General features: G+C 44.1%; 3 protein-coding genes and 2 long non-coding RNA genes across 32 annotated transcripts; 2 read left to right on the top strand and 3 right to left on the bottom strand.

Annotated features, from left to right (window-relative positions):
- Nucleotides 1–8,288: 8,288 nt before the first annotated feature.
- TPGS2 (tubulin polyglutamylase complex subunit 2) lies at nt 8,289–77,629 on the bottom strand. 4 transcript variants are annotated; one of them, XM_047827407.1, is made up of 7 exons: nt 77,414–77,625; nt 62,676–62,755; nt 28,232–28,319; nt 26,010–26,138; nt 13,552–13,665; nt 11,664–11,824; nt 8,289–10,386 (listed from the first exon to the last, which is right to left on the bottom strand). In XM_047827407.1, the coding sequence occupies exons 1-7, from the start codon at nt 77,487–77,489 to the stop codon at nt 10,156–10,158; spliced, it is 879 nt and encodes a 292-aa protein (XP_047683363.1). In that variant the 5' UTR covers nt 77,490–77,625; the 3' UTR covers nt 8,289–10,155. The 4 variants fall into 4 exon arrangements, with proteins under 4 accessions (XP_047683363.1, XP_047683364.1, XP_047683365.1 ...); XM_047827408.1 differs by lacking the exon at nt 26,010–26,138 and having other exon boundaries at nt 77,414–77,627; XM_047827409.1 differs by lacking the exon at nt 62,676–62,755 and having other exon boundaries at nt 77,414–77,530.
- KIAA1328 (KIAA1328 ortholog) lies at nt 77,613–440,446 on the top strand. 10 transcript variants are annotated; one of them, XM_047827398.1, is made up of 12 exons: nt 77,613–77,950; nt 84,364–84,399; nt 85,124–85,263; nt 94,436–94,530; nt 129,899–130,014; nt 210,564–210,691; nt 297,526–298,199; nt 306,454–306,561; nt 360,170–360,351; nt 376,368–376,476; nt 436,995–437,187; nt 439,027–440,446. In XM_047827398.1, the coding sequence occupies exons 1-11, from the start codon at nt 77,650–77,652 to the stop codon at nt 437,170–437,172; spliced, it is 2,067 nt and encodes a 688-aa protein (XP_047683354.1). In that variant the 5' UTR covers nt 77,613–77,649; the 3' UTR covers nt 437,173–437,187; nt 439,027–440,446. The 10 variants fall into 10 exon arrangements, with proteins under 10 accessions (XP_047683354.1, XP_047683352.1, XP_047683356.1 ...); XM_047827401.1 differs by lacking the exons at nt 77,613–77,950; nt 436,995–437,187; nt 439,027–440,446 and adding exons at nt 78,002–78,190; nt 81,271–81,395; nt 426,219–426,648 and having other exon boundaries at nt 84,263–84,399; XM_047827396.1 differs by having other exon boundaries at nt 436,995–440,446.
- A 3,517-nt stretch (nt 440,447–443,963) lies between these two features.
- CELF4 (CUGBP Elav-like family member 4) lies at nt 443,964–739,495 on the bottom strand. 14 transcript variants are annotated; one of them, XM_047828544.1, is made up of 14 exons: nt 739,210–739,495; nt 663,852–663,934; nt 516,032–516,080; nt 473,543–473,668; nt 473,016–473,095; nt 472,462–472,602; nt 471,180–471,327; nt 468,890–469,039; nt 465,080–465,145; nt 463,614–463,694; nt 458,514–458,597; nt 453,625–453,703; nt 453,049–453,220; nt 443,964–444,485 (listed from the first exon to the last, which is right to left on the bottom strand). In XM_047828544.1, exons 1-14 carry the CDS (start codon nt 739,493–739,495, stop codon nt 444,459–444,461), a joined length of 1,572 nt encoding a protein of 523 aa, XP_047684500.1. In that variant the 3' UTR covers nt 443,964–444,458. The 14 variants fall into 14 exon arrangements, with proteins under 14 accessions (XP_047684500.1, XP_047684498.1, XP_047684493.1 ...); XM_047828542.1 differs by having other exon boundaries at nt 472,459–472,602; XM_047828537.1 differs by having other exon boundaries at nt 463,614–463,697; nt 472,459–472,602.
- A 3,925-nt stretch (nt 739,496–743,420) lies between these two features.
- LOC125149258 (uncharacterized) lies at nt 743,421–748,677 on the bottom strand. Of its 2 annotated transcripts, none has more exons than XR_007145869.1 (4): nt 748,564–748,677; nt 745,162–745,248; nt 744,961–745,084; nt 743,421–744,203 (listed from the first exon to the last, which is right to left on the bottom strand). It is a non-coding gene; the product is annotated as an uncharacterized LOC125149258 (long non-coding RNA). The 2 variants fall into 2 exon arrangements; XR_007145868.1 differs by having other exon boundaries at nt 743,421–744,229.
- Nucleotides 748,678–748,846: 169 nt separating this feature from the next.
- On the top strand, nt 748,847–780,105 carry LOC125149259 (uncharacterized). Of its 2 annotated transcripts, none has more exons than XR_007145871.1 (4): nt 748,847–748,922; nt 765,687–765,789; nt 765,905–766,136; nt 780,020–780,105. It is a non-coding gene; the product is annotated as an uncharacterized LOC125149259 (long non-coding RNA). The 2 variants fall into 2 exon arrangements; XR_007145870.1 differs by lacking the exon at nt 780,020–780,105 and adding an exon at nt 767,074–767,527.
- The last annotated feature ends 93,816 nt before the right edge of the window (nt 780,106–873,921 follow it).

An 873,921-nucleotide genomic window follows, 5' to 3' on the forward strand; every position in this document is an offset into this window, starting at 1 on the left:
CAACGCGGGGCTCAAACTCACGGACTGCAAGATTGTGACCTGAGCTGAAGTCGGACGCTTAACTGACTGAGCCACCCAGGTGCCCCTATTTTTATTTTTGAGAGAGAGAGAGAGAGAATGAGAATGAGAACAAGCAGGGGAGGGGCAGAGAGAGAGAGGGAGACATGGAATCCAAAGCAGGTTCTGTGCTGTCAGCACAGAGCCAGACTCGAGACTTGATCTCATGAACCAGGAGATTGTGACCTGAGCCAAAGTTGGACTCTTAACCTACTGAGCCACCCAGGTGCCACTGTGTTAGTGTTTTTTTGTTTTTTTGTTTTTTTTTTTTAATTCAGGATGTTCAGGTATCTGAAAGGTCTTTGAGGAGCAGAATGAATGGTACCTTACCCTTGGGAGATGCTTTGCTACCCTTGCTGGTCATCACTATAGATATTATTGTGTGTATTTCTTAAGTTAGGTTGAAGTTACAGAACTGCCAGTAAAGGAGGGTGAACTCTTTTAAAGATGCCTGAGGTTTAGTTTCTTTGGAATCATAAGGTTTTTTTTTTTTTTTTTCTATTTTAAAAATAACTTACTGAGGGATTTGGGGATGGAAGGGAGGATGCACAGGGCCCAGGAGGGCTGAAGACCCAGTTTTGTTTTCTCCCAAGTCCATCACTGAACACAGTACAGGAAGGAATAGCAGGGAGGAGAGTTAGGAAAGCTGGTTTCTGATCTCCTAACCTGTGAGTGGCTGTGTCATCGTCCACTGCTCCCAAATCCACCGTTTCTGTGCTCATGTCCCTGAGATAGTGTGTCACCAAATACCACCATAGTAGGCTAAATAATGGTCACCCAAAGAGAACAGGTCCTGATCACAGGAACCTGTAAATGTTACAAGGAAGGGTCTTTGCAGAGGTGAATAAAGTAAGGATCCAGATAGGGAGAGATGATCCTGCGTTATCTAGGCATACCCTAAATCTAATCACACATGTCCTTGTAAGAGAGAGGTAGAGGGGCTTTCATACGCGCAACAGAGGGGCAGGTACTATGAAGACAGAGGCAGAGATTGGAGTGATGTGGACACATACTAAGGAATGCCAGCAGCCACCAGAAACAGAGGCCAGGAACAAATTCTCCACCCGAGCCTCTCCAGAGAGCGTGGTGCTGTTGACACCTTGGTTTTGGCTCTGTAAAACTCAAGCTGAACTTTTGGCCTTTAGAACTGTAAGAGAATAAATTCCTTTTGTTTTAATGCACCAAGTGGGTGGGAATTTGTTATGGCAGCTTTAGAAAATTTACACAACCATCTATCACAAATAGGCACTGAGGGCTTATTATAGAGGTAACCCTGTGCCGGGAGCTGGGGATTCAGCTGGGAAAAGGAGAGTCATGATCCCTCCCCTTAGGGCCACGAGAGGTAGTCATCAACTAAAATGAAAATTTGGTTTAATCTGCAGCTATTTATACATTTTGCCAGAGAGGTAACTAAAAATAAAAACATCCGATTGCCTCAGAGAAATGATGGAAGATCTTTGCAAGTGCAGTTAGGGTGCGTGATATTAAAATGCCCCATCAATTCTGTCACAAAAGGTAGTTTATTTGGTAGAAAAAAATTCTGTTGCTAGGCAATTATGGGGAATGGACTTTCTGCATGATTTTTACAAGAGCTAAAATATTGACGGCATCTGTGTGGGTACTCGTTGTGTATTTTCTTACCTAGGATCCACGTAGCCATTCTGCATTTTCATCTTACATAGAAGCGAGGATGAGGGAGGCTGAACGACTTTCCCAGGGCAAAAGATAGGAAGTGATATTTGCTGGCTTGTCACTTTTTGCTAGTTCTGGTTTTGTTCTTCTAGAATCCTTAAGAAGTCCTGGTAATTGGATATCAATAACTCTGCTTCTGGCCCAAACCTGTGGCACAGACTGAACAGGGGTGCGGCACATGGGTGGAGGGCAGTCTTCCCCACCTTGACTAAGCCCAAACCCTGGCAGCCAGGTTGTGTACAGGTGGCGGCACCATCTAATCTCCTTTTGATAAAGGTTCGTAATCCTGCACAAATTTCACATCGGTAATTGATAATCCACTCACCTCACCCCTGCCCATCCATCCACGTACATCTAGTAGAAGTAGGAAAGGTTCAGGAGCTCCAAAGCATCATCTTTTGAGATTTTATGATAGAATGATTCCCACTCCGGTGAAAGCACATGGTGAGAGTTTATTCAGATTGCTGCTACTCAACCAAGTGAGGGCCAAGCCACTTCTACTCTCTTAATAAGCACTATTGAATTATTGCCCTTAAAAAGAGTATTTAGATGATCCACCTGAAGAAGTACCAATTTATGATTTTGTAGTTCAAACACCATTTTCAGTTGCTGACTTAGTGGAAATTGGTCCTAACTACTGGATTAGTAACAATGATTTTCTTCCAAAACGTCCTGTAATTTAGAAGTAGAGCATTCCATGTACAGGAAAATGAAATCGGCTGGATAATTAGAGCAGCTGAGAATGAGAAACAGCACATCCTGGCCATCAGTGGGGAAGGACTGTGACTAGCGGTTCATCAGGATCACATAGGACCCGCGTGGGCCAGGCCCACTGCACCTCTAGGGCTCGGTGCGCCAGGCTCCCTGCTTGTGGCTGGTGGGGCAGGAAGAGGTTTGCATGTACCACTCACCAAGTCTGCAGACACTCACCTCCTCATCTCCCATTAGAGGGGCTAGACATCTGGGGTCTACTTGACACATTTTCTTCTATTCATTTTGAAATAATCTAAAAGTTAATCTGATTTAGGTGGAAACGGGAAGAGATGGGTTTTGATCAAATAGAGGACCTGTGTGGCATGTTACAGATAAACAACATTAAATCAACCACAAGGTAAGTAGGGCACCTTCTATCACTATGTCGGCAGTGGGTTTTCCTCTCTTTTGAGAAGTTATGGCAATAATTGGGACTATTCCGTTGATCCAGCTAAGCAGGGGCATGGTCTCTCGTGCTTTTGGAAAATAAAACAGAAAGCTCATTTTCCTTCAGAATCCCTGCCTTAATAGCATCTGCCTAAAAAAATGCTTTTAAACCTACACTGCTCTCTGAAGGGGTTCCAATGAGGGACAGCCAGATGCTTCTGAAAACGGAAGTGGGCTAGGAAATGGAGACAGTCACCCTTTCCAAACAATACTCGAGTTGTGTACCCAGTGGAATATACTTTTGCAAACCTCAACTTTCAAATAAAGAATAAAAAACATGGTAGCTATACAGGAAGAGCTGGGTGCTTGGGAAAGCTTTTATAGCTGCTTTATCTGGTCTCTTAAAAAAACATCCTGGATGAAAATACTGATTTAGATAATCATCTACACTAGAACTCTGTACATAGCAGCTGGTGGTAGACCTGGACAGGATTAGAGCAATTCAATCAATGTCAGAGCCCTTGATTTAGAAGATTAAGGCATAAGATTGGAAATGGCAAAGGGAATAGAGTCGATTCCCAGCTCAACCCAACCTTAGAAATACAGACTCAATGGAAGGAAATGGATTCTAATCCAGCATCCCTCCCAGCAGGTGGTATGAAAAAAAATAATTTGCATCACTTTGGAAGAAAAACTGTCCTGAAATTGTAAAGGTTATGGAAATTGACAACTTTTTAAAAAAAGTTTTAAAATGTTTTATTTTTGAGAGAGAATGAGAATGGCGGGGGGCGGGGGGGGGGGGTGGTGGCACAGAGAAAGAGAGGGAGACACAGAATCCGAAGTAGGCTCCAGGCTCTGGGCTGCCAGAACAGAGCCCGACACGGGGCTCGAACCAACAGCAGGATCATGACCTGAGTCGAAGTTGGAAGCTTAACTGACTGAGCCATCTGAAATTGGCACCCCGAGATCAACAACTTCCTAAACCAACCAAGGATTGGGTTAAATTAAACTTTATAAGGTTGTATTTGTGAAAAAATGATGTATTAAGACAAATTTTAAATGTCTTGTACTTGACTGAATTCTTCCTGCTTTTAATGGATTAATATTTTTCCCCATTTAAAAAAAATGGTCTAAAATATAATTTGTGGAGATAATAAAGGCCACAGTAGTGTTTTAGAATCAGTAAAGAAAAATAATTCTTAGTAAAGTTGCTCAATAAGCCTATATTCTGGAATCCCAATACTCTGTTCTAGAACCTGTGTGTGGCCATGGTCTAGAGCCATCCATGGGAGATGTGCCTCAGGAACCTCCAGACACGTAAATGCAGACCCTCAAGAGCAATCTATGCCTCCACCTCTATCCCAAGGGATAACCTTATTTACAAAGTTTAAAAGTGGACAGTTGGGAACTGGAGCTGTGGTAAAGGTAAGCGGTTTTTCCAGAGGTTTAATCTTGTCCCGAATAGATGATCCCTCATTTGCAACTTTTGATCCCTTGGTTGGACTTGAACTAAGAATTCTGAGGGCTGTCTGTGTCCCTGCTCTGGTTGGTCTCCAAGCTATCCTTTGCCAGGCTCTCTGCTGTGAAGAGGTAACCGATCTCCAAAATAATGGCAGGTACTTTGAGAAACGTTTTTTATTTCTGGGCTCAGGAGAGTGTTCTCAAATCAGGCCCACCTGTTCCCTGTAAGGGCAGAGATGAGCTGTTCAAAGATGCAGAAACCTGCTCTTTCGTTTCCATCTGCTTTCGGGGACAGACGCTGTGTAGACGCTGAGAGGCTGAGCTGCCCTGGGCCCTTTGACCAGCACGTGGGGCAAAGCCCAGAAGGTGCACAGTCCACTGTGCAGCCAGGACAACAGCCCCCTTTCCAGGGTGTGCAGTGGCATGCTGGCGCATCCCTGGTGTTCACCGTGAGCCAGGAGTTATAAAAAGAGCATACAAAGTAGGAAAGGATGTGAGGATGCTGTGTCTTAAAGTGTCTCCAGGTAATGTGCGCAGAGCAGAGTACGGTATAAAGGGGCTTTGCGGCAAAATCATTCTGCAAATCGTAAGGTGAAAATAAGTCATGCGTGGTCTAGGACAGGGCTGCTCTGGAGAACTTCCTGTGGTGGCAGAAATTTCTATACCCCATTCTGTGTGGTAGCCACCAGACGAATGTGGTTACTCAACCTATGTGGGTAGAGACGTGAGGAGTGGAATTTTAAATTTAAATGGCTACATGTGGTTAATCACTAGTGTATTAAAGAGCACGGATATGAGAGAAAACACATTTGTATATATATACTCTCTATATATTCATTTTATATAAAGGAGAATTTTTGTAAAATTTGCTTGTAAAACTGCTTTGGACTATGTTTACTCCAAAAACTTCAAACAGCGTCTACAGATCTAGGTCTACCCACTGCCCACGTTGTGTTCCAAGCCTTGGGATTTCTTGTCCTCAGAGAATGCCATGTGATTGGTATTCAGTGTGGTCCCCTGACAGATCTGCCTAGATGCACACTCTCCTCTGAGTCTACATCGGGGCTTTATGAACTTGTCATACATGCTGTGGCCCAACACACCCATCTCTGACAACTGCTAAACCCACTTTTGCAATAAAGCTTTATAAAGCACCGCTTCAGTTCCTGTGGTGCCTGTCTTCACCCTGTCGCCCTCTGGCTGGTCCTCACTACTGCATCTCACCCATATCATCTGGAAGTCTGCTCACAACAGGTTTTATCCATGTCAAACTAGCCGGTTGGATACTGAAGACCACCAGTTAGATGGTCTTTCATTCTGTGTGCTACATGTACCAAGGGTAGGTACTGGGCAAGGCCTGGGGACTAGGTGCTGTAAAAAAAACTTAAGAATGGGTAATCACAAAGACTACATTTCTGAAACTACAAACCAAGGCACATTGGTAAAAGATTTTCAGCCACAGCCAGTGAGTGGCAAGAGGCAGTCTGGGAGATACTGTTTGGATGCCAAAACCTTTGCAGTGTATCAGCAACAGACTTCGTGATGGCCAGGTCTTCTGACAGAAGCGGTCTATGAGCTGAACTGGAGGGTCCTGCCTCTAAAGTAGTAGCTGCCTTTTCACAATTTGCATAAGCATTGAAATAAATTAGCATTTGCACTTTTTTTTTTTTAACTTGCTTTGCTTGGTTGTCTGTTCCCACCGGTCTATCCTGATTTAAATATGAGGTAACTCAATATTTTAGCACAAAGCAAAATCATGTATTAACTGAAGTTCAATCTTTTTTAATGGTTCACGGAGTTGCACACCAAGCAGCATGGCTTCCCTCAGTAACACAGTCCCTGTCTCAACAACCACCAAAGACAGGAAACGAGGCAAGATGACCTGAGATTACTTGAGTGGTACTGGTATGTGGCGTTCCACTCCGGAGAGGGCTCTCCTGGTGGACTAGGGCTTCATGGAGAGCTCCGACGTGGAGGAGACTGGAGCAGAGCCTTGGGAGGAAGAGCAGGGACATCTGGCCAGCACTGGCAGGTAGGAAACTATATAGTCATGGAAGGAGAGCCATGGTGGTGTTTTAGAAGGAAAGTGAGTGGATCAGGAGGCAGAGCCAGATGGTGCATGTAGAAAGTTAATGGCTGGAAAGAAAGGTTGGAGTCATATTATAAAGGAAGAAGGGAAAAAGACTATTCTGAGTTCTCATTTATTGTCTGATTTAATCTTCACAATAGCTCCATAATGGAGGCTGTGGATTAGCCAGGGAATGCTTAGCTAGAAAAACAATGCAGTCTGGGTTAGCTTAAACCAAAGAAGAAAATGCGTCACAAGACCCCAAGGGTTAAAGTGTAGTCAATTTAAATTGGTATCTACCCACTGTCCAGTCACCTGTGATCAAGGGTGGGGGAGGGGGACCGAATTCTACACAAATACGGCTACTAGGGATGCCATGTGAGTGGATACTGTATTGAATAGAAAACAGAATATATATCATAATCCTTAGAGGAATTGTGAAAATGTAATGCAAAAAACTGTAACTTAGAATTATGTAAAAAAATTAAAATTGGAAGGGTAAAGACTAGATATATAGATAAAACATGCTTGGTCATAAGAATTGTTGAGACCAAGTGATGTGTACATGGGATTCATTATTCTGCATATCTTTGTAAATGTTTAAAATTCTCCTTAATAAAAAGTTAAAAAAATACATAGTTCACACAGGGTCCCTTGGTCCTTCTGTTCCAATCATTGTACATGCTTTACTAGATTAAAAACAGACTTGAAGTTCTTTCCCATGCAAGGAAGACACAACCACCTAGACTCATAAGTAGAAAGTTTCAGACTCGGTAAGCATTATTGTCAGAATTCCAGCTGACTACAAGTCCTGATGTATTTCCTTGCAATTTTGATTTAGTGGGTCTGGAAAGGGATTTGAGTGTCTTCTCTCCTAGTGACTCCTTCCAACTCCAGTGACACTGATGCATGTTCAAGTTTGGGGAGCACAGCGTCAAGGGATTCTATGGATTATTATATGCAAGTCATAATATCCTTGGTTTGGGTCCTTCCCTGCTATAGGACTCAAGCAGCATGATGATGTGGTACTTTAAGCACTAATCTTTTTTTTTTTAATTTTTTTTTTCAACATTTATTTTATTTTTGGGACAGAGAGAGAGCATGAACGGGGGAGGGGCAGAGAGAGAGAGGGAGACACAGAATCGGAAACAGGCTCCAGGCTCCGAGCCATCAGCCCAGAGCCTGACGCGGGGCTCGAACTCATGGACCGCGCGATCGTGACCTGGCTGAAGTCGGACGCTTAACCGACTGCGCCACCCAGGCACCCCAAGCACCAATCTTAACTACATCAATGCATTATATGGCATTCTGCCATTCATTCTCATTTTGTGATTCCAGCATAGTGTCTTTTTCTTGGGCAACTGATTTATAGAGCCTACTGCCATTTTAATTGCTTTTGTTTCAAAACATAAATCTCATGGATGAGTTTTTATCTCTCCTGTAGCACACTCAACTTACATGTTGTCTGAAGTCTTTCCCCAGGAATGCTCCTGCCTTCCTTTACCAGGGCAGCAGCATAGAAGGCCCTGCACTCAATGGGCCACACCCTTGGTTTAATGCTCTCCTGTTGTCTGAAGTTCTTAATGTTGTTTCTGAACTTGTGTTTTGTAAGTGAAGTCTCATGCAGTATGTGCCCACTGTTCCTCACCAACCCACTCAGAGCCTTCGTGATGTCTGTATGCACAAAATTCCAGCAGACCCGTGATGCAGGAGTTGAGATGCAAAGTAAATATAAGCAAGTTATTCCTACAACTAAGTGGGGCCCCGAGAGCCCTAAGAGGCCACACTATTTAAACCAGACTTTGATTTGAACGCAAAAAGAAGGTAATAGCATTCTAAGCAGCATGAATGACCATGGAACTCTGTCATATCCTTTTTTACTCATGTTACTTTTTTTTAAAGTTTTTATTGTACTCATGTCATTAGCCATTTACTCACTTCATTAGCCATCCACTTATGCTGAATATAAGAAAAAACGAAAACAAAAGGCAGCCCGTAGTTCTTTCAGTCCTTCCTTACTCATTAGTAAGCTGAAAGAATAAGAATGTGTACATACGAAGAAGTGAATAATTGAGATAGGTTTTTTTGGGTTTTGTTTGTTTTGGCAGTGTTTCCAGTGTTCCAGTAAGGACAAAATACATATACGTACAATTATGTGCACATAAACTATGAAATGCAAATTATCTAATTTTGGTGATTCTACATGAGTTCACTGCCCTTCTAGTTGTAGTTTAAAACTGGAATTGCATAATACAAAGATGAATAAAGTTAATGCTAATAATTTAGAATTTAAATTTTTCGTTACTTAGAACAGTATTCAGTAGAAAATAAAAATCCACCATAACAAGATGTGAGAGACCATGGAAGAAAGGGAGAACATTTCAATGCCTTTAATGGTACTATTTTCCTAATTTCTGGACATCTTCTGTGCTGGGTCCTACACATCAGCTAGCTGCCCGAGTCTTCATGCTCTCCTTTCCTCACCAGAACCCCCATCCTCTGCTATATCCTAAGAGGGCTCCTGCTGATGTGAAGGGCTCCACTGCCCTCCTGGGTCTTCTGCTGCTTCACCTGTGGAAAGCAGAACGGGGCCAGGCCTGACTTCAAAGTAACTCAGGGGACTCAACAAGCACTAGAGGAAGGGTGCTTGCCACAGGAGAGGATGACAGGACTTCTCAATCCCCTTCTGACCCTGACTTGTTTTGGAGTAGCAGCCACAGGCTGGAATCACTTATCTGGTGTTATTGGTTCTCCCTTTGGTTTGATCAGTTTTGGAAGAAAAATATTTCTAAAAGACTAAGACTTCAGCTCTCATCCTTGACAGCTTGGTCCCTCTTTGTCCCTTTCTGCCACTCCATGAATTGTTGGAAGCAGTTAGAAGGCAGAGCAGGTGGAAAGCTCTTGTCAACAGTGGTTTTACCAAAATTCTTTATGAAGAGTCCTGTAGACAATACTTGGGAGTTTTTGTTTTTAAATGGTTCAAGTACAGCAGATCACTTCCTCTTAAAAAAAAAAAAATTAAGATAGTGTTGACAAACTTTATAGCAATCTGAAAAGGGAGCACAGAATTACTTATGAAAAATAAAAAGAACATGTACAATTGTATCTTCAAGAATTTTCATGGACCATTATGACCCATCAACTTAAGGTATCCACATTTTCTAACAAAAATGAACCAAGAAAGGGCAGCATGAAAATATTCTCACGCAGTGCTGCCCAACAGAACTTTCTGTGATGATGGAAATGTCCCATTATCTCTGTGTTGTCTAATACAGAATCTACTAGTCACATGAATACTCACAACATGGCTAATGCAATTGAGGAACTGAATTTTTCATATCAACAGCCACATGTGGCTAGTGGTTACTAACTGAAGAATACAGTTCTAATGTCTCATGGGTCAAAACCAGCGATTTCCTCAGGGGCCTTCTCTAATCACGGCTGAGGGATGCAGAGGAGTGGGGGTGGGGAGAGGGGAAAGCCCTGAACAGATTATTTAGCTACTTAGTAAGTTCTGAAGCTCTCCACAGCTTTTGGAGGCTGGGGGTGAGGAAAGGACTCTGGGGGAGACCTGAGAATGCCCTTGAACTCCTGGCTAATGCCAGCAGGAGTAAAAGGACTAGGATTTGGCTCACTTAGACGGCGAAGAGGCCTGTGGTACCACACACACAATCGGAGGCTTGGGCCATCTGTGCATGGAAATCATCGCTGTGGGGCTGGCAAGGATGTGGAGGTGCTCATTTGCGGACAGGGTTTCCAGGACTAAAAGAGGATTTAGACGTGGAAGGAGGACCTGAGGGCCCTTTCTGGCCACCTGCAGGCTGGACAGGCCCTTTCTTTTTGGGGCTTAAGGTCTTGTTCTTGCTCTTGAACACTTTGCTGGGATCCAGCTTGTTCACGAAGGAGTTGGTCTCTTCTGCGAGTAGGTTTGTGTTGTAGGTGATGGGTTTATACATGTTGAACCATTGCTGTAAGGCAGAATTGGGAAAGCGGTCACAATTCAAAGGAGAAATGCCACTGTTTATGCTTTTTAGTGGGGACCCAGGGGACAGAGGGCTGGGGAGATGGGGCAAAGAGAGCAAAAGGCTTTCTGAAAAACTGCCTTGAAAATCTGTTAGTACTTCCTTTAAGTGAAAGTGATGGCACACACATTGCTTCATGAGGTCTCATAACCTTTACAATAAATGTAGCGCGAGGACTAAGAACGTAAGTAAACACCCTTCCTTCTGATCTAGTGAGCCCTGAGTGTGGGATGTTAGGTCCCAGATCATCAGTGTTCTTCTAATTGTTCTGTCCTCAAACCAGCCACTGCCCATCAGGTAGACTGGGCAGTGCCTTCCTCACACGGAAGGTGCATAACAGAGGCCAGTAGCAGGCCTTGGCTGAAGGCAGGTGCCTGTTGGTGCTGTCTTCCCCTTCTGGGCAAAGAGCATCACATTTATTGATGTGATAATATCAATCACAGAGCATCACAGGGTTGACTGGATGATACTGTTATGCGACATTTGAGCAAAGTGGGGCCCACCAGATGAATACATACATGGAGCTGAATCCCTCATTTATTGCCACCCAGCCTAAGTTCTTCCGGGCATACCAGGCGGCATATGAGCATTACCTGGCGATCGTATGTTTGAAGTGTTGCCCAGATGTGTAATATAAACGAGGCACATCCATACAGTGGAATATTCTGTATCACTAAAAAGGACAGCTCTGTATGTACTGTAGGAAGTGAGCTCCAAGATGGAATGTTAAGTGAAAAGAAGGTTGCAGAACGATGTGAAAGGTGTATTATTGCAGTTGTGATTTAGAAAAAAGGAACCAAAAATCGTATGCATGCATGCATACTTTCTAGGCAGTAAAGTGTCCTGTGAAAGGCACAAGAAAAGGGGAACAGTGGCTGCCTCTGGGGAAGGCTGGAGAATCTGGGAGTAAGAGACTGACTTTTCACTTTTCCTGTATCTACATACTATGCAAAACAACTTGACCTAAGCCCTCAATAAAATTTAATTAGAAAGTAAACTCCCTGGTGATCCTGAGGATCAGTCAAGTTTGGGAACCACTTAGTTCAGTATAAAGTGAGGCTGTCTACCTATACTGGAATCATCTGCCTTGCATTATGAAGATGCAGGTTCTTGGGCTCCATCCCGGGTCTTCTGAATCAGACAGGGAAACTGAGAATCTGCAACATAAGCATCTCCGTAGATTCTGATAGTCCAGTTTGAGATGATAGGTGTCCCTCCCTTACCTTGGCCTGTGGGCTAATGCCGTAGCTGGTGAAGGCGTACTGCCACTGTGGCAGGCCCAGGTGTGTGATGAGCAGGCGATAGTAAGCGGTAAAGGTATCTGTGAGAAAATGCCAGTATAATGCTCTGTCCAGGAACCAAATCTCAGCGTCTTGTGCCAATGCTGAAATAGCAGACAAAAGAAACGAATGCATGGTGTAACACTTTTCTTTTTTTTTTTTTTTAAATCTTTTATTTTTGAGAGACAGAGCGTGAGCAGGGGAGGGGCAGAGAGAGAGGGAGACACAGAATCCGAAGCAGGCTCTAGGTTCCGAGCTGTCAACACAGAGCCCCATGTGGGGCTCGAAGTCATGGACTGCAAGATCATGACCTGAGCTGTAGTCGGATGCCCAACTGACTGAGCCACCCAGGCACCCCACACTTTTCTCCTTTTATCTGTAACGTCAAAAAAAAAAAATTCCAATACTTCAAGGATGTGAAATTAAAGTTCCCTCCCCCCAACCTCCCAGGCCTATGCTCCAGTGGCCACTGTTAGGCATTTCATTGGTATTGTTTTTTACAGATTCCTGATCAGTCAGCCGACTGCCCTGTGTGCTTGGCGCTGGCCTTCTGTGCACTCAGGCTCTCCATTCAGCCACCCCTGCTCCAGTGGGACATACTGTGATCTCAGCTTTCCTGATGGAAGCAGACTCTGAATGGCTCTGATCTTCTGAAGAGGTCTCCATCAGGAATCTGAGGGGCTATGAGCAGCCACTACGGACGAGCCCAGACCAGCACCCGTCCTGGATCCCACCTGTGCTGCTGCGAGAGGTCCTGGCTGAACTGAAGCAGGCACTATCACACCAGCTCCCACCTCATTTGCTTCTGACACTCCACTCTTCCTACTGCAGACCTCTAATCTAGTGCATCTCCTGTCTAATGGACTTAATGTCTCCCTAAGTGGCCCCAACCCTCCAGTCTCTTCCTTTTCCAAGACTGCTTGTGGTCACATACACTTGCATCTCAATTCTGCCATTCTTCTATTGAACAACCTTGACTTCACATGCCAAGCTCTGCATGAAGGGGAACAACTGGCCTCTGGCTTCATCTCCTCCCCACCCACAAGATGAACCGGGCAGCCCAATGAACTGAAGTTATCTGTCACTCCTTCCAAATCAGTTGTACTTTCCCATGGTGTAACTTTACTGTGTGTCTTTGCCTGGATGCTTCCTTTACCTCACAACTCCTCTTGTACCACACCTTCCCATAACCCAATATGTAGATGGAAGGCTACTTTGCAAAGATGGCCCCTCTTTTCTCCAGGGGCAAAATCCTGACGTCTGTATCTTCTCACCCCTACCAGGCAGAGAGCTACTAAAAGAGGGCTCGGCCTTGTCTACAGTCCCTAAGCCAGGGCCTGAACTGCTGTTGGGGGGCGGGGGGCAGATAATAGCTGCTTCAACAGAGGCTGGAGGCTTTTACTCTGGATTTCTCATCTGAGGTCTTTAGCTTGAGGTTTACTAATTCAGGTTTTTAGTGCTGTCAACTTGCCTATGTACAGAAGTATACTAGAAGGATAATGCTTTTCCTGGATGCTTTCCTAATGTGTGAGCCTGCTAGAGGAGCCTATAAACAGAATGACCATTTCTTTTACTTTTTACTTGCTTAGTATCCTACTCCCACTATTTTGTAGTAACTCACAAATGATGACAGCTTAAAAAGACTCTAGTGGTTGGCCTAGAAGGAGATGCTCAGGGAGGACCAAAGGGGATTTCTCAGTCTTGGCATCTCCAAGAGACCCAGTGGCATCTCATGAGTCCAGAGAGGAGTGTGCCTTTTGTGTGAGGACCGGACAGCAGGGTCATCCATGCCACACCCAACGGCAGCCCCATGCTTGTCGCTGATTCTTACCTGGCTTCCCTCTTTTGTAGACAAGGCAAACTTTCCCATTCCCATCGCAAGGATCCAGCTCAAATATCACACTTCGAGAATCAAAGTGGGGCTTCTCTGGCTGGTTCTCACTGGCTGCAAATCCAGAAGTTAATGGTCATGTTCAAACATACTCAACTCAAATACATACTTACTTGTCCAGTTTTGCTAAGGTGAGGAAAAAAACAAAAACAAAAACGGAAAAAACCTTATCTCAGGCATAGTCTTTTAAAAAAAATATTAGAGATAAAGAGAAAGCGGGTGTGCATATGTGGAGGGGAGGGGCAGAGAGACAGGGAGAGAGAGAACCCCAAGCAGGCTCTGCGTTCACAGAGCAGGGCCCAACATGGGGCTTGATCCCACAAACCAGTGAGATCATGACCTGAGCTGAAATCAAGAGTCAGATGTTTAACCGACTGGGCCACCCAGACGCTCCTCTCAGACATATTCTTAACGACTGTTTCCAATGTGCGCCAAATGAATTCTATACTCTAAATGCCCAGGATCGTATCCATGGTTCAAGCCTTCTGTCTGGGCTTCTCCATCACTAAAAGACAGTATCACACAATCTGGGGGAAGGTGGCACAAGGAAAACAACCTGAACTTGCTGAGAATGGGAATACATAAAGGCTAAGTAATCTGGCCCGATGTTGACACAACTGTTCTTTTCCCCAGATAACTGCTTTCTCTTCATTTATAGCACTTTTTTAAAAAAAAAAAAATTTAATTTTAGAGCATGTGAGCAGGGGGCAGAGAGAGAGAATTTTAAAAAATTTTTTTGAAGTTTATTAAGAGAGCGAGCAGGGAGGAGCATAGGGAGAAAGAATCTCAAGCAGGCTCTGAGGTGTCAGCAAAGAGCCTGACGTGGGGCTCAAACCCCACAAACCGTGAGATGACCTGAGCTGAAATCAAGAGTTGAACGCTCAACTGATTAAACTACCCAGGCGCCCCACTATGATCTTTTGATTAGAATCTCCTTTCCTCTGTCTAAAATGCATGTTTATAATATTTAATGTTATTTTATAATTAGTGCTAAGTCTGGCTCAATTAGAAATACTATTTTTTCACTTATACATATAGCCATACATATAATTTTATACAAATGTGTTTATTTACATTTCTAACTAAAAAATTTTTAAGAAATAATTAAAAATTTTTAAATAATTAAAAATTATTTCTTAAAAAATTTTTAAATTTACATCCAAGTTAGTTGGCATATAGTGCAACAATAATTTCAGGAGCAGATTCCTTAATGCCCCTTACTCATTTAGTCCATCCCCCATCCCACAACCCCTCTAGTAACCCTCTGTTCTCCATATTTATGAGTCTCTTATGTTTTGTCCCCCTCCCTGTTTTTATATTATTTTTCTTTCCCTTCCCTTATGTTCATCTGTTTCGTATCTTAAAGTCCTCACATGGGTGAAGTCATATGATATTTGTCTTTCTCTCACTAATTTTGCTTAGCATAATATCCTCTAGTTCCATCCTTGTAATTGCAAATGGCAAGATTTCATTCTTTTTGATCGCCAAGTAATACTCCATTCTATATATATGCCACATCTTCTTTATTCATCCATCGATGGACATCGGCTCTTTCCATACTTTGGCTATTGTTGATAGTGCTGCTATAAACATTAGGGTGCATGGGTCCCTTTGAAACAGCATACCTGTATCCCTTGATTAAATACCTGCTAGTGCAATTGCTGTAGTTCTATTTTTAGTTCTATTTTTAATTTTTTGAGGAACCTCCATACTGTTTTCCAGAGTGGATGCACCAGTTTGCATTCCCACCAGCAGTGCGAAAGAGATCCTCTTTCTCCACATCCTCGCCAACATCTGTTGTTGCCTGAGTTATTAATGTTAGCCATTCTGACAGGTGTGAGGTGGTTTCTCATTGTGGTTTTGATTTGTATTTCCCTGATGCTGACAGTGATTTGATCATTTTTTCATGTGTCGGTTGGCCATCTGGATATCTTCTTTGCAGAAGTACCTATTCATGTCTTTTGCCCATTTCTTCACTGGATTGTTTTTGCGTGTTGAGTTTGGTAAGTTCTTTACAGATTTTGGATACAAACCCTTTATCTGATATGTCGTTTGCAAATATCTTCTCCCATTCCATCAGTTGCCTCTTGGTTTTGCTGTTTCCTTCACTGTGCAGAAGTTTTTATTTTGATGAGGTCCCAATAGTTCATTTTTGCTTTTGTTTCCCTTGCCTCCGGAGATGTGTTAAGAAGTTGCTGCGGCCAAGGTCAAAGAGGTTTTTGCCTGCTTTCTCTTCGAGGATTTTGATGGCTTCCTGTCTTACATTTAGGTCTTTCATCCACTTTGAGTTTATTTTTGTGTATGGGGTAAGAAAGTGATCCAGGTTCATTTTTCTGCATGTTGCTGTCCAGTTTTCCCAGCATCACTTGCTGAAGAGACTACCTTTATTCCATTGGATATTCTTTCCTGCTTTGTCAAAGATTAGTTGGCCATGTGTTTGTGGGTCCATTTCTGGGTTCTCTATTATGTCCCATTGATCTGAGTGTCTGTTTTTGTGCCAAAACTAAAAAAATTTTAAACATGGCTTTCCTCTCTCCTAGAGGTTATACTTTCACACTCTTTTTGATCAATTCACGGAGTACAAGTTCTGCCTGGCTTCCCCTCTCTATGCTGTAGGCTGGAAAACTCTCTTGAAGTAATAAGCTGAGGTTCCCTTTCTTTATATCCATCTTTCAGGCTCATTGTCCTCCACTGCCTGATGGTCAGTGTCTTGAAATCCATTTTTATATATCTATGTATCTCCAGGTTGGAGGATAAATCAGGTCTGTTACTCCATCTTGGGTGAAATCTAAAGTCCAGATTGTAGGGTCCCACCAAGTTTCAGCAGCCCTGACTGATGATGACCAGGGTCTGTCCTCTGGAGAAAAGTAATAAAAATACGAAACTCACTCAGTGTGGTTCCCTTCTGCCACTTATAGATGCCACTCCAGTTTTTAAAGCTTTCCCAGAGGAGGGGCGCCTCCTGGGCGGCTAAGCGTCTGACTTTGGCTCAGGTCATGATCTCCTGGTTCATGAATTCGAGCCCTGCATCAGGCTCACTACTGTCGGCACCAGAACTGTCAGCGCAGAGCCTGCTTTGGATCTTCTGTCCCCCTCGCCTTCTGCCCACTCCCACTTGTGTGTGTGTGTTTTTTTTTGTTTTTTTTGTTTTTTTTTTACAGAGGGGCACCTGGGTGGCTCAGCTGGTTGAACGTCTGGCTTTGGCTCAGGTCATGATCTCCTGGTTCTTGAGTTCAAGACCCACATTGGGCTCCATGCTGACAGCTCAGAGCCTGGAGCCTGCTTTGGATTCTGTGTATCCTTCTCTCTCTGCCCCTCCCCCATTTGTGTTCTATCTCTCTCTCTCAAAAATAAACAAATGTTAAAGAAAAATAAAAGAAAAAGCTTTCGCAGAGTAGTCTTGGTATGGTAAAATGTACTCTGCCATTACCAAAAGGTCAATATTTGAGTCTTGCTTCCTTTTTTACCAAATAAACAGTGTCACCTATTTTCAGTTCCTCACCGAAATTTTAGTTCGGTTTTATCTTCGTGTGTACATTAGCATATTGTTGTGCCCAATAATTTCACTCTTGGGAGTACCAGTGGATCTCTTTTTTGTTACCTGTTATTTGTGCTGGTTCTTGTTCATGGTGTTGTGTTTCTTCATGTGTGTATTTTTTAAAGTATTTTTTGAAAAATTATTTATAAAACAGTTTGAGGTCTAATTTAATGTTATCTTCCTCTAGGGTAGAATTTTCTTTTTATGTAAGAGCTTTACTGAGATATAATTCACGTACCATACCACTTACTCATTAAAACTATGCAATTCAATGGTTTTTTAGTATATTTACAGTTATGCAACCATTAAGACAATCCATTGTAGAACATTTCTCTAGAGTGAATTTGTTTGTTTCTGCTAGGCCCCTGAGGAGCTTAGTAATCTGGAATCAATTTAGTTTTGGGATTTAACATGTTCTGGGACACACATAGGACTTACACGTGAGCTTCAATCCATGTGAAAAATGGTTACTTTCGGTTCATTCAGTCTCCTCTGGTACTGCTCCTCATGGTGCCAACCTGAAAAGCAGGGTAGTTTTTATGGGTGCCAACTTTTCTAAGTCTTGGACTCTGTTTTATTCCCCCGGCTTCAAGACGAGTCCAATTCACAGCTTTCCAGCATCCTCAGTGCCTGTTTGAAAAGGGCAATGTACCCCAGGCAAAAGCAACTCCAAATGCTGCATGTCTTCCCTGGATTTCTGTCTTCTGGATGTTGATCTGACATTACCTCATCATCTTGTTAGCTCTCTGGTAAACATTTTAGGAAGATGGTTTTTGTATTTTGGCCTGACTTCTCAGTTGTCTTTAGCAGGAAGGCTCTTGTGAATTACCTGTCTGCCATTACCAGAAGAGGAAGTCTTTTCATCAGTTTAGCTCTGCTCCTAAAAATAACATAGATGAGCTTTGCTTTTTATATTGACGGCCTTTGGTTTTCAAAAGAGAAATTTAGGGGCACCTGGGTGGCTCAGTTGGTTAAGTATCTGACTTCGGCTCAGGTCATGATCTCACAGTTTGTGAGTTTAAGCCCTGTGTCGGGCTCTGTGCTGACATCTCAGAGCCTGGAGCCTGTTTCGGATTCTGTGTCTCCCAATCTCTCTCTGCCCCCCTCCTCACCCCCACTTGTGCTCTCTCTTGCTCAAAAATAAATAAATGAACATAAAAAAAAAAAAAAAAAGGGAAACAATCCCAGAACATTTAATATCGTGATTGATCTGTCTTCTTTTATTTCTCTTAATGTTTTGTTTCCTAATTTATGTTTCTTCTTTTCCCTCATTTTTACTCATGTAATTCAATATTATTAGGTTGGTGATATTACTATACATTTTTATTTCTATATTACTTTCCTTATTTTCACTTGTTTGTATTATTAGATTCATAGGACTCTACCCTTATTTGAAAATAGACCATTATCTCCCCTAATCAAGTGTGGTATGCAGAATTCCAAGATGGCTCCCAGGATTCCTGCTCCTTAATATACAGACCTTTCATGACCTTCTGCCCTTGAGTATAGTCAGGACCTGTGACTATGTTGTAGCCGTTCCCTTGATTATGTTACAAGATAGGAGACTGTTGTAGCAGACTGGAGAGACATTTTCCTGCTAGCTGAGAAGTAAACTGCCATGTTTTGAGAGGGTCATGTGGCTATAATCTGAGGGCAGCCTAACAGAGTTGAGAGTGATCCCTGGCTAACAGCCAGCAACAAACAGGGACCTGAGTCCCACAGCTGTAAGAAACTAAGTATGGCCAACCACTAGTGGGGCTTGGAAGAGGTCACTGTGCCATAAATGAGATCACAGCACCAGCTGACATCTTGATTTTAGCCTGGTAAGTAAGACCCTAAGTAGAGAACTCTACTTACGTGTTCTCTTATGAATTCTTGATTCATGAAACTGTTAGATAATAATCTATTATACAAAAATAGAAAATTCAAACATCAAGACACTCTTGTTTTCCCCAGCAAGGTGTACTATTTCTTCCCTATAGTAGGAGGATACCGTCTACTTTCTGCTTCTTTTCCTCCTTTGTCCTACATTTTCTACTAGTAGGGACCTCAGGAACATTCTCTATATTAATTGCTAGGGCTGCTGTAACTAAGTACCAAAGTGAATGGCTTAAACAACAGATATTTGTAATCTCACAATTCTGAAGGCCACAAGTTCAAGATCAAGGTGTTGGCAGAGTTGGTTCCTTTTGATGGCTATGGGGGAAGAATCTGTTCCATGTTTCTCCCCTAGCTTATGGTAGTTTATTGGCAATTTAGCTTTCCTTAGTGTGCGGAAATACTACCCCAACTCTGCCTTCATCTTCAAATGGCATTCTTCCTATGTCTTCAAGGACACCAGTCATATTGAATTGGGGTCCACCCTACTCCCATACAACCTCATCTTAACTACTTAGATCTGTAATAACCCTATTTCCAAACAATGTCACGTTCTGAACTAGGAGTTAGGAATTCAGTATGAATTTGGGGGGGCATAATTTAACCTGTAACACTGTTACATCTTTCCTCTTTCCTTTCTTTTAGGTTTAGCTGAGACAGTACACAGTTGACCCTTGAAAACGATCTGAACTTCATGCGTCCACCTATACATGGATTTTTTACAGTACTATAAATGTATTTTCTCTTCCTTGTGATTTCCTTAATATTTACTCTTCTCTAGCTTAATTTATTATAGGAGTACATTTACAAATAACATACAAAACATGTATTTACTGATTGTTATTGGTAAGGCTTCCAGTCAACAGTAGGCTATTAGTAATTAAGTTTTGGGGGAGTCAAAAGTTATAAGGGGATTTTGACTATATGGAGGGTCACGGCCCCTAAGCTTCTGCATTGCTCAAATATCAACTATAGGTTTTACAATATTCCTTGCACTGCATCTGTCCCCTTTTCCAAGAGTTCTTACGTAAGAGCTATGGAACACATTCCTAGACACTAAGATTCCTAGACACCTCTTTCAGAGGAGGTTTGCTGATCCCTTGTTTCCTTCCCTTTTTATATCCGTATCTTGGGACCTCCATTCAGTTGCATTTGTCTTTTGGTTAGAGTACTGATGTCCCTGAAGTTTTACACATCCTTACATGTTTGGTCTATATATGTGGGCCTTTTGATTTTTACTCCTTGTCTCTCTGTAACCCGTATATGCTTTCTCTACTTTCCACTGCTGCAAGAAGTCTGATGTCAGTCTGATTATTATTTCTTCATAAGTACCTTAAATTTTTTGCCTAGAAGCCTATAATTCTTTCCCATATTATGTAACGCCTAGGTGTCTCTTTTCTCATGAATTCAATTTCACTCTCAGAGAGCCCTTTCAATCTGCAGAGAAATTTTCTTGTGTCAGTGTTTACTGGCTTTCTATCTAGTGTTTTTCTCTTTCTTGAGCATCTGTAATACCAATGGAAGGTCTTCTGGAGCTATTTTCTACTTCTCTTACCCTTCCACCGTTTTCTTCATAATTTTCCCCTTTTAAATACATCTTGTACTCGGTTTATCATGCTATTAACTCAAATCTCAATAATGTTTATATTCTTCATCAATTGTTTGAGAATCTTTACTGTTCTTCTATAGGAATCTTTTGTGCTGTCTTTTTTTTTTTTAATTTTTTTTAACGTTTATTTATTTTTGAGACAGGGAGAGACAGAGCATGAACGGGGGAGGGGCAGAGAGAGAGGGAGACACAGAATCGGAAGCAGGCTCCAGGCTCTGAGCCATCAGCCCAGAGCCCGACGCGGGGCTCGAACTCACGGACCGCGAGATCGTGACCTGAGCTGAAGTCAGACGCTTAACCGACTGAGCCACCCAGGTGCCCCCTTTGTACTGTCTTAATGTCTTTATTCTGATTCCTGTTTTTACTTAGGTTTTCATCTGTATCCTCTAGCAGTTTTATTTCTCTGGTTGTGTTTCCCGATATATCTTTCTTTCTGACTGGCCTCTTTCTGAATACTAAGTACCCTGAAAAGAGTCAGTATTTTTCCAATTAGGTTTTTTGTTTTTCTAATCTTACCTCATTGTAAGTATTTATTTATTTATTTATGAGAGTGAGTGAGAGAACGCACACATGAGTGAGCACAAGCAAGGGAGAAGAGGGAGAGAAAGAATCTTAAGAAATCTCCACAGCTCAGCACAGAGCCTGATGTGGGGCTCGAGCTCATGGTCATGAGATCATGATCTGAGCTGAAATCACAAGTTGGATTTTAACTGACTGAGCCACCCAGGCACTCCTCCAATTAGACTTAGGTCTAGGGGAGCCTGGTGGCTCAGTCAGTTAAGCATCTGACTTTGGCTCAGGTCATGATCTCATGGCTCATGAGTTCAAGCCCCACATTCTGCTCTCAACATGAAGCCCATTTGGGATCCTCTGTCTCCCTCTCTCTGCCCCTCCCCCACATGTTCTCCAGCTCTGTCTCAAAAGTAATAAACATTAATTTTGTTTGTTTGTTTTAAATAAGACTTGGCTCTAACCGCTGGACTATCCTAAAAGGCGTGAACCTAGAAGGTGCCCCAACGCCAACTGGGTATGTAGGACATACCCTATCTCTATGGGTATGTAGGACAATGTGGTCTCTCTCCCTAGCTGTGTCCTTTGCTGAGGGCTCTTGAGATCCTCTCTGGTATCCAGTTCACCTCTATTCTTCCAACTTCAAAGGCGGGGAAGACTCAGTCTACTTATTTAACAACTTCTTTGCCTTCAGGGGTTCAAAGCCCCAGCACACATAAGAAGGAGACGTGACCTTTCCTCTCTTGAGAACTACATACATCTCTTGAGTGGCAGGCTCTTCCCAGTTTTTGTTCCTGAATTCCTCTAGTACAGGCATAAATTGCTTTGTTGTGCTTTGAACGTTTGTGGCAACCTGTTGAGCAAGTCTACTGTTATTTTTCAAACAGCATTTGTTCACTTTGTGTCTGTGTTACATTTTGGTAATTTGTGCGATATTTCAATCTTTTGTATTATTATATTTGTTATGATGATCTTTGATCAGTGACTTTTAAAGTCTGAACCCATTCTTACTCCTTCCTCCCCGCACATTCTAGGTATATGGGGTCATGTTTTACATTGTTTTATTCTGTGAATCCTTGACTGATTTTTATGGGTATGTTACTTTTATTGCCATTGTGTTTTTACTTCTCATATTTTTTACTTATTCTTTCCTTCCCAAAGAGTGTCCTTTAATATTTCTTGTAGGGCTGGTTTAATGGTCACGAACGCCTTTTGTTTTTGTCTATATGAGAAAGTCTTTTTCTCTCCTTCTATTCTGAATGATAGCCTTGCTGGTGAGAGTATTCTTGGCTGCACATTTTATCCTTTCAGCACTTTGAATATACGATGCCACTCCATATTGGTCTGCAAAGTTTCTGCTGAATAATCTGCATATAGCATTGTGGGGTTTTTCTTATATGGAACTGTTTTCTTTTCTCTTGCTGCTTTTAAAATATTTTCTTTATCAGGATGGCTAGGTGGCTCAGATGGATAAGCGAACGACTCTTGATTTTCTCACGGTCATGAGATTGAGCCCCACGGATCGGGCTCCATGCTGGGCGGGAAGCCTGCTTAAGATTTTTTCTCTTTCCTTCTCTGCCCCTTTCCTGCTCATGCTCTCTCTCTCTCAAAAAATTGTTTTTTCTTTATAACTACTTTTGCCATTTTAATTACTATGTGTCTTGGTGTGGATCTCCTTGGGTTGATTTCTGGGGGAGATCTCTGTGCTTCCTGGATCTGAATATCTGTTTCCTTCCCTAGACAAGGGAAGTTTTCAGCTACAATTTCTTCAAATAAATTTTCTGCTCCCTTTTCTCTCTCTCCTTCTTGTTGGATCTCTATAACATGAATGTTCTTACAACTTGATGGAGTCACTGAGTTCCCTAAGTCTATTCTCACTTTGCATAATTCTTTTTTATATCATTGTTTAGCCTGATGGCTTTCCTTTACTCTGTCTTCCAGGTAATTAATTCCTTTGCTTCCTCTAGTCTATTCATTCCATTAAGTGCATTTTAAATTTCACTGTGTTCTTCATCTCTGATTCTTTTTTATCTTTGTGTTAAGGGTCTCACTGATGTTCTTCACTCCTTTCTCAACTCCAGTAAGTATCTTTATGACCATTACTTTAAATTCTCTATTAGGCATATTACTTATATCTGTTTCACTTTGGTCTCTTTCACTGGGGACATATTCCTCGGTCTCATTTTGTCTAACTCTGTATCTGTTTCTGTGTGTTAGGAAAGTCAGCTATGTCTCTTGCTCTTCAAAGTAATGGCATTATGAAGAAACATTCCTGCAGTGCCCTACAGTACAGTGTCCCCTGTTCACCAGGACCTGGCACTTCAGGTATGTTTCTTGTATGTGTTGTGTGTGTCCTGTGGTGTCCTAGGTACCTTTTCCTTCAGTGCAGTCATCTGCAGAAGCTCTCTTGGCCTACTGTGGGCAGTGTTTGGTCTCCAGCCAGGGTAGAGGTGTGTTTTAACAAGGTATGCACCAGTCTGCTTGCAAAATGAGACCTGCTGCTACTGCTTCTCTGCCAAGTGTGCATGGGCGGGGCACTCAGCCTTAACAAGGCACCCCTCAGCCTTCTGCAGGGCCTGCTGCAGCTGCTGTCATAGTCGCTGCTGCAGAGACAGAGGCCCTGCAAAATGCAGGGATGGGGAGATACAGTGCTGGTGAGGTTTGCACTGATTTTGATGTTATTATTGTAATTGTTATGAAACACACCTGCAGAAGGCAGCAAACGATTAACGTATGTGTTCTGACTGTACCACTGGCTATTATTCCCCCATCTCTCTTCCTCTCCTCAGGCTTCTCTGTTCTGTGAGACACAACAATAATGAAATTAGACCAATCAGTAACCCTACAGTGAATGGCCTTTGAAGGTTCAAGTGAAAGGAAGAGTCACATGACTCTCACTTTAAATCAGATGCTAGAAATGATTAAGCTTTGTGAGGAAGGCATGTTGAAAGCCAAGACAGGCCGAATGCTAGGCTTCTTCTGCCAAACAGCCCAGTCATAAGTGCGAAGGAAATTAAAAGTACTACTCTGGTGAACACCTGAATGATAAGGAAGTAAAACAGCTTATTGCTGATACGGAGAAAGTTTTAGTGATCTAGATAGAAGATCAAACCAGCCATCACATTCTCTTAAGGCAAAGTCTAATCCAGATCAAGACGTTAACTCTCTTTAATTCTATGGCTGAGAGGTGAGGAAGCTGCAGAAGAAAAGTCTGAAGCTAGCAGAGGTTAGTTCATGAGGTCTGAGGAAAGAAGCTGTCTCTATAACATAAAAGTGCAAGGCAAAATAGCAAGTTATCCAGATCTAGCTAAGATAATTAATGAAGGTGCTGGCTAAATAGCAGGTTTTCAATGTAGACCAAACATCCTTCTATTAGAAGAAGACACCACCTAGGACCTTCAAAGCCTCAAAGGACAGGCTTACTCTCTTTGAAAGGACTACTGTAGCTGGTGACTTGGTGGAAGCCAATGCTCACTGACCATTCTGAAAATCCTAGGGCCCTTAAGAATTATGCTAAATCATCTCTGCCTTGCTCTAAAAATAGAACAACAAAGCTTGGATGACAGTACATCTGCTAACAACATGGTTTATTGAATATTTTAACCCCATTGTTGAGACCAACTGTTCAGAAAAAAAGATTACTCTCAAAATATCACTGTTTATGGACAATGCACTTGGTCCATCTGATGGAGATGTACCATGAGATTAATGTTCTCATGCTTGCTAACACAACATCCATATTGCAACGCATGGATCAAGAAGTCATTTCAAGTTTTAATGTTTAAGAAACTGAAACAGTCTGGAACTGTGCACCCGTGGGATCTCCTAGGGATGCCTATGCTAGTGTCCAACTGCCAATGCAGTTGTTGCAGAAAGCCTTGCATCGGTTTTCTAGTGAGAGAATGGCCTTAAATGCACCCAAGTCCTTGGCATTGGAGACACTAGTTACCTGCTCAATATTCATTCTCCCTCTCTTCCTTAAACTCCAATTCTGTTTGAGGAGACAATGCTGAACAGGTAAACATACTCACTTCCTCAGATTCCCTTGCAACTATGGATAACATTTTGACTCTCTTCTAGCCAGTGGCTTCAGGAGATTCTGAGAAAACTACTGTTTTCCTGATAAAACGAGAGAGATTCTGCCAAAAGACAGTTTTAGTTGTTGCTTTGCTTTTTACTTTTTTTTTTCCTGTCTGGAACACAGACTGGAAGCTAGGAAGTAGAGCCCACATTCCCCAATGATGAGGATGAAAGCCATATCCAAAGGTGGGTGGAAGAAGCCACAGGGAGACTTTATCATTGACTTTCTCAAACAGCTGCACCAGCCTAGTTCCAGATTTCTTGTTATGAAAAAAATAAACTCCTATTTAGTTTAGATGCTGTAAGGGGTCTCTGATACATGCAGCCAAATCGATTCTGATAAAGTTCTCACTTATGCCCAGTTGCTCCTAGCTTTTAGCAGCAATTTAAATCAGGAATGGCAAAGAGCCTGGGGAGGAAGGGAGCTGCATTTAGATTCCATGTTCCCTGAAAGCTCCTGACACAGAAATGTTGAGTGAAGTTGATCTTTAACATTCATTCATTTACTAGGCATACATTAAATGCCAACTCTGTGCCAGTCACTGAAGCGAGTGCTGGAAACAAAACAAAAATCTCAACCCTGACATTTCTTCAGGAAAATTTCCTTTGTTGATACAGGCTGTTTTCTTACCTCACTCCCATGGTCCTAAGAAGTCACACAGGGGAAAGGTTTTGGTTTGGGGAGAGTACTATAATGCCACAGCGTCTTCCTACCGTTTTCAACATTATAGAAGGAAACAAACACGTTAATTTCTAACTCAGAGCAGAGGTTCCTTCAGGTACCTTCAAGTGCATCATCCTCCAGGTCTGCCAGAGTTGGTGCATTAGGGAGTGAATACACAGAAGACTGGTTGAGTTGAGTCAGTTTTGAGATGCTGTTAATAACCATACTGCCCAGTGGAATGGTGTGCTCTAGGGAAACATTAGCAAAGAGAAAAAGCCTTGTTACCGTATCATCATAAGGACTTCTGCTTGAGTAACTTAAGCCCAACTGTTGTTTGATTCCAGGGCTGAGGAATCTGATGGAAAGGAAGGAAGAGGATCAGTGGACTATATGCCCCAGAGCAACAACCTTTCATGCAAAAAAAAAAAAAAAAAGGCAACAGATCATGGGTGAAGAGACCCCCACTCCACACATTGGAACAGAGTATTAAAGGAATTTACAAAGGGGACGCTCAAAAAGAACTCGGAAATCTGGGCTAGGGACTCTGTTTGAAGAGCAAAGGACCTAAAAAGGTTTTTGCTCTCTCTTTCCCTTGCATGAAGGGTTACTTCTCTTCTTCTAAGCTTTCCACAATGGAAGATAGCTCTTTATGTGTCATTTTTCCTTACTTATTGCAGAGAACTTGGTGGCATTCTTGCCTGATTCTAGTCTTCTGGGATTAGGCTATAAATAAGAAACAGGCAAACACATATCTTCCTTAACAATTATACAGCATCCTCGTCATATAGGATACTAGACACTGGATGGCACACGAAGACCTAGAAATCTGCTGAAAAAACTGAAGGCCGTAGAACAGCTGGTATACAGACCACGGAAAGTCCAAGCAGGACAGACCAAGAGGTAAACCTCAGAAGCTGCCTCTGCTGCCTTCTCTGTTGTTGACTTTAGCTCTCCAGGAAAGGACAGAAATGGGGACAGAACTGGGGATCGCATAAGACGACTGGGATTAGGAGAATTAAATTAGATATTAGAATAATGAACAGGGACTTGTTCATGAAAACTTCATGAAACTTTTGTCTGAGGGCACTTGTGAAGGGGCTAGTCTGTCTTCATGATGTGGGCAAGGGAAAATCTGTCCGTCGGTCTAGTCTCTGTCCATTCTCTCTCTTACTCCAGACTGCAAAGGCCATGGCCATGCTACAAAGAAGGGCTCTGATGCTGGTGACAAGAATGGTTTCAGGTCAATGGAGGAAATAATTCAAAGCTAAAAGTTCATGTTAACTGCTCAATAATAAGCTATAAAAAGTGCCTCTGGTCAGGTGAGAGAGAGAGAAAGAGAGAGAGACAACTCTGAGAATCACCAAAAGGAACTCAGGAGGTGGAGGAAACGAAGGACAGAAGTCAGGTCTGAAGATCTGCTGTGCAATAAAAATTCTGCATTCTTAGTGACAGCACGGGGAGGTGCAGGATGCTTCCTGAGGATGAAAGTAGATATGGGGAGGTGGTTGGAGTCCAGAGGCAATAAAGGCCTCTTCTGGCCAGGAAAGTCTGTGGAAGGAATGGCTAGAACAGGGTTTCCTGGCTTATGAAATTTTACAGGAGTCGTCACTTAATGTGCGTCATCGCCTTTCATGTGTACGTAGTATCTGTACTACTAAGTTATGAGTTCCCACATCTACAACACGAATGTCTGTCCTAGACACATTTAATACTTAGGATGACAACTAGAGAAGTAAGGTGGTTGGCAACTTATGCTGAGGAGATGTGGAGAGAAGTTTAAGATCTGGTGTGAGGGACATAGCTCTTGAGATCATTGCCAATCTGGGAATGAAGGAAATTGTCCCTCTTATTTCATCTTTTTTTTTTTTTTTTTTTTTTTTTTTGAGAGGGAAGATGGAGGGAGAGAATCTTAAGTAACGTGCTGAGATCATTACCTGAGCTGAGATTTAAAGTTGGACATTTAACTGACTGAGCCACCCATGTGCCCCAGGGAGTTGCCCATCTTAGGACCATCAGTGGCTGTTCCTTCCCTCACTCTGGAGGAGACTGCTCTGAGGTGCAGCCTTCAGAGACCTTAAGTTTGAAGTAGTACAAGAATTTTGTGTAGTGATTAATGTTTTTCACCTGCTCGTACCAAAAGGAAGCCTCTAGATTGAGTTTCCAGTTAAGTACCAGCTAGACTCTGGCATAGTGGGTGGTGGGTGAAACGATGATATGTATTGGCTTTGGGAGAGAATCCTAGATTCTGGACATCACACTTTCAGAGAACTCCTGAAAACTATCGAGATACCCAATCTCTCAGCCAGGGAAATGTTACCCTATAGCAAGAAGGTTGTCTCACCATCCAGCTTTACACTCCATGTCATGTGGAAGCCGTTGGTCATTAGGTAAAAATTCTTCACATCCTCAGGTAGCATGCAGTTATTTTTCTAGAATCACAAAGCAGCTGAGTGTTAGGGCAGAAAAAGGGCACAAGGCTATACCCCAAAGCAAATGGGGATACTACTTACCATGTTTCAGATACCCCAAATAGGAAGATTCTGATAATTATCTACAAAGTCGATTACTGAGTTCAAGATGGCAACACCAGAGGCCCTGAACTCACCTTCTCCCATAGACACACCAAACCCACAGCTACTTATTGAACAACTTCCTCTGAAAGAAAATCAGAAATTGACTTAGCAACTCCTACACACTGGGTGAATGAGAAAAACCCCACATGGAAATGCGTAAGAGGCTGAGACACAATTCACCATAAACCCCACCACTGGTGCAGCAACACACAATCAGGAGAGAACCCGATCTTCCCTCTAAAGAGTGACAGGTTTGAACTCCATATCTGGCACACCAACTTTTAAGGTCTGCATGTGAGAGGTGAACTCCCCAACATCTAGCTTTGTAAGCCAAAGGGCTTGCTCCACAAGACCCACAAGGCTACAGAAACTGAGAAACAGTTGTCCAAGGGCTCATGCATGCGGGTTTACCAACCCAGGGCCTAGCGCAGAGGCAGTCGACTGAAAAGTACCCAGACTTCCAGTCTTTCTGTGTAAGAGGCTTATTTGCTTATCTGACAGCATCAGCCTGAGTGGCAGTTACCTAATTTAGCACACATCTAGGGGCTGACAAAAATACTCTCTAGAGAATGGGGTGGCTGGCTGTCACCATCTTCATGTTCTCTGCCTTGCTCCAGGTCAGCAGTATCTCCCAGAAAGAGCTTATGCATCCAACTGATGCAGTGGCTTTTGCACTGACTGCCCAAGGGACTTAGGTTTCCAGGTCTCACAGGACCGCAACAAAGAAACCGTTCTGAATCGGCTATCCCACCATGGTACAGTATAGAGGCAGCACACTGAAAAGCCCAGTCTTTCCATGAAAGACGCCGATTTGTCGATCTCCAAAAACCGTGGCCTAAGGGTCTCTCCTCTGCACAGACTTGGGAGGCCAGCGGGCACCATGTTCGCATGCACTACCCCTCTGCCATGCTCCAGGTCACCAGTGTCTCTGTGAAAGCACCTATGTATACCCCAGCTATTTTGGCTGTCGCCCAAAGGGCACAGTACTCAATAGCCTGGCTCTGGTAGCCAGCAGGGCTTGTGCTTATGGGTTCAATGGGATGGTAAGCAAACAGTTTATGACTGGCTATCCACCCAGGGCGCAGTGTAGAGGGAACAGAGAAAAACAGCCAGTTTATACTCTTTCCCTGAAGGATGTATACAGTTGACCCTTAAACACAGGTTTCAAATGTGCAGGTCCACGTATATAGACTTTTTTCCCCGATACAGTACTGTAAATGTATTTTCTAATTTCTTAAATAAGATTTTTTTCTTTAGCTTTATTGTAGGAATACAGTGTATAATACATAAAACACACAAAAATATATGTTAATTGACTGTATGTTTTCAATAAGGCTTCTTCTCAACAGTTTTGGGGAGTCAAATTATATGTAGATTTTCCACTTTGCAGACAGGTTGGTACTCTTAACCCCCTCATTGTTCAAGGGTCAACTGTATTTACATACTTTAAAAGCTGCTGCCTGAGGGCCCAGCTTCCAATCAGCTTTATCTAGGTGTTGAGAGAGATCCTCCCCTTTGGAACACTACAAGTCTGGGCAAACCCTGAACCATTGGGAGTTATTAAGGACAAAGAAGCCTGCCTACACAATCACATCAGGTTTGGGAGACAACAAAGAACAAGGGCACAGTAGAACAACAAAGTTCATCTTCTACGTTAGACCTTGCCTTTAAGACTGGAAGAGGTGGCTGTTTTACCTAATACACAGAAACCAAGGAAGAAAAAAAGAAGAGAGGAATAATACATTCCAAACAAAAGAACATAAGACCTCAGAAAGACCATAATGAAATGGAGATAAGCGATTTACCTAACAGTTCAAAATAACACTCATAAATATGTTCACTTTGAGCTCAAAAGAGGAATGCATGAACAAAGTGAAAATTTCAACAAAGAGTTGTACAATATAAAAGTAACACATGATGGGGCGCCTGGGTGGCTCAGTCGGTTAAGCATCCGACTTCGGCTCGGGTCATGATCTCACAGTTCATGGGTTCGAGCCCCGCATTGGGCTCTGTGTTGACAGCTCAGAGCTTGGAACCTGTTTCAGATTCTGTGTCTTCCTCTCTCTCTGCCCCTCCCCCACTCGCGCTCTGTCTCCCTCTGTCTCAAAAATAAATAAACATTAAAAAAAAAAAATTAGAAAAAAAAAGTAACACATGAAAGTCACAGAGCTGAGGAATACAATGATTGAATCAAAAAATACACTAGTGAGGTTCCACAGCAGACTAAGTGAAGTGCAAGAAGGGACAGTGAGCTCAAAGACAGAGTAGTGGAACTCATTTAATCAGAGCAGCAAAAGGGTGGAGGGTGGGGGTGGGGAGAAAGAAAGAAAGAAAAAAAAACATTTAAAAGAGTGAAGATACCTTAAAGGACTTATGAAAGAACACAGAGCAGACTAGTATTAGACAAAAGGGTCCTGGAAGGAGGAGAGAGAGAGAATGCGGAAGAAAAATTACTTGAAGAAATAATGGCTGAAAACTTCTCCAACCTGGAGAAGGAAACACATCATAAATCCAGGAAGTGCAGAGTTCCAAATAAGTTGAATCCAGAGCCCCACCCCAAGACAAATAATTGTCTAAGGAAAAGCAGCATCTTAAAGGTAGCAAGAGAAGGGGCACCTGGGTAGCTCAGTTGGTTAAGCTTCTGACTTTAGCTCAGGTCATGATCTCATCATAGTTCATGGTTCGAGCCCTGTGTTGGGCTCTCTGCTATGAGCACAGAGCCTGTTTCATATCTTCTGTCCCCCTCTTTCTCTGCCCCTCCCTCGCTGGGGCAAAAAAAAAAAAAAAAAAAAAAAAAGGCACCAAGAGAAAAATAAGTTTTTAACATACAAGGGAACCCTACAAAAGACTATGAGATTTTCTCAGCAAAAACTTTGCAGGCCAGAATGGAATGGCACAATACATTCTAAGTGCCGAAAGAAAGAAACTGCCTACCAAGAATACTCTATCCAGCAAAACTATTCTTCAGAATTTAAGTAGAGATAAAAAATTTTCCAGACTAGCAAAAGCTATAGGCATTCACCACCACTACACTGGCCTTACAAGAAACGTTAAAGAGATGGGGTGCCTGGGTGGCTCAATCGGTTGAGTGTGTCCGACTTCAGCTCAGGTCACGATCTCACAGTTTGTGAGTTCAAGCCCCGTTGTAGGGCTCTTTGCTGACAGCTTGGAGTCTAGAGCCTGTTTCAGATTCTGTGTCTCCCTCTCTCTCTGCCCCTCTCCCACTCATGCTCTGTCTCTCTCTCAAAAATAAATAAACATTAAAAAAAAAAAAAAGAAATTTTAAAGAGACATCCTTAAGTGGAAAAGCCACAATGAGAAGTATGAAAGAAAAAAAATCTCACTGGTATCAGCAACCATATACTGAAGATAGTACATCAACTACTTATAAAGCTAGTATGAAGGTTAAAAAGCAACAGTAGTAAAAGCAACTATATCTACAACAACTAAAGGATAAACAAAATATTGTGAAATATGACATAAAAAATATACAACGTGGGGGGGGACTGTAAAGATGCAATGCTTGTAGAATGTGTTTGAATTTAAGTAACCATCAACTTAAAACAGACTGCTAGATACAGAGGGTATTAAACAGGAGCCTCACGATAACCACAAACTAAAAACCTTTGATATATAAAAAATAAAGAGATAGAAATCCGAACATAATACTGAAGAAAATCATCATATCACAAGAACAGGAAAGGAACAAAATACAATTATAAAACAATCAGAAAAGTGTGGCAATAAGAAAACACCTATCAACAATTACTGTAGAGGAACTTGGGAAGATGGTGGAGTAGGAGGACCCTGAGCTCACCCTTCCCACGTTTACAACTAGGTATGATCCACATGTAAGTCATTAAACTAGAGAGCAATTCAAAGGCTGGCAGAACAAACTCCAAAACAAAAAAAGCTGCATCTGAAAGGTTAGGAAGGTGAGATAGGCAAGGGATGTTGACAAGGGAGAGGGAGCTGTGGGCCCATGTACCAGGGAGCTCATAGGGGAAGACAAATCCTCTTAACATTTATTTGGCTTTGAAAACCAGAGAGGCTGAATTGTGTGAGTTTGTATAACCAGCAGGACTTGGAGCCTGGAGCTTTAGAAATCAGCTGACTCAGCATTGGGGGAGTGGAGACACAAAGGCAAGTGACAGCTGGGTTCCTGCCCTTAAAGACACAGCAGCCAGCACAGACAGGCAATATAAAGACAGCAGTTAATGCAACACCAGGGGAAAATGGGAGACATATCTGTTCATAGGGATTTCAGAGTGCGTTGGGGGACTTCTACGAAAACGAGGGAACTGGCAGGTGCCATTTTTCTCCCCCCTTCCCCAGCATAAACACAGGGCCATCTGTGGGAGGCAGGGCTGCACAGACACTAGCTACACACTAGCTACCTAACCTGTAAGCGGTGCACCATGCCAATGAGTTCTCCTGAGGACTTGCCCACTCTAAGCCTGCTACCGTTGGCCCTGTGCTCAGGGCAAAGTTTGTAAAACTTGTTCATGCCCCACCAAGCTGCTGGGTTCACAGCTGCCACCATACACCCCACAGTTCTGCACACCCCCAGCTATTGTCACTCACCAGGTGAGTGTCACTCACCAGGCTGCACCCAGCCATCCTCAGGCACTGCGCCCAGCTTCAGGCCCCAAGCTGACCAGGCATGCAGGTCCTAGCTGCCACAGTGCTTGTACAAATCTGGCGTAAAACTAGTGGCCCAGCGCAAACTTTGGTAACACCACAGTGACCTCAGCACAGCCCACAACAGGCAGAGAGTCAGTGTAGATGACTGTACTATAAGGAAAAGTGATGAAGACACAACTGCAGGAGATAAGCAACACACATAGGACGCTCTCTTGAAGTGCCAAGATCAGATGAACAGCACAGAGAACACTGCAGGACGCTCCAGGACCTCTTCTTCATAAAGTCACTACTTTCAAAAGCAAAAGACATAGCTGACCTTCTTAATACACAGAAACAGACACAGAAAAGCAGATAAAATGAGGAGAAAGAGAAATGTAACCCAAATGAAAGAACAACACAAGGCCATGGCCAGAGATCTAAGTGAAATAGATATAAGTATCATTCTGTGATATAGTGAAATAGATATAAGTATCAGAGAATTTAAAGCAATGGTCATAAGGATTCTCACTGGACTTGGGAAAAGAGTGGAGGATATAAGTGAGACCCTTAACACAGAGATAAGGAACAACATTGCAGAGATAAAGGGCTCGATAAACAAAATGAGAAATATACTTGACAAATGAACAGCAGGCTGGAAGAAGCAGAGAAATAAATTAATGACCGAGGACACAGAGTAATGAAAAGTAACCTAAACAAATGAGAAAAAAACGCAAAACAAGAATAGAGAGCTCTGTGACTCAATCACAAGTAATAACATTAGTATTACAGGAGTCCTTGAAGAAGACAGAGAAAAAGGGGAAGATAACTTTTTTTTGAAGAAATAACATCTAAAAACTTCCCTAATCTGGGGAAGGAAACAAATATCCAGATCCAGGAGGCAGAGAAAACCCCCATCAAGATCAACAAAAACAGTTACCCAACAAGACATAATTAAATTAGCAAAATATAGTGATAAAGAAAGAAAAAAAAAAGCGTATTAGTCCACAAAAGACAGTTAACATATAAAGGAAAACACATAAGTCTAGGAGGGAAGTTTTCAGCAGAAACTTTCCAAGAAGGAAAGGACTGGCATTGGAAATGCTGAATAGGAAAAATCTGTAGCCAAGAATAGTTGGTCCAGTGAGGCTATTATTCAGAATAGAAGCATAGCTTCCCAGACAAATAAAAACTAAAGGAGTTCCTGACCACCAAACCAGCCCTGCAAGAAATATTAAAGGGGACTCTTTGAGTGGAAAGGAGAGACCAAAGTGACAGTTATAAAGGTAGAAAACACAGCAGTAAAAATGAATATTGCTATAAAAAAAAATCATTCAAGGAATTCACAAGATAAAAGGATGTAAAATACAATGACATATACCTAAAACATGGGGAGAAGAGTAAAGAATGGGTTCAAACGTAAACAACCATCAACTTAATATACACTGGTATATGCAGAAGAGATTACATATAAACCCAATGGTAACCATGTATCAAAGCACAAAGACAAAGAATGCAAAGCACAAAGAGAAAGATATCCAAATATATCAGTAAAGAAAATGAACAAAAAACAAAAGAAAGACAAGGATCAGAGAAAATCTTCAGAAACCACAAAACAAAATAAGAAGCTAAAACAGTTACAAATATGCATCCACTACTGGAACACACAGTTAAGAACAAACATAAAGGAACTAATCAATAATAATACAACAACTGTAGAGGATTTTAACACCCTACTTACATCAATGGACAGATCATCTAAACAGAAAATCAACAAGGAAACAATGGCTTTGAATGACACTCTAGAACAGATGGATTTAGCACATAGTCAGAACATTCCATCGAAAAACAGCAGAAAACACATACTTTTCAAATGCACATGGATCATTCTCCAGAATAGATCACATTATTAGTCCACAAAACGACCTCAACAAATTCAAGAAGATCGAAATCATACCATGCATATTTTCTGACCACAACGCTATGAATACAGAGGTCAATCACAAAAAAAAACAAAAGGAAAGACCACAGATATATGTAGGTTAAAAACATGCTACTAAACAACGAATGGGTCAACAAAGAAATCAAGAAGAAATGAAAAAATACATGGAAATAAATGAAAATGAAAACACAACAGTCCAAAACCCCTGGATGCAGCAAAAGCAATTCCAAGAGGGAAGCTTATAGCAATACAGGTCTACCTCACGAGGCAAGAAAAATCCCAAATAAACACCCTAACCCTACACCTAAAGGAACTAGAAAAAGAACAAACAAAACCTAAAACCAGCAGAAGGAAGGAAATAATAAAGACTAGAGAAGAAATAAATGATATAGAAATTAAAAATAACAATAGAACAAAGAAACCAGGAGCTGTTTCTTTGAAAAACATCAATATAATTGACAAACCCATCAAAAAAGAAAGAGTCAAATAAATAAAATCACAAATGAGAGAAGAGAAATTAACAACCCAATCATAATAGAATATTATGAAAAAGTACATGCCAACAAACTGGACAACCCAGAAGAAATGGATAATCTTCTAGAAACACATAAACTATCAAAACTAACATGGGAAGGAACAGAAAATTTAAACAGACCAATAACCAGCAAAGCAATTGAATCTGTAATCAAAAAAATTTCCAATAATCAAAAGTCCAGGACCAGAGGGCTTCACAGTGAATTCTACCAAACATTTAAAACATTTAAAGAACAGTTAATACCTATTCTATTCAAACCATACCAAAAAACAGAAAAGAAAGAAAACTTCTAAATTCATTCTCAAAGCCAACATTACCCTCATATCAAAACCAAATAAAGACATCACTAAAAAAAAGAACTACAGGTCAACATCCCTGATGAACATAGATGCAAAAATCCTCAATAAAATACTAGCAAACCAAATCCAACAAAATATTTAAAAAAAAAAAAAAAGTGAGGGGTGCCTGGGTAGCTCAGCTGGTTGAGCGTCTGACTTCAGCTCAGGTCATGATCTCACAGCTTGTGAGTTCGAGCCCTGCATCAGGCTCTGTGCTGACAGCTCAGAGACTGGAGCCTGCTTCAGATTCTGTGCCTCCCTCTCTCTCTGCCCCAACCCACTCGCATTCTGTCTCTCTCTCAAAAATAAACACTAAAAAGAATTAAAAAAAAAAAAAAAGTGATACACCATCTCAAATAAGATTTAACCTGGGCTAAAAAGGTGGTTCAATATTTGCACATCAATCAACCTGATATATCAGTCAGAGAAAGGATAAGAACCATATGGTCATTTCAAAAGACACAGAAAAAAGTATATGACAAAGTAAAACATCCAATCATATGATAAAAACACTCAACAAAGCAGATTTAGAGGGAACATACCTCAATATAATAAAGAGCATATATGAAAACTCCACAGCTAACATCATCCTTAATGGGAAAACTGAGAGCTTTCCCCCTAAGGTCAGGAACAAGACAAGATGTCCACTCTCACCACTTTTATTCAGCATAGTACTGGAAGTCCTAGCCACAGAAATCAGACAACAACAATAAATAAAGGTCATCCAAATTGGTAAGGAAGAAGTAAAACTTTCACTATTTGCAGATAACATGATACTCCATAGAGAAAACCTGAACGACTCCATCAAAAAACTGCTAGAACTCATAAATGAATTCAATAAAGTCACAGGATACAAAATCAACGCGTAGAATTCTGTTGCATTTCTGTACACCAATAATGAAACAGCAGAAAGAGAAATTAAGAAAACAATCCTATTTCCAATTGCACCAAAAAATAGCAAGATACTGAAGAGTAAACCTAACCAATGAAGTGAAAGACCTGTACTCTGAAAACTAAAAACACCGATGAAAGAAACTGCAGGCAACACAAAGAAATGGAAAAAGATTCCATGCTCACAGATTAGAGGAACAAATATTGTTAACACCTGTATCACCCCGAACAATCTACACATTTAATGCAATCCCTATCAAAATACCAGCAGCATTTTTCACAGAACTAGAACAATCGTAAGATTTGAACATAGCTACGAAAGGCCCCGAAGAGCCAAACAATCCTGAAAAAGAAAAAGCAAACCTGGAGGCATCATAATTCCAGACCTCAAGTGTTATTATTACAAAGCTGTAGGGTTCAAAACAGCATGGTAGTGTTATGGAAATAGACACATAGATCAATAGAACAGAAAATCCAGAAATAAATCTACAACTATACAGTCAATAAATCTTCAACAAAGCAGGAAAAAATATCCAATGAGAAAAAGTCTCTTCAACAAATGGTGATGGGAAAATTGGACAGCAACATGTGAAAGGAAAAAAAAAAAAAAAAAACTGGACCACTTTCTTACACCATACACAAGAACAAATTCAAAATGGATTAAAGACCTAAAAGTGAGATCTGAAACCATAAAAAAAAATCCTAGAAGAGAACAAAGGCAGTAATCTCTCTGACATAGGCCATAGCAATTTTTATTGTCTCCCGAGGCAAGGGAAATAAAAACAAAAACAAATTATTGGGACTGCATCAGAGTAAAAAGCATCTGCACAGCAAAGGAAACAATCAACAAAACTAAAAGGCTACCTACAGAATGGGAGAAAATATTTGCAAATGATATATTCAATAATGGGTTAGTATCCCTAATATATAAAGAATTTATAAAACTTAACACCCAAAAAACACTACAAGGAGATCGGTGCCTCAGTGGCTTAGTCATTTCAGCTCAGGTCTTGATCTCAGGGTCATGAGTTCAAGTCCCACGTTGGGCTGTGTGCCGGGCATGAAGCCTACTTTCAAAACAAACAAACAAACAAACAAACAAACAAAACCCCAAAAAACTCCACAAGGACATATCACCTTATAAGCGTCAGAATAGCTAAAATCAACAACACAAGAAACAAGAAGTGTTGGCGAGGAAAAAGGAACCCTTGTGCACTTGGGAATGCAAACTGGTACAGCCACTGTGGACTGTGGAAAATAGTATGGAGGTTCCTCAAAAAGTTAAAACAGAACTAACCTACAATCTAGCAATCATACTGCTGCACATTTACCTAAAGAATACAAAAACACTAACTCAAAGGGATACATGCACCCCTATGTTTAAAGCAGCGTTATTATAATAGCTAAGACATAGCAGCCCCAAGTGTCCATCAGTTGATGAATGGATAAAGAAGATGTAATGTACAGTAATATTATTCAGCCACAAAAAAACACAAAATCTTTCCATATGCAACAACATAAGTAGAGTTAGAGAACAGAGAGTATCATGCTAAGCCAAATGAGTCCAAGAAAGACAAATACCATATGATTTCACTTATATGTGGAATTTAACAAACAAAACAAATGAGCAAAGGGGGAAAAAAGAGACAAATCAAGAAAAAGATTCTTATTTATAGAACAAACTGATGGTTACCAGAGGGGAGTGAGATGGGATGATGGGTTAAACAGGTGATGAGGATTAAGGAGTGCACCTGTGAGGAACAATGGGTGATGTATGGAATTGTTCAACCACTATATTATACACTTGAAACCAATGTAACACCGTATGTTAACTAACTGGAATTAAAATAAAACCTTTACAAAATAATTACTTTAAATATAAATGAACTAAATGTTTCAAGTAAAAGACACGGTAGCTGAAAGGATTAAAAAAAAAAAAAAAAGGACTCATGTATATGCTGCCTACACGAGACTTATTTCAGACCTAAGGACACCCACAGGCTGAAAGTGAAGGGATGGGAAAAGATATTCCAAATCAATGGAAGTGAAAATAAAAGTTGAGGTAGCAATACTTGTATGAGAGAAAACAGACTTTAAAACAGACTGGAAAAAGAGACAAAGAAGGATTACGTAATGATAAAGGGGTCAATACAACATGAAGATCTAACAATCGTAAATACCTAAGTGCCCAGAATAGGAGCAACTAAACATGTCAAGCAAATATTAACACAGCTAAAAGGAAAAATGGACAAAAATACAGTAATATTAGGGATTTTAACACCCACATATATCAGTGGATACATCATCCAGACAGAAAATCAATAAAACAGTGGCCTTCAATGACACATTAGACCCGATTGATTTAATAGATATATATACAGAACATTCCATCTAAAAACAGGAGAATACACATTCTTTTCAATGCATATGGACCATTCTTCAGGACAGATCACATGTTAAGCCATGAAACAAATCTCAATAAATTTAGGAAGGCTGAAATCCTATCGAGCATCTTTTCAAACAACTGTGGTATGAAACTAGTAATAGTAAGGAAAAAAAACTGGAAAAAAAACCCCACAAACATGAGGAAGGCTAAACAACAAGCTACTAAACAACCAATGGGTCAATAAAGAACTCAAAGAGGAAATCAAAAAATACTGTGACTAATAAAAATGAATACACAACATTCCAAAATATATGATGTAGCTAAAGTTGCTCTTAGAAGGCAGTTTATAGTGATATAGACCTAACTCAGGAGACAAGAAAAAAATCTCTAATAAACAGTCTAACTTTACACCTAAAGGAACTAGAATAAGCAGAACAAATGAAGGCCAAAGTTAGTAGAAGGAAGGAAATAATGAAGATCAAAGCTGAAATTAATGAAATAGGCTAAAAAGAAAAAAATAAAAAAGATAAATGAAACTAAGACCTAATTCTTTGAAAAGATAAATAAAATTGATAAACTTTTAGTGAGACTCATCAAGAAAAAAGAGAGAGGGCTCAAATAAAAACAACAATAAAAAAAATTACAACTGACACCACAGAAATGCAAAGGATTATAAAGTACTGCTACAAAAAATTATATGCCAGCAAATTGGACAATCTAGAAGAAATGGATATATTCCTAGGAACATACAATCTTCCTAGACTGAATCAGGAAGACAGAAAATCTAAACAATTACTAGCAATAAACCTGAATCAGTAACAAAAATCCTCACCATAAACAAAAATCCCAGACCAGATGGCTTTGCAGGTGAATGAGAACACTCAAAGAAGAGTTAATACTTAATACCTATCCTTCTCAAACTATTCCAAAAACATGAAAAAGAACACTTCCTAACTCATTCTACAAGACCCTGACACCTAAATCATATAAAATCCCTGATGAGCATAGATGCAAAAATCCTTGACAAAATATAAGCAAACTGAATTCAACAATATATTTAAAGGATCATATACCATGATTGTGTAAAGGATCATATACCACCATCATATAGAATTTATTCCAGGGATGAAAGGATAGTTTGGTATCCATAAATCAACCAATGAGTTATATATACCACATTAACAAAATGAAGGATAAAACTCATATGATCATCTCAATATTTGCAGAAGCAGCCCTTGACATAATTCAATATTCATTTATGATACAAATTCTCAATGAAATGGCCATATATAACAAATGCACAGCAAATATCATACTAAGCAGGAAAAAGCTGAAAGCTTTTCCTGTAAACTCAGGAATGAGATGAGAATGCCAATTCTTGCCACTTTTATTCAACATAATTCTTGAAATCTGACAATAGAAGAAATAAAAAGCATCTAAATTGGGAAGAACTAAGTAAAACTGAACTATTTGCAAACGACATGATACTCCATACAAAACCCCAAAGACTGCACCTAAAAAACTATTAGAAACAATTAATTCAGTAAGATTACAAAATACAAAATTAACAAAAAAAAAGTGTTGTTTTTCTATACACTACTACCAATCTATCAGAAAGAGAAATTGAGAAAACAATCCCATCTACAATTATGTAAAAAAGAATACCTAAAAATAAATTTAACAAAGGAGGTGAAAGATCTGTACTCTGAAAACTATGTAACACTGATTTAAAAAACTGAAGATGACACAAATTAATGGAAAGACATACCAGGCTAATGGATTAGAAGAATTAATATTGTTAAAATGTCCATACTACCCAAAGAAACCTACAGATTCAGTGCAATCTCTATAAAAACACCAATGGCATTTTACAGAACTAAAACAAACAATCCTAAAATTTGTATGGAACCACAAAAACCCCAAAGAGCCACAGCAATCTTGAGAAATAACAAAGTTGGAAGTATCACACTCCTTGATTTCAAACTATGCTACAAAGCTACAGTAATCAAAACAATATTGTACAGTCAAGAAACACACATATAGACCAACAGAACAGAACAGAGAGCCCAGAAATAGACCAATTCCTGTATGGTCAATTAATCTACAACAAAGGAGGCAAGAATATACAATGGGGAAAAGACAGTCTCTTCAATAAATGGTGTTGGGAAAACTAACAGCTATAGGCAAAAGAATGAAACTGAACCACTTTCTTACACCATACAAAAAATTTACCTCAAAATGGATTAAAGACTTAAATATAAGACCTGAAGCCATAAAACTCCTAAAAGAAAACACATGTAGTAAAACTCTTGGACATCGTTCTCAGCCATAATTTTTTGGATCTGTCTCCTCAGGCAAGAGCAGAAAGAGCAAAAATAAACAAGACTCCATCAAACTAAAAAGCATTTGCACAACAAGGGAAAACATCAGCAAAAAAAGGCAACATACTGACTAGGAGATAATATTTGCATATGATACATCTAAAATGGGGTTAATATCCAAAATCTATTAAAAAAAATTCACACAATAAACACCAAAACCTCCCAAATAATCCAATTAAAAATGGGCAGAAGACCTAAATAGACATTTCTCCAAAGTAGACATACAGATGGCCAACAGACACATAAAAAGATGCTCAACATCACTAATCATCAGAGAACTGCAAATCGAAACCACAATGAGATCACCTCACACTAGTCAGAATGGCCAGTATAAAAAAGATAAAACATGTTGGTGAGGACGTGGAAAAAAAAGAGCCCCTGTGCAATGTTCGTGAAAATGAACACTAGTGTAGTCGGAAAACAGTATGAAGGTTCCTCAAAAAATTAAAAACAGAACTATAATATGATCCAGCAATTCCTCTTCTGGGTATTTAGCTGAAGAAAATGAAGACCCTAATGCAAAACTCGTAAGTTCACAGCAGTCAACACATAGAAGCACCCTAAGTGTTAATCAGTAGATGAATGGATAAAGAAGATGTGGTGTGTGTGTGTGTGTGTGCGCGCACACACACACACACAGACACACACACACACACCACGCACAATGGAATACTTTTTTTAATGTTTACTTTTGAGAGAGAGAGAGTGTGAGTGGGGTAGGGACAGGGAAAGAGCCAGACAGAGGATCTGAAGCAGGCTCTGTGCTGACAGATGGTGCAGGGCTCGAACTCACAAACCATGAGATCATGACATGTGCCAAAGTCAGATGTCTAACAGACTGAGCCACGCAGGCGCCCCTATACAATGGAATATTATTCAGCCACAGCAAAGAATGAAATCTTACCATTTTGAAGAAAATAGACCTAGAGAGTAATTATATTAAGTGAAAATAATCAGAGAAAGACAAATGCCATATGATTTCACTTACATATGGAATCTAAAAAAATAAAACAAAATGAACAAACAAAACAGAAACAGATCCTAAATACAGAGGACAACTGGTAGTTGCCAGAGGGGAGGGAAGTGAGGGATGTATAAAACAGGTGAGAGAGATTAAGAAGTACAACTTCCAGGTGTAACATAAATAAATCACAGGGATGTAAAACACAGCAAGAGAATATAGTCAGTAACACTGTAGTAACTTTTTATGGTGACAGATGGTAAAAGGACTTATTGTGGTGATCATCTCGTAAATGTATATAAATTTCAAATCACTGCGTTGTACACCTTAAACTAACATAATGCTGTTTGTCAGCTATTAAAGAAAAAAAAAATGGCTGAGTGGGTTAAGAAACAAGACCCGACTATATGCTGCCTATATGAGACTAACTTCAGCTTTAAGGACACATACAGACTGAAACTGAAGGGATGGAAAAAGACAGTTCATGAAAATGGGAACCAAAAAAAGCAGGAGTAGCTGTATCAGACAAAAACACACTTTAAGACAGAGATTGTAATAGGAGACAAAGAAGATCATTATTTTTGTTTTTATTACAAAAAAATTTTTTTTAATGTTTATTCATTTTTGAGAGAGAGAGAGAGAGAGAGAGAGACAGACAGACAGACAGAGCATGAGCGGGGATGGGCAGAGAGAGGGAGACACCGAATCTGAAGCAAGCTCCAGGCTCCAAGCTGTCAGCACAGAGCCTGCTGCAGGGCTTGAACTCACGAGCCATGAGATCATGACCTGAGCTGAAGTCAGATGCTCAACCGACTGAGCCACCCAGGCACCCCAAAGAAGATCATTATTTAATGACAAAGGGGTCAATCCAACAAGAGGATATCACATTTATAAATATTTATGGACCAAATAAAGGAGCACTTAAATATATGAATCAAATTATTAACAGAACTAAAGGGAGTAGACAGAAATACAAATAATAATATGGGGGCTTCAATACCCTACTTTTATTGATGGATAGATTATGCAGACAGAAAATCAATAAAGACAATGGATTTAAATGAACATTAGACCAGATGAACAACAGACACAGAAAATTCCATCCAAAAGCAGAATACACATTTTTCTCAAGCACACATGGAACATTCTTCAGGACAGATCATATGTTAGCCCCAAAACAAGTCTTAATAAATTTAAGAAGATTGAAATCATATCAAGTATCTTTCTAATCACAATGGTATGAAACTAGAAATCAATTAGAAAAAGAAAACTGGAAAATTCACAAATATGTAGAGATTAAACAACTTGGTCAGAACCACCAATAGCTCAAAAGGGATACTCAAAAGAGAAATAAAAAATATCTTAAGACAAATGAAATTTGAAATACAAGATGCCCAAATTTAGGGATTTAGCACAAAAAGTTCTTTTTTTTTTTTTTAAAGTTTTATTTATTTTTGAGAGACAATGAGACAGCACATACAATGGGGGAGGGGCAAAGAGAGAGAGGAGAGAGAGAGAAGCCCACTATCAGTGCAGAAACTGATGTGGGGCTCAAACCCACGAACCGTGAGATCATGGCCTGAGGTGAAGTTCAGCGCTTAACCAACTAAGCCACCCAGGTGCCCCTACTTAGCACAAGAGGTATTATGAGGGAAGTTCGTAGTGATAAATCCCTACATTATGAAATAAGAAAGTCCTCAAATAGGCAATCAAACTTTACATCTCAAGGAACTGGAAAAATAAGAACTAAACCAAAATTAAAAGAAGGAAATAACACAGATCAGAGCAGAAATAAATGAAATAAAGACTAAAAAGACAAAAGATCAGTGAAAGAGCTATTTTTTTAAAAGTAAACAAAATAGATAAGCCTTTAGCTAGATTCCCCAAGAAAAAGAGAGAACATATCAGAATTGAAAAAGAAGACGTTACAAGAGATACCACAGAAATTAGAAAAACTAATGCAAACAATTATATACCAACAAATTGGAAAACGTAGAAGAAATGAACAAATTGCTAGAAACATACAACCTACCAAGACTGAATCATGAAGAAATAGAAAATCTGAATAAGCAAATTACTAGTATGGAAATTGAATCAGCAATTAAAAACTTCCAAACAAAAGTCTGGGGCCAGATGGCTTCATAATTGAGTTCTACCAAACATTTAACTAATTATTAATATGAATCTTTCTCAAACTCTTCCAAAACATATGAGAAAGAAACACTTCAAAACTCGTATTATGAGGCTGGAATTACCTTGATACCAAAACTAGACACAAGCACTATAAGAAAAGAAAATTATAGGTGCCCCTCAGTGGCTCAGTTGATTAAGCATCCAGCTCTCGATTTTGGCTCAGGTCATGATCTCATGGTTTGTGAGTTCAACCCCATGTAGGGCTCCACACTGACAGCACAGAATCTGCTTGGGATTCTCTCTCTCCCTCTCTCTGCCCCTCCCCCGCTCACTCACGCTCTCTCAAAATAAATAAACTTAAAAAAAATTACAGGCCAATAACCATGATGAACATTGATGCAAAAATCCTCAACAAAATGTTAGCAAATTGAAATTAACAATAAATGAAAATGACCATACACCATGATGAAGTGGGATTATTCCACTGATGCAAGGATGGTTCAACATTCACCACTCAATGTGATACACCATATTAACAAAATGAGGATAAAAATCATACAACCATCTCAAAGGATGCAGAAAAGGTATTTGACAAAATTTAATATATACTCATGGCAAAAACTTTCTACAAACTGGATACCCACAGCAAATATCATACTCAAAGAGAAGCTAAAAGCTTTCCCTTTAAGATCAGGAACAAGATAATGATGGCCACTCTTGATACAGTGCTCGAAGTCACAGCCAGAAAAATCAGGCAAGAAAAAACAATAAAAGGCATCCAAATCAGAAAGGAAGAAACAAAAGTCTCTATTTACAGATGACCTATTATTTAGAGAAAACTCTAAAGACTCCACCAAAAAAACCTCTTTGAACTAAAAAACAAATTCAGTAAACTTGCAGGATGCAAAATCAATATACAAAAACCTGTTGTGTTTCTATACACTAATAACCAACTATCAGAAAGAGAAATTAAAACAAACTTATTTACAACTATATCAAAAAGAATAAAATACCTAGGATAAATTTAACCAAGGAGGTGAGACCTATACACTGAAAATTTTAAGACACTGATGAAAGAAACAAAAGAAAATGCAAACAAATGAAAAGATATTGTGTTCATGGATTGGAAGAACAGTATTAAAATGTCTATACTATTCAAAGAAATCTACAGATTCAATGTAATCCCTACCAAATTCCAATGGTGTTTTCCACAGAAACAGTATAAACAATCAAACCTAAAGTCTTAAGGAGAATCACAAAAGACCCCAAGGAGCCAAAGCAATCTTAAGAAGAACAAAGCTAAAGGCATTACAATTCCTGATTTGAAGCTGCACTACAAAGCTATTATAATTAAAACTGTGTGGTATTAGCATGAAAACAAACACATAGATTGAGCACAATAGAGAGCCCAGAAATAAACCCATGCATACATGGTCAATTAATTTCTGACAAAGGAGCCAAGAAAATACAATGCAGAAAGGATAGTTTCTTCAATAAATGGTGTTAGGAAAACTGGTTAATTCTTTCTTTTTAATATTTATTTACTAAGAGAAAGAGCACTCATGAGCTAGCAGGGGAGGAACACACACACACACACACAGAGAGAGAGAGAGAGAGAGAGAGAGAGAGAGAGAGAAAGAGCACTCATGAGCTAGCAGGGGAGGAACACACACACACACACACAGAGAGAGAGAGAGAGAGAGAGAGAGAGAGAGAGAGAGAGAGAGAATATCAGAGAGAATCCCAACAGGTTCCATGCTGTCAGCACAGAGCCCAATGGGGGCTCAATCTCATGAACTGCGACATCATGACATGAGCCAAAATCAAGAGTCGGATGCTTAACTGACTGAGCAACCCAGATGCCCCAAAATTCGGCCACTATCTTAAAACATACACAATAATCAACTCAACAAAGATTACAGAGTTGAATGTAAGACCTGAAAACCATAAAACTCCTAGAACAAACCATATAGGGTGAACCCCTTGACATTAGTGTTAGCAATTTTTTTTCCTCTTTGGCACCAGAATCAAAGGCAAGAAAAGCAAAAATAAATAAATAAGTGGGATAGATCACTTGTTATGTACAGCAAAGAAAACCACCAACACAATGAAAAGGTAACCTAGTAAATGGGAGAAAATATTTGCAAATCATTTACCTGATAAGCGGTCAAAATCTAAAATCTATAAAGAACTCATAAAACTCAACAGAAAAAACAATCCAAGTTACAAATGGGTTTAGAAATTACATAGACATTTTCCCAAAAAACACAAATGAGCAAAAGTATATGAAAAGGTGCTCAACATCATTAATCATGAAGGAAATGCAAATTGAAACCACAATGAGGTATCACCTCATACCTGTTAGAATGGCCATTATCAAAAAAGACAAGAGGCACATGGGTGGCTCAGTCTGTTAAGCATCTTCAGCTCAGGTCATGATGTCATGGCTCATGAGTTCAAGCCCCACATCAGGCTCATTGCTGTCAGCACACAGCCCACTTCAGATCCTGTCTCCCTCTCTCTGCCCCTCCCCAGGTCTCACTCGCTCTCTCTCTCAAAAATAAATAAACATTTAAAAAAAAAAAAAAAAAGACAAGTGTTGGTGAGGATGTGGGGAAAAGGGGATGCTTGTGCACTGCTGGTGGAAATATAAATTGGTGCAGTCACTATGGAAAACCGTGGAGGCTCCTCAAAAAATTAAAAATAGGAACTACCATATGATGCAGCAATTCCATTTCTGGGTATTTAAATAAAGAAAACAAAAACACTAATTCAAAAAGATCTATGCATCCCTGTTTCACTATAGCACTATTTACACTAGCCAAGATATGGAAAAAACCCAAGTGTCCCCCAATGGATGAATAAAGAATGGTAAACACACACATGCATGCACACACACACACACACACACACACACAAACACATAATGGAATACTATTTGTCCATAAAAAGAATGAAATTTTGCCATCTGTGACAACATGGATGGACCTCAAGGACATTATAAGTGAAATAAGCCAAATACTGTATGATTTCACTTTTTTTTTTTTTTTCAATGTTTATTTATTTTTGGGACAGAGAGAGACAGAGCATGAACGGGGGAGGGGCAGAGAGAGAGGGAGACACAGAATCGGAAACAGGCTCCAGGCTCTGAGCCATCAGCCCAGAGCCTGACGCGGGGCTCGAACTCACGGACCGCGAGATCGTGACCTGGCTGAAGTCGGACGCTTAACCGACTGCGCCACCCAGGCGCCCCTGATTTCACTTTTATGTGGAATCTAAACAACCAACCAACCAAGCTCAGAGCTACGAAGTACAGACTGGTGGTTGCCAGAGGCAGGGGTTAGGAGTGGGCAAAAGTGGGTTCAAAAGTACAAATTCCCAGTTATAAATAAGTCTTGGGGATATAATATACAGCAAGGTGACTATAACAATACTGTACTGTGTATTTGCAAGTTGCTCGTAGAGTAAATCTTAAAAGTTCTCATCGTAAGAAAATAAAACTTAAAATTATGTATGGTGATGGATGTTAAGTAAATTTGCTGCGGCAATCATTCAAAATATACACATATATCAAACCATTATATTATACACCTAAAACCAATACAATGTCATATGTCAGTTATATCTCAATAACACTGAAAACAAAAACAATTCTATTAGGCAGAGTCTGCAGAGCAGAGTTACCAGTTTGATCTCTTTTTTGCCTCACCAGGTAAGGCAGAGTAGTGTCTGCTCTGCTGTGACTGCCTTGGTGGAGAGGTAGGGGGAAGGGGCAGAAGAAGAAGCTGAGGCGGCGGCTTAGGGAAACAAAGTGTGAGAGGAGGTTCTAAGCAAAGTTCTGATGGTGCTGGAGGAAAATAATCCCTGGCATAAATTCCAGACCCATTCTCATAAATTATTTTCTGAAACAAATCATTGGATAAATGAGAACATCTTCAAAGTGAAGAGTATATACTTCTAGAACATTTAATGTAATGAACCTAATGATTCTGAAAGTTCTTAGAAAGTAAAAATGTATAACAAGACATGAACAAGTACTTCATATGGACAGCAAATCATCTAGTCTGGTGGTGGAAAGAACAAAGGAATAGCTTAGTATCTTTTCAGGAGGTACTAGGAACATGCCCTAAATTCTAAGTAACTCACATCTGTGCACATGACGGACCAGTCTTCTCTAGCCAATCAAGCCCTCGGAGTGTACAGAAGGATGGGTTCAGTTCCTTTCCTGGTGCCCTCAGGCAGACTTCTCGTCATCGTTACATAGAGGGGCAATATATTAGCAACTCTATCCAAAACTTTTTGCTTTTTAGACCCCTCTGAGATGTGATACTGAACACTTCTTATAAGTCACGTTGCTGGTTACTTTAGGCAGGTGATGTGTGGGCAAATTAGAGTCTAGCAGGACAATCTGAGTTTACTTCCCAATTCTGCCACTAGCTAAGTAACTCTGAGTGTCACTTAAACTCTGTGAACCCAGGTTCAAGAATAAGCTCCAAGAGAGTCTAAAAGACACCAGAGGCAGGAGAGGGTGTAAGCTTGGCAGGAAGAGAGAAGACTAGGTAATTAAAATTTTAGGACATAACATCTTCAAGAACCATAGGTGAGGAGCAAATTTCAACCTTGCCGGTAATTTTAAGCAGTATTTTTAAATTATTAAATGCACAACAGCTGTCATTTTAATGAAATGGGTTTTTCATTTTCCTGATCTAACAACTAAAATATGCATTGTGATCAGTTTTTGTTTGATCTCTTCACCATCTAGTTCCCAGTCTCACAGATGTGTAACCTAAGGGATTCTCTGACTCCTTGGCTAACTTACTTATTTTCATACTTAGTAAGCTGTCTGGAATTAGGGCTTCCTCCCAGTGCCTCCTGAATGGCACATCCTATGTGCTCTCAGGAAAAGCATGCACACAGAATGCCTTTCTTCCATCCCCAGAACCCTAGCACAGGAAGTCTACAGTTGTCAGTGTTCTGACAAAATCCTTGTTCCTTCTGTCACCCCTAAAGTCCAGCATCTACTCTGAGATTTTGGTCACTAGTGCCATCTAGTGGTGGAAATGTGGAAACTACTGTCTATCTGACCTAATGGAGATCCCAAGAAATCCAAGCCCATCTTTAAGTTAGGCTGGAGAATTCCACTAGTAATGATTATAACATTTATTATAATATTTATTTTTGCTCAAGGAAGAAATTTTGGTATTATTTTATACCATCATTTAAAAAATTATTCAGGATTCATAAACATTAAAATCAGTGAAATCAAGTATTTACTACATTCAGATATTAACATAAACCTACAAAATGTCAAGTAGTGTTCATGAAAATCTTAAGCCCACACTGACATCCGTCCATGAATCACCGTGGGTCCTGGCTCTGCTGCGTCCTTGCTGCAGACGTCACCACCAGGAAGCCCGCACTGTGGCTGGTCCTGAAGCTCTTCACTCCCTTCCTTCTGAGCAGGGCTGTCAGGGTGCCACTTTTATGTGGATCCTCTACCCTGACCAGCAACTCAGAGCTACTGACATTTCAATTTCTCTCCTGCCCAATCTGGAAAGAGACGGCTCTTCTTTAGGTAACAATCTGCCAACTTCAGAGGGCTTCTCCACACCAGGTTCATGTGTCTTATTTTGTGGGGCGCGGCAGGGAGGAAGAAGATTGGCAGAAAGTGAATGTAAAAGGGGGAGGTATGAGGATTGGAAGGATTTGGGGAGAAAGTCAAGAAAGGAGAATCATACTGCTGATCAGTGTCTGAAATTATCAGGTGGCATCAGTGTGGTACTGCTACTCTGTGTAGCCCAAGGCTGATTCTGTCATATGGTTCCTGGTTTTCATTCTTCTTTTCTTCTCCAGAGGAGGCTCTCTGTAGTAGCCTCTTTAGGCTATGCCAGAAAGAGGCTACCACAAGCGGTATCACTGCTTTATCAGTTGAAGGACTTGAGGCGCTCCGCTATTTGGGGAACTATCAGCTTCTTTCCCAGAGCTTCATTTTCGTTCCTGAGCACTGCCTGGAACCTTGAGGGAAGGGCTAGTAAGAGCTGTCCACTTTCTCCTGCTCACCTTCTCTACTGTGGGAATCTTGTACCCCTCTGCTCCCTCCCTTTCAGAGGCCACTTTACCGGGGAAGCGGGCTGGGCAGCAGATGCAGGATGAGGCAGGCAAAGGGGCGAGGGCCAGAAATTAATGTTTCTGCAGGTGCCTGTCCATCCTGGGCAGGCTCTCCGCGCCCGTCTGCAACCTCAGCAGAGGAAGAATTGCCCGGGAGGTCCATCGTGCTAAAATCAAACTGGAAACCTGAGGCAATGAGGACAGCTGCATCTAACAGAAACTCTTCTCAGGAAGGATGTCCCATGTAGTCAAAGGAGTATCTGTTGGGGCTGTGGAGGGATAGGGTGAGGCCTGCAGGAGAATTCTCAAATATATTCTCAACACCCTGCCTAAAGAGAGTGGGAGGGCCTGGTGAACTGGAATCTTTTGTCTTGGTGGGTGGTGTATGTATGAAAGGTTGGGTCTGAGTTGCTTAAAACTCAGAGGAGAAGCAACATATTCTTCCCCAAACCCTTTCCACATACAACCATCAAGTGTTCCTCTAAAGACATGCAATGAAAAAGATACCTAAATATCAACCTGTCTGGGGCACCACGTTTTGGTGAAGCTCTGTATAAGGTAAGACATCAGCCAACACAACTTTCAAATGGCAATGCCCCCAGCTTAACAAGTCAGCAGGTTTCTACAGATGGAGGCATTTGTGGGGGAAGCCCCTGCACCTGAGGCCTCCTTGCTTCTGAGATGTTGGCTGCAGCAGCTGGACTCTCAGGGCTTATGGAAAAGGCGACAGGTCACCTTGGGGAGGCTCTATAGTCTTTGTAACCTTTTTTTTTTTTTTTTTTTTTAAATCTAATTCACTCATTCCGCATTTTTATTAAGTGTTATGGAATAAATACTGTGCTGGGCACTAAAAACAGAAAGGAATAAGGCCAGGTACAGAGGCAGCTGTGGCAGATACATAGGCTGCTGATTCAAATCCATCTTCCTCTGTGACAAGCCCTGACTTTGTCTAAGATGGCCACGTGCCCGGCTCAGGACTTAAGGCCCTCCTCCGCAACAAGTGTGGGGCATTAACTGTAAGCCCAAGTCCAATGAGGGAGGTTCTAGGAAAACTTTCCTTCCCCTGTTAAAAGGTGACAGATGTGGCTGGAACCTCCCTTACCTCATCTTCCTGCCCTGAGCCTACAGGTGGCAGGTGTGGCTGCAGCAGTCATTTGGCTGCATAAAGGAACAGGCTGAATTAGTGATAATGGCTTAACATGTTAAGGCTGATGAACCTACTGTAACTGTCCATCTCAGGTCTTGTTATGCAAGAAATATTAATTCCTACGTGTTTAAGCTGTTCTTAGTTTAGTATTATATTTCCGTGAGCCAAACATATTTCTAATTTCTGCAGAGACAAATACGTAACAGGTAAGTGTTGTGGAGACAGAGGGGTAGAGGGTGGTGCCAAAGACTCTACAGAGACAGCTGGGTAGACAACGGAGTGGTGGACGGACAGAAATGCAGGAGATGTCACATGAGAGGAATATGGGTTTAGCAGCGCAGGGGTCCCTGGTGATTTGTGAGAGCGGTGTCCAGGGAATGGTGGTGGAGAAATACAGGCTGTGGAAGTGTGAAGACTGACTGGAAAGTGAAGGACGGGGATAGTAATTTAGACCAGGGGTTAGCAAATTGTGGCCCCCTGAATATCTCCACCCTGCCACCCGTTTTTGTAAATGTTTTATTGGGACCCAGTCACACCTGTGCATTTCAGCACTGCCCATGGCTGCTTTTAGTGCTACCATGGCAAAGATGAATAGTTGAGGCAGAATACAGCCCCAGAATCTAAAATAGTTACTATTAGATCCTTAAACACACACACACACACACACACACACACACACACACACACACACACACACATATGCTGACCCCTGATTTAGACAATTTTTCTATATGCTTGGCTGTGCAAACAAAGGAACAAATGGCCAAGTAGCCAGAGGAAGACACAAGGTTACAGGTTTTGTTTTTAATTTTAAAGAGATGGGAAGGCCCTCCAGGAGAGCTGCCAGTGCAGCGGGAAGAAGTGAAGCACTGGAAAGGGACAGACTAACCCACAGAGAACACAGAGGGGCTCCCAGGGCGGAGAGGGGGCATGAGGTGAGGGGCTCCCTGGTGACAAGGTGTCACAGTCTGCTCCCTCCCACCAGGGATGCTTACAATAGATTCATAGCAGGGCATGTGAGGGACAGATCCGCAAGAAGGTTCAGAACCCACTCTCTGTAGACTGTAGAAAAAGCGAGCCTAAAAGGAGAGGAGATATTCTGCCAAATCATTTGGTCTCTGTGGGCCATAGTTTCACCACCAGTAAATTGAATTTTTATCTGGGGATTGGAAAGTCTAACCAATCAAGAATTGTAAAGCACTCTGCAACTATGAAATGTCACCGGAATACTTAATAATAGAAGTCTCCTGACACCAGGATGCTGTGAGTATCAGGAGGCAGGTGCTTTCACAGGCCTGAGAGATGAAAAGCCCAGTACAGACATTAGGTCTTACTAACTACCATCATTACAGAAGGCAGGCAGCACACACAGTGAACATGAATCATATAACTACACAAACCAGGCAGATTGAAACTGCTTTTTAAGGAACAAAAATGGGTGCAATACATTAAAACAGAAAGAGGTGGTTTTCCTATTCCTCTAACCTGAGGAGACTGCCACAGGTATGTGGTCATTTAAGTTTTAGTTTTCAGCCTTTTCCTCCTGTGTTTTCACCAAAGAATCACAAAATATTAGAACTGGATGAGTCCTTCAGTAACACTTATTTCAAAACACTTATACATGATGAATATGAGACCCAGAGAAAGTGTATTATCTAGCCAAGGGCCTAGCGCGGCTATGAGACTCCTTTCTACTTCAGGCTGTTTTTGCCTAGTCAGTGCCTCCACAGCCTTGCTCCTGTATCTTATCTCCAGGGGCTTCCCCCGAGGACTGCATTTGCCCAGAGGGGCAGGGCAGCTGTAGGGAGCCTCTTCTTGGAGGGCCTCTACGGCCCCCGTATATTCACGCAGCTATGGACAGCAGGTCTACTGCGTGGCAGTTGGGCCCTGGCTGGGGTGTCTCTAAGCAGGTAAGTCTCTAGAGTCAGTCCCCCAGAGAAGTGGAAACTATCAGCCCTTGAGGGCTCTCCCACTCCTCGGGTATAGGCACTTTCTGGAGCAGGCACAAGTCAGGGGGCCCTGCCAAGCCTGATCCTATGGAAAAATGCTCTTCAGTAACCACTTGGGTAAATAAGTGGGGTAAGGGAGTTTCAGATCCGCTCAAGACTTCTGCCCTCCACTGCTTAAATGACAAAAGTAGGTATCAACAAATAACACATAAAGCACTGTGTCTATTTTGAATGAATAAATTATTACGTTTCTAGATATGTCGCCTCAGACAAGGGAAACAAAAGCAAAAATAAACTATCATCTACACCAGCATAAAATGGTTTTGCACAGCAAAGAAAGCCATCAACAAAACAAAAAGGCAACCTACTGAATGGGAGAGCTTATTCTTAAATGGTATACCAAATAAGGGGTTAACATCCAAAATATATAAAGTACTTATACAACATCAAAAACACAAACAATCCAATTACAAAACAGGCAAAGAACCTGAAAAGACACTTTCCCAAAGATGTACGGTTGGCCAACAGACATGAAAAGATGCCCAACATCACTAACCATCAGAGACATGCAAATCAACACTATGATCAGATAATCACCTCACACCTGTCAGAATGGCTAGAATCAAAAACACAAGAAACAACAAGTGTTGGTGAGGATGTGGAGAAAAAGGAACCCTCCCTTGGTGCACTGTTGGTAGGAATGTAAATTCGTACAGCCACTGTGGAACAGTATGGAGAGTCCTCACAAAATTAAAATGGAACCACCCAACAATCCACTAAACCCACAACTGGGTATTTACCCAAAGAAAATGAAAACACTAATTAAAAAAGATATAGGCACCCATGTTTGTTGAAGGATTATTTAAAATAGCCAAGATATGAAAGCCAAGATGAATGAAGGGGTGCCTGGGTGGCTCAGTTGGTTAAGTGTCCGAATCTCGATTTTGGTTCAGGTCATGATAGCTTGGTTTGTGAGACTGAACCCCCTTTTAGGTTCTCTGCTGATGGCGCAGAGCCTGCTTGGGATTCTCTCTTTCTCCTCTCTCTGTCCTTCCCCCACTTGCACATGCGTGCTATCTCTCTCAAAATAAATAAACATTAAAAAAATGAACGGATGAAGAAGATGTAGTATATATGCACAATGGAGTATGACTCAGCCATATAAAAAGAATGAAAAAAGAATGAGATCATGCCATTTGCGACAACACACATGGACCTTGAAGGTTATTGTATTAAGTGAAATAAGTCACAAAAGATAAATACCATATCATTTCACTTATATGGGGAATCTAAAAAATAAAACAAGCAAAGAAAAAGTAAAAACAGACTCATAAACGCGAAGAACAAACTGATGGTTGCTGGGAGTGGGCAAGGTATGAGCAAAAGTGGTTATGGGGAGAAGGAGGTACAGACTCCCAGTTATGGAATGAGTAAGTCATGGGGATGAAAAATACAGCAGAGAATACAGTCAGTGGTATTGTAATAGCGTTGTATGGTGACAGATAGTAGGTACATGTGTGGTGAGCATAGCCTAATGTACCAACTTGTCGAATCACTATGTTGTACACCTGAAACTAATGTACATTGTATGTCAACTATGCTTCAAAAAAAAAAAAATTATTACAAAAACCTGTTCTTACACTTTTTAGGGTTATGAATCCCTTTCAGAATTGGAAGACACAGCTCTGCAGAAAAAGGTACACATTAGTAAATTTGACATACATTTCAAGAAGTCCCAATTCCCATTTTTGGACTCTTAGGGGGTCCCTAGACCATACTATTCATTGCTCACCTCCACCCACCCACACAACTAAAAGTATAGTAATAGTGATTATCTCTATGTGGTAAAGTCGTAGAGGACTTTTCATTTTTTATCTTTTTTTAATTTCCAAATGTTCTATAGTGACCATGTTTTGTCCAGCACAACCAGAAAAAAAAATGTGCTAGACAAAAACAGAATCTTAAAAACAAAAGCACATACCCAAAACTCTTCTATTGTCTGTGTCCATACATTAGCTTTTAAGTATCTACCCAACAAGCCTCCAGAAAGCTCAGCCATGGAACTGCACAAGTGAATTTCTATGCTGCTGATCCTAACACTGTTTGTACTTTACATATGGCATATTTTACCGTAATTAAGTCTAGGATATTTCAAGTAAAGCACTCAATGGAAAATTCCAAATCACTGTATCTTATTATTCCAGGTGCTTTCACAGAAATTACCTCAATTGAGTATGTTTGAAGAAAATGTTCCATTGACTGTCTCAGTTAGCTAAAAATCTCTTTCTCTCATGCTTACCCATTATGCCTTTCAGATCTCTGAGGGCGATTTATCCATTCCCCTTAATGTCACTCTAAGCTCAAGGGAACCCAATAAAGATGCATTGTCCAGGGGGGCAAATTAAATCTAAATGAGATCAGCTATAGACTCCAGACCTAAAAAGCAGCCATGGAAGGCATGCTCCCAATGAATAAAGTACAGCATAAGTTAAACTAGGACAAATGAATAGTCATCTTAGAGAGTTCTGAAGAATATCTGGTATAAGACACAAGGAAGAATATGCCTCAGAAATTACTTCATTAAATAAGTGACACAATATGATACCACCTCAATGGTATTCCACCTAGGACAAGGCATTCCTGCCCTCTCATCCTCCCATCCAGGTCAACGAACTCAGGCTTCCAAGCCAGGAATCTCCTTCTCTTTGGCAGACAGGAAAACACCAGGATCTCACTCACAAAAAAGCACTCTGAAGCACTCCCTAAAGGGCTGACTTAGGCCTATAAAGGATCAGAGGGCTGAAACAATGTCAACAAGGCCAGGCTGGCACAGTTGCACCAGAAGCAGGCTCTCCCTGATCAGCCAGCAAGAGTTCAGCAGATATACACTGTTCTAAATTTCCTTTTCTGTTGTGAACTATGAGTGGAAATGGGGGTTGGGGCTAAGTGAGCCCATGAGAAGTTGGGAGTGCTGACTGAGCGGAGGTCCTAGAAACTTTAACTACCAGTTACTGAGCTGCCAAAGAAGGTGCCACTGGCTCAGTCCATGGAGGGTGAGCCCTGCTGGCAGAGACTGAACATGCACACATACCGTGGGATGCTCTGCTGCCCCGGGGAAGGCTGCCATAGTGGTGCCCTCCATTATGAGGGCAGTCTGCCAGAGCAGACATGGTCATGCTTAGATAAGGCAGGTAACTCTAAGTTCAAATTCAGGCTCTGCCACTTGGTAGCTCTGTGATCCAGGACAAACTCTTTAACCTGCACGGACCTCACTTTCTTCATTGGTAACATGAAGATATCAATATCTACCCTGCAGGGTTATTATGAGGATTAACTAAAATAAATTATATGATGTGTGTTAGTAGGCACTTATTAAATGGTAGGTTAATTTTTCTCCCCTGGTCAAATCCATTTGCTATTCCTCAGACACAGTGACTTTTCCAAAGCAGAAACCTGAACTTCCCAGTTCCGTACTTAAAACATTTCAATGGCTCTCCTTTGCTCTCTTAATAAAGAGCAAACTCCTTTGAATGGAAAGACCAAAAGTGATAGTATAGAAGTAGGAAATAAAAAAGCAGTAAAAATGGATATTGCTATAAAAAAATCAGTCAAGGAACTCACAAAAAAGGTTATAAAATATAATAATATGTATTGAAAATGTAGGGAGGAGAGGAGAAAAGAATGGGTTCAAACTTGAACGACCATCAACTTAAAACAGACTGCTATAGGCAGAAGAGGTTATATATAAACCCCATGGTAATCATCTATAAAAAAACACTGATAAATCCGCAAAGAATAAAGACAAAGAAATCCAAATATATCATTAAAGAAAATCATCAAACCATGAAAGAAAGGATAAGAGAAAATCTTCAGAAACAAACACAGAAAATCTTCAGAAAATGTCAATAAATTACATTTCTATCAATAATTACTTTGAATGTAAATTGACTAAACACTCCAATCAAAAGACACAGGGTGACAGAATGGATTAAAAACCAAGATCCATCTATATGCTATCTGCAAGAGACTCGTTTTAGACTTAAAGACACTTGCAGATTCAAAGTGAGGATATGGAAAAACATCTATCATGCAAGTGGATGTCAAAAGATAGCCACACTAGCAATACTTACATCGGACAAAATAGACTTTAAAACAAAGACTGTAACAAGAGACAAAGAAAGACACTATATAATCATAAAGAAGACAACCCAACAAGAAGATGTAACAATTGTAAATATTTATGCACCCAACAGAGAAACAACCAAATACATAAAAGAGCTAATTACAAACTTAAAGGAAGTAATCAATAATAATAACAGTAGCAGACTTTCACGTCCCACTTACAACAACGGACAGATCATCTAAACATAAAATCAACAAGGAAACAATGGCTTTGAATGACACACTAGAACAGATGGATTTAACAGATACATTCAGAACATTCCATCCTAAAACAGCAGAATACACATTCTTTTCAAGTGCACACAGATCATTCTCCAGAATAGATCACATTGGTCTAGGAAATAAACCTCAACAAATTCAAGAAGATGAAAATCATACCATGCATATTTCCTGACCACAATGCTATGAAACTAGAAGTCGACCACAAGAAAAAATCTGGAGAAACCACAAATACATAAAGGTTAAAAGACATGCTACTGAACAATGAATTGGTCAACCAGGAAATGAAAGAAGAGATAAGTACATGGGAACAAATGAAAATGAAAACATAATGGTCCAAAACCTCTGGATGCAGCAAAAGCGGTTCTAAGAGGGAAGTTTATAGCAATACAGGCTTACCTCAAGAAGCAGGAAAAAGCCCAAATAAACACTCTAACTTTATGAAAGTGTTTATATTAAACACTCTAACAAAACCTAAAACTAGCAGAAGGAAATAAATACTAGAGCAGAAATAAATGATATAGAAGGTAAACAAACAAACTAAAACAAAACAAAACAAAAAAACCCAGTAAGACAGATCAAAGAAATCAAGAGCTATTTCTTTGAAGAAAATCAATAAAACTGACAAACCTGTATTCAGGTTTATCAGGAAAAAAAAAAGAGAAAGGACTCAAATCACAAACAAGGGAGGGGAAATAACAACCAATCCCACAGAAATACAATCATAAGAGAATAAAATGAAAAACCATATACTAACAAATTGGATGACCTAAAAGAAGTGGATAAATTTCTAGAAACATATAAACTACCAACACTGAAACAGGAATAGAAAATTTGAACAGACCAGCAAAGAAACTGAATCAGTAATCAAAAAACTCCCAATAATCAAAATTCCAGGACCAGAGGGTTTCACAAGTGAATTCTACCATTTAAACACTTAATACCCATTCCTCTCAAACTACTGCAAAAAACAGAAAAGAAAGGAAAACTTTCAAATTCATCTTATGAGGCCAGCATTATCCTGACATCCAAACCAGATAGAGACACCACTGAAAAAAGAGAACTACAGGCCAACATCCCTGATTAACATAGATGCAAAAATACTCAAAGAAATATTAGCAAAGCAATCCAGCAATACATTAAAAAAATCATTCACTAGGATCAGGTAGAATTTATCCCTGGATTGCAAGAGTAGTTTGCAATGTTTGCAAATCAATCAACCTGATACATTACATCATTAAGAGAAAGGATAAGAACCATATGATCATTTTGAAAGACACAGAAGTAGTATTTGACAAAGCCAAACATCCATTCATGATAAAAACCCTCAACAAAGTAGGTTTAGAGGGAATATACCTCAACATAACAAAGGTCACATATGAAAACTCCACAGCTAACATCATCCTTAATGGGAAAAAAGAGTTTTCCTCTAAGGTCAGGAAGAAGACAAAGATGTCTACTCTCACCACTTTTATTCTACATAGTACTGGAAGTTCTAGCCAAGTAATCTGACAACAAAAAGAAATACAAGGCATCCAAATTGGTAAAGTAGTAAAATCACTATTTGCAGATAACCTGATACTCCATATATAAAACCCAAAAGATGACAGCAAAAAAACTTCTACAACTGATAATTCAGTAAAGCCACAGGACACAAAATCAATGCACAGAATTCTGTTGCATTTCTATATACCAATAATGAAGCAGCAGAAAGAGAAATTAATTAAAAAATACCATTTCCAACTGCACCCAAAATAATAAGATACCTAGGAACAAACCTAACCAAAGAGGTGAAAAAACCTGTAGTCCAAAAAGTATAAAACACTAATAAAAGAAATGAAGACAACACAAATAGAAAGACAGTCCATGCTCATGGATTGGAAAAACAAATATTGTTAAAATGTCTATACTACCCAAAGCAATCTACAGATTTAATGCAATCATATCAAAATACCAACAGCATTTTTCACAGAACTAGAACAAACAATCCTAAAATTCATAGAGAACTACAAAAGACCCTGAGTAGTCAAAGCAGTCTTAAAAAAGAGTGAAGCTGGAGGCATCATAATTCTGGTCTTCAAGTTATATTGCAAAGCTGTAGTAATCAAAACAGTATGGTACTGGCACAAAAATAGGCACATATATCAACAGAACAGAGAACCCAGAAATAAACGCACAACTGTATGGTGAATAAATCTTCAACAAAGTAGGAAAGAATATCCAATGCAAAAAAGACAGTCTCTTCAATGAATGGTTCTGAAAAAACTGGTTGGCAACGTGTCAAAGAAAAAACTGCACCACTTTCTTATACTATACACAAAAATAAATTCAAAACGTATTAAAGACCTAAGTGTGAGATGTGAAACCTAAAAATCTCAGAAGAGAACATAGTAAGTAAAGTAACATCTTTGACATCAGTCATAGCAACTTTTTTCTAGATATGTCTCTTGAAGCAAGGGAAATAAAAGAAAAATAACCTATCGGGACTACATGAAAATAAAATGCTTCCTACACCTCAAAGGAAACGATCACCGAACTAAAAGGCAATTGACAAAATGGGAGAAAATATTTGTAAATGACGTATCTAATAAAAGGTTAATATCCCAAATATATAAAGAACTTATAAAATTCAATACCCAAAAAACCAATAATCCAATTAGAAAAATGGGTAGAAGACATGTACAGACATGGTCACCAAAACATGAAAAGATACTCAAATCATCACTATGACAGTCTCACTCCTCAGTATGGCTAAAATCAATAACACAACACAAGAAACGAAGAGGTGCAGGGGAGGGTGTGGACAGAAAGGAACACTTGGGTACTGGTGGTGGGAATGTATACTGGTGCAGCCATGGTGGAAAACAGTACGGAAGTTCCTCAAAAAGTTAAAAATAGCACTAGCCTGTGACCCAGCCATCGCACTACTGGGTATTTACTCAAAGAATGCACAAACACTAATGCAAAGGGACACATGCAACCCTATGTTTATACAGCAGCATTATTTACAACAGCCAAGATATGGAAGCAGTCCAAGTCTCCATGGACTGATGAATGGATAAAGAAGATGTGGTATATAAATACAATGGAATATTATTTGGCCATAAAAAAGATGAAATCTTGCCATTTGCAAGGACACGGATGTAGCTAGAGTATCATGCGAAGTGAAATAAGTGAGTCAGAGAAAGACAAATACCATATGATTTCACTCATATATGGAATTCAAGAAACAAAATAAAGAAGCAAAGGGAAATATGAGGGGGGGGAGAGAGGGAGGGAGAGGGAGGGAGAGGGAGGGAGGGAGGGAGGGAGGGAGGGAGGGAGGGAGAGAGAGAGAGAGAGAGAGAGAGAGAGAGAGAGAGAGAGAAAGAAATAGTCTTAATTATAGAGAACTGATGGCCACCAGAGGGGAGGGAGCTGGGGGAATGGGTTAAATAGGTGATGAGGATTAAAAAGTGCACTTGTCATGATGAGCAGGGTGATGATGTATGGAACTGTTCAATTACTACATTGTACACCTGCAATTAATATAACATTGTATGTCAACTAACTGGAATTAAAATTAAAACTTAAAAAGAAAAATAAAGCACAAACTCATGATGGTTTAAGAAGCCTGCATGTCCTGGTCCTTACCAATCTCTCTCCCTTGCTCTCTTGTGCACCAGCCACAGGGACCTTCTTTATGCTCTTAGAAAATTTAATCCTTCCCATTTCAAAGCCTTCCCACAGGTTGAAAGTCCCTTCTCAGAGCCCATCTGTCTGGTTAACAACTCCACATAACTTCTTTAGGAAAAACCTTTCTTAACCTCAAACTAGGTCAGTCCTCCTGACAATGCTCCCTTTACCTCTCTCTCATTGTGCTAAGTCTGCTTGGTAATTATATTCATAACGATCTACACTATGTCTTACACAGTAACATTAAAAGGTAAGGAACCGTTTTTTGATTACCACTGAATCCCCAGGAATCAACACCAACCACAATGCCTGGCCCAGTTTAGGAGCTTAAAACTTCTACTGAACAAATGAATAAAAGTTCAGAGGAGGGTTGGAGAAGCAGTAGCTATTAATCTGGTTAAGTACTTCCCTGTAACACTTATCCACATTCTGCTCAGCATGCTTATTAATATTTAATTTTTCCTTTCCTTCCTGAATTTTTAGCTTTGTTGTATACAACTATGAATGTTCCACTGCCTCCAAATGATAGTGAGGCTCACAGGAGATGCTCCAGGCTGAGGAAATGGTATGGAACTGAAAGGAATGTTAAATGGCCTGAACATAAAAGAGAAAATTGAACTCTTCCTTGAAGGCAGCTGTGGCCTGAGATAAGAACAGGTTTCCTGCCCTAATTTTTCCTTCTTTAGGGTCACTGAAGTTGACCTCTCTTTGTGGGGATGTAAGGATTCAAAAGGGCAACACTTACTTGTTCCCATGAGGAAATCATATGACGTTCAGCAGGAGGCTTTTCTATGATAGTCACGTCTGTCACACCTGGGGAAGATTCTGGAAGAGGAAAAAGAGTCTGTAGAGCTGCAATAGGCCCGCTCTTATATATTTCAATACTAGAGGCTGACTAACTGTTGATGAGTACTCTAGGAATATCAGATTCCTCTGAGCAGCATTTATTACCCATGTGATAAAAACAGGAAGAGGGGTGCTTGGGTGGCTTAATCGGTTAAGCATTTGACTCTTGGTTTCAGCTCAGGTCATGATCTCACAGTTCACGTGTTTGAGCACCACATTGGACTCTGCGCTGTCAGCATGGGATTCTCTCTCCCTCTCTCTCTGCCCCTCTTGGGTTCTCTCTCTCTCTCTCTCAAAATAAATAAATAAACTTAAGAACACAAAAAACAAAACAGGAAGAACTGCTCAGTCTTTTGAAGGCACTCAGTCCCACAACCTAGGACCATGGAGTCAACCTGGCCGAAAGGACATCATCGAATACCCCCTACACCCAGTCACAGCTTAGTAATTCAGCTGTTGAACAAAAATCAGAGATTCTATGTTCCTAGTGATTTCATACTGAATATCTCAGTGAGCTGAATTTATGCACTTATGACATGGTCAAAAGGAATAAGGAAAAGCACCCCAATAAACTTTTACAAGATACAACACTTGTTTGCTAATTTTTCTTCCAAATAAAACTCATCTTCTACTCTATGAGATCCAGGGTTTAGAAGTTTAGGCTAACATTATGGAAAATGGACTCTATCCAGAAATATACTGAAAGCCAAATAAATCATGTCTCTACATCTTTAAAGCAGGAAAAGGTCTTTAAATCTCTTTGTGGAGATATGTTCCATCATTCATTCTGAGGTAAAAGAGAAGCCACCTGAGTTGGAATACAACAGATTTTAAGACCTCCTACATTCTCCACTTGTCTGTATTTACCCATACTCAGGATCTTTAAGTCCTTAATCTCAGACACAAAATCTTTTATCAGTGGAACTGTGTTCCTTACAAAAAAATACACTTTTGAAGTCCTAATCGCCAGTACCAGACCATGACTTTATTTGGATATGAGGTCATTGACTACGTGATTAGTTAAGATGAGGTCCCACTGGAGTAGGGTGGATCCCAAATCCAGTATGATGATGTCCTTATAAAAAGAATGCTTTGTGGAGAGACACACAGAGGGAAGAGGGCCACATGAAGGTGGAGAATTGGAGTGACACATCCATAATACACGGAACACTGAGGACGGCCAGCAAACCAGCAGAAGCTAGAAAGAGGCAAAACGAGTTCTTCCCCTCCAGGCTTCAGAATGAGCATGACACTGCCAACTCTTTGGGTTCAGGCTTTTGGCCTCCAGAATTGTGAGAATTTCTTGTTCTAAGCTACCTGCTTTGTGGTACTTTTATGACAGCCCTAGCGAACAAAGCCTCTACTCTTTTCTCTTTGCCATACTGCACAGATTGTCCCCAATGTCACCAGTATTTTAGGCCACGGACACTGCAAGTGTAGACGCAATCAAAGCCACAAACTCTGTGTGCCTGAGCCACCCTCAGCATACCACCAAAGGACCTTGTCCATACCTCGGCTTGCTTCTTATCTGATCTTTTCAGTTCTCCCTGTGATCTGAAGGATAAGGCCCTTACTATACTGCTCTGGTCTTATCTCCTTCCACCCTCTAGTCCAAACCCTCTGTTCCAGTTGGGTCAGTTCCCTCATTGCCTCCACCCCTCTGTCCCCCACCCTACAAACTACATCTGCACTCATCTTTGATTATGCTGTATCCCTTTCCTATTATACACACCCAAATATGTCCATGTGTCTCTCCACCTACGCAAGTCCTACTCACACTCCAAGGCCATGCTGAAGTTCCACCTTCTCCATGAAACCATTTCGGATGCTTTTTTTTCCCTGATATCCTAACCCATCACATGCAGGGTTGGGGTCACATATGTTTATACTTAAGTATATTCTATTTTGAGCCATATCTTGGTTATTTACTAGGAGTAAATACTGTAATCAGGGAATGTATTCAAATTAATTTTTAAAATTTCTAAGAATATGACAGAGACTTCTAAACTAGTTTAATGTGTAAAATGGTTCCTGGACCCAATCCCTCCGACATTTTTGTGGGGAGACTTTCTCATACCAAGAAGCAATTCTCGATACCCCGATGTCCCACAAGGAGATGGCATCAGATCCCAATGCTTATGGGTTCAGTCTGTAAGACCTTCCCCTTCCCCACTTCAGACACCAGACACAAGTTCAGGTTGTCACCTGTGCTTCTGACTGATCTGCAAAAGACTGGGGGTTCTCATGACCCCCTCTTCTCATACTTCAGACACCAGTCAAAAGCCCAGACTAGCTATAAATCAGGAGGTTCCTCAGACCCCCTCCTCAAGTTGCATTAATTTGCTACAGTGGCTCACAGAACTCAGAGAAACATTTTCCTTACTAGATTCCTGGTTTATTATAAAAGGATATAACCCAGGAACAGCCAGATGAAGAGATGCTTAGGACAAGGTATGTGGGAAGGGTCACAGAGTTCCATGCCTTCTCCAGGCAGGCCACTGTCTCCAAATCTCCAGGTGTTCACCAACCTGGAAGTTTCGGGTTTTTATGGAGGCTTCATTACACAGGCATGATTACATCATTGGCTGTTGCTGTATCCCAAGATACGAACTTTGTGACAACTTAGAGGAAACTATGATGCATAGAAAGGGTACTAGCATAATTACAGAATCAGTGAACCACACTGTGATATTCTGACCTCTAAGAAATATATATTTGCTCACTCAGATGACAGCTGACCCTTGAACAAAGCAGGATTAGGGCTGCTCACTGCCTGAAGGTCAGGGGATGGGACTGAAAATGCCAATCCTCTAATTCCATGTTTGGATCCACTGGTAACTAGTGCTCATCCTTAAGTGCTTTCCAAAAGTCACCTCATTAACATAACGAAAAATCTTTACCACTCTTAACACTTATGAAATTACAAGGGTTTTAGGAGCTGTAAACCAGGAACTGTGGACTAAGACAAAATATACAGGTGACCCTGGACCAATATGGGTTTGAACTGCATCGGTCCACCTGAACACTTATTTTTTGAATAAATACAATATGGTACTATAAATGTATTTTCTTTTCCTTATGATTTTTTTAACTTTTTTTATAGCTTACTTTAAAGTACAGAATACAATACACACAACATACAAAATACGTGTTAATTGACTGTTTATGTTATCGGTAAGATTTCTGGTGAACTGTAGGCTACTAGTTACATTTTTTGTGGAGTTAAAGTTATATGCAGATGTTTTACTGCACTGTTGGGGGTGGAGGACTGAGGAGCCCTAATCCCGCTTTGTTCAAGCTTTCACCTGAGTGAGCAAATATATATTTCTTATAAGTCAGCATATCACAATGTGGTTCACTGATTCTATAATTATGCTAGTGCCCTTTCTATGCATCATAGTTTCCTCCAAGTTGTCACAAAGTTCAAATCTTGGGATACAGCAACAGCCCAATAAAGGAGGCTGAGAATGCTGGACTCCACATATTCTAGTCTTGCTTTATACATTCACCACTTGTGTGACCTTAGATGAGTCTTCACTTTTCTTAGCATTCGGAGAGACAAGACTTATAAGAATATTTCCCTTGATAATGGAAGCTGAAGAAGCAGAAATAATGGTGCTTTGGAAACATAAAAACTACCATATACACAATTTTTTTTCTGCTTTCCGGTCAATGTTCTAAGATACTGTGAAGCACAGTACTAAGGTGGAAAAACACTGTGAGCTTTAAGCCGTTACACTTGGGCTAAGTCCTTGCTATGCCCCTGACTGATTAGGATGGAAGATGCTGTCTCGCCCTTCAGGGGTGGCCCATTTGGTAATGTTCCCACCAAAGGTAAGACAGTGAAAAATAAATGTTATTACTGACACTTTATAGCGAGGACAAGAGGGTGAGGATAGGCCACTCCAAGTGGCTAGGCTGACTCCATGTATGGGTCTAGTTAAGAGTTTATGTACAAACCTCATTGTGTGCCCCTTAGCAAAGCCCTTTAGCAATTAACCTATGCAAATGCAGACTCTAGCTTTAATCAGTCTTAGCAGCCTATTACTCCAACTGCAGTAAAACAGCACAATACAGAATTCTTTGTCAACAATCCACTGGTTGCATAATGATGTCATCTAACTACACCCAGGAGGCAGTCTAGTGCGTAGGGTTGCTGGAGGACACATATTTCATATAAACCAGTATAAGCACCTGACATTAAGCTTTTGATTGCCAACCCACCCATTTCAAATACATTCATCTTAAATAAATGAATTGCCAGCTATATGACACAGCTACAATCTAAACAATCAGGAATCAGGGCACCCCACTCATTAAGTTCCCCTTTTAAAAAGCCCTGAGTAACTGGGGTAACTGATGGTTTGACTGACCTTGCCTTTCTCCTCCCATGCCCAAATTCCCACACCTAAATTTTAAATTCACCAATAAAGAGGGATTCTGTGAAACCCTGGCCTCCCCACCCTTGGGCCCCAATGAAAGATACAGGTCTGCTCCTCATCCCCGCCATCGGGCTGTGTGGCCCTCAGGCCTGGCATGTGCCCTCTAGGACCTGTGCACAATAAATCCTTTCTTCAAAGTTACCTAACTGTTGTCGCTGAGGTGCAGCTTGCAAGCATAGTAAGAACCACAGGTGCCAGTCCAGGTGCAACATTAACACTGGCTCCAGTCAGGAAAATGTGGGGGCTCATCACCAATCCTACATGCCCAGGTGAGTGCCTGAGGCATTCCTAGCCGATAGCATCACTATGAATAGGCTGAGACAGACAAGCACACAATGATTCAGTGGGTAACAGGTTCAGGTTCAGGGTCTACAAGGCTTAAACAGAACTGCTGTGATGCTATTACAGATGAGGGTATGAAACTGAATAAAAGAAACTTCATTTAAAATGGAGTCAGGAGGCCAAAAGCGGGAGCCTGCAAGGTCTACCACTCTGTCAACTTCACACTTCAGCAGGAAGAGAAGTACCCTGCATTCCCAAGAAGCCTTTGTTACTCTAGTAGGAGGAAAGAATTTCTCCTTGCCCAGCAACAACCCAGCCAATGAAAAACCATCACTACTCTGAACTCTCACTGTCCGCCAATGAACTACCTTCAAAGCAGCCCCTTCAATTCCTTCCTTTTTCTCTGTTTCTCGTCTTTCATTTCTACACTTGCCTCCTGTTTGCCACAGCTTGTATGTCTAGAATTGCAATTCTCTGCTATTCCCCCTCCCTCCCAAAAAATCATTTTGCTGATAAAATAACTGGCTGTTTTACTTTTAGGGCCAAAAAGGACATATGATACTTTAAATACCTCCAGGATAGGCCAATTGGTCAATATGCTGGCTTTAGAAACCATCCTATAATAAATTGTTTAAGATGTACCCACTGTAGGGACTTCGTTATACAATACAAACAGCACTGGTGGGGAGGAGGTGCTGAGGATGGAGAAGAGAGGGATATAAAATAAATTTCATTTGTACAATGCTCTATTTCAGGGAAGTAGTATAAATTATCGTTTAATCTTTCAATGATCTTGTAAAGCAGGTATCATTACTCTCATTTTTTTAAAATGCTTTTATTCTTTTTTTTTTTTTTTTGAGAGTGAGTGAGTGAGTGGGGAGTGGGGTGCAGAGAGAGGGAGAGATCCCAATCAGGCTCCACACTGACAGTGCAGAACCTGATGTGGTTCTTGAACCCACAAACCATAAGATCATGACCTGAGCCAAAACAAAGAGTTGGACACTTAACTGACTGAGCCACCCAGGTGCCCCTACTCTTATTATTATGTTTTTTAAAGATAAGGAAACAGGATGAGAAACATTAAATAATTTCATAGAACTAAAGCTCTAACCACAACTGCAACATGAAGCCTAATGCTTTTTCTACCATGTTGTCTTAGCTAATTCCGACATGGGATGGGAGGGAGCTTTCCCCAAACCACCAAGCAATTCTCAGACATCAGCTGGGTTTCCTACAATTCAACTCAATTCTGACATCATCTACCTAGAGACAGCATCCATAGGCTAAGGGCTCAGTCCCGCAAAACTGCCTTCCACTTCAGATGCCAGTTCCAAAGCCAAGTTGTTATTTGTGCTTCTGACTGACTATAAATAAGAGGTTCCCCCTTATTGAATCTCTTCTTTGGTTCAATTAGTTTTGCTAGAGCGACTCATAGAACTTAAGAAACCTATTTTCTTAACAGATTACAAAGGATGTTATAAATCAACAGTGAGATAAAGAAATGCATAAGGCAAGGTCCCAAACACAGGAGCTTCTGTCCTCATGTGTCTTGGGCCCGACACAATGGCAAGTGGAAGCCTTCTGGGTCATTAGCCCGGAAGCTCTGCAAGCCTGTTCCTTTTGGACTTTTATGGAGGCTTCATTACATGGGCATGATGAGGAAATCCCTGACCACTAGCAATTCATTCAATCTCTAGCCCCTCATCCTTCCCTGGAAATCAGGGACCAGAACCAAAAGTTCTAACCCTCTAATCATAGTTGGTTGCCCAGGCCACCAGCCCCCATCCTTATTAGGTTACCTAGGGGCTTTCCAGAAGGTACATTAACATAACAAAGGACAGCTTTTTATCACTCTCCTCACTTAGAAAATTCTAAAGGTCTTAGAAAGTCTGCTAGAACCAGGAAGACTAAATATGTATTTCTTATTATAAATGACAATATCACAGATAGCTGAAAGCACTATGAAGATGTTTAGAAAGCAATAGCAATAACAAGCTGTCCTTGGTCTATTAAGATGTAACAGGATAAGTACTATCTGACGAGACACAGTTATCCCCACTCTCCGGCCTTTGTGATCAATAGCAAGCATTTGTGAGCAGCCTGGCTAGAATAACCTGTATGGCAGAGTAGGAAATATTAAACAGCATGCATATGAAACTCAGGTCTTCAGACCCAATAGTCCACTCCAGGTAACTATGTGACATGCCACAGATGAAAACTCTCTGTGGTAGCTTATTCCAAAGCCGGGTGTTATCAGTTCCTTCCTTTCCTGCCAGCCCATACCAGGAGAAGTCTATTTCTCTACCTTCTTGAATTTGGGGTTGGCCTGTGACGGCTTTGAGCAATAAAATATAGCAAAGAGATGCTGTGCCAGTTTGGACTTAGATAGGACTGGCAGTTTTCCTCTTCCTCTCTGTGCCCTGAGGGACCACACAATGAATCCAAGCTACTCTTTTGAAGAGAGAATGTTGAGAAGCATTGAGAGGCCAGAAATGAGTGCAAAAGCCATCTTGGACTTCCAGCCTAGCCGAACTTTCAAATAATTCCAGTCCCAGCTGCCATCTAATTGCAACCACTGGAGAAACCCAAAATGAGAACTATCTCAGCTGAGCCCAGTCAACTGGGAGAAACAGTAAATTGCTTATTCCAAGCCACTATGTTTTGGGGTGGTTTGCCACCCAGCAATAGATAACTGGGACACACACCCTAACAGAAAACAAATCTTTAAGCCAACATCTCTGATGTAATTAATGAGGACCTGCTATGTCCTCAGCTTGGGAGACTTACTGCCAGAGATTAGGAATTTAAGTAGAAGACACTGTCTCAAGAAATACTGCCTAAACATTACGAACATGAAACGGAAGTGAAAACTTTAAGACAATATATATGTTAAACTGAGTGATACAGACCCTAAGGGCCTCAGGAGTTAAAGACAGAGAGGGAGGTAGATAAAGACTGAAAAAGTGACTGGCTCACTGAACACCTACTCCTGCTCCCTCCTAGTGTGCTTTCCTGTATTTTAGAGATTTGACAGCTAAAGGCTAGATTTCTCAGATTCCCCTGCAGCTAGGCTCCCTCAGGAGACCCATATTCCTGCACGGAAACTCACTCTCCTACAGATTGGGAGGAGGAGAGGCAGAAGGCAAATGTGAGATTGGATCTTCTCACAAACAGAGCTGCAAAAGGCACTTCTCAAGTCTGCAGCTTCGTTAGCACACTAGCTGTAGGTAGTTCCCTCTTAGCACCCCCCTTCTGCAGGATGGTTCTCAACCTGGAGTCCACTCCCGTTAGCTCTCCCAGTGATTTTGTGAGCTAATGTCCCTTCATCGATCCACTGCTGCCCGACTAGCTAAAGGGTTTTTCTAGCCTTAAATTAGCTAGAGTGTATTCCATAGTCTGCGACCAAGAACTCTGACACACAGTCTGCATTTGTGGATTCAGAGGTGACTTTTCAATAGAGGCAAAGGTGTACAGGTCAGAGAAAGTGGTCATTTACATGACTTAAAAATTGTGGCCACAGAGCTGAAGTATGAGAGATTCTGGAATCCAAGATGTGATGATAAAGGTCTTTTATTTTTTAGACATTAAAGGTCTTTAGAGCCAGAAGAGAAAAAATAATGCAGAAATCTCCCTGACTAAATACGAATATTCAAAGGGAATAACTGAAGAGTGTTAATCTATTATGCAAATCAAAGAATAAGGTAAGGATGTACCTGAAACCACGGCTTGAAGGTAGGGTGTGTGGAGCACGGGGAAGTGGGGTGGGGTTAATTGCACAGAAAAAAATTAACAGCCAACGTGATGTAAATATCTTTAGAAGGATCAGCTTGCAGGGTTCAACTTTGGTCGTACCTGGGAATTTGGCCTTTGGATGTATTCAATATTGACAAGGCTAGTTTGCCCACCTTTGGCTAACCTACTAAACGTCGCTATCTTTCTAGGAGTCTACAATTTCACTAGCTGTGGCTGATTGTTTTGCCTATGTGACCAGCCCCAACAAAAACCCCTGGAATTTGAGTCTTTAGTTTGTCATAATCATCATCGGTACCTTAATCTCTCGGTCTCATCCCACTTTTGTTTTATCTTTGTATGTATTTATGTATGTCTGCATGTGTATGAAAATGCTGCTCACCATCAGTCATTTTGCTTAGGTTTTCCTTATCTATGTGTGATTTCATAAAAGTCACCCTCTAGTAACTTCCTCTGAAAGGGCACATGGGTACAGAAACCTAAGTTCTTTTATCTGAAAGATAGTTCGGCTGGTTATAAAATCCTTGATTCACATCTTCTTTCATTGAATTTCCTAAAAACACTGTTTTATTCTTACCTTGCTTGGTATGCTGGTTTTTGAGGTCTGATGCTGGTCTAATTCTTTTGACTTTGTAAGTTATTTGTGTTTTTGCTTTGAGGACTTGAGGATTTCATCTTTATTTCTGATCTTACTTTTACTAGTGTATGTCTTAAAGTTGATAGTTCTTGGGGCACCTGGGTGGCTCAGTCGGTTAAACATCCGACTTCGGCTCAGGTCACGATCTCACGGTCCATGAGTTTGAGCCCCGCATCGGGCTCTGGGCTGATGGCCCAGAGCCTGGAGTCTGCTTCTGATTCTGTGTCTCCCTCTCTCTCTGCCCCTCCCCCGTTCATGCTCTGTCTCTGTCTCAAAAATAAATAAACGTTAAAAAAAAAAAAAAAAAGTTGATAGTTCTTAGTTAATTTTTTCCAGGTATTCAGGAAGCCCTTTCAGAATCAGATCTTTTCCCATTTTTGGAAAGTTTTTAATATAATTTTAAATATTATTTCTGTTCCACTATTTTGTTTTTGCTCTTCACAGACTCTAATAATATGAATTGCATTCCCTATTTGCTTATCTTCCATTTCCCCTTCCTTCTTGACCCTTTTTCTTTTTTATGTTGCTTTCTTGGTTGTTTTCCTATTTTTCTTCAATGCTCTAGACTAAATTCACTTCAATCTAGTCTCCTTATGATACCTTATAATTTACCCTTTATTTAGAACTTTGTTTCCTTCAAATTATAGTCTGAGTTTATTCAACTCTTTTTTCATTTTCCCTCCTTTTTTTCCCCTCTATTTCTGTTCTTAGTTTTTGGGTGTCTGATTCTGGGTAGTTTTTCATATCCTCAGATGCTTGTTTATGTATTTTAATTCTGTCTGGAGTTTAGACTTGCTGTTTTCTTCTGCTTCATACTTGTTTTTTGGGAAAAAGTATCAGTTGAAAGAGAACAGAAAACCCAGAAATAAATGCACAATTAAATGGTCAATTAATCTTTGACAAAGGAGGAATGAATATACAATGGGAAAAAGACAGTTTCTTGAACAAATGGTGTTAGGAAAACTGGACAACATGCAAAAGAATGAAACCGGACCACTTTCTTTCACCACATAAAAGAATAAACTCAAAATGGATGAAAGATCTAAATGTGAGACCCGTGGGCACCTGGGTGGCTCAGTCAGTTAAGTGTCCAACTTTGGCTCAGGTCATAATCTCACAGTTCGTGGGTTTGAGCCCCACATCACACTCTGTGCTGACAGCTTAGGGCCTGGAACCCGCTTCCAGATTCTGTGTCTCCCTCTTTCTCTGCCCCTCTCCCACTCACACTTTCTCGCTCTCTCAAAAATAAATAAACATTAAAAAAAATAAATGTGAGACCTGAAACTATAAAATCTTTGAAGAAAGCACAGGCTGTAATCTCTCTGACACAGGCTGTGGCAACATTTTTATAGATGTCTCCTGAGGTAAGGCAAATAAAAGCAAAAGCAAACTACTGGGACTACATCAAAATAAAAAGTTTCTGCACAGTGAAGGAATCAATCAGTAAAACTAAAAGGCAACCTATGGACTAGAAGAGGATATTTGCAAATGACACCAGATAAAGGATCAATATCCAAAATATGTAAATAACTTATATAACTCAATACTCAAAAACAATCCAATCATGGGCAGAAGACATGAATAGAGATTTCACTAAAGACAACAAATAGCCAACAGACACATGAAAAGATGCTCATTATTACTTATCATCAGGGAAATGCAAATCAAAACTACAATCAGGTATCACCTTATACCTGTCAGAATGGCTAAAATCAACAACAAAGAAAGAAGGTGTGGGTGAAGCTGTAGATAAAAAAGATCCCTCTTCCACTGTTTGTGGGAATGCAATCTGGTACAGACAGTATGGAAAACAGTATGTTCCTTAAAAAATTAAAAATTGAACTACCCTGCAATCCAGTAATTGCACTACTGGGCATTTACCCAAAAAATACAAAAATGCTAATTCAAAGAGATACATGCACCTCCACGTTTACTGAAGCGTTATTTACGATAGCCAAGACACGGAAGCAGCCCAAGTGATTGTCCATTGATGAATGGATAGAGATGACATGATATACATATGTGTATATATATGTGTGTATATATATATGTGTGTATATATATTTATATACATATATATACACATATATGTGTATATATATTTATATACACACATATATATATATGTGTATATATATATATACATATATATATATATACATATAAAACACCTAATGGAATATTTAGCCATAAAAAATGAAACGCTGCCATTTGCAACAACATGGATAGAAGAAAATAAGTTTGTCAGAGACAGACAAATGCTCTATGATTTCACCCATGTGTGGAATTTAAGAAACAAACAAGCAAAAGGGAAAAATAAGAGGCAAACCAACAGACTGTTAGCTATAGAGAAATAACTTATGGTTGCCAGGTGGGAGGTGGATAGGGGAATGGGGGAAATTGGCATGGGGATTAAAGAGTACACTTATCATGATGAACATAAGTAAATAAATTAAATAAAATGATAAAAAAAGAATTACAAAAAAAAGTAGAGAAGTTTAGGATGGAGAAATATAGATTATATAGATGAACCTTGAGTTAACACAGAGGTTAGGTGTCGGGATGCTGACCACCCCCCCCCCCACGAAGTTGAAAACCTGTGTATAACCTTTGACTCTAAAAACTTAACTACTAATAGCCTACTATGGGAAACCTTACTGATAACATAAAGTCAATTAACACACATTTTGTATGTTATATGTATTATATACTCTATTCTTAAAATAAACTAGAAAAAAGAAAATGTTAAGAAAATCATAAGAAAGAGAAAATACATTTCAACTACTGTACTATAGAAAATCCAGGTATAAATTAACCACACAGTTCAAATCTGTGTTGTTTAAAGGTCAGCTGTAATTGATCTTGTTGCATCTCATGCAGATCATTTTTCACACTGTATGTATAATCATCTGTTATCAAATGTAACATTTGCCTACTCCAGGTTCCACTGAGTAGGAAAACATTTTGTCATCATAAAAAATTTTTTTTTCCCTCAGTTGATTGTTTAGCATTTCATTTCCTGACTTCAGCATTAATTCTCTACGGGTTCTACTTTTCTCTTGTCCATTTTGTGAAACTGTGGTGTTTAACAAGATGTCTACTTTAATGACAGTTTCCAGTCAGTTGAAGCAAAGTCCAGATATTTTAGCAGTTTTTTTGTGTATAGGGGAGTGATGTGAGCTTTCCTTTATCTTTGTCCTCTTATTATCAATTGTCAAAAAAACTCTTCCATTTTGCACATATTCTTCTCTAGAATACATGCACTTGGAATACGGTCCCTTTAAATTGTATGGCCAACCCTTTAGATAGCGCCTACTTTGAAGTCACTTTACTGCAGCCCTACTCTGTTCTACCACTTGTTACTGTTGCACTTTCAGATTGGGGCAGGTTTTAATCTTTGTTCCAACTAGCCTCTTTTGCTGGCATCCTTTCTAACTAGCCTCTTTTGCTGGCATCCTTTCTGGGTCTGCCTTTGCTTGCCACAGAATCTTCTAGCAATGAGCAACTGGCACTGGAACAGTGCTGGGATTTGTTGTTGTTTTCTGTTTTTACTCATAGTTATTTTGCACTTTTGGCATTCTCTATCTTTAAATAATGTTGGGTTTGGAACTGGATAGAATTGTCATAGTTATGGACAACATTTCACACAACATTTAGGGAGCAGATTTTGGTATGGTACTTTGCTTACCTCACACCCACCACGGATGTCAGCCAGCTTGTTTTTTTAAAATCCTCTTAATATGTTTTTAAAACAAAAGCCAAATGTGAAAAAAATAAAAATATAATTGATATTTGACTTGTGATTAACCGAAATTATGAGGTTGTGGTTAAATTTACAAAGAGCATTACACTGTTGATGGGAGACCAGCTTCACTATAAATTTAATTACCAGAGTAGTTTAATTCCTTAGGTAGGTTTTGCCTTGTGTTACCAGATGTGTCAGACATCTGAAATGCTTAATAACAGATAGAATATACTAAATGTAGAAATTAAACTTGAAATGTTGACAGTTACTTAATTATTTAGGGCTTTAAACTGAACTGACAGCTTAAGGGAAATTTAGCCGGCCTGACTTGAATAGATTAATCAAAAGAAAGTAACTTTTTAAATGAGGAGATAGGATATGGTTGCGCTTGATGATTAGATCTCTCCTTGCCCAATTCTACAACTTCATTTCTAAAGTTCACCATTTCTCCCAAACATATGATAGTGTTTCATGTCTCACTGCGCATTTACCACAGACACTGGGGAACCCCAGGGAGAACAAGACAAAGTTCCTAGACTCGTGGACTTCTATTAAAGAGACCAGCAAATGAAAAAAGCAGCCAAGTAAGCAATTCCAAGTAGTGACAAAGCCACAAGGATTAAAAATATATATATAAAAGATAAGGGAAGACAATGATAGAGAAGGGCGTTACTAGAGTTACATTCAGGGAAGGCCTCTCTGAGGTACTGATATTTGATGCGATTTGAATGAAGTGAGGGAAAGACATTTAGAAGAAGATAAGGGGGGGGGGGCGCGGGAGGCAGGAGGGAGAAGGGGAGGGTCTAGAAGAGGCCTTGAAGCAGGAACAAGCTTGGTGAGTTTAAGGTACACACAAGGAGGCCACTGCGGCTGAAAGAGTAAAAATAAGGTCAGAAAGAGAGGAGAGTAGCTCAAGAACAGACTTGTGGGTCACAGTACAGAATTTGCATTTTATTAAAACTGCGATGGGAAGGCATCAAAGCATAACATTTGGCCTGCTTCGGCTTTTTCCTCCTTGGTTATCTGGCCAGCTTCAATTTGTCTTTCAAAATCTAGCAACATCTCCTGTAGGCCATATTTCTTAACTCCCCAGGTAAGGTCAATCACCTCCTCCTGTGTGCTACTTCTGAGCAATAATAGGTTACTACTGGCCGCCTCTCACATTTCTAGGGGTACCTAGGCTGTTGATTTTTACCTAGATTGTGTTTTGCTTCCCCTCCCCCTCCCACCCCATCTTTGTAATCCTTGAGTCTAACACAGTGGCGGGTGCTAAGTAAAGGTTCCATAAAGGAAAAACTAACCCTTTCAGTGGCACAAGCCTTGACTCCTTCCAACCACTTGGGGTGCGGTACCCGGAGGCGCACGGGAGTTGTTGCCCTGGAAGGCTGCACGCACAGTTCCCCAGCTCTCTGCTACCAGAGGAAGGGCTTGCGTTTCAAGGATACTTCCTTGGCCAAGAATGCCTCTCCGGAAACCCAACGGCCCCTCAGTCAGGTGCCCGCTCTCTCCCTTTTGCACGCCTTTGCTCGTCCTTCCCGGGCCCTGGGTTGGGGAGTGGGAGGGGGTTGGAACCTTCAAGCTTCCCAGCTCTGCGTCCTCACACTACCGGCAAACGCTCCGTTGGCCTAGTCACGCACCGGGACCCCTCTCCTCCTTAACAACGGAAGTTACAGCAGCGGTGCCCACTGGCACACAGGGTCCGCGTCGCGACGCCCCTCCTTGCTTCTAGTGTACATCCTCTGTTCCCGCAGTCGCCCCCCACGGAACCCAGCCCCACTCACCTAGAATGCGGGTGATGCCCAGGGTCAGCTTCTCCAGGTGCGGCTTGCTGCAGCCTGGGGGCGGCGTCTCCTCCATGACTCGCGTCCCGGCTCCGCGCGCTGCGGGCAGCAGCGGGGACGCAGCGGGCGAGCGGGGTGGGCGGGACGGCTGGACGCCGCCCCAGAAGCTCGGCCGTCCAGTTCACGGCACGCCGGGAGTTGTAGTGCTCGGCGCCCGAGAGCGCGGCGAGGCGGAGATGGGGGGCCCCGGCTGCTCTGGGAGTAGTGGTTCCGTGCGGCGCTCGTACCCGCGGCCCCGGCGGTCGTGCCACACCACGCCGCCTGGACAGAGCGACTCCTCCGCCCGGGCCCTTCCGCCCCGCCGGGGCCGGTCGCGCAAGCGGGGGCGGGCCTCTGCGCCGTGCGGCCAATCCGGCCTGGGCCTGGAGGCTGGGGCGGGGCGGCCCCGGCGCGACGCCCCGAGTGGCGGTTGTTTCAAGATGGCGGACGTGGCGGGCCCCTCCCGCCCCGGCGCGGCGGCGTTCTGGAGCCGGGACTGTATCCTTTGCCCGCCTGGCAGGGGGCGCCGGCGCCCTCCACCGCGCGGCGATAGGTCGCGTGGGACTGAGTGGAGGGGCGACGCTCCATGCTATCTCTGGGGGCGGGGCCGTCCTTTCCGGCCGTCGTGTAGGTGCCGGGCTTTCCCCTGACTTGGCTGTTAGGTAGCTGGGAGCCAGATTCTGTCTCCAGGCTGGAGCTCCAGCACTCAGCACTGAGGTTTTCCAGCCCTCCTTGGCGGTGAGCTTTGGAAAGATGGCCTAGAATCTTGGTCCAGCCAGGGGCTGGGAGGGTCCCTCTGACCGTGGTGACCTCGGGCCGGCTGAATCTCTGCGGAGGAGGGGTAGGGTGTGGGCTGGACAGGGAGCCTTTTTGTCTTGGTTTAGGACTGTCCTTCGTCTGCGTTGTTAGGAGCAAGTCAGGACCTTGTCGGACTTCGAAGGCCTGTCAGTGATGATTTACTTTGTTGCTGGGATTTTCGGAGAGGTTGGGGCTGGACGTGGTCTGGTGGTACTGGTTACGTTGCAAGTCTTTGCTGCTGGAAGTAGTGTTGATTTTCATGTGGACTGTGAGTCCCCACTGGCAGGATTGAAGTTTTTGAGTTGTTTTGGGGTGGAGAAGCTGTGGAGCTTTACCGCTGTGGTGGTGTTCCCAGTTAAGTAACTGATGAGACGTGTGACAGACTGATTCTTTCTTGGGTTTGGATAGACGGTGCCCGCCTGATCTTTGGTCCTAGTAAGTTACATCACGTTCGAGAAGTGTTACATGAAGAGAGGGCAGTCCGTGTACTGAGTGCCTGCAGAGGCAAGTCTTTTTGTCTGTTTGCTAGGATTGATGATAGAGCATTGTTTGAGGCATTGCTATTAACTTTGGCAGAATCATTTTCTGCACGTTCTACTTAGCTCCCTGTGAAACTTACAAAATTATATTATCAGTTTTACTGATTGAGTTATAGAACTAGGATTACAGTGTCATGTGTAGAGAGGGATATCTTTGCATTCCTTGCTCAGTGTTTAATACTTTGTAAACATAATTACCACTTGTCTCTGATAGGTGGGTGACAAGTAAAATCATGCACGTATACTGTGGATGAAAACACACTAGTGCACTGTGCAAATTAAATATTTTTTTTTCTTATCAGGAAGGATGCAAAGAGAATATGTGCATTGGGAACTGGGCTGAATTAGGAAGTCAGGAAATTGGGATGAGTCTTTTCTCATGAAACACTATGCCTGCAATGGATACTTGAAGGTTAGCAGCTTCTAAGGTGCTTTTTTTAGTGTAGTCATTTTCATAACCACTTATGTGGTTTCAGTGGTTATTCCTTAACTTTCTCTATGACCAAGGGAATTGTCCTCATCGGTATAAGTGGTGTGTGTGTGGGGGGGGGGGCAGTGTATTGCTGTGCCACTAATTAAGTTAATAGGTAAATAAACAAACTGTATTCTTGGTCTAAGCAGCCCTGTATGCTCACTTAGTCATATAGTTATTATTCCTTATTTCACATAGAAGTCCTATATTCTCTCTTTTCTCTCTTTTCACCCTTACTCTGAAAATTAATGTAAAATACTTATCTTCTCATTCAAAGTGAGTAGTAGAAATCAAATGGGCAAGATAGTGGTGATTCAATTTGATAGAAATTCCGTAATTTGAAATGAATTGCAAGGTTACTAGTATTACCTATTTCCCTCACCTATTGCATAAAATGCCCAGTTATCATCCAGCCTCAGATGTTTTCATTTTAAATCTTCATAGGACACAAAAGCAATGTCAAATATAAATTTGCTACTGAATCTTTGCTAAAAAGTATAAGGATAGTTATGAATCATTTGGTTTAATCATGTGTCTTTGGATCTTTATTACACTAATGACTTCCTAGACCACCTCATAGGCTTTATATAGAAGTTTAAATAGAAAAAAACAAAAAGAATGTATGTATAATCTGGTATTCTTTTCACACTGTTAAAAGAAAGTTTTTCAATGCTTTGCCTAAACAATTAGAGAAATGTGACTAGGAAATTTCCTGGTCCTAGATGTTTCTGTCATGTGAGGACAGATCATCTGTGACTGAACATCACCTTTTTTTTTTTTTTTTTTTTTTTTTACTGTTCTTATGAGTTCTGCATCTCCTGCACAGTATGATTCAGCAGTAATGTTTGGCACAAGGTATGTCTTTATACCTACTGTGTAAACAGTGAGTATCCCATGTTGTCATTTTTATGGGTTAAATCTACAAGTAAAATATGCCCCTTCAGCCATAAACTGTTTTTCTTCAGTATAGTTCCTGGTAATGTCAAAAGAAATTAATGTTTCTGCAGTATCTAAATTTGATTGGGTAATACACTCCAGTGTTTTATCATTAACTGTATTTTTTTTTTTAACGTTTATTTATTTTTGAGACAGAGAGAGACAGAGCATGAACGGGGGAGGGTCAGAGAGAGAGAGGGAGACACAGAATCTGAAGCAGGCTCCAGGCTCTGAGCTGTCAGCACAGAGCCCGATGCGGGGCTTGAACTCACCGACAGCGAGATCATGACCTGAGCTGAAGTCGGACGCTTAACCGACTGAGCCACCCAGGCGCCCCTCATTAACTGTGTTTTTAACTTGATATTAACAAATATGAACTGTAAAGGACTTGGTCAAAACATTGCAGTAGCTATAATCTCTGCCATTGAATATTCAATTACAGATAGAGACTTTATGTTGATGTTAAGAGAATATACTAGCCAGGAAAGTCATTTGGGTCAATGATAATTACATACATATACGTGTGTTGCTGGTAAGTGAAACTAAAAAAGGTTAGATTAGGCTGTGCAACACCAAGTTTATTTTCTTCAGCTTTTGTTGATCTGAGATAGATGTGCTCCTTCCTCTGTACTTTTGGTTTCTAATTACTGCTTTAATTCTGGGGATTTGGAGTTTGGTACTAGCATTAAGGATTAATTTGCTGTACTTGTCTTAGATAAGAACTTCCAAAGAAGCCGAGGTAGAACTGAGGTGGCACATAGAACCCAGTAAGAGGTCCAGTAGACATTTGGTATATACTGTGTCTCTTTGACTTTTCCTGTGAAATATGTTTGTATATTTTTCAGACTTTGTATTTGAAGAAAGTAAGTTATTTGGGTTCTTGAATGAAGATAGATTACCAATGATTACAAAGGATAGGTTGGATGGAGGCAATTTCAAATATTTTTATGTTTATTTTTTTTAAAACCCATGTTAAGGTTAATTTAGCATTTTTATATTTGAAAAGATATTTAGCATGAATGTGGCTAATGGGTTTTGCCTACATATTTTGACATTTTCCTCTACCCTTCAAGGTAATTCTGGCTGGTCTAAGAATTAAAATGACATGAGATAGATTAAGAGGAGAAAATCAAATTTAATTACGTGTATATGGGGAATCTATATATCTGTGTGAGGTTCCAAAGACAAGTGAAATGAGGTATGTATGTCATCCCAAACTAAGGGGAAGGGAATAGGGATCTGGGACTTTAAAGGCAAGGAAAGCAATTCACAGGAAGGTGAAAAGGGATAAATGTTTGGTAAACAAATGTTTCCTGGGCCATATAGAAACAATGGGACATAGAAAGGAATTTAACAAACAGACTTTGCTAAATTCCTTCCTATCTACCACTCCTAGTTTATGTTATACATAGTTATTTATGGTGATTCTCTCTTCTGGGAGCAGGTCCTACATCTAAATTCTTTTAGGCAATTAGTGGCAGGGACAAGGATTCTTCCTGAGTCTTTTGGGCCTTGATTGTTTTCTGGTCAAAATAATCCACATGCCAAAGTGGATATTTGGGGTGATCAGTTCTGAATCCCTACAGGATAAAGGGAGAAAGACAACACGGAAAAGTTGTTAGTTCTTTATAGAATTAAATATCACTTTAATTCTTTCATAGACGATTCACTACGAGCTGGGCATTTGACATTAGGGGATATAACATTGAACAAAACCAGGGGAAAAATCCTCCTCCACTTGGTGCTTACGTTTTTGTGAGATGAGATGAGGTCATGAATAAGTAAAACATGTTGTATGCCCAATGATTATAGGTGACATATAAAGAAAAAGCAGGAAAAGAGTAGCTATCATGGGCATCTTTTGTCTGATTTTATGCCAGTACCACATTGTTTTGATTACTATAACTTTGTAATATAGTTTGAAATCATAAAGCATGATGTCCGTAGCTTCGTTTTTCTTAAGATTGGTTTCGCTGTTTAGGGCCTTTTGCGGTTCCATAGAAATTTTAGGATTGTTTGTTCTATTCCTATGAAAAATCACATTGGAATTTTGATAGAGATTGCACTGAATCTGTAGATTGCTTTGGTATAGACATTTTTAACAATATTAATTATTACACTTTATAAGCATGGAATAAGTTTCTGTTTGTGTCTTCAATTTCTTTAATGTCTTACAGTGTTCAGTGTATAGGTCTTTCACCTGCTTGTTTAAATTTTAAATTCTTAGGTATTGTATTCTTTTTGGATGCCGTTGTAAATGGGATTGTTTTCTTCTTTTTCTGTTTCTATTCATGTAGAGAAACATGACAGATTTTTTATACTGATTTTGCATCTTGCAACTTTGTCGAATTCATTTATTCTTATGGTTTTATTTGTAGTCCTTAGGGTTTTCTATATGTAATATGTCATCTGCAAATAAATCTTATGAAAGATCTCTACAGTTTGCTTTTCCTAAAGAGGAAACAAAGTTATTAGCTCAGAGTAAGGATGTGGGAGGTGGCATCAGGTTTGAGAGAAGATACTTGATGAGCTTCCAAATCATGATGCAGCTGAGCTGGTTCCTCAGTGGCTGGTCTGTTCCAGCTGTGAGCAGTCTTCTTCATGAATGTTCTAGGAAAGTCTAGTGTGTTTCCCAGGATTCAGTTATGTTAGTCTTTCCATAGGTTGTCTTTGGAGAATATTCTGCAAATTCATCATTACTGTATCTTCTAATTGAAGACGTTGTCAAATGGAGCTTGTCCTGAATCATCTTGAATATTTTTCCCTTGGGTACCTTCCCATGTGGGTATCTCTAACAGCAGATTATTTATTGAGAACCTACTATGTGCACTAGTCCCAAGGGATATAAAAAACGACTTGGTTTTTGCTGTTGAAGAGGCCGCGTAATTTCATTTTGTAAGGCTTTTTTTAGATTGGGTGTCAGTGAATTTGTAAATTTTTTCTCTGCTCCCGTGTTAGCTGCTGTCAGTTTCCTTAGACTAGTGGGGTCTGATTTTGTTTGTTTACTTGTCTTCTGTGCCCCTTAACATTTTCTGAGCTCCATACCTGATGTCTGAGAGGATTTGAAGTGTAGAGGCACTAGTTATCAGCGCAAATCTTGAATCTGTGGCAGTATTTGTGTGCTGCTGCAGAGAGCTGTTGGAAATCACCTGGCGGCTCACATAGTAGCACCCCCTTTGTATTCCTAAATTCCTATGGGGATTCTGAGCACTTAACAATCAGCCTCCTTGAAAAGATTCCATAGCTAGGAGTGACCCTGAACTGATGTATATTGACTTTTTTAAACATGTTGTTAAATCTACTATTTTACTCCAGCCTTTGCCTGGAAGGAAATTTTTAATAATTGATTTGTCTAGAAATCTCGGAGAAGAAAGCATTTTATGAAAGAACAGAAAACAGGAATTTTGTAGGTCATTTAGAAAAAATTGTTTACACACTTACTTCCCGGAAGTGTAATCGAAGGTTATCAAATTGTGGACTTATCTGGATTTAGATATAGTTCTGAATAAGATTTTGTTTCCTAAAGAAAGCTTTCTTATTATATTGGTTCTATAACACTATTATGATCTTAGCCTTTCTAAATTTTTCCTTTTGAAATTCAAAATAGTTCTTTTTGTCTTCAGTTTCTTCTACTTGTTAAATCATAGGGCTTCTGGGACATTTCATGAATGCACTGCAGAAGAGTAAAACCTTTTTGTGTTTGCATGATGGACTTGCCCTCAAACAGTGTTTGTTCTTCAGAGCTAAAGCTCATTTTGAAATTATTTATTCATGCCTAAAATAACTTGTCCGTTTTCCAATAATAAACAAACTGGTGCATTTAACTCCTTGCTTACAAAAGGAAAGGTAATGAAAGGAACTTCACAGCAGAATTTATTATTCCAAGATATCTCACTTGGAAATAAGCATGGGTGAAAGTTTTATGGAAGAAGACCTCCCAAAAATTTCACAAAACATATAGTGGGACTATGTAAAGATGAACTTTAAAAGATTAAATTTACTACATTTTATTTCAGTTGCATTGCTTTCTAATTTTGTTTTTAAAAGCTAGTTATAAATTCCCAGGTCAAAAGAAATTAGAAATTATAACAGAAGTACAGAACAGAGGCACCATTTGGATATTGGACGATCTTTTTTAGTATTTTCCTTCATGTCCTTCTTCACAGTTTCTGATGAAGAGCAATCAGTAGTGTATGTTCCAGGTATGGTTTTCTGTACTAATTTTGTAAGCTTCCTTTGCTTCTTAAGTGTTAGGAGAAAATAAAACAGTAGGACCATTTTGCGGATATAACTAGATGCAGAACAATTCATTGGAAAGTAATTAAAAAAACCCACAACTTGGTTTGACCTTACTAAGGTTTGAAATACTGCCTTATTTTATGGGCTGGTCAGGCAAGTAAGCTTTAGATGAACTTGTAGAACATTTCATTTCATCTCTTAAAGAGCAAGAGATTCTTATTTTTTTATATTACAAATAATAGACTAAATTTTATAGTTCAAAGAAAAATGTGAAAACTTCTTGATACAGGGTTTATGTGATAGACTCCTTAAAGCTTACCGGTTATTACTAAATGAGTGTTAAACTGAACCACTGAAGGTACTCTGACTATGTGAAAAATCAGATTTTTAATTTCCCCTACATTAAGGTATATATTGACTGTATCTTAAGATTTATAAGTTTTAATGTGACTTATGAATTTCCACATCACCTTTTAAAAATATTTAAGTTGAACCTTAAATGTATTCAAAACATAATCTTTCCATGGTTCATTATTTATTAAGAGGTTTAAAATGAAGTTTATAAAGTAGAATTTTCCCTGTGGGGTCCCATAAGGAGGGATATTGGAGAAGTGCTTACGGGGGGGGGGGGGCGAGTTTAAGAGAATAAGGTATAATTTTAGTATCTTGTTTGATGGAAATCCTTAGGAATTTCTACGGAAGGAAATGCCAGATCAAGACACAAGTTGAGTCCAAAAGCTGATGTCAAACTTAAGACTTCCAAGGTTACTGCTGCTTCAGTCTCCATGGAGTCTTTAAAAGGTGCAGGAGACTTGGTAGATGAACAGGTCAGTAATTTCCCTTTTTTTCCCTTACTCTTCAATCTTTATAAATGCTGACCAATATCTGATAGATAATGGTAGAAGAGTCCTTGAAAGAACGTTAGATAATCTACAAGCAATCTTAAAAGGTACAGAGGATTCTGGGATACTTTACATGGTATGAATATAAAGTATGTAGATTACTCAAAGGTTTTGATCTAAAATGTCTAGGTTTGCCTTCAGGCTTACTTAAGTAAAATTTATTATCTTGGTATGTCTCAAAAGACCTACATCCTGATATATGTGAAGTTAGTAAATCAAATTGACAATGAATTTTTCTTTTATTAATAATAGTGTCCTTTATATTTTTGTTCATGTGAATTTGTTAGGTGATGGTGGATAAACCTCTATATATAAGAAAGAAATTTTGTTAAAAGAAAATTTCCCCTACATTATTATTATTTCCTTTACTTTAAAAATATCATAAAGACTCTTTACAGCCCAGTCATTGATTCCTCCTTCATCGTTGCCTTTGTAATAGTATCTGTACATTCCTTTGCTGTAGACTCTTACCTGATAGGTTTATTTTATTTTACTTTTTGTTACATTTTGTCTCCTCAGCCAGAGGGTAAGTCAGGGTTTGGCAATGTATCACCTATAGGCCTAATTTCCTTGCTGCCTATTTTGTGAGTAAAGATGTATTGGAATACACGCACACTTATTCTTTTAATATTATTGCTCCTTTTGTATTATAATGGTAGAGTTGCTACCATAGTGTCTGCCCACAAAGCCAAAATATTTCCTATTGAGCCCCTTTAGAGAAGGGGTTCCCAGTTCAGTTCTTGAGTACATTTCCAATATCTAGTTTGTTGCTGATCGTTATGTTTAGAAATCTATAGGATTTACCTGGGATGAGCCCAAAAGCCCTACTTGTGTTACTTGTATCCTCATTGTACCCACTCTACACTGAGATGTGAATAGTAGTTGAATTTGCAAGTTCTTATTAAAAGTTGAAAGTGTTTTTTTCATGTGATGATTTGTGCATTTTATACTGAACAATTGCCTGCTTTTGGATTAAGTCCATATTTTGGGAGGGCTTATTAACTATAATTCTTTTTTGGGCTATTTCACTGGCTTTGGGAATTATAGTATACATCTTTAGCTTAGCACAGCCTATTTTTTTTTTTTTTGATGTTTATTTATTTATGTTGTGTGTGCACACGTGTAAGTGGGGGAGGGCAGAGAGAGAGGGGAAGAGAATCCCAAGCAGGCTCCATACTGTCGGCATGGAGCCCTATGCAGGGCTCCATCTCTTGAACTGTGAGATCATGACCTGACCCAAAATCAAGAGTCAGACACTTAACCCACTGAGCCACCCAGGTGCCCCTATCACAGCCTATTTTAAGTTATAGTTTCCACTTCACCTAGAAGTTTGAGGACCTTTCAGCAGTCTATGTCCTGACTTTTGTGATATTGTCATACATTTTACTTCTATAGGTAAAACCCCCCAATATTGCTTAAATAGTCAGCGGTCTTTTTTTTTTTTCGTATTGATATATAATTTACATATCATAAAATTTACCCTTTCAAAATGTATAATTCATTGGGTGTTTGGGTGTTTTGTTGTTGTTGTTGTTGTTTTGTTTCATTTTTGTATATTTACAGAGTTGTGGATCCATCACCTCAGTCTAATTCTGGAACATTTTCATCATCCCAGAAAGAAACTCCATTATGTATTAGCAGTCACTTCCCATTCCCTATTCATCTTAGCCCCTAACAACCACTAATCTACTTTAGTCTCTATAGATTTGTCTATTCTGGGCATTTCATGTAAATGGAATCCTATAATATGTGACCTTTTGTGGCTGGCTACATTCACTTAGCATAACGATTTCAAGGTTTATCTATGCTGTATCATGTATTATTACTTCATTACTTTTTATGGCTGAATATATATTTTGTTTATCCATTCACCAGTTGAAGGACTTTTGGGCTGTTAGGCTTTTTGGCTATATGAATAACATTACTACGAACATTCACATACAAGGTTTTGTGTGGATATATGTTTTCACTTCTCTTGGGTATTTACCTAGAAGTAAAATTGCTGGGTCAAATCGTAATTCTATGTTTAACCTTTGCATGAACTGCCAAAGTGGCTATACCATTTTATATTCTACCAATGATGTTTGGGGATTACAGTCTCTTCATATTCTTGCCAACATTTTATAGCTATTCTTTTTATTACAACCCTCCTAGTGAGTATGAAGTGGTATCTCATTGTGGTTTTGATTTGTATTTCCCTAATGACTAATAATAATCATTTCTTTATGCTTCTTGGCCATTTGTGTATGTTCTTTAGAGAGATGTCCATTCAGAAACTTTTCATTTGGGTTGTCATTTTACTGAGGAAGTTAAAAGAGTTCTTTATAAATTCCATCTTCAAGTCCCTATTTGTACATCTATGAACTACAAATAGTTTCTCCCATTCTGTGCATTCTTTCATTTTCTTATTGGTGACCTTTGAAGCATGAAAGTTTTAATTTTGAAGTCCAGTTTATCATTTGTTTTCATTTGTTTCCTGTGCTTTCCTGTCATATCTAAAAAATCAATACCTAATCCAAGTTCTCAAGGATTTACAACAATATTTTCTTCTAAGAGTTTTATTATTTGAGATGCTACATTTAGTCTTTGATCCATTTTGATTTAATTTTTGTATATAGTGACCCACATTCATTCTGTTGCATATGGATATCCAGTTGTCCCAGCATCATTTGTTGAAAAGATTATTCTTTTCCCTCTGATCATCCTGGCACCCTTGTGAAAATCTCCTACCATGTAAATGTAAGTGTTTATTTGTGGACTCTCAATTCTATTCCATTGCTTTACATTTCTATTTTTCTGCCAATACAAGCTAATTACTGTTTGGAATTATGTATTGGAATCAGGAAATGTAAGTCCTCTGAGTTCTTCTTTTTTAAGATTTTAGCTATTCTGGGCCCTTGAATTTCTGTAGTGATCATAGAATCAGTTTGGCAATTTCTGCACTAAGGTCAGCCTGAATTTTGATAGCAATTGCAATGAATCTTTAGATAAATTTGGAGAGTACTCTCAACTTAATATCAAGTCTTCTAGTACTTGAATATGGTATGTGAGATACCTTTTCATTTATTTAGTTCTTCAGTGTCTTTCAGCAATGTTTTACAGTTTTAAAGTGTACATATCTTTTGTTAAATTGTTAAATTTATTTCTAAAGATCCCTTTTGTTAAATTTATTTCTAAAGATTAAGTGTTTAATACTTTTTGATGCTATTTTTTGGGGGAGTTGGGGAGAGCGGCGGGAGAGGCAGAGGGAGAGGGAGAATCTTAAACCGGCTCCACACCCAGCACAGGAGCCTGACACGGGGCTCAGTCTTACAAACCGTGAGTTCAGGACCTGAGCTGAAATCAAGAGTCAGGCGTTAAATGGACTGAGGCACTCAGGCGCCCCTTGATCCTATTATTAATGGAATTATTTTCTTAATTTCATTTTTGGATTATTTGTCGCTAGTGTATGGAAATAGAATTGATTTTGTCTCTTGGTTTTGTATCCTGCAACCTTTCTAAATTCACTTACTAATTTCGATCTAATAGTTCTTAAGGTGAATTTCTTACAGTTTTTTATATGTGTGATTATGCCATCTGTGAACAGAGATAGTTTGACATCTCCCTTTCCAGTTTGGATTTCTTTTATTTCAATTGTGTTTCACTTTCATTTTTACTGGTTATTGAATTTGAGTTGACAGTTTTTTTCTTTCAGTACTTTAATAATATTATTGCATATATTTACTGGTTTGCACTGTTTTTGAGGGGGAAGTCTGCCATCACCCTTGCTTCTGTTCTTCTGCATTTAATATGTGTGAGTTTAAACTCTGGCTACTTTTAAGATTTTTGTTTTCTCCCTGGTTTCAAGCAATTTGATTATAGTATACCTTGACTAATTTTCTAAATATGTCTTTTGGTTGTGGTTTGTTGGGCCTTTTCGATTTGACAGTTTATAGTTTTCATAAAGTTGGGAAAATTTTCAGCCATTACATATTAAGATATTACTGTGTCTCCCCCGCTCCCCTCCCCCCCCCCCCCCCCCCCCCCCCGCCTTATGAGGACTCCAGTAGGCCACTTAAGCTTACCCCACAGCTTTCTGCTCATTTTTTCCTTCAGTTTGTTGTTGCTATTGTTCTGTGTTTATCTATGTATAGTTTATATTGCTTTGTCTTCAAATTTATTAATCAACTTCTGAAGTGTCTAATCTACCACTTATCTCATTCAGTGTATTTTTTATATAAGCCCATGTTTTTATCTCTAGAAATTCAATCTGAGTCTTTTGTTTTTATTTATATATTTCATGTCTACTTAACAGGCTTGGTCTTCTAGTTGCTTGAGCATATGGAATATAGTAACTTTTAAAGTTCTTGTTTATAGTTCTGTCATCTGAGTCCTTTATGGGGAGATTTCAACTGAGTCCATTTTCGAATTATGTATTGTATTTTTCTGCCTCATTACCTGCCTGCTTGTTTTTTATTGGATACCACCAAACAAAGTGAAGCATACCTTTTTTTGAGTTTTGAATATTTTGTGTTTCTATAAATAATCTTGAGCTGTTTTTCTGGGACTGAGTTAAGTTATTTAGAAGTAGTTTGATCTTTCTGAAGCTTGGGTTTAAGATTTTAAAGATGACACCAGAGCAGCTTTTAATATAGGGCTAATTTTGCCTACTGTAGGCAGTACCTTTCTGAGTATTCTTGCTTTTGCAAGAATTATAAGGTTTTCCACTCTGGCTGGTGGGAGCATGAGTTATTCCTGGCACTGTATTAGCTGCAAAAATTATTCTCACATTGAGTTGTTCTTTCCCTGGATTTTGGTGGGTCCCCTCATAAACGTATGCTGATCAGTACTCAGTGGTTGATGTGCAGGGACCCCTCTGCAGATCCCTGGAGCTCACTTTCTGTGCAGCTCTGTCTTCTCCAGTACTCGGCCCTGCAAACGCTAGACACCTTGGCCTTCGTGGATGCCTAGCTCTGTGTTCTCAACTTGAGGAGATTGCTGGGCTTCGTTTGGGTTTCCCACGTTGCACATTGGAAACTCCAGAGGCAGTTGAGTTAAGATAATGGTATGCCTCATCTTATTTGGTTCCCCTCTTTCAGCGATCACTTTCCTGTGCTGCCTGCTAGCCAGTGTTTGAGAACTGCTTTTTGATATATTTGGTCAGACTTTTTGGTTGTTTTAGGCATTGGAATAAGTTGGTTCCTGTTACTCCTTTTTGCCTGGAAGGTGGAATGTAAGTGTATGGGATGTATTTTTGTCTCAAAACTAGAAATGATGTGTGTGTGTGTGTGTGTGTGTGTGTGTGTGTATGCATTTTTTTTTCCTCAAAACTAGGAAGATGTGTGCATTTTTCCTTGGAGAACATGACGGCTTGTGGTTTTTCTATATGTGTTCTCGTGATCTTTGGTGTCCAAAAGCTAGGCCCTTAATTCATTAACAGTTTCAAAATGGTAATGGTGCCAGTTCAAGTCTTCTGGGAAGTAGGTGCTATGATGAAAGTAGAAATGGCAGAGACTCAGTGGAGGAAAAGCTGACATAGAATAGAGAGTAAAGCGAACAGGGATACACAAGGAGAGCCTTGGGATTTTACTCTACATCTGGCATCAGTGAGAGAACAAAGAAAGAAGAAATATTGACTAGGAAAAACCTCAGACTTCGTAATGCTTTGCAGTGTGAGGCAGTGTCTGTCAGGCTAATGGGGAACCCCAGAGCACATGTTGTTCTTTAAGGATGCCCTGGCAGGCAGAAATGGTTCAGTTCTAGCATCTCTGCCATTCCCAGTCATTGGCATTGGCGTGAACACCACAGTGGATCTGAAGGTGTGGCAGGAGTTAGGTGAGGCACTTAGCCAACTGTACTGTTTGCAGCAGGTTCTCTCTCTCTTTGAGAAGCCACATTGTTTTACTCTTCACAGTAAAATCCACTACTCATCGGGAATTATTACGTGTATCGTGTTAAGGTCAGTTCATTTTTCCATACCGACAGTCTATTGGTCTGCACCCATGAGTGAGAAGACCATTCTTCTCCCCACTGCATTGCAGTGATGCCTTTGTAAACCACGCGGCTGTAGAGGTATGTCCTTCCTGTATTCTGTCATCTTCTTTGGTAATACCTATTCTGGACTTTGTGTTTATCATTCTTCTCTTTTCTTTTCTTTTCTTTTCTTTTCTTTTCTTTTCTTTTTAAAGTTTACTTATTTATTTTTGAGAGAGGGAGAGTGAGCAGGGGAGGGCAGAGAGACAGGGAGAGAATCCCAACCTGGTTCCCTTGAGGTGAAATCAAGAGTTGGACATTTAACTGACTGATTGACCCAGGTGCCCATCATTCTTTTGTTTTTCTATGTCAGGAGTTGACAAACTTTTTCTGTAAAGGGCCAGATGGTAAATATTTAGCCTCTGTGAGCCATGTGGTCTCTGTCTCACTTACTCAACTCTGCCACTGTAATGTGAAGAGAGTCAATGTATAAATTAACATACATGGCTATGTTCTAATAAACCCTTATTTACAAAAATAGGCAGTGAACCAGATTTGGCTTGCAGCTGTAGTTTACCAACCCTTGTCCTATGTAGTCTAATACATAATTGTTTTTTAAACAACGTTCAGTGTTATATGTATTTGGAACTTTATATAAATGAGCTAATAGTATGTTGCATCATTTGCTTTTTTTGCTTAATATTAATGTTCATGAAATTTACTTATGTTATATAATTATGTCCTTTATTTTCACTGATATTTCAATCAGAGTTTAGTCAGTTATTTTAACTGAGCATGTTTAATATAAAGACCCGCTGAATTGGTGCTGGAAAATTGCAAAGGCAAACAGACCTCATCAAGATTTCATGTAGGCAGTAACTGCAAGAAACAGTTCCCATCTCTCGGGCTAGGAAAACAGCCAGAGCAAGTTGCAGTTATTAACACCTAGAAGCTTGACGGAGGGGCCCGTGAGAGCTGGAACCTGGACTTCGGATGAGGGGGAACCAGCCTCAGTGGTACTGCTGTTCCTGAGGAGACATGCTAAAGGCTGGTTCTGCCAGGGCTGGGAAAATTGTGAACCGCAGCCTGCTGTGCCTGCCAGGGTACACTCTGGGCCTGGGGCGGAGCAGAACATGGGTGGGAACAGGACGCCAATAGGGACGACAGTGTCTTTTCTTCTGACAACCTCTGGTCTCCCTCTCGTTCTTCCTGTTCGCAGATTTTAACAGAGAGCCATGTGGCAAAGAAGTAAGGTTTCTGAGTCTCAGCCTCAGCATCACAATGCAGAGCCTGGAAGGGTGGGTTTGAATATGGAAGCCAATTAATAGTATAACAACCCGTGCCTATGGAATTCCATTGTATACATATGCTACAGTTTATTCTTTAGTTGACAACATTTGTGTTTTCAAGTGCGTTAAACACAATGCTGCTGAGGTTCTTGCCTACGTGCAGGGGTTTCTCTTGTTTATTCTACTCACAGCACCGCTACTCAGATGTCTTCTCGTGTGTTTTCAGCAACTTCTTCCATTGCCAAATGGAGTGACTTCTTTCACATTCTGTGTAGTTTTTTTGTTCCTTACCACTCTTATCCCCAAACTCTTCTTGAAACGTTTCTTTTTCTCCCACAATATTATATCCTTCTGATTCTCATCTTGTCCTTTCAAATACCAATTTTAATTTATTATCTTGGATTTGTAGATAATTTTTTAAAACTAATATTTTTTCTTAATTTTAAGGAAAATTTAGAACATAGAAAAGTATAAAGAAAATAATAAAAATCTAAACATCATCCATAATACAGTATGGCTGAAGTTTTTAAAAAAAAATTTTTAATGTTTATTAATTTTTGAGAGAAAGAGAGTGCGTGAGCAAGCACGGGAGGGGCAGAGAGAGAGGGAGACACAGAATCTGAAGCAGGCTCCAGGCTCTGAGCTGTCAGCGCAGAGCCTGACATAAGGCTCACCCTCAGGGACTGCGAGATCACGACCTGAGCCGAAGTTGGACGCTTAATCAACTGAGCCACCCAGGCGCCCCCACAGTATGGCTGAAGTTTAAATCTTTTATATTTTTCTCTGACTTGAGAGCCAGACCCACATTTCCAACTTCTTGCCTAAACATTTCTGTATGACTATCCTCCTGGCATCTTGAGTTGACCAAAACCAAATTCATCTCATTTTTTTTTTTACCATCTCCTTGATCTAATTTCCTTTTTCTCCCCATCTATGACTATCAGTATTTCCCATCTGAGACTATCAGTATTTCCAGGATTCATTTTAGAGGTCTTGGATTACCCTTGGCTACCTGAAGAAATTGGACTAATCTACTTTGTGGTTGTCCAAATGCCAAAGTTTCCTTCCATTTACATGTTACCTCTAGTTTCCTTGTGGTTCCCTAAGTTTCATTGCTTTAAAGATGTTCACGTGCAAGTACTTGATGTTCAAGTACTGGGAGAACTTCTTATAGCACAAGAGAGGGAGGAGATAGTTCAGTGGTTGAGAGCACATACTCATTCTGCTACTTTAACTGTTGGTATCCTAGGCAAGACATGTACCCTCGCTGTTAATAGAAATAATACCTACCTAATAGCACTGTTGTGAAAGTGAGATGGATTAGTAAGTGTAAAATACTTACAGTGTTCGTGACATGCAGTAAGCACGAGGTATGTGTTAGCTACTTTTATTATTCTTTGGTCTAGTACCCAGTGCAATGAACTTTAGGATATACTGAGAGGTTAGAAACTGGTGCCTCTGCTGCCAGCCTTAGTGTGCTTTCAAGCAGCCTAGGGGCTGTGATGTAGGAAAGGTTCTCAGTAACTTCCAGTAGGTGTTTGTTTTGTGACATTCACCAAGGGAACATTGTTTCCTTAATATTCCCTAATATTTCAGCAGGGACATTTCTGCCTTTTGAGTTCTTCCTGTGTGCTTTTCTGTGTAAACATTATGATGTCCCCTGTTGGACAGACAGTTCCTTAGCCTGTTTTGAGTTCATAGTAGGTTTGAATGAAACAGGTAATGAGTGTACCACCAGAGAAAAGATATATGAGAAATTTTTTACCTCCTGGGCTAATTTTAAGAGACTTCTCATAGAGTCTTAAAAATTGTTTTTAGCCAAAGTTTAACCAAAAGATTTTTCTGTTTTGTATTAGAATTTCTGCAAGGGAGGAATAAAGAGTGCATCATTGAAGGATTTATGTCTCGAAGACAAAAGACGCATTGCAAATTTAATTAAAGAACTGGCCAGGTGAGATAAAATCTTATATGAAATATATTATTATATAAGACAATTTTTTGAAAATAGAAACCGAAAATATGGTTTGATGTCATTGTATCATTGATCTTATGAAAGCAAAGACTTAGAAAAAAAGGTATTCTGTGGCCCCAAAAAAAGAAAAGTAGGAAAAAAGTAAAAAAAGAAAAACCAGAACAAACCACTTTCCAACTTACATTTTCTTGTGTATTTAATTTCCCAAATTGTTTGGTGCACATATGTGCAGTGGTCCTCTATCACAAGGGAAAATGTAGGAGTTTAGCGCTGCTGTTGATATAGGTTGATATGTTGTAATCAGTGTCATAGCAACTACCTTTGGTTTTGGTTTAGCATTTGACCAGAAATGAACATTGACTTTACTGTAGTTCATCACAAGAATATCTGTGGTCATTCTGCTAACTCCTGATGCTTTCAGGATTCAAAGTAAGGGATTTTGAATTTCGAGAATGATAGTTTGTAACTATTCGGTTTTAATATTTCAGTTTATTAATGATATGTATGAAGCATATCTACTTGGAGTGACTTAGTCGTCAACACACACATCCAGTTTGGGGGTCTTAAAATACTTAATAAATGAAAATCTATATAGAGGAATGTATTAATACAAATTGTAAAAGTCAAATTTAAGGAAAGGCCGTACCTAAAAATTGATTAAAATAGTACTATTTTTGTCTTTGAATTGCATGTTTGGAAATAGATCTTTTCCGTCTTTACTTTTAATTAAAGATGACTGTATGAAGTGTTTCAAAATGTCAAGGCCATAAAATAATGTTTGTGGAAGCTTTTCTAAAAAGACTGAAGTTAAAAAATTACCTTGCTAGGAGTGCCTGGCTGGCTCGTTGGTTGAGCATCTGACTCTTGGTTTCGATTCAGGTCATGATTTTGTGTTTTGTGGGATCAAGTCCTGCATCGGGCTCTGTGCTGACAGTGCAGAGCCTGCTTGGGATTCTCTCTCCCTCTGTGCCCCTCCCCCACTTGGCTGTCTCTCTCTCTCTCTCTCTCTCTCTCTCTCTCTCTCTCTCTCTCCCCCCCCCCTCTCTCTCTCTCTTTCTCTCAAAATAAATAAGTAAACTTAAAAAATAATTACCTTACCAAATCATGTAATTGCAGTTATAAAGGATAACATCAGTGATGTTTTGGGGGCTAGGATATAGGGTGTGAGAATTCAGAGTACATACCTTACTCTGAATTTGATGTCCCACCTGAGATAAGCGGTAATTTTTTTCACTAGAGTTCTTTGGCTGTTTTAGTCCCCCAAGTAGAGTTTTCATCAACTTCAAATAGTGTTCTTTGTGTTGGGAAACCATTAGTTACCCTCCATACTTGCAAATGACCTTTTCACAAAACTTTTTACCACTTAGATGGCTGTGGCTATCCTTACATACACTTGATGGCGTTGAAAACTATTACCATTAGTTTGATTCCATATATTAATGGTCCTGAGTTGCCATTGTTGTCCTAAGTGATCCATTTTAACATTTATTTATTTTTGAGAGACAGAGACAGAGCGCGAGTGGGAGAGGGGCAGGGAGAGAGAGACACACAGAATCGGAAGCAGGCTCCAGGCTCTGAGCTGTCAGCACAGAGCCTGACGCGGGGCTCGAACCCATGAACCATGAGATCATGACCTGAGCCGAAGCCAGAAGCTTAACTGACAGAGCCACTCAGGCGCGCCCTTAGTGATCCATTTTATTTCAGTTGCCAGGCTTGGAGAATACCTGAAATATTAGAGCATATTGTTTTGGTTTCAGCAACCTTCTGCTTTCCAGGAAAATGCTGGTTTCTTGGTAGAGGGTCAGTATGTTACTACAGGGTATTAGTATAAATTTGCTTATATTGCTAGAAAACTCCATTATTACTGTATTTACCATTAATGTACAGATACATGGGAATAACGTGTTCTAGGTTTCTTGAGTTTGCTACGTTTCCTCTATTGGATATTTCAGTCTACTTGTTTCTACTCATACTGCCCAAACCATTTTCACTTGCTTTTACAAGACTCATTTATATTGAAGTGGGGAAGTGCCATATTCCTTAAACACTGGCAACAAAACATTCCTACCTTTTGTATTCTTTTTTTTTTTTTTTTCAACGTTTATTTATTTTTGGGATAGAGAGAGACAGAGCATGAATGGGGGAGGGGCAGAGAGAGGGAGACACAGAATGGGAAACAGGCTCCAGGCTCTGAGCCATCAGCCCAGAGCCTGATGCAGGGCTCGAACTCACGGACCGCGAGATCGTGACCTGGCTGAAGTCGGACGCTTAACTGACTGCGCCACCCAGGCGCCCCTGTATTCTTTTATCTTTGGATTTTTAGCTTGGTTTCAAATAACTGGTTTCCTGTTGTCATTAAATACAATCATTTGTCTTTCATCTTGAGAAATAAAATACTCCTCTGACCACATATTTCCTTTCAGCTACTACCATCATTGTACACCACAACATAGCCTCCTTCCTAGAGTCTGTAGTATTATTTTCTTTCTTTCTTTTATTTATTTATTTATTTATTTATTTATTTATTTATTTATTTATTTATTTTTAATGTTTATTTTTGAGAGAGAGAGAGTGAAAGACTGTGAGTGGGGGAGGGGCAGAGAGAACCAGAGACACAGAATTCAAAGCAGACATCAGGCTCTGAACTGTCAGCACTGAGCCCTGCGTGGGGCTTGAACTTGTGAACTGTGAGATCATGACCTGAGTAGAAGTTGGATACTTAACTGACTGAGCCGCCTAGGTGCCCCTAGTCTATAGTATAATTTTCTACCTGTTGCATTTCATTCCCTCCTCAAGCTTATTTATTTATTTATTTTAAAATGTATAGAAGTGCAACTTATATTCAATAATATGTATGCATTTTTTGATACATATACGTTTTAAGTGTATATTTCAGTGAGTTTTAGCAAATGTAAGGTCATTTTTAAAAAAAATTTTTTTTTCAACGTTTTTATTTATTTTTGGGACAGAGAGAGACAGAGCATGAACGGGGGAGGGGCAGAGAGAGAGGGAGACACAGAATCGGAAGCAGGCTCCAGGCTCTGAGCCATCAGCCCAGAGCCTGACGCGGGGCTCGAACTCACGGACCGCGAGATCATGACCTGGCTGAAGTCAGACGCTTAACCGACTGCGCCACCCAGGCGCCCCTGTAAGGTCATTTTTAAAAGTTACGTTGAGAAGATGGCGGCTTAGGAGGACGCTGGGCTCACCGCACGTCCTGCTGATCACTTAGATTCCATCTACATCTGCCTAAATAACCCAGAAAACCGCCAGAGGATTAGCAGAACGGAGTCGCCGGAGCCAAACGCAGACGAGAGGCCCACGGAAGAGGGTAGGAAGGGCGGCGAGGCGGTGCGCGCTCCACAGACTGGCGGGAGGGAGCCGGGGCGGAGGGGCGGCTCGCCGGCCAAGCACAGCCACCGAGTCTGGCTTGCAAAAGCGGAGGGGCCTGACAGACTGTGTTCCCACAACAAGCGCGACTTAGCGTCTGGGAGGTCATAAGTTAACAGCTCTGCTCGGAAAGCGGGAAGGCTGGAGGACAAAGGGAGGGAGAGCTGCTGAGCCCCCTGACAACAGAGCTCAGTTCGGTGGGGAACAAAGGCGCTCGCCAGCGCCATCTCCCCCGCCCATCCCCCAGCCGAAATCCCAAAGAGAACCTGTTCCTGCCGGGGAACTTGCTCGCTCCGCGCAAACACCCAACTCTGCGCTTCGGCGGAGCCAAACCTCCGGCAGCGGATCTGACTCCCTCCCGCTGCCACAGGGCCCCTCCTGAAGTGGATCACCTAAGGAGAAGCGATCTAAGCCTGCCCCTCCTGCCCCCGAGCACCTTGCCTACCCACCCCAGCTAATACGCCAGATCCCCAGCATCACAAGCCTGGCAGGGTGCAAGTAGCCCAGACAAGCCACACCACCCCACAGTGAATCCCGCCCCTAGGAGAGGGGAAGAGAAGGCACACACCAGTCTGACCGTGGCCCCAGCGGTGGGCTGGGGACAGACATCAGGTCTGACTGCGGCCCCGCCCACCAACTCCAGTTATACACTACAGCACAGGGGAAGTGCCCTGCAGGTCCGCACCACTCCAGGGACTATCCAAAATGACCAAGCGGAAGAACTCCCCTCAGAAGAATCTCCAGGAAATAACAACAGCTAATGAGCTGATCAAAAAGGATTTAAATAATATAACAGAAAGTGAATTTAGAATAATAGTCATAAAATTAATCGCTGGGCTTGAAAACAGTATACAGGACAGCAGAGAATCTCTTGCTACAGAGATCAAGGGACTAAGGAACAGTCACGAGGAGCTGAAAAACGCTTTAAACGAAATGCATAACAAAATGGAAACCACCACAGCTCGGCTTGAAGAGGCAGAGGAGAGAATAGGTGAACTAGAAGATAAAGTGATGGAAAAAGAGGAAGCTGAGAAAAAGAGAGATAAAAAAATCCAGGAGTATGAGGGGAAAATTAGAGAATTAAGTGATACACTAAAAAGAAATAATATACGCATAATTGGTATCCCAGAGGAGGAAGAGAGAGGGAAAGGTGCTGAAGGGGTACTTGAAGAAATAATAGCTGAGAACTTCCCTGAACTGGGGAAGGAAAAAGGCATTGAAATCCAAGAGGCTCAGAGAACTCCCTTCAGACGTAACTTGAATCGATCTTCTGCACGACATATCATAGTGAAACTGGCAAAATACAAGGATAAAGAGAAAATTCTGAAAGCAGCAAGGGGTAAACGTGCCCTCACATATAAAGGGAGACCTATAAGACTCGTGACTGATCTCTCTTTTGAAACTTGGCAGGCCAGAAAGAATTGGCACGAGATTTTCAGGGTGCTAGACAGAAAAAATATGCAGCCGAGAATCCTTTATCCAGCAAGTCTGTCATTTAGAATAGAAGGAGAGATAAAGGTCTTCCCAAACAAACAAAAACTGAAGGAATTTGTCACCACTAAACCAGCCCTACAAGAGATCCTAAGGGGGACCCTGTGAGACAAAGTCCCAGAGACATCACTACAAGCATAAAACATACAGACATCACAATGACTCTAAACCCGTATCTTTCTATAATAACACTGAATGTAAATGGATTAAATGCGCCAACCAAAAGACATAGGGTATCAGAATGGATAAAAAAACAAGACCCATCTATTTGCTGTCTACAAGAGACTCATTTTAGACCTGAGGACACCTTTAGATTGAGAGTGAGGGGATGGAGAACTATTTATCATGCGACTGGAAGCCAAAAGAAAGCTGGAGTAGCCATACTTATATCAGACAAACTAGACTTTAAATTAAAGGCTGTAACAAGAGATGAAGAAGGACATTATATAATAGTTACAGGGTCTATCCATCAGGAAGAGCTAACAATTATAAATGTCTATGCACCGAATACCGGAGCCCCCAAGTATATAAAACAATTACTCATAAACATAAGCAACCTTATTGATAAGAATGTGGTAATTGCAGGGGACTTTAATACACCACTTACAGAAATGGATAGATCATCTAGACACACGGTCAATAAAGAAACAAGGGCCCTGAATGAGACATTGGATCAGATGGACTTGACAGATATATTTAGAACTCTGCATCCCAAAGCAACAGAATATACTTTCTTCTCGAGTGCACATGGAACATTCTCCAAGATAGATCATATACTGGGTCACAAAACAGCCCTTCATAAGTTTACAAGAATTGAAATTATACCATGCTTACTTTCAGACCACAATGCTATGAAGCTTGAAATCAACCACAGAAAAAAGTCTGGAAAACCTCCAAAAGCATGGAGGTTAAAGAACACCCTACTAACGAATGAGTGGGTCAACCAGGCAATTAGAGAAGAAATTAAAAAATATATGGAAACAAATGAAAATGAAAATACAACAATCCAAACGCTTTGGGACGCAGCAAAGGCAGTCCTGAGAGGAAAATACATTGCAATCCAGGCCTATCTCAAGAAACAAGAAAAATCCCAAATACAAAATCTAACAGCACACCTAAAGGAACTAGAAGCAGAACAGCAAAGGCAGCCTAAGCCCAGCAGAAGAAGAGAAATAATAAAGATCAGGGCAGAAATAAACAATATAGAAACTAAAAAAACTGTAGAGCAGATCAACGAAACCAAGAGTTGGTTTTTTGAAAAAATAAACAAAATTGACAAACCTCTAGCCAGGCTTCTCAAAAAGAAAAGGGAGATGACCCAAATAGATAAAATCATGAATGAAAATGGAATTATTACAACCAATCCCTCAGAGATACAAACAATTATCAGGGAATACTATGAAAAATTATATGCCAACAAACTGGACAACCTGGAAGAAATGGACAAATTCCTGAACAACCACACTCTTCCAAAACTCAATCAGGAGGAAATAGAAAGCTTGAACAGACCCATAACCAGCGAAGAAATTGAATCGGTTATCAAAAATCTCCCAACAAATAAGAGTCCAGGACCAGATGGCTTCCCAGGGGAGTTCTACCAGACGTTTAAAGCAGAGATAATACCTATCCTTCTCAAGCTATTCCAAGAAATAGAAAGGGAAGGAAAACTTCCAGACTCATTCTATGAAGCCAGTATTACTTTGATTCCTAAACCAGACAGAGACCCAGTAAAAAAAGAGAACTACAGGCCAATATCCCTGATGAATATGGATGCAAAAATTCTCAATAAGGTACTAGCAAATCGAATTCAACGGCATATAAAAAGAATTATTCACCATGATCAAGTGGGATTCATTCCTGGGATGCAGGGCTGGTTCAACATTCGCAAATCAATCAACGTGATACATCACATTAACAAAAAAAAAGAGAAGAACCATATGATCCTGTCAATCGATGCAGAAAAGGCCTTCGACAAAATCCAGCACCCTTTCTTAATAAAAACCCTTGAGAAAGTCGGGATAGAAGGAACATACTTAAAGATCATAAAAGCCATTTATGAAAAGCCCACAGCTAACATCATCCTCAACGGGGAAAAACTGAGAGCTTTTTCCCTGAGATCAGGAACACGACAGGGATGCCCACTCTCACCGCTGCTGTTTATCATAGTGCTGGAAGTTCTAGCATCAGCAATCAGACAACAAAAGGAAATCAAAGGCATCAAAATTGGCAAAGATGAAGTCAAGCTTTCGCTTTTTGCAGATGACATGATATTATACATGGAAAATCCGATAGACTCCACCAAAAGTCTGCTAGAACTGATACAGGAATTCAGCAAAGTTGCAGGATACAAAATCAATGTACAGAAATCAGTTGCATTCTTATACACTAACAATGAAGCAACAGAAAGACAAATAAAGAAACTGATCCCATTCACAATTGCACCAAGAAGCATAAAATACCTAGGAATAAATCTAACCAAAGATGTAAAGGATCTGTATGCTGAAAATTATAGAAAGCTTATGAAGGAAATTGAAGAAGATTTAAAGAAATGGAAAGACATTCCCTGCTCATGGATTGGAAAAATAAATATTGTCAAAATGTCAATACTACCCAAAGCTATCTACACATTCAATGCAATCCCAATCAAAATTGCACCAGCATTCTTCTCGAAACTAGAACAAGCAATCCTAAAATTCATATGGAACCACAAAAGGCCCCGAATAGCCAAAGGAATTTTGAAGAAGAAGACCAAAGCAGGAGGCATCACAATCCCAGACTTTAGCCTCTACTACAAAGCTGTCATCATCAAGACAGCATGGTATTGGCACCAAAACAGACACATAGACCAATGGAATAGAATAGAAACCCCAGAACTAGACCCACAAACGTATGGCCAACTCATCTTTGACAAAGCAGGAAAGAACATCCAATGGAAAAAAGACAGCCTCTTTAACAAATGGTGCTGGGAGAACTGGACAGCAACATGCAGAAGGTTGAAACTAGACCACTTTCTCACACCATTCACAAAAATAAACTCAAAATGGATAAAGGACCTAAATGTGAGACAGGAAACCATCAAAACCTTAGAGGAGAAAGCAGGAAAAGACCTCTCTGACCTCAGCCGTAGCAATCTCTTACCGGACACATCCCCAAAGGCAAGGGAATTAAAAGCAAAAGTGAATTACTGGGACCTTATGAAGATAAAAAGCTTCTGCACAGCCAAGGAAACAACCAACAAAACTAAAAGGCAACCAACGGAATGGGAAAAGATATTCGCAAATGACATATCGGACAAAGGGCTAGTATCCAAAATCTATAAAGAGCTCACCAAACTCCACACCCGAAAAACAAATAACCCAGTGAAGAAATGGGCAGAAAACATGAATAGACACTTCTCTAAAGAAGACATCCGGATGGCCAACAGGCACATGAAAAGATGTTCAGCGTCGCTCCTTATCAGGGAAATACAAATCAAAACCACACTCAGGTATCACCTCACGCCAGTCAGAGTGGCCAAAATGAACAAATCCGGAGACTATAGATGCTGGAGAGGATGTGGAGAAACGGGAACCCTCTTGCACTGTTGGTGGGAATGCAAATTGGTGCAGCCGCTCTGGAAAGCAGTGTGGAGGTTCCTCAGAAAATTAAAAATAGACCTACCCTATGACCCAGCAATAGCACTGCTAGGAATTTATCCAAGGGATACAGGAGCGCTGATGCATAGGGCCACGTGTACCCCAATGTTCATAGCAGCACTCTCAACAATAGCCAAATTATGGAAAGAGCCTAAATGTCCATCAACTGATGAATGGATAAAGAAATTGTGGTTTATATACACAATGGAATATTACGTGGCAATGAGAAAAAATGAAATATGGCCTTTCGTAGCAACGTGGATGGAACTGGAGAGTGTGATGCTAAGTGAAATAAGCCATACAGAGAAAGACAGATACCATATGGTTTCACTCTTATGTGGATCCTGAGAAACTTCACAGGAACCCATGGGGGAGGGGAAGGGAAAAAAAAAAAAAAGAGGTTAGAATGGGAGAGAGCCAAAGCATAAGAGACTTAAAAACTGAGAACAAACTGAGGGTTGATGGGGGGTGGGAGGGAGGAGAGGGTGGGTGATGGGTATTGAGGAGGGCACCTTTTGGGATGAGCACTGGGTGTTGTATGGAAACCAATTTGTCAATAAATTTCATAAAAAAAAAAAATAAATAAAATAAAATAAACGTTAAAAAAAAAAATAAACAATAATAATGATAAAAAAAAAAAAAACCTGAACTTGAACTCAAAAAAAAAAAAAAATAAATAAAAAAAGAATACTGTGTTCATAATAAAAAAAAAAAAAAAAAAAAAAAAAATAAAAGTTACGTTGAGACCTTTTACAGTCTGTTTCTTCCTTCCAGGCAGCCATTAATGTGATTTCTGTCATCATTGCTTAGTTTTACTTGTTCTGACATGCCACATAAATGGCCAGACAGTATGTACCCTCTTCTCTCTGGCTTTTTTTTCCTTCTGAGAGATGATTTTGTGTGTATAGTAAAATGTACATAAAATTTATCAGCTTAACCATTTTTAAGTCTGTAGTGGTATTAAGTACATTCATATTGTTGTGCAGTCATCTCCACAATCCCATTTCCAGAACTTTTTCATCATTCAAACCCTGTATCCATTAAAAATAACTCCTCACCCTCCCTTCACCCCAACTGTTTGGTAATCACTGTTCCTTGTGTGTCTGTGAATTTGACTCTACGAGTGGAATCATAGAATATTTGTCCTTTTATATCTGGCTTATTTCAGAGGGTGATATTTTTGAGGTTTTTTTTTTTTTTTTTTTTCAATTGTGTGCAGGAGTAGTACTTTTTTTTTTTTTTTTTTTTTATTGAGTAGTCTTCATTGCTGGCCTGTACTTTAATTTGCTTAGCTATTCATCTGTTAATACACATTTGAGTTGTTTGAGTTTTTGCCTTTTATGAATGAAGCTTCTATGACATTCACGTACAAGTGTTTGTGTGGATATGATGTTTTAACTTTTCTTCTGTGAATAATTACATACAGAATTGCCCAGTTATATCTTAAGTGTACATTTAGCCTTATAAGAAATTGTCAAACTGTTTTCTAATGTGGTTGTGTTATTTCAACACTTCCACTAGCAACTGATGAGAATTCCATCATTCAGCATATTTACTAACTGTTGGTATCGTCATTTCTTTCAATTTTAGCCATTCTAATGAGTATAGTGATCTCTCCTTGTGGAGTTAATTTGTGTTGTCCTAAGATTAATAGTATCATTGGCTATTCTTCTTTCAGGTGTCTGTTAAAATCTTTTGCCTGTTTTTTTTGACCCACCCCATTCTCTTCTTGATACTGATATGTTCTTTATATACTGTGGATGCAAGTTGTCAAATATGTAGTTTTCTCCCCAACTTTGCTTTCTGGTTTTCTTAGTGTTTTCTTTTGTAAAGGAAGAGTTTTTATTTCATCAATTTTTTCTTTTGTTGTTCGTGTCTTTAGTGTTCTATCTAAAAGATCTTGCCCATCCCAAGATGATTTTTTTCCTTTGTTAGAAAAGACTACCCTTTCTGCAGGATTACCTCTGCCTCCTTGTCAAAAATCAGTTGACCATACATGCATGATCTGTTCTGGGCTTTTCATTCCATTCCATTGATCTTTGTGTTGCCCTTATGCCAATACCGAATTGACTTGATTACTGTAATTTTATAGTAAGTCTTGAAATCAGGTAAGTCCTACAGTTTTATTCTTTTTGAAAACTAGTTTGGCTTTTTGAAGTCCTTTGCATTTCACTGTAAATTTTAGAATTAGCTTTTCAATTTTTAAAAGAAAGTTGCCTCCTAAATTTTGTTTAGAGTGTATTGATTTGTAGATCAAATTGAGGAAAATTGACATCTTTACGTTATTGAGACTTGCGGTCTGTGATAGGTCATATTTCTCCATTAATTTGGATTTTCTTAATTTTTTTCTGTAGTGATTTGTAGTTTTCATGGTACAGGTTATAATATATGCACATATGTTGTCCTTAGGTATTTTATGTTTTTGATACTTTTGGAGATGTTGTAATTAAAAATTTTTATTTTACATTTAATTTTTAATTTTATATAATTTCTTATATGATAACACAGAATCTTTTAAAGTTTATTCATTCTGAGAGAGAGAGCACACACACACAGGAGCAGGGACAGAGAGAGAGGAGAGAGAATCCTAAGCAGGCTCTGCTGTTAGCACAGAGCCCCATGTGGAGCCGGAACCGAGGAACCTTGAGATCATGACCTGAGCCAAAATCAAGAATTGGATGTGTAAAGATCAATTGAACCACCCAGGCACACTAGAATTAGTGTTTTAAATATTGACTTGGTCTCCTTCAAAAATTTTTTAAATGTTTATTTTGAAAAAGAGAGCAAGTGAGCAAGTGCACACACGCAAGCAAGGTAGGTGCGAAGAGAGAGAGGCTCTGTGCTGTTCAGTGCAGAGCCAGACGCAGGGGGCTCCATCTCACAAACTGTGATCGTAACCTGAGACGAAATCCAGAGTTAGATGCCTAACTGACTGAGCCACCCAGGTGCCCCCTCCTTCAGACTTTTTAATTTATTTTTTAGATAGTTTTTTTTTGGCATAAGACTTTGGATTTTCTATATTCAGGATCATGTCATCTACAAATAAAAACAATTTTATTTTTTCCTTTCTGTTTGTAGATACTTTGTTTCTTTTTCTTGCCCTTTTGCATTGGCTAGAACCTGTGCTACAATGTTGAATGAAAATGGATGTCTTTGTCTTCTTGTTCCTGATCTTAAGTCTTTCATCATTAATTTTAATGTAAGCTGTAGGATTAAAAAAAATTTTTTTTAAAGTATTTATTTATTTTTTCTGATAGACAAAGTGCGAGTGAGGGAGGGGCAGAGAGAGAGAGGGAGACACAGAATCTGAAGCAGGTTCCAGGCTCTGAGCTGTCAGCACAGAGCCCTACCTGGGGCTTGAAACCCATGAACCTCAAGAGCATGAACTGAGCCAAAGTTGGACACTCAACTGACTGAGTCACCCAGGCGCCCCCAAGCTGTAGGATTTTTGTAAATGTTCTTTATCAGGCCCAAGAAATTTATTTTTGTTCCTAGTTTGCTGAGAGTTGTTTTTTTAATCATTAATAGGAGTAGAACTTTGTCAAATGATTTTTCTTTATTAGCTAATAGTATGATATTTTTTTTCTTTAACTGTTAATGTAGTAAATTACATTGATTGGTTTTTGAATGTTTAATTTACTTTAATTAACAGATGTATGATTTGCATATAATTTCTCCTTATGTGGGTGTTTTGTTTTTTTTTTACTTCCTTGGTTGTGTCCTCTGAAGCACAAAAGATATTACTACCGATGAAGTCTAAATTCTCTATTTTTTTTCTTGTCAGTTGTGCTTTCAGTGTCATATCTAAGGATTATTGCTGTATCAAAGATCATGAAGATTTAACCCTATGTTTTCTTCTATGCATTTTATGGTTTTAGCTCTTATATTTGGGCCTTTGGTCCATTTTTATTTAATTTTTGTATATGGTAAGGGGTAGTGTTTTGACTTTTTTTTTTCTTTTTTTGCATATGGAAATCCATTTGTCCCAGCATTATTTGTTGGAGAGACTGTTCTTTTCCCATTTGATGGTCTTGGCACAGCTGTCAAAATTTGACTGACCAAAAGTATACCAGTTTATTTCTGGACTCTGAGTACTTTTTCACTGCTCTATATGTCTATTCTAATGCTAATACCACACTGTTTCAATTAGTGTATCTTTGTAGTAAGCATGAAATACAAGACCTCCAACTTTGTTCTTCCTTTTGAAGATGACTTGAGCTGTCCTGAGTCCTTTGCAATTCCATATGAATTACAAGATCAGCATTTCCACTTCTGGAAAAAAAAAAAGGCACTTGAGATTTTGATAGGATTATATTAAATCTGTAGATCACTTTGGGGAATATTGCCATGTTAACAATATTAAGTGTTCCAGTCCACAAACATGAAATGACTTTCAATATTTAAGTCTTTAATTTCTTTTAGCAATGCTTTGTAGTTTTCACTGTACAAGCCTTTCACTTTTTTGTTTAAATTTATTTTTAAGAATTTTGTTTTAGGTGTTCTTATAAATATAATTGTTCTCTTAATACTCCTTTCAGATTGTTTGTTGCTGTGTATAGAAATACAAGAGGTTTACATGTTAATCTTGTACCCTGTTTATTAGCTCTAATAGGTTTTTTTGTGGGTTCTCTGTGGATTTTCTGTATATAGAATCAATCATGTCATCCACAAACAGAGATGGTTCTACTTCTTTTCCAGTTTGGGTGCCTCTTATTTCTTTTTCCTCTGGCTTGAAGTTCCAGCATATTGTTGAATAGAGCGGTAGAAGCAGGCATTCTTGTCTCGTTCCTGAACTTAGTGGGAAAGCTTTCAGTTTTTCATCATTGGGATAACATGTTAGCTGTAAGTTTTTCCTAGATTGCCTTTATCATGTTAAGGAAATTTCCTTCCGTTCCTAGTTTGAGTTTTGGGGGAATTTTTTCAAATGCTTTTTCTGTGTCAGTTGATATGAACACATATTTTTGTAGGTTTGTCTGTCAAATATGTGTTGATTGATTTTCTTTTCTTTTTTAAGTTTATTTATTTATTTTGAGAGAGATAGAGACAGCATGAGTGGGGGAGGGACCGAGAGAGAGGGAGACAGAGAATCCCAAGCAGGTTCCACACTGTCAGTGCAGTGACTAATGCAGGGCTTGAACCCATGAAACCACAAGATCATGACCTGAGCCAAAACCAAGAGTTGGCCACTTAACTGACTGAGCCACCCAGTTGGTAGATTTGTGTTAAACCTGATTGATAGTCTTAGGTTAAAACATCCTTGCATTTTTGGGATAAACAGTTAGTTGGTCATGTTTATAAACTTTTTAATACATTTTTGGATTTGGTTTGCTGACTTTTTTTTTTTTTGAGCATTTTTGAATCTCTATTCATAGGGGATCTTGGTCTGTAGTTTTATTTTCTCATAGTTTCCTTGTCTAGCTTAGGTTATCAGGTACTACTTACCTCATTCTCTGAGACCAGTGGTTCTTTGGATGAATTTGAGAAGGATTGGTATTAATTCTTCTTTAAATATTGACTAGGAAGGGCACCTGGGTGGCTCATTTGGTTGAGCATCTGACTTTGGCCTAGGTCATGATTTCACGGTTCATGAATTCAAGCCCCATGTTGGGCTCTTTGCTGACAACTTGGAGCCTGAAGCCTGCTTCGGGTTCTGTGTCTCCCTCTCTCTGCCCCTCCCTGACTCCTTCTCTCTCTCTATCTCTCTCAAAAATAAAGTAAAACAGTAAAAGAATTAAAAATAAATAAATATTGGGTAGGAAAAAAATAAATATTTGGTAGAGTTCATCCTCAAAGCTATCTGGTTCTTAGCTTGTCTTTGTAGAGTAGTTTTTGATTACTGTTTATATCTCCTTACTTGTTAAAGGTTTATTTAGATCCTACATTTATTCTTGAGTAAGTGCTGGTAATTTTTGTGTTTTTAGAAATGTTAATTTTATATAGGTTATCCAATGCCTAGGACATAAAATTGTTTGTACTGTTGTCTTACAATCCTTTTTATTTCTGTATAGTTAGAAGTAATGTCCCTACTTTCATTTCTAATTTTATTTACATCATCTTTCATTTATCAGTCTAAGCTAAAAATTTTTAAATTTTGTTGATCTTTTCAAAGAACCAACTTTTGGTTTTATAGATACTCTATTATATTTCTATTCTCTATTATATTTATCTTTGCTCTTTATTATTTTCTGCCTTTTGCTAGGTTTTAGTTTTAGTTTCTAGTCCTTAAGGTGTAAAGTTGTTACTGACTTGAAATCTCTCTCGTTTTTTAATGTAGGCATTTGTGCTATAATTTATAGCACAAATTTGTATGAGCACTGCTTTTGATGGACCCCATAGATTTTGATATGTTGTGTTTTCATTTTCATTCAAGTACTTTCTAATTTTCCTTATGATTTTTCCTTTTATCCATTTAAAAGAGTGTGTTGTTTGATTTCCATGTATTTATGAATTTTCCACTTTTCTTTCCCTTATTGACTTTGGGCTTTATTCCATTGCGGTGGAAAAGGTACTTTGCATGCTTTGAGTATTTTTAAATATTTTGAGAGTTGTTTTGTGAGCTAATGTATGATTTATTCTGGAGAATGTTCCATGTGTACTCGAGAAGAATGTTGATTCAACTGTTGTTTGGTGGAATGTTCTTTATATGTCTTTTAAGTCTAGTTGACTTATAGTGTTGTTCAAGTTCCTCTTTTTATTATTGATCATCTTGCATCTAGATGTTCTATTTGTTATTGATAGTGGGTTATTGAAGTCTCCAACTATTAGTGAACTATATTCCTCATCAGTTGTGTCAGTACTTTCTTCATATATTTGGTAACTCTAGTGTGTTCATTTTTATAATTTTAATATACTCTTGAGGACTTGACCCTTTTATGAGTATATGACATCTATCTCTTTGTCTTGTAACATTTTTTGTTTTGAACTCTTATTTTGTTTGATATTAGTATAGCCAACTCAGCTCTCATGAAAGATACTTGCATGGAATATCTTTTTCCATATTTTAGCTTTCAATCTTTTATGTCTTTTAATTTAAAATGAGTCTCTTAGAGGCAACTTATAGTTACATTGTGTGTGTGTGTGTGTGTGTGTGTGTGTGTGTGTGTGTGTGTGTAAGTTTATTTATTTATTTTGAGAGAGAGAGTGAAAGCAGGGTAGGGGCAGAGAGAGGGGGAGAGAGAATCCCAAGCAGGCTATGCACTGTCAGCATGCGGTCCAGTGTGGGGCTTGAGCTCACAAACCATGAGATCATGACCTGAGCTGAAATCAAGACTTGGTCACCTAACCAACTGAGCCCCCCAGGTGCTCCTGTTAGATTTTGAAAATCCATATTCTAGGGGTACCTGGGTGGCTCAGTCAGTTGAGCATCCAGCTTCGGCTCAGGTCATGATTTCATGGTTCATGTGTTCAAACCCAACGTCAGGCTTTGCACTGACGGTGTGGAACCTGTTTCGGATTCTGTCTCCCTCTCTCTCTGTCCCTCTCCTGCTCACACTCATTCTGTCTCAAAAATAAATATTAAAAATAATTGTTTTTAAATCCGTCTTCCCAATTGCTTTCATTGGTGAGCATAATCCATGTACATTTGAAGTAATTTCTTATAATGAAGTACCATTTTGCCATTATGTACATATATGTTTTCTATGTAATACGTATGTGAAAAATGCTTCCTGTTTTTGGTTTCCTTGTTACTCCATTGGTGCTTTTTTTGTTTTGTTTGATCTTGTGTGTGTGTGTGTGTGTGTGTGTGTGTGTGTGCGCGCGCGCACCATTTTGACTGGGTCTTTTGTTTCTTTTTTTTGTAAAATGTTTAATTATTTTCTTAATGGTTACCTTGGGGATTACAGTTAACACCCTAAATTTGTAACAATTTAATTTGAATTCATCTAACTTAGCTTAAGTGATACATAAAAATTCCATCTCTATACAACTGTGTTACCCAATATTTAAGTTGTTACTTTTAGCAATTACATCTTTATGCATTGTATGCTTCTTTTGGGCTAAATTGTGACACACCCCCTCCCCCCACCCAAATTCATATTGAAATGAATATTGAAATGAGAACCCGCAGTTCTCAGAGCGTGACTGTATTTGAAGGTGGGGCCTTTAAAAGTGGTTGTTAAGGTAAAATGAGGTCACACTGTGATTGGGAACTTATGCATTTCACTACTTAGTTTTGTCAATTTTTTCCTTATATATTTGATGCTGTGGTTATTAGTTGTACTGTTATAGTTTGCATTTTCCTGTTTAAATGAACCTGTGGTCATTCTGGGGATTTGTAATATGCATTCTTGACTAATCACAATCTAATATTAATTGGTATTTTTAGCTATTCTAAACAGTTCAAGAACTTTAGAACTTAAGAACTTTAATATCATTTTCCTCTCTTGATTATGTGCCATTTGTAATGTGTCATAATTTTGTACATGTTTATATATGTTTTTATATATTTAATTTATATACATTTTAATTCAATGTAATATGATCATTATTCTTTTGTATTATTTTGAAATAATTTTAGGCCTACAGAAAACTTGCCTAAATAGTACAGTATTGGAGGAATGAGAAATGGGTGGTGACTGCTAATGAATGCAAGGTTTCTTATGGCAAAGTTGAAAATGTTTTAAAATTAGATTATGGTGATAGTTGTAGAAACTCTGTGAATATATGAAAAGCCATTGAAGTGGGTTACCTTGTTATATGTAACTTATATTCAGTAAAGCTCTTCAAAAAAATCTATGATGGGTTCTAATACATTTCATCTAGATAGCTTTAAAGTTAACCTGGGTGGCTGAGTCAGTTGAGCATCTGACTCTTGATTTTCACTTAGGTCTTGATCCTGAAGTCGTGGGATTGAGCCCCACATCAGGCTCCATGCTCAGTGTGGAGCCTGCTTAAGATTATCTCTCTCTCTTACTCTGCCTCTCTCCCCTGCTTGCACTTGCTCTCTCTCTGGAAAAAAATAAATAAATTATAAAAAAATAAATTTAATATCTTGAATAACTATATTGCTATGATCACAAATTAACTTTGGTACAATAGTATTAATTAACTGTAGTTTATTCAGATTTCTTAAGCTTGCCTACTAATTTTTTCTTCCTGTTCCAGCATCACATTTTATATTCAGTTTTCATGTTTCCTTATTCTCCTCCCATTTGTGGCAATACTTTAGTTTTTCTTTGCTTCCCATGACCTCAGATATTTTGTAGGATTTCAGGGTTTTTTTTTTTCATGTTTTCTCATAATAGATTGCATTATGATTTATTATGGTGTGGGTATATGATGTTGATGTGTTGGTGCTGGTGCTTTTAACTATGGTAATGTTGTTGATGTAGAGTGTACTAGGTTTCTCTGAAAAGTTGCATTGTTTTCTGTAATTAATGAATAAATTGGAGGAAGTCCATGGGGACTATTGAAATCCACTGTTTTTTGGGTTTTTTTGTTTTTTGTTTTTTCCTGAAACTTTTACCCACTATTATAAGCACCCATCAAAGGGACTTCACTGCAACAATCATTGCTGTGATGTTCTAATGATTACTTCATGTTTAACCTATTTGTTTTTCATTTATTACTTGGAATAATTCTTCTTTAAGGATGAGCTGTCACTTCTCCTATATTTATTTATTTACTTACTTCAGTATTTATTTTGTTGTTTATTTTTATCAGTATCAGATTCATGGACATTTATTTTATTCTAGTCCAGGACTCACAGAAACAAAAATAGAATAGCAAGGTGATGCATTTTCTAAAAGAAACAAAGAGTTTTTTGGAGGTAATTGTGGATTCACCTGTAGTAGTAAGAAATAATACAGACTGAAAGCCCATGTCCCCTCTCCAGTTTTCACCAATGGTAGTATTTTGATTAACCATAGCACAATATTACAACCAAGAAATTGACATTGACAGGATCCATCAATCTTGTATAGGTTTCACATGTGCTCACTTGTGTGTGTAGTTAGTTTTATGTAATTTTATCACATGTAGGCTTGTGTACCATCACCAGAGTAAGGATACAAAATGGTTTGTTTACAAAAACCACTCATGTTGTCTTTTTATAGACATAGCTAATTTGTCTTCCCACCACTGTTCCCTAATCCTTAGCAACCACTAATTTACTCTCCATCTCTATAATGTTGTCATTTCAAGAATGCTGTCATTTCAAGAATGTGTTCAAATTCTATATAAAATTCTATATAAAATCCCTATAAAATTCTATATAAAATCCCTATAAAAATGGGATCATACAGTATGCTACCTTTTGAGATTAGCTTCCCCCCCCACCCCCCGCACTTAAGCGTAATTCCTTTTAGATCCATCCACATTCTTGCATGTATCAATAGTTTGTTCCTTTTATTGCTAAATATATTCCATGGGGGATGTACCACAGTTTAACCATTTGCCTGTTGAAGGATATTTGGTTTCTTTCCAGTTTCTGGGTTTTTTTGTTTTTGTTGTTTTTTGAAGATTTTAATTTTTTGTAAATAATCTCTACACCCCACCTGGGACTCAAATTTACAACCCTGAGATCAGGAGTCTCATGGTCCACCCACTGAGCCAGCCAGGAGCCCCTTCTTTCTAGTTTTTGACTGTTACAAATGAAGTTGCTATGAATTAGATTTTTGTGTGAGTATAACATTTTCATTTCTTTGGGATTTTGTGTAATAAATGCATATTTAGTTTTGTAAGAAACTGTCTTCAAAAGTGGTTTACCATCGTACTTTCCCACCAGCAATGCAAGGGACATCTAAGTCGTCAGCATTCTTGCCAGCATTTGTTATAATTATTTTTATTTTAGTCATTCTTAGAGGTATTTAATGTTATCTCATTGTGGTTTTAATTTGTATTCCTCTAATGACCATTGATGACCACTTATGTTGGACATTGCAGTGCTATGTATATAGGAGTGATAAGAGCAGACATCCTTCCTGATTTTAGGTGGAAAGCGTTCAGTCTGTCATTAAGTATAATGTTAAGTGTAGAATTTTTGTAGGTATTCTTTATAAATTTGAGGAAATTCCCCTCTATTCCTCATTTTATAAGAATTTTTGTTATGATTGCATGCTAGATTTTTGTCAAACATTTAATTTCCTATGAATTTTCTTGAAGAGTTAGCTGTTGATAGGGTGGATCTTATTAATTGATATTTGAATGTGAACCTGTTTTGCATACCTGTAATAAATCTTACTTATTATCCTTGTTTTTATCCAGTTCTAGTTTGTTTTTCTATTATTTTGTTTGGAACTTTTACATCAAGGTTCATGAGACGCATTGGGCTGTAGCTTTCTTTCCTTTCTCTTTTTCTCTTTCTTTCTTTCTTTCTTTCTTTCTTTTTTTTTTACTGGCATAGTCTGGCTTTAGTATCATGGTAACACTATCCTTATAAAATGAGTTAAGTATTCTCTCCCTTTCTGTTTTCCAGAAGAAACTATAAAATTGGTGTTAATTATTCTTTAAATATTTGATTGAATTCTCCATTGAAACTTTCCAGGCTTGGAGGTGTAGTTTTAAAGAGTTTTTTAATTACAAATTTAATTTCTTTAATGGTTACAAGATTATTTAGGTTGTCTGTTTCATCTTAGTTGAGTTTTAGGGGCTTGTAGTTTTCCAGAATTGTTCCGTTTCTTTGGAGTTGCCAAATTTATGAACATAAAGTTGTTTGTAGTATTCTATTCTATTATCCTTTTAATGACTGCATAGTGCTTCACTTGTGATAGTGCTGATTTGTACCTTCTCTTTTAGTCGGTCAGGCCAGCTTTATCAGTTTTATTGATATTTGTCTAGATAATCAGCATTATGTTCCATTGAGTTTATCTATTTTTCGTGTTTTCAATTTTATTGATTTTTGCTCTTATTTCCTTCTCTCTTGTTGCTTTGGATCTATTTTGTTCTTTTTCTAGGTTCTTAAACTATAAACATAGGAATATAGAGACCATTCCTCTTTTACTGTCAGCATGTAGTTCTATAATCTTCCCTCTCATTACAGAATATGCATTCTACATAGATTTTGTTTTCATTTGCATTCAGTATGTATATATTTTAAAAATTACCTTTGAGACTTCCTTTTTGACCCATGGCTTTATTTAGAACAGGATTTTATAATTTCCAAGTGTTCCAAGTGGAGATTTTCCTCTTATCTTTCTATTATTGATTTCTAGTTTGGTCCTATTCTGGCCAGAATTTTAAATTAGAAAAAAAAATTATTTCATGACCCAAGGTATGGTTGATATTCATAAATGTTTGTGAGTGCTTGAGAAAATGTTATTATAACTTTCCTAGCTGACATTGGGCAATCTGATTTCATATTTAATATGTTTAATTTTTTGTTGTTGTTTAATTACCTCCATGTAACTAATCCTCCCCCTCTGCTGCTACTCATTCTGCACAGAAGCCTTCTTTATCCTGCTTGAGCTCTTACTCCCCATTCTAGTTCACCAGTCCCCCTCTCATGGATGCCTTCTTCTCCCTGCTTATATTTTAGCACACCAGTCTGGGCCAAACTCTGCCTTAATGCCCTCCTCACTCCATTCTGGTTCTGAGTCTTCATGTTGGGCTGTCCCCACTATTTGGATATCCTGTTTCATCTGCTTAGGCCTTGACACCCACACCAGGCTCCTCCTTTGCAGTTATGTTCTTCTAACGCTTCTCTGGCTCTGACCTCCATGTTGGTCTTCTCCCTTGTGTAGATACCCTCCTCACCCACCCTCAGGCTCTGACATTCTACCAGCTTGCCCCTTCTTGAGGATAACCCTTCTCGTTCTGCCTGAGCTCCGATACTATAAGTGTATGTCTTCCTCATCTTCCTTGGACCCTGATAATCTACTAAAAGTTCACCGTTTTTGTGTGTTCTCTTCACTCTTTGTGGGCTATTCTATACTAACACCTACTCTCAAGCCCTGCATAGACCCTTCCTCACCACACTTGGGCTCTGAATCTCCATGGGGGTCCTTCCTACCATCTTACAAGGATACCCACTTCAAATGCTTATACCCATGCCTGTCAGCTCTTCCACATAGATGCTCTTCTCATTTCACTGAGGCTATAACACCCATGCTGGACTACCTGTCATGTGTTGACGCCCTTCTCAATCTGCTTGGCCACTGACATCCTACTGGGCAGACCTTGTGCACAGTGTGTTCTCCTTGTGCACAGTGTGTCCTTGTGTCCTCCGGATCTCACTCTGATTCTGACTCTGCCCCACATCAATTAATTGTTCAGGAAGAAGAAGGAAAGTGGAAAATGAAGAAGAAAAAGGGAAAATTAAAGCTCAACTTTCATTTGAGAAGAGAAAAAAGTTTTCTCTTTGAGTAAAGGATAGTTAGATATATTTCCTTGTTCATAAATAAACACACTGTTTTAAATTTGTTGTATACTTTGCTTTCCAAATCATGTCATATAAGGTATGACATCTGTTTCTTTTCTGTCCTATGTACCTTCTCTGGTACATGGCTTTTTTAACTAAGAGACTTTTGAATAAATAGAAAATGATTTAAAGAGTATTAATAGGGGATTATTAGGAGGCTGAAGTTTTAAAAGTTGTTTTCATTCAAGGTTTTCCAGTAAAAATTAGGTATAAAGAATGAAGATTGCTTCAGTTGTGATAAAGGTCAAACCAAATGCAGAAAGTGTCATAAGATTTGGAAAACCTTATGTAGTCCTATGATCTATTTAAGTATAGCATATTTAAAGAATTTCAGATATTACGCAGATCTATTAACGTTAACTTAGGGGAGAAGTCACTGAGAGTGTTTTAGCACCTCAAACTGATCATTAACAGCATATTTTCAAAATCACGTTCACTAGCTCTCAGCACAATATACAAAACAAATAGCATGTTTTTCAATTACAAGGTGACATACAATATAAAGGTAAAACGATACTGTAGCTTCTTTAAAATGGTGCCTTTGAGGTGAAAAGCACCCTTTAAAAAGCATAGGCTTTTTTTTTTTTTTTTTTTTTTTAATAAACACATGGCCTCAACTTTAAAAATGTTAGTGGAAAATCCTATGTGTTTAAATTCCAAGACTGGCTTATCTATATCTTGGAGGGATCCATTAAAAATCTAGCTGTGAGGTCCTTTATAGTCAATATCTTTGTTGGTGCTATGGGTGAAAGAATCAAAAAGATGCCTATTAGATTTATTGATATTTTTAAACAAGAATAAATGTTAATAGAAGATATAAATAAAATTCAGAGTTGGCATAATAGGTTGGAAAATGGATTCATTCAAACAGGATAAAAGACAGTAGTGACAAGTACAGGTTATTATATGTCTAAGGATAAAAATAAATTAGAAATTCATTTTAGAGACAGACTCACTGGTTAGGCCCAGTACATAAAGAAAAATACATGGTTCATAGTTAAATTTAACCTGAACATGAGCAAGCAATATTGTGCTATTTGGCAAGGAAAGAAGTAGATTAAAAAAGAGAAAAAAATGGTGTAAGTTTTTAATAATCTTTAGATGTGTCCTTAATAATCTGTATATGCACAGGGAACTTTTTCACTTGTGTTAAGTACACTGATAAAAGAATAGAATAAAAATACAAATCCAAATTTACAAGCTATCGGAAAATAGATACCACAGAGATAAATTAGGAGTGTTATGAATTATTTAGTTTGTGGAGGAGAGTGTAAGACATGACTTGATATATGGGTTTCAAGTAAATGAAGGGGTTTCCCTGAGGTGTCCGGCATTGATTTACATTTGCAGAAGGATAAGTGGAATATTGATTGATCTTTCTAGGAGGTATTAGGATAAGAGAGAATTTTTTTGGTTCAAGATTGCTGAATTAAGTGACCTCAGAAAGTCTTTTACAGTAGAATTAATGAATTGTTTGCATAGATGGGAAAAGGAGTGTCATTTTATGGGGACTTGAAAAATGAATGGCTTTGCAAAATATTGTAGTTTCTGCTGAAAGATGGTGACAGTTCTTTATATATGGATATGCATTTTTTTATTGAAACTTTTTAAGATGGGGAGGGGTACCATAGACTAATGCAGAAACTACACTGTCCCATAGTCTTTAAAGGAAAAAAAAGTTTAAAAATAATCTTGGCTACAATTGCAGTTTTTGATGTATATGAGCCATGTTCTAAGAAGCCTAAAAAACCCCCCTCTATTTCATGTCCTATGCCTACAGTGTCGAATAATGCATGGTTCCCCAGTGCATACTTGTGCACTAACTCATTTGAGGACAGGGTTCTTTTTTAAGCTCAGATACTTTGATTTTTCCCAGAGGACAGTTTGCTATTTCTACTTGCCATTTCTTAGAAGAAAAATAGAAAGTGTAGCGCCATTAGTTTCCCATTGTAAAATGAGTAGATCGTTATTATTTTATATTTATTCTGGTCTTTTATTTTTTGAAACTAATCATAATTTTTTGGTCGTAATTAAATGTACATTGCAGTATAATAAGAAAATTAGACTTTAATTTTTCAGGGGCTTTTATGCTTTCCTGTTTGAAGCCTCTGTGAATTTTTTTTTTTTCTGCATAAATAGTATTTATGTTGGATGGTATAATGTTTCAAGACGAGATAAGGAACTTTTCACTTTAGGTAGAAAGGCAGCCTTTGAACTTCAATGTATCGTGACCCTGCAGAACAGTTGGTATGCCAAAATTCATTTTCACATTGTCTATTCTGAACTCTACAATTCAAAGAATGTTTTTTTAAGTGACTAGCATACACTCGACAGTCTTTTTAATGGTTCTTCTGGCCAGATACTGCTTCCTAAAAGAGGTTAATTTTTCTATAGCATTCTTTCCCCTTATGCATGGCATAATGTTATATGCATCAGTTTATCTTTTAACATTAATAAATATTACAGTAGTTCTGTGGGTTATCATTTAATACTGTGGTCTTTTATGTTGTTAAAGTTTTTCCATCTTTGAAAATTGGGAGGGCATGTTAGTAAAATAAGAGCATTAAAAAATAAACTGAGGCATACTACATTTTTAAGACTCAGTTTTAGCAAAAATCAATTCAAATCAGGCAGCCTAGAACCAGAAGTATTAGGAACCCTCCACCAATAGGAGCTAGGGGAGAGACTTTTACAGAGAACAGGTGGAAGCAGTCAGGGAAAGTATTTGCCAGGCGTTAAGATAAGCCATTGCCTTATTTGGGAATGGCTAGGTGGCTGTTCCAGATGGATTGTTCTTAGGTTTTGATTTCTTAACCTTGAGGCATTATAGGTGTAAGTTTTGGTTTGCTTACTTAGGCCTGTAAGGCATTAAAGCCACCTCAGTCTAATTGCCTCCTGTTGAATTATTTTAATAAAAGCAAATGAAATAAATATGTAAGTACATATAAATGATTATGTAGGTAGGTCTAAGTGACTGTAGAGGATGTTGCTCCTAACCTTATATTATAAAAGGAAAAAAAGAAGAGGCAAGGAAAGAAAGCAAGAAAGATGAAACCAATGTGAAACAAACTCAGGACATTTCTTGAAACAATCAAAGAGCTCAATTTGCAAAGCAACCATAACCTGAAATCTCAAGAGAGACATGTGCGTACAGGGAAAGATGAAGTGTGAGCACTAGCTTATCTGGGACAGGCACAGCTGGCAGTGGGTAAGGACATTTCAGCTGCAATAGGTAACAAATTGATGGAGAGCAAATGTGGGCAGGAGAGAGTAGGGAGCCCTCTGGAGCATCAAATATAGATGGAGCTTGAACTGTCTTGCAGACGTTTTCTCCATAAGCCCTACTTGATGAGAGCCCTGATAAAGCATTTCTCTTGGTGTAGGCCTGGGAGAGGGGAACAACGGTTGCTATGGAAAGGACACAAATGTGTCCTAGGTCCTGCTTTTGTATCTCTCCTATGTAGCAAAACCCATAAGGTCAGAAAGGGGGAGTACCATAAACTGTAGTCCTTAGGGCACTGGTAGAAACCACTGAACTGGGGGTGGGGGAAAATAACCTCAGGGGATTACAGGGTTACATCTCAGAATTGCAGTTTCAAAACTACAATATAGAGGAGAGAGAGGAACACTTTTAAACCGGCTAACATTCCGATTAGCACAGCTCTAATTAGAATAACGGAGAACTCCACCCCAACCCAGATCCCCACCAACAGGCTAACCAGTGTCTAGTAAAAGTAACAGTTGAATAGTGATGAGAAAGAAACTCACAAAACACAAACCCCCTTGGATGGAAGACACAGAGCCAAGGGTACAGCAGACACTGAGAAAAACATCTGGTCCACGTGAAAAGAAGTTATACCTAGGGGAATTTGAAGCCTCTGCTGCTTGGAGGGTAGCCACTGCAACAGTAAACATCAAAACTGCCTAACTTCTGATTAAATAAACAATTCCTGCACTGAAAACCTAACCAAAGGGAAGGTCTGCCCATTTTCAAGTATAGAAATTATTTGCCTCAGTCTTTACTGACCTCTCCAAGATATCCAGATGTCAATAAAATTATGAGCATTTGAAAAGACCAGGGAAAATGTGAAAAGAGGCAAAGCAACAGAAGCAGATGCAGTTGGAATGATCTGATGAGGAATTTAAAATAACTGATTAATATGTTAAAATCTGTATTATCTATGGCTGCCTAACATTATCACAAAATATTAGCCATTTAAAATACTAGAGATCTTTTTTCTTTCTTTCTTTCTTTTTTTTTTTTTTTAAATAGAGGCCCTATTGTTTGAGAGGATTGGCGAGGCCCAGTCTTAATCTTTTCACAGTGCCTTTTGTATGACTCTGTTGCATCAATTTTGATCTTTCTAAGGTCTTAACAAGTTACACCCCTGACTTTATCTCTACAGCTTGTTTTTCCAGGTAGTGTCTTGGATTTGAAATTTATTTTGAATACGTGTCTTACTTTTATCATGTTTGCTATTTGGAAAGGTTGAGAAATCCTGATTCATTTTGGTTTAATATTGTCTTGCCTTGAATTTATCTTTTCTCCTCCCAATTCACCACAAGCACCAGGAAGAAACTAGGCAGCACCTTCAACACTTGGAAATCTCCTTGGATATTTTTGTGGCCCACTTCATTAGGCCCATTTCCTACTTTCCACATTACTAAAAATGTCGGTACACTACCATATGCAATGCTTCCCCTTTCTTCAATTTCCAGTAATATCTTTCTGACACTGCTTTTTTCAGTTCCTTACTGGCTGTTGGCCGAAGGCCTCCCTCCATTCCTTGTTTCAAAGTCTTCTCCATGTGGTAGTTTACGACTAGGCAACTGGCTTCTACCAGAGTGAGCAAGAGTAATCAAGACAGAAGTCCCTATCTTTTGTAATCTAATCTCAGAAGTGACATCCAGTCAGTTTTGAGAGTCACTAGGTCCATTCAAGGGGAAGGGATTAAACAAGGATATGAATACCAGGAGATGGGATCACTGGGACCCATTTTACAGGCTAGCTACCATAATAACATTGTGATTTTCCTAAATTTACTTGTGCTAATATATTTTCCATAGATTCCTTAATATTTTCTACATACACACATACATACATACGTACATACATACATACATACATACATATTATCTGCACATAAAAATTTACTTCTTTCTTTCTTTGCATTTTACTTTCTTTTCTTACCTTATTGGACTGGCTAAGAGCTCCAGTCAGTATTAAATAGAAGGAGTAATAGCTGACATTCATGTTTTAAGTACAAGGTTAGGGATAGCGTTCTTTTTTCCATCCTTATAGCTATAATAACTATAGGTTTTTATAGATGCTCTTTATTAGATTGAAGAAATTCCGTCAGTCCCTAGATTGTAGAGATTTTTATTGTGAATAGGTTGAATTTTGACAAGTGCTTCCCTGCATTTATAGATGAGCATTTAAGATTTCTCCTTTATTCTCTTAACATGGTGAATTACATCAATTTTCAACTCTTACAGAAGTCTTGCTTTCCTGGGATAAACTCTACTTGGATGTATTATCTTTCTGGATCTTTGGATTTGCTTTGCTAATAATTGTTTTGGGTTTTTTTTCAGCTATATTTATTAGATAGATTGGACCCTAATTTTTGTTTTCTATGTCTTTGCCAGATTTTAGTATTAAGATTAGAGCTACTTCATGAAATGAGTATATACTTGAACTAAAAAGAAGTGACTAGTGAGTGGTGGGCCTGGGTAGCTGTTGGTTAAGCTGTCTCTTGATTTCAGCTCAGGTCATGGTCTCATGGTTTGTGAGATAGGCCCCCATTTGGGCTCTGCGCTGACAGTGCAGGGCCTGCTTGGGATTCTCTCCTTCTCTCTGCCCCTCCCTAGCTCACGTGTGTATGTGCACGCGCGCGCATGTGTGTGTGTGTGTGTGTGTGTGTGCGAGTGTTCTCTCAAAATAAATGAATAAACATTAAAAAAAAAGTAACAAATGACTATTAGAATGCTAACTTTTTTGAGGTGCACATTTAAACATGAATATAAATGATCATATATCCCACCATTTTAGGCATTATATAATTATACTATCTTTTATGCTTTGTTCCTTGGAAAATGTGTTTTATTCTTAGCGTTTTAAAAACAATATGCATTTTTATTATTTAGCTGACCCATTTATCACTTGATGTAGACATTTGGGTTGTTTCTATTTTCTGGCTCTTATGAATAATAGCTATAAACATTTGTATAAAAGTTTTATGTGAACATGTATTTTCATTTCTCTTGGATGTATTAGGAGCGGAATTGCTGAGTCATATGGTAACTCTATGTTTAACTTTTTGAGGAGCTGCCAGACTACTTTCCAAAGTGGCTGCATCATTTTACATTCCTACCTGCAATCTATGAGGGTTCCAGTTTCTCCACAGCTTTGTCAACATTTGTTATTATCTGTCTTTTCAATTATGTTTTCGTAGTGGTTTTGAAGTGCTGTCTAATTGTTTTGATTTGCATTTACCTAACGGCTAATGATGTTGAATAACTTTTCATGTCCTTTTTGGCTATTTGTGTTTCTTCTTTGAAGCAGTGTCTATTCAGATGCTTTAAATCGGGTTGTCTTTTGGGGTGCCTGGGTGGCTCAGTCAGTTAAGCATCCGACTTCAGCTCAGGTCATGATATCATGGTTCGTGGGTTCGAGCCCTGTGTCAGGCTCTGTGCTGACAGCTCAGAGCCTGGAACCTGCTTTGGATTCTGTGTCTCCGTCTCTCTCTCTCCTCCTCCCCCACTCATGCTCTGTCTCTCTCTGAAAAATAAATAAACATTAAAAGTTTTTTTCAAAATAAATTGGTTTGTCTTTTTAGTGTTGAGTTTTTGGAGTTTTTTATATACTGTATTCAAGTCCCTTATCAGATATATTATTTTGAAAATTTTTATCCATTCTGTGCATTGTTTTTCACTTTTTTGATGGGGTCATTTGAAACACAAAAGTTTTTAATTTTGATGAAGTCTGTTTTTCTTTTGTAGATTGTTTTTTGATGTCCTACATATCTTAGAAGCCATTGCCTAATCCAAGATCACAAAGATGTATACATTTTTTTTCTTCCAGGAGTTTATAGTTTTAGCTCTTACATTTTAGTCTTTGATTCAGGAAGTGTTAATTTTTTTATGTGGCATGAGGTAAGGGCCCAATTTTATTCTTTTGCGTGTGGATAGGAAGTTGTACCAGTGCCATTTGTTGAAAAGACTGTTCTTTCTCTTCGATTTTGTTGGTATCCTGGTTGAAAAATCAAGGTACCATATTGAAGGTGAATATTTATTTATATTCCATTGTTCTCTACGTCCATCTTCATGCAAGTACTACACTGTCATGATTACTATAGTTTTGTACTAAGTTTTAAAACTTAGTACATGGGTTCTCCATGTTTTTCTCCTTTTTCAGGAATATTTTAGATATTCTGGGTCCCTTTCATTTCCAGATGACTTCTGTAGTTGGGTCAGCTTGTCAATTTTTGCAAGTAAGCCAGCCGAGATTTTGAAAAAGATTGAGTTGAATCTGAAGGGTAATCCTAACAATATTGTCTTCCAGTCATGAACATGGAATGCCTTTCCATTTATTTAGGTCTTTATTTTAATAATGTTTTTTAGTTTTCAGTGAACAAGTGTTGAAAAATCCTGCTGAATTTATTCCTTTATACTTGATTTTTCTTGACGCAAATGTAGTCGGAATTATTTCCTTGATTTCTTTTGGGAGTTACTTACTTCTAGTATATAAACATATATTTGATTTTTGTACATTGATCATGTATCCTGTAACCCTGCTGAACTCCTTCATTAATTTTTGTAGTGTTTTAGTGGACTTCTTAGATTTTCTATATCTAGAAGCATGTCATGTGCAATAGAGATGGTTTTACTACTTTTAGGATCTAGATGCTTTTTATTTCTTTTTTCCTAATTAATTTCCCTAGCTATAATCTCTAGTACAACATGAACTGAAGTGGCGAGACCAGACATCTTTGTCTTATTCATGATCATAGAGAGAAAGCATTCAGTCTTTTCCAATTAGATATGGTATATTAGATGTGGGCTTTTCATAAATAGTATATTTTTAATTTTTTTTTTTCAACATTTATTTACTTTTTTTGGGGACAGAGAGAGACAGAGCATGAACGGGGGAGGAGCAGAGAGAGAGGGACACACAGAATCGGAAACAGGCTCCAGGCTCCGAGCCATCAGCCCAGAGCCTGACGCGGGGCTCGAACTCCCGGACCGCGAGATCGTGACCTGACTGAAGTCGGACGCTTAACCGACTGCGCCACCCAGGTGCCCCAAATAGTATATTTTTAGGTTGAGGAAGTTCCCTTGTCTTTCTGTTTTTTGAGTTATTATTTTTTTAATCATGAATCATGGTTGGATTTTTTCGAGCACTTTTCCACATCTACTTAGATAATCATGTGGGTTTTGTTTAATGTATTGATATGGTGTATTAAATTAATTGATATTTGAGTGTTAAACCAACTTTTAGTTCCTGGGATCAATCCCATTTGGCCACGATGTATAATCTTTTTGTTATGTTTCTGGATTCTGTTTGCTAGTATTTTGTTGAGGATTTGTGCATCTATGTTCATTTGATATTACTCTGTTGTTCTCAGAGCCCTTTTGACATAGCTTGGTATGTCTCTGATTTCTTAAAGCACCTGTGTTCCTTCAGACGGTACATTTAAAATAACAGCCAACGTACCTGAGTGGCTCAGTCGGTTAAGTGTCCACTTTCCGCTCAGGCCATGATCTCATGGTTCATGAGTTTGAGCCCCACATCAAGCTCTGCACTGACAGTGCGGAGCCTGCTTCGGATCTTCTATCCTCCTCTCTCTCAACCCCTCCTCACCCACCCCTCTCAAAAGTAAACATTTAAAAATTACTTTAATAAATAAAAAAATAAAATAACAGCCAAATGTTAAAATTTGTAAGGATGGCCTTAAGGTAATTGCACTGAAATATTTTTAATGATGATAGCTTTTTTCCCCACTTTGTGTTTACTTCAGTTTGAAAACAGTATGTCTCTTTCTGTTTGCCAGATGTCCTATGAAATCTGTTCTTTCCTTCTCTAAAGCTTACCAGGTTGATGATATACAGAATTTATAAATTAGAACCCACATCCCCAGCTTCCAAACACAAGACATTAAACAGGGCAAGAAATTTATCTGATTGGCCATTGAATGAGCTGTAATTCTCTTTAAAATAGAAGCTTTGCTGCCTTGACCTTGTCTTTCACATTAGTGTAAAAGTACCCATTCCTGGAGAATACGGAAGAACATCAAGGTTATGCAAAACCATAAAATAAATCTTTTACTAAAAAATCAGCTTTTAGAAAATGAAGAATAGATGAGTGTGGGAAAACTTTTTATATTAAAACAGAAAATATTGTTTTATATGGGAAAATACAAAATATGCAGCGATGTTTAAGCTGAAATGTAAGACTTTGAAGAAATTAAGTACTTTTGGCTCAATTTTCAGTTCAACCGTGAAGAATATGAAGGATAATGAATATCCTTCATTATCTAAGGATATAAATTATTTTCTATTGATAGATAAGAGTACATTTTGTGGAGGTTTAAAAAAATTTTTTTAATGTTTATTTATTTGTGAGAGATAGAGATAGAGTGTGAACAGGGGAGGGGCAGAGAGAGAGGGAGAGAGAGGGAGACATAGAAGCCAAAACAGGCTCCAGGCTCTGGCTGTCAGCACAGCCTGATGTGGGGCTGGAACTCAGGAATAGTGAGATCACGACCTGAGCTGAAGTTGGACTCTTAACCAACTGAGCCACCCAGGTGCCCCTATTTTGTGGAAGTTTTTAAGGAATACTCTGAGGTGTTAAATAAATGCCAAAAATGGTGATTTCTTCATGAACAGACTGTTGTCCTCCTTGTTAATTAACAAACCACACTGGGACTATTCTCTTGTCCAGTTGTAACTTTTTAATCCTATTAGTCAAATATTTCCCTTCCCTATGTTTAGATACACATTTTCTTAATTAACTTATTGCTATACTCCACATGAGATAAAGGATTAGGTCTTTTTATGTTACTTTGTGGTCTGTGAATGCTTTGATGAAAAATGTAGATCATGATACCAGATATTTTCTTGTATGTATTCCTCAAGGGAAATATTATTGAACATAAATTAAACAAGAAGACAGATTTCAGAGTGGGTATCAAATCTGGAGGCTGTTTTATTGGTAATTCCTCTGCATTTAAAGGTTGTATTAATATATGTGCTCGTATTAACTAGGCTAATAGACCACAAAGAAGCCGTACATATCTTTAGATAGGCCTAGAGAAGAAGTGTTGTCCTTTGTGCTTAACACAGCTTAAGTGTATAGTCTTCCAGAGCATAATAATTGCTAAAGAGTAGTCTTATCATAGCAGCAAACAGAAAAGATTAAAGTGAAAAAGCCCTGTTTAAGTAGTATAGCAACACATTTTATCAAACATACTCCTAAATTTCGAAGAGTGATTTTTCTGCATAGAGTACCTTAAGTTTTGGGGAAAGCTTATTGTGGACTCTGGCATTATGAGACATATGTATAAGCATTTCTGCCCTTACTGATCCTTAGACTTTTCATGGATCTCCTTCAGATCTGACAAAGGAAGTAAGTAAATGTTGGTAAATACCTATATGTTCTGACCTGGCAGGCTCTAGAGATAATGTCTTTGTTTAGTTTAATGTTAAGGTTAATTTGGCATTCTACCTTTTTTTTTTTTTTTTTAACTGTTTTTATGACTCTGGTACATTACTTGCTGAAAAGACAAATCTTTGGGCTGTTCTTTATATTTGTATGACTTTTATGAATAGTCTTGAAATGATAGAGAACCATTGTTAGGTTTCTTTTGGGTACCCTGTAACTGGCTAAAGTTACTTTGATTATTTTTTTTTTCTATAGTAGGCTTTGAGTAAATTTTTAATAAGTAAAAAAATAAATATTTGCTTATCTACTTATGAATTTTCCTCTTTAGTCTTGTTTAAGATTTTACCAATCTAAATAGGGAGAGATTTTGCTACATATTTTCTCACCTTGACAGTTTTTGTTCTCTCCTTACAATATATAGCATCATTTAATCCATCTTTTTTTTCTTAAGTTTATTTATTTTTTAATCTCTACACCCAGTGTGGGGCTCAAACTCATGATCCTGAGATCAAGAGTTGCATGCTCTTCCAACTGAGCCAGCCAGGTGCCCCTCATCTTTATCTTATGCATAATCCTACAGTTTCATCAGTTCTTATGTTTTGCACTATCCTTATGCCAAATTTTGCATGTTTATACTTTTTAATATTTCTCTTAATCTACTTTCTCTCATCCTATGGCTATAACTTTTGCCTAGATTATAGTATTGTATTCCTTGTACCTTGACCAAATGTTTGAGAACTTCTTTCTTATTCCTTTACAAATGCTCTCCATGTTTATGAAGGACACATATACAGTATCAGGATATTTAGAGTATAGCGAAGGAAATAATAGAACTTTAGCTCAAGAGAATTTTAAAAAATGCCTGATCTAGTCTAGCTTTTTTTCTTTATGAGGAAGAATAATGATGTTCAGAGAAATAAGCACAGTTTTCCAATGTCTCCATGTATACATGATTTTCTACTTTATACCTTGGGAGTTTACCTGATTTGGAACCGTTTTTTGACAAAAATGTTTCAGAAGCTGGTTGACAGATTGAAAATTTGGGTGGTAGAAATAGTTAATGGTTCAAATGTTTGACAATTCTAGAAAAACTGAGAGGTGGCAGGATTACTGTGAAAGATAGTGCAAGTGTGCTTGACAGTGATGACAACAAAGGGGAAGGCCCTGGAAAGGGATGGCAACAATGGAGGCAAGTTAACCTGAGACCAGAGGATAAATCGTCATCTTGTGTATATTTGTTTAGTTGTCTGGATTCCTTATACTTGTAATCAGTTTTAGAGATTACCCTCATAGAAGGAAGGGCCTGAATCCCATTCATGGGCCCAATAGTATGCTGAGCATGAATAATAGGAGTTGGGAAAATGATTTTAATGTCATGATGAGGAAGAAGAAATAAACCTATTTTTTTGTACACTATTGTGTGTCGTGCACTTTCACACAAATTATTCAAAGATGAGATGCAATCAACTCAAACATTCAAAATTCTAATTTTCATTCTGTTATCTCATTGATTTCAAGTAGAGCGGGGGTCTAGAAGGAAGTAAATTTAGGAGCTCAAAGGAATCCCTGTGGATCTCACTTACACATATTGCTGTATGATCTTGTAGGATAAATGTTTTGGAGGAATAAGCACCAGTAGCAGAACTCAGGGCTAACATCTCTGTGCACAGAGTAACATGAAAATTAGGGCTGTCGTTTTAAGATAAGTTTTCACTGCCCCTCCCCACACCTGCTGTGTGTGTCTCTCTCAAAAATAAATAAACATTTAAAAAAATTTTTTTTAAAAGGGGGTGGGGGCAGTTCCTGGGTGGCTCAGTCGGTTAAGCATCCAACTTCTGCTCAGGTCATGATCTCAAGGTTTGTGGGTTCGAGCCCTGTGCTCGAGCTCTGTGCTGACAGCTCAAAGCCTGGAGCCCACTTCAGATTCTGTGTCTCTCTCTTTCCCTCTGCCCCTACCCCACTCCTGCTCTGTCTCTCTCTGTCTCTCTCTCTCAAAAATAAACAAACATTAAAAAAAAAAACTAAGATAAGTTTTAATGTTGTTGCTGATTAATTGGGGTTTTTAAATGATTTCCTCCCTCTGCTCTTGTCAGAAACCATCACCTCTTTCTGGTAGGATTGAGTTGGAATACTTTTCAGTTAAACATTAAGGATACAGATTTTTTTTGGTCAGTTTTTTTTTTAACACTTTTTAATTCTTTTTGTACTAAGAATAATTGTAATGTAAACCTTTTTTTTAAGTTAATACCCTCTTTTTATTCCAGTCTAGTTATTTATATGCTACTGAGGAATGCAAGGTATCAGTTCCAAGGAAAAGAGTAAAATTGCCTATGTATATTTAATGAAGTGTTTAAGAGATATATAGATTGTTTATTTCATTGACAGGATTTATATAAAAATATTAAAAAGATCCAAATCAAAATAAAGTGATTGTGCCTGTTTTGATAAGAAATGAAACAGTGTTTTAAAAATTGAATATTTTTCTGTCCTGGTTGCAACTGGGAGCCTATTTTCTATTTAGGACTTTCCACATTTAAGATACTTCTGATGACTGGGAACATTTTTGATATAAAAATCATGTTCATATTTTATTACAAAGGTATGCACGATTGCCTCATGAAAGGTTAATTTAAAAAAACAAAAAAGAAAAAGCAAAGAGTATCCCTGAAGATACTGAAGAGTATCCCTGAAGAGTATCCCTGAAGAAATCAGCACACTTCTGGAAGAAATCTAGTTTTGGTAAATGACAGCTATATGCACATATTTTATCTCATCCTCACAGGCATTTTCTTTCCATTTTGGTATTTCTTTCAGAGTAAGTGAAGAAAAGGAAGTGACAGAAGAACGACTCCGAGCTGAGCAGGAATCATTTGAGAAGAAGATCAGGCAGTTGGAGGAACAGAATGAACTGATCATCAAAGAAAGGGAAGATATCCTTTTTGAAAGTCCTCTTTTTTAATGTGCAGAGAGTTTGACTCTTTCATGAAGAAAACGTAAAACTCCAGAGAAATAATTGTTCTAATTTATAACAGGGAATAAATCTGCATGGGCTGCCATTTTTAGGCAATCAAAATGACACTTAACAGCATGTGCTGTTGCTTCCTTTGTGCTTGATACGGCCACCCAGCTGTTCTGCTGCTGCTGTTACACTGAGGAGCACAGATTTGTCAACTAAAAAAGACAATAAGATGTTTGGGCTTTAAAATGTAGTGTTGGAACTTTCCTAAATTCTGTTCCACTACTGCAATTGAGCCTGAAACCTCTTTGTGTTTGGTATTCTTTCCAGCTAAAGCTTTGGCAGCCCTAAGGAATTCTACTCTGAAATCATAAAAATAATAAATAATGATAAAAAAATCCATTGTAATTTGTAGGTGTTATAATTGATAGGTGTTTACACTACAGCATAACATCACCAAAATTCTCATGGAGGAGAAGACTATCGGGTCTAGAACTAGAGAGAGGTGTGTGTGTGTGTGTGTGTGTGTGTGTGTGTGTGTGTGTGTGTGTGTGTAATATAAATACTGCATTATTTGTAAGATGCTAAAATAACTTTCAACTTAAGAATTGTACTTTAGGGAATATGTGAGTTAAAATAAGCATATTTCTGAAGTTTCTTTCGACTGGGTGGAATTACTTATCTTTAGGTGTTTTTGCAGTGGCGTTGATATATAAGAGAAGTGACTGTCCCTAAAACTAGGCTGATGGATCAGCCAGCTAACCTAGTATATGACTACTTGAAGGGACCAGTGTCCTTCCTGTCAATATCATCAGTAACTTGATCATTAATAATTATTTCAAAGACTCTTCAAGTGTCGAAAATAATCATATATGGACAGTAACTATACCCTTGTGAATACCAGGGAAATAGAAGTGTGAAGATAAATTAATTCACTGGGGGAAAAGCATAAAAATGTAACTGTAAAAGCTGAGTTCTTAACTTCTGTTCTTCTAACAGTGGGAATACATCATTAGAAATTAATCAGAATTTTCAGATTTGATTTGCTGAGTAGAGCATTTTTAAGTTTATTTCCCCACAATCTAGTGGTATACTTTTTCCAGTTATTTATTTTCTGTTTCTTTAGCATTTGCATAATCATCTTGGCTTTTCTCTTTTCTTTGCCTTCATTGACTTTATTGTACCTAGGCTGTCAACTCAGGCTCGACCCTCTTTTGTGATTTTCCTCCTGCTACTTTTCTCTCCCTGGTTAAAGTTAGTGCCATATGGTCAGAATTTATAACAAACTGTGCTCAGCCACTTTGGGTCCTTCACTTCTTGCACGGAGTAGTGACTCAGGACTTCCAAGAAAAGGTAGATTAGAAATATTTTCATTTGTAACAAAAATTCACTTTACAGGGTCTATTTTTTCCCATGTAACCACTCTGGAGATAAGTGGCTTCTGGCATTGTTTCAGTGGCTTAAAATTCTCAGCACTGGATCTCTACAGTTCTCTTAGCTTCTTCTAATTGTTACAGAATGTCAGCTTGTAGAATGTTTGCTCTAATTCCAGATATCAGAGTTGCTCTAAGGCAGGGAGAAAGTGAGGAGGAAGGAATTCTGGCAGTTGTGACTCCAGCTCCTTTTTTAAAAAAATGTAAAATCTTTCTCAGGGTACTGCCCCTGGTGCCCCCTCCCCTCCCCTCCTCCCGCCCCCACCGCCGGCAGTCTTTCATGAGATATTTATTGTCCTGAACTTTATTATATGGCCATGCTAAGCTGCGAGAAGGGCTGAGAAAGTAAGCATTTAACCTGTCCAGTTTATAGAGTGAAAGGCAGCAAGGGAGAAGCGGAATTGGGCATGAAGTCAGCCTTCAACTCTATCTGGTAACAGAATAAGGGAAACAGAAACCACTTTATATATAGTAGGGGGGAGGTGATGATGCCTTGGCCTTCCTGGAACAACAACAACAACAAAATCAGTATTGTGTCCAGTGGAATTGGGGTGAGTTGGGGAAATAAGGTGAGAAAGGGAATCAAGGTGAGAAGGTTTGAAAGCCTGACCTCAGTTAGGGCCACATTTATCTGGTAATATGCTTAACCAAATGTGTGGCTTTCTGAAAAGTAAAATCTAATTTTGGTGGACTATTATATTTTAGCACTCTCTGGATCAAGATTAATGGATTTAGTGCTTACGTCTAAACTCAGCATGGCTATGAGTGGTTTTTTTCGTCAGCCTAAGTAGTAAGATACCTCAGGTGATTGTAGTAGCACAATTTGTCCTATTTTTCCCATGACCTAGCTCAGGGGTCAGTTAACTACTGCCATGGGCCAAATCCAGTAGGTGCCAGCTAAATCCAGCCCCGCCCATTCATTTATGTATTATGTATGGCTGCTCTTATGGCTCCAGCTGCAAGCTGGGTGGGTGCAACGAAGACCCTGTGGCCCACATAGCCTAAAATATTTATTTCTGGTTCTCTACAGAAAAGCTTGCTGGGGCACCTGGGTAGCTCAATCGGTTGAGTGTCTGACTCTTGACTTCAGCCCAGGTCATGATCTTGTGGTTGCTGAGTTTGAGCCCAGGGTCAGTGCAGAGACTGCTAGGAATTCTCTTTCTCTCCCTCTTTCTCTGCCCCTCCCCTGCTCACTCTCTTTCTCTCAAAATAAATAAATAAACTTAAAAAAAAATTTTGCTGACCTCTGATCTGTCTGATAACCTAAAAAGGAAAGGAAAAGGCATGTAAATAAGTCCAAGACTTAGACGGATGTCATAGTTGGATCTATAAAAAGGATTTGACTTGAGCATTTATTATTATTGCGAATGAAGATTGGAGCAAATGTTAGACCATTATCAAAAATCAAAATGGTTTAGTTAATATAATTGGTTTAAGATTTTTTGAATCACCAAAAGATAAGGTGGTATTTGTAGTTGTCAAAGAAGGGAGAAAGGAAGACATGATTGTTTTGTTTTGTTTTGTTTTAATACAAAATGATGGAAGAATTACAAGAAACATCATATACATGGTAATTCAGTATGAAAAGTTGAGATAATTTAAGACCTTGAAAGTTTTGACCTTCATATATCCTGAGGTTTTATGTTATTTACTAATACTCTTTGTTTTTAAAATTTTTTTATTTTTTATTTTTTATAATTTACATCCAAATTAGTTAGCATTTGGTGCAATAATGATTTCAGGAGTAGATTCCTTAGTGCCCCTTACCCATTTAGCCCCTCCCCCCTCCCACAGCCCCTCCAGTAACCCTCAGTTTGTTCTCCATATTTATGAGTCTCTTCTGTTTTGTCCCCCTCCCTGGTTTTATATTATTTTTGTTTCCCTTCCCTTATGTTCATCTGTTTTGTCTCTTAAAGTCCTCATATGAGTGAAGTCGTGATTTTTGTCTTTGACTGACTAACTTGGGAAGATAGGATTTAAAAACAGCGACACCCATGGTTTTTATTCCAAGTAGATTGCTCAGGTGCCAAATCTCCTTTACTAGCATAAACCTGTCAAAGGTTAATATGGACAATTTTACAGTACATAAAACCCTATGAAACTTAGAAACATAAAACAAGGTTATAACTTAAAACAATATAATTTTAACTACAGATACATTTACCTATCATACATGAATGATTCAGACTCTTTCATATACATGAAATCATATAATTTTAGATCATTTTGCAGTCTGTTTCTGTGTTAGGAACTATATAAATTCTTATTTTTGGAGTTTTAAAATGTGTTCTACTAAATTTATAGGGTTTTTGTCTTAAAAGTTCTAATAACTTGATTTATGGCATTATATGAACACAGACCCTTAGTGAAAAAGAGAAAAGATATTTTACATGTTTGCATTTGGACCAGGCTTTTGAAGGATTTGCTCTTATAGTAAATAGAGAATTTATTACTAAAACAAAAATTTTTGTAATTTTTAGTCTTTGAACAAAGCTTATTTCCTGAGAACTTATCTGTGTAAATGAATATGCCATTTACAAAGTCAAGCAGCCTGATGAACCTAGTAGATTTCTGCCTCACTAAATGGGTATGAAGGGAGAGATAAATCTGAAATTTAGAGAGAAATATGTCCAGTAGGAATAGTTCTGACACATGTTAACACGTAATAGTATAAGACATAGAGAATGTAGGCATTAGAAAAGTTGATTAATATCTGAGCTAATTATATTTTCAGAACATATGTCTCAGGTCAGGATGATATCAAAAGCTTACAGAAGGAAAGTCAAATCTGATGTTTGCTATTTTAACTGGTGTAGCGAGGGAAGTGATAGAGAAGAAAGCACAGTGGCTTTAGAGACAAAATCCTGCTTTAGTGTTGGTTAGCTGTCTGACCTTGGGAAAGCTACTGAACTCAGTTCTGAGTCTCTGTTTCCTTCTATAATAGGATAGCTAATAATGCTTTCTCATTTCTTTGTCCTTCTTCACTGGGGTTCCGATGGCTTTCATCAGGTTATGCAAGTGTCTAGGCTGTTTCGAGGCCTATTAGCAGAGTGACAGTGATTTGTTCTCTCCTTTATCTTCTAATGTCTGTGAAAGATGTAATGTCTCTGTACCACTTAGACCTGTCGGGTCCTCATTGGGAGGAAACCAGGTTTGATTTTCCTCTCCCAGAAACCAGACAGAATTTTTTTTCTCTTCCTGACCTGTTACCATTATCTCTCCGATTAGGACTTAGTAAATTGAAGAGGTCTTTAGAGGTCTTTATAGCTCAGATCCTTGAGCCCATTGCATGGGTGATCATCTTAGAAACCTTGCTCTAGGAAGAAGTAATTTTTTTTAACTTTTTTTTTTAATGTTTTATTTTTGAGAGAGAGAGAGAGAGAGCGCGCGCGTGCGCGCAAGCGAGTGGGGGAAGGGCAAAGAGAGACGGAGACAGAATCCCAAGCAGGTGCCAGGCTCTGAGCTGTCAGCACAGAGCCTGACATAGAGCTCAAATCCACAAACCATGAGATCTCGACCTGAGTCGCAGTTGGATGCCCAACCGACTGAGCCACCCAGGCGCCCTGTAGGAAAAAAGATTTTTAAATAACTAACCTTAACTTTTTTGAGGAATGTTTTAGAATGAGCCAAGGGTCTTAGTATGTGTGTGCTGAAAATAGATTGGAGAAAATTCATAAGAATTTTATCTAATTATTTAAAAAGAAATCGCTGGTTTGAATAATGGTAATACTTGAGAGGTATTCAAAGCTTCCTATTTAATTATACATCTCCACTACAGGAGCCAGACTAGCATGATCTGCCATAGTGATCTGTTGGATTTTGCCAAGGATAGGAACCGTACTGTAGGAAGCTCTATCCTAGATCTGGGTGCAGTGCTGTTGGGTGGGTAGGGAGGGTAGGGAAGGATAGTAGAAAGAAGTTTCATGAGAAAGGAAATATGTTTCAAAAGAAAGATAAGTTTCTCCTTTCTAATTGACTTTTCTGGCCCATTATAAGAGAAGGCAGAAGATGCTCTAGTCTTAGAAATGGTTTTGGGAGGATAAAAATTCTAACCTTAAAATGAGGATTATAGCAGAGGAGGGGGTGCTTTGGTGTTTGGTAGTGTCATATACAAATACAGGTAAAGTACATTGCCATACACCTTATCAGCTCTGGTGAATCTTGGCCTTTCTGTTTTCAATAAATTGTGCGTTTTTGTTTTTTATGTTTACAAATTGAATTCTCTGATGACAGAATATATTCTGTGTACTTGGATAAAGTCAGTGTATTCAAGTTAACAATTCCTAGACAGTATTATTTTACTAATCTAATAATTATCTCTAATACTGTGGAAGTTGTGCTTCTTGAGGCCATTTTATTTTCTCCCTGATGCTGTATAAAGTTAACAGGTTTTGGACCATTATTATTGTATATTGCCCTGGAATGTCGTTAAAATCATGATAACAGATTAAATAACTCTTTCTATTTGTATTATAGAAAAATAAGCATGCTTAAGGAAAGAACTGATTATTACTAGCATTGTTGTTGCCTAAACTGCTCTTAAAGATTATTTTGTTCTCTTAAAAATACTTGGATATTAATGCAGACTACAGAGAGGAATTGAGGATAAATGTTTACAGAATGTTTAAAAATTATTGGGGCGCCTGGGTGGCGCAGTCGGTTAAGCGTCCGACTTCAGCCAGGTCACGATCTCGCGGTCCGTGAGTTCGAGCCCCGCGTCGGGCTCTGGGCTGATGGCTCAGAGCCTGGAGCCTGTTTCGGATTCTGTGTCTCCCTCTCTCTCTGCCCCTCCCCCGTTCATGCTCTGTCTCTCTCTGTCCCAAAAATAAATAAACGTTAAAAAAAAATTTTTTTTTTAAATTATAAAACTTTATCCATATATTTAAATTTCATTCCAGTAAGCCTTTAGGTGTTAAGCTACTCTGTGGTAGTGAGTTGTATTTACACTTTACTTGTCTGGAACTCATCCAAGAATAAAAATAATAAGTACTCCTCACCTGCTGTGGTCCCCTTTGTATGCACTTCTCTTGTATGAGCTGTCATGTGGATAATAATAAACTCATTATCTGGTGTCTAGTTTATAAGTCCAGTGCAGATTAAAAGCAGAAAATTAGAAGTAAGGTTTGGAGCTACAGTGAGAATCTTTAAGCTGACAGGGGACTCCACGGGAAAACTATTAAAAACCACCTAAGAACTGAAAATGCGTATCAGTCCAGAACTCTTTCCACCTCGATATATCGCAAGGCCTTCATAAATTAAGTGCAGGGCAGTAGTTAACATTCATAGTGATGATCCTGAGGCATCGAAACAATAACATTAAATTACTTTTATCCCTTGTTACTTTTTAGTACTTCTAGTACTTCTTTTAGTAAGACCTCTAACTTTTATATATTGGTTTCCTATTTACAGAGCACTTTCTTGTATACTTTTTAATCTTCACAATAACACAGTTAGGTGAGGCAGATACTCTTATTCTCATTTTACAGGTAAAGATACTGGTCTGGAGAGGTAACTGAAACAGCCCATTGCAGTTATGAGTGAAATCTTTTGACATCCCGTGACTTTCCCTTACACCAAATCATTTCTGCAGCAATGAATGATACAAATATCAATAAACCTTGCTTTTCTAGCCTGCTTTGCAGTTAAAGCACAGTTTTACAAAAATTTGTAATACATTTTACAGTGCTTTGCTCTTCAAAGTTGGTTAAGTTTTTTTGTTGTTGTTGTTTTTTGGTACTTAACCTAAAATTATCCTGAAATCCAGACATGTAGAATGTTCCTGAGATTTTCTTGTGTCTTGGTTTTTCTGTTCAGTCACCAAGCCTTTATCATTTCCTTCTGAAATTCTGAATCCATTGTTTTTTTTTGTTTTTTTAATTTTTTTTTCAACATTTATTTATTTTTGGGACAGAGAGAGACAGAGCATGAACGGGGGAGGGGCAGAGAGAGAGGGAGACACAGAATCGGAAACAAGCTCCAGGCTCTGAGCCATCAGCCCAGAGCCTGACGCGGGGCTCGAACTCACAGACCGCGAGATCGTGACCTGGCTGAAGTCGGACGCTTAACCGACTGCGCCACCCAGGCGCCCCGAGAATCCATTGTTTTTTGCTGTTGTTTTGAACCCTTCACTGCGTGCCTCCTCCATTACTCTATAGTATCCTTTCATCTCTGTCTCTGTTCTCCAGCCCTTTACCTAACTTCATCCCATCATTGCTGCTGGGCTAGTCTTTCTTAAGGACTATTTTTATTACATCACTTGCCTTCAAATCCCTTTCCATGGCTTCTTATGGCCCAAAGTATCAAAGGCACGCTCTTAATTTTAACGTTTAAACACTCAGTTACTGATATCACATAATATATGTGACCTTCATTTTTCTGACTCCCTTGTGTGGTCCAAATATTAGGAAAGCCTCATTGGGTTTTTTTTTTCTTTATTTCAGTTATTTCTATTTCTGTGTCATTGTTCCTTTTACTCAGATTCTTCTTCAATAACTCTTTAAGACATTTTCTCTGACAATTTTTTAATAGTATTTGGCTTTTAGAATTCTTTAAGAATTCATACCTGTACTAACTGCCCTAACTTGTGTATCTTATCCTTCTTTGAGCAACTGTGGTGTTCTTGCAGTGCTACTGGATTTTGAATAAGAAAGCTTACATCAGAGTCTTGGATCAGCTACTTTATACCTTTGTGTCTTTATACAAGTCATTGAATGCAGGAGCATTTCAATGGCATTTTATGGGAATCGGGCACTTTACAATGACTTTAAGTCTAAGACTTAAGTCTGAGTAGGGGTGAGAAAGTGAAAGTTGTGAATAAAAGGAGATGTTGTCCAGCCAAAGGGGTATCTAAATTTGAAGGAATGTTTTTTAGTTTGTTTTAAGGCTGGAAGAGAATTTTGAGCATATTTATGTGTCAAAACAAATGTGCCAGCAAACGATTAAGACCTGCTTTCCATCTTATAGTACCTTTTCTGATTTTTAGTTCTGAGAAAATGAAACAAATCTTAAATTCTGATAAATTTATCCACTTGCTAAATTTACATGCTTTGGGGTATTGAGATATGAGATTGTGCTTTTCAGTCTCTTTGCCCTCTATTCTGGGTTTAGCAAGGTTCATTTGTTTATGTATGTATATATTTTAGTATTAGCTGTGGACAGAACTGTGTCCCTCCAACATTCATATATGTAAGTCCTAACCCCATCAATGGGACTGTGTCTGGAGATGGGGTTTTTAGGAGGTAAAGTTAAATGAGGTCATACGGGTCAGGCCTAATCCAATAGGACTATGGCCTTATAAGAAGAGGAGGAGAGATCTCTCTCTTTCTCTCTGGCCCCCTTACCCCCACCCTGCACCTTATGAGGATACAGCAAGAAGGTGGCCAAGAAGAGAGCTGTCACCAAAAACCAAACCCTGCAGGGCCTTATTGGACTTGCCAGGCTCTCAAACTGTGAGAAAGTAAAGCTCTATTGTTTAAGCCACTTAGTTTGTGATATTTTGTCATTCCAGCCTAAGCAGATTTAGACAGTATTTAACATGTACTTAGTTCTTTGCTAATTTTATTCTTTATTCTATAAAGTATAAGGTGAAAAGGCCTTTCAGTGTATCTGTACAAGAGTAGTGTTTCTAAACATTATTATGTTTTCAGATATCATTCTCTAATCATTCTCCCTTATTTTTATTCCCCTGGTTGGGCGTTAATGCACTTTGAAAAATAATTTTTAAAATATTATTTTGTATTATTTTTTAATGATATTTGCTTTTAGGGATTTCTTTACCTTATTATTGTCTGAGATCCTTTTAGTATCTGTAGTGTACCAATTTTATAATGAAACAAAAGCTTTACTTTCCCAGTTTGATTTTGATAGTGTTTTTATTTCCTTGGCATGTTGAAGGCTCCAGATGTGGAGCCTTAGGACCCTGGAGAGCAACTGCTTTGTTGCTTTATAGTGAGTAACACTATGATTCAAACAAGTGTGTACTGGGGCTTGAAAGCTGCCCTTGAGACTAAGGGATTCATTTGTTTTTGATGCCCACAGGTAAATAAGCTTAGCGGACTGAGATACAATATACATATATATACACGTATATACATATATACATATTATATATATGTATATATATATAATGTATATACGTGTATATATATGTTTATGTATATATGTGTATATATATATGTATTTACATCTCTTTAATTAAAAAAGTTTTTTCGGTGATAGTTCTGCACTGGATGAATAGTACTAAATCTAGCATCATTTAAAATTACTTTGGGAAGTTTCAGTAGTTCTTGAATGAAGAATAGACTTTCAGTAAATCAATCTCATAATTATTATTATTTGGGAGAGTTCATTATTTTGTTTAGTCTTTTACATTACTGATCTTTGAAGGGCTATTCTGACGTAATCTCTTCAGCTAGATCCATTTGCCATACTACAGTTAGTAATTGCCTTAGACTTGAAGAATGTAATTAATGACTTTATTATTAAGGAGTAGCAAATGTGTCTTAGCGTTCTTCAGTGTGGCCTTCATTTATGAATGCTTAAATGATTCAGATGGAAATATCCTCACTTCAGTTAGAGACTTATACAGTAACATTTCCTTTTTTATTTTGATAGTTATGCCTAAGATTCTGCATTTCCAGCTCTAAGTTTTCAGAAGTAATAGCAGTAATTATTGTATAATCATGTAATGATCAGAAGTTAACTGAGTATCTGAAATAGATCTCCCTATAGATAAGATGGTGAGGATTGATGCTTTCTCTCAATTTTATTATCTTTTGCTAATACAGAAATACCAATCTGTTGATCTATTTTTTTGAATCCTCAGGCTTGTGAAGAGCACAGCCAAATGGAGAAATAGTTCTTTGTGTCCAGTCTTAATTGGTCCTCGAATTTCTAAATAAATGTAGCCTAGAAAATCCAAATATCTAAAGATAACATTTGTTGTGTTCCTGTTGATCAGGGTTTTTTTTTTTAATTACTTTTTTTTTTTTTTTTTTTTACTTTAGAGAGAGCATGCTTCAATGGAGGGGAGGGGAAGGGAGGGAAGCAGGGTGGGGGGGAGAGAGAGAGAGAGAGAGAGAGAGAGAGAGAGAGAGAGAGAGAGAGAATCTTAAGCAGGCTCCTTGCTCAGCACAGAGCTGGACACGGGGCTCAATCCCACAACCCTGGGATCATGACCTGAGCCAAAATCAAGAGTCAGATGCTCAACAGAGTGAACCACCCAGGTGCCCCATGTTGGTCAGTTTTTCAAATAGTTTTTATGATATGTGTATTTTATTTTGGGGCCATAGCCTATAAAACCTTTTTCTGTACAAAAACTGATAAACACAGGAAAAGTGGCCAGAGGAAAAGGAGAAAATAAGAGCTGAAACAAACAGAAAAGGTTAGACATAGTAATTGCCCTAGAGAAAATTTGCGATAGAGACAGTTTGACAATAGAGAAAAGAACCTATGGCTATGGTAACAGAATAGCTATTAGTCTAATGCAGGGAAAAGTTGCCAAATAGCCACCTCTGCCTCACCTTAATAACTCCAAGGCATCAGTGTTAAAAGCACAAGAACTAGTTAAGCAGTCTATAGAGGCAAAGGAAATAAGAGGAAGTTTCCATATGATGGTGAGTGTAATCATTGGGTGATAGCACAGCATATTCTTCATATGGTACTATATAGTAATTTGAGATAGCTGAGAAGTGCTTTATGCTCCTATGGCAGCTTTTTTTTCTTAAAAAATATCATATGAAAAGTCCTTTTTGTAAACTCTCAGTTAATTAGAGACCAGAAGTCTCAAATATGACTTATCTCAATGTGTGTATCAGGAACACTGTAGTATTTTGGAAAGAGCACTAGAATCCTACAACTTGAAATCTTGACTTAATTTTGCCTTAAAGTAGTTGTTTGGCCTTGGATAAACCTCTGAAAGTCTTAATTTCATCAGATATAACATGTGAATAATATCTGAACTATTTACCACATGAAGTGATCATATTTTAGCAAATTTTTTTCAAAAATTTTTTTTCAAAACTATAAATGTTCTATAAAAATATAAGGTCTACAAAAATATTTCCTTGCCCTGAAAAAGTTTACAACATAAATGGATATAAAGCCATGGTTGACAAATCTTTCAAATACTATCTTTTATTTCAGATATTATTTTCTATTTGAAGATTTTTTTTTTCCTTTCAGAGTCCGTATTCAAACTTCTGTTGCCCAGAGAGTAACTAGGTTTCTTTTTTTTTTTTTTTCAACGTTTATTTATTTTTGGGACAGAGAGAGACAGAGCATGAACGGGGGAGGAGCAGAGAGAGAGGGAGACACAGAATCGGAAACAGGCTCCAGGCTCTGAGCCATCAGCCCAGAGCCTGACGCAGGGCTCGAACTCCCGGACCGCGAGATCATGACCTGGCTGAAGTCGGACGCTTAACCGACTGTGCCACCCAGGCGCCCCTAGGTTTCTAATTTTTGAAGAGACGATATATATTTTGAAGCAAAATGTTTTTGGCTATATGAGGGAATATCCTTTAAAAATTTTAAAGCACTTTTAAGAAAGCTTATTGCCAAGAGAAATCAGGTAGGAATTGCTAAGGAATCTCCAAGGCATAGGAGAGATCTCAAGGAAAAGAAATCAGAAGCAAAGCTGAAAAGACTAGGACTGGATGGAGCGTATGTTTTATGAATCTGGGTCAGTATTAAGCCTTTTTGTCTATAACAGAAAATGCCAGGGGCGCCTGGGTGGCTCAGTCGGTTAAGTGTCCAACTTCTGCTCAGATCATGATCTTGCAGTTGGTGGGTTCAAGCCCTGTGTTGGGCTGTGTGCTGACAGCTCAGAGCTTGGAGCCTGCTTCAGATTCTCTGTCTCCCTCTCTCTCTAACCCTTCCCTGCTTGTGCTATCTCTCAAAGATAAATAAACATTAAAAAAATTTTAAATGCCAGGGGCTCTTTGGGTGGCTCATTCGGTTAAGCATCATGATCTCACGGTTTGTGAGTTTGAGCCCTGCGTTGGGCTCTGTGCTGACAGCTATGAGCCTGGAGCCTCCTTCAGATTCTGTGTGTGTCTCTCTCTCAGTCCCTCCCCCGCTCACGTTCTGTCTCTCTCAAAAAGATGAATAAACATTTTTTAAAAAATTCAAAGTAAGGTAATCAAAACAAGATATGTATTTGTTTATTTTTCATGTAAAAGAACATCTGAGTTTGGGCAATTTTAGACAGGTACGACAACTCCATACGTTTTAGGGAGCCACACTTGTTAACTTGATGTTCCAAGTTCAGCTCTCATGTAGGCATTCTAGTCAGCATGAAGGAGTCCGCTAGTTTTGAAAAGTTTGTACTCCATTTAGTTTTAGTTTTAATTTTCAGTTGTTGGAGTTAGAAATACAATTGCTTTTTGTATATCGATTTTGTATCCTTTGACCTTGTTAAATTGTCACTTGTTCATTTTAATAATTGTTTTACAGATTCCTTAGGGTTTTTTAATTCAAACAATGTGCCATCTGCAAATAAAAACAATTTTAGTTCTTTCTAATCTTTATGCCTTTTATTCTTTTTCTTGCTTTATAGCAGTACCTCTGGTTAGGTATTTAATAGAAGTGATGACCAAGAACATTCTTGCTTTGTTTTATATCTTAGGGGGAAATATATATTTCATCCTTAAGATTGATATTAGCTATAGATTTTTAATAAATGCCTTTTACCACAAGGAATAATTTTTGTTTTCTTCCTAGTTTGCTAAGAAGTTGTTTTTTGTCTTTTTTTAGTCGTGAATGGGCATTGATTATTCCTAGCACTTGAACAGTCTTACATATTTATTTATTTTCTATTTCCCTTATGGGACATCATTTCTGTCTTGTGCACTATTTTTATTTTTTTATTTGAGAGAGACACATGAGTGGGAGAGAGGGTCAGAGGGAGAGAGAAAGAGAGAGAGAGAGAGAGAGAGAGAGAGAGAGAGAGAGAGAGAATCTTAAGCAGGCTCCATGCTTAGTGTGGAGCCCAGCATGGGACTCAATCCCATGACCCTGGGATCATGACCAGAGCCAAAATCGAGAGTCAGACACTCAACCAACTGAGGCACCCAGGCGCCCCTGTCTTGTACACTATTGTGCACTGAGAATCTAGTACAATACCTGGTACTCAGTCTGTACTCAAAAAATAATGGTTACATGAATGAGTTGTTATTCCTGAGTTACTGGATCAGACTCTTGAGAGAAAACTTCTACTTCATTGCTGGAGCAGCACAGTCATAGCACTCTACCACCACCTAGTGATACTGTATCTAAATTGTAGTAAAAGCTTCTTAGGAGATGAATAAACATGTGAGAGCCGAAACCACAAATGCTTGGACTGATGTGACTCTTACACTGTTGAAATAAACATATACTCACTGTATATACCAAGACTGTGTCTGAGAGTTAGCAAATCTTTTCACATGTAGGAGGTACCAAAGTGTTTTATAAAACGTTTTTCTGGATGCTAGAAAAGGATGAAGGATCACTCTAATTACATATGTTAAAGAAATAGAATAAATTGTGAAAGTTGACACAAGTAGAGTGAGAGCAAAGGCATTTCCAAATTTGTATTCCTGCCCTGTCAGCATTTACTTGCTGTTAGGTGCTAGCTAAACTTGAATTTTAAACTACAAGGCTTTTCCAGTTTCTTAATTTCTTGTACTAAATATTTAATATATCGCCAGAAAGTCCATCTTGTGGCCAAAAAGGAAATTTTAGGTTTGTTCTTAAAAATCCAATACCTTAGTTCCACAGAATTCACTGAGGCATAAATGTCGAACTGATTTATCTGCTTCATCAGAGAGCATCTTGGAATGAAACCATCTGTCCACTCTACTGGTATGACTACCCCTGTGTATTTTCATCTCTTAACCTCCCTTTAAAAAAATGGACCAGGTGCCACAATTTAAGTATTAAAAATTTTCTTATTGATGTTTAATGATCAGTCTTTTAAAACATTGATATTTTTACATACAGGTTAGCTCTTCTTATCAAAATACCCTAGGGTGGTGATGTTGGGAGTACTGTTTCAGTAATAAAGATTATAGTGTGGATAAGTTCCCCACAAGGCCCCATGATGGTAATACCCCTAGATTTTGTCTTTAAAGAAAACTGCTGAGAGGCAATAATTTTTTTTTTGTATGTGTCCCATTTTCATTAATGCATGGTAATTGATGGAGTTGCAGTGACTTGTAGCAGTAATGAGTTCTAAACATAATAATGCACTCTTTTCTAATAAGTGAGCACTGCTGGGGTTTAAAAGCATACTAAATCAGTTGCTTTAGTATGAATTTATTAGTTTTTTTCAGCATTAGCTTTAATAGTAGTTATTTACATAAGCGTACATCCCATTAACCGCCATCAGGGCTGGAAAACATGCTGAACTGTTCATATTTTCATATAATTATTGAACATAATGGTTTCATTTGCATTTCTAAACAGTGATGTTTCTGTCAGCCTTGGAAATAGTGTCTTTACGCAGTCCCTATTTCACATCCACTTATTTGACATCGTTAAATTTTATGCTAATGTGCTTCCCTAGAATATCATCAGTAGGACAGATGCTTGTGCTTTAATATACAAATCAGGGATGCTTTTCCATCCCCCAAATGGTGAAGGAAATTTTAAAAAAATCTGCACTTTTAGATATAGAGTCTGTCTCCATATAAATAGGTTTACGAAATAAAACTTTCAGGATTAAATGTTATAATCTGGTTTTCTCTTCAAAATGCGTCGTTCATTATAAATAGCTATCTACCTGACTAGGGTTAGTTTTGTTGTCCTGACTGAGGAGATGATTCTTAGTAAAGATCTTGTTGCTTATGAATATTTAGAATTCTGCTTCTGCAGTGTTGATCTTGAGATGCACGTTTTTCGGTGCCTTTGAATTTATCAGACCACAGTGTTAGCTCTGAAAGTATTCTCTACAATTTTGTTCCTTTAGTTTCTTAACTTGGATCATAATACCAATGGTGGAAACTGTTACATTAATGCTCTTGGGTATCTAAGCTTTTGTATGCATTTAGGAAATGTCCAGTGTGAAAAAAAATGAGTCACTTGATGGGGAAGGGTACAGGATGGGAGGCCAAGAGCATGTCATTGAGGTAACATAACTAATAGGGAAGGATAGGTTTTATGGAAAAAAACAAAAATAAAAAAACCTTGCCTTTTGGACTATGTGTACTGTCGGCTTTTGTTTCTGCAGCATTTGTGGATGGTTTTGTGAATGTTGTCAATCAGATGGCTGGAAAATTTGAAATCATCAATAAAGCAAAGAATTGTTTTGGGAGTTGACTCAGTTCTTTTTGGTGCCCACTACGAAGGTACCGCCACTTTTTGGTCTTTTGGAGCCCCTATTTTTCTTGTGTTCTGACAGCTCGCAGCAGCCGTTTGCTGTGGACTCTTAGTGGACCTGCTATGCCAGAGCTGACTTTGCAAAGTTCAAAATGCAAGGCTGGCAATCTGGCAAGATAGGGTATAGAAGCAGCTTTAAGAGTATTCTTGCCCCAAATTACTTGCTAAAAATATATTAGAACTGATAAAGCATAAAACTGATACAGCATAAAAGGATTTTTTGCATAGAAATGTTATTTGGCTTAACAGGTCAAGAGGCAACTGAAATTTTTGCAAGGACTTCTGTTCTTTGGGGGATTGCCAGGAAGAAATATGGTAAGGATTGTGAAGAAACTACAACAGAGGTGAAGTTTCATAGCCATTCATTTTTACCCTAACTTCTTCATGAATTTTCTATACCATCTCTTAAATAGTCTGAGATTAGTACTTCTCACCGTGATGGGATCTTCTGAACTATCGTATTGAAAACGTTGGCCATACCCTTCTATCCAGGGGAAATGTAGCCTTCATTGTTGCTAGACGGATGTATGTGAAAATTTGTTTAAAATGCTGAAAATTTAGCCTCACTTATTATAAGCAAGGCAATAGTTTCAGCTATTCATAAAACTATTTGTGATTACCTTCTTCAGTGACAGATTTTTTTGGTTGGGTGCAGTTTGCCATAAAACTAGAAATACATTCCCTGTTGCCAAAACATACCATTTATCTTTTCCTCTTTGTCCCCATTTCTTTCTTTTCTGGAAAGCGGTTTAATGTTGAGATGAAAATTTCATCTGCCTTTTCAGTTTTAAAGTGCCATAATATTTAATCTGACAACTAGTAGAACTTCTACTACCTTCAAGGCAGCAAAAGAAGTGTGTTTTAAGTGCCTTGTGATTGGTTTCCAACCCCTACTTAGAGGATAAAATAATTCTAAATTTTGGTTTTGGACAGGTTTTTGGTAGGTTTCTTGTAAAGTTAAAAATTTGAGAAAATTCAGGTATCTTCCATAAAGTGCCAAGTGGTTGGGAAGACATTATATGTTTGTTTATACTTATTTTCTCCTTTGTGGCTGGGGAACACCATTACCACCTCTCTTTTAGAGATGATGAAAGTGCTTAGATATAACCCCCAAGCATGTGAGACACCTGAACACCACCTGTCCTGCAAAGCTGCAGGGACTCTCGGGCATTCACTGCGGGACACCTGTTCAAAGAAACTTTAATTTAGGGTGTTTGATTTCTCACTACATAGATTTTCTGTATTTTTTCATCATTAGCTAGGACAGCACTTTTAGAATTCTCTAGCCTCTGGATATAGTTACAAATATGTATCTGTTAATCTTTCCTCAACTCTATGACTAGTGCTAGCATTTGAGGAACTAGGGAGAGCCAAGGGAATAGTTGGTAATTAATGCCTTATTCAATTATAGATGTCTACCTTATTTTTTCCTGGTTTTAAAAACAATACATGTGCTTTATAAAACATTTTGGAAGATTCAGAATATTGCTTGCTCCTTGAAACCATCAGTATACATCCCATTTGTCTCTTTGCAGGTCACCATTTCCTCATGGCTTGAGGAGCGACCTGGATGCAAGTAGGTCTAATTTGACATCACCATCACCACGAACGCTAGCATTTTCAGCTCTCTTGCCTTTAATTTTGTATCAATTAATTATACTCTTTAAAAGTGAAAATATTAAACATCTCTTTTAGACACAACAGAAAAGTAGCCAGAAGATGTTGAATGGCATCTATTTATAGTAATAACTTGCCAGTTTGGTTGTCTAATGGTATTTGAGAAAGTTCTCTGCTCAGTTTTGTGATTATGCTTAGGTCTTTCCAGTGAGGAAGGGGAGAGAGGACTCAAAAGAAATAGAAATCTGGAATTTATGTGATTTTAGATGAAATATTGGGAAAATAAAATTTTCATGGAGCTCATTTAGTGCTTAGAACACCTCTGCTTTGCTAAGCCAGGTAGTTAGTTAGATTAGCCCTGGGATGTGTGTAAATGACCGACTTCTCAAAACTTCAAGTTCCATCTCTGAAAAATTAAAAATTAAGATAATTATAGTATTTACTTCAAAAAGTTATTTTGAAGATTAAATGAAATAATGTGTATTGTATGCTTTGTATACCATGACTGACCACATTAGAATCACTAGAAACAGTGTTATGTTTTTATCTGTTATTGACTTTGTAGAAGCAGGCAAAACTAAGGAGACCCTCGCTTCCTTTACTCACTTTATTCCCATCTTCTAGTCCCTTGCCATTTTGAGGGCACCCCATTGTTTTGTATTGTCAACATCACTAGGAACACCCAGGAGGACTTGTCAGAAATGCAGAGTCTTGGGCTTTGTGCCAGACTTTATTTTTTCAGAATCTGCATTTTAATAAGATCTCTGTATATTACGCACTGTTTGTACTAATTCCTTGCAAAACGAGTGTTTTGTGTAAGAGAGATGGGCAGTGGAGCTTTTATTCTCTCATCTAGGTTCTCACTTCTCAATATATAGCTTCAGATAGGATGGAATGTGTATGTGAGAGGAGTGTATTCGGTAAACCTGTCTTCTGCTATAAGATGGATTTCCTACAGTGTCATATGTGTGATGCAAAGCTTCTGTATCCATATTGATTTTTTCATCTGCCTGTTCTATCAGTTATTGAGAAAAGGAAATTGAAATCTCTGAGTAAAATTGTGGATCTATCTCTCCTGGGAATTCTTTTAGCTGTTGCATTGTGTATTTGGAAGATCTGTTTTTAAGTGTATGAAAATGTGAGATTGTTATCTCTTTCTGATGAATTGACCCCTTTATAGTTATGAAATGACTTTTTTTTTTTTATCCCTGGTGGTAGTGTTTGCTCTAAACTCTACATTGCCTAACGTTTATTGAGCTACTCCAGCTTCTTTTGATTAGTGTTAGCATGGCATATCTTTCTGTATATTTTAACTTTTACCCCAATTGTTTCTTTTTATTTAAAGCACATTTCTTGTAGCCAGCATATAGGTGAATCCTGCTTTTTTATCCAATTTAAAATCCATATCTCTTCGTTGGGGTATTTAGACAGTCTACATTTTGTGTGATTCTTGACTCAGTTAAGTGTGAGTTTATCATTTTGCAGTTTGTCCCATTTGATCTTTGCTCCTCTTTTCCTTTTTTCTGCCTTCTTTGGGATTAATTGAATCTTTAAAAACTTATCTTCTATCTCTTTTGTTGGCTTATTAGCTATCACTCTAGTTTTATTTTGGTATGTAATGGTTGCTGCAAGGTGTTTATATTCACCTTTAATAATAGTCAACCTTAGAGCGATATTTATAATACCACTTCAGCTGACTTAGAATAGTATAGTCTTATTTCTTCCTGATGTTTGTTTACTTATCAAGATACATCTTAATTTTATACCCACACCTTACTATTTTTGTTAAATAACCAGTTATCTTTAAGGGAGATTTAAATAGCAAGAAAAATATCTTACATATTTACCATGTGGTTACCACTTTCAATGCTCTTCATGAAGTCTGTATTTCTGTTACCACATCCGTTTGTCCGTCAGACTTCCAGTAACAGTTGTGGTTATGAATTCTTTGTTTTTGTTTTAATTTTTTTTAATTAAGTAGGCTTCATGCCCAACATGGGGCTTGAACTCACAACCCTGAGATCAAGAGTCACATGCCCTACTGACTTAGCCAGCCAAGTGCCCCTGGATTCTTTGTTTTTGAACTTATGAAAAAGTTTTTGAAGTTTTTTTTTTCCCTTCAGTAACTTAGAAATGTCACTCTACCGTCATCACACTGTCATTTCTGCTTGAGAACAATGGTTGCCTTTAGTCTTCACACCTTACTTTTCACCTATAGGCACAGCTTACTCACTGTATCTCGTATATGCAAACCATGAGGTGAGAGGTGAGATAACATCTCATCATTGTTGATAAGTATTCATCTATGTTTTCACAGGGCTTGATACTCCATTACTCTTTATCAGTTAACAGCACTCTATTATATGGATGTACCACAGTTTGTTAATCTACTCATTTATTAAAGGATATCTTGGTTGCTTCTGGTTTGGGGAAATTCTGAAAAAAAGCATTATAAACATTCACATGCAAAGGTTTTGGGTGGACATAAGTTTCAAATCATTTAGGTAAATACCCGGGAAAATGGTTGCTGGGTTGTATGGTAAAACTGTGTTTAGATTTGCAAGGTGCTGCTAAATCCTCTCCCAAAGTGGCTACAAGATTTTACATTCCCACCAGGAGTGAATAAGAGTCCTTCTTGCTCTGCATTCTCACCAGCAGTAATCATTATCAATTTTTTGGATTTTAGCCAATCTAATAGGTATGTAGTAATGGTTTATTGTGATTTTTAATTTGCCTTTCTCTAAAGACATTTGATTTTGGTCATATTTTCATATGCTAATTGACCACCTGTCTTTTGTTCTTTGGTGAAATATCTGTTCATATCTTTTGCCTATTTTTAAATTGGATTATTTGTTTTCTTATTGTTGAGTTTAAAACATTTTATATATATTCTGGATACAAGTCTTTTATCAGATATTTGATTTGATTTGCAAATGTTTTCTCCCAGTCCAGTCTATGGCTGTCTTTTCATTCCCTTAATAGTGGCTTTCACAGAACAAGTGTTTCTAATTATGCTAAAATCCATTGTTACCATTTTTTTTTTCTTTCATGGTTCATCCTGTTGATGTATCTAGAAATTCATCATCAGATCCATGGTTATGCATATTTTCTCCTATGTTTTCTTTGAAAAGTTTTGCCACTTTGTTTTACAGTTAGGTTTATAATCCCCCTTGAGTTAATTTTTTAAGGTTTAAAGTCTGTCTTGACTCAGTTTTGTGTTTTTGAATTTTTTTTTTTCATATGGATATTCATTTGTTTCAGTGCCATTTGTTGAGATCTCAAAGCTGTCTTTTTACTAGTGAGTTACATTTGCCCCTTTGCTAAAAATTAGTTGAATGTAGGGACACCTGGGTGGCTCAGTTGGTTGAGAGTCCAGCTTCAGCTCAGGTCATGATCTTGCAGTTGGTAAGTTTGAGCCTCGCGTTGGGCCCTGTGCTGACAGCTTGGAACCTGAAGCCTGCTTCAGATCCTATGTCTCCTCCTCTCTCTGCCCTTCCCCCAACTTGTGCTCTGTCTGTCTGTCTCTCTATCTTAATAAATAAACATTAAAAAAAAATAGTTGACTGTATTTGTGTCATTCTGTTTGTAGGCTCTCTTTCTGTTCTGTTGATTTATGGGTTGATTCTTTCACCAATTCACAGTTTTGATTACTGAAGGTTTATAATATTAAAATCTTATGATGAGTCCTCCAACTTTGTTATTTTTCAGAATTGTTTTGGCCATTCTAGTTCCCTTTTTTCCACATCAGTTTAGAATCATCTTATTGATACTTACAAAAAAAGTTTACTGGGATTTTGATGGGATTGTGTTGAATGTATATATCAGACTGGAAAGGATACGGATCTTAACAATATTGAATCTTCCAATTTATGAACATGGTACATCTCTCAATTCATTTAGATCTGATTTTCTTTTTTTTCCTCTTAGTGTTTTGTAGTTTTCACCTATGGATCTTACACATGTTTTGTTAGACTTTACTTAAGTAATTTTTTGGTACTAATTTGTATTAACTTTTAAAATATTTTCAGATTTTACATTTTCATTGCTAGTATAAAGGAATGTGATGGACTTCAGTATGTTGATCTTGTGTCCTGTAACTACTAAACTTACTGACCAGTTTATGAATTTTTTTTTTTTTTTTGGTAGAGTCTTTGGAATTTTTCACATTGGCAATCATATTGTCTAAAAAGAAGGATATGTTGACTTTCTCTTGATACACTTTTTATTTCTTTTACCTGCTTTACTGCACTAACTAGTTTACTGGGTTTACTGCACTAATATGATGTTAAATAAAAGTGGTGCTGGAGGACATTATTACATTCTCCAGATCTTAGTGGGAAAACTTTTAGTTTTTCACCATTAATTATGATTTAACCTATAGCACTTTTTTCTTTTCTTTTTTTTTTTATTGAGGTGGAGTTGACACAGAATGTTACATTAGTTTTGGATGTACAACATAGTGATGTGACAAGTCTATGTGCTATGTTCACTGCAAGTGTAGCTACCTTCTGTCACCATACAACACTATTACAGTACTATTGACTATATTCCTTTATGCAGTGCCTTTTATTTTTAAGTAGGCTGCACGACCAGCATGGAACCAAACATGGGGATTGAACTCATCGTCCTGCTTAATCAGCTGAGCCACCCAGGCATCCCTATGCTCTACTTTTTATCCCATGACTTCTTCATGCCTTAAGGGAAGCCTGTATCTCCCACTCCTCCTCTCCCATTTTGCCCATCTCTCTACTTCTCTCCCTCTTAAAACCATTAGTTTTCTGTGTTTATGAGTCTCTTTCTGCTTTTTGTCTGGTTGGTTGGTTTTGTTTTTTAGATTCCACATGTAAGTGGAATCATACGGTATTTGCCTTACTCTGATTTATCTTACTTAGCATAACACCCTCTAGGTTCATCCATGTGGTTGCAAATGGCAAGATCTCATATGTTTTTGTGGCTGAGTAATATTCCCCTGTGTGTGTGTGTGTGTGTGTGTGTGTGTGTGTGTGTGTGTACCACATTTCTATCTGTTCATTTATTGATGGATACTTAGGTTGCTTCAGTACATGGCTTTTGTAAATAATGCTGCAATAAACATAAAGATGCATATGTCTTTTCAAGTTAGTGCTTTCCTTTTTTGTTGGGGGGGGGCGGTGGGGAGTGGGTAAATACCCAGTAGTGGAATTACTAGGTCATATTGTATGTCTATTTTTAGTTTTTTGAGGAACCTCCTTACTGTTTTCCAGAGTGGCTGCACCAATTTACATTCCCACCAAGAATGCACAAGTGTTCTTTTTGCTCCATATCCTTGCCAACGTTTGTTATTTCCTATCTTTTTGATTCTAGCCATTCTGACAGGTGTGAGGTGATATCTCATCATGATTTTGATTTGTATTTCCCTGATGATTAATGATGTTAAGCATCTTTTCATGTGTCTGTTGGCCATCTTTATGTCTTCTTTGGAGAAATGTTTATTCAAGTCAAAGGAATTACTGTCCAAAAAATTACTGCCTATGTTTTCTTCTACGATTTTTATGGTTTCAGGTTGTACATTTAGGTCCTTAATCCATTTTGAGGTTATTTTTCTGTATGATGTAAGAAAGTGGTCCAGTTTTCATTCTTCTGCATGTAGCTGTCCAGTTTTTTCCCAGAATTAGTTATTGAAGTGATTGTCTTTCCCCCATTGATTATTCTTGTCTCCTTTGTTGTAGATTAATTGACCATATAAGCATGGGTTTAATTTTGGGCTCTTTATCTTGTTCTATTCATCTATATGTCATTTTTTTTGTGCCAGTACCATACTATTTTGATTATTACAGCTTTGTAGTATACTTTGAAATCTGAGATTGTGATACCTCTGGCTTTATTCTTCTTTCTCAAGATAACTTCGGCTATTTGAGGTCTTTTGTGGTTCCATACAAATCTTAGGTTTATTTGTTCTAGTTGTTTGAAAAATGCTGTTGAAATTTTGACAAGGATTGCATTGAACCTATACATTGCTTTAGGTAGCATCGACATTTTAATAATATTCTTCCATTCCATGAGTATGGAATTTCTTTCCATTTGTTTGTGTGGTCTTCAATTTCTTTCATAAGCTATAGGTTTAACATATACACCCTTCATTAGGTTAAAGCAGTTTCCCTCTATTTCTAGTTTGCTGATAGTTCTTATCACAAATGGATGTTGCATTTTGTAGGAGGCTCTTTCTATGTCAAGCGATATGATCATATAGTGTTTCTTATTTACTATATGGTGAGTTATATTGATTTTTGAATGTTGAAGCAGTTTTGGATTTTTGGGCTGAACCCCATGTTGTGTGATGTATTATACTTTTATATGTTGCTGGATTTTATTAGCTAATATATTATTCAAGATTTTTGTTTATAAGAGATACTGGTCTGCAGTTATTTGTATTTGTCTTGTAATGTCTTCATCTGGTTTAGTATCAATGTGATACTGGTCTTAAAGAATGAACTAGAAACACTTCTGTTCCTCACTTTAGTTCCTGCAACAGTGTATAGAATGAGTTTTACTCTTTTTCCCCTTAAGTTTCTGTTAGAATTCACTCATTAAGTTATCTGAGCTTGAAGTGGTTTTTGTTTGTTTGGTGGTGGATGTTGTTGTTGTTGTTTTTCCTTTCTGATAGGAACATTTTCAACTACAAATTCAAGTTTGATCAACATGGGACCATTCAGGTTATCTATTTCTTTTTGAGTAAGCTTTGATGGTTTGTGTTTTTCAAGGATTTTGTCCATCTCATCTATGTTTTCAAATTTATATGCATGAATTTGGACTATTACAGTACTGAGTATCAATGGTTTTTTGAATTATGTTCATTTTAATTTGGAATAAAGTCAGCAAATTTCTTTCCTCCTCTTTGGAATATACTTAAAAAGGGATGTGCAAAAAAATATGGTTGTTTCCTCCTTATGGAGAAATTGCTGTTTGTCATTTCTTGAACTTGAGCCTAATAGCTTAACTTAACAGTGACAGTTGTTCTTAAGACAGCAAAGTAATTTGTTTTCATTTATTGTATCAATTTACAAACAATTTGTGTGGAAACCATAGATACTTTTCTATAGCCGATTCTGACCATATTTTTGCAGACTTGGGAGAGTGTATGTCAGTTGTGAATATATTAAGTGAGATTACAAGACAGAATTTGCATCTGTATGAATCCAGGATAGTGGGTTAATTATTATTTATATATAAAAATTGCCAATTATTTATAATAGTATATTAGATTTAAATTGAGCAGCTTCTCCCTTTTTATACAGTATTGTGACATCAACTTTATTGCCAATGTAAGTTCAAAAAAGTATCCCTATTTCTAAAGCTAAATTGAAGTAGACTTTATTATCCACATAGACTGAACCAGAGTCTGTGTGTGTTGTAGATTTGGCCCTAGTTCTTTACCCGTTTCTAAATCCACTTTCCATGTGACTTTACAGTTATATATATTTACCTTCCTGTTGATTTGGGATATAATCATATTATTATGATCAAATAGAATGAGTCAAAAGTGAAAGATAGTATGCCATTTTCAAACCTGGTCATTGAAAAAAACAGCCTTGAGGGGCACCAGGCTGGCTTAGTTGGTAGAGCGTGTGACTCTTGATCTCAAGGTTGTGAGTTCGAGCCCCACATTGGGTATAGAGATTGCTTAATAAAATATTTCTTTTCTTTTTTTCTTTTAATTTTTTAAAATTGTTTTAATGTTTATTTATTTTGGGGAGACAGTGAGACAGAGTGAGGGAGGGGCAGAGAGAGAGGGAGACACAGAATTTGAAACAGGCTCCAGGCTCTGAGCTGTCAGCACAGAGCCCGACGTGAGGCTTGAACCCATGAAGTGTGGGATCATGACCTGGGCCGAAGTCAGGAGCTTAACCGACTGAGCCACCCAGGCGCCCTCTTTTTTTTTTTTTTAAATGGGCCTTGAATGTTTTCTCTTACTGCATTTCTGTCACTGTCATGAGAAACATTCTCAGGAGGATGAAAAGTCTTTGGAAGCAGTCTGCCCTTTATTGCCCAGGGTGAATATATCACGTGTTATCAGTACCCCAGAAGAGTCCCCTCGTGGCTCCTTCCAATTACTACCACTCCCCCCACCAGTGGTGGCTTTTATAAACCGTAGCTTACTTTTTACCCTCTTGCCTTGCAGATTCCCAGTTGTTTGGCAGAAATCTTGAGGGAAAATCAACATGTTGAGGCTTCAGAAATCTACCAAAAGCTCCACTGGTTTTGTATTCTATTTTATATTAAAAAAATGCTTTCTATAATAGTTTAGTTTATAAAAAATTGCTAGAATCAATTTACAATATAATTCCCGGGACTCCTGGGTAGCTCAGTCAGTTAAGTGTCCAACTTCGGCTCAGGTCATGATCTCACGGTTCGTGAGTTTGAGCCCCACGTTAGGGCTCTGTGCTGACAACTTGGAGCCTGGAGCCTGCTTCGGATTCTGTGTCTCCCTCTCTCTCTGCCCCTCCCCTGCTCACGCTCTGTCTCTCTCTCTCAAAAATAAGTAAATGTTAAAAGAAAATTTACAGTGTAAGTCCCAAGATCTTGGCATTTTTAGCCTGTTTTCCTACCTCTTTCAAGACAATGTTGTATTTAGGAATTAGAATTGTGGCCGTGAATCCTTGTTAGCCATTAAGGAGATATGGCATTCTTCTTTCAAAATACTTAGCTTACCAAGGCAGAAGAGAAGAGTTAGACTTTCTATTAAAACTGGTAGTGAGTGTTTAAACCAAAAATGGCTTTGGTCATTTGTCAACCAGAATTCCTATTTTCTTTTTAACTCTCTATTATTTTATTGTGACCTTGTACAAAAACCTTACACGTATTTTATCTACTGTTTAAATTGCTCTTTTTTTTTGCAAAGCAAGCCATCTGCTCTTAAAGCATCTAGGAAAGAAACACAGACTCAAAGAAAGAAATTGCATGAAGCTGTGTAGTATAGTGGTTGAAAAGAGAAGTAAGACCTATTTGGATTCAACATTAGGATATGTTCCAATTAAGCTGCATGAATTTGGTCAAATTATTTTTTAAGCCTCATATACCCCCTATGTGGTATGTGTATCTGTGTAACAGATTTTACCTCATGTGATTATTAAGAAGGTTATATGTGATAAAAAATGCATTTAAAGACTTAATATAGTGCCTGGTGCATAGTAAACACTCACAAAGAGCTCTTTGATGATATTATTATTGTTAATTACTCCTATTACTGTTACTAAATATTTCACTGGAAATAGGAAAATCTAAGCAATTTTAAGGCTTTATTAAAAATACTCTTTCTATGCTTTATGAATTTTAGAATTTAATATCTTATAGATTACTACTATGACCTTGTGAAACAGTTTTTTTCCCTTCACATCTCTGTTAATCTTTTAGTTAAATGTGTCTGTTTACATGAATTTTTTCGAAGTATTCATTTTCTATAGCTACTGCAACAAATTGTCATGGACTTAGCAATGTAACACGGCACAGATTTATTATCTTATAGTTCTGGAGGTCAGTTCAAAAATCAGTCTCAGTGGGCTAAAATTACGGTGTCAGCAGTGCTGAGATCCTTTGGAGGTTCTAGGAGAGAACCCTCCCCCACCTTTCTTAGTTTCTAGAGTCTGCCAGTATTCCTTGGCTTCTGGCCCAGTGATAATTCAACCTCTTTTTCTGTCATCATAGATCTTTCTCTGGCTCTGACTCCTTTCCATGAGGACGCCTGTGGATATATTGGGCATGCCCAAATAATCCAGGATAATCTTACTATCTCAAGATCCTTAATTTAATCATATATACAATGTCACTTTTTCTAGGTAATGTGACATATTCACAGGAATTTGGGATAAGGACATAGAAATCTTTGAGTGTACCATTATTCTGCCTACCACCATCCTTCCTGCAGCCCCCAGAACTTCATTCCTGTCCCACATGTAAAATACATTCACCCCATCCCAACATTCTAAAAGTCTAAACCCATTACAATATCAACTTTAAAAATTTTTTCTAAATCCTTTCAGCTCAAAAATTCAAATCTCATCATCTAGATGAGGTATGGGTGAGGTTCTGGGTATGATTTGTCTTAAAGCACAAATCCTATCCATCTGTGAACTTGTGGAATTGAGGAAACAAGTTATCTGCTCCCAAAAGACAGTGGTGGGACAGGAGTAAGATACAAGTTACAAACATTCTCATTCAAAAAGGGAGAAAAATGGAGTTACCAGTTCCTGGCAGGCAATTTTGAAACCCAGCCTGGCCAGCTCCATTAGGTTTCAGTACCTGGGAAAGATAGTCTCTGATGTGAGGTTCTACTCTTACAGACTCATGGCTCTTTAAATCATTCTTCCTTTTTCATGAAGGCTAGTACGTGTTCACAGTTGAGTAGTTTCATCAGCCTGATTCCAGCTTATGGTATTTGTCCTCTTTTATTTTGTCCTCTCTCTGTCCCTAGCTGGAACAGAGCTAACAGTGTTTCTGTTTTTTGGTTGTTTTGTTTTGTTTTGTTTTGTTTTGCTTTTTAACATTCTCCAGAACCTTGTGGGTTTCCTATGTATGTCTTGGGGATTCCTTCTGTTATCTAGGGGCTCCTTCATAAATCTTTCCTGAATGATCTCATCTCTGCATCTGGGTTCTGCCTCAATGGCTGGAGTCTGAGTCACATGCCTAATCTATTCCAAGATCCTTCTGTGTGTTTGAGTATTCTGACTTCTTGATCTTCCCAAGGCACTATGGAAAGGTTGCCTAGCATGTTTTAGGGCAAAGTCCCCTTTGCTATTTAATGTAACATAGTCACAGGTTTTTGGGATTAAGATATGGTCATCTTTGTGGAGATGGGCATTATTAGGCCTACCATAGTATTGTTCTTGTTTTTCAAAGAATTTTTTTTTTTTAATTTCAGGTACATCCCTAATAATACACTCCTTCCTCCCCCCCCCCCCCCACATATGTATGTATATAGGTATTTGCAACCAAATAGTGTTGCAGTAACTGTTATTCGTTAGGGAAATACACATATTTTGGATATATCATCTTGGGCTTCTGACCAATTATAATTTGTTTTTAACACAGTAGAAATGACTTCTGTCAGGCCATCTGTACTTCTAATCTAAATTAAATGGTATATTTCTCATTTCCTATGTCATTTATGCATACATTTGCATTATCTGGTTTTAAAACATTTTTATAAGTTACATGAGGTACATGTGATTTATTTAACTACATTTTAGGCTCTTCAGTTTAAAATGTCATTTTGACATGTCTCAGTTTAACTTTCTTTTTGTTTTATCTGGTACTGTACTCAGTAGAATGAATTCTCATTGACAGACTCACTTTTATATTTTGTTTTAATTTATCTAATTTTCATCTAATATTACTTTCCAAAATCTTATTAGATTGTACAAAATTACTGTCAAATGTTCTGAAGCTTCCCATTGGTCTCTTCAAATCCATCTTATTTTATAAATATCTGGCAGAATATTTTTTCTTTTGTATTTTTGTGCTTCAGCATTGGTTATTCTAGGAAGTTTATAGATATTTTTTGACATTTTTTCCGTTGTTGATTATCAACACTGAAATACGTTTTTAAAACTCAATACCATTTCAGTATCTAATGCATTTTCACTCTTTAATCTTATTTTGAAGTTGTAAGTTGTTATTCAGTAGTGGATGTTCACTGCAATGATTTTAGGGAGAGTTGTTACAATTTTTAAGGGGCACAGTAAAGTTGTATCATCAATTATTTTTTTATATTTTTTTAATTATTATTTTTTAGAAACATACATTAATGCTAAAAACTTTAAGAACAGTTTCTTAGTTTTGTATGCACTGAATTGGGAAACAATTTGTCATTTTTATAGTTGTAAACACTGTGTCACCTCTGTTAGTAGTTTCCGCCAAAGATTGATGATATATATTTAGTTATCTCTATGATGTGATTTTGAGAAAAGAAGGAAGTATAATAAGGCTCTTTTATTTTTTTTATTTTTATTGTTTTTCATGTTTATTTATATTTGAGTGAGAGTACGCACGCATGTGCAAGCAGGGGAGGGGCAGAGAGAGACAGACAGACAGACAGACAAACAGACAGACAGAATCCGTAGCAAACTCCAGGCTGTGAGCTGTCAGCACAGAGCCTGAAGCGGGTCCCGAATTCACGAGCTGTGAGATCATGACCTGAGTCCAAATCGGATGTTTAACCGACTGAGCCACCCAGGTGCTCCTAATAAGGCTCTTTTAATAGCCATGTATCAAGATGATCTGTAATGATAAGAATAAATAATGGTGAAGTAGAAAAGAATAGTGACTTACTATATTCATGTTAATAGCTCAGAAAGCTGCAATTCACGGAGGTTGTGTAACTTGGTCCATCAATTAGTAAGTAGTCCCAACAGTTTGGATACAACTGTCCCTGAAGTTCTAGCTATCCCTGAAGTTCTAGCTCTTGCTATCCCTGAAGTTCTAGCTCTTGCTATCCCTGAAGTTCTAGCTCTATTCAATTACCGGTGACACTTTTATGCTAGAGAAGCAGTTGGTTTTGAGACGAAAACTAAAATAAGTTACATAAATTATGTATTGTATTGAAATAGGGTGGCCTAATTGATTTATAAATATATATAGTTTTTCACGCCTCAGGTAATTTGCTTATATGCTTAAGGTTCCTCTAATTTCCAGTATCATTGCAGAGATTAATGTTTAAGTGGCAGTCTTTGCCATATCGACAGCACCATATATAATCTTTCCAACTTGTACAAATAGTCACTTCATATATTTAAGAGGTTAAAAGTCAGTTGACACAGTTTCAAATACTTTATTGGCTTATTTTTATTTATGCACAACCTGGCTATTTGTCTTTGCATTAGCTGACTCCGTGTTATACAGCCATCTTATCCTAAAACAAGTCTTGTCTTCAGTTCAATCATTCCATTTCCTTTTATTTATTCATGTTGTTGTCTATCTTCAGTGCTACAGCAGTCTTCACTATCAAGCTAAGTTCCTCCAATGCTAGCTAAGGAAATTAATCTTTTGTAACTCACCCTATTCGGAGATGTCCTTTACCTTATTTTAAAATTCTTTATTAATTACTTATAAATATTTATACTATATAGTGTGTACTTTTAAATAGCTTTCCCTGAGAAAACTTCTCTACTTTGTTTTTAAGTGTATATTTTTCTTTTACTGGTTACTCAGTAAATTTTCACATACGTGTTTAACTTACCGAAGTCTAAAGTTAGTATCTTTACTCTTCATGCATAGAACACATTAATTCTATTAACTGCACTACTCCAATTTATATGTTGCCATTGTTATGTATTTAAATTAGGAGTTTTTAAAAGAGCTCTTTGAGTTTAGCTTAAAAAAAGAAACACCACAGATTATTTCTTGTATCTCAGACCTTCTACCTGGCATCACTTACCTTCTTTTTCAAGTATATTCTTTAGCATTTCTTTTTGTGAGGATTTCCGGGTTTCATCTATACTTCTTTTTGTCTAAAAATGTTTGTGTTTTCGCTTCATTCTTAAGATTCTAAGTCGGTGGTTACATTTTGCCAGCTCATTGAAGACATACCATTCTACTCTCTTCTGGCTTTCATTTTTGTTCTCTAGAGCCATCTGTTTGCATACTTCTCAGTCCTCTTCTTTATATGTGGTTTGTTCTGTGGTTTCATTCTGATGATTCTAGTTATGAATTTCTTTCTGTTTACCCTGCTTAGGAGTCATCTGTTATCTTGAGTCTGTAGATTTGTGTTTCATTGCTAGTGAGAAATTTTTAGTTATTATGTATTGCTGTTGCCCCTTTCTCTCATTCGTTGCCTTCAGGAAACTCAGAGTAGATATATTTTTGATCACTTTATTTTATCCTTTATAACTTTTCATCTCTTTTCATATTATCTTTGTTTCTCTATGCAACATTCTGGCTTTTTCAAGTCTCCTTTAAAATCTCTCTTTTCATTTCTGTCTAAGCTACTGTGTTAAATGCTTCCATTGGAATTTTAAATTTCAGCCATATTTTTGGGGCACCTGTGTGACTCATTTGGCTAGGCATCCGACTTTAGCTCAGGTCATGATCTCACCGTTCGTGGGTTCAATCCCCACATCGGGCTCTATGCTGACAGCTCAGAGCCTGGAGCCTGCTTCAGATTCTGTGCCTCCGTCTCTCTCTGCCCCTCCCCTGCTCATGCTCTGTCCTGTCTCTGTCTCTGTCTCTCAAAATAAATAAATGTTAAAAAAATTGTTTTAAATAAGTAAACATTAAAAAAAATTAAAAATAAATTTGAGCCATATTTTTATATAGCTAAAAAGTTATAGTTGGATCTTCAAATCTATTTGGGCATTCTTTATTGTTTTCTACCCTCTGTTCATGTTTTCATCCTTCTGTTTTCTTTTATTAAGCATATTAAATATAATTATTTTATCTTCCATGACAGATGATTCCAAAATGTGAAACCTTTGTAGGTCTGTATCTGCTGTGTGTCATCTGATTCTCACTTATGGTATTTGTTGCTATCTAGATACTGATTTTTTTTTTTTTTTCTGTGAATTGCTTATTTGCTTTGTAGTTTTGTCTCTGGGAATTCTTTGAGGTTTGTGATAGAGGTAGGTTTTTCCAAAGTAGGTTTGGGTTTTTTCCCAAAGTGCTGTCATATAGTGTGATCTCTATAATTTAGATTATCATTTTGCACCACCTGGGTAGTATAAATTTTAGATGAAAATGTATATGAAGGCAGTTTCGTGGTCACAGATTCTTAGGATGATTTGTGTAGTCACTTGAGCTTTTCATTTTCCTACTATAATATCTTCATAATACAGATATAGGAAAGGAATGTAAGAAACAAAGACTGCTCAGTTGAGTCTGTTTCTTTTGTGTGTGTGCCAAAGCACATCAGCACGTGCTCTACAGGGGAAGACCTTTTGATGAGACAGCAAAACTCCTGGATGTGGTGGAAGAGAGGATTAGATACTAACTTTAAGCTCTAATACTTTATGTTCATAAAAATCCCAAGGAATCTTAAAAAACAAACAAACAGAACTCCCAGAGCTATTAAATGAGTTTAAAATGTTACAGGATAGAATATCAAGGTACAAAAAAAAAGAAAAAAAAAGATCAATGTACAAATATTTATCACAATGAAGAACTAGAAACTGAAATTTAAAAAATTGCTGTTTACATTGTCTCCCCCACAAGTGAAACAATAAGGTATTAAATACATACGGAATCTGAAGGCTAAACGCCACAAAATGTTGACAAAAGAAATTAGAGAAAACCTAAGTAAATGAACAGACCAGCCATGTTCATAGAGTGGAAGATTCAACATAGTGAAGGTGTTAATTACCCTGGAATTGTAAATCCCTATCAAAGTTCCAGCAAGATTCTTTGAAGATATAGTCAAGGCGATTCTAAAATTTATATGTAAAGGTAAGGAAGCCAGAATATCTAAAACAGTTATTTAAAGGAAATAAAAAGTTGGAGGACTCCCACTACTCAGTTTCACTAGAGTAATCCAATGCAGTATTGGCAAAAGGACAGATCCATAGATTCATGGAACAGAATAGAGATTACTGAACTGGAGCCACACAAGTTTGTCTACTGGTTTTTGGTTTTGGCTTCTGGTTTTTGCAATAGTGTCCTAAATTAGAGATAGAGTTCTTTGATATGACACCAAAATAATGATCCATAAAAGAAAATTAACAACTAGTTAGACAGTATCAGAATAAAAGTTTCATATGTGCAAGAAAGACTCCATTAAAGACAACGAAAAAAATATACCACAGACTGGGAATAAACATTTGCAAATTACATATCCAACAAAGGATGTAAACTCGGAGTATATAAAGAAGCCTCAAAACAAGAAAACATCCTCATTTCAAAAAGGGAAAATATTAGAACTGACATATAGGAGAAGATTAATATCTTCTTCCTCTACCCTTTTGAGTTCTCAACTGGGACCCCTGTATCAAAGGCTAGATTAACAACAGAAGAGCATACAAATTTAATTAGTGTAAGTTTTATGTGACGCTGGAGCCTTCATAAGAAATGAAGACCTGAAGAAATGGTTCAACCTGAGTGTTTGTATGCTAGGTTTGATGAAAAGTGGAAAGTCATGGAAAGGTATGATAGGACAAACCTGAACAAAGTGTAGTAAACTGGGAGAAATTTGTACCAAAGCCTGTTTGTTCAGATTCCACTGTGTCCCTTCATCTTTGGAGATAAAGATGTTCTTTTCCTCTGGGTATAGGAAAGTCACCTCTCATATAAGGGTTTTATAACCTGCTTCAGAGGAAGGTCCAGAAAGTCCTTTGTGCACATTCCATATTTCATTTTCCTTCCGCTTGAAATATTCAGCATGCCAAGGTGCCAGCCATGTTTGGGAGTAGTGTGTCCTGAAGCCTATCAGACACTTCACGAAAAGACAGTATACAAATGGCAAGTAAACATGAAAAGCTGCTCAACATTTTTACTCATTTGGAAAATGCAGATTAAAGCCATAATGAAATACCATTTCACACGTATGATGGGTAAAGCCTTAAAAAATACAATAGTGTTGTCAATGATGCGGAAAAACTGGAATTCTCATACATTTCTGGGGGCTATGAAAATGGCATATCCATGTTAGAAAAAAATTTGGCAGTTTCTTATAAAGTTAAGCATTCATTTATTGTATGACTCAGCAATTCCACTTCTAGGCATTTATGAGAAATTAAATGAAACAAGAGAAATGAAAACTTACACACAAAATCCTGAATGTAAATGAGTATGGCAGCACTATGCCTAATCGCCAAAAATCAGAAACAACTCAAATGTCTTTCAATGAGTGAATGAATACACAAACTGGAAAATCCATTTGATATGATACTGCTTACTCTGCACTAAAAAGGATCAAACTGTTGTTATACCCAACAACATGGATAAGTCTCAAATGCAGGATTAATCCATGATATTTTCATGATTCAAACAAAGTTCAAGGACATGGGGGCACCTGGGTGGCTCAGTCGGTTAAGTGTCTGACTTTGACTCAGGTCATGATCTTGAGGTTTGTGGGTTCAAGCCCTGTGTTGGGGGTTCTGTGCTGACAGCTCAGAGCCTGGAGCCTGCTTTGGATTCTGTGTCTTCTCTCTCTGCCCCTCCCCTGCTTGTCCTCTCTCTCTCTCTCTCTCTCTCTCTCTCTCTCTCTCTCTCTTTCTCATTTTAAGAATAAATAAACATTAAAAAAAATTTTTTTTAAGTTCAAGGACATGGAGTTTTGCATAACAAAGAACATTCATGTACTGAATAAAGGTTCCCCCTTCCTAGATGAGCTATTAGTTTAGATAAATCTTCAGATGAGTATGGAATTGCTCAATCCTTTCACTGTAGCAAAGGATAAAAAAAAAAAAAAAAGCAGCAGCAAATGACTTTAAATAGGGAGCTCTGGACTTGATATGTGAAATGTTTGAACATATAACTATATATGTTCTATGAATATAGTTTATAACAATGATGTTAGGCAACTTCAGGCATCACATTTCTATTACTAGTTCTTGTTTTTCATGGACTATATTGAGAATTTACATTTTTAGTAGTGTCTTCAACATCAGGATCAAAGTGATCTTTGAAAATTTTTATGAATTGGGCAACCGATTTTTCAATTATGTGAAAAATAATTGTGGATTTTAAATTTTACTTAGTCCTATTATGTAATCGGGCTGCATCTTTTGGTTTGTTTCAGTTGGGAAACTTAACGTACCCTTTTATTTTGTGGACCCTGTGAGATACATAGGATCAGGCATACTTGCTACTGATATACAACCTAGTTTCTACACAAAGAAATGTTTACCTACCTTTGGTCACAGAAATATTCTCCTGTGTTTTCCCCTAAAAGTTTTAAAGCTTTGGCTTTTATGTTTCAGGTTTTGTTTTTTACCTTGATTTAAAATTATATATATTGTGAGGTAGGGGTTGAAGTAGTTTTTTCCGTGTAACTATTTGTTTCAGCACCATCTGTTGACTGGCTTTTCTTTACCCATTGTTGCTGTGTCATCTTTGTTGATAATATCTATTTCTAGACTCTTTGTGACTCATTTCTCAACTTTTATGCCAATGTAATGCTGTCTTGATTACGGTGGTTTTATCATAAATGTCTAATTCAGATAAATCCTCCATCATTGTTCATATTTGTCCAGATTGTTTTGGCTATTCTAGTTTTTGGCTTTTCTATGTAAATTAAGAAATAGGGTGTCAGTTTCTATTTAAAAAAGAAAAAAACACTTCCTGGGATTATGACTAAGAGGTTATTGAATCCATAAATTAATCTGTAGAACATTGACATCTTAATAATAAGGAGTCTTCCAATCCCTGAAAATGTTACATCTCTCTATTTATTTAGTTATTCATTGATTTTTCTTGGCAGTGTTTTAAAGTTTTCAGTGTAGAAGTTTTGTGTACTTTTTGTTAGATATATTTCCAAGTACTTTGTTTTTTGACATTACTTTACATGGTTTAAAATTTCATTTTTCAATTTACCTCTAGCATATAGCAACATAATTTTTTTAAATGTTGATTTATTTTTGAGAGAGAGAGATAGAGCGTGATCAGGGGAGGGGCAGAGAGAGAGGGAGACACAGAATCTGAAGCAGGCTCCAGGCACTGAGCTGTCAGCACAGAGCCCGACGCGGGGCTTAAACTCACGAACTGTGAGATCATGACCTGAGCCGAAGTTGGATGCTTAAGTGACTGAGCCAGCCAGGCATCCCTCATATATAGCAACATAATTAATATTTGTCCACTGATTTTGTACACTGAGATGTTCCTCAGCTTATTTAATAGTTCTAACAGATTTTTTGTTGTTGTTGATTCCTTGCTGTTTTCTATTTAAATAATCGTGTATTTGCAAATAGAAGCAATTCTGCCTTTCTCATCTGTATACCTTTAGTTTTTCTCATAATTTTTTTTTCCTGGTAGGACCTTCAGTACAACTGAATATTATAGACCTCTTGGCCTTTTTCTTCATCTTAAGGAAAACATTCAGTCTTCCATATTGTATATGATGTTAGCTTTAAGCTTTTCATAGATTTCCTTATCAGGTTAAACCGCCTTGCAATTCTAGTTTTCTGAATATTCTTATTGGGAATGGATACTGAAACATGTCAAGTGCCTTTTTGCATTTATTTGAAAGTATCATACAGTCTTCTTTATGTGGTTAATATGGTGGATTTCATTGACTTTCAAATATTAACCTTTTATTTCTGGGAAAATCCTTATCTGATTGTGGTGTAGTATCTTTTTATATATGGCTGGATTCAGTTTACCCAGGCTTATTTTATTACTATTTATGGGGTATATTGTTCTATAATTTTCCTTTCTTGTAATATCTTTTTCAAGTCTTGATATTAGGGGTTATGGAGGTCTAATAAAATGGGTACAGAAAGTTTCTTCATTCTGTTTCCCCCCAAAATTTGTGTAAGATTGGTTCATTTATTGCATTACTGATAGAATTCACCAGTGAAGCTTTTTAGACTGAAGTTGTCTTTGTTAATAACAAATTTATATTTTCTAATTCATCATTTCAGCTTTTGTTGGTTGTGTTTTTCAAGGAGTTTCCTATTTATCCAAGTTGTTGAATATTTTGGCATAAGAAGTTCATAATACTCCATTATTCTTTTGTTTCAGTACTTTAAAGATGTTATTCTACTTTCTTCTGACCTACATAGTTTCTGGTAAGAAGTAACTTCTAATTCATATAATTTTTTACTTGGGTATAGTAAGTTGTTTTTCTTCTTCTTTTCAAAGTAATTTTGTTACAATGTGTCTAGGTGTGATTTTCTTTCCTGCATGGGGTTCACTAAAGTTCTTGAACATTTACATTTATTATCTTTCAACTCTGTGGGAAAATTTCAGCCATCATTTTTTCAAATATTTTATCTAAACTTTTCTTATCCTAGGACTTCACTTGCATGTATGTATACCTCCTAATATTGTCTCAAAGTTCATTGAATCTGTTTAATTTTAAAATCTTTTTTCTTTCTGTTACTTAGATTAGATGATGCATACTGATCTGTCGTGAAACTCACTGACTCATCCTTCTGATACCTCCAATTTGCTTTGTAAAGCTCATTTAATGAAACTTTCATTTCACATATTGAATTTTTCAATTCTAAAAGATCTGTTTTGTAATTCTTATAGTTTCTCTTCCTCTGTATCGATAGATTTTTTTTCTGTTTATTCATTATGAGCATAGTTATAATAGATATTTATTTTTTTTAATGTTTATTTATTTATTTATTTTTTTTTCCAACGTTTATTTATTTTTGGGACAGAGAGAGACAGAGCATGAACGGGGGAGGGGCAGAGAGAGAGGGAGACACAGAATCGGAAACAGGCTCCAGGCTCTGAGCCATCAACCCAGAGCCTGACGCGGGGCTCGAACTCACGGACCGCGAGATCGTGACCTGGCTGAAGTCGGACGCTTAACCGACTGCGCCACCCAGGCGCCCCTGTTTATTTATTTTGAGAGCAGAGCGAGGGAGGGGCAGAGAGAGAGAGAGAGAGAGAGAGAGAGAGAGAGAGAGAGAGAATCACAGTCTCTGCCCTGTCAGCACAGAGTCAGATGTGGGGCTCGATCTCATGAATACTGAGGTCATGACCTGAGCCGAAATCGAGAGTTGGATGCCTAACTGACTGAGCCACCCAGGCACCCCATTAATAGATCTTTTAAATCTGTGTTGGATAAGTCCAGCATCTGGGTCATTTTAGTGTTAGTCTTCATTGCTTGACTTTATGGGTCATTTATTGACTTTTGGGAATAACTTCTTTATGTCATGAATGACATGTTGTGGAGTGTTTGTAGTCTGTTGTATTTCTCTAAAGAGTTTTTTTTGAATTTTGTTTTGTTTTGCTTTCCTTGGATTCAGATACCAAATTCTCCTTTCCAAGATTGGATAGTAGCTGAACTCTTTGCTCAGTTCATTTAGTACTAGCTGGGCTGCTTGGAGACTGTGTCTATTTAGTTCCAGTGTCAGCCCAGAGATTTAAGCAGAGTTTAATACATAGGATTTGTCCTCTTCCTTTCTCCTTACTGGAATATTTCTCCTCAGTTTCCATCTGCCATTATCATCCTTTATTTCCTTCTCTGATTTAACAACAGGTAAGTCTTCCAAAATGTAGCCATTCTGCTCTACATCTATCTGAACCTACACTTTGGTAAAAAGCCATAAGAACAGGAAGCTCACACAGTCTTCCAGTTGGTAACTCCCCTCCCATTTTTCCCTGTTTCTGGTCAACCTCTGATGCTTTGCGATTGTTGTTTTTTTATATCTGGAGTTTTTGTGTCTAGAGCTTTATACTGTGAGAAGGTTGGTTCAAAACAAACTACTCACATTACAGGAAGTGCAATTCCCTGTATTTTCCTTTCGATTTGTGTCACAACTGTAGTGATACTTTCTCTTTCATTTTTTATATTTGTAATTAGTGTTTTTCCTCTTTTCTATTAGTTTTGCAAAGGTTCTATTAGTTTTATCAATTTTCAAAAAGTCAGCTTTTGGCATTCTTAACTCTTTTTCATGTCTGATTTTTGTTTTCTTCATTTCTGCTCTTATATTAATTTTTTCCTTCCTCTTACTTTGGGCTTGATTTGCTAATCACTTTCTGTCATCTTATGGCAGAAACTGAGATTATTATTTTTAAACCCTTCTTCATTTTTACCATAAGCATTTAAAGATGTAAATATCCATCTAAGGTCTAATTTAGCAACATTCCACAAATTGTGAAATACTGTATTTGCATTGTCATTCAGTTTGAAATATTTTTGAAATTTTTGAAATTTCTTTTTTGACACATGAACTATTTAGAAGGGTATTGTTGATTTCTAATTTAATTCCTTTATGCTTAGATAACATACTCTGTATAACTTTATCCTTTAAAATTTAATGAAAGTTGTATTACAGCCTAATATGTGGTATATCTTGATGAACATTCTGTGTGCACTTGGAAAAAAAATGTGTATTTTACAATTTGAGGGGTAATATTTTCTAAATTTAAATACTAATTGGATCAAGGTGTTTGTATCATTTGAAATAGTGTTACTAGGTATTTTGCCATTATTATTGTTATATGTACATGATATATTTACTCTTATTATTATGAAGTTTTCCTCTATATCTGTGATAAGGTTTATTTTATTTTATTTTATTTTATTGAGGTCTATTTTATATTAATATGGTCACAACAACTCTCTTATGCTTACTGTTTGTGTGATTCTTTCTGTTCTATTCTTTATACTGTTTGTGTGATTTTTTCATTCTGTTCTTTATACTTGCAACCTGTTACTTTTATTTCCAGTGCATCTCTTAAATACATCATATAGTTGGGTATTTTTTTAATCTAATGTGACATTATCTATATTTTAGTCATGAATGCTGAGTCTATTACATTTATTTAATTATTGGTATGGTTGAATTTAGGTCTTCCATTGCGCTCTTGGTTTACTGTTGGTCATATGTGTGCTTTGTCTCTGAGATTCTTTTCCTTCCTTATTTTGTGTTAGTTGAATATTCAGCATATTATATTGATTCCTCCATTGGAATTTTAGTTCTGCCAGTTTATTGTTTAGTGTTTGCTTTAGGGATTACCATATGCACTTTAAATTACTAAAATCTACTTAAAGTTAATATTATACTCCTTCTTGTTAAAGGAAACTTGTAAAAATAGACTAGCATTTACCCTCTACTTTGTGAACCTTAATTTGTTTACCTTCGTGTAGATTATAAAAAGTTTCGGTCTTTGTTCAGATGCTACAAATTATTTGGAACCATTTTTCATCTTTTGAATCTTGCTTTTAAGCTTTATTAGAATGTGTCTGTATCAATTTTTATTCTAGGGATTAGTTAGCCCCATTATTAAGGTGCGACCTCTCTGAGGACCCTATCAAATACCTTGTGTATTATGTAGTTTCTCTACTCTGATGGCAATGCTGTATTCATCCATGTGCAAGCTCCGGCAGTTATTCAGCCTTCTACTTTCTGGTGGTTCTTTCACTGACTTGATGGTGTTTTACTCCATGAGTATGCAGATTAATACTCAGCCAAAGACTATATCCCTCTGCAGATCTCCTGAACATTCTCTTTGTACAGCACCTTCCTGTGTGGTACTAGCCTTGAAAAGACTAGTGTCTGTGGCCTCCCTATATGTCAGTCTGTATCTGAATAACTCAGCAAGCCTACCAGCTCCCGCTTGGATTACCTCTCACTGTGCTATAGCCTAGCAACTTCGTGTAAGCAGTAAGCTGGAGTAATTGTAGGGCTCACCTAACTTTTTCTTCTCTTTTCTCTGCGTAATCTTGTGATATCTTTTATTCAACATCTGAACACAGTTGTTTCATATGTTTTGTCCATTTTTCCAACTATGAATGACAGGAGGGCAGTTTTTGTCCCAATTCATCCCCTATGAGCAGAAGCAGAAGCTTTTGAAAAGACAGTTTTTATGATCATGATTACAACAGGATTTTTTTGGTTGGGTTCAGGTTGAATGAAATTCTAGATACAGTTTTACTTTAGGTCATTTCTGCTCTTAAGTTTGACAGATATCCAACTTACAGGTTTAGTATGACTTAACCTGGTCCATTCTCATCACTATTAGAATCTTCCAAGATTCATATAAATTACTGGATTTTTACAAGCTCCTAGTTACAGTTGCATTATTATTCTAGGAACCCACTCCCTAGTACTCATTTTACCTTTTTCACATTTTTGTCAAAGTAATTATTTATTTCTTAAGTGGTTTGGAAATTTTTGAAAATACTTTTTTACAGTGAATTGTATCACTTAGTCAAGTCGTAGTACTTCCTTTTTCTTTCCTTTTTTTTTTTTTGATTACATAGATTTCAGCAAAATTGGGGTATCATTTAATACCATTATCAGATTTTTCTGGGTATCAATGCCATTGTCTTTGTTTGCTATGTGTTGAATATAATTATCTACTTACCTTCTGATCATGTAGTTCTTAAGGAGGCAGGATCTGCTTTCTTTTCTTTTTATCCTGTGTGTGGTTCCATGCTTTGATTTGGTTCAAACGTGTTTGCCCGCCTCCACCAATCCCATCTCTCAGTTGTCAACATGGCCTGCCTCTGTAAGTAAATCATGGAGTTGATGTGCTTGTTTTCAGTAATTGAAAATTTTCTATTTGGGGTCAGTATCATCATGGAAAATCATTCATTAAAAATACATCTTGTTACAGGTACTTCTGATTTGGGTACTGAGAAATTTTATTTTGCCACAGTGGTTCTATGTGGTTTCATGTTAAGACTTAGGCTGCTCTTTGATTGGTTTGCATTTAGTAGGCTGGCCTGTGAATGCCCTTCAGAATTGGTTATATCTTAAAATGTTTACATTTGGGCTTCTAAAGGTAATATTTTTTTCCATTTATGAGTGCCTTTATAAAAGAGAAAACTTTTTTTTTAGCTCAACAGAAGTCTAAACAAGGTAAACTGGTATTTAATAGAGAAGAAAAATGTTAAGTTAATGAGCATATGAGGATACTCAGGTTTCATCCTTCAAGTTATGTAGTTTGGGAATGTTTTTCTCATGACAGAGATTATTTGGGAGACATTTTACATACTGCCCCAAGCAGTGTCTTGGTAGCTTTGGGTTTGTTATTATACCATTTGTAATGTTTGCATAGTATTGCAGTTTTATTGGTATACTTTACTATATTTAACAGATTGATTGCTGGACATTTAGCTTATTCCCATTTTTATTCTTATATCTTTTATGTGACTTATTTGGGAAGAATATCCTTTTGTCATGTCCCTTCTTCCACCCCATGATGAGATGAGCACCTCATCTGATATTTTTGCACTTTTATCTCTTTCTTTTAGTCTGCAATGTTACCTGCTGAAACCATTTGCCCCTATTACAAATTATTTACTTTTTAAGTGTTATTTAGTACAGGTGTTTTGATCACTCTTGGTTTAAAGTGTATGTATATTTGGATGTAGAAGCTTTGTTATAGTGGAAGAAACTATACCAAGCCTTGGAACATAATTCTTAGCCTTGTTTTTTAGGAGAAATAGTGCTGTCTCCATGTCAAGAAGTAATGACGGGGTGCCTGGGTGGCTCAGTCAGTTGGGCATCTGACTTTGGCCTAGGTCGTGATCTCGTGGTTCGCGAATTCGAGCCCCATGTTGGGCTCTGTGCTGACAGCTCGGAGCCTGGAGTCTGCTTTGGATTCTGTGTTTCCCTCTCTCTCTCTCTCTAACCCTCCCCTGCTCACACTCTTTCTCTCTCTCAAAAATAAATAATAAAATTGTTTTAAATATCTGAAAAAAAGTAATGATATTTATGACCAAGTTCCTTTTATCTTTCCACTTCTAAGTACCCATGAGTCAGAGAAGAGATTCAAGTGGAAATTACAAAGTATTTTGAACTTAATGAAAACAAAAACCCAACATATTAAAATTACTTGGAAAACATATTAAAATTACTAAAGCAGTACTTAGAAGTTTTTAGGACTGAACACCTACATTAGAAAAGAAGGAAAGTTTCAAAATAATAACCTCAGCTTTCACCTTGAGAAAGTAGAAAAAGAAAAACAAATGAAATATGAAGTGTTCAGGAAAAGAATATAATAAAGATCAGTTAAGTCAATGAAACATAAAACCAAAAAACAATAGAGAAAAATTTACAAAGCCAATCTGGTTCTTTGAAAAGGTAATAAAATTGATAAAACTCTAGGCATACTGATGATCAGGCAAAAAAAGAGAAGACAAATAACCAAATCAGGAACGAGATCTCATTTCTACAGATTTTATGTTAAAGGAACAATAAGAACAACTCCAGGTATATAAATATGACAACTTATGGATTCTTGTACACTAACAATGAAGCAACAGAAAGACAAATAAAGAAACTGATCCCATTCACAATTGCACCAAGAAGCATAAAATACCTAGGAATAAATCTAACCAAAGATGTAAAGGATCTGTATGCTGAAAACTATAGAAAGCTTATGAAGGAAATTGAAGAAGATTTAAAGAAATGGAAAGACATTCCCTGCTCATGGATTAGAAAAATAAATATTGTCAAAATGTCAATACTACCCAAAGCTATCTACACATTCAATGCAATCCCAATCAAAATTGCACCAGCATTCTTCTCGAAACCAGAACAAGCAATCCTAGAATTCATATGGAACCACAAAAGGCCCCGAATAGCCAAAGTAATTTTGAAGAAGAAGACCAAAGCAGGAGGCATCACAATCCCAGACTTTAGCCTCTACTACAAAGCTGTCATCATCAAGACAGCATGGTATTGGCACAAAAACAGACACACAGACCAATGGAATAGAATAGAAACCCCAGAACTAGACCCACAAACGTATGGCCAACTCATCTTTGACAAAGCAGGAAAGAACATCCAATGGAAAAAAGACAGCCTCTTTAACAAATGGTGCTGGGAGAACTGGACAGCAACATGCAGAAGGTTGAAACTAGACCACTTTCTCACACCATTCACAAAAATAAACTCAAAATGGATAAAGGACCTAAATGTGAGACAGGAAACCATCAAAACCTTAGAGGAGAAAGCAGGAAAAGACCTCTCTGACCTCAGCCGTAGCAATCTCTTACTCGACACATCCCCAAAGGCAAGGGAATTAAAAGCAAAAGTGAACTACTGGGAACTTATGAAGATAAAAAGCTTCTGCACAGCAAAGGAAACAACCAACAAAACTAAAAGGCAACCAATGGAATGGGAAAAGATATTTGCAAATGACATATCAGACAAAGGGCTAGTATCCAAAATCTATAAAGAGCTCACCAGACTCCACACCTGAAAAACAAATAACCCAGTGAAGAAATGGGCAGAAAACATGAATAGACACTTCTCTAAAGAAGACATCCGGATGGCCAACAGGCACATGAAAAGATGTTCAGCGTCGCTCCTTATCAGGGAAATACAAATCAAAACCACACTCAGGTATCACCTCACGCCAGTCAGAGTGGCCAAAATGAACAAATCAGGAGACTATAGTTGCTGGAGAGGATGTGGAGAAACGGGAACCCTCTTGCACTGTTGGTGGGAATGCAAATTGGTGCAGCCGCTCTGGAAAGCAGTGTGGAGGTTCCTCAGAAAATTAAAAATAGACCTACCCTATGACCCAGCAATAGCACTGCTAGGAATTTATCTAAGGGATACAGGAGTACTGATGCATAGGGCCACTTGTACCCCAATGTTCATAGCAGCACTCTCAACAATAGCCAAATTATGGAAAGAGCCTAAATGTCCATCAACTGATGAATGGATAAAGAAATTGTGGTTTATATACACAATGGAATATTATGTGGCAATGAGAAAAAATGAAATATGGCCTTTTGTAGCAACGTGGATGGAACTGGAGAGTGTGATGCTAAGTGAAATAAGCCATACAGAGAAAGACAGATACCATATGTTTTCACTCTTATGTGGATCCTGAGAAACTTAACAGGAACCCATGGGGGAGGGGAAGGAAAAAAAAAAAAAGAGGTTAGAATGGGAGAGAGCCAAAGCATAAGAGACTGTTAAAAACTGAGAACAAACTGAGGGTTGATGGGGGGTGGGAGGGAGGAGAGGGTGGGTGATGGGTATTGAGGAGGGCACCTTTTGGGATGAGCACTGGGTGTTGTATGGAAACCAATTTGTCAATAAATTTCACAAAATAAATAAATAAATAAATAAATAAATAAATAAATAAATAAATAAAAAATAAAAAAAATAAAAAAAATATGACAACTTAAATGAAAGGGATAGATTTTTTTGAAAGACATAGACTACCAAAGCTCACTCTGGAAGAAATAGGTATTTGAGTAGCTATATATGTATTTTTAAACTTGAATTTGTAGTTAAAAGCTGTTATGGAACATCCTAGTAAAAGTCCTATTAATGCAGTAAGACCAAAAAAAAAAAAAAGGAATTGAAGGTACATATTGGGAAAGAAAGAATAAAGCTGTCTTTGTTCACAGCTGACACAACTGTCTCTGTAGAAAATCCTAAAGAATAACCAAAACCTCCTGGAACCTAGTAAATAATCCTGTCAAGGTTGCAGAATACAAGGTTAATATACAAAAGTTAGTTGCTTTCCTGTATATTAGGGATGAGAAACTGAATTTGAAATTAAAGACACAATATCATTTACATTCACAGCAACAGAGAGAGAAGAAGGGAGATATAGAACTAGGTGTAAGTCTAGCAAAATATGAGTAAGATCTGTATGAGGAAAACTATAAAACTCTGGTGAATGAAATCAAAGGATTAAATAAATGGAGAGATAGTCTGTGTTCATGGATATGAAGACTTAATATTTTGAAGTTGTCAGTTCTTCTTAGTTTGATCTGTAGATTTAATGCCATCCCAATCAGAATCCCAGCAAGTTACTTGTCGTTATTGGTAAGCTGATTATAAGCTTTATATGAAAAGCCAAAGAGCCAGAAGGGCCAACAAAATAATGAACAAGGACAAAGTAGGAGAGATGATGCTACCCAACTTCAAGACTTACAGTGAAGTTACAGTAATGAAGACAGTGCAATATTGGCAAAAAGAAAAATAGATCAGTAAAACTTGATTAGAGAGCCCAGAAATAGACCCACACAAATATAGTGAACTGATCTTTGAGAAAGGAGCAAATATAATTCAATGGAGAAAGGATACTCTTTTCAACAAATGGCACTGGAATAACTGGATAATCCACATGCAATAATCCACATACAAAACAATGAATCTAGACACAGACTTTACACTTTCCTAAAAATTAACTGCAAATGGATCATAGACCTCAATATAAGATGCTAAACTATAACACTTCTAGAAGAGAGGAGAAAGTCTAGGTAACCTTGGGTTTGGTAGTGATTTTTGAGATAGAACACCAATAGCACAATCCATGAAAGAAAAATTAATAAGTAGGATTTTATTAAAATGGAAAAGTTCTCTGGGGCGCCTGGGTGGCGCAGTCGGTTAAGCATCCGACTTCAGCCAGGTCACGATCTCGCGGTCCGGGAGTTCGAGCCCCGCGTCAGGCTCTGGGCTGATGGCTCAGAGCCTGGAGCCTGTTTCCGATTCTGTGTCTCCCTCTCTCTCTGCCCCTCCCCCGTTCATGCTCTGTCTCTCTCTGTCCCAAAAATAAATAAACGTTAAAATGGAAAAGTTCTCTATGCAAAACACTTAGGAGAAGGAAGAGCTAGGCCATAGACTGGGAGAAAAATCTTTGCAAAACACATTTTCTGGTAAGGGACTTATATCCAAAATATACAAAGAACTCTTAAAACTCAATAATAAGAAAACTAACAGCCCAATTCTTTAAAAATGAGCAAAAGATATGAACAGACACCTCACCAAAGATGATAATACTGATGGCAAATAAGCATATGGAAAGATGCTCAATATAACATGTTACTAGGGAATTGCAGGTTGAAACAACAATGAGATGCTGCTGTACACATTTTAATGACTAAAATAAAAAACACGGACAATGCTGTATGCTGATGAGGGTGTGGAGCAACAGGAACTCTAATTTGCCGGTGGAGCGCAAACTGGTGCAGCCACTTTGGAAGACAGTTTGGCAGGTTCTTAAAAAGCTAAACAGTCTTAAAATATGATTCAACAATCCTACCGCTTGCTATTTATCCAAATGCACTGAGAATATATCTGTACAAAAACCTGTGCACAAATGTTTATAACAGCTTTATTCATAATTGCCACAATCCGAAAGCAATGAAGATGTCCTTTAATAGGTGAATGTATAAACAAATTGTCATGCATCCATACTGTGGAATATTATTCAGTGATAAAGGAGCTATCAGGCCTTAGACATTGAGGAACTTTAAATAAATACTGCTAAGTGAGAAGGCAATCTGTAGAGGCTTCATATTGTCTGATTCCAAGTACATGAGTTCTGGAAAAGGCAAAACTATAGAGATAGTAAAAAGATTTGTGGTTGCCAGCAGACTTGGAGTGAGGGAAAGAGGAGAAGGTGAATAGGTAGAGCAAAGGGGATTTTTAAAAATCTTTATTTATTTATTTTGAGAGAGAGAGAGAGCAGGGGAAAGGCAGAGAGAGAAGGAGAGAGAGAATTCCAAGCAGGGTCCACATTGTCAGTGCAGAGCCCGATGCGGGACTTGAACTCACAAACCATGAGATCCTGACCTGAGCCAAAATCAAGAGATGCATGCTTAGCTGACTGAGCCACTAGATGCTCTGAGCACATTTTTAGGGCAGTGAAAGAATTCTGTATGATATTGTAATGGTGGGTACTTGATGTTATGCATTTGTCAAATCCCACAGACAACACAGAGTGAACCCTAATGTAAACTATCAACCTTAGTGATAATGTTTCAAGATTCACTCATGAATTGTAAAAACTGTACCACACTAGTGCATGTTATTAACAATAGGGAGAGATGTTGGGGGGCAATGCTATACAGGAGCTCTCTATGCTTTATGCTCAAATTTTCTATAAATGTAAAATTGCTCTAACAAATAAAGTCTGTTAATTAAGGGGGAAACAAAAAACTTTCCTCAAAGAAAATTTCAACCCCAGATGGCTCCATTGGTGAATAATGCCAAGCATTTAAGTAAAAATAATACTGGTCTTCACTGATGGTCCCCAGTGTCACACTGAGTTGGGGCTCCCCAGGACTATCTCCAGGGATAGTGATTAGCTAGAAGGATCCACAGGACTCAGAAATCATTTTACTCATAGCTACATTTTTTTTTTTAACAACAAAAGGATATGCAGCAAAATCAACAAAAGAGAAAGAGGTCCTATAGACAAAGTATGGAAAAAAACAGGTATCAGTTTCCAAGAGTCCTCACCCATTGGTGTCCCAGAGGATGCACTTAACTTACCAGCAGTGAATTACAGCAATACATGTAAATGTTGTCTAACAGAGAAACTTTCTTGAGCCTAATAATTGAGGGTTTTTACTAGGGATCAGTCACATACTGCCTGCATGGCCAACTATAGTTACCAAAAGCAGGTGTTCACCTTGCTTGCACAAAGTATGTAGACAGATAGATTGGTAAGTGCAGTTCACATGTGCAAAACAGTTTTTATTGGTACATTCTAAGATTTCAGTTCCCAAGAGCTAGCTAAGGGCCAGTCAGAAAATCAGGCTCTTCTGGAAATGTGCGAGTTTTAAGTGAATCAGGCCTCCATCTTGCACATAGTCCTACACAAACTGTTTCTGAAAATTGAAAAGGAACAGATAACTCATTACGTGCATTTCCTAATAGCAAAACCTGTCAAAGATACTACAAGGAAAATAAATTGCAATCCAGTATCCCTTGTTAATATAGATGCAGTAATTCTCAACAGAATATTTGCAAATCAAATCCAAAAATATAAAAGTCCATCATATATCACGACCAAAATTTTTCTAAAATGCAAGATTGGTTTAACATTCAAAATCAGTTAGTGTAATTCACCATATTAACTGATACAAAAAAAAAACTATGCGATTATCTCAAAAGATGAAAAACAATGACAAAATGTAGTATCCCCTCCTTACAACTTTCTCTAGCAACCAGAAATAGAATAGAATTTCATCAACCTGTTTTAGGGCATTTACAAAGTATTTACCCTCATGCTTAAATAGGAAGATTATACTTTTCCACTTAAAATTTGAAGCAAGATTACAAGTTAGAAGTAGAAGTCTAGGGGCACCTGGGTGGCTCAGTTGGTTAAGCATCCAACTCTTGATTTCAGCTCAGATCATGATCTCATGGTTCATGAGTTCAAGCCTCACATCAGGCTCCATGCTGACAGTGTGGAGCCTGCTTGGGATTCTCTCTCTCTCTCTCTCTCTCTCTCTCTCTCTCTCTCCCTCCTCTCTCTCTCTCCACCCCACCGCCACTCATGTTCTCTTTCTCTCAAAATAAATAAAAACTTTTAGAAGTATAACTCTAAATCATTTTAGGCTGATTTTAGGCTGATTTAGGATTCTTTATTTTCATACATGTATAGAACTTTAATAGTTCAGTGCAACAAATCTTTTTTTTTTTTTTTTTTTTTTTTTTTTTGTGGGACACTTTTATTACCCCTATGGAATTTTTTCTGTTGTTTTGTTGTCATTTATTTTATTTTATTTCTAAATTATAAAATGCCCATCACATAATTCTTAAGTTGTTTAGTTTGATTTAAGAGGAGAGATAGTGCATGATTACTAGCAGTAGGGGATTATAGTGTTTTGAGTAAAAGTGAACCATGTGTAACATTATTCTACCTGGTTTCAAAATGTTTAAAACCTTTTTTTTCCTTGTAGGTATTGGTCCCCTGAAGAGGCAGGGACTCAGGACAAGGCTCAGGTAGTTTCTTGGATAAGTTAAATAAGGTTTAGATGTGCTCATTTTGACTTGCATATAGGTCTTTCAGAATATGAATTTGCTTATAAGGCTTAGGTAAAAAGTCACAGTTGTATGTATATTATTGACAGAAGTCAAAGAATAATGTTAATTGATAATCTCTACTGTTTATTATATAACACATATTTTGCAAACTGTTTTTGAGTGCTAGCTTTATACTAGTCACTGGCTTACACACTGTACGGGGGAACAAAACAAATATTTATGATGCGGAATGATAAGTGTATGATAGAGATATTTGTAGGGTAAGAGTTCAGAGCACAGAGGAGAGGTTAACCAAGGATCAAGGAAGACTTCTCAGAGGAAGTGACTTTAGCTCTGAATCATAAACCACAGAAGAATTAATCAAGTACTGAAGGCAAATAAGGGAGTGCCAGACAAAAGGGAAAGCATGTGAAAAAGCATCAAGATATAAAACATTGTTCAGAGAACAGTCTAGGTAGATACTTCCAGGTAGCACCTCATGCACAATGGCTGTCCTAATAAGTAATAAATTTCTTATTACAAAATTGTGACTTCCTCTTTGTGAATCAGTGGCTTGGACAGCATTTAATAGATAACAGGTCCTCGGTAAATATTTCTTGAAAGAATGACCACAATATGATAAATGGTAACTTTTTTTTTCCTTATATATAAGCTGTTGTAGGAGTTGATGGGGGCAAAGAAGACTTTATATAAAATAGTCATGAGTTGAGACTTGAAAGATGAATAGAAAATTCATTTACGTGACCCTTTTGTGCCCACCTCATATTAAACAATAGCTTTAGCATAAATTAGTCAAATCAGGGAGAGGAGATAACTCTTTCTTATAGAAGAATTTAAAGTAATAAATGTAGATATGCATGCCAGTGAGTAAAGGGTAAAGAAAGGAACATTCTAGACAGGGGGACATATTTCAAGATGCAGAGAGCATAGAGCTGCATTGTTTAATATGGTAGCCACTAGCGACTACATGTGACATTTTAAATTTAAATTTAAATTAATTAGAATTGAATGAAATAAAAACTTTAGTACCTTAGTCACATTTGCCAACTTTTAAGTTCCCAATTACCCACCTATGACTGGTATCGTATAGAATGGGCATAGAACATTTACATCATTACAGAAAGTTCTGTTGGACAACACTGTCATAATGTGTTTAGGAAACTTCAGAAATCTGATTTACTGCGAGTGTAGGTTGCGGTGTTGACATGGAAGTTGCAAAGGCCAGGTGGAAGGAAATGATGCTGCAAGAGTAAGCTTAGTTCAAATCATGGCAAAGAGGTTGGACTCACCCTGTGAGATTTGAGCCGGCTGCGGTTGGGGAGTGGGGGTAAGGAGTGTTTAGTTTTGATTGTTGAAGATAGGGGCTGATGAATTGATCTGATTAGTGTTTTTAAAGAATCTTTGTAGCAGCAAGACAAAAAGTAGATTGAAAGGGTGAAATTAGTGTTCAGAAGCTTATTGTATAGTAGATCAGCAGTCCAGATGAGAAAGATGCTGAAGACTGAGCTAAATCAGAGGTCATGAGGATAGAATGAAGGCAGACTTGAAAGCTATTTAGAGATAGGTCTGAGGATTTGTTGTGGGAGCGAACAGCATCTAGATGGCTGTCATTTCTGGATTGGTCATTTAAGTAGATGGTATAGGACATAAACAGGGAAACACAGGTTTTAAAAAGAGAAAAGGATTGTGACTGGTTTTGGCTACATTCGCTTTGGAGATAGGCTCAATTTGATAGAGTCTGGAGGTGAGAATAAAATTCAGGACCAAATATGTGTTTCTGGGAATCGCCGGAGTATAATTGGTTTGTGAAGCTTAAAGTTTGGATGAGATTGCCCAGGAAAAATGTGTAACACAGAAAGAGAAAAGCTACAGACAGACCCTAACATTTATGAAGTGTAGAAAGATAGGGCCTTAGAAGGAGGAGGAGGAGAAAGAATAGCTAGGAAAAAAGGAATAGTATTAATAAAGAATTGTGCCAAAAGAGCTGAAGGAAGATAGTACTTCAAGGAAGTCACAGATCCGGAGAAGTCATATAAGAGGATCATAAAGTACATATTGGATTTGTGGAACAGAAGTCATTGGGAACCTTTAGGAACTGCGATTTGCTGAACTACCAGGTGAATTCAGACCTTCATTTGTGTTGAATCTGTAAAGGGTCCTCGGGAGTGCCAGAACTGATATGGCCTTCAGTCATGTCAGTGACCCTTACTTATTTGTAAATGATAACACACCATGGTGTTTTTATTATTATGAAAGTCAAGTGAGAGTAAGAGAAAAATATTTTTTTAATCTAAAGTTTTTCTTCAAGTTTAGAGACTTATGGTTACTTTTAAGTGAAATCTATAAGCAAACAGGAGAGAGGATTTTAAAGACAAAAGACATAAAGACATATCTTGGTAGAATATTGGGATTACAGAGGACACATTACAGTTGTATGAACAGTGGAGGTATGAGCCAAGAAAGAGGAGGAGCTGGGCCAGATGAGGGAAAGAAATAGAATACTGTGTTTTATAGGCCATTGGTTACATACCTTCTTCCTGCGTAGATCTAGAATACATTAAATAAGTTTGGGGCCTTTTTTGTACTGCACAAATAGATCTCTGTTCCTTAGATGTGTTCAAACTAATTAATGAGGTGAGCTCCCTGCTCAAGGGGTTCAGTTTCATGGGAGCTGATTGGATGGGGGACAGATTATCTGGAAAATGAGAAATTATTTATAGCCTAACCAAGAATAATTGGAAAGTCTTTTAACATATCTGGTTATCATGTCTTCCATGGCCCCTAGAGATGTTATTTCTAATAGCAGATGACAGTACCAGGCAACTTTGTGTTACTAATAGGAAAGGAGAACATTAATTTCACTCATTTTGTTTTCTTCCTTCCATACCACTCACCTTCTACCTCAGAGGGAGATAGGAGGAGAGGGATGGAGAGAGAGACAGACAGAGATAGAGACAGAGAGAGAGAGAGAGAGAGAGAGAGAGAGAGAGAGAGACACTTTGGTTGAACATGCGAAGACCAAGTCCTGTTCCACGTTCCTCCATTCACAGTATACCTTGGGTGAACTTTGCTTCTTTTCCTAAGGTTACTTTTATGCAGATACGTTGGGCAAAATTGTTTACTCAACTGAGATGCTTTAAATTTGTTTCTTTTCAGTCAAGGGGGGCTGAAGAGTGGGCTAGGGACTTGTTTATTGTCTTTGAGAGAGTGAAATCTCAGCAACAAACATTTACATGACCCTTTTGTGTCCACCTAATATTAAACAACAGCATCAACATAAATTAGTTAAATCAGGGAGAAGAGACAACTCTTTCTTATGGAAGAAATTCAAGTAATAAACATACATATTTATCCTTTCAGAAGATGGAGTTTCACTCTCAATCTGTACTCCTGAGAGTGGGCCATATTTAGTTATTTACACTAAAAGAATAGCATGTGGAGAGGGAAAGATAATGACTTTACAGCAGAGAAACCTGGTACACACCACCTTCACCGAGTGATCAGGCTTCGTGTCAGCGGTGTCTTGTGGCTGTCACGTGCCCCTGCTGTGAGGAGATGACAGTGGCACCTCCGTGGTGTTCTCTTCAAAAATCCACAGCCCGCTCTAGGCCTGAGAAAAACACCAGGCAAGCTTAAGTGGAGAAGCATGCTACAAAAATACTGGACGGTATTCCTCTAAATTATCAAGGTCATGAATAACAAGGAAAGACTGAGAAAGCGTCACAGGCCAGAGGACACTGACAGAGTAACTGAATGCGCTGCCAGCTGGATTGTGAAACAGAAAAGGGACCGTAATGGAAAATTCGTGAAATCTGAACCAAGTCTGGAGTGGGGTTAATAGCAGCGTAACGACGTTGGTGTCCTGGGTGTGACAAATGTACCATTGGAATGTAAAGTATTAACAATAGGGAAAGCTGGATGAGAGGTCTGTGGGAGCTCTCTGTAGTAGCTTTGCAACTTCTCTGTAAATCTGAAGTTATTCTAAAATAAAACACTTATTAAAAATAAATTAATTAATCATAACACTGTGACAAAACTGTAGCCTGGAGACTGCCTGCTGTGAGCAGAGACCATTTAGAAGTAGTAATAACTTTTTCTGTAATGTGATTATGTTCACTGTGCTTTAAGGAGAGAAAGGAGAGAAGTGGTTCTCAGTGGGAGTGCCCTCGTAAGAACAATAGGTGTAATTCAGCACAAAAATATATTCACCTGATACAGTTAGATTTTTTGTTGCTTAGAAATATCTATCTAATTCAGAAAGAGTTGTAAAAACGACATACCATGCACTGCCAACCCAGTAGTGCCAGAGGAAGTTTCTATTCTTACAGTGGTGTTGCTTTCTCTTTTAGGAGCACAGATGGGGCAGGCCGAGTATGGTGATGGAGGTGGCGTGTTAATTATTGTTGTTTGTGGTACCCTAATGCGATGGAAATAAAAGTCTTGACCAAAACAGAAGGGCGTAGGGATTAAGAGTAGGGACCATGGTGCCACACTCCTGGTTTGAACCCTGGTCCCACAGATTCTAACTGTGTGATCCTGAGCAATATACTTAACCTCTTTGTGTCTCAGCTTCTTCATCTGTAAAATAAAATGTTAATTGTATTTCATAAGGTTTTTGTGATACTTAGGAACAGTGCCTCACATGTAACAAGTGCTCAGTAAGTGTTAGTTATACCTGTTTTTATTATTTGTAATTATCAGGTGACAAATGTGAAATTGTTGCTATTGTAATATGCTTTTGTTTCAGTACTTTAAAAAATGTTTTTGCTTTTTTTCCTGCTGTCTTTAAGATTTTCTCTTTGGCTTTTGCTTTCAGCAGTTTGACTATGATAAGTCTAGGAGTGTGTGTGTGTGTGTGTGTGTGTGTGTGTGTGTGTGTGTGTGTCCTGCTTGGAGTTCTTTGAGCTTCTTTGCCCATGGTTTGCTGTATTTCATTAATTTTGCAAAATTCTTACTTGTTTTCTCTTCGGATATTCCTTCCATCTCCCTTCTCTCTCTTAATCTCTCTCTGGGATTCTGATCATACATGTTTGATGTGGCTCTACAGATAGGGGATGCTTTGTTCTTTTTATCTTCTTTGTGTTTCATTTCAGATAATTTCTGCTGCCTTATTTTCAAGTTGCTTGTTTCCTGTGCTGTATCCAGTCTGTTGGTAAGGTCATCAAAAGGGATTCTTTATTTCTTACTTAGACACTGTTTAGTTAAAGAACAGTAGAGACTGAGATAAATAGTATTTACGTCGGACTTGGGCACCTCTCTCCTCTGTCAGGCAGGCAACTAGTGTGCACTTTGAGTCATTCTCACCAGTAGTTGAATTGGATGTGGGTTTTATTTTTACTGTAGTTCTCCTTGCTGCACCACACTCTTCAGTGTCTCCAGTGGTGGCCTTCTGCTACCTTGTACTTGGTGTGGATTCTGGGGTACTGGCAGGCTTTTCCTAGTGTTCCTAGTCCCTGGGAATGTTTCCTGACCTTCTTTCTCGTAGAAGCTTCTAGCTTTTGCTTTCCATGAGAGAAGGATCCAAGAAGTGAGCAGTTTGCACCACTAATGGGATTCTCTTAGGTCTCTAGCTCTGTTATTATTTCTTATAAGTGAGTTAGTGCCTACTCTTCTTGTCTCTGATGTTCCCAGAAATGTGTAAACTATCACACTAGCCCACACGCAGGCTTTAATAATTTGCTACAATTGTTAGGTGTTTTCTTCTTCTCTGCCTTTTATGATGACCACTGCTTCCTCTGGGCTCTGTGTCTCTGTATCCTGTGTATCCTGTGTCTCCTTAGAGAGGTTTGTTACCTCTTAGAATTCAGTTCACCTGATTGTCTTGTGACCTAAACTTTTATGGGCCCACAAAAGCTATATCCTAGAGATTGTCTGGCTCTTTCTCATTGTTAGTGTGGGAGTGACATTCTCTAGAGACTTTCTACATTCTAGGCAGGGTGGATCTCCCTTCTAACCGTGATTGTCTTGTGACCTAAACTTTTATGGGCCCACAAAAGCTATATCCTAGAGATTGTCTGGCTCTTTCTCATTGTTAGTGTGGGAGTGACATTCTCTAGAGACTTTCTACATTCTAGGCAGGGTGGATCTCCCTTCTAACCGTGATGTATCTTTTACACATGAGTTAAATAGTTCTAAGAAGAAATAATCCCCTGTAGAACTGCCTTTTCTCATTGTGAATCTAATAGTATTAGTTTAAAAATAATTTAAAGTAGGGGTGCCTGCCTGGGTGGCTCAGTCGGTTAAGCTTCTGACTTCAGCTCAGATCATGATCTCACAGTTCGTGAGTTCGAGCCCCACGTCAGGCTCTGTGCTGACAGCTCAGAGCCTGGAGCCTGCTTCAGATTCTGTGCCTCCCTCTCTCTCTGCCCCTCCCCCGCTCACACTCTGTCTGTCTGTCTCTCTCTCTCTCACAAATAAATAAACATTAAAAAAATTTTTTTAAATTAAAGTAGTGGTAGTTTTAACAACCATTTAAACTAGTAGTTTTAAAAATAATTTAAAAAATAAAAGCAGCAATGCCTAAATGAGTGGAACATATTCTTTAATAGGCATTTTGCATACCACAGAGAGATGGTATAAAGTGTGCTGTGTGATGTAGTTAGTTGTGCATCAAGATGCTTTGATTCTATAGTGTTAGAAAAATGGGTCTCCTGCCGTGCTCGGCACTTAGTTGTAGAATCCACTTTCTAATTAGCGTTCTACTTTTGGATTAAATCAGATCAAAGCAATGGCGACTCATTTTTGTCTTAATTCTTTTTCTACTTTAAATACAAGATGAATAAAGAGTATGCCATTCAAAATTAATCAGAATATTATGGTGTAGCTTAGATGCTATAACAATTCTACATAATTCCATAGCAACTCACAATAATTGAGTGTTAAAGTAAAAAAAAAAAAAAAAAAAAGAAAAATGTCCCAGGACAGTGCCCTACACTTTGCCATAGTTACCAGGCTCTGCTGCATAATAATGTCTTTATGTTTATGCCATTTAGTATATTTCTCCATTGGTAGCATTTATCCCCAAGTTAGGGCTATCATGGAGGTTGGTACCATGGATTTCTCTTCCTTTGACCCAACATTTGAAAAAACAAATGGGCAAAATCTCCAAACAATAAAGAAGTCTTCAAGGAGGAGTTGTATTTACAAAGATAGTTCAAGGCATCCTGACCTTTGTCTTTGCAAGTGGTGAGGATTTCTCATTCTAGTTGCCTCACTCTTGAGATAACTGCCCTAGCACATATTTGAAGATTTGTTTTTTTCTGACTTTTAGAATTGTGCAATATTAATTTATTTTCCAGCTTTTATTTTAAGCCAGAAACAAAGTAGTCAGTAATTTGCTATTTTGTGATGTTTTTGCTGTTCTTTGCTCTAGGGAATATATGCTACAGTGTAAATTTTTGAGGATTACCAAAATAGTCTAGCTATTTTATTTTCTTAAATGTTAGTTTTGTTTTAACATTTAACATTTTATTTATATTTTTTATATATTCTCCATAAGAATGTTTTTTGCTCCATAGAATTTCACCTTGCATATTATGTTACACAGAAAGTGTGATGTATAATTTCACAAAAGCAGTTATAAAAGATTTAAGCCATGTGCACTTAAATGTAATAGCCTGGTTTTCTACATTCTATCTGTGATTCAACCTCCTCTGTCAGTTTATTTTACATCTTCAATGGAGCATAGAGGAAAAAAATATATAATATGAACAAAAGAAGTAAGTGTTTATTGAAAGTAAGCATATGATGATATTTTTATTGTATTTATGACACAGACCACCTCAGTGACCATGAACATTTGCAATGATCAACCCTTTGATTTGCATTGGAAGTTTGATATTTTATTTAAGTATTTCTGTAACTGGCATTTACTATAATTACCTAAAGCTCTGAAAGAGAAACAAAATTCAGCAGCACATATGGGAACAGCAAATTTGCACTGAGGTAAGAAACAAAGAAACACAATTGAGGTTCTCCATATTTATGTGCTTTTTGCTTCTAGAATTAGAAGATGAAACCTTGCTATGAGATTGGAACTGGTTTCAAATTCCAAATATTTTCTTTCATTCCATAGGTGCCTTTTTATTTTGTTGATGATTTCTTTTGCTGTACAGAAGCTTTTTAGTTTGATGTAATCCCACTTGTTTATTTTTTGCTTTTATTACCGTTGCTTTTGATGTTCAATCCAAAACATTATCACCAAGACTGGCTGTCAAGTTGCTCACCCCCTGTATTTTCTTGTAAGAGTTTTAGGGTCTTAGGTCTTATGTTCAAGTCTTTAATCCATTTTGAGTTGACTTTTGTGTAAGGTATAAGGTGGTGGTTCAGTTTCTTTCTTTTGCATGTGGCTATCCAGCTTCCCATCACCATTTATTGAAAAGGCTGTCCTTTCCCCATTGTATATCCTTATATCCTTGGCTCCTTTGTCATAAATTAATCAACCATATGTGTGTGGGTTTATTTCTGGGCTCTCTATTCTGTTTCATAGATCTATGTGTCTGTTTTTATGCCAATTCCATACTGTTTTGATTACTATAGCTTTGTAACACAGTTTGAAATCAGGGAATATGCTGCCTCCAGCTTTGTTCTTTTTCAAGATTGTTTTGGCTGTTAAGGGTATTTTCACAATATCTTTCCATTTATTTGTGTTCTCTTCAACTTCTTTCATCACTGTCTTACAGTTTTCAGTGTACATATTTTTCACCTTGGTTATATTTATTTCTAAATATTTAAATATTTTATTTTTGATGCTACAGAAATGAGACTGTTTTACTTATCTTTCTGATAGTTTCTTGTTGGTGTTTAGAAGTGCAACTGATTTTTATATATGACTTTTTTATTCTTCAACTTTACTGAATTTGTTTATTCAGACAGTGTTTTCGTGGAACTTATAGGCATATATATAACTACATATATATAGCTATGTATATAGTTATATATAGTTATATATGTTATCTGCAAATAGAGACAGTTTACTTCTTCCTTTCTTATTTGGATGCCTTTTATTTCTTTTTCTTGCTTAATTGCCCTGGGTAGCACTCCCAGTGGCGAATTGTTTCTTTGTTTAAAAATCAATGATAGTAACAAGGATGAAGCTTAGAGAGGAAAATTATATGTCATTGCAATATGATAAAATAAGCTGTGTAATAATATGAGCTTTTATTTAAAAATTAGTCGAGGTTAGTTTTCAAAGAGCTAATCTCTCTTAAAACCAGTCTCTTAGAGTGGCTCTTAGAGACCACTTTCTTGCTGAAGGTCAAGTGATTCTCACTTATCGTTTAAATCTATTTTTCATAAAACCCCAGGAAAGGTACAGCCATAGTCTTTCTAGCTCTCAGCTAGGCTATAACAGAGGTTGCAAAGTACAGCCTACAAATCCAGCATACTGCCTACTTTTGTAAATAGAGTTTTATTGGAACACAGTTATGCTTGTTTGGTTATATATTGTCTATGGCTACTTTTACATTGCATGACAGAGTTTGCAGGAGACTATATGACCCACAAGACGGAAACAGTAGCTGGCACTTTAGAGGAAGAAGTTTGGCAAAGTTTGGGTGGAAATCATCTACCCAAAATAAGATCTCTAGATCAAAACAGGTCTCCCTTTTATGTCCTCATCTCTATTTTTGTGCTTTTATCACCCAACACAGTTGTTGATTTTGTTTTTCCTGTCTTGCTGATTCTGATCTTGAATACTTGTGTTCAGAATTTCAACATTTCACTTCAAGATTTTGTATTTTTAGCTTTCTGAGTAAAGGAAAAGTAGTGAAGTAAGAAATTTATTTTTGCATTTTTGTTTCTAATCTTTTCGGTCAGTCTTTTTACCTGAGGATACGTATTTTCTTCCTCGTTATTTTCCTTTACTCTACACTTTTCTTCCCTTTTTTCCTTTCCCTATTTACCCAGACCTGAAGTAATTTAATAAAACAGCAAATCTGGAGCTCTTTTGGTAAGGCTTTTCAGTTTATACCTTAAGGAAAAGGGTGTTTTCCTTTTCATGAAAAGCTGCCCAGATAATGTCATCTTGACCATCCCAGATAGCATATGGCCATCTAATACCTGATGGTATCCGGAACCATGTAGTTCATTAGTGAGGATTTGGGGCTTGGTTTAGGTTGGGTTGGGTTGCTGTTAGACTTTGTTTCATTGCTTTTGTTGTTATTGTTGTATATGGGATTTTTTGGGGGGAGCGCTCATCCTTTCTAAGGATTCTGCAGCATACACAGAACCACTTGTAAGAAACAGACCAAAGAGATAGGAAAACTTAGAACTAGTAGATACATAAGTCCCGGAGATCTAATGAACAGTGAATATAGACACCAGCATGATATTATAATCACCAAACTTGCTAAGAGACTAGATCTTAATTATTCCCCCCACAAATTAGTAATGATAATTATGTGATGTGATAGAGGTGCAGTATATAAACGTATCAAGTTAACATGCTGTACACCTTAAACTGACAGAGCATAAGATGTCAAATATATTTCAATAAAAAATTTACACAGGGTTATACATCAAACATATTTTAATTATATAAAGCACACCCACAAAAAGGAGAGTGGAGGGTGTATCCCTCAGCACCTGTGCAGCTCCCTGTCCTAATAGAGCAGCCAGGCTAGTCTGTTAAGTATATGCTCTGTGTGTGCATGTTAAGAGATCAGGGAAGATAGCTTGCCAGAATAAGGGTCATGTTACTAGGGAATTTCTGGTTTGGCATTTAAAATTTTATGACAATACGCATGTTCTAATGAGGTGTATAATAGTTTTTAGTAAAACTCTGTGATAGTCCCGTCATACCAAATCTTATAAAGCTGTCATCATTAAACCTTTTTTTCTATAATTTTTAATTCATTGTAACCAGAACACTCAGGTGTTATGTCCAATTGAAGAAGAAAATACCAACTCTCTCTAGTTTTTAAAAATGTTTCTTGAATTAATGAAATACGTCCTAGGCATGTAACATAAACATGAATTGCTAAGGTTTCTGTTGCACAGATGTCTGATGTTTTGCATCTATATGTGAAAAAACATGTTTTATATTTTATATATACTTACATATGAAATTTTGCCTTTTGAGAAATTAATATTTAGTCATATTTAATCAGTTTTATCCCACATACCTCTTGTGATCCATTTTATCCATCCTTATTTATTGTGATCCAAACAGATTGTGTTCTAACAAGGTTAGAAAAACTAACAAAATAGCAGCAAATATTAAAAAAAAAAAATTCTGATTAATTTGCTATAAAAGAGCCATGACTTTGGTGGCAGGAAAGCTATTTTTCTTAACTCTGTAGAAGTGCAAGATGGGCAGAAATGGAGCCTGGAACTTCCTCGCAGTAGTTTAGATCAGTGGTTCTCAGACTTTAATATGTACATTCGTCACCCGGGCAGCTTAATAAAGTGTAGACCCTGATATCCATATCTGGAAAGGGACCCAGGATTTTGCAATACTTGTAAGGTCCCAGGTGATACTGATGCTGGTGTCCATGGACCACACTATTAGACTTCCTGCCTAACAGCAAGTTTTTCTCTATATACAGCAGGTTGATAATGTGGAAAAGTGAAACCCAGTGTAGACCAACTGCAGCTGTTGAGATGTACTCTGATAAGGAAGGGATGCACTTGCTGAAACTTGCTGTGATTGTAAAATATTAGTCGTAAGCAAGAGTGTTAACTAAGTGAAGGATTGTGAATTCCTGAAGGTTTTATCCTGGCTTCCCCTTATCTAAACGCAGTGCTGGTATGGAAAACCTGTAGGAAAACTGCATTTATCTTGATGACAGCATCTCTCTGGGATGTTTGTGTTCCCTTGAACCCTGGGCTCCTTAATGGATTGCTTATTTTTCTTATGTAACTTTTTGGCTTATTCAAGTTTTGAATGACATGAATGCAAAACAAGGTGTTTTTTTGAGTCCCTTGGACCTTTTCTCACCTCAGACTTCTGGGAAGAATTTGGTTGTCAGATTAGAGCAGGGGCACAAATTATTTGGTATGATTAATAGCTTGAATGGGAAAAGTAGCTATATATATATATATATATATATATATATATATATATATATATGTGTATTTTTTCCCTCCTGAATTTTTATAAAGGTCTATAACTGAGGGTGGAGCTGTTCTAAAAACAGAGTCAGTAATATTCTCATGGAAGTAGATACATAAAACATACTTTTAAGTTACAAAATTAGATAATTATTTATAATTACTCTTGCCTTATACACAAATATAGTAGAGAATTTTAGGTTTTACTATTTATTATACACTTAGTTCTGCTGTAGCAGTCCTATGCATTCTTAAAAGTCATCATACTATGCAAAATCATTCCCCAAAAAACCCCACAGGACTTATGGGAAAAATGACTGTACACTCAAAAACTTCATCAATGAAACATTTTTATAAAAATGGAACCAATAAAAATGATAGCACAGTTTTATATATATTAAGAAATTAAGATATGCATAAATACTACAATACAGTACTTTACCTTGAAAATACCTGCAATATGCTTGTGTAAATAGACATGGAAAGTGTAGCAGCTTGTGAGTTACTATTAAATATAGGAGAAGGGTTGAGGAGATTGGATGGAAAGTTGTAACACTAGCTGCAGGGGGGTGTGGCCCCTAGCACTACCTAGCTAGTAGTTGTCTGAGGTGTGTGGCTTTTGGGTGTGTTTTGTGTATTCATACTGGGCTGGGGTCAGCTGGGTGCTGTTTTTTGCCTGTATTTAGTGTTTCTCATGGGTAATATTCACCTTGTGCTCAGATTATTTCCAATATATCAAATGCACTTAAAATTTTATATGTTTTCAAAACAAATGTTGTAGCAGAACTGACCATATATGAAATTTCCCACTTGGAGAAATGAAACTTTTTATTTTATTGCAATTCAGTTGCACAGGCACCAGGGGGAGTAGTAGGTTCATGTTTCGCAATAGCACTGACCAGTGCTTTTCTTAGTGTTGCAGCTGCACATATGGTAGATTATTATCATTTTATGGTTACGGTTATAAGCAATTTGGTAGAAAACGACAGCTAAATTATGCAGTGTTACTTTTATTTGTTTTAATTTTGTAATCTAAATATATTTTTTTAAATGAGAAAACAAAAGGCAAAATAATTTTTAGGAGTAAGTAACTCTGCAGTGGCTTAGTCTTGTGCCACCCAGTGGAGCTTGCATTTCATTTCTAATCGATCTCTTGTGTACGATAGACATTGGGACATATAGCTGAGGGGTTATGTCTGTATTCTGGGGAATGAATGTTTTCAGCTACGTCATCGTGACTCCTACTACTTAGTAAAAGGGAGATTTCACTGGCATTTTGATTGATAAATCTGTGAATTTTTAAATCCTCTACCATTTCCTAGAAATATAACATTCCCAAATTTTATTCCAGGAGGCATCCCTAGAAATGCTGCCAAAACCAATTTACTTCCCTAAGTCCTGTTAGGATTTGGTGCAGTGCTGCACAGACTGCTCGCTGGGTACAGGCATCATGGCCCATTGGCATCTTTACATAAAGCCCTTTTTTGAGTTGAAGGAACTAATAACGTTTCAGGGAAAAGATGTGCAGAGTGCCTGCCTTGTTTGTTTGGAACTTGTATATTCAAAGAGAGTGTCAGGTCATTGGTACCTAACACATCTATGAAAGTTACTGTGATTCAACTCTGAATACATATCTATTATAAAAGAACAGATTTTCCTTGAGTAAAGGGACTAAATTTTTTTTTCCCAATATTTAGTTACATAGCTATTTTCATTATTAAACCTTCCTTAGATATTTTCCTTGACTTGCTCAGCGTTAATACCTGTTGATACCTGTATGGTGATCTGCCTATCTTCAAACACAGTCTGTCATTTCTATATGATCTATATATTACCTGAACTAGGTGAAAGATATTTATAAATTGCTTGATCTTTGAAAATATTAATCCAGTAAAGTAATGTAGTGCTTATAATCTTTATTCTGTTGGTATAAATAGTTCATGTCAGTGATTTTACTAGTGTGGGGAGCTATTTAGCATTTTTCATTGCTTTTAAGTTTTATTTAAACAATTATACAAGTGATACAGATGGAACTAGAAAAAAATTTGGTTGGGTGTTAGAAAATTAAACCCTACTGTAATCTTTTTGATGCCACTTGGAAAAAGAGAAGAAATTTTATTGTGATGAATAACAAGTCCTTAATATATTCAATGTGATTACTTTTTTTATAGTATATAGGTAATCCTAACTTAATTCTTTTGTATTTTACCATATGTCATTCTGGATCCACTTCAGAGGGTAATCAAGTCAGGAACTAATCATGCAATATTCTCTAGCAAAGTAAATTTTGTTTTCCTTCAAATGAAGCTGATGTGTATTAGCACTTTCTTCATAATAAAGTGACATCATTCAACATTATGATGGTGCTCTAAACAGTAATAGGATGTTAAAACTTTTTGGAACAGTAACTTTTGTTATTTAAGTGTAAAAATCCAACAGTTATGATTTGAAAATACTGAGAACAACTTGAGAAACTGGAGTTTTAACAATTGTCATATTGACATTTTATATGCTACATAAATGCCAAATATGTATATGTACTCTTCCGGGTAATGATCATGTTTGTTCCGGGACTGCTGTAGAACCTCACATTACACTGCTTTTCTTGAATATAAGGTCATGGGACGAGGAAGAGAAAACAGTAAGTTCTAAGACATTATCTTAGGGAATATCTGCATTTAATGCTGGGTAAAGGAAGGGGAAAGTCAGTAAAAGAGATTTAAAAAGGAGCAATCGGGGCGCCTGGGTGGCTCAATCGGTTGGGCATCCGACTTCGGCCTAGGTCATGATCTCATGGCTGGTGAGATCGAGCCCTGCATCGGGCTCTGTGCTGACAGCTCGGAGCCTCGAGCCTGCTTCTGTTTCTGTGTCTCCCTTTTTCTCTGCCCCTCCCCTGCTCATGCTCACTGTCTCTGTCTCTATCTCTGTCTCTCAAAAATAAATAAACATTAAAAAAAATTTTAAAAAACTGTTGAGAAAATAAAAAAGAAAAAATAAATAAAAAGGAGCAGTGAGTAAGAAGGTAGAATGAGCCAGTAACTCAAAAACCAGGAGAGGAGATCCTTTGAAGAGGGAGAAAATGGGCAGCAAAGAGGAGGAAACCCCAAATCAGGTTGTAATATTTAGTACTTAATAAAATTAGAGGATATTTGTCATGAATACAGTGAAAACTGTGACAGGACAGGAAAACGTATTGTATTGTGTAGAGAGGTCATCCTAAAGGTGCGATGACGAGAGAATTGGAAAGCAGGGGTTTAGACTGTCCAGGAGCCAAAGCATTGGTCCCCTGGCTCAAGCCTCTTTTATTTTTGCAAATTGTCTGATAACAGCAGGCACATACAACATAGTATTTGGCATCTTGACGGGCTGTGCACCTGCAGTGTATTCCATACTGGGTCATGAGTACATCTGGCACCAGACAAAACATTCTTATCCCCAGGCCTGGTGCCCGTATGATGTCCTTTTGGAGAGAAAGAGCAGTCCTGGTGGCCTTCTGTCCTTGGAATGAAACTGATTTCAGTTTCTTGCTGCTCTGTCCCTTTCCTTCAGGACATTCTTATGGTGCCTCCAGCATCTTGTCCTCCAACAGTATTGGGCCAAAAATCAAATTGGAAATGAAGAGGCACCTGGGTGGCTCAATCGGTTAAGCATCTGACTCTTGCTTTCGGTTCAGGTCATGATCCCAGGGTTGTGGGATCAAGCCCTTTGTTGGGCTCTGCACTGAGCATGGAGTCTGCTTAAGATATTCTCTCTCTCTTTCTCTGCCCTCACCCACTTGCTTGCACACACTCTCTCTCTAAAAAAAAAAATAAAAAAATTGGAAATGTTAGAAGTTGAGACAAAAAGTATAAATCTTTTAGAGTGTTGATAATGATGGGGAAGAGAGAGAAATGTTGGCAGCTTAAGAAGAAAATATTATTTGAAGTGGGCTTTTCTTTTTCTTTCTTTTTTTTTTTTTTTTTGAGAGAGAGAGAGAAAGAGAGAGTCTTAAGTGGACTCCACGCTCAGCACAGAGCCCAACATGGGACTTGATCTCATGACTATGAGATCATAACCTGAGCCAATCGAGAGTCGGATTATTCAACCAACTGAGCCACCAAGGCACTCTGAGAAGGGCTTTTTGTAGGATGCATTTAGTTTAAGGGTTATAAGAAGGAGCCAAGAGCTGTTGGAATCATGAGAAAGATAAAATAATATCTATGACAATATCTGGATAACCTATAAGGGAGTGAAGTCAGCAACACAGATGGAAAAATTTGTCTGAGAAAGCATCCACTCATTCACTCCTTTCACTCATTCATTCAACATTTGTTGAATGTTCAGACCTGAGGGATTGAGATGGGAGTTGTGAAGAAATTGTGGATATTTAACAAGGTCATGTTGGCCATCTGTCTTTTTAATGAAATAATTATGAAATACATGTTTTAGAGAAATACTTTCAGATTGTACTTAAAAATGGGTAAAATTTTTGCTGTTACTCCCTAATTATTCCATTTTAAGTTTCTTCTTTATCCCTATCAGACAATGTTACAACTTATGTTTCAGCTATCAAACATAATTTAGAAAATTTAAGAGAAGGAAAGCCTATTTATATTTGTACCTTGTTATGTTCTTTCTTCCTTCCTGATATTCCAGCATCCCTACCTTCATTTCCTTCTTTTATAGAGAATCTTTTGTCATTCTTTTAAAATAGATCTACATTCCATTAGTTGTCCTTTTGAGAATTTCTTGATTTCTTCTGCATTTTTGAAGGATATTTTTGCTGGATATAGAATTCTGGGTTGACAGTTCTTTTAGCATTTGAATAATGTGCCACTTCCTTCTGGCCCCCATGTTCTGTGATGAAAATACATCATCATTCGATTTCCCTCCCTTTAAATAATAGTGCCACTTGTCTCTTGCTTTCAAGGTTTTTCTTCATCTTTAGTTTTCAAAAGTTTATGATGTGTCTTGGCATGGATTTCTTTGGGTTTATCCCATTTAGGGTTTTCTCAACTTCTTGACTCTTGCCAAATGTGGGAAATTTTCAGGCATTAGTTCTTCATATATTTTTTCCAACTCTTACCTCTTTCTGCTTTCTTTCTGGGATTCCAGTGACATGAATGCTGCATCTTTTGTTATAGTCCCACATGTCCCGGAGGCTCTGTTCCTTTTCTTTTTCAGTCTGTTTTCTCTTTTGTTCTGATTGGATAATGTGTATTGTTCTCTCTTCAGCTTCTCTAATTCTTTTCTATGTCCTCTCCATTCTGTTGTTGTCTGTTTTTATCCTGACCATTGTGTTTTTCAGTTCTAAAACTCATCTGATCATTCTTCATATTTTCTGTTTCTTTGATAAGACTTTTTTTCATTTGATTCAAACATGTCTATAATTGTTTATTGAAGCATCTCATGATGGCTGCTTTAAAATCCACACATCTGTGTCATTTCAGTATTAGCATCTGTTGACTGTCTTTTCTCACTCAAATTGAGATTATCCTGGCTGTTGGTATGGCAAGTGATTTTTAATTGTATTCTAGACATTTTGGGTGTTATGTTCTAGTCTTATTTAAGCCATCCCTTTTAGCACACCTTTTCTGACATCATACCCATGGGGAAAGATAAGTCCTCCCCTGTTTAATTTTAGGTGGAGATGAAAGTTCGTCACTAGACCTCTGCTGATACCACCCAGCTTTCCAAATGGCCTCTGCTGTTACTGCTGGTAGTGTTGTGAAAGTCTTGGCTTTCCACTCAGCTTCTTCACATCACCCCACTAGGGAGGGACACCTCATTAAAGCTAGTTGGGAGCTGAAATCCAGGCTCCCTATGAGGCCTGTACTGAAGTCATAAATGAGGTGGAGGAAGAAGTCATTACTGTCAGATAGGGATTAAAATCCGGCTCCTCACTCAGTCTTCTTGGATAACACCTCAGTGGAAAGGGAGTGTGTGGTAGAGGAACATCTAAGTCCAGACTTCTCATTTAGCTTTTGCTGATGGAGGTAGGGTTGGGGTTGCAGTGTTTTCTGTGCTGCTTGGCTAGAGTAAAGCAGTTCTTATCTAAAAGTTTTCCATTTTGGTAGGCATCCCTTTCCCTCTTTTTTGGGGGGACACATATGGGTCCATTGGCATTTCTGGTTTGTTGACTTCTCCAGCACCCAGTTCAAGGTATTTGAACCAAAAACAAAACTAGGCAACTCATCACTGTGTTCTCTAGGTTCTGAGGCCCCAGCCTCTGCCATCTTCTCTCCATTTTCAGTCTTCTTATGTTTTTTTTTATATATAAAGTCCAAAGTTTTAATTGTACTTAGTAAGAGGAATAGGGAAAATTATGTTTATTCCATCTTATCTGGAACCAGAAATCCCATTGTACTAACTTACTTTTTTCTTTAAAAGAATATTTTTGGTTGCTGACATTGACTCAATTTTCTGAAGACATCCTATTGTAGTTAGATGTCTTACCTTAGTCCAGAAGAGGATATTTTCCATCCTCCCAGTGCAGACATGGGTGAATTGTTTTAGTAGACAGAGACTAACTGTTCCTAGTGGAACTGCTTAATATAGTAAAAACTATATAATGGAAATCATGGGCTTTAACTATTCTGTTCATTACTTTTAAATTTTATGATAGATCCAGTTCTCTATTGTTAAGCATATATAGATAAAAACTTAGGTCTCAGAGATTGTTCTTTTAAATGTGGCCTCTTGGTTGATTTATTTAGTAGTCAATAGTGTTAAAATAGTTGAGTCAAAACCTAACTCCATGATTTTAATGACATTGTAAAACTTTTCTCCTTGAATGTTTTCAGCTACTTCTCTGTAACATTCCTGGAATGGAGGGTCAAGCAAATAATCTGGTTCTTTACCAGTGTTTAAAATATCATTCTGCTAAACAGTCCACATAAGCTCAATTATATTAGGAACCAGTGAAGTAAAGTTGTTCATAAAATGCTTTATTACCTTCAGTCTTTGCAGCATTTGCTGAGTTTAGATAATAAACCTGCACATAGAAGTTACTTAATTTTTCTCTGAGCAATAATTTACATTTGTGAGCAGTAGCCTCAGTCATTTTCAAAGAGGCCAGAAATGAGATATTCCTACTACTTTTTCCCATTTAACCTTAAAATGTTAGATATGATTCCATTCTATAAGAAATCTCCTTTTTCACTCTAGTTATGAATACTATTTTATGGACATTGTTTGGTTTTTACTTAGAATTATTATACTAGGTCATGTTTTCATCCTTCATGGAAAAGCGTATGCAACTGTGGCAAAAGTGCTGTCCCCCAAGGCCATAGAGAATGGTGTAGCAACAATTAGACTGAATTCAGAAACCATACTGCACACATAGGCTTAACAGTGTGCTTGGACAAGGTAAGAGGCTGAATATCTTTTTGAAAGTAGAAGAGAAAAATGTGGTTGTTTACTTTTCCCATGGACTCTTCCCCCAGTATAAATTTTCTAGCCCTACAGGTAATGTTTGCTAATTGTTATTACTTCAGCAGCCAGTCACAATGGAAATGGTATAGTGCTTAAAAATCTAGAATACTGCTTCCTTCTAAAGAAGAAAATGGGTTATTTCACTCTCCTATTTTATTTTCTATATACTTCTTTCCAAAACAAAAACAGTTGATCAAAAGAGAGGAAAAACACCCATCATATTCTAAAGATGGATTAAAGAGAAGAAGCAAAGGAGTCTGATAATGTGTTATATGCCTCAGTATAAAGGAGGAGAACAGGCTTCCTTCCCACTGATACCAAGGAAGAGGGAGGGGACTTAGATATGCATACTCAGAGTGGGGTCCCCAGATCAGCCATCAGGATCATTTGAAGGAAGCTTATTAGAAACGTAGACAGAATCTTGGGCCCTACCTCAGATCTACTTAATCAGTATCTGCTTTCTAGCAAGAATTACAGGTGATTCCTATATACATTACTTTCTAGAACACACTGAGCTAATGGTTCTATGACTTTACTCCAAATCCCAGCTCAATGGCAGAGTGACCTTAGGTAAATTGTTAACCATTCTGTGCAGCAAATTTATTTGTAAAATGAGAGTAATAATAGTATCTAATGGTTTTTTCTTTCCTTTCGAGGAGAACTAAGTACAATAATGTCTTTAAAGTACTTAGAAGTGCCCTGCCCCAAAGTACAGCCATGCACAGATGCTCTAATTCAGGTACCTATTCCTGGTAAGAAGCATTTAGTTCCATGCTGGGTAATGCTGGTATCTGACTCTATACAAGAACTCCAATGAGGAATCTAAAGAGGTGAGAGATGACAAACACAAAACTTAGGAGAGCTAGAAGAGGAACTGTATGAGGAAAGTATAATGCCACTGGATTACTTAGTTTAGAGAAGAATAAGGGATCTCTTAAACTGAGTACATTTCTACTTGGAAATGAATGGTCTTACACAGCAGCATAAATAGTTCAAGTAAACAAATAGAAGAATATGAAGAAAGGGAAGTATCATGTATATTGAGACTGATAGTTTGTGGAAGGTTTTAATTTAATGACAAGAATGAAACTCTCCTGTTTGAAGATAGGAAACAGAATGAGACAAGTTATTTCTAAGGAGTTTTTAATCTGTTCCTCATGGCTGAGCTAGTAGACCCCACCCAGCTTGATGTTTAGCTCTGCTTCACAAAGCATTATACGTACAACTTCACTTATTGGCCTTTCAGAGTCTAGAAAACTTAGTGTGCAGTTTTCAGTGGTCTGTATTGTCAGGAATATACCCTCTCTAAAACTGGAAATTTTCAAGTGTTAAATCATTGTTACCACAGTTCACCTTATAAATGGTTGGGGGAGGGGTGAGATAACAACCTTCTTTTTCTCCGATTCTAGACTGGTTCCTGTAACTCAAGAAAGGCTGAATGATTTAAAGCAGCCTTCCAAATGGTGAAAATACTTCTCCTTTGGGTCTGGCTGATACATGGAACCTTTAAACCAAAAATACATTTTTAAGCAAGTTAGAAGCAAGAGAAAATGCATGGCTTTCAAAAGAAATATTTTTGCAACCTTGTCTTTAATATCTACCATGAATGTAAATGTATATCATTAGAGTGTTACATGAACAGAAAATCATAAAGAAATAAAAACTCTGGTCAATCTGGCACATTAATTGCCTGTTTTTTAGGATATCTGTATGTGAACTTTTAATTGTGAATACATGTCCTTGCTTTAAGGTTGGAGAAATAAACCTTGGGTCTCCATTGTGTGATTAGTTTCCTGAAAATCTCAGGGTCTGATGATCTGAGCAAAGACAGAATCTCAAGTGTCTTAGTGCCAAGTCTGTTGTGCCCCATCCTGTTTTGCAACTCTGCAGAAAATAAGGTAGAAACTGTGATGCTTCAAAAACTCTAAAAAAGCTAGTTAATTACTCTAATTAGATCTCTTTACATGTCTCCTGTTTTTGTTGCCATTGTTCAAACAGAGTAAGTAGAATCCAGAAGAAACTGGGTGAAGCGTTTCTCTTTTTTTGTAAACGTCCAGAGTGTTGAGTTTTCCCCTGTTTGTTTCGGAGATATGTTCCTTTCCTCCAACAGATTAGTATCATCAGGAAATTGGAAAATACTGTGGTCTTGCACTGAATTTGCCATAAAATAATTAAAGGGAAAATTTCAGACTTGTATCAGTAGGTTGTACTCCAGCACAGATCACAACTTAATATAAGGGTGTAAAGTTATTGTCATGTGAAGTTCTTGTCTAGCTCTGCTAATCAATTCGTCTTGGTATCACTTTTTCTTTTACCAACAATCCATTTTTAATTGTATATATTATCATTGGGTACCAAACTAGTTATATAATTTGGACCTCTGTTTATCTCTGACAATGTATGTGTACTGTTTTTTGAAGGGGGGAGGGGTAGGAAATGATTGTGAGAAATATGACATGGTCAAAAGCCATTTGATTCAAGGTGGGAAAATATTATGAAGTTAGAACAATTTAAAATTTTAATGAATCAGTATTTTTAGCTATCCTCTTGACTAATTTAAACAATATATGGTCTATCTATAGTTTGTTTCAATTGCCAATCCAAAGCTAACCCGAAATTCAGTAGACACTCCTTTACTTTTATTCTTTTATTCATTTCTCTAACATTTTTGAAGTGCCTGCTGTGTACTAGAGAGATAGCCAGATTAATATACTATTATTTCCAGGAACACATAGCCCACTTCAGGTGATAGTGATACAAAATAATTTTAGCAGTATGCTACTTACTATAATAAAGGTGCTTAACTCTGCTTAGGAATTCAAAGATGGAGGAAGAAATGGCATAAGGGCAAATTTGAAAGGATAAACAGGATTTTTGTAGGTATAAGGATAGGCAAAACATTCTAAGTACGATACACGGTATGTGCTATCTTTATATGTATACATTATGCACTGTGTCGGTGTTCAGAGTGAAGGGCGTACCTGCTCTAGTGAGCATCTTTGAGTTCCCATATTTCCTTGGGAGTCTTGTGACTAATGGATGGCATCAGAGTTGGAGCCTCACGGTCACTTGTTTTTATCTCAAAGTGACCCTGAGTAAAACATCTCTTATTATCCAGAAGCTTCTCTCTTTGATGTGGAAAAATAACATAACTGTCATCCACCAAAACAGTGGGAGAAATGGTGAATAACCAAGCAGTGTCAAACTTGTGTTCTGGCAAGGGTCACCAGTAGCCTTCTCAGCCCTCTGTCTTTAACTGGCATGGTCTCTGCTGCTTCGGGTACAGTCAACTGTATTGATTCTTCTTCCTTTGATTGATTATTGATTCCTCTTCCTTTGCCTGCCCTTTCTGTGTTATTGTTACATAGGCCCTCTTCTCTCAGTTTGAAAATATCTTTCTCCAAGTGGCTCTCCCTTGTTCCTCAGTCACTTGTTTCCTTAGGGCATGCTAGCAGAGCCCGACACAATGTTCTTGCCATTATTTCCATCATTCGTTATTGTATGTGCTTGATTACCTGCCTGCCTTGCTGGATGATAAGCTCCCTGCAGGAGACAGTGTTGCTGTTGTTCATCACTGTATGTCTAGCGTCTGGCACAGTCTCAAATGCTAATGTACTCAGTAAATTGTGTTTATTCAGTAAATATTTGTTGAGTACCTATTATGTAGGCTAAGGAATTTGGCAATAAACACAACATGAATATTCCTGCTCTGTGGAGCTTTTTATTGAATGGGTGAAAGAATGAACAAATGAATGAATGAAGCTACACATTCCCTGGACAATGTTACACACTCTTGTGTTCAGTCACCACATATAAAGTGATTAACTCCCAAATTCTCTATTTCTACTGAGACCTCTTTTCTGAATTCCAGGCCCAGGATCCAAGTGTCGTGTATTAGCCATCTTGAGTGAACGCTCCCCAAGCATCCCCACTCAGTGTGTCTAAAGTGTGCTTTCCCTTCCCCTAAACCTTTTCTTTACTGTGCACTCTGTGTCCTGGTAAAGGCAACTGTGCATCTGGTCATACATCTTGTCTTCCAGTTCATAAGCTGACAGTGTCTTAATCTTCCTCCCTACCCCAGTCCCCCTAATTTCCACGATTGTTCAATTCAGACCCCTTGTGTCTCTCATTTAGACTATTGTAGCAATTTTCTAATCAGTTGTTTTGATTCTGGTCTTAAGCTTCCCAATCCATCCTTCATATGCCTACCAAAGGTATCTTTATAAAACACAAATTGATTTTAAGACATCCGTCAGTGAGTTGTACGGAAATAAAGTCTGGGGCACCTGGGTGACTCAGTTGGTTAAGCATTTGACTCTTGGTCTCAGTTCAAGTCATGATCTCACTGTTCCTGGGATTGAGCCCATGTCAGGCTCCTGCTTAGGATTCTCTCTCTCTCCCTCTCTCCCTGCTCCTCCCCCGTTCTTGCTCTCTCTCTCTCTCTCTCTCTCTCTCTCTCTCTCAAAAATAAATAAATAAACATTTAAAATTTTTTTAAAAAGAAATAAGGTCCAGCAACTTAGTGTAACATTCCTGATCTGGCCCCTGTTTGCCCCTACCACCTCGTCACACCTCCCTACCTATGACCACTTTCCCATCCGTGCTGTACCACTTGCAGTTCCATTAGGGTGCATATCAGTTTCATTCTCCATGCCTTTGCTCCTGATGATCTTTCAGCTGACGGACCTCCCCCATCCTGCCTATCCAGTGCATCAGTATACTCCTTTTCCAAAATTCATTTCTGGGGTCACAGCTGCTCTGGAGTCTTTCCTGACTGTCCCTCTTCAGTGTTGTTAAAGTGAACACTTACCCCCACTTAAAAAAAAAAAAAACTCCACTGTATCCTATGTTTAAATGCCTCTCCTAGAACATGGTATTCTTATTTATTTAAATCTCTTTCTCTAAGCCCCTTGATATCATATATATTTGACATATAACACTGTAAGTTTAAGGTGTACAACGTGATGATTTCATATACGTGTATATTGCAGAGCGATTACACCATAATGTTAGTTTGCACATCCATTACCTCCCTGTGTGTGTGTGTGTGTGTGTGTGTGTGTGTGTGTGTGTGTGTATGAACATTTAAGATCTATTCTTATAGTAACTTTCAAGCATACAATATGTACCTATCGTTAACTATTGCTACCATGCTGTCCCTTAGGGTTCCCCAGAATTTATTCATCTTAAAACTGGAAGTTTATATCCTTTGACCACCACCATCATTTCCCCAAACCCTTAGCCATTAGCAACCACCAATCTACCCTCTGTTTTTATGAGTTCAGCTTTGTAGACCCCACATATAATTAAGAGAATATAGTATTTATCTTTCTCAGTCTGATTTTTTTCACTTAGCAGAGTGCCCTTAAGGTTCATCCATACTGTTGCCAATGGGAAGATTCTTTTCTTTTTTAAAGCTAAATAATATTCCTGTGTGTGTTTGTGTGTGTTACATTTTTAACTCCCATCTTTTGACAGACACTTAGGTTGCTTCCATGTCTTGGCTGTTGTAAATAATGCTGCAATGAACATAGGGGTGTACATATCCCTTCATGATAGTGATTTCATTTCCTTCAGATATGTACCCAGAAATAGGATTGCTAAACCATATAGTAGTCTAGTTTTAGATTTTTTAGGAACTTCCATACTGTTTTTCATAGTGGCTGTACCAATTTACATTCCCATCAGCAGTGTACCAGGATTCCCTTTTCTCTACATCCTTGCCAGCACTTTTTATCTCTTGTGCCCTTGATCTCTTTTCAGAAAATCTATTGAATGTATGCTCTGTGTGCTGCACTATGCTAAGCGCTTTTCATTTATTAGCTTATTTTATAGTCATAGTTGCCCTGTAAGGTGAGGTAGGAATCATCATCTCCAGATGAGGATGTCAGAGAAGTTACTCATCCAGAGGCACATTATTACTGAATACCAGAATTAAGATTTCAGCCAAGAATGTTGGGTGACACCTAAGCCTGCGCGCTAATCACTCTACGTTACTGCCTTCATTACATGACTGGAAGAAAACTCGACAGGCTTTTAAAAAGTGATCTTTTGCTACCTTTCATATGCCTATCTTTGGTTCAAGGGATGGGTTTCTGTTGGTGTATCATCAGATCATACTAACAGTTTATCATCTGATTTAATGACCACGGATACACATAGTTAGAGCTCTCGGGAGTCTGACCTAATGCTACCAGTTCTGCTTATCCCCAGATAATTTATGGTGGAAGTAGGAAGACAAGAAGAGACTAGCTAATAGTAGAAAGAAGACACAAGAAAATACAACCAAAAACAAGTTTTTGCAACTATTTATTATGGCAATTTTCAAATATATAGAAAAGTTGATAGAATAAAGCAAAGAACCACCATATATATGCTACCTAGATTTCATAGTTTACATTTTGCTCTATTTGCTGTGTCCTTTCACATATTTGCTTTTATTTTTGTTACATATTTGCATAAATATATATGTATATAATTATAGATATAAATAAATGTATTTTCTTACATATATAAACATTTATTCACTTATTTTTTTCCTTGAGCCAAGGGTCATTTGTCACCCTAAATACTTCACATTCATCTCCTAAGATTAAGAGCATTTCTCTTTATAAACCACATTATGATATTTAATAAAATTAGCAGTAATTCCATAAGATCAACTTTTGAGTCAATATTCCAGTTTCTCTAGTTGTCCCGAGAATGTCTTTTATAGCTATTTTTCTCCCTGAGCAAGCGTCCAATCATGGTCCAATCATGGTCCATGGGTTGCGTTTCTTTGGGTCTTCAATCTCTTAAACTAGGATAGACCTCTGACTCCACTCTCCCTCCATGACATGAACTTTTTGACAAGTTCAGGCCAAGTGCTTTGCAAAATCTCCCACACTGTCTGATTTGTTTCTTTGTGCTGTAATTTAGCTTGTTCTTTTACTGTAATTTCTGTGAAATGGGAGTTAGGTTTACATGTTTTATTAAATGCAAGTAAAGCATTTGGCAAGAATATCTCATAGGTAAGTTGCCTACTTTATACATTAGGGGGTATATAATTACTGGGTTTTTCTTTTCACTGTTAGTGATCTTAAATTCACTTTGGGAAATGACTACCAGGTTTTACCATTTAAAGGTACATTTTCTTCTTTGCTCTAAGTAACTAATCTTGACACTTTATGCATATCTTATTTATTAATCTTTCACTTACTGGTTTCAGTCTCCATTGATGATTCTTGCCTGGATTTGTTATTTCATTGGGGGTTATAAAATGGCAATTTAAAAAATTTGGCCATTCCTTCTAAATAGTTAGCTAGGATTCTTCTATAAAGATGGGCTTTACTTTTTGTTCCCCTTTCACTCTTTTTTGTCGTTTTGAAGTATCACCATGAACTGGTAAATATTTACTCAATTTGCTATTACAGTCACTCCTTCCAGTGCTCAAATTGTCCTAAATTTGACTGAGAGTCTCCTTCAGGGTTGCTTTTATTCATTTGGCAACCCCCCCCCCCCCGCCCATCTACTTCTCTTTGCACACTTTTTTGCATTAGAGCATAGCTTACTTTGTACTTTCCATATGCCAGAATGGGAATCAGCCATTTTTCCAAGGAGTCTTTGTTCAAAAAATAGAGAATTTTTTTTTTTTTAGTTTAATGATTCTCCCTTTTCTCCTCCCATAGAGACCTTCCTTCACTGAGTTCTGTATTAAATCAGGATTACTAAGTACCAGATCCCAGTATCCCAAATATCCAAGGCAAGGGTGAGATGGGGTAAGAGGGTAGTCTTTGCTATGTCAGATGAAATCTTCCAGCTCAAGGCGATCACTTTCTACTTTGGCAGCATACTAACAATATATCCTGTCTCTGGTCAGGAGACTCACATGATTTTTTTTTTTTCTTTCTCCCTATATCCCTATTCATTCTGCTTTGACCTTTACTTTTATTTTTCTGAATTAATGCATTTTGAAGTTAAGGCTTTAAGCTTTGCAAAATGACCATTTTCCACAGCCATTTTGGCTAATTAATGTTTAGGTTTTAATATGATCTTGCGTGATATTACTTTATACTTATTTATGTTATGAAGATTTCTTTCTTTAATGAGGTTGTGACGACTGCCGTTCCTTTCAGTTCTTGAATGGTGGTTGGACAGATTACCTGTGTGTTAGATTCCTGTCATGGTTGGATGTACACCTTCCCTTAGATTGGATTTTGTACATCTGTTGCATTCTTTTCTGTCATTTGGCCAGGATTGAGTTAAATGTGTCTTTTTTTTCCCTCACTGTACTCCCTCCCCCAGATCAGTGAAGAAAGCATTTTACCCACATTTTCCTTACATAAATCTCTCTCTCCAGATGGAGGGTTGAAGTCTCATTGTGTTAGGGAGGAAGGAAAATTACTGTGTTTCCTGGACATACATTTTGGATTTTCCAGGAAAAGGGGAGCATTGCAAAATCTGATGAATCAAGACAGATATAAAAAATTGATAAAGATAGGACTGCCTGTTTTTATATTCTGCCGAATAGCGTGTGTTTAAATGAATTTGCGTATAATTTGTCTTCAAATGCTGACATTTACCTCTTAGGCTGTATAATTGTGCTGGCTTTCTCCAGAGTACAATTCATATTCTGCATCCAGGCTAATACGTCCACCTACTGTAAACATTACTGCCTATGGTAACAACCAGTATCAAACATTCTTTTTATATACGTCATAGCTGGCAGGGACTCTTGGGACCACCACACATCATTCTCGCCTTTTGAAGCTTACTGCCAAAAAGCATGGCAATGTAAAAACCAGCCTGGTCTGACATATAGTGACTTTGAAATGATATTAGCTTATTTAGAACACTTCATTCTATCGTTACTGTTTTTAAGATACCGAGGATTCAATAAGCTCTTCTAATTAATGTATTCTTTAAGCTTAGTAACCTATCCTTTTATTATGAACCGTTCCCCTTCTATAAACCATCTGTGGCTCCTTTCTTTTTGTTAAAGGTTAATAATGAGAATAACGAAGCAATTGGTTATTTATGCAGTCATGATTGGCAAAAGTTATTAGAGCAGGAACCTGCCCTGAGGCAATGATTAGGTTATGAAAATGTTAAGGAATACTGAAACCAGTCACCATTTTTGACATTTACGAAATACTATTCCCACCCTTAATCATGATGACCAGTTGTAAAAGTATTTATATAGGATAATCTTATTGGACAGTAATTTTTATACCAACAGCATACATAATTAAGTGACGGGGGAGATTCGGAAATGATCTGAGAGAAATGTGGGCCTAGGGAGGAAATGAGAAGGAATAGAACTCTCTCTTGGATAGAGCTGTCTCCCATACACCTGATCTGTGCAGTTAGGTGACTTTTCCACTTTAGGGTTTTCGTCTTGAGCACTTTGCAAGTTCGAGGAGCTGTGGGAGAGGGTACCCCTGGTTAGATTGCTATGTTCTCCATTTTGGACTGTGAAAAATGTAGAGAAGTATATGGGCAGAAAATTTCCTGATGACCGTTTTATTAATGAAACATTGACTTAACTGACATTATAGAAAAACAAGACAAAAATCTAATATAATTCCTTTATGTTTGATATGGTTAGAACTTTCTTCCTAAATTAGGCGGTAATTAGAAGTGTTATCACTTCTACTCTGCATTTTTTGTAGCAGTTTTATTGAGATATAACTCACATACAATAAAATTTACCCATTTGAAGGGTGCGATTCAGTGGTTGTGAGAATATTCCCAAAGCTATACAAGCACAACTATCTAATTCCAGATCATGTTCATTACCTACCCACTCCCCACCCCCCTGCTGAAATGATACCCACTAGCACTTGTTCCCTATTTCCCTCCCCCAGCTGCTGAAACACACTAATAATGTACTTTCTCTCTGTATGGATCTGAAGTAATTTTTCAGAAAATTGGAGGACAGGAAGTGAACATGGATGAATGTAACTTTTATTTGTGATCCCATGTACTTAGAACTGAGTATTCTTTCCCCTAGTTCATTAGAATAGGTATTTAAAATAATTAACAAAAAAAAACACCACAGCGGCGTTATATAAAAATCATACGTGTGGCCGTTTGTGTCTGGTTTTGTGAGCATAATGTATTCAAGGCTCATCCATATTATAGCATATAGCAATACTTTATTTCTTTTTATGGCTGAGTAGTATACTGTGTATAGATATACCACATTTAGTTTATCCATTTATCACTTGGTGACATTTGGGTTGTTTTTACTTTTTCACTGTTATGAAGAATGTTACTCTGAATATTCATGTATGAGTTTTTGTGTGGACATATATTTTTTATTCTCTTGGGATTATTGCTAAGAATGGAATTGCTGAGTCTTGTAACTCAATGTCTAACTTTTGGGAGCACTGAATATGCTCAATGTCTAACTTTTGGGAGCACAAAATATTATTATTTCCAAAGCAACAGTGTCGTGTCACATTCCCCTTGGCTATATAGGAGCGTTGTAATTTTTCTATATTTTTATCAAAGCTTTTCATTGTTAGTCTTTTTCATTATAGCCATCCTTGTAGATGCAAAGTGGCATCTCATATTGTGGTCTTGATCTTCATTTTCCAAATGTTTAATGATGTTGAGCATATTTTCTTGTGCTGCTTGGACATACGTATATTTTCTTTTGAGAAATGTCTATTCAAGTTCATTGCTCATGTTTAACTAGGTTAGATATTTCCTTACTGTTGAATCATACAAGGTCTTTATGTATTCTGAATACCAGTCCCTTATCATCTGTATGATTTGCAAATATTTTCTGTCAACCTGGAGGTTGTTTTTTTAATTTCCTAATAGTTTCCTTTGAAGCAAAAGTTGTTCTGTGTGTATGCTTTTTCAAAAATTTAAGTCCAATTTATTTATTTATTCTGTGTTTTCTGTGCTTTCAGGTGACCATTCCCTAATCCAAGGTCATAAAGATTTACTTTTGTGAGTTTTACCATTTTAGCTCTTACATTTAGATCAATGATCCATATCCAGTTAGTTTTTGTGTATGGGGTGAGATAGGAGTCTAACTTCCTTCTTTTGCATGTTTTTTTTTTTTCATTCAAATTTAAAGATTTGAGAGAGAAATTTCTCCTCAAATGGGATGACCATTGCTACTCTCTTTGTGAATTATTGTTTTCTTTTTTTTTTTTTTTTTTTTTTTTTTTGGTGGGTATATGTACTGTGTTGGTCTACTTGCACTCTCACCAAATATGGTTGCATTTTTGGCTCTGTTTTGTTTACTGGAATCTGAAAAGCAGCACTGATAGATGCAGTTTGAATCAGTTTATTCGTTTTTTTCCCTTAATTTGCAATCTCACCTCTTCAGCTACAATATAGAGAATGCCAAGAACTTCTCAGTCTCTATCAGAAATACCTATCAGAACAGCAGGAGAAGCTCACCATGTCCCTCTCAGAACTTGGTGCTGCTGGAATGCAGGAACCACAGGTAAGCAGCTTTATTCTTACCTTTTCTTGTCTTGAATGGATCAGCAAGATGTCATAAGTCATTTGCCTTTATTGTATCGAGTCCCAGTATATACCGTTGTCTTAAAACATGCAAATATAGCATGGGATTGAGTTAGTGTCCTTTACTTCTTTTTTGTTTTTTCACCTCCTGTTCCTGGGGCCCAGAGGTCAGGAATGATTACTTGAAGCAGGCTGTGGGTCAGTGAGAAGCTCCTAGTTATATGAAAGTACAGCAGGAATAGTAAAGAAAACCCCATTGCTCTGTTGCTTAATGAAGATCAGGTGGGCTGTTACGCATTGTCCTTACAGAAAACACTAATGAGCCTTTCCTAACTCATGTTTACGTTTTTAGAATAATAGAAGTGACTTGGTGACTCATAAAATCTTAAATTGTAGAAAATTGAAATATTTTGCATGATTTCATATTTGTGTATATGTATAAATCACATAAATATAGATGAGACTTTACATATAAACATCTATATATACATATATACATATCCTCAAATGGTGTATATTGTGCAATTAAATGACTTTTCAGAACCCTACCAGTTGTGATGTGAAACAAGCTCTCAGCCTCTCGCCAGTGATACTCGTTGTCTTTTCATATCCAACTGAGTTTAAACCTTCAAGTGAAGAGGACAATAAATCTTACACACTGAAACATCGCAGAAAAAACTGCAGTAGGGTCCAGGCCATTGCTATTAAGTATTAAAGCCTGGGTAATGTGCTAACATGTTACTTTCCCCTTTGAATACTATCAGATCCTATAAATGGTTTCTTACAACTCTTTTAAGGAACATCATTGCTGGTCAGCCTAGAGACAGTGATCTCAGATAGGTTCGGAACTGGACCAAGAATTTGCAACAATGTGGATGCAATCATGGAGGGGAAAGGAATGAAAAGAACAAAAACAAACAAATAAAAATACTTACAGAGAGGGAGGCAAACCATAAGAGACTCTTAAATACAGAGAACAAACTGAGGATTGATGGGGTGGGAGGCAGAGGGGCAGGGAAAATGGATGATGGGCATTGAGGAGGGCACTTGTTGGGATGAGCACTGGGTGTTGTATGTAAGCAATGAATCATGGGAATCTACTCCCGAAGCCAAGAGCACACCATATACACTGTATGCTGGCTAACTGGATGATAAAATATATATACAAAAAAAATTGGGGTCAAGAAAATTTCAGTTATGAACTTAAGTTTAGACATATGGAAAGGTTAAAATAATATAATAGTAATAACTTGCTGGAATGTTGTGTAGCTCAGACTTTCGGCATATCCTTTTTTTTGAAGTCACAACATTTATAAGAAATGGCCTTGCTCGGCTGGCTCAGTCAGTAGAGCATTGATCTTGGGATTGTGAGTTTGAACCCCACATTGGGCCTAGAGATTACTAAAAACAGATAAATAAACTTAAAAAAAAAGGAAATGGCCAAAGTATGAATGGTTTATTTGTATTCTAATTTGAAATATTTTCTTTTGTTCTGTTTTCTAAAAAACCTACAGTGTAAAATGAGGCAGAGGAAAGTGGCAGCTAATCTTGATATCTGGATCCTATCTGGAAAATCCTATCTGGATTTTCCCTGACACTTGGAAAACAGGGCAGACAGGATTTTTTGTTTGTTTGTTTGTTTCTTAGCGGGCAGGGGAGAGGGGCAGAGGAAGAGAGAGAGAGACAGAGAGAGAGACAGAGAGAGACACAGAGAGAGAGAGAGAGAGAGAAAGAGAGAAAGAATCATAAGCAGGCTCCACTCACGGTGTGGAGCTGGCAGGATGGGTGATCCCAGAACCCTGGGATCAGGACCAAAGCCTAAATCAAGAGTCTCACACTCTGCCTGCTCAACCCACTGAGCCACCCAGGCATCCAGGGAAGGCAGTTTTAAAGGTGGTCCTTGTCTATTGTTTTTGGGTGGGCTAGAGAAAATTGTAGCATAAAGTATCAGATTTCTGACCTTTGCTTTTGTATTTCCACTCCTTCCTGCTGCATGGCATAGTGTCAGGGGCCACAAAAGTGAAGGGCAACCTATTTGGCAGGCGTATTAGAGGGGAGGGAAGGTTTTTTAATTGACAGTTTAGAGTCTTAGGACCTTAAGGAAATAGACTGAGTTTAAGGTCTTAGGACCTTGAGGAAATAGACTGAGAGTGAAGAAATAGTCACTAGAGGGCTCTAAAGACATGCATGGGGCTCTAAAGACTTCTAGATAGGGAGGGCTCACTCTTTTTATCTACTTCTGAAATTGGGGGAAAATAAAACTTTCTTAGGTATTACTGTTCTAGTGTTTTACATTTATGCTAGTGATTCTTGGAGGTTTCACTAGAGACCCATCATAATTAACACCGACTCTCTAACCTTAACTTTGAGGAACAAAACTGAAAAAATCACTAACACTAGAATGAAGATGTTGGCCAAGTATTTACAGAGAGCATCCTAAAAAGAGAAATTTTGACTTTTCATTTAGTCTTACTCATGAGAAAATTTTAAAACCATGTTTTCTGGAAGTGCCTGGTAGTTAAGTCATTATGTCTTATATGCAACGAAAATGAAATTGAGGCCACTTATAGGCTCTGCCATTTGACTTTGGAGAGGAAGTAAGTTTCTTTTTGGATGCTGAGTAGAGATTATCATCTTGCTTCTTATGGTATCTGCTTTGTTCTTTGTGATAGGCTTCTCTTACCTGAACGAAGGTAAACACCTTGTCATTCCCTCTCATGGGAATTGGGTAGCTTTGGTCAACAGTTTTATTTTCTGTCAGGAAGGGCGTCATTGTGATGACTCTGAGCCTGAATGAAGATGTGGTAAAGTTAAATGTCCCCTTGATGTGCTCACAAATAGGCTTTGCTCATCTTTATCACAGCACCTTTCTTGTTCTTTTGTAATCATTGTTTAGTTACCCTTCTCCTTCATCAGGCTTTTTAAAAAAAAACAGGCATCCTATTGGATTGGTCTTTATATATTCAGAACCTATCACAGCATTTGGTTTAACATTTAATTTTTATTTAACAAATACCTATATGGTACATATTGGGTGCCAGTTCTCAGCTCGGAACACATAGTAAATCATGTAGCCCTTATAATAAACCAGTGAAATGAGCCCTACTTTACAGAGGAAGAAGCTCAGACTCATTCAGAGAAGAGAATGATGACTTACCAGGTCAGGCAGGTGACAAGTTGGCAAATCAAGGTGTGAACCTAACTAGTCTGAATCCATAGTTTCTTGAAGAAAGACAAGAAAAACTTGAGATACCTAAAAAAAAAAAAATGTTGAAAATTCCCTTTAGATGCCCCTGTTTCCATGATTAAATCTTGTTTGTTTGTTTGTTTGTTTTCTAATGTTTATTTATTTTTGAGAGAGAGTGCTGGGGGTGGGGGAGAAGAAGAGAGAGAGAGAGGGAGACACAGAATCTGAAGCAGGCTCCAGGCTCCAAGCTGTCAGCACAGAGCCCAACACAGGGCTTGAACTCACGAACTGTGAGATCCTGACCTGAGCCGAAGTCAGACACTTAACCCACTGAGCCACCCAGGTGCCCCTGACATTCGTTTTTTTAATATCAGAGCACTAATATACTAGAAATGGTAGGAAACTCTTTATTTGCTTTTACTGTGAACAGCCACAATATCAGGGAAACATTAAATTTTATTTGTTCTGAAAATAAGGGTTTTTTTTTTTATTTAACTAATCTCCAGATTTTGTGATGGAGATGGAAGAAGTTCATTTTGCATGAGGCATTTACTTGACTTTAAGAGACTTATTCTGTTTCTTCTTTCATTGTTTGCCATCTGGCTCAGGTTGCATATTATAGGTTTTGCTTATAGTTTTATTAAATCCACAGTTCTCAGAAGAATGCCCTAGCTTGTGATTTTCTTCATTGATTTCTACCATTTCCTTGAAAAGAGATTACTCCATTTACAAGGTGACTTTTTCCCTTGTTTTTCCCTCATTCTCTTTCTTGCTGTGCCTCAAAGATGAATTTTCTAATTCATTCAGCCTGGATTCATTATGGATTCTAGAAATGTTTTTCACTTGCTCTGTTGAGATTAAGATATTTCACTGATGTGTGTCCGTTATTCCATTTCCCTATCTTAAGAAATAATACTTACCCACAATATAACCTTGGTCTTGGATGTGGAAGGATCTGGTAACCATAGTTTTGACCAATGTACATTTTAGAATATAGCTTTTCTTACCACAATTGAATGTTTGACAGGCTCTACCATTTTTGAAGTGTTACATAGCAGTATTTCTAAAGTATTCTTTAAAGTAAGAGAAAGCCTAGGCAGCATTTTGAGTAGCTTCTCCCACTGTCATTCAAAAGTGTTGGTATGCAAGCCTACCTTACTATTTTTTTTTTTACCTCTCCTTTTTTTGTCAAAAAGATATAAAAAGGAAGATTTGGTATCTTTTTGAGATTTCCCCCTTTCGATAAAATGGATAAACTCATCATTACTTTTCAGCCAAGGGCAATAGATATTAATGAATCTCTGCTGATCTGATCTGGTAAAAGGCCTTTTATAACTTTTCCATTTTGTCCATGATGACTTGTTCCATCATGCCCTTGTTGTGCATAGGGCATAGAACTACTTCCTGTTCTGTGATTATTTTCAGGCATTTTTTTGTTTGTTTGTTTCTTTAGGTGCAGTGTTTTTTATGCATATTTTACGCACCTGAACTTTTGAACACTGGCACAATATATCATTTAGTCTTATGTAATGAATAGTAAGTAGAAGTATTGTCTTTAAATGAGGATAAAAGTATTATTTTTATGGTGCATAAATCCTTAACAAGAAAGAAAAAATCTAGCAGATATTCTGAGATTCAAGTGACTACAGAATCAAGAGATCCTAGAATAGTACCTAGAGCTGTGCTTTTCAGAGCCATATTAAGACCATTTCAAAATGTCTGGGTGTCTTGCTGGTAAATTCAGTGTGCTTCTAGAGCTGCTTCCCAAATCCACCTTAACAGTAGTAACCTTAAGTCAAGAAATAATGCTCATCAATAAAATATATACTTTTAATAGCCAAGGAAAAATATAAGAAATGCTACCCTTGACAGGTAGGTGAACTTCATAAATTTCTATTATTATATGTTGCAAAGAATCTCTCTTCGAGGGGAATTAATATTAAAGTGTGGTCCAATGGTATGAATCATAATGATAATGAAGGTCTCAAGTCCAGGCAAACTTTGTTGACTGCATATGGCCTACTGTGCATGAATTTTGAATCCTAAGATGACTGTGCCTATTGAATTTTGGTGCCACTGTGAACAATATTTTACTTTTCAGTATGTTTTGCCCATTATTTATTATGGTCTTTTTATTATTTATTCAGACAACTATACAAATTATTATAGACCATTTCCTACCATTTTGAGAGGAGAGATCAGTCTTTATATACTCCATTGAAAGTCCTGCATACCTAAATCAGATCTTCAAATCAGGCTAAATTGAATAATAATAAATAATTACTTGGTGATATACTATAAGTCTCTTAAACACTGAAAACCAAATCAACATGAAAGACATATATTTACTATTGTGTTAATTTTTTCAAATCAAATTGCTTTATAATTGGTACTGAGTATACAGTCTTTCACATACTTGGATATTACACAATTAGTTTCAAACCAGAAAGTCTATTTTTCAGTGCAATCTAGACATTAATACTTGGCTATTAACTTGAATAAATAGGCTTTCTACTGGTAGGTTATAGATTCAAAATTAAATCTCAAAAGTATTTAAACTGATAATGTACTATTAAAAATGTTAAACCTTGTATGTTCTCTATATTAGATATGATTGGGATACATGGTCAAAATATGTTGAACAACTTAGGTTTATGATCAATCTTTTTGGAGTCAATTTTTACTTTGTATCTGACTTTTTGACATTATTTCTCAGTCCTACATCTCAGAAGTCTATTTAATTTCTTTCAAGTGGCTCTAAGACTGTGCTAGCTGTCATAGGGCATGTAATAGGAAAGAGAATCTAATACTAAACAGATTGTCTCATTACTACATGATTCCACTTATATGAAGTGTTTAAAATAGGCAAATTCTTGGGGTGCCTGAGTGGCTCAGTCGGTTAAGTGTCCAACTCTTGGTTTTGGTTCAGGTCATAATCTTGTGGTTCGTGGAATCAAGCTTTGCATTGGGTTCCACGCTCAGTGTGGAGCCTGCTTGGGAATCCCTCTCTCTCTCTGTCTCTCTTTCAAAAATAAACTTTAAAATAAAAAAATCAAACTATTGTAAACAGAAAGTAGAATAATGGATGCGCTGGGGGGTGAGGTGGGGAGAAGGGGAGTTAGTTTTCAATGGATACGGAGTTTTACTTTTCCAACATGAAAAGGTTCCAGAGTTCTGTTTTACAACAATGTATATGATAAACACTAGTGTGTTGTACCCTTAGAAATGGTTAAGATGGTTAAATTTTGTTTGTGGTTTGACTACAATTAAACATAGATTGTCTCAGCCCAAGTTTGAATGAATTTTTACTCATGGAACAGAAAGTCTTGATCTGCAACCAGTTCCATTGACTGCAGAATAGAAGTACTTGATTTTGCAGAGTTAGCATCAACATGTTCAGATACGACATCTAAGTGCAGGAGAGAGGCAACTGGGTCACATTTTATTACTACACTGATAATCAGTCTACTATCTATCTGCACTCTGCCAGAGCTAGGCTTTTGTTCAAATGACCAAGGTACCAGCTGGAAGAAATCCTAAATACCCTTTCCCCCATTTTGGATGGGAATACTGACATTTATATATCAAATGTTACTGACAAAGATATTTGACACACCCTCCAGGTAAACAGATAATACTTCAAAAAGTATAGTATTTGGCTGTCCTATTTATGGACTCAGACCTTCGCATAACTTATCTTCCTGCACGTGCCTGTTAACTAAGCTATATTTCAAACACCCTGCTGCCTGATTTTTATAGTTTTTTATTATTCAGTGAACATTAAGTTATTTCTTCCCTTGTTAACTTTTTAGTTGAACCCTTGCTAACCTGTTTTCTGCTTCTTTCAAATTAACGTGATTTTGAGCCTTAGTACATTATTTGATTGGTTAATCTTGTCATTATAGTAATAACATTCATTATCTGATTGAAATGTTAAGACTCATGTCAATGTGTAAAGATTAACTTTCTCATATCAAAAAAAAAATAAGTGGAACAGATAGGTAAAGGTGGAATTATTGATTTGGCAGATGTCTATTGAATGCCTATGTGCTTACTGTTTTGAGTGTTCTGGGTATAGATCCTGCCCTCATGCATCATATAATCTCAAAAGACAATTTAACAAGGAAAAGGAAATTAAAATTTCAGAAAATAACAAGGCTATGTGATAGAGTGGATAGGGCATACATGGATGAGCCCTTTGAGAATATTATAATATAAAAAGAAAAATAGAGGTACAACATGCTTGTTGAAAGAATAAAACTCAGTAAGAGGAAAGGCACATAAACAGGTCATGAGAACAGTTTATGAGACCAGCTTGGCATCTCCAAATAATGATTAATGCATAAGTATGAGAAAACTTAATGTGTCGGGAAAAAGAACCATCAAAAGAGGAAAAATCCTTGGAACTTACTGCATAAGGCTGTGAATTGATATTGTTTCTACCAGCCAAAATGACATCAGTACTCAGGAGGGTGTTTTCTCAGTAGAGGGCAAAAGTAGCCCTAGACTAAAGGATGCTGTGGTTTTCCCTAAAAAAAGCTGAAAAACAATATTTGGCAGGACATATTTCCAAGTTAACTGCACAGAAAATAAAGCATAAAGCGTATTTATCACTCAAGAATAAATACCGAAATATCCAGCAACCAAAAAGTTAAAATTCACAATGCTTAACCTCCAGTCAAAAATTACTGAAAAAACAACAACAACAATTACCGGCCCTATAACGGGGGAAAGTATAACCCCAGGTGAGACAAAATCCATGAAAACCAACCCAGAAATGACACAGATTATACAATTAACAGACAACAACCCTAAGGTTATTTTCACTGTATTGCAACACATATTTTCAAGAAGTTAAGGAAACATGAGCTTGTTAACTAGAAGCAATACATATTGTTAAAGTCTTAAATCAGACTTGTAGAGACTAACTGCAATGAAAAATAAACGGGAAGGCATTAACAGGGAATTTAACATTGCAGAGGAAAAGATTAGTAAAATAAGGACACAGTAATGGAAACTACTGACAATTAAACAGAGATAGAAGAAGAAGAAGAAGAAGAAGAAGAAGAAGAAGAAGAAGAAGAAGAACAACAACAACAACAACAACAACAACAACAACAACAAGAACGAGAACAAGAAGAACAAGAAGAAGAGACTGAAAGAAAAGGAACAGAGGCTAAGTTAGCTGTAGAACTTCAGACAGCCAAATATATGTGTAATTGAGTTCCCAAATGGGCTCTGGGAGAGGGGCAGAGTAGAAAAGAAATATTTGAACAAACAATGACCCCCAATTTTTCCAGTATTATGAAAACTATAAACCCACAGATCTAAGAGGATCAGTCAATTAAAAGCACAAAATAGATGGAGAAGACTCTATGAAGTCACATCATAATCAAATTACTTAAAACCAAACCAGTGATAAAGAAAAATTCTTAAAAGCAGTAAGAGGAAAAACAAACATGGCACATAAAGAGAAAGATGAAAATGAAAGCAGTTTTTGTTTGTTTGTTTGTTTGTTTGTTTGTTTGTTTTTGGTCAAATAATACAAACCAGAAGACAGTGGAATGAAATCTTGAAATTACTGAAAGAAAAAAAAAATTGTCATTAGAATTCTATACTGAACAAAAAGTATCTTTCAAAACTGAAGGTGAAATAAAGACTTTTTGGACAATGAAAGCTCAAAAAAATTCTTCATCCACAAACCTGCATTACATGAAATGTTAAAAGAAGTCTTTCAAACCACAAGAAATAATATTAGATAGAAATATAGATTTATATAAAATAATGAATCCTAGAAATGCTAATTATGTGAGTAAATATAAAATAACATTCTTTGTATTATTAAGGGTAAGTTTGTATAAGAATTCTTTGTTTTATTATGTTTAAGGGTAAAATATATATTTTTAAGAAAGGTAATATACCATGGAGTTTATAATATGTAGAAGCAAAATGTGTAACAGTGTAAAGTTACACTTTACCTAGTGTAAAGACTAGGTGAGGATAATTAACATACTATTGGAAGGTTTCTTATACAATATCTGTAAAGACAAATATCCTTTCAAAGTAGACTATGATAAGTTAAAGGTACTTGCTATAAACTCTAAATTAGTCCCCAAAATAATATGACAAAAAATTATAGCTATTAACAGAGTAGATTGAATGGAATCAAAAAAAGTAATCCAAAAGGAGTTAGAAGAAGAGGGAAAAGGGAACAAAAAATCGAAGGGACAAATAGGAAACAAATAGCAAAATTAAAAGTAAAAAGTTGGGGAAAAAAGGTGTACCATACTAATATTAATAAAAAGAAAGTTGGACTCGCTAAGTTAATATCAGATGATTTACATTTCAGAGCAAAGAATATTTCAGAAAAAGGTCATTTCATAATGTTAAAGTATTCAATTCATCAAGGCAATATAATAATACTAAATGTTCATGTACTTAATAACAGTTTCAAAATATGTGAAGCAAAAAATGATAAAACTGCAAGGAGAAATGGATACATTGACAATTTTAGTCAGATATTTTATACCCTTCTTTCAATAATTGGTAGAACAATTTAGCAGAAAATTATTAAAGGATTTAAAGAACAAATTACATTAGCCAATTTGATGTGACTTTTAAAGAAAACACCCAATAGTCTAATGCAGTTTTTTCCAGTATACACAGATGTTTGATAAGATAATTTGTATTCTGCATCATAGAACAAGTCACAATAAGTTTAAAATAATTCAACTTATTCAGGGTACTTCTGTGACCACAATGGGATTAAATTAGAAATTCACGGGGCGCCTGGGTGGCGCAGTCGGTTAAGCGTCCGACTTCAGCCAGGTCACGATCTCGCGGCCTGTGAGTTCGAGCCCCGCGTCGGGCTCTGGGCTGATGGCTCAGAGCCTGGAGCCTGTTTCCAATCCTGTGTCTCCCTCTCTCTCTGCCCCTCCCCCGTTCATGCTGTCTCTCTCTGTCCCAAAAATAAATAAACGTTTAAAAAAAAAAAAAAAAAAAAAAAAAAAAAGAAATTCACAACAGAAATTTGTCTCTGATATCACCAAGTATTTGTAAACTAAATGACAAATGTCTAAATAACCCATGGGTCCTAGAAGAAATAAAACGGGAATTATAATGTATATTGAGTCAAAGTGAAGACACAAATATCAAAATTTGTGGGATACAGATAAAGCAGTACTTAGAAGCATATAAGATTGTCTATATCAGAAAAAGACGTTTCAAATAAATTATCTCAGCTTCTGCCTTAAGAAAGTACAAAAAGAGAAACTAAGTCCAAAGTAAACAGAAAATAAGAAAAAAGTGAAGCAGAAATCAAGGAAATAGAAAACTAAAAAGACAGAAAGTCATTGAAACCAAAACATGGTTCTTTGAGAAGATCCATACAGTTGGTAAACCTCTAAGCAGACTGGTCAAGAAAAAAAAAAGAGAGAAGCCACCAATTATCAAAATTGAGAATGGAATATATAGCATTACTACAGTTTCTACAGATGTTGAAAGGAAAACAAGGTCGTTTAATGGACATCTTTATGTTGGTAAATTTGCCAATTCATATAAAGGACAAATTCCTTGAAAAACACAAACTACCAAAGTTTACTTAACTAGAAATAGATAACCTGTATAGCCCTATAATAGTAATTGATTTGAGGCTAAACTCTTCCCACAAATAAAACATTAGGCTCAGATGGCCTCACTGGTAAATGCTACCAAATGTTACTATTCATTTAAGAAATAAATACTATGAAAAGAAAACTACAGGCCAACGTCCCTGATGGACATAGATGCAGAAATCCTCAGCAAAATATCAGCAAACTGAATTCAACAATACATTAAAATTATCATTCACCATGATCAAGTGGGATTTATTCCAGGGATACAAGGGTAGTTCAGGTTTGCAAATCCATGTGATAGATTAACAAGAGGAAGGGTAAAAAGCATCAAAGTACAACATCCATTCATGATAAAAACTCAAGAAAGTGGGTTTAGAAGGAACATACCTCAACATAATAAAGGCCATATATAAAAACATAGGAACAATACTTTTATTCAACACAATACTGGAAGTCCTAGCTGGAGTGGTCAGACAAGAAAAAGAAAAGGCATTCAAATTGGTAAGAAAGAAGTAAAATTGTCACTATTTCCAGATGACATGCTGAATATAGAAAACCCTAAAGACTCCATTAAAAAAAAAAACTATTAGAACTGATGAGTAATTTCAGTAAAGTTGTAAGATACAAAAGTAATATACAGAAATCTGTTGTGTTTCTATGCACTAAATAAGAAAGAAAAATTAAGAAAACAATCTAATTTTCATTTACAATCGCACCAAAAAGAATAAAATACCTAGGGATACATTCAACCAAGGAGGTGAAACACCCACACTCTGAAAACTGTAAGACATTGATGACAGAAACTGAAATTGATACAAACAAATGGAAAAATATACTATGCTCATGGATTGGAAGAATTAATACTGTTAAAATGTTTCTACTACCAAAATCAATCTACAGATTCAATGCAGTCCCTATCAAAATTCCAACAACATTTTTCACAATACTAAAATTTGTATGAAACCACAAAAGACCTTGAATAGCCAATGTAATCTTGAGAAAGAAGAGCAAAGCTGGCATTATCACAATCTCAGATAGAAAGATAGGCTACAAAGCTCTAATAATCAAAACAGTATGGTACTGGCACACATAGATCAGTGGAACAGGATAGGGAAATATACCCATGCTTATGGTCAATTAATCTATGACAAAGCAAGAATATACAATGTGGGAAAAGTCTTTTCAATAAATGGGGCTGAGAAAACTGGACAGCTACATGCAAAAGAATGAAGACTTTCTTACACCGTACACAAAAATAAACTCAAAATGGATTAAAGACCTATGTGAGACCTAAAACCGTAAAACTCCTTAAAGAATACGTAGGCAATAATTTCTTGGACATTGGTCTTAGCAACGTATTTGTCTCAGGCAAGGGAAACAAAAGCAAAAATAAACTACTGGGCCTACAAAAATAAAAAGCTTTTGCACAGCAAAGGGAATCATCAGCAAACAAAAAGGCAGCCTACTGAATGGGAGAAGATATTTGCAATGATAAGGGATTAATATCCAAGATATGTAAGGAATTTATGCAACTCAACATTAAAAAAAAATCCAATTGAAAAATAGGCAGGGAACCTGAATAGATATTTTTTCAAAGAACACATACAAGTGGCCAACAGATACATGAAAAGATGCTCAATATCACAAATCATCAGGGAACTGCAAATCAAAACCACAATGAGATATCTATGTAACACCAGCCAGAATGATGTCAAAAAGACAAAAAATAACAAGTATTGGTAGGATGTGGAGGAAAGAGAACCTTTGTGCACTGTTGGTGGGAATGTAAATTGATGCAGTCACTCTGGAAAACAGTATGGATTTTCCTCAAAGAATTAAAAATAGAAATACCATATGATACAATAATTCCTCTACTGGGTATTTACCCAAAGAAAATGAAAACACTAGTTCAAAAAGATCTATGCACCCCTCTTTATTGCAGCATTGTTTACAATAGTCAAGATATGGAAGCAACCCAAATGTCCATAGATACACAGATGGGCAAAGAAGATGTGGTACACACACACACAATGGAATATTACTCAGCCATAAAAAAGAATGAGATCTTACCATTTGGACCTATAGGATATTATGTTAAGTGAAATAAGTCAGAAAGAGACAAATACTATATGATTTCACTTATATATAGAATCTAACAAAACAAACAAAAGAACAACAACAAAAAGTACTCCTTTTTAATGTTTATTTATTTTTGAGGGAGAGCACACATGAGAGTGGTGGAGGTACAAAGAGAGAGAGAGTCAGAGGATTTGAAATGGGCTCTGCAATGACAGCAGAGAGCCTGGTATGGGGCTCGAACTCATGAACCGTGAGATCATGACCTGTGCAGAAGTCAGATGCCTAGCTGACTGAGCCACCCAGGTGCCTCCCAAAATATTCTTAAATACAAAGAATAAACTGGTGATTGCCAGAGGCAAAGTGAGAGGGGGTGAGCTAAATAAGTAAAAGGGATTAAGCGGTATAAACTTCTAGTTATAAATCATTCATGGAAATGAAAAGTACAGCATAGGGAATATGGTTAATATTGTAATAATGTAATAATGTTGTATGATGATAGGTGGCGCCTACACTTACTATGATGAGCACTGAGTAATGTAAAGAATTATAGGGGCTCCTAGGTGGCTCAGTTGGTTAAGCATCTGACTTCGGCTTAGGTCATGATCTTGCAGTTCATGATTTCGAGCTCTGCATTGGGCTCTGTGCTGACAGCTCAAAGCTTGGAGCCTGCTTCAGATTCTGTGTCTCCCTCTCTCTCTCTGACCCTCCCCTGCTTACATTCTATCACTCTCTCAAAAATAAACAAACAAAAAAAAGAATTACAAAATTACTGCGTTGTTATCTCTGATAAGTATATGCTTGTCAAAAGAATGTCAAATTACTTGAGGCAACAAATGATAGAACTGTAAGGAGAAATAGATGAAACACTAAGCTACAGATTGAATGTTGGTGTACTTCCAAAATTCGCAAGTTGAAACTGATCCTATTTGTGATATTATTTGGAGATGAGGCCTTTGTTTTTTTTTTTTTTTTCAATATATGAAGTTTATTGTCAAATTGGTTTCCATACAACACCCAGTGCTCATCCCAAAAGGTTCCCTCCTCAATACCCATCACCCACCCTCCCCTCCCTCCCACCCCCCATCAACCCTGTTTGTTCTCAGTTTTTAAGAGTCTCTTATGCTTTTGCTCTCTCCCACTCTAACTTTTTTTTTCCTTCCCCTCCCCCATGGGTTTCTGTTAAGTTTCTCAGGATCCACATAAAAGTGAAAACATATGGTATCTATCTTTCTCTGTATGGCTTATTTCACTTAGCATCACACTCTCCAGTTCATCCATGTTGCTACAAAGGGCCATATTTCATTCTTTCTCATTGCCATATAGTACTCCATTGTGTATATAAACCACAATTTCTTTATCCATTCATCAGTTGATGGCCATTTAGGCACTTTCCATAATTTGGCTATTGTTGAGAGTGCTGCTATAAACATTGGGGTACAAGTGCCCCTATGCATCAGTACTCCTGTATCCCTAGGGTAAATTCCTAGCAGTGCTATTGCTGGGTCATAGGGTAGGTCTATTTTTAATTTTTTGAGGAACCTCCACACTGTTTTCCAGAGCGGCTGTACCAATTTGCATTCCCACCAACAGTGCAAAAGGGTTCCCATTTCTCCACATCCTCTCCAGCATCTATAGTCTCCTGATTTGTTCATTTTGGCCACACTGACTGGCGTGAGGTGATATCTGAGTGTGGTTTTGATTTGTATTTCCCTGATGAGGAGTGACGTTGAGCATCTTTTCATGGGCCTGTTGGCCATCCGGATGTCTTCTCTAGAGAAGTGTCTATTCGTGTTTTCTGCCCATTTCTTCACTGGGTTATTTGTTTTTCGGGTGTGGAGTTTGGTGAGCTCTTTATAGATTTTGGATACTAGCCCTTGTCTGATATGTCATTTGCAAATATCTTTTCCCATTCCATTGGTTGCCTTTTAGTTTTGTTGGTTGTTTCCTTTGCTGTGCAGAAGCTTTTTATCTTCATAAGTTCCCAGTAGTTCATTTTTGCTTTTAATTCCCTTGCCTTTGGGGATGTGTTGAGTAAGAAATTGCTGCGGCTGAGTTCAGAGAGGTTTCTCCCTGCTTTCCCCTCTAGGGTTTTGATGGTTTCCTGTCTCACATTCAGGTCCTTTATCCATTTTGAGTTTATTTTTGTGAATGGTGTGAGAAAGTGGTCTAGTTTCAATCTTCTGCATGTTGCTGTCCAGTTCTCCGAGCACCAATTGTTAAAGAGACTGTCTTTTTTTCCATTGGATGTTCTTTCCTGCTTTGTCAAAGATGAGTTGGCCATACGTTTGTGGGTCTAGTTCTGGGGTTTCTATTCTATTCCATTGGTCTATGTGTCTGTTTTTGTGCCAATACCATTCTGTCTTGATGATTATAGCTTTGTAGTAGAGGCTAAAGTCTGGGATTGTGATGGATCCTGCTTTGGTCTTCTTCAAAATTACTTTGGCTATTCGGGGCCTTTTGTGGTTCCATATGAATTCTAGGATTGCTTGTTCTAGCTTCGAGAAGAATGCTGGTGCAATTTTGATTGGGATTGCATTGAATGTGTAGATAGCTTTGGGTAGTATTGACATTTTGACAATATTTATTCTTCCAACCCATGAGCACGGAATGTTTTTCCATTTCTTTATATCTTCTTCAATTTCCTTCATAAGCTTTCTATAGTTTTCAGCGTACAGATCTTTTACATCTTTGGTTGGATTTATTCCTAGGTATTTTATGCTTCTTGGTGCAATTGTGAATGGGATCAGTTTCTTTATTTGTCTTTCTGTTGCTTCATTATTAGTGTATAAGAATGCACCTGATTTCTGTACATTGATTTTGTATCCTGCGACTTCGCTGAATTCATGTATCAGTTCTAGCAGACTTTTGGTGGAGTCTATCGGATTTTCCATGTATAATATCATGTCATCTGCAAAAAGTGAAAGCTTAGCTTCATCTTTGCCAATTTTGATGCCTTTGATTTCCTTTTGTTATCTGATTGCTGATGCTAGCACTTCCAACACTATGTTAAACAACAGCGGTGAGAGTGGGCATCCCTGTCATGTTCCTGATCTCAGGGAGAAAGCTCTCAGTTTTTCCCCATTGAGGATGATGTTAGCTGTGGGCTTTTCATAAATGGCTTTTATGATGTTTAAGTATGTTCCTTCTATCCCGACTTTCTCGAGGGTTTTATTAAGAAACGTTGCTGAATTTTGTCAAATGCCTTTTCTGCATCGATTGACAGGATCATATGGTTCTTCTCTTTCCTCTTATTAATGTGATGTATCATGTTGATTGATTTGCGAATGTTGAACCAGCCCTGCATCCCAGGAATGAATCCCACTTGATCATGGTGAATAATTCTTTTTATATGCTGTTGAATTCGATTTGCTAGTATCTTATTGAGAATTTTTGCATCCATATTCATCAGGGATATTGGCCTGTAGTTCTCTTTTTTTACTGGGTCTCTGTCTGGTTTAGGAATCAAAGTAATACTGGCTTCATAGAATGAGTCTGGAAGTTTTCCTTCCCTTTCTATTTTTTGGAATAGCTTGAGAAGGATAGGTGTTATCTCTGCTTTAAACGTCTGGTAGAACTCCCCTGGGAAGCCATCTGGTCCTGGACTCCTATTTGTTGGGAGATTTTTGATGACTGATTCAATTTCTTCACTGGTTATAGGTCTGTTAAAGCTTTCTATTTCCTCCTGATTGAGTTTTGGAAGCGTGTGGGTGTTTAGGAATTTGTCCATTTCTTCCAGGTTGTCCAGTTTGTTGGCATATAGTTTTTCATAGTATTCCCTGATAATTGCTTGTATTTCTGAGGGATTGGTTGTAATAATTCCATTTTCACTCATGATTTTATCTATTTGGGTCCTCTCCCTTTTCTTTTTGAGAAGCCTGGCTAGAGGTTTATCAATTTTGTTTATTTTTTCAAAAAACCAACTCTTGGTTTCATTGATCTGCTCTACAGTTTTTTTAGATTCTATATTGTTTACTTCTGCTCTGATCTTTATTATTTCTCTTCTTTTGCTGGGTTTAGGCTGTCTTTGCTGTTCTGCTTCTACTTCCTTTAGGTGTGCTGTTAGATTTTGTATTTGGGATTTTTCTTGTGTCTTGAGATAGGCCTGGATTGCAATGTATTTTCCTCTCAGGACTGCCTTCGCTGCATCCCAAAGTGTTTGGATTGTTGTATTTTCATTTTTGTTTGTTTCCATATATTTTTCAATTTCTTCTAATTGCCTGGTTGACCCATTCATTCTTTAGTAGGGTGTTCTTTAACCTCCATGCTTTTGGAGGTTTTCCAGACTTTTTCCTGTGGTTGATTTCAAGCTTCATAGCATTGTGGTCTGAAAGTATGCATGGGATGATTTCAATTCTTGTATACTTATGAAGGGCTGTTTTGTGACCCAGTATGTGATCTATCTTGGAGAATGTTCCATGTGCACTGGAGAAGAAAGTATATTCTGTTGCTTTGAGATGCAGAGTTCTAAATATATCTGTCAAGTCCATCTGATCCAACGTATCATTCAGGGCCCTTGTTTCTTTATTGACCGTGTGTCTAGATGACCTATCCATTTCTGTAAGTGGGGTGTTAAAGTCCCCTGCAATTACCACATTCTTATCAATAAGGTTGCTTATGTTTGTGAGTAATTGTTTTATATATTTGGGGGCTCCCGTATTTGGCGCATAGACATTTATAATTGTTAGCTCTTCCTGATGGATAGAACCTGTGATTATTATATAATGCCCTTCTTCATCTCTTGTTACAGCCTTTAATTTAAAGTCTAGTTTGTCTGATATAAGTATGGCTACTCCAGCTTTCTTTTGACTTCCAGTGGCATGATAAATAGTTCTCCATCCCCTCACTCTCAATCTGAAGGTGTCCTCAGGTCTAAAAGGAGTCTCTTTTAGATAGTAAATAGATGGGTCTTGTTTTTTTATCCATTTTGATACCCTATGTCTTCTGGTTGGTGCATTTAGTACATTTACATTCAGTGTTATTATAGAAAGATATGGGTTTAGAGTCATTGTGATGTCCGTAGGTTTCATGCTTGTAGCGATGTCTCTGGTACTTTGTCTCACAGGATCCCCCTGAGGATCTCTTGTAGGGCTGGTTTAGTGTGACGAATTCCTTCAGTTTTTGTTTGTTTGGGAAGACCTTTATCTCTCCTTCTATTCTAAATGACAGACCTGCTGGATAAAGGATTCTCAGCTGCATATTTTTTCTGTTCATCACATTGAAGATCTCCTGCCATTCCTTTTCTGGCCTGCCAAGTTTCAGTAGAGAGATTGGTCACAAGTCTTATAAGTCTCCCTTTACATGTTAGAGCACGTTTATCTCTAGCTGCTTTCAGAATTTTGTCTTTGTCCTTGTATTTTGCCAGTTTCACTATGATATGTCGTGCAGAAGATCGATTCAAGTTACGTCTGAAGGGAGTTCTCTGTGCCTCTTGGATTTCAATGCCTTTTTCCTTCCCTAGATCAGGGAAGTTCTCAGCTATTATTTCTTCAAGTACACCTTCAGCACCTTTCCCTCTCTCTTCCTCCTCTGGAATACCAATTATGCGTATATTATTCCTCTTTAGTGCATCACTTAGTTCTCTAATTTTCCCCTCATACTCCTGGATTTTTTTATCTCTCTTTTTCTCAGCTTCTTCTTTTTCCATAATTTTATCTTCTAGTTCACCTATTCTCTCCTCTGCCTCTTCAATCCGAGTCGTGGTTGTCTCCATTTTATTTTGCAGCTCATTGATAGCATTTTTTAGCTCCTCCTGGCTGTTCCTTAGTCCCTTGATCTCTGTAGCAGTAGATTCTCTGCTGTCCTTTATACTGTTTTCAAGCCCAGCGATTAATTTTATGACTATTATTCTAAATTCACTTTCTGCTATATTGTTTAAATCGTTTTTGATTAGTTCGTTAGCTGTTGTTATTTCCTGGACGTTTTTTTGAGGGGAATTCTTTCGTTTCGTCATTTTGGATGGTCTCTGGAGTGGTGCAGAACTTCGGGGCACTTCCCCTGTGCTGTAGTGTGTAACTTGAGTTGGTGGGTGGAGCCGCAGTCGGACCTGATGTCTGCCCCCAGCCCACCGCTGGGGGCCACAGTCAGACTGGTGTGTGCCTTCTGTTGTGTGGCAGTGTGTGTGGCGGGATTCACTGTGGGGTGGCATGGCCCGTCTGGACTATTTGCACACTACCAGGCTTGTGGTGCTGGGGATCTGGCGTATTAGCCGGGGTGGATTGGCAAGGTGCATAGGGGCGGGAGGGGCAGGCTCAGCTTGCTTTTCCTTTGGTGATCTGCTTTGGGAGGGGCCCTGCGGCACCAGGAGGTAGTCAGTCCCGCCGGAGGGATGGATCCGCAGAAGCACAGCATTGGGTGTATTCGTGGTGCAAACAAGTTCCCTGGCAGGAACTGGTTCCCTTTGGGATTTTGGCTGGGGGATGGGCGAGGGAGATGGTGCTGGCGAGCGCCTTTGTTCCCCGCCAAGCTGAGCTCTGTCGTCCGGGGCTCAACAACTCTCCCTCCCGTTGTCCTCCAGCCCTCCTGTTCTCCAAGCAGAGCTGTTAGCTTATAACCTTCCAGATGTCAAGTCCCGTTTGCTGTCAGAACACACCCCGTCTGGCCCCTCCGCTTTTGCCAGCCAGACTCGGGGGCTCTGCTTGGCCAGTGGGCCACCCCTCCGCCCCGGCTCCCTCCCGCCAGTCCCGTAGAGCGCGCACTGCCTCTCCGCCCTTCCTACCCTCTTCTGTGGGCCTCTCGTCTGCGCTTGGCTCCAGAGACTCCGTTCTGCTAGTCTTCTGGCGGTTTTATGGGTTATTTAGGCAGGTGTGGGTGGAATCTAAGTGATCAGCAGGACGCGCGGTGAGCCCAGCGTCCTCCTACGCCGCCATCTTCCCAGGATCCAAGATGAGGCCTTTGGAATGGTGATTAGGTCCTGAGGTAGAGCCCTCAGGAATGGGATTAAGCGTCCTTATAAAAGAGGCCCCTACACCATCAATCCACTAGGCACGTGAAGGAAGGCAAGGCACAGAATGGGCAACTGCTGAACTCTGACTTCTGTTTGGAGACTAACACATTGGACATAATATTCTTTTGTGGCCATTAGTAGCCATTACCAGCATTTAAAAAAAAAAAGGCATACTAAAGGGGAATGGAATAAATTTATACTGGGTCATGAGTATTATGTATTGGTTTCTGCTACATATATATGTATGTTTGTACTAAGTCAAGATGTAAAGTACATTTTGTTGAATTCTAGTCCAATATAAACCCGAAGAAGTCGTCTACAGTAGCTAGTAAAAGTCTCTGCTATGACCATTAACATTACACAGGTACAAAACAATCTATTAATTTTTTCATTATGTATGTAAAAATTTACATTTATCAGCCCATACACATGCAAGAAATTATATCTAAAGTTATGTATTACATGATACACCTATAATATATCTTTCCAAAATAAAAAATACCAATGTGACCATAAAAATAATTAGTGTGTTGTTTACCTGACTATATAACATTATATGTCAACTGTACTTCAATAATAACTAAAAAGACAGAAATAGTACTAAGTCTACATACATTTCCCAAAAAATTCAAGAGATAATATTTATAAATTCATTATATGAGGCCTACATTACTCTGATACAAGCCCAAAGACATTACAAGAACATTGCAGACAAATATTCCTCATAAATTAGATGCAAAAATTAACACAATTTTAATAACTTCAATCCAACAATATAAAAAATAATACATTATAACTAAGTTGTTTATCTCAAGAATCAATTAGTGTAACTCACCCTATTAGTCAAAAAATGAAAAGTACACTCATCTCCATTGAGGTAAAAAATAAAAACTGGAGAAAACTCAATTCCATTCATGACAAAATTCCAAAAACTTAGGAGAGAATGTCTTTAACCCAAGTAAGGGCATCTCACAAAAACTTATAGATAATATTATACTTTTAATGGTGAAAGATGAGGAATAAGCCATAGTTATTTTCTCCCACTTCTATTTAACGTTGTATGGTAAGTTCTAACCAATACAAAAAGAAATAAAAAGTCAAACAGATTGTAAAAGCACTAAAGCTTACTATAAAGTAACGTAACATGATCAAAATGTAAGTCTACATAAAGTGTAAGTGTACACAGAGACTTTTTACTAATTAACAAAAGTGCTACTAGAAGTTGTATGAGTTTAGGAAGATTGCAAGGTACAAGATCAATTTACAAAAATTAATTGTATAACAGTTGTATGAGTTACTTAGAATAATCAAAATCATAGAGACAGAAAGTAAAATTGTTGCCAGTAGCTGCAGGGTGGGGAATGAGGGCTATTGTTTAATGGGTGTAGAGTTACAGTTTTACAAAATGAAAAGAGTTAGGAAGATGGATGATGGTGCTGTTTGCACAGTATTATTAATTTAATATCACTGAACTGCATACTTAAAAACAGTTAAGACAGTAAATTTTATGTGTATTTTACCACAGTAAAATTTTTTATGATCAATTATATATATGTTAGCAATAAAGTAGAACATTGAAACTTTAAAAATTTTTTTTTAATGTTTATTTATTTTTGAGACAGAGAGAGAGCATGAATGGGGGAGGGTCAGAGAGAGAGGGAGACACAGAATCTGAAACAGGCTCCAGGCTCTGAGCTGTCAGCACAGAGCCCGATGCAGGGCTCGAACTCACAGAGTGCGAGATCATGACCTGAGCCGAAGTTGGTCGCCCAACCGACTGAGCCACCCAGGCGCCCCAGAACATTGAAACTTTAAAACATTTTAAGTTGTTAAATAAAAACAATACTATTTGGTAATAGAATCAAAATATATGAAACATTCAGAGATAGATGTGACCTATACTCTGACAACTGCTTTGCAAAAGAACTTGCAAATTTCTATGGAAAGATATACCATGTCTTTGGATATCTATGGAAAGATATACTATGTCTATGGATAAGAAAACCAATATTAATATGTCAGTCCTCCTCAAACCTATAGATTTGACCAGCTGAAATTCCAGAAGGCTTTTTTTTTTTGGTAGAAATTGATTCTTATATTCATGTTGAAATGTGAAGGATCTTATTTTTAAAGTACAGTAATAAAGGTATTGTAGTAATGTAAAGATAAACAAATAGATCAATGGAACAGAGTATAGCATTCATAATTAGACTTGATATATAGTCAGTTGTACCTAAACTTAAATATAAAACAATAAAAGCTATAAAACTTCTAGAAGAAAACATTAAAGAAAAAACTTTTCACTTTGGGCTAAGGAAAAATTCTTAGAATCAATACCATAAGCATGATTCATAAAAGGAAAACTGATAAATTGTACTTCATCAAAATTAATAACTAGTTTTTTAAAGACACTGATGTGAGAATGAGAATTCAAATCACAAACTCTGGGAAAATATTCATAAAATGCATGTCTGATAAAATTGTATCTAAGTATTTGGATCGGGTCATGATCTCATAGTTTGTGAGTTTGAGCTTCACGTCAGCACTGCCAGCATGGAGCCTGCTTGAGATTCTCCATCCGCCCTCCTCTCTCTGTCCCTGTCTCTCTGTCTCTCTCTCTCAAAATAAATAAATAAACTTAAAAAAATGTATCTGAAGTATATGAAGAACTCTCAAAACTCTACCTGAAGAGTCTAGTCCCTTAATACTTCTAGACTTTTATTGTTGGGTTTCAAAGACTCTGGGGCAGAGAGAACAGGGAAGATAATGCAAATGTATTTTTTTCTGTATATTTACTCTGTTTATATCCTCAGTATCATTTGAAATTTTATCCCTCATGGACAATGAGGTAATAAGTTCTCTCTGGTTTCTATAGGTCTTACCACTTACATTTTAGAATTCTACTTTAGGGACCTCTTAACATTAACTTACAGCCGTTAATGCTAACCTAGTCTCTACTCACAGAAAGCTCTGGTAACTCAGTTTTCTTAGACTGCCAGTGAGTTTCTTTCAAAGTGTTAATAAAGTGCCATGACTTGCCCAATCCCATTGAATGAGCCAGTGGTAGTGAAGATTCAAACCCAGATTTTGTGATCTCAAGGTTGGTGTTCTTGCCGTTATACTTCAGCTACCTGGTTGAAAATTAGTTTGGGGTCCTAATTTTTGCTCTTTCTGTAATTCAACTGTGTACACTTGGGTAAATCATTTAACTACTTTGGTCTTTCACTTTCTTTGATAGAAGATGAGAAGTAGAGGGGAAAAGGAAGACCTCTGAGGTTGTTTCCATTCCAACTTCTGTTTTCTTATCCTTCAATTCTCCTTCATTTCTCTGTCCCTAGTGCAGTCCTCCCCTCTACTTTGTTTTCGTTTGACCACCGGTGAACTCCCCTTATGTGTCAGGGTTTGTTGTGTGAAGGTTGTGTCTGCAGAGTGACACATGTGCCTCACATACTCAGAAGACCACCCAGTGAGCTTTCCTTGCTGACATCAGCTCTGTTTTCTGGTCTTCCAGGCAATGGGATTGTCGGTCTGTTTCTACTTTTTCTGTCTTTAAAGCACACCATCCTCTGAAACTGAAATTAATTTCTGTGAGTGTCATCTTGAATATACCTAACTAGAAATTTTACCTCTAAATTTTCACCTGCAGAAACCAGTCTTTACTTCATGAGATTTTTCCTTTTTGAGGGTAGTTCTTCCATGACAAGTCTGCCCTTTCCTGCGGCTCTGAATTAACTTGTCGAAAAAAATCACATTTCTTTAGAACCTTTGAGCACTGATTGAATTGGATGGTGAAGGGGAGCATGCAAGGCATCCCTGCATAGTTCTTAGTTTGGGTGAGGAAAAAAGTAAGTCACGGTGGAGTTGAGACACTACTATGACATATCTTTGTGTTGAACTATAGTCCTGATTCTATTCATATGCAATTAATGCTGCCACTTTTGTTATTCTTTCACATTTATTTTTGCCCCATTTTGCTTTGCATCGTAATTTCTTAGGAATTTTCTTGCACAGAAACTTAGCTCATTAACCATATGTTGTCCCTTAAATAGAAGCCAGTTTTCAAAACATAAATTAGGACATTTCCCTTTGTGGCTAACAGCTATAGCTGGAAAGCATGTGGCTGCATTCATTCCAGGTCCTTTCTTTTCACGAGTCTGATGTTCATGTGAGAACACATCCACACCATCCAGTCTTCCACATTCCCTGTCCCCTTCTCTGCCTGTCCCCCACTTTCTTGTCATTAGGGACCAGGCCTTACAATTCCAGCCAGTTGGGGATTATGTTAATAACACAGTCATCACCTCATTTTTAAACAATATCACCTAATATAGGAACTGTCTTACATAATAACTTAAATAAGTTAAATAATTAATAACAGAAGAACAGAAGTGAATTATACACTATTGGGGGGAATAGACATCATGGGTCCATACCCGTGATAGATAGATAGATAGATAGATAGATAGATAGATAGATAGATAGATAAAAACATACATATGAACATACAAACATACATACACATACATGGATGGGGGAGGAAGGAGGGTTTTTATTTACAGTATAGTGTGAACTGGTAAATGTGGATGAAGTGCTAAAGTTGAAAACTTATTATTATGAAATCATCATGAAAAAACTGAATCAAGCAAGAGTCATCAATGGCTGCTCAGTCTAGGGGCAAATGAGAAGGAATATCAGGATATTTGCATGGTCTTTAAATATCTCCCTTTACATTGCTTATTAATTGTAAGGGTAAAATCACTTGGTAATTATACAGTGTGGAAAAATTGTCCAAGTAGTCAAAATTAACATATCCCAAGAATGCCTGGTGGACTCTTGTGTTAAACCATGAAAACACATCATCTATTCAGTGTTCCCACTGAGAACACATAACCTGAATCTAAATCTCAAAGAAACATCAAACACAAAATGATGAGCCTTTTTACTAAATGGGGGACTATCTACTTCAAAAATGGAAATGTCATAAAAGACAAAAGCTGTGGAAATATTTCAGATAAAAGGAGAATTAAGAGATCTGACAATTGAGGGTACCTGGGTGGCTCAGTTGGTTGAGCATCCGACTTTGGCTCAGATCATGATCTCATGGTTCGTGGGTTAGAGCCCCATGTCGGGCTTTGCACTGACAGCACAGAGCCTGCTTCAGATTCTGTCTCCCTCTCTTTCTGTCTCTCTCTCTCTCTCTCTCTCTCTCTCTCTCTCAAAAATAACTAAACATTAAAAAAATTTTTTTAAACTTTTTTACTAATGTTTATTCATTTTTGAGAGAGAGAGAGAGAGAGAGAGAGAGAGAGACATGTAGCATGAGCGGGAGAGGGACAGAGAGAGAGGGAGACACAGAATCCGAAGCAGGCTCCAGACTCTGAGCTGTCAGCACAGAGCCCGACATGGGGCTTGAAGTCATGAGCTATGAGATCATGACCTGAGCCAAAGTCAGACGCTTAACTGATTGAGCCACCCACGCGCCCGCCAAAAAAGTTTTTTAATGAGTATGACAAATGCAGTATCTGACCCTAGACTATATCTTCTAATGTTGGTGGAAATATCAGAAATTCAGAATGTTGTTGGTAGATTACATAAAATTTATGGAATTAATAACTGTACTGTGGTTATGTAAGAGAATATTCCTATTCATAAGAAATGGTCACTGAAGTATTTCAGGATACAGAGTCATGATGTATGTAAGTTATTCTCAGGTAATTCAGAAAAATGTTGCATATGTGTGTGTTCACAAATGTCTATGCAAATGGTGAAGAAAATGGGGTATAATGTGATAATATATAAATCTGGGTAAAGGGCATGTGAATTTTGATGTACTTTGCTTTTAGAATTTTTTATTGTTTGGTATTCTTTTTTTTCTCTTACTCATTTTTTCGCTTACTCATATTCTTTTTCTAGTGTTATTGAGATATAACTGACATAAAACATTACATAAGTTTAAGATGTGCAACATAATGATTTGATATGTATATGCTGCAAAATTATTACTCTAAGTTTAGTTATTGTGCATCACCTCAAATACTTACAAATGTTTTTTTCTGTGGGATGAGAACTTTTAGGATCTACTCTCTTAGCAACTTTCAAATATATAATACTGCATTGATGACTATAGTCATCATGTTGTACATTATATCTTCAGGATTTAATTTTCTTATAACTGGAAGTTAAACCTTTTGACCATCTTCACCCAGTTGATCTTGTTTCTAAATAACTTTTACAAATAAAAAATAATAATTTAAAAAATAAGAAAGCTTTTTTCCCCCTTCAGTTAGAATTAAGGGCCAAATCTATGTCTTTTAGAGAAATAATTTTTAAAGTCCTACTACATGGCTACTTTAAAAACTCTGTTGTTTATCTTTTATACCTATAATTTTCTATATGTGTCTTAGATATACGCTTACTGTTTGTCTTCACAGAAAGCCCCTGGATTAGGCACATCATGGAATATAAGTAAAACAGTTGTGAATCTAAGTACCTTATTAGTGGAATATCACCTGGAGCAGTGGTGTCCAGTAGAGGTATCTGTGACTATGGCACTCTTCTTTGTGTGCATTGTCCAATGTGGGAACACATGAGCGCTCGAAATGGGGCTAATGAGACTGAATTTTTCATTTAATCTTAATTAATTTTAACTTTAATAGCCACACATGGCTACTGACTACCAGATTGGACAGTGGTCTTCTGAAGTGATGACTAATGCCCAAATAGGAGAAGTTTATAAGTTCCCATAATCAGTAAGTTTCCTATTTAAAGAGATGAACTAGTCATAGCTGTGCTTGTTAGCTTGAGTGAGATCGGTCCTTTTTAGAAAGAATCTGTGGTATATTGCATATGTTTTTACCTTTCCATTCGTAGCAGATTTCATAGTTAAATAATAGTGAATCAAACTCAATGAAATTTCCAGTGTCACAATTAAATATAATTACTGCAAGACTGATTTTTATGGGTTGCAACATTAGCTACTGAAAACCCAAATTAGATGCAGGACTTCTCTTTTAATGACTTATTCTGATTAAAGAGACAGAATGGATATAAGGACAGGAAAAGGAGGAAAGAAAGGAAGGAAGGATGGGTAGTTGGATAGATAGATAGAAAAGAAAATAATGCAAGATATTCTATTTTAACTGCCATAGGAGGGATACATTAAGTCTCTTTTGTCAAACATTGGAATAGATTTGATGGTACCTAAGGTTCCTTCCAGCTCTAAATCTTGTGATGCTAAATCTTAAGAATACTGAACTGGAGGAAATCTCTGAGTGGAACAGTCAGGTAAATTTAGGGATTGGAGTTTAACATTTGACTTTTGTTGTTATATGATGTTAATCTCCCAGGCCATAGGAGTGATCTCTGCTTTTCTAAGTCAATTTATTTCATTTGAAATAGAATATTGATTTAGAAAAAAAACCCTGATAAACAGTTCTTAGAGTGTTGTGCCTTCCTGGTTACTTTAATAGTATTTTTAAGAGTGAGAATCATGCTTTTTCATCAGTCACATATAAATATACTACTTATGGAGGCAGCATGTTAAGAGAATAGGCCAGAAGGAAGTATAAACATAAAAGGTAACCTGTGTGTCTCCCTGAATACAGCACTTTTTAGCATTGAAGCGTCAGTCCATTGTTCCTCCAATAAAGCCTTTTACTGATATTGGGAGGTAATACTATTCTCATTGGTTAGCTAACCATGTTGATAACTTCAGTTCTTCCAGATTGAGTCAAGTCACTAACTTTTTCAGTTTAATGCTCTGTTGATTCATAAATCTCTTTCTTTGTTTGACTTATGCCTTTGTGCAGCGTTAAGAGTTCTCAAAAGATGTTTAGGCTTAAGCATTCTGCTCTACTTTGGGCATGAAATAAGTGCTTGATGAAAGCCTGCATGCTTGACAGGTTGAGTGCCTGCTGTTTTTTCTCTATCCTCACTCTGCTACATAAATGAATCTTGCTTGCTTGGTGCCTCTTCTTTCAGAGCATTTGCCCGAGTACTGAGAGCACTGGCTCATAGAGGTGAACACCCAGCTGGAACTGATGCCACCTTGACTTCACATTTTTTTTAAACAAGGGACCATATTAATCTGTTAAACCCAGAAACTGAGTGTATCGGCATTCCCATGACCACCCCACTAGGGAGTGGTTTGGTGACTCACTAAGAGAATCCCTAAGACTCAGCATATAGTCATATTCACAGCTAATTTTTTACAGTGAAAGGATGTAAAGCAAAATCAACAAAAGGAAAAGGTACATGGGGTGAAATTTGGAGTAAATCAGATACAATCTTGTAAGAATATTGTCCAAGTGGAGTTAATAAGATGCTTAATTTCTCTGCATTTAACATATAGGAAGTGCTCTCTATGAGGGAAGCTCATAAGAGACTCGGTGCTTGAGGTTTTTATTGAGGGCTGGTCACGCAGGCTCCCTTTGCTGAGCATGTACTGATTTCCAGACTTGTAGAAGGAAAGCGAATGGTCAGCATAAGCGATATTGTTTATGTAAGCCATGTGGGCATGGTAAAATACCATTATCAGTTAGGGAATGGTGAAAATCCTCCCCAAATCTAAGTTCCCATAGTGGCAGTCAAGGGCCAGCCTTGCCAGCAGGGTTTTCTAAGGATAGCAGTCTTGGGCCTGCTGTGTTAATAACTCTTTTCTACATCTGGATATACCTCAATCAACATTCAGACTTGGTAATTTTAACCTATTTTAACTTTCCTTTTGTCTAGTCTATTTACTCTCTTTTCGTTGAACATTAGTGTTCCTTAGAGATTACTAGAAATATCTTGTACTGCACATCTACTCTTTTGCCTAATGGGGCTATGTCAACTTCTTGTAGGATAGAGCAGCAAATCTTTCCTCTTAATCCTTCCTGCTGTTGTTTCTTTTATGAAGTGACCAACAATGGATATTCTCTTCCTTAGAGGTCAGTCTAGAACCTTGTCACTGTTTTTTATTTTTGGATTTACTTTCATCAGTTCTCCAAGAGTGTGGTATCACAGCTGCAGCTAAGCCTTTAACCACAGATTTCTTCCTCCCTCAGCTCCACGCTAGTAATGCCTTGAAAGAAGATAGCATGGATGCTATCTCAGAAACCTTAGAGGTGAACTATAGCACCTTTGAGAAGCTCTTATGCCTATCACAGATATAAACTGTAGGCATTATATAAGCCAAATGAGAAATAAATTGGGCCTTTAAATCAGGTCTAAATGTCAACTCGCACTTACAACTGATTTAAGAATTTGAGAATGAAGAAACTTTTTTATTTTGTAAGCAGAATCACAGTTAAAAGCATTTGGGTAAAGGGAATAGGAAAAAGATGGGGCAGTAATATCACTGTGGGAGTCTACAGAATAGGAAGTAGATGATGCTACCCTAAAAACCGAGTACCGGTTGCCATGGAAATAAGACAGTAACAGGGACTTCAAATATGCTGGTCATATGCTAGAAGACTTATTGTTATAAATTTGAAATATCTAATGATGTTTGGCCTAAATGAAGGTAAAGAGGTGGTAGGAAGTACTGTTATTTTAGAGTTCATTCCGACTAACAAGGAAAACCTAATTGGTGAGGAGCAAGGGATGGGAACTTTTCAAAGAAAGCATCTGTTTCATTTCAGAATCAGTATCAGTAAAGTAACAATTAGGAATAGTGCCTTCTCCTATCAGCCAGAGGGGTAAAATTAACTCATGGGGCATTTGAGTATCCTGGCTAGATCTTCTCTTATGGATCATCATAGACATAAATGTAAAACCAAAAACTATAAAACTTCCAGGGGAAAATCTTTGCAACTTTGGGTTAGTCATAGATTCATTAGCTACAACGTCAGACGCACTATCCGTAAAACAACAAAAACAATTGAGAAATTGGATTTCATCAAAATTAAAAACTTCTGTTTTTAAAAAATCTGTTAAAAGAAAGAAAAGACAAACTGCGGGTTGAGAGAAAACATTTGGAATGCAAAGGTCTGATAAAGAATTCCTCCAGAATATAAAAAGATCTAAACAAACAAATAAACAAACAAACAAAAAACAACCAAAAAACAAACTTCAGTAACAAGAAAACAAACCACTGAATTAAAACAACAGGCAAAAGATTAAGACAGGTGCTTCACAAGAGAAGATGCATAGATGGCAAATAGGCACCCAAAAAGATGCTCAACATCATTAATAATTAGGGAAATGAACATGAAAACTACAATAATATACTACTACGCAACTATAAGAAACATGGCTATTGGTCAAAATTTTAAAAGCTTACCCCATGAAACAAAGATGTGGAGGAACTGGAAGCCTCCTGCACCGCTGATCGGAATGCAAAATGTGTGTGACAACTTTGCAAAAACACACACCTACTGTATGATCCATCCATTTTACTATTTACTATTTCCCAAGAGAAATAGAAGTATACATCCGCATACTATTGTTCCCAGCAGCTTTATTTTTTATAGCCCCAAACTTGAAACAACCCACATATTATTAGCAAGTGCACTGATAAATTGTGGCACATCCATATAATGGAATACTACTCAGCAATAAAAAGGAACTACTAATACATGCAAAAACATGGATAAAGGTCAAAATAATTAAGCTGAGTTAAAGAATGCAGACTTAAAAATTACAAACTGTGTAATTCCATTAATATAAAACTCTAGAAAAAGCCAAATAATCTCTAACGACAGAAAGTAGATTAGTGTTCGCCCAGTTAGGCAGGTGCAGGAGTAAGGGAGTAAGTACAAGAGGTTACAAAGGGACACAAAGAGACTTTTGGAGATTATAGAGTTCATTATCTTGATTGTGGTGGTGGTTCCTGGATATATACAGATGCCAACACTGATCAACTTGTACAATTTAAATATGTACAGTTTATTACATGTCAGTTATACCTCAATAAAGCTGTCTTTTAAAAAAAGAACTGCATGATTTTCCTTTCAAGTTCTAGTTGCCTGGCCTTGTTATGATCCAAGTAAATTCTCCAGCCCTGGTTCAGCTTTATCTCTTCCCACGGTACGTGATATATTTAGTACTCATAAAAGAAACTTGTAAGCAGTTACTATAGTCATTACCCTAACAAACTGTGTATTCCTGACAAGTAGAAATGCTCTCATTTTAATTTCTTTGTAATGACACATTATACACTTTTTAAATGTCAGTCTTTTTATTTTCAGCCTGGCAGAAACTTGACTGAAGTTTACATATAAGAGCAATCAGCTCTGATGGCAATAGGCTGAATCAGTTCTGAAAGTAAATTTTATATGACTCTTTTCTCCAGATAATTTGACTTTTAAATGTATAACTATGACACCTTTATATAAGGGAATATATACTGAAGAAACAGCTATAAAACCTGAAACTTCCATGTTTTAATTCTTCTTTTTTGCCTTGCCTGTTAACAGGATATGGCTAGACATTGTGCACATTCATTGGTTTACTCTGCAATAAATTACTACTCTCCTGACCAGTGAATAGACAGCCGTCACCATGAGTTAGAAATGTTAGGCATTCGGCTATAGCCTAGATTACAATTCATGGTTTTTAAATATTGTGTGTGTGAAAGATTTTATAAGTGACCATTTGACAAGCTACAGCATTGTACTTCCTTAAGCTATATTTGGGGGTATTGATTTATAGTTATAGTCTTGCTGTAGGGCTTGCTTTTTGGTAGACAAGAATTTTTCTGCTCATTCCTCAAGGATTCCTTCTGAATGCCTGCAAAGAGCATGAACTTTGGAGCTAGAATGTTTAGGTTTTTATACAGTAAGCTCTGTCACTTACTGTGACCTTGGGCAAGTTACTTAACATCAGCAAGCATCAATTTCCTCATCTGTAAAATGCAGAAAATGAAGGGAATATAACTTATAGGGTATCTGTCAAGATTGAATGAATTAATAAATGGAAAACAAATACATTTTTACCTTGCATGCACTACATGCTATCCAGCCCCTTCCCAACTGTTATCACTGTTATTGTTAGAATGGATTTTTTCTGAGATTGTGGAGTAGATTCTGGTGAAAACCAAAAACATCATCTGTTTGGGAATGTCCCTATGCTTAATTATTCACCTTTTGTGCTTATAGCATTCACCCTGAAGTACTGTCAGTTTAGGGATTGATTATCACACCTCGTTTTCATTTCTGTCAGTCCTGAGGTCCTGTAGTCACCAGCACTGTGTGCTTTGAGAATGAGATTGAGATTGGTGAATAAAGGGTTTTTCATCTTCTAAGAATAAAATTTTTGTAACCACCAGTGTTCATTTGGTTTAGAGCACAAGGAAAAAGGGCATTCTATAAAATAGATTGCTGGGTTCATCAGAATTGCTGCCTAAGCTCCGATCTGTGGTCCATCCAAACTAGCATTTGCTCTTAGATGGGGCACCAGGGAGGGAACGTGGGTAAGTTTGGGGGGACTGACAGAAGCCCCCACTCAACTTTTTTTTCCCCAATTTTTTTCTGCTTTTATTCCCATCTAAACATGGCTCTTTGGTTTCTTTAAATCATTAAGAAGAGAGGTTCAGCCCCAGGAACTCCAGAAAAAGCTGAGGAATTATTATTTCATCATTGTGAACACATGCCAGGAAAGACAGATTTTTTTAAGATAGTTTATTATTTCTGTGTAATTGTTATACTAACATATTTTGGTCTTAGAATATTCAAGCAATTCAAAAATATATGGGATATTAATTCCAAGTCCTCTGTATTCTCCTTCCTCAGCAGTAACTACCGTTAACTTTAATGTATACTATTCCAGATTTTTTTCTCTGCAGATCTAATACTGTAATTTTAGAAAAGTAGATTAATTCTATACATGCAATTTCTGTCATTTTATTTCCTTAATAATATGTTTCATATGCTTTCAAGAGGAGTACATATATGTATTCATGGCATTCTTTTTAAAGTCCATTCAGTATTTTAGTGTATAGATGTATCATAATTAATCAGTCTTGTTGATATATATTTGGGTTCTTTCTAATTTGCTACTATTACAAAAAATACTGCAGTGAACATTCCTTGTACATATAGTTTTGAATATGTTTCTGAGTGTTTCTATTGGGTAAATTCCCTGAAGTGTAAATATGTGTTCAAAGAATATAAAATTATGTTTTGAAATGATAGATATTGACAAATCACGGGTGCTTACTGAAAGAACAAAGTAACTCATATATTAATAGTAGATATGTTGAAGAATGGTAGCCTTTGCTTTGCCCTCAATTGAGGTAGCTCCTTGTGTTAACAGTTAATAGTGATTTCTAGATCTTCAAAAAATTAATAGCTCCCCTTAATCCTCATTCTTATCTGTTCTATCCATTCATTCATTGATCCTTAATTTATTTAAAAAATATAGGGTTTTAATTATAAAAGTAATTTAACTATATTATAGTAAATTTGGAAACCAGCTTAAGAAAAAAGTCATAATCCTTATGATTTCCCCGTGTATTTGATCTGTGTATTTGAAAAATATAATTCTAATTGTTGTGTACTTACAACTTTGGATTCTTAACATTATATTTTGGCATTTTCCATAATGTCTTCATAGTGTTCTATTGGCTGTAACATGGTTGAATCATTTCATTATAGTTGGCAGTTAAGATTTAGAATCTGTCTTTTATTATTTTGAATCTTGACATTTTTTTCTTCCATATAAATTCTTCTCTATACCAAAGGCATCTAATAAGTATTTGGAAATTTAGTTAACTAACCACAACTGCTTATTAGTATATGCTCTCAAAAAGTGTTATGACTCCTGAATGGATTCCTTTCCTCAGGATATTTGACAGCTTTTTTAGCTTTCAGGTTGTTGGAAGATGAAAATAGTCAAACGACTTTTTGTTTTAGCCATCTATTGCAGCTTAACATACCACCCCCAAACTTAGACAAACAATTTGAGCTAGGTTCAGCTGCATATTTATTCTGCCAGCCTTGTCTGCGGTCACCTACGAGGCTGCATGCCAGTGGCCTAGTGGCTGTGATGCTGGCACGGCTGGGTCTCTCTTCCTCTTCCCGGGTAGCCTCTCCCTGTGGTTCATCAGCAAAGTGGCTAGACTTCTTACCGCAGGTTCAGGGCTTCTTGCGGGAATGGAAGCTGTCAAGTCTTTTTACAGATTTGGTCCACAGCAACTGGCATATTGCTGTTGGGTAAAGTGAGTGACTGGGCCAGATCAGGGTCGGCTGGAGGGGACTGCTGGGAGGGATGGTTTTTCTGGGGCCACCTGTGGAATAGACTAGCGCAAAGGGTACCTCATAGTCACCTTCGTTTGTATTTCTCAGACTTCTAGGGGAGTCGAGCATCTTTCTACACGTATACTGTCACTTTCCTTTTCAGTGAAATACCCTTTCAGGTTTTGCCCACTTCTCTTTTGGGTAGTTTGTCTTCTCATACTGATTTGTACAAGTTCTTCACATACTCTGGATGTTTTCCTCTGTTGGCTGTATGTGTTAACAAACATGTTTGGCCAGTTTGTGGCTTATCGTTCACTGTCTTTCTAGTGTTTGTGCTAAATAGAAGTTCCTAATTTTAAAATTGTTGAATTTAGGGGTGCCTGGGTGGCGCAGTCGGTTAAGCGTCCGACTTCAGCCAGGTCACGATCTCGCGGTCCGTGAGTTCGAGCCCCGCATCAGGCTCTGGGCTGATGGCTCAGAGCCTGGAGCCTGTTTCCGATTCTGTGTCTCCCTCTCTCTCTCTCTGCCCCTCCCCCGTTCATGCTCTGTCTCTCTCTGTCCCAAAAATAAATAAAAAACGTTGAAAAAAAATTTTTTTTAAATTGTTGAATGTAACATCTTTTATGATTTGTGCTTTTAGGGTCCTTCTCTCCTCCAAGGCATAAAATACTCTTGTACATCATCTTCTAAATGTTTTATAGTTCTGCCTTTGATATGCAGCTTTATAATTCACCTGGAATTGATTTTGGGGATTGGTGTGAGGCAAGAGTCCACTTGCATTTTTTTCCACATGTGACCTTTCTTCACTTTTTACTTTTGGATTAGTTCCAGTGTTTCTTACATGCTGTATGTTCATCTTTCCTGGATCCTTTTTTTTTTTTTTATTTTGCTGGAGCACAGCCATGCAGCAGTTCTGAAAAGAAGCAACTTAAGAGCAAATCAGTATTTAATTGAGCATTTCTACAAATAATATGATTAAACAGCTGCACTCCTTTGGTGAGGAGATAGCACTTGAGCTGGGACCTCAAACATTACAAGCCAGCATATAGAGCCTAGGAAGAATGTTTTAGGCAAAAGGAACAGCAAGTATTCTTACCAACTGGGAGAAGGAGTTACTTAGAAATGTAGTAAAAATGAAAAACTGAGCAGGAAAGTCATGGTTCAAAATGAGGCGTAATTCTGAGGAGTTGAATGTTAGCAAGGCAATGCCATTGACCTCTACACTTACAACACTCCCTTTCAAGTATCTGGTTTAGTGACCATATGCTGACATCTTACTTCTGATTAATCGTATTACATATGCTGTCTCTGCTGTGACAGGTCTTTACCTATGTTTTGTTTGTAGACTTTCCATTTTCATAATAAGTCTGTAAACAAAGTGTGGAAGATCCAATCATTGTTTCTGAGAATTACAGGTGCTAAAACCTGGATGATGTGAAAGAGATGGCTTTGTGTTAAAAGCTGGATAGTGATGGGGAGGCATAGAGGTAGAAGGAAATATGGATACGAACTTTCTCATTTTATAGACTGGGGAGTCAGGAGATACAGTCTAAAGGAATGGCCAAGTCGAGCTCATAATTATCATTCCAAGTTAGAAAGGTAATTTAGAGAACTGAAGATAAAAACATGGCTAGGAAAAATTTAAAAGATTGTAGTAGCATAAGTGAGCTAAATTCTACCTCTTTCATGGTGAGGAAATGCTGAATCTCCTTAATGAATACATAACTTAATTGATGAAATAAAGGCCTATATATAGTAAAGTTTTGGAGGCTACAGAAGAATAAAGTCAGAAATGGAAAAGGGTTTACCTCTGTCAATGGATTGGGAGAAAGAGAAACTTTTGCTTTTCTTGCAAAAAGAAAATCCATTTACCTCTGTCAATGGATTGGGAGAAAGAGAAGCTTTTTCTTGGTAGGGGAAAGAGAAGCTTTTGCTTTTCATGATACTTCCTCCTCTAACTGCATTTTTACTTCTCTGTTCATTTATTACCTTTCAAATAATGTAAAAAGAAGAGTAAACAAAGAAAAGCTAAGGCTGGGATTCTCTGACAGAAGAATTAAAACAACTGTGGGAAACAGCAATATCAAAGCAGTCATTTAGCTGGACATCTAGGATAGACTAATGAATATTAGTTATATCATTTATGAACCCGTTTATAAACTTCCCACATCAAGAAGGCTTGTATCCTATAGGAGTTTATTGGAAATGAACGTATTTAATTGAAGTTATAAAATTAAACTCATGACAATACTACCGTGGATACATTCATTCATTTGACAAGTGATCATTAGTGGAGTGAATTCATATTGTTAGTCTTCTATGCCTGTCCCTGGTGTGCTTCAAGACTGTGTAAAGGAAAGCTCACAGTAGGTTTCTGTTGAGTGAGCTTAATTATAGTTATGCTTCTTCATTATTTTGAAGTTTAAAGTGTTCACATTAGAAATAAGTTTTTGAGAGCACCTCTTCTGTGATGGGGGGGCTTTTCCTATAACACACATAGCCAGAAACCAATTTCAGTGGATGGGACTCCAGACATGATTTTTGAGAAGGTATTCTGTCCTCAGGTGATACTGTTGTGAACCCTGGGTCCTTCATTCACAGAAGTGGAAACTCAGGTACTGTGGTTCACGTTGCTTATTAGTGGCAGAGCATAGATTGACTCCTAGTATCTTGTGATTTTTAATGCTCTACTTTTGAAAAAAATTTCATCTCTCTTTATTTCTGCTGCTGCATGTGGTTTCCATAGTCTAGAGTGCTTTCCTGACTTCTCACTCTGCTTATTTTAGCTTATATGCTTTCTTTCTTTTAAAAACTCATCTCCTCTAAAACCTCTTGTCTCCTTAAAGAGACTTAGAATCAACACTTCTCTTTTCAGCCTCAGTACCACCCTCATTTTTAGTAATGATCAGTGTTTCCCATTCCTGGGATAATACCAGTCAGTCTGCTTCTGAATTAGGACTCTGTTTTGTTCGTGCTAACTCAGTTACTGATTCATCTACCTACTTTCCAAAATCCAAAGTTTTGTTAGGATTATATTTTCTATGTTTTTAATGCTGTGTGTCTGTACCTTTTTATATTCCTTTCCTACCATTCCTTTACTGTTCGGTCCACCACTTTTAATCAAAGCTCTGATTTTATTTTTACAAGTCTCAAAAACTATTTTAGTACAGACAAATCACTGATACATTAGTAAAGCAACAAAGTGAGGTGATTGCTCTTAAAATGAACAGTACATATATAATAAAACTGCCTTGTTAATGTGTTCTTACATAGACCTCTAACAAGATCATCATTCCAAGTGCTTTTGTCCAGGGATTTGATTTGGAAAAATGTTAGATAAATGTACCTTTCTCCTATTTCTCCTTTTCATGGATATGGGAAAGTTCTCCTTTGACTAGTGGTTTGCAGTGAAATTAAATTTGCATTTTTCTGGCTTCCCTTAAAGAACTCAAATTAAAATGTATGACTTCTTCAGAGGGCAGAAGAATTCCTTATTGTTTGGAGAGAAGCTGGGTGATAGTATTGATAATAATCATGGTTATTTATTATTTATTGATTACTTCTCTCTGTGTAATTTGTTTTATAAACACTATCTTTTATTAGTCCTCAAAATTCCATAAGTAGGTATTCTTGTCTCCTTTTCACAAATGATGAGATAGCTTTTCTAAGGCGAAGGAACTTATACAAGGTTACATTGTTAGTGTCAGGCACGCTATCAAACCTTCTGTCTGACTCTAAAATATATTCTTTTTTCTACTTTTCTACCTTGTTGGCCTCATAGCTATTTTAATAATAACAGCAGCAACAATGATAGGTGATATTTACATAGCCCTTACTCTGTGCCAGATACTATTTTAAACTCTTCATATATATATTGACATATTTAATTATTTTTTTAAAATTTTTTTAATGTTTATTCATTTTTGAGAGACAGTGAGAGACAGAGCATGAGCGGGGAAGGGACAGAGAGAGAGGGAGACACAGAATCAGAAGCAGGCTCCAGGCTCTGAGCTGTCAGCCCCGATGTGGGGCTTGAACTCACGAACTGCTAGATCATGACCTGAGCCGAAGTCGGACGCTCAACCGACTCAGCCACCCAGGCGCCCCTATATTGACATATTTAATTCTTACCCCTTAACCTGAGGAGGTAGACACCATGGTTACCCTCTTTTATGGAGGTCAGGTAGATTAAGTTGCTCAACATCAATTATTTACGTCTAGACCTGGGATCCTAACATAGTTGTTTAGTTATCAGAGTAGATGAGAATGTTTATGTGTTCTCATTGATTATGGAGTCTGTTAAAGGGGCTCTAAACTTAAAAAACAGAAAGTAAATACACACTTGGGAAGCTATGAGAAGATAGTATGAGGGGGAATCATCTTACCCCCGTTAGTATACCAGCCCTTATCAAGAAGGAGTGGCTAAATGAGAGGAGGGTGGGGAGCAGAATGGGGAAGGAGGAGTGCTCTGTGTTTCTGGACTGGAGTTCTGACATTAGCATTTGCAGACTGAGGAAAGCTGAAGAATTTTCTCTGAAGTGCCCTTTTTATTTTGCTTTACCCTTTAATGTTGTTTCTAATTCCAGGAGAGATCATAATATGTATTTCATCTAGCCTTCACTGTTTCAGGAGACTGAAGATAAGGTACAGTATCTTGGCAAGGTTTTAGGAGAAAATCCTTTATGTGCAGGGCTAGACATTTGGATCTGTCAGAATGCTGACTGTGTCTCACTTGGACACACACGTTGGATTTGCTTTCCTGTCTGTGTCTGTGACACTGCAAGATGTTCACATGGAAGGAAATCGCCCTGAGGCTCCTGGTTGATGCTTTGACTTTCCAGTATTAAACTCCTCACTGCTTCTTATGTTTGTTCCCTTCTTTCTTCACTCCTCACGCAAAAAGTTACTTAAAAAAAAAAGAATAGTAAAAAATCCTTCAGGAATTATTTTGGTCTTTTTCTCTATAACAGCATGGCCAATTGGCAGTCTGACTTCATTACTTCAGACACTTGGCTATGAAAAATCCCTTTTCATCTTGATGATGGCTTTATATTAACACTTATGATTTAGGAGGGGATATGTTTTCTTCTCTGTTGGGGGGGGCGGTTTTCTTCTTAAGATTTTATGGTTTGGTTTGTACAGGTAGTTTCTAGGATTTCCATAGAAGTTTAAAGTTCTAAGACTTTCATAAAAGATAATTTAGAAAGTTTATACTTCTTCTGTCATGGGTTAAAACCTTATAGCTTACCTTTTCTGCTAATTAGAACTAAGAGCTCTGGACAAAATGCAAGAGCAGCTACTATATAAGTAAGCAGAGGAAAAAGACGATGAGAATTCCGAGCTTGGAGAGGCAGTTTGGGGATGTTTCCTACTTTTTGGTTTTTTATTTGTTTCTTGTCTCTCAAGGCTTGGCACTGGCAACTAAAACTCTGATAGAATCCTCATTTTTCTGGCAAGAAGATCCAAGGAAATGGGCCCAGCTGTCTAAGGAACATGGAGGGAATTCCTTGTTTTTTTCCCCCTTTCCCCGCTTTGTCCCAAAGAAAGATCCAGTTGCTAAGCTGCAGGGGAAACGCTGCCTTTGTTGACAGAAGAACTAGGAGAAATGGTGGGTCCCTGTGAGCCAAAGAGCATGACAGACACCTCAGAAAAGAGAGATCTGGGTAAGGGTGCCCCCTCATTTTGTATATGATCAGCGTAAGAACTAGACTGTGCATGCATAAGGCAGACCCAAAGCAGCATACCAAAGACTCCAAGAACTGATCTTAAATTAGAACCACTGCTCAGAGAAGGTCAGAAAGAACCTGTGGTCTGAACCTAACTGATTTGCCTACTTGATTGCCTACTAAAACAAATTCTCTAGCAGATTATAGCAGATCACAGGACTCAGAGCCAACACAACATAACATTTTAAATGTCCATGATATAATTCAAAATAATGCTACCTACAAAAAAAGAAGAAGAAGAAGAAAATTATAACCATTTCTCAAGGAAGAAGACAGTTAACAGATGTCAACCCAATTATTGAAATTACCAGGTGAAGACTGTAACAAAACTATTCTAGCAATTCTCCATAGCATAAAGGTAAACATGCTTGGAATGAATGGATGGGAGGTCTCAGTGGAGAAATAGAAACCATTAAATAGAACTGAATAGAAATTTTAGAGCCTAAAAGTACAGTATCTAAAATAAAAAAAAAATTTGCTGGGTGGGCTCATCAGCATAATGGAGTGACAGGAAAAGTCACTAAACTTGAAGATAGATCAGTAAAAATTAGTCAATCTTAAGAGAAAGGAAAAAAAAAGTTGGTAAAACAAAACAAAAAAAATGAACAGAGACTTAAGGACCTAACTTTTATATCATCAGAGTCCCAGAAGGAAGAATAAGAGATTACATACAAGAACGAGGAAAGAATAACTAATTCATAAGGGGAAAAACAGCCTCTACCAAAAAGAATAAGTCTTTCATAAGACCCAAATCAGAGTAAAATTTGTTTTTAAAATCTTAAGAGCCTTTGCAAGAGTATACTTAAGACTATTAGTTTCAAGAGCAGGTCTTAGGGGGCCCGTGGCTGGCTCAGTCGGTAGAGCAGATGACTCTTGGTCTTGAGGTTGTGAGTTTGAGCCCCATTTTGGGTGTAGAGATTACTTAAAAATATTTTTTTTTTTTAAAGAGCAGGTCTTAGTCCTTGAAAAGAATAAGGAAAAACTTACCATGTTATATCTGGGCAAAGAGACATTTGGAAGGAAGTATACTTGGTGTGTAGAGGAGTATAAAATCGGCAGACATCAGAATTACTAGGCTATTCTCATACATTTGCCAATTGTTGGAAGACTAAAGATATCTTAAAAGAAGTTGATACCATTTTGTGGGTTTCCTTAATGAAGCACTTTTCAGCCACTACCGTAATGTATTTCATTCTGGCACCTGGATTTGGTCACATTAACTTCTACTAGTTCTACGTTTACCTTGGATCACATAGAATGTAACTGCTTTAGTCTCCATTGCCTAGGGTTGCAGATCCACTAAAGAGAAAGTGATAGAGGTCAGCAGTGTGTACTCTGTGGAAGAATAAGAGGTACTGTTGGTAGAGCTCTTTGGGATACTTTTCTGATTATGGGGCAACATCAAAGCTAAAACACTGTGTCCAGACTTGGAACTCAATTAAAATGATGCTGTCTTTAGAGATTATGCCACAGAAAGAGCTCAAGAACTAAAACTTTTTGTTCTGACCTAAAAGGGCAGAGGCATAGCAATAACTGACAGAAACAATAAAAGGAAAATTCAACATAAAAAGATCCCTAACCATGAAATTGCCTCATGCTCTCACAAAACTGGTATTGCTTTGCTATATACATGCTCACCCTAGCTCTCACAGAGCAATGCCATATTCATCGAAATTATGGGGACCCTACAAATAGCCTTTTGTGGAATACAGGAAGCTTAGTGCACCTGTACATTCGCACCTGTGGCAGCCTGATTGTCACTCCAGAATTTTAGGGGTGAAAAACACCCCTAAATCTTCTAATCTATTCCCTTATGATCGTAGGAAATCGCGTATTAGTAAGATATAGATTCTGCCTTAAAAGGTTTCAGTGTAATGCAGCTAACAGTAGGCATATACTTGATCTGTCCACTAACATCTCAAATTTAGTATGACTAAAACTGAACTCTTGATTTCTCTTCGAAACTGTAACTTCCTCATCTATCCAGCTCAGTAAATGGCACTCCCATTCTTTCTGTCCCACAGGAATACATCTTCGGACTCATTGACATCTCTCTCTCTCTCTGTCTCTCATCCCCAGATCCAATCCATTACCAAATCCAGCCCATTACTTACTTCTACCCTTTCTTACAATCTTCACTGCTTTCATTCTAGGCCAGATCCATATTTTACCTGTATTGCCTTCTAGATTTTTACCCAAGGGAAATGTGAATTTATATTCACATGGACACTTATATGTGAATGCTTACAGTGTCTTTTTTCCTATTCATTAAAAACCAGCAGCAATCTAAATAAGCTTACTTGGCAAAAAGAGAGAGAGAGAGAGAGAGAGAGAGAGAGAGAGAGAGAGAGAGAAAAGAAAGGAACAGACTATTGATGTACACACTACCTACATGAACCTCAAATGCATTATGCTAAGTGAAAGAAGCCAGACTCAAAAGACTACATAGTATATGAGTCCATTACTGTGACATTCTAGGAAAGGAAAACTAGAGTCAGAAATAAATCAGGGTCTGAGGGTGGGGGAAAGCTTGACTCTGATCATGGAGAATTTTGTGGTATGATAGAACTATCTTGATTATTATGATTTTTACCCAACTGCATTCATTTCTCAAAACTTGAAGAGCTGTATGCTTAAGAAGGGTGATTCATATTGTATATAAATTGTAATAATTTTTAAAAGGAAACAAAGTTAATACATTGTCAGTATAACTGACTCTTACACAATGTGGCGGTTAGGGGTGCCAACACCCTGCACAGTTGGAAATCTGCAATGTAACTTTTGAGTCCCCCCCCAAACTTAATTACGAATAGCCTACTCTTGACCAGAAGCCTTACAAATAACAGAAACAATTAGCACATCCTTTTTATGTTATATGTATTACATACTGTATTCCTACAATAAAGTAAGCTAGAGAGAACATGTTATTAAGAAAATCAGAAGAGAAAATACATTTACTGTGCTGTGTTGTATTTGTTGGAAAAAAATATCCACATATAAGTGGACCCACATGGTTCAAACACATGTTGTTCAAGGGTCAGCTATAATAGCAAAAAACTCTGTGGAGAAGAGAAACCACTCTAGGTATTTTAAGCAAGAAGAAATTTAATACCAGGAATAAAAGCTTTGAAAGGGCTGAAGAAGCAGGTTTTGTGTTGGAATTCCAGCAGTGACTTCACAGCAATATAGAATTAATACATTTGGGGAGTCATACTCTGAGACCATCACTGGAGCTATGCTTCCGAGGTCGGTGGACAGCCAGAAAACTACAGAATAGGCCCCCATCATTGAGATCTAGAGGTTAGAAAGACAGATCAGCAGATCCTTGGTGCTTCTGCTGCTGCCACAACTGCTGCTGCTTACCCAGAAAACCAAAAATTATTCCCTGAGATGCTATTGCTGGGGAGAATTCTCATGTTTTCTCCTTTGTCCTTGCCAGCAGAGACAAACAAAAGGAGGCCTCCAAAATCATGTGGAGTAGGCAGAACGTCAAAGATACCGAGAGCCATGGCTGCAAAGGAGTGCGGAATATGATTTGTAGCTTCCCAGATCTTACAATTAGGTGGAGGGTAGAGTGAGCCATGCCTCATTAATCGGCACAATATGGAAATTTCCACCAATAAGAGACTGCTGAATAAATTAGGGTTTGTTATGCAGTAGGTGAAGGGTTTACCCAGGTAGTGAGTATTCAGTAAACTGGGATATAATTGCACTCTTGAGTGTTGGTTAATAAATTTGGGTTATTTAAATGTTGAACTCTTAAATCTAGTTTATACCTGAGCCAATATCTATCTTATGGTTTCTGTAATACTGCTTTTAAACGTGTGCTACAAACATTGCTATTTCTTGAAAACAGTTAAATTGCTTCTCTTTTGCAAAATTAGCCCGAAAGATTACAGCACTAGACTTCGTCATATCCAGAATGCCATACGTAAATTTAGAAAAGAATTTTTCTAAATGGTAGATAATATAAAAGAGATCTTTAACAGTTTTCTGTGTCTGGGAAATCAGCTACAGATAAACAACCACAGGCAAATATATAGTAGAACGTAACCTTACCGCTTGGCCATGAAGTCCAAACATTGCCTTCCAAATGGTATTTGGGTCACCTCTCCAAGACGAATGACCTTACAGCATCCTTTCCTGTATCATCCGCCGAAAATAGTTGGTGCATTTCTATGCCCCTGTATGTACGTACTCACATAGAAATGGGTTTGGGTAAAACGGAAGCTGTGAGAAGTATTGTAGTGTATGAACACAAGTCTTGTGTGAAGTTCTGTCCCCTCTCAGCCCCACAAAATGAAGTTCACCTTAAAACTATTTTGAAATAAAAACTATTTGAAAATGTACAAACAATGAGATTAGAGCAAATTGCCTCAGAAGCTAAATGGCCAGACTTCCTCCAACAGATTTTAATTATTTCTGTAGTTTTCCCCACAGGAAGACTCACAATGGCCACTTGAAGTAACCACCGTAGCTGCTTCATCTTCTTCTCAAGCTTCACACCCTAAACAAAGCATGAAGCTGAGCGGTGCACTGTTTAATTTTCCAATTGGATTTTTCATTATGTTTTATGATAACTTTTTATTTTTATCAAGTCGCATCTCAGCGTTGTGTTTAGACTCAAGAAGATTTATGGCAAATGATCTGGGTGCTTATGTGGACAAACAAATGCAATAAATCAGTTTACCGTTTCAATAAAATGTTATTAATAGAACACATTATTCTGTTCAATATTATGTTATCTTTAAAATTAAGCAGAACATTAGTGGCAATGAAACTAGTTTCAATCAATACATCCCTGTAATGAAACCTATTGTATAAAAACTTTTCTTTTTAAGGAGGAAAAATGTCTTTAGCACAACTACCAACTTCTGACTGCAGAGATGGCGTCTCACAGCTTCAAAAATGTATTGGTAGGATTTCTTTGTGTTTGTTTTGGTGTTAAGAAGATAGTTTCTTGAAAGTTACCTTGTGGCAGTTAGAACATGAATGTTCCTGGGGCTCCTGGGTGGCTCAGTCATGATCTCGCAGTTCATGAGTTCGAGCCCCACATCAGGCTGTGTGCTGACAGCTCAGAGCCTGGAGCCTGCTTGGGATTCTGTGTCTGTCTCTCTCTCTCTGCCCCTCCCCTGCTGACGTTCTGTTTCTCTCTCCCTCTCTCTCAAAAAATGAATAAACGTTAAAAAAATTTAAGAAAAAAACATGACTGTTCCTTAAATGATTTTTTAATGAAGAATTTAGTTGTCACTTGACCTGGCAGAGACCCAAGCATGTGCCTCACTGCAATTGAAGTCAGAGAGGATTTTAAGAAAGGCAGAGCTTTGGTGACACCAGCAGTATTAGAATTGCCTATTTGTCTTCTGATCGTATAGAGTTTTTGATTGTATAGAATGAAAAATGTGTAGTGGATGAAAAATGAGGAATATTCAGATGAGTTTATAGATATTAATGTTTCAAAACTCGCCTAATGAGAATTTACTGGGATTAGAGCCCTGATGTAGACCCTCAATTACCCACTATACACCCAAATTTTAGAATGATGGTTTTAAAATTCAAGGTGGCCAAAGTCTCAGAATTGTAGTCTAGGACGCCTACAGACAGGCTGGCAGTTTGTTTCAGTGCTGTTTTAGATAGCAATGTGCCTTTAGACAGGCTGCTATTTAATAATACACCATGGAGATTAAAGACTTTGGGATGTTAAATTGCATACACTTTCGAGTGAAAAACTCTTAAAAAAGACTTTATGGATACTTCTGCTTGGTCCCTTGTATTGTCATGTAGCCGTTTAAGGAATCTGGAGATGAGTCAGAGTCCCAAATTTACTCCTTTATTTCTGCCACTTCATATTTCTAATCTGAATGTAAGAAATAGAGACATTATCTTACTATGGCTTTATTCTCATTAAATTGTTAAGAAATTGTTGTTTGGGGAGATGAGAGCTATGTTAAGATGAACAACTATGTATGAACCTAAGCCATCATATATATTCTGTTGGCTTAGGATAAAATTTCCATAGCCCATCAGGCAAATAATTTGAGTATATTGAATAGGAAACAGAGAGCTTTGCACTCACTGAATACTACTGCTAAATTTTATAGTCACACTCTCCTCCTGTAGTTTAAATAAAGATGATTCTCATATTTTTTTTCACACCAGTAGGAGACTACTTAAAATCTGCATTGGAGGGAGGCATAAGATAGCAGCAAACTTGATTCTAGTTTTTTTCTTATTTCTACCTCAAAACTTTTAAATGTTACCTTTCCGAAGGAAGATTCATTTTTGTGTTATGTCTGTGAACACCTATGAAGCATTGTGTGTAATTGGTCTACAGTTGACAATGATTGAATGTGGACACCTTGGCAGCAGGTAACAAGAAGCAACTGACCATTTTGTTATTGCTGTGATTTTTTTTTCTTCTTTTTAATTTTTCCCCAATATCTTAAAATTGTGCATGTTCATAAGGGATATTTATATGTCATTTTCTTTTCTAGTAATAGTTTTGTCTGATCTTGGTATTAGAGTAATTCTGGCTTCATTAAGTGACTGAAAGTTTTTTCTTTTCTTTCTTCTATTTTTGCATTATTGTTGTTTAATCATTGAAAGAATTCACTACTGAAGCCATCAGGGATGGAGTTTTCATTGTGGTGATGTTTTTAATTACTATTTCAATTTCATTGTCAATTTCATTGACATTGAGGTGTTAAAATTTTCTCTTTTGCCTTCAGTGAGTTTTGGTAATTTCTGTATTTCAAGGAATTTGTCTATTGCATTTAAATTGTCGTATATATAGCATAAGGTTGTTTATAATATTACTTTATTAACTTGCTAATGTCTGTGGCATTGTATCCATGTGCTCCTTTTTCATTTTCTATTTTGATGATTGTCTCTTTATGATCAATTTTATAGATTTCTTTAACAAAGCAACTTTTGGGGTGCTGGGGTGGCTCAGTCGGTTAAGCATCGGACTTCGGCTCAGGTCATGATCTCACAGTTCGTGAGTTTGATCCCCATGTTGGGCTCTGTGCTGACAGCTCAGAGCCTGGAGCCTCCTTCGGATTCTGTGTCTCCCTCTCTCTCTGCTCTTCCCTGCTCATGCTCTGTCTCTCTCTCTCTCTCCCTCTAAAATAAACATTAAAAAAATTAAAAATCAAAGCAACTTTTATTAGATTTTCTTTATTGTTTGTTTTCAGTATTATTTATTTCTCACCTTCTGTTTATTTTTCCTTCCTTCTACTTACTTCAGTTTATTTTGCATTTTTTTCTAACTTCCTAAGAATGGTATTTAGCTCACTGGTTTGGAATTTTGTATAGCCATTTAAAGTTGTAAATTTCCCTCTGAGAACTCCTTTATCTGCATCCCATAAATTTTTATGTTGTTTTTGTTTTTATTCATTTGAAAATGTCTTCTAATTTGTGATTTCCCCTTTGAATAGTTGATAAACATTTATAAGATTCTTTCTTAATTTCAAATGTTTGCATTCTCAGATTGCTTTCTGTCACTTTTTTTTTCAAAATTTTATTTAAATTCTAGTTAGTTAACATGTAGTATAATATCGGTTTCAGTAGTAGACTTTAGTGATTTATCATTTACATATATTACCCAGTGCTCAGCACAAGTACCCTCCTTAATACCCATCACTATTTAGCCCATCCCCCAACACCTTCTCTCCATCCAACCCTCAGTTTGTTCTCTATAGCTAAGAGTCTGTTGTGATTTGCTTCCCTCTCTTTTTTTTCCCCTTCCTCTATGTTCATCTGTTTTGTGTCTTAAATTCCACATGTGAGTGAAATCATATATTTGTCTTTCTCTGACTGACTTATTTCACTTATTACCACTCTAGTTCCATCCATATTTTTGCACGTGGCAAGATTTCATTCTTTTTTTTATAGGTATTTTTAAAGTTTTTTATGCTTATTTATTTATTTTGAAAGAGAGAGTGCAAGCAGTAAAGGGATAGAGAGAGAGGGAGAGAGAGACTCTCAAGCAGGCTCCATGTTGTCAGCACAGAGCCCAATACAGGGCTGGATCTGACAATCGTGAGATCATGACCTGAGCCAAAATCAAGAGTCAGATGCTTAACGGGCTGAGTCACACAGGTGTCCCAAGATTTCATTCTTTTTGATGGCTGAGTAATAGTCCATTGTACATTCCATACCACATTTTCCTTATCCATTCATTAGTCGATGACATGTGGATTCTTAGTATGATTGGGCTATTGTTGATAATGCTATTTTAAACATTAGGGTGCGTATGTCCCTTTGAGTCAGTATTTTTATATCCTTTGGGTAAATACCTAGTAGTGCCATTGCTGTGTCCTAGGGTAATTCTATTTTTAACTTTTTGAGGAACCTCCATACTGTTTTCCATAGTGGCCGCGCCAGTTTGCATTCCCACCAACAATGCAAAAGAGATCCTCTCTCTCCGCATCCTCAGCAACATCTGTTGTTGCCTGAGTTGTTAATGTTAGCCATTCTGACAGGTGTGAGGTGGTGCCTCATCATGGTTTTGATTTGTATTTCCCTGATGATGAGTGATGTAGAGCATCTTTTCATGTCTCTGTTGGCCCTCTGGAGTCCTTCTATGGAAAAGTGTCTATTCATATCTTTTGCCCATTTCTTAACTGGATTATTTGGTTTTTGCATGTTGAGTTTGATAAGTTCTTTATAGATTTTGGATACTAACCCTTTATCAGATATGCCATTTGCAAATATCTTCTCCTGTTCTGTAGGCTACCTTTTAGTTTTGTTGATTGTTCCTTTGCTGTGCAGAAGGTTTTTATCTTGATGAGGTACTAATAGTTCATGTTTGCTCTTATTTTCCTTGCCTCCAGAGATATGTCTAGTAAGAAGTTGCTACAGCCAATGTCAAAGAGGTTGCTGCCTGTGTTCTCTAGGAGTTTGATGGTTTCATGTGTCACATATGGGTCTCTCATCCATTTTAAATTTATCTTTGTGTATGGTTTAAGAAAGTCTCTCATCCATTTTAAATTTATCTTTGTGTATGGTTGAAGAAAGTAGTCCAGTTTCATTCTTCTGCATGCTGCTGTTCAGTTTTCTAGTACCACTTGTTTTAGAGACTATCTTTTTTCCATTGGATATTCTTTCCTTCTTTGTCAAAGATTAGCTGACCATACAATTGTGGGTCCATTTCTGAGTTTTCTGTTCTGTTCCATTGATCTGTGTGTCTGTTTTTGTGCCAGTGCCATACTGTCTTGATGTCTGTTATTTATTTCTAATTTAATTCCCTTGAGTCAGAAAATGTACTCTCCACAATTTTAACACCTTAAAATTATTGAGACTTGTTCTACATCCTGTGATATGGCCTATGTTGGTAAATTTTTCAACTACATGTAGTAATAATGTAATCTACAAGTATTGAATGAAGTGTTCCATATATATCAATAGGGTCAATATGCTTATAATTTTATCTTCTACATAGCTGTTGATTTTTTGGCCTACTTTTTCAATCAGTTACTAAAAGTGAACCTTAAAAGTTCCAAATATGGGGGTGCCTGGGTGGCTCGGTCGGTTAAACGTCCGACTTCGGCCTAGCTCATGATCTCGCGATTCCTGAGTTGGAGCCCCGCGTCGGGCTTGGTGCTGATAGCTCGGAACCTGGAGCCTGCTTCCATATTCTGTGTCTCCCTCTCTCTCTCTGCCCCTCCCTGCTCATGCTCTGTCTCTCTCTGTCTCTCAAAAATAAATAAATGTTAACAACAACAAAAAATTTTTAAGTTCCAAATATGATTATAGGTTTATTTTTCCTATCATTTCTGTCCATCTTTCCTTTGTGTATTTTGAATTCCAGTTATTAGATGCCTTTACATTTGGGATTGTAATGTCTTCTTGGTGCATTAACTTCTTTTATTTTGAAATAGTCCTCTTTATCCCTGATATTATCACTTGTTCTGAAGTATACATTATATGATATTAATATGGCCACTCCAACTTTCTTGTAATTTGTATTTTTAAATATTTTTTAAGTTTAATTATTTATTTTGAGGGAGCGAGAGAGAGGCAGAGAGAGAGGGAGAGAGAGAATTTCAAGCCAGCTCTGCACTGTTAGTTCAGAGCCCAATGTGGGGCTCGAACCCACGAACTGTGAGATCATGACCTGAGCCAAAATCAAGAGTTGGAGGCTCAACTGACTGAGCCACCCAGGCACTCCTGTAATTTGTATTTTTAGAGTATATCCTGTTTTCATCCTTTTTTACCCTTTGTCTTTATAATTTAATTATAGTTCTCATAAATAGCATATATTTGGGTTTTCATTTAAAAGTCTATCTGACAATCTCTGGCTGTTTACTGGGGTATTTCGATCCTTTACACTTGGTACAGTTATAACCATGGTTGGGTTTAACCTGCTCTCATTTCATTTTTTTTGTAGTTTTCAACAGTTTTTCAGTTTTTCCTGCCTTTGGATTAATTAAATAGTTTTAGTGTTTATTACCTCTATTTAGGGCTCTTTGTTTTATTGTTTTGTAGTTTCTCTAGGGTTTTCAGTATGCATCTTTACAAGTCTGTTTTCAAATGATAATTTACCATGTATAATCTCACAACAAAATGCTTCCATTTCTCCCTTCCATCCTGCTATTGCTGTCATACCTTTAACATACATTTTAACATATGTTGGGAAGTCCACATTTTTGTTATTATTGCATTAAACAGTTTATTATATGTCAAGTAAAATTTAATATGAAAAAACATTACTTACATTTCTGTTTCTGGAAGTGTACATTTGTTTGTATAAACTTAAGTTTCCATCTAGTATCATTCTGTTTATCCCTGATTCTTTATGGTCATACAGGTTTTCTGGCAATGAATTTTTTTTTTTTGTTTTCATGAAAATATCTATCTCCCTTTCAATTTTTCAATTGAAAATTTTAATTGTTTCAGTTGTTTATTTAAAAATTTCATTGTTTTTCTGCATAGGTGTCTCTTCCCTGAGACTCTGTACTGAAACTTCTGGCTGCCTCAACCTCCCTGAACTCTGACCTCTGTCTCCATAATCCCCCAAGACTTTTGTGTTCTGCTTGGGACTACTTTCTCTGCACCATAGTCTGGAATTTTTGTCCAAATGGAATCTAGGGCTAATGTAGGCTCATTTGTTTACTTTATTCGTATACCTGCACCAGTTGTTGTCCAGTGTCTGAAAATGTCTATTTTATATATTTGTCTGCTTTTCTAGTTTATGGTAGGCAGGTGAATGTATTAAATACCCTCAAATGCAAATTCTTATTGAAAGTGTATTTTAAATGTGGTTGTTAGGTTTTAGCATACAAATTTAGTGATATTCTTAGGAAAACAAAGAGGTTTTATGGAGGGAGAAGGCGTATCATGAGCTTGATAAATTCACAGTAAAAAAAAAAACTTACAGAAGATACAGTAATGAATGTGTTTTTGCTCTTCTAAAGCAGTTAAAATAGGGGCGCCTGGGTGGCTCAGTTGGTAAGTGTTCGATTTCAGCTCAGGTCATGATCACACGGTTCCTGAGTTCAAGCCCCGCATCGGGTTCTGTGCTGACAGCTCAGAGCCTGGAGCCTGCTTCAGATTCTGTGTCTCCCTCTCTCTCTGCTCCTACCCCACTCACATTCTGTCTCTCCTCAAAAGTAAATAAACATAAAAAAAAAAATTAAAGCAAGTAAAAATAACACCTCATGGGCCAAAAAAACAAAAAACAACAACAAAAAAAAACTCAATGGGAAAATTTAAGGGAAGAGAAGCTGAATTTTTGTCAGATTTATTGTAACTTGTAATTAAAGGAAGTCCAAATTGATGTATAATAGGAATCTTATAAAGAGCACTTATATTGAGGACCCAAAGTAATAAAAGGGGAATAAAGATTTAAATAAGAACTGCAGAAATGGAGACATTTCCTTAAGTCTTGGCTTTCAGGCTGAGAAGCAAACACCATGATTTTGTCCCTAGCTTCAGTTACTTTGGGCAAGTCTTTTAGGTTCATGCACATTTCCTTACATAAATTAGATTTAACTCTTAATAAAAATAAACCTTTACTTCATCCAATAAAAGGTGCCCTCAGGTATATCTCATGTACCTTCTTTATGATGCAGTGCTTTGTAAAAATCTGTTAATACCCTGAAAAGACAGAGAAGTGAAATGTAGTTACTGATAGGTTAATAATCCCCAGCATCCCAAAGGTTTATGTGTGCTCTTGTCATAAATACATTTGGTTTTAAAATAAAAGCAAGTTCACATAAACTAGGAAGCAGAAAATTTAATCAGCATTGTTGAACAAAATTGCTGAGTGAGGTACATCTGGTACTGTGCAGGACTAAAAGATACTTTGAAAAGTAAAGGATATAAAATGTGAATAGAGGGGAAAGAAAAAGAAGTAAAAGAACTCCAAATGTATTTTTTTTTTTTTTTAGTTCCGTAGAGACCCACCATCAGAGACCTTTAAGGAATAGATAACTGGTGGGCAGGGGATCCTTACTATAATGGGAAATAATTATTTGTTTCAGTATTCACAAAAGGAGGATCAGTGGTAGGTGTTTAGATATAGACCAGACTTAAGGGAGGAAGCTGGAGAGGGAAAGGAAATTGTATGCAGCCCGTCATGTGAGATAAGGAAATGAAAACATCTGAACTGAACACTATCCACAGCCAGACAGAACCTATCTGTGAATCAAGAGGCATTTGCAGTGCAGTGATTCTCTAAATATGTTCCCTAGATCAGTGGCATCATCATTGCCTGGGCACTTTTTAAAAAATGCAAATCCTCAGGCCCTGACTCAAGCCTACTGAATTAGAAATCCCAGCATGGGGGTCCAGAAATCTGTATTTTAACAAGTCTTGCAGGTGATTCCTATGAACACTACAGTTAGAGAACCTTTGTGCTAGAGTAATGGAAATAAACATCATCTGTTGATCAGACTTCTGAGGAGTCCTATCCCGTGCAGTTTTATGAACACATTTCCCCAAATTATCTTCTTGGTACAGATAGCTTTGGCATATTTTCTATGTGATCAGTGTGCTCAGTCACACAAGTGCTAGAAAACAAGAGTCTATGAGATAGGAAATGAACAAAATCCATCCTCAGGTTTACAAGTCTCTTCTTTGTCATCAGTTTCATCCATTCTTACGTGATGTGTTTCTCTGCAATTTTTCTGTGTTATTGATGAAAGAATTTATATTAATGTCTGCCTAGAGATAACCCAATGCTATTTTTAGCACAAAAAATGAACCTTTAAGCTTAAAATTGTTTTTAAAAACCAGTTTGAAATGTACTGAAGTTAGGGTGGCACTTGAGTGGCTTAGTCAGTTAAGTATCTGACTCTTGCTTCTGGCTCAGGTCATGATCTCATGGTTCATGAGTTCAACTTCACCGACATCACAGTCTACTTGGGATTCTTTCTTGCTCGCTTGCTCTTGCTCTTGCTCTTGCTCTTGCTCTCTCTCTCTCAAAACAAATAAATAAACACCGAAATGTACTGAAGTGATTTTTTTTTCAATACAGCTTTTCCTGGTTGAAAAGTCTGCTCTTCCTTTCCTCCCTCCACTACTCCTCTGTCTCCTCTTTGTTCCTCTCTGCTTCTCCATGACACCACAGCTCTCTCCCCATGCCTTTTCCTCAGAGTGTACCTTCAGATTCTGTCAGATTTGAGCTCGCGAATATAAGGAAGGGCTAATGTTAATGGCTGCTTCTGTTTTCCCAACAATGCCAAAAACATCGTCACCCGGTTTTATAAGCATCTGATTGCACATGTGCTTGCACTGCCTGGCAACTTTCCTCAGAAAGCTGCTCCATGAAGGAGACCACACTTGGCCAGAGTGGCTTCTGGAGAGCACTGAACGATAACCTTGTTTGTGACCATTAGGTGCAATGCCTTTCTTGTGCACTGAAGTAAGCTGATTTAGGAGACTTCCATAGCCAAGTCAGTAAGCATTTATAATTGTTGATTTATATTTCCAAGAAATGTAGTAAATCTCTGATGGATTCGCAACTGTAGTAATACAGTGGACACTCACTGCACCAACCTAAAAAGGTATAATTACCTGGGAGAGGAATTCTAACAATGATTGTAGGATTAATATTATATTAGTGAGGCAAGATTTCCAGGTTCCAACACTTCTTGAGAAGAAGCGTATTGCCCTGTCCTCCTTTTTGTAAGAGAATGTTTTTGTTCACAGATTAATCAAATTCATGCTGACTTATCGTGTCATTTCAATCACTAGATGATTAGGATTCAGCTAATAAGCCTGACAGACTGGGTGCTGTCTATGCCTGTTGAAGTTGTGCCGAATCTTTCTAGGTGAGATCGACTGGTGAAAGTCTTTTACGTACAATTCATTTGGACACATCGGCCATGTTGAACAGATGCTGACATCTTGGCATGCACAGATATTCCATACAATTTGAGTTGATGAGTTCTTGTTGAAACATGCAGAAACATGAAGACTGCTGCCAATATGCGAGTCCATGCTCACAGGCACCTGCTCTTTCTATTTGGAGTCGTTGCCTGGGCTGATCTCCAGTTTAAATGCCTGAGCCCACCCTCCTTCCCACAAGAAAAGTGCCATAACAATTTGGGTTTATGTTGTTGTTTCCGCACAAACCCCTTCCCTCTTCTCCACAGTAGCATTTTAGGACAGTCTCCTATGAACAAGGCTTCTCCTACTTTCTCAATTTCTGGATTAAAGAGCGAATTTAGGGGCGCCTGGGTGGCGCAGTCGGTTAAGCATCCGACTTCAGCCAGGTCACGATCTCGCGGTCCGTGAGTTCGAGCCCCGCGTCGGGCTCTGGGCTGATGGCTCAGAGCCTGGAGCCTGTTTCCGATTCTGTGTCTCCCTCTCTCTCTGCCCCTCCCCCGTTCATGCTCTGTCTCTCTCTGTCCCCCAAAAAATAAATAAACGTTGAAAAAAAAAATTTAAAAAAAAAAAAGAGCGAATTTATTTTTGTGTGCTCTTTAGGCCATTGCAAGTAATAAAAAGCTTAAATAGTCATCCTAATCATGACCTCAGCTAAAGTATGTCCACAAATTATACAGTATACAGTACCTCATAATGATTTCCAGACCCTAGTGAAACCATATAGTATGAATATTATTGTAGTGGTTTTTCATTTGAATTTCCATCATGCCTCCCTCTTAGCAGTGAAGAAAGCAACATCTGGCTCACTATTTGAAGTGCTAATATTGTCTGTTGCTATTATAGTTCATTTTACCTCTTTCTACCTGTTTCCTACAAACTGTATTGTTCTACTTATATATTGTCATAACAATACAGGGCTTTGTGCCATAAATCTTACGCCCAATCAAATTACTTTTCAGCCAATAGGCTCTAAAGGCTCATCTCAAACAAGACAAAGTCTGGATCTCCTATATTAATAACACTCTGCCTATCATAGAAGAAATCTTGAGGCAAGTAAAAGAGAGAGGGAGAAGGGATTCATTTGGTCTCTATCATTCACCCCAATTATCAGTCAACAGATAGCCCTATTCTTACAGTCTTTATTCAACCTGCAAATGACCTCATAACTTGTTTACTCGTCTTCCAATAGAATATCGGTTTTCATTAGAGCAGACTCTTAAAAATTTTTATTTTTTATTTTTTAAATTTCAGTATAATTAAGGTAGTGTTATATTAGTTTCAGGTGTACAATATAGTGATTTGACATTTCTATACATTACTCAGTGCTCATCATGATAAATGTACTCTTAATCCTCTTGACCTTTTCATTTATCCTCCCCCTGCCCCCCGCCTCCTCTCTGGTAACCACCAATTTGTTCTCTGTATGTAAGAATCTGGGTTTTTTGTCTTTTTTTCCTTTGTTCATTTGTTTTGTTTCTTAAATTCCACATATGAGTGAAATCATATGGTATTTCTTTCTCTGACTGACTTATTTCACCTAGCATGGTACCCTCACATTCCATCCATGTTATTGCAAATGGTAAGTTTTCATTCTTTTTTATGGCTGAGTAGTATTCCAGTGTGTGTGTGTGTGTGTGTGTGTGTGTGTGTGTGCGCGCGCGCGCACGCCACCTCTTTTTGCATTCATCTATTGATAGACATGGGTTCTTTCCATAATTTGGCTATTATAAATAATGCTGCAATAAACATAGGAGTGCATATATCTTTTCAAATTAGTGTTTTTTGTATTCTTTGGGGCAAATCCCCAGTAGTGGAATTACTGGATCATATGGTAATTCTATTTTTAATATTTTGAGGAACCTCCATACTGTTTTCCATGGGGCTGCACCACTCCAGTGGCTGCACCAGTTTGCATTACCTGCAAGAGTGAACAAAGGTTCCTTTTCTCCACATCCTCACCAACACTTGTTTTTTGTATTTTTGATTTTAGCCATTCTCACAGGTGTGAGGTGATATCTCATTGTGGTTTTGATTTACATTTCCCTGATGGTGAGTCATGTTGAGCATCTTGTCATATGAGCATCTTGTCATATGCCTGTTAGCCATCTGTATGTCCTCTTTGGAGAAATGTCTGTTCATGACTTCTGCCCATTTTTAATTACATTATTTGTTTTCCGGTATTGAGTTATATAAATTCTTTATATATTATGGTTCTAACCTCTTATCAGATAAGTCCTTTGCAACTATCTTCTCCGATTCAGTAAGTCATCTCGTTTTGTTGGTTGCTTTCTTTGCTGTGCAGAAGCTTCTTATTTTGATATAGTCTGAAGAGTTTGTTTTTGCTTTTGTTTCCCTAGACATATCTAGAAAAAACGTTACTACAGCCAATGTTAGAGAGATTACTACCTGTGCTCTCTTCTGGGATTTTTATGGTCTTTAATCCTTTTTGAGTTTATTTTTGTGTTTGGTGTAAAAGAGTGGTCTAGTTTCATTCTTCTGCATGTAGCTACCCAGCTTTCCCAACACCATTCGTTGAAGAGACTTTCTTTTTCCTCTTGCATATCCTTATACCTTTCGTATAGATTTATTGACTGTATAAATATTTCTGGGCTCTGTTTTCTATTCCATTGATCTATGTGCCATACTGTTTTGATTACAGCTTTGTAGTTTATCTTGAAAACTGGGACTGTGATACCTGCAGATTTGTTCTTTTTCAAGATCGCTTTGGCTATTTGGGGTCTTTGGGGGTTCCATACAAATTTTAGAATTATTTGTTCTGGTTATGTGAAAAATGCTGTTGGTATTTTGATAGGGATTACATTAAATCTGTAGAATGCTTTGGGCAGTGTGGATGTTTTAACTATATTTGTACTTCTGATCCATGAGAATGGAATATCTTTCTATTTGTGTCATCTTCAGTTTCTTTCACCAATATCTTATAGTTTTTAGAGTACAGGTCTTTCACCATTTGGTTAAGTTTATTTCTAGGTATTTTATTATTTTGGGTGCAATTGTAAATGGGAATGTTTTCTTAATTTCTCCTTGTGCTACTTCATTATTAATGTATAGAAATGCAACTGATTTCTGTATGTTGATGTTGTGTCCTGCAATCTTACTGAATTCATGGATCAGTTCTTATAAGTATTTTGCTGCAGTCTTTGAGGTTTTCTCTGTATAGTATCATGTCATCCTCAAACAGTAGGAGTTTTAGTCCTTCTTTACCAATTTGGATGTCTTTTATTTCTTTTTCCTGTCTGATTGCTGTGGTTACGACTTCCAATAATGTGTTGAAAGAAAGTGAGAGTGGCATCTTTGTCTTGTTCCTGACCTTAGTGGAAAAGCTCTTAGTTTTTCCCCATTAAGGTTGATGTTAGCTATGGGTGTTTTATATATGGCCTTTATTATGTTGAGGTATCTTCCCTCTAAACCTACTTTGTGGAGAGTTTTTTCATGGATGGATGTTGTGCATTGTCAAATGCTTCTGCATCTATTGAAATGATCATACAGTTTTTATCCTTTCTCTTGATGATTGATGTATTATGTTTATTGATATGTGAATATTGAACCATGCTTGCATCCCAAGAATATATCCCACTTGATCGTGGCAAATTATTTTTTTAATGTATTGTTGGATTCAGTTTGCTAATATTTTCTTGAGAATTTTGCATCCATGTTCATGAGAGATGGCCTGTAGTTCTCTCTCCCTTTCTCTCCCTCTCCCTCTCCCTCTCCCTCTCCCTCTCCCTCTCCCTCTCCCTCTCCCTCTCCCTCTTCCTCCCTCCCTCTCTCTCTCTCTGTCTCTCTCTCTCTCTCTGTTGTATCTTTATCTAGTTTTTGGTATCAGAGTAATTCTGACCTCACAGAGTGAATTTGGAAGGTTTCCTTCCTCTTCTATTTTTTGTATTACTTTGAGAAGAATAGGTATTAATTCTTCTTTAAATGTTTGATAGAATTCACCTGTGAAGCTGTCTAGTCCTGGACTTTTGTTTGTTGGAAGTTTTTGACTTCTCACTCAACTTCATTGCTGGCAATCAGTCTATAAAATTTTTCTATTTCTTTCTGGTTCAGTTTTGGGAGATTATATGTTTCTAGGCATTTGTGCATTTCTTCTAGGTTGTCCAATTTGTATTTTTCATAATATTATTTCATGATCCTTTGTATTTCTGTGGTATCAATTATTTTTCCTCTCTTATTTCTGATTTTTTCTCTTTTTAAGTTTATTTTTATTTATTTTGAGAAAGATACAGAGAGCAAGCGGGGGAGAAGCAGAGAAAAAGGGAGACAAAATACCAAGCAAGCTCCGTGCTGTCAGCACAGAGCCCAACATAGGGCTCAAAATCACAAACTGGATATCATGACCTGAGCCAAAATCAAGAGTCAGATGCTTAAGCAACTGAGCCACCCAGGCACCCCTCTGATTTTTTTTTAACTTTTAAAAAAAATGTTTATTTATTTTTGAGAGGCGGGGAGGGGCAGAGAGAGAGGGAGGGACAGAATGCAAAGCAGGCTCCAGGCTCTGAGCTGTCAGCACAGAGCCCTATTTGGGGACCGACCTCACAAACAATGAGATCATGACCTGAGCCAAAGTTGGCCCCTCAACCAACTAAGCCACCCAGGTGCCCCTAGGATCCTTGTAATATGAATGTTATTATGCTTAATGGTGTCACTGAGTTCCCTTCATCTGTTGTTTTTTCTTTCTTCTATTCAGCTAGATTACTTTACATTACTCTATCCTGCAAATAGCCAATCCTGAGGCGCCTGGGTGACTCAGTCGGTTAAGCGGCCGACTTCACCTCAGGTCATGATCTCGCTCTCCGTGAGTTCGAGCCCCGTGTCGGGCTGTGTGCTGACAGCTCAGAGCCTGGAGCCTGTTTCAGATTCTGTGTCTCCCTCTCTCTGACCCTCCCCCGTTCATGCTCTGTCTCTCTCTGTCTCAAAAATAAATAAATGTTAACAAAATTTTTACAAATAGCCAATCCATTCTTCTGCTTCCTTGAATGTACTATGTATTCCTTTTAGTGAATTTTTAATTTCAGTGATTCAGTTCATCATCTCTAATCTTTTTGTTAATGGTTTTTTTCTCTTTCTTGATGGTCTCACTGAGATTCTCCACTCTTTTCTCAAGTTCAGTGGCTATCTTTATGACCATTACTGTAAGTTTTCTATCAGGCAAATTATTTATCTCCATTTTGTTTAGTGCTCTTACTATGCTTTTTGTCCTGTTCTTCCATTTGAGAGGTATTCCTCCATCTCCTCATTCTGCCTAACTCACTGTGTCTGTTTCTATGTGTTAGGAAAGTCGGCTATATCTTCTGCTTTTGAAGATAGTGGCCTTATGAAGAAGAGGTCCTGCAGTGTGCTACAGCGCAGTGTCCCCTCGTGCTCCAGAACCTGGTGCTTCAGGAGCATCTCCTATGTGTGTCCTGTGCGCCCCGCTGTTGTGGCTGAGCTGCATTGGCCTTCAGTCCAGTCTTCTGCAATGGCTCTGTTGGCCTGTTGTGGGCAGGGTTTGGTTCCAGTGTTATTAAGGAGCCAGTCTTGGGCTGCCTTGGGCACGGGTTGGTTCAGACCACTTGTTTGCCAGAGATGTAGTCACACTAAACTGCAGGGTGCCCTCCCTGTATGGTCCCCTGAAAAGGTTTCATTGGTGGTTGGAACCTGCAGTCACACCAGTTGGCTGCTCCTAGCCCTCTGCTAGGGCTGCGGTCGAACTGGTGTGTGCGGTTATCGTTACCTCTCCCTGGTGTAGAGGTCACTGTGGAGTGGTGCTGGTTCCCGGTGGGCTGCTTGAGCACTGCCATGCTTTTGACACTGCCTTGGATGCACTCCTACCGAGGGTGTGTTGGATGAGGCAGATCTTCAGGAAAATGAAGATTTGGGGTGCCCAGTATTGTCAAGGAGAGCAGACTTTCTATTCACTGACAATTCCACAGTAACTAGAACAGTACTTTCTATATGGTATGCATTTGATAGGTAATAGTAAATGAATGAATGGTGCCTTTTTTTTAAAAAATAAAATTTACCCACTTTAAGTATCCAATTAGATGAATTTTGGTAAATTTATTGAGTTAGGTGAAAATCATCACTGTCCAGTTTCATAACATTTTGATAACCCCAGAAGGACCCTCATGCCCAGTTGCAGTCATTCCTATTACTACTGCCAGCCCTAGACAACCACTAATCTGTTGTCTCTACAGATTTGCATGTTCTGGACATTTCATAGAAATGGGATCGTGTAATAGCCATTTGCCTTTGGTTTTCTTCCCTTTAGCATCATGTTTTTAAGGTCCATCCACATTGTAGCATATATCTATAGTCTGTTCCTTCTGATTGCTGAATAGTATTGTATTTTATAGATATACCACTTCTTATTTCACACTTTACCCATTAATAGATATTTGGATTGTTTCTAGGTTTTGACTACTATGGATAATGATGCTGTGAACACTTGCATACAGTTGTTTTTGTGGAGATAGGTTTTAAATTCTCTTGGATAGATACCTAGGAGAGAAATTGCTGAGTAGTATGGTAATTTTATGTTTGTTTTTTTAAGAAGTTGCTGAACATTTTCCCAAATGGCCATACCATTTTACATTTTCTTTTCTTTTTTTCTTTTTTTTAATGTTTATTTATTTTTGAGAGAAAAACAGAGCATGAGCAGGGGAGGAGCAGAGAGAGGGGGAGACACAGAATCTGAAGCAGGCTTCAGGCTCTGAGCTGTCAGCGCAGAGCCTGATGTGGGGCTCGAACCCACGAACTGTGAGATCATGACCTGAGCCGAAGTCAGATGTTCAACCAACTGAGCCACCCAGGTGCCCCCATTTTACATTTTCAACATCAGTGCATGGGAATTCTAATTTCTCCAAATCCTCATTGTCTATATTTTTTATTATTGCCATTTTAGCAGGTGTGAAGTGCTTTTTCCTTTTAATTTTAACATGCTAATCATTTTATGCTTCCTAATGATTAATGATGCTAAGTAACTTTTCATGTGGTTATCATCAGTTTATATGTCTTCACTCATGAAATGTCTATATCTTTTGCCTGTTTATTGGCCCATTTTTAAACTGGGTTATTTTTCTTATTATTATTGAATTATAAGAGTTTTTTATATACTTTAAATACAGGTTCCTTAATCAGAAAAATAATTTGTATATATTTTCTCCTAGGCTGTAGCTTATTTTTTCACATTTTTTTTAAATATACATTTTCTTTTATGTTTTTATTTTTGACAGAGAGAGACAGAGCATGAGCAGGGGAGGGGCAGAGAGAGAGGGAAACATAGAATCCGAAGCAGGCTCCAGGCTTCGAGCTGTCAGCACAGAGTCTGATGCGGGGCTCGAACTCACAAACTGTGAGATCATGACCTGAGCAGAAGTTGAACGCTCAACCGACTGAGCCACTCAGGCGCCCCCCCCCCCTTTTTTTTCATGTTTTAATGGTATCTTTTGAGGTGTGAAAGATTTTAAAGTAGATGAGCTAAACGGGGCGTCAGGGTGGCACAGTCGGTTAAGCGTCCGACTTCAGCCAGGTCACGATCTCGCGGTTGGTGAGTTCGAGCCCCCCATCGGGCTCTGGGCTGATGGCTCGGAGCCTGGAGCCTGTTTCCGATTCTGTGTCTCCCTCTCTCTCTGCCCCTCCCCCGTTCATGCTCTGTCTCTCTCTGTCCCAAAAATAAAAAAAATAAAAAAAATAAAAGTTGAGAAAAAAAATAAATAAAGTAGATGAGCTAAAATTCATCAATATTTTCTTTTATGGATTGTACTTTTGATATTATATCTGAAAAATCTATGAACCCCAAAATTACAAAAATTTTCACCTGTGTGTTTTTTCTAGATGTTTAATAGAATTTTTGTAATTTTAGTTTTTATGTTTAGGCTTTGATCTAATTTGTTATCTTTTGTGTATGGTATAAATAAGGGTCTTAATTCCTTTTTTTGGGTTTTTTTGTGAGGGTTGGTCTTTATTAGTGTTGAGTTTTTTTGGCTTTTCGCTTCGTTTTGTTTTTTTGTTTTTATTTTGTTTTTTTGGGCATGTGGACACCCAATAATCCTGGCACCATTTTTTGCTGTAGGGACCATTCTTATGCCCATTGAATTGCCTTGGTGCTTTTGTCAAATACCAGTTGATCATGAATGTCTGACTGTATCTTTATAAGTTTCTAAATTAAAAACTGTAAGTTCTCCAACATTATTGTTGTTTCTCAGAATTGTTTTGGTTATTGTGGGGCTTTTGCATTTCTATATAAAATTTAGTTTTGTCTTGTCACTTTCTCCAAAAAAAGGTGCTAAGATTTTGAGAGGGATTGCATTGAATCTTAGTCTAATTGGGGAGAATTGCCATAAATTAAACTTAGTTCTTCAGCTCATTTTATCACGAAACATCCCTCTTCATCTCTAGTTATGTTTTTGGCTTAAAGTGTGATATTGGTATAACTACTTCAGTTCCCATATGTTTATTATTTGCATGGTATATCTTTTTCCTTCTTTTGACTTTGAAGCTATTTAAATATGACTCTAAAGTATGGCACTTATAGACAGCATTCATTTGGATCTTGTTGTTATATGTAGTTTGACAATCTTTGCCTTTTAGTTAGAAGGATTAATCCATTTGCATTAAATATAATTGCGATGTGGTTCGATTTGTGTTCCATTTTCTCTTATTTTTGGTATATTTCATGTTTTTTGTTCTTTGCTCCTTCCTTACTGTCTTTTTTTGTGTGTGTGTGTGTTAAATATCTTCCAGGGAAACATTTGATTCCTTGGTTTTCTTTTCAATGTTTTTTTTAATCATTGCCTTAGGAATTACAATACATATTTTAACTTATCACAATATCCTTAAGATGTATATAATAACAGTATTCTAGTGAAATATAAACTTTGCTCCATTATATTTCTGCCCATTCCACTCTGCTATTGTTGTCATATATATAATTTTTTATGTTATAAGCCCAGCAATATTGTTTTATCATTATGATTTATGTAACTGTCTTACAAAGTGTTTAAGAATGCACATACAAATGCGTACACACACAAGTTCTTTCATATTTGTCTAAAATTATGTTTTCTGCTGTTTATTTCTGTAGATTCAAGTAACCGGTTTAATTTCCTTTTAGCTTCAAGATTTTCATTAATGTTGCTTATAAGTCAGGTCACCAGCAACTATTCTTTTAGTCTTTTCATTTTGTTTTGCCTCAGTTTTAAATATGGGAATATCTTCATGCCTTCATTTTTTGAAAGATAAGTTAGCTGGATATTGAATTCTTGGCTAGCAATTTCTTTCTTTTAAGACACTGATTATGCTACCCACTTCCTTTGGGCTCCACTTTTCCTGATGTTAGTTGTTAAATGTATTGTTGTTTCCTACATGTTATGAGTCATTTCCTGTGCTCCTTTCAGGATTTTTGACTGTTACTTGTCCAAGTGTGGATCTCTTATATTTATCCTTCTTGGGATTTATTGAGCTTCTTGAGTGTATGGATTAATATTTTCCATCAAAATATATTTTTAGTTATTATTTGTTTAAATACTTTTCTGCCCCTTTGTCCCTTTCCTTTCCTCTGGCACTCTCATTTTATGTATGTGGATATGCTTGGTGTCCCGCAGGTCTCGGAGAATGTTAGATTTTCCTCTTTTTTTTTTTTCCTGCTCTTCAGATTAGATCATCTCCATTGATCTCATTTTAGGTTTACTGATCTTCTACTATTTCACATCTGCTGAGGAGTCACTCGACTAAATTTTTATTTTCATTTACTGTGCTTTAATTCCACTATTTCCATTTGGGTCTGTAGATACAGATAGGGATGATATAGATATGGATATAGATAAGGATTTGATATAAGTATAGGTAGAGCTATAACTATAGATATAGATGATATAGAATATATATATGTATATATATATTTCCTCTCTATTAAGCTTCTGCATTTGTTGTCAATATTGTACTTTAAAAAAATTCTTTAAATATATTTTTCTTTAGGTCTTTCAGCATATTTATAATAGCTTCTTTGAGGCCTTTTTAAGGCCAATACAGTAAAACCTTGGACTGTGAGTAACTTGTTTTGCAAGTGTTCTGCAAGATTAGCAAACATTTCTAATAAATTTTAACTTGATAAACAAGCGATGTCTTGTAATACGAGTAGTACGTGACGCTGAGCATCACATGATCACAACTGAGCCAACGGCCCTTCTCTCTCTTGCTGCAAGATTGTGGATGATCATCTCCCATGCTCAGATGCTTGGTCTCAGGCTGCAGCGTTTGGCAGAAAACAGTGATTTTTCAGAACATTAGAAGGTGCCCACAGCTGGCACTAGTGTATTTTTTGTCATTCCAAAGCATCTGTGGATCTTTGGCTTTTCCGTACAAGAATAAGCTTAGGAATGCTTTGCTTCACTCTAGGTCAGGCTGCCTGCAGATATAGACCCTTTCCTCTGCTGCTTTATTGCCACTTACATTAAATATAGTATATGACAAGAGTTTATTAATACTGTACTGTATCAACATCCGTGTGAGTATATACAATGGCCCCCATACAGAAAAAGATTGCATCGAGCCAATAGATAGCAGTGATTCCATTAGTGATAGCGAAAGTCATCCCACATAATAACCCTCCTTTTTCTTGTCTCCTTCACACCAGCCATGAAGGTTTTCAAGGGTAAGTGCAGGTTAATTTATTTTTTTCTTTATATTTTGTATTTTCTTTATTATTTTGTATTATGTTACAGTATTATAATCATTTTTATAGGAATATTTTTGGGTTGTGGAATGAATTATCTGATTTTCGGTTCTTTCTTATGGGGAAATTTGCTTTGGTATACAAGTGCTTTGGATTATAAGCATGTTTCCAGAATGAATTATGCTCACAAAGCAAGGTTTTCCTGTATTTGGTACACCTTGGAGACTGTCAGTTGTTCTTCTTAATTTGGGTCACTCTCTCCTGTTTCTTTGCACTTCTTGTAATTTTTACTGAAAAATGGATATTTTATGTAATATAGCAACTCTGGTTTCTGATCCCTTCTCTGGAAGGCTATTGTTGTTGCTTGCTTTCTTTTGTTTGTTTAAATACTTGCTTGGCTTAATTCTGTAGAACTTATCTCCCCTGCAATGTGTGTCCGCAGATATGCTCTACTCAACATTTTTTCTTTTGTTGTTTTTTTTTTCTTTTTTGTATGTGTTTAAATCTAGCTTCAGGAAGACATGCATCTCTGAGTCAGCATCACTTAACTAGCAAACAGCTAACAATTGGTAGTAGGTTGTGCTCAAATACTTTGAGTTAGTCTGGCTGCCATCCTTTACCAATGGATCTGTTCACGAGCTGAGGAATGCCTTTACTTTCTGTCATGCTTTTTCGTGTCTTCTCCACATGAGTGTAAAATCTCGAGTTCAGACAGAGGTAAATAAATAGTTAAAGCCCTGTCTAGTCTCTGTTGAGTGTGCACACAGCATACTGCCTTCCTTACTACCTGGTATATGGAGAATTTATCAAGCCTCTCTCTTGCTGTCGCATTCTCCTGTTTTCTTATTAAATTTATGACCTCTCTACCAGTCAGTGGTTTGCCCCAACCAGGCTTGCACCCTGAGGCTAGCTACCACATTGGTTATCCTCATTGCCACAAAGGTCAGTATTGTTTCCACAGCTCTCAGAGACCTTCAGATCAAGTCAGCACCATCCAGTTACCCTGGTAGTTTTCAGGGCTTGCTTTTTCGCCTTGTAGATTTACCTTTCCCAGCTAGCCGGGAACTGGCACAAGAGCAGAGCCTCAGGCTAAAATGTCACCACCTCTCCCTGTTCTTTCTCAAGGCTCAGTTTAATAAATGCTTCTTGATTTGTTGTATGACTTTATTCAGCCTCCACTGTCCTGAAATGTTTTGTTCTTTTTTCACAAGTTAATATGGTTTTCTTATTGTTTTTAGTGGGAGAGGATTTACTGAGCTCTGCACTCTGCCATTCTAAAATTCCTACCCTCAAGTCTTGTGATTTTGATTATTGTCCTATATCAAATGCTGGATGTTTTTTCTAGGAATGTATATTAATAAAACAATCAAGAGCCACTATAGTTATTATAAAATAAAAGGAGAAAGGAAGTTATTATATCACTAAAATATTATTTTAAAGCCAAGCTAGTTTGCTGAAATTATGCTATGGCTATTTTTCTTTTAACTCTTTCAAAAACATCTTTTAGTTTTTAACTTATTTCTTTATGTGTGTATGTAAATGCTACTTAACTGTGATAATTTCATTGCTTCTTTAGCCAGAATGTCTGAATAAATAACACACTGGAGTTGTGGCACTCGCCCATCACTTATGAACACAAAACTGAACTCAGTTTATATGAGGGATCACACTTTAAGTAAAACTGGTATGAAATAGAACTAGTATGAACCCTTGGCCTTCATTTCTTCAGAATCACTTCCATTGTCATCATTTGGCTTATAGTAATAAGCTACTTCTGTGTTGAGCAAAGAGGTGTCCTTTTCTTTTCTTTTTTTTTGGTTTTGTTTTGTTTATTTTGAGAGAGAGAGAGTAAGCATGAGCAGGGAAGGGGCAGAGAGTGAGAGAAAATCTCAAGCAGTTGCCACACTGTCATCACAGAGCCCAGCGTGGGACTCCATCTCACAAACCATGAGATCATGACCTGAGCCAAAATTAAGAGTAGACACTTAACCGACTCAGCCACCCAGGTGCCACAGGAATATCTTTTCTTGACCAAACATCTAGTGAAGTTTGTTTCCCCACATATAAATAGAGATACAAAATAAATAAGTAAACTATTGCTAACTTGGGGCACCCTGGTGGCTCAGTCAGTTAAGCGTCCTACTTTGGCTCAGGCCATGATCTCTCTGTCTGTAAGTTGGAGCCCCACGTCAGGCTCTGTGCTGACAACTCAGAGCCTGGAGCCTGCTTCAGATTCTGTGTTTCCCTCTCTCTGCTCCTTCCCCACTTGTGCTCTGTCTCTCTCTCAAAAATAAATAAACATTAAAAAAATTTTTTTTTAAATATTGCTAACTAACATACTTAACATTAAATCACAAATTTAAAATAGGCTTGATTAGGAGGCGCCTGAGTGGCTCAGTCAGTTAAGTGCCCGACTTCAGCTCAGGTCATGATCTCCTGGTTGTTGAGTTTGAGCCCCATGTCAGGCTGTGTACTGACAGCTTAGAGCCTGGAGCCTTTTTCAGATTCTATGTCTCCCTCTCTCTCTGCCCCCTCCCCACTCGCACTCTGTCTCTCTCTCTCTCAAAAATAAATAAACATTAAAATATTTTTTTAATAAAAAATTTTAAAAAATAGGCTCGGTTAATAATCTCAAGTGTTAATACAGTAACACAGTTATTACATGTGAACATAATGTAATTTTTAAAAAAACATTTTCTCAGATTTTAGTGTAATTTTAGGATACAAATAACAAGCTATTCTTAAAATATCACGCATTGTATCATGGTTCCAGTACAAGATTAGTTTGCAGCTCATGGACTCACTGTATGATTTCAGCATCACTTGAAAGAGTCTGTATCTTTAACCAGACAAGTCCACTGATAACAAATCCATGAATTTTTAAAAATACTGGTATGTTCTATGAAATATTTAGGACATATTTATGCCAAAAAGTTATTAATTGTTTATCTGAATTTTAAATTTAACTGGAATCCTGTATTTTCCTTTGCTAAATTTGGAAACCCTACTTTGCCTACCATACAGTTGCAAAGATTCTTGTATTTTCTTCTAGGATTGTAGAGTTTTAGTTTTTATGTTTAGATCCATAATTCCTTTTGAGTTATTTTTTTGTGTGTAGTGACATAAGGGTTAAAGATTTATTTTTTCCTTATGGCTATACAGTTGTCCAGGATCATTTGTTGAACAGACTATCTTTTCCCCCATTGAATTACTTCCTACCTTTAGCAGACATACAGTAAGGTGACCCCCAATGTGTTATGCCCTTGTGTAATTCTCTTCCTTGAATGGGAGCAGAACTTGTGACTTGCACCTAGCCAGTAGGATATGACAAAGGTAAAGGAATTTTGCAAATGTAATTCACGTCCCACATCAATTGAGTTTGAGTTAATTAAAAAGGGGATCCTGAATAAACCTGACTTAATCAAGGAAAAGCATTACAAGAAGAGCACGTGGGACCCTCTCTGGAGATCTCTTACTAGACTTGAAGAAATAAGGCTTCATGAGTTCTACAACTACAAGGAAATGAATTCTGCCAACTAAGTAAGAGAGGGCCCTAAGCCTCAGATTTGATGATGGTCAGTATTTTGATTTCAGCCTTTGTAAGATCCTGAGCAGGATCATGGATATTTATCCTGATCCGTAAACAACAATTTATGTTTTAAGCTTCTAAGTTTGTGGTATTCTGTTGCACGGCATTAGAAAGCTAATGTATTACCTTTGTCAAGAAACAATTGATCACATATATATGTGAGTCCATTTCTGGACTCTATTCTCTTCTAGTTATCTCTTTCTGTAATCCTAATGCCAGGGAAATAATGTCTTCATTATACAGCTTTATAATATTCTGAAATTAGACAGTGTTAAGTCCTTTAACTTCATTCTTTGTCTTCAAAATTATTTTTGCTATTCTAGTTCCATTGAATTTTCATATAGATTTCAAATTGAGCTTGCCAACTTCTACAAAAGAATATAATGGGATTTCATTGAAACTATAAATCAATTTGGTGGAAACTGACATCTTAACGATATTGAGTCCTTTGATCCATGGGCACAGTATCTCTCTCCATATATTCAGGTCTTCTTCAGTTTCTCTCCATAGTACTTTTTAATTTTCATCATACAATTATGTACATATTTTGTTGAATTTATCTCTAAATATTTCATGTTTGGGGATGCTATTGTAAACAGTATTTTTGTTTCAACTTCTAATTGCTCTTTACCAATATACAAATATACCTTATTTGTATATATAAAGCTTCTGTGACTTGTAATGGAATTATGTCCCAATAAAACCATCATAAATTGAAAATACCATAAGTCAGAAATACATGTGATACACCTAACCTCGACATCTTAATGATATTGAGCCCTTTGATCCATGGGCACAGTATCTCTCTCCATATATTCAGGTCTTCTTCAGTTTCTCTTCATAGTACTTTTTAACTTTCATTGTACAATTGTGCACATATTTTGTTGAATTTATCTCTAAATATTTCATGTTTGGGGATGCTATTGTAAACAGTATTTTTGTTTCAACTTCTAATTGCTCTATACCAATACAAAAATATACCTTATTTGTATATACAGAGCTTCTGTGACTTGTAATGGAATTATGTCCCAATAAAACCATCATAAATTGAACATATCATAAGTCAGAAATACATGTAATACACCTAACCTACCAAACATCATAGGTTAACCAAGCCTACCTTAACTTTTTTCAGAACACTTACATTAGACTACAGTTAGGCAAAATTATATAACACAAAACCTATTTTATAATCAGGTGTTGACTATTTTATGTAGTTGACTGAATACCATACTGAAAGTGACAAACACAGTGGCTGTATGGGTACAAAATGATTGTGATTCGGTTGTCCCCTTTATCATGTGGCTGACTGGGAGCTGTGGCTTGCTGTCACTGCCCAGCATTATGAAAGAATATTGTACTGCATATCACTAGCCCAGGAAAAGATCAAAATTCAAAGAGCTATAGCTCTTTGAGCTATAGCTCAACTGAGCTATAGTTTCTACTGAATATGTATCACTTTTGCACCATTGTAAGTGAAAGAAGTGTTGGTTGAACTATCCTAGGTCAGGAGCTATCTGTATTGTCCTTATATCCTGTGACCTTGCTAAATTTAATAAGTAATTTTGATATTCTAAATTCCTTATGATTTTCTACACATATGATCACATTATCTGTATATAATGGCAGTTTTATATCTCAGTTTCCACATTTTGTGCCTTTTACTTTCTTTCTTTCTTTCTTTCTTTCTTTCTTTCTTTCTTTCTTTCTTTCTTTCTTTCTTTCTTATTGCACTGGCTAGGATCTCAAATATAATGCTGAAGAGATGTGCTGAGAGTGGATTTTTGTCTCTTTTTCAATTTCACATGAAATGCATTGTCTTTTCACCATTAAGTCTGATGGTGGTTATAGGTTTTGCATAAATACCCATTATCTAGTTGAGGAATCTTCTTACTATTTATAATTTGTTGACTAGTTATTGAGTTTTTGTCAAAGGCTTATTTTTCTTCTATCAATATGACATAATTATATTTTATTCTGGTAAGATAGTGTATTACACGGATTGATTTTCAGTTGTTAGATCAACTTACCTTTTCTGGGATAAACCCCATTTGTCCATTTTATCTTTTCCTTTTTCTATATTGCTGTATATAATTTGCTAATATTGTGGTGAGAATTTTTACATCCATGTTTATGAAGGATATTGGTTTGTTGTTTTTTTGTAATGTCTTTGGTTTTTCTATCAGGGTGATGCTAGCCATATAAATTAAGTTACAGGTATTTCTGTTCCCTCTATTTCATGAAAAAAAGCTGTATGCTTGTTATTATTTTTTAATATTTCACAAAGATTACCAATATTATTTTTCTCTTTCTTTTTTCATGTTTCCTCTCGCTGTCTCTCTTTTACTTCACTTTGGATAATTTGTCATTCTATATCTTCATAAAAACTTGTCTTTCCTTCCGCAGTTATCGAATGTGTTGTTAATCTCATAAAGTGAAATTTTCATTTCAGACATTGTATTTCCCTTCTCTAGAAGTGCCATGTTTAAAAATGTATATTTTGCATCTCTTTCATCATGTTTTACACGTTTTTGAACATATTTTTAATCACTCACTCATTTTAGGTTTTTGTCTGATAATTCCATCATTTCTGTTATTTTTGTATGTCTGTTGATTGATTTTTCTCCTGGTTATAGGTCACATTTTTGTTTCTAACTTTGCCTAGTAAGTAAATGCCATACATTGTGAATTTCCATTGTCAGGTGCTGGATTTTGTTGTTTCTTTACAAAATATCAGGGTTTGTTTTGGCCAGCAGTAAAGTTGCTTTTGGATTAGTTTGATACATTCAAGGTCTATTTCTAAACTGTTTTCGAGTGATTCTAATTTAGCCTTTACTGTAGGGGTAATTTTGCCACATACCTAAGGTGTGACTCCTTTGCAATCTATCTTGGATGCTCCTTATATTCAATGAAACCTCTCTACTATGGCTGGAGTGACCTCCCTGTCTTGAACTTTGTGAATTTTTCTTTCTGGAGCTTCCCTGTAATTGATCCTACCCTGGAGTTACTCATGAGTTTTCATCCTATATATGTACAGATTGGTAGTCAGCCAAACAATCAGGGAGACCCTCATGCTCCCTTCCCTTGGATACTTAGTCCTTCAAATTCTACCCATTTCAGCTTCCTCCAACTCTAATCTCTGACTTCTCAGTTCAGTTGAAAATGTTGGGCTCTATCTGTGTTCCTCCTCCTCTGTGCTACCATTCAGAAGTTGCCTTCAGGCAGAAAGCTTAGGCTATCATAGGATTTACTGGATTTTCTTTTTTTCTTTCGGACATCAAAATCTCTGCTCCCTGTTTCCTACCGTCTGAAATAGGTTTTTCCTACATTTTGTCAGCTTTTCTTGTTTAAGATTGGAGGTTAATTTTTGACCCACTTACTCCCTTGGGTCTGGAAGCAAAATCTGTCACATTCATTTTTAAGCAATATTTTCAGTAGGTAATAGAATTACTTTCAATTGAAAGTAAGTCTATTCATTGTCTCCTGGAAGGTAAGATGCTTGTTTTATCGGTTGGCTTTTGAGCATGTTTTGTCCTTGGGTGGCTTTCTTTATATTTAATCTCCTTTAGATTCACACAGCTTCTTAAATCTGTGGCTTGATAACAATTTTGAAAAATTCTCTACATTATCTTTTCAAATATTACTTCCCCATTCCCTCTTTTCCCTCCTCCTTCTATATTATATTTATTTTAGGCTTTTGTCATCAGGTACCATACATTCTTTTGTAAATTTCCATCCTTGTACATCCTTCTCTCTATGTTGGTCTGGGTATTTTCTTCTGACGTTTACTCCAATTCACTAATTGTCTCCTCAGATACATCTAATCTGCTATTAAAGTTTTAACTATATTTGTTATAGGTACAACTAAATTGTTATGTTTTCAGTCCTAAAATTTCCATTTGATTTTTTTTCTTTTTTTTTCAACGTTTATTTATTTTTGGGACAGAGAGAGACAGAGCATGAACGGGGGAGGGGCAGAGAGAGAGGGAGACACAGAATTGGAAACAGGCTCCAGACTCCGAGCCATCAGCCCAGAGCCTGACGCGGGGCTCGAACTCCCAGACCGCGAGATCGTGACCTGGCTGAAGTCGGACGCTTAACCGACTGCGCCACCCAGGCGCCCCCATTTGATTTTTTTTTTCTAGTTGACAGTTCTCTGCAGTATTTTCTATGATATTATTTAATTTCTTAACTGTAAATAACAATTACTTTAAAGTCCATGTTTGATAATGCCAACACGTAAATCTCTTGTGGTTCTATTTCTATTGTCTTTTTTCTCTTGCAGGTTTATTATTTTTATCTTTTTGCATGTTTGCTTATTTTTTATTGAATGCCAGACAGTGTCTATGAATATATTATTTATAATATAGGTCTCTGATGTTATCTTTACCCAAAGAGAATTTGCTTTTGCTTCTTGCAGGCAGTTAGCTTTGATTCAAATTACTTTAACCCAGTCTGGGACTGAGTGGATTTTGAAGTTCAGCTTAAGTATGTACATGGGCTTTTCTATTTCTTTTTCATTTTTACTACCAGCTTTTCAGGGGTCTCAATGGAAAGCCTGGATTTTTTGACAGGACCTCTTTCTTGGCAGGCTCTGAAATCCAAATTTTGTTTCCTGCCCTGTGAGACGCTTACAGCTCTTCTCAGCTTCCCAGCCAGCATCCTAATTTAGAATGTCTTGAACAGAAAAGTGACAACTAATGTCAAGCTATCTTTTCTTGTTTACCTTCACTCTGGGATCCTGGCCTCTTCATGTCCTCACTACCTTGGTAACACATCAGTGCCTTCAAACAGATTTTTTAAAACAGTTTGTCCTCATACTTATTCATGACAGGAGACTGACTGAAAGAAACTAATCCACAATGGATTTTGCCCAACCTTTTTGAGAATTTGGAAGTACTAGACCCTGAAGAAATTCTATAGAGTTACTTAATCAACAAATTGTAGAAAGTTCATTGCTGCCTTCCTTCTACTATAATTCCTTTTTATGCCTTCGCTAGGCATCCACCCTCTACCTAGATCTACCTACCCTTACTCTCCAAAGATCATTCAGTATAGTGTATAGATCTGAACACTTTAATTTTAATTATATTATTTCAATTTAATTCTTTTAGTGTTTTCATCTGACATAGGCCTGCCTTCTTTCTTTGTCTTTTTCTGTCTCCCCATATAAACTTTATGTCTTGGTTCCTTCAGGTACTGAGTAGATTCTCTTGCATTTTATTATTTTATTTCCTTCCAGCTACCTACCAGTTGGCTCATTGGTCATCTCCTGTATTAGGTGGGCATAGAAAATTTAAAGTGAAACTTCTTTAGCATGGCATTCACACCATTTATATCTGGCATCTCCCTGTCTTCATCCATTCCCCATCCCCCTGTCCACCATGCTCTAGACTACTTAGAGTTTACCATACATACTCATCTTCATAATCCTTGTTTTGTCTGAAAGGTCTTATCCTACACACACTACACACCCTCACACACACCTTTATCGTTAATAAACTCTATTCTGTCTTCCAAAATTTAAATGTCTTCTCTACTGTGAAAACTTCCCAGCTTTCCCCACCCCCACTAGAAGCAAATCTAATCTCACTAATGCTTTTCAGCTCTGCATATAACATTCTTAGTAGGCCTTATCACATAAAATGTTTTTGTTTTTTTTTTTCCCCTTAGCTAAAATTCAAGGGTCATGGAAGGTTGGGACTTTCTTATCAAGCTTTGTATTCTTGCCTCCTAGCATAGCATCTGGCAGGTACTGCCAGATCCCTATCCTGTCTACTCATTCCAAGGTGGGAGCCTATACCTTTGGGTAAATTACAGAACAGGAGGAGGATTATAATACTGAATCTGTTTATCCATAGTATTTTATTTATATACATGCTTCCCTTATATTTTAGACAAATATAGAAGACTTGGCTTTTAGATGCACAAGTTTTATCTATTCCTATGTATCTTACACTTCATGGCTTTTTTAAAAAATTAATCATTCCTCCCCAATCTCTAGCATCCTAACCATGTCTTCTCACATTTAGCACCTGAGCAGCACCCAAAAGCAGGGAACAGAAGGGAAACAAGTTTATTTTTTAAAAATAGTTTTAGGATTGTATTTGGGAGTATCCTTTACACACATTGGATGACAGCATTAACCGAGAAATGTTCTGGGGAAAAACACAATTAACTTTACATTTTAAAAGCCCTGCTTGTCCAAAATGTCTATAAATCTTTCTTCTGAACATAATGTGGTGGTCTCAAAACCTTCCAGCCTTGTTTACAATATGAAAGTCAGTTACGTTAAGGCTGATTTTTAAAAATAACTCAAAGTAGGAAACTTTGTAGCAGTTGCCTTTTATTTCAGATATTACATTTTTGAGCTTGTTTGCCTATTCTTATCAATGTTGATATAGCACGCATGTTTTTCAGTCTTTCAATATAGTGTCTTGTTTGAAAACCTTTCCATGGAGCATTCTAGAAAATAATATAAAGTTCTGCTTTAAGTTTAGATTCTCATCTCAGAAGGAGACAGTGCCCTTATATTTTACTATTTCACAGATCCAAACTAAATAGGCATTGAGACTCCTGAAAGGTATAGTTGGAATTTTTCTTGAATTTATGGAATCTCTTATTAACCTTTAAACACTCTGAGAAAAGGTACTTGTAGAAAAAGTGTCTCCTGAAAAAAGTAAAATACATTTTGCTATAAATTACCATCAAGCTCCTTAGGATACAAGCTAGGCCATTTAATTGTTGATACTCCTGCTTCCTGTTTATTGGTTCATTTAACACATGTTCATTAATTTAAGTATTTTTTATTTATAAAGACCAGTATCATTGTAATATGAAGTTGAAAGTAACATTGCATCTCTCCTGAAGTTCCACCTGGTATTTCCTGGAGTGGGACAAAACTGTATGCAAAAAACCTCATTATTTATTAAGCACCTACTATCTCTTATTGAGATACAACAATAAACAAAAGTAACTGTATCTTTTGATATCTCCGCTCTCAAACAGTTTATAGTTTCCATAAGAAGTGTAAATACTGGGGCACCTGGGTGGCTCAGTCGGTTGAGCGTCTGACTTCAGCTCAGGTCATGATCTCACAGTTTGTGAGTTCGAGCCCCGTGTCCAGCTCTGTGCTGACAGCTTGGAGCCTGGAACCTGCTTCGGATTCTGTGTCTCCCTCTCTCTCTGACCCTTCCCCGTTCATGCTGTTTCTCTCCGTCTCAAAAATAAATAAACATTAAGAAAAATTTTTTAAAAAGTGTAAATACTTACACATCACAGGGAAACTTCGAGATGTGAAAACAGCTAACATTGAACTGTTACAGAGCAGGATGAAATGAATACAACAATAAAGGGCGGAACAAAATCCTCCTGGGGAAGGCAAAACCAAGGTGAGCTGGGGGGTGGGGAAGCCACAATAGCAGGAAGTGGCGCTAAACCAGGCCAAACCAGCCTGGAAGCATTTCGGAGTTGCATTTGGAAGACTAAAAAGGAGCCAGGGCATTTGAACACATGGAAATTGCATCACTTATTTTTTTATTAAGTTCTAAATGAAGTCTCTTCTCTTGATTTTTTTGTAGTACACTAAACTAGCTAATAAGTAATGTCCTAAATTTTTTAAAGTCAGGACTTAGCTGTATGCATTTAAAGGACTAAGATTTCTAAAATAAATCTTGAGTCCCCAAGGAAGGGCTAGCCCTTTAAGGTTGGTTACCTTAAATCTTTCTGGTTTGCTAGTTCCCTGTGCTTTCAGAAATGCTTCTCATTAGATCTCTTCAATATCCCTGGTCTGCAACCACTTATATAGGGGAAAAAAGGATATAGCAGACTCTAATCTTTAGTAAAAGGGCTGTGATTCATTTCGGGAAATCTTGGTGTAATAAACAACAGGCTGGTTCTCCCTCCCTCCTGTTTCCTACAAGTACACCAGGGGTTATATTTCTTGGTATTTCTTAAATATTCTTTTTCAGCAGAGTTTATTTTTACTTGCTAGTTTCAAAGATACAACACAGATACTTTTTTCCCTCAGCCAACAACATAAACATAGTTCTAACCCTGACCTCCCCTTCAGGGACAGTTGGTTATGTTCACATGGTGTTAACTTTATGTTTTCTAGAAAGTATATTAAGAATTCCTTTCATTTGACACAAACTAATCTTGCTTGCTTCCTTTAAAATGAACTACATTGAACTGCCTTCGTTCACTTCTTATTTCCATTCTTGAGGCTGTCACTGGAGCTACAGAAGAGAGGACCATAAACAGACCAGGGGGAGCTCTGCTTGGAGCCCCAGGATACACCCTATAAACATAAAGCCAAGAGGGGCACGGGAAAATTAGTGTGAACTTTTAAGGATGATTTTCTTGTGCTGCATCTGTAACCAAATCTAAGTACAGTTGGCTTTAATATCCAGTATGTTTTCTTTTCATGTTTATGCATGTGAAGTTTGTCCTCACCACTTCTAATTTGTCTTTGTTTCATTTTCTCTATAACATTATTTCATGTTCTTTCTGATCTTCATTGAGTTAAAACTAGCCTTGTGCATCTGTTTCCTTTGGTAGATTTAGAAAACCATGTATAAATCTGCTTTTTTTTTCTTTTACCATTTATAATCATATATGGTAAAGCAATTTGAATCAGTATCACTTATATATTTCTGTGGTGAATGGTTATCCTATCCCTTCAAAATATTTAAATCTCATCCAAGTATCTGGGACTATCTTCACAACTATACATTTGTCTTATTCAATCTTCATTTGTATCTCTTTCAAATTTAATGACCAGATAAGAGGCTGATTTAAGTTTTCTAGTGTGTAAATCACATAAGGCAGTAGTGTTAAAACACAGAATTTGCAGGGCACCTTGGTGGCTCAGTCGGTTAAGCATCCCACTCTTGATTTCAGCTCAGGCATGATCTCACCATTTATGGGTTCGAGCCCAGTATCATGCTTTGCACTGACAGTGCAGAGCCTGCTTGGGATTCTCTCTCTCTCCCTCTCTCTCTGCACCTCCTCTGCTCACTTTCTCGAAATAAATGAATAAGCATTTTAAAAATTGCTAAAACAACCCACAGAATTTGTCAGGGGAAATAGAATCAAGGGACATCCAGTATTTTGCAGTAATTCTGTTAGTTGATAGCTGAAGCTTTATTGATTGGTATAATTTTTCATCTAACCCTTTTCTTTCATCTCCTTGGGGTGTAACAATCAAATCCCTGAGTTTCTAGCTCTTAAAGATGGCATAAGCTTTAGAAATTGTCAAACCCAGCCCCTTATTTTACAAACATCTAAACTGCCTAAGAGATGTAAAGTGACTTTCCAAAAATAACAGAACTCCTAAGTGGCATACTAAAATTCTAATCAAGGTCTTTTGACCTCACCTCAAGTATGCTGTCAGTTCTTCCGTGCTCTCATTCATTTTTACAGCAAATCAACACATTCCAACTTTCAAGAAAGGTAGAAATGATTAAATGTTATGAGGTTTAGCCTTTTCTGAGTCTGGTAGTTACAGTTGGAAATTTGGGCACACTTCTGGTGTACACATCCTAAAAGTTGGTAGTGCATTTGGTATGTGCTGCTAGTATTCTGTCATCTGTACATTATCATGTGTCTATATCTATATCCTTTTAAATCTCATAATTATTGACTTTAATGTCTTTTAGATTCAATAATCCTAGGTTGTGCCACAATCCCTGTGGGAACTAGAATAAGTCATTAGAGCCTTGCAAATGCATTTGACTGCTGCATTCTGTTATTTTTCTCTTCCATTGATAGCCTACAGCTTCAGCTGCTGAGCAGCAGAGAAGCTTAAACCTCTAGGGCCCATTAGATTTAACTTGTTTACTGCATTGATATCTATATGTTAAATGACAAGAGAGTTCAGGTTATTGAATAATTTAAAATTCAGCTCTAATTGGTGTCATATGACCTGGAAAAGGCCATGGATGATGCCAGGAGCATGCTGTGAATTTCTTATAAATAATTCATAAATTAGATGATTCATTTGCCTGGATGTCTTCCTAAATGCAAAAGTTTGTAAGTTATAACTGATGATACAACACCTGTAAGTATTTAGTTCATAACGCTGGAAGGTAATCTACCTTGATGATCTTCTAGCGAAATCTGCCAGTATAGGAGAGTTAATTGCACTGGGGAGAACGAACATTTATTTGGGATGAGACTTTGGCAAACCACACAGTGCAGCTGTTGCATTACACAGCTTCTGTCAGCTTGACAACTGGTCCATGGAAGGCCAACTTTAAAAATGCAGCATGTCGTTCTATGCCTTATTTCACATTCATTCCAAATGTTCTGGGTAATGCAATGACCTGTCCCACACAGTAATTTAGGTTTAGAAATATTTAATATAGGTCTTGAATTTCTGACTCCTCATTAAATAAAGAGCACAGGGGGAAATTTTGAAGTTATAAATTTGAGATTTTCATTCTTATAAGGTTATCTGTGAGAATGTGAGGATTGTTAATAGGGTGTTTGCCAGGATAGTAAATTATTATTATTTGCCATTAGAGACATGAATATCATAAATAGATCAATAATATTTATTGATATTGTTAACCACTAATTCTGTGGTTAACAATTCACAAATGCATTATAAATAATCACTTCCTAATCATGCAAAATAACTACCTGTTGCAAGAAATAATTACTGCAGTTTAATTCACCTCTTTTCTTATGGCTTCATAGCAGAGAGATTGGCCAGGCCTGTAAAAATGATTTGCAGAAACTTACAAAATATACTTGTTGACTGTATTTCACAAAGCAATACTGCAGATTTTTTTTTAACATGTGAGAACACTGAAAAGCTTTGTATCACCATAGGAATAGTATGTGATTGTGTGTGTTCGTGTATATGCTTGTGCATACATGATAGCTGTACATGTGAATGTGTATACAAGATGACACATCATAGTGTTTAGAGACATCTTTGTTTCCTATGAAGTCTTTTTAATGGCATATTTAAGAAAGTATCTTAAAGATTCAGAAAACCCTCTTCCAGCTCAGAAATTTACTAACTTTCACTCTCAGAAAATTCTTCATTGTGTCCAAGCTAAGTCTCTCACATTTTTTAAACATTTTTTTATACTCTTCTCATGTTTTGTTTGTCTCCTGTTACTTATTTTTTTTATGTTGTCATAAGTATGTATCTACCCAAGTTAAAAGACATTGTACTCCAATTATGTCATAAGCCAAAAATGCCTGCATTTTCTCCTCATCTTTCTTTTGTGCTATGGATCCCATATCATATCCCATCAAAGACTTTATTGGCTTTATTTGTGCCACTTGTAGAGTCTTAAAGTGTAGTCAAGGTTTGTGGTACCTTTTATATAATACAAATCCTAACATGCTACCATTTTGAACTCAATTTTTTTAACAGAATAATTTTTTGTTTGTTTTTTTTGAGAGATAGTGAGTGGGGCAGGATCAGAGAGAGAAGTAGAATCTTAAGCAGGCTCCACGCTTAGAGCAGAGCCCAACGCAGGACTTGATCCCATGACTCTGATATCATGACCTGAGCTGAAATCAAGAGTTGGATGCTCAACCAACTAAGCCACCAGGTGCCCCTTGAACTCAACTTCTTTATTTGTTGTGATCTACAGATCATTATCCTGTCTAAACTTATTTTTTCATTTATACCATTTATATACCATTTTCATTTATACCATTTGTTTTCTGCATGCTTTTCTTTTCTCCTAAATATCATTTTGTTCATCTCTGATTAAGCACTCCATTCAACTAATTTTCATCACACAGATAATTCTTGACAGCCCTTTACAAGTCATTGTGATGGGTTTTAAGCGTATCTTAGTATATTCATGGAATCCTTTAATGGGAGGAGCACTCAATGTAATCATCCGGTTCAAATGGCAAAATATAGCAGGACAAATCCAATCTCATGAGTTAAGAATGGTTTTTAACTTTTTTAATGGTTGGGGGGATGAAGAATATTTCATAAAATGGGAAAACTACCTGGAATTCAGATTTCAGTGTCTGTAAATAAGGTTTTACTGGACCAGTCTTTCATTTATGTATTGTCTCTTGCTTTCACACTACAAAAGCAGAACTGAGTAGTTATGACAAAGACCATATGGACTGCAAACTAAAAGGTCTATTAACTGGCCCTTTACAGAAGTTTGCTAACCTTTGCAAATCTTTGATGAAAACAAACAAATTACAGCCACATTCTATATCATGTATGAACTTCATAATTATAATGCTGGGTAAAGAAGTCAGACACAAAATGTATTTCATGTTATTCCATTTATACTTTAAAAATAAACAGGTAAGGGGCGCCTGGGTGGCGCAGTCGGTTAGGCGTCCGACTTCAGCCAGGTCACGATCTCACGGTCCGTGAGTTTGACCCCGCATCAGGCTCTGGGCTGATGGCTCAGAGCCTGGAGCCTGTTTCCGATTCTGTGTCTCCCTCTCTCTCTGCCCCTCCCCCGTTCATGCTCTGTCTCTCTCTGTCCCAAAAAAATAAATAAATAAACGTTGAAAAAAAAAAAAATAAACAGGTAAAACCAAATTCCGGTATGGACTTTTAAGTAGGGAAGTATGAAGCAGAGAAGGTATTTCCATAAAAGTCAAGACGGTAATTCCCTTGGACAGGAGAGGTAGAGAGTAGAGATTGTGCAGGGTCTTCTGCATACAGACGGCTTTCCGTTTCTTGGATAGTGGTTATGTGGGTGGACATTGTCTTCTTCTTATTCACTTATTATTATTCACTGAGATGATTAAACTTTTCTATGCTTAATAGCATTTCATATTAACGAATTTCTTTAAAAAAGCTACATTATGGAGAAATGGAAGACAGATTTGGAGTCATTCATATTCCCATTTATCTCAAATATAGTGTTGATGGGATCTTGGGAAAGTTGTGTTGCTTCAGTGCACTTCATTATCTCATATGCAAATTGGTAACTCTAGTAACTACCTTATAGAGTTGTTAAGAATTACAGGCTGAGGGGCACCTGGGTGGCTCAGTTAGTTAAGCGCCCAACTCTTGATTTTTGCTCAGGTCGTGATCAAGAATTATAGGTTGAGTATGTAAGACATTTAGCATAGTACATAGTAAACTCTATGTTTAGTTCAGTTCAATGGTCAGTGAAGGTGAATATTTAGAACCCAGTTCTCTCATCAGTAAAAATTTGCATAAAGGTATCTTCTCTGACCTTCATTTTCCATTTCCCATCTCAGTCCTTTAAAAGTTATTTTGGGTTGTCTGGGTGGCTCAGTCAGTTTAGCATCCAACTTCAGCTCAGGTCACGATCTCACGGTTCATGGGTTTGAGCCCCAAGTTGGATTTTGTGCTGATAGCTCAGAGCCTTCTTTGGATTCTCTCTCCCTCACTCTCTGTCCCTCCCCCACTCACATTCTTTCTCTCTCAAAAATAAACAAACATTTATTTTTAAATTTTTAAAAATTATTTTGAATTATTTAAGGGTATTGGTTTCAACAAGCACTCCACAAAACAAGATATCCAAATGGCCAATAAGCATATGTTAATTAATTATCATTACATATCAGGGAAATGAAAAATAAAATCACAATAAGATTTCACTACACACCAGATTGGCTAAAAATAAAAACATAGTATCAAATGTAAGTGTGAATGAGAAGCAACTGGGACTCTTTTACTTTGCTGATGGAGATGTAAAACAGATGGACCACTCTGACTGTTTCTAATAAAGTCAAACATATGCCTACCTGGCACCCAAGAAAAATAAATATGTATGTCAAAAAAAGACTTTGTGTAAGAATATTGCTAGCAGTTTTATTCGCAGTAGCCCTAAACCAGAAACAACCTAATCCAATAAGAGAATGAATAAACAAATTTTGTTACATTCATACAATGAAATACTATGCAGCAATATAAAAGAATGAACTATTGATACACACAGAAACATAAAAGAAATTCAAAATTATGTTGAACTTAATGAGGCTCCTGGGTGGCTCAGTTGGTTAAGTGACCGACTTCGGCTCAGGTCATGATCTCCGGGTTGGTGAGTTGGAGCCCCACAACATTCTCTCTGCTGTCAGTGCAGTGCCCACTTCGGATCCTCTGTGCTCTCTCTCTGCCCCATCCCCTTCTCTTTCTCTCTCTCTCTCTTTCTCAAAAATAAACATGCAAAATTATGTTGAACTTAAGAAGCCAGCCACGAAAGAGTAGCATGCCATATGATTCCATTTATGTGAAGCTAAACATAGGCAAAACTAATCTATGGTCATAGAAGTGAGAATAATGGTTACCTCTGGGAGTATGAGGAGGTTGGTTTGACTAGAAAGGGCACAGGGATCTTTTCTGGGGTAATGATGATTACATGGGTATATGCAAATGTAAAAATTCATCAAGCTGTACACTTAAGATGTGTGCATTTTAGTATATGTAAATTATGCCTCCATTAAAAAAATTATTGGTTCCTAAATTAGTGTGATGTGTCTGAAAAATTCATATCAAACCCATATGCCAGAGACAGCGGTTTGGGATTTGTTAGTTTAAGCCTTAGTTAAAAGAGGTTACATTTGTAAACATCTCATAGAAAGCATGGTGCAGCAGCTCCAGAAAGAAAAACACATCTGTTTCATTGGGCCCGTTGTGACTTCCATGTGTCCCAGAGGCAATATTTGTCTTCACTTCACTAATAAAATAACTTAATTTCTTATATTCAGATCCTAACAGGCAGTTTTCTATTTCTCCTCTCATTTTCCTTAGTAGCACATAATTCAGCCTAATCATGGATTCTGATTTTCATTTCTAATTTTCTGGGATGCATACCCCAACTTGACTTTTCTTCTTATCGGATACAGTCAGCCCCTTGTTATTGAGAATGTAGTATATGCAAAACTCAGTGCTATACATACAGCGGAAGTAAATAGAACCCTGACTGCAAAAGTTGTTGGGGCAGAGAAGTCAATGCTAGTAACAGTAGTAATAATTATAATAGGAAACATTGTTTGAATACTGACTGTAGATTGGCAATATCCAAAGCACTTTGTGTGAATGATCTCATCCAGTCGTCACAATAGCCCTAAGAGGCAAGGCAAGATGTCAGGGTAAGACATATTTTGTAATGAGGACAAACATGAAGAACCTGTCTATTATCTAAAGCATTTCAACACTGACCCAACTTGCAAGCCTCACTGTAGCAAAATAAAGCTGGATAACCAAACTCATTTGTTTTAGAAGACAATTTAAGGTAATCATTTTAACTGTACATGTCCCTTGGAAATCTCACTTCCCCCCTGCCCCTCCCCGGCACATACCCCATAAGGTTCTCCTTGAAAAACGTTTGGGTAAATATAAGGGTTTTTTTTCCCTTTTTGTAAATCAGTACCCTTATGAAATGGCAACCTTGATAAGTGCCCATCTGTCTGTCCACCATGTTCAGTTTTAAGGTAGATGCTGTCTTTGATCCCTGTTTTACTGATGAGAAAACTGAGGGTCAGGCAAGTTGAAAAAGGTGCTTTATTCATTTTTTTATTGCTGTGCAACAAAATACTACAAATTTACTAGTTTAATACAACACACATTTATTATCTCACCATTTCTATGGGTCATGAGTCAGGTGCAGGTTGGTTGGGTCCTCTGCTTGGGGTCTTAGAAAGCTGCAGTCTGGGTAACAGCTGGGCTGCATTCTCATCTGGAGCTCTAGGTCCCCTTCCAAGCTCACGTGCTTGTTGGCAGAATTTAGTTTCCTGATGTCTCATTTTTTGCTAGCTGTTGGCTGGAAACTGCCTTCTGCTCCAGAGGTCATTGCCACATGACCGCCTTCATTGGTCCTCCCATAACATGTTAGCTTGTTTCTTCAAAGCCAATCTCTGATCTTAGGGAGGGCACAAGACCCTTTTATAAAGGACTTACTTGATTAGGTGTGGCCCATAAAAGATAATCTCCTTTTTATTAATTCAAACTCTACTGATTAGGAAGAGCCTGAGTTAATCTGTAATGTCCCTTTGGTCATATACTCTAACATAATAATAGGATTAATATCTCATCACGTTCACAAGTTATACCCACATTCAAGGGGAGGAGATAATACCACATGGGCACACAAAGAGGACAGGAATCTTGGGGACCATCTTAGAATTCTGCCTACCAACATGCATAGTCACATCAGTAACTGGCAAAGGAGTATTCTCTTTAAGCAAAGTGTGCATCAAAATCATTAAGTTGAACTGCTTCTCATAAACATAAAAAGTTAACTACCAACAAAAGTATTTTTTTAATATTCCAAATACCTGACACTTCCAAAAAAACATTTTTAAATATTCCAAATATGTGACATTTATGAGTAATTTAATAATCAGTACCATTAACATAAGTATCAGCTATATCAGTATCTAAAGATGCACATATGTAAATAATGCTGAGGAACAAAAATAAGAATATAAAATAATACATACATGCCATTGTTAAGTTGCCAACACATGGATTAGGAAATATAGGACAATGTAAAAGAGTGGATTTAAGTTTCCAGACCTTTAAAAAATTCACCTGTCATTTTTAAATATAATTCTATGAAAAGATAGCTTACCATACAGAGTAGCAGATGATAAATGTTAAATATTTGTTTTGACAGTAAGTGCTACAGAAGTTCAGAGTAGGGGAGATTAATGTGGACTGGAGTTTCCCTTTAGTTGTAAAATGAGGTTAATTTTTTTTATGAGGTAGTTTATCATAAATTTTGTCCTAGGACTAGTTTCTTCTCTGTAGCTTGCAATCTACTCCGTGTCACCTGCTCAGTGTAAAGGATTGTGTGTCTTCTTTGAAGAGGACCAAGTCTCCTTCCTAGATATGGGTCATTCTCATTTGAATAGAACTCCTTTAGTATTGTTTTAGAAACTGAAAGTCTTAAGAATCATTATAATAATATATTATAATAATATAATAATTCTGATAATCCTCTTTTATCGGAAGATAGGAAACAAGGATGCCTGGGTGGCTCAGTCGGTTAAGTATCTTGGTTTTGGCTTGGGTCATGATCTCACAGTCGTGGGATTGAACCCGAGTTGGGCCCTGAGCCAAGCTTGGGGCCTGCTCGAGATTCTCTTTCTCTCTCTCTCTTTCTCTCTCAAAATAAATAAATAAACATTTTAAAAATGTATTTAAAAATGAATATAGGAAACATGGTGTTGCTGTATATCTGTTGACATTTTTTTCCAATCAGATCATCTCAACTATTACAAGGTAAATTGGTGGGATTTTTTTTTTCTCCCTTCTCCTAGGGATCTCAATTATTCATTTATTCCATGTCTCTAGAATAAGGTACCCATCTCAACTGTTTATGATTTAGTTCTAATTTAAAAAGAAGTTGTGGCAGACTGAATAATGCCCCCCAAATATGTCCATGTCCTAATTCCTGGAACCTGTGAAAGTCTCTTTATATGACACAAAGGATTTTGTATGACAAGAGACTTTATAGATGTGATTAACTTAAGGATTTTGAGATGAGGGAATTATCTAGGATTACCTGGATGAGGCCAGTGTTACCAAAACAGTCCTATAAGAGGGACACAGGAGGAGTCAGATGTCCCGTGACACCAGTGGTTCTCAAAGTGTGGTGCCAGATTAGCAACATCAGCATCATCTGGCAACTTCTTAAAAACACAGCTTCACTTAACTCTGCTCCATACTTACTGAATTGGAAACCCTAAGAATGAAGCCCAGAAATTCACATTTGACAATTCCTCCTCATCCAGGTGATTCTGATACATGCTAAAGTTAGAGAATCACTGATATAAGCTAAGCTTTGCTCTCCCTGATAGAACAGGCGTGAGGCTAAAATGCTGGGAAAGCTCATGCTATTGGCCTGCCAAAGGTAATTTGCAACTGCTTCCTTTCTGCCTGAGTTCTATCAGGCTATGATCACTCGAATAGCTTAACTGAAAAATCACTTATGTTTATAGCTGAAATTAAATATGTTTTGTATTTAAATAACCGCTTTTGATTAGAATCATATTTTTTGGAAAGTGCTTGGTTTTATCTGTGTGCTCTAAAGATACTTATAAAAACTCATCAAATTTCTGGCAGTAACTAACATCCTATTCAGTATAAGATGAACTGTTTTACATCAAATCTCATTGTGTGTAATGGACAAACAAAGGACATTTCAAAGGGTATTTAAGGTGGCTGAGTGGATTTCTTGGCTTAGTATTTAAAAGTAAACATTTTAAGACCTTAGCATTTAATGCTTTTGCCTCTTCTCAAAGTTGATTCTATGTAAAACTCATTATTTCCAACTCCTGGAATCTTGCTTAAACAGCAAATAGAAGTACTTTCTTTTTCTCTTACTTCTGGATTTACTGAAATGTAGATTGTTTGAAAATGGGTTTGGTTTTGTGGCACATGTCTGTTTAGCTATGTGAATACTATCATTTATTAAGAAGACAGAACAAGAGCTTTGTTTTGAGAAACATATATCACTGATTTCTGAAAAGTCAAAAGAACTCCTTTCAGTGTGCTCTTATTTGACAAATGATCTTGTGGTTCCTTTTAGGTATCCAGTAGGAAGAGCACTCTTCGGTCTTCAGCTATGGAACTGGATGGCTCCTACTTGAGTGTAGCCAAATCACAAACCTGCTATCAAACCAAGCAGAGGCCTATGTCTGGAATCCAAGCCTCCGCTTCAGAATCCCTTGTGGAGTTTAAGAATAATTCTTTGAAGCCAGCAGATTTTCATTGTCCTAAAGAGGACCAAGACAGGGTGCCATTAGAGACCAGAACATGTGATTATGGATCCCCAGGGAGAAAACTAGTAGATGCAGTCCCTACAGAGAAAGCCCCACCAGCGGAATTGAAGATGAAACAATGCCAACACCTGAAGCCTTCTCCATCCAGTCAGTGTTGTGGTCATAGACTTTCTGAAAATGAAGATCATGTTCATGAAAGTCATCCTACACACATGGCCCCTCAATATTCCAAAACACATCTGGAATCATGCAATAATTGTGGGCTTTCCTGGGCATCCCTGCTGCATGGTCAAGGAACACAGCAGGCTAGTGAAACTGATGTCAGAAAGCAACTCTCGGAAAATAGAAGGCAGCAACTTATGCTTCAGAAAATGGAGCTGGAAATTGAAAAAGAGCGCCTTCAGCATCTGCTGACCCAGCAGGAGACAAAGCTTCTCCTGAAACAGCAGCAGCTTCATCAGTCTCGACTGGATTATAATTGGTGAGTCTTACCTGTTCTCTCAGCAATGTCTAGCTTGGAGAACTCAGTGTAAAATGACTCTTTTACTAATATAAAGTTGCAAAGGCACAGAGGTTCCTTGGGGTCTTGGCTTCCTCAAGATGCATACTAACTATGATGACTAAGTAAATTCTATGATCTTCTTTGGAAGACTTAGAACATTACCCCATCTTCCCAAATGTTAGCCTAGAATATCTACCTCTGAGCAGTCCATTGTAACTTTTGCTGGATTCTAAAGAGAATATTTTTAACAGATATTGTTACATAAAAATCTTCTGCTATTTGAGGTCATTATGGAGACTATTAGGCATTAAGTAAAAATTTGAGACTTCAGGATGTGGAATCAGATTGTGAAGCAGAGTGATTGACTGTCATCATTCCATATTTATGTCTATCCACCATAATATAAAATGTAACAAATGATAAGAGCCTTCTAAATTCAACCTTTTCTCATCATGAAACATAACCTGTTCAATAACCAATTCCTATAAACTTACCCACATTTGAACTCTTCTGTCTCTCAAAATAAATAAATAAACTTAAATAAATAAATAAATAAATAAATAATAAATTACAAGTTTTCAGAGAGAAGTGCTTGTATATATATCTCTGCCATTTCCTTCTTGATCAAACTTACCATTTCCCCTTTGTACACATTCATACATTCTATGCAGACACATACATCCTATACAGACAACTTAGTACAAATGTCATTTTCTTTTACTTCTTAGAGTTAATTGTCTCTCACTCACAGATTCTGCCAATATTTTTTAGATTCTAATATCTTTGAGAGTTCTTTCTTGGAATTTTCCCTTTAGTGTAATGCTTTGCTTGGAACCAGAAGTGCTCTGCCACTTTCTCTTTATTCATGATCGGACAGTTCTGTTCTTCAATGTTCAAAGCTGGAGGCTCTTAACATAACTGAAAATGAAGGCTCTTAAAACAAGATTTTCACCAAAGGCCAAAAGATTGCTTCAGTTTGATGACCCCAATCTCTAATCCTCCAGTTAATGTCTAATCTCTCTCGAGAACTTTATTTAACTAACATTTATTGAATGCCTATGATAGGCACTTAGGATAGAGAAATGAATCCAATGTGGTCATTAAAGAGGGCATAGTCCAGCAGACTGCATAATTTTAAAACAGGTTTCATGTTCCTTTGGACAGCACTGTTTACTGAAATAATGCTATTTGAAATAATGACAATAAATAGACATTGTGTTCATTTGAACAGCTCTATTTATTAAAATAATACTGCATAATGACAATAAAGTCTTTATTGTTATCTTGATCATCCTAGCTTAGATGAGAGAGCTATGAAATACAGTTTTTCAGCAAGTTTTGTGTATGCATAAATTGTAAAAGCTTATACATATTTATAGAGATTTATAAACTTTTCATTAAATAATTATAGATTAACAGGAAGTTGCATAACTAGTACAGAGAGGTCCTCCCAGTTTCTCCCAATGGCTATATCTTACATAACTAGAATATAATATCAAAATTAATAAATCAACTTTGGTACAGTGTGTCTAGTTCCATGCATTTTACCACGTGTGGACTTGTGTAACCATCACAACTATCAAACTATAGAACTATTTCAGCAACACCAGGGTTTCCTTTTTACTACCCCATTTGAGTTGTCCACCCTCTTCTGCCCCCACCATCCTTAACCCTTAGAAACCAGTAATCTGTTGTCTATTTCTATAACTTTGGCATTTTGAGATTGTTATATAAATGGGATTATACAGTGTATGAACTTTCGATGTTGGCTTTTTTTCACACAGTATAATGCTCTTGAGATTCATCTAGGTTGTAACATCTGTTGTGCCTTTTGATTGTGGAGTAGTAGTCCATGATATGGTTATACCATGATCTGTTTCACCAATTATCTATTGAAGGACAACTTGGTTCTTTGCCTATTACGAGGAGAGCTGCTACATACATCTCTATACAAGTTTCTGTGTGGACTAAGGTTTTCATTTCTACAAATTAAAGTTAAGAATGTGATTGCTAGATCATATGATAAGTATATATTTAGTTTTAAAAATTAAATGTATACTTAGCTTATACTATATTTAGTATAAAATATGTCTTCACCACCAATGTATAAGAAATTGTTTCTCCACATCCTTACCAGCGTTTGGAATTGTCACAAATTTCTATTTTGTCTATTCTAATCTGTGTGTAGTAATATTTCACTGTGGTCTTAACTTGCATTTCCCTAATGGCTAGTGATGTTGAAAATCTTTTCATTTGCTTGTTTGTTTTCTTCCATCTTTTTGGGTAAATTGTCTCTGTAGTGTCTTTTGTCTATATTCTATTTGGATTTCTTGAGATTTATTGAATTTTGAGAGCTTTTTATATATGCTAGACATGTCTTTTCTCAGATAGGTGGATTGCAAACATTTTCTCCTATTCTGTGGATTGTCTGTTTCATCTTACTTAAAAGGATCCTTCACAGAGCAAAAGTTTTTTTTTTTAATTTTGATAAAGTTTAATTTATCAAATTTTCTCCTTATAGGTTATATAAAGTTTTTATCATGAATGTTTGTTAAATTTCCTCAAATCCTGTTTATACATCAGTTAATGTGATCATGTGATTTTTTTTTTTAATTTAGCCTGCTAATATGGTGGATTGTATTTATTAATTTTTAAATATTGACCTAGTGTTGCATTCCTGGAATAAGTCCCATTTGGTCATAGTGTAAAATACATTTTATATATTACCAAATTCCATCTACTAAGAGTTTGTTAAGGGCATTGCATCAGTATTGATGAGGAATTTTGGTCTGTGTGTGTGTGTGTGTGTGTGTGTGTGTGTGTGTGTGTGTGTACTGTCTTTGTCTAACTTTGGTATCTAGGGAATCCTGGTCTCATTTATTAGTTTCATTCATTTCTTAATATTTTCTTCCTTCTGCTTGTGTAGGATTTGTCCTGCTCTTGTATTTTTAAATTTCTTAAGGTGGGAGCTTAGATCATTACTTGGAGACTTTTTTCTTTTCTGGTGGGAGCATTTAGTGCTATAAATTTCCCTCTCAGCACGGTTTTAACTATGACTCACATATTTTGGTGTGTTGGTGTGTTCACTTCATGTAATGTTCCTCTAGGTTCATCCATGGTGTTGCAAAAGTCAGGATTTCCTTCTTTCTCCTGGCTGAATAATATATATTTTTATATATCTTTTTACCCATTCATGTGTTAGCAGACACTTAGGTTGTTTCCATTATGAGTAATGCGACAATGAACATGGGAGTGCAGATACCCAAAAGTAGGATTGTGGGATCATATGGTGGTTCTGTTTTTAAGGTTTGTTTGAGAAACCTCCATACTGTTTTTCATAATGGCTGTACCAATTTGCATTTGCACCACCTGTGTATAGGAATTCCCTTTTCTCCATATCCTGCCCAACATTTGTTATCTTTTTATCTTTTTGATCGAAGCCAATCTAACAGGTGTGAGGCAATATCTCACTGTAGTTTTGATTTGCATGTCAATGACAATTAGTGATGTCAAGTAACTTTTTGTGTACCTGTGAGTCAACTTGTATGTCTTCTTTGGAAAAATGTCTTCTCAGTGACTCTGCCAGTTTTTTAATTGGATTATTTAGGGGTTTTTTTTTTTGCTATTAAGTTGTGTAAGTCCCTTATATATTTTGAATATTAACCCTTTATCATATGTATGTGTGTGTGTATGTGTGTGTGTGTGTGAGAGAGAGAGAGAGAGAGAGAGATTATATGTATACATATATATATATATATATATTTCATTTTTATAATTTATTTCCTTTGCTGTACAGAAGCCTTTTATCTTGATGTGGTCCCACTTATTTTTACTAGTTTTGCCTGATCTTTTGGTGTCAAATCCAAAAAATAATTTCCAAGACTAATGTCAAGGAGTTTTTTTCTACATTTCCTTCTTGTAGTTTTACAGTTTTAGGTCTTACATTTAAGTCTTTAATCCAGTTCAAGTTAATTTTTCATTCTTTTGCATGTGGATATCCAATTTTCCCAATACCATTTATTGAAAGAGACTATCCCTTCCCCATTGTGTATTCTTGGTATGCTGAACAAAGAGTAACCAACTGTATATGCTCAAGTCTATTTCTGGGCTTTTATTCTGTTCTGTTTGTCTTTATATCTATTTGTATACCTTCACTGTTTTGATTGCTATAGCTTTGTATCGTTTGAAACTAGGAAGTGTGGAGCCTCCAGCTTTGTTCTTTCTCAGGATTACTTTGGCTATTTGGGGTCTTTTTGGTTCCATATAAATCTTAGAATTGTTTTTTCTAATTCTGTGAAAAATTCCAATGGAATACTGATAAGGATTGCATTCAACCTGTAGATTACTGTTGGTAGTATGGACATTTTAACAATACTGATTCTTCTAATCCATGAACACAAGACATTTTTCCATTATTTGTTTTTTCCTCAATTTCCTCAGTGTCTTACAGTTTTAGTGTACATATCTTTTACCTCCTTGGTTAAATTTATTCTAAGTGTATTGTTTTTGATGCAACTGTAAATGGGATTGATTTATTAATTTATTTTTTAGGTAGTTCATTGTTAGTGTATAGAAATGCGTCCGATTTTTGTATGTTGATTTTTATACCCTGCAATTTTAGTGAATTTCTTCTTTAGTTCTAACAGTTGTTTGATGGCATCTTCATTGTTTTTTATACATAAGGTTATGCCATCCGCAAACAGAGAAAATTTTACTTTTCTTTCTGATTGGGATATCTTTTATTTGCTTTTCTTGCCTAATTGCTCGGGCTGGTACTTTCAGTATTATGTAGAAGAAGAGTGACAAGAGTGGACATCCTTGTCTTGTCCCTGATCTTAAAGGAAAAGTTTTCAACCTTTCACCTTTGAATATGATGTTAGTAGTGGGCTTGTGATATATGGCCCTTGATTATGTTATGTTCTTTCTTTTTTTTTTTTTTTTTTTTTTTTTTTTTTTTTTTTTTTCTGAAATTTATTGACAAATTGGTTTCCATACAACACCCAGTGCTCATCCCAAAAGGTGCCCTCCTCAATACCCATCACCCACCCTCTCCTCCCTCCCACCCCCCATCAACCCTCAGTTTGTTCTCAGTTTTTAACAGTCTCTTATGCTTTGGCTCTTGTTATGTTCTTTCTATACTCAATTTCTTGAGAGCTATTGTCATGAAAGGATGTTGGATTGTGCCAAATGCTTTTTCTGCATTTATTGAAATGATCATATGATTTTTGTTTTTTATTCTATTAATGTAGTAAATTCCCTTTGACAGTATTTTGTTGAGATTTCTTTTCATCTATATTAATTGGAATTACTGACCTATTTTATTTTCTTGTGGTGTCCTTACCTGGCTTTGGTATCAGTATAATGCTGCCTTATACAATGAATTTGGGTGTGTTCCTGCCTATTCAATCTTTTGGAAGAGTTTTAGAAAGATTTGTATTAATTCGTCTTAAAATGTTTGGTAGAATTCACCAGTGAAACTATCCAGTCCTGGATTTTTCTTTGTCATAAGATTTTTACTCACTGATTTAATCTAATCCTTAGTCATTTTGGGTCTGTTAAGATTTTCTGTTTCTTCATGATTCCGTTTTGGAAGGTTGTATATTTCTAGGAATTTACCCTTTCTTCTGGATTATCCAATATTTTGGCATATAACTGTTTATAGTAGCCTCTTATGATCCTTTGTGTTTCTGTGGTATCAGTTATAATGGCTTCTCTTTCATTTCTGCTTATTTTTGGGAGTCCTCTCTTTCTTCTAACAAACAAAAGTTTGTTAATTTTGTTTATCCTTTCAAAAACCCAGCTTTTCGTTTCAGTATTCCTTTCGATTATTTTTCTAGTCTCTTATTTTTGCTCTGGCCATTGTTATTTCCTCCCCTCAGCTAACTTTGGCCCTGGTTTGTTTTTCTTTTTATAGTTCCTTGAGGTGTAATTATAGGTTGTTTATTAGAGATCTTAATTTTTTTCTTTTTAAAAATTTTTTTTAATGTTTATTTATTTTGATATGTATAGATAGACTGTGAGTGGGGGAGGGGCAGAGAGAGAGGGAGACACAGAATCCCAAGCAGACTCCAGGCTCTGACTGTCAGCACAGAGCCTGATGCAGGGCTCAAATTCACGAACCACGAGATCATGACCTGAGCCAAAGTCAGATGCTTAACCGACTGAGTCACCCAGGCACCCCGAGATCTTTCTTTTTCCTTAATATAGACATTTAAAACTATAAACTTACCTCTTAGAACTGTTTTTGCTGCATTTTATAAATTTTGGTATGTTATGTTTCTATTTTAATTTGTTTCAAGATATTTTTTAGTGTCCCTGTTGATTTCTTCTTTGACTCACTGGTTGTTCAGGAGTGTGTTGTTTAATTTCCACTTATTGTGAATTTTCCCATTTCCTCCTGTTACTGACTTCTAGTTTTATAACATTATGTTTGGAAAAGGTATGATTTCAGTCTTATTCAATTTGCTAAGAATTGTTTTGTGACCTAACATGATCTGTCCTGGAAAATGTTCTGTTTATACCTGAAAAGAATATGTTTCTGCTGCTGTTTGATGGTATGTTCTGTATATGTCTATTAGGTCTATTTTATATAAAGCATAGTTCAAGTCCAGTGTTTCTTTAACATCTGGATGATCTATCCATTGTTGAAAGTAGGGTATTGAAGCTGTTATTGAATTATCTGTTTCTCCCTTCAGATATGTTAGTATTTGCTTAATAAATTTAGGTGTTGCTGTGTTAGATACACATATATGTACAATTGCTAACATTCTCTTGATGCATCAACGTTTTTATTATTATATAGTGATTTTCTTTGTGTCTTTTTACAATTTTTGATTTGTCTATTTTGTCTGATAGAAGTATAGCTTCCCTGCTCTCTGCATTTACCTACCTATGTATGTGTCACTACCAAATATTATTATAAAATTCTAAGTTCCTAGAGGGTAATTAATCTACTTTTTTTTTTTTTGGTAAATGTTTATTTATTTTTGAGACAGAGAGAGTGAGGGAGGGACAGAGAGAGAGGGAGAGAGAGAGAATCCCAAGCAGGCTCCATGCTGTCAGCTCAGAGCCCCAGGCGGGGCTCAATCTCACAAACTGAGATCATAACCTGAGCTAAAACCCAGAGTTGGACACTTGGCCAACTGAGCCATCCAGGCGCCCCCTACATATTTTTCTTTATTTATTACTGTGCATAATTAGTTGCAGTTATAAGAATGTCTTTGACAATGATGGAAATGATAATGCTGTTTTAATAATATTTTCCCCTCTTCCCAGTTTTATTTCATAGTTAAAGAATATACTTCTACAGATTTCATTTCTAAAAATGAGCCAGAGCATATTTTTAAAAAAACTTAGAAAATGGGTAGAAAAGGTCACATATGGGTAGAAAAAGTACCAGTGGTTAATTGCCATCCAGACTCTGGTAGAACATGCTAATTTCTTTCTCTGCCTTCCCTCCTCAGCACATCGAGGATGGGGCTAGTTAGCATTGCTGGATAGAATTTCTTTCAGTTTCTATGATCTTAAAACACATTGGTCAGTGAGACATAGCCCCAGCTCTTTGAATTGACAATATGAGAAATATTTGCCTTTTATGGATATATTGGGCATGGTCAGTGATACTTAGTGTTACTAGAATTCCCATTAAGACTCTGATAATCAGAATACACTTGCTTAGGAGTGAATAGAAAGAAACTTGAAATTTCTAATGAAGAAACTTAAAGTACTCTTAAAGCATCTATAGTGTTGAGGTTTTAAATGATATTTTGACCAACTCAGTGTTCTCCAACTCCTCTGTAAATAAAGAAAATTGAAATTCCTGTAAAACTGATTTGTGTTTATTTTATTTACATCCTGTGTGTATTTAGGAAGTGCCCATTTATTTTGACAAATCGAGGTTGTTGGGTTTTTTTAATGTTTTGTTTTATTTTTGAGAGAGAGACAGAGACAGAGACAGAGACAGAGCATGAGCTGAGAAGGGGCAGAGAGAGAGGGAGACACAGAATCCCAAGCAGGCTCCAGGCTCTGAGCTGCCAGCAAAGAGCTCAAACTCATGACCTGAGCCACAGTCGGACTCTTCAACCAACTGAGCCATGCTGGTGCTCTGACAGATCAAGTTTTAATTTGAAAACAATTGTTTGAGGTCTAGCTGAAAGCATTTGGTCCTGCAAGGGTTACCATTCAGTTGCTTAGGTTCCACAGGATTAGAAAGCCTCTAATTTTTTTTTTCCAGGTTAAGAAATCAAGCTGTATTTAAGTCAAGAGAACTCGTTGCTGCTAAAGAGTTTACTAAACCCCGAGAACTCAATCTGGATATGAATGGGGATGACTCTGGACCAAGGTAAACCTGAGTTATGGGTGGGTGAAAGCAAGAACATGTAGGATACAGATATTAAGGCAAAGATATTAAGGATATGTTTGGTATGTTTTTACAGCTTTATATAGGTCCAGTTTTCTGATAATATAAATAAATACATTCTCACTATAAAATTTTTAACAATACAGAAATGTGTAAAAAATAAAAATCATTCATGATCCTACCATTCAGAGATGATCCTTTGAGCCCTCTCCCTCTATCTTTCTTTTATAATAATATATTCTATTTTGAGTAATAGAGATTATACTTATGCTGAGTTTTAATTTTTGCTTTTTCACTGTAACATATTTTCTGATGTCATAATTTATTTTATGAAAACTTGATATTAATTCATTCAACAAATATCTATTATTGTATGACAAGTATTGCTCAATATTTATCTATTAGCCTATTATTGGATAATACAACGTTTTGCTATTATAAATTATGCCTTGAAGAGCATTGCTAGAATAAATTTTTTACTTTATCTCTACCCATGTCTTTGGTATGGATTCCTATAAACAGAACTACAAACTCAAAGTGCATATCAATACTTTTAAGATTCTTGATTCACATGGCCCAGTTGCTTTCCATAAAAGTTAAATCAGTTTTCACCATCAAAGCTATGTTTGAGAATTCTCTTTTCATGAAATTTGAAGAATTTTTGGCCATTATTTGTTCAAAAAAAATTTTTTTTACCTTTTCTCTTTCTTCTTTCCTTCTGGATTTCATTTACAAGTATATTAGATCTTTACTGAAGTCCCTAATTTTTTAGAATCTTTTTTTTCCTTTTTCTTCATTGTGGATAATTTCTATTGATCTGTTCTCAAGTTCATCAACTCTTCTGTTATTTCCAATCTGCTGTTAAGAATAGAATGTCATAGAATGATTTTTTTAAATTAGATATTGGATTTTTCAGTTTTAGAATTTCTATTTGTATTTTTGTTAAAATTTCTATTTCTCTACTGAAATTTCCTATTTTATTCATTACAATTCCTTTATTCATTATTTTCCTTTAAAATGCTTTTCTCTAACACCTGGTTTATCTTGGGGCTTCTCTCCATTGGTCAGCTTTAATCTTGAGTATTGGTCATGGTTTCCTTTGTACATTTAGCAGTTTTTTATTGTTTCCTGGTACTGGGAATGACTCTAGAATTCACTTTTAGTCCTCTAAACAATGTTAATTTTTTGTGTGTGTTAGCAAGCATTTAACTTGACTGAATTCACATTCCAAGCCCTGTCTCCCACGCGTAACAGTGAAAATCACTGCCGAGCCCTTTGAACTTTAACTTGGATGGATGCTTGAGTCGGCCTCATTCATGTGTAGTTCAGCGGTCAGCCCAAACTGGCAGGGTTGTTACACAGAATTTGAGGCTTCTCTCTCTCTCTCTCTCTCTCTCTCTCTCTCTCTCTCTCTCTCTCTCTCTGCCCTCTCCAGGGTTTTTTCCCTTTTCAAGTGCTTTGGTCAGCTCAGATTCTATTCTCTGGGTCTTTAAGACTGGCCTTCAGCTGAAAGCCATTAAAAAAGAAATTGAGAACCCTCCCAGTGCCACTGCATTCTTCAGGTGCTGATCTTCTTCCAGTTTCTGCTTGTTTTCCGTGACTCTTCAGTGCTTCAGTTCTGTTTGTTTGTTTTCTCCCCAAGTTTGTATTGGGGAGAAATATGTAACTATGGGAGTAACTATGGGAGTTTGGGACCTATAGAACTCTTCAGCTGTTATTAGAAGCAGAACCAAAGAATTCTCATTTCAGACAATTTTGCCATCTTTTAATTGTGATAAAATACACATAATATAAAATTTACCATATAAACCATTTTTAAGTATATTTACATTGTTATGTAACCAGTTTCCAGAACTTTTTTATCTTGCAAAACTGAAACTCTATACCCATCAAACTACTGCACGTTTCCTCTCCCTGCCAGCACCTGGCAACCACCTTTCTGCTGTTTCTGTAAGTTTGATTACTCTAGTTACCTCACGTACGTGGAATCACATAATATTGGCCTCTTTTTGACGTGCCATAATCTATTTTTTATTTAATTTTTATTGTTTTTGATAGCAAGCATACACATACTTTAAAAAGTCAACCAGTAGGGGGCGCCTGGGTGGCTCAGTCGGTTGGGTGTCCCACTTCTGCTTAGGTCATGATCTCACAGTCTTTGAGTTCGAGCCCCGTGTCGGGCTCTGTGCAGACAGCTCAGAGCCTGGAGCCTGCTTCGGATTCTGTGTCTCCCTCCCTCTCTGCCCCTCCCCTGCTCATGCTCTGTCTCTGTCTCAAAAATAAATAAAAACATTAAAAAAATTTTTTAAAAAGTCAACCAGTTCAACAAGACTTCTGCAAAATAGCAACTGCCTGTACATTGGAGCAGCGGTACTCCCAACTTTCACTCCTTAGAGAGAAGAAGTTTTGACTGTTTTAGATGTTTCTTCTTATAACTGTTTCTTCTAGCATTATATCCTTATTTCTGAATAACAGACTTATGTGGGCCTTGGTTATTGACTGTCTGCTATGAAAGATGATGATTTAGCTCTCATAGTTAACCATCTATTTTGCTGTCTCTCTCTTTTTTCACCATTCCCTCCATTTCTTCCTTCTCTCCACTCTTCTCCCTTTTCCCCTTCTGCCTCTAATGTGCACACCCACACATATGCTTTTTCCTTCTGTCCTCTCAGTGTAGCTATTATATTTACAATCAGACTGTATATATTTTATACACAGCAGGGTCATGTACTATATGATTACAATATTTAATTTTTATATAATTGTTTTCTCTAAAGCTTAGAAATGCCTTATTTAATTTTCTTTGTAATAATTCATTTGTTAGTTCACTCAAATATTTATAGTTTCCCATCAGGTGTTAGATACATCCTAAACTTTGGGGGATACAGCAGTGCACAAAACACAAAAATTTCTGACCTTGTTAACTTAGATTCTCATGTCTTGTCATTCCCAAACCTAACCAGAAACTTTAATTCTCTGAATATGTTTAGACACATTAATTATTCTGTCATATTTTCATTGCATTCTTTTGTTGCTATATTCCCTTCTTTCTGCTTTCTTCCTTTCTTCCTTTTTTTTTTTTTTTTTTTTTTACGATATCCCTCCTGGGGTCCTCTGTAATCCTGCTTATATATTTACTTCCTTGCTTATGGTAGAAGAAAATATATAAAATGCTGATAAGCCAAAAGAAGAAATTAACACATACCCATAATCTTATCATCTAAAGACAATCTTAGTATATAACTTCTGGATCTCATTTCTTTATGAGTGAGTAAGTGATGTGTTGATATTATACATTTTGTTTCATATTCTACTTTTTTTAAATTGAAGCATAAGTAATATACAGTATTATATTCATTTTAGGTGTACAATATAATGATTCAACAATTTCATACATCACTCAGGGCTCATCAAATCAGAATACTCTTAATCCCCTTTATTTCACCCATCCCCCACCCATCTCCCCTCTGGTAACCATTAATTTGTTCTGTATATTTAAGAGCCTGGTTTTTTGGTTTGTTTGTCTCTTTTTTCCTTTGTTCATTTGGTTTATTTCTTTTTTTTTAATGTTTATTTATTTTTGAGAGAGAGAGACAGAGCACAAGTGGGGGAGGGACAGAAAGAGACACAGAATCAGAAGCAGGCTCCAGGCTCTGAGCTGTTAGCACAGAGCCCGATGCGAGGCTCGAACCCACGGACTGCCAGATCATGACGTGAGCCAAAGTTGGACGCTTAACCGACTGAGCCACCCAGGTGCCCCCCCACCCCCGATTTGGTTTATTTCTTAAATTTCACGTGTGAGTGAAATTATGTGGTATTTGTCTAGGTCCATTTGTGTTGTTGCAAATGGCAAGATCTCATTCTTATTCGTGGCTGAGTAATATTCCATTGTGTATATATACTACATTATATATATATATATACATATATATATATGTATATGCACACACACACACATACATACATACATACATACTACATCTTTTTAAAAATTTTAATTCCTATATAGTTAACATGCAGTGTTATATTAGTTTCAGGTATACAATACAGTGATTCAACAATCCTCTACAATATTCAGTGCTTGTCAAGATAAGTGTACTCTTAATCCTTTTCACCTATTTTACCCATCCTCCCACCCACTTCCCTTCTGGTAACCCTCTGTTTCTTCTCTATACTTAAGGGTCTCTTTGGGGGTTTCTTTCTTTATTTTTCCTTTTCATTTGTTTTGTTTCTTAAATTCCACATATTAAGGAAATCATAAGGTATTTCTCTTTCTCTGCCTGACTTATTTCACTTAGCATGATACTCTCCAGATCCATCCATGTTGCTGCAGATGTCAAGATTTCATTCTTTTCTATGGCTGAGTAATATTCCACTGTATATGTATGTACCAAATCTTCTTTTCTATTCATCTATAGATGGACATTTGGGTTGCTTCTGTATCTTGGCTATTGTAAAAAATGCTGCAGTAAATAATGCTGTCTTTTTGAGCAGGTGTTTTTGTTTTCTTTGGGTAAATGCCCAGTAGTGGAATTACTAGGTCATATGGTAATTCTATTTTTAATATCTTGAAATATTAAATACTATTTTCTACAGTGGCTGCACCAATTTGCATTCCCACCAATGGTGCATGAGGGTTCCTTTTTCTCCATTTAGCCAATACTTGTTATTTCTTGTGTTTTTGATATTAGCCATTATGATAGGTGTAAGGTGATATCTCCTTGTGGTTTTGATTTCCATTTCACTGATGGTTAGTGTTGTTGAACATCGTTTATGTGTCTGTTGGCCATCTGTATGTCTTCTTTGGAAAAATGTGTATTCAGGTTCTCTAGTCCAAATTTTAATCAGATTATCTGGTTTTTTGGTGTTGAGTTCTGTAAGTTCTTTATATATTTTAGGTAGTGATCCTTTTAATAAAATGATTATATAGTTTTTATTCTCTCTCTTATTAATGTGATGTGTCATATTGATTGATTTGTGAATATTGAACCACGCTTGCATCTCTGGAATAAATCATACTTGATAGTGGTGAATGATTTTTTTTAATGTAGTGTTGTATTCAGTTTGCTAATATTTTGTTGAGGATTTTTGCATCTAAGTTTATCAGAGATATTGGCCTGTATTTTTTTGGTTTTGGTTTTGGTTTTTGGTTTTCAGGGGTCAATGGGTTGGTTTCTTGTAGTATCTTTATCTGGTTTTGGTATCGGGATAATGTTGGCCTCGTAGAATGAATTTGGAAGTTTTCCTTCCTCTTCTGTTGTTTGGAATAGTTCGAGAAGAATAGGTGTTAACTCTTTAAATGTTTGGTAGAATTCACCTGTGAAGCCATCTGGTCCTGGAGTTTGTTTTTTGGAAGTTTTTTGTTTACTGATTCAATTTCGTTGCTAGTAATCAGTCTCTTCAATTTTTCTGTTTCTTTCTGATTCAGTTTTGAAAGGTTATATGTTTCTAGGAATTTATCTATTTATTTTAAATTGTCCAACTTGTTGGCATATAATTTTTCATAATATTCTCTTATAATCCTTTGTATTTTTTGTGGTGTTGGTTGTTACTTCTCTTTCATTTTTGATTTTATTTATTTGAGTCTTCCTTCTTTTTCTTGATGATTCTGACTAAAGGTTTATCAATTTTGTTTAACTTTTCAAAGAACCAGTTCCTGGTTTCACTCATCTGTTCTATTGTTTCTTTAGCCTCTATTTCAATTATTTATGTTCTAGCTTTATAGTTTCCTTCCTCCTACTGGCTTTGTGTTTTGTTTGTTCTTATTTTTCTAGCTCCAAAGGTGTAAGATTAGGTTGTTTATGTGAGATTTTTCTTGTTTTTTCAGGTTGGCCATAATTGCTACAAAATTCCCTCTTAGAACAGCTTTAGCTACATCCCAAAGCTTTTGGACTATTGTGGTTTCATTTTCGTTTGTCTCCATGTATTTTTTGATTTCCTATTTGATTTCCTGGTTGACCCATTCATTGTTTAGTAGCCTGTTATTTTTCCTCCATGTGTTTGTTTTGTGTTCTTTCCCAGTTTTTTCTTGTGACTGATTTTTAACTTCATACTGTTATGGTCAGAAAAGATGCAAGATATGATTTCAATTTTTTTAATTTATTGAGACTTGTTTTTTGGTGTAACATTATCTATTCTGGAAAATGTTCCATGTGCACTTGAAAAGAATGTGAATTCTGCTGTTTTGGGATGGAATGTTCTGAATACATCTGTTATGTCCATCTGGTCCAATGTGTCATATTCCAGTTTATTTTTAGTTATCCTTTGCTAAATTTCAAAAGAAAAACATCTTTTCTCATAAAAAGTAAAACATCCAAAGAAACATCAGAAAAAATTAGTCATCTTTTATTCCTTATTCTGTTCCCTATCCTATCCTGGTTGAATTAGTGCTAGCACACTGATGTGTATCCTTCTATATCTTTCTTTATGCCTATCTGTATCTATATCATATATATATAACATCAATAAACATTTGAGATAAAACTGAACACATTGCTTGTTAATTACCCCCCAAACACACTTAACAGTACTTAATGGTTATCTATCAGATTTTTAGATATAGAACTGTAGAAAGCAGAATAATTGCTCTCCAAAGATGTCTGTGTTCTAATCCCTGGAAACTCTCAGTATGGTACCTTACATGGCAAAAGGACTTTGCAGATATGCTCAAGGGAACAGACTTTGAGATGGGGGGATTATCCTGGATTATGTGGTTGGGCCTAGTCTAATCACAAATCCTAAAAAGTGGAGAATATTTTCTTTCTGGGTCAGAGAGATGGGATGGAAGGAGAAGAGATTCCAAGCATAAGAGTAACTTAACTTGTCATTGCTAGCTTTGAAGATGGAGGAAGGAGGTCACAAGCCAAGAAATGTAAGTAGCTTCTAGAAACTTAGGACAGTCCTCAGCTGACAGCCAGCAAAGTAATGGGGGCCTCCAATTGCCAGGAAACTAATTCTGCCAACAACACAAATGAGCAACGTAACATTCTCCCCTAGAGCCTCCAAAAAGGAACATAGCCCGGCCTCTACCTCAGTGTTCGCCCAGTGAGACCTGTGTCAGACTCCTGACCTACAGAACTACAGAGTAACACATCTATGTTGTTGAAGCCACTAAATTTGTTAATTCATTATAGCAGCAATAGAAAACTAATACAAACTTGTTTTTTATAAAGGCATAATAGTCTGTGGTTTCTGTATGTACTATAACTTATCTAGCACTTTTATTGTTGGACATTCAAGTTGTTTCAAGTTCTTTACTACTATGCATAAGGTTACAGCAGGCATGACTGTACTTATATTCTTCTGTTTTAGTACTTGTATATTTTAAGAATAAATTCCCCAAAATAAATAAGTCAAAGGCTATTTTTACATAAAGATATTTTGGTATAATTTATAGTTACAAATTATAATAGTCCCTGCCAATTTTATTTTCTAAAAGATTGTAGCAATTCATACTCCTGCTTGTAATTTATGAAAGTTTTCATCGCTGCTGTTCAGGTAAGGGTAGTGAATGCTTTACAAACTAGTGCTGCAGTCTAAGAGATGGATGTACTTTTAAAGTTTAGGTGCACTGGGCATGCATGTCCCACATTCCAATGATGACAAAAATAAGGTAAGACGATACACTACTTCCAAAAAATATTTCCTAATATGTGTTTTATAATACCATAGACCTTTTAAAATGTTAATCTACATTGTAAGAGTTTGAATAAACTCTGACACTGCCTGCAAAGTCTGACTGTCTTTGGAAAGCCAAGAATTCTTACTCAACAGTGTTTAAATTATTTAATCTAATGTGAGATTCAAGGAAGTAAAGGTGATGAGTTCATCTGTCTCCTTGATCAGTTGACTATGAAAATGATATTATCTCCACTAACCCCAGAAGGAGGTAGAGATGGGGCGAGGGAAAATACATACAGCTTGAGCAGCCTTTGAAGAATTGTTTAAACAAAAATGTCTGTTGATTTCACAAAATATAATCAAGAATTGTTGTGGGAAATGACCTTCTTTCTACCTTGCAGGCTCTTTGATTTTTGCTGGTAGAACTCCCTAGGTAAAATTTAATTTTAAGCTAAATTTTGTTTATTTGGAAATTTAGATTATCTTAGTATTAAAAATGTGCATTTAAAATATTAAACTTACTCAAGTGAGGCATTAAGAATTTGAAACTAAAATAAATGAGATAATGAGGAAGTGAAAAACATCTTTTTTATAATTAACAACTCATTTTGAGTTAATTATATACAATTACCAAAATCTAATTGCAATTTATTTTCTATTATCTGTGGGAAGAATCACAGGCAAGGGAGCTTACATTGCTGCCTCCTGCATAAATGCTATAGAATGAAAATAAATAATACGTGAAACCTTAATGACAAATAAGAGCAAATAGTAGGGCACAAGCTGAGCCAAACCATTGGAAGATAATTATCACATGAAAGATGATAACGACTTAAAAAGTCACAAGAACTCTGATTGCTTATATGTTCTCTGGTCTGTTTTTTAGTTAATTTGATGTCTGTTGGCTATGCAAAGATGACCCTTTTGAAGTAACATTAGTTCTGTAATTATGCAGATTTCTAAAAATCTGACCATTTTTGTATTTTTACATAATACTGAGCAATAATTTTTTATTGAACATCTATTATTATTTAAAAAAAACTGGCTTGCAAAGTACTACAGGAAATATACAGAATCCCCTACCAGCGGGTACTTTAATAGTAGAGTAAGGCAAATATACCAATATTTATCATCTATTAGATAATATAAGGGCTACACAAGAAATAGAAAGAAATTAAGAAGAGGTTTTTGGAAGTGGTAATATTTGAAATAAGTTATAAAACATAAGGTAGAATTTTAATTGGTTAGGGGTATCTATGGATGTGTGTGTGTGTCTCAGGTGGGTGAAGACTTGGAGAGAGTCTGAGTGAAGGAAGAAAAGCACACAGTATGTGAGGGCACCGTAGCAAGTATGCTTTAGTTTTACCAGAAGAGTAAGGGAAAGTGAAACTAAAGATTAAATTTGTAAGTTAGGTTAGATTATGAAAAGGTTTAAATATCAAGCCAAAGGTTTTGGACCTGTGTGATTCGAACAATAAACAAGTCAGGAAAAAGAACTGAGTTGTGATAAAGATGATTAATTTGCTTTTAAAGACCATCAGAGTGAGGGTCCAGAATACCAGGTTTTAGTCTTTCTAGTAATTAACCATGTGACTTTACAGATAATGCTGTGCTCCTCCGTCTCCTTGCCTATGAATGGGAGAGTTCAACTGGATTTTTACTGGGTTTCTTCCATCTCTAACATTCTTTTCTCTAATTATTAAACAGGTTGGATTTCTAGGCCAAGCCTACCTAGTGTATAAGTAGAAATTTGAATCTAATCCTCCTAAGAGAAATTGAAGTTAGAGGTTTAGACTTAGGAGTCATCTAGATTGGTGTTGGCCCTATAGGAATGGGTATTAATTTCTGAGAAAAAGTTCAAAGAAATGTAAACAGAACCTTAGAAAATGTGTAGATGGGAACCTGAGAAAAACCAAGAGTGGCAATGTGAAAAGTTTTCAAAAAACGGGCTGGTGCTGTTCATGGAAATAAAAGAGGAAAAGCAGAAATGTTACCTTGGAAAGAAATTTGGTTGAGAGAGTATAATTTTGAGGAGAGGAATGACCTAAAATTTTTATAATCCTGGGAAGTGGCTAGTGAAAGAAAAGATTGCAGGAAATGGATAATTGATGGAGCACAGTCCTGAATAAGATAGGGAGATCAATTTCTATCGCTGGCCAACTTCTCCCTTATTTGTTACAGACTTCTCTTTCTCTGCTTGTACCTGCACCCACCCCTTGTTTCTTTTTTCTACACATTCTTTCTATGTGACCTTATCTAAGCTCTTGGCTTTAAATATCCTCTGTATGCTGCTGACTCCCAAATGTTTCTACAGGCCTGACCTTCCCCCCCAACACCCAACCGTTAAACCCTGTCCACTAAACTGTCTGATAGACATCTCCCAGATAACAAAGCTAAAACAGAAATCTTATTTCCCTTTTCCAATCCCCCCAGTCCACATTCACCCTATCCTAGACTCTATTTCAGTAAATGCTAGCTACTCAAGTCAAAAAGTGTCTTCACTTCTCTCCTTCCTTCTTTCTCCCCTCCCAAGCAATCTGTAAGCATATTCTTTTATTTCTATTCTACCTCCAAAATGTATGTACTCCTCCCACCATAGTACAAACCTTGGCTTCTGTAGAGAGTTCTGTTCTTACCCTCATACAATTTATTTTCCATAGCAGATGGAAAGATCATTCAAAAATAGCAGTCTACTGCTCCCTGGCCTAAAATTCTTCAAAGACTCCTTGATGCATATAGAATAAAATCTCAACTCCTTGGCTATCTTAGAATGTTCTACATGATCTGGCTTCTGCTTAGCTCATTTCATACCACTCTCCTTCTTAAACATTTAGTGACCCTTACTTAAAATTTAAACTTCTTACCATGGCCTTTATGCTTTTCTATCTTGACTTTGCACTTTCTTCCTTAAATCCTATGTTCCAACTGCATTGGTTTGGTCTTCTTTCAGTTTCTAGTACATGCTGCATCATACCTATAGCTGTTTTTAGCACTCTTAATTCTGTTCTTCCTTGTGTTAACTTTTTTAGATGAGAGCTTAAATTTTGTCTCCTGAGAGGGTACTTCCCTGGTCACCTTATGTGAAGCATGTGTCTGTCATTGTTCCCTATTCCAGAATTCCAAAGTCTCATTTACCACCACCCAACTTTAAGCTTCACGAGGGCAAGGATCACAACTGTCTTGTTATATATGATATATTATAACACATCTTCTGTATGTTATGAATATTGTATATTCAGCCTATAGTATGTGGTCATAAAATATTGGTGCAATGAATTTTTTAAAATCTCAGTCTTCTCAGTAAAGTATGAAGTGAGTTCATCTACTACAAAAGGTGGCAGTAAAGACAGTGTCTGGGAAGAGGAAAGAGATTCTTGGAATAATCTCAGGGGAAGGTTAATAAGAAGTCATCACAAGGTGATGAATGAGAAGTATTGTATCCATAATAGAAAAAAATAACTCAACATGATCAGGTAAACTACCCTAAGATGCAACTCTCAGAAGAGTAAACACAGGCAGCCAATACATGTATCAAACCTTCTCACAACTAATCTTGGGAAAGTAAAAATTAAAAGCAACAAAAAGGTACCACTTTTTAAATTAATAAACAGGCAGAATTCAAAGACTTAATAATATCAAGAGTTAACAAGAGTGCAGAAACAGATATTTTAATGCACTCCTGTTAGGGATGCGGATTGCTAGAACCATGTTGGTGGTCAATTTGGTGATATCATTTTACAATCATTTTTAATTATCGATGATAATTGACACAGCAACTCCCCTTCTAATTACCTACCCCTACCTTCTAATTTCATTTCTTTCCTCTTTTAAACTCACAACCTTTTGGCCTAAAGAATTGTTCATGTAAAAAGAGAACATTTCTCCAGTGTCTAGGTCAAAATTCTTTAACAACCTGACTGATGCACATGGGTGGGGATCTCTGCTGTCTATCATAGATACCCTAGAAGTCATCAGTAAAATTGTAAAATTGGGCTCAGAGACATCCCATTATAAAGCATAACTAAAGTAAAATGAAAAAAAAATGTTTGCTATTAATTGAATGTCACACAGCTTCAATAATAGAGGAAATTTCAGGGATTGGACAGTGATCTTCCTATCATCTCTCAAATCCTTTTGAGCCATAACTAAAAAAACAAAACAAAACAAAACACAAAAACAACTGTTTCCTTTTAGTACTTTCTTCTAGATCCACATTTCAGTCTTTTAATCATTTACCTTTTTGAAAAATAGGAAAATCATCACTTAAACATAGAATTACCATATGACCCAGCAATTCTACTCCTAGGCAACCTTCATCTACCGCAAGACTTCTGCGTGAAAATTCAGAGCAATATTATTCATACCAGCCAAAAAGTAGAAACAACCCAAATGTCTGGCAACTGATGAATGGATAAGCAAAACACCATATATCCATACAATGGGATATTTGGCAATAAGAAGTACTAACACATGCTATAATATGGATGAACCTTAAAAAAAAAAGCTAACTGAAAGAAGGTCTCACGGAAGACCATGAATTATATCCTCCATTTGTATGACATGCTCAGAAATGGCAAATCTATAGATACAAGCTGTGAATGAGTCATAGTCTAGTGCAGGGAGAGGGGAATGAGGGGCCACTGCAAATGAGCATGAGGTTCCTTTCGGGGGTGTTAGAATTATTCTAAAATTAGATTGTGGCGATGGTTGCACAAGTCTCAACTCACTAAGAATTACCATAAACGGGTGAATTCGTGGTATATAAATTTATCTCACTATAATTTTTAATTTTTCCCTCTATTTTTGGTACTGTTCAGTATTCAAAATAAATTAAATACAGCTAAGAACAAAAGAAATGTTACAAAGTATCACATGCTCTTAGACCATATCAGCCTTCTTCTCTTCCTCCTCAAGGTTTTTTTGCCTACATACACCTTCCTCTAGTTGCTAATTGCTTTTTTAAACTTAATTCTCCAACTTAACATCCTATTATGTCTTCATAACAGATGCAATACTGAGACGAGTAATAGTAAATATTCAGATCCTTTTTATGAGAACTGTGTCCTGGTGAATGATAATTTGATTTTTTTTAATGTTTTTATTTATTTCTGAGACAGAGAGAGACAAAGCATGAGCAGGGGAGGGGCAGGGAGAGAGGGAAATACAGAATCCAAAGTAGGCTCTAGGCTCTGAGCTGTCAGCACAGAGCCTGATGCAGGACTCGAACTCACAGACCATGAGATCATGACCTGAGCTGAAGTCTGACGCTTAATCGACTGAGCCACCCAGGCGCCCTGATAATTTGATTTTTAAAAGTCATATATAACCAACAATTTTGAAAAGATAAATTGGTGATAAATATAATTTATGGAATCAAGTTTTCTTCATTTTAAGCAATAAAGAAGGGAGCATTTCACTAGTCTGGTGCCTAGTCTGTCCATGCCTGAACTTGACCTTGTTTAGTCTTTAAGAGCAAAGCTTCATTCTTACATTCCATAGTAGGGTACATCCTTTCTCTACCCTTGCTACAAACACTGGTTTTTAAATAACTAATAAACTGAAACATAAGGCTACTTAAGGTTCTCCCAAGCTATTGTCTATGCATGCTTTGTTACTTTGCATATTGATGGCATTCAAATAGGAAAAGACAAACCTACTGTCCCCTTGTATGTGATGTAGCATGTCCTTCGAATTAGCTTCTTTGTGGGTAATATCTACATGTTCTTGACTCTAAATAATTTTTTAATTATATTTGTCATCTTAATATGTAGTGAGTTTGTGGGATAAATATTTTCTAAAATGGTATTTCATAGATTCTCAGGATGTTAAATTAGTTGGCTGCATATCATTTTCCTAGGGTCTGATTTATAGGCATATGGGGTAGGGGGTAGCGAGAATCATCTACAGAAATTAGAGTAATTTCCTGAAGAATATTGCTGCTACCACTGGTTAAATACAAGGAGCTGGATAATAAATTGTATAATCATTTACATTTTATATGCTGCACACAAATGGATAAAGTTGTGGTGGTTTTTACCCTTCACTTTAACAAATGTACACAAATCTTTGTAAAAGTAATTTTCTACCCAGACAACATTAGTAGGATTGGGGAATTGGAAGTTTCATTGCTACTTGAGTCAGCTTGCTTTGATAACCTCATTCCAAGATTTATTTGTAATAAGAGCAGTTTGATTTCTATTAATACAGTGACTGCCTATCCTTTTCCAATCTGATATATATGGGTTCTTGTCACAACATGGAACAAGGGTGACATCTTGCATATTGAACATCTTGCATTGTTTCCTGGAAGATAGAGAAAAACAATAGTCTTGGAAGTTTAGCTGGTTAAAAAGTATCAGGGATGCCTAGGTGGCTCAGTTAGTGAAGTGTCCAACTCTTGGTTTCAGCTCAGGTCATGATCTCACAAACTGTGAGTTCCATATCAGGCTCTGTGCTGACAGCATGGAACCTGCTTGGGATTCCGTCTCTCTGCTCCTCCTTCTCTGCCTCTAAATAAATAAATAAATAAATAAACTTTTAAAAAGTATAATTTATTTGTTAGCATCATTTTCACAAGCCCCAATAAATACAGATTAGTCTGAAGCCTAAAACTGCAATTTTAGTTGTCCTATCAAATCTTTGGTAGTATCCAAAGGACTGTTTCTGGACCTAATTGATAAGTCTAAGTCTTGATTCTTTTTTTCTTTCTACAAGTATGTAAGATTTTTCTTTGGAAGGAATCTGCAAACATTGCTGTGTTTCATTTATACAACTGAAGTAGTTGCACATAAGATATTTTGTAGTGGCAAGAGGGAGTAAGAACTAAGACAAAATGGATGGAAGCCAGAAACATTTACCAAAAATATCACATCGGCATATAAGACTTTTATATAACTGTAAAAGGGTAGAGGCAGCAAGGTTATGATTAGTAATTATTAAGTCAATTTTTTTAATTCTTGTATTCAGAAGCCCTAAGAGTTCTCTCTAAAAGGATATACAGTTTTTCATTGCCTTGCCGTAAACGGTTTTTATTTTTAATTAGCAATAGCTTCGTCTGGCTTTTCTAACTGCCTGGATATAGTTAAAAAATTGATTTTTGGATTCAAGACAATTGAATACACAAAGGATGATCCCATACAAACACAAAGGTTTAAAAACAAGTGCATTCTTTTATTTGTAGAAGTATGTATGCAGGGACTTCCTGGGTAGATGGAGTAACTGGAGGTTTGTTTGAAGATCAGATGAAAAGAAACAATGACTGTGTTTCTGAGCATACATTTTGATCATAAAGTGAGGATATGGTTGTGATCTTGATTACCCCATGGTTTGCTGTGGGTGGACGCCTGTCTCAGAAGGACTGGCTATTACATATGAAATAGTTCTAATTTTTGATAATCCTACAGAGAAAATTTCATATTGAACTCAACTCATTTGTTTTTCACATTGCTCCTGTGGTGAAGAGGGTTGATTTCTGTGTTGCTTTTGCTATTTGGCATTTTCTCCTTTGGTAAACAGTGTGTGCAGGCTTTAATCCTTTAACCTTGAATCTGAGCCCTGAGCTATTTGATGGAAAGAGAATCTTTCTTTGTTATATCATGTGACATGGTGAAGGACTTTATTAGTCAGGGTCAGCCAGAGAACAGAACCAGTAGGAGATATATTGGAGATATATATTACGAGATATATTGGAAGGAATTAGCTTAAAACTAAGCAAGTCTGAAGTCCATAAGGCAGGCCGTCAGGAAGATCAGGCTAGAACTCTCAGGTACAGGCCGAAGCTGCTGTCCACAGGAGGGATTTCTTCTTTTCAGGAAAGCCTCAGCTCTGCCTTTATGACTTTTAAAAACATTGAATCAGGCCCACCCAAATTCTCCAAGATATTATGGATTTTAATCACATCTGCAAAATACCTTCATAGCAATCCCTACATTAGCGTTTGACTAGTTTTCTGGGTAACGTAGCCTAGCCAAGTTGACACATCAAAAGGACCACCACCACAACCCACCTAGTGTCCACTTAGTACCCATACACATCTCCGTCAACTATACTTAATATCCAAATAAAGATAATTAGAAAGGCATACTTCTACCTAACTTCTACCTACAATTATCACACATACAGCTTGAAAACATGCTAACCCCTCCCCTAGAGGAGGATGTGAAGTCTTTGGGTAATGGTCATTGTTCTTGATATCCTGTAATTTTAGTGCTGTGATGTAAAGTTAATTCTTATTTTTTCAATATTTTTTAAAAGTCTATTTAGCGAGAGAGTGTGTGCATGCATGAGCAGGGCGAGGGGCAGAGAGAGAGGAGAGAGAGAATCCCAAGTAGGAATTCTCACAGGGGGCTCAATGTGGGGCTCAATCTCGTGAACCGTGACATCATGACCTGAGCCAAATCAGGAATGGGATGCTTACCCAACTAAGCCACCCAGGTACCCCAAAGGTAGATATTATTAATGCATCTTATGTTAGATGATAAAGGGATTAGAGGAAAGAAAAAAAATTTAATATACGTATACAAACATAACAAAGTAAGGGAGAAATACTCATAAATATTAGTCTTCATCTCTGCAACTGGCCACATGGCTGTAGCTGGTATTTATAACTATTTTTTTCTGTTACCCATTCCGTATTCCCTTTGCTATCAGGAAACACTTAAGCAGGTCATGGTTCTTTGTCCAGTAAGATGACCCATGCCTTCATTCCCGAGGGGGCAGGGCCATTACCATCATGCCTGAATTGGATTGTTGTAGCTTCCCATTGACTTTAATTATAGGACATAGTAACTAAGAGACACCTTAAGGGATTTCTTATATTGCTGACATACTCTTCCTTATCTCCATATGTAGTAGCAACCAACTTTCCTCTCAGATGGATCACCCCACCCTGTATAGTAACCCTCTTCTTTGGTTGTTAATTTAGAACCACGAAGAGCCCAAAGTGGCCACATGGCATATCAACTTTCAGTTCAGTGGAATCCATGTTACATCTCCTCGTAGAAGTATTCCTCCTTTGGAACTAAGACCTCTAGAGCAAGAGATCCTAAGATCGTGGGAAACAGAAGCAAAAATTTTGCTAATAAATCACTCAGGGTAATATGAGTAGAGCCACTCCCATTTCCAACCTTTATTTTTTGGACTTAGGAATCCTAGCTATGGGAGAAATAGCACCACATATTGGGCACTGATTTAGAGCACCCTGGCAGACATTTCCCCAGCCCTGCAAGGTATTCCTTCCTAGCTGGCACTATTGCTGAGACTTTAGGCTATTTTGCTGTACTACCAAGATAGCTGCTTCAGGATGATTGGGGATATGGCAACACCAATGACTTCCATTAGCATGGGCCCATTGCCATATTTCATTTGCTATCAAGTAAGTTCCTTGATCAGAGGTGATGCTGTGTAAAATACCATCATGGGTTGGTAAGGCTTTTATAGGTCCATGGATAGTAATTTTGGTAGAAGCATTGTGTGCACATAAAGAAAACCCATATCCAGAGTAAATGTTCATTCTAGGACCATATATCTGCAGCTCCATGACAGCTACCAAAAGCAGATACCTATAGTCTGTCAAGTGAAAAAAAGAATATATGGCTAGAATGAATGGTGTGGCACTAGAATAACGTTGGAGACATTAGTATATATTCATTTACTTAATCCTCTCAGGCTGCCAAAACCAAATACCAAAGATCAGGTGGCTTAAACAACAGAAATTTGTTTTCTCACAGTTCTGAAGCCTGGAAATGTGAAATCAGAGTGCCAGAATGTTTGGGTTATGTTGAGAGCTCTCAGCTTGTAGATGGCCACCTTCTCCTGCATCCTTACATGGTGGAGACAGAGAACAAGCAAGCTCTCTGGTGTCTCTTCTCATAAGTACACTAATCCCATCATGATGGCCTCACTCTCATGACTCCTCAAAACCTAATTACCTCCCCCAAAGGCTCCATCTCCAAATACAAATACCATCACATTGGGAGTTAGGGCTTTAACATATGAATGGGGGGACATAATGCAGTCCATAGTATTTGTGTGTATGTATACACTTATGAATATATACAAAAATAAGTATAAATATAGGTTAGTACACATAACATGTATTCCCTACCTATGTCAGCCGAGAGGGCCTATGAACGGTGATCCCCAGTGGCAAAGCCCACTCAGTACCCAGATCTTAGTTTCTAAATACCATTCTCCAATAAAAGAAACTAGGACTTCTGACAGAAATGGCTAATTATTGGGATGGGGCTAAGAAAAAGAGAGATGAGCCTGGATGCCGAAAGGAAGAAGTGCTCAAAAATCAAAAGGATGAGGACATGTCAAAGGGGCAGAGAAGCCAACCTGAAAGAGCTTCCAATGGCCAAACCCACGACAATTTGAGCAACAAAATAATGGTGTGATCTGTTACAACCCAAAATATAAAATAAGTACAAATGAGTCCATATCAATATAAATAAATGATAGAATGAATAAACAAATAGAACAAAAGAGACAAATGTTCCTGCATAAGAATTCCAAGAAATACTTCTCCTTCTAGGAGGTAGAGCTTAGTACCCACTCCACTCGAGTGTGAGCTAGACTTAGTGGCTCAGACCCAAGGTATAGGATATGGAAAAGGAAAGTCACACTTTACAGTAGATAAATATGGTGAGCACTACCTTAATCACTGAGGTTAACATCACCAATGATTAGTCGTGTTGATATCATGTAACCCTGGATATAATGTGATAAGGAGGGAACTTCACCTCGGCAGTATTCTTCCCAAACACTTACGTTGTACTAATCATGGGGAGAACAACAGGCAAATCCAAATTGAGGAACATTGTACAAAATACCTAACCAGGCCTCAAAACTGGTCGGGTATAGTCATGAAAGACAAACACTGAGCAACGGTAGCACACATGAGGAAACATGGTAACTAAAGGCAGTGTGATACCCTGGAACAGATCCTGGAACAACAACAACTTAGGCATAAGTGTAAAAACAGATTAAACACTAATAGTCTAGAGTTTAATTAATAGTAATGTGTCCTCATGCACCCCCATGTTTCTAGCAGCACTGTCAACAATAGCCAAGGTATGGAAAGAGCCCAAATGTCCATCGATGGATGAATGGAGAAAGAATAGGTGGTGTATATATATGCAATGGAGTATTACTCAGCAATCAAAAAGAATGAAATCTTGACATTTGCAACTATGTGGATGGAACTGGAGGGTATTATGCTAAGTGAAATTAGTCAGAGAAAGACAAAAATCATATGACTTCACTCATATGAGGACTTTAAGAGACAGAACAGATGAACATAAGGGAAGGGAAACAAAAATAATATAAAAACAGGGAGGAGGACAAAACAGAAGAGACTCATAAACATGGAGAACAACCTGAGGGTTATTGGAGGGGTTGTGGGAGGGGGGATGGGCTAAATGGGTAAGGGGCATTAAGGAATTCTACTCCTGAAATCATTGTTGCACTATATGCTAACTAATTTGGATGTAAATTAAAAAAAAAATTAAAAGTAAAATTAAAAAAAAAATAGTAATGTGTCCCTGTCAGAATGGCTAACATTAACAACTCATGTTGGTGAGGATGTGGAGATAGAGGAACATATTTGATCTGCTGGTGGGAATGCAAACTGCTGCAGCCACTCTGGAAAACAGTATGGTGGTTCCTCAAAAAATTAACAATAGAACTACCCTACAACCCAGCAATTGCACCACTAGATATTTACCCAAAGGATACAAAAATGCTGATTCAAAGGAGGTACATCACCCCAATGTTTATAGCAGCACTATCGACAATATCCGAAGTACGGATCGAGCCCAAATGTCCATCGACTGAAGAATGATAAAGAAGATGTGGTATATGTGTGTGTGTGTGTGTGTGTGTGTGTGTGTGTGTGTGTGTATATAGTGGAATATTACTCAGCAATCAAAAAGAATGATGTCTTGCCATTTGCAACAACATAGATGGACCTTGAGTGTATTATGCTAGACAAAGTAAGTCAGTCAGAGAAAAATATCATATCATATGATTTCACTCATATGTAGAATTTAAGAAATAAAACAGATGAACATGGGGAAAGGGAAGCAAAAATAAGATAAAAACAGAGAAGGAGTCAAACCATGAGACTCTTTTTTTTTTTTAATGTTTATTTTTGAGAGACAGAAAGAGAGCATAAGTGGAGGAGGGGCAAAGAGAGAGAGGGAAACACAGAATGTGAAGCAGTCTCTAGTCTCCAAGCTGTCAGCACAGAGCCCGATGTGGGACTTGAGCTCACGAACCATGAGATCATGACCTGAGCTGAAGTCAGATGCTTAACCGACTGAACCACCCAGGTGCCCCAAGAGACTCTTAAATACAGAGAACAAACTGAGGGTTGCTGGCAGGCTGTTGGGTGGGAAGATGGGCTAAATGGGTGATGGGCATTAAGGAGGGCACTTGTTGGGATGAACACTGGGTGTTATATATAAGTGACGAATCACTTAATTCTATTCCTGAAATCATTATTACACTCTTTGTTAACTAACTTGGATTCAAATTTTAAAAAAAGAAAAGAAAAAAAAAAAGGGAGAGCGCCAAACCATAAGAGACTCTTAAAAACTGAGAACAAACTGAGGGCTGCTGGGGGGGTGGGAGGGAGGGGAGGGTGGGTGATGGGCATTGAGGAGGGCGCCTGTTGGGATGAGCACTGAGTGTTGTATGGAAACCAATTTGACAATAAATTTCATATTAAAGAAATAATAATAAATATAAAGAAAAAAAAATTGTGAAAAAAAGTAGTAATGTACCAATGTTGTTTTCTTACTTTTGACAAATGTATCATACTATTTATTATAAAATGTTAATTTTAGGGGAAGCTTGATGAAGAGTATGAGGAACGTCTCTGTAATATCTTTGCAACTTTCCTGGAAATCTAAAATTATTCCAAAATAGAAACTATATTTTCAAAAACAAGAAGGTATAGTGTATTATGCAAATGAATCAGAGAAATCATAGGTTTTTAAAAAATAAATCATGATTTTACAACATTAATTATTCAATATCTGTACAGTGTGATCTAAAGGGAGCTGTACTACTTTAGCAAAAAGATGGGATTTTAAGCAGAATTTAGTCGCACTGAATCCCACTGACACTTAAATGTCAGGTGTTTTGGTTTTTATTTCCTTATTTATTTCCTTATAAAATGATGCACGGGTTTGTTAGCAGGTAGTTGAAGGTGTCCCTATGTAGTATTCTCAATTTTCCATCTGAGGCAGGAAGTTAGATGATCTGCTTGAATGTGGTAGAAGCATGAGGAAGGTACAGGGCTGAGTGGCAGTGGGATGGAAGGTTTGAAGAGTAAAAGAGGCTTGAAATTGCTGCCACCAAGAGCTTAAAAGAGGGAAAGAAAGCTAACCAGGAAAACAAAAGATATCTGGGGGCCCTGCATGTTCAACTGACTTTAGAAATGTAAAATTCAACTTATGATTTTCTTTTTTATGGTGTGAAAGCCATATGAATTCAGTAGAAAATGTACTTTGAATTTTGAATTTGGATCTTTTCCCAGGCTACCGATACATCCTACGATCCTCTCTTGTGGTGCTGGACAAGGGCAGCAAGCCGCAGCCCCCAGTCCGCCATGCAGTCACAAGGGTAAACAACGGACACCCTCACAACCATTCTGTTTTTCACTTTCAGTACAGAAATCAATAAATTACATGAAATATTCATAACTTTATTATTTTAGTATTTGTTTTAGATAATTTGGCCCTACTGCAGGCTAATGGAAACATTCTGAGCTTGTTAAGGCAGGCTAGGCTAAGCTATGATGTTCAATAGGTAAGGTGTATTAAATGCTTTTTGACGTACTATATTTTCAACTTATGATGAGTTTATCAAAACATAACCCCATCATAAGTTGAGGAAGATCTGTACTGAATTTATACTGCCTTTGTGAAAAGTTAAGTCTCGGGGCACCTGGGTGGTTTCAGTTGGTTAAGTGTCCAACTTCAGCTCAGGTCATGATCTCATGGGTCATGAGTTGAATCCCTGGGTCAGGCTCTGTGCTAACTGCTCAGAGCCTGGAGCCTGCTTTCAATTCTGTGTCTCTGTCTCTCTCCACCCCTCCCCTGCTCGTGCTCTGTCTCTGTCTCTCTCTCAAAAATAAATAAACATTAAAAAAAGAAGTCTCTTAGAACATTGAAGGGGCGATATATGTAGGGAAAATATACAGAAGTGTGGAATTTCATAATTCTGGAAATGGATTACAAGGCAGTGTAGTACAATAATTTAATATCTCTAGCTCTGTAAAGAGACCTGAGATCACATCTCAGCTCTCCCACTTATGAGTTGTACGGACTTGGGTAATCATTTAACCTTGCTAAGCTTTGGTTTCCCCAGCCTTTCTTAAGAAAACATAAGGTGGTTGTCAGACTTAAGAGAGGAATCATTCTCACGTGTTACTGCTCTACTGGAGAGCATTTGTATAAAATCAAAGAGAAAGGGAAACTGGAAATCTTATTCCACTCTAAGAATTCTTGACTGCCTATTGTTAGCTTCATATCCTAAAAGGAGATGAAGGAAACCAGTAGAGTTGTCATGTTCAGCCTAGTTCATCACAAATGAAAATTGGTGGTAATCAGATGTGTGACCAAAACTTAAGAAAGGCAGAGGGGCACCTGGGTGTCTCATTAGATTGAGCGCCCAACTCTTCATTTTGACTTAAGTCATGATCCCAGGGTGGTGGGATCAAGCCTTGTGTTGGGCTTTGTGCTGAGTGTGGAGCCTGCTTGAGATTCTCTCTCTCTCTCTCTCTGTCTCTGTCTCTCTCTCTCTCTCTCACCCCTCCCCCTCCCCCTCCCTCTCTCCCTCCCTTCCTTCATAACCCCCTGCTGCTCTCCCCCTTACACTCTCTACATAAAATAAATAAATTAATAAGAAAGAAAGAAAGAAAGAAAGAAAGAAAGAAAGAAAGAAAGAAAGAAAAAGAAGCATAATTTTCTGATCTGAGACCCAAAAGGGTAAAAGTCCAAAGAGCTAGGAAACTTTCAAGAGTATAATTCTGAGCATGTAAACATAAATTAATTGAGGACTTAAGAAAGGATTTTGGGGGGGCACCTTGGTGGCTCAGTTGGTTAAGTATCCACGCAGGCATCCTTTGTTTGATTTTGTTTAAAGGATTAAGAGCAAACCAAGAGTAAGTTTATTATTTAGAAACTGTGATTTGTTAACACATGGCAAAGAGAATGAAACACTACCCAGTTATTTTTCCTCCCAACATGAATGACCTTTGGTCTAGAAAGAGTGGAACACCATTGGTATAAGAAAACTGAAGCAAAAGATAGGTGAGTTTATTTTTTTTTAATATACATACACACACATGTAGGGGTGCCTGGGAGTCTTGGTCAGTTAAGCATCCAACCTTTGATCTCAGCTTTGGTCTTAATCTTAGGGTCATGAGTTTAAGCCCCGCACTGGGCTCCGTGCTGAACATGAAGCCTACTTTAAAATACACACACAGGGGCACCTGGGTGGCGCAGTCGGTTAAGCGTCCGACTTCAGCTCAGGTCACGATCTCGCGGTCCGTGAGTTTGAGCCCCGCGTCGGGCTCTGGGCTGATGGCTCAGAGCCTGGAGCCTGTTTCCGATTCTGTGTCTCCCTCTCTCTCTGCCCCTCGCCCGTTCATGCTCTGTCTCTCTCTGTCTCAAAAATAAATAAAACGTTAAAAAAAAATTAAAAAAAAATACACACACACACATCTATGCACATGCAGATATACACATGTATATACATATATACATAGATATAGATATACAAATTCAGTTCTTACAGCTTACTTCATTTGTGTCTCAGGGAAGTCAGAGTTCCTATAGATAAGACTATTAAAATTTTATTGATAAAATTGAGGATTTGTGGGAAACTGTGGAGGTACTGGGGAGCTAAAGATGGATAAGTTGCATGTAAAATGTTTTAAAAAGGAGAGAGAGAGAGAGAGAGAGAGAGAGAGAGAGAGGAAATCTCAAGCAGGCTCCATGCCCTGAGTGGAGCCCAATGCAGGGTTTGATTTCATGACCGTGAGATCATGACCTGAGCCCAAATCAAGAGTTGGACGCTTAACCAACTGATCCACCCAGGCACCCCCAGGTGATTCATGTCAGAATCATGTTTAAAACCTCTGCACAAAACTCTCTAATGGCTTCTTGGAACACAAATCTAAACTCTACCCCAGTTTATAAGACCCTACATGATGTGGTCCATGCATACCTCTCTGACATCCTTGTGCAGTGCTGTCACTCTTTCTCAAGATATTTCAGCCACAATCGCCTTTTAATTTCTCAAATATGCTAAGCTTATTTCATCCCAGTCTCTGTACTTGTAGTTTCTTTTGCCTGGAATGGTCTATCCCTAGATTCTTACATGACTGACTTCTTATTCATTAAGGAAAAGCAATCAACTGTCACTTCTCATTCTTCATATTGGCAAGAGTTAAAGAGTGATAACACCATTATTATAGGGCTGCAGGGAAAATATTAAAATGCATAATCTGGTGAAAATATAAATTATTTTGTAGAGCAAGCTGATTCTACAGTTAAAGTTGAAAGTATAGAACTGAATCAAACTGAAGACACAACATATAAAAACTTGTAGGATGCAGCTAAGTCAGGGTTTAGAGAGGAGTGTATAGAGATTAGATTAGAGTCCCTTCATGGAGCTATGGAAACTGAAATCCATGTTATAGGAGAAATAATGGGAGAAACCCAGAACATTTAACCTCCACCTTTTCAATCACATTTCTGTGGATGAGGCCCAGAAATCTTATTTTTAGAAAGCTCCCACGTGATTCTGATAATGTCTAGTTTGGGGATCAACAGACAAGATCCCTTCTATGCTCAGGCTGTGCATGTAGAGTTAATTTATAAGTCTTACATGTCCCACTATAATGTAACTGATGCTTGGTAAGCCTTTTATTATAATGCCATTGTCATTATCTTTAGCAGATAGTTTTTGCATATTTTTATGGTCAGTGGAGATTCAAAGTAGTACCAAAATCGCCATTGCTTTCCAGAGTAGGTATGTGCCAAAGGTGGCAGAGAAGTGCTGTTCAGAACCCCATGGTTTCTGATTCCTCTCTTCTGTGTTTGCAGAATCTTTGAGGAATGTGAAAGGAGCTTGCATCTCTAAATGAAGGAACTAATAGCCATAATATGCTGTCATGATTTGTTTTTCACAGCCAGGTGGTTATTATATACTTAGTCACTCTCTGCTCCTACCTCTCACTTTTCTCCAAGAAGCAATCCAGCGTGACACCTCGCAGTGAAATTTTTGATGAAACACACTTACTGCACAGAAGCCTTTTTGTAAAACAGCACAACTCAAAAGAGACCAATTTTAAATTGCAGATTTTTAAAAACTATGGTTCATTTGGTAACTATACAGTAATGTCAATAGCAACAAATGTTATATGAGAAAAACATGCAAAGGGCTGTCTTTGTGTAAATTATATATAACTATTAACATTAAGGTAGCATGATTGATTTCCTTTAAACTACTCACACTGGAGTAATTAAAGGCTTTCATTTTATCCTTATACTCGGGAGCTTTTCATACTGTTGGAGAGTTCTGGGTCAAATGGGTGCCAGGGCATGGCCCTTACAAACTGTAAGAAATACACAGTTTTATAGCTCAAAGCTGACTGCTTTAATTATGGGTTCTTTTAAGTGTTTTTCTTTGAATCCCTCTTAAATGTTGTGTTTTCTTTTTGCCCAGTTTTCTATTACATTCTCATTTACTTCAGTGGATGATGGTTTTATGAAAGGACCTATTGGCAGGAAAAAAAAAAGATTTCAAAATTGCTGTTCATTTCCTCCAAAGCTATGTGCTCTCAATGGCTGTGAACTGGTTCTAAGGCCTCTGTGGTGGAGAATGGTGCATGTCTACCTATGGTCATATTGAGTATATGAAAATATGAAAGATCTTATAGCATGCTGGTGTGCCTAGGATTTTTATAGAAGGCTCATTGATTCTAAGTCTTATGTTACCAGGTTGGTTGTCCCCTATATAATAATCAGAGCCCTAGAGGGGGATTCTTTGCTCTGTTTGGTCCCAGAAGAAAAGGAAGGTTCTTGATGGTCTCTTTTTATTTTTTTAGGCTTTTATTTAAATTCCAGTTAGTTAACATACAGTGTAATGGTAGTTTCAGGTGTATAATATAGTGATTCAACACTTCCAAATAACACCCAACACTCATCACAAGTGCCGACCTTAATCCCCATCACCTATTTAACCCATCCCCTCACCCACATCCTCTCTGGTAACCATCAGTTTGTTCTCTATACTTACAAGTCTGTTTCTTGGTTTGCATCTCTCTCTCTTTTCCCCCCCTTTGCTCATTTGCTTAAATTCCACATATGAGTGAAATCATATGGCATTTGTCTATCTCTGACTGACTTATTTCACTTACATAATACTCTCTAGGTCTATCCATGTTGTTGCAAATGGTAAGATTTCGTTCTTTTGATGGCTGAATAATATTCCACTGTATATGTATACCACATCTTTTTCCATTCATTTATAGATGGACACTTACACTTTTTCCATAATTTGGCTATTGTAGATAATGCTGCTATAAATATAAACACTGAGTGCATGTATCCCTTTGAATTAGTATTTTTGTGTTCTTTGGGTAAATACCTAGTAGTGCAATTGCTAGATTGTAAGGTAGTTCTATTTTTAACTTTTTGAGTAACCTCCATATTGTTTTCCAGAGTGGCTACATCAGTTGGCATTCCCACCAACAATGTAAGAGAGTTTCCTTTTCTCCACATTGTTGCTAAAACCTGTTGTTTCTTATATTGTTGATTTTAGCTATTTTTACAGGTGTGAGGTGTTAACTTAATGTAGTTTTGACCTGTATTTCCCTGATGATGAGTGATGTTGAACAGCTTTGCATGTCTGTTGGCCATCCGGATATCTTCTTTGGAAAAATGTCTCTTCATATCTTCCACCCATTTTTTAGATTATTCAGTTGAGTTTTATAAGTTCTATGTGTATTTTGGATACTAACCCTTCGTCAGATATGTCATTTACAAATATCTCCTCCCATTCTGTATGTTGGCTTTTAGTTTTGTTGATTGTTTCCTTCACTGTGTAGAAGCTTTCTGTTTTGATAAAGTCCCAGTAATTAATTTTTGCTTTTGTTTCCCTTGCCTAAGGAGACATATCTGGAAAGAAGTTGCTACAGCTGATGTCAAAGAGGCTACTGCCTGTGTTCTCCTTTAGGATTTTTTTTAAAGTTTATTTATTTTGAGAGACAGAACATGATCAGGGGAAGGACAGAGAGACAGGGGGGGTGGTGAGAATCCTGAGCAGGCTCTGTGCTGTCAGTGCAGGGCTCAAACTCACAAACTGTGAGATCATGACCTAAGCTGAAATCAAGAGTTGGACACTTAACTGACTGAACCACCCAGGTGCCCCTCCTGTAAGATTTTTATGGTTTCAGGTCTCACATTTAGGTCTTTAATCCATTTTGAACTTATTTTTGTGTTTGGCATAAGAAAGTTATCCAGTTTCATTCTTTTGCATGTTGCTGTCCAGTTTTCCCAACACCATTTGTTGAAGAGAATTTTTCCCATTGGATATTCTTTCCTGCTTTGTCAAAGATTAATTGACCATATAGTTGTGGGTTCATTTCTGGGTTTTCTACTCTGTTCTGTTGATCTATGTATCTTTTTTTTGCCAGTACCGTACTGTTTTAATCACTACAACTTTGTAACATAACTTGAAGTCCAGAATTCCAATGCCTCCAGCTTTGCTTTTCTTTTTCAAGATTGCTTTGGCTATTTGGGGTCTTTTTTGTTCCATACAAATTTTAGGATTTTTGTTCTAGCTCTGTGAAAAATGTTGGTAATCTGACAGGGATTGCATTAATTCTGTAAAGTGCTTTAGGTAGTATGGGCATTTTAACAATATTTGTTTTTCCAATCCATGAGCATGGAATATTTTCTATTTGTGTCATCTTCAATTTCTTTCAACAAAGTTTTTTAGTTTTCTAAGTACAGGTCTTTCACCTTTTTGGTTAAGTTTATACATAGGTATATTAATGTTTTCGGTGCAGTTATAAATGGGATTTTTTTCTTAATATCTCTTTCTGGTGCTTTATTATAAGTGTATAAAAATGCAACAGATTTCAGCATATTGATTTTATATCCTGTGATTTTACTGAATTCGTTAATCAGTTGTAGCACTTTTTTGGTGGGGTCTTTAGGGTTTTTTGTAGAGTTATCATGCCATCTGCAAAACAGTTTGACTTCTCCCTTCCTGATTTGGATGCCTTTTATATCTTGTGTCTGATTGCTGTGGCCAGAACTTCCAATTATTGTGTTAAATTACAGTGGTGAGAGTGGACATCCCTGTCTTGTTCCTGACTGTAGAACAGTCACATTGGACTGTAGTCCATCCACATTGAGGATGATATTACCTGTGGGATTTTCATGTATAGGTTTTATTATGTTGAGGTATGTTCCCTCTCAACCTACTTCGTTGAGCATTTTTATCATGCATGGATGTTGTACTTTGTCAAATGCTTTTTTTTGCATCTACTGAAGTGATCATATGGTTCTTATCCTTCCTTTTATTAATGTGGTATATCGTGTTGATTGGTTTGTGAATAGTGAACCACCCTCACAATTGATGGCCTCTTGCTAATTGTTTTACTCAGCAATCAGATGCCAAAACACATGATTCTATAAACGCCAGAAAATAGATTATAGTTTTAATACTTGTTGATCACAGAGCGCCTGGGTGGCTCTGTCAGTTTACAACTCTTCATCTCAGGTCATGGTCTCATGGTTTGTGAGATTGAGCCCTGTGTTGGGCTCAGTGCTGAGCCTGCTTGGGATTCTGTCTCCCTCCCTCTTTGCTGCTCCCCCATGCTCTCCCTTTCTTTCTTTCTCTCTCTCTCAAAATAAATGAATAAACACTCTTAAAAATACTTGTTGATCATATGAGGTTAATGTGAGCTTCTTGGATGGGTATGAGGAGAAGGGTGAATTGGAATTGTAACTCCTGATAAATTCTCATGAGTCTACTTGAAGGTTAGTTGACTTTTCTTAAATAAATGGGAAATATGCATTCCCTTAATGTAAATGATATAGTCTGATTTCAGAAACTTTGGGTGATATTTTTAAAGTTTGTCACAAAACTTTTGTTGAGAATGTAGGAACAAGGTTCCTTTTGATACATGCTATTATCAGTGGTAAGAGCAAGAAGACTTCCTACTTTACACTCTGGCTCAAATTTAGGAGCTTCCTTTATTTACTTGAAGGTTCATAGTAACTTCCTTTGCAATAGCCCAAACCTGTAAACTATGCATGTGTCCTTCAGTAGCTGAATGGATAAATAAACTGTGGTAAGTCCATACAATGGAATACTATTCGGACATTAAAAGGAATGAACTATTGATACGTGCTACAACTTAGATGAATCTCAAAGATATTATGCTTAAAGAAGCCAATTTCAAAAAGAAATAAAAATAAAAAGAATCCTATTCAATTCCATTTACACATCATTCTGGAAAAGACAGAGCTATCATGATGGCAAACATATCAGTAATTGCCAGGGGTTAGGTATGGGAGGAGGGTGTGACTACACAAGAAGAGTAGAAGGAGTTTTTTGGGTGATAGAACTATTTTGTGTCTTGATTGTGGTATGGTTAAAATAATCTATAGATGTATTAAAATTCATAGAACTATATACCCCCCCAAAAAAGTCAATTTTACTATATTCTAAATTTTTTTTTTAATTAAAATCTTGACATGAAAGTTTTCTCCTACCATTGATTCTCTGGAATCTTCCATATTGATGCCACGTTAACTTTCCCAAAGAACATGTTGATAGTTATTCCCATGCACTCATCATTTATCATGCTATGTAGAACAGCAGCAGTTCTCAAACATTCTTATCTCAGGACTCCTTTACTCTTAAATTTTATTGAGGATCCCAAAAAACTTTTATGTATATCTATTTAATGTAGGTTATATCTATTATATATATTAGGAATTAAAACAGAAATTTATAAATATTTATTTAAAAATAATAGTAAAATATTAAAATATTTATTTAAAAATAATAGTAAACCCATTACATATTGAAACAAATAATGTATTTTTATGAAAACTATATTTTCCAAAATAAAGAAAATTTAGCGGGAAGAACATCATTGCTTTACATTTTCGCAAATCTCTTTTATGTCTGGCTTAACAGAAGACAGCTATTTTCTCACAACTGCTCTGCATTCAGTCTGTTGTGATGCCACATGTTATGTACCTCCTAGAAAATTTCACTGTTCACTCCTGAGAGAATGAAAGTTAAAAAGACAACATGTTAGTGAGAACCACTGCTATAGAGATAGCAGCAGCAACATGGGCTGGTCCTCACCTCATATAGTCAGTGATACTCTATCTGTGTGTTGATTTATCATTGGGCCTTGTTTTTTTTTAGAAAGATTTTCAACCACAGTCCTTAACTGACCGCTACGTGGTTTTCTGAATTTCAAATGAACTTATAGGTCTTTGGTACCTTGCATTGGATTAGTCTTGGTTCTAAAATTTTGTATTATATTCACAGTTCAGTTGCAAGATGTCTTCTGGCATATAAACATAACCTCATAAGGTCGTTCTTATCTTATGCCAGATTTCTGAAGCTTCACAAATGCTTGCTTCAATGAAATTGAAATATTGATTATACATCTAGGAATGGCCCTGAATGGTCCACAATGTAAGGAAGAGGTAATAGTTAACTAACTCAGAGTTCTCTGTTTTAATCCCACAAATGCTTCCTGAATTGTAATAATTTCTTCAGTAGATGTATATTAGGCCTTTTCTCTATGTACATCCACATGGAAGGCATTACTGGAGATTCAGAGAAGACAGGGCATGATATCTGCCCTTAGGAAACTGATTGGTGGATAATCTTCATACTTTGTTTACATTTGTATTTCTTAGTTTATATTGAACTAACATTTTCATCTTCCCAACTGTAAACCTTCTTTTAAAGTACTTATTCTACATTGAAATATACATTAATTGACTTAAAGAGCTATTTTCCCTGTTGAAGACATAGAGAAATTATGAAAGCATTTTTGGGATCAGAGCAACAGAACCCAAATTAGTGGTTTGGTTACAACTGCAGTGCAGTGTTTTATTTAGCACAGCTTCATCACCATTCTTTGGTTTGGTTTTGTTTTTTAATTTACATCCAAGTTAGTTAGCATATAGTGCAACAATGATTTCAGGAGTAGATTCTTTAATGCCTCTTACCCATTTAGCCCATCCCCCCGCTCCCACAATCCCTCCAGCAACCCTCGGTTTGTTCTATTTAAGACTCTCTTTTGTCCCGCTCTCTGTTTTTATATTAGTTTTGCTTCCTTTCCCTTATATTCATCTGTTTGTCTCTTAAAGTCCTCATATGAGTGAAGTCACATGATATTTTTCTTTCTCTGACTGACTAATTTCACTTAGCATAATACCCTCCAGTTCCATCCACGTAGTTGCAAATGGCAAGATTTCATTCTTTTTGATTGCCGAGTAATGCTCCATTGTATATATATACCACATCTTCTTTATCCATTCATCCATTGATAGACATTTGGGCTCTTTCCATACTTTGGCTATTGTTGATAGTGCTGCTAGAAACATGGGGATGCATCTGTCCCTTCGAAACAGCACACCTGTATCCCTTGGATAAATACCTAGTAGTGCAATTGTTGGGTCGTGGGTAGTTCTATTTTTAGATTTTTGAGGAACCTCCATACTGTTTTCCAGATTGGCTGCACCAGTTTGCATTCCCACCAACAGTGCAAAAGAAATCCTCTTTCTCCACATTCTTGCCAACATCTATTGTTGCCTGAGTTGTTAATGTTAGCCATTCTGATAGGTGTAAGGTGTTATCTCATTGTGGTTTTGATTTGTATTTCCCTGATGATGAGTGATGTGGAGCATTTTTTCATGTGTCAGTTGGCCATCTGGATGTCTTTTATGGAGAAGTGTCTATTCATGTCTTTTGCCCATTTCTTCACTGGATTATTTGGTTTTTTGGGTATTGAGTTTGATAAGTTCTTTATAGATTTTGGATACAAACCCTTTATCTGATATGTCTTTTGCAAATATCTTCTCCCATTCTGTCAGTTGTCTTTTAGTTTTGCTGATTGTCTCCTTCACTGTGCAGAAGCTTTTTATTTTGATGAGGTCCCAATAGTTCATTTTTGCTTTTGTTTCCCTTGCCTCCAGAAATGTGTTGAGTAAGAAGTTGCTGCAGCCAAGGTCAAAGAGGTTTTCACCTGCTTTCTCCTTGAGGATTTTGATGGCTTCCTGCCTTATGTTTAGGTCTTTCATCCATTTTGAGTTTATTTTTATGTATGGTGTAAGAAAATGGTCCAGGTTCACTTTTCTGCATGTCGCTGTCCAGTTTTCCCAGCACCACTTGCTGAAGAGACTTTCTTTATTCCATTGGATATTCTTTCCTGCTTTGTCAAAGATTAGTTGGCCATGTGTTTGTGGGTCCACTTCTGGGTTCTCTATTCTGTTCCATTGATCTGAGGGTCTGTTTTTGTGCCAGTACCATACTGTCTTGATGATTACAGCTTTGTAATACAGCTTAAAGTCCGGGATTGTGATGCCTCCTGCTTTGGTTTTCTTTTTCAAGATTGCTTTGGCTATTTGGGGTCTTTTCTGGTCTTACAAATTTTAGGATTGTTTGTTTCTAGCTCTGTGAAGAATGCTGGTATTATATTGATAGGGATTGCCATCACCATTCTTTTTCTTAACACTCCCTCAGTTGTTTACTCATCTGGGAAGAATTAAAATAAAAATATTTTAATTAATGAAATTATAACTACATTTCCTTTGCCGAGGGAGCAAATTAAGATCTACTGACATCTTCAAGTATAAAATGCACCTTCGCTAAATGAAGTCTGTGCTAATTTCTAATTACATGGGAGGGTCACATCTTTGCATAAAGCACTGACCTCTCTCTAGAGTTTATATTTCAAAGTGCCTGTCAGCACAGAAATAGATATATAGATCAATGGAACAGGATAGAGAGCCCAGAAAATGAACCCACACTTATTTGGTCAGTTAATCTACAGCAAAGAAGCCAAGCATATATGGTGGGTAAAAGACAGTCTCTTCAATAAATGGTATTGGAAAAACTGGACAGCTACACACGAAAGAATGAAACTGGACCACTTTCTGACGGCATACACAAAAATAAAAAATAAACTCAAAGTGGACCAAAGACCTAAATGTGAGACCTGAAAGCATTAAAATCCTAAAAGAAAACATAAGGAGTAATCTCTTGGACATAAGCCTTAGCAAACATGTTTATGGATATGTCTCCTCAGGCAAGGAAAGCAAAAGCAAAAATAAACTATTGAGACTACACCAAAATAAAATGCATTTGCACAGCAAAAGAAACCATCAACAATACAAAAAGGCAATGTACTGAATGGGAAAACATATTTATAAACGATGTATCCTATAAGGGGATAATATCCAAAATACATAAAGAATTTCACAATCCAACAAAAAGAAAAACATAAATAATCTGATTAAAAGTGGGCAGAGGACCTAAGTAGCCGTTTTCCAAAGAAGACATACCAGTGGCCGTCAGACATATGAAAAGATGCCCAATATCACTAAGCATCAGGGAAATGCAAAACAAAACCATGTGAGGTATCACCTCACAACTGTCAGAATGGCAAAAAAAAAAAAAAAAAAAAGGCAAGAAGTAACAAGCATTAGCAAGGATGTGGAGAAAAGGGAACCCTCGTGCACTGTTTGTGGAAATATAAATTGGTATAACCACTATGGAAAACAGTATGGAAGTTTCTCAAAAAATTAAAAGTAGAGCTACCATATGATACAGTAATTCCAATGCTGTGTATTTACTGCCAAGGAGGAAGAATTTTCTCTTTCAGTGTCTTCCTAATTGGACCAAGAATCAAATTGACATGAAACAGATTAACCAGAGAAAATTAAATGTAATATTGTACATATGGGGGATCCACACAGACATGGAAATTCCAAAGACAGCAAGTCAGTATGATTCTTATATGAGCTAAAGAGAGATTAGGGCCTGAGGAAACAAAGGGGAGAAAGAGCATTAACAGGAAGGTGAGAGGAGATGTTTAGGAAACAAAGGTTACCCTATTATGCAAATAAATTTCTTAGATAAAGAGGAATCTCTGTTAATAGCTCTCTTCCTGTTAGAGGCATGCAGTTGAGGGGAAAGTAAAGAGATTTTTCTGAATCTTCTGGGTTTTAATTTTGTTTAACTCAAAATAGTCTTCATACCAAAGTGACCCATCTTGGGGCAGCCTTCCCTTACCCCGTACATTATCCAAAGAAAACCAAAACATGAATTCAAAAAGATACATGAACTCCTATGTTTATTGCAGTCTTATTTACAATAGCCAATATCTGGAAGTTAAGATGAATGAATAAAGAAGATATCAATCATATCTATATATATCTAGCTAGAGATGGATATACATGATGAAATATTACTCAGCCATAAAAAGGAATGAAAAAAGAATGAAATCTTGTCATTTGTGAGAACATGGGTGGATCTAGATGGTATTCTGCTAAGTGAAATAAGTCAGATAAAGACAAATACCATATGATCTCTTATATATGGAATCTAAACAGAAAAAATGAACAAATAAAAAACAGAAACAGACTCATCAATACAGAGAACAAACTAGTGTTTATCAAAATGGAGGGTGAAATAAATCAAGAGGATTAAGAGGCACCAACTTCGAGTTATAAAATAAGTAAGTGAAAGAGGCTATAAGTACAGCATAGGGAATATTGTAATAATATTATAAGGTTACAGATAGTGACTAATAATGGTGAGCATTGAGTCATGTATAGAATTGTCAAATCACTGTGTTGTACACCTGCAACCAATATAATATTTTATGTCAACTATACTTCAATAACAATATTCTTCAATCATAAATACAAAACATAAATGAATCAAATGCCTATCAGGCATTACTGCTTGGAGGTCCCATAAAGGTCTCAAGTCCAATGTCTCCTGTATCAGTACCTTGTTCATATTCCCTATTTTCCCAACGATTTCTTTGCATCCATATCTCTTCTCATGCATCTTCAGGCTCTTTTTCTACATGCTCAAAGATCCTTCTCCTTAAAAAACAACAACCAAAAACCCATTTTGCCTTGCCATCAGATCGCTGCCCTTTCTTTTCTTTTTCCCAAACTTCAGAGCATAATCTATGCTCTCTGCTTCCACTTCCCCATCTTCTCTTCATTCCTCATCTACTGTATCACTCAACTAAAACCATACTACCTATGGTCACAGGTATCCTTCTTATTGCTGAATCTTTCTCTTTCTTTTCATTACTCATCTTACTTGACTTCTCAGTTTACATAGCTAATCTTTCTGATATCTCTTTCATTTCCTTCGTTTTTTGTTTTTTGGGGTTTTTTTTTTGGCTTTTTGTTTTTTGTTTTTTTGTTTTTGTTTTTGTTTTTTACAATATTCTTTCTTCTTTCTCTGCTTATCTCCCTATTGGGAGATTCTCTTCCTGTTGCTTTTTGCTTCCCTTCCTCAAAGTATGTTACTGCTTCCTTTGCCTCTGCCTACTGTTTAAATATTAAAAATGCTTTTCCCTCTTTTTGATAGACTTCTCTCTGTGGGAAATTTAACTCATTCCAGTTGCTTTTGATCATATCTCTATGCTGAAAACTCTAAAATCTTTATCTCAGGTCTCAGCTTTTCCTTACTGAGGTTTCCAGACCTGTCCTTATAACTTCATGATAATGGTATCTAGCCCAAATGATTTACAGGTTCCTCAGTTCAAGATTTTCAGATCCATACCAATGACCTCCCCCAAGCCCTTTGCCAATGACCCACTCTTTATAATTCTCAGAAATTATACCATCCATCTATTCAGCTAGTCTGTTACTACTTACTATGTATTACATATTGCTCTGTCTTTTAAATGTTGCGTCATTTAATGGTAATAAAAATAATGATAATAATAGAAGCTAACATTTAGATAGTATTTATGTGTTGGACACTCTTACATATCTTACATATGTTAATTCATTTATTTCTTACAACAACCCTATGAGTTACATACTACTATTAACCTCACTTTATAAGTGAAGAAATGAGGCCCAGTGAGGTTGAGTAACTTGCTTAAGAAATCACATCTAGTCTGGGGCGCCTGGGTGGCGCAGTCGGTTAAGCGTCCGACTTCAGCCAGGTCACGATCTCGCGGTCCGTGAGTTCGAGCCCCGCGTCAGGCTCTGGGCTGATGGCTCGGAGCCTGGAGCCTGTTTCCATTCTGTCTCCCTCTCTCTCTGCCCCTCCCCCATTCATGCTCTGTCTCTCTCTGTCCCAAAAAATAAAATAAACTTTGAAAAAAAAAATTAAAAAAAAAAAAAAAAAGAAATCACATCTATTGGGGCGCCTGGGTGGCTCAGTCAGTTAAGCATCTGACCTCAGCTCAGGTCATGATCTCACAGTTTACAAGTTCAAGCCCTGTATCAGGCTCTGTGCTGACAGCTCAGAGCCTGGAACCTGCTTCAGAATCTGTGTCTCCCTCTCTCTCTGCTGTGTCTCTCTATATCTTTTAAAAACAAATAAAAATTAAAAAAAAATTTTAATAAAAAAAGAAATCACATCTCTGAGAATTTATAAATAGCTATACAGTGCCCAGTTCTGTATGACACTAAAGCTAATATTCTAAACTACTACAACTGCCCTAACTACCCCTCGGGGTTAGACTACTCTCTTCCTTGTGCCATGCCCATGTAAATTATGTCTTTTCTGCCTCTGAAGTACCTATTGTCTTCCCAGGACCATTATTCTACCTAGCACACCTAAGGGGTTTGGCATACTCCCATAGATCAATTCTTCACTAGGATGGTCACATCTTTTGGAGCCAGGGACTATGCCAGTGCCTTTTGCATACTATATGCTTGTAAATTATCATTCTTTTTTACTGATGTCCTTACTTCATTCCCTTCATGATCTTCCATTCTCTTCTTGCAAGCTTCCTGTTATATTTATCAACTTCTTATAGCACTTTGCATATACTGTCATCATAACACCTGTCACATTATGTATTCACTGTTGGGCTGGCTAGCTCTTCTGGTTTACCTGTAACTATTCGAAGACAGTCACTTATTTGTTTGTGTGCTCTTATTACTAAACACAGAATTGATGCATAGTAGGCTCTCAGATCATATTTATGGAATATATGGAAGTAAAATTTCTATTGATGATTTTGGAGCGGAAAACAAAAAGATCTAAGAGCATATGAAATATTTAATTTTTCAAATTTTACTCCTTACACTTTTTCAGAATATTTTGTTCACTAACAGGTCCATCTCTGGGGAATATAAAGATCTAGTTGGGACATTTAGAAAAATTATTTTTAAGAGTTCTAAGCAAAAGGGTTATGTGCCATCTGGCTTTACATTCATTGGTAGCCAAATATGCACAGAAGTGGATATCACAACACAAGAAACCATAAATTCTTTCTTTCAAAATAGCAGGTGGAAAATAAATACTAGCTCATAGGACCTCCTTTTGCTACTTGAATTACTTAGCACATCAGTGAATCCATAATACCCCATTTACAGACCAAGCAGACCATTTTTGCTAGATTGATTCATTGAGATGAACAGCTAAAACAAGTTAAAATCCATCATCATATCCCTGCATTAATTTCAAAATGAATTTATTTGGTGTTAAATGGACATTGTTTTTATTGTCTCAAAGATTGGGCTTTTCCTCCAGTAAAACAGAATAATGTATCTATATGGTATTCTAACTTGAACAGTACATAAAGATTAGTAAATAAGGCCCCATTAAAAATACTTATAATGTAAGTAACATGAGTCCCAGTAGCATTTCTAATGTCCATTAATGCTTATTCTGAGGATCAGAGCTCATTTTACTGAGCCATTTAGTCAAACCGTGTGATTATTTAGAAAGTTAATTCATGCATACTAAAATCTAGCTTAAGTAATGCAGAGGGTAGGAGGTAAAACTCTATGGAGACGGTAGTCCTTTTTGTTATTTAATGATCAGCCATAATTAACTTGCAAATTTGAAATAATTAGAACAAATTAAAGGTATTTAACTTTGCCTCCCTAAAGAAAAATTCAAATTGCACCAAATGCAGCTTTAAATTATTCAAATCTCAGAGGTCTGGGCTAGATTTTTTTTATAATGCCTTTTCTATGATGAGAATACCAATCTGCTTTTTGTCAGAAGGCATCCTATCAAGTAATTGTTCTTTGTGTTTAATAAATGACAGCTATTCTTCTTTGTAAAAGTATTCCAGTCTCCCAAGACTACATCAGCATTTCCGTGGCATTTTAATTCAATAAAACAAAAGGTTAATGTTTTTCTACTTTTTAAGGAATGCAAATACAAGTGGTATTCAGTTGGTCCTGAGTGACATTTAATATTTGCCATTCATGCTCAGACAGACTATCGCGATAGGAGGTTTGTGCAAAATAGCGCAGTTAAGGAAGCTTCGGATTATTAGAATTTTATTGAACTTGAAGAACTGAAAATGTTTTCCATTTCCCCATCCTAAGTCAGGGTTACTCAGCTTCCCATCTACTATTTTATAATAGTAAAATATGGAGATATAGTTCAATAAAATGTTAGTAACTTAAAAGTGACTTACATGGTGTGGCAGTCCTAAATGCCAGGAGTTTAACCTCTTTTCTTCTGCTGTCTTGAATTTGATCATTTTACCATCACCTTAACAGCTCCAACAGATGCTAAATATGAATAACAGAAACTATTCCTATTAATTTCATCATATCAGTGAATAATGTTGCCCTATATTAGTCGTAGCCCCTCAGTGAATTTTGTACACATCATCTGAACTGCATGAAGTGATAAGAAACAATGATCATCTAACAATTAGGTTTTGACTTTATGATGCCTCTCACACAGTTAATAAATGGTAGAAAGTAACAATCAGTGAATCTTTCTTCTTTTAGTAGCTGGGTCTATGTAGTTCTGGAAATAACATATAGTTATTAATTTTAATCTATCTCAGTATATCTAAAAGTTTATTTGGTAAAAATTTCTCTGCTGTTTCTTTCAATTTGATTTTTAATCAACTGTATTGAAATATAATTTACATTTAGCAACATGCACACATCAAGTTTGGTGTGTTTTAACAAATAGATACACTTGTGTAACTAACATCCCAATTAACATAGGAAGTATCCATCACCCAGGATGTACTTGGAACACGTTACGGTAAATCCCTGGACAAACCCCTGGCCCAGGCAACCAGTGTTCTGATTTCTATCACTTAAAATAGATTTCCATGTTCTAAATCTTCATGTAAATGAAATCATACTATATGCATGTATCTGACATCTTTTGCTCACCATATGTTTTATGTGTTTTTGAATGTTGCTTCATATTACATTAGTTCATTACTTTTTTATTACTGAGTAGTAGATTATTGTATAAATATACTGTAAATTGTTTATCAATTCATTTGTTGATGGACACTTAGATTGTTTCCAGATTTGACGGGGGTGGGGAGAGACTGAGCTGCTATAAACATTTCTATAGAAATCTCTTAGTAGGCTTGTTTTCTTTCTCTTAATATCTAGGAGTAAAATTACTATATCATATTGTAAGTTTACTTTTAACTGTACATGAAACTACCAAATTATTTTCCAAAATTATATAACTTCACAGTCCCACCAGAAAAATATCAGAGTCATTTTTGTTCCATGTCAATTGCCAAGACTTGGTATAGTCAGATTTTTTCATTTTAATCATTTTAGTGAATATAAAATGGTATCTTGTGTACACTGATAACTAATGATGATATACATTTTTTAATGTTGTTTATTGGCCATTCATTCAAAAGTACCTGTTCAAATCTTTTGACTATTTTTAATTAGGTAAACAACCCAAGTATTGAACATACAATTATTTGTATATTTTGGATACATATCCTTTATCACTATATATTATGAATATTTTCTCCCAGTGTATTACTTGCCTTTTTATTTCCTTAATGGTGTTTTTGAAGAACAGGACTTTTTATTAATGAAGGTTAAAAAGGTATTCTTCTGTGTTTTCTTATGGGGGTTGTACAGTTTTAATTTTTACATTTAAGTCTGTGACTTATTTCAAATACACTTTTATGTGTAGTGTAAGATAGGGCTCAAAGGTTCATTTTTTTTCCTATTCAGATATCCAATTATTCTAGCACCATTTGTGAAAAAACTAATTTTTCTTCATTGAATTGCCTGATGCCTTTTCAAAGGTCAGTTGGATATGTACACACACACACACACACACACACACACACACACACACACACTTGTGAGTTTCTATTCATTGATCTATCATTCCATTGATAAGAATGTCCATTCTAGGGCTCCTGGGTGTCTCAGTGAGTTAAGCATCTGATTCTTGATTTTAGCTCACATCATGATCTCAGAGTTGGTGAAATCAAGCCCCACTTGGGGCTCTGCACTGACACTGTGGAGCCTGCCTGAGATTTTCTCTCACCCTCTCTCTGCTCCTCCCCTACTTGCACTCTCTTGTTCCCAAAATAAATAAACATTAAAAAAATTTTTTTGATGTTTATTTATTATTGAGAGACAGAGAGAGAGAGAACATGAGCATGGGAGGGGCAGAGAGAGAGGGGGGCAGGCTCCAGGCTCTGAGCTGTCAGCGCAGAGCCCAATGCAGGGCTCGAATCCACGAACCCCAGAGATGATGACCTGAGCTGAAGTCGGATGCTTAACCAACTGAGCCTCCCAGGTGCCTCTATAAATAAACATTTTTAAGAAATTAAAATTAAAAATTAAAAAAACAAAGAATGTCCATTCTTATGTCAATGTCACACAGTCCATACTAATTTAGCTTTATAGTAAAAGCAATGAATCTTGAAATCAGATACTATATGTCTTCAACTTTGCATTTCTATTAAAAATCCCTTTGGCTATTCTAGCTTCTTTTGTTTACATTTTAGGTTCAGTCTACCAATTTCTATTGATTAGATCAATTTGGGGGAGAATTGGCATCCGGAAAACATTGAATTTTCTAATCCATGAACATGGTGTATGTCTTCCATTTATTTAGGTATTTTTAAATTTAACTTAGTAATACTATGTAGTTTGCAGTGTACCAGTCCTTTGCACCATTCATTGAACTTATTGGTGGTATGTAGAAAGAGTATTGATTTTTGAATATTTACCTTATACTACACTCTTGCTAAATGCACATATTCTAGCAAAGTTTTTGTTTGGATTTGGATTTTTGGTTTTTGGTTTTGTTTTGTTTTGTTTGGTTTGGTTTGGTAGATTCCTTAGGATTTTCAAGTTCACGGACACGTTGTCTGAATAACTGCAGCTTTATGTGTGCCTTTCCAACCTTTATGCCTTTTATTTCCTATTCTTGCCTAATTGCATTGGCTAGAACTTCCAAAAAATACTGAATAGAAGTGTTTAAAGAAGACATCCTTGCTTTGTTCTCAAGGAAAAGGCATTCAATAATTCACCAATAAATATATTGTAAATATAGATTTTTGGTAGATGCTCTTTATCAGATTTAAATAAGTTCCCTTTAATTCCTGATTTGCTGAGAGTTTTTATCAGAATTTTATCAAATGCTTTTTCTGCATTTATTGATATAATCATGTGGTTTTATGTGGATTTATTTTTGAATGAAGCCAACATTGCATTTTAGAAAAATACTCATTTGGCCATGATGTATACCTTTTAATATATTGCTGGATATTATTTTCTATTCCTTTGTTGAGGATTCTTGTCTCTATCTTCTGGAGTGATAGTAGTTTGTAATATTCCTTTGTCTTAATAATTTAATTACCTTTTGATATCACACAGTAATATAAAATGGGCTGAGAAGTTTTCCCTCCTATTTACAGAAAGCTTGTGTTATATTAGTAATATATCTTCATTAAATATGATAAAATTTACAAGTGAAGCTATCTGGTCAGTTTTCTTTGTGGGAATGTTTGATTATGAATTTCATTTCTTTAATAAATAAAGGGCTATTCATATTTCCTGTTTCTTTTGAGTCAATTTTAACAAGTTATGTTTTTCAAGAAAGGTGTGCATTTTATCCCATTTCAATTATTGAATATAGTAGCATAAAGTTGCTCATGAAATATCCTTAATATTCTGTTACTATCTGTAGAATCCATAGTAATATCCCCTTTCTGATTCCTAACATTCATAAACTGAGTTTTCTCTTTTTCATAGTTTGTCTTGGTAGAGATTTATAAATTTTATTAATATTTCCAAAGGGTCAACTATTTTATTTCTTCTATTTTTCTATTTCATGAACTTTTACTCTTTATTATTCCCTTTCTTCTACTTACTTTTATATCTAGTTTGCTCGTTTGTTTTTCTAGCTTTATAAAATGGCTAATTATTTCATTGATTTTAAACTTTTCTTCCTATATAATATGGGCACTTAAGTGCCCTCTATGCACTGCTTCTGTATCCCTCAAATCTTGATATGTTATATTTTCATTTTCATTCGTTTCAATATTTATTAATTTCACTTGTGATTCTTTTTGACCTATGGATTATCTAGAAATATGTTACATAACTTCCAAATACTTGACATATTTCTAGATATCTTGGTTTTTATTTTAAAAATGCATATCCTGCTGTGGAGTATAATATTCTATACATGTCAGTTAAATCAAATTAATTAATGACGTTCAATTTTTCTTTACCCTACTGAATTTTTCTTTTTTCTATCAATTGGTAACAAGAGGATGTTGCAATATCCAAATATGATTGTGAATTCCTCTACTTTTTCCTCTGGCTTTATCAAATTTACTCTGGTATTTTGAAACTCTATTTTATTCTGTTGTATATTTTTTCATTTCTTTAATGTTTTATTTATTTTTTATTTTTAAATTTCTTTTATTTTTTATTTTTTAAAATTTACATCCAAATTAGTTAGCATATAGTGCAACAATGATTTCAGGAGTAGATTCCTTAGTGCCCCTTACCCATTTAGCCCATGCCCCCTCCCACAACCCCTCCAGTAACCCTCAGTTTGTTCTCCATATTTATGAGTCTCTTCTGTTTTGCCCTCCTCCCTGTTTTTATATTATTTTTGCTTCCCTTCCCTTATGTTCATCTGTTTTGTCTCTTAAAGTTCTCATATGAGTGAAGTCATGTGATTTTTGTCTTTCTCTGACTTATTTCGCTTAGCATAATACCCTCCAGTTCCATCCACGTAGTTGCAAATGGCAAGATTTCATTCTCTCTGATTGCCGAATAATACTCCATTGTGTGTGTGTGTATATATATATATATATATATATATATATATATACACCACATCTTCTTTATCCATTCATCCATTGATGGACATTTGGGCTCTTTCCATACTTTGGCTATTGTTGATAGTGCTGCTAGAAACATGGGGATGCATGTGTCCCTTCGAAACAGCACACCTGTATCCCTTGGATAAATACCTAGTAGTGCAATTTCTGGGTCGTAGGGTAGTTCTATTTTTATATTTTTGAGGAACCTCCATACTGTTTTCCATAGTGGCTGCACAAGTTTGCATTCCCACCAACAGTGCAAAAGAAATCCTCTTTCTCCACATTCTTGCCAACATCTGTTGTTGCCTGAGTTGTTAATGTTAGCCATTCTGACAGATGTGAGCTGTTATCTCATTGTGGCTTTGATTTGTATTTCCCTGATGATGAGTGATGTGGAGCATTTTTTCATGTGTCAGTTGGCCATCTTGATGTCTTTTACGGAGAAGTGTCTATTCATGTCTTTTGCCCATTTCTTCACTGGATTATTTGTGTTTTGGGTATTGAGTTTGATAAGTTCTTTATAGATTTTGGATACAAACCCTTTATCTGATATGTCTTTTGCAAATATCTTCTCCCATTCTGTCAGTTGTCTTTTAGTTTTGCTGATTGTTTCCTTCGCTGTGCAGAAGGTTTTTACTTTGATGACGTCCCAGTAGTTCATTTTTGTTTTTGTTTCCCTTGCCTCCAGAAATGTGTTGAGTAAGAAGTTGCTGCAGCCAAGATCCAAGAGGTTTTCGCCTGCTTTCTCCTCGAGGATTTTGATGGCTTCCTATCTTACATTGAGGTCTTTCATCCATTTTGAATTTATTTTTGTGTATGCTGTAAGAAAGTGGTCCAGGTTCACTTTTCTGCAGGTCGCTGTCCAGTTTTCCCAGCACCACTTGCTGAAGAGACTTTCTTTATTCCATTGGATATTCTTTCCTGCTTTGTCAAAGATTAGTTGGCCATGTGTTTGTGGGTCCACTTCTGGGTTCTCTATTCTGTTCCATTGATCTGAGGGTCTGTTTTTGTGCCAGTACCATACTGTCTTGATGATTACAGCTTTGTAGTATAGCTTGAAGTCTTGGATTGTGATGCCTCCTGCTTTGGTTTTCTTTTTCAAGATTGCTTTGGCTATTTGGGGTCTTTTCTGGTTCCATACAAATGTTAGGATTGTTTGTTCTAGCTCTGTGAAGAATGCTGGTGTTATTTTGATAGGGATTGCATTGAATGTGTAGATTGCTTTGAGTAGAATGGACATTTTAACAATATTTGTTCTTCCTAATTAATTTAGATGCAAATTTAAAAAAATAATTTTTTTTTTTAAAAAAGGAGTATGGCGGGGTAGGGGGGGGGGGATAACCTGTTATCCAACTAGAAATCTGATAGAGGGTATGGACAAAGATCTCTCTCAGTTTTCTTGTTTAAAGTTATTTTTGAGAGAAAGAGAGCGAGAGTGCGTGCATGTGCACACCTCAGCAGGGGAGTGGCAGAGAGAGAGAATCCAAAGCAGTCTCCATGCTATAAGTACAGAACCAATGCAGGGCTCAATCCTATGAACCATGAGATCATGACCTGAGCTGAAATCAAGAGTCAGATGCTCGACCAACTGAGCCACCCAGGAGCCTCAAAGATGTATCTGTTTAGTGATGAATTCTTTTAGGAATAAGGAAAGAATGTCCACACTTATCACTTATATTTACATGGTACTGGAGGTCCTAACTAGTGTGATCATGCATGAAAAATATTGGAAAAAAATAAGTAAAATGGTGTTTTTCTCAAATACCATGACTACGTAGAAAGAAATATCCTAAAGAACCTACAGAAACAAGTACTAGAATTATTAAGTGGATTTAATACATTCATAGAATTTGAGTTCAACATACAAAAATCAATTTTATTTCTGTATGATGCAATTAGCTGTCATATAGAAATACATGTAAAGCAGCAAATAAAATATTAACTGAAATGAAGCATTTTTAGCAACATTAAAAGCCATCAAATACTATGAATAACTTAACAAAAAGTGTACAAAAACTCTATGTTGATCACTATAATATATGGCTGAGACAAATTCAGGAAAACTTAAATAAATGGAAAGAAAGATATACCATGTTCTTAGATTGTAACACTCAATATTGTTAAGATACCAATTTTTTCCCAAATTGAAGATTAGATTCAATACAAGTGAAATGACTAATTTTAGTCAAAATATCAGCTACTATTATAGAAATTGGCAAACATTCTGAAATGTATATGGAAATATGAATGGCCTAGAATAGCAAAAACAGTCTTTTCTATTTTTTTATTTTTATTTTTATTTATTTATTTATTTTGAGAGAGAGAGAGAGAGAGAGAGCATGAGCAGGAGAGTGACAGAGACAGAGGGAGAGAGAATCCCAAGCAGGCTCCGTGCTGTCAGTGCAGAGCCCAATATGAGGTTCAAACTCATTGACCTGAGCTGAATTCAGACACTTAACCAACTGAGCCACCCAGGCGCCCCTGTCTTTGCTGTTTTAGAAAAATTAATTGAAAAACTTGTGCTTCCTAATTTCACGTATGTTAATTAAAGTTACGTAATCAATACAGGTTGGTATTCACATTAAGATAGATAAATAGGTCAGTGGAACAGAATAGAGTCCAGAAATAGACCCACACACTCATATGTTCAGTTGTTTTTTAACAAAGGTATCAATCAAGTCTGTGGAAAAAGGAGTCTTTTAAACAAATAATTCTGGATATACTGGATATAGATACAGGGAAAAAATGACCCTTCATTCCTACCTCACATCGTACCTCAAAACTGATGTGATCATAGAGTATTAGAGCATGATCTTCAGAGGAGGGCAGCTTGGCACAGAATATCAGAGCTTGTCCAGGGTAGGGAGGGCTTTCATACTGGGAATGGTATTAGTATTGGAGCTTGAACCTTGACCTTCAGTGTGCTGCACTCTCCCAATAAAATCCTAACCCTGAATCAAGCTCAGAGGCTGCTTTCTCTTTTACTTCTGTACACCTGAGCCTTGGCACAAATTTATGATTTCTAATTATTAGGCCTTCAACACTGCAGGATAGTTTTTCCCTTGTTCTTGATCATTTTTATCTTGAATTCCCTTAATACGTATATACTCCACATCCTCACTTCTCTCCTCAATACCCATTTCTTTCACTCACAAGAATGAATTTACCTCCTCCTTCCCAAGAGAATTAAAAATGAAGTCTACATTTGTTCAACTCTGTTTCATCCCACCACCCTAACAACAGTCAGCCAGCTAGCAAAAAGCTATGGACTTATTGATCCAATTGCTTTCTTGAAATACCTTCCCAGATGTTTCATAAGTACCCTAGGCTACATTTAATTTCTCCCACACTCCCAGTCCTTTTCTCTGTATTGCTTATGCCCACCAATGCTGCCATTCCCACTCCCTTTTCTCCTCACTTTTCACATTCAAACACTTGTCAAGTTCTACCAATTAAAAAAAAATTAATGTTATTTTTGAGAGAGAAAGAGACAGAGTGTGAGTGGGGAAGGGGCGGGGTGTGGGGGGAGACACAGAATCCAAAGCAGGCTCCAGGCTCTGAGCTGTCAGCACATGGGCTTGAACCCATGAACTGTGAGATCATAACTGGGGCTGAAGTTGGACACTTAACCAGTAGAGCCACCCAGGTGCCCCTCTACCAATTTTAAATCCTAAATATGTTTTTAAAATTATCTCTCTTCATTTCCTATGATTGCTTCTCCATTCCAGACTCTCATCATCTCTCACCAGAGCTGTTACAACAGCTCTCTGACTCATCCAGCTTCTTGTAGTCACTTTTGTAGGTCTACGTGGTGCCAGGATAATTTTTGATAAATTCAAGTTGGATAATGCTGTTTTTTTCCCCTTAGCACCTTTCAGTGACTCTGCCTTGCCTACAAAATAGAGCTTAAGCCCCTTATATGAGAAAGCAAGCCTTTCATGATCTGAGCTGAGCCTATCTGTCTGGCTTTACTTGTTGGTATATGTGCTCATGCTGTTTTTTTCTACTTAGGATATCATTCCGTATACCCTGCTTATCCTCCAAAATTTAGTTTGGATGCTTCTGGAATTTCCCTTCAGTTATATAGATGGGTGTCCTGCCTTTATGCTCCCGTTAACACCCTTGTATCTTGAATCATAGCATGTATCATATTGTATTAAAAATGATCTGTTTCAATGTCTCTTTCACCACTAAAATCACTTTGAAAACAGAAACCAGGTCTTGCTCATGTTTGTATACTTAGCACCTAGCATATTTCATATACTCAATAAATATTTGTTTTTCAATTTTGTCCACTCTAGCTCCATAACACATTATCAGGCCTATAGAGTGTGTCCTCAACAAATATCTGATGAATATATAAAGGAATTATTGATTTAGTAATTTACTGAACAGGCACAAAGAAAGCAGAATTCGAGATAACTGATGTTTTTCATGTAAGTGAGAGAATGGTAGTGTCATTAAATGCAAATGGAAGCATGGAGGAACTAGTTTCAGGATAAATGTAATGCCATTGCTTTCACATGAGTTGCTTTGGGAGGTATGGCAAGACCTCCCTTCACAACTTTCTAGTAGCTAGTGGATCAGGTCAGTAGTTTTAGAGAGCAATGGGGGCTAGATGAATCTGTTTAGAAATCATCGTTGAAAATACAATGATGTGACAAGAATCACTAAGAAAGTGCTAAGTGAGGGAAGATTACAGACAAAGACAGAATCTTGAGGAATGTCTGCATTTAAGGGAAAGGAAGTAGAAGGCTCCTAAAACTAGAAAACCAGTCATGATAATATATTCTGAAGTCCCAGGTAAAAAATTTTCAGAAAGGAGTCAGCTGCTCTGAAGTGTCCTGTTAAAAAGACTGTTGAAAGAGGAAAGACCACTAGATTTGCTCTTTAAAAAGTAGTTTTGGGTCGTCTCTCTTTTCTTTTTTGGTAAGTCTGGCTAGGGGTTTTTCAGTTTTATTTACACTTTCAAGAAACCAGCTTTTAGTTTCATTGATCTGTTCTACTGGGTTTTTTTTGTTGTTGTTTCCATACTGTTTATTTCTACTCTAATCTTTATTATTTCCCTTCTTCTGCTGTCTTTAGGCTTTGTCACTCCTTTTCTAGCTCCTTTAAGTGTTAGGTTAGGTTGTATATTTGGGACCTTTCTTGCTTCTTGAGATAGGCCTGAATCGCAATATACTTTCCTCTTAGGACTGCCTTTGCTGCATCCCAAAGCGTTTGGACTATTGTGTTTTCATTTTCACTTACTTCCATGTATTTTTTAATGTCTTCTTTAATTTCCTGGTTAACCCATTCATTCTGTAGTAGGATGTTCTTTAACCTCCATGTGTTTTAGGGCTTTCCAAATTTTTTCTTGTGGTTGATCTCAAGTTTCATAGCATGTGATCTGAAAATATGCATGATATGATCTCAATCTTTTTGTACCTGTTGAGGACTGACTTGTGACCCAGTATGTGATCTATTCTATGGAGTGTTCCATGTGCACTGGAGAACAATGTATATCCTGCTGCTTTAGGATGAAATGTTCTGAATACATTTGTTAAGTCCATCTGGTCCAGTGTGTCATTCAAAGCCATTGTTTCCTTGTTGATTTTCTGCTTAGATGATCTCTCCATTGCTATAAGTGGGATATTAAAGTCTCCTACTGTTATGGTATAATTATCAATAAGTTTTTTAATGTTTGTTATTAATATATATGTATATATGTGCATATATATTGGTTCTCCCAAGTTGGGAGTGTAAATATTTATAGTTGTTAGATCTTCTTGGTGGATGGACCCCTTAATTATGATATAATGCCCTTCTTCATCTATTGTTACAGTCTTTGTTTTGAAATCTAATTTGTCTGATATAAGTATGGTTATTCTGGCTTTCTTTTGACCTCCATTAGCATGGTAGATGGCTAGAACTATGAATATGTGAATTCAGCAAAGTTGCAGGATATAAGATCAACATGTAGAAATCAGTTGCATCTCTATATATCAATAATGAAGCAGCAGAAATAGAAATCAAGGAATCGAACACATTTGCAGTTGCACCAAAAACCATAAGATACCTAGGAATAAACCGAACCAAAGAGGTAAAAGATCTATATGCTGAAAACCAAAGAAAGCTTATGAAAGAAATTGAAGAAGACACAAAGAAATGGAAAAATATTCCATGCTCATGGATTGGAAGAACAAATATTGTTAAAATGTTGATACTACCCAAAGCAATCTACACATTCAGTGCAATCCCTATCAAAATAACACCAGCATTCTTCACAGAGCTAGAACAAACAATCCTAAAATTTGTATGGAACCAAAAAAGACCCCAAATAGCCAAAGTAATGTTGAAAAAGACAACCAAAACTGGAAGCATCACAATTCTGGACTTCAAGTTGTATTACAAAGCTATAATCATCAAGATACATGTGTCTGGTACAAAAACAGACACATAGATCAATGGAATAAAACAGGGAACCCAGGAATGGGCCCACAAGTATCTGGCCAACAAACCTTCAGCAAAGTGGGAAAGAGTATCCAATGGAAAAAAGAAAGTCTCTTCAGTAAATGGTGCTGGGAGAACAGGCCAGTGACATGCAGAAGAATGAAACTGGGCCAGTTTCTTACATCATACACAAAAATAAATTTTAAATGGATGAAAGACCTAAATGTGTGACAGGAAACCATCAAAAATCCTATGAGAAAAAACAGGCAGCAACCTCTCTGACCTCGGCTGCAGCAACTTCTTACTAGACATGTCTCCGAAGGTAAGGGAAATAAAAACAGAAGTGAACTATTGGGACCTCATCAAGATAAAAACTTAGGCACAGCAAACAAAACAATCAACAAAACTAAAAAGCAACCAATGGAATGGAAGAAGATATTTGCAAATGACATATCATATAAAGGGTTAGTATCCAAAATCTATAAAGAACTTACCAAACTCAACACCCAAAAACAAATAATCCAGTTAATAAATGGACAGAAAACATGAAGAGACACTTTTCCAATGACAACATCCAGATGGCTAACAGACACATGAATAGATGCTCAATATCACTCATCATCAGAGAAACACAACTCAAATCCAGACTGAGATACCACCTTACACCTGTCAGAATGGCTAAAATGAACAACTCAGGCAACAACGGATGTTAGCTAGGATTCAGAAAAAGGGGAACCCTTTGCACTGTTGGTGGGAATGCAAACTGGGTGGAAATTTTGAGTTTTCCTCAAAAACTTAAAAACAGAATTACTCTACAACCTAGAAATTGCACTACTAGATATTTATCCAAAGGATACAAAAATGCAGATTTGAAGGGGGCACATGCACTCCAATGTTTATAACAGTGCTATCAACAATAGCTAAATTATTAAAGGAGCCCAAATATTCATTGATTGATGAATGGATAAAGAAGATGTGGTATATATCCACAATGGAATATGACTCAGCAATCAAAAAGAATGAAATCTTGCCATTTGCAACAATGTGGATGGAATTACAGTCTATTATGCTAAGCACAATAAGTCAGTCATATGTGGAATTTAAGAAACAAAACAGATGAACATAAGGTAAGGGAAGCAAAAATAAGATAAAAACAGAAGTGGCAAACCATTAAAAGACTCGTAAATACAGAGAATGAACTGAGGGTTTCTGGAGGTGTGTTGGGTGGTGGGAAGGGCTAAATGTGTAATGGGCATTAAGGAGGACTCTTGTTGGGATGAGCACTAGGTATTATATGATTAATCACTGGGTTCAACTCCTGAAACCAATACCACACTGTATTTAACTAACTTGAATTTAAATAAATACATTTTAAATTAGTTTTAGTAGGTATATCTTTAAAATTGATTATTGTTTTCTAGAGGTTTGGCAGAGAAGGAAAAGAGAGGAGATGGTACTTTTTATTTAAAAAGTACATGATTATTAGATGAAATGAAAATATGGGGGCGCCTGGGTGGCGCAGTCGGTTAAGCGTCCGACTTCAGCCAGGTCACGATCTCGCGGTCCGGGAGTTCGAGCCCCGCGTCAGGCTCCGGGCTGATGGCTCAGAGCCTGGAGCCTGTTTCCGATTCTGTGTCTCCCTCTCTCTCTGTCCCTCCCCCGTTCATGCTCTGTCTCTCTCTGTCCCAAAAATAAATAAACGTTGAAAAAAAAAATTTAAAAAAAAAGAAAATATGAAGAAATATATAAACTAAATTATAAAAGCTATTCCCTAAGTCACTCTATTTCTGCTTCTTTCCACAGGTTTGGTATCTATTCATCTAGAAGTTTAAAAATACTTTTTGTGTATTTTTGTTTTTACAAAAATTAGGTCACATTATATACATTCTATTATTGCAAATTGCTTTTCTTTCTATTTCTTTCTTTCTTTTTTCCTTTTTCTTTCTTTCTTTCTTTCTTAATATTATGTCATGAAGTTTCTCCACAGTAGTATAAAGAACTACTTCATTCCTTTTAATAACTGAATATTGTTCCTTATAATAGATGTATCATGGGTTTTTTTTCACTCATTCTTCTATTGAATATTTGCCTTCAATTTTCTCCTATTACAAGTATTCTGCAGTGATCATCCTTGAACAAATATTCTCATACTGTTGTTTATGTAATTCTATAGAATAACTTCTTAAAAGCAAAATTGTTAGGAGGTAGGTGCATTTTTATTTTGTGTTGACAAATCACCCACCAGAAGGCTATACCAATTTACAATTCCTCCAGTAATGTATTAAAATGCTCTTGTCCCCTCACTGTCACTGACGCTGAGTATTATACTTTCCCACTTATGGGAAGAGTTTCTGGTTTTAGATTTAGGGTTTGGTTTTTAATGGAAAGTCTGATCTTGTTTGTAATCCTCAGAAAGAATTAAGTTGAGAGGAGGAATTTGTAAATTATAAGAAAAGGAGAAAACTGATAGGCCATAGTCACAGAAGGCATAGGTCACTGATATCAAGAGTACGAATAAAAGGTGTGATTTTCTTTGGAGACATTAATAGAGGAATAGTAGATAGGTAAAGCTGGAAATAAATACAAAGGAAAGGAGAGATTTTTTTTTCTAGTCATCTTTATTTTAGAGAAATTAGAAGCCATGTCCCCTGTTGAGATAGTGGATTACCAGGATTGGGTTTGGAATAAAGGTGTAGAAATGGAGTATGGAAAATGGGGTGAAGAAGCAGGAAGCAATCAGCTTTGGGAGGGATAAACATTGGCTAGTATTGGGGACTCAGCTGAGTTGAGAATTAATGAATTTAGGGGAGTCAGTAGTCTTGGTCGCATTAACTTTCATATAAGAACAAGCAAAGATATAGTCCTTGGATTTGCCTGCATTTGGAGCTTCTGGGTTAAGGTAAATTTATCTTACATTCACAGTGAGATAGTTTTATTCTCTTCTTTTTCCTGTCTCATGAATAGAAGTTATATGAGCTAAGATATACAGCCACTGGTGAATCCACATGGGAAAGTGATCTCTGAATTCTGGTTAAAAAAAAAATTTAAGAGTATAAATTTAATATGCTGCATTATGCTCATATAAAGCCATACTACTAATAGTTTTTGTTTCTTTATATCACTCCAAACATAAAGCTATTTAATTTCTTGGTTTTAGTAATACATTTGATATGGGCAGACATTATTAAAAATTCTGATCAACGTAAACCAGAAACCTAATGACTTTGATAGGTTTATATGATTATAATCCTGGTCAAATTATTTCTAGCTAGGGATTACCTCTGTTTCTGGAGAGTTTGTTTAGTCTTAATATTTAGATTCTACTTTTTGAGTAAAAGTCTTCCCTCTCTCTCTCTCTCTCTCTCTTTTCACTTTAGTACTCACATTCTTCATGGGCATGGGGAAGACAATACCAAAGTGTCATGAGTCTGTGGTTAATTTAAGTGTGAAGGAAGAGGCTGGTGGAATAGTAATGAATATACATCATTCTAACACTTCTTTCTAAAAAATAAAATGTTGTAAGGAAATGTGTTAATGGTGAGAACACAGTTTATTAGAGAGAAAAACATATGTACATGTGTTTATTTTCATTAAAATTCCTTTTTCTCCATATTTGCCTTGTTGACTTTAGAATGAAATGATGTGGGGACAGAGACCAGTTATTCCACATGCACCATTGTACTGCTCCTTACATACTCTGGGCACATAATAAATACTGTAACAATTGAAAATGAGAAACACAAATGCATGTTGAAGCAAATTGGTGATATTTTAATCCCTAATGTTCAATTTTAGTACTTGGAAACATTTTAGTTATGCAAGTCTTGTTTTAGCATACTTTTTATTTCTACAGATATTCTGGTTCTTAGTCATACTCTGTGGCTTTATTAGCAGTTTCATGAGTCTGAGTCTCATTTCCCCAACTCCAAATATAAGCTTTTTGAGGATAAAGACCATTTCTTTTCCAAAATTATTGTGGAAAGTTACAAAACAGACCTTCTATAAATTATTCAAATTATATTTCAATAAAAAATAAGAAGAAAAAGAAAGTCCTTACTGCCATGAATTGCATTTTAACTCATGCTGAATTTATATGCCTTTATGTGATCGCACACCCCCATGTATGCTGTCTACATACAGCCCATTCTTGTTTATTCTTTTTAGTTTATTGAAGTCAAAATATTCTGACTGGCTGCTGGGAGCATCCTCATCCATCAAAAAGTACCAGGAGTCTACTAACAGTGGTGAAAATAGAAGGGAGAAGAAGACAGTTGGGTTTCAATCACAAACAGAAGATAATGCCCTATGGACATGTCAAAAGAAAGATGCATATCGACCCCAAAGAGGTAAGCTTAGCATTTATAAGTAGCAAAAGAAGAAGCTGTTCCAGGGCTAGTGGTTGCTAGTGGGTGCTAGCCATGAACTCCAGACGATTTCTACAACCCTGAGCAAGAGTTAAGTATGTTACAAACTGACATGTGCCTTCAAGGCCACAAGTAGCACATTTGCTAGATCACTGAATCACATCATCCTTTCTCTTAGAATACTCTTCTGAGAAACTGTCCAGTTTGTCTCTCTCTGCAAGCAGCAAACTATAAGGATGATTCAATAGTAAGTATGGTCATAGACACAAAATAATGTTCAAAGTGAGTAAAGAGGACAGGAAATTGAATATAAATTTCTTCTGGGAGAGTAAACTCTAACAATTACAGTTAATCCTCAATTAACTAGAAATATAGGAAGGGTGGAGGAGAGGTCATGGACAATTCTACATTGTGGCTAAAACAAAACCTCATAAGTCTGAAGCATGTATTACCTAATAGTCTTTTAAGTGCCAGCAATTCTTCCTATTTTAGATGTCACAGATATTTTAAGATTTTATTTTTAAGTAATCTCTACACCCAATGTAGAGCCCTGACTTACAACCCCAAGATCAAGAGTCACATGCTCCACCAACTGAGCCAGGCAGGCACCCCAGATGTGACAGATATTTTTAAATAAATCAATTGTAAAGTAACAGTATGAAACGTTGAATGAAGCAGTCAAATTTAATTATGTTTCCCTATTGTTTCTGGAGCAGCTTTTTTCTTAATCTCTCCGAAAAAAAAATTTTTAAGTTTATTTATTTTGAGTGAGAGAGTGTGTGAGCAGGGGAGAGGCAGAGAGAGAATTCCAAGCAGGCTCTGCACTGCCAGCACAGAGCCCGACATGGTGCTCAAACTCATAACACATGATATCATGACCCAAGCTGAAATAGAGCCAGATGCTCAACCAACTGAGCCACCCAGGCGCCCCTCTCATGAAATTATTAAGGGAAGGACTTCATAGCAGAATGCAGCAAGTCTAAGCTTCATTGTAGAGGGAGATGTACAGGAAAGAAATGGCCACAAAGTCTTGGAGCCCCCTCTGCTCACACCTCTTTTCAAGATATCTCTTTTTCCTGCTCACAGCCATTAACCCTGACTTCTGTCTTATTTACCTCTTTTTTTTTACTGAGCTGGTACTTGCCCATCTCTGCTAGTAAGCAACCAACTTTTGATGATCTCTCTAGCCGCTCTTACATTTATGTATTTGAAAACTGGGCAGTGCTTTATTAGATCTTGTATAGCGTGCCCTTATCACCTGCCACCTTTGTCATGATTTTTTGTTTTAATTATGATTAATCCAGGAATAGTTTAATCTTCTCCCAAATGATTGAGAGATGATAATTAGTCCAAGCTTCAGAAGAAAAAGTATCCACATTTGAAACAAAAACAAGTATATTTTCTTTGACATAAGGCAGAAGTTCTGCAGACCTCCATTGTGTTAGGACAACTTAGACCAACTTTTGTCTTGTTAGACTTTGCTACCAGAAACAGAAATGAAATTGAAGAGACTTCATATCAGAGATAGAATCTTCTTTACTTTCTCTGCTAGTCCTTGAGAGATGGGAAACCCTTCACTCTTTTCTTAGCCCTTGTACTTTGGAGAATAGAGAACCAATCAAAACTGGTGTGGTGGTTACACGGCAAAGCTTAACATAGTTTTCTGTTAACTTGTCAACAAATTTGTGTTGTGTGTCAGCACTAAAATAAAATGGCAAAATGAGAAAAATATAGTGTAATAGCAAAGGGACAAATGACTTGTGTTATTGGTTAAGACCACAGCCACATTCTAGGGCTGCAGTGGAAAAGGCACTTTGAGAAAGGTACCATCAGGCCAGCCCTACCAGTGGTGGAGGTTAATCTCTCCTGGGCCCAGCTACAGAAGCTGTAAGCCTGGAAAGGGCTTGTGTCCAAAAAAAATCAATTTCTAATTTGAAACAAAATCATTTTTGACTAACAGGGGTTCAGAACCCATTACTTTTTGCTGTATAGTCTGCTGACATTTCAGCACTTTCTGTGGTGCACAATGAATCCTAATAGTCATTTTATAATGTTGCTATACCAATCAATTTAACCAAGAGAAAGCTGTTACAATTCTGCAAAGTTTTCAGGAACAGTGTTCACTCATGGTTTTAGTTTTTTCATTAGCTTTTTTCCTTTTTTTTTTTTTAAATGGGGAAAGGTTGTGTTGCAGTGAAAAAAAAAATAGAACCTTTTTCATCTTTTTAAGAGAGTTTGTTTTAAAGTATTCACAGGAATTAACCTTTTTTTTTCCTTCTTATAAGAAGGACTGTCGTGTGTTTTTTGCTTCTTTTATTCTTATATGAGGCCATTGGCAAAATTACGGTACACCTGATCATTGAGGAGCTGACGTTGCCTCTTTGGGTCCTTCTGCTTATCGCGGAGCTCGTGCATAGATCACAGAGTAGGGCAGTTGGTATTTACGGTGGCTCCCAGCCAGATGGGAGACAGGCCTTTCACGATGTGTTGCCAGGGGTTTGGACACCCTGTTTATCATAAGGCCAGTGACCTAGCACTAATTGCTTAAGTTATACCGCTTGGTTTAATGTCTCTTTAATTGCTTTCCCCTCCTTAACGTGTCTAAATTTTTTAACAAACTTTTCTTCTTTGTTTCCTTTGTTGTCTTTAATCATTAATTACTACATAGGATGTTTATTTCAGGACCATTAATCTTTATTATCAGTCACTTATCCCTTTACATTTTCTATCCTCCTCACCATTCCATCAACTTTTTTGATACTAAATACACCCCCCCACACACACACACACATACACACACATACACACACATACATATACATGTATATGTATATGTATATGTATATAAGTATAGACCTCACTGTTGTCTCTCTCAAGAAACAGCCTGGGGATCACAACAATGTATACAGTATTGTCAGAATTACTTAAAATATAAATTGTTTTTCACTTGTCAATGCTTGGAATATTCTATTTTAGTTTTATTGAGCTATATGAAACAAGGAGACATTACTTAGGAAAATCTGAACTTGAGTCAAGAACTTTTCAGCCAAAGGCACAAATCTGGAAACACACACTGTTCTTTCCTCTTTTTTTCCTCCCTACTCAGCAGTGTTTTTTTCCCTCTCCCAACTTGCCTCGAACCTCCCTTTTCTTACCAATCACTGATTCCCTTTCATAAGAGCCCTCCCAGCTGAGGGCATTTTCATTCTGTTATGTTGGCAGGCTATCAGAGGCCATGAGGCCACTGAGCAGACATGTTCCAGAATCAAAATGTTAGGCCTCAGGGCTTGGCATCACCTATTTCTAAGTGAGGCTGTAAAGCCATCCCAAAGCCCCCTACTGCATTTAGAGCTACCTCCTGTTTGTTCCTTTTTCATGGACCTCTGAATCTTCTTAAAACTTCAAGAAAGGCTGAACCTAAAGTAATTTGGATTTAACTGATGATATTGACTGTGCCCTTCATTTTGTCTTTGGGCTTTTTTAGGCTCTATAATATACAGTAGCTATCACTCGTTGACAGCCCCTGAGGGGCTCCCAAACATATTTTTCTTTTACTGAAAGAGAATTGTTATAGACTCATCTGAAGTGAGGAATAATCTCTGGAGCTCCTAGGTGTTCCTCTAAGTAAGCTTGTGCTTGCAATGATGTGAATGTTCTTTGTAGTCCATGATAGATTAATATAGGTGACATGATTAAAGAAATAAACAAGTTGGAGTATCCAAAGTATAGAAGCCATTTCCATTTTGCCTCTAATGAACACTTATTTATATTTCTTTTATTATTAACATCATCATCATTATTGTATGTTTAATCATTAGAAATGTATATCACAAGATACTGCTTCTGATTCCCAGAAGTCTGAGCTAAAAGATTTGTTAAAAGTTGAAGCCTTTATCAATAGAACACAGAAGACAACCATAATATAGGGGTATGAATAAACCCAGATATGTAGATTAAATTGTCCTGCTCAGTCCCTTTAAAAAAGGAATTCAACTGGGGCGTCTGGGGTGCTCAGTCGGTTAAGCGTCTGACTTCGGCTCAAGTCACGATCTCTCAGTTTGTGAGTTCAAGCTCTGCATGGGGCTCTGTGATAACAGCTCAGAGCCTGGAGCCTGCTTCAGATTCTGTGTCTCCTCCTCTCTCTGCCCCTCCCATGTTCATGCTCTCTCTGTTTCTCGGTAATAAATAAACGTTTAAAAAAAAAAAAAGGAATTCAACTGAAAGAGACCAGGATTAAGAGTTGAAGTTGCTGTATATGGAATATTGTCACTTAAAGCAGAGACTCTACATTTCCCATTGCCCACAGCAGAAAGAAGTATCTCAAAATACTATATAATTTACTTGTTTTTGAATATTGTACATCTTCTCCCACTAGACTATGAACACTCCATATTTTACAGTTGTGTCCGCATGAGAACATTGCTTAACATGTAGTAGGTGCTCACTATATATTTGTTGTATGAATTAATATAACATTAAGTAGGTAGGTAGGTAGATCTTTCTGTTTCTTTGCCCTGTTTCCCGGCCATTAAGATCTAATAAGTTAGCTTTTTCATCCTCGGTACCTACAGTGATTTAGTGATTTAAGAAATATATATTCTTCTCCCTTCAAAATCCTTATCATTGGCAATGTCAAAGAGATATCAATGGAGTGTGGTCTTAAAAACCTCACTGCTTTGGGGCGCCTGGATGGCTCAGTTGGTTAAGCATCAACTCCTGATTTCAGTTCAGGTCATGATCTCACGGTCCATGAGTTCAAGCCCTGCATTGGGCTCTTCTCTGGCGGCATGGAGCCTGCTTGGGATTCTCTATCTCCCTGTATCTCTGCCCCTCCCCATGTGTTGTCTTTCTCTCTCTCTCTCAAAAATATATATTAAAAAAAAAAACAGCACTGCCTTAAGAATCAAGAAAACTGTAGGGTTTTTAATGTTTTCTTTTATTCTATTTCAGATTTATTTTTTTTAATTTTTTTTTAATGTTTATTTTTGAGACAGAGAGAGACAGAGCATGAATGGGGGAGGGGCAGAGAGAGAGGGAGACACAGAATCAGAAGCAGGCTCCAGGCTCTGAGCCATCAGCCCAGAGCCTGACGCGGGGCTCGAACTCATGAACCTGAGCTGAAGTCGGACTCTCAACCGACTGAGCCACCCAGGCACACCTCTATTTCAGATTTAATTTATATACTGTAAAATTGCATAGGTCTCAAATGTACAGTCTGATAAACTTTGACAACTGTATATATCCATACAATTAGGATATAGTAGTTTTCCATTCTTCGTGAGAGCTCCATCATGGTCTTTTCCAGTCATTCCCCCCTGAAAATCTCTCTCTTGGTCTTCACATGACTGCCTTCTGTATCCTCACATGGCCTTTCACTAGCAGCATGCATTCCTAGTGTATTTCTCTCTTCTTTTAAGGACAAAGGGTCATATTGAATTAAAGGCGACCCATATGACCTCATTTAGCCTTAATTACATCTTTAAAGCTTCTATCTCCAAATACAGTCACATTCTGAGGTATACTAAGGGTTAGGACTTCAACACATGAATTTGGATGAAGTGGGGGAACACAATTCAGTCCATAACAACTACTTTCTTTCCAGTCTTTATGCTTTTTCTTTTTTTTTCTTAACTCATTATTCTTCCTAAGACTTCTTTTACAGTGTAAAATAAAATGGTTAATGTGAACTTCCATAGGGAAGTCCTGATCTTACAGGGAAAGCAGTCTTCCACCATTTAGTATGATTTTATTAGCTATAGCGGGTTTTTTTTGTAAATGTTCTTTATCAGGTTAAGAAATTTCCCTCCTCATTTGCTGGGAATTGTTATCATAATGAGTGTTGAATTTCATCAAGTCTTTTTCGTGTACCTATTGAGATGAATTTTCTTCTTTATTCTGTGAATTTGATTATTTACACTGATTGGAAGATATTGGTATATAATACCCTTTTTTGGTAATGATCTTGTCAGGGTTTGGTATCAGAATTATGCTAGTGAGTTATGCTTAATGAGTCAGGAAGATGTCAGAAAAATGGCAGAGAGGCTCCCCCAACCCCCAGAACTACTGAAAACCCTAGCAAAACTGCCAAAATCAGCATTATCAGAACTCTGGAAGATAGTGAAAGATTACCAAAAAGCAAGCAAACGCTTAGCCAGGAAAAAGGCCACTGAAACATGGTAGGAGAACTTTGTGAAGTTTCAATTTAGCGTTGTCCCACCCCCATCCCCAGCATGGCAGCACACTTGAAGACAACATCCTGAGTTCCAGGAATGAGCACCTGGTCCCAGAGGAAGCAGAGCAGATCTGGTTCTCAAGGAATTGTGTTTGTCTGTTTGCACCTGTCTATTTCCTAAAGGGTTCATCCAAGGGACTGTCTTTGTTTTTCCTAAGTCTGAACTTTCTCAGAACAGAAGAAACTACATGTAGGACATTCCTTGCAAACATTAAAAGCAAAGTGAACACACCATTGCTTCCTGGAGTAAAAAAGTAAGAGGTGAGACAAACAATAAACACACCAAAAGCCAACAAATTAGACAACCATAGATGAAATGGACAAATTCCTAAAAACACACAAATTACCGAAACTGACTCAAGAAAAATAGGAAATCTGAGTAGACCCATAACAAGTAAAGTGATTAAATCAGCAATCAAAAACCTCCCAAAAAGGACAAGCCCAGGATCAGATGACTTCACTGCTGAGTTCTATCAAATATTTAAAGAATTAGCACAAATCATTTTGTAACTCTTCTAAAAAAATAAATGAATAAAAGAGAAGGAACACTACTTCACTCATTTCAAGAGGCCAGCATTATTCTGATGCCAAAGCCAGAGAAAGACATCACAAGAAAACTATATGCCAATATCGCTCATGAAAACAGATAAAAATATCCTCAATCAAAGAGTAGCAAAACTGAATGCAGCAGCATATTAAAAGAATTACATACCCTAACCAAATGGGATTCAGCCCAGGAATGCAAAGGTAGTTGAACATACAAAAACCAATCAGTGCAATATATCATATGAATAGAGTGAAGGGGAGGGGTGTCTGGCTGGCTCAGTTGGTAGAGCATGTGACTCTTAATCTGAGTGTCATGAGTTCAAGCCCCACCTTGGGCATGGAGGCTAATTCAAACAAAATTGAATGAAGGAATAAAAAAACATCAAACCAACATGGAAAAATCATTTGACAAAATCCAACACTCTTTCATAATAAAAACAATTAACAAAGTAAGGATAGAAGGGAACTTCCTCAACATGATAAAAGGCATATATGAAAAACCTAATATCATACTAATATCATACTCAATTGTAATAGACTGAAAGTTTACCCCCAAGATCAGAAATAAGACAAGTATCCCTGTTTTTGCCACTTCCGTTCAACCTTGTACTGGAAGTTCTAGCCAGAGCAGTTAGACCAGAAAAAGAAATAGGAATGCCTGGGTGGCTCAGTCAGTTAAGCGTCTGGCTCTTGTCTTCAGCTCAGGTCATTATCTCATAATCTGTGAGTTCAAGCCCCACATCAGTCTCTCTGCTGTCAGCGCAGAGCCTGGAATGGATCAGATCCTCTGTTGCCCTCTCTTTCTGTCCCTCCTCTGCACTGTCTCTCATGCTCTCTCTTAAAAATAAATAAACATTTTTTAAAAAAGAAAAGAAATAAAACATATCCAAATTGGAAAGGAAAAAGTTAAACTTTTAGCAAATGAGATTATTTTACATATAGAAAATCCTAGAGGATGCACAAAAAACTCTTAGAGCTAATAAATGAATTCACCAAAGTGGCAGTCTAAAATTCAATGCTCAAAAATCACTTACATTTCTACACACTAGTAATGAACTACTGAAATTAAAAAAAAAACAATTCCATTTATATTAACATCAAAACAATAAAATACCTAGCAACAAATTTAACCAAGAGTATAAGACTTGTACACTGAACAGTACAAAACATTGCTGAAACAAATTAAAGAAGACCTAAATGGAAAGACATTTTGTGTTCATGGATTTGAGTATTTAATACTGTTGAGATGTCAATATTCCCCAAAGTGATCCACAGATTGAATGCAATCCCTGTCAAACTCCCAATATCATATTTTGCAGAAATGGAAAAATCAATTCCAAAATTCATACAGAATTTCAAGAGTCCCCAGATAGTCAACACAATCTTGAAAAAGAGGAGCAAAGTTGAAGTACTCATACTTCCTAATTTTGAAATTTACTACAAAGCTATAGTAATCAAAACTATATTGAAATTATACCTATACCTGGCATGAGGATATATGTGTGTGTGTGTGTGTGTGTGTGTGTGTGTGTGTGTGTACACACACACACACACACACACACACAGATCAATGGAATAGACTTGAGAATCCAGAAGTAACCCATACATTTCTGGCCAATTGATTTTCAACAGGGGTTGCCAAGACAATTCAACAAATGAATAGTCTTTTCAACAAATAGTGCTGGGACAACTAATTGGATATTCACATGCAAAAAAGTGAAGCTGGACTCTTCATTTATATACCTCAGGCCATACACAAAAATTAACTCAAAATTAATCAAAGAGCTAAAAATAAGAATGAAAACTATAAAACTCTTAGGTGAAAACATCGGTGCAGGTCTTCATTTTTCATAGATTAGACGGTGGTTTCTTAGATATGACACCAAAAGCACAAGCAACCAAAGAAAAAATACATTGGACTTTATGAAAATTATTTTAAAAATTGTGTCAAAGAACACTTTCTATAGAATGTAAAGACACCCCCACAAAATGGGATAAAAATTTGCAAGTCCTATATCCTATGTGTCTGGTATCCAGGGTATGTAAAGAACTTTTATAATGCAATAACAAACAACTAAATTAAAAACTGGGCAAAGGGTTTGAATAAATATTTCTCTAAAGAAGATATTCAAATAGCTAGTAGGCACATGAAAAGATGTGCAACATCACTAATTATTAGGAAATCCAAATCAAAACCACAATGAGACACTGCTTCACACCCACTAAGATTATTATAATTTAAAAAATGGAAAATAACAAGGTGGAGAGGATGTGGAAAAATCAGAACCCTCATTTAAAATAATAGAACCACTATGGAGAATGGTTTGGTAATTCCTGAATAAGTTAAACATAGAATTATCATATGACCCGTCAGTTGTACTCAGAAAAATAATCGACAACAGGTGTTTATATTTTTTAATTGTCTTTTATTTATTTTTAATGTTTTAAATGTCCATTCATTTTTGAGAGAGAGGGAGACAGAGTGAGAGTGGGGAAGGGGCAGAGAGAGAGGGAGACACAGAATCTGAAGCAGGCTCCAGGTTCAGACTGTCATTGCACAGCCCAATGGAGGGCTCCAACTCATGAACCATGAGATCATGACCTGAGCTGAAGCCGGACGCTTAACCGACTAACCCACCCAGGTGCCTGACAACAGGTGTTTGAACAAAATTTTGTACACAAATGTTCATAGCAGCTTTATTTGCAGTAACCAAAAGGCAGGGATACCCAAATGCCCATCAACAGATGAATGGATAAACAAAAAGCAGCATATCTGTACAATGGAATATAATTTAACCATAAGAAGGAATGAAGTTCTGATATGTGCTTAACATGAATGAACTTGAAAACATTATGCTAAGTGAAAGAAGCCAGACGCAAAAGGCTATATGTTGTATGATTCTATTTATATGAACTATCCAGAAGGGACAAAGCAGGTTAGTGGTCACCAGGGCCTTAGGAGATGGGAAAATGGAAAATGACTGCTTAATTGTTAAAGGTTTTTTGTTTGAAGTGATGAAAAAGTCCTGGAACTAGATAGTGTGATGGTTACCCAACATTGTGACTATACCTAATGCCTAATACTGTACACCCTAAAATGGTTAAAATGATAAATGTGTTATTTTTCCACAATTTTTTAAAAAGTAAATGAGAAAATATTGTTTTCTCTCCTCTGTTTTCTGAAAGAAATGTATTTATAGCAAATATATATGTTCATAGCAGCTGTATTTAGTTGGGTAGTCTAAACTGTGGTAACCAATAGAAAAAATATCAATGGCTTAAGGAACAAGAAGTTTCTTCCAAGATCACCTTGAGTTTTATAGTAACACTGGTTAGCGGACTTTGTTCATGGCCACCTCTGCCCTGCTGCTTGTCTTCATAAATAAAGTTCTATTAGAATACGATTTCCATTTTTACATATTGTCTGTGGATGCTTTCGTACTACAGCAACAGAACTGAATATTTGCAACAGGAGCTCAATGGCCCACAAAGCCTGGTATATTTACTCTGCGGCCCCTTCCAGGAAACTGTTGGCCTTGCCATACCAGGTCAGCAAGGAAGAGGAAGGGTATGAAGAGTACATGTGGAAGGTTTTTATAGGACAGGCCTAAAATGGCACAGAACACATCCACTGGTTTTCCACTCAACCACACATAATTATAAGGGGAAAGGAAATATAATCTACCGGGGTGCCTGGGTGGCTTAGTAGGTTAAGCGTCGGACTTCAGCTCAGGTCATGATCTCACGGTTCATGAGTTTGAGCTCCGTGTCGGGCTCTGTGCTGACAGCTCAGGGCCTGGAGCCTGCTTCTGATTCTGTGTCTCCCTCCCCTCAGCTCCTCCCCTGCTCACACTCTGTCTCTCTCTCAAAATAAATAAAGATTAAAAAAAATTTTTTTTAAAGGAAATATAATCTACCTGGTGCCCAGGAAGAAGGGAATTTTGGTGAGTAACTAGCAGCCTCTGCCACAGCAAGCATTCTCCATAATAGTCCCAAACCAGAAATACTCTAAATGTCCATCAATAGAGTGAATAAAAAGTCATAATGCATAGAGTGGAATACTATATAGCAAAGAAAACAAACTGCAGCTACATAAATCATTAACATGGGTAAATCTCATGGACTTAATATTGAGCAAAAGAAGTCTTCAAAAGAGTAGATATTAGTATATTTCTATTTTTATCAAGTTCAAAAGCAGCAAAATTAAGTCACGTTTTTGAAATGCAACCGTAGTGGTAAAACTGTAAAGAATAGAAAGGGAATAATTATGACAATAGTAGCTGGCTCCTGGAAGTGAGAAGAGGTTATAATCAGGGATGGACGTTAGTGATGCTTCCAGGTGGCAGTGCTGCCACTTTATTTCTTAATCTGCAAAGGGTTTGTTTTGGTATTTTCTTTATCATTTATTCTGTCTTTCTTTTTAAGTTTATCTTGAAAGAGAGAACATGCACCCATGCAAGTGGGGGAGGGACAGAGAGAGAGGGAAAGAGAGAGAATCCCAAGCAGGCTCCATGCTGTCAGTGTAGAGCCCAGCGTGGGGCTTGATCTCACAAACCATGAGATTATGACCTGACCTGAAACCAAGAGTTGGGTGCTTAGCCAACTGAGCCATGCAAGTGCCCCTATCATTTATTCTTTAAATGAAACTGAATATATACCATAACTCAGGGACTTTTAAAATGCAAAATAAAACAAAGGGCCCAGAAACAGCATTTTCCTCAAAGTTGAACTCTAAGAAGTTATTTTACCATGAGATATTGACTGATGGATGGACATAGACCCCCCTAGATGTAAATAAGATATGCTCCATTATGTTCAGTTCTGTGTGTGCAAAAATATATGTATGTGTTTATTTACATATTCAAACATATTTATGAAACTTATCAGCCTAATGGATAATATTCTTAACAGCACTTTTATTTTTTAAATGTGTATTGTCTTTGTGTGTGTGTATAAATTTAGAGATGTGTAGTTCTATGAATATGCATAACTATATGTAATTGTTGATATGCTTAATATTAAATAAAATTGTATAGAAGAAATGAACATAATTAAAAGCTGATATTTAGCTTCCCAGAAACTTAGTAAGGAATAGAATTTAGAGTATCAAGAAAAAGGAATAAGTTTGTCCTATGTCTTAGAGCAATCGTTCTTAACTTTTAGCAGTCTCATATCCTTTTAGAATTTGATGAAGACTATGGCTCTTTTCCTTAGAAAAATGAATGAGCACATATACACACATTATTGTGCCTGCAGCTATGATGGAGTCTCACATTCATGAAGTACAGTAAAACCTTGGCTTACAAACATAATTCATTCCAGGAACATGCTTTGTAATCCAAAGCATTCGTATATCAAAGTGAATTTCCCCATAAGAAATAATGGAAACTCCGATGATTCGCTCCACAACCCAAAAATATTCATATAAAAATGATTACAATATTGTAATATAATATAAAATAATAAATAAAATACAAAATATAAAGAAAAATAAATTAACCTGCACTTACCTTTGAAAACCTTCGTGGCTGGTGTGAAGGAGACAAGAGAGAGGAGGGTTGTTATGTAGAATGACTTTCATTATCACTAATGGATGTTGACTATAGTACAGTATTAATAAACTCTTGTCAGATACTATGTTTAATGTTACTGGCAATAAGGCAGCAGAGGAAAAGGTCTATATCTGCAGGCAGCCTGACCTAGAATGAGGCAAAACATTCCTAAGCTTACTCTTGTATGGAAAAGCAAAGGACTGTCCATAGGTGCTTTGAAGTGACAAAAAAATACACTAGTGCCAGTTGTGGGCACCTTCCCACATTCTGAAAAATCACTGATTTTTGCCAAACACCACTGCTTGAGACTGAGTATCTGAGCATAGCAGATGATCACCCACAATCCTGAAGCGAGAGAGAGAAAAGAACCATTGGTTCAGTTGTGATCATGTGACATTGGGCATCACATACTACTTGTATTGCAAGACATCGCTCATTTATCAAGTGAAAATGTATTAGAAATGTTTGCTCATCTTGCAGAACAAGTTACTCACAATCCAAAGTGTATCCATGGATGCCATGCAAGTCCCTGGGCCCTCTGTTACAATTCCTTCTTTAAATTGTCCCCATCAAATGTCACCTGTCTCCACTAAATTTTTGATAGAAATATCAAAACAGAATAAATAATGTTCAGGTCTTCTATAGTAGTGATTACAGAGATAATGATGTTCTTTCACTGCTGGGCATTTCTTCTTCCCTCTCACCTCACCCACAAATCCCTTTCTGTTGGTCGTATCCCTGTTTGCCCATTAATCTCCCCTCACCTCACCCAGGACTCTGTCCAGACAGTTGTAGGAGTTGTGAGCTGCTTTACCTCCCTCCCTTCTCTCTGTCCCACCTATTCCAGGTTCTGCCACGAAAATAATCTCTCCAAAGACCAGGTTGTTTTTTTTTTTTTTTAATTGTGTTTGTTGCTGCTGTGTTTTACTTTTGAGCCACCTAGCACAATGTTTAAGATCAGTTTGCCATACAAAATCAAAACCCAGCCTTGTTCTTACTAGCTGTGTGATACTGGACCTGGGGCTTGACCTTCCTTATCTAGAAAATGAGGGCAATAATATAATTTAAGGACTGTTGTAAGGAATAGTGAGATAATGCATGTAAAGTGATTTAAAGTGATTAGTAAGGTACAAGGACGTAGTGATGCTCAATAAATACTTCCTGAATACATTAAATATTTAGCCTTGAGGTTTCTAATTTAATGCTTTTGCTGATTCCATGCTCCTTATTCCTTCCTATCACAATACCACCGCCTGCATTAAATCTTTTTAAATCCTATAGCGATATGTGATCTCTTCCACTTCTTAATTCCTCAGACTTTTCTGTTTATTATGGTGGAAGAGCTTAATGGTGAAAAACTCTGGGATCAGATTATCTGGACATGAATATTGGTTCCTTCACTTAGTAGCTTTGTGGCCTTGGGCAGGTCACGTAAGTCCCCTATGGCTTATTTTGCCTATCTGTAAATGAGATATAAAACTGAGTATCTATTGCAAAGGGTTTTTATGAGGATCAATATAACTAATTTGTAGAAACGGCAAAACTAGAGAGAGAGAGAGCTAGAGTGCGGATACAAACAGAACAGACAGGGAGAAGGGACTGGCCACAAATGCACGTAAGGGAACTTTTAGGGGTGACGAAATACTCAGTTTTATACAATATGTGTTAGAAGTTCATTTTTTTAATGTTTATTTATTTTTTTGAGAGAAAGAGAGCACAAACAGGGGAGGAGCAGAGAGGGGGGACAGAGGATCTGAAGCAGTCTCTGTGCTGTCAGCAAAGAGCCTGATGTGGGTCTTGAACTCACAAACTGTGATTTCAGAACCTGAGCTGAAATCAAGAGTCGCCTGTCAACCAACTGAGCCACCCAGGCCCCCTGTGAGAAAATATTCTAACCCTGGGTTGTAAAAAGAAACAAGTGAATCTCATGACAAATATTTTTAAAACTGGGTTGTGGCCTTGCTTTCATAAGCTATAGAAATCTACTCTTTCTCAAACTGTATGCTTAAGATGGTTAAGTTTTATGGCATTCAAATTATAATGAAGCTTGTTTTAAGTGTATTTGTTTATTTATGCGTGCATGCTGGAGCATGAGCAGGGGAGGGACAGAGAGGGAGGGAGAGAGAGAGAGAATCACAAGCAGGTTCTGTGCTGTGGGTGCAGAGTCCAATGCGGAGCTCAAACCCACGAACCGTGAGATCATGACCGGTGCTGAAACCAAGAATCGGATGCTCAACTGAGCCACCGAGCCACACCATAAGGCTGTTTTTAAAAAAGATAAATGATATATGGCAAAGGCCTAGAGAAGTACCAGGCACACACTAAGCATATTGTTGTGTCTGTTAGCTGTTATTACCTTATACTGCTTTGGGTTATTTATGATTACCAGATTGTTTAGAGTATCTCGTGTTCCTGCTCTCACACCTTCCTTCCCCTGCCCTAAACTAAGTCTGAGCTTAATCCTGGCAATAGCCCTTGCCCATGATTAGGTACTTGCTAAATATTTACTGACTGAATGCACCATAGGTAATGGTGGAGTTTATGTCTAGTATGAAAATGTATTGGTTTGGGTTGAGGGTCCCACAAACTTGTGTATACAAAGAGGACTGAATTGTGCATTTAGGTGGCTCATCCTTCACCTCAGTACATAATAAAGAACAGTTAGTATTGAGTATAGCTTTTGAATACCAAGGATCACGGTGATTGTTTTGATGCTAATCTCTGTAGATAGAAGACTCTTTCTCTAGACCTGATTTTCTCTGGTCACACCTGAACGGTGCCATTCCCAGAATTATCATACTGTATTCTTGGCATTTGAGGGTCTGGTATTCCCTACACATCAAAGCTATCTTGGTCTTACTTGAATAGTTACGCTTCCCTCAAAGAAAAAGTACATCTTCCCATATAAGTTCTTTAAGCAGCCTACACAATTGTTACCCAGGAACCAGAAGAAAAACTGTGAATGAGATTCTAACAGTCTTCGAAGGAAAAGGAGAAGGAGAAAATTATTATTAGAAATAATAATAATTAGAAAACAAACAGAAACGAAAAACTTTTCTGTCCATGCCATCTCATTGAGCACTCCAGAGGAGAAAACTAATTATCAACTCAACATTGTTTATTAGAAAGGAACAGAGACCAGATCAGCCCTAGGATGGTTAGGTAAGCATCTCTTCCAAGCAGGCATTTGTTTTAGCCCAGTGTCTAGTTCTTTGAAAGAAATATTTAAGATTTATGCCTACCTTGAATGTTTTGGGTTTAACTTAGGGGCCTAGGTGGTACAAAGTCCTGGGCTCAAAGAGAAGAAAGATCTCTTCTTAGGATAGGGAAAGGGAACAAAATAAAGCAATCTACCTTCTTGGGCATTTTCACAGTAAACTCAAATCAGCAGGAAGATGACAGGCCATCAGGTTTAAAAACAAAACCACTAGCCAGTCTGTTACTGCACAGATGTACTTTTTTTAAACAAGATACTGTGGATCTCTGATGTTTACAAAATCAAAACAACCCACTGAGTTTTTCCATCTGCCATTGTTTCATTTCAGAGAAAAGAAATAGCTTACTTTTCAAGCTTGGGGATTTTTGTAATGTTTAATATATCACTCAAAATGGATTTTTCCATTTCCTTTTAGTGAAAGCCCAAATTAATTCCTTTATTGTTCGTACAGGGACATTGGCAGGAATTAGAAAAGATGCGTCCACATCTCCTATGACAACAGGAAGCCAAAAGGAGCTTGTAATCACAACCACATCATCACTGCAGCATGACACTTCCCGGTAAGTGGTTTATTTTCTTTTAATGTTTGTTTGTTTGTTTATTTATTTATTTATTTATTTATTTATTTATTTTGAGAGAGAGAGAGCGCAAACAGGGGAGGAGCTGAGAGAGGGGGTTTAATATTCTTTAGGTAAGAGCATTTGGGAGGAGCTACTTAATAAGGAGTGGGAAGTCTTGACAATTCTTAATAACCATTACTCAGAAGAAAGGCCTTATGTGGAAGCATCTGGATTTGGCCAGGTTGAACTCATGGAGCCCTTTCCTTTATACATGCCCTGCCTTGATTGAAACTGGTTATTGGCAAGGATTTCCAAAGAAATGCAAAGCTAATCCTATCATTCATCAGAAAATGTGCTTAGCAGTAGGTCTTTCCCAATTTATCACAGAACGGTTATATACTTTGACTATAAGTTTAACTAATTGAATTAATTGATACTGAAAATTATGGTGGGTTTTGTGTTACAGTTTTAAAGGGTCTGTCAACATTTACTGATACTAGAAACATCTGAAGAGTTAGTTGTTTGATCAGCCTTTTCTGGAGTCAGGAAAGAAATAGGGTATTAAAATTTCTTACATCCAGTAAGCCGACTGCCATATTATTCATTTAAAGCTGAATATATAAAGATCAACACCAAAAAGGCATAGTTTAGGGTTTCTTGGTAATACTATTGTTTGAGCCTTAAATTCTCAGCATCTTATCAGATGAATATAGATTTTAAGACTTCATTTTAATTATAAAGAACTTTGGGGAAATAACTCTAATGTAGAAGACAGTAATAATGGTTGCCATCTATTAGCATCTATTATGTACCCAGCACTTTTTATGAATTATCTCATTTAATCTTCATCACTGCTTTATAAAGAGGTCCTGCTATCATCCTCATTTCTAAAATTAGGAAACTAAGAGATTGAGTGACTTGTCTAAGGTCACCCAGCCAATAAGATGTAGAAGTAGCATTTCAGACTCCAAAGTCCATCATCTTAAATATTGTAATTGTTGACAACGACAGCCTCCTTATTTTGAAGGTGACCCTCAATTGAAAGAAAATTTAACCAGTTTACCACATTCTTTGTCCATTACTCCTTTCTTTTATTTTTAATGCTGCCATTATTAGCATTTTCCAAGTACCCACAGAGAGCTGTCGTTCTAAAATGTTGCAAGGGCTCCCTCCTTGGACCACTTAGCAGTGTGGCTGAATGCTTGTACTCAAAGGTCCATCTCAGTTGCCTTGAAGGCTTCCTCTGGAGGAGGTACAGGTAAAGAGGAGAAATGATCCAGATTTTCTGGGGCACCTGGGTGGCTCAGTTGGTTAAGTGTCCTACTTCGGCTCAGGTCATGATCTCACGGCTCAGGTCACGACCTCTCAGTTTGTGGGTTCGAGCCACCCGTCGGGCTCTCTGCTGTCCGCACAGACGCCAGTTTGGATCCTCTGTCTCCCTTTCTCTCTCTGCCTCTCTCCCCTGCTTGTGCATGCATGCTCTCTCTCAGAAATAAAAATAAAAAAAGAAATGGTCTGGATTTTCAATCTTAGTGAATTTTCCTATTGAAGATTAAAGTGAGATCCTTAATGCTACTTTAATGTGTTTTTGATGATTGCATTTCAGTTTAGAGAGAAGCATGAAAATAAAGAATAAAATATTTCCCCAGTAAGAATTTTGTAGAACATTCTCAGCACACGTTTTCTGAATGGACCATATCAACTTTGTACAATTTTACAAGCCCAGGTTAAATTTGCTGTGAAGACTCATATTTACACACCAAAAAAAAAAGGATTCTCTGTTAGTTCTTAATACTGCAAATCAGCTGAATATAGTTTCTCAAAGGTTTCTTAAATAATGAGTACTTGGCTACATAAAAACGATGTGCAACACACTGGACTTCATCCTTAGAAGTGCATGATGGCATATCATAGGTCTATTATACAAAGCGCAGAGTTGAAAAAAAAAGATCCAGTACTATGAAAATCAGTTACCAGGAAGGCACAGTGGTTGCTTTCCAGACTTCAGAATCAGGATTATTTGAATTATTTTTATTTCAAAGTATAGAAAAGGAATTTTTTATAGATTACTTTTCAGTTACACACAAACTCTTAATATAAGACAAAACTCAGTTCTTCATCCTAACAAACCTTTGAAGGTACTGAGAACAAGAGTAAAAGCCTGTCCACCCTTAATTCTGGGAATTTTCAAAACTTGCAAAAGAGGATGAGGGTGGGACAGATGCTGGTGGGAAAAAGGTTCTTGTTTATTCTCTGATAAGCACTAACACCTAGAAGAGTCCCACATGGTTCCATGTGCAGGTGATAAAACCAGGCGTGCAAAGTCATCTTTCTCATTCACAATGTGGGCTGTTAATTGTTCTTTCTGCTGCCTGTCAATATAATGTGAAATTTTCATTCCCCATTCAAGATGGAAAAAGTTGTGGCTGAAAATGTTAACATTTGCATTTTTATTTGTTGATTTATTTAAAGGACAGCCTCTCCTGCAGCAATCCATCACTTGGTGACACCCCAAATATGAATAATGTATTGTAGACTTTGCGGTTACAATGTGTAATAAGTGCTAGAGACAGTAAAGGAATGTTAACTATGTTGCAAATGTAATATTTATTGACTCATAAAGTTTATTGCTTTCAAGGTTCAATAATACTGACCATAGGACATTAATATCGCTTATCCTGATTTTAGCTGGGCACCTTTATATGTAGAAATATTCATCTATCTCATGCTAACAAAATAAATACGTAATTTACAGCACAAGCAAAGGAGGCTTTATAGTTTTCTGTGCTGAGGGTTGCGGTGCTTCTTTGTCTGGCCTTCGGCATTGGTCACACACCCCTGAGCTGTCCGAGAGTGAGCGCGGCAGTCATCTTGGCACAAGAGCGTGGTGCTGTGGCACCAAACAGTGCCATGCATTTCTGCCTCACTGGCACAGGTAACACCTCACAAACCCACTTCCCCTGGAGAGAGGACTAGAGGGCTTTCCTCCCTGTTGTTCTGAACACCTGGTGGGGGGTGCACCTATGATCAGAGAGTTCAACAAATACTTCTCCTGCCATGACCCAGAGTCAGAGTTTACAGATTCCACTTGATTCTCTGGTCTCCAAGGTGAAACCAGAGCTGGTCAGGTTACCAACCAATTTGTTATGAGCACAACTGTTACTGATAATTAACCCTTTTGTGCCTTCCAGAATTAAGTATGCCCATTGCCACCAAGAAAGATCATTCAGGAAATATCTGACACCCAAAGCAAAAGAAGTCATGTTAATTAGCAACCATCAGCTGTAATTGTCATCCCCATTAAGATGCAGAATTATGTATTTCTTCGTTATAAATAACCTTTCTAATTGTACTTGATGTATGCCAATTTAATCAAAAAGTATACTTGCAACAGACAGATATTTGCATTAATGTAGCTTTGGATCTTCAAATTTTTTATTTCAAATTTAGTGAGAAAAAGCATATTAACAGCTGGATATTCTTTATATGTGGGTATATTTTTCTATCTAGGTATGGAGATCTAATATACTTTATATTAAAATGAAGACAGTATCTTGTGGGATTGTTCAGTGAAACAGAAATCTTGTTGCTTTTTAAAATGCCAGCGAAGTTTCTCTCTCTCAGTCATATGACAACTCTCATTGGTAATTGTTCCAAACTGATAAACAGAGGCATATACCAGGATTACATTCTCAGTCCCTGGTGTAAAAAGTAAAAGTGATGCGATTTGGGGAGTGTTGGTGGGGGTCCAGAGCCAAGAAAAAATTCTTGAAATGTCTTTGTTGCAAAAAGGTGATTTTATTAAAGCATGGGGATAGGACCCTTGGGCAGAAAGAGCTGCACTGGGCTGGTAAGGAGGGACTGATTATATACAATGGAGTTGGGGGCGGTCAAGGCAAAAGGGAGTTTTCCAGAAGCACTTTCATATGCTAAAGAAGACTCCTAAAATACTGGAGGCCTAGCTATTGTCAGGCTAGGGTTGTTTTTCCCTCTAGTAAGGCATTAACATGAAGACAGTAGGGAATTTCTGGAGAAATGTTATACTCTGCCTGTTTCAAGTATTTGTCAATGGGCTGCAAGTTATAAGGAAATTTAATTTTACCTGCCATTTCCTTCTTGCCTTTGTTAACTTGGGGCTCCAGGAAACTGAGTCTATACATTTCTGGAGATTACGCTATTTATTGATTAGATTGCCTTTTTCTTGTAATTTACTAAAACGTTTGTAAACTGATGGAGACTCATATGTCCTGCATGACTGTGATCTCTATCAGTTAACCATTGTTTTCTCCCTTTCCTTTGGTCCTGGGCCACCAAGAGTGCCTGAGGAATGTCACACATATCCCACCTAGGGGAGCTGTGCGAGGTGTTAGCTTGCCTTATGCTCCATAATCAAAAGGCTTCTTTCTGTTGTGTCCTGATTCATAAGACTTAAGGCTGATACTATTGCCCTCATGTGTGTGTGTGTGTGTGTGTGTGTGTGTGTGTGTGTGTGTGAGAGAGAGAGAGAGAGAGAGAGAGAGAGAGAGAGAGAGAGAGATGTGATGTGAAGAGAGAAAAGCAAATCTCACCAAACTATGCCCAATTACTGAATTTGGGGAGCTGGAGCTATAATTGGCCTATTTCTAGGAAGTACTGTTCACCTCTCTACTCCAGCTTTTTTCAAAGAAATTAGTTTTTTACCACAACACAGAGTTGAACATTTTTATTTTGTTTTGTTTGTGTTTTAGATATGTTGGAGAGGGGTGGTTTCGTGGAGCTTACTGTTTGTTGCGGGGGTAGGAATACATATTTGAGTACATATTTTCAAAGGTTTAATAGCGTCTTTGGGGGCTCTTAAAAAATAGCTCAAAAATAGCTAAACTTGTTCTTTTTTTTTATGACTGCGGTTCTTTGCTGTCAAACCCTATGCTTAATTGTCCTGAAAAATTTGCTGTGAGTTTACGGCTTGATAAGCTGTCTATAGTGTGCTTGCACACAATCATGCTCACAGACAACTCTTTGTGCACAGCTGATTTGAAGCTTGTGGAGACTTTTTGCCCATTGAAGTTGAGACTGAGGAACCAGGCTGACAATACTGGAAAACTGGGACCTCATTACACTAAGCCCAGGCTGCAAGGGTTCAAATACCCTGCAATCTAGAACTTAAACTTGTCTCTGTCTTAAAGACAGTATTTTCCTACGTCTTCTTTAGAAGAATGTCTATTCAGGTCCTTTGCCCATTTTTTATTCAGACTGTTTTTTGGTTTGATTTTGTTTTTGCTATTGAATTGTAGGAGTTCCTTATATTTTTTTGGATAATAACCTCTTCTCAGATATATAGTTTGCAAATATTTTCTTTCAGTTTGTGATTGTTTCCTATATACTTTGATGCAGTCCCATTTGTTTACTTCTGCCTTTGTTGCCTTTTGGTATCGGATCCAAAATATCATTTCAAAGGCCAATGTCAAAGAGCTTTTTTTCCTGTTTTCTTCTCAGAACTTTACAATTCCAGATGGTACATTTAAGACTTTAATCCATTTTGAGTTTTTTTATCTTATACCATGTAAGATAAGAGTCCAAGATAAGAGTTCATTCTTCTGCATGTGAATATCCAGTTTTCACAGCCCCATTTATTAAAGACACTACCCTTTCCTACTTGTATATTCTTGGCATCCTTGTTGAAAATTCATTGACTACTTATGCTTTGGTTTATTTCAGGGTTTTAATTATGTTCCATTGCTTTGTCTATCTGTTTTCATGCCAGTAGCATACTGATTTGATTACTATAGCTTTGTAATATAATTTGAAAGCCAGAAATATGATGCCTCCAACTTTTTTTTCTCAAGATTTTAGCTACTTACAGTCTTTTGTGTTTCCATATGAATTTTGAGATAGTTTTTTCTATTTCTGTGAAAAATGCCATTGGAATATTTGTAGGGATTGCTGAGTCTGTACATTACTTTGGGTAGTATAGACATTTTAACAATATTAACTCTTTCAATCCATGAAGATGGGCTATGTTTCTATTTGTTTATGCCTTCTTCTGTTCTTTTCATCAGTGTTTTATAGTTTTCAGTGTACAAATCTTTCTCTGCCTTGATTAAATTTGTTCCCAAGTATTTTATTCCTTTTGATGCTATTATAAATTCAAATTTTTCTTAATTTCCGTTTTTATTAGATCATTGTTAGTATAAAGAGATTCATCTGATTTTTGTATATTGATTTTGTATCCTAGAACTTTACTGAATTTGTTAGTTCTAACAGGATTTTTTGATAGTTTATAGCGTCTGTAGGGTTGTCTACATATAGAATCATGCCATTTGCAGAGATAATTTTACTTCTTCATTAACTACTTGGATGGCTTTTCTTTTTCTTGACTCATTGCTCTTGCTTGCACTTCTAGTACTTTGTGGAACAGAAGTGGCAAGAGTGAGCCCCCTTGCCTTACACCAGATCATAGAGGAAAAGAAAAACCTTCAGTTTTTCCCCATTGATTATGATGTTAGCTGTGGCTTTTCATAAATGGCCTTTATTGTGCTGAGGAAATTTTCTTCTCTATTTTGTTAAGAGTTTTTGTCAGGAATGGATGTTGAACTTGTCAAAGAAGACATACAGATTGCCAACAGGTATATGAAAAGATGCTCAATGCCATTAATCATCGGGGAAATGCAAACTGAAACCACAATGAGGTATCACCTCACAAATGTTAGGATGGCTATTTTCAAAAAGATAAGCGATAACAAGTACATAATGGCAAGAATGTGGAGAAAAGGGAACCCTAGTATACTACTGGTGAGAATATAAATCGGTACAGCTATTGTGGAAAACAGTATGGAGATCCCTCAAAAAAAAATTAAAATAGAACTACCCTATCATCCAACAGTCCCTCTTCTGGGTATATATTCAGAGAAAATAAGATCAGTGCCACAGTGAGATATCTGCACCCCCATGTTCACTGCAACATTATTCACAGTAGCCAAGATGTGGAAACAATCTAAATGTCCATCAGTGGATGAATGTACTTTAGAATATTATTCAGCCTTTAAAAAAGGAGATCTGCCATTTATGACAACATGGATTAACCTGGAGGACATTATGTGAAATGAAATAAGCCAGAAACAGATGTATTGCATGATCTCACTTATATGTGTATCCTAAAAAGTTCAAAGCATAGAAGCACAGAGCAGAATGGTGGTGCCCAGGAGTGGGGAGGTGGAGGAAGTGAGGAGCTGTTGGTTAAAGGGTACAAAGTTGCAATATGTAGGGTGAATAAATCTCGAAATCTAATGTACAGCATGATGGCGATAGTTAACAACACTGTATTAAATATTGGAAATTTGCTAATAGATTTCAAGTGTTCTCACCACACACACACACACAAAATTGTAATTATATGAAGAGATGGATATGTTAATTGGTTTGATTTTAGTAATCATTTCACTATATATATAATTAATAATGTCCTAATATTGAACAACTCTTCCAAAAAATCATGTTGTATACATTAAACAATTTCAACTTTCTTTTAAAAAGTGGGGTTTTTTTAATCTTTATTTACACCTTAAGTAACTTGACATGATAATCCAGTTGCTTCCAGCTCCAGATATGATATAGTCTTTAAAGCACTACAACTGGCATGTTGGTCCTTTGCTGTGCCGTGAAGAGAGACAAACATTTCTGCATTTGTCCCTCTTTATTCTCCGTGGGTCATAAACCAAGGCCTTAGCCCCTGGGCAGTTCAAGCATTGTTTAGTTTCCCATCTCTATTTGCCAGTAGCCATTTAGATTGCACAGAAGGAAAAATCATGTCAATATGCTGTTCCCAATTGTAGCAATGATCTGTTTTATCTCTGGCAACAAAATTCTGGATTGGCGGCAGCCAGGGATTCAAGACCTACATAAGCAACATGTATCTATCATACTAGTAACAAAAATATAATGCTGAAAATTATAATTACCTGTTCACAGTCCCTGGCATAGTACCTTAGGGTTAACAGAATGCTTTTCACCTGCATTGTCTCATTCAAATTACACCCACACCCTGTGAAATAAGTCGTAGTAGTATCCCATTTTACAGTGAAGAGAGGGGAACTGAACGAGACTGGAAGACTGTCCGTGGTCACACAGTCATGAAGCAGAAAAGAGGTCCTGAACATCGTTCTTCTGATCCCAAATTTCAGTGTTTTTTCATTCTGCCTGAAACTTGAACTTAATTCAGGTATGGGAACTAAGCTGATGAAATTCTGGTCTAGAGTAGGAATAAGACAAACTTGCTTTAAAGTATTTTATTTATTTATTTATTTATTTATTTATTTATTTATTTATTTATTTTTGAGAGAGAGAGAGAGAGAGAGAGAACCAGCAGGGGAGGAGCAGGAAGAGAGAGCGATAGAGGATCTGAAGCAGGCTCTGTGCTGACAGCAGAGAGCCCAGTGAGGGACTTCAACTCACAGCTGAGATCATGACCTGAGCTGACGTCAGATGCTTAACATACTGAGCGACTCAGGTGCCCCGAGACAAACTTGCTTTTAAGAGTTAAAATCTGAGGGCGCCTGGGTGGCTGGGTTGAGCATCTGACTTTGGCTCAGGTCATGATCTTGCTGTTCATGAGTTTGAGCCCCGCTTCAGGGTCTGCATTGACAGTGCAAAGCCTACTTGGGATTATCTCTCTCTCTCTCTCTCTCTCTCTCTCTCTCTGCTCCTCTCCCACTTGCACGCACTCTCTCTCAAAACAAATAAACTTAAAAAAGAGACTTAAAATTTGTTTTTATTCATTTTTATTTTTTTTAAGTTTACTTATTTTGAGAGAGAGGGAAATAGAGAGTGAGTGGGGGAGGGGCAGAGAAAGAGAGAGAAACAGAGATTCCCAAGCAGGTTCTGTGTCATCAGAGCAGAGCACAATGTGGGGCTTGAACTCACGAACCATGAGATCATGACCTGAGCCAAAACCAGGAGTCAGACACAATCAACTGAGTCACCCAGGTGCCCCTAGAATTTGTTTTTATAACCTGATAGGAAGAAGCAGTCATTCAGAGAAAGGGAAGTGCTATGTTTCCATTGCACGCAATAGCCAAATTGCAACAATTTCTTGCACTTGTGCCTAGAATCCTAACTGTAACCAAATATTATTTTTAATCAGAATTGTTTCTCACCTATACATTCACACAGCTATTATGTACTCAGCTAGATTCCCTCATGTGCCTGCATATAATAATGTGTTATTCTACCAGGGTAGAGAGAGGGAAGCTACGCTAAAATCCCAAACCCCAAAGTAGAGCAGACAGGCACTACTTGAGTTTATGTGGTAGGTTTGAAAAGCAGACTTTGTTGCTTTTATGTAGTTGGGTATATGAGTGATGACCATATGTGACAAAACTGGCCACTACTCACTGAATGTCTGTTATATATCAGGTAATGTGCTGGGCCTATACAGGTATGTCCATTTCTACTGTATGTTCATATAAATTACATGTCGCAAAACTCTCTTTAATGACTATTACAACTTGATTGCAAAGTATTAGATAGAATTTCATTTTAGGTTTTTTTTAAAAATGACTTCCTAAAATGTGGTCTACTAGGCCAAGAACTATCATTTTAGCTTTACATGCCCTCAGAGTAATTTTGCACTCTATACACAGAGTAGCATCTACTGTAACTTTTCCATTTTGAGTATATTGTAAATAAAATAAAAACAAACCTAATGAAATGATGCACATAAAATGATGACAGTAAAAAGGAATAATCTGAAAACTTCAGAAAAGAATGTGTTGAGTACATAAAAGAAAACATGAAGTATGATGTGCCTGCCTTCCATCTTTACTAAAGAGGATGAAAATCCAGCCATTCTAATGGTGTTTTGTTTAAGTTCAGTTGATGACTTGAAATTCCCTGCCAGCAGGTGCATTATTACCAAGAACAGTTGAACTCATGGAAATTCCTATGTGTTTGATGAAAAGATGTTGCTTTTAATTAAGCCATGATACTGTGTTGGAACTGTAATTCCCACTGTTAAAAGCCAGTAATATAATCATCCATTCTACTCTGACACACACTGTTTATACAGTGTATAAGTTTAAAAAAAAAAACAGAAACAAATAGGCCAAGTAGAAATATTAAAGAGATAGCATAATTCCAGAAAATGAGTTCAGCTTAAGGAAGCTTGTTAAGACATTTTTACCTTAGGAAAAACATACTGCACCAAGAAAATGTACATTAAAACAGCTGATCTTTACTAGTCACTTAGAATTCTATTCCTCAGTTTCAGGAATTATTTCTAAGTTCTGGGTGAAGGGATTATAAGAGCTACTTCATCATTCATAGTTTTCTGTATTTCCCAAATGTTCTACAATGATGTATTATTTACATAATTTTAAAAACAATATTTAAAAAGAAAACAAAGGGCACACATTTATAGGAGGTAAACCCATTTCAAAATTTTTACTCTATAGTTCCAAGTAGTTAACCCTAAGGTTAACCTTGGAACATACGACATAAATGTTATTTCTTTGTTAAACCAGCAGTAGGTGAGGATCATGCTTCCTTGGTGTGCCTTCTCCAGGGTGCTGAATGCTGGAAAATGGTATGATTAGTGACATCTGTTCAGCATTGCCAGTTCCTGTTATTATTTCACAGTTTTTAGTCTCATGGACTGCTGTTTTAGAGTTGTTCATTTGGTCCAAGGTCACCAAATTCCCTTCACTTCAGTGTTAAGGATCAGTTGTGGAGTGTCAGTGTTCTAGACAGTTAAATGCTTTTTAAAATTTTTTTTAAGTTTTTTTAAATTTATATTTTGAGAGAGAGAGCAGGGGAAGGGCAGAGAGAGAAAAACCAAACAGGCTCTGCACTATAGCATGGAGTCCAACACGGGGCTTAAACCCACGAACCATGAGATCATGACCTGAGCCAAAGTCAAGTCAGACTCTTAACTGACTGAGCCACCCAGGCGTCCCAGTTTAATGCTTTTATAAAATTCTTTTATATATGTTGCCTAATGTAATCCTCACAATCATGAGAAAGTAAAGCTCAATGAGGCACCTGGGTTTATAGGCCTAGGTTTGAATTCTAGTTATGTGGCTGTGAACAAGTCATTTAGTTTAATCTATAAAATGGGGCTACTAATATCTTCCTCATAGGCTTGTCATGACAACTAAATAAGGCAGTGAACATAAAGTACTTAGCACAGTCCCAGCATATACCTAAATAATAGTTGTCACTAGAACTTCCCAAGATCACACATGCAATAAGGAACTAGGATTTGGACCTTGCTATTCTAATTCCAAACTCTATGTGTATTCCCTGACAAGAGGTTAGGAATAGAGTTAGGTTCATCTCAAAGGTAGGCAATAGGGCTTGTTTTGCTGTTGTTGTTGTTGTTTTCATATTTGCCATGCAAATGTGTTTGCAAACATTACCTAAGTCTGAGTCCTCCGGTGAAAATAACATTAATAGCCACCTTGCAAATTTGCTCACTGTATTAACTTTGACTAGGTATGCAAAGCCCGTAGTTTGGTGCTGGGCCATAGTGTGCACTCAGTGTTCACTTCTTTCTCTGCTCAGGGCAACAAGACTTGTTTAGGCACCTAGAACAGTATATATAAATGATATTAGCCCCTCCACCAAATGCACTGAGTGACAGTGCTCTGCAGAAATGTGGCTTAACAGCAAATGTGAATGACCCTGCATTCAAAGTATTTTTCCTATGCACCATTGGCACCTTTTTTTCATGTCTTGAGATTTTTCCTCCATTTGTTTTTTTTCTAAACAGACGAGGGTGGGGAATAAAATTCTTGGCCAGTGATCAAGTTAGGATTTAACGTTGTGTTCCTAGAACTTCTGTTTCTAGGGTCACTCAAGTCCTCAATGGAGTTACTGCTAATGGATTTCTTACCATAATTAACCCTTTGCACAATTTCTGAAAGGGTTTCATTCCCTTCAGAGCAGTGTTTGTAAAATCTGTCCACATTGGAGTCATTTCAAAATCTTTGTTAAAGTATCTATTTCCAGGCCTCACCCAGATTAATTGAATCAGAAGTGCCAGGAATGGGCCCCAGTTAATGTATGTTTATTTTCCTAGTTGACTCTGATGTACTTGGTTTAAAAACACACATTTGGAAGCCCCTGCTCTGGAGCTGTACATCTCCCAAATACATAACCCTGGCATACCGATGTTCTCCCTTTCTTCCTTCTGCCCCCAGCCCACCCCCCTCCCAGGCCTCTCTTTTCCATTAGCAATTTTTTTTAGCCATTGTCATCCTCTCCCCGGGGGTATTATCAGAACACATCAATAAGCCTACACTGACAAAAATGATTAAGAAGACCTTGTAGAATTCCTCCTATCAATCTAAACTGTAGAGGTTGGGGTCTAACCACTAAGAGGTATTGTAGATGGCAGTCTTCTCTATGAAATGCCTATATGGCACCATCATCCTCTGAGTAACAAGAGAAGGACTCCTGAGAAAATCATTCCTACGTTTTCTACCTCTTTCTTCCTTCTCTGTTTTATCCTTCTTCATAGTACTTACCACCTTCTAATATACTGTATAATCTACTAAAAATGTGTTTTATTTATTGTCTGCCTTTTCCCCTCTCCTGTGCCACCTACATTGTAAACTTCATGAGGGCAAGGATTTCTTTTATTATATTCATTGCTATATCCCTGTCTTAGACCAGGGCCTGGCACATAACAGACATCCAATAAGAAAGAATGAATGAATGAATGATCACAAAAGACCTGTTTCCTTTTAAATGTACTTGTTCATAGTAGTCCTATAGATAATTATTTTTCATTGTCTTCTTCACATCTACAAAAGAGCCATGGTTTGTGCCCAGCTTATACATTTAATTGTGCTGCTTTTACTTCCCATTTTCATCTATTTTAATAGGGTTTTTCCATTTTATAAGAATTGGAAACCATCTAGGCTCTCAGGAGGTTTTCAAGTCTGGTTGGCAACAGATTTTCAGTAGTGAGCAGTTTCAGCATGTTCTTTGCATTGGGATTTGGTTGCTCAGATTGTGTCTCATGGTTCTCTTCACTTAGCCATTTCTTTGCTTATGTCCAACCAGAGCATACACCTTCTTGTAAGCCTCTGCTTTGGACTGGGCTACTTTGTTGTTCTGGTTTTGTCAGCTAAAAATCCTTGCTTGCAGACAGGCATCATGGCTTAGCGGAAAGGGCATTAGCGTCAAAGGCCATAGACCTGGATCCATCCTGCCTCTAGAGCTAACTAGCAGCAAAACCTTGACAGCGTCTCTGGACCACATGGAACTTTAGTTCTCCACCTTTCCATCCTATACCTGAGCCTTACCCTTTGTTAAGAGACAAAATCAAAGTGAAATCATGTGCATCTTCCTCTTGATTGCAGAGTAGTTTATACATTTTGAGAATAAAATCGGAAATGAACATTTTAAAAAATAATTGATTTCACAATAACATGTTAATAACATGTTTAAAACTTTCCTTCAAAATCTTTGGGTTTTGCACTGATCAGTAGTTTAGAAACATTAAGTAGTCAAACTTGGTACAGCGTCATTCACAGCGTGGTGCAGAGCCGTTACTTGAGTATCTTCTGACCTTCCCAGTTGACAGGGGACTGGGTACAATTTACATTTCCTGAGATTATGCTGTGTGAGGATGTGTTTACTGAGGGGTTTTCTTTTTTAATGTTTAAATGTAACTATGTCTGGAAAACATCAGAAGATCTTACTTTAGGGAGGATGCCCAGAGAAAAACAGAAAAAAAGTTAACACCATCAAAGTCCAAATTGAGGTCATTAATAACATTGAAAGAGGTGACCATATTTTAGTGTAAGCTACATGCTTTGCCTTAGGGAAAGAATGGTCAGGATTGTGCATGATAGTGCCAAAAAATGCCACTGAGTAAATCAAAGACTTTATCAGCAAGAATACTTACAAAGGATGGGATGCCTGGGTGGTTCAGTCAGTTAAGCATCCGACTCTTGATTTCGATTTTGATTTTTACCGCACATAGGGCATGGAGCCTGCCTAGGATTCTTTCTCTCCCTCTCCATCTACCCCTCCCTTGATTGTACTTTCTCTCTCTTAAAAACAAACAAAAAAAAGAATACTTATAATGGAGAATACAGACAATAATGTAGCTAATGGTCATTGGTTACGGTATCTTAAGCTCAGATGGACATCTTTGCATACTATATATTTAAATACATGGATATTATCACTTTTGATATATTTAACACTTTTTCTTTTTATTCTTTTATTTGAGTATAGTCGACACACAGTGTTTCAGGTGTATAACAGAGTGAATCAATTTCTCTGTATATAATGCTGTGCTTACCACAAGTCACTATGCAATGCTATTAGAGTACCATTGGCTGTATTCCTTATTCTGTGCCTTTTATTCCCATGACTTATTCATTTCATAACTGGAAACCAGTTCTCCCATTCCCTTTCACCCATTTTGCCCATCCTCCTGCCCCTACCCCTTCCATCTGGAAACCATCAGTGTGTTCTCTGTATTTATAGGTCTGATTTTGCTGTTTGTTTCTTTGGTTATTCATTTGTTTTGTTTTTTAGGTTCCACATATGAGTCATGTGGTATTTCTCTTAGTAAGACTTATTTCACTTAGTATAATACCCACTAGTTCCACCTATGTTGTTGCAAATGGCAAGATCTCGTCCTTTTTTATGGTCACATAATATTCGTATGTGTGTGTGTGTGTGTGTGTGTGTGTGTGTGTGTGTGTGTGTGTACAAAACATCTTCTTTATTCATTCATCTATGAATGGACACTTAGGTTGCTTCCATATCTTGACTATTGTAAATAATGCTGCAATACACATTGTGGTGCCTATATCTTTTCAAACTGGTGTTTTCATTTTCTTTGAGTAAATAGCTAGTAGTGGAATTATTGGATCATATGGTATTTCTATTTTGAACTTTTTGAGGAACCTCCAGACTCTTTTCCACAGTGGCTGTACCAATTTACATTCCCACCAACAGTGCACAAGTGTTCCTTTTCTCCACATCCTCGCCAATACTTGTTATTTCTTGTCTTTTTTATTTTAACCATTCTGACAGGTAAAAGGTGATCCCTCATTGTGGTTTTGATATTTAACACCTTTCATATTTTCATATTGATGGACTATGACCCCCCCAAAAAGATATCACAGTCCTCCTTTTTTCTTTCAGCCTACCTTTTCCTTATGTATTGAGGAGAAATTCATTTTAATCTTTTATATTTTCTATAACATTTTATGAGCTTACAAATATTAAGAATTGGATATATATGAAAATTCTTTAGAAAGAGTAAAAGGGATATACATGAATATTGTTATTTTTATTAGCCTTAAGACTTGTGAATCTATTATCTCACCAAAACATCCTTCGTATACCCTTTTAGAGCATATGAGGGAGACATTTAGTGTACAAATCCTACTATTACCCAAGGAAGGAATATTCCAAGTTGATCTTGAAGCTCAAGAGTAATTGGCAAATGTACTACCTGTTTACTTATCAAGACATTTTTTTTTTTGTCATGGGTGCCTACTGAAGTAAGACTGTTCCTGAGATTGAAAGCTCATCATCTTGGTTGGAACATTAAGTCTCCTAACAGGCAAGGGCAGAATGACTATTGTTTTATATGTGAGAGGCTGTTTCTTCCTTTGGGAGAGCTGGGAGATTCTGAGATGGGCTGCGGTTTGTATTAGAGTAGGGACCCTGCTTAACATTCTGTGTCACAGAACATGGGCTACAGAAAACCAGAACCCATTGTTAGAGCCTAGAAGAAAGTCTCTGACCCAGTATCAGAACAGCAAGGTAGAAAGCTGGCAAACCTTCTGTACAATAGCACATCTTATAAAACTCTTGTATACACTTGTGTTTCTTCACATCCATGAAGAATTCATCCTTTCTAAATGTTGATGATTTAAAAATATTCTGGGTTTAAGTGTTTATGTTTAATAATAGTAATATATAAGGAAGATATGATAAAATGCATGTCTAGCGAGTGGGGATTATTTTATAGTGGGATTATTTGTAAATGTTATGCATTAAGTACATAAAAAGATGCTGAGCTGTACCTTGGGGATTTTCTTCTTTCTGGGACTCTGAGTAACCCTGCAGAGGCACTTTCAAGAGCCAGGATGAAAGCCAGAGCTGAGACACCAAGCCAGTCCATACTGAGGGAGAGGACATTAAACTTATTTCTTGTTGAAGGCTGTCTCTTCCCTACACCCTGGAAGAAATCTGCCCATCAGAAGCCACCACGGTCATGTACTTAGTACTTGGTATAACCTGATGAGGGCTAGAAGTATGTTGCCTTGGGACACCTGCCCTACCAGATGCAGATTGGACTATTTCCCATAAATGGCATTCTATGTGGACTTTGATTAGGATGCTTCTGAATGTCCTCCATTAATGAAGCGTACCCCCCCTGCATGGGTAGTTGGAAGTACTATGCCAGCTAGCTCAGAGGAGACTCCTCACTTAATGACCTTTCATTCCATTCAGCCCCATGTGTGCTGTCTTCACAATTTCATCTCATGACTGAGCAAGTTACTACTCCCAAAATAAAACTCCTCTGTAGATCAGTTGATACACCCCACAGCCAACTCCTTCCAGTCTTCTGAGTTTCGGAAAGAAATGGACTGTGGTGGAAGGACCAGATTCTGGGCAAAGCTGAGGTGTTACACCATCTTGGGTGGATCATAACAGAGACATAACCCACCGATTTACAAAGGAACCAGCTAAGTAGTGGCAGAACTAAGACTGGAACTGGCCCTGCAAGCCTGGGAACACTGACCGCTCTGGAGACCGCTAGGAGAGCTAGGAGCCAGTGGGGTTACTGTGGCGCTCCCCAGTAAGCCACCTCCCTCCAGGATTGCACTTGTTCAGGTGCTGCTGTAGCTGAGTAACTTTTCCAGAACCTCCCCCTCCTGAAAGTTTATGCTTCATCACATCTTGCCCCGATTTTTTTCTCTTCTCCCTTTGGATATACATATTTTTGTGAGCAGCAAAATATTTCTACTGATGTGCAACTATAGGTCACATGGCAATGACTCTTATTCAAACCAGGTTTCATGCTAAGATTGCAGCATTGTATCATTACTTCAGTGGAGGTTTTTGCATCAGCGTGAAAACTTTAATTTCATGCCCTGCAGACCTCATAGTCTTGTGTGCTCTCTCTGGTTCTGTTGTTGCACAAAGGGTAAATCCCTGTGTCACGTTCATTTTAGATTGAAAAAAAGTAAAGTTGATCCATTTGAGATCTCCAAACAAAGACAGGTAAAAATCTGTTGGCAAAAAGCTGTTATATAAGAGAGAGGAGAAAAGAATTCTTATCAGCTAATATGGCTTTCCATATGGGTGAGTATGGCCTCAAGGCACAAAAAAAGGGGGGGAGGAAACTCTCTGTTTCATTAGTACAGATTATTATGAATTTTCTGATTGAAACACAAGATATCCTCAAACATTTGGGTAAAAAACAATCAGACTGGGGGCACCTTCTTTTTTTAATCAGTTATTGCTGGCCAAAAAATCAAAATTTCTCCTTCACACAACTGTTTATTTGAAAGACAGAAGGAAACATTATAGTAGAGAAAACTGTCAGTATAAAGATAAGTCTGGAATTTGGCTAAAGCAAACATGGTGGAAACAAATCAGAACTTAGTATTTAAATTGGATATTTGATTATTAATATTTTAAGGATGAAATAAAAAGCTTATATAGGGAAGTTTTCATATCAGAGGTGTAAGATAAAAAACACCACAGAATTAGAATTAGAATTTAATACCATAAGCTATTTAACATTAACTTCTAAGAAATATATGCATTTAGCCTGTACAGAATTATGAAATACTGTGCGGCCTATGAACTATTTCCTTTCTTGCCATCACATCTCCAGCCTTTGGTCTCAAAATCAGGTTTATACTGCTGAGTAAGATCAATTGGCTATTAGATAGGCACCCAGCTTTCACCCCCTTATAATACCAACTGTAACTCTTCTTAGAGGGCTGTGTATAGGAGTCAGCAGAGTTACCACAGATCCATTCAAGAATGTGTTTGCTGATAGGTTTTTAAAGAAACTGACACCAGTGATTTGGCCGCAATCACCTAAGCAAGCACTTATGCTTATTTGGGACAATTGCCGTGGTGACATAGATTTTTAAAGTAACATTTATATTACCTATAATCCTATCATCCACTGTATATACTTTAACACTGTATATAATACTGTTAATATTTCCTTCCAATCTTTTTTCTTTGGCTTTTTATACTTCTCTTTCTTTAGACTGTTTTCCTAAATTCTGACATATGTGGAAGAAAAAAAAAACCCAAAAACTTCTTTTATGTTAGCCATACATAAATAAGAAAGAGATAAGTGGGAATTAGTGCTAAATAAAACTGCCTAGATTGGCCTGTTGGCGAGGTTGACTGTTGGAACAAGAATAAGTTACCTCTCTTATAAGTTACTTTAGGAATGCTACAATGTGATTGTGTTTCCAATAAAACTTCTCCCTTTTTTTCTTCTCTATTGGATCTATACACAAATTTAATCTGTAGTATAAATCACTGCTATAAAGGGTATGGTATATTCTAAATGTAACTCCTACATCTGCCTTTGAGATGAGAGAAATATGCGTTAAAGTTTAAGTCATGCAATTAGAATATATTTCTTTGTAGAGGAAAGCATGACTAAATCAAGTCTTCCTGGTTAGGAGTAAGGTGTTTACTGGAGAATGCCCCTCGAATTTGCTGGTTGCCATTCTACTTTGTCAGTTTTCAGGAACAGAGATGGCTTTAATAAGCCATATTGCTTCACCTTTTTGGCACTTCAGTTTGCACGAAGAAATAATATTATTCTCTTGCTCTGAGCCTCTCATAAGACACCGAAATAGTGTCGCATTTTCACCTCAGCATACCCCATTTATTTATTCTTTTACCTCCTTCCTTCCACTTATCATTGATCTTGACCCAAACAAGGGATATCAGATTCAATTACTATGCTGGCCCGGTGCCAACTACAATGAGCCAGAAGGAGATCCTGGCCTCCCTGTCAATTTTCATCAGATTCAGTCTTTCTTATTGACACCTCTTGTATTTCAGTATCAAATTCATTGGGCTTTTCCCTATCATCCAATTTTCTAAATTCTTCCAAACTGAGATAGATCATTGATCTTTCTGGGGTTTTTTTTATGGCCAGAGCACTGGGAGAAACCTCAGTGGTTCCCCAATCTAGGTAATGCTCTATAAAAAGTCTGGTTTCTTTCCCATCAATTTCTGCTTTTCCATTCTATTTGTTTATGATTGAAATATTTTCACCTTATGTGGCTCCCTTGTTTTCTCTGTTGACTCCCCTTCCTTTCCTTCCTTTCTACTGAATTGTTCTAATTTTCCTACTATCAGCAAAGCTCATCAAAGGAAGTTGAAACAGTAAATCAGATAGTTTCTTGCACTATTTCTTATCCTCCTAGCCCCACCCCTGGAACAAAGTAACATGAGAGGAACATTAGGTACATTTTAATCACATCTTTTGACATGATCTAGGTCAGAGGTATATTCATTGGAAGAACACCCTGGTTACCATAATGGCAATCAGACATGGCTTGCATTCACAGCATATCAATTACTTTATCTGTGGTGGCCCATTTTGCATTTAATGGGGAAGCTGGGCAATTGCCTTTTTAAGGATACAGTGTACTGTTTTGCTTATCTACCCCAAAATTTTGGATATTCACCCATCTCTACTTTTCATCCATGGTGTCATAGAATGGCTGGTTGGGAGGCATATTACCTAAACATGCCTCTCCATGAAGCCACATCCAGAATTAGGGAAACAGTCTCTGAGTTCACAATCCCAACAAACCATTTAAGTAATGACTCTTGTGGAGCTATCTATACCTGTCAATAAACTGGGTGAGCTCTTTAACCAGATATTCACTGGTTTCTATTATTTCATGATTTTGCCCTCTGCCAACCTAGAACATCTTTGTGACCAGAGGTTGGAGGAGTATAATCTATCTGAAATTGGAAGAATCTCAAGTCCTCTCCTTGCAACAACCTCCTGCTGCAGCTTGCTCACAGTTTGTCTACCAGCTTCAGCTGTGGCCCTGAAAGCAAGCAGAAGACATTCCTCTTCAGTTCATTCCATCCCCTCTATAGCAGCCCTTAACACTTGCTTTCTCTTAAGCTAAAGAGAACAGCCTGTGACACACACAGAGAAATTGTGTGTGTGTGTGTGTGTGTGTGTGTGTGTGTGTGTGTGTGTGTGTGTGTGTGTAAGAGGAGGGAGTTACTTCTTTTCTGCTAGGTTGTTCTCCCCAATAGGTTCATATAAAGGTTATAATGTCCATCAATTCATATTGTCTTTCTCTTTGAAAGTACACACGGTCAGAGAACACTGTCATTCAGTTTGTAATCTTAAATTTCAAACAACGCAGTGATGAATTATTTATGTTATGGAATGTGTTTTCAATAATGTGTAGTATAAAATGGAATGAATGCACATCCATACGTGCCCTGAACTTTTCTAAAGTGCATGCTAATAAACAGGGTAACCTACCATCACTTTGGCCTGATAGAATTTATAAGGAAAGCACTTCTCTTGCTTTTGGTTTCTATATTATGTTCTCTGACAATCAGCTTACTGCTTTTCCTGCTGGAGCCCAGCAGGTAACATTTTTCAACTCCAAGCTTAACAGTGCTTTTCTCTCAAGAGAACCAAGGTTGAGGTCTATACATTTCACTTGTCATTGTGGCTTCCAGCCATACTAAATTAGGCTTTAATTCATAATTAGTAGGAAGTTACAAATCCATAGAAAATAGAATATTTTATATTAAATGAACATTACCTAATCTCTTGATCTCGTAACGTAATTAAGATGCTAAAAATAATTAAGATTTTTTAAAAAGTTTCTCAATACTTAAAAGCACAGGCATGGATATCAGGAGTGGTGATTTTTTTAAATCTGTGTATAGTTCCTGCTACAATGACGGACAGAAAAATTCTGCTTAAATAATTTCATTTTTATAGTTGCACAGATTATCAGATTTTCCAAAATTTGCTTTCCGTATCAGAATCTGAGATCAAGTACATTGCTTGCATAGCACAACACATTCCTGTTTCAGCTTGGTCACAATCAGTTCTAGTCTCCCAGCTTCAGTTTGGGGTCTTTTACCCAAACTCCCAAAGAACAAAAACAAAAAGCCAGGAGTAGGCATCTCATGAACTTTGGATTGTGGGCATTATTAAAGAAGATTTGGTGGCCTTCAGAAGACTGTTGCTGTTCATGATGATATCTTTGCATGAAGACTTAACTCAAGACTGACAGCCAGAAGAGAAATGATACAGGGCCACAGTCTCTCACACACAAGTATTAGAGCCAAATGTATTTCAGAATTCACAACTTTTTAAGGTAGCATGGTGTACATACCATGTGAGTAACAGCATAATGTAGGATCATTCATATTAAATGGAATAAATGACAAGTATAAATAGCCTCATATCAGCTCAAGTCAGATTTTGCAACCAAATAAGTTGCTACCAAAAAGGTTGAAAAAACTTTCAATTTTCAGTACTCTTAAGATTTCAGAATTACAGGTAAGGATTGTAAGCCCACATCACCACTCTTGGACCTTTTATTTATTCCTAATCCAGGAATCTCTACAAAAGGCAGTGTCTCTGCCATCCTCTAAATCATCTTCTCATATTGTTCTCCTAGAAGCTAGGCTATACATATTACAAAGAGGTACCCATTAAGGTATTTCAGATCCTGATGGGTTCAATATCCACTTGTCAGAGACAGAGAATTGAACTAAATTGTTTTTATAATTATTGTCTTATTCAAGAAGCACAAACTCATAGGGATATTATCTCCTAGCCAACCAAGTACCCCCCTTTGTTTGATGTAACCACTACCAGGTTCGTGTGTGTCCTTTCAGGGATAATTATACATGTGCAGTTTGGGTTACGTATATTAACGTGTCCTGTAGAACTGCCTTATTCTTTTAAATCCATACAGTATGCCATTATATGGATGTACCATAATGCATTTAACCAGCCCACTAGTCAATGGATATTGGATCATTTGGAGTCTTTTGTGATTGTAAACAAGGCTGCAATAAATAATCTTATACATGTCATTTATATATGTGTGAGGATATCTATAGGATAAATTCCTAGAAATTCAATTATTGGTCATACATAAGTTCATTATGAATTTTGAAAGATATCACTAAATAGTTTCAATAGAGATTGTACAACTTCTGCTTCCACTTGCAATGTTTGAAAGTACCTATTTTATTACATCTTCAAGAGCATAAGAAAAAGTTTGTTCTTTGCCAGACTGAGATGTGAACATGGTTACTTGTAGTTATAACTAATGTTTCTCTTATGAGTGAAGCTTTATATTTGAAAAATAGGTAGATGGTTGATATTCAGGTGTTTATATTGTTATTATTCTTAACTATACATAAATACTATATACTCTCTTTGGTTAAAAGGTTAAAAAGGGAGATAGAGAGAAAGGGAGAGAGATTGAGAGAGGAAAAAACATTTCTAACACATGTGATGGTAAATAGGAAGGTCTTAATGCGGGAAACAACTTGTGCATTCCAGAAATAGAAAGAAGACTACTGTATACTGGAATATACTGATTGAAGCAGAAAGTCATGTGAAATGAGAAAGGGGAAGCAGGCAGGGACAGAACATTCAGGGTCTTGTTGCCTACATTAGTCGGGGTTCTCCATAGAAACAGAACCAATGGGAGATACATAGATGGAGTGAAGGAAGGGGAGGGGAAAGAAGAGAGGGAGGGATGATTATTTTAAACAATTGGCTTATAAGTTGTGGGGCCTGGAAAGACTGAAATTCTTAGGGCAAGCCAGAAGGCTGGAAATTCAGGGTAAAAATTGATGTTTGCAGTCTTGACTCTGAAATCCATGGGACAGGCCAACAGTCTAGAAACTCAGAGTATCTGTTGCAGTCTTAGGGCAGAATTGCTTCTCCTTTGGGAAACCTTAGTCCTTGTTTCTAAGACCTTCAACTAATAGGATGAGGCCCACCTACATTCTGGAGGATAATCTGCTTTACTTAAAGTCAATTGATTGAAAATGTTAGTCACATCTAAAAATATTTTCACAGCAACATCTAGAATAGTCGTTGACCAAACAATTGGGCAGCATATCCTAGCCAAGTTGACACATAAAATTAACTGTCACACTGTCCTTGTTAACTGTTTTGTACTTTAAAAATAATTTATTTTCAGGGGCGCCTGGGTGGCGCAGTCGGTTAAGCGTCCGACTTCAGCCAGGTCACGATCTTGCAGTCCGTGAGTTCGAGCCCCGCGTCAGGCTCTGGGCTGATGGCTCGGAGCCTGGAGCCTGTTTCCAATTCTGTGTCTCCCTCTCTCTCTGCCCCTCCCCTGTTCATGCTCTGTCTCTCTCTGTCCCAAAAATAAATAAAAAACGTTGAAAAAAAAAAAATTAAAAAAAAAAAATAATAATTTATTTTTTTAATCACTATTCAGTTGAAGTCTAGAGACTCCATTTGGTTGCTTGATCTCTTAAATCTTTTATCTGTAACAGGTTTCCCTTCTTTTGTTAGGTCATTTATTTGCCAAAGTAACTAAGTCATTTGTCTTGTAGAATTTCACACATTCTGGAACATGGATGGTTATATCCTTATGGTGTCATTTACTATGCCTCCATACATTGTATTTCATATGAATTGACAGGTCTAGAGACTAAATTAGGTTAAAATTTAGTTATTCTATAGTAAGAATACTTCATAGGTGGTGCTGTGTACTTTCTTCTATAGCAGATAAAGAAGAAAATAATTACTGGTGGTCCTACTTTTCATGATTATAAGATGGATAAGTATGATTAGATGATGTCCTCTTGAACCATCTTTTATAAAGGTCCCTGTCAATCTTCCATTTAAGGTTTTAGCAGCCATTGGTGATTACTGACTAGGGGTTGCAAAATGATTAATGTGCTATTGTTATTCCCTCTTCATTTGTTAGCTGTGATTTTTCTGAAAAGAAGAACTTTCAGGATTTTTTTTTTAATATTGGAAGATACTAGAACATGTTTGAATGCTGATGGTAGTGATTCAGTTGAGAGAGAAGAAGTAATATTGAAGAAGAGAAAGGAGATGATTAAATGATGAAGGTCCCCTCCAAGAAGGTGACAAGGGATGGAACTCCACGCAGATAAGGAACAGTCAGCTTTTGTTAGGAGACATCCACCCCTTTCATTGTAACAGAGGGGAGAAAAAAGTTGAATGCAGATGCATGGAAGTTGGTAGTTTGGTGCTCCGAAGAGTAATATAGTTCTCTGTGGCTTATATTTTTTAATGAACTGTACAGAAAGGTCACTAACAAGGATGCTGGGGAAATTGGTGGAAGGAAGTACAGGAGCAAAAGTTTTAATTCTGCTTTTATGTTTAATGAGAGCTTAAAAAAAAAAAGTAACTGAAAATTCCTGCAATACCAATGGCTTTGTTGGAGCCTCTGAAACTAAAATTTTTTTCTTAGACATGTTATCTTTCAAAGAGATCCCTCAAAGCTGTCTAATCTCTTTGATGAAAAGATAAATCAATAATTTGTTCCACTTTATTTTTCTGTGTTTTCTCTCTTTCTTCCTGAGATCTCAACTTGATTCTCAACAAAGAAGGATTCTCTTTCCAAATTGGCATATTGGATAATCATGCCCTTTTTTGCTCTGCTCTTATTAACCTGCCATTTGCATGTCTGCTATGGAGATCTCTCTTAAGGAGACAATATAAATCAAGCATGAAGGTAGAATTTGGTCTAAAATTTATGGTTACTGACATGTAAGGACAAAATAGGATTACTGGCATTTCAAATCTAAATACTATGTGTTATACAAATGATGCCTCTTCTGTCTTTCTTATTAGTTAATCCTTGATGTGTATTTGAATCACAATGATACACACTTTTTAAAATTCGATTATTTGCCTCTGAGATCTGTTTCATCCTACACATGTCTTACTTGTCCTTTTTCTCCCTGAGAAACTATAAGTATGGATTGCATTACATGAATAGCATGCAGCTTTCTTCTTGTAGCTTTAATCTGGATATTTGGGGAAATAAATGTGTTATTTTCTGGCACCTCCAGAACGCAAATCGTAAGTCTATTTCCAGAACTTTTACTAAACCCTAAGCAAAATAATTAACATTTTCAAGCAAAGTTAAATACCTCCAGTGGCAAAATTGGAACACCATAAGGAAGTAGGATACCTTCTTAAGGCATATTCTTTTTTTTTTTTTGAGAGAGAGAGAGAGAGAGGGAGGGAGGGAGGGAGAGAGAACGAAAGGGGGGAGACAGAGAATCTTAAGCAGGCTCCATGCCAAGAGCAAAGCCCCAATCAGGGCTCGATCTCACTACCAGGCTCCATCTCACAACTGACAGATCATGACCTGAGCTGAAACCAGGAGTTGGACACTTAAGCAACTGAGCCACCCAGGAACCACTCTTACAGCATGCTTTTGAAATTAAAGTCAAGATCCTATCAGGGTGCTTCCCCTTCCAACCAAGATGGAGGAACAGGGATAAGATTTTCCTCCCACTTGAAACAACTAAACACACAAAATATGTGACATAATTGTTTTCAAATATTGTACACCAAGGACATTTATCCCTGAAAGAGGAGAAATAAATGAGCTTATCCTAACAGTTACATTTCTGGACCATAATTTGGGAACCTTGGTGGAGCCCAACACGTTTACTGACTTGAGGAGGCAGCAGATGGAAATCTGAGGGAAGCCAAGGTAGCTAGTGTTTGCAGGGTAGAGTAGGAAACAGGATAGGAGAGAGTTGCAGGCATCTATAGAGTGTCTGAAGTTGCTTAAAGAACTGACATTGGGAGGCACATCAATAGTCGATTTAAAAATAAAGCAAATGATTTCAGGTGGTTTTCCTTTACTCTTATTGAGCTGACTGATGTTACAAATATTGTTCAGTTGAAGTTAGCATCAAGTGCTGACTCAGTGACAGTAACTGAAGAATTACCTTCTGTGAATAGTGTGTATAAAACAATTACAGGCAACAATATTTTCAAAGAAGTTGAGAAAATACTATTTCAGTACAACCTGAAGCGGAATCTGCTAAGATGTATTACAACTGATGGTGGTAAAATTATGTATGAAGCAGGAAAAGGCTTAATTAACCAAATTTACAAAGCTTAGAAGGTACTTAAAGCTTTTGGTTATCCATTGTGTTACTCAGCAACAGTTACTCTGAGGAAATTGTCATTTATTATTGAACCACTAGTGTCAATGGTAAACTTTATTTGTTCTCATGGACTTAACCATCATCAGTCCCATGGATTTCTTTTGTCAGACATAAAGAATAAATATCCTGACTTGCTACACAATAGTTCAGTGGCTTAGAAGTGATTTTTGTGAGTTTTCTGAGTTTTGTGGTTTTTTTTTTTTTGAGGACTGAGATTGAAATTTTTCCGAATAAGAAATATCCTCTTCAACCTCTATTATTGAACACTGAATCACTTTCAAAATTAGCCTTTGCTACATGTTTGATAATATTTCTTTTTTTTTTTTTTTTTTTTGAGAGAGAGTGTGAGCTGGGGTGAGGGGCAGAGAGAGACAGAGAATCTTAAGCAGACTCCATGCTCAGCACAGAGCTGATACAGGGCTCCATCCAACAACCCTGGGATCATGACCTGAGCCAAAATCAAGAATCAGATGCTTAACCAACTGAGTCACCCAGATGCTCCGACGATATTTCTTAATGAATTCAACCAAAAATTACAAGACAAAACAGATATTTATATACAAACTTACACTATGATAGTAATTTCAGTAACAACTAACCTTGTTTGAATCACAGGTAATATCAAGTTCTTTTATATACTTCCCATGCTATCAAAAGTTAAATAAAGAAGTGAGACCTTGGGGCGCCTGGGCGGCTCAGTCAGTTAAGCGTCTGACTTCGGCTCAGGTCATGATCTCACGGTCTGTGAGTTCAAGCCCCACGTCGGGCTCTATGCTGACAGCTCAGAGCCTGGAGCCCGTTTCAGATTCTGTGTCTCCCTCTCTCTCTGCCCCTCCCCTGTTCATGCTCTGTCTCTCTCTGTCTCAAAAATAAATAAACGTTAAAAAAAAATTTAAAAAAAACGTGAGACCTCTGTTCTCACACAAATTTATGCTGGATATATTTTCATTAAACATTGTGTGTGTGTGTGTGTGTGTGTGTGTGTGTGTGTGTGTGTGTGTGTGTGTGTTTTAATGTTTACTTATTTTTGAGAGAGATTAAGCTCTAATGGGGGAGGAGCAGAGAAAGAGGGGGACAGAGTATCCAAAGCAGGCTCTGTGCTGACAGCAGAGAGCATGATGTGGGGCCAAACTAATGAACCATGAGATCATCACCTGAGCCAAAGTTGGATGTTTCACCATCTGAGCTACCCAGGTGCTCCTCTAATGGATATATTTTCTAAGCTTAACCTACAGTTCCAGGAAAATTTTTCTTACTTAGATGCAAACGCAAAGGATATTTTTATATTGTAAAATCCATTTTAATTGTGCAAGTCTGCTTAACCATCAATTGGATTGATTAATCTTCAATGTAATGTAATGCTAAGAAGCAAATATTAAGAATCTAATAGAATTGTATATATTCTCAATTAAACTAACATGCTTATGGATTATTATCACTCTTTAACAATACCTATCTGTGTAAAAATACATTTTTATAGATGAAATATATTTTTAAAATTCATTATAGATCAGCATTTCAAGGTGAATATTTTCAATTTAGATGATAGAGAATATTAACTTTGAACCCTAATTAAGTGAAATTATCTTTCTAGCATCTGCCCAAAAAGAATTCCATTCTTCTTATCAGTAGACCTGAATTTTAAAAAAAAGTTTACTCAATTAGTATTCCATTTAAAATTTTGTCAATAATAAGCATTGTAGAATTTATTTTCTTCCTTGCTATGTAAAAGTACCTTCTCATGGATGTTGCCTCTTGGCCAACAAAGCCTAAAATATGGCCCTTTACAGAAGAACTTTTCTGACCCCTTCCCTTGATAGCAGACCACAGGCTTTGTACTACAGGATTGACCATTGCCCAGGTCCTACACTGTCTACTGGGTAGGGTACATGTGGTACTGATCCAAATAGCACTGCAAATACTTTGGAAACTTGACTGACATTATAACAACACTTCACAAAAACCAGGTTGGAACTATGTGCTGAACTAGTCCTGGTTGAATGCTTGCTACAACAGAACAAAACAAAATTGAAAATCTCTTTAGAATTTAAATAAAACCCGGAGTCTCATAGCATTCAAAATGTCCTGGATACAGTCCAGAATTACTTAGCATATGAAGAACATTGAAAATCTCAACCCACAAGAAAAAAGACAGTCAATAGATGCCAAACCAGAGATGACACAGATGTTGGGTTAATCAACTTTAGAGCATATAACTGTGTTTCATGAAGGAAGGGGAAACTCTCTTCAAATAGAAAGATAAATGTCTCAGCATTGAAATAGAAGATATGAAGAACCAAATGCATATTTTAGCACTGAAAGAGTGAAATACAGTAACTGAAACTTTTAAATCCACTGGATGGGCTCAATAACAGGATAAAAGATGAAAGGAAAGTCAGTAGGCTTGTGGATAAATCAGTAGAATTTATTCAGTCTGGACAATGGAAAGAAAAAAAGATTGAAAAATGTAAACAGAGCCTCATGAGAACACCAGAAAGGGGAGAAAGAACATAAAGTAGAAAAATATTAGACGAAAATTTCTCACATTTGGTAAAAGACACAAGAAGACTTAAGAATAAGCTCAGCAAATCCCAAGCAAGAGAAACACTTAAGAAATCCTCTTCCAAACACATCACAATTAGACTTCTGAAAACTAGAAGCTAGAAAAAAATACTGGAAGTTGCCACAGAAATTTGATGTATATTATATAGGGGAACAACAATTCTAATGAATATGCATCCCTTATCAGAAACCAAGGACATAGAAGGAAAGGCCACAATATTTTTTAAATGCTGATGGAAAGGAACTGTCAACGCAGAACTGCATATTCAATGAAAATGTCTTTGAGGAATTAAGGTGAAGTGAACACATTCTCCAATGAAGGAAAATTGAATTCATCACTAGCAGAGCTTATCTAAGAGAAAAGTTAAAACTCAACAAATGAAGGATTGGAAAAGGATAAATAAAACTGTCCCTATTGACAAGCAAAATGATTGTCTACATAAAAAAATCTCATGGAGTCTGCAGAAAGTTCCTAGAACTAAATGAATTTACAAGGGTTGTAGGATAAAAGGCAAAACACAAAATTTATTACTACTTCTGTACACTAACAATAAACAATTAGAAACCAAAATTAATAAAAGTGCCATTTATAGTAGTTCCAAATAATTACAACCGTCTACATTTAATATTAATGCACTTCATATATGGTATAAATCCCATACAACAGTATACTTCTACTTTCCCCTTCCCTGCCCTGATGCTGTTATTGTACATTTAACTCATACATATGTTATGAACTCCACTTTGTGTCCATGCAGATTTCCATCTCGTATCATTTTGAGACTTCTTTACGTATTCTGGATAGAAGTCCTTTGTTAGACATGTGATTTTGAAAATATTCTCTTCTAGTGTAGAACTTGTCTTTTCATTCTCTTAAAATGTCTTTCACAGATAAATGTTTTTAATTTTGAGGAAGTCTAATTTATCAATTTTTTATTTTATTCATTGGGCTCTTGATATCATATCTAAAAATTCTTTGCCTAACTCCAAGCCACAGTTGTTTTTTCCTACATTTTCTTCTAAAAGTTTTACAGTTGATGTTTCACACTTAGTCTATGATCCATTTAGAGTTAGATTTTTTTTAATATGAAATTTATTGTCAAATTTGTTTCCATACAACACCCAGTGCACATCCCAACAGGTGCCCTCCTCAATACCCATCACCCACCCACCTCTCCCTCAAACCCATAAACCCTCAGTTTGTTCTCCCATAAACACTCCCATAAACCCTCAGTTTGTTCTCAGTTTTTAGCAGTCACTTATGTTTTGACTCCCTCCCTCTCTAACCATTTTTTTCCTTCCCCTCCCCCACGATCTTCTGTTAAGTTTCTCAGGAAGAACATAGGAGTGAAAACATGTGGAATCTGTCCTTCTCTGTATGACTTATTTCACTTAGCATAACACTCTCCAGTTCCATCCACATTGCTACAAAAGGCCATATTTCATTCTTTCTCATTGCCACGTAGTATTCCATTGTGTATATAAACCACAATTTCTTTATCCATTCGTCAGTTGATGGCCATTTAGGCTCTTTCCATAATTTAGCTATTGTTGAGAGTGCTGCTGTAAACATTCGGCTACACGTGCCCCTATGCATCAGTACTCCTGTATCTCTTGGGTAAATTCCTAGCAGTGCTACTGCTGGGTCATAGGGTAGGTCTATTTTTAATTTTTTGAGTTACCTCCACACTGTTTTCCAGAGCAGCTGCACCAATTTGCATTCCCACCAACAGTGCAAGAGGGTTCCCATTTCTCCACATCCTCTCCAGCATCTATAGTCTCCTGATTTGTTCATTTTGGCCACTCTGACTGGCGTGAGGTGATATCTGAGTGTGGTTTTGATTTGTATTTCCCTGATGAGGAGCGACGTTGAGCTTTTCATGGGCCTGTTGGCCATCCGGATGCCTTCTTTAGAGAAGTGTCTATTCATGTTTTCTGCCCATTTCTTCACTGGGTTATTTGTTTTTCGGGTGTGGAGTTTGGTGAGCTCTTTATAGATTTTGGATACTAGCCCTTTGTCTGATATGTCATTTGCAAATATATTTTCCCATTCCATTGGTTGTCTTTTAGTTTTGTTGTTTGTTTCCTTTGCTGTGCAGAAGCTTTTTATCTTCATAAGGTCCCAGTAGTTCATTTTTGCTTTTAATTCCCTTGCCTTTGGGGATATGTCAAGTAAGAAATTGCAGCGGCTGAGTTCAGAGAGGTTTCTCCCTGCTTTCCCCTCTAGGGTTTTGATGGTTTCCTGTCTCACATTCAGGTCCTTTATCCATTTTGAGTTTGTTTTTGTGAATGGTGTAAGAAAGTGGTCTAGTTTCATCCTTCTGCATGTTGCTGTCCAGTTTTCCCAGCACCATTTGTTATAGAGACTGTCTTTTTTCCATTGGATATTCTTTCCTGCTTTGTCAAAGATTAGTTGGCCATACTTTTGTGGGTCTAGTTCTGGGGTTTCTATTCTATTCCATTGGTCTATGTGTCTGTTTTTGTGCCAATACCATGCTGTCTTGATGATTACAGCTTTGTACTAGAGGCTAAAGTCTGGGATTGTGATGCCTCTGGCTTTGGATGCCTTCTTCTTCAAAATTACCTTGGGTATTTGGGGCCTTTTGTGATTCCATATGAATTTTAGAATTGCTTGTTCTAGCTTCGAGAAGAATGCTCGTGCAATTTTGATTGGGATTGCATTGAATGTGTAGATAGCTTTGGGTAGTATTGACATTTTGACAATATTTATTCTTCCAACCCATGAGCACGGAATGTTTTTCCATTTCTTTATATCTTCTTCAATTTCCTTCATAAGCTTTCTATAGTTTTCAGCATACAAATCTTTTACATCTTTGGTTAGGTTTATTCCTAGGTATTTTATGCTTCTTGGTGCAATTGTGAATGGGATCAGTTTCTTTATTTGTCTTTCTGTTGCTTCGTTGTTAGTGTATAAGAATGCACCTGATTTCTGTACATTGATTTTGTATCCTGCGACTTTGCTGAATTCATGTACCAGTTCTAGCAGACTTTTGGTGGAGTCTATCGGATTTTCCATGTATAATATCATGTCATCTGCAAAAAGTGAAAGCTTAGCTTCATCTTTGCCAATTTTGATGCTTTGATTTCCTTTTGTTGTCTGATTGCTGATGCTAGAACTTCCAACACTATGTTAAACAACAGCAGTGAGAGTGGACATCCCTGTTGTGTTCCTGATCTCAGGGAGAAAGCTCTCAGTTTTTCTCCGTTGAGGATGATATTAGCTGTGGGCTTTTCATAAATGGCTTTTATGATGTTTAAGTATGTTCCTTATTTTTTTTTTAACATTTATTTATTTTTGAGACAGAGAGAGACAGAGCATGAATGGGTGAGGGGCAGAGAGAGAGGGAGACACAGAATTGAAGCAGGCTCCAGGCTCTGGGCCATCAGCCCAGAGCCTGACGCGGGACTCGAACTCACGGACCGCAAGATCGTGACCTGAGCCGAAGTCGGACGCTCAACCGACTGAGCCACCCAGGCGCCCCTTAAGTATGTTCCTTCTCTCCCGACTTTCTCGAGGGTTTTTATTAAGAAATGATGCTGAATTTTGTCAAATGCTTTTTCTGCATCGATTGACAGGATCATATGGTTCTTATCTTTTCTTTTATTAATGTGATGTATCACATTGATTGATTTGTGAATGTTGAACCAGCCCTGCATCCCAGGAATGAATCCCACTTGATCATGGTGAATAATTCTTTTTATATGCTGTTGAATTCGATTTGCTAGTATCTTATTGAGAATTTTTGCATACATATTCATCAGGGATATTGGACTGTAGTTCTCTTTTTTTACTGGGTCTCTGTCTGGTTTAGGAATTAAAGTAATGCTGGCTTCATAAAATGAGTCTGGAAGTTTTCCTTCCCTTTCTATCTTTTGGAGTAGCTTGAGAAGGATAGGTATTATCTGTGCTTTAAATGTCTGGTAGAATTCCCCTGGGAAGCCATCTGGTCCTGGGCTCTTTATTTGTTGGGAGATTTTTGATAACTGATTCAATTTCTTCGCTGGTTATGGGTCTGTTCAAGCTTTCTATTTCTTCCTGCTTGAGTTTTGGAAGTGTGTGAGTGTTTAGGAATTTGTCCATTTCTTCCGGGTTGTCCAGTTTGTTGGCATATAATTTTTCATAGTATTCCCTGATAATTGCTTGTATTTCTGAGGGATTGGTTGTAAAAATTCCATTTTCATTCGTGATTTTATCTATTTGGGTCCTCTCCCTTTTCTTTTTGAGAAGCCTGGCTAAAAGTTTATCAATTTTGTTTATTTTTTCAAAAAACCAACTCTTGGTTTCATTGATCTGCTCTACAGTTTTTTTCAATTCTATATTGTTTATTTCTGCTCTGATCTTCATTATTTCTCTTCTTCTGCTGGGTTTGGGGTGTCTTTGCTGTTCTGCTTCTATTTCCTTTAGGTGTGCTGTTAGATTTTGTATTTGGGATTTTTCTTGTGTCTTGAGATAGGCCTGGATTGCAGTGTATTTTCCTCTCAGGACTGCCTTCGCTGCATCCCAAAGTGTTTGGATTGTTGTATTTTCATTTTCATTTGTTTCCGTATATTTTTTAATTTCTTCTCTAATTGCCTGGTTGACCCATTTGTTCTTTAGTAGGGTGTTCTTTAACCTCCATGCTTTTGGAGGTTTTCCAGACTTTTTCTTGTGTTTGATTTCAAGTTTTATCGCATTGTGGTCTGAAACTATGCATGGTATGATCTCAATTCTTATATACTTATGAAGGGCTGTTTTATGACCCCGTATGTGATCGATCTATCTTGGAGAAGCTTCCATGTGCACTCGAGAAGAAAGTATATTCTGTTGTTTGGGATGCAGAGTTCTAAATATATCTGTCAAGTCCATCTGATCCAGTGTATCATTCAAGGCCTTTGTTTCTTTATTGATCCTGTGTCTAGATGACCTATCCAGTGTTGTAAGTGGAGTATTAAAGTCCCCTGCAATTACTACATTCTTATCAATAAGGTTGCTTACGTTTGTGATTAATTGTTTTATATATTTGGGGGCTCCCGTATTCGGCGCATAGACATTTATAATTGTTAGCTCTTCCTGATGGATAGACCCTGTAATTATTATATAAAGCCTTCTTCATCTCTTGTTACAGCCTTTAATTTAAAGTCTAGTTTGTCTGATATAAGTATGGCTATAGAGTTAGATTTTTTTAAAGACTTTTTTTTAGAGCAGTTCTAGGTTCATAGTAAAATTAAGAGGAAGATACAGAAATTTTTCATATATCCCCTACCTTCACAGATGCATAGGCTTCCTCATTATCAACACACCCCACCAGAGAGGTACATTTTATTACAATTCATGAATCTACATTGACACATCATAATCAGCCAAAGTCCATAGTTTACATGGTATACTCATGATGTTTTACATTCTGTAAGTTTTGACAGATTTATAATGACACATATCCACCAATTACATTGTCATACAGAGTGTTTGCACTGCCCCCCTGCTAGCCCCCAGCACCAGTGATCTTTTTTTGTCTCCATAGTTTTGCCTTTTCCAGAATGTCATATGGTTGGAATCATACAGTATGTAGCCTTTACAGCTTGGCTTCTTTATCTTAGTAATATGTATGTAAGTTCCCTCCATGTATTTCATGGCTTGATTTTTTTTTTTAGTGCTGAATAATATTCCATTGTCTTTATGTACCGCAGTTCACTTATCCATTCACCTACTGAAAGACATCTTGGTTGCTGTCAAGTTTTGGCTATTATGAATAAAGGAGCTATAAGTATCCATGTACAGGTTTTTGTATAGAAATGTTCTTAACTCTTTTGGGTAAATATCAAGGAGCACAATTACTGGATCATATGGTAAGAATATGCTTAGTCTTGTAAGAAATTGCCAAACTGTTCTCCAAAGTGATACAATTTTGCCTTCCCCCTAGCAATGTATGAAAGCTCCTATGCTCCATATCTCACCAGCATTTAGTGTTTTCAGTGTTCCCGATTTTGGCCCTTCTGTTACGTGTGTTGTGGTATCTTATTATTGTTTTAGTTTGCATTTCCCTGACGACATAAAATGTGGAGCATCTTTTCATATGCTTATTTTCCATCTGTATTTCTTCACACTAGTAAGGTATCTGATATGGTCTTTGGTCCATTTTTTAACTGGGTTGTTTGGTTTTTTTATTATTGGGTTTTTTTTTATTTTTATTTATTTATTATTTTTGAGAGAGAGGGAGAGACAGCATGAGTGAGGAAGGGGCAGAGAGAGAGGAGACACAGAACTCGAAGCAGCCTTCAGGCTCCAGGCTGTCAGCACAGAGCACGATGCGGGGCTCTGCAGGATCATGACCTGAGCTGAAGTCAGACACTTAACCAACTGAGCCACCCAGATGCCCCTTTATTATTGGGTTTTAAGTGTACTTTATGTATTTTGGATAATAGTCCTTATCAGATGTGTCCTTTGCAAATATTTTCTCCCAGTCTGTGGCTTGCCTTCTCATTCTCTTGACATTTTCTTTTGCAAAGCTGAAGTTTTTAATTTTAATGAAGTTCATCATATCAATTATTACTTTTAGGGATAGTGCCTTTGGTGTTGTATCTAATAAGTAATCACCATACTCAATGTTCTCTGGCTTTTCTCCTGTTTATCTTCAGGGATTTTCTAGTTTTGTATTTTACCTTTAGGTCTGTGGCCCATTTTTATTATTTTATTCTTTTTAATTTTTAAAGATTTATTTATTTATTTTTGAGAGAAAGAAAGTGTGAATGGAAGAGGGGCAGAGAGATAGAGAGAGAAAGAGAATCCCAAGCAGGTTCCACATTGTCAGTGCGGGCCCAACCTAGGGCTTGAACCCACAAACCATGAGATCATGACCTGAGCTGAAGTCAGATGCTTAACCAACTGAGCCACCCAGGCATACCAAGTCTATAGCCCATTTTCAGTTAATTTGTATGAAAGTTGAAAGGTCTGTGTCCAGAATTATTTTCTTAAATATGGATGTCCATTTGTCCCAGACGATGTTTGAACATTTGTTAAAAAGGCTGTCTTTGCTCCAGTATATTGCCTTTTTTCTTTTGTCAAAAGAGCAGTTGATTTTATTTAATGTGGGTCTAATTCAGGGCTTTCTATTTCGTTCCATTGATTTATCTGTCTGTTATTTTACCAATACCACACTGTCTTGAGTACTGTAGCTTTATAGTAAGTCTTAAAGTCAGATAGTGTCAGTCCTCTCCAACTTTATTCTTCAATATTGTGTTGGTTATTCTTGATCTTTTTTCTCTCCATGTAAGTTTTAGAATCAGTTTGTCAGTATCCACAAAATAACATGCTGGGATTTTCATTGGATTGATTGCATTGAATCTATAGATCATCTTCAAAGAACTGACATCTTGACAATATTGAGTCTTCCTATCCATGAATGTGGAATATCTCTCCATTTACTTAGTTCTTTGATTTTGTTCATCAGAGTTTTGTAGTTTTCCTCATGTAGATCTTGTATATATTTTTGTTATATTTATAATGAAGTATTTCACTTAGAGGGATGCTGGCATAAATAGTATTGTATTTTTTTATTTCAAATTGTACTCGTTCATTACAGTATATAGTGATTGACTTTTGTATATGAACCTTGTATCCTGTAACCTTGGCTGTAATCACTTATGAGTTCCAGGAGTTTTTGTTGATTCTTTTGGATTGTCTACATGGACAGTCATGTCATCAGTGAACAAAAACAGTTTTATTTCCTTATTCCCACCTTTTATTTCCTCATTCTGTCTTATTACAGTAACTAGGTTTGTCAGTATGAAGTGGTGAGAAAATATCCATGTGTCATACCTGCACGTTTCTCAACTTATTAAGTATAGCATGATGGTAGCTTTGGGTTTTTTGTAGATATTCTTTATCAGTTGAAGAAGTTCCCTTTATGCCTAGTTTACTGAGAATTTTTATCATTAATGGGTTATTGATATGATCATGTGTTTTTCTTTTTCAGCCTGTGGATGTGATAGATTACATTAATTGATTTTTCTAATGTTGAATCAACCTTGCATATCTGGGATAAATACCAATTGGTTGAGGATTTTTGCATCTATGTTTATGAAAGATATTGGTCTGTAGTTTTCTTGTAGTTTCTTTGTCTGGTTTTGGTGTTAGGGTAATGCTGGCCTCATAAAATGTGTTAGGAATAATTCCCTCTCGTTCCATCTTCTGAAAGAGATTATAGAGAATTGGTCTAATTTATTCCTTAAATGTTGGTGGAATTCACCAGTGAACCCCTCTGGGCCTTGAGCTTTCTGTTTTGTAACATTATTAATTATCAATTCAATTTCTTTAGTAGATATAGGCCTATTCAGATTATCTATTTCTTCTTGTGTGATTTTTGGCCGTTGTGTCTTTCAAGGAGTTGGTTCATTTCATCTGTGTTATCACATTTGTGGCAATAGCTGTTCATAGTATTTTTCAATTATCCTTTCAATGTTCATGGGCTCTTTGGTGATATCTCCTCTTTTATTTCTGATATTAGTAATATCTGTCATATCTCTCTGGTTTTTTTCTTAGTTAGCCTGGCTAAAAGCTTATCAATTTTATTATTGATCTTTTCAAAGAACTAGCTTTTGGTTTCATTGATTCTCTATTGATTTCTTATTTTCATTACATTGGTTTCTGCTCTTATTGTTTTTTTTCTTCTTACTGTAGATTTAATATGTTTTCTTCTAGTTTCATAAAGTGGATACTCAGGTGACTGATTTTACATTTCTTTTTTTCTGATATATGCATTTATTGCTATATAATTTCCCTCTAAGCACTACTTTTGCTGTATCTCACAAACTTTCTTAAGTTGTATTTTCATTTTTCTTTAGTTCAAAATATTTTTTAGTTTATCTTTAGATTTATTCCTTGCTTCATGTATTATTTAGAAGTAATGTTGTTTAATCCCCATGTACTTTGGGATTTCCCAAGTATCTTTCCATTTTTGATTTGTAACTTAATTCCACTATGAGGTAAGAGTAGACATTCTATTCTTTTCAATCAGTATGATTTATATTCTTTTCAGTTTGTTAAGGTGTGTGTTACAGCCCCAAATGTGACCTATCTAGTGAATGTAAAGTTAACTTTTGTATAAAGTATGAGGTTTATACTGAAATAATTCTGCTTCTTCTCTTTCTTCTCCTTCTCCTTCCTCTCCTTCTTCTCCTCCTTCTTCTCCTTCTCCTCCTTCTCCTTCTTTCTCTCCTTCCTCTCCCCCTTTTCTTCTTCCTCTTCTCCTTCCTCTCCTTCCTCTTCTTCCTCTTCTTCCTCTTCTTCCTCTTCTTCCTCTTCTCCTTCCTCTTCTTCCACTCCTCTCCTTCCTCTCCTTCTTCTTCTCTTTCCTCTCCTCCTTCTCCTTCTCCTTCTTCCTCCTCTCCCCCTTCCTCCTTCACCTCCTCCTCCTGTTCTTCTTTTCCTCTTCCTCCTCTTTTTCTCCACTTCCTCCTCTTCTCCTCCTCCTCCTCCTCTTTCTTCATATGGGTGTCCAATTATTGCAACATTATTTGTTGAAAAGATTATATTTCTCTACTGAATTGGCTTAACACATCTGTAAAAACCTCAATTGCTAATATTTGTGTTGGTATATTTCTGGACTCTTATTTTTTCTATTGATCTGTGTCTATCTATTCTTTATTGACACCACATTGTTTGATTAATATAGCTTTACAGTAAGTCTTAAAACCATGTTATGTGAGCTTTCCAACTTTGTTTTCTTCTTCATAATTGTTGTGGCTGTTCTAGTTCCTTTTCCTTCTCATATAAGAAACTGAGTCTTAAGCTCGGAGCCTGGATCCTGTTTCAGATTCTGGGTCTCCCTCTCTCTCTCTGCCCTTCCCCTGCTTGCTCTTTGTCTCTCTCTCAAAAAAGAAATAAACATTTCAAAATTTTTTTAAAAAAAGAAACTGAGCCTTAGATGAAAAATTAAAGATTACAGAAAAATATAAATTATAACATGAGTAAGAGATTTTACTCTGTTAGCTGTGTCTTTTAATGTGTTATATTAAAATTGTTCTTTATTGCCTCCATACACTCATTGACTTTCTGGTAAATTCTTTAAGCTCCTTTCAAGGTACACTGACTTTGTATAGTATTCATTCTACAGCTTATTAGCACCTTAAGAAGAAATATGTTAAATTAGAGTTAATAAAGTCCTGTTATGATGGCACTTCTGTTGATTGGAGAGCAAGACACAGGTTCTGAGTAGTACCCTCAATCCAATGTCTGCACACATCTGAATTTCTCTCTATCAATATGAGTAGTTCTTCTATAAGATCTGTAGTTTCCTAGGCAGGTTCAAGACCACCCTGTTATTCTAACTAGCCTTTTTGCTGATGTTCGAAAGTGATTGCAAAGCACTTATAAAATACGTCATATCTTCTGTAAGTGCTTTAGAAATCTGGATGGCAGCCTAGGTTTGCTTTAGCAATTAAAGAACTTTTGAGAAAAGCTATTTAGGATTCCTGAGAAGACCTATGTGAGGACTCCTGGCCCAGTATGGTAATTGGTTATCCTTCTACTTTCTTTATAAAGCCATATTTTCTTGAAATGGTACCATTACTTTTCTTCCCTCCAGGTAAGGATAATATATAGGGATATAAAGAACCATAAGAAAGACTATAAACACGGGTGCCTGGGTGGGTCAGTCATTTACACTTCTGGCTTCGGCTCAGGTCGTGATCTTGTATTTATTGAGCTCAAGCCCTGCATTGGGCTCTGTGCTGACAGCTCAGAGCCTGGAGCCTGCTTCAGGGATTCTGTATCTCCCTCTCTCTCTGCCCCTCCCCCCTCACGCTTTGTCTCTCTCTCTCTCTCTCTCTCTCTAAAATAAATAAACATTGAAAAAAAATTTTAAAGAAAGACTATAAACAAATGTTCTCTATAAATACAGATTTTTTAAACCCTAAAATAATTGTGATGAATCTAATTTAATAGTACATGTAAAGAATAATACTATATAACCAAGTAGAATATATTCTAGGAACTAGAATGTGGTTTCTATTTTGGAAGCCAAAACCAGAATATTGCTTAACAATATATCAAAGATGAAAAAGTTTATTATCACCTCAATATATACTGAAAAGTTACTAAGTAAAATTAATTTTTCATTCTTGAATTTAGTAAGCCAAAAGAGGAAATACCTAACATAATAAAGAATATCTGGATGGCAGATACTTAATTGTGAAACAATAGATAATTCCTGTTAGATCAGCATTATACAAAGGTGCCTATAAAACCAACAGTTTTAGGGGCCCTTGGGTGACTCAGTCGGTTAAGTATCCAACTCTTGGCTGCGGCTTAGGTCATGATCTCACAGTTCATGATTTTGAGCCCTGCATCTGGCTCTGTGCTAACAGCATGGAGCCTGCTTGGGATTCTCTGTCTCCCACTCTCTCTGCCCTTCCCCCACTTGCACTCACTCTCTCATAAATAAATAAACATTTTTAAAAGTCTTAAAAAAAAACCCTATAGTTGTAGCATTTCCCTAAAAGTGTTAGCCAGTACAATAATATAAGAATAAATAATGCAAATAATAGAAAACTCGTAAACCCTGTCATTATTTATATTCAATATAATTGCTCACCAGTAAAACCCATAAGAAATCAACTGAAACAATAACCTAAGGAAATTGAGAGAGTTCAATAATATACAAAACTTAATTACTATAAATCTCCATACCAGCATATTTATAATTTTTTAAGTTTATTTATTTATTTTGAGAGTGAAAGAGAGAGAGACAGAGAGAGAGAGAGAGAGAGAGAGAGAGAGAGAGAGAGCATGTGCACATGGACACATGAGTGGAGAAGGGGTAGAAAGAGAGGGAGACAGAGAATCCCAAGCAGGCTCCATGCTGTCAGTGCAGAGCCTGACACAAGGGTCAGACCCACAAACCATGAGATCCTGACCTGAGCCTAAACCAAGAAGTGGATGCTCAACCAACTGAGCCACCCAGGTGCCCCAGCATTAGCTATTTTAAAAAATATTAGGGAATTCCTGATAATAAACCTAAAAGAAATTTATGTAACCTCTCTGAAAATGTATTTCCTAGCTAATTAATTGCAAAATAATATTTATCTTTTCTATTTCTTGAGATACCCATAAGATGACAGTAAGTAAATGTTTTTAAAGGTATAAAGTCACAAAAATAAGTGCAATAGAGAAGTCATCAATATATCAGAGATTTATGTACACTTTTGGAAAATGGAAAATGAATGGAGGATTAATAACTTACTAAATAGAATAGAAGAAGCTACCACATAGAAAGCACTGACAAAGGTATTCACACAAAAAGAGATTGATGTCAGAACTTTGGAAAGGTTTGGCAATTAGAAGCAATGTGCACAATGGAAAATAGTGATTTGAGGTGGGACTAAAAATATTATGGAATGGACATTTGAAGTAATAATTTAAAAACCCAGTACCTCTGCCACAGTACCATCCATATATGGAATATTAGTCCCAAAGAGAAGACTGGAGATTAACTATGGAGAGATTCAACAGAGAAGAGACATTAAGGAATGTCATACTTTGGAAGGTGAGATGGCAGAAAGGGCTGAAAATAGGATAGATTCAAAGTCTACAAATGGGAAAGTTGGCTCCCTCCCTGCCCCAGAAGTATACCACACATCCTTCCCATGTAGAATATTGGAAGATTCTTCTCTGAAGAAGCTTTATAATCCCAGAAAAAAAGACCTCCACATACTGATAGGAGTGGGATTGCAAACTCTACATTTAACCTTTTAAAGAACTGCCATACTGCTTTCCAAAAAGGTTAAATGTAGAGTTTGCAATCCCACTCCTATTTATCTACCTAAGACAAATGAAAACATATGTCCCTGCTAAAATTTGCACATGACTGTACAATGAGGCACTATTCACACTAGCCACAAGGTGGAAACAACCCAATGTCTATCATGTGATGCATGGATAAACAAAATGTGGTATATCCATACTGTGGAATATTATTTGGCAAAAAGAGGAATGAAGTAGTAATACATGGTACAACATGACTGAACCTTGAAAACATATGCTAAATGAAAAAGACAGTCACAAAAGGCCATATATTGTATGGTTTTATTTATATGAAATGTCCAGGTAAATTTATGGAAATAGATAGTGGTTGTCTAGGGCTGGGAGAGGGGGTAGAAATAGAAAGTGACTGCTAATAGGTATAGGGTTTCTTTGGCAGGGACAATGAAAATGTTTTCAAATTAAATTATAATAGTTGCCTATTTCTTAATAAACTAAAAACCACTGAGCTGTATGCTTTAAATACGTGTAACTTCTGCATGTATTTTTTATTTCAATAAAACAGTTTAAAGTTTATAAAGAAGCGATCAGCCACATTGAATGCTGCAGAGACATTATGTAAAATAAGGGCTACAAAAATTCCATTTGATTTAACAATACGGAGGTCTTTGATGAATTTGGCAATTTCAATTTCAGCGGTGTGGTAGAAGATGAAAGCCAGATTGTAATAAATTGAGAAATGGTTTGGTTATGAAAGGAGAGATCTTCTTAAGCACTCTTGATTAACCAGTAAGCAGGAAAAGATTGAAGGTTCTAGAGTGGATAGTCAATACAAAAACGTTCCTAAGAAACATAAATGGAGTGGTTAGTCTTATCTAAAAGAAGGATCACTTCCTTCAGTGTGAAAGGAAGAAATGATGAGTGCTGAAAGACTTGTAAACTTGATAGAGTAAAGACAATTTCTCTTTAATGACCTCTGTTTTCTCTGAAATAGGAAGTGAGGCCATCTGTTTAAGAAACTAGTGAGAAGGGGGGAAATGAGAACAAAACAACTGATGAGAGAAATACAGTAGCTTTGTCAGAAAATGTTTAGCACCTACATAAGATTAGTGACTATGAATTTATATTGGATCTGCTCTTTGCTTGTTTCTCTGAACATTGTTTTATTTACACTAAGTTGCCCAGCTATTAACTCATAGAAAAGGCAGACATTCATGCACTGTTGTGCTTTTGCCAGGTTTAGGGGAGAGGACAGAAAGACAGTGGACACATTAAGAGCATTGTTAAATAAGTGATTGGAATGCCGGACCATGAAATTGAAGTTGAATAAGGGATAAAGGGCTGGGAAGAAAGTATGCTGTTAATGGTCCCACCAGGACAGAGAATTTTAGTGATCTTGTTCACTTTAATCTTCATTCTTAGAACAAAAATTGTTTGAATTAATGGTCTGATGAGATCAATGGGCAGAGACTGTGGAAGTAGTTGAAAAAGTAAGCTTGTGGTTAAGATGTGGGCATCAGGAAGTAGTAGGATGTTTGAATTACCGAATTCAGAAAAGATGCCATGTTAATTGATGGCAAGTTACAGGATATGAAGAGTTGGGCTTGCTGAGAGAGTCTTTGACCTGAGATATCAAAGAACCAAGAAGTCAGAGTGTTTGTCCAATGTCATCCATGTGATGTTGACATTAGCAGGAATGATGGCAAGAAGTGAATTGAAAGAAAAGACTGATCCAAGCGTTAACATCTTCAGTGGCTGAGAGTGAGTGGGTAAATAGATGATATAGATGAAGAAAGGTTGAGAGTGGTAGAGCAGATGACAGGATACTCAGAGCAATAGGAACTTAATGTACTGGGGGAATAGTGATCAAAAAACAATAATGGAAGCAGTGATGATTCCAGTACTGCCCTTTGACCATGAAATACATAGGGTATGTTGAGCGTAAACAATGCCCACTGAGAAGAATGGAGGGAAAGCATTGACCTCAGCAAGAGAGCCAGGTTTCAGTTAAAATAAAAGTTGAAGGAGGTTCTCTAAGAAGAGTACCAAATATAGCCAAGTATATCATGAAGCAAAAGCTCCAGAAGTGTTGAAGGCCATAGGAAGGGGTGGGAATAAAGAGAGAAAATACAGAATATAATAAAGGTAGCAGTAGTTTGCTAACCTATGATGGATTGGAGTGGGGAATACCTTTGGGCATTGATCAATTGAGAGAAGGAATAAGAAACATAGTTGATTTCATCTCAAAAAACCTTGCACCTAACCGAAGTGCTCTTCGTTAAAAATAATGTTGTAAAAAAATTAGTATGGAAAAAAATGTTCCAGTATACCAAATGAAAAAGTAGTTTACACAAACCATATGTGTAGTAACCTTTTTTGTAAGATGAGAAGAAGAGTATGTGGGTGGGTAATACTTTTGAGAATGTTTGAAATATATGGTGATTTTTTAAAAGACTAGCTGTCAAAAAAATGCCTATGGAGGAAGGCACTAAGATTTAAAATTTAAGCCACTGGCCCATTCATTTTTTTTTCCAACAATATTTAACACCTACCTACCTTGTGTCAGATACCATTCTTGACACTGGAGATAATATCAGTTAACACAATAATGACCCTACCCTCACAGAGCCCATGACTGGTGAAAGAGATAAACAATAAATCATGTATTTTAGGTAGTATTGAGTGATATAAAGAAAATAAAACACCATAATGAGATAAAGTGACCATGGTATGGTGGCTGTTTCAGATAGAGCGTTTAGGGAAGGGCTCTTTGAAGACGTGACATTAATGAATAGAGTGGGCAAGCGAGATCTGACAGCAGAGCATCCTAAGCGGGGGATACAGCACATGCTCAGGCCCAGAGGTAGCTGGATTGATGGAGAGGACCAGGACTTAAAGAAAAAAAAATGAATTCTGTTTAGGATAATTTGACATGCCAATCAGGCAGCGGTTGGGCATGTGAGTCTGGGACTAGAGAACAAGCTTCATATTGGAGCTATACATTTAGGAGTTGTTGACATATGGATATTAAAAGTCATACGAATGAGTGGAACTACCTAAGATATGACAACTAAGGATTGAGCCCTGGGACATGCCATCATTTAAAAGGCAAGAGAAGAGGAGAGTAATCAGGAGAGGTCTGAAATCACAAAAGATGAAAACCGGTAATGCGAGGGAAAAGCTCCAGAGGCTGCATCCTCCCCTGGGCTTTGTCTCAGTATCCTGCTAGGTCAGGAGGCAGCCAACACTGGAACGAGAGTTCTAGAGGGACACAATTAATGCCGGTACAGCCAAGTTCAAATTGCTTCCTGGATGGGAGTGGCAGAATAAACCAAATAAGCCTTCTCACCTTATCGCCTCTCCATAAGGAAGCTAGTTAAGTCAGCCTGTGTGCCAGGGTAACTCCTGACTACCAACTCGGTGAGGTACAGAGGCAAGAGAGGCCCACATAGTCAATGCCTATGGCTAAAAATAGAGTCTGAGTTTTTCAAGGGATGGTATTTTATGGATGTGAATTAGTTACTTATCCATTTAAATTAACTGCATACCAAACTCCCATCAGGGCCAGGCCAAACTAATCAACTTTTTAATCTCCTGTCATATGTCACCTCAGCACACTTAAGACACACTGCTCACAGAACACAGTTTGATAACTAAACAGTGCTCTTTGCTGTATTTAGTGTAAAATGCTATAGGAATTCATTTTGTATTTTGCTTTACTGCTATATAATTCTGGTATAAAATTGAGTGATTTCTCAAGCTGTGGTATTTAAAACGATCTTTATTAATTTGTTGCTTTTTAATCTGCAAATTATGCGGTCTTTCCTGATGGAAAAAGTACTGTTAAAAACATTTGTTGAATGAAATCAGCTATGAGGTGCCACTGAAATCGAGGCCCTTGTCTACCACAGCCTTTCTGATTTCTCTGCCACAGTGTAATCCGTGATTAAGTATGGCTTCTAGAGAAACGGAGTCTATATGATAACAGCAGAACCATGAAGATAAGCATTTATACTTTAGGGTAAATTAAATTATTGGCAAAAAGATAGCCCAGTTGATTAGAAATGTGGATATGTTCACACTGAGTTACAACTAATCATACTATACTTTTCAAATAAAATGTAATTGGAAACAGCAACCATTTTCTTCACTTTTCCTTTAGTTATACATCTTCTTTATCTTGGCAGAGAGACTAAAGAACACAAGTCTCGGAAGTCAAGTTGCCTGGATTAAAAACCCTTTGGCTCTGCCACTCACTTGCTGTGTGACCCTAATCAGTTCATGTATAGCTCTCTGGACCTCAGTTTCCTCATCAGTAAAATAAGAGAATTATTCCAAATGATGTCTAAGACCCAGTCCTCCATGACTAAGCATTATTAGTGTTTGCCAATATCCAGTTCCCCTCCCCTTCTGGAGCCACATGACTAGTTCTGGCCAATCATATATAAGGATAAGTGTTTGCCATTTCCTGGCTATAGCAACCTATATACAATTCTTCAGCTTCCCTGCCTGCCAAGACAATAGGGAAGCTTCCGTGTTCCAGGTGGTGCAGCCAGAAGATAGTGAACCCACTCTCTGCCTGGACCTCCTTTAAGCATATGGCATAAGCATAAAATAGATTTGAGTCATGTTAAGCCATTGGAGTTTTGAGGCTAATTTGTCCTGGTGCATAACCTAACTTATCCTAACACATCAGATCTAACTTTCTATGGTTTTGTGGGTCACTCTTTCCATGTTCTAGAGATTTTTTTTTACTCTATTATATGTGGATAAGAGTACTATGAAGGAATTTGAAGCCCACAACTTTTTTTCAAATGGTTAAATAAGTTGGTACCTATTAAATCAGTCTTTAAACACAAATCCCTATCATTACTCTGTTTCAGCTTGTTTCTCTGAAAGATTGATTTCTGACACACTTTCTGATTCCCAATTATTTTGGCTCTAATTTTTTAATGGAGAAATTAGCTGGTTTATTTCCTCATTCAGAGTATCTCTCCCTAGCTGTTTTAAGCATGAAATTGTATAGAAAAGTACAGCTTTCCTTTGTTTCTAACTTTTAAAAAAAGTCTTGGCAGTCCGTATAAAGAGATGAATGTTACCATTGCCAGGTGTCTCCAAGGAAGATTCAAACAAAGCCCGTGCCTTGAGCATGAAGTAGATCTGTCTTTATGATAAACTTTCTTGGAAGCAGTACCCAACGATGTTTTGGTTGAACACAGAAACCACTGTGTTGAATGACAGATATAATTGTATTGAACAGTGTCTTAATGCTGTGAGAATAAAAACTGCAAAAAAAAAATCAGCTAAAAGGAATTTCAGTTTACAGTTTTTCATATCATAGAAAATGATGACATTTCCATGCATGAAATATAATCTGATTTTGCCTGGGACTTGAGGGCAGGGCGAGGTACATAACTTATGAAACCAACGCAAAGTGAAAATGTGGGGTCCGTTGTTCAAAAAGTAGGATGAAAATGTGCAGTTAAAGGTCCTAAAATGCAAAACTTTTTCTTTTAAGAAGAAACGTATAAAGCATAACCAGTAATGGTGATTCGTGAGTAATAACATACACCTGCAGATAGCAAAAAAATGTATATTTTTGTGGTCATAATTTTATATAGCAAATAATAATACTTTGTTAATGTGATAACTTGACTGATCCTAAGATTTTTCTGGCTGGCTTTTCTTTAAATTCATTTATTAGATCATCAAAATTGATTCATTTAGCAAGTTTATTTTAAATGATACAATTAAAAGCAAATCAGTCACTCTCGGCAAATGAAATAGCGCACATAATTTCTGGCAATTTTTAATTTTGAGAAGAATATTTCTGCTGATACTACTGACACTAGAAGTGTTAGGGATATATTAAAGGCTCTGACAAAACTGGGATAGATTTCTGATAAATGATTTAAAAATATAAATTTCAGTATCTCTTGAGCTGATGACACAGAGCAATTTTTCTAAAAAGATTCGATTCTTTATACACATTAGCTTTATGTGTGTCAGAAAATCTAATTTTAAGTATAAGTTTGTACTGTGTTGTTTTTCCCTAGCTTTTCCTATAACTTGTAGAGGTCATACAAGAAACCAAAAGTCACTTAATGATTTGTATATAATTCTAAACTCCTACTTTTGCTTTCTATTGCTGTATCTTTCATGATGTAGGAAAATTAATTTTAAAACTGTCCTCCTCACTAGTTCATTTGAAGCTGCATGTGAAAATAGTGTTCTTTTCCATCAGATGCGACAGTCTTTAACATTTAATTGCTATTTCTGAACCTGTGGATATTTGCTTTGCAATGATGCAGCAGTTTTTAAGACCAGATTCTAAACTCCTCAAAGAATTCTGATATTTCTTCGATATGCTTTATTGCAATGTCCATGTATATACTTTTATTTTATAATAATTTACTAACGTGTTATTGCCTAAACACCACCATTCCCATCTCCGCGCTCAGGTCAGAGAGCTAATATTTCGCCTTGGGGACAGGATCTGGGAAAAGATAGGCAAGCCAGTCTCTCACCGCTGCTGCCGCTGCTTGCCTTCACCATAACCGTAACCAATCTGGGCCCAGGTCCTAGCCCAGCCACACCCCTGGCGCCCTGCAGTGCCCCAGGCTGCTTCTGGTATGAATGTGCACACCAGGAAGGCAGGCTAGCTGTTTGGCATAGGCACTGCCTATTGCCCACTGTGCCTGTGGGTCCAAACCCACATATGCATACCCAGCACATCTCCTCTGCTAACACACCTGCTCCCTGGTCTCATCAGACTTCAAAAACACAAGGTCAAAGATAAAATCAAGAGTTTCAAGACCACAACAGAAGAGCATTAAGCCAAGTCCAGGCCCCTGTGCAGATGCACAGGTCACACATGCCCTGTTTGAGGCTTCATGACGTATCTGTAGAAATTGCTTGCCCCTCATATGAATGAATGTGGAGGCAGATACATTTATGCCTTTGACGTTCCATACTGGACATACATACAAATAGGCCGTGGATGAGGATACATATTATTGGCCACCACTAGTTTCTCTGCCTCTATGCTGCCCTAAGCTTACCTTTGTTTTGTTTTGTTTTATTTTTATTTAGAGAGAGAGAGCGTGCACACATGAGCAGGAGAGGGGCAGAGAGAGAGGAAAAGAGAATCCCAAGCAGGTTCCTAGCTGTCGGCATAGAGCCTGATGCGGGGCTCAATCTCATGTACCGTGAGATCAAGACCTGAGCCAAAATCAAGAGTCAGACACTTAACCGACTGAATCATCCAGGTGCCCCTAAACTTACCCTTTGTGATGAAAATGCTAGACACCAAGGCAGACTTTCTTTGGAGGGGGCTCTTTATAGATTCACATGAGAGTGTCTTTTCCCAAGGTTCTAGAGAGAGTGGGAGTAAGATAGCAGGAAGGGAACTAGTATTTACCGAGTACTTATTATGTTATTTTATACCAACCGATTAATTTAATTGTAACAGTTCTGTCAGCCTTTTATGCATGAGAAACTGAACTGAGAGGTTGAAGAACTTTCCCAAGATCATACAGCCTGCAAATGGTAGAGCAGAGATCTAAACCAGGTCTGGCTGGCTACAAAGACTTTGAGAGGCAGCTTTAGTGTCCTGGATGTGAGCACTGGAGACAAACTACCTGGGTCCAAATCCTGACTTGGTCATATAATGGCTTCATGTTGGATGAGTTACTTCCTGAGCCTCAGGATGTGAGCACTGGAGACAAACTACCTGGGTCCAAATCCTGACTTGGTCATATAATGGCTTCATGTTGGATGAGTTACTTCCTGAGCCTCAGTTTCCTTGTGTATATAGTGGAGATCAGACTAGTATAATACCTACTTCACTGGGTTGTTTAGAGGGTTAAGTGAAGGTTGAATATATATAAAGCATTAAGAACAGTGCCTGACAGTAAGCTTGCAATAAATGTTACTATGTCTGTCATTACTATTGTCAAATTCCTTTGCCCACTCCACAGTCTCCCTTCACAGGTTAGAAAAGAATGTTAACGATCAGAAGAAGAGAAGAGCTTACAGACAGACAGCAGGAGCCTTCTGCTGTTTACCTTTCTAAAGTTCCCCTAGAAGGCCCTCTTGGAAATGATGTGAGCGGTGATCTGATTCTCACCCCAGGCAGCCCAACTCTGTAGGTTTCTTGGATTCTAATGTTCCACCAGTCTGATCATTTTCTGTCTGGGTTGTGTGTGTGTTGCAGGTATGAGACCTCTCTGTTGGATTTGGTTCAATCTCTGAGTCCAAAGTCTGCTCCCAAACCTCAGCCCCATCCCTCCAGAGAAGCTGGGGCCTGGAATCACAGTACTTGCCGATTTAGTCCTCGAAAATCAATCTGGAACAAGGTGGGGGCAGGCAGGACCCCTGAAGACCTGGAGGAGAATCAAATTCTGGAAGATATCTTTTTCATTTGACATTGAAACACATGCTACAAAATTTCCATCAGAAATGTGTGGGCTTCTTTATGTACTGATCTAGGCTGTTAAATTATTTGATGGCAAAGTAACCGTGTCTCTCCCATACTAGCATCCTGTTGTGTATTGAACACAGAAATCATTCTACGAACCCGGAGTGGTTTTGGTCAGACCAATCAGTAGGTAACACATTAAGGGGTTATGGGGGTGGAGGGTAGTATCTTTTCTAGGCCAAGCCTTGTCATATTCGGCCTGGTTTCAAGAGTGTTTCCTTCTCAATACTTTATTGGAAAAGGTTGGCTTTCTTTCGTATACAAGGAAAACGTTTTCACTGAAAGATCCCTCTGATTTCAAAGTAGCCCCTTTGTAACATAAGCAGTTTCAGAAAGACCCTTTACCTCTCCTTTACCTCTGTTCCCTCACTGCCTGCCTCTTTGTACGCGTAGCCATTGAATCCCAAAGTTGGAGCTCCTGTGCCTATGCTCACAAGCAACCCTGGGGACTAATTGTGAGCCAGTATCAGTAGTCATCAGCCCAGCAGCTGCCCATCCCTCAACCAAGGGGCACAATGTGCTAGGGGGAGGGACCCACCCAACCCTTGGAAACCAGCATTAAATCACACAACAGAGTGACTACCCTCAGGAAACAAAATGGAGGCACAGGCCTAAAGTGCTTTTCCTGCCGTTCACCCATTTCCCAGGATAAATAAGAGCAATATCTCAGTACGTCTTATTGGCCCAAGTGTCTATATTCTTCACTCTTCGGAACTGCCCGTGGCTGTATCTGGGGAAGATGGCAGAGCTAGAGAGGGGCATCAGCTACCACAGGCTGATAGGCTCTCCCCGGGCCTCCCTCCTACCTATGAGGATCAAAGGCCCTGGTGACCAGGCCTTTTATGTGCTCTGCTCAGGATCACTGTCCCACTGTCTCATGACCTCAAAGAACCATCTCTACTTGCCAGATTCTCCTTCACCACCCCAGGCAGAGTCTCTCCATCTTTCCCACTGTGCCTCCATTTGACCCGAGAAGGCCTGTGGAAGAAGTACACTTGAGGCCTCGTTTTCTCTCTGTTCTCCTATTCAGCAGAGCTCTTGAGATGGGTCCTTCAGCTTACAATGGGCTCTGGTGGGCACTCATGCTGATCGGCAGCATGATGCGCCTGGTAGAGCCAGTGAGTTTAAAACTTCTCAGTCATTGGAAGCAAGGGGAAAATGTGTCCCCAGATGTGTATGCTCAATGACTTTATTTGATCTGGAATGTGTTGCTTTTTTTCTCTCCCTTTCACCAGTCCCAGGCTTGAAGTAGGACCAAGAGTCTTTGTCAGTTAGTGAGCGTTGGTAGCCAAAGTCAGGCCACCCAGTGCAAACTGCATTTAGTGAGCCTGCATGGCCTTATCAAAACTAGATTATTTAAGCCTACAAAAGCCTTGTTAAGCAGAGTCCTCATCTGAATGGATCTCAATTTCACTGTCTCTTCAGGCTGAGGCCCTATCATCTCTACTCAGCCTTCCTTTACCTGGGTCTTTTTGCTCTTTGGAAAAAAGAATGGAACCTACCAATACCATATCCTTAATTCAAGGTCAAGATTAACTAGGTTTAGGCATTCAACTGAAAGGTTGAAAAAATACTGCCAATTACAATGTTCTTTTAAAATTCACCCCTGTGAGAGTAACTGAGTCCATTTCATCCCATTTCAACAAGTGTTTGGAGTTTCTTTTGGTGTGGCAGAAGGGGTAGAAGCTGAGAGCCTTCAGCCATTTTCTCAATTAAATTTAAGTTTCCAGAACTTTCTTTTCCTTGCCCCAGGTGTCATGAGTACCTTAAGTACATCCCCCCTTGGATCAGCCATAACGACACTCTCCCGTTTGGACGCCGGTGTCTTTACAGCTCTCCAGAGTAAGAGGGTGCCAGAAGGACCAAGAAAAGGATTATGATTTCTTTAAGAAGCTTGTTTGCCTTTAGAAGAATCATAAGTGAGATTTAAGCTGAGGTCTTTTGGGGTGAGTCTATCACATGCCACAGATTGGAGTTTAATTGCTTCTTTACCTCCCCCTGCATGAGCAATTTGGAAGAGCCAAGATGAATTTTCAGCAGAGCATCAATCAACGTATTTTTCATATGCTACATTCCCCCACCAGTTGCCTTTCTGTATCCTGTGGGCATTTCCCGTGTGTCAGGGCAGTAGGATGTGAATTTGTGTCTAATCCAGTATCTTCCTTATGAATTGAACAGTGTATGTTAACATCTTACTCTGTCTTGGAGATACATATGTGGAGATACATATATATATGAAAAGGTTCTTGTAGGACTTCGAGGCTGTTGTAGAGCCTGGACGCTTGACCTAATTGCAGATATCGTATGAAAAGAGGAGCAGACACAGAGGGGTCAGGCTTTCTTCCTGGTAAAGTACTCCCAAAGTGACTGCCTCCAGCTGCTTCCTCAAAGCAAGACTGGATACGTATTAGGAGAGCTGCACATAGGGCCACAACATTGCCTACCCTGCTACCCACTATTCTGTGAGAGAAAAAACAACCAGTGTTTGCAAAATGGGAAAAGGCAAAGTATGTCCACCAGAGCTCCCTACAAGGGCCCAAAGTGCCTGATTTAGGAAACTAAGGTTAATCAAGAAAAAGCTTTTGCTGACAGTCATCCTTCCTGGAGGCACACTTGTGTTCATCCAAACAGACCCCATGGTGGGGACTTCTCTAGAAAACCCCAAACGTCACGAGGAAGGAGGGGCTCTCTCCTTCAGAGCTGCCCTTGGCTGTTGGCCCAGCTCCCAGCACCTGGCTCCTATGAGAGATTTGCTAGCCAGAGACTCTGGGAAGCAATAGGCCTAAAGGAGAGAGCCGGATGAAGTCTGCAGTCATTAATGAGGTGGAGAGGCTACAGCAGACTCCTCCCAGCTCGTGCTTTAGCCTCCCCTCAGTGCATATTGTTTCTAATGTGGGCAACTGTTCATATACATGAGAGATTTTAAGTTAATCAGTTAGCTCCATGGCTATTCTCCTCATGTGGTTGTGGTATCGAATCATCCCTTCGACACCCCTCCTCAGATCTGTAAGGCGTAGCTTGGAAGCAAGAGCAGCACCACAAATTATCAAAATGTTGTTTTCCTCAGTATGTGTTAAACATCAGGAGCGTGGGTCAGCTCAGAGAGAGGAAACGGTTTGCCACAAACTGTTAGGTTTTCCTGGTTGACTCCAACCCACTCCCATCACGGACCCCAAGTCTCCTCTAGGCTGTGTGGTTGCTGGAAAGGAAGTTTCAATGTACGTGCACCCCTGAGTCCCTTCCACGTGCCTGTCACCCAAATTGTTCAGCAAGGAAGAACTATCACCGCACTCGGACACAGGAAAAATGGTCCTGTCTAGGTGGCTTTAGGTGCTAAGAGATGCTGGGGAGGGCTTGTGTGCCTGAAATGCCCAGTTTTGAGACCAGACTCGTGGATCCAATTAACAGCCAGAGACTCTATCCTGCCCCTTTTTCCCCAGGTCAATCTGGCACCTCCCCCTGATCAAGGGGACTGCAGGTATCCCTCAGAGGAGGAGGTGGCAAGACCACAGTCCTCACTCAACCAGCTCCGAGCCCTGTGCGTCATCTTGTTCAATGCTTATGATATTTGTACTTTTAAAAAATCATTTCAGGGGGGCGCTTGGGTGGCTCAGTCGGTTAAGCATCCGACTCTTGATTTCGACTCAGGTCACGATCTCACAGTAAGGGAGTTCAAGCTCCATGTCAGGCTCCGCGCCAATGGGGCGGAGCCTGCTTGGGATTCTCTCTGTGCTTCTCCCCCGCTCGCTCGCTCGCTCTCTAAAAATAAATAAACTTTAAAAAAATAATAAAAATACAAAACCATTTGAGTATATAAGCGTCTCTTGTAAGCCACCTTTAATTCTTTGTGGAACGAGGACAGGGAAACATGTACACGTGCCTAGTGTTAGCATGTTATCTTGTGCACCGATAACGAACATGAGGCCTGACCTACCCTAACTGAGGCCATCGGCCAGTAAAGAATAGAATTCCAACTCAGAATCTGGGGGTGGGAGGGCCATTACTCCCTTCTCCCCCCTCCCCCCCCCCCCCCCCCCCGTCTTCCGGTCAAACCCGAGTAGTAACGAGTCCACCTCCTACTCCTCAATCTTCCCTCTCCGCCCTCTCTGCTGACACGTCTCTAGGACAACAGTCTCTGTGTTGGGCTCCCTGCTAGATGGCCTGGACTCATCCTTGAAAGAGTGACTTAACCCTCTTTGCCTCGCTCTTATCTTTAAATGGGGATCGTGACAGAGGCTACCTCGGAATTGTGAAGGTGCAGCGAGCATGTCGAGCACTCAGCACAGGTAAATAAGCACTCCTAAGGGTTACCTGTTAATTTTTCCCCGTGAAGCGACCACGGTCATCTTGCCATGTCACGCCCTGGCTTAAAGCGTTGGAAAGTTCCAGTACTTCATTTCCTATTGCACTTAAGTGGGAGCGTGGCCTTCTGAGCATTAATGCATGAGGCTCTTCATGGTTTGGCCCCTTCGTTTCCCTGCTGTTTCTTTCTCTTGACTTCTGTGCTCCAACCACTGTGAACTTCCTTAGTTACTGAAGGCAGCGTGATATCCTTCTCGCGAGCTTCTCATGAGCTTTCTTAGCTCTCTGTATATCCTCTATCACAACACTTACTGTGCTAGGACTGTCTGTTTATCTGTTCCCTCCTTTAGATGGTAGGCCCCATGGTGGCCAGAATAAGATGTTGGTCTTAGCCATCACTCAGTCCCAAGAAAGGAGCATGATTCCTGGCACGTTACAGACTCTCATCATTATCAGTTAGATGGATAGGTAGGTGCACGGGTGGAAGGGAGGAAAGGAGAGAAGGAAGAAATGTGTGCCTCCAAAGTTCAGTACCCTGAATACTCCAGGCTGCTTACACCTCTCTCACAGGGAGAAAGATAGGGCTGTACTGAGGGGTCTGGGGACATTCTATTGCTCCCTCTCTATTCCCACACTGACTCACATTTTCTCTCCAAACAAATCTAAGACTTAACAACTTTTCCTGTTTAAAAACCCAAAGGACTCCACGATGCTTACAGGGCAAGGAGCATGCACTTTAGAGTGACCTACCAGGCAGGACTCAGCATCTGACCCCACCTCCCTCATCCACCTCACCTCCCTCCTCTCTCTGCTCTATTCACCTTTCCAACTCACAGCTATTGGCCACCTCCCAAAAACACGCTGCTCTTTGCCATCTGTGTGGCTTTTCCACATCTCTGTCTCACGGATGACTTTCCCAGACCTAGCTCAGCTGTCACCGCTTCCATATTCTCCTGATCCCTCCGGGCATCCTTATAGACTCTCTGCTTCTGCTAATGCTCCAGAGAACCTTCTGTCCTATCCCACCTCAAACTGTGCTGTATTGTCTTGTGTACTGCTTGTCTCCCTATTAGCATGCTGAGTGTCCAAAGACGACAAATATTGACCTTGGAATCAACTCAGCTCTACCACTTGTGAGATGTACACATTTAGGCAAGTTATACTTTATAAATTTAAACTTTATTATAAAGTTAAACCTTACAGGGGCACGTGGATGGCTCAGTCCATTGAGCATCTGACTCTTCATATCGGCTCAGGTCATGATCCCAGGGTTGTGGGATTGAGCCCCGCGTAGGGACTCTGTGGTGAGCCTAGAGCCTGCTTAGAATTCTCTCTCTCTCCTTCTGCCCCTCTCCCCCACTTGCACTCGCTAGTTGCCTCTCTTTCAAATAAAAAAATAAAGTTAAACTTTATCAATTATAATTTCTAAGCCTCAAATACAGTAATTTATAAAATCATTTATAAAAAGGGGGTGGTAATTCCTACCCTATGAGTTGGTGCCTTGAACGCTGACCTAGCCTGGGAAAACTAGCCCAGAGGAAAACTAGAATGATTAGGCAAAGATGCCCATGCAAGGAGGCTGAGGCAGGGTGTCCAGTGGAGGCAGAGGGGGCTCCCTGGAATGTAGGGACCAGAAGTCCCAGGAACAAAGAGCAGTGTTGGGGTGCGGGAGACAAGAGGCGTTCGGCCGGGAGACCAGGTCCCATCCTGTCTGAGATCTGCACAAGGCATGGGCGCCAGCCCCTCCCTCCCCTTCCTCTGCGGTCCATAGCTGGGCTGCCTTGGCCCGCACCTCACTGGCACCACCGCACAGACAACAGCCCCGGCCTGACCGCCACCAGAATGTCCAAGGCCCACGGTCCTTCACCTGTGCTGCAGTTATAAACCCTGGTATCCCTGCTCTTTGTCCTTCTCTTCCCCTGTGCTGAGACGAGGGGCTGGAAGAAGGGAAGGCCAGCTGTCCCGCCTCTTGTTGCTGCCAGCCGAGACTCCATGAACCCCCCCCAGCCCTGGCTTTCAGTGTCCTCCTCCCAGCTGGAGGTGATTTAAGCTTGTTGGATTTATATAACATTGGGAAATGGTAAACTGTGTAAATTTGCTATGTTTTCCAGGGACAGTTATTTATGGAGAGGCATTTTTAACTCAAGTGCAGAAGTGTTAAATCATTATAATAAATTCATGCTATTCAGACTTTCTTACATTGTAATAAATTTTTTCTAAGCATGAATGAGGAGATCCATGATTCCTCTAATATACTATTATGTATTTCTTCTCAAAATGACACAACTTACTATATCAACGTGGAGAATAAGAGAAGGAGATTTACTGCGATGGAGGGGAAAAGGTTGAGTAACAATGAGTGTGAGAAGGGTCTCGGGAGCAGTGACCCCAGGCAGAACTTTTCCCTGCCTCTCTGTTTGCCACGCACCTGCTGGGAGGAGAAGCAGGTGCAGCCCCAGCAGGGGAGGGCCAGCTAGGGCTGCGACCCCCAAATCTCCCACCTGAGCTTAGGAAAAGAGCAGAGAAATGGGTAGGGGCCCCGGGGCTTCCGTCCCACCCTACGCAGGGGGAGGTGCCGGACTGGGCGGTCTCGAAAGGAAAAGCCCCCTGGTCTTCCAAAACCTTCAGTCCCGGGTGGAGAGCGGCCCTGCACACGGCCCTCTCCTCACCTGTCTCCCACCTCTCTCCTCACCTGGATGCTCACCTGGACCAGAGGGTTCATACCTTTCATCAGATCCCCAAAGTTCAGGACACATTGGTCTTCAGTAAGCTCTGAGGCCTTTTGTGATCGTCCACTATGCACTAGGCAAAGTTCAATGACATCGGTTCTGACCACCAGCAGCACACAGGCGCTCCTTCGAGCTGCAGTTAAGAGCTCCCAGAGGCCAGAACAACAGCCCCTGGGCGGGAGACTTCCATCAGGATCTTCCCAGAGATAGGGCACTTTTGCTGGGCGAGGGCAAGGACAGGAGGGTGTTCCAGGCAGAGGAGGAGCAGTGTGTCAAAGGCATGGAGACAGAGACCCCCAAAGTAAGCTCACGCGGACAGTGTTGAACGCTAGGTCTGGTGTTCAAAGTCAGAGGAGTGGTGGGGTCCAGCGGAAAGACACTCATATAGGTTCCAACTATCGCTGCTTCCCTGCTGCCTGTCACCTCCCCAGCTGGGGCTCCCAGATCCCTCCTTAATAGGGAAGGAAGAGGGAAATTGGCCCCTCCAATGCCCGGTCCAAGTGGCTGACAGCTATCTTCAGGCTGACCCAGCTAATTCCAAACTGGCCACCTGTTTTGGTTTTGTTTTTTTTTCCATTTTATTTTGAAGCCAGACTTCTAGAGAAGTTTTGGAAATACCGCAAAGAATTCCTGTATACCCTTCACCCATATTCCCCAAGTGTTAACATGGTAACTCATTTGCTTCATCATTCACTCTTTCCCACACGTAAATAAACACATCTATTATTACCTTTTTCCTGAAGTATTTGAGAGTAAGTAGCACACATAATCCTCTCTAATAGTTTGGCATGTATTTCCTAAAAACAAGGACATTCTCTTACATAACCACAGTACAGTGATCAAAATCGGGAAGTTAACATTAACACAGTGCCGTTATCTAATCTACAGACCTTAATTGACATGTTGCCAGATTTCCTTATTAACTTTCTCAGTTTCCTTTCCTTAAATATCTTTTTAACAAAGGAAAAACAATGCTGGCTCAGAATCATACGTTGCATTTAGCTATTGTGTCTCTCTGAGTACGATCCACTTGTTTGGTTTTTTTTTTTAAGCTTATTTATTTTTGAGAGAAATTGCAAGCAGGGTAAGGGCAGAGAGAGGTGGAGAGAGAATACCAAGCAGCCTCCACCCTGTCAGCGCAGAGCCCAACTCGGGGCTCGAACTTGTGACCGGTGAGATCATGACCTGAGCCGAAATCAAGAGTTAGCCACTTAACCGACTGAGCCCCCAGGCATCCCTACAATCCACTTGTTTCATAAAACGTTCCCCAATTTGGGTTTGTCTGATGTTTTCGTATGATTAAATTCAGGTGACGTGTTTTCAGCAGGAGTAGGTGATGCTGTGTCCTTCTCAGCACATCATACCAGGAGGCCCATGACAGCTATTTCCTTCATTCCAGGGCATATTAATGTTAATCACATGGTTAAGGTACAACTGTACAGTTATTAACCTTTCCTTTGTAACGTATTAGTCTGGGAAGGGGGGGCGTACTTTGAGACTGTGTAGGTATTGTTTCCCTTCTACCTTTTACCCACGAGTTTCAGCATCCTCTGATGATTCGGCACATTCCATTTAAATCCTAGTCTTCTGTTGGGTTCTGACTACCCTCTTTGACCAGCCCAGTACTAGACAAGAGATTGGAAAAGGAGACAACTCATTTCTCTTCATCATGGACTTCAGCTAGGGAGGGAGCCACATACACAGAGCAGCACAGAACAGCATGGGAACAGGGCCCGGTGATGTGGTCCCCACTCTGAGGTCAACAGGAGGTCACAGAAGAGGTGCTCAGCCTGATCTAGAGCCCCCTGGGGCAATGGACCCTGAACCAAGGGCAGGGAGAATGTGAATGGTCAGAAACCTGGAACAACATGAGAATCTGTGTCCATAAGACATCTGTGAGGGCCCCAACAAGAACTTTTCCCAAATGCCTATCATCCCCCCAGCTCCCAGTAATGAGAAGACCAGAACCATCGGGCTATCTTCTAATCCCTGTGCAGAGCTGGGGCAAGATGAAGCCGAGGGGCCTTGCTGGGAGTGTGCCAGGCCTGGGCTGCTTCAGAAGGGGTGCATGGGAGACATCCTCCCTACACCACTCTGCTTCTCATTCATTTGGCAACCATTGTCGAGCTCCTTCTATGTGCCAGACCTTGCGTGCAATGCCAAAGGCCCTAATACCTCAAGTAGTTCTTAATTAAAGGGGATACCTTGAGCCCAGAGGCATCTTAAGGTTGTCAAGCGCTCAGGACAAGGCGTCAAGTGTCAAGACTTGCTTCAACTTCTGCCCAGAGCGGAGAGCAGGACAAAGTGGCGGGGAAAACACTGTTCTTTTCTCTCATTCGGGTGGCTCTTATCTCAAGAGCTAGGCTGAGGGCTTTCACAGCCTCCCTCCTCTGCCCTCTCTCTTCTCCAGGGCCCTTCCCAGCACTTAGCAGAGAGCTGGACCAAATCCTTGAGACCCAGGCACCGGCTCACTTCTGCAGAGGAGGAAACTGAGGCAGAGGCCTGAAGCCTTTCCAGGACAATCCTGCTTCCACCCTTCCCGTGGTTAGGTTGTGTGTCTGTGTGAGTCTTGGGAATACAGTCAGCGAAGAGGCTTCTGAGTGAAGAGTCGTGATGCAAGTGCCTGGAATAGGTAGCCTCTTCCAAAGTAATACAGCGATTACAAGCACAGAATCTGCCAGCAAGGGACCAGGGCTCACACCCCAGCTCTGCAGTACCGGTGACTTTCAGTACACGGCTGAAGCTCCTCTGTAAAACCGGGTCCAGAGTTATCAGGAAGACAGCTGGGATGGCATCAGTGAAGTAGCCAGGACAGTGTCTGGGTCATCAGTGGTGGGGGGAGGTGGTTTTTAAACAAGGCCCTGCATCTTCCCCAGCATATTCCCCACCTACCTAAGACATCTGACAGTTCTTCAGAATGTCTACCCATGGGCCCCTCCCTTGGGGCTCACCCTCCAGCGCCCAGCCCAAGTGTCTCCTCCCTAGACTTGACCCCTTGCCTTCCATCCTCAGGGTCGCCCCGAGCCCTGCACCACACTATTCCGCAGTTGTCTTTGTCAGGGAACCTCACATGGGGGAATGAGTGCAGCTGATTTTTATTCTGGGCCCCATTACTTTCTTGCAGTGGCATTTTGGGCAAGTTGCTTACCTTCCCCAAGCCTCTTACTGTGATTCACGTGGAGACTCTGGAAACTACAAGAATCCTCATACCTCAATTAGTGGAGTACGGGGCCCTCAGAAATGGTTACATTTTCCCCCTTGATTTTGAGTGGTGGGGAACCAGTTTGCATCGATCTTGAAAGTTTGTTTATAGTTTTCTGCAGAGTTCAGTGTGCTGGGGTAAACAAAGCTGTCACGAACTCAAAAGGTTTTGAACCTCAAGTGGCTACATCAACTATTAATAAATACTCCATTTATGAATTTCCTCTCCTTGTTAAGAATAAAAGCTAACTGGGTCTTTGGGTTTTCTGTCTCCCTCCAGGCTCCCCCTCTGTCCCCACCACCAGCAAGTGCTCCTAGGCAGGGAGAACTATGGATTCGTTAGCAACACGCTCAGTAATGTGTCATTCATTCATTCATCTCTAAGAACCCCAGCTCCAGCCCCGCTGATGAAGGAGGGGAGGAAAGGAAAGGACTGGTACCTGAGTCAACATAGATGACACCATTTCCTAAAGGTGAAATTGGGTTGTTGAGAAAACCTCAAGAAGAAGCAGGGAGGTGGGAGGCAGGACACAAGCGTTGGAGGAAGTGGCTCTGAGGAGGATTCACAGCCCCGGGAGGCGGGATGCAGAGATTAAGTGCATCGCATCACAGACTGACAGCCCTGGGCTTGAACCCTGACTCTGGGTCATCTGGGCAAGGGACCACCCCTCGCTGAGCCTGTTTCCTCATCTGTAAAATAGGGACAAGAACACTCACCTCAGAGAATTATGGGAGATTCTAATTAAGTAACTCCACACAGGGGCTGGCTCAGAGCAGCATCCATAAGTGGTAGCTACAGCCATGGCTCAAAGAGCCCAACTGATAACAGTGACCTTTTCCCAACCAGTGGGGGTCCTGAGCAGCCCCGGGCCTGCTGGGAATCCCACAGGCCAGCTGCTGGAGCCCGGGCCCATCACTGCCTGGCTCTGGATGTCCCCACTGAAAATGGGGACCATGGCTGAGTCCCTTATACCAAAGCACATGTACCCACGTGTACACATTTAAACAGGGTAACAGAAACAACTGATCACACTGGCCGGAAAGGGTGGCTGGATTCAGGGGTGGGAAGGCTTTTCACGGTATACTTCTTCATACTTTTTGAATTTTGAAATATATGAATGTTACCTTTCCAAAAAAAAAAAAAAAAAAAAAAAAACAGGTAACATTTAAAAAATGCAAAGACCAAATTAACATGCAGCCTGAGGCCATACGAACCCAGAGGAGATCAGCTGTAGACAATAACAGCCACGGTAGCGCCAGGAGCGCTCCTGGGAGAAAGGGCAAAGAAAGGAAGGGGCATAGGAGCAGCAGCTAATTGGGGTCCCTGGAAAAGAGTGTGAACAGCGAGAGACAGAGGTGTGTGCCCTCGGCATGACAGCAATTCTCTGGGAGTGTCGCAGGGCTGACTGGACCATGAGAAGATGGCTTACAGTGGTCTGATGTCAAGTTCAAGCTGGCCTCAGTTGAGACACGAATTGTCAATGGAATGGAGCTACAGACAGGGAAGAAGAGGACCGGAGCCTGAACTACTCGTTCTGAGTATCTGTAGTGTGCTGTAGAAGAATTTATAACTCAGACTCCTTGGGGTAGGGTGTAGCTGTACATGGCTGTGTCCCATTCACTCCTCACAACTCTTGTGGTGGTGGTAGTATTATCCCCAGTTTAGAGAGAAGGAGATTGAGGCTCAGAGAGGTTAGGTGACTTTTCCAAAGTGACACAGAAGATATCTGAGTGAACTGGGATTTGCATCTGGTCAGACGTCAAAGCCCATGCCTTCTTCACCTTGATACACGGGTCTCTAAGCCTCCTCCTGGTCTGGGCAAATCTTGGGTGGACCCCCACAAAGGGTGCAAGCCCAGAGGGGGGCATTGGGAGCTCCCGAAGGGATGAGGAGTTAGGCTAGCATGAGGGAAGAGGAGATGGGGTGATAAGGAAGGGCCTGGGGTGCTGGGGCTGGCTGTCAGGATCCCCAGCACTCACCAGCCAGGCCTGAAGCCCAGACGCTGAGGGGATGGCAGAGAAGGCAGGTAACCAAAGGGAGGACTCGCAGGGGGAAGGGAAGGCAGCTTGGAGAAACAGACAGAGGGGCAGACAGAGGGAAGTCTCAAGTAAAAAGCCTATACTTGCAAACACTCATCTGAGGGGAAGGGAGTGTTGGCCACACACTCATTCCAAATGTGCTATTATTACTTAAAAAGCATTTCCAGGACACCCACCACGTTGGAACATGCCTTCAGTTGTCTGAAGTCTGTGCTTTCCTCCCCCCCTCCCTTCCTTCCTCCCTTCCTTCCTTCCCTCGTTCGTTCTTGCAGGCAGTGAACCAACAGTGACTGAAAGCCCAACTGCCAGCAACGAATGGTCTACGAAGGTGCGATGTCAATGGCCGCTAATAATTTTTGCACGGGGGTGGATTCCATTTTGTGAGATAGACAGATGGTATTCACAGCCAAGTCTGGTATGTCACCTTGGGCAGGGCTGGGTTCCTGAGCTCACTGCCCAGATGTCCCATAACTGCCTTACCCTTGTGGAGAATGCTCCTTTGGGTTCAACCGGGTATAATTCCAACACTGGCCCAGCAGACCTCATGCCAGAGGGAGCATAGAGTCACCCGGCCCAGCGACAGCAAAGCTTGGAAGGCAGGTGGAAGGAGGACCCGGAGGCACTCGTGTGGGTGGGGAAGCTCTGCTGTGTCTGTGTCTCACTGTACTCGGTGTGCGGGAGTGCGTGGGATCCAGCTCAGAATAGGAAAAATGTCAGATCTTTATAAAAACCCAGAAGGAGACGGGAGCTATTAACTACGAGTTCTCAGTAAACATATTCTTTTCATATTAGCCTCACAGAGAAAGAAAGGGGGAAGGGAGAGAAGAGAAAAGTGAGCACAAAGAGTGGATGAAGAGCTGAAGGCTTTAGAAAGTCACCAGGAACAGGGGCTGGAGGGGGGCCTGGGGAGTCTAACCAGGAGCCAGCACCTACCCTTGGGTAAGGCTGGGGGAGGCCACGGGTTCCCCCAACAGCTGCAGCAAGGGTGCAGCCGTCCCACAGGCCACGGCTGGCCTCTAGACATCAGTGCTGCCTCAGAAAGGTTGAGGGCAAGCCAAGATATCTACCGATGAAATGACTTGATATCCGGGATTTGCTTCAAAATAATTCATTAGTTGATGTATGTTAAAGCCAGGTGGTACATGGAAGTTCTTTATGCAAATACCTCTACTTTTCATTATACCTGAAATAACAAAATGATGATAACAAGCAAAAAAATCTTTCATTTATTTATTTTGAGAGAGAAAGAGGTGGAGGGAGGGGCAGAGAAAGAGAGGGAGAGAGAGAGCCCCAAGCGGGCTCCTTGCTGTCAGCGCAGAGCGTGACGCAGGGCTCGATCCCACAAACCGTAAGATCATGACCTGAGCCAAGCGCAAGAGTCAGACGCTTAACTGACTGAGCCACCCAGGTGCCCCAGCAAAAGTCTTAACTGGAGGAGCTAAGAAGAGATCACAAACTGCAGGTAGAATGCTAGCAGAGGAATATAAGCCATAGAATACAGGCAGAAATTAATGAGATTTGTGTCTTGGGTTTTCTTAAATAACACTGCAAAACAGGGGTTCTTAGCCAGGAAATGATGTGGGTCCCTGAACTCCCTGTAATTGTGGGCAAAGTGACCTGATAGTTTTCGGCAAGTTTTCAAAGAATCTGTGACTTTCCCCCAGAGGTTAATAAACTGTATTCTCTCTCAAATATTCTATGCATTCATTAGTCACTTGGTGTGTGGTTTTAAGTAGAGGATTATTTTCTAGAACTGGCATATTCACATCTGGGCCCTGTGTTTTCATCTCTTCTCTCAGTCAACCATACCTGGAACAGAGCAAAACTGGCCAACCCCCTTCACAGCCCAGCTCCCTGGGGGCAGCTCCCAGGGCCCCCACTGTCCCTGAGCCTCAGCAGTGGAGGTCGGGGGAAAGTTATGCCCGAGAGAAGGGCAGTCAGGGGGAGGGGAGGCCAGTGAGGCCCTCTGGGGTCTGAGAGAGGCAAGGGGAAGTGGTGTGAAGGCCGTTATCCTCTGACAGACTCACTGGCTTTCGGCTGCGAATGTCCAACAGAAAGCATGGTTTCGAATAGTCTGAGGCACAAAAGCCCAGAGAATTCCTTAGGAAACACCTTCCCGGTCCTCACAGGGTAGCACAACACCCGGTGTGACGTGACTCATCCCCCTTGCCATGAATTCTTTCAAGGAGTCCAGCTCCCCACAAGCTCCCCAGAATGGGCCAAGCAGCCCATCCATCACCTGTCCTCGTAGCCTGGTGGGCAGGGAAAGTGGGGTTAGTTTAGGGGACACTGAGGGTCTCATCTTGGAGCCACCTCCACAGTTAAGTCAAGGCTTGAAGGCCTGCCCCATTTCCTGATACATTCAGGCGAACATTTCACAAGCTCGTGTGAGAAACGGGGACTTGGCCCTTGGCCTTGGGAACAGAGGTGGGAACAGAGGATGGAACACGGGGTCCAGGTATGACTCTGGAGCTGGGGCTCTGATCTCTGCTATCAACTCACTTCAGACAAGACATCTGAGGGCTGAAGCCATTCCCCACTCTCCCACAGGAGGGCACAGACAGACCGACAAGGACTCTTGTCTCCCAGCGCTCCTGCCTTCTCCCCCGGGCCAGGCACCGAAGTCAGGAGGCTTGCCTGCCCCCTCAGGTGGAAAGAGATGGAGAAGCTCGGTGGACTCTGCCCATTCCCAGAGCAGGCTGCAGGACCGAGGGTAGTGAGACAGGCTAGAGAAGTTCTGTCCCAGGACACAGCCTGATGAAGGCTTGTGGCTGATGTGCCTCTTTCTGAGCTCTCACCTCAGAAAGACCTGCTCCCTCCTTGCCACCTCTCCACCCCAAGTCCTGGTTCCCATCCTTCTTCCTTTGGAAACCCCACCCCAAGCCCCACCCCCCTCAACACACACATTTCTTCTCAACCCTCCTCTGGCTTTCAGGGTTCGGACATCTCTCTCAAGGGAGAGAGGTGGGAGCACTCCAGGAAGCTCCTCCCACTACACCCCCTTCCACCAGAACCGTGACTCTGAGGGCGTCCTCCAGAACTCCGTTTTCTCCATCTATGCAAACTGTCAACACAGTGGAAGGTGCAGGGCCAAGAGAAAATGCTTGCTGGGAAGTTTAGGGCTGTGTCCTCATCTTTCCTTTACTGTGGCCCCTGTCTCCACTGCCTCCTTCCCAAACTCCTCACAGTGCTTCACACTCTCCCCCACCCCCGCATCCCCCCCCAAACTCAGGTCAGGTGGCCTCAGTTTCCTCTTGTCAGGGAGGAAAGATGGACTTTGTTGTGTCTGGGCACTGTGGCCTTTCCTGCCCAGGAACCAAAAGAATGGGGCTGCAATGGAGACTTCCAGAGACACCCCACCAGTTGAGAGATGTTTCATAGTGTGTAACAGGGCCTCCTTTTATTGCCCCCATTGCCTCCCAGAAAGCACTCCAACAGTGGGCCAGGAGAGCACACAGACTCCATGGGGAGCAGGACCAGGCTACTTCCAGTGGATCAGCCTTGGGGTTTCAAGACACAGCTGGCCAGATTCCAAGAAGCACAGACCATCGAAGAGTCTCGTTTTGATTTTTTCTTTTAAACTGTGCTTTATTTAGGGCTAAGCTGGAGAAAGCGTCATCCAATAGTTACAGAAGGTTACAAGGAGTTTTAGGGAGTTGAGTGTGAAAAGAGCAGTTGTACTGAACTGCGGCTGTTTTTTTTTTTTTTTTTTTACAACATCTGGACATCCTAAAAGGAGGAGCCAAGAGAAAGAAAAAGAAAATTTAAAAAATAATAATTAACTAACAAAATAGACAGAAAGAAAGGAAGGGCAGGAGGCCTAAGAGGAACCAGACATTTGTTCTTCTAAAGCAAAAAGAGGGGAAAATGGTAGGTCCATGAGCCTCCTGGCCTCCAGATGACCCGGACATCAATGAGAGGAGGGTATCAAGGCAGAATGCCAAAGCAAGTCTTCCCAACGGTGCAAATAAATTATAATAAATATGTTATACTTTAAAATATATGTGTTCTTAAATAATTCAGTGTTTTTTCTGATTCTGAGTTTTTTAAGCAATGTCTTTTTTAACTGCTCTAAAGTCATTTACCAAAGATAAATATCGTGCTTTCATTAAATAGTTTTCCTTGTTTTTTTTCTCTATCATTACAATTAAAAGTCCTACAAAATATGCAAATTTATTTACAGAAAAACAGAGCCGGCATCATTTAAACATCCCTGTTTTTCAAAATTCCTTGTAAACAGTTTCAGAAATTCTTCAAAGATTGTTTATTTTTCTCTCTCTTGTTTAAGGTTTTTGTGTGTGTGTGTGTTGTTTAGTTGTTTTAAGATGAATTTCCCAGGTCTCCCTTGCCCGGAAAGTCTCTGGAGCAAGCATGGAAGGCGAGTGAAGCGGCAGGTGTCGAGGGCTTGCGGAGAGCGGGCGAGCGCGCGCAGCTCCCGAGCGAAGCAGGCGAGGGCGGGGCGGCGGCTTTCCCGCGATGGCGCGGCCCCCACCGGCGGTGCGCGGCCAGGAGCCCGCAGGTCTGGGCGAGTCCGGCCTGGCCCTCGGGGTCCACGGCGTCCGACAGCACTCGCGGGGAGAAGGGATCGATGCTCAGTCTAAACTCTACAAAAGTACAGTCCTACAACATCTGGGATTTTAGCAGTAACGCTAACTTCTATAGGTTTTTTTTTTCCTTTTTTTTTTTTTATTTTTTGCTTTCCTCTAATTTTTCTTCTATTATATAGGTATTTTAAACTTCTCCTTTTTAAAATTCTGTACAACTATTATGATTTTAAGAGGGGGAAGAGTTAGAAGCATTTACAGACTTTTCACAACAATTATCTTGCCTTGTAAGTCCCTTTTGTCCCCTCCTTGTTTTCTCACACTTCACGGTTAATGAGTTCTAATATTTTTGTTGCTTTCCCCAAATATCCACCATTTTGTTCATCTTAACAGCTCCATCCAGACATATAATACAGAAAACCATAGGAAAGTGTCATAGACTTGAACGAGGGTAATCAAAGCGCCTCTCAAAGTATCAAAGAACTATTACCTTGCTGTTTTAAAAGCATTGAAGCATTATTTTTCCTTTTTTTTTTTTGTTTTTGTTTTTTTTTGTGTTTTTTTTTTGTTTTTTTGTTTTTTTATTACATTTTTCATAGAATCGCTCTAAGCTGTTTCAAGAACAGCCATGAGGCAGGAAGGAGGTTTTCCTCCATCCCCCTCTATTGGGCATAGAGCTACACAGCTGCAATAAAAAGTTTGGTCCTTTGGTCCCTAAATAGCTAAAGGAATGACAGATAGAGATGCTCAGCGGCGGCCTCCCCGCCGCCCCCTGGGGACCAGGCCCCACCACACCGCTCGCCCCAGCCTGCCTCAGGCGCCCATGGGCTGGAAAAGCCCCGGGGATCGGTAAGCAGCGTCTCTTCCCTCTTCCCAGCCTTTCAGCCTCCCCATCTGGTCTCAAGTTATTTTGTTTTAAAGTTGCCTTTTTTGTGTTTTTTTTTTTCTCATTTTTCTTCATCATCTTCTTCTTTGTGTCATATATATTTTTCCCCCAAACACGTGCCCTCTGAACTCCACAGACGCTATACTTTCCTTGAAGAAATGTTACAGTCACAGAGAGTGTCTGGAGTCTTCAGCTTGATTGATATTGGCTGATATGTCAAAGGTGTCATCCAACAGTTCTCATTTATAAATATATATAGAGAGAGGTTTGTTTTTTAATGTAGCCCGTTCAGCATCCTGCCCTAAAATGAAGAAAATCAGGGCTGATTAAGTCAAGAGAGGAAACACAAAATGCATCCAAACACCAAAAGGACCCTGCCTCAGGGGTTAGGGTGGGAGCTTTGGGGGATGGCGGGAGGGAGGGGAGAGACCAATATGAGAATTAGTCATGATCATGATACATAGAAAAGAAATCGACTCTTCTATTCAGAGTAAGAAACCACTGGAGGTCTAGTGGCGATGGTTGTAGCTGAGGTTTGGTTGCTGGGAGAGGGGTCTCGATTTGGGTTCCTTTAGAGTTCTGGAATGGGGGGATGGCTAGGTCTAAAGGAAAAATTTGGGACTGTGGGATATGAATTCACAATTAAACCGATGTCTGAGGGATCTAGCCCAGATACAATATGTATACAGAAGCCTAGCAAACAAGATAGCAAAAAAATCTAGCAGCCCAGCCCACTCCTCCCCTGCTCGAGGAAAAGAAGCAAGACATCCGTGACATGAATTTCGCTGAACCTTTGCCCAGTTTCCAGCCAACAGCTTCTTTCCCAGGATCAGAAACTATTTGCGAGGCTATGTATATATATGTATATCTGGATATATGTGTAGAATATATTCACCTGCACATATGTGGATATACATGGATATGTGTGTATGTATATGCATAGATACACACATACACACACACACACACACATAATATTTTTCTCATACATGCCAGGGAATTTAGAGGAAATTCGGAACTTCAAGGGAGCGGATGGGAGAACCTAAAAAAGTTAGAACGGATTTCATCATCAAGCTTAAACAAATTAACTCAGTTCTCGATTTTTTGAGTGGTGAGTTTTTTTGATGTTTTGTTTGCTTTTAAGAAAAAAAAATCATGATCTGACTAGAATCAGAAGGAGAATGCTTAATCATTGTGAATTAACAAATGAGACTCATCTCCAGTATAGCAAGCAGCTTTCACTTATACATGGGGGTGACTGGTTACATCAAGAGAGTTAGAACTGCAAAGCCCCCAGCTGAGGGGACAACGTCATGCGTATATCAATCCATGCTGGCAGGTTTTTCACACTGTTGATTCAACAAACAGCAAACCGTACACAGCAGTCTAAACAATTACAACACCAAATAAAATAATAATAAAATTAAAAAACACTTGTCAAGGACCCTTTTTCAGTTGTAAACAAAAAGGTGCATTTTGCTTTTGTCGGTACTGTTTTTTCCAAACCAACCAAAAAGCCCCCCCCCCAACCTCCGGTCCCCCACCTCCCCTCCCCACATTTAATTTAGCAGAAGTGGCTACAATACAAACCTTACAATTGTTACCAGGCTCTCTCTCAGAGGCCTCTGGCTTTGTACTCTAGTTTTTGGTTTAGAATTTTTTTTTTTTTAAATCATTCTGTAACAGTAGAGATTTTGTTTTTGTTTTTTGTTTTTGTTTTTCCTTTTGAAGTGAGATTTAAAATAGCCTAACTGGAAAAAGACCAGACCTAGGAAAATGTCAATTGAAAAAGGCCCCCAAATTTCTAGAAAAAAATAAAATCACAATATTTTCAAGTGCAAGTAAATCAACCACGCATAGATATTTTTAAGATGTTTTCCTTAATTTTAAGAAAAAAAATAATGGTTTGCACAGTTAAATGATCCCATGTTCGATAATTCAGGAATTCATCTTTATTTTTACTATTTTTTTGTTCTTTTGTTTTGTTTTTTTCTCTATGTGACATCTAGAGAAGCATAAAAAACGCTGAACAAGAAAAACCAAACAACAGAAAGTAAAACCACTGCAAGCACCAAGAACAGAACAAAAATGAGCACAGCAAAAAAGATTGTGGCAGCACAAAAGTCAAGAAAATGCACGTGTGATCATGACTGGCCAATCATCAACTGATACAACATCCAAGAAAAACGCTCCAATCACAGCACCTCCACGAAACTTGACGGCAATTGTCATGCAACCGATTCTTAGCCTTGTTACATGACGCCATCATGTCACACTGTGAACTTTGAGTTGATTTGAACTTACGGATGGGGGACTGTTTTCTCCACTCTCATGTGATTACGTGAACTTTATTCCTAGCTCAGCGCGAGACTGTGGTGGATTTGACTGGCCCTGGTTGGGTTGTTGGAATTTGATTGAATGACAAAAGAAGAAAAGATTTATATATATATTTATATATGTAGAGAGAGAGAGAGAGAAAGAAAGAGAGGACAAGAGAGTGTGGGCAAGGGGGAGGGAAGAGGTGGGGGCAGGTCGGGTGGGGTTGGGGAGTGTGGAAGGGCAGGGACAGTTGGGTTGAGGGTGAAGAAGGGCAAGGAAAAGTTAAAACAAAATCAAAAGGAAAAATATTTATACAGCACCAGACCACAGCATCAATCTAAAAGCTCGGATGAGAGAACAGCAGTCAAATCATAAGAGAACTGAAACGAACTCAAAGAATGGAGGAAGCCGGCAGACAAAGGACATGGGCACATCAACACACACACACACACGCACACACACGTACACACACACGGTTGTTTATGCAGACACGTGATCCACTGTGAACAGTAGCAGAACCTCACACAGGGCCACTAAGGGCATCCATCATGCGTTGGGAAGAGGAGGAGGGGCGTGGGCAGTTTGGCAAGAGGGCTAGGAAAAAAGAAAACAGCCCCTCAAGCCACCGTGGCCAGCAAGCAGATCGGGGAGCACACTCTCTGCTTTGTATCATCCACGGTTCTCTCTCCCCGGTGGGGGGGTGGGGGGTCACGCTCTCCTCACCCCACCCCAGCCTTCTGTGGCGTCAGCCTGTGGACCAGCAGGGGGAGCCTGTCAGGGTGGCCCTGAATTGCAGGGTAGATCAGAGGCTGGCTAGGGTGACTTGTATCCGAAGGGTCCATCCACGGAGCACTTTGCTGCTGCAGTACTGTCCACACCGACAGCAACTCGGCCCTCCCGCCCCTTTGGTCCCGCCTTGGCCACCATTCCTAGAGAAGGGCGTCTCCACAGCAGGAGCACCCACTGTGTGGTGCTATGGTCCTCTCTCCTCTTCCGTTCTGCCTCAACCCTCTTTTCTCAGAACCTTCAGAAAACGAACATGTTCAGTTTTGAGATGGAGAGTAAATCACATCAATGTTACCGGAATTCTATAAACACGCCTCGGCATCGCTGACTTCATTTCACGATCACTTCGTACCCTTTGCTTTGCTCCCAAGGTGGCCCACGTGGCCAAAGTGAAGCTGCTTCCCGGCCTGTGAAGCCTTAAGAAGGCCCACAGTGCTGACCCGTGACAGGGCTAAATGGAAGACTACAGAGCATCCTGCAGGGTGGGTAACACAGAAAAGGACAGTCCACCAGAGAGGGAGGTGCTCTGGCTATAGGTCTCCAGTCTCTGCTGCTGTCACTCCTGCTCTGCTGACCTCCCTTAATCCACCTCCTCCTTCTCCATTCCCTACACCCCTGCATGTGTATCTTTCTAGACTGGCCCATCTCACAGGCCCTTACCTGCCTTCTTTACTGGCGGAGCCCCAAGTGGTTGAGGCTGAGTCCCCTTCTCTGTCAGGCATCATCAAATGTTTCCACTTTGAGTTATCTTCTGCACTCCTCACCACTTCACGGTCCTTTGCCCCAACCTGGGGATTTGGGGGTCCCCAGCCCTACCCCCTCCTCATGGTTACCTTTGAGCTTGCTCCCCAGCCCCCGCTCCCCTGCGGCACTCAGGCCTGTGCCAAAGCCTCCGCACCCGGCTTATCTGCAGGGCTCTCAATCCACCGGGCTTCTGCACAGAGCAGACTTCCACTCTAAGCTTTGTGTCTTTCTTCAGGGAGTGTGGGAGGGAAGCCTGGGACCTGAAATGTCACTGTGGATAAGCTACCAAGTAGCTGAGGGGTGACCCAGCCTCCAGCTCTGCCTTCATCAAGAAGCTCTCCCTCCACGCCCCCTGCCTGCCTGCCCATCCAAGCTGGGCTCTTGTTCTTCCAACAGCAGATCTCCCTCACTGAGACCGGGGCCCATCGCATGGCCCAGAAGTCCTGACATGCCACATCTCCAGCCCTTCCCCAAAGAAAACCCTTAGACCCACCCAGGATATCCAATGAATGGGCTGATCCCTTTGGGTGGGAGAGGAGGCCTAAGAACCGAGGAGGGCAGTGCCACCAGGTGTCAGCTCTGGCAACTGCAAATAAGGGACCCCCCTGCGGAACTCCCCTCCTTTCCCCAGCCCCCGCCCCCCGCCCTGAGCATTTCAAGGGTGCCCATTCCTCCCCACTGAACTTGCTCCTTTGCCTGGCCCAAGTCTGCCCCTAGCTGCCCTTTGGTGCCTGTGCCGTCCTGGGTCTTGAGGATCCAAGCCTATCACACAGCACCTCCTCAAAGCCCAATGTGGGGAACTCCTTGTGCACACTCTTGCCCCTCACACACACACATGCTTGGCCCCCGAACACAAACACACGGTCACACTCATTCAATCCCTAAGGAACCTCCCCAGGGCTCTGCCGGTGCACGGCTGACTAGCTGGCTACTCTCTTCACTGGGGAGCAGCCGAGCCTCTGCCTGCAGGGGTGACCCCTTCTTGGCCACCCTCTCAAAGATCCTCACAAAGTACAGTTCCAGAGGTGGCAGCAGGGTCACTGACCAGTGAGGGAGCTTGAATCAGGCCTGGGGAGCTCCAACTCATGACCTGGGACAGGAAATTAGCTGACCTGGTCAGCTAAGCCAATTCAGATACCAGGTTCTAAACACAGCTGGGATCCAGTCAGAAAAGGCCAAGGCCCAAAGCCACGGCCCAGCCCTGTGCAGGTCAGGCCCAGAGCACCCAAACCTGCACAGCTCAGAGCAGACACCGTGCGAAAGCACATTCAGAGCCACAGCCCAGGGCCCGGAAGAGAGAGGACTCCCACTGAGGTCAGACATGCTGTGCAGTGTCCTCCGGCCACAGAAGCACAGAGTTAGGGGTCTGCAAACCTGCCCTCAGCTTGGGGCCCAGCGCATGCTACTGACCTCTGTGGCAGGACAAGGGCCTTGGGTGTGCTGCTCACTGGCTGTGGACCTGGCGTGTTTGCATTTCTGCCCAGTCTTCCTGCCTCTGCTTCCTTCCTCTTAGTTTCCTAGTAAAGATTTCTTGGAGAACCTCCCACCTTGGTACAAGATAATGAGCCCAAGCAGCCAGCGGGGCAGGGGCAGCTGGGAAGCCAGAAGCAGGTGGGGGAATCACACCCTCGGGAGACAGCAGGATGCAGAGAACCAATGCGACCCAACCCCACCCCAGCCTACCTGGGCCTCCCCTTATGGAACCTACACCCAACTACGCTCCCTCCAGCTGCCCTGCCCAGGGTCCCTCTCCTCCCATGGACCCACCACACTTCTGTTCTGGCCGGGCCCTGGCCCCCACGCTGTGACACTGTGACGTTGCCTTCATCACTGCCACTGCGGGTGGCCAGCCAGGCCCTGAGATCCCCTCCTCCCCATCACCCCTTTGCTCCTAGCTACGGCTTGTCCCTCCGCCACTGCTCAGGTCAGCCCTGCCCTTCTGAGCACCTAGGACTCATCATTTACAAACACCCTTTACTGGTCAGTAAAATCCTGAGTATTTTAGCACCTTTTGCATGTTAGTTCCTCCACTTCTCACTGAAGTCCCCTCAGCCCACACCTGGTCTTAGCGCCTCCTTCTCTTACAGCCTCAAGCAGTCTCAGGTTGGGAAGCCTGAAATCCCCTTTTGTTAAAACGCTGTCTAAATGGATTAAAAGTCAGCGTTATTTGTGGGAGTTACGTTATGTCATAGTTTTTTGGAAGACTGCTTAGTAGGGAGGAGCCCAGAGACATGAGATGTCTTCAGGACAAGACTCTGGGCTGGGAGGGCTGGGACTAGGATAACAGTGGGGAAGTTATCACTCTCCTTACTTAAAGGCATTACGAGCACAGCCTCTATAACTGGGCCACGGCTTCAAATCATGGCTCTACCACTCAGTAGCTGATGGCCAAGTGACTTCATCTTTTGTGTTCTGTCTTTAAAATGGGATGATAACACTACCCACGTTAAAGGCAGTCACAGCTTTACCATTACACCTTAGACTTGTTACCTGCAGGAACTGTGCCCCGTGCGCGGTAAGCACCACGTGAAGTCCAGGTTCTCATCTGTCTGGCCTTCACTTTCCCTGGTGGAAGAACCCCTCTGCTTTCTAAACCACACCTCTCAAGCCCTCACTCCAGCTATGACTGCTGGCTGGTTCTACCCTGTGGACCACTTCCTATCTTCTGTGCCAAACAACAAATGTGCCTTACTTACCTCCTCCTCTGCGGATTTCTCTGACCTACAGTTTCTATCCTGGCTTGGCATCTAGGTCTAGAAGGCTCAGACCGGCTGCCTTCACGGGAGCCACAGAACACACCCAACAGGGGCCCCTCAGAATCTCAGGGCATGGCCCTGGAGCACACCCCCTCCTCTGATGCCTTCAATACCTTGCTTTCATTAATGCAGAAACGGAAGCCCAAGAGGTCATGCCTCAGTGGCAGAGCTAAGCTTACGTTAAGGAAGCCTGCTCTCTGCCCAGAAAGGGCTGCTTTCACTGAACGGTCCCCACTCCTATGGAAGTACACCCACCTGCAAGCTGCTTCCTGCGGTCTGTGCTTGCAGAGCCAGAAGCTCGTGCAGGCAGGATGGTGACCCGTTCACCTTTGCGTCCCAGCACCAAGCCCGGTGCCCGGCCCGAGAAGGTACCCCACTCGGAGTGCATATGTGAGAACACATCTTCACGGAAGCCAGAGACAGGCAGGGGGTGGGAACTCAGGAGGCAAGAGAGGCGGGTTTTGCTTTTCCAGCCTTGCAGAGAGTAGAGGCTCAAGCATCCCCTCTGAGAGGTGAGTCCTGCTGCTCCCAGGTGGGTGGAAGATGGCTGCTGGCGGTGGTAGGGTTTGAGGGGGGAGATGGGGAAACTGGGACTCTCCCTCCCAAACTCCAGACTCTGAACCTCCACTTGAATGTCTAACTCTTATGTGCCTGGTCTTTCCCCCAACCCCTCTTCATCTTGGGTCATGGCAACTCTGCTCTTTTAGTCACTCCAGCCAAAAGCTGAGTGTCATCCTCGACTCCTTCTGTCACACCAGCATCCTTGGCTCTGCCTTCCAAGAACATCAAGAACGCAAACTCCTCCTACCGCATCGACTGCTGTCGCCCTGGACTGAGTGGTCTGTGCACTAAACTTCTGCTTGGGGTCCTACTGTGTATCGACACAGCAACCAGTGATCACGCTGAAATGCAAGTGGGTCAATGCCACTCTTCTACTCAGAGCTCTCCGACGGTTCCCCACCACCTACTCCCCCGTTTCAGAGGAGTGGCCACGGTCCCTACAATGGTCTATATAGGTCCAACACAGGTGGTCCTCCTCACCTCTCCTCACCTCTCAGATCTCTACTCCCACCATGCCCCCAAGCTGGCTCCCCTCCAGCCATCTTGTTCTGCAGTTCTCAAATGCACCACCCTGCCCTCCCCTTGGAGGCTTTGCACTGGCTGTTCCTTCAGATGAAGGACTCACTCCTCCAGAAGCTGGCATGGCTCCCTGCCTCACCTTCTTGAAGTCTTTTCTCGAATGTCACTTTCTCAACAAGGCCTACCCTAACTCCCTGATTTAACTATAACCAACAATTCTGACACACTATATAATTTACTCTTTGGTCACATGTCATTGTTTATTGTCTGTCTCCCCTTCTAAGGACAAAGGTTCTTGCCAGTCTTATTCAGTGCTGAGTCCCAAGTTCCTAAGTGGGACTGGTGCACAGTACTGCTGATGGAGTGCAGGGCAGAGGAGCTTGGAGGCTTGCCTTTGGCTTGTGGGTGAGCTGGGCCTACAGGAGCACACAGCAATGTGGGATACCAGGTTGAAGGAGGGCCTGGTACATCTCCCCCCTCCCTCCTTTCCCCAGGAAGCTGCTTCACCCAGGGGAACAAGTGGCCTGGAAGAGGAGTGGGCAACTTTTTCTCCAGCTGCAAGGCAGAACCAAGACTGAGTAGGGAAAAGTGGTGACTGTCCACTTGTCATGGCCTCTTTAAAGCAGGCAGGGTAGCTGGCCCAGTGCTGTGCCATCACCCTCCTCAGCTTCTGCCCCAGACTGACTGAGCTCTAGAATTGGAGGGGTGAGGGAGTCACCTGTCTAAAGTCCACCAGCCCTCAAGATAGGACAGATGGGGAGGGGAGAACCAGGGAGTCTAGGAGAAGGCCCCAGGAGATGTGGACAGTTCCCCCCACCAAAGTTTCCCAGTCCCCGAGCTTGCCACAGGCTCACCCCAGGGTTTTCCGGCAAACAGGATTACTATGTAGACCTGGGTGTACAGGCCCAGGGCTCACCCCACCTTCTCAGCAAGGTTCCCTCACTCCTGCTTCTCTTGGCTCTGCAACGGGGGGATGGCCATGCCCATTTCTGCCGGTACGACCACAGCTCTAGGCCTGCCCCCTAGGCACCCGGTGAGGAGCAGGTGGAGCTGGGCGCAGCGGGTCCAAGGCAAGTGAAGGTTCAGCTCAAGAAGGCCAGAGGAGGCGGCGGGTCCGTCCGGTGTCCCTTCCTCAACCCCCCACCCCCCCGTCCCCGCGCCCCGGCCGCCCCCGGTTACCTGTGCGAGTCCTGGTCTCCCCCGGGGGACGCTCCCGCCGGCGCTCAGTATGGGCGATTGGCGTCTTTGGGCCGCTTCAGCTGCACCTTGAGCCTCTTCATGCCGATCTGGAAGCCGTTCATGGCCTGGATGGCGGTCTGCGCGCTGGCCGGGTTGTCGAAGCTCACGAAGCCTGGCGAGACACGAGGGACGAGGGCCTGGGTTTCCACGGGGCCGCCCCGGCGGGGAGGGGTGGGTGGGGAGAAGGGCGGGGCCCGGGGGCGGGGCGGGGCGGGCGGCGGCCCCACCCTGCGCTCCCGCCGCGCCTCGGGCAGGAGAGGGGGGGGCCTCGAGGCTCCTCCCCCCCTCGGGGCCCCGCCCCGGCCCGGCCTCACGCCCCCCACAGCCCGCGAGCGCGCGGCCCCTCCCGGGGTGGGCGTGTCCGGGGCTCCTGGCCTCGCCGACCGGCGCCGCCCGGCAGGGCCTCCCCAGCTCCACCGCGGCTTTGGGCGGCGCCACTTTCCTGGGCGCCCTCGCCCCCCACCCCGGCCGGCCCCGGCACCTCAGCCCTCTCCTTCGGTGGGAGGGCGGACACACCTGCGGGTGGAGGAGTTTATTGGACACTGTCCTCCCTGACAGGAGGGGGCCTGGCAGCGGGAGGGCACAGAGTGCCGGCCTGGGGAGAGAGAGGAGTGCGAGGGGGAGGGAGGGGGGCACCCCGGAGAAAACCTCTCCACCGCCGTTTCCAGCCGCCGCCCCCCCCCCCCTCGCGAGGGCCCCTTGGCCGCGGGGAGGGCAGGGGCTGACAGTCTGACAGTCCTCACGGCCCTCGGCCCCCCTCCCGGTCCTGGGCAAGGTTGCCCCCAGCCAGGCTCCTGGCAGACACTTGCCTAAATACAGTCCCACTCGCAGAAACCCACCACTTCGCACCCAGGGGCTGTCAGCACCTCCCTAGTAACAATCCAAGACTTGGGAAGTAGGTGCTCTTGCCCTGGATTCTAAGCACGTAATTGATGCGTCCCCTATGAACCCCTCATGGTATCTACAATGACAATAGTGGTGTACAAATTAACACTATTAGTAAAACTTAGTTGAGAGCCTTCCCTGTTACCCAGGGACTGCATAAGTGCTTTTCACAGGTTCACTCCTCCCAACATCCCAGAATGAGATACAGAACCATCTATGGCTCCCAGTCACCTTGTGAAACAAGCAGTTCCCAGTTGGGGATGGTAAGGTTCTGAAAGTTAGTTTAGAAGTCACCCTTTGGGAAAGGGTGTCTGTCTCTCCTTCTAAGGACAAAGGTTCTTGTCCTTTGAATGCAACTCCTTACAGAGACAACATTTTACATTAGCATTTCCTAAACTGGCCCTAATTGGTGCTTCTGAAAAAGGGGCTTCTGTGGTCAAGTAGGCTTACCACTACGCCAATCTGGGACAGATCAAGGCACATTAACAAACAACACCCCCCCCCCCACCTGCCCCAAGTCCTCCAGTAAATAAACCTTTATAGCTTTGTTTAGCCTAGTATCTCCTGGAATTTATTTGACTTTAGAGGCCCTTTCTCTTGTAAAATGGAGTTAGATCCTGCAAAATATACAAAACTAAGTTTGGCGAGGTTCCCATCCTGCAAATGTCTCATTTGGGGTGTTTGTCTCCAAATGGCCTTGAGATATGTAAGCGACACGTGTACAGACCCCACTGAAGATCTAGCTGTTTTCTTGGCTGTCCGTGGTACATTGGGCCTGTCCGTGACCCCTCCCTCACTCTCCCTATGTGATAACTCTGTCTTTTTACCTCTGCCCTAGACACTGCCTCCACTGGCCTCTTTCCTCTTTCTATTGTCTCCTTCCTGCTTTCGCTCATGTTTGCTCACATTTGTCCTTACAGCCATGAGCCATCAAAGATGGGGGAGAGGGTGTGTGTACACGCAGTGAGTATACACAAGAGTAGGTGCACGTGAGCTCAGATGGTCTTGGTGAGTCGGGCCCAGAGAAACATAACCAACATCTGTGTAAGTCCATATGCCAAAACAGAAGAGATTGCAGGTTGCCCATAGTTGGAGATCGGCATGAGGCATCCTTCTACCTCCTCCTCTCATCTCGCCCCCGGCCAATCCCTCACCCCACCAACATCTGCGTCCGATGACCACAGTCAAGTCTTAGCAGAGCAGAACAGTTTTGAAAGCTGTGCACTGTAAGTCTGTTACACTGCTCTCCCCCAGATTTAGGAAGGTGGTTGAACTAAATCTTCTCTCCCTGCTGGGACCAGACAGCCTCACTGAGGGTGACAGGTTCCACCCCTCTCTCCTCTGCTGGCCTGTCAGCTCCAACTCTACCTCGCCACCTGCCCCCTGTCCTCAGTGGCTCTTTTTGCAGGAAACAAATCTGAGCAAAGCAGAGAAGAGCTGGGAGAAAGACAGAAGGGCTGGAGGTGCTATCTAGGGCAGAGAGGCAGCCACCCAGTGGGGAGAGTGGGGGAGAAGAGGTCCTGCAGGGAAGAAGCCCAGCCTTCACAGAAGAGTTTAGAGTCTCTCGAAGCCCCGGGGGGTTGGGAAGGGTTCCAGGCTCAAGGAAACTTCTCTTCCTCAACTAGTTTTGTTAACTGGTGAGCAGTCAGGGTTGCTGAACGGGGCTCTGGACACCATCTCCCATTGTTGTGGTTTCTAGGACTACGTCCCTCTTCCCAGAGTCTGATCCCCCCATCCCCCCCCAGCCTTGAGAAGGTTCCTGCCTCACAGATTGTGGGGAGCCATGTGGGGAGGATACCTTCCTGGTGTCCCCCGAGCCCTTCTTCCAACATAGCTACCATTAGCGCTGCACATCAGCTCACAAAGCCCCCTGGGAGATTCTGTTTATGCTTATAAAGAACAAGTGTGGCCTTTGAAGGGTTCACTTTAACATAGGACCACATTTACTCAAAAACGATTCCTCCTTTTGGGAACAAAGGGCGTTCTCGCCTCTCCTGAGGGTTTACTCTGGCAAAGCCCCTCACACACAGCCACCCTCCTGTAACCTCACACTGGGCCCCGCCCCTGAGAAATGACTACCGGTGTCCTCATTTCACAAATGAGGACACTGAGGCTCTGAGTTAAATGACCTGACTTTGAATGAGTGCTGGAGCTGGTTCTCACACTAAAGGCCTCCGGGGGAGTTGCGGAAAACTCAGCTGCCAGAGCAAGAAAAAAGGAACCCCAGGGGCTCTGGGAGGAACGACTGGGCCCAGCCGGCCCTCAAGGCAGGAGCGCATCCTTCTCTAAGGCCAGTGGATGTTTAGTGCTAGAAGTCTGTCTGTTCAGGAATAAAGGAAAGAGCCAGAGCAGAGGTATACAGAAGATGATTTTCAGAAAAAGCAGGGAAAAAAACCTTGGTCCTGGAGAATTTAAATAGGCAAATGGCAAGGGTAGTGTCTGGGGCAGACTCCAAGAATGGCTACGAAAAAACGGGCTGTGTTCACAGGAGCCACAGCACAAATGCTCCGAGGTTGAGGCCGGAGACCAAGCCTGCTGGCCCAGGTGCCCAGAGCTTTGTGGGCTCTTAGCAGATGTCTTTCTTCTGATGTAGGGAACATTCAAGGCTTATTTAAAGAGCAAAGGCAATAATCTCCAGTTTGTTGTTCTTACATATGTAACTGTAATTTGTCAGGAGAAGTATCAGTCCAACAAGGGAGGGGCTCAACCCCTGTCTCTGTCTTTTTCTTTGTCTTCTCATACCCAAAGACAAATGAACTCCTGGGGCAACTCTATGCCCTCCAAGTACCACAAACTTCCTGTGGCGGCTGCCAGAGGGCAAGGGACAAAGGTTCAAAGGTCTTGACTGCTTTGGGGAATATTATCTAAAACCACAAGCCTTTCATGGTTCTGGGAAAGTGGTCTCCAAACTGGAATCTCTTTAACAAGGGCTTGCTGATGCTTCTACACACTTGTATGGTCTCCCCTACACCGTCCCAAGCTGTGATCGGGGTTCCCCAGGTAACACAGGCCCCTACTCTGTCCTCACAGACCCAGGATCTGGGGTTCGACCTGGAGAGCTAAGCTTCTGGCAGACCCAGCTCTGGTCCCATGTGTGGCTCTTCTGGGGACTGGACTCCTCACTCCTTGGGGACCCATGAGTGGATCTAGCCGCGGAGACACGGCTAATAGAGGCAAAAGAGGAGACAGGAGAGGAGCTAAGGAGGAGTGGAGGGGAGAGGTGTGGGAGAGGCCGAATTCCAGGAGGTCTGCAGCAAATCCAAACACAGGATGCTCAGTTGAATTGAAATCTCAGGTAAACAATGAATATTTTTTTACTGTAAGTATATCCCCAATATTGCATGGAACATATTGCATATAATATTTGGGACATACTTACACACAAAAGATGCATCCATTGTTCATCAGAAATTCCAGTTTAACTGGGAACCCTATATTTTATCTGACAACCATACTCCAAATCTTCCCAAGTCCCCCGTCCCGTCTAGCATCCTGCCGCCATGCACACTTCCTAAAAGCTGTATTTTCCTTCTATTACTCTCAGCTCAAGGACCTCCCCTCATCTCCCTCTGCCTCCATCCCAGGAGCATCCTCGTCTGATGGTCAGCACCCCCAACACAGCCCCTCCCTCACAGCTGGCCTCCCAGGATCCCTTCTCCCCAAGCCTCCTGCTGGCTCCCTCATTCACTGTCCTTAGGCTCCCACACCCACTTTGTTCTCCCTCTGCAAAGTTCCCTCCCCTTCCTCACTGTTTCCATCCACCTGCCTTTCTCTTTGCTCCATTACTTGGTGCCTTGCAGACTTCAGTGCTGCGGGGTAGGCATGATTTTCATCTAAGCTCAGACCTGAGGCTTCCTGAGGGCAGGACCAGTTTGTTCTTCCTGACTCCTCAGCAATGTGGCTCTGGTGGCCTGAGGGAGTGGTGGGGGAAGGAGGGTTCAGTGGGTGGCAGGAGGGGAGCAAAGAGCAGGGTAGACAGAGAAGGGCGGCAGGGGCAGGATAGAGAGGAGCCCGAGGGGCAGGCAGGATAGGGGCCTCAGCTGGGCAGACCCCCCCCACCCCAAGGATCATGCGTGGCATCCACCAGGGCCTCTATGATTGCAAGACGGGGAGCTGCTGGGAGAATGGGCTCTGCTCGATGCCTCCACCACCCTGGCCCAAGGTGACTCCTTCCCCTTCTCAGTGGGTGGAAACTGGGCCTTGTGACAGGCAGGGGGACCTGTCTCTTGGACTGTGATGGGGGAGGGGGGAGCATGGGCGGGCAGGGAAAGCCAAGAAGCCAAAAGAACAGTAGCAGAGAGAAGAGGAGTGGGAGGTGGAGGCTGGGGGCTGGGCCATAGGGAGCACCTGGGGGTGGGGGCGATGTGAAGGAGCAGGTTAAAAGCAGTCGGACACCGGTAAATTGGTGCGAGCACCGCCCTGTCCTGGGTGAAGCTAGTTGGTTTGTTATCTTTACCCACCAAAGCATTTACTTTGGTTAGTCGCCCGATCCACAAACACTTTCGAGGAGATGACATTACCGAAAGGGAGGAACATCTGCATCAGCTCAGCGTCCCCAAACTCCTGGGGCAGATGGTAGATGAACAGGTTACAGCCCTCGGGCCCTGCGGTGGGGGGGGTGGGGCAGGGAGGAGGGATGGCAGGGTGGGGGGAAGAGAGAGACAGAGGAGAGGTGAGCGAGTTAGGCAGCGGCAGCAGGGAGGGGGGCAAGGTTGGGAGGGGGGGTCTCATCCAAGATCCAAGGGCGGCCATGGAGGAGTGGGGACTGCTGAGCCCCAAGCCTGAGCTCTGGTCTCCGCCCTGCCCTTGGTCAAGTCACTGAACCTCTCTGTGCCTCAGTCACCTTTGCTGCAAAATGGATCTATAAGATGGTGCCTGGAAACTCGCTCCAGGGGCAGAGCTGACGAGTGAAGGGGGTAAATGTGCCAAGGCCTGGTCAGCCAGGGAGAGGAGGTACTGAGGACAGGCAGGAGTAGGGAGAGCTGGGGAAGGCCAGGCGGCCGCCCTCCGGCCCAGCACCTGCTCTGGAATGGCCCTGGGCAGCCCAGCAGGCCCATGGTGCCAGGTGAGAAGCTTCTTGTCACGTCCCACAGCCAGGCCCCAGCTGGGACCTCCCAGCTGGCTGCTGCTTGGCCCATCTTTCTCCAAAATCCGCAGCCACTGCTTCCCACCTGGTGCCCAACCTTCCCCTGCCCCAAACCTCTCACTCAGCCCCAGTCCTGAGTACAGACATCAGGACTTCTCTAGCCTCCTCCAACAGGTTAGGTGCACAGGAGGGGTTTCACGGCACAGCTCCGTGATTAGCCGGGGTACCTGCAAGCCTTATTACATGGAGCTCCCCATTTCCTGACAGCGGTAACAACCTGCCACTTCTACAGCGTGAACTACATGTCAGGCTCTTCTAAGCGCTTTATATGTAGGTTAAGTCACTGAATCTTCTAGCAGCCCTCTGAGGCAAGTACTGTCATCACTCCCACTACAGATGAGCAAACGGAGGCCCAGAGAGGTTAAGTCACCTGCCAAAAATCACACGGCTGAGGTGAGAGAGCCAGGATATGGACCCAGGCCATCTGCCTCTGAACTCTGTGCTTTCCTCTCTCCCTATCATAAATCTCCGTGCCCAGAAACCCTGAACACTGTTGAAGCCTTTGGATTTCTAAAATTTCCAAACAGCTAAAGAGTTATGTTTTGTTTAAATAACCATAATTCTCAATTTTAACTTTGAAATGGAAATATTTCTAAGATGATTCATCTCTTTCTTGCCATTTTAAACAGAGTATGCTACGTGTTATTAACCTTTTAGAACGTGGTCATTCCAGTGATGGTTTCCAACCTGTGGAGGCCATGCAAAGCTGCATTTGTTAGAGACGTAGAAGAACCGAGGCTCTGACCAGAGACTGGTTGAGACTAAGCATGAGCTCAAAAGTGAAGGTAGTAAGGCATCGATGTGGGCTGTGTGTGGCTGCAAGGCCAGAACCACATCCTGCTTCTCTGGGACAGGTGAGGTTGCCAGGTAACCCAGTTCAGGAGCAAGTCTCTGGACCCTCACTCTCCTCCTTGTTCCTTCCAAAGACCCCTTTGACCACCAAAGCGACCCTCTGAGTGTCTGACCTCCTGGGTCCTTGGTCCCCATCCTGCATCATCGACCCTCAGCCTCCCACCCTCAGCCTCTCCTTCCTGGACCACTGTCTCCCAGGAAAAGTGCCTGCTGACGGCGCATTCAGAACCCACGCAAGCATGCTCCCTCACCCATCTCCAGGGGTCCCTGCTGCTGAATCCCCCAAGCTTACCCCATCTCCAGCCATGCCATGTTCTCACTGGTTCATACTCTGAATGCGTCCCTTGATGGTCCCCAGCTAGATGTGAGTCCCCTCCGGGCAGAAATCAGCTTGAAGGCCTAATCTAAGCCACACCTCCTCCAGGACTCCCACCCAGATTCTCCCCATACCTTCTCTCTTCCAGTGCTCCCTAAGTCTACACTCTGTGGTCTGAGGCTCTTTCTCCTTTCGCTCTGAGAGGTTTTCTCTGCAGTCAGATTGGGAGCTGTAGGGGGCAGGGGCATTTGCCTTCTCCTGCCCTCCTGCCCCTCCCTCAGCACTGCCTTCCTTCTTCCTTCCATCCCATTCTTCAGGCTTCCCTCACTGTCCCACCCCATGTAGCCACCTGCCTTGAACCTGGGACCCTCACTTCAAGTTCGACAAGATGCTTTATGTGGATGTTATATCTATTCAACTTAAAGTCTCAAAGAGCCTTCAAGGTCAGAGCCCACAGGCTCATCCCATCAGTATGGTGTGTCATTGAACTTCACAGGAATGGCTCTCACAGCCCCAGCCTAGCCCCCTGCCCCTCACCCCTCCAGAGGGAGCACACACATTGTCTTCCATCCCCAAGCCCTTCCTGCATTTCCTCATCCACAGATAGTACAGCATCCAGATGGCATCACCAGCAGGACTGTAAGATCAATCTGGTCCCACCCAGCCTTCTGAGAAATGGTGAAGCAGGGCTCCAGACACAGGAGGTGATTATTCTGGCCACACTGCAGCCCTGGGCAGAGCCAGGATTGGAGCAGCCCCGAGGGTAACCTCAACCCATCTTGGAGCTGAGAGCCTCCAGGAATTCAGGCATCTGTTGGTTTTCAGGCTCGGCTCAAAGACAAGGTCCTGGAAGGAGGTCTCTCCCACAACCAGTGTGTCCAAGTATGTCAGTGACATTCACGGGGGGTGGTAACCATGACAGAAAGGGCCAACCACTATCATGGCTGGAGGAACACAGCCTTCTTTCTCACCTGTGCTTCATATAACACTGTGGACATGACTCTGGTCTGGCTGCAGCCCACCCCGTCCTGTCTCCCCACCTGGTCCCGTCCCCAAGCCCAGGCTCACCTCATACTTTGCAGCACCCATGCCTTTGTTCCTGTTCTCCCTGCCTTGAGTGTCTGTCTGTCCATATTTATGTGCTGAAGACCTCATCCTCCAAGGCACCCGAAGCCTTCTCTGACAGCCCCGCTTCCAGCACCATGAGCTCACCCTTGTATGAAACCTGGTTCTGTACACATCTGGGTCCACGATTCACCCTTCCCCATGCCCTGCTCTCCTATGGTGGCTCGCTCGTCCTGTGCTCCCGTCAGGAAGAGTGTGGACAATAAAGGGAGATTCCGCATCTGAGAGATGGCTGGAGCAGAGACTGGCCTCACCAGGTCTGGTCTGGGGAGCTGGGCACAGGGGTAGGGAGCTGAAGCTGCTCAGAGATGGAAGGAAGGTATGAGAAGTGCAGAGTGAGATACATGGGGTGGTGCAGAGTGTAAGAGAGGACGAACAGGGAGTAGATGGAGGGTCTCAGTCTATTTAAGGCCAGGGTTAGGGGCTAACCTGTGTATTGGTCAGAGAAGCACTGACCTGCAGGCGTGTGTGTGTGTGTGTGTGTGTGTGTGCGTGTGTGTGCGTGTGTGTGTGTTTGTGTGTGTGGTAGAGTTTAGAGACCCCTGAGCCCACAGGCCAGAGTGATGCAGGGCACTGACTGCGGGCTGAGGGTGTGTCAGCCTAAGGCCAGTGGGGTGATAGTGCCTGTGGGCACTGTGCTCTGGTCTGGGCTTGGACGGGCAAGACTGGGACTCTTGGACCCTGCCCTTCATGGCTCTGCTCTCACTGACATGGCACTGGAAGAGCTGGACTGAAGGGGAGGAGGGCAGGAGCAAAGCAGGCTCAAGGGCCACAGACCAATGAAGGGACCCTCTGGTGGAGGCAGGGCTGCTGGACCCCCCGCCCCCACTTCACCACCAGCGGGCCCAGATGCCACTCCGGACAGAGCCAGACCAGGCCGTGTTCGCAGGCTGTGGGCAGGGTCCCCACCGCACACTCCTCTGGGTTCCTGTAGCTTGGCCTTCCTGGCCGTGGAGAGGTGATGACACAGATCTCAGGAGCTGCCCAGTGTGTGTCAACTGGGGTGGTGGGCATCATGTACAACTTTGGAGGGATGACGGTTTGGTGAAGGAAAGGCTGTGTGCACAGCGAGAAATCCATAGGAAAGTTCTGGACTTCTGAGTCAGACGTGAGCTTTGAGTTTCATGCTTCTCTAGCAACTAATCCTCACTGTTCTCATTTTATAGGTAAGGACATCAAGGGGAAGGGGAAGAAGGTGGCCATAAACTGGGAGTCAGATCCAGATGGATTTGCTTAGAAGTCCAGGTTCTCAGCCATCTGGGGCATGTTTGGGGCCCGTCCGACCAATGCGTTAGGACTAGCAGACCCTGGGGTCTTTTCCAGGGCTAACCCACATCTCCTGGCTCTGGGGACCTATGCTGCAGGGACTATGAGCTGCTTATCTGGAGACCATCGGAATCCTCTGGCCAAATGGGCTCCTGGGACAGATGCAGTGGCCTCACTGGTGGGTAACCCTTTTCATGGGCTAGGGAAGGCAAGACCTTGTTAGTATCCCTGCCCCCCCCCCCCCCCCTCCACTGGGCTTTCTGTGAGCATGCCCACAGAATCCTGAGGGTGGGCTTATTTATCCAGCTCCCTGTGGGTCTCTAGTCTCTGGAACGGGAAGACACTGAGGGTCTTTATCAGATCCCAGCCTCCCAAACCCCACTGGCCTTGCCTGCCCTGTGCACACCAGGGCCTCTGGATGTGACTTTCCAGGCACCTCTCCTTCCACTAGGTTGCACAGAGGCACTCCCACTCCCGCACCTGCCTGTGGAGTCTCACCCTGGGAGCTCCAGCTGGGAGCACCCAGAGGATACAAGTTCTCCTGTCCGTGATGAACAGGTCTCCCTACTCCGGCCCCGTGGTGAGAATTCCTACTTCTCCCCTTCCTCTCCACTGGCCAAATCCTGCCCATCAGGTGATGGGGGATTCTTGGACCCCCACCTCTTCCAGGGCTCCACCTTCCTGCCCTCCTGCCACTTGGGTTTCCAGAGCTGCCCTTGAGAAGCCCACCTCCATGTTTGGATTGGAAAATGCACCATGTCACGATTGGGCTGTCTTCCCTCACCCTCCTCAACACCACACACAAACATGGTCACCTTTCAAACGAAACACCCCAGCCGAAGGCCCAGGTGAGCAGCCCCTTTGGGGACAGAAGGGGGTGGGGAGGGGCCTAGGAGCCCCAGCTCAAAAACTCACCTTCTCTCTGTTGCTGGGGGATCATTGGAGGTGGCTGAGGAAAGGCCTGGCTTATCTGACCATAGGCAGCAGGGTAGGCGGCTGCTGGAGGGCCAAAGAGAAGAGGCGAGAGAAGAGACAGCGACAGTGACATGGAGAGAGACAGAGTGAGAGGCAGGAAGAAAGAGAGAAACTTCAGTGTTGAGCAGTAAAAGCAGACCAGCCAAAAGGGGCGTTTTAGCTTAGCCACTTAAGATAAAGCCAGTTCAGCAGTGTGTGTGTGTGTGTGTGTGTGTGTGCGCGCGCGCACGTGTGCATGCAGTTGGGGGAAGGCAAGCTTATTCTGAAAAAATGGAGCACCCGCATTTGTGGATAATCCACAATAACGGACCATCAAAAACATTGGAGTGCCCGCACAAGATCACCCACACCACCAGGAATCCCCATTCCTTGAGCCAGGGCTGACTCTGGCACCTGTACCCTCCTCCCACTCAGATGGCACCTGTGTGGGAGGTGGGGTGCCACCCTACGTATGAGCTTGGCCTCTGGGATCCTGCCAGGGGGTGGTTCTCAGGGGCAAAGGACTCAGTTGGCCAAACTTGGTACTTTCTGGGTTCAACTGGAAAGGGTCAGAGGTGGAACAGGAATGGCCAGTCCCTGTCCCCAGCCTGGCCTGCCTCCAAAGGTACAGGATCTGAGGTCAGAGTTCAAGGGTCCCAGCAGGTGAGAGAGCTTCCCCTGACCTCCAGATGTGAGAGGCCAGCTTCACCAGAGTCCCCATATTGCCCTCAGGAGAGATATTGCTGGCTCTTTCTGACCTGGCCAGACAGCAGGAGACTGGCTGGGCAGAGATGATTATAGTGTGTGTGTGTGTGTGTGTGTGTGTGAAAGACAGACAGAGGATAATGACTGATAGCTTGCCTTGGGCTTCCTACAGTGGCTGATCACCTCCCCACTCAGTGACCTAAGGCCATCTGCTGGCCCCAAGGCTATCTCTTCTCACTTCTTTTTTTCTACCGCTGGCTGCCTATGTCCCCTCGCTGGAGCCCCATTCCTGCTGCCTGGATGTGGATGGGGGAAGGAGCAGAACTGCTTCTCTTCCAGGGTCGCTCCTTCCCTCAAACCCAGGCATCTACATTTGCCAGACCAGTGACTGTGAATTCTGGCCTCTCCCCCAGCACAAACCAGCCCTGGAAGCACCAAGGTTGGGAGGAAAGTCCGGCCTCAGAGCCGAGTATCTGCCCAGAGCTTCAGCCTGGCTCACCTACTCGTGTGAAGTTCTGACCACCCACCGCTGCAAAGGGTACCGGCCATCAGAAGTAAACTCTGCCTGAATGCTGGGGGCTCGTAGAAGGGGAGCGGGTCCTCTCCCAGGATACCCTTCCCGCCCCTCCCACTCCTCCCCCTCCCCTCCCCAGCTCCGGGCCCAGGCCTGGGGAGGAAAGGGGGCATTGGTGCCCCAGGTGTGGGGACGTGAGGATACTAACGACCTGCATACTGCTGCACTCCAGCGTAGGCCTGCTGCAGGGGGTCCGCGGCGGTGGGGCTCTGTGCTGCAGGGGAGCCAAGGGAGCAGAAGTCAGCGATGCCCACCCAGACCAGCCTCTCCCCCGCCGTGCCCGGGGAGATGATGCCTCGGCGGCACTGCCCTTCCCAGCCACTGTGGCGTCTGCCCCCACCCTGCCTGGGGGCTGGGGGACTCAGGGTGCAGCTGGCTTGGGGTGGGGTGGGGTGGGGTGGGGTGGGATGGGTCGCTCATGAAGAAGGCTGTGAAGGGACGGGAAGGAGATGCCAGAGGAGGGCTCCACCATGAGGGGCTTGGTGGGAAGATACCTGAGCGACCTGGTCCTGGACGAGGGCTGTGGGAAAACGGGTGAGGAGGCTAGAGGTTACCAAGAGGGTGGTCTCCTCCTCACTTATCCCCAACACAAGTCAGGGGCAGATCCCAGCTGGGTGAAATGAAGGGCATGGGAGGCTTCATCCTGCCACACTGTCCTCCTGGGCCACCCGTGCTGCTCAAACACAGGGACCTCTCCTTTATCCTTAGGGAGTTTGCACAAGGCAAGGAGGCCTTGCACTCTGAGGTCACGCCCGAGACACATTCAGCAGGAACTGGCCACACAAATGAGGCCTGCCCCATGTGGCCCCAAAAACTGAAGAACCACAAGACCAAGGACCTTCCTTCCACCTGATCTCGTGAGTCTGGGCTGTCTACTGCCCAGCGTAAGGAGAGGAGCCTTAGGCTGATACTCTGGCAAGCAACCTGGGGAGGCTGGACTGGGGCAAAGGCTTGGCCCATTTCTGTTGCCTCTGTTGTGTCTACAGGTGCTGCGGGTAAAAGCCCGGCGAATGTGGGCACTGCCTCTGGTGACCAAGGCCACCCACTGATGGCTGACGTGGTAGGGGGCTGGCCCTGGAGGCCCAGGTTGGTGAGTGGGTACCCAGACAGATCCAGCCTCAATATGTCCAAGGCAGAGTGGATAATACAGCAAGGCAGGAAGACAATTATCTGGGCTTATATCTGCCTGGCAACCCAGGCCAGCCAGCTGGCTGGTAGTGCTAGGCTTTGGGGCCTGCAGACCAGGAAGAATTCCCAAACTTCCCTTCCGAGCTCTTGTCCCTAAACCTCTCGGTAACCTTCCACTAGAACAACAGCACCTGAGCTGCAGGGGAGCCCAGGGAAAATCCAAGGGGCAGTGGTCCTGGGAGACAGCGTAGATGGCTGCAGGAGAGCTGGGCCCAGGAGGGCACTGCTCAGAGTGGGGAGCTGAAGACAGGTCAGGATGCAGGCCCCTTCCAGCCTGGGGTTGTCCCAGGACGAAACCTTATTCGTCTATTTCCCTCGAGTTGGAGACTGGAGCCAGGAGCTCCTGGTGGGGAGGTGGTAATGGTGATGATGCTTGTCGGGCTGGTCTTCTCTACCCTTTTGCCCCCTCTGCCTGACTCCTCTACCAGCCCCAGCTCTCTGGAGAGCCATGTCTAGCTTTGCCCTCTCAGTCTTCCCAGCTGCTCACACACAAAGTGCCTTTATGCAAATTAGAAAAAGGTGTCTCTTCCTCTGGCCAGTTGGATGGCCTATGCAAAATATCACCTGCACAACTTACATGGCAGCTTGCCCAGCACAGGACCAGAATCATAGCAAGTGCTGAGCACATTCTGTGACGTAAGGAGCAAACGGTCCTTAGCAGTTGTGAGAGCCACCCCTTCGGGGGTGTTATGTGGCAATAAAAGCCACACTGAGTGCTTCCAACGTGATCTTGTTGAGTGAGAGGGGAGGACAGAGAAGCTACCCGGGGCTAGGAAGTGGAGAAAAACATTTCTGAGACCCTTCTCTACTTCTCTGCTTAATGACCTCATTAGTAACTGCCAAAGAGTGAACACTTTGAAGGATCTCGCTCATTATAGCAGCTCCAAACTCTGCATTTAAAGATGGTAAATTAATTTTTTTAATGTACTACTTTTCTCCTTTCCTTCCCTCATCCCTCCCCCCTGCTCTGGCAGGGAATTGTTTATGGGATGTGGCAGATTGTTACAAATGGGGGAGAGGAACATTTCCAAATTCCATGAGGGAAACAGCTCACAGATGCTGGTGGGGGTGGGGAAGAAACAGGTTTGTCAAAATCCAGAGATCCAGATGGGCTTGCGGGCAGGGAGGAGGGGGGAAATGAAACCACCCAGATGTGCTGGGGACTGTATCTCCCAGCCCATGAGCCAGAGTGGGGAGGAGCCCAAGAACCTGAGCTTGGTGGGGTCTCTCCCACCTCTGGCTTGCCGAGCCTCTCCCTGCCTCCCTTGCCAGCCTGAAGTCTTCATCCTTCAACAACAGTCCAGATCCTCTGGCCCTGCCCCTTTACTCTGGGATTCTCTGGCTTCTCTTAGCAGTGAGGGGAGAAGTGTGGAGCAACGTGGTAGGGGGCCGGCCCTGGCGGCCCAGGGAGGTGAGTGGGGATCCAGACGGATCCCAGCCTCTGGGATCAGATCAGAGACAATTCCAAGGTCAAAGTCAGGAAATTCTCTATTTCTTGCTAGCACAGTGACCTTGCACTCTGCTGCTGGTGGAACTCTCATATTCTATGGATGTCTGGGCCTCACTCCAGACACTGAAATCAAAATATCTGGGCTTCTGTGATTTCACAAAGACACACAAATGATTCTGGTGAGCAGAGTAGAGGGCATACTTTGCCCCTTAGCTGACCTCCTCGGTCCTAGTTGGGCCAAACTCCTTACCACCCCTTGTCCCTGCCAGGAAGGGGCCCCCTGCCTCTGGGCCTCCAGGACAGCCTCCTCTACAGGACTATGTTCCTCATTCGCCCTCACCTCTCTAATTCCTATCCATCTGTTAAAGTTGATCTGGGCCTCCTCCTCAGGAAGCTCCTGATGATGCTCTGTTCTGCCTTACTGTCTCATTATGCTGTCAATGTATATTGTGTTCCTGACTGGCTTTGACCTCCCAGGGGATAGGCCCATGTCCTGTTCTCCTTCTGGAGCACCCCCCCCCCCTTTCATCTGCCACAGACCGGGCACTTACCAGTACTTACAGGGACTCTGTGCTGTAACCATCTGCCCTCCAGGAAGGAGGACAGCCCTCTTCACATCTCTATTACATTGCCCCTTGCCAGTTTACCTTAGGGCTTTAGGCCCAGCTTCCCTACTCTAATGTCAGTCCATCCTCAAGGCCAGAGAGAGGAGCTGCTGCAAGCAGCTGGGTACTCTCACCACAAGAGACATGCTAAGTTTGAGAGGAACAAAGTGCATCAGGAACAGGCCTCCTGGGTCTTGTAGGCCAGCATTTATGCAAGAAGCACTGGCGTGCTATCCATGGTTCTGACACACTTGTCCGAAGTGCCAACCACAGTTTTGTATAGATCCAGGGACCAAACTAGTATGTACTAGTCAAAATGTCAAATCTATATGCCTCTGCCTCATCCATACAAGAGATTTTTTTCCTACTTAACACTAAGTATGACTATTCTTTTAGTGTCTCTCTCCACTCATTTCCTATGGGCCAAATTCACTCCCAATTAACTTGCAGTTACTAGCCTCTCTATGTCAGTGTACAACCATATCTGTTCTCTTCTCTTTCCTGACGGAGCTCCAGGAATGGGCTGCTCTCTTCTCTCCAACCAGGGGCTCCCTGAAGGAGGGCAGGAGGCTGGCTCTCTCTGATCACATTTGGGGTTCTACCAAGGAACAGGCAGAGGGTAGGAGCCACATGTTCCCTATTACAAGCAAGGGCAGGGACAGAATGGATGAGGAATGTGCTGCATGGGGAAGGAAGGGCTGCCAGATGTGCTTACCTGGGTAGGGGTGGATGCCATTAGCAAACACAGCTTCTGCGGCAGGTTGCCCATTGGCCTGTGGGGGGAGGCCGGTGAAGCCGTTCACCCCAATGGGGGATGGGATGCTAGGCACAGCTGGTGCAGTGATGCCCGGAGGGGTGCTGCCACCTGGTTCCAGAAGTGCAGAGGGGTGGAAGAGGAGGGGAGGCAAGCAGAACCAAGGTGAGGAAGGCTGACCCATGGAGCTCTATCCCTTGGCTCCAAGGGCCTGGGAAAAGACCTCCCAAGTCAGTCCTATCTGTGAATCATGCCTGGGGTTATCTCCCTTCATGGTGACACCACTCATCCCAACTGTATCCATCCTTCAAGGCAGAGTCCAACTCTGGCCCACCCCAAGAAGGCTTCCCTGACCAGTGACTGCAGCATGGCCTTGGACCTGCAGCACATAAACTATTCTCAGTGTCCTTGACTTTGACTACACTTAATCTTCCTTTCATCTTTTTTAGTGGATGTTGCTCACCCCAGCTAAGTCAGGATGGGCTGGTCCTTGTTTAGCCACTACAGGGCTACTAAGTTGCTGGCTCTGCTCTCTTGTCTGCATCACTGAGGGGCTGATCTGGTTCCCCATGAAGGAGTTTTGCTACTCAGGTGGGAGGAGGTCTTAATTCTGATGTTCCCTTGCACATAAGGAGAGAGCCCTTTGCAGAGTCCAGACTCAGCCCTATTCATACACCAAATAGACACTGAGGCCTCCTCCAGTGGAGGCAATGGTGATGCCCATTGTGACAAGGGTAAAGTCAGGGTCAGATGACAATACCCTGTGCCTTCTCTATGCCAGGTGGGTGGAGCCCAAGGTGTGGATGGCATACTGATGATTATACTGGAAAGGGCCTTCCTCTTCCTATAGGAATCAGGGAATCTCTACAGCTCCTGGATGTCAGGAAGGCTGCCAGTATGGTGCAGGGAGCTGAGGAAGCTGGATGAATGAGAACCTGGGGTGTTGGGCCAGGCCTTGGGACTAGACAAGGGTTTCTTAATTTTGTCACTACTGACATTTGAGGACAGACATTTCCTTATTGTGAGGGGCTCTCCTGGGCATCATAGGATGTTTAGCAACAACCCTGGCCTCTACCTACTAGACTACAGTAGCACTCCCCCTACCAGTTGTGACAACCAAAAATGTCTCAGGACATTGCCAGATGTCCTGGGTGGGCGGGAGGACAAAACTGGCCCAGGTTGAGAATCACTTAACTGAACAATAGCCAAGATCTAATTAAGAACATCCTGGGGAGCTTGGGTGGCTCAGTCAGTTAAGCATCCAACTTCCACTCAGGTCATGATCTCACGGCTCATGAGTTCGATCCTCACGTTGGGCTCTGTACTGACAGCTCAGAGCCTAGAGCCCGCTTCATATTCTGTCTCTATTTCTCCCCACCCCTCTCCTCCTTGTGTGCACTCTCTCTCTCTCAAATATAAATATTAAAAAAAAAAAGAACATGCTTTATGAATGGGGTTATTTCCAAACCTGCTGTCCTTTAATAATTCTTGAGGTTCTCTCTTGCTTATCTCTTTTGCTTATCTCTCTTGCACTTGTCTTGGGAAAAGCCAACAAATCTAAGTTGGATTAAAGAAAAGTGAAAAAACTGGGGCTCCTTCCCTGGTTAGGCCAGGAACTTAATAAGGCCACAGAATGGGCGAGATTTTTTTCCCCTCAGACCTCAAAGTGGGGAGGTGTTTTCATGTGAATTTCTTTCTAGAGATCTAAAAAAGAGATCAAGATGAATTGCTTCCTGATATGGCTCAATAACTTGAGTGAAACTTTCACCACCCTGAAATCATATCATTGACTGCATGGGGCCCACATCCCATCTTCCCTTAGGTCTCCAGGGATTCGAACATTTAAAAAAATTTTTTTTAATGTTTTTATTTATTTTTGAGAGAGAGAGAGAGAGAGAGAGAGAGAGAGAGAGAGAATGTGAATGGGGGAGGGGCAGAGAAAGAGGGAGACAGAATCTGAAGCAGGCTCAAGGCTCTGAGCTGACAGCACAGAGCCCAACGTGGGGCTCAAATTCGTGAACCTTGAGATCATGAGCCGAGATGAAGTCAGACGCTTAACCTACTGACCCACCCAGGCGCTCCAGGATTAGAACACTTACAAACTTCCAGAGGATGAAGCCTGCTTGGGTCCATATACATCATGTGCTCTGGCCATGGGAAGGTCCACCAGTAGATGAAATTGGCCAAATAATAGGTCCCACCTGCTGCTTTCCTGCCACACCAGGTCCAGTGTTGGTACCTGGCCACTCACCTGAGGTTGGGGTCATGGGTGCGGCCGCCAGGCCATTCATGTTGAGGGCCGCCATCTGCTGCATCTGGGCGGCGGCGAAGGCAGCCATGGGGTTCAGGTAGCCACCCTGTGCGACTGACGCCATTAGTGCCGCTTGCTGCTGCATCAGCTGGGGCAGAGGAAGTGGAAAAAATATCATGCGCTTCCAGGGGGGCAGCCCTCCCCACCAGGGGGCTCAGCTCCTGGAGACCAGCCTTCCAGGCCCTGAAACCCAGGGAGTTCAGATATATCCCCCACCCCCACCCTCTGAGAGAACTGTATTCATAAGTAATGATAGGGTCTTAGGGACTCTAAAGTTGTAGAGGGGGAGGAGGAGGGGACTGGCTCCATGGGTGCTGGTCAGCCCTAAGAAAGATCTGTCATCCATGGAGATGTGACAGCCAGAGCTCCAGAGACATGTTAGGTGAGCCTCTGTAGAGTTAACTTGGCATGGATTTGTTTAAGGTGGTCCTAACTTGGAGTCTGTTGGGTAGAAGCAACAGGAGAATCATGAATAGAACTCCGGGCACCCCCAGTGTCCTCACAAAGGTGAGCGGGGACTGGGTAGGTTGCTGACATGGCCAAGTTTGGACACTGTTGAAGAAGTGAAGTGAGCTTATATCTTTAGAACCGGAACGCCGGCTGACCTCAGGGCCACCCCTGTGGGGGCTGTGGTTACAAGTCTGGGGTCAACTTCCGGGAGACCGGGACAGAGCTGGCTCCAGTGTGGAGGGAAGAAGTGGATGGCCAGCAGCATCTGGCAGGGTCTGAAGGGACCTCAGGGCAAGTGTGGATGCAGAGGGTTTTGGGGCACCTCAAAGGAGCCCTGCCGGGAATGACCGCCTCCCTTGAGTGAGGGCAGAGGTAGAGTGGTGACAACCAAGCACGGGCACCTCTCTCACCACTTCCAGGTGGTGCTTCCTAGACTCTGACTAGTGGAAGAGCGCTGAGAGCACCCCACCTTGCTGCCCAGCCTAGAGGCCTCTCCAGCTCCTTCTCTATAGAACCAGAATAGCCGCCCACCTCCTCCTGGAAGCCACCCTGCACTGGCCTAGACTTCTCTTAGCCCCCTCTGGTCTCTACTCCCTGGGTTCACTCCTCATCACGCCTCATGCTCCAGGACAGCAGGATATCCTGGGCCAGGAGCAGGGCTCCCCTCAGCACACTTGGGCGTCCTTGCTCTCCCAGGCTCTGAGCAAAGTGAGCTAGAGAACAGCTGCGCGCACGGCCCCGCCCCTCACTCGGCTGCGCCCCCACTTACTGCCTGTGCGTAAGCGCCGTAGGCCCCAAACGGGATGGCCATGGGGTTGAACATGCCCATCTGGCCGGCCATCTGCTGCATTCGCCGCATCGTGCGCTCCTTGTCAGTGTCGGCAAACTTGACCACCAGACTGGATGAGGCTCCCTGCAGCCAGGACTGCGCGTGAGGCCCACTTGCCCCAGCTGCCTCCTCTCCCAGCTGTCCTTGCCCTGGCGGGACCCACCCGATCCTCTGGGGGAGGGCCCTGGGGAGGGGGAGGGGTGGAGCTGGGCGGCACGTTCCAGCGCCTGCACTCGCCCAGCTGTCTGGGATCTTAACCCCACGGCAGGCGTTTTTTAATCTAGAGGCAGTCCAGTTCCTTACGTCTCTGGGCCTCAGTGTCCTTGTCTGAGAAATGGGGATAATGATAACGACTTCCTGCCTCTTGAGGAGGCTGTGAGCGCCCCACATTTGGCAAGGTGTGCACGGAGCTCAAGGGCAGGCGGGGCCCTGCGGAGCTCTCGGTCCCTCTCGGGCCACCGCGGGGTCCTCACTTCATCCGGGAGCGCCCCACTCACCGGCATAGTCTGGCTGCCGTGCAGAGCGTTGATTGCGGCTTGTGCCTCGGCATGGGAGGAGTACTTCACAAAGGCGCACCCTGGGGGGACGGGAGAGGCTGAGCCAAGGCGCGAGGGCCGGGCGAGGAAGGCCTTAGAAGCGCGAGGGCTGAGAGGTGAGTCACCCGAGGGGCCGAGGGGAGAGGGCGCATCCCGGATGAAAGCAGAATGGGTGAGACACAGAGACTGAGAGAGAAAGAGAGACACGGAGAAACACAAAGACAGAACCACACAGAGACAGAGAAAGACCTGGACGGGGATGGAGACTTAAAAGCATCCTTATTTTAAGTCTCCCTGCCCCTCTCTGGACTTGGATGGCGGCCTTCCCTTATCCTCAGGCCGGACCGCCTTGCCCCTTCCAAGCATCCTTCCCCGGCTCGCAGGTCGCAGATCGGGGCCAGCTGGAGGCCCAGGACTGACCAGGGTCGGGGGGCTGCTGTGGGGCCCAAGGCCTCGCCCGCCCGCTCCCCCGCCCCGCCCCCACGCACCCTTGCTGTTGCCATCCGGCCCGCGCAGGATGGTACACTCCTCGATGTTCCCGAAGGCTTCGAAGAGGCGGCGCACGTCGTCCTCGGACTGCTGCTTGTTGAGCATGCCCACGAAGAGTTTTCTATCTTCTGGAACAAAATTAGGAGATGCTTACCTGGGCCAGAGGAGCCGGGCTGCACGCGGGCGGGCCCGGGCGGCAGGAGGGGGGGTGGGGGGTGGAGGGGGTGGGGGTGGTGGTGGTGGTAAGAGGGTACAACCGGAGGGTAAGAGGAGGAGGGGGAGGAGCTGGGCAGGCAAGAGGGCTCTTAGCTGGAGGGGGAGGGCTTGGACGCAGCTAGAGCAGGAGGGCCACAGGGTGAGGGGGTTGGGAGAGAGGGAGAGCATAGCCAGAGGTGGAGGTGAGGGAGGAAGGGTTGGGTCAAGGGGGCTGGATTGCAGCGACTGTGCCCCCTCCCGCCCAGAGGGCACGCAGCACACAGAGGGAGTGAGGCCATTGGTCTGGCTGCCCACCTGTATGGCACACGGATGGCACAGAGGTGGCACAAGGGGCATCTGGGCAACCCTGCATTCCCTTTCTCCTTCCTCTTAGCTACATACTATCTTCTTCAGCCACTTTCACCCCCAGATGCCAAAATTAACTCACAACAGGCAAGTCCACCACAGGGCTTTTGCATCTGTCCTTCCCTCTGTCTGAAGTGCCTCCTGATCACAAGGCTGAATTCTTCTCGCCTTCTAGGTCTCAGTTTAAATAGTGCTTCTTCATCAAGGCCCCTCCTTCCTGCTCTCCTTTATTCTCTGTCTCAGATTCTGTCTCTCAAGGCCCAGATTCCAAAGGACCATCGTTTACCACTTTGCTTTGGTTTCTGTCCAGCTCCCTGCCCCCACCCCATGGATGCTCCCTGGGGGAAGAGAGCAGGCCTTGCCTGGAGTGCCAGTTAGTCAGCCCTCAGGACAGAGTTACGGAGTGGACAAACGAATGCCCTATGTCATTCCCAGGGTCACACCTTCTTTTTATCCCACATTGTTTGTACCTCCATCTGGTGTCCCTTCCTTGGTCTGGCCCTTCCTAGTTCATGCTGCAAAAATGTAGCCCTGGACACTTTTGTGGGGCCTGTTCCTGAAGGCTGGGCTCCCGCACCAGTCTCCCCCCGCCCAGGGGGTTTAGAACCACTCGGTTTGTTGACACCACTTGGCCGTGTGCTTAGGGTAGCAGGGATCACACTGGACTGTGCGGCTTTGCAGCAGCCGCGACTGCCGAAGGATCTCCCGTCCCACAAGCTTGTTGCGATGTGACGATGTGATGTGAAGTCCTCCCACTGAGGTGGGGCCTGTGCTCCCTCCCCTCGAATCAGGGTGGGGCTGTGACTGCTCTAACCAATAAAAAATGGCACAAAGGATGCCTGCTGACTTCCAAGTTAAGTCATAAAAGGGAGGCGCTCCTACTTGGCTCTGTCTTCGGGAATGCTTTCTCTGTGAGAAGCCAGCCACCCTGCTGTGAAGAACTCACGACTCAAAACTAGCTCACAGGAAAGTCCCCATGAGAAGGAACCCATGTCCCCAGCTGACGGCCAACATCGACCACCAGACATGGGAAGAATGAATCTGCAGATGATTCCGGCCCCCAGCCTTTGAATCTAACAGCTGAGGACCAGGCGTCTTGGAGCAGAGATAGGCCTTTCATGCTGTGCCCTGTCTGAATGCCTAACCCCCAGGATCCATGAGTTTAACAAATGGTTATTTTACACCACTCAGTCTGGGGCTAAATTGTTATGCAGCCATAGGAGCTGGAACAGAATCCCTGTGGAATCAGCACTCAGCAGGCACTCACTAGATGTTTGTTGATTCTCGAATGACTGACAAACACAGGCACACACAGCCTATGTGCAGAAACGTACACCCCCAAATTGCAAATGGCCCTGAGTTCTGGTTCCTGCGAATGTGAGAGCATTCTGAGTCTATGTCTCTCTGTACTCAGAGTACTTGCTACCTTCTGCCCCAGAGAACCTCCCCATGCCCAGACTGCCAGGTGAATTCACATAGACCTGAAGAGGTGTCTTGGGGTCTGGAGCAAAGCAGAGGAAACCACCTGGTCCCTGCACTGCTTCACAAGCCACCCCAGAGTCCTCCTCTTCAGGAAGCCCTGACCTCTGCCCTGCCAGTACCTCTTAGCCCAGAGCACTTAGCACTGGGCAAGTCCTCAGTGATGAGGTAGTCCTGGGTCCCAGCTCCTTCCATGCCCTACAGGGCATCATTGCCAGTTGTTGTTACTGCTTCTGGACCAGGGCACCCCAGTCTAGCCCTTCACCATTAGTAGGCTTCAGTCAAAGCTCTGGGGCCTGGAGCCCCTGCCTAGCCACCTGCCCCTGCCCGGGCAAGCAGGTGGCTTCTTGGGCCATCTCAAGGCCAGGCACACCCCGGCCCCATCTTCAGGGCTCACAGACTCCAAATTCTGGGCCAGGAAACCAAGAAGAAGAGAGAGAGAGAAAGTGGAGGGGTGAAGCTGGGGAAGGATGGGGGGAGATGAGGTTAGGAGCAGAGGGAGAAGGAAAATGGCTGAAATGGAGGGAAAAGAATCAGAAACAAAGAGCATCGAGCAGAGATGGCAGAGGAGAGGGCAGAGACAGAGGGGAGAGGGGCAGTGGCTTATGTTTAACTCCCAGAAGCAGCAGCAACATTTTCTATGAAGTGGAGGAAGCTTCTCAAGCCTTCAGTGGAGTCGTGAGTCATTACAACTCTGCACTCCCGTCCCCCACCCAGCCCCAGCGCCTTTTAAGGACTCCAATTAAATGGGATTTCCGGAAAGACAATGAAGTGAAACCCCCTGCCTCCTGCTAATCCCTGGCCCTCAGGTTTAGAAATTCTCCTCCCTGGGAAGGAAAAAAGAAGGGAAGAGGGGGGCCCCTCCTCTGTCTGAGCCTGATTTAAATGCTGGGACTGAAACCCCGCGACTTCTCCTCTCTCTTGACATCTGAATATATTCCTTTATTATCATTATGACAGCCTTCTGATTGCATTAAAATTCATCCACACGTGCCTTTCTATTCAGGCACTTCCCTTTTGCCAGTTTTTCCCCCTCATTTTTTTCTTCCTCTCCCCTGAAATTTTGTCTTCCTTACAGTTCTCCGTTCTCAGTTCTAGACCAGGGCCTTTCCTTCCGGAGGACTTTCCAAACTTGTAGGGGGCCAGGCTTCTCCTCTTCCTACTCGGAGACCTGGACGCCCAGATTTCCCCAGGGAGACTGCAGCTAGCATTGCCTTTCTAGAAGACTGCAAGAAACCGAAGAACCCAGTCCCATTGCCACTCCCCTAGGTATTCTCGGGTGAGTCCACAACCCTCAGATGTTGGTTGGTTCCGGGACCCTCAAATGCACCCAGTTTGCACACTCTTCGTTTCCACCTGGCTTTGGTGTGCTTCTAAGGATTCTCTTTCAGACCAGAGGCTGGAAGGACTCTTGAATCCAATGGTGGATCTCCTTGTGGCCCAGGCCCACTGGCTTAACCCCAGCACCGCTGCCTTGCCACTGTATAACTTCTCCCCACCTGGGCTTTAGGTCTACAGAACGGCAATAATCAGTCCTTCCTCATGTGATGGATGCTAGGCTTCCAAGAGATGCTACAGGAGCAGAACCTGGCCACCACCAGGAAAAACAGGGAGGGCCATTACTCCAGGAGGAAGAGGAAATGGAGGGCCACCCCTCCCTTCATTTGCCCTGCCCTAATTTGGCCAGGAGGGCCACCCCTGTGTGTGTCCTAGATGGGGAGAGGTCATCTCTGGGGGGACCAGACTTATGCTATGGCTGACCAGCCAGCATGGACAACCTCCCCCTGTCACCCCACCCTCTGTGACCTCCTCTCCCTCTGGCTACTTTCCTGAGGCACTGTCTCCAAGTTGTGTCAGATGACCAATGGCACCATTTGGCTGGTGTCTTGGGTCTATGCCAACCTAGTGAAAGTCTCAGAGGATGACTCAGTTTCCCCAGCCAGCCACCCTCTCCAACATCGACACAAGACCCCTGACTCCTGGACAGGCTAAGCAGTCCCTGACCACAGCCTGCCTATCTGACATGATACAGGGTCCCTGGGTGATGGTGAGTCTGTGGTGTTCTCACTCTCCCCTGTAAGCCTGCAGCCTTAAGCCCACGGCAGGACCTTGGGGTGGGGGGGGGGGGATGTTGTTGTGTCTCTGAGGAGGTGAGGCCAGGAGAGACCACAGAACCAGGGGTGAAGATGGGCTGAAGACACCCCTGGGTGGGAAGTCATAGGGCCCAAACATGTGAGCAAGTGGAGGCTAGTGACTGGACCCCAGTACCTTCCCCTCAAGAGAGCCCAGCTTAAGGTAGGGGACTATAATATGTTCCTATTCTGGCTCCCAGGGCTGAGCCCAGTGCCAGACCACCCCCACCCTCGAGTCTTCACATGGGATCCTCCTGTCAAGGGACAGAACAAGGGGAGCGTGCTCCTTAGTCATTCAATTGTTTGCTGAGCTCTTTTCTCTGCACCAGACACTGCTCCAGGCACCGCGCCTGCAACAGTAGGCTCACTGGAGCTGACGTCCATCCGCTGATGGCGACACAGGCCATCTGCAATAGACAGTTCCCAAACAAGACAAAGGCCACTGGGGCTGCCATGCAGTGGCCCCCCAGAGCTTGTGTGCCCTCCCCACAGGGATCCAAGACACATAGTTGTAGCCTCTCCGGGTCTCTTGACTTCCCAATCCTATAACCCCTTGCTCCTGCCTCCCTGCTCTTTTAAAAAGTGAGTGCTTGTGTCTGCGGGTGTGGGGAGCACCTGGGGTCCTGGGGAGCAGGAGTGTGACACCCCAGAAGGGCTGGGCGGTGGAAGGTAGGCGCTACTCTCAGCTCTGCCTGAAGCAGAAGGCAACTCTGCTTTCTGTGCCCAGTGTCCCAACGACCACTGCCAGGGAGTAGGCATAGTCTACAGCACCCCCAAATAATGCATGGGGAGAAGTACCCAGTTCTATGTCAAATGAAGGTGTTTACAGCCACCTCAGAAGGGCCTGGATCAGTGCACCTGACCTACCACCTAGGCTCACCCTCTGGTGACTCCTTCCGTGAGCATTTATTGAGCATTTACTATGAGAGAGGAGAGCCAGGAAACAGCTCTGGACTGTGCACCAGAGGGGCCAGGGTAGGGTGGGGAGGGGTGGAGGGGTGGGAGGAGGGGGAGTGTTTAGACCCTGAAGGCTTCCAGGAGGAGGCGGGCTGGGGATTCCACTTCTGGGGGACCAGTGCAGGGGCTCCAGACCACAAGAGCATTTGAGCAAAGTCTGAGAGGTGGGAGGGATCCCTCTTTTCACCCACTCCCAGTGGTCTCTGCATGCCACAGGGCTGGCAGTAAGGGGGTCAGGCCAAAGTTCGACTTTGCCTTTCCAACAGCCTCTTGCCTGCTGCCCCAGCACAAACACACACAGCTCCCATTCCTCTGGCCTCAGGAGTCTTTTTTATTTCCCCAGAACCTCAATCTAATTAAGCTCCAGGTTCCCAACCTATAAAAAGCATTGGGTGACACCTCCCAGGAGCCATAGATAGGTGGATAGGTGCTTATGAAAAGGCAATGGAATCTGGTTGCCAGAATATTAGGCTTTTTCCAATCCCTCCCTGAGAGAAACTCCTACACTCATTCACTCAGGATGTCAGGGCAGAATGGGGCTCTGGCTGGAAGGATTTGCATTTTAAAAGGAGGGCCCAGGAAACCTAGAAGCAAGACACTGATGGATGGCAAGTTTAGGCCAGGCTCCTACATGGGATATTTCCCGGTGGTGCCTGAGCTCCCTCGGATGTGCAAGGAGCATCTTGCGGGCTTGCAGGGGGAGTGGGCCCCCGACTGGGGAGGGCGGGGGTGACAGCAGCACCACTTGACACGCCAAATGCCAGCGCCCTAGCGCTAATGCTCAAATTCCGGTTTAATTTTCAAAATTTGATTCGCTCATTACCATCGGCATTAAACAATATTTCCTGCTTAAGGATAGACGGCTGCTGGGGCACTGTGGATGAGTGTTCAGATGGTTAATGCCTTTTATGGCCACAATAGACTTTTACTGTTCTCTTCCCTCCAGCTGCGGAGGGTGGGTGGGTGGGGGGCCTGGAGCTGGGGAGAACCCCAGGGTGAAGGGCCAAGGTGGGGAATATGGGGCTTTGAGGTCTGTGGCTGGTGGGAAGGGCAGAGGGATTACTGGGGGGCCTGGCTGCTGCAGGATTTAAGGCCAGCCCAGCAAGAGATGCTTTCCTTCGGGTCCCTGGAGACTCAACGACAGCAATTTGGGGAGTGAGGAAGAAATGCTCCGTTCACAATCACGGAGCCAGAGGTCTTCCGTCCTGCTCTGTAGGCTTTGGACCCAAAGGTGGTCTGGGTGAGGCCAGAGCCCAGAGCCTGAGGTGCACCACGTGCCTGCCTCAGCTGCTGGCAGAACGTAGAGCCCTGAGGGCCACCCCAGGCAGGGCCCTCGCGCATCTATCAGGCTGTTGACTTTGGGACCAGGGGACTCCCAGGGTGCCTCCTGGATCCCAGAACCATCTGCTCTCCCTGGAGATGATCTCAGCGCACCAGGGCCCACAGGCAGTGAGTCTGAGGGGAAGACGCTTACTCCTGTTCCCTAGCTTCACCGCCAATCAGGGAGGATCTTCAAAGGAAGGGGACAAGGGAGGCACACCGACTCGATAGGAGGGGCAGGGGGACATCTTCCAGGCAGTGACTGAAGCTGTTTGTCAAATCAACCTAGGGCGAGTCATGTACCCTCCCTGGGCCCCCATTTTCTCACTTTTAAAAGGGAGAGAATAACTGTGCCCACCTTCTAGGGCTGTTAGAAGTTAAATGAGCTGAGTACACGGGGTGTTAGCACAGTGCCGGGCACAGAGCGAATGCTCAGTAAATGCACTCATTGTGCCGGTTACAGCCCTTACTGCCACTGCTCACCCACAGGGGCTCCAGCTGGTGGGGTGAGGAGGCCCACCCTCACCCCCAGGGGTGTGGAGAGGACCCCCAGGTACTTTGAAATGAACAAAGTCATTCTTGCCCAGCCCAGCCTTTGCACCACCCTAACCAAATGGTAGTGTTTTGGGGACAGCTGAGATGCTCCCCAGCCTCCTCCAGGAGGTCCACCTGGATTGATCCAAAACAGGGCATTTCTCCCAAAGTCACACCAAGCCCAGCAATGTGCTAGTTCCACCAGTTCTGCTGGTCCAGACCCATCAAGCACCTCTGGCTCCCAAGGGACAAGCGGGGCTCAAACCAATCATCTGAATCTAAATCTGTGCCATTTTCAAGATTGCTGACCCCTCCCCCCACAACCAGAGTCCCAAGACCTCCCCTGCCTCCTATTTGCCAGCCCTAGTAGAGCCCCCCACCTTCCTCCCCCAGGAGAGCAGCATGCAGCCTCAAACCTGCCTTCCAAAAAAAAGGGGGTGGAGGACAGGGCAGGGGGCTCCTCTCATAATGGGATCCGGACAGTGTCCCCCTCCTCAAGTTGGCGTGGGCAGTTGGCAGCCTCCCTGCACACCCAGGTTAAGGGCTTGGGTATGGATCCTTTTGTAGCAGTGTGATGGGTTCAGCCACCCTCCTGAGAGCCAGTCCCTTCACCTGGGACATGGGGTCACCCGCCAGGCCCACGTGGGTTCTCAGCGTGAAGTGAACCAGTGAGTAGAAAAGTCGTGGCCCCCTTGGTCCCCACAACACGCACGGTGTCAGAGCCAGAGCGAAGAGGCAGCTGGGGGGAGCTGCCTCCCCCTCCAAGGATAAAAGCCTTCTTGCCTGGGAAGGAGGCTGAGGGAGACATCAAACCAGATCAAAGGCTGCTGGGGCTGGGACTGGGATGGGGCTCCCTCTCCACCGGGGATGCAAATGAGGACCTTCAGCCAGCTCTGGCCTCTGGGGGAGGCGGTGCCAGGCCTTGATCTACCAGCTCCCTCGCGACAGGCGCTGTTTGATGTTGGGGGTGGGAGGAGGCAGGAGCCCTGCGTCCAGTCCCTACACACTAGCATTCCTTCGTCTCCTGCTTCCCAGTGCTTCGGGATCTGGCCCCAGCCACGTCAGTCTCCTCCTCTCGGTCTCTTGACACCCACCCAGGCCCACTGCTATCTGCTCTCCACACGGCAGCCAGAGAGGGGTCAGTTCAAGTGCAAGGCGGAGCTCAAACCTCACAGTGGCTCCCATGTCCCTGAGCACAAGCCCACTCTTCTAGAGATGTGTAAGGGACTGCACAGGCACCCCACACTCCACTTCTCCCTGATCTCTCCTTCCCTCGTTCCAGACCTCTGGGCCTCCATGCTTTCTCAGGAATACTCCCTGTGCACCTCTGCCCCCTGCCCAGCCCCCACCTGGGGCATTTGCACCTCCTGTTCTTCCTCTTGTCTCAGAGATCGTGTTCTAGATATCCTCAGGATATCTGCAAGCCTTCCATCACATGTCACCTGCTCATTGAACAAAAGTTCAAGTCACGGCCTTCACACTCACTGTCTTCTTCCCTGGATTTTTTCATAACCTGTATCACCTTATTTTGCTCATTTATGTCCGGCCTCCCATCCATTTCATTCATTGCTGAGCGCCCAATGCCTAATGTGCCTGGCATGTAGTAGATGTTCACTTAATATTTGTTGACATGAATACATGAGCCTATTTGCCCAGTGAGCATTGGGAGTGGCACTCCAATGGGGCTGGCCTGAGGGTGGGTGCCGGCGACGAGGCACCAACCTCCAGGAGTCCTCAGAAAGTAGGAAATGAGTGGCCCTTGTTGATAAGTGCAGGTGCCTAGCAGGTGATGAGCTGTGTGGCCAGGGGGTGGAGAGGGGTCTAAGAGGCTCAGTTTGGGCCCTGAAAGATTCACGGGCAGGGGTTGCCAGCTAGAACCGGCAAGGGGCAGGAATCCCAGGTCAGGGAGCAGTACGTGCAAAAGCAGGAGGTGAGAAGGGGCGTGTGGTACGAGGGAGCAGCAATGACACACGTAGGTATGCACGCACACACACTCCTCCTCCTTCCTCTTCTCCCGCCCATGGCAATCTAAACACCTCCCCCAAAGCCCAAGGCCTGGATGCTCACTTCTGACCACTGCAAACTTGGCCTGGGACTCCCACTCTGGGTGTAGGCTCCTTGTCTGTGCCCATCCTCACTGCCTGCCATGTGCTCCCTGGGCTTGGCCTAGCTCCCCGATTCACAGCACCAGCCCACCCAGTCTCCGTGTCACTCCAGTCACCCCACAGAGACTGTGGACCCAACTCCTACATCACAGAACCTCTGCTGCCCCCAGGCACCCCGACTCCATCCCCAGACTGACTCCCTGCCTCCGGGAGGTGGTTAAAACAGCCACAATAGTGAGGACTGTCATGGTTCTCATTTATTGAACACTCGCTATGACCTGGGCAGTGAGATAAGCACTTGACAGGTGTAGTGGGTATTTGATCATTTCTACTGTGTACAGGAAGAAACCGAGAAACAGAAGAGTTAAGCATCTTTCCCAGAAATGCGACACTCAGTCACCGGCAAAGCTGAGACCCACACTCAGCGGTCTGAGCTGAGCTGAGCCGAGCTCTCCCCGTCACTTTCCTTCCAGGGGAAGACAGTGTTACCTGGACTTCTCTCTCCCTCTCGTTTCTCTCCACCCCTCCATCTCCACACAGACGACTGGCAAAGGCCTAATAACCATTCCTTCTCCAAGTCCAGGGCTTCGGTTCAGCGCCTGGAAGGGGGACCGGGCAGGGTAACTGTAACCGGCTCAGGCTTCCCCTTGATTCTTGATGGCTTGGGGGCCTCTCTTTATGCCTCACAAGCCCTTTGCAGTCTCATTCACCCCTCTGCCCAAAGTCCCGCTGCCTTGAGCTCCCCTGGGTGATGAGGAAGGAAGCTTGTTCCGGATGAGCCTTCAGGCCTTCCCCTTCCTGAGGTCTAGGCCGTAATGTCCTCTCTCCTCCCCACACAGGAAAAGGGACCTGCTGGCAGAATCCACTCCCTGGGCAGAGCATGCCCCTCCAGCCCCCTGGTGGCTGCCTGGAGCACAGGTGTGGGTCTGTGCCATTGAGGGCTCGCAGCATGCTTTGGGAGACAGGACTAGAACTTGGGGACTGTCACCACCCTGGGGGCCAGGGATGCCCCCTGCACACTTGTCTCTTACATTCTTCGAGACGATGGGTAGGCATGAGGGCCCTGAGTTGGGCAGGAACTGAACTCTGGAGGTTCAGTACAGGTGAGGGGTCTGGAGGCCACCCCTGCACCCCTAGCTGCCTCTTCTTGGCTCTCCGACCCGCATCCCACACTGAGTCTGCACCAGGCCTCCCAGGGGAAGCCTGGGATACAAAGTGGATCTACGTAGAAGTCACCTTTCTCTGGAGCAGCAGCGCACAGCCATCTCTCCAGGTAACCGATCGCACGTTTGATCTGGTACATTATCCTCATCAGGCGCACGGTGCACGACAGACGGTCTGGGGTTCTGTGGGGACTTCTCGGCAGCCGAACCCTGTTGTCTAATGGGGTTTCCGCTGGCGTCTGGTGCATTCTGCAGCATTTCACCCATCACAGGATAATTTATAGCCTAATGGGGACTTTTTCCCTTTATATCATGTGGGAGCATAAATTATGGCCAGTTTGTCCTCGGCTCTCAAGGAGACAGACAGAGCAAGGCTCTCTTCCAGCAAGAAGAGGAGGCTTCTGTAGGGGACATGTACGGGCAGGGTGGCCAGAAGATGGTGGGGCACAAGAGGAGGAGAGACCAAGGAATGCTGTTAAGAACATCTCATTGGCAGGGCAGAGAATCTAGTCAAGGTGGCTACAGGTACTGGGGAAGAAGTAAGAGTCGCACGTAGGGCCACTCTTCTCTAGTCACTTTGGATCAAGGCTTGTTAGGTGAGTGGCAGAGCGGCACGGCTATGGCTATGAGGAGACAATCTGCTTGCCGATCACCTGACCACCGGGCCACAGCCCAACCTCTACCCCAGCCACAAGCTCACCCTCACCCTCCCAGCTAGAGCCCTACTTCCTACAGCCTCTTAGAGAGAGTGGCTAGTCATGGGTACCCCCCCCCCCCACACACACACACACACTCCTCCCCGACCTCCTGCACAGCCAGAGACATAATGCAGTGCCAGGGAGCAGTGCACAGCTCCCGCCCCTCTGATCCATGCCCAGTTTTAGCATTGAGGGTGCGGCTTTGCTGCTTGTGGGACGAGGGAGGAGAGTAGCCTTCCGACTTCTAACAGCCTGCCTCGTGTATTCCTGGGGAGGGGCAAACACCTTGTCTAATACAACAGTAGTCACGCTTGAACCCAGAGGCTATACTACCGTAGCCACCAAGCTCATTCCCCACCCTGGACACTGTGACAAGGACTTCTGGTGAGCCTGGGTGGGCTCATTGAGGCCAGTGTGGGGGTGATGCTTCCTGAAAACCCTGGCAGGAGTCTCGGGGCAGCCCAGAAGAAAGTTGCCTCACATGCCCCACTGAAGAGCCCAGCCTTGCCCAGAGCCCAAGCCTTTCCCTAGAAGAGCAAAGCCTGCTCCTCCTTCCTTGGTACACCGTTTCTAGAAAAACAGCAGAGGTCTTGGATCTTATAAGATGTTGGTTCTTGGCCCTGACTGTTAGGAAAATCACCTGGAGGCTTTCAGTAATACAGATACCCAGGGCCGGCTTCTGCGATACAGACTCGTCTGGAGCTCAGTATTTTTGTTTTTGTTTTTGGTTTCTTTGAAAGCTACTCAAGTAATACCAACATGCAACCAGGGCTGGGAAGAGCCGTGACAGGTCTTCTCCAGGCTGCTCCTGGCCATCTCCCCTCAGGCACCACCTCTCTGGCCCTAGGTCCCCAGCAAGAGCTCAGCCCTGGGGACTGCAGGATTCTGTGCCTGCTGGTGCTGGGGGGAGGGCCACACCCACCTTCTCTGCCCTGACACCTGAGGCTGAGCCAGCCCTGCTCTGAGAGGAGGGTCCTAGCCTCTTTGATCAGCCCTCAGGTTTCCTTCCTGTCCATCTTTGTTCCAGTGCCCTTAGCCCTCCTGGAATCACTGCTGTCCCCCAACACCCTTCTCAATGGAGCTCAGATGGTCTATGCTTAAGTACACACCTTGTTAACTCATGACTGATAATGGACTACAGATAGACACAGAGATGGATGGATGGCAGACATGATTAATAGATGCTAGATATCCAGATTAAATGTTGGATGATAGATACACAGATGAGAGAAAAATGATTCCTGAGAGCAGATAGATTTATGGTCGATGGTACATAAATAGCAATAGGTAAATGTGGATGGATGGATGGATGGCTACAATGTGTCTAAGGGCTTCAGATAATGGGGTCTGAATGCAAAAGGTCAGAAAACTAGTCATGGCCACCCACACCTGTTAGGATGTCAGCTCTCAGAAGAACAAGGAACCCAGCTCTGCTCAAGACCTATCTTGAACCAACTTCTCTTTCAACTCAGGTTCTTGAACCTTCATATTTTCTGATGGGTTTGCTGTAGGTTGCAGTGGGGCTCATTTCCTGCAGACATCTGAAGCTTCTCTTTGATGCTTCCCTGAGCCTGCAGGTGGGCCCAGGGCACTTCCTGAGCCCCCACTGTACCTGATAAGGACCTCTCCTCCTAGGGGCAGACCTGTCCATCTCCCCCATAGGTGCATGGTCCCCAAAAGCCAAAGTCATATGCTCCAACCCCACAGAGCAGGTTGGTTTCTGGAGTGTGACAGGAAGGACTGACCCCTGCAGTTTGATGGCCGGTGTCAGCCCATATGGCATACACAGAGATTCATCCATTCACTCCTCCTGTCAGGGATCACGCCCTCAGAGAGGACAGTGAGAGCTAATCCATGCTGAGTGCTTGCCAAGGGCCAAGCATTGCTCAAGAGGATGTACCACTGTTACCCCTATTTACAGATGAGGAGACTGAGGCACGGAGAGGTCTGGCAGCTTGCTGACAGTCCCATAGCTAATCAACAGCATGGCCAGGATTGGACCCAGGTGGTCTGGCTCCCCACCTCTCATCTACCATGCCGAAAGCACTCCCTGCCCTGCTCACCAGAGTGGATGGTCGTGAGGCTCAGGTGAGCTCAGGAGAACACACGGCTCTGGGAACTGGACAGGGCTGCACATTTACAAGACATTATTCTTTCCAATGACTAACGAGATTATGAGGGGAACGTCCATGTCCTCAGCAGAGCAAACTATGCTGAAGGGTGGCAGCGTAACTGTTGAGTGTGGCTCACATTGCTAACGACAGAGGCACCTGCTCTTGTCACTCAGGGGTCCTCCTGAGGCCTTCAGGTTGGCAATACCAAGTAAGTCACAGAGTGGCAGAAAGGGGAAATCCCATGTTTCAGCAGCCTGCAGGCCAGCTCTGCACCCCTTCTGTTATTCACCAGTCAGGCACACAGCTGGCCGACAAACTCTGTTCGAGGGACTGTGTCAAGAGGTACAGGAGTAGATCTGCCCCTCCGCTAAATGTGCTTCTGGACTGGAGCCTGGATGACCCCGCTGTAAAGGGCAGAGCCAGATGGGCACTGATAGAGAGGGAGCATGACCTCAGAGGCCAGGCCACTCTGCCGGTCTTCTCTGGGCTGAGTTAGGCAGGGAGCGGTGGGGATAAGGAAGGAAACCTGGGATGGGTGCATAGAGGAGAGAATCCAGAGTTTTATTCAGCACAAGTGCGTTTGCAAGGAGCTGGAGAATCCCGGTTTGAGAAACAAGACACACGCTCGCACCAACAGGTCTTTTGAGGGGCAGCTGGAGGGGAGAGGCGGGCAGGGCCCACTCTGCCTGGAGCAGGCATGTCTGTGAGTGAAGGAGGAGGACAAGATGCCGGCTCCCCTCCCAGTCCTCCCCGCCCTGCCGCGGCCAGACACTTCCACGGCTGATGGTGCTGGCTGCCTTTGTGGACCTTCTGACAGTCCGTTCGGTGCCACCTGGGCATTTCCACATGTCCTGCCCGCTTCCCACTACCATGATTCAGTATAACACGGCTGTATCCCCATTTGACAGGTCGGTTAACTGAGACTCATGGAGGCTGAGTGACAGGCTCAAGGCCACCTGGGCAAGTGATTTGGGTGGGATTGGCACCCGATGTTTCTGACGGCTGTGCCATGCCTTCTCTGGCATGCAAAATAGAATATGGTTCACGAGTCCCTGCCCCAGGGCTTGGTATTCCGTCCTTTGGGTTAGAGGCCTTTGGACTCAGCACTGCCCTCTTCTGGGAGCTTTGGAAATGTGGGAGCTCTGTCACCTCAACAGGACTGATTTTGCCAGAAAGCATCCTCTGGTTAGTGGGAGCAGATAAGCATTCAGGCCTGTAGTGCCTGAGAAAGAAAAAGGAGATGCAGGGGGGGGGGGGGTGGGGAGGACAGCTGGTGTCTGGGCGAAGGGCTGGATGGTGCTGAGCTAGAAGTTGGTCTGTAATCATAATAGGATGAACGGCAGGGCCCGGTGTGTGGGCTGTGGGAAGCAAGGGACCACCCCCCCCCCCGCCACCTCCTGGGCTCGGAGTGAGGAAGAGGAGCCTGAAGAAGCCGATGGAGCCCGAGGAACAGGAGGAGGACAACGGCTCTCAGCCTGGATCCCCCCCACTGGTGGGCACAACTGCCCCTACCACCTGCCCCTTTCTCCCCTCCCAGCACACAGCAGCCAGATAGCCAAGGGCAGTGGTGCCATCTGACCTTGGGGTCCCAGACACCGCAAGCTTCGTCTGCTGACTGCATCAGAAACACTTCACTCCTAGGTAGATGTGACTATTTTTCAAATGCACATTGAATTTTTCGAATTTAAATGTGATTTTAAAAGTACCAGGGGCGCCTGGGTGGCTCAGTCAGTTAAGCATCCAACTTCAGCTCAGGTCATGATCTCGCAGTCTGTGAGTTCAAGCCCCACGTCAGGCTCTGTGCTGACAGCTCAGAGCCTGGAGCTTGCTTCTGATTCTGTGTCTCCCTCTCTCTCTGCCCCTCCCCTGCTCGTGCTCTGTCTCTCTCTCTCTCAAAAATAAATAAACATTTAAAAAATGTACCAATTCCTTTAAAAGCACTGCCTAATTCAAGGTAGGTTGTTGCCATTTTGCATTCTCTCAAACAATGGATACTCAAAGAAAAACATCTGTCAAGCGGGGAGGGGTGCTGATGAATTTTTAATGTTAAAAATGGCTCTTAACCTTGAAAAGTCTGGGCATGCTGATCCAAGGAAGATGGCAGGAGCCCGAGGAGCAGAACGTGCCCTGAGGCAGCCCAATCCTAGGGCTGGTGCCATGTTACCTGTGAAACCAGTGTCACCCACCCAGAGGGGACGATCGTGGTGGGGCATAGGGGGGCGCACCCTGGACCTGCAGTTAGGAAGGTGAGTCCCCTAAAACTGTGACCTGGGCCCAGTGGCTGCTATTCTCTGTTCCAGGTCCTCAAGCTCATCCTTTGATGCGGCCGAGGGAGTCACAAGGACTGAGTCGCATGTCAGTTTCCAGTTAACACGGTGAGTCAGCATCTCGGTAGTGCCAGGAAAGACGCTGTCTGCGCTTCTGCTCTTAGGAGAAGCAGAACAACGGGCACTAGGAACCCACATATTAGTGAGTAGGTTTAGTCTGAGAATGTTCAAGGTGGGGAAGGGAGCCTGGCCTCACCCTCGTGTGATCGGGGTCTACCTTTTTTTTTTTTTTTTAGTTTATTTATTTATTTTGAGAGAGAGAGAGAGATTGGAGAGAGCATGCACCGAGGAGGGGGAGAGAGAATCCCAAGCAGTCTCTGTGCTGTCAGCACAAAACCCGACTCGTGCTTGAACCCACAAACCACAAGATCATGACCTGAGCCAAAATCAAGAGTCAGACGCTTAACCGACTGAGCCACCCAGGTGCCCTGATCTGGGTCAGAGGAAAACCAAGATGAAATGGGAGTCCTCCTTGGCCTGGAGGGTAGGAGCCTGGATTTGGTTCCCATCAGTGTGACAGCTCTTCGGACAGGGCAGGGGGCTCGGCCTGGCCTCACCGCCTCAGCTGGGCTATAGGATAATTGGGCCCGTAGCATTGGCTGACCTAAGGACCCAGTGGGTGAGGCTATGGAGATTTGGGATCTTTGAATAATGGGCAGCTCGTGGCGTGTTTACCAATTCTCACTCACCCCCTCCACCCCATCGCATTGGAGAGGTCCCTCCCAGGTCTTGAGGATCCATAGGTGTCCCTGAGAACAACCTATTTTGGCTAACTCTATTCAGACAGAACCCATAGTTAGATATCGCCCTCTTTCTAACCTTTGTAAAAACTGACCGGTCCCTTGTCCTAGCACAGCAGGGCCCTGTGTCCCCTCGAATACTTTGTCAGTTCAAGAGGACTAATGGTAGATACTGAGCTGATGCGGGTTTCCTTCCAGGATAGTGCATTTTAACAAGGCCCTCCAGAACCTTAATCCAAAGGAATGGACATTCATGTGACAAGTCAGGCCCTCTAGAGAGCAGGGGAAGATGTATAATGGCTTGAAAACCTTCTGAGACTCCCAAACCACCCTGTAGAAATGCCCACCCATTCTGCCTTGGGGGAGGGAGGCTGTGCTTGGAGTGGGTTTCCAGAACTGCCTGCTGTCTGCCTTTTCTCCTTCCTTGCTGCCCGGAAGTGACCCACACAGGCCAAGTACTTAGCACATTCCCTGAAATGGAAGAAAGTTGCCTGGTTATTAGTGGTGCCTAATGATATTTGCATAGATTAACAGACTTTAATACAGTCATGAATGCCACAATCCCGAGAAAATAATGAAGAAATCCATTACAACGTCATAAAGTAACTAAGTCAATACAGTAATAATTTGATCCCATATTAGTAATAATTTCATCTCCTGCTGCAAGGTGATTTCACAATGTGTACCGTTCCTGGACATTTTTTATAAATTTCACCTTTGCTGGAGATAATTAATTAACAAAATAAAAAAATACACTGCTGGTATTTTATACAATAAATTAGTCATTAGTTTAAACTAGCAAGCTGTGGTAAAACTTATTAAGACGGATGTGCTGGGATTTCTAACTTCTCTTCAAACGGCCTGTAACCCTCTCATGGGCAAAACCCAGAGGCTGCCTGGCGTCGGTGGCTCAGGGGGAGAGTCAGGTCCAGCAGAAGCCCATGGGGTGTCTGGTGAGGGAAGAGGGGAGGCCCAGCCACAAGCCACCGGGCATCCTTCTCTGCCTGTTCCCCTCAGGCACTGCCTTCCTTTCCTAAGGCTGCCGCAACAGAGTACACGAACTGGGTAGCAGAAAGCACCAGAAACCTATTGTCTCCCAGTTCCGGAGACTAGAAATCACAAGTCGAGGTGTCAGCAGGGCTGTGATTTCTTTCTTTCTTTTTCTTTCTTTCTTTCTTTGTTTCTTTCTTTTTCTTTCTTCTTTCTTTTTTTTCTTTAATATTTATTTATTTTGAGGCAGAGAGAGAGCAAGTGGGGGAGGGGCAGACAGCGAGGGGAAGAGAGAGAACCCCAAACAGGCTCCGTGCTGTCAGTGCAGAGCCCAATGCACGGCTCGATCTCAGAAACCATGAGAACCATGAGATCATGACCTGAACCGAAATCAAGAGTCAGATGCTCAACCGACTGAGCCACCCAGGTGGTACCCTGGGCCTGTGATTTCTCTAAAGGTTCCAGGGGAGGATCCTTCCTTTCTTCCTCGCTTCCTGTGGAGTCTTGTAGCCACATCATTCCAGCCTCTGCCTCCACGGTCACATGGCATTCTGCCTGTCCTGTGTCTCTGTGTTCAAATTTCCTCCTTTTTCTGAGGCCACTAGTCTTATTGGATTTAAGGCCTGCCCTCATCCAATATGGCCTCAGCTTCACTTGATTGCATCTGCAAAGACTATTTCCAAATTATGTCACAGTTCCAGGTGGACATGAAACCTAGAGGGACACTATTTAACCCCTATAAGCACCAGGGGCTTTTGTGTGATCACTGTCCCTCCTCCCCTATGAGGGAAGGAATAGACTGTCATGCTGAGGTGCCGGTGACTCCCAGATGAGCTGCCTGGCAGGGGCTGGCTGTTGAAAATCCACGGTTTCCTTAAGAAGTTCTCTGACAGGCTAGAGGGCACCTATGGACACCCCCCCCCCGAAATGGTTAACACCATTTCATATCTATATTTCTCCTAAGGAAAGAGTGCATAGATTCCAGCAGATTCTCAAAGGGGCCCAGGACCCCAAAGGATTCTTATCTCATTACCATGTTAAACATGTGGGGCCAGGGAGGGAGGATCACAGGAACTAATCAACCAACCAAGCGACCAACCAACCAAGAGCTCCCAAATACACAATTTTACAATGTTTCCAGAATGTTCCAATACTCTGTATCTCAAAACCGGTGTGGGTGCTGAGGTTTCAGAAAGGAAGCTGTTGGAATCTCTGTACTATCACTGTGGCAAGGCTGGGGGAGATGCAGGCACAGGGGCTCCCAGGATCCTGCATCTGGAGTACAAATGTCTTTGGATTTTGAATGTATTATACAGCAGCTCATCCTCCAGATTGGCTATGGGGCATGAGTAAATTTAAAAGTCAGCTGCTATGGGGATGCCTGGGTGGCTGTTGGTTGTGTCCAACTCTTGGTTTCGGCTCAGGTCATGATCTCACAGTTTTGTGAGTTTGAGCCCCACATCGGGCTCTGAGTTGATAGTGCACAGCCTCCTTTGGAGTCTCTCTCTCCCTCTTTCTCTGCCCCTCTCCCCACTCTCAAAAATAAATAAGCTTAAAAAAAAAAAGTCAGCTGCTATGACTTACCCCTCCCCACCAAGTCCTTGAAAAAAATGTTCAGCAAGAAGCCACAAGGACAAAGGCCTCCTTCCCTGCCCAATTAGCTGTGCGTTACCTTCACCACTCGCCCCCATTAGGTGACATGATGCCAGGTCAGGCCCTGCAGGACCCACCTGTCAGAACAGGCACCCAGCCCCTGACCCATCTCACTCTGGCGAGCCATCATGGTTCCTAAGTCATCATCACTTTCCCTCAAGGGCTCTTGAGCCACCAGTTTGATGAATTTATTCTAGAAGTTTGCCAGAGGTAGTCTTCAAGATTGACAAGTTTCCAATGTTTGGAATCCAGTACCTTGACCTTTTAATAACTTGGACCTTCAGGGCACCTGGGTGGCTCAGTCAGTTAAGTGTCCGACTCTCGATCTTGGCTCAGGTCATGATCTTATGGTTTGTGAGTTCAAGCCCCATGTTGGGCTCTTTGCTGACAGCACGGAGCCTGCTTGGAATTCTCTCTCCTTCTCTCTCTGCCCCTACCCAACTTGTGTTCTCTCTTTCTCTCTCAAAACAAATAAATAAACTTAAAAAAATTGTTTTTAATTAAAAAAATAAAAACTTGGACTTCATTCATTTCCAGGCTTTATGATGCCTCTGAATGTGACCCCCAGCAGCTCCAAGAGCCCACGTGCCTATTCTTTATGCCCTCCCAGGGCCACAGCTCAGAGTTTGGAGATTCAATCTAATTATGGGGCTAGGTTGGATCTCTTTGCCTTGTTTGGACGTTCATTGTCTTTTTACAATGTTTCTCTACATTTCCTATCCTGAAGGCCGGTCTCTTTGCTGGAGAACACAGGTGCAATGCAGAAGTTAAACTCTGTTTTCGCTCAGACACCAGTTTACGGTTTGCTTCCCACACAGGTGTAACTGGTGAGTCTTAGGCAGGCAGGCATCCACCCCAGCCCGGTTGGTGTTTGTCTTTCTGGGCCATGTGGGGTCACAGGGGTCATTTGTCTATCTCTGGGGCTCTGGCTCAAAGCAGGGGGGAGGCAATTCCTCATATTGTGCTGTGCTGTACCTTCCTCATTTGCCATGCTATGAAAACTCCTGCCCCTAATGTCTGTCCCAGATGTTACCTCAACCCATCCCAATCTCGACCCTGGAGGCGCTGACTGAGGAGGGCTGCAAAGGGCCTGCTTTCTTCCTACCATTCTCCTCAAGGAGGCCATCCTGTGGTCACCGGTTCCCAAGGCATGTCTGATGCCTAAGAAGCCCAGATGTGCAAGCTTTCAAGAAGGAGCTTGAATCTGGTTTGGGACGGAGTGGTTAAGAAGTTGCAGAAGATTTGGGGGATAAATGAAAGGTACTCCCTGAATTCAATGCCAAGGGCCCCACACAGGGTTGTGGAGAAGCTACACACATTGGCATGGGCCAGAGACTACTGCATAGAGAGGACCTGGAACACACGAGGGGTAGGGGTCCTCTCCTGGAGGTGCCAGGAAAGGACTGTGTCTATTTTTGGAGTTCCTGCAATGTAGCAGTCATCAGAAATGATAGTTTGATGCTCGTTTTACAGATGAAGAAACTGAGGTACATAAAGTCACATTGAGAAGCTCACCCACAGTTGCACAGCTAGGAATTAGGAAGGGGTGGAATTGGATCGGTATACAATTTGTACCCCACCTCTACTGGCAGTGCCTGGGTGGGCCCGGGAGTCCTCAACATCCAGCACTGGATGGACACACATCTGTCACTCTCTACCCAGGGTTGGTCCCTGCTAATGTTGGGGTGTGGGAGAGGAGCCGGGCTGGGGGTCAGGGCCCATGTTCGAGCCTGGCTTGTTACCAGTGAGCTGTATAACCTGTGCCCACTGTGTCACTTCTTGGGTCTTGGCCTTCTCTCGGAAGTGCAGGGGTGTGGCATCGCTGTGGACCACCTGCTTAGGGAGGAGCCCTTGGGGGAGCTCTGGAGGTCTCTTCTGGATGCTCAGGACCCCGCCATGCCCTGTCTCTTTCCTCCCTGCTGTCCCTTTCTTTTTCCTGTCTCCTACAAGACCCCACATTCCAGTCACTTGGCATATCCATGGACATACCTACCTCTTGGCTGTGCCCTTTAGTCATCTTTTTTGTTTGTTTTTAACCTATTGGGTATCATATAATTTATTGTCCAAACTGGGACCCTTGGGAGGTTGAAAGGGGACACTATTAATAATTCATCCAGGACAGGGATGAGTGACTCTGTCAGTTAAGCGATGGATTCTTGGTTTCAGCTCAGGTTATGATCTTACAATTGGTGAGATTGAGCCCCACGTCAGTCTCCACGCTGACAGAGCGAGGAGCCTGCTTCTGCTTCTCTCTCTCCCTCTCTCTCTGACACCCCCCTTGCTCATGCTTGCTCTCTCTCAAAATAAATAAATAAACTTTAAAAAAATTTAAAAATAATTCATCCACAACCATTGGCAACTCTGGACCTGTCCTGGCACATTGGAATTTATGGGCAACCTAGTTTCATGCTGCCTTCCTCCCATGCTGATCTTTGTGCTCCCTCCCCGTGTAACACCCCTCCTTTGAGGCCTTCCCTGACTGTCCCAGTTTACACCAATGCCCCACCCAGGGGGCAGCCCATGGCTCCGGCCCCACTCATGGTCCAACATCACCCCCAGCCTAGGGCCAAATCTGAAAGCAGAATCCTTGCTCTGGCCTTTTCCCGTAGACCCATGGGCGGGATGAGAAACACCAGACTGAAACCAGACTCTGTTAAAGCTCTGACCTGGACCAGAGATCACTTAGGGCAACATCAACAGCCAGGGTGAGACAAGAGGGTAACAGGGGGAGGCAAAAACCAGATGGTGGGGGAAGGGAGGCCACTGGAGAGGCACCTGGAAGGGGAAGATGATTATAAACTACTCTCCCCACCCCACCTCTGGCCCATTGTGTTCACAGAGCAGATCATCTGTGAGGTGTGACACGTGGGTGAGGGCACTGGGAGGCTCCTACCCACCGCCTGCCAAGGGGTCTTCAATCCCACCATTGGAATCTTCTCTTGAGGTAAGCACTGCGGTCTGCAGAATTCACTTTTAAAATGCAAAATCACTTTCTCCCTGGAGTCAACCTCTAACACTTCAACACGAATTCCTTTATCAGATCACATTCCCCCTGCCTGCAGCTGCCTCAGAGCACTTGACGACAGGGTAGGGGGGGACCATTTTCCCCAAAAGACAGAGCATCCTCTTAGGCAGCTGACCCCTCCTACTTCTGTCTGGGCCACAACCATCCTTCTTAGGTCTCCTTTTTTTAAAGATAAAATTTATCAACAGTGAAACGTATACATCTTGGGTGTGTAATTTAGTAAGTTTTGAGAAATACGAACGTGCATGTACCCCACACCCCTACCAAGATATAGAACATTTCCATCTCCCCAGAAGGTTCCCTCATGACCATTTCCAGGAAGCATCCCAATCTCCTCAAAGGCACCCAGTGTTCTGACTTTTGTCACCACAGTTGGTTTTGCCTGTTCTAGAACTTCATACAGAATGTACTTATTTGTGTCTGGCTTCTTTGACTCAGCATAATGTCTGTGAGGTTCATCACAGACCACCCAAGGGTGCCTGGGCCACCCAAGCGCCTTCTGGCCCATCAATTCACCAGCCGTTCAGCAGGGCCCGTTGGGTGTTGGGCAGGGATGCTGCCACTAACGGTATGTAGTTCTACTGCTAACTGCCCTCCTTTTGTGGGAGCTGGGAAGGCGGCCTGGACGACATTGGGCTCACAAAGGATCTGCTAACCTCAGCTCCACAGATGAGCTAAAGATTAGAGGTGTCCTCTGGAGTAGGGGAGACCCAGGAAGGAAGGTGGGATCTGAACCACAGGACCTCAAAGGGACTATGGCTGAGCCTTGGAGTCTAGGAGCATCTTAAAGGAGTGTAGAAAATGGCCCAAGGATGTGCAAACGTTCCCTCTTCCGACGACCATGTTTTTTCTCACCACGAAACCCACTGTCCTGGTCCGAGCCATGTCCATCTCTCTTTGGTCACTGCAATAATCTCCCAAGTGTCCCTTGCCTCTCCCTCGTCCTCTATAGTCTGTCTCTACACAGCAGCCAGCTGGAATAGAGTATGTCCTTCCTCGGCTCAAAGCCCCCAGTGGCTTCCTGTTTCACTCTGCATAAAACCCAAAGCATTTAAATTGGCTTACAAGGTCCTACACAGGGTCCGAACCCACCCTTTCCCTCGACTACTTCTCTCTCTTCCCTCATCCATCTCGGGCCACGGGGGGCCCTGTCCTGACCTTGAACACTGGCTGACAAGCTGAAGCCCTTGCTTTTGATTGCGGTTTTTGCTTACTACCTCCCCCGTCCCCTAATTTTATAAGTCCTGGGAGGGTAGAGATCGCCCAGTACTTAGCACAAGGCCTGGCTGTTAACTTTCTGTGGAACAACTGACTGATGAAAGGCTTCCTTCAGTTTCCCAAGGGGGTCTATCATCCAGAAAGGTTAAGAACCTCTAGGCAGGACCAGGGCAGGCAGAGGAAGTCTGGGATGAGGCCCCCACACAGTCACAGGGCCACGGCAGAGCCCTGAGCAAAAGGGCGTGGGTAGTCTTGACCAGATGGACCAGTGGAGGGGCAGTGGAGAAGGGGAGGTCCTGAAGCAGCAAACTGGACCAAGATTTCCTTCAGGCAAAACATCTGGGTCTCTTACATGTATTTGTTGCAAAGACTTGCTGTTTCTATGCCGCTTCACTGTGCCTGTCCCTCAGGAGTGAGGAGGGGAGAGGGAAAGTGAATGGCCAGGCCTGGCACCTCTGGGCTGGATAGCTCACAGGACTGAGGGTCCCAGGGGCCCAGCATGGGACCCAGAGATCAGGCGGCACTACCACAGAAAGGGAGTCTCAGGGAACACTTGGAATCCTCCCCCTCTGAGGGTGGGGTTCAGGGGGATGAGGAGGAGCATGGAGGAGGGGGAAAGTTAGAGGGTCCAAGGCAGAGACCCCAGAGCGAGGAGTGAAGGAGGGGAGGGGCTCCCGAGGCCAGGGCTGGTGCCTTCCTGCTCCTAGCTCCCCACCCACTCCCCTGTGTCACTCACTTAACGTTTGCAGTTAAGTATTTACAGATATGTTCCCATGGCAACCGAGGCTTCAAAGTTACTCTCACAATTCTGTTTTCTCAAATGTGTTTCTCTGGTTGATTGCACAGAGTTTTCTGGAAGCCGGCCAGTCCAGCCCTGCGCTTCCCTGCCTTTGACTCTCCCTTTCCAGATTCCTTGTGGGCCCTGCCTTTGACTCTCCCTTTCCAGATTCCTCGTGGGCCTGTGCAGCTCCCCTCCGAAGCAAACCCTACTGTGGCCCATCCTCTCCCAGCTTCTGTCAGGCTGTCCCAGGGCCTGGAACCCAGACCCCACTCCCCTCCACCACCTGGAGCCTCCAGTTTTCTGGATCCTCTGAAAGCTCCCTGGTCACCAGGAATCCCTCCCCAGCTTCCCTAGCCCACAAGGAAGACCTGAACCCAGGGCTCCCTCTGTTCCTTGAGGTTCCTTGAAGGTGGGACCTGCCCCCTCTCCTCTGACCCCTAAGCATCTGGCCCAGGGCCTGGTATATGTAACTCCTGCTGTTGCAGACATTCACTGACTGTACCCCACACCCCACCACTTTGGATCCTGCACCCCACTACTTTCCTAGCGCTGTCCCTGTGGGTGCCTGTCCTGTGCACTCCCCCATTCATTTCCCGACAGCCTGCTCTGGGTCAGGCACCTGCAAGGTGCCACATACCAAATAGAGTCCCTGCCTGTGTGGGGCTCACCTTTAAGTGGGGAGGAGAGGAGGAGAAATAGAAGAGATCAGGTAGCGGTCTGTGCCAGGAATATAATAAGACACGGTGTCACATGGGAGACCTGGGGCTGCGGTTAGTTGGCAAATCAGGACAGGCCTGGGTGAGAGGGACACAGAAGCTGAGACCTGATGAGCAGTGGTATAAGGGAGAGGCGCTGGCAGAGGGAGAAGCTGGTGCCACGGGGGAGCAGGGGTGTCTGAGGACAAGATCGAGAGAGAGGGTGGCTGCGGTAGAGTCATGGGAACGGCAGGGCCCACGCAGGTGAGGGTCTTGGACTCCTATCTGAGAGAGAAGATGGGAAGCCTCTGGGGAGTTTATGTGGTGAAGAGATGGGCTCTGATGGGGCCACCATGTGGAGGATGGGCTGTGGGGACACAGGTGGAGGCACGGAAATGGAAAGGATGGGGGCAGTAGGTCCTCAGAGAGAGAAGGAGGCTCAGAAGGGACAGGGGATGGAGACAAATAGCCCTGGTGAGGGTGAGGGCCACTGCAGGAGCTCCCACAGCTCCCCGTGTCCTCACCCAATCGCGTCCCTGCCCGAGTCCTCGTCTCTCTTCCACCATAGCTGACGTGCAAGAAATAGAGATGGGCGTGGTTCCCCTGCCACTGTAGGTGCTCGCTGATGGCTTGTGGCCCTGCGTTCTGCACCCCTGCACTGAGAGCTTGTGGCCCTGCGTCCCACACCCCTGCACTGCATCCACCACAGCATTTCCAGAGGGCAGGGCCTGTAACCTCCCATAGCCCCCAGGTGTGGCTCCGGTCCCAGCAGTAAAGTTTGTGGGGTAAGTGCTCTTGGAGGAGCAAGCCCGGGACAGCCCCGAGGACACTTCTCCCTCCAGCTCATTGCACTGGGGGCTCATGCAAGGCAGCAGGTGGGAGCAAATTGTTTCTCCCAACTCAGCCTTGCCTGGGCCGCACCTCCCCAGGTGGGGGCTCTCTTGCTCCATGTCGCCCCTTCTCCCACTCCATGAGCCCCTGGAGCCCCTCCAGGGAAATACTGGGAACCCAGCCCAGGCTGAGCCATCCCTCAGTCCGACCCCGCTAGGAGGGAGAAGGCGCTGACTCTGCTAATGGTTCACTGAGTGGCTGTGTCTCTATTATAAATGATTGAAGTCACGGGCATTTAATTGATGTTATAAATATGATATTTGTGACACAGTATGGAAAACGATGCACTCTCTCGTTCCTATACATCACGGAGCGCGTATGTTCCCCTGGCAAGGCATGCTTCCACCTTCCACCTTCTCCCTGCTCTGCTGCCCTTGCCACCACTGTCCAGGCTGCCTGCCTGCTCTGGGCCCGTGCAGGCAGAGGAAGGTATGACACTGATGTGGGAAGGTGGGCCTGCCCTGGTTCCCCCACCTGGGTCTGGCTCTGGGGAGGATCCGCAGGAAGATGTGTGGGCTGGGGCTACTCTCTGACCTTTAGGGAACTTGTGGCCTTACTGAAGAGCAAGCTGCACACACTCACACAAAAAGGATTGTGCAGAGGGTGGGAGAGGTCAGGGAGGGCTGATGCAAGCAAGGGAGGCTTTCTACAGGAGGGAGGCTTTGAGCTTTGAGCTTTGAGCTGGGTCTGTGGCTGGGCAGGATTGGGAGAATGAATGAAGAGAGAAGGGGCTTACAGCCAAGACTTCAGAGTCATGCACATCTGGGTTCCAATCCAATTATTATTATTTTTGTGTGATCATAAGCAAATCATTTAGTTCTTTTGAACCTCAAGTGCCTCATTTGTAAAATGGGGGTGTGTTCTTATCAATACACGTAGAACCATCACCTCCTTTATTCTGGACAGCATTCTTCTCTTAAGATGACCATACTGCAAGGTGAGTCACATTAGACCTCTTCATGCTTCAATGCCTGAGAAACTCCATGTCTACCCTACACTCATGATGGAGGGGATGAACAGCTGGGGACGGATTGAGGGAAACTCTTGAAAGTCAGTCAGAGAGGACAGAAAATAGGGAAATATTCTAGATTCTTCAATTTGGGAAGAGTATCAAGTTGGTTTGAGGAATGCCAATCTGGTGGAGGCTTGTGAGGAGCCGGAGGAGGAGAGGCCAAGCCGGGATGGTGGCTCATGTCCTGCCCTGCCCCATGCTGCTCTTTGCTCTGTCCCTGTGGCACCTCGCTCTCTGCAGGAAGCTCGTCACTTCAGACCAGTCTCCTGCCCACCTGACACCATCCACCCTTCTCAGAACCCTGTCAGGCAGCAGGTGTTCCAACAACTGGACTTGGGCTCAAAATCCCCACAAGCCCCCTCTTCTGAGCCCAGGGTGCCTTATCACCGCTCTCCCTCCACATGCCCCGAGCTCCTTTATATGAGGTCCTTTATATGCACGGCCCCAAGGTCATGCCCTAAGCCTCCATCAAGGACTTCTCAGCATCGAGGGATCCTAGTTTCCATGGCAGAGGACCGGGGTCATTCAAAACTATGGACAATCTAAAAACTCAGGTGATCTACAGAACTGGATGGCACCCACATCATTTTGGTTTTGCTTTGGAATGTATGTTGTCTTTCACAGTAAACAAGTTGGATGCTATGGGAATCGGGTCATTTAAGGAAAAGTCCTAAGAATACACTGGAGGGACTGTCTGATGCCCACTGGGCCCCCCTTCCTGGTGGAGATGGACAGAGTGACCACCTAATGCGCCTATCACATCAGAGCCCCCTCCTCTGCCCCGTGCTTCTACCCTCTTCTGCTGCTGGCAGTGGAGAGGGGGAGAATGGAGCTCCTGTCAGCATCTACGGGACTTGAGTCCTTCCAAAACCCGCTCCATGTAAGGTGCCAGAAGGCCTCCCCCTGCCTCCGTCTCCTGCCTGCCCCCATCACATGGCCTGTAGAGGCCCCTTCTGACGTGGGGACAAGCGGTACCAAGGGCAGACTGCCATGAGATCACCTATGAGGGAGGACACTAGACAGTGACCACATCAGAAGGTGCTGAGTGACACTGGATGGCACAGGACTCCCAGCCCAGCTTTCCTGGAGGAGGTGAGGGGGAGGGAGGGACAGGACTAGTAAGGACAGAGCATGGGGACGTGCCAGGTGGGAGGCACAGCAGTTTCCCAGGGGCTGGGGGATGGAGAACGGGTGGGCTGAAGCAGTGTGTGGTGTGTCTCACAGGTCAGGTCCGCCTGTGTGAGCCTGTGGGGAGGGCATTCCTCTACCACCTTTGCTTCTGGTCCATCTTCCTCCCAGATGGCTGCTGTCACTGAGCGGTCAAAGCAGCAAGGGGCACAGGCTGCCTGTGGGACAGGGCGCACCAGTCAGGTCAGAGCAAACAGGCATGAAACAGAGGTATGGGAGAGCAGAGTATGGAGGGGTCTCCATCCCGCAGAAATTGGGAGTCCCTGGAGGGCACTTAGCAGGCAGGGGACTAAACATTGCATGACATGGGTCATCATCAGCCAGGAGAATAAGAAGCAAGGCTGAGGGAGAGCAGTCGGCCCAGGGCTCTCAGAGCATCTTCTAGCTCTTACTCAAGCGCCCTGGGATAAGTGAGAGTGTCACAGAAGGGCCAAGTGGTCTAGCTGTGCTCTCCCACCAGCTTCCCCAGGCCCCTTGCAAGGTGTGGCCTGAGCCAGCTCAGTTTCTCTGTAGCAGGGGGAGATTAACATTTGAAATCCATTCAGGGGGAGGGCTCCTTCCTCCACTCCCCACCCATCACTCCCCCCAAAAATGAAAACAGTCGTTGAAATTGAAAAATGGTGCTCAGTGAAGGGTTTAAAGACATTTTGAATTTAAAATATATTTTAAAGGTCATTTTCAGCAGTAATTATGTTATAATGGTGGGGCTCTTGGCAAAGGCAGAGTCCCACAGTAATATTAAGCCAAATGGGAAGTGGTAAGAGCCTCTGTGTCCTAGAGCCCTCAGAAGGGGGTGGGAGAAGGGAGAAGAGGCCCAGGACGGCCTCCCTTTACAGCCAATAGCAGGGTCACTACTGGGTCTGCAGGAACAGGGAACTACACAGTTCATTTGGTCCTGGTGCAGAAGGGTCCTCCAAGAGTGGAGTACCACATTTGGGCCACTCAGGTTCACCAGGACCCTCCCCCGGGGCAGAGACTGGGGGGTCTGGCCTCCTGCCGGGCGGAACACCCTACCTTCTTGCCTCCCACCCCCACCCCTTACAAAGGCACATCCTTCCCTTCTGCTTCCAGACACTCACTCTGGCTCCTCCTAGTCACAGGCTCCCTAGCTCTCCTGGGGCCAACTCCCCCGGTGGGGGGGGGGAGGCTCAAAAGAATTAGGCTCTCCTGGCTCAGAGCCTCCGGGCGGCCTGCCAGCCCTGTACCCACAGCTTTCTGAGCTGGGGGCACAGCTAGCAAGGAGCTTGCCTCTCTGTCCTTCTTGACCATGATTGTGGTCTACATTATTTTTTTCTTGAACAGACTGAAGATATGACTACATTGGCTACTTATTTAAACCTCAATGTTTTCTATCCTATATCCCCAGTGAACAAACCCTCCCACCCTTTGACCCACTTTTCTCTTTTCAGCAAGTGCACCCATTCTTTGCAGGAAGTGTCACCCACACAGATGAACAAGCTTGTAGAAGTAACGCACAGTATGAGCACCTGCTGTTAATCATTCTAGAAGGGCTGGCTGTGAGTTAGATGCTGGCCAGGCCCCAGGAGGTTCTATTAGAAGGCAGACTGGCAAGCTGTGGGGAGATAAAACAGAGGACAGAGGACAGTGGGGAAGGGGTGTGTCTGGGCATGTAGAAAGAGCCAGATCCCTGCCTTGGAGGTAACCTGGGAGGGCTTCACGCAGGAGGTGTGTGGAGCATGAGCACAAACCAACAAAGGAATGAGGAGCCAGGAACAGGCAAATAAAGAAAGAAACCGAGAACGTGGTTTCTCCCACGCTGGGAGCACTGACAGCCCAACTGGGGAGAGTGAGTTTGCTCCCCAGGCTCCTGACAGGTCCCCAAAGGCAGGAGAGCTCCGGCCATGTGATCAGGGGTGCAAAAACAGGGTCCATGGTCAGTGTTCTCTGTGCATCGCCCCACTTCCAGCCGCTCTGTCCCTGTGGGTTTCCTTTGGGGGATGCTGGGGGAGGAGCAACCAATCTGGCTGTGGGCCCCCCTTTTCCTCCCCTGACATGGACAGCAGGATGGTGGGCGCGAGGATGCGTAGAAGCATCAGGCTGCGCGGGCGGGTGCTGGATGAACCGCAGCGGGAGCAGGAGGGGGTTGGTGGTCCCCAGTTCCTGGGTACGACCCAGCGGGGTGCCCGAGGAGGGGGGTGGTGGGGTTGTAGCCAGGACTGGAGCCCTGGAGGCAGCCAGAGGATGGAGGGAGGAAGGAGGCGGGGAAGAGGCAAAATATAAAAATATCTGGGAGAAGCGCAGCGTCGGGCTACAGTGTTATTGAACTAAAGCATCTTATAAAACTCAAGCCATTAATAACAGGCTGCCGCCACGTCGGGGTAATTTATTCAAATTGCGGGTCCGGGATGGAGGAGCAGATGTTTCAGAGCTGCTAGTGTCACGGAATGAGTTCCAAGGGAGGGGAGGGGGTGCCCACTTCGCATTCTTGCGGGGGGGAAGGGGAGAGGACCTTCTCGGAGCTTAGCCAAAGTCCCTGCATTCCAGAAGGAGGTGGAGGCCTCAGCCCAGGCTTCCACAGGGAGGAGGAGCCCATAGGGTGGAGGACAGTTCATTTAGTTCAACAAGTGCCAGGATGGCACTTCCTAGGATGTCGCTCCTCCCATCCTGTCCAACTGAAATGCCACTTCCTACTCAAAGTCGTCCATGGTTTTTCCAGACACAGAGCTTGGTGCTCAGAATCAGAAGGGCCTGAGTTTCTTTGCAGATGCACCTACCAGCTAGTGACCCCAGTAAGTTAAGCTCTGGGTCTCAGTGCTTCATCTATACAATGGAGTAATAATACTTCAGACACTGAGTGGGGAGAAGTGACCCAGTGCAAGGACTTGGCCCATGCAGGGGTGGCTGAGGTCAGTTGGGTTCCTGTACTACACCTTATGGCCCTCACTTGTGGTGAACTTAGTGCTTTGATTCAAGGTCTCTTCCTGCTTCCTAATGGCTTCATTGGTTTCACCTGCATCCCAGCCAGACTGTAAGCCGCCTGAGGTCAAAAGTCATGCTGGCTTACCCATGATGTATGGGGTGTGTAGAGCACACAAGGCCTGTGGCTCCTTTCTCTGATGGGGAAGGGACAGTAAAGCTTGCAGAGGCCTCCCTTTGGATTCCTGTTACCTCAGCACACTCCCCTGGGTCTTGGCCAAACTTGGGTTGGGTCCTAGAGGGGGGTCAGGGCCTTGACATCTGGCCACAGTTTCCAGTACAGAGATCATGGAAAGCCAGTTGGCCCCTGGGTTCCTGCCAAGATCTCGGAAAGCGGAACCTCTAAAGATGAAAATCAGCCCCGCTGTCTGATTTTACCTTTTTGGCAAAGCAAGTATCTCCCCCATGAAGCTGATTCTGGTTTTAATTCACTCCTCTCCTGTGGGTGTCTAATGCTGGGGCTGAGGGGCACTGCTCAGCTGATGTCTTCATACTGTGAATCTGAATCCTGATGGGGGCAGGAAACACAGAAGGGCCCTATAAATTGTAGGTGCCCTGACTCACTATTTAAAATGGTTGAGAAGATATTTTCTCCTCCTTCCTCTCTATTGCAGATGTGGCTGCCTGCTTATTAAGGGGGTGTGAGGTGGGGCTCCACCCAGTGAGGGATGCTCCATTATGTCCCCCTGAGATGCCTTTGGTTCCATGCCCCTCGCTGACATCAGCGGCCCCCGATGGCGTGTTGCAGTGAGCAACAAGGGTGGGTACAAGGGTGACACTCTGGAAACGTCCCAATTGGAGGCAGACACGTCTCTTCTCACAGGCCCAGCCCTGATGGTGCCACCATAACGTGATGAGAGGAGAACGAGGAGCCCTTCTGTCCCCCACACAGCCCTGACCTGAAATGACACTACCAGAATGCTACTCTGTGAGACCAAGGTTGCTGAGGCAAATCTACCCTTGGCAGGCCTGCATCAGCACATTTATCAGATGCCCAGGGCTCAGGGACCAGGCAGAGCGGCCACCTTTGCCACCTCTGTCTCCTGGCCTGCGGACTGCCCTGGACACGGTGGGGGGACTGGCTGCCAGAAACATGGGACAAGACTATGGGGGGCACCAGTACCCCAACCCAGGAGAGGTGAGGGCAGGTGGAAGGGGTTTGGTGGCAGAAGACGGCTTGTTTCTCCCACTCCCACCCTGGCCTTTCCCCAAAACGCTCCCTACCCACCTGGCCGGGGTGGGGGTGGGGGGGCGTCAGGGCAGCCACTGGCCCCATGCCTCTGCTCCCTACAAACGAGACCTGCTCATAGCTCAAGGTTCATTTCAAATGAAGGAGAAAGCTCAGCCCCACACTCGCGGGGCAATCAGCGCACTCCGTGATGAATGGAGCCTGTGTCACTCAGTGAAAATGAATATTTCTTTGCGATAATGGCCAGATGGTAGCAACTCTCCGATCCAAATTAAAACATGCATGATAAATGCCAGGAAAACAGAGGAAGACAAAACCCCAACCTGGAGTGAATTCTCTCTATAAATCTTCCCCCTGCGCCCCCTCCCCCACCACCATGGAGGCCCTGCTAATAGCCATTAAATTATTAAGATGCGCTGCAAGGAGAATGCCAATGTCAGTGGCACCCACCCCACTGCCCACCTCGGCCCCCTGCCTGTGGGCCTGACTCTGGAGGGGCTGCGGGGGTGGGGAGACCCAAGAGGGGGCTGCTTTTAGGCCAGCAGAGAGTCAGCGTGGTGGAGAAGATTCTTCTTAGAGACGTGAGTGTGAGCCTGGCCTCGTGGTGCCAGCGCTGAGGGCGCCTGCCGGAGGCTGGTGCCCAGCCAGACTCTGTGGACAGCCAGACACACCTGCCCCCAAAGAAGACACCATCTCCGCGGAGAGATGAGAAACTAACATCCGCTGCCTGACGCTATGGCTCAGGCAGAGGGCCGGAAAGGGGCTCTGAGCCAGGAAGACCAGTGAGGAACAGCTGGAAGAAGGATGCCAGCAGGATGGACCCTGATGAGGGCTCTGACCACGTGGAGCTGGGCAGCTGAGAAGGGTCAGAGAGGACCATCCAAGAGCGGGTGTGTGTCTGAAAGTGGATGTGTACTTGGAGGTCTAAAGGCATCAGGTATTGGGCAGGGCAGGGACAGCTTTGGGGCTTAGGTGTCATGGTGACAATAGGGCTCTTGAACTTACAGTTTAACTCCCATTGCCCCCTGCCCATCCCCTCACCCCCGGCACATGCATCCATCTGTCCTTGGTCTCCCTGACACCCTGTCCAGTGTTCTGTGTGGGTGGCCAGTCTTCCCAGGTCCAGCTCCCATCAATCACCAACCTCTTCCAGATTCCCTATCATCTTCCAGAAAACCCCCAATTCTTTAGCAGGGCATTCCTTGAAACCCTCCCCTCAGGCCAACTGGTTTCCTCATTTTTCCTGGATAGGCTCTAGGCCATGGGGCCTCCATTCCTTGTCAGCCTTAATCCTGTGCAACAGAGAGCCTCCTCCAGAAAGCCTGCCCTGATTGCTCTGCCTTGCCCAGCTCTCACCTCTGCCAGCTAAGGCTCACTGTCTTCACTGCTCATCTGGTGCCCGTGAGGCCATGAACTGATCTCCCCCACCAGACTGAGAGCTTCTCTGGGGCCTGTAGCTCAGCAAAGCCTTGAAGGTGTCTTCCTGGGACCCCGTCACATCTGTCTTTCATGGTCAGCTCTCCAGGGGCAGAGACCATCTCTTCTCAGCAATTGGCCATTTATGTCCAGCCTTAGACCTCTTAAGACAGTTGGGACAGTTACCCAGTGTTGTGATGTGACATCGTGATGGGGGGATCATGGGTCTGTCAAAAAGAAAACCTGCACTGGCTGGTCCTTGCTGAAGTCAGCTTCCACCAAGCCTTTCTCCTCACCAGGCCCAGACAGACAAGGCCCTGAGTGCCCGGCTGGGCTCTCCTCTGCCGGGCAGTTATGGAGTTTCTCCACCTGCCCTTCTCAGCTGAGCCTCCAGGCTCGACGTGCCACAGACAGGCTCATGTTCCTTCTGACTAGGCTTGCACCCAGGTCAGACCCGCCCTAAGTACCCCCAGAGGGCCTCGGTGAGGGGAGTGAAATGCTGGAGAGCCCATCCTAAAGGCTGTGGTCCCTCCTCACCCTCTGTGCATCTGATGGGTGGCACTGACACAGGGAGAGCTTGCTGTGGGTGCCAGCACCCCAGCACAGACCCGAGAGAAGGCAGCAAGTCATAGAGGCCGGCCAGGAAAGGCTGAGGTATAAAGGCTGGTTACTGCCTGCGTGGATACCTACCTCTCCTCTCTGAGCCCTCATTTTCCCCTCCATAAAGTGGAGGTGCTGCGTGCCTGGTTCCCATGTGTGCTGGGCTGGGCTGGGTGGGGAAGGAGCGACCTCTCTCCCAGAAGGCAGAGCACGTCTGATCAGGAAGACCGAGCAGACTCATAACACAGAGAAACGACACTCTGGGACAGGCCTGGTGAACTCGGACTGAAGGGTGAGAAGGGACAGGATGCCATCTCTGACTCAGACACTGTGTGCACAAGCATAAATGTTCGTGCCCTGGAATGTGAGGAGCAAGGAGACCCACAATGTGCCAAATCTGATTCTTCCAGAAAGTGGACACTCCTGTCCAGCCAAACCAGTTCTTCTATTTTATTTTTAAACTCTATCTTTTTAAAAAATTTTTTAAATTAATCTCTATGCCCCACATGGGGCTTGAACTCCTGACACCAAGATCAAGAGTCCTATGCTCTACCGACTGAGCCAGTCAGGCACTGCTAGTTGTTCTTATATTATTTTTAAAAGATCTCAGATGCCACATATTTGCCTTGCTTGTCTTGGTTTTCATTTCTTTGCCTGTGACACTTCACCCTAGATGCTACCTCTTGGTAAACCTGTTATCCCAATAATCACCTGCTCCAGGAAGCCTTCCTTGTCTCGCCCCAGTGTGGTAATCCACATGCTCAGTGCCGCTCAGGCCCTAGGCAGTATGATTTTTATTTGCACTTTGTTAATCACACCTGTCAAAGGTCTTCACCACCCCCTGCCCCAACTGTCACCTCCTCTCATTCCCCATGGACCGGACCCTAAGAATAAAATAATTGCAGCTATTGTCATCAGGGAAGATTCCACAGTTTGCCAACTGCACCCCACCTATGGCAGATCCAAGGGGGTGTCATCATACCCTCTACAAAAGGGGGTCGTGAGGCATCACTGTGGGAAGGGCAGGACATGTGGAGTCAGAGTACCCGGGTATGGTGCCCGGGACTGTGCTGCTGGTCTCCCTGCTCTGGCTCCCGTCCCACAGCTGGTGGAACATCCCTGCCCCACAGCTTTAGATGGCGTCCCTGGGCCGAAATGCATTTAAAGCACCTTGGAATCAATGCTCCCATATCTCATCCTCCCCCCAAGGAGGACCCCTCATTCTGGCCTCTCGGCATCTTCCAAACCTGCCTTGGCTCAGGTTATTTTCCCATCTGGAAGTTTTGCCCTTCCTTGCTCAAATCCCCTCGCCTCTGAAGGCCAAGCAGGCGTTACTGGTTCTGATCTCTCTGATCCATGCTACCTCTCCCTGCCCCATCCCACTCTTGTGTTGTTAAGGCTGCCCGAGTGTGCCAGGGGCCAGGTAGGCACTGGATACATCTCGGCCATGCCAGGGTTGACTCAGTGCAGTGCTGAGGACCGCCTGGCCCAGGAAGGGCTGCTTGTAACATTCTCTCTCTCTCATCTTTCCCATCTCCTGCAGAAGTAGGGGTCTTCCTCCCGTATGCCCACACAGTGCCTGCCACAGGAGGCCACGGGAGTGGCGACTGGGTGGGAGACAGAGGCCCACGGTCCCCTCTCTCTGTCATTCCATTCCGATTCCTGTCATCAGCCCCTTCAGCCTGGGCACACATGCGGCAGCTTCTAAATATCATCCAGGAGCCCATTTGCAATGATTAATATCCCATTTCCTCTGAAACAATCCTTTGCTAAATTAGCCGGGGCCAGAGGGAATTTGGCGAGGAGCCGCGAGTCTCAACTTAACTTGCCGAATGGATTAAAAAAAACCCTCGAAAACAAAATGCAGATCAATCAACACCCCTTTCCCCAGCTGAAAATCTAAAGTCCATTGAAACTCAGCAGGTTTGCAGTTAATTATAATTTCACACCTATGGCAGGAGTTACTGAGGTATTTATAATGCGTGCCTGCCCGCTGGAGCCTTTGTGGGGGCCTCACTAGGGACCCTTCTCACCAGCCACCTCCTTCCCCAAGCAGAAAGACCTGTCTTCCCCGAAGCTGCTGTTTGGGTTCAGTTGTGTAAACTAGAGAAGCTTCCTGGAGTTTTAAAATTTCTTTCTTTTTAAGGGGCTTGGGAAAGAAAGGAGTCGAAGATTCTTAAGGAACAGGAATTATGAAGAATAAAATCCCGGGTCAGGGAGACCTTGCATGATGATCTAGGGAACCTAACAGTTGGAAATGCTTTACCAAAAATCGGAAGGATGGTGGTCAGACACGTGGTAGAACTTCCTGCCCATAAAGAATCCAAGCCCTTGGTGGGCCACTTGGCTTGGCTCTGAGGTGTCTAATCCTTTAGCCCTTCCCAAAGGCACATCACAGGGTCAGGCAGGGCGACAGTGACCCTTACCCAGGCTGCTCCCTAAACACTGCAACTGTCTGGGCCCTGCTGTCTTATGTCTGACTCAAACTTCCTGAGCTGAAAGCTGCAATGGCTTTTCTTCAAGATCAGTCCAAAATAAATCAAGAATTCAGGTACATGAAAGATCAGCCGGGACCTTGGCTTTGGGGCTGGGGTTTAAGGGAAATCATTACAATCTATAGCTTGAGACGTTCTGGTGGGGATGGGGAAACAGGGTTTCCGAGCTCCGGAGAAGGAGGCCCAAATGGACTGTGGAGTTGCTTTTCTTCTTGATAGTTTTTAAAAACAGGAGGGGCAGGGTGAGAGGCAGACTCATGGGGGAGGGTGGACATATGGCTCCAGGGGCCTCTCCAGGCCTCGGGGTTCCCTGTCCAACAGGGAAGTTAGCCATTCCCCAACCAAGGTTCACCACCACCCCTTGCCCATCTCTGGGCCCAGACATGGCTGTGGGAAGGGAGGAGGAGGATGTCACTGTCCCCATGAGCTAAGGGGTCTGTAGGGTCTGGTGGGGGGGGGGGGTGCAAAAGAAGGAAATGCACTCCCCCAACACATACACAATCACACACAGGCATCACGGGCCCACAATGGAGTACACACGCTGCCCAGCTTTCGGGCCTTCTGTGGGGAGACACAGCCCCTTCTATGGGGCCTGGTGAGGGTAGAGCCTTTTTTGCTCTGAGGTACAGAGCTTTTCTTTTAGAAGTCTGCTTTGGGGCAGCAGTCGCTGGACCCCTTCTCAGCCCAGGATTGCACCCCCTGGGCTGGGCTGGGGTCAGCTTTGCTCATTCTGGGGTTTTTCAGGCAGGGTACAAACCCAGAGCCCCAAAGTAGAGGTCAGAACGTGCTTGACCCGGGGGAGGCTCTGATGCCTCAAAGGGGAGAGACGGGGACAGAGGTGGAAAGGCTCAGGCTGTGGGACTTGACTGTCCTAGTGACGCTGTTCTTTGGCTTCAGGCTCTGCCCACCCTACCCCACCCCTAGGGGAGCCTCACCCAGGAGGTCCCCACAGGGAGTTCACACTGGTCTTCAAGCCTTTCCTCACACTTTCCCCCTCTCCCCTGCTGCACTGCATCTCCAGGGGGAGGCTGTCTAGAGTAATCGGTTTCTTTTTTTAAACCTTGTTTCCTACTGTCTTGGTATAATTTCAGATTAATCTTCATTGTACTGTGCCCACCCCCCACCCCCGCCACGGCCCTTTAGCTTTATGTTTTTGTGTACTCCATCCCGTGTGGGCCGAGGGTTCCTAACAGAATCCTGAGGGATTTCTGTCTACCCAGAAGCTTTTGTCAGTGAGACAGTTGTTGGCATCTAAGATGAGAAAATTGAAACTTCTATTGAATTTTCATACGGCGGGACCAGCCTGCACATCTATTTCCTCTAAACGCTTGCTAAATTGCCTACCTAGAGTATGGGACTGAATAGCTAGAAAAGTCTGGAAGTGAGGCACCCAGCCTGGGGAGGTTGACAGTGTGGCCATGGGTCTCCTGGGGCCCCGGGACCTGGCAACAGCAGGGAGCTGCCCATGCCCCTCAGCTGGTCTCCCTGGCCTCCCTTAGCACGTTGTCTGTGTCTGTTTAGAAATAAAATAATGCTCGGAGGAGAAATGAGGAACTTAATAGGATTTAAAAAGCCGCAGGAACCGATGGGGCTACAGATGGTGGAAGGGCTGGGGGGACTGAATCAGCCACGGTTTTCTGGTGGGGAACGTGGCCTCGGGGAGGGCCTCAGAGCCGCGTTCACATGCATTGTGTCCAACCTCATTAGCCAGCCCGGCGGGACTCCACTGCCACATGAGTGCCGGCCACAGTGAAGGGGGCGTAGCGGCCCCAAAGATGCCATTAAATGAACGGGGGAGCAGTGATGGGCTGCAGGACTGGCTGACTGACTGGCCCGCACCTGCCTCGGGGACTGAGTGCACACGGAATGACTCCCAGGCTGTCACACCTGCCCCCAGCCCTCCTGTGCCCTCCTAGTCCTGCCAGGCTTCCCCCCAACGACTGATACAGGAGGGAAAGAGGGGGCTGGGGAGGGAAGCACGCGTGTGTGGGCCCCCCATTCTGGAAAAGCAGAGGGAGGAAAGGGAACCTGCTGTGGAGACCTTCAACCCAGGCAATTCTGAAAGACTTGCGAGGCAGGGTGGGGGGGTACCTAAAAGAAGCTCCTTCACCCTCTAGAAGCTTCCATAGGTGCTCCCTAGATGGTGGCTTACTGCAAGTACCCCTCCAGGGCTGGAGCTCAGGGCCACCCCCCTCAGTCTGCCCCGAGCAGACTGTGGGGGACAATAGGACTTTGTACAGGGAGCTCAGTTGTCCTGACCACATCCACCCTCCGCCATCACCAGGCCTCCGTCAGGCTCCCTGCTTGGATTCAGTCACAGCTGCCCCTGTGGCCCCTCTTCTCTGAGCCTCCTCAGGCCTTCCTGGACAGGGAGGGGACTTGGAAGCCCCTCAGCAGTCCCCATCATGAGCTGTGACCTCTCTCCCCCAGCTGGGGCTTCACATGTTCCAGCCAAAGCCTGAGTCCTCTGGAGTGTGTGTGTGTGTGTGTGTGTGTGTGTATGGTCTCCAGTTCCAGGGCCTGCAGAGGGGTGAGGGCCGTGGTGGCAGGCCTTAGAACACAGTTTTCAGCCTTGCTCACTTTTCCCTCTGGAGGGACTCCCCAGTGCCACACCTACCCCTTCCGAGGGGTGGGCAGCCCCTTGGCAACCCCAATACCTTCTTTCCTGGGACTTCCTCCCAAGCCATCTTGACTCCTAACTTCTCCGGCTCATCAGCCCCCCATGTTGTTGTTTTTTTCTGTCATTTCATGTTGAGATAAAATCAAGTGGCCCCAGTCTTTGCTTCACCCCCAGCCACTCTGTTCCCAGTGGGGGCGTTTATTTTCCATGCGTGTGGGTCTGTGTGGGTGCCTTTGTCAGTGTGGGTATATGGCATGTCAGGGCAGGGCAGGGGTGCAGCATGTGTGACTGTCTCCCGGAATTCTTCCAAACACAGCACAGATAAGGCCCACAGTAACTGAAACTTCTGACCCGCTGATGGTTGCTGAGAAAACGTAGGGGTGGTTTCTGGTGACGGTGTGTGTCTGGCAGTGGTGGGGTGGGGTGGGATCAGGCCAATATCGGCTACACCTAATCCAGACTTCAGCTACTTCTTCCCTCTTGGGCCCTTTGAGGGAGGTGGGCACACTCCCCAGCCCCAGCCTCCTCCAGTCCAGCCCAGGGGGCCCCCCAGCAGGTTTTCTGACCAAAGCCAGGGTGCTCAGAGCCTCATACCTGGCTACAAGAGCCTCATTTGCCTGGGGCAGGGGGCTCTCCTGTCTTCTGGCCTTGGTGCTCCCCTGGGCTGGGACCAGGGAGGATGGGGAGGAGGTTAGAGCTACAGGGCAGCACATTGTGGGTGCTAATCCAGATACTGAGAGTGAAACCCAGTGGCTGAAGGGCCCCTGCAGCCGTGAGACCCAATTCAGATGCTGACCATGAACCAGCTCACTGGGCAGATACACCTGCCTGCCGGGAGGCAGAGGAACTCAAGTGCATGCCTTAGGGAGTGTCACTGCCTCTGAGATGACCAGGACAGGTGGGGGGCTCCCAGGTTCCTCTCTGTCCCTAGTCTGCCTCATTCCTCCGGTTCATGAATTGGTTTGCTGATTTGAGGGTGACTCAATTTAAATATAACTTGCTCCAGAGAGCTCTGTGGGGTTAACTGGAATCTCCTTGCAGAGAAATGGCTCCTGGGGAGGCTCTTTCTCTTTGGGTTTTCCTTCCCTGCCTAACTGGAGCCCTGGCTCTTGGTGGCAATAGCAGGGGCCAACACCTCTCTCCCTGCACAGGGGCATTATGGCTATGATGCCTTCTCTCTGCCTGGTGCCCCCGCCAGGATCAGGGTTCCCTGCTTCTCATGGAGACAAGTCCAACCCCTTGGTCTTGTGTTCAGGGCTCCATTTTCACTTTGTGCCCTCACTTATTCCCACCACGTCTATACCTCTCGGTCCAATTGCCTCCAGGAAGCCCTCCCTGCCTGCTCCAGGCCACAGTGAGCTCTCTTCTTTGACCCCCTCCAGATGTGGTCTCTCATGTCTCATGGGGTGGTCCAGGAGATCCTTATTCAGCCTGGCTCTGCCTCTCTCACCTGAGACCCTGCTCTTCCCTCAGCCGCCTTTCACACCCTTCTCTGCTCCCATTTCTTTCATCTTTTTTAACATTCACCTCTTCCCCATCCTCTTCCCACCAGAAAAAGTATTTAATGGATATTAAATTATTTTAAACTGACTTTTTTTTTTTTTTGGTTAAATAGCTTGGTGATAGTGCTGACTCAGGATCATCTCACTGTTTAATATTGAATATGCAATTAATAGATAGATGTTTAGGTTTGGCTCTTTTTCCCCCCTTTCCACCGCAGGAAGAATAAAAGAGCTGATTAATCTGGTTTGGGGCAAGTGTCAGCGGCAGGAGATATATGGCAGAAAGGAGATGAGGTTAGCAACTTGGAGTCAGAGAGCTATTGCCTCCAAGGCAAGTGAAGGAGAAAGGGTTTGCATTGGAGCTCAGCGCGGCCTCGCCGGGCACGGCGTCTTCTGACACTCCACTCCGGTTCTGGAGGAAACCGGCCGGACTCTGAGCTGTCTGCTCTGCACGCAAGGGGCCCCCTACGCCCCCTCAGGGGCCTCCCTCTGTGGGGCCTTGTTCATGCCACCCTGACTTCTTCTCCAGGGGTGGAAACTCCCCTCCTTCAAGGCCAGCTCAGGTGCCATCTGCTCAAGGTCTCTGGCGTCCCCCACTTACTTTGGGGCCTCTTCTCTGGGACTGCAGGTGCCGCTTACCGCTCGAGCTACCTTCCTATACACCAGGGTTTCTCCCCACCAGGGAGAGGGGCTCTTCACTACATCCTGGCCCTGCTGCACGAACAGGGTATTACAGGTGAGTCGCTGCATGACGGGGTGACCCAGGGCCTGGGGCCTGCTGGGCCTGCTTCCCGGAGACAGTCTCTAGGAGAGGCCCCTGGTTCCACCATGTGCCACCAAGGAGAAGTCCTATGTGAGATGGGACAGTACCCTTACCACCAGGGTAAGGATGCCTAGGACTGGGTATTTGAGGAGCCTCTGTGTGTGCAGAAAACCAAAGTAACTGGACTGCCAGGAAAGGGGCAGGAGCAAATAGCACAAACCAGGTGGGCTTTGCTTACCTGGGCCCTTAACCCCTGAGCCATTTTTACCTCTCAACTGACCCACCTCCACTCTCGGGGTTCTCAGGATGGGAAGCTCTCAGAAGACCACAGGGAGGTGTGTCAGTGCCCTGGGCCAGGGGGCCCCTCGGGGCAGCACAAAGACACCAGCTGGGCTCTAGGAGGTAGGGGTGGGATTTGAGGCCCAATTCAGACACAGAGGCCTTACAGCCAGGTCAGGGTCCCGTGAGGGCCCAGAGGGCAGCAGCCTGAGCTGGAAGGACCACAGGTCCCAGGGGCAGGCAGGACCTGTGGCCACACTACAGTTCTCTCAGGATGAAGATCTTGACTCTGAATTTGCGAGTATCTTTTGCCTATTTTACCTTTTTCCCTTAATTTCCTAAACACTTTTTGTAGGGAGGTAGGACAGAGGAGAGAGAAATTCCTCAGTGCCTAAGTTGAGAGGAATGTGCCCTGTCCTGGCACAGAACCCAGGGGGAAGGCGCTTGGCAGAGGGAGGGAGAAGCGTGGCCTGGTGGAGCCTTTGTGTGCAGTGGAGGGGACAGAACCTCCCTGGGGAATGGAGCTCTATGCTTGTGGGGTGCGGCTGTATCCTCCTATTCTGTCCCTTTCCAGACATCTCCCTGTCTGCCTGGAACTGTCTCCAGAATCTTGACCTCAGTGGTCCCAAGCCCCCATGGCGGCCCTTCTCAGATTTGCCCAGTGTGGTCTGAACCTTCCCAGGGCAGGGCTACAATCCACTTCCTCTCGTCCAGCCTGGCACCCTTTCAACTTTTCTGGCTCCATCATAGGGGGCTTTCCTGGGTGACATGGAGGTGGGCACACCCTTTGGATTTCCTAAAGGAGGCAGAAGAGTACCCCAGGACCTGCTACTCGTTTACTTACAGGAAGGAAGGAACCCCATCTGCAGACCCCAATCACCTCCCCACTTTCCTTCACTCTCCCCACACCAGTCACCCAGAGCTCCATAGCCCTGTCCCAATTCCCAGCCATGAGATCCCTAGGGCTCGGGTTGCGGGGGGGGGGCGGTGGCAGGAAGTCGCTGCATCACTGCATCAGGGAGAGGGAGGAAGGGTCGGGTCGGGGGAGGGGGGCAGAGACAAGTGAGCCCTCACGTGAAGGGGGCTGGCGCAGGCAGCTACTACCTCCTCGGCTCTCGCTGTCCGCTGGCTTCACCTGGATCGGCCGGTTCATCTGCAACAGAGCACAAGGGACAGTGTCAGAGCAGGCCTGGGGTGAGGGGCATACACCCACACCCAAAGGTAACTGGTGTTCATAGGTACACAGGTGCAAGGACCACACCCACCAACACATACACCCACACCACTGCTCCCCAATGCAGCTGCACGTGGGCAGCAAAGCCCCACCCATCTCCCCTTTCCTATGCAGTCCCCAGGGCTCCATTGTCTCGGGAAGGCTTCTCTGGACTGGACACTCTGTGATGTCCCCCTCCCAGCTTTGAACAGCTCTTGCTAGCCTGTGACATCAGAACCTGAGGTGTCCTCACAGCGCATCTCTGGCCAGAGATTACGATCTTGCTGGAGACAGCTGGCTTTGCCGAAACAAGCTGCTCTCTGGCTACCCCGAGCCGTCTCCCAAATGTGGGCTGTGGGTGCCAGGGGTCCCTGAGGCTCTGGGCCACCCAGCTCCCGGCTGAAGCCGAACTCAAGTGTGCGGCTAGGGCTGTCCCCTTGGGGGTGTGTGTGTGGGGTGGGCACAGCTACCCATCTCCCGTGGTATTTAGGGGGCCAGGAGGACAACAGGACACCGCCTGTCCCCGTCCCCCCCCCCCCCCCCCAACGCCTCCCTGAGCCGGGCTCTCTCACGGGGATCCGCTTCAGTGCTCCGTTCAGGCCACTAGGGGTCTCTGAACTCCAAGCATCGGCGGCTACAGCGCCTGTCTTTAATCCTCGCTGCTGCTGGAGGCCACGGGGTGGGCTCTCCAGCCCAGAGGCCCCAAGATATTTCAGACAATAAAAACAGAAGGAATCACGCAAATGGAATCCTACTTTATGTCTTTTCCAGTGCTTTCGCCTGTCAAGTACCTCCCTTATCCCTTACTGCATTTTTATTTCGCGTACAAACAAACCCCGACAGGCAGACAGGGCAGTGACTAATACCCCCACTTCATGGATGGAGAAGCTGAGGCAGGGCCGCCCCCACGGCAAGATGAGCCCAGGAACCCGAGCTGCCAGGGCTGTGTCTAGGCTTCCAATCCTGCACCAGGTGACTTTGTGTTGCCAGTTCCCCTCCTGTGTGTGTGTGTGCGGAGGCCGGACTAGCCAGTCACAAGCTTCCTCGGGCCTTCTGGTCTAGGATTCGAAGTGAGTTGTGGCTGCGTCAAGACAAGTGGGTGGGGGAGCGTGGGTGCCTGTGACTCAGCAAGGTGAAGACAAGGCCAGCGGAAGGGCAGAGCCACCACGAGGAAGGACAGAGAGGCAGGAGGCAGGGCATGGAGCAGAGGAAATGAGGCACAGGTGGCCTGCGGGGGGCCAGACAGGACTCTGGGGGCCAGTCCACCGAGAGGGGGTCAGGATGTCATTGTTTGCCACAAGGTCCCCACTTGGCACGCCTTCTGGAGTTGAGAGGAAAAAGGTGCTCAGTACGTAAGCCCTGCCAGCAGAGGAAATTGTATGTTATAGAAAGCTCCAATCACAGGGAGAAGGAAGAGAGACATAATGAAGATCCCGGTTTCATTTAGGGGGTCCTGGGGCCCCATTAAACAGCCTCCTTTGCAATTCTTGAGCAAAGGGCGCAGAAGCCCCAGCAGGCTTCTGGCTATTGGGGAAGGGCTCCAGGAGGGGGCCAGGGGACTCCTTGTGTCCCATCCGGTGCCTTCTGGGACTCAGGATCCAACCCTTTTCTAGAATGTCCCTCCTTCCTGGAATAGCCCTAAAGTAAACAAGATAAATTAAATAAGGCAAATGGAATCTGCCTGGGCATGGAGCCTTCCACCTCAGGGGGCACCCCACCCTCAGGCAGCCAGCCTGTCCCCCTGTCCTTGGTATATGTAGGCATTCAAGAATACTCTGCCCCAGGCTCATGGACTTGGGCCTGATTTCCAGCCCCTCCAGCCCCCCTAGCCCCACCCCAGTCCACCCTACCTCCTCCATGACTCCGTGCTAGTCTCCAATTTGACAGTGGGCTTCCTGGCAGCAGGGATCCCAGGCTCTCATCCAGTTTCCCACCTGCCCTCAGCCACAGGCTGGGCACCCACAGGGTGCTCCATACAGACTCGTGGAGTGGAAGTGAACCGGTTCCCATGGACCTGTGGCTCCCGGGGTGATTTTTCATGTTTCATTATGATCTAGGGATGGTCAGCATCCAGACAGCCTTTGCAGGGCTGTCGAAGAGGTGCCAGCCTTGATGGAGAGATAAAATACGGCCCGGTGCTTTCTTAATTCTCAGCAGAAATAAAGTGTCAGGCTCAGTTGGGAAGATTTCTCAGCTGGAGCAGGCTCTGCACAGACGCCTCGGGCCTCAAGGGAGATCTCCTCCCTCGGCCAGTGTCTCTTTTCCCTGTTCCAGACTCCAGCCCCATCCAGCCTCACCAAGCCTGGTTCTTCCCTGAGGAGGGGAAGTGGACAGAGCCAGCCTGGCTGCAGAAATGGCCACTGAGGAAGGGGACAGCGAGAGAGGATGATGGGTCAGATGGTGGGAGGGGGACTGCCATCTCCTTGTTCTTCTTCTAACTTTGCAGGCTTGGACGCTGGCCACAGCCTCAGGAGCTGTCGGCCACATGGCCTCAGGCGATCCCTTACAGGTGAACACCATGCTTCAAGGACACTAGAGCCCGCTTCTTGGTGCCTTTCCTCTCCCCTATCTGTGCCTCCTCTATCCAGCCATCCCTTTCAGTCACTGTATTGTCTTTCCAGAAGGGCCTGGGGCTGGGGGCTAGTGGGACCTGGGGTGCAGGTGCCCTCCTTGCTGATTCTCTTGCTGAGGTGTCATCTGTGTGCCTGTGTCCCTCTGTGGCCTTCATCCTGGGTTGTGCCTCTGAGTGCCTGACGGGGGGCTTTGGCAACCCAGGGCTGCCTTCCCTGGGTCAGGAACAGCTCCCTGAATGCACCCTGCAGGCTTCTGGGGTCAGTCTTTGGGGACATCGCTAACTCTTTTGACTGTGTTTCTGTTTCCAGCTCGGGGTCCTGTCAGGGGAAGTGAATAATCCTGGCCCAGGTTTTGGGGTCCTCTGTGTCCTTACTGCAGCAGAGAGTGGGCTGGTGGCTCCTTCTGCCTGTTTCTGCCTCCCCTCCCCCTCCCCATCTCTGCCACTATTTGCATCAACACATATCCATGCATTAAACAAGACATTCCATTAATTTCTTCATCATCATAACTTAAGCTGGGACATACCCTTTAAATATTCATTCAGCTATGAAAACTGGGCATTAAAATTTTAATAATGTCAAGCTCATTTGAACCAGGCTCCTTGGGGACGATTACGATACAATTAGAATAAATACGATGATTGAGCTGGTCCAAAGGCTTCACCTGTCTGTCCAACGTGGCTTCTTGTGGAAAGAGAGGCCTGTGGCCAGTGAGCAGGCAGACAGATTGACAGACAGGCCAGCCTGGCTCTTTCTTGACTCTCTCTCCCCTTCCTATATTCCCTCCTTCTCTTCTCGGTTCCCAGCTGCCACTTCTACCTGTCGCAGGTGTCCACAGGTGTCCGCAGCCCCCTGTGGGCCAGAGTACAGGGGCATCCCTCCCGTATCCGGGAAGATGGCCCGGAATAACCCCGAGTTCCAGACATGAATTTCCTTACCTTCCTGGTGCAACCTGGGCTGGTTCCTGTGTGAGGGCCATTTTCTTGTCTGTGTGTCCCCTCTTCCCCACCCCTCAAGGGGCTCCCTAAGGCTGGAATGAACACCCCACCAGAACAAGACCAGGCTGCAGAGGAGGTCTCCGAGGGGGTTCTTAGACATGTTTTGCCACCAGACCAGGTAGGGACCATCTTCACCCAGCTTCCCCTCTGCTGCAACTATCTTCCTGAGAGTTGGTGTGGAGGTCTGGGGGCAGGAGCGGAGCCCCTCCATCCCTCATTGTCAAAGCCAGTGCTGGCGAGAGCCCTGGGGACATCCACTAGTGAACTCACCCCTGCTTTACTTGGGACAGCCCTCACACCTGCAGGATCACGTAGGGCCCTCCGCCATCTGACTTCTCAGGCACCCAAGCCCTCAGCTTCACATTGGGCCCTAGTGCAGCTGACCCAGGGCTGTCTGAGAAATAAAAGGACCTGGAAAGTTCTCTGTCACCTCTCCCTGGCAATGTAAACCCTCCTATTCTTCAATAAGACTTCCCTGGTTATCTCTCAGCTCCCTTGGTCACACATGGCCTTGCACTACTTTGAGAGCTCTCTCTTTCCTCTCTCGTGCGTGCGGGAGTGTGTGTGTGTGGCAGACAGAAACAGAGAGGCTCTTGTTTCTCAAACAGGAGCAGGGACCCAGTTTCCTACTCACAGACCCCCTAGACTCTAATTTAGGACTGAGCTCCACTGGAGTGTGTGTGTGTGTGTGTGTGTGTGTGTGTGTATGTGTGTGCATGTTTCAGTAGTACTGGTGTGACATTACAGACATCTTAAAATAATTCATTTCGGTTGGAGACTGGGAATAAACAAGACAGAGGAGGACACTAGTGCGGTCCCTTTGGCATGGTAGCCTCTCAGTAAGTGTCATCCTCCATGTTGCTTTCCAGCATGTGAGCCAGAAATGCCTCAGAAGGGCTGGACCAACGCCTCGCGTAGTGCCACGGCAGAGGGGGAAGATGGTTAGGGCGGCAGAGAATACTGTGGTGGCCTAGAGGAATGGCCAGTATGCTCTCTATCCAGCAGCTGAGTCCCCACATGTAATTCCAGCGTGGGTGTTCAAACCTCAATGCCGAGAGTCCTTTCAGGCTCCTTCTGGGATGTGTGAGTGCCTGCTGATACCCAGCTCCCCTGGTCACCGGACAGGTTCACTTCTCCCCGAGCCAGGGAGCAGTGTGGGAATGCCTACTCTTGTCTTGTTCACTGGCGGTGGCTCTTAGCTCTGTCCCTGCCCACCCCCTCCCGCGCTTGGCTCCTATTCCTCATCAGTTCCCACTGTTTGTTCTCATCACCCCAAAGAACTCGGCTTTTATGTTGTCTGCCCCCAAACCCAGCACACGTGTCGGTCATGGAAACGGTGAAGCAGCAGACCCTGTGGGCTGGGGCCCATTGTGCCCCAACCCAGCAGCAATACTGCTCTAGGAAGAGAGATATCATTTTGCAGTTCAAAAAGCAAGGGGAAAAAGCACCGTTAAAGCGCTAAAATATAAAGCTTTTCCTTTCTTCCACAGCCTCTCTTTTTCTTGGCTTGTCATGGTACGTTTTATTTGCTGTTTGACGTTGTTTTAAATAAAAACAAATATAAATTGTAAATTATTAGCATAGATCCTACCATTCATCTTTATTTTGTGTAATGCCAGTTTTAAATGCAAATATCAGAACATTTAGCTCCTATGCAGAATCACCAAAATTACAGTTTGGTTTTTGTGACTTGTGCCTGGAGGGTGCCTTGAGCTGGCCAGAGGAGACAAATGCAAGCCAGACTCGGGAAGGCTAAGGAGGAATAGAGAGTCCCCTCAGGCATGGAGACCCTCACAGGTACCCAGAGCCCTGCCCTGCAACATGGAGGGTGGGGAGGTCGGGGCAGGGGGTGGTGGCAGCTTGGGCCTGAGGACTGCTGGGCCCTCCCTTCCACTGACTACCGATGTGGACATGTTGCAACCCAGTATAGGGTGGGCCCTGGGAAGTCAAGTCAGGCTTCATTTCTACCCACAGGCCACCTCCTGGGTAGGATATTGTAAATGTTCTGCCAGGACATGCCAGACCTTGCCTGGACAAGAGGCTCACTCTTGTGAAGACACGGCCTCTGCTGGCAAATCAGACATGCCACAGTGCTGCCAGCCTGGGGTACCACAGGGTGAGTAGGCCTGACCCAACCCTCCCCTAACCTGCACCAGGCCACTGCCGGCTGGCCTCGAGGGCAGAATGATGGCTTGAAGGGCCCAAGATGTGCACGTACAGGGCAGATGGTGGGAGGCAGAATTTTGCATAAGTCCCCTACACATGCTTCTTCGTCCCACAGACTTCGTTTGCTTGAAACATAAATACCAAGAGAAAGTTTTAAGAATTTCAAAATGACTGCAGAATACTAACCCCCAAGCCTGTGACCCTTCTGAGTACAGGGCCTGTGTGCCTGCACAACTCGTGTGCCCACGAAGCTACCTTGTAGATGATGCCTTTCTGTGTCCCCACCACCCTGAAGTTCTCTCCATCTACCAACTCCAAGCACCAGGCCTTCCCTTGACCATCAGGTGTTTTCAGCATCGCTCCTGCTACAGAAAGATCGTTACTCAAAGATTTATCTTTCGAAGATGAACCTTGGGTGACTCTGGGAGAATAGACCGAGAATTCTCAGCCTTTGCTATAAAAGGCTGGTGGCGAGGAAGAAACCATCCAGTATGGGCAGGGAAGTGCACTCACACACGCGATTGTGGGGACCGTAGGTGGGCAGCTCCCCAGCAACTGTGCCCGCTGCCAGGACTTAGCAAATAGGACTTTACCATTAATTGAGAACTTATTTATTTAAAGCCCCAGGAAGGCAGATTCTGAATCACATGCCCCGATGGATTCCCAGCACTGTGCATAGTAGGTTCTCAGTAACCTTGGAATAGAAGGTTAGGGCTTTGCCCAGTCCCCTGGTGAGAAGGGATTGCAGGGGAAGGGCAGAAGAAGTGCACGTTATTTGTAGCTTGTTGTAAATATATTAATATTTTAATTATCTCCTTAATAAGTCACATATGGTTCCTTCCATAAAGAGGGATTAGAAACTCAAGGAACCCTGTCTGTTGTCATCATCAAGTTCTGACTTAAGGACACCCCCGCAAGATATGTGCCTTTACCCGAGACCTCGGACCTCGGTCCAGGGTCCGAGGCCCGCCTTGGCCAGGCCAGCTGGTGGCGCCCCCTCCTAGGGCATGCCCTCCCCATCCGAAGTCTGCCCCTGGGGGTGCAGCCACTCTAGCAGCCCTTTCTCTCTCAGGTCTCAGCTTCCCCCTGGGCCTTGCAACCTAAATGAAGTGTTCCTTCAAGCTTTCCATTCTTTCCTTCAGTTGCCTTGCTGGCACGGTTAGGGACCATTACCGTTCCAAACTTGCAAGCTTATTTGTTCAATGTCTGTCTTCCCTTTATGAGGGAAGGCCCACACCCGCTTTGTTTCCCTGCTATACACCCAGAACCCCACGCACATCCCATCACCAGCACTGTCCCCTCTTGCCTCAGCTGTGTTCCTGGGGCAGGAGTGTCCAGAGGCCAGAGGTGGTCACCTGCTGGACAGCCCTGCTTCCTGCCCAAAGTTCCTCCCGTCTAGCAAAGTGAGGTCGTGGGACCTTTGGATTAGGAAGGGTTTATTGAAGCAGCGATCCTCGATCCTCATTTAGAAAGACAGCCGGCGAGCGCAGACCAGACAGAAGAACCCAGGGTTATTGTTAAAATATGCAAATCCACAGCCCATTGAAATGCAAACCCTCCAGATAAGATTTTTTAATAAATCTGGTTCTGTTCCCACTCCCCGCTCTGAGGAGGCCATCTGATGCTTGTTGGGTCAGGACGCAAACCAGCATGTAAGCCCCATCAGCTCTTCACCCCTCTCCACATTCTGAAAGCCCAGCAAGCAGGAGCTGCCCCTGGGTGGGGCTGGCTGCCAGCCAAGGCCTTTGGCCTGCCCCTCGACAAAGTATTTGAGGTCACCTCCGGGGTCACCCACAGAGATGTCTAACCCTGTCTCTGTGCTGGTGACAAGGCCCCCCTTGCTTCTTTACTGCCACTCTCACCTCCTCTCATACCTGTCTAAAGAGTAGAGTCCTAAGCCTTGGTGCCCCCTCCCTACCACTGGAGACTTCGGTGATTGTGTCCACCCAGCCACACTTGTCACTTTGGGAGCCATCGCCTCTGGACTTACTTTGGTCTACTGCTGTCACAAGTGGCCCTCAAAGGGATGAAGGGCAGGCAGACCAGAAGGAGCACAGACACCTGACAACCTCAAGGACATGGCTGTGACCCCGCCCCGGCCTGGCTTTGAGTCAGGACATGAGAGTGTGTGGACCTGTGTGGGCTAGCACCATGTACCTGGATGGGGACAGGAGGCATGAGTGATGGTGGTAGGTGACAGCGGTCCTGTTCTTCCCAAGCTCCAGACCTCATGCTGACCACATGATGTGGCTTATGTCCTCAGGTCCTCTCTGAAGCCAAATGAGCCAGATGAGCAGACTCACCGTGGGGTATGGACCGGGGGTTGGGCATTCGGGGGCAGGGTGCCAGAGCCTGGGTTGTGAGTGCCCAGGCAGTCAAGCAGAGGCAGGAGGACCCCGTGTGGCCTCAGGAGGGGCTGAGCTTGTGCTGTGGGCAGTGGCCTCCCCTGTCAGTTTCCGGCAGGGACAATGTAGCTCACTAGGGCCACGCTCAGAAAGAGCAAATACGTGGCAATGTGTGCAGGGGAGCAGAGTCTGGTCAGGGCTGCCTGAGAAATGCCAGGTGAATGTTTAGATCAGAACCAGCGAGCGTGGTCTTGGTACTGGGTCCCCTCCCCACACGTGTGAGGACAGAAGTCCAGGGCTTATGCATAGAATGTACTTGATGGATTGAAGTAAAACTTGCCCCGTTTGGCTTTAATGCTTGGATGCAGACTGTCCCTTGGCCCCAGCTCAAGGCTGGCCTTGTGCACCTTCCGCTCGGAAGGGGGCATGGGGAGAAGAGGGTGGGATCCTAGCACACTAAGCGGTGGGTGGGTGGAGGGCAGAGGACACCCTGGCCAGGGAGTGCGGCTGGCTGGCACTCCAGGCACGGTGGGGGGTGGGGTGGGGAGCTCTGCGCACGTGGTGAGGAGGCTGGCGGGGCGGGGAGCCTCAGTCCCCGCAGCCCCCTCTGCGGCCTGCGCAGCCTCCGTGGTCCAGCCCCCACAAACAGGCCCTGGGCAGTTGCTATGCAACAGGCGGCTCTGCTCTGCAGTGCCCAGGCAACAGCGGGCAGAGGCACTGACGGAGCCTATTGGTGGGACTGCCTGGGGCTGCCCCCTCCCCTTCTCTCTGCTTTCCTCTCTCTGGCTCCTATCCCTCTCCGAGCCTCCACCCTCTCCTTGCTGGCTGCAACCTAAGTTTACAGAATGCTTTCCCCTCACATGCAGGGCGGGGGTGAGTTGGCATAAACAATGGAGGTGCCCCACCCCACCCGGGGGTGATGAAAGGTGGCTACCCGCTGGTTTCCAGGAAGGAGGGACTCCTCAGTCAGCCTTCTGGTTTCCCTTGTCTCCCCCACTGCAGTGGGGGCGGGTTTGGGGGCCACTGGCGTGGGCAGATGCTTCCTGGGGCTGTGGCAGGCAAGGTGGACAGACAGGATGGATGCAGAGAGAAATCACCGAGATGGAAAAGTGTGTGAGGCTAACCTGCCCCTGCCTACTGGTCAGGGCTCCCTTAGGTCCACACGGCCAAGGGCAGCCTGTCTCTTTGTTTCTGAGCCCCCTGTCCGTCTCACCTGCTCCCACCAACATGCCAGGCCTGCCTGGCAAGGGTGGGAGGACGCCCTCGGTCCTAATTAAGATCTGCTGCTGTGGAAACGAAGCTTATTAGCCTACATGGCCAGGCTGGGTCACTAACCCTCTTCAGAGTTGGAGGGGGGTGTGATTTTTTTTTTTTTTTTTTTTTTTTTAAGCAGTGGCTAGATACTTCTGAATGAAACAAGCCCTGACTTAGCTGGAAGGCCTGGGTTTCAGTCCTAGCCAAACACTTGCTCATATGAGATGGGGGCAGTTCTTTAAGCTACTAGAGGCTCATCCTCCTTGGTAATATGGAAGGATTAATGCAATAGCTCAGGTGAAGCTCTTAGCACAGTGCCTGGTATGCAGTAAATGCTTAAGAAATGAATGACAGCTATCTTCTCCCTCCTTTTCTCTTCCCTTCCTCTCTCCACTCCTTCCCTACTTCTCCTCTCTTAGTGGGTATTTTCATCATTTTTGAGGGACTACCTAACATTTGATTTTCTTCCTTCCCACCTGCTACCCCGAGGGCTCTCTTTTGGACTCTCCTGAACTGAAAAGATTGGACAGCCTCTGGGGAAGAGCTGAGAGTGGTGGGGGAGGGTAGAAGACCATGTTCTCCTGAGGCATGAACACTCCGAGCTCAGGGACCTGTGGCCCCCCTCAACCTCCACCTGCCCCAGGTCTGCCTTCTCTAACTGACCTACCAGTACTGGAGCCTATTGCTTTGCTGTTTATTTATTTTTATTAACATTTTTTTTAGTGATTTCCACATCCAGTGTGGTGCTTGAACTCATGACCCCTGGATTAGGAGTCTGACTGATCCAGCCAGGCGCTCCTGGAGCCTGTTGCTCTGATGGTCCACTAAGTTTGTTTGTTCATCCATCCATCCAACCATCCAGCTTATTGAATACCTCTGCGTGCCAGCCCCTGTCCTCTGGCACAAGGCAAGGTGAACCTCAGCAACGTGGCCCTTCCCTCCAGAAACTCACAACTGTCTGCAGAAGGGCCTTGCCGAAATAGTGTGTAAGCCCACTCCTCCTGGGCCCCAGCACCACACCTTCGACCCTCAGGGCTGGAGCGTAACTGATTCCCTAAATGCCCAGTCACACGGCCCCATACAGGGCACCTGGCAGGGACCAGCCAGCCATTCACATGGCAGTCCCTTCCTCAGCAGTGCAGTATAACACACTACAGTGGTGGGGGTGGGGGCTCCCTCCTGCAAGGGCTGTCCTAAATCCACGCTGGTCAGCTCTAGCGTTTACAGCCCGTTTCTAGCCCGAATCCACCTCCCTCTATTTCCCCTCATCTACTCTGGTACCAGAGCTCCACTGGGCAGTCGAGACCATCTTGCAAGTTTGCCCTCAGCCGTGCAGACCCGAGAATTGGTTTCTTCCACCAAAACATGCTTACAGCCCTCCCTTCACGACAGCTTACTGGCCCTTCCCCCGAGAGCTCACACCTGATGAGGGCCCTTGGCTGTGGAGTTCTGGGCCTCACAGGGCTCTCTCCGGCTGGATCTGATCTCTCCCAGCCCACAGGGAGACCACTGTCCTTCTGATTTAGACTCTGAGCCTCTTAAGCTGAGTGGGCAGGACTGAAAAGTGGAGCGAGTACCCTAGCCCTGGAGGCTGGACAGAGAACCTCTTCTGGTACCCAAGGCCCACGTTCCTGTCTGCATTTCCCTTCATCCTGTGCCCGTGTCAGGCGAGCCCTCCCTCCCCACCCACCGTGCCCCACGAGGTTGCCCGGGGGACTGTGGACCATGTGGCCAGGCTGAGTCCCCTCCACCTCCCTTTCCTGATCTGGGACCCCTCCTCCCTGTCTCACGGGGCTCAGGCTCAGTCCTGGGCCTGGAGAGTCAGTCCCCAGGCCAGTTAAAGGAGAAAACAAAGCCCACACCAAGTAAATGACAGATCGAGAGGAAATTGCTCTTAATCCTCACACCACAGCCTGATGATGCCCGCCAAGCACCAGCCTGAGTCATCCTAGAAATGGCACCGACATTTGCTTTTTGGAATTTGTTTTGTCTCTGAGCTTTAGATTTAATCATTCTCTTCCTCTCTCTCCCCCCCCTCTCTCTCTCCCTCTCTCTCCCTCTCCCTCCCTCCCCCCCTTTCTCTCTCCCGCCCCCTATTCCCTCCCTCCCTCTGCCCCTTGCTCTCCGTTTTCTAATATGAGGCTGCTCCGCCGGCTCATCCAAGTCTGTTTTCCTGGCATTAATTAACACAGCTCTCCAGCCTCCAACAGGCTAAATGATGAATCAGGTTAAATTCCAGACAACAGCCGCACACCGCCATCAATTAGCCATCTCTGGGGCAGCTTCATTAATAAGCATCGATCATGGCCCTCCTCCCCGTACACGCCAGGGTCTCTGGGTCACAGGCACTGCCCACGAGGCTTAGGCGTGAGCGTGATGGTGTGTGTGTGAGGGCTGGAGAGCATGAAGGGGGTGGACGTGTGCAGGATGGGTGTGCAAGAATGGGGATGTGTGGAGAGAGTGGTGACTGGGAGTGTGTGGGGCGTGTGCTGAGGTGTGAGGGGTTTGTACGGGAGTGTGTGCAAGTGAGTGTAGGCACTGTGTGGGTGTGTACATAAGGCGTGTGATGTATGTGTTGTGTGAGGTGGGGTGTGTGTGTAGGGTGGGGTGTGTGTAGGGTGGGGCGTGTGTGAGGTGGGGGTGCATAGGGCGGGGTGTGTGTGAGGTGTGGCTCTGGAATGCATGGGTTTGCTTTCTATGCCGGTGCCCCCCACCTCATCTCCACTGTGCCCTCTTCTGCTTCTCTTCCAATTCAACACCTGGCTTCTCCCCCACCCTGGCCCCTTCCCCTGCCCCCTCCCCTGTCTCCCATCAGAAAATTTATCCATGTCCTTCTCTTCAACCCGCACTCTCTAGAAGGCAATTCCAACCCCTCACCACATCCCTACCCTCTTTCTCTGTCACATTCTACCCTCGCTGTCCCCCAAGCAGGCATGACCTCGGACCCAAAGCCCGACTCCGTCTGTGGGTTGTCTGGCTTTCAGAATGTCGCTGCCACCACCAATGGCCAGGCTCACACTCTCCAGTACCTTCAGCGCCCTCAGGTTGGAATCCAACCCTAATCCTCGTACTACTACCCTCTGCCTGGACTGTGCCCTCATCCTGCCTGGCTCCACATCCCTTGCAGGGAGCAGAACACTTCTGAACCATGAGCCACCTGGAACCCTTTTGGGACTCCTCCTGCCCACAGTCTAAAGCCCACCCCTTCCACGGGGTCGAGGTCCTCCCTCGGTCCGTGGGCTGCATCCGTGTCACCCCTCCGTCTGTCCCTGGAGGCCTTGCTCACAGCGGCGCTCCCTGCCAGACTGCGCCCCCTAAAGGCTGCGGCTGACGATGGCTGCATTTTCCTTTCCTTTATCCCTTGCGGGTCAGAGCACCGCCTCCCCCTGGACTGGGGGTTACTGGGTCCGAGCCAGTAACACCGCTTTGGGAACGAATGCGCGGGATCGTTTTCGAGAGGCTACTTCAAGAGGGGTGGCTGGAGTCACCCTCAGACGCTCGCGTGGTACGGTGTCCCCGGAGAGCCCGTGGGCCCTGGCGCGTGCACGCCAGCGGGGATGCACGTGGCCTCCCCAGGCGGCCACCAGCCGACCATCTCCTTAAAGGTTAATTAAGAATCTGAAGCCGGGCGGCGTGGTGCGGCCGGTGACGGCGGATGCGGCGTCTCTCCAGACCATTAAACACTAATTAGGTTTGGAAAGTCTATCGAGCTCCCGAGGTCTCGTCAAGGCAGGCGCTGGCCCCCGGGTGCCCTTCGAAATGCCAGAGCCGTCACCCCCGACGGCCCGGCCGCCCCGCCGGCCGGCCCCGCGACCCCAGGATTCGGGCCCGGTCCCGCTTCATTTCTCTTCATCCCATTGTCTCCCGCGTGCCCCGGCCGCCCGCTGCGCCCCCTCCACCCCCACCCCCCACCGTGGCTCGCTGGCCCAGGGTGCCCGGCGTCCGCGGTCGCCCTCCTCCCCGTGTCCCTTTCCGCGCCTCGGCGTCGCCTCCGTGTGGTTCCTCCGCGGCCGAACGGGGGAGCCCTGCGCCCCTGCTCGGGATCCTGCCCCCTTCGGAGCCCGGATGAACGCCCTTAGTCCTGGGGCCGTCCCGACCTCCTCGGAGCTTCCCGGGCTGAACACTGCCGCACCCTGACAACGCGCCTGCACCATGGGCCTCGGTGTCCCCAGAGACCTGCCTCTCCTCCCAGCCCGCTCTTCATTGGGGTCCAACTTCATTCCCTGCCGCCTAATTCAGCCAAGTGCAGCCGGGAGGTCTGCTCCTGGCAGCATTCATCCGTTCCTTCCCTCATTCCTTCGCTCCCCCTGTGATTGAAACCCTGCCTTGTTCTCAGGGGACCCAAGGGGAAAATGCCCCCATCTGGAGGTGCCCTCAGTTACTGCTGCTTTACTCCACCCACCCACCCCCAGGAGGGGAGAATTCCATCATCCACACCCCCATCTTTAACATAAATAGCTTGTCACGGAGAGAAGGGATTTCCACTCAGTGACAGAATCATGTTCTTGCGTGAATCTACCAGGAAGAAAGACTGCTCCGCCCACTTGGGGTCCTCCAGGCCGTGGTGCAGAATTCTTGCTTCAGTTCTTCTAGAAAGTTGTGAAATAGAAGTAAGTTCATCTCCAACACACCCTGCAAGGCCTGTCTGTCTTTCACCCTGACCTATGTTACTGACAAGTCTATCTGAAAAGCTATCACCACGACCACCACCGTTGTCACCACTGCTGTTACTGTCCCCATCGCCACCACAGGTTATGGTTTGACTCAAAGGGATATCACCAATGGTAGAATTCTGGATGCACGTGGGCAAGGCAAGGGGGGACGTTTTCAGTGAGGTGCAGCCTTCTTGCAGCTGCTCACGCAGCATGAACTACAGCCCGCGGACTGGGCAGCCGCCCACGGTTCTTCTGCCCCTCCTCCAGGCCATGTGATGTCATGGGAAGAGCACAACTAGCTGTGTGACCTTAACTCAGTCACTTGACCTCTCTATGCCCCAGTTTCGTGGCCTTGAAAACACAGGATAGAATTATGTATCTTCACAGGGCAGTGCTGTGAGCAGAATAAGCCATGTGGGCAACAGTACCCAAGACCTGCTTTGATGCAGGCCAATTTGCTTCCCTCCACCTTCCTTTACGGACAATGTCCTGCCCCTCCACTCCTTCAGGGAAGGCCGGGAAAGGAGAGGGACAGTGCCCTATCATTTGGGCCCATCTGCTGCCCCTGGCCCCAGCCCCCAGTCCCCAACATCCTCTGACAGGCAGGGCTGAAGTGGGCCTGTGGGCACAGAAGGCTCAGCCCAATTGTACAAGCACAGAGTATTATGATTGCATTGATTTCCATCATAAATCATATTTCCTATCTTCTGCCTTTCTCTCCCACGTGCCCCAAGTTAAGCCTTGGTATTTTCTTTAGCTGCTGCCACTGTCGAGCCTGGAGATGATATTAGGATAATGATGATAAATTTTACCCTGCTGCCAAGCCACTACCTCAGTGTGGGGAGGGGGAGTGTTTGTCCCCCAGATGGATCCCTTCACTACATCTGCTGGCCCCAGGGGAGAGTGCTCATCTGAGCTTGGCTGGGAGGGTCCTTGCAACTGGACACATGGACACACGTGTGCCCATGCATACAGTCATGTGTGTGCAAGGGCCCACAATTCTTCTTCCCAGCGTGTATCTTGTGCGGACACACGGTTTTGCTCGTGCCAGTGATGAACACGTGGCAGCAAGAGACGAGATGAGAAGGCTGAGGGGACGAGGTCTGTGCTGAGCTCCTCAAGGCCTAGCCGCTCCCAGCCATGGGCACATTTCCTACAAACCCCAGCATCAGGAGAGGGTCAGCGTCCAGGCTGGGCCCCCATTCTGCCCTCACAAATGCTACATCCACTTGGAGGCCTGAAGCTGGTTTACAGCTCTCTGATCTCTCTCTCGAGCTCTAAGGTTTATGCCTCTGCCAGCTGGGCTGGGCTCAGCACCGACTGAGCCGGGGTCACTCAAGCAAGCGACAGGGATACTTGGGCCCTAGGTGCCGCATCACAGCATTTCTCATGGGGCTTTGGGCTGAGCCCCTTCGGGTGGGGAGTCTCAGGGGAGAACTGGAGGCCAGCCTTAGAGCAGAAGAGGATTCAGCAGGGAGTGATCTTGTGGCTGATCACTCATTCATTCACTAGCTCATTCATTCATGTGTCCATTCAACAAGTATTCCCTAGTTGAGGGCTCTCTCCTGCCCCCCAGCCCCATAGGCCTGAGAATGAACCCCACACCCCACCATCTTTTACACCAGGGTCTGCTGAGATAGAGGTCCTTGGGCAGAGGTCTGTCAGGTTTTCTCAGACATAGGATAAGATATCCATTAGGACCCCCATTTTAGGAGGGTGTATGGAAGCCACTTTATATGAGGAGGTTAGAGCAGGGGTGGGGACATCACACTGTCTCTGGATGGGGCTGGAAAGCAATCGGCTGAGGGTATATGGTTTTCACCCAGCTCCAGGGGTCAGGATGTGGCAGGAGCTGCTCCTGCTCCAACAAGGGCCCAGGCCACTTGCCCTGTGGGGGTGTGGCAGCCATCTGCCCTGTGGGGTGTGATCTCCTGCATATCCTGGGGCTGTGTCTGTGCGCATGCTCCCTTGGGCCCCACAGCCATGTAGGTTCCTTCTGACTAGGATTGCGTGATGATGACAGAATGTGCTCCTAGGAACCAGGAAGGCTAAGGTTTCCATCACCGCTGTGCCACTTAATGGCTGTGTGACCTTAAACAGATTACTTGACTTTGCTTAGCCTCAGCTTCCTTGTCCACAAAAAGGGAAATGATAACTCCTACAAGGAAGGGTGCTATGAGTATTAAATAAGATATTCACACGAAGCTGCTAACAATGCTTGCCTCACAGCAGGCACTTATTTCTCTAATGGATTCCTGAGGCACTAGGATCAAGACCTTCCTCCAGCAGGAAGTCTGCCCTGATTAATCCCACAGCTCTCTGATCCGGGTCTCCCTGCCAGGATTCATACATTGTCTTTGTTTGTGGGCTACCCATAAGTGAGTGCAGGCTGAATTGTCTGTGGGGCTGTGTCAGTGTGTGTGTGTGTGTGTGTGTGTGTGTCCCATGCTCAGAGGACGGAGGGACATTTCTCCTCCTCTGGCCCCCTCTCCCTAGCCCCCTAGAGCCATCCCTCCTTATTCTGTCCTGAGAAGGCTATGGCCATTTTGCACCCATACAGGAATTTAGACTAGGGGGGAAGTAACAGTGTGTGCACATGCACACGCACCCAGACACAGATACAGAATAATGTGGCAGCGTCACTACCTCTCCCCAAGTCCTCACGCTGCCTGCCTGCAGTCCTCGGGACCCCTCAAAGACACCAACCTTCTCTGAGCAGCTTTAGCATGGCAAGCACAAGGGCTGGCCCCCCGACTGGCTCCAGGGGTTAGTCCTCACCTCTCACAGAATAACTGAGCCCGTGTTTTGTTTTGTTCTCTATTGTCATTGCCTTGAGTGTCCCTGCCTTACAGGGTTGGGGAGGCCTCTGGGAGGCAGGGCAGAGCAGGAGTGAGGAGGGAGCATTTATCCTGCCCCTCGCTCTGTGCTTATTCTCTGCACGCTGCCCACCCCCATCTCAGCCTAGAAACAGTGCCCCTAGGCAGCCCCTCCTCCAAGAGCACAGGCCAGAGTCCAGAGGAGGGGGGCTGGAGTCCCTGCAGCCAGCTCCTGGTCTTGTGAGCCTGGGCAGGTTAACCTCTCTGAACCTCAGTGCCTTCATCTGGAAAATATGGGGGGAAGTAATAGCTAGTGTTTGAGCTAGTATATGTAAAGATGTGTTGTGAGCCTCATGAGACAAAACCAACGCAAGAGAGTGTGTTTAATTTTACCAGTTTTACTGTTCCTATTAGGTAGTCCCTTGGGTTGTAATGTGATGGATTATATGACTGTACACATGGCCAGTGTCCTGCCCTGCCCTGTGTGGTCCCCAGGGCATATGTGGTCAGTGTGAGCACACATTCCCTGTGAAGCCAACCCAGTTCTCACGTCCAAGGAGGAGGTCCTGGATGTGAGCGCCAGCAAGATGTGTGAGCTCAGAACTGTGCGGTATGACCACAGGAGAGAATGAACAGTGTGCTGAAAACACAGAGAAGATGTGCACTGTTATGCCTGTGCTGGGCTACAGTGTTCTCTGCCCTTACTTCCTAAACTGTATTTGTTGAGAGGAGGTAAAAGGCAGCGTGAATGGGACTGGCTGTATTTGTGTCCATGTGTAACTGCTGGAGTTTTGTTGTGAGGCCCTTTGTGCATTTGGGTTGGGGCTATCATGTCATGACTGGTCCCGGATGATTCTGTGTGTGTGAGGACCAGGGATGTCACTTCTGGGTGTGACATCCCAAAGAAGCCCGAAACCTCAGAGGGCGCAGTGCTTCGCATAACCACCAGATGGCGCCCACGTGCAGTCTAAAGGTCTGAGCTGCTTTGTGTTCCTTCAGCCTCTAGGCCTGTCGGTGCTCATGGTGGGTGGGGAGCCCGTGTGAATGGGGGGGGGGCGGGGGTCAGGAAGGAATCGCCCCATTGTCAGCTGGGCAACTGTGCATGTACACAGGGTGACTAGCATGTACACAGGGTGACACTAGGGTGTACACATGGCATCTTCCTCCCGGCCATGACCACCTGGGGATGGCCCACACTCCATGCCCTGCAAATCGTGGCTCTCCAGGATTATGTGTGAGGACAAGCTGGTGGGTACATGTATATTGGGACAGACCCCATCCAGCCTCCCCACTCCCCAAACCCTCACCTTTCACTCCTGTCACGTTGCCCTTCACTGTGGCATGTCCCTCCTTCCCTCCTTTACCCAGGCTGTTCCTTCAGAATGGCCTCTCTCCAGCCAAGCTCCTACCCATTCTTCAAAGATTTCAATCTAAGATGCTTCTTCTCCAGGGAGCCCATCAGACCTCCCCAGCATCAGCCCCTCCCCCCACCCCCACTTCATACTTCTGCTCTGACCACCCATTGCCCATGACTGTGTGCTGGGCCCACCCTGTTTAGCAACTGCCCGCTCCAGATAGTTCATTCCTGAATCTCCCTGAGAGGCTGAGTCCTGCAGAGGCAGGGTGGTGCCTGGGACAGGCCAGGCACTCAGTGTAAGTTCCAGGTAAAGTCGGATCTTTGGGGAGCACATTTCCTACCTTGCTTGCTCTCACAGGGCCCCAGGGAGCAGGTACCGAGGACAGGCTATAGGACTACACCCTGTACACAGCCCCTGGGACAGAGGACAAATGACTTCCCGGAGACCTGGCAGGCTGTGGCTGAGCCCTGGGGTGTGGTAGGGCAGAAGCAAGGGGTCTCAGGACAAAGAGGTAACATGGACCACAGTGACTCGTGGGGACTGTTTTTAGACCCAGCAGTGGGCTATCCACTTTCCAGGCAGGGATGGAAAGGTGCCACTGTCCTAGCTGCAGCAAGAGGAACTATAGATGCTGGGAAAACCATCCTTGCAGAGAGACCAGGAGAACCTCTGGTGTGAGGCAGGAGAGTTCTCTCCCCTGCAGTTCATAGGAGACACTATCGCCGTGTGCATCCTCATGGCTTTCTGTCTGTGTCCCGTTATCCACGCACTAACCCCGTGTTATACGCCGGCAAAGGGCTTTCAGAGGCATGTGAAACCTCGTGAACCTGAAGACAGGAGCTGTCACCATTCCCGTTTGACAGATGAGGGACATGTGACCGGAGCGGGGGACTCACGCTGGTGGCCCAGCCAGAGAGTGGCCATAAGACCTCCCGGATTTCATCCTCAGGGATGCACATACGAGTCCTTCCCCCATTTTTGAAGCCGCTGAGATGGGAGTGTGCTGTCTCTGATTCCATCAGTGCCCACAGCCTGCTAGCAACCTCTTCCTGTTTGTCCAAAGTCTACACAAGCCTGAGTGGGTGGGATGTAGGACAAGTGAGAGGGGAGAATTGAAGCAAGGGGGTGGATGGGAGCTATGAAGCGCAAGCTCCCCGGGGACACTCTGGGTGGCTCTCTCTGGAGGGTTTGGAGTCCCAGGACTGGAGGCGCTCCTCCCCCAAGTGGGCATAGAAACAAGATGACTGCTTTTCACCTATTTTAATTGTTCCGTAAAAGATCCTAAGAGGGAGATAAAGTGGGGGAACTGGAGAGTGATGAAGTCAAGAGAGAGAAGGACCGGACAGAGAAAGCAAGAGGGAGAGTGAGATGCCAGGCAGCCAAAGACAGACCAAACTGTTGAACCCGAGAGAAAGGGTTTGACCTGGAGGAACTGCCACAGCCAGCCTGTCTGGGAGCCTGGTGGGGGGCAGGGGGGTGCGGGGGTGGGGCACGGGCTCTCCTGAGGGATGGCTGCAGCAGTCAGCGTGTGGCGGATACTCCACAGATGCTCACATTGACCGAGTGCTGGGGTCTGGGCCACGAGGGGGCTTTCTGCTTTGCGGCGTGGTAGCCTGGGGCAATCTCTAGGAGGACTCCCTTGGGAACAGCTGGCACCTGAAAAGCTGAAGGGGAGGAAACTGCATGGCGGGGCCTCCTTCAAGTATCTGCCTTTGTGGCATGCATCCTGCTGCTCCAGGCTGAAGGGGAAATGGAAGGAGACCCCAAGGAGGCTGGGGACCCCTGAGACAGAAATGCAGGTCGCCCCCCCGGGGCTCCCTGCACCTCCTTTCTGGTACCGGGGGACCCACACTCATCCCCACTCACCCAGCTACCTTCTTGAGTGCCAAGGTGGCTGATGACGGGCTCTGCCACTCCCAGCAGGTGCCTGACCGCTGCACCCCCAGGAGTTCTGTCCCAGTTCCTGGAGTGGCAGCTGGGCAGGTTACACACATTTAATTACTAGTAATTAAAAAACTGATTACTCCAAATGGTGCCTTCCTGGGGAGAGACACGCTGTGCCTGTCCTCCTGGCCTACCCTGGAGGCCGTCTCTGGGGCATGGAGTGGGGATGTCCCACAGTCACCTCCTATGTGTGGTGGGGAATGAGAGGCTCACCTCCAGTCCTGAACAGTGCCCACTTTCTCCAGCTGGCCCGCACCGTGCCTGGCATCACACCATTACAGCATCACCCTATCGCACGGGTCTCAAGCCCCCCTCTTGTTCCCTTCTGAGTGCACGCCCCTTGGAAGGGGACACGCTCCGAACATGGTAAGTCAGAAGGAAAGCACTTCTGTAGGGAGGCCCAGGCAGACCGGGCTCTGGGCCCCTAGCGAAGAGGCAGATGAACTCAGAGTGAAAAGTAGGTGTGCAACACTTGCCAAATTGACAAGTGGCGTCCTGGGATTGACCAACTGTAGTCATCATGTGACTTAGTTTTGGTGAGCACATGCTATGTGCCAGGTACAGATGGCCTTGCCCTGATGGACTGTCCAGTCTGGGACTGGAGGTGGGTGTCATGTCTACAAGCAAGCTAGGTACAAATGATGATGGGCTCTGAAAGGCTTGCAGAAGTGGGGACAGTGAACACTGTGTGTGTGTGGGGGGGGGTTGCCCACTTAAGTTAGGGCAGTTGGAGAAGGCATCTCTGAGGATGTGACACTGAGAGTTTGCTCAGGGGGCCAGGGGGGCAGAGGAGGGAGGGGAGGGCCCTTGGGGCAATGGGAGCTGCTTCTACAAAGGCCCTGGGGTGGGCGTGAGGTAGGGTGGGCATGGAGGGGGCAGGAGTGAGGAGCTTCAGGAAGGCTGGGGCAGCTGTGGAGGGCAGAGCAGGCTTGGGCTGGGCTGGGGAAGGGCCCCAGGACCGCACCCCAGTGAGTCTTATTACAGCAGCCCTAGGGAGTCATGGATGGACTTGAAGAAGGCAGCACTTGGCCTGAGCTGTGAGGACCCAGTGGAGGGAAGGAGGGAGGAAGTAAAGGGGGATGGGAGTGGTGGGTGTGGTGAGAGGTGGAAGATGGAAGAGCTGGAGATGGAAGATTCCAGGAGGTGGGGCAAAGCCTGAGGAAGAGGCTCCCAGGCAGCCTGAGGCTTTGAAGGAGATCTCCGGGGCACTGGAGTCCGGCCGCCGGATGCCGGGGCTGCGCAGAAAGCTGCAGGCTCTGAGGCATCTCAGGGAAGAGAAGGGGGAGCCCCGGAGCATTAGGGTGTGCACCAGAGTCTCCCTGCCACCCCACCCTCCCTGGCCAAGTGGGCTGGTGACAGCGGCCACGCAGAGAAGATTTATCCCCAGCTTCACATGGAAGATGCTGATGTGCTGCCGTGCTCATCAATCAGGGCCACGGTGCCAATTATTCATTTATTAATAAGGGTTTGCGAGAGCCTCCCCTTCTGTGCCAGCCTCTCCGCGCCTGCCTATCGGCTTTTATCCTGGAAAGAGTCCTGGAGAGAATCTCCCTGCCCCCTCCACCTCCAGGCAGGTCTCCCTCACCCACAAAAAGCACCCAGGCAGCTGCATACCCCCTGCTAGGGGCTCCTCCCTGGCCCTGCCCAACCTCTCTCTCATCTGAGCACTGGTCTGGGGGACTCGCCGGCCCTACACCTGTCCTGCACCTGCCTGGGCTCCCTGGCTCCACTAGGAGAGGACGTTCAACAAGGAAGTATGAGGAACCAACAAACCAGTGCCACCGAGGATGTGGGGGGCGTGGGTGTGTGGGTCTGGCTCAAGGGTGGGGGCGGGGTGGAGGATTTGACCAGTGGGTGGGGGATCCAGTGGGGCCTGGGAGAAGATGGGAGGGCTTTTTGGAGGGAGAAGCGGGGCAAGGAGCAGAGTTTGGCTCTCTGTGGCCTGTTTGCTGAGGCCTGGTCCGCAGGAGCAGCGGCAGGAATTGTTTCTGGGTCCTCGGATCAGGGTTTGCACCAGATGGGGGCCTCCCTCAGGGCTCCCTTTGTCCCTTCCTCCAGAAGATTCTAATGTTCTGAGTCAGGGGCTGATCAGGTGGCTCAGGGGTGCCCCAGAAAAAGGCTGACTTCCCAGCCTGGTGGGCCACAGGTGCCCAAGTTTGGCCTAGGTGCTTCAGCCCCAGCCTGGTCTTCAGGCCTCCTGCCTATCCCTCCCCTCCTGACCCAGTGCCCTGGGGTCCCAGTTCCTTTCTCTGCCCCATCTACCTCTGCCTTTTGCTCCCCTTTCTCTCCTTCTCTGAACAGCTTTGCAGAGAGAGTACAGAAATCAGTAGCCATCTACCCCCTCTTTGCCTCAGTTCGTTCATCTGCTAATCAGGCTGGCCTTCACCTGGGCAGGGAAAGACTCAGATGAGACCACACACCATAAGCTCCCTGAAAATTGTCAAAAATCATCCTGTGCCAGATCCCTGCCAGCTTCTCTTTGTCCTGCCTTCTTCCCTCCCCCTGCCCTGAACCCCTGCTCACTCTCACTAGCAGTGTGGTGGGAGGGCCACAGCAGGCCCATCTGGCTCTATCACGTCCCCCCCATGCTCCCCAGCACCCCAGCCCAGGGGTCACAAGGCCCAGGCTGCATGCCCCGTTTTCCATCTGCCTGCATTTCCAGTTCACGGGACAGGACCGAGACCTTCAGAAGTCCTGGGCAAAATTCCTTTCTCCTTGCCTTGGCCTTTGGGAACTGTCTCATGGGACAACACAAGCTAGAGTTCTAGAGCCATTTTTTATCTCCCTCCCTTCGGTTCTCTTCTTCGAGGAAGTTTGACCATCACACACCTACTGAGGTAAGGCCCGGCCCTTCCCTCCACACCTGGCAGAGATAAGGGTGGTCAGTCAGGGCTGCCCAATGAGGCGCTGGTGAACCTGTCCCAGAGAAGAGCTGGATGGGGCCAGGGTTGGGGGGTGCACTGCGGTAAAGCCGCCCCTGCCAGACCCGCCTTGTTGACCAGTGCACCTCTGCCAAGGCGGCATGGCAAGAAAATAACATGGTGTGAAGCTGGGTCTGTGGCATGTGAAGAGAGCCCTGGAGAAGAGTGCCATGCCATTGTGGGGTTACAAGAAGCAGGAGAGAAATGCTAGGCATGGTCAGAAGGTAACATGCTTCATGGAAACCAAGTGAGAGAAGCCCAGACAACGGTGGGGTCTACCCTGCTCAGTTTCCTGAGATGAGCCTTGTCCTCTGTCCCTGAACCTGAATCAAGGACTCAGACTGCCCTGTGTCTCCTTGGGAGTCGGGGTGGGGGGCAGTCTGTGTTAGGATCTAACAGGAGCAGGACTGAGGTGGTGGAGAGACCAGGTCAAGGTCAGAGGGCCCCCGGGGGAGTGCCTGTCAGTGTGGAGATGGGGCTGCCTACGAGAGCTGGGTCTTTTCTTTCTTTCTTTTTAAAATTTATTTTATTTTTGAGAGAGAGAGAGAGATGCAGAGAGAGAGGGGGACAGAGGATCTGAAGTGGGCTCTGTGTGGACAGCAGAGAGCCTGACGCGGGGCTCAGACTCACCAACGGAGAGATCCTGACCTGAGTGGAAGGCAGATGCTTAACTGACTGAGCCCCCCCAGGTGCCCTGGGGCTAGGTCTTCACTTTGGCAGGTTTATGGAGGAAGGAGGCAAGCAGCAGGGGACACAATGGCTTATATTAAAGCAGGAGAGATTACAGTAGTGGATAAGAAAGAATTCCTCTGTTTTCCAGAGATGTACCCATTCACTCCACAAGCACGTATCAACCACAAACATGGACCAGCCACTGTGTAAACGCCAGGTTGCACCTGGAATAAGACCGGCCTTGCTTGTAAATGAATAATGCAGGCAGGGATGCTGAAGCCAAGACCGAGGCTTGGGCCAGGCCCATGAGGGCCATGAAGCAGCAAGTGACCAAGGACCTGCTTGAGGGTGGCTGGTACAGTTGCTTACCGAAAGTCAGACGGCAGTTTGCCAGGAGCACGGGACTGGGAAGGGTATTGGGGCAGAAGGACCACAGGTGTAGAGGTTCAGAGGCAGGACGCCATGTGTGGGGTAGAGGGCGGGGTGCTGTACAGAGGAGGGGGCAGTGCTGCCCAGAGTCCACATCAGGAGAGCCCAGGGAGGAGCCGGGGGAGGGGGACAAACAGGGACCAGGTAGAGGGTGCCCTGGGTGTGGAGGCCAAGTGAGAGGCCCCAGTCCTGCAGCAGCAGGAGTCACTGCGAGTCACAGCAACAGTCACTGCGAGTGGACTCGTTTTTCCCAGGACCACTCTGGCAGCCCCCCTGAGGCAGGGAGATGCATAGACAAGGTGGCCCAGAGATGTGCCCGTGTCAAGTGGTGGCAGTGGAATTTAGGAGACAGACATGCTAGAGGCTGGGCTGCAGGCAAGAACTGATAGAATTCAACGTCCAGTTCAGTGGATAAGGGCCATTGGCAACCTGGGCCAGGTACAGGACAGGGCAGGAGCCCGTGCCCCCTTGGATACATGCGGACATAGAGAACAAAGTTCCTGCAGCCCCTCTGCAGATGGCTGAGACTGTCCAAACGACCACGTCTTGGCCATTCCAGGAAATTGGCAACCCAGAAAGACAAAGTTGCAAGTAACGGTTTGTTACAGAAACTTCCCGAACATCCATGTTTCTGAACAATAAACCACTGGGGCTCGCCTCCTCCAGACCTCAGGCCGCTCACGTGGGCTCGCCTGCTCGCCCGCAAATAGCTGTTCACTCACCCTCACGGGCTCAAAACGCTCACCTTGCTGTGTGCGCCAATTCCAAACCACCACACATGGACACTCACAAGGACTGGCTCCTTGACGACACTTTAGCCAAGTGCCTCAAAGCCCTCCAGGCCTTGACCTTGTGGGCCTCATTGCCCACTTTTAGCAAGAATTTTGTCAAGTCACTTTACAGAAAATCCTTACCCTTGGTGTCTGATCATCCTCATACTTGATCAAATTCCTCATGCCCCCCACCCCACCAGGTGATGTCTGATCACCCTGGCCTGCCTGCAGCAAGACTCCTGTCAAGTCCATTTAGCCAGAATCTTCCCTGACCCCTCATGCCTCCTCCTAGGAATTTTCCATCCACTGCCCCCAGCCATGCTCCCTGCCTATAAATCCTCACTTGCCCATGCTGTATTTGGAACCGAGCCCAGCTCTATACTAAGGTCTCTTTTCTCCTATTGCAATAGTCCCTGAGTAAGATCTGTTTTAACCACTTTACTTACTGTCCAGCTTTGGTTTTATTTTGACAACCCTGTCCAATCCCAGTCAGGTCCCCGCAGTGCAAGACCCACCTTCAACCAGACCCCCAACTCTCTAAATACCTCCCTGTTCTACCACTGAGACCTCCAAGATGGTGGTTGCTCCCTTTTACCGACACAGACAATGGACTCGGCTTTGCTTGAGCAGTGGATTACCTTGCTGGTCTTTTCATGGAGACAGGCTGAAATCAGATGGTCTCTCAAGTGTTGTTTTATCTCTCAGAGTCTAGAAGTTTTGAAATGTTCGGTTCTGGGGCTGTAAGCTTCTCTTACCCAAGCTCATAGGATTCTGGGAACCCTAGTCCCAGGCAGGGCTCATGGTGTGTCTGCTCTGAGTCCTGAGGATCACCAAGGGGAGGAAGGATGAATCAGGACTCCTCTGCCACCCCCAGCAGAGCAGCAGTCTTTGGCGTCCTTGCTGGCTTCTCCAGGAAGCCCCCACCCAGAGGGCTTCTCCATACTGCCTTGAAGGTGACCCACGTCTCCCCACGGTCACATCTTTACCCACTTCCCCCCTTCTTCTTTCAAGGTTTTATTTTTGGCCAGGTAATTAGCTTAGCTCTTCTCATTAATATTATATTTAAGAGAGAAAAGGTGAGGGTGGGGGAGAAAGGGGTTTTGGGAGGGAGGGGCTTGCACATGCCAGTAATTGTCTTGACAGCCGGAGATCCTGGTGCAATGACAGTCTACTTTAAGTGGCCCAATTAGCATAAGAAACGGCTCGCCAAAAGTTCTGAAGGCATCGTGTTGATTAATGCAATTTATCTTGCAAACCAGCGGCAGACAGCTGAATCGCTGCTAATGATTATTATATACATTTATACACATTATGTACATGCAGCCTCTTCTCCAAGGAACTGCGCCTCTCCCCTCTCCACCTGCCCGCACCCCCAGCCCAGTGGATCCCGGCCCCACCTGCCCCAAACCTCCTGCCCAGGTTTCCAACTGGTTGTCTGGTGTCCTCAACTGCAGTTGACTGGTTGCCAGAATGGGTTGCCTTTGATAGGAAGGAGCTTGTTTTACGCTGAGATTGAGCTGATGTTCAGAAAAAAATGCTTTCAAGAATAATTTTCACCGCCCAGGTGAAACTCCAGGTCGCCACAGGAGTGGCCAGCAGATGAAGTCAGGACAGCAAAGACTGTGGACCTACAAGGTTCTCAGTGCTCAGCCACAGCCACAGTTTAAAAAAAGGGGGGGGGTGCATGCAGGGATGCCTGGCTGGCTCATGTGGTAGAGCATGTGACTCTTGATCTCAGGGTCATGAGTTCCAAGCCCCACGATGTGCGAAAGAAAAAAGAAAAAAAGAAAGAACAAGAGAAATTAAAAAAGGGGTGTGTGCAGTATGATGCTGGCAGCACCCTTCTCCGTTCCATCTCAAATGTCTTGTCATACGCTAAGCTGTCCTGGTTCACCAAACACCAGAGTCCTGGGGGCCGTGAGGGCAGGCTCTGTACGCATCGCTCTGTCTGGGCAAGGCCAGGCAGGGCAAGAACACCACCATGAGCAGCCAAGCAGAGTGACCACGGCGGCTACCAGCTCCGAGTCTTCATCTCATGCCAGGACCGTCCTCAGAGCACAGGCCACCCCAACTGCCTTCCTCGTCACCTCCTCCCTATCCTACAGAGAAGAAACACATCTGCCCTGGAGCCCAGGGAACCAGGCTGTGGAGCCAGGGTGCCCTTGGCCGCCATTCTCAGCAACCAAATTCGAGTCAGAATCTGGAAGTCAGATCAGAGGTGGGGATGGGTGGGGCACTGGCACTTTTGGGGGTGGGGGCTCAGGCAGGAGAGGCTCCCTGCTGAGGGGAGGCACCTGGGGATTCAGGAAAAAAGAGGTGGAACCGGGCAGAACCACGTCACTGGGGCAGCACTGTGCTGGGGGCTAAGGTTACAAGAGTATGTCACCGAGGACCCTTTCTTGAGAGGCCCAGGGACTGGGATAAGCTTGATTGGGCATCTGGTTTTGCAGGTAGAGTAAAATCCCCCAAGGGGGTCAGGCTGAGCAATCCCAGGCACAGCAGTGGAGCCAGGCTGGTTCCTGGGGAAGGGTCTGAGATGGTGGAGGGGGTGTGAGTGGGGCGGTGGGGGGCTGGCCTGGGGGTAGGCTGACCCTGGGCTTGGGGCCCTAGGAGAAACAGCTGGGATGTTCTTCCTCCTTCTTCCCAGAGGGGCAGAGCCTCCTGGTGGTGGGGAACAGGGGAGAAGGACCACCTGCGCTCCTGTCCACCTGCAGAAGGAATGGGGAGCTGTCCAAGGATACTGGCAGCCTTGAGGACGGCCACAAGGGTTCCTTGGGGCTTGAGGAGGGAGGAGGTGATGATCTTGCTTTCCACTCTGCTAAGACTTCGGGTAGAAACGTCAAACAGGGGGACGCTTAGGTGGCTCAGTCGGTTAGGTGACCGACTAAGGTCAGGCTCAGGTCGGGGTCTCACAGTTCGTGAGTTTGGGCCCCTTCCCCCTGCCTCAAAATAAATAAATTAAACTTAAAAAACAAAAGAAATGTCAAACACACTGGTTTGACATTGGGGTGGTGGAGACTGGGCCTTAGGATGGAGGCCAGAACCAAAGGCGTGGACTTGGAATTGTTTTTCTTAGTACTTAGAATGGCAGGGGAGGAACCGATCTTTGTTGAGCACCTAGTACATTCCCGGGCAGTGCACGGGAAGCTCATTCCCCTCTCTAACAGCTGTGTGAGGAAGTACTGTTGTCTTGACTCATTTAACGGTGGTCAAACTGAGCCTAGGGGACTAACCCACCAAGGTCATGCAGAGTAAGGGCGAGCAAGCCTATCTTCACCCTAATGCTGTCCAGCCTCCGCATTCACCGCCTGGGGGGAAATGGGGCACCGCAGAGCAAGAAATAGATGCATCGGACTGTGGGGCTCGGTGGGGGACAGGCAGAGGGCCTGGACAATCCCATCCTAACCTGGGGTGCCTGGGGGAACCCGCAGGACACTCCCACTGAGAGGCTACTACATATGTAAACTTGCAAACAATCTGGTTCCCTTGGGTAGGTAAAAATGGATCTATTCTTCCAGCAAACCGCTGGTCCGTTTTAGGCCAGGGTCTAAAATGGGAGGCTTCAGGAATGAGATGGCATCCTGTTCCCTTCTGTTCCCCTGACTCCTTACCTGTCACCTGTGAGCGGCTTGTGGTGACAGGTACTTTGTGAGGTGAGCTAGGGCTCAGGACTGGGGGCTCTAGGAGAGAATGGACCCGCTCAAGCCTTCCCACAGCACCTTCTCTCCATCCTCCGGGGGGGTTTCTGATGAACCTGCTCGTAAAGGCTTTTAATGCCCACCCTGCTGTTCAGATCATTTGGGTACTTGGGGTGTGTTGTGGGAACCAGGAAAATAGCATTTAGGCCCCAGGGAGGCCTCTGCCCCTGGGGAGACAGGTTTCCATAAAGAAGCCTTTCGGTTTTCAGCAGCTCTTTCTCTGCAAACATGGAGGTCAGGACTCCTGAGTTTTGTGTGTCAGGAGGGTGTTCCGGGAAGGTCGCCGCTCCTGGGAAGGCCTGGGTGCAGCAGTTCCCCGGGGCGCTACAGTACTGGTTAGTTAGTGTCAGCTTATGGATGCATACAAAAGGTGATCACAGTGAGCATGAATGTGTGTGTGTGTGTGTGTGTGTGTGTGTGTGTGCATGCACATTTGTGCTCCTGCCTGTGTGCACGTATATGTGGACGTGCTTGGAAAGGCTTGGTTTGTGTCTGGGCATGGCTGGGTGGGTATGTGATTCTATTTGGGAAAGTGGCAACGTAAGCCTGCTTGGGGATGTGAGATGTGAGTGTACAAGGGTATACAGCTGTATCTGTGAGTGTGTGCCTGACCATGGGTGTCTACAGGCCTATAAATATGTACACACAGGTGAATACATTCAAAAAGGTGAATCTTTGGGGTGCCTGGGTGGCTCAGGTGGTTGAGGTCCAAATCTAGATTTTGGCTCAGGTCATAATCTCACGGTTCTTGAGTTCAAGTCCTGCATCTGGCTCTGCGCTGACAGTGTGGAGCCTGCTTGGGATTCTCAGTCTCACTCTCTCTCTGTCTCTCTCTCCGTCTCTCTCAAAAATAAATAAATAAACATTAAAAAAAAGAAAGGTGAATCTCTGTGTAATGGCCTGATTGATTGTATCTGGGAGTACATATGATGTTTGTTGAGTGTGTATTTGTGTGTGTGTATGACCGTGTTTGGTGGGTGCCTGTGGGTGCCTGTGTGTGTAATGCTGTAACATGATGAGCTGTAAACTTTAAACTGAAAACAGGGCTGAAGGGACACGGACAGAGTGGATAACGTCAGCCCAGGCAGGCTCCTTGGTGGAGGTGGTTTCTGAGCCCTGCACTCACTCCCACTGCCCTGCTCCCCAGATAAGACCAAGAAGAAGCCAAAGGGCAGCCTCCCTGTGCCTTTGCACCGCAGTCCTTTGGGGCCAAACCATCCAGCGGCCAGGACTCAGCAGAACCTCGAAGGCCCCTACGGGGATGCCAGGGTGGGAGCTGTGCACTCGGGGCACAGGGCGGGGCCCCTGAATGCCTTACAGCCTGCATTCAGAGCCTTGACCTGCAGCCTCCGCCTCCACCAGCCAGTCTGGGGCCTGGTCCCCAGGGCCTCTCTGGAAATGCTGCTTTGGGTATGCTAAGACCCTCTTATTTTCTGATTCAGGTGGCATCCCTGTGGCCTAGGAGAACACCCCAACCATCTCAGTTTCTATCAAGGAGCACTGACCAATGGACAAAACCACCTAGGGGCCCATCCTAGCCACTCCGTCTGGTTTTTGCTTTTTAATAGGAAAATATAGTGTGGCACTTATCCACTTTAAAAATGAAAAACAGGGACCGTAAAACTTGATTTAATAAAGACACCAAATAATAAAATATTCTTCTGTTCTGTGCTATGGTAATTGAAAGGAGAGTGACAGCGGGTAGGAAGGCCACAGAGCAGAGGACTGGAGGGAGGGGGTGTGGAACAAGTCTAAGAGTGGCTCAAACGGAGAAAAGGTGGTTCTAGGAAGGACAGAGGTGCAGAGAGAAAAGCGAGAGGCAGAGACAAAGCCAGGCCTCCCAGGCCCACAGAGGACCCCAGTGTCCTAAGGAACCCACACCAGTGGAGGGCCCTTGTGGTCCAACTGTGGCTGTACATTTCATGCCCGCTTTCACCAAACGCTCTGAGTAATCCTGACAAGTATGATTATAAAGAGAAACATGCAGGCCATGAGGCTTTGGCAACTCACCCAAATCCCTGGCCAGGCCTGGTTCTGACCTTGGTCTCACTGACCCTGATGTAGACCTCTCCACTGGTGGCCCCAGCTCCTGCCAGGCACTCTGCTCTGGCTCTGGCTTGGCTGTCTATGCCCTGCACCTCTGCTCTGCACCCCCACGGCCTCAGCCTGAGCTTGGCCTTCACCACGGCTGGCTTGAACGACCACAGCAGAGCCTCCCGATGGGCCTTCCTGCTTCTACTTCCCTCTTGCTGCTGTTCCTCCCGCAGGACCCTCGGCCCAGGCTACCCTCCAGCTGCTCTGCCACCTACTGTGGCACCTACCCTGTGCTCCAGCCACTTGTCTCGCTAGATCACACCATGTACTTTTGTGGCCCAATGTCTTTTTAGTCGGAAGCACTCATGTGCACCACAGAAGTTTGTGCAAAGCCCAAGTGAGAACCTTAGAGAAGGGTCTGCGGGAACCAGTAACGTTTCCAGAGAAGCTGAGGTATGAGCTTGGAGCCCACAAGCAGATGAAAGGTCTCAGGACATTCCAGGCAGAGGGAACCCCAAGTGCAGAGGTAGAGAGGGTGTGTGCAACGTGGCAGGTGTATAAGGGCAGAGGGTGCTGGGGGGAGGCCGCCCCCCAAAGCTACCTTGTCTTGTCTGTGCTCTCCTGAGCCCAGGTGTGCTTTATACCTGGCTGTGAATCTTGGCCTAATATAAACACAGTGGCACTACGTAGGCGCAAGGCATATGGGCCATAAGCCCTTCTTCAAACTGCTGACCGATTTACTTGCAGGCTGTACTGAGTCAGCTCGAGGTTGTCTGGTAGACCTTAGGCTCCAGGAGGGTGCACAATGCACCTGACTCACCTCCCTGTGGCCTGACACATAATAAAGACCTGTTGAGTGAACGGATGTGGCCCTGCATTCCAAGGAAGGAAAAGGCTGGCTGGGCCAGGTGCCCTGAAACCTTGGCCCAGGTGAGAGGATCTCAGGGTGCCTGGGAAGGGCTGGTCAGTGGCTGTCTTAGGGCCCAGGGCTGCAGAGCTATGGGCCATCTGGGCAGCTGTCACCTTTTGCCTTCTAGGTTGGTGCTGCCTGCTCGAGGCCCCTTCCCAATCCCCAGCTGCTGCCCCTGGGCCCTCACCCTCTGACTGATGGATGGAGCCTCAGGGAGTTCCCAGCTGGTGCCACATCACCACTACTGGGCCAGGCACCTCCACCAACACTACTGCTTACCAGCTGCCTAGTCAACAGCCTGCACTGAGCAGAGTCTACCGCCAAGGCCTTCCGCAGAGCCCGGCAAGTGGAGAAACCCCTGGATGGCCGGGTGTCGCTAACACCGCGAGAGCTTACTGTGTGCCAGCCTTGCTCTAAGCACAGCCCATAAGAAACAGAGCAGGACTACTGATAGTATCCCTATTGGGTAGATGAGAAAACTGAGGCCGGGACAGGTGCAATCACCTGCCCAAAGGTATGTGGCAGGTCAGGGTGGAGCCTGTCTGGAAGCAGTCAGCCCTGCTCCGGCTCCACGCTATTAATGACCACGATGCCCTTCTGGAGGAGGGAAGGTTCTCTGCTGGTTTGACTTCGGAGTTCTGGACAGGCATCTGCAGATCCGTGAGTAAGTGCAGCGGGAGCTCCAATGGGATGGAGTGGGAGCTGCCCGGGCTTTGAAGCCAGATGGGCCTGGAGTTGAATCTCAGCTCAGATACGTGGAGCTGCAAGACTGTGAAAGACTACCTACCCCACTCAGTCTCTCTGGGGGTCGCTGCAGGATGAGAATGTTAGCGCCTTCCTCAAGGTGGGTGAAGCCTGATGAGGGTATGCGCTGGAACATGGGGTCTAGCACCAGCATGGCCCATCGTAGGTGCTCATTAAATTCTAGTTATTATCAGCAGCCCCCCACAGGGTCTGCAGCAATGCTGGGCACACATTAAGTCTTGAAAAATTCAGCTTGCGAATGCTGTTAATATAGAACAGTGGGTTGTCATTTGTACAGGTACACCTGCGTTTCCACAAGGGTGTTGATCTTTGCAAGTGTCACATTCTCGCCCTGGATCTGGCTCAGCAAAGGTTATCTACCAAAGGGGCGGAGTTCCACCAGGAACTAACCTTGGATACAGAGGGTTAAGGAGGTGCTGACCTACAACAGCTAAATGGGGTTTCTTAGTTATGGCCCCTAGACCATAACCCCTGGAACCCCTCACCTTGCCGCAGCTGCCCTATCACCGCTTAGGACTCACTCCACCTAGCAGGCACAGCTCTGTATGCTGGCAAATCTGGGGAAATGCAAAAGGCTGCCCTTAGTGTCATTATTTAGACTCTTGTGCTAATGACTTCCGAGGACAGCACTCCTCGTGGATATGCAAATCAAATCGTGGGGGCTAAAAGAAACTAGCCTGCTTAGTTTACAGTCCACACCCCTACTTGCCTCCCAGGTATGGCTCCCCAACGGTGCCTGGGCCCTCCCCTCAGATAGAGGCCAGTGGGGGTGGGGGGAAGGCAAGCTTGCCCCGTGGCTCTCCTCAGCTCCACACCCTATTCCAGCCTTTTTTCCTCCTGAGGGGTCACTCTGCTCATCAAGGACATTTTAAGTGGCTTTTAAATCCTTTGCTCAGTCTCGATGGAGGCTCCCCTCGGAGATGCCCAGCCAGGAGCAGCCTGGCCCATTAGAGTCGCTCTAGCGGCAACCCCCGCTGGGGAGGGCAAGGAGGGGCTGGGAGGGGACTGAGGAGAGACACCAGAGAGGGAGAGGTGGAGGGGAAGCCAAGGAGAGCTTCCGAGAGTGGACAGCATGCACCCCAATGTCCAGGGGCATGAAGGCCAGTCAAGGCCATGATGCTGCCAGAGCAGGAAGCCAAAGGCTCAGAGAAGCCCTGTGGTCAGACCCCCACCTGGCCCGGTGGTCTGACAAAGGACAGCAAAGTGCCAAGTGTGTACCTGATGGGCACTGTCTCTCAGTCTGGGTGAAATTAGGAAAGAGCTGCCGGGCCCTGAGGAGGGACATAAGACCACCCAGATCTTCAGGGACCAGAAGAGACCTTTAATTCAGTGCCTGCCATGCAGTCTCCTCTGGCTAGACGCCCCGCTCCAGCTCTACCTTGGAGGGAGGTTTGTTTGTTCCAGTCCTGCTGCCCCCCCCCTCCTCACACCAAATGGCATTTAAATGTTAATCAAGTCAAGGTTGCCTGTGCTTCACCCCCGGGAAGCAGCCAAAGGTCAAGGCCAAGCCTGAGAGGCAGCCCCACCTGATCCCTGATTGGCAATTCTGCAGGTCCTATTAGCCCCGGGCTTGGGGCCGGGTTCAGAGGAAGGGGCAGGGCTGCTGATGGCTGGGGGTCTGGGACCGGGGCTGGGATGTGGTCAGGGAGCCCAGCGCAGACTGCCCTGCTGGACCCCTTTCTGCCAGGATGCAGGCAGGACCACAGGGCTGCTGCAGCCTGGAGTGGAGTTTCCCTGGACTGATCTGAGGGTCTCACAGGTCAGAATAAGCCCCTGAGACCCTGCTTTCTTTATGAGCCCCCCCCACCCTCAAATTTTCTGAACCTCCCTCCTGGTCTTGTGACTCCCAAAGCCTTTCCCTCTAGCTCCTGGGGCTCTGCCTGCTCCCGGGTCCTCCTCCTGTCTCATTCTGACAAATCTCTCTGCATCTGTACATACTGGCTCAGGGTTCAGGCATAGTTCAGGCAGCTTCCCTGTCTGGATGATGGAGACGGATATTTGCGCACAGCCCTTTGGGAGTTTACAGGAGGTGAAGCCCATGAGAGAGACTGGCACACAGTAGGCCTTCTCTACACACCCTACCCCTGCCCCAGGTTCTTCCTCCGTGTTCTGATTCTCTAGGAAACTCTCATTTCTCTTCCTGGCTTAGGCACACCCTGCACACAATGGAATCCCTCCCCTCTCCGGCAGCTGGAGGGAGGGCTACAGAGCAGAGATGTCTCCTGGGCACGGGTGCCCTGGGCCTTTAAAGAGGGTCCCAGACATGTGCTCGGGGGTTTGGGGGGGGGGCAGATGGAGGGCTGGGTGAGGTTAGGAGATGCTGAGCAAGCCTTTGTGCCTTGAAAAAAGCCATTAGGAGCTTCGCAACAAAGGAAGGGGAACTTCCCACCCCGGTGATATTTTCATGTACCGAAATTTATCACCTACCAGGACACAGACAAGAAACAGGAAAGGAGGAATCATTTTTCCAGGTATCCAAAAATCCACATAAAGAAAATCAGAACAGGTTTAAAAAGAAAAAAGAAAACGAGTACAAATATTTTTTTCATACCATAGATTTTTCTCAGGCTCTCTCTTAGAGCCTTATAACTCTTACTTTTGGCAGAATCTTAATAGTATTGATGATCTGGGTTCTTGGCATACATGAGCTTGGAATTAGGACAGGAGGAGAGGCCACAGGTGTTACCAGAAGGAGAAACTCAGCTGCTAAGCACCTTACGGGGAAGATAATGGAAAGGACAGTAATAGTTTGGTGCTAAAAGGTGCTGAACGGGGGTTACTAGTGATGTAGACTATTCTAGGTAACTCTAAGTAAATTCCTTACCAAGCCTTCTAGAGAACTGAATTTTAGGCCCTAAGGCCGTCCCTGTGAACATCCTTGGGAGGGGAGGACAGTGCCTCTTTCAGTGATGCATTTCTCTCTCTACTTAGGACCCTCACCTCAGGCTCAGCACCTTCCCCATTCTCTGCCCTGCTCCCCTCAGTCTCTGGAGTCTGCCCACCTGTCTGCTTCAAGAACTGTCAGGGTGGGGGCCACATCTGTCACTGTGTCTCCAGGAACACATTACACCTTGTTCTCAGGGCCCCTCTGGGTGAGGAGACTCTGAAAAAAGGGGATACAGGGAACAGCCTTTTGGCCCAATGGAGGTTTCCTTGTTCTGTGAAATTCTTCATCCTCAGACTCCTTTCAGTTTCCAGGGGATATTTGAAGGTAAGGTTGGCAGAACTGCTGTTCACACTCAGCTCTGGGAAGCCTGGATGCACCATGGAGTGTCTGACACTCAGGCCACAGCTGGGGAGGAGAGCAGGGAACATGGTGGGGTAGGGGGTGAGGGGTGCATCTGAGGAAGCAAGTGGGGGTTCCAGCTTTGTGGTCACGGGCCTTGTAACATCGAGCCCACCTGGGCTTTTTCTCGGGGCGCCATCTCTCTCTCTCTCTGTGTCTCTCTCGGGCCAGCCCTTGCCACACACACTGTATTCCAGCCCCAAGTGTCTGCTCTGTCCATGCAGAGGATTTACCTGAAACCCTAATGCACTATCATTTCCAGTTGAACCTAAGGAACTCAGAATTAGGAAGAATAGGCTAGCCAAAGCAGAGCAAGGGTCAGAGACTCTCATAAAGTATTCCAAAGCGAAATAGAGGAGATTTCTATGCAGTTCCTCTGAGGGGTGCAGGGAGACAAGACAAAGAAGAGGCTGGGTCTCTGCCTTCTACAGACTAGGGGGAGTGGGGGGTGGGTTGAACTGTAGGAGAGGCTGAAAGGCGAGAGGCTCAGACCGGAGGAGATGAGAGAGGGGGAAGGCCTGTGGGACTGGTCACTCCTGGTCTCCCCAGGGTGGTGAGAATCTCCTGGGGTCTTCGAGGAGGAGGACTGGGGAGAAGGAAGGCAGTAATGGGGGAGGTTCTTGGGGAATGATTTGGGGGGCAGAGTTGGGTGGGAGAGTAGGGGACTATCATGCTGAAGTAAGGGTTGGGTGCTGGGCAACAGAGGCCTAACAAGAGAGGAAGAGTTAGAATACCAAGGGCCTCAAAGGCTGAACACTAAAGGCAATAGGCAGCCACTGCAGGTTCTTGAGCAGGAAGGTAGCCCAAGGAAGGGAGGAGGAAGAGGTCTCCAGCAACCCTTAAGTTGGGAGAAGGACGATTGGTTAAACCCTTCTTGACCACCCCTTTCCTACACCTGCCGTGGTGTAGGCACCCCCATTGGAAGGGAGGAGCATGTCCCCACCACTGTGATTGAGGGTGGGAGCCAAGGGCTGGGGAGGGGTCTGGATGTAGCAGAGGAGACAGGATTCTCTCACAGTCCCTGAAGGGGGATGGGTCAATTTAAAACTAAGTCAACAGCTGGACACCAGATTAACTCCTGAAAAATGACACTTCACAGGGATAATAGCAAAATCCCACCTAGGGTCCAGGTAATCAACTGGGTGATCAGGAACAAAGGCCCCCTCTTGATAATGATTTGTGTGATCGTGACATGGGGTTTTTTTTTGTCAGAATTTAGAGGGAGGCAGGCTTTCTCAGCCTAAGGAAAAACTTTCTAACCCTTAAAACTGTCTGACCATGGAACAGAACTTGAAAAGGCAAGGCCAAGCAGTGACAGCACTGCTTCCTGTCACTGGAAATGCTCGAGAAGAGGTCTCAGGTGGGGCAGCATCTATTACCATGTTCTCTGGTTCTTGGCCCTATGAAGACCCTGCTGGGGACAATGGTCTCTTTTCTCCCCAAACGGGACCTTGAGGTACCCAATAGAATAGGGCCTGGGCTGGAACAATAGTGGGACAGACCCAGAAAACTGCTTACAGCACAGAGCACCAGTCTGGCCAGGCCTTTATTATCATCGAGATTATGAAAGACTTCCACAGTGATGCCCCAGTCTTACCCAGAGGTCACCTCTGCTGTGTCCCAGGCCCTCTGCTCCTGACTTGTACCCCTGGCTCAAAGCCTCACACCGGTCTTACAAGACCTGTCCCTCTCCCTTTTTCACAAGTGAAGAACCGAGGCTCAGAGGTATGTAGCTCATGTAGGGGTGGAGGAGGAAGGGGTGCAGGCTGCCTGACCCCCATCCTATCTTCCCCACACTCTTGCCTGGTCTTCTCCACCTCAGTGGGACCTGAAGCTGGGTTCCCATGGACTTGGAGCCAGCAGAGGATATTCCCAGGGGAAGCCTAGGAGGCTGGGCTTGGAGAGGGTAAAGGGAGCCTAGGGTCCCGGAGCACCTGGCCTGGAATCCCAGACCTGCCCACCTCCCAAGCTTCTGCTCCTCCCATGACCTCCAGAGTCTCCCCTCTGCCACTGCAATGGATCTGGTGCCCTACCTGGGGCCTCCCTCCTTTCTTCTCCCTGCCTCCACTCCTCTTCCCACCCCCACGGAGCTCTTCTGGGTGGCTCCTTTGTGGTTTTCCACTTAATAGATATTTAGTGAACCCACTCCCCCCCCCCCCTCAGTGAAAATGGTGAGCTCTGCACCATCCAGGATTAGGGGAGCTGGGAGCCTGGCATCTCTTTAGAGAAAGATTTGGGGGAGGAGGCCTGTAGGGGTTGAGGGGCCTCGAGGGGGAGTGTCACCTAAAGGGGTTCACAGGGTGTATGTGCTAGGGTGTTTGCAAGAGGAAGTGAGGTAGATGGAGGTTAGGTATGGGGGGGACTTCCTGGAGGAGGTATGATTGAGAGTGGGAGTGGATGGGACAGGTGGACAGGAAGCAGCACAGTCAAAGGGGGGAGTAAGAATGATTGGGGAAAAGAGCCTGTCTGGGGACTCAAGTGAGGAGGAGACAGGGAGCTGGGAGGAGCTGGGTGGGCAGGACCTGGCAACCTCCAGAGTTTGATTCTCCCAGCCCCAGGGTGCTGCAGAGGGTTCCTGAGCTGGGGTAGCATGGCAGGGGGGAGGGAAAAAATGCTCTGGGCATGTCTTCCTGGTCCGGCATGGGACCGGGGAGCCACATCTGTCCGACTTTCCCCTGAGGAGCTCCCATCCTGGGTGCCCGCCAGGTGTAAGGTACAGGACTGTTTCCATCCTCCCTGCTCTAGGAACAGGGAGGCTGAGGAAGGAACAATGTAAATCAAATCGGGGAGACCGTATTTTTTTTTTCCTTAAGAGAGAGAAAGAGAAGGAGAGCACAAGTGACATTTGGAGCCATAATACCTTAAAGTCAATATCATTACCTCTGATATTTACTGTCAGCTCCGCGGCTCCAGTGAAGTGGGAAAGTTCATCCATCTCCCCTACGCCAAGCGTGGCATCACCACGAGCTTCCTTCCCCCTCCCTCCCCTTTGTGCAATTCCAGTTAATTGTTTGGCTTCGATAACAACCCCCCCCCCCACACACATCCAGCCAGTCTTCCAGCAGGGTCAGGGAAAGTGTGGGCTCCTGGGGTGGGGGCTTGGCCCCTGGGGCCAGAGGCGGGGGATGTGGGAGGGGAGCTGGCATTGGGATTCTCAGAACCAGGTTCCAGCCCCCGACTCCCCTTTTTTAGATGTTTATTTATTTATTTTGAGAGAGAGAGAGCTGTCAGTGAAGAGCCTGATATGGGGCTCAAACTCACGAACCATGAAATCATGACCTGAGCCAAAGTTACGAGTAGAACGCTTAACCGACTGAGCCGCCCAGGAGCACCCCCCTCCAGCTCCCAACCCTTAAGTCAGATACTCCATGGGTCCTTTGTATGGACACACTAGATATGTCCCAGGACACGAATATCATTCATTTATTCATCAATCCATTTGGCCAGAACTCAACTTTTCCCTGCCCCCCCCCCCCCCCCCCCCACAGCTTGGTGAGGTTTTGGTTTTCCCCTGCCCTATACAGATACGCCCATCCTGTGACCCCATTATCCTGTCCTCATGCAGCCTCCTCCCAGCCAGTTTCCCTCCTCTTGACCTCATGCTCTTGTACTCATGTTTGCAAAAACACATCTCTCAGCCTTTGCTGCCTCCCTGGCCCTGGGACCTCGATCCTTCCCCCAACAGTGAGACCACAGGCATGGTTCCCTAGGGAGGTGTGAGGAGGTCACCGCCTCCCCCACTTGGTTTCTGGCCTCTCTTCCCACTGCCCATCCTGACTGCTGCAGTCTCTGACCGGCCCTCTTCCCAGGGGCCTGGTTTGCTATCAAATCCAATTTTCTGCCATAAAACTTCCTCTTTCTCTGTGTTGGCGGTCAGCCTCTGTCACTTTCAGGCAGCAAAGTCATTTTTCCAGTCTGACCCCAGGGTTTGGGGCCACCTTGGCCTGGAGGGAGCAGACAGCTGTGGCTCCCCCACCCCATAAGCACGTGAACCCAGGCCTGCCCAGGCCTGCCCGTCTGCTGCGTCCCCTTGTGGGGCAGCCACACATACACATAGGTGAGCTGCGCATGCACACCTGTGTTTGTCTGTGCCTTGTGCTGTGCAGGTGGGCGCGTGCCATCTGTGTGCAAGAATGAGCAGGTGCCAGGAGGAACCGGGGAAACACCTCAGCTCCCTGTATGGGTGGGTGTACCTGTTCCTGCTACTCCCGGGCCCGTACACGTGAGCCCACAGGCACTCCCTCCTGGGGGCCATGTGCTTGTTCAGACAGTGCTGAGGTAGATTCCAGAATGGAGAGGAGAGATAGGGATAGGTAGGGTGAAGTTCATTTAGAGATGCCCCCTGCCCCAGGGAGATGCAAGTCTCCTACTCCTGAGTCCCGTCTAGATACTGAGCCTCTCCCTCGGCCTCAGCCTCTCCCCTGGGGCCACCAGCACCCAAGAATAGAGCTCTCCCCCAGAACTCTGCAGCATATGTGGGGGCAGATGGAGGCTGACCTGGGGACCAGAGTCCAGTGGGACCTAAACACTTGCCCTGCTGTTGTTCAAGAGCCATGCCTACTCCCAGACCCCTCCTCACCCCAGTTAACCATGGCCGTGGAATCTCCTGGAGGACTGGCCCCGTGGGTCTTCTGAAAAATTCATGAGTGGCTCTGGGGACTGTGTATGGGACAGGGATGTAGGGGTGGCCTCTCCTCCTGACAGCCTGAGGTATGTTTACTCTAGGTTTTCTGAAGTTTCAACCAGCCTCCTGATCACTCCCCATCCTTGCTGTGCTTGAGGGCCAGGTCCCATTTAGATTTGCAGTTTAACACTCTGGAGTTGCCCCTTCCTCTCCAGTCTCACCACTGCTGAACACAGTTCCACTGCTTATTGCCCCACACCTATGCCTGATTCTACCTCTCAACTGCTCAGAGACATGCTACGGCTCTTTAGTGCCAAAGGATTAGGTCTAAATCCTTTGGTCTGATATTCATGGTCCTCTGCAGTGTGGTGTCAGTGACTCCCCCAGAATCAGTGCTTTCTCCAATCCTTTTCACACCTTCTCCCCAAGCCAGGCCAGGCCCTGGACTTGCATTCTCTGGGGACCAAGCCACCACTGCAAATTCTGAGAGACACTGCTCAGGGAATACACAGGGCACTGTGCCCCTGGCATGAGGCCCCTGCCTGTCTCCTCTGTGCCCTGGGACTTTGGACTGTGCTCACTGCAGGAAGCCTCAACTCCCTTCCTCACCTCCTCAGAATGAGATTGTGAAAAGCCTTTGCTCTCTCTTTTCAGAGCCTTACTTGACCCCCCAGCTTGCCTCAGTCAAGTGTTCCCTCAAAACAGAAGTCACCTGCTGCTTGAAACCAGAGGAACAAGGACAGAGAGGCCCCTGGACCCTAACTCCCAAAGCCCACAGGCTGAGGGCCCACTACAGTCCTCAGCCCCTAGTCCAACAGACACTTTTCCTAGAAAGCTCTGGGCACAGAGCTCTTTCATTCCTGCTTCTGGGGTACCAGCCCCCCTACTTTCTGAGCCCAAGGAAAGGTAGGAGAGGATGGCTGCCTCTCTCTGTCTACGGTGGGTTCATCTCCCCAGGGTTATATTACTAACGGATTCATTCTGCTGGTCAGAAGCAGGGCCAGGGGCTCCACTCTGTCCACCAGTTCCATCCACCTTGGCCTTGCATGTTACCAGAACAATAACACTTAGAGGTATATGGTAGGGTGAAGGTGCCCCTGGGATTGCTGCACCCCCAACAGGAATCACAGAACCCACGTGCAATTGCAAGGGAATTTTGAGGCCATCCAGCCTCTCCTTGTCCTGACCATAAATCCCCATTAAACGACCCCCTCTCTGAGATGTGTTTGTCTACGTACAGTAACTTAACCCCACCACAGTGACCGTGCATCCTTTGCCAGCAATGCAAGTTAGCATGCTTTTAATGTTTGCCTGAAATCTGACTTCTGGTAGTTTCCATAAGTGGCCCTAATAATATCCTTTGGAGCCACAGGAAATACTCCTTTTCCCTGGGACTGTCTTTGAATGACCATTTTCCCAGCTGGTCCTTCCTCAACTTAACAGGGCTGGTTCCTTAAGTCATAGCATGTGTCAGGCATGGAAAGTGCCTCTGAACACACTCAGTGTTTTCCAGCCTCTCACTGGGTCTCACTGGGTCCCAGTTCAATAGCAGAGTGGGATCAGCGCTTCCTCCTTCTCCATATTGCCCTTGTCTTAATGCAGTCTAAGATGCAATTAGGTTCTGGGGAAGCCACATTATACTAAAGACGACTATTGAGCTGTCAACACCTGCTTGAAGCCACACCTTCCCTTTCTGTGCTTCTGCAGTGAGGATGTCATCTCCAAGGGGAAGGCCTTGCCTTTCTCCCTACTGAACTTCATCTTGTTGGATCCTACGCATCGCTTTCATCGGCTGAGACATGTTTGCATTCTTGTTCTGTCATCTAATGGGTGCATCTTTCCTCTCACTTTTAAGCCATCTGAAAATTCAAGTCAGTCTGACCAACAGATCTGCAGCCAAGTCATTGATAACAATGTAGATTAGGGCACGACCAAGGCCAGAGTCAGCTTCTTGATCCTGGAGACACCTCCCTGGGTTGATAACCCTCCTAATTGCCACTATGCCTTAGGAACAGGTCTTCAGCCAATTACAGACCTATTTGATTATTCTGTCATCTGGACTCTTCTTCCTTGATTGTCCACAAATCCTCAGGAGAAAACTTGCTGAGGGTCACCCAAGTCAAATTGACCTGTCAGTAAAGGAAATAAATTGTCTTGCCTGGCTTATTGGGAGGCCCCAAGGACAACCGTTTCTTTCTCTAAGCACTCACATGCTGTCTATTCTAGAATCTTGCTGAGGGCTGACACGTACTCCCTGGTTTGTTGCTTGAGAAAACACCTTTCTCTTTGGTGGAAGTCAGACTTACATTTGCCTCTCTTGGCCTCACGACATCATTCCCATTTGTCACGATTCCTCAAAGACTATTAACCAAGAAGTCAGTCAACAAACATGTTAGAAAGGAGCAGGCAAAGCTGAAACATCCACGATACCAGCCCTAGAGTAGTTCAAAGGGTGTCAAGCTCCTGGGAGTGTTCTGATTACTGACCAGAAGGCCTGGGAAGCCTGGCTTCTGAGGATGTACAGTGGATCCTCCTGGGGCGAACCCTTTGTGGACGTCTCATCCAGCACCCCCTTTTCTCCAGGACTGTGGCCACAGCTCTAGTGGAAAGATCCTTCCTTCTATGCAAGTCCTCACATGATCTCCTCATGATCTACATGTAGAAAAGCTCCTCGAGCAATGCCAGGATCCTAATGGGTCTTCTTAGTTTGCTCCTGGATTGAGAGGAAGGGAGAGAAGAGGCATGGTCTTGCCAGTAGGACCTGGAGTCTCAGAAGCTGGGAGGGGGCAGTCAAGGCACTCTGCTAACCCCAAGCGAGTGTGACCAAAAGGCTGGCCAAGGAGAGAATAAAAACAGAGCCAGGGAGGATTTGGGGCACTCCTTTGGCAGTGCTGGGCCCTTGGGGGTAGCGATGAGGGTGACTGAGACATCTACCCAATTCAAGGCCCCAGGGACAACAAGGTTCCAGGGCCAGAGTGAATGCAGGACTGCCCTGGGGACGGACACAGTTCAGACATTCCTAAGCACACGTTTCTTTTCTTTCTTTCTAAGTGTGTAGTTGGAGCCTGTTGAAAACAGCGTAGATAATAAAGCCTCGGAAAGAGTGGCATTGTCTCTGTGGGCAGGGCCCTGCTTGAGCAAGTGATTGGTGTGGGCTGGGGTGGGGAATATGCCAGGAGACCAGCGAGAGCTCCAATTATCAGAAGGTTTCAGCCAAGGAGACTTGACCCAACCTTGACACTCCTTACCCAACCCAACCCAGACACTCGTTACAGGTAGGTAAGGTAAGTTCATAGAGACTGTCTCCTCCACATCTCACAACAGTCTAGGAAGATATGCAGGGAAATGATGATTTTCTAGGAAGGAATGATGACCTTCTAGGAAGATACGCAGGGGGATGCCAAGGGGACCCAGGGAGACAGCAGCTGGACTGGACCCCACTTGGTAAGTGGTGGCAGAGCCATGTGGAAGGGGGTGACACCCCACCCACACACCGCCACAGACTGCGTCATCCCTGCACCCCTACCCAACACAGCAAAGGGCTGCATGCGGGAAATCAACATGCACAAGACAGAGCCCCTCGCCCTTTGAGGAACTTCGTTGGAACAAAGAACACTGTAATAGTGATCGTGATGGTCAGCATTTCCCACCATCAGCAGATGTGCTTATTTACTCACTTGATTGTCATGAAAATCCTGTGAGAGTGGCACTTAGATTCCCCATTTTGCAGATAAAGACACTGAGGTGCAGAGTGGCCCAGTAGCATGTCCAAGGCCCCCCAGACCTGGCTGTGTCCCAGCACCTCCCTGCCCAGGGTGAAAAGATGGCTTAGCCTCGAGGGAAGGGGGCATCAGTGCTGGGGGGAGGCTGACATGCCAGAATGGATGGGAACCAGCCAGCCAGAGAGGATCTGGGCAGGCCGTCCAGGAGGGGGCATCACGCCAGCCAGGGGCAGAAGGGGTGGTTGGGGGTGTTCTAGTCCTGCGGGCTCCTGCGGGCTGCTGGTGGATGGCAGAGGCCCAGGTGGGCGGGTGAAGAGGCCCCGCCCACCACCACAGCCTCAGGCAAGCACCGGCATCCAGGCAGCCCCGTGATCTACAGCAGTTGGGTTAGAGGCCTGCTTTAATCGAACGATAATACTGGGGAGTGATGAGCCACCATACATCAGCTCTCACCAAATGAAAAATTCGAGAGGATAATGTGGGAGGTGAGCAATGGACTGGGAGTGTGCATTTTACCCAAATCCACAGCAATTTACATGCTAGAGAGACAGCTGTTCCCACTGCTGAGCCGAGGAGCTCCCAACCACAGTTCGGCCTGGGAGTTCCCTGCAGGCTCCTACCTCACATCCCCTGGGCCCTTGGCCCCGCCGCACGCACGCAGGCTCCACACGACTAATTTTCTTTGTTCTTCTTTTTTTATTATTATTATTGTCTTAAGTTCCCCAATGGTGAGATTTTATTTTATTTAAAAAATGTTTAAATTGTGGTGAAATATACCATAAAATTTACCACCTTAACCATTTGAAAGGGTACAGTTCAGTGAACTGATTTTTAGAGCAGGTGGCTGGGGTGTGAGTCCTGTGCCCAGCCGGGCTCATGTGCCAAAGGCCAGCCCCTAGCTATCCTGCCATCACATCTTGACTGCACTTTAATGGCAGTGCCTACCTCCCCTGGCTGGGGGGCCCGAACCCACAGTCCTTACCCCACAGGAGGACTCCTGACTCTTCCAGTCCCCTCTGGTCTCCACCTTCTCTGGCCACCCTGAGGCTCCTGGCCTGTTGTGGGGGCTGCTCAGGTCTAAGTGCTGCCCATAACATGCTAGTGCACAGAAGTGGGGTCTCCCTGGGTCTTGCCCCCAGGTGTACACACGGTGGGGCCCTCTCCCACCAAGTGCTCCCAGAGTCTCAGGGGCTGGGCTTGTTCTGAATCAATCCCGACAGAAAAGCCTCAGGAAGGCCATCATGTCCCCCTCTTGCCCAGTGTCCTCTCTTGCAGAGGGTAACCCCTCATGGGAAGGAGGCACAGAGCAGAGAAGCATTGTCCTTGCCCAGCTCTGACCTCAAACCTGCCTCTGCTTCTTATTGGCTGTGCAGTCCCGGGTCCGGCCCTGTCTCTCCAAGCTGTGGGCTTGCCTCTGTGTAACAGCTGGAGGGAGCTGCTGTCTGAGTGTGAACTCGTGGCACAGGGCCCAGCCCAGTGGGATGACAGGGTGCACGCGGGTGTGTTTCAGATGTGGATGCATGATTTCGGGTTGAGTGTGTGCATGGGGTGACCCCCACTCATCCACCAGCTGCAGCTGGCCTGGGCAGAGGGATGGAGCTGGCTGTGCCCAGGGTGGTGGTGGGGGCACAAGGCGTGTGTGTGTGTCCTCCAAAACCTCCTTGCTGCAGAGTATAAATATTTATACAGATACCTGCCATAAATCTGCCCGCCTGGCAAACAAATGAATTGCAAAGGTAACTTTGGGGGCTTTTACAAAAATGCTCAGGGATGGGGTTGAAGAGCTAAGGAAAAAAGCACTAACATGACAAAGCTGGCTGGACAGCTCTCAGGGTCTCATCCTGGGGCAGGCAGCCGGGTCCCCTGAGAGGGGGGGGAGGGAAAACACTCTATGGAACACACCCAGACTGAGCTGTGGCCCCGGAGCATGGAATGGGCTCCCAGTCGCCCAAACTGCCAGCGTTCACTGACCTCCAATAGCTTCCTCTTTCAGCCCTGTGAACAGAGAGGAAACTGAGGCATAGAGAGGGAAGTGGCTTTCCTTGGTGGTGCAGCCAAGACGCAAACCTGAGTCTGAGGGGGCACCTCGCCCTGCTGCCACAGCCTGGCAGGGAGCTGGAGGTGGAGTACAGCGTCGGGGCCGGGTTAGGGCCAAGCTCCCTTACTCTTTCACCCCCTAACGTCTGCTTCTGATGACCCTCCCTGTCTCCCCGACCCCAGGCCCTGGCCTGGCAGATGCTGCTGGGTCCCAGTCCCTCAGCTGGGGCTGGAGAAGGGCTCTTTGGGTCCACAAGAACTTTATTACCTAGTAGCTAGTTCCTTTGCTTTTCCTGTAACAAATTATCCTAACGATGTGACCCAGGACCAGATGTTAATTGCAATGGAAAGTAATCAATTTCCTTTACTGAGCCCAGACTGGGAGGCAGGTTAGTCCGGAGCAGAGACGGGGTTGTTAATGAGGAGGGCACCTGAAGCTTCCAGAGGGCAGGTGCAGTGCACCCTTGGCTGCCTTGCTTCCTCTTCCTCCCTCTCAGCCCTCATCCCTTCCCACAAGCACAACCCCTAGTCTAGCTGTTTCCCCACCTGGCAGCCCCCCCTTCTCCAGACCATGGCCCTCTAGGGGTCCCCTACCTCTCACGAGCTTCTGTGGCTCCCTGCCCCCTGGGGAATCGGTCCAGTCCTCCTTCCTCTATAGCCTGCCCCAGACCTCGATCCGGTGGCCCTTCTCTCCCCAGGGGCTGAAGCCCAGCCCTCCTCTTGTAAACAGCCCTTTGTAAACACTGCAGCCGGCCCTCCTCTTGTTGGGACCTGCAACTCTGCCCTGTCCCAGGCATGCTCCCCGCTTCTCCCATCCCTCTGGCCAGACCACAGTCTTCCTCGGGCCTTCAAGGCTTCTATGTGTACATGCTGGGTGCTGAAGAATTCCAGGAGGGCCTCCAGGAAGACTTGGCTGCTAGAGGGCCCCTCCCCACTTCTCTTCTGCCAAGATACCTCATACCCAGGGACCTGGAGCTCTGGGTTGGAGAATAGGAGTCTTTGGGGTCTGGCCCTGCCTTGGTTGAAAATGGGCCAGGCCCCAGAGGCCTCTGCAAAGCAGGCAGCAGTGCTGACCTGGACACCTCCTGGGCTGCAGGGGGAGGGCAGGCTCTCAGCTTTCCTCTGGCCTGATAAGAAATGGGGTCATTACCTGGACTTCAGTTCAAGGTGGTGGACCTGGAGATTTGAAAGTAGAGCAGACAGTCCCTCCCTACCTCTTGGGTACGTACCCGTACCCATGAGGTTTCACATGGTGTATTTCAGCAGGATGCACAGGAGGGAGGGTCACAGGAAGGGAGAGAGTGGACAGTGGGCTATCACTGAGAGGCAGGAAGGCAGGAATAGGGCTGGGACAGGAAAGGACAAGTGTCTGATGGCCTGTGGGTGGGCATGGGTAACACTCTGCTGTAGGCCCCTTGACCGACGGAGGACAACCTCCCAGACTCTGCAGGAGCCACCACCCTACATATGCGAGGCCCCGAGGTCTACACAGCCAAAGGACTAGGTCAGCAGCCTCCAGCTCAGCTGTGCTGAGAACCACTTGGGAAGCTTCAAAAACAGAAAGGAAAACAAAAGGGCGGGGGGGGGGAGAGAAAACACACTCATCCCAGACTAATTCAACCTCAGTCTGTATTTTGGCCCCCTGGCAGGGATGTGTTTGCAGCTCCTTGGTGATTCTAATGTGCTAGCACCGGATGTGGGATGGTGTTGGGCAGGTGCCAGCTGAGAGGTCATTTCTGAAGGCCCTAGAGGTGAGGGGAGGCACGGAGAAAATAGCCAGGAGAGAAGATGGAAAAAATGAAACGAATGTGCACTAACGGGCTTATCACCCGATTCTTGGCAGTAGGCTGTCAAGAAAGACAGAGGTGTGCTCCCGGGGAAATGGTTTGAGTACTCACGTTGGAAGCCCCTGGGGTCTGAGCCAGTGCCTGGGACTGGCTTTGTCGGGGGCTCAGGCTGCCAAGCTAGGAAGAGGGACTCATCCCCCTGCTGAAGCCTGGGGCGGGGCTGGGGGACTATAGGATGGGCAGGAAGGACAAGGGCAGGGTGTGCAGGAGAGGGACAGGAGGAGCAAGAAGAGGTGGGAACTCAAAAGAATCTGGGCAGACAAGGGGAGGGTTAAGAGAGCCCAGGACAGTCTGCAAAGGTAAGGAAGGGGTGAGATAGCTGAGGTCCTGAGAGGGAGCTGGGCTCCTCCCCTGCACACCCCCAGGTACGGAGGGGCTGGACTTCCCAGAGCCTTGCGCTCCTTGTTCCTGACCTCTAGGACCTAAGAGGTCAGCGCCCAGTCCCCCTGCCCCCTTGGCCGGACAAACCTGGCTCTAGAGTTGTCCCTGTCTCCCCGCTGTCCTTCTGGTACCGGAGCCCTCCTCCTGACTCTGGGCAGAAGTTAGGAGAGCAGAGGGGGTGTGGAAAGGCCCATGTGTGGCCACTCCTTGCTTGGGTCATAGGGTGAGGGGTCTGGCCTCACAGAGGCCCTGCTGGGCTGGAGCAGAAGAAGCTGGGAGCCCAGGGAGGGAGGCAGGCACTGGCAGGCTGTAGGGGTGGCCAAGGACAAACTCCCTGGACTTTACAATTTCCCTGTGAGTCTACAATTCTATTAAATAGGATAATGGATTTTAAAATGCCCCGAAAAGCAGAGAGTGCTGTAAGATGGGCGGCATTATTGTTATTAACAACCACATCCTTCTCGGAGCGTCTAGAGGAAATAAATCAGACAACGCTCGCTCGCAACAAGCAAGTCCCTTGGAAGCATTCATTGCCACGGAATAAACACATATATATTATAAACCCCAAATTAAAGGGAAATAGCACTTGGGGGTAAGCCATGCTTTTATTTTCTAGGGTCTTACGAAAACCCACACATGAAGGGACAGTAGATCTTTGAGGAGTGCAACCACAGCTGAGCAAGCTCTAGCCTGACTGGGAAGGAGCATCTGGGGGTGCACCACTCCCACCCCCCACCGTGTCCATATGGGGGGAGGGCCGCATGGGGGGGGTATCCTGGAAGACACCCTGGGCAACCAGCACCTCCTGAGCTCCTAATTTCAGGGCATCAACTCATCTTTTGTGCTCGTCAAGGCTGACATAACCTCCTTCCCCAGAAAGCCACCCTCATTATTCCCACCCTAACTAACCTCCTGCTCTCCCTTCTCAGTATGCTACTGGTCTACCTTGTGTCTGACCATGCCACACTGCTCTCCATCACCTGGTGTCCCGGCTGGCTGTGAGGCATGCCTTCCTGCCAGACTTTCACAGCTGGCGCTACTGAGGAAGAACATGGAATTGAAAGTGTGGTGGCCACCCTAAAAGGGACTGTACATATTATTTTTTCTCTCTTACCTCATTAAACTTAGCTTCCAATTACATGTTAATGATGCTGGCTGCCTTTTGTAGGCTAGAGTTTACTGCAGTGTCTTTAAATTTAATCACCTCCATAATGGCCAGCTCTGGCATTGCAAATAAGAGGCCATGAGAAAAAAAGTACAGTCCTTTGCTCCTGAATGAGCCAGCAAGATCTGGGGCCCTGTTGAGGCCAGAAAAGCCCTTTAACGTCTCCTAACCCTAGAGAAATTATATGAAATTCTGGGAACTGTCTTCTAGAGCCTCCAACTGGACTCTCTCTGCTTCTTCGTTTACAACTACACCAAGAGGGATGGAGGTCAGACTCAGGGAAGGACTTCCTGCCTGTGCTGGTATATGAGCAAAGCTGAAGAGGGTTCTCCTGAGAGGGTGCTTAAGACATCCCATGGCCCGTTGCCGGCCCTCCCCTCCTCATCTCCATTTCGTGTGTGTGGCACCTGGTGTTGGAGACGGGCAGGGGGGTAGTGGATTCAGTGTCTGGCTGTCAAGGAGCCCAAGCAGCCTTTCTGCCCTAGGGCCCTTCACCCGGGGATGCACTCTCCCACTCAAGGCCTGGAGAGTCCCACGGGTCTGTCAGTTCAGGACCAGGCTTCATGCCCATGTTTTCCACTGAGCCACAGCTAGCATTTGAGGCTCCTTTCAGCTTGGGGCTGTTGCTCCCACCCTCCTGCCCAGTCCTGTATTTGATTTGAGCCCAAGGGTGGTGAGTCACTGGGGACAGGGCTGGTCCTCCCAAACCTGCTGTGACTTTGGAGATGCAGAGAGAAGCTCTTCTGGCCTCACCTGCCTCTTGGACCAGCTGCTATCTCTCCCGCGGCCAGCCAAACACCACTCACCCCACTCCCCACTCCCTATCTCCTGGGACTGTGTGGTGCCGAGATTTCTTCTTTTGGGCCTCAGGTTGAAAGTCCGTGTGTAACCTCCCTTTCCCCACTGTTCCCACCAGCTGATCCCCACAGTGTCCTTGTCCAACCCCATACTCATGTTCTCCTCTTTACCCTGGCCTCCATCATTCCTGATACACTTCTATAAGAATTCCATTCATCATCCCTCCACATGCTATCCATCTATCCATCCAGCATCCCTCCATACACTCATCCCTCTACCTAGCACCCATATATGTATCTATCTATCCATCCATCCATCCATCCACCATTCCTCTCTCTACTCATCCATTCTTCCATCCAACCATTCCTCTATCCATCATCCAAACATCTAACAACCCGTATTAAGGGCCTTCTGGATGTCAAGGCCTGCACTAATGCTGGGACAAGGTCCAGTCCTGGTCTTCAAGGTGTCACCCTGGAGTAAAGAATGTAGACAATCTACTATGTATGCAATTGTCACATAATCAGGGAAGGCTTCCTGGAGGTGAGCTCTGAAGCAGAACTGGATGAAATCTTTATTTTCCATCTAGGCTCAGCTTAGGCCTTCTGGCCTTGGGCTCCAAGCTCTTAGAATGCTCAAGACTGAATCACACCACATGGAGGTTCCAGAGGACAAGTGGGCACCCTAGGGTAGGAACTGAACACTCATCACACAAGCATTCCCTCAGAAAGGGAAATAGAGGAGTGTTTTGCTTCTTCCGTTTGAATGGGGTTTCTCCAATGGCAGAGTGGTAACCTGTAGTCCTCCTCATCCTTCCTACTGCCCAGGCCAGGACTTGGATGCTGGGGCTTTAAAACTGAGCTCAGAGGATGTCCTGTGGCTGATTCGCTGACAGGGGAGACCCTTGTGCCCCCAGCTGCCATGTGGGTTAAGGCTCAGATTTTCATTGGCCCCCAGCCCTCCCTTCTGCTTGGCCCGCTTCTTCAGCATCCATAGAGAATTCACAGCAAGACCCTCCGGTCCCAGTCTCAGCCTGAACTCCTTCTCGCTCATCAACACTGATTGAATATATACTGTGGGCCCAGGAAGGGAGAGGGGAGGCAGCCCAGGGGCTTGTAAAGAAGGCCTCCACCTGCTCCAAGTCCTGGGAGCAGGACCCTAAGGCTTGGGAGTGACGCAGAGGTAACAACTAGTACCGAAGGACCACTCTTTAAATCTAGTAAAGAAGTTAAAGCAAAAATTAAGATAGCAAATATTTACCTAGAGCTTATTACATGCTGACACTGTTTCAGGTGCTTGGTGTCTGTTAACAGAGAACATCTCCACAACGAGAGGACAGGGCCGTCACCATCCCGTTTTATAGATGGGAAAGTCGGTGCGCGAAGAGGTTGGACAGCTTGTCCAGGCGCATCGAACTGGTGTCAGTGGTAAAGCCAGAGCAGTCTGGCTCTTGAGCGCTTCACCACTATTCTTCCCCATCAGTCTCGGCAGAAGCCCCTTGTAGAAAGTGAAAAGCACAGATCCAGGGAGGTTCAGCATCTTTCCCTCCCCCAACACACACAGCTGGTCCATGACCCAACCAGGTTCCTTCTCATGCATGGCAACTACAGACCCCGGCTTCTCCCTCTCCCGCTTTTACTTTGGGTGCTGGGGGAGAAGGTGGCACCTCCTGCCCGCTGTTTCTAGAAGTTCAGTTTATTCTTTCCAACCAGGCAAAGGTCGGTGAATGTACAAACACACACGTGTGCATGCACACATACACACCTGTGCACACATGCACACACGTAATGCCTTTTCCATCTACAGTGCACCTGGTAAGCAAGCTTTCTCATTCTTTAGAACGCAAGAGAGCCAGCAAGTAGGTCATAAAGGCCTCCAAGGTTTATTAATCCCTTCATTGATTTGACAAATGTAAAATATTTATGGTCCATGCATTAAAACTCTTGCGCACTTTGCTCATAGAAAACCCGCCTGGAGGAACAGTTTACAAACAACGTTGACAAGTGACTCCTCCACTCCCCTCCACAGAAACGTGAGTGTCATGATCTGGTCACTACTATTTCCCATGCCAGGAACACAGTCCAGCACGTGCAGGCTCCTGGTTGACTGTGTGAAGCTCAGTGATCCTGGTCTCTGTTATCAGAGCTGATCAGCCACTGATTTAATCACAAGAGACAGAGCAGAGCCACCAGCACTGGGAGAAGCAGGAACCTTCGGAGCACAGCAGTGGGCAGTGGCCGCTCCTGCACAGAGAACGGCCCCCTCCCCTCCTGGCATTCTAGACACGGCCACCCTGGGAAAGGCGAACCCGGGCCAGGAGGAAAACTTTAGGTGATGTGGTACACAGAATAAGAAAACAGGGCACTTGGAATACATTTTAGAGAGATGTTCCCTCTAAGTCGTTAGAACGACAGTGTGAAAGTTTTGATGCTTGAAGGAGGCAATCCTCAGCCAGCTGAAAACTCTATTATACATAATCCTTAATTTCCAGATGGTTCATGTATAATACAGAAGTCTGAAATATGCAGCCCCAGGATTTTTTCCTCCCATGCCAAATGCCATGTGGCATCTGTAAACCCCTCCTTTCTTTTCAAAGCACATCCACATCCGTTATCTAATTCGATGCCTGCGATAGTCCTGAGAGTCGGGTATTAACCCTATTTTGTTATAGCAGAGGAAACAGAGGCTCAAAGACGTGCTGGGTCTTGGGACGGTTATGTTGGAGACCTGCATACAGCCAAGGCTCCTGGCTCCTAGTTCAGGGCTCTTCCTTCCTCCTTGCTGGCTGTGAAGGTGGGGACCTTCAGGATCTCTGGAAAGAATGAATCTGCTTTGGCCCGTCCTGCCTGTCCTGTCTTGGGGCCCAGCGGGGTCCTCCTCCCCTGGTGGCTCTTCCAGACACCCTGGCCACAGTGTTCCTGCTGCTCTGAGCAGCCCCTCCCATGGTTCTGAGCTTGCCATGCCTCTTCCATGGCTAATTGTGAAATTGGGCAGAGGAGCTCAATGCCAGGCACCAGGCCGGGCTGGGCGGATGCGACACAGAGATGGATGGATGGATGGATGGATGGACGGAAAGAAGTAGTGATGGTTGGGTGATGGGAGGGGGGACAAGTCTGGTTTCCTAAGTCTTGTTATTTTGCTTATGGGGGTGGGGGAAGGGAGGCTCTCTGTCCTCCCTGAGCTGCTAAATGCTGTCACAAAAACATTTATTAATATGCAAATTCTAAGTGGCAATCTGGACCCAGTCGGGTTGTGCTAATTTGCACATTAATATCTGTCTTCAGGCCGGCCTCAGCTCCGGAGAGGGAGGGGGTGGGGCTGGGAATGGGGACGAGGAGGGAGGGTGCAGGTGGGGCAGGGTGGGGGGGGGGTCCTGCCAGGGGCTTGTGGCCAGTCCCGACAAAGGCAACAAAGGCGGGTGAGCAGGGCTGGAAGCCAGCCTGCAGTGGAGGAACCAGCAAGTGCTGTGGTTCAGCAGGTTCCGTCCATAACCTAGACAGGTCCCAGACGCTGGCCTCTGGCCTCTTACAGGTGCCCGGACGGCCTGGGGCCATGACAGGAGTCGTGTGAGAAAAGAGATATTGCAGAAGCCTTAGCCCAGACAGGCCTCTGGTGCTAGAACAGAGTGAAGGTGGTAGGAAAAATAAGTGGGGGATGTCACAGGCCACTGTGGCCAGAGTGTGGCTACAGTCACCTCACCCACGGTAATGGAACTTTTGGGGTAGACGAATGTTTAAGGAACCCCTTCTGATTTACTTGCTCCTTCCTGAACCTGGGCCCAGTTCTCTGTTTTCCTTGAGTCACCTGCCCTCCTCAGTGGCCTTCTATCCTTCATTCCAGTCACTTATGAGTATAGATCCACACATCTCAGTCTCAGATTAGCGGGGTCAACCCCCATTCCAAATCTCCTCTCCCTTTGTCCCTGTACATACAGTTACATTTGTCAGACTGTGTGTCAGACCTTTGGTTAAGAAGATGGGATCACCTCTAATGGGTCACCAATAGTGATGGTGGCAGTGATAGGACATCAGGAGAGAGTGGTTGCTGAGTGAGTGGCCTCCTTTAACTTAGCTCAGTTAATCTGAAAGGCCAATAGCCATTGGAACAAATGTGTCCCTTCTTCAGCCCACCAACCCAAAATACCCTTCTGCTGACTGGCTATATTCTAATTCGATTCACTTCAAACCCTGCTCTGTGCATTGAGAACCTCCGGGTTCTTGTCCTGTCCAGAAGGATATTTCTATGGCACATTGTGCCACTCACTCGCAATACTGAATATTTCTCTGATCGTTCCATGTGTGAATCTTGTTTCTCTAGCTGCACAGGGAGCTCTCTCTTTCACTGTACCTGGCAGGGATGAGACAATGTGGCCTGTGTTCAACATATACTTAGCAATTTCCCAAAGTATTTTTATCAGTTAACACCTTTTACCTTCGTGCAAGAGTGTCAAGTGGCCAGGCTGTTATTTTCATACTTCTCAAGTGTGACATTTACTGTTACTTCGTTAAGTATACATTTATGGATTTGCTTATCAAAATAAACTAAACTTGCAATTCTGAAGATGGCCACCAGGTGGTGATATGTACCTTGGTATGTCCCTTTTGTTTGGGATGTATTTTCCAGAGGCAGGAATTAATGTATTTTTCTTTCTTACGTTTCTATTATTTTAATTTACCTGTTCTTATGTTCCCGGCCTATCCTGGAACACTCCTCCCACCCTGAAAAGAGTGTCTGCTTGGGGGAACTGATAGATGTATAAGGAAGATGATAGTATCATGTGCTATGTGAAGAAATAAACCAAGTGTTCTGGAAGCTTACAGAAAGGAATAATTAGCTCAAAGAAGGGGAAGCCTTTACACAAGAGGTAACATTAGAATGAGGCAAGTGGGGAGAAAACAAGAGTTTGCCAGGAATGTGTCCACAGGAAGGGAGACACACAGAATTAAGTCAGAACTTGCAAGGGGAGGGAGAGGTGAGGACAGGGAGGGATAAGAAGTGATGTGGCTGATCAGAGAGTTCCTGGAAGAAGAGCAGGAGCCTGGGTGCCTCAGCAGTGCCTGGTCCAGACCAGGCTTAAACACCTTCCCTTCACCTGCAGGAAGCATGGAGCACATCAGGGAAATGGCAGGAGTGTTTTATATCTAGAGAAGTGGTTCTGGTCCAGACCATGATGAGGCTTAAACACCTTCCCTTTACCTGCAGGAAGCATGGAGCACATCGGGGAAATGGCAGGAGTGTTTTATATCTAGCGAAGTGGTTCTGGGGAGTGTGGGTGAAGGTGAGCCCACCAGCCGTGGGTAGCGGGGAGCTGGGTGGGAGCACTGCAGGGTCACAGGGATGGAGGAAGGTGACAGAGGTAAGCCGGGGAGGGGGGTGTGTGGAAGGAGGGAAGTCTGGAGGGCCCAAAAGGGGATGGATGGGGAGGAATTGGCACTGACGGCACCGAGCTGGCCTGGTTTGGAGACAGTGTAGATGATGACACCATTAACCAAGAGAGAACACACGCTTTCCCACTAATTATCCTTAGAAAAAGTCAAAATAGAACTTTTGATTGAATTAAATTAACTTGAACATGGCGCTATTAAACAGGAGATTGGAAAGTCTTCTAAAACAAGCCTATAAAGAAAAAAACCACCTAGGTACAATTCAGTCTCTTTCTCAATAATCTTTAACTGTTATGGTCCTAAATAGTTTCTCTTTTCCTAAATAGTTTCCCCTCTAGGGTCTCAAAGAAGAAACTCTTGACTACACGCTCACCTCCTCACTTTGCTCTCACACCTCAGGGTGTGTACAGAGTTGGGTTCTGTGAATTCTCTTTGCATTAAAAAGGTTTTATGGCCTCCTATAGGATAAGGGTGCACTTTCTCACGCTTACCTGAAAAAGAAACCACCAGCAGAAAAAAAAAAAATGTGCCTCTCATTAAGTCCCGGGGCTTTCTCGGCTCTAAGTGGTAGCATCAGAGAGAGATGGGGTACACAGGGATGCATGTCCTGCATCAGGGCTCCCCAGCCTCTGCTGGCCTCACTTGGGATGTTTAGATATTGCTTTGACCCTCACGCAAGGCACAGATTCTAGCAGCTCAAGGACACACACGACCCCAAAGTTCCTTTGGTTCTTTGTGCTGGGGGTTATTTGTGTCCAAGGCTCTTCAGCAGAACCTGGAGGCCCCCTTCCTTTCCTGCCCTCCTACTGGTTTCCACTGGGCTGGCAGGCAGGCGGTTCCAGAGGGTGCATCTCAGCCATCTGAGCCCCACAGCCAAACTGAACCCACACCCTGGGCCAGGCCCTGTTCCCTCACCAGTAGCAGACAAGGGCCCTCAGAACCTGCCCCGGGCCCTGGCTAACCTCCGCCTCTGTGGTCTGAGCCCTGGGTGCCTGGAACCACAGCCAGCCAACTGCTTCCTTAAGCTCCAAGTCCCCTCTTGTCACCTGAAGGCTCACATTCCATCCTGCCATCCAGGATCCTGGAGCACCCCGTAATGCTGAATCTAAGGCTGAGCCAGTCTCCACCCCCTGGGACTGGATTCAGCTGCTCCTTCTGAATCACTTTGGACAAACCCAGAGACTTGCTAGAACCCCGAGGACACACGGGTCTGGGGCCTTTTCTGGCCTCAGCAGGCTGGTGGAACCGTGCAGTGCTCACTGAAGCTCTGGGGCCCTCTTGTACCGTTGAGGGCTGGACCCTATTTTGCAACATCCTGAACAGATTATCAGCATGTTCTGCTTCCCGCCCCCCCAACCCTTTGCTCCTCCCAACTCTAATCTCAGTAGACACACCCCAACTCCCCAAAGCAAGGCCTGACAGGGAGGGCCCTATACTCAGAGCCAAGCAGAGCCAGGGTCGGGTGTCAGACAGCTTGCTGTGGGAAGGGGCTGTGTGCCCACTTTCCCCAGGATATCCACCCAGGCCCTCCTCCTTCCCCACTGGCTGGTGCTCTACATCAGTTATGGCCTGCACCCTCCTTGTCCCTGTTGCAATGCAACACCACTCTGGTTCGGGGACCAGACTGTGAGTTAGAGAAGTCCTTTCCTTTGGGGCAGATGTTAGGAATGGGAGGGACGGTCTGAGGTCCCAGAAGGGGAAAAAGAAAGTGAGAAAGAGGGGTTAATGCCAATCTTGGCACATTTGTCAGGCTTAACCCTAAAGAGGCCTCAAGCTATGTATAAAGGGATGGGGGTGGGGAATACTGTCCCCACTCCCCAGATGGACCCCCCACTGTCAGCCCCTCCTACCTGCTGCTCTGGCTTTTCCTGTTCTGCTCTCTCCTCAGCTTTTTCCCCTCCTCGACCTTCCCCCTCTCCTCTGTCTTCTCCTCCCCATCCTCCTCCCCACTGTTCTCTGCACCAGCCCCCACCCCCAACAGCAGTGCCTTGGGCCAGACTAGACTTGACCCCACATGGGCCCCTCTCCTCAGTTACTACTGAGCTCAAGACAGCAACAGTAATTCATTAGCATAATGGGCCATACACCGTGCGGTCATTGCCATGGTCCTAGGGAGGAGCAGCCAATCCCCTCTACACAAGAGTGGGGGGCCATTCTACAGCCTCCACAGGACACCCTGTGGGCCTCTTCCATCTGGTTACCCTTCTTCTCTATGCCCTCTGCTCCCCCATCTCTGCTGCTGCCTGGAGCACCTCAACACCTTCCATCCTGGCTCCTCCCACCCAGGGGACCTTCCCCAGTGGAAGGTGGTTCATTCTGTCAGTGGACTGAGATTTCCTAGGTACCGGCTGCTGTGGGAGGGGCTGGGGCGGAGCCAACACCTCCTCCACAGGGCTGGGACCCTGTGCTAGTGAAACTGGATGGAAGCTAGCCCCACAAAGTTCCCGATGGTCAGTTTAAAGTGCAGAGAACAAGGGAGGAGAGGGGCTGGGAGGACTGAGAGCTGGGACACACCTGGAATGTGGGGCTGGAGCCAGAGGCAGCTCTCAGGCTGAGGCCCACGGCTGGCTCAGATGTGACAGGGACAGGGAGGGGCATGCTGGTGGGGCATGCTTCAAATCTCCCTCAAGCAGCCCTGCCCTGCTCCGGGACGGATGGGAACCCACACCCACAAGGTGGTGAGTCTAGCTGCCGAGCACTGCAGGCCGCAGGAATGCAGAGCTCCTAAAATTTATGGCTAGACTTTATGACAATGGAAATATTTTTTTAATTGAGGTTTGCACCACCATTACACTGCTAATTTAATTATTCCCTATATTTCATCCATCACCATCTGATCCTCAGGAAGCAAATAGCTTGTCTTCTTGACAAGAAAGCACCAAATTGATTAAAAGTGTGTGTAGGAGGGGGGTTGGGCTGTGATTTGCTCACCACGGCTGGACCTCTGGGTGCCCAGGGGAGGAGGAAAGCAGAGAGCCCATGTGTACCCCTGGCTTACACACGCTCTCGGGAGTGTGGCCACCTCCCGGAAACCAGGAGACCCACACGCTACAGCCACACGTTCGAACAGCACCCCCTCCACCGTCCCATACCCACTCACACACACACACACGTGTGCGCGCTGTCACACACTCACACACACACACACACACACACTCAGATACATTTGCAGATATGTACACTAGCAAACCCCCTGTGCCACATCCATACCTATCACACAAAGCTGTGCACAGCAAACCCACACTGGTCTCAAACACACACAGAGCCACACCTCACAGAGTCACACATTTCACTGAGGGCACAGGCAGGAAAGGGTCTGGGTCCCTTGCCCTTGCTCATGCTGTACAGATCCTTTGGGCAGGCCCGTGACCCGGTTCTGGGGACCGGGGCTCTCTCCTCTGCATGGGGTGCAGGGGCATCGGCCTTCCCTGTCCTGCCCAGGAGAGAGGAAGCAGCAGCAACCCCCCACCCCACCCCCAGCCCCTCCTGACCTGCTGGGCCTGGGACATCCTCCAGCGCTTGCCTCTGCCCATCCCCTCATGCAGGTGGCATACATGGGTCATGGTATGTGCCACGTGGGAACCGATAGTGCAGCTTAACGGGGGTGCCCGAGGCAGTGTGGCCGTGTGTTAGTTTCCCCCACTTGATTCTTTCTCTTCTTCACTCCCTGACGCCTCTGCTAGCTCCTGGAGCCCTGACGATGAGAGCTGGGAAACAACTGTGGCATCCCCACAAGCCTGTCACTCAAGCCATCACTCAACACACTAGGTTGGGCTGGATTTTCTAACAGTTCCGTGCAGGTGGGTCTACCACCCCACCTATAAGGCAACTCTTTAAAAGGTCACTGCTGGGTTTTCTCTCTTCCTCTGCAATCCCGCTGCCTCCTGAGCAAGGGCCCGGTGTGAATGGGTGGATGGCCGCTGGGAAAGTGGCTGGTGAGCCAGGCTCCGCTGAGGGTGGGGGGTAGGGCAGAAGGGCTGGAGGAGGAAGGAAGTCAGACCGGGAGCCACAGGAGGGAGGGAGCTGGATGTGCACTAACATGAGGAGCAGGATGGAAGTGAGGGCTGGCGGTGGGGTGGGTGCAAGCGGGTGGCGGTGCTGCCATCAGTCATCGTGAAAGCTCCAGGTGCCTGGTGCAGTCCCAGCAGACCCTTGACCCAGCCTGATCAATCCTAATGGAATGGAGCAGAGGGGCAGCCGCCGGAGGGAGCGGGCCACCCGTCCTCCCTGACGCTGTCCTTGTAACTTTGTCAGCTGTCACAGCAGCCTAGAATGCAGAGCCTCCCCGCCTCGGTCACGCCGGCTTTGCCTGGCCATCTAGCTGCCATCAGACAGGGGACATGAGGAGGACAGGGCAGAGGACAGATGACCTGGGGAGGAGACCCTAAATCATAGACCGTAGGTGGCCAGAGACAGAAGTGTAAGGAGCAAGCAGAGAGAGGCTTCTGGGCAAAAGGTTCCTCTGCTCTGATTTATATTTGTTTCCCTGAGAGGGGCAGAGGGTGGGGGACCCCAAACCTTCTTGTAACCATCTAGGCACATGGACACACCTCTGTTCATGGTGCAGCTGAATCTGGCCTGCAGTCCTGTCCCCCTCCATGTGCAAATAGATCTCTCTTGTCTGGAGCCCCCCCAGCAGCACCTGTCTGTCCTCCTTGCTCTGAACTCGGGGGCCCTCCTGGCCCACAGTAGTGATTGACAAGGTCCCCTGTTCCAGAATGGTCTTTGTGTGGGAGTGGTCCCGTCTTTCAGGCTGGGAGGCCTGGAATGCTTCTGTCATTATTGTCATCTGCTCATGGGTCTGTCTCCCACACCAGATCATGGCTTCCCTTGGCTGCCTGAGTGAGTTCTCTCCTGCACAGGGCCAGGCACACAGTAAGGACAGGAGGGGGCTTATTTGCCAGTGGTCAGATGAGGGGCAGAGGGCGGGGCGCCCAGGGGATGGGAGTCAGGGAAGGTAGGGAAGGGAGAAGAGAGGCAGACCTGGGACAGGGATTGGAGCAGGTGTGCTGGGCACAGACAGGAGGCAAACAGTTGAGATGGACATCATTCAATCTGCTGTAACCCACCCGGAGAGCCCAGATCCAGGGCAGGGTTGGTCCCAGGGTGGCTTTTAGTGTGCCGAGCTGAGAGTGGGGGCGGGGGGGGGAGGGGACGGTAAATAAAGGATGCTGCCTGCAACTGGGTCACAGGAACTGAATTCAGAGGGACCTGGGTGGGGGCTGTAAGCCTCTGCTCCCCTTCAACCAAGATTACTTCTGTGATGGTGATTCAGCTTCACATGTTCATATCTGCTCATCACGGGGGCCAGGGGCAGGGGTGGGGGAGGACTGAAGAAAAGGCTGGAAGCTGAGTCCAGTGGCAGTTCCATCACCAATGACAGGACCTGGATCCACGTTGCCTGCATGGCCACACTCCAGGGTACCCACAGGAAAGGATTTCAGAATGCCACTCTCAGCCATCCTTGTGTTAGCTCCTGGGTTTGTACTTGGCCATCTGTTTTGCATAAAGGGCAACCCCTGATGCGCTGTTGAAATGCTCCTGGAATGTTTTTATGTGCACAGCCTGCGATGTGGTGAAGCCTCCTCTCCTCTGTGCATGTCATGTTGAATCTGACCGCAGAGAACCGTCTAAGCGCAGAGAATAGAGGGGAGGCCCCTGGAAGACAAGAGTCTGCCTTTCTTAAAACAACAGGCTGCTTCCTGAGTTTGAAAAATTCCTTCGTGCTCACAGGCAGATCAGATGTTGCCCAGTGCAGCCTGGCTGCTCTCCCAGGAATTCCTGGTCCCCAAAGCACTGAACCTGAATGCCCAAAAACCTATTCTGTAACTCACAAAGTCAGGCCCTCTCTGTTATAGTGATGAGTGAAGTCACTCCATCTCAAGCTGTGCCCCACCCCCTCTCCTGTCCCATCCCTGCTTCATTCTTTGCAGTGGTGTTTGGAGGTGAGGCCTTTGAGAGGTAATCAGGTTCAGGTGACGCCATGAGAGAGGGGCCCTCATGGTGGGATCAGTGCCCTTAAGGGAAGGGACACCAGAGAGCTTGCTTCAGATTCTCCCTACCATATGAGAACGTAGGAAGAAGCAGGCCATTTGGAATCTAGGAAGAGAGCCCTGACCAGGGAGCCAGCCCTGCTGGCATCTTGATCTTGGACTTCCAGCCTCCGGAACTGTGAAGGATAAATTTCTGTTGTTTAAACCTATGGTCTATGATATTCTGTTACAGCAGCCTGAGCTGACTGATACAAGTGCTGTGTGGTGGGGGAACACCCGGATGGGGGGACAGAAGAGAGGCCTGAGGAGAGGTTTAGTTTCTCTCCGGAAGACCCTGGCATCTTCCCACTACCTCCTGGTCAAGGGGTGACCAGTTTAACCTGGCACGTGGCAGGGAAAGCCCGCCCCAGACCACAGACCTCCCTGATGGGCGTACCTGGGACTTGTTCAAAGCCACTTAGAACCATGGAATCTGAGATGGTGTGAAGGTTACACAAAGGGAACATTCTTTGCTTTCCAGGAATTATTAGATTTGTCAAGAATTCATCAAAAATCCCTTTGGAGGGCCAGCTTTCTCCCTGCCTTTCATGGGAATCTGACACAAAGATGGCCTTTGGGGGCCCAGCTTTCACCATCAAGAGTGGCTGCTCAGACACAGGGGGGAGGGTGTGGCCGGGATCTCCAGGAATCTGCCCTCTGAAACACTCAGGACCACATCATGGTTGCAAGACTGGACTTCAGCTGCCAGGTGTCTTGAGGGAGCACATTCACCCTAGAGGGAGGGCTTTGCCAGCAGGCTGAGGCCCCACACCCCCTGAGGCGACTCATCAGAGGGCTGAACCCTGCAGAGGCACTGTGGGGGTGAGGATGGGGGGGCCTCTGTGCCCCAGCCCAGATGCTGGAGTCTGTCTCCGTGATGGGGGTGCCGGTCTAGACAGATTCCTTTACCTTCTAACCAGCATCCCCTGCCCCCAACCTTGGCAATCTCTGAAGTCAAGGGGCACACCCGGGAGCCACAAATGCTAAGCGCAAGTGAAATTAAAGACGTGGTATTTTTTGCCTGCCTTTTTTTTTTTCTTGTAATTTTAAACAACACTAACAATTCCAACTGCAAAGGCTAGCGAAAGAGGAAAAAAAGGCAAAAACACCCCACCTCCTCTGAGCCTGGTGCCAGCGGCCGGCGCTGGGATTTGCATGACAAAAGCACTCGACAAACAACAACAAATTGCCAGCTTGTCGGGGGCCGCGGGGCGCGCTCGACAACTGGCGCGCTCCTCCGAGCGGCGAGCGGCTCCCCCGACCCACAGGAGGGGCCCGCGGCAGATGCTCAGGACCAGCCAGCGGGGACGCGGCAGGGGAAGCTGGCGGCGCCCTCGGTACCCACAGAGCCGTGACTGTGGCCGGAGCGCGCGGGGCTTCCGCAGTCACCCAGTCGGAACCAGGCGCGAGGGGCGGCGGGGCTGGAGCAAGGGCTGAGTAGTGAGCAGGAGACCGATGAGGGGCAGCAGTGTGGACTGGGGGCGGGGCGAGGGGGGGGTTGTGGGGTGGGGAGCAGAATGGGACGTCCCCACCACCACCCCATGCCACCACCTTGCCCTTAGACTTGGCCTATGCCCTCAGGGCACAACGCAGGGGCACTGCAGAAGCTCCTGAACGCTGGATGGGGGGCCCCCCAGGGCGACAGGCCGCTCTTGGTCCAGCGTCCTTTCCTGGTGGTGCTCCAGCCAGCCCAAAGTCTGGGCTGGGAGGGGAGAGCGCCTGTCCCCTCCTTGCAGCGATCTGGCTCCCCCCACGTGATGCCCGGGCAGATGGCTGGCCAGAGCTAAATTGATTCATAATGACTTGTGTCTCTCCCCTGCCCAGCAACGGGTAACTTTTCATTAGAGACACAGATGTCTTAATAATGCTATGCCAGGGTCCTCCTACAGCAGCTCCAGCACCTGAAGAAGGAGGGGTGCAGAGGGGCCAAGGCATGGGAGGACAGAAGAGTCCCCCAGGGGATGCCTGGCTATCTCTAGGCCCCAAGTGCCCACTCCCCCTGAGAGTGCGCGCCTGACCTGCCCATGCTCTGGCTACTGGGGACACTTCCTAGCATCTGGGCCACGTGGGGGCCCCCGGCATTACCTCTCCCACAGCTCATCTGATGGCCCCTCACTCTTCAGCCTCCCTGCCATTCCCAGGGCATGACCTTAAGTGAGTCCATTCCTAGGGCCTCCAATCTGGCTCCCAGATAACCCCCAAATTGCAGTCCCCAGCATCCACCTGGAAGAGTGCTCTTCTTGAAGGGAAAATGGCCTTCTAGCCCCATGTACATCTGCCTGGCCTTGGACACTTTCTCACCGGGTCATCTCCCCTACAGAACGTCCACACTGTTCCCAGCAGACCCAGCCACGTGGGGAGGAGGGCGTCGCTCCCTCTTCTGTCCAGGCCTCCTGCAGTCCTGTCACACACGTCCTGCAGCATGTACAGCCACGGCCTGAGTGGTAACTGTTCAGCATGCCCCTCCCTTGGTTGGTCCCCTCCTGCATCCCTGGATTCTGTGGAGCATGTCTGTGCCCTCAGCAGGAAGGGCTACATGTGAGGGGGCAGACACGCTCCATCCTGACGCTTACAGGTTCTCACAAACAGGAGCCGAGTTCACTTCTCTGCATCCTCCTGGTAACTGTGCTCCACACTTTACGCACAGTGGGTGGTTTGGTGTTTGTTTGATTTTGTTTTTGTTGGGAGAATAAGTGTCTTGGTTTCCACCACTAACAATTCATCATTTTGGGACGAGTAACCCCTCTCTGGGCTCCCCTTGTAAAATATCAAGCCCCCTGAGAGGTAGGTCACAGAGGCGTCCCCATCTCTGTGTCCTGAGGCTTCCAGACTGGGGGAAAGAAGACTCTTCCGGCCGGTGTGGATGTTGAAGGTCAATCCAACTGACCTCTTGGTTGTCTGGGGTCAGCTCTGCCTGCCCGGGCACGATGACTCCCCACAGCACACCCCAGTACCAGAGCCAGTTCTGATGCCCCGCACAGGGCCACAGTGCTCCCACCAGAGGACAAAAGAGGCCCGCATCTAGGCGCTCTGCCACCAGAGCTTTCCACGGCCCATAGTGCCCAGTGCAAACTCCCGGCCTGGGGTCCAAAGTACCCCTGGCCCCAATCACATGGTGCTCTCCTGCTGCCTCACTCCCTTCAGGGACCCTAGCAATTTCTTCTCACTCTTCCCTGGAATATTTGCTTATCACAGTTCCACCTTCTGGTACCTCTTCTGGTTCTTGTCTGTCTAGGTGAGTCCAGCCCATGGTTCCAAATTATGGACCCTTCTTATTTGTGAGAGCGAGTTTTTTCTCTCCACCTGTCCCACAAGTACAAGGCCTCTAACCTCTTATATTCCCTCAGGACCCAGCCGCAGCACATCCGGGGGACCTTGCGGGATGCGTCCTTTGAGGTCGGAAGTTCATTTGCTCCCCCCCCCACCCCCCATCTTGCCCACCACTGTGACGGCTGGCCTCAGGTTCCCTCGTGCAGTGCCCTGTGGGTGCGGCCCACCAGCCCCGTGCCCGTACGGCGTGTGCTACAAGGCTCCACAAATGTGTGGTTACAAGATGGAAATCCAAATTCTTGTCCTAGCTGTGCTGCCCTTTTCCCATCTGTAAATTTTGGCTATTGAGAACATGCTTCAAGATGGTGGTTGTGAATAGGCTTTGGAAAGAATTACAAACAAACAAAAACAGATGTAAAAGCAGGAGGAGTCACTATAAAGGGCGCATAGCAAGCAGCTGTGAGCTTGCATGGCTCAGTGCTGTGTCCACTGCACTGACTCAAGCTTAGTAGGTGCTCAACAAACATGGGTTGAGTGAATGCAGCAGCCCTGTCCTGCCGTTGCCCTTGGGAGAGAGCATGGATGACACAGGCAGCTGGACAGAGCCAGGGTCACTTTGAGGCCATGGTTGGGGTCAGTCTGAGACAGGGGATTTGGGCTCTTTTCCTTGCATGTGGGGTGTGAACCTGTGACCTCAGTCTCACTGACAACACAGCCAAACCATCAAGTGTTCCTTGCAGACAGCGCTCTTAGTGGAAGCCAAGAACCCATCCCTTCCACCTCCCTGGGCAGCAACCAGGCAGACTAGCCTTGCTCATGTCTTTTGTTTTTCTTAATTAAAGTAGCAAGAGCCAGGATTCCGTCTCCGAAGGTGCAGCCTCAAGTCTGGATGTCTTCATTTTGGCTGTGCCATTGGTGTGCCTGCCTGCTCTGGCAGCTGGACACTGGGCCTCACAGGACCCGGAGGGAGGTAAGTGTGGGGGCCTCTACCAACTACAGCTCAGTGCACTGTGCCTTGCTGCTATCTCTGCCCCCCTCCCCAGCTTCCCACAAGCTCTCACCCCTTCCGATCCTACAAGGCCTGCAGCTGTCTCTGCTGATGCAGGGCGATGCTTGCCTGTGGCCCTCGACCTTCTGAACTCCTGCAGCGCCTGCACCCCAGCCTCTCACTCTGTTGCAGAGCCCAGCGTGCATCTGTGCTCAGGGTGTTGGGAGATCCTTCATTTATTCAGGGAGATTTGCTGGGCTCCCTGTAGGCCTGGTGCTGGGCTGGGCAAAGCACGGTCCCTGCCCTTCAGGAGTTTCCAGTCTAACCTAAAAGGGGCGGGGAAGGCTAGAAGCGGGATTGGGGCAGGAAAGGCAGGTGGCATGGGTTGGGAACTTCGGATCCCAACTGAGGAGCCCCAGGGAGTCTGTGCAGGGGGGTCTGGGTCACTTCTGGCCACTTCCTCTCGAGCTGCACAGGTCATGCTGCCCCGAAACCAGACCCAGGGTGGGCAATCACTGCTTGGTGGAAGAACGCCTCCTGGTTTATGGTGCTCTCTGTTTGTAAATAATGACTGTGCAAGAACCCTAAGAGGGAGGTATTGCTGGCCTTTTTTTTTTAATCAGGGAAAAGGTCCAGTCTTAGCTGGGGTGAAGCCAAGCTAGGACCGGAAGCCAGTCTGCCTCTGAGCCCTGAACTCAGGGGCTCCTTGGATGTGCTCTGTTTTGACACAAGGTTGGCTCTGCCCTTTGAAGCAGGGTCTCCTCCCTGCCCTCTGTCCTGATCATAGGTTTTGTCCTCCCTCCTGTCCCTCCCTACCCAGGCCTGGGCCAGGCAGCAGGGCTGTAAGGGGGCCCTGCAAAGGGCAGGTGCTTCAGGGGGAAATGTGCAGGGTGAGGGACCGAGCTGCTGGGAGGCCCGGAGAGCTTTGGCCATCGAGCCTCCCTTCCCTTCCCTTCCCCCTTCCCTCCCCTTCCCCTTTCCCTTCCCTTCCCTTCCCTTTTAATAGTAGTCTGGCCAAATTGCTTCCTCACCTAACGTTTGGTGGTGAGAAGGGAGTGGGGGCTGGGAAACGGGATGATGGTGAAAATCCCGCCCTGGGAAGATGGGCTGGTGCATCTCAGAGCAGGACTGAATGCCAGCCACAGGTACTGACTGTGTGGGGTGAGGATTCACGTGAGAGGTGGGCTTGGTGGGGGGCAGAGCACTGGGCTTGCAGTCCCCTGAGCTGCCGCCAGGAGTTTGGCCACCTTGAATGGATCCCTTTTCCTGCCACATCTCATACTTTTCAATGACACCCTCTTAGGGAGCTAAGACTAACAGAGAACCTGGGTGTGCACTTGCTTTGCAGACTGCCCACACCTCACATGTGTATGCTTAGCCATGGTGTGACTGTCCCACTTGTGATAAGGGACACCCCCCCCCCACACTGTAGGACACCCGCTTTCAGGTCAGCGCCAACGGGCCCCTGATTGTATGCCACGCTCTGCCAGATGACAGGACACCCAAACTGATTAATGCACAGGAGAATAATTCACTGTCAGAAATACTTGATCACTAACAGGATGCCGGCACTCTGGTGGATAGCTGGAAACAGCTGGACAACAGTCGGTCTAGAAGGCCCCAGACAACCAAAACACAAGGTGCCCAAACCCACCAGGTATTGTCCACTTGCCAAGGGTTGGTATGTAACAGACCTGCACACTTGTGGAGCCTTTGTTGCTTCCTGTGCTTTTCTAGGCACAAGACCTTGTCCAGGACCCAGAGGCAGGAAGAGATGCTTTGTCCAAATGAGGGGTATGTGGCCCTGACTTGTGAATGCACCGATCCATCTAACTAGCTGTGTGATCATGGGTAAGCCATATTCAGCACTCTTGGTTTCATTTTCCCCAATCACATGCTCCCTGAGGCCCCACAACCCCAGGCTCAAGCGTTCCCTGATGCTTTGCTTTCTGCCCCTGTTGGTGAGCCTCACTGATTTAGGCCACCAGCAGGCGGAGATGACAAGGGAAAAGCAAACGCCAGAGGCAAACCTGGAGAGGTGGTTCGTTTTTTGTGTTAGCTTGGCTAGGCTATACCACCCAGTTAATCAACCAAACACTAATCTAGGACGAATTGTGAAGCTGTGGGTAACATCTACATAAATTGACTTTAAGTAAAGAAATTATTCTCGATTATGTGGGTGGGCCTCATCCAATCAGTTGAAAGGCCTTCAAAGCAAACGGAGGTTTCCCTGAGGAAGAAGAAATTCTGCCTCAAGACTGCAGCATCAGCTTCTGTGTGAGTTTCTAGTCTGATGGTGTGCCCTACGGATTTCAGAATTATCAGGCCCCTCAAAATCACATGAGTCAATTCCTTGAAATAAATGTTTTCATACATATTCATATGTATTATATGTGTATGTGAATACATATAGTAATGCATATCAGATACATACATATATATACTTATGTATTAATGTATATCAGGTACGTACGTGTATGTATGCACTTTTAGTAGATACATATATAGATAATATATGTTAGTGTGTGAGTATGTGTGTGTATATCTCTATCTCCTATTGGTTCTGTTTCTCTGGAAAACTCTGATTGATATCCTTGTTCTCAAGAATACTTCAAAGAAGGGTGTTTTTTGCTTTCAGCAAATACTACTTAGAAGCAAATCAGATGGCCAACTTCAGGCAGTGGAGACTCATTTAGAGTTAGGCTCATCCACTGGTCTTAAATTCGTCCTCCTCTTCTTTGAGCCACCACCCAGCCTCAGTTTCTCAAATCAGATTCAGTGCTCTCAGTCTACCCTGCCCATCCGGACTCGTTAAGGCAACCTGGATTTCGTGATCCTCGACTCTGAATGGATGACGTTCACTGGGCTATATATTTTTTTAAAATTTGACTGGTGTCTATTTTACTGTTCTGAGCAGATGATGTTCTTTGTTTATGAGAGAAATTAGGCCAAATCCAACTTTTCCACAGATGGAGAAGCCTGAATTATTTATCAGAGGCTCATGAATTTGGTTCTGGCAAATGGCAGGGCCGAGGGCGGCTGATTTGTGTTTCGTTGCTGGAACAGCTTGATCGCAGCAGGTCCTGGGCCATCTCCATACAGTGCTGGGTCTGCTGGGCACCCCCAGGACCCTTCCTCGGCTGCTTCTGCTGGGTTTCACTGGTTCACAGAAGCCATGGAGTGGGGGTCCTGGCTGGGGCTCTGACTAGCTGCTGGGATGCTCAGGCCCCACTGGGGTCCCTGCTGGACCCCAGGATCTAGGTGTGTCTTCTTCACTTGGGAAAGAAAATGATGGAAATGGGGAAGAGGTCACTGAAACTGCCCTTCCCCCACCAGGCCATTCTTTCCTTTAGTGTTGAACCGCAAAGCCAGATGGTGGACCTCTTTGCATGGTTGGCCGTGTCTGGCACCTTAGCAAGCACCTACTGTGTGAAGGCTCCTCATTCTGGTCAGGCAAAGCAGCACCATGGGAAGGTGAGGGCTCAGCATTTGTTGGGGAAAGCCTCAGGAAAAAGCCTTTTGGTGTTATCTGGACCATCTTAGGTACTAATACTAATCCACGCTGGCGGAGTGCTGATCACGGGTCAAGTGCAGTCTAGGCATTGACTCTTTAGTTCTCAGAACAGCCCTGTGAGCCGGTTCCATGGATAGCACAGCTAAGGAGTGTTCAAGTGCTTGTCCAAGACCTTCCAGCCAGTGAGCCCTGAGGCCCAGCTCAGGCATTGCTCCTGACCCCGGGTCAGGTGACATGGATCTGAGGTTCCCTGGCACCAGCCATGGGCCAGAAAGCCCTTTAAGGTGCTTCTAGTTGAATGAGGAAATTGAGGAGGAAACAGTTCAACATCTTTCCCATCCAACCACATTCACACCAGGCTGCTTATCACCTCCCTGGGCACGGTAAGCAGTTACCCAGCCCAGTACTGAGATGCAAACATTGTAGTTTGCACCTCCGCCTCCTGTGGCCTGGACCAGGGGCCTGCGGTGATCTGTAAGGAGGCAGAGCCAGACCCCAGGTCTTCCTGCTGTCTCCCTGCTGTCTCCTGGAGGCTATCTGGCCTTAAAACCTAACTACAAGTATGCCACCAGTTTGCTGGTGGCCCGGGACAAATCACTGCACCTCTCTGGGCCTCAGTCTTCTCCAGTCAATCTGTGGGCCTCTAGACTCCTTGCCTCTGGGCTTCCTCTTTGGTCTCCAGAGCCACCTGGTGGGGACCAGACATTACTGGTGCTGAGGCCATGGAGCAAATGACTGTACTGGGAAGGGGCAAGGAGATTGCTGAGGTGAGTCTTTCAGTGTTTGGTTTGAGCCATTTAATTTGCATTCACGTGTAAATTACCATCCGTCTCTGAGGTTGCCCACATGGGAGAAGGCGCACTTGGGCCCCCAAGGATGCTTGTTCCTGCTTCCAAACACTCCTTCCACTGTACCTACCTGGGATGTATGCCTGGCTCCCCACCCCCCACCCCTGACCCACCCTCTTGGGCCCATGGAGCTGTCCCTTCTCTGATCCCTGCCACCCTGGCTTGCACAGGGTCATCCATCCTTCCCCTCTGTGTGTTCGGCGGGAGCCCCTGTCCCCAGTCCTCCTAGCTCAGAGGTGGCAGATGGAATGTGGGTGTGGGATAGGGTGGGGAAGAAGCTCTTTGTCATTCTTTATTTCAGCAAAGAATCAGGTCTGGGTGGGGAGAAGGTGAGGAGAAAAAACAATAAATAAGTAAAAAGATAAATCAAAATCAAGTCCAAGGAGACTTCTAAAATCCAAAATGGTCCTCTTTCCCCTGAACAGAACCCCCCATCATCCCCCGCACTCAGTTTATTCTGCCCTGAGAACTGGCGAGGCTGCTCCTTCTCTGGGCAGGGCCCTTCTATCATTCTACCATTTACCAAGTTCAGGGTCTGTACAGGCTCTCTCAAGTGTGCCTCCTCCAGGGAGACTTCTTTGGCTTCTCCCCACTCCAACCTCACGGTCAGCTCCCACCCCTCACTGCACACAGGCTCCCACACCCACACCCTCCCCTGGCTCTGTGGGGTTGGGGCCTTGCCCCTCTCTGGGTGGGGCTGGGAGCTTGAGGGGAGCCTGAGGGGCACCGGGGAAGGGAAGGAGGAGGGTGGAGAAAGGTGCTGGGGCCGAGACAGCCCGAGTGAGGGGAGAGAGACAGGGAAAGGAGGGGGACAGAGACAGGCATGGGGGAGGCAGAGAGGAGGAAGAGGAAGGTAAGGGAGGAGGGCCGGGTGAGCCAGCCAGCAACGCTTACTGGACTAAATACGGTCCCGGGACAGCAAGTAATTCGGGCCTGAGTCAGCAAGTTTCACCCATAATTTCTTAAGCATCTGTCAGGCCACTGGCTCCCCGCCCCCGCCCTGAGAGGAGCTGAGCAAAAGCCTCATTTAGCAAATGAGGGGAAGGTTTAAAAATAACACGAGGAGTCACCCTCCATGAAGGCGAGGCCACCCCCTCTCCTGCTGCTCTCCACACCCCTCCCCCAGTCCAGCAAGACCCACACGAAGGGCTGGGGACAAACGGCTAGAGGGGACGGATGGACTGGGTAACCGTGTTTGCATGTGACACCTTGTGACACTATGTGACACTGTGTGACATGGGGACAATGGGAGCTGTGTGCTGCTGGGGTGGCCTGTGTTGCTGTGCAGGTGTGGGACTGTGCAGGGGGGTCAAGCCTGGCCCTCCCTGTGTCTGACTGCGTGGTGTGCAGCCCTCTGGATGGAGCTTGTGACAGGGTGTGACAGTGCCAGAGGGGAAGACCCGCGAGAGCAGACGCTATCCTGCGTATTTCCTCCTGGCAGAGCTGTGGCGCTTGGCAGAAGTGTGAGTGACATGTGTCAGCATTTCCATAAGTGCACGTTCAAATGATGTGTGGTGGGTCGTGTGTGTAAGACAGACAGACAGACACCATGGCCGGGACAGAAGCACATGGACCTTCTGGGCCGAGGCTGCTCTCAAGAAATAGGCCATCATCGCCTCTTCTGAGATGGTCTCAGCCACACAGACTCCCAGGAGGCAGGGCCCTCACCAGGCAGCCAGGGTGGGTGGTTCACAGCTGACACCTTCCACCTGAACTGGGATCTCGACCACCATCCACTCACTCTTTATTCCCTCCCAGGGCCTGGTCAGGCCTCCACACGCCTCATCTCGGTCGCTCACCCAGCAGCCCCATGAGCAGGTGTAATCAACCGGACTTCACAGACAGGACAGCTACAACTCCACTGGGAGACGTCGAGGCACGTGCCTGTGGGCCACACGTGGACTCACCGCCTCCCTACCCAGCTTGTGGCTGGCTCACTATCCGAGGAGAGGGCCCCAGCCACATAGTGACTTCTTTGCTCTCTGGACCTCAGCCCACAGAGAAGGAGGCCTCCCCTTTCCCAAAGAAATCACCTGGGGCTCCTCTGATCTAAGTTTTTGTTTTCAGGTTATTAACTGACTGACAGAGGCTGGATGTGGTCTGGGGAGGGGAGACGGGGAAGGCAACTTGGGGAGCGGGAGTCCGGGCCTAGCCCGATGGGGCATGTGCACACCTGGATGCCTAGAATCCTCCTGGAGCCCTGGGCCCACTCCCACGTGGGTGGTGCTTGTGCCTGGACATGACTCAGCCCTCTCTCCTGACAGACACGCTCTGGTTCTTGGGGGGTTCAGCTCACAGAGGCCTCGGAGGAATCCTGAGAAGGCTCAGACAAATAGGATAGAAGGTGTGTACCTTATAGGCAAGGCCAATGAGGGGACAGGGTGCTTTAACAGTGCAATCTGAGGTACCCGGAAAGCACTTGCCCTTCTAGTGTCTTCCCTGTGAATCTGCCCTGGTGGCTGACCCAGCACCATTAGCACTTAATTGCGGGGTAAGCACTGCCTATCCCTCGTACCACGCTTTTTCTTGCTGCAGTATTTTTATTCATTCTGCTTCACCCACTAAAATGCCTTTTATATTTGTGCCACCAAAACCCCCTCCTTATAAGGCCTATCCACGCCCCCCAGCCCCTGCACCCAGCCCTTCAGCCCATGGGGATAGTCCCCTGCTCTGGACTGGCTGGGTCACTGTCTGAAGGCAGGCCTCATATTTCCCCCTGTCCTTTTCTTTAGATCCCTGGTTCTTCCAGCTATTCCTCACAGAACTTGTTTTCCAGACAGTTCCTCCCCTGCTCCCCGCCTCCCATCGTGTTGTTTTCACTAACAGTTGAAGGCCAGTCGTTGTACAAGGTTGTCTGGAGGTCCCAAGGGATTGGGCCTCCCTGCATGGGAAGAATTTCCTCAGGTGGGGACATGTTCATGGTGATGTGCATCTCCCCCCCTTCCCACCCCTCAGGCTGGTCCAGATCTCAGCACACAGGCCTTCCCAGCCTCAGGGCCAAGAAGCCCATCCCCAACTCTGCCCATTCTGAGAAAAGTCCCTTCCATGTGCATACATACCAGTTCCTGCTTTACCCCAGGAAAGGGGTTCTGCCCCGGGGCACAGAGACCCAGAGGGCTCTGAGAACTAGGATGGAGGTGTGTGTATATTTACCGCCAAGACCAAAATGCAGGGTGAGCCTTTCTCTTTATAACCATCATTTACTTTATCTATGAAACCAAGTTGAGACCTTAACACTGGGCTTGGGGGTGAGGGGAGGTCCTAGGATTGCTTCGGGTTTTAAGAGCCTGTGGCTGCATCGTTCCCTATAGAAGGAAGCGAGAGTCTCTCTCTACCTGTTGAGGGAAGAGGGTTGTAGGCAGCTACTGGGCCCCTGGGGCGGGAGCTTGAGTGAGGAAGGAGGGCATGCTCTTGCCAAATACCAGCTAGCTCCTGCCTGCCTGGAGCCCTCAACCCTTCCTGCCTTTCCCCTTCACACATCATTTCCATCACTTTAGGCCAAGCATCAGGTTGGGGGGGGGGGGCGGGGGGTGTTGCTCTGGCTCTCCTCCAGCCGGGAGTTGGAAAAATCCATCACGCACCTAACATATATTTTAAAATAACTTACACGAATAACACCCCCCACCCCGCTCCCATTTCTGCGTCTCAGATCTGATTATCTGCAGCTCTCTCTCTCTCTCTCTCTCTCTCTTTTTTAATAAAAAATTGCTATAAATCTTTTTGTCACAGAAGATATAAGATGCAGGTTTGCTACAGAAACTGCCTTGCTGAGTTGTTTTGTAGGTGGTTTGGTGCCCTGCTCTGTTTTTTTTTGTTGTTGTTGTGTTTTTTTTTTTAACTCCCCTACAGCTCGAGTTGAATATCAAAGAAGATGAGAGTTAGGGAGAGCTGTCCCTGGTTGGCATTAAAAGAAGAAAAGAAGTTAGCAGATCGGACCATGCCCGCCCCACCCCACGCCTTCCTCCACCACACCCCAGTGCAGGTTTGGTAGGAGGCACAAAGGAGATGGACAGGAGATGCCCCAGCATAAGCTCCTGTGACGGCTCATTGAAATCACCCATCCTTATTAGAAAGAATCCTTTGCCTCCCACACTTGTTCCTACTCTTCCAGCCTGGGCTGGCCATCCTGTGCTATGGGCTTAATGGGAATGGGAAGGAGAGGGGGATGGATGGGGTGTTGGACATCGGGGAGCCTGGTCAGTGAGACCACCAAGGATCCGCATGTTGAATAATCCATAGATAACTTGGAAGGCTGGGAAACTGTCCCAACACACCTGATCCATTTGTTACTGGGGCCGCAAAGCATGTTGAGAGGATGCAATATTCCCTGAGACGCTCCATTTGGAGTTAGGGTTGAAGGAAAGGAAAACCTACTCATGCTGCTCTTGGACTATGACTCTTTGAATGCAGGACCCTCCAGGCTTTGTATTCAGCAGGTGCTCAGCCTGCGGGCCTCAGAGACTGCAGACCGGGGAGGGGAGGTGTGTCTTTGGGAGAGAGGTCAGGAGAGGTGTCGTGGAGTGGGGAGGGAGGAAATGGAGCAGTCCAGGGAGTGGAGGCAGGCATGGCTGGGGGTGGTCAAAGAAAACTGTCTGAACAAAATGGAAATTTTGGAGAGCCGCTGCTGGCCTGCTTATCAGCTCACCATGCGTGCAAAGTGGGATGGCAGGCCTCACGTTGATACACTTGAGGGAGAGCGTGCGGTTCAGGGAAAAGAATAGGAATCTCGGGGTGGGATAGACAGGGATGACGGTGCTGTCTCCGGAGCGGCCATGGGGATGAGAGGCACCCGTATACATAAAGCTGGGCACGCAGGGACTCTCAGAGGTTGTCCCTGCCCCCATCACCACTCCAGACAGGGTCCTGCAGTGTTTGCCCGGGTCCTGCCCGGCCATATTTACAACACGGCAGATTTTGCCAGCACAGCATTAAGTGAGCAAGACACGGCACTGCCCGGCCGTCCACGATCTCCTGGTCCCGTGGGCTGCTGCCGGTGGAAGACGTATTTTATTTGTATTTAATAAAGCCCAGAAGCGTGGCGGTTTGTGAATCACAGTGTAGTGCACAAGTGTGGACACCAGATAAATGTATGCGCATGTGTGTGTGCGTGTGTGTGCATCTATATATACATGCAAGCACACCTTTATTGGGATTTTCAGCGCCACTACTGGCGTTAATCTGATTCAAAGCCTGCAGCCCGGTTTAATATATTAAGTGAAATGGCAAGTCTTTATCCGTCTTTCCCTCCTCCTGCTCCTTACCTTCTGTCTGCTCTCCAGGACAACACCATGCATATGCCATATTAGATTCCATTTTGGTCCTGTTCTGATAAGCAGGAGATTAAATAATGAATGAGATTCCCATTAGCTCGATTTTTTTTTTTTTGGCATATTTCAGGCAACCTTTTCCCTTTTTAATCAAATCTGCTCTGTACCGCAGAATATTTTTACATTGATTTGAAAGAAAAGGATTTTTTTAAAGGCCTGCTTACACTGACATGCCTGCGTGTACCGAAACTTGGCGCGCAGAGTCTCAGCAAGGGTAAGTGACCGGGGTGCAGCTGGAGGGCAGAAACCGGAATTTGGAAAAGACCCTGATCTCTAGCATGTGAGTTCCATATACCTTCCTTATTCCCCATCCCACTCCTCTCTCTCCTCCTTTCCAGGGCCTTCTGACCTTAGACTAACAGCCTCTGGGAGAACCGTGGCTCCTTTGTTTTTATTAGTAAGCAGGACGGTGCACTGAAATGTCATCCCAGGCAGGATAAGAGTTATGTGTAAGGTACCTCTCCTTCAGGAAGCCTCCTCTGTTGAGCTGAAGCCCCTGCCTTTCTCTCAGGAAGACCCCAAGCCACATGTCAACCCTCCAGGGGACCATTCAAGGGACACAGCACCCAGCTTCCCAGGAACCCAGACACAGAAGAATCTCATGCCTCAACATGCCCTGCCCACACTGGCTGCTTCTTATGTGCCCTAAGCACATGTTTCTAACGGAAAAATCAAGAGGTGATTTTTCCAGAGGGCTAGATACGATGGGGTGTGTGTGTGGGGGGGGTGAGGATCAGAGGCTCCACCTAGGTTTGGCGAATCTGAAGGCATCATCACATTACTTTATGATTCTTCCCATTTTCGGGACATGGAGGCAGAGTTTGGAAGACTTAAGCTCATTTTCCCTGGACCCTTCTCAGAATTCCTGGGGCTGCCCTTTATTGAGCCCCAACTATGTATGAGGTCTGTGATAGGTGATGGGGTGCTAGCACTCCCAGCTCACGTGTCCACTGGCCATCGCCAATAAATGTGAGGCTCTGGATTCAGGCCTGGGCTAAACCCCGTACATGCTCTTCCCCCCAGTGCTGGCCTTGCTGGCCATTTCCCATACCCCTGTCTTCCCACTGCAAGTTCCCCATTGCTTCCTACTCTGTGGTGTGTGTAGATGTCTCTGTCCCCACCCGACGCCCCCCACCCCAACCCCAGCACAGCTCTGGGCCCAGCTGGGCTTTATTTCTGTTGGGTGAAGTACACTGATTGAGGGGGTCAGGGGATCTGGTGGTACAGCACTAGAGGGCAGATGAGAGGTATTTGGAAGCCACAGTCGCCACATCCTAGTCCTGCCTGGGCCCCTCTAATCAGTAGGCAGGAGAGGTCTGTCCCATTCACTGTGGGACCCCCTGCACCCAGGGCTCAATAAACACACTTACAGTTGACAGACTGTAGGAGAAGGCTGAGGGGGGCCCGGTGGGGGCCTGGCCTGCTGACTCTCCTCAGATTTCCAGGGGGCGGTCATGCAGAAGGAATCCAGAGCCTGACCTACATATCTCATGGACTGGGGAACGTGGCTGTCTCTAGAGATGTAATTTCCCATGTGAACAGACACTTTCCCACCAGCTTTGAGAGAGGACTGCCCCAAACCTGGAATGGGCTTGGTGCCTCCTGCCCCCTGGCTGAGTGGCCCTGGGAGCTGGGGCTGGTGACAAGCTGTAGGGCAGGGGGGTTCCCTTCAGATGTGATGCACTGATACCCACTGAGGGCCAACGAGATCCTGGAGGTGACTCAGAGTGTTAGAGTTGGTTAGAATCTTGGGGGCCTCATAGTCCTCTTGGGGATGCTTCTGGGCTGGGGCAGCTGGTCCCCACACAGGACGCTGCCCGTGCTGTGAGACACCCAGGCCGCGAGCAAACTCTTCACACTGAGCTGAATCTGCCCGCTCATCCCTCCTACCCCGTGGCCCACCCTAGGATATCCTAAGGGGCCAGGCAGACGCTAGCTCCAGCCCTGCCAGTGAGCTTCAGAAAGCCTAGGGCAGGGGCTACCTCTTGGAAGGACCAGATGTAGAGGGTAGGGGTTGGCGGGAGATGGGGAGGTGATGAGATGCCTTCTCAGCCTCCCAGCTGCCAGCCCCCGGGGCAGTTCACCGCCAGGGACAGAGAGAAGAGAGTGGGGAGCTGACGGGCAGACAGTGGGACTCTTCATCTGAGACCTACCATGGGGAATGTGACTCCATTTATAGGTAGGTTTCTTGCTTCACCCTGCCTGGGCCTAACCTCTGGGCAAGCAAGACAGAACTTGCTTTACCAAGCGACCTTTGAAGGTCACACACGCCATCGGGCAGAGGAAGCTGCTCAGGCCCAGCCTGAAAGTCGTTTTCCCTCTGATGTTTTGAGTGGCTGTTAGCACTAGGGATGAGAGTGTTGGAGGCAGAGGCGGAAGCGAGGCCGTTCTCAGGCGTTGACTGGACAGGGATGCTGCCCTCCCCATGAAGATGTGCATGAGGTCCTTGGGAGAGTGTGACAAGTAAAGGACAGAAGGAGGAGATAAGAGATGCCCCCCGCCCCTGCTTCCCTGGCAGCCCGGGCTTACACAATCCCTGGCTCGTGTTCCAGGGCCAATTAATCTACTCTCTCCCCTGTCTCCTTCCTTCTCCTGCTCCTGAAGACAAGGAAAGGAGAGTGTGCCCTTTTGGCTGATGCCTTGGCTGAATTATTTGAGAGACAAGACTTTAAATGGATGCTTAAAGGGCCAGAGGCCCAGGACTCAATTCTTAGGGGCGAGAAGGTCTTGCCTGCAGACAGGTGCCCAGCTCTTCTTGTACTGCTGGGACCTCAGGCTGGTGGCCTGAGGATGGGGGCTGACGTCACTGGTGTGCTCGAGTACACGTGTGGGCATCCTGCATGAGTCTGTGCCACTTCTCTCTGCACGTGTGTGTGCCAATGGGCCCTGGCTCTGCACACTGGCCCACACACCAGTTTGGCACGTGTGTACATGCTGGGGAGGAAGGGACGTGGTGTGTGAAAGCTCCACGTGTGCCCAGCAATTGCTTTGCGTGTGCTCACGTGGAGGCATGACTTTGTGAATCAGGGTGTGCATGAATTAGCGTGCGTCCTCCCTTACGTGAGCAGAAAGGAAAACAGCATGCAAGTGGGCCAAGGGGCGGGTGTGTGCTTGTGAGCCCTCCAGCCGAGGATCTGGGCAGCCTCGTGGCCTGACGGGAGCTGACCAGCGGGAGGGCTGCTCCCTCGTTTTTGGAATTCTGTGTCTGTGAGTCCCAGAGGCAGGAAAGGGGCTGCTCTCTCAGAGACAGAAACTAAACTGCCTGAATTTTAAGGAAAAGGTCCTAAAATTTACTCTGAGTTCGGAATTCTAGAAGAGGGGGAAAAATATCCCCAAATGTGGGAGCTATGTACGTGTTTCTGGGTAGGTGTGAGTGCATTGTGTGAGACTGTGAGTTTGGTAGAAACTGATCCACTGATGACTCCTGGCCGTGTGTGCGTGTGTGTGTGTGTGTGTGTGTGTGTGTGTTGAGAAGGAGGAGAATGGAGAGCCAGTTTCAGTCAAACCATCTATAGGAGATGAGGTTGTGGCATAACCTGCCCATGAGGCCCTTCCACATGGGAATGGCCTTGTGGGAATTCTTACCCGAATGCCCCCACTGCCCTAACGGAAGTGGTTGGTGTTTAGGACATGTAAGATACCTAAACTCCTATAGCAGCCACCCAGTTCACTCCAGTGGAAGGTCTCTGAAACCCGGGAGAATAGCCAACACTGAGGCAGAGCTCTCCCCAGGGTCAGAGGTAAGCATCAGACCATCAGGAAGGCTGGTCAGGGTGGGGCAGAGAGGAGGCAGGGGCTGGCTGGAGCCAGCAAGCTTCCTGTGTGCCCAGGTCACAGCCCTCAGGAGTGAGCTCGGCCATAGTGACCGTGCCTTACTCCCAGCCAAGAGCTCTGCCCATGGTTTCCCCTCTCAGCCACGGTTTCCCCACATTCCAGCAGCCAGGCATGATGAGAGAATGCCTCCCCCTTGTCCACCTGCTCCATGAAGCAAGTCCTGCCCACTCAGCACCCCTTTCTTTGCTGTGTGTTAGGTTTTTTAAACTCACGCACTCACGTACTCATTCATTCTTGTATTACTGATTCACCATATCTGCTGCTGCCAGCCAGGTGCTGGGGGATGAGAAAGAGCAAAACCACATATAACCTCTGAGTCTGACTTCTGAACTTTAATTCAATCTCATACAGATTTACCAAACATTCACTGAGCACCTACTGTGGGTTATGGGTGCCGAGGGCCCATTGCTGGATAATCAGAATTGAGACTTTCTATCACAGAACTTACTTTCTGGTGGGAGAGATCGCTAATGGTGTGGTTATAAACCAGAGCATTAGGTGCTGTCTGGGGGTACAGAGGGGATGGTTGGAACATACAAAAGGTCCCCAGGCTGGAGTTCACTGAGATACACATCCTATCCTAATCAAAGTGGAAACTTCTAGGGGGCAGGGACAGCACATTTCTTCTTGCCATCACCTCTACAGCCCTTAGTTCGGTCTGTCTGGGTTTTCATGGAACATGGAGAGATGGATGGCATGCATGGACTGATGTATGGACGCATGGACGCATGCATGGATGGAGGCGTGGAGGGACAAATGGATGGATGGATGGGTGACACTTTTTCTATCACACTCTGATCTCTTAGCTTTCGAAGCACGGACTGGTCAGGCTGGTCAGAGCTCAGTGCAGAGTAGTAGCAGTGACACTAGCTGCCTGCCTATGACTCATACCAGGCCATGGGGGCTGGGCAACGGAGGCTCCCCTCCCAGGCTATGCACACACATCATTGGCTCGCTCCTCAATCATGCCTTTTCCAGCTAGCTGCTCCTGTCACAGCACATCTTGTTAGCCCTGGAGGCTCAATGAAATGGAAATTCATGTTTAAATTTAAAAACAACATATTGACCCTGGGAGCCAGCGATGTCTACATTTTTAATAACTTATTCAGAATGAAGGCTTGGATGAGTGTGTGTGTTTCTTCATGTCTGTGTGTCACGCGTGTGTGGACACATGTGTTTTATGGGGTGCATCTCCATATTTGTTTGGGTAGGTGTCTGAAGCTGTTTTTACCTGTGTCAGTGAACATCTATGTGTGTGTAGAGGGGGTGTCAGCACTGAACCTGGAGCACTGTGTGTTTCACTTTGTGGTTAAGGCTTCATCAGGGTGTATTGTAGAGTGTGTTGGAAGGTTTTATTTGATTGCCACGTGTTCATGTAGAGGAAATGGAGATAGGTGGACACAACAGGAGAAATAAGGCGATCCTTGCTGCTACTCCTTCATGCCCCTCCACTCCTATGACATCTGATCTGGGGGTCTCCCTGTTCTTCAAGCCCTCTTTAGTCTGGGCCCCCAATCCAGCTGGTCCCATAGGCCAGTTGTGGGAACAATCCCAGCCAACTGAGGCTGGCCAGGTCCTCAGAGAACCCTTCAGCTCCTTCCATGTCTTGGTAGAATCAGCCTATCCTGGGGACAAGCATTTCCTTCCCACTCAAGTCCCCCAGCCTCCTACAGCCCCATTCCTCCTCTCTTAGGGGTCCATTGTCCCCCCTCATACATCCCCCTGGTATGAAGGAAGAAGAACATCAGTCTGGTGGTCTGGAGGCCCAGGGTGTGGCCTTGCACAACCAATTGTGTATTCCAGCTAAGTGTCTACACCCTTTGTATTCCAGGTCTCCTTTGTAGGGTTATGGGCCACGGTAAAGCCTCCAGAAGGCCCATCCTAAGGTTCTGGCAGCTGTCATGTTATGATTTCCCCCTCCAGCCCAATCTGAGACTGTAATCCTGTCTCCAGTACATTCAGTGTCAGGTCACTGACACTTCTCTTCTGCTTTCCAAACTCATGCAGCAGAGATAAATAACAAGATTAGGTACATGGTCAGGACTCAGCAAACACTTGCCCACTGACTAAAAACAGTATGGTACCAGTTTCAAGTTTCTTATTCTACCACCTCTCCATCCATCCATCTCTCTATCCATCTACTCTTGCATCCATCCATCCATAAACCTACCTATCCATCCATCCATCCATCCATCCATCCATCCACCTACCAATGGATTCATTCTACAAACATTTCTTTCCACTCAAAGATACAGAAGACAGCTTCCACTTTTGAGATGCTTGCAGCCTACTAGGGAAGATGGCATGTAGTGAAGAGCAGTGTATGAAAGGGCCAGAATATTCTGGGGGAGGGCTTGCAGGAAGAAAGAACATGTCTGACATGCAAGGTCAAGAAAAGCTTCATGAGGGAAGTGGTAGCTGAACTGAGCTCAGAGGGCTGGATGGGTCAGATGGAGAAAGAAGGAGATAAGGAGGGAATCTCCCAGGTGGTAAGCACATAGAAAGCATGCTTGGAGAAGAGTGAAACATCTGTCTGCCATGCAGTGAAAAAGTAGGGGGCAGTGGAGAAAATCCAGCTCAGTTATCTGTCTGTGGCCTAGAGCACTTTCTTTCCCATCACCTTGCAATTCTCTCATTGTCCCTTGGACCAAAGCAGAGAGACACTATCACCTCTCTTTCAGAAATGGGAAACTTGGTCCAGGATGGTTGAGTGTCTGGCTCAAAGTCACACAGCAAGTATGTGGCAAAGTGGAGACCACAACCTAAGTCTCTGAACTCCTTGATCTGGGATCTTCTTCCCAATGATGAGACAAAGATCCCATCCAGAAAAAAAATTTGAGTCTTATTTTTTAACTTCAAGAGAAGTGGGAAAGGGTCTGCAAGTACTTTGTTTCTATTACCTATTGAAATTTGACATAATGCCTTGGCAGTTCCCCCTTAATATTCTGCTGTATATGGAGCCTGACGATTTCCACCATTGAATGTGACAGGTTGGGAAGATTAAAAAGAGGAGCTAAACTAGCAGCAGTTGGAGATGAGGAAAAGTAGCACATTTATGAATAATTTCAGCTGAATCCTCACAACACGACACTCCCTGGACAGAACACATTCATTATCTTATTCACCACGACTACTGCAATATTAGTGATTTGTTACCGAATCAATTATTAATTCATACAGGAGAACGAGGCTCTGTCACTTAACTCTTCTCTGAATGTTGGTCCCAGGGTGGGGCAGGGAGGGAAGGAGCCAGATTTAACCTTCATTCCCTTGTTTGGTCTCTTGTGGAACATGGAAGGACAGCTAAGGGTGGTGGCAAGTGGGTGAGTGAGAGTTCTGGTAAAGGGGAGCGTGTCATGTCCCTCCAGGCCTGGCTTGAAACCAGACACCGAATACACCATAGCAATGCAGAACCCAGCGGTCTGTCGGGGCCAACTGATGCCATCCATCCACCCATCCATCCATCCATCCATCCACCCATCCATCCACCCATCCAACTACCCATCCATCCATCCATCCATCCACCCACCCATCCACCCATCCATCCATCCATCCATCCATCCATTCATCCATCCATCCATCCAATTAATTGCCTATTTGAAGCATCTGACTCAAAGAATTTGCTCTCGCCTGCCATCTTCCCTGCTCTGATCACCCATGCAAATCCTCCCAACTATCTGAATCCAGCTCAAGTGATCCACCTCCAGGACGCCTGCTGCTTCTCCAGCCCTCCAGCTCCTATCCTGGAATTCCCTAGCCCTTAGCGTAAGCTGGATCCACACTTGACTGGACACAGTCTTCATGTGAGTGTCTTATCTTCTTTGCCCAAGATTCCTCAAAGTATCTTGGTACCTGCTTCACATCACCTGGTCTGCTTTTTGAAGAGGAAGATGCAGGAGGTCCACTGTAGACACAATGAACTCTGGGGCTGGGGCCTTGGAATAACGCCTTTAAAAGAGAACCCGGGGGCTCCTTGGGTGCACTGCTGAGCCAGCCTGGGAGGCTCCTCTGTCTTTTCATGCATCAATCTCAGGGCTGGGCCTCCAGACAGCTGAGGGGCTATAGGTGTCCAGGCCATGTTACCAGGCTGTGACCTTCCTCACCCTCTTCCTCCTCACTCTGCACATTCCCTGTTGCATCTGCTTTGCCTTGAGGAGGTGGAAACACCAAGTTCTGAAGTCAAGTAGATTCAGAAGCAAGGCAGATGGAAATGCCAAAAGTGGCAGTGTCCTCCCTGGAGAACAGAGAGGGGAGGAGGAAGGGAGGGACAGAGAGAGACATAAAGAGGAGGATAGGAAGAAAGAAGAGAAGGGATGGAAAGATAACAGAAGGGGGAGGAAAGGAAGAAGAAAGTGAGAAATATGGAAGGAAAGAAGGAGGAAAGGAAGGAAGGATGGAAAGAAAGAAACAGAAAATAAAGAAGCCTCTTCTTGTTACGGGAGGCTGCCCATAAACCTTGGTGAGCCTATACGAGTGTAGCTTTCTCCATGAGGTTGATGCACAGAGAACCTGCCCACTGGCCCTGAGGGGGGAGGTGGGGTGGGCTGGAGCTGGGTTTGGGTGAAGTTCACAGGGATTGCTCACAGTGAGTGGAGAGGAGGGAGCAGGCTGCCACCTTCAACTGCTTCTCTTGAAGCCACCATGCCTTTTCAGTCAAGTGGCTCAGAGACAGGGCACTGCATGTCTGCCTGTGTGTCTACTCCCCCTGCCTGCCTACTTCTCTTACTTGACCTGTTGGTAAGTCTCCTTTTCCCGAGATTTAGGCTCCCTCCTCAAGGCACTGGCCGGCAAGACATAGCAGGCCCAGTGTAAACCTGCCATCGGCCACGTGGTACCAACTCCTTCTGGCAGTCTGAGGGAGGCTCCAACAGTTATCCTTCAAGGCATTGCTTGCAGTGTCTGAGGAGTAGTTGGAACCCCCTCTCAGGAAAATGTCTTCCCGTGGATCCCACCAGGACAAACAGGAGAGAGAGAGAAGGCCAGCAGGACAGGGTTACAGATGGCATCCTCACAGGGACCACACAGCTAGTCTGATCCTAACCTTGGCCGCTTCCTAACCCTGTCAACCCCACCCTGATGTTCTGCAGCCTGTCTGACCCTTGGGGCCTCCCGGTCTCCCTGCAAAGACCAAAGAGACAAGACTCGCAGACAGGCAGGGTAAGAGATGTATGTTACCTGCTCATAATGAGTTCTGTGGTTGATAGTTTACCTGCAGGATGATCTGAAGGATGTCGTGGGGCCAAATGGGCTCCAAGTTTCTAAACTCTTGCTCTTTTTTTAAAAAAAAGTTTATTTATTTTGAGAGAGAGAGAGAGAGAGAGAGAAAGAGAGAGGGCACATGCATGCAGGGAAGGGGCAAAGAGAGAGGGTGAGAAAGAACCCCAAGCAGGGTCCACTCAGCACAGAGTCCGAAGTGGGGCTTGACCCCATTACCATGAGCGTGAGATCACGACCCGAGCCAATATCAAGAGTCAGACACGCAACTGACTGAGCCACCCAGGCGCCCCGTGGCGCCCCATCTGAACCCTTGCTCTTATGCCTCAGTTCAAAGTTTGGCACCTGCCACCCCCTCAGTGTGCCTAATTTCCTGGAAGTGCCACCAATTAGGGCCATCATGGAAATTCACTTGCCCTTCAAGGCAAAAGTGGTCTGACCAAAGCCTCTGTCTCCCCTCCCAACCTTTCTTTCTGTCCCTCCCCACCGAGTGGGGATACAGAAGGGTAACCATGTGGTTGGGGAAGGCAAGCAGCCCCCGTGCCCAGCTCTGTTGGCGGTAATTACTGCTGGATAAATAAACCAGAGGGGGAAAATCATCAGAAAATCTAATTACTAAGCGGCGCAGAGGTTTCAACCTTGGTCAAGTATGGGCAGGTCTGATTTATGCAGCATCATAAACCCTGAGCACCAGCTGTCCTGACTCTCACCCTGGGGGCTCTGCTATCTCTTCCTCAGGACCACTGGGCCACCTCTGAGCCTCCATCCATAGTTTCAGCTTTTCCAGACTTGGACTCTGTGTGCATTCCCTGCCCCAATCTCTTGGAGTCACAGAATTTTTAACGTAAATAAACTTCAGAGACCATCTAGCCCAGCCCTGGAAAGAACAGTGAAGAAGGAACCAGAAAGTTTGGCTTCTGCTCCATTCCTCCCACTGTGTGACCCAAGTCGACTTCTTTGGACTCTCTTACATTTCCCTCATTTCTAAAATTTAACGTGGGATAATAACGTATATATTCTGCTTGTCTCATCGGGTTGCTGTGAGAATAATAAAAAAATATCACAAAGCACTCCTCGAAAAGGAAGGCCACTGAACAGTCTTTTTTAGAGAAGTTAACGCCCAGAGAGATTCAGTAACTTGCCAAAGGCACACAGCTCTGAAATCACTCGGTGGACCTCCACTGGCAGTGAGTGTGTGGGCTCCTTGACAGCCATGCTTTCTGAACACGGGGTAGGTGCCCGCGGCACTTCCTTCTGGGAGACTTGGCTGACTGTTCATGCTCACCCAGTCTAGCATGGAGCTGGTTCACAGGCAGGCTGCAAGGGACATGCTGGATTCCTGCGACAGGGCTATGGCTCAGCAATCCCACCGTGAGCTGCCAGCCTGCGGGGCCCTACTATCCTCAAGAGCGGGCTCTACTCTATTTATATTTCCTTCGCACCTCATGCAGGGCCTAGTGCCCAGGAGGGGCTCAATCAATGCGACGGAACATACAGGCTAATTGCTAATCAATATTGGTTTTACTTTTCCATGTTTGATTACATGGGTTTACAAATGAATTGCACTTTTAAGTAATGAAACTGCATTTCTTTAAAATGATTCCAGAAGTATCTTCATGATTACAACCAAGAAAGATGTGCTGGGGAGGGGGTTAGTCCCTCTGGACTGTTCCACTCAGGGAACCACAGGCACGCTGTGAATCAGGGAAAGAGGCAGGGAGAAGGGGCCGGGGTTGAGGTGTGGGCCAAGGGTGACCCTAGAGAAATCTCCCTCCTGGGGGGCCCCTTGGCTGGGGGCTAATTGGAGCTGGAATGGAGCCATGCCTGAGAGATTCACCGAATTCCTGGAAGGCACCTGGAGCCTCCCCCCATTCCACCCTTCCTGGGGAAGCAGTCAGGGAGACAGAAAGCTTGGAGCCCCCACTGGGGAGAGGCCCAAGGAGCTGCCTCAGGGCGTGAGCAGGAGGGGGAAAGGAAGAAAGTGGCCACTTGCCCTGGAGCACTCAGGTTCCACTCACTGCTATCCGGAAGTCAGTCTGACCACCCTCTGCCTGGCAGGATGGAGAGGGGTGAGGGAGGACGATCAAACTCTTGGGAAAACCTTTAGGTACCAACAGTAGAGGACCCAGGGAAAGACAGGGACCCACCCTACGCTGGGATGGTCCCTGCAGGATTTTTAGCAGCAACAGTCCTGCTGAGGCCCTGGCCCATCTCCTCCTCAAGAGCCCCTCTGACCCAGGCGGGGCCAGTTGACAGCAAGGATCCCAGGGAGGAACCGGCCCCCTGTGGTGGCCTAGGGTCAGCGGGAGCTGCGTCCTCTGCGAAGGACTCGCCAAACGGCCACCCTGGGCTTCTGGCAGCTGCATGTCGTGCTCACGTGAGTCATCTGCTCTTCTGACCACGCGGCACATCGATCTGCCAGCTGTGGGCACCCTGCTTGGAGGCGTGGGGTGGGAGGCAGGTGGGAGACTTCCAAGCCCTGCCTTCACCTGAAAGAGGCCAGCCACGCAGGGAGGGGACCCTGGCTCTCAAAATAGAAGGAGCTGCAGGGACTAATTCATAGCCCACAGTCGACTGGGGACAGCAGCCGCCAGAGGCAGTGTGGCCTCGTAGTGAGGGTGCAGCCCAGCCCCGGTCCCAGGCCCTTGGGGGCTGAGATCCTGGCTCACTCCTGGCTAGCCACGTGACTCTGGGCAGCTACCTCACTGCTCGGCGCCTTGGTTTCCTTATCTGGTAAAAGGGATGACAGCACTTACCTCACAGGGCTGTTGTGAGGAGTGAATGGAATAGTGAGAGCCATCCGGGGGAAGGCTGGCTGTGAACGGGAATCCTCAGGGAAGGCTTTGTGTAGGAGGTGGGACTTGAACTAGCGATGAGACAAGTAAGTGCAGGGGACTATGTGAGCAAAGTGTGCAGGTGGGGCATGCCCTGGGAGCACTGGGAGTCCTCTGTGTCCCTCTTTGGCCTGTGAGGATGCTTCTGGGGCAGGGCAGGGGCAGGGGAGTGGTGCAGGGGAGAGGGTGTGTTCCCTGTGCGTGGGGGCTGCAGCCTCTCCTGTGGTACAATCGCTTCAGCAAACAGACAGAGTAGAGGCTTCGTGAATCCCATGAAGAGAACTTTCTGAGCACAAACCGCAAGCCAGGGGCATCCTCCAGTGACCACAGAAAGTGTGGCTTCAGTGTCCCTCAAATAGATCAGAAGCTCCGAGCTCCTGGGGCCCTCCCTGGGGGTCCACCTGGGAGCCTCAACCATCTGGAAGCCCGAGAGAGACCAAATGGCCTTGCTTCTCCCTAGTAAGAGCCTGATGCCACGTTGTACTGCCCTGTTCTGGACCAACTCGAGTGAACAGGGGGCTTGAACCTGGGGCACTCCAAGTCTCCTTAGCCAAGGTTTCCCCTTCCCTGATTCACTACATTTGATCCAAGCATAGGTAGGATCTGCTGGATCTTTGGTCCTGATGCTCCCTCCTCTCACCCCATCCCTTCCCTCCCAGACCTCTCAGGGGACAGACCCACCCACACTCTGCCAAGAGAGTCACAGCCCGTGATTGGGACGGCCGGGATCTACCTGCAACCCCAGTTTGTAGCTGTGGAAGCCAAGGCTCGGAGAATTGAACAGGAAGCGTTCCGAGCAGAACCCAGCCCTTCCGGCTCCGAGGCCAAAGCATCCCTGCTTAGCCTGCCTTCTCCACCTTCCTGGGCTCTGGCTGGCCCAGCTGCAGGGGCCGGGGGTCTCCACCACCTTCGCCAACACACGGGTCCTCCTCACCACCACCCCAAGCCCCACCAAGCTTTCTTCTTTAACTGCAAGCATCTCTGTGTGCGGAGGAGGAGGAAACAGCCTTTGGAGTCGGTCCCAACTCTCCTGCTCTGATTAACGGCCGCCCCCTGCTCTCGATTGTGTCATGTGTGTGAGTCATGTCTCCCCAGCCAGACAGTGACCTGGCCGCCTGCCGCCGCGGCCACGTGCTCCCTCCTCCAGAGTCCCCGTGGCCTGAGCGCACAGTGGGGACTCAGTGAGTGATAAATGGATTGGAGACTCAGGCACGAGGGTGATTGAGCCTGACCTTTGCTCTCTCCACAGAGAACAGGCTCATGGAGCAAATTAACGGTCAAGCAATCCCAGGATGGTCACATGCAGCCTATGAAATGTGAGCTGTAAAACATCTGATGTGAATTCAAGCCCTCCTCAGGCAGTGTGGATTAGCATGGCCTGATTCTTTCCCCGGCAGGCAATCCTCACACCTCCCTCCGGTCACCCACGCCGGTGTCTTTTTAGAAAGTGGCAGAGTGTGAGCAAACACGGAGAAAAGATATTCCTGGATCCTTGCCCTCAAGAACTCTCATTTTCAAAAGCCAGTTCTTCCTGTCTAACTTCAACCCTTCTTGCTGTGAGAGGTGCCACTCGGCTGCCATGCCATGGGCAGAACATCATGACCCCCACTGAGGCAGGAGAAGAAACTGGGTCTAGGGGACAGCGATTTCCCCAGATCACAGAAAGAGTCAGGGCCGGAGCAGGGACCCGGATCAGGGACCTGACAGTGGTCCAGGCGGGCACTCTCAGCATCCTCCCTCCACCTGCAAGTCGGGAACAGGTCAGGGAGGGGGCAGCAGCCCGCCTCGTTGCCGGGATGGCCAGGTGGGGGACACCCTTGTGGCATATTAGAAAAACAGCTCCTTTTCCCCTCTTCAGACCTCCTGGGAGAGGAGGAGGTCTGAACTCTCCATCCGTGCTCCGAAGTCCAGTCCACCAGGCTCCAAATACTCCTCTCTTGCCCCCCGATCCTGCCATACTCTGACCACTTGTGTGCTGTCCTCTACTGTGCTCTTTCAGACCCAAGCATGTCCCCTCTCCCTCCCTGCATCTGGCACTCATCCCTGTGCCCTCTCCAGGAGTGCTCACAGCCCCAGGCAGTCTGCAGGCAGACACTCCTGTCTCTTAAAGGCTCTTGGGACATGTGTTCTCGTGCTACCTTCTCATGGAACCCAATTGCCAGAGGTGAATGTGGGACTCCCAAGGACAGACTTATTCTAGGTTTCCCGCCCTGCCCAGCCTAGGACTAGGCACCCAAACGTGCTTGCCCATGGCACGTCCATTAACATCTCTGCTTTGAAGCCAAGACAGCAAGGTTCTAACCAGCCTCCTGAGCCCCAGTCAGGATGACCAAGGGGTTTCCTGACAGCCCCTGTTCGGGAAGCCCTCCTGCCTCCCAGCTTGCCACCTGGCTTTATCTTATTGCCACCTGGACGAGAATACCTGGGACCTGGAAAATTCATAAGCACATGATTCCTTTATGAAAAATTAAAGAAAGAAGAAAAAAGAAAGCACACTGCCTTTCCACCGAGCTGTTCGTAATTACCTAATCAGAGCAGGCACCGTGCCCTTGTTGATAGGGGAGAAACCTTATGGAAATTTGAGAAAGAAAAGAGTGGGTTCCCTGGGAGAGTTCTGGGGACAGGAACCACTTCCCCCCACACAGGCTAGACTATTTGTATCTGTAGCAGCTAGAGCTGCTGGGCAAAAGCCCTGGGGCCACTGTCCTTCCCGGCTTGAGGACACCTTGAAAGATGAGCATGTCACAGCCTGTTGGAGGAACTTCTGGTCATATACTGGTTCTCCCAGAGAATACACGGGAAGGGAGGAATGGGTTCCTCTGCCATGTCTGTTGGGGACAATGGTTGGAGAGGGAGAGGCATGCTGGCAGTGACAGTGGCCACTGAGGAAGGAGCAGGGCACGGCCCTTGCCCTTGGGTGAAGGCAGTCCCAGTCTGTGCGGATCCCCTGGTCGGAGAGGATGTGCACCTCAGCTCCCAGCTGGACTGCCCCATGCATGGGTCCTGGCCGTGGGGGCTGGGTGGTGGCTTACACTCCCTCACCCCGGCTGCCTGGCCACCTCTTCGCTCCACTCCTGAATTCCACCACAGTGACAACCATGATGTGTGCTATCAGATGACAGCCAGACTGCTATTTCCAGTGTCCCCAGAAGTGGGGGAGTGCACAGAGAATGGGAAACCTGTCCTCCATCTGCTGTGGACACTAGGGGTGACTAAGGGGGAAGTCAGGTCCCCTCTCTGGCCTCAGTTTCCCCTCATGCAAAAAGGGGCCGGTGGCCTAGGTGCCTGCTTCTCCTGGCCCCAGCTCTGGTCCTGAGGTTTGGTGGCACACTGGGGGCTGGGTACACGCAATGGCTGGAAGGGGGGCACCTGTTCTGTGACTGAGCCCTAAAGAGGGGCTCAGGGACACATAGGGCCATAGTGGTGCCCACAGGGGGCTGAGCTAGAGGAGAACCACTGGACTAAGCCACAAATGGCCCACAAAGTGGATAATAAACCTGCAGAATATTGAGAGAGACGGTTGCCTCTCCCAAGTGGAGCTGAGCATGGGTGGGCTTGATGGTTTCTAGGATGCCCACCTCCTTTCTAGGGCACCCATCTCCTCCATCCATCAGAAAAGCCACCAAAGCTCTCAGCTCTGGCCACTGAGGAAGGAGGTTCAAGGCTGTGGAGGGCTGGGGGCACGGCAGCCTGATTGGGGGTCCTGTTTCTTTAAAAGTCTCATTAGGACACAGGGAAAACAACTTGCCAGGCCATGTTGCTTCACTGCCACGTGTGGTTTGCTGCACATTAAATTCATTATTTTAACAGGTCAATGCCTCTGACAGATATTCATTTGTGGGAGATGGGCACGGCTGCTTCTTTAATCCCCGCGGATTACTCGGCTCTCCCGAAAAGCGATACCGGCAACTTGCAGAGACTTTAATCCCAGTCACTCCAGACTGTTTACAAGGAGAAAAACAAACCTGCCTGCGTGGAGCCTAGGGCCGCCTTGCAGCCCTGTCCCAGTCCGGCCCACTTGGCAGGGCAGGGCTCGGCCATGGTACATGTTGGCAGCAGCAAGGACAGAGACGGGGAAGCTGGGTCCCCTCCACAGTCCCGGCAGCCAGAGCACACTGCTGCTGGCAGAGGTCCTGGGAAGGTCCTTGTTCTGGTGACCAGTGGGAAGCTGCTCTTACCTCCTCCAACACCAGGTGGCTGAGAGAGATTACTGTGTGGGGCGGGAGCTGGGGGTCCTGGGGTGGCATTCTGAACCCACCCTTGTCCTGTAAAGGTCTCAGTAGCCCATGTGGGGAATAGCACAGGGGGACATGCCTGTGAGAGGCAGGGGGTCCCTTCCTGAGGAACTCCCACGGGAGACAACTCCCCAAACCCAGCTCCATCCCTTGCTCTGTGGGCACAAGACCCTTGGGTTTGCTGATGTCCCTAGCTGGGTCCTTCCAGGGAGCAAGCAGAGGGCCTCACACAGTCACCTCTCCTACTGGAAGAAAGTCAACCTGGGCCTGACTCTGGATGCCTTCCCTGTGGCCTCCAGCGACTTACAGTCCTGGCCTCTTCTTCTCTCCAGCCTCTCCTCTGACCTCGAGTCTCCGCCTGCCTGTGGCTCCCTCCCTGTGTAGACATCACTCTTTTAATCAGCCTTCGAGGGCTGCCCTCTCCTCTCGAGGCCCTTTGGTCACTAGCTCCAGTTGTCCTTCTCTGTACCTTCCTCGGCCCTGAGCCCTCCTGGGACCAGCCCTCAGACCTCTCAGTGTTACTACCCCCTGGGCACGAAAGGGAGAGCAAAGGGGAGAGGTCCCAGAGAACCCCAGTCCTTCAGAGTCCTCTATGACAGTGATAGGGGCTGGCAAGGCACCCAGGCCTACTACAAATGCTTTGTTTTCCTCCTGGTCTCCCAACCTATGCTCAGACACACTCTACTAGGCCTGGCTTCTACTGGAGAATGTGTCATGTGTGTGTGTGTGTGTGTGTGTGTGTGTGTGTGTGTGTGGTGTGCATGCACATGCTCACCCATGGCTGTGTGTGTCTGTTGTATGTGTGGCTTCACCTTCCTGTGAGTACGTCCGTCCATGTGCTGGGGGCAGTGGCTACCTGTCCAGTGAATAAGTAATTAATTGGTGGGTGATAAAGCTATTAGCCCTAGAGCTTTCGAAAATAATGAATAAGGGTCCAGCAGATGTCAATATTTGAAAATACTAATTTAAAGCCTATTAGCTGAAACAAATTTTAATTAAACAGGGAATAATCAGGGTGATGAGAGGAAAATAAAGCTTTGGCCAGTGGCTGAGTCCTCTTGAATGCAGAGTGAAAAGAAGTAGAGGGATGGTTTGCATCTGGAGCTTGGGCCTGGCCAGTCACCACTTGGGTGATGAGCCAAGGGGAGGCAGGGGAAAGGTCAAGAAGGCCACATCACATGCCTGCTCTGGGGCTCAGTGGCCTCATCTGTAAAATCAGAAGGGGTCCCAGGATTGTTCTTAAGCAGACTTCTGTACTGGGGGAAGTAGCTAAGCAGAGAGGTTTTCCTCTGAGTGTATCCACTGGGGTGTTTCCAAGGGTGTTTATGATGGTGTCACCCCAAAGTGGCTGGGACAGTGCTCTCACGCCCAACAGTACAGTTGACGGGACACATAGCATTTGGAGGAACTCATTACTTTAGTTTTCCCAGATGGGATCATCTAATTCCCTAAAACCTTGGCTTTGTATAGACTTTAAATCTACACTCACAGGAAGACCTTCTGGTGTCAGGTGGGTTATGGGACAAGGAGACTCTCAAGGAAGGTTCCGTTTTTGTTTCAGGTAGTGGCAGCATCGTAGGAGGAGATGTGCCTGAACATTCCTGGCCAACCCACAACCCTGCAAATATTTGCAAATATTTGCTAAGGCCTCAGCGAATGTGTCTTTGGGAGGCATGGACACCTGTGTGACCATCACAAACCAGATTTGGTGACAGTCAAGACATTCCTGGGGCCGGCCTCCCACGAGCACCCATCATGGTAAGGAACGTCCTTGTCACACTTGCTGTTGCCTACTTCATAACAGGGGCTGGGGCTGTCGCTGACTGTGTGAGTGGTGCTCCTCTATTTGCTGGAAATGTTACTCTCTATCTCGCCCTCTGGTACTTAAGTCTCCTGACAATATGCCCTTCGGGAAGAACATGTTTATTCACATTTCCCACCACCCTACTCTCTGACCCACCTTCTCTTGGAAGAAGGATGTCCCCCCCGCCCCCCTCCCCAGGGTGTGACCAGCCACAGAGGGCAGTCAGTGGGTCAGGAAGTGGTGCGTGACTGTGCATCTGTGTCTGTGTGCGTTTGGCGCACCTCTTTGTGTCTGTGTGTGTCTATATGTGTACTTGTGTGTGCAGGTCTGTGCACACACACGCCTGTGTGTCTGTATCTGTGTCTGGTCAGGGGGAAAATCCAGGCCTGGATTTTCCCAGTAGGCAGCACCACCCCAGAGCAGGACTGCCCTCTTCCCAGGGCCCCAGCTCTAGCAGACAGACACAAGAGCTTCCGCTCACATCACAGCCTCTTTGGTTATGTATTTAGAAGGCCCCGAGTTCCACAAATGATGGAGGTGGAGATCCTGTTAGCCTGGGGCTCCCCTCTGGCCTCAGTGCAGCTGGGGCTTTCCTCTAGGGCTTACTTCAGGAACCCAGGACAACCTCATCTTCTTGGGACTGATCTTTGTTGAAGACATCCAACTTGGACTCACGCAACTCTCTGCCTCCCGCATCAGATGCCCGCCTGCGGTTCTGGCTTCCCACTTGGCCTCCAGCATCCCTGCCTGGGCCTGCTCTGTCTCCAGACTCTGGACACGAATGTCCAGACCAGCTGTCTCTTCCCACAGGCACCCACTTTGTCTCAGCCCCTCCCCAGGAACTGTGCCCCCTCCCTTACTCCTGACTCTCACAGAGGGTGGACTTGGGCTCTGCACCCCTTCCCCAGCCACCCCAGGGCCTCAGCTTGTGCTTGCTTTGAAAGCGGACCTCCTGCCCAGTGCCCTGCCCCCACCTCTGCAGCTGAGGAGGGGCTGGGGGCTCCATCCACTCAGTCAATGCTGCTGGAATTGAAAGTTGCATAATAACCTGGGGCCCCTTGGAAACTTTTCATCTCAACACGGAGGCTGATTAAATAGCAACAAAAATAAATTATGTATACACAGGGTTGTAAAAGCACCCAGAGACTGGAGACTTGGGGTCTGTGCCTCATATAAATGCAAATACTGTAATAGCATTGCAGTGGGTCTCCTGTCCCCACCCCACACAGACCCGGGTGGGGACGGGAGGGTCCTGGGCAGGGAGGATGGTCTATAACACAGCTGACAAGAACCTCGAGCCTGAACCTGCTGGGGTTTTAAACAAAACCTAAAGCCAGGCATGAAACCTATCTCCGTATAGAAAGAACTGACCTGGGACTCTGGTTTAGGACCTAATTTGCAAACAAAAAGCTGCAGAAGCCAGCTCCTGCATCTTGGGTCTGCTGGGCAGGTGGGGGAGGATGCTGAGATGGGGGGAGGAGCACAGAGCAGGGAGCCAGGGGGCCTGTTTTCCCGTCTTCACCAAGATGCTGTAAGACACTGCCTCCTGGTCTTAGCCCCTCCTGTAACGGGGGGTGGTGTGTCGGCCTCTCCAGTGACCGCCTGGAACGCACTCCCTCCACATGTCCCCCCTTAGGGGAAGCGCTCGCCTTCTCCTCGCCTCCTGGGGAGCACAGGGTGCTCACATTAGCAGCTCTGGCTGGGACTGAAGGTGGGGGCAGGAGCTTTTTATAGATGCAGGTGTCTCTGGTTACGGTGGCCTCCCCCACGCTCCCTCCTTTGCCAGCTTCCTCCCTCCACCCTGGCTCTGAGAAACCCTTCCCTGGGCCTGGCCCCTGGGTTCTGGGATGAGTAAAGGGCAGAAAGGACTCCAGGTCCCACTCCAGTTGGAGTTGTGGGTCAGCTGTGTGCTGGGAGTGCTAACGGGTCATGGGGCCCCTCCACTCCCCTCTGCCTCCTGACGGGGCTCTCCCCTGACCCAGCATCAGCCATTGCCTGCCCAGCATCTAGTTCACTCCCTGGTATATAGAGCAGGTGCCCAGTTAAAATTGTCCAACTGATTGGTTAAAGTCCTATGCTGAGGACTAACACTACTTTTCCTGGTGGCCTATTGTCCCCTTCTTATTTTTGTGCTATTGTTCTATTATGCAGCTGCCCCCTCTCCCGTAATTATGTGAAACCTTGGTAAACCAGTCACCACAGTAAGATTAAAGTATTAAACTTCCCTGGCAGGTGAGCTCAGCACTATGTACTTTCCAAAGTGCCTTCTTATTACTTCTCTCATTTAATCCTCCTAACACATCTGCAAGGCTGTCTGGGCAGGTACCATCATGCCCAATCTACAGATGAGGAAACTGAGATCCCGGGAGGCAGCTTGTACACATTCACATAATTAGGCCTCCTGAGTCCTAGGCATCCGTTCTATGTAAAAGCTATAAAAGCACAAAATGGGTCTTCTGCCTTAAGCACTTACTTTTCCACCGACTGCAAGGAACAACGGGGCAAGAAGGATGCCGGTCTATTGTTGTCTCTGGGCAGGGGCTGAAAGACCAGGCAGCTCAGCCTTGGGTCTCATCCAGTCTTTGGGTCCACTCCTGCTGGGTCGCCAACCTCCAGGTCCCCGCGGCTGGCGAGCAGCCAGCACTGTACCCACCTTCTCATCCATGCAGCTCGTCTCAGATGGGGGCTATGGTGAGGGTCACCTGATAGCGTGGGGACCCAGGCTCCAGAGCTCACCCTGACGAGCCCCATCCCAGGAGAGTCCCCCCAGTCAATGCCTTGCACACCTGACCTGGGCCCAGAACATAGAGCTGAGAAGCAGGGCAGGAAAGAGAGCATCTGTTCTCCTACTACTTATTTGGAGACACCAACTTAGTGGAAGTAGAGAAGAACAAACAGGAGAAATCATGGCTGGGCTATCCCATCCTCCAACTTTATAAACAACGGCTGCAAACCATGCTTGCCGAAGGCTGCTCGTGTGTGGATCAGGCAAAGCCACCCCCAGTGGCAGGGATCGTGAGACTGGTATGCTGCTACGCAAGCTGGTGTGCCATGGTAAAATGGTAAAAATGTCCATACAAAGAGTGGCACTGGGTGTCATACCTGAGAACGAGGGGACTCTCTCTTACTGCTTCAGGGTCATCTCTTGGACTGCCCCCAAGGACAGCCACCAGGATGCATGCCTGTATATGGCTGCCGCCCTGGTGAGTCCTCCGTGTGTGGAGAGACTGGCTCCACCCCAGAGGCACGGCTGGCATCTCCCACTTCCTGCTTGTACCCTCCTCAATAGTCGCCTGTTGTAGGAAGAGACTTCCTGCCTCCAAGGCTTTTCTTACTATGGCCTCTCAGCACCTTTATACTCTTTATATTCTATGCTCTTTCCATTTGCTCCTGGTTAGAAGGAAGCTTGCAACTCGCTACTGCTAAGTTTCTTTCGAATGCCCGGCTCCTGTCTCCATCCGTGGTAGGCACATCACAGGAATTCTATTGCCATCCACACGTGCCTCCGGCACTCTATGTATGTCCAACGGACAGAATGAACCAGACACACTGCCTGCTGTTGGAGTGACGTAACATGTGTCTGGGATGTGCACAGTGGGGTGCCACCCCTCTACCTTCTCAAGTTCAGTGCCTCCTGTGCTGATGTCTCCTTAAGAAGTTAGGGTGCTTCTTGGGGCGCCCGGGTGGCTCAGTCGGTTGGGCGTCCGACTTCGGCTCAGGTCATGATCTCACAGTCCGTGAGTTTGAGCCCCGCATCGGGCTCTGTGCTGACAGCTGGGAGCCCGGAGCCTGCTTCGGATTCTGTGTCTCCTTCTCTCTCTGCCCCTCCCCCACTTGTGCTCTGTCTCTCTCTGTCTTTCAAAAATAAATAAAGGTAAAAAAATAATTAAAAAAAAAAGAAGTTAGGGTGCTTCCAGGACTGCGAGAGCCAGAAGAAGTTTGAGAGATCATCTGAACCCACCCCTTCTTTCTGCAGGTGGAGACACTAGGCCCCTGCCTAGGGAAGGAGCTGTTCCAAAGCACCCAGCAGTTAGAAGTGACATGGGGACAAGACCCAGACACGGTGGCCTGCAGTCCTACACTGTGACGTAGCAGTTGATGTTTTCCCTTCTGTGAAGGGCCATCATTTTCCCATTGTCTGCCCCCCAAATAGACTGAATGCTGCTTGACACAAGGATCACAGCTTCCACTCCGTCTGTGCCCCCGTCACACAAGTCACATCAGCAGAGCACAGAGCACACAGTGAGCAACTAATAGCACTAGTGACCACAGAACCATTGTTGTTTGAACCTTTGTTTTAGGAAACTATCTCCAAATGCCACGTGGTGGCCACAACTATCTGTGTCTTGGGACATCTCATAAACCCTGGCCAACCACAGAATGGGCTGCCTGGCAAGTGGGGAGATCCTGATCCCTGTTGGAAGGTGCGTGCACACAAAGACCAACTGACCATTTGGGAGAAACGCTGGGGAGAGTACTCCTACAGCTGGTACGAAACCAGACCACCTCGTTTCCAAGTTTCATCCTCTCTCTGAGGTTTTATGAATCTGTCTCTTTGGGGATGAAAGGAGAGACAGAGAAGTAGGCTGAGTGGCACATGTCTGGAGCCGTGGAAGATGGCTGGGTTTGTTGCAACCAGTCTTTGAAACTGGCCAAGCTCCTCCAGGACTTGAAATGCCTGTAAGAGGTTGAGTCTGGAAGGTTCTAAATAGAGAAATCCTTATTGAGCACTCACTACACATAAGGCACTATTTAGCATGCTAGTTGCCACGGGTAAGACAGACAAAAATAAGGCTTGGTGTCTGACTTCATGGAGCTTATAGTTTTGTTGGGCAGAAGAGAAGCTGCACATAAACTCTGAAACGTAAACCATAAAAAGTGAATTAATAATACAAGAGTTAATTAATAGTGCTGAATAAAAAGAAAAGTGATGTTTCAAGGGCATACGTGATTGGCTGCCCAATGACAGGTTTAAACAACAAGGCCTTGGGTTACTCTGAGGATGAAGGAGCACCCATTTCTGGGTGCAATGCTCAAGGAAAGTTCTGGAGTCTGGTTTCTGGCATCTGCACTCTATTAATTGCAGTTGTGACACTGGGATTTGACTTCCAAGGATCATCCAACAAAGCCCACCAATGGTTGGAAGCCCAGGGTCACTCCTGCTACTCATCTGGGGGAGGGGGCACAGTCACCCATCATCTTCTTTGTTGGGGGGCCTTCTGGGGCTCCTGTCCCCAAGGGCAGAAGCTGACAAAACAGAGGGCTTGGCTATGGATCTTCCTGTCCTTCCCACCCCTGGGAGTGTGGTCAATTGCTTCATTACCCCAGCAAGGCGTGTTGTGCAGAGGGGAGGTGGGCCTGGGGGCGTGCTGGTGCTTCTCCTCTCCAGTGGGTTGACAGGAGGCACCAGAAGCCCAGGCCTTTGGGGCCTGCATCACGGTGGGATGTGTTGGGAGACCACAGCTATGATGGAAGAACACCTACCACCTCTGCCTATCTCAGCAGAGGGAGTGAGGGGAGACTCTTGTCCCTGTACTGAATCTCCCAAGTCTCCCCAGTGTCTAGCTGGGGATACAGCCACCAAGGCCACGCTGGAACACTGGCCCCTAGCTCCGGCCCCCACTTTTCTTCCCTGCTGATGCCCTCAGCAGGGATAGCACGTGCCTTAGTCTCTTGTCTGCCATGGGCGAGGATGGCAGCTTGGTTGTGGTGGCAGTGGAGACCCAGATCTTTGGACCACCTCCTCCAAAACCCCAGGTGGGAGGAATGACAAGTCCACAGGATGTGGTGAGGGTCCTGCCCTTTCTCAAGGTGGCTCCCTTCTCTCCCAGCCGCTGTCAGCGCTTGTCCTGGTCCCCCTTTGGGGGATGGGAGGGTGGTGTTCTCACCAGACCCCATATTTTAGGACTTGGACCCTCAGCATCCTGGCTGCCTGTGAACAAATCCCCATTTTAGTTGAGCTGAGATAAGAGGAACTCTTCCTGCTGACTTTTCTCCAAGAGAAGAACAGGAGCATCTAGAAGCCATGGGGTTGGCATGTCTCACAGGACCCCCTGGGCTTATTTGGTGGACCAGTGACAGCTTGCAGCCCTGTTCTCCAGGCCAGGATACCAGGATAGTGTGTGTGTGTGTGTGTGTGTGTGTGTGTGTGTGTGTGTGTGTGTTGGGGGTGGGGGGGGTGCTTCTGGCTTATGTGTCTGATGCGTCAGGGCACTGTTGCCTGTGGTTCTAGTCTGGGTGTGTGAGGCCACCGCAACCTCCGCTCCACAGCCAGCAGTAGCTCCTGTGCGTCCTGTCTGATTTCAGTTCCCTTGGCCGCTAAGTTTCTCTCTCTTGTCTTAGGAAGGTCTCCAATCCTTAGTTTTCTTGGCAGCCTGACTGAGACAACTGACAGGGTTTGAACCTAACAAATGATCAAGTTCTTCCCAGCTCAGGATCTCGGCAACACCCACTCGCCTGGGTTCTCTGCGATGATTCATCTCTCAGGTGCCTCCCGCTGCCCCCACGTCATCACGCACACCTACCTCCCAGCTACACACCCAGCTCCCAGGCAGCTCCCGGCACAGGAGGGCACGCCCTTTGCTTCAGCCTCCACGGACACCCTGGCCCTCGGCTCCCTAGCCCATCCTGGTGTCTTCCAGAGGGACAGACCCCAGGAGGACCCCGATGTCCCAGGCAGAGCCCCATCTCAACTTTGAGAGCTGCAGGGAGGGAAGGAGAACTAGTGGATATGGCCCAGGATGGACAGGGAGCGGTGCTTCGCCGGGGCCACGGGATGGAGGGGCTGTGGGTGGGCGGGGGTGCTCCAGGACCCCCAGGCCGCAGCCCACCCGCCTCTCACTCACCTCTCCCCTGGGCCGGGGAGGGCAGGCAGGGTGAGCTGGAGGCAGCAGGAGTGACTTCACATCTTTGTTGCTGTAGCTGCTGAGCTGAAAATAGTCCTCTCTCTCTCTCTCTCTCTCTCTCTCTCTCTCTCTCGGGCAGGCTGGCTCAGGGTGTGAAAAGCTCCGCTCCCAGGGAGTGGCAGGAACCAGCCAGGGGAAAGAAAAAAATTAACCACAGGCCTGGGGCTCTCTAGCTTAGCTGAAGAACGCGAGCGCCAGCTCTCCAACCCTGCTCAAGGATAAGCTAAGTCTGTGTAAGACGGGGTAACCGCAGACTCACCCGGCACAGCTCACTGTGCTCCTCAAATGCTCCCACTTTAGACTCGCATCTGCGCCTCCTCGTTTCCTGAGGGCTTCCTGCCCGTGGGCGCTGCGCTGAAGCGGCACACCTTGCAGCTTCTAAGCCTCCTGTCAGCCTGGACACAGATGGCGGCACCCTCATTTCACAGATGTGGAGACTGAGGCCCAGAGAAGTAAATTAGGCCGCCTAAGGTCACACAGCGATGAAGCAGCAGAGGTGGGGTTGTGCGCCAGGCAGAGCTGTCTGCCCCAGCCCTCCAGGGAGCGTTCTGTTATCCCTTTTGATTGGTGAGGACACCACGGTCTGGCACATCTCCAGCAAACACTTCGGTCTGTAAAGGGTCTCTGATTCCTAATTCCTCTCCTGGGCTGCTGCCTGCTTCAGGCTTAGGACAATTGATGTGAGAATCTGTATTCCCCGGGGTGGGGGTGGGGGGGCTGGGAGGGATGGTCAGAGACAGAGGCACCCTCCCCATGATGTGGGAGGGAGGGAGTTTCGGGGCTAGGCAGAGTGGGGACACTTCCCTACTCTGTCAGCCCGGGGCTGGCATTTAAGCTCCCGCATCTGTGTGATCACGGATAACTTTGTCTATTCCCAGCACGGTCCCCAACCTTCCTTTCCACCCTAAAGTACACCAGATAATTAAGTCTCTCTCAGGTCTCCTCAGTATAATGGAGATTAATTTATTATTTAAATCCGAATAGAATATTAGCTCATTGTCTTAATAGTTCTGATAATGCTTGCAGGGGCACAGGATGGAAAGCCTACCCTTTGTCCCCCTCCCCAGGTAGAACGTGAAGACCCCACCGCCTACAAGCAGCTGATGGGTGGGTGTATGATGGGGCTGGGGGCTGGGGTGGAGACTCCTCCCTGCACCCCAGGCCCACCTTCCACCCAAGAAGTAAAGGAGGAGATGGCAGGGAAAGGAGGAAAGGGAGCAGTTTCCCAAACTGGAGGCTTACGGGGCCAGAGCACCAGGGCCAGTTTCTGCATGGCCACCGACCAGTGGTCTGAGAGCTGGGAGGCCTCTCAGAACCTCAGTCTGCCCTCCTCAGAAATGATTCTGGGATAAGGCTGTCTTCACCAAGTGATCCTGAGGGCGCTTTTAGTGGGGTTGGCCATGGGGCAGGTCCCACGGAAATGAGGGTCATGGGGTGCAAACTGTCTTGGCTTTACCAGCACACCACCTCCCTGCCCCGGCCACATCCTTTGTCCCAGTCTTCCAAAGGAAGGCCCAGGAAGGTAGCCTCTCCCTGGGAGGCCCACCTCCTTTCCTCATAAATAATCTCGGAGGAAGACCACTCAGGCAGGCACCAGGCCCATCCTTGCTGCTTCCATTTCCTCCAAAGAGAGCCTCCTGGTCTCTCTTTGTGACAGGAATAATGAGACTCATATGCCGAGTAGCACACTGGCACAGGAAGTGTGGACATTCCAGCTAAGTGCCCCTCCTATGACTGAAGGTTTGTGACCCCCCAGATTCATATATTGAGACCCTGACCCCCCGGTGTGATGGTATTTGAAGGTGGGGCCTCTCGGAGGTGATCAGGTTTAGATGGGGCTCCATGATGGGATGAATGCCTTTGTAGGAAGAGGAAGAGACCAGAGTTCTCTCTTTCCACCAGGTGAGGGCACAGGTGAGGGCCCAGCAGCCCTCTGCAAGCCAGGAAGGGGGCTCTCCCCAGGATCTCCATCTGCCAGCACCTTGATCTTGGACTTCCCTGCCTCCAGAACCTTGAGAAAGAAATGTCTTTTGTTTAAGGCACCCAGTCAGTAGTAGTTCATTACGGCAGCCCAAGCTAAGACAGACTCACTTTACAGGTATGGAGACTGAGACTAGAGGGTGCAATGTGGGTGGTCACAAGAATAAACTATGTGTCCCAGATGCCAGTGTTCTCTGTTGACATAACAGATGTGCAAGGGTGCTTGGCATGATGGGGAGGGACACAGAGATGACTGCCATGTGGTCTGGTCTGGGCACAGACGGACTAGAAGACATCTCTTCACCACAACATGAGACCCACCTTAAGTAGCCGCCCTGAGGAAATGGAGGCCCATGATGTCAGGCTGGTGGAGGGGAGGAGGCCACTCGGCCTCCCAATGCCCTGTGTGCCCACCACGTCTGATGCTTCCCTGGCTGCACCCTAACTTGGGAACAGTTGGTGTAGAGTCATGTTACCCTGGTGGCCCCCCAGGTCTGGAGTCGAGTGGGAGCCCTTGGCATGGAAGGTACTGAATCCAGCCAGGAAAAATATATGGGACACATCATGTGGCTGTGGTTCCTTCACACCATCCCGTCATACAGCTGGCAATTAATTTCCCCTATAAATGAAACACCTTTCATATCACTTTATCTGGAGAGCTTGAATTGACAGCAGCGGGTGTAATTTATACATACTTTTTACCCATCTGTTAGCATTCAGGCTTCAGGCTGCTAGCGTTTTTTTCTTCAATTCTCTCCCTAAATTGAAAGGATTAGGTTAGGATTAGGTGAGTGTTTTAACCAGATATTCACAAAGGTGGATGGCGGTGTTTCCAGACGGCCAATGCCCAGGGGAGGCCCTCGTACAACGGTGGCCAGGTGGGGCTCAGTGATCTGGGAAATTGTCTCCACCTGAGAGCCCAGCAGCCCCCCACGGTCCAGATGCTAGCGCTGCAGAGGGCCTCGGGGACTCTCCAGGCCCGCCCTTCATTTTACAGATGAGAAAACTGAGGCTCGGGGAAGCAAAGGGACTTGTGCAAGGTTAAGCAGTGGCAGGAGGCAGAGGCAGAGCTTGATGTGAGTCTGGCTGCAGGAAACCAGAGGGAGGGTAGCTCCACTCTACCCTGAGAGGGGCAGAGGTGTATGGAGGGGACCTGGAAGTATTTGGCAGGCAGGGGACAGTCCCTCTTGCCCCCAGGTGTCCATGGAAGTGGATTTCCATGAAAGCAGGACCAAGTTAGGGCAATTTCTGGAGGCCTTTCTCTGAGCATGCATGCATCTGTGTGCACACGTACGCACCGTGTGTACAAACACTGGGAGCCCATGAGGGCTGTTCCACTCCCCTCTGAACATCAGAAGTCCTGTTATACTGTCCCACTGGCCTTATTTTCTCTGGCGTCCGAGGTCTTCCTTTTCTAAGGAGGCTTCTTCCTATTCCAAGGGCCTTGAGGGCTAGAGCACGCTGGACTCCTTGGGGATCTCCAGGCCTGGCCTGGCCCATTGTCATAGGCTTCTCCAGCAAGCTCTCCCCTGCCTGTTTCCGTCTGAGATTTCTGGGGTTCCTATGTGGCATACACATGAAGCTCTTTAGGCTGGTCTGGGAGGCAGGACCTGTTAGCCAGGTAGAATCATATCATCTGGTTTAGGCTAGGGGGCTGGTGGGGGTGGGGTGGAGGAAAGGTGCATGTCACCTGAAAAATATTTGTCCAAGACCTCTGAATCGGGAGCACACTGGCCCACTCACCCATACATTCAGGCAGCCACCGTGTATTAAATGCATGCAACGTGTACTACCCTGGCTTAGGCTCCAGGGACATGGAGATGAGCACCACAGGGCCTTGCCTTTGGAGGTCATGTGCAGGCCTCTGGCCCCAGGAATGGCCCACCTCTGCCTCTCGAGGGCCATAGCAAGATGTTAACGGCCACCACCTCCTTCACCACCTCGTTTTTGCCTGGACTCAGCCCTGAAGCCATTAGCAGTGTGACTCTGTCTGGTTAGAACCAGTACGATAGTTTTGTATTAATGCAGGGGCCTGAGGAGATTTGGCCATTAAATGTTACATTAGACCCAAGGTGTCCTGTACACGCTCCCGGTGGAGGTTTTCAAGCAGCCTTGGCTGGGGGGCCTTGGTGAGGGGGAACGTGCTGGAACTAACAACCAGGTGGAGAGGAGGGATGCTGGGCTGCACGCTCCCCCTGGAGCTCTGAGGACATCCTAGAGAACTGCGGAGGAAGGGCAGGCATGTCCTTGCCTCTCGTTCAGCCTTAGCAGGCCCTGCTGGCCATGGCTGGGTGCCCGGTTCGTCCCAGGCCCAGCGGGGCAGCAACCAAGCTCACCTCGCAGTCCCGGGGCAGCCCTGATTCACTCGTCCTCCTGTCCGAGGAGTACCTCTTCCTCGTTGGACCAGATGTCCTGAGTTTTAGCTCCAAAAATAGAGGCACGGGAGTGATGGGAGAGACAGAGGAGAAGGCGTTTCCCCTTCCATGAAGGAGGTGAGACCCGCAGGGAATAATTAGCGAATGACACGGGCTCAATTTAAAATCCGGCTAACTGCATCCTGTGGGGCAGGTGCTTGCTACTCAGAGCAGCCGGCCGGGAGAAGACAGGTGTGCATTGGCCCAAGTCATCTAGTCTTGCTGTCAGCCGAACCACCCACCCCCTTACCCACCTACCTCACCCCATCTAAACACCCATCTACCCAATGCCCCACACGCCCAACTAGCCATCCACCTGCTCATCCTCCAAGGACCTTGGGCAAACCGTGCAGACCCTCTGAGCCTTGGTTTCCCTGTTGCAAGTGGAGGTATGAATTGTGCCTTGTCTCCTCCTGAGCTCGTTTAAAGGATCTGATGGTCCAGGAGATGGTCTGTAAAATGGGGTGAGGAATACAAATCCCAGATGGTGGGTATATTATTATTGTCACCCTTACACCACACTGCTGACATCGAAGCCTTCCTGACTTGAGGTGTTTTCCAACTCTCCCCTCCCGTGGACCGGTGACTCTGCACATCCACTGAAGGAGGAAAAGCCTGGGATTTGTTTTTAAACATCTCCTTCCAGCCACGGAAGGCGGGGCAGATCCTGGAGGAAGCTCCAGCCACCCAGCCTCCTCCCTGCTCTCCTGATTGTCTCAGACATTGTACACGAAGCTAGCTCCTCCCCGCCTCCCCCGAACTCAGCAGCAGGATAAGGAACAAACCTGGGAGGGGGACAGGGGAGCAGGCCTGCGGGGGCTGTAAAAGCATTAGTGGCTGGGCTGGTTGCGGGGAGACTGCAGACAGATGCCGGATGTTTGTTTTCTCCAACGTTGGGGCCTCAGAACCAGAAAAAACAAACAGGAAGCTTCAAGATGAGAAGGCTAATTGTTTGGAAAGGAAGATATTATTTACAGTAATGGGGCAATTAGGAGGGAGGGGGTAGAGTGAGCCAGGGTGGTTTGGCTGGGGCAGCCCAGTCCACCCTGCTATGGATGGGGCAGGCAGGGGGCCATTATCTTGAGCCAGGCCATCTGCCTCATGGTCACCCTCTATCTCACAAGGTCACCCTCTTTTGGGGAAGGTCCACACAAAACAGAAGGTAACATCCATTTACCCAGAGTGGCAGCCAGATCACCTCCCATCTGTCATGTGGCCCTAGGAGGCTTCTATTCTTTAAGGCTCAATCCAGTCCTCCTCCTTCAGGAAGCCCTCCCAATTGACTTGCAACTCACAGGAATTCGCCTTCCTCAAAACCCCCTGGATCTCCAGGTCTGAACTGCAGAGACCCTTGACCACACAACACCCTCTATCGGAGCTTCTCTTTCACTAGGGTCCCCACTGACGCCTGGAGCAGGGCCAGACTTGGGAAGGAAGAATGAACTGTACAGGGCCTTTGGGCAAGTGAATGGAGGAGGAGACAGGAGGGATAGAAGGCGGCAGCGGCAGCAGCAGCAGTTCAGGTGAAGGAACAAATTTTAAAAGTGAGTAACATGGGCTCTATGGCCCCCAAGCCTCAGGTCCATCCTTCACCCACTGGCTCGCTGGGTCTTGCCAAAAAGAAGTGAAGATGGCAGTTGAGAATACCACACTCAACATGCACCAAACTCTTAGATCTCAGATTGATTCCGGCTAGTCATTTGAGAATACTCGAAAACTGCAGATCTCAGGAAAAAAAAAAAAAAAATCTTTCCTTTGAAGCAGAAAATGGGCCATTTGCACATTAATGGCTGGGTGGGCCAAGAGCCCCTCCAGGAAGGGAGAAGGGATGCCCCAGTGTCACTTCTCCAGAGGTGCCCGAGGGTGGTGGCTGGGGTGATGGTCGTCACAGTGCCATGATACTGCTGAGCAGGGCTTGACCCGCACTTCACGGTGGGCCATGAAAAGGCCCTATGGTGACTCTGGGGACAAGGAAACCAGACACAGGCTGCTTTCTGTAGACAGGGCGTGCTTCCAAATACCAGGAAACAGATCGTGCTGTGCTCCTCCTCTGGACATTTGTTAAGAAGTGGTTGGGCAGCCAGTAGCACAGACTGCTGGAGGGCGGTGGGAGCCACGTGCACAGGACTGGAAGCAGCTTGGAATCTCAGACTTCTCCAAGGAGCATCCAGGCAGGGCTCCATAATCTGCCCCCTCTGCTCTGCTAAGCTCTCCCCCACTTTCCTACACAGTGCCTGCTGCCAGCCGCGCTGCCCTCTCTGTCCCCTAACGCGCTGGGTTCGTTTACACCTACCTTCTCCTGTTTCACCTATGCTCCAAAATGCTCCTGGATCCATGACTGCCCCCCTAACCGACTTCCACGCGCAGTGCTCTCACCCTCTAACGCGCATGTGGCCAACACTCCTGCTTCCAGCTAGCGGCTCTAGTCTTCCCAAATCTGAGCTCCTAGTGGGGGAGAACCCCTGTTCTCTGCGACACCCCATGCCCTCTGTGCCAGCCTGGGAGGGTTGTGAGCCTCTGTCTCCTGTAGATTAGCACCACACTGTAGGGCCCTGCAGGGGGACAGCCCTGGCCTATCGCTGCCTAATGGTCTCCTGGGATTTCTGTCCTCTCCTTCCTTTGCTTACAAACGTGGAGGAAGAAAAGACCGGGGCCATCCTTCTGCTTGTTTAAAAGCAGAAGCACCAGGTAGCCTCTGGGTTAGCAAAGGAGGTGAGGGAGGGTCTCCCAACCACACCCCTGCCTGTCCCCTTGCCCCCCCACACACTGTGACATCACTAGGGTGGGTGGGGAGAAGACGAGGCATCAGTTCTTGGATGGCTGGACAGAGAGAGGCTGCCAAGGCCTGTCCCCCGGTCACTGTCCCAGGCTCCCTTGCTCCTGTATTCACAAAAAAATGTGGGAGAGTGGGGAGCAGAACCCTGAATTCTGCCATGGGGGTCCCCGACATGGCATCCTGAGCCTCCCACCACATTTATAATCTCAGTCCCTTTTGGGTCCAGTCCATCCATCCTTTGTACACCAGATATTTACTGCCCACCACAAAATGCCCAGCAAGATGTCAACTCAACAAATATTCAGAGTGCGTATTCTGAGTGCGGAGCCCTAAAATAGATGCTAAAATTTAGAGGTTTATGTAACTGAATATAGGCCCAACGACACACAGTCACATGGATCTGTGAGATCCTCCTCATGATCTGTAAGGCCTGGCCTTGAATCTCAGAGCTGCTGTGTACTGTCGGCGTGGCCTGGGAGCAGTTACTTAACTTCTTCCTGCCTCGGTGTTCTCATCTGCAAAATGGACAGCTGTGCCAGTGAAGCAAGTTAGCGTGTGTGAAGCATTTAGACCAGAACCTACTACACTATTATTTCCTGGGTTTCTACTATGTGTGGGAACCTGGATGAGACACTGGACCCACCGCCCTTGACCCCATGGTGTTCACCCTGCTCTCCCTGCCCTCACGCCATACAGACCCCCTGCTGGGCAGGAGGGGGGACCTCAAGCACAGAGGAGATCAGAGCCCAGGAGTGGTTGGGGGACACTGTGGGCAGCTGGTCAGGAGCTGCTGCTTGAGACTCTGATGGGCTCTCGGAGAAAGACAACTGTGGGAGGAGGTGGAGGGTATCATGTGTGAGTCCTTTGAGGGAGCTGCAGTCCATTTACGCCGAGGTCACTTATGAATATTAAATTCTTTGCTCCAGGCTCCAAAGACTCCCACTGCCCTGCTCTACCCAAAGGCCAAGGTTACAGCCATAATAAACAAAGCTGCCCTTCTCCAGAAGAAACACACTCTCCCCCCACCTTTACGCAGGTGTGCTCATGGGCATGAACACGCGCGCGTGCGTGCGCGCGCGCACACACACACACACACAGATGCAGTATTGGAGAAGGAAGGAAAAAGTGGGGAAGTGCAGGGGGTGGACGGACAGGAGCAGTTTCCACACTCTTGGCTTGGGGATGGGTGATTCTCTGTACTGTCCATACCCACAAACCCAGCCCATGGGCCAACAGGCTCAGGACAGGGACCTCCAGATGAGGCCCCACCCCATTCTGCCTCCCCTTACTTCTCTTCCCAGTGAGGTTCTCAGACACCAGGTATGGTCACCAAACACAACTGGAGTTCGACTCTCCACAAAATAAAGGGAGCTTTCCAGGAGAGGGTGCTGTTGGAACATCCTGTGAGTGGGATGCGAGCTCCTGGGTTTGCGGGCCTGCGGTGGGCCAAGCAGCCTGCGAGGCGTCAGGTGCAGAGGTCTGGGCTGGGCCCTATCACAATGGAAGGGGGAGGGGGCTGCATTATTCTAACTTCAGTGCACTTGCTAAAATGCAGAAAGCCTGAGGTTGGGACCAGGAAACCCCCAGCACCTCCATTGCTGGCTGATTGAGAGGACCAGTCGGCTGAAGGGAGGCTGAGGAAGGGTGGTGTCACTAGGTCACTAGTTTGTCACAGGGTGACACAGCCACACACACGGAGACTGAGGTCCCCAGAGGGGCCTGTTTGAGCCCTAGCTCGCTGTTCTGCCCCAGTGAGAATGACTGGGGGACTTGCTTTCTCTGTTCCCCGCACTGGGAACAGAAATAGAACCGGGAAGGGTTTGCCAGTGTTTTGGGTGCTGAGTCCCTGAGGGGGTTGGGGCCTGCTAACGAGGGTCTGGCAGTCACAGTGCTGGCATCCGAATGTGTGCATGTAAGTCACCTCATGGGGTGGTGCTTCCCTGTCTGGCTGAGTTACAAGGACGTGGTGGTTCAAATGATTAAGCAGAGGAGGGAGCTGTGGGCAGGGAGAGAGGCACGCACATAGACTTGCAGATGGGGTGACAGACACAGGGAGACAGAGGCAGAGAGGGGCAGAGGGACAGAGAGACAGGGACGGGCACAGACACTTGGACAAAAACTTGAAAAGAAGGGAAGTGGGGAGAAAAGGGGGGGATGGTCTGATTCTTTTCATGTCTCCAGCAGAGCCTCCCCCGAGAGGCTGGGAGAGGAGAGACAGGCCGACAAGCAGACTGGGAGCAGGGATCTGGAAGTTTTCCCTGCTCCTGCCTCCAGGTCCCTCTACCACCTTCCCTACTGCCCTCCTCCTCTTCCTCATTCTTACGACCCACCCTCTGAGTGTCCCCGCTGTGCCAGGCACCAGGTTGTTATGTCTCTTCTCATAACAAGCCTCCAAGGCTGGTCTTTACCTGTCCACTTTCTGGAGAGGACAAAGGAGGCTCAGGATGGACAGGACCGGGATTGTGACCTACAGCTTTTAGCACCATCTTCCCCTCATTCTGCCCCCTGCTCCAGAGAAGGTCCCAAACATGAAGGTTTACATCAGCAGGAAGAGACCAATCTGGGTTGTAAGGTTCTGTCCAGGTGGAGGGTGGGGGGGACTGGAGTGTGTGTGTGTGTGTGTGTGTGTGTGTGTGTGTGTGTGTGTGGTGAGGAGGGGGCTGGGCACCGTACAAATACTATAGCCATCCATCACTTCCGAACCCTCGCTACCCACATCCCGGTACTGAACAGATTTGGAGAGCAAGGACCTTGTACTGTAGGTCAGGGGCCTGCAGGGACTGGGCCAGGTCTGGGTGACTGGTGCAGCCCTCCAGGGTCCCGACCCACAGATGCTTCCTTGGGAGGCCATGGCCAAAGAGCCAGTTAGAACTGAGAACAGAAGACTTCCCGTCGTTCCCAAATGCACAGCCAGGCTCTCTGCATGAGGGGAAGCAGGAAAGCCTTGGCTGCCTATCCCACAGGTCAGGCCTGCGCCCCAGCTGGGCCACTTAGGACCTGTGTACCCTTGCTTAAAGTCCCTGACCTCTTTGTAACAGCTGCAGCACCTGTAAGATGGCCCTGGCCTTCAGGGTGGACAGTCAAATGAGATCTGTGTAAAGCACCCAGCCCACTTCTTGGCACACAGCAAGCACTCGATAAATATTCACTGACACGTCTTTAATCATGAACACAATTACTTATTCTCCTTTGGCTGCTCATCCTCCTTTCCCTCCCTACCTCTCCCCTGCTCTTCACCCCCACCCCCTCTCCCCAGCCTGTCAACCCTGTTTTCAAAGGGTCTACCAGGTGTCACATCTCTGCTAGGCTGATGGCAACGCATGGGACGGCCATGGTGCTTGCTGGGGGACAAAATTCAGTCAGTTCAACGCCACTAGGCATTTTCTCAGTGCACAGCCCTGTGATTTGCACAAGACACGTAGCCTGTCTTTTCCCCTCAAAGACTTTCCGCCAAATACGAGAGCCATGGCAAGTACACAAGTGACTTCACTTGCTCATTCGTTTGTTCACCATTTATAAACCCTTCACTGATTATCCAGCAATGTGTGACCAATTGCAGAAGTGAGGAAGTACAGCAAATTGTGTCAAGGCACTAGAAGTGAAGTAAAAAAGGATCAGTATCATGAAGGTAGGGTCCCAGCATTGTTAAGTCTGGTGAAATGACACGGGGGTTGCCCCTGCAGCCAGCGGGCGAGAGGCTCTGGAGCCCAGGAGCCAGTCACCAGACACATGGACTCGGAGGTCACAGGATCCCGACTGTCACGGAAAGGTTTTGCTCTCATGGTCGAGGCTTCGTGAATAGTCTTATGTGTGCTTTATCACAGCATCCTCTCAACAGCCTGGGAGGTAGCCAGGTGTGGCAGAATGTCACTGGGTGTCACTAGAGATGCTACACAGGAAGGACAGCCACTTGCCCACAGTCCCCTGGCACTGACCTTCAGAGCTGAGACCAGAACCCCAGCCTCGCTTGCACCTGGGACTCCTCCAGCAGCTGGACTGAGGTGACTACTTTTGGTTTTTACTCTGCGCAGTCTCCTCCCCCAGCTCTGGGAGCTCCCCAGTGGCCCTAGGCCACCCTGCGCGTCCTCGCCAGCCAGAGGCACAGAGATCCCTTCTTGGCTCACCTGCTGTGCCCTGCTGGCGGTGGTACCTGCACCCTCTACCCCTCTGCACTTTGACCTTCTCTTCTGATTTGCACCCGCCCCGGTGTTTAGGTTTGGGCCAATGTCCCCAAGTTTTTATCGATTATATATCTTTTGGGGGGACATTCATTATTTATTCAGCCTCTCATCCTATCACTGTCCAAGCACTGTATACGAGCTAACTGGGCACCCCAATGGCCAGTACCCCTGGGCGTGTGTCTGCATCACCCACATGCACAAGCGCCTCCACACCCCCTCAGGGGCTCTCCGGGGCTCCCTAGGGCCCCTGCATCCATTTTGCTGACTGGAATGTGTCTCTTTTCAGAGCCACCCTGGTGAAGCCTCTGTCTTAGCACATGGTGGTATTTAGTGCTTCCCATATTAAGATGAGCCAGGACTGTGAGGGGGTCGAAAAGACAGATAGTGCAGAATGTGGCATGGTCACCAGAGGTAGCTTCAGAGTCTCAATGGAACCACCACACAACTGCTTCCTGTCTGAACCCAGAGAGTGAGCCTCCTGTCACCAGAGGAATTGAGGCCCAGAGTAGCAGCGGGAGCCTGAGGCCTGGGCCAGTCTGGAAGACCGTTTCTCCTCTGGGAAGTCATAGGCCCTTGTGAGGAGGATGGGGTGGGGCTCCAGCCCGTCTCCCTGTCCGAGGCCTCTCTGGCCACGCAGCCCCCAGCCACAGCAGAACATCCCGGCTAGCCCGCCTCCCATGGATGGCCCCGTGCTGTCTCCACGGCCAAGTGGGCCTCCTTCTTTCCCCAGCTCCGCCCTGAGTGCCCGAGCAGGGGCATGTCCAGTTACGAGGCATTTGTTGACTGGCTGGGGTGGGGAGTGGCGGCCTCCCCACCCCCTTCTCTCTCCTGCGTGGGCCCTGGGAGCAGGCACGGGCCCCCAACAGTTCTCTGGCATCTGGGAGGCTGGCGGGAACTGCCATGAGCTGCTCTGACCGCCTTCAAGGGCACTGCCAGGAATAGATGCGGCCACCCTGCCGCCTGCGTGGGTCTGGCAGCCTCAGAGTGCCCTTTCTCCAGACTCTGCGCACTTCCCAGGGAGCGTCATCCCCGACTGCCTCCTTCCTTACGAGTGAAAGCTCAGCTTGGTGCCTGCTCCCAGCTCTTCAGAAAGTGTCGAGCCACTTTTCCCCAACACAGCCCAGCAGATGCTACCCCACCCACCTCTCAGCCAACAAGCTGCAGCCACTGGCCAGTCAACCAGACACGGAGCCAGCTGATTCCTTGATGCCCGCCTGGTGCAGCCTAAAAAGCAGCCCCCGAAGGGTCTGTCCAAACAGGAGCCCTTAGTGACAGAGTTGTTCGCCTTTGATTGGCAGCCAAGAAACAATGTCAGGAAGGTAAGGTGTCTCGCTTAGAGCCACAGCTTGCCAAGGGCAGAAGCGAGCCACCAAGCCACAGCTGCCGGCCCCAGCCAGTAGTGTGGGGTCCACTGTGGAGAGATGGCTCTGGAGGCGGAGGAGTGGGGCTCAAGGGAGAAGGGGGTACCTGAATCCTTTTAGGTGTTTGGCATTCAGACGAGAAGAGGAAGGATGTCATCCAAGACGTGGGGAAGAACGGGTTACCTCTGAGTGCCAGTGAGTGGACCAGTGTGGTCCAGAAAGTCTGCTCATGGGAGCAGAGAAAGGGAGTGTGACCGCATGGACCCCAGGGAAAGGGGCACTGAAGGCACTGGGCACTCTGCCAGGAGGCTGGCTGCACGGCTCCCGGTGGGTGGGAGACTCTCTGCCACCCGTTCCTTCATTCTTATAGGATTCACTGTGGCCCTTTGGCACTTACGACAGGTCCTATGCCAGGACCTGGGGACGGAGCACCAAAAAGGTCCCTGCCCTCATGACACACACAGTCTAGTGGAGGGAGACCATCAATAAAAACAACAAGTCAAGATGGGATAGATTGGGAGGTGATGGAAACAGCGAAGCCGACTAAGGGGGAGAGGATGCTGGCCCTGGGTTCAAGGGACAGCTATTTGATATAGAATGGCTAGGGAAAGCCTCTCTGATAAGGTGACATTTGAGAAGAATCCTGAAGGAAATGAGGGAATGAACCAAGTGAGCATGTGGAAGAAGAGTCTTCCAGGCAGACAGGTAGCCGGTGCAAAGGCCCCAAGGCAGACGTGCGCTGAGCCAGCTGGAGGAAGAGCCATCTACAACCTGTGGAACGAAGGAGGCTACAAGAGTATCTCAGCTCACCTCCTAAGACCAAGCTGTTCAAATAGCCCATTCTGCATGCACGGCCCTATTCCTGTGTCTCACGAAGAGCTAGTGGGATTCCTTCTCTCGGCTAGGCGAGACAGCTGAGACACCTTTGCTGAAAGGGGATACAAAGACGGACTTTGGGATCTGTGAGCCAGCCAGGAGAGAACAGACGGGGCCCTGAATTCTTAACCTCAAGGTGCCTCCCTAATTTAACGTGTGGCTCTTTTCTTTGCCTGCTACCCCCTGCCCACTGTTCCTCCTTCCACATGCAGGCCCTGAACACAGCCTGCTCCAGCTAGTGAGAACTGAAGCCCCCGCCTGGGAGGGGAGTCCCGAGGGACACCAGGGCTTCCTGGAGGAGGAGCCCAAGGAGTGTAGACCTTTGGTGTGGTCAGAGCAGGGCAAGAGAGAAGCAAAGGCTGAGAGGCTGCCGTGAGCATGTACGTGTGCATGCATGTGTGTATGTGTATGTGTACATGTGTACGTGTGCGTCTGAGAGGCCCCACTGTGGTTGGGAAAAGATTCGTGTATGGGAAAAGTGGAGAAGGGTGGTGAGGTTCTGGCCTTGTACCTGTTCCCCTCTCCTTTAGGACCTGAGTTTGTTCTTTTTCCCTCTTTGTGTTTGTGTCTGTTTTTCTGCCTGAGTCTATCAGTGCCTCTGTGTGTCTGTGGGAATGTCTCTGTCTGTGTCTGTGGTTCTCAGGCTCTCAGTTTCCCCTCTGCGTGCGCCTGTCTGTTCGGCTGGGTCTCTTTTGGTCTCCCTCCCCCTCTCCTCCCTGCCCCCTCTCCTCTTTCTCTCAGAACAGGAAGAGGCCTGCAAAGGACTGCCATTTCCCCCCTCCGCCTCCCCACCCCGTTCCCTCCCCAGGTTTTTTCTCTCCTCCTTATTCAAGGCAGATAAAGTGCGCACAGCTGCTCCCAGCTGAAACGGGCCTTAATTGCACCCCCGTTGCCATGGCGATCCCTGATGATCTCCGTGGCTGGAATGTCGCCCTCCCGATCTCCCTGCTGGGGCCTCCGGGCTGCACAGCTTCGATGGCCCCGGAGCTGACCCCGTGCGGCACCCTGGCAGGGCAGCGGGCGGCAGCCTCACCCCAGGCCCCCCCACCATGCCTTTCCCCTCCCCCACCCCATGCCATTCCAGGGTCCAGCACGGTAATGCACACGCTCCGAGATGGGGACAAAGCATTCTTCTGTCACTAGTCTAGGCCCTGGTTTGGGGGGGTGGGAAGGAGGAGATCTGGGCTCCATCCCCTCACCTGTGGACCTGCCACAGCTACACCTACCAGGATGTGGGAGGGCTGCCAACGCAGAGCACCCCGTTTGTTGCAGTTTCTGTGGAGCCCTGGGCACAGAGCAGTGGGCACTGTAGAGGGAAGGGGTGCTCCGAAGTTCCCTCTAGGGTACCGAGGTGCTGCAGAGGGGCAGTCAGCGGGTCAGGCCGCCCCCCGCCCCGCCCCAAGCCCCTGCAGAAGACAGCAGGGGGAGGGTGGAGGGGGGCAACCTTGCTCGGGAGGAGAGGGACACCGAGGAGATGCCACTGGGGCCCAGGCAGAGCACCATGGTCCAGGGATGTGAGCCTGATACAAGGAGGTGTGTCTGTCTGTGTGTGTGTGTGTGTGTGTGTGTGTGTGTGCATGCCCGTGTGTATGTTGGGGGATGTATGGGCCACAACCCTGCCTTACACTCCCCCTTCAGAGGACCCTCCCCTGGAAGCCAAGCTGGGCCACATTAGAGTGTGTGTTCACAGCTCAGTGGCTTCTGACAGGGGTCTCGGGGAGGCCGGCTGTACTTAGCGCCCTCGTCAGCACACCCGGAGGGGCCATCACATGTCAAGTGGGATCCCTCTGGGCAGCCCAAGACCTGCTGCTGGCTCTGTTCCCTCACTGTCACCCGCTCTTCCCTCTGGGCCACCCGGACCCTCACCCCTCTATCTAGTGGGGCCTGGGTGGAGTGAGGTTTTCATCTGCTGGATCTGCTGGGCCTCCACAAACACCACCCCCCCCCCAGCCTGTTCCCCACCCAAGCAAACCCAGAGGTACTAGGGGTGTTCCAGCACTTTCTGCCTACCCCACCTTCCTCAGCATCCATGCCCCCTTCTTGCCAGGCAGGCAAGGCTCCGCTAGCTGGTGCCAGAGCCCAGACCCTGCCTGGCTTCCACTGGTCCCTTCTCGGGGCAAGACCTGCCAGGACGGAGCATCTTTGACGGCCTTGCCCCTAGCGATGGTGGCAGCTGAACACACACCACCCCGAGCCACGCTTGGTAATATAATGATAGCGATAACAGCAGCGGGAATAATAACAGCCACTGCTTATCAAGCGGCCGCCACATGCAGGTGCCGTGGATAGAAACTCTATGTGCACCACGGTGTGGTTCCCTCACAAGCCTTGAGGTCAGGACTCTAAAGTCCACACAGATGGGGAAACAGGTGTCACCTACCCTGCCAAGGCCACTCCCTCTGGGTGGCCATGGTCGTGGGATCCTGAGGTGGACCCAGAGATCTATGTCTGCCCTGGCCCGGGCCCTGGCAAACAGTTCACTGGTGGGCTGGTGCCGCCCCAGTACCTTCTGTCTGTAGTAAGTAGTAAAGCTACAACTCTGAGGGGCTAAAAACGTCATCTCCTGCATCGTGTTGGAAGTAGAGCAGCTGTCTGTGGGGAAGGATTTCTGCATGAGAGTCCGTGTCAGTGGTGCCCCTGCCATTGAAACACCCAGCCTTCTGTTTCCCCCAAGTCCATGGGATAGTGCTCAAGGAACCATCTCTCCCTCTCTCTCCCAGGCCCTATGTTTGTAAGTTTTCCACAAATATTTGCTGAATAAATAAAGGAGCGAAAACAAAAACAAACAAGCAAAAAAAACCCCCCACACTTCTTACCCTTGACATACACTCTCACCCTGATTCCTCCCTTTTCTTAATCCTGAAAAGGCTATAGAATTCACCACCTCCCCTTCTGCACAGCGGAGACCCTAACATAGCCCCAGGCCAGATACCTGCTGCCTCCCGTCCCTCCCTGGTGCCCACCGCAGGGGCGAGTCTGAGACAGGGCTGGCATGTCACCTGTCTGTGTGCGACTCAGCCAGCCTGCAGAATCGCGTTGCCCTCTAGGCGATTGCAGGCCCTCCGGAGGGGGCCTGACCCCCAGCCTCCACTCTGACACCCCCTCCGGTTTCCTGAATACACTTTCTGCACCTGGCCCTCGACCAGTCGCTTCTTCTACCTGGACGGCCCTTCTTCCTCTTCTCCGCCTTCAGAAATCATCTTTCTCACGGGGTCCGACTTACTTGCCACTACTTCCTACTGCACTCATTTTACCCCGCTGACCACATCCTGCCGTGTGCTGCTGCTATTTGCTGAAAGAACAGATGTACACCAAGAGGCAGTTCAGAGAAAACAGGCTGCGTGTCTGGGGTGCCCCCTAACCCCTGAGCCCAACGCTGATACCCCTGAACGTTCCCTAACCACCCAGGGGGCCGCTAGGAGGGCATTCCAAGTGCAGATGGCATCTCCACTGACAACCCACTGTGTGCTCTTCCCTGGTGAAGAACTGGTCCCTTCTAGGACCCTTCACTTGGGCTGGAGGGTGCCAGCCCACATCCTAAGGGATGTGGGAGTTCGGACAAGGAGCTGACATTGAACTGGGAAAGGCTGGGACAGAGAGCGGTCATTTCAGGTGGAGGGGCCGTCAGGGGCAATGGCTCAGTGTAGTGGGAGAGAATCGCGAGCAGGCTGGCTGGCCAGGGCTTACGGCTGAGGGTAGGATGCGGACGGAACATGGAGGGCCTCCAAGGCAGGACGTGGAGGTGACTCCATGCGGTCACCTGATGGTCAGCAGCCTGGGAACAGGAGCCTCTGCCCACTTTTTCTGCTAGTGATAAATAAGGTAAAGTAGAGAAACTTATTTCCCTTGAAGGAATCATGAACTTCTCAGGGGCAGGGGCCGATTTTCTCCCTGCCCTCACCCCTCTTCCACTCCCACCTTCTACCCCTTCGCCACCAGGTCCACCCAAGTCCTGTCACTGAGGTTGGCCTTGGGCCTTGCTTAGGGTTAGATGAGGTGCCCTTCCGAAGGCAGTTTCCTCTAGTTCGTATCACCCCCTTCCCCTGTCATGTTTCCTCTTCACTCATCTGTCCTTCCAGCCCAAACCCTATTCCCTTGCTGCCAACCAAGCCTAATCACATTAAGAAAGGGGAAGGTGTAATTCAGGCCCAACAGAACTCCAAAAAACTGTACACAGCGTTGCAAGGATTTGTCCACCGAGTAAATCTCACCCCTTTGCATTCTATCAGGTGAGAAGTAGCTTCTCACTGCTCTGAAAGGTGCTAGGAGGCGCCAGGGGACGCGCCTCCCTGAACTCGGTGCCAGAAGGTTGGAAACTCTGCTCCACAAAGGAGCCCTAGAAGCCCAGGGGCTCACCCCATTCAAATGGCCCCCGTAAGACCAGCAGGCTCCCCCGGTGACCCACTGCTGGTTGCAGAGGGATCAGTAACCCTTCACTGGCTTCCTTCCTACACCCGTCAGCACCTGCCTCAGAACAGTTAGCTCCCCGCATGCTCTCCTGGATTCTCCCTGGTTCACCTGGGTTTGTGCATCTCCTGACCTAACGTCACGTAAATTCCCTGAAGGAAGGAATGCGGCTTAAATCTTCCCTGCTTTCACTCTCAGCTTTGCTCATATCCCAGGAATGTGCAAGGCATTCAGTGAAACCACATCGACACAAGTCATGGCTATATGACAGGTGGACACCTGTCCCTGTGGAAATGTCCATCGGGTATCAGGCAAAAGAAATAGAGTCAGCCTGCAAAGGAGACTTTGCTCTGAATATCATGCTTTGTTTAATGAACTGTCTCCATGGGGGGCTATTAACACACTAAAAGATATACTTTTTTAAATCACATGATTAACCTTGGGAATGAAAGAGTCTATTAAACACATTGTTTCCACCTTACCATGCTCAGGAAACAGCCTCTAGATGTGCCAAGGCCCCTCATGAGGAGAATGGCCATCAGTTAACTAACAGCCATTGATCCCTTGTTCGTTGTGGCCACACTCGGAGGACAAGGCACACATCCTTGGAGTCAGTCCCTACGGGGCCAATGTCCCACCCCACCCCCACTGGGGAAAGCGTTTGCCAGGGCTGCCTAAGGTTTGCATAGCTAAGTGGTACTTTGGTGGGAAAATCTACATTTGTATATATTCCCTCTCTCTCCATTCAAAATCTCTGGGCTTTTTAATATGAGAACCTTTTATTTCCGTAAAACAGCAGCTGCTTTCATTTAGTTTGATGGATTTAGCGCATTTAGAGGCGGGAGGCACGGATGGGAAGGCAGTGGATTTCTCAGGCCTACCTGCTCACACCTTCCAAAGGATGAAGCGTGCCCAGTACGGAGCATCTCATATCTGGGCAAAAAGGAATCCTCCCTTCCTTTGTCTTAAGACTTGGGATTTAATTTATTCCAAGGGTGCTTGTGAGTGAGATTCCCTCCTTTTAGAATTTCTCTACCTATTTTTCTCCCTTCCCTTCTCCTTTTTCACTTCCTCCTCCTCAATTCTCACACACATCTGCTTGCCCTGCACTCCCAGCGTCTCCTCATCCTGGGAAAGCACAGCCCTGGAGCAGCAGCCACACCCAAGCTGTCCTCCCTGCTGCACTCCTGGCAGGAGGGAACTCACCTGGGAGCTCCCCAAGGGCTGAGAACCCCTTCCTTTCAAGACCAGTAATTGGGGAACCAGAGCAGGCAGGTCTGAGCCCAATCCTGCGGAACCCAGGCTATCGCTACACCGTCAGTATTTGCAACCAGGTAACAATGTGGTGGAGGGATGGTGGACGCTTGCAGCCCACTGGGACTCCAGGAACGTGAGATCTCAAACCCCTGCTTATTGCAGGCGGTCTATTTCAGAAAATGGCTGATCACAAACTCGGAGCCAGGGAAGGCCACCTCATGCCCCCAGGGCTTGGAAGCTTCTCCACTTGAGGCTCTTATGGCTTCCTTGTTTTTGGTCTGTCTGTCTCCTGCACAGACTGGAAGCTCCCTGAGGGCTTGCTTACTCTTGTGTCTCTAGTGCCTTGAAGTGAGTCCTTGTGAGGGATTCTGGATTCTGGGCCCCGAGGCTTCTGCCCTCATTCTGAAGGCCTCTGAGGGTTTGTAACCACCCTGTGGCAGGGGTCCCCAGAACCTGCATCTGGCTTCTGGGCCAGCACTGTCCTCTCTGGCTGCCTGACTGCCCTAGGCTTCTCCCAGATCCAACTGTCCCTGCTTCTCCTCTCCTCCAAGGCAGCTCCTCCAGCCTTTCCCTCCCCTCCTCAGGCCTCATCTCCATTTCTACATACTGAAACCCACTCTCCATCACGGTGCTTGGCAGGGACGCAAGCAGGGCTTCTGTGGGGGTGCGCCCTATGGTGCTGGTTTGTTGAAGACACAGGCCTGCTTCCACCAGCCTGGGGCTCTGGATGGACTGAGGAGGGGAGTGGGGCTCTCTTTCTGTGCAGGCCCTGGTTAGTGGCCTGCTTTGTCTTGCCCTGACCAGCCTGCACTCTGACAGCACACGGTCCCTAAGGGACCCTCTCAAAGGACTCAGGGCCAGCCAGCTCCTTGATGAACTTGACTCCCTTACCTACAGGGCTGCATCTTGCTCGGGGGGCTTCTGCTGCCATCTTCTAGTTGGGTTCTCTTGGGTCAAAGGCAGGGTGGGTCTTCTTAGTCCCCATTTACAGCTGGGTAAACTGAGCCCTGGGAGACCAGGTGGCACGCATCCATGAACAGCAGAGCCAGGGCTGTGCCATCCTGCCAATGCTCACTGCAGGGCTCATTCCTGATCAAGCACAGCGGTGCTCATGGGAGGCAGAGACCACATGCACGCTCCAGGCCACCAGTTTGGCAGTTACTTCCACCAGGCGAGGGACATGGCCTGAGATGGAGCATCAGGAAGCTCCCCTAGACTTGGGGCTCCATGCCTGGGGTTCATCTCACTTCTCCGTCCCCTTCCTCATACTTGGATGCAACAGTATCCCACCCCCAAAGGCCTGTAGCATAAGCCTGGCCCACAGACCTCCCTTTTCCAGGCCCTTCCTGGCAACAACTCTCCCTGGGGTGGCATCTCTCCTGAGGAAGCTTCTGAGACCTGCCCACGACCTCCGAGTGCAGTTGGAGTGGGAGGAGGTTGGTGTTATTGCTGGGTTGCTCGCAGAAGCCAGGCTGTTTCCTGGGAAATGAGAGGGGCTCTGAGTGTCTTTGGTTCTCTTTGCAGGTTAAAGAGCTGGCTGCACATGACCTTTGTCACCTCCGTGGTCTGCCTGGTGCTGCGTCTATGGCTTATGGTGGCCCCTAGGTGCATCTGAGCCATCTCTGAATGGACCAGGCCTTACTCCTTCTCTGTGAGGGGTTGCCCCTTCTGAAAGCCCTGCCCAGGACACTCAGGTGAGCTCTCTGTCACTTTGAGACTCTGAAAGCCAGGGCTGAGCATTCCATTAGCCTCTGGGAGAGTGCAGAGCCTGGAGAGGAGAGGGAGAGGAGGCTTCCACCAGCCCACCTCCCAGGCAGCTGCTGAGCAAATCCAGGGAGTTAATAGGAGCTACACAAAGCCCTTGATTTGCTCCAGAGATCAAGGGTCAGCCTGAATAACTCATTAATTAACCAAGCAAGGCCTCCTGCTATTGACAAGGTCTGGGAGCTCAGCCTGGGAGCAGACCTCACATCCTGCAGCCAGAAGACCATCCCCAGCTCCCGCTCCCCCTCCTCTTTCCTACTCAGCACCCACTGCCCTGAGGGACACCCAGAAGGCCATTCCATCTTTGGATCCCAGCTTTCCCAGGAGCCTTTGGCTTGGTGGGATTGTGCACCCTCACCCTTCCACTTTGAAGCCTGACCTACAAGTTGTCTTTTTGCTTCCGTCCCTGCCCACTCCCACCCCAGCCTTCACTGGCATAATATCCGATGCTCTCAGGATCCAGGCGCGAGCCGGCTCCCACACACCTCAGACGCTGCTCTTGGATGTCTATCACCCGGGAGAGGACATGATGAGCTGATTCACACTGAGGTGGCAGGCTGAGGGTGTTGGGAGAGTGGGTGGGTGGGTGGTGATTTCATTTTAACAAGGGTCAGGCTTCGATTCAGATGGTGTAAGCTCTCAGGGTGGGATTTCAGACATCGGAGATAGGCTAGGCGGAAGGACTATTTTGGTCAAGGGTCCTTCCCAATGACGGCTGAGGTGACAGACTGGGGACGGCCACCTTCTGTGGGTGACTGAGGCTGCTCTGCCCTAGGTGTCTTTCCTTCCATTAGGGTGCAGCTTCTTCCCCATGAGCGTGAATGTCTAAGCACCTGTTTTGGTGACCTCCACACCTGTCCCTGGCACCACCTCCCACTGGAACACCCACCCCCACGGAGTTTTCTTTGCCCTAAACAGGATGTACCACCAGAGGAGACTTCACAGAGGACACTGGTCATCCCATCCAAGTGTTGCTGAAGAGGGCATCTTGTCATCACCCATGGGCCTACACGGAAGGAGTGCTCATGACTAGGTATGGACAGAGCTCTTCGAGAATGGACAGAGCTTTCCAAGACACAGGAGACTTTGATGTGGTCTGCAGCACCTCTGCTATTGCTTACAGAGTTCATCCCTGCTGATCGACGTTTGCAGAACCTATTGCTGCTTGCAGAGCCAGCTGTTTCTTAAAGGGCTCATCACTGACGTTAGAGCCTGTTGCTGTTTGAAGAGTCCATTGTTAGCAGAACCAGGCATTGCCCACAGAGCTCATCGCTCTCTGCAAAGCTTGCTGCCACTTGTCAAGTCTCTTGGGCTTGCAGAGCCTGGTATTTCTTGCAAATTCATTAAAGTTTGCAGAGCCCGAAGCAGTTTGTGGAGCCTGTTGTTTGCAGAGCCCATCCTTGCTTGCAGAGTTCTTCACTAGCTTCAGATCCAGGGACTAATTGTAGAATCTAACATCTTTAGCAGATGCTGGCTTTGTAGGCTGTGCTCATCAGTATCCACCGAACTTACTGCTGTCTATAGAGCTTGGCTCTGCTTGCAGAACCTTCGTTGCTTGCAAAGCTCCTCTTGGTTGGAGAACCTGGGGCTGTTTCAAGTCTGACATTGCTTATAGTGTTCGTCACCAATGTTAGAGCCCTGCTGCATTTTCTGATTCTACTTCTTATACCTGGATTATCTGCCTTCTGGTAAATTGTTTTTAATGTTTATTCATTTTTGAGAGAGAGAGAGAGAGAGAGAGAGAGAGGGAATGCAACTAGGGGAGGAGCAGAGACAGAGGAGACACAGAATCCGAGGCAGACTCCAGACTCTGAGCTGTCAGCACAGAGCCCAATGCGGGGCTTGAACTCACAAACTATGAGACCATGACCTGAGCCAACGTCGACTCTTAAGTGATGCAATCAAACTTGGTCACTTTTGGACACATTCGGTCTTTAACACCACACCAACTTAGGAACACTGTGCTCGGTTGAGTGTTTTTTGTATGTATATGTGGGGACACAGTCTTCTAAATATACATATCCTTGGAAAATGGGGTTTAAATGGCATGATTCCAGGTACTTCTTACAAAAAACTAGTAGTTCAAATTCTAAATGGACAGGCAGTATTGGGCAGGAGGGATGCAGTAGAAGGAATCGACCCAGAAGCCACCACAGGGGCACCTTCAGGAATTTTCCTAAGTATCACTACCGCCCAGGGCTCGCCATGTCTGAACATGACTGGGTCCGTGCAGAGATCTTAACACCAAGGGGTTCTGCTCTCTGGAAGTCTGTGATACAAAAACTCAAGTCAGGAGGTGATCACTCACTTCAAATGACTCCCCGGACACATTTAAAATGGAACATGCTCCTCTCTACAGCCCAACTAGGAATCCAGCTCTTCTGCTGAGTGAAGAGCTCCTGAATTGCCCTCGTTTCTTTCCCAGGAACCCCTGGAGAGGTCCCAGCTGAGGACCTGGTCTGGGCCAATGACTAAAAGTGATGAGGTCTGGACCTCCTGACTTTCTCTGCTTTAGTGCCTTGGGATGGCCTGAGGTTCAGTTTATGGAGGGAGTCAAGAGGCAGCCTTGAGGCATATGCTTTCCCTTCCTTAAAACCATTTTCTGTCCTTTGTTCCGAGAAGAAATTGAGCTCTAGATATGTCTCACTGTTGGCTTTGTCCACAGGGCCCGAGGCAAGCATTGCTGCTCAGGAGATAATTCAGAGTGCTAATGGCATACAGATGCATGCTAATTCATGTGCACACACACAAATTAGGCTGCAATTATCACAGGAACTATTTGCTAATGCTGGTTACCATTTGAACCATTACTCAGCATTGGTTGCCACAGACGTCTGGTCAATATGGCTCGGCATGGGGCCTGCCTCTCAGACGGCCTTGGAAAGTAATGGAACCTTGAGTCAACATCAAGTAACAGTTGTGCCCATTGCCTCTAGGTGGGAGGCGGGTCTCCCAAGGTTGGCTGTGGGAATGGAACAAGCCTGCTGGAAAATGACACTCAGATCCCTTCAGGGGAAGGAAACGCCATAGAATACAACTCAGTCCACGCAAGGAAGACCCAGAATGTCACGCACAAGGTACGTGCATTCCATTCAACAGCTCCCTGGCTGTCTACTGTGTGCCGAGAGTGTGAGACTCAGGGGAGGAGATGTAGGCTGGTAAGTGGCTTGTAAGACAAGAGCCACCCCACAGAAGCAGCTAGTTAACTCAGAGGCATGGAGGCTGATTCACTGTTGAGTCCTGTAGGAGTTCATCCATTGGGGACCCCTGGAGGAGGCAGGGCTTGATGTTTGTTGTCAAGGATGAGACCAGTTTTAGTGCAGGTGAGAGGAGGAACAGCGTCTCAGGCAGCCAGAACCTCTCCACCAAGCCATGTGGGTGCACATCAGCGTGGCCACCGAGTCACAGGAGTAGCTCCTACTTAGGAGTGGCTGCCATCACCGCCTCCTCTCGACAGCCCCACAAAGGGAGGCTTCACCATGTGTGTTTTGCAGGAAAGGAGACAGAGGCAGGCCCAGAGCAATTAAGAGATTATCTCAGAGGCCACATGGTTGGCCTGGCTGGGCTGGAATTAGGACCTGGGTATGTCTGACTGTGGGTGAGGGCACTCGGGACAAGGCAGGATGGCGGGTAACTGAGAGGGTGGTCACAGTGGTACTGCTGAAAGGGTTCCTGGGAGGAGCAAATTCATTCCACGGGAGAGGGAAGTGTGGCCCAGGGACAGTAAGTGATACACATTTGGTGCACAGTGAGCAGGCAACAGAGCAGGGCAAGCAATGAGCTGCAACTCTACTGCAAATGCTGCGTTCCCCGGACCTCCCACCCCAGAGCCCAGCAGAGGTGGGAGGTGATCTCGGCATTGTGTTTCGGTCCCCAAACACATTCTCTGGCATTGCCTGGAGGTCTCAGGAAGGAAAAAGGAGAAGTGAGGTTGGGTTGCTGATCTCCCCGGGGGTGTCCAACGGTCCCCAGGGGGCAATTTGTCCCACAGCCCTCAGGGTGGAAATCTAGGGTTCCCACTGCTGGCCTGGGTGCCACCTCTCCTCGTCCCACCTTCCTCTGTGCTCCCCTAGAGGCCTTCCTGTCTGGCTGGCCATTCTCAAGCCCTGCAGGCATCATCTGACTTCCCTGCTAATCCCTCCCCTGCGGACTTGCCCTGAGATTTCCAAACTGCCAGCCTTGCGGGCTCCTGGCCACCAGAGATTGCAGTCGACAGTGAGCCTGTCAGCGTCCATGCACCGACGCTGTGGCAGGTGCTGACATCCACGCTTCTATGTTGAGGTAGGAGCTGGGGCTCCCACGTTTGCTGGGAGACAGGAGTGGATTGCTGGGAGGTGCTCCCGGGCCGTTGAGGAAAAGGGGAAAAGGCAGCGTTCGTGAATAGATGGCCCAACGTGACTTATCTTTGACAGCATGGGTGCTCAGTGCCTAAGAACCAAGTCAAATGCTTCAGTTCTTTGCAGAGCATTTCCTGGAGCCCAGCTTGCACTCTGGGGGACAACTTGAGAAGACCCAGCCCTGGTCCTTAGGGAGCTCCTTTTCCAGGAGGCACAATGAATGCACAGAAGTCCCCAGAGAACATCTTCGATGAGTTCAGGGCCCATGTGAGACTCAGTGGTTTTGACAGGACTGTTCACATAATTGGCGGGTGCTAATTGAAAATGCAAAGCTCCTTGTTCAGAAATTAAGAATTCCAAAATGGTGACAGCAGAGATTTCTGGGCACAGGGCTTTGTGTGACTGAGCAGGCATGGGCCCAGGAAGCTGGCCTGGCTACAGCATGTCAGGAAGAGAGCCGTCCTTCCTCCAAGCCCTGCCTACCCTGTTCCCTCCTTGACCCTCAGACACCAGTCCTCCAGGACCAAAGTGGGATCACTCACCGGGGCTTGAGATCTTTCCTTGGAGGGAACTTCTCGGGCCAGTGACCTCTCTCATTGTCCAGGGCCCCTCTCCAGACCCGGCTTTCTCAGTGTTCACCTAGAGACGAGGGCCAGTCCCAGCTCCTGCCCTGCACAGAGCCCATCCCCACTGGGCACTCCTGGGAACCTAGCACTTTTTAATCTTTGTGGGCAGTTTTCCACTCTGTCCCCACCCCAACTGAGTGTGACATTTTGCAGTCAGATTCCTACTACAGGACCATCCAGGGTTGCTAATGAGGCCTCCCCCTGGTTTATGGTAATGGTGCCTCCTGTCTTCTCCTTCACAAGGATCACATCACACCTGGCCATCCCCAGATCTCCAGGCCCCTCCTCTTGACCCCAAACTCAGGTTACCCTCCCCGATAGGCCCCCAGCCCTGTGGCATATTTACAGAAATGCCACTCAGCAGAACAACCCAAATCAAATGAACGTTAACGGGAAAGCTGCTAGCTTCCAAATTAGCGGTGCATAATTAGTTTCATGCATAAACCTCTCGAAAGCACCGGGCGCAGGCTGGTGAGAGAGACAATTAGTTTTTGCGAGGATGAAGAGGAAGAGCAGAGAAGGAGTGGGAGAAAGCGGGGAGGGGGTGGTGGGGGGTGTTGAATGCAATACAGGTTGCATTTGTACAGCAAGACCTACAGCCTGCCTGAGTGTAAATCCTTTTTGGTGCCTCCAGGCCTCCAGCTGGAGGCGCTCAGGGAGGTCGTCAAGGCCCAGCCCGCCTCTCCAGAACTGTTCTGGCTCCAGGATGCACTCAGAATGACCTTTCCAGGCCCCTGGCTGGGTCTCATGAAGAGACACTCTCCCTTGGGGGAGATGTACGATCTTTGTCCACGTCTGCCACACCACACAGGACTCTGCCTGGAATGCGCTGGGGTACTCTGGCTGGCCCGGTGTCCGGGTGTGGAGGTGTGGAGGTGTGGAGGTGTGGTTTGCCGCTGGGCTGGCTGAGAGTCCCAGCCCATTGTGAATTTCACAGCTCCCAGTACTTCCTGATCCCAGCAGCCCCTGGAGGGGGTGCATCTCACAGATAGGGCGTATCAAGCCCCCTTTGCAGCTTGCCCTGGCTACAGTGTCATCTCCAGACTTGGAAACCCAGCCTGCTCAGCCCATTCCACACCAGTGACCTGCCCAGAGGAGCACCCTGGCCTCATGTCCTCAGATATACTCCCAGGATAACTCCCCACTTGGCATGCATTCCCAGTGGGTACAAAGGTCCCCGTGGACTCTCCTGTCACCCAAGACTCCTCCAGCCACTCAGTCTAGGCCCTGCTATGCACACTTCTATCTCTGACCCCACACAGCTGAGGGCCTACACCTTCTTCCAGTAGATTCATGGACATTCCCTGTCCTCAGCCATGACTAGTTCTCAGAACTCAGGCCTTGACCTTCTCCCTCTGCCTTCCCCATCGCTGCTTCCCCAGGCCCAAGAAGCTGGGGATGGGTGGCAATCTCTCACTGACTCATCCCTGAGACAGAAGGGCAGACGGGGTGGCTCAGGCATGATGATGAGTGGGGAGGGGTCGGCTCTGAGGCGGGCTATGGATTTTTGCTCTCTTCCCTCCCCCCTTGGAAGGATGGTAGCACCAACCTCGCATCCTTGGAAGATTCTCCACCTCCTGCCCCCATCCTGACCAGCCTATGAAAGATCAAGGGGCACAGGGCAGGACAATGCCTTTCCCTGTGGCCCTGGGCAGGTCTCTCAGCCTCCACGGGCCTCAACTCGTTTCCATACGTATCAATTAGACATAATAATACCTGCTTTCCCTTCCTCAAGGATTTGTGAGAATCAATGGCAGCAGAAAGTTAAAGGTTTTCTGTCAATGCAGGCATGCTTCCCACTCAGGTGCTATGACTGAGGACGCTAATGCTCGCCTTGGTAGAGAACCCAGCCAAGAGCTTGGGATGGCCAGTGTCTCTCAGGCTGGGGTTCTGCTGGGTCTCTAGGCCTAGCTATGGGGTGATGCTGAGGCCTGTCCAAGGAGAGCTCTTTACATGGAGGCATGTAGTCTTTATTGCTTATTATATATTATTTATTTAGTCTTAATTTATAATTGCATGATTGCCAGAGGATCTTAGTGCCATAGGGACAGAAATGTGCTGCCCAGTCCTCAATAAAGAATGCTTTTCCTGCCATAAATAAACAGAATATCCAATCAAGTACCCATCAAACTGCCTGGCCCTGGCACAAACAGAATGCCACTAATGAGACACAACACGCATTAGCTTAATGCTCTACCAGGGAGAATGAGCTGGCCTCTGACTGCCAGGCTGGGCCACAGTGATGGACCGGAATGGGCGGGCCTCCACATGGGCACTGGGGGAGGGCTCCTGCTGCAGGCACCCCAGTGCCAACCAGGCACCCTCAAGGAACTGGTGCTCTTCTCAGAAGGGTCATTGCTGCTTATCCCCTTTGCTTTAAGACAGTGGGGATTGACTGTGTACCCCTGTGTGCCAGCCCAGTCTAGGGTTGGGTGCTGTGAGCACCATCAGGGTAGTCTTGTGTCTGTTTCGGGAGATACAATACATGAATACAATGTGGGTTAGTTATATCACTACGTGAAATGATGTGGCCCTTCCCGCAAGGGCCATGGAAGGTTGTTGGTGTGGGTGGAGTTGTCAGGGGAGGTTGTTTGGAGGAAGAATACGTGAGCTCCTCCTTCGAGGACATGCAAAAAAATGGGGGGAGGTGCATTCAGATGAGAGCCACAAAAATGGGCAAAGTCACGGAAGGAAGGAAGTGCACAGTATGCTGGTGGCAGAGATGGGCACTCGGGGGCTGGGGCAGATGCAGATGTTGGGAAGGGCGGGAAGATTTGGAATGTCAAGGCCTGGGGTAGGAATCTGGGCTTTGTTGGGCACCACCAGGACATCGCTAAGGTCCTGGAATTTTGTTTTGTTTTGTTTTGTTTAACGTTTATCTACTTTTGAGACAGAGAGAGGCAGAGCATGAACGGGGGAGGGTCAGAGAGAAAGAGGGAGACACAGAATCTGAAACAGGCTCCAGGCTCTGAGCTGTCAGCACAGAGCCCGACGCGGGGCTTGAATTCATGAACCGCGAGATCATGACCTGAGCCAAAGTCGGACGCTTAACCGACTGAGCCACCCAGGCGCCTGAAGGTCCTGGAATTTTGGAAAGATCAGTGTCCCAGAGTTGAAACCACTGTAGACCAAGTTACACCAGGTTCCTTCCTCAACGGTCTCTCTGCCATCCCCCCCTTCCCAGGCTGGCTGGGAGTAAGCTCCAGGAGGGGCCCTCACAGCTCGCTCTTGCTCCCTGTCTGCTCTTTATCACTGTCAGCTGCTTAAAGCCAAGCCTGAGACGGCCGCCCTCCCCAGCAGAGCTGAGCTCCCCAAAGAGAAGATGAATGTCTGCAGGCTGCAGAGCTGAGATGTTCTGGAGGAAGTGGAAGAGGAGGAAGAAGGAATAAACACCCGTCACATTAATAAGAGTTTGGAAGAAGCTAGGGGCTGAAGCCAGGAGTCTCCAGATGGTGTTTAGTGAAATGACAGTTTGATGCTTAAGAGGAAAAATGGAACCATGGTATGCTGGGAGCATTGATCTTCATGGGGAGGGGGGGTGGAAAGGGGTGTGGGCACATGGAGCTGGGCATAAGCCTGACCAGAGCCCATTGCAGGCCCAGCAGTGAGGGTAAAATCTTTCCAGGATCTCCACTGAGGGGTTCCATAAAGTGGCTCTGGTCCTAAGGATTCAGGTACACACCCCCTCACACATTCCGGTGTTCTCACTCACCATTGAGAACTTAGCAGACCAATCCTTGTGCCAATGCTGGACTCACAGGGATGAGTGGGACCCAGCTCCTGCCCTCCAAGAGTATAGAGTCTGGGGAAGGAACTGGACAAGAGAATGTTTAAACTTTGGAAACGGAGGTAGGAACAGGAACTTCTGAGAATACAGGAGGAAGCCTCTTACCCAGCTTCATCCAGATTGGGGAAGGTTTCCTGGAGAAGGTGATGTCTAGGTTGAGTTTGGAACGATGACCAAGGACTGGCCTGGCAAAGACTTTGGGATACAGCAGGAGGCCAGGCAAAGGTAAGTGACAGCAAAGCATGGAGTGTGAAGCTGCAAGGGAAGCGGGGGACTCAGGAGCACTGGGGTAGTCCTACATTCTAGTGCTAGGCAGGGTAGTCGAGAGGAGCTGGGCTGGGCTAACAGTCAGGAAAGGGTGGAGGAGGGTTTGGATGTCATTTGGCAGTGGAGGAGAGTCACCAGGAGTGTGGATGTATGAATCACCCCATCCCGTTCCCTTGTCCACATATGGTCTCATCAGGGGTGGTCAGAAAGCTTCTCCGGGCTCGCTTGCCACCCGACCTAAAATTCCACCCTCAGAGCGCTCTTCATTTGAGTTAAATAGAGCACGCTTTTAGCATCCACCTTTGATAGTGCTAGTACTTTCTCTGCTCTCTCCTGGGGGGCGAGAGAAGCAGCGAGGCCCTGGTGCTGGGGAGAGGCCGTCTTGCCAATCGGGGGAATCTCCACTGGGGGAACTTCGGGCAGAGCCGGGTGGGCAGCAGCCCTGTTTGGTAGCACTGGGGAGCCACGGCTCTGGGACCGCCGGTCTGGCAGAGTCCTGGCCACCGCGGCCAGGCTGGAGCCGGGGGCAGAAGGGCCGGTGCTGCGTGGGGGCCATGGTGGGCAGGCCAGGGAGGGGAGGGGGGAGACGAGGGAGAGGGCGAGGCAAGGAGAGTCAAGGAGGAGTTCCAGGCTCCTGAATCCATTCTGTTTCGATTTCCCCCCAAGTCACACAGCTGCCAGGGTTCAGACAGATGCTGTGATTAGCATTTTAATGCATTTCAGAGGACCTTGTCCAAACTGCTCTGAAAATCAGAAATCAAGAGTTTATCTTCAGCTGTCCCTGTAGAGCTACGTTCTCTTTCAGTGCCAAAAGAGCCCGAGGAAGAGTGTGCGTGCACACGTACAGCTGTGTGCCCGTGTGTGGGCACGTGCATGGATGCCTATGTACGCACAGGCATGTCTTCCTCTGTGTGCTTCCTATGTGTGTTGACATGTGCACATTCATCTGGTATGTGTACATAGCTTCGTGCACGTGTGTATGCCACGAGCCCCAGTGTGTGTGCGTGGTTGAATGTTAAGCGTGTGCAGGCATCTGCATCTATGTGCACATGTACGTTTTGCACATGTGTGCTTATTCTAAACGTGCCTTTGCAAGTGTGGCTTCATTCAGGATCATTCACGTGGAAGACGGAGAGCTTGATGCTGGTTGAAAACAGGTCAGTACTGAATGACTCGGGCTGTCAGGGCGTCTGGGCCTCAGGTAATGGGAAATGCATTTCAAATGCGGCTGGGGCTGCTTGGCCTGATCCCAAAGCCATGTTTCCAAACAGTACAGGCTAGCGGTGTTTTTAAGCAATGTGGCACTTCTGCAGCTAGAATCCCAGTCTCCTTGGACAGTGCTAGTATCCCAGACCCAGCCTTGAGAGGTTTCTGGAGCCCCGGATGGGGGATGGGGCAGCTTCCAGTGGGTCAGCAGAGGGTGGGATTAGGAAGCCAGGAGACCCTCACAACACATCCTGTGGGTAGCGGGCTGCCCCTCATCCCCTCTTCCTCGTTCCCAAGGTTCTCCTCCTGCTACCCCAATCTGGCTACTCTTTGTATCTGCCAAGGCTGTCCCACATCCGGCTGGATGGCATCTGTCTTTCAAATCACTTTAGATGCAAGGTACTCCTTCTCCTTCCCTTGTCATCCTCCCGGGATATATTCCCCCTGGGATGTGCACCTCTCGGCCCCAAACACAGATTTCTAAGACTATCTTCACAGCCCAGGGGAAGGCACCTGTTCACCTCCTAAGACTGCATCAGCTTTTAGGGACCTAAGTGACATCACTGGCTCCTTTGTCTGGAGTTAACTGAAACTCCAGATCTTTAATGCCTGCCAGACCAGCTCCCCCACAGTGTCATAGGGCAGAGGTATCCACTTTTAGTCTCAGGGGGCCCCTCGGGGTTACTCTGGACTCAACCTGGATGGCACAGACAGTAACATGAGTTGGGGGACGCATTCATTGGAAGGGGGCAGGGAAGCAGCAGACAGTTCCTTGTGAATTTGTTTAATGTAAATACATCCTCTATTTATCTTTAGCTGTTAATAAATTCATGCATTATTAGAAAATCCCTCATACCAGCGGACCCACTGCGTTAGATCGGCTCGTTTTGAGAGATTTCCTGTTGGCAGGATTCAAAGCCCACACCTGCAGCCGGCCCAGGCACACGGATTTAACTGAACGCCACAGATAATTAGATCAGTTAACCCCACAAATTAAAACAAGCACATCGTATTAGCTCAGTTTATCCTAAAAGAAAATATTAAGTTCCCCCAGATAAATCGTTTAATAAGAATAGAGGAAGACGGCACAGAGCCAGGGAGGGCTCCAGCGGCGGCTGGAGAGTCAGTCTGCCTCCATCACCTGATGGGTGCCAGACGGGGCTCCTGCCCCGTGATCTAACGGGTTGGAAGTGTTTGGGGAACCCTCAGGCAGGGTGTTAGCTGAAGCCCACCAAACAACACAGCATTCCATGAGGTCTGAGAGACACGAGGGGTGTCAGTGGGACCTACCCTACTCGGCTGACCTCACAATGTAGCACAATCCCTGATGAAACCCGGGGTGGGGGGGTGTTAGAGCACGTGGGTCCACCCCATCTGGGGAGGCATTCTGGAGGGGCTATGAACCCACCGCAAGATCCTTCCATCTGTGAGATGGCCCCTCCTTAAGGAGTTGGTTGCAATCTTTGAAAATTTTGAAACCAGCAAGTCAGATAAGAAAGTGACTTAGACTTTAGCAGAGAGAAGTCAGTCTTTGCAAAGTCTGTGGTGCAAAAAATTTTGGGCAGCAAATAAACAGTGTAGACAACATCGTTGTCTGCAGGAATATGTCGTCTACCTAAGAGAACAACAGTGTTTGCGAGGGGCCTACTGGTACTCACTGTCACACCATCCCTGGGCTAATTACACACACTTTATGTCTGTTCATTAAAGCAGGCTTGGCAGGACATGCACTTGGAGGCACTGTTGGATTGTCCACTCAAAGGTAATAAAACTGCACTGAGCACACCCCATGATACGGAAGCTAATGGAAATGGGTGTCCTCCACAGCTCTTCCAAAGCAAGACGCGTTTACCAGATTTCTCAGTCATGGGGCCTCTTTGAGATAAAGGCTGTGTTGCAAGCGAAAAAGGACCCAAATGTGGCATCTCAGCAGTGTGCCCAATGTCCACGAACCTTCACAGGCTATGTGCCCTCTTTGAGCTTTTGTGTCTCCCTTGCAGAATGGGGGCATGGAGCAGGTGATGCTAAGGCATCACTCTCATCACCCGAGGTTCTCGGGCCTCGGGAGGAAAATGTAATGGCCGAGAAGAGTCCCATTCATGGATGGAATGCCGCTGGCCCAAGTCAAAGTTTCCCGACAGTGCTCGATAGACAGTGGAGGTGCCCAGCGTTCCAAGAGCCGGAGGAGTACTGAAATTGCTCAGGGAGCATATGCAGCAGAAGGATTCCCAGGCTGCTCCCTGACTTCACTCCTGCACGCGCGCGCATGTGCATGCACCCAGGGCGGGGGGGGGGGGGGGCGGTTTGAGCCTCATTCTTTGCATTTGTTACAAATCTGAATATCTCAGAAACTTTGAGGTGCAGTTAGGTGGTGTAGGAGCCTCTCCAGAACTCTCCTCCAGGTGGGAACCGTCCTCCAAGCAGTGGTGGGGGTGGGGGAAGAATGCCAGGTTCCTCTCCCCAGCTTCAGCATCCTAGAGAGAGCCCAACTTCCCCTAAGCCCTCCTCCAGCAGATCTTCCGAGCACCACGTAGTCTCTGCCAGCTAGTGCCCCAGGTGTGCTGGCTCTGTCCCCAGAGGCTTCCCGGCAAAGGGAGACTCTGAAAGGCTGTCTCCACTCTGCCGGGCTCCATTCCTGATGCCACTCTCCCACTTCTGGCCTCTCACTGGACAGGCACGGGCCGTTTACCCCTACAGACCACCTTGCCCATCATGGTGAATCTGTCACTCTCCTACTCAGGAAGCTTTAATGGCTCCTGATACCCAAACAAAAGAGACCAAGTTGCTCAGTGGGATGTTTCCCAGGCCTTTCCCACTCGAGCCCCAAACCTCCTCTGATTTTTGGCACCCCCCACCCCCGCTTCTGAGTACCCTGAGCTCCAGCATACAGCCTCATTCCCTCCCTTCCTCCTTTGTGCTTGCTCTCACCTCAATGGAATGCTGTCTCCAACCCACCTCCAGGTGCCCAAATCCTGCCCACACTCCCAAGGCTGCACGCACTGCCCCCCCTGCCCCCCTGTGCCCAGCATGGGCTCAAGGAGGGCGCTCAGTAAACGCCACCTTGCGAGGCTCCCAGACTCCTTGGAGCTCTATATTTCAGTCCAAAGTCACAATCCATTGTCCTCTAATTGCTTGGTGTGTACATCTTTTCTCCTCCGCAGGAGGGAAAGCCCCAAGGGGCAGCAGGGTCCGCGGCCTCTCCTCACTTCCACCTGCCACGCAGCACCTAGCACCAGGCCGTGCTCCTGGTGGGTGCTCAGGAAACACTTATGAATTGAATTAAAAACCTTCTCTCAGGCCCTGAGCAGTCCCAGCTGTCGGATGCCAGCTGTCAGGGCTGCTGGGAGAGGCCAAATGCATATTCATTTCAGATCCCTGGGTCGCCCTGCCTTGAAGGGCCTCCTGGACCATGTGGAACCACGTGGGTGCCGGGGCGTGAGTCTGCTTCTGCTCTTACTGGCTAGGGTTTTAAATCTTCCGGGCTTCCCTCCCCCAGCTTCCAGGGGCGCTGCCCTTTTTTGGGGTGTGGCTCCGTGAACGGGAAGTAGCGAGGGAAGTATGTAGGTCTCGTGCGGATTGTGCGAACCGATAGGACAAACTTAGCTCACACCTCTCACAAGGGCACGAAGCAGTGATCCTGAGTCATTCTCTTCAAGCACAGCCAGGCCTTGGCATGGAGACGACCAGCAGCCTCCAGGGATGTTTCTGCCCCTCCCACACTTGGCTTCTATTCTTTGGGGTCTGTCGGTCTCCCCACGGGGCCAGCCCTGGGCTAGGCTATGCAGCTGGCGCACTTGCTACCATGCATCCCGGGTCAGCGGTCCACCAGACCAGGGCAGACGGCGCCAGGGGTGGGGATGGATCGGAAGGGGCCAAGCAGGGAGACACATTCCTCTGGAGGGGAGAGAGAACGGCTACAGCAACAGCAACGGCAGTGGAGAGACCATCACACGTTTCCGAGGAGTATGCAGGGCGCTCAGTGCTTCGCAGGCATCAACTCACACTTTGCACAAACAGCCCCAGGATAAAGGCACTACTGAAATCCCAGGGTTGAGATGAAACACAGAGAAGTGAAACGATTTGCCCAGGTTCACACAGCTGAGTGGGAGAGCTGGGGTGGCTGAAAGTGGGGCCTGAGCCTGCCCAGGGGCATGGTGGGCTCTAAATCCTGGAAGTCTTCAGAGAAGGGAGAGAGTGGGAGGGCAGAGTCATCATGAGGACGTCCTCTGAGATTGAGGCTGGGGAATGCAGGCAGGACAGTGGGGTTTGGCCAGGGCTTCAGACTGGGGCTGGAGCGGGGGGCCTATGATGGAGAAACAAGTAAAACAGGGATAAAATCACGGGATCTGGGCTCACCTAGAAGTGATGTGGTCCAACATAGGAACTGCCTGCATTGCCCTTACCCCCAGGCAACTCAGACTCTGCTTGAACACTTCTGTGGCCAGAGGCTCACTACCTTTTGAGATGGCCCCTGCCACTGGGGAACCGGAAGGGTCTGGGGGCCTTCCTCAAGCTGCTGGAAGAAGCCACAGGGGAGCACAGGCCAGGCCTGGGGCCATCTCTGACCTTTTTTTTCCTTCCCAGCTCAGTCCGGGGGGCTGAAGGTAATCACGAGGGTAAATTCTCATTTCTCAGGCAGGCTTTGCCCTGGGCACACGGCCTCACTCCACACCCCCTTACAACAGGCCAGAAGTGCCATGCTTCAGTTTCTGAAAAATAAAGCTGTCACCATTGTTGCTGGCCCTGAAAACTGGCTGGGCCACTTTCAGATGGTGTGTACCCACTGCTGCAGTGGACAAAGGAGTGAGGGTGGGGAAATGGCCACAGAATGCCTATGATGTGGGGACAGCTGTCTGTAGGCACAGTGGCCTTTGATTCCTTAGTATTTAAGCCACATACAGAGGCACAGAAGGATACAAGTTCAAGGGAGATACAGATGATAAAAATAAGGGGCTGAAATCTTCATCCCCCACTACGAAACCCATGGAATTAGAAACCATGTCAGTAGTTGAATAAACGTGCTGAGTTAGCAGTGCCATGTTGAAGAAACATCTCTGGAACACACTGCGAAACTCCTCTTTCTGACTCAGCCGCCTCATAGAAGCAAACCCTGCTTATGTGTGGGGTGGGGCTGCTGCTTTGGCCCAGTTTCCTCTTCTGTAACCCCTACCCATCTCGGGGAGGGTGGTGGGGCAGACTCTAATGGCTCCTACCCATTACCTATCCCCCCTTCTCCTTCAGGAACCAAAGTACAGGGTTTTTTTGGTCTGTTTTGTTTGTTTGTTTGTTTCATGGCAGATATGAAATCCCCTTTCCCAGCTGGCCTTGCAGCTATGGTGATCACAAGACACAGTTCTGGCCAATGAGACATACACAGAAGTCTACTGGGGAGGGGCCTCTGGGAAACCTTCGGCATTTTTGATAAAAGGACAGACACAGCTGGACTTACTCTGTGTGACTGTGGATGTGATGCATAGAGCTGGGGCAGCTATTTTATAACCATGAGGGAAGAGAGTCTTGACATTGTTATGCTGCCAAACCCCAGACTCTGTGATGTGCAAAACAAACACAAAGCTCCCTTTGCTGAAGTCACTGCATCCAAATGTAGTTCTTTTTTTTTTTTAATTTTTTTTTCAACGTTTTTTATTTATTTTTGGGACAGAGAGAGACAGAGCATGAACAGGGGAGGGGCAGAGAGAGAGGGAGACACAGAATCGGAAACAGGCTCCAGGCTCTGAGCCATCAGCCCAGAGCCCGACGCGGGGCTCGAACCCACGGACCGCGAGATCGTGACCTGGCTGAAGTCGGACGCTTAACCGACTGCGCCACCCAGGCGCCTCCCCCCAAATGTAGTTCTGATAGGGTAGTCACTGCAACTGAGGTTCAGAGAGGTTTAGTGGTTTCTTAAGGCACGACGTAAGGATTGAGGCAGAGCTGAAGCTGGAATCTGATACTGCTTTCCATGTAAAGGCAATGCTTTCCAATCTAAAGGCAGATCTAAGATGTGGTGACCCCTATAGGTCCACTGCCCTGCCTCATGTGGCCCCCTGGGGCTCTGGCACTGATGCCAGAATCTTCTGTGGGGGCAGCCTGATCTTGGCCCTAGGTGATAGGGACTGAGGAAGACAACACTATTCCTGCCCTTGCGAAGCTCTGACACACATCTGGTGCCACAGGTTTCAGTGCAAGGAGCACAGGCCTTGCAACCAGACCTCTCCCTGGCCACATGATTCCAAGTAAGCCCCTTTACCTCAGTGGCCTCTTCCATAAGACAGTGCTTACAGGAGAGCATCTGTGCAATGCCTCCTTGACAAATAAACGAGATACTACTTGTGATGTGTCTGGCACATAGTGAGTACTCCATGAGTGGTAGTTGTCATCAAGGCTGCAGAGACAGGCTTCTGTTATCTTCTCTCCTATTCAAGAGTACGGAGTCAGGAGCAAATGCAGGCAGTGTTCTGCCCATAGCCCCTTGCTCTCCTCACTGCAGTGACAGCGGCCGAACTTCCAGCTGCCAGCGCCTGCACCTGGTGTCTGAGGGCTTTCTTAGACCGTGGAGCCTACTTTGCCCACTCACGTGGCAAGCCAGGAGAGCTGGGGAATTAATGATCCTTGCTCACATTCTCAACCAAAGACTGGTGGGAGTTGGTGTATAAACACCCCAGTTCCTTCACCCCAAGAGTGGATGACCCCGGGGATTGTGATCCACACTGGGGCTAGAGTCCCCAGTGGAACTAAGGGCCACTCACAGTGGAAGCTGGTCTGCCTGATAACACACCTTTTATTGATTTCTTTTCCTCCTGTCATACTTCCTCACTTTCTATTCATGTTTCCTGGGGTCACTATCTACAGAAACTACTTGCATTCAAATGCTTGTGTAGACTCTGCTTCTGGGAGTACTCAAAATAAGGCATTATCTTTCAGAGCCTAAAGTTAGGCCAGTGGCCATCAATTTTTTTGTGCACATGAATCTTCTAGAGAGCTTGTTAAAATGCAGCGGGGTACAGTCTGTGTGATGTGACTCTGTCTGGGGTGGGGCCCAAGACTGCATTTCTTTTGTTTGTTTGATTGATTGATTTTTGAGAGAGAAAGTGTGAGCGGGGTGGGGGGTGGGGGGGGGGCGAACAAAGGATCCAAAGCGGGCCCTGTAGTGACAGCTGAGAGCCCGGCACAGGGGCTTGAACCCATGAGGTGCGAGATCACCACCTGAGCCCAAGTCGGACACTCAACCGAGCCACGCAGGCACCCCCAGGACTACATTCCTAACAAGCACACTAATAATGCTGATGTGCTGAGTTTAGTGCATCAACCCTGCTCAGACACAGAGGAGACCAATGTAGCTTAGAGCAGCCTGGGAGAGCTTGCTGGAGGAAGTTAGGGGCTTAATGCTATGTCTTGAAGCCCAGGAGAGGACTGTAGTGGGTGAGCAGCCAGAGGCAGGCTTTTCCAGGAAGGAGGAAAACTGGGCATTGCTGGGGCCTGAAGCCATGCCCGGATGTAAGCAGAATGTCAGAGTGACTCATCTGCCTGGAGCTGACTGGGGCCTGCAGGCTATATAGGCTGGAGGTCTGGAAGACCAGCAGGTGGGAGAAAGGCCTGCTCCGTTCTCCAGCCACATTCTCTGCATTCTCATCCCTAACTCGGAAGGAAAATTCAGACTCCTCGCTCCCCAGAATCTTCCCACCTTACTACCTTTCCAATCTCTTCTCCCTTACACACACCTGGATCCTATCTCCCCTCCATGGAGCCCTTTCTGGTCATTCCAGGTCACGGTCATCTTGCTTTTCTGAAATGTAACAGGAAGTAGGGTCCAAATTGGACATCTGACCATTTTATATTTTTATTGTCCTGTGACTATTTCATGTATGAATTAGGAGTCACCAGATTTTACTGTAGCAATGTATTGACCCTGAGGTCATTCACACTCACTTCATTGTTTTGTCATTCATAATAATCCTTGGATTATTTACAGCAATCCACAGCATATGAAGGTCTTACACGTAAGATTTTCATTATAGAATTAAGAGGTCCAGAAAGGCCAGGTGGCTTGTCCCAAGTCATCCAGCTGGTCGGTGTCCTCACTACAGGTTGTAAGTGCTGTAAGTGGGTGGAGTGGTGCCTTTGGCATCATTCTGCCTCTTCTGTGCTGAACACGGCGTTGGGCACACCAGGCCCACTTGCTTTGTGCCCACTCAGCCACCAGGGGAGGAAGCCACTTGCCTAGTGCCCCCTGGTGGTCTAATTGAGAAGACCACAGCCGCCTTTGATCAAAACACGAACTGAATCACAATAAACTGGGACCTTGGGAGACCTCATCCCCCTGAACTTGAGCCCTTTTCGCTTTACAGCAAGTATTTTCATGAATAATTGAAGAATAGGGAACCACACTGCTTCCTGCCATCATCACCCAGTGTTGCCCATCTTTGCTAGGACAAGGCAGCCCACCAATTGGGAATGACTCCCTATGGGAGTTAAGAGTCACTTGCTTGAAACATGGGGACACCTTCCCACCTAGGCCAGTGTGGGCAGGGACAGAGAAGAGGAGAGTGGGCAGTTTAGGAGAGGCAAAGGCCCAGGCAGGAGGAAGACTCAGATTTCTCTGTGGGAAGGGGAAAGAAGTCTCTGGATGGAAGCAAGGAAGGTGGGCTGGGCCAAGGCCTGGTGTGGAAGAGAGGAGGCAAGATCAGAGGGTGCCACGGTAGCCCCTGTCCCTATCTGGTGCTTGGTGTCCGGATTTAAGGCATTTCTGACTTCCCAATGGGAACTCTGGTGTTCCCTTCTGCATAATATACTCTTAGCCCCAGCCCTCCTGTCTGTGGCACGGTCTGAGAGGCTGAGAGGCAGCCAGATCTGTTTCCTGGCAGAATGGGGATCCTGCAAAGGGAGGAGCTGGAGAAAGAAATGATCTTTAATGCCTGGAGGTGAGCCTTGCCCTCTTCTGCTGCCCATTACTCCCTCTATGCTTTCGCCATTGGGGGGTGTGCCCCTTAAACTCTCCCACCTCTGACACTCTAAGGACCCTGGGGTTTGTCCCCCAAGTGAGGAGAGCCAGTGAAGAAGAGAGAGGAAGGCTCTGCCTCAAGGCCTAATTGTGTGTTTTCCACTCGCCCGTTGGCCCTAACACAGGGCCTAGGGTCCCTTAGGGTCCCTTGACACTATTGACATTTGGGGCCAGATAATTCTTTATGGGGGGGGGGGCGCTGTCCTGTGCATTGTAGTGTAGGATGTGTAGCAACTTTCTGGCCCCTAGCTACTAGATGCCAGTAGTGTCTCCAGACAATGTCAACTGTCCCCTGAGGGGCAAAATTGCTCTCAAGTGTAGAACTGATGTTCTAAAAGGACAGATGAACAGTCGTTTTTAAGAAATATAGGAAAAGAAGATATGTGATTCATTTCCCCAAGAGAGAAAGAAAAAAATCGAGGCCAGGGTGAGATGCAGAGCAAGGTCTGGTGGGACACGCCCCCCACTTGCCCGCCACAATCCAAATTCTTTTGAAGACTTTTCCTCCCTGTCGTGGAAGAGCCAAAGAGTTGCCTATTTCTCAGCGTCATGGGCTGAACTGTGTTCCCTCCAAAAAGATGCCGAAGTCCTAACCTCCACCCAGTCCCCATGAAAGTAACCTTATTTGACATAGGGTCTTTGCAGAAGTAATCAAGTTAAGATGAGGTTATATGACTGGTGTCCTTATCAGAGGGGAAATCTGGACACAGACAGACACGCCTACAGGGAAGATGATGTGACACCACAGAAGAATGCCATCCAAAAGCCAGGGAACGCCTGAGGCTCCCAGAAATGAGGCATGAGGCCTGGAACAGATTCTCCCTCACAGCCCTCGGTAGGAATCAATCTTGCCAACACCTTGATCTTGGACTTCTAGCCCCAGCACTGTAAGACAATAAACTGCTGTTGTTTAAGCTTCCCAGGTTGCAGCATTTTGTTACAGCAGCCCCCAAACTTACACACTTGCTAAGAAGAAAGACAGCAGGGCCAGGGAGCTGGAGGCATGCAGGGATCTGGCTTGTGACCCCACCACTCAAAGCAGAGATGCACAAAGGTGGCAGCAGCTGGGGGAGAAGATGCACGTGCTGATGGGACCCAGGCTCACTGCATAGAGACAAACACCAACCCTGTGCCCAGAGGACAGACAAGTGGAAATACATCATATCTCTAAAATGAAACGCTTTGATTGCGCCAATCACCAGAAGTTGTAAAACTACCCTGAAGAATTAACAGCTTCCGTACATGCTAACTACATCCATCATAAATTCGTCTTTTAGTTTCTGTTATCATATCACGGTCTCTGGGGACCCCTGTCTTGTCATCATTTGCCCTTTATAATTTATTCATCTTGTTCTTGCCTGCATCCTTTCTACTTATCATTCATCTTTACAGTTGTACATAAAATTGGATGGATCCTTCCATGGCAGGGCTGTCAGGAGGGAGACGGGCCTCATCAGGGAAGCCCCAGGAAAGCTGGTGGAGGTCCCACTAGAGCATCTGAGGATGTCAAGGTGGAGGTGGGGTGGGATGGAGGGAGAGGATGGGAGGAGGAAAGGAGAGAGCCAGGAGAGGCAAGTGAGAAGGGTAAATGAAGAAAGGGAGGAAAATGAAAGGGGAAAAGAGGAAGAGAAAAATGACCAGAAGGGAGAGAAAGGAGGAGGAACCAGGCATAAAAAGAAAAGAGAGAAAGAGAAAGAATGGGAGACAAGCTGGGACTTGGGCAAAGGAAAGCGGGGAAGAGGGACAAAGATAGAGGCATCCTGAGCCAGTGGAGCCAGAAATCCAATGAAGGTTGTTTGTTTTTGTTTTTGTTTTGTTTTTTAAGTAGGCTCCATGCCCAACGTGGGGCTTGAACTCATGACCCTGAGATTAAGAGTTGTGTGCTTGGGGCACCTGGGTGGCTCAGTTAGTTAAGTGTCTGACTCTTGATTTTGGCTCAGGTAATGATCTCAGGGTTCATGAATTCAAGCCCTGCATTGGGCTTTGCTCCAACAGCTCAGAGCCTGCTTGGGATTCTGTCTCCCTCTCTCTCTCTCTCCCCTCCCTCACCTGCTCTCTATCTCTCTCAAAATAAATAAAAATAAAGCTAAAAAAAGAAAAAGTGGGCTCTACTAACTGAGCTAGCCAGGTGCCTCTATTTATTTATTTTTTTAATTTTTCATTTTAAATCTTTCCTGGTACACTCCAAGAAGGTCACACTGAATTTCCATGGAAATGACAGGTCCCGAGTTATAGAGACCTGAGTCCGGAGGTGTGATGGCAGTGATGTTGCTTATCTACTGGGCTGAATCCAGGGCTAGGGGTGGGAGACAGACAGAGAGGAGTGTGTTGGTTTGCTTTGTATTCTTGGGCTGCCGGAGTGAGGGCATAAAAGCCAATCTTTAACTAGTGAATTGGAACTTTAATGTTTACCAAACAGATACAGCTCCCACCCTTTCCCCCCCTACCCCCCACCCCAGCTCCCTCTCCTCCCCTCTTCCCTGCTTGCTCCCTCTTCTGGCTGCTTCCTGGCCTCCTGATAACTGAACCCAGTTCTCCCCCCTCAGCAGTCCTGGTGAGGAGCCCTTTCTGCTGTCAGAGGAGCAAAGTGCTGGCCACTACTGGCCTTGTCGCCTGGTTTTCCTAATGAGAGTCTCTCCCCAGAGGCCTTACATTTCTAACTTTGGAAACAGATGGGGTCTTCCTTGAAGACAATTGCCTGAAAATTCTGAAAGGCAGGGGTTGGGGGGACTAGGACTAAGCAGCAGGGGCCTATTTTAAGGAATGGAATCCTTCCAAGAGGCCTCCTGTGCACACTTAGGTCCCAGGGAGCTCTCAGAGTGGACCTCTCCAGCCCAGCTCACAGCTCCTGACCTGTCATGCATGCCTTGTCTACAGGCTGTTCTCAGACCAGTGCTCTCATCTGACATAGCTGTCTTCCTCCCAACTCTCTATTCCCAACCTGCCCATATCCTGAACAAAACCCTTGAGCAACTCCTATACCCCACGGTCATCTGGGTCCCCTCTAAAGCAACAGGTAACACTAAAAAAAGAGATAAGTATCCTGGGTTTGGGTAGCAGACCTGGTGCTGGTCATGGCTTGGCCATTTGTTAATTGTGTGACTTTGGACAAATTGCTTTATCTAAGCCTGGGTCTCTTAATCTAAGCCTGTAGGGGATGATCTTGATATCTTCTTCATAGGGTAGTTGTGAAGATAAAATGAGGTAATGCAGATAACATGCTTATTTCATGCCCATCAGATAATAAGTGCTTAAGAAATATTAATTGTTGTTATTGAGCAATTGTCTACCCTACCCACTTTATAATAACCCGCTATCTTGTGTTATTGATGATATTTTTGTTCGTGTGTGTGGCTTCTGTCCCTAACTTGATGGACAACTCCAAGAGGGGTAGGGATGAGTTTTTCTAATCACTGTATCTGCCAGGATGCCTAGAACAGTGCCCGGCACACACTCAGGAAATATTTGTTGATGGATTGAGAAACTGCCCCATGTGGACTATACCCTACAAATAGTGGAACAAACATCGTACATGGAAGAGAGTGGGCTGGAGAGGGGCAGAAGGTCAGGAATAAGAGATCAAGAGTGCAAGGAAGAAAGGCACCTGGGCAGCTCAGTCCGTTGAGCACCCCACTCTTGAATATGGCTCAGGTCATGATCCCAGGGTGGTGGGATTGAGCCCCGAATGGGAGCGTGGAGCCTGCTTAAGATTCTCTCTCTTTCTTCTCTCTCTCCCTCCCCCTCCCTCTGGCCCTTTCCTCTGCTCAATCTCTCTCCCTCTTAAAAAAAAAAGTATGAAGAAGAGATAGAAATGAAGAGTTTAGAAAAGTGGGATCACTTTGCCTAGATTCTGGCAGAAGATACTGTTCAAAAGGACCCTGATGACATTCTAACAAAGTCATGCTGAACTCAAAAACAGTAATCCATATGTGATACTGATCCAGGGATGACTCCATAAGCCATGCTAGGGGCTTTGGTTAGGCTGGTACACAGGGATACTGACCTCTGACTTGTAAGAACAGCCATTGAGGAATGGTTTCTGAGATTCCACTTACTCCAAGAGAAATGTCAGCTCCCCTTCTCAGTCCCCAAATGAGGACATCTTTAGCTCTGTCTCTGTTGTTTTGTTGTTGTTTTTGGTGATAGTGATGTGTGTGTGTGTGTGTGTGTGTGTGTGTGTGTGTGTGTGTGTGTGACAACAGTGGGATTGTTTTTCTTGCTGCCAACAGGCTAGCTCTGTAACTTGCTGGGAAACAGAATGGGTTGTCTGCACTATTTTCTCCCCTCTTTTTCTTTTCAGTGAGAAACTGGAGGGCTGGTTTTAATGGATTGATTTTAATGGATTTTGAAGTCTGGAAAAGTGCCCAAATTGCAGAGGTTACCAGTTTTCTAGGTTCTTTTTTCAATTTCTTTCTCCTTAATCAGACATAGAGTTCACTCACTGGGGCACCTAGTGTGGTCAAGTAAGAAGAGGTATCTTTCTGTGCCCCCTCAGCCTAATGGGTGGCCATGGACACAGGCTCAATTGGTGGGAACACCCATTATTTGGGTGGGTGAGAGCATTTTGCTTGGTCCCGTCCCTGTATTTGCTAGTGTTAAGTTTTCTCCAATCTCAAAGGAGAGAATCGACCAACAATAATAACACCAGTTCTGCCTTCTGGAATCCACTTTAAAGCATAATTTTATGTGGTCATTTTGTTTTTCACTTTTTTCCATGTGAGTGTGTGTGTGGGGACAATGTGCCCTGGGAAGTTTGAGCTTCAGTCTTGTCTTTTCTTTCTGTCCCTCCTGCTGTAGGCTGTGCCTTTCCTGAGAATTGTGATGAGGTCTTTGAGGCCATGAGTCTCCCTGTGAGGCCTTTGAAGAAAGGACAGGATTTCCAGGCACTGCAAGGGGACTCTAGGCTATGTTTTAGCTCCACCGTTGGCTTCTCCTCACCCCTCCCATCTCCCAACATACATTCATGTTTCTTTTTGTCCTTTCTCCCAAACTTTACCAACTTGTCTTTGTGATTTCAGAAAAATGCCACTGGATCTCCCAGTATGAAGGATTAGCACAGATTATGGGGAACAGTGTTAATTATCGGTGGAAGGGGGGCTGGCGCGTCGCTCCAATGTGCTCCTGATTTCCCCTGGGCCTTTCTGCCTGGTAATAAGCCTGCTTTAATCTGGCAGGCCCCTTGGTGAAATCAGCACCACGGACAGTGGTATTGATTGCTTCTGAGAAACCATCACAGCTGCTCAACCAAATTACCTTTGATATGTGACCTTTAATGTAATTACTGCAACATCAAAGTATTTCTATAAATTATTAAAGAACTAATACACTCCATCATTTAGCTATTCTATTATATGTAAAATAAACAACCACAAGTTAATGTTAGAATCTGAACAATCCACACTTGCTACTGAAATTCTCCCAATCCCCGTTCTCTCCCCCTTCAAAATCCTGAGTCTGTCCCTCCCACCTTCTCTTTCTGTTTCCCCATCTAATTCCCAGCTTTTAGCCATCATGAAACTCCCTGGCAATCTCTCTCAAGCTGATGAAGAGCCTCCCAAAAACAATGTGGTATTTTCTATTCCATTTGGGTGGCTCTAAAATATCTATCACAGTCTCCCCCAAAACAAAGTACCATAAACACTTTATTAATCAGCACAAACCTTTCTCAGAAGCCTTTGATTATCTTACAATATGGCTTTATGCTTCACACATAACATGGGGCGATGTGGAGCATATTTCTGCCATCTTACAGAGGGCACCCAGAAAGTAATTACTATAATATATGTGCATGTAGCGGCGCCACTAAAAAACCAACTGGGGAATGGCCACCGTGCCAGAGCAAGGCTCCACACAAAAACCTGTGCGGTGCATGATTTCCATACATTTACATCCGCGGGTATGTTATTAAGATGACTCAGCCCCGTGCTTTGCAATCACAAGTACCAAAATACAATACAAAGCTGTCTTAATGGAAGGAAGGCCCTCCCCTCCCCTAAATGGGTAAAAAAGGATCTTTGATGCAAGGGAAGGCTGTCCCGACCCAGGGTTGCATTTTCAGTCTACCTGGTTAACCTTTCCCGCTGTGGGCCAGAAATGGAAAGGTGTGTTTACGTACAGGTTTGCTTGGTAACAATGTAAACATGCATGTGTAAACACTGGTGAGCATACATACAGAATACACGTGCTCCCCTGCAGTGTCCATTGTATAAGCTTAAACACGGTATATTTGTAAATTCTTTAAATTATGTCCACAAACACTCACATCTTTCCATTTATCTTTAGATACTCGGTGAGCCGTATATCTACCCCCCCCCCCCCATCTCTCTGAACCCACAGGAGAGACCGCGCAGACCCTTGACCCGAGGAACACTTCTTATTTTATGGTGATGAACTAGCCTCGATAATAGCCATGGCTGATATCACACCCAGTTAGGGGGGCCATAAATAATTCTCTTCTCCCCCGCACAGAAGCTATAAACCAGGGCCGAGGCGCGATAGTTTATCAAAGAGGAGGGCTGGCTCCTTAAATAAACCGCGGTGATCTCACTTGCGGCGCCGAGCTTGGGCGCGGAGGCGCCCCCTCCCGCCCCGGCCCCCGCCCCCACCCCCGCCCCAGGAACAGCCTGAGTCCGACGTCTATCGGCGGGTGCTCAGGCGGCCCGGCTACCAGGGGCCCCGTGGGGCCGGCGGAGGCAGCTCCGGGTTCCGGGGAACCAGGGCACCCGGCGTCTCCGCCCCGGCTGCCCGAGCGGGCAGTGTGCGGATCAGGGACCCGATCGGAGGCGCCGGGAGGGCCAGGGGAGGAGCCAAGCCCCAGCTCCGTGGTCTTGGCGGAGTTCGCCCTCAGCCCGGGATTCCGTCGGGCCTGGACGGCGGAGTGCGGAGGCCGCCGGGCGAGCTCCGAGCCCGGCGCCCACGCGCCCTCTCCCCCGCGCGGCGCTTCGGGGCTTCTAGGGGCGCGGGGCGGGAGTAGGGGGAGCGCGAGCTCCCGAGCGAAAGCAGGCGCGCGCCCGGGCCCGCGATCCCCCGGCCAGCAGCGTCGCAGCCCGGCCTCCCGAAGTCGCCCCCTGTCGGCGCGTCCGTCGCTCGCGCCTCGGCAGGCGCCACTTACCCCGGGCAGGGTCTTCTGCTCGTGCAGCGCGCTCTGGGCCTTCAGCGCTGACTCACGCTCGCAGTAGGTGAGGAAAGCGCAGCCTGGGGAGGGAAGGAAGCGCCGAGAAGGGTCAGTGGGGCGCCCCCGGGCCGCCGACGCGCCCTCTCGCCCGCCCTCCAGTCTGGGCCCCTCCCCGCTCTAGGTCCCTCTCCCCACCTCTCTCTCTCTCTCTCTCTCTCTCTCTCTCCCTCTCCCCCCCCCCCCTCTCCCCTGTGCACTCTACTCGAGCTTTCTTGCCTCTCCGTTTTCCTGTCGGCTTTTTGTCCCTTGCGTTGCTTTTTTGTTTTGCTCACTCGCTGAAGTCTCCCCACCCTGCATCTTCCCCCCCCCCACCACGCCCCCTCTTCCCGTGGGTCTCTTTTTGTCCTCTGCCCTGATGCCTCAGGCGCTAGCTCGGCCTTCTCCCTCCTTCCTCCCCAGGGTGCTGTTCTGTCCGTTTCAGCTCAAGCCCCAGTACCTCCCTGAAGGGGCAGCTTCCAGCCCTCACCCTCAGTACCTCTAGTCACGTTTGACCATGAATTCATTCTGGCCCCTTAAAGAGTGCTGCCGGCTGCTCTATGAGGGATGAAGGAGGGACCTTCCTGGTCTGCCGAATAGTCTCCATCTGTAGGGAGGACCCCAGGCCTGGTTGTGCTAATAAAGTGAATGGGGCTATCCATGTGTCCCCTGTCATCACATGTACCACTGTGATGCTTCAAAACGCTCCTAGTCAAAGGGCTTCTTGGGCATGTCCAGCCCACCAATGCACAGTACTGGACCTGAGGCCTGCTTTTGCTGTGCTTCTAATTCTCTAGGTGACCCTGGCAAATGCTGTTCCCTCTGTGGCCTCAGTCTCCTCGGGTGTGAACTGAGAGGGTTGACCCAGTGGTCTCCAAGGTCACTCCAGTGTAGTTTTCCCCCTGAGTGACTCTGACGGTGCCTCACCAGGGAATCTGGATTTTACAGAACAACGTACCTAACTCAAGGGGTGACTTTTTAATGCTGGCCCTTCAGGCATGGTGACAAAGCAAAGAGCATGCTTGCTAGTGGGAGAGTTTCTTGGGCAGTTCCCTCAAACTGCCCCGTGTTAGGGGCCTCTTCCTCTGTCTGCAGATGTGGCCGAGTATGGCCTCAGAGGCCTACAAGACCTGGGCCATGGGGGAAGTCAGAAAGTCAACTTTGGCCAGCAGAAGGCTTGAGTCTCCTGGGGAACTGTTACCTCAGATTTTCTAAAGCCACTCAAGCCCCAGAGATGGCCCCCTCCAGGCTGTCTCCTCCCTTGTTTCACTGTCTTCTTTCCCTCCACTGCCCCCCTTGCTTTGTTCTCATGCTCTTTTCTCCCCATTTTCCCATCTTCCAATCCCATCCATCTTCCAAGAATCTGATCAAGTTCTACTGACACCAAGCAGCCTGTCTTGACTTGTCCAGTCCATCTCAAGCCAACCTCACTTCTTGACCACACACAGCTGGCCCTTTGGTCATTCTCATGGCCATTTGTTAACTACTTCTCAAGTACCCACTGTGTGCCAGGCCCTGTGGCCCGGGCCCTCTTCCTATGAGGTCTGCAGGCTGGTGGTGCCTATGCCAACCCTTGTTACCAGGCTTGCTCTGGCTTCTTGGTGCCCTGGCACAGAGTACTCCCAGCATCCTCCACAGTTCCTTTCTCCTCCATCACCCAGTAAAAACCCCTTCCTCCTCTTCCAGTGTAGCAATTAGTTCCGACTCCCTTCCCCTCCTGGTTTCAGAGAGGAGATGGAAGGGAATGTAGGTGCAAAGGGTATATAAAGATAGGAGGGAGGAAACAGGGAGAGAAACCTGGGAGGCAGAAACTCTCAGCAACCTGTAGGCTCTGTACCTTCCCCACCTCCAACTCTTGCCTCAGGCCTAGAGGAGGTGTGAGTTCCAAGAAGCCTCTCCCCCACTCCCATCTCATCCCTCCCTATCCAGACCCAGGTCACCCTGCCTTCTCCCCCCTCTCCCCACTCCTCCCCCTGGTCCTGGCAGACGGTTATTGATGGAGACACCAGGGGACTGAAATGAATAGCGGTCAGAGGCCCCCATGACGTTGTCCCTCGTGCTGCTGCCTGCGTCTCTGGGGGCCTCTTTCCTCCTGTCCCTTCCCTGGCCTTGTCCTCTGCCTGTGCCTGCCTGCAACTGGGAGGCAGCCACTGTCTCACTGCATGCAGGCAAGCCAGCTAGGGACAAGGTCAGGGGCAGGTGTGGAGAGGGAGGAGAAGGAAGAACCAGAAGAGGAGGAAGGTGGAAGGAGGAGATGGTACAGGGAGGAGTAAGAAGAGGTGGGAGGAAGGGGAGGAAGTGGAGGGGGAAGAAAGATGAGGTGGAGAAAATGACCACATTGTTATGACCCAGGATAACAAGGGAAGGATCCCAGGAAGAAGAAAGAAAGAAAGAATCTGTTGCTTTTTTCCAGCTTCTAGGAATTTCTGCCACATTTTTGGGAGAGCTCACAGGCTCTGTCAATCAGAATCTTTGAGGGACCCCCCAGACTCCATGTGACCCTCCCTAACATCTCCACCCTTGAGCTCACCTCCTTCAATTCTTCCTCTTGCTCACCCCCTTGCCTCCTTCCTGTTTCTCAGCCCTGCAGGGCACACTCTGCCTTAGGACTTTTGGAACCACATTTACCCCCCTATATGCATGGCTTGCTCCTTCACTCCCCTCAGGTTTCTGCTTAAATGTGACCTAGAGATGCCCTTTCTGACCTCCTTTCACACAATACCCTTCCCCAACACACACTTACCCTCTGACCCCTTGCCTTGTTTACTCTTCTCTTTGGCACTCCTCCCCACTGAGCTATTAACGTTACATGTTTGTTCCTTGATTGTCAGTTTTCCCAACCTGCAAGGGAGTTCAGGGACTTGCTTTTGTCCTATTCCTGCTTCGTTCTCAAGGCCCCACAGCAGGGCAGGATCTCAATGCATATTTGTCAAGAGCATTGAATCCCCGCCTCTGGCAACTTTTGCAGGGCCAGTAGGAGGGGGGCAGGGAAGCAGTGCCTGGGGGGCTGTTGGGTGCTGACCAAGGCACTAAGGACACTGAGGCATTCTGGCATTCCATAGTGGTGGGGGGACTAGGTTGCCCCTGAGAGGTGATAGGTGGTCCCTGCTGGGAGGCCTCCAAGGCTTTCTGAGCCCATTTCCCTAGCGTCAGTCAGACCTCTGGTTACTGTCACTCCCCTGCTTTCTCCCGTAAAGCCATCACTGATGCACGGTTCCAGACAGGAAGCTGTTTTCGGGGGATACCCTTACCAGCCAAGGGTCACTTACTGATTGTTCTCTGAACCCCATTGTCCTCATCTACAAACAGGGAGAGTAATCCCCCTCAAATAGGGAGACCTATTAGTCAAAGAGTACCAACAACCTCCGCAGCGCTGTCTAACTGTAGAGCACGGCATAAACATAAGCCCCCCTTTGGTGGTCAGGAGGTCAGAGGGCAGAGTCCTTCCTTCCGTCTCTCTGCACCTCTGCCAGGAGTGACCAGCCTTATAGAGGCTTATAGAGAGGAGCCCCCACCCGGCTCTTCTCAAGGGATCTCTCCAGCCAGTCCAATGCCAGGTCTCACTATGGCTCTTTTTAAAGAAGCAGATATGGATAAACAGATATTAACCGCTGACTCCAGCTTGCATGAAGGGACTGCATCTGCTCCCTTGCTGAGGGCGGAGGCCTGGGGGGATGGCAGCTTGGCGGGGAAGGGGTGGCTTCAGGAGGACAAGTTGCCATCACAGCGTCCTGCAGAGCACGGCGGGCACCCTGAGGTGGAGGCTGAGGTGGCGCTCAGGGTGGCCAGGGGAGAAGAGGGTGCCCAAGCCTCACCCACTGGACACATGCCGGCCTCTCATGTGTAGGGAAAGGGGGTGGTACACACAGAACCCCCACTCTGAAAAGTTAGATTTGACTTCCTGTTGCTCATTGCTGTTCCTCACAGGAGTGGAGGGGGGGGCTCCCAGCTTTGAGGGTGGTGCAGGGGCCTCGGCTCAGCAGCCACCAAAGCTGTCATGCTCACTCTCCTGTGACGTGCTGAGGTATCCTCAGAAACACACCTGGTGAGGCCTCTTGGGAATTCACAGACTCTTCAGGAAATGGGATTCTCTGCCTACTGAGCCAACAGAGCATGGGAGAGGAGGCTAGACCAGGCTGTGAACCTTGAGAAGGGAACATCTTTCCCAGGAACGGGGCTGTGGCCCAGCATTCCCTCCCTGACCTGGCCCTACAGGTGTTCTCCTATTTGTGCTCACAGAGAGAGCAAGAGTCCACTGTTCGGAATGGCACGGCAACTGAAAACCACCTAAAGGTCTCTCAGCATACAGGTGGTTTCGTGATTCAACTGGGGAATATTCTACAGCAGTTAAAAGGGTGGAATGGTCCTAAATGGACCAGCGTGGGAAGACACAGTCAGATGGCAAAAACAAGTTGCAAAATAGCACACATCACATATGCATAATGGAGACATATTCCATTAGTTTCATATGCACCGAAATCTGTATTTACCCCATGGCACAAAGTCTAGAAGGTGTCACACCAAGCTGAAAACAGGGAGTACGGGGGAAGGTGGGGCATGTCTCTCATAACGTTAACTTTTTTTGGTTTGATTGACACATTGTGACACCAGAGTGTATTCATGCATCCCTTGCACAATTAACTTTAAAGAAGATTTTTGCTGAAAGAGGATAGGATGAAAATGGAGTAGGTGCAAATGGGTAGGCCAGACCCACAGTCCGTTTTGAGGGGACAAAGAGCATTGGGCATCAGCTTCCTGGCAAATTCTTCATGAGAGAAATTATCATTTAAGAGTCTAGCTATGTCCCGATCTCAAAGCTTCCTTCAAGCTCGGGAACCGAAGCAGATTCCCTCCCTCCAGCAAACTGTGAATGGTGTTCATCCTGGTCCTCTGGTCCTGAGTTCCAGCAGCTGAGGTTTGTGGGATGGAGTCCATGATAGACAAAGCACAGAGCTTCCCCAACTCTGCCCTCCAGTTCTCCCATTCGGCCCAGTGACGCGGATGCAGTCTCTGAGGTGGGAAGCGCAGAAGTGACTCTGGAATCTCTAATGAGGTATGACCTCTCCGCTCAGCTCCCACTTTTCCTGTCCCACTGTCTTGGAGGGAGGGCTCCCCAGCGCCAGCTCCTCCCCTCAGTCTCCCATCCTCCTGAACCACAGACCAGAGCAGAATAGAAGTGCAACCCGGCAGAGCAGGGACAGGTTTTGGAAATGATTGGGGGTGGGAGTGAGGGCAGAGAGATGTCATACTTTGAGAAAAGTCACAAGGCAGTGCTGCCAGCAGCAGCTGATGGCCTGGGCTCTGTGCACAAGGTGGCTGCCATGCCCATGTGTCCGGGTTCACACAGACCTGCCTCTCTTCTGCTGCTCTCACTTCTGCCATGTGCACGAACACTGGCCTCCACTCACTCCTCCCCATGCTGCCATTTAACCTCTTCCCACTCACCATACTTATTTACTTGTCCCTCCTATTTATCAGTTTCTCGTCTTGTCTCTGAATAGATTGTCCACTCTGTGAGGGCGGAGATGAGAGCTTGTAAGTGGAGAGCTGAGTTTCTAGCTGAGGTGTCCGAGAGCTGGGAGACCAAGAGAGCCCGAGGGGGTGGTGGGAGAAGGAGAGACACCTGGCACCAAAGAGAGAGCAGGAAGCCCAGAGGAGGACCGGAAGGAAGGAGAAGGGTGTGATCGGGAGAGGTTCACAAGGAGCCCCAGAACCAGGGAGCCACAGGGAGACAGGCAGAGCTGGTGATGGCAGGAGGGTGTTACCAGGCTGGGGTGCGGGTCGGGGTGGCAGACACCCCTCTCCAGTAGAGCAGCCTGTGGATAATGGTGCAACGGGGCATCGCTGATTCCTGAGAAGGTAGGCGAGTGCCCTCTCCCATGTGGGGGAAAAACACAGCCCGGCAGAATTAATTGCGCGAGATGGCAGTAATTTACAAAGCCCCCGTGTGCGGGGATAAAAGGCCCTTGTCATGGTGAAGTGAAGGAAGTACAATTTCCTGCCCAACTCCAAGCAGGGCTGAAGCCTGGGGTGTAATCATCACAGAAGGGAAGGCTCCAGATGAGCTCCCTCCTCCCACCCAGCCGGGCCTTGGCTTCCCACTAATTGAATTACAGAATTAGCCAGAGGAAGGTGGCCCTAGAATAGGAAGATCTGGACTTTAATAAAACATCAGATCCTTCAGGGCCTGTGCTTGGCTGGCCTGGAGGAAGTGAGAGGAAGCTAGGGCGTGGGGAGGGATGGGCAAGGGAAGGGAGCAGGAAACCCACCAACCAGCCAGACCAATGGGTCAAGGAGGGGCTCCCTGTTCAATGTGATCTTCTTGGGAGGTCCAGGACACCCCCCACTCTGCCCCAGATCTCCACCCACAGACCTGCTTAGTTCCTGAAATCCCATCCTCGGGGCACTACCCCTCAGTGATTCTCACTGAGGCTGCAGCTGAGAATCACCCAGAGGAACAGATACGGGCCCTGCTGCAGAGAAATTAAGGCAGATCCCCGGGGGTGGATAGAGAGAGGGAAGGAGAGAAGGAACATCTGCCAGCCTCCCAGAGAAGAGGGCTGCGGGTGTTCTGAGGCCCAATCCATCCCCTCCTCCTTACCCCATAATCCAGTTCCTGTCCCCCGTGGTCTGGGTGAGCAAGGGTGGCCTCTCTGGAGCTTTCTGGAGAAATGTCCCCTTCCTCCGTACGTGTGGGAGATACAGTTCCTCATGTACATGCTCTTCCTCTGGGAGTGTTCTCCCTGCTCTGTGCCTGCCCCAGGTCTGCACCTTCTTCAGGACCCACCTCTTTGGGTCCCTAGGTCTGTGGCGCCCAATGCACCTACCTGGGCCACCGCGATCTCACCTTTGATTCCTATGTGGCTGCCCCTACCCATGGCCTGCCCTAAGGGTGGGCCTTGTCTGTTCATCTAATCCTTGAGCTCCTTGAGAATGGGCCCTTGGGGCTCAGCAGGGCCTGGTGACAGGCAGGAGAAAGAACCCATGGGACTACAACACTGTCTCTACCTTTCTTGGCCAGTGCCCAGACACTGGGTGATCCTCCTGCCATCTTCCCCAGACCTGTCCTGGCTGCTCCAGCCTCCCTGTCCTTTCTACCTAGACCTCATTCCCTCTCCCCTCCTTGTCCAGAGGAGTTCTCCCTGCTGGTATTCTAGCGGTTCCTGTGGTTCTCTTTCCTCCCTAGGGGAAAGACAGTGACTGCCCAGCCACGTCCATGACTCTGATTTCCTCCTGCATCTCTGCCTCCATGGGGTGAGCCCAAGCCTGACCATCCTTTCCCTGCTGCCTCTGCCGTGCCTCTCTCCTTCGGAGCCCACACGTCCTTGTAGGAGTGACCTAGCCTCCCCTCTTCCAAACAGATTTCCCTGACCACACCAACCTCAGCATCCCTTAAAGCCCTGAGCGATGGCCCCTCACCCTTGGCAGAATACACATCTCTGTCTGCCTGGCATTTATGTATTTGTGCACGTGGAAATGCGCCGCTATGGGAACTGCTAACTCCGAGGTCCTCTTCTCCTCCCAGAGACTGACATCATTGAATGCAGTGGTTGCTAAACTTCACTCTTCCCCTGCCTGGGAATGAGTGAGCTGAAATGCTGGGGAGAGATGGCTGGCTGCAGGGGAAGCAGGGGTTGTGGAGAGGGTCTGAGACATCTGCCCTTCGGCTCAAGCTCCTGATGGTGGTGGGAGCCATCCATCTTCCTCAGAGGGGGCCGGGCAGGTGGGGATGACAGGCCTCTCAACAGGCGGGGGAGATCGATGACACCCTCAGCCACCACGTTAGGGCTGCGGGCCTGCTCTCCTCTTCAAGGCCCTTCACTGCTGAAACTCCACCCTGGGCCCTCACCCTGTTGGGGCTCAGCACTGCCCTCCTGTGCCAACTCTCTTCAAACAGGAAACCCCAGAGGAGAGCACGGTGGTCTAGTCAAGAGTTTCTCAGAGTTAACGGTTGCATGACATGGGGAAGTGGCCCTGGATCACTGTGACCCTAAGTGTGTCTCTGACTTCTCTCAGTGCTCCTGCCCTTGGTGGCCACAAGACAGAGATGGGCACAAAGCTAGGGGGTCGGGATCTCCTCAGACCTACACTAGGAAGCCCCAGGGAACGGGCCCGGCCTTCTCTTTCTCTTTCTCTTCCTTTGGGCACAGGGCAGGTCCTGGTAAGTCCAGTCTCAGGGACCTGACTGGCTCTGGACCTCAGAGGCTGCAAAGAGCGGCGGGCAGGCCTTTGCCAAGTGTCTCTCCTGCCAGTTGCCCTTGTTTACACCCTCAGCACTGGAGAATTACATGTCTGGTGTCGGCTGCAACATCTTTATGGCACTGTGAAAAAGGACAAAAACTGGATAGGACATACTGATGGCCTCTCCCCTCTCTCAGCAAAGAGCTCTTGGTGGTGGAGCCTGGCCCAGGGAAGGTGTCAGCCTTTCCGAGGCTCAGCCCATAGGTGAAGAAGGACAGCCTGGTCCGCTGACACACGTGCTGGCTTTCGTTCCCACAGCTGAAGGGCCGCCTTGTCTCTGGGCCAGCTCGCAGAGCATTCCCGTTTGTTCCTTTCTTCGCAGAGAACCTCACCTGCCATGGTGAGGCTGTTGTCTCCCTGAGCTCATCATTCTTGTACCTCAGAGTGGGCTGTGGGCGGGGCATGTGTAATCAGCATCTGACAACTGCAAGAGGCTGACCTGAGGCCCCCTTATGGCTGTTTGGGGCTCAGTTCCTGTTCCTTCCCACAGCCCTGGGCAGTGTCTAGACCCTGGGGGCCCTCCCGGGAGATGTCCTCCCTCCATACCCTTACCCACCCCATGACCTGCACTTGGGGTAAAGGGCTCTGGAATGACCTTGTTCTCTTCCTTCAAGGACCCAGGTGGTGTCGGCTGAGCTCTCCAGGCCTCACTGGGCCACATGTACCAGACCTCCCTCCACCCCCATTGCCCTCTCCAATGTCAGAGTCAGGCCATGGGCTCCTCCACAGAGGCTCTATGTGAGAATCCACATTGGATTTGAAATGCGTGTGGGGTATCCATTACTCTCACAAAGACCAGGATAAATGCTAAAGCAGAGAAACTGAACTGTGTTCACTTCTAATCAACCTGGTTGGGGAGTTTAGATCTTCCTGTTTTGAATTTTCTCAGAACAGGGAACACCTGCAGAGAAGCCAGGCGTGACTCAGTAGGAATGGACAGCCAGCTTACTCAGTCCCACAGTGGAAGGGGCTCTCAGGGGCCCCCTTGGCATGATGCAGCCCATCCCTAAACGGTGGGATGCAGTAGGCAGGGCCTCGGAGTAAGCAAGGCCATCTCAACTGGTCCGGGAGAAGAACGGTAATCCTGCCCCAGACCACTTCTGTCCTCTGTGCTCCCATCTCCATTGCCTGCCTGCAACTGCCTTTCCCTCTTGCCTTTCTCCCGTCTTGCTACAACTATGCAGCTTTGTTGGCTGACCTCAGCCACACTGCTGACCCCTGGCCTGACATGCTGAGCTCCTCAGTGTATGGAAATGACATGGTGCAGGATCTGAGCCCCTCAGTAGCCTCCAGCATTAGCCGGGTCGTGTGTGTGTCTCATGCCCACAGAGGAAGCTCAGCGGATGCTTGTTGAATTGCATAGAATGCCCTTTGTTGGAGCTTTATGTGGTGGTTGGTCCAGCTAAATTAAGGTGGGAGTCATTTTTCCCAATAGAACCCCCTTCCCCATGCAGAGGGAAATGTGGAGGAATCCCTTCTTGGCATGTTCCTGAAGCCCCCGGCTGCCAGCCTGAGCTATCCCTGGCATATTCACAAAGGCAGCTCTCTAGCCCATGATGTCCTTGTGTGGTTGGGCATCAGCCTCTCTTGACTCCTTTCTCCCATGAAAGAAAAGATGAAGGCAGGGGGCTGTTGAGTTCCCCTTTGTCCCCCTTCTCCGTCACACTTCTCCACAGCATATCCATGTCACCTCTGGGCCTTTGCACTGGCTCCTCTCCCCACCTGAGATGCCCTCCCTGCTTGGGTGAGGGAAGGATTCCTCTACCAGCTCCTCCCACCCTCTGCAGTCCTCCTCAGCTTCCCAGTGCTCCCCGATTCTCCTTCCAATGAGTTCTTCTATGTCCAAGTGTCTAAAACATAAAAGCAAGGGCTTGGTTGAACAGAGTTTTCTGCTATTCTTGTCCACAGAAACTGTCTCCCCAGTAGACCACAGCTCACTGGCTGGGCCTGTCCTGTCCATCCTCAAACAAGTCCCAGAATGGGAGCTTCATAAGAGTGGCCGAGCTGCTGAGAATCGGAAGGGAGGGCAGGCCAGCTCCACTTTGATCACACTCCGGCACTCAGGACCTTCCAGGTGAGGTGAATTAATCTCGCCTCTCTCTCCTGGCTCCTTTCTAACAGCCCCTAATCCACTTAAAGAACAACAACAACAACAACAACAACAAAAATAGAAGCACACCAACCAAGAAATTCCAACCTCAGCATCCAAGACAGGCTATTTTGAAAAGACCAATAGCCAGGAGTCCCATATTACAAGATCAATGTTTGGAAAATGTGATTTTCTTTTTAAAAGCAGAAAAACAATCTCACACAGTCCTGGCAGGCCACGGTCCAGTTCTTGGTGGAGGGTTGTCTTTCCCTCATGATCTCGGCCACTTAAGCTACTCTTCTGGCCAGGCTTTGGGCTTCACCCAACATCAATAGGATAGGTTGAATCACAGGCATTTAGCAATATTTAACCTGAGGGCCGCAGCAAAGAAGTAGTTAGCAAATGTGACTGGGTTGCTGGCTTCCGTGAGCTAATCCCTCAAGCTCTCTGAGCCCTGGCGGAAGTAGTTGCTCACATTTTAAGAGGGAAAGAGGCTCTAGCTTTTGCTTTAGAGTCACCTGGCCCCAGTCCTGGGAAGGGTCAGAGCACTCAGCCTCCATTCACTGCTCTCCTTGGGAGCGCCCAAGGTGGGTAAGAGGCAATTAGCCAATGGGGAAGGTGACCCATGGCGGGTGGACAAAGCCTGGCATTCAGCTCGATTTCTCCTCTTCCCAGAGCCTTACCCACATCCCACAGAGCCCACCAAGAAAGAAGATTGAACTACCTAATTTACCGATGGGTGTGCAAGGCTAGGACTTAGTGACTGGGATAGGTGGTACTGTCATCCGTGGGCGAGTGAAAGATGATTCATTCATTCATTCATTCATTCCACAACTTGGAATTGATATTGATATCAACTGATATCAATTGATTTATTGATAGCCCACCATTTTCCAGATGATAAAAGGCATAAAGGAGACCCCTGGTAAACAAACTTCAGGGCTACGTGACGTATATGCACGCCTACCAAGTTGAGGTTTGTGGAGGGCTTGTCTGTTGGTGGCACAAATGATAACAGCAAATCCTGATGTTTAGTTATCTGTTGGTAGTTGGTCTAAGTGCTTCACGTGTATCGAATCATTTAATATAATAGCTATGGAATAGTACTATAATCATCCCCATTTTATAGGTAGGAAATGGAGGCACTCAAAAACAAAAGACTTGCTTGGGACTGTGGCCAGGTCCCTGGAGGAGCTGGGCTGTGAGGTGGGGCAGCCTCCTGTAGAGTGTGTGACCTTAATCCTGGGCTCTGCCACCTCCTGGAGGGGGATCATTGGCTCTGCCCAGGGTGAGGGGAAATCAGTGCAGCTCTCCCCTCCCCCACTTGCTTCCTGCCTTTCTTTTTCTCTCTCATGGCTGGAATCTCATATTCTCTCTTATACATCTATTTAATTCCCATTCCCGACTACTCCAGGATATATCATTTTTCCCCCATCCCCTAAACAAGGTAACATCTGACCCCATGGTTTCTGTCACCAGCCACGTGGTGCCTCTGGGAAAGCCATTTAACCCTGGTGGCCCGGTTGTTTCCATCAGCAGGACATCTGGACCCCTGGGAAAGGGCTGCAGCCTCTAAGGGAGGTGGGTCTGGCTCTGACAGCCTCTGCCTTGTTCTGGAAGCCCCGGGCAGTTTAGGTAGTTTATGTAGCCCCCCACCTCAACCCGGGCCTCGGGTTCCTTACACGGGAAATGGAGACAGTGACCCCTACCTGCTGGGGTCATGGGCATCCAGCAGAGTGCCTTGCATCTAACTAGTTGATGTTGGGGGTGGGGAGATTACCACTGCTACCACTGTCGGGAGCAGCAGTGGCGATGTGATGTTAAAGACGCCCTATAGTGTGAAAAACAGCACGGGCATTTACGCTGTCTGGTGTTGTCTGCTTCCCCTGTATGGGACCTGCACATTTTACTTGATATAACCTCCCCACCCCAATACATACTCATCAGGACAGGGACCTTGTCTGTTTCCTGCTCTCCAGCAGGCCAGCACACTGGGGGCTCAGAGCGCTGCGGTTTGCACCGAGAGTCTAAGATGCCAGTGTGTTTACCTCGTGTATCTAATATGCTAATGACAGGAGGCAGTAATGAGCTGGCGGGGACCTGAGTGACAAAGAGCTGGCTTCATGCTTCCCCAAAGAGGCACCTCGGTGTCAATTGTTTCTTTTGTGAGAGGAATTGTTAACGCTTGGGAATGTGGGCTGCAAGGGCTGGGCAGAGGAGGGGGGGTGGTCCTCGGTCAGGAGGAGTGGAGGTCTTTAGCGGCGCTGAGATGGGACAGTCAGGGAGGGGCAGACCCTGCAGGGTGCACATGGAATCCGATGCCCTCGCGGGAGGGAATGGAAGTGAACTGAACACATCTGTGTTACTCACTGACTCCTGAAGAGGCCTCTGTGAGAGCCCGAATGTGGCAGGGCCGGCCCGATCTGCTGTGGACCCTTGTTGCACCACTCCTAGCACAGGGTGTGGTGTGGTCACAGGAGGCACAGGGTGAAGGACGGACACTGGTTCGGCATTAGAATGTCTACTGAAAGTGATCTCTTGACAGTTAAATGGCCTCCAGTAAGTCACCAGATCTCTCTGGACCTCGGTTTCCTTTTCTGTGAAATGGGTTTTCTATTCCTACCCAGGAGTCTGTGTCCCCAGCATCCAGCATAGTCCTGGCACAAAGTGGGTGTCAGCATACATTCGTCAGTGAATGGATGAGTGGAACAGGAGGGAGGGAGGAGGAGGAAGTGTACTCTGTTCTTTTACAGAGGAGGAAAAAAATGCATGTGTCTCTGGGTCAAGGTGAAGCGATCATCCCAAGAACACACAGCTGGTCACTGAGAGAACTGGACTCCAGGTCCCCGCCCGGCTTCCCAGGTTGAGTGTGGAGAGCACGTCTCTGAGAGGGCCGGAGGACCCAGTGCAGCCTGAGGGGGAGGGAGCAAGCAGACGCTGGGTGGATGAAATGTGTAGGAAGCAGAGAAAATCAGCAGGCAGAGGTGCGTCTCTAAGGATTTGCACCAAATGAAGGGAACAGGAAGAGATTACTGTGAGCAGGTGGAGGTCAAGTCCATCCAGGATCCCCACCCCTGGCTGGGCAGATGGTGGGCAGTGACCAGGTCTACAGGGAGAGGGAGGCACAGGTCTGAAACGCTCATGTGTCCTAGAGGTGTGCATGGTTCTATTGTCTGTTCTCACAGAGGGTCTGAGGGTAGGAAGGAGTGAGGGACCCAAGAGGCTTCATGAGCCGTGCCAGATAGGGCCAACCCGAGGCCTGACATTATCACTTCCATGATGGGTCTGACTCCCACAGCTGGCCATGGCTTGGTCTTTGTATCCCCAGGTTTTATCCTTTCTCTCAGCTTCCTAGAAATTTCCTTTAGAACTCTGCTTTGTCTTGGCTGAGCTGACTGAACCTCATGGCCAAGAAGGCCAGCTAGGGGAGCTGAGGCCTAGAAGGGGAAAGCCGGACAGCGGGGGTAACAAAAAGTGTGGCTGCTGGTGCTCCCCCCTGGCATTTCTGCTCCCAAGCAGCTGTGGCCCTCATCTGAGGCTGAGTACAGAGGCCCCTTCCTGGCTTTACACACCCTGTGAATTGCAGGGCACCAGAAATGGGGGCTATGGCCCAGAGGCCAGGCTAGCTGAGACCAGAAGGTGCAGGACTGGAGTGTAGGACTGGAGGTAGGAAAGGCAGAAATGCAGACAGAGGGAGACCCTGGGTGCAAAGGCCCCTGCTGCACAGAAGTATGAGAAGATCTTGGGCTGAAAGTTGCCACTTGGATGAGAGGCCAGGACAGGACCCTTCTGGCAAGCCCCTGGCCTTCTGGGGACCTCAGCTTCCTTGTCTGTAAAATCCTGACCTGAGCATTAGATTGGCTCTGGCAAAATTCTGGGGGGTGAAAATGGGAAGGAAGAATCAGAGTTCTGGATTTTAATCCTGATTCTACTGGCTTCTGAAGACCTAAGTAGAACAGTGGGAGCCCCCTCCCCCTGCCCACCCCCTCCACCCACCCTGCCACCACAGCCCATGGGCGGCCTCTGAGGCTTACTGCCCTCAATCCTTTCTCAGGTCCAGGGGGCTCTTTGCCCAGTCCTGTCCTGGGGAGGAAGGGAAGGAGAGGAGAGGAAGATGGCATCCAGACCCTTGGTAGCCAGCACAGGGAAGGGCTGGGGAGAGAGGGTCACGGAGGAAGCCTCGAAAAGTGGTATGTGGCCCAGCGACCATGCTTCCCACAGCAGAGGCCCTGGGAAAGCCAGGGACAGAATGGGTGATGAAGGGGCTCCCTGTGGAGGCAGGGAATGCCCCCTGGAACCTTGACAGAGGTGGAGAGGAAGAAGCAGGGGTTATTCCTAGTGATCAAAGTGAGTGTGCTCTGTGTAGGGACCCAGGAAGGGCAGCAGGCATTTACAATCAAATGGTGTGCTCCTTAGAAACACACTGGGCTGGCAAGGGGCTAGCCCACTCTCCCCGCCCCTCCCTCCCTGCACCTCTGTCCTTCCCCATCTCCTGCAGAGTGTTCCAGGCTGGCTGGGGTTGGAAGGGGCAGTGCAGGGCTCAGTGGGCAGCAGCAGCCATCAGTGAGGACACGGTCCCTGGTTTCAGAGACCCAGGCTGCCTCTGCCTCCCATGACCAATCTCCCCGTGAACCTGAACCTCGCGCCACCTCGCTGCCTGTTTTCGTCTGCAGGTCTATATATAGCGATCTCGACGCACACTCTGGAATTGGATTTGATGTAGCCCTCTGGACTCGAGCTAACTTTTGGGGAGTAGTTTTCTTGGGAGCCTGCCAGTCCAATTCCTCCCCCATGAACACTAATTACTGCACAGACCTTCTCCATGAAATCAGCGCTGAAGCCATTCCCATCCAGGCGGCTCTCCAAGACGAAATTTTTCTACTGGGAACCGACAGCCGCAAATAAACCTACCATCTACTTAGCAACAGGGAGCAAGAGCAGGCGGGGAGGTGGGGAGGGAGGGGGGACTCGGGGAGAGTGGGAGGGAGGGAGGGGGAGGAGAAGAGGGCTCGCTTCTTTTCTTCCTTCTGTTCTTCATTTTACAGAAAGGGTGTAATCAGCTCTCTGGAAAGGTGGTACAGGGTGTCTCATAAGACAGTGCAGTGGCCCAGGAGGAGGTGCCAGAGCACAAGGCCAGTACCTGCTCTTGGCTGCTTGAGCGTGGCCAGAGCCCCCACTGCACCCCTGGATACCGCTGGGCACCTGTGGCAGCCTGCCGGCCTCTCCAGGTTCTACTGCCTGCTTCCCCACCTGTGCCTCCCCAACCACCCTGCAGTCCCCAGCCCATGCCTGGGCACTCTGTCTCGTCTCACTGAGGATGGCCTCCTTCCACCCCTCTGCCTGGCCAGTTCCCGCTCATCTGCCAGGGACCAGACAACAGCCTGGCTCTGTCAGGCGGCACTTCCCGACCCCTCCAGTCCCTCCACTGTGAACTCTAAAGGCGTGTGCCAGCACCCGGCAAGGGGGCCTGCTCTGCCCACTTCCCCTTCAGAGCCTATGGATCAGCTTCCAGGGAAGGGTGAGCACGGGGCTGAACAGAGCATCACAGCACCAGGTCCTGCCCGGTGCGTCGCCACGTGTCTGCGAGGTAGACACCCTCTCCTTCATATCCCCCAGGACAAGCTTGAGGCTCAGAGGGTTCAGGCAGGATGTCCATGGCCATTCACTGCCTCAGAAGAGGCAGGGCTGGGCTTTAAACACGTGGATCTGTGTCCAAAGGCCAGACACTGCACTCTCTCCCTTCTGACTCCCCTGGGATCGTTCTGGGAACAGTGCCTGCCTCTGCCCACCCTGTGCCTCAAAGGTCAGCCCAGGGCTGAACGCTCAGCCTCTGTTCCAGGAGCACTTGTATCAAAGGACAGAAGAATTTTCCCCTGAGGTTTCCTAAGGCCCAGAGCAGGCGCAATGAGCTCTCATGACCACTGGCCATTTGCCCAGAGCAAGCACTCCAGCCAACAAAGCCAGAGAGGCCCTCAGAGCCTGCCAGGGTCACGACACTCTGTACCAGCCTTGCCCAGTTGATGGAAGAGCTGTGCCCTCCCTTGGCAGAGCCCCCTCTGCATCGTGCCTAGCTGTGTGCCCTGGGACCCTCCAACCAGGACCCCTGCCAACAAGTCGCCTCTCCTAGATCCTGTAATTTGTCTAGTGCCACTTCTGCCACCAAAGCTTGGTGCGTCCCTCCACCTCTCTGGGCCTCAGTTCCTCCATCCATCAAATGATGGCTGTGATGATTGCTGCCCCAGTTTCCCTACGTGAGGGTGCGGCATGGGCTTCAAAGGAGCAGGCAGTAGGAAAGCCTGAGTGCTACTCAGATGTCAGTTGTCTCATGCCCATTCAGGACTCTGCTGTCCCCGTCCTCCCCCATCCAGGATGGATGAGTGACACCAGAGCTCAGCCTTCCTCTCCAGTGAAGCAACCAGACTCACAGAGAACCCCACTGGGTCTAGGAGAGTGGCTTCCTGGGGCAGGGAGAGGAGAGGATTCTTGGAAGAGCTCTTTCTCACAAGACAAATCAAGAAAATGGGTTATTCCCAGGGACAAGCCACCTTCCTTTCGGGGGTACGTGCAGCTTTATGTGTAAGGCGAGGAGGGGAGCTGGATAAGCTGGTCTGTGCGGCCTCTGCCACTCGAAGGCAATGCAGGGCAGCGCTTAGGAACGGGGCTTGCACACTGCTTGCCTCTATCGCCTTTTAGCTGTGGGATTTGGGTCAGGTTTCTTAGCCCCTTCCTCCCTCAGTTTCCTCACCTGTAAAATGGGAGATGAGTAGCCCCCACCCCACCGGGTTGCTGAGGGCTTTAAATGAGAACATACATGCCAAGTGTTAGAAAAGGCCCGGCGTGTACTAAGTGCAGCCTCGGTCAGTGTTAGCTGTGAGTGAATAGGTGTGCACCAGTCACCGCCAGCATGATGAAGCACTTTCTGGTGCCAGGGACGTCGTTGAGCACCTTTCCACGTTGCCTCACCTACTTCAGTGGCTCTGTTTTCGGCTGTGGTGCATTGATGAAAGGTGGAGAGCACCAAGAGGCGAGACCAGAGTGTTGCTTGGGACCAGAGACATCATTCAGTGTCAGTAGAGTAAGTCCCAGTTCCAGCACCTGGCTAGTGTAAGAAGCTTCCTCGTGGAGAACGAACCTGAGCCGAGTGGGGAGTGGAGAGTGGTCACTGCAGGCCTGGGGCCCACAGGAGCATGCATCCCCAGGCAGCTGAGGGCCAGCCAGGCTGAGCCTGATGAGGTGAGGGAGGGCCTCGGGGGTCCCCAAGGGACGGTCAGGGAGAGGAGCAAGCAGCTGTTTTAGGAGGGTGCCAGACCCGTCTCCAGCTTAAGTGCGTGAGTGGCTTCACCTGGCTGAGACCCTCGAGCCCTGCCAGCTGGGCCGACCCACAGCATCAGGAAAGCGGTCTGGGTTCTGCACACCCTTCCTTCTAGCAGCTCTTACATTTTCTAGTTTTGCTTCCTCATATAAGCTCCTGGTTAATTTTCGTTAGAAAAAGTCGAGCCTCCTTTCATCAGAGCTAAACTTAAAAGGACACAACGTCACAGGCGGTGCCCTGTGGGGAAGAGGGCAGTGGGTACACCTGTTCTGGCCGGGGCTCAGGCACAGTGGGCTTGAGGGGGCTGAGTGGGGGTGAGGGTGGGAGCCAAGCCCTTCCTGACTAAGGTAAGCACCCTCCTCCCAGGGAAGCACCCCAAGGAGCATCCTTCCTTGGGAACAAAGAGGACCCTAGTAGCAGGCAGGGAGCAGGGCAGTTAGAGATGCAGGCTTTGGCATCAGACAGACCTAGGTTCCTGTCTCAGCTCTACCACTTCCTGGCTGTGTGATCTCAGGTGAGTTCCTTAACCTCTCTGAGCCCCACTTTCCAAACCACATAACAGATTTGAGGCAGGCCTGTTGTGACACATGTAGATCTCCCAGTGCAGCTGCCAGGCCTCACACATGTCCCTCCTGTGATGTCATTAAGCAAAGGTGTCCTGTGGATTATGTGGCCCTCCCTGAGCTGCCCTGGAGCCTATCCTTTCCATGGGGCAGTAGGGTGGTGGACTTGGCCCATCAGCAGTTATTCCCTCCCAGACTGTGGGCAGGCTGTGCCTTTCAAAGCCTCAGCCCCGCAGTGTCTCCCCCTCCCCTCCCCTCCCCGTCCCCTCCCTGCCCCCCTGTTCTTTCAGCACTCTCTGTTCCTTCTCTCAGGCGGTGGATGAGCAGAAAAACAAATCAAAGTTGCCTGCATGTCCCGGAGCCCACGATGCTCCCACGAAACGATCCCTTGCTTCCCATTACCCACCCCAATAACTCTTGTATATGGAGTGTGAAATAATTAGCAGCGGCAAAAATAATTTAGGAAACAAGAAGAAACTAATTGTATAAGCTTGTTTGGGGAAAACACAGCCAAGCAAAAAACCCACTACACAGGGAGATGTGGACAGACCAGCTCCCCAGAGGTCAAGCCCTCACTTGGATCACCTGGAAGGGTCCCTTGAAAGGTCCTCACTCAGGACTGGCTTCCTCCACCCCAGTCTCCAGGAGGGGCCCACTGGTGCCATAGCCATGGGCCCCTACATGGGCACAGGGGTGACTTCCCAAAACCCATCTACCCCTCACCTCATTTCATGCCATCCCCAGGAGGCAAGAGGGCAGGGAGGAAAGTGGGAAGGGTGGTCCAGCTACCTGGAACAGTTTTATGCTCCAACATGGGCCTGGTGACCTCCCTGAACTTGAGCTGTGTCTGGGTAACAGGCCCCATACCTTGCAGGCCTGGAAGGTTCTTCTTCCCTCACCCGCTGCTGTTGCTGCTTGCCTTTGCCACTCAGGGTCCCTGGTCCCAGCAGACGCCTACCACCCATCAGAGAGCGGCAGCACGTTAACGATATGGAGCTTCCCTGGGAAATGGAGAAAAACATCCGGTGCCTCGTGTTTTATGGCCCTTCTAACTTTTAAAAGTTTGGTTCCAACTCCTAAGCTCCCTCCTATCCTCCACCTCACTGCTCCTCACTTCCTGGGAGGTAGATGGCCAGGCGCCCTTGTTCCCATGTGACAGGTGCAAAGGAGTGAGGAAAGCTCACATTCCTGAATGGACAGTTTCAAGATAAGAGAATGAGGGACCAGAGAGATGCAATAATCTGCCAAAGGTCACGGTCACCAGGAAGGGCTTGTGCAGGGTTTGACCTGGGACTGCTGTTTCCCACCTTCCTTAACCTGCTGGACAAGTGACCTGGTGGCTCAAAGCACCTAAGTGGGTCCTAGTCCAGCATGGCCATGGCCTCCTCTGCTCCCTGGGACCCTGCCCAAGGCCCCTGAGACCCTTTCCTCTCATCTGAATGAGAGCTGGGCCCGGGGTGGGAAAGCCTCCTCTTCCCTGTCCCCTCCCCTTAGATGAGGGGCTTTTACATTTGCATAGAACTGTGCTATATGGTTATTCTTAATGACAGAAATCTCACCTCTCTCCTTGTGAGCTCCTGGCTGCTATCTCCTGACATATCTTCCCTTGTCTGGGCCATTACGATAACCTCCTAATTTGTCCCTTGGCCTTCAGCGTTTCAATCTCAGGCCAGCTTCGGATCTGTCACTCCCTTGCTTTAAAACCTTCTGTGACCTCCTATTTCCTCCCAAATCAACACATACTTCTTCACCTTGCCTCCATTGTGACATTGGTGTCCGTCATCCCCCTTAGTCAAGTCTCCATGTTCGAGGAATTTACATGTTGGCTTCTTGGTGAGAAGTCAACTCACTGAGAGCAGACCTGGTATCATACCTGGTTGTCCCTGCCCCTCACTCTCTTCATCTGGAATCACGGTGGTTGCTATATGGCCCTTCAGCCACAGCGACCTGGTGTCCATCTCCCCGATACACCATCCCTGGTGAACATCTTGGCCTGGAGGACGCATGGCGCCTCACATTCAACCCAAGCAAAAGGGCACCCATTATTTGTCTACACCTGCCCTGGTCCTGGATTCCCTCACACGGGTGATTGGCACTCCCAAGCCAGAAATTTGGGAGTTCTATATTCTCCTCCTTCAATCTCACCTATCCCACCAACATCTCCAAAGTGGGTTTCTCCTCTCCACTCTGCCCCTGCCCAGTACAACTCCATCATCACTTGCTGTGTTTCCCTCTTGCTGTTTGCAAGAGTGGCCATCTTCTCCCCAGAGTTTCTGGGCAGGCCTCATCTGGGCTCCTCCCTCTCTTATTTCTCATCCCTGATTTGGCTGGAATCTGGTGCTGAGTTGCCCTGGCAGGTGAGACAGGGTGGGTTTGATCGGGGCACCTCAAACGCCTAAGACACCAGAGGCGGTGGAGCTAGTGGAGATTCTGGTTGCAAGCACTGGGGAGGGAGCGGTGTGTGTGCAACATCAGTCTGGAATCAGCACATGGCCTGAGCCAGGGGAAAGCATTTGGAGGCAGGAGGGCGACTCCCTACAGGCAGGGCCCTCTGGGCCCATTTGCTGTGCTAATTGCCTGACAGAATTACAGGGCAGGTGTCCAGGTCTGGGGCTGTGGTCTCATCACGCACTCAGCAGCTGAGGTCTTTTGCAGGGTGGGGGTCGGGTGGAGTGCTAGGGAGGTAAGTATGGAGTGGTGCCCCCCCCCCCGACCTCCTGCAGGGCTGATGGATGGCACTAAGTATGCATCGGTGGGGCATGCCTGTACTCCAGGCTGACAAATGCCACAGGTGCAGCCGCAGGGGACGCCAGCCAGCTGCTCCCATCACATCTGCGAGTATGCTGTTCAAGGTCATGCTGTGAGCAAAGGTGGTCTGGTGGCCTGGGGGCTTGAAGCCCCTCACTGCCCTTGGTGGGTCCTCTTAGCTAACCATGTTCTCCTGGCTGGGGAAGCAGAAGTGGGAGGTGGGGAGGGTCCTTTCCCTCAGGGACAAGCCGTGTCACTCTGCGTTTGCCAGCACAAACCTTGAGATTTGTCCCTATCCTTGGTGAGAGAACAGCTGTCTCTGCAGTCTGCAGCTCACCTCCTCCTAGAATCATCTCTGCTGCTGCCTCCACCCGTTCTTCTGCCTCCTGAGATTTCTGCTGGTGCTGTTCCCATCCTGATGTGGTCTTTCCACCCCAAAGCCCTATCTTGACATTTCTGAGGTCACACCAGTCTCCCCACACCGGCAGGGCTTAGGCTTCAGCCACTGAAGTGGACTTCAGTTTGCTTTTCCCCAACTCACTTATACAAAAATGAATTTAGTGGAAGAATGCCATCAATTTTATGTCCTCCCCTCCAATTAAAAAAATATTAGCACCTGCAACTACCTGTCTATAGTAGAATCTAGAGGATATTGATCTCATGTGGAATTAAACACTTAGACACTTCAGGTTCTGCAATGAGTACCATGAAACTGGGATATCCAGGCACTGGGTGCCCTGGCCATGGGGGAGAGCCATGTGTGATGTGGTAGAAAGATCCAGGAAATGGCATTTGAGTTTCTGGCACCTCTCAGTTGGATGGCCCAAGAGCTAATCTATCCGAACCTCAACTTTGTCATCTATAAAATGGGGTTACACTTTATCAGACAGGGTAGCTCCTAGAATTAGGGAGGGCATGATACATAGTATGCACACAATAAGTGTTGCGTTAGTATGAATCAAGTTGGGGACTTTGCAACAGAGAAGTCAGCCTGGAGCTTCACAAAAAAGTAAGAAGGTATCAGTCATATGATCCAGCAATTACACCCCAAAGAAGGGAAGACAGGCATTCAAATAGATATTTGTACAAACATATTCACAGCAACACTATTCACAATAGCCCCCAAGTAGAAACGATCCAAATTTATATCAAGTGATGAATAAGCAAAATGTGATCTGGCCATACAATGGAATATTACACAGCTATAAAAAGGAAGGAAATTCTGCTCCATGCCACAACATGTATGAATCTTGAAAATGTGCTTAGTGCAAGAAGCCAGACACAAGAGGTCACATATTGTATGATGCCACTCATATGAAACATCAAGAACATGCAGTCCATAATCCTTTGAAACAGAAGGAAGTCTAGGGATGGCCAGGGACTAGGAGGAGGTAGGAATGGATTAATCGGTATGCTCCGTTTAATGCATATGGGGTTTCTTTTCGGGGTGATACAAATGTCTCGGAACTTGATGGGGTGGCTATTGTACAACATAGCGTTTGTACTAAATGTCACTGAATTGCACATTTTAAAATGGATAATGGTTACTTTGAAAAAGAAGAGGAAAGGGAAGAAAGCATCAGGGGGAAATTAACACATTAAAGCACACGGCATTGCCCTCTGTCCCCCACACAGGAGCGGAATATCCTAGCCTGGATTTTCAGGGTGCACCAGGTATGCCCTTGCCCCAACCCAACAGAACATTACTTAGGCCTAGCTGGCCAAAGTACTGCAGAAACACTGTCCTTCTTCCCCAGAGCTGGCATGGGTCTGCCATATAGGGATGGCATCTGGGCACTGAGGGTGCCTCTGCTCTGGGGTTCTCATACTCCTCCAGGCCTCCTTGGTGACCCCAGCAGAACTCCCTCCACCACAGAGCGGGCTCTGGCCTCCCCCGGGACATGAGGCCCAGACCCCTTTATGCCACGCCTGCTCTCCTCCAACTCAGCCTGTGACATTCTTGGTCTCACACACCCGTCTAACACATCTCGTACCCTGTACGCTGCCTCTGACTACCCAGGTGTGAGTCTCCCCCAAACTGTGAACACGCAGAGGGCAGGCACACAGGTCTGCTCATCTCTGCAGGCACAGAACACTCATACCCATCTCCGGCTGGTAAAAAAGGAGAGTGGGTCGTGAGAGAAGTTGCTGGATTCTTGTTTCCCTCGTGGCTCTCTGCCTTTTTTCTTTTTCTTTTTTTAACCTGGAGGGAATACAACTTCAGCATCTCCACCCACTTTATAAATACTTTGACAAATGGTTTCTCTCCTGCCATGCTTACCCCAAGCAGGGGGCATCTGTCATTTTGGAAGGCAACTGTTTACAGCCCTTCTGACCTTTCATGCAGAGTCAGCGGCTGGGGGGCAGGGGCTGGGGGGTGGAGGAGGGGGACAGCCGGGCCAACTGCAGTTCATCAGGCCCAGAATTTAAACACAGGAAGAAAGAAAGAAGGAAAGGCAGAAAAACCCTACACAACTCTCAGAGTAATTGCTGTCTCCTTGGCAACGAAGCAGCAGTCTGGGGACCTGTGCTCCTGTATCCTTGCCTGGGCTGGGAAAGCAAGGGACTGCCAGGAGGGAGGGTGTTTTCCACCCTCCAGTGGCATTCTGAGGAAGGACCTGTTTTCAAGTCACTCCTCAGCCCCTTTACTGTTCCCAGTGTCTCTCAGCTACAGTTCATACTTTGCTGATGAGCGTCCCAAGCACTGGGAAGAGCCAGGCATCTAGGTGGGAAGCATGCACAGAAGCACGGTCAAGAGGACCCACGGTCCAAGACGGCTTCCTGCTAAGCCACAGCACCCCGTACAAGCCCTACCAAGGGAGCTTCCTTTAAGGCAGTTAAACTCTTCTTCTTCCTCCTCCTCTTCCTCCTTCTCTCTCTCCTCTCCTCCTCCCCCTCCTCTTCCTTGCCTTGGTCTTCTTAGGAAACCCCCTTCTCCCTGCAGAAGGACTTACTGGCCTTTGGGGACCATGGGTGCATACTGGCAGAAGCAGGGAGCTAATGGCATAAGGAAGGGGTTGCAGAGGCTGGGAAAGGTGGGGTGGGGTCTCCCCCAGGGGTTCAGTAAGAGAGGAGAAAACTTCCACCTGTCCCACCACCTGCTGCCCACCTGAACTGGCTGTGGTCTCACTGTGGAGACCTCAAGGAAACAGAGACCCTCCCTTCCACGCTCCAGTATGGATCCCTTCATCCTCCAAGGGGAAGCTCTAGTTTCCCCTCTTCCAAGAAGCCTGCCAGGGCTGCTCCAGCGGTAATGGCCTTTCCCTGCCGCCTGCCAGGCTCTCTCATTTAGTGCTTGTCTGTCATCTGGGAGGTGGGGTGGCCCCCCAGAAAGGGTGGGAGCAGCCCAGGAGTGGGAGCAAACTTCATCCTTATGGGCATCTCCGTGGTCCGGTAAGGGTTCAGCAAGCGTGTGTTTGTGGATGAGAGGCAGTGTGAGCTTCCTGCAGTCGGAGCTCTACTGCTCAAAGAGAAAGCCTCCAAGAACCTCTGGCCGGGGCATGAGCTGCTGTTACTGAGCGGGTTTGATTTTCTCCATCCTTACATTCGCTTCACCAACCTTCAGTTTCATCTACCAGGCTCTTCACACTGCTCATTCCCACCATCAGGCCTGTGGTCATACTGCCCCCAGCCTCCAGAACGAATACTCTGCCTGGTCCTTATGCTTAGGTGTAGCCAACCTGTGCTCTCAGGCCGAGTTCCAATGCCCCCTCCTCCTACGGAGCCTCCCGTAAATGCTCATGAACCTTTCCATCCCTTGTCGGCTATGGCAGTTACAGTCATAACTACCTCTCCTGTGTGTCCTCTGATTAGTTCACGGGGACCTAAGTTTGTCCCTTCGTATGGGTGATGTGTAGGTGTTAGTGCACGCACCTTCTGATAGGTATGGAGCGGGCATCTCTTAGGTGATGGTTCTGCTGAACCCAGCAAACATAGGAGATGCTCAGGGCAAGTCCCTGGAAAGAGGGGGACATTGGTGTGTCTAGTTGATAGCTCCTCTTGGTCTCTCTTTCTGCATTTGCCCCATCTGACCCGGCCAAAACAACCACAGCCCTTATGCTCTCTGTCCCTGGTGTTCAAGTGATCTGCTCTTGGCTCCTCTACCCACATCTGAGGGGCTCCTTGGTTAAGCACTGAAAAGATGACCTCCTCACCACTCCGTCAGGAAGAGGGTGTTATAGCAGGAACCGCAGGTCCCTGTGAAGGTTTTCTGGCCTTCACTCGGTTGGCGGGTTAGGGCCTCTCCATAGTGTGGCACATCATTGGCAAACACTTATTGAGCAACTACTGTATGCATAGCTCAGTGCTGGGTGTTAAAGAGGGGAGAAGGGAGATTTCTCCCTCTAGCATGGTATTGATCTTAGGGGGCTCAGAGTTCACTTGAAGAGGGAGGTAGATGTAGAAACAGACAAATCACATGAGGGATAAGGGGGGTTGTGAAACTGCCTGGGCCAGGCATCTGAAACTGATCCGAAGCTGACCCATTGAGTTCTTGGTCCCAAGCCAAGGAGCCCCCCTGGTGGTAAACAAACAGTTTAAGGAAAGCACAGGGAATTAGAATTTTAAAAACCTTCCAGTGGTAATAAAATCTGGGGTGTAAAATGGGTTAGGAAATTTATTTTTTCAATATATGATTTTTTCCCCCTCTTCTCTGAAAATCCACATATCTATTCCGCTTCAGGTTGGGGCTCCTTTAAACGGTTTTATTAAAAAAATCATTTACTGTGGGCTTTTCAGTTCAACTTTAACTGGACCGGGTGGAAATTAAAAAAAGGATATTTTAAAAATAAATTATATAAATTACAGCCCTAATTATAAAGGAACTTTTAAAAATGTATCCAAGCATTAAAAGAAAATCTTTCTTTAAAAAAATGCCCCATTTCCCTGTTCCATTGCAGGAGCATAATTTAGATACTTTTAACAAATCCTCGTCCTTTGGAAGAAGCGGGCTCTCCAGGCCCATTTGCCTGTGTCTCTTTCTGCGTGCTATTATTATTTGATAACTTTGGGCTTAAATCTGCATGAGAGCCAATTATCTCTCTTTGTCATCAAGCAGGCTTGCTGTTCGGCAGTGGTTTTTATAGTACAGTAAAAGCCTTCCAGAGCCTGGAGGAGGTGGGTTTGTGGTTCAGATTACACTCCATCTTGCCTCTCCCAGTGACTTCCCTTATTCCCTTTTTTTGTTTTTGCTTTTCATCATTTCCCGATGCAACAAGTTTTCCTCCCCCGGCTACGTGCATCTCTCTGCACCCCCGCCAGCCTTCTGCCCGTCCTGACCTCCTTCCTTGAGGATCTCATCCTCTCAAGGCCTTTTTCCCTTGGCCAAGGCTTCCCGCACAGAAGTAGTAGGAATTGGCGTTTCTTGGCCCACCCTCCAAAGGGAGCTTAAAGCACGAGTCATGAGTCATGCTCTCTTTCCTTCTGAACTAGTGGAGGTGGCATGGTGAGAACAGCACTGGAGGGAGGCAGGGACCCCTCCTTCATGCAGCTGACAGTCTGAAGGGAAGGGTAGGGAAGGCTGGTGCCGGATCAGTGCCTCAGCAGTAGTGTTAGAGACAGGGGTGCCGCCCTCCTGCCTGGGGCCTGGAGAGTTCTGGGAGAGTGGGCCCTGGCCGCTGCTGCTCTTGCTGCTTCACTAGGGGAAGAGAGATGATGATCAGAAAGGGCAGATGGAGTTTCACAAAGCGGGTGGGGATCCCCAGCTTGAAAAGCCTGGACTGGGTGGAGAAAAGGAAAGGCGTGCCAGGGCACGGGAACGGCCTGAGCAGAGTCAGGACCCAGGGTGGATGATCTGGATGAGGACACTTGACCCCATGGGAAAGCAGGGATTCAGTCTGCTTTCCTCACTGCCGGGACCCTGCCACCTGGACTGGGCTGGGTACCTGGAGGCCCTTGATGCACTTTGGTGGAACGAATGAATGAGTGAATGAATGGATGAATGAATGAATGATGAGGGTATGAAGGGAAAGGGGAGAGAGGCTGGAGACGGATTAGGTGGGTTTAGGGTATTAGATCTTTCTGGTTCTCAGGTGGAAAGATGCCTCTTCTGGCAAAAAATCATTTCCTGACTTTGCACTCTCCTTAGCGCAGAGGCCCCAGCCCCTGCCTGCCCGGTGCACCACGCCTTCCCCTCTGCCCTCTTCCAGACCCGGGTACGTGCTGTTCCCTCTGCTGCAGGGCTCTGCCCCACCCTCCTGGACCATTCTTCCATCACTTGTAGACATTCTTTCTTCCTGGAGTTCCTTCTCGAGCCCAAAGAGCAAGTCGGGTCCCCTTCTCTGAGAAGTTTAGCACCTGGGGTACGTCACTGGGATTCTCCTCCTTGGTTCACCTCTTGACCAACCTTTCCTCCCCCAAGAGCTGCATTGGCCTCTGTTATCTCCATGTGAGACTGTGGGGCCCTGGGAGGCTGTGGCGGCTGCACCATCTACTTTTGGCATCGCACATGCACACACTCTCCAGCCCAGCATGGGGATTGGTGGGGGCAGCGGCTCTATAGGTCTCTCCTTCCACCTCGTCCCCAGTAAGCCCCGACGGCCGTGGGGCTTAGTCGTTGCCTCTTTCTGTTCTGGTTGGAAGGCTGGCATCAGCGGCTGAGAGCCCTGCCCCTCTTCCCACTTGCAGAGTGCCTGGAGCCCTGGCTTTCCCAGCAATGGGCCAGCTGTTTGCATTTGGAACTGGGGTGCAGGTGTGTTCCTGCTGGAGGGCACTCATTTTATTTTTCAAATGAGGGCTTCCTGGAAGGTGATGGGAAACTCCATGGTTTTTGCAGGAGGTACTTAGGGAGAGGTGATATTTCCAGAATGGCTACAGGCAGAGGTGATGGGTCCTCCCAGGAGGTGCCTGGTGGAGGTGAGCTCCATCTGCCTTCCCCACCACTCAGCCCATGTCGGAGACAGTGCCCTCTTGTGCCATTCTTCTGTTGCAGTTTTAGCAGGAAGTTCACATGTCCGGGAAACCTCTGTGTCCCTGGGGCAAACCAGAACGCTAGTTTGCCTCTTTGTCTGACATATTTCTCTGTCTTCAGGGCGCAGAGCCTCCATTTGGCTGTGGGAACCCCTTTCCCCACCTTCTCTTGCCTCCCTCACTGTGGGGGGTGGCCAATAGAGCACAGGTTGGGTGACTGAGACAGCTCTAGTTCTGGGTGGGTATATGCCATGCGGTGACCGTGGCACTTTGCTCTGTGGGAACTCCTGAGGCCAGGGACAGGGAAGGCACCTTCAATCCCAGGTTTGCACCCAACACCCTTACACAGGATTCTCTACAGTAGATTGCCTGAGTTCTTCTAGAGCCTGGGGGTTGGAGGGGAGGCAATTGCATGGGTCGGGGGAGCCGTAACCGGGAAAGTTTGTAATGGTATAAAAGATAGACCGTGGAGGTCTCCCAGCCTCTGAGGTGTGGCCACCATGTCTGACTGGGTGGGAGCTGCCCCCACCGGGCCCTCCACTCTCCCTTAGCTGGCCACCCTGCCGTTGATTCAGGGCCAGCGACTCTTAGGAACTCTGCGGCCCCCTGGGAAGGCCTGTTTGGTGCCCGCTCCCTGTGCCCTGGCCTCCCTGCTGGCTGGCAGGCAGGCAGGCGGGTGGACGGGCAGGGAGAATATTACCCCTAAGATAAATGAAGAAGACTTTCAGCCCTTATTGGATTATAGTTTTTATTGAACTTTATAAATTCCAATTAGCAGACCCCTGGGCAATAAGCGACACGCAGCCTGTGGCTCACTTTATGGCGTGATTATGACCCTGTTTATCCTCCCCTGAACGAGAAGTATTAATGGAGGAAACGAAGGAAAGGGGACCCAAGAATACATAAAAACAGATATTGGTGACACAGAGCTGAACAGACGGGGTCAGGGAGAGAAAACAACCTCCTGGCGGGCCACGGGGCACAAAGGACGAGAGATTGCGAGAAAGCCATGTGCTCAGAGCCAAAGCCCGCTGGGATGCCCTTCTGGTTTCCCTTCCCACACAGAGAGCCCGCTCATCCCCCACTGGCTGCCGGGCCCTGGAGAGCACCTCCCACCCTTGTCACCGGCAAGCTATCTTGTTCTGGCTGGAGTTTGATTTACGAAGCGTAGGGTCCTGCCTTGTGCACCGGGCAGCCCACTGCCTGCCTCATGAGGCCCTGACTCTACAGCTCAGCAGCTGAAGGGAAAGCCCAGGGGTTCCTTAATGGTTCAGAGGAGTCCCTTGCCCTTTGAGAATCTGAGGGACGCTGAAGGCATTCTTCCTGGAAAAATGTCCCCAGTACACACACAGGCACGAATATACCCACACATGTAGGCATACATGCACACATATGCCATTTTCATATAATTTTAGGGGATCACGAGATCTCTTAAAACTGATCATGGTCCACCCCCTACTCCATCATCCGCCACACCCACAGGAGGCTGAGAGCATCAGATTAAGACTCCTTGAGTTTGAGGGAGCCAAGAACTGTCTCCTGTTACTTCCCCTTGGAGGTGCTAAGAGCCCACAGAGAGGAGGGCAGTGTGGGAGCCTGGCCAGAGCAGGGCTGCCGCCCTGGCCCCACCTGTGTTTCCTCTCTTCCTGGATGCTCAGGTTTGTCCCCACTCACTCCACTTTAAACCTTTAATAGCTGGGCCCCAAAGCAGCGGGTGATGAGAAGAGAGGGATGGGGTGAGCCTGGTGGGTTTCTGAGCCAACAGGGTTAGTAGGGATGGCCACACTCTCCCAGATCCAAACCCTCACCTTCACATGACTTACTACATTTCCTGGGAAAAAGAAGCGTGCTCAAGGATGGCATACCTTCCTCATTTTGTCTGGCTTCATTTGTACTTCCCTCCCCCTTCTCTGGGTCATCTTTCTCCCAGCCTTTGGTGGAAGATTAAAAAAAGAAAAAAAAAAATTCTCCTATCAGCATTTTGCCGTTGTACGGAATCACTAACACAGAAGTATCCGAGGAAGCTTTTGTAGTCTGAACAGGATGAAAAATGCTTCAGGTGTTGATCGTCTGCTGTGGTATGTAAGTAAGATGCTGAGATCTGTGTGCAGCCCAGAGCGTGTCTATCGGGCTGGGTCCATTCAGGTCCCTGTGTCTCCCCAGTGGCCTGGGCCTCGCCCACCCTCTATGCCTCTGTGATTTATGGAGCCCTGATAGGCCTGGTCTTACTTCCGATAAGAAGTATGGGAGGTTTATAAGCCCCACCGTCGTGAACTACCATGACCAGGACTTGCCTGATTCTTCAAGAGGGAGAGGGAGTGAACGGGGGAAACTGAGCAGGGATTGGGGCCTGGGCTGAGGGGAAGATTCCTGGGCTGGAAGCCTGGGGAGAGACCAGGTGTTCTCTTGAGCCTTGTGAGGGGGTTACTGTGGACATTCAGGCACCAACATATTGTTGCTTCCACATCCTTGGGTAAGGTAAGGGCTTCCAGAGAGCCAACTTGAGGCCCTTGGAGGAGCGGAGGCCTGCAGACCAGGGATACTGTCTCTCATGTTCCCTAGTCTGTACCTTCTCCCCTCAAGCCCTGGGCGCCCGGATTAGCTGAGCCTCACCCCAGAAGAGTGGGCTGCCCATCCCCCCCAACAGAAGCTCCCAGGAACAGCCCCTCCTTTCTGTCTACATTACTGTCCAGCAGTGCCAGGGTTCTAGACCCGGAGCTGCAGAAACCACACCTGGTGCTGTATGTGTTTGCCACCTTTCTCAGGTCGTGCCCAGCAGTGTGTGAGGTACACAGCGTGTGTCTTTTCATTTGCATTTTATGGTGTAGACATGAAGGCCTAGACAAGGACTATTTGGTCAGCCATTGTCTTATAGCTGAGCAACCAAGGGAACAGATTTTGGAGCTGGTCTCTCAGATCTGGATGGGCTTTGGGTTACCTGTTGACCCAGCTGGCAGAGGGCTATAGACTTTGGGCGGTTGCATGGAAAATAAAGTTGAGTTTTTTCTGCATAGTTGAAGGCAGCTGGGTGCGGATGGCTGGGTAGGCAGTGGGGAGAACAGGACCTGAGAGCAGAGCTGGGAGCCCAGGAGCCACTGCTGCTCCCTGGAGGCCTCATCTAGCCTGGGTGGCACTTGGGAACAAAAAGGTCCATTTCAGAAACCCTAGGGCTTAACTAATGCTGATGGCACCACCTTAGGCTGGGGCAGGGGCTTCAGCCCAGGTTCTAAGACGTTCCTGGGATTATCCCTTCCCACCCAGAGAGAACAGTTCTTGGTGGTCACTCTATTCCCATCATACTGCCATGCCCCTAATAGATGTTTAGTCCATGATTTAAGTAAGAAGAGTGTCAGTGCCAAAGCCTCAGGTGTCAGAACACGGGTAGAGTGAGCAGTGGGGGCTTTGAGACCATCCTGGCACCTCTGCAATCACCAGGAAAGCCCTTCTGTCCATGGCCAAGGCCCTGCAGGCCCCTCTTCAAGGGGAGGAGTCCTTCGAAGACCAGGGGATCCCTGGAATCTTTTGAAACAGATGAAGAAGCCACCTTCCCGAGCAGCCTCCTATAACTGGGGACGAGGAGGAGGATGGGAGTATATCAGGGAGTCACGGGGCACACTGGGCAACGTGCAGAGAGCCCTCACAAAGCGCAGGCCCACCTCTGCCACCAACAAGCTGAGTGACGGTGGCCCCATCACTCCCCTTGCTGGGCCTTCCTTTCCTCCTAGCAAAGTGACAGCATTGGCACGGCGGATCCCCAAGGTCCGTGCCGAGTCTGAAATCCGCCAATTCCCCTCTCTGATGTTTCAGGCACGAACACAAATGAGCACGTATGGAGAACTGTGGCAAGAAATAATGGCCCCCCAGCCCCCGCCCCAAGCACACACGCTCTTTTTTCTCTTCATGCCCCTGTAATAGATCATACAGGATGGATTACATTAATTTTCTATAAACTATATCAACTCGAGTGACATGTCCTTAAGGGTTGGCTGATTGATATCTACAATGCGGTCTTATAATCTAAAATCATATTAATATTAATATTAAAGATTTTCTGTCCTTTACGCGCACCATTAAATCTGGAGTATAAGGTGAAATTGACAACATACATTTTGACAGCTTATCTATAATAAATATGCAAATCTTGATGCCCACATGTCATCACAGATGCACCGCAGCTCTCTGAAGATCAGAGCGTGCCTGTCTCCCGCGTGACATTTTCAGCGGACGATCAGAGCACACGTCTGGGCGGCAGGAGCAGTGCTGGGTGAGCCTTTGCCGGCAATGACCCTGGCCTCTCCTGTCTGCCTATGAAAACCTGTCCTTCATCCTGCCAAGCAGGCAGGAGGGCCGAAGGAGTGACAGTCACAGAGAGCAGGGGACACCATCTCACATACCCCCTCTGGAATACGGGAAAATCGAGTTCCCTCTTTATGAAGTCACAAAGGGACTTGCTGTCTTCTCCAGCCACCTGGTTACAGCAGGTTATCATCACACAGCACCAGTGAGTTTAAGAATTGAGGCTCCTAAGTTGGCAGCCCAGGGGTCAAACCCCGTCTCTGCCACTAACCTCTGCTCTTAACCTCTGTGGCCTCTGTTTCTCCATCTGTAAGAGAAGAGAAACAGCACCTCCCTTCTGGTAGAAATGTGAAGACTGAGCGAGTTCATGGAAGCCGGTGGCCAGCACAGAGTGGTGAGACCTCACTAAAGGGCAGCTCTCGGATTATGTTCTAAATTGGTCCCACTTCTTATGATCCCTGCAACCTCTTCCTGTCCTTGTATGCCTGCCCTTGCCTTCCACTGTCTACCACTTAGCACAGTGACCAACTTGGCTTCTTCTATGCTGGCCTGCACCAGGCATAAGCCCCAGGCAGCAGGGAGCACACATCTCCCTATGCCCCTAGCCGGACCAGGACTCAGGGAGAGAGCTGACACCGATGGGGGATGGACTGAGATTGGGATCCGGGAATCAACCACAAGGAGAAATACACTTATCTGTCTGCTAAGACTCTGCCAGGTGGACAAGATAGGGGTGTGTGTGCGTGTGTGTGTGCGTGTGTGTGTGTGTTGGAGGGGGCAATGAATCATATCTGTAAAAGTCATGATGCTCCTCACTCACATTGAGATTGAGAGAAGAGCTGAGGGAGGGCTCCGAGGAATTTTCAACAGGCGCAGGATTGTTTGTTTGACAGAGCCTCAGGCCATCACGGAGGCCCCATCCTCACTTTACACCTGCTGATGGGGCAGCAGGGCCCACTGAAGGCCCTGGGGCCATATATCTCTGCTCTCTGGCTTCCTTCCAGCCTCTCTGAGCTCACTCTACAGGGTAACTTCCAGTCTCCCAGGTCCCTTCATCAGTTCCATCCACCTCTAGTTTCTGGCACTGCGTTCACCCCTTCCCTGTCCCCCTTCCTCCACAAAACCATCCCAATCAGTCCGGCCACACTGAGCTCTTCTGTCTCTGAACTCTGCTGAATTCTCAGTGTAAAGAACCACAGGATGATGTAACGCCCCCTTACATTGTTCTGTAATTGGTTGGCAGTGCACAGGTTTGTTCATTACAACTAGACTGGGAACGTGGGGGTGGGGACTACTTAGCTTTCCTCTTTCTGTTTCCCTGAGGGCTCACCGTGTGGCAGGGCACATGTGCAGATGTGCTGGGTTTGGGAGCCTTCAGTACTCAGATCAGAGTAGGAACAGACACAGGGACCCCATGGATCTGCAGAAGCATTAAGAGATTCAATTGTTGGGCAGCTCTTGAAAGGTCAGAGTTGATCTGGATCCACTCACCCTCTTTCGGGTCTCTTGGGGCCAGGAGCAGGGTTCACAGGGACCCCAGATGTTCTTCTGGGGTATCAGGAAATCCATTCATACCCCCAACCTCCCCTGCAGGTGAGGTCAGTGTCCTGGAGGAACCAGTGTCATTGTTTACCACTTGGACCCACCATGTGTTCCAATCCCCAGGCTGCCCCAGCTCTGAGATCCTGAGACACACAAGCGCAGTTCTGACAGAGGATAAGAAGTTTGGTGATCCAGCCTGGGAAGACAGGCTTGCTGGGGGAGTACCGTTAGCCCTGTGAGGTTCTGGGAAATTCGGGCACTTCATGGGATGCTCATCGACAGACTCCTGCAGCTCGGGCTGTGGGCAGAATGGGGCCTAGGGACAGGTGGAGATCCCCATGGTTTGCTAAGAGGACTCCCACCTGGACGGTATTCTTGGCTGCCCTGCTCTTTGTCTCACAAAGTCTCTTGCCACCACCTCCTGGTCCTGCATCCCAGTGCGGAACGTGAGTCTCTACACCGTCTTTAATAAAGAGCCACAAACCAATCATCTACAGGTAATCACTCAACAAGAAGTGAAGACAGGAGGAGTGGAAGAGAGGACAGTGTATGGCTTTGGGCAACCCACTCAGGCTCACCGAGCGTCCACAGTGTCTGTGCTGCATGGGCTGGCTGCCGTTTGCTTGTACGTTTATTCCATCTTTCAACACATTGCCACTGTGAATGAGCTACACGAAGGAAGCCGGGTGCTGTGCATCGAGGGGAGTGGACAGCCCCTGCCCTGCACCCATGGAGCCTGTCTTCTGGGCTGTTGAGGAGGTTCAATGAGCTAATATTTGATTATCACCTGGCACAGTGCCTGGCATACAGCAATACTCCATAAATGTTAGTTCTTCTCTCTGCCTTGAATGAGTCACATCTGGTTGGAGAGAAAGAGCCACTTAAAGTAGGACCAGAAAATATTATGGGGGAGGGAGAGGTAAGGAAATGGGTCAGGCTGCAGGGGTGCCTGTGTGAGTGGTGTTGCTGGCTGTGGGGTGACAAGGTGGGTGGGAAGAAGGAAAATGGCCAATTACAGATGGCTTCAAATGCCAACCACAGGAATAAGGATTCCATGGTCTTTTAAAATCCCTTTCTGTCTCCCTCCTCATTCATCTCTTCCCTGCCCTGCCTCTTTGCCGCCGCCTCTTCCCTCCTTGGCTTCCTCCCTCCTCCTTTCCACAATTAACCCCAGGCTGTCGTGATTGCTCCCCGAGTTGACGAATGTCTTTCCTCTTTCCCCATCCCCCCTCTTTTTTTTTTTTTTTTTTTTTATTTGTGTTGACTTGACTTGACAAGCCCTAATCCCTGACTCAGCTCCCACTTCTTGTTAAACCAAAGGTAAATTCTCGGCCGGCGGGGCGGCCTGGAGCAGGAAGATCTAGACCGCGGAGCAGCCGCGGGAAATATTGATATTAGCCGACCTCTGGCGCCGGCCGCCCGCGGTGAAAATAGGACGCGGGGCCAATCAATTACCGAGCCATTAAGGGCAGGGAGGGGGGAGGAGAAGAAAAAGAGTGGGCTCCTCCATCCGCCTCCCCCGCGCCGGCCATCGCCCCCTGGGGGTGGCGAGCCGCGTCCCGCGCTCCGCTCCTGCTCCCTGTGCGCTCTGTCCGTGGCCCCCAGGGGGTCAGTGTCAGTGACCTCAGCAGCTGACAGGAGCCCCAGCGGGCCGGGGTTGGGACGCTCCAGTCTGGCGGCGTGGGTCCATCCCGCTGTCGGCTTGCCGCTGTCTTTGTCTGCGCCTCCCTTCCTCTCCCCGGGGCTTCTCGATCTCCAGCCCTCCCTTTCTCATTCTGCCCTCCTCCTTTTTCTCTTTGTTAAAACCTCTCCTCTTTCCTCGGTGCCTCCTGCTCGTGGGACCACCCTTTCTGTTGTGTTTCTCTGCCTCCCCTTCCGTCCTGAGCTGGCCACAGGGTGGCTCCAGCTGCCCGTCGCCCCTGAGTGCTCCAAGCCCTGTGGTGACTGCCCCTGCCGCCGCCGACAGCCACCGCCAGCCTAGGCCAATGGCCCTCCCTCCAGATTTCATGCCCATTAACACGTGTCTTCACCAATAGGAACCAACATCAGGCCCTTCTGATTTGGGGTTAATGACTTCTGGGAATCTTTTCCATTTTTAATTTGTTCCTTCTAACTCAGACAATAGCCCCATGTTAGGAGAGGACCCCCACATCTAGATGGGGAGCCAGCTGTGCTCACCGCAGACAGCCTTTTCGCAGGTGCGTTTCCAGGGTGTGTGGAGGGGGTGGGAGCAACCTTGCATGTTTGTGTATGTGTGGGTTCTGGGTGTCTGTGACCAGGTTTGTACAGCTGGAGGGGTGTGTAGGAGCCAGACATGTTCTCGATGGGAACAAGCTTTTTTGTGGGGGGGGGGGGGGGGGCGGTGTGGAGAAGAGAGTCTTCTGGTTTCTTGAGTTGACCATTCCTAAAGGGTGGGGAGGGAGTAGGCTCATTTGTCAGGTGTGGGCTCATTTGGTGACTAGCTGATTGGTCTATAATATCTCCTAAAATTTCCATAGGTTCTTAGATGAGCAAATGAGATTGATGAAATTGAAATTTATCAGATATGGTGTTGGAATTGAGTAAATAGTACTTTTTTACTTTAAAGAAGGGTCCTGCGTTTTTTAATAATAAAAATCCCTTTTGCAAGTTCCCTTGTTCACAGTGCTCAAAAGGTGGCCCCAGACCTGCAGTATGGGCCCATGGGCATCAACTAGGAATCTATTAGACATGCAAAATTCTCAGGCCTTACCCATCTATTGAATCAGAAACTCTGGGGAGGGGCTCGGCCATCTGTGTTTAACCAGCCCTCCAGGGGCTCTGAAGAGCACTGAAGTTTGAGCACCACTGACCTCAATTATCCCCGCAGCTCTGGAAGGTAGGTGGCGTGGAAATGATTGTATCTTCTCTTTAGCTCTGGAAGAATAGTGGCAGAGAAGCACGGCATGGCCAGACAGCAGCAGGGCCAGGAATAGGACTATGCCTGGTCTTAGGGTGAGGCAGCCTTTTTAAAGGTGTTAGAAGGTACATTTTATTTCAACTCACAAGCACCCTTCAAAGGAGGTAGATATTACACCTAGAGAGGTGACTGACATCTGCCTGGCTGTGAGACTGCTTATAACCTGTGGGGACTGGCAAGGATTTTCCAGCTCCTCTAGCCAGTGCTCCGTGCTTGGGAGGGGGAGACTTGGGCTACAGCCACTTGCATGAAAAATATGATGATTCTTTAAGGCTGATTTTTAGTTGGACCGTTAAAAGCAGCTTATCGTAGAGGGACATCTTTCATACCAACAGCCCACCTCAGGGTTATGTGAGGTGCCCTCTAAAATATAGACTGCAGGTCCCCCTTCTGACAAACAGGTTCCAAAGCCCAGAGAGAAGGGATTATTGGGCCCTTGGGAACCTTCTGGGGAAAGATTTGGTGCCCAGTGGGTACAGTTTGAGCCCCAGCTCTGCCCTTTATGGGATAGTCACGCAACCTGTCCATCCTGAAAGAGCTTGACTTGTAGCATGTGGTCACCACCCCAATGTTCTGAGAGCTCTGAAACAAGCCACCCTGCATCCCTGGGCCTCAGTTTCCTTATCTATAGTGTGGAAAGTTAAACTAAAAGGCTCTCCGTCTGTAACAAACCATGGTCAGTACTCTTAACGTATGTGAGCCCCACATAGCATAACATCAGGAGGACCCTGCACCCACTGCACATGCTCTTTCCACTGTCCCCACTCCTGTTTCAGGAAGATGAGCCAAGCCCTTGGCAAATGAGCGCAAGTATCAAGAAGACAGCAAGCTCTGTGCTTCGTAGAGCATACCAAAGCCCCAAACGGCGCCTGAACTCATCTTTTCAACCCGCAACAATGTCTGGCTACTGGAAGCCTTGCCTGCAGAGGTGGCCAGTGTGCGGACCCTGCTGGACAGGGGTCACCAGCAGGGGCTGACTGAAGCCGACAGGGACCTTGAGCCTCCTCCAAACCCTTTTTACCCTATATGACCCAGAAAACAGAATTAATTAGAATCTTCCATTTTCTGAGAACTTGGGTTAATCAAGGTTTATGTGTAGAATTCCCCCCCCCCCCAAAAAACAGCAAACTGAACTGATGTTTCTATAAAGAATCCAGTACGTAGTGAAACCAATGGTGTAGGACCTGATCCTTAGGGAGCTGGAACATCAAACCACGCTGGGAGACACGGGTTTCAGTCCCCTGTGGGAAAACAAACCCATAGTGGGGTGGATGGGGAGAGAGTGGATTTGGGTTGGCTTCTCAGGATCTGGGAAGGAGCGGGATAAAATGTTTCCTATTGTCATTTGTCATCTACAACAGACCATCTCTGTGCATTTTCCTGCTCCTTCCACAAAAGTGCTGCTTCCAAGGAGCCGCCCTGGCCATAGACACCTGACATCGCTCTCCTTGACCCTTTACAAGCCTGTGGACTAAACCACTCAACTTCACTCTTGATTTCAGGCTCTCCCAAGTGGCTCCTTCTCAGGGTGTGTTCCACACCCCAACCGGATTTTAGATTCGTTTAGGCTAGGAGAAACCAGGGGTTCAGCAGAGTTTAACACACTGCAGCCACTGGATAGATACACTTAAAATCACAGACAGGAAGAGCTGAAGGGATCCTTACAGATCAGCTAGTCTGACCTTCAGGTCGCAAATGAGGCAGCTGAGGCCCAGACCGCAGGGTGACTTGGTCAAGGCCTCATATCTGGTGTCAAGGCAGGAATGAAACCCAAGTCTTGACAAAAATTGTTTTCTGGGTAGACACAATGTCAGTAAGGAGTTTGGGAGAATAGGGCTCCAAAAAAATTAATGAGAGCTTAATGGATACAATCTCTTTGGAAGCAAATATCAGTCAACATGTACAATGCTCAAATCTACTGAAATAATTTCACTTGGAAGAATTTATTCTACAGGTGGAAGCATGCCTATGTGCAGCAGATGTGCACAAAGATGTTGATTGTGTGCGATTTGTAATAAAATAAAACAAAACTAGAAAGAACCTAATTGTCCGTGGGGACCTGGCTGTGATAAATTACTGAGTATCTGGACAACTAGATACTCTGCAGCTACTAAATGGAGTAAGTTGATCCTCAGGCATGCTGACTTGGAAAGGTCCGAGATCTAATGGAAAGTCAAAGGTCAAGGTGCATAGCAACGTTGGGAGCATATTCCAATTCCCACAACAGAAAGTGTCTGTGGGTGTGTTTGCACGTGCCTGTCTGTACTTGACATATTTCCGGAAGAATGCCCAAAAAACTGCTCCTTCTGGTGAGTGGGATGGGGTCTCTAATGGGAGGGAGAATCCCGCTTCATTATATACCCCTTTGTACTTTTTACTGTGTGTGGGTTATTTTTATAATAATTTAAAAACCTCAGCACCCCAGCCTCCTGGTTCAGCATTTCCCCCCACTGTACCAAACCATCCCTTTTGCCGTTATTCTTCTGTAGATCAGTAACTTGGAGTCTCACTGACATAATTTCAAGTAGGTAATAAACAAAAAACAAGCCATCTGCTCTTAGCTCATCCCTTTATTTTATTTTTTTTATCCCACAATTGCTTTCTAGGGGACTGAGCTCTAGAGTAGGACCCACATGTGAAGGTGGTTCAGCACGGGGTTAAGAACCAGACTCTCAGCGCACCTGGGTGGCTCAGTCAGTTAAATGTCTGACTCTTGATTTTGGCTCAGGTCATGATCTCACGGTCTGTGAGTTTGAGCCCTCAGTGGGGCTCTGTGCTGACAGTGCAGTGCTTGCTTGGGATTCTCTGTCTCCCTCTCTTCTCTGCCCCTTCCCTGCTTGCATTTTCTCTCTCTCTCTCTCTCTGTCAAAAATAAATACACATGACAACAACAACAAAAAAGAACCATACCCACAAGACTGCTGTTGACCAGGGAAGTCCCTCTGTGCCTCAGTGCCCTCATCTGTAAAATGGGGATAGTAACAGTTCCAGCCTCCCAGTGTTTGTGGGAGAACCGATGACCTAATGCATGTATCTGGTTCTCAGGAAGTGGTCGGATGGATGATCCTGACTTATCCTCTCACCCGGTGAGCCTGAGAGGTGGCCAGGACACGGAGCTCCCTATCTAGTGCTCCATCCAAGATGACATCGGTAGAGTTGCCCTTCAGCCTGCAGATACCATCTTTGACCTTAGCGTCAGTCTTGGCTGGATGGAGTATGGCAGGCTCACTGCATGAGGGAGGTCTTCAGCGAAGCCTATAAACAAGGGAGCATCCAAACAGTCTGGCACCAGCTCCCACATCGAGGAAGCTGGAGAGAGGAATGGAGGCAGGGGAACTGGAAGAAGAGGCATTCCAGGAGGTGAGACAGCCTGCTGCCTTGTCTTCCCATGGGCATGGGAAGCCAGAAGCTTCTGGACTTGCTCTGCCTGCACCTGGTGGATTTCTGGAAAAGCTAGGGCTGACCTTTTGAGGGAGACCATGGTGTGGTACTAGCTGCAGGACAGGGTAGATCCTATTCCTAGGGGCATTGGCACCCAGTTACCACTCGGTAGCCACCCCAGCTTGGACACAGATTTGACTTTCCTTGGCCTCAGTGTCTACACCTGAAAAGTTATGGTGCCTGAGCCTCACCCCCAAGGGATTCTGATTCAGTCAGTGAGGAGTGGTGTGTGGAGAGAGGCTGAGACCCACAGCCCGGGTCCCCAAGGGCTGCCGTGGATAGTTCTGTGGGTTTGCCATGCAATCTGCACACAGAGTGGATGACGGTCACTGCACAGATCCAAGGTCTTTTGGTTACATCATCGTTGACACATGGTCTTACTGTTGTATTGTCCCTAAAGACTGCACCCCTTGTCCATCTTGCAGAAGACAGTGAGCAGGACTCTTTTCCTGAACTTTGGATGAAGATGTAATAATCGTGATTTATTAATAGTAAGACTAACATATGATCTCATAATTCTCACCATAACCCTGTAAGGTTCTTACAATTATTGTGTCTGTTTTATAGAGAAAGGAAACTGAGGCAGAGAGAGGTTATGGAACTTGCCTGAGTCTCTGGTGGGTCATCCAGTTACCCTGTACCCTTGCCAAGTGCCACTCCAGCAGTCCTGCAGTCCCAAACGGGCTTCCACATACTGGACGGGACAGGGCTATCACCCAATGCTATCCTGATCGTGGGGGACCCTGTGCAAGGTCTCAGGCTTCTGTGGCCTCAATGGAGATGAAAACTCCTCTCTGCCTACCCAAGAAGGTGCTTTGAGAATTGAGAAGGGCTGGCAGGTAGGCTATGACCATAATTATTGCCCCTTACCTCCTCCCAACTTCCCATCCCAGAGGAAGGGCGGGAGGTGGTTGAGGAGTGAAGATTGGAGGATCCTTCTCAGCACCACGTTTGCTTCCTGGAGCGGCCACTCTTTGTTTTACTTCCTTTGTTCCCCTTCCTCCTCCTGCTGGTGACGTGGTCACCTTCCCAGGAGATAATGCCCGTGTGGCTCTGTCCTGACAAGCCCTTTCGGCCCTATCTCTAATCTTCTCTGGGTTTAGGATTAATAGACTTTTTCCTCGTTTGGGATCAATAAGTACAGAGAGAGGGAGAAAAAAAAAAGGAAGGAAAAAAGTCAGCAGGATTAAAAAAAAAAAAAAAAAAAGGACTGATAAGAATCTGGTCCAGGTCGTAGAACCATGATGTTGCCAGTAGTATCTTTTAAGCTGGGGGTGGTGCCAGCAAGGGAAGGGTGGGCGTTTAGAAGGTGTCTTGTCTGCCAGGACTAGGAAGCTGGAGTGGGGACTGGCTATGGGACAGAAGGAGCTGGGTGAAGTCACAGGCTTGTTGAAGGGTCCCGGGGACCCTCAGCCTCTGTCCACAGCAGGTTCCAGCCTGAATCTTGGCCCTGGAAGGCTCTTTGGGTCCTGAGCTGCCTATCCTGATGAGCTGCCACATGCCAGCGGACCCTTCTCTCCAGCAGCTGGTCCCCACCATGTGGGAGCAGGGTCCCCAAAGTGTCCCCTCTCCAGGCCTCCAGGATCCCTTGAGGGTGTGGACTCTTTAGCTGAGTTTGCCAACCTGGAATCCCAGAAGCCAAGGTCTTTCTCAGTATTTCACAAAGCCTAATGGAAATTACACATGTCCCCTTGATGAGGCTGCACGGGGAAAACAAAAATAGCACCTCGCTGCTTTTAGCAAGAATTATATCCACTCCGTGTGGCTAACACTGGTTGCTGCATGCCGATCTGCGCCTCTGATTAGCCTTTGATTAATAAAAAATGGGGAAGGGAATCAATTATTTATTTAATAACAGCAGTTTGTTTTAAAGGCAAAAACCTTTAAGGAAGCAGAGGACTTGGGGGTGGGAGGGAACCAAATGAGGGTCTCTGGCGACAGAAGTTTGGGAATGGAGGCTTTCCATGGTGGAGTTGCTGTTCTCCCGTGCCCAAGCTGGAGGCCCTGTCCCGCAGGGCTTTCCATATGTGGGATGCAGCCCCGAGCGAGGGGAACCAGTGCAGCTGGGGTTCTTGAGTGCAGGGCACACAGAGGTCAGGGGGGTAGGGCACTGGTCTACTTTGGTCACTACAGGGCAGTGAGTGATCTAGGCTCATCCTCAGCTCCTGTCAGGATCTCTCTGTTACTTCTAGCCTTAATCTCTTGCGTGGCAATGCCAGGAACGCCCTTGGAGCAAGGGCCTGAGCGCATGGCCCCTGCTCCCCAACTGTGGCTCTAATTCCTGGAGCACCTAGGGCAGCTCCCTCTGCCTGGTCCGCACAGGGGGCCGCCCTGCCTGACCTGCTCCTCTCGGCCTTATTCAGGCAGCCTTCTCCTTGCAGAGGGCACTTCTGCTGATCTTTGCATTTCGCAATCATAGCCATTCATCAAGGCCGAGATCGAAGGGCACCCTGTGCAGTCGCTCCCCAAGTCATCCCCTCAGGAGACAGCCTTTCTTCTTTGGAACATTCCACGCACTTTGAATGTGTGCTCCTGTGGCAGTTCGGGAAAATGCTGCTTTGTATTTTATTTCTTTGTAGGTATTTTGAGGGAAGGGACTGCATCTCAGTCACCTTTGTAACTCCTGCCCAGAGTGTGTGCAGTAACGGATGGAGGGGTGGATGCTATGTTTTGGGGAGACTGTATCCCATTTACATCTGGAATAGCTTTCTGATTAGAGAACACATCTTTAAAGGAAATGATAACAGCCTCTTTGAGGGATGCAGGGGAAATATACACCTTCCCACCTGTGATAACCAGATTAGGGCACATGGGTCACGAGTTTGACTTTTTATTTTCTGGAAGATAATGAAGAAAAAAAAGTCAAGTGACACAGTGTTAATTTTTTTTCTGACAAAAATGAACCTAGCCTTTTGTCAATGGAAATAACTGCCCTCCCTCCCTTGACAGTGATATTCAAACTCAGTTTTCTCATCTGTCATTTGGGATAACAATTCCTGTCCCACTCCTCATAGAGCAGTTTTGAACCTCAGGACAGAGAAAAGTGAAGAAAGAACTTTGCAAAAGAGAAAGTGCTATACACAGGGTGTGTATTATCTACTTAGGTAGTTATCGATTACCTAAAGTTATTGTCTTAGTGCATTTCTCTGAAAAGGGGGGCACTGTAGAATTGTTCAGGCACCTGAGGTCTGTCTTTCTGTTTCCATTATCTGGATATCTCTTATGGAAGTTAAATTTCCCAGAATTATCTGGGTTGTTGCCATTATTTTCTTCTGAGCTTACTGGTGTGGGTGGCCACATGCAGTGTGAAGCCTTTCTGCAAGCTGGCTCAGTCACTCTGGATACCATGCCCTTGGCTTTAATCAGGGCTGGGGTCTGTAGGTCCAAGGCAGAACAACATGTGTACTTGTGCACAAATGTCTCCATCACACTGTTGGAGTGCTTGGAGTCTTCTGAAATGTCTGCTTTCGTAGACATCATCCCACGAGCTCATCCCCGATTCCCTGGATGGGAGTCGGGGCACCCCAGAGAGGATGCCACATTTGCTGAGCTACAGAGAGCCAATTAGACCTCTGCCCCCAGCGTGGCAGACGAGGACTTGGAGAATCAAGGGTTTCCATCACAGAGTTCATGTTTCTGCCCCCTGCCTCCCCAACCTCCCTAGTCACTGCCCCCTCTGGTAGGAGGGTGATCTGAGCGGGGGGCTTTCTGATTCAGAGAATAAGTCACCTGTAGTTCAAGGGGTGGCTTTAAGGAACATGGCCGTGTGGGACTCCCAAACTCATAAACCAGATGAAGTAAAAGGCAACTATTCACATGCAGAGGATTCTTTCATTTCTAAAAAGGATTCCTTATAAGGCTCTTCTGATGAGCAAACATAGCACATTTCAATAGGATTCATTGGAAAGAAAGAAAGAAAGAAAGAAGACAAAAATGAAGGTAATAACAATTTGTCTTCACTATTTCAGGAGCACCTCCTGTGACAAGTGAGGCCCACCTGTTTCTCATCAAAGCGCCTGCACGTCCCTCTCCTGGAGAAAGTGGGGAGCTGCAGAGATGGGGGAAATTCAGAGGATTGGGATAGAGGTGTTGCCTTGATCACATCTGTCCTCTGAGTGAGGACACCTGTCATCTCCCTGTCAGGGGGCAAGGAGTAGGAGAGGTCCTGGAGGCAGGGGCTTGGATTGGCCAGGTCCCCACTTTTTAGCTGCCCGTCCAGACCTGGCTCCACGGGGGTGGATGGTGGAGTCATTCCAAAGACAGATCTCTGACCCAACCAGGGCTGTGGACCTGGCCACTGGGTCCTGATGGATTTCTCCTCTCTCATTCGTTACTGACAGTCACCAGTGGGCTCCTGGCTTTGGCAATATTTACCTTATGGCATCAGAGCAGCGTTTCCCGTATTCACATAGTTAAATTAGTTAGCTGGATAGGAACCTCAGAGATGATAGATCTAGTTGTCAGTCGTGACTTGGTGCTAATGGCACTACAATTTGGTTACAGCCCTCGCCGTCATTAATCATCGGCCCCCAGCCGGCTGCATACGGGGTGCTGAGGACGGGAGGGTGGGGCTGGCTTGGGCAGAGATGTGCCCAGCACCCAGGCCGGGCCTCTCCCTCTTCCCCTGGACAGTGCTCAGGCTCAGTCACCGGGCAGGCTGCCGTCCCTCAGTTCCAACCGCCACCACGGCCACCAGCACTGCGCACCTCTATTTATTAGCATCATGCTACTTATGCTAATAGCAGACCGTACACTATTTCTGAGCATTAACATCTGCTCCAAGCAGCCGACTTTCACTTACAGAAACTGATTTCAGCTCAGTCAAGCAGATAAACAGAGAAATCAAAGCAGGTGGCTGAAAGTGAAGGAGGAATTCTCAATTCCTGCATTCAACCGATGAACTTCACTAAAGCCATAATTAATATTCAGATAACTATATTCCGACACATAGAATAAACAAGATCATTTAAAGGATGCAAAATACATCCCCAGGGCCAGAGGGGAAGGAATGGGAGGGGAAGAGAGGGAAGGGAAGGCAGAGGACTGAATATGAATGCAGACACTTCCACGCTGGCCTATTGTCTGCACAGTTTCAGCCTCGGAGGAGAAGAGAGGAGAGGAGAGGAGAGGAGAGGAGAGGAGAGGAGAGGAGAGGAGAGGAGAGGAGACGAGCCTCTCAGAGCCCTGCAGGCCGGCAGGAGCCAGGCCACTCGCAACACTTTATGAAACAAGGGGAGCCTGAGGGGCAGCGGCAGGGAGGTAGATCTGTCTACACAGCGGGCTGGCGGAAAGCTGCCCTCTGCCCTCCTCTCCTCTGGAAGCTGTCTGAAGGAGGGCCGACCCGGGGGCCCCAGCTGCCAGGCCTGCCTCCCTGCACCCGGGCCTTCTCCTTCTATGGAATGCCCTGCTGGCAATCCTTCCTGCCTACGATTTGCAATTCTAGACTTAAAAATAACATCTCTGTATGATTTGGACGAGGCAGAATCCAACTCTTGATATTCAAAGCTACAAGACAGTACATACCTTATTAGGTCAATTTACGTCATTTTGTTGTCTTTCCTGGTTGGTCATTTCAGAAGTGTTAAAATGAGACCAATGCCACTGTCTGGAACAAATTCTGAAGCCAATTGTTCCTGTTCTCCAAAACCAGCGGCCCCGTGGCTCTGAGGTTCAGACTTCCAACCAGCAGACAGTCCCCATGCAACTCGTAGGTGCATATGGCAAGATCCTCGCCCTGACTCACTTTACCCGGTTAGTAGAGAACAACAGTGGACTAACAGGAAAACTGAATGGAACCCATCACCTGGTGTGGTACACACTCCTGTGTGTGTGTGTGTGTGTGTGTGTGTGTGTGCACCTTTGTGGGCTACAGATAGAGTATTCACACAAGTGTGTTATTTAAGGATGTATACAGGTACCGTGAGCTCAAGGAGACAGTTATGTGCCCAGGATCCTGTGTGTGGGATCCACACCGGCCCTGAGCCCCACTGGAGGGTGAGCGACCACCAGGAATGGGGGAGGGGACCCTGAGGAGAAGCCCCCTCAAGTGTGCCCTGCTGTCACAGCGCTAGCTGAGCCAGACCTATCTGGACCCAAACTGGCCATGCTGAACCGAGAGCTGGATTCGTCCCTTGGTGAAAAGGCCCTTGCTAACTTTTGCTCTGCTCTGCTTTGGTTGCTTTAGCTGAGAGGGCCCTGTGGCTAAACACGACAACAAAGTGTTATTGATAACTTTAATTTCCACTTTGGGGAAACATTCATTTCCTTCCCCACGCCCCTGCACATATGTCCTGTTTATGTCCCCTCCTCTGAGAACGGTGTTGATAATGCTGGGAGCCCCGAGCTGTGTCCTGGGTGCTGTCAGTGCCCCTCTGGAACCACTTGCTTTGTGGTTAATTTCCCCTGATGCCTGGAATCTCTTTCCTTTCCTTTCCTTTCTTTTCCTTTCTTTTCCTTTCCTTTTTTCTTTTCTTTCTTTCTTTCTTTCTTTCTTTCTTTCTTTCTTTTTTGGTTTCCTTGGAAATGACTCTGAGTCACTGTGTTGGCAGCAATGGGGAGAAGTGGGAGGGTATTCCCTGGAGGGGTGTTAGGAGGGGTGGGGGGCAAACAGGCTTCCCCAGGGAGAGCTGAGGCCGCACAGGGCAGTGTGGCCGTGGGTTGAGGCTGGTGGTCTGCGGGAACCCCTGCAGAAGACAAGCTTTGGGGCCAAAGGCGGGTTCGACAATTGGGAACTCTCTCTTCCCCGGAGCTTGACTCTTCTACGGCTTTCCTGTCTGTCCACCCCTTCTCTAAGAGAACTGGCCAAGCGACAGCCTGAGCTAGGTGTCCCAGCTACAGGGCTATACCGGGCATGTCTTTCCTACACGTCTTTGCCTACTTCGAGTGTCACAATATCTGTGCGCAGTAAGTGAGGAAGGAGTTGCCATTTGCATTTGCAGAGCCTGAGATGGAGCCAGAGAGGCGTGACCCCCCTGAGACCACGGTTTGAGTTGATCAGTGGCAGAAGACAGGACCGAAGGTCCTCACCCCCAGCCCGGCAAGTCTGACGCGCTCTCCACCCCCCGCCCCCACACACGACCTGCACATCTGCCTCACAGAGCCACAGGATCATGCAGACGGCCGCGCGCTGCATGTCTCACAGACTCGTGCACACAAAGCTCCAAGGGCCTGGAGAACGACGAGGATGACACCTCCCGGCTGGCACGAGCTGTGTGCTGCCGGGGAAGGATCCCCGACTTGCCAGGGTGCTCTGGCTGACTGACTTCACAAGATTCACACGCACAGAGCCCGGGACAGACGTGACCTGACATCACACCGTGCAGCTTAGCCGTCGCCGGCCCGGTGCCGCAGCAGGACTGGCTGGTGCACCTGGTCACCCATCCTCAGCCTGGTGACACCCTCCTGGTCACTCTGTGCTCCCGGCTGCCCCGTCTCTTTCTCTCTCACATGTCCCTCTCCCTCCATTTCCTCCTCTTCTCCCCTCTCATCTCCTGCTGTATCACCACCTTGATGATTACGGTCATCTGAGTCTCCAAATTGTCATCTCCCAAACCAGACATATACTAGTTCTCAGAGTGGGAAGGAAAATTGAATTCAGACCCACATCCTTTGGAGTTTGGGAAATTTCGGCCAGGCTGGACTGAAGCGGGACTGTGTACACTCGGAAGACCTGGGCTGGTTGGCCAGGAATGGGGCTTCTATTCAAGAAGAGTCCCTGGGAAGTCCTTGGCAGGGGGTGGTCTTCTGCAAAAGGGTGACCCAACTGTGCCAACTGTGAGTGGCCTTTATCATTAAGGCAGGAAGACTGGTTCCTGGTCAGTTCTATGTAAAATGACGTCGCTTCTCCGTCATGCGTCTGCAAAAGGACATGAAAATTGCCGTCTTTGGGGACCATTCCGGTCTGATCTCTCCACCTTGACTCCACGTGCACAGAATTACAGGAGCTCTTCCCCATTGGTTGATTGCGGGGGGATTGAGGAATGAACCTCAGAGGTGGTGACAGATGGAGAGTCGGAGAGTCCCCTTCCTTTGATTTCTCCGAATGGAAACTACAGAAAGTACACCATTTTATGTCACAACCAGGTTCAGGCCCATCATGGGAGAAAGCTCCTTCATTCAACCCCAGGTGCCACCGTTATGGATGTGCCTCATTCTGGGAGGGCCATGAGACTTCTTGTCCACCCGATCATGCTCTGTGAGCCCACCTCCACATAGCAGCTGCTCAGGTAGCTCTCCCATCTGGTGTCCCATAATTGCCTCACCCCACGCAGGTGTGTGAGGGGGCAGATGTCTATGCCCTGTGCCCTGAGGGCCTCAGGCTCTGAATCCAGAACTGGGTGCGACCACTCTATGGTTGAGGCTGCGCAGTACTCCTGGTGCCCTCTGCTGGCCACATCTGAAAACACAGGCGGCCTCTAGCCGCGTCTGGGCGGGACTTTCTCAGGAGGTTTTCAGGACAGAGGGAGGATGGCTCTGGTCTCAACCCATGTGCACCTCCAAGGTCCCCACTCTTTGTGCCCTATGCGTAGGGATATGGCCCATTTTCCTCATCTCTCCATGGTGGAAGGACCTCATGCCTGGTTCTGGTCTTTGCAAGCTGTGTGGTCCCGTGCAAGGTGCCCAGCCTATGGATGGCATTTTGTTCCTACCCGTCCTTCAGAGCTCATTTCAAGTACCAGTTCTTACTTGTAATCTTTTCCACACAGGACCCCACCTACCGTGGAATGTTCGCTTCACCTTCAGCAGCCCAGGCCTGGGGCATCTTTCTCTTGCTCTCAACCTCTTGAGGGCAGAGACTCTTTCCTATCTTTTCTCTTTTTGAATCATGCCCAGCACCCACAAAGCTGTCTTTACACGGAAGAGGCACTCAACAAATACCTGTTGAAGTGATTTGTATTACAATGGCTGCCTTGGACTAGAGATTCCCTCAGGGGCCTCTCTGGCTCAGATTCTTTTTCATTCTAATTGTCCCTTGTGGGTTGGTCTCATCTCCCAGGTGAGACTTTAGGCCCTAGAGGGCAAGGTTTTGGGGAATAATAGTCCTGCTGCTTTACTGGATGCAGAAAGCAATTCCGATGTAGTAAAACACTTACACCTGTGACTCTCTCTCCCTCCCTCTCTCCCCCTCGTCCCTCTACCAGGACATTTTTAGGGCACAACAGGAAGACGAAGGCTGTGAAGAACATGCTAGGGCCCCACCCTTTCATTTCTACCCCTCCTCCTCTGTGTGTACCTCCTCTCATCAGCACCCCATCTCTGCCCCCCAGCATCTCCTGCCATTTCGCCCTGCACGCGGGCTGGTGGTGTCCCCTTGCAGCTTGTCCCACCGGTTCACCAGCCCCCTAAACTTCAGGCATAGGGTGAGGCAATCCTTCTGTCTTGCCCTCCCTACGTGCCTCTTCTCCGAGGCTGCCCCAGCGCAGCAAACGCCGCCTCCCGAAAACGACAGTAACAGCTAGCGGTTATTAATAGCTCACGATGTGCCAGGAGCCACGCTGAGAGCTTTGCACGTATTATCTCACGGAATGCTCCTAACAACTCTCAGCCTGCTCTATTATTATCTTTATTTTATAAAGAGAAAGCTGAGGTACAGAGAAGTGAAGCCACTTGCCTAAGGTCACACAGCTAGGGAGTGGGAGAGTCAGCATTTGGACCCAATTTGATTCCAGAGCCTGTGGTTCATAACCCTCTCCTTCAGGCGGCTGGGACGTCTGGGTGGTGGACAAGGGCTAGGCGCCTCTCAGACAGACAGGCAGACACACACACACACACACACACACACACACAGAGCCCAGGCACTGTGCACATGACAGCATTCCACACCTGCCCACGTCATGTTTCCCCACGCGCTTACGTGAGTATGTGCCTGCATGATGCTCTCAGGGCCTTACTTTCTGCCATGAAGGAAAAAAGTTCCATGTCTGCATAACACAGTGGCCACTAGTTACTTGTGGCTAACGAACACTTGAAACATGGCTGTGAGACTGAGGAACTGAATCTTTAATTACATTTAAATAACATGGATTTCAAGATACATATAAATAGGCACACGAGGCTGGCGGCTGCTGGGTTGGCCTTGTCGTGGGACGGTTGTGAGGACGAAGAGAGGTGGTGTGGCCCGGAGCAGAGCAGCGGCCGTCGTTGCTATCACTGCCCGCTCAGTGATGGTGTGAGTGCGTTTCTGTGTGTGTCCTCTCCACATCTCCAACCGTCCTGCCATCCAGCTGCCCGCCCCCTTGCAGGGGCCTTTTGAAACCCACCCTCCTGACACTGGCCGTGACACTGGCCTCCTGACACTGGCCTCCTGACACTGGCAGTGATGGTGATCCATGATGGTGAAGAGGAAGGAGGGTTTGGCTTTGGGTCTCCCAAGAGCAGTGTGGGTGGCCCTGAGGGCACGTTCTGTCTGCTCTCTCCCTTGCCCCAGCCCAGCCTCCCAAAGCCTCCCAGGTGCTTGGGTGAATCATTTCAGCTGCAATTTGTAAGTAAAACATCAGCTTGTTTCCTTGTGTGTTGCTTTTATTCGTTTTTTTTTTTTAACTTTAAAAGAGGGGGGAAAAAAAAGCCCAGCAGCCTGCCTCAGGCATTTGGTGGTGGCTCTGGGGGCCAAACAGAGGTCCCTGCAGGGTGCTTCTCTCCTGGGGGTTCAGAGAACAGAGCTGGCAGGGTCAGGCTGGCAGGGGTGGTGGGGCAGGGGTGTGAGGCCACAAGGACGTGGGTGATGGGGCAGGCAGGGCGGGAGGAGGCCTCAGCCACCGCAGAGCAGGGAGGAGGGAGCTGGGCGACCTACATCTCCGCTGTGAATCTGGCTGACTCACCCCTGGACAGTTCCCGCTCTCCCTCCTGGGCGGAATGCAACCTTGGCATCCTGGGAAAGCGATGCTGCAAGAAAGGGCAGGGTAGTGGCCCAGGCAAAAGCCGGAGGGATTGAAACTGCAGCAAGAGGGATTTAGGCGGGAGCGTGGGAAGGACAGACCTGCCCTAAGCTGTGCGAGGTGGTAACGGGGCTTGGGGAGGGGAGGGTGCCCTGGATCCTGTCTCAGGCTTCACGCATGCCTGACCTCTTAGTGTGTACCACACTGCGACCTCATTGATGTTCAAGACCACTCTGGGGAAGAACAGTAATCACACCTGTGAAGTCCTGTTTAATTCGTTCTCACATAAAGGGCTTTAAATACCACGATACAAGGATGCCTCCCACATTTAGACCTCCAGCCCAGATCTTCACTCTGCTCCAGGGGACACATCCACCTGCCTTCTTAGCGTGTCCACATGCACTTCTAACTGGCATCTCACCCCCTGCACAGCCAAAATGGGACGTTGATCTCCCATTCCCAAAACATGTTGCTTCCCAGTAAATGGTGCCACTCACCACCGAAAGGCTCAGAGCTTCCTAGGTACCCCTCTTTCTCTCACTCCACATCCAGTCCATCGACAAGTCCTGGGACCCCATAGTTCCTGCACCTTCTCAGCACACCCTGATCACATACTCTTCACCTCTCCCCTGGCTGCCTACCTCCCACCTCGGCTCTCCTATGGCTCTCCTATCGCAGCCAGAAAGAGCTTTGTGAAATGTACATAACAGGATGTTACTTCCAGTATTTTTGCTACACTTAGAATGCAGTTCAGACCCTTTCTTGACCTGCCAAGCCTGACACAGCCCACCCCACACCGCCTCCCTCCTCTCTTTCCCCATCACCTCATAATACTCCTGTCACACTGGGCTTTCTCCTGTCCCTTGAACATGTGAAGCCTCTTCCTGCCTCAGGACATTTGTACCTGCTGCTCCCTCTGCCTGAAGAGCTCTCTCCCTCCATCTCTGTTTGATGTTTGGATCTCAGCTTCACTGTTAGTTCCTAAGGGAGACCTCCCTGTCACACAGTGTGGAGGAGCCCTTGTCACTCAACGCCTCACCCATACACTTTAACCCTCAGCGTAGCACTTAACTATCAGGGCTTTAATTTTTATTTTAAATTTATCATTCAGCATCTCCTCAGGAAGATGTAAGCTCCAGGGTAGCCGGGAGTTTATCTGCTTTGGTCACTGTTGTGTCTCCAGCAGCTAGACTCGTGCCTGGTGGGGAGCGGGTGATCGATAACTATTTGTGAATGAATGAATTATTTAATCCTGATGATGTTTGTCTGAGAAGGCTTTTTGCCTGGGGTAGAAGTGTGAGCTCATGCATGTGTTTCCTGGACTGGCTCTTGTGTACGAATTGCAAGACTAATTAAACTCATACATATTTGTGGAAATGCAAATATAATTTTATTTACCAATGACTGTAATAAAGGTAAATGCTCCTTACTTAAACAAACAATTCACTTTGGGAATAGAGCTGTAAACAGAAGCAATAAATAAACACTCGTTATTGAGCGCTTACTGTGTATCCACTGAACTTCAGGAGATGGGTGCTCTGGTCCTCGGCCACCCTCCTCACACCCACGGAGGCTTACTCATTCCCGGAAAGGGGGCTCACCCACAGCTGGCACAGGACCCAACCAGGCACATGACCCTCGGGGCCACTGCTTGGCATCCTGGCTGTGCCACTTCCTCACTGTGTGGCCTGGGAAGTTACTTAAACTCTCTGTTCCCTTGTCTGAAAAACAGAGATAGATGCTGAACGTCCTCCAAGGGACTTGGGAGTATTAAATGAGATAGCACATTCGAACGCTTGCTGTCAGGTTGAACACAGGGTAAATGATAAAGACTTGTTAGGCATTCTTTTCTTGTTATTGTGATTATTACCATTATACAAGCCTATTCTAGGTGTTTCTACATGTTCCTATTTAATTGCTACAATAACCCATGGAGTCGGAGTCGTTATTCCTGATTTATAGGCTGAGAGCTCAGAGCTCGGGGACTAACATGCTTGTGGTCACCGTCCAGCTCTCAAGGATTGAACCTCAAGGCGCTTGGGACTCCAGCTCCAGTGCTCTCTGCATGGCACCACCACTGCCTCCCTTTGTTCTTGGGGAGAACCTGGAGCTAAGACAGCTTCTATCACGCCCCATAGTCATTTTGACCCATGGCCAAGCCTCAGTCACACTAAGTGGTCTATTTCTAGTTATCTCCAACCCCTACTGTGGTCTCTGAGTCACCCCTCAAATCGTCCCATGCTTGCCCCCACCCTCCACGAGTCCTTAATGCTTGTCCACCCTGGACTCTAAATCCAGCACTAACTTCACATCATGTGGTGCTAGACTGTGAAACAGGGAGTGTTCTTAGAGGTGACTATTCTTGTCTCCGTCCTCAGGTGAGAAAATGGAGATGAGGAGGAGCCTAGTGACTTACTCCAGGGGGCTCCTGGGCTAGAACCCAGGGGCCCACCTCCCTCTGAACCCTGGGAGCAGCCTGACCCGCCTCTCCGGACATAGGCATCTCCCTGGCCACCAAAGGGAGCAGGTGAGGACGCATGAGGGCATATCCCAAGTCAGGCTGCTGGTGGCCGATGGGGCTAGGTTGTGTTTTCATTATGCTTTGGGCACCGGTTTTCCCAGCTTTTCCTCTCGAGTCTGTTAGCCTCCCAGCAGGGGTTGTGGATCTCCCTCCACGTCTCACACGACGTGCAGCCCAGGGCCCGGTGCACTGTAGGCAAGCAACAGCCCAGACTATGTTGCTGGGAGCTTCTGCGTGGAGCCAAAGCCCCGGAGGAAAATCAGACCTGAGAAAAATCACCGTGACATTCACAGTAGTTATCTTTGAGAGGTGGGAATAGGGGTGCCTTTCTCTTCTTGCTACCTTCCCATCTTGTTTATTCTTTCTATGATGAGTATTGCTCATGGTGGAAAACATTTATAATAAACGTAATATTAAAAATACAACCGGCCTTTGCTGGGGCCAGAGAGTGGGTCCCTCCAGGTGAGTGAAGCAAGCTACCGTGGACCTGTGGTGGAGATGTGCAGAAGTCTGTTGGACACACAGTATCGCTGTCATGTCTTGCCTTGGGGAGCTCACAGTCTGAGGAGAGGCCAGCCAGACATGCACTAGCAGCCTGAGCGGTGCAGAGGGTCTGAGGCCCTGGGGTGGGAGATCCAGGCTCAAGGGGACTTGAGACTGAAGGATGTGGATGCAGCCTTTAGAAGCTTCCTGGAGGAGGCTCAGCGTTGCCTCTGCAGAGAAGGCTTCCATCTGGGGGGAGCGGAAAGGAAGGGAATGCACATTGGGAGTGGCGGGGGGAGCTGCAGAAGTCTGTCTGAGCAGAGGAGCAGGGATGGACTGATCTCCCAGGAAGGAAAGCACAAGGGCAAGGGCAGCAACGCCTGAGGTGTCTGGGTTTGGAAACTTGTGACTTCTTTTCCTTTTCATTCATTATACAGCTACACTTTGTTGCAGGCTTACCATGTTGCAGGTGCAATGCCAGAAACTTAGCCTAGATTATTGTATTTCATATTCAAGATAGACCTATTTAGGCAGTTTGTATATTCCCATTTGCTAGACAAAGAAACTAAGGGCTGGCCCAGGAGGAAAAGTGACTTTCCCATGGTCTCCCAGCTGGCGTTCAACCTCAGTGCTGCCTGTCTCACAGCCCTTGTGCTGCCTCCAGAGTCCTCCCCTCCCATTGAACAGCGTCTAGGAAGGCCCAGGAAGCCGGGTGAGGTGCTGAGCAGGACAATGATTCCATGGAGCTGGGAACAGAATAGTTTGAACCATGTACATATTAGTATGCGTCTATGCGTATGCATCTGTGTGCATCTGTGCGTGTGAGTATATCCCTGTGCATGAGTGTCTCCGAGTGCGTGTCTCTACGCGTGTGAATGTATCTCTGTGTGTCTCTGTATGGGAGTGCCTCTGTGTGTCTGTGTGTATCTGTATGCAGTGTGTGTGTGTGCATGAGTGTATCTGTGTGTTATGTCTCTGTGTGTGAGTGTATTTATGTGTGTGGGTGTATCTCTATGTGTATCTGTGTGTGCGCGCGTGCGTGTGTGAGTGTATCCACATGCAGTGTCCGTGTGTGCCAGAGTGTGAGGGCGAGACGTGAGAGAGATCCGGGCCCTCTTCCTACACGTGAAGAAGACATGTCCGTTCTGGCAGTTATGACAGGAGCTTAAGGGAGGGGTTTTACGGTACAACTACATGGTCCGGGTGGTGTGGGAAGTCATTTCCCTGGGGAAAGAAGGCTGAGTGCCAGCAGCTACGAGGCACAGGAAGTTAGGGGATGCTGGGACGGTGTCCGGCTCTGAGGCCGGAGGAAGCCCCAGCATTCTGACAATCTGGACTGCGTGCTGACCATGGGGCTGGGGAGCCTCCAGAAGGTGGCTCTGGGGACCAGGCATTGGTGCGCACAGACACTCCTGAGCTATTCTCCAACTACAGGGTCCCTGAACCCACATTCAGGGAGTTCCAAGGTTTAGGGAAGAGGCCAGGATCTTTATTTCTCACCAGATTCCCGGGGGGTTCTGCTAGAGTGGACCTGGGAAAGGCTGGGCAGGGGCAGTTTCTGGCCTCGGCTGCAGGAGGACAAGGCAGACTTCGCCAAAGGGCTGTGTGTGCCCTCAGGCTGACTGTTAAGGACTTTCAGGCAAAGCACAGATGACAACTGTGAGCACAGGGTAGTGTGCTTAGGGGCCAGTGTGGTGGGTCCCTTCAGATGAGTGAAGGAGGTAACAGCTAAATCTGTGCCTGTGACCCCAGGACCCCTGGGAGCAGGTAGGACTGGCCTTCTTCCCACACACTGCCTGGAGCTAAGCCAGTTCATGCACAAGCCAGGCTCAGGGAAGGGCTGCCCCTTGTGTCTGCACACCAGGAGCTGGACCAGCCTCCAGATAGCCCAGAGATGAGGCAAAGGTACAATTCACCTGTAGTAGATGTGTGGCTGGGCTCAGGGACTTTGTGTGTCTGGACAGAAGGACAGGTCCAGGACAGCAGAGATGCGTTCAGCCAGAGAGCATTTCCTGGGAGCCCCACCCCGGTCCTCCCTTGCACTGTCCTTCCCTCAGGACACACTGCTTCCAAGTGCTGCCTCTGGCCTTGCTGGTCAGGTTCGAGTGCCATCTGCTCCCACCCAGATGGAGGTAGTGGGGAGGGCAGACTCTTTCTTCCCATGGCTGCTGCCCCCAGCTCCCTCTCTCTGTCTCTGTCTCTCTCTCTGTGTCTCTGTCTCTCTCTGTCTCTGTCTCTCTCTCTCTCACACACACACAGCCTTGTACTTTCAGCTTTCTTCAAGGGCAGCTCGGTGCTCAGGCCTACCTTCTGGGGAGCCCAGAAACCCCAACCCCCTCTTCTTCCGGTCTCCCAGGGGAATCTGTGGGCAGAATGTGAGAAAATGCCACAGATGGCCCAGCCGTGCATCCAGGAAAGCAGCGAGGTCTCTGGGGGACACAGTCTCACTTAGTGTCCCACTCAATTAGGCTGCCCACAACCACATGTGTGCAGAACCCTTCCTTCCCATAGACTTTTCCCACACTCCTCTACACCCTGGCCAGAGCCCCTCAAAAAGACCCCCATACTCATACACACCAGCAGAGAACTGTTGGAGTGCCCACCCAGGGAGTTGGACCCATCTTGTCTGCTGTATTTTACATGCACTTGGTAGAAACTTTAGTCATAGGTATACACACAACCCATCACTTAAAAACTGGCTCACCTTACCTGTTCCAGCCCACATATGCCCGCATACACTCAGCTCTTATGAGCACATACATCCACCCATATCTTTGCCTGTGCTTCACCAACTGACACTACGGCGTGCTTGTAGGGAGGTGGTGTGCGTGCCTGTGCACACACCACACACACACACACACACACACACACACACACAAAATGCACACACACACACACATGGACTCTTCTCACAGCAGCTGCAATGAGGGCTGCAGATGATTCTGAAGCTCTGCTCAGACCCAGAGTGTTAGGATGGGGGCAGGGGTACTTCTCACATGAGTTACCTTTGGTCTGAAAGAAAGGGTGGGGCTCACCTGGATGGAAAATCCCAGAATGAGGGAGTTTTGCATTCTTGGCGGTACGGTGAGAGAGTCCTACCCGCATCCTCCCTTTTTTTCTAGAACCAGGGCAGGACACACAGCTCTCCTACCCCTGACACATGCATATGAACCACACAGCACCACACACACACACACATACACAAGAAACTCACAAGACACAGCCTACATGCAAAACATAAGGAGACAACGTGCAAGCACACAGCATGCCTCTAACAGACACACCACACTCCTGAAGCACAATCCACACCGTGGTCACTCACAGCCCTCTCTCTGCCACCGTTCCCCAGAGGTGCCAGCCTCACTCCTCACAGCCTGTCAGCACAGCATGTACACGGGGGTGGGGGGGGGGTAGGGAAAAACACATCCACTGCCTCCAATGGCAACCCATAGTGAACCCAGGACGTATGGCGCAAGTCTGTGCATGGCAAAACCGGCCTGCCTCTCGTCCCGAGAAAGCTTCACCTTCCAAGTGGTCTGTTCATCCTGCCAGTGGTGAAAATTTAGTGAATTCATTCCCAGATCCTCAGGATTTTATTCTAAAGGAAAGAAAACCATGGGTTTCCCATTCTCTGCTGAGCTACCTGCCACCGCTAACCCTTTTCTCACCGTGTGTGTGTGTGTGTGTGTGTGTTCTCCTAGCACAGTTGTACAGGGCCACTTTCTGTGCCAAGCCTGAGCCAAGTGTAATCCTGTGGATGACAGGAGTCCTGCAGGCTGAGAGCAGACTCGGGTGGACACCAGAGGACTTGGTGTGCAGACATCAGCCCTCGCTCTGAGCCACAAGGCAAGGCACCCGCGTCCAAGAGAGACTGGCTGTAAACCTACAACGCTCCTCTCTTCCCGGTTACTCTTTCCTTTTCCTGAGGCACCTCTTCTGCTCACAGGCCTGGCCACAGCCAATGCATGGGACTAGGTGGCCCTTGGAAGGCCTGCCCCTAATTCCTCCAGAACCTGCCTTTGGTCTTGGTCAGATGAGCAGAAATTTGGCGAGGATCATGTGGGTTGATGCAGAAGGGAGAATGCAGACAGAGCATTCTTAGCAAATGCCTTCTGTGCATTTGTTGATTTCTGATGAGAATTTGGCCTTGGCCTTTACGGGCTTCCTGGGCCACACAGGTGTGAGTGAGAGGACTTTTGGCCTCTGGCCTGGGGCTGAAAGGTGAGTTGAGGGGCCCAGTGTGCCTACTCTCTGCCTCCAAGCAGGACCCTTGTCCCCACCCCCCAACCCCGCTCCTTTTCTCTAAACCAGCTGGTTTTACTTCTCCTGCTGGAGTTATATAGCAAAATTGTGTCTGTGGTTAATTCAGCCTTATTACAGAGTGGTGTGTGAGTGTGTGCACGTCTATGAGAGTATGTGCATCTATGTTTGTGTGTGTATCTCTGTATTCAGATGTGTATGTTAGTATGTTTCTATATGTCTCTGTCTGTGAAATCTGTGTGTGCATTTGTATTATCTGTGTTTTTGAGAGTGTATGTGTTTGTGTATATGGGTATCTCTGTGAACGTCCATACATGAGTGTGCTCCTATGTGTGTCTACGAGTGTGTATTTATTTGTGAGTGTGTCTGTATGTGTCTGTGTATATGTGCATCTGTAGAGGGCGTGTCAGTTACCTCTGAAATGTGTACGTGCGTGTGTGTGTTTTCAGAGCCATAGAGGCAACGTGGAAGGATTTAAAAAAAAACCTCAGTCTGTCATGTCTCAGGGCCTCAGTTTCCCCATCTGTAAAAGGAAGGAGGTGTAAGAGATAATCGTTATTTACTTCTGTAAAGGGAGCTGCAATCATGGAAACGTGGTGGGCTTGGAAACACAACAAATTTGGGAACAAATCCTGTGTCTCTGCATCTCCCTAGCACATAACCTGGGTTGAGTTACTGCCCTTAGAGCTTCCGTTCCCTTGGCATTCAATCGGGCACAGTGACATCTCTGTCGCAGTTTTGTCACGAGGATTTGATGAGATAAAATAAGCGAGAGCCCTGTGTGTGTGCGGTGTAGTAGGTGCTTGGTCAGTACCCCTTCCCGTCCACCCTTGAGCCCTGATGTCATCCTGTCGTCCTATTTCTAAGACACCAGGACTGTCAGAGCTCCCTGTGGTCTGATGGGGGTGCTGGCACTTAACACATGACAGTGACCCCAGAGATTTTTAACTTTTTCACCACATTTTCCCTCATCTCAGCTCATTCCATCCACACAGTGACCCTAAGAGATGGGATGAGCAGGTGTCATTGCAGTGATTTAGGAGAAGAGGAAGCTGAGACGCTGAGTGAGGAGGCAGGGTGGGGCAGGGACCCAGGGGTCCAGCTCCGGGTGCAGCACGTCCTTGGTGTACCAGCCACCTCTGCAGCCGGCAGCATGCAGAGCGCTAAAAGCTGCCGCTTCCGGGGGTCCCTGCGATGACGGAGGCCTCTCTGGAACCGTCAGGCCAAAATCAGAGAGGCCTGCCCATGGCCCCTAGGTGCGCGCAGGCCATTGTCTGAATAGATCTGTAGAACTGGCCCTTTGCACAGAAATTTCGGGTCTGCCTTCAGGAACGGTGGCTGGTCATTCCCACAGCTGGCTCTGATCTGCTTGCAGAAGCAGATTTCTTTTCCCCTGAAAAGTCAATGGAGTGGAGGCCCAAAGCCAGATTCCTCAGCCTCATCACCCACTTTACTTACAAGATTTTGACCCTAAGTGATGCTTGTGGGTTTCTTAAGTCAAAACCGCTATAGAGCAGTGTGGCCTGGCTCCCTGAAGAATAAGGGAAAAGATGGCCCCATGCTACTGAACGAGCCCAGTATCTTGAGGTGATGTCTCGGAAGGGGATACACTCAGTTTCACATTTAACTTTGGGCAGGTATGTGGGGGAAGAGCCCCAAACCAATCATTTCTTAAATTATGCTTGCCTTTTAGCCAAGGGCCTCAGGAGGCTGCCTAGCTGGTCTGCAGCCAGGTCTCTGCCCCCTCTGATTCGCCCGTGCCCCCTTCCCCACCTTGCCAGCACTGGTTCTGAGCCTGAGCTGCTCGGCTGTATCCTGGCAGGATTTGACCAGATTGTAATTTTCCTTCATGATTCCTTTTCCATCTATTTTTTTCATAAAAAAGGTATCAGCTATACCTGGCTGCCATAGGGGTACAAAAGTGGTAATAGAAAAGAAAGCACTTTACTGGTTAAATGCTATATAAATGGAAGGCATACTATAATATAAACGAAATATAGAATTTAGCATCTATGATACGGTATATAAGATGCACAATTTGACTTTAAATGGCCCAAACATGTTGGTACCTAGGTTACATAGGTACAGTGTAACCTATGACTTAATTTGTTTCATGGCATGTGCCATAATCCATAGGATTACATAATATCTTACGACATATCATATTCCTTGCACGGAGAAAAGTAGGATCAGAATCAGTTGACATTAGGCTATTTTGGCATTCGAAACACCAGCCCCAGATTTGTGATTATAACCACTAAAGCTGGGAGGGAGAAAATGAAAAGTAGGAAGAGGGAAGAAATCTCTATGGCCAGCGATGGGGCCCACTGGGCAGGGGCGGGGTTGGGGGGTGGCCTGAGAAAGCAGAAACTCTAGGCACAGGTCTGGGGAAAGGGAGCAGCAGGGGGAGGGTCCTCTCAGGAGGAGGTGTACGAGGAGTAGCGCTAGGCGGTGATTGTTGCTACTATTTGTGAAGCCAGATGAGGAGCTATAGGGCTGGCCGTGGCCCCTGTGTCTGCTGATTAGCTAGAGATTATATTGATGATGTAATAAAAATTCACTTTGTCTATTAAGTTTCCCCAGAACAATCAGGAGAGATTAGATAAAAATCAGAGGAAATGAATAACAGAAGGGAGGAGGAAAGCCATGAGCCTTACTCCCTGTCATGGTCCCCGTCTGTCTCCCCTTTTTCCTGCCTCCAACGGGGCATGAATGAAGATGCCCTCACCCCAGCACCCAGGCAAAACTAGATAGAAATGTATGTCCCCGAGCTGGGCTGTTCTTGAGGAGAGCCTCACACTCAGCTATGACAATGGTTTAAGTTTACGGACCACGTTTAATATTTGATTAGACCTTTGTCAAGGCAGCCCCTGGGTAGGGAATGAGCAGGGTGACCACCCCTTCGGCTCCCTGGGTGCCCCTTGCCCTGCAGCATTCCCTGGCGATGCAGCTTTAAGCCAAGCAGGCCCATGCCCTTCTGAGTAGCCAGGGGCCTCCCAGCCTCATGGTGACTCCCTCTAGCCTGGCCTGTGCCCAGATCCCCCCCAGTAGAGATGTTTCTTATGGTTACAGACCAGGCTCTAAAAGGTCCCTCCACGAGGCACATGTCACTGGAGATGGTAACACATTAATGTCCATTAGCCACCAGGGACACATCTGCCCAGTTTGATTTGTCAGATCAGCAGGGGGCAGAACTTGGAAAGGATGGGGAAAGGAGGTCAGTTTGGGTTGGGAGCCCTTATCCCAGGAAGGCGGGAAGGCCTGGGAGCACTGGGGCTTGGGGTGTGTGGCCTGGGGGTGTTAGAGGAGAGAGTAGAGGAGGCTTCCACATCCCTGCCAGGAGCGGAGTCATGCACTTACTTCAGCCCCACGACCAAGTCCAGTTCTGCTCTCCCTCTGAGACCCCCCACCCCTGGAGTCAGGAAGATGCCAGGAGTCAAGGTCTATAAGAGGAAAGTTTGCCTCCCCTAAAAATTTGGCTACAACACTCCTGCGTCTGGGGCCCCAAAGGCCACCTCATTATTCCTGCTCCTCTGGGCTGGATTTCTCTCCTGGGGATGGAGAGGCACCCTGATTGCTCCCCTGCAGTAAATGGGCTGCACCGAGGTCCTGGAACCCTCAACCACACTGGAAGCAGTTCTTCCTGGGATCTACCAAGATGCCTCCAACTGCGAGACCATCGTCACCCCAGGAAACATTGCTCCCTGACTTTATCCCCCGCCTCCCTGCCTGGCTGCTTCCAGCCATTCTGGGGGTGGTCACAGAAGAAGGGTGGAGGGCAGGAGAAGATTCTACCTTCCAGAACCCCATAGTTTATCTCTGGGACATTCAGCCAAGTGAGCCTGGGGGACAATCTGGCTGCTTGCCTTGGTGAGAGGGAACATGGCCACAGGTTTAAATATTCTGTGAGTAATTTCTCAGCCCAAGTGGGCTGTTGTTGGGACAGCTGAAGGACTCTGCAGCCCCAAGGCAGGTGAGGCCAGCCCTTGCACGTTCTGTGGGTGTCACTAACTTCCTGGGACAGGACTGTCACCTCTTCATCTGCTCCTGATCCCCACTGCTTCTCCCTCAGCCAGACTGGTGGTGGGTCCAGATTTATTTAAAGTGAGAAAGTCCTTTGTCCACTGGCCTGAGAATGAGACTTAGCTGCAGTGGGACAGAAACAAAATGTCACGGAACGAAATGAAGCAAAGCAATGGGGCCCATCTGCAATCCAGCCTCCCCCCTCTGTCTTATTCCCGTGTGCCAGCCTTGGTTTCTGCCATCCCCTCGCCACCTGGGCACCCAGGACCAAGCTCCCCTGGGCAGGAAGCCTGTACTCTTATCTGATTACTTCTTTTTGGGGGGCTCCTGCACAGGACATTTGTATTGGGTACTTTCTTCTTTGTGGATTTGCTGTCCTCTGTCACGCCCGGTTATTTGGTGGTGGTGAGGGTGGGTCCCCACCTTCCAAGGAGAAGGCTCGACTTTCAGAGTCCCTGAGTTGCATGTTAATCTGTGCCTCCAAGAGGGAGGCCTGTATCTGCCCCATGAGACCGAGGGCTTCCCAGTGGGGGACATGGTGTGTGTCCCCACCAGACTGGAATGCCTTACACGTTACAGGAGCCTGCCTCTGTCCCATGGGGAGATATTTGGGGGGTGTCACAGAGACCAACTGCAGTTGGGTGGATGACACCACTGCTCTTGCCCCAGCAGGCTCCTCCTCTTGCATCGTCTGGCTTTGGGGACCCTCTCTTCCCTGCTACATGGCTACTGCCGTGGGCCAGACTTTTAAGCACCGGCTCAGCTGAGACAGTTCAGAACATTCAGGGTTAATGAATGCTTGCAGAGAAACTTGAGAAACGAACTAAGGCCTTGGGGGACACTGTGAGGGGCAGATAGGGGTCTTACGCCAAAAGGAGTAGGAGTCTGGCTGCCCCCTTGGGCTCCAGGTCCCTGGGTGTGGCCTGGGGCTCTGCTCCCCCACGCTCCCCTTCCCTCTCCTCCCCTCTGCTATCACAAGCCCCGTCTGCCAAGTGACCACTCATTGCAGCCAAAGGGCAGGCCCTCTCTGCACTGAGACACCACCCTGTAATTCGCACCCCCTCCTCTCTTTAGGGACCCACTCAGCTGCGCAGTCCTGGGCCTCACCCTTTCCTTCTCATTCCAGTGGATTTTCAAACTTGCTCAACACAATGACAACAGAATGGACTCTAAAGTAAAATTGACTCTAAAATAAATCTAATAGTTTACTTATTGAAATAATTAAGACGAGTGTAAAGAAGGTCTTATTTTTCAATAAAAAAGATTTTTTTATTGGGGAAAAAAATGATGTGTGGACATAAGCCAGTACCTCTGTTCTGCTCTGTATCTCTCTCACTCTCGTGACCAACGTGACTGAGGTCCCAGCCTCCACTGGACCTGGGTGGCCCGTGGGCCAGTGGACGCCTAGTTGATGGGTCCTCTACCCAGGTCTATTTCATCAGGCACAGGGTTGAATGTGCAGGCCTGTGTGTGTGTGTGTGTCCTGTGGGGGCATTTGCAAAAGTTGAGGGATAGAGTGATTTGGATTTGGACCTGTTACAGTCCTAAGTATGGAAAAGATTCTGGTGCCCAATGTATGGAATTAAGAATAAAACCCATACTAAACTTTAAGTATTTTGTTTTGAAATGGAGCAAACTTCACCTTCATGTTGAAACTACAATACTTTCTGGATTTTCTGAGTTTCCCGTCTCGTTTTGGGTGGCTGTTTTGCTGCTGCCCCAGGCCCAGGCCCAGGCCCAGTGAAGGGCCTGGCCCAGGGTCTCACGCTGCCCACTGGAGCAGGGGGCTCCCATGCGCAAGAGGAGCGGCCCACCTTCACCCTGTTAGGTGCCAGGAGAGGGGCGAGGTACGGGTTTGCCCTGCAGCTCCTCCATGGGGAGCCTGGCAGTGACAGGAGCAGCCGCTTCCTCGTCAGGGGCCCCGCGCTGGAGAGCAGGAAGTTCTCCCTCTCGCCGTCAGATGGCAGGCAGCCGCTGGTGGAGAGGGGAGCATTCCCGCACTCACAGTAGGTAGGGGAAGGGTCTAGAGGAGGGCCCTGGCTTCTGGGCTCTTTGCTGTTCTTCTAGAGCTCCTTAGATCCAGGTCTTGGGTCCGGAGGGGATGCGGCACCGTGGACAGAGGACGAGCTTGGGCTCCGGGACCTGTCCTCACCATGCTCCCGCTGTGGCTGCACCCAACCTGGGCCGTGTTGGAAACAAGTCTGGACATCTGGGTGCCGACCTGGGTGGTCTGGGGGCCGCGCCTCTGCTAGGAAAGCTGGGCCGTTAGCACTGGGGAGGAGCACAGAGACCAGCCAAAGCCCTTGGCCGGAGGGCTGGGTGTCAGAAGTCTGAAGGTGTCTATAGCCAGGGAAGGGGAGGCAGGTCAGAGGAGGATAGATGTGGCTTGTTGGCTGAGGCTCCAAATTCCCTATAGGAAGGGGTGTATCCAGTCCTTAGAACCTGCATCTCTCATTCCAGCCAAGGAAGCCACTTCCTCACTCTCCTTTACAGTCAAAGCCATCTTTTCAAGGTCCATCTCCTATCGTCTATCACAAACTAACCATGGGCCTGGCCTCTAAGGCAGGCTCCCTTCCAGCTGCCTCCACAGGCTCTGGGAACAGAGAAGAGGAATGATCCAAAAGCTTATTGGGCTTTCCCTGCCAGCCCTGTTCCCTTTCTTTCTCTCTCAGGAGGCCCCAGCCACTGGGATTTTTTCCTTTCCTCTCCTCCCTTCCAGATGTTGCCCAGGGCTGCCAAGGAAGATCAAGGACATCCCGAGCTGGGGCTCTGGCAGGCAAGGGGGTGAGGGGTCAGGGGCATACTTGAAGGGACTCCCAAGGCCAAGGATGCAATGGCTTCCCCCTTCCTTCCCACTCATTGTGACTGGAGGTGAGCTTTAGGGAGCAATGGCTTTCCAAAGTCCAGAACACTGTTGACCCCACCAGACTCTGAGTCCCTGGCTCTGCTGGTCCCAAGAACCCAATCTTGGTGACTGATTTGTTTGGATGCCTTTTTTCCTGGGAACTCGAAGTTGCATAGTGCACACTGGCAACTCCCGGGGCCGGTATCCCACCACATAACTGGGGATATTGCTTCAGGCTCATGACACCCCTTGGAGATAGACCTCTTCACACAGCGGGTGCAAGGATGCTCTCTGTGGCTCATCCGGTGAGACAAAGCCAAGCCAAGTATTGATTTGACAGAAAGATATGGATATGTTGGGTGGATAATGGTTAGGCGATCCTATTTCTTTCTTTTCCTGTTCAGAGAACACCTCTCCTCCGCCTCACCCCGCTGGAAAGCAGAGGCCGGATGAGGGAGAGTGTTCTCATCGGTCACCCAGGGACGCCTCCATTCCCCCTGGGCTCCTTCCAGGAGTTCAAGACCATGGAGCCTCTGGGGACAAGGTCCCCCTCTCCCACCATGGCAAGCACTACCAACATCTTCACCTCTCCGTATATTCTTAGAACCAGTCAATATGATTAATTTTACATGGGTATAATTTCCTGCTGCTGCCGCAGAGCCCTCCCAGCCTCACCCATCAGCAGCGACATGATACAGTTTCTGGTTATATTGGTCAACCAAGATATTGATATTATTAATAATGGATATCTATATGCTGACCTTTGTCCACACAACTGAATCACTCTGGGCTGGCTGTCACATTTCTTTAAGAGCTATTGATAAGCCCATTACTGGAAGGGCATGTACAATCTTAGGTGTGTGCTTTTCACTCACCTTCAAGCATCTCCTGTGAGAATCTACCTTTGTTAGATGAGCCAGTGTGGGTATGGTAGTGTGTGCAAGAAAAAGTCTGCATGCACGTGCTTGTGCGATGAGTATATATATATGTGTGCATGCACATGTGTATGTGAATATGCACATAAGTGTGTGTATGAATGTGTGTGTGAGTCTGTCTTGAACACTGGCCCTTTTAGAGCTGATCAAATAGTCAATTAGAGCATTATAGGGAGGTAGCAGAATCAGAGAGTTCCTACAAATACACTGTGATGTAGTGTTTGATCTTTGGATGCCTCTTGTCTCCTAGGACTTGCGCAGGAGGCTTGGCTTTATAAGGATATTATTAGGTTGATGCCTCGTTCTCTCAATGTACCTGCCAGGCAAGAGGCAACACTCGCTGCAAGCAGTCTGGTCAGAACCAGCACGGGGAGGTGTGCTGAAGGCTTTGCTGCAGGCTTGACTTTAGGGGCATGCTGCTTCCAGCCTCAGTCTCTTTATCTGAGCAGTGGCAGCAATGGGTCAGGATCCACTTTCTTAAGGCAAAGAGAAGACTCTGACTCAGTTCGGCCTCTCAACCTTCTGTGTTGAAACTCCTGATCAGAGGAGTGCTTGACACACCTTGTTATTTATTACGCATTGGGAGTGTGGCCCCTTGTCCATCAGAAGGGTTCTGTGGTAGAACACATGCTTTGTGTGCTCATGTGTGTCACGACAGGCACACAGATCTCATTGCTACGTCTGTCTATGATTGCTGTTACTTCTACCTGCATGGACAATGGTGTCAGGGACAGTGCCTCTATCAGATCAGTCTACAGTAATCTGTTCCTGTTTGGACTCCGACACGCTCACTTGTCAGGGGATCCCCTCACATGCCCCTGAAAAGGGAAGTTGGCTAGCTAGAGAGATCTTTTGGATCCTCAGACATAGTGTATGAATAAACCAGACATGGATTAATTAGGTGTGACTGCATCATTAAATTAGAATAATGAACAAACAGCCACGTATGGCATTCAAATTTGCCTAGAACGACTCCAAGGGTTGCTTTCAAGTAAGTCACCTGTCAGTTTGTAGGTTTTGGGGACTCTGGAGAGTGAGGTTCCCATCCTATATTGAGAAGTGAATTCTTTAGGCACCACCTACTCCAGGCAAGGACAATCCTTCAACGGGCACCCAGACTCCACAACCAAATCCAAACAATGGCTTGGTTCGATACAGCATCATCTATGCACGCTTCAGCTGCGAGCATTTCTCAGAGTGAAATACGACAGTAGCACAGGTGCTCAAGAGACAGGAGGGAGAAGTTAAGAGGTGTGAGCAGCGGATGTGAAATGCATTGATCCTGTAATATTTATGTGGATGTGCACATCGTCGCTTGTGCATGTGCACGCGCACACACACACACACACACCTTTTGCATTTCCATGAATTCCTTTTTCTTCTGTTGACACTCCCCATTTCAGCCAGATAAATGTGAAGGTGAACTTAGTCTCAGTTGTGTGATTTTAGAAACAGCTGCAGAATGGCAGCCCCCTGCCCTCTGCAGACAACACCCCTCAAAATCCCTGTCCTAGGACACAGAGGCTGTGCAGCAAGAACCATTTATTTTAACAAAGAGGAAGAAGGCAACAGCTAAGAGGGAAGAAAATGGGAAGGAAACTCACTAGCCTCACTGGAGAGCCCTGGGATAGCCTAATTCACAGGGGGCTTTGTTAGTAAGATCTGTTAAGTATCTAGAAACCTTTGATCTGGAGCTGCTTTTAACAAAGGTGATAATTAATTAAAGCAGAGTGTTTGCAATAAAGTAACATTGTGGTCAGTTTATGCGCTGTCCAGAGCCGGCCTTCGGAAGTCTCTGTCAATTAAACTCTTGTTGGAGGCCAGCTCATTATCAATTTTTTTCCCTGAGCTTTGATCAATATTTTTGGCTGTTCTGTCCTCACAGAGCCAGAACTACGTCTGTCTCCATGAGGGCACCCATTTATTTACATCTTGCAGATGGCCACGTAGGATTTGTTCCTGAGCTGAGATGCTGGGGATCGCTCAGTTTGAGAGCTTCGGTCAGCTAATGCTGGAGGGGAGATACAAGGGAGGATAAGAGAGACCAAATATGGAGCAAGTAAAAGGGGAGAAGGCCTGTGAGCATATGGTCTAGAAAACACCCCCTTCTACTTCCAAAGGGACTTGGAAAGGAGGACAGTTACCCTGGGGCTGCCCACCTGGCTTCCTAGTTGGTTCCTGCAAGGCTGAGTCTCAGGCTTTATACCCATCCAGAGGCTACTGGGAACAGGATGAATAGGGACAAGGAAGCCCCTAGGGCAGGCACAACAACTCTGGAAATTCCTCTGTCATCATTTCTACCCTTATCATTGTCTTTTTATCCTGGCATTTCGAACAGCACTCTATGTTGCCAGGTGGAATTTCGATTTTTCTCTTTAGGCCCCACCTTGCAGTTTGTGAGGATGTCTTAATGGCAAGGAGAAGAAGGAAAAGAGGGAGACGAAGACTGATAGCCAGAGGGTTACAACTAAGTTGGGGGGCTCTGTTCCCCTCCCCTAGGCTATTTAGGTAGGACTAGACGAGGATTAGACACTTTTTGTGATTCTTGGAGAGTCTGTGTATTTAAGAAGGCAAAGGTAGAGGTGATGAACTTGCTTCTCTAGTTGTGGAGACACCAAAAGGAAGGCGTCCTGGTCCCTGCCACACCCTCCTTGCATGGAGGGAAAATGCAACACTCTGCTTGGAGGGGCTAGCTTGACTGCCTTGATCAAGTCCTCTGTGTGTGTGTGTGTGTGTGTGTGTGTGTGTGTGTATGTGTGTAAACACTACAAGAGAAAAAAAAAGCAGTTGCCAGGGGGCAGCAGGTGGCATAGGAAATACAGTGAGTGGAGGGAATTATCTCTGCAGAGAGCTGGGTTCTGTGGCTGGCTACTCAGATCACAGATAGAAGGTCATTTCTACAATGAGTCCATAGGTGAGCAGAAGCAGGCAAGCATCAGAAGGATGATGAGTCAGGGGGAGATGGAACCTTCTTTTAAACCTGGACTTTTGGGTGGGGATGTGAGGCAGATAAACAAGAGCACACCACCACACTGGCACTTAGATCATGGATAAAATCCAAGCTAGGAGTTCCGAGGTGCAGCACGTATGTAAGCACAAGGACGGACGGTATTGTTCTCCCCACCTTCTCTCCTTTTCTCCATCAACCATCTCCCTGATCACGCATACTGCCTTGCAAGATGAACCTACCCCTAACATCATTCCATTTGCATTTATCATCTCTTCCCTGGACGCACACACGCACACATACATACACACATGTAAACAGAAGTTCACACACACATGCTCACACCAACACCCACACGGGCTGTGGCATCTTCCCTCCCCCAACCCTCGGGGACCCACAGATGCACACAGATTTTCACACCCTCTAGCACTTCCCTCTGCGTGTCACATGGGATTTCCCTTCCAAGTTCAGAAACATTGCGCTTCAGCCACTGTCAACCAGCACTCCCAGCTTCCGGCTGGCATCTGGGCCCTACGACTTTCAGTTTCCCTTTTGCTCTGCTAATGATTTTGGGCCTCATTTTCTATGACTTCTCCCTATCTTCTATAGTCTGCCCTCTGCAAGTCCCCTTCGAAGAGATCCTTCCTGGGTCAGTTTGGAAACAGACTACCTTGTGATGACGTGAAATGTGTGAGCTGTGCCACATTTCCCCCAAAAGCATCCGAGGCAAGTGAGACCAGCTGTTTTCTCAGTTAAGAACATGGTGTCTTAAGTATCTTCTCAGGCATCACTTAGAAGCCCCTCTCCCATCCTGGTATGTAAATAATAATAATGAGGATTATCATGCTAATAATAGTGAGAAGGATGGCCATAGTCAAGTCCCCGGAGTGTGGCATGATCACTGGGCATCAGGAGTGCCTCTGGAAACTAGCTCTTCGAAAACACACTCACAACTTTACAATATGCCTACGTTATGGGGGCACACATCTATGGCATACCTTTTTGTAATTGTGTTCCTCTGGGTTGTTTTCAAGCTGTGACTTTACTCAAGAAAAGCCTTTCTTTTTGTTTTCTTTTGTTTTGTGTTTGAGAAGCCACAAACATCCAGCCAACTGGAGCAGGTGGAGAGAGTGGAAGTAAGCCAAGGGGGTTCTTTCAACCCAATCTAGAATTCCCATTAAAGCTGAGGGGGGAAAAGAGTGTTAACATCTCCCTGTTGAATTGAAGTGGAATCTAGGCCAGCCCTGGTTCCCATATGTGTGGGATGCGCTTAGTCATGCTTGTACATGGATACATATACGTGCACATGTGCATATTATCTGTGCGTTGATTCTGAAGAAGTCTCTTCAAAAGATAAATAAAATTATGTAAAGCAGCAAATAACCACCAGTCTCTTCAATAAATCAAATATTTCCCAATAATGTTTTTCTTTGCTCCTAAATAGAATACTTACAAACATCTGGGATTTGAGATTTTTTTATGGGGGCTGTTACTTTGGTTTACTTTAGTTTTGCAATGATTACTATTGCTTATTTTCTTTAGTGAATTTTTTAAAATGTTTTTCTTATCTCATTTTCCATACCTCTTTCTCACAAGGCAAATCTTTCTTTTAAAAACTATAGGTGTGTGCCCAGTCATTCTACGAGTGTCTTTCCCGGGACAGACTGAATTTTTATTTTTCAAAGTAAATTTTTTTTTAAAAGTTCATCTGAATTGAGCTGATGCCCATGCTGATACTTCAGCTTCACTGTCTCTTAGACTCATTTGAAAACAGAAATCAGATAGAGCCTCACTGGCTTTAATTCACCTACCTAAGGAAAAAAACAAGGAGCCCTCCCGGCTAAAGTCAAGCGGTGGAAACTTGATGTTCTGAAAATGGCTACATCTTAAATGAAAATATAAGGCACAGTTTTATGAAGATGGTCAAGAATCACCAAAACAATCATGACACTTGCTATTTCCCTTTCTCCCAGCTGCACCCCAAATTAAGGGGCTTCAGGTACTTCCTTGTCAGGTACCGCTGAAATGAGAGGTTGTGTTTCGGGTGATGAGTATATTTTTAAATGAAATACTCTCCAGAGCTCAGTCCACAGAAGGTTCTATTACTTTGTCCCCACCCTCCCTCTGGATTTAGTGTGAAAGTATGAGGGGCTGAACTCCCTGAAGCTGTGGATCCTGGGTTGGGAGCACCCTGGGGCTGCCAGTAGACTAGGTTTTCCTCCACACAGTAGGGGGAAATCTCAATGCAGAGTGGTTACCCAGGCACAGATTTGTTCTGACTGGTTAACAAGAGGGACTGTGATATGGACTTGGCTGTTTAGATTAAAATGCATCGCAGGCTCTGGGAACAAGCACACATCAGTAGTAAAGGCTGTTTAAACCTTTGGGGACAGCCTTATGTTTAGATTACATTAATTCATAAATATTATACTAAATACCACTTAAATTGGACTTAAATGACTTCAAAGATAATGCATTACAATATGGCTATCCAGAGAGCACTAGTCTTTATGTCTCCCAGTAACTCAGTCTTTGCTGCCTTCTATCCTGCTAGACAAGACCAAAGTTATGAATGGATTGCTGGCTTGTTCATGTGTGATCCACTGACTGCGTATGTGTGTGTGTTAGCAGGCATGGGAATGTGTGTGTATGTATTTTCAGTCACTGCTGTTTGTTCTCCAGGAAATAAAAAGAAGAAAAGAGAAATAAATGTAAAGTGAGATAAGGAAAGAATTAGACTAGTGGGTGACCTCTTCCCTTCCCCAAGGGAGAAAAATTCTATAGGAAGGGACCAAATTGGTCCTCAGCTCACTTGTGCTGCTATCCGGGGAGTTTGCCTGTCTCCTCTTTAATCAATAGTACAATGTCTTTCTCTTTGGAGCCTGGAAAAAACAATCTTTCTCAAAGTGCTTCTAATGGGGGCAGAAAAGAAGACACTGAGTTAGCCGGGAGAGTTTGCATTGAACTAGGTTTTCTTCTTTGGGTGTTATTTCTTTGAATTGTAATTCTGGGCTTTTTTTCTTCCTTTCTCTCTCTGCCTAGCACCCAGATCTTCCCCACCCCTGCCCAAGTGTTTTCTAGTCTCCAGGGGGTGGATTTACCTTTACAGTAATTACCCCAGTCCACAACTGCTATTTGCTGCCTCCCCAGCCCAACAGCCTTTCTCTGATACGGCTGGGTTTGCTCCACAACACCCACCCACTCCCTCCTCCACAGACTCCCAATTTGACTGGAGTAATTGCCTTTTAAGGTTCACTCTACGCATGGCAGGTATTCCATTAACCCTTAGAACTCCTTCCTTCTTTAGTTACCTGAAATGGCAGGTGGCAAACAAATGGATACCCACCTAAAATCTCATGCATTTAATTTAATTTTTACTTATTTTTCTCTTCTTTCTTTCTTTTTCTCTCCTTTTTTCTTTCTTTTTCTTTGCCAATAACATGCATATGCCATCCACACTGAAGGCCAGTATCCTGTCATGTCTCTCAATTTTATACCAATGTGATTCATTAGAAGTTAGAAATTCAAGAAGGGGAAAGAAAGAGCCACAAATATGCCCCGAAACCAGGCTTAACAAAGGCATGTTTCTATCCTTAGCCTCATGTTGTCAATTTAGAGTTGGGGAAAATCTAGAAGCCAAATGCAACCCTCATTCTTCAAGCCTCATCATGCTTTTTGACTTAACAGTAATTAATCACCAATGGCAAGCGAGTAATTTTTTAAGGTGGCCGGAGGCTTATTTTATCAGGATTAGCTAATAAATCAGGCTGTATCTCTGAAGGAGGAGTTCAAACTCTTCTAGGACTGAATAAACCAGACCTCAGAGAATGCTTCATTTATTCAGCTCTCCTGGAGCTTCCAGGCACTGTTAGAGACATTGTGGCCCAACCCTGCCTATAAAAATCCAAGGGACAGAGAGGCAGGAAGTTTCATAGGGAAAAATATATATGCTTAGGCTATGAAGGGTGGGCTGCGACAATGAGACACCAAGCATGCCGGAGCCAACGGGCCTGCCTGCCACTGACTGAGCCAGTTTAGGGGAAGAATTATTTAGAAAACGAAGTTTTGCTTGTCCTAGAAATCCTGGCCAGATATGTGTATATAGTATATATATGATACATATGATAAAGCTATAATATAACCTTCTCTGGCTTCCTGATGCAAATGATGATAATTCTACTTCTTTGCTATAGTACAAGGGAGTCCAAATAACATCAAGAACATAGTGATGATACCAGCAAGGGATCGTGAGAAGAAACCAAGGAATATTGTTAAAGTTTATCTTCCTTCGAAATAAAGAAGTAAATAAAGTGCTCCAAACCCGGATCTCTTAAGAAGCTCAGCTCTTCACAACTGTCTTTTGCCTCTGGTGGGTTCTAAATTTTTTTTAACTTTAAAAATTTAAATCATCACACGAACTGATCATTAAGATGGGCAAAGGATTTCCCTATTTATGCTTTTTAAATTTTCATTATTACTATTTTTAAATCTGGGGACATATTAGAATGACAAAGATTTGATACAAACCTTGATTAGCTTCTAGGGAGCTTGATTGGAAAGGGAAAAACTATAAAGATACGGTTGACTTGAGGTGGGGGGAAGGAAAGAAATATTATTTCAAAGACTGCCTCCCCATTTCACCTTTCCAGTCTCTCTTCTGATCAGACAGACATTTTCTCCATATTGGATAAAGGTTGGTTTGTTCTCCATTACAGCCCCCACCCTCACCCCACCCCAGCAAACCCAGTATATTTCCATTCTGCTGTGTTTTTGTGCTACTCAACATGCCATTAACTTTAAGATTTACTCCTCAGCAGGCAAGCTGGAAGATGCTAAAGCCAATAAAAACTGCTCTCTGGGACTCCAACTATGAAGAGTTTGGAGCTCTGCTTAGTATTCGGATGAAGGGAGGGCTGGAGGAGGGAGGGAGGTTGTGATAGTGAAAACCACTGCTGCTTAGAGAGCCAGACAGCTCTGCGCTCTGCACCTAATGTGCCGGAGGATCAGCTCTGTTCATAGCCCATTTGTGGCCAAGGATGAGGCTGCTCTCTGTGTGTGGGTGGGTGTGCGTGTGCGTGTGTGTGTTTTCATCTTTAAAACCACCAGCTCTAACACAGCATCTTCAGTGGCTCTCCACACTACTGTTTATTAAAAACGGAACGTCCATACACATCCCTTACAACTTCCTTAGCTCGGTGCTCCTTCCCTGCCTGACGATCAATCTCTCTCAGAAAGCATTTAACTTGCCCACACAGCTCCAGCCCGGATTAATCCCCACTGCACATCCTATACATTACTGTTAGGGAGCGGAGCACTGGGCTAATTTCGTCACCCACCAGCCACCCACACACGTTCTACAACTGAACACGTTTGGGGATCTGCCTTAAAGATAATAAAACAAGGAGAAAACAGGCAGGCTGCAGACAATTCTCATGACCACTTTCCTAAAAAGTTGCTGGGTTTTAATTCTTTGATTATTCTGTCTCCCCCTCCCCCAAGCACTCACTAGCAATGATTGCTTCAAGGGAGAGAAATAATGTACTATAAGCTCTCTGCATGGTGAGTTTGGGATAATTTAGGCTACACCCTTCAAAATGCATATCTTGCACACACAGATTTTTCCCCCAAAGCTCCGCTTTCCTGAGAAGGGGATCATTCAGGCTTCCCTGACCCCCCACTCCACCCAGGGGATGGCTGGTTCCTTGCTAATTCTTGCCTTAGGTTTTGTCCCTCCTTCCTTCAAACATCAAACACCCCCTCCCCCACCACTCACACCACAACCAGATTATTGAGGCACATAGCTCGACAGGGAGAGTTTACTGTTAAATTGATAGCGAAATAAAAATATCTCTCTGAATTTGTCACCTCTCTTCTTTTTAGACGGCTGCGCTCCTGCTACTCTGGCCCGGAGCGGAGAAGGAGGAGACCATCTCTTAATATTTTCAGCACCACGGCGATGGACAGCACCCTCGGTCCCTGGCCCGCTGAGCGCCCGCCAGTCTGCTCAGCGTCCCGGGCTCGGCCGGTGCAGCTGTCCCCGTCCCAGTCTTTCAAGTCGCTGCACCCAAAAATCCAAGCCCCGCTTCCCCTCGATCCTCTCTTTCTCTCCATATTCTGCTTCCGCTGCTCTCCCTACCGCACCGCTTCTATCAGCTCCTCGCCCAAAATCCAGCCTTGCCCCAGCGAACAGCTCCCCACGCACCCCAGTCCTGGTCTCCGCTGCCCGAGCGCCTCCCTCCTCGGCGTCCGCCCGAGGCTCCCTCTCGCGCCGTCTCCCGCTCGTCCGTCGCCGGCCGGCCGGCCGGCCCGCCCGCTCCTTCTCCCCGGCAAAGTTGGGAGGGAAAGGTGCACTCACCTTTGTGCATGCCTGTGAACCTGTCCTTCAGAACCGTAAGCTCGTAGATCTTGCCGAACTCCTCGAAGAGGGGCTTGAGGTCCTTCTCATCCAGGTTGCGGGGGATCTGCCCAATGAACAGCTTGATGGCATCGTGGTCCTTCATGGGAATGGTCGACGGGTTCCCCGGGCTGTGGCTTAATCCGTTCATGTGCCCGGCGCTGCCCGGGCTGCTGCCGAGCCCGTTGGTACTGAGGCTCGCGTTGTCAGCCTGTCCGTTTGCTAACGTGGCCATCTTTATATACATAGAGAAAATCTTCTTTCCTTTTATTCTTTCTCGCTCGCACTCTCTCTCGCTCTTCTCCCTCGCAAGCTCGCTCGCGCTCACACACGCACACGCATACACACACTCGGGTTCTCTCCCCCTCGGTTTCTCTACACCTCGCTCTCCTCTCGCTCTCTGCTCTCTCTCTTTCTCCTCTCTTCTCTCGCTCGCTCGCGCTCGCGCTCTCTCTCTCCTCTCCCCGCTCTCTCTCTCCCTCCCTCTCTCCTCTCTCTCCCTCTCTCTCTTTCTCTCTCTCTCTTTTGCGGTCTGATCTTTTTCTTTTCTTTTTTTCTGTCTTTCTTTTTCTTTTCTTTTTTTTCTTTTTCTTTTTCTCTTTTTTTTTCTTTTTCTTTCTTTCTTTCTTTTTTTTTTTTTTACATTGAACACACAGGATCTCTGTCCTTTCCGTTTAAACAGGCTGGACCGGTTCAAGTTCCGAGTCAGACCAGGGGTGGGGGCGGCGAGTGAGCGCGCGCGGAGGAGGGGGGGCGCGGGGCCCGGAGAGGGCGAGACGCGGGGGGGCTCCCGCGCGGCGGCGGGCGGCGGCCGGGAGCAGGACGGCGTGGGGCGGCGCCGGCCCCGCCGCGCCTCCCCCGTCGGCGGCCCCGGCGAGCGGCGGTGGTACAGTCCGAGACAGCCCCCGGCTATAAATAGCGCCAGGCGCATGGCTCTTCGGGAGGCGCTGAGATTCCGGGCCCGGCGGCCGCGGGGAGCGGGTGCCCGTTAGGAACGGGGCTGCTGGCCTCCTCTTTGCCTTTTGGGGGTTCTTTTTGTAATAGCAGCAGGTGCAACTTTTTGTATTTTTAAAACATTGATTTTCATTTTCGTGTGGGTATGTAGGGGGGCGTTATCCACCGAGCTGCGCTCTATTAGGGCGCCAGGCGGGCGAAGCAAAGGCAGGGATGGCGGGCGGGGCGGCGGCGAAGGCGGCGGCGGAGGTGGAATGGGCGCTTTTTTCTCCCATCTGGTTCCATTTATTTATTTATTTATTTATTTATTTATTTATTTATTTAGACTAGAAAAAGCGAGTCGGCTTGGAGGGAGTCCGCCCAGCGATCCGAGTGCGCATTGATCAGTGTCGAGAGAAAAAAAGCTACATAAATATATATTATGTGGATAAATCTGTAGACAAGAGCTCTCTCGCGCGCGCTCTCTTTCTCTCCGTGTCTCCCTGCTTTTTTCCTTCTCGAATCCCCAACCTGCCAGAGCAGCCCCAAATCTTCGCCCTCCCGCACGGCATCTGCCGCCACCCGAGCCACCTGGGAGGTCGGAACTGGGGGAGCAGTTGGGCCTCGCTGGGGGGGGGGGGGGAACGGGGCGTAGAGATCCGGGGCCCGATCCTCGTCCCAGCCCGCCTGCGAAGGCTGGAGGTGGGTGTTTCGGTCCCGGACGGCCTCCCCCGCCCGGAAGCGCGGCGGCTGGTCCGGCAAGCGGCTGGCGGGAGGAAGGTAGGAGCCGGGCGTCTCGGCCGGCTCGCCCGCCGTGGAAGGAGGCAGGGATCTGGGTGCCGTGCCGGGTCGCTGAGCCAGCGCGAGGAACCGGCTTGATTTGGCCCTCGTCTGCGTTACCGGTTCAAATTGAAATTTTTTCCTTAATTCACCATCAAAGAAATAAAGCCCCCGAATCGCTATCCGGACTGCGGCCGGACCCAGACTCGCGCGGCGTGCGCTGCCCCCGCGGGCTTCGTTGGCGGCGCCTCCCTCTCCAGAAGTGCGAGGCTCGGAGTCGCGTCTGCGGGCTGGAGCCAAGGGTCCGGCCGCCCAGCCCGACTTTGCCGGGTTCCCCACCAGGCCCGCGGGGGCCAGAGCCTCGGCCGCGCAGGAGAGGGAGTGGCCGGCGCGGGAGCCGGGTCCAAGCAGCCCCGCCTCTGGGGGCGAATGCTGGTGGTGAACTTGGGTTGGGAGAGCAGATTTTCATTTTAATGATATTTACCTGCCCCTCATCCTCTCCCACATTTGCTTTTCCAGGGCAGCCTCTTCTCCATGGCTTCAGAAGCCGGGCAAATTAAAATAACGCGCCCGCTCCCCTGCGAGTTGCAGGGGCAAAGCTGCCGGCCTGACTCTGGCTGGACCCCCACCGGCCCCCTTCGGGTGTCCTGGGTTTCTCTTTTCTTACCCTCGGATTACATGATGTTATTAGACAATATGTTTACAATTTTATTTAAAGAAATGAGACCCCAGCTGCCTGAATACCGAAACCAAGCCCGTTTGGTACAACCACAACGCGGAGCTCTCCAGCGCCAGGAGGAGGCCTGAGGAGGCCCCGAGGTTCGCAGCCCCAGGCCCCAAGCCCACCTGGGACACCTCTCCCTGAGGATCCAGGGCGAGTGACCAAACAGCAAGTACAATTCTGAGAGCTGTGGAACTTCGTCCTTTCATTTTAAGATTCTTCTGTCTTTTCTTGATGGAATCGTGTGTAAGTATAGTTGATTCATAACTCGGTTCTGGGCTTACATTATCCAGTGTTATATGACGGCCTAAGAATCGTCCAAGTTGATGGAATCGAACAGAAACTCACACATAGGGCCTCTCTGCAAGGTAGCTGTGTGCGTGGTGTGCCTATGAAGTGCTGTCATAAGGTGGCATGTCCCCAGTAGGCACACAGAGGGTTTGAGCTGGTGGCTTGGAGGTGTGTGCCTGTGTCTTATCAGGACTGTGTGTAAGTGCTTGTGTGGGTGCAGTGTGGCTGTGCACATAGACCGTTTGTATCCACACTCTGGCTGTGTGTGTGCGTGCGCGCACCAGTCTGAGACCCCCCTCCTCCCCTTCCCCTCAGGACACATCAGCAGAGGCCAGTATCTTTGTCCGAAATATCTCCTCTAACATCATTTTGCGGTGCTTACCTCCCAGGATATCACAATGGAGTGGGATGTATTTTATGCCATAACAGGGGAGTTTAGGAGAGTAATTCCTGCTTGAGGTCTCTCTCTCTCTCTCTCTCTCTCTCTCTCTCTCCCTGCCTGCCACCTCCTTAAAGCAAAGCTAGGTCTGGGGGAAGAGAAGGAAATGAGCTGGGGTGGGGGTGGGGGCTGGGAAAGAAGGCACCAGCACAGGGGAGGGCAGCTGTGGTTTATCTTCCACTTCTTCCTGCCCCCACCCCAGCCCTGCCCAGGTCCAAGTAAATTATTCACAGGTGTTTCATTATTCATCTTATTATTAATAATAATAGCCAATACATAAATAAAAGCAGTCCCTGGGCAGGAGTGAGTGGGAGAGTGGAGTTGTTAATGGAAGGGGGCATCTGGTTATTTCAGATACCTGCAAAAATACTGCCATAAGGTATAGCATCAACTCCCTCCAGGACTGCATCTGTGCCCCCTGCACCACAGCCCCCTCTCCCTGTCTCTTTCCACATGTGGACCCAAAGCTGTGGAGAGCTCCTTCTTCCCTAGGGAAGGTACCTCACGCTCCCCTGTCTCCCCACCTGAGGATGGCTTATTTTGGATTTGGACTGTCTCCCCTTAGGGGGTAACACATTCCTCACCTCTCAGCTCTCTGGCACCTATGTGGTAAAATGCCCTACCTCTCCCCACACTGCTGGGACAGAAGCCACCAGGACACCAGGCCCCATATAACTGAGCTACCTTGTATTAACAGCGGCAGAAACAGCTTCTGCCAAGGCATAGATCTCTTAAAGGCACAGAGCTGGATCTCTTAGGCTCCCACTGTTTTGGCACAGCAGAGTACTGGGGATAAAACAACACGGACAGGTGTCTCAAACTAATGTAATAAAGGAGCAGGACCCCAAAGAAAATAGTAAGGAATGTGGCTAGGTTGGCTCTCTGGTATCCTTGCCCTTGATATTCTAGAAAGACTTGAGCTAATTTTTTTTTTTAACCTTAGAACATCAAAGAGAAATGTAACTAGGGAAAGATGGGGGCAAAGTATTACTCACTGTGACATTTAAACAGATTTAAAACTTTTTATTCAAGTGCCACTTCATGGCCACAATTATTCCATCCACTGAGAGAGAGAGAGAAGGCCGGCAAATGGAAAAGGGAGTTGGGAACAATTGCTTCTCATTTTTTCTCTGTGTTTGGGGTTTACATTTTGTTGCTGATTCATATTTAGGGATGTCAGGAAGCCCTGTGTGGTGGGGATCTTGGCTCAGATGGTGTAGTTTTGCAGGCCTTACCATTGCCTCCTGCTCCTCACTTCCCTTTGCTCCTCCCCCTCAAGGGAGGAGGAAACCTTCTTTGTGTTCAGCTTCCCTTCAGTGGAGCCACCATCACTCTCCTCTCTCTGGCACCCACTGAACCACATTCTGCAGCCCTGGCCGTGGCCACACGCCCTGAGACCTGCTTTGGCTCTCCTGCCTATGAGTCTTCTCTCTCCATCTAGATTGGGAACTGGTGGAAGGCAGGAGCCCAGTAATCTGGCCCCTCTTCACCCTCTGCAACCTCTCTTGACAGGCATGAGCACACAGTAGGTGCTCAGAATGGAATTTCTAGATACCTATGGCTAATCTGACTTGGAGGAGGGGGTGATGCTGTATTCATTCGTCTAGGTCCTAAGGATGGGGAGCTGCAGGGGCCTAGGCAGACTCTCTTCCAGAAGAAGTTCAAAGCCAGGGATGAGAACAATCCATCTAGAATCCACACAGCAGTTTAGCCTCCCTGGGCTGCAGGGCTTGGCTTGGAGACATCACCACACGGTCATTCTTGCATTCACGGAATGCTTCCAGTCTCCCCCTGGAAGCAGCAGAGAAAGGACAGGACTGGGAAGAACCCATTGTCTAGTTAGAGACACCAAAGTTGTACCAAGTGAAAAGCCCCAGAACACCAAATGGCAACAGATGGTTAAATGTCTTCCAGGCCTGAGGAGTTCCACATGCAAGAAAATAGAAAACAATCCAAATTGTGTGGGAGAATCTGTGATGGGAGGGTGGGGGGTGGGCAGCAGCCTTGTTGGGGGAGAGCGGGGCTTGTGAAGAGGCAGAAGGTGGTAGATGGCCAGAGAGCTGGGTGATGGCCTGGCCTAAGGCCCAGGAGGGCAAGAAGCAGCTGGTTCTCCAAGGCTATGTTGAGAACAAGCTAAAAAGAGAGCTGTGGTCTGCTCAAGTCTCTCCAGAGACCAGACCACTAAGTGTCTCTGTGGAGTGACTGCTCAGCCCAGACCTGCAGAGGTCAGTGGGGGGAGGTTGGAGACCAGGAGAGTCACTTGCCCTCTGCAGAGAGCTCATGGATTTAGGCAAAGAGGTTGACTCAGACAAGAGCCACCACACTAGGGCGTGAGGCCACCAAGGCGTAGAGTGAAAGGTGCTGGTGATGTGTGCCCTGGGAACCTGGAGAAGCTGCAGCTTCTGTAGGCATTGGCACCTCCGGAAGGCTCTCTGGTGGAGAGAACTCTGGCCCTATAGGAAGGTGGAGGTGTCAGCTTAGGAAGAGAGGAGAGAGGTTGAGGCAGTGGATGGAATTGCCAGGTCTGGTGAGTGTAGTGGGTTCTCACATGATAGAAGGTAGATGCTTCTAGAGGGGGCTCATAGGTGGAAGTAGGTGGGGTGGGCAAGATGCGGCTTTGAAGGCAGCCTCAGAAGTCTGTTTCTGGGCTTCTCCACAAGCTTAGGACTTCTCTGTGAATAATTTGGGAAGGTTCAGTGATACAAGAAGCACTAATTGAGGTGGAAAGGAAGAGGAAAAGCGTCCTTACCTTCTCTCAGTTAACTTTAGCAGCCTCCGGCCAGTGAGAGAAGACAATCGAAGGATCCCCTTGTCCTGTCCTGAGCCAACAGTAGACCTGGCCAGGCGAGCAAATGCATGGAGGGAGGAAGAGAACTGAGTTAGGATGCTATGTGTTTTAGGAAACCCAGGAGCTCCCCAGAAGGGACTGTTCTGCCTCTTATAGCTCAGACAAGTGCCAGGGCTGGCAAGAGAGGGGCCTTCGGGCTTCCTTCCTTGCTGGTTGAGCCCCAGGGACATATGGCTATGGTCTTGTGGGGACTCCTGGGCTCTGGGCAATGGTGGGGGGTTGCTTTGGGGAGTCTCTAGGCCTTTGGGTGGTCAGCATGGATATTCCTTGTTCCTGGCAAGGGAACATGCTCCTGTTCTCTGCTTCTTTGCCAACTGGGGCTTTTCCTCACTTTTGCAGAGGACAGGTAGGAAATGGAAAGGCAGCCCAAGAAGTGGGGTAAAGGGATCTGGAGTCCTGCAGCCCAGGCACCCTGCATGGGCGGGGGCCGGGAAGTGCAGGAGGAACCTGAGTTCCTGGTCTCAGCTTTCTCCTCCAGAAAATGGAGACCGCTGTCCTTTCTTCCACCCTCCTTTCCTTCCTCACATCACATCCAAGAAGGTGAGACAGTGCCATGTCTGTGAGGCTGACTCACAGTTCCCATGTAAATAAATAAGAGGAGAGCAGGGACTGAGGGTCAAAATGGGCCACAGAAAGGTGTAGATGAAATTAACTTGTTTCATGGAAGGGTTAGGAATTTACTCCTTATCTTCCCCAAATAATTCACATGTTTTCAAAGGGAGCCCTGGCCAGGCAGCACTGAGTCGGACAGAAGCAGGTGCCTTTACCGCGGCACTTAGGTAAAGCTGGCAGAACCAGACTCCTTGGCTTCAAAGTCTCCCACTTACTAGCTCTGTGACCTTGGGTAGGTTATTTAACCTCTCCATGGCTCAGTTTCCTCATTTGTAAAATAGGAAGAGGAATAGAACCTATTAAAATTGTTGTGGGGATTAAATGAGTAAATGCACGTAAAGGGTTTAGATCATGTCCAGCCAGCGGGTAGTATGGGGGCCCCGCTAACAGAGAGGCCCCAGTCTGAGGGCTGGCGGAGGCCCCTCCCCCAGCATACGCGGGCGTCGGGGCGGCCCCTCTGGTGGTGGCGGCATTGGACCCGACGTGGGTGTCCTCACTTAATGCAAGAATGTTTCTCAAGGTGCTCCGGGGGGAGGGGGGGGGGTTGGCGGAAGCCTTCCGGGAGGGCCAGGCCTGCATCACGGCCTCTTCTTGGGGCCTGCCCTAGGTACTGGCTGCTGGCACTACGCAGCCTCTTCTTACCTGAGAGGTGTTGCCGCAGCAAGGCCTTTTAATTGTGATGTTTTACTAATTAGTTTTTAATTATGTTAATTTATTGTACATGAGCCCTGAGGTTTTCAGACACTGGGCTCACTTTAGAAACTGGAATAGTAAGTTGTATTTATTACACGCACAATGCTGTGGATAAATGTCACTTTCTCATGGCCACGATTTCTCTGATAATGTTGCTGAAAACACGGCTTCTACACAGGCTTTTTAATGTTAATTCTCCCACTGCAGCCAGGCCCCCCAAGTCCAGCCCGCAGTCCTTCAGCCAGAGCCCTGGTTAAGACATTCAGCATCCGGGGACGGTGCAGATGGTATGAGGGAGTGACATGGCTTGGTGGTATAGGGAGACCCCCAACTGGGTAGGGGCTCAGGAAGGTGAGCCTGCAGGACAATTACACCAGGCCAGATCTTCCAAGGGTTGTTATGTGGGGGCCTCAGGCTCACCTGCCTGGGTGCCCCCCCCCCCCCGCCCCTGCCCCAGCTCCCTCACCCAGCAGCTGGGTACAGACAAGAGCTTGGCAAGGAGGCCTCAGCTACATCACCTGGGGAGAGGGAAGGAGAGGCTGGTGATGAGGATGGAGAGGGCACGTGGGCAGTCAAGTTGGGCCCTGAAGGTCATGGAAGGAATGTAGGCTGATGTTTCAGGGATGGTCTGTAGCCTTGGGAGGAGAGGTTTACAGCAGGGCTGGCTCACAAGAAAGACTCAGGGTGGGGACTCACTGACCACAGGCTGACCAGTTGCTGATGACAGGGAAGAATGTGATCAGTGGTGTAAGACTGGGACAAAAAAGGCACCTGGGTATTTATGAAGGATGGCTGAGAAGGGAGAAATCACCCCCAACACACATGTGCTGAACTGGAGGGGCACTATTTTGGGCCCATTTTCCAAAGATCATTTCTATATCCAAAGGATGAAGGTTTGTTACCACTAGTCACATTTAAAGGAGATGCCACAAGTTTTCAAGAACCGCTCCCTCCCCCAAATAATTTCCAGATGGCAGCCTTCTTTTAATAAGCTTAAAGTCTTCCAAAGTGTTATAATATATAATATACACACACACACACACACACACACACACACACACACACACACACATATATATATATATATATATATACACATATATACATATATACACATATATAAATTCTGGTCTATTACTGAACAGACACACTAATATAAATTTTGCTCAAAGGGTAAAATTTAAAGAAATACAGTCTATAAGTACCACTGGGCATTTAATCCTTTAAAATATGCATATAAGACTCAAGTTTCTATACTATATATACACATATGCAAAGGTGCCTGCATTGTGTATAGAAAGAGTTTGGGCTTCAGAACCCTACTGGTCAGTTTTTCTTTTAAATTAATTAATTTATTTGAGAGAGACAGAGGCAGCTCAAGTGGTGAAGGTGCAGAGAGAGAGAGAGAGAGAGACAGAGGGAAAATCCCAAGCAGGCAGGCTCCACACTGTCCGGACTCGGGGCTCAGACTCATGAAACTGTTGAGATCATGACCTGAGCCGAAACCAAGAGTTGGATGCTTAACCAACGGAGCCACCCAGGTACCCCTAGGACCAGATATATCTTTAGCTTACCAGCAATATAAGTCATGTTCTCTGAGTCTCCGTTTCCACATCGGAAACATGGGCATAATAACACTGCGTACAGCTATCATGAAGAGATAATGAACGATTCAAAGAGGTAACTTAGTGCCTGCCACATAGCAGGTGCCCAATCAATATTAGCTGTTACTTTTATTGTATTTATTCAAAAGTAAACTAAGTCTCTCCTTTCCAGGTATAAATATAAGCTGGCCAAAAATAGCATTTAAAAAATGTGTAAGAGGACACGGACGTTTTCTAAGGGAGAGGGCAGTTTCGGTTTCCCCTCAGTGGTCCTCGCACTGTGTGGAGGAGAGGAGAGGAACCTGTCTCTGGTTGTGGGTACCATGTTGTAGGAAACAGTTTGGGGGAGGGGCCCCATGAGTTTCTCTCAACGTGGCTGCTCAGTGACGCTCACCTGCATTCAGCTTTAGGAAGGGGCCCCACACTGTAGCACAGACCTGGTACTTCCCCCACACTGTCGGAGAGCCTGTACCCGGACACATGGGAGGCTCCCACACAGGCCCGCGTGACCGCCCCCCTCCCGCTGCCCCTTCCTGGGAAGGGGAAGGGTGGGCAAGCTCTGTGACTCACTCCCTGGCTCTGTGCCCTCTCGCTGAGTCACAATGTAATTGATCCCTCTCTGCGCCAGGTTTCTACTCTCATGTGACCCAAAGCAGGGTCATTTCCAGACCAGGGTTGGGGAGGCCTGGCTGGGGAAAGGCAATCCCGGGAAGGAGGGGCAGACCATCAGAACCGAGGATGGCACTGAGCCTTGTGCGTGACTTTCCTGGATATCTGCTGAGGTGTTGTGTTTGTAAGAGGGGTTGGTCTACTGCCTACCAACATATACATATTCTCTCATTGGCCTCCATTGGTGTTTCCATCAGGGTAGGGCTGTCTGTATAAAATAATGCCAATAGGAAATAATGAAGGTCTCTGGGCACCTCCTTGAAGATGTCCATGGTGTTTGTGCTTCTGGGACGAGGCTGGTCATCTTTATTTCTAAAATGAGTTGTGGGCTTGGGGAAGCTGAGGAGTGGGAGGTAGAAGGGTGGGGATGTGTGATCCACACATCATATGAGGGCAGTGTCACCCCTTGGGCCACAACCTTATGCCACCCTTGGCTCAGAAAGAAAAGGACGACCTCTCATCCTGATGCAATGGGAAATTCTGGCTGGCAGGGATAAAATCACAAGTACTGGTCTGGTGGCAGAAGGCAGATTTAGGGTCACCTCTGCAAGGTCTTCTCCGATAGACAGATCTGGGGTGTGGTTTATAGGCCCCTATCCAGCAATTGTCACATGGGCCTTGTTATTGACAGCATCACTGTCCCACCTTGGACAGGTCATGTAATCCCTCTTGGTATCCTCAGTTATACACTTGGCATAAAATTCTCTTTTTATCCCAGAGAGGCATCTAATGAATGTATAAAGCCCTAAGAAATAGCCAATGATATTGTTATAAACTTGCCCCCTCCCCATTTCCCTGTTGCCTGCCCTTGTCCTGACCTATGAGCTGGCAGCCACACGGTGGGATCTGTGCCCCCTTTGGGTCTTAGTGACAGTTCCCAGTCCCAGTTCAGAGATGATTCCTGCTCAACCTCTGAGAGCAGAGTCAGGGCTTGATGGGGTTTCATGTCAGGAGTCACTCCTGTGGCCATCGAGCAACAGAGGGGGCTTAATCCAGGCTCTGATGGGATTCAGGCAAAACTTGTGTGCCCTTGGGTCACCTGGTTCCCCCCTCTGGACCTCATTCTCTGATTTATGAGATGGGGATGGTAATCCTTGCTCCGTACCTCCTGGGGAGTGGGGAGGGCCAGAGGCAAGGGTGGGATGGCTTCTCAGAATGCAGGGTATTTATATTATAGATCTGCTCCTTTCCCCACCCACCCTGTCCCTGCCTCTGCACAGTCCCGGACTCACAGCGGCCTTGAGAACAGAAAGAACAGCCTAGTTCTCACATCCATCCTCCTCCTCCTGATTATTTCTCCCAATCACACTTAATAGCCGCCTGGCTTTTGGCTGCAGCCCGGTATATAATAACCTGCAATTATTGTCCACTTAAGCTGTCCCCAGGGCCTTGTCTGTTGCGCTGCCCAGGCCCGCACCGCCAGCCTGCTGATTTCCCTGTCAGAGTCGTGGCCAATGGGAAGAAAGCCCCTGAAGGGCTGGACTGACAACCTGTTCCGCAGGGCTGTCCCCCTCCGCAGCTGCATCTTCTTCAGAGATGGGGCCTCAGAGGCAGCCTGCTCCAGCCACAGCCTCATCCAGCCTGGGTGCCCCACTTCTCTGGGCCATCCACGGCCATCCTCTTCCTCTGCCCCTATCCATGCATTGTCTCATTTCAGCCTCTGTGCCTTTGTCTACCCACACCTGATGCTCCTGCTTACTATAGCCCAGCCCCTTCACAGGCTTAGTTCATTCTCTCTGCATCCTTATAAGGGAGGCATTGGCATTTTACATACCAGGCTACTGAAGACCAGAGAGGTTGGGTGTCTTTCCTAGGACCACACAGCCAGGAAGTGACAGAGCAAAAATTCAAAATCAGGTTGGTTGACTCCACTGTTCGCTTGTTTAATCCTGATGCTGTGCTGTCAGCTGTCTTCATCACAAGTCCTACCCCGCCTTAGTGGTGCTGCTCAGTGTTCCCTCCTTTGGAAAGCCAGCTCCATCACTGCAGTAGCACTGGTCTCCACTACTCTGAATGCTTGTGACCCTCGAGTTGGAACCAGGTGCCCTGGATCCCGTGAAGGCAGATCATGAGTCCCCCTGCTTGCCCCTCCTCTGCTGTGTTGATTCACAAAGCATCTCTGTGCACAGACTGGATACAGCTGAGCTCCGGTCAGTGTTTGAGTCTCCCCTTCCCCGAACTTTGCCTCATATTCTCTTAAGCCTCTCTCCCAGAGCCTGATCCTTCTGCTCCTGACAAGTTCCTCCCCTACCTGTATGGTAGACATTTGCATTATGTCTATGGCTCTACCTGGCCATGATAGTGGTGATGCTGATGCTGATGCTGATGACATAAGTTGATCCTAGGCCGTGAAAGGACATGTAGGTCCTGTGCCACCGTTGGGAGAGGGCAGAGTCTGAGGGTGTTGGTATTATCACACCATTCAGAATCTATTAATTAAGTGACCAGAGGGACAAAAGAAAGTGTCCAGACCCTAAGTGAGGGCCCTTATCCTGAGTGCTGGCTATCTTGGTATGTGTCTCTGTGTGTCTGTCAGTGAGCGCATATGTGTGTGCGTGTGTGTGTGCAGGATCTAGAGTGCGGTGGTGACAATGGGCTGTGTGGCCCGTTGGGGCCTAAGGTGAGTAGAGTCAGGACTCACCCGACTGTAGGCTAGAGGGACCTAGGGCCTGAGAGCTGAAAGGCTTTGAAGGTTGCTGTGTGCAGAGGGTCTTCCTGGCTGCTGTCGTACCAGCGGTTGCACTGAGCTCTGGGCTGTCAGTGGCGGAGGACCAGGAGGCCTGTGGCCTAGTCCACCTACCTACCTAGGCCCCAGGCTGAATGTTCCTCTCCAGCTTTGCCCCAGGGACACTTCCTTTCCCCTTCCAGGCTCACTCACCCTTTGCATGAATGTTCCTCACACCTGCTTGCATTTTTCAGTTCTTTGTCTTGGAAACAGATTCTCAGCAAGAAGACTGTTGGGATATAGGTTTTGGGGAGCCCAAGGCCCTCTCTGGTCCCTCAAATCTTACAGGCCAAGTCTGAGGCTGGCCTGAAGGTGAACTGCCATGAGGATCATCTGGTGCCTCAGGAACGAGCCAGGCTTCCCTCTTGGATGCCACCATAGAGTCATCGGTTCAGAGGGAGGCAGTGGGCCTTCTGCCTTGGCTTCCGGCCAGCCACCCTGGTGCGGACCCTGTCATCTCCCAGCCCTGCCCCGACTCTCAGGCTGCAAATGCCCCTGTCATCTGGCCATCAGCCCAGGGGTGAGATCTCTCCTGAAGGGCTAGGAAGGGATCCTCAGGCAGGGGCAGCACAGATGAGCACAGGGGCCAGAACCAGCCATGCCACCTGCCACCTGCAGTAGCATTTGGAGACTCTACATTGATGGGGCAAACGTGCCATGGTCTTTATTTTCTCTAACTGCCATTTTATTCTCCTGCCCCAGGGCCCCATCTCTTCTGTGTCAAGGGGACAGAAAGCCTTCAAAAGTGCTTGTAAAGGGCCACTCACTCTCTTTTCAGGGTAATCCTGTCTTATGTGGGCAAACCATCCATCTTTGAAGGATCTTCTCCCCATCTCCTCTCCAACCAAAATGGCAGCTGAGGTGAGGGGAGCTTACATACCCTGTGGTGGGAAGGGGGCCTTGGGTTGTCCTTGTGCTGTCATTGGGGACCTCAATGGGCTCCCTAGGGTCTGGTAGCCATGGTCTCCATCTTGGGCACCCCAGAGTAGGAGTTGGCAGGCTCCTTTGTGCATGAGGCTCCAGCCATCATCAGGATCACTGGGAGCCTGAGTCTCAGCTCCTCCTACACCCACCTGCCTCATTCTCTTCCTGGGTTTCTTAATTTTTTTTTAATGTTTATTTATTTTGGAGAGAGAGAGAGACAGAACATGAGTTGGGGAGGGACAGAGAGAGAGGGAGACACAGAATCTGAAGCAGGCTCCGGGCTCTGAGCTGTCAGCACCGAGCCCGATGCTCAGAGCCTGATGCAGGGCTCGAACTCACGAGCCATGAGATCATGACCCAAGCTGAAGTCTGATGCTTAACTGATTGAGCCACCCAGGCACTCCTCTTACTCCATTTCTTGCCCCAGATGGCAACCAGAAAGCTTCTGGAGTTCTCCCACACGTTAGGGAAAGAATTGATGAAATTCACATTAACTCATTTTTCTGCCTAAGCCCACTCTCCTTTTATCCCTCTGGGTGGTAGCCCCAGGTTGCCCAGATCCACCCAAGCAGGAGATGGGCCCGGTCCCCAGCTTTCAGCTTCCTTTGAAAATGTGCCTTTTTCGCCCCCCTCCCCTTTCCCTGCTTCAAGTCCAACTCTGGGCAGATACCTGCCCGCCTACCCTTCCTTGTCTTTATTTCTGGCTCTTCTCTCTAAACTGGGAAGGCTTCCGTGGTCTGTCTATCCCCACCCCCCACCTTCATCACACACAAGGTCGAGGGACACTGGAGGATGATCCTACAGCCTCGTCAGCCACTTTGTGAGCCCAGCCCAGGCACAGCACACCGCTGTGTATTGAAAGGGCAGCAAGACAGCCAGCGCCATCAAGAACCTACAGTGAGGTCAGGTTCGGCAGAATTGGCTTAGAACATTTATAATACAAAAAAACCTGGGGTGCCTAGGTGGCTTTGTCAGTTAAGCGTTCGACTTGGGCTCTGGTCATGATTTCACAGTTCATGGGTTGGAGCACCGCATTGGGCTCTGTGTTGACAGCTTGGAGCCTGGGGCCTGTTTTGGATTCTGTGTCTCCCTCTCTTTCTGCCCCTCCCCTGCTCGCACTCTGTCTCTCTCTCTCTCTAAAATAAATACACATTAAAAAAAAATACCCCAAATATTTCCCTCTGGGGTTGCTTTTAAAACTAGTTTTGGTCATTTGAAGAGTAAATCTTTAGCTACTTAGAAAGCTTGACAATCTAAAATGATTCATTTGTCCAATGCTTAGGTTAGTTGAGATTTAGTATTCACTAGTATGTGGAAGAGGTGTGGCTGCAAGCCGGTCCGGCAACTTTTGTGTGTAATGTCCCAACGTGCTGTAGCCACTCTCCTCACTTATAGGCACAGCATAGCGCCCACCCTCCTGTGTGTGCACACAAGTGTGTGTCAGAGTGTGCGTGCACGTGTTTGTCAGGGACACACGTGTGAGCGTGTCTTCCTCATTGGGGTTTGTTATATTCGCTTTGTGCTGATAATGCTTTTGGCCTCTGGGGGTGCTATATATATACAGATGCAAAATTTGTGAAACACAGGATTTTCAACCTGAAAGGAACCTTAAGCATCTCCTAATCCACTTTTCTCATTTTACACAATTAATTTCCGAGGAGGCAAAGTGACTCGCTCCAGGGTCAGATATAGAAACCAGGTTTCTATCTGTCTCTCACAGGCACACACACACTCCTTCTGCAGTAAGAGATGGCTATTTCCTCCTTGTTCTTTGACTCCTCCCCCCACCTTTGACCAACAGTCTGTCTTTCCTCCTCCCCTCCCTGCTCCAGTGCTCCTGGGCTGGAAGCTGAGGCTGGCACAGGAAGTGGAGAGGCTGGCTCCCAGAAAGGCTGCCTCAGCAGCTGGCCAGCCCAGGGCCCACCGCATACTTGGGGAGGTGGAGGCTCAGAGTGTTACCTGCTTCCCTATCAGCCAGGATCCTAGGGGAGCAATGTCTCAGTCCTCAGGGAAGGCCCAGAGGAGAGGAAGGAGGGTGGGTTGGCACCGCTGTTATGCAATCTGTTTTCAGCCTGGTCCTCTTTCCCTGGCTCCCTTCCGGGGCGGAGATGAGGGGGGCTGACATTATCATGGGGATGGAACTGGTTACTTCCTGGCCTTTCTTCCCTCTTGAGTCCTTTACTGTAGCCTGAGCCATGTGGCCTCCAGTTCAGATACCCCATTTGGGAGAACAGTCACACTCTTAGTCTCCAAGAGGCACAGGAACGAGCTCCTTTCTATTCCTCACATCCTAATGCCACTGTCCGGCTCCCAATCCTAAGCAGGCTCCGTGGAAATGACTGTTTTGATATGTCTCATTCTCCAGAGGGGCACAGATCTCCAATTTGGAACAGAGCTTAGGGGCCACTCCCTCACTCCCTATTTACACCCACTGCAGGCATCCCTGACAGCTCCCCAGTGTGACAGGCCAGTTCCTTTCCAAAGGCCTGCCCTTGCTCCGCTCTCAGGATGCCACTTCCCCTCCTTCCGTTCTTGCCAGAGGTCTTGAAATAGGTGGTTCCCCTGGCTTTCTCTGCTTCTTTGTTTCCCATTTGTTCCATAATGCGTTTAGATCTGCCGTTGCCTCTCCCACTTTACTAAAATTACTCTTAGGAAAGTCATTGGTAGCTCCCTTGGCCAGAACCAAGGTAGCTATCTCTTTAGTCTTCATCTTAGGCTATTAACCACTTGTTTATAGTATCTTCTTTCTCTTTCAAGAAACACCTTGTGTCTCTTTGATTACCTTCTACTTCCAGCTGGTCTCCTCGACAGCCCAGTCCTTAAATGTTGGGGTTACCCTGGTTGTGTCCTTTAATTCACCTTCTTTGTATGCTGTGCAGTCTCCTAGGGACACCACATTTAGGATGGCAATCCCCTGTCATGCACTGATGTTCCCATGAACATGTCCGGTCCCCTTTGTCTTACGGAGCCTCAGCCTCTTATTTACAACTGCTAGAGGTTTCTGTCAGGAGACTCTCATACTCAGGGATTTTCCCTTCTCATGAGGAAAAAGATCTCTCCCACCCGAAGTCCCTATTTTGGTCAGTGCTCCATCACTTAGTCATCTCAGCCAGGATGTGACGCGTTCCTGACCATATCCTCTCTCTCATCCTGCAGAAGCCTTTGGTCACCAAGTCCTGGCAGCTCTTCTGCATCTTTTGCCTCCTTCCTACTAGATCCTCATTTTATCCTACTTACACCACTGCCACAGTCTTCCAACTGGTCTCTGTGCATTGGCCTTGCCTGCTCTGACCCGCATGTACTTCACTCTGCACCCAGAATGAGCTTTCTATAACATAGACATGGTCACACCAGTTCCCTTAACAGTCTTTGATGGCTCCCCACTGCCTCCAGGATAAAGCCCAATCTCATTGGCTTGGTATTCCAGGAGCCTCATAACTCACCCTGGCCCCTCCCTTCTAGGCCTGTCTTCTCTCACTTCTCCCTTCCTCCTGTCCCGGGTCTCCAGCCCCAGCTGGTACCAGTCTCATCCTCACTCGTCATGCTCCTATCATGTTCTCCAGATGCCCAAGGTCTCTCTGTGTCACAATGGCCCCTGTCCTGGAAGAATCAGCCCCTTTCTTTTTCTAGCTAACTGAGGCTCAGTTTTCCCATTTTTCCTCAAACACCACTGCTTTAAGGAGGCCTTACTGCCTGACCCCAGAGTCCACAACAGGTAACCCATTGTGCACTCCCACCATACTCTATATTTTGCAGCCATCTGCACTGTTGTCACCGATTCATTACTGGTTGATTCCTCCTCACTCCCCCAGTCCCAGTAGACTACATACTCCTTGAGGGTATGACTGTCCTTTCTTGTCCAGTTCTTCACCCCAAAGCCTGGCACCCTGTGCGTACAATAGTCTGACTAGGTGACTGGAGGGCTTCAGATATGTCCATCTGAGTAGGATCTTGGTCCTGTAAGTGGGCAATAGGGGCAGAAGGTTGTCCCCACTATGATGGTGATTAATGAAGTTTTGTGTTTTAGGAAGATTAGCTGGGAAGCTTCATGTAGGAAGGTGGTATCAGGGACCGGGGGGCTGGTGACAGTGTAGCCATGAGGCTCAGGTCTAAAATGAGTGACTTTTCCTCTCCCATCCCATGTTTCTGATGGAGAGTCCAAGAGATGGAGTCAATTCGTGCATAATTGAAAATGAACAAAATCCAGGAATGGGCTTATAATAAGCTCAGCACATAACTGTGAAATGACCTTACCTTATCATGGGAAGGTTTTCTCTCACTCTCTGCTCTCTCTAAACATGTTCCTATTTCATTCCCTGGCCCCCATCTCTTCCTCTTCCAAGGGTGGAATCTAGAAGAGAATGCTCTCTGTTTAGAATAACATTCCTACCTGATTGGCTGCTGACTTGTTAATATTATTGTTATTCTCTACAATGCATATGCAATTTTCAGATATCACATCTGGAGGCTTCTACCCCAGAGAAGAATAAAATTGCAGCTGAAAGTGTCCAAAAAGTGGTTGGATTTCTGAGTTTCAGACCAGCTAAATTGACAGCTTTTTCCGGCTCTAATTTCTGTGATAGGAGCAAGGAGCAACCTTCACAGCTCTCTCCCCTGGCCCATGCTCTCCAGCCCAGTGACAAGTTAGGAGGCTGCTTTGCTACTCTTTGTGATACTGGGTTCTGCCCCATCTTTCTAAAGCAATCTTATAAATCATTGATGAGAATATTTCTATTTTTGTCTTAAATATCCTAGCCAAGAAAGCCTATGAATACTTTCCAAATCAAGTGCTGGCATTGCACGATGCTTCCTCATTGATGGCAGCCCCATTTCATTGTTTTTTCACTTCTTGGCTCTTCCATCCATGTCAGCAATGCCAAGTCTCAGCTTGTGGGTGGGGCCTGACCCTGGTGCAGTACCCTCTGTGGCCTTTCTTGGGCAGAAGCTCCTTTTTTTTCTTCTTCTCCATGGCTGCCCCCCCCAAACCTCCATCTTAAACCTTTAAACCTTGAAATGCTATAAATTGTGACTGGTATTTATTCTCAGCAAGGTTTCTTCCTGATGTGCATCCTGCTTCTGGAAACACCACCCCTCCATCCTGATCATCATTCGTTCCATGCCTAGGAATTCAACTCACTTGAATATCAACCTACATTTGAAGGCATGGAGTTCCAATATAAAAAAGACACTCTCCTGTAGTGCCTTCCAAACTCTGCGAGTTTATAAGAACCGTGTCCCCCTCATTCACCACTATATTACCTGACACATGGTAAGCACTCAACAAATATTTGTTGAATAATAAATAAGGGAATTAATGAATAAATGAGAGACCTAAAGGATTAGATTCCTTTACACACTGGAGCTCCTCCGTCCCCTAAAACCATCTGGACCTGACACTCTAAGATGGCTAATACAGGGTTTACTGAGGTTCACTGTAAGTCTCTACTGAGAAAGTAATATGGTTCAAATGCATCTTTCATGATTACCCTCAATTTGTTCAGATTTTTCTTTTACTTTGATTTTTCCTTAGCCTTCATATTAAAATTTTACATTACCTGGCTCTTGCCTGGGCATTGCTTAGTTTGGTTCCTTCATCTGAGTAAGGCTTGTATTCCTTACCAGAACAGAAACACTTGGAGGGAGAAACTATGTCCATTTACTTCATAGCGCAACTACAGGACTTGATACAGTGGGTATTTAATAAATGGTTTCCAACTGGGTGATAGAATGAATGGGTCCCAAGGCTGACATCCACTTTTATTTTTAACATTAGAGGTTAGAAGTTAAGCCCAAGAGGGAATGCACGTATATTTTCAGTCCACGGTATCGTGACTTGCATAGCATCTCTGTCTGATAGCATGAAGTATTATGGATTCACATAGTTTGTTTAGTTGTGTGGATACATAATAAGAGAAATGTCTGGTAAATCAAAATTATCCAGGCCACTGTGTGATTTCCATTATCTTTGAAATATGTAGATCCTTTAGAGAAGTCATTCCTTGGTATTTTGATGATGGTTTCAATAACATACAATATTTATGTGACTTCCATGCCAATGGGAAATGATGATCCAGAAACTCTAGAACTGTCCATCAGTCCAATACAGCTTGGATTGAGGCTCACCATGGTCAACAACGGAGCTTCCTGCCATCAGTGCTATACTCTCTGCCCCAAGGAGCTTACAGGGCTGGGGAGGCAGGTACATGCCTGTGGCTCAAGACCAAATGTTGTAAATATTTGAGTACATAGAGAAGGATGGGGTTACTTTTCATCAGAATGATGAACATTCATGCTGAAGTCAGCATTTACACCAAGTTTTGAAGGAGAAATCTATTCTTACATGCCAGGACTATGCCTAATTTCTAGTAGGTGCTCCGCAAATGTGTGTTGGCAGCCTGAGAGAAGACTGTGGTGTTCCAGGAGGAGGGAAAGAGTGAGAAACAGTAGAACAAGGAGAGCAAGGCTCATTTGGGATGCAGTGAGTCATGTTCTGAGCCTGAAGCTGAAGCCTGGGGTATCTGAGCCAGTAACTGGGATGGCTCTGGTTGGAGGCTGAGTACAGAAGTCCTTGAGTTGAGCTGAGAATTTTACACTTCAGTCAGAAGGCAATAGGAGTCCCCAGATGCATCAGAGCAGGTCTGAGCTGGGCTTCATTGAGCTTAGGCTGCATTCATGAGAGGGCTGTGTTGGGGTAGAAAAGACTGGGAGCAGGGGAATCCTTATGAGGCAATTTCAGATGATTGGGTGTGAGTAAGCAGGGTCGTGAGCAATAGTGGCTGTGGCAAAGGGGCTTTGTGAGGAAAAAATCTGCAGATTCTGCCTTCATGGGCAACTCATCCATGCAGCTTCTCCTCCTCTCCCTCTCCTGTTACCCTCTCTCCTGTCCCATAGCACCACCTCCTTCAGGAGTCTGACACCTGCACCTCTCATCCCACAGAGAGGCTCTCGCTTGAGGGGAGAGTTGACTTTAGGCATGTACATGTGGATGTTCATTTATTAAGACCCCAATTGATTTATAATTAGTTATTTAATGCCTTCCTATGGTCCAAAAGGATTTGAGGAAGATAGTGTGAATGTATATAAACAAGTTTACCAACCAAATGGGACCTGCAGATCCAGCATGATTTCTTGTTTGACAGCACAGTTGAGAGTAAGAGCATTGGGGTAGGTAGACAAGCGGGTTTGAGTCCTGACTCTTCCAGTGGCCAGCTGCATGACTGTCAGCAAGTTACTTGTCTGCTCTGAGTCTCAGGGTCCCTACCTGCAGGGTCAGGATGAGCATAACCTACCTCCCAGTTTTGTTGTATGGATTAAGTGAACAGTTTTGTTGTATGGATTAAGTGAGATCAGATGTGTAAGATGATTAGTGTGGGCACCAGGCCACAGAAAGCCTCAGACAGACAGTCAATATGAGAAGATTCTACCTCACTGTAACTCTTATTACTCTTTTGGGCATCACTGGTCAGGTTGGGAGGGTCTTTCTATGTGGGTATTCTACATTTCCTAAGTCCTTACCAGTTTATCCTCTATCTGGCCACCTACCTCACTGATGAGATAAAGAACCACATATGTTCCCCCAAGGCATGACTTTCTGTCTGGTTCCTGATATTCCCCTGCATCAAATCCTGCCTTTTTTTTTTTTTTTTTTTTGACAAACTGGCATAGGAGAAATACCAGAAAGTGACAAAGGTGCTAGCATTTCCCTTTAGGACTCATTTATTAGGTGCACCCAGTAAAGACCTGGAATACAAAATAAGACTTAACCTCTGTCCTCAGAGACTTCGTGTGGGGGGAAGGGAGGCACAGACATCTACATAGAAAATCACAGAACAATGAAGCTGGTGATAAAGAAGGGTGGATGCAGTGCTGTGGGAATAGCTCAGGCTATGTTTGAGCTGAGTCAAGGTGCAGAAGTCCACATGGCAGACAAGGTAGGGAGGTGTTCTGGCCAGCAGGGAGGATTGGTGATCTGGGGAGTGTGCCATGATGGGGAAACCCCAAGTAGCCTGGTAAAACCAGACTGTGGAGTTCCTCATCAAGTGGACAGGAGATAACAAGTATTGGTGAGGATGTGGAAAAAAGTGAGCCCTTGTACACTGTTGGTTGGGAATGTAGATTGGTGCAGCCATTATGGAAAACCAATATGGAAGTTCCTCAAAAACTTAGAAATAGAACTACCACGTGATCTGGCAGATCCACTTCTAGTTCCACTTCTACTACCCAAAGGAAGTGAAAACAGGATTTCAAAGAGATATCTGCACTCCCATTTTTACTACAGCATTGTTCACAATAGCCAAGATACATAAATAACCTAAGTGTCCATTAACAGATGGATGGATAAAGGTGTGGTGGGGCACCTGGGTGGCTCAGTTGGTTAAGCATCCAGCTTTTGATTTTGGCTCAGGTCATGATCCATGGTTTGTGAGATCGAGCCTCATATAGGGGTCTGCACTGATGGTGTGGAACCTGCTTGGGATTCTTTCTCCCTCTCTCTTCCCATCCCCTGTGCAAGTGAGTGCACGCTCTCTCAAAATAAATAAATAAACATTAAAAAAAGGTGTGGCATACAATATACAATGGAATATTATTCAGTCATGAGAAAGAAGGAAATCCTGCCATTTGTGACAATGTGTATAGACCTTGAAGACATTATACTAAGTGAGATAAGTCAGAGAGGCAAATACTATAGGATATTACTTACTTGTGGAGTCTAAAGAAGCCAGACTGGTGAAAAACAGAGAGGAAAATTGTGTTTGTTAAGGAGTAGGGAGTTGGAGAATAGGAGAGATGTTTAAGGTTGTAAATTTGCAGCTAGAAGATAGATAAGTCCTGGAGATCTAATGCACAGTATGTGAGTATAAACAGCAATATTGTATTATAATCAACAAGCTTGCTAAAAGACTAGATATTAATTATTCCTACCACAAAAAAGAAGTAATTTTGTGGTGTGAAAGAGGTGCCAGCTATCATTCAATGGCAATCATATTATGGTATGTAAATGTATCGAATCAACAGGTTGTACACCCTAAATTTATACAATGTTATATGTCAAATATATTTCAATAAAAAATAGAAGAAGCTATACTAATCCTTAAAAAAAAAGATTGTGGAGTTCCTAATGGGGCATTTGTGTATCAGTAAGGGTCTAATAGTGGAAAAATGGAAAAAAAGGCACTGGGGCAGGTAAACTGGGAAGCCTTTTAATGGGCTATCCAGGTGCTTCTCCAATCACTCCCAGAGCATCACCACTTTCTCCTACAATGAGTCTTTAATATCAAGCTATGTATTATATTTCCTGTTATGAAGCTGAAATGAAAAATGAATAACTTATTTTGCCAGATTTATATTCAATGTCTTAATTTTCTTTTATCCCTTTTATACTCTGGAGAGGGGTATTTAGTGTCAAACTGTTTCTGGCTTCATCAGCCCAGGGCATCACCTACAGCCATATCTCCTACCCTTGGCAGAGGTTTAACAGATGGGTTATTAAACAGCTGTCCCGAGTGCACCTGGGCAGCCTGTCCTCAGGCTTGAGAGTCTCTGAGGGTCCAGGTGCTCCTAATAAGTGCTCCCAGCAGTACTGCAGGGTGATGGTGGGAGGTAGCCCCAGCAAGGCCATCTGAGAAGTGCTTGAAGAGTATGTGTGTGGGAGGCAAGTGCTGGCATGAACACCCTGCTGGCTTCCAGAACTGCCCTGGTGACTGTGGGACAGACTGGCCCTGTCCTGAGACCATTTGCAAGTGCCTCGGGTCCAACACTAGGCCTTGGTACCATCTGGGTCTAGGGATAGTTCTTGGTTTGTTTGTTTGGTTCCCCATCTTGCATATGTTTGTTTCCACTTCTGCTAAACGCCAAAGGCTGGGAATCATGGATATTGTTTTCCCTGCCAAGTGAATAAAGAGTTCAGCTTCTTCCTCAGTATCGAAGGGCCATGGATGTGAACTGCTGACCCTCTAGTATCATTTCTCTTTTTCCCAATTCAGACCCCGTTTCCTGGTCAGGTGTGTCCGATGTCTCATTTCTAACTGCACTCCTTTGAGCCTGTGGTTCTTGCGTCTGCCTGTGATGGCCCCCTTTACCTCACCATGTATTCCATCACAATCTGCTCATTTTTTGGTCCAAGGCCCAGGTTCAAACCTCCTGTGAAAGTCCTCTCGACTTTTTGTGCCCTCACATCTTTTCAGAGATCTGAACTGGGTGCCCCAAGAGCACTTAAGGGGCTGAGAACTCAGATGGGAACCTCATGGTTAATTCATGTCTAGGAACACACTGGCTTCCCACACTCATCATCAGCTTCCCAATGGTGGGGACTTCGTATTTTTTGCCTTCTTGGAGACAGCTTGCCTCATAGGACAGGCTGCAGGAGTGGTAGTCAGCTAGCATGGCTTAACAGTGGGCTGATCTTTTTTGTTCCGTGTTCTGTTGATGTTTTCGGCCCTTTAAAACAATCATTCTGATGCAGAGAATCAGATATGAAATCCCAGCCTTTGAGCTCAAGGAGTGCTGGGCAGGCATTTGCTGCATTCTGACCTCCAGAACCCCACCGTCCCCTTCCTGGCAGCCTCTCTTGGCTGCCCTGACTCTGATATTGTATTTGGCAGAACTCGAGAGGCTTTTCTGTATGTGTGACCACAACCTCTATTCCAGAGCGCCTACTGTGCAGTCTGTCCCGTGCTAGGTTCCGGGTGCAGATGGGAGAATAGAAGACTTGGATCCTGCATTTGGATGCTTGGGATACAGCTTCCAGCCCCATAACAGTGCTGGGGGGATAGGAGGTTTGGACAGGCAGGGAGGCAGGGAATGCCATTCCAGATGTGGGAGAGGAGTCTGTTTCTTTTTGCCTCTAGCACAAATCCTTTATGATCTCTCTGGACCTCTGTTCTCTCCTCTGTCAAATGGGCATGACCAACTGCTCACTGGTGCACAGGACTGCAGGCCAGTGACTTGAGGCAATGTGACGCCCACCTGCGCTCCTGGATAGGAGGACCGCGGCTGAGCGGGGGTAGGCTCCCCACTCACCATTTGAGTGAGCAGTGCTGCCTCGTCAAATTTAAACTTCACTTATCACCGGCTTTACTATTCCCGTTTTCATCGATCGTTTGATGAGTGGGTTGTGCTCGTTTTTAAAAGCTTCTGAAAAAAATTCTGGGGTAGTTCTATGGTTAGGATATTGTTAAAGCGGAACGTACCTTTTCCTCATAGCGTAGCCCTTTCCCAGAGCGCATGTGTGCGTGCGCGCACGTGTGTCAGTGCGTGCGTGTGCGTGCGCGTGCGCGCGCCTTGGGGAAAGTTACGTCGCAGGGGCTTCTCCAGGCCGAAGAGGCTCGTGGATGGTGGGGATGGTTGAGATACTGCAGTCAGGAGGTTGGTGGCTTTTGGTCCATCACTTTTAAAATCAGCTATGAATGAAGCTGAACTTAGAGGTGCCGCAGAGGACCTGGAAGTCTAAACCAGGGCAAGGTTTAACTTGGGTTTAATTTGGGAAGTACGCGTTTGTTCCTAAACGTCGCACTGTGCTGGAGTAGAGCTGCTTACCCCAGCTGTGGAGCGAAAGGCTGTCCTCAGCCCTGGAGGGCAGGATGAGGACCCCGAGAAAGGACTTGCGTTTTGAATCAGATCAAGGATATCTTTGGATAATGGGATTTGAGGAGCAGTCCTGTCCTTTCCTGTTTTACTGGGATTTTTTTTTTATATGTTTATTTTTAGAGAGTGTGTATGTGTGCGAGTGGGGGAAGGGCAGAGAGAGAGGGAGACAACAGAATCTAAGCAGGCTCCAGGCTGTGAGCTGTCAGCACAGCCAGACACCGGGCTTGGGCTCGAACCCCGGAACTGTGAGATCATGAGCTGAAGTCTGACACTTAACCGACTCAGCCACCCAGGTGCCACTGTTTTACTGGGAGTGTTAAGATCAGGGTATGAACTTTGAAAAATTGACTGTTTTTGCTTGCTTGCTTAATTAATTAATTAATTAACTAATTAGTGTACTTGCTTGCAGACAGACTTATAATTTTAATTAGTTGCTAAGATTTAAAAAGAGACTTCAGAAGGTCTGGGCACATTGGGTCCTTGTTCCTAGGGCCGAGCAGACAGGACATCACCCTGCAGGTACACCTTACTGCCCACCTGCCTGGGTCTCTAGGCGATTGGGTTTGCAGGCCTGAGGGGAACAGCATCGGTGGGTCTCTCCTACGTTGACTGGTTATTGGTAGTGTACCTCAAAACTATTGTCTTAGTTTATCATAACCAGCTTTCTGAACCTGAAGCAGCTGCTTTTACTACCCACCCCCCCCCCCCCCCCCTCCATCGCAAGCTTCTGCAGTTTCTCCACTGTGTTTCTAAGTATGGGGGTTATGGACTGAATTTTATGTCCCTCCCTCCCCCCAAATTCATATATTGAAATCCTGACTCCCAATGTGATAGTGTTAGGAGGCGGGGCCTTTGGGAAGGGAGTAGGTTCTGAAGGTGGAGCCCTCATGAAGGTGATTAAGAGAGATCCCTTGCCCTTTCTACCATGTCAGTGAGAAGATGACTACCTATGAGCCAGGAGGTAGGGCCGCACCAGACTCGGAATCTGCTGGCACTTTGATCTTGGACTTCCAGTCTCCAGAACTGTGGGAAATGAATGTTTGTTGTTTACACACCCAGTTTATGGTATTTTTGTTATAGCAGCCCGAACACACCCACACACACTGGGTGTGATCCAGCAGCCAGTGGGCTTGAGCAGGGGAGAGGGCAGGGCTGTGCTTGGCTGGATCATGGAAGCAGTATGCAGGGGGTAAGCTTTTAAAAAAAAAAAAAAAAGGAAGTTCAGATGGTGGAGTTGGGGGCTGGATATACAGATTCAGTCCTGGGCCGGGAATCTATAGGGAGATATGGAGAGCTTACAAGAGTGTTCTATATTTGAAACCCTGTTTGGCTCTTCAGATATAAATTCTCTAGAAATTTTGCCTGTATAGGGAAAAATAATCCCCCCACCCTGCTCTGGCATAAGAAACTTGGGAGAAATGAAAATATATGGAATCCTATTTTTAACGTATTTTTTTCAATAATATTGTCACTTAAAAATTTATGAGTGTAAACACTTATTAATTATAAATTGTTGATAATATATGCATAGAGATGTGAAAACATAGAAGAGAGTCATATGCTTTCAGTAGAAAATGAGGAGATCTTTACTTAAAAAGTTATATCTTTTCTAGAACATCACACATCCATTTGGATACTCCGGGAGCCAGGTCAGGGGACCTCCTAAAGCCCTGCAGCTCTGAAACTATGAAAATTCATCTCCTTGTTTCCTATCTAGTAAGATGGTTAAACAGTTCTATAAAACTCTTGTCTGTTCATTGGTTATGCTGTCTCTAGCTGTGCTCTAACTAACATCGTACTAAGAATTGCATTTTTCTCTCTCCTGACTTAGATTTAAATCTTGCAATCACCGCTGGGAAGTGAGCTGTATCATCTTGAGAAATCAGACCACAGAGTCGGGCCTGCAGCTGGCAGGCTAGGTCATCTTTAATCGCTTAACCCTTCATATCAAAGGATGGGTTGTAGCAGCAGATTCTTCCTCAAGAATTTGCCGTGGCAGATTTTCTCAAGGAAAAGCTGGGAGTTAAAATGAAGCAGAGTATGTACAGCAAAAACCTTGCCTTGTAAGTTGACTTTTATACCTATTCACATGAGTAGTTTTATGTGTATGTCCATGTTACTCTCTCTTATGGGGATGTGTCCACATGTCTGGGGCATGTGTGGCTGTGATATGTATGTATGTGTATATTACTGTGAGAATATGCAAGATGCATGTGTGGCTGTGAGTGTGTGAATGTGTGTGGGTATGTTATGTGTCTAAGGAAAATTCTTTCCTGTCTTATGGATTAAGATCCAGGCTGTTTAAGGCTGATTGACAACATGGTCACGATAATTCCCTTTACACCCTTGGGTAGGGCCCTATTAAACTGACTCTGGACTTGGCCATGTGCTTTTGTTTTAGTCAATGGAATATTACCAAATGTGACACAAACGGAGATCTTAAAGGCACATGTACATTGAAGTTGTCTTCTGCTGCTCTTGGAAGCCCTTAACCAACACAAGGTCAATGAACTGGGGCAAGCCTTCTAGAGACATGTGGCCCAGTGACACCTGCCACCCCAGATGATAGCCACCACCAACTGCCAGTCACACGAATGGAGCCGTCCTACGCCAAGTGGCCCCCATCCCAGTTGTGAGCTCTCTGCAGCCATAGGAGTGAGCACGGGGGAGGCTGGCAGGAGAACTGGCCTGCTGAGCCCAGCCCAGTCCAGATTGCCCACCCACATAATCACGAGTTAATACTAAATGGTTGTTGTTTTCCATCACTAGGTTTTGGAATGGTTTGTTACACAGAAAGACCTAACTACCTGATCTGGTTGGTAAGAGAGGGAAAAGCCTCTCCATTGGGGGAAGAGGTGTTTGGTGAGAACTTGTAGGCATGAATCACAAGAAGACATGTAATTCTGCTTAAACATTCTTTATACTCCTGTTCTTCTTTTATGAGTTTAAAAACATAAAAATTAGCTCTTATTGGAGGACCTACTATTAATTCTCACACAGAAATGCACATTAACAAGTCAAGTGTGGGCAGTGCTGGTGTTCTCCAGTGATACTTTACTGAGGCCTTGGGAAGAAAGCCAAGAAGAAACCAGCCCAGGGAGGATGCTGAGGATGCTGCACTGTGACTTGCTCCTCAGCAGCGAAAGGATTTCCCTCATCCCCGCTTCCAGCTCATCTTCATGGGGTGGGCATCACTTCCGCACCTGTTACCCAGGAGCGCACCCCCGGGCGTCTTGACTCCTTGAAGAACGGTGCCTATGAAATGCGGCTCTGAGAGAAACAAGATTCTCTTCGCTGCCTGAGGCCTGCCTTTCGGGAACCTGCCACCTCTTTGGATAATTGACTCTAGGGATGCTTGTCCCTCTCAAGGGAGACCACATGCACTTCCAGGGACAAGACTTTTACCCTGCAGACCACAACAGGGTATCCGGATGTAATTATAATGATTGGCCTAATTGAGATGGCTCTACTCACATGTAAAAGCAGAGGTTGTGTGAGAAAATTCTGTGTGTGTGTGTGTGTGTGTGCGTAAATGCAAGAATGTTGGCTCAGAAGTCAGGGCACATGACTTTTACAGTTCCAGCTCCAGTCCTATCTTTTTAAACAAATTTTTAAATAGTTTTTATTTATTTATTCATTTAAGTGATCAGTACACCCAACATGGAGCTTAAATTCACAATCCCAAGATCAAGAGTCACACGCTCTTCTAACTGAGCCAGCCAGGCACCCCAGCTCCAGTCCTGCCTTACAAGAAATTTCTACTCGGTGTGACCTGAGGGAGCTTAGGGTAGAACCTAATCTGCTATTAATACCAGTCCTTTGGGTCTGAAGGACATTTTTTTTTTCTAAGAATCCTGTCTTAACACAGAGGGAAACTCACAAACTCCTTTGTTCTTGGTTAACTCCTAAGTGGAAGTTAGCAGACAAGGCAGGGGGTGGATGCTTTGGAGATACTAGGGAACTCTGATGCACATGTGGACACCAGGACTTATTACACTTCATACTTTAGGTTGTATCCAGGCCTGGACCTGCCCAGCTTTCTTGCAAATAAATACATGTCACATACTGCTCAAAAGCATGTGCTACATCAATTAGGTCAGAGGCTCAATATGACTGATCTTTCTTCTTCTTTTTGTTTTCATGTGGTAGATTTAAGGATATTATGTGTAGGAGAGAAAAAAATGATTGGATTAAGTATATTATTATTAACATGAAAGATATATTAGCATATAATATACATATAACATATAATATAGTATATTAACATATAATAAGTATATTATTATTAACATGAAAATAACTGGCCTTATTAACTACTGGCAATTGCCAAGCCCTATATGAAGCCCCTTATCCAATATTATTTATCCAGTAATCCAGTAGTAGAATTACTACTCCAGTTTTCCAGATAAGGAAGCTGAGATCCTTAACTGAAAGGTTGAACTGTCTCATCTATGGTTGCTGCTAAGTGTTGGAAGTAAACCTGCATATAGCAGGCCTGTCTGGTGTTAAAACACTGCCTTTATTTTTACTTAAATTTATTTTGAACTATTTCAATCACACAGAAAACTTTAGAGAACAACACAATAGACACTCATGTTCCTATCACCCAATGTTATTAGATCTTAATATTCTGTCATACTTGCTTTATATTTCAGGGTATTTTTTAAAGGTAGGAAATTTGTCTTTTTAAAATTTGTGTGTAGAAATTCTTTGTAGAGTCTGGATGTTAATTATATGAATTGCAATTTATTTATGATAACAAGCAGAAAGTTTACATTTATTTAAATGTAATCAACTGTTTACGGTGGAGGTTTTTAGTCTTGTTAGGATTTTTTCGTGGTTAGTGATTGGTGGGTCCTATTTTTGAAATGTTTTTCTTTGTTATCACCAAGATAGCCTCCTTTTTCAGTTTTTTAGAGCGTTTCTTCCCACACCTATCTGGAACTTAATGTTTGTGAATGCAGTGAAGTGGAGCTCTGCTTTCATCCTTCCAAGATGGAGCAGGACTTACCCCAGGACACTTCATTCACCCTCGTTCTCCTCTGTCCGTATGAAAGTGGCTTCTCTGCTCTGTGTTCTGTCTCATTGTTCTGTGGTCTGGGGCTGTGCCAGCACCAAACTATTGCTTTGTTAGAAAACTTGATATGGGCAGGGCACATCTCTTCATGTCATTCTTCTGCTTGTCCTTAGGTAATTTGGACTTCTTACTCATGCATGTTAGGATCAGCTTGTGTAGCTCCATAAAAAGCCCCGTCAGAATTTGGATTGTAATTGCATTGAATTAATATATTAATTTGGGGGTGGAATTGAGCCTTTATACAATCGAGCCTTCCCAGGCATGCACACAGTATAGCTTTCCATTTGTGGAAGTTTCTTTCATGATTTCCAGTAACATTTTAGAAAATTTCTCTATAAAGTTCTTACGAAGATTTTTTTTCACTTTTATTCTTGAGGAGTTCATCATTTTTCTTGCTGTTGTAAATGAGATATTTTCCCTATTATTTCTTCACATTAGCGTATAGGAACGTTGTTAGCTCTTTAAAGATTGCTTTTTGTACATGAGAATTGCTTAATTTTCTTATTTGTTCTAATACTTGATCAATACCTTCATATTTTCTGTATGTAAAAATACGTTATCATAAATAAGGTTGGTTTTTATCTTCCTTTCCATTTTTTATATCTCATTCTTTAATCTTGATATTATTAGTTGGCTAGGACATCTAGTATAAAAGCTTTTTATGTGCCTATTGAGAAAGTCATACGATATATCTCCTTTATATTAGAGCATCCTTACCTTCCTTTGATAAAAGTATTTTTGAAATATTTTTATATTTTTTATGAAATTTATTCATTTATATTTTATTTAGGATTTTTATATCTGTGTTCACAAAAATGTTTATAATTTGATTACTTGTGCTGCCTTTGTCACATTTTGGTATTAAAAGATTAGATGGGTAACTTTCTCTTATTTTTCATTTCTCTGAAATATTTTATAAAAGATATGAATTGTCTGCTCCTTATAGATTTGCTAAGTTACCTTTAAAATTGTTTGCATCTGGTGTTTTGGGGGGAAGGAGATTTTGATAACTGATTCTACTTTTTCTAGCATTAGTTTATTCAAGCTTTCTATTTCTTCTTGAGTCAATTTTGGTCATTTATATTTTTCTAGAAAACTTCTCTTTCGTATATATTTTATGGTTGCCTCCAGCTAGATGCATGCATTAAGGTTCTTGTTCTGTGTTGATATTGAGGGATCTCACATCCAGTCACACAATCGGTGGTTGTCTAGCTTCACTTTCTGGCCACAAAAGTCTATGACTTTTTTCTCCTTCTGATTTCACTGTCTAATGTCTTCCAAGCCTGTTGCCCCTTGCTGCAGGCTACCATTTTTCCAGGGCCTCCTTTTGCTTATGTGGGAGCTCTGCCTAGCCCTGGCTTCATGCAGTGATCCTAGCTTTTCCATCTAACTTCAGTCTCCTATAATCTCTCTTCGTTAACCGGCGGAAGCCAAGCTCTAAGATTACCACTCCTGCTTCCAGCTCAGGCTGCAGCAGATCCATGGGTCTGTTCAGTCTCTTGATTTTCTGTTCTTTTTCTGGTCCACAGCAATTGGTTTTGGTTTTGTTTTTTTTTTTTCTTTAAAAATTTTAACTTTTTGTAGCAGAGAGAGTTGTTAAAGATGAAAGTCATTGAGTTGTCTTGAATGGAGGTTTCCCAGCACCTGCTTTTAACCATTAGACTATAGTGCCTCTTTAATTAATCACTCCTTTAGCAATATCCAGTCATCCATCCAGGAAATTGCTAACTTGTGCACAGTTTCATGCTCCCTGGATTGAAGCAAGTGAAGTTCCTTTTGCTGAGATTACCCTTATTCTAGCCTAGCACATAAATAGAAGGGGTCATGAAATCAGTATTTGACGCTCTTTTGATGTCTTGAGTCCACTTGCCCCTCCTCCTTGCCGTTGACACTCTCCACTCTAGAGATGAGGAAATAGAAGTTCAAGGAGCTAAAATTATTGGAGCAAAGCTTCTCTAGGTAATGGGAGACATGGAACTAGAACACCTGGGTAGGCTGATACCACACTTGACGTCTCCCCTACAAGATTAGAGGTTCTCAGCTTTGGTGACACATAGTAACACTGGGCATCATTTAAACATCCTGATATCCTGAATGGATTGAGAATTTTAGAGGTTGAGAATTTTACAGGTTGGGGTCCAGACTTCTGTATTTTTTCTAAATTTGCCAGGTGCTTTCCGAGGCACAGTGAGATTGAGGAACCCACCACTGAGTAATGTCCTTTCTCGTTTACTTAAGCCTTCCTTTACGCTCTGTGTTTTTTTTTTTTTTTCCAATGGCAGCCTTCACCCTATAAGTAAGTGACACGAGTCAGGTCATTATTGTTCTCTCCATCTTACCCTATTTTATAGTATCCTCCTCCCTCCCCTTTGTTGTTGATGATTAAAACTTTTAGCATAGGATGTCTGTTTTGTTGCTTCATGATCATCATCATAACAATAACAGTTTACTTTTAATTGCTCATTTAAAATCAACACACTAGTTTCCTTGGTAAGTGTGTAGATGAAATATATGTATACACACACACACAAATACACAAATACACAAATACATATCAGAGGGTCCTGAACACTAAGTAATCACATAGCATATTCAGTGCTTAGAATTGGGTCAATCTCTGGCCCAAGAGCACATGTGTGCCATAGGAACTAGATCCTGGCATAACTGTGTGTCTTTGCTAGCTCATTGCTTGCTTCCCCCAATGTGAGCTAGTCACTTTTCTGAATCTTGTGCTTGTCATCTCCTTTAAAACAGTTTTATTATATATGTACATTTCTAAGATTATGTTGCTTGGTTGGTTATTTTTAATTTTTTAGAAAAGAAATCGTATTGCCTGTAGTCTTCTGGAACCACCTCTTTCCCCCCCCCAAAATGTTGTATTGCCAAGAGTCAACCATATTGTTATGTGTAGCTACAGTTCATTAGTTTTGAATGCCTCACGATATTTCATTGTGGAGTACTCTAGAATTTACTTATCCAGTTGGAATGTTTCCAGATTTTTGCTTCCAAGAATAGTATTACTATGAATAGTTTTGTACATTCTTCCTGGTGCACATATGTACAAGTGTTTCTTGAGTATATACCTAGAAGTGGAATTAGGGGGTTGCAGGGCATATGACATGTGACTACTTAACTTGATGAGATAATGCCAAATTTTTTTCCAATAAGGTTTTACCAGTTTGCTCTCCCCCTGACAATCCTATGTATCTATATAATTCCTAACACTTGATAATGGCATCTTTTTTTTAAATTCTGCCAATCAAATGGGTATCAGAGGCATGTAATTATGCATTTCCTTGGTATTTCCTCAAATGTTTATTGGCCATATGTATTTACTCTTCTGTGAGATGGTCGTTCGTGTCTTCTGTCCCTTTCTATCATTTTTTTTTGCTCCTTTCTTACAGATTTATAGTAGTTCTTTATATATTCTCCACATGAATCCTTTTTGATCTGTGTGGCAAATGTGTTTTTCCAATTTTTACTTTATCTTTTCCTATATTGCATGTGTAAGATCACACTTTGGCATCTTCATTTAGCACTATCAACTGTTCCCCCCAAAAAAGGCTTGACGTAGTCATTTGATATATTCTATAATGGTTACATTAGGTTTCCATGATTTCCACTAACTATCTGTTAAACATGTGTTAGGGTCCCAGTGGTAGACAAATATTCCAAAGTATTTCTCTGCACTTTAATGGGGGGTTCTGAGGCTTAGGATTGTGACTTGGAAGAAATGTTTCTGGGTAGAGGGGCCACCATCCCTCAACTCAAACCTGTCTATACCCACTGCTCCATGGGCAGCTGAAATATGTTCAGGATTCACATCTTATAGAACTCTTCTGAAATACAATTCCCCAGGAAGCTTTCATTTTTCTCCAAGTAGTAAAACTCCCACTTCCTGATAGTTACAAAGATAGGTTTTGTTGTCATAATGCTTTCTCTGTGTGCTGCTTTGCAATCAGAGTTTTCACCACTCAATGGATCCATCACCGAGCAGCACATTACAGCAAACGCATATCCGTTTGCCTCTATTATTGTCATAATCAAAAGGCGGGGCTACATTGAAATATTTGCTTCGTGCATGCATATCTGTTATCCGAAGGGCCCTTTAACCTAAATGGTGTGCTTTCTGTAATGTCTTCGGTTAATGAATGGGTCTGTGAGGGCCTCAGAGCAGTGCAATGTGGGAAGAACGCTATAATTTCTTTTTAACATGCAGGAATTCTGAATACGAGAAAATGCATGCCAAATTTTATTGCTTCTAAATCTGAATAATTGTATTTCTGGGCTGTGCATCTGGGTAGATAATAAAGCCACAAAACAATTTAATGAAACATATAAAAAATAAAATGACATTACTAAATATTATAATATGAAGAAACTATTTTTTGCATATTGTCACCTAATCTTTCAACCATATAGCAACAAATAATGCAACCATAATTGAAAGTTTTATTATCCATCTGAGTAAATTGAGCTCAAATTTACCTTGTTCTCGTTAGTTGGTGGGCAAGCCTATTGGGGCTACTGACAGGATTTCATTTTCGTGGTGGATTTTTTTTTTTTTTTGCCCTTTCTATGGAATCTAAAGTGGTCAATAAATAGCCCTGCTGCTTAATCGATTCTGAACTCAGCTCTTCAGAAAGCCACTCCTCGGCCCTGTGACCCATGCTGGCAGCCAGCCCTGTGTTTGCTGAGTTTCAGAAACTGGCTCCAGTCTTCCTGGTCCTAAAGCCCCACAAACATGCCAAGGAGCCCAGTGTCTTTACTCCCTGTTTGCTGCAGGCCCTGCTTCCTGATTGCACTCACACAACTCCAGAGGGGATGCTCCATTTGCTATGGGAGGAATTAGCATGGACTCTGAAGGGAGAGCGGGAAGAGACTGATGGGCTGGCCTATCAACGAGATTGCTCATTCTGCTTTGCGAAGGTCCACAAACTCTCCCCCCCCCCCACCGCCCCCATGGCAGAGGGTGGGGTGGAGGCCGTGCCACAGGAAGAATCTCCTGGCATTTCTGATCTAGAGACCCATGTGTGAGCCCCCACTGCGAGGACTCAGGCCCACTCGTTCTTAGGGGAGTGTGGGCACCTCCAAGCCTCGGGAAAAGACAGCACATCTTTCTGAAGCATCTGAAGGGTTGTGGGAAAACTATTGATTTCAGCAGTAATTTTTAGTTATGCTTATTGTAAGATGTTTGGCCTTTTCCTGGAGCTTTGGTTTGAAGAATCAGTCCACCTGGCTGTTTCCCTGTTTTCAAGTTCACTGCAGTGGGCCTCTTGAAATTGTCCAAACTGTGGGCTGCCCAGATGTGAGAGGATGCTTCATCAGGCAGACTCAGGAGCACCTCACAGCAAGAAAGCTGGGGCTCTGGCATCACCCTGTCTTTCATCTCCCATGTCTGCATCAGAGAGAGCTAGCAGGAGGAACTAGCATTAGGCAAGTGATGCTTCCGGAACCGCTTTCCCTTCAGAGCTCTGGAATAGAGTCTGGGCCTCATTTTATTAGACTCCCCCCACCTTTTTTCTCAGGGATCTTGTTCCCCCTTTCTGCCCGTTGGCCTGTTCAGGCCAACTCTCTTCCATCTGGTGTGTTTCACTAACTTCATGCTTCAAAGAGAAGGGGTTGGGAGTTTTTTGTTGCTTTTCTCCCAAAGCTCTGGTGTGCTTAGGCACATGGGCCCAGACCCTTATCCTCAGCCTCCAGGTATAGAAGGGGGAGGGCTGGAAGGAGGTCCAGCACCCCTGGCCTCATTCCTGACCCTTCACAGGAGGTCCCAACAGGTCAAAAGTTTCCTTCACATGTCCCTTCCCCCACTGGAGCAAATATGTGGGGCACTTGGGTTGTGCTCTCTATCAGCGTAGAGCCCTTCTGCTTCAACGGTAACAAAGTCCCTTCTTGACAGATGATCCATGAGGATTAGGAAAACCTCACCACCGACAAACCCCTGTCCCCACTGACAGCAAGGTTATGTTGATATTTTGGAGAAACTTTTTAAAAAAAAATGTTTTTTAATGTTTATTTTTGAGAGACAGAGACACAGAGCACAAGAGGGGGAGGGGCAGAGAGAGAGGGAGACACAGAATCCGAAGCAGGCTCCAGGCTCTGAGCCGTGAGCACAGAGCCCAGTGCAGGGCTTGAACCCACAAAGTGTGAGATCATGACTTGAGCTCAAGTCAGACACTTAACTAACTGAGCCACCCAGGCACCCTTGGAGAAACTATTTTCAAATGAGACCTCTAAGAAATGTACTGCATGCTATGTGCCAAGACTCCTTTCCTGATCCTGTGGAGGGAAATGGGTGTAGTCAGGGTGGGGTGATGAGGAGCCCTCTTTGGGTAATTCAGTATAAAACTTTGAAAACATTGGGTGGGGGCAGATTTTAGTTTGCCTAGTAGCTCTTTGGGGAAGAAGACATGCTCCCTACTGTCCAAGCGGAAGGACATCTACACTCCTGAAATGTCCCCTGTCTCCCTTCTCCGGGTTGGGGGATGGAGATGGGAAGCTGGGGGGCTGTGGTGGAAGATGCTGAGCTCAGGCCTTGCCCGCCCTCTGATCAGAGGCAACCTGTCTGCAGGATTCCACCTCCCTTGCTCTCGCCCATGGAGTACAGAGCAGGGCAAGCCAGAGGTTGTTCGGCAGTGGGGCTCTGATTTAGGGGTGAAGGGCGGGCCAGCCCCTTTGGTTACAGAGCTGAAGCTATGCTCTTCAATCAGCTCTTAGCTGCAGCAGAGCTGATCTTTTGTTCTCCTTTTGTGGGACTCTCATGTCTGTCCCTCAGTTGGCTCTCAGGGGACAGGAAGTAAAGGCTGTTACTGATGTGCCTAACATTGTGATAGAAAAGATGAATTGAATTTTGGAAGCAAAGCTCAATAGCATAATTCTTTTAAAAACATGTTGTTTTCTCAATTGCATTATTTTTTTTTAAACTGTGGTACAGCGCTCATAACATAAAACTTACTCTCAGCCATTTTTAAGTGTCAAGTTTAGTAGTGTTAGGTACGTTCACACTGTTGTGTGACCAATCTCCAGAACTCTTTTCATTTTGTAAAACTGAAACTCTGTGCCCAACCAAACAACTCCCATTTCCCCTCCCTCCATCCTCTGATAACTACCCTTCTACTTCTATCTCTATGAATGTGACTCCTCTAGGTACCTCATATAAGTGGATTGTACAGTATTTGTCATTTTGTGCCTAGCTTATTTTGCTTAGCCTAACATTCTCAAGGTTCATCCGTGTTGTTTTGTGTGTCAGCATTCCTTTCCTTTTTCAGGCTAAATAATATCCCATTGTGCATCCTTTTGTTTATTCATCTTTCAAAGGACACTTGGGTTGCCTCTGTCTTTTGGCTCTTATGGATATTGTTATTTAAAATTTTTTTTAATGTTTCTTTATTTTTGAGAGACAGAGAAAGACAGCATGAACAGGAGAGGGGCAGAGAGAGAGAGGGAGACCCAGAATATGAAGGAGGTTCTAGGCTCTGAGCTGTCGGTACAGAGCCTGACGCAGGGCTGAAACTCACAAGTCGTGAGATCATGACCTGAGCCGAAGTCAGAGGCTCAACTGACTGAACCCCTGGATAATGCTATTAACATGAATGCACAAATATTTCTTCAAGATCTTGCTTTCAGTTCTTTTGGGTATATATCCAGAAGTGGAATTGCTGGATCATATGGCAATTCTGTGTTGAATCTTTGGAGGAACTGCTATATCTTTTCCATAGCAGCTGACCATTTTGCATTCTCAACAGCAGGTTACAAAGATACCAATTTCTTCATATCGTTGCTAACACTTGCTTTTTATTTTTTATTATTTTGATAGTGACCGTTTGTAAGGTGGTATCTTATTGTGGTTTTGATTTGCATTTCCCATAGTTTCATGTGCAGGTTGCTCATTAGTGTATCTTCTTTGGAGAAATCTATTCAGACCCTTCTCTCGGTTTTAATTTTTTTGTTGGAGTTGTATGAATTCTTTACATACTGTGGATATTAACCCCTCATCAGATACGTGATTTGCAAATATTTTTTCCCATCCTATGAGTTGCCTTTATATGTTGTTGATTGTGTCCTTTGGTGCATTTTGATAAAGTGAAATTTATTTCTGCTCCGTTGCCTCTGCTTTTGGCATCATATCCAAGAAATCATTGCCAAATCCAACATCTTGTGGTTTTTTCCTGTATATATTTTCTTCTAATAGCTTTAGGTTAGGCTTTTATGTTTAGGTCTTTGATCCATTTTGAGTTAAGTTTTGTATATTGTGTAAGATAAGGGTCCAGTTTCCTTCTTTTGCACATGGATATCCAGTTTTCTCAGCACTGTTTGTTGAAAAGACTGTTTGTTGAAAGACTCTCCCCATTCCATGTTCTTGGCACCCTTGTCAGAAATCATTTAACCATATATATGATAATTTATTTCTGAGCTCTGTGTTCTGTTTCACTGGCCTATGTGTGTGTCTTTATGCCAGTATTGCACTATTTTGATTACTGTAGCTTTGTAGTAAGTTTGAAAGCTTAAAATGAAAGCTGTTCATTTTAAAGATTGTATTGACTGTTTGGGGTCCCTTGAGATCGTGAGAAAATTTTAGAATAGATTTGACTATTTCTGCAAAAAAAATCATTGTAATTTTGATAGGAATTGTATTAAACCTGTAGATTGCTTTGGATAGTATGGACATCTTAACATTGTCTTCCAATCCATGAACACAGGATGTCTTTCCATTTATTTGTGCCTTCTTAATTTTTTTCATAAACGTGTTATAGTTTTCAGTGTACAAGTCTTTTGCCTCCCTGGTTAAGTTTATTCCTAAATATTTTATGCTTTTTGATGTTTTCATAAAATGAATTGTTTTTCTTATTTTCCTTTTTGAAACATTCATTGGTAGCATATAGAAGTGAAATTGTTTTTTTGTATGTCAATTTTATATCCTGCAACATTACCCAGTTTTTTTATTCTAACAGGTGTGTGTGTGTGTGTGTGTGTGTGTGTGTGTGTGTGTGTGTGTAGGGGGGTGTTTAGGGTTTACTACGGATATGGTCATTAGAAACATTTTAGCAAATACTTCCTAAATGAATTCTCTGTAATTCTTCAAGTGATTTTCTTACCTCTCACCCCCTTGACTTTCTTTCTGGTGTCTACTTCTGCCCTCATTGGAGCCTTCTTTGTATTTAGTCATGCTCCTTCTCTGATTAATCAATTAAAGTGACTTTGATGTCTTCCCGGTAACATCCGGGCAATACCCCACTTCCTTAGAGGGGCTTAGAAGGACTTCAGGATCCGGCCCTGGTTCTAGAGACCCTGAGCTATTCTAGTTATTTGAACATGTTCTTGCCTGCAAAGACCCTGTTCCTTCTGCCTGAATGCCTGCCATCTCCTTAACCCTATGTCTGGCTCACTTCATGTGTTAAAAAACCTTTTTGACCTGATACAGCTGGTTAGGAGACCATGGTATATTGCCCCCTGAGACCCTGTGCTTTATCCCATCTTGTATCCACATAGTATTTTGGTTGTCGGTTTTTGTATGCCTCCCCTACTAGACTGTGGTGTGTGCATGCAAGGGACCATGGCTTGGTCCTTAATATATCCTCAGTGCCCAGCATAATTATAGGGGCAGAGAAGGTACTCTGGAGGGAGACATGATGCACAGCTTTGGAGAGGAAGTGTTCCATCCCCTGAGGGAAAGGAGGAAGTCAAGGGAGTTTGAGAAGGGCAGCTCTCCCTTTCTGCTCTACTAAAATGGGGGTAATTATAAGTGCTTTATATAATCCACACAATCAAAACAAAGTCCGTGAAAAGAATGTTTATTGTGCAGATGCTGCATTCCTCTTCCTGAGGGCACACCAAAATGGAAGTGGAGTGAAGTGAGAAGCAACATTCACCTGCAAGTTGATTAGGGTAAAACTTCCCGGGGAAGGATGCAAAGTGCTGCAAGTATATACAGCATACAGTCTACAAAGCATGCAATACATAGGAAGGAGAGGAGAGAAAAAGAACAAGTGAAGGTGGGAGTAGTTTCACAGTGCAGAGGGCAAGGCCAGAACCCAGTGTTGTGGTGTGTAATGCCTCTGGTGAGAGCTGTAGAGTTCATGGGGCTTGGGTACAAATCGCAAGAGACAGGGGAACTTACTGGGGAGAATGGACTGCCATTTTCACTGGCCCAGACTTTCAGTGTCTCAGTCATCACATGGACCAGAGTCATCAGTATGGAGTTAGGACCAGAGCCTCAAGAGGGGAAAGGATGTACTGTGGTCTGTTAAGCTTCTGGTGTGTGTGTGAAACATGGAGCTGGCCCTTGGAATGGCTATCTCGTTTCTTCCCAGTAACTGAAAGATGCCAGCCCTACCCGAGAGATGCATAACTGAAGGGTTGGAGGCTGTAGACTGGACCCACTCCAGAGGGAGAGTTACTCCTTGGGAAGGTCCTGTTGACCATATAAAACATTATAAGAATACTTAGGGACTTAATAACCAGTTTGGTGCTGGAGGCAGTTTTTTAAAAAATGTTTTTTGAAATTGGATAAAACTATTAAAATTATAATTTCAAATACTTCTTTCTCCTTATCATTAATATTTTAAAAATCAGGTAAAAAATATCTCCTGCCATGTAGCCATGCTTGGTTCAGCACTTTGAGAGCCAGAAGGGAAGAAGGTAGAGCCTTGCTATGGTTTAGCTTTACAGGCCTCATGGTAGACATATTTTTCCCACAAGGTTTTAAGCTTTGAGATTGCTGGGGGTTTTGTTTCATTCTCAGCTGGTATCCCTAGAGCCAAAAAGAGTGCCAGGTACATACTAGGTGCTCAGTAAATATTTGTTGTATGAATCAACCAATAAAAAGTTCAGACACAAGCGACAGTTAAAATCTCTGCAAAATAACAGGTAATCCAGCTCCAGAATATGTTGCCTGAAACTTAGAATCCAAGGACCATCCAAAAAGAAAATGATGGCTACCAGCTGCTGTTCCTGGAAAAGGTAAGGGGCTGTCATTTGCTCTTCCTGGAGGTGGATTTGGAGTTGGGTGTTGAAGGACAGACAGATGGCTAGGTGTAGGAAGGATACTTTGGGATGTGAGAGAGGCCCGAGGGTGTGGGGACGATGCTGAGTATGGATGAGCCACTGAGGGTTCAAGAGGGCAAGGAACTTGCCCAGGATCTGCTGCTTAGGAATGCGTGGATTCAAACCCAGGCGGTCTGGCTCAGTGCACGTTTCTTTGATAAATCTGGATGATGGATGGGAGGAGGGAGATTGTAAGGAGCTGTTCCAATAGCAGGGAGGATCTCTGTGTGGAGGTGTCGTCTGATTTACGCATATTTCCTGTTCAGGGAGGTCTTCTTATTGCTTTCCTTTACCACTCAGGCAGTGGGGACAGTATTTACCTGGCCATTTCTAAGTAGGTGAGTTTTAATGAGAGAGCCACTTGGGAATTCGTAGGTGGAAAAGTAGTGCACAAAGACAGAGCGTTTCTGTACCAGCAAGTGGTGAAAAATAAAGGGCATTTCAAAGAATATTATCATACAACTTGATTTTTGCATGGAGAATTCAGACAGACTGTTTTTGCAGGCTTAAATAATCCCAGGATGAAAGGTACCATATAAATGCAAAGTATTATTATTATTATCCAGTGGTAGAAAAGAAGGGCATTTCAAAGAATGTTTCAGTACAACACAATTTTACTTTGCACAGAGAGTTCAAGGGAAAAAGCTTTATTTTATAGACTTAAATAATATCGTTATGGAGCTACAGTAAAATAAATAATACAGATATGGTGTTAAAATAAATAATACAGTTAGGAGGCTTAAATAAATAATGGTGGAAAGAGAAGAGAAATTAAGAGTCCTGAGAGAAGGTGGGGGGAGATGCAATTTAGAATTATAAGTGGTAGAGAATTGAAGTCCAGAAAGTCTTAAAATATTCAGGATGTACCTACACTGACCAAAAAAATAGCATTGGACAGGTCACAATCAGGGGACTGATCTGAAAGTGTTTTAATTTTTTTCTATTAGTAATAGTCTTTTCCCATTGTTTTGATGGCTGTGAATACAACATCAAAACTTTTGGCTGAAAAGTTAAAAATAATTAAATTGCCCATACTATGGCATTTATACAAAATGAAATCTGATAATATCCCTCCTCCCCTAATCCTTGCTCCTTAATCTGTCCCTCTGTTCCTTTGTCCAATTACAGAAAAAACTACCTTATTTTCTACCAGTGTCACAGCTGACCCTTTTGAAAAGCCTATCCAATCCTGTCCTCCCTAGGTGGCCCTCTGTCAGTCATCCTTACCAGTGAGTATGGGCCCTGTTCACATTTTATGGTTTGGATGTCTTTTTAAGAATCTGTATTTTCATCTTTTCATGGAGACGAGGTTGATACACTGTAGGCAGAACAACAGAACCTCTTCTTTAGTCATAAACTTGAGATCCTGAGGAGAATGAGCTGGGTGCTCTTGGGAAGGAGCTGCTATTAGTGCCACAGTTAGTTCTGAGCTTGGGATAAGGGCCACCAGAATCAGGCTCCTGCAGGTGGGAGAGTTGGAGCCAAAAGGGGACCAGGGAGCCAGAGAGTGGAAGGTGAGATGAAACTTTATCCTCCCAAGGAGGGCTCTGGATTCTGAATTCTCCAGGGTGTGGGAGGAAGGAATGGACTATGAGATGTAAAGGCCAGGAAAGGTTAGAGCACCCTGGAAGGACAGAGACATTCCTCAGAGGCCATCCCCTGTATGTTTGAGGCATCTGTGTTCTGGAAGTAGGGAGGGGTCCAGCCTGGAGATGCAGGATTTTAGCATGGGCTGGAGAGTCTCATGTATTCCACCCCAGCCCATAGCCTGGCAAACGGAGTTTTCCCTGTGCTTGAGGGACTTCTTAAGGTCTTGGGACAATGGAGAGACAATTCTTGTTCAGAAGCACCAGTTCCATGCTGGGGACTCTTGTCAGAGAGTTAACATCCTCATTCTCCATCTGGATGTGCTTAAACGCTGAGGTGCCACTGAGTTTGCAAAGAACAGCATAAGGGGGTCCCCCTATTTCAAGGGCTATGTCTTCCACCTGTCTATCAGAACCCTGCTTTAGGTCACAGCCTCCTTTGCCCTGACCTCAGTCCTCTCCAGCACAAGTCATGGGGGCTGGTTGGGTGGAAGTGCTCACTCTGTCACTTATCATATATTTTCTTTTCTTGTGATTAGGCTGTCTTACTGGGTGGGTCTTATTCTATAAGCAAATAACGAACTCCTATTTTTTCTTGTCTTTTCCCGCTTATTTGGCTAAGGTTTAGGCATGTGGTAGGTAGCTCAGTGGAACATTGTGGATTTGAAGAGAAGTGGGAAGCTGTGGCTAGCAGTGGACTTGGGGAGAAGCAGTGGGGTTGAAGGAGCCCCAGGCTTGTGTGCTTCCTGTCTCCAGATGGTGCCGTGCCCTTTTGAGTTTCCTCCATCCAACTTGAGGTTGGATGTCTGCTGGGACAACCCCATAGTGAGGGAGTCAGGAAAAGCCTTGGGGGCATTGTTTCCCCAGGAGCAAGGAGATGATGAGTTGGATGTGGTGTTATGTAACTTTTTGAAAGAAAAAACAAACAAAATAGAAAGGCAGGGAAAATATAAATAAGAAGGAGTGCAAAGTTTTATTGTCAACTGCTGCTGTCACCTCCTGGAACTACAGTCGTATCTAAGAAATATGTGACATACTAATAGGAAGTAATTTACTCAAGGATGTTTTTGTGCCTTGAATTGCCTTCCCTGCTCAACTGTGGGAAGTTTGCAAGTGTATATGCATGAGAGCCAGCGCAGAGCTTCAGAAACTTCCCAATTTGTGCACAATGTGACTTTTATAAGGCCATTAAACTCATCTCAGAAAAAGGCGCTCTGGAAAACAGTGATACATGGGATCTCAAGGAGCCCGTGAAGGCAGACGGAAATTGCAAAATGATGACCAAACTCTCTTGGCTAAAGTGACTTTGAGGTGGCTGCTGTTTCTGCCACCTTTCTGCCCACCCATGATTTCTTCCTCTTTCTCTGCCTTGAGTCTGCTGATGGCTGTGCAGGCCTTCATCTGGACCATGTTGAACCAAGAGAGCACTGTCCTTTTTCCTTGCTGTGGTTGGGTGGGCACTCTGGGACTTGAGGTGGGGACCGACCTGGATGCATGAGACTTAGCTCTGAGCCCAGTAACAGCCAAAGAGCCATTGTGACCTCAGGGCACTGGTGATAAAGGTCCGTGGTGACTCCCTCTGCGTGGTCCTGGGACCACACCCACAGAAAAGGGAATTCTGGCAATTAACCACCCTGCTGAGGAAACCTTGGGGATGAAGGGCCAGAAAGAAGAAAATTGTAGGGAGAAAGGATGGAGAGAGCTCAGGGAAAGAGGGATAAAGAAAGAGGGAGAAGGGAGAAAGGCAGAGTGCATTGTGGAGATGGTAAGAGAGTGGAGAGGAGGAGTAAGTAAGAGAAGCATGTGGTGGAGGGTGACATGGAGGACAGGGAGGAGAAAGAAGAGGAAAAGGTTCAGGAGACTGTTCTGGTGATATTTTTCTTCTCAGGTGCCTTTATATGCTTGTTCTGTAAACACAGGCAATGCCATGATCAGAATACAGAAACCTTGAAGTAATTAATAGCACCAAAGACAAGACAGCTGCCTTCCAGGGTGGGTGTGGGTTGCAGGAGAGCAGGTGGCCATTTTGAGTGCTCCCTGCACCCCCCACCCCAATACCTCCCTGCTACTCCAGGCAGAGTCCTAGGCCCCACCACCATCCCAGGCTCCTTCTAGGAAATGCAGCCTCACCTCAGAGAGGGCACTGTGCAAAATTCAGCATACTGAAGGAACTGGTAAGGCATTCTCCTTGCTGAGCAGGGCAGCAGGAGGCCTGGAGCTTTCAGCATGGTCGGGGGGAAAAAGCTGAGCTAAGAAGCCAAGGGATGGGAGGTAGAGTTGGCTCAGGAGTGGTGGGAGCATGCCTTCCCAGCATCATTGCTTGACCAGGAAGTAGGCTCTGGGTGCAGAGACACCAACGAAGGGACCTGAGAGTGTTCACTGGGTGCAGGTGATTGGATGGAGATCAGGGCAGAGAAGAAATCAGGGCGCCTTTAATTTGTACTCTGGCCTGTATATCTCCTGTGTCCTAGCTGGGGAAAAAAGAAATGAGCCCTTTATCAATTTTTAATAAATTGAAATGACAAATAATCCATTTAATAAATTATTAACTGAGAAAATTACTGAAAACTGAAATATCAAACAATCGTGAGCAAATGCTCGAAGCAGCGTGTTTATTAATAACGAACCCTGCTGTAGGAGAGCACTGATACTGTGGTTGCGACCTGGTCACTGACCGGCATGTGCACTGTGGCCCAGCCTGTTAGAGGACCCAGGGCTGGGGCCTCCGCAGAGGTGCACTTGGTGCGGGTTTGAGGACAACAGAGGCAAACGGAGCAGTTACTTTAGCCCTGGGAACCTGCAGCTTGATGGTCTGCACCACAGACAGCTCTTGAATAGATGATGTTTGGATGTGGCACTTTCACATTGGATGAGGTCCTAAGATTCCCCCTTCATGGTCCTGGAGGGGGCCAGAAATAATCTCATCCCTGGGCTTTAGTTCTTTAAATCAAGAACTATGTGTCAAGAAAAAAAAAAATGTGTGTGTTTGTGTGTGCGCACGTGCATGAAATTTTGTATATATAAAGGGTGACGTCAGCCCCTAGTCTGTCTGCTGTGATGATCAGCTGAGCTGGCTGTCCCACAGCAGGCCTCAGCAGTGACAGCCAGAGGCCCCGTGTACTTTGTGAGGGTGGAGCCCTGGTGTGGGTTGCGGGGAGGGGGCTCAGGCAGCACTTGCAGGAGTCCTTCCGCAAAGCGCCCCACCCCCCTGATCGGACTCCTTTGCCGCTCCTGAAAGGCTGTTGGAACTCGTGGAATCCAGGCATCATTCATGCTGTGAAACCGAGGTGCACTGAGAGGATGGACTTGCCTGCAGTGTCAGGGCCCGGGTTTCTAGTCAAATGCCCCTTCCGTCATGGCCCCAGACCTGCAGGCCGGCCCTAAGCTGCCATGTCTGCGTGAAGTCCCTCTCTGAACGCCTCTCTCAGGTAGTCACATGTCCGTCCGGCCAGGACACCTCTTGCCACGAGGCTGGTCATGGTCTTCCCTGCGGTTGGCCCTGCCCTGAGCTGAGGGACAACGGGATAACCTCTCACTGAGTGCTTGCTCTCTCTAGAAGCATAAGCAAGCCAGCCTGTCTGCCTCTGCTCTTTCAAGGCTGCAGTACTGGGAAGCACGTCTTCTCCATTATAGCCCTGCTGTGGGGCTTGCGGCCGGTCAGGTGACCTCCCTGTGACCTCATTCCTTTATCTGTAAAATGGGGATAATAATAAACAGGGCAATTTGATGACTAGGATTGAAACAGTCCCATTATAAAAATACAATGCAGCAGTTCGGGATGACAGGCTGTAGGCTCGAAGATGGTGCTGCAATGGGTATTTTTAGGAAGGAGGGAAGGGGGGTAGGGATGAGTGGTTTATAAATGTTTGTTGCATTAAAAAATGTGCTAGTTTGAATTGTGCAGAACAGAGTATCATTTGTTTCTAGAAAAATTCACTGCTGTGGAAACGAATTAGTTTATATTGAATATGTGATGGTTCAGAGAAAGGGATATTAACCCAATTTGCATTTCTTTGAACTGAAATAAATTATTGCCATGTTTGCATTAGTTGGGTCAACTGGATGTATTTGGGAAGACCTGCAGTGGGGAGGGCTGGCCTTTGGGCTCTGAGGGCTCCAAGGGCTCCGAGGGCCTTGGGCTAAAAGGTCAGCATATGCAGATCACCAAGCACCCTCAAAATCAGGGCTTGTTAACCTTTTGTGGGGACTGTGGACCCCTTTTGGGGTCTCATAAAAGCATGCCTACCTCATACCCTTTTGTATGGATCTCAGCAGACTCTGCGTTTTTCAGCCTGCCGTGGTCCAGGTGTGAAGGCTCCCTGCCTTAAAGAAGGCAGCGTCCCTTGTCTTTCTGTCTCATGCCAGATCATAGCACAGATTGGTCAAAGCTCAATTTCTGAGGCCTTTCTCAACTGTGGAAACAAAATAGGACTTCGGTTCTGAAGAGAGAGATTGCCAAAGACAAGCTCATGTATGTGCTCAGAGCTGGGAGCTGTGGGCATTGAAGACTGTCATAAAACACAGCCCCAGCCATGAGGAGGAGCTGGCCACGCTCCTTTAGCCCCATCAGTCACCACAATTGGTTTGGTGGGCCTACTTGGCAAGCCATGGCCCCTTCCTCCCTCACTTCTCTATGTCCGTGCCTGCTGAAATCACACGCTAAGCCAAATGAGGAGTGCTCCCCAAAGGTATTGAGGTGCCTGCATCTGGGTTCCTCCAAACCTGGCTCTGGCCTGGCCTCCAGGAGTTGCTCATCACAGTGAGAAGAGCACAGAGCCAACCAGCTAGAAGCCTGCACAGGCTCTTTAACACCTGACAAAGGAGCATTAGTCAGCGGCGGGTGATCTGTGAACTCTGACCATATATGTGGACAGTAGGCAACTATCATAGATGGACACCAAAAATAATGGTAAACCCAGAAGAGATGGAAACTACCAGTACTCAGAGACATGGGCCTAGAATTTGCTGTTAACTGTTGGAGCAAAACAGCGTCAGCTCCCCGAAGTGTCTGATGGTGGGGGAAAGAGAGCCCGGGTGGAGGAGGATGGGAAATGTGGCAAGAATTGCGTGGCAAGACTTTTGCTAATTAGCAGCCGGTGGCTAGAGAGCCTTGTTTGATGAGTACTCCCCTCAACTCCACACCCAATGTGAACTCACTTTTATTGGAGAGAGGCAACTATAGGACAACAAGATGATAATCAAAGACTTAATTAAAAAAACCCAAAACTTTAGGGGGAAAGTTCCTCTTATGTCACTTCTCTGCTTAAAACCCATCGATAATGCTTTAGCGATTTGAGGATAAAGCTCAAACCCTTAACTCAGTCTACAACTCACTTCACCCTACTTGACCACTAATGCTGGATTTCCTGAATATACCATGCTGTCTTTGACTTCCAAAACTTTATTTCTGCTGTTCTGTCCACTTGGGGCACCCAATCCTCCTCCCCGTGGATGCCATGTCCTCCAGGCCATTTTTCTTTGGGCCCTGGACTAGGTTCGAGCCTCTGTGATAACACTTATTACATTATATTATCTGCAGCAGGAGAAGCTAATTGGGGCCAGCCAGCCAGCCAGCCAGCGGGCTCCTTGGGGGCAGAGCCACGCCTGGTTCACTGTTTGTCCCTGTGGCCAACCAGCTGTACAGGAGAGCCTGGCAAATGCATCTAGAATGTGTGCATACATAAAGTTGTGACTAAGTGAAGCAAATGACTTCAGTCACGTTGTCCTGCATTTCACCCAATCCACTGATTAGCTCCACAACATAAAACAAGATTTGTATTTACTAAGCCTCACTGATCTGTAAAGTGGGGATAATACTCTCTACTTGTTGATTTTGGTGAGGAAAAAACAAGTTAATTCACACAAAAAGCAATGCTGGCGCTCAGTAAGTACTCAGTGAATGTTAGTTATTACTGGTCTCTTTGAGTAAGATGGGAGAGATTAAACCCAGTACTGTCCTGGAGACAAGAAATGTCACTTTCCTTAGTGGGTAGAACCACCACTAGCAAGTAGGTAGTGAAAATGCTTCTAGAAAGCCACCTCCAGGAGAAAGATGCAGACTTAGGACCAGGAATCAGACTTCAGGGGACTGTCAGGAACCATGCAGGCTTCCAGTGGTACCAGATGGTAGGGTTGGATTTGGGGAATCGTGGTCAGGGAGGGCTGGAGGAAACTCCTAGTGAAGCCTGTGCCAGTCTCTGGCTAGGCTTTACTTAAGTCAGGGGAAGGCATTCATGCTGGGTAAATGAGGTAATGAATGTGCAAGTGCTTTGCAAACTGCAAAGTGCTTTACAAATGTGAAGCATTATTGCTCTCATCTATTTCTCTTCTTTGTGCTCCCAGGGTTTCCTAATAAGAGTTCCTTTTCAAAAATCCTAGCCTGGCTTTAGGTTAACTAAAGGGAAAGACGTGTGTGGTGTAGTAGGTATGGCTCCTGTGTACCCTGAGCATAGCAGAGGTCCTGGCTAGGAAAGAGGGACTGGCTGACAAGAGGAATATAGGAAGGAAAAGGCTGAACATTGCATGGTAATTAACCCCTCCAGACCTGGACTATTTCCCAAGCCCAGGGCCATTTTAGAGCTGTGCAAATCATTCTAAGAAGACAGAATGGTCTGTGCTGAGAAGAGTGAGGGTCAAAGCTAGGGCTGTGAATAAGTGTGGAGTGTCATGGGAAATGTCCCTAATCCCTGAGTTTGTGCTTGCCACTCAGTTACACAGGCTGGCCCAGGCGAGTGCAAACCACTTCCAGCTGCTTTGTGCAAGGGACAAAGACTGACCTGGAAGAAGGAAGAATTCTGACCCCCAATACCCTTGATTATCTAAGCACATGGGTTCACCAGGCTGGCTGGCTTCCACCTGTGCCCAGCATGTTCCTGGCCTCCTCCAGCCAAACACATGAACTTGTGAAGATCTGGAGCTCTGCTACAGCAAGATCCAGCCAGGTTAGACAGAGAATCGAAGGTACCAGATCCATTTTCAAGGCAGATTTCCCTGAGTTTATGTTTAAACTCAACTTACTTATGTGAATATGTTGCCAGGGGCAGAGTAGCTCCCCCTGGAGAGAGTCACATGAAATCTCAGCCTCTTACATCCCACTAGGGTGTGAGAATGAAACCTTGGAAGATTGCATGGATAATCATCAGGATAATGTTTATGATTCTTCATGAGTTGTATCTCCTTATATTCGTGGGAGCTGTCTACACCATCGACTTCCTGAAGTGCTAAGCTGGAAGCTGCGGGTTGTTCTTACTCAACGAAGATTAAGCATGTCACACAAGCATTGTGTCTCCATACATATAAACACATATTTACAAATAAATATATACTGCTTCAGTGCTCCATACCTAGCACCTAGCACAGTTCTTGATAGGAGGGGATCAAATGCGATTGTTCACTGAGTGAATAAATGTATGAATATGGCTGGACCATCAGAAGACAAATTTCAGAGGTCCCAGCAAGACAGTGTGGAGGCAGGTTCTTTGCCCAAATGTCAGTTGATTTTCACACAAGTAACCATATCCCATCATTTCCCCCAAACAAATGGGTGTGATTTTGAGAGGCTGTTGAGGCTGCAAGGGTAACTTAAGTGGCCAAAGAATTCCATAAGCCGAGGACAGGCAGGGAGTGGGCATGCCACACTCAGTGGACAGTGAAAACTAGAAGGGCCAGATGCTAAACACGCATTATTTGAGTCACTTGTTTTGTCTAAGGCTTTCTGAGTTTTTAGAAAACTACATTTATTCATTACCATCTCCTTCCCCCAGCCCCCAAAAGACATTTAAAACCTGCATTTAGAATTGAACTGGGAAAGGGTGTAAGCAAGCCCTTGTTTGGTTGGCCTTGCTGTTCTCAGTCTTCAGAACACACGGGAATCATCTGTGGAGCTTTAGGAACTGTAGCTGTCTGGGCTCCATCAGGACTTCAGGGGTGTAAGTTGTCAAAGCTGCATGGGTGATGTGATGCCCTGAGAGCAACTAGCATAGTCCCACATTTCCCCCAACCCACTGAGTACTTCTGCAACATAAAAAGCGTTACTTATTCATATGACACTTCTTAGTTTCTGGGATTTCTTAATGTGTGCCCCCAGAGTGGTTTCCATGTCCCACATGCCCTCTGACCAGGGTAGAGAACAGCGGGGCCCTTATGTCATCCACAAAGAACAGCATGACTGTTGGCTTTTGCTGTTTTTAGGTTAGTTGTATTACTGAAAGCAGGGGTACAGTATGGGCATGTTCTGATGGAGGTGGCAGGAAAGGAAGAGCATAGGGCTTTGGCCAGAGGGGCTGCCCAGAACAAGGTGCGCGTGGCCGTTCTCTGAAAGTGTCAGATACGCTGTGTTCCAGAACTAATGTTCTCATTAACTCATGTATGTTTCCTTCATTGGTTACGTACTGAATGCCTATTATGTGTTGGGCACTGCAGACACCATAGTGTATGGGACAGCCGGGTCTTTGCCTCATGGAACTGATAGTCCAGAGTGGGGTAGGATGAAGAGGTAGAGGTGATAGACAAATCAACAAATAGATAACATTCGTATAGACATAGTAAGATTGAGAGTCAATAGAGAAAGCCTCAAACTACTTTTTTACACTGTTTTGACCCCATCCACTCCTTATACTGAATCAGTGGAAGTGACCTTCTGTGTTCCAGACACACTAGCCAGTTATGTCTCATTCCTGCACAGGAGCTCCTGCCACGAGCCCTCCATCCTCTTCCTGTCTCTCACTTTCTCTGTATAATTTCCATGTTAACATTTGGTGATGCCAGATATTTTACAGATGAGGCAGACAAAGTCTGAAGACTTGAACTGACCTGTTCTGTAGTGCACGGCCAGCGACTGGGGGTAGTGGGACTCTGAACCCCGCCTTGACCTTCTCCCCTAAGGCTCTACCTACCCTGGCCACGCTTCGGCCTCTGGAGCAGGTTGCCTTAGTTTCCACTCTTTCTTTGTGTTTTTCTTGGTTAGAGTCAAGGCTTCAGTTAACTTTTCTCTGTAGAATGACCATATTAGGCGAAAGTTTGTGTGGGATCCAATAAAACATCAGATGATATTGAGCATATGTCAGGCAAAGCCTGCAGCCCAATAAGTTATTATGTGTAAATGTTACAACTTTATTTTGAGGAGAATACATGTGTACTATCAAGCTGTTTTATGGATACGCAGTGTGATTGATTACAGCATGCGGATCTGTCGCAACAAGATAAACTCCGATAGAATAATCTGTGGATATTTAGGCCTCAGCAATTTGTTATCCAAAGACGACTCTAGAAATGATAATTCTTCTCATTCCAGCGATTTCTCTCTTCTACTTCCTGATAAAAAAAAAAACAAAAAAACAACAACCCGTATCCAGAGAGCTGACTTCTGATGCTAGGGTCCTCTTCTTGCTCATGTCCCCTTCCAGTTGCTCTACAGTGAGCAGTGGAAGGATATGTTTGCCATTGAAGGCATACCCGGAGTGGAACTGGTCCCAGAGTAAATGGGTGTTGGGGGCTGGCTGCCAGGGCTGTTACCCTAGAGCAGCCTCTGCTTCTAAGCTAACAAATAAGCAAGTGTGAAAAAATAGCCATGACTTTTCATCACAAAGAATTGTTCGGGTGGAAGTGGATTAAATCAAGTAGCGGAATATTTTGTAGATCATCCCCAAGCAACTTGTTGCTACAAAATAACTAGGTGGAATTCATCAGCAACTTTCTGAATAACCATTTGTGAAGCAAAGTTGCTTAAATGAATTAAATCAAACTCAAGGCCCCCACCTCTTCCTTGAGGCCATTGCTGACTACCTGGGGGTACTTTGACCTTCTCTTGGCCCCTTTAGGGTCTTGGGCCACTCAACTCACTCTCTTGATAATGAGTTACTAATGTGCATTCCCTTGGATTCCTAACCTGAGTTATGAGTTCTATTTAATAGTTACACAACTTTCCATGTGTATAAAGAGGAGACATGGCTCAGTAGAAGGGAATCCTAGATCTGGAGGGCAAAGCCTTGTGTTGTCTTCTTAGCTTTGCCTCCCACTGGTTCCGTGACATTGGGAAAGGCACTTCCCTTGAGCCACAGTTCCATCACCTGAAAAGCAGGGACAGTGACACTTGTCTTACCTATTTTGCAAGGTTTTTGTGGAGAGAAAACAAGCAAATAAAATATTTGAAAACACTTTATAAACTGTGAAATCCTATTCAAGAAATATTTATGAAACCGCTAAGACCGTTTCACTTGCTTTGGCTGTAAATATGGTCACTTCCTTTTTATTTTCCTACTCAATCACTTAAGACCTCAACTGCTCTTACCAGGAAGTCTGGCTCCTTATTTCTTATCCCCCACCATGCACATTTCTCCCACAAGCAGGGAAAAAGACAATTGAAAGCTCCATCTGTCCATGGCGCTGCTACTTGAGGGGAGGGGTGGTATGTTACCGCATTCTGGCCCACAGGGCCTGTGTTGTTTATGGGACCCTGCCCGGTAGCCTACTAGTGCCCTTGTGGGTCCAGACCTGCACCCACATCCATTTCTGGGTTTTCCCATACTTGGGTCCTCACTCCACAGGCTGAGCTGCAGTTTTCCCAGAGTGTTTCTGGAGAGTGACTGGCTCCTGTTTCCATTGTGGCCTGTGCCAGAATCCCCATCCCCATATTACCCCACAGACCCTAGGACTGATCTTAGGTCACTAGTTCGCATACCCCCCTTCCCTTATTGGAGATCTTAGGCATTCTTTCTTACCAGAGGACTTGGCAGATAGCATCCTGAATAAGAGCAAGGACTCTGGAGGTCAACCTGCCTCAGATCAAATTCTGGCTTCACCACTTCCTAGCAGTGTGACTTTGGAAGGATTACCTAGCATCTCTGTACCTCAGTTTTCTCATGTAAAATGGAAATAAAATGGACAATAAAATCTCATAGGCTTGTTTTGAAAATTAAATGAGATAATAGATGTAAAGCTCTTAGAAATGACTGGCAGAGAGTAAGCACTATAGAAGTATTATTAGCTGTTGTCTGTTATGACTGATCATGGTCACAGTGATTCATAGATACGAGTTTCCCTAATCTGAAGCTTTTATTGTAGGAATAAGATACAGGCTGTGTCTCTCTCAAAAGGCTCCTGGACTCCTAAGACAACAATTAAACTTAGTCCATGCCCTTTGCCTCCATGACCCTTGCCAAGAGTTAGGCCTGCCGAGTTCAACAAAGAGAGGAAGAAGGGGAGTTGTGTCAGTTAGTTTTCGCTGCATAGCAAATGACCACAAAAATGTCATGGTTTAAAATGACAACCATTTATTTAGTTCATAGTTTGTCTTTTCTGGGCTGGTTCAGCTTATCTCTGCTGGAATTTCTCAGGTATCTCTGGTTACCTGGTAGGTTGTCTGGTGGCTTGATGAGATGAGATGGTTTCGTTCGCATGTCTAGAAGTTGGCAGGTTGTTGGCCAGGTATTGGCTGACTGTTGGCTGGGGTGCCTTGATTCTTCTCCATGGGGGCTCTCAGGTTCCAGCAGGCTAGCTTTGGCTTATTCACAGGGCTGTCTCAGGGTTCCAAAGATCGCAAGAAAAGAAACTACAAGACCTTTTTGAGGCCTGGGGTTGGAAGACACATTCCATTGGTCAAATCCACCTCTTGATGGAAATGGTTTGTTGCTAAAGATTTGTGATTATTTGCTGTTAATCACAGAAGTAAACCCTTTGCTTAGGGCATTGGGCTCTTAGTTTCCATTTGCATTATAAGAGGAATGTGATTTCACCTTTGCTAGGATGTTTCTCTTTCTCTTTTAAATTTTGATTTATTGCTTACTCCCTCTGTGCCAGGCACACTGGACTACAAGAAGATATCGTGGTCACAGAATATTTAGGGGGAAGAGGAAGACAGGCTAGAAGTGCCTGTGCTGTATTGGTGCCTGGCAGGGCCTTTAGGGTGGTTTAGGGAAAATAGGAAGACCTCTTTGAGAAAATCAAGTTAAGGCTGAATCTTAAATTATGTCAGCAGATAGCCATGTTTGGGGGTAAAGGGGAGTAGAATGGAAGGATAAAATGGAAATTACAGCAAAAGGCCACCTGATCCTGCTCCCTTAGCTATAAATGAGAACAATGAAACCTGGAGACTTTCCCAGTAGTACCTACATTTAGTAGAAGAGCAGGAATCCAAGCCCCCCAATTTCCCTGTCTTGATTTGTACTCAGAATTACATCCCCAAATAGATGCATCTCAGTTAAGGCCACCTTTTTCATTTAAAGTCTACTCACAGGCTTAATCCTATTTTGTCTTCAGGGCTCTGATTGTACCTCCTTTATGAGGAGCTCCAAACCCCCTTCACCCCTGGCTCCCATATCCCACTACTTAAAAGTAAGGTCTGCTCTAGGATTGGCTGGTGAGTAATCCAGACAAAAGTCTCTGCTCAGGGATGGCTGTCTGGCCTTGTAGACCTGTGTGGTCAATGAGGCATCTCCATACAGTGGGCCATGCTGAGAAACCAACTCCAACATCCATGCTGCGTGCAACGTGTCAGAAGATAAAACTGTGTAGTTTCATCGGGTATTGTTTTGTTGCAAAAACGTGCAAGAGGCTATAACTTGATTGTTATACTTCTGGAACACTTGGCCCTTGGACCCTGTCTTAATTAGAAATGCATTTTGCTGCAGAGTATCAGTTCTACTTCTGGCCATTATTCCTAGCTGAGAACCCGGGCTGTTCCCAACTGGACTCAACCATGAACTCCACTGCTGGCCATTGCACAGTATTTTGCTTTATAGACTTCAAAGTATTCTCAAGTTTATCATCTCATGGAATTCTCATAAAACTCTACCAGAGAGGCAGATAGAAAAGCCCTCTCATTTAGTGGATAAACAAGTAGAGGCTCAGAGGAGTTAAGAAACTTTCTCAGGGGCACCTGGGTGGCTCAGTCAGTTAAGCGTCCGACTTCGGCTCAAGTCATGATCTCGTGGTTCATGAGGTTGAGCCCCATGTTGGGCTCAAGCAGTTCAAAGTTCAAACAGTGCTGACAGCCCAGAGTCTGGAGCCTGCTTCAGAGTCTGTGTCTCCCTCTCTCTCTCTCTCTGCCCCTCCCCTACTCCCACTCTGTTTCTCTAAAATGAATAAATGTTAAAAAACAAAAACAAAAAAAAACTTGCTCAAAGCCTCAAATTAGTGAAGTCTTGATCCAGTATAGAAGGCTATGTCTCGGGCCTTTAAGAGCAGAACTTTCATGGAGAAATACAGAGCAAACAGCTTCATGGTCTGATGTGGCTTGGCATCAGACCACACCCTCAGGGTCTCTTGCACCCTGGTACAGGTTTTGCCCAAACCAACCAGCCCAGGTGTCAATACTTTCCTGAGCTCTTCCCTGCACATGGCCTGGTGCCTGACTACAACACCCATGTGATGCCTCCAGTTCCACATGGCGGTCTGTGTGCCAGAGGGCTTTGTCAGTGGGGAGTAGAGAAGAAAGGCTGTTAGTACATGTCATTGACACTCTACCACTTCTAGCCTGCATTCTCTATTGGGCAGGCAAAGAATCCCGAAGCCATACCTTATTTAACCAAATCAGTGTATACACACTGCCCAGCTGTTAGACATGGTGGAAGGACCATGGGAGCTCTAAGGGAGAGGAGGCCTGGCGTAGACTGTTTGACAAGGGGATGATGATTAGACTCTCTTTGTGTCATTGAGAGCAGAACTAGGGCAAACCACAGAGACTGTCAGGAAGCAAATTTTAATCCACCACCAGGAAGAACTTTCTACCCCTTTAGAGCTGTCCAGAAGGAGAAGATTTTGTCTTAAGTGATAGCTTATCTGTCATTCATGGGAGTTGCCAGTCCCATTGCTGAAGAGCAAGAACTGACAGAAGAAGCTTTTTCAGTCAAACTAAAGCCCATCAATTTTTCTTTATTAGGCCCAACCATTGGTCCTAATTTTAGATTCTGGAGCAGCATCAGATAAAGCTAATCACTCTTGCACATTTTACAAGAGGGGCTTGTAAATGAGTTTCTAATTGGTGGAATTTCAGGCATGATTATAAAGTGAAATGAAGAATTTCAGGCCAGTAGGGAGATATTTTGGGGCAGTGTGGTTTTTTCAGAGCCTTTAAATCATGCCACAAAGCTGACCAGCTACCATCCTGGGTTGGATGAATGTATGAGAAATTCATTTAACTTTCAATTGCTGAAGATCCTTTTGGTGGGAACCAAGTGGCACTAGTAGGACTTTAGAAGTTTTCTCAGAGTCTTTGGTAAATGCCCCTTCCCCTTTAGACTCAGATTACGAAGTGCAAGTCCCTGATTTTAGGAAGTGGCTGTTTTGGATGGGGCAGGGCCAGGATGGGGGCTGCAGATGAGCCCTGCATCTTGTTGCCCACTCGCTTGGAGATGTCTGTGGAAAGAATGAAAACTGTTAGTGTAAGCATAAATGGGCCCGAGAAGAGTTCCGCACGTCCGTCACACCCCTAGCATTGGCCATGTGTCATTACTAAAGCACCTGGCTTCTTCCTTAGTGGTCACAGATAACAGAGAAACATCCAGTGGCACACAAGAGGCATCTGAGCTTCTTGCTGGAAGTCACAAGTGGAGACAGGTGCCACTGCCAGCAAGTTGTGTCTTCAGAGTCCCTGCCTCCCTTTTTCATATCACTTCCCTCCTTTCTGTGTGCATATTATTTTGGACCTTCTTGGGTCCTAAGTATTGTGGAAGCAATAATGTAGGATTTAGCTCCCACTCAGGTGCTAGGGGCTCCCTCTGTGCCACCAGTATGTCTAGCCCAGGGAGGGTGGTACAATCAATTTCCTGGATATTTTCTGCTGTCTCAGTCTTTGTTTAACCAATAAGTGCTCCTCTTTCTTTTAGGTTGGTGACAAGAGAACACAGCTCTGCCCTCTATACACAAATCCATGCATGCATGCAGTTATTTGATAAACATTTACTGGGCTTTGACCTAGAGTCAGACACTGTGCTAGGCACTAGGGACATGCCTAGGGGGAAACGCATGACTAGCTGAGAGATTGGCCTGCAAATACACACAGCTAGTACAGTGAGACAGTCGCTTCAGTGGCGTTTTGCACAAAGACAGTAGGACTCAGGACAGGCTTGCTCCCTGGGGGAGTCAAGGAAGGTGTGACAGAAGCCTTGATGACTGAGTCAGCATATTCCACACAGACGAGTGGTCCAGGTGAGCCATGTGCAGGGTCCTGAGGTAAGAGACAGCATGCCATGTTTGAAGAGAGGCTCCAGGAGGGCAGGGACTGCATCTGCTTTTGCTCCCATTGTACATCTGTTCATAGTGAACTCTTGTCTTCTCTAGAATATACAGCTATGCATACGTCATTAAGTTTATACACCTGCATTAAAGTTTACTATCAAACTAGAACATGCACATGATTAAAGAATTCAAATTTATGACAAGACTTACAAAAAACCTAGTAGTCCCTTGTCCTACCTTTCCTCACTTCTGAGTCTTCCTCCCTGGAAACACCTTTTCAACTCTTTGAGCTCTTGTTGCTAGCATTTTACCTTCCTATTTCTAAATAATATTTTTATACTGCTGTCTCTTCAGGACAGTATTTTTTAACTTCCGTCTATAGAAGGGTAGACCTCTCTTTGAGCTAACACATTGGCCCTTCTCTTTCTTTCATCCTACCAACATAGCTATGATGCAATTTTCCGTTAAGTTTATTTTTAGGATTTTCATATTTTTATCTATGAAAATATTCATAAAGGGATACAGATAGGATAATTCCCTTTTATACACAACTTTTTGTTTTCACAAGTGCTAAAAATTGTCAAATTTAATAGTTTACCTAGTTTTCTGTGTACCTACCATTGATTCTTCCCCCAACTCTCTGATGGAGCTACCAAGATCTCCTAGACACAGTCAAACCCTCTGGGTGACTGAACAGTGTCGCTTTTTTCTTGAAACTTCTCCCTCTGGGGTCCCCAACCCCTAGCTCTGTATGATTTGGACTGGCTCCCCCTCCTGGCTGGCTGCACCCTTCCTGTCTCACTTCCCTCTGTACTGGTCTCCTCTGGTGATTCCCTCTTTCTTTAATCTTTTGTCTTCTTTGTTTTACTCTATTACTTTGGTGAAGATGCTTATCTAGAAGCTTCTCATGAAAACCCACATAGATTAAAATTTTAGAACACTTGCATATCTGAATGTCTTTTTTCTCTCTTCACATTTGACTTAACCATTTAGCCGGATATAGAATTCTATGATGGAAATACATTGCTCCAATGTATTCTAGGTGCTAGTGTCACTATTGAGAAGTCTGATGTTTTACTGATTTCTGACTGTGTGTGTGATCCTTTTTTTTACCCTTCTCTGAAAGTGTTTATCCCCATTCTTTATCTCAGTGTTTTGAAATTTCAGGATGATACATCCAGGCGTATATCTTTTTTTCATTCATTATGTTTGACCTTTTGATAATTCCATTATACTTGGAGTTTCAAACTCTTGTTCTAAAAATCCTCTTGGGGTTTATTATCTGTAATTATCTCCCTTGTTCTCTCTGAGCTCTCTTATTGAAATTTCTATGAGACTATTAGACCTCTTTGATGAATGCTTTAATTTTCCTATTATTTCTTTTCATTTCACCTCACTGTGCTTTGTCTACTTCCTAAGAGATTTCTTATATTTATTTTCTAGAAGTCTCTTTAATTTATTATAGTTATTCCATATTTAATATGCATTTACTCTTTTTTATTTTCTGACTTTTCTTTTACAATAACCTTCTGTTCTTGTTGCATGGCTACCTTTTTTTTTTTCCTGAAGCTATTAGTAGTAATTTTTTTAAAGATAATTCTTTAGTTTCCTGCTTTACTTTTGTTTCCTGTGAGTCCCTTATGTCCAATTTTTTGCTTTGTTTTGATTTTTGTTAGAGTCTTTCATAAGTGTCTGCTGATCTTTGGCTATCTGTTCATACTTCAGAGTGAGGAACCATATTGCTAACTGGAATTCTGTGATTATGAGTGGGCTTTGTTGACTAATGGACTTCAGTGTGGGGTGATTGGATCCTGGAAGTTTTGTTAGCCAAATGTCAGATTATTTAAAAATTTTTTTTTCAACGTTTTTATTTATTTTTGGGACAGAGAGAGACAGAGCATGAACGGGGGAGGGGCAGAGAGAGAGGGAGACACAGAATCGGAAACAGGCTCCAGGCTCTGAGCCATCAGCCCAGAGCCCGACGCAGGGCTCGAACTCACGGACTGTGAGATCGTGACCTGGCTGAAGTCGGATGCTTAACCGACTGCGCCACCCAGGCGCCCCGATGTCAGATTATTTAAAGACAAACCCTCTAGGTTTTCATCTTGTTGTCAGTCTTCTAGGAGCCTAGCAGGTTAAGGAAGGAGAGTGTTTTACCATTCGGTCTTTAGACTCCACTTTATGTAGGTGCTAGTTATAAAGGAGACAGGCCTGAGGCCTGACCCTTAGACACCCACATTTAGAGAAGAGGAGGAGGGACATAGGACTCGTCACCATGTCAGGAAGAGAACCAAGGAAGGGGGAGTGGGTAAATAGCATTGACTGTAGCCCAGATGTCAAATCAGTTGACTTCAGGCAGCAATTGGAAGTCTTCACTGCTGCTGTGGAGGTGAAATCCAGCTTGTGGGAAAAAATCCAGCTTGAAGGAAATGGAGGAAGGGAAGCTACATGGCCCTATAGAGACTGAACTGTCTGTCTCACTAGACTGTTGTCCTTCTGCAGCCATTGCTGGCTCCAGTTCATGTTCCTTCCATAGGTTCTGAGTATATTCTGGGGAAATAGGGGATGTATGCACATCAGCCATCAGAAGTGATTGACAGGAGATGAGAGGGATTCTTAAATGTATGAAAGTAAAACAAACACTTTATTTAAGGAAAAGGCAACTTGGAAAAAAAAGCCTAATAAATAACTCAGTACAGCTGGCTTAAGCACTTTAAAGCCAGTGTCTGTGATAAGCAATGAAAACATTAATATAAAATGCTTCACCATAAATGAGTACAATTCAGGCTGATGTATTGCAGCTGAGCCGGCTGTCGGATGGCATGCTTTTAAAGTGATGTTTACAATCAGTATTTTTTCCTTTGGTAACTAGAAGAAGGCAGAAATGGCTGGAAGCCCTGCCAGGGTGCGGCTCTAAGCCTCAGGAGGGTGGGAGCTCTGCCAGGGCTGGCCTTCCTCTACATCCCCTCTACCAACCAGCTTGAGATAAGGCAGTTACAGAAGTGTGATGCGGGGCTGAGCACAGAGCTCGGAACCTGGGTTCAACTGGTGGGCAGCTGTTAGGTCTGGAGACAGTGGGTCAGTATTTCTGGGCTCTTTATCTCCCCAGCTGGTCCTGGAGGTCACAGAGGGTGTCTCCCAAGTTCTTGGAGACCAGGGGCCTTAGGTCCCTGCTGACGTTTCCTCTTCCTCTGCTGTGGAGCCTCTTAGCAGTGTTGCCCATTGGGCTGCTTACCCCTGCAGTTCACTCAAAACAAACATGTGTTTCACTTTGACATTTTACAATTTATCAAATGGAGGGGAGAATGTCACCTGTACTATCATGTCAGTGTGGTTGTGGAAGAATCAGATAAAATAGCCATACAAAAGAACACAAGAATGTTAAGCCTGCATGGGAGGGGCAGAGAGAGAGAGAGAGAGAGAGAATCCCAAGCAGGCTCCACACCCAGCAGGGAGCCAGACTCCAGGCTTGATCTCATGACCCTAGGATCATGACCTGAGCTGAAATCAAGAGTGAGACGCTCAACTCTTTGAGCCACCCAGGCACCCCAAGCCTTCCTTTTAATGTATGGGTAATCTGGTAATCATCCTCAAAAGGACGTTCCTTCCTATGCAATAATAATAAGCATGTCATGCTTCCTGAGTGCCATCTTCATGCCAGGCTGGAGTGGTTCCTCCTGGGAATGTACCAACCAGCTCCTGGCTCCATGCCTGTGTAGGCAGCCTTCTCAAGGCCTTCAAAAGCCCTTTCTGTCTTCCTGTCTCAGCTCCATCAGGATTCTGCTTCTCCTTTGCTGCCAACACTTGTTTCTCTATCCCTGGTTTCTGACAGCCTTGCTGGCTGACTGAGAAATGGGAGCTATTTTGTTTTGTTTTCTTTATCATTGTTGTCCATGAAACACATTACAAGTCCCTTTCCTTAAAGTGTTTTACTGTCAATCACTGTGGGGAGAATAAACAAAACAGCATAGATGGTGAAGAGGCCAAAGAGAGCCTTGGTGGTTGTCACTGGCTAGTAGCTCCTGAATTCTGTTTTAAACAATGACTCCAAAGTTTCCCAAAAGGGGACTGAGAGCTTCTCTAGCTATGTCTAAGGTCTCGCTGACAGCCCTTGATGACTTGAGTGAAGCCAGCCTACTCAGACTCTCACCTATAACTGTGGCTGGCTGCACCCCACGGGGGCTGGAGACCACCTTCCTTCTCCAAGCCCCTTGTCAGGTGAGGAGTTGGGCTGCTTCTCTGGACCCTGAAGTGTTTCTGTTGTTTCCTTTGCATTTCCTATGGCTTCTGTCACAAATAACTACAAGATTAGTGGCTTCAAATGACAAAAATGTATTATCTTACAATTCTGGAAGTCAGAGGTCAGGTCTCAATGGGCTAAAATCATGGTGCTGGCAGGACTGCATTCATTCTGGAACCTCTTGAGGTGAATCTGTCATCTTTTTTTGCCTTTTCTGATTTCTTGAGCCCACCAACATTCCTTGGTTCATGGCCCCTTTTCATCTTCAAAGCCAACAATGGGTCCACATGGGTCCTCATGTCCCCACTCTGGGTCCTCATGTCCCCACTCTGATGCTGACACTCCTGCCTCTTCCATCTTTTCAGGGCCCTTGTGATGTCACTGGGCCCACTTGAATAATCCTGGATTGTCTGTCTCCCTCTCCCTCTCCCTCTCCCTCTCCCTCTCCCTCTCCCTCTCCCTCTCCCTCTCCCTCTCCCTTTCCTTCTCCCTCTCCCTCTCCCTCTCCCTCTCTCTCTCTCTTTCTCATGTATATGTATATGTATATGTATATGTATATGTATATGTATATGTATATATGTATACATATATATATATATATATAGTTAAAAAAAGTTTTTACTAATTTTTGAGAGAGAGAGAGAGAGAAAGAGCATGAACAGGGGAGGGCAAAGAGAGAGGGAGACACAGAATCCGAAGCAGGCTCCAGGCTCCAGGTTCTGAGTTGTCAGCACAGAGCCTGATATGGAGTTTGAACCTACAAACCACAAGATCATGACCTGAACCGATGTTGGATGCTCAACTGACTGAGCCACCCAGGCACCCCTTGTCTCCCTACTTAAGGCCAGCTGTTTAGCAAACCTATTTCATCAGAAACCTTAATTCTCTCTTGTCACGTAAGGGAACATATTCATAGGTTCTAGGGATTAGGACATGGACATCTTTGGGGAGGGGGGTTGGCATCATCCCTATCACAAATATCTACAATTGACTTCTCCTTGAAATACTCCCCTTATTCTTGACATAAGATGAGCTACAAACACTGCTTCCACTCTCAGGTCAAGCTTGTCTTGTTACCTGGGATCCTCAGATGGACAGACTCACTCTAGTTTCTCATGAGGCCCCAGTGGTAGGCAGGTGCCAGCTTTCCAGGAGACTCCATTGCCAGCAACCAGAAGCCTCTTTAAGGGCTTCAAAGACCCTCTGTCCCTATTAGGCTTCACTCTCAATTCACACATCTGGTCTGAGGGAGTGTAAGAGGCCATGTGCCCTGAGCACCACAAAAGTCCTGCTGCCACTGTAGTCACCTGCAGGGATTTTATAATAGTACACTCCAGTATTCTATACTTGAATGATCAATAATGACCAAGAATGATCAATTGTCAGATAAGATAGTTTGAACAATCAGAAACAAGAAATGTATATACAGATCTTCCTCGTCTTATGATAGGGTTATGTCCTGACAACCCGTCATAAACAGAAAATATTGTAAGTTGCAAATGCATTTAATACATTTAACCAACTGAACATCATAGCCTAGCCTACCTCAAATGTGCCCATAATGTTTATATTAGCCTACACTTGGGCAAAATCATCCAACACAAAGCCTATTTTATAATAGTGTTGAATATCTCATGTGTGTATTGAATACTATACTGAATGTGAAAAACAGAATGGCTGTATGGTACAGAATGTTTGTAAGTGCATTGGTTGTTTGCCCTCATGATCACGTGGCTGACTGGTGCCTGGCATCACAAGAGAGGATTGCAGGGCATATCACTGGGCCAAGAAAAGATCACAACTCAAAGTATGGGCAGGGCATATCACTGGGCCAAGAAAAGATCACAACTCAAAGTATGGTTTCTTTTTTTTTTTTTTAAATTTTTTTTTTCTCGACGTTTTTATTTATTTTTGGGACAGAGAGAGACAGAGCATGAACGGGGGAGGGGCAGAGAGAGAGGGAGACACAGAATCGGAAGCAGGCTCCAGGCTCTGAGCCATCAGCCCAGAGCCTGACGCGGGGCTCGAACTCCCGGACCGCGAGATCGTGACCTGGCTGAAGTCGGACGCTTAACCGACTGTGCCACCCAGGCGCCCCTCAAAGTATGGTTTCTACTGAATGCATATTGCTTTCTCATTATCATAACATTGAAAACTCATAAGTCAAACCATCATAAGCCAGGGACTGTCTGTATATAACTTCTAAGCTGGAAAGAGAAGGATAATTTTGCCAAGTTCTTATTATAAGGAAGGCCAGCTGCTCCCTCAGACACGATCATGCTGCCATTACCATCCGGTACAGTTAGGCAGCTCTAGGACCGTGGTGCAGATCCACCACTGCGTCACCTTGGGCAAGTTACTTCATCTCTTTGGGCTTTAGTTTTCTTTTTCCTCAAACAGGAAGGCTTAATTTGAAGAGTGAGCCAAAATGTACCGGGTGTATTCTCTGTTCCTTTCTTCCACTATTTGCTCCCCTTCTACCTCAGTTAGCCACACTACCTCTCATTGTTCTGATCATGCTTCATTTATTTCTAAAGGGCCTAGGAATGACATGTGTTAGTTTGAGGCCCCCTTCCCCCATCCCTGACATGCATGTGCATGTGCCACTCATGGATACACACACTGGATAGAGATGTGGATATGGTATGGAACGTCTCAGACTTTTCTGCATCAAGCCTGCCTCACATTGGAGGGGAGCTAACCCCACAGGAAGAAAGGACACAGTGGGAAGGCTCAGACAGAGGGAACTGTGGGTGGAAGAGGATCTAGAGTCATCTAAATTAATCATCTACAGTTTTTGATTTGAGAAGCCATTCCCCAGGCCTAGCACTGCTGTTCCCCAAACTTTCTCTTCTTCCATGGGGGATGGTGAACAGCATCATAGGGTGGGAGGGTGGGGAGAGGGATGTGTCACTGGCTGAACCAGCAATGGTTTCTAGACCAAATCAGCCCAAACCACTCCCCTCTATATCAGAAAGACCTACACACAAAGGGCCAAACTCAGCTCTTCAGTGCTTCCTGATTGCCACTATACTTCTTTCCAGACTGCAATTATAAATTTGAACTGAACAGATGTATTATATGGAAATGCTTTAAAACATTATTAGGAACAGCTTTTGTATTAGTGGTAATAAATCCATACCTGCAGTCACTTCTCATTGCTGTCTAACTCTTTGATAACTTGAAAGATGTAAATTCTGTTCCACTGTAAATTTGGGTAAGTGTATTGGTGCCCTCCTTCCTTCACTATTCTGTTCTTCTCCCTCCCAATCCACTTGTCCCACTCCCCAAGGCCTGCTCACAGCTCCATTCAGAGGGGAAAGCTCAAACCTTCAAGCATTGACTCCACTGCATGATCTTGAAGGACTTAGGTACACTTCGTGCCCCTGGTTATAGGCTGCTCCTCAAGTGGCTCTCAATGATCCCTGCCCCCTGGCATTCATGCCCTCTGTGGGGCTGGACCTAGTGACTTGAATCTAATGACTAGAATACCATGAAAGTGATGGAAATGTCACTCTCGAGGTTAAGTTATAAAAGGCTCTGACGTTCATCTTGCTGGCACTCCTTTTCTTGCCTTTTCGGCTTGCTGGCTTTGATGAAGCGGAGCTGAGATCCTCAGTCTGATGGCCCTTGAAGAACTGAATCCTGCCAACACTGGTGTATGAGCTTGGAAACAGGTCCTGCTTCATGGGAAGACTGTGGCTTCAGCTGTCACCCGGACTGCAGCCCGTGAGAGATCCTGAAGCTGACCCAGCTAAGCTGGGCCCAGGTTCTATATCCATAGAAAATGGAAAATAATAGAAATAATAATAAATAATAAATGTGTGTTGTTTGAAACCACCAAGTTTTGGGGTAATTTGTTACACACCAATAGATAACTAACATGCTTTTTATGTCACTGATCTGTAAAATGGAAACTTTCCTGCTAGTCCACCTAAGTATAGCAGGAAGAATAAGGTTTGAAGACACATTTCAATAGTGAAACCTCATTCTGGTTGCATCAGTAGTAGTCAGCCATTGATTTATTCCATAAATACCTACTGAGCACCAATTATGGTCAGATACTGTGCTGCGAATGTAGGCTACAGAAATGAATGTGATATCCCTATTTCCTTCGATGAGATCATGGTCTTTGTGAGGAAGTGATATACAGTTTGGAGACAGAGTGAAACACGGTTATATTAAATGTTCTGAAATATCCTCAAAATGATTTGAGGAAGCCAGGTGCCCAATACAACCTCACATAACAAAATTGCCCACCAAAGTAGCAAGGATTCTTGGAAATATCTAGGGATTTCCTGTTCTTCCTTTCCCACTGAGTGTACCAACCAGAAGAAATGAATTTAAGTAGGTCAGAAGGCTTAGAATTTGATAAGACCCTTGGGTACAATCCTCAAGTGTGTATATGATGTACTCGTGTCTTGAGCCCGAGTCCTAGGACATACTTTCAACTGGGAACCCCTTCAGTGTCACCTTTATAGACACTTGGCTCTGGCCCCATGACATGCTCTGTCTGCAGCAAACCTTGTCTTTAGCGCTATTCATAATCCTTCCAGTGTTTTCTGTGATTTCTCCCTCTCACCTGATAGAGCCCCTGGAAACTGAACCACATATTCCAGCACCCAGATTCTCTTTTGCTTCATAAATATTTTTTGTTCACTCATTCATTCCTTCATTCGACAAAAAGGAAACAGTAGGGGAGAGCGAGTGCTGGGCTTTAGAAAGTATGGGATAAAAAGAGGATTTGTTGGAAGTCTATTTGAGAAGTTGTTAGTCCCCTAGATCCGCTCCAGTACCCAGCTTCACACCATGACAGGAGATGGGAATGGTAGTCTCTGTATAAACCGAACCCTAGAGGCCCAGACTGCATCACTGGCCACAACAGAGGGTGAGAGTGTGGTGCCTTGGGGAAAACAGTGATTAAATGAAGAACATACATAGTCTACATCATAGCTTCATTGCTTCCATGTGATGAGACTTGAACTAGTTACCTGAATCCCTGACCTCTTCTATATTCAGCAGTAACTGCCTACAGAACATCTCCACTCAGAAGTTCCAGTATTTCTGCATTCACAACCATGAAACCCACACACATTCCCCAGAAACCTTTGGTCCCCAGACATCCAAGCATAATGTGTATCAGGGCCTTTGCACTGCTGTTCTCTCTGCCAGGAATGCTTTCTCTCTGTGCCAGAAATGGCCTACTCACTCTTCCACTTTAAGTCTTCGCTCAGATTTCACCTTCATAATGAGTCCCTCTTTTATCATAGTATTTAAAATTGCAGCCCTCCTCTTCCCACAACCTTGAACAACACTTGATGTGTAATCGTCCCTCAGTACATGTTTTTAGAATGAAGTGGAGTGTTTGAGCAAAAGCTGGAAACTCATATATTTGTGTGTGTGTGTGTGTGTGTGTGTGTGTGTGTGTGTTTGTGTGTGGTTATAAGTATATCATCTATATCAATATCTATATCTGTATCTACATATGTCATAAAGTTTTCCATTTAAATGATTTTTAAATATATAGTTCAGTGGCATTAAGTACATTCAGAATGTTATGCAACCATCACTGCTCCATTTCTGGAACTTTGTCTATCATCACAAACTGAAATTCTGGGCCCATTAAGCAATAGCTCCCTGAAGATATTTGCAATGGTGTATCTGATAAGAGGCTAATATCTAAAATATATAAAGAACTCATACAACTCAACACCAAAAAGCCAAATAATCCAATTAAAAAAATGGGCAGAGGACCTGAATAGACATTGTTCCAAAGAAGACATATAGATAGCCAAAAGATACATGAAAAGATGCTCAACATCACTAATCATCAGAGAAATGCAAATCAAAACCACAATGAAATGTCACTTCACACCACTTGGAATGGCTAATATCAAAGATAAGAAATAACAAGTGTTGGTGAGCATACGGAGAAAAGGAAACCCTTGTGCATGGTTGGTAGGAATGTAAACTGGTGCAGCCCCTATGGAAAACAGTATGGAGGTTCCTCAAAAACTTAAAAATAGAATACCATATATTTCTAGTAATTATACTGTTGGGTATTTACCCAAAGAAAACAAAACACTAATTTAAAAAGATATATTCACCCCTGTATTTAGTGCAGTAATATTTTACAATGGCTAAGATATGGAAGCAAACTAAGTATTTATCAATAGATGAATGGATAAAGAAGATGTGGTATATACATACAATGGAATAACACTCAGCCATCGAAAAGAATGAGATCTTGCCATTTGCAATAACATGGATGGTCATGGAGGGTATTATACTAAGTGAAATAAGTCAGACAGAGAAAGACAAATACCGTATGACTTCACTTACATGTGAAATCTAAAAAAACAAATGCACAAATAAGAAAAGAAACAGACTCATAAATAGAGAACAAACTGGTGTTGCCAGAAGGAAAGGGGTAAGAGGATGGGTGAAATACATAAAGGGGATTAAGTCATGGGGATGAAAAGCATAGCATAAAAATACTGTTACCAATATTGTAGTAACTTTGTATGGTGATGGATGGTAACAACACTTAATCATAGTGAGCACTGCATAATGTATACAACTGTCAAAGCGCTATGTTGTACACCTGAAACTAATATAATATTGTGGGTCAACTTTACTTCAATTAAAAAAAAAAGAAAAGGAAGAAACAATTGCTCTTTATTTACTCCCTCCCCTTAGCTCCTGGAAACCACAGTTCCACTTTCTGTCTCTGAATTTGACTACTCTAGCTACCTCATGTAAATGGAATCATATAATATTTGACCTTTTGCATCTGGCATCTTTCACTTAGCATGATGTTTTTAAGGTTAATCCATGTTGTGGCATGTGTCAGAATTTCCCTCCTTTGGGACGCCTGGGTGGCTCAGTCAGTTAATTAGTGGACTCTTGATTTTGGTTCAGGTCATGATCTCACGCTGTCAGCCCAGAGCCTGCTTGGGATTCTCTCTTTCTTTCTCTCTCTCTCTCTGTCCCTCCCCTGCTTGTTCTCTTTCCTTCTCTCCCTTTCAAAAGAAATAAATAAATAAACTTAAAAAAATAATTTCCTTCCTTTTTAAAGTTGAATGATATTCCATTGTGCTCATATATCACATTTTGTTTATCCATTCATCTATTGATGGTGGAAGCCTCTGTTTTTTCAGAGATGATGCCCAAAGATGGCGGGTGGGCCTCGTCACCTCTTGTGTTCATCCTGATGAGTAAGAGCCATTGAGTTTTTTCTCCTATGGATTTGTGGTGATTGCTCATTAAGGGAGAGGCATTTCTGGACAATTAGAGGAAGCCCCCAAATTTTGGGTATGAAGTTACTTTTCTTTCTCCGGCACTATAGTGGAAGCTGGAGATAGAAAGAATTTATTGAAAGCTACCAGGGTGAGTTATCTACTTTATGGTTCATGAATAATGAAAAAAATAGACTCTGTCGCTAAACATTATTTATATCAATTCTTCATTGAATAGGTGACTTCAGGCTAAATGCTAAAACCAAAAAACAAAACCTGAAATTAAAAAGAACCATAGCTGAGAACAACTGAGTAATCACCTTGCTAGAGATCCCAAGGGGGCTTACACTTGGTTCTGTTGTGTGGTGTCCAAGCTCCTGTGGGAGTGGGGCAGCTAGGCACTGTCTGGTGCCCCTGAGAGGGCACTCCCATTCACTCTGGCATGATATTCCTTTGCCTTCTCTTATTCCACCTTGTTTTGCTTTGTTTGTTCTGTTTTTCACTTAATAATGTACCTAGGGGTGATGGTAATTTTAAAGCATATATCAGTTTTTCTTCTGTGTTGACGTTGAACCCCCATGTATAATTTGTTGTTTTGTGGATGTGTTTGATGCAGTTCTGGGCACTGAGGGTGCTCCTCAAGACAATGAAGTGAGTCCTAACCACCCTCCTGCCTACTTTTTTGTGGCCTTTCTAGCTCTCTCCATGAGCCACCAAAGCCTGATAGAGTGTACAAGGGTAGCCACCTACCTTCCTCCCAGGAAGGCCTTTCCCCATTGCTCTCCCTCCCTGAAGGCAGGATAACCTGGGGGAGAGTCTGGTTCCCTGCATTGCACTGATGTGTTGTGAGAAAAAAATATCATTTGACTGTTAATGGGCAAGATATGGAAAAAAAGGAGAAAACTTGTAAATTATTCCAGAGAGGATGTTTGGAACTTCAGATGCAGGATCCATCTCTATGAGAACTTGGGGAGATCCTGTGACCACCCCCACAACCATGGAATTTGGAGGGGAGAAGGATCCCCTAGTTAGAACTCCAGATGTGCTCTCCCACAGAAACATGTTGGGGTCTAGGGTCCTATTAGGACAGGATTGCACTCTAGTTACATAGGGCTTCAACAGGCTTCCGTGGGCTGCCTGGGACTCTAACCACCACGCACAACATGGTTTCTATGGAAAAATGCATTTTGAGTACCAGAAAACTGACATACACTCAAACTTTTGGAACGGATCCTGCTCTTAAGTTGGAGACTGCTGAATACCACATTCACAGCTAAATTATATACATAGGCCTATTTTTAAGACATATGCCTATTTCAGCTTATGTAACAATGGGAATTGGAAGAAAGAATTGATAAAAGTAGAAATCATGTTCTTGGTGGGAAAGGGGGAAGATGTGAACATTCACTATGTAGAACACATTCAGTTTTGCATGAAAGGAGAGTGGAAAACACAGAGAGAATGCTTAAAATAGTCTCTGGGTTTGTGTGGTTCACCCATGTGGGTTTTCTTTTAAGCAGTTCCACACACATACAGTTCTTAATATTGAGACCAACAGTTGAATTCTATAGTAACAAAGAAGATTGAATTAGATTAAGAAGTCAAGGTATCACCACAGCCTGCATTTTATAGGCTATGCCTAAGTCATGAAGGGTCACTAGTCTTCTGTCTCCCCTTGGTGTGTGGGCTTCCAGGATGATGGATAATGAACTCCCTGGTGCAAGACCTAGAGTCCCTTGTCCCAAATGGGCCTAAACTGCAGGTCCAGCAATAGCTTTGCATAGGACCATGCCTTGGTATCCATTTTCCAGAGCTCTCAGTAACTCAAGGTCAACACTCATATCCATTGGTCACCAACCCAGTGTTTAAAATGGTGGTTACTTTGCTCTCAAAATGAACTAACTTAAATTCATCTCATTTTACTTTACTTCAAATAACTTCATCGAACCCATTAATTCATGCAGTTAAAGTAATTCATTTCAATTTAACTAGTGTAAATCAACAACTCAAATAATCTCAGGTGAGAACTGAATTCAATACCCCAAACATTGATTAAACCACTCTAGTTGGCTGGTACTGTGTTCTTAACTCTGGAAAATCACGAAGATGGTTCAGTTGGCCTTTGGGTTTGCAGGGAGCTGTGGGATGAATATTCTCCTCCTCTCCAACTGTGTGTATTTTATTCATAGACTGCCCTTGTATTCTAGACAAAAATAACTAATATAAATGCTGTGAATTTAAGAAACAGTTTTAGTTCTGATTCATACTTCGTGTTTGGAATAGTGTAGTTGGTGTCTCATAACAAAAAGAAAGATATGGAGGAAAAGAGGGCAGGACTGGTATCAGAATTCTTGGGGAATTCTTGGGGAAAGCTGGCTCTTCTCCATGGCGTGTGCACTGTGTCACCCACACCCATTCCCTGTGCTCAACGCGGAGGTGGCTTCTATACCCAGGGAGGAAAGACTCCTGCTGTGTGTAGCTTCTCCATGCCTGGCCTTTTCATTAGCACAAGCCTGTTTCCCATGGCAATAGCTGCCCAAGTCTAGAAGGATAGATCTGTGTGCTGATAGTGGGGGAAGTGAGGAAAGGAGGGAGTTAGGTATGGATGCTTTCTTACATTCTGATCATCATAATGATGAAGGAACTCCAGCAGAATGGAAGGAACATTGGGCTCTGGGTTAGGAGGCCTCAGTTCTGGTTCTTGTTCTGTTAAAAACTTGCTGGGTGATCTTGTGCTGGGTGAACTTGCCTTTTGTGGCAAGCTGATTGGCAATGTGTCTTTTAACTCTATAATCGGAGCCAGAGGTGGTAACTGTGAGAGGAGAGATAAGCTGCTTGTCTTCCTGGGTGTAGCTTCTGCTGGTTCCAGCTATGGACAGCAGGAGCTGGTACAGTGTTTAGCCTATAGCTGTTCAATTTTTGGGCCAATTCCAACTCAGCAGGTTAGCTTTTAGGCACTTGGCCCCATGAGCCAGTTGAATCTGAAATTGATAGTGTGGTTGTGCCCCTAGATGTCACTGTTAAAATTTTTTCTTCAATACCAGCAGGCCCAGCTCTGCCAGTCAGAGCTATCATCATACTAGAAATATGCTCCAGGCTCTGTATTCACCATTTCCCATTCATTACTTCTTTTAGATGTCACAGCCTTTCTGTAGGGAGGCACTGTCCCCACCCTTCAAATGAACAGGATGGACTCCAGCTGATATCCACTTGATTCTGAAACTCATTCCTTTAAGTCCTAATGATACAATCCTCAAGATGGGTTTTCTGCTGCTGTTTTCTACCTTGTCATCCAGTTCTTGGGAAGGAACACAATGCTATCCTGAAGCCCAGACCCACTTGTGTTTGTCTTTGACTCTCTGGCAACCTTTTTCCTAGACTCTGTGAGCCTGACCCTGTTCCTTGATTCCCAAGATAGTGAGAGCCAGTTTCTGGCACTATGTGAACCACATTCTCATGCCAGGATGCTGCCCTCACCTGAATTTGATAATACCTGCCATCTGGCTCATTCTGCTTGCCTTCCCCATCCTCTGAACTGTAGTCCTGGGGATATCAGGGCCCAGAGGACCTAAGGCTGACTTTATCACAACTCTTTGGGTCTTTTCATCAGTGGTTTGAGGCTGGCCCTATAGTTCTCAAAATGTCCTTAGCCCTCCTATGGGCATCTTCCCTTTTGCCACCTGCCCACTGCTGAGAGCTCACACAATTCCATCAGAGTTCACTTGACTTAGGACATCTGGGGCCCTAGGGAAAGGACACAGGGAAACGTGGTGATCCAGGCCTAGAATGGAAGGTGACACCATGGGTCAAGCCGGCAGTGGGTAGTTATAGTGTAGGGCTTGCACAACAGAGCTCCATAAATACACTTTTTGTTTTATTCACATGTTCCTTTCTACTCTCACTTATTTCTTTGCTTGTGGAGAGCTCTTGAGCATGGAGCCACAGGGGAGAGAGGCCTTTTCACTGAGGCGGCCCAGTCTTGTTATGCCCGTGCTTTTTGCAAGATTTGGTTGTTTTCCATCTTAATTATGCTCTTTGCATCAGTGGCTGGCGGGCACACAACCTTTAAAGGAGTTTATCTTAAAAACCCACTCTCTCCTGAGAGAAACCATTCTATGGGGGAAATGTGAGACTTCTAGGGAGTGTGTGTGTGTGTGTGTGTGTGTGTGTGTGTGTGTGTGTGTTTGTAGACTGAAGTGGGGGTAGTGGTGCTGCTTTCTTGCTTACCGTTGCTTTGAGGAAGTCAGAGCTGGGTGCCTGGGGATACTTAGATGCTCCCTAGCCTCTAGTCTCATCAAACACACACAGGCTTCTTGTGATACTATTGTTGAGTCAACTGAGGACAGTAGTGACATTGTGAAGGGGAATGGGTTAAAGGAGTGACAGCATTATGAGTGCAGGTTACATTTATTTTAATACAGTGACTAATTGTAACATATTTCTTTGAATTAAGACTTTGAAGACCCCTGGCTGAATAGAGATGCCATCCTGCAGAAATAACAGTTTATAATTATCAGCCATTCACATTTTAGTGTAAATCAACACACAACTCCATTACCAAGTGCATGGTCTTCCCATATCTAGGAGAAATATTAGATAATACATTCATTTATATTTTGATTTACTCACTTGATAACTTTTTAAAAAATCTCTAAGTGTGTATTCTGACCTATACAGGAAGCCCAAACAAAGAAAAAGAACTGATCCCTTGAGGAAGTAGTTGGGGACCTGGAATTCCCCACAGGAAACAATAGAACATGACAAGGATAAATTATAGTTAGGAGCTAGACCAGGTGTTATAGACATAGCTGCACATTGATGTTGAAAGAAGCAGGCTTCAATAGGGCTGAGGTTAGCTCTGAGGAGGAACTAAGATCTGTACTGGATTTTTGCTCTTGGAATTGCCCAGATGAGGTTGATATTAAAGTCAGGATTGATAGTATAGAGTAAATAAGGAGAAAATGAGTAGACCACAGGAACTGGAGAAAGCAGAAGGCTTGTGTTACATGTAAGGAAACACCTGCTGATTCTGTGATGGTGATGTCAAGAGAAGTCCTTTGCTCTTCTTTCCCAACATAATTGCCTAATTCATTCTTCTAAATTTTTTTAATGTTTATTCATTTTTGAGAGGGAGAGAGAAAGAGAGAGAGAGTGAGAGAAGGGCAGAGAGTGAGAGACATAGAATCCAAAGCAGGCTGCAGACTGTCAGCACAGAGCCCAACACAAGGCTCAAACCCACAAACTGTGAGCTCATGACCTGAGCTGAAGTCAGACACTTAACCGACTGAGCTGCGTAGGCGCCCATGATTCATTCTTTCTTAAGCAGTGTCCATCTCTGGTTTGAATTTTCTAGCTTCCAGGCTACCAGGTATGATGCTCTGCATTCACATACTAGGTGCTTAATTAATGTATTCAATCAATGAAAAGAATGAATCATAAATAGTGTTGAGCATATCTACTAAGCTGAACTACTTTGATTCTTCTGGACTAAAGTTCATCTATCCCAAACCTGAAAGAGGGGTGATCTAACAACAAATGCTGCAGTTTAATCCCTGGTCACATTTCCATTCTCTCTCTGTTTTTCATGAGCGTTCACATGGCCTCACTCAGAATCATTCAGACATAGCTTATTTTGCCGTTCATGTGCTTAGATGCTGTGGAATAGCCAAGCCAAAAGGATGCCACCCTTCCTCCTAAGGACTTAAAATTGGTTGTTAATTTTATATGGTGGGCAGTGAGGAATTTCCCTGGGAAAGAAAGATCTACTCTATAATAAAATGTCACCCCAACTCTGCATACAACTCTGATTTATTTACTCATGCTGTGACCCCTCATTAGATTATATCTTTGAGAAGGTACACCATATGAGAAAGAGGATTAGATATACCTGACGTGTGTGATACTCTTTCTTGCCATGAGTCCGTTCACCCAGCTGAGGATGGGCTTCCCAATACAGCATAAGCACCAGGGTCTCCTGGAGGAATGCAGTGACTCAGTGTCCCATTGGAATTCCATGTGCTCAAATTTGTCACCAATTCCTAAAACTTCTAGATGTGACCATATGTGGTCTTGTGGCTTCTACAAAAGCCCTTTTTGTGGGGCCTCAGCCTACAGCCATGCCACAGATCAGGAGACCTACCTGCTACTCAGCTCAGTTCCCAGCCCTCCACAAAGAATCTGGAATTGAGACCAATACTAAGATGCTTTCATAATCTGTTATCCTCTCTTATTATTTCTTTCTAACCAGGAAGGCAGAATATTTAGACTTCCACCAAATTCCCAAGAAGCTGACCTTTGAATCTGCACTGTCATTGCTCAGGTCTTTTCCTACCCACCCAATGGCCATGCCAGAGGGTGGACTGGCTGTCACCGCAGTGCCTAGGAGGGTGAATGACTGCTTCCTGTGTGCCATGATGCTGGCAACAACCATGCCAGTCCTCCAGTCTCTCTAGCTGGGTGATTATCAGGATGATAACGCAGATAGCACTGCACTTGTGATGGCTTTATGATTCAGTAAACATTGAGCAGAACAGAATCAGAGACATTAAAGCTCAAGTTGGAGAAACAGTGGACAAAACCAGACCCAGCCCAAGAGGTGAGGTCACACTAGGGTTGGATAGAAGATACTCAGGTTGACTGGGACAACTTCTAGGACCAGAACTGCATGGAACCAAAACTGGGAGAGTCGGAGAAAAAGGGCAGCTGGACATAATTGTCATGGATGAAATCTTGCTAGTGAGCCCCTCCCAGCCATGCTATGGTGCTGATACAATGTGGGGACATTTTATTGAATCCATTGTTGGAGCAAGACAGCTCTCTTCTGGGCTACACCCCAGCTTCTCTTTCCTTAGAGAGAGCAGTGGTTGAACCAGGGTTAGCAGGCAGGGCTTAGGGCCAGGACTGGGTGTGCTTCCTGTCCTGGGTTAGGCCCCATCTCCTTCTCACAGTAAACCCCACCCACCTGCTGCAGCTTGCCCCTTCTGCCTCTGCCTAGTCCTTTCTGTATCCCCAACTCCACCCCCAGCCCCCACATCTGGGGCAGCATCACAAGGACTTGGGTTAATTGCTGGTTATTCTGTAGGTGACTCTGGTTTCTTCATTATGCTAGTATTTGTCTCCTTTTGTATTTGTTTGAGATGGAGATCTCAGGGCTGTTCACAGTAGGGTCATCTGTCATGTTTGTTGATTGCTGGTTTGATATTTCCTTCTCTTCCCACACCAATCACACACTTCTCCCCAGCCCACCAATTTCTCTATACACTTTGTGGGGTGAGGCTAAATTTACCTTTTATTCTCTCCATTAAAAGTCTGCTTGGATGTTGGATGCTTGTTTTTTTTGGCTAGCCTGAACTGACTCCAATGTATCAAAAATGCCAATCAATAGTACCTTGACCCTCCTGGGTATAGAATTGGTTTTATCTGTGTTTCATGTTTGTAATTTCTGTTGGGTCATTTTTCTCTTAGTATCGTATTTGAAGATCTAGCCAGGCACTGGCTGGGAACATTGGGATGAGGAAGATGTAGTGCGAATAAGATCCTAAGCAGCCCATGGAGAGAATGAGAACAGAGGACTGGAAGGACGGACTTACCCCATGGAAAGTTCCAGGAGATTCAGGCCTGTGAGTAAAGTGCAGTGCCCCACTGGTACAATAATCACAGGCCACATTTGATTAATCTGGGCTGAATCAGCACTGGGGTACCGGGACAGATAACACTTATGAATACAGATGGAAAGTGTGTCTCAGGACACAGGAACAGTTGATAGCTTGGGACCCCCTTTGGTATCTAGAAGGGGAATTCCAAGAGCCAAGAAGCATCCTCTCCTAGGAAGGACTGGGCTTGCTTATTCTTCCCTTCCTCCTTTACTTCATCAAATAATTAACAAACACTCAGTAGCTCTGCTGGGTCCCGGGGCAATCTGATTAACAAACAGAAAGACTCTTTGGAGCTCAGAGGGGAGCAGACTAAAACTAAACAAACAAATGCATGAAATAACTACAAATTGTAAAAATATCTATGAAGGAAACAAATACTGCTAAGAGAGCAAATGATGGTGGGAGGTGGTTGGAGCAAGAAAGCCAAGACTTGGGGCTCCTGGGTGGCTCATTCAGTTAAGCATCCAACTTTGGTTCAGGTCATGATCTCATGGTTCGTTTGTTAGAGCCCTGTGTCGGGCTCTGTGCTGATAGCTCAGAGCCTGGAGCCTGTTTTGGATTCTGTGTTTCTCTCTTTCTCTGCCCACCCCTGCTTGTGCTCTGTCTCTCTCTCTGTGTCACAAAAATGAATAAACATTAAAGAAATAATAATAATAATAAAAAAAAGAGTAAGCCAAGACTTGAAGGATGAGATGGGGCTGGCCAAGTTCAGAACATAGAAGAGAGAACTGAAAGTAGTGGAAACAGCATACAAACAGGTCCTGAGTTAGAAAATCCTTGACTTGTTGAAGGAACTAAACAGGGATCAGGATGGTTAGAGAATGGGCAAGAGGGAGAAAAACAACTTACTGAAGCAGACAGAGCCATGGAACCGTTATCTGTTAGCTTTTGCAAACAAAGAACTTTAACATTATGTGGCAAAAAATAATAATGAGATATTATTTTTTGTGATTCTGTGGAGTTATTCTGGTCTGGGCATGTGGCTGGGTCTGGAAGGGCTAGAATGGTCTTACTTGCACGTGTAGGGTCTCAACTGGGATGGCAAGGATGGTGGTGGCTGGGCCTCTTTCTTCAAGGGGTCTCTTTTCTTATAGGAAGCCCAGGCTTCTTCCACATGGTGGTTGCAGGATTCCTAGCAGCAAGAAAGGGCTCCATGGAGCAAGAGCTTTCTAAGCCTCTGCTTGAGTCACAGTTGCCAATGCTCTATTGGCCAAAGCAATTCATGTAGCCAAGTTCTGATGGAAAGGCCAGAAAAATAAACCTCTAGAGGGTAGGAACTGAACAATATTGCAGTTTTTCAATTTATTCTTAGGAGTGAAAGTAGAAGTTTTGTTTGTTAATTGGGTGTCTGGGCTGGGCTTCATTCAATTATTCCTTCCTTCCTTCCCTCATTTCTTCCTTCCTTTAAAAAATTATCTACTGTGTGTCAAGCACTGTCTTAGATCTGATTCTGAGTAAATTGGACCTTATCGTCAGGTAGTTCATATTATAGTGGGGCGTATACACAAACAGCCACGGGCAATTCAGGGTAGCCAGCACCGTAGCAGGGGTGTGCCCGAGTATAATGATGAGAGACAGAAGAGGGCACTCCCCTCAACAGAGTGGTGAAGGAAGGAGGGTTTCCATGCCTGAGCTGAATCATAAAGAATAAGGAAGTGAAGATAGGCATTCAGGGAACAGGAGGAGAATGAGGCAGATATCTGAGGCCAGCAATGATTAGAGGCTGAGCATGGAAATGGGGGACTGTTGCAGGCCACATCTGGTCCTGAGCACGGGGGTCAGGGCTGGGCTTGAATGCACAATGGTGGTGGTAGGAATCAAGGGACCCTAGCACTGGGGAAGGGGAGAGGTGGGGCTGGGTCTAACAGAGACTGCAGACGGTCCTGGTGTCTGATTCTGCACAATATGCTCAAGACCCTCTGAAGCTTATGCCAGTGGTCTCCCATCAGATGGTGGATCCCTGAGTCACATAGTCAGTGCTGGCAGACTGCCTTAGCAAAGCCCCAGCACCTCCTGGCTAGAAAGAGTTTCCCGAAGCCCCCATACAGATTGTGTCCTAAAGGGACTATAGGATATGAGTGTATTGTTCACTGCACTTTCCATGTGCAGGGGATAAGGATAGGGAAAGAGAAAGATTCTCGAGAAATGTGTATATTTATCCTGGCCTCGCCTTAAGAAAACCCAGCCACCAATCCATCAAAAATGAATTTGAGTTTGGATAACATTAGCGTTTAAGGCAATGCTCTTCTCTTGTATTGATTCTCTGTGGGTTGAAATGGAAACAATTTTAGAAATGTAGTCTTAGGTTTCCTTAATCTGCGTGGCTCAGGGAGGAAAAGGCTGTTGTCACTCGTGCTAATAACCACAAGGAACGCGGTTCTAAAGTGCTTAGCTGGAAAATGAATTCCAGAAGCCAGCCAGGGCAATGCCTCCAGGGAAGTTGTTTTCCTAAAAATTCAGCCTTTTTCTTTCCTTCAAGGGAGTTGCCTCAGGTACAGAATCACTTGGGAAATAAAAACTAACATGCAGCATTAAGGATTCCTAAGAAAGGAGGAGTCAACATGGGGTGGGGTCCTCATTGTCATTGGCAGGGTAAGGGAAGGGGTTCCTTGTGCAGTTGACTTTGGAAGTGCAAGAGAGGTCTCAGCCTTCACCATACAAATGAATATCTGCTGGGGCGCCTGGGTGGCTCAGTCTGTTAAGCATCTTGATTTTGGCTCAGGCCATGATCTCATGGTTCGTGAGTTTGAGCCCCACATTGGGTTCCATGCTGACATTGTGGAGCCTGCTTGGGATTCTCTCTGCCTCTCCCTCTCTGCTCGTCCCCTGCTCATGCTTGTGCTCTTTGTCTCAAAAATAAGTAAATAAACTTAAAAAACTATCTGCTTGGAGTTCCATTATGATACATTCTTTATTTTTTAATTTTATTAATATATTTTTTTATGATACAGTTATTCTTTAAATTAAGGTATTGGAAGTACCTGTTCAAATGTGTGTGATGTTTGACTGTCTTAGCAGAAAGTATGTGTCAGGTTAACATGGAGAGCAGAGAAGGAAGGAGGGTTTATAGCATGGGGCACTGCACTGGGAAGAGAAAGCATGGTAGGGCCAGCAAGGGACAGTGAGAGGTCATGGAGTATCTAGGTTTGGTGTCCAAGTGCAGTGAGGCTGGCTTCCCCCACAAGGAAGCTCTAGTCCTGCTAAAGAAAGTCTCTCTGTAATTTGAGCTGAGCTTTCTAAAGACCCAACATTTGAAGCCTTGTGTCCCAATCCTTTGACTGTAAGAGAAGAAGGTAGGTAAGTCAAAACTGAAATGAGAATGGAAGTCAACAGCCCTTTTCCCTAAGAACTTTCCCTTTTGCATCTTGTAACTAGTAGAGCCCTTGTGGGTATTTGTCTATATAAATATGGGCTCTATTTGCATAAAGTGTTGGCACTGTTTGCAGCGTACCTCAGAGGAGCTATCTGTCCTGTGGCCTTTTCTGTTTGTCACCTGAATTTTATCACTTCACACCTTTCTCCTTCTCACCACCCACTTATCCTGACCCAGATATGGGGGGCCAGAGCATGGGAGGAGTTTGGAAGGTGATGACAAATGGACCTGGCTTCTGGCCACTAAGTAGGGTCCAAATCCTGCCTACTTCAGAGAGTGACCTTCCTTTTCCTCTTCTCAGGGCTTTAACAGCCCTCTGTGGCAGCCATGTGCCTCCAGCATAATACCTTCCTTTTCAGTGTAAGTCATTTGCTCCTAATAATTATAATCCACATGTCCATCAGCAGCATGCATTTGGGCATAGCTTGTGTGCATGGCTGGCTCAACACAGTGGTGATATTTCAAAGAGACACAGACCTAGGGACACAGGTTGGGGTGGCCTCCCTGAATCCCTGCCAGGGGGCCAGAGCTCTGGGGAGTGGGCCCCTCCTGTCACATTGTCCAGGCTCTTTAAGGTGAAAGTACAGATGCTCAGTTCACATCAAGAATTGGGGTTCACAGCAGGTGAGGTCACATAGGTAGAACATCCCAGGACTGCAGGAGAGCAGGGCCATGCCAAGACTGTGGTAGAGTGAGTCTTGGGGCCTTTTAGATTCTAGGCTAAGTCTACTGCCTGGGTTATCTTGGCCACTTAGAAGATCATGACCTCCTGTTCCTTCCATTCATGACCAATCACCTCCCCTATTACTCTGTCTGGTTTTAGATTTTCTGTTTTCTTGTAGCTTCTGCTTAATGGGGAAAATTGAAGAGTTAAGGCCTTTTCAGACAAGTTGCTTTTGGTGTTATTTCTGTGGTCCCATTATCAAATGGCTCACATTCTCCCAATACAAAAATTTCTAGCAGAGAAAGTATATAGCTGATCACCACTAGGCTTATTTGGTCACAGTTTGGGTGCCCACCCCTTCAAAACTGCTGGCCAACATAGGGATTGGTCTTTCTTGATCCCAGATATGATCTAGCCAGTTGTGGCAGAGGGTGGGTAAGGAAGGGTGTTGTCATGCAACCATAGGGACCTAGGTGGGAAGATCTCTTGGAAGGGTGGTGAGCATGGTAGGCATTCCAAAACTTAACCTCTTATGCCTGCCAGTGATGGCAGCTTTGATAGGAGCCAGCTGTAGTAGTCATCTCTGTACTTGTTATGCTGAGGAAATCCTAGGTGGTCCCCTGCATCTAACACTGGTTTTCTGTTGGCTTGTTCATTTGTCCTACTGGCTGAGGGCTTTTGATGTCTAGTGAAATGCTCATCACATCCTGAATACCCAACAATGATTTGTGGAAAAAATAAGTGTTTGCTGCCTAGGTTATCATGAAAATATCTCCTTTACATCCACCTAGATTATAAGCATATTTAGCATAGGAACCCTATTTTGAAAATTTGTAATACCTAAGGACCAGGTATACAATTGGAGATTATTAAATACTTATCATGCTTGTTAAATAAATAGAGAAATATAGGAGAGATATTATAGGGTATGGCCTGCCAGTCCTTCTAATGGGGACTTTAGAGAACTTTAGATCAACTTATCCTATTGTAAATAATTAGACCATTGAATGAGGAAATTGAGCAGGTGGGATAAGGTGCTTAAGAAATAAAACAAGGTCTTATTCCAGGGCCTCATGGGCAGAGTGCAGACTCACTTGACTATAAGGAGAAAAACGACCTTCTTAAACCTCATTAACTCAAACTCCACTAATTTAGAGTAAGCAATCACTCAGACCCACAGAGCTGAAGTTTGCTTTTGCACTTTGAAAAATGCATCTGTAAAGTCAGTGAGCAGTGTCAGAGGGAAGTGGGAGGGTGGGGTGGGTGGGGGTGAGAGGGTGGGGGAAGGGTCCAGTTGACTAATGACTGCAAAGCATAGGCCCAGTGTTAAAGGTCAGGAAGCCCTCTCTGCCTTCTTGTTCTGTAGAGGCTAAGGGCCCTTCTGTGCGTGTCACCTTCCATCATGGCCCTTAGCACACTGCAACAGACTGGGAACCCCTTGAGGACAATGCCCCCAGTCTCTTTTCTCTGTATCCCTAGCACAGAGCCTGCCTAAATGAATGTTTTCAGTGAATAAATAAAGCAAAGCATCCACATAACAGTCTTTACATAAATATGAATACTGTGTTCATTCCAACCAAGTATTATTCTAAGTTTTATGGTTTTTAGCCAAGTTCTGGACAAGCTGGTCTCTCAGACCTACTGTTACCACTATAGAGTCTATGCTGAAATGACAACTTGATGATTAAGATTAAGGCCAATAGCCTTTGAGTAATTAACCTATTGGTAATTAGATGTTTAATGTTATGTCTCAATTTCTTACAAAAGTGCCCACCCCCTCTTCTCAGTGAAAGAGTAAGTGAATGAATGAATGAATGAATGTGGTATAGTCTCCCTCACAATTCAGGTCCTTTACCTCATTTGGCCAGATTGCCTGCTGGTGGGATTGGGTGCACAGAGGGAAAGGGTGATGGGATTTCATGTCCCGGACAAGCCTGGCTGGAGCTAGAGTCCAGTTGGGTGAAAGAAGGCCCTGGAGGGGAAAAGGTTGGGCAGAAGGGAAAGGGTGAGCAGAAGTCCAGCTTTGAAGGACACTTGTCGTGAATGCTGAGGAGCAGCTAGATGGTGCCCTGGCAAATGGTTAGCTTTAAGGAAGTCACAGGAAGGGCAGAGAAGAGTTCAGATGTCAGCATCTAAGGACCTGGCCAGCAGGTGGCATCCCAGGAGCATTGGCAGGCCCCAGGACCCTGGCCTTGTACCTATAGAGACATTGTAGTTTAAGGCTAGCAAGGTGTTGAAAAGGAGAGAGGTGGAGCCCTGGTCCCGAAAGGGATACAGAATAGGGCATGTCTTTAGATGCCAAGAAAAGGGCATAAGTGAATTTACCATAATTGAAGTGGGTATTATTTGGTCACAAGAATAAGACAGTTGTCCAGTTACTAGCCATAGGACATGAAGCCAGGGCCAGACTGGGGCAGAGGTGACTTGAAGGTGAGTCCTTAGGTAACAATCTACAAGCCTTTCAATCCCCTTTGCTAGTAACATGTCTTTAGAGAAGGGGTAGATATGGGCAGAGGTCTTTCTGGAATTAGAAGGCAGTATAGAATTCCTAAGGGTAATATGGGGGCAGTGCCAGATTGTTGGATTAGTTAATTTAGACAAACTTCAGCTCAGGACTAGAAAAGATGAACAACAACAACAAAAGGGAGCAGTCTGAAGGATTGGAACCCTAACAAAGTAGTAAAGAGTTTCCCTGTAGAAGATTAAAATCTAGAATAGCACTAGTAAATCACCCTTAACTTAGGTTGGGACTTTGAAAGCTGTCCCTTAGAATACAGGTGAACTAGAAGTAAAAGAACCCTCTCAAGACTCCAGCCTAGATTTAGTCACTGAATGGCCCAGTAATTCTTAATACCTGAAACTGAATTAAGGTAATCCAAAGTTTTTATAGTTCTGAAGTGTAGAGCAAAAGCAATGAAAATCACCTCGGGATAAAGATATTATTCTATGTCCAAAATTATTTCTATAAATAATTTTTTCAATACATTGTCTGGCATACAATGAAAGATAACCAGACATGTAAGGATGCAAAACCAAAACAAACAAGAACTTGACCAAAGAAAAAATTGAGGAATATCCACATATTGAAAATATCAGGTGTAGACTTTAAAATAATTATATTTATTATTTTTAAACAATTAAAACAAGATGGAAAGTCAACCAGAGAATAAGAAACTATAAAATAGGTATAACGGATTTAAAAATTGGTTATATAGAAACTGTAGAAGTCAAGATTAATACTATAAGTCATGAACTTTATGAAATGGTTTACCTGAAGATTAGATATAACTGAAGAGGGAATTAGTTAACTGGAATATAGGTCAGAAGAAATATCCAGAATGAAGCCTAGTTATATGAAACGTGTGTGTGGGAAACAGAAAAGAGGGCAAGAGACACAAAAGGAATGGTGATATGTTGAACTACATGTTTAATTCAAGTCCCAGAAATAGAAGAGAAAAAATGGAGCAGAAAAAATATATGAAGAAATAATATCTGAGAAATTTCCAATGATGTTAAAAGACACTAAGCCAAAACTTAAAAATTTAATGAACCACAAGTAAAAAATTAAAATTTCACATAGACTGCTATTTTATTTATTTATTTAAAAAAATTTTTTTTATGTTTATTTATCTTTGAGAGAGAGAGAGACAGACAGACAGAGCATGGGCAGGGGAGGGGCAGAGAGAAAGACACAGAATCCAAAGCAGGCTCCAGGCTCTGAGCTGTCAGCACAGAGCCCAACGTGGGGCTCAAACCCCTGAGCTGTGACATCATGACCTTAGCTGAAGTCAGATGCTCAACTGACTGAGCCACCCAGGTGCCCCGCATAGACTGCTATTTTAAAATTGCAGAAAACCAAAGACAAAAGAAACTTTTAAAAGCAATCATAGGTGAAAGATAGATTACTTCCAAGTGCAATAATTAGACTGATGGGTAACTTTACAATAGGAAAAAAATAAAAAAAAAAACAAAACAAAAAGACAATAGAATGATATTGTTAATGTGTTGAAAGAAAATAACTGCCAATCTAGAATTTCATCTCTAAGAAAATATCATTCAGGAATGAAGGTAAAATAAAGACCATTTTAGACAAAAGAGAATCTGTCACCAGCAATGTTACATTATGTGAAATGATAAGGGTGTCATTCAGGTGGAAGGAAAATGAGCTCAGATGGAAGAATGATGATCAGCAAAAGAGGAAATGAATAACAAGTATATAACTAAATCTAAATGATTGTTGATTGTGTAAACCATGATAATGTTGCCTTGTGGGACTTAAAATTAATATGTAATTAAAATAAATAAAAAAGTGGCATACAAGTTAGGAGAGGGGTAAATAAATTAAAAATACTCTGAGGTCTTTTTCCTGCCTGGGTAAAGGGTAAAGGTTCCAATTAACATTAGACTTTGAGAAGTTAAAGATACAATTCATAGTTTCTAATTTCACCACTGAGAGAAAAAGAAATGTATAACTAACAAGCTAATACACGGCTAGCCTTGAAAAAAGAAAAAAGAAAAGAAATAAAATCCTAACAGAGAAAGAAAGGAGAAAAAAAGCAAAATATTTTAAGAAAGACAGGCATAAACAAATAATAAAATGGTTATTTTAACTTACACATAGTAATAATTACATTAAATGTAAATGGGCTCCAACAAAAATAGGTTATCAGATTATCAGTTCAAAAATTTCAGTTGTATTTGGCTTTTGAGATATGTAACTAAAACATGAGAATAATAAAAAAAGTAAAAGAATGGGAAAAGATATACTATATTAAGATCACAAAAGTAGGCTTAAAGGCAAAAAGTATTGCTAGAGATAGAAAGGATTTCTTAATGATTAAAGGTTGAATTTACGATGAAGCAGCAATACTTCAAAATTTGCATGCACCTAAAAAATACAACCTTAAGACTATATAGAGTAAAAGTTGAAAAACCTAAAAGGAAAAGTAAATCTACAAATACAAAATATATTTTAGCATACCTCTGTCACTAACTGAAAGAACAAACAGAAAAAAAAACAAACAAACCACGGATATAAAATATTCTTTAAAAATGATGAATAAATTTAGCCTAACATGTATAGATATGGCACAGTGTACCTAACAAGGGCAGAATGTATGTTTTTTCAAGCACACAGAAAAACTGATAAAATTTGGTCATGTCCTGGGCCGTAAAACAAGTCTCAAATTTCAAAGAATTAAAACTATACACAGTGTGTTCTTTTTTCTTTGTTTTTTTAAAAGTGTTTATTTATTTTTGAGAGAAGGAGAGACAGAAGGTGAGCAGGGGAGGGGCAGACATGGGGAGGGGAGAGAACAAAATCTGAAGCAGGTTCCAGGCTCTAAGCTTTAAGCACAGAGCCCAATGTGGGGCTTGAACTCACAAACTGTGAAATCATGACCTGAGCCGAAGTTGGATGCTTAACCAACTGAGCCACCCAGGTACTCCTCTTTCTTCTTTTTCTATCTATCTATCTATCTATCTATCTATCTATCTATCTATCTATCTAAATGTTTATTTATTTTTGAGACAGAGACAGGGCATGAGTGACGGAGGGGGAGAGAAAGAGGGAAACACAGAGTCCGAAGCAGGCTCAAGGCTCTGAGCTGTCAGCACAGAGCCCTTCCTGAGGCTTGAACCCGGTGACTGCAAGATCATGACCCAAGCCAAAGCCAGACACTAACCAAGTGAGCCACCCAGGTGCCCCCAGAGTGTGTTCTTTGATTGCAACACAAATGACCTAAATGTCATCAGAAAAATCCTCATTTGTTTGGACATACAAAATGTACTTCTAAGTAACCTGTTGGTGAGAAAAGTCACAAAGTAAAATAGAAATTATTTGGAATTGGATTACAACAAACAAAATACATCAAGAGTTGTGGAATGTGGCAAAAGAAATATTCAGAGAGAAATTTATGCCCATAAATGTACATATTAGAAAACAAAGAGGCTGAAAGTTAATAATATGAGGATCCATTTTAAAAGTTAGAAACAGGGGCGCCTAGGTGGCGCAGTCGGTTAAGCGTCCGACTTCAGCAAGGTCACGATCTCGCGGTCTGTGAGTTCGAGCCCCGCGTCGGGCTCTGGGCTGATGGCTCAGAGCCTGGAGCCTGTTTCCGATTCTGTGTCTCCCTCTCTCTCTGCCCCTCCCCTGTTCATGCTCTGTCTCTCTCTGTCCCAAAAATAAATAAACGTTGAAAAAAAATTAAAAAAAAAATAAATAAAAGTTAGAAACAAAACTTCAAAATAAACACATAAAAGTGATGAGATAAGGATAAAATATAAAAGTAAAAGTAGCATACAAAATAGAGGATGATGAAACTAAAAGTCAGTCTTAGAAAAGAATAAAATAATTGATAAATTCTCAGAATAATCATGAAAAAAGAAAAAAGAATGCAAATAATGAAAAAGCAAATATTATGGATCTCGGAAACATAGAAAGAAAAAAAGGGAGTATATTATAAAATAATTGTATGCAATAAACTTGAATATTTATTTCAAGTAGACAAATTTCTAGAAAAACACAACCCATTAAATGTAACTTAAGAAGAACAGAAAATCTGAGCTGTCCTATAAGCAATAAAAGAATTTAATTCTTTTATTATTCTTTTTGTAATTTCCCCAAAAAGAAAACTTCAGAAACACAGGTTTCCTCAGGATATTTACCAGACATTTAAGAAAAAATAATGCCAGTTTAAGCTAAACTCTTTTATAGAAGGACCAAAAAAAAAAAAAGTAGTTTCTAACATGTTTATGAAGCCAACACAAATATATTACTAAAACTTGTGAAAAAAGAAAGGAAAATTACACATCAATGCTTTCCTGAACATTTAGACAAAAATTTGAAATAAGATATTAGCAAACCAAATCTAGTAATATATGGGAAGACTTATTTGTAACTTTTCAGTTGAGCTTATTTTGTGAATACAAATTTGATCTAAGATAAAAATAAAACTTTAGCAAACTAGGTCTAGAAATAAACTTCCTTGTAACAAAAGATAATTTTTCTGATAAAGGATATCTATCAAAACCCTACCTTATATACCTTATTATACTTAGCATAACATCTTCCAGGTATATCCATGTTTTTGCAAATGTTGGGATTTCCTTTATTTTTATGGCTGAATAATATTTAATTTTGTGTGTGTGTCTATATAGCTATAGCTATATCTAATCTATATTCATATGCCACATTTTCTGTATTCTTCATCCATCGATGGATTTTAGGTTGCTTCTGTATCTTGGCTACTGTGAATAATACTGCAATGAACATTGGAGTGCAGATATCTTTTTGAGATTCTGATTTTAGTTCCTTTGGATAAGTACTCATAAGTGGGATTGATGGATCATATGCTAGTTTTATTTTTAAGTTTTTGAGGAAACTCCATACTGTTTTCTGTAGTAACAGTACCAATTTACATTTCCAACAGTGTACAAGGACAAAGATTCCAGTTTCTTCACATCCTTGCCAATGCTTGTTACCTTTTTTTTTTAAAATAATGGCCATCCTAACAGGTGTGAAGTGATATCTCATGTAGTTCTGATTTGCATTTCTCTGATAATTAGTGATGATTAGCTGAGTATCCTTTCATATACCTATTGTTCATTTCCATGCCTTGCTTGGGAGAAATGTCTGTTTCCTTTGCCCATTTTTCAATTAAGTAGAAATAAACCAGATACAGAAGACAAGTACTACATGATACCACTTATATGAGAAATCTAAAATAGTCAAGCTCATGAAAGCAGAGAGAGCAGAGTGGTGGTTGTCAGGAGCAAGAGGAAGGGGCAGATGGGAAGAAAAGTGTCAGTTATGTGTCCTGGAGATCTGGACAGCATAGTTAATACTGTATTGTATACTTAAAGATCTACTGAAAGGGTAGGTCATATGTTAAACATTCTTATCATTAATAGTAATAGTACTGCTATTACTAAATTAAGATGGCAGGAAGAAACTTTTGGAGGTGATGGATATGTTTGTGGTGATAGTTTCATGGGTAAATACTTACCTCCAAACTCAATCTAGTTGTATACATTAAATATGAACAGATTTTTGTATGTCAATCATAACTCAATAAAGTGTTTTTTTAAAAATAACCATTATTATATAAAAAATAATACTTATGTGTATATGTTGGCAGATTTCCTTTTGAGATCATGGCCAAGAACAAGGTGCCTACTATCATTATGTCTGTACAACATTACATTGGGTACCCCAGCCAGTACAGCAGGAAAAATTGAAAATAAATATTATTTGATTTGGAAAGCAAGAAATAAAATTGTCAGTATTTATTCATAGGTTATATTATTGTATATGTAAAAAAGATCTAAACAAATCTACAGATAAATGATTAGAATTTACAAGTGAGTTTACCAAAGTTTCTGTAAGCAAGTCACTATTTCACAACTAATTGATTTTGAAATACCAGCCAATTAAAAAATTATAATTTAATAAATTTAACAAATTTAGTAAAAAAATTACAATTTAAAATATAAATATAAATTTATAGTAGCATCAGAAATATAAAATGAAGTCCTAATAAAAAATCTAAAACAAATGTGTAAGATGTAAGTCAGCTAAGAATAGCCAAGATGCTCTTGAAGGAGAGTGAGTGAGATTTATTCTATTGAATATTAAGTTTTCTTTTAAAGCTACAATAATTAAGACAGTGCATTATTGTTGCAACAATAGCCTAATAGACTAATGATACAGAATAAATTTCCTAGAAACAGACCCATGTACATATGGGCACTTGATTTATGACAAATGTTATATCACAGGGGTAAAAAAATGGTCTTTTCAATAAATATCTGTGGAACAAAATAGATCTACATATGATTCAAAAAAAAAAAATAAAAAGATTCTGACCTTTGTCTAACACCATTAAAAAAACCAGTTACAGATAAATTGTGTATATCGATGTTAAAAGCAAAATAATAAATCTTGTGGAAGACAAGATAGAGATGTCTTCATAATCTGAGATAAGGGAAAGATTTTTAAATAGGAAAAAACACTTATATAGAAAAGACTGATTATTTATATTCAAATTTAGAACTTTTGTCCATTAAAAGAAACCATCAAGGGAATGAAAATGCAACCCCAAGAATGAGAAAATATATTTTCAACACCTAAAACCAGCAAGGCTAGTTTCTAGAATAAATAAAGAACTCCTAAAGATCAATTAAAAAAGAACAAAAAAAAAAAGACAGCCTAATAGGAAAATGGGCAAGAGAGTTGAACAAGGATTCCACAAAAAGATGAAATATTCACATGGCAATGTATCTCCCTTTATTAGTAATTGATAATAGTAGGGAAAATGTAAGTTGAAACTCTGATGAGAACACTACCTAACTACAGAATGGCTAATTTAAAAACTTGTTAGCAACAAATTTTGGTATGAATGTGGAACAACTGGACCTCTTACACACTACTGGTGAGTGTGTAAATTGACTCAGCCATGCTGGAAAATGGTTTGGCTGTGCTTTCCAAAACTGAGGATATCCACATCCTATGACCAAACAGTCTCACCCTTAAATAAACAGTCACCAGAAATTCATGCACACATATGTCAAAAGGTGATTCACAATGGGCCAATGCTGGAAACAACCCAAATGCCCATCACCAGTAGAATGGATAAGTAAAATTAGTTATCTTCATATAGCAGCATACAATTCAGCAATGAAAGTGAGCAACTACTGCTACATGCAAAACGTCAATAAATTTCACAAGCCTAATGTTAAATGAATCCAAACACAAAAGAATATATGTGTGATTCTTTTTATATACGGCTTTAAACAGGCAAACTTAAGCAATAGTATTTAAGAATGCAAATTAGGTTATAAGATTATAAAGAAAAGCAAACAAGTGATTACCATAAAGATCATGATAGTAGTTACCTTTGGCTGGTAAGGGAGAGAGAGGCAGATGGAGGGCTTCTGGGATGCTGGAAATGTTTTTATCTTGACCTGGGTGGTGGTTATACAAGTGCTTATTTTGTAATTATTTAATAAAGTGCATATTTATATTTTAGGTACTTTTCTGTATAATTTTGCTATACAAAAGAGATGGGGCAAAGTTAACAGAGAAGTGATAGCTTGCCTTCTACCTCTTTTTCTTCCTCCTCCTCTTCCTTTTCTTTTTCCTTCATTTGCCTGAGCATTACCCAGGCCCATGGGTCCTAGAACTATTTTATGTAAAAACAAAATAAATGCCTTTTGCTAAGGAATTTTTTTTCTTTTTACAATTTTACTCTCCAAAGAATAGTATTCTGAAGACAAGTGTTAAGATAAAAGAACTGAGTGGAATCATTAGTCACCTCAGGGCTCCTCTGTTGTACTTTCCACATTCCATTAGTCTTTACATTTGTGGGGGCGAGAGGAGTCCTACTGTTTGGGGCTTGGAGTTCTGAAAGCAGTGAATAAACTCTGGCTGAGATTTTAAAATACTCCTTGTTCATGGTGATATTAATGCTTTGAATTCTTCTTGGATTAAGGAATATTACCTACCCACTTGTAGATGTGGGCAGATATAGTCAACGTTGAGAATGCTTGGAAGGTATTTCTGACCCCTGCCAGAAATGAAAGCAGTAAACTCTTCACCCCCTGTCAGAGTACCTGAAATCTCCACCCACACCCACAGCCCCTTAGGGATTTAGTAATTTGGCATTTGATTTTTGTCTCCAGACTTTCCTACAGGCAGTTGCCCCTGGGAGGGAGATGTTGGGGACAAATTCAGTGTCTGACACCTCTGTGACAATGAGTTCTTGACATTATCTTCCCTACCTGATCTCTGAGCACAGAGAGAGGTAGAGGAATGTCTCTGTGGCAGAAAAAAGGGAGGGAACTAGGGAAGGTTAAGAATAGTCACTTGTCCTTTTGCTATTGACTTGGAAGAGTTACCTATATATTTTGGATATTAACCCCTTATCAGATACATGATTGACAAATATTTTCTCTCATTATGTGGGTTGCCTTCCGCTCTGATTATTTTATTGTTGTTGTTGTGCATAAGCTTTCTGGTTTGATGTAGTTCCATTTGTCTGTTTTTGCTTTTGTTGTCTCTGCTTCTGATGTCATATCTAAGAAATCATTGCCAAGATAAATGTCTTAAAGCTTTCTCCCTATGTTTTCTTCTAGGAGTTTTATAGTTTCAGGTTTTATGGTTAAGTCTTTAATCCATATTGAGTTGATTTTGTGTAATGTATAAAATAAGTGTCCAGTTTCATCCTTTTGCATGTGGGTATTCAGTTTTCCCAACACCATTTGTTGAAGGAACTATCTTTTCCCCACTGTGTATGTTTGGCACTCTTGTTGAAGATCAATTGACAATACGGGCAAAGGACTTGAGTAGACATTTATCCCCAAAAGACAAATGACCAACAGGTATGTGAAAAGATCCTCAACATCACTAGTCATCAGGGAAATTCAAATCAAAACCATAATGAGATATCATCTCATACCTGTTAGGATGGCTATTATAAATACAACAACAACAACAACAACAAAAAGCCCCCCCCCCCAAACACAAGTTGTTGGTGAGAATGCAGAGAAATTGGAACCCTTGTGCACTGTTGGTGGAAATGTAAAATAGTGCAGATATTATGGAAACCATGGAATTTCCTCAAAAAATTAAAAATAGAACTACCATATGATCCATCAATCCTACTTCTGAGTATTTATCCAAAGGAATTAAATCAGAATCTCAAAGAGATTTTTGCAATCTTATGTTCATTACAGCAATATTTACAACAGGAAAGATGCAGAAGCAACCTAATGAATGAATAAAGAAAATGTGGTGTGTGCATACAATGGAATATAATTCAGTCTTAAAAAAAGAAGGAAATTCTATTATATGAGACAACAGGAATGAACCTTGAGGACATTATGCTAAATTAAATAAGCCAACCACAGAAGGACAAATACTACATGATTCCATTTACTAAAAGTATCTAAAATAGTCATTCTCATAGAAACAGAAGGTAGAAAGGTGAAGGGGTCTGGGAGAACGGGGTATGGGGAGTTGTTATTCAATGGATATAAAGTTTTAGTTAATGCCAGTTGAAAAGTTCTGGAGATCTTCTGTATAACCTTGTATTTGTAGTTAACAATTCCCTACTGTATACTTAATAATTTGTTAACAAGGTGGATCTCATGTTATGTGTTCTCACTATACACACAGGTAATCAGACCAACATCCAAGCCTGACTTCATGAAGGAGATAGGGAGAAGATTGTGTGAAAGTGTTCTAGATTAGTTTAAGGAAGGTTCTACAAAGCTGCAGGGGTCCTTGAGCCAAAGTTTGTGGATTTAAAATTTTAAGAGTCAGAGCCTTTAATAATTTATGCTCCCTGAAAGTCCAGGTGGAAAATTCTTATGACTGCCATAGCAAGGAGGGAAAGGGAAGCTGGTATTCTGAGGACAGTTTCTAGTGCCTCCCCCAAGTGGGAACTTTGAAGGCTGACTAATCTTTGCCCTTTGAAAAATTACTTTGGGACATGAAGTTAAATCCAGTGACTAAAGCTGAAACACAATGGTCTGAACTGCCCATATCCTTCCAGCCTCTGTGAGGCTCTCCTGAGTTTCCTCTTCTTGGGGGCACTCCAAGGCATCCCAGGAGTTAGACTCTGGGGACAGGGATAGAGGTTCTCAAAGTCAGTGTGGAAGGCCCTTGCTGAGTTTCTTTCTGACAGTGTTTCTGCTGAAAGCAGGTACCATGATCAGGTAAGAATCCTGCCCTTGGGAAGACTACACCTGGCTCTGTTCAGGAAGAGAAGGGAGAGGAAGTCCAGGTTCTGAACATTCCATCTGGTGTTCTTTTTCTCAGAATCCTGAGCTAGCCCCATTGGACATGACTTATCTCTCTTTCGATCTCAGCATTTCCCACCCCACCTTCCCTCTGGAAGACTTCTGATGCCTGGGAGCAGGGATCATGCATTTATCTTCTCCTTCCTCCCCACAGGGCAGGCCACAGGGCCTTCCCTTTGCTTCCTCCCAAAATAGCCCTCCTGCCCCCCAAGGCTCATTGAATACTCTTCCAGAAAGCATTTGTGGCTTACTTCAACCAAAGCTCATTATCCCCAGGGCACTTGCAGTGTGAACTGAATACACAGGGTCTGCATTGTTGTCTAATTGTTTCTCTGTGTATCTTGTTCTTTTATTAGACAGGAAGCTCTCCTAGGAATCTGTTCTTTATCTCTATCAGATCATCCCGTACACAATAGGGCCTCTTTTACATATAAGAAGCTTCAAATGAACGATCAACAGGACTGCAAGGTCAGGATCAATACTGATGATTACTTTAGGAATCTAAATGGGAGAATATTACATTGCCTCTGGAAGCAAGACAAACCTTAGAAGCAAAGCTAGTTTTAGGGAAGATGGTAGCGTTTTCAACATGAGGAGCTTGAGGAGCATGCTGGTGAAGAGTCCTACAGAAAAATGGGAATGGGGGCTGGAGGTGTGGGAGTCATCATCATAGCGTGGAAATTTTTACCCTTTCAGCATATGCTTACTCAGCATAGCATTGAACCACTCTCAACACAGTTGGGAATGTATATCAGGCATAAAATCTCTTCTCAGAGAGTAGCTAATTTCTGCAGAGATGAAACATTGATGCACTAAATAATAACCTAAGATTATTTAAATGAAAGTCCAAGATAACAGAAGTGATGTACAGCCCAGCATGTAGTTGACAAATAAGAGATGCAGCTAGTAAGTCCTATTTGTTCCAAAGAAAGAAAAATCCAAGGTACAAACTTACATTGAATCTTTAAAAAAGGGAGAGAAAAGGAGAAAATCCCAAGTGAGTGCAATTCATTAGCAAAATGTAAAGGTGGGAGTGTGCGTGTCAACTTGGACATATTCAGAAATGTCTAGGAGATTCCAGTTACAAGGAGATTCCAGGATAAGGCTATAGTTACACCAGGGAGCCTCATCTGTCTGACATTAATGTACCTTTGCAGGAAATAGTGTGACATAAGGCAAAGGTGCCTGGGTTAGAAGTCATGGCCCTGAATTCTAACTCTGCTTTACCATTTACTAGTGGTATGATCTTGAAGACAGTGAATCTTCCCAAATCCCTGTTTCCCATCTATAAAAGCAACCCCTATGTTAAAGGACTTTTGTGAAGAACCAAAGAGAAAACATTTGTGAAAATCCCGCAAATGCAACAGTTAATGGATGTTGGTTATCATTACATTCGAGTTCTTTACACAGTGCCTCTCTATTCTCTGAATTCTTTATTTTTTAAGTTCATTTATTTATTTTGAGAGAGACAGAGGCATGCAAGTTGGGGAGGGGCAGAGAGAGAGAGGGAGAGAGAGAGAATCTCCGGCAGGCTCTGAGCTGCCAACACAAAACCCAGTGTGGGACATGAACTCAAGAAACCATGAGATCATGACCTGAGCCAAAACCAAGAGTTGGACATTTAACCAACTGAGCCACCCAGGCTCCCCTCCCATTCTCTGGATTCTTGAAGATACCTAATGCTTGTATCATTAATTTTGACCAACCTATACCACCTGTTATCTCTTAATTGCTTCATAGGTTTTAGAAGCTTCTTAGATATAAAACTTACTGGGGGCAAGAGCCTTTTCTTAGATATTCACTACATGCTCAGAATATTGTGGGTACATGCTAGGTACTCAAAATATTGTTACAATGATTGATTTCTATATCCATGAGGACCAAAATAATACCCAAAAGATTTCCAGAGGAAGTGGATGTTGGGGTTGACATTGATGGATGGGTCAGTAACAATAGGTAATATTCAAGACACAAGATACCTGGTGGGGGGAATGATGTGAGCATAGTGGCAGAGTTTTTAAAAATGTTTTCTGGATGTCTGATACCTCTAGAACATTCTACCAGGTTTTGAAGTCATTTATCACTCTGATGCTTCGTGAGAAAACCAAATTAAACAAAACCAAAAGAGAAAATATCCATCCAGCAGCTGGACAGCTAAGTTATTTTTAGGGAGAGGAGAAGAAGCCAGGGTTTGGAACTCAGCAAAACATCCCACCCTGTTTGGGGTTGACCAGTCCCTGGAAATGCATGAGTCTAAGCATTTTCTCAGCTGTAACTCTCCAGCACATGTGTATTTGAAGGGAAACTTAATCCATCTGTTTGTAATTCATTTACATTGAACTCATCAAAAAAGCTGTTGACACGTCCTTTGCCTGGCCAAGTTCTCCATGGGTTTTCAGGAAATCCCAATACATTATTGAGTTCTTTTTGGCATCCTAGGGTTATTGGGTTTTGTCTTTACTGGCAACCCAGGGAGAGTGGAGAATGCTCTGAATTGGAGTCATTCCAAACCTCCAAAGCTCTGCTCTTTCCTCAGAGCCTCAGTGGCTCCCAGGGTCTGACCAGCTTGGAAAAAGAACAAAGTAAATGGAACCCTAAGGTTTCAGATCTCTCCTTGCTCCTAGCAGAGTCTGAGGGATGGCCCAGGAGAGGGAGAAAAGTGTTTTAGAGGCAGTTTGGCCAGTAGACTAACATACAGGATGAAGAGAGTTTTAATTCTAGATACTGTGTGATCTTGGGCAAAAGAAGTTCCTTTTCCATTCTTCAATTCCCCATAGTAAGACAATGATGTTGCAATGTTATATCTGTGTCCTAGAGATGGCTTCTGTGTTTGGTATGTGGTTTGTGACTTTGGAAACAAACATCACAGTAAGATATTATTTTCCAGATACCCAGATGACAGTCCTGACCCCTTTGAGTAGAGTGTGTTCTGGGTATCCCATATTTAGCAGTGGGTATGGGCAAGGATGAATTGTTCATCCTCACTCTTTCTTAGGCTTGGTGAAGGGTCCAGCTTGGGTGTGTAGCCCAAGTCCTGAGTGATGCTGACTGATCCACAAACAGGTTAGATTATTGACAGCTGAGTCCCCCAAACTTTCTACTTAATACAACTACTTAGGCAGACATGCAAGGAGATTTGTGTCCCTGCCAGCATAGACATAGCTAATAACTCAGTGGAAGAGATAAACATGTACATTTTTCAGAGAACTAAAAGCTGAAAAGGAACTTGGGAACTCATAATACTTCTCTTTTAATATGAGGGAAATTGGGGCTCTAAGAAGCAAGATAATGTGCCTGGCACTTAAAAGATATTGATTTTATGCCAGCCCTATGCTAAGTGTGATCATATTTAGCAGCACTGGATGGAAGATATTATTAATTTCATTTTTCAGATGAAGTAACCGGGGTGCAAAAGAGGCTGATAACTGGCCAAAGTCACTCAGTGACCAAGTTACGAACTAGAAGTTGAATTCAACTCTAACTTCAAAAGTCGATTGACATACGGCTAGCTAGTGAGGGATAAGAATTCAGAATCCTGGATCTCCCAGCCAAAGAATATTCTGAAATGTAAAAGTTGGGTTGTACCTCCAGTGTTCATGCCCTCTCCACTACAATGTGTCCCACTGTCTGGGATCTGCCTAGGGGTTAGCTGCCTGCGGAGAAGAGACCAGTGGCAGAGGTAGAAAGTGATAGAGGGTAAAGCAGGTAGAAGGGAAGCTGAATCTCTCACCTGTTCAGAGCCAGGCTCAGTGAGTGGCCTCCAAAGACTTCCATATGGTGACTATGACAGAGCAAGGTTTAGAAGCCAGCAGACAGCAGTGACCAATCAATTCAAACAAAGACCAACAGAGCACCATATTGGTCAGACACTTGTCACTTTCCATCTTTTCTATCCTTTTTGCCCCAACACACCAAGGGTTGAGAGGGTAGTAGGAGATGTCCTAAGAGTAGACCAAGCTCTCCTCTTTTCCTTTGGGCCAGAGCCTGGCCAGTTTTAAGGGAGGAAATGATGCCATATTGGATGTCTGATGGAGTTCTGAACAAGGCTCAGCTTATATGTGTGTGTGTGTGTGTGTGTGTGTGTGTGTGTTTTAACAGTTGGTACTGATTAGGCAGCAATGAGATATGCCTAGGTTGTCATTAAAAATGGGAAAAGGGATTTGTCAGGGCTGGTTTGAAACAGGTATTAGGGAAAAAGCAAATCATTTCATGTCTGTGCCCCATGCGTTCTAACTGTTCAGTGGGCAGATTATCTTCTTCTCTTTTTTCCAACCATCTATCAATGGAGGGAGTTTGAAAATGGAATGTGTCCTTAGATAAGATTCTTTTCTTCTTCCTCTCCCCTTGGGCATGTTTTGCTTGTGTCTGCACTCCCTGATTTTGGCCAGAAAGAGACCCAGAAGAAAAAGACCCAGATACCACCAGGTTGGCTCTTCTTCCCAGATGAGCTACTCAGCACACACAATGCCCAGACATCATGGAGAGAAAGAGAGAGAGAGAGAGAGAGAGAGAGAGAGAGAGAGAGATGGACAGATACACCAACAGACAGATAAGATGTCAGGGAGGGAAAGGGACCAGATATAAGGGACAGAGGGGGCAGGGAAATATAGCAAAGGAGAGAGAAAAAAGTGGAGAGAGTAGGAAGATGGGAAGGGAGTGGGGGAAGCAGGGAGAAAAGCAGAATGAAAGGGGGAGAAGGGGGTCAGGGGAGAGGCATGGGTTTTGGGGTCAGAGCTGGAGCAGTTGCCTGCCAGGCCTGCTGCCCAGCCGGCTGCTGGAACATCTGCATCCTGGCAGGGGTGTTTCCAAATGAAGCTACCTCTTCCTTGGACTTCTTCTTTGTGCATTGGAGTGCCTGCCCAGTTATGCCCCTCCCAGACTGCTTGCCTTTCCACTTACTAATCAGCCACTCATGTCTAAACAGCTAAATCAGCTCCAAACATGGGCGATGGGTGAGCAGTTGAGGTAACCCTGGGGTCAGCGAGCGGGGAAGAAGTGTTTGCTCTTGGATTTCACAATCCTAGGCACAAGAGGAGCTGACTGGCTGCAGGAATGCTGCCCTGATCTCTTCTCAAATAGCTGAATTTATGGAAAGAGCACCGAAGTGGAGTGAGGGTCTTGGGACAGAGTCACTGTATGGCCTTGGTGAGCTGAAAGTCTTATTGTCAGTTCCATCATCTGTAAAACAAGGAGCTGAAGTCCCTTCCTGAGGATTTGGGAAGAAAGATGTTCACACAGCCTTATTTGGATATTCTTTGGAATCTGGTTCCTGAGTTTGGATAGAGAGTTCAGATAGGAGTTGAAAGCTGTTATTTCCCTCTCAATGTCTCTCATCTTTCTGTAGCATCTCAGGCCTTCCGTGGGGTCCTACCACAAGGGTCCCTGCACCGTTGCCCATCCTCAGAGGTGCCAGATGATTTCAGGTGTCAGGGCCAAACTTCAGCCCCTGAAAGAGGAAAGCTTGTTTCCAAGCATCCCTGGCTTCTGTGGTGTCCTCTTGGTATCTTTGAGGGTCCCCCACCCCTGGGTGTCACTCTCAGGTAAGCCCTCCTACTCTGGCTTTCAGCCACAGATAATCAATCTCTGCAAAGCTGCCACAGACCTGGAAGTTTCCAAGGGCTAATTCTATGGAAAGAGGTTCTTGTTTAGCCCTTCCCTGGGAAATCTCACTGTTAAAGGCCATCCTGTTCTTTCCCCAGATGGCTGTTCTCCTGGCCCTTCCTTTTCCTCCTCTTTTCCTCCTTCTTTCCCTGGCTCCCATGGCCCCTGAGGAAGATGTCCTGGGAAGCGGGGCCAGGCTGGGCCACCATCTATGGCCTCATTCCTATGGCAGTGGGAGGTGATCTCAGGCAACCCACTCATCTCTGTGCTGGGCTAGTGCAGGAGGCCTGGAGCCTACTGTGTGCCATTTGGTAATTCACCTACCCTTGATAGCAGCACTACTAGGCAAACACTAACATGCCCTTTTTACAAATGAGGACATTAAGGCTCAGAAGATTATGAAATCATACCTAAAATCATACCACAGCTACTGGCAGACTGGAATTTTAAGGAGAGTTTGGCATGCTTGGATACTGACTGTCTTGGGGAAGTGTGACAAGGGGGACACTCAAGCATTGCATGTTCTCTGCTCCCAGTGGGTCTCACATAACTCCCAAGTCAAATTCTTGTCACTTTTCAAAGGCAGCTCCAGACTCAGTCCTGCTGGGAAAGTCCCCCAGTCTTCCTTCTCACATCCTTCCTCTCCACCCACCATCTTGAGCTACTACAGTGTGCATAGGAAGAACCAAATAAGTTCATTCTTCATGTGGGTCTCCTTCCTCAGGACCAGGAGCTCCTGACTGGCCTACATGGGGCTTTCATGGTCTCTCTCCCTGACCACTCTTATTATGTTCCATGCTAATGATGAAACCGAATCACCAGCATAGCTAAGGCACGGAGACTTCTGGGTTCCCATTTGCCTGGCTCTCACCTGAGCTAGCTTGGTCCCTTTGGAGGGTTCCAAAGGAGGGTCCCTTTGCCTGCAGGTGCTAGCTGGATTCCCACTGAGGACAGCAGAGTGCAGAGGAAATGGCTGGTTGCCCTCATAGGCTTACTCTGCCACAGACAGGCCTACTCTTAGTCCAACATCCCTGTCCTCAACATCAGCAAACTTGCTGGCTTTCCTTCCCTTATCCTCACCTGTGTACCCTGAACTTTCCTAGGACATGGTGCTGGTGGGTAATGGAGTCATATTAACAATAGTCACCTTCTGACATTCATGAAATCTTTCTACTAAGACACTTAGCTTCCCAGATGGAATTTCGTATGTTCTTTCCTATAAAGCTTGTAGGGTGGCCTTCCAACAAGCAGCCTTTCCTGCTGTCAGTGCTCTTGGTAGTCTGCTTCCCCTGGGCACTACTACCTACTACCTTCTCTGCTCTGATCCCCAGGCCCCACTTCAGTCCTCCTGTCCCAGGCACCACTGCCATCTGCTGCTGGGCACCACTGCAGCTGTGGCCACCCTCTCCACAGTACAGGTGGAGACAGCAGCTAGAGACAGCAGCTATGTAGAGTCAACATGTTAGAGGATGCCTCCTTATCCCTCTGTGTGATACATTTTTGGTGCCATCATAAGTAGAAGCCTATCTGTGATAACTGGCAGCATTTTTTGTGAAGTAGGTTTTTCTGGATTTTTATCATAGCCACTTTTTCCCTTAGACCTGAGACATAGCTGGATGGGGAGGTGCATACAGAGAACACAAATCATGCTGCCCTCAGTGACCTTTCTCTACCAACCACTGCAGCTGTGTTCCTGGGCCAAGCCTGGCTTCCTGACTCTTATTTATTTTAAGAGGGTTTTTTTTTTTTTTGCCAGGAAGATGCTTAGCCCCTCATGAAACAGATGCCCAATAGATTCACCTCATCTGATTTCCAAACCTGCCTTGATCCCACCAGGAACCTACTGCCCTGACCTCATGTGCCTCTTTGTCATCTCCTCTGTGCTCTTTCTGCCTATGCTTTCACTGTGCCCTTGCTCCTGCCTGGAGTGAGTAGAGATGTACTTCTGTGTCATGATGTCTTCGGCATCTTTCTTCCACTCTAAGCAGCTAAATCTCACTTCTCCTTCAAGGCTCACTTGAGCCCCTACTGCCCTGAGAATATTCCTTGATTATCGAATTCTGCACCATAGCTCCTTCTGTTCAGCTCCTACAGCCCTTATTTAGAACCACCCATACAATTATGTGACCGTTTTACCTGTGCTATAGACAGAATGTGTCCTCTCAAAGTTCTTATGTTGAAGCCTGACCCTCAATGTGATGGTACTTGAAAATGGGGCCCTCAGAAGGTGATTAGGTGATGAGGGTGGAGCCGTCATGAATGGGATTGGTGCCTTATAAGAGACCCCAGAGAGCTCTTTCTATGTGAGGACATAGCAAGAAGATGGTTGTCTATGAACCAGGAAGAGGGCTCTCACCAGACACAAATCTGCTGGCACCTCGATCTTGGACTTCTAGCCTGTGGGCAATAAATGTCTGCTGTTTATAAGCCATCCATTTAATGGCAATTTGTTACAGCAGCCTGAATGGACTAAGACACCACTCAAGTTTTTCTCCACCTGATGTAATCTCTCCCTATCTAGCCTGGGTGTCTCTTGAGGTATTGGAGCATGTCATTTGCTTCTCTTGCTTCTTGCAAAGCACTCACTGCTTGCTGGTGCTTAGCAAACCTTTAATAACTGAGTGAGTAAAAGCAAGGACATGGTTGATGTGGGCTGGGAGGTTTTGGTAGCCCAGTTCCATCTGGTGATTAGTGCCTTTCTTTGTGCTGCCTTCAAACATGACATGGTAATTAAAATTCACTAAGAAGTCTGGGAACTGGCATCTTCCATTTTGCAAACCACACTCTGTTTGGTTCTGCCCTCCTCCCCTCAGCCACCCAGTTGGCATCCCTGAAAGTGAAAGTGACTGCAGGCCCCTTCCAGGTGTTACCCCTCCACCTCTAAGGGGGAAGATTTAGTTGTATGGATTTTGGCAAAGGTTTAAAACCAGCAATAAATAACAGGAAATTCAGCATACCATTCTGCATATTTTATAACTCAGTCTAATAAAGAAATAATCCAAGATGGCACCTGATGAGAAAACGAAGTTTATTGAAATATGACTGTAATATAGAAAAGATGGCTAATGCACTAGGCTGCAAGATGTTAATGCTCTACACTTCAGCTGGTGTGTTTAAAAGAAGTCTCTCATGTATTTTATTTTATTTTATTAGGAGCCATATCATTAGCTTTTAAAGACGTTGTGAGTGAGAGAGAGAAGAAAAGAGATTTGAACTATTTAAAAAAAAAAAAAACCTCAGCAACTCAACCAGCCTTTCTCTACAGACGAAACAAACAAACCAAAAAAAAAAAGTTTTTTTTCATAAACATTTTTTTTCCGGCTGGGATATTAGGACAGTATATTAAATTCCCCCAAAAGGAGGCCCTAGAACTATTTACATAATAATGTCTCCACTGTGGTTGTGACAGATGGGCTTCACTGACGCAGACATACTGTTAGGGGCTTAGCAATAGATTAAAAAAAACCACCACAATACTGTGTAACATAATAAAAGTGTATTGTAATGTACATCATAACTTGTGGCCAAGGTTAAATTTGCAGTCGGAGTATGAAAGTCGTATTCCATTATACAAAATAGATGTTACACGGAAAGGCATTAAAGATGAGTTGACTCAACCATTTATTTTTAGTTTATATTTTATTCCATTTTCCTTGGCCCTACTTATACAGTATTTTTTAATCAAATGAAATGACATCATTATGTGCCCCCTACCCCTACCTCAGAGTGAGGGGCAGCCTGAAATCTATGGACTTTCTTAGCTTTGTGGATTCATGTTTCAGGGGGTCCTGACATTTTACACTACTGGAAAATGGCTGTTTTGTATGTTTTTTTTTTTTTTTTTTTTTTTTTTTGCTTCATTCAAAACCTTTTGCTGGAGCTGAGACCAGCAATGGCCTCTGAGGGTGGCTTTCTTTGGTTTATATGGAATCTTTGGAGACAAGCTATAGTTCCAGGGAAGTGGTGACGTGGATATGAGAGCAGAGACCATCCCATGGAGCCATCCCATGGAGGATGGTTTGTGAACTCCCTCCTAGGTGACATTTCTTGTCCAGGGCTTGACTGTTGACTTCAACTTGATGGTTCCACCCCATGAAGTCACCCTGTCTCCACTGGCATGTGCTCCAAGGCATTGCATGAAGGGAGTGATCTCCTTATTTTGTGAGGAACTATTTATGGGGTGGGAGATCTGCTAGAGACATTTTATCCTTGTCTATTGCCTCAACTCTCCAGGTGTCTTTCAGTGTTAATAGGAAGATATTTTTTAGAATCACAGAATTTTGGAGCTAGAACAAGACATTTGTGCAGATAATCCTCCATGTGCCTCATTTCTTTACCCATAAAATGGGAATCCTTTGGTTCCTACCTCCTGGAGGTGGTTGTGAGCTTTTAATAAAACAATACAAAGTGCCTAGTGTGTAGTAAGTACTCCATAAATATTATATATTTCATATTATGATCATAAATAGTATTGCACTTAGAGCTGATCTTCTGGAAACTAAAAAAGGTAATGGAAGAACTGTGTTTTTCCCCTTTATGACCCCTTTCTCTCTCCCTGGGTCTCTTTTCAGGCCAGAGATTAGCCTTTCCTTTCATTCTTTATATACTCTGCATTTCATCCTCTTGCTTTCTCCATATCCAATAGGAGCCATTTCTCAAGACTACTGAAAGTTTGTCTTCTTCCTGAACTAGCTGTTCACGTCTCCAACTTGACAAGCTCTGGCCTTCTCTGAAACTCAGAGCAACTTGCATCTGCTCATTCACCTGGTGTCAATTTGCAGATGGAAATTGGACAGAGTGAAATGTTACTTCCTAAGAACTCTGAAGCAACCAAGATTCTGCAAGCAGGGAGCTCCATGTTACTGAAAGACCGAAAGAGTGGCTGTATGCCTTTGTGGGGATGCTAGGATAGATTATAGCTTTCTAGGAGGCTAAAGTTGCAAGTGCTTTGAGAGTTCAGCCAGTCCATGCCTCACCTTTAAAATACGAGGGTAGTGGAAACCGAGGCCCAGGTAGACAGGAGGCTGCTTTACCAGGAGTCCCACAGCTCAGTAGTGGTAGAGCTGGCTTTGAGCCTCAGCTGGTCAGTCACCCTCCCAGGATGCTATAGAGGCTGCACCAGGTATGGAAATTAACTGGAAGACTTCTAAAGTTTAAGATAAAAAGTTGTCCATTGTTGTCTTGAATTTTACTTTTTTAGTTGTGATTAAGTTTTGCTTATTGGTGAATGATCTTTCTAACTATTATATATTCAATGAAGGCAGGACTGTATTAACTGCTTCTGTGTACCCAGCACATGTAGTATACAGTAGGATTAAATTTTACTACAAGGTGGTCAATTACTATTTGTTGATCCAATTTAATTGACCCTAAACTAGGGTTACTTCTCTAGCTAGGATACTGAGTTAGTATCTTAAATTTAGACCTTACAATATGCAGATGGCAAGACCGACCCTGTAGAAGCTGCAAAAGGGAGGGAAGGTTGAGAGAAAGAACCAGAGGGCCTCTACCTAGGGAGAGAGCCCTGGACATACAGTAGCTGGTGTCAGTGTTCATGGGAGGTTGGGAATGCTGTCCAGGCTAGTGTCACATGTGAGAATAGCTCATGGAGAAGAGTGAGGCTTCAGACAGGAGCCAGAACTGTGGACAGAGGCCCCAGGTGTATCTGAGGAATTGCACATCTCTCTATTGTCCTGGGTCTTTTGCAAGGTTTTCCCAGGAGTTGGGATACTGGGTTTTGGGTGGGGAAGGTGGATGATATTGTCTACCTAGTGGAGGCAGTCTGAGGAACTAGGAGAAAGTCCCCTTTACAGAAGGTTGCATACCTCCTAGTTTTGTGTTCCTCTCACTTCCCTCCTGTTATCCTTCTGTCTTTAATCAAGTCTTATTTGGTGATCCAGTCTTGTGTCAGGATGTCTCCGGTGATCAACAGGTGGTTGTTTCTGTCCTAAGCATATAGGACAGAGTGTAAAGGGGAAGTGGTGTTGTCTTTAGGTCATCATGCTTGTAAGAATATCTATACTCCTATGGCAAAGATGAACTTTGGAGGCATACCTGGGACACTAGGCAGAAGTTCCCTCTCATCAATGGATTCTTTTTCCAGCACAGCTCAGGAGGTTTGGGTTTTGCTATTTAAGGGAGGGGGCTTTTCTCTGCAAAAACCCACCCAATACAGGTCCCAGATTCCACTCTAATCAAATACATTAACCTTGCTTTAAGCAGTTTTTAATTCTGATATCTTTTGCTTTGGTCAATACCAGCAACCTCTCAGAAGACATAGAGATAGGTAGAGAGCATAGCCTCTCAGTGCTCTAGAGAAGCTTGGGGAACTGTAAGGCATGACTTTAACTAATGGTTCTCCCTCGGGGGCTGCTCACCTGGGCTCCAACAACCTTGGAATCTAGAGAAGTTGACTGCTAGGGGTGCCTTTTGGGACGGAATTTCTAGAAGGACTGCTCTGAATTCTTACTGTTTCAGATAATGGGACCTCAGGCACAATCTGAGCATATGGCTACCTTCATGGAGTTATTTGAAGAGCACTGGAAAAGCACTTTTGTCTGTATCAGCACTGTCCAATCGAAATGTAATGTGAGCCACAAATGCAAGCCAGAAATGTAATGTAAAATTTACTACTAGCCATATTTTAAAAAGTAAAAAAGAAGCAGGTGAAATTAATTATATTCTTAAAATTTAATTCAATATATAATATTCTAATTTTAACATATCATTATTATAAAAATTATCGAGGGGTGCCTGGGTAGCTCATACAGTTGAGTGTCCAACTCTTGATTTTGGCTCAGGTCATGATCTCATGGTTCATGGGTTCGAGCCCCACATTGGGCTTCATGCTTACAGCATGGAAACTGCTTGGGATTATCTCTCTCCCTCTCTCTCTGCCCCTTCCCCATGCATGCACGCTCTCTCTCTCTCTTAAAATAAATTAATACACTTAAAAATAATTTAAAAAGTTATTGAGATATTTTTCATTATTTTTTTTTCATAATAAGTCTTTAAAATGCCACATTTATTTACAATTAAAGTACATCTCAGTTGGGATCAACCACTTCTCAAGTGCTCAATAGCCCCATGTGGCTGGTGGCCACCATATGAGATAGCACAGGTCTCAATGATCTCTTTTCTGCTGAAATTCTGCTGAAATTCTGGGTTTGGGGAGGCAAGTAGATTAAGGGATTGTTACTTGTTCTAACTCAAATTTCCTTTTAAGTGTTCATATTTGAATTCCTTATCATGTTATTGACCTTTAACCACAATGATCAAAATTCTAAAGCTCTTTTCAGTGTTGCCGGGGTAAAAAGATGATTAAGGATTTAGCATTGCTGGTGGGGTTTGGATATCAAGGCCAAAGGCTGCCGGAGGGCCATCCTCTGGAAGGTATTGAGCTCTGAGGAGGACAAACAGTTGAGATGACGGAAATGGCTTTAAGGAAGTGCCCTGGCCACATGCAGGAGAGGAGTGAGGAGAGGGGCTGGTAGATTCCCTTTCCTGTCTACATGACTTCAGAGTAAATCATGAATCTCTCTGAACCTCGCCTTCCTTGTCTGTAATGTGGGGATAAGTCCTTTCCTGCTTTCCTCAAAGGAACATTGTGAGGTCCCTTTTCTATGGTTCATGGAAAGTAGCTTTGTATAAACACTAAAGTCCCTCATTCATGTACATTGCTAGCCATCCAACTGTGAATCTTCCAGCAGAGCTGCTGTGGCTACTTCAATGGAAGCAGGTTTTGTTAAGGGTCCATGCCTAAGCCAAGAACTGTAGAGAGGGAGGAGGTGTCAAAGAGGGAGTAATTCCTGCCTCATTTGGAAAGAGGAGACTCAGATGGAAACAATTAGAAGACAGAATATAATTCCCGTGAAGAGGCTTGTTCAGAGAGTGACAGTGGAGACAGTGGAGAGGGCACAGTGTGAGCCTTGGTATAGGAAGGGTCAGTTGTGGGATGAGAGGCCCCCAGGCAGGATGCAGAAGGTTTGAAGAGGCAGAGCAAGAAAGAAGAGAGTGTTCCTGGTGGAAGGCACAGCACAGACAAAGGCCAGGAGGGAGAATGAAAAATCATAGTCTGGAGGTAATGAGAAACCTCCTGATTAGGACAGAAGTGAGGAACAGAGAGGGTAGTCCACTGGGTCCCTTCCCTGTCAGCACCTTTCCCAGAGCATCAGATGTCAGGCAGAGACCACACTTCTGATGCCCAAGTCTTATGTCTTGCCCTGAAAGTGGGTCACCCACTGCAGAGGAGACCAGCCCACTTGAGATAAATATGAAATACAACCACAGCCATGGTGGGGATGCTCTGATAATCACAAGATGCTCTGGGCAGCTCAGTGAGAGAGTCTGATCTCAGACCATCTCTCTATTGCACATGCTAATTCCAGGAATAAAACCAGATAGAGGCCCTGCTAAAATCAAAATTGTCAGGCATTTCCAAAGTTTCCAGGGACTTCTGGCTTTCGACTCAGTTCTTTATTTAATATCAGTTTAATATTTACTATCCATTTTTAATATCAGACTGTTTCCCACCATGAACCCATACGATTTTACACACACAACCACAATTTAGACTCCACCTGCACACATTGTAGGTGCCCCTTCATTCCCTTAGCCACAGATGTTCTTCCCCAACACACATGTGTACACACATACACACACACACACACACACACACACACACACACACTCAAAACCACATAAGTTGTGGGAACATGGAGGACAGAACTGCTCTAATTAAAAAAAAGATTTTTTTTAATGTTTTTTATTTATTTTTGAGACAGAGTATGAGCAGGGGAGGTGCAGAGAGAGAGAGGGAAATACAGAATCTGAAGCAGGCTCCAGGCGTTGGGCTCGAACTCATGGACTGTGAGATCATGACCTGAGCTGAAGTCGGACGCTTAACCAACTGAGCCACCCAGGAGCCCCCAGAACTGCTCTAATTTGAGAACAATCAATGAAGACTCCCGCCTGAGCTGATGTATGAGACTGTTAATCAGACACCCAACAGGTAGCTGTGGGAATGACACCAGGGGCATGCTTGTCCCCTCTTCTTTCCTGTCCTGTCAATTCTCTATCAGCTTCAATATCCTGTAAGCTTTGGGGTCTTTGCTTGCCTGTCACTTGTCTATCTGTAGGAATACCTTTTCTTAAGGTTTGGTTGGGTCTAGGAATGGGGAATTTGGAAAAAGCCAAATTACCTTTGTGATTTGTTTTTGTATCAGTTTGTGTGGAGGTAGAGAGCTTCAGAAAAAGGGTCCTCTGCCTCAGGAGCCCTCTGCCCTGACCATACCATCTCCACCTCTTTCTCTGAAATGCTCCGATCCTGTCAAGAGGAACCACTTTATCTGGATTTGAATGATGTGTTATTTTCTAGTGTTCTTTTATTGTGCAGATAACTCAGGCAGGGACCAGTTTCATCTTTTCTATGTATTCCTTACATTTAGCACAGAACTGGGTCCAACTTAATAAGTATAGTATAGATGGATGGTTAGATAAACACAAGATCATTAGTTTACAAAATAATTCTGTTTGCCAGTCAAATCTTGATTTTAAACCCCAAATTATCTGAGCTGAAGCCCTGTTTTTGTCCAGAGGCCTAACACTAACCAAAGAATGGGAAACCTAACTCTGAACAAATCTTCATCCCAGCCCTGACTCCCACTGCCATGGTAGGCAGACTGAGCCATAAGCACAACCATACTGAAGTGACCCATGAAAGGCAGCTGGATGCAAGAATGGCCCCAGTGGTGCTGGAAAAATAAAGATGATGGAAGAGCTGATTAATTTAGGGTAAATTGTGCCATTGTGCATTGTTTTCCGACTCTCCTGGCTATTGAGATTCTGTCTTGCCCACTAGGTGATGCATTCCTCAAGAGCAAGGATTGAAGTCTCCCCGTTTTGAAGTCAGGGTTGGATTCCAGCAATTTCTTCAGCCTTGGAGTTAAATTTCACCTCTACAATTAGAATCTGCTTAGTTTGCACCAAAGTAGGAGAGCTATGTAGACCCAGGGGTCCCAGTGACTATGGCATTATGACTTCAGTCTTCAGGAAGGGGAGCTGGTGTATATTGTGTACTGTCCACAAATATTGTGCAGATATTCTCAGATACATAATTTTGCCTAACTTTGATGACAACTTTATGATTAAGGATTATTTTAGATAGAATTGAGGTAAGCAGCTTGCTGAGTGTCACACAGATGCCACCCAAACCTGACATCTCTGCCATGCACCCACAGACAGCCTTTGAATGGAGAAGAATGGAATGGACTGGATGATAAAGAATATAATGGAAAGCACAGGATGGAATAGAATGGGATTAAACTGCATTTCCGCATTTCCCCTTTTCTCTTCCACAAGAGGGTCTGATAAATTCCTCCCACACTGAAGTGGGACAGCTCAGTCCATAGGATTTGCATCTCAAGGGACTTAAGTGGTTTGAAAGGGAAATACCACCAGTGCTGGGACCTCAGGCCCTAACTGAGGATGAGGGGACTCCAGAGGTGGGCATGCAGAGACACTAAGGACTTGAAAAGTTGCCTTGTATTTAAGCATAAGGCTGCTTACATCTGGTTATCTCCTTTCTCTGCCAGCCCACTCCCCTCTGCCCTTCCCTGTCTGGCTCCTCTGCTTTCTTGCTTTCTTTTCAGGACCCTGAGTTGCTAGGCAACTCTGGTCTGGAGCTGAGGTTCTCACCGAGGCGAGCAGCCTCCACACAGGGACAGGGAGTTTGATGGAGCCTGTGATTATAAGTGTCTGTGCAGAAAGGAAGACAACAGCAGCCACCTCCCCTCATACATCTCATGGCTTCCTAGAGAGGAAATGAGAGGGCTGGGAGAGGAAGCAAAGCTTTGCTTAGGCCATTTGCCATCCTTCCTGTTCTGCTCCCCTTTCCCACTAGCAGGAGTCCCTTCCATGCAGGCCCCAGAATTCTCCTGAGGCTCTTGGCCTCCTTCTGTCCCACTCAGACCCACAGTGATCTGGACCACCCAGGCCTTGAACACCTTGCCTGGAGCTGCCTTCAGCTGTTGTTCCATCAACACAGGCAGACCTGCCTTGATGTGGGCAGGATAGTGCAGGGTCCTTCTGCCCTTGGAGCCTGGAGAGGTGAGAGCCACATATGTGTCTGTTGTGTTAAGGTGACCCAGGGGAAGGGATGTTCATGCTTGTCCCTGGGACCCAGAGGGGCAGTAGTAGTGCCAGACTAAGTAGGGGTAAAAACTCAGAGGAAAGCATAAGGGATACTTCACTTCACTGGTATAATGTTTACTGAGTGTTTACTGAACATGCAGTGTTTACTGCAATGTTTACTGAATCCATACTTTGGGCCCAGTACCATCCATTCTCTGTGCTGGGAATTCTGTAAGCAAGGAAGCATTCAGCCTCTGACCTCACAGAGCTAATATTTATACCAAAGAAGAAAGTCAGCAAACAATAGACAATTAAGCAAATAAGGCTACTTCAGATAGTGTTTTTGAGAGTTCCCTTCCAGAGGGAAAAACTCAGAACTGAGAGGGCCCTGGGTTCCTTTCCAGCAGTTTGCACCCTGGTACCAGGCCCAACACCCTGGAGCTTCTGGAGCCCAGAACTGTGGCATTTCTGGGAATAGCATCAGGCAGTGATGGCAGAAGTATTCCTAATTGGGGGTGCTGGCCTCCAAGGACCTTCCCCATGTGGCAGAGGCCCACAGAAGCAAGGGGTAGGGCCGAAGACCTTGCAGAGGCTGAACTAGCCTGGAGAATCACTGTGGTTGGTTCAATACAGCTCTGGGGAGAGTACATGATCTAGACTTGGCCAATCAGAGCTTAGTGATTGGTTAGGGTTAGGGTTAGGGTTATGTGATCTGAGGTTAGCCAATCAGAGCCCATCCTTCCACCTGGAAGGAGGAGCTGTTTTTCTGCAAGAGCTGCCAAGCTGTGGGGATCTGAGCTGAGCTGCCATGGGCAGTCTTTCTCTACTTGAGGGGAATGCTGCCAACCTGGAGGAAATCAGAGGCAGGCAGAGGAGAAAGCCAGTGGGGCCTGAGGCCAGTGCGCCTTCTGACCTTTTGGTTTCATGAGCCAGTATATTCCATTTTATTATTTAATTTAATTTAATTTTATTCATGCTTAAGCCAGTTTGCATGGGTTTTTACTACTTGGCCCAGTAGAGTTTTTCTATCCATATAGCTTTATCACTTTGCCTCACCCCTCCCCTGGATCCCTTTACTGCCCAAGTACCCAGGGCTGGCCTCCAGACTAAAGATGCTTTCCTTTGTTGAAGCTCCAAGTTTCAGGCCAGGGGCACCTATCCCTTCTTTGTGTCAAAACATGCCGTCATGTGTTCCACTGCTTCAGGGCCCTGCCCTTTGCCAAGGTCATTTGATGAAGTTATGCGAAATTATTGTTGGCTAAAAATTGCTCTGGCTATCAATAATCCTGTGGCAGTTTTACATTTGTCCTGTGGTCCCTTGTGCCATTGCCATAATCCATGGAACTGGCTACCTAGTGGTAAAAGTTCAGGCACCGTGGCAGGCTGCTGAAGAGATGATTTCACAGAACGTTCGTCCTAGTGACTCAAGTTTGTTGGCTGGATGTTCCGTTCCTCTGCCTGTGGCTGTGGCCAAGGGCCAACTCTCCAACTCTCCTGGCTCACAGTGTAATGCCTGGGCCTCTACCACTGCGAAGAGGTCATGTCCTTCTTATAAAAGGAGAGAGTAAGGTTCTGGAAGAAAAGCTTTTAGAAACAGGCGTTCAGTTCGCCTCTGAGTCCTGAAGTAATCAGGACTAGTCAGTGAGCACGTGGGGTATCACTCTTCTTGATTACAAAGTGGAGATGTTTTGTAAGCTGATTCTGAGTCCTCTTCTCTTCCAGCACCAACGTCTTGGGTGGGGGTCTGTGACTCTGAGTAGCCTGTGGGCCTTCTGTGTTTTACAGGGAAAGTGTCCCCGATAGGAGCACAAGGCAGATTTAAATGGATATTTCTCATGGTACACTCACGTTTCACAACTCATTCATGGTTTTCTTGTTCCCTTCCACTGGCTTCAGGCTTGTTTTGTGATTTACTCATGTTCATTCCACACAGGGCAGCAAGTGGGAAGTGTGGGGAGTCTAGCTCTATCAGTTAGGACATCTGGGGTCCAGTCCTGAAGCGGCTGCTTTCCAGATAGCCAAGACCTTGAAAGAGGTACCCACTACTTAGAGTCTGTTTTCTTACTGTAAAATGGGAGTAAGATCACACTGCTTTGCTCACAGTTAGTTGTGGCTTACATGACACATTAAATGAAAATGCAGTGAAAGGTAGAGGCTGTATAAAAATATCAGGGAAGCTCTCAGCTTTTGGCTCGAGGAGGCCAACCCGAAACTTTCTTTAGTTATCCTGTATCCGGGTTTATCCTATGCCAGCTGCCTCTGCCATGCCGCCCACGTTTGACCTCAAGGAAATTAAAGTAGTGTACCTGGGGTGCACTGTGGGGAAGTCAGTGCCATGTCTGTCCTCGGTCCCCTGGGCTCATCTCCAAAAAGGTTGGTGATGACATTGCCAAGGCAGCAGGTGACTGGTCAGGTCTGAGGATTCCAGGGGCCTGATTGTTCCGAATAGACTGGCCCAGATTGAGGTGGCACCTCCTGCCTCTGCCCTGATCATCAAAGTCCTTGAGGAAACACCCCAGAGAGAAAGAAGCAGAAAAATATTAGGCTCAGTGGAAACACCACTTTTGATGACACTGTCAGCATTACCTGAAAGATGCAGCACTGATCTTTAGCCAGAGAACTCTCTGGAACCATTGAAGAGATCCTGAAGACTGTACAGCCTGTAGGATGCGAGGTTGATGGCCGTTGCCTTCATGACATCATAGATGACATCAGTAGTGTGATGTGGTGAAGTGCCCGGCTAGTTAGGAACTACAAAGGAAATTATTTATTTATTTGTGTTTGAAAAAAATGTTTTAATAAAAGATCATTTGACAACCAGAAAAAAAAAAACACCAAATACCAAAGGAAAGTGTTTAATTTGGGTAATACACATAGGAAAGCAGAGTTAGTCTTCTGCCACACCCAAGGACGCAGGTACTGCAAAGCTCTTGCTCTGACAATGGGAGATGAGGTGGGACTTGGAGGGGAGGATATTAGCTCAATCTCACACAGCAAGTCTTGGGACTGAGATTCGGTCTATGGGCAGAGAAGGAGGCCCTCTTCCTGGTGTCTTGTTGGCTTGCTCTCCCCATTTTCAGGTTAGAGATTTGAATCAGATACAGAGCAAATGCTTAGGCAAGGAAAAAATGTTTCGCCAGCTTGCTCCACAGGGAAAGAGAGTCCGTGATATGATATGAAGCCGAAAATAGAGTGCCCTAGGAAAGAAGTATCAGCTGCGGACTCTCTTGTGGTGGGTGTGGGGGCCTCGTCCAGGAAGATGGGCGTTGAAATGAGAATCCGATGTCGGTTGCTGCCTTGTTGTACTGCTGAGCGCAGACGCTCTGGGCTGGGATTTGGAATCCGTGTCACTAGAAAGGGGTCCCGCTGGAAAGGCTCATTTAGCAGTGCTTTCCTGCTGGGGTCTGTGGAACATCCTGACACAGTCCAGGGCTTGAACAAGGGCCAAGGATTTATCCAGAAACAGCAAGCCCTGTACAAAGATGATCCTGGATTTAGAACAGATGAAAGGTACTTTGAGGGAGTTCAAAGAACGGGCACATGCTCCCCGATGGCTGCTTGCTGGATATTTTGAGAAGCGACTGGGGCACGCTTTCCCTCCCAGCTTCTCCCAGGGGTCTTTTCCAGCACGGTTTCTCTCCATTAGTATATTCCAGAGCTCGCGGGCTTGGAAGTCTTAATATGGAAATTCCTGTGGTGATGGGAACAGGCCTTTCCCAGTTGGGGTTTGCTAAGGCCATTATTCTGATGATGTTAATGGTGATGATTAATTGGCACTAATGATGGAGATGGTGATGGTAATGAGGCCAACCTGGCTCAGTGACAGGAAAGATGGGGAATGTGGGCACATGGTGACAGCGACGGTGATAGTAGGGATGGTGATGACAATGGCAGGGAGCTCAGTTTTAGAAATTTGCTGAGAAATCTAAGGGACAAACCTTGACTTGAAACTGGTTTGTTGTCTGCCAAGTAGATTATTGGCAGAGAAAAAAAATCAACCTCCAGGAAAAGGGAAAAAAGAAAATCCCTTTTGTTTGTGGTCAGTTCTGTTAAACAAAACTCTTGGTAGATCAAATATATTGCACCATGGCAGTGGCTTTGGTGGGTTAGGGACCCCAGAGCAGTGTACATTGAGATACAAACTCAAACTAGTATTAGTAGCCACAAAGAAATGTCTTAGATATTGGGTTAATACAAGAAGGAGCCAATCATCCTCCTATACCTGCTCTAAAAGTCAATCATCACATTCTTCTTCAGAATCTGAGACAATCCCATTGCCTTCAAAGAACATTTTGTGTAAGGCTGTGCTTGCAGGAAGTCCTTCTACTTCCCTATTTCCACCCTTAAATTATGGCATCCTTTCCTTTCCCAGTCACTAGGCCCACCTGGTGAGATGACAGCATTAAGGCAAAGAGACTTTGAGGTCCAGGTGACTCCTGCTTATGGCATTGGTGGCAACCTCCACAGCAAGGCCTAAGTTTGGGGTCTCTGAAGCTTGGTAAATGAGGGGTGTGACACTAGTTCCAGGGAATCCTAATTTCACTGATATCAAAAACATAAATAATAGACGATGAACCAAATTTAGGCAGTTACCATCAAGTAAAGAGAAGCCCTGGCAGAATCAATCAATTTTGGTGAGATTGTGAAATGTGAGAAGCTCGATTTCAGAGCTCCTAGACTTCTCTTCTTTTGATTTTTTTTCTTCTCTGTGGATATCCTCATTGACAAACCCCTGCTTCGTTTGTGCACAGTTGCCCCTCCAGGCCAGGGACAAACTCTCAGGAACATTCATTATGTAATGTTAGGGCAAAATAGCAATTGTGCTGTCATATTGTGAATGCATGCTTCCTTCACAAGGAATTTCTCTTTAATGAAAGAGCCTAGAGGGGAAAATGTTTACCCCATGAGGGCATCTGAAATAGTGGATTAGCACAGAGGAGACACTTTGCCTTTCAAACCACACCACATAGGTAGCACCATGTACCAGGGCTTTGGCAGTGATGGCCTAATGGGACTGAAGGGGTCTGTCTGCATTTTTGGATTGTAGTTCTATAGCTGTCATCCTATTGACTGAGAGTAGGAGGATAGCAGTGTCCTTGTAACATACTGGTTGCTAAAGAGGGACCATCTTTTCCTAGAAAGTGGCTTCTCCTGAGAAAAGGGAATGCTCAGAGCCATCAATTTTTTCATTGGTCCTCTTGCTATATTAGCTTTCTTCTTCTTTTTTTTTAAATTTTTTTAACATTTATTTATTTATGAGACAGGGAGAGACAGCATGAACGGGGGAGGGTCAGGGAGAGAGGGAGACACAGAATCTGAAACAGGCTCCAGGCTCTGAGCTGTCAGCACAGAGCCTGATGCGGGGCTTGAACTCACGGACCGTGAGATCATGACCTGAGCTGAAGTCAGATGCCTAACTGACTGAGCCACCCAGGTGCCCCTTCTTCTTCTTTTTAAATGTTTATTTATTTTTGAGGGAGAGAGAGAGACAGAGCATGAGTGGGGGAGGGGCAGAGACAGAAGGTGACACAGAATCCAAAGCAGGTTCCAGGCTCCAAGCTGTCAGCATAGAGCCTGATACGGGGTTTCAACCCATGAACCATGAGATTATGACCTGAGCCCAAGTCAGATGCTTAACCGACTGAGCCACCCGGGTGCCCCCAACTCTTCTTTTTTAGTGAGTGAAACTTTTCTGCATGTTGGAGTGTTGGAGGGGTAACAGAAGGAAGCCAAGTTCAGAATATGCTGGTTCTCTTAGGTCAGAAAGTTCTTAAGAAGACTCATTTAGCATGCATAAGTTTGGGACTAAGGAATACTATGGTGATGTTTAAAATGTTCATTCATTCATTCATCTATCAATTCTCTCATTTATATAATAAATATGTATGGTTTTTTTTATAGGGCCAATGGATTTAGGGTTTAAAGTGTTCCAGAGAGGGGGTGCCTGGGTGGCTCAGTTAATTGAGTGTCCAACTTTTGATTTTGGCTCAGGTCATGATCCCAGGATCATGGGATCAGGAGCCGCATGTTGTGCTCCTTGCTTGTTCTGGGATTGACTAGGCTCAGCTAGGCAGTTCTTTTTCAGGGTCTCTCATGTATTTGCAGGCAGATAATGGATGGGATTGGAGTTATCACAAAGGCTTTCTCAATTGGGTATTGGTGGTTGTTGCTGGATGTTGACTGGAACTTCAGCTAGAGCTTTTAGCATGACAAACACTGACTCATGGATTCTCCATGTGGCCTGGGCTTCCTCATCAAATAGCACCTGGGTTCTAAACGAGAGCATCCCAAGAGAACTGGGTGGAAGCACTATTGTCTTTTATGTCCTGGCCTCAGAAGTCACATGGCATTAGTTCTGCTGTAGTCACAGCCTTGTTCAGATTCAAGGACAGGGAAACATAGATCCTGCCTTTTCGTAGGAGGAATGTCAATGTCAATGTAAGAAGAACATGTAGGATGGGAGAAATTGTTGCAACTATCTTGGGAAATATAATCTGCTGTGGGTTAGGTAGATCCAACTATGAGTAGTTCTTGAATGAACTCTTGCTGAAGAACTAATACTTTCAAGCCTTGGATAATTAGGTATAAGGAAACATGAGCAAATGTGTGATTGTATAACATGGCTGAAAGAGTGTGAAGGGTGAGTAGTTCAGTGAGGTCCAGAGTAGTCAGAACATATTTCATGAAAGATGTAGGACTTTGAACTGACTTTGAAGCCTAGGGTAGGTCCATTTGGCTGTTTAATTTATAATTACACCCCCCCACACACACACACCCAGAAAAGAAATGATAACAAAATTATGATTCTTGGTAATTCCTCCTGAGATAAATGCATAACAGTTCCATGGCATCTTCTAAGTTTTTTCTCTGAGAATATACTACAAATTTGGAATCCTACCTAACTTTTTCACTTACAGTATTTTGTGGCTATTTTTCTGTTAAATATTCTTCTGAATATAATCTTTAATTTTTTTTAACGTTTATTTATTTTTGAGAGACAGGGAGAGACAGAGCACCAGCAGGGGAGGAGCAGAGAGAGAGAGAGGGAGATACAGAATCAGAAGCAGGCACCAGCAGGGGAGGAGCAGAGAGAGAGAGGGAGATATGGAATCAGAAGCAGGCTCCAGGCTCTGAGCTGTCAGCACAGAGCCTGATGGCAGGGCTTGAACTCACTAACTGTGAGATCATGACCTGAGATGAAGTCAGATGCCTAACCAACTGAGCCACCCAGGCGCCCCTAAAATATAATTTTGAGTAGCTGCAGAATTCAATCATGTGAGCATCTCTCACGTCCTTTCAACATTTTTCTGTTGGAAATTTAAGCTGTTCCATTTTTTTTCCATTGAAGAAAACACTGTGATAAAAATCTCTATGCAGAAATCTTGGTGCTCATTTCTCATTATTCTTTTAGGAGTAATTCCTAAAGGTAGAATTACTGGTCAGAAGTTACTCATATTTGAAAAACCTTTTGTGCATCTCATCACAGTAACTTCCAAGGCATTGATGCCATCCCACCAGAATGGGAACCCTTGTTTATTTGCAGCTCTACCAATACTGACTGTTACTGGTTGCAAAGGGCACTTTCCCTTTTTGGGAGACCAAAGTGGAACTTTGGGCTTCACTCTGATTTTATCTGATTATTATAGAGGTAGCATTTTCCCATATATTTCTTTATCTTGTGCATTTCCTTTCTGTGATTTGCTACTTTAACTACGTTGCCTATTTCTCCATTGGCATTTCCCCCCTATCGATTAGTAACAGCTCTTTATAAGTTACTAATCTTTTATTTAGCATATATGGTGCAATCATTTTTTTTTCTTACTTGATTTTTTGCTTTCCAGCATTTTTTGTGGTGTGTCTTTAGATGCAGGGATATATGTTTTTTTTTGTTGTTGTTGTTGTTTTAGCTTTTGTGTGGTCAAATCTAGTAATCTTTTTATTTATATATTTTTTCTTTTGCCCTTATGTATGAGAAGCTGTAGTCACAATAATAACAGATTAATTTTATCTTGTTTTTCCTTTGTGTTCACATACACACTCACACCCACAACAATACACCCACACATATAAAACACTGAATTCTTGAATCAATCTGGACTATATCTTAAAATACATTCTGAGTAGAGGGCTCCTAAAGATTGTTTCCTAAATATTTACCAGCTGTTGGATCAGTTGAGGGAAAAGTACATCTCTCTGGAGAAATGATGTGATCCTGGCTGAAGCACAGGGTGGTTGGTGGGTTTGAGGGAGCAGAGCACTTACATTCTGGAGGAAGGGGGGTGCCAGGCAAAGGGAAGTACCTTGTAAGCATTGAGAATTGCAGATTTGGGAAGAGGGATATTATTTTTTCTGTGTCTTTTTTTAAATTTTAAAAAAAAAAAATTTTTTTTCAACGTTTATTTATTTTTGGGACAGAGAGAGACAGAGCATGAACGGGGGAGGGGCAGAGAGAGAGGGAGACACAGAATTGGAAACAGGCTCCAGGCTCTGAGCCATCAGCCCAGAGCCTGACGCGGGGCTCGAACTCCCAGACCGCGAGATCATGACCTGGCTGAAGTCGGACGGTTAACTGACTGCGCCACCCAGGCACCCCATATTTTTTCTGTGTCTTAACATCTCTTGAAGGTTTACAAGGAGGCTGGTACTCTTGGGAAATATACATAATATTTAATTTAATGTTTGCCACTATCTGGGAGGCAGGTACTATCATTATCATCATTTTCCAGATGAGATGATTGAGGGTTAATACATGGTAGGACTGGGACTGAGTCCAGTCTGACTGTTTCCAAAGTTCTGTGTTCAACCACTACGCTTGTTTGTTCCTCAGTATAATTAAAGTAAGAGTTTCAGAAAGCTGATCCAGAAGCATTGTACGAGTTAGAAGGAAGAGGGGAGTGATTGAGGTCAGGAGCTTATGAAATACTGGTGGATGAGGTCTATACAGTGGTGAGGTCTATGCTATGGTGACAGCAGGGAATAGACCATGATGATGAAGAGGGGAGGGGGCTGGGAGCAAGCAGTGCAGGGGGTTGGAAGGGAGCCTGCTGGATTTAGTCTTCCTTCATTTTTGGTTCCAATTCTGAATATCCCTGTCAGGCCTTGCCCATGGTCTTCTTCAACTGATCAACTGATCACTTTCCTGAGACTTGAACAGATATTTCCAAGGGTCAGACATTCTTGTAGAATGTGAGAGTAGAAATTGAGAGTAGTACCAAAATTCTTTTTGTCCATCCACCCAGCTTCTTGAAGGAAGCAGCAGTATAATTAAAAGATTTTTTTTCAAGGCCTGGAACTGTATCTTCATCCCTTCAATAAATGTTGATGAAGCATACAGTGGGCACATGCATCTGCGGTGAGGGACCCAAAGACATGCCCAAAGACCCTGCCTTCAAGGAGATTAAAGTTGAGTAGAAGTAGTAACTTGCACGTACGTAAACATCATACAAAATGAAAAGTGCCAAATCCCTCAAAAAAGGCATAGTTAATGGATTATGGGAGGCCTGAGAAGAGAGAATAATTCCTGTTGGGAGGGCCAGGACCAGATAGAATCATGAACTAATAACTAGTTTCTAAGTTGGGGTCATGCTGGGCTTGCTAGAAGGAATAGATAAGAATCTTGTGTAATGAGGACTTTCGTTCTTTGTTTGCAAGCCCTGTGACCTGACCTCCTACAGGCACCGGTGGCTCCCTTGGCATTTGTCCCGCCTCTCCCCAGCCCCTGAGGTGGTTTCCTCTTCCATCACTGTAGTGTCATGCTGTAATTACAGTAATAGAAGCAGCTCAATTGTTTTCTTTCTTTATGCATATAAGATGTTCTAAGGAAGAGGACAGACGGAGACGAATAAGAAATAAACTGCAGCTCAGTGCACAGAAACATACATCTTTATCAAAAGAATTACGGAACGGATGTTGCTTTTATTCTCCACCCAGACACAAACTGAAGTCCTAACTCTATTGCAAAGTCTTCCCTAATAACTCAAACTGCGTGGATCACCCACAGCACTTATATTTATAACCCCAATTTGGTCTTGTGGTTCTTGGCAACTGAGCAATCATAAATAGGCTTAGATCTGAAAGAGCACCCTACAAAATGTCTGCTGAGGTTCCTTTGCCCCGCCAGCCAGGCCCACTAAGAAAGAGAGAAGGATCTGAGCTGGTTCACTGGTCCTGGGTTGAATCCCAGCCCCGTGGCTCCTGGCCATGAATTCCAAGCTGTTGCTGAACTTCCAAACACCAGTTCGTTATTCTGTGAAAAGGGGATAAATAACAGCGTTCATTTCACAGGGAGGCTATGAGGATTATGTGAGGGTGTGGAGTAAGAATTCAATACATAGGAGGGATTAATGCAGAATGAGGACAGTCAGAGGTCCCAGTAGATGCAATTTGGTGTGTTTCACTGAGTTCTAATAGGGCAGGACTATTTATTTCCCCTTCGGCTGCAAGTCCTCATTCCAGGGTTGCTTTATTAAAAGGCTTGGAAGGGGTCTTTCCCATCTTGTTACAGGGTGAGTACATCCTGGTGAATATGTTCTTTGCATTATCATGTGAAACCTCTTCTGAAGTTTTGACAAGTGCCCCAGGGTTGGGACTGTGAGTTTGAAACTGCAAACTGGTGAATGTTCCCCTGTCTCCTGTATGTAGATCAACAGGGCACATGGCTCACTGTGCCATATCTGCAGGTTTTACTTGGTTGCATCTCTTACTTGACCATGAGCTCCAGAAGGGAGAGCCATACATTTTATGTATCTCAGTATTCCCAGGGTATATTATAGAACCTGGCACATGGCAGACATTCACTGAATATTTATTGAATGGATGGCCTGATGCTATATCGATGTCCAAATATTCGTGCCAAACATCTTTTTGGGCCCTTGATTTTCTAACTTACCTAAACTTCATCACAACCTCATGAACTAGGCATTATCGTTTCCAATTTATTAATAGAGAAGCAGAAATTCAGAAAAGTTTACCAACTCACCCAAGGTCAAAGAATATCCTGCTTTCCTTTTCTGTCTGTTGACTCTTCTCATCCTTAAATACTTTGTTCTCAATTTTATTATGCCACTTATTAACCATATGGCACCAGAAAAGTCACAAATCCTTATAAAGAATAGCATTTTCTTACAATGAGAACTGCCTCCCTGTCTTGGGAGTGTTTTAATATTTTCTGGATATTCACAATCCTGAAAAATAAGTGACTCATCATGATATTGTTTTGATGAAGACTGAAAATGGCTTGTCTATTTTTAACACTGAGTGGCAGTGACTAATATATTAGGTCTCTTATCCTACTCTGAGGGGAGAGAGGTGAAAAGTCATGGGGATTAAGGAGTATCTGTAAGGAGGGTGGGTTGTGTTCCACACAGCATCTAGGCTAGAAATTGTCCAGTTCCCTCAAGCACCTTGTCCTGAAGCTGGATGTTCTGAGCCATAGCAGGGTCCACGTTCTGGGAACATTTACAGCAGCTGTCACTAGCACACTCTCACTGTTATTGTTCTCAGTTTCATTTGGGCACATCTCTCTCCAGCTACACCCTTTGTGTGTTTTCTCCCTTTTTGGTACATTCCTGTTTTACATTGCTCAGGTTCTATTTTAGCATTTCCAGCACCTTTCAAGATAATGTGATAATCAACTTTTACTTTATTGTTTTGAGGTGTGAATGAATGAATAAATGAATAGGTAAATACATTTGGAGAGGAATTCAGAATGTGTCCAAGTGGTGTGTGACCCAGAAGAACAGGGAAGGCAAGAAGGGAGTTGGTGACATTGCCTAGTGGTAAACGCACAGGCTCTGGAATCACAAGATCTCAGGGAGAACCTGGCTTCACTGCTCACCAGCCATGAGATCTTGGGTGGGTTACTTACCTTTGTTAAACCTCATTTTCCTCATGTCTAAAATGAGAAATATGGGAATATCTCTATCACTTAACTATTACTGTGTGACAAACCACCCCAAAGCTCAGAGGCTTAAAAACAACAACCATCTCTACTGCTCATGTGACCAAGGGTCACCAAGGGCTGTCTGATCTAGTCTGGGTTTCACTCATGTGGCTCATGTCTCTCATATTTCTCTAATACCAGCGGGCCAACCTGGGCATATTCTCATGGGATGGCAGAAATGCAAGAAGATAAAAAGAAACATGAAAGGACTTTTTAGGGCCTAGATTTGGAACTTGATGCTGTCATTTTTACTCATATATCATTGGCCAAAATAAGTCAGATGGCCACACTCTAAGTTAACAGGAGAGGAAATACACCATGCTTATCGGAAGGGCTACCCAATGGTATGGATGCTGCAGGTGGGAAGGGGGTGAAATACTGGATCCAGTAATGCATTTTATCATACTATCTTACTGAACTATTGGAAAGATTTTAAAAGATGGTCCTTGTTAAGATTATTGCATATGCTGTGAGCATTTTATAGGTGGTTGGTAGCACTGGTAAGCAGTACATAAATTGCAGATACTATAGCTTTTATAAATATTACTTGGCAGAAATGCAGATGATTGTTATCCCAAATAGAAAGACTCATAGAGACCTTACCTGGAAGAAGTAGGTAGAACAGGCTGTGTTTGGGTGGTAAGAGGGATGTTTCCTCATTTATTGAACATCTATGTGGCAGGCACTGTCCTACACTTGTGACACATTTGAGAATGAAACAGACAAAGGTTTCTGTCCATGTGTAGCTTACATTTCAGTAGGGGAAGATACATGCATGCTCAACATGAAGATAAGTAAATGATACACTATGTTGATGCTATGATAGGATGTAGAGGAGAGCAAGGGGGTTGGGTGTGATGCTAAGGGGGAAGGTTGCAGGATTAAATAGCGTGGTCAGGAAGGCCTTCTTGAGAAAGTGAGAGTGAAGACTTGGCAGAAGGTGATGGTTATATGTAAGTGATGAATCACTGGGTTTCACTCCTGAAACCAATACTATACTGTGTGTTAAATAACTTTAATTTTTTTTAATTTAAAAAAAAATTTTTTTTTCAATGTTTATTTATTTTTGGGACAGAGAGAGACAGAGGATGAACGGGGGAGGGGCAGAGAGAGAGGGAGACACAGAATCAGAAACAGGCTCCAGGCTCTGAGCCATCAGCCCAGAGCCCGACGCGGGGCTCGAACTCCCGGACCGCGAGATCGTGACCTGGCTGAAGTCGGACGCTTAACCGACTGCGCCACCCAGGCGCCCCTAAATAACTTTAATTTAAAGAAAGAAAGGAAGAAAGAAAGAAAGAAGGAAGGAAGGAAAGAAAGAAAGGAAAAGAAAAAGAAAGAAAGAATACCTCCAATAAGGCAAGGAGGCTGTGAGAGTACTCAAGGAAGGAGGTAATAAAGAGGCAATAGTCAACTGGGTTTGGGTGGTGACAACAGAGGTGGTGAGTATCATGAATTTAAATGTTTTGAAAATAGAGCCAATAGAATCTACTGGCCAATTGGATGTGGGTGTGACAGAAAAAGAGGAGTCAAGGGCAACTCCATGGTTTTTCACTTGAGTAACTGGGATCAGAAAGGTTGTGGATAGAATAGCAGTGGGGTGTGAAAAATTAAGTGTTCAGTTTTGGACATGTTGAGTTTGAGGGAGTTTGTAGACATTCAAGTGAAGATTATCCCAGATGCAGTGGGAGATACATGTCTAGAAATCAAGAGCAAAATCTAGACTGGAGTGACAAATTTGGGAGTCACTGAGCTCACAACAGTATTTGAAGTCATGGTCCTGGTTATATCAACAACGGGGTGAGTTTTGGTAAAAAAGAGGATCAAGAAGCTGCCTCAGAGCACTTAACATGTAGAGAGAGCGTGCAGTCCTGGGAGGTGGACAGTGTTGTCAAATGCTGCAGATAGGGCAAGTATGATGAAGATTGGGAATTGATGGGTAGATACAGCAATATGGAGGTTATTAGAGATCATGACAAGACAATTTTGGTTGAAAGGTGTTTATGGAAGGTAGACTGGAGTGGGTTTAAGAGAGAAAGTGAGGAGAGGAATTTGAAAGAGAATAGATAATCTTTTGAGGAAGTGTATTGCAGAGGCAAACAAAGAAATGGGTCAATAGTTAGAGAAAGGTGGGGTCAAGAGAGTTTTAATGGCAGACCTAATGGCATGTTTATGTGCTGATGGTAATAATCCAGTAGAGAGTGAAAAACTGATAATGCAGAAGACAATAGGAGAAAGGATAGTGATATGGAAACCTCCAAAGGAACTGCTCAGGCTTTTCCGGCTTTTTACTCCTGGTGTTCCTTACCCCCCAGGGATGTTCATTATGTTATTAAGATTCTCTCCTGTCAGATTATTGTATCAAGTCCCATTGGTGGTTTCAGTGCCACCATCAGCATTAGTATTTCCTCTCTTGTTTTCTGTTATTCCTCCACTCAGGGCACAGCAGTACCAGGGCATTTTTCATTTTCTAAATATGGAACCCTGAACCATTTCCTGGGTTTTCCTTTGTTGCATGGACAGGACCATAAGAAAGCAAAACTGGGCTTCCTGACCTCAGTCCATGAGGCAATACAGACAAACTCTGTTTTAAAACACTAAGGTTGTATTGAGATAAACTGGGACCAACCATGAGAGAAAGAGATAAGGACGCTTGACAACTTTAGAGATTTTAATGAGAAGTGGATCAGATGAACACTGTCCTGTTCAGAAGCAAGATGGAAGTGGTGTTATTGGGAGGAGTGGGCTCTCTCCAGTGTCTGCAGCTTCCCACTAAAGGATATTTTTTTCTTTAATTTTACTGAACTGACATCCAGATCCCACCCTATAGCCTTCCCATGATCGCCTTGTTCTGTTTGAAATCATTCTCTTTGTCCTACGTGCCTTTTCTCCCCCAACCCACATGGGTTGTGACCTTTCTGAAGCCAAGGACTGTACTTCTCATATGCTCCAGGGCCCCTAGCCCCTTTCAGGAGCAGAGTAGTGGATTAATAGTTGACAGTTCTCAGATGGGGGACGACAGGGATCAGCTAGGAGTAAAGCCTATGACCTGGAAGAGGTTTCAGCCCCAAATAAGCTGGAAAAAGGGCAGTGGGTCTGATGGGGAGATTTCATACCAACCATCTATATCAAATGGAGGCTGGAATGTGATCCTCCTGATCTGTTGATGTATTAGGGGTCAGTCTTTTCTCTTCTACCTAGTCAGTCTATACCTGGGACATGGTGGTCAGCCTTTCTGACAGGTAGTGAGCTCCCCTTGCTGGAGACAGTCTATCAGAGGCTGGTGGTTACTAGTCAGGAATGCTGTGGATTGCCCTCCTACATCGCTATAGATGTTCTCTAAGGACCCTGTTGCCGTTCTGTGATGTGCCCAGCCCAGCCTGGATGGGTGAGTGATGACTCCCACTGCTTCCTGCCCACCCATCCCCACCCCATATCCCTCTAACCCTGGAATCCTAAGGCTGCTGGTTAACTGTTCCAAGTCTGCAGCTGACTTCTGCATTCCAGGCTATGCACTCCCATTACCCCCATCTGAGGCCCAGGACACAAGGGACAGATGTAGAGGGTGGTGTCAGGAGGAAGACAAACAGAAGCCATCTTTCCACCATTTCCAATGTGCAAGAGGGTAACTGGTATCATCTCTAAATGTTGGTTGATGCCTACATCCCCACTATGATAACATAAGACATTGAACATCATTAAAATGCACACATCCCAGAAAGGAATTGAGATTTTTATCTTATTATAGCTATCACTCCTGACTGTGAATAAATATATGTCAGTGTCCTGAGGGTGCTCCTGTGGAGGGGAAGATCCTGAAAGTTGTATCATCCTGCTGTAGGAGAGAAGAAGCAAGGGGTGGGGAGGAGAACCTAGAAAGGAGTGATTGTGGTACCCCCAAAAGAAAGTTTTCCACCTCCACATTCTGGGGGGAGGGCGAGTTGTGTGCACCTGTTGCTCCCCCTGTCTCCACCCCTCCTCACACAGCAACTCCCAAAAGGCCTTCAGACTCCAAATGACACCCTCATCAATAAGCTTGCATTGCAAAACCACATTTTGACAACACACTTCCCAAATTTAGTCCCCTAATCCACTCCCAGAATATATTATGCTTTGCACCCAACAGATGGATTAAAAGCTTAAATCTTCTGCTTGTTCGGAAACTAACCAGAAACCAAAAATACAAACACTCACACCCCTGCAGGTGTGAATGCAGTGGTGGGGGGCAGGGAGGGGAGAAACAGGGGTGTATGTAAGGAAGGGAAAGTGTGCACTTTGAGGAGGAGAGAACTGCAGTGGACAGTGCAGGGAGATCAGGGCATCCTCTAGGCTCTGAGCGGGCTGGCTGAAGAGCACGCAGCTGCTTTCTATAGATCCTTCTCAACTCCCTTGATTGAGGCCTCTGTGAACCAGAAGGGTGTGTATGGTATTATGAGGTCCAAGGCATGAGTCTGAATCCCTGAGTGTGGGGGCTGTCAGCGGATCTCGGCCAAGCTCTCCATTACATAAATGAGGAGACAGAGGCCTGATCTGGGGGACCAACTCCACAGCCCACCTCCAGTGCCAAATTCAGAACAAGATGCTGGACTCCAACCCAGATCTTGCTCTCCTCTGCCAGCTGCTATTGGAGCCTTGGGGACTTTGAGCATTTCCCTCTCTCCATTTTCTGGGAGTCCAAGTTATCATCATATAGGAGACCACATCTCGTCTTCCCTCTGTGCATAAAGTCTGCTGAAATCTCTGCAGATGGAGGTTATTTTGAAGGCCTTTGGGGGAAGGGGCTGAATGAGAACAGGGGGAGTCCTGAATGAGAACAGGAGGCCTTTGGGGGAAGGGGGCTGAATGAGCCAGGAGTCATTGATGGGGAATGCAAGGGAACACCCCAGGAGCTGGGTCATTAGGGAAAGTAGAGAAGATCCCTGGAGTTCCCTGAGAAATTTCAGATTCCCTTCCTCATTGTCTTATTTTCTCCTCATCATTGAAAAATGGCTCAGAATGCAATAAAAACAAGGTGTTCTAATTAAACAGATTTGTTTACATGTTGTGGCACGAAAAACTATTTCAATCTGATATACTGTACATTGCTGCTATACTTTTTCTCCTTTCCTTTATATAAAACTGCCCATTTTTAAATAGTATTGTACTTAAGCATCTTAAATAGTGTCCTTGATTAAAAGAAGATGAGCAATTTTCTGTTTCCCACAGCTTTCAAAGGGCGTGTCAACAAGATGGGAAAGAAAGCAGTTGGGGGCTCCATGATACTCTGTTTGACATTTCTCCTGACAGTTCTGGCCATTTAATGCCCAGAAACATGTGTGGTATTGCCAGACTGTAGATGGGCTTTCTTCTGTGACCAAAGAAGAGAGGCCAACGGGGCTGGGAGCAAGTTGTGGCCTCATCTAGAGTCCCTGCACCTGGGAAGGAATAGGGGCCACCCTCACAGATTGGCGGTGGTCTCATCTGTCTCACACAGTCCCATGGTGTCCTGGGAAAAAGCCCACAGAGAGGAGTTGGCATGGAGAAACAGAGGGATATTCATAATATTGATGATTATGATAACAAAAACAACATTTTGTGGGGACAAGGGGGAGGATTTCAGTTATTATATAGTAAACTTTCTATCGATGAAAATCATCCAAGAGGGGACAAGATAACCCTTTGTCACCCCCTACCTGGGGATTTCTGAGCAGAAGGCAGCCTACTAGCTTTCTAGGATTCTCTGAAAAGAATTTTTATTTGGCCTGGCTAGTGTTTTCCCACTCCTAGATTCTCAGAGCTGGTAGTAACTGGGCAGCTTCTGGAGAACATGGACTTCTTTATAATCTTCAATCCTGTGCCTAAGGCAGTACAGGGTGTATATGTGTCAATATTTGTTAATGTGAATTGGGAGCATATGTTCTGGACACATGCCGTGTTTGTTCTGACCTCCTTGCTTTCAGCCAAGCTGTTCCCTTCACCTGAGAAACCTTCCTCCATCCACTTATTCTACTAAAATGAAACCAATCCTTTGAGCCACCTGGAGCCACATTCCTATTACCTGTGCTTTCCATGTGTTTATGTTTTTTTCTTTGTTTGTTTGTGTTTTGTTTTTTTGTTTTTTGTTTTTTACATTTGTGACCAGTTCCATGTTACTCAGCCATGTTACTCAATCATTGAATGGTTCTACTTAGTGAATGCCTTATGACATAGTCTTGTCCCCCAACTGGATTGTGCCTTCTTTTCCTGTCTTTTCAACAATACCTTGTGTTGTTCTAGAGAGACATGAGGAGTAGTAAGGCTATCCTCACTCCTCCCCACTTCCTTCTTTCCCTCCCTGCTTCCTTCCTTCCTTCCTTTCTACTCTGTTCATTTTATGAGTGTCTAATGGCTGTATCACCATAAGTTTTCCATGGTGACTAAAACATGAATGAGGTAGGTAGGATTTCCCTATGTTGTTATGTTGCTCCTGGAGAGTATCTGTCCTAACTGAGTGTCAATTTGGTGCTTGGAGAGTGGAAACCATTGGACCTGAGGTGGAAGGCAGAAGGCCTGCCAGAGCAACACACCTTCATATTGTGGTCTAGAGACTTTACCTCTTTGCTTGGCTCCCTCTTTGAACCCTCCACCACCCAAACATCCTCCCTCCAGTAATAGAAATGTCTTAGGTGGGGGAAAAGGCCTAGCCTGTCTTTGAAGGAAGTGCAGCTTTCCTAGGCCTCAGTAGGCTGGTTATATCTTCTCAGTGGGACAGTGATTCCACAAATAAAGGCCAGGAAGAGGAAAATAAGCATGAAACCTGTTCCCCCAGTTTACCTATAAGAGCTCTTCTTCACATGTAGGATCTAGAGAGGGCTTCCCTTTGTGGCATCCCAGATTCTCATACCCAAGTGTTTAATGGTTGTGCGGATCTTTTTCTTCAAAAAGACTTACTGAGATCTTGCTATGTGCTGGACACTATCCTGGATGTTCTGATGATCTAACGTGTAATTCAGAACGTTAAAATCCCACTCTTCTTCAACGAAGCCCAACCAGCCAAGCTAAGCTAGTATTCTCACTGTCCATTGCCTTCCACTGGTCTCACACCTTTATCCAGTAAACACTGGCTCCCTCAATGGGATGCTTTCCTTCCTGACCTACTCAGACACCACTTAAAATTCAGAGCCTCCCATGCTGCATAGCTCCCTTTGGCCTCCAGATCCACTCCTCACCTGCCTTTTGCTTTGCAGGGTGTCCTGTATGGATTGCATCAACAGGTGAATGTGTCCTCTGGCTTCTGGTTAGTTGGGAGAATAGAGAGGGTCATATGTGGGGTGAAAGTGTTTCCTCCCTCCTTTCCTCCTGTGAAGTCATCACCTGTCACTAAGGTCTCTACCCTGTCAGTGGCCTGCTGTACACAAGCCTCTCTCCCTTTCAGTGTCAGTGACCTCTCCCTGTCCCCATCTCTTTAACCTGAGGCTGGTCACAGCTCCACTCCCATGAGCCCTGGGTTCCTACACTGGACCTCCTTTTGCTTCCTCTTCACCCTGCCTGCCCTATTGTAATGAACACCCTACAAAGAAATCCTCCTAATTTGAGTGTTCCATCTTTTCCAGAGGGACCCTGACAAATATCCCCCATATCTATCTCCCAGGTGTTTTCCTCTCTTCTTGGAACTCTTAGAGGCCTTCTTAAACTTGGCATATACCTAGCAATCTTTTCTGTATTCATTTAAAACATTATTATAATACGTATATTTTTCTTGTCTCTCCTGCTAGTCATGAACTCCTCAGAATAAGGCCTGGCTATTTCTTTTTTTTTCCTTATATCTCTCCTAGAAAGTTGGTAGAAAGTAGGTGTTCAAACAAGTACCTGTTTATTGACAGATGAGTCATTACATTAGCAAGGTCAAGGTGGCAGGGCATGGGCTTAGAGTTGAATTTCAAATTCAGAGAGAGGGTTCAAACCTTTCTCTTTTTAAGGGGCTGTGCCACCTTGGTCAAGTCACTGCTCTTAACTTTTTAACTTGCCAGACTAAGATGATAATACAAGTTACTGCACTTTTCCAGATCTCATTTTCACTATAAGAAAAGTATAATTGTAGTAGTCCTTTTGTGAGGATTCAGTAAAATGTCATATGAGGAAAGGTTTTACTTTATTCATTTGAATTAAATCTGGAGATACAATTAGGGGCCAAATACTGAAAACTTACAAGTTGATTTAAAAATATGAAAACTATATATTTATAGTACCATTGCTAACGAATATCATTTATTATTAGGTATAAGAGTTTTATAGATGTTTTCTCATTGAATTTTGTGTAACAGGCACCAATAGCCCTATTTTATAGAGGGGGAAACTAGTCTTAGAAGTTAAAGAACTTGTAGCAAGCCACAGAGTGAGGAAGTAGCAGAATCTAAATTTATACTCAGGTTCTACTCCAAGATCAGAGCTCCTGATCCTGGCTATGCAACTTGCCTCAGTGGGGCTTAGGATGCCAGGGATGTCTCCAAGAATTCACCTGTCACCTTCCTTGTATGCTGTATACCTGCTTGTCCCATGCTATCTCTGAAAGGTAGGCTTCTACTCTGGAGCTTTCTTTCTGAGCCCTCAGGGCTAGAAGGTGTGGACAGCTGAGAGGAAGAGGGAGGAATATTTCTTCCCTTTGTTACAGCCTTATCCTCCTGGCTTTGTTCGAAGCTATAGAAGGGAATCCTAATAAAATCTCAGGGATGTAGACAGCCACCAGAAGGTCAGGCCAGTGGTATATATACATGGAGGAAGTGATATAGTGAGATGTCCAGGGAGTTTGAAAAGAGACTCATCAAGGTAGCTAGTCCTTGGAGCTTCATTTGATTAGTAACAGATTGACTCTGACAAAATGCAAATTCCTTGGCCAAGGAAGTATAACCTTGCTCGTGGGTCTCAGCCTCTGGGTTGGCATTATTGGGGCCAGAAGACCCCAAATCCAGACTAGGCTACAAGACAAAGCTTTATTTAGGCAAGAACTCAGTTTTTGGGGGGAGGTGGACCAGTATAGACCAAAGGTCCAGGGATTGTTCAGAATCTGGACAACTTCATCTGAGTTTAAAGTGACACCTGCTTAGATCTCAAACAAAATTAAGTACTGGCAGAACCCAAGAACCTAATCTCTGTGGATCTGGAGGGGCAACAGGGCATTAGGGAGAGGAGAGTGTGAAGCTAAAATTAGGGACCAGGGTCTAGGACAACACAACAGAGAGATATAAATCTGAATGAAGCACCTGCGACAGACTCACAACAACCACAAAGAGGGCATGAAAATGAGTCTTAGGGACATGTAGAGTCACCCTCTGCCCTGCATTTTAATACCTGCCTAATGGATACCTGCCTAATAGAAGCTGGGCATGGTTACAGCTACTCTGAGGCATGCTCACAGACTGAATAACATTCTCAGAGAAAGGAATTGGAATGAAGGGGCATGCCTGTTTGAGATTCTCCAACTGAGGGAAGGAAGACAGACGCATGCAGTCATCACACAGTGGTCTATAATACCCAACTGCTAGTCTGGCATGGAGGTTAAGCTTGTAAATCTGGCATTAGACCACTCTTATTCAAATTTCACCATCTAGTTCTGGTTATCTATTGCAGAGAACCGTAAGAAATAAGCCATTATCAGATTGGCTGGGCTCAATGGCTCTTGGTTGGGGTTTCTTCTGTGGTTGTAGTCCTATATGATGGCTGGCACTGGAGTCAACTGAAAGCTCAACTGGGTTGCATGTCCAAGATGGAGTCCTTACTCACCTGTGTGGTACTTCAGTGGGGATGGCTATAATAGCTGAGGACTATCTGAGCATCAGTCTTTCTGACATAGCTTCTCTCCATGTCCGCAGGTTGGGCTTCCTCACAGCATGTCTGTCTCAAGGTAGTTGGACTTATTATTAGTGGCTGGATTCCCCAAAGGAAGTATTCTATGAGGCCTGGACAGATACTGTAAGGCTTCTTGTGATCTAGCCACAGATGTCACACAGCAGCTCTTCTGTAATACTCTTGTTGGTCAAAAGCAAGTCAGACCCAGCCTAGGTTTAAGAGGCTGAGTTCACACAGTGGTGTGCACACCAGTGAGGCCATCTTTTAAGACCACTTACTACACATTTTACCAGCTGTGTGAGTATAGACAAAATGTAGAGCATTCAGAGTATTGGTTTTTCATCTGTGGAATGGGAAAGGAAACTATAATACCTAACTTCCCAGGATTGCTTACATATTAACATATACATTTTCAAGGATTCCCATAGTGACCAGCACAACTAAGGGGTTCAAACATAGTTGGCACTTATTGCTTATGCATTGCTTTGATCGAGCATTTGATTTTCTCCCAAGTATTTAATATATCTGTGTCTTATCATCCCAGCCAGGTTGTAAGCTCCTTGAGGTCAAAGATTATCCTATACTTTTCTTTTAAAATTTCTTTTAGTTGCACTCAATAAATACTGAATAAAAGAAATTGAGAAGAAAAAAAGAGATAGGAACGCTGGGGACCATGCAAACAAGCTTCAGCATCTTTATAATTTTCTCTGGGCTCAGCATAGCACCCAGGCTCCTGGAGATCTGACCTTTGCCTTTTCTGGAAAAAAAAAAAAAACTAATAAGTTATCCTAGATTGTAAAGGGGGCATTATTAATCTAGTTAATAGATTGCACTGTTTTTATGAGGACTTTAGCCCATTAATTGTTTCCATGCAAATGGAAGCCGTTAATTACAAATTAATCTTATCTTTTTGTTAAGGCAGGGCCATCAGTACCTCCACTTGGCAATACTTGTTGGCACTTGATATGAATCAATGCTTATACTTGAAAGTAATAAAACTGCATTTCTTTAAAGATAGTTAATAAATCAGATCTTCATTAATGCAGATAGGCCAGACCCCCTACTTGTCTAATTTAATGAGGTTCTAATTCATTACTGTGATTCATGTGTCCCCCTAGGGCTGGTGGCCAGCAGGGCAGGGCACATAGTAGGCAGTTAATAAATCCTGTATTTTCCAGGTTCTCCTACAGTGGGAGGTTGTCCAACAGTCTTTCTCCTCATCACGAAGGATCCTTTAGGTTTTTACTGGTCTTAGTACCATTTTCCACATGGTCTTATAGGACCACAAAGTGGAAACATAAGGTTCTGGCAAGGGCTAGAGCTTGGAGCTCAGGCTCAGGTGAGGGACATTAGAAGCACTGTTGGGGTCAGGGTGATGGCTTGTTTAGTGTATGTTTGGACTCTGTGGCTGAGGCAGTTGGATGGAGACTGTGTGGCCTTTTTGTGCCATCTATCTGAGCATGATAAATACACGAATGGGCAAGGGGACCCAGAATTTTCCCCAGGACCCATTAGTAATCCAATTCTCAGTGATATCCCTAAACCATTTCTCAGTCTGTTTCTCTTCCCAGGCAGGTTTCCGTTTACAGAAGAGCTGGTTATTTCTTATCATATTTATTGCCAGCCTGGGACTGGGTCTCCACCCACCTCCTTCCAGCTACTGGGATCTCAGGAGCCAAGCCCTGGCTTCCTTTGTTTAAAGAACAGGTGTGGGCCAGCAGGGGCAGGGGACTTGCCCCTCCCTTCCCATTCCACCCACTAGCCTGGCGCACCAGGGAGGGGTCCAGATGCACAACCAAAATATGGGGTGGGGTATGCAAAATAGGCGGGAAAATGGAAACATGGCTTCTGTTTTTAGATCTGGGGAGCCAGCAGTGTGATGAAACGCTTCCCTCCATGCCACTGAATTCATTTCTTTAAAGTTCCACTGTGCACAGAACCATTTGTTTCCACATTGTTTTTATTAAACAAGAAAGGCGAGCTTTATTACTGCGCAAATGAAAGCAGCCGGCAAAGACAGATACTTCCCAGATTCTTATTAATCTCCAAGAGTTATGGGGCCTCTGAAGTCCCACAGAAATTAACATACTCCACGAATTCTCTTAGCAAGTCACCCGGTGCTGCTCCTCTCCCCTGCGGGCAGTGATCACCGCCCAGCTCCAGCCTGCTGGAGGAGGGCTCTCTGGGCCTGTCCAGGGCTCTCACCCTCCCACCCTCTCACGTGGCCCCCACCATCTCTTGGGTTGCATGTGTACTAGCCTCATGCTTCAATGCACAAATCTGGATTGATTTGTACACCTATTCTGGGCATTGTCTGGAAATGTGGATTTAGGTGTCGTTCAATTCACTTCCATATACAATTAAATATGTATGGATTATTTACTATTATAGTATGGGAGAGTCTTGACATCTGTGAGATTATATCCTGAGGCCTTTGTGAATCTCAAACGCATGAAAAACACAGTCATGTATAATTCTCTCTCTCTAGAAATGCGATACAGCGATCACTCATTCATTCCAC

Source organism: Prionailurus viverrinus, chromosome D3 (assembly GCF_022837055.1).
Source record: "Prionailurus viverrinus isolate Anna chromosome D3, UM_Priviv_1.0, whole genome shotgun sequence".
Classification (NCBI taxonomy): Eukaryota; Metazoa; Chordata; class Mammalia; order Carnivora; family Felidae; genus Prionailurus; species Prionailurus viverrinus.

Excerpts from the sequence above, each read along its gene's own strand:
- TPGS2 (XM_047827407.1), bottom strand. The coding sequence starts at position 77,489 with ATGGAGGAGACGCCGCCCCCAGGCTGCAGCAAGCCGCACCTGGAGAAG. Across the intron at positions 11,825-13,551 it reads CTACAAAAGAGGGAAGCCAG|CATTGGCACAAGACGCTGAG; the intron begins GTAAGAATCAGC and ends CTGCTATTTCAG. Across the intron at positions 10,387-11,663 it reads GCATTAGCCCACAGGCCAAG|CAATGGTTCAACATGTATAA; the intron begins GTAAGGGAGGGA and ends TCTGCCTTACAG.
- KIAA1328 (XM_047827395.1), top strand. The coding sequence starts at position 77,650 with ATGGGGGGCCCCGGCTGCTCTGGGAGTAGTGGTTCCGTGCGGCGCTCG. Across the intron at positions 84,400-85,123 it reads ATCAGTAGTGTATGTTCCAG|GAATTTCTACGGAAGGAAAT; the intron begins GTATGGTTTTCT and ends GGAAATCCTTAG. Across the intron at positions 85,264-94,435 it reads GAGACTTGGTAGATGAACAG|AATTTCTGCAAGGGAGGAAT; the intron begins GTCAGTAATTTC and ends GTTTTGTATTAG.
- CELF4 (XM_047828532.1), bottom strand. The coding sequence starts at position 739,495 with ATGTATATAAAGATGGCCACGTTAGCAAACGGACAGGCTGACAACGCG. Across the intron at positions 458,598-463,613 it reads CCCCCAGCAACAGAGAGAAG|GGCCCGAGGGCTGTAACCTG; the intron begins GTGAGTTTTTGA and ends CCCCCACCGCAG. Across the intron at positions 453,704-458,513 it reads GCAGATGTTCCTCCCTTTCG|GCCGGCACTCTGTGCCCTCC; the intron begins GTAATGTCATCT and ends CTCTCTCCCCAG.